At 39.7% G+C, this 1,044,858-nt stretch overlaps 11 protein-coding genes, 1 long non-coding RNA gene, 3 other non-coding genes and 2 pseudogenes across 61 annotated transcripts; 7 read left to right on the plus strand and 10 right to left on the minus strand.

Moving 5' to 3' along the window:
• Nucleotides 1-3,288: 3,288 nt before the first annotated feature.
• PDCD1LG2 (programmed cell death 1 ligand 2) lies at nucleotides 3,289-98,484 on the minus strand. Of its 10 annotated transcripts, none has more exons than XM_073806135.1 (8): nucleotides 98,187-98,482; nucleotides 85,398-85,541; nucleotides 76,298-76,603; nucleotides 60,005-60,271; nucleotides 52,332-52,469; nucleotides 47,681-47,730; nucleotides 6,817-6,953; nucleotides 3,289-6,333 (listed from the first exon to the last, which is right to left on the minus strand). In XM_073806135.1, the coding sequence occupies exons 2-8, from the start codon at nucleotides 85,450-85,452 to the stop codon at nucleotides 6,147-6,149; spliced, it is 1,140 nt and encodes a 379-aa protein (XP_073662236.1). In that variant the 5' UTR covers nucleotides 85,453-85,541; nucleotides 98,187-98,482; the 3' UTR covers nucleotides 3,289-6,146. The 10 variants fall into 10 exon arrangements, with proteins under 10 accessions (XP_073662236.1, XP_019790366.2, XP_073662240.1 ...); XM_019934807.3 differs by having other exon boundaries at nucleotides 85,398-85,466; nucleotides 98,187-98,481; XM_019934809.3 differs by lacking the exons at nucleotides 3,289-6,333; nucleotides 6,817-6,953 and adding exons at nucleotides 36,834-38,145; nucleotides 44,186-44,310 and having other exon boundaries at nucleotides 85,398-85,466; nucleotides 98,187-98,479.
• TRNAG-CCC (transfer RNA glycine (anticodon CCC)) lies at nucleotides 27,882-27,954 on the minus strand. The gene has a single exon. It is a non-coding gene; the product is annotated as a tRNA-Gly (tRNA).
• LOC117312886 (U6 spliceosomal RNA) lies at nucleotides 31,296-31,402 on the minus strand. The gene has a single exon (XR_004527290.1). It is a non-coding gene; the product is annotated as a U6 spliceosomal RNA (small nuclear RNA).
• Nucleotides 38,155-54,959, plus strand: LOC117312630 (uncharacterized). Of its 2 annotated transcripts, none has more exons than XR_012332507.1 (4): nucleotides 38,155-38,638; nucleotides 41,118-47,505; nucleotides 49,157-52,593; nucleotides 54,709-54,959. It is a non-coding gene; the product is annotated as an uncharacterized lncRNA (long non-coding RNA). The 2 variants fall into 2 exon arrangements; XR_012332506.1 differs by having other exon boundaries at nucleotides 49,157-49,311; nucleotides 51,884-54,959.
• A 4,180-nt stretch (nucleotides 98,485-102,664) lies between the features above and the next one.
• Nucleotides 102,665-111,315, plus strand: LOC117312629 (thyroid transcription factor 1-associated protein 26 pseudogene; annotated as a pseudogene).
• On the minus strand, nucleotides 103,040-103,146 carry LOC117312872 (U6 spliceosomal RNA). Its single transcript, XR_004527276.1, has one exon. It is a non-coding gene; the product is annotated as a U6 spliceosomal RNA (small nuclear RNA).
• Nucleotides 111,316-128,698: 17,383 nt separating the features above from the next.
• Nucleotides 128,699-161,193, minus strand: CD274 (CD274 molecule). 4 transcript variants are annotated; one of them, XR_002176322.3, is made up of 6 exons: nucleotides 160,242-161,193; nucleotides 145,253-145,318; nucleotides 144,021-144,362; nucleotides 137,272-137,556; nucleotides 133,644-135,237; nucleotides 128,699-132,546 (listed from the first exon to the last, which is right to left on the minus strand). XR_002176322.3 is itself a non-coding variant. In XM_073806142.1 (6 exons), exons 2-6 carry the CDS (start codon nucleotides 145,302-145,304, stop codon nucleotides 132,524-132,526), a joined length of 585 nt encoding a protein of 194 aa, XP_073662243.1. In that variant the 5' UTR covers nucleotides 145,305-145,318; nucleotides 148,679-148,698; the 3' UTR covers nucleotides 128,699-132,523. The 4 variants fall into 4 exon arrangements, 2 of the variants coding, with proteins under 2 accessions (XP_073662243.1, XP_073662242.1); XR_002176321.3 differs by lacking the exon at nucleotides 160,242-161,193 and adding an exon at nucleotides 150,428-150,556; XM_073806142.1 differs by lacking the exons at nucleotides 137,272-137,556; nucleotides 160,242-161,193 and adding an exon at nucleotides 148,679-148,698 and having other exon boundaries at nucleotides 133,644-133,703; nucleotides 135,130-135,237.
• On the plus strand, nucleotides 151,365-213,112 carry PLGRKT (plasminogen receptor with a C-terminal lysine). 12 transcript variants are annotated; one of them, XR_012332505.1, is made up of 8 exons: nucleotides 161,246-161,361; nucleotides 162,408-162,554; nucleotides 162,642-162,864; nucleotides 163,958-164,085; nucleotides 165,644-165,748; nucleotides 165,951-166,037; nucleotides 197,288-197,393; nucleotides 208,198-208,333. XR_012332505.1 is itself a non-coding variant. In XM_073806144.1 (7 exons), exons 3-6 carry the CDS (start codon nucleotides 162,746-162,748, stop codon nucleotides 165,986-165,988), a joined length of 390 nt encoding a protein of 129 aa, XP_073662245.1. In that variant the 5' UTR covers nucleotides 161,246-161,361; nucleotides 162,408-162,554; nucleotides 162,642-162,745; the 3' UTR covers nucleotides 165,989-166,037; nucleotides 199,318-200,328. The 12 variants fall into 12 exon arrangements, 11 of the variants coding, with proteins under 11 accessions (XP_019790357.1, XP_073662245.1, XP_073662247.1 ...); XM_073806144.1 differs by lacking the exons at nucleotides 197,288-197,393; nucleotides 208,198-208,333 and adding an exon at nucleotides 199,318-200,328; XM_073806146.1 differs by lacking the exons at nucleotides 197,288-197,393; nucleotides 208,198-208,333 and adding an exon at nucleotides 178,437-189,518.
• Nucleotides 213,113-241,259: 28,147 nt separating this feature from the next.
• Nucleotides 241,260-247,068, plus strand: LOC101333923 (prorelaxin). Of its 2 annotated transcripts, none has more exons than XM_004313597.3 (2): nucleotides 241,260-241,502; nucleotides 246,538-247,068. In XM_004313597.3, exons 1-2 carry the CDS (start codon nucleotides 241,292-241,294, stop codon nucleotides 246,876-246,878), a joined length of 552 nt encoding a protein of 183 aa, XP_004313645.1. In that variant the 5' UTR covers nucleotides 241,260-241,291; the 3' UTR covers nucleotides 246,879-247,068. The 2 variants fall into 2 exon arrangements, with proteins under 2 accessions (XP_004313645.1, XP_019789713.1); XM_019934154.3 differs by lacking the exon at nucleotides 241,260-241,502 and adding an exon at nucleotides 241,608-241,799.
• Nucleotides 247,069-277,699: 30,631 nt separating this feature from the next.
• Nucleotides 277,700-291,320, plus strand: INSL6 (insulin like 6). Its single transcript, XM_004313601.4, is given in 3 exon segments — nucleotides 277,700-278,030; nucleotides 290,979-291,252; nucleotides 291,254-291,320. Coding segments are annotated over 3 exon segments (615 nt in total). The 5' UTR covers nucleotides 277,700-277,756.
• Nucleotides 291,321-302,429: 11,109 nt separating this feature from the next.
• LOC101334791 (tyrosine-protein kinase JAK2) lies at nucleotides 302,430-678,869 on the minus strand. 10 transcript variants are annotated; one of them, XM_073806147.1, is made up of 33 exons: nucleotides 678,522-678,869; nucleotides 665,562-665,667; nucleotides 635,364-635,435; nucleotides 632,168-632,343; nucleotides 626,526-626,600; nucleotides 625,457-625,581; nucleotides 613,163-613,288; nucleotides 608,967-609,123; nucleotides 603,431-603,534; nucleotides 463,065-463,143; nucleotides 400,792-401,041; nucleotides 374,612-374,735; nucleotides 366,510-366,627; nucleotides 350,964-351,109; nucleotides 340,602-340,923; nucleotides 339,700-339,819; nucleotides 337,706-337,863; nucleotides 335,530-335,641; nucleotides 333,437-333,623; nucleotides 332,626-332,753; nucleotides 331,004-331,138; nucleotides 329,805-329,892; nucleotides 328,094-328,221; nucleotides 326,806-326,944; nucleotides 325,756-325,907; nucleotides 325,457-325,607; nucleotides 324,579-324,715; nucleotides 322,138-322,327; nucleotides 320,394-320,518; nucleotides 320,050-320,222; nucleotides 306,997-307,114; nucleotides 305,346-305,459; nucleotides 302,430-305,089 (listed from the first exon to the last, which is right to left on the minus strand). In XM_073806147.1, exons 4-33 carry the CDS (start codon nucleotides 632,225-632,227, stop codon nucleotides 304,982-304,984), a joined length of 4,149 nt encoding a protein of 1,382 aa, XP_073662248.1. In that variant the 5' UTR covers nucleotides 632,228-632,343; nucleotides 635,364-635,435; nucleotides 665,562-665,667; nucleotides 678,522-678,869; the 3' UTR covers nucleotides 302,430-304,981. The 10 variants fall into 10 exon arrangements, 9 of the variants coding, with proteins under 9 accessions (XP_073662248.1, XP_073662250.1, XP_073662251.1 ...); XM_073806149.1 differs by lacking the exon at nucleotides 678,522-678,869 and adding an exon at nucleotides 677,279-677,361; XM_073806150.1 differs by lacking the exon at nucleotides 665,562-665,667.
• AK3 (adenylate kinase 3) lies at nucleotides 665,244-706,612 on the plus strand. 5 transcript variants are annotated; one of them, XM_019934792.3, is made up of 5 exons: nucleotides 665,244-665,356; nucleotides 692,033-692,152; nucleotides 693,320-693,492; nucleotides 694,138-694,256; nucleotides 703,654-706,612. In XM_019934792.3, exons 2-5 carry the CDS (start codon nucleotides 692,092-692,094, stop codon nucleotides 703,772-703,774), a joined length of 474 nt encoding a protein of 157 aa, XP_019790351.1. In that variant the 5' UTR covers nucleotides 665,244-665,356; nucleotides 692,033-692,091; the 3' UTR covers nucleotides 703,775-706,612. The 5 variants fall into 5 exon arrangements, with proteins under 5 accessions (XP_019790351.1, XP_033714013.1, XP_019790352.1 ...); XM_033858122.2 differs by lacking the exon at nucleotides 665,244-665,356 and adding an exon at nucleotides 679,174-679,378; XM_019934793.3 differs by lacking the exon at nucleotides 665,244-665,356 and adding an exon at nucleotides 680,368-680,437.
• Nucleotides 706,613-709,545: 2,933 nt separating this feature from the next.
• On the minus strand, nucleotides 709,546-734,099 carry CDC37L1 (cell division cycle 37 like 1, HSP90 cochaperone). Of its 3 annotated transcripts, XM_073806156.1 has the most exons (8): nucleotides 733,856-734,098; nucleotides 728,266-728,547; nucleotides 725,282-725,375; nucleotides 718,297-718,412; nucleotides 717,814-717,936; nucleotides 713,919-714,083; nucleotides 713,662-713,733; nucleotides 709,546-710,146 (listed from the first exon to the last, which is right to left on the minus strand). In XM_073806156.1, exons 1-7 carry the CDS (start codon nucleotides 733,985-733,987, stop codon nucleotides 713,674-713,676), a joined length of 972 nt encoding a protein of 323 aa, XP_073662257.1. In that variant the 5' UTR covers nucleotides 733,988-734,098; the 3' UTR covers nucleotides 709,546-710,146; nucleotides 713,662-713,673. The 3 variants fall into 3 exon arrangements, with proteins under 3 accessions (XP_073662257.1, XP_004323357.1, XP_019790349.1); XM_004323309.4 differs by lacking the exon at nucleotides 713,662-713,733 and having other exon boundaries at nucleotides 733,856-734,096; XM_019934790.2 differs by lacking the exons at nucleotides 713,662-713,733; nucleotides 713,919-714,083 and having other exon boundaries at nucleotides 733,856-734,099.
• A 110-nt stretch (nucleotides 734,100-734,209) lies between these two features.
• On the plus strand, nucleotides 734,210-796,887 carry SPATA6L (spermatogenesis associated 6 like). Of its 7 annotated transcripts, XM_033858120.2 has the most exons (15): nucleotides 734,210-734,757; nucleotides 735,540-735,594; nucleotides 744,364-744,408; nucleotides 748,580-748,717; nucleotides 753,084-753,132; nucleotides 757,457-757,498; nucleotides 766,846-766,970; nucleotides 775,005-775,082; nucleotides 777,550-777,789; nucleotides 779,865-779,967; nucleotides 782,686-782,720; nucleotides 783,465-783,661; nucleotides 789,654-789,747; nucleotides 790,844-790,946; nucleotides 794,968-796,887. In XM_033858120.2, exons 3-14 carry the CDS (start codon nucleotides 744,370-744,372, stop codon nucleotides 790,931-790,933), a joined length of 1,230 nt encoding a protein of 409 aa, XP_033714011.1. In that variant the 5' UTR covers nucleotides 734,210-734,757; nucleotides 735,540-735,594; nucleotides 744,364-744,369; the 3' UTR covers nucleotides 790,934-790,946; nucleotides 794,968-796,887. The 7 variants fall into 7 exon arrangements, with proteins under 7 accessions (XP_033714011.1, XP_019790335.1, XP_019790340.1 ...); XM_019934776.3 differs by lacking the exon at nucleotides 757,457-757,498; XM_019934781.3 differs by lacking the exons at nucleotides 744,364-744,408; nucleotides 757,457-757,498.
• Nucleotides 745,384-748,329, minus strand: PLPP6 (phospholipid phosphatase 6). The gene has a single exon (XM_004323307.4). The coding sequence runs from the start codon at nucleotides 748,256-748,258 to the stop codon at nucleotides 747,386-747,388; it is 873 nt and encodes a 290-aa protein (XP_004323355.1). The 5' UTR covers nucleotides 748,259-748,329; the 3' UTR covers nucleotides 745,384-747,385.
• A 3,874-nt stretch (nucleotides 796,888-800,761) lies between the features above and the next one.
• On the minus strand, nucleotides 800,762-864,454 carry SLC1A1 (solute carrier family 1 member 1). The gene is made up of 12 exons (XM_004323066.4): nucleotides 864,037-864,454; nucleotides 839,433-839,573; nucleotides 823,327-823,419; nucleotides 821,557-821,671; nucleotides 819,842-819,884; nucleotides 818,319-818,417; nucleotides 815,496-815,680; nucleotides 814,268-814,375; nucleotides 812,300-812,422; nucleotides 811,717-811,911; nucleotides 805,910-806,044; nucleotides 800,762-803,798 (listed from the first exon to the last, which is right to left on the minus strand). The coding sequence occupies exons 1-12, from the start codon at nucleotides 864,125-864,127 to the stop codon at nucleotides 803,552-803,554; spliced, it is 1,575 nt and encodes a 524-aa protein (XP_004323114.3). The 5' UTR covers nucleotides 864,128-864,454; the 3' UTR covers nucleotides 800,762-803,551.
• Nucleotides 864,455-874,086: 9,632 nt separating this feature from the next.
• On the minus strand, nucleotides 874,087-874,186 carry LOC117312900 (U6 spliceosomal RNA; annotated as a pseudogene).
• Nucleotides 874,187-1,044,858: the final 170,672 nt, after the last annotated feature.

The following is a 1,044,858-nucleotide window of genomic DNA, read 5'->3' on the forward strand; positions in this document are numbered from 1 at the left end:
CGTATCAGATGTAGTATTGTAGCTGGTATTCATAACAAAATATGTAACTTTCCATAATTTTCCTAAACATTCAGTGCATTCCCCAGAAGGCGATCAAAGAACCCAGGATTCCTCAAATCAAAGTTGAAATTGCCTCACCGCTCACCAGCCTCTTGTGGTCAGACCGTGTCTCCTTCCTGGTGTTTTTTTCTGACAAACAGCAAAGCAGCCTGGAACGTAGTAAGAATAGTAAACTCAAAGTATTTGTCAAAGGAAACTTTGGATGAAACCGTGATCCAGCTGAACTGTACCATTAGACAAATAAAGAGGCCCAGAGTGGTTTCTTGACTTGCCAATATAAAATTGTAGAAGAATAACAGTGGCATCATACTGTCATCTAACATTCTCAGATTCAGTTATGCACTTGGCAGAAAGAGAGAGGAAATTAAAATAAGTTACAGGGCACCAATTCCACTGGCAAAATTTCCTGAGAGTGTATTCGTCTCAGCTCTCCTTCAGAGGTTCTTTGTTCTCACGTGCTTCCTAAATGTTAGCATTTAACTGCACTCAAGCACATTTTAAGGAACTTCTAAGTAATTTTCATTGCTCTCAGTTTTAACTTTACTTGCTGGCTTTAGAATCTAATTTCCCTGCCACATTCCTTTGTAGTATTTAAGGTTTGCAGAATATTTTCAAATGCATGACTTGATTTTGTTCCACAGTAAATCTTCAAGGTAGGTAATACTGGTGTGATGTTATTCTCACTTTCTTAATGAGGAAACAGGACCAGAGTGGTGAACATGCCTAAAGTCACATGGCCTGAAGAAAACTGGCCTGCCTTCTACAGACCTAGTGATCTTTGGATTGAACTGAACTGTCGTAGCTGCTCCAGGCAGTGACACCCTGTAGGCCTTTCGCCCTGTGGGGGGAAAAGTGAAATATCTGACTCTCCACAATCCCTTACTTAAGAGTTCCCCCATTATGATAGAAACCTTATGAACTGGACTTTCCAGCTTTCAAATATCAGTGTAATGTTACTCTAAATACACTAGCAATTCCTGTGCCCTGAATGTTCCTTCTCTTCCTTTCCCTACACCACCACCGTCACTCTCAAGTCAAACTTAATGAACTCTATTCTAAGACTCAGGTGTAAGTGAACATTAATAGGTATGTGTTTTCATGTATCAAATTAACAGGTTTTTTTAATTAGAAAAAATATTCGTACACAGAAACAGAGGTACATTTATAAACGGTTGGTGGAAGTATAATTTGGTGCAGTTTTTCTAAGGAGTAGTTGGCATTACATTTAAGAAAGAGAGATCGTAAAGATATGCACACCTTTGGCCCCAACTATTTCTTTTCCTATGATTATTTTCTAAGAAATGAACACCAATATGTACAGAGTTTAGCTTTAAGAATGTACCCCACAAAGGTGTAGCTAAGAGCAAGTAATCCAAATGTCCCCCAAAAGACATTAATTATAGTCCTTCCTTACAATGGAATATCTTGCAAAAATAAAAAATTATGTTGGGGAAGAATATGTAATCATATAGAAGTATATTCACTATTATGAAGTAATGAAAGCAGGAAAAAGGCAGTATCCCATGTTCATGAAAAAAAAAGTATAAAAAGGCCTAGAGAAAAAAAAGGAAGAAAATGCACTAAAATTCTGGTATTTACCCTGACTATGGTGCTTTTTATGTTCTTTTGGGGGCTTTTCTGTATTTTCCAAATTGTCTATAACGAACACATGTTACTTCTGTAATGAAAAACAATTATGTAAAACAAAGTTAAATTGCTCATGACTGATAATGACCCACTTGCCTGCTTTAAGTGGGGCCTGCAGTGCTGGCAAATCAGGGTGGAATGTAGTAACATGGAGCTTCAGGCACTGTCCCAAGACTGGTGAGAGGAGGATTAGGAGGAAAAGCACCCTGAGTCATCAGACTGAAAGTAGGCTCTCTGCCCTTCGGACATTCACAGACTTCTTATAACAGTACACAGTTGGACTGGAATTTGATCCTTCACACACCGCTCCCAATATGGGGGGAGCTCTATAATAACCTATCACAGTATTCACCGAAAGTGATACTGCTTTAGTTTTTGACTGTTTAATATGCTTTTTTAAAAAATACTTATTTATTTTTGTCTGCGTTGGGTCTTAGTTGATGGCACGTGGGATCTTTCCTACGGCACGCAGGCTTCTCTCTAGTTGTGGCACAAGGGGGTGGGCACCGGGCTCCAAAGTGCGTGGGTTCTCTAGTTATGGCATGCAGGCTCAGTAGTTGCAGCTCTCGGGCTTAGTTGCTCCACGGCATGTGGGATCTTAGTTGCCTAACCAGGGATCGAACCCGCATCTCCTGCATTGGAAGGCGGATTCTTAACCACTGGACCACCAGGGAACTCCCTAATATGCCTTTAACATTCAACTTTATGACACTTCTGTTATGTGCCACTGATGTATTTGCTTCTGGGATAGATTCTTGATTATTATTCATCCCCTCCTGAAGATTGATAATATCTCAGCTGAAATGATACAATGTCTGTGTTTTGCTTCAAGGTAATCCGGGGGTGAGTGGAGAAGGTGGAAATATATATGAAACAAGGTTGGCCGTGAGTTGATAATCTAGGAAGCTAAATGATGGGAACTTGGGAACTCATCTTGTTATTCCATATGGTTGAAATTTCCACTAAAAAAGTATAAACATTTAAATTTTAAACAAATCAGGAACTCCATCATGTGTGATTAACCAATCTACCTTGTCCACAATCCTCATGGTAAATAGTGTTAAATTTTACTTAGAATCATTTAATTAACCATAAAGGCAGAATGGCTTATTATTAATAAGCCTTAATTGATGCAAATGAGACTCCCTAGGCTGGCACTTGAACACAAACTAGAAAATAAAGTGAGGAAGTCTGCTGTTCCTAATAAAGCAAAATGGGAAAAGAGTCACTATTCTTTCCCTTCACTTTGATCTTTTTAGAAATTTTTAAAAAATCGTTGGAAACAGACCTGATTCCATTCAAATAGCAAACAATAACAATCGTTATGTTTGACCATGTCTCATCCAGTTTTCCAGTATAAAAAATGCCAACCTGAATTTTCTGTGTGTATTCTTTATTAAAATAGCAAGAGGAGTTCGAATGAGAAATTGTTTAACCCCATAATGTGAGACAACAGAGTTCACCATAATTCTAATGACACCTCCCTTTCTTCATTCCCCCCTTCTTCCTCCATCTCTTCCTCCTTTTTTTCCCTCTATATTCAGAGAAATTTCCCTTCATTAATTTGGAGAAAAATTCATATTCATTGCATTATCTTTTTTATTGCCTGTATTTACCAGTAAGCTTAGAGTCATGTTTAGTGCCCAGGTGTAACAAACCATTCTGGTATATAATAGTTTTGTCTTCTGCGCTATTCTCATCCATTAGTCTTAGGTTTTCCACTAGGTTTAATCTGACAACTTTGAGAATTACAAATCCCAAGTGAGTACAATTCTAGAAACTTAACAGTTTACATGAAAAATTTTTATCAAACCAAACCTTAATATTAACTGTATAACTTATGTTTTATAACAGTTCAAAATGTTATAAAAGGGCAACACTCTTTTTTTATTACCTTTTTTAATGGTTTAGCTGTTGTGTTGTGGTAAACATATAACATAAAATTTACCATCTTAACTATTTTTAAGTGAACAGTTCAGTAGCCTAAGTATATTCACCCTATTGTGAAACAGATCAACAGAAATTTTTCATTTTGCAAAACTGAAACTCTATATCTATTAAACAATAACTTCTCTCTTCCCCTGCCTCCCAGCCCCTGATAACCACCATTCTACTTCCTGTTTCTGTGAGTTTGACTAGTTTAGTTTCCACCTCATGTAAGTGGAATCATACAATGTTTGTCTTTTTTGTGACTGGCTTATTTCACTTAGCGTAATGTCCTCAAGGTTCATCCATGTTGTAGACTGTGATAGTATTTCCTTCCTTTTTAAGGCTGAATAATATCCCATTGTATATATATAACACACTTTGTTTATGCATTCATCCATTGATGGACACTTGGGTTGCTTCCACATTTTGGCTACTGTGAATAAAGCTGCTGAGAATTTTGGTGTACAAACATCTGTTCAAGTCCCTGCTTTCAATTCCTTTGGAAATGTACCCAGAAGTGGGATGATTAGATCATATGGCAGTTCTATTTTTAATTTTTTGAGGAACATCCAATACTGTTTTTCATAGAGGTTGCATCATTTTGCAATCCCAGCAACAGTGCACAAGGGTTCCAATTTCTCCACATCCTCACCAACACTTGCTATTTTCTGGGTTTTTTTTAATAGTAGCCAACTTCATGGATGTGAGACGATATCTCACTTTGGGTTTTGATTTGAATTTCTCTGATGATTAGTGATGTTGAACAGCTTTTTATATACTTGTTGGACATTTGTATATCATCTTTGAAGAAATGTTATTATTACCTTTGATACAATGTCACATCAGCAGGTCTGCACAGAAAGACAAAGCTCAAGAGCAAATCTTTGAGCTTAAGTTTTGGAGGATGTCTTTTAGGTTCTCCATCAAGTTTGAAAGTGGTTAATCCTTACATTCAGAGAATTGCAGGAGTCTTACAAGTATGACATCTTAGTCAGAATGGGCCTTAAATAATATCCAGTCCAATCTCTAGACCTGATAAGAATATAAATGGATTTCATAGAGTAAGTTTACATATATTTAAAACATAGAAATAATTTATAAAACCACTAAAGAATTAATATAAAACGAACATATCTATGAAACAACACTCAATACACTTGATTGTAAGTACCTGAGAGATACAGAAAAGTGGCTACATATTTTAAAAAAAAAACAAAACTAAAGGGACAGCCATCAAAATATTTGCAGCAGTCATCTCTAGAAAATATAATTACGAATGGTTTTTCTTTTCTTTTTCATTCTCGGCACTTTCTGGGTTTTTTTTCTTTTATAATCAGAAAAATATTAAGTGCTATTTTTTAATATGTTAATTTGTTATTGAGGAGATCAGTTTTCCCAAAGTGTGGTCCACTCATCACTGCATCAGAATTGTCTGGAGATACAATTTAAAATGCAGATATCTACAAACTATCATGTATAAAATAAGCTACAAGGATATATTGTACAACACAGGGAATATAGCTGATATTTTATAATAACTATAAATGGAGTATAACCTTTAAAAATAGTGAATCCCTATATTATACACCTCAACATATAATATTGTATATCAACTATACTTCAGTTAAACAAAGAAAAATTAAAAAGAGAATCTGCCACACACACAAAAATAAAATGTCGATTCCTTGGCCAAGTCCCAGGCTTCCTGAATCAGAATTCCTTGATGGTGTGGCCCAATAATTAGCATTTTAAACAAATACCCTCATGATTCTCATGCATATTAATAAGGTTGATAAAGAGTTGATTAGGAGTTAAAAAGCTAAGGTGCCTCTTGTTTGTACTCTATATGTGGGCTAGAATTTCTGCACTGAATCTCCAATTCTCCTGTCAGCATGCAAACAAGTCAGAATCCAGGTGCACTGGATTCCTAGGAAGTGTGGGCATGAACCCTCTTCCAGCAAATCTGAATTTTCTTGATTTCCTGATGAAAGAGTTATCCAAAGGGTGTAACAACTCTGCTGTAGAGACCAGATGAGACCAAGTTGTTGAAGTGACCTTAGGTCATTCAATAGCAATCATCATGAGTGAGCTGAGCCCATGCTTATGGACTACCTGGCCCGTGCTCATCATATTTGTTTTGCCCTCCTAGCCCTCTGAGCTACACTTAACTGTTCCTCATCTGTAGAGTGGAAATGATAATAACTATCTTATCAGATTCTTTTTTTTTTCATAATGCTGGAAACCGAGAGCTCAGAGTAATCTGTGCCCTTAGCAGTATATTTTGGATTAGACACAAAGAACTTCCTAATGATTAATGCTATTACACGAATAATAATAATAGTAATAATAATAATAACAACAGCAACTAGTATTTATTCAGCCCTCATTTTGTGCAAATACTGCTCTAAACACTTAATTTTTATTGTCCTAACAATCATATGAGGTACTATTATTATCCTTATTTTACAGGTGAAGAACCTGAGGCTTAGAAAGACTCAAGGTTCACAGAGTTAAGAAGTGGTGGGGGCTTCCCTGGTGGTGCAGTGGTTGAGAGTCCGCCTGCCGTTGCAGGGGACGCGGGTTCGTGCCCCGCTCTGGGAAGATCCCATATGCCGCGGAGCAGCTGGGCCCGTGAGCCATGGCCGCTGAACCTGTGCTCTGCAACGGGAGAGGCCACAACAGTGAGAGGCCCACGTACTGCAAAAAAAAAAAAAGAAGTGGTGGAGTCAAAACTTGAACACAGAACCCAAACACTTAACAACTTCAATACTGTCTCTTTCTACAAACTCATTTTCTCACCAACTAAATATACATATTTTATGTCAGGCTGACTTATTAACTTTTTTTAATTCCTAAGAATATTTTTTATTAATCCTTCATGCAGAAAAATTGCTAAGAAAATGAATGAAATTGCCATTTTCACATTCACCTAGCAAATAACATCATTTGTATCTTTAGCAAAAATGAAAACGATAATTTATCCAAAAGGTCATGTGAATTCTTAAAAATTAGCAGTGGACAGAAGAGAGGGAAGAAGAAATCACATCACTCAGGTAGGATGTTGAAGGCTATAAAGTGAATCAAGGAATTAGTCTTTTAAAAATTGGATAATAGTTTAACAACATTAACCCACCCACATCGTTCAATACATGATTCACCAAAGGAAGACTCTCCCCTTACCCAAGTAACTTCCTAAAAATGCCCATTGGAATGCACTGCAGGCTCTTTCCTCTGAAGGTCCTTAGGATGTGATTGTGTTCCTGTCGTGTGCTGCACTGCCTGTGGCTTCCCGATAGAGAGGAATCTTCTGTAGGACCCTGCGAAAGGGAGCATATTGTTCCAATTTCTCCCCTCAGTCTACACTTACCCAACCCCAGGCAAGCACATTGTTCTCAGAGGTTGTCTCAGAATTCCTCTGCAGTAAATACAAAAAATTGACAAAGATGGCAACAGCTCTCTCCAGGTTTTTACCTTGACCAGGTGGAAGGAAACACATGGGTTTATATCAGCCAAGTGTGTGGATTAGAAAAGGAACTTGGCCATTGCCTGCATATACTTTGTTATTAAGCCCACATCCTTCCATGATCACAGAAATAAAAAACAGTTTACCTGTTAATGTCTGTTAAAAAGTAGAAAGGGTTATCCAGCTCTGTAACCCAGATCTCTGGTGAAAAGTCTGTCTAAAATGGGGCAAGCTCCAAGACTCAAGGAATGGGGAAATGGGTGCTGAGATCCTCTAAAGCTTATCCCCAAATATGCTATTATTGCTCATACAGTTCCCTCTTGTGGCTAAAGTAGTCATTAGAAAAAAAAACTACTCAATTTTGTATCATCCTCTCTTACTCTACAGATTTTATAACAACTATGGGCATTTCTAAGTTTGTTCACCTTGAAAGCACTAATAACAATACCCCCAAGCAAAAGGTCCGAAACAAACTTATTCAGACCATATAACTACCATACAATAAATTTTAAAGATGTCAAAACTCAGTTAATGCAGACATGAAGTTGAGTATATGAAATCAAAGACAGTCAAGGAATTAAAATGTGTGAACACGATAGTTAACACTTTACAATGCCATTAACCTTAACAAAGCAAGAGTTTCCCAAAGCCCATGTTAGTCCCTGAAAACATATTAGACACCACTGGAAGTCCAGTTAATCAGCAAAAGGCCATAGAGTCACAAGTTGGTGAAAGAGTTTGTCACATTGAAACACAGTACGTAACATTATTATATTCAGGCCATGGGTAAGCTATAAATCCTCCAAAATTATGTATGTACTTTTTATCTTTCATTTACTTATGACTGCTTCCTCAATGTTCTATTGAGAACATGTTGGCATTTATACCTGTTTCACTATTCCACTTATTAATGCATGCATTTCCTGGGTTCTCTTCTTATTAAAACTTTAGACAAATATAAATTTAAAAGGAATGGAGCAAAAGAGACTTCTGAAAAAAGGTCCACCAACAAAGCAGTAAAAGAACCATCTAGTGGGCTTCCCTGGTGGCACAGTGGTTGAGAGTCCGCCTGCCGCTGCAGGGGACACGGGTTCGTGCCCCGGTCCGGGAAGATCCCACATGCCACGGAGCAGCTGGGCCCGTGAGCCATGGCCGCTGAGCCTGCACGTCTGGAGCCTGTACTCCGCAAAGGGAGAGGCCACAATAGTGAGAGGCCTGCGTACCGCAAAAAAAAAAAAAAAAAAAAAAAAAGAACCATCTAGTGTGTCAATATTCAACAATCCTTCAAAACCTTTCTCTCCTGTCGCCCAAAGACACTGTTACCTTCAAGAACAGGGAACCATCTATGAGGCTGCTTCCTAAAGAAGCAACCCTGTGCTCTCCTTCCAGCACTGCGGCACCTCCTCCACCTGGGTTCTCCTTCTTTTGTAGACCCACCTTTCCTTTACCCTTTGTCTTCGTTTTGTTCCCCCAGAAGCCAACAAGAATACATATGCCAATAGTTTATTTGGGTGTTGGTAACAGGAAATGCCAGCAGGGGAAATAAGCAAGGGAGGGAAGACAGCCAATAAGGGGAGTGTTTTCAAGCACATTAGCAGTATGGGTAACAAGTGCTTAGTCCCTCTGGGGAATTTTGGGAACCAGTGTAGAACCCATGCCTCTGAGTTATTGCACCTGAGAAGCAAGGGAGCTGGAGATTTATGCACCAACTCTTACCAGCCATTAGTTAAGGGCTGCTCCTGGGAGGCATTAAATCTCCGCACACCCAGCCTCCATGCCCACGGTTGGATCTCTAGCCACTAGAGAAAGCCATGGAAAGGTGGGGCAGTTGCTGGCAGGTGGTAAGGCCCCAGGGAGACATGGTGCACCAATAGCCCCTGCTACACTAGTGTCTGAGATTCCAACCTAGTACTACACGGAGACCCATTATCAAAAGTCAGGGCTCACTGAATAGTGAAGAAGGTCAAAAGCTCTGGAGACAGACTGATTGGTTTCAAAATCTGGGTTCTTAACCTCACTAAGCTTCAAAAATCCACGAAGGATTGTTGTGGGGACTAAATAATGTAATTCATGTAAAAGTACCCAGTATTGTGACTGGCACATGGTACATACTCCCCAAAACGCTAGTGATTAATATTATTCTTAACACTGGATCCCCTTAAACCAGACCAGACCTAAAAATGTTCTGCTTGACCAGTTTGCCCAGCAGGAACCCAAAAATTCCAGTCTTGCTATTGGCACAGCATTTATGCTGGTGTCAGTGAACAGAACTGGCAAAACCTTTGTGTTTCAACCCAACTAGTCTTGAAGACCTGGCCAGATGGAGCCCTGAATTCTCATCAGAGTGGGAGAGGGTTATCTGAAGCTGAGTGGGGCTCAATAGATCCCACAAAATAGATCTCCCAAGGAAGGCATAGGTTCCAGGACAGGACATGGTCCAACTCACCCTCTCCACATTATTTTTCTGCCCAGCCACTCAGACAGTCTTTAATTTTTTTTTAATGTTTATGAGAAAAAGTAGAGGAGGAAAGAACTAGTACTTATCCTTCTTCCTAACAAGTTCCAACACAAAAATATAACTGCCCTTTCAATAAGCAAGTATTTTTGGAATTCCTTAGTTCAAATGAAATTACATGGTTCACATGCCCAAGGCATATTTTTCCAACTGTTTTTCCTCCCAGTCAGTGAAGACCAGACTTTTGGAAAAACTCAAACTTTCATTAAAGTTCAGCCATGCAGGATATAAAAGCTGGGTGGGTCCTACTTAGATTTTTCTTTGTGGCTAAATATCTCTACTTGATAGCAAGAACAGATTTTAGGAAGAGATACAGAGGGCATGGAGAGTGAGGTCACATGAAGACGAAAACAAAAGGAAACTTTGAGAAGAAAACATATATTTTCCAAAAAACACCAAAATTTTCAATTCTTTAGTGTCTGAAAAATATAGCAAATTTGTTTCAGTACAATGCTGTGTTTTTCTAAATCGCTCATTGATAATGAAGACTGTAATTGAAATTCCAGTTTTGAAAATGTTTAGCCACTAATATTTACAGACGCTTGATAAAAAATATTGCCCTCTTTAATTAAAGGAAACACATATCCTCCAAAGTCGACACTCGAAAGAGAATCTCCACATGGAAAGGAATAGCTGGATCTTATATCTTCTCCTTGGCCTGGGTGGAGGGCACTTCTCCCTCCTTTAACATTGGCCTAAGCCAGGGCAGTAGACTGGTTTGGTTTCAAAAGCATTTTCTAATAAACTTCCTGTACCCTAATCTCTGTCTGAGTCTGCTTCCCTGGGAACCCAATTCATGGCAGGTACACACAGCCCAGGTGCAAATATCTAGACACCTTAACTCCTCAAGTCTAGACCCAAAGGAGTATAGGAAGAGAAAGTCAAAGCAGCCTGTTATTGCCTGTATGTAGAACTGTCTCATGCTCAGGTGATCGGTGGTTTTAGTGATCGATTACTCCCTTGCAGGAGGAAGTTTGCCTGTCTCTCTCTTTTGAGGTTTCTGAATAATAACCATATCAAAATATAACTTAATAAGTACCATATTTATAAAAATGTGGGTTGTGGGGACATTTTGTTGTAAACTGTCTTAGAAATAGAGTAAAAATAAATTAGCAAAAAAAGAATAGAGAAAGAGACTTAGAAATGAAAGAAGTACTTATATATCTCACTTTGTAAAAAAAAAATACATTCCTGAAAAAATGGACTATGAATCACATTTTGGTGAATTAAATTATGTTTTAAAGTCAGTAGCAGAACTCACCATGTAGAGATTTTTGTGACGAATAGTTTTGCAGAGAAAAAATTGCAAATTTAAATCACCAGCTTCCAATTTGTTATTTTATGAAACTAGATTTTCACTCACTGAAATGATTTAAAGTATTTGTTACTCCAAATCTAAAGCCACAGCAAAACATCGAATGTAAAATTGCATTCAACTCTAATTAACTGCTCTTGGCCCAATGTTTTTAGATAGAGAGGGAGAAAAAGTCACTTCAAGTTATATATTGTGATATTGTTCTTAAGATTAGCCAAATTCTTTCCCAGTACTGCAACTTTATTGTATTATTATTGCTCAAAATAAATGCATTGGCAAAGACTTATCATTCTCTCCCTTAAATAATTTTAATTCTAATGCTACTTTTTTTGTTGTTTTTTTTAAAATTAATTAATTAATTTATTTTTGGCTGCGTTGGGTCTTCACTGCTGCACGCGGGCTTTCTCTAGTTGTGGTGAGCAGGGCACGTGGGATCTTTCCGGACCAGGGATGGAATCCGTGTTTCCTGTGTTGGCAGGCAGATTCTTAACCACTGCACTACCAGGGAAGTCCCTAATGCTATGTTTTGGTAATGGGCTTAAACTTCATTCTGGAAGTCTTTAAGAATAGAGAAATGAAGGTTGGGAACTTATCCTCTTCTGCCAAAGAGTGTTTTTTTTCCCCCCTAGATTAGTAGTTGCAGAGTAACCATGGATAATTTGGTACCAGATTTGGATAGAGGATTGAAAACTTGTCCTTAGCTCAAAGTCAGCAATTCACATTTAAATAAAATGCACATTTGGATGCAGTGCTCAAATTTAGATAAGATTACGTTAAAGAGATTCAGGAGGAAATAAGTCCTAAGATGACGCGTATTTACAGTGGAATGAGGAACTTCCTTTGGAGACTAATAAGTATCAATAGATCTGTTATTGCAAAGCTACCTAAACCTACTTATATGGTATCATGAGAGGCAACAGGCACAAGTACACACGTCAGGAATGTCTTTTGGAGAGGAGGAATAGCATGTACTCAGATCCAAAATATAATGACATGAGCTCTCTTGAGAAGAGTTTCAGATGCATAAGGATATTTCTTAAAAATAGGTTTCTACGTTAGGAGTCACTTCATTTCTCTGGGCCTCTTAGACTTATGTGAAAAGACAAGAGACATTTTGTGCCCAGTACAGAAGTGGCAGTGAAGGAATGACCCTAGTTCCTTGCACTGAGGATGTCCCTGCAGGCCTATAGCTCACCCAACTCCTTTCAAATTGTCTGCTCAGCTTCTCTAACTCTTGGGTAAGGTGTGTGTTTAACCCCACGGTGAATGGCACCAGGGATTTGGGAGTGGGGAGAGACTAGTGCAGATTCCAGTCCATCCTTGTGGGTTCCAGTGTGTCCTTGCTTCCCCCACTTCACATCCTGACTTCCTGTCCTGCGCACTTTAGCTCTAGCATCAGACACAGGAACAGCAGCCTCACATAGATGGTACAACCAGCTTCCGTAATTGCATACAGTCAACTCCCTATAATAAATCCTTTATTGTGTTCATTTCTCACAGAGGTTCTGCTTCTCTGAACAAATCCTGACTGATACATTTGGGTTGAAAAAAAATTTTTTTTTTTTTTACTATTATAAAAATGCCACTATGAACATTCATGTTTGTGTTTTCTGGTATACTTGTGCAAGAATTCCTCTATAATAGATACCTAAGAGTACATATTTCTGGATTGTAGGGTATTCAAATATTCAACCTATAAGCTAGTACTGAATTTTATTCTTGAGTAGTTGTGCCAGTTTATACTCACACCGGCATTAAGAGCTCCTTTTGATCCAAGTCTTTGCAATTACTTAGTAGAGTTATACTTCTTAATTTTAACCCACCTGTAGAGTATAATATGGTTTCTTATTGAAATCTTAATTAACATTAAGATTAATGTTTAATCTTAATATGATTACTAATGAAGGTGGAGAATCTTTGTATATTTCTATTCTCCACATTTTCTCTTCTGTAAAACAACTATTCATGTCTTTTACTCATTTTTCTTTTTTTTTCTTTTAACATCTTTATTGGAGTATAATCGCTTTACAGTGGTGTGTTAGTTTCTGCTTTATAACAAAGTGAATCAGCGATATGTATACATATGTCCCCATATCTCCTCCCCCTTGCATCTCCCTCCCACCCTCCCTATCCCACCCATCTAGGTGGTCACAAAGTACTGAGCTGATCTCCCTGTGCTATGTGGCTGCTTCCCACTAGCTATCTATTTTACATTTGGTAGTGTATAGAAGTCCATGCCACTCTCTCACTAAGTCCTAGCTTACCCTTCACACACACACACCCCACCCCGTGTCCTCAAGTCTGTTCTCTATGTCTGCGTCTTTGGTTCTTCAGAAACTTTTTTTTTTTTTTTAGATTCCATATATATGTGTTAGCATATGGTGTTTATCTTTTTTTTTTTACTCATTTTTGTATGGCACTGTTTGATGTTTAATTATTGATATACAGAAAGAGTTCTTTATACATTCTGGAAACAAATCCTTTAGGGTAATTATGCTGTGGTGTGCTGGAGCTGGCTTATACAGTCTCACAAGAGTGATTTTGTGCTTCTCTTCCAAACTGTGTGTAATGACACCATGTTGATAGCTTGAAATAAGCCATGGTGGGATTATTTCCTCCATGGTAATCATCAAACCCTACAAATCATGGCTTTTTCCCTTGGAAAGCTAGTTTTAAAACATTTACAAGCACAGCACTAGTTATATATGTTGCAAATATCTACTCTTGGTTTGTGGCTTGTCTGCAAATTCTTTTGTGAGGTCTTTTGAAGAACAGAAATCCCTAATTTTAGTAGAGTCAAGTTTGTCAATCTTTTCAGTTTTCAGTTTTGGATAAGATTTTGTGTGTGTTTTGTTTAAGAAATTCTTCTCTACCCCAAAGATATAAATATACTATTCTATATTTTCCTCTTAGATGTTTAAAAATATCAGCTTTCCCATCCTAGTCTTTAATACACCTAGAATTGATTTCCAATATACCTGTGGGGTAGGAATCTGATTTTGCTTCTTTCCCTGTATTTCCCCAGCACCACTTATTGACTAATTCTCCCTTTCCACGGTACGTACAATACCACTTCTCTTACATATTATGTCCACAAATATGTGGATCTGTTTCTGGAATCTCCACTATTCCATTAATCCAATTGTCTGTTGCAGCATCAGTCAGTACCACACTCTTTTCATTCTTATAACTTTATAATTAAAATCTAGAAACCTGGTAGGGCAAGTCCTCCTACCTAATTGTCCTCCTACCTAATTCTCCTCCAAAAGAGTCTTAGTTACATATTGAAATTTGTTTATCTGTCCAAATTTTACAATCAGCTTATCAGTTTTTTTTTTGGTCGGGGGGGAGGAATCCCATTGGGATTTGGAATTAGATTATATTGAATCTATAGATCAAATTGGGGAGAACTGGCAAATTTACAATAGAGTCTTCCTATTGAACATCTTCCACCATGTATTCTGTGATAGGTCCTCCTTGATGTTCATCAAATAGAGTTTTGGAATTTATTCCATATAGACCTTATACAACTTTCATTAGGTAGCTTATATATTTTTTATTGTTATGGTAAACTGCATTGTTTTTCAAAATTGTATTTTCTAACACTTTGTTGCCAGTGCTTAGAAATATATTTGATTTTGTGTATTGGTCTTCTATTCAGCCATGTTGCTGAGCTCTGCTATTATTACTAATCATTTGCCTGTAGATTCATTGGAATGTAGACGACTATATCTTTATGAAAAAAGACCATTCCAATACTTCTACCAGGTACTGCTTCTCCTGTCTTTGTGGTTTGTTATTTCTTTTTCTTGTCTTACTGCATTTGTTAGGAAATCCAGGATAATGCTGAATAGAAGTAAATGGACTTCTTTATCTTGTTCCTGAATTTTTAGGGTCTGCTTCTCAGTTTTTCATCACTAGGAATATTGTTTGCTGCATATTTTGGATGATCATATGTTCTTTCCCCTTTAATCTGTTAATGTAGTGAATTATATTTGTTTATTTTCTAATGTTTAACTACCCTTGCATTTCTGGATAAACCCAAATTGTTTACGATATTTCATCTTTTTAAAATGAACTCTTGGGTTTTTAAAAATTAGCATTTTATTTGGGGTGATATGCTGGACAAAGGGATGATTCATGTTCCAGGTGGGATGGGAGGGTGCTACAAGGTTTCCAGAAGGGTGCATAATTTAAAACTTATCAATTGTTTATTTCTGGATTTTTCCATTTAATATTTTCAGACTGTGGTTGACTACAGGTAATTGAAAGCATGGAAAGCGAAACCATGGATAAGAGGGTACTACTGTATCAGACTTTTTAAAAATTTTTAAATAATTAAAAAAAATTTTTTTTTGGCCACACAGCACAGCATGTGGGATCTTAGTTCCCCCACCAGGGATCAAACCCGCACACCTCCGTCCCCTTCCCACCGCCCCCCCCCAGATTGGAAGCGTGGAGTCTTAATCACTGGACCACCAGGGAAGTCCTGTATTAGACTTTTTGATTATTGTCAATTTGATAAGAGAAAAGAATACTCTATAAATGTGTTAGTTTTCTATTAAGGAAAAAAAGTATCATAGAAGTTATTTAAAAAATCTTCAGGGATTCAAAAGAGGAAGAAACATCTGTTTGGGAATGAGAGGCAGGGGAATTCTTGTAGGAGGTAGCCCTTAAGCAGGGTCAGGAATAATAGGTAAAACTATGGCAGTCGAGATGCAGGCGGCGGGAGCAGAGGGGCAGGAGCAAAATATTCAAGGCCTGAGCAGTGTAGAGGATGTAGCATGAGCAAGGCATGGAGAGTGGAAAATTGTCTTACAAGTGACGTAATTTGTCTAAAGTGAAAGGAGCACATTCTGAGTAGTGAGGGAAATACACCTCACAGGCAGTATTGAATCATTAAATCAGGGACTCCCAGCCCTGGCGGCCCATGACACACACTGGTGATCTTGAAAAAAAAAAGAATTAATGCCTGAGTGCCACCTCAGGCCAATTAAATTGGAATCTCCAGTAGGAGCTTCCTGAAACTCCCCAAAGGATATTTTCTATAGACAGGGTTGAGAATTGCTGCGTTAAGGACATATGAACAGAGGAGTGATAAGCTCAAAAGTGGGCTATGGAAGATTTACTATCTTAGATCACATGCTGTTTACCTCTAAGTGTATTTAATAGTTTGAAATATGGGGGGAAAAATCTTAACTATTTAGTTCAAAATTGAATTTAAGTCAAGGTTCACTATCTCTTTAAAAGAAAAAACAACAAATGTTCTGTGTCTCAAAATAATTATTTTCTACTTTTAGGGGATAAGATCATTCGCCACGTGGGTATAATTCCCAATGAAAACTGCTTACACACACCAGTGATTTGGAGCAGAGAGCATGTCTGCCCCGGAATTCCTCCTGAATGAGTCTGTGCTCTGAACTCAGTGAAGCATTGCTTTGACGCTAGGTGGAGCCATGGATTGTGATTAGATGAAAAAGTCACACGTCAAAGAAATAGGTAGAATTTGGAGAGGGGGAGAGACTTTGCAACCATTTGCTCTAGTCCCTCATATTACGTTTAATTTTTAATTTATTTTTTGTGTGTGCAAAATTTATTACTTTTCAAATAAATTATAGATTCACATAGTTCTAAATGTACAAGATAAAGGCTATGCATGCAGTTTCTGTGGTGGATAGTCTCTGCTCTCCAGATCCACTGCCACCTGCCTTGGGCCCCAAGAGGCTCTTCTCTAAGGGTACACTTACAGTGTCCTCTGCCCTCAGGCTTCTGGTAGGGTTTTCCCTGGGGCAGTACTGGCAAGAGATCAGAGGGCAGGAGAAGAATGGGGTCAGGGTCTTTATTTAAACCCCAGCTCCTTCCCTGCTGGGCTGTGGGTTCATCTGGGGAAGGCTGTGTCTGCTGTCCAGTGGCTCCTTCTACACCTACAGTTCTCTCTCTGGGTTCAGGAAACCACTTATTCCCCTTGTCCCATAGGGCCCAGGCATGGTAATGCGGGCCCAGACTCCGCTCTGTAGCCCAACGGTGGACACATCACAATCCTTTGCTGGGTGCTTACCCCTGTCCACACTGTTGCAAATCATCCTTTCAATAAACTCCCTTTAATTACGCTTTTGAGTGTGCCGTGTACTCCTGCTGGTACCCTAACTGGTACAGGCTTCCTCCTCACATCTCTGTTCCCCATCTGCCCAGTTCTCCTGAAGCAACCAGTTCTATAGGGTTCCTGTATGTATGCACATACAAGCTTAAAAGAATGTATATATATTCCTATCATTCTTATTTACTCAAATTGTAGCATACTCTATACCCAGTTCTATAACAATATATCCTAGAAATCACTCTAAACAGCATATAGAGCTCTACCTCACTCTTTTATGGCTGCATTATATTCCATTTTATAGGCGTACAATCCTTTTTATAGCCAGTCTCCTCTCAATAGACATTTAGGTTGTTTCCAGTTATCTGCTATTACAAATGCTGCTATAAGGAATAACATTTTACATGGGTCATTTCTCCTTATTTTGTCCATGAGGAAAATGAAACTGAAAGAGATTAAGTACATTGTCTAAGGTTAATTCTTGGCAGAGCCCGTGTCATCATGGTCATCAGTTTATAGGGTGAAACTGCAGTGACCTGCACAATGGGCTCTGAATCTTGCTAGGGTCCCCCCCACAAAATTTACTGCACATTTCCACTCTTTGAAATTTCCACCCTTATACAAGAATGGACTCCAGAGCCACAGCACCAGGGTATGTTTCCTGCTTCCTTACTAGTAGGCTGTGCGACCTTGGACAAGTCACTTAGCCTCTCGGTGTCTCAGTTTCTCATCTCTAAAATGATTCCTACCTCATGGTGTTGCTGAGAGCATGAAGTGCTTGGTATAGTGCCTGGCATATACTAAGAGCCACATAAGCACTGGCTCTTACTAGTGGTGTTATTATCATTCTTTTGGTTTGAGGCAATGCTCCCAGTACAAGGTGAGAGGGATAACTCATTGTGTCTCATCAATAGTTTATCTTCTAAACTGAGATTATCTGAGATTATCAGATCACTTCTTAAAAGCAGACATAGATGAAGAAAGATAGGCAAAGAATAGGGAACTTGGGGCCTGAAATGGGTCTTAAAAGAGAAGGGACTTTCTAAAGATAACTTTGCCCACCTCACAAGTTGATTTTGGTTTTCCTGTTCACAGGTACTTAAAGCAGTGAGACCCACACAGGTTTATCTGCCTACTGGACATCCTCCCCAAACACCTTACAGTTTCCAAACTAGACTCACTGTTCACAAGCCCTCCACCAACCTCCAATCTTACCAACAAAACCAACCCAGTCTTCCACAGTCTCACAGCACATTTAGGTGAGTCAATTTAAAAAATCTCAGAATCATCTATGACTGCTGTATTTCACATATTTCATGGCAAATTTGTTATGAAACCCTGTAAATTATTTCTTCTTAATAGTTTTCAACTTCATTCCCACCCCTTCCTCTCTATGTTCTCTGAGACTACCTTAAATCAGGCTCTTGTTATTTCAGTGGGCTGCTGTAATCAGCCTTCTCCCTCTCTCCTTCCCTTCTCTCCCTCCCTTCCCTGGTCCCTGCCTTTCTTCCCTCTGAAAATATGTATTGAATGACCATTATTTACCAGGCCTTGAGCTGGCAGAGGGGATGCATAAGTGAACAAGACAGAAGGATCCTAAATCTCTCTCCAACTTTAACCTAATCCTAATCCTTAATTCATGAAATTTATAGTCTGGAGAGAGAGTCAGACATTAAACATACACAAATAATTTGTTCACGATGACAGGGATCTTGCTTTCCATTCTAGGAGGTCAGGGCTTCCGAGTCTCAGGGATGCATTATAACCCTTGCTTTAGAAAGCCTCTGGGATGGTAAGAACTGGAGTTTTGCAGGAGGAGGGGAAAGGAAGTGGCTTGACCCTTAGGAGAAGGGAGAATGCATGAGACTGGCATGGATAAGGAACTGCGAGGAAGAGATTTGCAGTAGGCTCTGTAAAGAGCTGGGGATCTGATTGCAATTTTGCACATTACTCCACAGAGGATGAGACCTCTGGTGGGGGAAGCTTGGATGGATGCCTGTGGTAGCCTGCCCTGAGCACTTTGGCCCCAAGAGCAGTGGCAAGAATCCCTTACAGCAGACCTGTGATCAAAATAGAGAAACACTGTGGGAGCATCTCTGTATCCTGCCAAGGGCAAAAGACCCAACAGATGCTAAAGGACCAGCCAGCAATGGATAGTGAGAGGCACAGTAGCTAAGAGACCAAAGACCAGACACTTCCCCATCTTCACGCCAATATGTAAGCCCTAGGGCCTAGAATGACCCATTTTGGGGATTGGGGGTAGTAATTGCAATTTCCTCTGTGTAAGGCAATAAAATTCTGACTTCGTGTCATGAGCCTTATGCTATGAGCCATTTCTAGAAGGCCAGAGAGGCTGATTAATTTCTATTCTTTTCTTTTTTTTTAAAAGAAAATAATCCAAAAAGGTAACATATTTTTAAATCACAAATTAGTTGTGTTATCATGAGTACACCAGGAGTCCCCTATGGGTCTCAGTTCCCTTATCTGTAAAATGTGGGGAATGATGTTGAACTTTAGTTCTACCCTCCCAAGGTTTTATGTTGTCTCATCTAAAGAATGGAATTGTTAATACGATAACTTGAGGGTTTCTTTCTTGGCTTTAATCATGTTGGTTGCACTCCCAGCTGAGAAAATGAAAGCTGATGAGGTTTATCTGCGTCACCAACTAGCAACGTTTTTATAATTCCTGCTCATTTCCCTTAAACTCTTCCTGTAGATGAAACCTGCAGTTAGCAGTAAAGCTGAGGTGAGAAGTTGCTGCCTTTTTTTGGGAGCAGATGACCTGTCTTTATTTGAGGCAGGTCATGTGAAACTGATACCCAGGAGACCTTCTCACCTGTAGCTGGCAGCAGCAGATGGAAGGGGAAGGAAATGCCTCAATTTAAGAGACTTTTCATGCTAAATGAACAAGAAAACTCATCTTCCTCTCCTCCAGTAGCACAGACAGAGTTAGTCTCCATTAAGCCTCTTCAGATTGGGAGTGAATAGGCTTCACGGGCAAATAGCCAGCTCCTCCCGTGGACCTTGGGAAAGGGGGTTGTTAGAGAATGCAGCTTTATTGAACTTGGCGTTCCGTTACTCAAGTGGGTGTAATGTTGGAGGAGGGTGGCTAGAAGGAGTCAATGTAATTTTTCAACTGGGGGGAGTAGACTGCTAGTTGAGACAATCAAGTATAGGGATTAGAGGTGTGGACTCTGAGACAGACGGCCAGGTTCCCATCACGGCTTTGCCACCTAACAGCTCTTTGACTCTGGGCAAATCGCTTTCTGTTCCTCATTTGTAAAATGGGAATAATAATAGTATCTAGCTCAAAGGATGAATGTGAGGATTTTATTATGAAGCTTAAATGAGTTAGTAGTAGTTGTAAAACACAAAGAATATTTCCTGACACACGGTAAGATCTTTGTGACTGTTATTGTTGCAGTTATTTTATATGCCAAGCCACACATAATGACCCAAACGCTTTTGGTGCTTAAAACAAAGTTTGAAGCTTACAGCTTCAGGACTCAGCTTGAAAGCAATTCCATATCATTGAGTAAGAAATTTAGCAGCCTACTATGTGGTATCCAAAGGAGTCAGATCACTTCAGATTTCTTCTGAGAACTGGGTAAAGGAGCTAAGAAAAAAGAGCTATATAAGAAGTAAAAATGTACACTACCACATGTGAAATAGCTAGTGGGAACCTGTGGTATAGCACGGGAATCTCAGCTCGGTGCTCTGTGATGGCCTGGATGGGTGGGATCGGGGGGGTGGGAGGGAGGTCCAAGAGGAGGGGATATATGTATACATATAGCTGATTCACTTCGTTGTACAGCAGAAACTAACACAACATTGTAAAGCAATTATACTCTAGTTAAAGAAAAAGAAGTAAAAAATGTTATGGACACAGAAGAAGTGTCTTGTAATATCTTAAGTGACATTCTAAGTAATAAAATTTCCAGAGTTAATCTTTTTCAGAAGGATACATCTGAATTGCTTGATAAATAACATTCTGGGACTTCTCTAACTTTCCTGAATGTTTTTTTTTTTGTGTGCCAGCCAGTATCTGAGAAGGTGCTTTCAGCTTTTCTCCGAGATGCAGAAACAGCAAACAAGGATGTCAAAACCTTTCCTGTTTGGTTAAAAAAAAAAAAGCCATGTGACAGATCAGGAAATCTGCACTCGCATCCATTGAAAGAAGTGATCAATATTCACATATTTTCTTAATTTTTGAATTTGACATTAAGATTTCCAGATTATTTTACTTGCACAATTCCACTGATCCTCAGAGTGTAGGAACATAGCCTGCATTTGCTTCATTTAGTGAACGTATGAACACAGTTTTCACGTGCTGATTTTCTCTATGGCTTGAAAAGCTACAGTAAGCTTTTGGTAAGGTTGTGCTAGTTGGTGGCAATTGGAGGGATGCTTTTTTGGGGGCGGGGGTGACTTCTCTTATGCTTTAAAATTTTTTCTAAAATGAGAATGCATTTTTTAAGAATTAAAAGCCTTTTAAAAATGAGTATTTGCTATTTGGCCTATTTTCTTATGAAAAAAAATAAATTAACTAGCTTGCCTTTCTTCTAGAACTGACCCAGGGAATAAGGGCATGAAGTCAGCACTTTTTATTGCTCTAAAAAGAGGAATCTTTGCAATTACCCAATTCTTGACTCCAGCATAGTCCATGGGTCCTGGGCAGTTATCAGTGGTAAGTCTCATGATGGTGATGTGTCAGAAAGACCTCATCTCTATTCTTTTTGGTAATGACTCCTTATCACCCTGATCACAAATGCTGGTCCCTTAGATGAAAAGATAAGGCCCCCAATGCTCTCAAATGCCTCCCAATTGTTTGCTGGAGATCTGGGATTAAATTTTGTTAAGAGGTAAATGGAAGTCTGGTGATCTTAGCCTACTTTGTGTGTGTGTGTGTGTGTGTGTGTGTGTGTGTGTTTAAATGAGGTTTTGTTTTGAATAACATTTTATCCTGAAGTCATGTGGTAGCATACAGTATTCAAGATTCTCAGTTCCCCTTACTGCAGAACCACAGCTGTAACTTCGGAAATTGGCCTTAATGAGAATAAGATGATGTAAGAAGGCAAAGCCCAGGTTGGGTTTTTGCAGCGTATCAGGACGTTTCTCAGAGGAACCTCCTTCTCAGTGCTGAGGTGAAATTCTGGATATTTCGGCTGAGGATGATTAGCACTTTGTGCTTGCTTAGTTTATCGTCAGTGACAGCTGTAAACTCCCTGCAAATTCAGCACCTACTTCATTTCACGGAGTATCACACACTCTCAGGAAGATAAAAGATGTCTAAGCGTTGGTCCCAACTTCTGGGAGCTTACAGTCTTGTCAGAGAGACTCTCTTGGGAAACACCTGAGGAACTCATGCAAAGAAGATCAAACGAACCCATTTTAAAGATTTGTATCAAGACGCTTATTCATCTGGGCTGTGCCTTTCTCAACAAAGCCCAGGCCCTTAGCAGTTGTGGGATCCTCATTTTCACAATCCAACACATTCTCTGTTTTGTTTCTGACTTCATCCCTTCTATGTGAATACATGGTTTTGTCATCACCTCTTCTTGTTCTCAGGACCTTTTTGCTGATTTTAGTAGCCTCTAAATCTTATGACCAAATAATATCCTCAGAATCTCCCTCGTCCTCCCCTAGATCTGAAAAGACATGACAATTTAGTATTGATTCTGGGCAGCCTATGTCTTTGCTGGTACTGATGAGTCTTCTAAAGGTGCTGACTGTAGCCTTTACATCTTTTCACTAATACCTATTATAATCCTTTTAGTAAAATGGGGTTTTGGAGGGGCTTCCCTGGTGGCGCAGTGGTTGAGAGTCCGCCTGCCGATGCAGGGGACATGGGTTTGTGCCCCGGTCCGGGAGGATCCCACATGCCGCGGAGCGGCTGGGCCCGTGAGCCATGGCCGCTGAGCCTGCGTGTCCGGAGCCTGTGCTCCGCAACGGGAGAGGCCACAAGAGTGAGAGGCCCGCGCACCCCAAAAAAAAAAAAAAAAAAAAAAAAAAAAAGGGGGTTTTGGAGACCTTGCCTTTTTAGCAGCACATTAGCAAATCCCAGACTTCTTGCTTACAATTCAGTTAATTTACCTTTAGAATTGAATGAAATTATTGTCTGTGCATTGCTTTCAGTAGCTCATTTCTTTTTCTCATCATTTATCCATTCAACAAACATTTCATTGAACACTGAATAGTGACAGGCACTATGCTAGCAGATAAAAACATAAAGATGAATGAGACTTGATTCCTTTCTCAAGGACCCCACATCTGGTAGAAAAGACAGAAAATCAGCCCATATGGTGCCACGTGTGAAATAGAAGAGGTCATCCCTCCCTCTTGGTGGAGGCAGCTCTGCACCAGGGCTCCACCAATGGGCAAGTGGAGAACAGGATGGATTTCAAGCCCCTCTTGCCGCCTTGACCAGGGGCCCTTGTCCCTGGACTCAACCTGAGCAACCCTATGCAACAGCCCTGCACGTGGAGACAGAATGTTACAGTACAGTGTGATGAGAACAGAGGAGAGAGGGCATGGCCATCTGGTAGGATGGGGAGGCGGGAGAATTTTCATTGAAGAGCTTACATGTGAGCTGAGACACGGAGAAGCTCATCCAGTGAAGGGGGGTGAAGGGCAGAGGGAAGATGTACAAAGCCACGCAGGTTTGAAGAGCATGGCACGCCTGAGGCTCTGCAAGTCATTGATGAGGGCACAGTGCCGAGTGGGGTGATGAGTGTGGGAGAGATTTGGCAAGAACTGAAGCCGGATGACACTGTAGCAATTGTCTAGGTCCTTGTTACTCAAAGTTCTAGACTCCTCTGCAGGGCAGCTTTGGCATTACCAGGCAACTTTTAGAAGTGCAGAATCTTGGGCCCCACCAAGACCTACTGAATCTGAACCTGCATGATAATAAGCTTAATATTTAATAAGGTGGTTCATGTGCACATTAAAGTCTGAATAACAGTGGTTTAGGTGAGAGCTGATGAGAACTAAGGGTTTGCTTCGAAGGCATATTCTCTAGATATTAACAAACATGGTGTTTTCCTTATGTTTTCACAAATCTACCATCAGTAGATCTACCTTCAGGGTGTCTCAGTGACAGTACCTATAATTCAGAGTTAAGGAAAACAGAGGCCCAAGGAAGTTAACCTCATAACCACCAGCAAATTAAAACAGAAGGAAGAGAAGGCAGATTCCTCTGCTTGCCCTTCCCTTTCCTCTCTTATTCCTTACTATCCAGGTGTGCTTATCTTAAGCCTCTGCTTGGGAGGTGTGGAACTCATGGTCTAGCAGTCACTAAGGTTGGAAAGGTGAAATGATGGAGAAGCCTTCAGCCTGGAGGTGGTGCCTGAGCATCATCCTGGAGCAACTGGGAAAAACAAAAACAACTGTAAAAAAGATCCCAGGAAGAAAGGCAGGTGAAAGTCATCTATGAAGCACTGCTTTACCTCTTCTCTTCTGCTTCTTTCCTTTCGCCTATTTATTCATTCAACCATTCAATTACTTAGTGTATACATTGAGCACCTATTGTTTGTCAGGCATTGATATCTGCATTTTCCTGGTAACTGCAGGGCTTTCTACACACTTTCAGATCTCTTGAAAGATCCCAAGAGACCCCTTCCCCAATCCTCTAAAAGCCACTCTTCCCTGTGCTAGATCTTCTTCCTCTCTGGCCCCAGGTGGTTCATCAGGACAGTAGGAACAGTTGAAGCTGGAAGGCTCTGGGGTTTCTGTTCTCTGCTCAACCCTCTGCCTGTGGCTTTCCTGGTTCTTTTTCTCCAAGAGGAACCCTAAGGGGGGAAAAAATCCAGGTTCAAGTGGGGCTTCAGCATCTGTGGAAGATCATTATTGGACTTGACTGAGTGAGGGACTGGCTCTGGTTTTGGTAAGCCACTGAGGTCAGAGCTGGGGTATATCCCTATGAGCCACTGACTGATTTCCCCTCAAAAGAAGGGTAGGTTGAAGAGTTTGAGGTGCACAGAAGGGACCTTTGGGGTAGGGGAAGCAAAAGAGAAATAACACTTCTTCCCCAAACTCTTTCTGGGAATTCATCATAGAAACCCCATAAGGTAATAGTGTCATCATTCTGTGATAGAAAACCATGTTCCCACAAAACAGGGATGACAAAGGAAAGGTAAAGGGGGTGGTATGGTGGTGTCTGGTTTGGTTTTTACAACAGATTCCACAATAAGACTGTAAGACCAGTTTAGATGCTTTCCGTGAGTAAGTGGCTTTGCTTATGTGTTTTCTCTATGTGTGGGTACAGGATCAGAAGAGGAGAAAAACAGGGGAAGAAACATGCAAACATCGAGATTCTACCCTTGTGCTGCCAGAGGCAACTTTAATCTCTGAGATGATAAAGATAACAGTCTTACTCAGAGTTATACAGCAATCACCGGCAAGAAAATATAATCTAGACCTCCTAATGCCTCTCATTTCCTTCAGAAAGTCTACAGGAACTTAAGACTGCTTTAAGCAGCCCCATGGGTTGCTTGAGTTAAAAAAAAAGGCAAAAAGAGAAAGAAGAAAGAAGTAATTTGCAATTATTTGATACACGGAGACCGTGTTGAGGTTCAAATGGTTAGGTTTTTCTTAGAAGTAACCCATGGTAAGGCTGTTGTAGCTGAAAGTGAAAGTATCAGTGCTGTCAAAGTGTGATCCGTGCATCTGTGCCCACCCACCAACTGTTACTGGTCTGTGAAGGCTTGTGTGGTCAGTGCTTTATAAGAGGGCTATGAATGATCAAACTGTAGACCACAGATGTGCCTTTATATGTCAACATGATTTTGCATGAATGAGGGATATTTTTTTAAGCTTAAATTTTGGAGGCCAGATGTATAAAACAACTTGTGTTTTAAACAACAGATTTGTATTAACGTTCTAGGCAACTGTTTGATTCCCCAGGACAGATAGATATGGCCTCTTTACTCCTATCACCCAAGAAAACTTAGTCGACTTTGTCATGATCTGTCTGAAACTGCCTTTCACCACTTCTTTTTCCTCTGTGACAGTTTTCTAAGTGGAGAGGAAGAGTCTGAACCTGGCCCTTCTGCATCTCAGGTTTCAGTTACAACTGGAGGTCAATGTCCACTGATGGGCAATTACTTACGTTTGCTTGGAAGCAGAAAGCATTTCTCCCAATGCATTTTTCTTTTTAATTATGTTTCGTCCCCAAAATACATTTTCCTTTGTGGTTGGTGTAAAGAACTTTGTAGTTACATAAACCTGTACTTGGACCCCAGAACTCTTACCTACTTGTTGGTTGTGTTACTTTGGACATAGGACTCTCAGCTTCCGTTTCTCATCAGAAAAAGGGGATAATCTTACCTATCTTGCCAAATTGTTGTAAGGGTTAAATGACACAGTTTATGCAGAACAGCACATGCAGTGTTTAGCATAGCAGATTTCCATAAGTGTTAATTGCTTCTTTGCTTTCACTTGGGCAACAGGGCCCAAGAGGGAGCTTGGGAGAAGCACGGATGGTAGGTAAGAAAGAATAAGAGAGGAATAAAAGGAAATAGCTTTGGATGAGCAATCTCTAGTCCACATGCTCAGGACATTTGTACCCCAGCATGTGAAGTAACTTGCATGTTTCATGTTATGTGAGTTAGTGGAGAGTGAGTTGCTCTGGCTTGATGTTCTTGGAAACTGTGCCCAGTGGCTTGCTGTCATGGGAATGTGTCCAGTTGCTTTGTGAGGATCATTCAAGCTGCCCACAAGGACCAATGTATAACAGTGATGTCCTGCCTTCAAAGAATCACACCTCTCATTAATGCCCAAATACCTGAGCTTCACCTCTCACGTGACTGCAAGAAAGCCAGTCCCTGACTTCTCCTCCCCCAACACTTCTGGGAATTCCCAAAGAATGCTTATTTCAGTCAACCACCTGGAGCCCCAAGCATAGCCCATCTCCACAACAGAGAACAGACTGCAACATTTAATATAACTTTACTGAAGGAGAAAGAAAAAGACAATGCATAAAAAGAAATATCAGACTGGGCTCTCCACAACATCTCCTCCCCTCATCTCAAAGGAAGGGTATCTCTCCCTCAGTGCCTTTCCTGCTGCCATGTGGGAGGGATCAAGTTTCCTACAGACAAGAGTCCATTAACCATGACTCCTCTTCCCAGACCCCAAGGAAATGCAGGTTCAGGGCTGCAATTCTACTCACAGTAAAGGCAACCTTTTTGCATAATCAGTGCCTTTTATGTACAGTACCTTTTGTAATATATGTAGCAAGTGCTCAATAAATATTTGTTGAGTGAATAAAGGAATGAATGGTCTCAACCTTCCTGTTCCAGATCAGGAACTGGTTTTACATTTATGTGATTAAAAAAATTATTAATCTTTTTACCCTGAAATAATCAATCTCAAATGCAAATTTAAAATCTTCCTTCTAGAACAACTAAAAAAAAAATCTGCTAGCTTTGAAATAGCATCTTCTCCCCATTTCTGCACCCATCTTTCTTTTTATAGCAATTAACATTTAATGAAATATTTACCCTCAAGTCTAAGCTGCTATACCTCATTACAGAGGGCATTTACTGTTAAGAGTGTATTTCCTGCAAATCCCAGGATTTTCACTTCTTCATGATGGCTGGCTGAGCAGACTCTGTTATCTCCCAATACGGCTTTTAAGACAAATTACTTATACTAGTAGTTAATCATTCATTAAGCTCTGGCTCTATGGCTATATACTAACTGTGATAGGAACTTCAGTGTATTTTTTTTTTAATGTTTATTTATTTATTTATTTGGCTGCACCGGGTCTTAGTTGCGGCATGCGGGATCTTCGTTGCGGCATGCGGGGTCTTTAGTTGTGGCATGAGAACTCTTAGTTGCAGCATGTGGGATCTAGTTCCCTGACCAGGGATCGAACCTGGGCCCCCTGCATTGGGAGTGCAGAGTCTTAGCCACTGGACCACCAGGGAAGTCCCTAGTTTATTATCTTGAATCCCTTCAATAATGCTGCCAGTTAAGATTCATTATTTTATATATGAAGAAACTAAGGCTGAGAGAGAGTGAACTGCCTCTGATGATGTAGCTGGTTAGTGGCAGAGCTGCCTTCAACTCAGGCCTCTACTTCTGAGCCTCAAGGCTGGTTGTAAATATAGACATGTAGACTCAACTAGGTAACTTTATGAAATTACATCCCATTTCCCACTTCCCTACAGTATTCTGCCATGTACCCCTAATGGTTGTGAATGTCTGCACAAGTCAGCTGCTGTTACTAATGGAGAGTGTTGAATTATCCTTCAGTGTTTTGAGATTAAAAGTCTGAGAACCACCACAGCACGCTATTTCTCTCATCTGCCTTCTTCTGTCTCAGGCTCCAAAAGAAAGTTTCTGAGAATTCTAGCTCTTCGCCCTTACCAGTATTGCCCAGGGTGACTCCTACTTAATTCTGTAAATGACTTCCAGAAAACATAAGACCTTGCAGCAAAAATTCATGGCCCCAACACTTGGCTGAGAGGTTGTGTTTGACTTCCTTCCAGTCCTTACAGAATTACTTTTCCCTCCCTTGGTTTGGTGCCCCCCATTGGCCAAACCAGCAGGTTCTGGCCACTGCCCTTAGTGACTAAAGGGGTTGGCATCATCACCAGGGTAAAGGCCCTTCATGGGCTGCTCCACCCACACATATCCACGCTGCTTTCCCCATTTTAATCATCTTGTGACATCTCTTCTTTTTGCATACGTTATCACCTGTGTAAAAGGTTCGAAAGGGGGTTTCTGTGACCTGCAAGCCCCTTGAGGACAGGGATGATGTTCTACTACCTCTGTATCCCTAGTGCCTAGTACAGTGCTTACACTAAATCAGTGGTAAAATAAATGAAAGGCCCATGTGACAACTGCAACTCTGGACAGGCTCCTCAACTTGGTACCTAGCTGAGTGTCCAGCACCCAGGGACACTGAGTTTGGTTTCACAGACAGAGAGACACAGATAGATGGCTAGTTAGACAGATGGGTAGATAGATAGATAGGCTGAGAGATAGGTAGATCAAATGAAATACCATATGCAAAAGCAAGTTGTAAATGTTCTTGTTATACCATTTGCCCTCATTCAAGGCTGATTTTCAGCAGATACTCACAGGTATGGTTGCATGATTGTAGTGGATAGAAGTGAATAGAAAATAGCCACTGCCTCAAGCACCCTGAGTGCCCCAGCACCACCCTGGCCATGTCCCAGGACTCCCTGCTCCTCCAGGACCCCCCTGATATTCCCACAATCTAACAACTACAGAAGTAACTCCTGGCTCAGCAAGGAGCTTCCAGGATGTTTTCCAGCATTTGGACCAGTATCCATTCTGATCAGCCAGGGCCACTGCTGAGCAAGTTGGTGGTTTTTTAATATCATCCCTGCCCCCATGACTTAGCTACTCCCTACCCATCATGGAAAATCCTCCAGGCCCTGTGCATTCCTCATCACCGCCCCCCACCCCGGTCTCTTGTTCTTCTCCCTCCCATGGGAGCTCTGAATTCCTACACCCACTCTGAATTCCTTTGTCTTATGATCTGTTCCACTCATTACAGAGTGAAGTACGTCAGAAAGAGAAAAACAAATATCATATAATATTGCTTATATGTGGAATCTAGAAAAATGGTATAGATGAACTTATCTGCAAAGCAGAAATAGACACAGATGTAGAGAACAAACTTATGGATATCAAGGGGGGAGTGGGGGTGGGATGAATTGGGAGATTGGAATTGACATATATACACTACTATGTATAAAATAGATAACTAATGAGAACTTGCTGTATAGCACAGGGAACTCTACTCAGTGCTCTGTGGTGACCTAAATGGAAAGGAAATCTAAAAAAGAGGGGATATATGTATGCACATAGCTGATTCACTTTGCCGTACAGCAGAAACTAATACAACATTGTAAAGCAAACTATACTCCAATAAAATTTTTTTAAAAATTAAAAAGACAATTTTACGTGGCGTTGTTTTTTACATAACTTTTCCTGTGTGTGATGTATTCCTCCCACTTCCTATAAATTCCCCAGGGTGAAGCATACCTAATATAGACTTTGTATCTCTCACAACATCTCATACAATGCTGACTGGGGTTCAAACTTCCAAGACAGAATCTGATAGATCCTGGGGATTAAACCTTAATGCTCAGCAGCTCAGAAAGGGAGGAGATGCTTTCCAGGTAGTCCGATGAATTCCCCATCTCACCGATGAACACTCAGAAAAGTAGGGCCTCTGTCAGCCTGGGTTTGCACTTTTCATTTTGACTCTGGGGGATATAGCTGGAGACTGTCAGCCTGGCATTTTTCCTAACAGCTTTCAAATGTCACATTTTAACATCTAGTACTCACTGTTCTTCTTCCCTTCATTTTTAGAACACTCAGAAAAGTTTTTGTGTTTTTGGGAAGACCCCTCTTGCTCCCCACCCCTGAATTTTCTGCTTTTAGGAGAGTGGTTCTTGAGGACTACTCCCCAGAGCATTATTTGGAAAGGACGTGAGCAGCCCGTCCTGTCACATGTGTGTCATGTGCTCTGTCACAGCCCAGTCATGCATTGTGTGCAGAGGCCCATGTGACATTCAATGAAGCAGGCAGTATGGTGGCAACCCCAGAACCTGCTCAAACTTTCACTTAGTAAACTTTCCTTTTAGTTTCTCTTTAGAGTCTCTTTAAAACACAGGTGAAAGCATGTACCAGAAAGAGGAAAAACACGAGTAGCGCATATAAGAATTTTTCCCAAAATACCATTATACTTGGTATTTGTGCCACATTTTGATTTTCAATAAACACTGAATTTCTAAAATTTCAAAATATTAAAAAATCTTTTGAATTTAATTTAAATTTAATAATTAAAAAATTAAGTTTAAAGATTATTTTTTAGGTTAAAATTGTTAAATATGTTTTTCAAAACCTTTCAAACACAGGAAGAATATAATGAAAATAAAAATTGCCCATATACTCATCACATCAACAGAGCAGGTTACTGTTATCACCATACTAATTTTACAGTGAAGAAAGCAAAGGTGAGGAAGGAAGAAAAAGAAGGAAGGAACATGAGCTTTTAGATTTTCTTCTCAAACCTTTAAAAATAAAAAAGGATTCTGTGGAAATTAACCCACAGAATTTTTGAAAGGAATGACAGATATACTGTATTCCTAATAACACTTATACTGCCAGGAATACCACTGCTGTTTCTGAACATCACAGTGTTTCAATGATCAATAAGCTTTACAGAGCTCTGGATTCCATATCACAGAGGACATATAGATATATATCGATATATATTGATATTGATCTATATATGAAATGTTTCATGAAATTGTGTGTCATCCATGTGCAGGGGCCATGCTAACCTTCTCTGAATCTTTCCAATTTTAGCATATGTGCTGCTGAAGTGAGCACTTAAAATATTTTACAAAAGTACTATACATTACCAAAAAATCTTGTAAAATAGAGAAAAGGGGGAAATTACACCAAACCCTACCTCTTTAACAAAACCCTATTAATACTTTAGTATACTTCTTTCCAGCCTTTTGTATCATTCTCACTTTTAAAATTTTATTTATTTACTTTTTTGTTTGTTTGTTTGGACTTAACATTGTAATAGAAAGGAACCAGTTATTATAAGACCACCCACACCATTGCTCCACTCTGATTTTTTTCTCTCTCTCTCCATATATATTTTATATTAACGTTTGCTTATTATCTTCAGGTGTCTAGGGCTTTTATAGCATGTTGGATAAGGAGAAATGGCTTTGATATCAGTTAGCTTAGGTTTGAATACCTGCTGTATGAACTCTGTGAACTAGGGAAAATTACTAAGCAACTTTGTCTCAATTTTCTTCTGTCGCTGAGCATAGCACTCTACCTACTCTTCAGGTTCTGTCAGCACGAAAAGAGATAATGTGTATAAAATGAGCAACATAGTGACAGGCTCATGGTAAGTGCTCACTGTATAGAAACTATTTTTCTACTTAAAATTATATCATATGGGTTTCCCTGGTGGTGCAGTGGTTGAGAGTCCGCCTGCCGACGCAGAGGACACGGGTTCGTGCCCTGGTCCGGAAAGATCCCACATGCCGCGGAGCGGCTAGGCCCGTAAGCCATGGCCGCTGAGCCTGCGCATCCAGAGCCTGTGCTCCGCAACGGGAGAGGCCACAACAGTGAGAGGTCCGCGTACTAAAAAAAAATATATATATAATTATTTCATATTTCTATATAATCTTTATAACTGTCATTTTTATGACTAGCTTACTATTTAGTCTGTAATGCAAATACCAATCACTATGACTAATTCACTTCTGTTTTGTTTGACAGATTAGTTCCAGTTTGGGGCCATAGATAACACTGTAATGTACTTTTTCATATAATACCTATTTCACTTTAGTCTATGGATTTCCTTTAAGAAAATCCTTGGAATGGTATTTTTGGGTAAAAGTATGAATCTTGACATGATTCTTGCTATATATCCAAGCACTTTTTTTTTTGAGTTCATTTTTTTAAAACTTAAGAGTAATCTAAGCAAGTATAGAATTTTGTATGTTTCTTTTTTCTTTCAGTGTTATGGCAAAGCTTTTAAAAAAATATATATTTATATTTACAATGAACCTCTCCATGTCTATAACTTTTTCTATATTTTTTGGCTATTTTCTCAGATTAGAGTAGATTTACATACTGTAGAATTCCTCGAACAAATGGTATGACAAACTGTAAGACCTCTGTTCTATAGACAAATAACCTTCCAAAAACAATTGTACTGATTTATATGACCACTAACAACTTATGAGACTATGAATTTAACGTGTTCTGGAGCATTATGCGTTATAAATTTAAAAAGCTTTTGCCAATGTAATGATTTAAAAGGCCCACTTAAGTTTTGCTTTGATTTAAAATTTAAATGACCTGTAAGTTTGAGCCTTTCATTTTTTGAATTTTAAAGCAAGGAGAACTGAGACACTGGCATGTTGCCTGATTTGACCAGCAGCCTGATTATATTCCACTTCAATCTGCACAACACAAAATTTCAGGCATTAGTTGCTTCCTCTGTACTTCTTGCAGCTGTTCTGCTTTAAAATGGAATTCTATTTTTATAGAACAAACAGAAATGAGCAGAAAACATGCTGCTGTCTTTGAGTTTCTTCTCCTAAGTGGAGCCTGCTTTTGAGAATACACAGTTATAGACAAGATGCAGCTGATGACCAGCATAAGCATCCTTACAGAAAAAAATTTCTTATTGGCATCACCAAGGTCTTACCTTAAAGGTCCAGAAAACTGATTTTGTCAGGACACTCAGAATCAGACTAAAAAACTGGATCATGCTAACCAAATTCCTAGGACTTTTCTATAATAAGAAATACTATTAATGTGCAGATCAGAAATTGCTTCAGAACATTCTATTCCCATACAGAATCTATATGAAAAGTCAAATTATAATCAGTTTGCTCAGTAACCAGAGAATCAGGATGGGGTAGGAAGGGGGGACGGTGGCTGGGATGATTTTAATGGCTGATGTCATCAAGCTATGTGAATCGGATGCATCCATCACCACTGGAGGGATAGACCAGACAGGTGGTAGCAATGCATGTGCTGGAGGGACGGGGACCCCTTTCCGCTGGATGTGCTTGGGATTCACCATCACACTTTTCCACATTGGCCTCTCTTTCCTAGACTCCATGCATTTGCCTTCAATTCAATTCCACAGTATTTGTCAAGTATCTTCTATGTGCCAATTATTGTATTGGGTTCTGGGACTACATAAATGAATAAAAATCCAGTTCCTGTTCCTAGGTACAATGCAGGCTTTTGGAGAAAACCAAACACATATGTAATTACAAAATACCACACGATGAGAGCTTGACTGTGTTACAGGTCTAGGACCATGGCTGGCTTGCAGAATCTTTAAGATCTTGCTCTGCTACGTGACATGAGCAATTTGTTTAATTTCACTGGGCTTTAGTTTGCTTGCGGGTAAAATAGAGACATTAATTGTCTCTATTTCATTGAATTGTGAAGTTTAAATGAGGTGATACGTGTAAAGCAAATAGAACAATGTCTGGCACATGGCTTGAAAGTTATCTATAATGATAAACAATTAACCTCATGATGGCCAGATCTGAAGCTCCTGGATGAAGAGGAGAATTGGACCCCTTAAGAAAGGACTGTGCAACAATGTCGCAAATAATTGGCATAGATCCTCCTCCAAGCCATCCCCAAAGGAATGTAAAGTCATTTACTAAGGGGTCTGTGCACTGGGGGAAATGGAAATACCCAAACTTTTCAGGAATTCCAAAACACTGCTCTGAAATGACACTAATTCTTAGGAATCCCAAATACCACTGTGGTCCAGTGGTCAAAATAGGGGTTTAGAGTGATCAGGTGATAAGCGGAGTTTGGGCCCAGTTCCAGTTCATCATGGATCTGTAAGCCATGCAGCCATTAAAAATAATTAGGAAGACTAGTCAGCCACATAGCTGTGAACTTATACACAGCGACAAATTTGAAAAAAAGGACAGAAAATGACATGCTAACAACAATAGCCAAAATTATGTACGTGTCTGGACAAAGAGCAAATGCCAACAACAAAAATGAAAATACTTGTGCTTGGATGATGAGATCATAGGTGATTTTTGTTTGTTTGATCTTTCTCAATTCCTCAAACTCTCCCAAATGCTATTTTTGCTTTCTTTGTAGAAGGTACTTTTTCAAAAAAAGACTTAGAACTCATCTAGCTCTTTTGTTTTGAGGATTGCCATAATATACTTTTCAGCCAATCATAGTAAGGTCATAATAAGTAAGAATGTTAAGTGTAGCCATTTTCTCTAATATTATAATGAGTCTCAGAGCCAATCATGCATGAGGCATCTATCACATAAAAGATGCTGCAGGAATGACAAAATCTCACTCTCTTCTTGTCCTCCAGGAGCTTATAGTCTAAGGGGAAGATATAAAATGTGCTCAAATCCTCATGATTCAAAACTGAAAAAGATAACTGCTTTAGAGAGGGACAAAGAAAACACTGCTCTGCCCAGAGTAAAGAGAGCTCATATTCAACTGGAGAAAAACAGAAAATATTCACTGGCAGAGCTGGCATCTGACGGACAGATAGGGTTTTGCAAGGGAGAATTGAGGTCCCAGAAAGGAGATGTTCCAGGTGAAGGGGACAGCACAAGGCATACTGGAGAACTGGTGAGCCCTCTGACTTAGCTGGAGAATTCGGCACGTACAGAAGAGCCTGGGGACAAAAAACCCCTTGGCTGGAAATCCTTGGAGCATAACTCACTTCTCCCTTAGGGCTAGGATTCAGGAGAAATATCCTGCAGACAGATTAGCTTAATAGTGTCACGACACTGCCTGTTTGGCAAGAAATAGTGGCTGGTACATCAGGGATTACCAATGATACTTGTTATTTAACAGGTATTTACCATGTGCTGTATAAGCTAAGTGCCTGATAAAGGAAGATGTTAACAACCTTTCTTATATTACAGCTGGCCCCTCATATCCACAGGTTCCACATCTAGGAAGTCAACCAACTGAGGACTGAAAATATTAGAAAAAAAAATTGAAGGAAGTTCCAAAAAGCATAACTTGAATTTGCCATGTACCAGCAACTATTACATAGCATTTACTTTGTATTTACAGCTATTCACTTAAGCATTTACATTCATTGGGTATTATAAGTAATCTGGAGATGATTTAAAATATGTGGGAGGATGTGCATAGGTTATACAAAAATACAGCACTATTTTATATAAGGGACTTGAACATCCACAGACTTGGTATCTGAGGGGGTCCTGGAGCCAATCCCCTGCAGATACCAAGGGACGACTGTATTCATCTTTTAGATAAGGAAACGGATGGTTAGAGAGATCAAATGATACATGCAAAGTTGTATGATTCATATATAGTTGAGTCGGAGTTGGACTCTCTCATGTCAGAGCCTCTTCTCCACCCACCCTCCTGTAGTGCCTCTTTGGAATAAGTAAGAGTGAAATTAATCCTAGGCCAGCAAAAAAAGACCACATGGTGTATGTAACCAGTAAAATCCCACCTTAAAGTCCCATTGGGTAGGAAATCAGGACACATGGTGGGGTATAATGAATATGGTTTCACTGCCCTAGCTCTATCCCTTCCAAACTAAACAGGCAGCCTTAACCAAATTTCTTCTCTGTGCCTCAGTTTCCTTATCTTTAAAATAGAGACATAAATAGTGCCTTTTTCAGAGGGTTTTGAGAGAACGCATTCCAATGACATGTATAGAACGCTAAACAATATCGGGCATGTAGTAAGTACTTGGTAAATGTTAGACATTATGACTGTAGGCTGTAGTGTAGAACGTTCCTCCTGCTAGGACACAATGCCTAATGGTCTTCTTCCCCAAAGAACGCTGAATTTTGGGGTATTGGAGGTAGGCAGCCCTGTCCCTATTTGGTATTTTAGAAAATAGCCCCAATCTAGGACTAAAGATGGTGGTATTTTGACAGAAATCATTATGCCACCGGGTTCCTAATAGAGTTAAATATTACCACCCAAGGATGCAGCATGCCAGCCACACATCTGTGGGGAGGTGGGGCCCAGGATGGAGAGACTTGCTTCTTCAGGGAGAAGGCCTTGCCTGCCTGCTCTGATCTCTGCAGCCTTAGGAGGTGCTGCTTCTCCAGCAGGGACCCCAGACCAAACCATGGGACCCTGCCCTTCTGAAGAGGGCATCCGAGTGTGCCTCAAAGGCTTTTAAACCTATGGGAGCCAACTGGCCTGACGGAACATTAAACCTACTGACCTGGATGGGCCCTGAGGAAATCACTTAGCCAAAAGTAGGACATCAGAACACGCTGAAGAATAAACAATTGAGTTTTATTCTTCAACGGCATTCTTTGATGTCTATAGAAGAAACTGAGATGTTATATTATTTGTGTGTTACTCACTTTCACACCACTTCATTCCCATAAACCTAAAATTAGTCTGTACACCAGTTAAAGAGTTTGCTTCAGGCCCACTCATCCATCTGTTATGCTTGATAATGTTTACATTTGGATAGTTTAGGGGTCAATTAATGTCCTGAGCTTTGTGGTCCCAGCACAAAGACCAAATTTAACATGATTAGCCCGATGTCACCATGTCCAGTTACCCTCCTCCTTGACACACCCATAATGGGATCTCACAGGATTTCTAGTGCTGACATCAAAGGCCTCAGCTTGTGAGTATCACCGTATCACAGACCTAGAAACTGAGCCACTGAAAGGTTAAGTTTAAAGTCATATAGAGGGCTAGGAAAGGAGACTTAGTCTGGAGCTTTGATCATCATGGCTACTCATCTGAAATCTTTGCAGAAGTAGCATATTAGCATGCCAAAATTTAAAATGTGTATCATTGGCTTCTGAGGTTAAGGAGACAGAATTTTTTGAAGGAAGGATGTAATTAAAAAAAAAAAAAAGCACCATTCAATATGGTGCCATTACAGGTTAAAACCAATGCTTTGTGATTCAGACCTCACAAATAATACTCAATGGCTTTTTTCCACAATTTGTAGTTGGCCACTCTGTGTACTTAAATGCTTAAATACTTCATTAGAACAACTCAGATGCTTTCAAGATTCCTGTAAGTCATAAAACATGTCAATTATGGCTTGACTTTGTATAAAGCCCTGTCTGTGAGCTCGCAGTCTCAATAGGCTTGTCCAGTAACCAGAGGAAACTACAGATAAAAGTATCTCTACTGGCAATCTGTCCACTTCTGTAACTGGAAATTTCCACTGGTCTCTGCTTCTGGAAATCACTTTGGAAACTTAGGGGGAAATAATTCCTTTTGTTTCCCGTCCAGAAGCAACAAAGAGCCTGAGGACACTCACTGGGGTCCAGCATCCGGTGTGGTCTTTTTCTAAACTGCAGTAGTGTGTGATTGGAGCCACGGGCTGCAGGAGTGAGAGCCCGGATCAGTGGAGGGGTGGCTGCCTGACTTCTGTAAGTACACCTTGGCAGGTGCTGCCTAGTCTTGCTGCAGTCTCCAGATTAAAGTGCTGGCTCACACAAAGGCATTTGAAAAGTGCACACAACAAGCTCTGCAGGCCAAGGGATTCTTGTTCAGAGTCTAGAAGTTTCTTGAGGATGTCCCATCAGGTCACTCCAGCTCATCAGGCCACAGATTCAAATCTGGGGAGAAAAGTCCACAAATAGGAAAATCGTTTTTCTGACTAGAAAATACATAACCTCTCAAAATCAGATTGGAGTGAGAAAACTGGAGTTAGAAAAAAACGCTCAAAAGGCAGCATGGCTTAAATCTTTCTTTCCACCCCCTCGATCATTGCCCTAGTCCAAATCTTCAGCCTTTCTCTCCAGACCTGTGGCAAGAGGCTTCTCTCCTCCGTACTCTGGCCTGTAGTCAGCTCAGCAATACTGGAGCAAAGTTCTTGGGGTTTCCCTATTCAGACCTTTTAGAATTCCGATTGTGCCAGATATTCCTGTTTGTTCATGTAGATGCTCTCTCCACCCTGCTCTGTCCTGTTCATACCCCAGGATTGCATCACTGGCCTTTCTTCCCTCTGGTTTCCATTCCCTCAGTTCAGGGGAGAAAGGAGATTGCATCGGTGATAGGAGGGTGAGGTTGGAGTATCTCTTCCTCAGCCACCTTCTGGACAGTTTGCAGGTCAGTTTTATTCCTCCGTTAAAGCCCACAGCTCCAGGGGGCAGCCCTTTCCTGTTGCTGTTTTCACCAGTGTTCTGGTAACTGCTCCCTCCCCTTTCCCCTTCAGGCTGAGGCTCAGTCACTGGTCCCTGCTCTTTTAGTCTCAGGATGCCTAATATCCCTCACTGGTTTCCCCTCATCCTGCTCATGTCTTTGTAAAGAGTAAAAACTTGTAAACTTGCTTCAGTTGCCCCCCTGTATGTGCCCTCTGTCTCCTGCTGAGACCTGACCAAGGCACCCACGCCTGGTGAGTAAAATATAATCTCCTTTGCCCAGAATTCATGACTCACGATATGGCCCCCAACAATCTTTCCCCTTATCCCATACCTGGCTCTTGCCAAATGAGGATCACATGCCTTCTCCTTCAGATGCCTCACGTCTTCCGGTCTCTCTGCCTTCCCTCCCGTGTCCCCTCTATCTAGAATAGTCTGCTATTTCTGTTTCTGCCTGGCTCAAATGTCACCTCCTTCATGAAACTTTTCCTCCTCCCTGATTATCCCCAGCCCAAAGTGATATTCTTCCCCCCATCTCTGAACTTTTGTGCATTATGTGTACCTCTTGTAAGCCATAGAGAACCATAAAAAACACAGAGACTTCTCACACCAGTAAAAATCTATGAGCACTGGTGAGTGAGGCCATTCCTGATGCCCCCAGCCCCTTCTCCCTCCCTGGGACAGCTGTGCTCTGTGTGGAAAGGAAGCATGATGTGGGGTGGGCATTTCTGGGGATTCTGTGGCCAGATAAATAAGGTGGGCTTCAGAATAAAGTGATCATAGAAGATCACTTCTATTACATGATTTTCCAAATATGTTCCAAGAAGCACGAGGTACCTTGGAAGTCTTTGCAGGGACCTATGGAAGGGTCTTTATATCCCCTATCCCAATTCTGCCACTGTTTTAATCTACTTTTGTAAGATAATAGAAAATATATATATTGGTCTCGGCCCCCAATTCCTGGCACAGAGTTCCTAAAACCTTTGTAATTTCCTAAGTGGTAAGAGCACTAAGAGCATCTTTTCTTCTAATATTTGGTCCTGGTTCCTGATACAGACCTCCTAAATCCCTTGGACTTTCCTGGGTGGTAGCAGTGTCTTTTGGTCTAGTGAGGTGACTCTTGGTGGGCTGCTGGATGGGTGCTGGTCACCAGAAAGACCAAGCCATAATTAGAAGTTTGGAATTTTCAGCGCCACCCCCTATTCTGCAGAGAGGGGAGAGGGGCTAAAAACGGAGTTAATGATTCATCATGCCATTAAAAATCCCCAAAGGAAGGGTTTTGAAGAGTTTCTGGATTGGTGAACATGTGGAGGGGCTGGGAGAGTGGCACATGGAGAGAGCATGGAAGCCGTGTGTGCCCCTTCCCAAGCACTTTGCCCTACAGATTTCTTCCACCTGGATGTTCATCTGTATGCATTATCATATCCTTTTGTAATGAACTGGTAAACCTAAGTATACTATTTTCCTGAGCTCTGTGAATGGCTCTAGCAAATTAGTTGAACCCAAGGAGAAGGGCATGAGAATCTCAGATTTATAGCTGATTGGTCAGAAGTACAGGTGACAACCTGAATTCATGATTGGCATCTGAAGTAGGGTGGGAGCAGTCTTGTGGGACTGAGCCCTTAACCTGTGGGATCTCATGCTATCGCCAGGTAGATAGTGTTAGAATTGAGTTAAATTGTAGGACACTCACCTGGTGAGGCAGAGAATTGCTTGGTGTGGGGAAAACCTCCACACATCTGGTGTCAGATGTGTTTGAGTGTGATAGTAGTGTGAGAGTAAAGGAGGAACATAGGAAGACGACTCAAACTTTTCCTACTCAGTATATATAGGTTTTCTTTCTAATACCTCCTTTTTAAAGGCTTATAAAAAAAGATTGGGAACCACTGGAGTAGGAAGGGGGAAAGGAGACACACCCATGGTGCCATGATGGAATGCCAAGGTTGTGGTCAGTTCTCAGGTGGAAGTTCTTAGGGGGAAGACAAGAGACTCAAGTAAAAAAACAAAATAAAACAAAATGTAGAGATTGGATCAATTACTAGAGGATATATAGAAAGCTGGCCTCTTTTATTTTAATTTTAACCAAACTATGGCAATGAGAACAGGGTTTTGAGTACCTCATCTCCAATACTTCATTGTAAGACTCTTGGATGACTCATGTGCTTAATTCATCCTTATAATTCTCACATGGCCTACCAGACAGAGTCTTTCAAATAGCAGACACAGTACATGTTTTAGAGCGAATGAATGAATAAATAGTGTTATACTGGGGATCATAAGATCTTTTATTTATTTATTTATTGTCATTATTTCATCAAGAAAGTCACTTAACATCCCTTAGCCCCAGTCTCACCATCTCTAAAGTGGAGAAGTCAGGCTACATGGTCTGGAAGCTCTAAGAAAGCATGGTTTGATGACTAGAATAACTCTTTTTTTTTTTTTTAAAGGAAGCATGATACATATCTATGGTATCAGAATCCACTCCTCAAGTTATACTGCTTGACAGCTTGGTTGCCTGCATAATAGCAAGAAGCCATGGGCCTGAACAGCATCACATGAGTAAAGTTAGCTGCAAGAAGAACTTCCACAAATGGAAAGGGCAAGAACAAGTCCCAAGACTTCATCTCCCGAGGTGATGCTGAGTAAGAATGTGAGGGCCCAGGATGGCTCCTGGAAAGCCTGGAACCTAACACTGTCCCCACAGGGGTAGTTTTGGGGGTGAGGCAGAGTTGGGGTGACAGAGAATGCGTGTGGGAGAGTGACAGCCCCGAACTGGCTGGGCCTAAGCACTTCCCGGTGGGCTCTGTCTTCAGACTTCATGAAGCTGAGGTAAGAGTGGGGGTGGCCTTAGGTCTCTTAGTACAGGAAAAGTACATCGAGGTGGGAGGAGGTGCAAAGCCTGGAAGAGCCTCTAGGTCAGGGGTCAGCAAACGTCTTCTGTAAAGGGCCAGATTATAAAAAATTTAAACTTTATGGGCTATACGGTCTCTGTCGCAATTATTCAACTCTGCCATCAGAAGCAGAGGAAGGGGTGTGAAATTTGGGGGAGGGTGACAATATGAAAACAATGAGCATGGTTAAGTTTCAATAAAAATTCAATAAAAATTTTGTTTATAAAAACAAGAGGGTATTTGACCCCTGGCTGTAGTTTACCTACCTTTTTTTTGTTAATACAAAAAAAAGATAGGTAAACTAGGTAAAGAGGTAGGATAGTAGAGTGTTAACTGTGGTTGATTCTCATTAATAGGTGCCTACTAAAAGTACTACAGATGTTCTAGAAATCATGATAAGTTATTCTCTTTTGAGCTGGAAAACTCAACTAAAACAAGATGTTTTATTAGTGAGCCAAATTTGGTCCATATCAGTCACCTTCTTTAAATTTATCACAGAATAAACTAAAAGAAGTACTGACAAATGGACAATAAAACAAACACCAAATACCCAATACTTTCATTAACAGTAATATCTCACTTCATTGCATTGACTAAGTAGACATAAAATATATACACTTGGAAGTGGCCAGAAAATAATGCTGTGACCATGCTGTGCTTAAGAGTAGTACAGACTGTGTGTACAATGCAGAGGGAAAAAAAAGATGGGTGAGTTGGGGGAGAGAGTCTTACAGATTAAGAAAGGGAGTACAGTGTAGTGTATAGGCGTGGGCTCTAGACTGGGATACATGGGTCCATTTACTGGACCTTGTATTTACTAGCCATATGGCCTTGCACAAGTATCTCCTCATCTCTAAGATTGGAGATGGCGGCGGGAAGTATATACCTCATAGGGCTACCGTGAGGATTAAATGTTAGTACCTCTAAAGTGTTTAGAACAGTGGTCTGGCATTATAACAATAATAATGCTAATTATTATTCTATATTAAGATAGATCCTGCAAGAAGTTTGAATTTGGGTCAGCAAGAAGGAATGGGGAGGGCATTCCAGGCAGAAGATACAACATGAGCAAAGGCACAGAGGTAGGAATGAGCTTGGCATGGGAACAGGAGAGGGAGAAGGATGCCCTGAAAAGCCATGCAAAGGAGTTTAGATCTAGTCTAGAGACAGGAGACTGGCATGATGATGAAAACAGTGTAGGGGGAATCGGACCTCACAGAGTGTGCCGGCTCCACTCAAGGGGACTTTCCAAAGCTATCTGTACATTTTAAAATGTCTCACTGGGAGTTGGTAAGGAAACAAGATATTAGATAAGTCAAATCTATTTCATGTAATCTCTTCATTTTACTGAGAAGTAATTTCCAAAAACTGTAGTTTGATTTTATCAAGTAACATTTGACTACAAGTTTGTTTTTCTTTCCCCCTCTAGATCTACTCAGATATTCTTTATTTCAAAATACATAAAGTGGCAGAGTCTGATGCCACAGATGTTCTTTTGTTGCTGAAAGGTTGAGAGGCAGTGAGCTGAGAAAAAAATCCTGCTGAAATATGCAAAAAACCCTAAATAGTTAGTCTGCACGAAAATCTGGGGTGGCAGCTACATGGATGAACAGGTATTAGACAGAGCCCTGGTCATTTGGACAACTCCAATGACCAGAAAATAGATGGCCACATACTTCTATTTTTAAAGGCTCTGAGAGGTCTGATAACTTGACTTATTCCAGGCAAAATGTTCCCCTCAACTCCTGATGCCATGATGGTTAATTTTATATGTCAATTTGCCTAGACTAATGTGCCCAGTTTGGTGAAATGTTAGTCTACATGTTGCTGTGAAGGTGTTTTGTAGATGCGATTAACATTTACCGTCAACTGACTTCTTTTTTTTTAAGATTTTTTTGATGTAGACCAATTTTTTTTTTTTTTTTTTTGCGGTACGCGGGCCTCTCATGGTTGTGGCCTCTCCCGTTGCGGAGCACAGGCTCCGGACATGCAGGCTCAGCGGCCACAGCTCACGGGCCCAGCCGCTCCATGGCATGTGGGATCTTCCCGGACCGGGGCACGAACCCACATCCCCTGCATCGGCAGGCGGACTCTCAACCACTGTGCCACCAGGGAACCCCTGATGTGGACCATTTTTAAGGTCTTTATTGAATTTGTTGCAATATTGCTTCTGTTTTTATGTTTTGGGTTTTTTGGCCCTGAGGCATGTGGGACCTTAGCTCCCTGGGATCAAACCCACACCCCTTGCATTGGAAGACAAAGTCTTTAACCACTTGGACCGCCAGGGAAGTCCCTACCATCCACTGACTTTAAATAAAGCAGATTACCTTCCATAATGTGGATGAGCCTCATTCAAACAGTTGAAGACCTTGAGAGCAACAACTGAGGTTTCTCAGAGAAGAAGGAATTCTGCCTCAATACTGTAATGTAGAAATCCTACCTGAGTCCCCAGCCTGCTGGCCTGACCTATAGATCTGGGACTCAACATTGCACCTTCAGCTCTTACCTGAGTTCCCAGCCTGCCAGCCTGCCCTACAGATTTCATACTTTTTGGTCTCCTAGCGGTTCTGTGTTCTGTTTCTCTGGAGAAGCCTGAAGTACCCCTCACCCCCAACAACACGTACCAAGTTTTCTTGGCTGTCCAAACACTGGGCCCCAGACCTAGCCTCTTCCTATTTCTCAAATCAGTATCTCCATGTCTGGCTCCTTCTTCTTCCCAGGGGATATTATCCAAAGCATTAAATCCATTCTAAATAAAGAGTTAATAACTGATGAACAACTTTTTAGGGAGGAAATTAAAAAGCATCTACTGAAAATCTAACACATTGGTATTTGTCTTGACAAAACCATAAAACATTATGCTAAGTAAAAATGAGTAATTTGTTCCTTTAATACTTCATCATTAGTGATCATCAGTCAAGTTCTACATTTTATGCAGCTCTAAACATGATTACAAAGACTTGGATCAATCTGAAAATAACTCTGGATGCAACTGAAACATGTAGAACACAAAATAATGTCATGTATGTATGTACATGACAAAGATGAATGGAAATACAGATAAACGCATAATTGTTTTTTTTTTAATATATTGTCAAGGACCATGACTTTTCCCACCCCACACCCAAGGCAGACATTATTCATTCATCAATCACCACACTTTCCATCTAGAAATAGTCTCCCAAACCATCCTTATCTCTGCTCTAGGCATTCCCTGCACCTGACATGAGGCCTGTTTGCCCTTCTGGATTTGGTCCAACTTTCTCAATTTACAGTTGACAAAACTCAAGCACAGAGAGGGGGCAGATCTTACCTAAGGTTGTGTAGCTAGCTCACAGAAAAACTTAAATCTAAATGTCTTGAATTTTAATTGTGACCTCTTTTTTTATAAAAATAAATATTTCAGGCATAAAATAAAGTATAGAGAATAATGTAACGAACATCTGTATAACCACTACCCAGTTTGAGGTTAAATTTGATGTTTATCACTTCCATACTATTTTTGTACTTTTATATCACATGACTGTTTCCCATAAACACTACTTAGGGGTTGTTTGCATGTGTTTTTTTTGTTTTGTTTTTTCTTTTTGCGGTACGCAGGCCTCTCACTGCTGTGGCCTCTCCCGTTGCGGAGCACAGGCTCCGGACGCGCAGGCTCAGCGGCCATGGCTCACGGGCCCAGCCGCTCCACAGAATGCAGGATCTTCCTGGACCGGGGCACAAACCCGTGTCCCCTGCATCGGCAGGCGGACTCTCAACCACTGCGCCACCAGGGAAGCCCTATTTGCATGTTTTTAAACTCTCTGTCATTGGTAATATGCTATCTGTATCTGTCTTTCCTCTCCAAATTATATTGTTCAGATTTATTCATCTCAAAAATACATCTAGTTTTGGTGCTTTCATTTTAATTACTGTCTAGTCTTCCTATTCAACTTTTCTCCTATTGATTCATATTTGATTATTTCTAATTTGTTGCTATTATAAGTAATAGTACCGTGTACATTCCTATGTGTGTCTTCTATGATGTATATCTAAGTGGTCCTGACTTATTTACACTGTACCACATATTCTCAGGTAAGTGCCAAGGAGGGGTGAGGGAGAAAGAGGAGAAGCATCACTCTCTCACCTCCCTGACTCTCCCTTCCTCCAGGTTAAAAGGTAGAGACTGTGACTATATATAATTGTGGAGGGGCGGGGGGCCAGGCAGGGGGAGGAGGGAATTAGTCCCATTTCTTTAACTTGATTTTTGATCAAGATAGTTACTCTATTTTGAATTTCAGACACCATTAAAAGAGGGTTTGCAATTTTTCTGTTTATAAGGAGCTGTACTGGTTAAAAATGACTGTGATACACTGTTAATCCAAAGAAGTCACTTTATAACAGTGCAACATGCAGACCATGTGGCAGGCCATAGGATAGACATTTAGGTTGGCAGCAAGCCTTTGAGTGTTCAGTTCTCCAAATAGGTGTTTCTGCCTTCATTACTCAGATCCTAGGCTCTTTCCTGACAATATTTTCTCTCTAGGAAAGAGCTTGAAAACTGGTCATTGACAGGCTCAATTAGCCTACGGGCACATTTTATTTAGTTTGTTTGGTAGTTGAAATACTTTCAGCCAGCATTTAGTAATTAGGTTGTTTTTATATAAAAATATGGATTTCCATCTTCTCAGGCAATGTTAGGCTAGTGCTAAATTGACATGGAATATACTCTCCAATTTGTTGAAATCCCTCCCCCACTCCCTATCAGGTTATACTAGACAGTGTTTACTCATTTCATCTCCTGCCTGGCCCTAGTAGGCACCTGAGTTTATTACCTCTGTGCTCAGGACTTCCACTATGCTTTCTTCCTTATGCTGAGCCATTGAAGGAGTCGCTTATACACTCTGACCTCGTGAAATTCAGACAAATATTGGGCCTCTCCCATGGAAACTCACATGTAGGCCAAGCAGATCAATTTATAGGAATATAGGATTTTTGTTTCTCAAGAAATGAATGTTTCTATCAGGCCTGCCAGTGTTGATGTGAAAGTTTTCTGAGTCAAGAAAATCTTGTTGCTGATTCAGAAAAGCTCAGGGTAACAGTCCGGCCTAAGCTGCAATTCTTTCCTGGTGCTGTGCCCAGGGATGCGTATACAGTCACAGGATGTAGTTTCAAGAATCGCTTTCAGGGAAGTGGTGGAGACAGGGAGGGTGCAGGAGCCTCTTTTCATTTCATTCTTTTAAGTTTCATTTTGTGCTTCTAAGCTGCCATGTCTGATGCATAAGCCAGACACAGACCCTGGTATCTGAAGGTTTTCTAGGGTTATTTTCACAATTGGTCCCTCTGGAATTTTGGGGATATATTCAACAGAATTTGAAAATGAACAGTTCTGAATATTCTGACTAGCCGATACATAGTTATTTAGAAATTTCTATGAATTGCCTATCATTATTTTGGTGACTCATAAACTTGTGTGTCACACCATGTGATCCCTAGATTGCAGGGAAAGGCAGCTTTCCCAAGAAAGCCAGAAATACCCATTTTACAATGAGACCCAGGCCTGTTGGTCCCCAACACACCACTTCCCCAGGGTCTAAGCTTTTCATCCAATGAGCCTGAATGATTTCAGCAATCCTACTTCTCCTAACCTCCAGATCACATCCTCTCTCTTCCACAAAGTCCAGCTCCATGCCTGTCAACCTCATGACATACTTCTACATCCCCAGCAATGCCCCTGACACACAGCCCCCAACAGTGTACTTAACAACTGTTGCAAAAACATCAGCTGTTGATTGTGCCACAGTAGAATATCTTCTCCTTACTGTTAAATTTAACCATGCATCTAATTTTGTGAGCCCAGATGTCCTGTGCCTTATTTTCTAGGGGTGCTTAGGAATACAGACAGACGAAAGGCTACAGAGTTGTTCTGTGGCTATACAAGACACCATCTTGTTCTCCAAGAAAGGTATGGAACAACACAGGGTTGCAAGAAAAACGGGCTAAAAATGCCACTTAACAGGAAGATTCTGCACGAGCCTAAACTATTCAGTTGCCCTTGGTGCATTAATAGAGGTTATTTCTTAATTCACGCTGGAAGAGGAAAGGGGGTGAAAAAGAAAAGAAAAATCATGATTACTTACAGCTCTGTCCACTTCCCTCCTTACCGTGGTGACATATCTTTTTGTTGTGCCTGAAAAAGAAAAAATCCAGGGATGGGTTAAGATTAACGAGGAAATAGTTCTGTTTATAGGCTAAACAATGGCAGAACAAAAAGTAACTTCAAATAAATCCACATATAGAAGTCCAAATGTCCACCGTGGTTTGAGACCTCAGGCTGAATACGACGAAAAACCATACTCTTAGGAGAAAATTGTGAAGAAAGAAGGGCCCCACTTACTTCCCATTCTGTTGTCTGCCTCTGGCCCCCAGGTACTCAGAGGCTGAGGGGCTGCTAATTTGGGTATTCAGCCCAGGAAATGTCTCCGAAATTATCTCTCCCTGTTCTGCTTTAGTCCTGAATACCACTTCCTTCCTGTCTTCCCTAAACAGAGCAGATGGTCTGATCAATTAATTTACTCTAAGGTATAAATGACATACTTGTTCAAAGTAATTCCTGGGGCAGAAGCGCAAGTTCACATGATGGGACGCTGCTGACCACTGTTTCCCTGGTTTCATCTCTTTCTCAACCGCTGATTTCACATGTTCCCTCCCACTCTGATTTTCTTCCAGGGCTTGATGCCCATGTCCTACAGTTGCCTGGGCTCCTGAACTCAATCCATCCCTAATTCTGCTTTTGCTCTGTACATCAGATTCTTTGTAACTCCCTCATAACCATCCTGACCTTGGCCTGGACTTAGAGGGCTTCTATCCCACACGGCAATCTCCTCCAAGAGTGTTTGTATTTGAAAGGAGCCCAATGGTTAGCCTATAGAAATTGCCCTTGAATGTTGGAGATTGAGTGAAGGTCTCTAATGCCTGAGGTCAGTGCTGCCATTCTCTGTGGTTCTCATGCAAGCATTAGCCAGCATATTTGGCCTTTGGTTTAAATCCCTGCAAAGTCCTGGCTCAGTCTTTTAGGGCAGTGCCACTCAAAATGTGGTCCATGGGCTGGTACCAGTGGGTGAACTGATTGTTAACAGTCTATGATGAGATAGATACAAAAATCAAGTATAAACATTTAGAAACTTTTATAGAAATTCTTTTAATATGTTTTGTTTTTTAATGATCATATTTGTTGAAATATATATTTATTGAAATATCATATTATATTTATTGAATCCAGTAGAAATTGGAAATACTGCTCTATCCCACAGAGTAGCTACTAGCCACATGTGGCTATTGAACACCTACAATATGCGAGCACTTAAAATATGACCAGGGACTTGAATTTTTATTTAATTTAAATAACGACATATGGCTACATTGTACAGAGCAGGTTAGCATACATATCTGCACATGGGAGGTTAAATGTCTAAAATTTTGTTTAACGCCTATATATGCCAGGTAATGTTTTAGACACTGGACATATACTGATGAATAAGAGAAACACAGTCCCTGAACTCAGGAAATTTAAAGATTAGCAGATGAAGCAGAACTTGACATTGTTTTTGTAATAGAAGGCCAACTTCTTTTCTGGAACCCAGCAAGTCACCCTGCAGCCGTAAACTATTGAATGGTTCCTCTTAAGTGGAGATGGTAAACAGAACCCTGTATGGACTGCCAACAGCCTCCCTATACACCTTGGTGTGCAGAGCTGGTTGCTGAGACATAGGTGGGTAAATCTATTTAGGAGCCAAAGAGCCTTCTGGGTGGACCTGTTTATTTTACTCTGATAGATTTAGAAGTTTGGGACAGCAATGTCGCCAAGAGGAACTCAAGATAAGGCAGTTAGGACTGATGTCGCAGGCTCAATGCAAAGGCTGAGCACAGAAGAGGCTGGCTGGGCACAGCTGCTGTTAAGGCAGGAAGCCCCTTCTGCCACACCAGCCCATGAGAATCTTGCTTTAGGAGCAATGGCAGAACGTGTGAGGGGAGCCAGAAGAGTTGCCATCCTGCATCACTCTGGTCTGTGTGGGGATCTGGACTGGCAAGGGTACCTTTGTGTGGTGGACAGAGATACCCAGAGGGAACAGAGATGTTGATGGCAGTAGAAACAGCTGCAGCTCAAAACCAGTGCCCTCTGGTGAACTGACCTAGCTCCCCAGTAGCCTTCCTGCCTGTTTTGAAGCAGCACTGACCCTGGGGGCTAAGCAAGCCTTCTGACAGTCTGTGGGAGGTGGGGAAGTACATACTGTAAGAGGGAGACACTGGACTTCTTGCTGAGGTAGGCAGGTGGGTACTTGAGGATTTGGAAAATTAAAAGGGATGCAATTCCATTTATAGCCCAAGCTATTAAAACAGGCCGTAAGTATGTAATGTGTGCTGAGTGCATTGAAATGAGAAGTAGGTGCTATGGAAATATCTAACAAGGGGATTTGAAGTAATGGGTGTCATGAGGGAGTAGAGTCAGGGGTGGGACTAGAATCAGGGAAGGCTTGATGAAGTGACAGCTTAGCTAAGATTCAAAGGATGACTCCAACTCAGGTGGACAAAGAAAAGAAAATATTTTAGAAAGAGTGAATATTATATGAGAAAACTCAGAATTGCAAGAATGAGATACCTCTGTGGACCAGACAATTCTGTATGGCTAGAGCTTGGAAAACGAGGGTACAAAGCCGAGATGTGAGTCATAGGACCAGGGACTTGTTGGGACTTCACCCAGCGAGCAGTGAGAAGCCATGGAAGAGGTGTGAGCAGAGAAGACAAGGTAGATTTGAGAATTTAAATGCCTGTTCTAGCTAGATTGAAAATAGACCACATTGGAGGCAGGAGTGGGTGCAGGGAGACAAGTAGGAGGGTTCTGCCCTAGTCCAGGTTGAACCACAGTCGTGGCAGTGAGGTTGGATCAATAAGCTGGAAAATGTTGTTCTCATATTGCTTCCTGCATCAGATGGAAAAAACACCTCAAAGAAGTTGAGTGATTCGTACAAGATCCTAGAACCAATATGTGGGAGCACCAGGTCCAGACCTAGCTTCTGTCACTGGTTTAAAGCTCTATCCAGAGTACCAGAACTTCTCAAGCTTCTTCTGTGACATGAGTTTGTCTACATGGCAGATGCATTTCCACACGTGTATCTGTTTACTCCCTTGCAAGAAAGCAGATCCCAAAGCACAAGAGTTAGAGAGGGGGGTTATTACATAGGCAACGGTGATTTCACTCTGGTTCATTAAAAACAGAAAAGGAATCATTTGAAAATGTATTCACTTACCTCTTATTAGTAACAAATCTCTCCCACTCCAGTTGGTGCCTGAGACTTGCACCCAGCTTGAAGCTACTGATAGCTTCACTTACTCTTGAGATTGGGATGGGGGATGAGGGGAGGATTTCTTTTTTCTGCTCTATCTTTAAGGAATGTTGCTCCATTTCATTTTCCCAAAGAGAGTAGGGACAGAAGACTCTGCTGCTCATTTCTGAGGTGACTAATGGGCTCTCAGGTCCCAGGTCTGGGACCTTGGTTATAAAGTTGTTTCTGAGAGGTACGTATGAGGGAGGTAATGAAAGAATGCAGAAGGTAAGATTTTGATGAGCTGCATCTGTCATGACTCTCTGAGGTCATAGATTTGCAGAAGTGATTCTGTTTAGTCAAAGTTCTTTGGGGCAAGACCCTGTAATTCCTCCTTTATGGTGAATTGCCCTTCCCCTCCACTTCTATCCCCTCTCTCTCTCTCTCCCCACCCCATTTTTCCTCCTTTCCTCCCTCCCTTCTTCCCTTCTTCCTTCCTCCCCAACCCCCTTCTTTCTTTTAACAATAGTTCTTGGATGCTGGATTCCATAGTAGAGGGTTTTGTGGTTAATACCCAAGCTAATGCACACATAGGTCAAAGGAAAAATTATGACAATATTTCACGGCAGATGAGACTATAGAAGTTAGACTGTAGACGTAGGATAACAATCACCTAAAAGCCCCCCAATTCTCAAATAGTGACCATTCCAAATTCCTACTGAATTACTCCCAGATGCATTTTCCTTTTCTATAGGCCATGTTTAGATCTTGGGAGGAGCTCACTGGGTGCTGACAAAGGAATAGTTTTAGAAAGCACCAGATAGGCCTGCAGGTATTCTGGCATGGGCTCAAAGGCCACAGGCATCCTCTGTCCCAGCTGTCACAATAGAATAGGAATGGGTTGGTGAGCATGTGACAGGGTGAGGAGGGAGCTGCTGAAAGACCTCAGGGTACCACCAATCATGTGCTTTCCCTACCCCCAGATGGCCTCATACTTTTTTCCTTTCCTTACCCAACCAGAAGATTCAGATTCTTGTGGGAAGGAGGAGGGCTCAGCCCAGCTCAGACCCAGAATGGAGAAAGGAGGAATGAGAACTAAAGGAATCCTCATAAAGGATCCTGGCATCCTCCCACGAGTGAACTCTGACCACATACTCATCTGTATTGCGAAAATAACACTGATCTCACGAGGCTAATGACATTTTCTTGGCTCAAAGATCACAGCAAACAATTTCGGCCACAGGAACAAAACATTCCTTTAAAAATATTCAGTGTAAAGATTCCAGCTCACTGAAGACTGGAGCCATTTTTTTTCTGGGGGAAAAATCATCAGGAAAAGCCCAAAGCAATTCATAAGCCCTGCGTGGACTGAATTTGAAGCTGGGCAGCTGTAGGGCAGTGAGGCCAAGCAGAGCCTCACACTGCAGATACCCAGTCCACTCAGTTACCATGAATGAAACTCACTTACCTTTTCCAGAATAAAACTTTTGGCAGAGCCGTTTTCTTAGGACTATCATTGTGGCTATGAACATTAAAGCAATGATGAAGGAGAGGATGAAAATATGAAGTAGTGAAGATGGACGGATCTCGGGGGATTCCAGATCACCTGGAGGAAAGAAAAGCACCAGAATCCCATTACATGTTACCTTAGAGGTAAACCAACAAGTTGGCCAAATGACTGGGTTATAACCAACATGGCCAACTTGCACTGAGCATTTACTCCATGCCAGGTACTGTCCTATGAATGCTGTATGTATATGAATGCTGTATATATATGAATGCTGTATGTATATGAATGTTGTATGTATTAGCTCTTTTACTCCTCACAACCATCCTATGAGACAGGCTCTACTATGACCCTCATTTTACTGATGAAGGAAGTGAGGCACAGAGGTCTTTCCCAAAGTTATACAGTAAGTGACATAGCTGAGATATAATCCAGGCTGCCTGGTTCCAGATCCCATGCTTTTCATCATTCTGATACACCTATCATATTATGTCTTCCTTCCTTCTTTCTTTCTTCTTTTTCTTTCATTTGTTTCTTTCTTTCTTCCTTCCTTCTTTCTTTCTCCCTTCCTCCCTTCTTTCCTTCCTTCCTTCCTTTTTTCTTCTTTCTTTCCCTTCTTTCTCTCTCTCTCTCTCCTTCTCTCCTCCTTCATCATCTCTCTTTTCCCAGTAGGATAGTCCCTCAGTCCGAATATGTCTCCTCACTCCACTGGTAAGCACTCATGGTGCTTAGAATTTTTACCATCAGTTATTCAATCTCCAGGATTAACAGGATCCTTTTGAAAAAACTAGAATATCATACCTTAGCATGAATCACTACAACTAGCCCTTTTCCTTGTCTCAGCTAATCAAGGTCTGACAGTGAGGAAAAGATGAACTAGTAGAGAGGTGGATGAGAAGAGTAATTTTGGAGGTTGGGGGAAAGACTTGTAAAGGAGAGCTCTGGTTAGAATGAGGGCCCCAGACTGACAAAGGGCAGGCCTGGAGGGGCGTCCACTGTAGGGAGATGGAAGGGTATCCAGGGTAAACTGTGCCGTTTCCAAAAGGCTGAATTTTGCCTCATGGAGTAACTCATAAAGAATAAACATAACAGGGACTTCCCTGGAGGCCCAGTGGTTAGGAGTGTGCGCTCTCACTGCTGAGGGCCCCAGGTTCAATCCCTGGTTGGGGAGCTAAAATCCCACAAGCTGTGCGGCGTGGCCAAAAGAGAAAAAAGAACATAACAGCCTGGTCCAGGAAAAACCTGGCAAAACTGCTCATGAGGAAGGGCTCAGTCCTGCCAACTGCCCTCCCCCTCCCCTATCATAGGGCTGTCTGAGAATCACAGACAGTTTTAGCTGAGGAGGGATCAGATATCATTTGATGTGAGGCCTTCGTTTTACAGTTGAGGAAGTAAGGCTCTGAGATGCTAAATTATCTATAAGGTCATCACTGCTAAGTAAGTGACGAAGCCAGGATTGCAAACCTAGATCTGTCTGATCCAAAGCTCAGGCCCCACAGATATTTGTCTCTATCCTAAGTTTGTGGTGAACATTAAGAAAAATAAAAAGCATTACGAAGTCTGGTTCATCTACACATTGGATAATCCATATATAAAAATTTTAATTGAGGTATAATTGTCATATAACATTATATTAGTTTTAGGTATACAACATAATGATTTGATATTTGTATATACTGTGACTGATCACCACAATACGTCTAGTTAACCTCCCTTACCATACATAACCCATAGTAATTAATATCTTCTAGGAAATGCTGATTAAGCACTTGCTACATGTAGCACCATAAGTCAAAGAGTTCTCACTGTCCCCACAACAGGAGAGGCCCCTACTTCAGTGCCTTTATGCAAACCCTTGTCCTGGGCAGGTTCCCTCATAGTTCCTTCCACACACAAACTCTACTTATTCCTGAAGACTTTCTAACATTGAACATCCAACAGGACATCAGTCTGCTTAGATTGTAAGTATCTGAAGTGCAAAGATTTTCTCTAAGTCATCTCTGAATCCCCTATAGAGCCAGGCGCCAGCTACATGAAAGGTGTCAATAAGGATCTGTTGGGCTGAATTGACCATCTGTCTATCTAGTCTACCTTGCCCAATCTTCCTTGTCATTAGTTACCTTGTGGCAGACTGCTGCTTATCCCTTAAATCCATTCTCCATTTCTTCTCTAGTATTAGCTAGGGATTAGGTGGACACATGGCTTCCCTGAGACTACATTTCTAAGCCTCCCCTGCAGTTAGGTGTGGCCAGCCACGTGACCTAAGTTCAGGACTAGAGAATGGGTCTTTTGAGTCTTGGCCTTCAAACACTGAATGTGTCTCTTTTCCTTTCTGAAGGCTGAAACATGAATGTGGCAGTGACCCAGCTTTGACAATTCAGCAGGGGTAACATCCTGGAGAGTGCCAGAGCAACAAGATGGAAAGAACCTGGATTATTGAATAACTTTATGGAATATAGTGACTTACCTGCTCTGAACCACCTTCTATCTCTGACTGTGACATCAGAGAGAAATATACTCCTGCTTTATTTGAGTCACTGTATTTTGAGGTTACTTAGCCTACATCCTAATACATCTTCTTTTAGATTGTTTTATAGTAATTGCATGCTACTTAACAATGATGTCATGATGCAATGGGAAAAACATTGGATTTATCCTATCTACAGCCTCATGCACTCATAAGGAAGTCATGCCTCTCACTAAAGGTACCATACTTTTTTTCCTGTTTCATCCTTTCTGACTGCTAAGGACTTTACAAACATATTTCATTTAATCCTCACAATAACCCTATTAGATATCTACCATTATTTACCCTCATTCTACAAATGAGAGGCTGAGTTCTAGGGTGGCACAGTCATACGTTCATGTTCTCAGAGCTAGTAGGTAGCAGAGAGAGGATTTGAAATTCAAGTCCATCTGACTTCAGAGCCCATGCTCCTGACCACTGCCAGAGAGTCACTTCCAAGTCTCCTGGGAGAACTTCTCTGCCAGCCCTACAAGGGTCTTGTTATAATTATTTCCTGTGTTCCAATCTCATTATATTTCCTAATGAAAATGCAACACTGCCTTAGTGGAAGGAAACCTGTTTCAAAGGGAAAATGGTCTCATTGCTCCTTCATTTCTGATTGAAAATTAGGATGTTCAGTCATCTATTCTAGAGCCACTGGAGCACCTCCCACCCCAGACTCTCACTGCTATATTTGTTTTATTCATTGACTTCTGGAGAAGCATGTTGTGGGTCACAGAAGTCAGCTGTGAGCTGCTCAACTTATGAGAATGAGTAGAAAGGGGACAGTCATAAGACAATTTAAAAATGCCTTTGTGAAACAGAAGCAAGAATGCCTTTGTGGGAGAATGTGTGACTTTGGTTATTTTGTTGCTATTTTGTTGGTGTTTGTATCACAAACTAGGGGATCATTTGACTGCTCTGATCTGGCTGTCCACACAGACTAGCAGCTGGGATGATGGGACTGGGGTCATCCAAGACTAAGTCTCCAACCCATTAATCTGACATTTATTGAGCACTATATGGGCAGAGCACTGAGGTTTTGCTTTAGTTTGGACATAAAGAAGACTCATGTGAACAATTAAAATACATGGAAAATAAAATACCAATGAAAGAGAAAAGACAAGTACAGTCACAGGCAAACAAAGAAATGGTACAGGCAATAGGTTTTAGGATGCAAGATGAAGGAAAGATGCCCTGGAGTTACCTGAGCTGCCATGGAGAACTGGTGAAGAGGGCGAATAATGATATTTTATGTGGAAGAAACTACTGAGCAGAGAAGTCATGGTGATTGGAGAGGTACAAGAGGTTCAGAGAGTACAGGGAAAGGAAGGGGAGCTGCATGGAGCAGAGGATCCATGTCAGGGGATAGGATGAATATAGAGCTGGGAAGGATTCTCAACATATCTCTAGAGACTGGTTGAAAATCTCTGACTACACAAAGATTCCTCCATTCCCCTGCCAGCCGCATTCATGAGTGGTATCCTAGGAGCTCCCAACCTCTGATGCAGACCCCACAGGTCTCTCCCACGATTGTTGACTATTCCATCAGCTCTGTTGGCTCCCTTGGAGAGAAGAGCCAGCTTAATTCATTCCTAACTTCTCACCACCTCAAGGCTTCCAGAAGAATGGTTAGTCTGCTCTTCCACCTCTCTACCATGAAGAAAAAAATACTGATGTACTCAGTGATGTGAAGTCTAGATTCCAGTTATTTCCAAATTCATCTTACCCAGGCCCCTGTTTCCCAGCAAAGCTCCTTATATGTGTCATTCTAGAAAACCACATTTCATCCAAAGTATTGGCCAAAAATTAACCAGGCAGAAAATTCCACATAACAAAGGAGAGTTTACTAAACAATTCTTGGAAAAAAATAATTCCCCTGGGATTGTAATATATAAGACTCTAGACCTCTGGTACGAATTAGTTATAGCTCAATTTTTATAAGGTGACAAGTCTGGTGGTCTTAGCTGTGATTTAAAAAAGAGGTAGAGAATATTGAAAGGTCCAAACTTACCTAATTCACTATTTTCACTCAGAGTTGGCCCTAAAAATGGTAAGTTGCTAAATCCTTAGCATGAATCCTCTCCTTACTTCCTCACTTCATCATAATCACTTAGTTAGAAAGAAGCTGGGCTAACTTTAGCGCTGAAATTGGGTAGCCAAGTGTGGATAGCTGGGGAAGCGGGGAATTGGGGGTTTGAAGATGACAACGGAGCTGGCTGCCTCTGAAAACTATATCAGGGAGGATTCTTTTCTTGTAAAAAAGAGAAATGCTAGGAAATTAATGATGAGATGGGCATTGAGTCACTTCAAAGTTCTCAGTCTGGTCTGTGGATTGATGCCAATCCATGATAAAATTTAATTTGAGACAGGGCAGGTATCTCTGGTGCCCCAACTCATATTCTGCCTGTCTCACCCCTGATTTCAGCTATGGCTGAATGTGGCTGAACGATGGGTGGTTCTGTGCAGGTTCTAACTCACTTCCCCCAGACAGTCTTGCCTCAACCATGTGCTACTTTTATGCCAGGGCTCCCCCAATGCTGAGGGTTGGTCCCTTTCATCATTACTTCCAGTGACCCATTTGTAGAATTTTTGCTTCTCATCTCCACAAATTTAGGCTCCACTTAAAGGTCCAGCTTCCTAGTGGCAAGTGCTTCTCCCAAAGGATGCTGTACCAAGGGATATGTTCTATTGCATCTAGATAATGCCTAGTCAGCTTGAGCTCTACCCACTGTCAGACCAGCAGGCAAAGAAAAGAATCATTGCACTGGTAGAGTAATCAATCTTGATTACCAGGAAGAACTCAAATGCTGCTACATAATGGAGGCAAGGAAGACTATGTCTGGAACTCAGGGATCCACTGATTCTCTGAGTCTTGTTACTTCCATACCCAGTAATAGCAATGAAAAGGCAATTGCAACAACTTCAGTCTGCTAAGGGCAAGGTGACCACGGGCTCATGTCTCTCAGGGTTGAAAGTCTGAGTCACCCCCAACCCCTATTTCTCTTCATCTTCCAGGCAAACAAACTATTCCATCTGAAATGCTGAGCGAGGGAAATCTAGAATGTATGGTGGATGAGAGAAATGACAAACATCACTTACGGCTTGGGATCAGTTGCAGCAGTAGAAGCTGTAACTTGTTCCATGAACTCTCGTATGTGCATCTTGTGCAGAGATTGTAGCTACTTCCCTGCCTGAAGCCTCGGAGACAGTGGACTTAATGTAGGGCATGAATGGAGGGATTTGAGCAGCACAAGGGATAGACTGTTGTAGTCCTGTCTCATTTCCTCTCAGCTTCACCCCTGATTTCAGCCACAGTCTGGGTAGAATTCAGGGTGGGCCTTGACTCACTTCATGGTCAGTGATTCACCTCAAGTGGATACATTGCTTTCTGCCCTGGAATGACTTTGATGCTATAGATGCTGTGGGGAGCTCACTCAGCCCACATGCATGCATAGCTCACAGTAGAAGGCAGTTAACGCTCCTGGGGACAACTGTTAACCACTGGGGGTAAAAGCAGATTGATTAGTTCTTCCACCTGAAGCCCTTTGAGTAAACATCTTAGGAGATGATCTATGCACTTCTCAGGTGGTCCTTGAGTACTTAAGCTTCTATTGTCCACACCAACAACTTTGGTAATGCGCCCTTCTATTTGCTTTTCCTTCTTTCCTGTCTTGATTTCCTAAACCTCTCACTTCTGCTCCCTGGGGTCATCACCTAAATACCTGCATGCCACACAAGTCCTTAACATAGGCTCTGTTTTATCTAACTAAGGTAAAGGGCAAATAGTGAAATATAATGACAACATAGCAAATCTTCTATAAAGTCAAATTTATCATAACTAGGGGCTGTTCTTTACTTGGAGATTATATCCTTTATTGGTATGATAGCAGAATAATGACTCACCTCAAACATGTCCATGTTCTGAAACCTGTGAATGAGTTATCCTACACAGCAGAAAGATTTTGCAGATGTGATTATATTAAGGACCTTGAAATGTGAAAATTATCCTAAATTATCAGGTTGAGGTATGTATTGCGGGGAGGCATCTAATGTAATCACAGGGTCCTTAAAAGTTGGAAAAGGTGGCCCTTAAAAGGCAAGAGAGTTAAAGAAAGAGATGTGATGACAGAGGCAGAGATCTGAGTAATGCAATTGCTGGTGTTGAAGGCTGTAGGAAAGGTCCACGAGCCAAGGAATACAGGTGGCCTCCAGAAGGCAGAAAAATCAGGAAAATGAATTCTCAGAGCCTGTGCAATCCTGTCAACACCTTGATTTGAGACCAGTGAAGCCGTTTTCAGATTTCTGACCTCCAAAAGAGTGAGGTTAAGCCCATGATGTTTGTGGAGCAATAGGAAACTTATGTCTCTGGTGATAAAATGACCTGTCTCTTATGAAATGATTATGACACTAGATGTTAACTCTCTTATTTGGCAAATGAATGTTCTTGGCAGATAAAAGAATTGTCCGACTACCAAAATTGTCAGAAATTTTGCTGGTGCACGAAATTCTAAAGTATGGGATTCAGCATAGCCAGTGAAGCCTCTAAATGATTATTTTAAGAGGTCAGTTTTCCTGGAAAACCCTAAAACCACTTGGCTGGCAGCAAAGTCAGCAAAGTAACATTCATACTGCTGACTCGTAGTACTGTGCCTGAATCACAATGATGAGCCTTTATGCTGGGTGTTTTCAGTTTCCTCTCTGGATCCATTCTCTCCACTCCAACACTCAGTTCTGAGATCTGAGAGGTTGACTTTATGAACATGTCAGTGGAATTCCACCTGGGCTCTGCTAATGGGAAACACCAGCAGGAGACTGGAGGGTGGGAGGAGAACGAGGTTGTGGTATCCATTCATCAGCTTCTGCTCTTTGGAGTTGATGCAGGTGGCAGCATCCCTGTACCGGAGGCCACAGCTCCCTCCTCCAGGTTCCAGTAGCCTCTCCAGGGTGGTAGTTGCTCCCCGACCTTTGAAGCCCCAGGTGTCCTGCACTACCTTTAGTACTTTCTCTAAATTCTAATCCCACCTTCATAAATAGTCCCTTTATTACACTGTCCTCAGATTACTCATTCTGAATGTGTCATCCATTTCTTGCCTGAACCCTGACTGGTAAGCTAGGCAGCTCTTACCTTGGTCAATGATGGCCGAAGTGAGTTCCTTCATATTGGCATTCCAGAACACACAGCTGAAATTCCTGCCAGGGTGTGGCTTTAGGCGCAGAACACTAGTGACCTGGTAGAGGCCTTCAGAGGTCTTGGTGTGGCTGGTGTTGGTAGGAACACTGATATTTGGCCAGGACACTTCTGCCAGGGGATAGCCTACAGCCTGGCAGGTGAGCTCTACCTCATCTGTCCCTGGGACCTTAAGGTTGCGAGTGTTTATTTTCTTGTAGGAAGCTGGATAAGAGAAGAAGAAAAAGAAATAAGTCTCTCTTTTCTGATTCCCGTGGATCTCTGTACTCAATGCCACGTGAAGTAAAATTATCATTATCAATATTAAGTACTAATAGTTTTAACTTGTTAAACATTTCCTGTGTCCCAGATATCATGCTATTTTACATACATTGAATTATTTAATTTTTACAATACATCAAAACAGCATTGTTAATATACCCAACTTTTGTTGAAGGTAATTGAGGCTAGAGAGGTCGAGATTTCACTCAGAGGCACAGGGCTTTTAACTGGTGGAGCCAATTTATGAACACTCGAGGTTTGATTCCAAATCTCAATGGTGCTTTACGCTACCACAATCTGTGGCATCCTGTATTAATGTAAATTATCTTACAATTGGGGATTGGAGAAAAGAGAGGCTGGATAAACTAAATCACTAGATAACCCCCACATCTCACTTTATTTAGTACTTTTTCTAACATCTTCAGGAGAAAATTTTCTTTCCATGTCCTCCTTTCCTCTGTCCTCTTTAAGATTAGGAGGAGAAAAAATAAGGAGCTAGAAATCTGTTGGAGGTCAGATTCATTGCCATCTTGGTCCCAGATGGTTCCATCTGGGTTTGTTTTTTCATTTTTTTAACACCTTTATTGGAATATAATTGCTTTACATTGCTGTGTTAGTTTCTGCTGTATAACAAAGTGAATCAGCTCTACCTATACTTACCTATACTTACATCCCCATATCCCCTCCTTCTTGCATCTCCCTCCCATCCTCCCTATCCCACCCCTCTAGGTGGACAAAAAGCACCTAGCTGGTCTCCCTGTGCTATGTGGCTTCTTCCCACTAGCTATCTATTTTACATTTGGTAGTGGCTATATGTCAATGCCACTCTCTCACTTCGTCCCAGCTTACCCTTTTCCCTCCCCGTGTCCTCAAGTCCATTCTCTGCATCTGTGTCTTTAGTCCTGTCCAGTCCCTAGGTTCTTCAGAACAATTTTTTCTTTAGATTCCATATATATGTGCTAGCGTACAGTATTTGTCTTTCTCTTTTTGACTTACTTCACCCTGTATGACAGATTCTAGGTCCATCCACCTCACTACAAATAATTCAATTTCGTTTCCTTTTATGGCTGAGTAATATTCCATTGTATATATGTGCCACATCTTCTTTATCCATTCATCCGATGATGGATACTTAGGTTGTTTCCATCTCCTGGCTATTGTAAATAAAGCTGCAATGAACATTTTGGTACATGACTCTTTTTGAATTATGGTTTTCTCAGGGTATATGCCCAGTAGTGGGATTGCTGGGTCATATGGTAGTTCTATTTTTAGTTTTTTAAGGAACCTCCATACTGTTCTCCACAGTGGCTGTACCAATTTACATTACCACCAACAGTGCAAGAGGGTTCCCTTTTCTCCACATCCTCTCCAGCATTTATTGTTTCTGGATTTTTTGATGATGGCCATTCTGACTGGTGTGAGGTGATACCTCATTGTAGTTTTGATTTGCATTTCTCTAATGATTAGTGATGTTGAGCATCCTTTCATGGGTTTGTGGCAATCTGTATATCTTCTTTGGAGAAATGTCTATTTAGGTCTTCTGCCCATTTTTGGATTGGGTTGTTTGTTTATTTGATATTGAGCTGCATGAGCTGCTTGTATATTTTGGAAATTGATCCTTTGTCAGTTACTTCGTTTGCAAATATTCTCTCCCATTCTGAGGATTGTCTTTTCATCTGGTTTATGGTTTCCTTTTCTGTGCAAAAGCTTTTAAGTTTCCTTAGGTCCCATTTGTTTATTTTTGTTTTTATTTCCATTTCTCTAGGAGGTGGGTCAAAAAGGATCTTGCTGTGATTTATGTCAAATAGTGTTCTTCCTATGTTTTCCTCTAAGAGTTTTATAGTGTCTGGCCTTACATTTAGGTCTTTAATCCATTTTGAGCTTATTTTTGTGTATGGTGTTAGGGAGTGTTCTAATTTCGTTCTTTTACATATAGCTGTCCAGTTTTCCCAGCACAACTTATTGAAGAGGCTGTCTTTTCTCCATTGTACATCCTTGCCTCCTTTGTCATAGATTAGTTGACCCTAGGTGCGTGGGTTTATCTCTGGGTTTTCTATCCTGTTTTTTGATCTATATTTCTGTTTTTGTGCCAGTACCATACTGTCTTGATTACTGTAGCTTTGTAGTATAGTCTGAAGAACAGGCACCTGATTCCTCCAGCTCCATTTTTCTTTCTCAAGATTGCTTTTGCTTTTTGGGGTCTTTTGTGTTTCCATACAAATTGTGAAATATTTGTTCTAGTTCTGTGAAAAATGCCAGTGGTAGTTTGATAGGGATTGCACTGAATCTGTAGATTGCTTTGAGTAGTATAGTCATTTTCACAATGCTGATTCTTCCAATCCAAGAACATGGTATATCTTTCCATTGTTTGTATCACCTTTAATTTCTTTAATCAGTGTCTTACAGTTTTCTGCTTACAGGTCTTTTGTCTCCTTAGGTAGATTTATTCCTAGGTATTTTATTCATTTTGTTGCAATGGTAAATGGGAGTGTTTCCTTAATTTCTCTTTCAGATTTTCCATCATTAGTGTATAGGAATGCAAGAGATTTCTGTTCATTAATTTTGTATCCTGCTACTTTACCAAATTCATTGATTAGCTCTAGTAGTTTTCTGGTAGCATCTTTAGGATTCTCTATGTATACTATCATGTCATCTGCAAACAGTGACTGTTTTACTTCTTCTTTTCCGATTTGGATTCTTTTTATTTCTTTCTCTTCTCTGATTGCTGTGGTTAAAACTTCCAAAACTATGTTGAATAATAGTGGTGAGAGCAGACAACCTTGTCTTGTTCCTGATCTTAGAGGAAATGGTTTCAGTTTTTCACCATTGAGAACGATGTTGGCTGTGGGTTTGTCATATATGGCCTTTATTATGTTGAGGTAGGTTCCCTCTATGCCTACTTTCTGGAGAGTTTTTTTCTTAAATGGGTGTTGAATTTTGTCAAAAGCTTTTTCTGCATCAATTGAGATGATCATATGATTTTTATCCTTCAATTTGTAAATATGGTGTATCACAATGATTGATTTATGTATATTGAAGAATCCTTGCATTCCTGGGATAAACCCCACTTGATCATGGTGTATGATCCTTTTAATGTGCTGTTGCATTCTGTTTGCTAGTATTTTGTTGAGTATTTTTGCATCTATGTTCATCAGTGACGCTGTCCTGTAGTTTTTTCTGTGTGTGTGACATCTTTGTCTGGTTTTGGTATCAGGGTGATTGTGGCCTTGTAGAATGAGTTTGGGAGTGTTCCTCCCTCTACTATAGTTTGGAAGAGTTTGAGAAGGATAGGTGTTAGCTCTTCTCTAAATGTTTGATAGAATTCGCCTGTGAAGCTGTCTGGTCCTGGGCTTTTGTTTGTTGGAAGATTTTTAATCACAGTTTCAATTGCAGTGCTTGTGATGGGTCTGTTAATATTTTCTATTTCTTCCTGATTCAGTCTCGGAACGTTGTGCTTTTCCAAGAACTTGTTCATTTCTTCCAGGTTGTCCATTTTATTGGCATAGAGTTGCTTGTAGTAATCTCTCATGATCTTTTGTATTTCTGCAGTGTCAGTTGTTACTTCTCCTTTTTCATTTCTAATTCTGTTGATTTGAGTCTTCTCCCTTTTTTTCTTGATGAGTCTGGCTAATGGTTTATCAACTTTGTTTATCTTCTCAAAGAACTACCTTTTAGTTTTATTGATTTTTGCTGTCATTTTCATCATTTCTTTTTCATTTATTTCTGATCTGATCTTTATGGTTTCTTTCCTTCTGCTAACTTTGAGGTTTTTTGTTCTTCTTTCTCTAATTGCTTTAGGTGTAAGGTTAGGTTGTTTATTTGAGATGTTTCTTGTTTCTTGAGGTAGGATTGTATTGCTATAAACTTCCCTCTTAGAACTGTTTTTGCTGCATCCCAGGTTTTGGGTTGTCGTGTGTTCATTGTCATTTGTTTCTAGGTATTTTTTGATTTCCTCTTTGATTTCTTCAGTGATCTCTTGGTTATTTAGTAGTGTATTGTTTAGCCTCCATGTGTTTGTATTTTTTACAGATCTTTTCCTGTAATTGATATCTAGTCTCATAGCATTGTGGTCAGAAAAGATACTTGATACAATTTCAATTTTCTTAAATGTACCAAGGCTTGATTTGTGCCTCAAGATATGATCTATCCTGGAGAATGTTCCAGGAGCACTAGAGAAGATAGTGTATTCTGTTGTTTTTGGATGGAATGTCCTATAAATATCTATTAAGTCCATGTTGTTTAATGTATCATTTAAAGCTTGTGTTTCATTATTTATTTTCATTTTGATTGATCTGTCCATTGGTGAAAGTGGGGTGCCAAAATCCCCTATTATTATTATTGTCATGTCAATTTACCCCTTTATGGTTGTGAGCATTTTCCTTATGTACTGAGGTGCTCCTATGTTGGGTGCATAAATATTTACAATTGTTATATCTTCTTTCTGGATTGATCCCTTGATAATTCTCTAGTGTCCTTCTTTGTCTCTTGTAATAGTCTTTATTTGAAAGTCTATTTTGTCTGATATGAGAATTGCTACTCCAGCTTTCTTTTGATTTCCACTTTCATGGAATATCTTTTTCCATCCCCTCACTTTCAATCTGTATGTGTACCTAGGTCTGAAGTAGGTCTCTTGTAGACAGCATATATACGGGTCTTGTTTTTGTAACCATTCAGCCCATCTATGTCTTTTGGTTGGTGCATTTAATCCATTACATTTAAGGTAGTTATCAATATGTATGTTCCTATTACCATTTTCTTAATTGTTTTGGGTTTGTTATTGTAGGTCTTTTCCTTCTCTTGTGTTTCTTGCCTAGAGAAGTTCCTTTAGCATTTGTTGTAAAGCAGGTTTGGTGGTGCTGAATTTTCTTAAGCTTTTGCTTGTCTGTAAAGGTTTTAATTTCTCCATCGAATTTGAATGAGATCCTTGCTGGGTAGAGTAATCTTGGTTGTAGGTTTTTTCTTTTCATCACTTTAAATATGTCCTGCCACTCCCTTTAAGCTTGCAGAGTTTCTGCTGAAAGATCAGCTGTTAATCTTATGGGGATTCCCTTGGATGTTATTTGTTGCTTTTCCCTTGCTACTTTCAATATTTTTTCTTTGTATTTAATTTTTGATCGTTTGAGTAATATGTGTCTTGGCGTGTTTCTCCTTCGATTTATCCTGTATGGGACTCTCTGAACTTCCTGGACTTGACTGACTATTTCCCCTCCCATGTTAGGGAAGTTTTCAACTGTAATCTCTTCACATATTTTCTCAGACCCTTTTATTCTTTTTCTCCTGGGATCCCTATAATTTGAATGTTGGTGTGTTTACTGTTGTCCCACATGTCTCTGAGACTGTCCTCAATTCTTTTCATTCCTTTTTCTTTATTTTGCTCTGCAGTAGTTATTTCCACTCTTCTATCTTCCAGGTCACTTATCCATTCTTCTGCCTCAGTTATTCTGCTTTTGATTCCTTCTAGAGAGTTGTTTTTTTAAAAAATATATTTATTTATTTATTTGGTTGCACCAGGTCCCAGTTGTGGCAGGCAGCCTCCTTAGTTGTGGCATGAGAACTCTTAGTTGCAGCATGCATGTGGGATCTAGTTCCCTGACCAGGGATCGAACGCAGGCACCCTGCATTGGGAGCATGGAGTCTCATCCACTGCGTCACCAGGGAAGTCCCTCTAGAGAGTTTTTAATTTCATTTATTGTGCTGTTCATCATTGTTTGTTTACTCTTTAGTTCTTCTAGGTCCTTGTTTAACGTTTATTTTATTTTCTCCATTCTATTTCCAAGATTTTGGATCATCTTTACTATCATTATTCTGAATTCTTTTTCAGGTAGACTGCCTATTTCCTCTTCATTTGTTTGGTCAGGTGGGATTTTACCTTGCTCCTTCATCTGCTGCATATTTCTCTGTCTTCTCATTTTGCTTAACTTACTGTGTTTGGGGTCTCCTTTTCACAGGTTGCAAGTTCATAGTTCCTGTTGTTTTTGGTGTCTGCCCCCAGTGGGTAAGGTTGGTTCAGTGGGTTGTGTAGGCTTCCCGATGGAGGGGACTGGTGCCTGTGTTCTGGTGGATGAGGCTGGATCTTGTCTTTCTGGTGGGCAGGACCACATCTGGTGGTGTGTTTTGGGGTGTCTGTGAACTTATTATGATTTTAGGCAGCCTCTCTGCTAATGGGTGGGGTTGTGTCCCTGTCTTGCTAGTTGTTTGGCTTGTGGTGTCAAGCACTGGAGCTTGCTGGTCGTTGAGTGGAGCTGGGTCTTAGCATTGAGATGGAGATCTCTGGGAAAGCTCTCGCTGATTGATATTACACGGGGCTGGGAGGTCTCTGGTGGTCCAATGTCCTGAACTCGGCTCTCCCACCTCAGAGGTTCTAGCCTAACAGCCGGTAGGAGCACCAAGACCCTGTCAGCCACACGGTCAGTTACATGGGGAGTTTCTTGCCTTTTGGCAAGTCTGAGGTCTTCTGCCAGCATTCAGTAGGTGCTCTGTAGGAGTTGTTCCACATGTAGATGTATTTTAGATATATTTTTGGGGGGAAGGTGATCTTCACATGTTACTCCTCCACCATCTCGAAGGTCCTCTGGGTTTGGTTTTTTTGTTTTTGTTTGTAGCTTCCTTTCTTATCTCTGGACACTTTAACTTAAAGATTTATGTCATTCCTGCTAAAGATGGGGGTTGATGGCTTTTGAGCAAAGACCTGGAACACCTCTGGCAACACTTTGAAGATGAATGAGTTAATACATGTAAGTGCTCAGAAAAGGGTAGGAACACAGTAAGCACTTGATAAATGCTATTATTATTTTTAAAGACTTAGATTCTGCCTATAAATAGTCAAGAACTGAGTACATTTATACTTCTCCCTAACACACACACACACACACACACACACACACACACACACACACCCTTCTGTGCAGTGGATGCTGAATGAATTGATCAGATATGTCTCCCTGCCCTCTAGAAAACTGAGATCTAAAATAGACACAAGTGACATTGAGAGCACCAGGAAGACACAAGGACAAATTGTCCAGTTATCTTAGATGATAGCTAAAAATAAATATTAACCACGTACGCAGATACCAGGGAGTGTAAAAAGTAACCTGCTGATTTTTGGTGAAAGGAAGAGGGAGTGAGCACTAGCTCTCATCAGGTAGGAAATACTTCTTTAAGAAAGAATTTCAATACAATCTTTGAAGTAAAGATGTATATATGGCACAGATATGATGAAACATTTTTTTGTTAAATTTTTGGGAGGAGTATAAATGAGCACAAACTGTGAAAGGTGATTTTATATTAAAATAATGCTAACAGCCATGTGGAAAATATCAAATATGTATGATTTACTAAGTGTTTTCTCGGTGCTGAGTTCATGCCCTGTGCTTTTACATTCTGTGGAGGTGAAAGGAAGATTCATTTCCCTCTCCACAATTTTTGCTTTTTGAGAACCTCCCTTGTGTGTCTCTGTGTTATGAGTTGCTAATTTGATTAGTTACAGCCAAAGTCACTCACTGAGTCACGGGTCACTGGAGAGCAAGGTGACTGTGTCTTGAAGTGCTGCTTATAACCTGTGGCCTTCTCTTGAAGTTCTTTCCATGCCATTAAGAGTAGTTGCCCTGGCCTGCTGGCCTGCCTGCCTCAAAAATCTCTCACATCTTCCCGCACCCACAGTATTCCAGCTTCTGCTTGTGACTGGGTGGGTGGGGCAGATTTTCTTATCTATGAGTTTGGATGGATAACTTCAGGGACTGATGTGCAAACCTGGACTCAGTTTAAGACAAGGGAGCAAGAAACAAGAATTCACTATTCTGAGTCATGTTCTCCAGTGCAAATTATCAGAGAATCTCCAAAGTGGGGAGAGGGGAAAGGGAAAGATTATGTGCTCATCCAGTTGTTAATTTAAAAAAATGGAGTTCATTTCCATTTGGCTACTGATTCCTCCGGGTACAGCTCACTTAGTCAAGAACTTAAAGAGGAGCAGGGGTGAGTAGCTCTAACTATTGACTCCATCCTCTTAATATACCTTATCTTGCTTAAACCACCCAAGGACCTTAGGAGGTAGGAAAATTTCATATTCCAGTAATAAATAAGGAAACAGCTGGAATATGGGGTGGTTGGGGAGCTTTGAACTCATGTCCTTCATGGGTACAGTATTCTGAATTCTGCACTGGGATCATCACAAGAGGACGATTCTCTATGTAATCACAAAAGTCTAGGGATGAAGCAACATACATGGGAAGAGAGATATGTTTCCCAGGGGGACTTCAAAGTACCCAGAAGTAGAAGAAGATAAGAAGAATTAGGTTCTGAAGCAGGCTACTGAAGGTCTTGAAGTAGTTAGACTCATTAGTCTCCTTGGAGCCAATTTTGGTCTATCTCTAGCAATCCATCAGTATCTGAAGCATGCATTTTGAGTACTCACTTTATCTAATTTTATGTTATTTTATCTACACTTATTGTCCCTTCATTCGATGTCCTCTTATAATCATTTAATCCTATTCTGTTGTAGATTATTTCTGTAAGCTCTGGGGCTTTGGAGGGGCATAGAGTAGAATAAATGGATTCATAGGAGTAGTGTGTTACAGGTGAGGGCTTGGCCTGCTCCAGCAAGGTAGCTCAGGACAAGATGCTGGTCTTGGTTGCTGAGTTGGTAGGTGATTTCAGAGGTAAGAGGGCCATGAATCAGGATCTGGGCTGAGGCTTTGACTTGGGATATATAAATAAGGGAAGAGATGGGAGAGATGTTCAACTAAAAGAATCGGCGAGAAACGATGCGACTGACAGGGACTGATTTCCAAAATATACAAACAGCTCATAGAGCTCAATATCAAAGAAACAAACAACCCAATCAAAAAGTGGGCAGAAGACCTAAATAGACATTTTTCCAAAGAAGACATACAGATGGCCAACAGGCACATGAAAATACACTCAACATCGCTAATTATTAGAGAAATGCAAATCAAAACTATAATGAGATTATCACCTCACACCAGTCAGAATGGCCATCATCAAAAAGTCTGTAAATAATAAATGCTGAAGAGGGTGTGGAGAAAAGGGAACCCTCCTACACTGCTGGCATGAATGTAAATTGGTACAGCCACTATGGAGAATAGTATGGGGGTTCCTTAAAAAACTAAAAATAGAGTTACCATATGATCCTGCAATCCCACTCCTGGACACATATCCAGAAAAGATGAAAACTCTAATTTGAAAAGATACATGCACCCCAATGTTCAGAGCAGCACTATTTACAATACCCAACACATGGAAGCAACGTAAATGTCCACTGACAGATGAATTGGTAAAGAAGATTCCATTGTATGGTACATACATACAATGGAATATAACTCAGCCATTAAAAAGAATGAAATAATACCATTTGCAGCAACATGGATGGACCTAGAGATTATCATACTAAGTGAAGTAAGTCAGACAGAGAAAGACAAATATGTGGAATCCAAAAAACTGATACAAATGAACTTATTTACAAAACAGAAACAGATTCATAGACATAGAAAACAAACTTATGGTTACCAAAGGGGAATGGGGGAGAGGGATAACTTAGGAGTCTGGGATTAACAGATACACACTACCGTATATAAAACAGATGAACAACAAAGATATACTGTATAGCACAGGGAACTATATTCAATATCTTGTAATAACCTATAATGGAAAAGAATATGAAAAAGAACACATATATATATCTGAAACACTTTGTTGTACACACTAACACAACATTGTAAATCAACTATACTTCAGTTTGAAAACTAAAATTTTTAAAAAAGAATGAGCAAGGTTTGGGGGAGGGACAGGAGCACACACCCTACATTTATGTAATATTAAAGATGTCTCCACAGCCTCTTTCTTATTAGGGAAATGGCTGAAAAGACATCATTATCAGCAATACACAGTGGGGAAGCTGGACTGAGGGTGACATTCTTAGGAAAAGATGAGTAAATTTTGGAATTTCAGAGGTGGAAGTGATCTTAAAATTTGATTAGTCCAACTTCCTGCTCAACGAGAAGTATCTTTTCCAGCAGCTTTGCTAGATAACTATCTTGATGAATGTTTCACATGCACTTGGAAACAATGTGTATTCTGCAGTTGTTGGGTATAAATTTTATATATGTCAATTAGATCAAGATGGCTAATTGTGTTGTTCTACTCTTCTATTTTCTTTTTTGTGTGTTCTACCAGTTATAACAGAGATGAGTTGAAATCTCCAAATATAATTATGGATTTGTTTATTTCTCCTTTTAGGTCTGTCAATTTTTGTTTTATATATTTTGAAGCTATATGGTTAGATGTATACACGTTTAGGATTGTTACATTTTCCTGTTGAACTGATTTTTTCTATCATCATGAAATGCCCCTTTTTATCTTTAATAATACTTTTCTTCTTGATATTAGTAACCTGCTAGATAACTAACTTTTGGTTAAACACATCTGTGAATGGAAACTCTTACTTCCAGAAGCAGTCATTGCCACAATTAGACAATAAGAAAGTTAAACTTTCATTGGGAGGATCATCCTTACGCCAAGTCAAATTTTGCCTCATGGTAGCTTCAACCCATTGGTACTTGTCTCGTTTAGCAAAACAACATATGGTAAGCATAGTAGTTAAGAACATGGGCTTCAGAGTCGGAAAGGTTTGACTAGGCTTAAGCCAAGTGGTGGTTACGTGACCTGTCAAGCCTCAGTTTTCTCATTTGTAAAACAGGTATGATAATACTTATCCTTAACAGGGGTGTGAGGATGATTAAATGAGTTAGGTACCTAGAACTTATTAAATAGTCAGTTAGTACTGTCAATTATTATTATCTCTTTTATGTGACAAAACCCTTCAGATATCTGAAGATCACTGGCAAGACCCCGTATAGTCTTTCCATCTCTTAGGTAAAACATGCCTACTTCCTTCAACCATATCTCACAGGACATAATTTTCAGCCCCAGTTCCAGATAGCACTCTTCGGATACACTTTGTTTTTGCCAGTGTAACATGACCTATATTCCAGATATTATCTAAGCAGCACAAAGTGTAGTGTGACTAATTATTTCCTATGTGCTGAGTACACTTCAGGCCCAACACAGGGTTTTAAAGCAGCCTAAGGTCGTAAGATCGATTTTGTTGAGTGATCTACTGCCCAGCTAGGTTGGCTATAACAGACGCCTTATCACTTGGAGATGGTCTCCAGGTTGACCCAAGACCTTTGTTGCCCCTTAGTCAACAACTACTACTTGTTCAGTCGGTTATAGATCCAGTCAACTACACTATTATTCATCCCATGTTTTACCATTTTATGCACAAGGTGTGTGCTGTGTGGGTCCTGGGCCTGTTTGCCCTTAGATCAATCCCTCAGTTTCTGCTCTATACGGCGGGAAGGCTGACTCCTGCAGGCTGTGTATCCCAGGCTCGTGACAGCCAACAGCAGGCATTCGGGAAGATGTGAGAGTTAGCAGGAGGAAGGAGAATGAGTGTTTCTCCCCCATACTCTATGCTATAAGGCCTCTCTAGCAGCAGCCACAGCTCTTCCCTGGCTCCAGATACCACTGGACAGGCCCACTTGGGTTCCACCCCTGGGCCATTAACCCTGCCTTCCCCCTGTTCCTCCATCCCAGCAGTGTGGTAGCAGCTTCCTGCTTTTGCTAACTGGTGATTTGCCTCCCTAGTCCCCATTTGGCTTCTCAGTCTGTTCCATCAAAAGAATTACTATTTTCTGGTTTCAATTTCCATTGGTTTAAATGGTTTCTATTATCCCAGTTGTCTCTATAATTCAAATGTTACTGGCAACTCTAGCATTTCTGAAATAAAGATAAGCTTTATTATCTTTACTATATGTTTTACTACTATATTATCTTTACTACTGCACATAGTATCATCTACTTTATCATCATAATGACCCTAACTAAGGTGAAAAAATGTAGTTTTACATGCATTAATCTTAGAGAATCCTGACAGGTTTCTTGTAGTCACTGAAAGAAATCTTTTAGGATGGCTCTCAATTGGTCTGTTAAATGGCCTGGGGAGGAACATCAGGTTAAACAGTTTGTAATTCCCAGGAGCTTTCTCCCCTTCAAAATTCAGGATATTGTTTTCTTAACTCAGGGTTTCCTTATTCCCTTCAGTTTCCCCAAGGGAGAAAAGACACTGAGAGCAGATTTAGCCCCATTAGTAAGTTTTTTTAGCAAATGCTTTCTCTGGGCCTAGAGGCTAAATGTACAGACATCATTTCACTACCGAGTTGCTTCTCTCGGGCTGTTCTCCTCCCTATGCCCTCTGCCATCTGACTTCCCCTTTTAGGGTGAAGGCCATTTCTCTTGCGGAAACGGAAACTATGCTGCCACCTTCCTCCACTTGTTGAAGTTGTACTCTATCTATCTTGGGCCTTTTTGTTGATTTAAAGTACGTCTGTAAGCCTCAGCCTGCTCACGCCTTCAGGCTGGTTTGGCCCTTCTTTTCTTAGTACCTGCTCTGTGTCTATCTGGGATCCTTGCTCAGGCCAGTTCTCAACCTGTGGGCTCAATCCCTGGCTTCTCAGGGCCTCTGTACCCTTTTCTTCAGTCGTGCTCCCTGGCCTTCTTCCGACAGATTTCTAATTGCCTTGGGGTTGCAACCTGGCCTTTCACAAACTGCAGCCTTCTGTTATTGTCTCTTCTAGACTCTCTAGCCATGCTACCTAGCAATTTTTTTCCCTGTCCTTATGAAATCAATTCTCTTTTCACTATATTTAATATGAACTGTTGCCCAGACAACAAATAAAATGCTATAAACCTATTTTCAAGGTGTATGCCAAAACTTAGGCATTTTAAGGACAAAGCACATCCTTCCTCTAGTCTTGTTCTATGTAAGCGCACCCTAACTGGAGTCCTAGATCTCCCCTGCTTCCTTCAGACACCCCTCATCTGGGTAGAATATCCTTATGTGCTGGTCTTCAATCTTTTTTTGTTTGTTTGTTTGCATTTCTCCTAAAACAATCGTGATGCAGTGTGCTCCTTCTCACATTTATTAAGTTCATTCTTAGAATATATCATAGGTTTCTATATTGGAAAAATATACGATGTTTAGACCGTTATAAACACATATTTTTAGTAAGGCAATTATTTCACTCTTTACAAATGCATCCAATGTCACCTAGAGATCAAAGAAGGTGTCTTTCATACACACCACCATCCATTGAAAAATACATATAAAAATTCTTCCCTAATGGTCAGAACTTTACATTGTTTCTTTTTATTCCTCGAATATCAGTTCCCATTCCACTTCTGCAGAATTTTATTCTAATGCAACATGTTTGAACACTCTTTTGGTGATTATCCTTTTGTTTCTTTGCAACAACAAAACATGTATAGCTATTGAAATTAAATTATTTTTCTTGTGACCATGAGGCTTTAAGTGTTCAAAGTTTTCTTCTGCATTGAAATCTAATTTCCATTATTATCAGTACATGTAAAATCAAAACATAAAATATTATGAATATTGATAATTATTAAACATAAAAAAGTTTACTGGAAATGTATCTTTTAATGGGATGGATGGGGCTCTCTTTTTCAATCTGTTCATGAATCTGAGGATGCATATGACTTATGGTTGGAATGAGACAAGGTTCAGCATCAATTCTATTTCTATTTTTCATTTTTTGTAGCTATAAGGGCTAAGGAATCTTGCTCATATGAATAAATAGGTGGGAATGGAAGAAGTTCAGTTATAGTAATATCATTTCATTCTTTGAAAGCCTTATGATTTATATGACAAAAAATTACTTTATTTTTTTATTATCAGCTGTTAACTCTATTAGGCCCTCCTTCAATTTTGTTGAAAACAGAATTTGATACCTCCTGGTTTGCAGAAGGATTTGTTAGTCATTACAATTTGGTATGGTATCAATATTTCCAATCATTCTTTTGTTTATCACTATGGAGGATTTTATACCTCAGGGCAATGCACTGTATTCATGATGGGTGAAAGGGAGGCTTTTTATGAAGTGGGTAAAGCAAAAATAAAAGAGGAAGCATTTTAGGAGAACCCCAAGAGCCTTGCCTGGAAGGCATAATCTCAGGCACACTCAATTTGGGGAACAAGTACTTGGGGAAGATGAAGATCTAGAAACTAATTTCCTAAAACCGCCTATGCTATGCATCTCATAGAAAGTCTTTGTGATCCCATATACTCTAGCTGGAAGATCATTAAGGGCTTAAGGAATTAATTAACTAATTAATTAATTAAGGTTTGAGGAATAAATCTGTTCCTCACCTGATTCATCCCTGGTCTAGATGAGGAAGCAGGCAGAGTGCCCTCCCATGGATGAGGGACATCCCTCAGCCCGAGCAAGAAAGAGGGGGACTGGTACCAAATTGCCCAAAGACCCTAGGTGCATTATAACACTCAAATAGAGATCAACAAACATGGGGCAGTGATTTAGGGGTGCAGATACCCAAGTACACTAGGGGATTGTGAGGATGTAGAGCCCTCTCTCTTCCAGTTGACTGAACTCAGACTAACTTCAATGCTCTGGAGTTCCTCCCAGTTGATGCCTGTTTGTAGGAAATGCAATAAAGATAGAAGGCAGTTACATCCAGCTAAGGGCTTTCCTGATGACTCACTATTAGTTGAGATGTAAGAGGGCACCATCCCTGCAGTAATTGAGGGTCTTTGATCCAAACCTCTGGGCACTCACCATATGCCAAGCACCATACTCAGCTCTTTGTGTTCATTATCTCTTTTAATTTTTACAATAATCCTATGTGGTAGATGCTACTATTGCTATTCTTTTACAAATAAGAAAAATGCTAGATTAAGAGAGGTGAAATAACCTGCCCAAGGTCAGGTGAAAACAACATTCAACCTCGTGTCTAATTATTCTAGTTTGTCCTTCTTTATACCAGATCATAAAGTCACCCCACTGCTGTCAAGGTCAATGGTCTTTAGGGACCAAACTCCACAGACCCTCCAGAAGACAGAACATATCCTCTGAGTGTAATGTGTGGAATAGGGAGGGGACAGAGAAAAACTGGCATAGTTTAACTCAGACCAGTCAGCGAAGGCTGAAAAACATAAGCCAATGAACAGAGTCAAATCTATTCTTCTACAGTTGTTATATGTCTTTCCTCAAATGACCTTTCCCAGAACAAACAAGAACTTGAAGATTCTCTTCAGATTTAGGTTCTTGGCTCGTGTTGTGGTGGAGAGAGCCCTCAACCCAGAGGAATGGGGACAGCTATTGATTCACTGGCTCCCTCAAGCTACCCATTTCAGTTCTCTGGACTTCAGCTGTTTCATGTGCAATAGATTAGGCTGGGACTAGAGTAGCATTTTCCAAACTTTTTAGACTATGACCCAGAGTGAGAAAAAAATTATCACACCACGAGCCAAGATGCACACACACGTGCGTGCGCACGCACATGCACGCGCGCGCGCGCACACACACACACACACACACACACACACACACACACACACACACACCCCTCTGAAATAATTTGTGTTTCACAAAACAACACTAATCCCTACTATGTGATGCCCTGATATATTCTATTCTATTCATTCGGTTCATTCATTTTATTGGTAAAAAACACCCACCTGGTTGCTACTCATTAAACTAATATTTTAATCTGTTAATGAGTGGCAAATCATGGTTTAAAAAACTCTGGACTCTGAAAGAGTAGTTTAATATCAAGTCAGTATTGTTCCTGTGAACTAGGCAAAACTTATCTTTGGTACTCTCCCACCTTTCAGGGACTCATTTTCCTGTCTTTCTCTAGACCAGTTTTATTCCCTCTACCCCTATTTACCCTAACCTCCACTGCTTTATATTCAGATATCAAAAAATATTTCTGAGCAGGTGCTTTTGTTTTCTCTGAGGTATCTCTGTCTCTTTATAGCCATCCTCCTAGTTTTGGTTTGAGCTTGTTACTTGCAGCTAATGCAGGTCTTGTGTTGGAGAGATGCCTCCATGTATTCCAGTCCCTGAAACTACTCACCTTTGACTTTCAGAGTCAGGTACTTGTAGTCCCAGGCGATCCCATAGATGATCAGGCAGCGGTACTGCCCTGCATCTCTCACTTGGACTTGGGGGATGTGGAACAAGGCCTTCCCCAGGGGCAGCTGCTCCTCCAGCAAAATGGCTCTTTCACTGAGCAAGGTTGTATCATTTTCCACCTTTTGCAAACTGGCTTTTAAATCTCCGAGTTCCACATGACCTCCGGTGTCAAAATCACACTCCAAGGTCACATTGCCACCGTAGTCTACCGTGTACATTTCCTTTGGGACCGTCACTGTGAATAAAGCTGAACAGAAAATAAGGCATTCTCAGATTGTCTGCCTTCACATTTCAGTTCTGTACAGAGTGGGACCTGAGGAGACCTATCCCACCCCCGTTTCCCAAGAGATACCTGTCATTATCTGGGCATTTGTGAAGGTTCCTTTCTCTCCTTTACCCCCATCCATTCTGGGAAAGAGTAGAATTCTTGATCTGCTCTGAGGTAGTTCTCACCTCTCAACACTCCTCACCTGTGCAGCTGACTGCCTTCCTACCCCCTATTATCCAGGCTCATTTTCTTCATATGGGTCAAATTACATCATTATCTGCCAAATTTTACCTCCTCTCACCAGTGATAGTAATAATAACTACCACCCATTGAGTTCTTACTAGGTGTTAGGCCTCTGCTAACACATGATCTCTTTTAGTCCCCCCAGGAAGCCAGTGACGTAGAGCTATCTTCTTTTTAGAAAATGAAACTGAGACACAGAAAGGTTAAGCAACTTGCCTAACATTGCACAGCCAGGATCAGACCCAGGTATTGTTAAGTTCAAGCGCTCTTAACCATCATATCATACAAGTCTACTGTAGAAGCGTCTTTTCTGTCAATAAGAGGAAAGAATGGAACTAATACTTAGTGTATACCTACTATGTGCCAGCCACTGTTCTAGGCTCTTTATAACTATATCATTGGGACTTCCCTTGTGGTCCAGTGGTTAAGACTCCACGTTCCCAAGGCAGGGGGCCTGGGTTCGACCCTGCATGTCTCAACTAAGATCCCGCATGCAGCAACGAAGATCCCGAGTGCCGCAACTAAGACCCGGAGCAGCTAAATAAATAAATGTTTTTTAAAAAACCTATGTCATTTAATACTGAAAATACAAGCATGAAACATGTATTATCATTACTGTTTTATAGTTGAGGAAACTGGGTCAAAGAGGTTTGATCCAGGATGTACAGTTAGTAAAGTTAAAATTCTGAGCTAGTCAGATGGTTGACTTCAAAATCTGTAGTCTTTGAAACAGTATTTCCCAAAACGTGAGGCACATACTTCTAGAAGTATGCAAAATGATTTTAGATACGGCAGAATCAAGGCCCAAAGGGAGTTGGATTATTCGGAGAGGAATTTATTCCCTCTTCAATTCTATTCCAATCCTTCAAATTACATATAATTTGCAACTAGACTCTCACGTCTCTAACAATGGTTATTTTTCTTTTTATTTTATTTTATTTATTTATTTTTGGCTGCTTTGGGTCTTCGTTGCTGTGCATGGGCTTTCTCTAGTTGTGGCGAGCGGGTGCTACTCTTCAATGCGGTGCATGGGTTGCTCACTGTGGTGGCATCTCTTGTTGCAGAGCATGGGCTCTAGGTGCGTGGGCTTCAGTAGTTGTGGCTCGCAGGCTCTAGAGCGCAGGCTCAGTAGTTGTGGCACACGGGCTTAGTTGCTCCGCAGCATGTGTGATCTTCCCAGGCCAGGGCTCAAACCAGTGTCCCCTGCCTTGTCAGGTGGATTCTTAACCACTGCGCCACCAGGGAAGCCTTATTTTTCCTTTTAATAAAACAAGAAGCTCTCAGGCAGATATTATTATCTGGGTAGAATTTAATAGCATCACTTTACTTTCATTGCATTTATTTTTGCTCATATCCTCTATTTACCTGTACCAGTGATACTGGTTTTCCATTTACCACAAGGGTAGATTGTTTTGTTCAAAAAATAAAAGCTCAGTTGATTTAGATAATTCTATAAAAACAATAGCACAAAGAGTAGTCAAACATGGCAAAACTAATGAAAGTAGTGTATGCATGAATAAATTGTGATAAATTGTACAAAATTATGCTGCTTCCATTATTAATGAGTGGTTAGTCATTAAGACTGAGTGTAAGATCTCGAAGTAGCTTCTGAATTGTGACAGAAGATTAGATCAAATTATGTTCAGTAGAGCTTACTTCATTAATCCATTCATTTAATCAGTCAAAACATCCACTTATATTTGGGGATGGCTTCTAAGAATATGCTATTTGAGTGGTTGTTTCCACATAAAACGTGGTATGGAAAGAGCTTGGGATTTAGTGACAGATGAACCTGGGTTCAAATTTTGACTATATCAGGATTATGAGCCCTTTGATCTTGATCATGCCATTTAAACTCTATGAGTCTCAGCCTCTTTATCTGTAAAGGTCGAAGATAACATCTACCTGTCAGCATTGTGGGGAAAACTAGACAAAATGGCACATGTGAAGTGCCTTATTTTGGCAGGTAGTCAGCAAACTTTCTTTTGTACAATGTTTTAATTCTTGAGAAAGTGGTATTCGGACCACCCTGGATAACAGATTTCACAGTATAAATAGTTCGGGGGTTTTCTGTTGCTTGAGTGATTCACATCATAATTCTCTTCTGACTGGAGTTTTTCCTCCTACCATCCTGCAAATCTTTGAAGGCAGTGACCAGGTTGAATTTGCTTTGGCGTCTCCAGTGCCTAATACATACTAAATTCCAGTTAAGGGTTTAACATAAAATGACAAAAACGGGGAGAGGGAGAAACAAAAGGATGAGCCTCCCCATATTCACTTTTGCTTTCCTCTCATCAAACAGCAACTTGCCCCAAATTGCACAAACTGGCATTCTTTTTTTTTTTTTTGCGGTACGTGGGCCTCTCACTGTTGTGGCCTCTCCCGTTGCAGAGCACAGGCTCCGGACGCGCAGGCTCAGCGGCCATGGCTCAAGGGCCCAGCCGCTCCGCGGCATGTGGGATCTTCCCGGACCGGGGCACGAACCCGTGTGCCCTGCATTGGCAGGCAGACTCTCAACCACTGTGCCACCAGGGAAGCCCCAAACTGGCATTCTTAATCACCACCCAGCACAGGTGAGAGTGTAGTGCACACACTTGAGTTTTTATCAAAAATTAATGACAAGCTTATATATTGCCTCCAACCCCTGTTTTAACCACAACTAGAACATTAGCGTGCCTTTCTGACAGAGATCTATGATACAAAAAGGAGTTCACAGCTGCCTGGTATTCTTTTGCGCAGGATGGGGGTGGGGGCAGGCTACAATGTGAGTGCTTCTGTGTAAAACAATGCCAATTCAGCATTTGCTTGGCCAGGTTGAGAAGACTCTGGGACGATACATGTGAGAAAAGATGCCATGCTTCTGAATTTCCCGCATGATTCCATTTTGTGGAATTCCCTGAACACTTGTAATAACTCTCACTGGTGTCTCCATAATAGGATACTCTTTAAAGTAGATTCCTTTATGATTAGAATCATCTCCAAATACTTGAGTTATTAAGCCCCCTTATAATTAAAACAGAGCTGCCTGATACCAAATCCACTCTACCCTGGAGAATAATATTTAGTTATTCATTCTCTAATATGTATTAACCATATTCTATGCACCAGGTTCAGGAATTTACACTACTTTTACTCTCCTCATGGTACTTCCTTCTCTTATTTTATTACACATGATGTAACAAGAAACAGGGAAGAGACATGGGGCTTGCAGGGAAGGTTAATTGCTGAGCCTGAGATTTAACAAGAATCAGAGGACTTTGGGTGTAGTCTCTATTGAATTTATTTAGTAGATTTATTTACCACACTTACACTTTCTTCTCATGAGAGAAGGAACGCCTCTAACTTCCTCTGGAACTCCCCATAGCATACAGCAGAACTTCCCTCTTCACTGTCTGGGCCTTTGAAAAACAAATCCATTTTCTGCTTGCTTTTCCCCTCTGCCTTGTGCAGCGTGTGTGTGTATATACAGAGGTTGGAAGCATAAAGTATGCTACCTCTCAGGCAGGTGACATTTTCCATCTAATGTTCACAAGAGGAAAGAGCAATTGGCAAAGATGAATCACATATCTGAGTCGCTCAGAATAACTAGAAGATTAATTGTTAGTTGGTCTATTTTGCCCCAACTAAAGCTTCTAAGACATGCAAAGCTTTGAGCTTGATTACTCGATACAAAATGACAAGTTTAGGAAATGCAATACTAAAATATTCTTACTTATTGTAAACTACAGAGGAAATCAAAACACTCTTGCAAGCAATTCTGTGAAGAGGTTTTTCTCAAGCTTGGCTGCACATTAGAATCACTAATGAGAGGGCCTCAACCTTGTATCATAAGAATCACCTGGGAAGCTTTTAAAACACACTAATGCTCAAACCCCACTTTGGATCCTCTAAAATTAAATTCTAATTATTTTGTGAGGCCAGCATCAATTAAAAAAAAAAATTCCCTAGGAGTTTCTAAGGTGCAGGGAGCATTGAGAAACCATTGGCTGGACAAATAAAACACCTGCACTTGCAAACATTTTTTACCATCCTGCCATCCAAAGTGTTGTCCTCAGTTTTCCCTGGGAGCTAGTTAGGAATGCAGAATCTCAGCCCATGCCCTGGACCTAGAGAAGCAGAATCTGCATTTTAACAAGGTTGGGGTGATTCACATGCACATTGACATCTGAGAAACAGAGTTATAACACTGGTTTGCATTTGGACTGTGACTGGGAAGTAGAGTGAAAGATAACATTTATTAAACTCAGTGAAGCAGACACTGGGCTAAACTGTACATCACCATTTCATGTTCCCAAAACTCTGCAAGGTAGGAGTCACTACCCCCATTTTACAGATGGGGAAACTGAGGCTTAAAGAAATGATACAACCTGCCCAAAGTAAAAAAGTGGGAGCTCATGGATTTGGAATTCAAATTCATATCTCTGTGTTGAAAGCTTGTACTTCTAACAGATAGGACTATATATCTACTGGCATGTGTATACTACATACATGAATGAAATAGATATACTTTCCAGCTTTATAGTAAGGAAAAGACATTTGTTTTCTATTTCATATGTCACATGGTTATTAAATTAAACTCCAACCTAGCATTGAACTCCTGATGTCATCAGACAAAGGAGAAAACTGGAAAGTTTCCACAACTGAAAATTAAGCCAGTAAAACATTCATTTGGTCATCTTGACTAAATTAAACGGCAAAGGACTTGGCCAGAGCATGAAAAATTAATAAATGCACTTTCTTTAGACAGATTAAAATAGCTGGCTTGAGTAATGTTGGAGCCTTTCTGAAAGTTCTTGGGGGAAGTTCGCCTTTTATTTGCAGTCAGGGCACCAATGGAGTCAGACCTGTCACATCTCCAGGAAACACAAAACAATTTATTTGCATTACCTACCAAGATAGCTTCCTCTTTAAGCTAATTTTATACCTTTTTTCCCCATTAACAACAGAAGCTTAAGTGTTTACAGACTTCTTAAGGTATTTTGAAAGGTGAGGATGGGTGTAGGCAGTGAGGGGAGGGGGGACTGCTTTACACAGCCAGCCTTCAGAAAGCTCTAGTTCCTGGTTTAGAATAGATGCTGCTCTGATCACTTGACGCATGCACTCCTCTTAGCAGGAATGCTGCATGAGACATCTTGTCTATTAGAAATCCCTTCCCCAACCTGATTCTTCTACTTTCTATACCTCAGGGGTCAGCAGATATAGTTTTGGAGGTCAGCTATAGGCTAAGTGGAGTGACCCAGGGTGTGGTCCCTGCCCTAGAGTGACCTCAAGCATCACCCTGGTCATGGGCTTCCTGGATTTTATTCTTCTCTGGTGGATGAAGAAAGAAGGAGACATCAATGAAAGACATAAGACTGGGGTTACTTTTTCCTTCAAGACATGACAAAGTACAAAAATAAATATTTCCCCTTAAATGTGTCTGGGTAACAAGATGTCCTTAGGTTTTGAAATGAAAATATAAGGAAAAAATTGAACTACAACACTACAGTAATAAAAGAGTGAGTGATATAAGTGAAAGAATATATACATAGATCAATAGAACAGAAGGGCCAGAAAAAGACCCACACAAATATGGACAATTGATTTTTTACAAAGGTGCAAAGGCAATCAATGGAGAAAGGATAGTCTTTTCAGTAAATGAACAAATGGGGCTGGAGCAACCGGATGTCCACATGCAAAAAAAAAAAAAAAAAAAAAAAGCCCCAACCTATACTTCACACTATACAAAAATCAACTCAAGATGGATGGTCAACCTAAATGTAAAATGTACAACTATAAAGTATTTAGAAGAAAACATAGAAGAAAATCTTTCAGGTCTTGGGTTAGGCAAAGAGTTCTTAGATATGACAATCCATCAAAGAAAAAATTTGATAAATTAGGTATCTCCAAAATTAAAATCTTTCCTCTGCAAAAGACACTGTTAAGAGAATGAGAGGGACTTCCCTGGTGATCCAGTGGTAAAGAACCCATCTTCCAATGCAGGGGACGAGGGTTCGATCCCTGGTTGGGAAACTAAGATCCCACATGCCTTGGGGCAACTAAGCCTGCGCACCACAACTACTGAGCTCGCGTGCCTCAATGAAAGAGCCTGCATGCTGCCAACTACAGAGCCCACGCGCCCTAGAGCCCACATACCACAGCTAGAGAGAAGCCCACTCCCCGCAACAAAAGATCCCACATGACTCAACAAAGATCCTGCTGCCACAACTAAGACCCAACACAGCCAAAAAAAAAAGAGAATGAGAAGATGAGCTACAGACTGGGAGAAAATATTTGTATATCACATATCTGATAAAGAATTTGTATCCAGAATATATAAAGAACTCTCAAAACTGAACAATAAGAAAATAACCCAATTAAAAACAGTCAAATGATTTGATATGCCCTTCACCTAAGAAGATATATGAATGGGCAATAGGCACATGAAAATATGTTTATCCTCACTAGGTACTGGGGAAACACAAATTAAACCACAGTGAGAAACTTCTACACACCTACTAGAATGAGTTAAAAAAGAAAAATAACAATGTCAATACCAAGGGCTATCAAGGATGTGGAACAATTGGAACTCTCATACTTTGCTGGAGGGAATGCAAAAACAGTACAGATTCTAAGAACGGTTTGATGGTTTCTTATAAAGTTAAATATGTACTTACCATATGACTCAGTAATCCCACTCATAGGTATTCACCTAAGTGAAATGAAAACCTATGCTTCCACGAAAACCTATATACAAATGTTTATAGCAACTTTATTTATAATTGCCAAAAATAGGAAACAACCCAAAAGTCCCTCAAGTGGGAAATGAATAAACAAAATGTGGTGTGTACCTACAGAGTAATACTACTCAACAACAAAAAGGAATGAACTATTGATTCATATAACAATATGGATAAATTTCAAATGCGTTATGCTAAGCGAAAGAAGCCAGACAAAAAGAATATCTAATAAGTGATCCCATTTATATGACATTCTGGAAAAGTTACAATGACAGGATAGAGAATAGATCGGTGAGTACCTGGGCTTAAAAGTTGGAGGAGGGTTTTTGTTTGGTGATAGAACTGCTCGGGATCTTGATTGTGGTGGTGGCTATATGACTATGCGTTTGTCAAAACTCATAGATGCTTTTATAAAAAAGAGTAAAATTTTACTTTATGTCAATTTAAAAATAAATATTTAAAAAGTGAAATGAAAATATTTTCCAATAGCTTTTCGCTTCAATCTTTAAATTATTTTATAGATAAAATGGTAGAGCATCCACAGAGCACTCAAGTAAGGAAAGAGTTAATTTTGCCTGTCTCTAAAAATCCCAGCAGGGCAGGGTCTCTTAGAAAGGAAATATCAAGTGTTCCTTTAGCTGCCACTGCAAGGGCAGGCCTGGAGTAAGCAGAATATTGGGGTGTTCTCCAAGGATGGCCCCAAGTCAGTGTCTCTAATGCCAGACCAGGCTGAGCAGCCCAAGGGAGGGGGAGAAACGTTGACTGGGATCACCTGGAAGAGAGGGAAAAGCTCTTCAAAAAGTTATCAGTGCCAAAGAAGGCATTCTTTCTCAATGAAAGGCAGAATGTTGGATGACTTCCCATGGGATCGGGGCTGTTATCATAGAGGACCTAACCCGCTTTGTCCACCTCTGTCCTCCTCTCTTACCTAATGGTGTTCACCCACTATAATGCACTCATGGTCCTGACCGCATATGTGAATAGTCTAAACTACCTTCCCCAGGAAAGCAAAACTCTGAAACTGCTTTCCTCCTTGCTACCCACACCCTCCAGTAGAATATCTTTCTCCAAAATCCAAAGGCATAGCTTTAAGGTTCATTATTCATTTAGGTGCAAGGAAGACTCTGAGTTTCCAATTCAAGTAATCCACATTAATGTGTGAATGACCCATGGCTGCTACTGTTGCTTTTTTTTTTTTTTTTTTTTTCCAGTACGCGGGCCTCCCACCGTCGCGGCCCCTCCCGCTGCGGAGCACAGGCTCCGGACGACGCGCAGGCTCAGCGCCCATGGCTCACGTGCCCAGCCGCTCCGCGGCACGTGGGATCCTCCCGAACCGGGGCACGAACCCGTGTCCCCTGCATCGGCAGGCGGACTCCCAACCACTGAGCCACCAGGGAAGCCCTACTGTTGGTTTTTAAAAGAGGAGGTGTCCCCCTGACCTTTGTCTCCTCACTGTCCCTGACAGAAGAAAAAAGGACAGCTTCTTGGCAGCTCACCTTTCAGGACACTCAACCCATGCCCTCTTGTGTCAGTTCAGAGGTGCATGGCCTGAATGGTCCTGTCTTCTTGTTACTACCTTTATTGGAAAGTGGGGATAGATGGATTCTTAGTCCCTGTTTCTGTAAGACAGGGACATGGGTATGCACATGCCACCCTGGGCACCATTCTTTTGGCTGTGCTTATAATAGCTGGTAATCACACTTCCTCTCAAAGAAAGCCTTCAGCTCAAGGACTACATTCTCATCCTTGGCTTCAGCTAGGGGTCATCACCTGTTCCTCTTTCTCAGGCTCCTCCCTTGGACCTTTCTTACCTGCTGTCTGATGAAGCGGCATTCCCAGGCTCATAATTAGCAGGAGAAGGAACATTTTCTGTACCAGATCTGAAACAGACAATTGAAAGTCTCAGGGCCTTCTGCAGTTTTTCTGGGTCTCATGATTTGGTCATTTGCTCACTTCTGAAAACAGAACAGGGAAATGACTGGTAAACAAATCTTTTGGGGAGGCAGTGGACCATGGTGGAGTAGAGCTGGGAAAAGAAGTTAAAGGGTGATTGCCTAAAGGAGAGGAGAGACGGGGTAAGAAGAAGCGAGGCACCCTTTATCGATCCAAGTTAGAAGCTCATATGAACCAGTGCTCATGAGTTACCCACACAGCTGGTTATCTGTACCTTTCTGTTTCTTCCATAGTTTCAGTGTAGGCCCTTGAAAACCAGTCTTGTTCATCAGATGAATAATGTACATCATTTTTTCCAGCTGGACTGGAACTCTGTGAGTTGGACACTCAGTGCTCAATAGAACAGAGCTGGATTCTCAATAAATACTTGCTAGTTGACTGAGCAGGTAAAGTTGTCAAGCTCTTTAGAGTGCTGTGATCCAGTGTGCCCATCACTTGAACTACCTGTTACTAAGAGGTGCAGACAGGGATTGCAGAGAACTGCAAACCCAGTTGAGTGGGTGCCAAACCTTAGTCCTGCTTCACCTTTCGTGCTTCCACTTTTGCTCACAAACTTTCCCACCCAAGGACTTCTCACGGTTGAAGGCAAAAGGGACAGGGTATACCACTGTCAGCTTTTTTTGTCCTCAAAGCGGCTTTCAAAATTTTATTAGCCATGCGCCACCAGGGAAGCCATACATCTAAATCAGGTAAAAGCAGAGCTGCTCTGAGTACAATGGAAAGCCAGTGGAGGATTTGGATCAGGAGAATGACACGATCTCATTTACATTTTTAAAAGAGGATTCAGTTTTGGTGTAGACAATAGACTATTGTTGTGAAGGAGAGTGGGATGGGCAAGATTGGAGGCAGAAAGATCAGTAAGAAATGTTTTCACAGAGATGATAATAGTTTGGACCAGAGTGGTGGGGCTAGTGGAGGTGAGAAGGGGTCTGTTGAAGGTTTTTTATATTTATACATTTTAAAAATGTATTAAAATTTTAAAATTGGTTCCTTAAATTTATTAAAACTTTTAATATCTTTATTGGAGTATAATTGACATACAATAGAGGATTATGTGTGTGTGTGTATACATATATATTTAAGACACAGATGATTTAGTGGTATGATTCAGTGGTTTTTAGTATATTCTACAGAACTGTGCAACCCATACCACTGTCTAATTTTGGATCATTTTCATCACTGCAAAAAGGAACCCAATACCCATTAGCAGAACCCCCCCAATTCTTCTTCCCTCTCCCACCAGTCCCTGGCATTCACTCATCTCCGTTCTGTTTCTATCAATTTGCTTATTCTGGATATTTTATATAAATGGAATCATACAATATGTGGTCTTTTGTGTATAGCTTCTTTCACTGAGCATATTATTTTCAAGACTCATCTGTACTGTAACACATTACCAATACTTCGTTCCTTTCTATGACTGAATAATATTCCATTGTATTAACACATCACATCTTTCTTATCCATTCATCAGTTGATGGACATTTGTTTCCACTTGTTGGCTATTATGAGTAATGCTATTATGACATTCATGTACAAGTTTCTGTGTAGACATGTTTCCAAATCACTTGATTATATATGTAGGAGTGGAATTGATCAGTTAAATGGTAACTCTATATTTAACTTTTTGATAAACTGCCAAACTGTTTATCAAATATATGATTTGTAATTAATTTCTCCTATTCTGTGATTGTCTTTTCAGTTTCTTGGTAGTGTTCTTTGAAGCACAAATGTTTTAATTGTAAAGTACAAATTAATTTAATTTTGATGAAGGCCAGTTTATCTGTTTTCTCTTCTAATTGCTTGTGCTTTAGGTGTCATCTCTAAGAAAATATTGCTTAATCCAAGGTCACAAAGATTTACGTCTATGTTTTCTTTTGAGAATTTTATAGCTTTAGTTCTTATATTTAGGTCTTTGATCCAGTTTGAGTTAATTTTTGTGTATGGTGTGAGGTAAGGCTCCAGATTCATTGATTTGCACATGGACATCCAGTTGACTCTGCATAGTTTGTTTAAAGGAGTATTCTTTCCCCATTGAATTGTCATAGCACCCTCACCAAAAATCAATTGACATTAAATGTATGGGCTTAGTTCTGGAATCTCAATTCTATTCCATTGAACTATATGTCTATCCTATGTCAGTATCACAGACTGTTGATTACACGGAAGCTTTGTGGTAAGTTTTGAAATCAGGAAATGTGAATCTTCTAACTTGTTTTTCTTTTTTTTTAAGACTGTGTGTGTGTGTGTGTGTGTGTGTGTGTGTGTGTGTGTGTGTGGCTATTCTTGCTCCCTTGCATTTCCATGTGAATTTTAGGATCAGCTTGCCTATTTCCACACAAAAGAAGCAGCTGGAATTTTGAAAGGGATTGTACTGAATCTGTAGATCCATTGGGGAATATAGCCATCTTTATAATTTTAAGTCTTTTAATCCATGAATGGGGCATGTCTTTCCATTTATTTAAGTCTTCTATATTCTCAAGAAGATTTGATGGGAATTGCTGACAGGATGGAAATGTAGTTTGACAAAAGTAAAGAAATCCAGGAAAATTTCTAGGTTCGGAGCTTGAGTCACTAGGGCAATGGAGATACTATTTATTAAAAAGGAGAAGACTAAGAATGAAGCAGATTAGGGAGCAGAAATCAAAAATTGTATTTGGAATATGTTTGGTTTGAGATGTCTATTAGACACTCAAGTAAAGATGTTTAGTAGGTGGTTGGACAACTGGTGATCCAAAGTTTGGGGCAGAGATATAAATTTGGGAGTCATCAATGCATAAGTGTTACTTAAAGCCATGGTGCTGCATAGTACCACCTAAAGAGAGATAGAGAAGAGAAGGTGTCAAAGGACTGAGATATGGGGCATTCCAACACTTAGGGGTCTTTGAGAGGGAAGGTACTATCAAAGAAGATTGAGAGAAGGGATATAAAGGTAAATTAACCATCTCTTTTATTTTCTGTATTCTGATGCTTTGACATCTGGAATCTTGCTGACTTTAGAGGGACTGCCCCCTCAGGATTAGCCAATTCCTAGAGACAGTAAACAACTGTCCCCTGAATGTGCCTTTCATATGCAAACCAACCAGTCCAGAGCCCTACCTCCAATCACCTTTTTATTGGGCTCTCACTCTCTGGGTCACTATCTATCTGCCCTAATCACCCTAGGGTCAGTTACCAGATACTCCTATGCCCCCAAAGTCTGCTGAAATTATACAAACTAGCCCCATTCCTTCCTGTGGAACCTACAGTAGAGGCTCCTGCCTACTTTTCCCCCTCACCCTCTGCCTCCTGTGTGACCCTGGTATTTGCCTGTATGGACCACTATGGTGTGGCATGCCCCTTTCTCTTGGGATCTGTGAGTATAACAAACTATTTTTTCAAAGGCAGTCATCTCCTGATCTGTTGGCCTCACCATTCCTAAATAATAGATATAATAATAAATAAAATAATAGTAATAAATAATAATAAAACCTAGAGTTTAAAACATAGTGCTGGAAGGAGGGAGTGATCAGTTGAGCTAAATGTTTCTGAGAACAGGATTTAGCAGAGTATGAAGGTCATGGATGACCCTGATAAACACAGTATCAGTAGATCTGGTACAGATAAAAATAGGAAATAAGGAAGTGGAGACAACAGAATATAGGCAACTTGTTAGAGAACAGTGCTATAAAAGGGCGCAGAGATATGAGGCAGTAGCTACAAGCGAATGCAAGGTCCACAGTGGGCTGTATTCTTGTTTTTAGTTTAGGGAGGGAAATATTACAGCAGATAACAACTAGGAACAGAATCTAGTGCTTTCTACCAGGAAATGCTCAAGACATACCTTAGCTAGACTTGAAAATCCTCTTCCTTACTGAAACTACAAATATATCCAGAAAAGATACCATTTTAAGCTGCACCTGCAGTCTAGCACTTGCCTAGCATTTTTTTTTTCCTAGAGTACAAAAGGATAGCATGTAACATGCAGTTCTGGCAACAGAAAGGACTCCTGGTTCACCCATCACTCGTTTTAACTTCCCCTTCTTCCCTGCCCATCGAAGGGGACTTTCCTTGCACACTGTCTCCTTGAGTCAACTGAGAGACAGACACTGTTGTAAAGGTACTTTCCAACTAGCAGCCTTCTTTCTCCTAGGGATAAAGTGCCCCATGGAATGGTTAAGAGCTCAGGTTCTAACGTCAGACACATCTGAGTTCAGATTCTGAGTCTACAAAGTATTAGCCTCTAAGAACTTAGACAGTTTATGAAAACGTTTTGTGTCCCATTTCCCTAAAGTGCCAATAATAATAACTCCTACTTCAAGCCGGAATCCTGGGGGCGTCATCTTAAATCTACACATCGCTTATCTTGCACATTCAGTCCAGCCCCCAGTCCTATTAATTCTACTTCCTGGATACACCATAGCAGAGCCTCCTCTCTGCCATTTTTACCTCCTAGTCTTGTTTCCTTCTGCTCCATCCTTCTCTTGTCACCACAAACCTTGACGTCATCCTTGGCTCCTGTCTTCTATCACCAGCATCTGATTCATTAACACATCCTATAGGCCCTTCTTTCAAATATATCTAGAATCTGACCATGTCTCACTGCTTCCATATCAACCTAAGCCATTATCGTGTCTTGTGGCTATTCTAACCTTGCCTTCCTACAGTTGATTCTCAACACAGGAGCCAGAGTGATTCTTTAAAAATGTAAGTCAAAGCAGGTCTGCTCAAAACCTTTTGATGGCTCAGTATTTCACTGAGAATAAACTCCTAAGTCTCTCCAATAACCAGGTAATAGGGGCCTCTGTCTTGAGTCACCCTGCCATGCTTTAGATGAGTGCACTGTAGCCATGCCCCTCCCTGCAGTGTGGGTGTTTGCTGGGTTGAGAGGTGTCATCTGGACCTCTGGACCTCCCCCCACTACCCATTATAATCTAGGTCCTTGGGATGCTGGAATTCACTGCCCAAATGGCCCTAAGCCCACTTCCAGGCCTGTGTAGTGTCTTCACCAAATCCATCCCTTCAAGTGTGGATTCTGCTGCCAGTGTGCCTGTCCCTACACCTGGATGCTTTTTTAGCTCTTTCTGGTGAGTCTGCCTTATGCAAAAAACTGCAACAGCACCACTCCTCCAGCATTCCCAATTCTCCTTGTCGTCTTTCTTTTCCACAACTTTCATTACCATCTAACTTACCATATAGTGTACTTGCTTATTATATTATTACCTGTCATCTTCCATTAGAATATAATCACTCAAAGGACAGGGATCGTTGTCTGTTTATTTACTACTATGCCTTCAGCCCCAGAACAGAGTCTGGCAATAAGTAGGTACTTGGTTAATACTTGTTGGATGAACTATCTCTTTACCTAGCAGGCAGAACAATCTCTTGAATACTGAATAATCAAATCTGACCATGTCACTCCTGCTTAAAAGACTTCAACAACTCCCACTATTTACAAGGTGAAGTTCTCCTTTAGTGTGGCCTACAAAACCTTCCCTGATCTGGCACCTCCTGCCTTGGCCACAGAGAAACACATGTGCTTTCCATGACTAGGACCTCACAGGTGCTTTGAGAAGGCTAATCTCACATCTAATCTCATCTTATTTTTTCTAATCTTATTTTTCTTCTATCTCAATTTCTTCATGAGCTTAAAAAATTGTATTGCATCATAAATAACTCCTTAAGTGGCCTTACATTTCATGCATTCAACAGAAGTGGATAAGTCTTTCCTAACTGTCTTAGTCTATTTCTTCTGCCTCAATTGTATCTGCTACTCACCTCTAGTGTAAGTACTTAACTCATTACTGGTATGCTGATTTATTACACTTCTGTTTTCTAGGCTAGAATAGGAGCTCTTTGTACAGTCATCCCTTGGTATCTGCAGGATATTGGTTCCAGGATCCCCTGTGGATACCAAAATCCACAGATGCTCAAGTCCCTCATGTAAAATGGCATAATATAGTTGGCCGTATATGTAGGGCTGCAGAACCCTTTAGATACGGAGAGCAGACTGCACTTGATTAGGTCCTTATAACTGTGTGCTGAATGGACAAGTGAATGAGTGCTTGCATGCATGACAATTTAGCATCATACTCAGGAATCTGAGATCACTGGCTCCCACTTGACTCCACTCTATCGGAGAAACAGAAACCTTAATTTGGTTGTTTATTTTTGCCGCAAATAAGAACTTTCCATCGAATGGAGCCACTCACAACACAATGGGCCACTAATGGGGTGGGGAGGCATCATCCCTGGTATTGTTTAAGCAAAAGGTGCATGTTGAAGCAAGAGTTTCCACAAGAGGTGGAAGGTGATCCCTTTTTAACAGCAAGATTATTTACAAGATTATCTCCCAGAAGAATGTTTCCACAGGTATCTCAAGCCCCTCACCAACCTCTCTCAAAAGACTAGGCTATCTGGATAAGACCTCTACCCTCTGGGTTCTTTAGGAGAACTACGTTTTCTGAAAGAGCAGGTTCTTGAAGGCGTTAATGTTGGGGAAGTATGAACTCTTTCATACTCAGACAGGCAAGGCCTGAAAGAATTTACTTAGAGAACTTACGGAGTGCATTGCCAAAACTAATTAACTCAATGCATCATTTAAAGAGTATCCATGTGTAAGGCACTCCTTTGGCCAAATGAGCATTGTGATGACTCTTCTCCACGATACAATGAACATGTTCAAACAACCACATCTCTCTCTAGCCTCCCCTTTTAAAATTCACCTTTGTTTTGGATATAAATATCTTATTGTCTATGCCTAGTCAGCTGTTCATTTTCATCTTAATTGTATATTCCTTACGTACATGTTTGGTTTTGCTAGCTTTTCCATCAAGCAGAGGGTGCTCATTGTAGCTATCTTTATATCAGTCAGGCTGGGCTCTAATGAATACTTTGGCATGTGAATGGAAAAAAGTAGTTTTTAATCAAATGATCAGTTTAGCTGAATTTCTTAATTTCTGGATAATTCTTAATGAAGTTATGGGTAATTCTTGATAATTCTGCCTATGAACATGTCGTAGTATTGCAGTTGAGGGCAAGTCATTATCTAAAATGGAACAGAATGGCATAGGATAAGCTTCAAGAACTTTTTCTGGTGGCTCCAGGAGTCAAGAAGGGCCCCCTCAGTAAGGAGATAATCAAGCTTGAGAGTGAGAAGAAGCAAAAGCTACTCTTTTTAGATTTGTGCAAAGTCCTGCTCAAATTGCTGCCCCCTTGGCTCTCACCCAGGCCACTAGAAAAGCTGCTTCTCTTGGTGGTGTGGTGGAAGCAGCAGTTCTGAGCTAGGCATCAGGAGACAGGAGTTCCAGTCTTTGCTCTATCCCTGCTGCCTTAGGAACTCACTCTCCACTCTCTACAAAAGAAGGGGTGAACTAGGTGACTTCCAAGGTCCCTTCCATGTACCATCTATGCAACTAACAACCAATCTCTACCATTTTGTTTCGCCATGTTAGGTAATACTCAAGTGTGTAACATATCAAGATTTTTGATGAACCGTGAACATTTTAATATTTTTGATATTAAAGTGTGATTTCATTTCTAACTACCACAAGTATTATTGGCCTATCAGTAACAGTTGATCACTAGTGTTTAAGATAAAGTTAAGATATGTAAGAATGGCCTTATTCCAGCTGAAGTCTTTTACTCCTCCCCTCTAAAAGGCATTTAAGAAAGTGAGTTAAAATGATATCATGGAGATAAGTAAAAAACTTCAACTTATAAATGTGTATATATATGAATGTGTACATAGACATAAAGTTAAACTTTTGATAATTTAGGCACTTTGTTATTAGGAACATAAAGTAATGTGGGGAGTTGCATAACCTTTGTTGCCTAGGTTGTGGCAGAGCTAGTGACCAGTAATGCGAAGTTTGGCTGGTCAGCTATGTCCTCATCTAGGGAGACGTGGACCTGGAGAAATCTTCAAGAGTTTATGGATACCGTCAAGTGGAAGGTTCCTGCTTCAGTGGACATTCTCCTCCCTCCCCCTCCTCTTCTTCTTCCTCCTTCTGCTCCTTCTGCTTCTTCTGCTTCTCCTTTTGCTTCTGCTGCTGCTGCTTCTCTTTTTCCTCTGTTTCTCTATCCTGCTCAAGAAGATTAAGCTCCCCAAGGGCAGAAATTTCTGTCTGTTTTTGTTCCTTACTATATCTCTGGCACCCCAAACAGCTCCTAATACATGGTGGGTCCTCATTAATATTCACTGAATGATTAGATCATGCTCCTGTGGTCCAAGAGCCATAAATGGTCCTTCTAACATGGTGAGATTGCGAGGGGTGGAAATAGGAAATCATCGAGTTCTCTAATATCTGAAGCTCTTGACCACACCACAGTCAATAAACAGAAATGACTGTGGACAAGGTATGTGAAAAATACTTGGCAAATGGCAAAGCGTTCTTTACATTCATTGTCATTATTACTTAGGATGGTGACTGATGATCTTTGGTCTAAAATTCCCATGAATTCCTAATATGGCCACTCCTTTCACTAACCCACGAAGGTTTCGCCTGGTAAAATCTACCTAGTCTTTAAGACTCACTCAGCACCACCTCTTTCACGACTACTCCCCTGTGCCTCCTAAGTAAATGTTCACAGAACTGTTGTACCTTTCAGAGTACTTCTTGTCTATCTTGTATTTAATAGGTTACGTCTAACTTTCTGCTTAGTAGATGTTTAGATCTTATTCTGCTTATTTCTCCATAAAAGATACTAACAGCAATTTATTCAATTGTATTAAGAAGTCGTATCTTTCCAGAAAAATCAAGAAAATTTCTGTAAATTCTGAGGAGAAGGTTGTAAGCAGAAAATGTAAGCAGGAAAACTTTTCCAAGCAAAATTTGCAAGAGAACCAAAAATTACTATAGGTGCTAGAAGGTTCACTTTCTGGTTGCTTCAGGCCCAGTTTCTTGCCATTTCACCTATCTACTGAAAGCTATTTGTGAATTTATAGATGAAATGAAATTTATGGTGCTGAAATTATGTACAGAGGTTTTAATTCTTTCTTTCTTTTATTCAAGACATTTACTCTATATTTTCTGTGTGGCAAGCTCTGGTATGCAGAGGTAAATAAGACAGAAACAAAGCTTTCAGAATTCTCTGGTCTCTAGAACAACCAAGGCACAGGCACTTTATGGAAATATCTCAAGAATCCTAGCAAATAATTTCTTTGTGTAATAATAACCAGCATAAAGGATCATGCTTGTATAACACTTTATTCTCTGCTGAACATTGCCAGTCTCAACTCATTTTGCTTCTCCCTCTTCCCAAGTGTCTAGCACAGCCCTGGATATCTGTGAAGACCTAGATAAACACACAACAAACTGAACTGAAATACCTGACTTAATCACTGTTTTTGAAGCCAAGTGTCTAAAGCAAGAATTGTAAGTAGCAATGTTTTAAAATAATTTGGATCTGAGTGCCTTTGGCAAGTAATGCAGAGTTTGCCCCAGGCCCTGCTACTCCCTATTGTATGATCACACATTTTACTGTCTACCAGTTCCTACAGGCATTTGAGATTTTAGGGAATCTTAACAACAGTGGCTCTGTTTTTAGAGGTGGATCAGAAATCTTTCAGTATTCAATATCTAAACCATCTAGACATAGGTAGACAATCTGTAGCCTTCAATTTAACTTAAATTCAAATTGAATCTCAACTTTTTAGTCAATAAACACTGAGCTGTCATTTTTTGCAAGTCTTTGCATTAGACTGTGGAGAATCAATAGAAGGATTCATCTAAGAAAGGATTCCTGCCCTTAAAGACATTATAACATAGTCAGAAGTTTAAAACTCATACACACGAAAAATACTAAGAAGTGGTGTAAAATGTTTTGCATGACGATGCAAAAACCCTGGAAGCTGACTGGAAGAAGGGAGACTTCTCGGATGGGATTTGAAATGAGTCTTTGAAGCACTGGTAGAAATTGGAGAGTTGGAACAACTCTTGAGGCACTGCAGATGAGTCAGGAGCAAAGTTTTAGAGGTGCAAACACACAGGGCATGTTAAGGAAGACAATGAACAGCATAACCTGGCTGGAAATAAGTTTGGGACAAGAATATTGAGAGCTTAGTGCCAGGTAGAGCTGCCAATAAAAAACAGTGACAGTCACTCAAAAACTGAGTGACAATAACAAAGAAGTTTGAAAAGATTAAATCTGAGTTTGTTTTTTTCAGTATGTAATAGAGGGAGAGTGGAATTGGAGGCCAGCTACTTGATTAGGGGGTCACAGTGTTCATCCAGATGTTTGGTAAAGCATCTGATTTAGGATCAGAAGAGGGAAGAAAGGGAGAGGAAGGAGAAACTTCCTGTCAATAAGATAATTGACAGGACAACTGACAAAACAATTGACAAGTGATTAGTCACATGGGAAAGAAACAGAAGCAACAAGTTGACGGTGGTTTTGAGGTCAGACTATCAAAACAATATTGATGTCATTGGGTGGGGGTGGGGGGGAGGAAATATAAGATCAAGAGCTGACTTTTTTTTTTTTGCGGTACGCGGGCCTCTCACTGTTGTGGCCTCTCCTGTTGCGGAGCACAGGCTCCAGGCACGCAGGCTCCAGGCGCGCAGGCTCAGCAGCCATGGCTCATGGGCCAGCTGCTCCACGGCATGTGGGATATTCCCGGACCGGGGCACGAACCCGTGTCCCCTGCATCGGCAGGCGGACTCTCAATCACTGCGCCACCAGGGAAGCCCAAGAGCTGATTTTTAAAGAGAAGATGATGAGCTAGGTTTGAGTCATGAAGTAATGCAAGGCAGTCAAGAAAAATGTAGGTCTGGAATATGGAACACAATTTGGGACTAGAGATAAAGATAAAGAAGTTATTTGTAATAAAATGTTAGTTGACTTTGGGGAATGAATTAACTCTCTGAGGGGGAGAGTATAAAAAGAGAGGTTAGAAAGAAAAGATCTGAACTCTGAGGAATGCCCCAAAATTTGGAGAGCGGGAGTAAGAGACCAGAGACAAAAGCAGAGAAGAAATGATCCTAAGCGTGAAAAGCTTCCCCATCACAATATCTCAGAGCCGAGGGAGGAAATCCCAAGAAGCAAAAGTGGTTGACAATAGAGAGGTCGGGAGACTAAGAACTGGGAATCAGCCCCAGGGTTATTAGAGAGGGCTGGAGGGTATTGAGGTGATTGGGGCTGGATAACCTTTCAGATTCCTTTATCTATCCTGGAATTCTGTTAGTCGATTTGAAGATTAGGGGAACACAACATGAGAGAGCCCCACAGCAGTAGAGCAGTGTGGGACATGAGGAGGTCAGGCTGCAGTTGCCTCATTACAGGGTAACCCAAGTATGCTACAGTTAAGTCATGTGGTATATTTGAACGTTGCCATGTGGAATAAAAATTACACACGACAACCTATGGATCACTGTCCGATGCATCTTAAAGAAAGTCAGCTCTGAAGCATGATCCCTAATACTGTCCCTGAGAAATCTGCATCACCTCCATCAGCCCCAATGTCCGCTGTATATTATGCAAATATCCCACATCTGGTGATTCACCAGCCACTTCATCAAATCAATTAATTCAACAACTCAACAAGCACCCAATGAGCACCCATGCATATTGTGAGGCACTGTGAGGGGTACTTGGGATTCAGAGAACCTAAAAGGTGTGGTCTTTGCCTATGAGGAGCTACAGTTTAATGGAAAGGCTCACAGAAGAAATCTGAGAAGACACGTTGAAGAGTGGGAAAGGAACATCCTGCTGATGGTGAGAGTTCAGGTAATAAAGGCAAATAGACCAGTTCCAAGTGGCAAGAGATAAGATTTCATCTATTCATAGAATCTTAGGCTTCAAAGGGAGCTTAAAAAACATCCAGATCAATTGGCATTTGACTCCTGCTACAACTGTCTGATTACTGCTCACACTGAATATTCTTACTGTACATTTTTGTCAATGTATGTTAATCACTCCCTTCCACAGAACCACAGAATTTCAGGGTCACAAGACCTTATTTGTAGGTAATTTCATTCAAGTTTCACCTCCTCACTTCAACCCTTTCTCACATAAATCCATCGTCATCACTTTTCTACTATGTGCACCTGGATAGTGACCAATAAATAGCAATAGTTGCAGTTTTCCTTCATTTTGCTAAACACTCTTTCATCATTTTATGTAGAATATTAAGCATTTTAGTAGGCCCAAATCACGCTTTTGTTAAATAATGGTTGCCTATATTATAAGTTAATGTAATTATAGTTTTTTTTTTTTTTTTAACAGCTTACACTTGAATATAGCTTGTAAACACAGGCTAGACTGGAATGTTGACTGCCTGCCAAAGGGATAATCACAAACAGGTGTTAGATGTAAAAATCCAAATTTTTAAGTTCCATTAACCCTTCAAAATTCTAAGCAGAGAGACAATTTTAGGAGTAAGTTTTTTTTGGTGCAGATTTATTTTGTGCAGAAAAAAAAATAACCCACCTCATAAAACTGCTCAAGAAGAATAATAAGCATAGGACCAGCAAGAGAAATCCTACTATTTTGAGGACAGGAGGAAATTAGCTTGTTTGTGTACCTGAGCACAATTTCTGAGGCAGTTTCCCCTGCCTCCAATGGTGTGGAGAGAAAATGTGCCCATGCTTACCCAACTATGGCACGCTCATCATGGTCTACAACACCAACTCAAAGTATGAGAAAATCTCAACCCACTCGATACTCACATCAGGCCTTGGCACGGCTCCTCAGGCAAAGACGCAAAAGAAAATAAAACAACAAACAGTTGCTCTTTGTCAGATTCCCTCATAGAAGCCAACAAAACAAACAGCCAAAACAAAAACAAAACCTAGGTTGCTGCTGAGACCAATGCAACAAGTAGTAGCTCCAACCCAGGGTTCTTTTTAGCTGGCAGAGGGACGCACGAGGATGGATAACAGAAAACTGTGGGGATAAGGTACACTGAGCAAGACAAGAAAAGATATCATCCCCATCCAACTCAGGCTTTCTCTTAATATGAGTACAATTCAAATCAAAACTGATGCTAAGGAACTGACTGAAGCCCAACCTACTGGCAAGTTTTGGTTTTACTTTCAGTGGCACGTCTCTGCATGCAAGTACCCATTGACCTGTGTGTGCATATTTATTTATTTATGTATTTATTTATGTATTTACTTGTTTTAGGTTGTTTCCATGTCTGGCTATAGTAAATAGTGCTGCAATGAACACTGGGGTGAATGTGTCTTTTTTTTTCTTTTATTATTGGTTAAAAAAATTTTTTTTAACATCTTTATTGGAGTATAATTGCTTCACAAAGGTGTGTTAGTTTTTGCTTTATAACAAACTGAATCAGCTGTACATATACATATAGCCTCATATCCCCTCCCTCTTGCGGCTCCCTCCCACCCTCCCTATCCCACCCCTCTAGGTGGTCACAAAGCACTGAGCTGATCTCCCTGTGCTATGTGGCTGCTTCCCACTAGCTATCTATTTTACATTTGGTAGTGTATATATGTCCCTGTCTCTCTCTAGCTTTGTCACAGCTTACCCTTCCCCCTCCCCATATCCTCAAGTCCATTCTCTAGTAGGTCTGTGTCTTTATTCCTGTCTTACCCCTAGGTTCTTCATGACTTTTTTTTTTCTTAGATTCCATATATACATGTTAGCATACGGTATTTGTTTTTCTCTTTGTGACTTACTTCACTCTGTATGACAGACTCTAGGTCCATCCACCTCACTACAAATAACTCAATTTCATTTCTTTTTATGGCTGAGTAATATTCCATTGTATATATGTGCCACGTCTTCTTTATCCATTCATCAGTGGATGGACACTTAGGTTGCTTCCATATCCTGGCTATTGTAAATAGAGCTGCAGTGAACATTGTAGTACATGACTCTCATTGAATTATGGTTTTCTCAGGGTGTATACCCAGCAGTGGGGTTGCCGGGTCATATGGTAGTTCTATTTTTAGTTTTTTAGGGAACCTCCATACTGTTCTCCATAGTGGCTATATCAATTTACATTCCCACCAACAGTGCAAGACGGTTCCCTTTTCTCCACACCCTCTCCAGCATTTATTGTTTGTAGATTTTTTGATGATGGCCATTCTGACTAACGTGAGGTGATACCTCATTGTAATTTTGATTTGCATTTCTCTAATGATTAGTGATGTTGAGCATCCTTTCATGTGTTTGTTGGCAATCTGTATATCTTCTTTGGAGAAATGTCTATTTAGGTCTTCTGCCCATTTTTGGATTGGGTTGTTTGTTTTTTGAGATTGAGCTGCATGAGCTGCTTGTAAATTTTGGAGATCAATCTTTTTCAGTTGCTTCATTGGCAAATATTTTCTCCAATTTGTTTTGTTTATGGTTTCCTTTGCCGTGCAAAAGCTTTTAAGTTTCATTAGGTCCCATTTGTTTATTTTTATTTTTATTTCTATTCCTCTAGGAGGTGGGTCAAAAAGGATTTTGCTGTGATTTATGTCACAGAGTGTTCTGCCTATGTTCTCCACTAAGAGTTTGATAGTTTCTGGCCTTACATGTGGGTCTTCAATCCATTTTGAGTTTATCTTTGTGTATGGTGTTAGGGAGTGTTCTAATTTCATTAGTTTACATGTAGCTGTCCAGTGTTCCCAGAACCACTTATTAAAGAGTCTGTCTTTTCTCCATTGTATATTCTTGCCTCCTTTATCAAAAATAAGGTGACCATATGTGAGTGGATTTATCTCTGGGCTTCTATCCTGTTCCATTGATCTATATTTATGTTTTTGTGCCAGTACCATACTGTCTTGATTACTGTACCTTCTTTGCAGTATAGTCTGAAGTCAGGGAGCATGATTCCTCCAGCTCCATTTCTCTTTCTCAAGATTGCTTTGGCTATTCGGGGTCTTTTGTGTTTCCATACAAATTGTGAAATTTTTTGTTCTAGTTCTGTGAAAAATGCCATTGGTAGTTTGATAGGGATTGCACTGAATCTGTAGATTGCTTTGGGTAGTATAGTCATTTTCACAATGTTGATTCTTCCAATCCAAGAACATGGTATATCTTTCCATCTGTTTGTATCACCTTTAATTTCTTTCATCAGTGTCTTATAGGTTTCTGCATACAGGTCTTTTATCTCCTTGGGTAAGTTTATTCCTAGGTATTTTATTCTTTATGTGGCAATGGTAAATGGGAGTGTTTCCTTAATTTCTCTTTCAGATTTTTCATCATTAGTGTATAGGAATGCAAGAGATTTCTGTGCATTAATTCTGTATCCTGCTACTTTACCAAATTCATTGATTAGTTCTAGTAGTTTTCTGGCAACATTCTTGGGATTCTCTTTGTATAGTATCATGTCATCTGCAAAGAGTGAAAGCTTTACTTCTTCTTTACCGATTTGGATTCCATTTATTTTTTTTCTTCTCTGATTGATGTGGCTAAAACTTCCACAACTATGTTGAATAATAGTGGTGAGAGTGGAGAACCTTGTCTTGTTCCTGATCTCAGAAGAAATGGTTTCAGTTTTTCACCATTGAGAAGGATGTTGGCTGTGGGTATGTCATATATGGCCTTTATTATGTTGAGGAAAGTTCCCTCTATGCCTACTTTCTGCAGGGCTTTTATCATAAAAGGGTGTTGAGTTTTGTCAAAAGCTTTCTCTGCATCTATTGAGATGATCATATGGTTTTTCTCCTTCAATTTGTTAATATGGTTTATCACATTGATTGATTTGCGTATATTGAAGAATCCTTGCATTCTTGGAATAAACCCCACTTGATCATGGTGTATGATCCTTTTAATGTGCTGTTGGATTCTGCTTGCTAGTATTTTGTTGAGAATTTTTGCATCTATGTTCATCAGTGATATTGGCCTGTAGTTTTCTTTCTTTGTGACATCCTTGTCTGGTTTTGGTATCAAGGTGATGGTGGCCTTGTAGAATGAATTTGGGAGTGTTCCTCTCTCTGCTATATTTTGGAAGAGTTTGAGAAGGATAGGTGTTAGTTCGTCTCTAAATGTTTGATAGAATTCACCTGTGAAGCCATCTGGTCCTGGGCTTTTGTTTGTTGGAAGATTTTTAATCACAGTCTCAATTTCAATGCTTTGATTGGTCTGTTTATATTTTCTATTTCTTCCTGATTCAGTCTCAGAAGGTTGTGCATTTCTAAGAATTTGTTCATTTCTTCCATGTTGTCCATTTTATTGGCATAGAGTTGCTTGTAGTAATCTCTCATGATCCTTTGTATTTCTGCAGTGTCAGTTGTTACTTCTCCTTTTTCATTTCTAATTCTTTTGATTTGAGTCTTCTCCCTTTTTTTCTTGATGAGTCTGGCTAATGGTTTATCAATTTTGTTTATCTTCTCAAAGAACCAGCTTTTAGTTTTATTGATCTTTGCTATTGTTTCCTTCATTGCTTTTTCATTTATTTCTGATCTGAAATTTATGATTTCTTTCCTTCTGCCAACTTTGGGGTTTTCTTGTTCTTCTTTCTCTAATTGCTTTAGGTATAAGGTTAGGTTGTTTATTTGAGATGTTTCTTGTTTCTTGAGGTAGGATTGTATTGCTATAAACTTCCCTCTTAGAACTGCTTTTGCTGCATCCCATAGGTTTTGGGTCATCGTGTTTTCATTGTCATTTGTTTCTAGGTATTTTTTGATTTCCTCTTTGATTTCTTCAGTGATCTCTTGGTTATTTAGTAGTGTATTGTTTAGCCTCCATGTGGTTGTAGTTTTTACAGATTTTTTCCTGTAATTGATATCTAGTCTCATACCGTTGTGGTCAGAAAAGATACTTGATATGATTTCAATTTTCTTAAATTTACCAAGGCTTGATTTGTGACTCAAGATATGATCTATCCTGGAGAGCACTTGAGAAGAAAGTGTACTCTGTTGTTTTTGGATGGAATGTCCTATAAGTATCTTAAGTCCATGTTGTTTATTGTATCATGTAAAGCTTATGTTTCATTATTTATTTTCATTTTGGTTGATCTGTCTGTTGGCGAAAGTGGGGTGTTAAAGTCCCTTACTATGATTGTGGTACTGTCAATTTCCCTTTTTATGGCTGTTAGCATTTGCCTTATATATTGAGGTGCTCCTATGTTGGGTCCATAAATATTTCCAATTGTTATATCTTCTTCTTGGACTGATCCCTTGATCATTGTGTAGTGTTCTTCTTTGTCTCTTGTAATAGTCTTTATTTTAAAGTCTATTTTGTCTGATATGAGAATTGCTACTCCATCTTTCTTTTGATTTCCATTTGTATGGAATATCTTTTTCCATCCCCTCACTTTCAGGCTGCATGTGTACCTAGGTCTGAAGTGGGTCTCTTGTAGACAGCATATATATGGGTCTTGTTTTTGTATCCATTCAGGCAGTCTATGTCTTTTGGTGGAAGCATTTAATCCATTTACATTTAAGGTAGTTATCAATATGTATGTTCCTATCACCATTTTCTTAATTGTTTTGGGTTTGTAATTGTACGTCTTTTCCTTCTCTTTTTCTTTGTATTTAATTTTTGATAGCTTGATTTATACGTGTTTTGGCATGTTTCTCCTTATATTTATCCTGTATGGGACTCTGCATTTCCTGGACTTGATTGAAAAAATATGGAATGCTTCACAAATTTGCATGTCATCCTTGTGCAGGGGCCAGGCTGATCTTCTCTGTATCGTTCCAATTTTAGTATACGTGCTGCCAAAGTGAGCACACATGTGCACATTTAGGAGTAGGAGAAGGGAAGGGAAAGAAGAATACCAGCATGTTCTAGCTACGTACCAAGAACTTTACACAGGTATCATTATTTGTTTTGTGGGGCTGCCATAACAATTCAGCACAAACTGGGTGGCTTAAAACAGTAGACACTGTACTTATAGTTCTCTCCCAATTCTGGAGACGAGAAGTCTGAGATCAAGGTGTCACATGGCCATACTCCTGCTGAAGGCTCCAGGAAAGAATGCTTCCTTGTCTATTCCTAGCTTCCGGGGGCTCCTGTCAATCCTTGGCATATCTTGGCTGCAGCAGGTCATTCCAATCTCTGCCTTCATCTTTTCATGATCTTATTCGTTGTGCATATCATTGCATGTCTTTCCTCTTCTTATTAGGACACCAGCCATTGGGTTAGTGCCCACCCTATTCCAGTATGACCTCATCTTAACTAATTACATCTGCAAACACAATACTTCCTAATAAGGTCACATTTGGAGGCTCCAGGTGGACATGGAATTTGGAGGAAACATTATGCAAGCTGCTACAGTACTTCATTTCATTCTTGGAGCAACTTGTGGTCTAGATACTGTTAGACCCATTTTACATACGAGGAAACAGTTGACATCGAGAAGCCTTTCTTCATTTGCATGGTTGTACTTGAACTAAGCCCTCTGCAGCCCCATTACACCACGAGGCTTTTCAATATTTTCAATAGTGAGACTCAAACCTGATGGCAAGAAAAGGCCAACTTGCATGCAGTCCTGATTATCAATCCAATTCCAACCTCCTCGTTTCTCTTGGGCTCATAAGAGTGGGGTCAGAAGAGACAGGGTAGGTTTTCTAAGCCATATTTCTCTAATGTGTTCTAGTCCTCTTAACATGCCTTGCCTCTAAGTCCTCCCCCAACCTAATTGTTTTTATTCTGAAAAAGCAGCATTCTCGTTTCCTCCTTCTCATTCTTTTTACTTTATACCTTAAAGAAGAAGGGATGAAATTTGTAGTAGCTACAAATGGGAGTGGCTGCCTAGGCCCCAAGAATGGGGCTGTGTGGGGAACTGCTTCTCCACCCATAACTTCAGGCATGTGGTTTCAATAAGCGTTGCCTGCTCTTACTTGACCTCCCTTCCTCAGCTACCGTGATTGGCTGAGGAATGGGCATATGTCCTCTGCAAGACTCTAAGAGCTTAGTGTCTACAGGGTCCATACACCACCGACCAGAGCTCCTGCTCCTCTTTAGAAGGGAGATACACTCCCCCATTGTTTCCCTTCCTCCACCTCATCTGGGCTCCCTGCTGTCTCAGTCTACGTCTCTCCACCCTTCCCTCTGGGCAGCTCAGTTTTTCCTCCACACCTAGGCTTGGGAAAACAGACTCATCTCAGCACAAAGGAAAGCCCTGGGGTTTTCACAACAGGGCCCAAATAAAACTCAAACTAATATCTCAGTACATTTTCCTGCCTCATAAATCTATATGCCTCAAAAAAATACTGGAGCAGTAGATACCAAGGTGTTAACAGGGGCGTTTCTGGGTGGAGGACTTGCACAGGCTTTTTTAATTTCTCCTTTTCCCCTTCTATTTTATTTTCTAAATAACTTGCCATGGACACACATTGCTTTTTAAACAGAAATAATTTTTTAAAAATCAGTAATGCAGAGTATAGTTAAATTGCTAAACAACAGCAACAAGAAAACATTTTTAGAACTTGGCATAGTTGCACTGATACTTAGTAATGGGAAATTGGAATTTAGGTCATAAATATTGCATAATAATGATCTCACTAGTGTGCACAATGAGTCTACAAAGCTCTTTTCATTTTCTAGAAGGGAAGGTTGAGGTGAAGAGAGATTACGTGGCTTAACCAAGGACTGATCACCTTGTGAGTGCAGGGCAGGGTTCATTTCTGGTTTTTCCTCCCAAATATTTTCCTCCAAAAGTAATGCGATACAATGCAATGTGATATGATGCGATGCATTATAAATATGTGAGGGAGATTAAGAGGTACAAACTTCCAGTTGCAAAATAAATGAGTCCCAGACATAAAATGTACAGTATGGGGAATATAGTCAATAATTATGAAATATCTTTGTGCAGCGACAGATGGTAACTAGACCTTATCATGGTGATTATTTTGAAATGTATAGAACTATTGAGTGGGTCCTTCGTGGTTTTCTGGTGACATGGTTGGTGTGCCATGGCACTGGTGAGGCTGGCAGCAAGGTGGCAGACAGGGAATTTTGGGACACGTGGTGAAGGAGCTTCACAGGTAGGATTCAAGAATAAGAATGTGAAACAGATGATATTGCAATCTAACCATCTGCAAGCCTTCATGGGGAGTGTTCTTGAGGGACGAGTCTGCATTTTGAAACGAAAGATTCAGCAAAATTACAAGAAATTACTATGGAGGGTAAAAAAGGCTCAAACCACACAGGAGTCTCAATTCACAGATTGGTACCCTGATAATCTGAAACATCTCTATTTAGATGAAGAGGAAAGACTCAAGAATCAACTTAGAAAAGTTGACCAGTCTTTGTTAGAACAAGTTGACTGGCCTTTGTCAGAAGAACAAGTTAATCAGCCTTTGTCAGAAGAGCAATGTAACATTGACCAGGCATTGTCTGAAGAACACTGTAGCAATGAACAACCTCAGCCAGAAATAATGTAGCATAAGAGTAAACTTCATTACTATGCCAAAGAAAAATAAAAGAAAACATCAAATCAAAAAGCACAGGAAGGGGACTTCCCTGGTGGCACGGTGGTTAGGAAACTGCCTGCCAATGCAGGGGACACGGGTTTGATCCCTGGTCAGGGAACTAAGATCCCACATGCTGCAGAGTGGCTAAGCCCATGCACCACAACTACCGAGCCTGCACTCTGGAGCCCGTGAGCCACAGATGCTGAGCCCGCATGTCACAACTACTGAAGCCTGCATGCCTAGAGCCCGTGCTCCACAACGAGAGGGGCCACTGCAATGAGAAGCCCGCACACCACAACGAAGAGTGGCCCTCGCTTGCCGCAACTGGGGAAAGCCCGCATGCTGCAATGAAGACCCAATGCAGCCAAAAATAAATAAATAAAATAAATAAATTTATTTTAAAAATATTTTTAAAAAAGCACAGGAAGAATATGAACAGGTACAAGCTAAGTGTGTTGCTAAGAAGCAAGAATTTGAGAGTAGAAAACAAGAGAGAGAAGAAGCTCTAAGTCTCTACAATAAGAAGAAAAAGTGTTCAAAATATTGAGCAAAAAGACTATAAAAGGCCAACCAAACTTGAATTTACAAATGGAGTAGCTTCTTAAAAAAAATACAAGAACAAAATTAAGTCAGACATGTTATCCTTAATCAAGGGTTAAAATATCTGCTGTTTACTGAGTTCTCCGTATACGTACTAAACCTCCTAACAATTAACTAAATTTATTGGCAGAAACTGGGCTGCTAAGCTATACTAAATTTAAAATGTCCAAATATTTTTGTTTTTGTAAGATAAAATTTTCTATGTATGTTCTACATAATATTCTTGTTTTAAAAATTTATTTGCGGGGCTTCCCTGGTGGCGCAGTGGTTGAGAGTCCGCCTGCCGATGCAGGGGACATGGGTTCGTGCCCCGGTCTGGGAAGATCCCACATGCCGTGGAGCAGCTGGCCCCTGAGCCATGGCCACTGAGCCTGCGTGTCCGGAGCCTGTGCTCCGCAAAGGGAGAAGCCACAACAGTGAGAGGCCCGTGTACCGCAAAAAAAAAAAAAAAAAAAAAAAAATTTATTGGCATCTGAAGGAAGGTTGGCCTGGAGAACTGAAAGAACCTCCTATTTGAGTGACAGGTTCAAGCATATAATACTTTTGCACCATATGAAATTCAGATGAAATAAAATGTTAAAAAAAATGGAGTTACTATGTTGTATACGAGGAACTAACATAGTGTTGTAGATCAATTAACCTTCAAAAGCAAACAAACTCATAGAAAAAAAAGATCAGCTTTATGGTTACCAGAGTTAGGGGTGGGTGGAGGGGGAATTGGATGAAGGCAGTCAAAATGTACAAGCTTTCAGTTATAAGGTAAATAAGTACCAGGGATGTAACGTACAACATGATAAACATAATGAGCAGTGCTGTATGTTACATATGAAAGTTGTTAACAGGGTAAATCCTAAGAAAGGGAAAATTTTTTTTTATTTCTTTAATTTTGTATTTATATGAGAGATAAATAATCACTAACTTACTGTGGTCATCATTTCATGATGTATGTAAGTCAAATCATGATGCTGTACACCTTAAACTTATCCAGTGTGGTATGTTAATTATGTCTCAATAAAACTGGAACTAAAAAAAAATGCTCACATAAAGTACCTAGAACAGTGTTTGCCACATAGCAGGTGCTAAATCAGTGTTAGCTATTTCAGGTCCAAAAAAAAAGTCCAGTGTTTCCCACTCTGCTAGGCCTTACAGGGAAGAAAAAAAAGAACACAGCCTAAGTGTGAGAAAGAAATGAACCCAGGGTTTTTGGGACATGGGCAAAGAGGAAGAGCTCAGGAAGGGGTGAGAACTACAAGAAGCCAGCAATTTACCTAGAACCAGCCTTAGCAACCCTCCTAAAGTCAGGAACAAACTCTTGATACGAGTTTACCTGGAATGTGACAAAAAGGAATGATGGCTAGCCCCCTCTCTTGAAAATGGGGATAGGGGATTCAGAGGTGGGGAGAAAGTCAGGGCAGAGGGGATCAGATAGAGGAGGGAGGAGTCCACATGTGGGCCACCCTGAACACTGGCTTTCCTTGAGTTGTGGTCAACCCAGGGGCTGGAGGTTGGTCTCTTGCCATCATACCAGAAGTCACATACTTGGCTTGGAATCCCACGTGGTCTCCACCTGCCAAAGAAGGCCTTTGCTCAAAGTGAGGGAAGGGAAAGTGTGGATGGATATTCTGGCCAGAGCAACTGAGGTGGCTGTTTTTAGAAGGAAGGAGGTCCAGGTTTGGCTCACTTTCTGAAAGGCACTCATATAAAAGAGAGTTTTATGGTTTGATGTAAACTGATGATTAAGTACTTTTCCTGCCCTAGCAACCCCCATGTTACTGAATGGAGAAGAAATAACTGGGGAGATGGCTCCTTGTTGAGAAAAAAGTTACTAAAGTCACAAAGGTCAAGTTTCATTAAGGTCAAATTCCTCAGGTAAATCTCCCAAGTGCAGGGGTGGGGGCAGGAAATGAGGGTGGAGAAGAGAGGGGTATGGGAGAAGTTGAACTGCTCCACTGGCCTTTAACAATGAAAAATAAAAGAGAGGGATTCAAGACAAGGAGGAGGTTCTGGAAGGCCTGGAAGGAATGTGTCCTGTCCTCTTCTTCTCTCATTCTTGGGGAGAAGAAGGAGATGCGGGACACACATCCTTGACATTTGAGAGTGCCCTTATGTAGAGATTAATACCTGCTTCTTGCCTGAAATTTCTGAAGGGGGAGGTTCACTGGAGTTTAGGGGGGTGAGGGTGTGAAGGGCTGTAGGGCTGTTTTCAGGGATGAAGAAAATTCAGGCACCCCTCATTCCAGGACCCTGAGCCTTTAGTGACCTCTGAACACCCCAAAAGTTATTGTGGTTTCAGGCGACACAGAGGGAGGGAAATCAGGGGCACAGGAGTCCTGGGCCCTTATCAGGACCACTGACATTAGACTGACCAGGGTGAGCCTGGGAATATTTCCCTCCCCCACTCCAAGATAACAGAGCCACAGTTTAGCCTGTTCTGGGAGAAGGGGGGGATATTTGAAAAGCACATATGATTGGAATTTCAAGTGGGACTGGATTCTAGCAGTTCCCCAAAAAATTAAACATAGATTTACTGTATGACCCAGCATTTTACTCCTAGGTATATACCCAAGAGGATGAAAATATATGTCTACACAAGATGTATACATGACGTGTGGACACCAAGGGGTGAAAGTGGCGGGGGGCAGGTGGTGGTGGGATGAATTGGGAGATTGATATATATATACTAATATGTATAAAACATAACTAATAAGAACATGCTATATAAAAAAATAAATAAAACAAAATCCAAAAAAAAAAGATGTATACATGAATGTTCAAAGCAGCATTATTCATAATAGCCAAAAAGTGGAAAGAACTCAACTGTCCAGCAACTGGTATATGTACAAATAAACTGTGTTATATCCATACAATGCAGTATAATTCAGCTTAAAAAAGGAATGAAGTACTGATACATGCCACAATATGGATGGACCTGGGAAACATCATGCTAAATAGAAGAAGCACATATTGTAAAATTCCATTAAATGAAATGTCCATAATAGACAAAGCCATAGGAACAGAAAATAATGAGTGGTTGCCTAGAACTAGGGGTATGGTGGGGAGGTAGATGGATGGCTGATAAAGGGTGTGGGGTTTCATTTCCAGATGATGAAAATGTTTTTAAGTTGGTTGTAGTGATTGTTGCACAACTCCGTACATATACCAAAAAAAACACTGAATGGTACACTTTAAGTAGGTGAATTGTATGGTATGTAAATTATATTTTAAAAAGCTGTTAGAAAACGTGGGGCTGGATTGAGTCGTAATAAATGATCTGCAAATTATGAAACTGGACTGAGATGTGATGGAGGTCACTCTGCCCAATGGGCTAGGAGGTTTGACAGGATACTGCTGGCAATAGTTACTAGAAAACAGTTGCTAGCATCTTCAACCATGTAGCCCAGATAAGCTGTTCAGAGAGAACCTACGAAAGAAGCAGATGAGAAAGAGGGACAGCCCTAACTAGAATCTTGGTCCTTGTTTCAGGCCCTTTCACAGTCTGGGTTGTGGTCCCAGCGTCAGGTTTGGCCAGATACCTGTGTGGAATTATAATTTTTGCTCAAGTGGGTCTCTGCTACATCAGACAGTTCTAATAACACAAAGGATCAAAAATGCCTGAGATTTACCTACTGCTGCATGCCGACTAGGCCTGACCTCGTTTTTAGGGTGGTTGGGAGGAGAAGGACAAGGTAGACCTACAGAACCAAATAATCTACATGTGTTCTAAATTTTCTCCTTTTTCCTAATCCTGACTCATCTCTGGGAGGAGAGAGGGAGGCAAAACTGTTGAACCCAGATCTAGGATTGCTGTAAGATGAACCTGGTGTGATCCCTGCAACTCAGGCTGAAGGGTCCCCAGAGTCCCAAAATTTTAGGAACTCTGCGCCAGAAATGGAGACAAAAGACCAAATATATATTTCTCATTATATATCACAATATCACACAGCCATTTCACCCAGGGACTTCCTAACCAGGGCTGATCAAGACTACAATATGTTCCCAGGACTAAATGGAGGAGGGAATCTATCACCTGAAGCCTGAACCTGGGGAAGCAGATGCAGTGCTTGGACCAAGTGGAGGGGCACCTGAATTCATTGTCACGTAAAGGAAGTCTGAGGTTCACACACTGGTCTTTGGTTTCAATTCTGTTCGGGAAAAAAAAAAAGTGAAATGATGATTCATCTCTTCAAATTCAGTCAGGGGCAGGAGGAGACTGCTGACTCATGTTTTGGGGTCAGATCAGTGATTCCCAAACCTGGCTGCACAGCAGAATCCCCTGGGGAACTTCAAAAGAATACAGATGCCTGGGCACTACTCCAGACCTCCTGATTCAAAATCTCCAGGGCTGGGGTCCAAAAATCTGTATTTTATGAAATTTTGATCAGGTGGTTCTGAATTAACCAGCCTGTCCTAATTGGTTACTCAGCATTAGGGAAGCCCTAGGTTTGATGACGTTGGTCACAACAATATTTGTGAAGAAAAGTAAGTAAAAGGGAGAAAAAGAAGGTGAGAACCCAGAGACAAACAGGGGCTATTTAAATATCTGGCTTACATAAAAAGAAATGAAATTGAGTTATTTGTAGTGAGGTGGATGGATCTAGATACTGTCATACAGAGTGAAGTAAGTCAGAAAGAGAAAAACAAATACCGTATGCTAACACGTATATATGGAATCTAAAAAAAAATGGTTCTGATGAACCTAGGGGCAGGACAGGAATAAAGACACAGACGTAGAGAATGGACTTGAGGACACGGGGAGGGGGAAGGGTAAGCTGGGACGAAGTGAGAGAGTGGCATGGACATATATACACTACCAAACGTAAAACAGATAGCTAGTGGGAAGCAGCCACATAGCACAGGGAGATCAGCTCGGTGCTTTGTGTCCACATAGAGGGGTGGGATAGGGAGGGTGGGAGGGAGGGAGATGCAAGAGGGAGGAGATATGGGAATATATGTTTATTCATAACTGAGCAATTATACTCCAATAAATATGTTAAATAAATAAATAAATAAATTTGGCTTGTCTGTCTGTGCCTCTGATTTTCTTTTGCTAAGAAGAGCTGATATTGTGAGCCTCAGGTTACCAGTGGGGAGAAAAGTGGAAGCACTCAGACATGAGTTTATCTCTCCTAAGGGGCCAGAATTAGTGGCAGGTTGGCTTTTAGAAACCATGGTAACTGGTTAGAGGGGTGGCACTGTGTGGAAAGTGGAGAGCAGTTGACACAGGGGGCTGAAAAGTTGGATCAGGATCCACTCCTCACCAGCTGTGTGAGTTGACTGCTCTGAGCATTGGTGGTAAAATGCCTGAACCAAGAGAAGGAGTTCTGTTAATGATATTTTGTAATGTACATAGAATACCCAGAATTTCTTGCATTAGGTGATTAAAGTGAAATAGGGCCTGCTGGTCCCTTTTGCTTAAGTGGCATGTTAAAAATTAGTGACTTCTTTATTTAATGACCATTCTTACTCTGAACTTGGTGTCAGATGAGGTGGAAAGCAGAAAACAAAAAATAAAGAAATTAATATGCAAGCACTTCTTTCCCTAACTATTACTCTGGAATCTTAAGACCACATGGCTGTAATTTTCACATATTCAGTCCACAAAGAATGCTTATTAATTGAACAATGTTATGTTCCAGGCACCAGGGATGCAGAGGTACCCAAGACATTGTTTCTGCCTCAAGGGGTTCATGTCCAGTGGGGAAGAAGACAAATGAGCAGAATTCTCGTAGAGGGTGATAAATGCAGGCACAGAGAGTGTGCAGCTGTCTTCCAGCCTCTCTGACAACTTGTCCACCGGGGGAAACCCTCTCAGCCTGAGATGGGATGTTGGTGGTGACAGTGGGGGGGCAGTATAAGTGCCACAACAGAAGTAGCTCCTAGGTTGGTACACAGTATAGAGGGGAGACTAATTAATTCTAGGCTGGATGGCTTAAGAAGGCTTCCTTGTTTTACAAAAGAGAAAGATGAAGCTTAGAGGGTTTCAGTAAACAAATAGACAGTGGGAGGCTGAAGAGCCTTCAGAAACAGCAGGGGAAAGAGGACAGAGTCCTGCTCCCATCACCTTCCCACTCCTTCTCAGACCTCAGCACCCTCACTCTTTCCTGCAGAGAAGGAGCGGGTGAGCCATACTCAGAGTAGCACAGGGGTCATGACCAGAGACCTCTGCCCAAATCTCTGTTACATCGTGTACTAGCGTGAGACCTTGAACAAATGACTTTCTCTCTTGGATTCTGTTTCATCTTTTAAGAAATAAGGATAATAAAAGACCTGCCTCATAGGATTGTTATATAGATTAAATGATCTGAGACAGGGAAAGTGCTTAGAACGGGGCCTGCTGGCACGTAGTAAGTGCTCAGTAAACGTTAATTATATTATTCTTATGCTGTTACCTGGTTGGTGTGGCCAATCCAAGCTCAACCTAAAACCTAGCTCATTTTTCCCCCTCACAAAATGTAAAAAGCTTAGTTTTTATATTGCAAAAATGATACATTGTATCATTGTAAAGTATTTTTTAATGAAAAAAAAAAGTAAAGATACCTACCTACCTAACCCCAGAAATAACTGCTTTTATATTTTGGTAAACATAATTCTCTATAGCTCTCTGGACACGTCTATATGAATGCAACTTTAGTAAGTGGCATTGTGTCAGGATGCTATTCAGTGAATGGCTATTATTACTCATCAAAGATATTGTACCTTTCCATGTCAATAATTATAGATCCCATAATTATTTGTAAAAACTGGTAAGTATTTCATTGTATGGTTATACCATAATTTATTTATGCCATCCCCTAGTGTTGGTCAGTTAGGTTATTTCTAATATTGTTGATATTGCACAACAGTGGCACCACTGAATGACCCTACACAGTCAGCTGTGGGCCCTTGTCTGATTATTTCCTGGGACAACTTGCTGTAAGTGGAGTCTCTGGATCAAAGGGTATTAAACTGAAGACATGTGTCTCAGTAAAGTAACTCATATTGCGAGAAAAGAGACTGGCTAGTCAGCTGGCTTGACAGGGTGGCTTTTGCAGCAACTTGTTGTGGGAGGACAATTAGGCTAATAGTCAGTTTGTGGGAGAGCAAATATGTGGAGGCAGTCCCCGCCCTTGGGTTTCAAACATGTTCCTACGCTAGCAGGTAATTTTTCAGGCCTGAGAAGGAACTCTGTGGGAGAATTTACTGACCTCTTTGTTAGAGCACCAGTGCTGTAGAATTTCTCTGAATATCTGGCTTTTCTAGGAAATCAGTTAGGGAAGTTCAACTGGCTGATAATCTCACTTAACTTTTAAGGAACCTTTTAAGGGTATAACGTCCAAGGGTATTTTGTGCCAATCAGGCTTGGGGAAGATTTTTCCTAGCCCCAAACTTTCCTCATCGCTTGGCCAGTGATCCTGAGCATTTTCCTTAGCAAATGAAGCTGAGATGTGAGGCAACAAACAAGAGTGGTGGCCATGAGACTCAGCGCCTTCTACTGACCAGAGAGTAATGAAAGATGAAGAGAGGGTGGAAAGGAGATGGACACAGGCTGGACTGCATCAAGGGTGGGCCAGGTCAGACTCTTACAGGTGGAGGAAAGTGAGGAAAATGTCTGGCCCTCCACCCTAAACCAGGGATGTCCCATTCTACCCATTTTATTCCAGTCTCCCTTCCTGACCACTTCAGACACTGTCCTAGCGTGGACATTCCAACACACAGGCTTGGTGTGGGTGAGGAGTGATCAGGAGGAATTAGTGGAGCGTGCGGTCTGCTATGACTTTTAGTAATTCCTAACTGAAGTGGAACGCAGTAACACAGGCTAACATTCACAGAAGCCTAAGTATTGCCAGGGCAGTTCCAAAAACTTTATGTGTATTAACCCATTTAACTCTCACAGCAACCCCAGGAGGTAGGTACTCTCGTGGATCCCATTTTATAAATAGGGAAACTGAGGGCCAGAGGAGGTAAACAATTTGCTGAAGGTCACACATCAGGTAAATGGGAGAATTGAGGTTTAACTTTCATGTCTAATTCCGGGGTTCCTTTATTTACTATTGCTTCTCTTCATTATTGTACGAATGGGTATCTATGATTCTATCTTCAACCAGACACTCGCAAAATAATCAGAAAAAATATACATATATACACATACATACATATCAGAGGTAACCTTAGAGAAGCTAATGGGAGTTCTTGAGCCTGTTGGTCAAAGTGAAACCTCTTTAGATTAATCAAAGGCTAATAAATAAAAGAAGATTCGACGGAGCCCCTCCAGGCCTGGGATTGGGAAAGAAAACACTATCTTTAGTGGCAGATCCCTGGGGATTCTAGCTGGAGGATGTATGACATTATCTGACAGCCACATGCTTTGCATTAAAAGTAGGAGAAATGTGAGCATCTTTGCTTTTACTCTTTGTCAACTCTAGTTTCTTTACTTTTCCCTCCTTGTTCCTTTTGTCCCTTCCTCATAGGCTGCAGCTGCTTTGTATCCAACACACACACACTATTCATTTCTCACTCGTGCACATGCATATATAGATTATATAGTTATACATCTATATATCCATATCTATGTATATATACATATATATTTCATACATACACAATTTGTCTCCACAAATTGTTAATTTTCTAAAAATGTTATTAAGTCATCAGGTTTAGGAAATGTTTTACTCCATGTACTGTATTTATAAGGTCATGAAATTATGACCTCACTGCTCAAGAAAACAGGACAATAGTTGGGTCAAATGAGGTACCCAAGATAGCCAGATGCCCAGTCAGAGGCCTGAGCCATTATATGATACTGAGAATGAAGAGACAGAGATGCTGGGAGAAGTGATCAAAAAGTGGCCAGAATCAGCAAGCCATCAAGCAGTGGATGGGAAGGAAGGACACTGGGCTGGCTGGGAGGTCTGGCCTCAAGAGGGGGAGCTCTGCATTTCCATTATGGGTACAGCAGCCAGGATTTTTGCTCCCCATCCACACCCACACTGGGCAGTGAACACCTAGTAGGAGATTTTAAGGATAGTCATGCTACCTTAACTTGACACAGGCTCACTTGCATAAGACATTTGTTATGTCTTCTTTTCGATAGATGTGCATGTGTGTCACATGTATGTATATATAACTACTGATTTCCAGTAACTTCCTGAATTTCAAACCAGACCATTCTCATAACTATCCTGACTTTGAGGAAGTAGTCTCCTGTCTTACTTCACTCTTTCTATGTTCACCCCTGTTTCCCCAGTTGTAACTACTCTCTTCATAGCTACCAAACTTGACGTTTCCCTGACTGTCCATAGACTTTCCAAGTGTTGTCCTTTCACATAATCCTAGAAAAATATCAGAAAAACTTTATTCCAAGCATCATGACCAACATTCATAAATTGTTCTTAGTAGCAATTTGGGTTTTTCTGGATCCACTTTCTCTAAAAGTCCCAACTATCTTCACAACTGGAACTTAATTAATCCACCCAGAAACACCAATCTTCTTGAGAAACAATAAGAAGCAGTATTTGTTCTTCCTGAGCACTATAATGAAATTGTTTTTGGAACAAAGAGAGATCTATATCTCTTTGTCCTAGATCTATATCCTAGGATTCTAGGATGATGTGGGATATCCAGAAAGGATTTAAGGCTCTTCACAAGGGTCTATAACATACAAAAAAAGGAGCAAAAATAAAAAGTGGGCTAAGAAAGGGAGGGAAATAAGAATAGACCCCAAACCACAGAGTCTCCTTTTCTCCCTAAGCACACGCCAGGAACACACACTCCCTGCCACATTGCGCAGGCTTTCCATGGCTGAGATACCATCAGCTTATGACACCTGTCACCTAACGGTTCCCCTTGCTTCCATGCCCCTTTAATGCTTCCTCCAACTGCAGCAAAACTGATTTCATAACACAAGCTGGATCAATGATCCCCCTGCTTAAAACTTTCAACAACTTCCCACTACACTTGGAATGGAATCCAACTCTTCACCACGGCCCTTAGGTTTCCATCTCATCTTATGCCCTACTCTCCAGCCATTTATTTCACAACAGGAACTTTTTACCTCTTAATCTCCCTCACCTATTTCTCTCCTCCCCTGCCCCTTTGGCAACCACTTGTTTGTTCTCTGTATCTATGACTCTTTTGTCAGTAAAGCTTTATTGGAACGTAGCCACACTCACTCATTTACCTATTATGTATGGCTGCTTTTGACTAAAATGGGAGAGTTGAGTAGTTGCAACCACATGGCCCACAAAGCCTGAAATATTTATTTTATGGCCCTTTATAGAAAAAAATTTGTCCAGCCTTTTATAAGGGACTAGAGAGAAGGAAGGATAAAGACATAGGGTGTTAGAACACACCCTCACACCATACACAAAAAGAAACCTAAAATGGCTTGAAGACTTAAATATAAGACATGACACCATAAAGAGAACACCTAGAAGAGAACATAGGCAAAACATTCTCTGACATAAATCTTACCAATGTTTTCTTAGGTCAGTCTCCCAAGGCAATGGAAATAAAGGCAAAAATAAACAAATGGGACCTAATCAAGCTTATAAGCTTTTGCACAGCAAAGGAAACCATAAACAAAACAAAAAGACAACCTACAGACTGGGAGAAAACATTTGCCAATGATGCGACCTACAAGGGCTTAAGTTCCAAAATATACAGACAGCACATACAATTCAATAATAATAATAAAAAAAAACAATTGATAAATGGGCAGACCTAAATAGACATTTCTCCAAAGAAGACATACAGATGGTCAAGAGACACATGAAAAGATGCTCCACATTGCTAATTGTCAGAGAAATGCAAATCAAAACTACAGTGAGGTACCAACTCACACAGGTCAGAATGGCCATCATTTAAAAAGTCTATGAATAATAAATGTTGGAGAGAGTGTGGAGAAAAGGGAACCCTCTTACACTGTAGGTGGGAATATAAATTGGTACAGCCACTATGGAAAACAGTATGCAGATTCCTCAAAAAACTAAAAATAGAGTTGCCATATGATCCAGCAATCCCACTCCTGGGCATATACCCAGACAAAACTGTAATTTGAAAAGATACAAGCACACCTATGTTCATAGCAGCACTATTAACAATAGCCAAGACATGGAAACAACCTAAATGTCCATTGACAGATGAATGGATCAAGAAGATGTGGTATATATAATATATACAATGGACTATTACTCAGCTATAAAAAAGAACGAAATAATGCCATTTGCAGCAACATGGATGGACCTAGAGATTATCATACTAAGTGAAGTAAGTCAGAAAGAGAAAGACAAATACCATATGATATTATTTATATGTGGAATCTAAAATATGACAAAAATGAACATATCTACAAAACAGAAACAGACTCACAGACATAGAGAACAGGCTTGTGGTTGCCAAGGGGGAGGCGGGTTGTGGGGGGATGGATTGGGAGTTTGGGATTAGCAGATGCAAACTAGTATATATAGGCTGGATAAACGACAAGGTCCTACTGTATAGCAGAGGGAACTACATTCAGTATCCTGTGATAAACCATAATGGAAAAGAATATATATATGTATATGTATACATATATGTATATGTATATATGTATGTATAACTGAATCACTTTGCTGTATAGCAGAAATTAATACAACATTGTAAATCAACTATACTTCAATAAAATTTGAAAAAAAAAAAGAAAAAAACAGGCATAGGGTAGAGGCTGATTGTGGGGATCTTGAATGAGGAGGCCAAGGTGTTTGGACTTTATCCTTCAGTTAGAGGGGAGACACCTGGGCCCCCTGACCAAGAACGTCTGTCTATGGTGACAGAAGTGTGTTTAAAAAGGATTGTACTGGCTTCATTATAAATGTTGAGAACATGGGGGCTAAAAACAAAAGGCAGGGAGCACAGGAGGTGGCTGCAATTATTCAAAGTAAGGCAGACACTGTTGGTTATCTACCATCATTCAAACCTCATCTTCCATGGTAAAAAGACCCTGATTTTGTTCAGGTATCTTTCCTCATGTGATGCAGAAAAAGGTGATCTCATCCCTGGCTACTGGGTAACTCCTTGCCAGCAACTGGTTTGGGGGGGGTAGGCATGTGACCTGGTCTGGCTGATGAGACATGAGGTGTGATAGGAACCTAGAACTGCCACAGCTGCCTTGATACAAGCTTGGGTATAAAGCCAACCCACCAGCATGGTGGGGCCAAGGAAATTGCAGAGAAACAGAGACAGAGCCTTTCCATCTGCATATTTCTTGTTACATGAGATAATGATCTTTTTTATTTCAGCCAATATGAACATCCTGATATAAAGGCCAAGAGAGGATAGTAACAGCAAATTCACAAGAGAAGTAATTGGAACAAGAGATTCTGTGAAAGGGAATTAGGTCAATACTGAAGCTGAGCCATGAGGAAGAGGGAGGAGTGAACTGATGGTCCTGAGGTTTAGCTCTGGTGAGTGGGAACTTGATAAACCATTAACAGAAATGGGAAACCACTGGACATGGCCCACAGTCTCTGTTTTAGTCAAGTCATCGCCCTGCAAGTGAGCCAGTGAGTCCCACAGACATCTCAACAGGAGATCTGCTTTGCATGTTGCTATGTGACTCTACTCCAAACCTGTGAATATGAGATAAAGTTTATTTGATCCTACAATATTGCAGCTGTGGGCAAACGTTCTCAGAAGCCACAGTAATACACAATATTCATTTTTATTATAGATTTTAAAATTATAGTAGAAAGAACATATTTTGTAGTGGTTATTAGGTTGGAATAAAATCATTTCTTTGTAGAATTCAAATAACCATGTTGTTTTAGGGTGAGTGGAAAATATTTTTCTAAAATCAAAAACCACTGAATTTATAGTAGAAAACATTTTCATTGAAGCCCATAGATAAGTGTAATTTAATTTCTTTTTTATTTAAAAAATATATTTAAATCCCTTATTAGTCTACTTTTGAAATAATGCACAAAGAAGAGAAGATATCCAATAAGTAAAATAAGTGATAAGAGTATACCTTTATACTTCTGGAGAAACAAACACATTCAGAGAGAAAGATAGAGACTGAATACAGACTTAGGGTGAAAGTGGGAAGGGTAAACGGGGGAGAAAGAGATGGGGGTGTCTTTTGCACAGCATGGATACACATAGGATGGAAGTCTCAGTGGGTGCAAATGCATGGCTAGGGCTGCAGATGAAAAAATCACAAGCTCAAGTATTGTCCTAGCCCCAAGAGGCAAAATTCAAACTCATTAATACAGCTTTAACATTAATACAGCTTTAACAAAATTAATACAGCTTTAACAAAATTAATACAGCTTTAACAAAATTTTCTAGATGTAGAAACAAAGGAGCTGATCAACATAATAGAACAGAATCCAGAGGCAGAAAGAGAGAGAGAGAGAGAGAGATAACTAGAGAGACATAGATATAGATACAGTCACTTGGTTTATGATAAAGGTGAGACTGCAGTACAGGGAGAGAAAGCATGGTCTTTTCAATAAATGGTGTAGGGACAATTGGATATTCATATGAAAATAATGTACTTTGACCCCTACCTCACATGATATGCAAAAAAATTAATTCCAAAAGAATTGCAGATCTAAATATGAAAGACAAAACAAAGAAATTTTGGAAGAAAACATGAAGGGAGTCTTCATGACCTGAGCGTAGGCAAAGTTTGCTTAAATGGGACACAAAAGTAGAAAAATAGAGGAAAGAATGTAGAATTTAGTTTACCATTGTAACTACTAAATTACGTATTAGATACCAAAGATTATAAAGAATGCTAACAAATGGCTAATAAATATAAAAAGATTCTCTGATTCAATAACGTTGCCAGGAGCGTGGCGAGATGAGAAAAGAGACATAGCTAAAGACTGCTTAAAACAAAAAGAAAGTCAAAACTACAGTAGAAGTGACTCTTCTAGGGAAGGATACAAAAAATATAATCAACTCTGAGGCTTTAAAACTGAGATGTTGAAATATCAGTCCATTTCTTGTCATGGAATCAAAACTCAAGAGGAATTTGAATCAAAGGATAGTGTTGATATGTTACATCAGAAGAACAGAGCGAAGACAGTAGCCATGCCAGAATAGGCAGAGTCTGTAGCAAAATCCCCTGGGAATTATGTCTGGTAGGAGAATAGAGATTAAAAACCCGTAGTCTGCTCCCAGAGGACAACGCAGGAGTCTTTAGCAGCTGAGGACAAAAAAAGCCCTAGTACCATGCAGTAAAGAGAGTATTTGGTGGTACATGAAGGCATGTGATCTTACGAGGAGTTGCAATGACAATTTTCAAAAGTGGCTGTTTTCCATGCTGTTATAGTTCCCTGAAAAGTCAAATGGACCCCTACTCAAAATTTGGTTCACATTGAGACTGATGCCACACCCATTAAAAGGATATGAAAAAGTTTATTACTTACATAATTGAGGCCCCTGGCGAGAACAAGGCAGACTCTCAAGCACGTCTGAAATGGCTTTAAAAGGCAAAGAAAGGCGATTAGCCTGGGTTTTTATCATCTTTATGGGGTAGGGCTGGAGTGGTGGTTCATGTGCAAGAAGAGGCTTGCATGGTTTGAATCTCTCACCTGTGCCAAAGGAGGGCAACCCAGGTCTCCTTATCAGCTTGATCAGATGTGGGGCACCAGAGGAAGAGGGAGAGGTGAGGCTCAAAGCTGTCAACAGTCAGACATCAAAAAAATGGAGTCAGACTCCTCATTACACATACCAATGCCCCCAGTACGATTATCATCATTAAAATTTCTCATATATAGGGAGGGTGGGAGGGAGGGAGACGCAAGAGGGAAGACATATGCGTACATATGTATATGTATAACTGATTCACTTTGTTATAAAGCAGAAACTAACACACCATTGTAAAGCAATTATACCCCAATAAAGATGTTAAAAAAATTTCTCATATATTAAAATTGAAAACACATATAAAGAATAGACAAACTATATCATAATTCTATCCCATAAGGACATCATAGCTAACAACTTAGCAGGTGGCTCTGTATCCACAATTCTCAAAATTGGCTGCATATTGGAATCATCTTAGAAGCATTAAAATATTATTGATACTTTTATCTCACCTCCAGAAAGTCTGACTGAATTGGTCTGAATTAAGTATTGGTAATTGGATTTTTATAATCTAAAAAAGAAGTACTAGCCATAAAGGAAAACAATTGATAAACTGCACTATGTAAAATTAATAACTCTTGTTCATCCAAAGGACCCACTAAGAGAGGGTATAGACAGACCAGAGTGGAAGGAGGTATATTCAATTCATATATCTGACAAAGGACTTATATCTAGAATGTGTTAAGAATTCCTACAAAATCAGTAAGATAGACAACCTAATAGAAAAGTGGACAAAACCCTTGAAAAGACATTTCATAGGAGTTTATTGCCAAATGACCAATAGACATACAAAAAGGAGCTCAATTCCATTAGTCATCAGGGAAAGGCAAATTAAAACCATAATGTAATACCTCTACGGATCTACCAGCATGCTTAAAATAAAAGAAGCAGAAAGTACCAAATGTTGCTGAGAATGTGGAACAACTGAAATTCACATACACTGATGTTAGCAATGCAAATTGGTACATTTTCCAGCAATTTCTACACTATGCCCCAGAAATTCCACTCTTATGTATATACCAGTGATTCAGCAATTGTACCATTAGGTATATACTGAACAGAAATGAATTTAAAGATTCATTGGAAGACCCATACTAGAATATCTATAGTTGTGCTAGTCAGATTAGCCCCCATTGCCTAGAAAAACAAAAATACACAGGCTAACAAACCTCTGACTGCTTCGGAGTTGTTCAACCCAGGCAGGTATCACTGTACTATACTCCTCCAACAGTATTAAACTTTGAAACCTCAGTTAACATGACTCAGTCAATTATTCAGGTGTAGCCTAGTGTAGAGTTTAGGAGCATGAGCTCTGAAGCCAAACTCTTCGCATCCTGGGGCCTTAACTTTCTAGCAGCGTGACTCTGGCTAAGTTACTTAAACTTTCTCTTCCTCAATTTCTTCATCTGTTACCAGGAGAAGATAATAGTAGTATTTTCCTCATAGGGTTTTTAGGAAGACTAAATAAATACACATGAAGCCCTCACAACATTGCCCAGCATGCAGTAAATACTAAAAAAAAAAAAACCCTTAATACTATATATTAACTCTCTTCCATGTGTTTTCTAGCACTGTGATTACACACTAGAACACGTGGAACTACAAAAATACTGTATTTGGATTAGAGTCATTGGGGCACCAAAATATATGAATTAACTTGCAAAGGTTTGATAAAATATAACTCGAATGGTAGAGAGTGTAAAGGTTGAGTTCAAAGTGCTTTAATTATTTTCTGGTGATTCAATGGTTTGTGTTATTATTTATAACAATGTTATTTGTGTCTTTCAGTTTGTTTTGTTTTTGGAAGAGGAGGGCCTATGCCCATAACTAATGACAGTATGTTTCACTCTTCATGTTTTTAAGGCAGCTTGGATATCTGGATCATCTCTGTATTCTCCATAATGCCTAGTGGATACAGTAGGCACTCAACCAATGTTCAATAAAGAGGATACATTATCATTTACCGTGTGTTCATTTCTGTGTAGTTAGAAACCAAGCTGGGTCATTATTTTGTTATGTTTTCAGTTTGACTGAAGAATAGACAAATATTTAACTTGAGGTGTAAAAAGAGGAATTGCTTTCCACTACAAAGCTGTTTGTTCTGAAACTAGCAAAGAACAAAGCATCTTTCTTTAAAAACAAACAAAACATGGTTTATCCAAATAAACATTTCCTAAATTTCCCCTAAATAAGTTTTAAGTTATCTTATGTAAGTAACTTCTGCTTTATAATAGCTCAAAATTTACCAACACGAGGGGCCCAGATGAATCAAAAAGGAATGCCAGAATTTTAAATGTGCAAATTGAAAAGAAAAAGGAATTCTAGTTAATTTTGACATTATGAAAGATAAAAAATTATAAAGTCTATCAATTTAGACTTTAACTTGGCACAATTTTAATTCAGTTATTTTAACTTTTAAGATAGAAAAATTAAACACTTTAGCTTTCAATTTTTTATTTTTAAAAATAAATAAAATTTTAATAGTAAATACTTTTAATTTAAAAAAAAATTTTTAAGTCATCCATAACAATAACAGTCTGGCTGGATTCATAGCTCTTGGAAAATAGTTTAATAAACCATTTCTTGGCATCAGTAATATCAATACACAAATTGATTGCAGGCTTTTAGAGCACCAGGCATTGTGCTAAGCATTCTAGATACGCTGCCTCATTTAATCTTCACTCCATTTTAGTCGCAAGGAAACAGGCTCGGTGAAGTTAAATAACATAGCCATGGTCATAGTGTTAAGAAGACTGGAACTTGGGTCTGAAGGATTCCAGGTGTTTAAAAGCACTCTCACTCTTCCCAAATGTACATACATTTCTCAAAACAGCTAATTGTTTTTTCTCCTTTCTTTCATAGTCACTTGAAATGAAGCAACTTGAGAAGAGCTGGTGGTAAGTATAAACAGGTGTTTGTTGTTTTTGTCTTTTGTGGGGTTTTGCATTTTTTCTCCTAGATACCTGAATCATTTAAATCAAGTTTTTAAGTCTCCAAACACCTTCAGTGTCCTAGAAAGAGACCATTTTATTCTTGCTAAGTCATCTGTATCCAGAAAGGAAGAGAGATGGTTGACAGATGAAGGCTGCTCTCAGTCATTTGCTGTTACTAATATTAGTTTTTTCATTACTCAGTCCTGACGCAGCATTTTCTTTAATTCTCACAGCAAAAACAGTTCTTCTAATCAGTTTCAGTTATGTAAGTTTTGTTGTCTACTGAGTAACTCCTCTATGATCTCTCTTTTTCATTTTTCACCACTGCAGAGCACTGAGGCGAAAACAGCTTTCTGTGTCTTGTCAAAGGCTGGATGTTTGATCTTAGGGCAGACAGCCAAACTTCCTCATGGTGAAGCCAAGATAATGAAAGGGAAAGCCTATGGTTTGGGGATTTTGATAGTCACCAATAGCCCCCAAAATGCTGACCAAACTTTTCTTTGTGGTTATGCAGAAACTTCACGTGTGCTAAACTCAGTTCTCTGACTGGATAAATTATAAGTTGGGATCATTCTTGCAAGCTTTCCCAAGGTTCAAATATTTTAGTTAGTTCATATCTGTGGAAGCATATTTCATGTCTATGGCACTATAAACAATGGGTTGATTTGGCCTATTCATTCTTTTTTTTGTTAATATTTATTTGGTTGCACTGGGTGGGATCCTTAGTTGTGACTTGTGGGCTCCTTAGTTGAGGCATGTGGGCTCCTTAGTTGCGGCTCGCTGGCTCCTTAGTTGCGGCTTGTAGCCTTCTTAGCTGTGGCATGCAGGCTCCTCAGTTGTGGCATGCGAACTCTTAGTTGCAGCATGCATGTGGGATCTAGTTCCCAGACCAGGGATCAAACCCGGGCCTCCTGCACTGGGAGCATGGAGTCTCAACCACTGTGCCACCAGGGAAGCCCCTGGCCTATTCGTTCTTTCATAACAGTTTCCTTTATTATCATGAGGATCCAAACCCATAGCTGCTTAATCAGAGCTCATAAATAAATTGATCATGCTTTCACATACTAGAGGCTGTTCTGGGAGTGAGACCAGTGAAAAACAGGGAAAAATTAAATGAAAGAAAATAATTCAATACAGCTGGGCTCAAGTCCAGATTGAAATCCAGCGGTGGCTGAATTCAGTTGTTCAAACTCCCTCACCTCTGATGTTTGTATTTGGCCTTATACATTAATGAGAGTTATCATTTCCTTAAAAGTACATGGAAGTTCCTGGAAGGCAAATAATTGAGCTCAGATTTTTTAAAATTATAATTTGTTTATTTGGAATAGGTAATAATATGATTCAAAAGTCAAAACCAATAAAATTCTCCCACTATAAACCCAATATGCCACCCCAAAGGCAACCAGTTTTAACAGTTTCAGATGCATCTTTTCAGATATATATTTTTTGCATATACAAGGAAATATGTATCTAATTTTTTCCTTTCAAAAGTGCAAAATTTGTATCTGAAAGGATGCATAGTGTACATAATATACAAAATAAGTGTACACAGTATACATACTACTTATTGTGAAAGTAAATGCTCATAGTATATGTGTTGTTGTATACCTAATTAATATAATTACAAAGTGTAGCGTATTGTACTCTATCTTGGAGATCTGTTTCATGTCAGTACAGAAAAGAACTTCCTTATTTTTTTTTTTCTTCCTTATTTTTTGATGTGGCTGTCTAATACAGTATTCTGTTGTTTGGATGTGCCACCACATTTATTTAACCAGTTCCCTATTGACGGACATTTGGGTTGTTTCCAGTGTTTTGCTATTATAAATAAAGTTGCAATAAATATCCTTATGCATATGCCATTTTGCACATATGAGAATACAGCTGTAGGGTAAATTTCTGCAAGTAGAATTTCTGGGTCATTTATAACTTGATAGATATTGCCAAATTATCCTTTTCAGGATTGTATCAAGTAAATGTAAGGGATCACAGATTTTCTTCGATTGTTAAATTTAACCTGTATGAAAAGAAAAGAAACTGCTTTCCACACTGCTATTATCTGAATGTTTGTGCCCCACCTCCCAATTCACATGTTGAAATTCTAACCCCCAAAGATGAGGTTATTAGGATGATGGAGCCATTGGGAGGTGCTTAGGTTATGAGGGTGGAGCTCTCATGAATGGGATTAGTGTTTTTATGAAAGAGACCCCACAGAGATCCCTTGCCCCTTCCACTATGTGAAGACACAGCGAGAAAGTTCCAGCTGTGAACCAGGAAGAGGGTCTTGGCTGGAACACAACCACGCTGGCACCTTGATCTTGGACTTCCCAGTCTCCAGAAAGATGAGAAATAAATTCTGTTTATAAGCTACCAATCTGTGGTATTTTGTTATAGCAGCCCAAATGGACAAAGACACAAAACATCAGAGGTAGGCATCTTCTCCACTCTCCAGGGTCCAAGTTGAATCTGGCTTCCTTGGTGAAGGCTTTCTAACCCTTACTATTTCCTCCCTCCTCTATTTCACAGCATTTGCTGTCCTCTCTTCTCACTGTCTTGAGACATTTTTAAAATGTCTCATCTTTTCTAACACTTGATTTATTACTTAATTCTTCCTAAATTTATATATCATTTCCTCAGTTAGACTGTAAGCTCCATGATAGCATGAGCCACACTAAATATCTTTGACTCCCCTACAATGCCCTGTAAATGCCTGGCATGTAGAAGATGTCCAATGAGTTACCTGACCCACTGAGATGTTTGTAATGGAACTGTGGGAAATGGGAGTGGAATTTCAGGGAATAAAGTGGTACTTTCTAGGTTTCAGCTTTGGCATGGGCTTGGGGAGGAAAATCGACCCTCAGGCAACAAAGAGGGAGAGAAGAGGTGGAGGGACATACACAGAGAAAAATCAGATTAATATGTTGAGGTATGACACAATCCTGCCATAAAAATCTTAATCTGGTAAACCACTTATTTCTTGAGAATTTTCCTGCCCCAAAATGTAGGCTCTGGAACACTGTCCTAACACAGTTCTGCCACCATTGCAGACATCCCCAGGGGTCTCAAAGTGTGAATGTGAGAGTGTGTGATCCTTTGGCTGGTCTCCAGCCTAGAGATTATTGCAAGTTTGGAGACAGGGTGGATCTTCACCTCCCTTTACCTCCCCTTCAACCAGGATGCTGCTGCCTATTTCCTCAGGCCTATCCTTGAAGTGGGTAGCTCTTCTTAACATTTTTGACCTCCCATCCCCCTCTGGATCATCCCCTGGTTTGCCACATGGACTGAAAAGCTCTGATGAGGAATTAAATCCTGGGGTCATGGATGAGATTTCACTCCACACTCGAGGCTGCTGCCCATCTCCCCAGCTTGACTCTCTCCTTGGTGAGATTGTATTAGCCACTTTCATTTTCTACAAAAAGAGATCTCCTAGAGAGGTCACATTGACTGGAAGGGGGAGGTTGGGGATCTGTTTACTGATAATATTTCCTTGAATGGAAATGCATATTCAGAACTCCTGCCCCCCAAGTTGCATCTTTATACTATAATATCTGCAGGCAGATCATAAATTGGTAGAAAATGGAGTCAAAATACGATAGCTTCACAACAATAAGAAACTGAGAAGTGTATATCTTAGCCAATGTTCCACAACTTACTCTCCATTCAAAATTAATGTCATAGTCTTATATATATAACATTTAAATGGCCATTTTATATTTTTCTGTTGAGGGAAAATATTTAAGTAAATAATCAGCAAGAATTATAATAAAAACTCTATTTAAAAAAAAAAAACCTTCCTGGGACTTCCCTGGTGGCACAGTGGATAAGACTTCACGCTCCCAGTGCAGGGGGCCCGGGTTCAATCCCTGGTCAGGGAACTAGATCCCACATTCATGCCACAACTGAGGAGCTCTGGAGCCGCAACTAAGGAGATCCATGTGCCACAACTAAGGAGCCCACAAGCTGCAACTAAAGAGCCTGCCTGCCGCAACTAAGACCTGGTGCAAACAAATAAATAAATAAATAAAAGCTTCCCATAATATCACTGTAATTATGCAATTACTTATTTTCGCCTTTTTAATGCTCCGGTTTTCGTTAACTTTCTGGATTTGGTAGCTCTCCAGGTAAATATGATGCACTTTTTTGGTACACTTTATCACCAGCCCATGACATTAAATGAGATAATATGTGTAATCCCAGTGCCTGACATAGAGTACATGCTCAATAAATGGTAATTATTATAATTATTAATGATAAAACCCCACCACTAACAATTGCTTCAGTTTAGTCAAACTTTAACCTCTTTTAAAATATAAATAATTCTGGAAATATTTAAATTATATAGGGGTAATTTGATTTGTAGTATTAATTCCCTTGAAACTTTGTGGGCCTGGAGTAGGAAAAAAGTACAAAAATGGCATGTATCTACCTTCACAAATTTGGTCAGGGATATCTACAGTGAAAAAGCTAATTTTGAATTCTAAGTTTTAAAATAGTAATAATCTATAATTTTCTAAAATATTTAGATAAAAATATATTTGGTCCACTTATGGCAGATAGTCACATGCTTGTAAAAGGGATTGGAGTAAAAGCTTAATGACAGCTTATGGTACATTTTCAAGCTAACTTTCCTACAGTATGGACCCTTCCAGTGTCACAAAAGTCCATCCAGAACCATGACCACCAAAGCCAGCCAGGAAGATTGATCAGAAAGGTGAAATATACTGATGCCAACCATGCATTTTTATTGCTTTCATTGCCCAGCAGTGGCATAAACATTATATCATCATCATTTCTACAAAGATACTGATACTCTTTCTTTAGAACCATCTAGAATCTGACATATTCTTAGAAATAGTCATCATTATCTTTTGAGAGTGTCTGGTTTAGAGAAATGATCAAAAGTCTCTTTAAAGTAAGCCTGATGACTAAGTAATTAAATTAGTTGACATTAAATCTTCTTACTGTCCCACCCTGAACCAGGCCTTAATCCTCAACTTGACTTCAATCTAGGTTTCTCACTTCCTTTTCAGAACCGCATGATTGAAATACATCCAGCTTCGTATGCATGGGCTTGCATATCCATATCTACTGATCTGAGAAGAGTACTCTCGTAAAGGAAAGCCCCTTCATTTCCCTATAGTTCTCTTGAAGACCACTCCTCTCCCATCTCCCTTCCCTCAGATCTTCAACTTGGACAACACAATTTTGACTCTTTTCTTGGTATTGTCCTAAAGGAAGCTATCAAGTGAGAAAGGATGAAAATTTTCAATGCATTCTTTAAAAAATTCTTTTGATATTTTTTCATCACACAGGATGCAAGAGTATGCTGTGTAAACATAGAAGCTATGAAAAAAAGAACTAGGAAGGTAGCTGAAGATGTTACAAGTAACTGTCTCCATCGGGATGTTGAACTGGGAATGGTCTTATAAAACATATAGAAAACAAGAAAATAGATATGTGGGTGCACTGAAGAACAAAATAAATAAGAATATTTTATTAAATTAATGCAGGTGTAAACAGTGACAATCCACTGCAGAACTAGATATCATCTCTGCCTGTATCATTTACAATGAAACACAAGACAAAGGGATAAAGTGCCTTACAAATCCCATACCACAAGAAGGCATTAAGATTTAGGAATGGAGTAAATAGACTTTACGTCTTGCTGAACCAGAATCCTCACTTGTACTTCACACAAACAAAGGATACTGTCACTCAAACAAAGGATACTGTCACTCAAACAAGGGATATTGTGCAAATGAACATGTACAAAAAGATAACAGGAAAAGTTCTATTGGAGATTCTGTTTCTTCAGCCTTGACATGTGGCAAAGCAAAGACGGTCTTCCTTGTCAGTGATCCAGGTAAATGGCCAAGAGGGAAGAAATACTCTGGGACCTCCTGAGAGGGCATCTGAACTTTTGGAAAGCAATGTATTAGGAGGTCTGTGTAGTGGTGAGAACTGGTGGGACTCAAGGGTTCAGGCACAGCTCACAGGCATCACAGGCCTTTTCTGGCACAGATGAAGGTCTAGGGTCAAGGTACTTGACTGGAATTTCCAAAAAGAACATGTAATTTTGCAAGTGCAACATTGAATTCAAGTTTCTTTTTTTTTTTTTTTGCAGTACGCAGGCCTCTCACTGTTGTGGCCTCTCCCGTTGTGGAGCATAGGCTCTGGACGCACAGGCTCAGCGGCCATGGCTCACGGGCCCAGCCGCTCCGCAGCATGTGGGATCTTCCCGGACCGGGGCATGAACCCGCGTCCCCTGCATCGGCAGGCGGACTCTCAACCACTGCGCCACCAGGGAAGCCCCGAATTCAAGTTTATACTCAAGAGAAAACAGAAAAAAAACAAGTTCCAGACATGATTCTGTCATACAGACTTAGCAATAAAGTCATCCTTTAGAGCCAGGTTGACCCCATGTACCCTGGAAAATCCATTTTGAGAAACACATTCTCTCTTTGAGAAACACAAAATAAACCAAATCCAAACACAGTCATAGAGCAAGTACTCGACAAATGCTGGTTGTCTAAATGTAGATGTAGTAACTCTTTAGTATGTACTACATCATATGAAAGATACTAAGAGACTATGGAAAAGATGACCTAGAACAAACAAGACATAGTACCCAGCCACTGGGAACTTCAAATTTGTTCTGTCTACTACATAAGAAATAGTATATTAAATAAAAATAGCAAAGGGCACAGAAGACGCATAATGCATTACTACTTATGTGAAAAAGAGCAAAAACTAAAAATATATACACATTTTACAAACATTTCCACATATGTTCATAGAATATCTTTAGAAGACAAATAAACAAAAGACAAGTGTTGTTGCTTCTGGAAAGGGAAACTAGATGAGTAGGAGGATGGAATAGAGACTTTTTAATGTCTCCTACTGCACTTTTTGAATTTTGAATCATAAAAAAGTATGAATTCAAAATTCAATTGCATTTAAATAAAAAAGAAAACTGCTAGACAATACTAGGCACTATATAAATAAACATCAAATTGCATGGCAAAGGCAAACAAATCAGGGGTAAATATAGTCATAGAAAAGGAATTCAAGAACTGTTTTCCACAGTTTTAAAAAATCTGACATCTCATAAACTAAAATTGCTTTGATTATTAAAATGTTTAAGTATTTTCAACTGTCCAGGAACACACTGGCTGGCTACCCAGAGTGTCCCCTCCTTCGGCAGCATTTCTAGACTTTCCTCCTCATACAAGCATTCTCCTCGAACACCGTATACTATGATAATGCACCATGTTGTAGCAATACATTTTCTTACTGCTGTCCCCATGATACTATGAGCTCCTCGAGGGGAAGTGCTTTATCTTGCTCACATCTGTATACTCTGCCTGGCACAGTGATTAACATGGTAGGGCGCTTCCTAAATGTTCACTGAATGAATGAATTTCTTAAAGTAAAACAGAGCTGTAAATTGTATTCTAAAAGGACAGTGGGTAAAAAAATTTTTTAATTAAAAAAATATTAAAAAGAATGTGTATATGTGTATAACTGAGTTACTTTGCTGTACAGCAAAGATCGGCACAACATTGTAAATCAACTACACCTTAATTAAAAGAAAGAAATAAAAGGACAGTGGGTGACAGTCTCGGATATCTGAGGTCTGCTGTTTATTGTCTTGGGCACGTTATTTTATCTTTGCTCCCTCAGCTGTGAAATGGGTAGAATAGTGCTTGCTACAACACAGCTGCTACAGGAATGAAATGAGATTATGTGTACACATAGTTGTAAAGCTGATACTTAAACGTAACATATTTTGGTAATGTATCTTACTTTGAGGTCTGAGAATAAGATTATCCAAGTCAGTCAAAGTATCAATGGGTTAAATAAGGTAATATCCTATACAAACCAATGGTTTGTTCTCTATGGTTCCTATGTACTGATAGTTATAGAGGATATCAAGCAACTTACAAATACTATATTTTGCTGGACACACACAAGTCATCAAGCAGTAAGTTTGGTCTGGTGACATAATTTTAACTTCTAATACAGCATATCTTCAAAAGAAATCACTCACAACCACACTCACATGACAAGACCCCACAGACTTAAAATAAATAAAAATAACTCATACTTAAGTACTGTTGCAACACTGGGACTCTCAATTACCCAGAAGACAAATCAACACTGAGTGAAGGCAAAGGGCACTTCTGCAGGAACTGATCATTAAATCAGGGAATCTCAACCTGTTTTCCTAGGATGAGTGATGGATAATTTGCATGGAGATTTATCATTCAGAAGTGTCCTTTCTCCTTTTCATATGCATTGATGAGTCTCCCAGTCATTTTGAAGTACCAAGGTTTCCTTCCAGGCTAAGGCTACCTTTTTTACTCCTTCGTCCTTTGTTCTCTTCTTCTTTCCCAGCTTCCATTTTCAGAGCTTGGGCCTTTTAAGTTCTACATCATCTGCAGCCCACTGGCCCATTGCATGCCTCTGGTCATGCCTAGCCCTGACGAACTCAAACCACAGGCTGAGAATCCCTGCTTTAAGATCAGAAGTTTCAACGTCGGATTACGTCTCCTCAAATTGTGTATCTGGAGAGTGAAAATGAGAAACATAAGTTATATTTGCTAGATGATATAATAAACTTGCAATAAGAGAAAGAAGCATATTATATTTATGTCCAATTCCCCTTACATGATAAAGTGTAACCAACCATCCTGGTTTGCCAGGAACTGTCCTGGTTGTGAAACTGAAAGACCCATGTTCTGAGAAAACCCTTAGTCCTGGGCAAACTGGGATGGTTTGTCACCCTAGGATGCTCCAAACAACACTCATTAATTAGCTTTACAACACAAATGAGTGCTATGGACTATATAACGAAACATGCCTGAGCTTGTCCAAGGTAATTAGACTACTTTAAACTTGGGCTCATTGTGAAGTGTGGTTTCTAATTACATTAATAAGAATTAGAAACCTAAATATAACTTTCCTCTTAGTTCAATCATCTGGGTGAGGTCTTTGTGGACTTCTACAAATGTAGACATTTGTTGTGGAATGGATTTAAGTGAACAGGTTAAGAGTAAGGTTCTATAGTCAGGCTAGTGGGCCCCAACGCCTTATTTTTGCCAGATTTGTGTTCTTGGGTAATTTATATTATCTTCTTGACGCTCTGTTTTCTCTACTATAAAATGGGAATAATCCTAGTATTATCCTAGGATAATAAATAAATAAATTCTCTTTGATTTTGTGGAGGGAGGAGATTGAAGTACTGCACATGAAGCAGTACACACAGTGCCTGATACACGTTTTATCTATCTATCTATCTATCTATCTATCTATCTATCTATCCATCCATCCATCCATCTATCTATCACCCATCCACATAAATCACTTCGGTCCCCTGTTGCAGGGAGATGTTAGGATGCAGAGCAATAGAAACCTAACAGAGAGAAGCTGCCTCCTTCCCCCACCTCCGTAAAGAGCCATCCCTCTACTCTCCTTTGCCATCCCTAAATCTCAGACTGTGGGAATAGTTCTTATATCAGAGTTGTGAGGCAAAGAGGAGCTGGCAGTTCCAACAGTCAGCATTCTGTAAAATGAGGGGAGATTATGGCTGATAGCCTTCTCCTTGTTCTTTAACTTTTTGTTTACTTTTCCTTCAACTTCCGATCCCTGCTAATATTCTTACCATTTTGCTGCTTTGAGTTCATATCTCGGGTGCCACATTTTTCCATATCCATCACTTCCACTTGAAAAAAAAATTATTTTTATTTCCATATAACACAACTCTACATCCCACACAGTGACTCAAGTTTAAATCCCAGGTTCCTATGAAACATTTTTAATCCCTTAGGAAATCTGGTAGACTTCCATATTCCAGGAGTCCCAACCCCTGAGGTTAATTCAACAGTTTAATTAATTCAAAATTTTCTAGATTTTATTCAGGAGTATATACTTATATTTTCCATTCTTCCCCCAGAGATGTACCATATTCTGAGATACTTTATTATACGCTGGTTATCTAGTCTATTTCACATGGAAATGCAAGTTGGCCACAGCCACTTCCTTGGACAAATCAAAGCCATCTCAGGTCTTCCTATCACTGAAACTTGATCCTTATACTCTGGCTGTCTCAGTTCTGTTAAGTACTTGTTCATTAGAAGAAGCTGACCTCCACTCCCTCAATTACACCACTTTCCCAGATCCACCCACCTCTTAAGGGGTTGTAGGGAATTTCTCAACGACTATTGGAATTCCCTTCCATTTTCCACTTCCCTATTTGTCATCAGATAACTCTATACACAGATCATCATCAGATCCTTTGGTGTACTTCTCAAAGTACTGGGGAAATGTTCGCTCTGAATCATCTTAAAATGAAAGGAAATTATTTGAATAGCCACGTTTCCCTGAATTTTAATTGCCCCCTTGGGTAAATAGAGAAATGCACACATTAAAATTATTTTAAAATCTATATAACACCCTCAGCCAGAAATCTTGCAAACTACTCTATGGTAAAAGTATCACTGCTCTCCATAAAGAACTATTTTTATTATTTAAAGGTCCCAGAAACCAGCTCAATATAACAGTGCAACTAATGCTTGACAAATTGAACTGAAACCAACAGGCATTTAGCTTTTTCTCTTCTGTAAGTCTGTGGTTATTTGCATGACGGAAAGAAATTGTTTAACACTTGGTCTTCTTCAACCTCCATACACAACCTTTCTCTCACGATCTTCACCCAGCAATCCTGTACAGCTTCACTATAATTGCTATCAAACAGTGGAGTGTCTTTGTGCTACCTTGCAGAGGCAAGTCAGGTTTGCTTGCAGCCATGATCCAATTCTCACCCCCTTGGAAAGGTTACTACAAGTGTTCACTGCCGCCCTTCAATGAAAGTGATACTGCAGAACAGTAACTAAAAACCTACTTTGCATAACTGAAAGTTGGCCCTGGAAGGGAAAGCTAATAGGAAACCATTTGATAAATCACTGTTTCCTGCTGGGGGCACCTCTAGCATTTTGGGTAGAAAAGCTCCCTGTTACATGGGACTGTTCTGCAGATTACAGGAGATTTAGCATCCCTGGCTCTGCCCACTAAGTGCCATTGTGACAACAGTAGCACTCTCATACACTTCTCCTCAACCCCAATGGAGACTATTACAATAAAGGAAATACCATCTCTTTTTAGATAGAAGATGATTGTCAGGGTTACACTAAGGAACAACAGGAGAGCTCCCAGAATCACCAAGTGAGTCCTCTTTTTTGCTGGATCTGGATATGGTTCTGAAAAACAAAACAAAATAAAAAGAAACTAAAGATAAAATCTTCTTTGGAAGGGCAAGAGAATAATCATCTTTGAAGCTTAATTTAGGATAGTATGAGGGTAATTTTCTTAAATACCATAAGTTCCTTTCCAGTGAGTGGCTGGAATGGTGAGATACCTCAGATATGAAAATGGGAGCAGCATGGAAAAGTGGAAGCAGCCCAAGTTTTGGAAAGATGAACCTGGGGTTAAGTTCTGCTGTCACTCACTAGTTTTGAGATCTCCAGTAAGTCCTTTAACCAGCCTAAAAAATGGAAATGCTAATGAAATTTTTGTGAGGCTAATGTTTATAAAGTGCTTTTCACAGGGAGTGGCAACTCAATATTATATGGTAGCCTTGATTATTTCACTTCCTGCATTCCTTAATATAAAAGGTAGCAGCCTACTGCACATGGCAAAGATGGAACATGAAGGCCAACTGGCATTGTCAAAGAGCTCCTGCTTCCCCATATCTGTGGCCATGATTGGGACCATTGTTTGCTATCTTTTCTTTCTCCACAGTTTGAACATCTTGGGACATCTAATCATTGGCACCTCTCACCAACCTGTCTCCAGTCCCATGCAGGAAGAAAAGGGGTCTTATGGCACATGATGCTCAGAGACTGCTAACTCCCACCTCCCACCATTAGCCATGATCCATGACTACCTAGTTCAAGCTTTAAAGCTGTAGTCAGCTTTTCTCTAGTAGCTTGCAGTTTACAGAGCCTGTTAATAACTTTATGAATTAGGTGTGCCATTTTTTATTTTTTAAATCCCCAGGTTACAGATGAGGAAACAGATTCTGAGCAGTTAGGTGAGTTAACCCTAGGTCTTCCCACAAGTAAGTTATCATAAAATAGCTTTTAAATGACAGGAACCTATTATACTAATGCAGCTCCTACCAAAGTGATTCACACCCCAGTAAGAGCATCTCTTTAATTTTCTAAACTTCTTTTGTTCTTTTTGTTCATAGGACCACCCTGGATTCTTTTTTCCTATTGTTTACCTTTTCTATTCAATTTTTTATTTGTTTTCTCTGAAGTACCTAAGCTTTACTTTCAACATCTAGTGGGGGAGAGAGTGGTGAGAAGTGCCTCTGAGAAGCAGACAATATAAACCTCTGGGTTTATATTGGGTTGGCCAAAAAGTTCACTCGCTTTTAAGTAAAAATAAAAGACACATTTTTCATTTTCACGAAGAACTTCATTGAACAACGGATTCACTAACCGAACGAACTTTTTGGCCAAACCAATATTAACATCATGCTCTCAAGCTCGCCTTCTCTAAAGGTCTGAGCCTCTCACTAGACTGTATCCTGCCTTACCCACTTCTATAGGAGAGTGAGATAAAAATAAAATAGTTGATTCTGCGCAAACAAGAGTCTCAAATTATTTTCATACACCGTAGCTCATGTATTCCTATGATGGTATTGCCCAATAGGTTATAACTATATAAGAAAAGTGAAACACACAGAAGTCAAGTTGCTTGCCCAGGGACACACAGCCTTATATCTTACGCACTAAGCAGACTACCTTGGAGGAGGCAGATGGGGAGGAAGGATCTCTCCCGTTTGGAATAAGATAGGAAAGTACATTCCATTTGCTTCCTGCCACAGAAACCCTGGAAAGAAGGAAACAGCTCTGATGTGCTCAGATTTGGATTCCTGAAACTTGGTCTGAGTTGAGTCTTCCTCTCAGGTGCTGCCCTAGATCCCCCAGCCACAAGAGCATGTCCTACATAAAATGAGATTGCCTGTTTTATTATCTACTTCCTGGAGAGTGTTAACTGAGTCCCCAATGCCTGGCACGTACCACATATTCAATAAATATTTGCTGAATGTTTATTAAGTTGCAATATGACTTGGACGAATGGAGGTGAGGAAGTAGGATGCATTTTGTAAATACAGTGTTATTCATTCATTCAACAAACAATGAAAGCTTACAATGAGCAGGCATCAGGCTAGGTACCAAGGGACAGTACTAGGCACATTTTAATTGAGACATTCATAATATTACCTGGGATGACCAATTCAGCTGTACTGTTTTCCTCATGACCTAATCTCCGAAAAATGCAGTAGAAAATCTCGTTAGCTGTTGTGTTGATTCTTAGTGTGCTGGTCACATTGAAAAGCTTCTCCTCCCTCTTGGAACTGGTAATGGTGGTTTTGCCACTCAGGACTCGGTGGTCACTGCTTGTCCAGATGACTTCAGCCTCAGGGTAACCCTCAGCCTGACACATTAGTTCATGTTCAGAGGTGACTGGATCCACAGAAATTGTTTGGTTGATTTTGCGGTATGAAGCTAGGTCATGAGCAAAAAGAAGGCATGGCTTTCACTTAGCACAGAACTAGACATGTGGCTTGGTCTTGTCTACCTTAGAAAGAATACCAGTCCAGGCTGTTCTCAGAGAAATAAGCTTAATTTTCAGATGTTTCAGCAGTGGGGAATGCCTGGTAGTTCTGCCTCAACTCTTCCACTCATACTTGGGCCAAGTTTGGGCTTAAAGGAACAACTACCTTGCTATAAAAAACATATTGCTATTTTTATTGAGCTCAAAGTATTAATAGATGTATAGATTAATTAAAAGGGAATTGTCATCTTTAAACCAGTAGTCTTTCTATCTAAATATAAAATATGTTTGTCCATTTACTCAAGTCTTTATATGTTTCGCAGTAAAGTTTTACAGTTTTTACAAAGGGTCAAATTCTTAAATTTATTATCTCTTTGTTGATGTAAAGCTGTCTTTATAAACATGAACATCTCCAGCTGGTCAGTACTGTTTTCTTAGACTTTATTTAATAAACAGAAAATCTCATTTTGATGGGCCATTCACTTTTCCAATTTTAGGTAAATGATAAGAAATTAGGTATGAAAATAGTATAACGTCATTGTAAAAGTGGATACGTGTTCCCTGCATGATAATTTTTAAAGTTTAAATGCATTTTAAAAAATTTTACAATAGTTTTAGATATACAGAAAAGTTGCAAAGATAGTACAGAGTGCCCACATACCTCTCCCGTTTCCTCTATTGTTACCATCTTACATTACCATGGTACTTTCATCCTAACTAAGGAACCAACATTAGTACAGTACTATTAACTAAACTTTATACTTTGTTCCATTTCACTAGTTTTCCCTAATGTCCTTTTTCTGTTCTAGGATCTCATCTAGAATACCATATTATGATACTTATTTTTTAAACTTTTTATGCTGGTTATTTTAATAAATCATTTAATTATACTCAAGGAAGAAACTTTGATTAAATTTTAGATCGTAAGTTTGGGACCCTTTTAGGATTAAATGTACTAAATATTCTAGTAGATGTACTAAATATTCTAGTAGATTATTTAGTGCATTTACAATGCCTAAGAACTTTTTCATGTTTATTCATGATAAGTATGTTAACATGTTATTATTCTGTTGGCACAATTTTTATTTTACTCCTAATATTTTAGTGTAACCACTAATGGTCCACCTAGAGCCTTAATTCTCCATTCCTTTACTAAAGACACAACAATGGCTTTGTGATATGATATATTCACAGAGATTTAATACAATACAGCCAGGATCAAACAAAACTGAAATAATGATATTATGTTCAATGAAAACATTGGAAATCAACATAATTACAATTTCAAAACATATAAATAATGGTTCTCATGAGTACTTGAATCCTCAACCTTTATCTATTATATTTAAGCATTCTTTTAAAAAGGAATCCACTGATTATACCTCATGAAATAATATTACCATAACAGGTTCTAATTCATACAGCACATAGCTTGATTTTTGGACAATTAAAATTCCAAGCCTAAAATCAGAGTGAATAGTAAACTTTAAGGGTAAAATGTTTGCTTTTTTACCCTTTGATTATTATTTTTAATGGAATAAGAATAAAGAAGAATGTTGTTTCATGCCTGGGCATATGTATAAATGTACTGTACCGTTAACGGCCCAACAAATTAGCGGATTCATTCTACTCACTGATTAAATACCCATTTTATTAGTCTCTCAAGTGGAGCACATGTATTTGGGCTTAATAAGAAAATATTAGAACCTCCACTTATATGTATTTTTATCAAAACAATTAAGAAATAATCTAAGCTTAATGAGATTTACTGATTGACACTGGGCCTCACTTTGTCTTAAAGGAATAGGGGAGTTTTATAACACCTAAGGGAGGACAGTGACTTGTTTGGGATTATTACAGATATTCAGGTTCTCTCATATAATTTCTTTTTAAATATTTATTTATTTAGCTGTGTCGGGTCTTAGTTGTGGCATGCGGGATCTAGTTCCCTGACCAGGGATCAAACCTGGGCCCCCTGCGTTGAGAGTGCAGAGTCTTAGCCAGTGGACCACTAGGGAAGTCTCTCTCATCTAATTTTAACTAAACTAACCTGCTTACAAAATGAACAACTAATTAAAAGGTTTCCCACAAAGAAACTGAGGACTGGATATATTACCAATAAATCAAGCAAAAACCAAAAGGAAATGGCAAGAGTGATACTTCTTACCATGACTTTATGAAGTAAAACAACAAGTACCTAATTGGATCTGACAAGGCATTGGTTAAAAAAACCTTAAGATTGTCAAGACCATCCATTTTTGTTAATGCGAAATTTCACCTAAGATATATTATGCCTTGAAATATTAGCTAACTATAGTGAAGCATCATAATTAGTAAGACTGAAAATATTGTTTATTAAATTTTCATTTCATATTTTTAAAATTTCTATTTTTGTACATTTATAGAATGTGCAATGTATTATGTTGAACCATATGAAATTGGTGATATTCAATTACTTTTGCCTTTAAAAAATGTCAATTTCTGATGATGTAACATATATTAGCACAAGTACATTCTTTATAAACACACACATACATATATTAGTTTAACATGCTTTACTAATGGGGTAGGTAATCGAAAACATTTGCAGACTCCTGGTTTACTAGATCTAGCGTACACATGTTCTAATGCAACTATTACATCCGGACAACGAAAAGCTAACAGTAGTTTTGAAGTCAATATACAACTCAGGGCTTCCCTGGTGGCACAGTGGTTGAGAGTCCGCCTGCCAATGCAGGGGACACGGGTTCGTGCCCCAGTCCGGGAAGATCCCACACGCCATGGAGCGGCTGGGCCCGTGAGCCATGGCCGCTGAGCCTATGCGTCCGGAGACTGTGCTCCGCAATGGGAGAGGCCACAACAGTGAGAGGCCCGCGTACCGCAAAAAAAAAAAAAATACAACTCAATACACACTTTGGAGGTACAAATACAGGAAATAAACCTGGTTGTTAAGGGCACAGACTTCAGAGACAGATTGCTTGAGTTTAGAACCTGGCTTCATCACTTAATAGTTTAATGAACTTGGCAAATTACTTAATTTCTTTGGACCTCAGTTTGCTCAGCCATGAAATGAGAAGAATACCACCACATATCACTGACTCTTAAGATGTCACCTACTGAAAGACACACTCAGATTTCAGAGATAGTAAAATGTGAAAAACATGCATCTTAGACATGATAAAGCTCCTACTCCATAGAGTCGCTTGAGGATTAAATGAGATAATATAGGCAAAGTGCTTAGGATAGGCCCTGGCACATAAGTACTATATAAGTGTTAATTACTACTGCTTTTACTGCTAGAGCTGCTCTTCCTCTTCTTACTACTAGCAAAGTGCACTCATGTGGTATTCTTTAGAAAGTACTGACAGTTCCTGATGAACAGTCTTGGAAATAAATTTTCATGTATCCAAACCTGTTCGTGTTTCAAATTTTTTAGGCTTATCCTATTTGAGGAAATATGCCATTCATTCATTCATTCAACATATATATTTTTGTGGGTTCTTATCATCCTACTACTCTTATATGCCAAGTCCTAGGGATACAGTAATAAATAAAATAGATGAAATCTCTGCCTTTGTGGACTATATATTCTAGAAGAAGGAGAGAGATAATAAACAAAATATGTAGGTACATTTATATGATATGTTACATGATATATTAGATGGGGATTTAATGCTACAGGGAAAACTTAAACAGGGCTGATTGGTGAATTTGGAGGAGAGATGGGGTTGGTGAAGAATGATAGCAGTTAATCCTTGGTCCATATGAACAAATTGGCTTTATCAGGGTAACTATACATACTCTGTTCTTTCAATGCCTCATCCCATTTAAGTTCTTGAAAGTAGAAATGGGCACTTCATTTTCCCTGCTATTAGATTCAGTGTTTAAGGAAAAATAACATTTTCAACTGAAAGTCAGATGCCTGAGAGTCTGGTATTTAAACAAACATGAAAGGTGCAATAACACCAAAGGGATAATAATTGAGTTAATCTAAAGCTAAACTCTTTCAAATTTCAGTTTTGAAATGCTTCACCTTTAAAATCCCATGGTGAGTAAACTCCCTATGGGGAAGCTGTGTTACCACATGTTTGCAGTGATGGGAAGCGAAGCCCGACAGCGTTACTGTGAAATCGTTTGCATATGGAGGTGACTCAGGAGTTCTACTTCCCTGAGTTGTAAAGCTCATGCAAGCTGGCCACACTTCTTTGGTGACACTGCCTCAGTGCAATTGAAGCTTGGTAGCTGACTTGCTTTCAGTGCAGCTCAACTTGACCTCCAAGACCACTATGTGCAAATGACAACTAGATGGAGTGGGACTAGGATGCCAAATTAGTAATTTATAGTACAAAATGAAATGGTCAGACAAATCACATCCTCAAATCTGGTTGGTCATCTGCTTTGCTCCATCAAGGACCCCTCCTTGGAAAAACCATCAGTGCCAAGAGATTTCCCATTGTGTCAAACCACAGCAAAGGAAATCACAAATCCACAAGGGACATTACAGAGCCCAGATAACCTGGAAGAACACCCTTCTTCACTACAGGGACAGCTTTTCCACTCTCTGCATACTCTCTAAGACTGATGAGAGACTCTTCTTCTGGAAGCAGAGACATATACTCTATACTTCCTTCTAACCGACTGCCAGGCTTATGCTCTTCCTCCCTACCCTAGATCCAGCAATGCTGGCTGTTCATGGAGCTAAGTCTTGATAATTTCTTTAATGCCTTGAAACATAGTATGCCTGATATTTGCTGATGGACTGAAGAAAAGTTAAAAATCCCAACTTGGGATCCCATCAGCTTGCTTTCATGAATATCTGTTATGGAGAAGCATATGGTAAGATACAATTAAATTAAATCTACCTCACAAGACAAGTGACATTTTGACAACAGTAGCATTAATTGAGCCAGAATTAGAGACCCAGCAATGTACCATAAAACAGATGCATTTCTCCTAATTCCTATATAATTTTGATTTTGACTTTATAATGATTAGTTACCCCTTTATGATAAGTGTAAACTTTTTCTATTTATATTCCTGACATTCAGATTGATGGTACTTAGGTCAGGAATAGAAACACCAAGGGATGATGATTTAATTCTAGTCACATATTAAAAGGTCACCATGTAAACAAAAGAAGCAAGCAGATAATCTCAAAACTATGACTAGAGATGGCAGATTTCAGCTCAATATCAGAAAGTAATTACAATAGGCTATAGAAGGAAGGTCCAAATGACAGGGGTATCATTGTAGGAAGTATGTGAGTAGAAGATCCTTTCAGGGGATTGCTGTTCTTTGGGTGTTTGGATTAGCTGCTCTTGCCTGGGATCCTTTCAGCTCTCAATTTTATGAATCTTAACAGTGAAAGCAGAGGTGGTCAGCTAAGGTGTTTTCCTTTACTGAGCTAGAAGCAATCCAAAACTTTGAATCCAGGTGACCTGATGTCATATTTATAGGTCAGTACCCAGGAATATGACACAGTTCCTCTTCAATACTCCAAGATAAAAATGGTACAGATTTTTAAGATGAATGTATGCCTAGTGAGCATAGTTTATACTGTCTCTGAGGAAGAATAGTTTATTCAATACTTGACATGATTATTTTTTGCCTTCATAGATTGACTTCAAGTCTTTTTGAATGTGAACCTTACAATGGGGTTTGTCATTAATATATTTATTTGGATTTGACATAGAGAGGTTCAAAGAAAAAATGCTGGCAGACCTCATAAAATTAAGAAATAAGTATTGAATTTAAAAATTCTTGGAGGGACACACAAATAGTGACTATTATCCTTGCATGCCATGGAAGATAGTGGTGAAGGGAGGAGAGACACTTTTGTGGTTCATTTATTCTCTTCCACAGTTTCCGAATTATTTGCAAGAAAAAAAAAATATATATTTATATATATTACTTTTATAATAATAAAAAAGTGAAGATTAGGAATTTATTTACTTTTTTATTTATTTTTTTTAATTTTTTTTTTTGCGGTACGTGGGCCTTTCATGCCGTGGCCTCTCCTGTTGTGGAGCACAGGCTCCGGACGCGCAGGCTCAGCGGCCATGGCTCATGGGCCCAGCCGCTCCGCGGCACGCGGGATCCTCCCAGACCGGGGCACGAACTCGTGCCCCCTGAATCGGCAGGCGGACTCCCAACCACTGCACCACCAGGGAAGCCCTAGGAATTTATTTTTAGGAAAACTGAACATGTTGTGAAACATGACTGCCACATTTGGCTCTGGATCTCCAGGGACTATCAAACAGGATGTGCTCAAGCAACGCTCATTGGATGAGTATGTGAATGAATGAATGAACAGACTGCTGCTGTGGAAAGTGAGGCTGGACTTCCAAGATTGAAAAGTTCTCAACACTGAGATATGGTTTTAATAAAGGCTGTGTCTATCTGTAATAGGTCTTACCATTGACTTTCAAAGTAATCCGCTTGTAGTCGGCACCGCCATAGCTGATCAAGCAGCAGTAAATTCCTGCATCCTGCAATTTCACATCTGTTATCTGAAGTGCGGCCTTCCCCAAGGGGAGCTGGTTCTTCAACAGCAGGGCCCTCTGGTTGTAGCTACTGTGTTGAACATTCAGGTCTTCCTCCCCATTCACAAACTGAATAATTTTCTTATCCTCCATTTCCCAGTAAACAACTAATGCCAACAGGTTTAATTGTTTGTCTACTGGAAATCTGCATTCCAATGTCACATTGCTGCCATATTCTACCACATACAGGTCCTTGGGAACTGTGATAGTAAATGCTGAAAAGAAAGATGACCAATCTTTAGAAGACGGAAAATTCCTCAAAAAATTTATAGAATGAATGCAGGGTTTATAAAAGGTTTATCTGATCACTTATGTGATAATTACATTTAAGGACTTACTTCCCTGAAATACATATTTTATCCAGTGAGCTTGAGACATGTTTTACGATGTATATCTCACTCCTGAGTTAAAATAATAAAATTAGCTAAACAAGTTGTAGTCCCAAAATTCATAAACATACACTACTGTAGAAATATTACATGGTAATGGGGTGCTTATAACAAGGGATACTTTGTTTCATGTGGACATCCCCAGAATGTCCTTTGACTGGACACTCATTGCTTTTTACATAGTCTAAATCATAGATTCCAATAGTCCTCTCTACATACTGCCTGAAACTCTTAATCAGTTGTCTGGCCAGAGGTAGATGAGTACAGAGATTTAGGGAGGGTCTCAGGCTGATGCCAGTACTGTGTTACCCTGACACTGCATGTACACTATAATTCTTCCTTAGAATATACTCACTGGGAAAAGCAGGTCATAGAGCAAGGTGGACAGAATGATCCTGCTTGTTTAAAACAAGCATATAAAAGTATACACATAGGCCATGTCCTCAGATATTTTAAGTAATTACCCTTGGGAAATGGATAATGGATAATGAGTAATGGATAAATGGATATGGGTTAATTTTGTTTCTTTAGATGTGTCCATACTCCCTATATCTTTGTCCATTGAAATAGGTCTATGAAATATGTTTATGAATTATAATGAAGGAAAAATAGAATGTCTTCTCTACAAAAATTATATCTATTTTATTATTTCAGTTTTTATCTTATAGTTAAAATATTTAAATTATAGAACCTAATGAAAGGATTTGGTATCTTACCTTTCAGCAAACAAGAGTAAGCCATGAATGTAAAGATACTGTATATCCTCATCTTTCTGGAATGACCTAATTATGGAAAACACAAAAAGAAAACTGCTTTACTCAATAATTGAATATCCAGACATTATGGGACTTGGCAGTTTTAATTGAAATTGTCTTTTGATAACCAGACAATGATTGATTTGTAAGTGCTGAAATACAGCAGGGAATTTAGAAGTTCAATACCTTCACTTAATATCCCACAGCCACATAAAGCTAAATGAAAAAAAAAAAGGTACTATGATGAGAATTCTAATTACAAGGCCTGTAAAAAAACTTGTACACTCAAAAGAAACCAAGAAGAAAATATTGCACCAAAATCCTCTCAATTACTTTTTGTTTTTTTCCTGCAGTGTAACATATCTAGAAATCCAAGCCTGCCCTATACAAAATTTCAAAGCAAGGAGAATCTAACTTCCATTATCTCCCACCTTTCAATGCCTCTTCCCCCCACTAGCAGCTTTCATCCTACCCTTTAACTATTCAAGCCTTCCACATTATTATCCCAACCATGCCAGTTCTCCCTCAGGTTCCATCCTTCTAAAATCTCCTCTTTCGTCCTTTGCTTATCCCAAATTATAAATTCCATTCCCTCAATAAACTGATTCCACTAGTAGCAGGGGGAGTGAAAAGGAGAAACAGTTGGATTCAACCACTTCACATTAAGATGTGACTCACTCACAGCCCTCTTTCAGGGGTATCTGCCTAGATTCTACACTTCATTGTGTCATCCTGCTTGAAATTCTACCAATTCTTTGATTCAGCAAACATTGATTGAGTAGTTTTTCTGTGCCAGGCACTAATTTAGGCATTAGGGATACAGCAGTGAACAGGAAAGAAAAGTCACTCTCCTCTAGGAGCATATATTCCAGTAGAGGAGTAAATAGAGATTTGTTCTATAGTTCAGCAAATCTGTTTATTTATTAATGTATTTTCTCTCTCATGTAATACATACATTTACATTTTGAGAAGAAAGCCAGCTTTCTGCCTTAGGGTCTCTTCGACCTTTGTATACATACAAAAACTCACAATTGATCAATTAATCAATGTTACACATATGTAAGGCAGAAGATTTATGTCATGCATATATAAATAGCTCCTAAAAATCAATAAGAAAAGTACACACAACCCAACAGGAAAATGAGCCAAAGGTTCTAATATACAGTTCAGAGAATAAGAAATACAAATGACATCTAAACATAGGAAACGATGCTCAATTTTACCAATAAAGAAAAAAATAATAGTTTAAGATATGAGACACCATTTTTCACTTATTAGCTTGATCAAAATTATAAAGTTTCCTAATATTTAGCATTTCTGAGGATACGAACAAATGGGTTTCCTTACCCACTAATGGTAGGAATGTGAAGTTGTATAACCTTTTTTGGAAGGGCAATTTGGTAATCTCCATTAAAATCTTAAATGTATATGTCATATTAGCTTTCACTTCCTCTCTGAGAAATATATCTTACAAAAACAAAAACACATGCATGTAACAATAGACGCCAAAGGATTAGCATTGCTAATACCAGCCCCAAACTGGGAAAACCCTAGATAGCCTAAATGGTTAAATAAATTTTGGTATGTCCATATAATGTAATACCATTAAGGAAAGAATACATGTAGATGTATTGACTTTGTAAAGATGTAGAAAGTAAGTTGCAGAACAGTATATGTAGCAGAAATCCACTTTTGTTTAAAAAAGAAATAATCTGTGTGTGTATATTTAGACATGGAAATTTACAGAAAAATCCATACCAAGATGCTGACAGTAATTATATCTAGGAACAAAATTAAAGGAAGAATAGTCAGGTATTTATCTCTTTATAGTTTTCGAAAGGAAGAAAGGATGGGAGAAAAAGAAGAAAAGGGAGATGAGATTGTGAATGACTTCTTTGGTGTTTTCCTGTGTCCAGATTTTCAAACCAATGAATATGTTTTATTTTTATTAGAAAAAAATAAAAACAAAATTTAATGAACCATTTCATCTTGCCAAGCGGCAGAGAGTTTGGCAGATGGAGTAGTAAAATGGAAAGAACCCCAGAACCCCAAACATCAGAGTTGAGGTAGAATAATGGCATGTGTTTATTTTTCTGTTTTTTCTTCATTATTAAAATAATATTACCACATTATGGCAAATAAGAAAACAAGGGGAAAGTCACCCACTATTCCATCACTTAACCCAGGGAGCATCTGGTAATGCCTGGAAACATCTTTAGTTGTCAAAATAGGGTGGAGAGAGGGTTGCTACTATCTAGTGAGTAGAGGCCAGGGATGCTGCTAAACCTCCTACAATGCACAGGACAGCCCCCACAGCAAAGAACTATCTGTCCCAAAATGTCAACAGTGCCAAGGCTGAGAAACCTTGCAACCACTGTGAGCATTTCGGTATATATTTTTGTTCCAGTCTTTTCCCCATGAAGCTTTTAAGAACAATTATACACATAACACCCATTTTTTCACTGAATATTTTGACAAATAATTTCCATTTTACTGCATGATATTTATAAGTATCTTGTTTAGTGGTCCCGTAATGTTTAGTTTCCCTGTTGTTAGGTAAGGATTGTTTCCAGTTTTAAAAATATAAGTATTTGTGTATTCAGCAAATATTTGTTAAGTGTCTACTGTGTACCAGGTCCCAGGCTAGGCCCTGAGGACAGATTTTCCTCAAGCGGAACTGTTGATCAAGGACAAAGAACATTTTCCTGGTTCTTGATACATGTGGATAATTGGTGCCAGTTACATTGGGTCTTCACTTAGCCTTGGTTTTGTTTAAAATATATATTTTTTCTAATTTAATTACAAAGTACAACTTGAAGTTTGTTGATTGTTTTAGTTCTTTTATGAATTATATGATCATTTTTTGGCCTGTTTATCTTACTGGTTTCTTATCAACCTGTATGAATCCTTCATGTTCATATAGATATACACATACAAAAACGGTAAAATAAAAAATATCATCATCATCCTCTTGCTAGTGTTAGGTACATAATTCTTATTTCACTCCTTTCTGTCTGCCCTGTACATTGGAAACAGGGATGGCAGCCAGGACTGTGAGAACACAAAGGTTGCTGAAATGAGGCTGCAGCAGCTATCTGCCTATCCTTTACTTGGGCCAGAGTTGATTATACCACAATTATAAAATACTAATGTGATATAATAAACACAAATACATTTATTGGGCAGAAGAAAACTTAAGATGCCCCTAACTCCAAGTAAAGAACTGAATAAAACAGAGGGGCATTAAATCCACTCATGGATTTCAACTAACTTTTCCAATGTTTATGGCATACCCTGGTGGAGTTCCTACCCCTTAACGAATTTAGTTGAAAATTTTAGAGGTAATAAAAGTTTACTGGAAGGTGATGGATTAGATCTGATATTTACCTAATTCCTCATTACAGCTCCTCTTCCAAGGCTCCATTCCCTTGGAGTGCAGTTGTTGTTAGTGGAGGGAAGATAGGTAGATAGATAGATAGATAGATAGATAGGGACCATGTAAACAGACATGGTCTTTGACCTCTAAACTCCACATTAGGGCAGTTGGTCTGAGAACACTGACATCTTCTTCAGGGAAGAAACTCTGACAGTATATCTGAATTCCCAGACAAGAACTGAGATATTTAAAGAGCAAGGAAAACGTGAACTAGGGAAGAAGCGATGGTTTATTCAGGATGGGGAAGCAGGTTTGTCCCTAGGGGAACCCAGTGTAACACTATGGAGCTGATACTACTTCTCTAGCTTGCTAAGGTAGGATGGGTAGGACGAAAAGACAGGGAAAAGAACTCAAGCTTTCTTTCTCAAAAGTATAAGCAAGGAGTGTCTTGATATCTGTTAGTTCAGGGTTTCCTTTGATTGTTACCTGATGTATATGTACTATGATTTGATTTTTAAAAATTCCTAGAGTTTGAAAATGTGTCTCCAAGTAAGCTGAAAACCTACCCAATTAACAGATCGAGTTGATCTATTTAAACCTCTATGAAATACAAAACTCTATTAAACTCGACTAAACCCTGTGTCCTTTCTCCTTCCCCTCAGTCACACTGAGATATTCTTGTACATTTCCCAGGTGTCGCTTCAATTCCCGATAGTATTTCTGTGGCTTCCTTTAAGACCACACTCTAACTATTGTCCTGTAACCTCTGCCTACTGTACTTAACTGAAAAAAAGGCTATTTTTTTCTTTAGAGTATCACAGTTCTTAAAAACTGCTGGGCAACTGTCAATGTGAACTGACACAACCTTTCTGGAAGGAAATTTTCAATTTGTATCAAAAGGCTGTTAAAACATTCAGACTTTGATTAAGTAGTTATACTTGTAATAGTTAATCCGAAAGAAATAATCAACAATGTCCCAGGTATTTATATGCAATGATGTTCAGTGAATGGCTAAAATAGTGAACCACTGTAAATAATCTTTATGTCCAGCATGGGGGATTAATTTTGTTTGGTTATCCAGCACCATGGAATGTAGCCATTAAAAAAAATCACATTTTTAGACAGCAATTTAATCCATAGAAAATCAGCCACATTAGGTGCACAAAACAAGGTGGAACAATGATACGTGAAGACTCCCTGTGTTTTAAGACAAATCCAAACTGAACTTTGACATAGGCTAAGCTCAATGTGGCTAAGAAATGTTTAACATTTTTTTCCTTAGGCTCCTCTCTTCCACCTTCAGGACTCCTTTAGTCCTCAAAGCAGATAGAGCAAAGAACTCGGGCTCGGGTATCCTGGCTCTTACAGCAGGAAGGGACCTTAAGAGATGCTGCAGGTGTGATGACTTACACAGATCAGACTGCTAGTGAGCAGCTAAAGGTGGACTGGGACCCGGGTGTCCCGACCTCTAACCCAGGAATTTCCCTCTAGACCCGGTTACCCACCTCAGGACCACATTCGTGAACGCGCAGGAACATATATGGACTTACAGGATAAGCAAAACTGAATCCCCCTAGCTAAAGGCTAAACTTGTTACTTGTTCCAATTAACCTTAATCGTCTCTACTGCACCCAAACCATCACGCTTTCCCTTTCACTTCTCCTCTCTCCATCCCAAAGAAAGGGTCTGTTGACTTTCCGTTTTAAAGTGCCCAGCGAGATGGCCAAAGATGCTGGCCAGTGAGCGAGAACGCTCCCTACCTGCGGGCGGGAGACTCTCGGCTGGCGGGGAGGCTTCGGCACTGCGCCCGGGACTGCGAGGACCACCCGCGGCGGCCCGCAGCTAAAGAGCTAGCGTGGATGAGTTCTCCGCCCACCCCTGCGAGACAGTCCCGCCCCCGGGTCAGCACCCCACGCCCCCGACTGGATTTTCTTACGCTGCCGCTAAACTTGTAATCTGGAAAACAAGCGGATTTTTCATTTTTGGAATAAAAGGTTAGATAAGTGAAACCAAAAGTGAAACTTAAGTCCGGCTTCCCGTAAATCAGCTTTTCAAAAGGAAAGCTTCAAAGATTAAAACAAATCAATATCTGATGTTTTAAACAATGTTTAAAAACAAACCAACGTCCGAAATCATCGCAAAGATTTCAGACGTTGGTTTTACCTTCAGAATTCACACTCTAAATTCTGCCATGCGGTTTCCCCTCTTTCTGATAAAAGCTTTTACAAGATAACGGATCATCCTGATAACTTGCTATAAATCTACAACATAAAGAAAGTAAAACGACAGGCCCATATGGCTTTGGTTTTTATTCTAGAAAGTAGGTGTGTGTGATAGGAAACATATTTTTAAAACGTGGACTTTGTCACTTCCTCAAAGTTCCTCGACCTAGTGAAACTATCATTGCTTTGTCATTAAAATAACTTCCCATCAGGACTTAAACCTTTTAAGAATGCTCTGGATCCCTGCTATCCTGCCGTCCTTGAGATCCACGTTGGGGTAGCACAGGTGAGGGTTAAGAAAATCCTCTGGTAACTCCGGATCAATGGTTGAGCCCAAGCTGAAACCACGTCACTCATACTGAGGCGGCGGCAGAATTGTGTCAAGCATTCCCCACTACTGAACTTCTAGATGCGGCTCTCTTGCTCTTTCGTTCTCTCGCTCTCTAGCGCAGTCTCGCTCTCCCTCTCTTCTTTCTTTTTAATTTTAAATTGATATATTGGACTCTTCATTGTTTGCTTTTCCTGTTTATTCATCTCAACTGCAATTCAAATTACTGCATAAGGAATGAATATTGAGCTGTCTGTTGTCTTGGATACGGCATTTGCTTCCCAAGTAAGAATTTTCACATTCTTAGAATATCACATATTTTTATTTATTTTTATTTTTTATTTTTGATGTTGGGGGTAGGAGTTTATTAATTTATTTATTTTTGCTGTGTTGGGTCTTCGTTTCTGTGCGAGGGCTTTCTCTAGTTGTGGCAAGTGGGGGCCACTCTTCATAGAGGTGCGCGGGCCTCGCACTATCGCGGCTTCTCTTGTTGCGGAGCATAGGCTCCAGACGCGCAGGCTCAGAGTTGTGGCTCACGGGCCTAGTTGCTCCGCGGCATGCGGGATCCTCCCAGACCAGGGCTCGAACCCGTGTCCCCTGCATTAGCAGGCAGACTCCCAACCACTGCGCCACCAGGGAAGCCCACATATTTTTATTTTTTAACTTGGAAAAATACAGAAGATACTGCCTTTACAATCTGGTGGGGAGTGTGAAATTCTCTTTAGCCTCAATAAAATTGTAATAGACTTGGAGATTAGCTCAAATCTCTTTTTGAGGCCACATGGTGAAATAGAGCCGCGTTTTCTCAACTTTATTCCCTGTGATATTTTCTATTTAACCAGTTTCATGTTTCTAAAAATGACACTCAAGACCCAGGACATAGATTTCAAGACCTGCTAGTGGGGTCATGACCATCACGTGGGGAAAAGCTGGCTCTAGAGCCACCTACCACTAACTAGCTGAGTTTTCCTGAGCAAGTAATTTACTGAGTAGGCAGGAATAAGTGATATCCTCTTAGATGGTCTCTATGATGCATGAATAATTTTTAAAACTGGGGGCGGTGGGGGGGGGATGTTTAATTGCTTGTTTATTTGTTTTACCAAAGCAATGTTCAAGGTCTACACAATGATCAGCAGGCAAGGCAGGAGGTGAACGGAATTTGCCTTTCTCTGAAGTTGTTGATGGGAATGGAAGGTATTTACTCAGCTTTCTCCTCAGTGATTTACATATTACTAATCTGAGGATTTGTGATTTTGTTCATCTCACCCACCTGTTTCCATTCATTTTCCTATACTGTTTATCAAGTTTCTTAATGAAGCCATTCATTTTCCTATACTGTTTATCAAGTTTCTTAATGTTTTTATATCGTCTGGAGACAGAAAAACAGGATGTGTTTAGAAAAAAAGAGATTTTATCACTTCAAAAAAGTATATGAAAATCTAACAGCCAGGGGGGCATCAGTCCCAAAACCTTGTTCGTGTTTTGTGATTTGGGTGAAGTGGATGGAGGAGTGCTGAGATATGGGACGAGCAGTGGGAAGCCAGAGCTATAGAACTAGACACCTGATCATCTCCAGTATCGCCATGTCCCATTCACACCCCTCTTAATCTGTTCATTTTTAGAGGTTAAAAACTCATCATTGCTGATGTGCTATTTCTCAGAGTGTTTCTGAGGGTCACTTGCATCACAGTTGACTTGGGATAGGTGTTTAAATACAGATTCCCCGTCTCTGCCACAGACCTGTTAAGTCCAATTCTCCTGGGGGTGGTCCTGGGAGTCTACATTTCGAAACCATCCCCACATGAGTCATGTGCACACTGAAGTTTTTTAAATTGATGATATAATGTTTAAGGGAAAAAACTGAACGAAGAGTTCTTTGCAAGTACAGTTATAACTCTCCTTCCTCCAACTAATTTGGTTTAATTGGTATCAACACCATTCTTCACTCTACCTCTGCCTGTTCTACTTTCACTTTTGCCCCTAAAACAAGAGAGATGATCCTTGTTTGTCCTGACCTTAGAGAGAGAGATTCCAGGCTCTTACAAGTGGGTCTGAAGTGATACTAGCAATTTCCTGGTGAAGGAGCAATTTCCAGTATACTTTCTTGATCATCAAGAACAGGACATAATAAAGATACTTAAACAAACAAAAAGATATTAACAAACTGCTTTGTTTTCATTGAATATGTAGAAATGCATTTTATTATTATATATAAAGACAACATCCAGATTTTCCCCCATGTTCTAGTTTTGATTGTGTAGGGTTGTAAACCACTGCCGTATGTTATGCCCATTTCTCTCTCTCTGTCCCCATCCACCAACTCTCACCTTCTGTTGCCTCCACCTTTGCCATCCACCCCCATAGACTGGTGCCAAACAGATTTCATGGAGCAGAACACTTTGCTCTGGTTATACAATACAACTGTTTAAAATACAGGAGCAATTAACATGTGTGGATGGCCAAGTGGTAGCAGCTTTCATCACTTGACACCCATGCTCAGATGCTTCTCTTAACAAGGGCTGTATTTGTCTCTTATTTCCTGTCCTGAGCTGGAGGAGAGCTGGTCAGGTGAAGAGCTCTTGGCTACAAAGGGCAGCTCCCACACTGTGGGTTCTTTAAAACAAAGATGAGGCCTCCAGCAATGTCCCTTGTCCTCAAGGAATTCATAAACCCAGACATAGATAATTATGACCCAGGTAAATGCTGTGGGAAGTTGGGAACACTCTATGGTAAATAATTTAATTCCAAGGAATCTCAATAAATGAACTGAAGACTGCTAAAAATAGAATTTACAATTGGGAGATACCCTTTCAGAGAATACTGGGAAATATTTTATAGATTTAATATCTTAGAATTAAGTAACCTAAGTGAATGTTGTACAAATGAAACAGTTCCCTTGTGAGTCATTTTACTTGGTTCGAGAACATGATTTAGTTCAAACGTGTCTGTAGAATTGCCTCCAGGAGTATTATTTTATACTCATTCTTGGTTTTAAACTAAGAACAATATGACTTCTAAGAGTCTAAAAGTCTTCAGAATCTCTACTTGAAAGGGAAAAACTGATTTTTGTTTTCTGGTATAAGTAGTTATTCAAAGGCCAATTATAGTCACATCCAGGTTACTGGATCTAGAACCTAATTAATCTGCCATTCATGATAATAGATTCATCATAAAAGAATGAGATATAGTTTTTTCTTTTCCCCACCCTATCCTGAAAGGACAGCAAGGCCTTTCTGTTTCTGGAGAGAGAGAGAGAGAGAGAGAGAGAGATTCCAAACATAAACTAATAAATTTCAGATACTGGAGAGTCCTATTAGAAACAAAAAAAGAAAGAAAAAGAGGTGGGACAATATGATAGAATACGTAGATGTGAGGCTCCTTTAGTGTGGTGGCGAGGGAAGTTGTCTCTAAGAGGCGATATTTGAGAAACAGATTATGAAGACAAACATGAAATGATTTGCAGGAAGAACATTCCTGGTAGAGGGGTCAACAGATGCAAAAACCAAGGCTTTTGCAACAGATGCAAAAACTTGGCAAGTTTTAGGGATTGAACAAATGTCACTGTGGCTGGAGTACAGAGTGAAAGAAGGGGTGGTGATCAGATCAGATCATGGTTTTGAGGACCAAGGGAAGAGGGCTGGATTCTAATTGCAATGGAAAGCTGCTGGATAATTTAAAGCAGTAGGGTTACCTGATTGGTGCTCCAAAAACATCACTCTAGCTGTGGTCTGAAGCATGGAGTATAGAGGGGCTAGCATGGAAGCTGGGAGTCCTTTAGGAGCTATTGCTGTAGAGTACATTCAAAATATAATTTGGAAGCAGAACTAACAGAACTTGTTGAAGGATATTAGTACTAATAGAGAAAAGGGAATCAAGGATGATAGATATGATGTAATACGCTATTTCAGGGTAGGATACTACAGCCAGAATTACAGGCTTTCACAATATTTTAGACTTAGAGCTCACAATGTGAGCTCTTTAAGGATATCTAAAAATGAAACACAAACTCTCCCATTAAATTATCACTGGAAACTGGTTGTAACCCATCAAGAGACTCATAACTTATTAAGAAGAAATTATTGATACAATCCTTTGTAGAAATGGAAAGTTGGTGGCAGTATGCTGGAAGTGGTCCAAGGCCTTGGTCCTGCTTATGGGATTTAATCAGGGTACAACATGACTGGTCTAGGTCATTCGCTATCACAAGCTGAAGAAATTCACTGGGAACACTGTGCCAGAGATGAGAGGAAAAGGCTCTGAGTTATGGTTAGAGCATTCCTTTGACAAGTATGCAGAGGGAAAGCCTCAGAGGCTGAGAAATGCCATCAGCTAAGGCAATAGCATTAAGGTGTGTGTTTGTGTGTACTCTAGGCATGAATTGGTTTACTTCTTACAGAATATGGCAAAGTGGAGAGTAAGGGGAAAGCATAGGTTTCATCCGCGCTTGTGCATGAACAAGCCAAGTAGAAACATGAATTATAGACTAGAGTAATAGACATTTTACAACCCCAAGCAAAGGCCCCCGACCCAGAATCTCTTGCTAATTTTGTGTTAATCAGAGCTGACATAGCAAAAGAGAAGACCATAGCAGCATTTTAAGAGTAAGATAGGATAGTGACACACTGACCTCAAACACTGAGGTAGACTTGGAAAGTCAGAAGCAACATAGGCATACTTCTACCTCTTGAAGTCCAACTCTCTCAAGGCAAGGCCCCAGGGGGTGAAGATAAGCAGTTTCCCCAAACCCAGTGAGGCCTGGCCTAGGTGTGAATTGGACAAGGTGGTTCTAGTTTGCAGCTGATATATTGTAGGGTTGATATCAAGCAAAATCATGGGGTATCCATTATTCTGTATGTCACAGACTCCAACAGTTATGAAGATAACCCTCATTTGCTTGGTTTTGATAAAGGGGATAATTAATGCCTCCTGTAACCACAAAAAAATTAACCCAGTGAACTCATCATTTTTCGTGTGTTCTTGGAGATCCTAAGAGGAAGATGGGGAGTTGGCATGGGGAAGAATAAAGTCTAACATTGACATGCTTGTTCCCACGTTTGCTTAGAAGAAGTTTAATGGACACTGTCAGGCCAAGCTTTGCAGCACTTCCAGGGATTCTTGCCACAGAAGGAAGAGAAAAAGAATGAAGAATGAACTCTGGGTATGGTTTTTTGATGTCCCTGGATGGCCCAAACAGATGTTGTGTCCCTCTTGTGAAGAGCTGCAAAAGAGAGAATATATAATAAGGTAGATAATTTTATTCATCAGAGTTCAGGGACTGTTTTCAACTTAAATTGAAATGCTACCTGGGATTCCAGGTAGGAGACCAGGCTGAATTTCTCAGAGGTGCAGGAGGCTGAGAGTCACTGGCTAGGAACAGGGTTATGTGAATGGCATGGGCTGTAGGTGAAGGAACTTATCAGGGGTTTAGTCTAGTGATATGGAAACCTCATGGTTGAGAAGAAGGAAAAATATAAGCAGCTACTGTAAGTGGAAAAAATATTTGGAAAGAGAGAAATATCTAGGGAAGATTTTAGGCGTTTCCTGTTAAATATGCTGTGCAGATCATTTGCAGGGACTGCTTAAGAAAGCTTATGTATTATTCTTAAGTGCTTCAGCTGTCAGTTGATGTTTTCTTAGATTGCTGTTACATGCTTGTACTGAACCATGTGAAGCTTCAGTTTTATTTAGGTTACACTCTGAAATACAATCGCCCATTGCTCAAAAAAGCTTTCCTTGACTTGGCTGCCTCCTTAAATTACTATCATTTCTGATTACTCCATTTCAATGGCAAACCTCAACAAACTATATCATCACTTTTTCAACTATCAAGTTAACAAAACAAAATGCAATAATTATAATAAAGATTATAAATATAGCATTTTTATAAAATATATAGCATTTTTTGTCAGACACCATGTCTTGATGATTTACCTACATTAGCTAGTTTACATTTTACAACAATTCTATGAAGAAGATACTATTATCGCCCCTATTTTATTTTTTAATTAATTAATTAATTTATTTACGGCTGCGTTGGGTCTTCATTGCTGCATGTGGGTTTTCTCTAGTTGCGGCGAGCGGGGGCTACTCTTTGTTGTGGTGTGTGGGCTTCTCATTGCGGTGGCTTCTCTTGTTGAGGAGCACGGGCTCTAGGCACATGGGCTTCAGTAATTCTGGCGTGTGAGCCCAGTAGTTGTGGCTCGCGGGCTCTAGAGTGCAGGCTCAGTAGTTGTGGTGCTTGGGCTTCGTTGCCCCAAGGCATGTGGGATCTTCCCAGACCACGGATCAAACCCGTGTCCCCGCATTGGCAGGAGGATTCTTAACCACTGCACCACCAGGGAAGTCCCTATCACCCCTATTTTAGACATGGGGATACCAAGGCACAAAACTGAAGTAACGTGTCTGAGCTTATATAACTAGGAAGTGGTACAGCTGAGATTCAAACCCAGGTACTGTGGCTTTAGTGTCTATGCCCTTAACCACCATATAAGTGTATCCTTGTTCACTGCTGGTGGCATCATGTATTTGTTCAACCTCAAAAAATTAAACATAGAGTTACCATTTAACCCAGCTAATTCTACTCCTATGTATATAACCAAGATAATTGAAAACATAGGTACAAAAAGTTTTACATGAATGTACATAGCAGCACTATTCATAATAGCAAAAAAGTAGGAACAATCCAAATGTTCATCAGTTTTGAATGGATAAACAAAATGTGGTATATCTATACAATGAAATATTACTCAGTCATTAAAAGGAATGAAGTACTGACACATGTTACAACTTGGATGAACCCTGAAAACCTTATGCTACGTGAAAGAAGCCATATACAAAAGGCCATATGTTGTATGATTCTATTTATATAAAATGTCTAGAATACGCAAATCTATCGAGACAGAAAGCAGACTAACAGTTGCCAGGGGCTGGTGGGGGAAGGGGGACAATGGGGAGTGGCTGCTAAAGGGTATGGGGTTTCTTTTTGGGGTGATGAAAATGTTATGGAATTAGGTAGGGGTGATAGTTGAACAACATTTTGAATATACTAAAAGCCACTAAACTGTACTCTTTTAAACGGAAAATTTTATGATATGTGAATTATATCTCAATATAAAATTTTCTAGGTAGGGAGAAAACAAGATTTGAGTCCACTGCTGCCATTATATTACAGTGCCATATGGTGTCACTTGAGGAATGGACAAAGTCCAGAGAAGGCTGTCCAAAGCTCAGTGATGCTCTGCTGGTTCAGATTGCGCCCAGGCTACAGTATGCCCCATGAATGAAGTCTAAAGTTAAAATTCAGACTGTGTTCCAGAGTATGCGCAACACAATTCCAGAATAGCTTAATACTGAAGACTTCTATCATTATCCCCACACATGCTCTTCTTCATAGACTGAAGTTCTTGGCTAAACCTGTTTCCCATTTTAATGAAGAAATTCACACTCCTTTCAAAAGCATCCCTTTAAAAGGGAATACCTCTAAGCACATCTTGAACTTTCAAAAACTTTTAAAAAATTTATTACTCTATAAACTTTTATTTATTATTCTAAATATTCTTTCTTAAATTCTGGGGCTTCCCTGGTGGTCCAGTGGCTAAGAATCCATGCTCGCAATGCAGGGGGCCCAAGTTCCATCCCTGATCAGGGAACTAGATCCCACATGCCACAACGAAGATCATGCATGCCGTCACTAAGACCTGATGCAGCCAAATAAATAAACAAATAAATATTTTTAAAAAATAAAAAATAAATTAAAAAAATAAATTCTCATTGGAGTATAGTTGATCTACAGTTTTGTGCCAGCTTCAGGTACACAGCAAAGTGAGTCAGCTACACACATACACATATCCACTCTTCCTTAGATTCCCCTCCCATATAGGCCACCAAAGAGCACTGAATAGAGTTCCTTGTGCCACCCAGTAGGTCCTCATCAGTTATCCATTCCATAGTAATGTGTACACGTCAATCCCAATTCCCCAATTAAAAACTTTGTTTTCTTAAAAAACTACTTTATGGATATACAGGGAAATATTGAGTAATTTTACTGTCGTGAGGTAGGGGACTTTAAATGAGTTGAGAACTTTATGGATTTTACATCAATTCTTTCTATAATATGTATACTATTTAATCCAGTATTTCCAATCAAAATATTAAAAAGCTATACATATATGAGGCGATCATCATGATGTTATTTTTTTTAGGGTCTGGGAAGCCATCTAATTCTTTTTTAAAAATTTTTTATTTTATATTGGAGCATAGTTGATTAACAATGATGCTACTGACAGTAGCAAAAAAAAATCAGAAATATCCAATGATGGAAATTGTATACATACTTGCTGAAAATCTTACATATGTTAAATGGTATATATGAATTCCATTTAACAACATGAAAATCCTTATGCTATAATGCAAAATGATTTTTAAAAGTACCTATTTGTATGTGTGTATAAAGCATATATACATACATTCACAAATTCATACAATTAGAAATAATGCACACACCAGTTAGTTATATGTCATTTGATATTGAAATAATTTTCCTTTAATCTTCTCACCCCACAGTCTATAAAATGTGTTCAATATCTATACCAAGATTTCTCTCAATTCCCAGAGTAGATATTCTCATAGTCACTTTTTTCACTTATATTTTAAAATACATACAAGAGTATTTATAATGTATATGTATAAAGTGTATCCATTGGGTTTCCATCAGGAATCAGAATTCTACTCAGTTGGTCTGACTAAAGAGATCTTAGATGCTAATTAAAGGAGTGGGGGTAGGGTTAAGAGAACCATCTAGCTCCCAACCACCAAGTTGGGGTGAAGAACCATCAGGTTGAGAGTATAACAGCAGCGGGAAACCCATAGCATCTCTAGGCTGAAGAGTAAGGGAGGAGAGCATTTCCAGAGCTCTGTGAGCTGGAGCCACAGAGGAGGGGCCACGGGTCAAGAGCTGAAGTTGTGGAGAGACACAACCACTGCCAGATCCTCAAACAGAGAAAGAATGGATAAAATATACCCTACCTCTCTTTTCTCCTGCCTCCTGTCTCCTGTGGATGCCTCCAAAGTCCCAACCCAAATGGAAGCCAGCTGAGAAGAGCCCAGGTGCTGTTTTCCAAAGAGGTCAGCTGCTGGGGTATAGAATAGGGCAAGGAAGGGGGGAGAATGGATATGAGGGGAGGCAAATAGAAGACCGGGATAGTCTACCTGTTTTGCCACCCAGTATTTATTCTTTCCCTTTGCTCAGATGGAGAGAAACGCATCCCCTAAACATGAGAATCACAGAGTCCTACCAAGTACTATATTGCTTTGAGGTGATGGCAATACTCTGACCTAGAAACTAAATTATAATGTTTGTCTCCATCAGTATTCTTCATCCAAGGAAACAGGGAAAGGAAGGGCAGGGAAGAAATAATCAATTAACGTTTTATATACAGAGCTACAGTAGTCCCTGCCTCTATAGCTTGTTGCTAGGCTAAAATTGATAATCATAATTTCCTACTTCATTCACTTTTGTTTCCCTTGCTCTATACAGTATCTTAGTAGATTAGGATTTTTTACCTGGTATGGTGATACAACACTTTAATTCCTGTATGGTCTGAAATTTAAGTGCTCCTGACTTTATCAGGTTACTGTAGTTATCTAATGATCATTATTATTGCACATGGGAGTATTAACATATGCTCAGTGAATCTTTGGGAGTCATGCACATTTCCCCTTGCCCTCATTGTATAGCTGCAACCCAATTTCCTCTTGGTAATTAGGATCAGTTATTCCAATTCCATCATGATGAGGAACCAAACTGATCGGGGGCAGTTTCAGCTTCCAATTCAATGGAGCTATGGCTGGGTCCTCTAGTGGAAACATTTCTTCCTTTTGAACTAGTACTTCAAAGTATGATAAACCCAAGGTTGTAGAAATGGTGTGCTGGATATTTTCATTTGTCCGGAACCTCTACAGACTGTATGGACCTGGCTCCCCTATCTTCTGGCTTTCTTGTGGATCCAGCCAATGGAAGATTTCAGCAGGATTTCCGAGCATGGAAGGACAGAAGGATGTATCTTTCTTTTCCACCCTATCCCCACTTGGAGCTGAGGTGCTAGCAGTGGCTACAACTATAGGATCTTACCCTCCTGGGCCAAAGGTCAGCATCGACTGCTTTCCTCTCCTGAAAAACATAGCTCCTGTTGGTAGCCCTCTTATACAGCCACAGCTATGGCTCTCGCCTGGTTTTAGTAACTGCTCCCTTACCTTTGTCCCTTCAGACCTAGAGTTAGTAACAGGATCCCACTGTTGCTGGTTACTACTGTTTATTTAATGCTAACTGTGTGCCAGACATGGTGCTAAGTGCCTGAATATATTATCTCATTTAGTCTTCACAATCCAGTAAATTAGATGGCTTTAGTCCTATTGTAGAGATGATAAAAGTAAGTTTTGGAGAGGATGAAGAGTGACAGTGATGGAGCTGGAAATCAAATCAAATATAGGTGTGCTTATGCTAGAGTCCAAGCACTCAAATGCTATCATACCAATTGTTATCCCCTCTTAAAGAGTCAAAGTTCCATGTGGCTTTGCTTCTATGGTGCCCCAGTCACTGTGGCAACAGGTCGGTGTGGTGTTCGCTCACATACAGAGCCTGGGGAAGGTTAGATCCCTTCTCCACAGGTGTGATGGTCAGCCAGGGCTAAGGGCAGTGACCTTCCTCATTGACCTTCCTCAAGGCCAGAGCCTGGTGAAGTCCATGGTATTCTTCCAAGCCATTTAATAACAAAGAACAGAATGCCAACAGTTCCTCAAGTATTCTCTCAATGAAGCTGGGTGAGAGGCTTGACTTACTCAAGATAGAAATTACTAGTGGGGTGAGAAGAAATGAATCTCTCAGAACAGAAGGGGAGAAAGATAGCTCTGTCAAAAAAAAAAAAAGAAATTTGATTTGGTAACTCTGGTCAAGTCTGCTCTTTTTCGTTTCCTGTCTTAATCTTTTTGCCACTTTAATGGTGGCAGCTCAACAGATGGAGTAGGCTGAGGCTCTAACAAATTAAATAAACTATGTCTGTGCTGAGATTCAAATGGGGAAAAAAGTCCACGCTCAACATAAACCTATTCTATAAGAAGAAAAGCCCTTACATATGTTTATAACTGTGGATTATGCTTAAGTGACAACCGCTCACGAGACACATTCTCTTCTAGAAACAGAGCCTACAAGTGGTGGTTGACATCGTATGTGAACAACTGTGAGACGGCTCATTAAGCTCTATGGAGGTTTTAGCTCTGCGAGGGAGCATGGATTGCTCAGGCTCCTCGTGGGTAACTGACAAACCTCACTGAGGACTTTAAGTGAGATTTCCATTATGCTTCTTCTGCCTCCCCTCAAAATTTGAGTCGCTGGATTTTGAATTTGCCTTTTTAACCTGCCCCTTCCAGGCGCCAGGCGGGAAAAGAAAACACCAGGCCTCCTCGGTCAGGCAAGCGGGCCCTTTAAGGAAGACGAGACCTGCGCTGATAGGCTGAGGCTCGGAATCCCTGCCATGGCTAGCCAATCCCAAAGCTCTGCGGGGCGAGACCCGGTCCGTGCGGCGGTCTCGGACGCCGGCCTGGAGGCCTCTGCTTTGATCAGTGTCCCCGCACTTCCACTGCGCACTGCCCAGTGAGTGAGCGCCGGCCGTGCGTGCCAGGCCGGCCTCAGGCTGCTGGGGAGGGCGGGTCCGCGGGGCTGCGTCTGCGTCTGCCGGCGCCGAGCTCAGGGCCTTGGGCTTGCCGGGCCGCGCTGGGTGCCCTCTCCTTGTGAGTGCCCTTGGCTTTCCCGCTCCTAGTATCGCCAACCTCGTTTCGGAGGAACCGCTTCTAGTGCTAAAGACTCCAGACCTCTCCCATACCATTGTAATTAAGTTGGGGGAAGTAGGCAGAGCCTTATCAACGGAAATCAGCATACCACTGCAGGAATTCCCAAGTTACTGTGATTGGGTCCAGGATGAGCGGGTGGAGTTATAAATTACAGAAAACCTACCTGAAGCTGTGAGTTCTCGGCTGGAATTTGCAGGGGAAATGGGCTAGTTGGAATGGAACCCAAAGACTTATTGAAAATGATTGTAATTATGCAACCAGTCAGAAATGTAGGTAGTTAATGTGTCATTCGATCAGGAAATGAGTCAGCGCAGAAACTTGGATGACAGAGGTTATGGGTCATGGAATTATCCTTTTCTTTTCTTTTTAAAGTAAAATCAAATCCTGGCTCCTAGATGCAACCTGAGAAGGGCTGCCTGGAACTTGCGGTCCCAACACTTCTTCCTCAGAAATACCCATGCCTGTTGTAATCTGTAGCACAGTTGAGGCAGGGTTGGAGCATTAAAGAGTCCTTTCTAAGGTCTCAGGAGTAACTGAAGGAAAAACGAAGGCAGAAAGGACCCAAATCAGCATTCTTAGCCCTCTGACACACGCTGGTATCAAAGTTTTAAGTAGCAAGGCGTTTGTCATCAATGACAAAGTGTTAGCATTTTTGAAAGACTCACCTTATACAATTTGGTGAATTCAAAGTTACTCCTATTGCAAGGTCACTTCTGTTTATTTTCTGATATATATTTTGTGAGTGGGAGAGTGAAAGCTGAGAGTATTGTGGATACCCTAAGGAACCTCCCAGACTTTGGAAAATGGCTTTCTTAGGGTGGGAAAAGAAGGAGAAGAAGGTTGAAAATACCGAATTCCAGGGCACAGTTCACAAGGTGTGGTGCACTCACTTTCAGGTGTGATCTCCTTTGGGAACCAAGGGAAAGCTCTTCTTCCTGCTTGGCTTCTACCTTTAACCCGTGGGAGTATCCCCTGATACATCGAAACTACAATCCAGACCCAAGAGAGCAAGGACAAGAAAAAGGTAAGCCTAAGTCCTAACTTTCCACATGGTTTCTCTTCCCTGGATCACTGACACGAGGATTGTCACTCCGCTTCAGGGGAGAGTCCACCCCCTTATAAATAGGAGCACTCTAAGGGACATAACTCTGACATACAGGATGTGTGTGTGTGTGTGTGTGTGTGTGTGTGTGTGTCTGTGTGTAAATGGGATTAGAGGACAGCTGTTTTCTTTATAAATGTTTGCTGCATATGTAAAAATTCAATGATCTACTCCTACACGCAAAAGAAAAATAAGGAATGGCAACTGCCTGAGCTACACTTTCTCTGGTGTCACTCATGCTTTCTGCACATTTGTGGGAAAGAGACACCTTGGTGACTGCCAAAATGGATAATATATTGCTTCTGCCTTCAGGCAAGTTCTGCTCTGCTGTTGGAGACAATGGACTTGGGGCTGTCAAATCTGGAGACAGCAGAGAACTTCTGCTAGATCTGCCCACCCTTACTGGGTGACTCTGCCTCTGGTCACTCACAGGATGGAGGAGGGCAGCGGCTGAGGGGTGGGGTGGGTAGGGAAATCTCATGACCTCCCAGGCCTGTTCAGGACTCTGCCTCTCCTCCTCTGGCTCAGCCTCCTGTGCCTAGCATTGAAGCTGACTCTGGCTCAGAGACCCCTATAAATCCAGGGTGCATCTCTGGCCAAAATACAGGGAAGCCAGTGAAGTCTGGCTTGTAGTATACACTCACTTGGAGCCCCATTAGCAGGGATAACCCATTGCGTCTGGCATGAAATATCCTCCCTCTCCCATCATCTTCTCACCAGTTAGCTAGATCCCAAGATTTTCTGCTGAGGCTATGGAAAATAGGAACTCTGTCTGAGCTTCCCACAGAATATTGTGAATTCTGGGCAGAAAGCATTAGGAATGGCCACTCTGACCTGATGTTCACAAAGTGCTCAACAGCCTACCAAAGAGAATCAGCAACATCGCTGAAGCAGGTATAGTAGTCATAACTTCCCTGAGTTCTGCAGTCTTCTGAAGGTAGAATCAACAGCTAACTGAGGTCTTCTGTACCTACCCAATTGACTTAAGAACAAAAATTGGAGTTCTGGACCATCTAGAATTGCCAGCCCACTTAAGAACTTCTTAAGTAAGATAAATAAGATAGATGATAACCATGTATTCATTTAAAATTTGTGTTTCCCAGAACATTTAAGTATCCTTAGGTTTTCCCCCTTTTGAGAACTTCAGTAGTAGCTTAAGAAGAAAAAAGTGAGGCTAGAGGAGGATGGCCAAGGGATGTTAGCAGTGGGTGGATGGAAAGAGCAAGTGGGTAGGAGAGGGGTAGGGATTATAGGAAGAGTATTGATATAGTAACCTTGAGATACCTAAAACGTCCTAAAATACAAATGCAAGGAGCACAGAGAAATCGGTGTTCAAGTTGTACAGTGCATCTTCTGAATCACTCCTCCTCAAAAGCAAAGGTTCTGTCATCCAGCTGTACAGAAGGTAAGAGGGTGGATGGTATTCACCCTGCCCCTCCTAAAAATGAGAGCGTTTTTTTTTTGTTTGTTTGTTTTTAAGTGCTCAGTTCTTCAAGATATACAGTGGGAAGAAAAATCAGGAAACATGAAGCTATAGAGCAGGAAAAGATTTTGGAAATCATCCAGTTCAATCAGCTGTTCTTATGTAAGTAAATGATGGCCAGACTGGTTAAGTTTGTCCAAGATCAGACAGCTAGTTAGGAGCAAAGACTAGTGTCCATACTGTGTTCCCAGGTCAGAAAATTTTCTTTTTTTACTTTGTCTTAAGCTCATGGTAGCCTGAAAACAGAGCATATGAGGATGCATGTAGAATATATTGTTTTAAACTTTGCTTTTTTACATTTTAGGTCAAGATGGGGTTTATATTTTCAAAATCTATGAATGAGAACATGAAAAGCCAGCAGGAGTTCATGCTTATGAATGCCCGACTTCAGGTACATTTTTATTTTTTTAATTTAAAAAAAAATTTTATTTATTTTTGGCAGCATTGGGCCTTCGTTGCTGCACGTGGGCTTTCTCTAGTTGCAGAGAGCGGAGGCTAGTCTTCACTGCAGAGCATGGGCTCTAGGAACATGGGCTTCAGTAGCTGTGGCATGTGGGCTCAGTAGTTGTGGTTCACAGGCTCTAGAGTGCAGGCTCAGTAGCTGTGGCACATGGGTGTAGTTGCTCCGTGGCATGTGGGATATTCCCAGACCAGGGCTTGTACCTGAGTTCCCTGCATTGGCAGGGGGTTTCTTAACCACTGAGGGAAGTCCTTCAGATACATTTTTAGATAATTAAGCTTTTATGTTGTTACGGTGGTTAAAGTTTCTGTCACATGTGCTCCAGCACTATGTTCTTCTTAACCTCCCAAAAGGTAAAATGCCCTCGGTGCTCTACCCTCAAAGCCAAGATGAAGTAGACTACTAATTATCTGGTGAATGGGCTTGTTTAAATCTCTAATCTAGATATCTAATGTAAAAATTTCCATACTGCAGGAAGAGATAACTGCTTAGAGTGTATGGTAGAATAATGCCCCTCCCTACCCTGCCAAAAAGACATCTGCATCCTAATCCCTGTGAATATGTTACCTTACATGGCAAAAGGGATTTTACAATGTGATTAAGCTGAGGAGTTTGAATTGGGGGAGACCCTGGATTATCCTGGTTTATCTGGATGGGCCCAGTGTAATCATAAGGGTCCTTATAAGGGAAAGAGGGAGGCAAGAGGGTCAGAGTCAGAGAGAGAGAGAGATTTGAAGATGCTATGCTGATTGATGACTTTGAAGATGGAATAAAAGGGCCATGAGCCAAAAGATTCAGGCAACCTCTAGAAACTGGAAAAGGGAAGGATACAGATTCTCCCCTAGAGCCTCCAGAGGGAATGCAGTCCCTCCAGTCCATTCTGGACTTCTGTCCTTCAGAACTGTAAGGTAATCAATTTGTGTTGTTTTAAGCCACTAAGTTTGATAACTTGCTATAGCAGCAATAGGAAATTTTAATACAGTGTGAACATTCGACATTGGATTTATACAATGGCTGGATAAAAAGATCAAAGCAAAGTAGAAGATTGTCTAAATGCCTAATATAGGTTATCAAAAGGTATTTTAAAATGTTGTACATCAATCAAGTATTAAAAGTTTGACTGAAATTATTTTCCTAAGACGTCTAACGAAGATCTCTAGGCCTCTGTGGTTCATTATGGCCCTGGGAATAGACGGTCCTATTGTGAGACATATAGTGAGTGGTTAAAAGTGAGGACAGGCAGCCTGGGTTTGAATCCTAGTTCCACCTCCTGACTAACTGTGTGGCTTCTGCTTCAGTCTCCTAACCTATAAACTGGAGGTTATAGTATCCCCCTCAGAGGGTTGCTATGAGGAGTAAAGATGACGGTATATAGAGAATGTGTAGAACAACGCGTCAGGTCTTTCGAACAATGTCTCTCACTCTATAAGCATTAGTTGTTGCTGTTATTATTGCTTCTAAAGAGTGATAAGACTGTCTTGTGCAGGATAAAGATCTCTTTGGGGGGAATGGAACTGTTGAAAGAATAGGCAATTGAATTGTTTAACAGAAGAAAGTGACCTAGAGGAGACCAAACATTAGGTTTATGAACCAGCAAAGTATGTCACATACTCAGAGAGTCCTTGTCCAAGACCCCTGGAAACTACAGGGCTTTTACTTTTATGTCAGAAGTCAGGGTCTGTGAAGGGTTTGGAATTTTACCCTACTTGCAAGCTAAGAGATTAGCTTATTACTATCCCATGGATGCTGGCAGAACACAGGAGACACCTACAGCAGACGGAGGAGTTTATTACTCACAGCACAGCAAGAGCATAAGCATGAGGTTCGTGTCAATTCCCCATGCCTCTCAAGTCTCACAGAGGTGACAAAGATGGGTTCACATGGGTGCTGTACACTCAGTGGGTTGTGGCACCCTTGAACTTTGGGAATCTGCTGCTTTTCTAGTTAATGAGGAGCTGGTGGAGTTGAGGTGGGGAGAACTTTAACCCCTTCCTGAAGGTTGTTCCCTGCAAACATAACCTCAAGAAATGGCCTGAATAAGCAGCAGTGTGGGCCTTGCATTCTTGGCTTACCCAGAATGTGGGGGTACCTTCAGGGACCGTGGCAGACTGCCCCCTCAGTGCAGTTGACCAGAGCTTTGAGAACAGCCTTGACTTCTGCCCACTGATCCAAGCGACCATTATAGCTGGTGCTGAGGGTCAAACTGGCCGGAACACTATCAGCACCATTAGTTTTCAGCTTAGCTGAACCAAAGGTGAACCAGGCCCAGGCATTTAGGACAGTCTCTGTGAACCCAAGGGCCTTTTGAGCCAGTAGCTTTGCTTCAGGTGGCAGAGTCAGGGATAAAGTTTTCACCAAAGGGTAGCTACTACTCCTTTATGCAAAACTGAGATGACATCAGGGCCAGGCTAGGCACATCCTCAAATACATTATTTTCATTTGACCAGCAAATGGGTGCTTTCCTTGTAGTTGTCATCTCCTAGTTGACCCACCCTTCAAAAATGGGGATGTCAGCCTGAGTCATAAATTCTCCAGGGATAAGGTGTTCATTTTTAACAGGAGCTCAGTAATAGGCCAATAACTGCCTCCCCATTTTGAAAGGGGTCTGTTATGGGTTTGTGTCCCATCCCCCCGCTCCAAATTCATATTGTTAAAGTCCAAACCCCCACTACCTCAGAATGTGACCTTATTTGGAGATAGAGTCTCTACAGAGGTAATCAAGTTAAAATGAGGTCATTAGGATGGGCTCTAATCCAATACGACTTGTGTCCTTATAAAATTTGGACACAGAGACGTGCATACAGGGAGAAGGCCGTGTGAATATGAAGACACCATCTACAAACCAGGAAGAGAGTCCTGAAACAGAGCCTTCCTTCACAGCCCTCACAAACAACCAACCCTGCTGACACCCTAACTTCGGACTTCCAGCCTCCAAAACTGAGACAATATATTTCTGTTGCTTAAGCCACCCAGTTTGTGGTACTTTGTTATGGCAGCCCCAGAAAACTAATACAGGATGTATCTGGTGCCTGTGTCCAGCGTGTGGCGCTGCTGTACTGGGCAATGGCCTCTGGAGATGGCTGTGATTTTCTCTTTTTCGCCTGGGATTCTATATTGTTTCTATTGGACCACTTGGAAGGGGTCAGAGAACCCCTGAATGGGAGAATGTCCTCTCATCACTATGAATGTTTACAATAAAAGCAAGCAACACAGAATACATTATATATTTATATTCAGGGGACACAACTGCAGTACGTTGAATCAGCTGAATGTTCTTTAACTTCCCTTTCTCACTGCAAACTGCTCAAACCCTATCAGTTGAATTTTGCTCTGTGGGAACACAGATCAAAGATATTAACATAGGTACTTCAGGGGTTATCATGATAGTTTCAGGAGATTAGGCTGTTTCCCAGCTGGGGGAGATAGAGAATACAAATGTGTGTTTGCCCTTTGGTTTCTCATCCCAGAATTGGTATTACTTCCTCCACTGGGCTCCCCTGGCTTCTGGAGAGCACTGGGGCTCAGGGGCATCATTGTTTTAGCCAACACTGGTGCCACTGCTCTGCCCTGTATCCTCAGCACTTTGGGCCACCCTGGCACTTAGCACATCCTCCCTGCACTGGACCAAGTAGACATGGGTGCCCACATCCAACAAAGCTATAAACATTGAGTTCCTCCTCTCCCCTCCCTGAAATTCCCTGGCACACTCAGCCTTCTTCCCTAAAGCAGCTCAAGTTGGAGGAGTGGAGGAGGGAAAGAGCAGCTCGGTGCCAGTCAGCAAGGGTTTGAATTTACTCTGTTTCAAAGGGCCTCCCGTCGCTGGACTCAACAAACAAATTTCTAACGTATTTAGCCTATGCAAAGTTCTATATCTTCATTGCTAACACCATTATTTCAGCTTTGGGTAACCCTTGACCCATCAGCCATAGCCACATTGCATGACTTTTGGCTGGGGTGTGGGGCTTGCTGTCCCATTGATGTCATGAAAACATCCTTTCCTTCTCCCACTCCAGAGGAGAATGTGCCACAACCAAAGCACCATCTGGGAGTCTTGTTTGGACCCTATTGTTTCTCAGCCTCATTTAACACATAAGATAGTGAGAGATCTTCACTCTACCCTCTTACTTTCACCACCACCTATGCAAGAGCATTTACTTCCAGATCTCAGGGAGCCTTCTGATATCCTCTAACCTGACCAACAAGGGCCCTCTTCCAGAACGCCATCTCTATCAGCATCTTATCCTTGTCACCCAAACTGGCAGGCCGCATGAAGGGTCTGGGATTTTACCCTACTTGCAAATTAACAAGTTAGCCTGTTACTGTTTCACAGATGCTGGCAGAAGATTTTGTTACTCACAGCACAACAGGGAGCATAAGCATGGTGTTGCTGCCAGTTTTCTATGCACTCCAAGTCCCGTGGAGGTGATGGAGGTGGGCCTAGTTGTATGCTTAGGTGGATGCCTGGGTTTGTGACATGGGTGAGGAACAGTGAGCTTATAGAATCTATCACCTTTGTCATGAATGGTGAGCAAGGCTGCTCTTTGACTGGGAAGAGATGTTACTTCATCCCTCAAAGTTGCTTACTGCAAACACAACCCTGACAAATGGCCTGGGCAAAGAGTAGTCAGGGCCTGCATCCTTGGCCTACTCAGCAAGAATGCTTAGGCCCCATGGCAGATTGATTCTTCCAACACATGTGTTGGTTAAGATGATTAGTTTTTCCTTGTTGAGCAGGATATATTTTATTAATTATCTTTTAATTTCAAGGAAGGATGACAAAAAGAATATAGATCAATACAGTTGAAGCAGCCTTCCAACCCTAAAGCTGCTTGAGTTCTCATCCTAACTGGGGCAGCCAAGGGAGAAACATACTCATCTGTAGCAGTTTTGGAAGATTGGGTTGGTCCTTGAATGTTCCTCATTTAAAGAAACTAAACATCTAGCATCATTTTAAGGCTTAGGGCTATTCTCCTTTATATATATAAGAAATATCATGAAATATCTTATATATACAAGAGAATATATTTATAAATTATGAAGCATAATAAAATGAACACCAATGAACCCATCACTAAATTGAAGAATTATATTATCACAATACCCCTGAAGCTACATATGGGTTCCTCCCTATCTGCTGAATGAACCCAAACAGCTAAAGTTGGGCTGGAATGTCCCAGAGTTCCTAGAACTAAGCAGGACTCTGAAAATGGAAGGAATGGGCCACTGGGGTGGGAGATGACATGTCAGTTCTTCAAAGGGGAGGTTTAAAAAACCCCCGTTGAAACACCAGGCCTACTAATATCTCTAGCCTGTGATGTCTTTTGGCTTTTTTCCTATTTGATGGCACTTCAATTAAAAAGGATAAATAGAAGAAATAAAGCAAAACATTTATTAAAAAGAAGCCTAATAACTATAATCCTTTTCCCAGTGTTTTTTTTTAAGCTCTACTTCTTTTTTTTGGTAAAAAAAGATAAATCATAACTTGATAATTCCATATTATTGGTGCTTATCTTGCAGAATAAAGGACCAGAATTAGAGATTCAGCTACATCTTATACCAGGTTCCCGCCTCTGGCTGTATATTCGATTCAGAGGGGCTTTTGAATGTACAGGTCCCACCCCAGACCAATCAGATCTCTTCATGGCCAGACACGTAGTTGCTTTAAGCTCTCCAGGGGACTATAATGCACAGCCTGGGTTGAGAACCTTTGCCCTTTCCTTTTGCTACATAATTGTAATTGGTGATTGGCAGTGATTTAATATAGCACACATTGGAGATAAACCCAAATAAGTTTTCAATTTAGGTAAGTTAATCATGAAATTAAATCAATCACTGGAGTCTGGTTAATAAAAATTTATAAAAGGCTTCAAATCAAAATGGTTTCTTTTTTATTAACAAGTTGGTTCCAGATGAGCTAGAGGGGATTCATACTACTCAGTATAATAATGTTTTCAGATCATCAGCAAAAGTCAGTTTCTCACTGCTCTGTCTAGCCTCTGTTACTGAGGATGGTGGATGGATGGCTGTATTCATTAAGCCAAGTATCAATCAGGTAAAAATGAATACTTCCTTAAAAATGCCACTAGATGGCACACCTAAACCAATTTTATATGACCTAAGTGGCCAGAAAAGCATTTTGATGTTATAAAATAGGATAGAAACTGGAAGTATAAAGCAGAAAAAATGAGGGAAGATTCCATGGGTTTTTGCTGTGCTGTAGTGCTTTGTAGGAAAAGCAGTCATGGTCCATGTATAAGATTAGTAGGGCAGTTTATTCATTGTTCACTATGAGCAGGCAACAAACTAAAGACTTAAAAAAATACATGAGGGACTTCCCTAGTGGTGCAGTGGTTGAGAATCAGCCTGCCAATGCAGGGGACACGGGTTCAAGCCCTGGTCTGGGAAGATCCCACATGCCACGGAGCAACTAAGCCCATGCGCCACAACTACTGAGCCTGTGTTCTGGAGCCCACAAGCCACAACTACTGAGCCTACATGCCACAACTGCTGAAGCCCGCACGCCTGGAGCCGGTGCTGTGCAACAAGAGAAGCCACCACAATGAGAGGCCCACACACCACAACGAAGAGCGCCCCCCGCTCGCCGCAATTAGAGAAACAGCAAGCCTTTGACCTGTAAGTCTATGTAGTGTTTGGTGTTAAGAAAATAGGGTATAGTTATAAACCAAAAATACAGTTATTTAATATATATGAAATAATGTGCTACATGCTAAGCAGGATTCAGACGTGTATAAGGTGCGGGCTCTATATTCAAGGAACTTCTCATCTTATTTGGTGGGAAGAAGGTGAGGTATGCTGCAAATAACCAGATGTTTGTGGTATGAATGTGACAGGTAGAATAATGACCCCCTAAAGATGTCCACACCCTAATCCCTGAAACCTGTGAATATATTACCTTATATGGCAAACAGACTTTGCAGATGTGACTGAGGGAACAGGCCTTGAGATGAGAAAATTATCCTTGATTATCAATGTGGACCCAATCTAAACGCACGAATTCTTAAAGTAGAGAGTTAAAGACAAAAGAGTCAGAGAGATGTGATGTTGCTGGCTTTGAAGATGGAGGAAGGCACCCCCAACCAAGGAATGCAGGTGGCCTCTAGAAGCTGGAAAATGCTAGGAAACAGATTTTCCCCTAGACTCTCCAGAAAGGAACACAGCCCTGCAGACATCTTGATTTTAGCCCATTCAGACCTATGTTGGACATCCAATGTCCAGAAGTACAAGATAATAATCTGTGTTGTTTTAAGCCACTAAGATGGTAGTAATTTTTCTGTACAGCTATATATGTTAGGGTTATTTTTACAACATAAAATATAGTGTAGACTCAATAAATGCTTTTCAAATATTTAAAAAGTAAAACAGCAAATAATAGCAAATAACTTATGAGAACTTGAAATTGCTTAAACCCCTATAACTCCCAACATCTATAATTCTTGTGCCCTCCCATCTGTTTTTTTGAGGTGAAAGCTGTACCAACATCTTAGAATAAAAAGGGCTTGATGTTCTGAGGAAAGCAAGAAAGTACAGTGTTTGCTTTGTATAGAGTCTTGTGGCGACAAGGAACCCAAAATGTAGAGTAGGTAGTGAAGAGGAGAGGAAAGCAGCCAACTCCATCTATAGCAAAAAGATGACCGAGTGGGAGTTGGCTCAAGAACTAGAAGTGTCAGCAGACTTAACTAGGAAGTGCCTTGGAAAAAAAGGCAGCATGATCAACACAAGTTCACCTACAGTGGGAGCTACAAGGAAGGCTACAACAGCTTAATTCTTGTGCCTGGATTCATAACTGTCTTCAACTTACCCCTCTGAAACTCATTTCTGCCCATGTCCCCATCCTGGTTACCTGCTCTTAGCCTCCCTCTTCTGAGATTCTTTTTTTTTTAATTGTGGTAAAATACACATAATATAAAATTCACGTTTTTAAAGTGTGCAATTCAGTGATATTTAGTACATTTACAGTGTTGTGCAACCATCACCACTATTTAATTCCATAGCACTTCCGTCACCCCAAAAGGAAACCCCATACCCATACCCATTAAGCAATCACTCCTCATCCCCCCTCCTCTCAGACCCTGGCAACCACTAATCTGCTTTCTGTCTGTATGGATTTGCCTGTTCTGGACATTTCATACAAATGGAATTATACAATATGTGGTCTTCTGTGTCTGGCTTATTTCAATTAGCATAATCTTTCCAAAGTCCATCTGTGTTGTAGAATGAATCAGTATTTCATTCCCATTCATAGGTAAATAACATTCCATTGTATTAATATACAACATTTTCTTTATCCATTCATCGGTTTAAGGACATTAAGATTGTTTCCACTTTGGGCTATTTCCCACTTTGGGAATAGTGCTGCTATGGGAATTCTTGTACAGGTTTTTGTTTGAACTCTTGCTTTTCAATTCTTTTTGAGTATATATACCTAGGAGTAGAATTGCTGGATCATATGATAATTTTATGTTTAATCTATTCAGGAACCACTAAATGTTTCCCACAGTGGCTTTACCATTTTACATTCCTACAACAATGTATGAGGGTTACCATTTCTCCAACATTCTCACCAATACATGTTATTTTCAGTTTTTGTTTGTTTGTTTTTAAATTCTAGCCATTCTAAGTGGGTTTACAGTGGTATCTTATTGTAGTTTTGATTTGAATTTCCATAATGACTAATAATAACATTAAACATTTTTCATGTGCTTTTTGGCCATTTGCATATCTTCTTTGGAGAAACATCTCTTCTAGTCCTTTGCTCATTTATAAATTGGGTTGTTTGTCTTTTCCTTGTTGAGTTGTAAGAGTTCCTTATATATTTTGGATACTAGATCCTTATCAGATATAAGATTTGCAAATATTTTCTCCCATTCTGTGAGTTGTCTTTTTACTCTCTTGACAGTGTCCTTTGATGCATGCGACTTTTTAATTTCTATGAAGTCAAATTTATTTTTTCTTTTGTTGCTTGTACTTTTGGTATCATATCTGAGAAGGTGTTGCCAAATCCAAGATCATTAAGATTGTACCTACGTTTTATTCTAAGAGTTTTATGGTTTCAGCTTTTATATTTAAGTTTTTGATCCACTTTGAGTTCATTTTTGTATATGAAGTGAAGTAAGGGTCCATTTTCATTTTTTTGAATGTGAATACCCAGTTATCTCAGTACGATGTTCATTCTTTATGAACATGAAGTTAGACATTGCACAGTAAAGATTAGGAATCACATAGTAAGTCTGTTACTGACGCAGATGAAGAAGCTGTTCACCTGGGTCCAGGCCCTCTGAAATGAGCATCTTGACTTGTTAGTGGCCTTCAAGTGCCTGAACTTCAAGATGGTAGTAACCTGCTAGTGTCTTTCTTTACCAAAGTTGGAACGAATGGAAATAAGTTAATTTAACGATATTATGAAGGATTGGGTCTAAATGCAAAGAATATACTTAATGAATTTCCTGACTTTTAAAGAGACTTCTAAAAATGTTAAGTCTGTTTAAGTGTGGGACAAGATATTAATATGTCTGGAATCACTTAGAAGAGTTAATAAAAACACTAAGATTTCCTGTATATTGTCTATGTTGAGAAATGGTAGGAAATGAAAGTAAAATAATTAATAAAAGTCATTGGTAATAGGTCAAACCCCCAAGTTGATCCTTTGCTGCCTAGTCCTTCCATGCTGACAAGTTGGTCCAGGACCCTTCCCACACTTAATTCTCCAAGGGGGACATTGGTTTTAAGTTTGTTCACAAACTTAAATGAGATCAATAAATCCAGTTATAGATGATCAGAAAGCTTTTCCTTTTAGTTTCCTCCCTCAGCTACAATTCTATTTTCATAAATATAATCAGAGTCAATTTTAATTTATTTCTAGTTCTTCATTGCTTGAGCAAGCAGGGGATGGAGGGTTACTTTACTTATTCATTAACTTGAGCGTTTACTGAATGCCTAGTATATAAGATTTTGGGCCCAAAACTATTAATTAAAAAATGATCCTATGGTTTTAATAATTATCTTCACTTTCCTCTATAAATCTTCATAATATGTACATAATGTGTACACATATACACACTCACTTCATCTTAATTTGAAAAGAATGTAAAGTAGGCTTGCTGTTAAAATCTTTAGACTTCTCATATGTGTCTTGTTTCTACTTCATTTTCTTCCTTAAGATAACTGACGATATAGGGCAGCAGGGGGAAAAGGATTTTAGAGAGAAAAAGAGCCCCATAAACATCCTTAATATACAATTAATAAAAGGGAACAAGCTTAAGTGTCATTATTCTTGAATAAATTTACTAAAATGCAGAATAATAGTGAATCCAGATTTTAAGAAATGTTTTAGTTTGAAATAATTTTATATTTGCAGAAAAGTTGCTGAACTAGTAGAGAGTTCACATATACCCTTTGTTTAGCTCTCTTTAATATTAACAATTTACAAAATTATAGTAATGATCAAAACCAGGAAATTAACATCAGTACAATACTGTTAACTAAATTACTGATCTTTCTGAAGTTTTACCAGTTTTTCTCCTAATATTCCTTTTTTGTTCCAGGGATCCAAGATCTCACATTGCATTAAACTGTTGTTTCTTCTTAGTCTCCTTTGGTCTGTGACAGTTCCTCATTCTTTCCTTGGCTTTCATAAGTACTTTTAATAAGTACTGGTTATTTAGTATAATTTCTCTCACTTTGGGTTTTTCCAGTATTTTCTCATGACTAGATTGAGGTTGTGCATTTTTTACATATTATTCTTAAACCACAGGATGCTGTTATGTCTCTCTCATTACATCATACCAGAGGATACTGTTGGTATAACTTATTACTAGTGATGTTAACCTTGGTCACTTGGTTAAGGTGGTGTACACCAGGTTTCCCTACTGTAAAGTTACTATTTCTTATTGATAAATATCTTTGAGGAGTTACATTGAGACTCTGTTAATATCTTGCTTCTCGTTAAACTTTTAACCACTGATTTTAGCATCCATTGGTGGGATCTTATATGGAACAATTATTACCGTGGTAATTTTTGCCTAATGGTAATTTTTGTATTTCCTTCATTCCATTTATATTTGTCCATTGGAATAGCTGTCCCTTCTCCATGTATTTATTTATTCATTTATTTATATCAATATGGACACATGGACCTACTATTCTGTGGGTTATAATTTAGTACCATCATTATTTATTTTATGGCCTAAGTTGTTTTGGCTATTGGGAATTCCTTCCAGTTGGTTCCCTATGTCCCTTTGACGTATCCCATCCTTTTTTGCTCATTTTCTGTATCATAAGTTAGTTCATATATATTGCCCAGGCCTGGAATTAATCACTCATTCAAGGAGTCCTAGTTTTTTAATTAGAGAATGATATTTAGAAATCAAGATCTGGGCTCTAAGGGTGCTTATTGCTGTGGCCACTGTTCCTAGATCCTTTCAGCAAAGACATGTACTTATATACTAACCCATGTATATACACAGACTTATACATAGAAGTATTTCATACTATAAACCATGAGTTCATACTGATACCTCTAATTCCAATGCATTATAATGTTTCATTCTGGCCTTTCCTTTTTCTTTATTTTTAAGTTCTTTCTCAGACAATGAAAAGCCTGGCTCTCATTTTCTACAATATATTCACTTCAATCCTAGTAGAAACAAGAAACAGTTACAGGATTGCCAATATATACTAACCAGCATACATTATTTGTATGTTCTTTTCCCTTTTACACTATCAATTCAAAATACTGTTTTCCTATAAATTAGGGTAGTTCTTCCTGGGCTACTTCAGGGTGGTAATTTCATTTAAAATACAGTTATACTTTGTATTCTCTCCACATCCTGTTTGAGTTTAGTTACAGGGTAGGGGAGTATATGAAACAAAACTATGTTCTAATCATTAAAGCTATACAAAAAGATACACTCCAAGAAGCATCCCTCCCTCCTCATCCTTGCTAACCTATTCCTATTCTTCTCTTTATATACCCTTTCCCATGCTGTCTCTGTGTCTGATCTCTCTAGTCTTCGGTTTATCATTCCTGCATATCTTTTGTACCATAAACAGATACACGTTTATTTTCTTATGTCCCCTTCTTCCTTACATGAAGGGTAGTGTACCACTGTACCCTTTTGTACCTTGCTTTTTTCATTTAACTGTATATCTTGGAAATCATTCCAATCAGTTCATAGAGCTCTTCCTCATTTTTTAACAGTTACATAATGCTCCATTGTGTGAATATATCATTTATTCAAATGGTGTATGGGCATTGTATTAGTTTCCTATTGCTATGACAAATTATCACAACACAAAATAATTATCTTACAGTTCTGGAAGCCAGAAGTTTGAAATGGGTCTCACTGGAAGAAAGTCAAGCTGTCAGCAGGGCTGCATTCCTTCTGGAGGATCTAGGGGAGAATCCCTCTCCTTGCCTTTTCCAGTTACTCGAGGCTGTCTGAATTTCTTGGCTCATGTCTCCTTCCTCACTCTTTAAGCCAGAAGTGTAGCATCTTCATCTCTCTCTGACTCTCTTGCCTCTATCTTTCACTTATGAGGACCCTTGCGATTACATTGGGCCCACCTGGATAATCCAGGCTAATCTCTGCATCTCAAATTCCTGAACTAATCATATCTGCATAGTCCCTTTTGCCATGTAATGTAATATATTCATGGGTTCTGGGGATTAGGACATGGACTTCTCTTGGGGGGAGGCATTATTCTGCCTACCACAGGAACTTAGGTTATTTCCAATATTTTGCTGTTACAAATAGTCCTTCAGTGAATAACCTTGTGCTTTTACATTTTTGTGCTGTTTGAGGTATACCTTCAGGGTAGAATTCTAGAAGTGGGATTGTTAGGTCAACGGCACGTGCCTTGTAGTTTTGTTAGGTATTGCCACATTTCCCTTCAGAAAGGTTGTACCAATTTGAGAGTGCCTGTTTTCCCAAAGTCTCCCCAGCAGAATATGTACTTGCTTTTTAATTTTTGCCAATCTGATAGGCAAGAAATGGAATCTCAGTCTTGCTTTAATTTGCATTTCTTTAATTATGAGTAAACTTGAACATTTTCTCACATGTTTGAGGGCCATTTATATACCTTGTTTTTGTGAATTGTCTGTTTATTGGGTTTTTGTCCCTTGTCTCAACTTTTAAGAGTTCTTTATACATTGGAGGTATTGATCTCTTGCCTGTGGAATATATTGCAAATATTTTCTTGCAGGTTATCATTTGTCTTTGACTTCGTTTATGATAGTTTTCTTTTTTTGCCATGAAAAAATTTAAAAATTTTTATGTATTCAAATGAACAATCCTTTATTGCCTCTGCATTTTAAGTCTTTATTTTGAAAGCCTTTTCCTGTACTAAAGTTAAAGAGGCAGTCACCCATGTTTCCCTACAGTACTTGTATAGCTTCATTCTTTTTCCTTTGCATTTAGATCCCTCATCCATGTGGAGTTTGTTCCATACATGGTGGGAGATACGATTTTAATTTCATCTTTTCCCAAATGGCTACCTAGTGGTACCTGAGACATTTATTAAAATCTCCATCTTTACTCTCAGTGATTTGAGATGTCACCTTTAATAACCTTCTATATGTACTTAGATCTGTCTCTGGACATGCTGTTCCACTGGCCTACTTGTCTATTCGTGTACCAGTACCACAGTATTGTAATTAAAGGTGCTTTATAATATGTTTTGATGCCTGGTTAAGCTAGTATGCCCTTGTAGTTTATCTTTTCAATGTTATTACATGCTTGCTTTTTCATAGAAACTTTAGTGTCAACTTGTCCAACTCTTTAAAACAGTTTGTCAATGTTTAAAATTGGGATTGCATGCTTTTATAAATTTATTTAGGAAGAACTGTTAAGTAATCCTATCCAAGAACAAGGAATGTTTTTCCATTTGTTTGAGTCTATTTTTATGTCTTCCAGGAGTTTATAAATGAATTACAGACTAAACAAAGTGTTTTTGGTTAAAAAAGGAAAAAATTTAAGTTAAAATTTCCTGTAAATGATCATACAGATATTCTTACAGTTGGATTCCTTACCTGTTTGGTAAGGGACTATGTTACCAGTGCACGTGAGGGAGGGACATTCTTATTCTGAAATGTGTGAGACTGAAGACTAGAAAGAGAGAGAATGGCAGAACCTCCAGGCAGGTTGGGATGGCACAATGGGAAATCTAGAAAGAAAAACTGGGCCCCGGACTGTTGCCTGCTGGATGTAAGGCCAGGCTATGGCTGCTAAGGACTGTGGAATTAATCTTCTTGCAATGAGATGTTCACAGGCATTGGAGACAGAAATATCTAGGGCCAACCCTGGCTCCATCACTTACTAGTTGTCTAACCTTGGATAAATGACATAGGCTCTCTGAGCCTCAGCTTCATCACTAAAATGGGGAGAAGGATACCCAAGTACTACTAACTTGTATGGCAAAGGAGATGCTCAATAAATGTTCCCATATGTCCAATTTTTCTACTTTCCTTTCTCTTATTTACTCAGTCTCTACTTCATTCTTTCTGGCATCTCTAATTTCATTCTCCATTTTTCATTCTTTATCATTTTTTAATCTTTCCCCATCTCTTCAATTCTGTGGTGAGGCATATGCTTTTCTAGTTCTCTTTCTCCTCTGTCTTGCAGGATGTTTAGCACTTTAAAAAATCAATTCTGGTAATGAGAAAAGGGAACTAATTAGCCTTTTAGCCCCACATACTCTCATAGGCATTCCTGATCCCACTAAGTATGCTCAGCCTTGAGACACTAAGAGACCTTAGCAAGTGTCCCCTCCAGCGCCATGGCAGAACCTAAGTCATTCCAAAAGATCCCTGTGACCTGGTCCAGAGGACATGGATGTACTCCTGTGTGCCCACCTTGGTACAAAAAGGAATCACTTCTTGTTCATTTCTTTTGCACATATGATATTTCAGGGTTTTTATGCTTTTTTCCCCCAGGAAATTTCTGAACAAAAAAGAATCCCAGTTTAAAGTGAGTTCACTAAATACCAATTTAGTTGTGATGTATGTGAAATATTGCAAAGGAAACAGCACAGATTTAGATAGGTACTGAGTAGACATTGTCCTGAAGAACCAGAGTAATTGGGGAGAAACTAGCTTCTCTCTCTTAAGAGCCATTTATTTAAATTTGACTGACTATAATAGCAATTTAAAGTATAATTGCTTCTATTATAATCATTGAATAAAAGTATTTCTTGGGCTTCCCTGGTGGCGCAGTGGTTGAGAGTCCGCCTGCCGATGCAGGGGACACGGGTTCATGCCCCGGTCTGGGAAGATCCTACATACTGCGGAGCGGCTAGGCCCGTGAGCCATGGCCGCTGAGCCTGCGCATCCGGAGCCTGTGCTTCGCAACGGGAGAGGCCACAACAGTGAGAGGCCCGCGTACCGCAAAAAAAAAAAAAAAAAAAGTATTTCTTATATCTAATTTTTCTTGTCAAGAGATCTGATACCTATTCTAATACTTAGCATTTACTTTACAACTAATATTGATTTGTATATGACCATATTATCTATAAAAAAATTAAAAAGTGATTTACAATTTGTTGCCCATCTTTATTAATACTTTCTAAGACTTTTGGATCTGATCTAAACCAGAACTCTGAAAACATTCTTTCACACAGAATCACATCATTATTTCATATAAATCAGGTCACCACTTTGTTGGTTATTCTCTGTTCGACACCCCTTACCCTGCCCCCACCTAGATCCATTCTCTGCCCTTGTCTACCCTGCACTGGGGGTCTGACCCTTGGCCTTGCATCTCCCAGACTCCCTTCCCCTCTGGCTTCTGGTTGGACCATTCATTGGGAGGCACCAGCAGGAGCCTGGAGGGTGGGAAGGCAGTGAGTTCTGGAGGTGGTTCTGAAACAATTTTTACAGCCCTTCCTACACTTAAACTTCTTATTGCATAAGTTATTCTTCATGTCTTTGATGGACATCTGTTAATTTTCATGTTTGAACTTATAGTAATGTCTATTGTACAGACTGGAAAATAGAACACTAAACTTCTGTACTTGAAAATGACAGCCTTTAAAGCTCATATCAATCACACACACACACACACACACACACACACACACACACACACACGGAGGTACAGTCAACTCCAGCAGCAGCAAATTTTCCTTCCTTTCGAAAATAAAGTTTTTAAATCAAAACATTACTTTAAAACTCTAATCCAATTTTATGATCTCTCTAACTTGGTTTCTGGGGTTTTTAAAGATAAACTCTCCCAATACCCAACTTCTACATTTGTCCAGAAACTTAGGCATTTGCAAAGCAATGCCTCAGAATGTTTCTAGAAAAATTTGCTAGAATTACATTAACTATGCTGCCTAGCATTGTAATTGACACGTTGTCATTTCTGTTTGGTTCTCATTAATGTTTATGTAAAGAATAGAACTCCAAAGAGACTATTCTGATACTGCTTTATTAATTCAATGCTTATTGAACACTGACCACATGCCAGGCCGTGTGCTAGTCAATGAGGATATAAAGATGCAAAGACAAAGTTGAGTAATTGTATTATGTTCTGAAATGGTTCATATTATTTCAGAGTGCTTTTCTTGGAAGAAGAAATGGTTGGGTCATTTTCAGGAAAGAAAAATTTTGTGTTCTCTTTGAATCTATTCGGTAAATTAACGATAGTTTTAGGTTTGGGGTTAGGTTCAGCTTGGGTATATTTACTGATGAAAAATTAGAAATGTGTAGGCTATTATATTTTAGATTTATTACATTAATGGTAATATATAATTTAGACTTTGAAATTTTGTTATGTATGAGCACATTCACTTGATTTTTAAACCATTGTACATGGCTCAGACACTGAATTATATAGCATGAAATATTTATTTTCAGTTATGCACCCAAAAAGAAAAATATTATTTTGAAGCCATGTTTGTTTTGAGGAAAAATTGAACATGAAGACTTCAAACCTTAAAAAAAATTATATTAGAATAGGTGATTATCAGTGTTTTTCCTCTCTTGAAAAATCTTTCTGTGATTATATGTATCTTTATAATATACACAAACAAGTAAACAGGGAGAGCTGCAGTTGTTGACCTTGTACCTTAGCATTAGCAACTGGCAGTCTACCCACAAGGCTTCTGGTAAAAGGTTTTTTGCACATATCATAATAAAAATCAATTCCACCATAAAAGCTGATTCGGAATGTATATTTTAATAGAATATTTTGCTCATGTTTTTAGTATTTAAATATTTGCATATTTAAAACCTTTAGGAACTTGAAAGCAAAGGAAACTCAATTAGGTTAGATTTTTTTTTTAAATGTGTTAAAATTGATATAAGTAACACTCTGTTGGTGTGCCTCTTTAATAAGTATGTCAATTAGAACTTTCATTTGCAATATAACTCATTTTCAAGAACCGGAAACCCAAAATGCACACCTCTGAAAAAAAGGGAAAAAAAAATCTGCCCATGTGACAGATAAAAGGGAAGAGACAGGCTTCCAAATTATAATGCAATCACACAGGAGGACAAAAATTTCTTGAAGTTGTGAATAGAGATTATTATACAAAGGAATGTGCCCTGTTCTAAAGATGTTCTTAAATTTGAACTTTTCTTTTCACCTTCTCTTATGTTATTTTCTGCTGTATGAGTTCATACTTTTTTTTCCCCTAATGATCACTGCCCTTATTTTCTAAAATTGCTCCATGTTTCTGTGAAGTTATCTACAGAGAGATGGTTAGAACCACTAACCAGGCTTTCAGTGACTTCTGGTTTAGGTAATTGACTGGGTAGCTTTCTTGCCAATTATTACAGAAACTAATATCATGCCGCAGAGTAATGATCACACAGTCAGGGAAAATTCTTTTTTCAGTTACATGCTTCTGTAGCTTACATAAGTACGGAAAAAACCTGAAAGAACTTTTTGGCCAACCCACTAATTTAACCTGAATCTTAATACAAGTCTGTCAACTTAATGTGTGTGTGCAGGCACTTAAGTACTGTTATTTCTTGAGTACTTCTCATGCAAATTGATAAGAAAGAAGCCCCCCTCCTAACTTTTGTATACAGCAACTATTTGAAGATAATCTTTCACAAAGTTTTCTTTTAGCAAAATCTTTTCACAGCTAGGAAAATCTAAGTGTGATGTTTTGAGTATAATGTTTTGTTGTAATAATAGTTTGCTAATAAAATAATTAGTGAATTAAAACATGTCTGAATCTGTCATTGCTGCAGCCTTGCAGAATGGGCAGAATGGGAGGGCCTCTGCCCCGATCTCTCTACCCACTAAGCAATCACCACCTTCACATAGGTGTCTGTTGCAGCCAGCAACACCTCAGGTTGCTGTTTGGAAATAGTTCAACTTTAGGCTCTATCTCAGGCAAAAAGAGAGTTGATGAAAAACAGATGTGTTTAAATTGGTGCTAGAGGGAACTGATGGTGTATTTTGTCTACAGCATCCAATATTTGGCTTTTTCTAAATGAAAAGTTACTTTTAAAAAACCTTTCATGAAAGAGAAGTTACATTGAGAAGTTTCATACAGTTATATTACTTCCAATTCTTTCCCCCTTGTTCTTTATTTCCTTACATCTTGACCATTTGTTTTGCTTTTTTTCTCAGTGACTATGTTGCCTCCTCTACTTTCTGTCTCCTCATCCCACATTGATCAGTAAGTGATAAAGGCTGCATGTTCTTACTTCCCAAGAATTTCAAAAACCTCAGTCATTATATCAAAAAGTCTAGACCATTAAGCCTTTGAAAAGTTCACTTAACCAAGTAAATTATAACTAATGTGTTCACAGTTCCTTAGGAATGTGTTCATATATATGAAACTTGGTGTTAATAATAAAACTAGCAACACTAGTTGGAATACTGAGCTAGGGAGATGGTCATTCTACAGATTTACTAATTGAAGGAGAATGAATTTCTAAAAAATATAAGATTCTTTCCTTCCCAAATCATCAGATGTCTAAGTACAGTTATCACAATTCAGTTTTTTTTAATGGTCATTTCCATGAAGGCACAGGTTTGTATTTGATTAGCCTTTTTGTTATTACCAATCATATAAATCTTTAAAACAGAAATATATTATCTTTGGAAACTACCCAGGAAGAACTAGTTTTACTTTAAATCAACAAATGGTTAAATATTATTAGAAGGAAATTACTTGATTCCTTGAGTTTGCTGGTCTTTATTATCAGCTTATTAAAGCAATAAAAACCTGAATATAAACTACAAACTAGTAACAGAATATCTGGAACCAAAAGAAAATAATAGATAAGAAAAAAAAGAAAATTGTTAGTTCTGTTAATCGACAGTTCCCTTTGAGAAAGCACATATTATCTGTTGCTAAGTAGAAAAGATTAATGTTGAAAGACCATATTAAATTATAGAAGAAACTGCTTTGAGGGGTATGGTTATGAAAAAACAGTTATACCTATTTACACATGCCTTAGTGAGATTTTTACAGCAACATTATTTAACTGCTAGAGCCAATTTTTAAAAAATCTATACCTTTCACAGTAACTATGCTAACAATCAACAGGAGGTATAAGGTATACACAGAAGCCTTAAAATTTGTTTCATATTATTATGAGATGTTCCTTGTTCAAACCAGCTATTTCTTATTACTGAGTAGATGATAGGAGAAAAATAAAGAATACTATTCATCACCCCCTGCCCCAACTTCCACCAATCAAGAGAGAAGTGAAAATGGCAGGATGAAGTCTCTTTACTATAACATTGCAAATTATTTTACTTTTTAAAATTAATTATTTTATTTTATTTATTTTTGGCTGCATTGGGTCTTCATTGCTGCACGCGGGCTTTTCTCTAGTTACGGTGAGCAGGGGCTACTCTTCATTGTGGTGCACAGGCTTATCGCTGTGGCTTCTCTTGTTGTGGAGCATGGGCTCTAGGCACATGAGCTTCAGTAGTTGTGGCACGTGGGCTCAGTAGTTGTGGCTCGTGGGCCCTAGAGCACAGGCTCAGTAGTTGTGGTGCTTGGGCTTAGTTGCTCTGCGGCATGTGGGATCTTCCCAGACCAGGGCTTGAACCCGTGTCTCCTGCATTGGCAGGCAGATTCTTAACCACTGAACCATGGGGGAAGCCCGCAAATTATTTTTTAAATCCATGAATTATTTTAATAAAGAAACATGTCGATAAAACTAATAGCTAATTTTTACTGAGTGCTTACTAAATGCCAGCCACTATTCTGAGCATTTTATGTATTCTCTTATTTTATTTCATGATAACCTAATAAGGAGATCAATTATTATTCCCATTTTATAGATGAGGAAACTGAAGCCCAGAGAGGTTAAGTAGCTTGCCTGAAGTCACACAGTCAGTATATAGTGTATATAGTAAGATTCAAACCAGGGAGTCTGACTACAGCATTTGCACTTTTACATAACAATACTTGTCTCTTTCTGCTTCAAGTAGTTTTTCACAAAACATATACAAAAGCCCAGGGTAATTACCTAATATGAGAAGGTGAGTTAACCTTAAACAGTTTGGCTTATGAATATCTATGTAGTAATTGCACAGTAATGATACAGGAAGTGTGAGCAGGAATTTTAAGATAAAATTTAGCATAAGCCATGGAAATAAGAAATACACTCTCCTGGGGCTTACTGTCAATGAAAATTAATTTATTTGAGCATATCAACCCTAAGCAATTAATCTGAATTATGATATCATCTTTATTGTAAGCATCTATAACAACTTGGCAAGTGTCACTTAATTTATTCTAAGAGTTCCTCTCTGGAGCAGTCCTGAGGAAAGCAGATTATATAACAGTTATTGCCATGTCTAAAACAGAAATGGGAAAAAAACCAAAGGCAAGGAAAAATCAGGAGATTTATTCCACAGTGTTCAGCCTGCTTAAGTCTCATTTTGATTAAACCCCAGTTCCCCAGCATTGTTGTTCTAAGACATTTGCTGCCTTTCCCCCTCTGGATATCATAGTACCAATGTCATAAATCTAAGACATGCGTTCAGTGAGGTCCAGGCCAGGCCAACTTCTCACCTCTGAGCATCCTTGCAGCTAAGGAGGTTGGCCTAGGACTGCCCACTTGAGGAGAACATGCCCACACCCTTCAGCATGTTAGCAGTGGGTAAGGGGGAGGTGTATCCAAATTACCTGTGAGGCTTTCCAACCAACCCTTCTTTCCCCAAATTTTATACTGAACCTAGTAAGTCACCAGCTTCAGGGTGTCTTGGCTAGCTAAAAGATTGAGGACAGCTGAGAAGGACAAAGCACAAAAATCAATGCACATACCAGAACACCTATGCGGCTGCCTGCTTTGTTGCATGGTTCGACAGCTTAGGGCCAACCTTACCCTTGCTTCAAGGCCACAGACCCTGCCTTTGACTCTGGAGGACAATCTCAGAAATGTGTGCCACTGATCACAGGATGATGCACAGAAGGCAGAGCTCAATCAACACCAGTTTCTCACTGCTTCTGACCAAAGCTCTAAGAACTGGTCAATGCGAATCACCTTTGTGCCCAACAGCACATCCTTTGTTTCCTACATGTGACAAACTACTTCTGTGGAATTTTCTAATAGAAAACTAAAGTATACTACCCTCATGAGAAATACTATGATAATCTAGATAAAATTAGTATTGCAGTAGGTTATGACTTCCTTCTTTTATCTTAACCTTTCCCCCCAGACAATGTTTTAAGACATCTTGGCTATTTTCTTTTCTACGATGAGTAAACAAATGTCATCAATTGCGATTGCTTCAAAGAAAGTAATCTTATTTTGATTTAGCACAAATCAAAATCATATTGCTTCATCCAGAGTTTACGCAAATCAATGATTTTAGATAAAGTTAATGATGCTTTACGCACACACAAACATTTAACCATCTGAGACAAATTTAAGGTCTTTTGTGGCCAACATCAGCTCAGCAAATTATTTTTCTGGCTATTAGGATATGCTATATATCCTTCAATTGCTGTTCCTAGAAAATCTTGCTACTTTGGTATTTAGGGTAGAGAGACTTAGTAGTGTAAAAGAACAAATGTCCCTTTGTTACAATTTTTCTGACAGTTGAGCATTACGTTAGTCAATAGATTTTTTAAGTCATTTTATATTTGGAAGACATTTAAAAATTCCTCCCTGAAAATATTCCCACTTAACATGAGATGTGGAAGGCAGCAGAGATGTAGATCTGACTGGCTATCATCATCCTTTGTTTCCTACACGCTGGGCTGCCTTTTTACAAATATTATCTCTAAGTCTCACAATAACCTTGCAAGGGAGGTATTACTGGTTGCATTTTACAGGTTGAGGAAACTGCGGTGTAGAGTTCCATGCTTGAGATCAGATAACTAGTAACCGAAGGAGGCTGATAATCTGGTCTCTCTGGCTCCAGAGCCACAGACCCCAACTTGATTTGGTGAATCATGTAATGCCACAGAGAATAAACATTGTAGAGTAAAGGTGAGAATGATGTAATAGTATTCACATTGTGCCCTTGGACCCTGTGGGGATACAGCCCAGGCAAGAAGGGTCTCCAGGCTCCACAGCCTGCTTCTTTGACCCTCTCTGCCTGACACCACTCTGTTTGGCCTCTCCTGTGATTTTTCAGATTCTGAAATTGGTCCAACATCAGGCTGCCTTAATTCTGTCAACATGTTCAGGTCTACCCCTGGCAATCCACGGTTTTACAGGATAATTTTACTTGGAGAAAGGCAAGCAAAATATAAACAAGGACTTAACTAGGTACGAGTGGGCAACTGCTGGGATTCTAAACAAAAACACCCCCCTAGCCTGAGTCAAATGAAGGATTTTGAAACCTTTTAGACAGCTTGCATTGGGTCCCCTGATTCCACTGGGTTTTGACAATGAATATCTGACCCAAAAGATTCCTTCTTAGTGCTACTGGCCACACTACAACAGCTTTCCTGGTTGTTTACATTTCAGACCCCTGAAAACTTCACCCTTGCTCCTTTCTCCTCCTTGATATTTCTCCTTGGCATTTCAGTTTTCCAGATGTACATTCTGGCTGGGAGTTCCCATGGGCTCTGTCCCTCAGGGAAGGTCAGTCCTACTTACTGTGAAGCTAGTTTCTCCACTTCATCTTCATAATGGCTTTGGATCACCTAGGAGAACACCATCTTATCCTGGAGTATGTGCCAGGATATCTTCGCTCCAAGAGCCAGAAGCAAACTCCCATCACCTTCTATTTTCTCCCTGGGCTCACCTCGAGTCACCCACTAATTTTCTATCTTTTTCAGAGAGCTTCCAGAGAGAAGCTCAAAGCAGAGATGATGGGCACATCTAGGACTAAGCAATCAGAGTTCTCCTTGATCAGTTTACCCTCTCTGCCCACCTCTCCGGGTTCTCTTTGATGACTCATGACTCAGGTGTTGTCAGAGGAAATTGAAAGTCTTCCTGAAGTCTTTTTTTTTTTTTTTTTTTGCGGTACGCGGGCCTCTCACTGCTGTGGCCTCTCCCGTTGTGAAGCACAGGCTCCAGACGCGCAGGCTCAGCGGCCATGGCTCACGGGCCCAGCCACTCCGCGGCATGTGGGATCTTCCCGGACTGGGGCACGAACCCATGTCCCTTGCATCGGCAGGCAGACTCTCAACCACTGAGCCACCAGGGAAGCCCTTCCTGAAGTCTTTTGATCACCCCTTCAAAGCACATGTCATTTTACACAGAATGAGAAAGAAAACTATCCCACTGACAGCTAGGAGCTGACCTGGCACTATCAGCTAGTCCATGGTGTTCTCCTGTGGAACATAAGTAGTTTCACAGATCACCACCATCAGGCAAGACCACTCTGTAATTATGTCAGGAAACAGACAAAGATATGAACATTATCCAAACTGCAGAATGGCCAAGTATGCCCCCACCCTGACTAATATGAGTGCTACTGCATCTTTACTATTTACCACTTAGATCTGCTTGGTTCCTCTCACCTTCTCGATAAGAAGACTTAAGATCTCCAATCATGGAATTACTCCCAGTTCCTGGCAGCACCCCATCCAAATGATCTTTGAACCTCCGCCAAATCACTTGACATAAGTCCAGATGGTATAAATCTTTTTCTAATACCTTCTCACTGAGACTCCCCACAGTTCCCCATAGTATGTGTCTTCTTTACTGCAACAAGTCCATGAATCCTACTTTTTTTGACTATAGGTATGTTCCTGGTATTCTTTAGCTGGAGGACATTGATATCACTATGATAATGTGATAAATGTCTACTGTTTATTTAGCACTTACTTTGTGCCAAGGTCTGTTCTAAGCTTTTTGTATATATTAATACCTGTAATCCTTGTTACACATCATGGAATGGGCATGATAATTAGTCCCATCTTGTTGATGAGGAAACTGAAGCACGGGGAGTTTGAATACGTGGTAGTCCTGTTTCCCTGAAGCAGGATATTCCCTCATGAGTTTGGGCAGTCTTTAAACTACAGAACAGGCCAAGAAAACACTTCATTTCTCTATGATCTGTAGGACCGAGGTGACTGAAGGCTAGGCTAGTTCCCTAGGGCTGTTCCAAATGGGGAGAAGATCCTTTCCACTTGCCCATCTTAAGCCAAAACCTCAAGGGCCAAGGGGAAAGAGTAGAAGCGTGAGCTCATTTCTGAAGAACTTTTATTTTCTTCACTGCAAAACATGATCTCCTGCCAAGAACAATGATTTGATATATATAGATTTTAATGTATATTCTCCATGATATTCTCCATATAGCCTATGATATTTGAACACTTAACTATGTGACAGGCATAGTTTCAGATGTTTACTAGTCAACATAATTAATATCTCAGTCCTCATCACACTCAATTTCTCAGCAACTCTTGACACAATTGACCATTGATGACTCCCTCCTTGAAACACATTCTTCAGTTCCTTTCTGGGAAAACACACCTCTTAGTTCTCTTCCTACTTCCCTGACCACACCACCTCAGTCCCCTTTGCCTCCTCTTCTCCCTGACTCCTGCATATTTCTGGAGTGGCCCTGGCTCAGATCACACTTGTCTTCTCTTCTCCATCTATACTCACTTCCTAGGGGAGCTCATCTAGTCTCATAATTTCAAATACCACGTATATAACTGATGACTTCAAATTTCTATTGCTAGCCGAGACTTTGGCTGTAACTACAGACTGCTGACTTGACATATCCATCTGGATATCCACAAACATCTCAAACTAACATATGCAAACCACAATTCCTCATTCTCACCCATTCTGACCCCATTCTTATCCATCAAATCTGCTCATCATCCTGCAGGCTTCTCCATCTCCATAAGTGGCACCAACATGCTGTGGTCAGGCTACAAACCTGGGATCGCCTCTTACTCTTCCCTTTTTCTCACATCCCTTTATCAAGTCCATCAGAAAATGATTTTCAGCTCTAAATTCTAAACATATCCAGAATCCAACCACTTACCACCTTCACTGCTGTCACTCTACTCCATACCCCGCTTTTGCTTGGATCAGTGCTACAGCCTCCCAGCTGCTTTTGCAGTTTTTACACTTGCTCCCCTACAACTTCTTATTTTCTTGAAGTATATCATAGACACAGGGAAGTGCACAAATCTTGTGTGCAGAGCTCAGTGAATTTCTACATATGTTTATACCCATATAATTACCATCCAGATCAATATATAGAATATTTCCAGCCCAGGAAGCTTCCTCCTGCCTCTCCCACTGCTAAAAGCAACCACTATCCAGACCTCTGCCGCCATTAATTAGTTTTGCCTTTTTAATGCTTCATATATATGGGATCATACAGTATGTACTCTTTTTCATTTTTTTTTAAATTCATGTCTGTAAGATTTATCCACATTGTTAGTTGTAGCAGTAATTCATTCTTTTTCCATGCTTTGTAGTATTCCATTATATGAATATACCATAATTTATGTATTCATCCTACTGTTGATGGATATTTAGATTGATTCCAGTTTGGGTCTATTATGAATATTGCTGCTTTGAGTGGTAAACATATGTGCTCATGTCTCTTGGGTACATCATATTCTTCAAAGTCAGACTGATCCGTTAAAATGTCATATCACACAGCTTCTTGCTCAAAGCCCTCCAGCAGCTTCCCATCTTCCTCACAGTTTTTACTGAAGTTCCAGCAAAGGCCTACAAGACTTGTTGTCAAATATGGTCCACTTTTGACTTGTTGTCAAATATGGTCCACAGAACCATGTGTCCCTCCTTGTCCTACTGAATCAGAATCTGCTTTTAATATATCCCCCAGGTGATTCACATGCATGTCTGAGAAGCACTGCCCTTGGTGATCTAGCCCTTTGCCATCACCTCTCTGACCTCATCATCTACCACTTTCCCCCTTGCTCATTCCTCTGTGGCTACACCGGTTACTTTGCTGTTCCTTAGATACCCCAGACATGCTTATCATTGAGAGGTTGTGTGAGCAGGACCTGGTCAGCAGTTTCTTCTCCTGACCCAGTTGTCGGCTTACTATGTGACCTTAATTTCACAGTATGGTAGCTAACTTCTTTTTACCCATAAAGAATGAACCCAGAGTATAATTATAGGTGAAGGACATGGGAAGACTAAGATTAAGCAGTGGTGATGGGGGAAAGAGAAGAAACAGATGTCAGGAAAAAAAAAACATATATATGGGGATATATGTATAGCTGATTCACTTTGTTATAAAGCAGAAAGTAACACACTATTGTAAAGCAATTATACTCCAATAAAGATGTTTAAAAAAAGGCAAAAAAAATACATATATAGCCATTCATGTATATATACATACATACACACACACACACACACACACACACACACACATATATATATATATATATATATATATATATTAGGCTGAAAGATTTTTCCACATCAGAATATATAGCTGCATAGGAATAATGATGATGATGATAAGAAGAACAGAAAAAACAACTAGTTTTTATTAAGTATTGACTCAGCCTGAAAGTGGAATTGCTAGATCAAGGGGTAGGTGCATTTAAAATAGATGTTTCCAAATTCAACCATAGGGTTGTATTATTTCTACATGCTATTCTCCTTAATAATGTAGTCCTCAAGACAACCCCATGAGGTAGTTACTATTATTTTCTATATTTTACAGATGAAGAAACTGAGGTACAGAGAGATTAAGTGACATGCCCAAGGACACAGTGTTAATAAGTGGTGGCATCAGACTCAAATGCAGGCAGTCTGATTGCAAGGCCCACACTCTTAACCCCTTCACTGTGCCTCTCTCATGTAACCATCACTACCATCCAACTCTAAGAACATTTTCATCTTTCCCAACTGAAACTCTGTATGCATCAAACACTAACTCTCCACTCCCCTCTCTCCCCAACCCCTGGCATGCATCATTCTACTTTCTGTCTGTATGAATTTGACTCCTATAGGTACCTCATATTAGTAGAATTATATAATATTTGTTATTTCACGATCTGCTTATTTCAACTGGCACAATGTCCTTGAGTTTCTTCCATGTTGGAGCATGTGTTAGAATTTTCTTCCTTTTTAAAGCTGAATAATATTCCATGTATATGTCACATTTTGTTTATTCATTCACCTGTTGGTGGCCATTTGAGTTGCTTCTACTTTTTGGGTATTGGGAATAATACTGCAATGAATATGGGTGTATAAGTGTCTACTCGAGTCCCTGCTTCCATTGCTTTTGGGTATACACCCAGAAGTGGAATTACTGGATCATATGGTAATTCTGTAATTTTTTTTAAGGAATTGCCATGTCATTTTCCGTAGCAGCTGCACCACTGTACATTCCCACCAGCAACGTACAAGGGTTCCAGTTTTTCCATATCTTTGCCCCGGGCCAATACTTGTTATTTTCTGTTGTTGTTGTTCATAATAGCCATCCTAATAGGTGTGAATTTTTTTATTTTTCGTGTATAAAATCTGTTAATCTTTTCCTTCATGTTTCCTGTTTTTCTTGGAAAGGTCTTTGACTTCCTAAGGTTATACAAGCAGTCTCCAAATTTTCCTTATAATATATTTATCACTTCATTTGGTACATTCAGGGCTTTGATTCACCTGGAATTAATTTTCTATTTGATTTAAGATAGGGAGTACTAACTGTCTTCTTCCAGACTGAAGAGTCAATGATGCAAGTGTCATTCCTGATAGTTCGTGCCTTTCCCTTTCTACCACTCTGACTTTCCTGTGGCTCCCCTGCCCCCCAACCCAGGGCCAATACTGAGCCACTATTGTTTTTAATACTTTCTATCTTCGCTTGCTTATCAATGCTATCAAATTAGGCTTACTTTTATTGCAAGAAAGTGAGTGTGAATAAACAGCCCATAATAAAAAATGTACCTCTTTCTTATGAAAATAAAACATTCAGGAGGATTATAAAAGAAAATCTTATGGCTGTTATCATTTGCCTTATATACTGAGGTGCCCCTATGTTGGGTACATATATATTTACAACTGTTATATCTTCTTGGATTGATCCCTTGATCATTATGTAGTGTCTTTCTTTGTCTCTTGTAACAGCCTTTATTTTAAAGTCTGTTTTGTCTGATATGAGTATTGCGTCTCCAGCTTTCTTTTGATTTCCATTTGCATGGAATACCTTTATCCATCCTCTCACTTTCAGTCTGTATGTGTCCCTAGATCTGAAGTGGGTCTCTTGTAGATAGCATATGTACCAGTCTTGTTTTTGTATCCATCCAGCCAGTCTGTGTCTTTTGATTGGAGCATTTAATCCATTTACATTTAAAGTAATTATTGATATGTATGTTCTTATTGTCATCTTTTTAATTGTTTTGGATTTGTTTTTGTAGGTCTTTTTTCTTCCCTTCCTCTTTGTTCCCTTCTCTTGTGATTTGATGACTATCTTTAGTGTTGTGTTTCAGTTGCTTTTTCTTTTTTGTTGTGTATCTATTGTAGATTTTTGATTTGTGGTTACCATGAGGTTTTGATATAGCAGTCTATATATATACAAGATTGTTTTAAGTTGCTGTTCTTTTAATATCAAATGCATTTCCAATATCCTGCATTTGTGCTCTCCTCTTCTCACGATTGCTCCTATTGATATCATATTTGTGTGTGGATGATTTCCTACCTTTACTGTATGTTTGTCTTTACTGGTGAGCTTTCCCATTCATAAGTTTCTTGTTTTCTATTTGTGGCCTTTTCTTTTTTGCCTTGAGAAATTCCTTTAGCATTTGTTGTAAATCTGGTTTGGTGGTGCTGAATTCTCTTAGCTTTTGCTTGTCTATAAAGGTTTTGATTTCTCATTCGAATCTGAATGAGACCCTTGCTGGGTAGAGTATACTTGGTTGTACATTTTTCCCTTTCATCACCTTAAATATATTGTTCCACTCCCTTCTGGCCTATAGAGTTTCTGCTGAAAAATCAGCTGATAACCTTATGGGGATTTCCTTGTATGTTATTTGTTGCTTTTCCCTTGTGGCTTTTAATATTTTCGCTTTGTCTTTAATTTTTTTCAATTTGATTAATATGTGTCTCAGAAATGTAGATCATGGAACAGTATAGAAAGCTCAGAAATAAACCCATGCACCTATGGTCAATTAATCTACAACAAAGGAGTCAAGAATATACAATGGAGAAAAAACAGTCTCTTCAATAAGTAGTGCTGAGAAAACTAGACAGCTACATGTAAAAGGAATGAAATTAGAACATTCTCTAACACCATACACAAAAATAAACTCAAAATGGATTGAAGACCTAAACGTAAGACTGGATACTATAAAACTCTTACAGGAAAATATAGGCAGAACATTCTTTGACATAAATTACAGAAATATCTTTTTTGATCCACTTCCTAGAGTAATGAAAATAAAAATAAACAAATGGGACCTAATTAAACTTAAAAGCTTTTGCACAGCAATGGAAACTGTAAATAAAATGAAAAGACAACCCACAGAATGGGAGAAAATACTTGCAAACGATGTGACTGACAAGGGATTAATCTCCAAAATATACAAACAGCTCATGCAGCTCAATATCAAAATAACAACTCAGTCAAAAAATGGGCAGGTCTAAAGAGGCATTTCTCCAAAGAAGACATACAGATGGCCAAAAAGCACATGAAAAGATTCACTACATCGCTAATTATTAGAGAAATGCAAATCAAAACTACAGAATGGCCATCATTAAAAAGTCTACAAACAATAAATGCTAGAGAGGGTGTGGAGAAAAGGGAACCCTCTTGCACTGTTGGTGGGAATGTAAATTGGTACAGCCACTATGGAGAACAGTATGGAGGTTCCTTAAAAAACTACAAATAGAACTATCATATGACCCAGCAATCCCACTACTGGGCATATACCCTGAGAAAACCAAAATTCAAAAAGAGTCATGTACCAAAATGTTCATTGCAGCTCTATTTACAATAGCCTGGAGATGGAAACAACCTAAGTGCCCATCATCGGATGAATGGATAAAGAAGATGTGGCACATATATACAATGGAATATTACTCAGCCATAAAAAGAAACGAAATTGAGCTATTTGTAATGAGGTGGACAGACCTAGAGTCTGTCGTACAGAGTGAAGTAAGTCAGAAAGAAAAAGACAAATACCATATGCTAACACATATATATGGAATTTAAGAAAAAAAAAATGTCATCAAGAACCTAGGGGTAAGACAGGAATAAAGACACAGACCTACTGGAGAACGGACTTGAGGATATGGGGAGGGGGAAGGGTGAGCTGTGACAGGGCGAGAGAGAGTCATGGGCATATACACACTAACAAACGTAAGGTAGATAGCTAGTGGGAAGCAGCCGCATGGCACAGGGATATCGGCTCGGTGCTTTGTCACCGCCTGGAGGGGTGGGATAGGGAGGGTGGGAGGGAGGGAGACGCAAGAGGGAAGAGATATGGGAACATATGTATATGTATAACTGATTCACTTTGTTATAAAGCAGAAACTAACACACCATTGTAAAGCAATTATACCCCAGTAAAGATGTTAAAAAAAAAAAAAGTCTACAAACAATAAATGCTAGAGAGGGTGTGGAGAAAAGGGAACCCTCTTGCACTGTTGGTCAGAATGTAAATTGGTACAGCCACTATGGAGAACAGTATGGAGGTTCCTTAAAAAACTAAAAATAGAGGTACCATATTATCCAGCAATCCCACTCCTGGGCATATATTCAAAAAAGATACATGCACTCCAATATTCATTGTAGCACTATTTACAATAGTCAAGACATTGAAGCGACCTAAATGTCCCTCAACAGAGGAATGGATAAAGAAGATGTGGTACATATATACAATGGAATATTATTCAGCCACAAAGAAGAATGAAATAATGCCATTAACAGCAACATGGATGGACCTAGAGAAGTAAGTCAGACAGAAAAAGACAAATATCATATGATATTTGTCCATTTGTATGTGAAATCTAAAAAAATGATACAAACGAACTCATTTACAAAACAGAAACAGACCCACAAACTTAGAAAACAAACTTATAGTTACCAAAGGGGAAAGGTGGTGAGGAGGGATAAATTAGAAGTTTGGGATTAACATATATACACTACTATATATAAAATAGATAATCAACAAGGACCTGTTGTATAGCACAGGGAAGTCAACTCAATATTCTGTAATAACCTAAATGGGAAAAGAATCTGAAAAAATATATATATATGACACTGAATCATTTTGCTGTACATCTGAAACTAACACAACATTGTAAATCAATTATACTCCAAAATAAAATAAAAATTTTAAAAAGCCACTAAAAAAATTTATGTTTACAAAAAGCCTGCGTGAAAACGTTTATAGCACAAAAAAACTTACGACATAAAACTCTAATTACATTTATGTTTATTTCTCAGTTTGACTTCTCTCTCCCTATCTGTGGCTATTTAGTTTAGGTTTTTATTTAGCATTGTATTCAAAAAGAAATGAGTGTCACTACAGGGATTAAACAGCAGCAAATCTAAGACTTATTGGTCTTGACTGGGTCAGGCTCACCTTTCTGCAGAACTCTGAGATCCATACAAATCAGAACAGGACAACACGTAAAAATAACATGTTTTTCCATTTCAGGAATTAATGATTATTTTCTTATAATAGTGAGATGATATTTTATTTTTAAATTCATGTGAACATGAATTATCAGAAGTATCTTTTCCTAGAAATGGATAACTAAATAATGAATTCTTTCCACAATCTACTTTTGTTTTCATATTGAAATCAGGTTTAAATAAATTTCTAATTTAAAGGCTTGCCTAAAATTAATTAGAATTGGAAATGACTTGCCCCACAAATTCTTCCCATTAACAATTATTATATCACTAGGTTAATCTTCTGGTGTTAACTGGATTCTGATTTTAGCTGCTGTATAAATGTATTTTCCTCTAAATAAAAGAATCTCTAGATTAACAGCCATCTAAGCTGAGCTCCCAAAACAGCTTGAAAACTGGTGGTGAGCTGACATTTGAGCAATTTTTTAAAGTAAGATGGATCAGCTCAACCCACCCTTTTAACCAAAAATTTGCTGTGGTATATATTGCACCTCTTTAGGGCAAATAAGGTCTAATACCCAGGAAGGGTGATATGAGTATTAGGGATAGGAATGCTTGAAGAGAAAATAGAAACATTTACAGAGAAAAAAACAATATCCTCCCCGCCTCCTGACATTGCAAGGAAAATTTTGGTGGTGTGTTTTAGTATGAAAATAGAAAATGTATGGAATATAAAGCTTAAAACTAATTTTTTATGAAAAGGACTATATATATAATGCTAAAACGTTTTTTCTTCTCTCTTTGATAAATATAAAGATGGAATATATTATTATAAAATGATTTATAAAGTCTGCATCTGAATAGAGTTATTCCTTACCAAGTGGCTCAGATGTTTCTGAACAGTTCTTGAGAGCGGAACATGAAAAACCTCACTAAGACACAGGAATAATTGTGTGGTCAGGCAGCTATATCACCACAAAGCATCATCATTTTTGTTAATGATTTAAAATAAACGCATGCTGTTACTTACTGATGCTGAAAGGCTACTCTGTCCCACTTCTATTTTTTAAACATCTTTATTGAGTAATTCACATACTCTAAAACTGTAGGGGTACACGTTGTGTGGGTACAATTCAATGATTTTTAGTATTTTTATAGAGTTGTACAACCATCACCATAATCCAGTTTTAGAACATTTCCATCATCCCCAAAAGTTCACTTGTGCTCAAGTATAGTAAATCTTTGATCCCAACTCCAGACCCAGGAAATCATTAATCTACTTTTTGTCTCCATAGATTTGCCTTTTCTGGACATTTCACAGAAGTGGAATCATACAATTTGTGGTCTTTTGTGTCTGGCTCCTTTCCTTAGCATAATATTTTTGGGGTTCATCCATGTTGTGGGATGTTTCTCCTCCAAGGGACTTTTCAAATCAGTTTGTCAAGCAAATTTTTAAAAAATTCCTGTCAACCAGGTGGAAAGTCCTTTGTTCAACAATGCTTTTAATCCCTCTTATTTCTTGCTTTGGCTTCCTCATCTTCTGAAGCATTTTAGAAGAATTATTTTATATTACTTATGAATGTAAGAAAAGCACATCAAAGTACAGAAATACTTTTTTATTGGATTAAAAAGAACTTCTAGGGGCTTCCCTGGTGGCGCAGTGGTTGAGAGTCCGCCTGCCGATGCAGGGGACACAGGTTCGTGCTCCGGTCCGGGAAGATCCCACATGCTGCGGAGCGGCTGGGCCCGTGAGCCATGGCCGCTGAGCCTGCGCATCCGGAGCCTGTGCTCCGCAACGGGAGAGGCCACAACAGTGAGAGGCCCGCGTACCGAAAAAAAAAAAGAACCTCTAGTTTTGGGGATTCCATGGATACTGAAATGTAGGGTCAGAAGCACACACAACTCATTGAGAAGATAGAAGTGAAACTAATTAAAGAATGTTCTACATGGTCACAGTTGTATTCATTGGGGTTTAGTTTTGTCTTTTTGTTTTACTTCTCTTTTGCCTTGGCTTGTATTCTGAAAATAAGTACTTTATTAATTTCCTGGCTATTATTATAAAAGGTGTTAAGTAGTATTACTAAGAAGTAAAAGAAACACCCAGGATGTACGAGAGCTACAGGCACTGGCAAGTTACTTAATCATTCTTACCACCAGTTTTCTCATCTGGAAAAATGGGATATTAGTGACACCTGCCAAACATACTGTTATAAAGAGTAAATGACTCAATAACCATTAGCCTTTAAGGATACTATGTTCATTTCTGTGGAAACTTTGTCTTTTTCTCCTGAAACGTATTTTTACCTCCCTAGGCTTCAAGATTTACAGAAGTGTATTTCTGATTGACACTATGTAGACTGCTGCTGCTTTTCCCATACAAGCCTGCTCTCCCTCAACAACTACAGGCATGTTAAAAAAAGATGCTCTAATTCCTTTTTAGTCTGATAAAAAAACAAAAAATCCCACCAGGAAGGTACTGTTATTATCCCCACTTTACAGATGAGAAAACAGGCTGTTTAGACATGCCGTGACTCACCTAAGGTCACAAGGCCAGGAAGAGTCAGATAGAGCCACATTTGGAAAACTGCAGGAAGTCCACCTGACCAAAGCTGAGAAGGGCTACAGTAGAAAATGAGGTGAGGCACAGATCTGGTCCAGAGGGCTCAGAAAGCTGAGTAGAGCATTTATACATGATGTAGCAGAAAACAGAAGTTTCAGAAGTTTTTGAGCAGGGGAATGACAGGAGCAGAACCTTTTATTTAGTTTAAAATATTTTAAAATAATCTTGCAACCTTACGTCTATTTTCGAGGCAAATAATAGCAGCTAACTTTTATTGAATCTTTATTAAAGCTCTGCTCTAAGACCTTAACATGTATTTGCTCATTTAATCCTTACAACAACCTTTTAAGGTAGGCATTGTCATTTGCCCCGTTTTACAGATAAGAAAACTGAGGCACAGAGAGATGTAAGAACTTGCCAGAAGCTACACAGCTTGCAAGTGGTGGAGCCAGGCTTCAGTTTCAGGCAGTCTGGCTCCAGTGTCCATAGTATTAACTTCTGGGCCACAGTGCTTTTTTGTTAATAGATCTATACCACAGGCTAGACATATAAGGATAACATGGGGCCATTGCAGTACCCAAAGTCTAAGGTGATAGGGATTTGGATTTCAGGGGAGGCAGCAAGAATGGAGAAAAGGGGAGATTTCAGAGAAAAAGCTGGTGGTAGAATTTCTGGACTAACTAGATACATGGGGAGTTAAGAAGAGTGAGTTGAAGATGGAAACCAAAGTTTTTATTCCTCTGGGAGAATCATGGAGCTTCTGAGGAGTACAAGGAGCTGGCAGGGGGGCTGGTCTGGAGGAACTAACAGTCACAGTGCAGGGAGTGCTGAATTCAGTGTAGTACCAGGAACACAAGTCAGCCAGCTGCAGCTGGCAGCATTGCTCAGTGAGTTGATGGGGCTCCGGATAGAGATGTGGGCATCTTCAGCAAAGAGAAACTTTGAAGTCAGAAAACAGGTGAACTGTCCTAGAAAGAGAGAGGGAAGATAGTGAAGGAAAAAGGCTAGGTAACCATTGGGACAGGAGACAAGAGGAGAAAGCAAGACAGAGGGGCTAACACATTCCAATGCCTGCGGTGCAAAACTCCCTTTCAAATATGCCATCTTCTTTAGGAGAGCATCCCTGTAAGGTAACTATGTTGCTCCTAGAGATAGAGAAATTGGAGTCAAGACATTTAGGGGGCTTGTGCACAATCACATAGCAAGTTTGTGACAGAACTAGAATTTGAACCCAGTCCAAGTGACTCCAATGTCTGTCTCTTTCTATGAGCAAAAAGCTGTGGAAAGATGAACGTGCCTAGTCTGGGTAAGGATTGCTGGCTGTGGTCTAGGGGAAGACTGTCAGGACATGAAGCCCAAGAGGTAAATTGGAATAGGATTTTTAAAGGCCGTGTTATGTCTAGGAATTAAAGAACCAGTAAAATTTTTTAAGCAGGAAAGTAACATGAGATTGCTTTTGAGATAGGAATAGAAATGTAAATAAATATAGAGAGAGCCATATAAAAGATGGATTGGAGGGAGAAGAAACTAGGATAGAGACAGATTGGTGGTAATATAGTGCTTTTGTTGATGGGTAATGATGCTCTGAGCTGGAGCAGGTACAGCAGGAAGAAGGCTGGATTTAGAGGTGTGCAGAGACATCTAGGTAAGACTTGGCTGTCTATCTCCCCGTGGAGATGCTCAGAAGACAGTTGGAAACACAATATACCACTGAAAAGAGCTCCAGAGTAGAGATTTAGAATTCAGATGTCATCAGCAAGAAGTGGTAGCTGGATCCTGGAAAGTGATAATATCACCAGGAGCTGAGAAGACCAAGAGGAGATGGATGAGAAAAAAATTCTAGGGGAAAGTAAACAAATAAAGGATTTGAAGGACCTTCTCTGGAAAAGGTTCTAGTACCTCTGTGTTTTTAGGAGTTGCCTTTCCCCTTTGTATTTCATTTATGGAAGGGGAGCAGGTCTTGACTTTTCAGAACCTCCTTAGCTTCCTGTTCTGCCCTCACCTTGAGCACAGACACTAGTTTCCTTATAGAGCCACGGGCTGGCCTTGTTCTCTCCCAGGGCCCTTGGCCTGAGCCCCAAACACACGCTTGCACAACAGCGTAGGAGAGGCCACATCTCAAGAAATGTTTAGAAATCAAGTCTCCAGGCCATGGTCATTATTTGGATGTGGTGGTTGCCCCCAGTTCTCTGAGAAATTAGATATGACGAGGAGGAGGTCACAGGGGCCTTAGGAGGCTCACATTCAGAGAGTGCTGGTCACTGAAATCACTACAGGGATGGGGGCATAAAATCAGAGACAGTGTGTAGAGAGGCTCTTTTAAGGGGAATTAAACAGAGTAATTCAGGTCAGCCTGTACCCCCATAAATTTAGAGCTCATTATGCAGTGTCTTTTTAAAATTCTTGTATTAATTATAATAGAAGGCCAAAGGCTTTTCAGATGGTAACGACATACCCTGCCTGCTTTACTCCCATTTTCCACATTGACTTGATTACTGCCAGTGTACTGAGAGTAGACTGCAAGGTTGGGCCTTGGAACAGGCAGGCCTGGGTTTGAATCCTAGATCTGCCATTTGATAACTGAGGCCACAGGGAAAATCAGTCGAACTCTGATCCTCAGTTTCCTCAACTGTAAACTGAGTCAATACATCCTCTGCTCAGCTTCCATTCCATCCAACTCCCTTATGGCAACAGAGGCTGGAAAGCCAGAGGCAGATTTCTCAGACTCTTGCAGCTGGGTTTCACATCTGACATGGTTCTGCCATCTAGGCACACCTGAAGGAAACCTGGGAGGTGGACATGGGCAGTATAAAGCTTCTAGAAGATGTTGGATCTTCTTGTAATCACTGTAGTGGAGCTGACATTTGGGAATGTGGAGGTGGAATTTCAGTATTTGGTTCTGAGCATCTATGACAGAAGGCAGTAGTTGTGGGGTTCCCATAGGAGAGTCCCCTGTTCTGGCTGAGCATTTCTCCCTGCTATGTTATTCCTGATAGTATAGGACACAAACTAACTTCCATGGCTCCCCTAGAAATTCTTAACCTGCCAAATACCTTGCAATAAGTCCCATTCTGTTTAAATTACTAATTGGAGTGGATTCCATTATCTTTAACTCATAGACCAGCCTCATAGGGTTTTGCAGGAAAGTCAATATATGTAAATTAAGTACAGTGCTTAGCACCTGGTGAACCACATTATTATTTCTATCAGTGTATCAGCTGCCACAATAAAGTAGAAGTAAGCATCTTACACTACCTTAATGATTTTCTAATTTTATTTTTGAAGCATATTTTGTTTCTAAGATTTTTTGTTCTCAGTATTATAGAATAGAGGTCTTAGCTTTGTGCACAGCTAGGATTGACATAGAGGAACGTTAATTATCAAAGTAAGAAATATGTACTCTTTAAAATGAGGAAATCCAGGATAAAAGAAAATATGCTTATTATCATTTTTTACTTAAGTTCTGGAATTGTCTTCAACTTGTTAATAGCATTTATAATGTACCAGACACTGTTAGCAGCTATGTCTTTACAGAATTTTAGATAACGGACGAGAACGTCATTGATCTTTCGTTCTTTCCCAGGCTCTACTCATCTTGTCAGCATCTTCTGATCTTGCTGGAGAAAGTCCATATATTTTAGAATCCATAAGTAATATAAAGGGCTTTTGCTAAACTGGAATTCTTAGTTTTTAAATAGGGTGACCTTATTGTTTACAAACATCTGAGAATAAGAGTGGATTTAATTGTGTTGTAATCTTTATTGGAAGGTATGTAACAAGATGCTGTAACCAAAGCTTTTAAGCTTCTGAATAATACTTCAATTTTTTTATTTTCATAAGTCATTGATTAAACAATGGACTTATTTTTAAATCTATTTATTTATTTATTTATTTTTGGCTGTGTTGGGTCCTCGTCTCTGTGCGAGGGCTTTCTCTAGTTGCGGCGACCTGGGGCCACTCTTCATCGCAGTGCGCAGGCCTCTCTTGTTGCAGAGCACAGGCTCCAGACACGCAGGCTCAGTAGTTGTGGCTCACGGGCCTACTTGCTCCGCAGCATGTGGGACCTTCCCAGACCAGGGTTCGAATCCGTGTCCCCTGCATTGGCAGGCAGACTCTCAACCACTGCGCCACCAGGGAAACCCTGGATTTATTTTTAAAAAGCTTCAATTTGTTATTCATTTCCCGTTCCAGATTCTTCCCAAACTACTTACTGGATGTTGAACATTTAAAACATCTGTAGAGCAAGTTAAACTTAAATGCCACTTGTCACAGCTTTCATTATGGTTGCTTTATTTTAATGATCTTTATGGTTTGTTTACCTGAAATTCTGATTTTGCTTTTAGTTTAGAAGGTATCAATAATGTCTCTGTTAATTTAAAAAAGGCATAGACAAATATAAAATATTCATTTCCGATAAAATAAAATCTCTTTTGTGACAAAACATGCAGAATAGCTTTTTGGCATTGTCCAGTTAAGCAAATAAAAAGACATCTTTTCTATTACATGTGAATATATTATGCATAAGTTAAAAGACTGTTGGAAACTAAAAACACAGAAGTATACGGATTTTTTTCAAGGTTGGCCTAATTATTTCCCAAAAATAGGAAAGGCTCTAATTAATAAAAAATTAAAACTACAATGAAGATAATTTATAGGACAATGTCATTGCCTTTTTTGTGCTGTGAAAATGTTTTATGTGTCCACATGAAATTTAATCATTTTAAGATTGTATTAAAGGGAAACGTATTAAATGGTCTGTGGATTTTTACATAGTTGCCCCTTCTGAGACTCAAAAGATTGACAAATTACTGAGGTCAGTAATTTTGTGGCTGCCCTTAATATTTTTTAAACAAAAAAATCTGAAGAGTTAAAATACACAAGAAAGAGTGGATGTAACAGTTTTATGAAGGTGGTCAGAATGTGGTTTCTCCTACTATGAACAATGATTTTTTTTTTAAAGAAACGCTATGATGATTTTTTAAATTAATTCATTTATTATTTACTTTTAGCTGCGTTGGGTTTTTGCTGCTGCGCTCAGGCTTTCTCTAGTTGCAGCGAGTGGGGGCTACTCTTGGTTGCAGTGCGCGGGCTTCGCATTGCGGTGGCTTCTCTTGTGGCAGAGCACGGGCTCTAGGTGTGTGAGCTTCAGGCTCTAGGCACGCAGGCTTCAGCAGTTGTGGCACGCGGGCTCAGTAGTTGTGGCTTGCGGGCTCTAGAGCACAGGCTCAGTAATTGTGGTGCACGGGCTTAGTTGCTCTTGTGGCATGTGGGATCTTCCTGGACCTGGGATCGAACCCATGTCCCCTGCATTGGAAGGCGGATTCTTAACCACTGCGCCCTGAACAATAATTTTTAATAAGCTAGCTCCCTTTTATTATATTCTCTTTAAAATTAATTGTGGCTCTGTAATTGTTAAACTAGTACCAGCTAAGCCTGTAAAATCATCTTAGTCTGAAGTCATAATGAGGAACATTTTAATTTCAAATTGTCCTATAAAGCAGTATCAAAAGTAACAGAGATAGGAAAATAATTATTATAAAAAGGTGTAAAATTCTTTTAAAATAGGATAAAGAATTTTATATTTATGATTTGGGTTAAAGACTGTTACAGAAACTTACTGTACATGTTCTCTTTTGCTCTTGTTATTAGCGTCAATATTTGGGGAAGAAGGGTGAAAATGAATGTACATTTAGTTAAATAATGCCTATTACTGGTAAATTAATAATTACATTAATGTAATTATCCCTTTATGGCTATTGAAAAAGTTTGGTGATAAAATTTATTAATTAATTTGAATTTTAAAATGTATTTGGACTTAGACCTGTGACTTTAAATACAATTTTATAAAGTATGTGGTAATTAATAAAGTTTTAATTGATAATTAGCATTATAACTCAATGATGTCCTTCATCAGGATTTTTTGCCCATGAAAGAGAGGGTCTGCATGGATTTTTTTCAACTCTAGACTTAGTTTATTGCAGATATAGTCTAGCTGATTTTCACAGTTTCTCTGATATATGGAGATGATTGCTTCTATTCTTATTGGTAGAGAGTAGAGACCTAGAATATAAGATTTGTTTATAACCATTTAAAAAAATAAACTTAAATTTTAGAATAGTTTCAGATTTATAGATAAGTAAAGTTAGGGTATTCAGAGTTTCTGAATAGCCTTAGTTTTTACCCAAGTGTCTATTATTGGGTTCGTGGGCCCTAGGCTTTGGTGACTCTCTGGTAAGCCACATGCTTTCAATTATCAGCTACCTTCTATGACCCTATCCAGGTTGACCTGGGAACCTTGCAGACTTTATCCACAACCCTTGGCAACTGAGGGAGACTGGGGTGGCCTCTCTCAGGCCTTCTTCTATAAGCCTAGATCTGCTCTGCAACCATTTCTGCTTTACTTTACTTTTATTCTTTTTTTTTTTTTTTTTTCTTTTTTTTTTTTGCGGTACGTGAGCCTCTCACTGTTGTGGCCTCTCCCGTTGCGGAGCACAGGCTCCGGGCGCGCAGGCTCAGCGGCCATGGCTCACGGGCCCAGCCGCTCCGCGGCGTGTGGGATCTTCCCGGACCGGGGCACAAACCCGTGTCCCCTGCATCGGCAGGCGGACAGATGCCCCTTCCCAGAATTCTTGACAGGAGGCAGAACTACAAGTGCTCTCTGTCTGAGGATTCTCAAATTCAAAATCCATCACATCCCCTGGGGCTTCAACCCCCACGAGGGGTCACGGAACCAAGCCCCATCTTTTTTCATAAAATCTCATTCTCCTCTTCCAGTCCCTTCCCACAGGAGAAAGAAGGCATGGAAGGAAAATTGAGTCACATTATTACTCATTCCTCTCACACTATGGTTTATATGCTTGCTATCCTCTAGGCTTTGCTAATGATACACAGTGCCAAGATTTGAGAATTTAAAAAGAGCTCTTTTCTCTCTCAAGAATCTAACTCTTTCAAAATAATGGGCTTGGGCTTTCAGACTGTTGCTTCTCCTATGTATTTTCTAAAAAATCCATTCAGAAATACAGTCTCCTGTGTTCTGTGCTGTATCTGCTTTCTGTTCTAAGGCAGTGAAAGGCACTGACTAAAGTGGTGAAGGACTTGAGGCAACAAGAAAAATGTGGCAAAGAAAAATCTCTATTGATATCTCAAAATAATACCCCTCTACCATCATATTATGATGCAATATGGACCCAATACTTCAAATGAATTTCAGTGTGGAGTTGGATGGTTTTGGAAGACAAAATGATTTCAGTGCAAACGGTAATTAAGGCCAATAAAGTGTTTCTGTATTTAAAGGCACATAGATATTTTTCTCACATTTCATATAGTAAGCTGAACATATATTTTGGGCTTGGATAAACGTTCCAGACTACATGCATACAAGAGCTGAAGAAGAATATCATACTTATTCCATATATATTCCAGATTTCACTGCCAAGATTACAGTTGGGGATAGCAGTCCAGAAGGACTTTAGTCAAAGTCTCTTGAGATTAAAAAAAGAAAAAACATGAATTAAAGCTACTGAAGAAAGAAAATCCACTAGAAAAGCAGATTATTAACTCTGTGCTCGGATTCAAAAGATGAATAACCACACTTTGTCTTTTGTTTTGTCCTCAGCTGGAAAGGCAGCTAATGATGCAGAATGAAACGAGAGAAAGACAAATGGCTATGCAGATTGCTTGGTCTCGGGAATTCCTCAAATATTTTGGAACTTTTTTTGGCATTGCAGCCATCTCTTTAACAGCTGGGTATATTTGCTACTTACTTTAAAATTTTCTTCTACTTCTTTTTGTCTCTGCCATGATCATATTATTAAGTTGGCCAAGATAGGACTTTGATCCAAATAGTACACGTATAGGCGAACAAAGTAACCCTGATAGCTTAGTCCTTGGCGGTAACTCTGTAGAACCAGGATAGTAATAGTTAATTCTTCCTTTAGTTTCTTAGATTTCTTCTGTACTTTTCTCCATTTTATAAGTAAGAGAGAGGACTGACTTTGCACCAAGACAGAAGGAAGTCTCTACAAATTCATCTCCACAGTCCCTAAGGGATAGATATCAATACTTAAATATTTTTAAAATGAGTAATCTGAGCCTCAACATCAAATAAAGATGAACAAATCATAGACCCTACCCAAGAACTGCAGAATCTGCTGAGGGATTATGGGTAAGCAAATCCTATTTCCATAGAAGAATTAAGTAACTTCTGAAATGGAGGATATTCTTCCCAAAAGCAGATAAATTATTTCCTTTCATCAAGTACAAAGATATTTATTTACAGGTTATTCCTTGATATTCATTCTTTTTTGTTCTTGAATCAGAGCAATTAAAAAGAAGAAGCCTGCCTTCGTCTTCCCTATCGTTCCATTAGGCTTTGTCCTTGCCTACCAGTATGACATGGGCTACGGGACCCTTATACAAAGAATGAAAGGTAAGTCTTTGATAAGTCTTAGACCAGAGTCTCAATTTCTGATTCATTTTCTGGTTCCAGGATCCACTCCTCACACCCCCTTGACTTATGAAAATTCTGACAAGACTCTCCCTGAGCTACCAATGACCGATATTTCTGCCCCCTCTCACATAGTGGTATGCTGGAGTCACCTCATACCAGCTCACAAGAACCAACCGTCAAATGTTCAGGAATTTTGTAAGCTGGTTGTTAAACACAGTCATTATTAAAAATTAAATTATATAAACTAACACAACATTGTAAATCAGCTATATGCCAATAAAATTTTTTTTAAAATTATATAAACTTACAATTAAATAAATTACAGAAAATACATAATATTAAATTATATTAAAAACAATAATAATCAGAACTTAGTTTCTAATTATTTTACAAATATCTGTACTCTTAAGTTATGTATATCTATTCTTTTAAGTTATGTATATCTACTGTATCTGTATGGTGGCAATGCAGATACAATATATAGACACAATAAAATACAGATACAACTCTGACTTCAGTGACATCCCATTGGTATGTCAGCTTGAAGGTGGTCATGGTGGGAGTATTTACACCATGGAAATCTACAAATACCAAATCAAGGCTTGACTTACTATTTTGTTGATTGTCTAGATCAGGGGCTGACAAACTATGGTCTGCAGGATGGCCACCTATTTTTGAAAATAAAGTTTTATTGGAACACAGACATACCCATTCATTTCTGCTTTTCCATTTCCATGACAGAGCCAAGTCACTGCAACAGATATGCAAGTCCCCACAAGCCTAAAATATTTACTATCTGGCCCTTTAAGAAAGTCTGCCAACCCGTGGTCTAGACTTAAGAAAATGATGAAGAAAATGTTAATGATGTATATTAGTCTTAAAAGTGTGTTGTGTCCATATCCATTATGTTGTGAATAGCATAAAAAATTCAGGGAATGTCCTAATATTTAAAAACTGTTATCTGATTCAACAAAGTCCACAATATCACTGTTTCACTTTTGTCCTACTCATTAACGTAAATGAAAACACCGACCATCATTCATGTTGAAATTATACTTTCTCATCAACTGCTTAGGTGAGCTATGGATAAAAGAGTTCAGCAAAAATCAATAAAAACATTCTTTGAGGATCAATTTGCTATATAGAATTTATGATAAAGGGTACTGTACATGTTATTATCATTTATAAATTGTATGCTACATATATTTCATAGAAGTAAAATTTATAATAAACTTATGTACATAATAAACTTACATACATTTGTTTTTGTTCTGGAAAGCTGGTTGTTAAATTTTCACCAGTACCGTACTGCTCCCACTGAACTCTGGCTTTTATTGCCCTAGAAAATAGCACTGCTGCCACAGATGCCATTCCTGTCCCAAGAAGACAGAGTTTCCCATTAGTCTCGGATATCCATGTCTTCCAAATTCCCACCACTACACACCTCTCATGAGGATCCCTATTTCCCTAATCCTCAAGCCTTCAACCCAGAGCATGCTGGAAACAGTGCTTTCCCAAGCCTTCATTTTTGCCATCCTGTTCTCTCCTGGGCTATAGGCGCATCACTATCCCTGAGGCTCTGTGGGGACTGGTTTAGTATGGGAAAGGAGAAGGTGCAGGTATTGGGAGTAGGCAGTAGAACATTTCATGCACAGACTTAGGGAAATGGAGGAATTATATGTTCTTAAAAATTCCCATTTGAAAATAGAAGTACATTTTCCACATAGAAACTATGTTAAAATGTCCTTTGGGGTCAGACATTATTGGTATCATAGTTCAGCTATATTGTGGGCTAAACAGTGTTTTGCTGATGGCCTAGAAATTTATTTATAGCATATATTACTGTGGGAAAATGTATTCTGAGTTCTAAAACACTGATCTACAAATTAACTTTTGGAGTACAATTCCATTTTAAGCTGGAAACTAACTGTACAAAACTGATTTACTTATGTTAAAACTCATTTCAATAACCTGCTCAGGTTCATGTTACTCATTTGCTTAAGAATTCATTAGTCTGAGCTCAACTATGTCTCACTGTTTATAAGAACATTAGAGTTCTCAGTCCCTCATAAAAGTTAGTATGTAGTATTAAGAAATCTCAACTCTATTATACAGCATTCACTTGAATGTATTACTAATGGAGGGCAAATTTATTTTCTAGGAATATTTTGATTGTATAATTGGGAAGTAATTTTATTACAGTTCCATCAGAGTCTATATAGAATATAAAAATTTAACTTCCAAGGAATGTTGTGGAAATTTCCTGTTTAAAAAAAATAAAATAAAACTTTAGAATCCACCGGGAAATTTACCGTATTAAAAAGTTTAGTTTATAATATATAGCCCTGTTAACTAGAGATGACCCCAAGATATATACTTCCTGTTTAATTGACTTTATTATCAGCCATTCTGTAAACATATACTAAGAATCTGCCATATGGAAGGCACTCTCTCATGGAAACATCTAGTCTGTCCATCAATAGCCTGCCCAATTACATACAATTTTATAATGATTTTTACTTACTATTTAAGATTGAGAAAAAAAAATGTTTGCAGATTGTTGGAATGCTGTGATAATTTGCAAATTGTAGCCTGCCCTGTTGGGTTTGGAGTATAAATTAATTGTGCATTAAAAGAGGAATACTTCAAGAAAACAACTGCCTTTATTCCCAAGGAAAGTTTATGGAATGTCAACAACATATATTATAGTTTTTCAGAATTTCGCTAGTCTTCAACAATAAAAGTTGGCAAATGTCACTGTGCCCAAGAAATTACTAGCTATTATTTAAGAGGAATTGTTTATAAAAATGTGTATATGTGTGTGTATGTATGTATATATGGACTAAAGAACATTTAATATTATTTGGGGTATTTATAAGTAGTTTCAAGTCAAAGATTAGCTTTCCTGAAAAATTAGAGTTTTTTAGTAAACTTTATTTTCTTCTCACATCACTTATGATATAATAAGGGGCAACAAGAAGAACGATATGGGGTTTCACCACCTTAAACCCCTCCTAACACAACTAATAGTTATCCTAACACAACTAATAGTATTCTTTATAACTAAAGAATACCAAGTACTATTTTTTTTTCCCTGAAGGAAAGTCAGGATGTTTTCATCCTGACTTTCCTTCAAGGAAAAAAAATAGTACTTGGTATTCTTTCTCTTCTACATTTTAAAATGCTGTCTTCTGTCAAAGTCTCTGGCATCTGATTTATCTCTTTATGAATCTTCAGAATTCATTACTGTGTTTCCTTTGGGAGGTCACTTCACTGGGGACAGTGGGTGAAATATGTAACTGTGAGATCTGGGGGCATGCCTCCACACAGTGTTACAGCATGTCAGTGGAACACAACAAGTAGGTCTTCTCACAAAATGCTGATGACCCCTTTGTCACCTTGCACATTTCTGTACTTTATTTAAGGTGAAGCCGAGAACATACTGGAAACAGAAAAGAGTAAGTTGCAGCTGCCAAAAGGAATGATCACTTTTGAAAACCTTGAAAAGGCAAGAAGGGAACAGAGTAAATTCTTCATAGACAAATGAAATCATGTTTACCCACCAAATCTCAAAATACACAATTGTTGACTTGAATCATGGCCTTTACAATTTTTTAAATGCTTGAGATTTTGATATAATGGTTTTTATTTTAAAATAATAAAATTTAAGATGAACTTTGTTAAATTATTTTAAAATAAAATGTATAACATTCAACACAAAATCATGGAGGTACTCTACTTTCAGATTTCCTCTATATGTGTGTGTATCACAAACATCTAAATGTAAAATTAATAAACTATATTTTTTTGAGTTTCTGGAAGCAAAAGTTCTGTTGTTCTCATTTCTCTGTTGCACACACTTGCCCCATCACAGTAATCTCCCACAGATACTGCTTTTATTTGGATTTCTCAATTGTGTCCTGTCTCCACATGATAGAAAACAACTAATATTAATGATTAACATGTATATTGCACTTGCTATGGCCATTGTCTGATTGTTTTGCACATATTCTTGTAATTATCCCAACAATCCAATGAGGCAGGCATCATTTTTTTTTTAATAAATTTATTTATTTTTGGCTGCGTTGGGTCTTCATTGCTGTGCACGGACTTTCTCTAGTTGTGGTGAGCAGGGGCTACTTACTCTTCGTTGTGGTGCATGGGCTTCTCATCGCAGTGGCTTCTCTTGTTGCGGAGCACAGGCTCTAGGCGCGCGGGCTTCAGTAGTTGTGGCATGAGGGCTCAGTAGTTTTGGCTTGTGGGCTCTAGAATGCAGGCTCAGTAGTTGTGGTGCATGGGCTTAGTTGCTCTGCAGCAATGTGGGATCTTCCCGGACCCGTGACCCCTGCATTGGCAGATTCTTAACCACTGTACCACCAGGGAAGCCCCCATCATTTTTTTTTTCTTTTTTTTTTTTTTTTGTGGTACGCGGGCCTCTCACTGTTGTGGCCTCTCCCGTTGCGGAGCACAGGCTCCGGACGCGCAGGCTCAGCGGCCATGGCTCACGGGCCCAGCCGCTCCGCGGCACGCGGGATCCTCCCGGACCGGGGCACAAACCCCTGTCCCCTGCATCGGCAGGCGGACTCTCAACCACTGCGCCACCAGGGAAGCCCCCCATCATTTTTATAGATGTGGAAACTGTGGCATAAAGAGATTGAATTGCTTGCCTAAGGTCATACACAGACATAACTGGGACATAACCCTAAATGGTTTGGCTCCAGAGTCTATACTCTAAAAGGTCTTGAAAAAGTTATGCCTTAATGCATTCTTGACATGCAAAGACAATTGTGAAAGACAAAAGGTAAAAACATTCAAATAATGACTCAGGGCACAGTTTCTAGAGAAGTGGGAAGGAGGGGAAGGTTGATTAGGATGTCCACCTTTTTATTTCCACTCACCAGGAAACCTATACTCATAAAATAATCCTATTTATATCCATTCCTACAGTTGCAAACCCTACATACACTAATTCCAAAGATATTTATTAATACCTGCTATGTGTCAGCCACTGTTGTAGGCACTGGGGCTACATGAGTGAATGCATAGACAAGGTTGCTATATCTTAGGCAGATAAATATGTTCTAGTGAGGAGTGGGAGAGCTGGGGAGAGAACAAATAAACATGAAGATAAACAAGTTCATTTCTGATGGAGACAAATGCAAACAGGATAATAAAAGAATGATTAGAAGAATATTGGGGGAGGCTACTTTAGATGTGGGACAGTAGGGACTGCCTCTCTGCAGAGGTGACATTTGAGCTAAGACTTGAATGAGGCAGTCCTGTGAAGAGCACATATGGGGACAGGGAAGAGATCTCTAGGCAAAGGGAAGAGCCAGAGGAAAAGCTCTGAGACTTGGCATGGCCAGAGAATAGAAAGAAGGCCAGAGAGAATAGTGGAAGATGAAATCTGAAGGGGGGAAACAATTATGAATATAATGGCCACTACCCTCAAGCATAGCAAGATGCGGTTTTGAAACAATTAAAGGTGGATGGACCTAGAGTCTGTCATACAGAGTGAAGTAAGTCAGAAAGACAAATACCGTATGCTAACACATATATATGAAATTTAAGAAAAAAAAAGTCATAAAGAACCTAGGGGTAAGACAGGGATAAAGACACAGACCTACTAGAGAATGGACTTGAGGATATGGGGAGGGGGAAGGGTAAGCTGTGACAAAGTGAGAGAGTGGCATGGACATATATACACTACCAAATGTAAAATAGATAGCTAGTGGGAAGCAGCCGCATAGCACAGGGAGATCAGCTCGGTGCTTTGTGACCACCTAGAGGGGTGGGAGGGAGGGAGACGCAAGAGGGAAGAGATATGGGAACATATGTATATGTATAACTGATTCACTTTGTTATAAAGTAGAAACTAACCATTGGAAAGCAATTATACTCCAATAAAGATGTAAAAAAAAAAAAAAAAAAAAGCTGTAGAGAACTTGGGCCAGATCTTGAAGGATCCACTGAATTTCTCCAGGAAGATAAGAAAGTGAAGAGGAAGGTCAGAAGACTGATTAAAGGCACGTCCATGTGTGTCAAGTCCGGGGATCAGCTGCTGGTTGTTCAGTTTGCCGCGAGCAAGAGGTTCCTTACATGGGGTACTTTTTAAGAAGTGAGCCTGGAGGCACAGCTCAACTCCTGAAGGACCTTGGGTGTAACACTCTATAGTTTGCACTCTATCTTCAGGGTGATGGGTGTGAAAGAATCTGAATTGGGATCGGGATTAGTCCATTGCAGGGGGAAGATCCCAGCGCCCAATCAGTTGCTGCAATGGTCCACCTGAGCATTCACCAGGGCCCAAATATGGCTAAGGCGTGGCTTTGGGGATGGATTCAGGAAAATGAAAAGGAATAATAACAGGACTAGGAAACCAGTTTGAGGTTGTAGAGGGAGAAGGTGATTTCCTTTCATTTAATCCACATGGATTATCTGGGGCCTCTGGAGAACATGGGAAAGAAGTGATTGGGAGGCATACTGGTAGTCTACTGGATATCTAATATCTAGCATTGGTTTGTAGACCATGTCAGAATCTGGAATTGTAAGTCTTTCTTTCCCCTTAAGTTCAATCATGCTGTCCAAATATTCCTGACATAGTCTAGCCAGGGCTTACCAAGAGTGGGTTTGAGTCCCCTGCAAGGGTTGACTGGCTAAATAACTTACATGGGATTTGTGTTGCTGTGAAACATATCCAGGCCCTGAGACCCCTCTGAACCACCAGGCCATTCATTTGTCTTGGCTTCTTGGCATTGACCGTGAGTTAATAATTGTTACTGAATACAGCCTCTGCTAAACACATGCACATACTCACACTTCTGTTTGCTCCCAATTGTGTGGTGAGGCAAAAATCAAAGCAGAGCTATTAACTAATGGCTTTGCAACTCGACTATATTAAAATATATCCCAATTGTCTTTGGTATTACTGATTATCCAAAGCTTTCCCCCTAATTTATTATTTACAGTATCATTTAATTGAAAAGACAAACATTTATGCCCTGATTCTTAAGCTGTTCCTTAGTCATTTATGTTAATTAAAACTTGCATTAATAATAAGCCCTGATTAACAACTAGACATCTGACATTTCCAAATACTGAGCCTGATAGGGTCTTTGTTCAGCTAGCTTATAACCACAAAGTTTTGTGATATTACAAGAAGAATAAGGAAATTATTCTCAGAAAGTGTATAAGGAGAAGGATGAGAAACTATTGTCTGATTATGAGCAAAGATTTAGAGATTAAAATAATGGTAGCCTCATCCAGTGTCTTTGTCAGTGATTAGGAACAAAGTTGGGGGGAAAAAAATCTCATCTTCAGTCCATGTGGCTACCCATTTCTCCCCAAACATTGTTGGTTCAACTAAAGCAACACAGAGACTCTCTTAGTGTATGTGGAGGTTGTCATAGTTTAAAGGAAATAAATACGGGTCCAGAAATTCTCTACAGTAGAATGACCCTTTTTGGAAATCACTTTACAATAGTAAATAATATTGTAATATTAAAAATGCAATTTATGACATCACAGTACCTAAGTGTTTTGAATGTTTTAAATTCATATTTAAATGAGACAACTGGGGACTAAAATTACAAATAAATAAAGTTTATATGGTGTTCCACCCAATTCAGTTTGTGTTTGGGGGTAATGTTGAATGGTCCTTAGTGGTGCAGTACTTAACTGCACTTTGTAAAGATTATAGCAGTGTCCCAAATCTACTCAAAACAGTTTTAATGACAAATACTGAAATTATTGTCAAGATGTTAAAGAGGGAGGGAAGCCCCTTAGAAGTGGTCTAGTCTAAGTCCCCATTTTTACTGTTGAGAAAATGGAGGCCCTTAGTGATTTACCTAAAGTTTCACATCTGGTAATGGTAGTTTGTACTAGAACTTTGGTGTTTGGTATCACTGGCAGGAGTTTTTCCAATGCAACATGCTGCCTGACTCTAAGAGGACAATGACAAAGTCAAAATCAGAAATAATTTTTAAAAACTGTCACATATGCTCAGTCTCAGAGCCTTAGAAAGTGTCCTAAAGTGAGGTTAAAAGGGCATGAGTTAGAAGAGGATGGGGAGGAATCAGACTCAGATTGCAAAAATAATCTACAACAATGTAATAGGAATATGAGCAATAAGAAATTGAAAACATTTTTATAGACTTCAACAATTTTAATATTCACATGTTCAAATGGGATATTCTAGAGACCCTTGCCAGAACCTATTGTGCTCCATTATTCTGGGAAAGGAACAAACTCTTACTGAGAAAATATTTTTTTTAATATTAATTTTTTTTGAGAAAATATTTTTAAATAAAGCCTGTAACTCAGGCGGTGTGGTTTCTCTTGGCCTTCGAGTGTGTCTGTTTTGCATGAGGGTTGGAAATGTTTCCTTAGGTTTGGTCTTGTGGATGCCTACAGGAGATTTCAGGAATACCCTGCATACTACCCACTGTCAATTTGTAGAGAGTTGTTTCTAACATTCAGGGCTAACTATTTAGCATCTCTGATGATTTTTCTACAGTAACTTTGTGTCAGTCTTGGAGTTTATGAAGGTTGGAGCAGTACTTGGGCTACAGGTGCATCAGGAAGCCCAGAATGGCCAGGGGCAGAGAAGGGGAAGTGAGAAAGGCCTAGAAAATAAGAATAGGACCAAGGAAGTGTAGTATCATGAAGGAATAGAGCTGACTCAAATGCCTTTCACAGTAAACAGCTCAAGAATGGCTGCCAGGGTTCAGTTACTAGCTTGTTTGGGGGAGCTGAGCCCCCCAGGGACCAAAGTCACCCATGGGATCACCTCACAGGCCAGTTTATTTTGCTGTGCTAACTTGTTCCTCTGGCTACTTGGAAGACAGTAAGAAGTGTGCCTGGGGCAGCACAAATTCATCATGACCACAGATAAAAGCAAATGGAAATCTGTACCCCACTGATAACGACTCAGTAGTATTGCTGAGTCTGAGGTTTGGATGACATTTTTGGTATACAATTTCTTAATCCACAAGTGTCACAGGGTTGAATGATGCAATGCTAACCTCAGTTTACCAGGTTTTTTTTTGGAGGACTTCATCTATGGTCAGCGGCACTTTGTGGGTGTTTTCTGCCCTGCCTGGACATGAGGGACAGACAGACCCTGAACCCAAGTTCGTTTTGGCATTTCATTTGGTGTTAGGAGAACAGAGTTAAGAATGTGCCCAAATGAAGTTAAGTCCCATGGAAGACTGACAATCAGAGATCTATCATAGCTTGAAGGTTTCAAAAAACTGTAAGGACTCAGCTATTGAATGTATGTGAAAGTCAACAGGCTAGAGATATTAGTAGACACTGAAATGTGATAAGGGAAGTCTGTGAAAAGCTGTCAGGATGTCAGGATAATATGGTTGGGCTTTGAGGAATATAGGTGACTATTTTTCCTTCTCTTCCCACCATCCCCACACCATTAAAGTACTGCTGATGAAGATCTGACTTGAGTAGAAGGTAGCACCAACTCTATCCACCAAGGTGATTTTGTAAAAGAAAGAGAGACAGAGGCAGAGAGCGCGCTAGGAACCCAATATGGATTCTGAGATACTTGACAATTTTACATCTTCCTAAAATAACAGAGAGAAAAACTGGCCTCTGGAATGCTTTTCTTTTCATCTTCAAAGAACTAAAATTTTTGAAAAGAGTCCAACTAATGCTACCTATTTCAAACTAGCAATAATAAAAAGATACCTGGGGTTTGAATACAGTTTGTGCCTATGGATAGTTACTTCTCTGAATTCAATAGCCATGGAAAACACAGGGTGCTGGACTGACCTTCCAGCCAGTTTCCTTTTCTGAACTGCAGACTTAGGACAAGCCCACTACCTCTGAAAGAGCCTGAAAGTCTAACTAGGCAGGCAAAGGAGGTTCTGTTCAGGTTCTGACTTTCGTAAGTTCTTTTCAGCAATTCAAGCAGAGACATCAATTTCCTACTAGAACAGGAGTATTTTAGGAAAAGGAAAAATTCAAACAGGCTCATGGGTCATAGTTAAAAGGCATTCTGTTCTCCTTCCCATTTTCTTTTCCTCAGATATGTTCACTTTTATCTCTTTTAGCTGTCTCAGTGTAGGTTCTCCTTGAAGCGAATTTTGCAATAATGACTTGATCAAGGCATTTATTTGGGAGATGCTCATAAAAACACTTGTGGGGAATTGGGGAAGAAAAGGAAGCCAGTAAATGAAGTCTGACCCAGGAAATTACCTCTGTGGGCAACTGGAGCTTAATCCTGCTGGGGAACTCTGAGAAATGATTTAGAACACACCCTCCCCTCAGGCCAGAGTTATCCCACCCAAGGAGTGAAAGAGCTGGGGTATTTATAAACCACTCTTGAGTTAATTGGTGGAGGGCAGTTCCTGGTATGTTATTTCTCCAGCACAAATGGTGTTCAGGCAAAGTGGGATCTAGAGGTCAAAGAAAATCATCAGACAAGAGTGCAGATGGGGGCACTTTCAAGATGGCAGAGGAGTAAGATGTGGAGATCACCTTCCTCCACACAAATACATCAAAAATACACCTACATGTGGAACAACTCCTACAGAACACCTACTGTACACTGGCAGAAGACCTCAGGCTTCCCAAAAGGCAAGAAAATCCCCACGTACCTGGGTAGGGCAAAAGAAAAAAGGAAAAACAGAGACAAAAGAATAGGGACGGGACCTGCTTTGGTTGTGCTGTGCGAAAAGAAGAAGCTGTGCAAAAAGAAGAAGAGAAAGGGAAATCTCTCCCAGCAGCCTCAGGAGCAGCGGATTAAATCTCTACAATCAACTTGATGTACCCTGCATCTGTGGAATACCTGAATAGACAATGAATCATCCCAAAATTGAGTCAAGGGACTTTGGGAGCAACTGTGGACTTGGGGCTTGCTGTATGTGACTAATTCTTTTTTGATTTTTATGTTTATCTTAGTATAGTTTTTAGCACTTGTTATCATTGGTGGACTTGTTTATTGGTTTTGTTGCTCCCTTCTTTTTTAAAAAAAATTATTATTACTTTTTTATTTTAATAATTAAAATTTTTTTACTTATTTATTATTTTTTTTCTTTCTTTTTTTCTCCCTTGTCTTCTGAGCCATGTGGCTGACAGGGTCTTGGTGCTCAGGTGTCAGGCCTGAGCTACTGAGGTGGGAGAGCCGAGTTCAGGACATTGGACCACAAGAGACCTCCCGGCGCCACATAATATCATTCGATGAGAGATCTCCCAGAGATCCCCATCTCAACGCTAAGACCCAGATCCACTCAACAGCCAGCAAGCTCCAGTGCTGAACGCCCCATGCCAAACTACTAGGAAGAGAGGAACACACCCCACCCATGAGCAGAGAGACTGCCTAAAATCATACTAAGTTCACAGACACCCCAAAACACACCACCAGACTTGGCCCTGCCCAGCAGAAAGACAAGATTCAGACCCACCCACCAGAACACAGGCCAGTCCCCTCCACCAGGAAGCCTACACAACCCAATGAACCAACCTTACCTACTGGGGGCAGAAAACAAAAACAATGGGAACTATGAACCAGCAGCCTGCGATAAGGAGACCCCAAACACAGTAAGTTAAAAACGAAGAGGAAATAGGCAGTCTACCTGAAAAAGAATTCAGAGTAATGATAGTAAAGATGATCCAAAATCTTGGAAATAGAACAGAGAAAACACAAGAAATGTTTAACAAGGACCTAGAAGAACTAAAGAGCAAACAATGATCAACAACACAATAAATGAAATTAAAATTCTCTAAAAGGACTCAATAGCAGAATAATGAAGGCAGAAGAATGGATAAGAGACCTGGAAGATAAAATAGTGGAAATAATTACCACAGAGCAGAATAAAGAAAAAAGAATGAAAGGAATTGAGGACAGTCTCAGAGACCTCTGGGACAACATTAAACGCACCAACATTTGACTTATAGGGGTCCCAGAAGAAGAAGAGAAAAAGAAAGGGTCTGAGAAAATATTTGAAGAGATTATAGTTGAAAACTTCCCTAACATGGGAAAGGAAATAGTCAAGTCCAGGAAGCACAGGGAGTCCCATATAGGATAAATCCAAGGAGAAACATGCCAAGACACATATTAATCAAACTATCAAAAATTAAATACAAAGAAAAAACATTAAAAGCAGCAAGGGAAAAGTAATAAATATCATACAAGGGAATCCCCATAAGGTTAACAACTGATCTTTCAGCAGAAACTCTGCAAGCCTGAAGGGAGGGCAGGACATATTTAAAGTGATGAAAGGGAAAACTCTACAACCAAGATTACTCTACCCAGCAAGGATCTCATTCAGATTCGACAGAGAAATTAAAACCTTTACAGACAAGCAAAAGTTAAGACAATTCAGCACCACCAAACCAGCTTTACAACAAATGCTAAAGGAACCTCTCTAGGCAGAAAACAAAAGAGAAGGAAAAGACCTACAAAAACAAACCCAAAACAATTAAGAAAATGGTAATAGGGACATACATATCCATAATTACCTTAAATGTAAATGGATTAAATGCTCCAACCAAAAGACATAGACTGGCTGAATGGATACAAAAACAAGACCCATATATATGCTGTCTACAAGAGACCCACTTCAGACCTAGGGACACATACAGACGGAAAGTGAGAGGATGGAAAAAGATATTCCATGCAAATGGAAATCAAAAGAAAGCTGGAGTAGCAATTCTCATATCAGACAAAACAGACTTTAAAATAACGACTATTACAAGAGACAAAGAAGGACACTACAGAGTGATCAGGGGATCAATCAAAGAAGAAGATATAACAATTGTAAATATTTATGCATCCAATATAGGAGTACCTCAATACATAAGGCAAATGCTAACAGCCATAAAAGGGGAAATGGACAGTAACACAATCATACTGGGGACTTTAACACCCTACTGTCACCAATGGACAGATCATCCAAAATTAAAATAAAAAAGGAAACACAAGCTTTAAATGACACATTAAACAAGATGGACTTAATTGATATTTACAGGACATTCCATCCAAAAACAACAGAATACACTTTCTTCTCAAGTGCTCCCGGAACATTCTCCAAGACAGATCATATCTTGGGTCACAAATCAAGCCTTGCTAAACTTAAGAAAATTGAAATTGTATCAAGTATCTTTTCTGACCACAACTCTATGAGACTAGATATCAATTACAGGAAAAAAACCTGTAAAAAATGCAAACACATGGAGGCTAAACAATACGCTACTAAATAACCAAGAGATCACTGAAGAAATCAAAGAGGAAATCAAAAAATACCTAGAAACAAATGACAATGAAAACACAATGACACAAAACCTATGGGATGCAGCAAAAGCAGTTTTAAGAGGGAAGTTTATAGCAATACAATCCTACCTTAAGAAACAAGAAACATCTCAAATAAACAACCTAACCTTACACCTAAAGCAACTAGAGAAAGAAGAACAAAAAAAAACCCCAGTTAGCAAAAGGAAACAAATTATAAAGATCAGATGAGAAATAAATGAAAAGGAAATGAAGGAAACAATAGGAAAGATCAATAAAACTAAAAGCTGCTTCTCTGAGAAGATAAACAAAATTGATAAACCATTAGCCAGGCTCATCAAGAAAAAAAGGGAGGGCTTCCCTGGTGGCACCGTGCTTGAGAATCTGCCTGCTAATGCAGGGGACACGGGTTTGAGCCCTGGTCTGGGAGGATCCCACGTGCTGCGGAGCAACTAGGCCTGTGAGCCACAACTACTGAGCCTGTGTGTCTGGAGCCTGTGCTCCACAACAAGAGAGGCCGCGATAGTGCGAGGCCCGCGCACCGTGATGAAGAGTGGCCCCCGCTTGCCACAACTAGAGAAAGCCCTCTCACAGAAACGAAGACCCAACACAGCAAAAATAATTAATTAATAAAAAGAAAAAAGAAAAAAAGGGAGAAGACTCAAAGCAACAGAATTAGAAATGAAAAAGGAGAAGTAACAAGTGACACTGCAGAAATACAAAAGATCATGAGAGATTACTACAAGCAACTATATGCCAATAAAATGGACAACCTGGAAGAAATGGACAAATGCTTAGAAAAGCACAACCTTCCAAGACTGAACCAGGAAGAAACAGAAAATATAAACTGACCAATCACAACCAGTGAAATTGAAACTATTTGGTTTGGTTTTTGATTTTTTGGCCACGCCGCACAGCACATGGGGTTTTGGTTCTCTGACCAGGGATCGAGCCCGTGCCCTCTGCATTGGAAGTGTGGATTCTTGGCCACTGTACTGCCAGGGAAGTCCCAAGACTTCTTCATGAATGTTTATAGCAGATTTATTTGTGACAGACAAAATCTGAAAACAAACCAAATGTCCCTCAGCAGGTGAGTGGATAAACAAATTATGGGATACACACACAATGAAATACCACTCAACAATAAAAATTAGTGAACTATTGGTGCACACAACTTCAAAGTAATTAGGCCAGACAGTGAAATAAGCCAGACAAAATAGTACCTACCATATGAATCCATATTTTTAAATTCTAGAAAATTCATAAAATCTATAATGACAGAAAGTAGATTAGTGGTTACATAGGAACAGGGAAGGGGCAAGGCAGGGAAGGGCAGGTGTAAGAATTACCAAGGGGACAAGGAAACTTTGGGAGATGATGAATATTATCCTGATTGTGGCTGTCATTTCATGGGTATATACATATGTCAAAACTTATCAAATTATACACTTTAAATATTTACATTGATTGCATGATAATTATACCTCAATAAAGCTGCCAGAACCATAAAAAAAAAATCTTCCAATAAACAAAGCCCAGGACCAGATGGCTTCACAGGCAAATTCTATCAAACATTTAGAGAAAAGCTAACACCTATCCTTCTCAAACTCTTCCAAAATATAGCAGAGGGAGGAACACTCCCAAACTCATTCTACGAGGCCACCATCACCCTGATATGAAAACCAGACAAAGATGTCACAAAGAAAGAAAATTACAGGCCAATATCACTGATGAACATATGCAAAAATCCTCAACAAAATACTAGCAAACAGAATCCAACAGCACATTAAAAGGATCATACACCATGATCAAGTGGGGTTTTCCCAGGAATGCAAGGATTCTTCAATATACGGAAATCAATGTGATAAACCATATTAACAAATTGAAGGAGAAAAACCATATGACCATTTCAACAGATGCAGAAAAAGCTTTTGACAAAATTCAACATCCATTTATGATAAAAACTCTCCAGAAAGTAGGCCTAAAGAGAACTTATCTCAACATAATAAAGGCCATATATGACAAACCCACAGCCAACATCGTCCTCAATGGTGAAAAACTGAAACCATTTCTTCAAAGATCAGGAACAAGACAAGGTTGTCCACTCTCACCCCTATTATTCAACACAGTTGTGGAAGTTTTAACCACAGCAATCAGAGAAGAAAAAGAAATAAAAGGAATCCAAATCGGAAAAGGAGAAGTAATGCTGTCACTGTTTGCAGATGACATGACAGTATACATACAGAATTCTAAAGATACTACCAGAAAACTACTAGAGCTAATCAATGAATTAGGTAAAGTAGCAGGATACAAAATTAATGCACAGAAATCTCTTGCATTCCTATACACTAATGATGAAAAATCTGAAAGAGAAATTAAGGAAACACTCCCATTTACCATTGCAACATAAAGAATAAAATACCTAGAAATAAACCTATCTAAGGACACAAAAGACCTGTATGCAGAAAACTACAGGAAACTGATGAAAGTAATTAAAGATGATACAAACAGATGGAGAGATATACCATGTTCTTGGATTGGAAGAATCAACATTGTGAAAATGACTATACTACCCAAAGCAATCTACAGATTCAATGCAATCTCTATCAAACTACCAATGGCATTTTTCACAGAACTAGAACAAAAAATTGCACAATTTGTATGGAAACACAAAGGACCCCAAATAGCCAAAGCAATCCTGAGAAAGAAAAAGGGAGCTGGAGGAATCAGGCTCCCTGACTTCAGACTCTACTACAAAGTTACAGTAATCAAGACAGTATGGTACTGGCACAAAAACAGAAATATAGATCAATGGAACAAGATAGAAAGCCCAGAGATAAACCCATGCACATATGGTCAACTTATCTTTGATAAAGGAGGCAAGAATGTACAATGGAGAAAAGACAGCCTCTTCAATAAGTGGTGCTGGGAAAACTGGACAGCTACCTGTAACAGAATGAAATTAGAACATTCCCTAACACCATACACAAAAATAAACTCAAAATGGATTAAAGACCTAAATGTAAGGCAAGACACTATAAAATTCTTAGAGGAGAACATAGGCAGAACACTCTGACATAAATCACAGCAAGATCCTTTTAGACCCACCTCCTAGAGAAATGAAAATAAAAACAAAAATAAATAAATGGGACCTAATGAAACTTAAAAGCTTTTGCACAGCAAAGGAAACCATAAACAAGAAGAAAAGACAACTCTCAGAATGGGAGAAAATGTTTGCAAACAAAAGAACTGACAAAGGTTTAATCTCCAAAATATACAAGCAGGTCATGTAGCTCAATATGAAAAACCAAGCAACCGGGCTTCCCTGGTGGCGCAGTGGTTGAGAATCTGCCTGCCAATGCAGGGGACACGGGTTTGAGCCCTGGTCTGGGAAGATCACACATACCGCAGAGCAACTAGGCTCATGTGCCACAACTACTGAGCCTGCGCGTCTGGAGCCTGTGCTCCACAACAAGAGAGGCCGTGACAGTGAGAGGCCTGCACACCGCGATGAAGAGTGGCCCCCCCGCTCGCTGCAACTAGAGAAAGCCCATGCACAGAAACGAAGACCCAACATAGCCAAAAATAGAGAAATAAATAAATAAATAAAATTTAAAAAAAAGAAAAAAACCAAGCAACCTAATCAAAAAATGGGCAGAAGACCTAAATAGACATTTCTCCAAAGATATACAGATTCCCAAGAAACCCATGAAAGGATGCTCAACATCACTAATCATTAGAGAAATGCAAATCAAAACTACAGTGAGGTATCACCTCACACCAATCAGAATGGCCATCATCAAAAAATCTACAAACAATAAATGCTGGGGAAGGTGGGAGAAAAGGGAACCCTCTTGCACTATTGATGGGAATGTAAATTGATACAGCCACTATGGAGAACAGTATGGAGTTTCCTTAAAAAACTAAAAATAGAACTACCATATGACCCAGCAGTCCCACTACTGGGCATATACCCTGTGAAAACCATAATTCAAATAGAGTCATGTACCACAATGTTCACTGCAGCTCTATTTACAACAGCCAGGACACGGAAGCAACCTAAGTGTCCATCGACAGATGAATGGATAAAGATGTGGCACACATATACAATGGAATATTACTCAGCCATAAAAAGAAACAAAATTGAGTTACTTGTAGTGAGGTGGATGGACCTAGAGTCTGTCATAGAGTGGAGTAAGTCTGAAAGAGTAAAACAAATACCATACGCTAACACATATATATGGAATCTAAAAAAAAATGTGGTTCTGAAGAACCTAGGGGCAGGACAGGAATAAAGATGCAGACATAGAGAATGGACTTGAGGACACGGCAGGGGGAAGGGTAAGCTGGGACAAGGTGAGAGTGTAGCATGGACATGTATACATTCCCAGATGTAAAACAGATAGCTAGTGGGAAGCAGCTGCATAGCACAGGGAGATCAGCTTGGTGCTTTGTGACCACCTAGAAGGGTTGGATAGGGAGGGTGGGAGGGAGATGCAAGAGGGAGGGGATATGGGGATATATGTATACATATAGCTGATTCACTTTGTTTTAAAGCAGAAACTAACACAACGTTGTAAAGCAATTATACTCCAATAGAGACGTTAAAAAAAAAAAGATTGCAGGTGCTAGAAGTTGAAAGTCAGATCCAGTCAAACTGAAATGGTAAGGGCCAATGGGAAGTAGTTGAAAGCATTCATATTTATTTATTTATCTATCTATTTATTTATAAAAATTTTTTTCACACACACATACACACACACACACACACACACACACTGTATTTTATTTTTACAAGAGATAATAAACTGACACCAAGCACTGTAAATGGATGACCACAACAAAAGCAACAATGATTGCAATTACCAAACACGAAACAGACTCATACTATGTCATAATATTTATAAAAATTTTATTGGAGTATAGTTGCTTTACACTATTGTGTTAGTTTATACTATACAGCAAAGTGAATCAGCTATGTGTACACATATATCCCCTCTTTTTTGGTTTTCCTTCTCATTTAGGTTACCACAGAGCATTGAGTAGAGTTCCCTGTGTTGTATAATAGGTTCTCATTAGTTATCTATTTTATACATTGTATCAGTAGTGTATATATGTCAATCCCAATCTCTCAATTCATCCCACCCCCCTTCTCCCTTGGTATCCATATGTTTGTTCTCTACATCTGTATCTCTATTTCTGCTTTGTAAATAAGATCATCTATACCAATTTTTTCAGATTCCATGTATATGCGTTAATGTACGATATTTGTTTTTCTCTTTCTGACTTACTTCACTCTGTATGACACACTCTAGGTCCATCGATGTCTCTACAAATGACCCAATTTTATTCCTTTTTATGGCTGTGTAATATTCCATTGTATATATGTACCACAACTTCTTTATCCATTCCTTTGTTGATGGACATTTAGGTTGCTTCCATGTCTTGGCTATTGTAAATAGAGCTGGAATGAACACTGTGGTACATGATTCTTTTTGAATTATGTTTTTCTCAGGGTATATGCCCAGTAGTGGGATTGCTGGGTCGTATGGTAGTTTAATTTTTAGTATTTTTAAGGAACCTCCATACTGTTGTCCATAGTGGTTGTATCAATTTACATTCCCACCAACAGTGCACAAGGGTTCCCTTTTCTCCCACCTTCCCCAGCATTTATCGTTTGTAGATGTTTTGATGATGGCCATTTTGACAGGTGTGAGGTCATACCTCATTGTAGTTCTGATTTGCATTTCTCTAGTAATTAGTGATGTTAAGCATCTTTTCATGTGTTTGTTCGCCATCTGTATGTCTTCTTTGGAGAAATGTCTATTTAGGTCTTCTACCCATTTTTTGATTGGGTTTTTTGTTTTTTTGATATTGAGCTGCATGAGCTATTTGTATATTTTGGAGATTAATCCTCTGTTGGTTGTTTTGTTTGCAAATATTTTCTCCCATTCTGAGGGTTGTCTTTTTGTCTTGTTTATGGTTTCCTTTGGTGGAAAGCACTCATATTTTAGTTAATGACTGTGTTACTTCGTGTAACTTTACCTCTTTAAGTAACATTCCAGTGTAGTTACTTCTTTTTTTTAAATGCTTTTATTTATTTTTTAATATTTATTTATTTATTTTGGCTGTGATGCGTCTTAGTTGCGGCATGCGGACTTCTTAGTTGCAGCATGCGGACTCTTTAGTTGTGGCATGCGAATTCTTAGTTGCAGCATGTATGCGGGATCTAGTTCCCTGACCAGGGATCGAACCCAGGCCCCCTGCATTGGGAGCACAGAGTCTTACCCACTGGACCACCAGGGAGGTCCCTGTAGTTACTTCTTAATGTTTCAAAATATTTTTTTGATACTATTTCTTACTATTTTGATCATGAAGAAGTTGCTCTCTTAGCTTTCCTACCACACCAACTCCACCATAACTGCCACACACTTGCATCCTTCCCATTCCCCCATCCTTCAAGTGCTGGTAGATAATCATTTTAGTTAGATAAATATTCAATGTTCACATTATAATGATGATGAAAACACTTTTCACAGCTGTGCCATGAAATAAAGTATAATTACTTTTCCTTTCTTGCTCAGCTTCCTGCTTTCTCTGGAATTAGTCTTGTTCCTGTTTTGTGTGCGTAATGTTCTATGCATTTATCACTTCCTTAACCTCTAACTCTTCATTTGTTTCTAAATCTCCTCCCAAGACATTCATTCAAATCAGTTATTTAATCAATATCTTCTTGAAGAAATTTGGAGACTTCTGACATGCTCTCACCTGGACTGTTTTCCCTCTACATCTGGTACTTAGCTCTCATCCTGAGTTCTCCCTTCACCACCATGGTGGAGGTTATCCCTGTGTCGGGCCTTTTGCTTCCTACATTCTATGTTGCGCTCCCTCATTTGCTGGAACTTATCTTCCTATAGCTTCGTAAGAAAAAGTGAATGGAAGAAAAATGTTGAGACCTTACATACCTAAAAGTAACTTTATTCTCTTCTGACACTTGATAGTTTGGTTGGGTACAAAATTTCTGGTTATTAATAATTTTCCATCAGGATTTCTAAGATATTATCTCATTTTCTTTTCGCATTTCTCAGCCTGCTTGTCAGCACCCTTGCCAAGAAGCCCTCCTACACAGATCCCCCTCCTTACCCTGCTTGAGCTCTAGCCACTCACTCTGGCTACCCATCACACAGACAGATGTTTTCCTCATCCCACTCACATGCTGACACACTAGCCCCACTGTGCAGAAGCCCTCCTTAACCAGCTCAGACCCGGAGGTGGTCTCACCGGACCACCTTCCCTTTCTCTCTGACCCCAGTGTGAATGCCCTCCTCACTTTTCTCAGGTTCCAACACCCACCTCTGAGCCACCACAGCCTTTCCCAACCCCTACCAGCATGGACACATCCTTTGTTCTGCCCTTCCTAAAGTCTTTAGCATGGAATTATTCAGAAAGAAAAGGGAAGAGGAAGAGTAAAATAACTGAATTTTAACATTTGTCACCTAATATATACATATTTTAGAATTTTTGAAACAAAAAACTTACTTTAAAATTATATGTTAATGGTATTGATTTTACAGGCCAGATCCTTTTATTTAGAAGTCAGATATAGAGGTTTTCACTAAAGAGTACTCAAGCTAACTGGAGAAAAGTACTCCAGTTCTAGCAATGCCAGAGAGCAGAGAGCTGGATTTCAAGGGCAAAGCAACCAAGGAACCCCCTCCTCAACAAAAGAGGACTGAGTCTTGAGCCATTGACCAGATTCTGTATGGGATGCAAATACTCTCAGGAAGCATGCTGCCCCTGAAATATTTGAATATCCAGTACTCTGGCAATTAATTGAGAACTGAAGTCTAAACACTAGCCTTAAAGCAACATATTTTAGAACTCATTAGCCTCATAAATTTACTTATTAAATGCATCACCATTTCAGCATTTGTAATTACTTGAATAATTCTAATAGTGTATATCAGTGTAAAATTTTAATAGTGTAAATGAAACTATTCTGTTCCTTTAATCCAGGATTTTTCAACCTCAGCACATTTGGGGCCAGATAATTCTTTGGCGGGGGTGGGGGGGGTGCTGTCTTGTGCATTGTAGGATGTTTAGCACCATTCCTGGGCTCTATCCACAAGATGTCAATAGCAACCCCCCTCTATCCCAGTTGGATAATCAAAGATGTCTCCAAATCAGCCCTAGGTGAGAACCATTGCTTTGAATTTATACTTTAATCATTTAGACTGCCTTCTATTTTTGTTCAAAATGTATCTTTTTCCCCAAAAGTGATGAACAACCATTGCTTTTTAGCTTCCCAGCTACACAAAATTAACAGATGATTATTGAAAGATTGCTATTGATGGTAGCAATATAAAATGCTAATTTAAAAGGTACTCAGCTTATGTTAATTTCCACTATTATCTCCTCTTCAAGTTCTAAGACTTCCTATTTCACAGGTTTTTAAGTAACCATATTAAAAGGTGGCTGAAAGCAAAAACTGAGCAACAAAAAGGAATTGGATTTTAAAAATATATTCCAGGGAGAAAGTTTATCTGTCAAACTCAAGTTGTCAACACTTTCTGAAACAAATTATTTAATTTAAAAACGATTTCACTGGTGCTTCAGATCCTCATTTATTTACTTAGCTTGGAGTCATATGAAAGGTTCTAACCTCAAAATCATTTTGGAAGAAAACATTGTACTTTAAATTGTTTTGGCAATGTTCATGTCTCATATGTGCAATGTACCAACATTTGACTGGTACTTTGCTATATACTAAATTAAAATATTCTTGCTATGATTTTAATATTATAGGCATTTTTCTTTATGATCTATTCTCTTTATTAATTCATTTCTCAAGCTCCAAATTTTCAGAGGGTAAACAGGAAGAGCCCATGTCCCTCCACTGGGATCTTAAGTAGGGCAGAGTTTTATAACTGGTATTTTAAACTTGTTGATTTGCTTTAAGTGGGTGAAGGAATTAAAGGGTTAGAAAACATCCTTCAGCTTCAAAGGATGAAGATGTGTGTTATATAGGTGTGTATGTTAATTATAAAAATCCAAACTATAGTTAATTTTCAAAATCGAATCAACATGTCATTGCTGTGTTGACTGCCAAGTAGGCACTAAGGGGAGATGACACTTTGGTGTGTCAGAAAAGGCATTGAACTTGATGTCTGAAGTCTTTGCTTGAGTCCTACCATACACTCTTACTAATTGTGTGATCTCTGGCAAAGCAACTCTGAATTTTACCTGTAAAATGGACCAAATACCCATGTAACATGATTGTTGTGTGGGCAAAATTAAATCATGTTTGTAAAATTTCTCAGGAAACTGCAACTGACAGCCAAGTGTTAAGAGCCCAAGCTCTGCAGGCAGACAGTCTGTTTGAACTCTCACCCCTCTCTCAGCTCACAAGACCTGAACATGTGACTGAATCTGTGTTCCTCTATCACCTCATTTGTAGTTTGATGATACAAATATTACTCAGGTCAGAGGGCTGCTGAGAGGGATAAAAATGAAATAATGCATAGTGTTTGGCAGATGATAAGAACTCAATATTTCCTAGTATTGTGCTATGTTTATTGACATTCTCCAAAATAGACATATTCCATGTCTATTGCTATTTTCACTCCACCCTACAACTTGATGAGTTCTACTTTACACAGGAGAACCTGATAGCTGACTGCAAACCCTTCTCTGTTAAGCAGTTGACTGTATACCTTATTTCTCAGAAAATGACTATGCTATGGAAACAGTGAACATATTTGATCATTAAAACTACAGTGAGTGATGTGACAGGGGACCGTATTTGACTGACACATCTAGATGAAACCACAAAAAAGGTATAAATTCAACTAACATTTAGATGTGCACTAAACAAATGATATTTACAGAAAAGAATAAAACTGAAATCACAGCTGTCTTGGAAAATCCAGAATGTGAGGTATCTGGCCCTGTGGACGAAAAAAACCCTGAAAACAGGAAGATGGGGTGTTCAGAGAAAATAGTGTCTTTTAGGGAAGCAGTCCTAGGCATTTAAAACAGCTGGTTTTTCAGACCAATAGACTCAAACCCTAGAAGTAAGAAGAAGGTATCTCCATTCATTGTGATGAAATGAGCAGATGTTATGCACACACAGCAAACAGTAGGAAGATCACCCTCATCAAAAATTAATAAATCACTTGTTAGAAACCACTGAATCATAGATGAAGAGAGTTCATAATCATATGAATGCATACAACTTTCCCTAGATTCTTAATCAATTTTCTTCTCCACTGGTCAGCTTAGTTCAGAATGATTTTCTTTTGTCAAATGTTTTTGGGTAGCCCCCTTACTTAAAAAATTACATATATAGCCAATCACACCTATCACTCAATGTCAATATAAAAAGTAGAATTAAACTTCATTTATAAGAAGGGCAATTCACAACTTACAATTCTGTTCAAATGCAGCTATGAAAACAATACTTTTTGAATAGCAACAGAATTCTATGTATTTCTAAAGCCTTAAAATGTCATCTCTCGCATGCTAATAAGTGCTTGAGAATTGTTTGAGAACAATTAATAAAGATTATTCTGAGATCTTTCAAGGTTGGTATGTTGAGCCAGGTACAAGTAAATATAACTTGTTAATTTCTTCAAATATATGCAAATTATAAATGACATTTGATGCCCCTGCATAATAAAATGTTAATGTTGAAAGTCAAGGAGGAAGGAATGAAGTATGATTGTTCAGGTTCTATATTCATGAGTAAACATTTTCATACTAAATTTTCATGTATTCCACTGCTGTAAGATTGAAGTAGAGTAATTAATGTGTTTCTATAAAACACTGGCTAGAACCTTAGAAGTTCTAGTTACAAAATATATTTCCCTTTCCATACATACACATTTGTTTTTGTTTTTCACCATATTAATTACCATATCCTTGTATTACTGACATTAGCTCTTTATAACACATTTAAAGTACTGCATAACCCATTTATGCTGAAGACTGCTGTATTTAGGAATTTTAACTCTATTAATTTCTTTAGGATTTCATTAAGTAACAAATTCAATGAAATTATTCCCAAAGTCATTCACCAGAGTCTTTGGCCAGTGGCTACGTGGTAGTTTACCAATTATTTGGTGCACTGTAGACAACTAGGGATCTTTTTTTTTTTTTTTAACTAGGGATCTTTAAAAGTGCTGATGCCTGGTTCCCACACCAGGCTATTCTGTTTAATTGTTTTGGCATGCAACATAAGCACTAGTGGGGGTGGGGGGGATTCTTAAAGCTCCCCAGGTGATTCTAATGTGCTACAATGTTGGTGAAACTTTGGGGTGAGGTAAGGGCCCAGGTTGGGAGTGGGAGCCACGGACCATTGGCTAATCTGAAGGATCTGTCATCCTATTCAAGAAAAAATTCTAGATTATGGGGAATGGGGATAAGTAGGGGGATGGGGATAAGTAGTGTCCTGGGGCAACTCTTACACAATTGCTGAATAGTCTGTAAAAATGTGCAGATGGAGCCATTTATTGGCCAAGGCATCCAGTGCTAAGATGACTACCTGAAGTTTGGCCAACTGTGCTGATTGTTGGATTCCCTTTATGAGGGAAATCCAAGTTAAGGGATTCCACTGAATGTTGCTTCAGCACATATACGGAGATCATATCATCCATAAAGTATACTAACTCCATTGTTGTTCACTCAGTTGATCCCAAAGGACTCCCCAGGTACCCAAGGGGTCTGGGAGAGGGGTGCCCTCCTCCAGCATCATGCCATCTTGCAAGGGTTTGAGGACACGGAAGGCCATCTCTTTCTTCAGGTCCAGATATGGCGACATTCTACAGCTTGTGGGGGTGCTGCTTCCATGACCCAAGACATAATGGGCAGTTGGGTATGGAGGGTCACAGGACCAGGGGCTCTAAGAACCTCTGTTTCCAGGAGAGGAAAGTATGTGGCCAGCAACTGTTGTTCTAATGGTGTATAGTATTGCATCAGAAGCCCATGGGCAATTTACCAACATAGGTGGTCCAGAGACTCCAGAAGGCATAAAAGGAGGTTATTAAAGCCTGTACAGTGAAGGCATCTTGTAAGGCACTAACTGGAGTACCCTTTGATTTCAAATTGGACCGATTCTGGAGACATTTTATGGAGGGTGGCCCATTCCAGGTGGGATGATTTGTAAGTTACAGTATCAGTGTGATTAAGTAAAAGTTGTAAATAAGGAATATGTTTACTCCATAACCCAACAAGGACTAAAACATGATGGATTTGTATCAACACTGTGGGTGCTAAGAATGTCAACAGCTGTTTCTTGACAGTGTCAGGGGTGGAGAAGCCCTCCGTTTACTAAATAATTTTCAGGGATTTAAAAGAGGTGGAAGGGCCTTGCATTATGTGTGCAGCAACAGCCCATCCCTTTCATGAGCTCCTTTGTATTTGTTATGTTCTTAATGAGTATGTCAAATAAGTCTCCTCAGAGGAGAATGTCATCAAGGTGATGTCATACCTGTGCTCTTGGAGGAAGGAGATGTTAAGATTTTGCCTGCAAAGATTGTGTATGATAGCAAGGCTGCTGAGGTACCTCATAGGTAAATATGCATTGTATCCCTTCAGAGGTGAAGGCAAACTACAGCTGAAAGGCTGTTGAAATAAACACTGAATAAGACATATTAGCTAAATCTATAATAGTGAAATACTTACCTGTTGCTGATTAGATGGAATTAGTAATTTCAAAAATATTGGGTACTGGCTATTGGGGCCTTAATGGATGGTACTACATTAAGGTTGCAATAATTTACCATGAGGTGCGTTCATTCATTCATTCTGGGTTTAAGAACAGGCCAAATTGGGCTATTAAATGGAGAAGCAGGGGGGATAATCACCCCTTCCCTCATTAGATCTTATAAGCTTCAATTCTTGAAGGCCCTGTTTTAATTTACATTGGGCCATATTAGCTATTTTAATTGGGGAGGGAGGTGGTCAGTGGGGTCCCATTTTGTGAAGGCAATTTGTAAGTGCCAAAGACTTAATTTTAATTTATCACTCATTAGGTCAGAGCATCTATGCTTACTATGGTCTATTTTAGGCCAATGGGTACAATGGGGAATTTAGGCAAAACAATAGTTCCAATGGTCAAGTCATACCTATTGGTTCTCTATTTCATATGTAGTAACTCCCTTATGATCATAGGCGGTGCCATGTTAATATTTAGTAGGATCCCCAGGTATAACTGTAATTTGAGATCCAGTATTGATTAAGTCCATGAAAGTTTGCCAACAGTTGCATTTCAGCAGATGTTGTAAGAGGTTCAAGAGCCAACCAGCACACCTGTATATATTTGCTATACACATTATTTGAGTAAATTTGGATTTCTAATTAGGTCAAATTATGGATCTTTGCTTCTGTTTTATTTTTCTTTTCTTTTTTTCCTTCCCCTATACCTAGGTTCCTGCCCTCCCTCCTTCCTTCCTCCCTTCCTTCCTTTCTTCCTTCCTCCCCTGTCCCTGTCTCCATTTTTTTCTTTCTCCCTCTCCCTTTTTTTGGTTGGTCACTAGATACAGTTTTTTTTCGGGGAGGGGGTGCTCTCTACCCTGCACTTATTTATAAATTTCTTCCTCCAGAGTCTCAAATCATCAGGCTTAGGGGCCACTTCCATGGCAGTGGTTGCTTTTTAGGGTTTAAGGACCCCAGGCTTAAGTCAGGTTTGAATTAACTCCTTTGCTGTGCCACAGGGATGCTATGGATATTTTTCCCTATAACCCTGAGGCGCAGGATGTTTGTTGTGACAGAAGCATAGGCGGCAGCAGCAACAGAAGAGGTATTTAAAGGTCCTGCTGTGCTGTCTGCTATTAGGTATGTGAACTACAGCACCAAACCTGTTGGCTTCTCTCTCTCTCTCTCTGTTCAATTTCCCTAAGAACATTTTGTATTTCTAGCTACAAAAAGTCATGGCTTTCAGTTTCTGTCTCCATCCAATCACCTAGATTGCAGATCTTCTGGGTGATTGTGGGAAAAGTTCAGGAGCTGAGCAGTAAGCCTTGTGGGTGGCCACCTCTTCCTCCAGGGAATACCAGTCAATCTCCCAGGAGTCAGGGTCCACATCCAAGAAGGTAATTTTGTCTATGGCCTGTTTGAGGGCCATCAAGCTCTGGGATTGTCAGATTAGCCCTTTGGCATCCTGGTAATCAGCAACACTGAGCAAAGCTGAGGTACACTGGACAGGGATTTTGCAATAGGAGAGCAGTTGAGTTACATCCTCTGGTGTTTTGGGAGGGGCTGGTACCAAATGCTCCCCAGCTTTTCTTTTCTCCTCAGCCCCTGGTCACAGGCCTCTATGGCTTTACACCTTGATACACTTGGGGGTCAAAAGAGTACATATGACAGAAGCAAGGGAAGCAGCAGCACAGGAGACAGGCACTACCTTTGCCTGAGCAACAATTCTTCTTAAGCAACTGGGGTGCCATGCTTAATTCTCCCGGGGATGGTGGTGTCCTTCCTTTTCACAAACCTCACAGAGGTCCATCCCTGAGCCTGTCTCAGAAGAGCAAAATCACAAATAATATCCATATGGCTGCCCCCAAGCTGCCAGTTACGATCACCAGGCTAGATGCAGTGACCAGATCATTCTAGCTGGATCCTTGAAAATTGGAACTCAAGAGCCAATCAGTTAAGGTTAGCTGTCCCCACCTTAACAGGTAGGAGCCTCGGAGACCACCTGCTAAAAACGGGCCAAACCCAACAACATATCAAGCTGTGGTACAGTAAATTAATGACAATTCTTGTCTTGGGAATGAGAGTATTTTAGGGTAGAAAGAGTTGGCAATACCGACAAAGACAAAAAGTATACCCAAAGCATAGGACTACAGCAACTGGTAGTTCTGTCTCAGGTGGCCTTTGCCATAACATGGAACCAATTAGTTAGCCAAGAGAAGTTCATTAAAGCTGAACAAGTGTCCTTGGTGATGACTGGCCATCTTGTTCATGATGCCATTGTTTTAATTGCCTCCTTTTTATCCAGTTGGTAAGGAGGGAATTCCACCCCAGAGTTATAGGATGGCCACATACAACATTCAACACCTGACACTGGAGAGATGAGATGGGCAGCAGTTTATTAGTCATATACTCACAGCCCAGGGTAGGAAGACACTGCATGCCACACAAGGTGACATGGGAGCTGTATTCAGAACAGAATGAACAACCAGGGGCTGTGGGAGGCAGGCCTTGTAGTATCGAGAGAGAGGTAACCCTGGTTACTGTGAGAAAATGTAATTGGCTTTGAATAATTCCATTGGCTAGCAGGGAAATGAAACCCATTACTCAGAGATAAGCAGGAATTGTGCCTGGTCCTCTTGCTGAGGAGGGACTAGTGGACTCCATCTGTGGGAGCAGAATAGGGAGGGGAACTTGTGGTTAAGCCATTTAAGTCCCTCCTAGTTTCACCAGATATTAAGGCAACATATAATATTAGGCCTTAATTTTAGACTCAGTATATTAACATTTATGTTGATTTAAAAAACTAGCATATTTGCAGACCTATTATTGAGTGCCTACCACATGACAAGCATGTATCATCAGTGAACAGAACTAAGATCCCTATTCACATGGAGTTTCCATCAGGTGGCATGATTCTTTCTGAACATTCCCTTAGCACATGTATTATTATTTGTGTAGAAATAAGAAGAAAGAAAAAAATGAAGTTATTTATCTTTTCTAATCTCTTAACCAAGAGATTTCCAAAGGTTTGATGACCAGAGGACTTTTTGAAGACCTCAATTTCCCTTTACTTTTTGTTTCAGTCTTCTTGATAAAGCAGCATGATAACCTGAAGTGAAAGCACAAAACATCTTATCTCTATGAGATATAGAGTCAGCAATGACTTCTGACCAGGATGCTCGAAAAATTACAAAGGTTTACCTCTCCTCCTTCCGCAAATCCCAGTTAAATGACAGAAGAAATATACAAGCAAAAATAGATCCAATGCAGTCCTGATTATCATGGGGATTGAGTGGGGTTATCTGCTATTTACAGATCAGAGAAAACAATGAAAATTTATTATAAGACATAAAGCTTGTAGAAAGATATTAGTGGTGAAATATAAAAGAGCAGAGTCTCATATCTTTTAAAAAGTGAGTTTCTCTGAGAACCACTGGCCAACACCAACTGGATATAGTGGAGGCTGGAAGGTAATGCAGATAGAAGGCCACGAGCAAGGGAATTCAATAAAGGACTATAGAACCTCAGAGAGTGTCTGCCACCCAGGACAAAGTTTATTGGAAATGGAGATTCTAACCCAGAAGAACAGTGGCAGTGCCCAGGAAACTTATACCCTGGGCAGGACAAAGATGCAGCCCCAGAGACAAAAACCAGCTCCCCAAACCCTGCCCCGACCTATGTCTCTCATCCCCTCCTCCACAAAATCCCTGGAGGCAGTGTTCCTGGTTCCAGAATCTGCATTCACTGCTTCTTATTATATGACGGGTTTTTAAGTGGTACAAAAATAATCTGTGGTAAAGCATCTAGCATAAGCACTTAAATAATTACTGCAATCTTTAAAATATCTAATTCAATCACTACTAAAGCATACCTAAAACGCTCATGAGAAACTGATGAATGTAAACTTAATTTATTTCTTGTATAAAATATTTCCTCCACTTATATATATGTATCAATTAGAAATGTAAATAACAGAAAATGCTAAAAGAGTAGCTTCAAAGAAGTCTGTGGGGTAAACATCCAACCCTGTTTAGCATCTGAATGATGCCAGTAGGCTCCTCACACTTTTCCTGTTGCTACCTCCTATTTTCCCCACCTCTTGGTTCCAAGACAGCTGCTCAGTGTACGTGTTTCAGATAGGAAAAGAAGGGGACAGAAGAAGACTTAGTGCCTGGATCAGAAAAGCAAAGGCTTTGCCAGAAACGTCCACCCGTGTGCTTACGTCCTACTGGCCAGAACTGTGTCACATGGACACTGTTACCTGCAGGAGACATTAGAAAATCATTTCTACCACTTACAGCTTGAGCTTGGTAGAAAGACTTGAGGTAGTTAAGGGTGAAGGGTCTAAAAAGGAGATTGAGGCAATTTCACTTACTGTTACTATAGGTTTGCTTACTGCTTTGTACCTCCAACAGCTGTTTTAAAGACATTACTGTTTATCCATTAACTTTCACCATGCAGATTAATGCTAACTGGAGCTAGATCCAAGGGATACAGTGGAATCAAAGAAAGGGGGCTTTGGAATCCAGTAGACATGGGTAGGAATCCCAGCTCCAGCACTTTCCAGGTGTGTGCATGGCACACATTTGGTTTTTCTCTTTAAAGAGGTTTCTTTGGGTTTTGTTGTTGCGTTTGTTTTAAGAATATGAAATACCATTTAGTTGTGTCTATAAAAGCTATGAATCCTGAATTTGCCTGTTACCCTTAACAGTAGGGCAAGCCCACATCTGGCACATGTGCTAGACAAGGTTGCACAAGTTAACTTGACTACTCTCAGCTTGCTTCCTCTCTCTGTAAAATGAGAAAATGGTCACTTCACTGGACAGTTGTGAGGACTCTATAAGATTACCTAAGTAAGGTAAAACATTACACTCCCCTGGAAATTTATATTTTAAATGAGCAGTTACTTTGGAGGACAGCCCTGTAAATGGATTATTTTTTGCAGTAACTGTGAACCCACAAAAATACCGTCAAACCTCAGTTTTGAGAAGCCTGTCCCAAATTGCTTGTCTTAGCAGAAACCCATCTAAAAGCACTATCGTGATCATTCCACAGCTTTGGTCAGATTTTTTTGAGCAATTATGCAATGCATAGCATATGACCAGTGCTGAGTGCACCCTGTTAAAATTAGCAGCAATCTACAAATTAGAACTATTCTATTCCATAGCTATATTTGTAACTAAGTGATTGTTGACTTTTTACTCAAATTCAGAGCTACCCTAACTTCTTCCAGGTCTCTGATTTACCTGGTGGAGCTGAGGTAATCTGAGTACATTATGAAAACAAGCAAATAAATTATTGAAAAATGAACCTATTTGAACTTACAAGTTTACTGTCCATCTAGAAAACCTTAATGAACATATCAGCTCAAATTATATTGAATTCTTTAAAAGTTAAATTAGAAGGTGTTAAAAATTACCTCACCAAATACAGCAAACATAGAGTACAGCAAAAATAAAATAATCATATAATTTTTGTGCTGTAATCTGCATTATATTCCAAAATATTCTTTCTGGAACTGTGGGATTCCATTGCTTTTTTTCTTTTCTTTTTTGGTCTCTCTCGAGACACAGAATACAATCTCAAATTAAAATACTCAAGTAACTGGTTATAATCAAGCTATGTTCCAGAGGAGTCCAAGGAAAGTCAGTGGAGAAAGTACATTGTAAACTTAGGACACTGTACAAGCCTAAAGCGATGCATTGAGGATTTTAATGTTTTCACCAGGATTTAGATAAAAAGTCATCAGTTCTCCCTCTCTTGTCAATGATATATCCATTCATTCATCATATTTTTATTTACTGATATACCAGACACAATATTAATTAATCTAACTATAATCTTATTTAGATTTGAAGGCTCACGCTGGGTTGTGAGAATATGGGTGATTTCAATTTTATTCTTGATATAATTTAGCACAGTGGCCATGCCTAGCTTTATAATAAAGACTTCAAATATTGACTAACCCTACCCAAGTATACAAAATGGTTTGAGGGAAAGAAAAAAGAGAGGAAAAAAACCCCAAACAACTGTAAAAGGGCCACGAACAAAAGGATGGACAAATGGAGAAAAGTTGGTAAGGGTAAACCAGAGCTGGTGGGGGAAGGGGGTATTTCAAACAGGTGGGTGGGGAAAGGGGTGGAGCTTGGACCCTTGACTCAAGGTCTAAGCGGTAGCCAGAGGGCTATAAAAGCTTGGTGGAGTCAGGCAGGGAAAGCAACCTAAAGGCCAGGATTGGCACGCTGACGGAGGCCGGTAGGCTACAGCAGGTGCAGTATCTCGAGAAAGGCTAAAACGCTCAGAGCAGACGAGATCAGGTCCAGGATGCCGCGCCAGTTCTTGTCCCACCTGCTAGGGGTCTGGCTGCTACTGAGTCAACTTCCCAGAGAGATTTCAGGCCAGAGGACGAACGACCTTATTAAGGCATGCGGCCGAGAATTAGTCCGCCTCTGGGTCGAGATCTGTGGCTCGGTCTCCTGGGGGAGAACGGCTCTGAGCCTGGAGGAGCCTTGGCTGGGATCCGGACCGCCCGCAGGTGAGAGCACCCAACCCCCGCCCCCGACCAGCCGCTCTGCACTTCCCATTGGTTGCTGTCCGGCTGCCGAGCAATGGGAAGGGCTGCCCACATGACTCTGAAGCTGCCGGTGCCTAAAAGTTTGGGATTTTGCCTCGTAACTTGCTTTCTAGTCAGGATTTCACCCGGGATTTCACCACAGGGAGAGAAAGCAGCGGGAACAGCAAGTGGCCTTACCTGAGAGGCACTTGGTGCCTTCACCTCCTGTCAGTCCGGGTGGCGGGGCAGGGAGGGAGAAGGAGGAAGCTACAGAGGGAGGTAAGTGCTCAAAAACCCACAGTAGGCGGGGCGTACTCAGCCCGGAGGATCCGTACTCAGGCCAGAGGATCAGTCCGAGGGCAGGATTGAAGGCTTGCTGATGGATGGGGCAACTGGACAGGGCATCTTGAGATGACAGGGGGCAAACAGTGAGGTGTGAGCTGGTTATCACGCGTATTTGCGCACCAAAGGGCATAGGGCAGAGACCTATGATAGGGTCCTGAAATGTAAACATAAAAGGGGGCCTTAAATTTAACGACCCTCCTTTGTTTTTTTTTTTTAAAAAAAAGCAATCTCGGCTGTGGCCCATGCCATCGAAAACTTACTCTTTTATTTTTATTTGTTAACTTCACCAAAGGGGAGGACCTAGCCTCCCACTTCTTTGAACTGAGTCTTGAAGTTCATGTGTGAGAGAAGGGATTAAAGAGAAAGAAAAGGGCCTGATGGTCTACAAGAGAAACTGAAGGGGAACAAGAGTCAAGGGAAGTTTGCCCTTCAGCCAAACAAAGCAGAAAACGTGATTGATGCTTCAAGCATTTAGAAGCTGCAATGGATTTTCTTTAAAAAAGCAAGATCTCAGAATCAAATCTGGAATTTTTTTTTAAAAATCACTGTTAAGTTATAAAGCATTTATAAAGATAAATTGGAAGCTAAGTTTAAGTAACAATGGAAACTTTCACTGAGGTATAGCCTAGTCTAATCACTGTAATGGGTCATGTTAAAATCAGAGAGTGCAAGCTCAATTATGAATAATTGTTTTATATTTCACAACACATGCAATTTATGATAAATCACAACTATATTTATAGGCTATATGCATATCCTCTATATAAGTGACCCTCATGTAAAATCATTGTGCACACTAAGTACATTTACTGTCCTTTTATGGGACTTAAAATATGATTATAAAGTTTTTTACCTAACTTTTCTACATTGTTGGTCAGAGACTGATTTATTTAATGCAAGTTTTTACATACTTCTTGTATAATATTAATAGAAGAGTACCACAGAGTTTAGGAATTCACTGATTCAAAGTAGGCAAGACCAGATTGCATTTGCTTGTTTCACTTTTTCTGAATAAATAATATGCTCATATTAAAGACTGAAAAATATATGTAAATACAATAATGAAAAGCACCATTAGATATTAAAGACTGAAAAAAATCTGTGAATTTAATGATAAAATGAAAATATCTATATTAAATGAGGAAATGGAAAGCAATATTAATATTTGGCAATAGGTATGTGTATCTCCTGCATTTTCATTTAACATTATATTGTGAGCATCTTCTCACATTGTTAGACTCCAAAAAGATAATTTAAAATTTCTTTCTGGTATTCCACGTCATAAATCTACCATATATATTTAACCATTCTTAGCAGACATTTAGGTTGTCTCCAGATTGTTACTTAAAAATGGTTTTCTGACTACATTTATACCTATCTAGATATTTGGCCAAATTTCTATTTCTGTAGAAAAGGATAGTGATTTTAAAATATTTTTAAAGAACTGTCTTTGTCACTGCTCAGTACATAATTTAACTGGAAATAATCTAACAAACTATTGCCTGCAAGTGAGGATCAAGGGAAGTGTTTAAATTACTAATTAAGAATCACTTTGGAAGTACATGTCAATAATCTGTGATTCATGAGGTTTAAAACCTCTATTGTTCGATAGTTTCTATCTGTTTGTACATTATTAAATTATTTTCCCACAATGCGTGCAGAAATAATACTCACTGTACCGTTTTAAAAACAAGATAGATATTTTTAATTAGAAGAAGTCTATGTTAGTAAGAGTTTAGTCCAAAATATACTGATTAGGAGGCATTTGTATGAATTCAGGTTGATTAGGATATTATCTTTTAGACTCCAGAACCTAAAGTTGTTGTGAATTGCAAAATGTTTCAAAATAAATTTAAAAATAATTTTAATAAAGAGTACAATGCAGGCAACAAAAGCAAAATTAGACAAGTGAGGCTACATCAATAGACAAAACTTCTGCACAGCAAAGGACATGCTCAATAACGAAGGGGCAACTTATGAAATAGGAGAAAATATTTGCAAGCCATGTACCTGATAAGGAGTTAATTTCCAAAATATATAAAGAACTCCTACAACTCAATAGCAAAAAAACTAATAACCTGGTTTTAAAATGGGCTAAAGACTTGAATAGACATTTCTCCAAAGAAGACATACAAATGGCCAACAGGTATAAGAAGCAATGCTGTATATCACTAATCATCAGGGAAATTGAAATCAAAACCAAAATGAGCTATCACTTCACACCTGTCAGGATGGCTATTATCAAAAAACAAAGGAAAAGTGTGGTTAAGAATGTGGAGAAATTGAAACCCATGTATATAGTATACTGTTGGTGGGAAAGCAAATTTGTGCATTCACTATGGAAAAGAGTGTGGAGGTTCCTCAAAAAAAAAAAAAAGAACTACCATATGATCAGCAATTCCACTTCTGGTATTTATTCAAAAGAACTGAAATCAGTATCTTGAAGAGACATTACCACTCCCATAATCACTGCAGCAATATTCACAATAGCCAAGATGTGGAAACAACTTAAATGTCCATCCACAGATGAATGAATAAAGAAAAGGTGGTATATACATACAATGGAGTATTATTTGGCCTTAAAAAAGGAAATCCTAAAATATGCAACAACATGGATGAACCTGGAGGACATTATGCTAAGTGAAAAATGCCTGTCTCAGAAGGACAAATACTACTTGATTCCACTATTATAAGTATCTAAAATAGTCAGACTCATAGAAGCAAAGAATAAATGGTGGTTACCAGGATTGGGAGGAGGGAAAAATGGGGAGCTGCTAATTATCATGTATAAAATTTCAATTATGCAAGATGAATTGGTTCTAGAAATCTGATTTATAACACTGTACCTATAGATAATCATGGTGTATTGGGCACTTAAAATTCTGTTAAAAGGGTAGATCTCACGTTAAATGTTCTTACCAAAAAAAAAAAAAAAAGAACTCTGGGAACTCTGTCACATTTTTGTGAATTTTCTGTAACTTTAAAAGTATTTCAAAATAACAAGTTTTTAAATTGAAAATAAAAAGTGCCAAAACCAACAACCTATGAATAAATGTAATAGAAACTACAAATGTTTTGCCTCATTCATTAACTGGCTTCAAGTATATGGAAAGTTAAAATCAGCTTTTCTTTGTATTCAATAATTAGAAAATGTTTAAGTTAGAGCAAGGAGAGTTTTTATGAAGAGATTGAATTGAACTTAGGATGTCTTACTGAGGGAAAATGTGAACATTTCTGACTACCAAAAAATGGTATAAATTCTCATCTGTCATTGCCAGTTTGGAACTTGAATGAGAGAAAACATTGGGAGGAAAAATAAAATGTTAGAATATTGTTTTCTTTCCACTGAAAACTCCAATCGTTGAAGTTTGTTGTTGGCTGAGATCCTTGCTACAGAACTCATAGGAAGTGAACAAGCTGAGACCATTCCTGCCTGGGTGAGGGGGCATGGTTTTCTCTGATCTGTAAGCATCAGTGGTTGCCCAGGAATCTACTTTCCATGTTTAGATTTATATCTCTTGACCTCATTGTTTCCACTATTTCAGGAGGAATGTCTTATTATAAGCTGAAATGGACAGTTTTGCTGTCCATGAAAAACAACAAGTAGTGATCCAGGTTTACACTATAATTTAAACTTCATCTGTGTTTCAACTTTTTTTTGGTGCTGTAACTCTCAAAATTGTGTAATGGGGATAGGTAAGGTTAGGATAGAATTTACCTGGAAGTTTTTTGAAGGCAGCAAAGATGTTTTCTTTTTATTTATATCTCTAATCTGGCAGAGCCAAAGACATGGAAACTATCAAAGGATGTTCAACTGAACTGAATGGGTGTAAAGAAGGAAGATGTCAGCTGGTCCCTGAAAGTTGCCAGCCCAAGTCTCAACCTTCATGTATACCCAATCCTGGGATGCTACTTAAGACCAGGCTCCCTTCCTAGGGAACACACAGAACTTGCATAGTTTATGATCTACAACATTGGAACAAAAACCATACACAGTAGTCAGTAGACACACACCACAACAGATTAAAAATCTCTTATAGTCAGTGATTTGTTGGTTAGTGTTCTTTTAACCCATTTCTCCATAAAGTAAAACATTACTGATTTGCAGTAAATACTCTAGGGAAGAGAAATTATTAATACATGTATGAGGAGCATCAGAGACTGGTATCTCCTGCCTGCTAGATCAGAGCAGTTGGAAATTCTGCTTTTTAACTTTATCCTGAAGCAGTAACTTGCCACCATGGAACAGTTGATAGTTTAAAATAATTAATATACTTTTCAAGGATTACTATCATAACTCAGAAGTTGCTTAGTCATGGAAATAAATTACTCAGGTAATAAAAATTCATCTGTGGTCAAACTGAGTGTTTCTGAGGATCAAGATGACTTCAGAAGTGTCAGAGATAAAAAAGTGCTATGGTAAAAGCATTAAAGGGACATGAGGAGAGATGACAAGGGTGCGAGTGGAGTAAAGCAGAACTTTGGTAATGTTGTTTAACCTGCCCAACTATAATAAACTAAGCTTTTTAGATATCAGGACACTTGCTGATTCTGTTTTATTGTTGAATTCTATTGAGGCAATGCTTTCCTTTGTGTCTATGCAAAATTTTATAGTTTTCCTGATGTACTTTAACATGAATATTTTTTCTCTTCCTCCTCTTTTTTAAATTAGAAATCATGCCACCCTCCATCACCAAAGATGCAGAAACCTTAAAGATGCTGTTGGAATTCGTTCCTAATTTGCCACAGGAGCTGAAGGCAACACTGTCTGAGAGGCAGCCATCACTGAGAGAGCTACAACAATCTGCATTAAAGGATTCAAATTTTAACTTTGAAGAATTTAAGAAAATTATTCTTAATAGACAAAATGAAGCAGAAGACAAAAGTCTTTCAGAATTAAAAAACTTAGGCTTAGATAAACATTCCCGAAAAAAGAGACTGTTCCGTATGACGCTGAGTGAGAAATGTTGTCAAGTAGGTTGTATCAGAAAAGATATTGCTAGATTATGCTGAGAGGAAGCTGTGTATTTCATCTAATGTTCACATGTATTCTCACTGACACATTCACCGATGCCTCTGTCGCCCCACTGATTACTAGAATATGAGAAATTATTTTTAGTGTTTAGGTTTTTCAGTTGATGTGTAAGAAAATGTCCCTTGCATTATTGTAGTTTCTGATAATAATACTTTTTATGTGAGAAGATATTTTTGGTTTTTATTAATGATATAATTATGTTATTGCTTTTTTAATGCTATTAACTTAAAATGACAATAAAATCTTTATCACTTTAGCCACACACAATAACTCAAAGAAAATTTTAGAACTAGATAGCTTAGTAAAATGCTATGTCTTGCATAAGTGAGAATGGACAAGTCTATTTTTGAAATCTGTATCTGATAAATTATAATCTGTCACCATTTTCCCTCCAAACAGAATGCCCAAATGTTCTTTCACAACTTAATATCAAATGAATTATTTTAATAGCAAAAAAATAAATAAAAATTTAAAAATAACTTACACAATACCTAACACCAGGTACATAAAATGGACCAAAACTTTTTTATTGAAATTAACTTAGTTCGAATACGCAGTCACAAGATTTGAACTTTTCTAGTAGATTTTAAAATATTTTTTGTGTCTTACTGAACTATTAATTGCAAAAAAATCAGATTGGACCCTAAATCAATTTAATTTAGTCGAGGCCATATAAACTCAAGTATTTTTCAAACTAGGGTTCTTACCTTAATTCTACTGTCTAAAACACTAAAAAGTAAATTATAACTTTTTAAGGAGAAAAATGAATATATAATACATATAAAAGAGAATAAACAATTTAGTGTCATATATTATAGAAAAACTGTATTAGCAAGGAAACATACTTTGTTTGCTATTTTAGAATTTACAAACCATTTCTATAACAAAATAACTGTGAAATGATATGAAAACTTATTAGTATAGTAAATTAACAGTTATCATCTTAGTGTTTAGCCAGTTCCTTTGATTTACATACACTTAAATTTTTAGGCAGCATTTATAGAAAAAAGTACACTTAAATAGCAATTTAGTCTCCATCATATGTCTGTAAATAGAATTTAAAAGGATTAAAACAGCAACTCCCATATTTCAAATTCCCATACATGATTAATCATAATCAGGCCTCCAACTAAGGCCACCTTGTAAAACTTCATAAAAGGCTGTGGAACCTCAGAGGCCATAAGCCACCTTGGACAAAGCCTGGAAGAGTGCTGTCTGAAATGGAAAACCCAACACAGGAGAACAAGGGCAGTGACCAGGAAGCTTACAGCCCAGAAAGGACAAAGAGGCATCCCCAGACACAAGAGGCATCTCCCCAGACCCTGCCCTGGCCCATGTCCCTCATCTGCTTCTCCACAAAAGCCCTGAAAACAGGGCTCCTAGCCCAAGAATCTGTATTCACTAACTCTGATGATATCACTTTTTAAGTGCTACAAAGACCGTCTGTGGTTAACCATCTACTATAAATACTACGATAATCAGTTAACATCTTTAAGATATCTAATTCTTGGGCTGCTAAAGTCCTCCTAAAACTCTCATGAGAAGCTGATGACTGTATGCTTAATTTATTTCTCATATAAAAAATTTACTCAGGGGGCTTCCCCAGTGGCACAGTGGTTAAGAATCCACCTGCCAACGCAGGGGGCACGGGTTCGAGCCCTGGTCTGGGAAGATCCCACATGCTGTGGAGCAACTAAGCCCATGCGCCACAATTACTGAGCCTGCGTCCAGAACCCTCAAGCCACAACTACTGAGCCCACGTACTGCAATTACTGAAGCCTACGTGCCTAGAGCCCGTGCTCCGCAACAAGAGAAGCCACCACAATGAGAAGCCCGTGCGTAGCAGCGAAGACCCAATGCAGCCAAAAAAACCCACTGTTTATATATATGTATCAGTGAGGATTGTGTTCCCTGTAAATAACAGAAAGCCCTACAACAGTGGCTTCAAAGAAGACTGTGGAGTGAACATCCAACACTGAATGATGCCAGCAGGCTCCTACCACCTTTCCAGTCAGTTCTGCTTAACACATAGGCCTTCCTCCTTATACACTTCTTTCTCCTCATGAGCCCAAGATGGCTGCTGCACATCTAGATCTGTGTACATTTTAGGACATAAGAAGGCTTAGTGCCTGGATCAGAAAAGCAAATGCTTTGCCAGAAACCTCCACATGTGTGCTTATTTCACATTAGCCAGAACTGTGTCACATGGATACTACTACCAGCAAGAGACATTGGGAAATCATTTCTACCACTTAGAGACTAGAGAGTTGAGGTAGGCAAGGGAGAAGGGTTTAGCAAGGAGATTGGATCAGTCAACCTACAGCTTTGCTCATACTTGCTGTTCTTGTACCTACAATGTCTGTTTCAAATACATTAATCTTTATTTATTAACTTTCACCATTAAGATGGACTCCAACTGGAGTTGGATCCAAATGGTATGAGAAAAAGAAAGAAGTCTTTGGAATCCAGTAGACATGGGTAGGAATGCTCTAGCACTTATCAGCTACATGCATGGGCACATTTAATGTATCTCTTTAAAAAGCTGTCTTTCTTTTGTTTGGACTGAAAACATTTTAATTTCTGAGTTAACAGACATTATTTTTTATTTGAACTATAGTTGCTGTACATTATGTTACAGGTGTACAATACAGTGATTCATAATTTTTAAAGGTTATGCTCCACTTATAGTTATTATAAAATATTGATTATATTCCCTGTGTTGTACAATATTTCTATATAGCTTATCTTATGCATAATAGTTTGTACCTCTTACTCCCCTACCCCTACAGTGCACCTCCCCACTTCCCTCTCCCCTCTGGTAACTACTGGTTTCTTCTCTATATCTGTGAGTCTGCTTCTTTTTTGTTACATTCACTGGTTTGCTGTATTTTTTAGATTCTACACAGGAGTGATATCATACAGTATTTGTCTTTCTCTGACTTTTCACAGCATAATACCCTCCAAGTCCATCCATGTTGCTGCAAATGGCAAAATTTCATTCTTTTTTATGGCTGAGCAGTATTCCTGTAGTATGTGTGTTAGTGTCTGTGTGTGTGTGTGTATGTATTATACAACATCTTCTTTATCTATTCATCTGTTAATGGACACTTAGGTTGCTTCCAATTTTAAATAACGCTGCTATGAACATTGGAGTGCATGTATCTTTTTGAATTAGTGTTTTTGTTTTCTTCAGATATATACCCAGGAGTGGAATTGCTGGGTAATATGGTAGTTCTATTTCTAATTTTTTGAGAAACTTCCACACTGTTTTCCACAGTGGCTGTACCAATTTACATTCCCACCAACAGTGTTTGAGGGTTCTCTTTAATAGACGTTATTTTTTAAAGCAGTTTTAGTTTACAGAAAAATATAGTGAAAAGTATAGAGTTCCAATTTGCCCTCTCATCCACAAATACAGTTTCCCCAATATTAACATCTTGTATTAGTGTGGTAAAATTGCATCAACTGATGAACCAATATTGATATATTATTACTAACTAAGATCTGTGGTTTATATTAGGGTTCATTCTTTGTTGTACATTCTGTGTTTTTTAAAATAATTATTTGTTTTTAGATCAGTTTTTAAGTTCACAGAAAATTTGAGTGATAAGTACAGAAGGTTCATCTTCCCAGCTTCCCCCCAACATTTGTATATTTGTTTCATGTGGTATATCTGTTAGGATTGATGAACCACACTGACATATCATTATCAGCCAAAGCCCATAGTTTACATTGTGGTTCAAACTTGGTGTTGTACATTCTACAGATTTTGACAAGTGTTTAATGACATGTATCTATCCTTATAGTATCATACAGAACAGTTTCATTGCCCTAAAAATCCCCTGTACTCCCTCCTTCCCCCCAGACCCTGGCAACCACCAATCCTTTTAGTCTCCACAGTTTTGCCTTTCCAGAAACTCATATAGTTCATTTCTTGATAGCACTGAATAACACTCCATTATATGGATATACCACAGCTTGTTTATCCATTCACCTATTAAAGAACGTCTTGGTTGCATCCAAGTTTTGGCAGTTATAAATAAATCTGCTATAAACTTCGTGTGCAGGTTTTTTTGTGCAGGACGTAAGTTTTCAACTCATTTGTGTAAATACCAAGGAACATAATTGCTAGGTCATATGGTAAGAATATGTTTAGTTTTTTTTTTTTTTTTTTGGTACGCGGGCCTCTCACTGTTGTGGCCTCTCCCGTTGCGGAGCACAGGCTCCAGACGCGCAGGCTCAGTGGCCATGGCTCAAGGGCCCAGCCGCTCCGCGCCATGTGGGATCCTCCCGGACCGGACCGGGGCACGAACCCGCGTCCCCTGCATCAGCAGGCAGACTCACAACCACTGAGCCACCAGGGAAGTCCGAATATGTTTAATTTTGAAAAAACTGCTAAACTGTTTTCCAAAGTGGCTGAACCATTTCGCATTTCCACCAGCAATGAATGAGAGTTCCTTTTACTCCACAACTCACCAGCATTTGGTGCTGTCAGTGTTCTGGATTTAGGCCAAACAAATAGGTAGTGGTATCTCATTGTTGTTTAATTTGCAATTGCCTAATGATGTATGATGTTGAGCATCTTTTCAAATCCATCTTATTAGCTATCTGTATATCTTATTTGGTGAGGTGTCTGTTTAGATCTTTTGTCCATTTTTATATTGGGATGTTTGTTCTCTTATTGTTGAGTTTTAAGAGTTCTCTGTATATTTTGGATACCAGTCATTTATTAGATATGTGTTTTACAAATATTTTGTCCAGTCTATGGATTATTGTTTCATTCTCTCAAGAGTGTGTTTCATAGAGAAGGTTCTAATTTTAATTAAGTCCAACTTACCAATTTATATTTTCATAAATCATGCTTCTGGTATTATATCTAAAAAGTCATTGACAAACCCAACATCATTCAGATTTTCTCCAATGGTATCTTCTAGGAGGTTTATAGCTTTGCATTTCTTTTTATTGTGATAAAATACACATACCATAAAATTTACCACTTGAACGATTTTTTAAAAATAGCATCCACCTCTGTGGAAGGTGTTTTTTTTTTGGCTGTGCTGGGTCTTAGTTGTGGCATGTGGGATCTTTTAGTTGCGGCATGCGGGATCTAGTTCCCTGACCAGAGATTGAACCTGGGCCCCCTGCATTGGGAGCGTGGAATCTTAATCACTGGACCACCAGGGAAGTCCCCCATTTCAAAACCATTTTTAAGTGTACAGTTCACTGGTATTAAGTACATTCACACTGTTGTGCAATTATCACTATTCATGTCTGGAGCTTTTTTATTATCTCACACAGAACCTCAGTACCCACAAAATAGAAACTCCACATTCCACCCCTGCAAGCCTCTGGTAACCACTATTCTACTTTCTGTCTCTATGAAACTGCTTCTCTAGATCCTCATATAAGTAGGATCATACAATATTTGTCCTTTTGTGTGTGGCTTATTTCACTTAGCATAATGTTTTAAGGTTCATCCATCTTATAGCACATATCAGAAATTCATTCCTTTTTATGGTGGAATAATGTTTCACTGTATGTATGTACCACATTTTCTTTATCCATTCATCCATTGATGGACATTTGGGTTGTTTCCACCTTTTGGCTTTCGAGAATAATGCTATGAATACGGGTGTATAAATATTTAAGTTCCTGCTTTGAGTTCTTTTCAGTACATACCTCGGAATAAAATTGCTGGAGCCTATGATCACTCTATTCTTAACTTTTTGAGGAACCATCATACTGTCTTCCACAGCTGTACCATCTTACATTCCCACTAGCAGTGCCCACGAGTTCCAATTTCTCCACATGCTTGCCAACACTTATTTTTGTTTTGTTAATAGCCATCCTAATGGATGTGAAGTGAAATCTCATTGTGCTGATTTGCATTTCCCTAACAACTAGTGATATTGAGCATCGTTTCATGTGCTTATTGGCCATCTTCTTTGGAGAAATGTCTATTCAAGTCCTTCACCTATTTTAATTGGTTTATTTGTTTTTATGTTGTTGAGTTGTAGGAGTTCTTTATATATTCTAGATGTTAATACCTTTTCAATATGTAATTTGAAAATATTTTCTTCCATTCCATGAGTTGCCTTTCACTCTATTGACAGTCTTTTTTTTTTTGGCTTAAACAACAAAATTTATTTTCTTATAATTCTGGAGGCTAGAAGTCCAAGATCAAGTTGCTATCAGGGTTGGCTTCTGGTGAGCCCTCTCTTCCTGGCTTGTAGATGCCACCTTCACACATGTTTTCACATGGCCTCTTCTCTGCAAGTGCATGGAGAGAGGGAGATCTTTGGTGTCTCTTCGTCTTCTTACAAGGATCACATCTCCACCCTTACAATTTCCTTGAACCTTAACTATCTCCATTAAGTGCCTTATCTCCAAATACAGTCACATTACAGGTTAGAACTTCAACATATGAAAGGGGGGTGTGGGGACACACAGTTCAACCCATAATAATGACCATTTTTATTTGCAGACCTTTTGTTAATATTTATTTATTTTTTATTGGAGTAAAATTGCTTTACAATGTTGTGTTAGTTTCTGCTGTATCATATGTTTGCAGACTTTTTAATGATGGCCATTCTGACTGGTGTGAGGTGGTACCTCATTGTAGTTTTGATTTATATTTCTCTAATAATTAGGGATGTTGAGCATCTTTTCATGTACTTGTTGGCCATCTATATGTCCTCTTTGGAGAAATGTCTATTTAGATCCTCTGCCCATTTTTCTATTGGGCTGTTTGTTTTTTTCTTGTTGAGTTGTATGAGTTGTTTGTATATTTTGGAAATTAAGCCCTTGTAGGTCTTATCACTTGCAAAGATTTTCTCCCAGTCTGTAGGTTGCTTTTCATTTTGTTTATGGTTTCCTTTACTGTACAGAAGCTTGTAAGTTTGACAAGGTCCGATTTAAACTTTTTGCTTTTATTTCTATTGCCTTGGGAGACTGACCTAAGAAAACATTGGTACGATTTATGTCAGAGAATATTTTGCCTATGTTCTCTTTATGACAACCACCATTTTTTTTTTTTTTTTTTTTTTTTGTGGTACGCAGGCCTCTCACTGGTGTGGCCTCTCCCGTTGCGGAGCACAGGCTCCAGACACGCAGGCCCAGCGGCGGCATGTGGGATCTTCCCGGACCGGGGCACAAACCTGTGTCCCCTGCATCGGCAGGCTGACTCTCAACCACTGCGCCACCAGGGAAGCCCGACAACCACCATTTTTAATGAAGTCAAACCTCCTCCCCAGGAAAGCAGCTCTAACTTACCAGTTGCCTAACTTTCAATGTTGTGCATTATTTGTATGAAAAGTGTTCTTTCCAATTTGGATTTGGCAGAAACTTCAAAACACACAGATAATCTAGTAGCATCTGCACCAGGTTTCAGAGGGTTGACAGTTCTCCCTGTTGATAGTCTTTTGATGCATAAAAGATTTTAAGTTTTAGTTAAATTTATCTATTTTTTCTTTGTTTCCTATGCTTTTGGTGTCACATCCAAGAAAGCATTCCCAAATCATTTGTCATGAAGTTTTTCCCCTGTGTTGTCTTCTGAGAGATTTATAGTTTTAGCTATTACATTTAGGTCTTTGATCCATTTGAGTTAATTTTTTATATGATATAAGGTAAGGGTTAAACTTCATCCATGTTCATGTGGATATCCAGATTTCCTGCATTATTTATTGAAAAAAAGTCATTTCCCCATTGAATGGTCTTGGCACCTTGTCAGAAATAATTTGAACATATGTGTAAGGGTTTATTTCTAGGCTCTGTATTCTATTCCTTTGATCTATATGTCCCTTCTAATGCCACTACAATAATGCTTTGATTACTGTATCTTTGTAGTAAGTTTTGAAATCAGGAAGTATCAGACCTCCAACTCTATTCTTTTTTTCAAGATTGTTTTGGCTATTCAGGGTCCCTTGTGATCTCATATGAATTTCAGGATGTGTTTTTCTATTTCTGCAAAAAAATCATTGGGATTTTGATAGGGATTGCACTGAATCTGCATATTGCTTTGGGCAGTACTGACATCTTAACAATATTAAGTCTTTCAACCTATGAACATCAGATGTCTTTCCATATAGTTATGCCTTCTTTAGTTTCTTTCAGCAATATTTTGTAGTTTTTAGTGTACAAATCGTTGACATCCTTTATTAAGTTTATTCCTAAATATTATTCTTTTTGATGCTATTTTAAATTGACTAGTTTTTAAAATATCCCTTTCAGATTGTTCACTGTTGGTGTATAGAAATTTAACTGATTTTTTCGCGTTGATTTTTTATACTGCAATTTCACTGAATTCATTTATTAGTCCAGCAGTTTGTGTGTTTGTGTGTGTGTGTGTGTGTGTGTGTGTGTGTGTGTGTGTGTGTGAGATCTTTAGGGTTTTCTACATCATATCATCTAGAAATAGAGAAAAATTTACTTCTCCTTTCCAATTTGGATGCCTTTTATTTCTTTTTCTTGCTGAATTGTTCTGGGTAAAACTACCAATACTATGTTGAAAAGAAGTTGCAAAAATGGGCATTGTTGTCTTGCTCCTCATCTTAGAGGAAAAGCTTTCAGTATTTCACCATTGAGCATGATATTAGCTGTGGGTTTTTCATTTATTATGTTGAAGTATTCCTTTTATTTCTTGTTTGTTGAGTATTTTCTCATGAAAAGGTGTTGAATATTGCCAAAGCTTTTTTGCATCAATTGAGATGATCATGTAGATTTTCTTCTGTCATTTCTGTTTATGTGGTATACTACACTGATTTTCAGATGTTGAACCATTCTAGCATTCCATGAATAAATCCCACTTGGTCCTGGTATATGGTCCTTAGAATATGCTGCTCAATTTTGTTTGTTAATATTTTGTTGAGCATATTTTTTTTTTTTTTTTTTGCGGTACGCGGGCCTCTCACTATTGTGGCCTCTCGTGTTGCGGAGCACAGGCTCTGGACGCGCAGGCTCAGCGGCTCCACGGCATGTGGGATCCTCCCGGACCGGGGCACGATCCCGCGTCCCCTGCATCGGCAGGCAGACTCTCAACCACTGCGCCACCAGGGAAGCCCTTGTTGAGCATTTTTGACTCCATATTCATAAGTGGCTTTGGTCTGTAGTTTTTCTTGTAGTGTCTTTGTGTGGTTTTGGTATCAGGGTAATGTTGACCTCATAGAATGAGTTAGGAAGAGTGCCTTCTTCCTCAATTTTTTGGAAGAGTTTGAGAAAGGTTATTGATAATTCTTCCCTAAATGTCAGGTAGAATTCACCAATGAAATTAACTGGTCTAGGGCTTCTCTTTGTTAGGAGGTTTTTGATTACTGATGCAATCTCTTTACTAGTTTATAAGTCTATTCAGATCTTCTATGTCTTCATGATACATTAAGGGAGGTTTTGTTTTTCTAGAAATTTGTCCATTTCCTGTAAGTTATGCAATTTGATAACATACAATTGTTCATGGTACACTATTATAATTCATTTCTGTAAAATCAGTAGTAATGTCTCCAATGTCATTTTTGATTTTAGTAATCTGTCTTCTCTTTATCATTGTCAATATAGCTAGTAGCATTTTGTCAGTTTTGTTGATCTTTACAAAGATCTACCTTAAAATTTTTTCTTATTGTTTTTCTATTCCTTATTTTATTTATCTCTGCTAATATTATTTTCCTCCTTTTGCTAGCTTTGAGTTGTTCGTTCTTTTTCTAGTTTATTAAGGTATAAAGTTAGATTGTTGGTACCATGGTACATATTATGGAATAATAGTCAGCATGTAAAAGCAAGCAAGTATTGATGAATATAATAACCTAGGTGAAAATCCACAGAACTAGGGTGAGTGAAAAACACCAGTCCTAAAGTTTACATACTGTATGACTTCTTTATAAACATTCTTGAAATGACAAAGTTATGCAAAGGGAGAACCATTTCACCAAAGGTTAAGGCCAGGAGGAGTTGTTTGGGAAGGAAGTTGGTATGACTATAAGGAACTTTGTGGTATTAGAATGGTTCTATATCTTGACTATAACAATGTCAGCATCCTAGTTGTGATATTGTACTATAATTTTACAAGATGTTACCACTGGAGAAAAGGGATCTCTCTGCATGATTTCTTACATTCATTCACATGTGTGAATTTGTATTATCTCAAAATTTAAAAATTAATTTAAAAAATTCCTCAAAGCCCTAAGACCCTTAGGGATTCATTGTGAATTGTTTGCTGTGGACACTCAGGCAAAAGGGTAGGAATCCATGGAAGATATAAAGTAGTTGGAAAGATATTGGTTGTGAAATATAAAAGAACAAGAGATTCACTCTTTAGATATCTATTTCAAGTTCTACTAAAGTTTGCCTAAAACTCTCATGAGAAACTGATGAATGTATGCTTAATTTATTTCACATAAAAAATTGACACCACTTATATATTTGTATTGGTTAGGATTGTGTTCTCTGTAAATAATAGAATACCATACCACAGTGACTTAAATAAGCCTAAGTAGTAAACATCCAACCCTGGTCCAGCAATTCAGTGATGCCAGCAGGTTCCTCTCACTTTTCCTATCAGCTATGCTTACCATATAGGCATTCCTCCATATGCTCCCACCTCATGGTTCCAAGATGACCGCTGCATTTTCAAGTATCAGTGTGCATTATAAGCAGGGAAAGACGAAGACACAAGAAGGCTTAGTGCCTGGATCAGGAAAGCAAAGGCTTTGCCAGAAACTTCCATATATGTACTTATGTTGTATTGGGCAGAACTGTGTCACACAAACACTGCTACCTGCATATATCAGTTTGCTACGGCTGCCATAACACAATACCATAGACTGGATCGTTTAAAGAATAGAACTGTATTTTCCCATAGTTTTAGATGCTGGAAGCACAAGATTAAGGTGCTTGCAGAATTAGTTTCTCCTGAGGCCTTTCTCCTTGGCTTGCAGACAGCTGCTTTCTTCCCGCGTCCTCACATGTTGTTTGCTCTGTGTGCTAACATTCTATGTGTCTCTTCTTCTTCTTATAAGGCAACCAGTCTTTTAAATTAGGGTCTCACTATATGACATTTAACCCTAATTACTTCTTGAAAAGCTCTATCTCCAAATACAGTCATATTCTAAAGTTCTAGGGTTTAGGTCTTAGGTCTTCCACATATGAATTTTGAGGGAACACAATTCAGTCTGTAAAATTCCACTCCCTAGACCCCCAAAATTCATGTCATCCTCACATGCAAAATACATTCACTCCCATCACAACAGCCCCCAATTCTTAACGCATTCTAGCCTCAATTCTATCTAGTTCCAAAATTTCATCTAAATATCTTCTAAATCATGTATGGGTGAGACTTGAGGTATGATTCAGCCTGAGGCAAAATTCCTCTCCAGCTGACAACCTGTGAAACCGCATAATTCGTATGCCTCCAAAATATAATGGTGGAAAACAATGGGACAGGCATAGAATAGACATGCTCATTCCAAAAGGAACGGAGGAAGGAGGGAGGGAGGGAGGGAAGGAAGGAAGGAAGGAAGGAAGGGAGGGAGGGAGGGAGGGAGGTTGGTTGGGAGGTTGGGAGGTTGGGAGGTTGGGAGGGAGGGAGGGGAGAAAAGAAAAAAGAAAGAAAAAGAAAGGTGATAGGTCCCAAGCAAGTCTATAACATGTCAAGGTAAATTCCATTAGATTTTAATGCTAGAGTGTAATCCTCTTTGGCTCAATGCTGTTTCAGGCCCACTGGGGCTCTACTTTGGGCAGTGGACTGCCCCACAACTGTGAACATCAGCCTTGCCCTCAAGGCAATGGGAAGTAGCAGCCTGGTCTTTTGAAACCAGAGAAAAGACAGTCTTGTCCCTGGACCTGTGGTGCAGGGGGTCGGCCCTGCCAATCCCTGAATCACCCATGGGATCATTCTTCCATTTTCCTGAAGAATAATGTATATTCACAGCTGAGTAGCTCTATTGTTCCATTTTGTAGACTCCTAGAAGTCTGAGAGTCTTCCTTCATTTTGTTTTGTGTTTGTCGTTTTTGTCCAAGCTGCATGTATTTCTGCTACTATAGACCCATCTTTATTCCTGGTTTCTGCTGAGATGGGTGCCTAGATCCACAGGTAATCTCTTTATGGAGACATTCTTAGTGTCCTCTCCAGAATACACTTTCCATTTTTTTCAATATGGATAGGCTGAGAATTTTCCAAATCTTCAAATTCTGGGTCCCTTTTACTTAACAATTCCTTCACTTTATCTCTCTCCCCTAGCATTTTACTTTAAGCAGTAAGGAGAAAACAGGTTGTACCTTGAATAATTTACTTAGAAATCTCCTCAGCTAATTATCTACATTAATCACTTTTAACTTCTACTTTCTACACAACACTAAAACACAATCAGACAAGTTCTTTGCCACTTTATAACAAGGGATCACCTTCCCTATAGTTTCAATAACACATTCCTCATTTCTGTCTGAGATCTCACACAGAAACACCATTACCATTCATATTCCTACCAACAATCTCTTCAAGGCAATCTAGGCTTGTTTTAGCGTACTTTCAAAACTCATCCAGCCTCTAACCATGACCCAGTTTTAAAGCCACTTGCACATTTTTAGGTTTTTGTTACAGCAGCAACTCACTTCTCAGTACCAAAATCTGTTAGTTTGCTAGGGCTGCCATATTAAAGCAGCACAGTCTGAGTGGCTTGAACAACAGTAATTTATTTTCTCACAGTTCTGAAGCTGGAGGTGCTGGCAGGCTTAATTTCTCCTGGGACCTCTCTCTTTGACTTCCTGAAAGCTGCCTCCTTGCTATATCCATGGCTTTTTCTCTGTTTGCACACATCTCTGTGACCCTTTCTCTTCTTGTAAGGACATCAGTCATACTGGATTAAGAACCCACCTTTATGACCTCATTTAAACTTAATTACCTCCTGATAAGCCCCATCTCCCAAAACAATCACATCGTAAGGTATTGGGGGTTGGGGCTACAACAAATGAATCTGGGGACGGGGTGAACACAATTAAGTCCATTAACACTGCAAGAGACATTGGGAAATCACTTCTATCACCAACAGCCTCAAGAGTTGAAATAATCAGGGGAGAAGAGGCTAAAAAGGAGATTGGGTCAGCCAACCTAACTAAAATTTTGCTCATGCTTGCTGCTCTAATACCACCAATTACCCATTCAAAGACATTAATCTGCATCTACTTACCTTCACTGTTATGGTTAACTCCAACTGGAGCTGGATTCAAGGGATACAATGGCAACAAAAAAGGGGTTTTGGAATCCAATAGACATGCAGTAATCCCAGGTCCAGAACTCACCAGCTATATTCATTGGCACATTTATACTTTCTCTTTAAATAGTTTTTTGGTTTCTTTTTTTTACTACAAATCTTTTATTTATTTATTTATTTATTTTAATTGGGGTATAGTTGTTTTACAATGTTGTGTTAGTTTCTACTGTACAACGAAGTGGAGTTCCCTGTGCTATACAGCAGGTTCTCATTATCTGTTTTATACATATTAGTATTTAAGTACATGCAAAGCACTTTAGCTGTACCCCAAAGGGCCATGAATCCTGAATTTCTCAGTGACCCTTAACTAGAAGGTAAGCACATATATTGCACATGTACAAGTCAAAGTTACACTGGAAAGTTCCTTCATCCCTCTTAACTTGATTCCTGTCTTTGTAAAGTAGGAAAAATGAACATATCAGTGGTCAGTGGTGAGGACTCCATAATACCACCCTTGTAGGGTAACCGCAAACCACTTAAGCACTCATTATATGTGTTCTTTTCCTCTTCTCAATTCCAATCTATGGTCTGCTTAGGATGCTTTATGATCCATTTAACTCTCATTCATCAAGGCAGTCAGGCCTCAGGAAATATGTCTAAACAGTTTATGAGCCCCTTGAGTTGAAAATCTTATATTCATATTCTTTGAATCTCCTATGACAGTGCCTATTATGTACTAGGTACACCACAAATGATAGTCTGAACAAATAATTCTTTGCTGCTTTGCTCAATTATTTCTTACACAGATGAGTTGATACTAGTTTCTCTTGCCAGAGTTGAAAGAATTTCAAAGAAAAAGTAAAAGTACCTGAAAAAATTTATGCTACATTGAAAAGAAAATAATGAGCATTATCTTTCCGCATTGCAGAAGAAACAAGATGTGTCTTCAGATAAAGATGTGAAAAAATACATGAAATATACATGAAAAGACATAAAATGTGTAAAAACATGAAATAAGTTATAGCTATCATGTTGTTTTCAATTTAAGGACTTCAGTATATTTGTAAAGTATTTTTCTATTTTTGCACTGCATTATTTCAGCTAAGGAAGATTAAGGATATTTTACAAAATGTCCTTGAATAATAGAAAACAGAGCAAAATGGCAGAGTTGGAAGCTACAAGATCTTGTTCCCCTGTGTGGAAATTGGTAGAACTTCAGAATAATTCTGGAAAACCGTGAAAAAAATTGGATTAGAGTAACTTAACAAAAGCCCCAAAAGATAAAGCCACCTTCAGAACAGTAGGGAAGATTTGTGATGTTTTAATTGCCCTTACCCCACCCTTACATGGAGTGCTAGTGTTGGTCTGGAAAAGGAGGCAGTCCAGTAACCCTTTCCCTCTCTTGAACCAGAGTGAAGAGCAGACATTATTTATAAATTATCATGTATGTCTGACAGCTATCTGAAGGTCTGACATTTGTTTAACCAAACTCAGATCTCAGGTGGGAAAATAGAAGGCACTGCTCAAGAAAGGTGCAATGACACTACAGACCCACAGACAAGTGGGGCAAAAGATTATGAGCACAGACACACAACAGACAAACTCAGGCCCTGACAAGAGTGGGACAAGACTGTTTAGGAAATTAGTAAATTTCAAAGCAGCTGTGTATACAAAGAAATTAAGAAAAGTACAGGAAGACCAAAGCAAGACATAGGCTTAGAAGAGACCTGAAAAGAACAACCTTTCATCTTTGGCTGATCTCTAGGCTCAGAGCAAGTCTAACTCATTGGTGAAGGACTGCACCAGTATGGAGACAACCTGCAAAAAGTGGTAGAGGTGACTGTAATTCCAACTGTCTCATTTCCAACCAGAAATCACAATGCATATAAAGAAAGAGGAAAACAGACCATTCAAGGGAACAATATAGACAAAAAACAACCCCAAGGAAGCACAAACATTGGATGTACTAGGCAAACACTTTAATAAAACTCTTAAGTATGCTGAAAGAACTAAAGGAATATATGTGCAAAGATCTAAAGGAAATTAATAAATTGATATGTGAACAAAATGAGAATATCAACAAAGAAATAGAAATTATTAAAAGGAGCCAAACAAATATATTAATGAAGATGAATTTATTATTCTGGAGCTGAAAAATAAATTACTAAATTGAAAAGTTACTAGAGGGGATCAACAGCAGATTTGAACAGTCAGAAGAGATAATTAGGAAACTTGAAGAAAGGACAATTGAAATAACTAAGTCTGAGAAACAGAACTATTAAAAATGAAGAAAAATAAATAGACCCCAAGGGACTTTTGGGGCACCATTAACTGGCCATTATACACATTATGGGAATCTCACAAGGAGGAGAAAGAGGGAGATGGGGAAGATAAATTACTTGAAAAAATAATGGCCAAAACTTCCTAAATTTGATGAAAGACAAAAATGTATAACCCAAGAAGCTCAACAAACTCCAAGTTGGATAAATACAAAGTAAACCAAACAGACACATTATAAGCAAAGCAAATAACAAAAGACAAAGGTGAGGAAAGAACCTTTAAATAAGCAAGAGAGAAGCTATTTATCATATACAAGGGCTCCTCAATTACTTTATCATCTGATTTCTCAGTGACAACCATGGAGTCCAGAAGGCAGTGGGATGACATATTTAAAGTGCTGAAAGATAAAAGTCACCAACTAAGAATTCTATATCTAGCAAACTGTCCTTCAAAAATAAAAGACATCTCAGATAAGCAAAAGTTGAGAGAGTTTACCACCACCATGTCTGCCCTAAAAGAAATAGTAAAGGGAGTCCTTAAGGTTGAAATAAAAGCGTTATGCTATGGTCTGAATGTTTGCGTGCCCTCAAAATTGATATGTTGAAAGCTTGATGCCCTATGTAATGGTATTAGGAGGTAAGGCCTTCAGTAGGTGCTTAGGTCATGATGGGGGAGCCTTCATGAATGGGAATTAACGTTTTTATAAAAGAGACCCCAGAGAGCTCTCCACTACCTTCCACTATATGAGGACACAGCGAGGAGTTGACAGTCTGAAACCCAGAAGACAGCCTTCACCAGAATTCAGCGATGCTAGCACCCTGATCTCAGACTTCTAGCCTCTGAAACTGCGAGAAAGAAATGTTTGTTGTTTATAAGCCACCCAGCCTATAGTATTTTGTTATGGCAGACTGAACAGACTGAGACTCTATACTAATATCAGATTAAATAGACCCCCTAGTCAAAAGCTGTTACAAGTGACAATGAGAATGTTATATATTAATAAACAGGCATATTCGTTCAGAATATATGACAGTTACAAACATATATATAACATTCTCCAGAGCTCCAAAATATATGAAGCAAACATGGATAGAATTCAATGGAGAAGTATATAGCTCTACCACACAAGTTGGAGATTTCCATTTTTTTTGAAAAGATCAACAAAATTGACAAACATTTAGCTGGTTAATTAATGAAGACAGAGAAGACTCTATTGACTAAAATCAGAAATGAAACCAGGGACAATACTGCTGACTGTAAAGAAGTAAAAGGTATTATAACAGAATACTATTAACTATTGTATGTATACAAAAGGAGTAAGGAGATGAAATGGATATATTCTTAGAAAGAAACTATACCAAGAATGAATCGTGAAGAAATAGAAAATCTAAATAACTGTACTTAGTAAGGAGATTGAATCAATAATCAAACACCTGCCAACAAAGAAAAGCCCAGGACAAGATGGTTTCACTGGTGAATTCTACCAAATATTTAAAGAAGAATTAAAAACAATCCTTCTCAAACTTATAGAAAAAACTGAAGAGGCAGAACACTTCCTAACTTATTCTCAGGGCCAAAATTACCGTAATACCAAAGCCAGACAAAGACACTACATAGAAAAGAAAACTACAGGCCAATATCCTTTATGAATACTGATGCCAAAATCCTTGACAAAAAACAGCAAACTGAATTCAACAGAATATTAAAAGGATGATACACCGTGACTAAGTGAGATTTATTCTTGGAATGCAAGGATAGGTTAACATACAAATATCAATTAATGTATTACACCACATTAATAGAATGATGGAAGAAAAAACATGTAATAAAAGAACGACAAAATTCAACACCATTTCATGATTAAAAAACAACCAACAAACTAGGAATAGAAATACTCTTCTTCAACATGATAGTCTGTGTATGGAAAACCCACACTTAACATCATCCTCAGTGATGAAGGACTGAAAGCTTATTCCTTAAGATCAGTAACAAGACAAAGATGCTCGCTTTCACACCTTCAATTCAATGTAGTAGCCAGAGAAATTAGACAAGAAAAAATTTAAAAGGCATGCAAACTGTAAAAGAAGTAAAATATTCTCTGCCTGAAGATGATATACTCTTACATGTAGAAACACCTAGAGATTCCACAAAACAACTTTTAGAACTAATAAACAATTTCAGTAAAGTAGGATACCAAATTAACATGTAAAAATTGGGTGTATTTATATATACTAACAATGAACATCCATAAATGAAATGGAGCATCTACAAGAGCATCAAAAACAATAAAATACTTAGGAGTAGAGTTAAATTAGGAGAAACCTACAACACATTGGTAAAAAGCAATTAAAGAAGGCATAAATAAATGGAAACACATACTACATGCATGATTGGAAAATTTAATATTGTTACAAGGTAAATACTACTCAAAGCAATCTACATTTTCAATGTCATTCCTATTTAAATGCCAATGACTTTTTTTTTTGTTTTGCAGAAATAGAACAAGGATCAATCAGAAAAAAATTTTTTTTTCCTTAAAAAAGAAGAAAGTGGGCAGACTCGACTTCCTGATTTTGAACCTTCTACAAAGCTCTAGCTACAGTAATAAAAACAGTGAGGTACTGGCATAAGGACAGTCATGTAAATCAGTGGAACAGAACAAAGTGCCCAGAAAAAAACTTGCATTTTTGGTCAAATGGTTTTTGACAACAGTGTCAAGACATGTAATGGGGAAAGGACAATCTTTTCAACAAGTGGTGCTGAGAAAACTGATTATCCACCTGCAAAAGAAGGACTTGGATGCTGACATCACAGGATATGCAAAAGTTAACTAAATGTATCAAAATTTAACTGTAAATGTAAGAGCTAAAAATAATCTTCTAATTAGTTCTTCTAATCTTTCTTCTAATTCTTAGAAGAAAACATAGGGAAAATCTTCTTGACATCAGATGAGGCAATGATTTAATAAATATGACACCAAAAGCACAGGCAACAAAAGAAAGATATAATGGGCTTCGTCAAAATTTAAAACATTTGTATATCAAAAGACATTATCATAAGGGACTTCCCTGGTGGTGCAGTGGTTAAGAATTCACCTGCCAATGCAGGGTACACAGGTTCAAGCCCTGGTCCAGAAAGATCGCACATGCCGTAGAGCAACTAAGCCCATGTGCCACAACTACTGAGCCTGTGCTCTAGAGCCTGCGAGCCACAACTACGGAGCCCACGTGCCACAACTGCTGAAGCCTGCGCACCTAGAGCCCATGCTCCGCAACAAGAGAAGCCACCACAATGAGAAGCCCGTGCACTGCAATGAAGAGTAGCCCCCACTCTCTGCAACTAGAGAAAGCCCATGTGCAGCAACAAAGACCCAATGCAGCCAAAAGTAAGTAAATAAATAAAATAAAATATTAAGGAAAAAAAGACACTATCATAAGAGTGAGAGGAAACTCACAACATGGGAGAAAACAATTTCAAATCAAATACAAGATAAAAGTTTAATATCCAGAACATATAAAATAGAAAACAATGTTTAGAAAGAATTTTTAGCATGACATGAACAGACACCTGGAAATTCATTTTTAAAATAATCAATTACTTTGTAGAACAGTATTGCACGTGGAATGTTCTCCAAAATCAGTTAACCCATAAAATACCTTCAAAACCTCAGTTTTGAAAAGACCCTCCCAAACTGCTTGTCTTAATGAAAAATGCACCTAGAATGACTACTCCGACCACCCCATTCTGTAGCTCTAGACAGGTATTATGTGGACTTACACAATGCCCAGTATTTGATGAATGATGACTACGTCTTCCTCCAATTATGAGGGACCTAGATCATATCTTTTTTATTGGAATCTAAGAGTATTTACTAGTTTATTTCAAAAGTACCATAACTTCTGGACTTCCCTCATGGCAGAGTGGTTAAAAATGCACCTGCCAATGCAGGGGACACGGGTTTGAGCTCCGGTCTGGGAAGATCTCACATGCTGCGGAGCAACTAAGCCCATGCGCCACAATTACTGAGCCTGCGTCTAGAGCCTGCAAGCCACAACTACTGAGCCCACGTGCTGCAACTACTGAAGCCCACACGCCTAGAGCCCGTGCTCCACAACAAGAGAAGCCACCACAGTGAGAAGCCTATACACTGCAATGAAGAGCAGCTCCCGCTCGCCGCAACTAGAGAAAGCCCGCACACAGCAACAAAGACCCAGTGCAGCCAAAAATAAATAAGTTTATTTTTTAAAAAGTTACAAAACATTTAAAAAAAACCCAAAATATCATAACTTCCATCAAGCCCTCAGGCTTACCTCAGTGGATTTTGACTAGATTTTGAACACAAATTAATCAGGTTTATAGATATGTGGGCCTATTTGCATTTAAAAGTTTATGTATACTTTGAGAGTCATTTAGTGAGCTCATTGCACCCCAAACCCTATTGACTTGCTTAAAAATTTAAACAGTGATACAAACTTCGGATCACAAAATACAACAAACATAGAATACCATAAATCCATCATAAAGATATAAGTTTTTGCACACGAACATGTGTCACCAACCTATTCTTCCTGGGATTGTGAAATTCTATTGCTTTTCCTTGCCTTTTGGTTTTGAGTGTTTGTGTGTGTCTGTGTGTGTGTGTGTGTGTGTGTGTGTGTGTATATGTCCTCCAGTCTCTAGAGATAACAATTTCAAATTAAAAACTTCAGATAGCTGGTAACAATTTACCAATCACCTAGGGAAGTTAGAAGAAAATAAAAAATTGGTATAAAGTGAGAGTCTGATTACCTACTATACACTATGTAAATGGCTAACAAGTCAATTGCAAACCAACTGAACATACAAATCTTAGTGCTGGTGCTGAAATCTCTTCAGGATAGTCATTATGATCTCAAAGTTTGTTTCAAAATTTGCAAGCGTCAAGTGTCAATCAAAACTGAAGATGAAACACTATTGAATGTTAAATTCTCATGCTTTAGGTGTACTTCCTTTTTAGAGTTTTTGGTTCTCTGCTTTTTTTACTGTACTGTTTCATTTAAATTTCCTACACACGAACTTTGTTTGTGCAATTGAAATAAAACTGCAGTATATACATGTTAAAAAAAAAAAGGCAACCCTAGAGGTCCATGTGTTTTCTTAATCCTTGTCAGAATCGCTAGAGAGCTGAAGTTCCCTCCAGCCTTAAGATTCTGGTCCTCTGCAATAATGAATAAGAAACTCTGGGTAACCTTTAAACACTGTACAAACTAAAAGTGATATTTAGGAAATTTTAATACTTTTCACATAACTTGGTTCAAACATAATCAGTTTTCTTTCTTTTGTGAACAATTTTCCATCCACCCATCATACTACTATAGATGGATACACAAGGCACTACAGAAATCAATCTAATTATAGTCTTTTAATGCTTTGCAGAAGAAATACAAATAAATTCAGGGATACTTTGGAAAAATAATAAGTTATACAGCAAGTGCCAACTGAGATAATCTCAAGCTGATGAGTTTACAGGTCAGCTTTATTTTTATTTTAACTATATTTTCTATAATGACCATGCCATACCTTTACATGAGAAAATGACATTAAAAATTACAAATATTTAAGTAAGTACAAAAATAGTTGTGGAGGAGGAAAGGAAGAAGAAGAGGTAAATTAAAATTTTAAAACAAGCCGGAAGTAGAAAAACACTGAGAGCATGGAAGGAAATGGGATGTGGGGAGGAGAGGGGTAGAGGGTGAACAAGATCTGAGAGAGAAAATTCTTTGGAAGCTGTTTCGGAAAGGGTTGGGACCACTGACTCAAGAGCTGAGTGATAGCCCAAGGGTTTTAAAAGCTACCTGGAGTCAGGGAGGAAAAATATTCGGAAGCTCAGGACAGGCATACAGGGTGAAGGCCATAGCAATGGCAGCTGCAGTCACCAGAAAAAACTGAACTGGCAGAGCAGAAGAGACCAGATCCAGGATGTGGAGCCTATTTTTTTTCACCTGCTAGGAATCTGGCTGATGCTGAGCCAACTCTCTAGAGAAAGCACGACCCAGTGGGTGAGTGATGAAAGGTAAAGTTATGTGACATCAAATTCCTAGAATCTGTGATGGTTATGTGTGAGAAATGCCACAAGGGAATTTCCAACATCCAGGAAGAGCTGCTACTGGGAACTGAAACCCCTGCAGGTGAACGCTGTTGCCCCTGCTGGTCCATAACTCCCATTGGTTGCCATCAGGCTGCCAACCAACTGGAATGGCAATATGCACCACCAGCTCAAAAGCTCATTAGCTGCCTGCGCTCAGCTCCACCCTGCTGACGCAGATGGGAGTAATCTATCAAATAATCTGAGGGAGAGTCAAAAGTACCACGAGACCAGCATTAATGCAGTCTTGGGATGAGTCCAGAGAGGGACTGGGTGGAGGAGGCAGAAGTTGGTAATGTAATGCTTCAACTCTAAGTAAGCTAAGTTTAGCTATTGGGACACTTGCTGATTCTGTTTCATATTTAATTACTTTTGGTCTATGCAAAATTTTATAGTTTTCCTGATTCTGCTTGACATGAATATTTTTCCACACCTCCCACCTCTCTTTTTTAATTTAACAGAAATTTTGTTATCCTCCATCAATAAACATGCAGAAACCTTAAATACAATGTCAGAAAGTATTCCTAATTTGCCACAGGAGCTGAAGACAACACTGTCTGAAAGGCAGCCGTCTTTGATGGAGGTACTACTTTCTGAACAAAAGGAAAAGGAAGCAATCAATATAATTAACTTATGTTGTGAAAAATGTTGTAACAACAACGACAACAAAAACCTTTTCTTAAAATATGCACAATATAGAGTAATCATTGATTTTTCATTTACCTTCATGTATATTCTCAATGATGCGTTTACCAATGTCCAAATCAGTCACCACTGATTATTAGAATATGAGAAATCATTACTAGTGTTTACATTTTTCAAGTGTCCTGGAACAGTATTGTCTTCCCACATCATAATTTCTCTCAAAAATTAATCCTTTTCCTGCTAAAGAAGTCTTTGTCTTTTTTATTAATGGTATCATTGCATCAATTACTTTTGTATCCTATTAACTTTATAATGATTTTAAAAGCTTTATTATTTAACTGACATAATAACTCATTTTATACACACCTAACACCAGGTACAAACAAAAGTAATAAAAAAATTTGATTGATCTTGTCAATATACACTATGTGAACATTAAACCACAAACCTAGCAATTTTCTACTTGAGCCATGGCAGGTGTTTTCTTTTGTGTTTTGTCTTGTTGAAATAATGTTTGAAAACAGTCAGATTAAACACCAGATACATTTGGATTTTTGTGCCCAAATGAACTCAATTGTTTTTCAAGTTACAGTACTTTCATGCTTCTAAGAGATTCAAGTAAATATTTTTAAGTGACATAAATGAACAGTCATATAGAGAACTGAAAAAATAAGTCAATGGTTTTTTTTTAGAAAAGAACTAGATTGGTAAAAAAAAAAATGCATTCAGGTTCACCATTTTAGAATTTACGGAACATTTACGTAAGCAAAATAAACTGTGAAATGATATGAACATTTGTTAGAATGGTAAACCAGCGCAGTATCATCTTAGTATTTAGTCAGTTTCTTTAACCTACATATCAATACATTGTTAGCTAGCATTTGTAGAGAAAATGTACTTATAACAAGTTAATCTCCTCCATCAAATGTCTGGCGATGAAGAATTACAGAAGATGAAGACAGCATTTCCTATACTACAAATCCCCAGACATGGCTAATCATAACCAAACCTCTGAAGTTCATCATGTCCTCCCCAAGGCCACCTCCCAAAGAGCTCCTTCTCATTAGGGAAGCAGAGACCAACAGAATGTAACTCTTCAGAGAGAAAGTCAACATTTTCCAAGAGTTACACTTTCATCATGAAATCTTTGTTGCTGATTTTAACACTCCCATTCATATCTTACTTACTCCCCAGCACACTGCTCATTGTCAATTCCAGAACTCCATTTGCTCTGAGGTCTGCTCCCCATCCGACTAGTTCTCACATCATACTTGAATAACACTGAAGTCTTTCACCATTATCTGGTGACCCAGTTAAGTTTCATCTTCCAGTATATACCACTACTCCTAGCCTATCTCTTCCTCCATTTTAGATGGAAAAGTACCCCCCAAATGTAACCTCTTCACCTGCCTGTATAAGTTATGACCCATGCCTTTCTTATTCCTAAAAGACTGTGTCTATGTGTAACAGGTATGAATTTGCAAGCACAGTCTCTAGTGTGAAACAAATACCCAACTACTTTATTCTTAACAAATTGATATGTTTAAATTCTGTCACTGAATTTGGAATTTAGCATCAGACATTATTCTAATGGAACTTTCCCCTTAAGCTGTACTTGAAACTCACGGTCTTAGCACCAAAGCATTAAGTCTCCAGGACCCATAGTTTCAATGGCTACCATCATGACACCTACTATCCTAGCCTGCATTGTCCCCTCAATTCAGGTCTTGCCTCCCTCGCTGGGGGTCAGCAGAACTTTGCCAAGTGTAGTTGTTCTTCTACTCAGTGTCCTGTTTCCCTAGGTATACCATACGGCCATCCCTTCTGATGCTTCTCCTCTCCTGGTCACTGCCACTGAGCACTGAACAGAAATAATCCTTTATTTCAGGACTCCAGACCTTCAACCTCTTTCCAGTATAAGGAAAATCTCCCCTCCCACCCCCCACCATCTCTCCCTCTCCCTCCCCATTTCCACTTCTCTCTTACTTGTCCACTGGGGACACCTGCATAATTTTGGCCTCTTCCAGTATTTAGGGGTCATGGTAAGAGCAACTTTAAGCAACTTCTGCTTTCTGCCCTGAAAAAGTCCATCAGGTAGGGAAACACTTAGGCTCTGGATACTGGTTTAAATTTGTGGCGTGACGGTGTGAGAGGCCAAACGGAAAAATATACTGAGAAAATGTAATGTCTCAATTAATTATTTTGCCACACTCTTTGATCTTGCATATTATCAACCTTTCCTTCTGCATGGGAATCTTCCTCTGTTTCTAATATTTTTCAGTAAACAAATAAAACTGTCTTTGCATCAACTCTTCCTCTGCCAAATCAATAGAACTGCTCCTAGTTCTTCACCCCTCATTCCCTCTGGGACCCGCTATGAACTGTTCCCTAATTGACTCTTATCCTGTTAGATTCCACACTGGCCTCCAATCACAAAATTTAATCTTAATTCTTTTCTCTTTTACTTCTCTTTCATATTTTGCTCCATTGATGACCCCATCTTCTAAAAATTCTCTTCCCTTTTTGCTTTTCTGAAATGACATTATTCTGATTACATCCTCTTTAATGCTTATCTTTTCTCCTTCTTTATCTCTTTTCTTGCTTCTTACCACATGAAATTCCCTCTTCTTTGCTGCCTTGAAACTGTATGCCTGTCCATCAGTCAGAGAGTTGATTTAATTTTATTTCTTTAACTCACAACTCTTTTGCTGTTGACTTCCAAATCTGGACCTCCAGGTTAGACATCTTAGCATATTTCCAGCCCCACATTTCCATTTGCTTTATTAAGGGAATTCCTTGAATATTTAACTGTTATCTAAAATTCATCATGTCTAAAACTTTACTGTGGGATTAAATTCCCCTCATGATTTTTCTCAGTGTCATCAGCTTTTCATTCTCTACAACTCAAAGCCCTGGTCTCCCTGACATACAGATGGCCAATAGGCACATGAAAAGATTTTCAACATTGCTAATTATTAGAGAAATGCCAATCAAAACTACAAGGAGGTACCACCTCACACCAATCAGAATGGCCATCATTAAAAAGTCTACAAATAACAAATGCCGGAGAGGGTGTGGAGAAAAGGGAACCCTCCAACACTGTTGGTGGGAAAGTAAGTTGGTGCAGCCACTATGGAAAATAGTATGGAGGTTCCTCAGAAAACTAAAAATAGAATTACCATACGATCCAGAAATCCCACTCCTGGGCAGATATCTAGACAAATCTATAATTCAAAAAGATACATGTACCCCTATGTTCATAGCAGCAGTATTTACAATAGCCAAGACCTGGAAACAACCTAAATGTCCATCCATGAATGGATAAAGAAGATGTCGTACATATATACAATGGAATACTACTCAGCCATAAAAAAGAACGAAATAATGCCATTTGCAGCAACATGGATGCAACTAGAGATTATTGTACTAAGTGAAGTAAGTCAGAAAGAGAAAGACAAATGCCATATAATATCACTCATATGTGGAATCTAAAATACGACACAAATGAACCTATCTATGAAACAGAGACAGACTCACAGACATAGAGAACAGACTCGTGGTTGCCAAAGGGGAAGAGAGGTGGGAAGGGGATGGACTGGGAGTTTGGGGTTAGGAGATGCAAACTATTATGTATAGAATGGATAAACAACAAGGTCCTACTGTATATCACAGGGAATTATATTTGATATCCTGAGATAAACCATAATGGAAAAGAATATAAGAAAGAATGTATATATATTTTTATATATATGTATAACTGAGTCACTTTGCTGTACAGCAGAAATTAACACAACATTGTAAGTCAACTGTATTTCAATTTTAAAAAAGCCGTGGTCTTCTTAAATTTTTTTCTCTCTCCCACATACAGCTTACACATAATGAGTCACCAAATCCAATGACAGTTCATTTAAAAATCACTTCTTTGGGTCCTTTTTGTTTATTCCCACTCTTTCCATACTACTGCTGGCTCCTGACAATTCATGGATCAAAAATGTGGACTTCTAGTTGGTTTCTCCATTTTCAATTCTTCTCCTTCCACTTCTGTATACACTAGAGTCAAGTTACTAACTTGACTTAAGCTTCAATTTCCATCTTGTCCATACATTATCCACAAACTATTTTATAACCTTCTACTCTCCATAGGATAAAAACAATAAAATCCATACTCCTTAGTCTGAATTTTAAAGTCCCCTTTGTCTGCTAGCAATATTCCATCTTCTACTAATCCCTAACATCACTATTATAGGTTCTTTTCCCTAGAATATGCCTTGCTCACTTGTTTCCATGCGTTTGCACCTGCCATCCTCTCTTCTTCCTGAAATTTCAGCCCCACTTTTGTACTACGTACCTTGCCATCAAAGCCTGGTTAAGTTCTGTCTCCTAGATGAAGTCTTCCAAGACCACTGCAGCTCATACCAGTCTCCCCCTTCTATAAATTATTTTACTTAAATTTTCCACAATTCATTTCAACATTTAACCAATGATGTTTTTACTCCAATATGTTTTCAACATAATTAGAATAAGAAGTCTAAGCTTCTGGTGCTAAAGATATTTCACTTATTTCATTTATAACTCCTAAACACAAAAGACTTTTTTCCCCAACTGACTTAATGGAAAACCTCTTCTTGTAGGACTGGACCATGCCTATATTGACTGCATACTATCCTTTATGTACTAGAAATAAAAAGATGAAAAATGATTTTAAATGCATTTCTCAAGCTCTTGCCAAATTAACAGTCTGGTACCTGATATACAAAAGAATACAACATTTATTTTAAAGAACATTGAACCTATTATCTCACTTGATTCTCACATTCCAACAAAATAGAGATGGCAATAATTATAACAGCTAATACTTATTATTATGTGTCAGGCATTGTATTTTCTCATTTATTATCTCATGTGTTATTTAATATATTATCTCATATAATCCTTTAACAGCACTGTCAGAAGGTACTATTATGATCTACCTTCAACATATACCACATGTTCTTATATTCATGACACACATAAGTAAACTGGGGTATAAGATTTCTGTAAAAGTTTGTACAGCTACCTACTCTTGTGCCTGGGACCAGCCTCTAAGTGTCTTTATTACCAATGGAGTGAACTTTTAAACTCATTCTGAGGCAATTACTTTAGTGTGTGTGTGTATGCTTTTTTTTTTTTGTCCAAATTATTATTTCCTCTAATTTAAGGTTTTGGTCTAAAAAGATTTGCTCTGATATTATGATGCCATGTACTGCCATCACCAAACCAGATTCTTTGTTTTTGTAATTTTTTTGACAAATTATGGTTATATAAAGTAGGTTAAGAGTTTGGTCTCCAGAGACAGACTGACTATCTGTGCTCCGCACGTGCAGGCTCAGCGGCCATGGCTCACGGGCCCAGCCGCGGATGGGATCTTCCCGGACCAGGGCACGAACCCGTGTCCCCTGCATCGGCAGGCAGACTCTCAACCACTGCGCCACCAGGGAAGCCCCAGACTGACTATTTTTAATCAGCCTTCTGCCCCTTACTTGCCCTCTAATTTCAGGCAAGCTTCTTAATCTATCTAAGATGAGCTCCCTCATCTATAAACTAGAAATAATTTCAATACTATTTGATATGATTACTACAGGATTAAATAGGGTAAACTGTGTACAAGCACTTAGAGTAATGCTTGACATACAGTAATCACACAACAAATGATGTGTTATTATTATCGCTCTTTCAAAAGCAATAGTACTATTATTACTATTTCTGTACTATCTGTATGTACAGACTTGGTGTAAACACCAAGAATAAAGTGTTAACAAGACCAACATTATAGTGGGGAAGACAGACAACAAATTGAACAGAAAGCAGAAAAGTAAATAAAAAAGATATTACCTATTAGCTGTTTTATAATCAAGCATTAATTATAGTTACTATAATTAATTGTACCCACAATTAATATCATTAAGCTAAAAATTTTAAGGACTCAATCACGGGAATCCTAGTTCCCCTATCAATATAAAATGCTAAAATAACTTGAAAAACAAATATTCCAGTATAATTACTAACAATTCCATATTTTTCTTGCATAAATGGAATTTTCATTTATAAATACTCAAATATGGTTTATTGGGCAGCTCCAATTTTATGACAATGTTCTGGAATAAGGTAGCTAGGATAGGATACTAACAAATAAGTCAGGAATTCATTGAGTAATAATAGTAACTTATTCATTCAAAATAAGCCATTTTACTAATAATTTGTTCATTTCAATAAATTAATTGACTCGATAACAAGTAGTAGCAGTAGTTAAGAATGTGTTCATTCATTCAATAAATGTTTATTAAGGGTCTACTTAGCAGGTATTGTCCCAGGCACTGGATATTATCAATAAATATGAAACAAAAATAGTTCCAGCCCTTAATGAGCTTACAACTAGTAGAGAAGAGATAATTACGTGATTTTTTAAAAAATTCACCATAGTGCAATAAAGAATAATTATGACATAAGTATGAAATAGGGTATAAAGGAACAAGTAGTCAATTCTCAGGGAGTTTATTCATTTACCAAATATTATATGATTATTGATATTAACATTTTACTTATTATTTGTTCATATTAATCACTATAATTATTTACATTAAATTATTACTGAGAACTTACTATGACACTGTTAACAATGTCTTTGTCTTTAAAGGCAAAGATGATACCAAAGTAAACAAAATAAACAAAAATCCCTGTCTGCATGGAGCTTACAATCGGTAGGAGGAGACAGAAAATATGGAGAAGTAAAATATATAGTATGTCAGTCTTTAATGAATGGTATGAAGAAGTACAAAGGAGGGTGAGAATATAGAGAGTACAAAGAGAATGGGAGTATAAATTTGCTTGGTTCTGACATACATTGCTTGAGAGGTGTTTTTTTGTTTGGTTTTGGGTTTTTTTTTGCTTTAAAAAAAAATCTTCCTCTCAGTATAATGATAATTTTCCTTTCTCACAGGGTTTCCCAGATAAAGTTCTGCCTAGGACTCATGGCCACTATAGTTTGGACATGAACTGTTTCTCAAAGTAGGTGATGAAATTGTGCTAATCAAATTACATCAATCTTTAAAAAAATCCGACTGCCAGTTAATGTAACAGCACTCACGGATGCCCCTGGGAAGCAGGGCAAAGCTGGGCGAACAGAAAATGGAGAAAAAGGCATAGAGGCAGAAGGCAGAAAGGAGAAGGGGAAAAAAATAACATTTTAGAGCAAAGAGGTGAGGATAGCGTTGACAATTGCTGGAGCCTCTGAAGCTTTGGCATCCTGAAGTTGACTACTCCTGAGACGGCCCCTGACTGCCCCCTTGTGGCTACTAGCACACCCTTCAGCGCCGACACACTCTAATAAAATAAAATTTCATTGAAAATGACAAGGCAACCTATACCGATTATGCTGCACTTCCCTGCCCCTTCCCTCTTAGTTTAGCGAAATGTTGATATTCTTACAAGACAAATCCTCTACAAGGCCCTGTCACACCATCAACTAATATTGTAGCCAAGATAGACCTGAAGGGGGCACTCTCAGGCCCTGCCATGCATCATCAGTTGCTCCACACAGGAAGAGACAGTTGCCTACATAACCAAGAGGACGGCACCTCTACTTATAATACAGCAGGAAGAAAAAAAGCTTCTCTCCGGCCCACATATCCCTGCCAATCGGAAACTAAGCAGTCCAGCCAAGGAGAAAACCCCATACTTTGGACTCCCAGCTTCCTCAGTGGACTCTTTGGTTATCACACTCCCTCCAACCTTCCACCCCTTTTCTCTATAAAAGCAAGTTCTCTTCCTCGTTCTCTGGATTTGCTTACGGCCAGTCAAGGTTCATATGTCCTGAATTGCATTCCTCTGGCTATTCCTGAATAAACTCACTTTTGCTGATAAAATAACCGGCTAGTACTAAACTTGGCACTAATAATTTCGCAATGGGCAATCCTCTATAATCTATAAACAAAAATACTAGATTATCCCAAATCCTCTCTTTGTTCTGGAGATTGAGGCTAAGGCCCATTTCTCCCTGCAGAACTGGTAGGAATTTCCTCAGAAAGCTTTGCATCTGACTTTAAAACGTGCACACATGTTTCCACATATTTGATTGCCAACTATGCGTCAGGCCCTGAGGTACAATGGGAAGCAAGAACAGACGCCGGCATTGCCTTCGTGAAACCCGGGATTTAGGGGAAGAAATTATCAAACAGGCGCAAAAATAAATGTGAGGAAACCTACCGAGATAAACGCCATGAAGAAAATGAGAGGTTTCTCGAAGGAAGCGACGTCCCAACAGGCAAAAGAGGCGGGAAACGCATTCCACTAGAGGGATGCGTTAACTACGGCCCCATATTTCATTTGATGAGTCTCCCTAGTGAGGATGGCAAGAAAAACTAATCAATCATTTTAAAAATTAACAGGCAGCCACCTGGGACGGCCTGAGAGCCCCGCGTAACACGGGAAGTTTAGGCGCCGGCGCCGCTCACCTAGTCTTGAAGTTCTCGCGAGGTCTGCACGCGAAAATCAGAAGGTCGCCAGGTGCGCACGCGCAGTCGTGGGACAGACGGCAGTTAGGGCCCTCGGCGGATCTGTCTGTGTTGGGGGTCCAGGGATGCCGTGGCTCTTCTGCTTGTGTGTCGGGCTCCTGCTAGTTCGGGTCTCCCGTGAGCTGAACAACATTAGTCGAGCCAGGAGATTGTGCGGCAGGCATCTGCTGCAAGAAATAGTAAAACTCTGTGGCACTGTTAACTGGAGCCACAGTGAGGAGGAAAAGCCTTTCACACAGCTGCTTTCCCAGGCCTCGGAGAAGGTCGAAACCTTTATCCCTGACCGGTTAGAAAGCTCGCAAACCACTTTCCCGGTCTGGAGGAGAGCGACAAACCCAGGTAAAAATCTAAACCAGAGGCATGTTTTTTCATCTTTGTACATTTCTTATTCCCGAATTTGCCCTGCCAGGCATGGAACTTCTGCAGGAAATGGAATTTGTGCCTAATACATATACAAAAGCCATGAAGTCTTTGTTTTTGTTTGTTGTAACTTGGAGGAAAGAAGCGTACACATGTTAAGTCTACACATTTGTATAAGAATAATGCTGTTTCCCTCGCTTTCCCTTTCTGCAGTGCCCTTGTCACCTGGCAAACTATTTTGCCCTTCAAAGCCTGATTTAGGTATCATTTTCCCTGTGAACTCATCACTGACCATTTCATAGCTACTCACTCCATTCTCCATTCTACCGCAATATCTAACACATAATTCTATTTAACTATTTATATTTAACTGTAATATTTAACTGTAATGAGGACCTGCTACATAATTGGCCCGGCCTAGTGCAAATAAAAATGCAGGGCCCCTTGTTCAAAAAGCAGGAAAAACTGTTAAAGGTACTAAAATATAAAGCTTTTTACCTTTCTTGTGCGTATCTCCTCTGCTCAAACACATGGTCCTCTGTCCCATCAGACTTCACATACAAGTCAAAAGATAAAATTATTGAGAATTTCAAGACTGGGACAACAGAGCATTAAACAAAATGCAGGGTCTTTCTAAGCACTAGGCTTGTGCTACTGGCAAGTCTCAATCTCTTAATGCCAGCCCTGTATGCCATACCATGTTATAGGGGTTGCTCATGTATGTTTTTATCTGAAATGTCTAGCAGAGGGCTGAGCACAGGGTATGTGCTTAATATGTATTGAATTTATACTTAATGCTTTTAAGCAGTCTTTAGGAAGAATATTTTTGTTTCAGATCCATTCTTCTGTTTTTACATTTTGTGACTAACACATTTTAGTCCCAATATGTTTGCCATTTTAAAAGAAAATGCACTTTATTTGTAGACTGTGGTCTATAGAGTGTAGTGTCATTGAAGTTATTGCCTTTTATAGTAATCCAGTTGATTCTATTTGGACAAATTTTGCAAAAGTCAAGATTTCTGAAATTAAGGAAAGGAGTTAGACTATCGTGCCAAAAGAGAGACCCTAATGTAGATGACTGAAACAAGCTAAAACATTGCCTAGCACATTATAAACACTTATTCTTTTTTTTTGTTTTGAGGTATAGTTGGTTTACAATATTAGTCTCAGGTGTATAACATGGTGATTCAAAATTTCTATAGATTATATTCCATTTAAAGTTATAAAGTATTGGCTATATTCTGATAAGCACTTATTCTTCTTTAATGAATGAATGAATAAATCTTATAAGATTATTGTTGCTAAGAGAATAAAATTGTTTTTATTGATGTGTATTTGATTTACAATGTTGTGTTAGTTTCGGGTGTACAGCAAATTGACTCAGTTGTATTTATATATAATATTAGTTTAGTTATTAGATTAGTTATATATGTATATTTGTATATATTCTTTTTCAGATTTTTTCCATTATAGGTTATTACAAGATATTGAATATAGTTCCCTGTGCTACACAGAAAGTCCTTTTTTAATTTATTGTATATATAGTAGTGTGTATCTGTTAGTCCCATACTTCTAATTTGTCCCTCCCCCCTTTCCCCTTTAGTAACCATAAGTTTGTTTCCTATGTCTATTTCTGTTTTGTAAATAAGTTCATTTGTATCATTTTTTTAGATTCCACATATAAGTGATAATCATGATATTTGTCTTTCTCTGTCTGACTTACTTCATTTAATATGATAATCTCTAGGTTGCACCATGTTGCTACAAATGGCATTATTTCATTCTTTTTTATGGATGAGTAATATTCCATTGTGTGTGTTCCTTTGGTTTTTAAGTAAAAATAAAAGACACATTTTTCATTTTCACCCATAACTGTTGAACAATGTATTCACCATTTTGTTCCACTACCCTCTGCCATTTTCCAGGCAACTTCATAATTCCATCTTCCCAAAACTTTATATCTTTTTGAGCAAAGAACTGTTCCAGGTGCCTTTTACAATCTTCCAGGGAATTGAAATTTTTTCCATTAAGAGAATTTTGTAAAGATCAAAATAAGTGGAAATCTGAAGGTGCAGTGTCTGGTTAATACGGCAGATGAATCAGAACGTCCCAGCCAAGCTGTAACAGTTTTTGCCTGGCCATCAAAGGAACATGTGGTCTTGTGTTATCCTGATGGAAGATTATGCGTATTCTGTTGACTAATTCCAGACGCTTTTCACTGAGTGCTGCTTTCAGTTGGTCTAACTGGGAGCAGTGCTTGTTGGAATTAATCGTTTGGTTTTCAGGAAGGAGCTCATAGTAGAGGATTCCCTTCCAGTCCCACCATATACACAACATCCCCTTCTTTGGCTGAAGACCGGCCTTTGGTGTGGTTGGTGGTGGTTCATTTCGCTTGCCCAATGATCTCTTCCATTCCACTTTATTGTACAGTGTCCACTTTTCATCGCCTGTCACAATTTGTTTTAAAAACGGAATGTTTTCATTACATTTCAGTAGAGAATCACATGTGGAAATATGGTCAAGAAGGTTTTTTGCTTAACTTATGTGGAACCCAAACATCAAAGTGATTAATATAACCAAGCAAATGATTTTCATTGCTTGATTTGGATATTTTGAGTATGTTGGCTGTCTCCTGCATGGTATAACGTTGATTGTTCTCAATTAATGTCTCGATTTGATCGCTATCAACTTCAACTGGTCTGCCCAACTATGGAGCATCGTCCAGTGAGCAACCTCCAGCACAAAACTTTGCAAATCACTTTTGACACATTCGATCAGTCACAGCACCTTCTCCATACACTGCACAATTTTTTTGCGTTTCAGTTGCATTTTTACCTTTCTTGGAATATTAACGAAGCATAATATACCGAAAATGTTGCTATTTTTCTTCCATCTTCAGTATTAAAATGGCTACACAAAAATTCACCAATTTTGATAAGGTTTTTTTCTTTTTAGATTTTTTTTGGTGGGGACCATTTTTAAAGTCTTTATTGAATTTGTTACAATATTGCTTCTGTTTTACATTTTCGTTTTTTGGCCGAGAGGCATGTGGGATCTTAACTCCCTGACCAGGGATTGAACCCAAACCCCTGCATTGGAAGGTGAAGTCTTAACCACCGGACCGCCAGGGAAGTCCCTAATAAGTGTTTTTTTTTTTTAATATGCTGATATGACAGCTGTCACAATACAAACTAACAAAATTGTTTCGAATGAAGTTAAAGACACCTAAACGCTACCAAAGCCATCTTACGGAAAACAAAAACAAAAACAAATGAACATTTTGGCCAACCCAATAATTTTTAAAGGAACCTCCATACTGTTCTTCATAGTGGCTGTACCAGTTTACATTCCCACCAACAGTGTAGGAGGGTTCCCTTTTCTCCACACCCTCTCCAGCATTTATTATTTGTAGACTTTTTGATGATGGCCATTCTGACCAGTGTGAAGTAATACCTCATTGTAGTTTTGATTTGCATTTCTCTAATAACTAGCGATGTTGAGCACCTTCATGTGCCCATTGACCATCTGTAGTCTTCTTTGGAGAAGTGTCTATTTAGTTCTTCTGCCCAGTTTTGACTGGGTTGTTTGTTTTGTTTTGTTTTGTTTTATATTAAGCTATATGAGCTGTTTGTATATTTTGGAAATTAAGCCCTTGTTGGTCACATCATTTGCAAATATTTTCTCCCATTCTGTAGGTTGTCTTTTCATTCCGTTTATGGTTTCTTTTGCTGTGCAAAAGCTTATAAGTTTGATTAGGTCCCCTTTGCTCATTTTTGCTTTTATTTCTATTGCCTTGGGAGACTGACCTAAGAAAACATTGGTATGATTTATGTCAGAGAATGTTTTGCCTATGTTCTCTACTAGGAATTATATGGTGTCATGTCTTATATTTAAGACTTTAAGCCATTTTGAGTTTATTTTTGTGTATGGTGTGAGGGAGTGTTCTACCCTCATTGATTTACATGGGGCTGTCCAGCTTTCCCAGCACCACTTGCTGAAGAGACTGTCTTTTCTCCATTGTATATTCTTGTCTCCTTTGTTGAAGACTAATTGACCATAGGTGTGTGGGTTTATTTCTGGGCTCTCTATTCTGTTCAGTTGATCCTTATGTCTGTTTTTGTGCCAATATCACACTGTTTTGATGACTGTAGCTTTGTAGTATTGTCTAAAGTCTGAGAGGGTTGTGTCTCCAGCTTTGTTCTTTTTCCTTAGGATTGCTTTGGCAATTCTGGGTCTTTTGTGGGTCCATATTAATTTTAGGATTATTTGTTCTAGTTCTGTGAAAAATGTTGTGGGTCATTTGACAGGGATCGCATTAAATCTGTAGATTTCTTCCAATCCAAGAGCATGGGATATCTTTCCGTTTCTTTGAATCATCTTCAGTTTCATTTATCAATGTTTTATAGTTCTCAGGGTATAAGTCTTTCACTCCTTGGTCAGGTTTATTCCTAGGTTTTTTTTGTTTTGTTTTGTTTTTGATGTGATTTTAAAAGGCATTTTTTTTTTTTTTTTTTTACTATCTGTTTCTCATTGTTAGTGGAGAGAAATGCAACAGATTTCTGTATGTTAATCTTGTATCCTACTACCTTGCTAAATTTGTTTAGCAGTTCTAGTAGTTTTTGTGTGGAGTCTTTAGGGTTTTCTATATAGAGTATCATGCCATCTGCATATAAGGGGAATGAAAACTTTTAAAGACAGAAACAACAGAAAGCATCAGACTGAATCTTAATCATTTTCCACCATCAAAACCGCCTACATATAAACTCACTTTATCCTGCTCTTATAAAGAAGGAATTGTTTCTCACCAGTCTCTAAATTGTACCTTAGTTCAGTTGATATTCACACTTTAATGTGTATATGAATCACCTGGGGAATACTGTTAATATACAGATTCTGATTCAGTAGGTCTGGGGTGGGGCCTGAGAGTCTACAGTTTTATAAGCTCCCAGGTGATGCTTATTCTGTTAGTTGGACACTGCTCTTTGAGTAACAAGGGAATAGTTCACTTCTCTATTTCTTCATTACTCTTTTCTCCCAGAAATGCAAGGTGGACCTACCCTTTCTACTTCATGTTCAGTGGGCATTTCTCTCACATCAAATACTGTGCTCTCATTACCTATAACCTAGTCAAAATTTTACCTTCAGTCATCCAAGCTTGAGTTTATTATTGAAAAAGAGTTTAGAATCCTTTTTCTCGACAAAGCCTACTCTGGAGGAAACACTTTTCTCATTAATAAAAAGTCAACTTTAAAACTCAGAGCTGATTAATCACTCCTTTGTGTCAGGTATTATTCACAATCCCCTGAAGGAGGACATGTCACTAATTCAATGAGGAGGGATCTGCAATGAAACAGGATTCGTAGGAAATGAAAATACATCTGATAATATTTCAGAGTTCTCATACCCATTAAACATGTTACTATGGGAGCTATATAAAGGGCCGTTTGCTGAAGTGGAAATATCATGTGGCAATAAAACCATGGTTGTTTTAAAATATATGAAAGAACGAAAAATGGATTTAGGTTATCAATATGAATGTGTATTAAAATTTAAAGAATTCTTAATCTATAAGGAAAGACGACATGTAGTCCTATTAATTTCTAGTGACTAATTTAGAAGTTGTAGAGAGGTATGTGTTTCCAATATAGAATTCCAACGTAGAATATATAAGTATGCAATTTCTTTTACATGTGAATGTTGCTGTAAAGTTGATTGATTTTTATTTAGCTTATATCAGCAGAATATATTTCTATATTAGATCAAGTCAGTTATCAACAATTTTAATCTTCTGATGATCTATTTGAGTCTGACACAGGAAAAGATAGTTTGATACACTCATATTCAAAAATGCTTTTTTTCAGGACTACTCATGCATAACTTGAATTTGAGATGTGTACTTCTTGTTAGTGGATCCTGAATGTATGGGCCATGTCTCATGCCTACCTCATAGTGTGGCACCATGAAGCTAACGTCATATTTCTAAATTCTGGCTGAGTATGGTGCTGCCTAACTCTTAGTACCAGGTGAAATCATCAAAGTTTCATCACCAGTTTTTCATAATCCATAACCACTATTCCAGTTAGATAGGCTGTATTCCCCCATTCTTGGTCTTCATTCACTTCTTCTTGTTTTTTTGTTTATTTTCTTGTTTCTTTAGATATCATTATCACAACTGGCTATGCAGAACCTCTCTATTTATATATTAATTCAACAAAATTTGTGTGCCTGTTGTATATTAGTTAGTATTCATGCTGCTTGGGATATAAGAGTGAACAGTTTCACTCAGGAGGCAGTGAAGGTTCTTGCCTTCATGAAGCTTACAGAATAGTGAAGATAGACAATAAACATAAATAAATTATATGGTATGTTAGAAGATAATTAGTCTCCACATATCTCCTTTCTTCATGCCCATTCTCCTCCTCCCATAGGCATCCATTCCAATGTTTTATTATGTATTTTTGTTTTTATACGTTTTATTGCAAATTGTACATTATTTCCTGTGCATGTATTTTAAAAATATATCTAAATGGTATTTGAGATCTATATCTTATTATTGCTATGTGAACTTTTAGTCATTGCTTCAAACTGCTGCATAATATTCATACGCATTCCTCACATTTTACTTATTCTTTCTCCTAGTGATGAACATCTAACCTATATAGCCTTCAACTCCCTGCCACTATAAATAACACTGCAGTGAGCATCATTGTATATGCCCCCTTATGGATCTGTGTGGACATTTCTCTGGGATATATACCTAGGGGTAGAATTGATGTATCATAAAATATATTATGCTTAATTTACTTGAGGTGCATTCAGATTGCTTTGCAGAATGGCTACACCAATTTATAGTTGCACCACTAGTACATGAGGATTCCTGTGTTCTTGTATCCCTGTCAAGAATTAACATTATACAATTTTTAACTTTTGCCAGTGCCACAGGCATGAAATAGTGTCTCATTTTTGTCTTAATTTGCTCTGAATTTGAGCACCTCTTCATATACATATTAGCCTCTTGGGTTCCTTTTTTCTGAAAATTTCCTGTTTATACATTTTGCTCACTTTTTGTTGGAATTGTCATCTTCCAGTTGATTTGTAAGAGTTATTCAAAATCTAGATACAATAGTAATCAGCTGTAGGTTTTAGATATTACAAATATGTTCTCCTATTCTGTCATCTGTCTACTGGTGTTTGACAGAAAGTCTTAATTTTTATACAATTAGACGATAAGTGTTTTGCCTTATTGTTCATACTTTCAAAAGTATGAACAAAACTTTCAAAAGTTTTAGAGGTTCCTTTTCTGTTCTTCTGTTAATTTTATAGTTTTACTGTTCTCATTAGGTCCTTAATTCTGGGGCCCATTTTTGGTTCTGTTCTGCTAGGGATACTATCTTAGTTTTCTCAGTGTCTTACTTTTCTCTACATGAAGAAATAATTTTCTGAATACCATCTACTGAACAATCGGTTTTTTCCCATTGATTGTAGAGCCACTTTTATTGTTTATTAAGTTTGTCTGAGATTCTTATTTAATTGGTCTTTTTGTTTGACTTTGTATTATTACTACACTGTTTTAGTACTATGACTCTGTAGGGTGTCATTTATCTTGGAGAGCAAGTCTCCAATTATTTTTTTCCCTTAAGGTTGACTGAACTAATCCTCTGCCTTTATCCTTATATATACATTTAAGAGTAAGCTTATTGAATTTATTTTATAAAAACCCATCTGGAATTTAAATGGGATGCATGGAATTACAGAGAATAATTTGAAGAGAATTGACATCTTTTTAACAAAAAGTCATCTCAGCCAAAAACATGGAATATCTTTGTATTCTGTCATTAGAATTTTAAAGTTTTCTCTATAGAGACTTTCTGTATTGTTGGTTAAGTTAATGCTTAATACTTTAATTTTGTTGCTATTGTAAATACTTGTTAATTATATTTCTAGTTAGTGATGATTGGTTAGAGAAATGCAGTTGAGTTTTACAGGTTGATTTTAATCCAGTAATTATGTGGAACTATCTTAATAGTTTTTTGTCACTTACTTTCTAAACTTTATACCACTCTTCTTTTTTTATTCTTATAGCATTTGCAAGGAGTCATTACAGGTTTTTGAGCAGAGGAGTGACATAATTGACATTTTAAAGGGATCACTTTGACCACTGTGTTGAGGATAGACTGTAGGGAAGCAAGAGTAGAAACAGAGAGACCTGTTAGGAAGGTATTAGAGAGGATAGCATCTGGATAAGGATGGTAGCAGTGAGTGGAAGCAGTGATAACTGTTATAATCTAGATATATTTGGGCAGATATGATGTGAGATATGAGAAAAAAGAAAAATCAGGAATTACTCCAATATGTTAAAAAAATATGTGATTTCAGAGTTTTTGCTTTGAACACCTGGAAGTATAGGGTTACTATCAAGTGAAATAGGAAAGGCCTCAAGTGGAACAGGTTTGGAAAACAGTATTAGTAGTTCATCTTTGGACATTTTGAGTTTGAAAAGTTCAGGTGGAGTTTTAAACATGTTGAGTTTGAGACATCAGAGTGGAGATGTTGAGTAGCAAGTAGGATATATGAATCTGGAGTTTGGAAGAAAAAATTTGCTTGAAGAAAGAAATTAAGGAGCCACAGGTATATAGATAATTTTTTAAGCCATAAGACTGGATGAGATCATGAAGAGAGTAAGTATAGATTGAAAAGAGTACCAAGGACTGAGCTCTGGGAGACATCAACATTAAAAAAACTGAAGAGGAAGTACTTGTAAAGGAGGTAGAAAGGGGCAAATAGTTAGGTGGGAAGGAGAGAGAATGTGGTATCCTGGAAACCAAGTGAAGAAAGCATATCAAGAAGGAGTGGTTTTTATTAGTTAAATAAGATGAGAGTTGGCTGTTGAATTTAGCAATATAGAGGTTGTTTGTGAGCTTGATAAGAGAAGTTTTGGTGGAGTGATGGAGTAAAAGCCTGTATAGAATGCGTTTCAGACCGAGTAAGAGAAGAGAAGTGAATTAATAAATACAGAAGGAGTTTTGCTACAGAGGAGAGAAAAGAAATTGGATGGTAAGCAGGGCCAAGAGAAGTGTTTCTTGTTTTTTTTTGTTTTTTTAAGTGGGAGAAATAGCACATTTGCTGATAGGAGTGGTTCGCTAGAAGTGAAAAAATAATGATGAAAGAAAGATAAAGAGAAGCACTGCTGGAGTGATATCCCAGAGTGGGCAGGAGGAAATAGATCTAGTCCATAAGTGGAGGAATTGGTTTTAGAGTGGATAATTCATCTATGGAAATACTTAGGAAGGCAGAATTATGGGTACAGATGTTAAGAGATGAGTAAAAAGACAGTGAAGGGAGCAAATACAAGTTCTCTTCTGATTCCTTCAATTTTCTTATAAAGTAGAAAGCAAAACCAGCTGAGAGTGAGCATGGGAGTCTATTAATATAGTAAATTGCATTGATAGATTTTGTGATCTTGCATTTCTGGGATAAACACTTTCTTAATATATTTGTAAAATACGTTCATGGATTCAGTTAACTAGTACCTTATTTGGGACTTTCAAACAAACATTTGTAAGTGAAATGGGCTTATGGTTTAAAAAAATGTTTTTAATTGAAGTATAGTTGGTGTACAATATTATATGTTACAGGTGTACAATTTTTATACTCCATTTATAGTTATTATAAAATATTGGCTATTATAAAATATTGGCTATATTACTGGTATTGTACAATATATCCTTGTAGCTTATTTTATACATAATTGTTTTACCTCATTATCCCCCACCCCTGTCTTACCTCTCCTCCCTTCCCTCTCCTCCCTTCCCTCTCCTCCCTGGTAACCACTCATTTCTTCTCTGTATCTGTGAGACTGCTTCTTTTTTGTTATATTCACTATTTGTTGTATTTTTTAGATTCCACATATAGTGATATCATACGGTATTTGTCTTTCTCTGTCTGACTTACTTCACTTAGCATAATACCCTCCAAGTCTATCCATGTTGCTGCAGAAGGCAAAATCTCATTCTTTTTTATGGCTGAGTAATATTCCATTATATATACATACATACATATATATATATATCTCACAACTTTTTCTATCCATTCATATGTTGATGGACACTTAGGTTGCTTCCATATCTTGGCAATTGTAAATATGCTGCTATGAACATTGGGGTGCCTGTATCTTTTCGAATTAGTGTATTGTTTCTTTTGGATATATACGTAGAAGTGAAATTGCTGGGTCATATGGTAGTTCTAGTTTTAGTTTTTTGAGAAACCTCCAGACTGTTTTCTAGAGTGGCTGCACCAGTTTACATTCTCACCAACAGTACGAGGGTTCCCTTTTCCCCTCATCCTTGCCAACATTGGTTGTGTTAGTTTTGATGATAGCCATTCTGGTAGGTATGAGGTGATATTTCACTGTGGTTTTGATTTGACTCATTTCCTTGATGATTAGCGATGTTGAGCATCTTTTCATGTGCCTGTTGGCCATCTGCATTTCCTCTCTGGAAAAATGTCTGTTCAGTTCTTCTGTACATTTTTTGATTGGGTTGTTTTGTTTTTTTGATGTTGATTTGTATGAACCACTGTTGTATCTGTATTGTAGTCCTTTTTTTCCTAGTGTATTTTGTTCATATTCATCTTTTTTTCTTGATTAGTCTGGCTAAAGTTATATTTTATTAATCCTTTAAAAGAGCCAACTTTTGGTTTTCTAAATCTTTATATTGTTTTGTTTCTATAATTCATTGATTTCTTTCCTTATTACTTATTTGGGTTATCTCTGTTGCTCTTTTTCAAATTCATTGATTTGAATACTCATTTTTAACCTTTCTTGTTTCCTTATGAGTACAGCTTGTTTCCCTTTTAAGTTCCCTCTCCAATTTGACATGTACTTTTCATTAACTAGTCCCTAGTTGCCTTCATTCATGAACAAGTTTCCTTCTTATTGTCTGCCTTTTTTTTCCCTTTAAGTGGCAGAACATGGCACATCTCATCCAGGAAGGTCTTTCTTCAACCTGCGTAGACAACCTAATTCACTTTTCCCTTCAGTGTACTCTGTTCATTGTGACACACTTTAATTGATCACATATTTATCTGTCTTAGATGACATTATTTGCTACTTTAGAATAGATTAATATCTGTCCTAAAGTTTTACTATTCCACATTTTGTCTTAGGCATTTATTAAATACAAAGTTATTACAGAGTATTCTAATAGGACTGTCACTGCAAGAGACAGAGTTTCTCCTAAATACCCTCAAGAAAAAAGCGGAGGATAGTTATTATAAAAACAAGATCTGTAAATGGATCTGGAAAGGCCCTGGAAAGCCTAAGGAATCAAGTCAGTGCTAAAAATCACCTTCTCTCTTTCTCTCTCTGAATCTTTTCTCCTCTAATATCTATGTTCCTTTATAACTTTAGCTTGTCATGATAAGCTTCATAGTATCCTCTCAGTTTTGGTTCTAACTCATCTTGTTCTCATTACTTCTTAGTTCTAATTTTAAAGAGAGGAAATCTGATTGAGCCAACTTATTTTTCACATGGCATGGATTGCTGGCCACTGTAGTAGATTGGTTTGTTTGGGGTCAGGTGCCAACCTCCTGACTATTCATCTGTGGATATAAGGTGGAATCACCCTATGACTGCCTAAGGGTGACTCTACAGCAATGGCTAGAGGCAAATATATCTCCCAAAAGGGACTGTAGATGGGCAAGGGCAATGATGGAAATCCAACAAGCCGCCAATTAATTACCTTCTGGTGTTATTTTAATTTATTATCAGTAATATTGAGTAAGAGCAGTATAATAGAAATAATCAGTTCATTGAGCGTATCACTACTTTTCCATTTCTTTATATTTCAACAAAAACCAAAATGGCTTCTACTAACCACTTAGTTAAAAATGTGCGTAAAAGACAAATAATTAGAAATTGGCAAAGGATTTGAATAGACATTTCTACAAGGAAGATATATAGTAAGCACATGAAAAATGCTCAACATCATTAGTTGCAAGGTCATTGCAAATTAAAACCACAATGGGATACCACTTCACATCCATTAGGATGGCTCTCATCAAAATATGAAAAATATCAAATGTTGGTGAAGATGTGTAGCAGTTGGAAGCCTAGTGGTGGGATTGTAAAATGGTACAACCACTGTGGAAAATAGTTTGGCGGTTCCTAAAAAAGTTAAACAAATTTACCATATGATCCAGCAGTTCTACTCCTAGGTATATATCCAAGAAAACTGAAAATGTGTCCACACAAAAACTTGTATGTGGGTGTTCAGAGCAGTGCTATTCATAATAGTCAAAAAGTAGAAACAACCCAAATGTTCATCAACTGATAAACAGATAAACAAAATGTGATATATCCATACAGTGGAAAATTATTCAGCCATAAAAAGAATAAAGTATTGCTAGAGATGCTACAACATGGTTGAACCTTGAAAATATGCTCAGTGAAAGAAACCAGACACAGGTGGCCACATATGGTATGATTTAGGCAGATCCATAGAATAGAAAGTAGATTAGTAGGTGCCAGGGGCTGGAGGAAGAGGAAAATGGCAGTGACTGCTAATGGGTGGGGGTTTCTTTTGTGGGTGATAGAAATGTTCTGGAATTAGGTAGTGGTGATGTTTGCACAACCTTGTGAATATATTAATTGTATACTTTAAAATGCTCAATTTTATGGCATATGAGTTATATCTCAATATTTTTTGCATAAAAATGTGCAAATGTTTCTAGGCCTTTTTTATAGGAAAGCAATACCTACAACTATTTTAGTTAAAAATATACATTGCTTTCAAATAACCATTTTACTAGTTAAAATGTGATTACTTGTGTTTTCAAAATTAGCTGACTCTAGTATTACAGCATTATGATTAAATTTTCAGCTAAACGAAGATTTTAATAAAGTAGGATTTTTTTCTTGTCTCTCAACAGTCTCTACTTTTGCCTCTCAGGAAGAAGCATTAAACAATTTGAAGATGCAGTCACTGTCTGAGCATCAGTACAAAAAGGCCAACTTGCCTTTTAAGACAAGACAAGAGATATTTTCCTCATCACAAGATATCAGTCCATATATTCATGAGATTGTAGAATTTCAGAAGAAAAATACAAACAAAATTAAAACCTTAAGCAATTTGTTTTGGGGGAATCATCCCCAAAGAAAGTGCAGAGGATACTCAGAAAAATGTTGTCTGAAGGGATGTACAAAAAGAACTTATTATTGCATGCCTTCCATATATTGATTATAAAAACTTAAAGAAGCATCAGCAATTGTGACTGAGATGTACTAACCATCATAGGAATTATACTAACTTAATAAATAGCTTAATATATTTTACTTTTATTTTTTTGGTGATTGTCCTTGTAAGTTCTCTACTGTGAACAACATCTGAATGTACTTGCAAGCACTTGACAATATTTTATGGTGGTAATAGGAATCTTAGTATTTTCTTTGGTGCCCTATTTTTCATATATTTTTATATTTGAAGAAGATGTTACCGGACATGGCATGATCATTGTAGACATCTAAGAATTAACCTGTTTATTTTTGTCAGTATGATTGAAACTCTCTTAAGCTACATTTAAATGGATTATGGAATGTTCTGCATTCCATGTGTATGATATACAGACTGGTGCCCATGACTATTATGCTCACTCCAGTATGCTAATACATCTGTCCTACCAATTTAAAACTAACTAATCAACTACTACTCCTAGTAGGAGCTCTTATACTGCAATAGTAGGTACATTTAAAATTCTTTGTGTTTTATAATAGTAACTGGTCAGTCAGAAGTTTTTTCAGTTTCTATTGAGGACTTAGAGTTCAGTGACTTTCTTTAGGTTGTAATCTCTCTCCAGGATCCTCTGTCTTTGCTTTGAAGGTACTGATATAATGTGAAATTTTATTCTGCCTTGGTCAGAATAGAGGGCTGACCAGGTTAGCAGTGTCAGCATCACCTGGGAACTTGTTAGAAATATAGTTCTAATGTCCTCCCCCAGACCTACTGAATCAGAAACTCTGGGTATAGGGCTCAGTGGTCTGCGTTTTTATAGGCCTTCTGGGTCATTCTGAAGTAGGTTAAAGGTTGAGAACCACTGGTAATAGAGTCACTATATGAATATTGTAGAAATTCTGCTATTTATGTGCTTTCGTATCTCAACTCAATATAGATGTTATAACACTTAAGTTTTTGGTGTGTTTTTCCACTTTATGTCCACATGTGAAAATTTTTTAATGCTACATATTAATGCTACATATAAAGTTTATACATAGAATCAAAAGTGGAATTCCTACTTTTCTGCCATTAATTAGGGGGTAAGTATCATTTGAAATCTTTTTCTAGTTTCTTTCCCAAATATGTACTGTAATGTTCTTTTTAGTTAAATTTTTAAATTCCTATTTGGCTCTGTTATTTCTTAGGACAAAGGTTCTTTTCCACATATCTATATAATATACACTTACAATGCATTAATATGTTTGAATTTTTTTGCGTATATTGAATCCTTGCATTCCTGGGATAAACCCCACTTGATCATGGTGTATGATCCTTTTTATGTGCTGTTGGATTCTGTTTGCCAGATTTTGTTGAGGATTTTTGCATCTATGTTCATCAGTGATATTGGCCTGTAGTTTTCTTCCTTTGTGACATCTTTGTCTGGTCTTGGTATACGGGTGATGGTGGCCTCATCGAATGAGTTTGGGAGTGTTCCTGCCTCTGCTATATTTTGGAAGAGTTTGAGAAGGATAGGTGTTAGCTCTTCTCTAAATGTTTGATAGAATTCGCCTGTGAAGCCATCTGGTCCTGGGCTTTTGTTTGTTGGAAGATTTTAAATCACAGTCTCAATTTCAGTGCTTGTGATTGCTCTGTTTATATTTTCTATTTCTTCCCGGTTCAGTCTTGGAAGGTTGTGCTTTTCTAGGAATTTGTCCATTTCTTCCAGGTTGTCCATTTTATTGGCATATAGTTGCTTGTAGTAGCCTCTTATGATCCCTTGTGTTTCTGTGATGTCTACTCTAACTTCTCCTTTTTCATTTCTAGTTTTATTGTTTTGAGCCCTCTCCCTCTTTTAGTTTATGAGTCTGGCTAAAGGTTTATCAATTTTGTTTATCTTTTCAAAGAATCAGCTTTTAGTTTCATTGATCTTTTCTATTGTTTTCTTAGTCTCTATTTCATTCATTGCTGCTCTGATCCTTATGATTTCTTTCATTATACGAAACTTGGGTTTTTTTGTTCTTCTTTCTGTAGTTGCTTTAGGTATAAGTTTAGGTCATTTATTTCAGATTTTTCTTGTTTCCTAAGGTGAGACTGTATTCCTATAAACTTCATCTTAGAACTGCTTTTGCTGCATCCCATAGGTTTTGGATCATCGTGCTTTTGTTTTAATTTGTCTCTAGGTACTTCTCAATTTCCTCTTTCTTTAGTGATTCATTGACTGTTTAGTAGCATATTTTTTAGCCTTCATGTGTTTGTGTTTTCTTACAATTTTTTTCTTGTAGTTGACTTCTAATCTCATGGTGTTGTGGCCGGAAAAGATGCTTGATGTGATTCAACTTTCTTAAATTTATCAAGGCTCACTTTGTTGGCCAGCATGTGATCAATCCTGCAGACTGTTCCATGTACACTTGAGATGTGTATTCTGCTGCTTTTGGATGGGATGCTCTATAAATATCAGTTAAGTCCATCTGGTCTAATGTGTCATCTAAGGCCTGTTTTTCCTTATTGATTTGTCTGTATGATCTGTCCATTGATATAAGCGGAGTGTTAAAGTCCCCCACTATTATTGTGTTACTATTGATTTCTCCCTTTATGGCTGTTAGTATTTACCTTGTATGTTGAGATGTTCCTATGTTGGGTGCATATATATTTACAATTGTTATATCTTCTTTTTGGATTGATTTGTTGATCATTATGTAGTGTCCTTCTTTGTCTCTTGTAACAGTCTTATTTCTTTAACAGTCTTATAGTCTTTATTTTAAAGTCTATTTTGTCTGATATGAGTATTGCTACTCCAGCTTTCTTTTGATTTCCATTTGCATGGAATACATTTTTCCATCCCTTCACTTTCAGTCTGTATGTGTCCCTGGATCTGAAGTGGGTCTTCAGATCCAGATCTTGTAGACAGCAGACATATGGGTGTTGTTTTTGTATCCATTCAGCCAGTGTCTTTTGGTTGGAGCATTTAATCCATTTACATTTAAGGTAATTATCAATATGTATGTTCTTATTGCCATTTTGTTGTTTTGGATTTGTTTTTGTAGGCTTTTTTTTCCCTTCCTCTTTTGTTCTCTTGTGATTTTTTTTTCCCCTTGTGATTTGATGACTATCTTTAGTGTGGGTTTGGATTCCATTTTCTTTTTTGTGTATATCTTGTAGATTTTCAGTTTTCAGTTAACCTGAGGTTTTGATATAGCAGTCTATACATAAGCAAGATTAAGTTGCTGGTCTTTTAATTTCAAATGCATTTCCAATATCTTGCATTTGTGCTCTCCTCTTCTCACGATTGCTCATTTTGTTATATTTGTGTGCAGATGATTTCCTACCTTTACTGTATGTTTGCCTTTACTGGTGAGGTTTCCCATTCGTAAGTTTCTTGTTTCTAGTTGTGGCCTTTTCTTTTCCCCCTAGAGAAGTTCCTTTAGCATTTGTTGCAAAGCTGGTCTGGTGGTGATAAATTCTCTTAGCTTTTGTCTGTAAACCTTTTGATTTCCTTAGAATCTGAATGAAACCCTTGCTGGGTAGAGTATGCTTGGTTATAGGTTCTTCCCTTTCATCACTTTAAATATATTGTGCCACTCCCTTCTGGCCTGCAGAGTTTCTGCTGAGAAATCAGCTGATAACCTATGGGAGTTCCCTTGTCTGTTATTTGTTGCTTTTCCCTTGTTGCTTTTATTTATTTATTTATTGTCTATAATTTTTGTCAATTTGATTACTCGCGGTGTGTTCCTCCTTGCATTAATCCTGTATGGGACTCTCTGTGCTTCCTGAATTTGGGTGACTGTTTCCTTTCCCATGTTAGGGAAGTTTTCAGCTATTATCTCTTCAAATATTTTCTCAGGTCGTCTCTCTCTTTTCTCCTTCTGGGACCCCTATAATACGAATGTTGGTGCATTTAATGTTATCCCAGAGGTCTCTTAGACCATCCTCATTTCTTTTCATTCTTTTTACTGTATTCTGTTCCATGCAGTGATTTCCACCATTATGTCTTCCATCTCACTTATGCATTCTTCTGCCTCAGTTAGTCTGCTGATTCCTTCTAGTATATTTTTCATTTTATTGTTCATCTCTTTTTGTCCTTTATATTTTCTCTTTGTTAAAAACTTCTTGTAACTTCTTGCTCTGTGCATCCATTCTTTTTCGTGTTCTTGGATCATCTTTACGATCATTATTCTAAGTTCTTTTGAGTGTACTGCCTATCTCCATGTTACTTAGTTGTTGCTTTGGGGTTTTATCTTGTTCCTTCATCTGGAACATATTCCTCTGCTGTCTCATTGTCTAAATTTATATTTGTATTCTTATGTATATGGAAAGTTAGTTAGTTATGTTTCCCAACCTTGAATAAGTGGCCCTCTGTAGGGGATGTCCCATGTGTCCTAGCAGTTGACTCTACTCTTGTTGCCCAAGGGCCAGGGACCACCTGGTCCCAGGGTAGGTTCTGACCTGTGTTTGCAGACTCAGTTCCACAGGCTGCAGGATTTCAGTTTTCTTGCTTCTGCTGTCTGCCACCTGGCAGATGTCTGGTTTAGAAGCTTGTGCAGGCTTCCTTGTGGGACGGGCCGATGCCTGCCCACTGGTGGATAGAGCTGGGTCTTGGCCCTCTGCTGGGCTGGGCCGTATCAGGGGCCATGTCTTGAGGTGGCCATGTCTGAGGTGGGCTCAGAAAGTTTTTAGGCAGACTGTCTGCTAATGGGTGGGGCTGTGCTCCTGCCCTGTTGGTTGGTTGGCCTGATGCATCCCAGCACTAGAGCCTACAGGCTGTTGAGTGATGCCAGGTCTTGGTGCTATAGACCCAAGCAAAATATCTGCCTCCAGCAAGAGTTCCAGTAGATGAACTCTCCCCAAATATTTCCACCACCAGCTTTTATGACCCCAGAGAGAGCCACAGACACCCCCTGCCTCCCCAGGAGACCATCCAATACCAGCAAGTATGTCTGGCCCAGGCTCCTATGAAGTCACTGCTTTTGCCCTGGGTGCAGGTACCCTGGGTCCCGGTACCCTGGGTCCCAGAGACCTTCTGTGCGCTGTCCTGGCATCTGCTACACCTACTCCTTCCTGTTTAGCTCAGTCATGTTGTACCTCCCAAACCTTTTTTTTTTTTAAAGTTTATTTACTTTCAACTTTCTCTTGTCATCTAGCAAAAGGTATTATTATCCCTTACATTGCTCCTTCTACAAAGATTTACTTTTCTACATTTTATCAAATTGTTGTGCACTTAAATCTTTTTTGGAGGATAGGATGTGAGAGTACATGTAAAAATATATTCAAATAATTTTCACTGGGAACTGAAATGACTGATTCTGTCATCTTGCCACCTGGGAAATACAATCACGGATCACTGCAGAAAGCTTATCTAGTTTATTGCTGCTTTATATGCATGCTGCCAAAGCTGTGAAAGGCAGCATAGTGAAGTGGTTATGAACTCTGGCATTGGACTCAGACTGCCTAAATTCAAATTCCAACATCCCTTCTTTCTAAACGTGGGACTTGGAAATTTGTATCTTGCTAAATTTCAATGTCTACATGCTTAAAATGAGAAAAATAATAGTACCTACCTCAGAGTTGTGAGGATAAAATGAGGTAATCTATGTAGGAGGATACTACCCCGACCCTAAGTACAATCTACAGATTTAATGCAATCCCTATCAAAATCTCAATGATTTTTTTTGCAGAAATAGAAAAGCCCATCCTAAAATTCATATGCAATCTCAAGGGACACCAAATAGCCAAAACAATTTTTAAAAAGAACAACAAAATTGGAGGTCTCACACTTCCTGATTTCAAAACTTAATACAAAAGCTACAGTAATCAAAACAGTGTGGTACTGGCATAAAGACAAACATAAAGACTAATGGCATAAAACAGGAAGCTCAGAAATAATCACTAATGTATATAGTCAAACAGTTTTCAACAAGGGTACCCCCAAGATCATTCAATGGGAGAAAGACACTCTTTTCAAGAAGCGGCGTTGGGAAAACTATAAATCTACATGCAAAAAAATGGACCCTTACCTTTCAACATACAGAAAAATTAACCCAAAATGGGTCAAAGACCTAAACGTCAAGAGTTAAAGACATAAAACACTTTTGAAGCTTTTTCCTAATGTTTTCTTCTAACAATGGATTTGGCAATGATTTCTTGAATATGACAGCAAAAGTAAAAGTAGATAAGTTGGAATTATCAAAATTAAAAACTTTGGTGCATAAGAGGATACAATCAACAGAATAAAATGGCAACCCACAGAATGGGAAAAATATTTGCAAATTATATATATGATAAGGGGTTAATATCCAGAATATAGAAAGAACTTCTATAGCTTAACAAAAAAAGAACCCAATTTTAAAATGGGCAAATGATTTAAACATTTCTCCAAAGATTAAAAAAATGGCCAATAAAATTGCATATTAAAAGATGCTTGGGCTTCCCAAGCGCAGAAGTTGAGGGTCCGCCTGCCGATGCAGGGGACACAGGTTCATGCCCCGGTCCGGGAAGATCCCACGTGCCGCAGAGCAGCTGGGCCCGTGAGCCATGGCCGCTGAGCCTGCGCATCTGGAGCCTGTGCTCCGCAACGGGAGAGGCCACGACAGTGAGAGGCCTGTGTACCGCAAAAAAAAAAAGAAAAAAAAAAAGATGCTTAACACCATTAATCATTAGTGAAATGTAAATGAAAACCACAATGCTAAACAACGTCACATCCATTAAGATGGATACAATAAAAGAGAAGAAATAAAAGCTGCAGCATTTTTCAAAGATGAATGCCTTGACTGGGTAATTTCATAGCACAGATATGATCTTCATTTGGTATTGTTAGTTTCTTTACTATTTCTGCGGAAATTTTCCTTTGACTTTAATATACAGTAATATGCCATGGTTTTAGTATCTTTCTTATCACCTCTTATGATCAAGAAGAAAAACTGCTAATACACTGCATATCAGTAAAATACCCTAAGTTTTTTGAGAAGATTATTGTATCTTATTTATTGTGAAATGTAAAAACAAGACAACAGAATGGTACTCAGGGGTGTATCTCCACTGAAGAAGACTTAATTTTTGTATCTGTTAAGGAAAGTCCTTAAATTCTAGAGATATTAAAATTGGATGACTTTAAAAAGATTACATATTAACTGATTTTTTTCTTTTTTAGTTTAGATACACTATTTAGAATATTTGCTTAAAGATCTAATACTCTCAGGGCTTCCCTAGTGGCACAGTGTTTAAGAATCCACCTGTCGGGCTTCCCTGGTGGCGCAGTGGTTGGGAGTCCACCTGCCGATGCAGGGGATATGGGTTCGTGCCCCGGTCTGGGAGGATCCCGCATGCCGCAGAGCGGCTGGGCCCGTGAGCTGTGGCCGCTGGGCCTGCGCGTCCAGGGCCTGTGCTCCGCGGCGGGAGAGGCTGCAGCAGTGAGAGGCCCACGTACAGCAAAAAAAAAAAAAAAAAAAAAAAAAGAATCCACCTGTCAAAGCAGGGGACACAGTTTCGAGCCCTGGTCCAGGAAGATCCCACATGTCCTGGAGCAACTAAGCCTGTATGCCACAACTACTGAGCCTGTGCTCTAGAGCCCATGAGCCACAACTACTGAGCCTGCGTGCTACAACTACTGAAGCCCGCACACCTAGAGCCCGTGCTCCAAAACGCAATGAGAAGCCTGCGCACTGCCAAGAGTAGCCCCTACTCGCTGCAACTAGAGAAAGCCCGTGTGCAGCAATGAAAACCCAACACAGCCAAAAAATAAAATAAAATAAATAAAAAACAAAAAGATATAATACTCTCAGTGTCCTCACACTGACATATCTTCCCTCTCTTACTGAAGTCACTTCTGAGGTAGTGCTGGTTTGGCCCATGTCCACATGAGTACACTTCAGAGCAGTGTTTCTCTACTTTTTTGGCATTATCCCCCATCCTTGGAAGGAGGTTTTTAGACATTTTCTCCTAATCTCTTTCACCATGAAATTTTCATATCATTGCATACCTGTTTATGTACTGTATGTATGTCTGTGCTTTATACATAAAAAGAACAAGGTTTTTCATCAGTACTCACCCCGAGAGTTGATATCACCTCTGCTGAAAAAGCATGCTCTAAAGAGAAGTAATACATGAAACTCCAACTCTCATATTAGGCCCAGGCCCAAGATATCCTTTCTATGGATCCTTTATATTTGAGATCATTTGGGGCCACACCAAACTAGATTCCCTGAAAACACCAGGATTAGGGCTCATATCCTCAAAGCTGCAGCAGAACTGAAAGTTTAAATCTCTTGGTTTTCTCTGAATATTTACTTAACAGGAAATTCTAAGGTGAAATACCTTCAGGATTAACCCTCCCATAAGATTACCCAGGATTCCTTTGTCTATATCCACAACTGCACTATCTACTCTTCTTTATTCTGAATATGTGAATGGGATTTAGGATTTTATCAAGAGGTGATGGCTTCATTACTACAACCATTAACATGAATTATCTGATGCAACTTGAAAGTCGTAGGGAGCTTGCATTTGTCAGCATTGGTAAGTGAGTGCATATATAGGAAGGTCTGAAGTGGTATACAATGTGGATATGGTCATTTTTTTTTTTTTTTAAGTTTAGAAAAGAAAAATGACTCTACTAAGAATCTGACCCTTAAGTGGCCAAGTTGGAGCAACTATAAGAAAATGACCTAGAGAATTACTAGACCCATAGTAGTTGGCATTTGACTGAGCTATCCATACTCTAACCTTCTACATTTATCATAGTAATCCTAAAATAAGAGAAATTCAAGATGTTAGAACAAAATTCCCATTAAGTGTGAGTTTAATCTGAGATCTGACAGAAATTTAGAAATTCCCTTTTCCCATCACCACACTCATTATTCCTTAGGTCTCAGATTTCCAAATCATTTTTAGGAAAAAGATTATCCTCTATTTCTCTAAAATTTCTCTAAATTTTTGGAAATTTCTTCCTCTGTAATAGTAGCTTTGGAAGTAAACTGGGCCACCTTAAAGAATTATAATGGTATACTCGAGTTTTAGAATTCAACTTCAACATTTCTCAAAGTCCTTCAATAAAAAGGTAAGACTTTGTTTCAATTTTTTTTTCTTTGTCACCAATACCTTTACTCTATTATCAAGAATTCCTATTCAGTAAGCTGCATGATAATGTTACAAAACTAGTAACAGGAAGGAAAAGAAGTGGTACCATGGGATTCACGCTATCCTCAAATTACTGATAGAAAAAAGGATTTAAAACACTTTTTAAAAGAAAGAAAGAAGAAAAACAATATTCTGGCAGAATTTGTGGGAAACAGTGACTTGTTTTTAAAATGCTTTGTAAACAGTAGACAATAAGTGCTATCATTTGACACAAACTACTTCAAATTTGTCATTTAGATCTGCGCTACCTGCAGCTTGCACTCAAGGGCTTAGGCTACCTTGGTTATGCAGATTAAAAGTATTTTAATCAGTACTGTTGGAGAATTCAGTTATTTGCTCTTAAGAATCAAGGTGAAATCTTTGATTCTACAAACAACTTTCTTTTCATTCCTCTCCAACCAAAATTAATCCAACATCCTAAATGTTACTAAGGACATAAAATAAATTTTGTTCTTATATACTTAAAATTTGGGATAGTTATAAAGGTTCATTACAGCAACCTTCAACAAAACTATTATTGCAGAAGAAGAAAGTATCATATGTGTATTTCAAGTTGTTGAAGTTGAAAGAAATTTCAAGTAGATATTTTCATAATTGAGTGTAGGTTTATCTTTCTCATTTTATTTCCATTTTCTTTAGTATCTATGACTTTCTTAATCTCTAACGTTTTTAGTTTCAGTAAATAAATTGCAACTCACAAGCTTATACTCCATGCTCCTAGAAAATTCACGCTCTGAGATTCACATATATTCCAAGCATTTGAAACACCCTAAACTTTTTCATTAAAAATACTTAATTATCTTTTTTGCGTGTGAAAAGCACCTAAACATTTTTAACTATGATCTTGAAAGGATAATTGATGAACAAACCTTTCTATTGCATACTTTCATTTGTGTTTTTAGTGTACTTGTTCTGCTTATCATCTGCAACTGGTAAGTTGCCTTTCCAGCTGCCTGCTGTCTCTATAAAATCCTGCTATATGCCTTTTCCTTACCACCTTGTTTTGTTTATTAATGCTATTTACCTGTTGTCAGACTTAAAAGCTATGCTACTGTCTGTTCACACTGCTCAAAGTTGACTTGCTTGACGCCAATAAATAGCATCTATAGGAGTGCTTCCTAGTACAGGTATTAAAAACATAACACATATTCACAAAAACTAAGAATATGGATAACTGGAACAGAGACTCCTAGAAGCTCTTTTAATGATCTCATGTTGTAAATCTGTTCCAGTTCAAAATAAGATGTTAAGCAATTTGCTATGCAAAGAAAGGCCTTATAATAGAAAATGATAATTAAAAACTTTTAAAGATATATTAATAACAATTGGTGTTTCAGTTGGAGATAAGGATTTTCCTTATAAATTTTATAAGACTGGAAAAGAACAATATTTAGGGCCTGCACTAAGCAATGCCATCTAGCATAAGCACAGTAGAAGTTAATTTCTTAACCTATGAAGAACATACTGTAATAAAGTAAAACAAAATTGGTAATTTTAATATTTAGGTATATAATGTGATGTGCATATCATATGCATGTGACTAATGTGAAAGTTTAAAAATTCTCTCACTGTCATTCTGAAATCTCTCTAATGTTACTGTCAGTATCATAAAACAGTTAGCAGCTAGTTATCTTGAAATTAAGTACAACCAACCCAAATCAGGGTGTCAATATAAAGTATTTTCTGATATTTATACTTTTTTTTTTCTTAAATAAAATGAAGATTATCTCATATAACCTAGTCTTTTGTTTGGATAGTTCTGCTGACTTACTGTTATTATTTATTCTAATATAGGAGATTAAAGATCTTTAGTAAGTTGTACTAGAAAATTAGAGAAACTTTCATTAGAAATAATTTACATACCAGACCTAGGGTGGATATAGCAGTGTTCATAAACAGCACAAAGTAGTTGATAGCACTCTTAGGAAGCATTTCTTTTAAACTGAAAGGTAAGTTTACTTTATAAAAGTCTTTCTCTGCATATCCCTAAATCAATGTGTGTACCTGCAGTTCCTTGGTTAGGTGACAATACAAAAGAAAATAACTTCTGAATATTTATTACATGAGTATTTCAGTTTTGTGGGAACATGCTAAAGGCACAATGAAGAAAATAATACAGTCTCAATCTGACCACATCATGCCACCCCAAAAAGAATGGCTCCCCAGGTATAGAACTATAGGTATTTTCTAAAGTCTACTCTATAGCAAAACTCTTTAAATAAAATTTAAATATCAGGAGTTATGGTTTTGATAAAAATTTCACTTGACTTTAAAGCAGAAGTCTTGGGTTGTAAGAAAGCACTCTTCCATAGCAAATTATAGTGCTACTGGCAGCATACATAAATAACATGAAAAAGTGACTATTTCCCAAAGCAGGTAGTCATGGATATAGGGAATTATTTATATAAAGACTGTGTAACTTAAAATACTGGAATATTTATAGAATTGCAGAATTTTAAGAAAATCTTTACGCTCATTTCTGAAGAGTATTACTTTGAAGAAACATTTTGGCATTAACTGGTACAATACTGACTTACCTGTGTCTTGTGCAGAACCAACTAAACAGCTGCATGGTTAATTTCCTTTTATGTATGGTCAGAATCAAAATTTAAAACATCACAAACCCTCAATAAATAATAATTCTCTTGAAAACTTAGAATTTTACAATAAGGCTGTCATCCCATTCTAAAAACTTAAGATGTTTATGTGGGATTTTTCTCCTAAAACTAAAAATGGAAACATTAAAAGAAAAACTTTTAAAAAAGAAACCTAGTTACCATCCTTGTTTTTATAAACAAAATGTTATCAACCTTTAAGAATCTACTTTTAGGTACTTAAGTTTTAGTACAAAAATCTGCAATCAAACATATTATATGATATGCTACTTTGGACATGAAAAGTAGCAGAACAGAAGATCTCTTAAATGCATTACATACAGAGATCCTGGAGGAGTCTTTACAAATTAAACAAAAATTATATTCAACTTTCATCAAAATATAATGTTTACTAGAAATCTTTTAAAATCTAATATATTATTTTAGATGATTTGTGCATTTGGTGTAACTACTATTTGGTAAAATGCTTTAAAGATAGCATAAAAAGCATTTCTTCCCTTTCCTTCCAACAAAAAACTCAAACTTTATATGTGAGGCATTTTTTTCTTATATAATATTCGTTTTAAAACCAGCTCCAAAAAATAGAAAGATAATCAAAAGTCTTAAGTTCAAGTTAAAAGAAAAAAAGCATATAGCATTGAAAATAAAGAAACTATTTTCTTTTTAACCAAAATGCCAAGTATTTTAAACTTTGTATAAATAACACACAGACAAAAAACCCCACCAAATTTTAGGTATGGTGTCTAAAATGGAGTAGCACTAAAACAAACGACAACAGTAACAAACGACCCTGTATACTCAGTTGAAAAATGCTGATTTTTCTTCAAGACATTATGAATTTTCTACTGGCATTCTTGAATAAAATTAACAAGCATACTTTCTTTCTTTTTTACCAATTTACTCTCATTTCCCCCTTGTAAGAATCTAACAAACGAAAATCTCTTTTATAGCGGCAATAGATTTCTGAAATCCCTAAAATATAAATTCTTTAGAAAAAATTCCTAACCCACTGTGCATCTTAATAGGCATATATATATGAAAAACAATCTATTTTATGGCTTACACTTAAATTTAATCCATGACTATAGGTCCCAGGGATTGAAGAGTCTTATTGGCAGCCAGTAGCTCAAGGGATGACAATATTCCTGGCATTCGTCATCTCAAAATTTTAAAAGAAAACTGTTCACTGTAGTCTTAGAAAAGCCTGGACACAGTTCTATTTAAAAAACATACTTGCCACAAACAGATACAAGGGAGAGAAATAAGAAAATAGATTGTGTTATATCTTTGTAAACTTGTTCCATCTCAAAATGTATTCTTTAGAGTCAGGGAAATTCCCTATACAAATAAAACTAAACATTTGTTCCCTTTGCTTTGAAAAATATTTACAGTACATAGAACAACAAGCTAAAAGTATACACCTGCTTATATTGCTGGCCAGTGATACAGATGAACAAGGACACAAAGGTGCTTATTCAATTATCTGAGCATCTTAATTTGTACAGTGAAGTTATTACAGATCAACTATGGAAAAATTAGAAAACATTATTTATGAATACCAGCTCTTGTGTAAAACATCACACAAGATGCCAAGGTATTATACATTCACTGTGGTAAAAACTGTACATACGTATTCTGTGCATATTAAACATTTACAATTTTTTCATCTCTCATAATTCTGAGTTGAAAAAAGTCTGTTTCTTCTTTTGCCAAAGGTGATATTAACTGACTGATTAGGTTCACGAAACTTTTTACAAAACTCTTTGCTAAGGACTTTTCATCAGTGTCTTTGGCTGGTGTCCTCATGAAGAAAAACTCACTAAACTTTTGAAAGCTCTGAGCAGATACTTCCACACCTTTGCTGGCTAAAGTCATGATATACATAATAATGATACATGTAGTAACAGTCCACAGTAATGTGAAATACAACACTTTGTTCTGTAAGTCTATTTTGGTCTCAGAGTGAAGTTCATTTCTTTCATCCAGCCATGCTGTCTCTTATTTGATCAACTTGAAGAGCTAGGTCTCTGAAAGAAGGGCGTTGGTTTACATTATTGTTCCAGCATTCTGTCATGATTACATAAATCTGTAAAAGGGAAAATAAACCAAACTTACAATGAGCACAAAGTGCCATCTTTTAATTGGTGAAGACATAAATTCAGAACTCCCACTTAATTTACCTGTACAGGCATGTGTCATGGATATACCTATATCCACAGTCATGATTATGCTATTTTTCTACACCCTCAGCAAATTAAATTACATAAACTGACCTGAAATCCTTGGGTAAAGAGAGAAAGAAAATGCATGATTACTGTGGATAAAAAAAATTTTTTTGTTACCTCATCTGGGCATCCATCTGGTCTTGGTAATCTTCCATTATTCTTCAGGAGTTCTATCAAATGAAACACAATCATCTGTCCTTGTTTGTCATTGCCAATCATACGCATAAATTCCTGAAACACAAACCCACTTTTCAATGACACATTTTTGGTACATTTAATTTGAATCAGAATTCTTTCTCAACTTCTTCCAGTAAATGGGAAAAATCCTGTATGTTTCCTTACCTTGAAACATTTTAAAAACAGACTATTTTAACTTCAAAAACTTTGTTTTCAGTCACAGTTCAGAAAAGATTGTTAAATGTGGAACGTCTATAATGCCATTTCCATAACTGTAACATACTCAGCACAAATTCCCTGAAAAGGTTCAAAACCAGTGAACTAAAAACACTTAACTTTGTTTTAACACATCATATTACATTTCAGGTGAAATAAAAAGTTGAATGTAAAAGAAGACATAATAAAAAGAAAATACAGAATGAATATTTAAGCATAAATGGAACGGAGAGAAAAAGTTCTATGTTTAAAATTCATAAAATTGAAGTCTGAACCATAAGCTAGAGAAGTATTTACAATGAACACATCGTTTATTTAAACACAGAGAGCTCTTATATACTTGTAAGAAAAATTACCAATATAAAAATGGGCAAAGTACATGAAGATACAATGCACACACGCACAGACTCACCCCAAATACCCAATAAATATGTATTCAATCACACTAATAGCAGAAATGCAAATTAAAATCCAACAGGTACAACTTCTCTCCCATCAATTTGGCAAAACTGTGTAGAAATATAATAGTCAACACTGGCAAATGATAAAACGTATACCCCTATGCACAGCTACTGAGAGTCTAATCTGGTACAGCTTTCAAAGCATTTTGAAATAATGAAAATCCTATGAAAGAGTTCATAACGTTTTACCTATAATTATACTTTTACTCTCTAAGATGACAACCAGAGATGAACATAAATATATATAAGGATGTGCACTATGTTCAATGAAGTGTTACTTAAAAGACTGAAAAATAATTGTCCAGAAATTATATCCTTATGATGAAATGCTACCAAGGAATTAGAAGTCATATTTGCAGTAAATATTTACTAATATAGGAAAATATCCATGCTATAATATGTAATGAAAAAGCAGGATAGCAAACTGTACAGTATGACCTGTTATAAAAGAAATCTTTTTAATAAAATTTCGCTTTTATATATAAAATTAAAAGAAGCCTGTAAGAAAACATTAAAGTGGTTATTAAAGTGGTATTAAAGTGGTTATTTCTGAGTAGTTGAATTAGAGATTATTTTTATTTTCTTTTTTATACTTTCCTATATTAAAATTATACAATGAACAGAAAAAATATTACTTTAAAAGGTTTAACTTTTGCAATAATTCCTGGAATGAATGAGTTTATCGGATTTACTGAAGATAATATTAAGAGAATATACTAAATAGTACTCCAATCCCCACTTTTTAAAACATCAAGTTAATTTAATGAGTAAGTTTGGGATTATTTTGTTGGATGCTGTCTTACAAATAAGCAATAGGAGCTCTAAAATAACCTTAAGCTTACTATATTATTCTTTGGAAAAAGCTTTTCTCATGTTAAAAAAAAACCTTGAGAGTAAATAAAAAGCAAACTGACCGCTGGTGGGCTTTTACTCTTCTCAATATATGTGAAAAGTTCATACAGAACCACTCCAAAGCTCCAAACATCTGAGGCCACAGAAAACTTGCTCTCTGTCAGTGATTCTGGCGCATACCTGTAGTATATTTAAAAGACAGTTACTTGATGTGTCAATTCTTGATTTTATCTGCAAATCACTGGATTAAAAAAAAAAAAAGCTGTAGAGAAAAGGGTTAACACAGCAGGCCTGAGGCTGCCATCTTCAAAAAGGTCTGTTTGCAATGTTGACACTTGACCGGTACCTGGGATCTTAGATTTCCGGAGGGTTTCCACAATTCCCTAAATGATAATAAAAGTGGCTCACTGTACCTAAACCATTTCTGCAAACAAATGAGTCTAGAATCTTGTTAATGTGCCAGGCAGAGAATGTCTACATGGCCAGTCCCAATAAAAACTGTGGGCACTGAGTCTCTAATGAGCTTCCTTAGTAGATGACATTTCACACATGTTGTCACAGTTTATTGCTGGGGGAATTAAGTGTGTCCCATATGACTTTACTCGGAGAGGACACTTAGAAACTTGTGCTTGGTTTCTTCCAGGTGTTCCCCCAGACGCCTTTTCTCTTTGCTGATTTTGTTTTGCATCCTTTTCCTATAATGAGTCATAGCCATGCTTATGGCTGTATGCTGAGTCCTATGAGTCCTCCTAGTGAATCATCAAACCTGAGGGTGGGCTTGGGAACCTCCAAAACACAAAGATAACTAAAATCCAAAACAAAATAATGTTTGGCTCAGTAACATCAGGGTTAACTGCAAAGTACCTTCCAAGAACTGAAAAATAGCTGATCTTTGCAAGTTAAGCTTAAAATGAATCCAGATAAGAATCCTAGAGAAAAAGTGCCTTTTAAGCTGGAGAAGACTTGAAGCTACTAACATATAAAAGAAATAACCTGTTAATCTGAAAGGGGGTGATTTTGAGAGAGAGCACAGAAAATAGAAAGTCATAGGGGAAAATGGTCATCCTCTACTCAAGTATCAACACTACCCAACTGAGAATTTTGGCCAATGGATTATGAATATCATGGTACCATTGCTAAATTTATCCTATTATAGAGAATTGCAATGGAGATCTGTTTTAGACTGAGGTTTAAAATATGAATTACATAAAATGAACCTCTCCTTCAAAATCCAACTTCCAGAAATCCTCCTCTGACTACTTAAGGTCATAATGACCTCATGCTACTGAAATTCTAAAGTACTTATAGTCTATACTTATACAATTAACCATGTAATGTTATATTCTTTTTATATTTAGTTTTTTTAAAAAGTTACATATTTATGTTATTTTAAAATAACATAACCTCCTTGAAGGCAGTACTACTCCCTCAACCCTTGAAAAATATTCTCTTGCTGTGGCTTTCATGAAAGCACTCTTTGTAATTTCCCCCTTCATCTCCAAGGCTGTTTTTCTCTTTCCCATTACTTATGTAAGGATAAATACAAAGTTAAAAAAAAAAAGTCCATGTGGAAAAGGAGAGAAAAGACTCTCCTCTTTTCTTAGAGCATTTACTTTAGAAAATTTAAAATTGTGACTTCTCTGTCTCTTTGAAATTTATGTAAAAATCTTTTTAAAAGCTTTTGCTTAAAAGCCTCTTGCCAGGTTTACATACAGGAATGTCTTTCTCAAGAACTTGGGAACTACCTCTTTGGAATGTAATCATTAAGGATTATCATGCCCTTACCTCACAGTTTCAATGGCAGGGCAGGAGCCTAACTTGGGCAGGTGTATCCTTCAAGTTGCAAAACTATCTCCTATCATAAAGATATGAGAAGTTTATTTTTCTTTTGGATAAAGCCAATTAGCTAACACAGATGGGCACTCCTATTACTAAGTGAATTTAGGATGAACAATGTGTGACAGATGGTGCTGTCAAGTCCTCTTACTTGAGGACTAGTTACTGTTTATCCTGAGAACATGTATGTAAACGGGTTGAATCTGTTTGGCCATTTTATAAAAGGGTGAGATTTCTTTCTGTTTTTGTAATCTCTTAGCAGATTGCTTATGATGCACATTACTTTCTGGATTACTGCTTATTCAGTAATGAAACTGTTTTCTTTCTATTCTGCTTTTGTGGAGAGGTTCATTTCCTGTGTTAACCTTTCCCCGAAGGTTCCATCACCAGATCTCTTCCTCTCTGTAAAAAAATTTCCCTTAGGTAGTATCATTCACTTATATACTACAGTCTCCCAAATTTACAACCACCCTGTCTTTGACCTTTCTTTTGTGTTTCAGACTTATTGAACATTTCCATATTAAAGTTCTGCACAGGCAAAAAGAACTCCATCCCCACCTCTCTGACACTTGCTGATTATTTTATTTTCTCTATGCAATGAATGGTATCACAATCTATCTAACTCCCCAAAATGGAAATCTTAAGAATTATTTTTGACTCATCTTTCACTCCCAAGTCTACTGAGCCACTAAAGTATGTCTTAAAAATGTCTCAAATCAGTCTCCTAACCAATACTGCTATTACAGTCTTAGGTTAGAGCCTTATCTCATGACTAGTACAGAGATCTTCAAACCAGGTGAAGAGTAATAAGCCCAAGGATAGACAAAGATTTTCCAAGGGGCTCTACAGCAAGAACCGTATAAGGATTCTCCATGAGTCCAAAACCCTGACTGAACAATTAAAAAAAATACGTTAGCAGAAGCATTTTCCCTGCAGTTCTTCTTAATACCACCCCACAGGACATGCTGTTAGCTAAACAAAGAATACTTTTGAACAATAAACGCAATGTAGATGACAGTGATTCTTTTAAGTGAAACTGTATTTTTTTAAAGATATGATGGCTAAATCCTATGGATAAAAATTATGTGATTTCTTTCAGACTATAGATTTAGTGTTTGTTACTCAACAAGTTAGGTAGAATCTATCAACTCATTCTGAAATATTTATATAAAAATTAGTTAACCTCATTTCATTATATAAAACATATTTTTTTACTTGCTAATATAAAAATAAAACTGTATGTCAACTCTCCATCTGATAAGTTTTTAGCAGTATATAGCTTTCTTTTTTCATTAAATACATAAGAAAATTTTGACCAAGATGAAAATGTTCTTTCTGATTTTTATACAAGCTTATTAGTGATTCCCCAAAGTCAAACATCAGAGTTCAATCTCCCCAAAACATTTACTGAAGGAATAACAGGCCTTTTACCATATTCCTTACTTCATAAATTATAATCTTAACTATATTTTATTCTGTATTATTTAGTAGAAATTAAGTAATGAGAAGTGGTTTATCTTATTTTCATAACTTAATTATGAAATTATTTATATTAGATATATATCATCTTAAGCTTATCCTGACTGCCCTTGTGGTTAATCTTTACAGATATGCAGGGAGAAATACTGGGCCCAAAGTTTTAGGGGCTTTCTTTATGACAAAAAATATAAAATGAGGTGTGAAAGCGAATATTTAAAATTAGAAAAGAAGGCATCTTGAAAGGAAGGCACTCTAGTGGATATGCTTTGTTAGCTTCATTGTAAACATGCCTCTGGCACATGTGTTCTGCAGTTTAAATCTGTTTTTTAAAATAATATTTCATAACATTAATATACTTACTTGAATTGAAAATGAAGTAAGACCTTTTCTGTTGGAAATTAAGTATATTTGTTTATGAGGCCCGGCATTGCCAAATAGATTGTAATGAAGGACACTCTTCATTAAGTGACTCTATCTTTGAGGCAGTGCAAGGGTTTGCCATATTTAAATCACATATTTAAAATGTGATAAAAGATGTTATTAAAAACTACCGTATTTAAACTAACAATATTCTATTTTATGAATGTATCAGTTTAAACAAGATGCCTCTAAATGAGAGTAATATCATAATTTGAACTAATTTTAAAAGATATTTGGTATACTTCCCAGAAACAGAAAATGAATGACTCTAATGATTTGGTAGTAAATCCACTTTTGAAAATCAAGTGGGTTTAATTCTTCGTTTTCAATGAAACTGAAAAAAGAATGGATCTAATGAAATTGCCAGCTAACAAATTTTACTGGTAGATCACTATATACTGTTTTGCTATGTACGTATCAGGAGTCACAGAAATGAGTGACATTGTTATGACAAAACTCCTTTCTTTCTTTCCCATCTCCTTATTTATACAAAAAAGTTTTCTCCATGTTTACAAATACAGAAATAAAATTAGAATTTATGTGGAATCTGGTCCCATTATAGAAGTAAATAATATTTATCTAAGGATATATGGACTAGTTGGAGGGGAAAGAAAAGCTCCATTTATTAAGAAATGTCTCCAATGCAAGAGGGAGAGGATATGGGGATATATGTATACGTATAGCTGATTCACTTTGTTATAAAGCAGAAACTAACACACCATTGTAAAGCAATTATACTCCAATAAAGATGTTAAAAAAATTTTTTTAAAAAGAAATGTCTCCAATAAAAAATTTTAAAGAATTATTCAAATTAGTAATTCATTTATATTGCTTTGGAAATTTCATCCTGGCAGTAACTTCGATGATAACTTAATCTGGAATAAAAAGGTGAATACTTTTTTTGTGGTCATAGGAAATTTTAAAATTAATTTAAATTTATATATTTATTTTGGTTACAACGGAGATAGGTAATCAAAAGATTTTCCAAGTACAAAATATAATACATTATACAAAATTTTGAGATGGGAAGTGGAAATATAATTTTAAGAAGAAAAAGGAATAATGCAAAGTTTCTATCAAGAAGAACATCTGTTCCTATACATTTTTAAGTGGGTGACAATGGGTATCAAATTGCTGTGGTGTCTGGATTTCCTTGTATACATTTAAAAGATTGATGTACCATACTTCAATGTCATTATTTATAATACTTTATAAAATATATTATTTACAACCATCTAAATTTACAAAGGAAAAAATTAGCTATCAATTTAAAAATGTGCCAGAAAGAATATAGCTTTTGATAATTCTTTCAATGGGTATATATGCACAAAGGGTTTGAAAATCAATGACCTAGATTCCTGCAAAAGTTGCCTAACTAGTCTTCTCTCTGCTGTTAGCCTCTTCTCAATACAATGTACCCTCTATACCTCTAGTTCTCAAAACTTCTGGTCTGAAGTCCCCTATACTCTTAAAAGTTATTGAAGTGCCCCAAAAGCTTTCATTTATGTGGGTTGTATTTACCAATATTTACCATATTAGATTTCAAAATTAAGGAAATGTAAAAGTATAAACCCAGTAATGTAGCATAAATAACATTTTTATAAAAAAATAACTATTTTCCAAAACAAAAAATTTTGTATTTAGAGTAGTATGTTTTACGTTTTTGTAAGTTTAATGTTGGTTTAATAGAAGACATTTTCTGTGAGTGGTTTTTTTTAAAAAGTTTTTATACAATTTTTAAAGGTTATACTTCATTTACAGTTATTACAAAATACTGGCTATATTCCCCATGTTGAACAATACATCCTTGTAGCCTATCTCAAAGGGCCCTAACTCTCGGGCTGTGGACCACTACCGGTCTGCAGGCTGTTAGGAACCGGGCCACACAGCAGGAGGTGAGCGGCAGGTGAGTGAGTGAAGCTTCATCTGCCGCTCCCCACCATCCCCCATCACTAGCGTTACTGCCTGAACCATCCCCACCATTGCTCCCATTACTGCCTGAACCATCCACTGCCCTCCCCCCACCGTGGAAGAACTGTCTTCCACGAAATCGGTCCCTGGTGCCAAAAAGGTTGGGGACTGCTGGCCTATCTTATACCCAATGGTTTGTACCTCCCATTCCTCCATCCCTATATTGCCCCTCCCTACTGGTAACCACTAGTTTGTTCTCTATATCTGTAAGTATGCTTCTTTTTTTGTTATGTTCACTAGTTTGTTGTATTTTTTAGATTCTACATATAAGTGGTGTCATACAGTATTTGTCTTTCTCTGACTTAGTTCACTCAGCACAATACCCTCTAAGTCCATCCATGTTGCTGCAAATGGCAAAATTTCATTATTTTTTAAGGCTGAGTAGTATTCCATTGTATGTGTAAAATGAGAGTGAAAAAGGGGAATAACATCTTAGTATTATTATAAAAATACTTCTGACCTCACAGACTCCCTAAAGGGTGTACCAGAGGTCCCCAAACTTTGAGAACTGCTGTTCCCCACCAAAAGTAGAGCTATCTTCCTAAAATATGAATCTCACCATTATCCCTGGATAAAGCCTCTAATATCCCACCTGCACACTGTCTAATGAATAATGTCTGAACGCACTAACATGGCACACAGAACGCAGTATTATTCCGTTTGTTCTGTGGTAACACCATTCACTTACAACCCTGCTTATCCTGTTGTTCTTGTCATCCTCCTCATGGAATACCCTTCCTCTTGTCCATCTGGTGAACTATTAATCAATAGTTGAAATGTCATCTTTTAGTTGTGGTTTTCTCTGATTAATTTAAACCCTCAGCAGAATTACTGCACTCTAATGTTTTTGCATCATCTTCTTCATTATTGCACTTACATACTGCATTGCAATGACTGGATTACACATTTGATTTTTCCTAAACTAAGAGACCTTAAAAGGCAAAGGATTATGGATAGTGGACCTGTCAGTTGAATTTCCACGCCATATCAAACTTTTCCACTTAGTTCAGCCTTCCTTGTAAGGGACAGTTCTTTTTTTTCTGATGCTGATCCTATCTTCTTATTCCAATTTCCTTGTATGATGTTTGGAACACAGTAGGTGCTTTATAAGTAGGTGCTTAATAAGTATTTATTAAATTGTATTCACTAAGTATGCCAAAATCACTGGAAATCCATATAACTAATCATTATGGAGTGCTAGTTAATTCCATTTAACTTCTCTAATTTCTCATTCTGGAAAAACAGAATGAAATTCATGTATCACTGGGGACATGACCAAAATAAGACAGTCAAGTTTAGATAAGTCTTATTTTCTAGTTTCACTTAAACCCTAAAAATAATTAGATAATGCTAATGCTCATAATTATCATCAGGATATTCCTTTAAAATGTTTTTAGTATTATAAAAAACTTCAAACATATACAAATTAGAGAACAATGAACAACCATGTACCTGTCACTTAGCTAAATTCATTGCCCACCTTGTTTTATCTACTACTCCCCACCTGCACACAACAGTATTTATATGAAATGAGTTCTGGATATGACAGTATTTCAACCATATTTCATACCATAACTATCCCAGTATGCATCTCTAAAACATAAGAAGTCTTCTTTAAAACACATTCACAATGACATTATAAATCATTCTCCTGTGTAAGGGGTTCAAGATGGCAGCCTAAGAAGACTCTGAGCTCACCTCCTCCCATAGACACATCAAATTTACAGCTACACATGAAGTAATTTTCCTCTGAAAAGTGTATGATAACTAGATGAACAGCACCTCCACAACAAAAGATAAAAGAGACTCATTGAAACAGGCAGGAGAGGCAGAGAGACAGTCCCACCCAGGACCCCATCCCAGGAGCAAATCAGAAGGATAACAAAAATATGTAACTTTTTGGAGTAAAAAAAAGAAGGAGTAAAGGGATTGAGCTCCAAATAATGTACCTCAACCCTTGAGTGCAGCACTGGGAACACGAGCCCCTAAAACATCTGTTTTTGAAAATCAATGGGGATTAAGTCCAGGAGAACCACATAACTGTAGGGAACAAAGAACCCACTCTTAAAGAGCTCACACAGACCCATCTACCATGAGAAACAGCACAAAAGCAACAGTGTGAAAACACCTACACCATAAGAGAGGGAGACCTACTTACTGATCTTAGAGCAGCTGCTAGAGAGGCAGGAACCTAACGGGACTTTCTCTGGAGACAAAAGCACTGGTAGATGACATCTTTGAAATCTCATTCTAACTTGCTGGTGATACAGCTAGTGGGCACTATTTTTGGTGCCCTTCCTCTAGCCTCCTAGCACCAGTAGGTGTGCTCCTCCCACCCTGAACCACAACTGAGCCAAAGCAAGTACCTTGAGTGCCCTGCCTACCCAGTGCAGATGTCACACCACAACTGGGCTGGACAAACACACGATACCCCACCCTCCCCACACACTAGCTGCACCATAACTGGGATGAGCAAGTGCCTCAAACCCAGTCCACACTATGCAACAGCTCACTACAACCAGCAGGTGAGCACCCCAAATCCCATACATCCCACATCATAGCAGCAGCCCCACCACAGCTTGTAGGTGTGCACAGTCCACGTGAAGAACACCCGTGAGTGCCTGGGTCTGGTGGCCAGGGAGATTGTGCTTCTGGGCCCTATGGATTATCTCCTACACAAGAACAAGACTGGAAGAGGTAGCTGTTTCACCTAATGAATTTAGACAAATAGAGAAAGTTATGCACCATGAGAAGGCAGAGGAATATGTTCCAAACCAAAGAAAAAGACAAAAGACATTAATGAAATGGAGCTAAGCAACTCACTCAACAAAGAATTCAAAGCAATGGTCATAAAAATGCTCATTGAACTCAGAAGAAGATTGGATAAACACAGCAAGAACTTAAACAAAGAGGTAGAAAATATAAGAAAGTACTAAATAGAAATTATAACTGAACTGAAAAATACACTTGAGGGTTTCAACAGAAGACTTGATGAAGCAGAAGAACGAATCAGCAAGCTGGAAAATGAAACAAATAGAAATCACCCAGACACAGTTGCAAAATGAAAAAAGAATTTAAAAAAGTGAATATACCTTAAGGGACTTCTGGAACAACATCAAGCAGAACAGCATTCACATTATAGAGGTCCCAGAGGAAAAGAGAAAGAGAGAAAAGGTCAGAAAATTTTGAAGAAATAATGAATGAAAACTTCCCTAATCTGGAGAAGAAAGCAGACATTCTGGGTCTAAGAATTTCAGGAAGTTCCAAGTAAGATGAACCCAGAGAGAACCATACCAAGACACATTACAATTAAGATGGTAAAAGTTAAGGATAAAGAATCTTAAAAGCAGCAAAAACAAACAAACAAAAAGCCCCCCAAACCCCCAAAACACTACCTATTAAGTACAAGGGAAATCCCTAAATCAGCAGATTTTTCAGCAGAAACTTTATCAGCCAGAAAGAAGTGGATGACCTATTCAAAATGCTGAAAGGAAAAACTTTCCAACCAAGAATTCTCTACCAATTCTACCAGTCAAGATCATCGATCAGAAGTGAAGAAGAGATGAAGAATTTTACAAATAAGCAAAGGCTAAAGGATTTCATCACCACTAAACTGGCCTTATAAGAAATGTTAAAGGGACTTCTCTAGGCTAAAAAAGAAATGGCACTAATTAATAATAAGAAAATATATGAAAATAAAAATCTCAGTGGAAAACATATAGTAAAGGTAGTGGCTCAGTCACTTATAAAGCAAGTATGAAGACAAAAGTAGTAAAGTTAACTCAAATTACAGTAATACTTAAGGGAAGCATAAAATAAGAATATGCAAAAGGCATCATCAGGGCTTCCCTGGTGGCGCAGTGGTTGAGAGTCCGCCTGCCAATGCAGGGAACACGGGTTCGCACCCGGTCTGGGAAGATCCCACATGCCGTGGAGCGGCTGGGCCCATGCGCCATGGCCGCTGAGCCTGCACGTCTGTAGCCTGTGCTCCTCAACGGGAGAGGCCACAACAGTGAGGGGCCCGCGTACTGCAAAATAAATAAATAAATAAATAAAATAAAATAAAAAGGCATCATCAAAAATATAAAATGTGGCAGGGGGGAGAGTAAAAATGTAAAGCTTTGCTTTACATTTTAAGTTGTTATCAACTTAGAAGACACTGCTATATACATATAATGTTATATGTGAACACCACAGTAACCACAAAGAAAAACCTTACAGTACACACAGAAAAGAAAATGAGAATGGAATCTAAACATAATATTAAAAAAATCCAGCAAACCACATGGGATTTTTGCATATATGTTCATCCAGGTACTGGCCTGTAAAAAATCCAGCAAACCAAAGGGAAGACAGAAAGAAGAAAGGAACAGAGAGGAACTATAAAAACAGCCAGAAAACAATAAACAAAATGGCAATAAGTACATGCCTATCAATTACTTTAAATGTAAATGGACTAAATTAGCCAATATAAAGACATATAGTGGCTGAATAGATTAAAAAAAAAAAGACCCATCTATATGCTGCCTAGAGATTTATTTCAGAAGTAAAGACATACACAGACTGGATGTGAGGAAAAAGTAATGAAAAGAAAGCTGGTGTAGCTATACTCACAGCAGATAAAACAGACTTTAAAACAAAGCCTGTAATAAAAGATAAAGAAAGGCACTATACAATGATAAAGGGGTCAATCCAGCAAGAAGATAAAACATTTATAAATATATATGCACACTACGTAGGAACACCAAAATATATAAAGCAAATATTACTGGCCCTAAAGGGAGAAATTAAAAGCAGTATAATAATAGTAGGGGATTTTAACACCCCGCTTACAGCAATGGATAGATAATTCACAAAAAAATCAATCAAAAAGGAAACATTTGGCCTTAAATGACACATTAGATAAGATGGAGTTCACAGATATGTTCAGAATACTCTATCCAGAAGCAGCAGAATACACATTCTTCTAAGGTACACATGGAACATTCTCCAGGATAGATCATGTGTTAGCCCACAACATGTCCCAGTAATTCAAGAAGACTGAAATCATATCAAGCATGTTTTCCAACTATAATGGTATGAAACTAGGAATCACAATAAGAAAACTGGAAAACCACAAAAACATGAAGATTAAACAACATGCGACTAAACAACTAATGGGTCAATGAAGAAATCAAAGGAGAAAAAAAGCCTAGGGACAAATAAAAACAAAAATAAAGCACACCAAAATCTATGGAATGCAGCAAAAGTGGTTCTAGGAAGGAAGTTCATAGCAATACAGGCCTACCTCAAGAAACAAGTAAAGTCTCAAATAAACAACCTGAATTTGCACCTAAAGGAACTAGAAAAAGACCAAAGCCCAAAGGTAGTAGAAGGAAGGAAATAATAAGATGAGGGCAGAAATAGAGACTAAAAAGACAATAGAATAGAACAGATCAATAAAACCAAGAGCTGGTTCTCTGAGAAGATAAACAAATCAAGAAGTCTTTAGCTAGACTAACCAAGAAAAAAAAGGAGAGGGCTCAAATAAATAAAATTAGAAACGAAAGAGGACAAGTCACAACTGATACCACAGAAATACGAAGGATAATAAGAGAATACCACAAACAATTATATGCCAACAAAGTGAACAACCCAGAAAGAACAAATTCCTTGAAACACATAATCTACCAGGACTGAATCGTGAAGAAACAGAAATAGAAAGCCTGAATAGTCCTGAATAGTAAGGAGACTGAGTCAGTAATCAAAAAACTTCCAACAAACGTCAAGTCCAGGAAACAGACAGCTTCACTGATGAATTCTTCCAAACATTCAAATAAGATTCAATACTTTTCCTTCTCAATTCTTCCAAAAAAACTGAAGAGGAGGGAACACATCTAAACATGTTATGAGGCCAACATTACCCTAATACCAAAACCAGACAAGGACACTGCAAAAAAATAAATTACAGGCCAATACCTGGATGAATATAGATGCAAAAATCCTCAACAAAATATTAGCAAACTGAATTCAACAATACATCAAAAGGATCATATCCCATGATCAAGTGGGATTTATTCCAAGGCTGTAAGGATGGTTCAATATCTGCATGAACAAAATGAAGGATAAATACCATATGATTGTCTCAACAGATGCAGAAAAAGCAACTGATAAGATTCTAACATACACTTATGATAAAAACTCTCAACAAAGTGGGTATAGAGGGAACCTACCTCAACATAATAAAGGCCATATATGACAAACCCACAGTTAACATCATACTCAACAATGAAAACCTGAAAGCCTTTCCTCTAAGATCAGAAACAAGACAAGGATGCCCACTCTCACCACTTTTATTCAACACAGTATTGGAAATTCTAGTCACAGCAATTAAGCAAGAAAAAGAAAGAAAAGGCATCCAAATTGGAAAGGAGGAAGTAAAACTGTCACTCTTTGCAGATGGCATTATACTATATAGAGAAAACCCTAAAGACTCCACGAAATTAAAAAAAACAAAACTTTTAGAACTAATAAATTCAGTAAAGTCACAGGATACCAAAAACAAAAAAATCAATATACACAAGCCAGTGACATTTCTATACACTAATAGCAAACTAACAGAAAGAGAAATTAAAGCAATCCCATTTACCACTGTATCAAAAAGAATAAAATATCTAGGAATAAATTCAACCAAGGAGGTGAATGACCTGTACAGTGAAAACTGTTTAAGACACTGATAAAAGAAATCAAAGAAGGCACAATTAAATGGGAAGACAGTCCATGCTCATGGATTGGAAGACTTAATATTGTTAAAATGTCCATACTACCCAAAGCAATCTACAGATTTAATGCAATTCTTATCAAAATTCCAACGACATATTTCACAGAACTAGAACAAATTCTAAAATTTGTACGAAACCACAAAAGATCCCTTGAGAAAGGGAACAACCTTGAGAAAGAAGAACAAAGCTGGAGGTAGCATGCTCCCTGATTTCAAGATATGCTACAAAGCCACAGTGATCAAAACAGGTTGGTACTGGCATAAAAACAGACACCCAGATCAACCAAACAGAATTGAGAGCCCAGAAATAAACCCATATATATATGGACAATTAAATTACAATAAAGGAGCAAAGAACATACAATGGAGAAAGGACAGTCTCTTCAATAAAGGGTGTTGGGAAAACTGGACAGACATGTGCAAAAGAATGAAATTAGACCACTATTTTATACCACATACAAAAATTAACCCAAAATAGATTAAAGACTTGAATGTATGACCTAAAACCATAAAATTCCCAGAGGAAAACATAGGAAATAACTTCATTGATTATTACTATAAATATATAAATGACAAACTATTAATAGTAAAAATAAAGTTTGAAGTTTGTGCTCCAAAACTTCATTTTACTGTACTAAAATATACTCACCAGAATATGGGACTTTCACCAGGTTCTTTCACTTTGTAGTATTCTTTGCCTTGTGGCAACACTTTGGTTAAGCCGAAATCTCCTATTTTAACTCTGTTTTCATTCTCCACCAATATATTCCTCGTTGCCAGATCCCTGTGGATATACCTTTTTGTACCAAGATACTCCATACCCTATGAATAAAATAACATTTTTCTTTCAGCTAGCTTTATAAACATAAACAATTTAAATAGTCTTGTATCTTTCTACTCCCTTAATTATCTAAGAAAAACCTTAGAGGATTTCTTAATAATTACTTCAACATATTCTCTTCATCTACAACAAACAGCCAGGATATTAGGTACCTTGCATATCTGAGATGTGTACTGAAGAAGTTTTTTATGATCTATCCGTTCTTTATGTTTTTGGAGATAGTCTCGTAAACTTCCATATGGTAAATATTCCATAATTAATCTTAGATTACGCCGGCCTATTAACACACAAATGAGAACATAACGTTTTACTCTGCTATACTTTACTGATGAACTATTAGAAAACAACCGTATAAAAATGACATAAAGGGCTTCCCTGGTAGCGCAGTGGTTGAGAGTCCGCCTGCCAATGCAGGGGACACGGGTTCGTGCCCCGGTCCGGGAAGATCCCACATGCCGCGGAGTGGCTGTGCCCGTGAGCCATGGCCGCTGAGCCTGTGCGTCCGGAGCCTGTGCTCCGCAACAGGAGAGGCCACAACAGTGAGAGGCCCGCGTACCGCAAAAAAAAAAAAAAAGACTTAAAAGATATACAAAATCTGAGTCTAAGAGACTTCCCTTGTGGTGCACTGGATAAGATTCCACACTCCCAATGCAGGGGGCCCGGGTTTGATCCCTGGTCAGGGAACTAGATCCCATATGCATGCTGCAACTAAGAGTTAGCATGCCACAACTAAGGAGCCTGTGTGCCACAACTAAGGAGCCCTGGAGCCGCAACTAACACCCAGTGCAACCTAAAAAAAAAATAATAATAAAGCATGACTGGAGGTTTTTTTTTTTTTTGGCTGCATTGGGTCTTCATTGCTGCGTAGGGGCTTTCTCTAGTTGCAGTGAGCGGGGGCTACTCTTCGTTGCAGTGCATGGGCTTCTCACTGTGGTGGCTTCTCTTGTTGTGGAGCACGGGCTTTAGGTGTGCAGGCTTCAGTAGTTGTGGTGTGTGGGCTCAGTAGTTGTGGCTCACGGACTCTAAAGCACAGGCTCAGTAGTTGTGGTAAACGGGTTTAGGTGCTCCGCAGCATGTGGGATCATCCTGGACCAGGTATCGAACCCACGTCCCCTGCACTGGCAGGTGGATTCTCAACCACTGTGCCATCAGGGAAGTCCTGGAGTCATTAATAAAAAAAAAAATCTGAGTCTAAGATGACAAAACCTGATTATAAAATTAAAGGTGATGTAGTAGTTAAGAACAATGACTTTTTTTTTTTTTTTTTTTTTTGCAGTACGTGGGCCTCTCGCTGTTGTGGCCTCTCCCATTGCGGAGCACATGCTCCGGACGTGCAGGCTCAGCGGCCATGGCTCACAGGCCCAGCCGCTCCGCGGCATGTGGGATCTTCCCGGACCGGGGCACGAACCCGTGTCCCTTGCATCGGCAGGCGGACTCTCAACCACTGCGCCACCAGGGAAGCCCAAGAACAATGACTTTTTGAATCAAAAAGATTTGAATAGAAGTTTTAAAAATAGTTATGTTTTAATCTTCTGTAACCCATTATGCAAACCAAAATAAGCTGATGAGAAAACTTCCTTTCTCTTCATCTATACTGAATAAAAAGCATCTAATTTAAAAAAATAATATTTTCACAGAAAATTTCTTTCTTTAAAAATGACATTCCCTTGGTAAGTTTAAGCAAGAATGGTAACCACCATCCTCAGTGAAGAGAATGATCAAGTAGTCAAGGACTTCCTAACACCAAGTACAATCTCCAGTCATACAGAATGCTTCTTTCTCTGGGTACTGGAATATTTTAAGTCCAGATCTGGAGGCATTATAAGTTTCTACAATATTACCCAGGATGTCAAAGACATACCCTGAGTTCAAAAAAGGTATCAATGGGCAACATACCAGCACTGTAGCACACTCCCTTGTACTTTACAATGTTGTCATGTTGCAAGGATTTAAGGATTTCAATTTCCCTTTCAAAGTCTCTGAGGTGCTCTTCAGTACTGTGCTGGAGCTTCTTCACAGCCACCACCTCTCCAGTGTTGTCTTGTAGAGGGTCATACCGGCACATCTCCACACTGCCAAAATTACCCTAAATAATACATCACATTAAGATAGAAATCGCAAGTTTTCTAGAAAAAGTACTAATAAATTCTGATTATACAGGCAATTTTCAGCAGCTAGAAGATGTATCTCGAAACTCACATTAAACAACTTTCAGAACAAGAAAAGGAGATAATATTTCAATAGGTGAGTAGTAAACTTAAATATTTAATTTCTTCAAAAGGAATTACAGGCTGAAATATAAAAACTTCAAATAAGCATTTAAACAAATCATTAACATTAATTTTTAAGATAAGCCAAGGGACATGCCAGGGAATTCCTAAATTTCTATCACTAACTTCCAGGAAGAACTTTTCTTCTTCACAATATAGCCTTTGATGTCACTGTCAGTGAGCTATATGGAATAAGGGTATGTTACAGACTGAATGTCCATGCCCATCCCCCCAAATTCATATGATAAAGTCCTAACCCTGAATGTGAGTGTATTTGGAGATAAGGCCTGTGAAGAGGTGATAAAGATTAAATAAGGTCATAAGGGTGAGTCCTTCATCCAGTAGGGCTGGTGCCTTTATAAGAAGAGGAAGAGACACCAGTTCTCTCTGCCATATAAGGACACAGTGAGAAGGTGGTCATGTGCAAGCCAAGAAAAGAGCCCTCATCAGAAACTGAACCCTACCAGAACCTTGATCTTAGACTTTTCAGCCTCTAGAATTACGAGAAATAAATGTCTGCTGTTTAAGCCAAGGTCAGCCTGTGTGGTTGGCAGCTTCTGTGATTATCTCCCAATGTTCTCTACATTCTGACATTCAAGCTCTTTTAAAATCCCCTCCCCTTGAGTGTAGGCTGGATTTATTAACTCATTTTTAATGAACAGAATATGACAGGAGTGATAAGATGCCACTCCTGAGATTAGGATATGAAAACACAATGGCTTCGATCTTGGGTATTTGCTCTCAGCTCCCGTGTTGTGAGGCAGTCTGTGGAGAGGCCCGTGTAAGTGAGCTTGGAAGCAGATATTCTGAGGCCTTGTCAATAGCCATGTGGTAAGCTTGGAAGTAAGCCTTCCCCTAGTCAAGCCTTCAGAGAAGACTGCAAGACCTGGCTGACACCTTGATTACAGTCTAGTGAGAGACCTTGAGCTATAACCACCCAGCTAAGTTACTCCCAGATTCCTGACTCGCCTAACCTGTGTGATAATAAATGCTTTTTTGTTTTCAGCTGTTACGTTTTAGGGTGATCTGTCGCACAGCAATAGATAACTAATACACCCAAATACATACTTTTTTTTTTGTCATTGCTACATACTTTGAAACATTCCTGAGACTATTTTACAAACCAGGAATGACAGCAAGGTATTAATATAACTAAGCCAATACATAATATAACACCCAATGTTTAGCTCTGGTAAAGCTGGATCAGAACATTTAGTTTAGATTCAATACCTAAGTGAGGCCTTCATAATACATCCAAGCCAAAATCCAGTTCATAAAGCTACATGGTACAGAGCCCTATACTAGCAAGCTTAGAGGAAGAAAGAGGGCTTTACCACTATGATTGGACCTGCTAAGAACTAAGGTTTTCTTGGTCTTACTTAAAATATGTCAGGCTATGCATGACTGTGTGACCTTTCAGCAGGGAGAGACTGTCTGCTAGTAAACATGGTCCAGTCAACATCTAGACTCTGAACAAGCAGATTAATTATCTCTCTCTGAGATGACTGAAAAAGGACATCGGTGGAGAGGCTTAATTAACTGTTCCTTTCTGTATCTCATAACCAAAGCGCCCTCTACCAAGAGTCTCATGGTCAAATTAATTGGGCAAAATACTGCCTAATTTATCCATCTCTTGAAAATGTTCAATGCACAGTACATGTTAAAGGTTCTGAGAAGTTCTTCAGTAAAGACAGCTGTTTATTTAACACAGCATTTCTTCAACATCTGACAACTAAATCTTTTTTCTACAAACACTTTGTTTTAACTTTTTATTTTATATTGGAGTATAGTTGATTAACAATGTTTGTTAGTTTCAGGTGTAGAGTAAAGTGATTCAGTTATACATATACATGTATCTGTTCTTTTTCAAATTATTTTCCCATTTAGCTTGTTACATAATATTGAGCAGAGTTCCCTGTGGTATAGAGTAGATCCTTGTTGGTTATACAAACAGTCTTTAAAATTTTGTGGAAAGTGAACTTTAGAGAATCTCTTAAGCCTTTTTTTCCCTAAATAAAATGTTTTACGATTATATTTCAACTATTTAAAAATCTTCTGACATCTTACCTTGCCAAGTTGCTGTAGAAATTTCAAGTGTCTCTCTTCAAATTGTGTAGGGTCTCGGTCTTCAAAAGCACCAGAAAACCCTAGGGCACCTATTCTCATATTAGGTAACATGTCATTTTCTGTTAATAGTTCGTAATCTGGAGAAATAAAGAATATTTCTACCATAACCTGGCAAATCCATTCTCTAGGTTAAAATAATACATATTCAAGCTGACCAAAATAATCAGAATGAGTTAGAAATACTAAATACAAATCAATACAGGGCAACTCTAATAGTTTTGATTATGTTAATGGAAGCCTTGAATTATAACCATAATCTAACATGTTTTCAGTAAAGATTTTTGCAAAGGATAAATGAATACTTTCCAAAATAGGTAGTTTTAATAGTTATAAAGTAAGATTATATGCCGATTTTTGTGGTGAGAAGAGTAAATAATATTGGAACAGGAAATACTTATAGGTCAGACACATGTATATTTAGCTATGTATTTTAAAGGAGGAGAGGACAAACAAAAACAAATCTACCTCATGTTTACAAAATTAATCAATTACAGAATATATGAGAACTAGTTAAAAAACAAAGAATTGTTTTTAAAAAGTCAAATAAACTTCTATAGTTTACTACTCATTAACTGGCAAACTAAAATGAGGTTATTAAAAGGGAAAAAGCCTTTTTTAAAAATGGAAATACTTCACAATCAGTGAGACCAGAAAATGTATAAAGTAGGAAAAGTCAAATGAACGTAAGAAATTAAGAGGGTCAAAAAGATATCAGGGAACTTTCCAGAGGGGATTACAAAATTAGTAAGGATTTATTAAATATAACAAAGATAGAAAGATAGCTGGAGACTCATTAAGATTGCTCCATCAATACGTACCTGGAGTAAACAAACTATTAAGATCTCGTATGATGGCTCTGAAAGAAGGTCTAAAATCTGGTTCGTAATCCATACAATTATTAATAAGATTTGCTAATTCTGTCCACTTTGGTGCAGGAAGCTGGTGCCTATTTTCATAAAACTGTAGTTTCTATAATTAAAGAACCACATGTTGATAATAAATTATAAATGCCGTATCAACCTTTTTTATATAAAATGGGCTAAAGAATATCAAATCATGTGCAAAAAATATCAGGGATCACAAGGTAATTCCAACTTCACCGTTTACATGAACTTACTCTTTGAGAATCCAAAGCACTCAGGGGCTTATCTCCTCCACTGCAGATTTCCCACAAAGTGGTACCAAAACTCCATTTGTCTGTTGCCAAATTTAGATTTTTAGGATTTTCAATGCATTCAGGTGGTACCCATGGTATTCTCTCCTGCAGAACTTTCAAATGATAGGAACAAAGTATGGTTAAAGAGTTCCCACAATTAAAAAATTCTTATATATGTTAATAGTTTTTGCTGTATAATTAAGAGAGTACAGAGTCCTTTCTCCTTCACCATATGAATATATATTCTCTTTCTTCACATCCCATTCCAAAGGGTAAAGTCCCCCTGAGTATCAGATCTAACTAAGATCCTATAACATTTTCTGCCCTACAGTCTCTGTCTTCACTTCATATAAAGGCACCAAGTTTAAGTACTACTGGCTGAAATAGGAAACCATGCATCAGTGTACAAAAGTTGATAACTTTGGATTCTAAGTTTAGACATTCAATTAGAGAAATTAGCTAATGTAATGAAGTACAATTACAACACTATTTGGATCAAAAAAATGCCTCTCAATTATCTGACTGAATTTTTTACTTTAATTAATTGTGTTAAGGAGAAGGTTATCAACACAAAAGTTCTAAGAAGTCATAAATTAGCTGAATAATTAAACTAAATAAAAAATTCAAACTTGATAATGTATCTTCTCAAATTTTTATTTAACGACTAAAGAGAAGAAAAATTTAGAAGAATTTACTTGTGGCTCAAAGAATGATACTTAAAAATTTCACAATAAAACTGGATAAAATCCAATATTCCATATATAATTAGGGATTAACACTGTTTTAAAAAAATCATCTTACAGTACATAGAAACATGCTTATAAGAAAGGAGAAACAGAGACTAGGATGTAACTATAACTTAATTTAGATTGCTAAAAATGGTAACTAAATTTTATTATTAATCAAGAACATGTCAATAAAATAGAATTTGAGAAAAATTAACAGTCTGATCTTTATGCCTCTTTCTAAGCAAAGCTTAATAAAGTTAAATTCGATCCTTGTAGAACTTACTGTCCTTTGGCAAAACTGTAATACTAATGCCAGGATCACTAAGTTTGATGAAAGGAGGATTTCCTGTCTTCCTGTCTTCTTCTCTGATAAGAAGAATATTTTTGGTGCACACATTCCCATGAATAAGGGTTTTTTCTTCCTATTAAAGTTAAATGCATATACATTCAAATATTAATCCACAAATAATTTGAGCACTTAATATGTCCAAGACCCCAAAATGGATTTAAAAAGTAAAAATAAGAAAACAGTATTAATAAACATTAATTGGAGGCGCACTTTGAGAAAATAAAACGAAATTTTATGGCATCACCGTGCTTTGTGTTTTACATTTTAAGTGAAACAATGCTCTATACCCACGAAGAAACAAATACTTAAAAAAAAATAATTTATTTATTTATTATTCATTTTTGGCTGCATTGGGTCTTCGTTGCTGCGCGCAGGCTTTTCTCTAGTTGCAGCGAGCGGGGGCTACTCTTCATTGCAGTAAGTGGGCTTCTCATTGCGGTGGCTTCTCTTGTTGCAGAGCACAGGCTCTAGGCGCACAGGTTTCAGTAGTTGTGGCACATGGGCTCAGTAGTTGTGGCTCACGGGCTCTAGAGCGCAGGCTCAGTAGTTGTGTGGCATGGGCTTAGCTGCTCCGCGGGGCATGTGGGATCTTCCTGGACCAGGGATCGAACCCATGTTCCCTGCATTGGCAGGCGGGTTCTCAACCACTGAGCCACCAGGGAAGTCCCACGAATACTTTTTAAAACTACTTAATGCCAGTTCACTTTACTAAGCTGAGATTTTAAATAGTATATATTTGTAGGTGGTAGTTAACAGCAAGAAATACTGTTTCTGTTCAGTAGGTGCATTCTTAAGGATCTGATCACTAGCTGGCCCTCTGGTATTCTGCTTCTCTGGCAAAACTGCTTTCTCAATGGACATAATGTCCAATTACCCACAAATACCATAACAAGGTATTTTCTGCAGGGATTTTTTGCTATTCATAGTTAGCACAACATTTTTTTGATAATTTTTCGTTAAATTCTCTGAAGCCAAGATACACAAACTACAGACTGTCTATCAGCAGTTCTAAGAGATTGATGGGATGACAAAACTATTTCTTTCAAAATTGATTTCACATAAATATACGCCTAAAATAATCCCTTTCATCAACTAACACAGATTATTTTAAATGACTCGGCATCCATTTACAGATTTATTTCTTGGTCCCACGTCAAGATCCTTTCACATTGCTTCATAATCTAAAACAGTAAGTTGACAAAAGAATATAATAATTACTTACTAGAAAATGCATGGCCCATGCCAGCTGTTTAGCCACTTCAAGTTTCCATAATATATTTATAGAATTTTTATTCTTTTTCAGATATATATCTAGTGATCCAAATTTTACAAACTCCTGAACCAGAATATCTGCATTAAAATATAATGATAATAATAAGGCTCACGTACAGTACAGTAAAATATATATAATTTTAAACTTTTATAATTATATTTATAGTTATATGTGATGATATAGGTAAAGAGATTAAACTACGTAAAATTCACTAATTTAAAGAAAGGTTAACAGCTATATAAAATGTATATTGGGGTTTTAGTTTATTCACAACAGAAAGAGGTAAAGTCTAAACAATTACATATAAACACAATATTATATATAATTGTACATTATGTATAATAATATGTAGATGTATGTAGATTGAATCCCAAATTGTGATTCCGCTTCATCTAATATTAAAATTAGTTTTCATATGATATACAACAACTTTTGGTGACAAGACTACCTTAGGACCTTGCTGGGTAACTAAAACAAATGTTATGAAAGTTTTTATGCCTATAGTTAATTTGGAGAACAGTCAACATGGCAATAATAAAGAACTGACTGCAGGGAAATTTACATCAGGGCAAGTGTCAAAAAAAAGATCTAAGAGTTACAATGAGCAAGAGCTTAGTAAAACTTTTTTATGTGGCATGTAAGACCTGCTATAGTTCACAGATACCACTGACTGTCATATGTCCCATTATTATGTGTCATAAAATTTTAAAAATTGCCAATTAAATTATGAAATGCCATCAATTATATCACACTTCCTAATTTCAGATATTTTTAATGTGAAAAAAAGGTATCACAGAATCAATGAAATAAGTATAAAAGCAAATGTAAGATCTGGGATTATTTGCTCTAAAACATTGTTTTCAAACTTTGTAAAGAAGTATATTCTTTTTTTCCCCTAGATGAAAATTTATGGGAAACATCAATAAATAAAAAAGAGAAATACAGAACCACTTTAGTTGGCGGTGAGAGGCAGAACTCTCCACTCTGCATTTAGATTTACTCCCATTTCATCAGTCCCCTGAGATACCTCTACAGAACAGATTTGAAAACCACTGCCTCTGAAAAGACTATCAACTTTCAAAAACATGAAAAAATGTTATATAAGTATGGATGCATATTTAATCACATTACTAATGGAAAATGGGAAATTAATTACGTAAGTAATTTCTGAATGTAAACTTTTGAGGGTTTTTATGAACAGTTTAAATTTAGCCATAAATTATATCTATATCAACATCCAATCATTTCAGTCAGTTCCATTACAATTCAATCTAACATTTATATGCTTTGTCTTAATAATTTCAAAGAGATCTGTACTGAAATGGCCAGTTATTACAATGTTATGTTGAACCAGCCATAATCTGTATTGCTATGGTTAACAGAAAAGGTTGCTTTTGTTTACTATAATACTGTACTGTTCTGGCATTTTAACATAAGCCATATTAAACTGTTTACTGCATTTTAATTTCATTCATTGGTTTCCTTTATAAGAAGATATAACTGAACAGTTCCACAGTGTTTTTGGTTTCAACAATATTTAATTCCTGTTATAGTTTATACTGATATCTATTAACCTGAAATTGAATTTTCTATATAAATAAAAATGGATGTTCTGAGAAAGGCATAACATTAACATAAGGAAGCCAGTTGTTTTACTTACTCTCCTCTCCACAGACACATACTCCATAATTTAAAACCAGATGTTTGTGAGAAAGCTGGCTCATCATGCTTGCTGCTTCAAAGAAAGACTAAGGAAAAGAAAAAGATGCAAAAGAATTATTTTTTGTGTCTAAAAGCATTCATAGTTCAGAAAGATTCTCTCTGCCATAAGAGAAATGCACTTTCTCCTATTAGCAGGACTATAGATAAGGTTACAATGTGCTTTGGTCCCTTCAGATGGAGTTACAACTGCCATCAACCTTGATGTTACAATTCATTCTCAGGAAAACCTTGAGTAAGCTTGGTTCAAGCGGACAGCAATGTGAAAGAACAATAGTGGTTGGTACAGAGCAACATGAATGATGCAAGATTAACAGGCTTAGACCCATAGCACCTAGAATAGAGAACAGAGGTACGAACAGAGACAGACACCAAAGACAGTGATGTGGGACTGCAGTAAATGGATGGGAGCTTCAAGTAACACTTCCTAAAAAATTAAGAATGATCGCTGTGCAGATAAAATAGTGTAACAACTATGTCAGGAAACTGGCATGGTATTAACATCACTCCAACTCAACTAAACTTTGCCTTGAACTTCTGGGTATGGCTGTTGAAGATCACAATCACCAACACTGTGGTGTTCTGGATTAGAACAACTCTTCGGCTTCTATGTTTCACATTATCTTCTACTAACATCCTTTAAGACATTTTAAGTATCATAAATGTTTGTTACATCATGTTTGGTGATATCTTACTATACTAAGGACTTTGGCAACTGGCAGCTGGGTTTCTGTTGGCTAGCATCTTTGGATGATGCCCAGAGGTAACAACATTTCACCTAGAGTGCTCCTCACGTACACTGCCTTTCAAACTTTTTTTTAAGTAGGCGAAATTATAGAGGAAACCTGTGGAACCCATGAAGCTCTGGGGAGCCAAATTTAAAAGCCACTGCTTTAGTATATACAAAGATGTAATAATACACATAACACAATGCTTAATATTTAGTTTGGAAATTAGTTATTATGAAAAAATTCCATATTTTTTTAGACCCACCAGCATACATCCTCAGAAAGGTTCTTGACATATATACTTATAAAAATTACAATTTTGAAAAGCTGCATACATGAATGTGTTGTGTACATATGAGAGCATATCTTTAAATATCATAAACTACATGAACTACAAAAGGAATATACAAACCTCTGAATAGTTTCTATGTGCTTTATCCAGAACTTTTAAAAGAACTTCTGTTTCATGCAGTTGACCATAGTCTCCTACTTCTCTTCTTACACCTTTAAAAATTTTGGTAAAAGTTCCTTGGCCAAGGCTTTCATGCTTTAACAGAAAAAATGGAAAGAAAGAATGAATAAAGATGGAGAAAGAAGTGGGAATAAGGAAATATGTTCAATGACAAACAGTCTTAAAAAATCCACTAGTACTTCTTGCATATCTTTACAGAATAATTGTTAAAAGACTGCACTCTGAAGCAGGGCTGCCTGCAATCTATTATTATTAGTTTTGTAACGTTAGTCAGGTTACCTGGCAACTCTCTGCTTCTTGTTACTCACGTAAGGATTCATATCTTTATAATTCTGGATAATTCTATCTATTGTCTCCTTAAGGAACTCAGACATTAGTTGGTTTTGCTCATTCTACTCTCCATGTCCCTTAAGTTCTGTTTCATAACTTCCATTTCTTTCTCCCTCTCTGCTGCCTTTGAATAATTTTCAGATCTAACTTTCAATTCACTAGTTTTCTCTTCAACTATGAGTAACTGCTTTTTAATTTGTTCATTTTTTTAATGTCAATGAGTGTATTTTTCATTTCTATACTTCCCCCCGACCAAATCTTTTTGGGCTGTTTTGATGTCTTGGTTTTTCCCATGTTTTCAACTCCTTTTTTATTTTTAAACATATATATATATATATACACACACACACACACATATATATATATATATATATATTTTATAATCTCTATCTGAAAAGTCTGTTATATGAAGCTCTTGAAGTATAATTTGATATTTGTCGGTCTTCTGACTCTTGCTTAATCCGGAATTATTTCTCTGTATGTTTTAAAATTTTCAATTAAAAGCTCATGTTTGGAGTCATTTTAACTGGGAATCTTCGGTGGCCTAGATTAAGAGTATATTCTTCCAAAAAGATTTTATATTTGCTCTGCCAACCACCACAGGGTGTTACTCGGGGAATACCACTTGTTAATTTAATTTATTGGCTGAGGGTTTCTCAAACCATGCAGGTGATATAAAGAAACCCAAACTCAAAAGTTTATAATTACAAATTCTCAGGACAGACTTTTTCATAACTAAGAGCTCAACTAAAACATACAACACTCTTCTCTTTTTGCTAGCAGGTGAATTTTTCACAATCCAAATATTTTTCACTGAGGATGTATTTACGTGAGGGTCCTGGTAATCCTGATCCCCCAAAATGTTCTGTGGCCAAACATCAGCTCTTATGTACTACTTTGTTTTCAGCACCTTCTTTGAACTTCCCTTACTTTCTTGAGAACTTGAGAATTAAGATACTTTTTTAGAGGAAGACTTTTAATTTTTAATTTATTAAACATTTTTTTAATTCCTGAAAAGAGAATACAATTCCATTCTTAAAATAATTAACTTAAGTTCGGTATCACATTTTCACAAGAAATAAAAATATGTGAACTGCTATAAAATTTTTATAACATAGGTTATAATAAAAGAGTTCCAAATGTCATATGAATGTAATGTGGGTTAGAAAATGAAGAAAACAGTTGTTGTTTTAAAAAGACAAAAAGACAATAATCAGCATCTAATGACTTACAAATATCAGATCTTCATTTCTGATTTTGTGGAACACCATTTGGTTCACATTATTATGCCTCTGTAATGTTGGTGAGGTTGGTACATCAGAAATACCATTGGTTCTGAAGACTAGAAGGTTTGATTTATCTGTTTAAAAAAAAGGACAGAATGAATGAAAAAAAATATATATATAAAATCAAAACACACTGAGGATATAAATTGCTCCAAAGGGATAAAATAAAATGTGTTCTATATACAAGAAATGCTTAACAGCCTCTTATTGTTCATTTTTTTTCATAGAAAATTATTTTAGGAGTTTATTCATTGAACTTTGATGTACTCTAACCAGTTATTTTATATATTCAAAATTATAATCCCTTCCTTAACTAGTATAATTTTTCAGGAACTTTAATAATAATTTTAATATGCCTGTTACTTTAAAGCATTTCCAACCTTACTATTTTTATTTTAAAAGATAATTTAAAAGAAATTAAAATTCTAAAAGAATTTGAAAGTTTTTACTTAGAATAACATATGAGAATTTGGTACTGAGGTCTTTCAGTTCAATAAATAAGTGACTTATTGATACCATGAAATTATTTTTTTTAAGTACATTTTAGAATTACAAAACTTTAAGTCACTTCTAGAAAACACAAACCAAACTGAACAATTCTATTAGAGGATGCCTGTACAACATATCAGGAAAAAATTAATTTGTTTTTGGAGCTTCCTCTTTCCTATTTCTTTTGAAATCAACATGCTGAAAATAGCTCCCACCATATACACCATCCATGGCCAATATTTTAAAAATAACTAGAAATCTATTTTACCTTTTGGCTTTGGGGGACAGCATTTAGTAAACTGGAAAATTATACTGTCTGAGCGAACAGTTTCCATCTGATAGCAATTCAAAAGATCTTTAAGATTACTGAAGTTCTTCTTAGTACCAGTGAGGTTGTATTCTCCATTCTCATTTTTTGTAATCAAACAGTGCTTATATTCAATGACGTTTTCTCTCTATGTAAGTTTAATTATAAAGAGAGGGAAGGAAAAATCGCAACGGTCATAATAGTGATTACTGTGACAAAAATGGTATCACAAAACAACCAAAAGAACATTTAGACATTTGAACCATGAATACCAGCATAAGGTGAGAGAGGTGTTTGGTTCCTCAAAAAGGCATCTAATTACAACTGCCTAGCCTACAGAAATGGCTTAAAAGTTATTTTATTGAAAGGCAAGGAAGAAAGCAATAATAATAAACAATAATAATACCATCCTTAACAGCATTCCACCATTTACAGAATAAAGTCTAAAACTATTTTAGCATATAAGGCCTTCCATAAGCTGGCTTCTGCCTCCATCCCCAACCTCAACTCCTGCCACTCTCAACATACAACCCATGCTCTAGCTACATTAGGTGACCTAAAATTTTTCAAGCAAATGCCATGACGTTTCATGCCTTGATAACTGTACGTGCTGTCTCTCTACAGAATGTACATCCTTTCCTTTTGAGCAATGTACTTTTTATTCAATCCTTAAAACTCAGTTCAATTTCCACTTTTTCTGTGAAGTCCTCCCTAACTCTGACCCCATTCCATAAGCAAAGGTGACTACCTATTGTGCCTCTACTGTATTTGTTAATGATGTCTAATATGGCAATTTTAATATTTTTCAGTTTTTCAATGTTTGTCTTATGTGCTCTATTATGAACTTGCTCAACCATCTATTTTTTGAACTGCTTCTTATAAACATATTCAACTGACTTAGAACCATTTTTATAAAATTGACTCATTATCTCCAGTCAGTCTCAAGTGCTTCCTACTCCAAAGGACCTTTCTTAATAATTGTAATCCCTTCTCTTATTGTCAATATTTGCTTACACTGGATATACTGGGTAATAAACAATACTCGATTTAGTATTTTCCGGTATACTTTATTTTTGTTTTTCCAAAAGATAAATTTCTTGAAGCAGAGTTATAGCATAGACTCCCTGATATTTAGCCCTCATATTATGCTGGGCAAATACAGTAAATATAAAAAATATATGCATTTTGATATGATAATTGAATATAATAGACTGTCATATATGACAGTAAAGATACTGTGAAATTAGGATAGATTATCAGTATTTTACAATGTTAAAGTCATGGAGCAACCTACTTTATGTATTGTATTTATGGACAATTACTCCACTTTACATATGCTAAATATAAGATGACTGCTTTTTATAAAAATTAAAAACACAATCCTTACATTCTCTAATTTTAAAAAGATAAATTTTGTAAGCAGCTACAAAGTTTCTCAAGATTTATACCATGAAACTGCCTTATAAGTGATAGTATCTTTTTAGATAATTTTGGATAGTAAACAATCTTAGCTGAGATCCAAAATGATCTGTATTAACAGTGAGATTTCCTTGCAGTTTTACATTTAAAACATACATTGTAGATCATTATTCTTAATATTGGAAAACCACTAGTTAAAAGTGCAATAATGTCTCTCTCTTTGTTATTACCCTATTTCACTCTAATCCTATAACCATTATCTGTAAAAGGAAAGTTTACTTCTGATTTATTTAGTTCTACATGTTTTGGTAAAGATATGCATTTTTGTGAAAAAAGAAACTTCAAGAGACTTGATGAAAGTTAACACACTGGTAACACCCAAACATCAAAAAAACAAATTCCAGAAGATAGTAAGATATTACAAATAATTTTTAACATAAGTCCTAGAAATTATATCTTGTTTATGAAGAATAGCTGAGGTAAATTAAGTTTACTTAATTGCTAGTTATCATATCCAAAGCCATCATATCCAAAGCCATCATTCTGAGTATTAAAAAGGAAATATGGTAGATATTACAAGGGAAATTATATGCACTAAATAAAGATGTTACCATTAATTAGTGTGACATACTAACCTCAACAGCAAAAGTCAGAAAATATTTATTAAAGTCCTTAGGACTGCATCGAAGTACATAGAGTCCAGTCTGATTACCAGTTTTCTTCAGTTTACTGATGGCAAAATCCATTCTAAAGGTAAAGAAGTAATTTGCATGATAATGTAGCAAGAACCATGACATTATGACCAAAATGTCATCTAAAAGTCGAAAGTCAAATCTAAAACTCTCAGAATTTTTAGAAGTCTCCTCTACTTTATATTTTTATCAATAATCTTACAAGGAAAAATATTAAAGTACCAAGCTATTTTGCAATAAATTCAAACCGATTCAAGGGGCAATTATATTGCTTTAAAAACAAAAGGTATTATAAGACATACAAAATCACAAAGAACAATTCATTCATATGAATCTTCTGCCTTCTGATTTCAAATTTAGTATTTTAAAAACCATAATCTCGGGCTTCCCTGGTGTTGCAGTGGTTGAGAGTCCGCCTGCCGATGCAGGGGACACGGGTTCGTGCCCCAGTCCGGGAAGATCCCACGTGCCGCGGAGCGGCTGGGACCGTGAGCCATGGCCGCTGAGCCTGCGCGTCCGGAGCCTGTGCTCCACAGCGGGAGAGGCCACAACAGTGAGAGGCCCGCGTACCACAAAAAAAAAAACATAAACTATACAAACAATATGTCATAAAACACTCATGTCTCTTCTACCACAGCAATTGCTAATATAAAAATTTGTGCATCTTTAATATAATACCAAAGTCTAATAGAAGACCCATGACAAGCAACAAAGACTACAAATTTTTAAAATTTGCTACATGTTTAACTGAAGCTGCACATCTTGAAAGAAATGCAATCTACATGAAAGCAAGAGTTATCTGTTTCACTTATTACTGTATTTCTCATACCTAAACCAGTGCCTGGTGCATATCAGGTACTCAGTAAATGTTCTACAAATAAATGAAAGAATGGATGGATGGATAATGAATGAATGGATAATGAATGAATGGATGTAGGATTTTAAAAAATACTGAATATGTAAATTATAGAATGTTCAAGTAGTGCAACTTTTTCATATCAACCGTACTTCTTAAACAGACATTAGGTATAGGCCAAATCAGTCTTAAATACCAGTCAGGACATGATTTCTCAAATAGTTAAGGATAGGTTAAGGTAAAAAACGTATGCTCAAAATCCCAGATTGTTTCTTCTGCTCAAGTCCTTCAGACCTGGTGCCAATCATAAAGCACATCCTGGCTGAAAGATAACTAGGACTTGGGGTAAATAGATGTTGTGCATGATAGCAGGCTTTATCAGTGTTAAAGTAAAGGTTTACAACTGTGTGTATCAACACGGTAGCTAGTAGCCACATGAAGCTATTTACAGTTGACCCTTGAACAACGTGGGTTTGAACTGCAAGGGTCCACTTATTCGCAGATATTTTTCAATAGTAAATATTACAGTACTGCACAGTCTGTGGTTGTTTGAATCCAAGGATGCAGAGGAACCACTGATACAGAGGATGGACTATAAATTATATGTGGATTAACACCTTGTGTTGTTTAAGGGTCAACTGTAAATGTAAAGTTATTAAAATTAAATTAAATTAAAAATTCAGTTCCTTAGTTGCACTAGCAAAATTTTAAATACTAAATAGCCACATGTGGCTAGCAGCAATTATTAAACAGCACAGATATAGAACATTTTCATTTTCATCACTGTGGAACATACTGCACAGAACTAGTCTAGAAATATGGACATCATATACATTTTGTGTTCAAAGCTTTCAGTAGAAGGAGATGGATTATCCAAAAATAATGATGATTATCAAATTTTGCACTGTGGCTCCTCTGCAGTATTTCCAAATTAATGAAACATAAATTGGAAGGTTTAAAAAAAAATTAACACCGAAGAATTAATTAAACACACCTAGGGAACTAAATATCAAACTTATACAGCAAGTTAGTATTATATATTGGGATACAGATGGTAAGTTATATTCTAAATAATTCTAATTATTATGTAGTCTGATTGGAAATAGGCTTTCATTAAAAGAAAAACAATTTCTGTCAGATTAAGATAATATTTCTTTCCTAAACTTCCTAAACCTAGGTATATCATTCTGTTGTGTAAACTCTTCTATGTAAATACCTCATTTAATTTAAAAAAATTTTACTTTTAAAGTCGGTATTACTCACGAAATTGGGCCATGACAGTTGCTTTGTATATTTTCAAGCACCATTGGAGGTGCTACTTCTTTACAAAGATAATGATGTGCATCTGCAGTTAACCTGTAATATCCATCAATTAATGACACAAAAGACAAAGCTTCTCTTAATGACATAAGTTCAATTTCCTAAGAGGAGAAAAGAAAAAGAAGAAAATTATTTTCACTCCATGTTGTTAGATAATTCTTCTAAATTGGTTTCTTCTAAATTGCTCAAATGTCTTTTAAGGCTCCCAATTACCCAAAGTGAATTACAGATTCTTGTGTCTGATATTTAAGGCCCTCTCAAATATGAGTTTATCATGCCTTTCTAGTTATAGTTCACTCTACACCCATAATTTTATTGTATTTTCCAATACACCTATTAGACAAATGTGCTAGTCATCTTAATTATAAATCTATCTAATCTGATATAAAAGTTTGTATTAATTAGAAATACTGAAAAAAGTTGAAGGTATGATCAACTCCCAGAAAAACAAAAAGTTGTATGTACAAGAATGGACATGTGATCACGATATAATGCTTGGCTCAGCAATATTTAGTCACAATGAGAACACAGAGTATGGACTTATATCAAAAATTATAATAAGGAGAGAACTGTGTGAGGTATCTGAACTATAAAAGGTATATAGCTAACACAAATAGGCCATAAAAATAGGTACTATAAAAGATACCATAAACAATGTTAAAAGACTTGGCAAACTGCAAACCTGTACAACAAAGGATTAATACCTAAGAAAAGGAAGGCATGCTGACGAAAGTGAGTTGCAAGTTTTATAATTTTGGTCATAAAACCCTGAAATGGCCTGGTAGGTAAGTCATATAGATACTTAAGTTAAATAAACAAATAACATTAATATGACGTTTAAGCCCCAAGTACAAGAAATATCTGAGTTAGAAAGAAAACAGAGCCAGAAAAATAAGCAATTTAAGAGCAGAGTATAAAGGAATTCATTTCTTCCCTTTCAATTAAAGTAAGTGGGGTGTCTGAAGCTATTCTGTTTTATTTTATTATTATTTTTTGGCTACGCCATGCAGCATGGGGCATCTTAGTTCCCCAACCAGGTATTGAACCCATGCCCCCTGCAGTGGAAGCACAGAGTCCTAACCATGGACTGCCAGGGAATTCCCTCTGAAGCTATTTTAAAAAAGAGAAGGGGTTAATCTTTTAGAGTCAAACATGTCTCACAGTTTGGGTAGTGATCACTTGGGATTGGTTTACATTTTGTTATATAAAGAGGTGGTATGACCAGAATTACGTACATCTCTATTGGTAAAAAAGATTATACAGTTGTTCCTCCATCCCTCTGTATCTATCTCTCCCTCCACAGATACCAAAATCCGTGGATCCTTAAGTCTCTTATATAAAATGACATATTATCTGCATAAAACCTACTTACATCCTCCCATATACTTTAAATCATCTCTAGATTACTTATAATACCTAATATAATGTAAATGCTATATGAATAGTTGTAAGTTCAATGTAAATGCTATGCAAATAGTTGCCTGTACATAGTAAATTCAAGTTTTGCTTTTTGGAACTTTCTGGAATTTTTTTTCCTGAATATTTTCAATCTGCGGTTGGTTGAATCTGTGGATATGGAACCCACAGATACAGAGGGTTGACTGTAGTGAGGAATGAGCATTACAACAGGGAACTAGCACAATTGAGGCTGGGGGTGGGGGAGGAGAGGGCAGGAGGTAACTGGTGCTTTTTCTAATTATGAAAATGACTGAAAAATACATTAATGTACAAGATACTCTACGGGAAGATAGTGTTGGTAGTGATACAAAAAGATAGATGTAATCAAAAAGCTTACTAAATTGTTGTTTATGTTTACAGCTCTATTTAAAACTATAATCAACATCCCTACAAGAAAGTAACTTTGGTATTAAGATTCTGAAATACTTATTTCTGACAACTGTAAGACATAACCATTATTAATGATAAAGCAAACTTACTAGACTTTTACCATCTTGCTTATGAATAGTTACAATTCTGCTTTCATTTGAGCCTTCTTGGTTTGCTTGTTTAATACTGACATCAATAATATCAGGAAAATCACAATATAACTGTAAATCCTGTAATTAAGAGCAGTTGATATTAAAAACAGGTAGAATTTATGGAGCCATTTTAAAACAAGACTCTTATGAAGGAGATTTCATTCCAAATTCTTTTTAAAAAATATTGATACCAATAGATTAAGCATTAAATGGGATTCTCTCCCCCAATAATGTAACCCTAAAACTACACTGTATCTTGCTTTCACTTAAAAATGAGAGCATTAAAGGGTGCCAGGAATCTAAAGAGTGCTATAGTACCCTTCAATCCAATCAACATTAATAGAAACCATTGCCAGAAAATTGAGTTTACCAAAGAATGAAGATAAAAAATATATATATATCAGATAACATCCTAAGAACCACATAGATATGAACAAACTTAAAATTTGTAATGCAAACAAAAACTAAATTATTTAACAAGTATACATCATAAAATCAATGAAAATTAATCTTTTCGAACTAATTAAATTTCATGATTGTGCTTCATACTATCAATAATAGTAAAAGGAAAAAAGGAAGCAAAACTACCTTAAACATCACTCTTAGAATTCAAGAGTGAAACTACAAGAACACCATTACTAATTATTTAGTCATAAAAAATTAAATAAAATGCCATTTAAGAACAATGGGAAAAGAACAATAGGGTATGACCTTGTTGGCATCACGTTATTAAAAACTTCCATTTGTATCAATGGGAGAAGAGAAGTGCAAGACCATGTTTCAAATGACTAAAAGTACTTTGCTTCTACTGCCATTCTACTTAAATTAACAAAGAATGAGAACATATCATTGAGGATTACCTGTTCTGTCAGTGTCTCACTTTCTTTATGTTTCCCTCTTGACCACTGAATTCCACCGTTTCCAGTTATTATAATGGTTGCAAAAATCTCCTCACCTGAAGGACCTCTTCCAGGTTCTTTTACTTCAAATTGCTCTGTGTAGAAGGCAGACTGAAGAGTTTCCAGATTTATAAGATACTTAAGTTTCAAGTTTCTGGCAGTGGCTTTGCAATGGCTGAATTGCTCAATAAATCTGCGAAATCTGTACCTTATTCGCTTCCTTGTCAAAATATGATAGTCTTGGATCTTTGCTCGAACACATTTTGGTAAAAATGTCTTGTAGCTAGGGGTAAAGAGCACACACAAGAGCAGAACAAATTGGAAAACAAAATTAAAAGAGAAGTCACCAACTTTCTCCATAATAAGTAAACAGCACAGTAGTCAAATGGAAAAAAGTGACACAGCCACCATCCATATAGTATAAAACCTTAAGGTTTTGTTTGATGATGTGAATGCCTTTACAAATTCTGAGTCACCATAAATTTTTAGAGCAAGAGATGTTAATTTTCTTCCATAATGTAATGAAGACATAGTCTAGTTAACATTGGAGTCTAAAAATTTATTTTCTCTGATTATCTTATATACCAGTTTTTGGCTGTACTCTAAAATGTATCTGAATTCTGGAAATTGTTACATTTTGTTAGATGCTACCGATATACATTAGGTAAACACACTTCTTTTGTATGCATTATTTTTCTCAGGCAAGCTTCAATAACTCCTAATAATTCCTTTGCAATCAAAACATTCCATTTGGAAATGTTCTGAATCTTTTGTACTTCCATCTCTATGTAAAATATCCTAAGGAAGGTAGATAACTTATTTCTCTCCTGCTCCAATGTCTCACAAATGAAAAACATTTTATTTCTGAAGGTACAACTATATTAAATTTCCATGCCTTCACATATGCTAATCCTCCTTCCCATCACCCATCTCTTATCTGGTTAGCTCTTACTCATTCTACAAGTCTCAGCTCAAGCATCATCAAATCCAGGAAACCTTTCTGGACCTCTATAACCTCGTGAGATGCTACTCCCTTTGTATGACAGCATTCTGTGCACCATTCCATAATATCACTTACCACATTCTACTGTACCTGAGTGATGGAGCTGGCTAATGTTTAGAGATTATTGTTACATTTTAAGGATTATTTGTTAAATAGCACTGATTATTAAACAGTGATCATTAAAATTTAACTTAAATAAACTTACAAATTAAGTATATTTAAAATATAGGTAACGATTACTCAAAAGGCATCACTTCCTAATTATTTTACATTTTTAATTTTATTTTACATTTTACTACTATCTATGCTTTTGAGGTATAAATGTCTATCATATCCGAGTGGTGGAAAAGGTTTGCTATTCCTCATCTCTTTTCAATTCCGCATTCAGTAATGTCAGGTTGATACTCTGAAACTGGCCACAGAGAGGGTTTTTAAACCATGGATATCAGCAAAAATTACAAACAAATCAGACTTTTTTTTTTTTTTTAAGAACTGGTTGTTAAACATTTACCAGCATACCACTGCTTACTTACTCCCTTTCCCTCTCTACCCTAATCCACTTAAGGAACTCTCAGTTTTGTACTCAAGTAGCCAAAGCTGCTGGAGAAAGTCATTTGACAAGGTAGATAGGTTGCATCATAAATTCGTAATCACCAATTTCAAATAGGCTTTTATCACTGCCATCACTTTTATGACATTTCTCTGTTTAATTAATTTTCCCAAGTCCCACAACTATGTCAAACCCTCTCCAAAATCCTCAAACCTCCTAGCTTTCTTTTGCCTTAAACCTCAGCTACATTTCTCTTCACTTTCGGCAAATGACTTCACCTCTTTCTTAGGGAGAAAAAGTAAAAAAAGCTTCTCTAAGCAGAGATCCCTCAGTATCTTGCTAGCAAACTTTCATACATCTGCACTCATTCTCTCCTCCTTCCCACTTGTTACAATAAATAAGGTATAAATCTGTTAAAGCCATTCCTTTGACATGTACTTACCTATACCCCCTCTTTTCCTCTAATATATATCCACCCTCTGGGGAATTTTACCCTATATATTATTTCTCTTCTATCCACAAGTTTTAAAAACACTAATGTTCTTCCTATCTTAAATGTAAAATTTCCTTATCCCTCATCTTCCTCCAGCTACAGCCTATCTGGCTTCTTTTTGAAGTTTATATAGCCATTTCTATTTTCCTTCCTTCCATTTACTCCTTAACTCACCCCAATCTGGCTTCTGTTCCATCATTCCGTAGAAACTTCTCTTGCTAAAATCAAGAAAAACTTCCATGTTGCTAAAACCAAATTCCTTGTTCATTTTACTTGTCATTTTTCAGCAGCATCCAACACTGTTGATCATGCTCTCCTTGAAACTGTCTCCCCTTAGCTTTCCTGATTTTCTTCCCATCTCTTTGGCTACTCGTCAATCTTCTTTACAGGTTCAATCCCCTTTAGCTGGTGATAATTGTTGGAGTTCCTCAAGACTTAATTATGGGCCCTCTTCTCTTCTTATCTACACTTTCTTTCGCACTAGATACTCTATATGCAAATGACTGTGATATCTCTAGCTGTAGCCCAGATCTCTAAGCTCCAGACCCATATCTTCCACAGTCAAGTCAATTTACCCTTATAACATGGATGTCTCAAAAGTGCCTCAAACAATGTGTCAAACCAAACTCATGAGTCCCCCTAACGTCCTCCCCGAAAGATCCTCTTACAGCATTCCCTATCCGAGTACACAGCACTACAGTTCCCCTATTTCCACAAGCCCTAGAAACTCAGGAATCACCCTCATACCACCTCTCTATCAACCCCCACTATTCAATCCATCACCATTTTCCTTTGATTTTACCTTCTAAATATTTCTCTAATTTGCCCATTTTCCTCATTATTAACCCAATCAACTGCATCTCCTGGAGGAACTACTGCAATGGCCTTACTCTCTGGTTGACCCACATTTCCATTTTCTCTTCCAACCCTCTGATTTGTTTTCTACACTGGTGTGGAGTCATGGGGATCTTTTAAAAACACAAATCTAATCTTTTTACCCTTGCTTAATACTCTTAAATAGTTTCTTAGTGTTCTTACCCTTATCAACACGTTGCTAAGGTTCTACATAGTCTAGTCCCTGCCTCATCACCTACTAACTCTTTGAGCTCTAGCCATACTGACTCTCTTCATTCTTCCTATGGTCCCTTCTGCTACAAGGCCTCTTCCATGAGCATCTACTCTCCACCTCCAACACTTACCTCTCTCCACCCACTAAATTCTACTCATTTTTTAGATATCAAAAGTCACACTCCTTTCCTTTTCATGGCAATTATATATTTGTAGATAAACAGATATATAAAATTTAATGAAAGTCTTGATAGGATATAGGAGAGCCTCAGTAAGTATAGGGGAAAAAAACTGAAAAGGTTTAAAAATACAATCAGAATACAAATGATTCCTACTTTATCTACTTCTGTCAAAAACTTTAGTTATACCAAGAGCCTTAATAAATTTGGATTACAATTTACATAAACACCAATGGCTACTTGATTTAACAAGGCTTTGAAAGCTTATCTGGACATAAAAAGAAGAGTTTAAGATAACAAACTACAAGTCTTTCCACTTTGATCCCTGGAATAAAGGACCAGACATACATCCTTTGCTAACACCACAGTAATGTATGATTTCTTAAATATAGTGAATCCACTTTGATGTCATGCTATCCGAACCAGACTTGTTAGAAACACTAAAATTTTTCAAGAGACATAGTTGTTAACTTTTGAAGCATAAAAACATTTTTCCTGATGTTTTTCTTATATTGAATTTTTAAAGTAGCCTAAAATTCAGGCTCTAAAAGTTCTGAAATTAAGCCTTGCCTTATTATACTATTTTTGTACCATAAAATGAAACCTGCATCTTATTATTACAATTGGAGGAGGCCACTGGAAACTCTAATATTTGCTTAGTTGTCTAGAAAGGGAGTCTAGTGATATGAGGTATATAATATACCTCAGTTGCTATGTAAGTGGCCTTGGCCCTGGCCTAGTGTTTGCAAATTCAGCAGGGTCTCCTTTAAACTCTTTCCATTTTCCAGCTCTCTTCTTCCCACCCTTTAGCAAACCTAGGATTTTAAAGAGCAGATGGAGAATGAAAACAGAAAAATCTTATTTGTTTCCTTTATTTTCTGCACTCCAATACCTAAGCCACAATGTCCAATTAGGAACTGGCATACAAAAGAGTAAGTATCTTGTACATACACATGCACAAAGAGATGTACAAAGACATATTGATATATACAGGTACATATGTACACACAGAGGCATGTGCTCACAGACACAGATGCACCTAACACACAGGCACAGACACACAGAGATGTTATCTTACACGTATTTTTTTTTAAGTCTGGGAAAGAATATGTTTTTAGTTATACTAGTCAGAGATCCATACTCTACTGGATATTTCTAGGAACAAAGAAGCTTATTTCATTCTGCCAAGAACTAATCATTCATCTGTTCTTCCATTATTCCTGAAAATTTTAAAAATGAGTAGAGTTCCTTGATTATTTCTCAGAAATAAGCTGGAAGTGAAAATTCGGAAAACATCAGTGAGTTAAATTACGTTAAGAAGTCAAGCAAATCAGGCATGTTTTTCCTTCAGTAGAGGCATAAATTATTTATCTAATATTAAAATATCATGGTACCAAAGACAAAGGAAAATACAGATAAATTAGATTACTTCAAAATTTAAACTCTTGTGCTGCAAATAATACTTTCAAGAAAGTGAAAAGAATCCACAGGATGGGAAAAATACTTGCAAATCATAAATAGGAGAACCTATATCTGGAGACCTGTATTCATAATATATAAAGAACCTTTACAACTCAATAAAAAAATTGAACTGTACAATTAAAATGAGTGAACTTTATGATATGTAAATTATACCTGAATAAAACTGTTTTAAAATATCATGAAATCTTATCAATATAATGAATATCTTCACAGTTTTAAAAGTAAAATAAAGGAAAAATGATGCAGAATTTTGCAGATGCATTTATATCCTGGTAAAGATAATCAGAGAAATACAATTTTTAAACATTCACTTGTTTTAGGACACTAGATTTTGGACAATATTATGGTCTCCAAAGCATAAGTGTTCTATCATAGCTTAAGCCTAGAGATGGCTTCATATTTAAAAACTCATTTTCAGTGGCTCAAAGTTTCTGTTCTTCAACTGTATTCCTTTCAATTCCTTCAGTTTCTATTTATTTATTTATTTTTTTGCGGTACGCGGGCCTCTCACTGTTGTGGCCTCTCCCATTTGCGGAGCACAGGCTCCAGACGCGCAGGCCCGGCGGCCATGGCTCACGGGCCCAGCCGCTCTGCGGCATGTGGGATCTTCCCGGACCGGGGCACGAACCCGTGTCCCCTGCATTGGCAGGCGGACTCTCAACAACTGCACCACCAGCAAAGCCCCTTCAGTTTCTATTAACGACATCTAAGATACTCCTTCCCTCACTCCATTCTACTATGGTCTTGCTGTAGCAGATATTCAATAAAAAGTTGTTAAATGAATGAATGAATGAACGAATGAATAAGTTACTATCCTAAGAGGTGTTTGTCTGTATTTTAATAAAGATCAAGGCATTAGTGGAAAACAGAAATGTTTTCGTTTTTCCTTTAGATGTTGGAATCTTCAAGACACCTCATTGAGTTCCTGAAATCATACCCTACGGCCTGCACCCTTAGGTTAAGGACTACCAGATATCTGAAAATAAAACAAGAATACCTAAAACCAAAGAGGGAAACACAGAAACTGATAACCTGTAAATTGGGTATTTAACTGGTTTGAGGGCACTCAGCAAAGGAGGGACTGAAGCCAGTTATTGAGAAAAGGATTTCTAGGAATAAAAGGAACTTTAACCAGATCATGACGTCCTCAAACTTCTAATCAGGTAAGCATATAATATGTAAAACAAATGTTTAGTCTTCAAACTTCAAAAAAACAATCAAAGCATTCTTATAATAGTCATATATACCTTTAAAAAGAGTGGAAGTTTTATAGCCATTAAAGCTGGGCTGTAGGAGTAGTGTTTCAAAAAATCATATAGGCTTGACTGTCAGAATTCAATTTGCAGAAGAATAATTTGGAGAATGTGTATCACTTGTATAAGAATCTGCTGGATCTGTTATAAGATGAGTAAGGTCTGAGGAGCTAATGTAAAACATGGTGACTATAACTGATAATACTGTAGTCTATTACTGAAATTTGCTAAGAGAGTAGAACTTAAATGTTCTCACCAAAAAGAAAAAAAAAAGAAAAATATGTGAGGTGATGGATGTGTTAATAAACTAGAGAGAGGGAATCATTTTACAATGCATATGTATATATACCATGATGTACACTTTAAATATCTTACAATTTTATATGTCAAATACACCTCAATAAAGCTGAAATTTTAAAAAATCTCCTACAACACTTGTAAAAATTCATATTTGTAGGCATCACCTCAGATTTACTAATTCCAACTTCTTGGGTTAGAGCCCAAGAATCTTCTGTTTTAACAGGCACCTCAGGTGATACTAATTCAAGTAAAATATGGAGAAATACTGACTCAATTATTTATACAATTTGTGCTTACCAGAAATTATGTCTCCAGGTGTTTTTTTCATTCCTTTGAATTTACCTAGTCGTTTCAGAACGAATGAACTAAATAATAAATAGGTGTTGAACACCTATTAAAACCAAGCAGAACCTTGTGGGCTCCCACCCAAGTACAAAGGCTCCTCTTGTATATAAAAAAGCTTAAGTCTCCCAGGACTCCCTCAGTCACAAAGAGCAGGCCCAAGAAATTAATAATTAGGACAATAGAGTCACAGAACCTTTCAGTGTCTGATGTACATTCCTGAGTTGTACAGATACTATAACTGCCACCAGAGGGGAAGAGCTAGCTAACTGCATGATGACCAGACTGTGACCATGACATAAGCTGCTTCATCTTGAGAAGTACTGAATCTATGGCTAGCACAATTCCAAGAACCAGCCTCAAGAGAATGGGAATAACACTATTGCTCTTAATAATCTGTATCTTTGTGGGCTTCAAAATAATTGTAGCTTATTCTACCCGTATATGTAAGTGGGCAACTAAAATTGCCAGCAAAGAGATGCTACAGACCCATGTTGACATCTTCTACTCTAAGAATACAGCACACCCTATGTCAGCATGAAGAAGTTACAGAAGACAGACCTTCACCCATAATCCCATAGAAATGGAATGATGTCTGACAGTGGGGATTTGTAGGCAGCTCTTTGCAGGAAGCAACCCTTTGCAGGAAGCAGCTCTCTGCAGGGGACCCCTTTTGTCTTGTCACTTTAGCAAAGCTATATTTTAACTAGCCTCCAGCCCAAGCACATCTTTCAAATCTTTTGATCACCCAATGCCTCGCCTAACCTGTTGATACTTTTCTTAGATTTAAGAAGAAATGAAGAATAAGTAATTAAGAGATGATAAGCTCTTTTCCCCAGCTTCCCCTTCAGTAATCTCATGAGCAAACTGTGTGAAAAAGAAAGCATCTAAAGAAAGATCACTAGGAGTCGACAAACTCACATGCAGTGGGAGATGGTGAAGAATGTGACTCCTGCCTCAATGACAGACTGAGATTACTTCCCCTTTCTCCCTTTAAAAACTTTCATGGCCGAGCAGAATATTTGGAGGTGGCTGTGGGACACGAATCTGCATTCTTCCCAGGTTGCTGGCCTCCAGAATAAAGCAATCTTTCCATTCCTACAAGCACTCGTCTCTCAAGTATTGGCTTTCAAGCAGTGAGCAGCCAAACCCGAGTTCAGTTAACACTATGATATTTTCTGTAGTACTCCAACTCTTTCAGTAATTTCTTTTAATTATACAATAAATAAGTACTCAGAATGTAATGTACTACAGTTAGCATTGCTGTATGGTATTACTTGAAAGCTGTTAAGAAGGTAGATCCTAAGAGTTCTCATCAGAAGGAAAAGATATTTTTTCTTTCTCTTTTTTTTCCATCTACATGAGATGATGGATGTTAACCAAATCTAATGTGATAATAATTTCATTATTATGTAAGTCAAGTCATTTTGCCGTACACCTTACATTGTTACAGTGCTATATGTCAATTATTTTTCAATAAAACAGGAAAAAGAAAAAGGAAAAAATAATGATTTCTTTTATCTCACAAAGTCCGTGTTACATAAGGAAGAAAAGTTACTCATACAATACTTAATTATTATAAAATCAAAAAATAAAATACCTAGGAGTAAAGTTACCTAAGGAGGTAAAAGACTTGTATTCAGAAAACAATAAAACACTGATGAGACAAAATGAAGATGACAAACAGATGAAAAGATATACCAGGTTCTTGGACTGGAAGAATTAATACTGTTAAAATGACTATACTACCCAAGGCAATCTACAGATTCAATGCAATCCCTATCAAAATACCAATGGCATTTTTCACAGAACTAGAATAAATAATTTTAAAATTTGTATGGAGACACAAAAGACCCCAAATACCCAAAACATTTTATTTATTTATTTTTTTGCGGTAGTGGGCCTCTCACTGTTGTGGCCTCTCCTGTTGAGAAGCACAGGCTCCGGACGCACAGGCTCAGCGGCCATGGCTCACGGGCCCAGCCACTCCACGGCATGTGGGATCTTCCCGACCGAGGCACAAACCCGTGTCCCCTGCATTGGCAGGCGGACTCTCAACCACTGCGCCACCAGGGAAGCCCCCAAAACATTCTTTAGAAAGAAAAACGGAGCTGGAGGAATCACTCTACCTGACTTCAGACTATCCTACAAAGCTACAGTCATCAAAACAGTATAGCACTGGTACAAAAACAGACACACAGAGATCAATGGAACAGAATAGAGAGCCCAGAAATAAACCCACAGACTTATGGTCAATTAATCTATGACAAAGGAGGCAAAACTATACAATGGAGAAAAGACAGTTCTCAGCAGTGCTGGGGAAACTGGACAGCTAGATCTAAAAGAATGAAATTAGAACATTCTCTAACACCACACACAAAAATAAACTTAAAATGGATTAAAGATCTAAATGTAAGACCATATACTATAAAATTCCTAGAGGAAAACGTAGGCAGAACAGTCTCTGACATAAATTGCAGCAATATTTTTTTGGATCCATCTCCTAAAGCAAAGGAAATAAAAGCAAAAATAAACAAATGGGACCTAATTAAGCTTAAAAGCTTTTGCACAGCACAGGAAACCATCAACAAAATGAAAAGACAACCTACTGAATGGGACAAGATATTTGCAAATGATATGACTGATGAAAGATTAACATCCAACATATATAAACAGCTCACACAACTCAACATCAAAAAATAAATAACCCAATTAAAAAATGGGCAAAAGAACTGAATAAACATATTTCCAAAGAGGAAATGCAGATGGCCATCAGGCACATGAAAAGATGCTCAGTATTGCAAATCATCAGGGAAATGCAAATTGAAGCCACAATGAGATATCACTTCACACCCATCAGAATGGCTATCATCCAAAAAAAAAAAAAAAAACGCATAACAAATGTTGGAGAGGGAGAATGTAAATTGGTGCTGCCACTGTGGAAAACAGTATGGAGGCTTCTCAAAAAATTACAATTAAAACTACCATAGGACCTAGCAATTCTACTCCTGGGTATACAGCCAAAAGAAACAAAAACACTAATTCAAAAAGATACATGCACCCCAATGTTCACAGCAGCATTATTTACAATTGCCAAGGTATGGAAGCAATGTAAGTGTCCACTAACAGGTCAATGAATAAAGAAGATGTGGTATATACATACGTACATACATACATACACACAATGGAAGACTACTCAGCCATGAAAAAGAATGAAATTTTGCCATTTGCAGCAACACGGATGGACTTGGAGGGCATTATGCTAAGTGAAATAAGTCAGATAGAGAAAGACAAATACTGTATGGTTTCACTTATATGTGGAATCTAAAAAATACAACAAACTAGTGAATGAAACAAAAAAGAAGCAGCCTTACAGATATGGAGAACAAACTAGTGGTTACCAGTTGGGAGAGGGAAAGGAGGAGGGGATACTATAGGGGTAGAGGGAAAAAAATGATTATGGGATTATATGAAATCATGTGTTTGGAACTTCTGAAAATTGTAAAGCACTATAGAATTTAAAGAATTATTCAATAAAAACAAAAACAACCCACACCAAAAAAAAGTATGGGCAAACACAGAAAACACAAATAACTTATACAAAAACTGTAACTGTTCATATTTATGAATATGGATTTACATAAGGAAATTACCTGACAGAGCTATAGATGTCCAGGGGGGTCTGATCCTTTTCTTTGGCTATTCTCATCATATCTAACACCGCCATCCCAAGACATTCTTCCTGTGTTTCATGAGTAACAGGTACTTTTATCCATCCATGCAAAAAATCATGCCTCCACTAAAGTAAAAAGAAAAGAAATTTAGAAGAAAATATCTCATTAGTTTCACTATCACAGTTTAATCTACTGTTGTATTTTAACGTATAACGTAATTTCCAGAATATATGCATTTAAAAAGAACAAAAACTCCTCCCTTGATTTTGAAACATTTTGCCATAAAATTTTAGTATAAGTTCTTTTGCAAATTGAAACTGATTTAAATTGGGTTCCCAATTATAGAATATATTTATGACATCAATCTATTCACTGTTTATATTTTCAATTATAACTTCTACATCAAAATTACCTAAATTAAAATAGATATTAATTAAATATGTACTGAGTTCCAAATATGCTCAAAGCATTCTACTAAGGACTGTTTTGGCCTTAGTAACATGTGGCCACAGCCTCCAAGGAGACTAAAATGTAGGAGGGACGTGAAACAAGTAAACAAAAAATTATAATGACAGACACTGTATAGTAAGTACCACACAACAGATACCTTAGGAACATAAAAGAAATTGAGATTATATCCAGTAGGGGTAATTAGGGAAGGTTTCACAGAAAATTTTAAATTTTATGTATTCTTTGAACATGAAGACATTTTTGATGAGCACAAAAGAGGATGAGGAAATAGAAGAAATGACACAAAAAGAAAGCACAAGGCATGTTCAGAGATGTGAAGTAGTTTGGTTGGGGCACACAACTGTAAGGGAACAGAGTGAATTAAAACCTGGAAAAGTAAGTTGGGGTCAGACTGCAGGTACCCTTCAATGACTTGATCCTAGAAGCAACACAGAACCATTTTCTTAAAAGCATCTGTTTCTTTTTTTTTTTTAATAAATTTATTTATTTATTTTTGGCTGTGTTGGGTCTTCGTTGCTGCATGCGGGCTTTCTCTAGTTGCGGTAAGCGGGGGCTACTCTTTGTTGCAGTGCACAGGCTTCTCATTGCGGTGGCTTCTCTTGTTGTGGAGCATGGGCTCTAGGCGTGCGGGCTTCAGTAGTTGTGGCTCGCGGGCTTAGTAGTTGTGGCTCGCAGGCTCTAGAGCGCAGGCTCAGTAGTTGTGGCGCATGGGCTTAGCTGCTCCACAGCATGTGGGATCTTCCCGGACCAGGGCTCGAACCCGTGTCCCCTGCATTGGCAGGCAGATTCTTAACCACTGTGCCACCAGGGAATTCCCAAAGCAGCAGTTTCTAAAGAATCTTTTCTTAAAGCATCAAGCCTGTTTCATTGGTAGAAATAGCAATGACAGAAGTGCTTTAAGAAACTAAAGTATTCAAGGAGACTCTTTAAGAGGCTGCAGTAACGGTTCAGATATGAGATAGTAAGGATCTGATGTAGAGAACAGAAGACAGTAAAAGAGTCTGAAAAAACTGCTAACTTCCTAATTATATATAAAGAATGAAGAAAAGAGAAGTTCCAAGATTTTGATCTGGATGATTTAGGGACATGGATAAAATCAGACTGGACATGTAATGGGGAGAAAGAAAGGGGTAGAAGGTTAAAAGCACCAATATTCTAAAAATAATAGCAATTTTCTTTATAAGAAAGGTAAAAGCCATAATATTGGCTGAAATACCAACCAAGGTTTAAACTAAATAAGAGAAATAAAGGATCTTCTATATTTTATATGGGTATCTCCCTTCTTTGCTATGAAAACATCTCATGAAATTAAAGTTTTACATGAATTAAAAAAATTTTACTAAAAGAAATAAATACGCATTTAAAAGTATATTTGTTTAATATAATATGATATCACTTATAGGCAGCATCTAAAAAACAGGGTACAAATGAACTTATCTACAAAAACAGAAATAGAGTTACACATGTAGAAAACAAACTTACAGTTACCAGGGGCTAAGTGGGGGAGGGATAATACGGGAGACTGGGAATGACATATACACACTACTACATATAAAATAGATAACTAATAAGGACCTACTGTGTAGCACAGGGAACTCTACTCAATACTCTGTAATGGCCTATATGGGAGAATAATCCAAAAAGAGTGGCTATATGTATATGTATAACTGATTCACTTTGCTGTACCTGAAACTAACACAACATTGTAAATCAACTATACTCCAATAAAACAATTTTTTTAATATATTTAACTTTCTATTAACAAATTAGAAACGTTTTTGTATAAGAAAATATATTACTTAAAAGACACAAACCATGAAATAACCAGTATTAACCAAACAAAGGCCTAAATGTTTATAATACAAAATTAATTCATAGAAGGAGTTAGATTTCTTTTTGCTCAATTTCAAATACTTATTTCACCACATATTTGAAAATATGTAAGTAAGTCATTCTGATTAAGAAAGAGCTACAGATTAGTAATGACTAGGTAGATTATTTTTAATAGCTTGCTTTTGTTTCATATACTATGTAGGACCAGAGGATAATAAATTCTGTTTATGAGGATATTCTGTGGAACTCATGACCCAAAGATAAAATTAGTGAGAGCAGTGCTAACAAGATAATCAACCAAATATCCATTAGAGAAAAGTTACAAATGAAATACAGTCCCAAATGCCAAAGCATATTATCTTAAACCAGCCTTCCTACTTCCTACAGTATGTATCAATAAAAATTTTGTTTAATTAAAACTGTAGAAAAGTAGTTTTTCATATGGGTAGCTGAAAACAACATTTGAACCAAGAAATTTTATCTGCATTCAGCCAGAAAAATAAGAAAACAGTTACAGTCACAGAATCAAAGATGAACCAAGAAAGAACACAAAGTAAATATCCACTTTTTGGCTGAACATACATGAATTAATTAAAGGTCACTCACATGGCAACAGTATATTTATTGGCTGAGTAGACAAAGTTGATGATATAAAGACAATCTTCAGTAGAAAAATGAATTTAAAAGGGCCATCTCGGGACTTCCCTGGTGGCTCAATGGTTAAGAATATGCCTGCCAATGCAGCGGACACGGGTTCGAGCCCTGGTCTGGGAATATCCCACATGCCACGGAGCAACTAAGCCCGTGAGCCACAACTACTGTGCCTGCGCTCTAGAACCTGTGAACCACAACTACTGAAGCCTGCACGCCTAGAGCCCGTGCTCCGCAACAAAAGAAGCCACTGCAATAAGAAGCTCGTGCACTGCAATGAGGAGTAGCCCCCGCTCACAACTAGAGAAAGCCCATGTGCAGCAACGAAGACCCAACACAGCCAAAAAGGACCATCTCACTTTTAGCTTTTATTTGCTTACTGCTTCCAAATCTATCTTTCTACAATACTGTCTTTTATACTGTGCTTTAAAAACTTCAGTGGCTGAACTATTTTTTCAGTTATTTTATAATGTCAACGTTTTCTTACAATCTGGTGATATCACTGATCAAATCTGCTATATTTAGTCTATAATATGCATAAAGTCTAACCTGATATCAATACAATCTGAGAATAAGTTAATTATTACCTTATTTATTTTCTAGGCATGGATTTAGAGAAATAGAAACATTAAGTAATAGAAAATTGCATGTGGTAGTGAGTAGACACAATTTAGGATTCTACCGTGAAATTATTTTGCCATCCTAAATAAGAAAATCCCTCCTAGGAAGACAAAACTGTAAATAACCCATAATTTTTCTAGATCAGAAGTATGAGGGGGGGACCTTGAAGATGGCGGAAGAGTAAGACGCGGAGATCACCTTCCTCCCCACAGATACACCAGAAATACATCTACACGTGGAACAACTCCTACAGAACACCTACTGAAGGCTGGCAGACCTCAGACCTCCCAAAAGGCAAGAAACTCCCCACGTACCCGGGTAGGGCAAAAGAAAAAAAGAAAAAACAGAGACAAAAGAATAGGGACGGCACCTGCACCAGTGGGAGGGAGCTGTGAAAGAGGAAAAGTTTCCACACACTAGGAAGCCCCTTCGTGGGCGGAGACTGCGGGAGGCGGAGGGAGGAGCTTTAAAGCCGTGGAGGAGTGCACAGCAACGGGTGCGGAGGGCAAAGCGGGGAGATTCCCGCACAGAGGATCGGTGCCGACCGGCACTCACCAGCCCGAGACGCTTGTCTACTCATCCACCGGGGCGGGCGGGGCTGCGAGGTGAGGCTCGGGTTTTGGTTTCGGACTGAGCGCAGGGAGAGGACTGGGGTTGGCGGCTTGAACATAGCCTGAAGGGGTTTGTGCACCACGGCTAGCCGGGAGGGAGTCCGGGGAAAAGTCTGCACCTGCAGAAGAGGCAAGAGACTTTTTCTTCCCTCTTTGTTTCCTGGTGCGCGAGGAGAGGGGTTTAAGAGCGCTGCTTAAAGGAACTCCAGAGACGGGCGTGAGCCGCGACTAAAAGCGCGAACCCCCAGAGACGGGCGCGAGCTGCGGGTAAAAGCGTGGACCCCAGAGACGGGCGCGAGCCGCGGCTGAAAGCACGGACCCCAGGGACAGGCGGGAGACGCTAAGGCTGCTGCTGCCGCCACCAAGGGGCCTGTGTGCGAGCACAGGTCACTATCCACACCCCTCTTCCGCGGAGCCTGTGCAGCCCGCCACTGCCAGGTTCCCGGGATCCAGGGACAACTTCCCCGGGAGAACGCACGGCGGGCCTCAGGCTGGTGCAACGTCACGCCGGCCTCTGCCGCCGCAGGCCCACCCTGCACGCAGTGCCCCTCCCTCCCCCCCGGGCCTGAGTGCGCCAGAGCCCCCGAATCAGCGGCTCCTTTAACCCCGTCCTGTCTGAGCAAAAAAAAGACGCCCTCCAGCGACCTACATGCAGAGGCAGGGCCAAATCCAAAGCTGAGCCCCCCAGCTGTGTGAACAAAGAAGAGAAAGGGAAATCTCTCCCAGCAGCCTCAGGAACAGAGGATTAAAGGTCCACAATCAACTTGATGTACCCTGCATCTGTGGAATACATGAATAGACAACGAGTCATCCCAAATTGAGGAGGTGGGCTTCCAGAGCAAGATCTATGATTTTTTCCCCTTTTCCTCTTTTTGTGAATGTGTATGTGTATGCTTCTGTGTGAGTTATTGTCTGTATAGTTTTGCTTCCACCATTTGTCCTAGGGTTCTATCCGTCCATGGTTTTTTAAATTTTTTTTCTTAAATAATTTTAATTTTAATAACTTTATTATACTTTACCTTCGTTCTTTCTTTCTTTCCTTCCTTCCTTCCCTCCTTTAGACAACGAATCATCCCAAATTGAGGAGGTGGTCTCTGAGAGCAAGATTTATGATTTTTTCCCTTTTACCTCTTTTTGTGAGGGTGTATGTGTATGCTTCTGTGTAAGATTTTGTCTGTATAGCTTTGCTTCCAACATTTGTCCTAAGGTTCTATCCGTCCCTTTTTTTTTCTTTTTCTAAATAAGAATTATTTAATTCAATAACTTTATTATACTTTATTTTATTTTACTGTATCTTCTTTCTGTTTTTCCTTCTTTCCCTCCTTCCTTCCTTCCTCCCTCCCTCCTTTCTTTCCTTCTTGTCTTCTTTTCTTCTTTACTTATTTCTTTCTTTCTTTCTTCCCTCCTTCCTTCCTTCCTTCCTTCCTTCCTTCCTTCCTTCCTTCCTTCCCTCCTTTCCTTCTTTCTTTCTTCATACTTCTACTAATTCTCTCTACTTTTTCTCCCTTTTATTCTGAGCCGTGTAGATGAAAGGCTCTTGGTGCTCCAGCCAGGAGTCAGGGCTCTGCCTCTGAGGTAGGAGGGCCAACTTCAGGACACTGGTCAACAAGAGACCTCCCAGCTCCACATAATATCAAATGGCGAAAATCTCCCAGAGACCTCCATCTTAACACCAGCACCCAGCTTCACTCAACGACCAGCAAGCTACAGTGCTGGACAACCTATGCCAAACAACTAGCAAAACAGGAACACAACCCCACCCATTAGCAGAGAGGCTGCCTAAAATCATAATAAGGCCACAGACACCCCAAAACACACCAACACACGTGAACCTGCCCACTAGAGAGACAAGATCCAGCCTCATCCACCACAACACAGGCACTAGTTCCCTCCACCAGGAAGCCTACACAACCCACTGAACCAACCTTAGCCACTGGAGACAGACATCAAAAACAGCAGGAACTACGAACCTGCAGCCTGCAAAAAGGAGACCCCAAACACAGTAAAATAAGCAAAATGAGAAGATAGAAAAACAAACACCACATGAAGGAGCAAGATAAAAATGCACCAGACCTAACAAATGAAGAGGAAATAGGCAGTCTACCTGAAAAAGAATTCAGAATAATGATAGTAAGGATGATCCAAAATCTTGGAAATAGAATGGACAAAATGCAAGAAACAGTTAACAAGGACCTAGAAGAAATAAAGATGAAACAAGCAACGATGAACACCACAATAAATGAAATTAAAAGTACTCTAGATGGGATCAATAGCAGAATAATTGAGGCAGAAGAACGGATAAGTGACCTGGAAGATAAAATAGTGGAAATAACTACTGCAGAGCAGAATAAAGAAAAAAGAATGAAAAGAACTGAGGACAGTCTCAGAGACCACTGGGACAACATTAAACGCACCAACATTCGAATTATAGGGGTTCCAGAAGTAGAAGAGAAAAAGAAAGGGACTTAGAAAATATTTGAAGAGATTATAGTTGAAAACTTCCCTAATATGGGAAAGGAAATAGTTAATCAAGTCCAGGAAGCACAGAGAGTCCCATACAGGATAAATCCAAGGAGAAATACTCCAAGACACATATTAATCAAACTGTCAAAAATTAAATACAAAGAAAGCACAAAAAAGCAGCAAGGGAAAAACAACAAATAACACACAAGGGAATCCCCATAAGGTTAACAGCTGATCTCTCAGCAGAAACCCTACAAGCCAGAAGGGACTGGCAGGACATACTGAAGAGATGAAGGAGAAAAACGTGCAACCAAGACTACTCTACCCAGCAAGGATCTCATTCAGATTTGATGGAGAAATTAAAACCTTTACAGACAAGCAAAAACTGAGAGAGTTCAGCACCACCAAACCAGCTTTACAACAAATGCTAAAGGAACTTCTCTAGACAAGAAACACAAGAGAAGAAAAAGACCTATAATAACGAACCCAAAACAATTTAGAAAATGGGAATAGGAACATACATATCGATAACTACCTTAAATGTAAATGGACTAAATGCTCCCACCAAAAGATACAGATTGGCTGAATGGATACAAAAACAAGACCCTTACATATGCTGTTTACAAGAGACCCACTTCAGACCTAGAGACACATACAGACTGAAAGTAAGGGGATGGAAAAAGATATTCCATGCAAATGGAAACCAAAAGAAAGCTGGAATAGCAATTCTCATTATCAGACAAAATAGACTTTAAAATAAGGACTATTAGAAGAGACAAAGAAGGACACTACATAATGATCAAGGGATCAATCCAAGAAGAAGATATAACAATTGTAAGTATTTATGCACCCAACATAGGAGCACCTCAATACATAAGGCAAATACTAACAGCCATAAAAGGGGAAATCGACAGTAACACATTCATAGTAGGAGACTTAACACCCCAGTTTCACCAATGAACAGATCATCCAAAATGAAAATAAATAAGGAAACACAAGCTTTAAATGATACATTAAACAAGACGGACTTAATTGATATTTATAGGACACTCCATCCAAAAACAACAGAATATACATTTTTCTCAAGTGCTCATGGAACATTCTCCAGGATAGATCATATCTTGGGTCACAAATCAAGCCTTGGTAAATTTAAGAAAATTGAAATTGTATCAAGTATCTTTTCTGACCACAACGCCATGAGACTAGATATCAATTACAGGAAAAGATCTGCAAAAAATACAAACACATGGAGGCTAAACAATACACTACTTAATAATGAAGTGATCACTGAGGAAATCAAAGAGGAAATAAAAAAATACCTAGAAACAAATGACAATGGAGACACGATGACCCAAAACCTATGGGATGCAGCAAAAGCAGTTCTAAGGGGGAAGTTTATAGCAATAAAAGCCCACCTTAAGAAGCAGGAAACATCTTGAATAAGCAACCTAACCTTGCACCTCAAGCAATTAGAGAAAGAAGAAGAAAAAAACCCCAAAGCTAGCAGAAGGAAAGAAATCATAAAAATCAGATCAGAAATAAATGAAAAAGAAATGAAGGAAACAATAGCAAAGATCAATAAAACTAAAAGCTGGTTCTTTGAGAAGATAAACAAAATAGATAAACCACTAGCCAGACTCATCAAGAAAAAAAGGGAGAAGACTCAAATCAATAGAATTAGAAATGAAAAAGGAGAAGTAACAACTGACACTGCAGAAATACAAAAGATCATGAGAGATTACTACAAGCAACTCTATGCCAATAAAATGGACAATCTGGAAGAAATGGACAAATTCTTAGAAATGCACAATCTGCCAAGACTGAATCAGGAAGAAATAGAAAATATGAACAGATCAATCACAAGCACTGAAATTAAAACTGTGATTAAAAATCTTCCAACAAACAAAAGCCCAGGACCAGATGGCTTCACAGGCGAATTCTATCAAACATTTAGAGAAGAGCTAACACCTATCCTTCTCAAACTCTTCCAAAATATAGCAAAGGGAGGAACACTCCCAAATTCCTTCTACGAGGCCACCATCACCTTGATACCAAAACCAGACAAGGATGACACAAAGAAAGAAAACTATAGGCCAATATCACTGATGAACATAGATGCAAAAATCCTCAACAAAATACTAGCAAACAGAATCCAACAGCACATTAAAATGATCATATACCATGATCAAGTGGGGTTTATTCCAGGAATGCAAGGATTCTTCAATATACGCAAATCTCTCAATGGGATAAACCACAGTAACAAATTGAAGGAGAAAAACCATATGATCATCTCAATAGATGCAGAGAAAGCTTTTGACAAAATTCAACACCCATTTATGATAAAAACCCTGCAGAAAGTAGGCATAGAGGGAACTTTCCTCAACATAATAAGGGCCATATATGACAAGCCCACAGCCAACATCATCCTCAGTGGTGAAAAACTGAAAGCGTTTCCACTAAGATCAGGAACAAGACAAGGCTGCCCACTCTCACCAGTCTTATTCAACATAGTTTTGGAAGTTTTGGCCACAGCAATCAGAGAAGAAAAGGAAATAAAAGGAATCCAAATCAGAAAAGAAGAAGTAAAGCTGTCACTGTTTGCAGATGCCATGATACTATACATAGAGAATCCTAAAGATGCTACCAGAAAACTACTAGAGCTAATCAATGAATTTGGTAAAGTAGCAGGATACAAAATTAATGCACAGAAATCTCTGGCATTCCTATATACTAATGATGAAAAATCTGAAAGAGAAATCAAGAAAACACTCCCATTTACCACTGCAACAAAAAGAATAAAATATCTAGGAATAAACCTACCTAAGGAGACAAAAGACCTGTATGCAGAAAATTAGACACTGATGAAAGAAATTAAAGGTGATACAAATAGATGGAGAGATATACCATGTCCTTGGATTGGAAGAATCAACATTGTGACAATGACTCTACTACCCAAAGCAATCTATAGATTCAATGCAATCCCTATCAAACTACCACTGGCATTTTTCACAGAACTAGAACAAAAAATTTTGCAATTTGTATGGAAACACTAAAGACCCCGAATATCCAAAGCAATCTTGAGGACGAAAAAAGAAGCTGGAGGAATCAGGCTCCCTGACTTCGGACTATACTACAAAGCTACAGTAATCAAGACAGTATGCTACTGGCACAAAAACAGAAAGATAGATCAATGGAACAGGATAGAAAGCCCAGAGATAAACCCACGCACATATGGACACCTTATCTTTGATAAAGGTGGCAGGAATATACAGTGGAGAAAGGACAGCCTCTTCAATAAGTGGTGCTGGGAAAACTGGACAGATACATGTAAAAGTATGAGATTAGATCACTCCCTCACACCATACACAAAAATAAGCTCAAAATGGATTAAAGACCTAAATGTAAGGCAAGAAACTATCAAACTCTTAGAGGAAAACATAGGCAGAACACTCTGTGACATAAATCACAGCAAGATCCTTTCTGACCCACCTCCTAGAGAAATGGAAATAAAAACAAAAATAAACAAATGGGACCTAATGAAACTTCAAAGCTTTTACACAGCAAAGGAAACCATAAACAAGACCAAAAGACAACCCTCAGAATGGGAGAAAATATTTGCAAATGAAGCAACTGACAAAGGATTAATCTCCAAAATTTACAAGCAGCTCATGCAGTTCAATAACAAAAAAACAAACAACCCAATCCAAAAATGGGCAGAAGACCTAAACAGACATTTCTCCAAAGAAGATATACAGACTGCCAACAAACACATGAAAGAATGCTCAACATCATTAATCATTACAGAAATGCAAATCAAAACTACAATGAGATATCATCTCACACCAGTCAGAATGGCCATCATCAAAAAATCTAGAAACAATAAATGCTGGAGAGGGTGTGGAGAAAAGGAAACACTCTTGCACTGCTGGTGGGAATGTGAATTGGTTCAGCCACTATGGAGAACAGTATGGAGGTTCCTTAAAAAACTACAAATAGAACTACCATATGACCCAGCAATCCCACTACTTGGCATATACCCTGAGAAAACCAAAATTCAAAAAGAGTCATATACCAAAATGTTCACTGCAGCTCTATTTACAATAGCCCGGAGATGGAAACAACCTAAGTGCCCATCATCGGATGAGTGGATAAAGAAGATGTGGCACATATATACAATGGAATATTACTCAGCCATAAAAAGAAATGAAATTGAGCTATTTGTAATGAGGTGGATAGACCTAGAGTCTGTCATACAGAGTGAAGTTAAGTCAGAAAGAAAAAGACAAATACCGTATGCTAACACATATATATGGAATTTAAGAAGACAAAAAAATGTCATGAAGAACCTAGGGTAAGACAGGAATAAAGACACAGACCTACTGGAGAACGGACTTGAGGATACGGGGAGGGGGAAGGGTGAGCTGTGACAGGGAGAGAGAGAGTCATGGACATATACACACTAACAAACGTAAGGTAGATAGCTAGTGGGAAGCAGCCGCATGGTACAGGGAGATCAGCTAGGTGCTTTGTTACCGCCTGGAGGGGTGGGATAGGGAGGGTGGGAGGGAGGGAGACGCAAGAGGGAAGAGATATGGGAACATGTGTATATGTATAACTGATTCACTTTGTTATAAAGCAGAAACTAACACACCATTGTAAAGCAATTATACCCCAATAAAGATGTTAAAAAAAAAAGAAAAAAAAGAAAAGAAGTATGAGATGTCATAGTAGTAATATTAGGGTAAAGTAGATCAATGAATAGTTTAGGAAAACTTGCCTTATTAATGGAACTTAACTAGCATTCCATCAAGATAAACCAGATCTGCAGAATAGATGAAATAATATAATTCTAAAAGCAGTATAAAGTCATAACTTCATAGTACACTCTTCTCAGAGGCCTGTCTCTTTTCTTTCTTTCTTTTTTTTTTTAATGCGGTACACGGGCCTCTCACTGCCGTGGCCTCTCCTGTTGCAGAGCACAGGCTCCGGACACACAGGCTCAGCGGCCATGGCTCACGGGCCCAGCCGCTCTGCGGCATGCGGGATCCTCCCGGACCGGGGCATGAACCCATGTCCCCTGCATCGGCAGGCAGACTCCCAACCACTGAGGCACCAGGGAAGCCCTCTCTCTTTTCTTAATGACTACTGAAACAAAGGAAGCTGTAAAAAGTTGGTTGGTTTTCAAATGGTTTTTGACAAGAGCAACAAGACCATTCAGCAGAGAAAGGATAGTCTTTTCAACAAATGGTGCTGAAAAAACTGGATATCCACATGCAAAACAATGAAGATGGACCCTTACCTTACACCATACAAAAATTACCTCAAACATAAAACTGTCATTATATGCAGGTGACATGACACTAGATGCAGAAAACCCTGAAGACTCCACACAAAAACTACTAGAACTGATAAACGAATTCAGCAAGGTAGCAGAATAAAAGATTAACATACAGAACGGTTGCATTTCTTTACACTAAAAATGAAATATCAGAAAAGGAACGTTAAAAAACCATCCCTTTAAAAACCACATCCAAGAAAATAAAATAATTAGGAATAAAGCTGATCAAGGAGGTGAAAGACTTATATGCTGAAAACTATAAAACATTAATAAAGGAAACTGAAGATGATTCAAAGAAATACAAAGATATCCCATGCTCTTGGATTGGAAGAATTAATATTGTTAAAATGGCCATACTACCCAGAGAAATCTACAGATTTAATGCAATCCCTTCAAATTACCCATGACATTTTTCACAGAACTAATAATCCTAATTTTTATTTTTTAGTTTTGGCTGTGCCGTGCAGCCTGCAGGGTTCTTAGTTCCTGACCAGGGACTGAACCTGGGCCCCAGCATTGAAAGTGCCAAGTCCTAACCACTAGACCACCAGGGAATTCCCAAATAATCCTAAAATTTGTATGAAACCATAAAAGACCCAGAATTGCCAGAGCAATCCTGAGGAAAAAGAGCAAAGCAGGAGGCATAACCCTCCCAGACTTCAGACAATATTAAAAGCTACAGTAATCAAAATAGTGTGGTACTGGTACAAAAACAGACATATGGATCAGTGGAACAGAATATAGAGCCCAGAAATAAACCCACACACCTACAGTCAATTAATCTTCAACAAAGGAGACAAGAATATACGATGGAAAAAAGTCTCTTCAGCAAGTGGTGTTGGGAAAGTTGGACTGCTGCATGTAAATCAATGAAATTAGAAGACACCCTCACGCTGTATACACAAATAAACTCAAAATGGCTTAAAGACTTAAATATAAGACATGATACCAGAAAACTCCTAGAAGAGAACATAGGCAAAACATTCTCTGACATAAATCATACCAATGGTCTGTTTACCAAGGCAATAGAAATAAAAGCAAAACCGAACAACTGGGACCTAGTCCAAACTTACAAGCTTTTACATAGCAAAGGAAACCATAACACAATGAAAAGACAATCTACAGAATGGGAGAAAATACCTGCAAATGATGTGACAAACAAGGGCTTAATTTCCAAAATATACAAATAGCTCATACAATTCAATAACAACAAAACAAATAACCTAATTGAAAAATGGGCAGAAGATATAAATAGACATTTCTCCAAAGAAGACATACATGTAGCCAACAGGCACATGAACAGATGTTCCACATCATTAATTGTGAGCGAAATGCAAATTGAAACTACGAGATACCACCTCACACTTGTCAGAATAGCTATCATTAAAAAGTCTACGAGTAACAAATGCTGGAGAGGATGTGGAGAAAAGGGAACCCTCCTACACTATTGGAGGGAATGTAAGTTGGTGCAGCCACTATGGAGAACAGTATGGAGGTAGCTCAAAACTAAAAATAGAGTTGCCATATGATCCAGCAATCCCACTCCTGGCATATATCTGGAAAAAACTATAATTCAAAAAGATACATGCAGGGCTTCCCTGGTGGCACAGTGGTTGAGAGTCCGCCTGCCGATGCAGGGCACACAGGTTCGTGCCCCGGTCCGGGAAGATCCCACATGCCGTGGAGCGGCTGGGCCCATGAGCCATGGCCACTGAGCCTGCACGTCCGGAGCCTGTGCTCTGCAACAGGAGAGGCCACAACAGTGAGAGGCCTGCGTACCGCAAAAAAAAAAAAAAAAAAAAAACACAACGAGATACCACTTCACACCTATCAGAATGGCCATCATCAGAAAAGCAGAAAGTAAGTGTTGGTGAGGATGTGGAATGCTGGGTGCTGCTGGTAATAATGTAAAACGGTGCTGCTGCTATGGAAAACAATATGGCAGTTCCTCAAAAAAATTAAATATACAACTACCATATCATCTAGTAATCCCACTTCTGGATAGATATCCAAAAGAATTGAAAGTAAGATCTCAGAGAGATATCTGTACACCCATGTTCGTTGCAGTGTTATTCATAAGAACCAAAAGGTAGAAGCAACCCAACTATCCAACAAGAGATGAATGGGTAAACAAAATGTGGTACATACAATACAGTATTATTCAGCCTTAAAAAGGAATGAGATTCTGACACATGCTACAACATGGTTGAATCCTGAAGACATTATGGTAAGAGAAATAAGCCAGTCTCAAAAGAGTAAATACTGTATAATTCCACTTATATGAGCTACCTGGAATAAGCAAATTCATAGAGACAGAAAGTAGAAAGGTGGCTGCCAGGGGTCAGGAGGAGAGGGGAATGAGAAGTTATTTTTTAATGGGTATAAAGTTTCAATTTAGGAAGATGAAAAATGTTCTGGAGATGGATGGTGGTAACGGGTGCAGAACAATATGAAGGTACTGGGCTTCCCTGGTGGCGCAGTGGCTGAGAGTCCACCTGCTGATGCAGGGGACACGGGTTCGTGCCCCAGTCCAGGAAGATCCCACATGCCACGGAGCGGCTGGGCCCATGAGCCATGGCCTCTGAGCCTGCGCGTCCGGAGCCTGTGCTCCACAACGGGAGAGGCCACAACAGTGAGAGGCACGCGTACCGAAAAAAAAAAGAAAAAAAAAAAAAATGAAGGTACTGAATTAATGCCACTGATTTGACCACTTAAAAATGGTTAAAATAGTAAATTTTATTAAGTACATTTTACCCCCTCACACACAAAAAAGTTGGTTGCTCTCATATTGCAAAAGAGAAATATTTTTCAATTTGTTGCTCACAAACTGAACTAGCCCTACTACACATGTTAGAAATGTGAGCTATGAGGATCTGTGAGGTTATTTCCCATGATATTAGCAGATCTGATTTAGAACTCCTTGATCTGATACCTTGGGGATATCAAGAGTGTATCTTTACACAAAAGCACTAATCAAGGCAATAGATAAAAGCATTTAAAAATGTTCAAAAACACCACAAAAATTTAACAATATTAATAAACAACTGGAACACAGTTCTCAGACTAAGTATCAACAACCAGCCACCCTCCTATGAGGGGCTACACAAACTACTGTAGTTCATTTTTTATGCAATTACTTACATTCTTCACATTTTACAACCCACTAATTAAGTCTGAAATTGTTTAGGAATTTAAAAAAATTTTTCTCTAAAGAAATTTCACTGTCCTATATTCCAGCCACTTAGGTCTACATGAATCATGTTGTAAAACTCAGTCTAAACTTGTGAAATCCTTAAAATGATCTAAAGCACTAAAATAAAAAGAAAATTCAAAAGGGGCAATTCTAGGAATCTTTATAAGATAGATTCTATTATCCATAAACCATGGGATTAAAAATTAGTGATAAAAGACTCAATTTTGTTACCTTTCTGCACCTGCTATGCAGACAGAACATCAATTTTCCCATATGCGAATATTTTTCTGATTAAGAGATACATTTACATGGCCAGATATGTATCATTTAACACATGTACATACCTGAGCAAAAAGGTAAGACATGACAAAGTCATCAAGAAGAGGAGCTTCAGCACCTCGAGATATTCCATGCCTATAGGTTCTGTTGCTGCCATTACAATACCAGTAAGGAAAGTAAAATCTACAAGACAATTAAAACAATCAGTCAGCCTCTAACAGTTCTAATATAAACATACTATATATATATAACCACTTCCGATCTACCAAAAGGTATTATCCCATAATCAGAAAACACAACTAACAGTGTTAAATACAAAGTGAGGACAAAAGGAAATAGGGGTAAAGCCATGGTAATAATACAGCCAGAAAATACAAGAAACATAAGTTTAAAATCCATATTCTGCCTTCTTCCATGAACAGAACATAGAAGCAAATAATAGAAAATAGAGAAATGTAGAAATAAAACATTAACAAAAAAAATTTTAGTATGGACACCAGGGGGAAAAGCGGGGTGGGGTGGTAGTGGTGGGATGAATTGGGAGATTGGGAATGACATATATACACTAATATGTATAAAATAGATAATTAATAAGAAACTGCTATATTAAAAAAATAAAATAAAATTCAAAAAAAAATTTTTAATGTAATTCTAGGAACATCAGTAGAGGAATGTGAAAATGCTAATTTGGTGTGAAAACAAATAATTGCTTCTTCTTTAAAGAACCAGAGATTACATAAAAAAGAATGAAATAATGCCGTTTGCAGCTACACAGACAGACCTAGAGATTATCATATTAAGCGAAGCCAGTCAGAAAGAGAAAGAGAAATACCATATGATATCACTTATCTGTGGAATCTAAAATATGACACAAATGAACTTATCTATGAAACAGAAACAGACTCACAGACATAGAGAAGACTTGTGGTCGCCAAAGGGGAAGGGGAGTGAGGGAGGGTTGGATTGTGAGTTTGGGGTTAGCAGATGCAAACTATTATACATAGAATGGATAAACAAGGTCCTACTATATAGCACAGGGATAGTCAATATCCTGTAATAAGCTATAATGGAAAAGAATATGAAAAAGAATATATATAAATATGTATAACTGAATCACTTTACTGTACACAAGAAACTAACACAACATTGTAAATCGACTATACTTCAGTTAAAAAAAATGGAGGTTACAAACTTGTCCTTCAGAGAAACAAAAAAATTCTATATTGCTTTTTTTATTTACAGCTCTACTGAGATAAAATTCACATAAAGTTCACTCATTTAAAGTATACAATTCAATGTTTTTAGTATATTCAAAGCACTGTACAGACATCACCACAACCTAACTTTAGAACATCTTTATCTTCCATAAAAGAAATTCCCTACCCAAGCCACCTTTATCTACTCCTCAGCCCTAAGTTACCACTAGTCTACCTCTATAAATTTGTCTATTCTGCATATTTTATATAAATGGAATCATATAATATGTGGCTTTTTCTACCTTCTTTCACTTAGCATAATGTTTTCAAGGATCATCCACATTTATAGCAGTATCAGTACTTCATTTCTTTTTATTGCCCAATTAAATTCCCATTGTATGGATATACCACATTTTGCTTAACCATTCATGACTTCATGGACATTTGGTTTGTTTCCATCTTTTTGCTATTGTGAATAATGTTGCTATGAATAATCATATACAAGTTTTCTTTCCTGTGGAAGTATGTTTTCATTTCTCTTGCATATATACCTAGGGTGGCACTGCTGAATCATATGATAATTCTATGTTTATCTTTTAAAGGAGTAGCCAAACTGTCTTTCAAAGCAGCGCTATTTTATACTTCTAACAATGTATGAGTGTCCCAATAGGTCACATCCTTGCCAACACTTGGGTGGAGAGTTTAGCTAAGTTACTCTATGGTGCTGCTGACTCAGCATTCATTTTGTTTCGTCAAGAGTCCTGTAGTGACCTTAAACTGACATTAGCTCCCACACAAACGCATGCCCTAGAGAACAACTTGCAGAGTCACAAGCAAATGTAAGTTCCTTATACGACTTCCCCAACAGCCTCTGTGATCAACACTCATCCCTGCCTCCCAGTGCCTAGTCCTATGCACCTCTTCAATAAGATCCCTACGTGGCTTACCAAAACCCAACTCTTTTGAATTGACCAGTCTGGCCTTAGTCCAGGAACCTCAAGGCACTCTACACTTAAACCCTAATAAAGGCACATGCTCCAGGTCCTGACTCTCTCTATCTGCACTGTGCCTTGACCTCTCCATGTGACCCCTTAAGGCATGTGGGTACTTCCTCAAGAACCTGTGAGTAATGAACTTTTTTCTACTTCAATTCCTCTTGTAGTCTGTTGTTGAAATGTGGCTCACCATCTGGCACCCTATGTTCCACTTAATAAGAGGTAATTTGACAATTTCTTTTTTTTAATCTTTTGGCCACATCGCGCAGCACGTGGGATCTTAGTTCCACAACCAGGGATTGAACCCGTGCCCCCTGCATTGGCAACATGGAGTCTTAACCACTGGACCACCAGGGAAATCCCTAATTTGACAAATTTATAACAATGTGTTATCGTCCATCTTTTTAATGCTTGCCATCCTAGTGGGTGAAATGGTATCCCATTGTGGTTTTGATTTACATTTCTCTAATGAATAAAGATTTTGAGTATCTTTTCACATGCTTATTTATCAGTTGTATGTTTTGTTTAGAGAAAGGGCTATTCAAAACTTTGCCCCTATTTTAATTGTGTTAGTTGTCACTGTACTGAACTGTAAGAGTTCTTTATATATTCTGGATATAAGACATCTGTCAGATATATAATTTACAAACATTTTCTTCCATTCTATAGGTTGTCTTTTCACATTCTTGTCAGTATCCTTTGATGCACAAACATATACTTTGATGAATCCCAATTAACCTATTTTTCTTTTGTTGCTTAGGTTTTTGGTGCCATATTGAAATCACTGCCTAATTTAAGTACACAAACACATGATCCTGTTTTCTCCTAAGAATTTACAGTTTTAGCTCTTAGATTTAGGTCTATGATCCATTTTAAGTTACCTTTTTGTAAACAGTGTGAGTTGTCTAAATTCATTACTTTACATGTGGATATTCAGTTGTCCCAGCACCATTTGTTGAAAAGACTATTCTTTCCCCATGAATTGTCTTGGCACCCTTGTCTAAAGTCTATTACCATAGTATGAGAGATTATTTTTGGACTTTCAATTTTACTCCATTAATCTATTATCTAACCTTAAGTCAGCACCACACTGTCTTGATTACTGTGGTTGTGGATGAAGTTTTGAAATGAGTGTGAATCTTCTAACTCTTCTTTTTCAAGACTGTTTGGGCTATTCCAAGTCCCTTTGATTTTTTATGAATTTTATGACAAATTTTTCAATTTCTGCAATAAAGATAGCTAGAATTTCAGTGGAGATTGCATTGAATATACAGATTAATTATGGGAACATTGCCATCTTAACAATATTAAGTCTTCCTATATTATCTTTCCATTTATTTAGGTGTTTCTCTAATTTCTTTCAATAATATTTTATATTTCTCAGTACACAAACTGTGCACTTCTTTTGTCAGGTTTATACCTAAGTATTCTTTTATGCCATGGTAAATGGTATTTTCTTAATTTCACATTTCTTCTCTAATTGTTAGCATATAGAAATACAACTGATTTTGTATTTCTATCCTGTAACTGGGCTGAGCTCATTTATTAGTTCTAACAGTTTCTTAATTCCTTAGGATTTTTCATATACTAGATCATATCATCTGTGAACAGAGAGTTTTACCACTTCTTTTCCAATATAGATGCCCTGTATTTCTTTCTCTTGCCTATTTTCCCTGGCTAGAATCTATGGTACAGTGTTAAACAGAAGTGGTGAGAGCAGATATTTGTGTCTTGTTCCTGATCTTTGGAAGAAAGCATTCAGCCTTTCACTATCAAGCATAAGGTTAGCTTTGGGTTTTTCACAGATGCCCTTTATCAGACTAAGTTCCCTTCCATCCTTATTATGTTTAATATTTTGATCACAATAGAATGTTGGATTTTGTCAAATGTTTATCTCTGTCTCTATTAAGATGATAATAAGATTTGATTCTTTATTCTACTAATATGGTACATTATATAGATGGATTGATTTTCATATGTTAAAGCAACCTTGTATTTCCTGGAGTAAAGTCCACCTGGTCAATATTTAATCCTTTTTATATATTGCTGAATTTTGTTTGCTAGTATTTTCTTGATGATTTTTACAACTATGTTTATAAGGGATATTTGTCTGTAGCTTTCTTTTCTTTTAGATGTCTGTCTGGATTTGGTATCAGGGTAATGGTGAACTCACAGAATGAATTAGGAAGTGTTCCCTCCTTTTCACTTTTTGTGAATAACTAGTATCAACTCTTCCTTAAAAGTTTAATAGAATTACCAGTAAAGCCACTTGGGCCTGGGCTTTCCTTTGTGGAAAAGTTTTTTGTTTTTTTTTTTTTTTGAGGTACGCAGGCCCCTCTCTGTTGTGGCCTCTCCCGTTGCGGAGCACAGGCTTCGGACGTGCAGGCTCAGCAGGCATGGCTCACGGGCCCAGCCGCTCCGCGGCATGTGGGATCCTCCTGGACCAGGGCACGAACCCATGTCCCCTGCATCGGCAGGCGGACTCTCAACCACTGCGCCACCAGGGAAGCCTGGGAAAGTTTTTTTAAATTACTAATTGAATTCCATTTCTTTACTTGTTAAGGTCTATTCAGACATTCTACTTCTTGCTTTGTCAGTTCTACAGTTTGTGTCTTTCTAAACATTTGTCCATTTCATTTGGTTATGTAGTTTGTTGGCATACAGTTGTTCCTTATAATTCTTTTTATTTCTGTAAGGTCACAGTAATGTTACCTCTTTTATTCCTGATTTTAATAATTTAAGCTTCTCTCTTTTTATCTTGGTCAGTCTAGCTAAAGGTTTACTGATATTGTTGATCTTTTCAAAGAACCAGCTTTTGGTTTCTTGATTTTCTCTGTTGTCCTCCTATTCTCTATTTCATTTATTTCTACTCTGATCTTTATTATTTCCTTCAGCTTGATTTGAATTTAATATATTCTTCTTTTTCTACTTTGTTAAAGTGGAATGTTAATAGCTTTGAGAACTTCTTTCTTTTTTAATATAGGCACTTATAGCTATGAATTTCCTTTAAGCATTGTTTTAGCTGCATACCATAAGTTTTGATATGATCCGTTTTCATTTTCAGTCATATCAAAGTATTTTCCATTTTCCTTTGTGATTTCTTCTCTGACCCCTCAGTTATTTAGAAATGTGTTGTTAATTACCATGTATTTGTGAATTTTCCAGATCTCCTTCTGTTAATGATCCCTAATTTAATTCCACTGTGGTCAGAGAACATACTTTGTATGACTTCAATCTTTGTAAATTTATTGAGATTCATTTTATGGACTAATATATGATCTATCCTGGAGAATATTCCATATGCACTTGAAAAGAATGTGTATTGTGCTGTGGTTGGGTGCAGTGTTCTATTTATGTATGTCTAGCTGGTTTACAGTGTTGGTCAAGTCTTCTATTTCCTTGCTGATCTTCTGTCTAGTTGTTCTGTCCATTACTGAAAGTGACGTATTGAAGTCTCCAACTATTATTGTTGAATTGTCTAGTTTTCCCTTTAATTCTTTCATTGCTGCTTCATTTATTTTGGAGCTCTGTAGTTGGATCCAACTTATAACAATTTTAAACAAATGTTATTATGTTTCCTAACAGATTAACTCCTTGATAATTATAAAATGTCCCTCCTCTGTCTCTAGCAACAATATATATCTTAAAGACAATTTTGTCTGATATTAATACAGCTACTCCAGCTCTCTTTCAGTTACTGAATGCCTGTTTTATCTTTTTCAACCCTTTGCTTTCAAGTTATTTGTGTTTTTGAATGCAAAGTGTGCCTCTTATAGACAGCATGTAATTTATGTTTTTTTCTAATTCAGTCCTCCAATCTCTGCCTTTTGACCTGAGTGTTTAATTCGTTTACATTTAAGGTAATTACTGTTAATAAAGTATTTATTATGTCTGTCATTTTGCTTCTATTAGGCTTTTTTTCAATTTTTTGTTCATATATTCCTCCATTATTGCTATAGATATTTTCTAGTGTATTACATACATTAAGTCTCTTGTTTTATCTTTTACTATATATTTTTGAGTTATTTTCATCGGAGTCTCCCAGAGGATTACAACAGACATTTTAACTTAAACAATCTAGTTCTTATTCATATCAACTTAATTTCAATAAAATACAGAAACTCTGTTCCATTCCCTTTATTCTATATTTGTCATAAAAGTTACATCTTTATACATTATAAGCCCTCCAACACAGTTTTATAATTGTTGCTCTTTTATGTTGATTTTGAAATAACCCATAAATATGTAATAGAGGAAATGAAGAATAGCCTCTGAATAAAAGACAGGTGGAATTTTTTTTTTAATTATATAAAATCTCCTTTTGGGTAGTTTCTGGTTAGACTATCCTTGGAACTTTTGATTATAGGTAGCAATGGATATGTGCCCCCTTAGTTTAAAAATACGAGAAAGTCATGAATTTGATACGGGACATATTTTTTAATTCTTAAGAAGAGGTCAGCAAACTATGGCTCACAGGCCCAATCTGGTCCACTACCAATTTTTATAAAGTTTTACTGGAACACAGTCATGGTCATTCATTTACTTACTGTCTATGGTTGCTTTCACACTATAATAATAGACTTGAATAACTACAACAGAGACAGTATGGCCTGCAATGCCTAAAATATTTACTATCTGTCTTCTTACAGAAAAAGACTGCAGACCACTGCTCTACAAACATTTTAAAACAAAAAGATATACTACTTGCTGATTGCAGAAAGTACAGTAATTATAGAAAGTGATAAAGAAAATATTCTTAATCAGATACTGATATCTTGTGAAACATATGCATATTACCTGCTTCTTTAAATAACACAAATTGAAAAGTCTTAAAATCTGCATAACTCTTATATAACTTGAATAGATTTAATCCTAGGTCTCTTATGTTTTTTGTTGTTATTAGTCATTATTTTAAGTGACCTCTTTCTGTTTGTTTGTGGTGTATGGAAATAGTTAATTTTTTAACATACTGATCACATAAATCTAGCCTTCTGCTGAATGATTATTATTGACGCCTGTAGATTTGTTCATATTTTCTATGTTAACAATCATATCATCCCCAAATAATGACTTTTTGCTTCTTTGTTCTCAATTATGAAATATTTTATTTATTTTTCCTGTCTTACTTTACTGGTGAGGAACTCCACCAAAATCCTATATACAAGCAGTGATCACGGCTATCTTTGTTTTCTATACATCTTGTTCCTGATTTTAAAGAGAATGCTTCTAACATTTTACCATTTAAGAATATTATTTGCCACATGTTTTTTGCACATATCCTTTGTCGTGGTAAGGATGCCTCTCTTAAGTCTTAGTTTATTACGGTCTCCTTTTCTTTTCTTTTTAAAAACATGAATGAGTCCATTTTCTTTTTTACTATGCAACACTGACTCTGTATGGAATGGATCTATTCCATAAGTAAGAACCAGAGATCAAACTTATTTCTTTGTTTCATCCTTTTGAATGGAAAAGTACCTCTGGATTTCTCTAAATTGGTACTACATATTACCAAAGATTATCCAATAAAGTAACTTATAATTTGAGGTTGTAAATAATCATTGGCAAAATCTTATCTTTCCTTCACTTCAACTTAAAAAAAAAGTTATTAAAAAGAAAAAATGTGAGATTACATATTATTGAACAAAACATCAAATTTCCTGGGAAACTATCAATATTCCAAACATTTAGGATTTTGCTAGTAAAGGCCATTCTTGCCCTGTTCAAAATTTAACTATAATCTTAAGTGGTAAAGTAGCATCTCACCAGGACAGCTTTATTCTCAGAGCATTCTAGTTAAAGAACATGTATGAACACTTTCTCTAGTGGGGAAAGAGAGTCTTAATTGAAGAAGATTAGATGCTAATTGGTTCTGGTCTCTGATATTAAAGACCTTGCAATTAAAAAATATGGTTGATAACTTCTCCCACTTTGCCCTTTTACTATTAAGTTAATTATTCACTTTACTGGAGAAAGTACCTGACTCTGTAGAGTACATTGTGCCTGGTTGATTCATCTATATGGAAGACGTGGTTGGGTGGATACCAGATCCTTTCTGTTTCATTCATTAAAGCAAACATACTATGATACACAGGTGTGACTCCTAGGAAAGAAGCAGAAAAAAAATTATTAGATAGTGAAGTACATTTACATAACATCTATAATCTGCAATGGGGCTGAAGTAACAACACTTAAAATCAGCACAAAATGCAGTAGCAGTCAAAATCTTCTCGTTCAACACGACTTACAACTGAATTCTTAATTAAATATATTTTTCCCCTATATTTTAAAATTTGATTGCTACGATTCTTTCAAGCACATTATAAAATATATTTTATCTAGTTTTTTAGTTGTCCTGTACAGTAAGGTTGATACAAAGTTACGTGTGTTTTAAATAATCATGAGGGTACCAAATAACTAAAATATTTAGGAGTCATCAGATGCTTTAAAGAGAACAGTGAAACAGTTTTATTTTTAAATGTCAAGTTTTACACAATATACCAGTCATTATATCCTCTGCACTATTTAAACTTACAATGAAATACTTTAAACACCAACTTAAAATGCAAGAATTGTTTTCAAAGATATTTTAGGAGGTACATTAACAAAAGGCTGAAGGACAGTGGACTTTTAAAAAAACATACAGAACACCTAAGTCACACAATTAAATAACGTATATTATTTCCAAGCACATACAGAACATTCACACGTACATTCACCCAAACAAATAAATACCAATCATATGGAAACTAAAAACAAGTCTCCAAAAATGCCAGAGAATGATCATACATACCATGTTTTCTAATCACACTTCAATTAAATCAGAAATGAATACTAAGGAAAAAAATTTTAATCCTATATATTTGTAAACATAAGCCTCACAGAAAGTATGTTTACTCTACTGATGTTTTCATTCTTTTCCACTGTAGGCAAAATGACATCAACCTGACACACTGACAACGAAGATTTAAATTTTTTATTTAAGTTATTAACGTAACTGTCTACTCATAAATATGTAACAATTTCAATTAGTTATATATAAAAACATTATTCAGTAACAACTTTGAAACTGTATCCTTGCATCATTTTTGAATTTACAAATACTTCTAAATATCTCACAGGTCATAGGAGAAATTATAACAGAAATTAAAAAGCACTTATAATGAATGATGACCAATACCATGTATTAAATGATGGAATATAACTAAAGTGATATTCAAGAGGGAAAACTGTAGCTTTAACCTGCTTATATTAGAAAATCACAGATAATGACCTAAATTATCTAACTCAATACATTAGAAAACAACAGACTAATCCCAAAGACAGATGAAAGAAGGACATGATAGAGTAGAAGTTAACAGAGAATAAAGATTCAATAAAGAGAATCAACAAAATAAAATCTGATTATTTGTAATTACTAACAAAATAAATAAGCCTTTGTCCAGCCTGATCAAGAAAAAGAAAAAAAGGAGGCATAGATAAACATTAAGAATTTTTTAAAGTATAATTACAAGTGTATGTTATAAAGACAAAAAGTGTTAGAATAAATTTTGGCAGTAAATTTGAAAATGCAGACAACTGGACAATTTTTGAAAATCTACATTACTTTAAAAAATGGATTAAAGAATTTTAAAACTTCAAAAGAAAAATAACTATTAAAGAAACAATCTAAGCACTTAAAAAGTTGAGGAGAGGGCTTCCCTGGTGGCTCAGTGGTTGGGAGTCCGCCTGCCGATGCAGGGGACACAGGTTCGTGCCCCAGTCCGGGAAGATCCCACATGCCGTGGAGCAGCTGGGCCCATGAGCCATGGCCGCTGAGCCCGTGCGTCCGGAGCCTGTGCTCCATGACGGGAAAGGCCACAACAGTGAGAGGCCCACGTACCGCAAAAAAAAAAAAAAAAAAAAAAAGCAGAAGACAGTGCTTATAGTCATGTTCAGTCACACTACCTTATTCCAAAATGGCAATTATATATTAATACTTATTTCATGTTTTTCTTACTAGTTCATGTTAATTGGACTGTCTTAGGAAGGAAGAAAAGGCAGTGATACTGTGTTTGAGATATACATTATATTGAATAGGTTGGACCTCAAAGAAACCTCAAAGTCATTTTTAACTCCATTTCTTTCCCTACACACCAAGTCCAAATTATTCTTATTTTTATTTATTAATAAAATAATATTAATTAGTTCAAATGTTTCTTCTTTTTCAAGCCATTACCAGAATTGTGATTCAATTCTGTATCATTCTAGACCAAGAATAGTCATCATTAAACTAATATTAACAGAGTCCCTATTCTATAATATGCATAAGATAGGTATGGAAAATACAAAAATGAAAATAGTGACTAACTCTAAGGATCTCACAATGTAGTAGATGACACAGAGAAGCCATTAGAGAATTACAATTCAAGGAATTAAGTGCAATGACAGTAAAGACAACAAGAAAACACAAAAGTACAGAGAGGTGACAAAGATTCTTCGCTTGACCAAATTTTAGTCAGGCTCCTCTGAACCCTCTCCTTAACAAGCCCCAACCATGTATTTCCTTGTAGGAATCCTGCTTAAGTCCTTTTAGCAAGAATTCGCCACCTTTGATATCTGATCAAATTCTTCACCCCTACCATCCCCCAGGTGGTAGATGATCACCTTGGCCTGCTCAGCAAGAATCCTCTGTTAGGTTGGTTCAGCCAAAAATATTCCCAGACTTTGATGTCTCCTCTAGTAATGTTCCATTCACCAATGCCCCCACCCTACTTGCTCCTTGGCTATAAATTCCCACTTGTTCAGACTGTGTCTAGAATTAAGCCCACTCCTCTACTGGAGTAGCTTCCCCTACTACAATAGTTGTTTAAATAAAGTCCATCTTTACCACTTTAACTTTTGTTTGGCTCTGGTTTCCTTTAACAGAGGTAAAAAATTTATCAAGAGGTTCAAGAGGAGTAAAGATAAACAAGAGCTGAAGGAATTTGTCACCAGCAGATCTGCAATACAAGAAATATTAAAAGGAGTTCTTTAAACTGAAGGAAAATGATGACAGATGAAAGCATGGAACTGTAGGAAAAATGAAGAACTTGGGAAAGGGTAAAGATAAAAGAACAATGACTATTTAAAGCAATAATAATATAAGTGCCCTGTGTGTTTATGATGTATACAAAAGTAAAATATACTATATCAATAGCACCAAATGTGAAAAGAAGTAAACAGAGTTAAACTGTTATAAAGTTCTTGAACTGTTTGAAAAATAACATACTAGTTTAAGACTGTAATAAGCCAAAAATGTACATTATAATATCTAGGGTAGCCACCAACAGAAAAATACCAAAACTAGTACAAAAAATCCAATAGAAGAGATGAAGTAAAGAAAAGAAATATACTTGATCAACCTAAAAAACGTAGAAAATGAAGACAAACAGAAAACAAACAAGATAATAAATTTAAACACAAATACATCAGTAATTACTGATTATATTACATAAATGTAAATGAGCAAATTAAAATGCATACTCTATCAGTCTGGATTATAAAAAAAAAACTTTGTGTTATTTACAAGAGATACTTTAAATGAGAGACACAGATAGGCTGAAACTAAAAAGTAAGAAAATGATATACGACGCAAACACAAACCAAAACAAACGTGATGAGTCAACATTAGCATCAGATGAAATAAACTTTAGGAAGAAGCATTAGTTGTGATAAAAAGGAACACTTCACAGTGATAAGAGGGTCAGTTCAACAGGAAGACATAATAATATTAAATGTGTGTACAACTAATAACATGGCTACAAAATACATGAAGCAAAAAAACATAGAACCAGAAGGAGAAACACATTCAAAATCTCTCAGAAACTGAGAAAAGACAAAAAAATAAAAATAAAAGACATAAAGTTTAAAAACTAACCAATTCAAATTTAGAGAACACTACACCTAGAAAGTGCAGAATACACACCATTTTTAAATGCATGTGAAATATTAAACAAGACAGTTGATAACCTAAGTAACAATGAAAGTCTCAAAAAATTTCAAAGGATTGAAATTATACAGAGTATACACTATGACCATAGAAAATTAAACAAACAAAAAAATCAGTAACAGATGGATAATTTTAAAATCCCCAAAAGGAATCAGAATCCAGATCTCCTATATTACCTAAAATGTCCAGTTTTTAACAAAAAAGATTATGAGATATGCAAAGAAACAGGAAAGTTTAATCCTTGGGCAAGAAAAAAGGAAGGCAACAAACACTGCCTGTGAGAAGACCCAGATGTGAGATTTAACAAAATCTTCAAAGCAGTCATTATAAATATGTTCAAAGAACTAGAATAAACCATGATTACAGAAGTAAAGGAAGAGTGACATCAGTGAAAATGGAATATCCCTATACAGCAACAAGAAAAACTGAGTAAAAACTGTCAGAATCAACTTCATGAGAACTCTGGAAAACAGTCAAAGATATGCAACAACCAAGCAATTGTTGAGTCAGGAAAAAGACAATTTTAAAATGGTAGGAAAAATTGGCAGCATTTCTACTTTCCTCTCTGCTCATGAAGGGCTTAGAGATGGCAGCTGGTATTCCCAATGTGAAACTCTGGTTCATGGCTCTGGAGTGAAGAGAGCCAACCTTAATCTCAAGCAACTGATTTTTGTCTCTTTTGACCTGACTGGAAACTGACAGAAGAACTGTTGCAAGAACATACCTATGTTTCAACAAATTTGGAACTTTCTCAGAGCAGAAAAGCAGCTTCATAGAGGTAATTCCTCCAAAATGTTTTAAGGCAAATGACCAATGTGCTGCCACCTGGGGCAAAAGTTCTAAAGTTGAGGCCCAAAACAGACATGCTGAAAGCTAAAGAGAAAATGATGGGGAGAAAGTTTCTTTGGGGAATTAAAGCATTGAAAAGCACCTTTATATATATACTGGAGAAGAGGAAAGCCATATTCATGCCCAAGGAAGGACAGTTAAGAGAAGACCCTTAAAGCTTTCACCTCAGGCTGATCTTCAGTCTCAGCACAAGCAGAAAGAAAAGGCTAAGGCAAAGTTGTACACAGACTGAATAAACACTGAAGGAATGATCAAACAGAGAGCCAATCTGCAAAGACTGGGAGAGTTTTTGGTCCTCATTTCTTTTCTTTTGGTTCTTGGAATTCAAAGAAATCTCTGATAATAAAACCTAACCACAAGCTAAAGGAACAGAGACTTCAGAACTACACATGACAAAGAATACAGACTTTATAAATAGAGTTTCGAAAAGTCAGTAAACAAACAACTGCCACCTAAAGCAAGCAACAAAAAACACAGAAGAGAGAAGACTCAAATTTCCAGTTACTACATTATAGATTTGAAAGATCCAACTTGTTGAATATTCAATCAAAAATTATGAAGCAAGCAAAGAAAGAGGAAAGAATTCCCATACACAGAAGAAATTAAGAGAAACTACCTTGAGGAACAGAGACGTAGGTTTTACTAGAAAATGACTTTAATTTGCTGCCTTCAACGTGCTCAAAAATGCTAAAGGAAACCATGGACAAAGAACTGAAGGAAACCAGGAGAAGGATGTAATCAACTAAGACATGAACAGTATAAAAAGAGAAAATCTGGAGCAAAGAACTACAATAACTGAAACTGAAAATTCACTAGAGGGGTTCAAAAGCATGTTTAAACAGAAGAATCAGCTAACTGATTCTGATTCAAGTCAATTGAAACTACCTACTCTGAAGAGCAGGGGGGAAAAAGAAAATAGGAAAAAAAATGGAGAAAACTAACACACCTGTAGGATACATTATGGGAGTTCCAGAGGGAGAGAAAGTAGAGGAAAGGACAGAAAGAATATCTGAAGAAATAATGGCTCCAAACTCCCCAAGTTTGATGAGAACCACAAATCCCACAAATCTAAGAAGCTCAGTGAGTTCCAAGATGATAAATGCAACGTGATGCACACTGAGACACATTAAAATCAAACTACCGAAAGCCAAAGATAAAGAGAATCTGGAAAACAGCAAGAGACAAATGATTCATTACATACAAGGAATCCTCAATTAGGCAGTCTCAGTAAGACTCACAGCCAATTTCTCATCAAAAACCACTGAGGTCATGAGGAAACTGGATGATATAATTAAAGGGCTCAAAGGGAAAAATGTCAAGCAAGACTTTTACATCTGGCAAAATAATCCTTTAAAGATGAAGTAGAAATGAAGACATTCTCAGATAAACAAAAGCTGAGGGAGTTCACTGCTAATAGACCTGCCCCACAAGAAATGCTAAAAAGTATTCTTCAGGTGGAAATGATAACATATCAGACAGTAACTCAAAGTCATGAGAAAAAATTTTAAAACTGTTATGAAGATATCTATATATAAATACAAAAGCCAATATTACTGTATTTTTAAGTGGTAATTCCTCTTTTAACCCTTAATGCTCTAATATAAAAATGCATAAACCAATAATTACAAATCTATCTTAACGGGCATGTAATATATAAGGATGTAATTTGTAAAACAACAACAAAAAGGAGGTGGGACAGAGGTGTATGTAAGCAGTTTTTGCATACTATTGAAGCTAAGGTGGTATTAATTAAAAATAGATTATCATACTTCAAGAGATTAATTAAAATCCTTAGGGTGACCCCTAAGAAAATAACTAAAAAATACACAGAAAGGAAAATGAGAAAGGAATCAAAATGTTATAATAAAAAAATTAAACACAAAGGAAAGAAATAATGGAGGAACCAAGGAGTAAAAAACATCTGAGACATATAAAAGACAGAGCAAAATAGCAGAAAGTAGCCTTCATTACCAGGAATTACTACAAACATAAATGAATACAACTATCCAATTAAAGGCAGAGATTGGTAGAATGGGTTAAAAAATAGAAAATGACCCAACTATATGCTGTCCACCAGATACTCATTTTAAATCTAAAGACATTTTAAGTTGAAAGGGAAAGCACAGAAAAAGATAACCCATGCAAAGAGCAGGCAAAAGAATGCTGGGATGGCTATACTAATATCAGGCAAAATAGATTTTAAGTCAAGAACTGTTAAAAAAGAAAAAGAAGAGCATTATGTATTGATGAAATTCTCAATCCTTCAAGAAGATACAGCAATTATAAACATATACATATCTAACAAATGAGCCTCAAAATATATGGACTAAAAATTGAAAACTGAAAGGAGAAACAGACAGTTCAACAATAACAGTTGGAGAGTTCAATACCCCATTCCCAATAAAGGACAGAAAAACTATACAGAAATAGAGGATTTATATTACTATAAATCAACTACATGTAACAGACATATTCAGAACACGACCACAAAATAGCAAAACATACATTTTTTTCTCAAGTGTACATGGAATATTTCCCAGGGTAGGCCATATGTTAAGTCACAAAAAAAATCTCAACACATTTAAAAAGAATTAAATCATCCAAAATATCTTCTCTGATAACAATGGAATGAAAGTAGAAATCATAACAGAAGGAAAACTGGACAATTCACAAATATGTGGAAATTAAGTAACACACCCTGAAGAAACCATGGATCAAAGAAATTGAAAAAAGCACTGAGACGACTGAAAACAAAAACACAATATATCAAAACTTCTGGGATGCAGCAAAACCAGAGGATAGAGGGAAAATTATAGCTGTAAACACCTATATTAAAAAAGAATCAGGGGGACCTTCAAGATGGTGGAGGAGTAAGACATGAGATCACCTTCCTCCCCACAAGTACATCAAACATACACCTACATGTGGAACAACTCCTACAGAACACCTAGTGAAGGCTGGCAGAAGACCTCAGAGTTCCCAAAATGGTCTTGGTGCCCCAGCCTGGTGTCAGGCCTGAGCCTCTGAGGTGGAAGAGCTGAGTTCAGGACATAGGCCCACCAGAGACATCCCAGCCTCAAGTAATATCAATTGGCAAGAGCGCTCCCAGAGATCTCTGTCTCAATGCTAAGACCCAGCTCCACCCAACAACCAGCAAGCTCCAGTGCTCGATGCCCCATGCCAAACAACTAGCAAGACAGGAACACAACCCCACCCATTAGCAGAGAGGCGGCCTAAAATCATAATAAGTTCACAGGCACGCCAAAACACACCACCAGACACACCTCTGCCCACCAGAAAGACTAGATCCAGCCACACCCACCAGAACACAGGTACCAGTCCCGTCACCAGGAAGCCTACACAAGCCACTGAACAAACCTTACCCACTGGGGGCAGACACCAAAAACAATGGGAACTATGAACATGCAGCCTGCGAAAAGGAGACCCCAAACACAGTAAGTTAAGCAAAATGAGAAGACAGAAGTACGCAGCAGATGAAGCAGAAAGGTTAAAACCCACCAGACCAAAAAAATGAGGTAATAAGCACTCTACCTCAAAAAGAATTCATAGTAATGATAGTAAAGATGATCCAAAATCTTGGAAATACAATGGAGAAAATACAATAAACATTTAACAAGGACCTAGAAAAACTAAACAGAAAACAGAGAATGATGAACAGCACAATAAATGAAATTAAAAATTCTCTAGAAGGAATCAATAGCAGAATAACTGAGGCAGAAGAATGGATAAGTAACCTGGAAGATAAAATAGTGGAAATAACCAATGCAGAGCAGAATAAAGAAAAAAGAATGAAAATAATTGAGCACAGTCTCAGAGACTTCTGGGATGACATTAAACACACCAACATTTGACTTATAGGGGTCCCAGAAGAAGAAGAGAAAAAGAAAGGGACTGAGAAAATATTTGAAGAGATTATAGCTGAAAACTTCCCTAATATGGGAAAGGAAATAGTTAACCAAGTCCAGGAAGCACAGAGAGACCCATACAGGATAAATCTAAGGAGAAACACGCCAAGACACATATTAATCAAACTATGAAAAATAAAATACAAAGAAAAATATTAAAAGCAGTAAGGGAAAAACAACAAATAACATACAAGGGAATCCCACTAAGGTTAACAGCTGATCTTTCAGCAGAAACCCTGCAAGCCAGAAGGTAATGGCAGAACATATATAAAGTGATGAAAGGGAAAAACCTACAACCAAGATTACTCTAACCAGCAAGAATCTCATTCAGATTTGACGGAGAAATAAAAACCTTTACAGACAGGCAAAAGCTAAGAGAATCCAGCACCACCAAACCAGCTTTACAACAAATGCTAAAGGAACTTCTCTAGGCAGGAAACACAAGAGAAGGAAAAGACCTACAATAACAGAACCAAAACAATTAAGAAAATGGTAATAGGAACATACATATCAATAATTACCTTAAATATAAATGGATTAAATGCTCCATCTAAAAGATAGACTGGCTGAATGGATACAAAACCAAGACCTGTATAGATGCTGTCTACAGGAGACCCACTTCAGACGTAGGGACATATACAGATAGAAAGTGAGGGGATGGAAAAAGACATTCCATGCAAATGGAAATCAAAAGAAAGCTGGAGTAGCAGTTCTCATACCAGACAAAATAGACTTTAAAATAAAAACTATTACAAGAGACAAAGAAGGACACTACAGAATGATCAAGGGGGCAATCTAAGAAGAAGATATAACAATTGTAAATATTTATGCACCCAACATAGGAGCACCTCAATACATAAGGCAAATGCTAACAGCCATAAAAGGGGAAATGCACAGTAACACATTCATAGCAGGGGACTTAACACCCCACATTCACCAATGGACAGATCATCCAAAATGTAAACAAGGAAACACAAGCTTTAAATGATACATTAAACAAGATGGACTTCATATTTAGAGGACAACATTCCATCCAGAAACAACAGAATACACTTTTTTCTCAAGTGCTCATGCAACATTCTCCAGGATAGATCATATCTTGGGTCACAAGTCAAGCCTTGGTAAATTTAAGAAAACTGAAATGGTATCAAGTATCTTTTCTGAGCACAACACTATGAAACTAGATATTAACTACAGGAAAAAAACTGTACAAAATACAAACACATGGAGGCCAAACAATACGCTACTAAAAAACCAAGAGATCACTGAAGAAATCAAAGAGGAAATTAAAAAATACCTAGAAACAAATGACAATGAAAACACGACGACCCAAAATCTATGCAATGCAGCAAAAGCAGTTCTAAGAGGGAAGTTTATAGCAATACAATCCTCCCTCAAGAAAAAAGAAAAATCTCAAATAAACAACCTAACCTTACACCTAAAGCAATTAGAGAAAAAGAACTAAAAAACCCCAAAGTTATCAGAAGGAATGAAATCATAAAGATCAGATCAGAAATAAATGGAAAATAAATGAACGAAACAATAGCAAAGATCAATAAAACTAAAAGCTGGTTCTCTGAGAAGATAAACAAAATTTCTAAACCATTACCCAGACTCATCAAGAAAAAAAGGGAGAAGACTCAAATCACTAGAATTAAAAATAAAAAAGGAGAAGTAACAACTGACACTGCAGAAATAAAAAAGATCATGAGAGATTACTACAAGCAACTCTATGCCAATAAAACGAACAATCTGGAAGGAATGGACAAATTCTTAGAAATGCACAACCTGCCAAGACTGAATCAGGAAGAAATAAAAAATATGAACAGACCAATCACAAGCACTGAAATTGAAACTGTGATTAAAAATCTTCCAACAAACAAAAGCTCAGGACCAGATGGCTTCACATGCGGGTGAATTCTATCAAACATTTAGAGAAGAGCTTACACCTATCCTTCTCAAACTCTTCCAAAATATAGCAGAAGGAACACTCTCAAACTCATTCTATGAGGCCATCATCATCCTGATACCAAAACCAGACAAAGATGTCACAAAAAAGCAAACTACAGGCCAATATCACTGATGAACATAGATGCAAAAATCCTCAACAAAATACTAGCAAACAGAATCCAAGAACACATTAAAAGGATCATACACCATGATCAAGTGGGGTTTATTCCAAATTCTTCAATATACACAAATCAACCAATGTGATACACCATATTAAAAAACTGAAGGATAAAAACCACATGATAATCTCAATAGATGCAGAAAAAGCTTTCAGTAAAATTCAACACCCATTTATGATAAAAACTCTCCAGACAGTAGGCATAGAGGGAACTTCCCTCAACATAATAAAGGCCATATATGACAAATCCACAGCCAACATTGTTCTCAATGGTGAAAAACTGAATCCATTTCCTCTAAAATCAGGAAGAAGATAAGGATGTCCACTCTCACCACTATTATTCAACATAGTTTTGGAAGTCTTAGCCACAGCCATCAGAGAAGAAAAAGATATAAAAGGAATCCAAATCAGAAAAGAAGTAAAGCTGTCACTGTTTGCAGATGACATGATACTATAGAGGATCCTAAAGATGATACCAGAAAACTACTAGAGCTAATGAATGAATTCGGTAAAGTTGCAGGATACAAAATTAACACACAGGGCCTCCCTGGTGGCGCAGTGGTTGAAAGTCCGCCTGCTGATGCAGGGGGCACGGGTTTGTGCCCTGGTCCGGGAAGATCCCACATGCCGCACAGCGGCTGGGCCCGTGAACCATGGCTGCTGACCGTGCACATCCGGAGCCTGTGCTCTGCAATGGGAGAGGCCACAGCAGTGAGAGGCCCGCGTACCACACACACAAAAAAACAAACAACAACACACAGCAATCGGTTGCATTTCTATACACTAAAAACAAAAGGTCAGAAAGAGAAATTCAAGAAACAATTCCATCTACCACTGCATCAAAAACATTAAACACACCTAAAGAGATGAAAGACCTGTACTCTGAAATAAACACACCTAAAGAGATGAAAGACCTGTACTCTGAATAAACACACCTAAAGAGATGAAAGACCTGTACTCTGAAAAGTATTAAGATGGTGATGAAAGAAATTAAAGATGATACAAACAGAGAGATACACCGTGTTCTTGGATTTGAAGAATCAACATTGTGAAAATAGCTAAACTATCCAAAGCAATCTACAGATTCAATGCAATCCTTATCAAATTACCAATGGCATTTGTCACAGAACTAGAACAAAAAATTTCACAATTTGTATGGAAACAAAAAAGACCCCCAATAGCCAAAACAATCTTGAGAAAAAAAAACGGAACTCGAGGAATCAGGCGCCTGGACTTCAGACTACACTACAAAGCTACAGTAATCAAGACAGTATGGTACTGGCACAAAAACAGACATATAGATCAATGGAACAGTATAGAAAGCCCAGAGATAAACCCACGCACATACGGTTACCTTATTTTTGATAAAGGAGCTAAGAATATACAATGGAAAAAAGAAAGCCTCTTCAATAAGTGGTGCTGGGAAAACTGGACAGCTACATGTAAAAGAATGAAATTAGAACACTTCCTAACACCATACACAAAAATAAACTCAAAATGAATTAGAGACCTAAATGTAAGGCCAGACACTTTAAAACTCTTAGAGGAAGACACAGGCAGAACACTCTATGACATAAATCACAGCAAGATCCTTTCTGACCCACCTCCTAGAGAAATGGAAATAAAAATAAACAAATGGGACATAATGAAACTTAAAAGCTTTTGCACAGCAAAGGAAACCATAAACAAGACAAAAAGACAGCCCTCAGAATGGGACAAAATATTTGCAAATGAAGCAACTGACAAAGGATTAATTTCCAAAATATACAAGCAGCTCATGCAGCTCAAGATCAAAAAAAACAAACTACCCAATCCAAAAATGGGCAAAAAAAAAAAAACTTACTACAAAGCTATAATGATCCAAACAGTGTGGTACTGGCAGTAGGAGAGAAATACAGCCCAATGGAATAGAACTGAAAATCCAGAGATAAGCCAATTTGTCTATGGACCAACGAGATTTTGCCAAGTGATCTGAGACTACTGAGTGAGGAAATCAAAGTCTCTTCATCAAAGAGTGCTGTGATCTACATGTAAACATTTATTTGTTACTCGCATCTTACACCTCACACAATTTTTGTAAGGTTCATCCATGTTGTACCATGTATTTGATATTATTCAGCCATAGAAGAATGATATACTAATATATGGTACAACATGGATGAACTTTAAAAACACTACACAAAATGGAATAAGTCAGTAATAAATGGATATTCCCATGCAAAAGAATAACACTGAATCCCTACCTCAGACCATCTGCAAAAATCAACTCAAAATGAATCAAAGCAAAAATTGTAAAACTCCTAGAAAAGAAAATGCAAGGGGAATTTGTCATGACCTTAGATTTGGTAAATGGATTCTTAGATATGACATAAAAACACAAGCAACAATAACTAAAGTTGATAAACTGGGCCTCATTAAAATTAAAAATATTTGATTCAAAGGACACCATCCAGATCCAGATAATGAAAAGACAAAGCACAAAAGTGGGAGAAAATATATCCAAATAATATACTTGATAGGGGATCTATCAAGCCACGGAGTAGCCATGGACGCTGAGCCTGCACATCCGGAGCCTGTGCTCTGCAATGGGAGAGGCCACGGCAGTGAGAGGCCCATGTACCACAAAAAAAAAAAAAAAAAAAAAAAGATTACCATTTGACCCAGCAATCCTAGATTTATACACAACAGAAATGAAGTCATACGTCCACAGAAAAACTTGTACACAAATGTTCACAGAAACATTATTCATGATAGCCAAAAGTTGGAAACAGCCCAAATATACATCAACTGATCAGTGGTTAAACAAGAAGTATATCAACACAACACAATGTAGTATATCAACACAATATTATTCAGCCATGAAAGAATTAAGTACTGATAAATGATACAACATGAATGAAACTTATAAACATTATATGAGTTTAAGAAGCCAGTAAAAAAAGGCCAAATATTATATAATCCAAATTTATTGAGACAGAAAGGCAAATTTACTAAGACAGAAAGTAGTTTAGTGGTTGCCTAAGACTGGGGAGGGATGGAGAGTTGGGAAGTGATACCCAATAAGCACAGGGTTTTCTTGGGGGAGAAGAAAAAGTTCTAAAATTGATTATGGTGATGGTTGGACAACTCTGTGAGGATAGTACACACTACTGAATTGTACATATTTAAAACGTGAAATATATGACTTGGAATGTATGATATTGAATTATATATCAATAAAGCTTTTGCAAAAATATATGAAATGTATTACTTGAAATATATGATATTGAGTTACATATCAATACAGCTTTTACAAAAAATAAACATGAGATACTACTTCACACCCACTGGTATGATTCAGGGTTAGATGGCTCCATGGGTGTTGGCTTGGCTGAATGAATGCCTGAACCACCTCTTGACTGGTCACATTTTTCAGTATTTAAGATTAGGGCCAGGGGCTTCCCTGGTGGCGCAGTGGTTGAGAGTCCACCTGCCGATGCAGGGGACACGGGTTCGTGCCCCAGTCCGGGAAGATCCCACATGCCGCAAAGCGGCTAGGCCCGTGAGCCATGGCCGCTGGGCCCGTGCAGCCGGAGCCTCTGCTCCGCAACGGGAGAGGCCACAGCAGTGAGAAGCCCGCGTACCGCAAAAAAAAAAAAGATTAGGGCCCTGAAAACTCTACTTCCAAAAGGAATTCTAAGATCAAATTAAAGAATAAAAGTCATTTGGTCAATTTCCTCACTTTAAAAGAGAGATAAACATAGTACCTTGTTCTGTGTCAGTCTCAGCCTAGCAATAACGTTGCTACTGGCCAGAAGTACCTAAAGACCCGCCCAGAACTAAGGCAACCCCCACAGACATTTCCCCTTCCAGAATCAATACTGATGCTGGACTAGCCTTTATGGATCTTACTATGATTACAAGACGTACTTCAGCAACAACCACCGGGGAACTGTGAAAAATAAACAACGTTTATTATTCACAAGTCCTGGCCACACAGCAAGGTCACAGGTAGAGAGCTAGTGAATGCAAACCCGGGGTTCTGTCTTTCCTGGGGTTGAGAGTGAGGTGACTAGGGTTTCACAGGTTTCTTTTTATTGATGAATTTAAAACATAAAGCAGGAATGAAAGCACAAGAAGCGAAAAGCAAGAGGTCAAATGGTCAGTATCTAAGTTATCTAAGTCAGACCTCTTTAAAAAAAGGAACTTCATGGGTGGGGTGGCCTGGCTCGTTATCTAGTCCTATAGCTGGCAATTTGTTTATTTGAAATGGATGTCCTTCAAGTGGCTACCTAGACAATCAAAAGCTTAATACCAGACACACTGCAATCAACAAAGCTAGTTGTCGGATAACTCCAGGAGCAAACAATCCTTCAGGACCCTGACTTTCGGCCTCACTGTGATTTCCAAGAAATAGCTACAGCTGGAATTCCTGGCTACAGTACTAACTAGGAGTGTGGTGAGCAGAAAGCTCTTCTGTGCTGGTAGCCATTCATGCAAGAAGTTTCCTAAAGATGAACCCTCTTCCAAATTAATCTTCCTGGGAAAGTCTCAAAATGGTGGAGGAGAAAGACGTGAACTCACCCCTTCTTACGAAAACACTAAAATCACAACTAGCTGCTGAACAATCATTGACAAAAAAACGCTGGATCCTACCAAAAAAGATACCCTCCATCTAAAGACAAAGAAGAAGCCACAACAAGACGACAGGAGAGGCACAATCGCAATAAAAGCAAATCCCATACCCACCAGGTGCACGAACCAGAAACTGGAAAATAATTATACCACAGAAGTTCTCCCACAGGAGTGAAACTCCTGGGCCCCATGTCAGGCTCCCCAATCTGGGGGTCAGGCAATGGGAGGAGGAGCCCCCAGAGAATCTGGCTTTGAAGGCCAGTGGGGTTTGACTAGGGGAAACAGAAATTCCACTCTTAAAGGGTGCACACAAGGTCTCGTGCATACCAGGGGCCAGGGAAAAAAGCAGTAACCTCATTAAGAGACCAGGCCAGACTTACCTGCTAGTACTGGAGGGTCTCCTGCAGAGCAAGGGGTGGCTGTGGCTCACTGCGGGGACAGAGACGCTGGCAGCAGTAGTTCTGGAGAGTACTCATCCATGTGAGCCCTCCTGCAGGCTGCCATTTTCTCCCCAAGACCTAGCCCCACCCAACAGCCTGAAGGCTCCAATGCTGGGATGCCTCAGACCAAACAATCAACAGGTCAGGAACACAGCCCCACCCATCACCAGACAGGGTTTAAAGTCTTTCTGAGCAGGGCCCTGACCACCAGAGGGACAAGACCCAGTTCCACCCACCAATGGGCAGGAACCAGTCCCTCCCACAAATGGACAGGAACCAGTCCCTCCCACAAGCCTCTTACACACCCTCATCCACCGGAGGGAAGACAGCAGAAGCAATAACTACAATTCTGCAGTCTGTGAAAAAGAAACTGCAATCACAGAAAGTTAGACAAAATGAGATGGCAGGGGAATATGTCCCAGATGAAGGAATAAGATAAGACCCAAGAAGAACAGCTAAATGAAGTGGACATAGGCAATCCACCAGAAAAAGAATTCAGAGTAATGATAGTGAAGACGAACCAAGATCTTGGAAAAAGAATGGAAGCACAGATCAAGAAGATACAAGAAATGTTTAACAAAGACCTAGAACTAAAGAACAAACAGATCAACAACACAATAACTGAAATGAAAAATACACCTGAAGGAATCAATAGCAGAATAACTAAGGCAGAAAAATGCATAAGTGAGCTGGAAGACAGAATGGTGGAAATCACTGCCTCACAACAGGATAAAGTAAAAAGGATGAAAGAAATGAGGACAGCCTCAGAGACCTCCGGAATAACACTGAAAGCACCAACATTCACATTATAGGGGTCCCATAATGAGAAGAGAGAGAGAAAAGACCTGAGAAAATATCTGAAGAGTAATAGCTGAAAACTTCCTAACGTGGGAAAGTAGACAGCCACCCAACTCAAGGAAGCACAGAGAGTCCCATACGTGATTAATTCAAGGAGGAACACACCGAGAAACACAGTAATCAAACTGACAAATATTAAAGACAAAGAAAAAATATTAAAAGCAACAAGGGAAAAGTAACCAATAACATACAAAGAAACTCCCATAAGGTTATCAGCTGATTTCTCAGCAGAAACTCTGCAGGTCAGAAGGGAGTGGCACAATATATTTCAAGTGATGAAAGGGAAGAACCTACAACCAAGAATACTCTACCCAGCAAGGATCTCCTTCAGATTCGACAGAGAAATCAAAAGCTTTACAGACAAGCAAAAGCTAAGACAATTCAGCACCACCAGAACAGCTCTGCAACAAATGCTAAAGCAACGTTTCAAAGCTGAAAAGAAAAGTCCACAACTAGAAACAAGAAAATTACAAATGGAAAAGCTCACCAGTAAAGGCAAACATACAGTAAAGGTAGGAAGTCATCAACACAGAAATATGATATCAAAACCAGCAGTTGTGAGAAGAGGAGAGCACAACTGCAGGATACTGGAAATGCATTTGAAATTAAAAGATCAGCAACTTATAACAATTTTGTTTATATACAGACTGCTACATCAAAACCTCATGGCCACTGTAAACTGAAAATCTACAATAGATACACGTAAAAAAAAAAAGAGAAAGGAATCCAAACACAACACTAAAGTTAGTTATCAAATCTCAAGAGAACAAAAGAGTAAGGGAAGAAAAAAGACCTACAAAAATAAATCCAAAACAATTAACAAAATGGCAATAAGAATATACATATTGATAATTATCTTAAATGTAAACAAATTAAATGCTCCAAACAGAAGACACAGACTGGCTGAATGGATACAAAAACTAGACTCGTATATATGCTGACTACAAGAGGTCCACTTCAGATCTAGGAACACATACAGACTGAAACTGAGGGAATGGAAAAAGGTATTCCATGCACATGGAAATCAAAAGAAAGCTGGAGTAGCAATACTCATATCAGACAAAATAGACATTAAAATAAAGACTGTTACAAGAGACAAAGAAGGACACTACATAATGATCAAGGGGTCAATCCAAAAAGAGGATATAACAATTGTAAATATATACGTATCCAACACAGGAGCACCTCTATAAAGGAGGTAAGTACTAACAGCCATAAAGGGAGAAATCAACAGTAACAAAATAATAGTGGGGGACTTGAACACTCCACTTTCATCAATGAACAGATCATCCAGACAGAAAATCAATTAGGAAACACATGACTTAAATAACACATTAGACCAGATGTATTTAATTTTTATAGAGCGTTCCATCCAAAAGCTGCAGAATACACATTCTTCTCAAGTGCACATGGAACATTCTCCAGGAGTGAACACATGCTGTGCCACAAAGCCAGCCTCAGTAAATTTAAGAACCCTGAAATCATATCAAGCATCTTTTCCGACCACAATGCTATGAGATTAGAAATTAACTAGGAGATCAAAAAAACTGTAAAAAACGGAAACACGTGGAAGCTAAACAATATGCTACTAAACAACCAACAGATCACTGAAGAAATCAAAGAGGAAATCAAAAAATACCTACAGACAAATGGAAACAAAAGCACGACAATCCAAAACCTACGGGACACAGCAAAAGCAGTTCTAAGAGGGAAGTTTATAGCAATACAATCTTACCTCAGGAAACAAGAAAAAATCTCAAATGAAAAACCTAACCTTACACCTAAAGCAAAAAGAACAAACAAAACCCAAAATTAGTAGAATGAAAGAAATCATAAAGATCAGAGCAGAAAGAAATGAAATAGAAACTAAGAAAAAAGAAAAGATCAATGAAATTAAAGGTTGGTTCTTTGAAAAGTTAAATAAAATTGATAAACCTTTAGCCAGACTCATCAAGAAAAAGGGGGAGAGGGCTCAAACCAATAAAATTAAAAATGAAAAAGAAGTTACAATGGACATCACAGAAATACAAAGGATCATAAGAGACTGCTACATGCAACTATACGCCAATAAAATGGACAACCTGGAAGAAATGGACAAATTCTTAAAAAGGTACAATTTCCCAAAACTAAACCAGGAAGAAATAGAAAATATGAACAGATGGATCAGAAGTACTGAAATTGAAAATGTGATTTAAAAACTCCCAACTAATAAAGTCCAGGACCAGGTGGCTTCACAAGCATATTCTATCAAACATCTACAGAAGAGTTAATACCTAAACTTTTGCAACTATTCCAAAAAACTGCAGAGGAAGGAACACTCTCAAACTCATTCTATGAGGCCACCATTACCATGATACCAAAACCAGACAAAGATACCACAAAAAAAGAAAATTACACGCCAATATCACTGATAAACATAGACGCAAAAAGCCTCAACAAAATACTACCAATTCGAATCCGACAATACATTAAAAAGATCATACACCATGACCAAAGTGGGATTTACCCAAGGAATGCAGAGATTTTTCAATGTCCGCAAATCAATCAGTGTGAATCACCACATCAAAGAATTGAAGAATAAAAACTATATGATAATCCCAATAGATACAGAAAAGCTTTTGACTCAATACCCATTTATGATAAAAAAAACTCTCTGGAAAGCGGGCATGTAAGGAACCTACCTCAACATAATAAAGGCCATATATGAGAAACCTACAGCTAATATCATACTCAATGGTGAAAACCTGAAAGCATTTCCTCTAAGATCAGGAACAAAACAAGGATGTCCACTCTCACCACCTTTATTCAACATAGTTTTGGAAGTCCTAGCCACAGCAATGAGATAAGAAAAAGAAATAAAAGGAATCCAAGTTGGAAAAGAAGTAAAACTGTCACTGTTTGCAGATGACATGATACTATACATGGAAAATCCTAAAGATGCTACCAGAAAACTACTAGAGCTCATCAATGAATTCAGTAAAGTTGCAGGATACAAAATTAACACATAGCAATCTGTTGCATTCTATACACTAACAACGAAAGATCAGGAAGAGAAATTCAAGAAACAATCCCATCTACCATCACACCAAAAAGAATAAAATACCTAAGAATAAACCTACCTAAGGAGACAAAGGACCTGTACTCTAAAAACTATTAAGATGCTGATGAAAGAAATTGATGATGATACAAGCAGATGGAAAGATATAACACGTTCTTGGACTGGAACCATCAATATTATCAAAATGACTATACTACCCAAGGCAAGCTACAGATTCAATGCAATCCCTATCAAATTACCAATGGCGTTTGTCACAGAACTAGAACAAAAAATTTCACAATTTGTATGGAAACACAAAAGACCCCTAATAGCCAAAGCAATCTTGAGAAAGAAAAATGGAGCTCAAGGAATCAGGCTCCTGGACTTCAGACTCTACTACAAAGCTACAGTAATCAAGATAGTATGGTACTGGTACAAAAACAGAAATATAGATCAAGGAAGCAGGACAGAAAGCCCAGAGATAAATCCACGCACATATCACCTTATCTTTGATAAAGGAGGCAAGAATATACAATGGAGAAAAGACAGCCTCTTCAATAAGTGGTGCTGGGAAAACTGGACAGCTACACGTAAAGGAATGAAATTAGAACATTTCCTAACAGCATACACAAAAATAAACTCAAAATGGATTAAAGACCTAAATGTAAGGCCAGACACTATCAAACTCTTAGAGGAAAACATAGGCAGAACACTCTATGACATAAATCACAGCAAGATCCTTTTTGACCCACCTCCTCCAGAAATGGAAATAAAAACAAAAATAAACAAATGGGACCTAATGAAACTTCAAAGCTTTTGCACAGCAAAACAAACCATAATCAAAACGAAAAGACAACCCACAGAATGGGAGAAAATATTTACAAACCATGTGACTGACAAAGGATTAGTCTCCAATATTTACAAACACCTCATGCATATCAAAAAAGCAAACAACCCAATCAAAATATGGACAGAAAACCTGAATAGACATTTCTCCAAAGAAGACATATAGATGGCCAAGAGGCACATGAAAAGGTGCTCAACATTGCTCATTATTAGAGAAATACAAATCAAATCTACAAGATATCACCTCACACCAGTCAGAATGTCCATCATCAAAAAATCTATAAACCATAAATGCTGGAGAGGGTGTGGAGAAAAGGGAACTCTTTTGCACTGTTGTGCAAACAACAGTGGGACTGTAAATTGGTACAGCCACTATGGAGAACATTTTGGAGGCTCCCTAAAAATCTAAAAATAGAGCTACCATATGAGCCAGCAATCCCACTCTTGGGCGTATATCCAGAGAAAAACATGGTTTGAAAGGATACATGCACTTCAATGTTCACTGCAGCACTATTTACAATAGCTAATACATGGAAGCAACCTAAATATCCATTGACAGAGGAATGTATAAAGAAGGTGTGGTACATATATACAGTGGAATATTACTCAGCCATAAAAAAGAATGAAATAATACCATTTGTGGCAACATAGAGGACCTGGAGATTATCATACTAAGTGAAGTAAGTCAGACAGAGAAAGCCAAGTATCATATGATATCACTTATATGCAGAATCTAAAAAAAAATGATACAAATGAACTTATTTACAAAACAGAAACAGACTCACAGACTTAGAGAACTTATGGCTACCGGTGGGGAAGGATGGGGGAGATGGATAGATTGGGAGTTTGGGATTGACATGTACACACTGCTATATTTAAAATATATAACCGAGCTTCCCTGGTGGTGCAGTAGTTAAGAATCCGCCTGCCAACACAGGGGACATGGGTTTGAGCCCTGGTCTGGGAAGATCCCACATGCCACAGAGCAACTAAGCCTGTGCGCCACAATTACTGAGCCTGTGCTCTAGAGCCCACAAGCCACAACTACGGAAACCCACGTGCCACAATTACGGAAGCCCACACACCTAGAGCCCATGCTCTGCAACGAGAAGCCACTGCAATGAGAAGCCCACACACCTCGATGAAGAGTAGCCCCCGCTCGCCGCAACTAGAGAAAGCCCGCGCACAGCAATGAAGACCCAACACAGCCAAAAATAAAAATAAATAAATTTTTAAAATAAAATAAAATAAAATAGATAACCAACAAGGACCTACTGTATAGCACAGGGAACTCTGCTCAATATTCTGTAATAACCTAAATGGGAAAAGAATTTGTAAAAGAATAGATACATGTATATGTATAACTAAATCACTTTGCTGTACACCTGAAACTAACACAACATTGTTAATCAACTATGTTCCAATATAAAGTAAAAACTTTTTTTAAAAGCTAATTGTCAGGTGCTTACACTACAACATCTACACACCCTAGTGCTGCTGTAAGAATTGAGTAACACACATAAAGCACTTAACACAGTGTCAATAAATTTTAGCTAGCTGAAAGAGGTGAATGAGGTACAGCTATAACATTAACTCAATATTCTACTCTTTGGGGATTGAGAAAAGAATAAAGGTCATTTTAAAGGAATACATTTCCCCTAAACATTTTTTTACAATTAGAGGTTACTACAGATCAAGATTCTTCAATAAATACAAATATCTCAATATTAAAACTATTTGTCATTTATAACTTACTGCAAATTATTTTATCATCAAAACCATACTTAACAAAGGGTCATCAACGTAAGTTCTGATTGCAGCTAGATACAATAAAGGGCATTTGGGGATGGGAATGGAAAGGAATATGAGGATACTAGATACGTGAGTACCTCAGTCAAGAAAGAGTAACTGGCATAGGGCTCAGAGAGAGGTGGGAGGATTCCAAAAGATAACTCTACATAGCTATTTTGTCTAAACCTTGCTGTCTCTATGCTAGGGAAAACTATCTCATATCATATCTTTGAAATATAACTTGTCAAGGCTGTAGATATGATATCAGAATAATTGTCTTTTCAGTTCACAGATTCTCTGAATCAAGCAGAATAACATCTGGACATGACTGAGAGAATACAGGGAGAGCCTGGATTTTAAGCCTGATTCAATGACACCTTTGGGTGTCACTGGGGAAGGAGAAAATTTATTCTCAACACTGAAGAAAGAAATTATTTGTGGTCAAGAGGGAAAAGTGTAGCAGACTACATCACTGCTCACAAATACTCACTTTTCTCTTCCCAGTCCCTGAGAGGACCACCCCATCTGACTAACACTGGCTTGGCCATATGACCTGGTTTGGCCAATGGAATCTGAGAAGAACTGAGAGTGTGTTAGTTCCAAGCAGAGGCAGTAGGGAGGTATTTCGTTTCCAGCAGTCCTCATGTTCTTTTGCCTTTTACCAGGAGAACATCATGTCTCACATAGGGGGTACTCCTTCAGCCTGGCGTCCAAACTGAGAACATACATGGAACATACAGTTTACCATGTATGTTATGAGCCACAGCCATCTATATGTGGTGTTACAACTTCTCATGTGATCTCAGATACTTTCCTTCTACAGCCTCACACTAACTCACAAGATGCAACCTTTCCAGTGCCCACTTCCACAAGCAAGCTTCAAGACTTTAAGGTAAAGTGCCAAATATATTTCAGATTTTATATATTTTGTTACCATTTAACATGTGCTGTTTTTATTGTTTTTTTTAATGTCACGAAGTTTATGTTATGCCACTAATCTCATTTTTCCTCTAAGCCCTATGGTTTTTATTGCACAATTCTGCAGAGCATAGCGCATTTTAGGAACACCTATTTCACACTATACCACAACTGACTATATCTTGAAAAAAGAGACACGAATATCCATAATCCAAAGAGACAAGTTCTATAACTGAGCCACAAATGGGTAGAAAAGCAACTGAGAGAAGGTGATACTTAACCTTATATCCTGATCACCCCACCGCCAAATACAATCACACTGGGAGATTAGGTTTCAACATATGAATTTGAGGGAGAAGAGATACATTCAATCTACAGCATTCTGTTCCTGGACCCCCCAAAATAATATCCTTCTCACATTCAAAATATGTTCATTCTATTCCCAATGGCCCCAAAAGTGTTAACTCATTCCAACATCAACTCCAAGTCTGAGTTCAAAGTCTCATCTAAATATCATCTAAAGCAGATTTGGATGAGACTCAAGGTACAATTCATCCTGAGGTTCTCCAGCTGTAAACCTGTGAAATTAAACAAGTTATGTGCTTCCAAAATACAATGGCAGAACAGGCACAGAACAGATATTTAGAAGAAAGGTGTGACAAGTCTCAAGCAAGTCTAAAACCCAACAGGGCAAATTCCATTAGACCTTAAGGTCCATGAATAATCCTCTAACTTGATACTCTGCCCTCCAGGCCCACTGAAGCAGAGGTCCTACCTACAGGACCCACTTGGGCAGCATTCCTGCCCCTTCAGCTCTGCTGGGCAGAGGGTGGGCACCTAAGGCTCCTGGCGGCCCTGCCCTAGTGGATTTGGATGGCTCCTGTTCTTTGAAATCTAGGTGGAGTCAGACATGCCCCCTGGGCCTGTGCATTCTCCACTAGTGGAGATGGCTTATTCCACCAGTTTGTTGCCTGCACCCTGCTGAGAGGCAGCTGCTGCACCAGGGGCTGCCAGAATCACACCTGGGGCAGCCAAGGAGCTCAGCACCGGCAGTGCACCAGCAGAGCCCTCAAGGTGAGGTAGCACCAAGCAGCAAGCTCAAGGTCTCCAAACACTGGCATCTCCTCCTTTGAAATCATTCTGCCTCCAGGCCCTGTGCTAAGACAGCAGTCCTGGTGATTTCTGAACTGTCTTCAGGGTCATTCTTCCATTGTTTTAGGTAGCAGCATCTGGTTCCTGTTGAGATGGCTTATCCACACTAATCTTAACAAATGGTTGCTTGGCCACACCCTTAGTGTTCTCTACTGAACAGGCTTTCTCATCTTTTGGATAGGTGGGGAATTTTCCAAATTTTTAAGTCCTGCTTCCTTTTTGCTTAACATTTATAATTATGCCTGTAAGTTATTTCTCTCTTATTATACTATGTTGACCTAAAACAAACAGGCTGCCAGGTATTTTTCCAGAAAAGATGGATTTATTTGGGATCAGCAGAGAACTGCAATCTGGGGTCTGCAATCATGGTGAGCCACATGGAAGCTCCCCCAAGGCAAGGGAAGGAGAACACTGTCCTAGAGGGGAGGGCTACAGTAAACAAGAAGCCCAAGGTTTTTCATTGTTTGAGTCCTTGCCAGCAAAGAAGAGGAGTCTTCTTCCTCTTGGGCTCTGGTATCCTTGCAGAGCATGAGAACTCCCCCTTCTGGTCTCCTGATTCTATTTTATTGAGGTTTCTGTTTATTAACTTTTTACAACTATAAGCAGTTAGGAGGGCTCAAAGCCACACCTTCAAACCTTTGTTTAGAAATTACTTCAAGTAAATATCCAATTTCACTGCTCACAAGCTCTACATTTTACAAAGCACTAAAAGATGAACATAACTCAGCCAAGTTCTTTGACACTTTACAACAAGGATCACTTTTCTTTCAGTTTCCAATAACACAGTCCTCATTTCCACCCGAGATCTTATCAGAATGGTCTTTACAGTACACAATTCTACCAATATTCTGCGCAGGATTACACAGGTGTTCTCTAAGAAGATTGAGGTTTTTCTGTACACCTCTCCTCCTTTAGAGTCCACACCAGAATCTCCTGTTCACAACAATGTAGGCTTTTTCTAGCATGCACCTCAAAACTCTTCCATTACCCATTACCCAGGTTCCAAAGCCACTTCAACATTTTTAGGAATTTATTACAGCACCCCTCCACTTCTCAGTACCAATTTTTGTTTCAGTTCATTCAGGATACTGTAACAAAAATACCACAGACAAGGTGGTTTATAAAAAAAATAGAAATGTATTTCTCACATTTCTGGAGGTTTGGAAGTACAAAATCAAGGTGCTGGCAGATGTGGTGTCTAATGAGGACCCATTTCCTGGTTCATAGATAGTTCATCTTCTTATTCATCTTCATGCTATGTCCACACATGGTAGAAGGAGCAAAGGAACTCTAAGTGGTCTCTTTAACAAAGATACCAGTCCCACTGATGAGGAATCCACCCTCATAACTGATTCATCTCTCGAAAGCCCCACTTCCAAACTCATCACATTAGAGGAGTAGGTTTCAACACGAATTTTGGGGAACACAAACATTCAGTCTATACCACTAGCTCAACACAGAATTTACCTTAAATTCTACTTTAGTGATATTCTCATTTTATATGCATATGAAAACACTTGTCAGTCACAGAAGCATAAAAATACATTATACATGTACATTGTGTTAAGAGTAGCATAATTAAAGTACAGATATATTAATAAGAAGAAAAACACTGCTTTTTAACACTTACCACAAGCTTTAGAAGCAGCAACACAAATCTCTTCTGCAACATACTCTCCAGTTGGAAACTTCAGATAATCCCCCTCAGCTTTTCCAAGGGAATGATAAAGATAGACCTGTAGGATTGGATCTATTTGCTTCACAGAATTAGCATTTCCAGGAATATCACCATTCTGATGTACAGGAGATGAGGATGTTCCTTCCATTTCCGTCATTGTAAGGCATGCCATTCCCATGCAGTCTTTTTTCAGAACATTTGCCTGTAAGAGAAACCAAAGTTACAAATGGAAGTGATATTCATAAGTTATCCTTCATATATAAAGAAGTCTTCACTGACAGCAATGACTCTGTCAAATCCATTAACTGAATAAGTATCATGTACAGTCATTTCTCAGACAGATACTGAGGGTTCTGTTCCAGACCAGTGCAATAAAGTCACACAAATTTATTGGTCTCCCAGTACCTATAAAAGTTATATTTACACTATACTGTAGTATACTGAGTATGCAATAGCATTATGTCTAAAAAAAAATTGTACGTACCTTAATTTTAAAATACTTTATTGCTAACCATCATCTGAGCCTTCAACGATTTGTAATCTTTTCACAATAGTATTATCAAAGGTCACTGATCATAGATCACCATAACAAATATAATAATAATGAACAAGTTTGAAATATTGCAAGAAGTATCAAATGTGACAAAGAGACGTGAAGTGAGCAAATGTTTCTGGGAAATTGGCATTGATAGACTTGCTTAATACGGGGCTGCCACAAACCTTCAATTGTAAAAAACCAGTATCGGGGAAGCACAATAAAATGAGGTATGCCTATACTACTATATACAAAGCACAGTGAGAGATATCAAAATTATAAACTTCCTGTGGACAATGACAATAAAACTGAAGCTTATACACTGAGGAACCACAATATAAATATATAACACTAACAGAACAAACAAAATCAGTTACAGACAACAAAAGAAGAGATTCCACAAAGCAACATGATTTCTCAACAGATTACTCTGACAATTGCTTATTGGAATCTGGAAGGGAAAAATAACATTTCAAGCTGGGATTAACTGATGAGCTTTATTAGATGAGGTCATATTTAAAACTGTTCTTGAAGCATGGATTGGATTTTGATGGATGGAAGAGGAAGAACGTTCTGGAAGAGTGGAACTGTTCTGAAGAGTAGAAAGATACAAGATATGTTCAATAATTTATTGGTCTGAGTGAAGTATTTGAGAAATTATACCATTTAGGAAAAGATTAAAAATACAGATGGATAGGGACTTCCCTGGTGCTCCAGTGGTAAAGAATCTGCCTTGCAATACAGGGGACGCTGGTTCAATCCCTGGTCAGGGAACTAAGATCCCACATGCCGTGGGGCAACTAAGCCCACGTGCCACAACTACCGAGCTCCCACGCCTCAACACGAGAGCCCGTGTGCTGCAAACTACAGAGCCCACGCACCCTGGAGCCTGTGCGCCACAACTAGAGAGAGAAAACCCACACGCCACAACTAGAGAGGAGCCTGCATGCTGCAACAAAGAGCCTGCACGCCACAACTAAGACCTGGATACTTGTAACAAAACTGCAGCTACATACCCAGTATGCATTTTCCCCTTCTTCCTTGATACAAAAGCCCAAATGGGGGGGTATACCAATGTACCCCCCCAAAAAACCTCTACTTCCCCATGGATAGCCATGTGAACCAGTTTAAGCAAATGAGATTTACGTGAAAGTTGCTGGGTGGTACTTTCAGGACCACTCCTTAAAAAAAGGCTGACGTAGCTGGCATGTCTCCTTTTACTTTTTCCCCTTCACCTTCTGTCTGAATCTAAGCATGAATATAGGTAGGGCAGTCACCTTAACACCATGTAACCATGAAGGAAAGGCCAAGAGAATAAACGACCTGGTAACCTTAAGTAGCTGAATCAATGTCAGGAATCCCCTACCAACCACCAGACACCTTATTATGTATAAGTAAGTGCAATCCTAACTGATACAGTACGAAATAAAAGAAGGTCCAAATGTCAGACCAAAGAATTTAAACTTTATCCCACAGTCAATAATGATCAGAAAGGTGAAGTGATATAGTCAGAAAGCTATTACAATAACCTAGGCAGTACTAAGATCCTGAACTGAAACAGCAACAGTTGGATGGTTAGAGGTAATAAAAGAGGAAGACTTGATGCACCATGAGGACTAACTGAGTATAGAAGCCAGAAGTAAAAGATAGTATGAGGATTTCAAACTTGGGAGATCTGTAATACCATTATTAGAAGGACTTTGTCCCTTGACTTTGGAAGGTGAGGAGAATAAAGACTACTGTTTTACAGACTTCTATTAGGAACGAAAGCAGGGCAATTAGACCAAAATCTAGCTGGCAGCTAGATTTTGAGACTGATATTTGGAAGACCTGAAAATTTGACAACCTTCCTCACAGACGTAATCATTTAAATCATGAGCTACGTGAAGGAAGAGGACGGGAATAATAGCAAACACACTTGCACAGCATCTACTAAATGCCAGGCACGGTTCTAAATACAGATATTAAATAAATAAAGTGATTATTAAGTGAACTGCAATATGAAACACAGTTCTACATTCAACTACAAGAACCTTATTCTATTAGAGATAATACTAGAGTTAATACTTATTCAAATAATATAAAACTACCAGTGTGTAAAAATAAAACAAAAAACTGGCAATTGTGAGCAAAACTGCCAGATTTTTGAAGTTCCTCTGCATTTGGATACGCAAATTTAAACAATTTTCATTTGTTCAAAAATAGAAATTTTTAAAAATATTTCTCGTACTCTATTACACCATCTCTATTACTCAGCTATAGAAAGCCATCAGATGAATTCTTAGCCATTAAAGAGCAAATATGCTAGAATGCCATCAGTTTGTGCTTACCATTATTTTGGATCCTATGCCTTCCTTTTGGACTCACTTTTTCTTATTGAAATATGTATTTTAGTAGATCTCTCAATGCGGCATTAAGGGTTTTTCTGTTGTAGTCTTTGAAATAAATTTTTTTCAGCTATACTAAGGTATAATTAACAAATAAAATATTTAAAGTATAAAACATGATGATTTAATATATATGTATACATTGTGAAAGGCTCCCCCCATTAAGTCAACATCTCCATCAACCTCATAAATTTACCATTTTGGTGGGTGAGGGAACATTTAAATTCTACTCTTTAGAAAATTTCAATTCTACAACACAGTGCTATCAACCACAGTCACGTTATACACAGATCCTCAGAACTTATTTATCTTATAAGTGAAAATCTACCCTTTTACCCATTTCTATTTCCACTAACCCTGGCAACCACTTTTCTACTGTCTGTTTCCTAAACTTTTTAAGATTCCACATATAAGTAACAACATGCAGAATTTGTGGTTCTCGCTGGCTTATTTCACTTAGCATGATGTACTCCAGGCTCATCTACGTTGTCACAAATGACAAGTATTCCTTTTTAAAAGCTGAATAATATTCCTCTGTGTATGTGTGCGAGCATGTGCACACACACATATACATTCCCCACGTTTTCTTCATCTGTTCGTCTGCTGACAGATACTTAGGTTGTTTCCATACCTCGGCTGTTGCAAATGATGCTGCAATGAATGTGGAAGTACAGATATCTCTTCAGAATAATGTTTAACTTTCAATTGGACATATACCCAGAAGTGGGATTGCTGGATCATGTAGTAGCTTTATTTTTAATTTCTTGAGGAATGCCATACTGTCTCCATAGTGGCTGTTCCAGTTTACATTCCCACCAAAAACTTACAAGGGATCCTTTTCTCCACATCCTCTCCAGTATTTTTTATCTTTTGTCCTTTGAATGATAGACATACTCATAGGTGTGAGGTGATATCTCACTATGGTCTTGATTTGAATTTCCCTGATGATTAATGACGCTGATTACCGTTTCATGTACCTGTTGGCCATTTTTGTATGTCTTCGGAAAAAATTCAGATCCTTTGACCATTGCTTGTGTTTTTTTACATCTTTATTAGGGTATAATTGCTTTATAATGGTGTGTTAGTTTCTGCTTTAAAACAAAGTGAATCAGTTATACATATACATATGTTCCCATATCTCTTCCCTCTTACGTCTCCCTCCCTCCCACCCTCCCTATCTCACCCTTATAGGTGGTCACAAAGCACCGACTTGACCTCCCTCTGCTATGCAGCTGCTTCCGACTAGCTATCTATTTTACGTTTGGTAGTGTATATATGTCTATGCCACTCCCTCACTTTGGCACAGCTTACCCTTCCACCTCCCCATAACCTCAAGTCCATTCTCCAGTAGATCTGTGTCTTTATACCTGTCTTACCCCTAGGTTCTTCATGACATTTTTTTCTTAAATTCCGTATATATGTGTTAGCATACGGTATTTGTCTTTCTCTTTCTGACTTACTTCACTCTGTATGACAGACTCTAGGTCCATCCACCTCACCACAACTCAATTTCGTTTCTTTTTATGGCTGAGTAATATTCCATTGTATATATGTGCCACATCTTCTTTATCCATTCATCCGATGATGGATACTTAGGTTGTTTCCAACTCCTGGCTATTGTAAATAGAGCTGCAATGAACATTATGGTACATGACTCTTTGTGAATTATGGTTTTCTCAGCGTATATGCCCAGTAGTGGGATTTCTGGGTCATATGGTAGTTCTATTTGTAGTTTTTTAAGGAACCTCCATACTGTTCTCCATAGTGGCTGTACCAATTCACATTCCCACCAGCAGTGCAAGAGTGTCCCCTTTTCTCCACACCCTCTCCAGCATTTATTGTTTCTAGATTTTTTGATGATGGCCATTCTGACTGGTGTGAGATGATATCTCATTGTAGTTTTGATTTGCATTTCTCTAATGATTAATAATGTTGAGCATTCTTTCATGTGTTTGTTGGCAGTCTGTATAAAATGTCTATTTAGGTCTTCTGCCCATTTTTGGATTGGGTTGTTTGTTTTTTTGTTATTGAGCTGCATAAGCTGCTTGTAAATTTTGGAGATTAACCCTTTGTCAGTTGCTTCATTTGCAAATATTTTCCCCCATTCTGAGGGTTGCCTTTTGGTCTTATTTATGGTTTCCTTTGCTGTGCAAAAGTTTTTAAGTTTCGTTAGGTCCCATTTGTTTATTTTTGTTTTTATTTCCATTTCTGGAGGAGGTGAGTCAAAAAGGATCTTGCTGTGATTTATGTCATACAGTGTTCTGCCTATGTTTTCCTCTAAGAGTTTGATAGTTTCTGGCCTTACATTTAGGTCTTTAATCCATTTTGAGCTTATTTTTGTGTATGGTGTTAGGGAGTGCTCTAATATCATACTTTTATATGTACCTGCCCAGTTTTCCCAGCACCACTTATTGAAGAGGCTGTCCTTTCTCCACTGTACATTCCTGCCTCCTTTATCAAAAATAAGGTGACCATATGTGCGTGGGTTTATCTCTGGGCTTTCTATCCTGTTCCATTGATCTATCTTTCTGTTTTTGTGCCAGTACCATACTGTCTTGATTACTGTAGCTTTGTAGTATAGTCTGAAGTCAGGGAGCCTGATTCCTCCAGCTCCGTTTTTCGTTCTCATGATTGCTTTGGCTATTAGGGGTCTTTTGTATTTCCATACAAATTGTGAAATTTTTTGTTCTAGTTCTGTGAAAAATGCCAGTGGTAGTTTGATACGGATTGCATTGAATCTGTATATTGCTTTGGGTAATAGAGTCATTTTCACAATGTTGATTCTTCCAATCAAAGAACATGGTATATCTCTCCATCTATTTGTATCATATTTAATTTCTTTCATCAGTGTCATAATTTTCTGCATACAGGTCTTTTCTCTCCTTAGGTAGGTTTATTCCTAGATATTTTATTCTTTTTGTTACAATGGTAAATGGGAGTGTTTTCTTGATTTCACTTTCAGATTTTTCATCAATAGTGTATAGGAATGCCAGAGATTTCTGTGCATTAATTTCGTATCCTGCTACTTTACCTAATTCATTGATTAGCTCTAGTAGTTTTCTGGTAGCATCTTTAGGATTCTCTATGTATAGTATCATGTCATCTGCAAACAGTGACAGCTTTACTACTTCTTTTCCAATTTGGATTCCTTTTATTTCTTTTACTTCTCTGACTGCTGTGGCTAAAACTTCCAAAACTATGTTGAATAAGACTGGTGAGAGTGGGCAACCTTGTCTTGTTCCTGATCTTAGAGGAAATGCTTTCAGGTTTTCACCATTGAGGATGACGTTGGCTGTGGGTTTGTCATATATGGCCTTTATTATGCTGAGGAAAGTTCCCTCTATGCCTACTTTCTGGAGGGTTTTGTGTGTGTGTGTGGTCGTACGCGGGCCTCTCACTGTTGTGGCCTCTCCCGTTGTAGAGCACAGGCTCCGGACACGCAGGCTCAGAGGCCATGGCTCATGGGACCAGCTGCCCCGCGGCATGTGGGATCTTCCCTGACCGGCGCACGAAACCGTTTCCCCTGCATCTGCAGGCGGACTCTTAACCGCTGCGCCACCAGGGAAGCTCCTGGAGGGTTTTTATCATAAACGGCTGTTGAACTTTGTCGAAAGCCTTCTCTGCATCTATTGAGATGATCATATGGGTCTTCTCCTTCAATTTGTTAATATGGTGTATCACATTGATTGATTTGCGTATATTAAAGAATCCTTGCATTCCTGGAATAAACCCCACTTGATCATGGTGTATGATCCTCTTAATGTGCTGTTGGATTCTGTTTGCTAGTATTTTGTTGAGGATTTTTGCATCTATGTTCATCAGTGATATCGGCCTGTAGTTTACTTTCTTTATGACATCCTTGTCTGGTTTTGGTACAGGGTGATGGTGGCCTCGTAAAATGAGTTTGGGAGTGTTCCTCCCTCTGCTATATTTTGGAAGAGTTTGAGAAGGATAGGTGTTAGCTCTTCTCTAAATGTTTGATAGAATTCGCCTGTGAAGCCATCTGGTCCTGGGCTTTTGTTTGTTGGAAAATTTTTAATCACAGTTTCAATTTCAGCACTTGTGTTTGGTCTGTTCATATTTTCTATTTCTTCCTGATTCAGCCTTGGCATGATGTGCCAATTCTTCTAACAATTTGTCCAATTCTTCCCGGTTGTCCATTTTATCGACGTAGGGTTGCTTGTAGTAATCTCTCATGATCTTTTGTATTTCTGCAGTGTCAATTGTTACTTCTCCTTTTTCATTTCTAATTCTACTGATTTGAGTCTTCTCCCTTTCTTTCCTGATGAGACTGGCTAATGATTTACCAATTTTCTTTATCTTTTCAAAGGACCAGCTTTTAGTTTTATTGATCTTTGCTATCGCTTCCTTCATTTCTTTTTTATTTATTTCTGATCTGAATTTTATGATTTCTTTCCTTCTGCTAACTTTGGGGTTTTTCTGTTCTTCTTTCTCTAATTGCTTAAGGTTCAAGGTTAGGTTGTTTATTTGAATTGTTTCCTGTTTCTTAAGGTAGGATGGTATTGCTATAAACTTCCTTCTTAGAACTGCTTTTGCTGCATCCCATAGGTTTTGGGTCGTTGTGTCTCCATTGACATTTGTTTCTAGGTATTTCTTGATTTCCTCTTTGATTTCTTCAGTGCCCACTTCGTTATTAAGTAGTGTATTGTTTAGCCTCCATGTGTTTGTATTTTTTACAGATCTTTTCCTGTAATTGATATTTAGTCTTATAGCGTTGTGGTCGGAAAAGATACTTGATACAATATTAATTTTCTTAAATTTACCAAGGCTTGATTTGTGACCCAAATCAAGAGAGATGTTCCATGGAGAACAATGGAGAATGCTCCATGAGCACTTGAGAAAAATGTGTATTCTGTTGTTTTTGGATGGAATGTTGTATAAATATTAAGTTCATCTTGTTTAATGTATCATTTAAAGCTTGTGTTCCCTTATTTTTTTTCATTTTCGATGATCTGTCCATTGGTGAAAGTGGGGTGTTAAAGTCCCCTACTATGAATGTGTTACTGTCAATTTCCCCTTTTATGGCTGTTAGTATTTTCCTTATGTATTGAAGTGCTCCTATGTTGGGTGCATAAATTCTTACAATTCTTATACGTTCTTCTTGGATTGATCCCTTGATCATTATGTAGTGTCCTCCTTTGTCTCTTGTAATAGTCTTTATTTTAAAGTCTATTTTGTCTGATATGAGAATTGCTACTCCAACTTTCTTTTGGTTCCCATTTGCATGGAATATCTTTTTCCATCCCCTCACTTTCCGTCTGTATGTGTCTCTAGGTCTCAGGTGGGTCTCTTGTAGACAGCATATATATGGATCTTGTTTTTGTATCCATTCAGCGAGTCTGTGTCTTTTTGTGGGAGCATTTAATCCACTTACATTTAAGGTAATTATCGATATGTATGCCCCTATTCCCATTTTCTTAATTGTTTTGGGTTTGTTATTATAGGTCTTTTCCTTCTCTCGTGTTTCTTGCCTAGAGAAGATCCTTTAGCATGTGCTGTAAAGCTGGTTTGGTGGTGCTAAACTCTCTCAGCTTCTGCTTGTCTGTAAGGTTTTTAATTTCTCCATCAACTCTGAATGAGATCCTTGCTGGGTAGAGTAATCTTGGTTGTAGGTTTTTCTCCTTCATCACTTTAAATATATCCTGCCAGTCCCTTCTGGCTTGCAGAGTTTCTGCCGAACGATCAGCTGTTAACCTTATGGGGATTCCCTTGTGTGTTATTTATTGGTTTTCCCTTGCTGCTTTTAATATGTTTTCTTTGTATTTAATTTTTGACAGTGATTAATATATGTCTTGGCATGTTTCTCCTTGAATTTATCCTGTATGGGATTCTCTGCACTTCCTGGACTTGATTAACTATTTCCTTTCCCATATTAGAGAAGTTTTCAACTATAATCTCTTCAAATATTTTCTCAGTCCCTTTCTTTTTCTCTTCTTCTTCCGGAACCCCTGTAATTTGAATGTTCGTGCGTTTAATGTTGTCCCAGAGGTCTCTGAGACTGTCCTCAGTTTTTTTTCATTCTTTTTTCTTTATTCTGCTCTGCAGTAGTTATTTTCACTATTTTATCTTCCAGGTCACTTATCCGTTCTTCTGCCTCAGTTATTCTGCTATTGATCCCTTCTAGAGTATTTTTAATTTCATTTATTGTGCTGTTCATCGTTGCTTGTTTCATCTTTAGTTCTTCTAGGTCCTTGTTAAATGTTTCTTGCATTTTGTCTATTCTATTTCCAAGATTTTAGATCATCTTTACTATCATTATTCTGAATTCTTTTTCAGGTAGACTGCCTATTTCCTCTTCATTTGTTAGGTCTGGTGGGTTTTTATCTTGCTCTTTCATCTGCTGTGTGTTTTCCTGTCTTCTCATTTTGCTTATTTTACTGTGTTTGGGGTCTCCTTTTTGCAGGCTGCAGGTTCGTAGTTCCTGTTGTTTTTGGTGTCTGTCCCCAGTGGCTAAAGTTGGTTCAGTAGGTTGTGTAGGCTTCCTGGTGGAGGGGACTAGTGCCTGTGTTCTGGTGGATGAGGCTGGATCTCGTCTTTCTGGTGGGCAGGTCCACGTCTGGTCATGTGTTTTGGGGTGTCTGTGGACTTATTAAGATTTCAGGCAGCCTCTCTGCTAATGGGTGGGGTTGTGTTCCTGTCTTGCTAGTTGTTTGGCATAGGGTGTGCAGCACTGTAGCTTGCTGGTCGTTGAGTGAAGCTGGGTGCTGGTGTTGAGATGGAGATCTCTGGGTGATTATTGCCGTTTGATGTTAAGTGGAGCTGGGAGGTCTCTTGTGGACCAGTGCCCTGAAGTTGGCTCTCCCACGTCAGAGGCACAGCACTGACTCCTGGCTGCAGCACCAAGAGCCTTTCATCCACACAGCTCAGAATAAAAGGGAGAAAAAGTAGATGGAAAGAAAGAGGATAAAAGAAAATAAAATAAAGATAAAATAAAATAAAGTTATTAAAATAAAGGATAATTATTAAGAAAATAATTTTTATAAGTAAAAAAAAAAAAAAACGGACGGATAGAACCCTAGGATAAATGGTGAAAGCAAAGCTATACAGACAATATCTCTCACAGAAGCATACACATACACACTCACAGAAAGAGGAAAAGGGGAAAAAAATCATAAATCTTGTTCTCAGAGTCCACCTCCTCAATTTGGGATGATTCGTTGTGTAGTCAGGTATTCCACAGATGCAGGGTACATCAAGTTGATTGTGGAGATTTAATCTGCTGCTCCCAAAGCTGCTGGGAGAGATTTCCCTTTCTCTTCTTTGTTCACAAAGCTCCCCGGGCTCAGCTTTGGATTTGACCTTGCCTCTGCGTGTATGTTGCCTGAGGGCGTCTGTTCTTCGCTCACACAGGATGGTGTTAAAGGAGCAGCTGATTCGGGGGCTCTGGCTCACTCAGGCCGGGGGGGAGGGAGGGGCGTGATGCGGGGTGAGCCTGTGGCGGCAGAGGCTAGCGTGACGTTGCACCAGCCTGATGCGCACCATGCGTTCTCCCAGGGAAGTTGTCTCTGGATCCCGGGACCCTGGCAGTGGCGGGCTGCACATGCTCCTCGGAAGGGAGGTGTGGAGAGTGACCTGTGCTCGCACACAGGCTTCTTGGTGGTGGCAGCAGCAGCCTTAGCGTCTCATGCCCGTCTCTGGGGTCCGCGCTGTTAGCCGCCACCATTTTTTAATTGGGTTATTTGGGGGTTCATTGTTATTGAGTTGTTTGAATTCCTATGTATTTCAGATATTATCCTCTTAACAGATGGGTAACAAATATTTTCTCCAGGTTGGCTTTTCATTCTGTTGATGGTTTCGTTTGCTAAGCAGAAGCTTTTTAGTTTGATGTAGTCCCGCTTGCTTATTTTTACTTTTGTTTGCTTTGCTTTTGTGTCAAATCAAAAAAAAAAAACATTGCCAAGACGAATGCAACAGAGCATAACCCTTATGTTTTAGGTCTTAAGTACAACTCTTTAATCCATTTTGAGTTGATTTTTCTGTATGGTGTAAGATAAGTGTTCGTTTTACCCTTTCGCATGTAACTACCAAGTTTTTCCAAAACCATATATTGAAGAGACCATCTTTTCCGCACGTATAGACTTTGCTTCTTTGTCAAAAATTAATTGACCATATATGCATGGGTTTAGTTCAGGGCTCTCCTATTCCATTCCACTGATCTATGCATCTGTTTCTAATGTCAATACCATACTGTTTGTTTGCTTGTTTAATACCATGCTGTTTTGATTACTACAGCTTTGTACATAGTTTAATATTAGGAATTATGATGACTCCAACTTTGTTCTTTCTTAAGACAGTTTTGGCTATTTGGAATCTTCTGTGGTTCCATACACAGTTTAGGTTTGTTCTTCATCTGTGAAAAATGCAATTGGAATTTTGATAGGGACTGCATTGAATCTGCAGATCACTTTGGGTAGCATGGACATTTGAACAGTATTAATTCCTCCAATCTATGAGCACAGCATATCTTTCTGTTTATATGTGTCTTCTTTGACATCTTGCATCAATGTCATATAGTTTTCAGTGTACAGTTTTTTAACTCCTTGCTTAAATTTATTCCCAAATATTTTATTATTTTTGATGCTATTGTAATAGGGATTGTTTTTCTTAATTTCTCTGGTAGTTCATTTTTAGTGTATACAAACAAAAGTCATTTTTGTATACTGCCTTTATATCCTGCAACTTATAACAAATTTCTTTATTAGTTCTAACAGTTTCTTGGTGGAGTCTTTTGGGTTTTCTACATATAATAACACGTCACCTACAAATAGAGACATTTTTACTTCTTCCTTTCTCATACTGGTGTCTTTTATTTCTCTTATCTTGCATAATTGTTCTGGCTAGAACTTCCAGTTCTATTTTGAATAAAAGTGGTGAAAATAGGTAATCTTGTCTTGTTCCAGATCTTGAGGGAAAGTTTTCAGCTTTTCATCACTGAGTATGATGTTAGATGTGAGCTTGTGATACATGACATTATAATTAAGGAACATTTCTTCTATATCCAATTTGTTGAGAGTTTTTATCGTAAATGGATGTTGAATTCTGTCAAATGATTTTTCTGCCTCTATTGAGATGACCATATGATCTAACTTAACCTAACTGTAATTTAATTCCTGTATTTCCTTATTGATTTTCTGTCTGACCTATCCATTGTTCAAAGTAGGGTATCAAAGTCCCCTACTAGTTTTGTATTTGCTATGTATTTTTCCCTTCAGATCAGTTAATGTTTGCTTCATATGTTTAAGTGTTCCTCTTTTGGGTACATAAGTAGTTACTAGTTCCTCTTGATGAACTGACCCCTTCATCATTACACAATGACTTTCTTTATCTCTTGGTACAGTCTTTGGTTTAGAGTCTACTTTGTCTGATATAAGTATACTTATCCATGCTTTCTTTTGGCTACCATTTGACGTAATATTTTCCCCATCCCTTAATTTTCAGTCTAGGTGTGTCTTTAAAGCTGAAATGAGTTTCCTTTTTTAAATAAATAAATAAATTTATTTATTTTAATGAAACAAAACAAAACTGACCAGGAATAAAGGGCAGAGAGGAGAGGAATTCTCGGCCAACCTTCTCTGCACAGTAGAATCACCTGGGCCTCCTTTCTAGTGATTCTAATTGAATTAATCAGATCTGGGGGTGGAACTTGCATGCATTTTTAAGCTTCTTGGAATGTTCTCATAAGCTCCAGGGGCGAGAACAACTGAGTTAAAGGAATGTCAGTGCAAAGGGGGAAACAGAAAACACTGGGCACACCCATGCATACTGTAGGCTCTTGCACCCTAGAGTCAATCAGCTCTTCTACCAGCTCCTACTTCATGACCTTGAGCAGCTTACTTCCTCTCTCTGATCTTTGGCTTCTTCATCTCTCTAAGATGTATGTTTTCCTTGTCTTTCTGGTCTAAAATCACTTCCAAGTGGCTGATTTGAGACTCAGCCTCTGCCATCCTACGTGTCCATTCACTGTCATCCTCGACTTTTGGACAGCAAACCTTTACTTTGCAACATCTCAAGAAGCTTTTTAATAGACTCATCTCAGGCACTGAGGGTCTGTTTCTGTGTTTCGATTCTCAGCTCCATTTCCTCCAAGGTCTTCCTCAATAGGAACAGTTCCTTAGCCTGTCTGTCATGCTCAGCTTGGAACTGCTGGAAGTTCTCTGTCAGTTCAATGGTGAAGTGATCTGCTCCTTGGTTGCCACTCTCTTGCTGCAGTCACTCTATATCTTTTTTTTTTTTTCCGGTACGCGGGCCTCTCACTGTTGTGGCCTCTCTCGTTGTGGAGTACAGGCTCCGGACACGCAAGCTCAGTGCCCATGGCTCACGGGCCTAGCCGCCCCACGGCATGTGGGACCTTCCCGGACTGGGGCATGAACCCGTGTCCCCTGCATCGGCAGGCGGATTCTCAACCACTGCGCCACCAGGGAAGCCCCACTCTGTATCTTTTGACTATAGAATTTAGTCCATTTACATTTAAAGTATTTATTGAAAAGTATGAATATACTATTGCCCTTTTGTTAATTGTTTTCTGGTCATTTTCTAATTCCTTTGTTCCTTTCATGCTCTTTTACTTTGACATTTAACGATTTTCTGTAGTGAAATGCTTTGATCCCTTTCTCTTTCTCTTTTGTTTATATTCTATAGGTTTTTTTGTGTGGTTACCATGAGGCTTAAATTAAATATCTTATTTTTGTAACAATCTCTTTTAAGCTGATAACAGCTTAATTTCTAATGCACACAAAGGCTCTACATTTTTACTTTCCCCCTCTCACATTTTATGTTTCTAATATCACAATTTACATCTTTTTACATTGTGTATCCATTAACATATTAGTTATTTTAATACTTTTCTTTCAATCTTCATACTAGAGTTATAAGTGATTTACCCACCAAGTTTGCAACACTACAGTATTCTGAACTTGACTAGGTATTTATCTTAACCAGTGAGTTTTATACTTTCATATGTTTTACTGTGACTAACTAGCATCCTTACGTTTCAGCTCAAATAACTCCTTTTAATATTTCTTGTAAGGCTGGTCTAGTCGTAATGAATTCCTTTCGTTTTTGTTTGTATGAAAAACTCTTTATCTCTCCTTCAGTTCTGAAGGACAGCTTTCCTGGGTAGAGTATCCTTGGTTGGCTTTATTTTTTCTTTCAGCACTTGGTATGTATCAGACCACTCTCTTCTGGCCTGCAAAGTTTCTGCTAAAAAATCTGCTGATAACCTTATACAGATTCCCTTTTAGGTAACTGCTTTCTCTTGCTGCTTTTAAGATTCTCTGCCTGTGTTTAACTTTTAACAATTTAATTATAATGTGCCTCAGTATGAGCTTCTTTAAATTCATCATATTTGATATTCTCAGGCTTCCTAGATCTGGATGTCTGTTTCTTTCCTCAAGTTAGAAGTTTACAGCCATTTTTTCTTCAAATAAGCTTTCTGCCCCTTTCTCTCTCTCTCTTCTTCTTCTGGGAACCCTATAATGCATATAGTAGTCTTCTTGATAAGGCCCGCAAGCTATATTCACTTTTTTTTTTAATTGATCCTCTGATTGGATGAATTCCACTGCCCTGTCTTCTAGTTCACTAATCTTTTCTTCTGCGTGATCTAGTCTGCTGTTGAATCCCTCTATTGATTTTTTCAGTTCAGTCATTGCATTCTTCAGCTCAGTGAAGCTTTGAGCTGAAGATCTCTTTGTTGAAATTTTCACTTCATTCATGCACTGCTCTCCCAACCTCAGTGAGCATCTTTATAACTTATTTTGAACTCTCTATCAGGTAAATCACTTACCTCTGTTTCATTAAGATCTGTTTCTGGAGATTTATCTTGTTCTTTTGTTTGGAACATATTCCTCTGTTTTTTTCATTTTCCTTGACTCTCTGTGTTGGTTTCTGTGCACCGGATAAAACAGCCACCTCGCCCAATCTTGACAGATCGATCTAGTGTAGGGGATGAACTTCATCAATCAGCCCAGCCCAAGCTCCTCAATGTCTCTCAAACCTTTGTGGCTGTCCAAGTCACCTTCTTTGTTCCTAGTGGTTCCCAGTACTTGAGGGTGTGCTAAGACTCATCATGTCTCAAAGAGGAATACTGCATTCAGGCCCTAGATGCAGGCTGATTAGAAGCCAGACCCTCAGGCAACATCTGGAAAAGTATGTATTAAGCCCCTTCCAAGGAGAAAAGAGCACAGGCATTTTTGCCTGTGCTGCACTAGACCTGTGTCTAAAGCTACAGGCAGGGGTTGAGAGAGGGTCCTGTAAATGCACTCATGGCTTTCCATTACACTTAGAATAAAACTCTACGAGTCCTACATTACCTGTCTGCTGCCTACGTCTTCAATTCACCATGTATCTCTTCTTACGTGCTCCTTTCACCACTGAATTATAGGCTTCGATACCTTGTAATATTTAAAAAGGTCTCATCTGCCTTGTTCAACAATCGGTTCTCAGCAGCTAGAAAAGTCTTGAAACGTAGATCTTACTAAATATTTAATGAATGAATACCATGCTCATAATCATGAATTAATTTCATACAGTACAATTACAGGAGTTTGGTGTGTGGAAAACTCAAGGATAAGGTCTCAAGACCAAGACTGTATTGATTCCCTTAAAGAGAAATTTGAAACAATCATGAGCGTTCCCCTTCAGCTCCAAACACCAGTGAAATAGTAAATAATAATAATGATAATTTTAAATCATTTAAAAAATACAGACTTCCTGTAATGACAGAGTAATTTATCCTGGGCTAATGCTCCTGCTGAGAAGAATTACAAGCTCTGGAAAACTATCTTTAAAAACACTGTTTGAAGGCATTGGCAAGCAAACAAAAGCAGAGAGAAACTTGATTGGAACTGATCCTTGAAAGAATGAAATCACACTGAATGAGGTCCACATTTATCCATCTTTATCCTGAGGGGACTATACAGTCTGTGTAATGTATATGTAGGCAATGGAGAAGAGGATAGGGCTCTTGTAAAAAGCTGTAGTCTTATTGGGTAGAAGTATTAGGGAATGAACTCTGGAGCTGCTAAAAGAGGTAGAAGTTGAAAGCAGACATCCCAGGGGGGAAAAAAGGGAGACATGGGGGGCTGATTCCTGAACTCCCCTCTGTGTATGAGATGAAAATCCAAGAAGCCCAGGGAGAGGCAGTAACTGGAAACCTGAAAGAGTCGTGAAGAGATTTCAACAGCTGCTTAGTCCTTGGAGAGGCAGAATTTGGAGTTGAAAGGTAAATACCTCAGGCTTTCCGTTTAAACTTCCAGAAAAGCCATACTTGAGGAATAAAAACCACATCAGAATTAAAAGCAAAACTGAAAGAGACCTGTCCTAACAGACCCTACAACCAAGTTTCCATAGGCTCAAGCAATCTGCCAGTAGATTTAACTGAACTGCCTACTAGAACAAAACTCAATACTTTAGAGAAAAATTAAAATATACACTATCCAGAGCTTATACAATATATTACCCACAGTAGACAACCATCAGTTGAAACTTACTTAACATCAAAAGAAAAATGTGATGTAGAGAAAATATATACAGACAGAAGAAATATTTGAAAAATATTAGCCAGTTTTTTTCTAACTTCTTTAAAAAACAACAGTCCACTAATCCAAAAAGTTACCTAACCCCAATCAGTATAAATCCATACCTAGTTACATCATAATCAAACTTCTAAAAATAAAAGGCAAAGAGTACATCTTAAAGCAGCCACAAACATACAGTAACACCAGATAAGAAATACAACTGGCATCTCTTCAGAAAGACTGGAGGTCAGAAGGCAAAGTGCTGGTAGGGAGGAAAGAAAGCTGTTAGCCTAAAATTCTATGACCCACAAAAAATAACCTTCAAAATTTACGGCAAAACATTATTTTTGGATAAATGAATGCTGCATGAACACACCACCAACAAACCCAAACTACAAGAAATGCTCAAGGAAATTCTCTGGATTAAAGGGAGATGATACCAGATACAAATTCATATTTGCAAAAATGAATGAAGAACCCCAAAATAATACATATGTGGATAATCAGACTATTTCCTTTCATTTCTTAAAATTTTTAAAGGACAACTGACAACTGTTTAAAGCATTAATGATAATAAGGTATGATGTAGCTTATAATACATGTCAAAGTAAAACAGATGACATCAATAGCTAAACAGGATGAAAAGGAATTAAACAAAATCTTTATACAAATAAATTCATGATAGCTTGGAAAAAGAAGAAAAGGTGCCAGCAGCAAATCAGAAATGTAGAAGAATTCCTGAAAGATTAAAAATAGATAGGAACAGGTGACAGAGAGCGGAGGAAACACACTCTATTTAAAGTACAAAGAAGAAAGCATCAACAAGCATAAAAAAAGTTTTTTGCACACATACAAAAAGCACAAATATCCAAAGATAATCAAAGATCATCGTCTACTGGGAGCTGGGGTAGAGGAAGGAAGCATAAAAAAGTCAAATCAAAATGAAGAGCAGGGCTTCCCTGGAGGCACAGTGGTTAAGAATCCGCCTGCCTATGCAGGGGACATGGGTTCGATCCTGGTCTAGGAAGATCCCACATGCCGCTGAGCAACTAAGCCCGTGCGCCAGAACTACTGAGCCTGTGCTCTAGAGCCCGCAAGTCACAACTACTGAGTTCATGTACCACAACTACTGAAGCCCGTGTGCCTAGAGCCTGTACCTTGCAACAAGAGAAGCCACCGCAATAAGAAGCCCGTGTACCACAACAAAGAGTAGACCCCACTCGCCGCAACTAGAGAAAGCCCGCACACAGCAATGAAGACCCAACACGGCCAAAAATAAAAATAATATAAATAAATTTTTAAATGAAGAGCAGAACTGACCCCAAAAGAAACAGAGATAATAAAGGAAGATAACTTTTTAAAAAATAATCTACTTGTTACCCTCAGAGAGATTGCAGAAGATTTTGAAAATACGAAGTATCATTAGATGATCATCAAAAAGGAGCAGAAAATAAAAACAGTTTACATTTTTTTAAACAATTACATTTCAATGAAAGGGTTGAATACAACTAAAGAGAACAAGTAATAATCTGGAAGACAAAGTCAAAACAAACTCCCAGTTTCCTGTATCAGAGATAGAAAGAGAGGCAAAAAACTAAGAAATGTAGAGGATCAACAGAGAAAGTACAACTCTAAGACCTCTAGATAGAGAAAGAAAAAGAACACAGTGAAGAAAAAAATTTTTTAATAAAAGAAGAAACTTAATTGGCGTTAAAGATACCTCGGCTCATATTAAAAGAATCTTCTGAGATAAAGATTAATTTTAAAAAGACTTACACTTGCACAGATCAAAGCAAAGGGTTAGAACACCAAAGACAATGGGGAAACTCTAAAAGAGTTCAATTTAATTCTGACTATTCAGATTTTCCACCTACACATATAATTATGGCTGATGGAAACATACATGAATTCAGATTGATCGCTCTTTAAATTCATAAATGATAACCTCAAATGGGTCTTTAGTGCTGCTCACCTATCATTTTATATTTCCTTAGTTCATTTACTCTCATTCTAGACAACTCATACCTTTTCCTGTCTCCTCAATCACCAAAACTGCAACCCTCATTCTTAACTTCCACTTCCTACATTTCACTGAGAAATACAAGCAATCAAAAGGAAACACCTAACAACTGATGAACATACATCCTTTTCAAATGTGGCTGAAATATTTATGAAAGTACACCACATGTTAGGCCACAAAGCAATTATCAACAAATACTAAAGGAATCATACTCTATATGATTTCCATTCAAAATATAAACAATAGAGCAAGCAACTATTTTATCTATTTAAGACCCATAATGTTGATTAAATGTTAGAGACCATGATTAACTTATGTAATTCTTTAAAATACTGAAGACATAAGAACACTGAAGAGGACCACGGAAAAATGTGAAAGTCAGCTTTATCCCTACCTATTCTTTTCATTCTCTGAATCAACACTTTTTTAAAAATTTCTTTTCATTCTCTGAATCAACACTCTTTTTTAAAAATTTTATTGAAGTATAGTTGATTCAAAATGTTGTGTTAATTTCTGCTGTGCAGCAAAGTGTGTATCAACACTCCTAACAGTTTGATGAAAATTTTTCCAGTTACAAACTATATTAAATTATTTTTCAAAAGTCAATAATACTCAGTATTCTGTAATTCGTGCTATTTTAAATACTTCAACAAGAACAAACAACACCGAAAAATATAAAGATCTGCATTTGAACTGATGTAAACTTACTAATAATGGCACTTAAATTAAAAATTTCTTATGAAAAATATGGCCACTGATAAAAGTATCACAACATGTACTTATTTTCCATAATGTTCTCTGATCACAATGGGATTAAACTAAAAATCAAAAGCAGAAAAATAATTAGAAAATCCCCATATATTCAGAAATTAAGCAACATAATTTTAAATAATCCATGGGACAAAGAAAAAGTTAGAAAATACTTTAAATTCAATGAAAACCAAAAATTGAGTGAAATGCAATTAAAAAGAAAGGCTGAACAAAATTATTTAATGAGCTTTTGTTTCAACAAGCTAGGAAAAGAACAAATCAGCTAAGGACCACAGAAGGAAAAATATATAAGCAGAAATCAGTGAAAAGGAAAACAGACCAAAGAAAACTTTAAAAGCTGGCTTTTTAGAAGCATTAATAAACTGCTTTTAAATACTAGAAAGACTGATAAAGAAAAAAGAGAGAGAAAACATAAATGACCCAAATCAGGAATTGAAAAGTTGACATCATTACCAAAACTTAAATATTAAAAATGTTTAAGAGTATAAAAACATTCTGCAATAAGTTTGAAAAATTCTAAGAAGTTGGGCAAGTTTCTTTAGAAACACAACTTATTAAAACTGACACAGGAAAAAATATAAATAAATTCTAAATTTTTAATATTTGTTAAAGAGTTGAATGTATAATTTAAAATTTTTCTACAAAGAATATTCAATGAATGCCCAGTGACATTCTCGGTGAATTTTTCCAAACATCTGATGAACAAATAAACAATGAGCTTACACAAACGCAGTAAACAAAAATTAAAAAACATTTCTCTACACATTTTAAGAGAGCACAAACATGATACCAAAATGTAATAAGGACATGACAAGAAAAGAAAATTGTGGCTAAATAACTCTCATAAAGCATATAAGAAAAAATGCTAAAAAAAACAAAAACAAAAACAAAAACCAACAACAAAGAAACACTGGCAAACTGAATCCAGTAATTTTTAAAAGAATAATAAATCTTGACTGAGTTTGGGAATTCCCTGGCGGTCCAGGGGTTAGGGCTTGGCACTCACTCTCACTTCCAGGACCCAGGTTCAATCCCTGGTCAGGGAACTAAGATCCTGCAAGCCATGTGGTGCAGGAAAAAAAACAAAAAACAGAAAAAACCTCGACTGAGTTATTTACAACAGAAATGCAAGGTTAACTGGACAATCAAAATTTGATCAATATAATTTACCACATTATTAGAATAAATGAGAAAAGTAACATATGATTATCTCAATAAATGCCAAAATTGCCTCTATTAAAATTATAAAACAGTTCATGATAAAAAACTCAGCAAACTAGAAATAAAAGCAAACTTCTTCATTCTGATTAACAGTAACTACAAAAGACCTAAAATTAATTACTTAATGGCAAAATATATATCTTGTTCTTCTTGAGTTCAAAAACTTAATATGCATGTCCAAAATCCAGACTTCTATTCAACATTGTAGTGGAGGTCGTGGCCAGTGCAATATCGCAAGAAAAAGAAATTAAAAGTATAATGATTAGAAAGGAAGAAGTAAAACTATCATTATTCACACACGATATGACTGTGTACATAGAAAACTTAAAAGAATCTAAAAATTACTAAGTGGGCTTCCTTGGTGGCGCAGTGGTTAAGAATCCACCTGACAAGGCAGGGGACACAGGTTTGAGCCCTGGTCTGGGAAGATCCCACATGCCGCAGAGCAACTAAGCCTGTGGGCCACAACTACTGAGCCTGCACTCTAGGGCCCGTGAGCCACAACTACTGAGCCCACACACCTACAGCCTGTGCTCTGCAGCAAGAGAAGTCACCACAATGAGAAGCCCGCACACTGCAACTGAAGAGTAGCCCCCACTCGCTGCAACTAAAGAAAGCCCAGGCAGCAACAAAGACCCAATGCACCCAATAAATAAATAAATAAAAATAAAGTTCCCTTAAAAAAAAATACAAATTACTAAGTGAATTTAGTAAGGTCGCAAGATACAAAATCAATATATAAAAATCTATTGTAATACCATATACCAGAAACAATTAAAAAATGAACATTCTAAACCAATATAATTTATAACAGTAAACAACACTAAACAAAAAGTCAAATATCTAGGAACAAATCTATTGAAATATCTACAAGAACTCTGCAATAAAAACTACTAAATCATTGTTAGAAAAGAAAAAAGGCCAGAAAACCTGAATAAACATTTTCCTAAAGAAGACATAGAGATGGCTAACAGGCACATGAAAAGATACTCAACACTGCTAATTATTAGAGAAATGCAAATCAAAACAATGAGATATCACCTCACACCTGTCATAATGGCTATCATCAAAAAGTCTACCAATAATAAATGTTGGAGAGGATGTGGAGAAAAGAAAACCCTCCTACAATGTTGGTGGGAATGTAAATTGGTGCAGCCTCTATGGAAAATAATGTGGAGTTTCCTCAAAAAACTAAAAATAGAATGACCACATGATCCAGCAATTCCACTCCTGGGTATATATTCAGAAAAAACAAAGACTAATTCGAAAAGCTACATGCACCCCTACATTCACAGCAGCACTATTTACAATAGTCAAGATATGGAAGCAACCCAAATGCCCAGCAACAGATGAATGGATAAAAAAGATGTGGTATATAACACAATGGAATGTTACTCAGCGAGAAAAAAAAAATGAAATTCTGCCATTTAAAGTAATGTGGATGGACCTAGAGAAAGTTGTGCTTCGTGAAATAAGTCAGAGAAAGACAAATACTGTATGGTATCACTTACATGTAGAATCTAAAAAGTAATACAAATGAATATATGTACAAGGAATAAACAAGGAATAGACATTTTTCTGGAATAAAGATTCCAGAGAAAAATGGAGAATATCTACATGACAACAGAAACTCCTCTAATTCAGTAATAAAGAAAGAGGTGGGGGGCTTCCCTGGTGGCGCAGTGGTTGAGAGTCCGCCTGCCTGCTGATGCAGGGGACACGGGTTCGTGCCCCGGTCTGGGAAGATCCCACATGCTGCAGAGTGGCTGGGCCCGTGAGCCATGGCCGCTGAGTCTGCGCGTCCAGAGCCTGTGCTCTGCAACGGAGAGGCCACAACAGTGAGAGGCCCGCGTACCGCCAAAAAAAAAAAAAAAAAGAGGTGGGGAACATTTGAACAAACTTAAAAAGGAGATATAAAATTGCCCAAAAGTACTTATGAATAACAGCTGAATATCACTAATCATTAGGGAAATACAAATTAAAACCAAAGATACTTTCACACACCCATTAAAATGGAAAATTTTTTAAAAACTGACAATACCAAATGTTTAAAAAGTTGTAGAACAACTGGAACTCTCATTGCTGGTAGGAATGTTAAACTGAACAGCCACTTTGCAAAAATGTTCAGCACTTTTTTACAAAGTTATACATACATTCACACTATGATCCAACAATTCTACTCCTTGGTGATTTAGCTATAAAGTGCATACTTTTTCCTTGCCCCTTCCTCCTTCAGGCTACCTAGAATGAAGACAGAGTAGCTGAAGCTATACAATGACCATCTTGCAACCATAGGTGACCCTGAGAATGGAAGTCAGTGCAAAGGTTGGAAGAAGAGAAAGAGCACAAGTAAGTAGCTTCCTGACAACCAGGGAGCCACCAAGTCCAGCATAATCTATACAGTTTCAAACTTATTTTACTTCAGAGAAACATAAATCCACTATTATTTGTATATTCAGTAATATGCAGCCAAACCAAATCCTAACTGATATGCTTCTCCAGATATACTCTCAACTCTTCATGCAACCTAAGACATTTCAATAAATAAGTAAATCTTTTCTTTGAATTGCTGCCCTTCCAGGATTCTATCTTGCATTTATGCTGAATATTACTTGTATTCAAACCTAGTCAAGAAGATATGGTATCTTCAAGATAGTACAGGATTAAATCAAAAGGATTTACAATGTACACAAAAGTACATTTATTCTTTAAAAGAAATGTATTCAAAAAGGCATTCTCTCACCAGTTTCCATCCTGAGGTCTGATTTTAGCAGTTTCTGATAACAGAAGCAAAAGAAATTGCTGAAGCACAGCACAGAAATATTTACTGCAAAATCACAGAAACTAGTGAGGAAAAAGTTATGACTGGAAAATCTGTAACACGGAAAATCCTTTCCTTCTGTTCCTTTGTCCCTAACACCATTCTAGAAGACAAATGGTTGTCTTTTCCATAATCCCTTACCCTCAACTACTAAACCTAAAAAGTTCCTTGAGAATGGTTTGAGAAAAATATAAACTCTATTATTAAAGGTGTTGGGAATAATATCTGAATACAATTTCTCACTATTCATGCTCATACAGATTCTAGTTTTGCTTCTTCAATTTAAAATTAAAATGTATGGCTGGGGGGAACCATATGGTATGTGAATTATGTCTCAATAGAACTTTTTTTTTGAGTATGTGTATTTTTAGGAAAAACAGAAATGTTAAACAATTACCCCAGACACCTGTTTAGCATCAAAATAACTAAACATTTGTTGTCTTTATCTCTTCTCATTTCTACTTTAAGTTTGTCCATTTCTACCACATATTTGGCTAGCCAAACATACTTTTCAGTTCACATTTGATCAATCATATCTAATGCAATACCTCCCTAAACTATAACCAAACAACCAAGTATGGGGACAGCCAAGAAAATTACATAACATAAATTGCACAAGGGCAGAGACAGTCCAGTTTGAGCTTCTTGTCAATGGTAATGGGAACATCATGTTTTCAACAGAAATCATCAGTGAATAAGAATTTGGATCTACTTTTCAGTAACTATTGTTTTAAAAAGGTCTCAGATATGAAACAATACATAAAGTATTTCAGAAACTATAATAGAATATATATGGTGAAAATGACTGGGCTGTGCACTGCATACCTTGATCCCTGAGGAATCCATCCTGAATCTGAGATTTCTTACTGTGTAGGTATATAGGAAGCACCAAGACACAGAAGAAGAATAAGCTTGAAAGGAAAGATGAATTTTAGATATTTGGAGTCAGAAGCACCTACAAGACAATTAAAAGGAAGATTTGTAGCAATCAGCTTGATATATGAGTAGTTAGGAAGGATTTCTTGATTTGGGATTTGAGAGGCTGGGTATCCAGTATTACAATTCACAGAATAGGACATACAGAACAAGGATAGTTTTGGAGGAATGATGAATTCAATTTGGCACATTCTGAAATGAGTTACCTATAATATATCCAGACTGAGATATCCTATAGGCACTAGATTTATGAAGGCTAACGGGAACATAATGTGCTTTTGCTACAGATTTCATAGTCATTATGCATAAAGAAGGTAGCTATAATCATAGACATATATGATGCCCAGATATAAGGTATAAGGTAGGATGAGAAGAAGGTCATAGATCAAATCCTTGAGGTCACACATTTAAGGACTACTCAGAAATGTCAGGCATGGAGGGCATAAAAAAGAATGTAGCAAAGAACTTGAAAAGAAACGGACAGAAGTAAGAGGAAAACTAGAATTAACTGTGTAAAAATTCATTGATTACTGCATTTTCTTTGTATTTTAATAAAAATAAGGTTCCCTTAGAAAAGAAAAGAAGAGCAGAGAGCTTTATGAGAAGAGTTATCAAGTACTATGAAGAGGTTAAATAAGACAGAAACAGAAGGGAAAAAATTCACTGTACTTGGTAATTAAGAAGTTAGTAAAGACTACCTATAGGGAAAGGATCTGAAGGGTAAGAATGGCTTTTTATTTTCATTTGGTTTCATTATTTTGAGTTTTATCATCTCAAGCAAGGCTTTCAACTTAGAATTCTTACCCAGAAGAATACAGGCATTCCCAAACATTTGAAGATTCAAAGTTTACCTCCAAAGCAGCATTTAAGAAGTTACTTTCTTAAGATATAATATCCCAAAAAATCCTCAATATAAGCATTGTTGTTGTTTTTCAAATTTAAAATTACCTACAAAGCACTAAAGTGTTAAGTATGGTTACTGAACAGAACATAGATGTTAGTCTTAACATAAAAGTACAAATTTTAGAGGCTGAGAGGTGAAAGCAAGGAGGGAAGCTAAACAGAAGCTTGGGAGAGAAGCGTTAACCTTAGAAATTGAGAAATCAACAAATATTGCCAATGGTTGCTGGAACAAGAAATAAAGTTACAAATATATTACCCTAAGTTACAATGATAGCTAATATAAGAAATAAAATAGTGAAATGTGTAATCTGAGGAAAAGAGGAGGAACACAGTGGTATAGGTAACAAAGAGATTGAAATACCAGAAGTTAACAGAGTCAAAATGGTCTCCCTCTGGAGAAAAGGATTAAAGTTGGAAGAACAGAGCTTTTCATTGCAACTGGACTGTTGTGGATTATTAGCTCTTCTGTGTGATCTGACTTTTTAAACCAATGTAAATGAAACATCTAGGGGAAAAAAATAAGAGAGTAATTAGGAAATAAGAAAATCAAGGTGGCAAGGCTATTCTTAAGGGTGAAGAGCAGAAAAGAAAAAGGGTATATAACTGCTGATAGTTAAAGATCAAAGGAGAATATAAAAATAAGCTAAAACATATTCTTGAGCTACTAAAGGGGGAAAATAATGATAATACCAAAGAAAGTGGTGAAAAACAAACAAAGGAATGAGGTGTTAGCCCTAGAAAAGATAGAAAGGAACAACAAGATCAAGAGCACAGTGTGCAAAAAGAAAGCTAAAAACAGGAGGATATAACCAGAGTGGTATAATTAACAGTTTACAACTTCAGAGATGGACTACTGTTGTAAAGTATGGACAACACTGCAGAGTCAAAGATAGAAACTGTAAGGTGTCCTTGGGTGAGTTCTTCAGCAGATAATGAAATGAACTATGATAATGTTAGGAGAAGTGGTTTAAAGAAAAACTAAGTTAGATGCCAAAAATTCTCAATTAATGACATGGGAGTAGACAAGTGAAGAGTAGCAGACAACATCAGGGTAGACTGAGGATGATATAAGCTGCATCATAATCATTTCAAAGGACAAGATTTTTTGTTTTTGTATTAGCATAGTAGATGTTATAGAAATAGCAGTGTAAATACTTCCTCTAGATCCTAGGGTAGATGTAATGCAATATCTTCAGGCAAGGCAACATTCAATGAAGGTAAGAAAGCAGAAGAAAAATGATGCTACAGAAAACCCAATTTATAAGGGAATAAGGAATTTGGAAGGACCTTATAGAAAGGACTAAGTATTAAGAAGACATAATACGTAAAATATTTTCTGGCAGTATATGAGAATTTTGAATTCAATCAAGCCTGTAAAATAGCAATTTACAGGAAATGCAGAGAACAGAGGAAAACATTAAATTACACCATGAGGATATGATCAGCAAAACCTGTATTGTGGGAAACCAGAAACAACATAGTTAAAAAAGCAAAGGGCTTCCCTGGTGGCAAAGTGGTTGAGAGTCCGCCTGCCGATGCAGGGGACACAGGTTCGTGCCCCGGTCCGGGAAGATCTCACATTCCGTGGAGCAGCTGGGCCCGTGAGCCATGGCCACTGAGCCTGCGCATCCGGAGCCTCTGCTCTGCAACGGGAGAGGCTACAACAGTGAGAGGCCCGCGTACAGAAAAAAAATTTAAAAAAGCAAAAAAGAGAAGAGATGAAGGAAACATATATCAATAGATTAAAAGAAACTGTAAAGTCACAGCTGTAGACCTATTTGGATCTTAGTATTTTTAAAAAAACTATAAAAAAGAAAAAACATTTATGATATATCAATTAGAAATTTAATTACTTGCTAACTACCTATAGATATTAAGGAATTGTGATTCCTTTATTTTTAAAAAAGTTCCTATATTTTAGAGGTACGTAAAGAAATATTAAGGAAAAAAATATGATGTCTACAATGTGCTTCAAAATAACGCAGTAGTGGGGAAAATAGATAGAACCGAATTGACCACAGGTTATAAGGACTACTGAGGCTGAGTGATAAAAGTATGAGAGTTCATTATACATTATCTCTACTTCTTTATGTTTAAAATTCTCCCTAACAAAAAAGATTTTTTTAAAGGATGTCTGTTATATTTTATCTAGCATTTCTTAAGAAGAATGTTTTCAGGTTATTCAATAAGAAAATTTCAGAATATAAAGTCCCAGATTTTATTTTGTATTTTATAATTCACCTCTCATGCAGGTGTTAAAGAACTCTGTAAAATTTGCTAAAGCTATCTTTTAAAGATACTGATCTCTAAATGCAGTAAAAGTTTAATTTATTTCTATTCAGACAAAAAAACAGTGTCTCTAATTATCCTTAAAAATATCCCAAACAGGATTTTTTTTTTTTTTTAGCGGTATGTGGGCCTCTTCACTGTTGTGGCCTCTCCCGTTGCAGAGCACAGGCTCTGGACGTGCAGGCTCAGCAGCCATGGCTCACGGACCCAGTCGCTCCGCGGGATCTGGGATCTTCCCGGACCGGGGCATGAACTCGTGTCCCCTGCATCGGCAAGCGGACTCTCAGCCACTGCGCCACTAGGGAAGCCCCAAACAGGATATTTTTAAGATGTTCACTACTATCACCATTGTATTTCTAAAATATCTGATCAAACTTAACACTCTCCTTTACAAAACCAGTTTGTATTAAATAATCTGCAAGAAAAAAAGCATTGTAAGAACTTATAAAAGATACCTTTTTAAACTTTTCCCTGACTATACTTAAATATTTAATTTATAATCTAGTTTAAGAATTACTAATCCCAATTCTTGTCCCTTGTCTAATCTCATCACGTTGTTCACCACATTTCTTCTTTGACTTCCTTCATCTTTAAAATAATGATACAATCACTGTACATCGTACTGAAATAATTTAAAACAATGGTTCTCACCCTGGCTACAAGTTAGAATAACACTGGGAACTCTATAAATACCAGTGCCTGAGATCAAAGGAACGATATGATGGTCTCATAGAAATTTTACAATAATTATTAGTCATGATCAAAGATACAAGGGAAAGATTAACATTCATGAAAAGAAGAACTATAAAAGAAAATAATTTCAGCAGAATATGTGGGATAATGATAACCTAGAAAAAGATGAGGAGAGGAATAGTAAATTGGAAGGTAGTACTAAGAAATTCAACCAGAAAGCAACAATGATAAAGACAATAAAAATGAAAATATAGTTAAGAGACATGGAAAACCATCAAGGAAACTATTTTTCAAGAGTGAAAAAAAGGTATTTTCAGACATTTCAATGCCATATAAAGACAAAATGTTAAACTACACACATATTCTGACTAAAGGAACTATTAAAAGATACATTTTAATAAGAAGAGAATTCAGACAGAAAGCACTTAAGGTTCAGCAGTAAGCACCAAAATTGATAAATTATTGGTAAATGGTATTAGGTAATGACAGGTGTTTTTAAGTGAAGGGGGAAAAACACCTCAAGAAATATGTGAAACTGAAACTTTATATAAGAGTAAGAAGAGAGGGTGTTTGATTGCTTCTTACCTATAATAGGGTTCAGGGCAGGCCACCCCAAAATATGCCATTTTGGCATACTGATTATTTTGAATTAAAGTTACTTAAGAAACAGCTGGTATAAGAAGAACATTCTGACCCACCTTTGTTTCTTGAAAGCGGGAAATAAATCTCCCATGTGAAGGTATCCTCCATACACTAGGAGGATAGAAGGCATCCTTATCACCAGAGACAGGGAATTCAAGGTTGAGAAAGCTATATAAACTCAGTTACTTCATTAATTTGCTACCCCAAGCCCAAATCCCTTTGTTGTCCCAAAACTTCACAAATAATTGTTTCTTTGTCTAAAAGGGTATATCAACAGCCTTCTTTGGTCACTTCTTAGGTCCCGTATCTATGGGACCTCCATATGTATCAAATAAAATTTGTTTTTCTCCTGTTAATCCCTCTTGAGCCAATTTAATTATTAGACCAGCCAAAAGAACCAAGAGAAGTAGAGGGGAAATTTTACTTCCTCAACAGTTTTGGTATAGTCAGTAGGATCTTCATTTGCTGGAAAACTGCCTGTTCCCAGGACTGCAACAGCTGAGAAATCCTGAAACCTTTGATAAGAGCTCGCAGCCGGTAAGAATTCTTACCATGTCCACCTTCTGAATCTCTGTCTGTAGGGTTCCAACGAAAGCAAAAGTGGTGACAGCCCTTTTCTTTCTAAATTTAGATTAACAGAAGAAAATATTTGTGTAACAAGTTTCTTTGGCATAGAAACTCTGGTAAATTTAATATGAGTACTTTTGGTTTTTATTGATCCTTTTCCTCCCAGAGATGGTCACCATTTTTATTTGTCTCTGTTGTGTCATTTGTACTAAGGAGGAAAATCCACAGGCTAGAACATAGGCATAAGCCCTATAAGCCTGTTGTTTGAACCAGATTTCACAGACTAGTGAGTTCAGTTCTCATCAGACCAGTATTTGTTTAGACAAACTCTGCTGTGGGTTCCCTATGTAAAAACCAGATGAGGTTTTTCATTTCACCTTGTTCTACATCCTGAGAGCTTGGCTTTGTGTCCAGTGAAAATATTCTCTCTTATCTCTACCATACAAACTGAAAGGTACACTTCCCAGGGTGTACCAAGGTGACCAATCAAACATACTGGGGTACTGAGACATGAAGTCACAAGCAGCACTCTGTCCAGGGGTGTGAGATCTCAGAAAATCTGTCATAAGGGGTCACAGTCCATAAGGGGCCTTTGTCATCTAACCTTTGTTGTTTTGTTAGTGCTGGAAAAGTCCCATTCCAGTAACACCCGCCTAGTGTTACAGTTTAGCAGGTCTGTAATCAGAGGTGTCTCACATTCTTGGGGAAACCAGAGATACAGTTTTCACTACACAATTCTTACACCTATGCAACAAAGGACTTTGCTTTCTTAGACTATCTTGGGGGTATGAACTTTCTGGATAATGTGAGAGCTGCATCTCTTGCCCTCTCTTTGGGGACACCTCTTGCATCCATAGTTAAGCCATAAAAATGCTTATTTATGGTTTAAGTTGCTATTAAAAAGATGCTACTTGTCAATGCCCAGACAGTAGATCCTTTGAACTGGAAAAACTTCTAAGTTTTCTCATCTTAACTGTCTTATTGGTACCTATGGGAAGACCAAAGTTAAAAGTGCATACAAAGAAGTATAACGACTAGCCTTAGGTACTCCTTTAACGAGATAAAAGAACAGAAATGAAACTCAGAACAAAATTAAAAATCAAATCTGACATAAATCTCCCTTCTCCTCCCTCTTACACACCTCTTGTCCCCAGCTCTATCCCTGACCCTCCAGAAGACCATTTGGGCCTATGGGACAATAGTCTAAATACCACCCCTCATGGAGGAAAGAGATAGCCAGAACCTCTCCCAGGACTGCCTGCAAATGACCAGGAAATGACTCAGCTAGAGGTTAATATTCAAGGCATGATAGGAATGATATTAGAGGATTTCTCCCCTACAGTGAATTGGACTAAGGTCATATTATGCACTAAGAAGTAAAAATTTAAATAGTAATTACCTTACAGTTCTGGTAAGAGGCAAATACACTCCAAAACTCCCAAGAGAAAACCTGCATTCTTTCTCTGTCCCTTAAAGATGTAAACCTTACTGTATCTTTGGAATGAAATATCCCAGGTGTATAAAACAATGCCCAAACTCACCTGAGACTACAGAGAGAAAGAGACCTTTTTAAAATACAAACTGCTAAAAGAGTTCTCTTGCCCAAACTCTAGAACGCAGCCTCCTTAAGATCACTTGTCAAGAACAAATACAAATCTTAAAAGTATTCTTCATAAACATTAACAAAAAGCTTTAAAGCAGGTAACTTGAACTTGTTCCACAAGAGACACAATTATGTATAAATTAGTTTTGTTTTAGTCACTTGATTCATGGCTAAAGTTTTGGAATAAAGCTCTGAGATCTCTGTGTCAGTCTGTATATTTGATCTATGTACGTACATTATGGTATATTTTTCTACCTCCAGATGGTGCTGCCAAAATTAATTGGTAAAGAGCTCTACGTAATTGATTTAGAGAAAAGTAAGCATTTATGTAAACCAAATATACTCTCAGATATACAGAAACTAACCCAAATGTTTTTCATGTTCATATGATCTGGGATAATCTTTGATAATAAAAGCTAGCTTAAATTTATTGGTTTAAGGGCTTCCCTCGTGGCGCAGTGGTTGAGAATCCGCCTGCCAATTTGGAAGACATGGGTTCCAGCCCTGGTCCAGGAATATCCCACATGCTGCAGAGCAACTAAGCCCATGCGCCACAACTACTGGGCCTGCACTCTAGAGCCCACGAGCCACAACTACTGAGCCCGCATGCCACAACTAGTGGAGCCCATGCTCCTCAACAGGAGAAGCCACCACAGTGAGAAGCCCACGCACCGCAATGAGGAGTAGCCCCCTCTCACCACAACTAGAGAAAGCCCACGTGCAGCAACGAAGACCCAACACAGCCAAAAAATAAATAAATAAATAAATAAATAATTTTTAAAAAAAGTTTATTGGTTTAAGAAAAGCAAGCATGTCTTCAAAATTTGTCAAGAAAAATAACTTAAGTTGATGGTTAACTATTTAATGTCTAATCCAAGCATAATTGTTACAAACAAGTGTTTTAAATAAATTTAAATAAGACAAGAGTTTATACCTAGTTAACTAAATAATGGATATTCCAGATAGGATGGTATACTGAGAGATATCGATTGCTAAACATAGTTTGTCTAGTTTTAACTTTCTAATTTTTGCAGAGGCAAAGGATACTTGGGTCCATTAATAAATACGTTTTAGGCCACAATGAAAAAAATTTATTATAAGAATACACTTCTAAAAATTTTTTAATTTATAATTTTGCTAATCTAAACTACTACAGGATGTTAATATAGGATACTTCACAATTGCCTGCTTCCTAGTTTTCAGTGGAAAGCAAAGATTACAAATAGTTTAAAAGGTTGGAAGAAGAGCTAAGACTACAAAGTGAACTAAAGAGAAAATGTCAGAACACAGAGTAATAAGCATAAATTAACTCTACACAGACTGTGTGCATTGGTGCTGAAAGAGTGCATGCAACAGAGTAGGTGCCATCTTTGGAAGGTGAGAAGCAGTGGAGCACCCGTGAGTGCCTTCTCCTACTGTGAAAGGATTTACTATAACTTCTAGAATTTTAATGTAACTTTTTCAAACTGTGGTCATGGAATATGGGTGAGTTATGATTAACATTTGAAAAAAATGCACAGGTTATCTATATTTTATATAGATAAATGGATAATATATATCTTCAATTTTATCTATAATTTGTAGATAGGTTAAATAAACCCTTATTATCTATATACAAATAGAATAGTTTCACAAAGTGTAAAATAGAGTGCATGCATGACATACTTAAAATAGGAAATACATGTCAGTTTATTAAACTTTTACTTCAGTTACTTACATGGTTTTGCATGTGTAGGTGTGTGACGAGCCATAATATACAGTGTATTTCTTACTGTGGAATGACCCAACGTGTTTGAAAGCCACTGCTCTTATACCACAGTAAACTGAACAACAAAAGGGTCTATGCAGCCAGCTGAAAGGCCAGGACAAGATCACCCTTCCTGTTAGGTACAGACACAGTGATAACTCCTTAAGGCCAGGCTGTTATCATTCTCTGATAGGCGCATACTTTGTCACCTTGTCTTTTCAGATTTGCAATCAGGCAGCAATCTTTGCTTAAAAGACCTTCCTCCATTTCTTACAACTATTTGCAAGACTGGGAATTCTGATGGTGGCTTCCCAGATATTCATAGCTCTGCCATCAGTTTAGAAGTTGTTGTCCCATCTTTCAAATGTTTATTCTGCCTATTCAACTTAGAGTTTGTCTTCAGCAATAATATGGGGATCCTGTTGCCCCTGCCTGTTCTATAATATCACAGTGTAGTAGAGCAATGTCAGGATGAACCTGTAGACAGGAGTGAATCTCATATTGTAATTTCCAAAAAGCATACGGCTCGTTTTAATTATATTATATAGAAGCAGTTTATACTCATTTAATGTAGCACATAGTCAATTATGCTATCCTCTAAATCTGTAATTATTCGGTATCAACTGCCTTGCATAATTTCTTTTGCACATAAGCTTCGTAAGCTTCTGAAATTGAGAAAATAATATTTGAACTAATAAGGTTTAAATTTTCAGGGAAAAAAATAGGCTTTTAAAAAAAATACAGACTGCTATAGAACTTCCCCTGTCAAAACTGATCTGTAAAAGACCTGGGATTTTTTTTTTTTTTTTTTTTTACAAAACTACTAGAAATACTAAGGGTAAGAGAAAATGACTGTATAAGAAACGCAGAATGTGTGTTTACAATAATATAAAGTATAAAGAATGGAGATGGATTTTTGGTAAGGGAGAAGAAAACAGAAAGCAATTTTGAACTAAAGTAAAATGACTGTTCCAGAATAAGAAAGAAAAAAGACAGGACCTTTCGATACAGAAAGGTGCAGAAGGTGTGTGGAAAAGGAATATTGAAAAAGGAACTTTATGTGTGCTCAAGCTGGCTAAGATTGGGATGGATTTAACTGAGTTTAAAAAATGAATGAATTTTAATAACAAAAGTATACTGGTGAAAAACTAGGTTTTGGTTTTCTAAAAGAACGAAGTTTTCCTAGACTATTGGTCTGCAGGCAGAAGACATAAATAGACATTTCTCCATGGAAGACACACAGATGGCCAATAAGCACATGAAAAGATGTTCAACATCACTAATTATGAGAGAAATGCAAATCAAAACCACAATAAGGTATCACCTCACACCTGTCAGAATGGCTATCATCAAAAAGGCTATAAATAACAAACACTGGAGAGGATGTAGAGAAAAGGCAACTCTCATATGCTTGTTGGTGGGAATGTAAATTGGTGCAGCCACTATGAAAAAGAGTATGGAGGTTCCTTAAAAAGCCAAAAATAGTACTACCATATGATCCAGCAATTCCACTCCGGGTATATATCCCAGAAAAAAATGAAAACACTAATTCAAAAAAATACATGTACTACAATGTTCATAGCAGCACTATTTACAATAGCCAATACATTAACACAACTCAAGTGCCCATCAGCAACTGGTTTAAGATGTGAGATTACACACACACACACACACACACACACACACACACAGGAATATTACTCAGCCTTAAAAAAAAATGAAATATTGCCATTTGCACCAATATGGATGGACCTAGAGAACATCATAAGTTAAGTCAGAAAGAAAAAGACAAATATCATAGATGTCATTTATATGTGGAATCTAAATGATAATTACAAAAGAACCTATATACAAAACAGAAACATACAAACATAGAAAACAAATTTATGGCTACAAAAAGGAAAAGGGAGGTGAGGGATAAATTAGGAGTTTGCGATTAACACATACAAACTACTATACATAAACTAGATAAGCAACAAGGATTCACTGTATAGCACAGGAAACTATGTTCAATATCTTGTAATAACCTATACTAGATAATAATCTGAAAATATATATATAAAACTGAATCACTTTGCTGTACGCCTGAAACTAACACAATATTGTAAATCAACTATACTTGAATTAAAGAGAAAAAAACGGTAAAGAAAGGTTTTTCTTTACCTTTAAGTAATCTGCATAGGAAACAAAGATTCTGAGTTTTATCAAAATAATTTCCTGTGCTTCTTGTTGTTTTATCAGGTCTTGGATTACTTTTAAAAAAATAACTGAGTCTTCTCTATTAAAAGAGCTAAGCTTTTCTACAACTATGTAACTTTCTGTATTTGCCTTTGAAATCTTTTAATTGTCACTGCAGTTAGATGGATAACTAAGTATTATTTCACAGTGACCTATGATCCTATTTAATCTAGTGTTTTAAAACCTTTTAGTATTTTTGGAAAAATTCCCCAAATTCAAATTCTAAATAGTCTATTTGACCTTGAACAAACTTGGGATTTTTCAGAGTCCCCTGGAACATCTCAAAAGATCTGTTCTCTCTCCTTATAAAAGGAAATATTAAACTAATTAAGCTTATTTGGTTATTAAATTACATGGGAGACATTATCAAGTAAGTGATGATAAACCTTCTTAGCTTATATTGTATGTGTAAATGTTATTACTACAAGTGTTCAATGACTATATGAAATTCAAAAAAGAATCTGATATGTACTCGTATAGTTATTACTTGTAATTCTATTTACTATCTTAAAACATATGTCACAAAATTGACTAAATTTCCTTGTCAATTGCATAATACACTCTCATCAAATCTTTAACCATGGGCATTTTTAAGTCTTTTTTAAAATGAACAGACAGTTATCATTTTACTCTTTTACGTTTTTAGTGTTCCTGTAAAAGTGTTTCACCTTCACAGAGATTCATATAAAGGACTCTGACAAGTACTCTAGAATACAAGTTTCTGGTAACTTTAAAATCATACCATTGGGACTTCCCTGGTGGTCCAACAGTTGAGACTCCGCACTCCCAATGCAGGGGGCCCGAGTTCAATCCCTGGTCAGGGAACTAGATCCTACATGCATGCTGAAACTAAGAGTTCGCATGCCACAACTAAAGAGTCCACATGCCGCAACTAAAGATCCTACATGCCACAACTAAAGAATCCCGTGTGCAGCAACAAGGATCCCAAGCGCTGCAACAAAGATCCTGTGTGCCGCAACTAAGACCCGGTGCAGCCAAATAAATAAATAAATAAATAAATATTTAAAAAAAATCATACCATTAATAAACAAATAAAATTAAAAATCATACCATTGAACTGGGTAAGAATTTCCATAAGTCTAATAGAGACAATGGTGGCTTCATGAAACTGCTGACAAAAGATCAAGATCAACAAAAATTAAATAGGACTGAATAAACTAAGGAGGATGATTATAACATTTATGACTTTTTGTTTAAAATATTGCTCTTTCTTTAATGTTTTGTTTTCTCAGGTTTAAGAAAACCTTCTTCTTTTCTCTTAAACTATTTTGGCCTACAACAATTTGATAAAATACACCTTTGTAAGCAAAGATGGCACACTTACCTTTTTCTTCCTACCTCATCCCTCCAGAATTTAGAAACTCTCAGTGAGTATACTTATTTTCATGGCAATATAGTTCTCTGCATGAGTTCAATAAGGATCTGGTCTACAAGGATCTTGTAGCAGGATACAATCAGAAACACTGGTCATGTTACCAAGGCTTTAACTGGTAATATTTGGTCATACTTGAGAAAGATACGCATTGACTAAGTTTTGACTAGACAGCTTTAAGGAACTATGGTTGACTTTATGGAGTCAATAAAGCCCTCTGGAAAAAAAAAATCAACCTTCTACCTTGCTTACACAATCCCCAGCAGCCTTACAAGGTGAGTAAAAAAGTCACTTCCTGGCAGGTACAAAAACTTCAGAACATTTGGGGGACCTTGAGAAGAGAGAAAGTCACCCAAATCTATAGGTATTGCAAGCCAAGTTTCATGGCAAGTTCTTGGCTCAACTTCTTAGCCTTAAGAGACGTTTAAAAGTTCAATCTCAGATTCTTTATGAAAAGTTCCAGCAAAGCAGACTTAAAAGAGCCTATATAGTCAACTGCTATTCTTGCTGCTCTTATGTAAATAAGCAAAGTTTATTGAAACTAGACTTAATTTGCAAAAAAATTAGTCTTACTACGGTTATCTTTAATAGAATTGGGAGGGGTGACTGTAGAGAAAAAATTATGTTTCAGTAGAAACTATACTACACACTTGTGGATATTAGATTCTAGTTCTGTTAATTGTCTTTTAGGTTTTGTTCTCTACCTGTAAACTGGACTAAATCCTGAATTCTCAGTTCCTCCAGTATTTGGCTACAGCGCTTCAAATTAACATTTCTGATTTTTTTCTCCCACCCTTCTGACTTAGAAGCATCCAAAGCCATACAGAGTAAATTTGAACAACTTGATATAAATTTCAGAGAAATCAACACAACAGCTTAATCTTCATAGACAATCTTCATGCCTGTTGCTATATGACCACTCAGAAAGATCACCAGAGACGTTCAAACTGCACACTAGGAAAATCTATCACATTGCCACTGTCTACCTTTACTCCATCTGAAGATACTTCAGCCAGACATCAAGAAATCTTCTCAAATGACTGCCTTCAGAACCAGGATTTATAGTCTGCTCTAATCATTAACCATTGTTTTTCTTTTGTTTCAACAGAAATGTCTTATTAAATATCTGATTTATTGCACAATATAAGACTAACTTTGGGAGCCCAGCTGCATCACCACCTCCTAAAATGAGACACAACTGTTTGGCTGAACTGACCTATTTTCAAGACTAAGGGATTAATGAAATGAAATAATGAAGCAACCTACCAGCTCACCTTGTAATATGTGAAACTTCCAGGGAAGTTTCAGAGTAACACCATCAGCTACCAGTGCCATAGTGTACAATCAGGCTGTTATTTAAAGAGAACAAAAGCAGGCAATATGGTCTCAGCTCTACTGGCTAATTAGTCTAGAACTTGTTCTTCCTCAATTTTTCACTTAAACACTGAGTTACATTCATTTTAATTACATTAAACTGAATAAAGATATGTTTTCTTTTTATTCCAAGTATTTCGTGTGATCATTAAAGAGATTTTGAGAATTTCTCTTTTGTCAAAAATGGAATGTCCTCCTCACACAACCTAAGAAAAACGGACTCTAGATATACGAGGAAAATTTAGAAGGAAATTTTTTTAAGAGATAGGTTTTTTAATGTTTTTATCTTACACTCACATCATCTAATCCATTATGCTGCACACATTGTTTGAATAAAAACATCAAAAATCTTTTTGCTAGAAATGGCATAGACTATTATATTAAGTGTGCAATTAACTAAAGAAATCTCAGCTATAATTAGAGTAGGGACAACAGGCCTGTAGAGGCCCTGCCATGCATCATCAATTGCTCCGAACAGGAAGCCATATGCCTGTATTTCTGACAGAAAGGTGCCCCTACTTTACTATCCAGCAGGAAGAAGAAAACTTCTCTGTGCTCCACAAAAGCTCAACGAATCAGACTTGTAGCAGCCCAACCAATGAGAATCATACTTTGCATTCCCAGCTTCTATCAATGGACTCTTTGGTTAACACAGTCCCTCCCAGCTTCCCCCTTTTCCTTATAAAATTAAGTTCCCCTTCTTTGTTCTCTGGATTTGCCCATGGGCCACCACAGCTTGCATTTCCCAAACTGCAATTCCTCTTCCCAAATAAACCAACTTTTGCTGGTAAAATAAATGGATGTTGTATGACTAAACCTGACATTTTTGCTGTCAGAAGTAGGACCCAAACAAGGTGAACCCCAAGAGACGATGACTCCCAGAATCAAGCGAGGTACCAACACCAAGCCCCTTGTGCTCATCGCTGTCGTGAGCTGCTACAAGTTTTCAGTTTGCTAAGTCTCCTCTCAAATTCCAAGCTCTGCTCTTTTTGCATTTTGAGCTTTCTGACTTTACTCAGGATCTGGAAAGGCTTGGTCCTTTCTGGTTCAAGGCTCTGACTTTGGTGAGTACTCAGTTGCTTTCTGCAGTGTGTAGTAGTGAGGGGTTTTTTGGGGGAGGAGGGCGGGATCAAGGTAACTGGGATCCAAGAATTTATTTTATTCCTTTTGGAGTCTTGGCTAGGACTCTTATCAAACTTCTTGGGTTCTCAGGTCATATTAGGGAAATGGGATTCTGGTTATCTAAATGCTCTGAGCAGAGCCCTCTGAGGACTCTAGTCAGTTTCATGTTTAAAAACTATGGACCCCCAACATGCACATTTTTAACTAAGTAACCTGAACAAACTACAAGTAATTGGAATTACAATGGCCAGTATAGGGAACATTCAATCTCCCCAAACTTGTTTTTCTTCAGATTAAATTGGAACACTGCCTTTCTAAAATTAAACAAAATATATCCAAATGTGCACAAAACTCTAAAATTTCCACTTTGCAAGACAGCATTTCTAAATTGGATGAAACAAAAAAAAATTAAAAAGAACAAAATGGCTTCTGAAGCCTCATGCTCCTTGTGTTCCCCTCCCCCAACTTCTTTGTGTCAGGAGCCACCTTGTGTGTCTTCCCTGACCACCCATTTGTCTCAGACTCCACCCCAGCAGCCATCTTGTGCTCAGCCCCACCCCCATGCCATCTTTCTCTTTCTTCCTCTTCAAAAACCTACCCCTTTAAAATTGGACCCTCTGAAGATCCAAATGCTAGACTCCTAATTACTGTTTCTAAGTTAACTTGAGCAAATAAACAACTGGAAGAAAAATTTCAAACAGTAATTGCCCCAGATTTTTGGTAATAGGCAAATATATTCCAAAACTCCTAGAAGAAAACTTGCTTTCTGTTTCTCTTTGTTAAAGTCTTTTGGTAAGTCACCCAACCTGCTCAAAAGGGGAAACACTTGTTTTAAATAAGTCCACCTTTAGAGGCACCCTTAAAAGAGAGGATTCCAAACCTCTTGGGAGACAATGTAATGCATTTTTTGATTGGTAAGCAGAAGCTTGTAAAAGACAAATTGACTCCAAAAACAGCTCTAAAAAGATCCTTACAGCACACAAATACAAATTGTATCAGCACACATAAAATTTTTAATGAAATTACATGGTCCCTGTTTGCATCTGCCTGCATGTTCATGTGGGTGCATACATATTGTAAATATGTATCGTTACAACGTGTATATACATACATGCTGTAAAACGTGTTGTATTTTTTCTTTTCTACCTTCAGAAGGTATTGCTAAAATTTACTTGTAAAAGAGTTCTATTTAATTGGCTTACGCAAAAGGGAGGAAATATGGGGATATATGTATATGTATAGCTGGTTCACTTGGTTATAAAGCAGAAACTAACACACCATTGTAAAGCAATTATACTCCAATAAAGATGCTAAAAAAAAAAGACCCAAAAAACAAGCACTTATATGAATTAAAGAAATATTAGAGAAACCAACCCAAAACCTTTTCAAATTCACGTGATCAGGCTTCCCTGGTGGCGCAGTGGTTAAGAATCCACCTGCCAATGCAGGGGACACGGGTTTAAGCCCTGGTCTGGGAAGATCCCACATGTCACGGAGCAACTAAACCCATGCGCCACAACAACTGAGCCTCCACTCTAGAGCCTGCGAGCCACAACTACTAAACCCATGTACCACAACTACTGAAGCCCATGCACCTAGAACCTGTGCTCTGCAACAAGAGAAGTCACTGCAATGAGAAGCCTGCGCACCTCAACAAAGAGTAGCCCTCGCTCACTGCAACAAGAGAAAGCCTGCATGGAGCAACGAAGAGCTAACACAGCCAAAAATAAATAAATAAAACAATTTTTTTTTAAAAGTTCATATGATCTAGGATTAAATTTTAGTTAATGAAAGCTAGCTTAAGGTTGTTGGTTTCATTAAAATAGGCATGTCTTTGGGCTTCCCTGGTGGCGCAGTGGTTGAGAGTCCGCCTGCCTATACAGAAGACACGGGTTCGTGCCCCAATCCGGGAAGATCCCACATGACGCAGAGCGGCTGGGCCCGTGAGCCATGGCCGCTGAGCCTGCGCGTCCGGAGCCTGTGCTTTGCAACGGGAGAGGCCACAACAGGGAGAGGCCCAAGTACCGCAAAAAAAAAAAAAAAAAAAAAAATAGGCATGTCTTTGGAGTTATCAATGGTGTAAATAACGGGGCATACAATTTTCCCTTTACCTGGGTAGATGCAAGGCAGGGCCTGAGAGCTCCCCCTAAAGGCCTGTCCCAATTTTAGCTCAAGTTTCTTTAATTTATTCCACATTTTCCCCTTTTGATGAAAATTTTTCCTTGAAAGCATCACTGATCAAGAGTCAGGATCTCCACATGTAGGGGCACATTTAGTCTAAAGCCATAGGCTAAAATTTGTAAACAGAGGGGTTTTTAATGCTTTAAAACAAAAGTAATTTGGTTGTGGGAGGGGACATGCTATATCCCTTCATTATCCAAAACTTGTGTTTGCTAAAGAAAACGTTTCTCTGTGAAGTTGATACCTTAAACCAAAAGATGCTACACAGAAAGCAGTAGGCTATTTGCTGATCTTTCTTTACTTGTGCATTTACAGACTCTTTCTTCATCTGAAATTCACCTACAAAATGCTGTAATAGTGCAAAAGAACTTCTTCTTTGGATTAATCAAGAGGAACAGTGTCTAGGATGAAATAAGAATGCCACTACATAAAAATATGTATGTGCTACAGAGCACCAGTAGGCACATGAAAAGATGCCCAGCATCACTAATTATTAGAGAAATGCAAATCAAAACTACAGTGAAGGGGGGCTTCCCTGGTGGCGCAGTGGTTGAGAGTCCGCCTGACGGTGCAGGGGACACGGGTTCGTGCCCCGGTCCGGGAAGATCCCACATGCCGCGGAGTGGCTGGACCCGTGAGCCCTGGCCGCTGAGCCTGCGCGTCCAGAGCCTGTGCTCCGCAACGGGAGAGGCCACAACAGTGAGAGGCCCTTGTACCGCAAAAAAAAAAAAAAAAAAAAAAAAAAATCATTGCTGTTTACTCTTCCTCATGTTCTTCTTCATACCGTTACACATTTTAAGTTGGACATTTCCACTAATTTCTTTGGTGTATTTTAAATCCATCCACTTTTTTTTAACATCTTTATTGGAGTATAATTGCTTTACAATGGTGTGTTAGTTTCTGCTTTACAACAAAATGAATCAGTTATATATATACATATGTTCCAATATCTCTTCCCTCTTGCATCTCCCTCCCTCCCACCCTCCCTATCCCACCCCTCCACGTGGTCACAAAGCACCGAGCTGATCTCCCTGTGCTATGCGGCTGCTTCCCACTAGCTATCTACCTTACCACTTTAATTATTTCTTACCCAAAAATCTTTCACATATGTACATCCTTTCCAAACCCAACATCTAAGCAAAAAAAAATGAAATAAAGGAAATAAAGACTGATACAGAATTGGACTACATAAAATTATAAATATCATAATCAAAAGTTTTTGTAAAATTAAGAAAAACGTGTTACAAAGGTTTAATGTATTTATACAACCAACTGTTACAAATCAGTAAGAAAATGGACAAAGAACATGAACAGGCATTTCACAAAAGAAACACAAATATTCCCTAAACTGAAAACATGGTCAACATGATTAATAATCAGAGAAAAGTAAATAATTATGAGATACTGTTTCTTCCCTGTCACAATGGCACAGATTAAAAAGATCTGCAATACCCAGTGTTGGCAAGGATATTAAAAAAACAATAATATTTAAATTTTTTCCATTTAAAAAGGACAAGAGCAGTAATATACATACTAAGAATTCTATGAAACACTGGTTATAATAATGAAAAGAAGTTTTAATGACCTTAAAGGGATCTGATCAATTAATTATGGTATACTTAGCGAAGAGAATACTGTAAGGACATTAAAAATGATGTCCATTAACTTATCCTTAGCATTATATGCAGTGCATAGCTTAAAATGGACACTAAGTATCTACTGAATGATTGACTGTATTATTTATTTAATGGATGACTGATTAAATGCTGATTGATATGGTTGAGTGCATAGGTGGGTGAGGGACTGATTGACACTGAGTGACCAACTGACCCATTGAGTGACTTGAATGACTGACTGACCAGCTGAATAAGTGACTGATAGGATGAATGTGTGAGTGAGTGCATGATGAGCCAAGAGAGTAATCAACTAACCAAATGAGTGACAGACTGAGTTGAGTGACCCTCTGACTGAATAAGGAAAGGACTAAATGAATAAATGAATTAATGAATGAATCTCTAATCACTGAAATGGAAAAGTCTCTACAATACACACTCTTGAGTTAAAATGGCACAAATCAGAATTAATGGGATGACCCTATTAATTTAAAACTGTACTTGACACATTAAAAACCAAATACCTAGGAATAAACCCACCTAAGGAGGCAAAAGACCTATACTCAGAAAACTGTAAGATACTGATGAAAAAAATAAAAGATGACGCAAACAGATGGACAAATATACAATGTTCTTGGATTGGAAGAATCAATATTGTCAAAATGACTATACTACCCAAAGCAATCTACAGATTCAATGCAATCCGTATCAAATTACCAATGGTATTTTTCACAGAATTAGAACAAAAAATTGTACAATTTATACGGAAACATGAAAGACCCTGAACAGCCAAAGCAATCTTGAGAAAGAAAAACGAGCTGGAGGAATCAGGCTCCCAGACTTCAGACTATACTACAAAGCTACAGTAATCAAGACAGTATGGTACTGGCACAAAAACAGAAATACAGATCAATGGAACAGGATAGAAAATCCACAAATAAACCCACACACTTACGGTTACTTAATCTAAGACAAACGAGGCAAGAATATACAGTGGAGAAAAGACACTCTCTTCAATAAGTGGTGCTGGGAAAACTGGACAGCTACATGTGAAAGAACAAAATTGGAACACACCCTAACACTACACACAAAAATAAACTCAAAATGGATTAAAGACCTAAATGTAAGACCAGATACTACAAAACTGTTAGAGGAAAACATAGGTAGAATACTCTCTGACATAAACTGCAGCAAGGTCTTTTTCAATCCACCTCCTAGAGTAAAGAAAATGAAAACAAGAATAAACAAATGGAACCTAATTAAAAGCTTTTGCACAGCAAGCAAAAGAAACCATAAACAAAGTGAAAAGACAACCCTCAGAATGGGAGAAAATATTTGCAAATGAAACAACCGACAAAGGATTAATCTCCAAAATATACAAACAGCTCAGGCAGCTCAAAAAAACAAATAACCCAATCAAAAAATGGGCAGAAGATCTAAATAGATGTTTCTCCAAAGAAGACATATGCGTGGTTAAAAAGTACACGATAAGATGCTCAACATCACTAATTATTAGAGAAATGCAAATCAAAACTACAATGAGGTATCACTTCACACCAGTCAAAATGGCCATGATCAAAATATCTACAAACAATAAATGCTGGAGCGGGTGTGGAGAAAAGGGAATCCTCTTGCACTGTTGATGGGAATGCAAACTGGTACAGCCACTATGAAGAACAGTATGGAGGTTCCTTAAAAAACTAAAAATAGAGCTACCATATGATACAGCAATCCCACTCCTGGGCATACACCCAGAGAAAACCATAATTCAAAAAGATACACACACTCCAATGTTAATTGCAGCACTATTTACAATAGCCACCAAGACATGGAAGCAACCTAAATGTCCATCAACAGAGGAATGGATAAAGAAGATGTGGTACATATATACAATGGAATATTACTCAGCCATAAAAAAGAACAAAATAATGCCATTTGCAGCAACATGGATGGACCTAGAGATTGTCATACTGAGTGAAGTAAGTCAGAGAAAGACAAATATCATATGATAGTACTTATATGTGGAATCTAAAAAAGGCTACAAATGAACTTATCTACAAAACAGAAATAGAGTTACAGATGTAGAAAATTAACCTATGGTTACCAGGGGATAAGGCAGGGGGGAGGGATAAACTGAAAGATTGGGATTGACACATACACACTACTATATATAAAACAGATAACTAGTAAGGACCGACTGTATAGAACAGGAACTCTACTCAATACTCTGTAATGGCCTATATGGGAAAAGTATCTAAAAAAGAGTGGATATTTGTATAACAGATTCACTTGCTGTACACCTGAAACTAACACAACACTGTAAATCAACTATATCCCCAATAAAATTTTTTTTAAAAACCATTAAGTGCAAAAAAATTAAATTAAATTAAACATCCAGAAAAATACTAAAATTAAGCAATTTATTAAACCAATCACTAAAGGACCTGTAATCTTTTTTTCCCCTTTGATTGACGAATGTAATTTTTAGATGACCACGTTTATGCCCCTGACTTTTTCTGTTTGAAGAGATATTGTTCAACACATGTACATTACTCTAATATTGACTCTTAAAACCGTACATAAAACATATGCAAATGTATGTATTTTAAAACAACATCATGATTCTTTCACATAAGAAGCAAGGGATTTGAGATGAATACTTACTCAACTTTGAGGTTTTAGAGAAGAAAAGGATGAGAACAGGTACACATTTAAAGCACAATGAAGTCAAACTTCATCATTTTACCCTGGGCCAGTCACAGAAATATATGCATGACAAACAATAATTTAAAAGATCTCCTAAGAAACTTGATGCCATGGATTATATACGAATAGAAAGCAGAGAAAATGTAAATTCTTCAGCAAATTTATCTCCTTCCCCTATTTTTCGTCCTAGGAACACATTTTGAGCCACTCCTCAGAATCACGCTTCATGATGACTACATAGGAAAAGGTGAAAATAAAGATGGGGGAAAGTCTTTGAATAGATCTCTGAAAGTGCTGTGCATCGTGGGGGAGGGGAGGAGTGACCCTTAAGATTTCATTTCAAAACCATCATACTCCAAGCTTATACTACCAAGAAATTTTTTTATATTAACAAGCAATGAGTTTGCCTATAGAAAATAAAATTGCACAGGATACTTAACTAATTCTACTACTGAAGTACTTAACACTATTTTTTGCTATTGACATTCAAAAAATCTAAAGTTATTTAGATCAGTATGAATTTAAGTTCATACTGATTTTTAAAATACTACCATTTTAGAAGAATACTATTTTAGACATTCTAATGAAATAATTCTGTAAAGATTATAATGCGTCAGATAAAAAATAAACCACTTATGCATAAACAAGAATCAGGAATACATAAACCTGGAAATGAAATTTAATTTGCTAGACACTTACGTATTTTCTATTTTGGATGGATTTCCACTTCCACATTAACCATCATAAATCAAACGAACTTGTACCATAATTTACTATTTTCTTCTCTGGTCATTCCCCAAGTACTGAAATCCTCTCCAAACAAATCTTTCCAAGTTAAACCTTTGTTAAACCAATATATCTAATGGTTGCCTATAAACAAAGGGTGAGAGGTAGAGGAAGGAAAGTAGTATCAAAGGAGAGAAATAACTCCTACCATGAAGACTATTCCTAATACAATGGTATTTTTACTGACCACCATAATCAGCCGCACTGTGAAACTTATTACAATGAAAGGCGTACTTATTTTATTATTAATAATTTAAAATGTTCCAGGTAATAAATATATTCCAATTATCACTGAATATTTGCCTTAAAAAAGTCTGTGGGAAGGAGAGTTGGGGGTAAAAGCAGGAATAATATTTTTTAACAGGACAGGCTACTACTCTGATTCTCTTGTTTATATATATTTTATATACAAAGTAGTATCCATCCATTACAAAAGCTTAAAAAACATTATTCTAAGTTCAGTTTTTTAAAATATTAAGTTATAAAATCCAGACTCACCTTTAATTCTATCTTTTCTGTTCTGGTCAATTATCACAGATGTAATAATCAGCCCTTAAATTAATTTTTCCTTGGGTATTCCAGTTCTCAAATGATTCACCCTAGGCTATGGACTGCCATTATGAAGTGACAAACTTCTCTTGGTATGCAAATTTGATACAGATAAAACCACAATTTAACCATTGTTAAATTATTAATAATTAAAGGCCAAAAATAGATTAGGAAAAGAAGAAAAGATCTTAAGTTAGCAAAAATCCATTCATCAAATACAAAAAATAAGACCTCACAATAAAGCCAAAAAAAAAAAGGTAAAAGAGAAACGGAAAAACCAAACTCAGATCCAAGTTTAAAAATACGAAAAACGGGACTTCCCTGGTGGCCCAGTGGCTAAGACTCCACGCTCCCAAAGCAGGGGGCCCAGGTTTGATCTCTGGTCAGGGAACTAGATCCCACATGCTGCAACTAAAGACCCCACATGCCACAACAAACACCTGGTGTGCCACAACTAAGACGTGGCTCAGCCAAATAAATAAATAAATATTTTTAAAAAAAAAAACAATAAACAGGGAAATTAAATAGAATAATTAAATTGCATAATTGACACAAAGATCTGCTTATGTCTCTAAATTGTTGACTTCTTCATTTTATTTTCAAACATTTGAATACCTCCTGCATGCCAAATACTATATAGGACCTGAAAATGAAGAAACTAATAGAAATATTCCCTGAGCTAGAACTCACAGTACAGTTTCACAGAAGCCTTTGTTGAAACAAACAAAGTCAGGAAATAGACCCAACTATATACACAGTTTAAAACACTACCATTTCACAACAGCAGAGAAAAGATGGATTATTCAACAGATAGTGTTGGAACAATCAGACAATGATCTGAAGGAAAAGGTTGGATTCCACCTTATACCATTCACCAATATAAATACCAGCTGAATCAAGAAAACATGGGAAAGTTTCAAAAACATGATTTCAGGGATGAGAGGAACCTAATGAAGTATGATTAAAAACAAAATAAAAGACTGATAACTGAAAGAAAGGACTGAAAAAAATGAAAAAAAACATATGCATGGCAAAAGAAATCACACTATAAAGAGAGGCAAAAAAGATAAAAATACAACGTGGAGAAAATATTTACAATGCATTTCCCAAACACAGAGCCTTTTTCCCTAGTATAAAAAAAACTCTCACAAATCAAAGTAAAAGGTCAACAACCCAACAGAAAATGAGCCAGGATGAGAGTGAACAGCTCCCAGAAAAAGAAAATTTAAAGTTAAAATTATAATGAGATTCCATTTTTCACATCTCAAATTGGCAAAGATCAAACCATCTGAAAAGTGTAGAAAAGTATAAATTGGCATTTCTATGGAGATAAATTTGGCAATATTTATTGAAATTAATAACACATACCACTTTTAAATAAGCAATTCCTCTTCTATTTATTTAACCTATATTTATGGTCACATACACACAAACTGACTTATGTACAAAAATACTACTTTTTGAATTTTAAAACATTTAAATGTGCTACCTGTTCAAAAAGCACATAACTTTTTTTTTAAGATCAGAAAAATTATTTTTTTCTTATTAGTCATCCATTTTATACACATCAGTGAATACATGTCAATCTCCCAATTCATCACACCACAACCCCCACCCCCCACCACTTCCCCCCTTGCTGTCCATATGTTTTTTCTCTACTTCTGTGTCTCAATTTCTGCTCAGCAAACCGGTTCATCTGTACGATTTTCTAGGTTCCACATCTATGCATTAATATGCGATATTTGTTCTTCTCTTTCTGACTTACTTCACTCTGTATGACAATCCCTAGATCCACCCATGTCTCTACAAATGACCCAATTTAGTTCCTTTTTATGACTTGGTAATATTCCATTGTATATATGTAACACAACTTCTTTATCCATTCGTCTGTTGAAGGGCATTTAACGTTACTTCCATGACATGGCTATTGTAAATAGTGATGCAATGAACATTGGGGTGCATGTGTCTTTTTGAATTGTGGTTTTCTCTGGGTATATGCCCAGTAGTGGGATTGCTGGGTAATATGGTAATTCTATTTTTAGTTCTTTAAGGAACCTCCATATGGTTCTCCATAGTGGCTGTATCAATTTACATTCCCACCAACAGTACAAGAGGGTTCCCTTTTCTCCATACCCTCTCCAGCATTTGTTGTTTGTAGATATTCTGATGATGCCCATTCTAACTGGTGTGAGGTGATACCTCATTGTAGTTTTGATTTGCATTTCTCTAATAATTAGTGATGTTGAGCAGCTTTTCATGTGCTTCTTGACAATCTACATGTCTTCTTTGGAGAAATGTCTATTTAGGTCTTCTGCCCATTTTTGGATTGGGTTGGTTTTTTAATATTGAGCTGCATGAGTTGTTTATATATTTTGGAGATTAATCCTTTGAAGACTCATTTGCAAATATTTTCTCCCATTCTGAGGGTTGTCTTTTCGTCTTGTTCATCGCTTCCTTTGCTGTGCAAAAGCTTTTAAGTTTCATTAGGTCCCATCTGTTTCTTTTTCTTTTTCTTTCCATTACTCTAGGAGGTGGATCAAAAAATATCTTGCTGTGATTTATGTCAAAGAATGTTCTGACTATGTTTTCCTCTAAGAGTTTTATACTGCTCGGGCTTACATTTAGGTCTCTAATCCATTTTGAGTTTATTTTTGTGGATGGTGTTAGGGAGTGTTCTAATTTCATTCTTTTACATGTAGCTGTCCAGTTTTCCCAGCACCACTTATTGAAGAGACTGTCTTTTCTCCATTGTATATCCTTGTCTCCTTTGTCATAGATTAGTTGACCATAGGTGCGTGGGTTTATCTCTGGGCTTTCTGTCCTGTTCCACTGATCTTTATTTCTCTTTTTGTGCCAGTACCATATTGTCTTGATTACTGTATGTTTGTAGTATAGTCTGATGTCAGGGAGTCTGATTCCTCCAGCTCCGTTTTTTTCCCTCAAGACTGCTTTGGCTATTCGGGGTCTTTTGTGTCTCCATACAAATTTTAAGATTTTTTGTTCTAGTTCTGTAAAAAAATGCCACTGGTAATTTGATAGGGATTGCATTGAATCTGTAGATTGCTTCGGGTAGTATAGTCATTTTCACAATATTGATTCTTCCAATCCAAGAAAATGATGTATCTCTCCATCTGTTTATGTCATCTTTAATTTCTTTCATCAGTGGCTTATAGTTTTCTGCATACAGGTCTTTTGTCTCCCTAGGTAGGTTTATTCCTAGGTATTTTATTCTTTTTGTTGCAATGGTAAATGGGAAAGTTTCCTTAATTTCTCTTCCACATTTTTCATCATTAGTGTATAGAAATGCAAGAGATTTATGTGCATTAATTTTGTATCCTGCAACATTACCAAATTCATTGATTAGCTCTAATAGTTTTCTGGTGGCATCTTTAGGATTCTCTAAGTATATTATCATGTTATCTGCAAACAGTTTTACTTCTTCTTTTCCAATTTGTATTTCTTTTATTTCTTTTTCTTCTATGATTGCCATGGCTAGGACTTCCAAAACTATGTGGAATAACAGCGATGAGAGTGGACATCCTTGTCTTGTTCCTGATCTTAAGAGGAAATGCTTTCAGTTTTTCACCATTGAGAATGATGTTTGCTGTGGGTTTGCGGTATATGGCCTTTATTATGTTGACATCGATTCCCTCTATGCCCACTTTCTGCAGAGTTTTTATCATAAATGGGTGTTGAATTTTGTCAAAAGCTTTTTCTGCATCTATTGAGATGATCATATGGTCTTTATTCTTCAATTTGTTAATATGGTGTATCACATTGATTGATTTGCGTATATTGAAGAATCCTTGCATCTCTGGGATAAATCCCACTTGCTCATGGTGTATGATCCTTTTGATGTGTTGCTGGATTCTGTTTGCTAGTATTTTGTTGAGGATTTTTGCATCTATATTCATCAGTGATATTGGTCTGTAATTTTCTTTTGTTGTAGTATCTTTGTTTGGTTTTGGCATCAGGGTGATGGTGGCCTCATAGAATGAGTTTGGGAGTGTTCCTTCCTCTGTAATTTTCTGGAAGAGCTCAAGAAGAATGGGTGTTAGCTCTTCTCTACATGTTTGATAGAATTCACCTGTGAAGCCATCTGGTCCTGGACTTTTGTTTGTTGGAAGATTTTTAATCACAGTTTGAATTTCATTACTTGTGATTGGTCTGTTCATATTTTCTATTTCTTCCTGGTTCAGTCTTGGAAGGTTATACCTTTCCAAGAATTTGTCCATTTCTTCCAGGTTGTCCATTTTGTTGGCACAGAGTTGCTTGTAGTAGTCTCTTAGGATGCTTTGTATTTCTGCGGTGTCTGTTGTAACTTCTCCTTTTTCATTTCTAATTTTATTGATTTGAGTCCTCTCCCTCTTTTTCTTGATGGGTCTGGCTAACAGTTTATCAATTTTGTTTATCTTCTCAAAGAACCAGCTTTTAGTTTTATTGATCTTTGCTATTGTCTTCTTTGTTTCTATTTCATTTATTTCTGCTCTGATCTTTATGATTTCTTTCCTTCTGCTAACTTTGGGTTTTGTTTGTTCTTCTTTCTCTAGTTCCTTTAGGTGTAAGGTTAGATTGTTTATTTGAGATTTTTCTTGTTTCTTGAAGTAGGCTTGTATAGCTATAAACTTCCCTCTTAGAACTGCTCTTGCTGTATCCCATAGGTTTTGGATCATCGTGGTTTCATTGTCATTTGTCTCTAGGTATTTTTTGATTTCCTCTTTGAGTTCTTCAGTGATCTCTTGGTTATTTAGTAACGTACTTTTAGCCTCCATGTGTTTGTGTATTTTACATTTTTTTCCATGTAATTGATTTCTAATCTCATAGCGTTGTGGTCAGAAAAGATGCTTGATATGGTATCAGTTTTCTTAAATTTACTGAGGCTTGGTTTGTGACCCAAGATGTGATCTATCCTGGAGAATGTTCCATGCGCACTTGAGAAGAAAGTGTAATCTGCTGTTTTGGAATGAAATGTCCTATAAATATCAATTAAATCTATCTGGTCTATTGTTTCATTGAAAGCTTGTTTCCTTCTTAATTTTCTGTTTGAATGATCTGTTCATTGGTGTAAGTGAGGTGTTAAAGTCCCCCACTATTATTGTGTTAAACATCGATTTCCTCTTTTAGAGCAGTTAGCAGTTGCCTTATGTACTGAGGTGCTCCTATGTTGGGTGCATGTATATTTATAATTGTTATATCTTCTTCTTGGACTGATCCCTTGATCATTATGTAGTGTCCTTCCTTGTCTCCTGTAACATTCTTTATTTTAAAGTTTATTTTATCTGATATGAGTATTGCTACTCCAGCTTTCTTTTGATTTCCATTTGCATGGAATATATTCTTCCATCCCCTCACTTTCAGTCTGTATGTGTCCCTAGGTCTGAAGTGGGTCTCTTGTAGACAGCATACATATGGGTCTTGTTTTTGTATCCATTCAGCAAGCCTGTGTCTTTTGGCTGGAGCATTTAATCCATTCACGTTTAAGGTAATTATCGATATGTATGTTCCTATTACCATTTTCTTAATTGTTTTCAGTTTGTTTTTGTACGTCCTTTTCTTCTCTTGTGTTTCCCACTTAGAGAAGTTCCTTTAGCATTTGCTGTAGAGCTGGTTTGATGGTGGTGAATTCTCTTAGCTTTTGCTTATCTGTAAAGCTTTTGATTTCTCCATCGAATCTGAATGAGATCATTGCCAGGTAGAGTAATCTTGGTTGTAGGTTCTTCCCTTTCATCACTTTAAATATGTCATGACAGTCCCTTCTGGCTTCTAGAGTTTCTGCTGAGAAATCAGCTGTTAACCTTATGGGAGTCCCCTTGTATGTTATTTGTTGTTTTTCCCTTGCTGTTTTCAATAATTTTTGTCTTTAATTTTTGCCAATTTGATTACTATGTGTCTCAGCGTGTTCCTCCTTATGTTTATCCTGTATGGGACTCTCTGCACTTCCTGGACATGGATGGCTATGTCCTTTCCCATGTTAGGGAAGTTTTCCACTATAATCTCTTCAAATATTTTCTCGGGTCCTTTCTCTCTCTCTTCTTCTGGGACCCCTATAATGCGAATGTTGCTGTTTAATGTTGTCCCAGAGGTCTCTTAGGCTGTCTTCATTTCTTTTCATTCTTGTTTCTTTATTCTGCTCCCATCAGTAAATTCCACCATTCTGTCTTCCAGGTGACTTATCCGTTCTTCTGCCTCAGTTACTCTGCTATTGATTCCTTCTAGTGTAGTTTTCATTTCATTTATTGTATTGTTTGCTCTTTAATTCTTCTAGGTCTTTGTTAAACATTTTTTGCATCTTCTCAATCTTTGCCTCCATTCTTTTTCCAAGGTCCTGGATCATCTTCACTATCATTATTCTGAATTCTTTTTCTGGAAGGTTGCCTATCTCTACTTCATTAAGTTGTTTTTCTGGGGTTTTATCTTGTTCCTTCAACTGATACATAGCCCTCTGCCTTTTCATCTTGTCTATTTTTCTGTGAATATGGTTTTTGTTCCACAGGCTGCAGGACTGTAGTTCTTCTTGCTTCTGCTGTCTGCCCTCTGGTGGATGAGGGTATCCCAGAAAAATTACTGAAGGAACTCTGGGAACCTAGTACTTAAAAAATTAGCTATAATAAATTTCCAGTCATCATAAATATTCTGATTTTACCTTCAGTTAAATATTAGACCAAGATGAGTCTTCACTTTGTCATAATGCTATAATAATAGCTTGATTATTCAACATGAAGAATCCTTTTACTGGAAACATTTTTCAGCTCATTTCTATATTTAAGTTGAGATTGAGTGCCATATTAGTTCTGTTTGGAATCCTCCTTGAAGACTTGTCCATCATAGTCAAGACCAGGGCTCAGAGTTTCTAAAAAAGATTTTAGAAGATGAATTAAATTTAATCAGATGTAGGCTTGGCAGCTACCAGGAGCAAGACTTCTAGGATGGTGGGTGACCTTGCTGAGTCAACTGTCTGGGACTGAATCCTTCTTTGCCAGTTTAACTAACGTGGTGTCCTCATCTGGCAGTCCAGTAGTAAAGATTCCGCACTTCCACTGCAGAGAGCGCAGGTTCAATCCCTGGTGGGGGAACTAAGATCCTGCAAGTCTTGTGGTGCAGCCTGCTAGTGCTGGAGGGTCTCCTGCAGAGGTGGCAGGTGGCTGTGGCTCACCGTGAGGTCAAGGACACTGGCAGCAGAAGTTCTGGGAAGTACTCCTTGGCGTGAGCCCTCCCAGAGTCCGCCATTAGTCCCACCAAAGAGCCAGGTAGCAGGACATAAACATTTTAAGAGAGAATAAAAAGAAGAGACAAATAGAGACAACTTTTCCAAAGAGCTTTGCTCCAAAAGGCAGTAGAAATGGGGCAGTAGCTTGAAGACAATATGGAGTCAAGTAATGGTATAAATTAGGAATTGGCAAACTACAGCTCACAGGTCAAATTCAGACAGTTACCTGTTTTTGTAAAGAAAGCTTTACAAAACTGCCTGTTTTGTATATAAAGCTTTACATGTCTCTTCATTTATGGCTGCTTTTGCACCGCAATGGTAGAGTTGAGTAGTTGCATCAGAGACAATCTTGCCTGAAAAGCCCAAAATATTTACTCTCTGTTCTTTAAGAGAAATACTGCCAAATCCTGGTTTAAATCAGTAACTCTCACAGTTTGGTACCCAAACCAACATCATCAGCATCACTTGGGAACCTATCAGAAATGCAAATTCTCAGGTCCCACTACAGACCTACTGAATCAGAAACTCTGGGCACAGGGCCCAGCAATCTGTGTGTAAACAAGACCTCTAGGTAATTCTGATTAAGAACTACTGGGGGGGCTTCCCTGGTGGCGCAGTGGTTGAGAGTCTGCCTGCCGATGCAGGGGACACGTGTTCGTGCCCCGGTCTGGGAAGATCCCACATGCCGCGGAGTGGCTGAGCCCGTGAGCCATGGCCGCTGAGCCTGCTCGTCCGGAGCCTATGTTCCGCAACGGGAGAGGCCACAACAGTGAGAGGCCCACATACATCAAAAAAAAAAAAAGAAAAAGAACTACTGGGTAAGGGAACGGTTCTAGTAAGGCCAGGAACAGATAGGGACCCATCTGGAGTTTGTGTTCACAAATTTAAAGGGCCTTGAAGAGATTTAATGGAAACTTAACTGGCCTCAAGGAGGCTGTCAGTGAGGGCTTAAAGGAAAAAGAGGAAAATACTATTGAAAGCTAAATAAAAGGAGATCCTTGTTATATAGTAAAGTTTAGCAAAACTATCACCTATGGTAACATGGAAAATAAAACATACACTTAATAAATTAAGAAGATTCTAGGTAGAATGTTGAAGAAACAGCTAGCTTCTTCTATCTGCCTTTATAAGTGAAAGAGCAGCAAGAGGAAATAAAAAATGAGCTATTCGCTTTCTGAGTGGAATTTCAATGAAATGTAAAGGGCTAAAAACAGTCTTTTCAGCCAGCAAAATGTTCTTAAAGAAAGGGCCTCAAGGCAAAAACCAAATCTAGAGTGGGACCACTGTTCAGACCTCAGAAAGATCTGAATCAGTACCTCACAGATCCTTTCAAACAAGAGATTACCTTAGGATCTTAAGGATATTGTTCTACAGCAGCTTCACAGAAGCCTAAGGTAGCAAAAAGTTCCTCTCAAAACAGATTTGTGGGTATGACTTTTGTCTGATGGAGTAGACTATGAACTGACACACAGGAAGTCCACAAAGTTTTTACTGGAGTTACATTAGCTTAGAATGAAAGGGACAGTAATAATATAAAATAAAAGGAGGCATTTGGACCCCAAACTACTACAGGCAGGAAGCAAGCTCAGAAACTTACTCAGCGGCAAACAAGGTCAGTTCTTCTGGGGAAAAACAAAATGATTCAGAAGGTGAAGCCAAAGACCAAAAGAAGATGCCACGGCCCACTAAGAACAACTTCCAGGGAACAGGACTGAACTCTAATCAAGGAACTGCCATCATGCACATAGCCAGGTTTTGGAGTTGCTATAGAATGCCATGTGACTCCTTTTTTCCCTCTTTTTTGAACAGGAATGTCTAATGCAGTTAATGCATGCCTTTCCAATCTTGTAGTTTAATTATGTGGGGGCATATTACTTGTCTTTTCACAGGTCTTCAGTTATAGAGGAATCATTCTCAAGAAACCATACCCAAGGAACCTCATCTTCACCTGGACCTGATTTCAATGATGAGATACTGGATTTTGAGCGATGTCATTATGGGATGTGAATTAGAGGTCTCTGAGGAAGGGGTTAGTGTATTTTGGACATAGGAGGGATGTGAAGTGTGGCAAAATGGCAATTATGGCAATAATATTGTCCAGAGATAGCCATAACAAAATCTCCTATCCCATGTTTTCTTCCACAATGTGACCTTGCCACTCCCCAATTTATACCGAGGGCTAACCTGATTAGGTCCACCAAACCTAACCTGACTCACTTGCTTTTAATCGCCTGCCTTTAGTTGATTTTAAAATCCATATAGCTAACAGTCATTAGCCAAGCAATATATCTAAACTCCCCATAGCTTTCTCATAAATAACACCTTAGACTACAAGTCACTATAATAATGCTTGCCTAAGTTGTTTTTCAGGAGCTAGTTCTTGACCAGCTCAACCCAGCTGAGACCACCACCCATTCAACTGGGACTGCCTGATTGTCCATTGGATCACCTTTTCATGTCAGAAGACCCAAAGCTCCACCCTCAGATCATACTAATGCCACCATTTTCTGAACATGCACCCCATGTAGAAGCCTGTAGCTCAGTTGTGCCTGTGCAGAACTTCAATTACTGCACTTTTTTCCTGCTTCCAATCACCTTTCCCCATGCCTCAGACCACCATTCTCCTTTATTCCATAAATATCCCAAGCGCTTCACTTTCGGGAAGGCAGATTTGAGATTTGTTCTCCAGTCTCCTCACTTGGCTGCCCCGTGAGTAAACATTTTCTCTGCTGCAAACCTCAGCATCTCAGCATGTGGCTTCCTGCACATCAGGCAAAGGAACCTGGTTGGGTAACACAAGAAGCAGTCTATTCCCCACCCCCACTTCGCCATGTTCACTGAAATACTCACTTTTAAACCCTGACTCACCAGGTAAGAAAGCCAACTACCCTGAGGCCCCGATATTTTAAGGAAGCCCAAGCCACATGTACATGTTCCAGTTAAGAGCCCCAGCTGAGATCTGAGTCAGCAGCCAGTGTCAATTACCAGTCATGTGAGTGAAGACACCTCCAGATGATTCTAGCCCTCTACCTCCAAATTACCCCCAGCCAGCAACTCTTCCCAACTGAGGTCCTAGACACTGTAGAGGGGAAACAAGTCATCTCTGGTGTGCTCTATCTGAAATACTGACTCGTAATATGAGTCTAATAAAGTAGTTATTTTTCATCACTAAGTTGTGGGGTGGTTTTGTCACAAAGTAATAGCAACTAAAATACATACTAATGGAAATGATCCAGTAGAGGGAAAAATTGAGAATGCAAGAAAAGGAGAGAGAAATACAGTGCTAAAGTCCTTGAAGGCAAAAGGGGATGGTTTCCTCTACCCAAATAGATGAAGAAGTCTTACATGGGACACTGAATAGTACATACATTGTAAAGGAGGGAAGGGCAGAGTACAGGTACAGATACAGAATTGGAGGAAAGGGGCCTATTGATGGTGGATTGTGTTATTTACACATATGGAGCTAAGTACCAGAAGACACTGTTTTAAGATTTGAAAGTGGTTTCCTGGAGAACAAGAATCAGAGATGCGGGGAGGGGGGCAGAGGCAAGGGGCTGCTGTTTTTTGTTATAAACATTTAAACCATTTACTTCTTAAACTTTATACACACTTTACCATGTGATTTCACCTTTTTAAAGTACACAGTTTTTTAAAAAATTTAGTCCACTCCTTCATTTTGCAAATGAGGAAAAAACAAGACTCACTGATTATGTGACTTGCTCAAAATCACACACCATATTGACAGCAGTCAGTCCTTGATCCCCTGACTTCCAAAACAGTGTACTTCCTCACATCACACTACCTTTTATATTATAAAAATATTACCTACTGGCATATTTCATAATCAGAATTTATTAAAATAACCTAGTAAGCAATAATGAATGCCCTATTCCCAAGGACTGATACCATAAAAGGCAGAAGAGTGTCCTTGTGAAGATCAAAATACTCATTCAAGCAAAATAAATAGCCCATGGACTATCTCTACCTCATTCACCTTTAGAATAGCTATACTGTACAGGCTTCAAAAACAGATAACACTTCCTTTGTCCTTTCCTAATCTGAATACTCTTAATTATACTACCTTCAGTTTTATAAGTTATCAACCAAGAATTTCTCTTTCCTTTTAGCAATTAATACCTTATCATTTTATTCAGATCTTACCAGTACAATTGCACCTAGAGGTTAGTTGTCTAAACTGACAGACCAATGAATGTCTAATGCTAACCACTGAATGTCTACTCATTCAAATAATATAAATGCAGGGCTAATGCCCATAAGGAATATGGGTCCCTGTGTAGTGTGATATGAGAGGACACAGATGAATGACAAACATTCTGTCAAAAAATACCTCCTAGTCTTTATTGTGTCTAAAATTCTCATCATTAGTCCCAGGGATGGAGAGTTTTGAATAGAAGTCTCCACTGATCAACCAAAAGTCAAATTCAACGGTTTTTTGTTATACTAGAGAGAACAAAATATTTGCAATGGTTATTTCTGCATGGGGAAACCATAAGCAATTTTCTTCTTTCTTCTGCTTTTCTAGGTTTTATATTAGGAAAGACAGCAGTACACATTTTTAAGAACTTTTTCTTTCTTTTTTTAAAAATTAATTAATTTATTTATTTTTGGCTGCATTGGGTGTTCGTTGCTGTGCACAGGCTTTTTCTAGTTGTGGCGAAAGGGGGCTACTCTTCGTTGTGGTGTGCAGGCTTCTCACTGTGGTGGCTTCTCTTGTTGCAGAGCACGGGCTCTAGGCGCACGGTCTTCAGTAGTTGTGGCACGTGGGCTCAGTAGTTGTGGCTCGAGGGTTCTAGATACATGCTCAGTAGTTGTAGCGCACGGGCTTAGTTGCTCTGTGGCACGTGGGATCTTCCCGGACCAGGGCTCGAACCCGTGTCACCTACATTGGCAGGCGGATTCTTAACCACTGCGCCACCAGAGATGTCCCAAGACCTTTTAAAATTCTGATTCTTCTCACTTCTTGGCAGTGATCAACAATGGTAAACTTGTTAATCAATCCCACCTTCTTAACCTACCCACCCACCTGCTTCACACACTGACTGCTCCATCTTTGTCGCCTTTGCCAATTCCTCTTCTTTCACCCATTCTCTAATTATGTGTAGTTCCCAAGGCTCAATCTCAGATGCACTGCTCTTCTCTCTAAGCACAATTCCAGCCTTAAATTTCTCTATTACGTTCTAGTCATATTGTCCCACTGTCTGGCTATCTATTTTCACTTACTTACCCCACTGTCACCTCAAACTCAACATATCCAAAATATAAGCCCAGTTGTCCGTATCCCGTCAACCAGCTACTAATACCTCATACCTATTTCTGTCAGTACTGTCATTAATAAAACCCTAGTTCTCTTTTTGTCACCAATTAGGTGAGTAACTTTGGCCACATTTTTAAACCTCTCTGGGTTTCCTAATGCACATGTTCTCAGATATCTTAAGAGTTTCAACACTCTTTGATTTCCTCTGTCACTGAGGATCAAAACTTCAGTCATTTTTGATTACTCCTCTCCCTCCCCGCACTACATCCTCCTTTCTGATTCAGTCCAGAATTAAGCCTTGTGTGACATCTCTCCAGTCTTATTTTCACTAAAGCCAAATCCTCATTACCTCAGGCCCAGATTATTTTCCTAGCTTTATCACTTCTCTTTCCAACTCATACTCTACCCAGTGCTGGTGCCACTGTGATTTTCTTAAAATACTTTTTTAAGCAAGTTCCTTCTCAATCTGAAACTTTTAAAGCTTGTCTATTACCTATGAAGCAAAGTGCTGATACATTCTTCTCATCCTAGCACTTAAAACCATCCATAATCTAATTCCAATCCACATTTTCAACCTGATTTCTTACTACTCTGGATTCTAAGAGGTTGATATGACTTTCAATATTCTAGGCTGAGGATAAGAGTCCCGGGATTCAGGTGGTAAAAGTGGGGGAAGCAGAAATATGAATGACAAAATAAATATGAATAGGACATGTTGAATTGATTAATATATGAGGTAAATGAAAGAGGTAGTTTAAAGATGACATCTAATTTAAAGCCTATATGGCTAGGAGAGAAGGAAATTACAAAGGGGTATAAAAAGATGATTTTCATTTAAGGTATGTTATGTTTAAGGAGATGGTCAAAAATACTAGTAGAAAAACAGTACTGGAAAAACCAGAAAGTAACTAGAATGACAATCAATAGGATTAGCCTAAAACGAAAGAGCTAGACAGAAGCTATAAAGATATTAAATAGGAGAGTAAATATACTAAGCTATGATCAGCTAGTACTGGCTTTATCAATAAATTGATAACCGGCTGTATCAATAATTGTATGAATAATTTTGGTGGGGAGGGGAATCAATTAGTGACCAACATTAAAAAATGCAGTTTTCCCATTTAAAAAAATTTATCAGAAAAGCCAACCAAAACCTAAGGCAAAGGTTCCCAAACTTTCTCCATTTAGGAAATTCTTAGTCTTAGTAATTTTTTCATAGCACCCTTAGGCCAAAAGAAATACTTAAGTAGGTGGGTTCAAACCCCTTAAGTGTTAATGTCCTTATAACTTAGTGCTTGTTGGACACTGTACAAACTCTCAAACCTGGAATCAAATTGGACAACATGACACTGTAGTATGCTGTTTCATACAGTAGTTGCTTTTTATCAGAGCAACCTCTAAAAATACAGCTTTGCAAAAACATGACATTGTAGAAAGGAATGTGTCAATCTAATGTTGAAACTGTGAACTACCTCAAACTATCAGTTCATGCTTGGGTTCAATGGCACTCTAGGCCACCTCAGCACATAGTTTGGGAAACTGGGAGCAAAGGGAAGGGGCCTAAAAAAGAGAAGAATAAAAAATAATGGGAGAGGAGCAAAAGAAAGTTCTTATTAGCATGGTTAACCACAAGAGGGCAGCACAACAGTTGGTAGGGGCGGCACAAATGTGGGGGGGAGGGGGGTGCGGAGAGATGATAAGGGTCAAACCTTTCCATAAAAACGCTCTAAGACCCCTTAACCACTTCAAGACATAAAAGTCCTTTTTCTCCTTATACTAAAGAGGAAGAAACACTGGTCACTGGCAGATCACCTTATGCAGTCATTGTGCCCTTCTCTAAATATCCTTTGCCTGCCCAGCCATGACTTTCACAGTAGCCAAGCAATGTACTACTTTGCATGCATAATCTTATTCAATCCTCACAACAATCTTATAAGAAAGTGAGACTCAAAGAGATTTTAAATAATACCACTATTAAGTGGCAGGAACACCAGAATTCAAACCCAGATCTGACCCCAAAGCCAATGTCCTTCCCTATTCTGCCTCAAAAGTATCTCACCTTTCAGCAATAACCAGGTGAAGTAGAGAAAAGATCATGTTCCCATCCTATACCTGAGACACCTGTCTCAAATCACTAGGAAAAACCAGTAAATGAAACAAACTATTCCTTAACAGGTCCCTAAAACATGCTAAATAACTCCAAACACAGGACACTCAGAGCCAAAACAAGCATTATATGCTTAACTAGTCAGCAAGTACTGTAGCTTTCCTGTACAGGTAAATACTTGTTAAGGCAAATGTTGGACACATCTGCTTTGCAGATATGTTACACACTAAAAGATATGTGCACATACAAGCAAGTGATTCTCATACCTAAAGTGGTAAAAGGTGAAGGGGGTAGGCAAAGGTAGGCCAAAGGTTGATTATTCATCTTCATATCTATTGGGTGTTATATCAGAATATCTGCAATAGCCCAACAACTCACTTGTACAAACCTATTATGAAACCAAAAGCAATCGTCATCGCTCTTATTCCCACTTGTAGTTTCCTTCTCCACATTCTTCCTCCCCTCTGTGACATACTCAGCTGCCTCTATCCTTTCATTCAGAGAAAAGGAGTTTCTTCTGACAGATTAATAACCACCGGAAAGCAAAATGGGTAAATTCAACCGACACAGCAAACTTAAGCAGATAAAACCATTCACGAAGCATTCAGTGTGGTAGCAGAAACCCCAGCAAGAGCAGCTAACCTGTCCTCTCAATAGGTATCTCTTATTACTTGAAAATGTTCCTCGTTCAAAGATTAACAATATTTGGCTGCTTGAGGAGAAAGGGTAACGGACAACGTTTTCTGTGCAAAGAAAGACAATGTACAATCAGCAGAGAAACAAACAACTAACGTTTCTTAAAGGATCCAAGAGCAACAATAACCCCCAAAATTACCCTCCCAGAGCAATATTCAAAGTTCAGTACTGCCATTTTCAAAGGAGTAAGCGACAATGAGCCCTGCCCGTCGACACACGCTTCCACTGGACTTCCTACGCACAACAGCTCGAGACACCCTCGTCTTTACTGCAGCGAAAAAAGACAGCAGCCAGGATCGCATACCCACCTTCGCGGGAAGGGGAGGAAGGGCCTCTTCTGCAGAAGAGAAACAGGTCACATCTTGTTGCCTTGCCTGCTTCCGAAACCTAAAAAAAAAAAAAAAAAGCAGCAGTTAGTACCGCAGAAATCCAGGGGAAATTGATGCTCTTTTCTAGGCTGTTCAGATGTCTAAAAAATTTTAAAGAGGAATAAGTAAAGGGGGAGGAGGAATATCAGACACATAAGGATGCAAATATCAACGCAAGACACTCCGTTGTAGGTTCCCTTTTAAAGAGGAGGATTTTCTTGACGAGAAGTTTACTGCCACTAGCGAGGGGAAAGCGGGGATCAGGAGGTGGGAGGGAGGGTGAAGAGAGAACTGCTGCCGGAGCCCAGGCAGCAATAACACCCACCCGCTGCACGGATCAGGCGACGAGGACGCGCCCCGAGGCCGCAGGGACTGCTCCTACCCGGCGCCTCCGCCCGGCCACGATCTTCGAAGCCCCTGGAGCGGGTAAGGGTCCGAGCGTCCGCCAGGCTGGGCCCTCGGGGGCCCTCCCGTGCGGGTTCTGCTCCCACTCACATCCCTCGGCGGCGAGGACCGGGCCTCTCCCTGCGCGGCGATAGCAGCCCTCCGCCCCGACGCGCGCCGCAAGTCCGGGCCCCGGGGCCGAGTGGCCGAGGCGGCGGCACGAACTGACGAGCGAGCCGGGAGCCGGCCCAGCCTCTCAGCGCCCCGGGAGGCCGTCAGCGGAGGCCGCTAGCGGAGGCCGCTGCTTGCCCCCTTCTGCTCCTCTTCCTCTCTCCTTCCGGCAGCCCACACCACTCCCACTTCGGGCAGCCGGGAAGCCCGTCACAGTCGTCGTCTCCACCCTCTCCCAAGCCACACCTTCTTCTCAGCGCCGCAGGCGACACTGTCTGGGACGTCCTATTTACGTCCAACTCAGCCTCCCAGTTGGCCTCGGGTGCCGCGGCCGGTTCACGGCTGGCTGAGGCCTCCTCGGAGCGGGGCGGGGGCGGGCGCGGGCGCCTGGCGTGCGCCCCCGGTCTGCGCGTGCGCGCGTGTGCCTCTCCACCCAGGCCGCGCTTTCCCCGGCGCGCGCGGAGGGGCCGACGGGGACTAGCTACGCAGGACCGTGGCTTCTCGGGAAGCCGGCGAGCTTGCGCGGAGATTCCCGCGGTGGCCCCTGGGCGTGAGCAGGCGGGGAGACTTGAGCTGGGCTGGGCCCCCCGCAGATGGCCGTGTGCGTGGCCGGAGGCGGCTGGGAATGAGTAAGCCACGCCGGGAAGGCGCCCTCGGCGCACAACCTGGCACCGCACAGAGACTTTCCCCTCCCGCGCACTGTTGTCTTTTTTTGCTTTTGCTCCTACTTCGGGGTGCAGCAAACCTGCCCCTCCACAGTCCAGGCCGCTAGGCCGAGAGAAGTAGCGCCGAGGGTTGGGGCAACCCAACGCACCGTTTCGCGCCAGTGCAATTCCGTGCGCCTGATTCCAACCAGTCACCTCTGCTGGAAAGGGGTGAAGGTGGAATGAGGTGCCCAGATGCCTGTGGAATGGCGGCAAGGCCTGGCAAAGGAGGAGAAACAACTTCTACCATCCCAAAGAGCCTCATTCATTCATTCAACAAATATTTACAGAGCATCTACTGTGTGCCAGGCTGTAGGACCCCAAGGATGATATGTGAACACAACCCACATACTCTTTGCCCCACGGGAGCTTGTATTCTGATAACGCGACAAAAATGCTTTTAATTTATCAGTATAATGTGCCAGAGTATAACTGCCGCTAGGAAAAGTAAAGGAGCAGGAAGTGAGGAGGCAGTGTGCTATTTTAGTTATAGTGGCCAGGAAAGACCTCCCAGAGAAACTAACGTTTGAGCAGAGATCCGAAGGATGAGAATGAGCTATCTGGGAAAAGAGTTTCATGCAGAAACACTAGCAAAGGCAAAGACCCTGAGAAGGGAAGGTGCTTGTTCAAAGGACCGGGAAAGAGGTCACTGGCTGGAGGACAGTGAAGGAAGGGGCAGTGGTAAGAGGTGAGGCCGAAGAAGTAGCCTGTGACCCAACTGTGTAGGGCCTTTTTCACTCATCATCAGCCTTCTTTCTGTTAATCTGAAAAAAAAAAAAAAAAAAAAACATGCATTTATAGCCCCTGTTTCCCCATACAAATGATGCTGCGATTCAGGTCAAGCTTGTATTTAATGGTTTCTTTAAATAAACCTCACCAAAGCAACTCCTGCATTTCTTCTTACATAAGACCCATTGCAAAAGGTCTTTGAGCAAATGATAGCAGGATCGGAAATGACTTGAATTCACACTGACTTCTTTAAAGTAAGTAGTGAACTAGAGCCCTGTTTTCTCCTAAGAAGGGATTTACAGGAGAACTGCATTCCTATGGCTACTGTCTGACAAGCAAAATATGCTGGAGAGTTCTTGGTTGTTGTTGTTGTCGTTGTTTAATTTCTAAAAAGAAATTAGAAATAGGAGTTGTGACTCAACAGCAAATCTAAAATCTGTTTAGAATGTTAAGGTTGAAATTACAAGCAGCAACCACCACAAGAGTTCCCTTTTCCTGCAAACAAAAACTGTTAACTGGAGTAGAAACCAGAACACAGACCCACGTAAAGAACATAAAGTGCTGAAGGTGGCTTTAATGTTAGGGTTAAAATGAAAGTCGTCTGAACTGTGGAAATGGAAGCATTCTCTTTGGGAGGGGTGGGGGGCAAAAGCCTGTTTAAGAACTCTAAACAGTACAGATACATTCATTGTAGTAAATGATGTTTCTATATTTTGTAATGATGTGTTTATTCAACCAGGCATGGTATCTGTTACTCCACTGCCTTTTTGCAGGGAAAGGCCATTTGGAAATAGTAAATATTGAGGGTTTCTTGTGGGGGAAGGGATTCTTTTTTATAATAGTGATTTGGATAGAGAAGACAGGGTGGGCAAGGGAAATATATTAATCACAGGCTTGTAGACGAGAAATCAATCTACCCATACAGAGAGATAAGGTGACTTGCTTAGTGTCATTCTACTAGTGAAAGCCTCTCTCCTTACCAAAAATACTATGATTTTAAGCCAATATTACCCTGGAATGTTTAGCTCTTTTCACTCTTTGGAGAACTTTTTAACTCTTTATGTGATCCCTGGTAGTGACATAGCTAGAAATTTGCTCCCAGGGCGAATATTTCAGAAAGTTTCCTCTATTCTTTGATAATGGTAAAAGAGGATTCCAAGACATTTGACCAAGTCTTTCAAGACATTCTTTCACACAACATGGAGAAACAAGAAATGTGAGTTGGGTTGGATGATGAAACATTCAGATTCAAAACTGATTGTATGGCCATATCTCGAAGTAAAAATTAGCAGCCAGTTGTCAAGTATGGGGTGTTGTGCCACAAGTTCTGTCATTCTACTGCAGTAGAATATGGTGGCAGTGGCTCCTGACTGCCATTCCTAATCCACACCTGCAACAAGACTGACAGAATGTGTTAGATAGGGCTTTGGCATTCACTTCTTTTTAAAGTCCTTAAGTGGTTTCAGTGCAAAGGTTGGAAATCCATGGCTCAGCGTTTAGGAACTTAAGGTTGAGAGTCTGGCTGACTCAGGTTTGAATCACTGTTTTCACCAAGGAAGTCATTTATATTTTCTAAGCTTCCATTTCGTCATCAGTATAATGAGGATAAGAATATCTTCTTTGAAGAGCTGTTTTGAAGATTAGATGAAAAAGTATTTTTAAACCCTTAGCACAGTTATTAAATGCCTATTATGGTTGTGGTGGGGACAATTTATAGATATCCCCAAGCTGGGGGGTATAAGAAATACGCTGGATTTTCTCAGTAATCCTGAAGCATTTGTCACAGTTTATTGTGTGACACGAAACTGTGTGGGCAGGAATGATAAGGGCTGGGTTGTAACAGAGATAAACGCAAAGACCTGCAATTGTATTTTTTAAAAAACAAAACTATGCCATTAACTGATGAAATAATGAAAACATTCTCAAGAGGAGCATAAATGTGAGAGCAGAAAAAGATATAGGAAAGTCCTTCCCCTTGGAAGGGGAAACAGGCTCAAGCAAAAGACTGGGGATAGATCCACAAGTTAGATTGTTTCCTTCCAGGGTAGAGAAGATGTACTTTTCTGAAGGCATCAGCTATGGAGAGAGGCTAATTTATCCCAGGTCTAGTAATATAGACCGAAAGACAAAGTCAGGAGTGTGAATCAGGTAGACAGACAAGCAAGCAATGTTTTTTACTTTGAATCATCCAGATATTTTAGGACTATTCATTTCAAAGTTAGGTTGGATATGGCAAAAAATTTTTTCAAAATTTCCTCTGCCCTTTATCATATGTATATCTCTACATCAATTCTTTCATTCTTCATTATAGTCCCAAAGAAAAAGGTGTTCCTGGCAAGCAGGTCCCTCCTTCCCTTGAGATAACTGAATAAGTTTAATGTTAGTGCATAAAAACTAAAATAATTTCCCCATCTGTAAGCCAGGAATTAATAACCTCCTTCAGGTAAGGATGATTATTTGGCAAAATATGCAAAATGTCTATTATAATTATGCTGTACTTTACAAAAAAATTTAACTTAAAACATTTGAGGTATAGTACCAATTCACTAAAAATATTTTTCTTTATAAAAGGATCCATACCAAGATTCACTCTTCAAAATAGAAATTCCCCTCGCATAATTATCAGTGTACAGAGCGTTAATTCCTGAGTCCTTATTTAGATTAAGGATTCTGCCTTCTTTCTTTGAGAACTGTCTTCTTCACCCAGAGTAGTCAGCCTCTAGCCCCTGTGTTACAGTTTGTGACCCTGCTACCCACACCCCTTGATTGTACCATGAGTTGTCACCTGACTCAAGCTGAGCCATTCATGATCTCCCTCCTGAGGAAGTTGGAACTGGGATTCAAAGACAGTTGCTCAGACTTTTTTGTTCTCTTAAAGTGAAGTTACCCATGCTCTAAAATTATGGCTGCCATCTGTATTCATGTACATGGACTTGCACAGAAAGCTGACTTGCTTTGGGAGAAAAGAATTGACACAGACAGAAGAGAGAAAAAAAAGAGTTCACCAGGAATGAGAATCCTCTTAGCTTTTCAGCTTCCTCTTCCTTATAAGGCCCAAAGAAACTTCCTGTATTTGGTATCTTGAAAATACTTCCTTATGACAAATTTCTCCTTTTTACTTGAACCAGATCTAGTAGTGTCAGATCTAGTAGTGTCAGAGTACTTGCAATGAAATAACCTGGAGTGAAACAGATATTATAGTACACTGATGAGAAGAAAAGAAAAAGAAAAGAAAAAAATATTCTTCAAATTACAACAGGGAAAATGTATATATTTTTTTGTAATATGAGCTCCTCTCATTTATTTTTTTGTGATTCAAAATTTTTGTAGATTATACTCCATTTAAAGTTATTATAAAACGTTGGCTATATTCCATGTGCTGTACTGTATGTCTTTTAAAAATCCAATTTACCCACCAATTTTGGAATTTGATCTTCAAACATAAGGTCAAGCATAACTATCCAAGTATTAGTCACAATCTAAGACATTACACAGAACCCATGGGTTAGCAGAAAATAAAGATACCTACTCCTATAAAACATCACTCCTGTCACCACTGTTCAATTTTCTTTTCTAAGTTGCTTCACTCTACCTTCTCTGTAACAATAATTTTATGAGTCTTCTGGGCCATAGTTATAATAATTGCTGTGGTCACTCCACGCTATCTACACTACTGACCAAAGGAAAATCTGATTGGATATTAAGGCATCATAATGATGTGGTTAAATACTCTGAATTTCAGTGTTACCTATGAAATACATAAATGGACCAGAAAATGCTGCATGACATAGTTCTCAATTTTAACTTCCACTCCATATACTAATATACTACCCTACATTCCTCAAACTGAAACTGAGAAAAACCAGGAGAATAACTTTCTTCTTTCATCCACACCTAATACTGTCTCCCACTGAACACTGATATAACCATTCATTTGGAGAAAAAAAACAAATACTATTTCTTTGGTTTCTCCTTTTGTGTAATAGTGGTTTTGTTTTTTTGACTATTGTTTTGGTTTGGTTTGGTTTTTTTTTCCTCTGTCGCCTTCATCTGTTATAAATCAAGCATGAAATGATGTAATAGTCCTCAGGCAAACTCTCTGGCTAGGTATTCTAATGCTACAAGAATTTTAGCATTGAGTGCGTTCCACTTAGATACCAATTCAGCTCTTTTACTACCCACAGGAAATGCTCTGGGGATCAACAGCACTACAAGTGATAAAGTTTTTAGTAGGAACGATAACTTTGGAAAATTTTTTAAATAACTGCTAATTACTGGAATAGACATGTTTTAAGGCTTTTGAAAGGTTGTCTTGTACATTTTAGCATCTATTATCCTCATTAAAGGGCTTATATTTGTTGAGCAAGCTACTTTTTTCCTTTTTGATTCCAAAGTAAACATTAATACATACTACTTGTGGTAAATCCAACTAATATGGAAGATAAAGTATACAAAGTGGAAGTTCCTCTTGATCCTCTTTTCCTAGCCCTCTTTACTTCCCAGAGGTAACCACTGATAACTATTTCGTGTGTAACTTTTCAGAATTTTTTCTAAGCATTTTCCTACTTATTTCCTATAGATTTAGTTTTGAACTCTATAAACCAAATGGATAATTCTATACTTTTTGTGTTACCATTTTTTCACCTAACACCTTCTGGAGACCATTCAGTTCAACATTTATTGCTTTCCCTCATTCTTTTAAATGTTTTACACAGTGTTCAACAAAATGGGTCATCATAACTTACCACATAATTCCCCCATTTATGAACACTTAGGTTTGTAATTTTCACAATTAAAAACAGTGCTAGGACTTCCCTGGTGGCGCAGTGGTTAAGAATCCGCCTGCCAATGAAGGGGACACGGGTTCGAGCCCTGGTCCAGGAAGATCCCACATGCCGCGGAGCAACTAAGCCCACGTGCCACAACTACTGAGCCCACCTGCCACAGTTACTGAAGCCCGCATCCCTAGAGCCCATGCTCCACAACAAGAGAAGCCACCGCAATGAGAAGCCCGCACACCACAACAAAGAGTAGCCCCCGCTCGCCCCAACTAGAGAAAGCCCACGTGCAAAAACAAAGACCCAATGCAGCTAAAAATAAAAAATAATTAATTTTTTTTAAAAAAAGTGCTAAATTTGAACATCATTGTACATACATTCCATGGGCACAAAAGTATTCCCTAGGATAGACAAGTAGACTCTCTGAGCCAAAATAAATATATATTTAAAATTTGGTGGCTATTGGGGCTTCCCTGGTGACGCAGTGGTTGAGAGTCCGCCTGCCGATGCAGGGGACACCGGTTCGTGCCCAGGTCCGGGAAGATCCCACATGCCGCAGAGCGGCTGGGCCCGTGAGCCATGGCCGCTGAGCCTGCGCGTCTGGAGCGTGTGCTCCGCAACGGGAGAGGCCACAACAGTGAGAGGCCCGTGTACCACCAAAAAAAAAAAAAAAAAAAAAATTTGGTGGCTATTGCCAAATTGACTTTCAAAAATCTCATACTAGTATATCAATGCCCATTTCTCTATAATCTCACTAACTCTGGATATCATGAATCTTTAATTTTAGGTATTTTAAATTCCAAATAACATTCATTTCAGTCGATCAACATATATTTTTTAAAACACCTATTATATGACAGGTAGTCTGCAAATGTTAGACACAGACTAGTTTGTTACAGAGCCACTATTCTACCTATCCTTGCCTCTTTAATACATTTTAAAGTAGACATAACATTAAATTATAAAATTCACCAACTATCTTGATCAAGCAATTATTCAATCATATTCAAATATAGTTTTGAAATTAGCTTCCTTGTACCATTTTTCTTATGGGAGAAAATGATTCCTTTGGGAAAATGCTGGTGAAATAACAAAGGCCAGAGATTTTTACTAGCTGGGGATTCTTTTTTTTTTTTTTTTTAATATTTATTTACTTATTTATTTGGCTGCGCCGGGTCTTAGTTGTGGCACATAGGATCTTAGTCGCAGCATGCAGGATCTAGTTCCCTGACCAAGGATCGAGCCTGGGCCCCCTGCATTGGGAGCATGGAGTCTTAACCACTGGACCACCAGGAAGTCCCCTAGCTAGGGATTCTTTATTCAACCTTTCTGAACTTTTGTTTCCTAGTCTCCACAATGAGAATAATATGGGTGCCTACCTTTTAGAACTAATTTCAGGTTTTAATGAGATAACATAGAGAAAACAACAAATTCCTGATGGTAATAGGTAACGTCAGAGTGCGTGCAACACGCCAGTCATTCTTCAAGAGCTTTATAGGTATTAACTCATTTGAGCCTCACAACAACTCTAGGAGATGGCTACCTCTGTTATCTTCATTTCAAAAATAAGAAATTGAGACCAGAGAAGAACTTTCCCAGGGCCTTCCAGAAACTCTGCAGAGGCAAGACTGAATCCCAGAAGACCTGGCTTCAGAGATAACTCTCATACCAACTCCACTATACTGTCTCCTGTAGAGGTAATCAAGCAGTAAGTATTATTTCCTTTATTCTTCGAGTATTATACCAGAGTCTATGAGATACACATCCCTACCTACAGGATGTTAAATATGCTGATAGAAGATGATTCATTAAATTCTTTTTTTTTAACATCTTAATTGGAGTATAATTGCTTTACAATGGTATGTTAGTTTCTGCTGTATAACAAAGTGAATCAGCTATATGAATACATATAGACCCATATCCCCTCCCTCTTGCATCTCCCTCTCACCCTCCCTATCCCACCCCTCTAGGTGGTCACAAAGCACCGAGATGATCTCCCTGTGCTATGCGGCTGCTTCCCACTAGCTATCTACTTTATATTTGGTAGTGTATATACATCCATACCACTCTCTCACTTCATCCCAGCTTACCCTTCCCCCTCCCCACGTCCTCAAGTCCATTCTCTACATCTGCATCTTTATTCCTGTCCTGCCCCTAGATACTTCAGAACCTTTTTTTTTTTTTAGATTCCATATATATGTGTTAGCATACAGTATTTGTTTTTCTCTTTCTGACTTACTTCACTCTGTATGACAGACTCTAGGTCCATCCACCTCATACAAATAACTCAATTTCGTTTCTTTTTATGGCTAAGAAATATTCCATTGTATATATGTGCCACACCTACTTTTTTTTTTTTTACATTCTGGTCAATTTTTTTTTTTTACTTTTATTTATTTATTTTTTTAAACATCTTTATTGGAGTATAATTGCTTTACAATGGTGTGTTAGTTTCTGCTATATTACAAAGTGAATCAGCTATACTTACATATATATCCCCATATATCCTCCCCCTTGCATCTCTCTCCCACCCTCCCTATCCCAACCCTCTAGGTGGTCACAAAGCACTGAGCTGATCTCCCTGTGCTATGCGGCTGCTTCCCACTAGCTATCTATTTTACATTTGGTAGTATATGTAAGTCCATGCCACTTTCTAACTTCGTCCCAGCTTACCCTTCCCCTTCCCCATGTCCTCAAGTCCATTCTCTACGTCTGTGTCTTTATTCCTGTCCTGCCCCGAGGTTCTTCAGAACGTTTTTTTTTTTTTTAGAGTCCATATATATGTGTTAGCATACAGTATTTGTTTTTTTCTTTCTGAGTTACTTCACTCTGTATGACAGTTATTAGGTCCATCCACCTCACTACAAATACCTCAATTTCATTTCGTTTTATGGCTGAGTAATATTCCATTGTATATATGTGCCACATCTTCTTTACCCATTCATCTGTCAATGGACACTTAGGTTGCTTCCATCTCCTGGCTATAGTAAATAGAGCTGCAATGAACAATGTGGTACATGACTCTTTTTGAATTATGTTTTTCTCAGGGTATACGCCCACTAGTGGGATTGCTGGGTCGTATGGTAGCTTAATTTTTAGTGTTTTAAGGAACCTCCATACTGTTCTCCATAGTGGCTGTATCAATTTACATTCCCACCAACAGTGCAAGAGGGTTCCCTTTTCTCCACACCCTCTCCAGCATTTATTGTTTCTGGATTTTTGATGATGGACATTCTGACTGGTGTGAGATGATACCTCACTGTAGTTTTGGTTTGCATTTCTCTAATGATTAGTGATATTGAGCATCCTTTCATGCATTTGTTGGCAATCTGTATATCTTCTTTGGAGAAATGTCTATTTAGATCTTCTGCCCATTTTTGGATTGGGTTGTTTGGTTTTTTGACATTGAGCTGCATGAGCAGCTTGTAAATTTTGGAAATTAATCCTTTGTCAGTCTCTTCATTTGCAAATATTTTCTCCCATTCTAAGGGTTGTCTTTTGGCCTTGTTTATGGTTTCCTTTGCTGTGCAAAAGCTTTGAAGTTTCATTAGGTCCCATTTGTTTATTTTTGTTTTTATTTCCATTTCTCTAGGAGGTGGGTCAAAAAGGATCTTGCTGTGATTTATGTCACAGAGTGTTCTGCCTATGTTTTCCTCTAAGAGTTTTACAGCGTCTGGCCTGACATTTAGGTCTTTAATCCATTTTGAATTTATTTTTGTGTATGGTGTTAGGGAGTGTTCTAAATTCATTCTTTTACATGTAGCTGTCCAGTTTTCCCAGCACCACTTATTGAAGAGGCTGTCTTTTCTCCATTGTATATCCTTGCCTCCTTTGTCAAAAATAAGGTGACCATATGTACGTAGGTATATTTCTGGGCTTTCTATCCTGTTCCATGGATCTATATGTCTCTTTTTGTGCCAGTACCATACTGTCTTAATTACTGTAGCTTTGTAGTATAGTCTGAAGTCCATGAGCCTAATTCCTCCAGCTCCATTTTTCTTTCTCAGGATTGCTTTGGCTATTTGGGGTCTTTTGTGTTTCCATACAAATTGTGAAATTTTTTGTTCTAGTTCTGTGAAAAATGCCATTGGTAGTTTAACAGTGATTGCACTGAATCTGTAGATTGCTTTGGTTAGTATAGTCATTTTCACAGTGTTAATTCTTCCAATCCAACACATGATATATCTCTCCATCTGTTTGTATCATCTTCAAATTCTTTCATCAGTGTCTTATAGTTTTCTGCATACAGGTTTTTGTCTCCTTAGGTAGGTTTATTCCTAGGTATTTTATTCTTTTTGTTGCACTGGTAAATGGGAGTGTTTCCTTAATTTCTCTTTCAGATTTTTCATCATTAGTGTATAGGAATTCCAGAGATTTCTGTGCATTAATTTTGTATCCTGCTACTTTACCAAATTCATTGATTAGCTCTAGTAGTTTTCTGGTAGCATCTTTAGGATTCTCTATGTATAATATCATGTCACCTGCAAACAGTGACAGCTTTACTTCTTCTTTTCCAATTTGGATTCCTTTTATTTCTTTTTCTTCTCTGATTGCTGTGGTTAAAACTTCCAAAACTACGTTGAATAATAGTGGTGAGAGTGGACAACCTTGTCTTGTTCCTGATCTTAGAGGAAATGCTTTCAGTTTTTCACCATTGAGAATGATGTTGGCTGTGGGTTTGTCATATGGCCTTTAATATGGCCTTTATTATGGCCTGCTCCTACTTTCTGGAGGGTTTTTATCATAAATGGGGGTTGAATTTTGTTGAAAGCTTTCTCTGCATCTATTGAGATGATCATATGGTTTTTCTCCTTCAATTTGTTAATATGGTGTATCACATTGACTGATTTGTAAACATTGAAGAATCCTTGCATTCCTGGGATAAACCCCACTTGATCATGGTGTATGATCCTTTTAATGTGCTGCTGGATTCTGTTTGCTAGTATTTTGTTGAGGATTTTTGCATCTATGTTCATCAGTGATATTGGCCTGTAGTTTTCTTTCTTTGTGATGTCTTTGTCTGGTTTTGGTTTCAGGGTGACGGTGGCCTCATAGAATGAGTTTGGGAGTGTTCCTCCCTCTGCTATATTTTGGAAGAGTTTGAGAATCATTAAATTCTTAAGCTTTGTATTAACATATAAGGAATCAGGTAACATTATTTATATATAATGTATAACAAAGTCTTCTTTACCCAGGGATAAATTCTTGTTTGCTGGAACAGCTGCTGGCTCCTATGCTGTAGAGTACTAGTTCTCAGAATGTGATCCCTGGACCAGCAGTAACAGTGCTACCTGGGAACTTGTTAGAAATGTAAATTCTTGAGCCCCAACTCAGACCTCCTGTATCAAACTCTGGAGGTGAAGTCCAGTCACTTGTGTTCTAAACAAGACTTTCAAATGATTCTGAGGCATGCTAAAGTTAAGAACCACTGAGTCCAGGTCTTTTGAGCATGAGCTGTTCTGTTCTCCTTGCTTAGCATTGGAAGCAATGCTTTCTCCACTCAAAACACAAAACAAAACAAAAAAACAAACAAACCACTACTGTAGAGAATCCATGTAATGGGTGAAATGGAAAGAAAAAAAGTAAGCCAGAGAGCTTAGGATGACATTCATAATAAGTCATGCACAGAAGAGAGGGAGCGGGGAAAGATGAAAGATGCATGAGGCCCAGGTACAGTATCTGACTTGAGGGATGAACAAAAAGAAGAGATCTTTATTTCAAGTTTCTATAGTATGTGGAAAGAAATAAGAGATGGATGGCAAAGAGAATTTCAAAACATTTTGCTTTATGTTATAAATTGGGTACACTTTCATACCCTTAAAAAAACCCTCAAATTTTCTCTTCAATTACTCTTAGCTATTAACTTGTACTTATTTGAATATAGTTACTATATAGTGCCTAGACCATATAGGAGCCCCTAGTTTTATTAAGATTACATTGTTATAATGCAATGAATTTAAATCAATAGCATTGAGTAAACAATACAAATCAAATTCTAAAATCAGAAAGGGTTGATGCTGAATAACCTTACAGATCATATAGATCACTGAGAAGATACAATCATCAAGTCTAAATATCATATTCTACAAGTTACAGAGGCTGCAAAGATGATGCAGCCCAAGCAACGTACCTATTTTTTGACAGTAGGGTAGGAAGAGTCTATTGCATAAGCACTCAAAGGTACACCTGTAGACTGTGAAGGCAGGAAATATATCTGTTTCTTTCCCCACCACATATCCAGTATCAATCAAAGTTTGACATGTCATAGGTGCTAAATAAATCTTGTCATATAAGTGAATTAATGAAAAAGAACAATGGCAGGACAAATATGAGCGTTCAGTGACCAAATCCTCTGTACCAATAATACCCTAAGCTATCAGGAAAAAAGTTACCACTTTACTCCCTGGGCAGAGGTCTGGATATGGAAGTAACTCACCTTAAGGAAAGAATTTGAGGTTCAGAAGTTTAGTCTGGAGAAAATGACTGAGTATCAGGAAGTGTGATGAGTGATAACTGAGTTAAGCACAGGATGCTGTTGTTCTAGATTGCCCTCCAGCCCAGCCATCCAGCACCTGTGTCACAGTCAGGAAGGGAATGGAGAGAGAGGACTGTAATCAAGAACATGGCAAATAAAATACTTATATATCCAGGGCCTTTATAAGAAACTGAAAGCTCAAGGTAGAGCTTTTTGTGGCTCAGTTACAGATCACAACCAGGGAGATATCCCACTGGAAGACCTTGGTCTGAAGTTGTGGAAGTCAGAGTTGCTGCTTCAGGGAAGCCAAAATGGGTCATTACAAAAGCTACAACAGTAACCATAGCTGCAGCCAGGAATCGGGGTAGTGACCTTCCCTGAGCCCCTCCCTACCTTCCTATATCCACATGTCTTGCTCCATCATGTCCTTCAGGTGAGATGTAATTGAAACTGCAATATCTCCCAGCCCCCAGCACTCCCTACACCAGTACCCTGATTTGCTTTTCTCCATGACACTCATTACCAGTTCACATATAATATATTTCATTTATTTGTTTGTCTGTCTTCCCTCAAGTAGAAAGTGAGTTCCATGTATGTTATATTCATACTATATGCCTTAGCACCTAGGACAGTGCATGGTACATAGTAGGTGCCAATAATATCTATTGAATGAGTGGACTTTTCATTCATGTATATTTTTGCTATACATTCTATTAGGTAAGTAATATCTCTATTTTACAGACAAGAAATGAAACTCAGCAAAGTTAAGTGGCCCAAAGTAACATAACCACTAAGTATTGGGTTGGCCAAAAAGTTCATTCGGGTTTTCCCATAACCTCTTACGGAAAAACCCAAATGAACTTTTTGGCCAACCCAATAGTAAAGTTGCTATTTGAAGCTAGCTCTGTCTCCTCACAAAGATGTCCTCTTAAACTGGATGTCATTTGAGCTTAAAAAGTGGGTAGTACTGGACTATTTTCATAACTTATATTGTTTCTTTTAAAAATTTACATTATGTTCTATAGCTATAACCTTCATGTTTACTCTATTCTTAGTTCTACAGTAAAAGAGATTCAACATTCATCAGTCATTCTGCCATAGTTTCTTCATCTCTCAGTTCATCCTTTAGTTTCTTCTAGAAGGGCTCAGGAGGGAATTCCCTGGCAGTCCAGTGGTTAGGACTTGGTGCTTTCACTGCCAGGGCCCAGGTTTGATGCCTGGTTCGATCCCTGGTCAGGGAACTAAGATCCTGCAAGCTGTGCAGTGTGGTCAAAAAAAAAAACACCCTAGAAGGGCTCAGGGGAATGAGGATATATAAGTTAGGGTCCTATGAGAAGCAGATGCCAGGGTAAAATTAGATGTGCAAGAGATTTATTAGGAGAAACATTTGTGAGGGGTAAAGGGAAAAGAGAGCAGGAGTAGATGGGAAGAGCCTTCAGACAATGATGAAAGCCTGAGACCTGGTGAAAAATAGAAGGAATATGGGGCTTCCCTGGTGGCGCAGTTTTTGAGAGTCTGCCTGCCAATGCAGGGGACATGGGTTCGAGCCCTGGTCTGAGAGGACCCCACATGCCGCGGAGCAACTAGGCCCGTGAGCCACAACTACTGAGCCTGCGCGTCTGGAGCCTGTGCTCCACAACAAGAGAGGCCGCCATAGTGAGAGGCCAGCGCACCACGATGAATAGTGGCCTCCGCTTGCCGCAGCTGGAGAAAGCCCTCGCACAGAAACAAAGACCCAACACAGCCATAAATAAATAAATAAATAAATAAATAAATAAAATTAAAAACCATTCTGTAAAAAAAATAATAAAAAAATTAAAAAATAAAATAAAGAGGGGAATTCACTACTGATGACTTTCTTAAAAAAACAAAAAATAGAAGGAATAAAGGAGGATTGGGTAGTTCCTCAAAGGGTTAAACACAGAGTTATATGGACCAACAATTCCACTCCTAGGTATAGACACAAAAGAAATGAAAACAAATATCCTTTCAAAAACTTGTACACAAATGTTCACAAAAATATTATTCATGATAGGCAAAAAGTGTAAACAACCCAAATGTCTATCAACTGATGGGTGAATAAATAAACTGTGGTGCATCCCTACAATTAAATATTTTCAGCAATAAAAAGGAAGTACGGCTACATGCTACAACATGGATGAGCCTTTAAAACATGCTGAGGGAAAGAAGCCGGTCACAAATGACCACGTAGTATATGACTGCTCTTATATGAATTATCCAGAAGGGGCAAATCTATAGAGACAAAAAGTAAATTAATGGTTGTCTAAGGCTGTGGGGGATGGGGAATTTGGAGAGTGACAGCTAAAGGGTATGGGTTTCTTTGCGGGGGGGTAACGAAAATTTTCTAAAATTGATTGTGGTGATTGTTGTACAACTCTGTGAATAGAATGAAAATGATCGAATTGTACGCTGTAAATAGGTGAAATGTATGGTATGTGAATTATATCTCCAAAAAGATTTTTTTTTTTTTTTTGCGGTACGCGGGCCTCTCACTGTTGTGGCCTCTCCCGTTGCGGAGCACAGGCTCCAGACGCACAGGCTCAGCGGCCATGGCTCACGGGCCCAGCCGCTCCGCGGCACGTGGGACCTTCCCGGACCGGGGCACGAACCCGTGTCCCCTGCATCAGCAGGCGGACTCTCAACCACTGCGCCACCAGGGAAGCCCCATAAAGATTTTTTAAATGAGAAAGAAAAATAGAGGATTGGGTAGCAAGACTCAAAACTGCAGTACCACTCAGAAAGTCTTGACCGGGTCAATAGCGAGTCTTCAAGCAGAGACTGCCTATTAGAGGAATTGCACGTGGAGCAAAAATGACCCATCTCTGGTACTCCTACCATGCTGAGTCACTGGCTAGGAGAAACCTGAGAGAGCTGCGGGGGAGGGCTCTCAGTGTCAACTCTGCAGTAAAACTAAAAGTGGACCAACTGGAGGCCATAAGCCAACTCCACACCTCCCAGCAGTTTCCCTTCAGCAGAGCACCTCCATGGCTGCCCAAAGTAAAAGAAAGCAGGTTACATGGGTACAATACGGACAGCTGAGGCTTCTGTTCACCAACTGATTCTCTTTTTTTTTCCTATGCATTGGAAGCAAGATCATCAACCGACAGTGAATTTGGGTGGGAGGGGGTAGAGATGTTGAGGTTTGAAAATAAAAGAGAAGGCACGAAGAAGTCATCTACAAGAATAGAAGGATGAAAAGACCAAGGAGATGTATTTTGAAAACCAGGCAGTGTTAAGAGCCCACTAGACGGCAAGAATTCAAAGTTAGACTCATCAGCATGGTTATGGGTTTTTCTCCATCCACATTCAGCTGCATGAGACAAAGCTCAGAATAGAGAAAGCTTAATTAAAACAGTGTTGAAGTTTTCCTGGATGAGTAAGAGGAAGTGAAAAAGAGGCAAGGAAGTTGGGGGTGTATGCAAATAACTAATTATAATAGTTGATCATGGAATTTTAATTCGGTAAGCAAGGAAGTGAAGATATGAGGTAGGTGAGAGCAACAGAAAAGAATTAGTGGTTTGTCCAGTAGGGGATTGTTTGAAGAATTCTTGGAGTTAGGGTACCTGAGAGAGTGACCTAGAAACAGAGGAGGTGGAACTACAGAATGGAGTAGGGTTTCAGGGAAGCTTCTGCTGTCAGCTTTCCAGCTCTATTCCTATTATAGTCATCCCTCAGTAACCAAGGGGGATTGGTTCCAGGACACCCTCGGATACCAAAAATTTGTGGATGCTCAAGTCCCTTATATAAAATGGCACAGAATTTGGATATAACCTATGTACACCCTTCTGTATACTTTAAATCATCTGTATTACTTATAATACTTAATACAATCTAAATGTTATGTAAATAGTTGTAAATACAATGTAAATGCTATGTAAATAGTTGTAAATACAATGTAAATGCTATGTAAATAGTTGCCTGCATGTGACAAATTCAAGTTTTGCTTTTTGGAACTTTCTGGTATTTTTTTTCTAATATTCTTAATCCGCGGTTGGTTGAATCCACGGATGCAGAACCGATGGATACAGAGGGCCGACTATACTCCAAACAGGTTTTGCCTGTGCCTCATGCTTTGGAGAGCTATAGTCTGCTGACCTAGTCTGAGTTCAGCAGCCACGAGGAGTCTTCTCTCACACAGTCCCTCCTCATATTTTTGCTTCACGATTACAGTCATACCTCTAAGACATTGAGGTTTTGGCTGTGGTGGCACGTCACATAAATTTTTTGGCTTCCCAGCGCATGTAAAAGTTATGCTTATACTATACTGTAGTCTACTAATTATGCAATAGCATTATGTCTAAAAAAACAATGTATATACCTTATTTTAAAAATACTTTATTGCTAAAAAATGCTAACCATCATCTTAACCTTTAGCAAGTCGTAATATTTTTGCTTGTTGAGGATCTTTCCTCGATGTTGACGGCTGCTGACTGATCAGGGTAGTGGTTGCTGAAGGTTGGCACAGCTGTGGCCATTTATTAAAATAAGACAACAATGAAGTTTACCGCATTGATTGACTCTTCCTTTCACGAACTATTTCTCTATAGCCCTCAATGATGTTTGATAGCATTTTATCCACAGTAAAACTTCCTTCAAAATTGGAGTCAGTCCTCTCAAACCCTGCTGCTGCTTTATCAACTAAGTTTGTATGGTATTCTAAATCCTTTGTTGTCATTTCAACAATCTCCACAGCACCTTCACCAGGAGTAGCTTCCATCTCAAGAAACCACTTTCTTTGCTCATCCATAAGAAGCTAGTGCTCATTCATTAAAGTTTTGTCATGGGACTGCAACAGGTCCCTCACATCCTCAAGCTCCACTTCTGATTCTAATTCCCTTGCTACTTCCACCACATCTGCAGTTCCTTCCTCCACTGAAGTCTTGAACCCCTCAAAGTCATCCATCAGGGTTGGAATCAACATCTCCCAAACTCCTGTAAATGTTGATATTTTGACCTCTTCCCATGAATTATGAATGTTCTTAATGGCATCTAGAATGGTCAATCCTTCCCAGAAGGTTTTCAGTTGGCTTGGCCCAGATCCATCAGAGGAGTAGCTATAGCCTTACAAAATGTATTTCTTATAAGGCTTGAGGTCAAAGTGACTGCTTGATCCATGGGCTTCAGAATGTATGTTGTGTTAGCAGGCATGAAAACAACATTAATCTCATTGTACCTCAGAGCTCCTGGGGTGACCAGCTGCATTGTCAATAAGCAGTAATATTTTGAAAGGTATCTTTTTTCTGCGCAGTATGTCTCCACAGAGGGCTTAAAGTACTCAGTAAATGACGTGCTATTGTTCAGGCTTTGTGGTTCCATTTATGGAGCACAGACAGGGTAGATTTAGCATAATTCTTTTTTTTTTTTAAGTGTATAGGTTTGAGAGATAAATATTTATTTATTTGTTTTTTAGCTGTGTTGGGTCTTCACTGCTGCGTGCGGGCCCTCTTCAGTTGTGGTGAGCGGGGCTTACTCTTCATTGTGGTGCATGGGCTTCTCATTGCGGTGGCTTCTCTCGTTACGGAGCATGGGCTCTAGGCATGTGGGTCTCAGTATTTGTGGCACGCGGGCTCAGCAGTTGTGGCTTCTGTGCTCTACAATGCAGGCTGAGTAGTTGTGGCACACAGGCTCAGTAGCTGTGGCTCGCGGGCTCTAGAGCACAGGCTCACTAGTTGTGGCACACGGGCTTAGTTGCTCTGCAGCATGTGGGATCTTACCAGACCAGGGTTTGAACCCGTGTCCCCTGCATTGGCAGGTGGATTCCCAACCACTGTGCCACCAGGGAAGTCCCCAGCATAATTCTTAACGGTCCTAGGATTTTCAGAATGGTAAACTAAGACTGGCTTCAAATTAGTCACCAGCTGCATTAGCCCCTAACAAGAGAGTCAGCCTGTCCTTGAAGCTTTGAAGCCAGGCATTGACTTCTCCTCTCTAGCTATGAAAGTTCTAGATGCCATCTTCTTCCAAAGTAAGGCTGTTTCATCTACACTGAATATCTGTTTTTTAGTGTAGCCACCTTCATCTTAGCTAGATCTGGATAAGCTGCAGCTTCTACATCAGTGCTTTCTGCTTCACCTTGTACTTTAATGCAAGTTCTTCTGAATTTTTGCATAATCACATATATTTCAATTTGGGAATAAAAATTATTTTCTCTGTTAATTTTGAATAGATCTTCTCACTGGTATTTCCATTTCCTAGAATTATGGCTGACTCATAAAAAGTCAACAATGAAAGTTTTTGTAATAAATCACGAACAACTAAATTTACCTAATGGCTACAAGCTATTATATAAATGAAGATTTCCAAATGTATGCTCCACTTAAGTCTAATTGAATTCCTTAGAATAGATTTCTTGTATTCTCTGTACACTGAATCAAAGGATTCCAGTCTGTGCTCAGAGGGATTACAGGTTGTATGGAAACGGTTCAGGCTTTCCAGAAACAGTGGCATATCTTCCCATCAAAGAAAAAAAATTTAAACAGCACTGTAAAATTTGTATAATTATTATGTCTGCTTTATACAATGGGTTTTGCAGATAAATTTTTAAAGAACTTTGCCACTGCTCTAGTACAGTGAACCACCCAATGCTTGAATCTTTTTTAAAACCTGTCTGACAAGTGGTTCTATCTGAAACATTTCAATGTTATCTGGAACAACACATTTTTCCCTAATTGTTTAATTAAGTTTCCCAAATAAAATATCATTTACCAGAATTTTAAGTGTAGGCTAATTAATTATAATTAAATAACTTAAAGTACGAACCTCTATATAAAATCCTATATTCTATCTTTTTATTTTTTTAATTGAAGTTTCATCCAGATGGCCATACAATGGCAAGACTCATTGCTACTCAAAGTGTGGTCCACATAACCAGCAGCACTGGGATCACCTGGGATCTTGTTGGAAACGCAGAATCACAGGGCCACCCCTGCTGATTCAGAATATGCATTTTAACAAGATCCCAAGGTATACATACATGAACATGTGAACATATATGAACATATGAACAAACATGTAAGAACATATATGTTTGAGAAGCACTGATATAATTAATTCAGAGCAAAGAGCATATCCGTATTAGGCGTGAACTAATTTACATGGAGAAGAGGAGGATGTTTTCAAAAGTTCACCAAACTTGGCCACACATTTTAATTATCTGGGGAGTGTAAAAAAAAAAAATACTGATGCCTGGGTCTCACTCCCACAGATTCTGACTCAATTGGCCCAGGGTGAAGCCTGAGTATCTGGATATTTTTAAATTCCCCTGGTGATTCTAACGTGCAGCTGAGTTTGAGAATCATTTCTCTAAATTAAAGGTTCCTAATGTGTGGTTGCATGTGAGAGTCACTTAAGGAGCTTTTTAAAAATACCACTGCAGGAGGGGAAGATGGCGGAAGAGTAAGACGCAGAGATCACCTTCCTCCCCACAGATACACCAGAAATACATCTACACGTGGAACAACTCCTACAGAACACCTACTGAACGCTGGCAGAAGACCTCAGACCTCCCAAAAGGCAAGAAAGTCCCCACGTACCTGGGTAGGGCAAAAGAAAAAATAATAAACAGAGACAAAACGATAGGGACGTGACCTGCACCAGTGGGAGGGAGCTGTGAAGGAGGAAAGGTTTCCACACACTAGGAAGCCCCATCGCGGGCGGACACTGCGGGTGGCGGAGGGGGAAGCTTCGGGGCCGGGGAGGAGAGCACAGCAACAGGGGTGCGGAGGGCAAAGTGGAGAGATTCCCACACAGATGATCGGTGCAGACCGGCACTCACCAGCCCAAGAGGCTTGTCTGCTCATCCACCGGGGCGGGCGGGGCTGGGAGCTGAGGCGCGGGCTTCGGTCGGAGCGCAGGGAGAGGAATGGGGTTGGCGGCTGGCGGCGTGAACACAGCCTGAAGGGGGTTAGTGCACCACGGCTAGCCGGGAGGGAGTCCGGGGAAAAGTCTGGACCTGCCGAAGAGGCAAGAGATTTTTCTTCCCTCTTTGTTTCCTGGTGTGCGAGGAGAGGGGATTAAGAGCACTGCTTAAAGGAGCTCCAGAGACGGGTGCGAGCCAAGGCTAAAAGCGCAGACCCCAGAGACGGGCATGAGACGCTAAGGCTGCTGCTGCTGCCACCAAGAAGCCTGTGTGCCAGCACAGGTCACTATCCACACCTCCGTTCCAGGGAGACTGTGCAGCCCACCACTGCCAGGGTCCCGGGATCCAAGGACAACTTTCCCAGGAGAACGCACGGCACGCCCAGGCTGGTGCAACGTCACACCGGCCTCTGCTGCCACAGGTTCGCCCTGCACTCCGTACCCCTCCCTCCCCTGGCCTGAGTGAGCCAGAGTCCCCGAAGCAGCTGCTCCTTTAACCCCGTCCTGTCTGAGCGAAGAACAGATGCCCTCAGGCGACCTACACGCAGAGGCGGGGCCAAATCCAAAGTTGAGCCCGGGGAGCTGTGAGAATAAAGAAGAGAAAGGGAAATCTCTCCCAGCAGCCTCAGAAGCAGCGGATTAAAACTCCACAATCAACTTGATGTACCCTGCATCTCTGGAATACATGAATACACAATGAATCATCCTAAATTGAGGAGGTGGACTCTGAGAGCAAGATTTATGATTTTTTTCCCCTTTTCCTCGTTTTGTGAGTGTGTATGTGTATGCTTCTGTGTGAGATTTTGTCTGTATAGCTTTGCTTCTACCATTTGTCCTAGGGTTCTATCAGTCCGTTTTTTTTCTTTCAAAAATTTTTTTTTTCTTAATAATTATTTTTTATTTTAATAACTTTATTTTATTTCATCTTATTTTATTTTACCTTCTTTCTTTCTTTCCTTTCTTCCCTCCTTCCTTCCTTCCTCCCTCCCTCCCTCTCTCTCTCTCCCTTTCTTTCTTCCTTCCTTCCTTCTTTCCTTTCTTTCTTTGTTTCTTTCTTTCCTTCTACTTTTTCTCCCTTTTATTCTGAGCCATGTGGATGAAAGGCTCTTGGTGCTATAGCCAGAAGTCAGTGCTGTGCCTCTGAGGTGGGAGAGCCAACTTCAGGACACTGGTCCACAAGAGACCTCCCAGTTCCACATAATATCAAACGGCAAAAATCTCCCAGAGATCTCCATCTCAACACCAGCACCCAGCTTCACTCAACGATCAGCAAGCTACCATGCTGGACACCCTATAACAAACAACTAGCAAGACAGGAACACAACCCCACCCATTAGCAGAGAGGCTGCCTAAAATCATAATAAGGCCACAGACACCCCAAAACACACCACCAGACGTGGACCTGCCCACCAGAAAGACGAGATCCAGCCTCATCCACCAGAACACAGGCACTAGTCCCCTCCACCAGGAAGCCTACACAACCTACTGAACCAACTTTAGCCACTGGGGACAGACACCAAAAACAACAGGAACTACGAACCTGCAGCCTGCAAAAAGGAGACCCCAAACACAGTAAGATAAGCAAAATGAGAAGACAGAAAAACACACAGCAGATGAAGGAGCAAGATAAAACCCCACCAGACCTAACAAATGAAGAGGAAGTAGGCAGTCTACCTGAAAAAGAATTCAGAATAATGATAGTAAAGATGATCTAAAATCTTGGAAATAGAATAGACAAAATGCAAGAAACGTTTAACAAGGACCTAGAAGAACTAAAGATGAAACAAGCAACGATGAACAGCACAATAAATGAAATTAAAAATACTCTAGAAGGGATCAATAGCAGAATAACTGAAGCAGAAGAACGGATAAGTGACCTGGAAGATAAAATAGTGGAAATAACTACTGGAGAGCAGAATAAAGAAAAAAGAATGAAAAAAACTGAGGACAGTCTCAGAGACCTCTGGGACAACATTAAACGTGCCAGCATTCAAATTATAGGGGATCCAGGAGAAGAAGAGAAAAAGAAAGGGACCGAGAAAATATTTGAAGAGATTATAGTTGAAAACTTCCCTAATATGGGAAAGGAAATAGTTAATCAAGTCCAGGAAGCACAGAGAGTCCCATACAGGATAAATCCAAGGAGAAATATGCCAAGACACATATTAAGCAAACTGTCAAAAATTAAATACAAAGAAAGCATATTAAAAGCAGCAAGGGAAAAACAACAAATAACACACAAGGGAATCACCATAAGGTTAACAGCTGATCTTTCAGCAGAAACTCTGCAAGCCAGAAGGAACTGGCAGGATATATTTAAAGTGATGAAGGAGAAAAACCTGCAACCAAGACTACTCTACCCAGCAAGGATCTCATTCAGATTTGATGGAGAAATTAAAACCTTTTACTCTCAGCAAAAGCTGAGAGTTCAGCACCACCAAACCAGCTTTACAACAAATGCTAAAGGATCTTCTCTAGGCAAGAAACACAAGAGAAGGAAAAGACCTACAATAACAAACCCAAAACAATTAAGAAAATGGGAATAGGGACATACATATTGGTAATTACCTTAAATGTAAATGGATTAAATGCTCCCACCAAAAGACACAGATTGGCTGAATGGATACAAAAACAAGACCCATATATATGCTGTCTACAAGAGACCCACTTCAGACCTAGAGACACATACAGACAAAGTAAGGGGATGGAAAAAGATATTCCATGCAAATGGAAACCAAAAGAAAGCTGGAATAGCAATTCTCATATCAGACAAAATAGACTTTAAAATAAAGACTATTACAAGAGACAAAGAAGGACACTACATAATGATCAAGGGATCAATCCAAGAAGAAGATATAACAATTGTAAACATTTAGGTACCCAACATAGGAGCACCTCAATACATAAGGCAAATACTAATAGCCATAAAAGGGGAAATCGACAATAACACATTCATAGCAGGGGACTTTACCACCCCACTTTCACCCATGGGCAGATCATCCAAAATGAAAATAAATAAGGAAACACAAGCTTTAAATGATACATTAAACAAGATGGACTTAACTGATATTTATAGAACATTCCATCTAAAAACAACAGAATACACATTTTTCTCAAGTGCTCATGGAACATTCTCCAGGATAGATCATATCTTGGGTCACAAATCAAGCCTTGGTAAATTTAATAAAATTGAAATTATATCAAGTATCTTCTCCAACCACAATGCTATGAGACTAGATATCAATTACAGGAAAAGATTTGTAAAAAATGGAGATCAAACACATGGAGGCTAAACAATACACTACTTAATAATAAAGTGATCACTGAAGAAATCAAAGAGGAAATCAAGAAATACCTAGAAACAAATGACAATGGAGACACGATGACCCAAAACCTATGGGATGCAGCAAAAGCAGTTCTAAGGGGGAAGTTTATAGCAATACAATCCTACCTTAAGAAACAGGAAACATCTCGAATAAACAACCTAAACTTGCACCTAAAGCAATTAGAGAAAGAAGAACAAAAAAAAACCCAAAGTTAGCAGAAGGAAAGAAATCATAAAAATCAGATCAGAAATAAATGAAAAAGAAGTGAAGTAAACGATAGCAAAGATAAATAAAACTAAAAGCTGATTCTTTGAGAAGATAAACAAAATTGATAATCCATTAGCCAGACTCATCAAGAAAAAAAGGGAGAAGACTCAAATCAATAGAATTAGAAATGAAAAAGGAGAAGTAACAACTGACACTGCAGAAATACAAAAGATCATGAGAGATTACTACAAGCAACTCTATGCCAATAAAATGGACAACCTAGAAGAAATGGACAAATTCTTAGAAATGCACAACCTGCCAAGACTGAATCAGGAAGAAATAGAAAATATGAACAGACCAATCACAAGCACTGAAATTGAAACTGTGATTAAAAATCTTCCAACAAACAAAAGCCCAGGACCAGATGGCTTCACAGGCGAATTCTATCAAACATTTAGAGAAGAGCTAACACCAATCCTTCTCAAACTCTTCCAAAATATAGCAGAGGGAGGAACACTCCCAAACTCATTCTACAAAGCCACCATCACCCTGATACCAAAAACAGACAAAGATGTCAGAAAGAAAACTACAGGCCAATATCACTGATGAACATAGATGCAAAAATCCTCAACAAAATACTAGCAAACAGAATCCAACAGCACATAAAAAGGATCATACACCATGATCAAGTGGGGTTTATCCCAGGAATGCAAGGATTCTTCAATATATGCAAATCAATCAACGTGATACACCATATTAAGAAATTGAAGGAGAAAAACCATATAATCATCTCAATAGATGCAGAGAAAGCTTTCAACAAAATTCAACACCCATTTATGATAAAAACCCTGCAGAAAGTAGGCATAGAGGGAATTTCCCTCAACATAATAAAGGCCATATATGACAAGCCCACAGCCAACATCGTCCTCAATGGTGAAAAACTAAATGCATTTCCACTAAGATCAGGAAAAAGACAAGGTTGCCCACTCTCACCACTCTTATTCAACATAGTTTTGGAAGTTTTAGCCACAGCAATCAGAGAAGAAAAGGAAATAAAAGGAATCCAAATTGGAAAAGAAGAAGTAAAGCTGTCACTCTTTGCAGATGACATGATACTATACATAGAGAATCCTAAAGATGCTACCAGATAACTACTAGAGCTAATCAATGAATTTGGTAAAGTAGCAGGATACAAAATTAATGCACAGAAATCTCTGGCATTCCTATACACTAATGATGAAAAATATGAAAGTGAAATCAAGAAAACACTCCCATTTACCATTGCAACAAAAAGAATAAAATATCTAGGAATAAACCTACCTAAGGAGACAAAAGACCTGTATGCAGAAAATTAGACACTGATGAAAGAAATTAAAGATGATACAAATAGATGGAGAGATATACCATGTTCTTAGATTGGAAGAATAAACATTGTGTAAATGACTCTACTACCCAAAGCAATCTACAGATTCATTGCAATCCCTATCAAAGTACCAGTGGCATTTTTCACAGAACTAGAACAAAAAATTTCACAATATGTATGGAAACACAAAAGACCCCGAATAGCCAAAGCAATCTTGAGAACTAAAAACGGAGCTGGAGGAATCAGGTTCCCTGACTTCAGACTATACTACAAAGCTATAGTAATCAAGACAGTACAGTACTTGCACAAAAACAGAAAGATAGATCAATGGAACAGGATAGAAAGCCCAGAGATAAGCCCATACATATATGGTCACCTTATTTTTGATAAAGGAGGCAGGAATGTACAGTGGAGAAAGGACAGCCCCTTCAATAAGTGGTGCTGGGAAAACTGGACAGGTAATGTAAAAGTATGAGATTAGATCACTCCCTAACACCATACACAAAAATAAGCTCAAAATGGATTAAAGACCTAAATGTAAGGTCAGAAACTATCAAACTCTTAGAGGAAAACATAGACAGGACACTCTATGACATAAGTCACAGCAAGATCCTTTTTGACCCACCTCCTCCAGAAATGGAAATGAAAACAAAAATAAACAAATGGGATCTAATGAAACTTCAAAGCTTTTGCACAGCAAAGGAAACCATAAACAAGACTAAAAGACAACCCTCAGAATGGGAGAAAATATTTGCAAATGAAACAACTGAAAAGGGATTAATCTCCAAAATTTATAAGCAGCTCATGCAGCTCATAACAAAAATCAAACAACCCAATCCAAAAATGGGCAGAAGACCTAAATAGACATTTCTCCAAAGAAGATATACAGACTGCCAACAAACACATGAGAGAATGCTCAACATCATTAATCATTAGAGAAATGCAAATCAAAACTACAATGAGATATCATCTCACACCAGTCAGAATGGCCATCATCAAAAAATCTAGAAACAATAAATGCTGGAGAGCGTATGGAGAAAAGGGAACACTCTTGCACTGCTGGTGGGAATGTGAATTGGTACAGCCACTATGGAGAACAGTATGGAAGTTCCTTAAAAAACTATAAATAGAACTACCACACAACCCAGCAATCCCACTACTGGGCATATACCCTGAGAAAACCATAATTCAAAAAGAGTCATGTACCAAAATGTTCATTGCAGCTCTATTTACAATAGACAGGAGATGGAAACAACCTAAGTGTCCATCATAGGATGAATGGATAAAGAAGATGTGGCACATATATACAATGGAATATTACTCAGCCATAAAAAGAAACGAAATTGAGCTATTTGTAATAAGGTGGATCGACCTAGAGTCTGTCACACAGAGTGAAGTAAGTCATAAAGCGAAAGACAAATACCGTATGCTAACACATATATATGGAATGTAAGAAAAAAATATGTCATGAAGAACCTAGGGGTAAGACAGGAATAAAGACAGACGTACTAGAGAATGTACTTGAGGATATGGAGAGGGGGAAGGGTAATCTATGACAAAGCGAGAGCGTGGCATGGACATATATACACTACCAAACGTAAAATAGATAGCTAGTGGGAAGCAGCCGCATAGCACAGGGAGATCAGCTCGGTGCTTTGTGACCACCTAGAGGGGTGGGATACGGAGGGTGGGAGGGAGAGAGACGCAAGAGGGAAGAGATATGGGAACATATGTATATGTATAACTGATTCACTTTGTTATAAAGCAGAAACTGACACACCATTGTAAAGCAAGTATACTCCAATAAAGATGTAAAAATAAATAAATTAAATTAAATTAAAAATAAAAATACCAGTGCTGAGGACCCTACCCCTAGAGGCTCTGATTCAATTTGTCTAGGGAGAAGCCCAAGCACTGGTGTTTTTGAAAGTTTCCCAGTTAGTCCCAATGGACAGCTAGAGTTGAAACACAACTTTACATAGTGCTGATAAACCCATTCTGAACTTAAGGTGAAATTCATAATATTAGACTAGAATTGATAAAACACCCTCACCACCTCCTGCCCCATAAGATATAGGAATCCAGCAGGCATAAAAAAGATACTCGTGAATACTCATACTTAATTTCTGGGGCCTTGCATAGCCAGTGATATCCCTAAATATTTCTGCTCTATTGGAGATCTATAGCTGTGGCATAGAGTGAAGCCCAATTCATTTAGCAGCCCTCAAAAGGCTTGAAGGCTCAGACGGAGAACACACAGTTTGTGTAAAGATAGCCACTCAACTTGGAAAATACTTCCCCAGAACCTACTCTAACAAAGCCCTTCTGCCATTTCCTTCACCTTTCAGCACCTTGCCTGCCTCGGCACGAGAATCCCCAGCATCCCTGCCTATGTAGGTCCAGGTCTATAAGGTAAAAATTAGGAGTACCTGGAAAAGGAACCACGAAATAATTAAAAGCACAAGAAAGAAGCAGAACCTTCCATAGAATCATCGACCAAATTTTAAAACAGAGCAAAAGCATTCTCACCTTCATTTATCATCCAAACATGGGGGATGAATTGTACTACATGGAACTCTAAGGTATCAATGCCAATACCAGCAAATTAACACTACTTTAAGGGTATGACTCAATATTGACATGGCCCTTGAAATTAGGTCTAGATACAGTTACTTAGATTTTTTTACATGTTTGAAATAGTTGATCATAATACGTAATCCTCAAGGAGCCAGGCCTCTTGGCTACTGAAGAAATAACAATTGTTATCATATCATGCTTGGTCCAGCACTTTCTAGACTGACCCTTGTCAATGACGGAAAGGAGGTTAGTATCAGAACCTCACTGGATATATGTATATGTGTGTGTGTGTGAATGTTATGTTTATTAAAAGAGGCATAGATTACAGGCTGAGAAATATTACTCTACAGGGGAATCTGTCCTCACCACTGCAGCACAGTATTAAGCCTACTTATGCTGAGCATCTAAACACAGCTGTTTCTTGAATGAACATTTGACATTTGTTTTTGTGATCAGAAATACGGCTAGTAAAGAGTGGCATTCAATTTTTTTTCACCTTGAAATCTCTAGTGCTTCATATAAATCCCAACCTAAAACAACTTGTAGAATACTGAAAGGTGGACTGTCACAGTGATTTGTTTGCCAAGTTTCTCTCTGAACAAGAATACATGGTAATTATTTCACAAAGTAATTTGGAAGCAACTGAAAAATAGGACTTTATCTTATAGTTGTTGTAGTTCTCACAAAGCTAGAACAATAAACACTCTCGCAATACATACTTAGTGAATTGACTTGAGATACAGAAAAGCCAAATGGCATGTCCAGAACTCTTTTGGACTTTTCCAGCACTCCCATCAGGGAGGACAAAAAAGGAAGTTCCTCTATCATGTTAATGATGATAATGAATAAATAAATTATGAGGCTCAATTATATAACTTAAAATAATTTTCTACATAATTTTATCCTTTATTTTCCAGGACATTAAGTAAATGATTAAATTATCCAATGTCTTGAGTGAGGGTGGGTTTTATACCTTGAGTAAATATCTAAATACCTATTAAGAAATTTGAGTTTATTTAGACTAGCAGTAATCTTTAAAATTGAACTAATGAAAAATAAAGGTGTTGATGAACACGTTTAATATGGAAAAGATATTCTTAGACACATTTGTATACTATGTGAAATTTCTGCAGAGAAATCCATGATACCAAAGAGGTCTATGCACATGGATGACAAAACTGAAAATATTGCTTATCTGGATAAAAGACTATCTTTAACATTAATTTTAATATCAGACTTTAAGCCTCAACATACTCCTTAAAGAGAGGAGCTCTCAAGCTGGGTTTTTTAGTCATAACCACAGGCAGTATGTCTAATTTTACTTCTTTTTTCTTTTGCCTCTACTAATATCAATAACAAACTTTCATCCTGTTCCTAATCTTCAAACTAATTTAGATAATTTGGGGAGATTACTTTCTTTGGAACATTTTCTTAAGTGAGATTTTTCAAACTTGCTTTATTTTTTAAAACTCAGGAAAGGCTCTCCTACTTCCTTTTCTGTCACAGCTTAAGCCTCAAGCCTTAGTACTCACAGTGGGATCAGACCAGCAGCATCAGAACAACTTGGGAACTTGTTAGAAAAACATGGTCTTAGTCTCCACACAGGTGTACTGCATCAGGTTTCACATTTTAAAAAGATCTGGGGGTAATTTTTAGGCACATTTTTGCAGTTTGAGAAGCACTTCTCTAAAACATTAAGAGAAAGTAAAAGTATATATTACTTCTCGAAAAGTCTTTTGTCAGTTACAGAACCACTGCAGAAAAATTCAAAGTTTAAAATTACTTACGAGGTTGGAGTACAAATTGGTATAATCCTTTTGACAATTTAGTAATAGTATCAGGAATGTTAAAATGGCTATACTTGCAGACCTAGTAACTACACTTCTGAAATGTATCCTAAAGAAAGAATCCAGTGAAATGATAAAAGCTTTATGTACAAAAGATGTTCCTTGTAGATATATCTAAAACAGCAAAAAATTAGAAACAAATTAAAAGTCCAATCCAATAATAGAAAAATGATAAATAAATTATGGCAATCTACCAGATAGAATATTATTCAACAACCAAAATTCTGTTCATTAAAATATATATCATGGAGTGAAAATGGTAGAGTAGAGAACTCCAGGATTCTGTCCTTCTGCAAAAGCAACTTATGAGCTCGCTAAAACAGTCAGAATCACAAGATTCAACACACATTTTTGACAAAAACTCTCAATAACAAAATGAGTACAGGGACTTCCCTGGTGGCCCAGTGGTTAAGAATCTGCCTGCCAGTGCAGGGGACATGGGTTCGAGCCCTGGTCCAGGAAGATCCCACATGCCACGGAGCAACTAAGCCCATGCACCACAACTACTGAGCCTGTGCTCTAGAGCCCATGAGCTACAGCTGCTGAGCCTGCATGCCACAACTACTGAAGCCCGTGTGCCTAGAGCCCATGCTCCGCAACAAGAGAAGCCACTGCAATGAGAAGCCCATGCACCGCAACGAAGAGTAGCCCCCACTTGCCACAACTAGAGAAAGCCTGTGGGCAGCAACGAAGACACAACACAGCCAAAAATAAATTAATTAATTAAAAAAACAAAGTTTGACATATACCTCAACATAATGAAGGCCATATATGACAAGCCCAGAGCTAACATCAAATTCAATGGTGAAAGCTGAAAGTTATCCCTCGAAAACCAGGAACATGACAAGGATGTCCACTCTCGCCACTCTTATTCAACCTAGTATTGAAAGTCCTAGCCAGAGCAGTTAGGCAGGAAAAAGAAATAAAAGGCATTCAAATTGGAAAGGAAGAAGTAAAATTATCACTATTTGTAAATAGCATGATTTTATATAGAAAGAACCATAAAGATACCACCAAAAAACTGTTAGAAATTAATAAATGCATATAATAAAGGCACAAAATCAACATGCAAAAATCTGTTGCATTTCTATACATTAACAATGAGCTAGCAGAAAGAGAAATTAGAAAAACAATCCTACTGACAATCACAACAAAAAGAATAAAGTACTTAGAAATACACTTAACCAAGGAGGTAAAGATGTGTATATTGAAAACTGTAAGGCACTGTTGAAAGAAACTGAAGAAGACACAAATAAAAGGAAAGATATTCTGTTCTCATGGATTGTAAGAATTAACATTGTTAAAATGCCTATATTACCTAAAGCAATCTATAGATATGATGCAATCTCTATCAAAATCCAAGGACATTTTTCACAGAAATAGAACAAAAAATTCTAAAATTTATATGGAACCACAAAAGACCCTGAATAGCTAAAGCAATCCTGAGAAAAAAGAAGAAAGCTGGAGGGATCCCTGAATCAAACTATATTACAAAGCTATAGCAATCAAAATAGCATGGTATTGGCAGAAAAACAGATACACAGATCAATGAAACAGAATTGAGAGGCCAGAAATAAACCCACTCATACATGGACAATTAATTTACAACAAAAGAGCAAAGCAAATGCAATGGAGAAAGGATAGCCTCTTCAGTAAATGGTGTTGAAAATCTTGACAGCCACATAAAAAAAAAAAAAAAAAAAAGAAAGAGAGAGAGAGAGAAAGGAAGGAAGGAAGGGAAGAAAAAAAGCAAGTAAGGAAGGAAAGAAGGAAGGAGGGAAGGAAGGAAGGAAGGAAGGAAGGATGGAAGGAACTAGACCACTATCTTCTGGGTATTTATCCAAAGAACACAAAGACACTAATTTGAAAAGATATATGCACTCCTATATGTTCATCAGTGTTATTTACAATAGCCAACATATGGAAACAATTTAAGTTCCCATCAATAAATGAATGGATAAAGAAGATATGGTATACATATACAATGGAATACTACTCAGCCATAAAAAAGATAAAATTTTGCCATTAGCAACAACATGAATGGACCTTGATGGCATTAAGCTAACTGAAATGTCAGATGAAGTAAGATAAATATCACATGATTTCACTCATATGTGGAATATAAAAACAAAAAAACAAAATAAATTAATCAAACCAAACAAAAATAAACACATAGATACAGAGAAAAAAAGGGGAAGGGGCAGGGGAGGAGATACGTTGAAAGGGGTACAGGGGACTAACTGTTTGTTAATGCATGGAAACTAAATTTTTGGTGGTTAGCATGCTATAGTGTATATAGAAGTAGAAATATAATGTACACATGAAATTTATATAATGTTATTAACCAATGTTACCTCAGTAAAAAATAAAACTTAAAAAAATAACAGTCATAATCAACTTCTGCAGAACTCTGTAACCTAGTCAAAAACTTACAAGAACCAGAAAACTTAGTGAAGAAAAAAGTTGCTCCTTTATGTTGAGAGTGCTGCAATGTTTTAAATTGCCCATCAACCACACCCCATGCCCCAGATTAACAGTGATAAATGATTGAGGATCAGTAGGAAATTGAGAGAGTCTTCCTTGGTGGGATAGATGTGTACATGGTGATCAGCATCCCCTGTGAACAGATGAAATCGTGCCTACATACCCACACCAGTCTCTCATATAAAGAAAAATCAATAAGCTTTGAACTATTAAAACTAAAAATCAGTAACAGAAAACTATCTGGAAAACCACTGAAGAACTGGAAATCAACCAACACAATTTTAAGTACATCTATGGAACAATGAAAAGTATCACAAGGGAAATCAGAAAATAACCTAATGACTGAAAATTAAAATTACATATCAAAATTTGTGGGGTACAGCGAATGCAGTTATTAGATGGAAATTTATACCATCAGTTGATTATATTAGGGGGAAAAAAGGTCTCAAATAAATAACAGAAGTTTTGGGACTTCCCTGGTGGTGCAGTGGTTAAGAATCCGCCTGCCAATGTAGGGGATACGGGTTCGAGCCCTGGTCAGGGAAGATTCCACATGCCCGGAGCAACTAAGCCCATGTACCACAACTACTGAGCCTGTGCTCTATAGCCCACGAGTCACAACTACTGAGCCCATGTGCTGCAACTACTGAAGCCCATGCACCTAGAGCCCATGCTCCACAACAAGAGAAGCCATTGCAATGAGAAGCCCATGCACCACAACAAAGAGTAGCCCCCACTCGCTGCAACTAGAGAAAGCCTATGTGCAGCAACAAGGACCTAACACAGCCAAAAATAAATAAATTTTTTTAAAAAGATCTGATGTGAATAGAAAAATTATAGTTTAAAAAAAATAATAAAAAATAATAGAAGTTTCCACTTTATTAAAATAGGAAAAAAAGAGCAAATTAAAATCAAAGCAAACAGAAGGTAGAAAGTTATAAAGATAAGACTCTCAAGCAATGAAATTAAAAATAGGAAGACAACAGAGAAAACCAATAAACACAAAAGCTGGTTATTTTTAAAAATAAATAAAATTGATAAGCCTGTAGATAGACTGAATAAAAAAGAAGAAACAGAAGACAAAAACTACCCATATTTTGATAAGAAAGGGGACATCACTGCATACCACATAGTTAAAGGAGTATTAAGAGAATATTATGAACAGCATACTGCCAGTAATTTTGATAACTTAGATGAAACAGAAAAAACTACCAAAAGTCACTCAAGAAGGAGTAAACTGAATAGTCCAATGTCCATACAAAATTTAATCTGGAGTTCAAAAGTCTTTCCACAAAGAAAACAAACAAACAAATGAAAAATGGTGGTGAGGATGGCAGCCTGCAGTCCTGGTGCAGGTTGCTAGTGCCAGAGGGAGCAGTATAAACCTTATTCTCAAACTTCTATGGTTATGGGTCTTGACCTCTCTGATGGCTCCATCAAGGACCTACACAAAGGCTTCCCTTTGTTTCATCCTACTTAGAGCATTCCCTGGGCTGGGGCCACTTCGTGGGCAGTTTTTGCTGAAAGCGTTTAAAGTCAAAGGTATTAGACACGGCAACCTTGAGAAAGGGACAACACTTGGGATAAGAAATAGAATGAAGAGCCATGGAAAGAAAGGGATTGGGAAAGGAGATACATAGGAGAATAGGGATTGTAAAGGCTCCCATGTATACTGGGGAATCAGGAAGACCATGAACATACACAGGGCAAGACACATGCTCAGGAAAGGCCCAAGAAGATCCAAAGCTTTCACATTCAGCTGGCCTGCAAATTCTATGCAAGCAAAAATTAAAGGCTAAGGCAGGGTTATAAATCATGTGGCAAGGCATTGACAGAATGCCCCAACACACAGCCAATCTATAAAGACTAGAAGAGGACTTTTTCCCTCTTTTTTTCTTTCATTGGTTCCAGGCACTTAAGGTAATTCTGTAAAAACACAACCAATGACTAGGTAACAGAACACAGATTTCAGTGGCCATACATGACAAAGAATACACACTTTAGAAAAATAGTTTAGAAGAGTCAGTTAATAAGCAAATAACAACAACCCATAACAAAGAACAACAACAAACCCTGGAGAGGGGGTAGAATCATATTTCTATAGTTGCCATATTATAATATTCAAAAGGTCCAGTTTTCAACAAAAAAAAATTATGCGGCATGCGTGAGTTCTGGAAAAATCAGAAGCTGAGGCCCTGAGCCCTGGGAGAAGAGGCTGGAAAAGAGCCTGGTCTTCCTCCACAGCAAACTGGGAGGGATTATTTAGGATCCTCTCCTTTCCCCTCCCATCCTAATTCCAAGGGAAAGAGGACAAAAGTGCCTTCCAAAGACACACCTGCCTCTCTCCCACCTCCACCTCACAGATGCAGTAAGAAGCCTCAGGGGACATGGGTTCGAGCCCTGGTCCAGGAGGATCCCATATCCCTCAGAGCAACTAAGCCTGTGCGCTACAACTACTGAGCCTGCGCTCTAAAGCCCGCAAGCCACAACTATTGAGCCTATGTGCCACAACTACTGAAGCCTGTGCACCTAGAGCCTGTGCTCCGCAACAAGAGAAGCCACCGCAATGAGAAGCCTGTGCACCCTAATGAAGAGTAGCCCCTGCTCGCCACAACTAGAGAAAGCCTGCATGCAGCAAAGAAGACCCAACGCAGCCAAAAATAAATAAATTAATTAATTTTTAAAAAATTATGAGGCATGAAAGAAACAAGTCAGTATGGCTCATTCAAGGAAACAAAGAAATTAATAGAAACTGTGTGAAGAAGCCCAGGCATTGGACTTACTAGACAAAGACTTTAAATCAACATCTTAATATGCTCAAATTGCTAAAAAAAAACTAGGAGAATGATTTCTCACCAAACAGAGACTCTCAATAAAGAGGTAGAAACTATAAAAAGAAACTGTGTTAGTCAGTTTGGGCTGCTATACAAAGTATCATAGACTGGACGGCTTAAAAACAACAGAAATTTATTTCTCACACAGTTCTGAGGGTTAGAAGTCTGAGATCAGGGTGCCAGCATGATCAGGTTCTGGTGAGAAACCTCTACCAGGTTGCAGACTGCCAACTTCTCATTGTATCCTCAACATGGCAGAAAGAGAGTGAGCAAGCTATCTGGCCTCTTCTAATAAGGGCATTAATCCCATTCACAGGGCCGAACTCCCATGACATAATTACCTAACAGAGGCCCCTCCTGTAAATACCATCACATTGGGGATTCCATTACAACATATGAATTTTGGAAGAATACAAACATTCAATTCATAGCAGAAATATAAGTTAAAATTCTGGAACTAAAAACTAAAATAGCCATAATGAAAAATTCACTAGAAGGGTTCAACAGCAGAGTTGAACTGGAAGAAGAATGAATTAGTGAATTTGAATAGGTCATTTGAAATTATCCAGTCTTAGGAGCAGAAAGAGAAAAGGATGATGAAAAATGTACAGAACCTAAGGGACCTGTGGGGCATCAAGTGTACACATAATAGGAGTCCTGGAGTGAGAGGAGAGAAAAGTGCAGAAAGAATATTTGAAGAAGTAATGGCTAAAACCCTCCTAAACTTGATGAAAGATATGAATCCACACATCCAAGAAGTTCAGTGACTCCAGGTGGGATAAACTTAAAGAGTTCCATACAGAAACATATTAGGGCTTCCCTGGTGGCGCAGTGGTTGAGAGTCCGCCTGTCGATGCAGGGAACGCGGGTTCGTGCTCCAGTCTGGGAAGATCCCACATGCCACGGAGCAGCTGGGCCCGTGAGCCATGGCCGCTGAGCCTGCGCGTCCACAGCCTGTGCCCCGCAACGGGAGAGGCCACAACAGTGAGAGGCCCGTGTACCGCAAAAAAAAAAAAAAGAAAAAAAAAGAAACATATTAGAGTCAAATTGTCAAAAGCCAAAGATAAAGGGAGAATCTTGAAAGCAGCAAGAGAGAAGAAACTCATTATGTACAAGGAATCCATAATAATCTGATTAATCTGATTTCCACTGAAAACCATGAAGCCATGAGGCAGTGGATGACATATTTAAAGTGCTGAAAGGAAAAAAAAGCAAAACTATGCTCCAAAAATGAAAGAGAAACTTCCAGGAGCTTGGAAGTCCTCATTCCATCTTAACAACAAGTAAAAAGCTGAACAAACAAAAGACCAACAACTCTTCTTTCACCCATCAGAGAAGTGAACTCACAGAGCAAACTGCCACCCAAAACACTGGAGTGACAGAGAGGCAGATACAGACAATCAAAGCTTACTAGAGCAGAAACTCTCAAGTAGAAACCTTCAAGGGAACCAGTGCCAGGTTAGGAAAACCTAAACTGTAATCGACAAATTGCTGGAGGTTCGGTGTGAACAAGCCTGAGGGACAAAACTCAGTCAGGGGGCCACCACATTTTCACAAGTTTTACCTCCAAGAGCTTAACTTTGTTCTCACGCGAATATTGGAGAAAAGTCCCCCCTAGCTTCTGGCAGGTAGAAAGTAACCATTTTCAAATATGGCACAGCATTCTACCGTTCTTAACAAGGCCTACCCTCAAGAGGAACTATTTTACCAGAGCCTAAACTACTGGGGTTTTATCAGAGCCTAACTGACCTGAGGAAGGGAAATACCCAATTCCAATCCATTGTAGCCTTCCACGTGGGAGAAAGGAAATACCCAATTCTAGCTCACTCTAGCCATCCTGTCCCACCTAACATGGCAGGAGTAGGGAGAGAGACTGGGATGTATTTGTGAGGTTCACAGTCCAGGGGCACAGGCTCACTAAAAGACTAAGACCTAATCATAGGACTATAGAATGCTTCCCCTCCTCCCATACCTTACCACCACACCACTAAAGCCCTATTTACCAGAGATTATTTTATCGAATACATTGTGTCTGGCTGTCAACAACAAGAACAAAAATTTATAAGCCATATTATAAGACAGAAAACACAGTTTGAAGAGACAGAGCAAGCATCAGAACCAAACTCAGATATGGTGGGGATGCTGGAATTACCAGACTGGGAATTGAAAATAATTATGATTAATACACTAAGGATAAAGTAGACAGCATTTTTCCAATGGATAAAGTAGACAGCATGCATGAACATATGGGCAATGTAACAAAGAATCAAAAAGAAATTTTAGAGATCAAAAACACTGTAACAGGGCTTCCCTGGTGGCGCAGTGGTTGAGAGTCCGCCTGCCGATGCAGGGGACGCGGGTTCGTGCCCCGGTCCGGGAGGATCCCACATGCCGCGGAGCGGCTGGGCCCATGAGCCATGGCCGCTGAGGCTGTGCGTCCGGAGTCTGTGCTCCGCAACAGGAGAGGCCACAACAGTGAGAGGCCCACATACCGCAAAAAAAAAAAAAAAAAAAAAAAACAAAACACTGTAACAGAATTGAAGAATGCCTTTGCTGGGATCATTAGTCAGGTGCACACAGCTGAAGAAAAATCTCTGAGTTTGAGGATATGTCAGTATAACTCCCCAAATGGAAAAGCAAAGACAAAAAGAAGATTTGGAAAAAATAAAACAGCACAGAATATACCAAAACTGTGGAACAACTATAAAAGGTATAACACGTGAAAGAAACAGAAGAATTATTTGAAGCAATAATTGTTGAGAATTCCCCTCAGTTAATGTCAGATATCAAATCACATATCCAGGAAGCTCAGAGAATACCAAGCAGGGTAAATGCCAAAACAAACAAGTAAATAAACAAGAAAACCCTCCTCCCAGGCATATCATATTCAAACTGAAGAAAATCAAAGATAAAGACAAAATCTTACAAGAAGCCAGAAAAAAAAACTGCCTTATATAGAGAGGAGCAAATATTAAAATTATATACAACTTTGCCAAAGAAACCATTGAAGCAGAAGAGGGTAGAGTGAAATATTTAAAGTGTTAATAGAAAACAACCACCAGCTAAAAATTTGGTACACTGTGAAATTTTCCTTCAAAAGTGAAAGAGGAATAAAAACTTTCTCAGACAAACCAGAATTGAGGGAATTTTTCACCAACAGGTCTGCCTTGCAAGAAATGTCAAAAGAAGTTCCCCAGAGGGAAGGAAAATGATATATGTCAGACACTTATATCTACATATGGAAAGAAAGAGCACTGGCGAAAGACTAAGTGAAAATAAAATAAAAACTTAATTTTTTTATTCTTAATTGATCTAATAGATATTTGTTCAAAATAAAAATAGCAACAGTGTATTTGAATATATAAGTCCATATATGTAATATATAACATATATATGTATATCCTTATGCATGTTTATGTATAAGTGAAATGAATGCTAGCAATGATACAAGAGATGAGAGGGAGGAATTAGGATTATTTTGTTATTACAAAGTACTTGTACTACACATGAAGAGGTATGTTATACGAAAGTGGACTTGGATTAGTTGTAAATGTATACTGCAAACTCTAGGGGGAAACACTAAAAATAGTTTTAAAAAAAAGTACCACCTACATGCTAAGAAAGAGGAGAAAATGGAATCATATAAAATGCTCAGTTAAAACCACAAATGACAGAAAAAGAATGGAAGACAAAAATAGGAACAAAGAACAAGGGCAACAAATAGAAAATAGTAACAAATATTGTAGATATTAATCTAACTATATCAAAAATAACTTTAAACATCAATGGTATAAATATACCAATTAAAAAGATAGACAGTGTCAAAGTGGACCAAAAGACAAGATCCAATGCATGCTGTCCACAAGAAACCCATCTTAAATCCAAAGACACATAGATTTACTAGGGTATTGCAAATTAAAACAACAATCAGATACCACTCCACACCTTTTAGAATGACCAAAATCCAAAACACTAACAACACCCAATACTGGGTGTGAAGCAACAGAAATTCTCATTTATTGCTTGTGGGAATGCAAAATGGAACAGCCACTTTGGAAGACAGTTTGGCATTTTCTTACAAAACTAAACATACCCTTACCAAATAGTTAGCAATCATGACCCTTAGTATTACCCAAATGAGTTGAAAATTTACACCAAAACCTGCACACAAATGTTTACAGAACCCTTATTCATAATGGCCCAAACTTGGAAGCAACCAAAATGTCCTTTAGTAGGTGAATAAATAAATAAACTGGTACATTGGAACAATGGGATATTATTCAGTGATAAAAAGAAATGAGCTATCAAGCCCTGAAAGGACATGGAGGATACTTAAATTCATATTACTAATGAATTTTACTAATGAAATTACTATTACTTTGAATATTACTAATAAAAAAGCCAGTCTGAAAAGGCTACATACTGTATGATTCCAACAATACGACATTTTGGAAAAGACAAAACAATAAAAGGATCAGTGGTTGCCAGGGGATTGTAGGAGGAGGGATGAATAGATATAGAGCACAGAGGATTTTTTTAGAGCAGTGAAACTATGTTTGATACTCAAATGGTGGATACATGTCACTGTATATTTGTCCAAACCCACTGAATGTATAACACCAAGAGTTATCCCTAAGGTAAACTATAGGTTTTCGGTGATGATGTGTCAATGTATTCTCACTGATTATAATAAATGCATCACTCTGGTGTGGGATGTTGATAATGGGGTGGTTTTGTGTGCCTATATGGGGACAGGGGTGTATGGGAAATTTCTGTACTTTCCACTCAATTTTTCTGTCAATCTAAAATAGTTGTATCCCTCTCCTACCAAGGCCATCAGAACCTTGGCTGGTAGCTAGGGATTCCCTGGGATTTGGGGGAGCAGCCACAGAGCGGGTGCCCGACCTAGGGTAGGATTTATAGCTGTAAATGCTTACATCAAAAAAGAAATCAGGGCTTCCCTGGTGGCGCAGTGGTTAAGAATCCACCTGCCAATGCAGGGGACATGGGTTCCAGCCCTGGTCCAGGAAGATCCCACATGCTGCGGAGCAACTGAACCCGTATGCCACAACTACTGAGCCTGTGCTCTAGAGCCCGCATGTCACAACTACTGAGCCCGTGCGGGACAACTACTGAAGCCCACGCACCTAGAGCCCATGCTCGGCAACAAGAGAAGCCACTGCAAGGAGAAGCCCGTGCACCACAGCGAAGAGGGGCCCCTGCTCGCCATAGCTAGAGAAAACCTGCACGCAGCAACAAAGACCCAACGCAGCCAAAAACATAATAATAAAATAAAATTGTATAGAAAAAAATGAATGACTAATAAACTATGGTTATTTGGAATTGGGTAATGGCAGACATGTTCTTGAATTTTGGAACCCTAGTATCTGCCAACATTATTAGCTTGACAGCTTTTCAATACTTAAAAACTTTTCTGATAAGACTGACAGCGCTATGAATAAATGTCATCTTTTAAATTTTGTATAATCAGATGTGTCAGCATTTGAAAGATCTACATAAATCAGTAAAACAATATTCTGCATCAAAAGGCACTGCTAAGCAAATGAATAGGCAAGATACAGACTGGGAGACAAGATTTGCAAATTATATATCTGACAAAAGATTTATCCAAAATATATAAAATCCTACAATTCAATATTAAAAAAGCAAACAACCCAATTAAAAATGACCAAAGATTTAAACTGAGATTTCACAAAGGAAGATATAGGAATGCCATAAATACACGAATAAGTGCTCAAAATCATTAGTCAGTGATATACTGCTCTAAATGCATAAGAGTGGCTGAAATAAAAAGACTGACAATACCAAATATCAGTGAAGATGTATAACAACTGAAATGCTTATATACTGCTACTAAACTAAGCTGTGTTGAAAAATATCGTAGTAGCGGTTGCCTTTTGAGGGATAGGTATGTGGGGATTGTCTGAGAAGAAGCATGAGTGAACTGTCTGGTAAGGTGGCAATATTTTAATTTTGATAGGGGTTTAGGTTACCCAAGCATATGCATTTGTCAAAATTCATTGAGTGGTACACTTAAGATGGTGAATTCCCAATATGTAAATCTTAGCTAAAAAAAAAACCCATAAATAAATATTGAACTCATTAATAATATGTATGCTGAAGTACTAGCTGAAGTACACTGATGTTTAAACTTATTTTGAAATGCATCAAAAAATAAGATGGATTGATGGATGGAGGGATCAATAAATAGATGGTCGGATAAATATGTGATAAAGCAAATTAACTGCTAATTGTACAATCTAGTTGACGAGTATATATAATTCACCGGGTAGATGTTTCAGTTTTTCAGCATATTTGACAATTTTCCTAATAAAATGTTGGAAAAAAACTATGTATAAAAAAGCCTGATAGGAAACACACAATTGAATTCAGATGTTGCAACTTTGGAAGACTCTTCAAGTTATTTATAACGTTGCATATTAATCTTAAACAAAAAAATGTACTTCGTATTTTTAAAACTTCCTACATTTCCTTGAGGAAGAAACAAATAAGTGTTTTTTCATCCTATACTAATCAGTGTAATACAACTTTCTAGTTAAACAATCCATTTTAAATGTTAAAGACATGAGAAAATGAACTTTAGTGTCACAGTTAAATCATTTTAATAAGGATAAATTACTTGAAGCACATTTTCTTTGAGCAGTCATAGGGCATTATATGAATTTCAGGGGTCAGAGTTTAGATGTCCTCAAGAGCTTCACATTCCGACTATGGCGCTAATACTAAGCAGTTGTCACTTTATTTAGAAAATGTAACCTACTAGAGATATCTTTTAAATGGCTATTAAAATGCCTGACTCACTTTCCAAAATACTATGAAATAAAATAGAATGATGGATATAAAGACACTTTAAAAAATTAAAGTCATAAAACTCTGCTGAGACGTTATTAAAACACATTCCTCTCTTAGTCCATGCTGAATACTGGCCTTTGGAAAAGCATAAATATTACTTTTATGCATTAGTCAAAGATTTAATTAAATCCTGCAATCCTTTTGATTGTAAAAAATGATTGCTATTACTCGTTAAATTACCCTAGTTTTGTCTGTTCAAGAAAAAAAAGCCCTTAAGGCTATAGGGATCTTGCCTCACTTGATTGCTTCCAGAGTGCCAAGTAGCGGGAGTGTTGAAAATTGTGCTTTCTTCATTAATGAGGGATAATTGCTGGTTAATTAGAATATGTAATTTCCTTTTTCTTTAGAAAAAAGGCAAAGAGATGTGCTTTAAAGTGCCAGTTCCATTTCAGGAGGAAGTCCACTAAGCTGGGACAAGAAATGTCAGACTCATGCTTTAGTGGCCCCATTTCTCCATCTAGGCAAAGCTAGATGAACTTTCTGAAACTGAAATTACTCCATCTTTCTCTGTCATTGACCAATTCTCTAATCCTTCATATCTATACAACTTCTAATCTGAACCTAAAAAAACAGGAAAACTATGGAGAAAGGCTGCTGTTAATTAAAAAAATCAGACAAAAAAAATTCCCTAACCAGTTTTCTTTGAATCTATTACTTGCTTTTACTCTGAGCTATCAGCTCTTTTTCCCTAGAGTTTAAAGTTGTGGGACTTCCCTGGTGGTCCAGTGGTAAAGAATTCGCATTCCAATGCAGGGAATACAGGTTTGATCCCTGGTCAGGAACTAAGATCCCACATGCCGCGGGGCAACTAAGCCCGTGTGCCACAACTACTGAGCTTCAACTAGAGAGCCCAAGAGCCGCAAACTACAGAGCCCATGTGCACTGGAGCCCATGCGCCACAACTAGAGAGAAGCCCAAGTGCCTCAAGGAAGAGCTCGCACGCCACAACAAACAGATCCCGCATGCCTCAACGAAGACCCCATGTGCCTGCAACTAAGACCCGACGCAACCTAAATAAATAAATAAAATATCTTAAAAGAATTTAGATTTCAAAAAAAATAATAAATACAGTTGTTTTTGAAACCTATCTAGCTTGAACTCAGATTTTATTTATCCCTCGCCTTTGCTTTTTACATTAAAACAAATGCAAAAATTTCTTAAGAAGTGTTCTCATTTTGAAAAATTAAAACAGAAACCTCCAGTTTAAAACTTTTGCCTTAAATCAGCTTCTTTTTTAAAAGAAGGCTTATTTTTGTAGAGATCCACAACATAGTAAAGTTTACAACCACAAGGAACTTCTTTTCTTGAGTCACCTTTACTTACCATATAGCAGTTCTTACCAAGTGATTTCCTTTCAGGGCACATTTTACTCACTGATTACAAACTCCTAAAAACAAGTGGGGTGTGTGTGTGTGTGTGTTTGTGGGTGGGTTGGTGTGTGTAAAATCGAAAATCAGAAACTCACCTACAAGTCAACCAACTCCTACTTGGCCAGACACCCAACATAGTCATAAGCAGGAATTGTCATTAAAATGTAGTGAGCCTGTACATTCTTTAAAAGAAATATGAGGTAACTGAGATATTTTATTGTTTTCATTAGTCTAATTAGAAAAATGGAATATTTTTCACACATGGCAATAATGCTATTTATTCTGCAAGTCAGTGGGTTTTCCTTTTGAAGTATTTGAATTAATCTGTTTACACATTGTTCCTTATAGTAAATTAGATAATTGTTCTCAATTCTTCACCCCCTCCCTCTGCCATATGAACATCTAATGAGAGTTATTTCCCCATCCCAGTGACGTTGGGTATAGTCATGTATGTGACTTGCTTTGGCCACTGAATAACAGCAAATGTGAGTACAGGCCCTAAATGAGTGGTTTGACTTGGCCTGCCTCTTGTGCTTGGTGACCCATCAGGAAAAGCATGTACCTCCTGTAGCTAATGGGATTTTGAGGACACATGGAGCACAGTTGATCCCAACCTGAAGCTTTGATACAAGCCTAGCTGACCTGCAGAAACAGGGCAGTGCTAGCTCATCTATGAGCCATGAACAAGGAAAATAAATTCTTTTTTTTTATGAGCCACTAAGTTGTGAGGCTGTTACTCAGATTTAGTGTAACAACAGCTGACTAATATATCCCACATTTTGGTGTGCCCAGTGGCACACACGTATCCGAAAACTGACTGACAGTCATATCCTTGTGTTAACTCTTGGTCCCACAATCTGCAATGACCAGGAGCTTTGGAGACTCAAATAATCAAGCACATCCCAATAACTAGTGTTTCTTGCTACTACCAATGGGGACCTCAGACAAACAGGAAACACTAGACAACCTTCCATAATAAAGTTGGAGAAGAAAAACAGAATAAAGAAGTCAGCCAAAATGTGCGAACATCCTAGCTTCTGTAAAAGTCCAATAGAAACAGCAAGAGCAGGAAAGAAAGTTTGTATTTAACCAAGCAATCTGCCTTCCGCTCCACTGGCCAAAGAATCAGCAATGTAGTCCAGCTCTGAATTTTCCTCTGGGTGTCAGAGGACCCGGAGTGTTTTACTCTCCCAGCAACTCCTCCCTTTTCCTCTCCTTCATTTGTAACTAGCCACATTAGTACTTTTTCCTCCCAGAGCTCAGGGCAGTAAGCAGGGTATCCTAGAGAAGAGGAGGAGGGGTTTATCTGTTAGCATCTTATTGATACTTTAAAATTCTGCTTCTGGAAAAGCTCCTTTTCCACTCTGTGGTCTCCTCCAGTTTTGTTAGAGGAGTAGCACGGGAAGAAATAAGGGGTTGGGTATATACCTAAGATGCTTATTTTCAGAGAGAGGCTTTTACATTTATATTCTTGACACATCCTCCAAAAGATTATAGTAATAGTTGTATATTTCTGCTGCTCAAGGTTAGTGACGCAGTTCTTGGCAACAGTCCAGATGAAAATTAATTTATACAGCACTTTTTGGTTTAAAAATGAGGCACTGGGTCATTATCTTGATTAATTATAAAACTCTTCTCTCATCTTTCTATCATAAAAATAATTTCAGTGTATTTCTTTGTATACATGATTTTTTATATACTGCGAGAATTTTTTATGTGGCTACAAACTAGTGAGTCTCAGCATTTTTCTGCTTCCACCCCAATGACTTACTCAAGATTTTTCCTCTAGGACCATCTGGATTACACCAAGTGTTGTTTTTGTAACCATTAGTTGTAATGGCTGCCTAATCTCCCACTGAGCGGATGTGCCATAATCGAATTAACTATTTCCTATTGTTGGATTTTTACGTTGTGAACCATTTTTTGCCATTACAAATAATTGTTCTGTAACAGATTGCAAATTTTCATCACATATTTTTAAATCTTTTGATTATTTCCTTAGTACAAGTTCCCAGAAGATTCTACTGGGCCAAAGGATCTGATATTTTTAAATCACAGATACTACTAAATTGATTTCTAGAAGATTTTTACAATACTAATGGTAATGGATGAGAGTACTAATTTTACTTCTTCCCAACAAATACTAAATATTACTATGGGTGTTGCTTTGTTTTGTAGCTAAATGAATGGAAGAAAAAAGGTACCTCATTATCATTTTAATTGTTACTTTTTAAAATCAAAAGTGAAGTGGAACATTTTCCCAAGCTGGTTAACTAGATGATCTCTTCTCAATATCTAGTTATTTTACCTTGCCACACAAGAACAGAGGTAGCTTTCAGGCAGTGCCTATCAACAGGAAAAATATACTGATTTTTTCTTTTTTATGTGGATGCTTTATGTGGGTTAGTCTATGGATTTGTATATAAGCCTGTTCTCACAAAATGAATCTGTAAATTGGGAGCATTCTCATTTTAAGAAAGCAGTGGCAGTCTTTCTGAAAAAATAATTGCTAGAACATTTTACCACATTTACCTTGATCCGAAACATTGAGTTTATAGAGGAATCTAATCAGCTTAGCAAATCAGCCAAAAACAACAGTACATGACAGATCAAATTCCATTTGAACAAATACCACATAGACTGGGCAATTCCAGAGGGCAGAAGTAAGACCAATGAGGGGAAGTTGAAGGGAGACAAGATTTTTGCTAATGATAGGAAGGATTTTCTAACAATAAACTCAAACTCAAAGTGGATATGAGCTGTCCTCTGAGGGAGCAAGTTTCTTATCACTCTGGTCCAGCAAGGATGTCAGGGATAGTTTGGGGTACTGTATGGGTGTGGGGGAAGCCTGATGGGGAGTGGCATGCAGAGCCTCTAAAGTCCATTCCGACTCTATTTTCCCTAGAGCAGCCCTTGGACCTGGACCTCTTGTCCCAGGAATAGGGACTGATTTGTATAGGAGAGAGAAGAGGAAGAACCTATCTTGCTCTTCTTGTGGGTGGGGCTGACCCTAGCCAGAATTTTGAAATAGTCAGACTCTATCGTTGGCATCTTCCCACTTCCCTTTCTGTACTTTCGCTTACAGTCTCATCCAGACCTCAGCCTCCAAGCAGGACCACTCCTACTTCATTACTCCTCCCTCTCCAACCATTTCAAATGTCCCATTCTTTTAATACAGCTAAGCTAACCTCAGCTAAGTGTTGAGACGAAAGCAATTTGTTTAAACCACTTCACTCTAAAATGTGAATGACTGATAGCCCCATGACCTTCCCAGACAGATATGAGTTTTCAAAACAAGGTGTTTCTAAAACTAATGGCATCTTTAACTGACAACACTTGGTAAATTAAACTCCAATTAATAACCTTTCTAGAATTCAAGTTCAAGCACCATTACTTACTGTCTGGTCAAGCTGAAGAAATTACTAAGCCACTCTGAGCTTCAATATCTCATCTGTAAATGAGTAAGATATATTATTAAACCAAAAAATGTATATAACCTGCATACCATAATGTTTGACATATATCTTAGTAAATGTTAGTTATTCTTCTCCCCTCTGCAGTCTCCCAGAAAAAGGTAATCATGGATATCCTGCTCTCTTTCTTCTGTTTCTGTTTCAATGTCCATAATCCATATTCCTTGGCCCGGGAGGTGAGTATCCAAATCAGAGAACAGGCAGCTGAGATTCTAATGTAAAAGGAGAACTTTCTCAAGTTCAGCTGCCTCTACTATCACTTTCTATTGCATTATTTTCTGCCATTACATTTTTTACATTTTTCCATTCTCTTTTGTGTTCATTTTGGGGTTTTTGTTTGTTTGTTTGACTGCTGACTTGGGAGGTTAACTTTTGATTTGAAAGTTTGCTTAATTTATTTTCTTTTTTAAATAAATTTATTTATTTTATTTATTTATTTTTTACTTTTGTTGCTGTGCACGGGCTTTCTCTAGTTGCGGCAAGTGAGGGCTACTCGTCATTGCAATGCGCGGGCTTCTCATTGAGGTGGCTTCTCTTGTTGCGGAGTACAGGCTCTAGGCGCACGGGCTTCAGTAGCTGTGGTGCACAGGCTCAGTAGTTGTGGCTCGTGGGCTCCAGAGCGCAGGCTCAGTAGTCGTGGTGCATGGGCTTTGTTGCTCTGCGGCATGTGGGATCTTCCTGGACGAGGGATAGAACCCATGTCCCCTGCATTGGCAGGCGGATTCTTAACCACTGCGCCACCAGGGAAGTCCCCTTAATTTATTTTCAATATCCCTTATTTTCTATATACATAACACTATAGGTTTCCTTCTGGGTAGCATGTTGACTATAAACCACAGATTTTGTAAAGATTTTACACAGATTTTGTAATGCTTCTGTGTCCATTCATCTTTACATGATTTTTAATTTCCATTTGATTTTCTCCTTAACCCAAGAGTTATTTAGTAATGTGTTTTGATTTTTTTTTTTTTTGCGGTACGCGGGCCTCTCACTGTGTGGCCTCTCCCGTTGCGGAGCACAGGCTCCAGACGCGCAGGCTCAGGGGCCGTGGCTCACGGGCCCAGCCGCTCTGTGGCATGTGGGATCTTCCTGGACCGGGGCACGAACCCGTGTCCTCTGCATCGGCAGGCAGACTCTCAACCACTGCGCCACCAAGGAAGCCCAATTTGTTTTTAATGCATGGCTTTGGTGGATATTATTGATTTGTGATTCATGAATAGTCTTACTGTCTCTATATTCACATAATAAATAAATGTAGCACTTTAGGTGTTAGAAGGCAGCAGGCATCTGGTGGCTCTCTCTCCCCTCTCTATTTCTTCTCTATATATTTAGAGCTCTGTAAATGACACTAACTCTTAAAAGTTTATATTAAGTACAGGTGATCTATAAATGAAAGGATGCCTCATTAAATATATTTTAAAAATAAATAACACAGTATAGTGCTTTCAGTAAACAAAAGCAATAGGTGTCCATTGAAATTATATCCTGCAACAATAAATCAACTGTGTTCTGTTAATGTGGTGAAAAATGATGGAAGCCGTAATTAAAACAAAAGTATGCTAAGCCAGAAAAATAAAACTCTTCTTGTGCATGTAATGCAACATCTTTGCAGATGAAGATATTTCATCTGCAGATATTTATCTTTGCAGATAAAAATATTTATCTTCACACACTAAGCTAAAATTTGGCAATGTTTTATTAGTGGTTTAAACCAGGTAAGTATAATTATGTAACTGTTGTTATTTTTATAGCCACATTTGGGAGTTCTCTGCTGATTATGAGATTGCCTTATCAAAATGAGATAGGAGAGCTGACATCCTCCCAAACTGTGTGACTTGTTTACTTATTTAAAAACGTTATCTTCTTCCCACAGGTACTGGAGACCAAGTTAGAAGCTGTATTAATGTTAAAATTAAGAGACCATAATGCACCTTCACATTTGAGTCCTTTGGAGTGACCAAATGCTGTGGTTTGACCTGTACTGGGGGCTTCCCAAGATATGGAGAACTTTCAGTGCTAAAATGGAGACAGTCCCAGACAAACCAAGACAATTCTACTTATTTCCCACCAATAAGTCACGGCATTATCCAGGGCCGATCTTACAAGCAGGCAGATTAAGCTAACTGCCATTGACTTTGTACAATTTAAGAGCTATCAGAAAGGCCTTTCTGTCTCCCAAATTACCCCAGAGTCTAATAGCACTATCCTCTTTACTGACATGCAATTTCCACCATTAGAGTCATTCCTTACATTATTTTTCTTTTCAACTAGAATTAGACATCAAAGGCCCAGGCATTATCTTTAGAAGGACTTTGCTACAAAGCCCAAACCTGGAAAGGAAGATGCTTTTAGGACTTTCTTCTTATCGCATAACCCAAAGAACCTTTTGAAAAACATAAAAAACCAGTCTGGTGAGGATGACACAAAATTATTTAGAGGTTTCCCGCTGTATCCCCAGACTCCCCTTCTCTGCACCCTCTTCAGGCTGTTGGTATCTTCATTCTATCTCTCCTGTCTCCTAAAACAAACCCTCTTCCAAGAACTGGAGGTCACAAGTGGACTTACACTAAATTGTAAGGTTTAGAATGAGGTTTACATCTTCATAAAGTTTAAAGAGTTACCTCTTCAAAGGACATATGCATTTTAAGTGGGACTAAAGCTTCTATTTGTCTTAAGTCAAAGAAAATAGAAACAAAGGGAGAAATTTCAGGCACAGGTACTGGCAGCAGAAAATCTGCAGTGGCCCAGGTTCACTCAGGCAACTACCTCCCCCACCCCCACCCCACCCCCCCACAATCATGCAGAGGGTACTGTGGAGCTCCTGCAGGTAGGAAGGCTTCATTAGAGAGTGAAAGAATCCATTCATTCTTTCAACAAGCATTTGTTAAGCATTTACTACATGCAGTTACTAAGATCAATGAGATGCCCTTTCTACACACACGATCCTCTACAAGTACTGTACAAGTACAAGGACCTATACAAGTATCATAAAGACGCATGCCTAAGGTGTCACAGGAGCAGAAAGGGGGAACCCCAGTTGATAGTAGCTGAGGGAAGTCAGGGGTGGCAGGATAGTCACGGCAAACACAGAATTTAGGCCCACGACACCTGTGCTCCTATAATAGACTGAGAGAGAAAGCCATATCCAAACAGCAGAATTCTCCCCACTTAACCTAACCTTCCTCTGAAACCGAGTTTTAAACTCAAACTACCTTTTTTGACTATTAGAAAAACCCTAAACATACAAGTTGGAAGAAAAAATATATATATGAATTATATAAAATTAAAGTAAATTTAATAGTGTAAATAACTTATGCAATCCTATGGGAACTACAAACTCAAAAACTATTTCTCTAGGGGTGTAATGATTCAAAAATCCAAATACGGGGCTTCCCTGGTGGTGCAGTGGTTGAGAGTCCGCCTGCCGATGCAGGGGACACGGGTTCATGCCCCGGTCCAGGAGGATCCCACATGCCGCGGAGCGGCTGGGCCTGTGAGCCATGGCTGCTGAGCCTGCGCGTCCGGAGCCTGTGCTCCGCAATGGGAGAGGCCACAACAGCAAGAGGCCCGCGTACCGCAAAAAAAAACAAAAAACAAACAAACAAAAAATCCAAATAAATGGGAAGATTTCAGCTTTTGAGTAATGGGCTTGGCTTTTTATAGAAAAAAAGTCATTTGGCTTTTATCTCTTTCTGTTTCACTTTCCAGAAGTAAACACTTGTCTCTAGCCCATTATTTCCACTTTTTGAATTACATTATACACTAACTGAATCATCTTTCATGTTTTGTCTCATAATTAAAACTCAAACCCACATTTCCTTCTCCTGACTTTTATATATCAGGAATTTAGCTAAATTAACTTAGGTAGTCTAAGTTTGCTCCTACTTATTTCAACAGCACAACTTGGCACTTTCTTCAGGAAGCACTGCAAATTTTCAAGGAGACTAAGGAGATTATTATATTTTATATTACCCACCACTGTCTTATCAGTGGGCAAACCAAGGTTTAAAGTTCAGCAGTGAAATGGAACTCTTAGGTAGTAAAAAAAGAATCACTCAAGGGAATTATGGACCCTTCCCAAAATCTCTTGGTCAGACACTCTCTTGATGTGTTTACTTAGAGGACAACCCTAGGGACGAAGAGATGGACTGAATCTTGAATAGGAGTCACACATTAGGTCGAGGTTGTAGGTGACCTCTAAGGGCCCTTCCAAACCTAAGATTCTGTAAAATTACTCTTTGGGATGTCTGAGAGTCTTGACTTGTCAGGACTTCACTTGTGCCAGAGGAACCATGGATTCTGAGTCAGATGTCTTCTTTTATCAGCTTTCCTGCAAGGAAACAACTGACTGACCCAACTCTTAAACCTGGGCTCCCTGATTCTGCTGCCACCCCAAACCAGAAGTCAAACAGAAAATGAACAAACATTGAGTGACCACGTTTTGTATACAAGCTGCTAAACTAGATCTGGGGGGATTTTTCAATAGTTGGCAACATGACATGTGAACAATGAAAATTTTAAACACCATGAAAGTTAAAAAAAAAAAAGAATAACAATGAAAAGATGTCACCAGGAAGTCTTGTACAGTGAAATGGAGGTGAATAGATAGTTTTAGAGTCTCACTGTTTACCAGCTATGTGACCCTGAGCAAGTTATTCAATATTACTAATCCTTTAACCACATCAGTAAAACAGGGGCACTAATAGTACTTTCATCATAAAACTGCTGTGAGATCAAGTGAGGTGACTACATAAAATGATTACCAGGGTCTGTGCAGAGGAAGGATTTGAGCTTGAGTCTTCCATTTGCCCTTCCGTACACTCTGTGCTCCTCTCCACCCACCCTGTGCACTGGGGAGGCTGGCCTGTGTGCCTTCTGCCTGGATTTAGTCACCTGAGAGCCCTGGCAGGGGAATGGAGGGAGGAAGGAAGGAAGGAGAGTGAAGGTGAGATGTATATTCTCCAGGTCCCTACCTGCAGGGTAGCCATGGGGCTGTCGAGGTCCCTTGACAGGTGGCCACAAAGCCTATGAAGTGGGCCTGTTCACACAGCCATGAGGCCTAGATGAGGTTACCGTGCCTGCCTGGGGTTACTGCAGTCTCCCTCGTGGTTTCCTACACACTTCCCACAGGACTGTAAATAGCCCCTTTGTTAAACTCTTATTAGATTACCCAGCTGGCGTGCATCATGTGATAAAATAGCCAGGGAACCACAGTAGCAACCCCAGCAGCAGCAGCAGCCATAGTTAAGATTATTTGGAGCATAAAGTTAAGCACCCAATGAATTTTACAGACACTGCAAACTACACAATGTAATGCAATACATTCCCCTACCTGCAGAACATAGCTGGAATATCTCAGACACAGACCATTTCCTAATTCTCAGACTTTTTCATAACATACCTGAGGAATAGCTTTTCCTTTGAAAAATCTGTCATTAGGGTTGCCTGATTTAGAAAACAACAACAACAAAAACAATGAATAATCTTTTAGTGTGAGTATGTCACAAACATTGATGTTGCTCAACTGAAATTTATTCATTGTTTACCTGAAGGTCAAATTTAACGAAGCGTCCTGTGTCTTATTTTCACTGTTTCTTAAATATGTTTTCAAGAATACACTTCCCTTTACAACTGGGTAGGAAAGTCAGGCTTCATGATTAACCAGTACTTTCCCATGTAAAAATATGTTCACTAACAACCTGAGCACACAAGTGATAAGTACAGAGAGGCCAACTCCGAGTCACATGCTATTCTAGACACACCAATAGTGTCTGCCTTTCCACTCCAGCAACTTCCAAGTACAACTGCCCTATACAGCCCACCCCACCCCCGCCCAAGGAGACTATGAAACAACCACTGGACCAGAAGGACCACTGCTTGACAGTAATGGACATTATCTGGTACAGAAAGTTGAGCTGGACCAATCAGATTTCTGGTATCTCTAGAGAATTTTGCTGGAGAGAACGAGGTGGTTAGCAATGGCAGCTGTAGGAGCTCAAAGAAGCCTTGGTAAGCCTTATGCAAAATGAATTTGTAAGAAGCAGAAGTTGCGGTAGAGGAAATATAGTCATCAAAAAGTGAAAGAATACAAGTGCATAACAGAAAGAAGCAGGCATACAAAGAGTAGCTAGGATCCACTGATGATGGCATGCCAGAGGAGAGCTCCATTCACTCAAGAGAGAGGTCTCCAGAGCCTCTCGGGATGCAGAACCAACCCAAAGCTCTTGTCTCCCCAAGGATCAAGGTGTCTTGTTTTCCCTTGAATGGTGAAGGATGCAACCTCTCTTGTACCCTTAAAATGCCCTCCTTCTTACTTGTGATAATTCAAGTGAGTCTCCTTGTGAACAACAGCCCAATCACGCTGTATCTGCATCACAGGCTGCTGGGCCCCAGCCAGGTAAGGCAGTCTCCAACCTTAAAGAAATTCCCATGCAACCTCAGCCTTGTGGAGGTTCAGAACACTGCTATCAGAAAGCGGGGAGAGTGGCCTTCAGCCATAAAAAGAAACAAAATTCTGGTATGTGCTACATCATGGATTAACCTTGAAAACACTATGCTAAGTGAAATAAGTCAAACACAAAGGCCGCATATTGTGTGATTCCATTTATATGAAACATTCCAGAATAATAAATACAGAAAGTCAGAAGACTAATAAGGTTGGTGAGAATGAGGAATAACTGCTGAATTGGTAGAGAATTTCTATTTGGGATGATGAAAAAGTTCTGGAAATGGATAGTGGTGATAGTTACACAACACTGTGAAAGTACTTAACGCCACTGAATTTTACACTTAAAATGGTAAACTGTATGTTATGTATTTTTTTACCACAATTAAAAAAAAATTAGTATGTCTTGAGTCCAGGGTTTCAGTGAATTTCCATATGCCACTAAAATAGTTCTAAGGCAGTGGAAACTGCTGCACATTAGAATTATCTGGGGAACACTTAAAATTCCCACTGTCAGGACCACATCTCAGACCTAGTCAATCAGAATCTCTGGAGGTTGGCATAAGTTGTTTTTTTTTAAATAAATTTATTTATTTTTGGTTGCGTTGGGTCTTTGTTGCTGTGCGCGGGCTTTCTCTAGTTGTGGCAAGCATGGGCTACTCTTCGTTGTGGTGCACAGGCTTCTCATTGCAGTGGCTTCTCTTGTTGCGGAGCATGGGCTCTAGGCGCATGGGCTTCAGTAGTTGCGGCACACAGGCTCAGTTGCTCCGTGACATGAGAGATCTTCCCGGACCAGGGATAGAACCCGTGTCCCCTGCATGGGAAGGCAGATCCTTAACCACTGCGCCACCAGGGAAGTCCCGGCATAAGTATTTTTTAAACCTCCCCAGTTTATTCCTATATGCAGCAAAGTTTGGGAAGAGTGCTCCAAGGCAATTTGCTTCTCAGATGTTAATGTGCATACAAATAATCTGGACATCTTGTTAAAATGCAGATTCTGATTGGTAGACCTGTGGTGGATCCACAGTTCTAACAAGTTCACAGGTGGTACTAGCATTGCTGGTCTGTGGACCACACTTTGAGTAGCAACTCCCTAAGACTCATCCTGGCCAGTTATGTATCTATCCTTTTAACAAAGAAAATTACATCAGCACTTAAAAAGTGATTTTAAGACTTAACAACCTTCATTATTAGGAAGGTCTTTATATCCATTCACATTTTCATTACCTATATTTCTTCAGCCTAATAAAACATTCCTCCATGGCCTTCCTCCAAAGGCCCAGATGTTATCATCAGCTACCTTGAATTACTGAATATTTCCTATTATCACTTCCGTTTTTGTCTGATTTCACATGTTCCTGTAGATCTGAGTATGGATCCAGAAATATCCGTTTAATGAGCTAAAGTTAATTCCACATCTTGGTTGCAGTATATAAAATATAACTATCAACATTTCAGTGAGACTTGTGCCTGATAATACAAGAATAAATTATACAAGATCTTGATAGCTTTGCTACTGATGTCAAAATCATTCCCTTTCCCAATATCGAGCAGTAATAAAGTTGAAAAAGTATATTTAAGACTCGCAAGGAAATGAATTGTAAAATGATACCAGTTATTTATAAATAAAGTGATTTCATCACACACTTTTGTTGACAGAGAAGATGCAGAGACTTCTGGTTCCAAAGGATCTTAAACAAAATGCATGAGGTCTCCAGTAATGATTACAATTAGGAATTTAAATATTAGCAGCCAGAGGTTTGAAAAACTCATTGGTGAGGCATTTGTAGAAGGGGTGGCAAATAGGAGTTATTACAAAACACAGTTCACTTTTAGCATCAACTTTTCAGATCACATATAAACCAAGGAGAATAGAAGAGGAATTTCAGAGCTTCACTCTAAATTAACTTTTGCCTGAAGCTGGTACATACAATCCTAGTTTAACTGGCAGAGTCCATCTAGAAAATACATAGTTCAAGAGCCACCAAAAGTTCATAGACCTGAAATGTGCAGCAGGAATGAATGATAGCAATGTGCATGTAAAGACGGTATAAAATCTAAAAACATCGATGGGAGGAACAGAAGAGAATCAAACCAACTGAGCAAATATTTGTGATAATAATTACGCAAAATATGGCTAACTTAAGCAAACTCATAATGACAATTTAAGGGTTTAATTATCATATTTGATAATGTCAATTTTATAGCAAAAAGCATTGAGAGTCAGCACTTAGAGCAATAAATAAGGACCTAATATTAATAGAAGCCACAATAAATAATGCAAAAAAAAATCCTGAATGTATGTTGCAAATATAGTAATAAATACCTAAAGTAAAAACATAAAAATAAAGTAGAAATGTAACCATGATCAAGATTCAACCAAGATTTTAATCATCTGCTTTCAGAACACTATCAAAAAGATTGAGCATTAATAAGGATACTGCATATATTATATACAAATAATTTATTATATTGTTCAGTGCCTCTTAAAGATTTGCACGGCAAATTCCTCTCAGAGCTCACACCCAAGACGGAATTTCCTCTCCTGATGAACAGATACTCTTTTTTAGCTATACAAAACTTTAGTGCTATTTCAGAACAATTTAAAAATACAAAATCCATGTAGTTCCTGTTTTGTTGCAGCTACTAGAAAGCTCAGGGCCAGGGACTTCCCTGGTGGCGCAGTGGTTAAGAATCCTCCTGCCAATGCAACGGACACGGGTTTGATCCCTGGTCCAGGAAGATCCACATACCGTGGAGCAACTAAACCCGTGCACCACAACTACTGAGCCTGTGCTCTAGAGCCCGCGAGACACAACTATTGAACAAGAGAAGCCACCACAATGAGAAGTCCACGCACAGCAACGAAGAGTAGCCCCCACTCGTTGCACAACTAGAAAAAGCCCACGTGTGGCAACGAAGACCCAACGCAGCCAAAATAAATAAATAAATAAACGAAAAAAGCAATAGCTTATTTATTTATTTATATTTATTTTTTGGGTGTGTTGGGTCTTTGTTGCTGTGCGCGGGCCTTCTCTAGTTGCAGCGAGCGGGGGCTACTCTTCGTTGTGGTGTACGGGCTTCTCATTACAGTGGCTTCTCTTGTTGCAGAGCTCAGGCTCTAGGCGTGCGGGCTTCAGTAGTTGTGGCTCACGGGCTCTAGAGCACAGGCTCAGTAGTTGTGACGCATGGGTTTAGTTGCTCTGCAGCACGAGGGATCTTCCCGGACCAGGGATCAAACTCGTGTTCCCTGCACTGGCAGGCGGATTCTTAACCACTGCGCCACCAGCGAAGTCCAAAAATGCAATAGCTTTAAAAAAAAAAAAAAGAAGGAAAAAAAAAAAAAAGAAAGCTCAGGGCCAAACTTTGATCTTAATGATGTCATTGATGTCATTTTTCTTCAGCCACAACTTTTTAATATAGTATTAATTTTCCCCCTTACCTGTATTTCGGCCTTTTAAGTTGTATTATTGGTTGTTTGTCTTAGTGTATTTGTGCTTTTATTCTAAGCCACCTCAAAACCTTTTTTGAAAGTATATCATAAAAAATAAATCAGTATAAATGCAGATCTGAATATGGCATCTAATAAAATAGAACAAATTGTACAGACCTGTTGGAAATCCCTGGCCATCCTCAGAATGGGCTCTTTTAAGACTGGACAGGGCCAGGCAGGCTTCCCTGGGCCACGCTTTTAAAAGACTCCTTAGCATTTGCATAAACCAGCATCAAAGTGTACAGCCTAATCCTGGTTCAGATGTGAGATCCTTTCACTGACCCTGTCATATAATCCCTGCTGCTATTGTTTGAATCCGAATCTCTGACAGGCCTTGTATGCATGAGGTGGTCCATCTCCTTCCCAGTTCCTGGCTTGCTGTCTCCACTTTGGCTCCACAGCACTGATCTTTTTCCAAAATTTACTGGCATCCTTACTAAGAACCATTCTCACCTAGTGAATCCAGAAAGCTGGCTAATTCCTCCAAGAGCCAACTCTCCTCCACTGCCCAGATCTGATCAAGCCAGCCTTGGTCCTGGCACTGCAGAAGACAGCATGAAAGTCACATGGGAATCAAGGAAATTCAAAACACATGCTTTCTTTCCAAGTGTCTCTTTCAATAAAATGTGGATTACAGAATGAAAAACAACCAACAAAGCACTCCATAATTATAAAAAAGTATCAGTTTCATATAATGGTGTAAAACTTGGAAAAAAAATAGACAGGTAGAAATGCTAATAATGTCTCAAAATCTGTGCAAAGAAAAACATTACAAACTATCTTAGCCTCAATATCTCTCTGCAGTTAAAAGCACAACTTTCCAAATTTCTTTTATATATCTCATTCATTCACTTATCAAAGAGTTATTGAGCATCTACTGTGTGTCAGATCTGGGCTGGGCACTAGGGATACAAGGGTGAAGGAGAAAAAAAAGGGCTTGCTGTTCAGTGGGGGAAGAAACTCTACTTATAAAATGAATAAGTACAGGATGTTGTAGAAGCACAGACAAGAGTCCCCTAAGTGTCCTGCAGGAATGGGATGAATTTCCTGAGTAATGGAGACCTGAAGGATGAGTAAGGGCAGGGCAGGACAGAAGCTGTTGTGGGCGGGAGAGAAAATGAACTAGAAATGGGAGCTGGTAGAAATGAGAGAGGTATAGTGTGTAAGAGTTAAAGATGAGGTAAAATTGATGAGATTTGATGACTAAAGAGTAAGACGTGGGCAGGGAAGAGGAATGGATAATATGCAGGGCCTGGTTTGGGCAGAAGGGTGGTACCATTCACTGTGACAGGCAATACAGGAGGAGCACGACTGGGAGGGATTATGATACATTGGGTGAGCCATGTTTCTAAGTGATGAAGGAAAGAGAGAGAGGGAGAAGAAAACGGGAGAGGGAGAGAAAAGAAGAGGGAAAAGGGGAAAGATGGTAGAAGGGTTGAAGATTGATGATCCCAGATTACTGACATCTCTACTGACCACAGATGCTGGAGGAAAAAATGAAGATGACTCTAAACATACACTTGCCTTTTCTTACTAGCTGGTTATTGATTCTACACCCTTATACCTAAAGACCTAAAGGAGTCCATTTGTCTAGGCTAGAAGCAAGTTGGGTGGCTTGGAGAGAAATTTGGCAAAATCATCTTCTTGGCCCGATTCCCCTGGACCCACCACTCATGGAAAGGAGGTATGATAACCCAAAAGGAAAAATAGAAAAAGAGAGATTCTCTGGAAGTCTTGGAGTTGCAGCCCACAGACCTCCATTTCTCTAGTTCTGATCTGGTTTTCTAAGGGTGGTATAGGGTACATTTCTTCCCCAAATAGAGGGTTCAGGCCCCTCTCAGTGCAACAGCATGTAGGGGCCCAGATGACCAAGAGACAAGCCAAAGTAGATTAGTGAGCCACAAACAGGCTGGATGAAGCAAATGTTGGCTGGATAATGCCAACAGCTCAAGAAAAACTGTTGGACTCAAAGGATAATGAACATAGATCCTAACTCCAAATATGGGGAAAGGCCTTTATAACCGTTGATTTAAACTGTCCCAATACGTTCGATTCATGGAGTAAAACTAACTGGAATAGAAGTAAAAATGCTCAGTCCCTAGAGGCATTTGACAAGTCCCAGAAGTGGGAAAACCAATCATAATTTTCCTTTGACCCACTGACAGCTGATCTAGGTAGCCAGAAGTACAGAAGGCCTGATACCTAATTCAGAGCAACCAACCAGAGTCCCACTGTGAAAGATCTCAGGACAGACAATGGGGTGCTTTTGAGAGGAAGAAGAAAACAAAGAGGTAGCCTTTCACCCAGACGTGGAGACAGTGTTAATTCAAAGTAGATGAGGACAGAGAAGGATTTTTTTTCAAATCTACACACACACACACACACACACACACACACACACACACACACACACACACCCTACTACCTTCTGAACTCTGGAGATATTAGTCCAAATACTATTTAAAATTATTCCTTAACCACTAAAAGGTTTAGATTAGTGAAATGCTTGAGGAGTCAATGAATACCATTTCCTAGGAAATTTACAGAGTACCTCTGTGTAAACTATCAGATCTTGCACAAGCTTAGTCATGTGTTCATGGGATAGTAACGGTAGGACCTGTATGACCTAGGGCCTCTCAGAGTCTAGGGCAAATAACAGGTGCCCTCTGTCTTAGGTTTGACATAAGGAAAGTAGAGTAATGGCCTGCCAGGTTCTGACAAGTGTTTCTTCTTCTAGCTTTTTCCTAGCACTTCTCTGTGCAGTTAACCCAACATGGAAAGTGAGTCCTTTCAAGGTGAGCTTCAAGAGAGACCTTTACCATCTTCCTCTAAGAAAGTGTCCTTTGCCATCTTTTTCTAAGAGAATATAATAATCTATTTTAGGGAAGCATAAAAGACAGCTGGGTAAGCGGTAGAGGGAAGAAGGCCTTCAAAGTAGGTCCAGACTCAGATTAGAAAGAAGGCCTTCACTTTTCCAGAGATCAGTTTTCTCACCTAAATGTCTGCACTAGCCTCCTAATTTAGGGGCCCTGGATGAATATTGTTGCTGTGATTGAGAATAAAATCTGACTCTAAGATCCCCAGAAGCCAGTGTAAAGAGGAGAGCTTGGTAAGAATTGTGTGTAGTTAGCTGAGAGAAAAAACCGTGAAAATGCCTGAAAGGAAACAGGTTTTCCTAGTAATGAATTCTGAGACAAATTCCTTGCAGGATACCGTATACAGGAAAACTGAGTGATTTGTTGGAGTTGTTTTGCAAGTGCAAAAGCTGAAATAAAACTGTTTTATCTTGTAGTAACAACTGATTAAATTAGAAAGCATAATATTCAAATTTAATTCAGTGAAGGAGATTCTGTTCAGAGTTGAGCTGAATTGGTCCAAGTTAATAGTCTTTCAGGAGTTGAACCTGACTCAAAAACAGAATTTAAAGTTAATAGAAGAATGTATAGATAGTATGTCTTTGAGTTCTGTTTCCTAAATTCATTCCTCTCAAAGGGGATTTTAATAGGAGCTGTGAAGATCCAGATTATTCTCTCTAGCAAAATCCTGGAGTGCTGGAGGTATACCAAGATCAGAAAACTATATCCTGTGGGCCTAATATGGCCCACCACCTGTTTTTGTATGGCCCATGAGGAAAGAATTTTTTTTTGCATATTTTTATTTGTTGGAAAAAAATCAAGAGAAGAATAATACTTTGTGACGTGAGAATAATATGAAATTCAAATTTCGGTTTCTATCAATAAAGTTTTATTGGAACACAGCCACTCATTCACTTACATCTTGTCTTGTTTCATACTACAACATGAAGTAGTTGCTACAGAGACTGTGTGGCCTGCAAAGTCTAAAATATTTACTACATGGCCCTTTACAGAAAAAGTTTGCCAACATCTGGAATATACTGCTGATTTATGACAGACCTCTAAGCTCTTGAGATCAAATAAATAAACGACAGAATTCCTTAGTGGGAGCCACTGTTGGGTGACTAGGCCCAAAATAATTTAGAGAGAGAGCTAGAATTTTCTTAAGTCTCATTCAACGTTTTACCAGTTAGTGATGGCTCTCCTCCTATTTGTATAGATGAGAAAATGGACCTCAGATATTAAGTGGTGGAAAAAACAGATTTCAGGAAAAGATGGTACAACAAAGCAGGACTGTAGAATCTTCACTGGCAACATTATTGACATGAATAAAAAGAGAAGAAAATCTAAAAATGTACCAAACATGAGAGAGCACTGTGGATACTTCCAGTCTTACAGAACATTGATCTTATGCCATAGACTTCAAAACTTGGTTGGTAACCAAGAGAAAAACAGAAGCATAGCACTGAGGAAAAGTTAAGTCAATGACATCGTAAGAACTCACTAATTATCCTCAATTTGTAAATAAAGTGAGAGATGAATAAGCAGTCCTGGGAAAAGTCAAAGTCAGGGTTTGCAGAGATAGGAAGTTCTGCTGGGGCTTGTCATTTTTCCAGGGTGCTGTGCTGAGTCAAAGGAATGAGTAAGAGCCCTTGGAAGTAGGATATTCCACTGGCCGAATGGAGTGAGCTCTTTGATCTCACTCTTCTGAGGTTCCGCAAAATCTCAGCAGACGTATAAGAACCCAGCTAAAGACTGTACTTGGTCCAGACTAGCTCTTTCCTCCTTTACACCCATACCCACACTCTTGGTTTTCAGAAAGTGGATAGAAAGCAACATGTTGCTCCTAAAAGGGGTGGAATGGGAAAGATAATCGTTTCCCAGTGAAGGTGGAAACAATGACAATTTGAATTGATGGCATGAAGGAAAAGATAATCAGAGTTAATGCTGAAGAAAAACACAGAGAAGTTAAGGAAGTTAAGACAAAAGATGATAGACCAAGAGAAAAATGATTGTCAACTTTGGGGGACACAATTGAGTTAGTCTCAAAAAACTCTTCAGCAACATTAAGAGAATAATACTTACAAAGTTCTATGGAAAGGGTAACCCAGAAATATCACAGACTGCAAAGTTCTTGTTTAAACAGGCAGATATTATTTCTCAAAATTTTAGAGAACTCAGATCACACAGAATCCATAAAACTCTTCTTGGAAAAACTACTTAACTATGTAGTCCAGCCAACCAAAGTTGACTCAAACTAAATTCAGAAATGTAAAAGTCATGGTAAAAGGGTTAATGGTGATTACAGAAGTCTTGTATATATTAAATTAAGACTGAACAGTGGTGATCATTTTGTAATGTACAAAAATATCAAGTTACTATGTTGTATACCTGTATACCTGTATTGTAAGTTAATTATACTTCAGTAAAAAATTTTAAATTAATTAAATTTTAAAAATTCTTAGGAAAACAAAAAATAAAAAAGGAAGGCTAAACAACTGGGGGAATTATAATCGTAATCCAGAATGCAAATGTTATCATTCTTAACAATGTTGAAATACATGAGCAACAAAAATCAGAAGGTAAATGCAAAGGGACGTGGGAGCAAATACAAGCGTCCATAGGACCTCCTTTCCCCCAACAAAGAGTCCATCTGTACTGTCTAAAGTTAAGCATATTTTATTTTACAAGTTACCAACTTAATGATTTTCATAATTTCTTTTCTTAACCTTACAGGGATATTCTAGAAAATATTCCTTATAGTGAAAAAAATCATTATCTGAAATTTACCAACCCTTTCAGTTTCTATTGCTTTTGTTAAATTCAAATAAAATTAAAGTACTATTTATAGTGTGATTTTATGTATAATTCGAGTAACATTAAACAGCAATACTATTTATAACACAATTATAGAGCTGAACTCCAGAGTATAAGGTGTATTTATTTCTACCGATCCTTTTCTGTTTCTCATCTGTATGCAGAGAGAGAGAGAGATTTGAAAATAAGTTAACCAAATGCCCCCCTCATTTTGGGATGGGGTGAATCGCTGCTTTTGTCTCTTCTTATATTTCTATATTTCCCAACCTTTTATGCATTATTTTAGTCACTTTTAAAATTTACATAGAGTAAAATTCACCCATTTTGGTATACGGTTCTTTTGAGTTCAGACAAATGCATAGTCATGTAACTGCCACCAAAATCAAGACGTGCAAGAGTTTCATCACCCCACAAACTTCCCTCTTGAGCCTCCTTTGCATTCAACCCCTCCTCCCACTCTCTGGTCCTCAAACCACTAACCCATTTTCTCTTCCTATAATTTTGGCTTTTCCATAATTTCTTAGAAATGGTATAATTCAGTATGTGTCTTTGAGTCTGGCTTCTTTCAAGTAGCATAATCTATTTGAGATTCAACTACACTGTTGTATTATTAGTGGTTTGTTCACTTTTAGTACTGATTTTCATTGTAAGGACGTTCCATGGTTTGTTAATCCATTCACCCGTTCAAGAACATTTGGGTTGCTCCTATTTTTGTGATCATGAATTAAAACACTGTAAACATTAATGTATTCATGGTTTTTGTGTGAATGTAAGTTTTCGCTTCTCTTGAATAAATACCTAAGAGCAGGAAGGCTAGTTCACATGGTAGGTACGTGTTTAACTTTACAAGAAATTGCCAAACTGTTTTCTAAAGTGGCTGTACCATTTTGCATTCCCATTTGCAATGTGAGAGTTCCATTCGCTCTGCTTTCTCATCATCACTTAGTATTGTTAGTTATCTGGGTGTGTTTGTGTGTGTGTGTGTGTGTGTGTGTTTAATTTCTAACTATAAGTGTGCAGTGGCATCTCATGGTTTTAATTTGCATTTCCCTGAGCATGAATTTTTTAAAAAGAAATATGTCATTTTTAGAAAAATTTTTGGAAACTATTAAAGAAAGAATAGATCATAAAAAAGATTTAGAGTTTTCAAAAAAGTGATAAGATATTTTCACAGTTTTTGCTTTTGAAGTGTGATGTGTAGTCAAGCTAGTGCCACCTTATCTTCTTTTCCTCAAGAGATTGTGTATCAGTCCCAGTTCTGCCACTATGGAACACTGAGACCTGATCCCCCAGGGTCTGATGCCTCATCCAAAAAAATGAGGGTGTGGACAACACTGATTGTTCTCAACTGTGGCTGAATATTAAAATCACCTGGAAAGATTTACAAATTCTGATGCCCAGGCCACACTCAAACCAGAAATTAAATTAAATCAGAATCTCCAGGAATGGGACCCAAGTGTCAGTATTTTAAAGCTTCCTAGGTGATCCTATGGGCTATCAAGGTTGAGAATGGCTCAACTAATCTTTAAATCGCTTCAAATCCCAAAATTCTATTAAGTCTAATTTCAGCTTTCTCAGTCATATCTAACGTAGGTCCACTCTACTGGATAATTATCTGTTGGGGGGTGGGGGGAGGCCTCTCTTCTGCATCCCTTTCTTCTACCCACCTCCACGCCAGTAGAAGACACCCCCACCACATGTTGTGACAACCAAAAATGTCTCCAGACACTGCCACATGTCCCCTTGGGGGCAAAATTACTCCCATTTGAGAACCACTGCTCTACTGCACGCCGCAGTAAATCAAACACAATTCAGTGGCATTTAGAAACTTTTATAATTCATAACCGCCTTTTCTTCTGTGTTTTATCCTACCTACTAGTGTCTCCAACCCAAATTTTTATTAAATAAATGAAACAACTCTATTTCCAAACATTAATTTTAATGTTGCATTGCCAACAACCAGCAGAGGGCACCTCTAAGGTTGACAGAAACTTCTCATTTCTTCTGAGCTCCTGTGGGGGAGTGATAAGCTAAAGGCACAAGCTGGCAGCTAGGTCCCACAAGCCCTGTGTGTGGGACGAGGGGAGAGTAGGGAGGAAGAAAAGACTGAGGGCTGAAGAAGGATCTGAGGAGAGAAAAGATAACACAGGAGAGCCAGGGAGTTGGCAGGCCAAGCGGTCAGAGATGTGGGCCACTGAACTGGAAATTCATTACAGAAACTAAAAGCATTTCCAGCTACATGGAGAGCCGAGGTCACTTTCAGCTTCCTGGAAAGGACCAGAGGGGGTATGGAAAACACCTAGACTTCTTCCTCTTTTTGCCTAGCCTAACGCAGCTGCCCCTGAAGAGGAGCACGTGGCAAAGGCAAGAAAAACTTCTTCCTACCTGTGACCTTGGGAGAGAGCCCGAGATATCATGTTGCACCTGCCACCACGTATCACAATTTAAAATTGCTATAACGTATTCCACTCAGAGAATATCATCTGGTTTTCTAGAAGGTCTAAAAGTTCCATAGGTCTTCTCTCCAGGCTCCTGTCATGCTGGCTTTGCTATTATTCTCAGTAAAGCACTGCCATTCACTCAGTCTTCTTCAGAGCCATGAACTCTTCTAAAAATAGGTCTTCTAAAGTCAGCTTTGATTACATACCCCATCTCATTTACCAGCAGGCTTGATTTTCCCTCTAGCTTGCTTTTTTCTGACAGCAACTTTACAAACTCCTTTCAGAGGGGGCTTCGCCTGATGGTTCAAATAGCTCTAGCCTGACATCTCTCTGGTCTTTTGGCAAAATCAGAGTGGTACCCATCTTACAGACAGAACAGCCACCTAAGGAAGGGTCCTTTTTTTTTTCAAAAAAAAAAAGAATATCATATATTTTCCCATTTTAAAATAATGCATATGCAGAGGAAACTTAAATGTATATTACTATGTGAAAGAAGCCAATCTGAAAAGCCTACATACTGTGTGATTCCAACTATACAACATTCTAGAAAAGGCAAAACTATGAAGACAGTAAAAAGATCAGTGGTTGCCCGGGGTTAGGTGGGGAGAGACGAATGAACAGGTGGAGCACAGAGGATTTTTAGGGCAGTGAAACTACTCTGTATGACACTATAATAGTGGAAACATGTCATACATTGTCCAAACCTATAGAATGCACAACATCAAGAATGAACTTTGATGTAAACTATGGACTTTGAGTGATGATAATGAGTCAGTGTAGGCTCATCAATTGTAACAAGTGTACCAGTCTGGTGGGGGGTGCTGATGATAGAGAGGGTTAGGCCAAGTGGTTACAGGGGGTGGTATATGAGAAATCTCTGTACCACCTGCACAGTTTAGCTGTGAGCCTAAAATCTCTCTAACAAATGAATTATATTTTTTAATTTTTTTTTTCCTGGCACACATAATGTTTATTGAATACATGGATGAACATGATTGGGCTTCTCAGGCAGACCAGAGGGACACTGGTTTCCTCTTTGGATTAGATGGAGCACTGGGTGTAAGGAGAGAGTTGGGCTGGGGAGCTGTATTGGAATGAGGGAAGAAACTGGGGGCCCAGGTGTGAAGGCAGAAGGTTGGGTAGGGATGAGGAGGGCCAAGCTGGGGAGCTTTGCAGAGATGATCTGTTCCATGGAGTACAGGAACTGAGACTTCACCACATATTCTGGCATATCCTGTTCTCCAAAATGTTTCTCTGATGTCATTTCCTCAGCAAAATTGCAAACTCCTTGAGGGCAGATGTGGTGTCACCTCCTTCTTCCTCAGAGGAGGTGGTGCAGCATTCACTTCCCTCCCAAACATGTAGCTAGTGGCAGGTCTCTGATCCAGCCCCTCCCAGTGGGCTCAGGCAGGGGTGCTTCCTGCTGAGTGGAGGGGAGAAGATGTCTGCAGCAGGCACTGGACTTTGTACAGATTTGGGATTTGGGAGGCCTTGGGCACTGGCTACAAGCTGCTGTGCATTGCACTGGGTCTGGCCGATGCCTACATGCTCTCGGATGGCACCACCCTTGCTTGGGACACCTGAGGCCCCCATGCCCTGCTGCTGGCCCTGGTTGGAGAGCTAGAGGGCAGCCTGGCTCTGCTGTGTGGGGAGGGGGCAAGCCCACCCCAGCTCATCTACCACCAGCCAGTGCCAGGCACCTACGGGACAGAAGCCTGAGCTAATCAGGTGGCTTGGTGGCATGAATTATATTTTTTTAATGTTAATAATATATACACAATACCAAAAATTTGCAAAGTAGAGTAAAAAAAAAGATGGAGAAAATAATCAGAGTTGGTATAAATTGAGGAACAAGAAATATCTCTGCCAGTCTGATATTCCACCATTCTAACAAAATCCTTTGCATCTTCAAGAGTCTGTCTCTATTTGAATACAATTATCTTTGGAGGCAAAAGATTTTAAACTTTAATCTAAATTATTCTTTGGAATAAAGTTACTATACAGATTAAGAACTTGGGATCTGGAATCTAGCGGGCTTGGGATGGTTACTGGTTCTAGCACCTACTAGCTGTGTGATCTTGGGTAAATTGTTTTATCTCTTCAGGTGTCAGGTTCCATCACTAAAAAATGGGGATCACAATAATATCATTTAACTCCATTATGTTGTGAGGGTTAAATGAGATAATGCATGTAAAGTCCTTAGGAGACACTCTGGGGCACATAGCATGCATCTTTGATTCCTGTATCTAAGAACTTTGCAATGTCTTTTGAACATACATTGGGTTTTAAAAGTCCTAAATTCTTGGGCTTCCCTGGTGGTTAAGAATCCGCCTGCCAATGCAGGGGACACGGGTTCGAGCCCTGGTCCAGGAAGATCCCACATGCCACGGAGTAAGTAAGCCCGTGTGCCACAACTACTGAGCCTGCACTCTTGAGCCCATGAGCCACAACTACTGAAGCCTGTGTGCCTAGAGCCTGTGCTCCACAACAAGAGAAGCCATTGCAGTGAAAAGCCCTCGCACCACAACGAAGAGTAGCCCCCGCTCGCTGCAACTAGAGAAAGCCAGCGCACACAACGGAAGACCCAACGCAGCCAATAAAATAAATAAATAAATAAATAAAATCTTAAAAAAAAGAAAATACTAAAAAAAAAAGTCCTAAATTCTTAATGAGGATTATGGTCTTTGGAGTATCTTTATTTGCCAGTTTCAACATATATTCAGTTCAGTATAAAGGTCCCTAAAAGGAGTAATAAAATATTAAAGTAGTCCAATACCCTACTTTATAGATAAATAAAGTTAATTCCAGAGAGATTAAGTGCCTGACCCAAGAAGGTACAGTTGATCTCAGAGCTGGGAGAACTTTTATTCTTTAAAGAAAATATTGGAAACATGGTTCTGAATCCATTTTTAAGCCAATTTCTTATTCCAAATGTAGTTCATCCCAATTTAATAACATCACTTGTTTCACAGATGACAAATCTTGGTAAATTATAAACCAGAAGCTTTGGGGTCACTTGGGCCCAGGTTTGAATGTTGATTCCACCTCTTAAAGTAAAAAGATAACTGTGACCTTGGGCCTAGCCCAGTACCTGGCATACAGTCAGTGATTAATATTGGTTGATAAAACACAAATTAATATTGTGAAGAGTGTTGGGCTTTCCTTATTTATATTTTTTAGTGAGAGTAGATCAGAATATAAATATGCCCAATAGTGGATTATTTATGCCTAAAAGCTAATAGACACTGGAGAGAAAATATTAGCACTTAGAGACAAAAGCTGGGGGTAGACATTAAAGGACAGTCCAAATGAATGATTATATAATTTGGAAGGGATGTAGATTATCATTTATTAAGAGGTTGTAAGACACTCTGTCTTATACTCTACAAATGAATAGATAAATCAAAGGGGAAGCTTTGTTGGTGCAAACATTGGAATATCGGAATGATTTGTCTTTGGTCTCAATTTCAGTATATTTGCCGTGCAGATACCTGAGCCGGTCAAAGATGATATTTATTCTTCCTTTGGGAAGAATGACAAATACTTCAACACACCATTTTTAGCTGCTTCGTGGTACTTCAACTCAAGACTTTCAGCTGGCCTGGTTGGTCAGAATGTGATAGAGGAGTATAACTTTAACAGCAAAGAAAGAGAAAACATGCTCAATGTCCATACTTGGGTAATTATGGTTAATTTAATTATGGTACATCCAGGGAATGCCATGCAGCCTTTACAAGAATGAAATAGGGCTTCCCTGGTGGCGCAGTGGTTGAGAGTCTGCCTGCCGATGCAGGGGACACGGGTTCGTGCCCCAGTCCGGGAGGATCCCACATGCCACAGAGTGGCTGGGCCTGTGTGCCATGGCCGCTGAGCCTGCGCGTCCGGAGCCTGTGCTCCGCGACGGGAGAGGCCACAACAGTGAGAGGCCCGCATACGGCAAAAAAAAAAAAAAAAAAAAGAATGACATAGATCTATCTGTGCTACTATGGAAAGACATCAGTTATAGATATCAATGGGCCCTAGATCACTCCCCTCAGTCCTAACCTCAGCTGCAGCTGTGGGGACAGTTTCCGTGCATGCTGAAGGCTTCCCAACTCAAGTACCAACTGCAGTCTCAAGCGCTCTTCCAGAGCTTCCATCAAAGCTGAGAAGCTTTCTCAGCCCTCCTAGAGTGGACTGGAAGTACACGGTGATTAACCTCTTGAGGCAACCCTCAGCAAATGAGATTGCCTTCTGTTTTCTGGAGAGACAATTCTGAAGTACATTCTACATGGTTTCTTAGAGTCTCCATAACATTGGTGCCTAGGCCCACTGTGCTAGTCAGCCCAAAGATCCTGCTTTTAGTGGTTTGCCCTCCTCTATAATATTCTTCCTAATATTTAATTCCAGCTCATTGGAAAAGAGAGAGAGAGAGAGAGAGAAAGAGAGAGAGAGAGAGAAAGAAAGAAAGAAAGAAAGAAAGAGACAGAAAGAAAGAAAGAAAGAAAGAAAGAGAAAGAAAGAAAGAAAGGAAAGAAGGAAGGAAGGAAGGAAGAAAGAAAGGGAGAGAGAGAGAGAGGGAGGGAGGGAGGGAGGAAGGAAGGAAGGAAGGAAGGAAGGAAGGAAGGACGGGGGAAAAAAGAGAGAGGTTTATTTTATTTATTTATTTATTTATTTATTTTTATTTTTTTGGCCTTGCTGCGCAGCTTGCGGAATCTCAGTTCCCCAACCAGGGATTGAACCCGTGCCCTCGACAGTGAAAGTGTGGAGTCGTAACCACTGGACTGCCAGGGAATTCTGGTTAATGGTATCTTTGGATGATCAGAAATTTTTTATTTTAATAAAATCCAATTTATAAATTGTTTATTTTATGATTTGAAAATGTTCTCCCATGTTCTTTCAGAAGATTTATAGTTCTGTTTTCATGTTCAGGCCTATGAGTTATTCATCTATTTATATCCATATAGGTTATCCATCTTAGTTTATGTACAGGAAGCTTTCTCTGGCTCATGTACCTTGATGACTCCCATAAGAACATTCCCAGGTTGCTGGAGAATAAAAGGCACATGGAGCACACCTAAATTACACCAGTCACCCCAGTCAAGAACCTTCTAGATGAGTTGGTGACCTCCCAAACATGTGAGCAAGCCCAACCAAGATCACCTAAACTCAACCTGAATTAGGTAACTAACTACACAGACACCTGCAACTAAATAAATGTTTATTTTGAATGCTTCTGAGATTTTGTCATTCTTTGTTTTGAAACACATTTGTGTCAATAGATAATTGATATACAGAAGTGTAGTACTGCTGTAGCAAAACCTAAAATTTGTGGCACTTAGCTTGAGAAATGTGACCCGTGTTTTGTGGTGGAAAAATATTTGGTAAAAGCACAGCCTGTGATAACTTAGAAGACAAAGATGTATCCAATGAACACTGGAACTTGAGCATAGAGATTTTCAGGTAGGATGTTGAAAGTAGTATCAACTGGCTCTTACTAGCTGCTGAAGATAAATAAATAAGCCACCTCAAGAAAGAGAAGAACTCAGAAAAGAACTAGCCAGTTTTCAGGCAGAATTTATATAGAATATAGAGGGGCCAGAATTTGCTAAGTTGGGAAGTAGAATCGTTTTTCATGTCCAGTTTTTCAAGGCAGTAAATGGGTTTCAAATTAAGAAATAGCCTCAGGATATAGGCCAAATCAAGGGTGGGGCTATGAGACTTTTGTTGGGACCTCTGAAAGATGCAAGGTAGTACACAGTAGACCCACTCAGTGGGACAAAAAGGCACCTGGGCCTCCCAGCAGTCTGATGTTCCCAAATTAGCACTGATTCAATCCAAAAGAGTGGTATGTCCCCAGAAGAATTTGGGGTATGTTTTTCAAAACATGGAGTTAAGTCAAGTTATATAAAACACACAAATCATTGAGAGAGCTGTAATGGAAAAAGTAGCCACAAGATAAAACTAAATGGGATGGAGACTGTTCAAAATGTAAAAAGGCCTCTCGGCCTCCTTCTCTGGACAGGAAGCAGACAGAAGAAATTGCTCTGAGGGCAAATTCGCTAATATCCTCTTCAGAAGAGGTCAAGGCGAGCAATGGAAAATGTGGAGGCCTATCAGAGAGCAGAGCCAGCAATTGTGGAGAATAGACAGGCAAACCATTCCCAGATAGCAGAACCAGGGTCTAAATAAAAAACATTTCCCACCCCCAGACTAGGGGAATCTGCCAATATTTTCCCAGCAGGATTTCAGAACTACTATGGACCAGTAACCACTATGTGCAACCTATTCTTTTACTTTGGGGATGGGAGTGTTTATTGCATTTATCTTGTCCCTGCCTTACCACTTTAGGTGAGGTAGGTGGAAGCAGATAACTTGGTTTTTTTAGTGCACAAGTCTCTGCATCAAGAAGAATCACATCCAGAGTTGATATAAATCATGAGAACCTGGACTTCAAGCACACTTCCATGATTGGATGAGACTTTTGGAGGTCTTAGTAAGGGTTTGAACATATTCTGTATGTGAGAAATATTTGAATAATTTTGGCCAAAGGGAAAACCATGATGTTATAAAAATGGCCCTAATTCTTTACCCCTCCCTATCCACACCCTTTGCTATGTATTATAAATTTGTAATGCTCTCTCACTCTAACTCCAAATTCAGTAAAGTGACTTGATTTGGCAATAAGATATTAGCAAATGTGACACAAGCAAAGCCTTGAAAAGTTTGCATGTTCAGGTTCGCTCTTTCTCTTGTACCTTGACTCACCTAAGTCACCTTAATAATCTCTGTAATCCCAACTGAGATGAACCAAATAGGCCAATAGCCAGCCAAGCCCTAGAAATGTGAGCATGCACAGCCAAGATCAGCAGAGCCACCTAGCCAACTTGCAGTTGACTACAGATACACAAGCAAGCCCAGGCAAGATCATGTGAATCCAGTCCAGGTCACCTGAACTCACAGACTAAGCTAAGGAAAGATTTATTGTATTAATCCACTAAAGTTTTGTGATCGTTTATTATGCAGCATTATTGTGGCAATAGATAAATGATACAGATTCTTTACAGAAAAATTCAGGAGTAACTAGTAACTTTCTAAAATCAAATATACAGAGTCATTTACTTTGAGGGAACTTTTCACTTTGCTTCTTATCAGTTCTCAGGAAAAGGTTTATTTAGCTCATGTAACAAAGTTATGTGTGTTGAAGGCTATAAAGGTTTGAGTAATTCTAGAACAAGTTAGCATTTTCCATCAGTTTTTCTGGTATTTTGGGCTGGACTTAATTCTATCTTGGGGTATGTATTAGAATAGGATGCAGGGTTTGGCTTTTAACTATACCATTATCATCATCACAACAATTTCTCTAAGTGTTTAGTATGCAACAGGATTCTGCTAAATGCTTTACATATGTATCTTAATTAGTCCTTGCAAAAAAGTCTTGGGAGGCAGGCAGTATAACCCTCGTTTTATAGATAAGAAAACTGAGGCTCAGTTTCCGTCTTCCAATGTCACCAATTCCAATTCTTCCCTTAAGCTTCGCCTCAGTCAGCACTTCCTCTAGGAAACCATCCTTGATCTCCAATTTGAGTTTGGTGGTATCTCTAAATTCCTATGGTAACTTTTATATCTTGATTATTACACTCATCACATTGTAAAACCAGAGTGAGGTCTTTCTATGTCTATATGGCTCTTCCCAGACTCTAACCTCCTAGAGGACATGGACTACATCATATTCATCTTTGTAATCCTAGTACTGTCACAGAACCTGGTATAAAGTAGGTGCGCTATAGATGTTGAACTGGTTTGCAGAAAAGGAAAGAGATGACATGGAGAACTATTAGGTCCAGAGCATACACATACCCCAAACCACAAAATCCATGAAGGAACAACTAAAACCTCTCGATCTGATTAAACACTTCAGAAACAACTGACTAATATCCTTTGTCTCTAGTAGCACAGCAGTGATCTCCACAGGCAGACCACCACAGATCAGAAGCCAGGGTCCCTGTGCTAGAGCTGGCTGGAAAATACTTACACTCTATCAAAGAGTCACTCTTGGTACCCTGGTCATCATCCGTTTCCCCAGAGAAAAGAGGGACACTATACTATCTGGAGAGACTCCCTTCACTGCACTTCATAAGTTTAATAGCTTTTAATAAGATTAAAGTGGTGGGCTTCCCTGGTGCCACAGTGGTTAAGAATCCACCTGCAGGGGACACAGGTTTGAGCCCTGGTCCGGGAAGATCCTACATGCCGTGGAACAGCTAAGGCCAGGCACCACAACTACTGAGCCTGCGCTCTAGAGCTCACAAGCCACAACTACTGAAGCCCACACACCTAGAGCCCGTGCTCCACAACAAGAGAAACCACCGCAATGAGAAGCCTGTGCATCGCAATGAAAGAGTAGGCCCCACTCGCCACAACTAGAGAAAGCCAGTGCGCAGCAACGAAGACCCAACACAGCCATAAATAAATAAATAAATAAATAAATAAATAAATAAATAAATAAATAAATATATTAAAAAAAAAAAAAGATTAAAAGTGGCCCGATTGTCCATTTGCCCCTGAAAAGGGGAAGGAATTTGTGTACTGATTCTGTGCCAGGCACTGTCCTACAAATTTTTATTTCACTTAAAGACAAGTATTGCTACAAACTCAGAGAAAGAACTGACTGCATTAATTGTAGAGAATAGGACTGTTTTCAAATTTCCTGTCTTCCCCTGGCCTGGAATTTTGTGGACCAGCATGCTGAGAGCAATTTATAACAATGATGCTTCACTGGACTGTAACTCTTTCTCTGACTTCACCTCTATAGCAACTCAGTTTGGTTTTAAGTATCCAAGAGTTTGACATTTTCCTTTTTACTCTCCTTCTTACACGTCTCTTAAATTGAGATATTCTGTGCCAATTTTCTCTGAATCTAAATTAGAGGTACCTCTCCTTTCTGTTTATCTTTGAGAAGAGAGTTTTAGGTTAAAAAAATTCGAAATAGTTATGATTTTTAGGATGACATATCTGCAGATCATTTTATTTTTCCTAGTTTAATTCCTCAAGTCCAAGTTAATTTGGAACTAATTGCTCTTCCCAGACTGAAGTATTTCCCAATACCTCACTGGTCCTTCAAGGTTTGTTTTTCCTTATAATCTTAGATAATTTTCTCTTTGAGTTACCAAATTGGTGCAAGAAAGGAGTTGAGGGGGCTTCCCTGGTGGTGCAGTGGTTAAGAATCCACCTGCCAATGCAGGGGACATGGGTTCGAGTCCCAGTCCGGGAAGATCCCATATGCCACGGAGCAACTAAGCCCGTGTGCCACAACTACTGAGCCTGCACTCTAGAGCCTGCGAGCCACAACTACTGAGCCCACGTGCCACAAACACTGAAGCCTGAGTGCCTAGAGCCTGTGCTCCACAACAAGAGAAGCCACCGCAATGAGAAGCCTGTGCACCGCAACGAAGAGTAGCCCCCACTCGCCGCAACTAGACAAAGCCCACGCACAGCAACAAAGACCCAATGCAGCCAAAAATAAATAAATAAAATAAATAAATTTTAAAAAAAAGGCATTCGGAAATCTGGGTCATATGTATATTAGGATCTAGCTAATTCCTTTGGCTAACTGGATCAAAATTACCTTGACTCTTCCCCTTGCAACAGGAAAACTACATGGTGTTAGATGAAGCTGAGGAACAAATACAGTCCGATTATAGTAATCTAGTGGAAAACTAACCAAGAAGAGCTTTTGTTCTTTTCCTTGATATTTTTTTCTTCCTTGGATTTCTACCTTTTCACTATTTAATAGATATGTAAAGAATTGTGTGTCATGTTGGAGGAGGGTAGTAATACCCAAAGAGATATCCCAATTCAATATCCTCTTTCCCCAGATGAACAAACTTAAAAAAGTTAAAGCCTCTAGCAATTCACAGATATAAAGATGAAACGGGAACAGATACCTGATGTCATCAATTTTCTTCCAAAACAACACAAGAGAAGTCATCTTAGCAAAAAGAATGCAAATTAAAGAGAACAAATAAACATTTATTTACATTTTTAGAAACTCTTAATAAGATTCTCTATCAAAAGATATTTTTTAAAAACAGCACTTGGGATTCTCAAGCAGTTAGAGCAAGGATAAAAAAAATATTAAACATGAAATTAGTAAGCTAAATGGTTCTTTTATTATAGAAAGTGGGGAAGTTTTAACACTAGTTGTATCCTAGGGATCAGTACCAAGATTGATTACTTAACATTTTATATATATTAATTATGTATAACTCTTCTACATGATGAAATGCTAATTAGATGGGAATAAACTAAAGAAAGTGGTCTCAAGGCTTTGAATCAAAATATATTTATAAGATGGTGTCCTCAAAGGTATTAATTATAAGCTCATTAAAAAAAAATCTGCCTCTTTAATTCTTAAGAAAAAATCAGCTGCAAATTTGCAATCATTTTGCTTCTGAGGCCAAAGAGAAAAATAAAACAAAAATAATAATAATAAAATACTATTAGATGTTTTCATAAAGGTATTGAAAATCAAACAGAGAGTATAACCTTGTTTTTCCACAAAAACATGATGCATTTGCCAAACCTGAATGGAAAGGACTCCTCAGCTGGACTCTGAGGCTATCTGGGTTTGAGTTCATCTATCTAGGTTCAATCCCTGGCTCTGCCACTTACAAGATGTATGACCCTAGTGCACAGGCTTCTCATTGCGGTGGCTTCTCTTGTTGCGGAGCACAGGCTCTAGGTGTGTGGGCTTCAGTAGTTGTGGCGCGTGGGCTCAGTAGTTGTGGCTTGTGGGGCCTAGAGCACAGGTTCAGTAGTTGTGGCTCACAGGCTTAGTTGCTCCACGGCATGTGGGATCTTCCCAGACCAGGGATCGAACCCATGTCCCCTGCATTGGCAGGAGGACTCTTAACCACTGCGCCACCAGGGAAGTCCCCTCTGAAGAGTTTTAAGCCAAATAATTGGGTCAGGGGCTTCCCTGGTGGCGCAGTGGTTGAGAGTTCGCCTGCCGATGCAGGGGACACGGGTTCGTGCCCCGGTCCGGGAAGATCCCACATGCCACGGAGCGGCTAGGCCCGTGAGCTGTGGCCGCTGAGCCTGCGCGTCCGGAGCCTGTGCTCCACAACGGGAGAGGCCACAACAGTGAGAGGCCTGCGTACCGCAAAAAATAATAATAATAATAATAATTGGGTCAGGAATAAGAGATAGGAAAATCCTGAATTCAGAGGTATGTTGACCTCCAGTTCAATATGGCTAGCCAAATGCTTGTGTTTCCTCTCATTCCCAATATCTCACTAGAATGATAGAGGAAATACAAACATAAAAATGACTTCAAGGCAAACATGGAAAGGAAATGGGGGTGTTGTTAGACCCCTGAAGAGCGAGAAATTATTGGAAGATATAAAGCAGGTCGATAGTGAAACCTACTAAGCCTAACAGACAACAGAAAAGACACTTGCCCCAAAATTAGCCTCCCATAAAGAACCCTGGAATGCCTCAAGATTAGAGATAATAGGATAGGGGAGAAATAGTGAGCTTTGAGCTTGGTAATTTATTAATAGTGGTGTAGTGAATATTACTGATTGCCTACAGCACTCATTTGTTCCTTCTTCCTAATGGAACCCCCATTTTGTTTCACTCCTCCCCCAAACAGGGCATATACCTCTGGGAAGACCAACCCTCTCAGCTTCAAGGGTGGGAGACTTTGGTCTAAGTGCAGTCTCATGTCTCATGTTCGGGAATAAGCATGTGACTCAGAAATGGCCAAGGAGACAAGTGGATATTTGCTGGATAGAAAAGTATGCAGACCTGATTGTCAAAGACAGACAACCTATAACAGAGGGTTAGGATGAAATTAACATTGTATATAGAAAAATCTGAGAAACCAACAGAATCTGGGCTTTTGATGACACTGTTGAACTTCTCAATCAGTTCTGAGGCACATCCTCTGTTTGGGTTTGCTCTTAGAGAGACAATATACTTCCTTATTGTTTAAGCCAGTTTCATTTGGGTGTTCTGTATTTGCAACTGAAAGCATTCTAATATGATATAAGTGGTAATAGCTATCTAATTCTTTTTTCTCAGAGTAAGTGATTATGGGCTTTGCTCCAGAGTAGAGTTTCTGAAGATGAAGACTCCCAGAAAAGATGCTCCCTGAGAAGTGGGACAGTAACCCAGCAAAGCAGTGGCTTCCACCTCTGTACCCAGAAGACAAGATATTGCAAACTCTAATAGGAAGCTTGCCCCATCAGATGTTCCTACCTCCATACCCCCCCAAAACCAGTAGATCTGGGAAAAATATTTGCAAGTCATATATCTCATAAGGGATTAATATCCAGAGTATATAAAGAACTTCTACAACTCAACAACAACAAAAACACAAACAACCCAATTCAAAACTGGGCAAAGGACTTGAACAGACATTTCTCCAAAGAAGATATACAAGTGGTCAAAAAGCACATGAAAAATGCTCAGTGTTACTAGTCATTAGAGTGATGCAAATCAAAATCACGATAAAATAGCACTTCACACACATGAGGATGACTATAATAAAGAAAATAATAAAATGGAAAATAACAAGTGTTAGTGAGGATGTGAAGACATTGGAACCCTGATGCACTGTTAGTAGGAATGTAAAATGGTGCAGCCACTGTAGAAAACTAGAGTGGTTCCTCAAAAATTTAACATAGAGTTACCATATGATCTAGTAATCCCAGTTCTGGGGATATACTCAAAAGAAGTGAAAGCAAATAGATAACTAATAAGAACCTGCTGTATAGCACAGGGAACTCTACTCAATACTTTGTAATGGCCTATATGGGAAAATAATATATTAAGAAAAAAAGAGTCGATATATGTATAACTGATTCACTTTGCTATACATCTGAAACTAACACAACATTATGAATGAACTATACTCTAATAAAAGTTTTTTAAAAAAGAACTGAAAGCAGACATTTGAACAGATACTTGCACATCAATGTTCATAGCAGCATTATTCACAATAGCCAAGATGGAAACAACCTAAACATTCCATCAACAGATGAATGTATAAACAAAATGTATTATATATATACAATGGAATATTATTCAGCCTTAAATTAAAAAGGAAGGAAATTCTGATATATGCTACAACATAGATGAATATTGAAAACTTTATGCTAACTGAAATAAGCCAGACACAAAAGGACAAATATTGTATGATTCAACTTATATAAGATACCTAGAAGAGGCAAATTCATAGAGACAGAAAGTATCATAGAGATTACCAAGGTCTTGGGAAGAAGAGACTAGGGAGTTATTTAATGGGTACAGAGTTTCTGTTTGGGATATTTTAAAAATTCTGGAAATGGATAGTGGTGACGGCTGCACAATATAGTGACTACACTTAATGCCACTGAATTGTACACTTCTAAATGGTTAAAATGGTCAATTTTACCTTATGCTTATTTTACCACAATTACAAACAACAAGCAAATGAACAATGGACCCAGGGTTCTTGTAAAAGAATCTGCAGTCACTGTCAGCTAAAAAGGGAGCTCATTCAGGATAAGGAAAAACACCCTAGTTACCAATATAGATTAAACAGGGAGAATTTTAATTGTAATTCAAATCCCCAGAAATTGGGTGATATAAAAGAACATAATGCTATAAAAAGTAAAACTAGTACATGGAAATCAAATATATCATTGCCAAAATTAAAAACTCTACCCTGGGCTCAACAGCTGAATGGAGACAGCTAAGGAGTGAATAGGTATACTGGCAGAGAAAGCACAGGGACTTTCCCAGAATGCAATGCAAAGAGGCAAAGAGAAAAAAGTACGAGAGAAAAGTGTAAAGACATGGGAGATATATCCACAAGTCCCAGAAAATGAGGAGAGATTGAAGAAAGGAGAGAAATAATCAAGGAAATTACAGAAGAAAATTTCCCTTAGTGGATACTTGAGTCTTCAGGTTGAAAGAAGGGCACATCAAGTACCAGTCAGGAGGAGAAAAACACGTTTAGACCTATCTTGGAAAGACGTATGACTTCTAAGTAAAAGAGAAATCTAAAAGCTTCCTGTAAGAGACAGGAAAGGAAAAGAATACCTATGAAGGACTGAGAACAAAATGTGCGTCAGAATTTTCATCTGCCATAGTGAATGCCAGAAGACAATGGCACACTTTCTTATAAATTCTGAGAGAAGAAAATTTTGAGCCGCAAATTGTATACTTAGCCAAACAATCACTCATATATATGGGCAAAATAAAGGTGTTTTTAGATATGAAGGAACTCATAAAGTTTACAGTCCATGAACTTTGACCAAAATAATTACCTGAAGACAAATGAAAAAATGAACACAAGAAAAGGCTATGAAGAAAAAAACGATTATTAATAGAACCATTTTTTTTTAGATTTCATATATATGTGTTAGCATACAGTATTTGTTTTTCTCTTTCTGACTTATTTCACTCTGTATGACAGACTGTAGGTTCATCCACCTCACTACAAATAACTCAATTTCGTTTCTTTTTATGGCTGAGTAATATTCTATTGTATATATGTGCCACATCTTCTTTATCCATTCATCTGTTGATGGACACTTAGGTTGCTTCCATGTCCTGGCTATTGTAAATAGTGCTGCAATGAACATTGTGGTACATGACTCTTTTTGAATTATGGTTTTCTCAGGGTGTATGTCCAGTAGTGGGACTGCTGGGTCATATGGTAGGGAATCCTCTTGCACTGTTGGTGGGAATGTAAATTGATACAGCTACTATGGAGAACAATATTGAGGTTCCTTAAAAAACACTCATTGTGATCTTTTTAATGCACAAATAGTGTTTTTAAATTGTTTTCTTGTAGAAAATAAAATCCTATAAAAGTGAAGAAAGTAGAATAATGAGTCCCTTTGTAAGGGAGTCATTACCCAGTTTAAATAGCCATTATTATTTCACCTAATCCTCATTTTTTTTTGAGTATTTTAAAGCAAAACATCATATTGTTTCACCTATAAATATTTCGGTATGCACATTATCTGGTAACATTTTTCATAACCAACATAACATGACCATACCTAACAAAACTGACAACTATTTCTTAAAATCTGTCTGAGTCCATTCAGGCTGGGTAGATTATAAACAATAGGAATTTATTTCTCACATTTCTGAAGGCTCAGAAGTCCAAGATCATGGGACTGGCGGGTTTGGTGTCTCATAAGAGCCCCATTCTTCCTCGATGGCCTGCCTTCTCACTATAATCTTCACAGGGCAAAGAGCAATGGACCTTTCTAAGATTTCTTTTATAAGGGCACTAATCACATTCATAAGGGCTGCACCATTGTGTCCTAATCACCTCCCAAAGGCCCCACCTCCTAATACCATCACCTTGATGTTTAGAACTTCAACATATAAATTGGAGGGGATACAAACATTAAGACCATAGCAATATTTAATACTCAGCCCATAATTAAACTTCCCAGAGGGTCTCAAAGGTATATTTTTACAGTCAGTTTGTTTGACTCAAGATCTAAATAAGGTTCTCACATTACATTTGATTGTTTTGTCCCTTAAACCTTTTTGGTTATGTAACAGTCCCCCTGCCACTATTTTTTCATGTCTTAGATTTTTCAACAACTTTACTGACGTATAATTACACCATACAATTTACCTGCTTAGAGTGTACAATTCAATGGTTTTTAGTATATTTGCAAAGTTGTGCAACTATCACCATAATCAATTCTAAAATATTTTATCACCCTTAAAAAAATAAATTTTGTACCCCTTAACCATCATCCCCCAATCCTACCATCTGCCTACCAGTTGTAGGCAACCACAAATTATTTTTAGTCCTTATAGATTTGCCTATTCTGGACATTTCATATAAATGGAATCGTACAATATTTAATCCATTGTGACTGGCTTCTTTCTCTTAGCATAATGTTTTCAAGGCTCACTGATGTTTTACCAGTACTTTCTTTTTATTGACAAATAATATTCCATTGTATGGATATATTGTAGTTCATGTCATGAATTTTTTTAAAAACTGAGTCATTTATCTTCTAGATTTGTCCTGTAGATTTGCTGACATTTTGGGGGTTTTTTGTTTGTTTGTTTGTTTTGGCTGCCTTAGGTCTTTGTTGCTGCGCATGGGCTTTCTCTAGTTTTCTCTAGCAGTGAGCGGGGGGCTTTGGCTGATTGCTTTCTCTTGGTCTCAGTTAATGTGTGTTGCGGGGAGGGAGGGTGGTAAACTGATAAAGGGGTTTGACTAGATTAAGAATTAACATCATAGATAAGAATACTTCAGGTAATGCTGAATTTTTCCTGTCACATCATATCATGAGATGTAATGTCTGGTTGTTCCTTTTACGAATGTCAAAGCAATCAGAGGGTTAACATGGCGACAGCTTGATTCCTCTACTATAAAATCCCTCATTAAATTTTCACTTTATGGCTTTAATATTCACTGACAAAAATGTTGCTTAGGTCCATAGGGTTGCAAACTGGTGATTTTCTACTTCTATCATTCCTTCTGCATTTATTATTTGGACTTCTTCCATAAAGAACTTTCATCAATGGTTTGGTTATTCTGAAATAAAGTTTGAAAGGCAGAATAAATGCTGATTCTTTCTTTTTATTTATCCGTTTGCAGACGAGCTGGTGCCCTAATAACCTTCTGTGGCAACCAGTGAGGTTTGTTATGTTTTACGTTATTAGGAAATTTTACATATCTGATGTAATTGCAATGAATTGCAATTATTGTTCTTTTTCTAAAGTCTAGATTTTTTCCATTAGTTTTTGATAGCTTGCTTATTCTCTGGTACAATAAAATAATCCTGGTTTATCTAGATACATTTCTTACCACAAACCTTCAATCAGCCATTTTTCCAAGAAGCCCAGGTTCCTTTTAGTTGAAAATCCACAATTTGGAAACTAGGGGTGCTCATTGTTACTGCATTGTTATTGCTTTTAGGTCTTTTCAGAATTAGGAAGGTTAGGACAGAGTTAGGAAGTACACACTGGTTTTTGAAAGAAAAAATTCATAAATCATAAATTAAACTGATACATCCATTTCAAAGTTCAGATTACAGAGTGTTTACTTCTCTAGATTTATATGTCTTTTTTCTCCTAAAGTGAAAATCTTGGTTTCTAACATTAACATGATTATTTACTTTCTTTATCCTATGACAGACCTATAATAGTTAAAAAATAGCATTACCAGTATTATTTAAAACAATAAGACTACTGAGTGCAATTTAACATTTTTGTGGGTTTTGTGCTTAGGATATATCCTACTAGGGATGTAAACTCAAGATACTACACTTTAAAGTCATTTCTAGTAATGATTTTCTTTATATGGCTTTAGCATCAACGTGATCTACAGTTATGGCCGTTTTCAATTTTTAGGGATTTCCTTTTATTCTTTAGTAATTCAATTTTTATATCTAAAACATTTACATGGTTCCAAAGTTAAAACTATATAACAAAGTAATTTGACAAAAGTCTTGCATTATGCTTGCCTGCCCCCCTAAATGTTGTTTCTCTACATAGGCAACACATTTTATTAGTTTTTTATTTATAACTAACTGCTTTAAAAATATGATATACATGTTTATGCCCCCCTTACACAAAGTATTTAGGCTACTGTAAACAGTGTTCTACATCTTACTTTCTCCATTTAAAATATATCCTAGAGATAACCTATATAATGTACAGAAATCCTCGTCGTTCATTTGTACAATTGCATGGTTAAGAGAGATCTTTTTAAAATATAAATCAGACCATGGGATTTATCTGCTTAAACCTTTTTAAAGGTTCCCCAATGCACTTAGAATTAAATCTAAACTCTTGACCATAGTTCTCAAAGCCTTGTCTTATCTGGACTGCTAATAACTTCAAACTCATTTCATTCTCTGCCCCCTGTAGCCCACTGTTTCTCTTGGATATATTCTTAAAGTGAAATTGCCAGATCATGTGATATTTCTGTGTTTAATGTCTTGAAGAACTGCTAGACTCTTTTCCACAGTGGCTGCAACATTTTACATTACTACTGGCAGTATATATAGGTTCCAATTTCTGCACATCTTTACCAACACTTATCATCTGCTTTTTGATTATAGCCATCCCACTGTGTGTGTGAAGTGGTCTTATTTATTTTTGACTGCATGAGTTGTTAATTTGTGAGAGTTGTTAATTTGTGAGAGAGAGAGAGTTGTTAAATTCTCCCACTGTGATTCAATAAATTACAGTTCTTTATCAAAGAGCTATACTCTAGGCATTATACTAGGTGTTGAGTGATAAACATGTTTCCCTTCTACACAGTACTGACATTGAATGTCATCAAAAATTTGTGATTTAATAGTAAAAAGGGCACAATGGTGTTAAAGTGATAGAAGATAATAAATTGAGTATGTTCTCAAAGGATACCCTTGGGACTACTAGGATTAGCATTATTTGGGAAATCTTAGAAATGCAAATCTTCAGGCCCTAGCTCAGATGTGCTGTAAGAAAAACACTCTCAGTGTAAACTTTTATATCTAGTGAAATAGGCTTTGAAACTGAGGGTGAAATTAAACTATTTTCAGATAAAGAAAAGCTTACAAAAACCATTGCCAGAGGACTGACACAACAAGAGATGCTAAAAGAAGTTCTTCAGGCTGGAAGAAAATGGTATCAGATGGAAATATGAATCAATAGGAGGAATGAAGAGTGCCTGAAATGGTAAATATGTAGGAACATATAAAAGGTGATTTTTTTATCTCCTTTTAATTTCTGTGAAAGAAAACTGACAGTTTAGAGGAAAAACAATGATATTATTGTGGAAATTATTACATAAGTAGATATAAAATGAATAGCAACAATAGTTCAAAGGATGGAAAAATTACTGCTGTAAGATTCTTACTTTTTATGTGAAGTGGCACCATATTATCTTTAAGTAGACTGTGATAAACTAAGAATACATATTTCAATGACTAGAGCAAACATTTAAAGAATTATATAAAGAGATATAGCTGTAAAGCCAATACTGGAATTAAAATGGAAAAATTAAAAAAAAAATTTCTTATAAAACTAAATATGTATCTATCCAGTTCCACTCCTAGCTATATACTCAAGAGGAATGAAAACATGTCCACAAAGACTTGCAGAAAATGTTAATAGCAGCTTTAAAGAAAATAACTGAAGACTAGGAATAATCAAAATGATCATCAACAATTATAGTATATTTATACAATGGGATATTATTCAGTAATAAAAAAGAACAAACTACTGATACATACAACAACATAATTGAATCCAAAAAACACTACGTTGAACAATAAAACCTGGACATCAAACACTGTATTATTCCTATAAAGTTCAAGTGATAGAAATCAGAACAGAAGCTGCTTATGAGGGATGAAGATTAACTGGAACACAAGAGAATGATTCTGGGATGAAGAAACTGTTCTATATCTTGACTGGAGTGCTAGTTACATAACTGTATCTAATTATAAAACTCATATAATTGCAAACTTAACACCTGTGTGTTTCACTGTTGGTAAATTTTACCTGAGTGAAAAAACATTTTTAAAAATTCACAAAATTCAATTAATGTAATCCATTACACCAACAAGCTAAAGAACAAAAAGCACATGATCATATCAATTGATGCAGAAAAAACATTTCCTGAAATCCAACACTCATTTGTAATTAAAAATAAACAACAGGGCTTCCCTGGTGGCGCAGTGGTTAAGAGTCCGCCTGCAGATGCAGGGGATGCGGGTTCGTGCCCCGGTCTGGGAAGATCCCACATGCCGCGGAGCGGCTGGGCCCCTGAGCCATGGCCATTGAGCCTGCGCGTCCGGAGCCTGTGCTCCGCAACGGGAGAGGCCGCAACAGTGAGAGGCCTGCATACCGTAAAAAAATAAATAAATAAATAAAATAAACAACAAAACAAAAACCTCTCAACAGGGGCTTCCCTGGTGGCACAGTGGTTGAGAGTCCGCCTGCCGATGCAGGGGACACAGGTTCGTGCCCCGGTCCAGGAAGATCCCACATGCCGTGGAGCGGCTGGGCCCGTGAGCCATGGCCGCTGAGCCTGCGCGTCCGGAGCCTGTGCTCTGCAACGGGAGAGGCCACAACAGTGACAGGCCCACATACAGCTAAAAAAAAACCTCTCAACAAAGTAGAGCTAAGGAAACTTCCTCAACTTGGTAAACAACACCTTTTAAAAATCTATATCTAACATCATACTTAATGGTGAGAAACTAGATGATTCTCCCCAAAGATTAGGAAAAAGGCAAGGATGTCCTCTACAATCAATCCATTTCAAGGTAGTTCTGGAAGTCCTAGCTATTAGAATAAGACAAGAAAAGGAAATAAAAGGTATACACACTGGCAAGGAAGGAAAAAAAAAGTGTCTTTGTTGGCAGATGACATAATTGTCTACGTAGAAAATCAGAAAGAATCAACAAGAACAACAAAACTTCTGGAACTAATAATTATTATATTGCTATAATCAATTTTTCAGGATACAAAGGTAATATACAAAATTCAATTGATTTCTATATTCAGCAGTGAAAGGTAAATTTGAAATTAAAAACATAACACCATTTACAGTAGCAACCCCCAAAATGAAATGATTAAATATAAATCTAACAAAATAAGTACAAGGTCTATGTAAGGAAATCCACAAAACTCTGATAAATGAAATCAAAGAAGCACTAAATAAATGGAGAGATAGTCCATGTTCATGGAGAGTTACTGTCAAGATGTCAGTTCTTCCCAACTCGATCCACAGATTCAAAGCAATCCCAATCAAAATCCCTGCGGGTTATTTTGTAGATATTGACAAACTGATTCTAAAGTTTATATGGAAAGACAAAAGATCCAGAATAGCCGAACAACACTGAAGGAAAAGAAGAAAGCCAGAAGACTGACACGACCCAATAGTAATACTTACTATAGAAAGACAAATACCATATGATTTCACTTATATATGAAATCTAAAAAACAAAACAAATGAACAAACAAAACAAAACAAAGCCCATAGATACAGAGAAAAGACTGGTGGTTGCCAGAGGGGAAGGGGGTGGGAAATGGGTGAAATGGTGAAATGAGTGAAGGGGATCAGGAGGTACAAACTTCCAGTCATAAAATAAATAAGTCATGGGGATGTAATATACAGCATGGGGGCTATAATTGAAACTGAGCAGGATACTGCAGGGCCTTCCCAGGGGAAGATCCCCTGTATCCATCTGCCTCTTGTATGTAGAAAAGCTTTAGCATCCTAAGCCTTCACCAAGTTCCAAAGAGCAAATTTAACCAGAGAAGTAAGAAAATGCAGAAAGAAAGGAAAACAGTCAAGCAAGACAAAATAAAGTAGTTTAGCCATAAAACAAAGTCAAAGACCTTTAGTTCCTCCTCAAGGGCTATAGGTAATATCTTGAGCCATATCCTTGAGTTGTTTTGCAGATACTAAAATCCCCACCAGGTGAAAGGAGTTAACTGCTGATCACTGCTACATAGACCCCAGACCAGTTGAAGCCAGAAAATTGATAATTGAGATTCCTGAAACACCACCCTGTTACCTCACCACCAGCCAATCAGAAGGATATACCTGAGCTGTTCACACACCCTGTGATCCTCTCCCTCACCTTGCCTTTAAAAGCCCTTCCCTGAAAGCCATCAAGGAGTCTTTTAAGCATGAGCAGCCCATTCACCTTGCTTGGCTTTGAAATAAACGCTATACTTCCTTTCACCACAATCTGGTGTCAGTAGATTGGCTTTACTGAGCATTGGTTCAATAACATAGTCAATAATATTTATTGCAAATTTGAAAGTTGCTAAGAAAGTAAATCTTAAAAGTTCTCATCACAAGAAGGTAAAAAAAATCTTGAATCAGATGCTGTCCAGCCCCTGGATCTGAGGTCTGATTGTCTTTCTAAATCTCCATTTTCTCATGTGTAAAATGTAAATAATAATACTGATATTTAAGGATCGTTGGGAGAATAATATGAAGTGCTATATACGAAGATATTTAGTAAGCAGTCTCTTATTCCACAATTATTTACTGAGCAACTTTCTAGCCTCAAGGAACATAGCAAGATGAATAAGGCCCTGCCCTTCTGGAGAAAGACAGTAATCACATAAACAAGTGAATATCCAATATTATCTCAAGTAGTACTAAGTACAATGAAGAAAACCAAGTCAGGTGTGGTGGAGGTGAGATCCACCTTCAGGAGGGAAGGGTTTGCTACCCAACTGAGGGAGTGTGGTCAGCTGATGGCCTCCAGCTGTGCGCCCCTTCAGGACCTGCCTCAGCTGCAGAGAGATGCCTCCCCCAAATCTCACTGTTCCTGGGGCAGCCTCCACCCGGAACTAAGCAAGATAAGCTGGAAAAGCCTAGTCATTTTGGCCCCTAGGCCATCTCTGATGGGCAAAACCGGTTCCCAAGCTCCCCAAATCACAGTTCCATTTCTTCCTCTGCCCAGTCCTACTTCCACCTTCTCCTCTACACTGGCGTTGATTCCTCTTAAATATCTTGCATCCCAAACTCCATGTCTGTGTCTACTTCCTTTTGGAGAACTCAACCTGACAACAGGGTGGGAGGAAATAGAGCACTTGTGAGTTTGGGTAGGGGGTCAGGGAAAGACTTTTAGTGCAGGTGACATTTGAGCAGAGCCCAGAATGAAGTAAGGGCAGGAACAATGAGAGCATCTGGGGAAGACTGGTGCAAAGCGCAGCCACACGTGCAAAGGCCCTAAGGAAGGAAGGGCCAGGAGCAGTGCGGTCAGAGTGGAGTGGGTAAGGGGAGAGTAGTAGTAGATGAGGTCAGAAAGAGGACAGAAGCCAAGATCACATGGGTTGTTGAATCATAAAAACTACTGGCTTTTATTCTGAGTGAAATGGGAAGCTATGTGGGTTTAGAATTGGCAAGTCACGTGATATGTCCTATGTTTTAAATGGAGCACTCTGGCTGCTGTGTGGACAATGGGTTGGGGGAGGGGGGACCAGAGGAGTAGAGGAAGCAGGGAGACAATTTAGGAGAGTATTACATGACCACAGTTACCTGTTAGGAAGTAGTAGTCATCATTGTAATACAGTAGTAATACAGTAATTATAATAGTAGTTGCGGTCACGGTGGTTGGTAGGGAGTTTCCTTAATCCCACAGCACTGGGTTGCCATGTGGTATTTGCATGCTGCTCATTTGCACATGGGTCATCTGCATAAGGGCTCCCATGATGCAGTGGGTGTGTTAGACTGGACCTTTAGTGATCTTAGCCCCACACGCAGCTACTTCCATCTCTAGCTATGAGAGGACACTCTGTATCCAAATACTCAGTGTACAGATTCTGGTCTCAAGCTTTGTGAGTACTGATTTCATTTTCCAGAAATTTTTATCACCCATTTCAGCTGCCATACCATCTTCTTTAGTAGAGGGCTGAGCAGAGTATGTTTTCTTAAACAGAGCAGCTGTAAACCTCAGCTCTAGGGAGGCTGGGTCTGTCTTTCTCTGCTCTGCCTTCTCAGACTCTGTATCCTTTTTCTCAGATTTCTCTTTGGCCACAGGAGCTACTACGGGTTGGAGAGGGCTGGAGTCCTGCTTGGAGAGGGTTCTTGAGGCCCTAGCTCTGGAGGAAATTCAATAATCGACTAGACTGAGTGATGTGTTTAGGACGCCGAGGCTGAAACAAACTATAATTCACATTCCCTAGGTGCCCTACTCTGTAATAAAGCCTGAGTGTCAGACAGCCCAGCCAAGAGCTAACATATCTGTTTGCACTAGTCTTGTGCTAACTGAAACATGTCAGAAAAGGAAAACATTTAGCCAACTGTCTAATGCAAAGGGGTTCTCTTCAGCCAAATGAAGAATGATCACCTATACGTGGCTATATGAGTGTGTTAAATGTTAATATCTAAAAAAGTGTTGATCCACTTAAAAACAAAAAAGACTCACTATAAAACTACAGTAATCAAGACAGTGTGGTATTAGTGAAAGAACAGACAAATATATCAATGGAATAGAATAGAGAGCCCAGAAATAGCCCCACATAAATAAAGTCAACTAATTTTTTGACAAAGCAGCAAGGGAATACAATAGAGAAAAGACAGTCATTTCAACAAATGGTGCTTGGAACAATTTAACATCCACATGAAAAAGATGAATCTAGACACAGACTTTATACCCTTCACAAAAATTCACTCAAAATGTATCACAGGCCTAAAACGATATAACTCCTAGAAGATAACCTAGGAGAAAATCAAGATGAACTTAGTTTAGGTACAACACAAATGCACAATTCATGAAAGAAATAATTGATAAGCTGGACTTCGTTAAATTAAAAACTTCTGCCATGTGAAAGACACTCAAGGGAAAGGGAAGTCAATCCACACTGGGAAAAAATATTTGTGAAAGGCATACTTGATAAAGGCCAGTTATCCAAAATATACAAGGAACTCTTCAGTGCAACAGTATGAACACAGCCTAATTAAAAACGGGCAAAAGATCTGCACAGGTACCTCTCCAAAGAATATATAAGGATGGCAAAAATGCATGTGCTCAACATTACCTGTCATTAGAGAACTGCAAATTAAAACAATAATGAGGCAGACTACACCTATTAGAATAGCCAAAATCCAAAAACAAAACAAAACAAACAAACAAACAAAACCTGGTAATAGCAAATGCTAATGAGGATGCAAAAAGTAACAGGTACACTTATTCAAAATGGTACTTTGGAAGATAGTTTTGCAGTCTTACAAAGGTAAGCAAAGCCTTATCATAAAATCCAGCAATCATGCTCCTAGTTATTTACACAACTGATTTGAAAACTTATGTTCACACAAAACCTGCATGTAAATATGTATAGCAGCTCTATTCATAACAGCCAAAAGTTGGAAGCAGTCAAGATGCCCTTCAAGAGACAAATCAACAAACAAACTATGGCATACCTAAACAATGGAATATTATTCAGCAATAAAAAGAAATAAGCCATCAAACATGAAAAGACAGAGATGAATCTTAAATGCACATTGCCAAGTGAAAAAAGCCAGTAGCAAATGCTACATTCTGTAATAATGCCTTATATGACATTCTGGAAAAGGCAAAACTATAGAGAAGGTAAAAATTATCAGCGGTTCACAGGAGCTTGAGGGGGAGAGGAGGGATATCTGAATAGATGAAGCATAGGGGACTTTTGGGGGCAGTGGGGGTTTTAGTTGTTAAAATTATAGTCCATGACGGTATGGGTTAATAATCCTGATACTGCTATACTTACACATTGTAACTGAGCAATTAAGGAAATGGATGGCAGATGGTAGAAGTCCAGACAGATAAGCAAGGGAAGAAAGCTAGAACGATCCATGTGGTAATAGTTATGAGTCAGAGACATCAATATGAACTCATGTGTAGCTTAATATAGATATAAATAATTACATATAGAAATATTTATTATATGTGTATATACACAGATTATCTACACACATATATTTCCTTGTTCAGTCAGCTGAGAGGGTCTAGAAACAATGATACCCCAGTAGCAACAAGCATATCTAGTGCTCAAATGTTGGTTTTTAACACCATTCTCCAATCAAAGGAAGCAGAGCTCTTTAGAGAAATGACTCATTCTAGGACCAGAACAGGAAATATGCAAATGAGCCTGCAGCATCTTATAGTGTCAGAAAGTAAGGAAGTGCTACAAAAAATCCACAATACCACAATAATGGGTGTTTGGAAAAGGGACACCAGGGCCAAGTAAAATATCTCCGAACAGCCAAAACTGAATCAATTTAAGCAACAAAATAAGTAAGGTACTATTGGATTATAACCCAAAGTATAAAATAAATATCCATGAGCCCATACCGATATAAATAAGTGATTGAATTAATTAATAAGAAGAGACAAATCTCCCTTTCAGAACAATTCAAAATAAATTGTGTAGGTATTCCAACCTCAAAGAGGTGAGCATAACTCCCCATTCTTTATGTGTGAGCAGTATATAGTAACTTTCTTCCAAAGAGCACAACGTGGAAAGGGGGAAAAGAGTAACTTTACAATTGAGAAACCTGATACCCCTCAAAACCGTCAGTCATCAAAAATAAGGAAAGTCTGAGAAACTGACATAGCCAGGATGAGCTTATGGAGACAAGACAACTAGATGTAATGTGGTGTCCTAGATGGGATTCTGAAATAGTAAAAGGGCATTAGATAAAAACTAAGGAAATCTAAATAAAGTATGGACTTTAGTTAATAATGATGTATTTAATGATTCATTAATTATAACAAATGTACCATATTAATGTAAGATGTTAATAATAGAGCAAACAAGGTGGTGACTATATGGGATTTCTGTACTATCTTTGCAATTTTTTGTAAATCTGGAAATTTCTAAAAAATAAAAATTTTTGAAAATTTTTGAAGGTTTTATATCTACACAGTTAGAAAATTTTAAATATTCTTCTAAATAACTTTTGGGTAAAAGAGAAAATGGAAAGAAAACTTACAAATACTTTAGAAATATACAACATAAGTACATTATACCTGAGAAGCTCTGCAATATGGATTAAGCAATATGCAGAGGAAAATTAATATTTGTAGCCTTAAATGTATCCTTTAGAAAATAATAAAGTTTGAAATAAACTGAGCACAGAATTGAAGAAAAATAGTAATGTAAAGTAATAAATGAATAAATAACATAAAATTAAAAAGTAATATAAAGAATATAAATGGAAGGAAAAATTAAATTTTTATTAAATTTGTAAGATCATTGGGGTCTTGATCAATAAAACTATGTTCCTGGGCTTCCCTGGTGGCGCAGTGGTTGAGAGTCCGCCTGCCAATGCAGGGGACACAGGTTCATGCCCCGGTCCGGGAAGATCCCACATGCCGCAGAGCGGCTGCGCCTGTGAGCCATGGCCGCTGAGCCTGTGCGTCCGGAGCCTGTGCTCCACAATGGGAGCGGCCACAACAATGAGAGGCTTGCATACCGCAAAAAAATAAATAAATAAAAAATAATAATAAAATAAAAAATAAAACTATGTTCCTAAAAACCAATAACTATAGGCAACTATAATTTTTTTAAAAGGAACTACAAAAAAATACCATTTAGGGATGAGAAATACCTAACGACAGGTATAGGAGAGATTTTTGAAATTATAAGAGAATTATCTATATTATTTCTATTCATAAGTTTGAAAATTTAGAAAGTTTATTAGTCAAAACTGATTTGGATACAAATGACAGACACTCATTTCAAAATAGCTACAGCAAAAAACATACTATATTGATTCATATACCTGAGAAGTCCATAGGATAGTGCTGGTTCCCAACATGGCTGGATCCAAGGGCTCGGTGTCATAAGACTATCTCTCTCCCCACTGTATCCCTCAGCTCAGCTTATCTCTCAGTTCATGTATCTCTCTCCATGTATCAGAGAAAACGGACATCTACAGCCACAAAATTTCATCTTCCTAGTTGAAAAACCAAAGTAGAAAAAGAAAAATTCCCCTCTCTGATGTCTTATATCAATCCAGGAGAAGATTCTGATTGGCCCTGTTTGGATCTTGTGTCTATCCCTGTGATTGAGTGTTCCAAGAATGACATTTCCTTAATTTGGTAAAGAGAATCAGAAAACTCAACACCATATTTAGTGATGAATCATTAGAAGCATTTCTATTAGAGAAACAAGAGAATGAACTCTGTCACCACTATTTTTGAACACTGTACTATAGTTCATAGTCAATGTAATAAGACAAGAAAAGGTAAATATCTTGGAAGAAAAAAACTGTTATTAGTTCCAGATATCTAACTTTGAAAAATCTAAGAAAATTAACTTAAAAAAAAATTTAATGACATAGCAAGATTCAAGACAGACAATACAAAACTCATTAGTTGTCCTACAATAGCAATAACCAATAAGAATATAAAGTAAAGTCAATTCTTGGGACTCAGGATTGGCCACCAGAACAAAATACAGACAAATATATGTTTTATGAAAACTAATATTTGAAATGGAAACATAAGAGCCTCTATTTACCTCACCACCACCACCAGTATCTCTTTCCCCATCTGCCACACTTTTAACTTGTCACCAGAACCTCATTGGGAATTATCTTGTTAAATCTCTATCCTCTTTGACATGGAGGGATCCCTACAATATTCACAGTACATTCTATTTCTATTCAACTGTACCATTATTTTTTGTATCAGAATTATTTGTGTGTGTATCTTATTTCCTCTATAGATGATCAGCAACTTCCTCTCTGTGTGCCATCCCCACAATATTTTGGGTGCAGTAGATACAGCATGATTATCAACTTGAATTGATAATTCAAGATGGTATGAGTAAGAAAAAAGGAAATGGAAAACAAACTAATGAGGAGTGGAATGATAAGGGTCAGAAAAGGTTGGTGGAGACAAGTCATTTGAGCCTCTCTTATGCATTCCTTTCTCTGGGTAAATCATCATTATCTGAATTCCTTAAATTTCAAAATGATAAAAATTCTAGAGCAGAGAATTCAGTATTTAGGGAATTGCTGGTGAAAATATTAGGAAATATTCCCCATACAAAATAGCCAAAGTATGGAGGGCTTCCTGATTTTTTGAAGACTTGAATTTAATTCTTCCTTTCCCATTCTCCACAAATTCTCCCAAATATCCCTTTCTCTCTCCTTGGCCTCACCTCTATTTTGCTTTTATTCTCTTCTGTTTTCCCACCCTCTTTCCTTTCTTCTCTTCTAAATCTAGAAGGTTCTCCTTTCTCTTCCATTAAGCCTGGTGTCAAAGGGGGCTGAGGAAGCCCTGGTTTTGTGTCTAACTCAGTCATGTCCTCTGTGGTATAGGAATGAAGGAGTCAGAAGCGGTCAAATATTTACTGAGTGCATTCCATGTTTGGAAAGAGTGAGCATTGGGGAATTAAATAGAACTGGGTTGCAATCAGGCTCCACACTTATAATCTGTGCACCTCAGTGTTCTCATCAGGAAAACAAAGATGATACTAGCAGCTCCCATAGAGAGTTGTTCTATGGATTAAATAAGATATGGTTTGTACAATGTCTAGTTCAAAGTAGGCACTCAGCAAATAATAACTATTAGGGAACTAAGGTTGAAAACCAAGGAAGGGAACAGAAAGCTCATACTCCAGTTTTTTCTCCCACTTTCCTCCCCTCTAGCCTAAATTCATAGGAGTTTGGAGAGGAAAGAAGGCTGGGATGTGAGGGTGCAGGCAAAACAATACTAAACCTTAAATCTCAATCCCTAATTTAGCTACTGAATCAAAATTAAAGACATCGAGATGACAGTTTATATTTCATATACTGGATTTATCATTTATTCCAGAGAAATTACCTAAGCAATAACATTGTATTTGGAATACAAATCTCAAAGAGGAAAATGCTCTTAGACAAAAATTACAGCAAAACTGACACACCCCAATTACTCACAGCTTCTCAAGAGAAAAAGAAATCTGGTGATGTTATTCCTGCCCTTACCCACTCAAATATCAATACAGTTTCAAATTCTCAGAGGGTAATAAAAGCTCTTGTCTTTCACACAATAACTAACAAAGCAAACTCCCCAAAACCCATGGGGGTACTGTGGTTGAGGGGGAGGGGGCAATTTTATCTAAATAATGAATTTTCCAAACATTTAATATTTGTTCTGCATAAAAAGTATGAATGCCTGTTGTAGATCATTTATTCCTAGTGGTAAGTAATTGCAATTCATTTGGAAAGCATCTTCAAAGCAGGTAGACACATTTTTCAAAACACCATTTGACTATATAATTACTGCTACACTTATAAGCATTCCTCTGAAGAAAAACAAAAGTGGGGGAGGGGAGCAAGTTTCACTACAGTCCCCTAAGAAAATGTTTCACTTCTCTCTGTTATCACTCAGCCTTGGCCATATCTGATTTCAGTGTCAGTGACTCTACTGCACTTTTAAGTAATAAAGAAAAGAACACATTCTGGTTACTGCTAAAAAGAAATTTCATCAGTTTTCCTGTTAGTATGAGTCAGAGTAGAGAAGAATTTGATGATTTGCAAGAAGAAACCACAGTTCACTAATAAGCACTCCAAGCCTTTAGGCCACAAGAGAATGGAATCAGCAACAAATTTTACTCTAAGTTTTTTCTTTGAGCGCCTACTGTGTACTAGCACTCTTCTAAGATTTGTGAATACTCCTTTTAAAAATACAGGATATAGTGTCTGACCTTAAGGAATGCTTAACTTGAAATTTTCTTTACAAGAAATCAGCACTCAAAGAAAGAAAGAAATCAGCATTCTTTGAATCCTCTGATGTTGAGACTTAAAAAAGCAATCCAAAGAGCTCAGCCTTCATTCACCATTAGAACAAGGATAATAATAACATTAATACCCAAATTTCACCAGCTTCAAGCCTCCCATTGGCTTGACCATGGGAAGTCCAATTTCTTAGAATCTCCCCTTTAAAGCCATTTCCTAGAGTCTGCAAAGCTACCTACAAACATACACAAACATCCACAAACACTGAGCTGGGGAACTCAGAAGGGAAAGACACCATAGCAAAGTTGTTTGAGCCTCAAAGTGTTAAGTGGTTAGTCCAGCAAACTCTTTCATTTGTCACCTCATTAGCAGTTTCGGCACTGACAGTTCACCAAGGGTGTCACACCATCCTGCCAATGCTGGACATCTAGTCACCTAAAACTGACCTTGAAAAATGAGAGGGAGTTGGGGATGTTCCACAGTAAAGTTGTTCAGTCCCCAAATTGTTCTGGACAACTCACTCACAAGTTAGAAACAGCCATTTTCCTTGGAGCCCTTACTCACCAGGCTGGTAAGGTCAGGATTTTGGTAGCAATCCCTATGGTGCACCAGGAGCAACCACTCCATAAAACACTATGGCCTTGCTGCTGGGTTTGGCTTTGCTATGGCAGCTTCCTTCTTCCCTTATGGTGACTTAGTGCTCCAGTGCTCCAGTCATTTCTCCCTGTTGTCGGGCTTCTGTGGGAGCTATTCTAGTCCATCAGGCATGCTGCCTGAAGCCAGGGGCGTCCGGATCCAAGTCTTGTGTTCCAGGACGTTCCTTGGCCCCTGTGCAAATCAGTGTCTGGCTTTCCTATCAGAATCACCTGAGCCCCACCTCTGGCCCAGCCCAGAAGCTCTGTAAGGCCAACACTGGGAATATCACTACCAGATGAGTGATCATAAATGACAGACCAATGTTAATGGTAAGCACACTGAAAATGTAAAAAGCCTTCTTGGTACAAAATGATATTTTTACCTATCAGTTACCCAGTTCAAGGAGGGCAGAGGTGGTTGTGTGTGATTAGATGGCTATTTAAAGTAAGTAGCGCAAGAAGTCCATTGCACTACTTATTATGAAGTCCACAAGAATTAATATTTTGCTTACAACTTTTCTTTTCTCAAAAAATTAAAATATTTTGGGCTTCCCTGGTGGTGCAGTGGTAGAGAGTCCGCCTGCTTATGCAGGGGACACGGGTTCGTGCCCCGGTCCGGGAAGATCCCACATGCCGCGGAGCGGCTGGGCCCGTGAGCCATGGCCGCTGAGCCTGCGCATCTGGAGCCTGTGCTCCGCAACGGGAGAGGCCACAACAGTGAGAGGCCCGCGTACCGCAAAAAAAAATGTTAAAATATTTTATTTCAGAATATTATGTACTCAGAACCAGAAAGCAAGCAGCAATATACCGGAAATAATCTGCTTAAGGGATTTGAGAGATTGAATATAGCAATTTGGACATATTTTAGTTTCCAAGGCCCAGAAAGATAGAGGAGATGATAGGTAATGTTTATTGAGCAGTTTCTATGTGTCAAACATGGTGCTAAGTAATTTACATGCATTGTCTCACATGATCAAACAATGCCTTGAGGTAGCTACTATTATGATCTTCACTCTACAGATAGGAAAACCGAGATTAAGAAAATGTTCCAACATTCTAAGCTAGTAAGAGGTGGAACTGGGATATGAACACTGGGCCTCTGATTCTGACACCTCTGTGCTCACCACCTCCCCCGTGGCTTCATCATGGGTTTGGCTGCCAAATTTGACTTCTAACCCCATTTCTGCTCCTAAAGGGTCACTTAACCCCACTACCTGTCTGTAAAATGGAAGCGTGAGAATTCTCTGAGCTAACATTTGCAAAGACTCAATGCAACATTATCATTACATGAGAGGGCAGAGTTCATCCCTCATGAGAAGGATGAGGGAGTCAGAAGACCCTCCGGCTGCAGAATCCAGCTCTGGGGCACCATCAACAATGCCCAGGCACATCTGAAGAGGGGCAGCACTGTTACCAGGTGTAGTGATAATGTGATTTAAGGCTTGAAAATAATGTGGGCACTCTCGTCACACTGCTGACCTCAGACCACCACTGACTTCCGACAAGGAGGTTCAGACACACTGGATTTACTTTCATTCTTACCCAGACTATTTTTACCTTTGTCCAAAACAGCTCAAGTCAGGAACACCAGGATTATCTGCTTCTTTCATTGTCATAAAAGTTGTCTAATTACCAAAGCTGATTATTTTCCACAGATGCTTTCATGCTTCTTATCACAGTGTGTCAGAACACAAAAGCTCAGAGGCCCCTGACTATTTGGTAATCTCTTTTCTAAGGCTTGGATTCCCCTTTAAATGATACAGATACAGCTAGTCTATGAAGTATCTATTCTATCTTCAGTTTGAAATTGTTACCGTCACAGGTTTTGTTATTAGGCTCTCCATCTATACAGGCAGCTGGACACAGACGCACTGCAGGTAGCTACCTGTGGAGCTTTGTGCTTATGATGAAGTGTAATAAGGTAAGAGGAAGAGGGGAATGGGTTGAGCCCTTAGCCAAAGGACTGAGCATTCCAGTCAGCTGATGTCCTGGTATCATTTGCCCTGAAAGGTGACTGCAACAGAAGAGAGCCGTCTGCTACAGTCTGCCTGTTCAAGAAAGCCCAGTCTCTCTCCATATCCAGTCCATTCTGGGTTGAGCACTGATACTGAATATTTATCACTGAGTCCCTATATGCCAGTTCACATTTAAATCCATCATTTGTTAATTGATTGCTATTGTCATTTCTATTGTAAATCAACATAAGTAATTTCCATGTGTGGGTTTGTTAGTATCTTATTCATTGCCCATGGACCTGGAAATCAACGGAAACCAAGTAGAGTTCCCTCTTTTCAGCTTTAATTGTAAGTAGTTTCCATTGGTCTCTCCTGGATTTTCAGGGTTCTGTTCACCGGATTGCCTCATTTTCCCTTAGACTGGACTTCCCTGATGGCATCATCAACATAATGTCAACATATGTTGAGTACTTACTATGCTTGTGACATTGTGTAACTAATACACGTATACTTCACATGAATGACCTCACTCAATTCTATAAGGTTATTATCATTATTATTACCTCTATTTTATAGTTGAGGAAGTTGAGTCATAGAGAAGCCTCCTGCCCACAGATCACAAAACTAGAGAGGGCTGGAGCTGGAATTTATGCCCATGTGTGTGTGACTCCAAATTCTGAGCCCTAAAGAGCTCCACCATTTACACTCCTCCCTGACTAGGACCGAAAAAAAACTTCATTTCTACCAGTTTCACTAAACAGTGGCCCAATGAATGGCTCTCTCTGGGGGCAGGTTACAGGCTATTTACTAAATTATAAAAACATGAATTTAGTCTAAAGTGAAGGACAGCTACCCAAATGTGGTAAGTCTAAGTGACTGTCTGAATTAATCAGTTTCAGAAAAAACTGAGCTGCTTTGTAAGGGAAAACAGTTGGTGGGAGGAAATATGGGTCTCTTCTTTTTATTCTTTTCTGTGTGCCATTGGGTAAGTCACTTAGCTTCTCTGTGTTTCAATTCCTAGAATTGGACTGGATACAGCTTAAAGCAGTGTTTTTCAAACTGCATCTCACAAGCCATTAGTGGGTTATGAAATCAACATAGTGAGCCACAACCATTATATTTTAAGACATTAAACACGATAGAAGAGTAGAGCATAAATATATATTTTTTATTTTCTACTATTCTAATACTATAAATAGTATAGCACTAATACTATAAATATATTTATATATATATTGTTCAACATGACTCCATGAATGATAAGAAACCAAGGTAATACAACTAACCTCATGATATCAGCTCTGCATGTCATAACTTCTCAATATATAGGCAAAATCCTCATGAGATACTGGGTATATTCTTCTGATCTCATTTGCTTTGAAGCTACACTTCTCTTGTTTGCTCAGATAGGGCTTAGAAATCTGTATATTATTAATGATGGACAGCATACATACAAAAAATGTAAAATTCATAAGTGTATGGCTTGAAGAGTTTTAACATAGTAAACATATGATAACTAGGTAACTAATCATATCAAGAAATAGAACATACTAACATACCAGAATCCCTCTCATGTTCTTTTCCCAGACTCTACCTCTTTCCAACAAGGTGAGCCAATATCTTGACTTTGAACAGTATAAATTGGTTTTGCTTTTTTTTTTGAACTTTATATAAATGAAACTATACAATATATACTTTCCTGTGTCTGGCTTTCTTTGCTCAACATCATGATTGTGAAATTTATGTTGTCACTATATTTGTGGTTTGTTCATTCTTTCCAATTAAGGAGTGTTACAAATAGTGCTGAAATGATCTTATACGTCTTTTGGTGCACATATATATGTATTTCTGTTGGGTAAATATATAGGAATGAAATTGTTGGGTCTGAAGGAAGAGCTCTCAGATGCTGACCATGCTGGCACCCTGCCTGATCTTGGACTTCCAGCCTCTAGAATCGTGATAAATTCCTGTTGTTTAAGCCACCCATTTGGTGGTATTTTGTTATGGCAGCTGGAGCCTACAGGGTTTGAATGCCATTTTAATAATTTAACTAGGTTCCAAAAGAAAATTGGAAGTTAACTTTCAGAGGGATAACTTTGCCAACTATTTCAAAGCATTAGTTCACTTATTTCCAGGGAAAAAGCATTCTCATTTCTGTCTTCATCCCAGAGACAAACCCTTCAGAGGTATGTGTAGGTTGGTCTAAATCCATAGTTCCAATACCCAACATCAGCAATAATGGTCGTTGATGTAGACAAGAGCTTCCCCCCCAAAATTATTCTATACATAAAAACTGAAAATGAGTCCTAAACATGCTTATGACTCAAAATAATACTGACAGTACAATTTTTGTAAGTCTATCCATGTATATCCATACACTCATACCTATAAACAGGAAAAGAAAAGAAAAAGCCTAAATGGGGAAACAGAGAGTCTCATATATGTCAATAGGACTGGAAATTGGTTAGGCCTTTGTAGAAGGCAATTTGACAAACAGCTGTCAAATTTTAAATGCATGTGCTCTGGGCTTCCCTGATGGTGCAGTGGTTAAGAATCCGCCTGCCAATGCAGGGGACACGGATTGGAGCCCTGGTCCAGGAATATCCCACATGCCGCGGAGCAACTAAGCCCGTGTGCCACAACTACTGAGCCTGTGCTCTAGAGCCTGTGAGCCACAACTACTGAGCGTGCTGCAACTACTGAAGCCTGCGCTCCTGGAGCCTGTGCTCCGCAAAAGAGAAGCCACCGCAATGAGAAGCCCGCACATCACAACAAAGAGTAGCCCCCGCTCGCCACAACTAGAGAAAGCCTACACGCAGCAACGAAGACCCAACGCAGCCAAAAATAAATAATAAAATAAAATAAATTAACTTATTTTTAAAAAAAGAATGTGGTAGGTAGTTCTCTACGTGTACTGATGTAGAAAGCTGTCTATGATGTACTGTTAAATGAAAAAAGCAAGTCAACAGAGCATTATTTAAAGTACAAGCCCAACAAAGAAACTTCGTATATATGACTCTGTGTGTGAAAAAGCATAGGAAATAGGTCTGGAAGAACAGTGTTGGTCATGGTTACCCCTGAGGAGAACAGTAGGATAGAGGGTAAAGGGTGTGTATCCATGTGCTAGGGTTGCTGTAAAAAATACCACAGCCTGGGTGGCTTAACCAACAGAAACTTATTTTCTCGCAGTTTTGGAGGCTAGAAGTGAAGGTGCTCATAGGTTTCTTCTGAGACCTCTCTCCTTGGCTTGTGTATAGCCACCTTCTTTCTGCATCCTCACATGGCTTTTTCAGACGGGATACCAGTCTGATTGGATTAGGGGCCACCTTAACAGCCTCATTTAACTTAATCACATTTTAAAGGCCCTTTCTCCAAATAGTCACATTCTGAGGTACTCGGGGTTAAGACATCAACATATGAATTTGGCAGGACACAATTCAGCCTATAATAGGGTGACTTCTGCATTTTGTCTATATTGTCTCAAAATTTTATGATAAGCATGGATTTTTTAAAATAAATTTATTCATTTATTTTTTCGGCTACATTGGGTCTTCGTTGCTGCATGCGGGCTTTCTCTAGTTACGGCGAGCGGGGGATACTCCTTGCTGCGGTGAGCGGGCCTCTCGTTGCAGTGGCTTCTCTTGTTGCAGGGCACGGGCTCTAGGCACGCAGGCTTCAGTAGTTGTGGCACGTGGGCTCAGTAGTTGTGGCGCACGGGCTTATTTGCTCCGCAACATGCGGGATCTTCCTGAACCAGGGCTTGAACTTGTGTCCCCTGCATTGGCAGGCGGATTCTTAACCACTGCACCACCAGGGAAGTCCCAGCATATATTTCTTTTGTAAGTTTAAAAACAATTAGAAAGATAGGAAAATATTGACTGGAAGACAAGTGATAATAGCAAAATATCAATAGGAGTTATCTCTAAGGGTTATAGGTGATCCTTATTTTATTTCCTCCATGTTTTTTAATGTTTCTCTCATGCTCTTCAATGAACATGTATTGCTTTTTAATTAGAAAACAGAATATTATTTTTTAATGAAATGAATAAATCCAACAGCTTCCCCTTCAGTAGCCTGGAAATTAGACATACTCCAGGAAAGCATCTACCCTTTGGAACTGGCTAGTGTTCTCTAACAATTTACAATGACACTTCACTTATAATAAGCTATTTAAAATATGTGATCATTCAGAGATGGTATGTGATTCTTAGGTTATGAAAACTTCTCTCAATTTTCTAGGTTACAATAGTAAAGTGAATCTAATCTTAAAGTAGTAGTCTTTTCAAGCAATTATTCAAATTAAAGATTTTTCAGATGAGTATTATATTATGCCTATGGTATGAACTGCACACTTTTTCTTAATCTACTAATAGTTATTAAGTAATGAGACTTAATCCCAACACCAATAATAATAATGTCCTATACATACAGACTATTTTTTCCAAAAGATGTACATCATAGTTATTAATTGATAACCCCATTATATTATGAAATCACCTGTGGAGAAATGTGTTAAGAATAAGAAAACAGGGCTTCCCTGGTGGCGCAGTGGTTGGGAGTCTGCCTGCCGATGCAGGGGACGCGGGTTCGTGCCCCGGTCCGGGAAGATCCCACGTGCCGTGGAGCGGCTGGGCCTATGAGCCATGGCCGCTGACCCTGCGCGTCCGGAGCCTGTGCTCCGCAACAGGAGAGGCCACAGCAGTGAGAGGCCCGTGTACCGCAAAAAAAAAAAAGAATAAGAAAACAAAGAGCTTGTGAGTCAAACACTTACCTGCTTTGCCTCAGGGTTTGGAGCTCACTCAGAAACACCCATGAGATTTGCTGACTTCTGAGTTAGGCAACTTTTCCTCGTAGCCCACATGAGCGAAGTTCCATCAGGTGATAGGTTTGTCAGTCTAGGTCTCAGGAGAGTTCCAGTCTCCATGTAGAGAAGCACAGGACAGAATTTCCTAACAAGGAAATTGCTGCACATTCCCCCATGTGGCTATTTGAAGGGTGAAGCAATGACATCTTCCAAAGTGGCATCTCCTTTTTTTTTCCTTTTTTCCTTAGAAATTGCCTTTAGTGCTGGTAAGAGTGGATTTTCCAAAGACAGAAAGCAATCTAAAGTGACAAATAACTGGAAATTTTGAAATTTTCCTTTTTGTGGTCAGTAATCCCAACAGCTTTCTTCCCATTGGGGAGCCACTCATAACTCCTGACCATTCATCCACTGGAAAGTAGTAGATTTGGAAATTCCCATCCACCATTCTTGTCAGGGATCCATTTCTTCACCATGCCAAGTCTTGTCAGCCACAGAAATTTGCATTTAGAAGTGGGCAGGTTTTCTATTTCTTTCACGCTTTAGGAGCAATAAGTCAAAACAAATACTTTGAGGACTTCCCTGGCGGCGCAGTGGTTAAGAATCCGCCTGCCAATGCAGGGGACACGGGTTCGAGCCCTGGTCCGAGAAGATCCCACATGCTGCAGAGCAACTAAGCCTGTGCGCCGCAACTACTGAGCCTGAGCTCTAGAGCCTGCGAGCCACAACTACTGAGACCACGTGCCTAGAGCCCGTGCTCTGCAACAAGAGAAGCCACCACTATGAGAAGCCCGCGCACTGCAAGGAAGAGTAGCCCCCCACCCCCAGAGAACAGGATGGAGGCTTTTTGCTGAATTTTTTGGCAGGACTGGGGAGGCACCTTGTACTGCTGGATTAGCTGAGGGGATTCCACGTGGGCAACTGAGCAGCATACTTTATCTATCTATCTATCTATCTATCTATCTATCTATCTAGTGTTCCCATCACATTTTTTTTCACACTTTAAATGACAGGGACCGAAAGAAGCCAGAGGAAGAAAGGTGAGAGGAGGCTGCTGGGCAATCATGGGCTGGATGTTGGCTGCTCTTCCTTGTTATACCCTGGCAAGCAGTGAGGTGAATCCCTGCTCACCAACACTACATAGTCCTTTACAGTTTACAAAGCACTTGTACATACAATAACTCAGCTGGCTTTCTCGACACCCCTATGTTCAAGAAATAAACAGTATACACAGTAAATACTATTCTGTATCATATTTCATTAAGTTTTCAGGCTTTTGAGTCAGACTACTGGGATTCAAATATTAATTCAGTCACTTTCTGGCTGTGTGAGTTTAACTAAGTTATGGTAAGTGAAATATGCCAGCCACAGAAGGACAAATACTGCATGATTCCATTTGAATTCCATTTGAATCATATCTAAAATAGTCAAATTCATAGAATCATAGAGTGCAATGGTAGTTGCCAGGGGCTGGGGGAGGAGGAAATGGGGAGATGCTAATCAGTGGGTATAAAGTTTCAGTTAAACAAAATGAATAAACCCTAGAGATCTGCTGCACAACACTGTACCTAAGTTAACGATACTGTATCATACAATGAAAAATTTAAGAGGGTGGATCTCATGTTAAATGTCCTTACCATAATAAAATTTGAAAAAGATTTAAATGTAAAACATAAAACCATCAAAGGAAATATGAGTGAATATATCATATTAGGGAGGGAAAGACCTTTCTGGGCATGATACCAAAGACAGAAACCACACAAACACACACTGATTATGAATATAGCTAACATCTATTAAGGTCTTACTATGTGCTGGGCCATGTACTGAGGACTTGCATTTTTAATCCTCACGTCAATCCTCTGAAGCAGGTATGATCGGTATCACTCTTTCATGAACAAGAAAAATAAGGCACAGGGAAGTGGATGTTGTCTTGCCAGAATCCATCGTTGTTCTCCCCTTCATCATTTCTAACTGAACCTCAGTTTTGTTCAGGTATCTACTCCTTCCTCATGCATAATTTGTGACCCCAGAGGTGAACTAATTATTAGTATAAGCCAACAAGTGATTGGTTCAGGAATGAGTATATGAGTATATGATTGACTTTCAGCCAATAAAACACAAGTAGACGGTTGCTGAAGAACTTCTGGGAAAATTCTTTCTTGGCTTTAAGAGAGACCAGTGTCACTTACCTGCTGAATGTGAAAAGAAGCTGTAGTTATTATTGGCGTCCATCTTGTAACCATGAGGGAAACCAGCCTCAGGACAGACAAACATATGAGAAGAAAGAGCCAAGACAGTTGAAGAGAAATGGATTGAAAGTCCTGATCATACTGCACCTGAAGTCTATAATACTGGACTTCTACCCAGATGAGCCTCATTGTTTACCAGTTTTACCCTGGTGTCTGATATTTGCTGTATCTTCAAGTTAACTGACTTCTGCTATCTCTATTCTGCTATTAATATTTCCAGTAAATTTTTATTTAAGATATTGCATTTATTAGTTCTAGAAGTTCCATTTTGTTTTATTTATAATTTCTATTTTTTCTAGTGAGATTTTGAGCATATATATCATTATATATGATATAACGAGCATATTTTCATCTATCTCTATTTGTTGTTATAATAGTTATAATAGCTGCTTTTAAACATTTATTTTCCAGATCCAACATCTGAGCCATTTTAAGTTAGTCTTCATTGATTCTCTTTGTTTCTTGAGTATGGAATAACATTTCCTATGTGTCTAAAAATTTTGGATTTTATGTGGACACTATGAACATTGTAGAGGCTCTTGATTCTGCTATATTCCTCTGAACTGTGCTGATTTGTTTATTTTATCAATTAACTTAGCTGAATTCCATGTCAAATCTGCCTCTCCCTCAGTGAACTGTAGCTAAAAGTCTCTCTTCTAGCTTCAGCTGATCTGTTTGGAATCTATCTTAAGTGAAGATATCAAGTAGGTGGTTAGTTGGATACATTTATTTAGATCTCAGGAGTGAGATATGGACTAGAGATGAAAGGTTGAGAGGAATAAGCATATAGATGATAGATGAAGCCACTGGAGTAGATGAAATCACTCAAGCACTAAGTCAGAAGAAAGGAGGGTGTATTGGTTTGTTTCCATACCAACAACCAATTCTCCAACTCTTCGGACACCAACTGGTTATCCAATGATTCACTTCAATTCTGACACTAAACACCCAGAGTTAGCATCAGACCCCACAGCTTATGGCTCAGTCTGCCCCCACTTCAGACACTAATCAGAGTCCCAGGCCTCTCCTACTTCTGACCAACTTGCTATAAATTGGTCGTTCCCCTTGAAGCCCTCCTTAGGTTTGATAATTTACTACAATAGCTCACAGAACTGAGGAAAGCACTTTACTTACTATTACCAGTTTATTGTAAAGAATGTTATAAAGGATACAAATGGACAGCCAGATGAAGAGGTAAATAGGTAGAGGTCCAGAAGGGACCCTAGTACAGGAATTTCTGTCCCCAGGGAGTTGGGGTGTGCCACCCTCCTGGCACATGGATGTGTTCACCAACCTGGAAGCTCTCCAAACTCCTTAGTTGAGGGGCTTTTATGCCATTAAATAGGCATAATTGATTAAATCATTGGCCATTGGTAATTAACTCAATCTCCAGTTCCTCTCCCCTCCTGGGAGGTCAGACAGAGGTCGGGGGAGGCTGAAAGTTCCAACCCTCTAATCATGTGTTGGTCTTTCTGGCAACAAATCCCCATTTTGAAGCTACCTAGGCCCCCCACCACCACCACCAGTCATCACATTAGCATGCAAAAAGACACTCATCCCTCTGTAGAAGTTCTTGTGCCAGGAACCAGGGACAAAAACCAAGTAAATATTTATTATACCACAATATGACAACCATGTTCATGGATTGGAAAACACAGTATCCTTAAGGCATCAGCCCTCCCCAAATTGACCAACAGATTCAATGTAATCACAATCAAAATCCTACCAGGCTTATATTCTGCAGAAATTGACAATCTAATATCAAAATGTATATGCAAATGAAAAAAATTCTAGAATAGCGAAGATAATTTTGAAGAAAAAAAAGCAAAACAAGTTGGAGGACTTCAACTACTGAATTTCAAAACTTACCATAAAGCAACAGAAACACATCTCACCTGATGATCTGCCTTACCTACACCCGTTCACCACCCACCAAGGAGTCTTTTAGGCAGTGAAAGGACAGCATATAGATATCCTAAGTTAAGTCAAAGCCTTCTCAAGGATACAAATTGACTATACACCTCAGTGTTATCATTTGGTCATGCTGTTCACAGTACAGACACAGCCGAAGCAATAAGAAAGTTCTTGATCTCAGAAGAAAATTATTGGCCTGCCGTAGATTGATTTTTGATTCTGTTTACCTCAATCCAATATTTCCCAAAGTGTATTACTTGATAATCCTGTTTTATGGGAAAGAAGGAAGGAAGGGAGGAAGGATGGAAGGAAGGTAATTCTTAACCAAATAAATTTGGGGGTTGCTGATTTCAACAAACTTTGATTTTATTTGTCGCAGGACTTCTCAGAACCTTTAGTATGCTAATGTGTATTATAAGTCTGTAAGATGGCAGACAGTAGAATTTTGTATTTGAAACCCTTTTTAAAATTAACTAGTGTTCAGTGGAACAACATACTTTGAGAAATGCTATCTCAGGCCAATGGGAAAAAGCTGCAAATATAAATTTATTATTTTTCTCTGACTCAAGAGTGAAGAGCTAAACTTCAAGCTTATTAAGTGGACCCTTATATTTTAAGTGATATGAAGCATCTACTTTTGAACAAAATAACATAGGATTAGGAGGTAGAAAAAGTGCTCTCTTCTAAATAGCTGTGTGACCTTGGGTAAATATTACTTTGATCCTTTCTAATCCAATTTCTTCCCTATAGCTGTAAAAGCAGAAATCCCCTGGTCACAGAGTTCTTTGCCGCGGCCAAATATAAATGTATTTGAATAACACAGAATTAAAGAGGATACAAATGTTAGGATGGAAAACCCCGGACTGTCCAGTTAGAAGTTCCCTCCCATTGTCCCTGTTTCTGCTCTTTGAGTACTGACCACAGTTTGATGTTAGGCTTGGTTCTAGTGTCCCCACAGGAAGAGTGATGTCAAAGGTGCACACTGCTGGGCAAAGCCATCGGGATGCCAATGAATAAGGCTCCACTTTATAGACCGTCCCACTTGTGGCTGTGTTCACTCAAATGTCCCCTCCCCGACCCAGCCTGTGGGAACAGGCATGGGGGTTAAGAGGCAGGGAGGGATCTTTAAAGCACACAAAGTTATGACAATCCAGAATAATACAGATAGTTAGCCCTAAGGGGAGAATCTGAAAAAAGGCTTAAGAGTTGGTGAGAATATACATGCTCCAAAATATTTTTCACCATATACTTTTTTTCATTTTATCTTGTTACAGTGAATTCCGCTAGAGATTGATTTAATGTAAGCTGATTTTAGAAAATTGGAAATATTTCTAGGAAGGTTAGAGAACTATTAAACATTCATCTGGAACGTGAATTTGCTCAATCAGGCCACTTTCCTCTTAATACCTGAAATGACTTGCACTCAGGGGATAGGACTGTGATTGGCAGTGTGAGGAGTAAGAGGACCCTGGGTGAGGGAGGGTTGCTGTAGCTGGGGGAGTGCCTGGTGGGGAACAGAGGCAGAGAGCATTCATACAGTGACAGACAAGTGCAAAAGTGGAAGTGTGAAAAAGGAAATGTTAATGATAACTTATCCAATTCCAAATGACTCCTAAGGCCTATCCTTCTTTAATTTCTTCTTTCCTCCTTCATTGTATGCTCTCCTGCTCAAAGGAACCAGGAAAGCTGGGACTAGGGTTAAGCTACATCATGGGTGAACTTGGTTTTTATAAGCTAGTCTGACAAGCTAAAAACCACCTGTCTTTGTGAGGCCAAACGTGTTCCAAATTCCAAAGGACCTCCTTACAAGAGAAATTGTTTGGGATATAATCTATTCATGAGTTGGAAGTTTCCAATAATATCTAGTCAATAAATATTTACTGGGTACCCACTATGGGCAGGCATTGCTAGGTCCTGAAGTTACAGTAGAGAATGACAGACATCATCTCTGTTCTCACAAAGCTTAATGATCATGTTTATATTTCAAAGGTCACTCATGTGCAGAAAGTGGGTTGGAGGAAAACAAGATTGGAGCCAGAAGACTAGCTTGGAAGCAGTTTCAGCAATTCAAGGAAAGAGGTGGTTCTTAATCTTCACTGAACTTTTCTGAGTGGAAGAACATTAGTATTTTGTATTTTCAGCAGAACTTGTATTTTGATTAGTGGAATAATAGGCACTCTTTGCCTCTCTGTAGATTTATAATTAATAATTAGTTTCATTTTAATATTCTACGCCAACATCTGTTAGTCTTTGGCTGAGGAATGGCCACAGAGAGCCCTCAGACAGAACGTTCAGCTGCTGGCAGGTGAAAGTTCTGTCCTGCACTGAAGTGACAAGAGTAAGATGGTATGATTAGGGCACACACATATCTGCTGTCCCCTGTTGGGGTGGACAGTGACTTCCACATCCCCCTACAAGTTCTGGAAAGATCACGGAACAAAGAACATTATCTTAGCCCCATCCACTTCGATACCTCTCTCAGCCATTTCTAACCAACTATATGGGTATATACCACATGCTCTGGTGACCCACATTTTGAGAAACACAGCTCCAGTCCTTTGCATAGCATCTAGGAATAATAAACATTGGTTGAAATGGTGGACATACAGTTTGTTTATGGAACAAGTTTGTGTGCATGTTCTCTATCATGTCTGTCTTCATTTCACAGTTTTAATTTTTTCTCCTGTTAGCACTTGTCCTTCTGTGCTTAAGAAGTCTGGCTTCTCAGACTCACAGATATAGTGAACAAATTAGTGGTTACCAGTGCAAAGAGGGAAGGGGGGAGGCGTAATATAGGGATAGGGGAGTAAGAGGTAAAAACTATTAGGTAAAATAAGCTACAAGGATATACTATACAACACGGGGAATACAGAATATTTTATAATAACTATAAATGGAGTGTAACCTTTAAAATTCTGAATCACTATATTGTACACCGGTAACTTATACAGTATTGTACAGCAACTATACTTCAATTCAGAAAAGAAGTCTGGCTTCTTTTGGTGCATTGTCATTTAGCCATCCTTCCTCTAGGTTCTAACACCCCAGTGTATCAAAGATACTTTGATTCAATTTAGAAAATATTCCTGAGCGCCTACCATGTGTCAATCTCTGCCTTGAGTGCTGTGGGGGCCACAGAGATGCCTAGGAAGAACACTGGCCCTTCCTTCATGGAGTACTTCTTTTGACCTTTTCTGACTCCACTGAAATTTTCTCTAATCCTCTATTAACTCCCTAGTTCTACCCTCTCTAGCTCCCCACTGCCTCTGAAACATAAATTTCCGGGCTATGATAGACTGTTACATTAATGATCCCCAAAGAATCACACCATTCCCCAGGATAGCTCCCTCCCACATTGAAACTGAGCTTGGCCATATGACTTGGTTTTGGCCAGTGGACATTATCAAACACGATGCAAACGCAGGCTTGATAAGCATTGCAGCTTTGTTTCTTGGAATACTGCCACTACCATGTGGGGAAGCCTGGTCCAAACTCCTTGAGGACGAAAGCTCCTGGAGAGAGAAGCCCAGCTGAGCCCAGCATCAAGTTGTCCTCCCAGCTAAATGCAGCCACAGGAGAGCCGAGGTAAGACCAACAGAGGAACCTCCCAGCCTTGCCACAGAATCATAAAAAGCAATTATTGTTTAAGCCAAAGTTTTGGTTGTTTTGTTATGCAGCAGTTGATAACTGAAACATATGCCTTATTTTCAAGGCCTTTCTCTGACTCTGTCATGGAAGAATTCCATTTCAGTCCTGAAGGTCTCCCTGCTATGCTAAGGTCTATTCTGCAAGAAGGAAGAACCTGGGCTCTGGCATCAAGGGCTTCTTGGCTACAGGGCCTTGGATAATTTACTTAACCTTTCTAACCATCAGTTTTCTGCATTAGAGCAGTCATTCTCAAAATGTGGTCCACCTGCATCAGAAATACCAGGCACATTTATTTTAAAAAAATAGTCTTAAGCACCTATTTTTATAATAGTCCAAACTGGAAACAATGTCAACATACATCAAATGGTGAACGCCTATGATATATTCATACAATGGAATACTTCCAAGCACTAAAATGGACAGAACTACTGTTACATTAACATGGTTGAATCTCTCAGATATTATTTTGAGCAAAAGAAGCCAGACACAGAAGAATACATATTGCATGGTTTTATCTATTTTAAGTCTCAGAACGGGCAATATTGATTTGTGATTATCAGACAAAAAAAATTGATGAAATTAGAGTAGTGATCACCTCTGAGTGGGAGGTGGGAAGGACTGACTGAAAAGAGGCATAAGGGAACAGGCTGGCACGATGGAAATGTTCTGTATCTTGATTTGGGTGTAGGATACATGAATGCATGCATCTGTCAAAACATCAAACTGTACACCCAAAACCTGTGCATTTTTATTTGAAAATTATACCTCAATTTAAAAAAGAGATGGCAGAAATCATGCAGATTTGGCCTGCCTTCCAGGCTGGATACTTAAATTGGCTTTCTCAAATTCTATCTCCTATATGGAGAAGTTGGAAAGCAGAGAACATATTTCCCTGGTATCCTCAGAGCTAGGCTTCTGGGTGTGAATTGGTTCTGCCACTTAGGTGTATTCATGAGAGATTTGGAAAGTGGAAAGAAGGCAATTCCACTTTGCCATCTTTCCATGGAGCTTCAGGTCAATAAATGGGCCCTGACAAGTGGGAGTGCTGGCAGGGGCCAGACTCCACACTCCACTGTGGGTGGGTGGCAGTGACAACAGTGACAGCCTAACAGACAACAGGGGCAGACTGACAGGTCAGTAGACATCTGCATCTCAGCTGCGGTGGAATGACCTTGAGACCAAAAGCCAAGTGGCTTCCTCTCCTTCAGCCCTTTCAATGTTTTTGTAAGCACCTCATTCCTTGTTCTAAATCTCCTTCTGCTGGATATATCACTGGACAAGATGTAAGAATCCATGAAAGCCTAGGTGTGTGGTGCAAATACACACTCTTCTTGAAAATATCAACCAAACTCATTCTTTCCTGCCTAACTTGCCATGGCTTGTGCTATTGCCATCAGATGAAGCCAAACATGCTGCCTTAGCCACAGCTCTCTGGTAAAGGAGCCAAAGGGCACCAGACTTGGCCTGGGCAGAAGGGAGGCCAAATGCCCTAAAGCAGTTTGGTTGGATCTCAGCCAACCCTGCCCAATAGCCTTCGCAAGCGGTCTCTCACATCAGCTCTTAGCCTGCTACAGTCCCTTCTCCATGGGGACTTTGAAATCTTTCAAGTTTGCAAATCAGATCATATCACTTCCCTCCAATGGCTTCTCCTTGTATTTGGGATTAAATTGTAGGCCCTTGAAAAGCTTAGCCAACAAGGCCCCTGTGATCTAGTGTGCACCTGGTTTTCTGGCCTAATCTCACACTACTCTTTCCCTCACACCCATGCCTCAGATTAAGGTGGGTTCCCTACTATATTTCCCCTTGTACATTTTCCTTGGAACCACTTTCACAACTGTAATTGAATAATTTATAATTACTTAATACTCTGCTCCCACACTAGATGTAAGCTCAATGAGAGCAATATTTGTGTATCTCGTTCATTATTGTATCTCTGGTACCTAGCTCAGTGCCTGGCACAGAGCAGATGCTCAGTGATTTTTTATAAATGAAGAAATGAACTAATACATGCTCATACCCTCATTGGAAAAGCATCAGCCAGGGCAACCTTAGGTCTTTGTGGAGGTGCGTTCAGCTCAGAACCAATTTGCCTATTTAAATCTGCAGGTTGACAATGCTCAAGATAAAAAAATAAGATCCTGGCAGTTGTGATGGGCAGATGGCAGAGTCCAGAGGTCCTGGGGCCACTGGGCTGAGAGATTAGATTCAGGTGCAGTTTTTGTCTTAGCCTCAGAGTAAGACCAGAAACTAGTCCTATTGGTTCTCAGCTTCCTTGTCCACCCTTGCAGGTACCCTGTCTGGTAGTTATCACCCACACCTCAGGAGGCTGCTGCTAAGAGGACTACATGAGACATTAGGCACCAAAGGGTTTGAAAAAAATTAACCAGTTTCTGGTGGCACGCTTTATGGCCATAAGTACCCATTTAAGAAGAACAGATTCAGAAAAATCAAATAAACTGTACTCTTTGTGTGATTGTACCTTTTAAAGGATTTTAATTTACAAGGAAATAGAAGCACCCACTGTTTCCACCCAAAGCAAAGTTAGCGCTTATCACAGCTTAGAGGGTCCCAGAAAATTCCCTTAGCTATTCTGAAGCTCCTCAGAAGCAAACTTTCCTCCTAGAGAAAAGGTAGAGGTAGAGGCTCCCTTTTTCTTGTTTTTCTCTTCTCATTCTTTATGGTTTTCCTGAAGAATATTCATCACACACCTACCATTGAAGCGTTGTGCTGAACACAGGATATTACATAGTCTTGGTTCCTGTAGCACCTGTAACTCAAGGGCAGGCACCTACTGAAAAAATTATACAAACCTTCCTAACAATTCAATGACAAAAGAAGGACTGAACAGAAGTACTACGAAAACATAAAATAGGGTAGGAACTGACCAGGTTTGAGAGGTCAAGAGAATATCCATCTGCAAGTCATGGTTGAGCAGAGTTTTGAAAGATGGGTAGGAATCAAGTAAGCCAAGGGTCGGATGTGAGAGGTGCAGGCAGTGGGAACAGCAAGAGCAAGGACTCTGAAGAAGCAAGGCAAGGTTCCTGTTTGCCAGTGTTTTGTGTGCCTCTTCGGTTTTATTTGTTGTTCTCACTTTTCTCTATGGACTAGAATGATGGGACTTATTAAGCCTAAACATGATGTTGTAGAAAAACTTGGAATGGAAATTCTGGGACCTGCGCACTAGTCACGATCTAGCCAAGTCATTATCTGGCTTCCGTGTGTATGTATGACATCTTGAGTCTTTAACCTTTTGGGGCTTCCATTTCTTCATCTGCAAAATGAGTCTTAGAATAAATGATCTTTAGGATGATTCTAGGGACCTCGTATACTCTTCAAAGATTAACTGACATATGTTGGGAATTTACTGGACCTTTTTCCTCTGTGTATACCATGTTTCTAGGGTATGACCTCCCCCCAACCCCCAACCCCCAGAGCATCATTGATTGGTTTGAGGGTGGAAATTGACTCAAGCTGGGCCAAACAGATTTTATTCCTTGGGAATTTTAAACTAGGCTAGCTCCTGGAATGAAGGAGATAAAAACTGGGAGGTTGTAGGGAAACCACTTTCTTCCCACTGGGTAGACTAAGCAAAGAAAGGAGTACTTCAGAGAGAGAAAAATGAAATATATTGGCAGAATGAAGCTGCCTGGGTCCTGGCCCTAAGGCCAGCTATATGCCTTCCCTTGCATTCCACAAGACACCTCTATATCCTTTTAATAAATTCCCTTTTTCCTTTAAGCTAGCTTGAATTATATAGTGGATTGTAGCAGGTATTGTGTTTGTCTAACAATGTGTTTCCCCACCCCTCTCTTTGGACTTCCCTGGGGAATTCCTCCCCCAATTTTCATGAGGTTCCAGTAGGATAAACCATCATGGATACTCCCCTCAAGGGTGAGCACATGATGTAGGGTGGCCAATCAAGTCACCCTATCTGCCTGACCACAATGATTGGTTGGTGTATGGGCACATGACCCAAGGAAGGCCAATCAATGTCTTCCCCAGGATTGATACAGGGAGTTGGAAAGAGAAATTCTTTCTGCTGAGGTGGCTAAACCGAGATGATGTGCATTTGGGTCTCAGCCACCATTTTACCTTCTTTGTGAAGAGGCCCTGCCTGCAGAATGACACCCAGCAGAAACAAGCCAAACCCAAGAGATGAAGGGGCGGGGGGGGAGAGAGACAGAGAGAGAGAGAGAGAGCGAGAGAGAGAGAGAGAGAGAGAGAGAGAGAGAGAGAGGGACCTCTGAAACACTGAACCTTAGATTCTATCCTGACTAAAGCCAGATCCATTCCTCGATTTTCTGGTTATGTAAGTCAATACATTTATTTCTTTGTGTAAGCCAACTAGAATCGGGTTTCCATCACTTGCAATCCAAACAGCCCTAACCCATGTAAGTTCATTTCTATTAACTTGCCTCCAAAATCCTAACTAAAGGAGCAATATAAGCAAATACAAGGTTTTATGAAGTCTTGGAGTTTAGAAAACTGTGCCTATAGAATTAAAAAGACCATTATTTTGGCAGGAGCTCCCAACCCCATAACTCCTTCCAGTCCACTTGCTGCAGATCCATCAGTCTTTGGTTTCTGTTATGGGTTGAACTGTGTTCTCCCCAACAACCCCCCCAAAAAAAGATATGTTGAAGTCCTACTCCAGCACCTCAGAATGTGACCTTATCTGGTATTACAGTCACTGAAGATGTAATCGGTTAAGATGTGGTCACACTGCAGTAGGGTGGGCCCTGAATCCATTATGACTGGTGTCCTTATAAGATGGCCATGTGAAGACAGAAACCCAGAGAGCACATCATGTGAAGATGGAGGATTGGAGTGATGCATCTACAAGCTGAGGAATGCCTAGGGCCACCAGAGCTAGGAGAGAGGCATGGAACGGATTCTCCCCTCAGAGCTCTCAGAAGGAACCAAATCTGCCAATAAGATTGGTTATTGGTTGGCAATAAGTTTCTGTTATTTTAAGCCACCTAATTTGTGCTACTTTGTTGCAGCAGCCCTAGGAAACTAAGCCAGTCCCCAAACCATGACGCACTGTTTGGTTGATGGTTGCAGGTACAGAAGGTGCTGCACTCGCTGCCTCCCATCAAGGTTGTAATTTTATTTAGGTCAGAACAACTGTCCTTAGACCACCTTCCAATTCCACTACTCCCCTCTCAGTTTCCTTTTGCTCTAGGGAAACTGAAAGGCTAGATGAAAATTCTGATAGGGTGGCCTAGGTTCATCTCCAGTGGAATTGGGTTCAGAGCCCAGTTTCGAGGGACACAAGCATCTGAGGAAGAGGGCGTTCATTGACTGGCTGCAGGGTGGGAATACAGAGACGATGAGAACCACGTGCCTTGGCAGAGCCAGCAGCGAGCCAGGCACCCACAACAGCTGGTACCCAAGGCCCCATTCCCAGACTTTGCCTGGGCAGTGTGTCTGGTAACCATCCTGGAGAACATGGGGCTTGTCCTTCTCTATTCCCAACAGCCAGCCCCATAATCCAACACTACCTCCCAGGGCACAAGAAAGGGAGAGGAGTGGAAGGCCAGACAAGAATTGAAGCAAGTACGAAACCTGGCATCTCTGTCTCTAGGAGAGACAAACAGAGAGAAGACCCAGCTTGACTGCCTGTTCTCCACAGCAAACTAACGGAAGATGGAGATGAAAGGCACCACGCTGAGAGCCACATGGCTCCACTGGAGGTGGAGTCTCAGAGAGCTGGAGAGAGATTCAGAAGATGAACTGGTATCAAAATACTTCTCCTCTAGAGGTTTGCTTCTGAAAAGACAATAATCTCCTCCCTCATTTGCTAAGTCCTCACTCTACAAGTTGAGAGGACCCCCTGACCTGGACACTATGGGCCCTTCCAGCTAACTGTGGGAGCAGCTGTTGAGTGCATCTTCAAGCCTCATCAAAGGGTGGGAGCATGGAGGGGAGAGGGTGGGAAGCCACCTTCCTACTGAAAGAGAATAACCTAAAGAACAACAAGGAGCAAGTTGTGGCTTTAGGAAAAAAAAAACTCCTCCTAGGAGATGTCAGATACTTGATTCCCAGCAACAGCTCCATTCAATTGTCATCTATTGATTTAGTATTCAAGTGAGGTCAGCTCTAAGGAGCAGATAAAGCTGTTCTTGCCCTTTAGTTCAAATGGGTTTTGGTGACTTGAGATCCCACAGGCAGTAACTGAGTACAGGTCAGGTTCTCTGCACAATGCAGAGAATGTCTCTCCCAGGCACTGTCAGTGACCAGCAGCCTCTTCTCTCTTTCCCTTACTCCACCCCAGACCTGTCCATGCCTCAGCGGCCCTGTCCAGCTCGCACTCTTCTCTTCACTCACCTGTGAGCCCAACCTGAGCCCCCAGCTTTTAGAAATCTCTGGGCGTAGGGATGAGGGCGCTATGGGAGAGGATCACACCACACCAAGTTCTTCACCAGCTTGAGAAAGGCTGGTGTCTCCAAGGCCACCAGAGATGGTTCTTCAATGGAGATTGTCTTGGGGAGCAGAAGTAAAATCCTGGATCTGGGATTTTTTTTTTTTTTTTTTTTTGCATTGCTTTCAGTTTTGGATATACCACTTAAAAGTGTGCCAAATCTTGAAGGTGGAATTATCCTTAAAGACAACCCACTCCCACATCATGCCATGCACCAACGTAGGCCCAGTGAAAATTTAATCAAAAGACCCCAAGGGGCACAGTAGCGGTTTGACCAGCTGCTCTGTCCCCAGCTTGCTTTCAAACCCCTGTGCCCCACCCCCACCCATCCGGGCATCTCCTTCTAGTGCCCACCCCATGAAAGTTTAGAGTTTCACTTTACTCCAGGTACATCTCTTCTGTGTTTTGCTAAAGGGTTTGCTTACAGTTGATAAGACGAAACAGGAAAGAAAAAAATGACTCAGTTTTATCCCCCTTTGCCATCTCTTTCTTTCCTGTAGACTCTATAAGAAAAAACTCAGTGGTCCAGAATTACCAGCATCCTTAGATGTACAAGTGATTCAAAAGGATACATCCATGGCCACTGCCAGTCTGGCCTCTGCAGGTTTCACTTGGTACAACAGAAGGATGAGGTAAAGATGGGGATAGAACCAGGCCCTTTTTGAGAAGCAATCATCAGAGGGAGAGAAGAGCAAGAAGTCCCAAATATAGCTGGAGCCACCAGACACTCTCAGGCAATGGTGTGAAGGGCTCCCCTGCTTATGTAAATGAACAGGATCTTCCCAAAGTAATCATCTGTGAAGGTGAGATCCTTATTTCAACAGAGAAGCCCTGTGTTATAAATATTTAGGAAACCTTCTGTTGCCTATAGGATTTATACTTTATTATGCTAGATATCTGATGTCCTCAGCAATGGCAAATCTTTATCATTTCAGGACACATATGAGGACAGGAACAAGTCTAAAGTCATTGGGAGTAAAGTCTTACCAAGAAGCTAGGCAATTCCCTTTTAGGTCAAAATCTGGGTGTGGCTGGCTTAGCAATTATCTTTCTCTTATACCTTGTAAATTGCCCAGAAGGAGGGAGGCCAGGCTGGTGGGGCAATGATCATCATGCCCACCGGCCAAGAGGGTCTTGACAGTGTTAGGTCCAGTGGACCAAGTACATTTCCTAGCAGGGTCAGTGCCACGGAAAGTCCTTATCCTTTGAAGACCTTCACTTTTCTGGGTCTGTGACAGACTCATGTTTGGGTCCCGAGTCTTCTCTCCAACCCCCAGGTCCCACCCAGTTCCCATCAGTGGTACTTTGCCAGTTTTCCTCAAACCTTGTGTTCAGGGCCAAAAGGGATTCCCCCAGATGTCCTACTATGGCTTGGTGCCTCCTCCTAAACCACTTTGACAACAGAGAAGAGATAGAGCAAAAAGTGGAAGTCCCCTCCCCAATCTTACAAGCCTAGGCTACTCCTAGTAACACCTAGCATGTTTCCTCCCACGTGGTTTCTGTTGGGGGACTCTTAAACATGCTCTTTTAACTAAATCAATGCACATATTTTGAATGATAGAAAGAGTCCAGTGCAGTGAGCACACTGACCCACCCACTGCAGAGCCTTAAGTAGGCTGTGATTACCTCAGGCCAGGATGGCTTAATTTCTAAGTCTGTATATCTCTTCAAACAGCTACAACCCACACCAACCTCAGGTCCTAGCAGAACCCAGGTGGGTTGTGGGACAAAGGAAGCTATTCTGCTGGGCTGCCCAAGTGGCAGAGCCAGCGGTGCTTGCTAGTTCCAGCAGGCAATGGTCTAGGGCCAGGATCTGATCAAAACTCTGCCCTGTCCTGGCCAAGTCCCTCTGCTCTCCAACTTCCTCACCTGGTAAAGACAGAGGTGGAATAAGAGGAATCCAGTTGGTAAGATGCCCAGGGTACTAATCTAATTATGCCCAGGGTACTAATCAGAAAATTGTATTGATCAGCACTCTGCTTAGGGAGCATCCTGAATGTTGTTTAAAGGAATATACCGAAAAGCTGCCGGGTCTTAAAGGGGCCGGGAGAATGTTTCTATAGTACATATTTGCCTTGGTCTGCCCAGTATCCATCTTCTTGTCTTTTGGCACCAGAAGCAATATTTTCCTTGGGGAATCACCTCCCCCACTCTCAGTGCAAATGGTTTGGGAGCTTGACTCCCACATGGCTTGATGCCATCTGGCTGTAGGAACTGGCATGCGACCCAAGCATGGCCAATAAGAGCAGCAAATCCCCCTGGTTATATATAGTAAGTGATTTCTGGTTGGGCAAGTGACCCAAGTCAATTCCATGATGATCACCTCTTTGGGGACACTGCTGGGAACTGTTAGGGAGATTCTTTCTGTTGGGGCTGCTGAAAGGATAGGATGTAAGCCAAGAAATGACAGCCTCTTGCCACCGTCAGTGAGAAGACCCTAGTGGAGAATGAAATAAGGGGAAAAAGAACAGAGATATGGAGCAAAAGTGATGACATCATTCAAGCCCATGGATCCAGCTATGCCCAAAGTGAGATACTTCCCTGGACTTTATCTTTAAATGATCAATACATTCCCATTTTTTCCTTAAACCTATTTGTTTTCAGTCCCTTATGCTAAAAAAAAAAAAAAAAAAAAAAATCCTGACTAATATAACTTCCAAGGGGAATGCTTGAGCTGCAAAGATGATAAAGCAGGGCTTTAGTTTTGCTGAGATGTAAAAAACTGGGATGCTACCTCTAGCATTCTGCTTTTCTACCCTTTCTTCACAGGAGTTATTTCTGTTATCCCTTCAACTCTAAATCTGGACAAATATTTAAGAATACCCATTTCAAAGGGCATAGAGGTATGACCTGCTAGAGACACATGTATGTCATGGTTTGGAGCTAACGGAACCAAAAGCTTTGTGTTCGTGTTCCAGTTTCTCCACTAACCATGTGAACTTGATTAGTAAGTCTCATAGCGTCTTTAAGCCTAAATATATGTGCCTGTGAGGATGAAATGAGATAACGTTCGTGGAAGTGTTTTGAAATCCATAAAGGAGCGACAATTGTGAGTCAAGGAAATCTGAACACTTGCCACCTTGGAAGGCTGCTACTTTGTGGAAGAAAACATTCTGAGGGAAGAAAGCAGCACTTTCTTTATCTCGAAGCAAGGAGGCTGAGCTTGGAAACATTTTAGTTATCAGCAGATTGTGATGCCAAATGGAACTTCATCTCTTTGAATGATTATTGAGAATAGCTCAACAACTGAACTGGCCTCCAGTCTTCCCTCTGCCTCTCTCTCCTAACCTACCCCTCCCCCAGACACAAGCAGACAGCCAAGGTTTGTGCCAAGAAGTTCAAACATTCCAGAACATTCCAGAACAATCACATGACCAAGTAGGTAACCAACAGGAGACCACTACTGGGCAGAAAATAATTACACACAATATAACAGTCATTCCACACTTTTCAAGAAAGTATGAGGACCTCTTTTAAACATCTAAAATTTTCACAGGCAGACCTGTTTCTACAAGATAGAATTTGTTGATTGAGAAAGCACTTCATGGAGTAAGTATGAATTCAGTGTTGCTTTAACATGAATTTGTAAATTATTCATAATAGCAGTAGTTCTTAACATCCGGTAAAGGAGTCGCACAAGAATATACAAGTGGTATTAGTAATTTGGTGTTCAGTCCCCTCAGTTCAGGAGCAAACAGATGAGACAAGTAGGACAGCCCCTGAGGGACTGACCCCTGCTGTTCTCCCAGCAGCCCTCCCTGTTGTACCAAGGCTGTTTTCTTGCTAGTGTTAACTAAGGTACTCCCCACTCACGCCCTCCATCAGAGGTTTGGTTGTTTTCCAACTCCCGTTTACACTCTTCTTCTTCTCAGGTGGGTGAACAGGAGTTCAAGTTTTGTTCTTTCCTAACCTGGGTCACGTTCAGGGCTCTGACCGAACCTTTGCTGCTATTTCACCTTCCGAACTCCCAAAAGACAAACCTCAGAACTGCAAATAGTACCCACTCAGGTTGTTAAGAGCTGCAAAAGCTTTTCCTTGACATACAGCATCAACAGCTTTAAAAAGCACCCACTTAAGTTCTAAATTTTATAGACATTCAGAGTATCCACTCAGGCTCTTTCCTGGAAAGCCCATCAGCAGAGGAGCAGGGCCGGTAGGGGTTTGTTTTAAGTGCAATGTATCTTTTAAAATGCCCATTTAAAAAGCCCAATTCCTCTCCCCATTCCCAGGTTCACTGCCTTGAGGGCCCTGTCTTCACATCTTGGTGACAGCTGCTGACAAGAGGTGCCCAGGTCAGAGTTCTGAAAATCCAGGTGTTTGGGGCTCAGGCTTGGCCTAACAGTACGGCCAACCTTTTCTCCATGGTGCTCACTTCCTAAGGGTTTCTCCCTATTACCAAGACTTGGGCTAGGCCTCCACAAGGCTCTGGCCCTCTCCCTGAACCCCCAAGTCAGTAGAACTTCTATACACATTTTCTGACCCCTTCTTGCTGAGAGCTCAAGTGGGTTCTACTAACATGTTAAGGTTCTGAGCCAAGAAGGAAAGAACAGTCAGTGTGACTCTCAAGAAACTGGAGACACTGTAATTTATCACATGACACACAAAAAAATCCCAGCCTAACCACATACCTGACCACTGTAATTCCCAGAAGCCCAGACAAGAAGGGAAGATGGTATGGGACTGGGTGGAGCCAGCGATTTGGAGCTTCTGTGTGTGCGTGTTGGTGCTGTAAGGCGGGGGAAGGGTTAGCCACCAGGTTCCCTACAACTGCTCGGCTTCTTACAAATACTCCCATCAACAACGGAAGAGTTTATACTTTCCTAAAAAATCCTACTAGAGCAAGTACCCCCAAAGTATGATCTGCAGAATAAGGGCACTACATGTAATACTTGTGTGGGGGGTGGGTAGGGTATGGAAAGGTCTATGCTCAACTCAGTTTGAAAAGCAGTAGGCTAAAGAGAAGAATTTCAGCTACAGGACTTCTCAGAGCTTCTGCTATGTTAGTGCACGTTGTGACCTCCAAACCTGGGCTGGAGACTGCAGCACTGTCTACACCTCTACTAAGTGCTTTTCAGGGAAAGCATCCCATGATGATAGTGTACCACAGAACATGCTCTGGGAAGCACTACAGCAGACCTAATGTGATCTAATTTGGAGGTGAAGCATAGTGCTCTGACCCAGAATCCTGAAGCGAGGCAAGGTACAAGTAAGCCACTTAGGTAGCATCACGAGCAGGCCTTGGACTTGAGATTCCTCTCCATCTGCGGCACTTCCTTTCACAGGCCCCAGTCACATCACAGGTAAGTTGTGTGTGTGTGTGTGTGTGCGTGTGTGTGTTTCTTTAAGGGAAGGTGCAGAGGTATGGGACAAAGGGGATGCTTGATCTTTATTTGCCTTGGAGCTGATGGAAGATCACAGGAGTTGTACCTGAGATTCTTAATATAAGTAAACATATACACACATAGAAACAGGTATATAACTATGAAAACAAAATAGTGCAAATTATTTGAAAATAATAGAAATACCTATCATGTCCCCATCCTAATCCCTGTCATCCCTTATATATGTCTTCAGTGCTCTTCCAGGGGTAGCTTTTTACGTCATTGTCGTTGTCATCATTTTAATTCTTGTATTCCTGGCAATGGAAAAAAAGTCCTGATCTTCCTCCCCACTCCTGAATCTGTCTTTCCAGAGGCTGAGAAAGACAGAACCACAATCAATGGACATTGCACGGGGACCCCTCTTTCCTTTAGGCTGGCCCTTACCTTTCCTCCTGGTCCACAACCCACTTGGTGCTCCCACACCCAACTGGTCACTGCCACTTCTCCTCCCTCTGTGTTATCATCCTGGGTATGCTCCCCCTTCTAGCCCACTGGCTAAAATGATAAACTTTTGCCCAGTGTCCATATTAACTTTGGCCTTCTGGGTACAACAGTCTTGCCTTTGTCAGGCAACATGTGTTGAACTGAATTCATCCTTGTCCACCCGAGTCTATACCATAATCCCGGAAGATTTTGTAGGATATCCTTTCAAGAGTATTCAGCGAATTAGGTTATGTAGTCTACAGCGGACAACTTCATCTCTGCCTTCCCAGTGTCCATTCTCTTCTTTGTAAAAGCATTCAGATTTTCCTTTGGGAATCACTTTTCCTGCTCCCCTCAATCCACACAATTTGCGTGAGGCCGACATCCCTACCACTCCAGGGATGGGAACAGGACCCAGATCTGGTCAATCAAAGCATTCTGGAGTCAACAGAGGGAGACACAATTCTGGGGGATTTTTTAAAAAAAAATATTGGGTGGAGAGAATCTGTCCACGAGGGTTGCTGAGAAAATTGAATATTAAAGAGAATGCCTGCTGGAGAAGGGAGACACTGAAAGCAGAACTGGGAGATGGGAGACAGTTGAATTCTGATGACGTGCAGTTGCTTACATGGTAGTCATAGGCTACACTGTGGCCTGATGACACTGGAGCTCCTCAGTTTGGTTTGGCGGACACAGAAGCTCTAGGCTCTGACAGCCCTGAGGCCACCTGACTGCTCACTTCACCCTGACTAGATGGGTCCTGTTGGAACACGGAGAACTTCACAGAGATGCCTGTAGGCCTCTTTTTAACTCTGCAACATCTGTCATGGGGCAGTCTGACCCCAACCCATGTACAGGTGCCATATCTTGCCTCTGGTCTTCTGACTGAGTCCATCCAAGTACCAGATGTAAAGGTAAACCCTATGACTCATGGAGACATTAACCTGTTAGGTAAAAGACTGCTTTGAATCCTCATCAGGGGGTTAACAGCTAGAAGGAATCCATTTAATACATACATGGCCTGATGCCATGTGTCTACCAACTCAGCTAAGATGCAAACATAGGTCTCACTGCTAAGCCTGTGTTACTTCTGCAGTGCTCGCATGAAACTCAAGAAACCAAAATCTTTCCTCACAAATGACTGAATTCATCTTTTTTTTAAATAAAGGTTTTCAAAAATAACTTTAAAATCATAGCCACACCAAACTTTAAAAGATCAATCCGCTCCACACCGTAACAGGTTAACACAGAGGAGAATTAAGCAACAACTGAGTATGTGAAGTGTGAAGACAGGGGAGGCACCCAGGGGTGCATGAGAACGTACAGTGGGGGGGGGGGGTGCCCGTCGGGGCGGGTCCCTCAGGAACTGCTGAGGCACTAAGATTGTAGAGGTGGCTCACGGGGCGGGGAGGGCTTACGTGGTTTTACTTTCTAGGCCTCTTATGACAGCGTCATCAAACCACACGTACTAAAATGTAGCCACGTGCCAAATTTCTGAAAGGTTCTTTATAATTTTGCCTTTTAAATTGCTCGGTTGACCAGCAACCCATTTAATATACGATTAGCAATGATTCCTTGCAGTCATTGCATGTGCTTGGGAATACTTGTGAAGAAACTCCCAACTATATTGTTCTCAACGTTTTAAGTTTGGAAATGTTTCATTTTGTGGATATTTAATTATTTTTGCTCTTTTTTTGCATCATTTGGAGCCAGTATTTTTTTTTTTTTTTTTTGCAAGCCTTTCCATTGGTTCTTCAAAACTTACAGATCTTAGGCACAATGCCTTTAATTGCCTAACGGGTAAAATAGCAGAGAGGTGGAAACAGAGCACGGAGAGAGAATGCAGGAAGTATGGGAGCCAAGTACACTCAGCATTTAAAACCACCTGAGGTCAGTTGTCATGATCTGAAATTGGATCCCTGCAAGCAGCAAGCCAGGCACCATTTCCAAATACGCAATCCCCACCAATATCTTCCCTTGAAGACTATAAAGAGATGTCTTCAGGAGTGTCCTGCCATCCACAGATGCAGCAGGAACAGGAAGCTGCCTCTGCCATTCCCCTTCCTTTGGGGCAGCATCTACTCCCAAGACAAGACCAGTTACCCAAACAGCCACCAATGAGTCCGGCAGCAGGCCCAGCACCCTCACGGCCGTGGTGACAGGGTATTCACAGAGTAGACACGTGAAGTTGCCACACGTGTCACTGCTGGGCTTGTTCATTTAAGTTGGTCTCTAATTTCTAGAAACTCACCTGCCTTCATCAGTTTGAATATATGATTTCCCAAATCACAGCAGAAATTATTAACAAATTAATCAATCTGAAATTTTTGAAGTAAAGCTCTTTAAGAGGGTTGGGAACAGGGAAGAAACACACAAATAAAGAGTGTCCTGAGACCTCAGAAACATCTTGATGTTTAAAATAAAAATACTCATGCCAACTAACCTATCTGCCACCCCAAGTAAACACATATAATGATAGGGGAGGAGGAGGCAATGGTGCACATCTTTCTGTTTTGTGGGGCACCATCTCACACATCCACCCTGATTTCCCAGAGGAAACCAAGTGTGGGGAGGTGAATTACTTATCCCATCACAGCTGGTTAGTAGCTGAACTGGGCCAGAAAGCAAGCTGGGCTACTTAGCTCGTGAGGTCACCATCACCTCCCCTGCAGACTCAACAGAAGGGTGTCAGCAGAGCAGGATCCACATCCAGAGCCACCAGTATCAGAAGAACCAGGAAGAGAGGAAGTGGCGCATGTGTGAAAAAAACTCTGCCCTGGTCCATCCAAGATGCCAAACACTGATAAATTGTCCCACTCAAATGGCTTCTTCTTTTTTTTTAGTGTTTATTTATTTACTTATTTATTTATTTGGCTGCACTGGGTCTTAGTTGCGGCACGCGGGATCTTCACTTGCGGCATGCGGGATCTTCACTTACGGCATGTGGGATCTTGTTCCCTGACCAGGGATCGAACCCGGGCCCCCTGCATGGCGAGTGTGGAGTCTTAGCCACTGGACCACCAGGGAAGTCCCTCACATGGCTTCTTAGACCTAGCCAGCTAGAGTACAGAAAGACCTGGCTTGCCTATTGACATTCCTATTAACTGTTAGTCACTTCTAAAGAACCGGCCAGGTGGTCTAAACATGGAAACTCTGACTAAATGCAAGTTACTTCTCCCCTATTCTGGAGTCAGGTGAGGAATAACAGAGGTCCAGGCTGGGCACACAGGCTGCGGTGCTGCTTTCCCATTCACCACAGACTGGCTAAAATTGCCCACCGGCACATCCACACGTCTCCAGCAAAACACCAACAGGTAAAGTCAGTGGAACGCCACATTCTAATCCTCCCACTGTGACCAATACCCTGGAAAAATCCACTTCAGCACCCTGCCTTGGTCCCCTCACCTCACCCAGGTGAATCCCACCCCGACCTTGGGCATGGTTAAAACTGAAGCAATCCCTTAGTTTCCTGGTGTTTCCTTTTCTCTATCTACCTTCAATTTTGTCCACTTCCACAGGCCTCCTCTACTCCAATCTGCTACTTCCTTCCCTGCCTTTTAACACCCTCAACACTTCCGCTCGGTCACCACGAAGCTAACTGCCAGCACTGGCCTCACCTAGGAGCCTCCAGACACAACAGACCTAGCGGAATGGCCACCTCACGATCTTTCATCCTAGCATGACAGTGAGGACAGGCACCACGGTGTAACCTAAGTTTTGGGGCTTTTTGGTTGGGTCTGTAATCAGTGATGTCCTTCACCACTTTTTATCAGAAAAGATTAAGACAAACAAACAAACCACGAGGTTCAGCTGCCCTCTGAGGGCAACGTGGATATCAGCAGTGCCTCCTACTGCTCTTTCCCCATCAGCACGTCATGTTGCAATACCCCAGCTTCCCCCTACCCTTATCAACTGTCTTGATGAAGATGGTAAATAATCATGATGGAGGGAGGCTGGCTGGTGTTCACACAGAAGGACGGTGAAAGACAGAAGCAGGGCCTGGTACATGACAGGAAGGCAAAGGCTGTGATTCGGCCACGAGCCCCAAAACATCACAGATGTATATGCCTTAAAAAAAAAAAAAAATCACTAGTCTCGCTGAACTCAGAGTGGTCTGTCTCTGTCAGCAGAGAGGAGTAGACAGGTCAAGATAGAAAGCCAAGTCCAAAATGCTGGAATCTCCCATCAAACTGCACCAGGGGTAGCTGAACCAATCAGGAGCTAAGCTAAGAATAAGGCAGAGAATGAAGGAGCGGAATGTCACTAAGATGCACCAGCAACTTCTGCCCAAGGAGTGCAATTGCTTCTCTTGGGCACCGGAGAAGGGGCTGGCAGTAGGCTGTTTAAATAAATATTAAATTTGTCCTCCTATTGGCAATAGCGTCACCACTACCACTCCAGAAGTAGCTGTGCCAGATGAGGGCTGGGACACTTCCGTGTTTAGAGCAGAGAGGGGCACACGTCCCTTCTACTGCTTGCAATGATCTGCCTGGAGTCTACATGCCACCCTAAACTGACCAACAGTACCATTTCCAGAGCTTGTCCCGAGGGACAGGAAGCCCCTGCAGGACACAGCCAAAGCCACGTGGTCCCTTAGTTCTGTATCTGAGCATGGGCAGATCTGGATTCAAATGACAGCAGCAGTAAATAAAACTGCAGTATGTGTGGCAGGCAGAATTCTCAGATGTCCAAGAATCTGGGCCCTGGCTATTCAAACACTAATCTAGGTACTGCTGTAATCAGATGACCTTAAGATAAGGAGATTACCCTGGTATCACAAGAAGTCAGATTCAAGCATGAGAAGGATTCAATGCCACAGAAGGATTCAGTGCATTGTTGTTGGCTTAAAGATGGAGGGAACCAAGTTGCAAGGAATGCAGGCAGGCTCTATAAGCTGAGAATTGTCCCCAGCTGACAGCCAGAAGCAGGGACCCCAGTCCCACCACCTGAATTCTGCCAACAACCCGAATGCGGTTGGAAGCATATTCTTGCCCAGAGCCCAGTCTGGCTAACACCCTGACATCAGCCTTCTGAGGCCCTAGCCAGAGAACCCAAGCAAGCCTACCAAGACCTCTGACCTACAGAACTGTGAGATGATAAATGGTATTCTTTTAAGTTGCTAAGTCTGTGGTAATTTGTTACACAGCAACAGAAATCTAACACACTACGTAGAGCTCTCAGTAAGTAGAGAGCCACAGTTCAAAATGGCCTGACCTCCCTCAGTGTTAGCCCTTCACCTCCGCATCCTCCCACACCCCCAGACACGAGAGCACAGACTCCTTCTGGACCCCTTTTACTGAAAAAGAAAAGGGGAGCAAGAGAACTGGGGAGGTAAAGACCTTTCCTTACTTCAAAAGCCCACCCTGGGCTTCCCTGATGACGCAGTGGTTGAGAGTCCGCCTGCCGATGCAGGGGACACGGGTTCTGTGCCCCGGTCCGGGAGGATCCCACATGCCGCGGAGCGGCTAGGCCCGTGAGCCATGGCCACTGAGCCTGCATGTCCGGAGCCTGTGCTCTGCAACGGGAGAGGCCACAGCAGTGAGAGGCCCGCGTACCGCAAAAAAAAAAAAAAAAAAAAAAGCCCACCCTAGGTGGAAAACACCATTTGGAATCCTAATAGAAAGAATCAGATATTTCTCCTTCTACCAATTCTGACCCCTTACACACACCACATGTAGCCTCTATTAGTTGCAGACGAAACTACCACAGGTCCTGCACATTCTTGCTGGGGAGGCCTTTACCACAACACTTTCTCGTCATGTGTTCATAGCAAGCAATCTTGAGAGGTGAAGTAATGTCCCCATCTGGAACAAAGAGCAGGCTTGCTGTAAGAGATGGACTGCCCAAGTGTGCATGTTCCTTGGCTCTGATGCAAACCCCCGGCATGCATGGCATCTACCTGCGGCCCCTACACATCACCAGTGTGGGACTTGGGGAGAAAGAAACCAATACAAACATGAAGCTCATGCTGCTTGCTGTGCTCTGAGTAATAAAGTTCTTTGTCTCTGACCTGAGATATCCATTTCTTCTGCTAGCATCCATGAAACAGTAATCATCTAACTTATTAGCTTGCAAGTAGGGTGAAATTCTAGACTCTGACACTATTACACTTAGATCTTTTAAATCAGGAGATCTACTATCTTTACATTATCAATTTCAAAAGAACAAAATACCCTTTTTAAATTTTTCTTGTGGAGATAATAAAATCTACATCACTGGGCTATTGTGGGAATAAAATGAGAAAACACATAGCACACTTGAGATGTAGAAAACATCCAATAACTTCCGTTAGATCCCTGCTCTCCCTAGTCACTCATCCTCCCCAAAATCCATATACAATGAACCAGATAGGGAGCAGTATGTCTCCAAGATAGCAGTCCACTCAGAAGACAAGGGATAAAATAGTCTACTACACCAATTTCTGACACTTGCATCACACTGCACCACTCATAAAGGGCTTCCACCCATATTATCTCATTTAATCCCTACACAGAAACCAAGGTTCAGAGAGGTCAGTCCTTGCAGAACCAACAGTAACTCCACAGGTCTGGAAAAATAGCCATATGGCAGAAGCCTGAGGATGTGGGCTGAGGAAGCATTGCTGAAATGCAGCTGTGATGTTGTTCTAGCAGCACAACTGTATCCTGAAGGCACACTCTTCATCCAGGTAAGCCAAGGGAGTTCCCATCAAGAATAGGCCTCCTGAGGAATGTCTGCCCTGGAGAAATGGCTGGAAACCACAAGATAGAGAAACATCTTTTATTCGGATATGCTGATGATTTTTAAATGGAAAATTTTTTAAGTCCTTAATACAAGAGGCCATCCTGTCCTGGATGAACTTGGTCCCTTTGGTTCCTTGGCAGCTTCTGCTGTGTCCAGAGGCCTTGGGGCCTTTCATCTTGTGACAGTGTCACTTGAGGGTCTTGCTGAGGTTGGAGAAGCCAATGCCAACACAAGTCATCAGCACTTTATCCCCTCCCTTGAGTTCTTCACCACATGGCTTGGTTTCAATTTTAAACATAATCTGGAAAAAGCTCTTCAAATGCCGCAAAAATTCTATCCTAAAAAATAAAAATAAAAATTTAAAAAAGGGAGGGAGAAATGAAAGAGGAATTCGGCTTTTAAAAAATTCTTCTCCAGCCTAGAGCTGAAGCTTTTAATTTCCCAGATCAGGAGGAATCACTGAAATTAAGAACTTCTATCAATGCTGATTAAACAGCATTTATTTACAGCCTGCCAGATTCCAAAGATGATTTTAAACAGCTTGCAGAGATGCACACAACGTAAGACAAATTAAATTTAAAAAAAGAAAGGAAAAGGTTAGAGGTTAGTCCTACACATGCATTAGAGTGGACATGAATATGGCATTAATCTTCATGAGGCTCATGCAGAGAGAGAAACACGTGCTTTAATGAGTCACAGTATCATGAGATTAAAACCAAGCAGGGTGACTGCTGCTGATGCTGAAAGAGAGAAGTCTCTCTCTCCATTGTTCAATCTCGACAGCCCTTTCATTCATTCAACAAATATTTATTGAGTGCCTACTACGTGCCAGGCACTGTTCTTCATGCTGGAGATATTGCAGTCAACCAAAAATCCCTTCTCTCATGAAGCTTTCAATCTATATCCTTGAAATATATATATACTTCCTCCATAGTCAGAAATTTAAATAAAGTAAACAAGGCAGATGAGAAGGAAACGTAGGTATAAAATATTTGTGTGTATATGGCTGAAGGCAATACTAAATAAGGTGGCCAGGGAAGTGCTCACAGTAAACATGCAGAGGAGGTTCAAGGGGCTCTTTCTTGTCATCCTCCTTAAGACAGAGCGATGGCTTCACCCCAAGAGTACCTTGGGAACAGCAATTCCGTGGAAGGACCATGGTACTGGTCTGGCCTAGCAGATTCGGCATCAACCCAGCGAGACTGACCATACGACTCACCTGGAGAGTTCATTTAACAAGCACATTCCTGAAGGTTTCAATCAATTGGCAACTGGTGGAGAGGAAGTGTCCATGTGGAAGAGCCCAGAATCACAGGCCACATGTCCCCTCCTCACCCCTTACCAAGCCGTGTCTCCGCAGGGCACAGGGGCCAGAATCCTCCCTGGTGATTCGTACCAGCCCAGTTTGCGAAAGACCGGTTTAGTTAAGAACAGATGATCTGCATATCTTTTTTTTTTTTTAACATCTTTATTGGGGTATAATTGCTTTACAATGGTGTGTTAGTTTCTGCTTTATAACAAAGTGAATCAGTTATACATATACATATGTTCCCATGTCTCTTCCCTCCTGCGTCTCCCTCCCTCCCACCCTCCCTATCCCACCCCTCCAGGCGGTCACAAAGCACCGAGCTGATCTCCCTGTGCTATGCGGCTGCTTCCCACTAGCCATCTATCTTACGTTTGGTAGTGTATATATGTCCATGCCTCTCTCTCGCTTTGTCACAGCAATCAGAGAAGAAAAGGAAATAAAAGGAATCCAAATCGGAAAAGAAGAAGTAAAACTCACTGTCTGCAGATGACATGATACTATACATAGAGAATCCTAAAGATGCTACCAGAAAACTACTAGAGCTAATCAATGAATTTGGTAAAGTAGCAGGATACAAAATTAATGCACAGTAATCTCTGGCATTCCTATACACTAATGATGAAAAATCTGAAAGTGAACTCAAGAAAACACTCCCATTTACCATTGCAACAAAAAGAATAAAATATCTAGGAATAAACCTACCTAAGGAGATCTGCACGTCTTTAATGAAGTAGTTCAGCAACCTGTGCTGTGCTGCCTCCCAATGAAACCATACAAACAGTTCTCACACAGAATGTACATGGAATCACCCGAGGAACTTTCAAAATACTGATCCTGACATGCAGATCAATGGAACAGAATTGAGAGTAAAGAAATAAGCCCACACACTTGTGGTCAACTCATTTTCAAAAAGGTGCCAAGATAATTCAAAGAGGAAAGAATAATCTCAACAAATGGTGCTTCACACGCAAAAGAATGAAGCTGGACCCTTTACTCACATCACACACAAAAATTAACTCAAAACGGATCAAAGACCTACATGGAAGAGCTAAAGCTATGAAACTCAAAGAAGAAAACACAGGACTAAATCTTCATGATCTTGGGTTAAGCAATGATTTCTTAGATACAGCATCAAAAGCAGAGTGATAAAAGAAAAAATGGATTAACTGAACTTCATCAAAATTAACATCTTTTCTGGACACTATCAAGAAAGTGGAAAGACAACCCCCAGAATGGTAGAAAATATTTGCAAATCATTTATCTGATAAGGGTCTGGTATCTGGAACATATAAAGAACGCATACAACTCGATAATAAAAAACCAAATAACCTAATTTTAAAATGAGCAAAGGATCTGAATAGACATTTCTCTAAAGAAGATATGCACATAGCAATAACCACATGAAAAGATACTCAACATCATTAGTTACTAGGGAAACACAAATCAAAACCAACAGAAAGGCTATGATCAAAAAAAAAAGATAATAACAAAAGTGTGGGTGAGGAGAAATTGGAACCCTCAAACACTGCTGGTAGAAATGTAAAATGGTACCACCACTGTGGAAAACAGTCTGGCAATTCCTCAAAATGTTACACAAGGAGTTAGTTACCACATGATCCAGCAATTCCACCCTAAGGTATATACACAAGAAAAATGAAAACATACATCCACACAAAAACTTGTACATAAATGTTCATAAGAGCATTATTCATAACAGTCAAAAAGTACAAACAACTCAAATGGCCATCAATTGATGAATGGATAAACAAAAGATGGTTTATCTGTACAGTGGAATATTATTCAGCCATAAAAAGGAATGAAGTACTAATACACGCTACAATATGGATGGACCCTGAAAACATTCTGCTAAGTGAAACGAGCCAGTCACAAAGAACCACATATTGTTTGAGTCTATATGAATTGGACAGAACAGGCAAATCTATTACAGCGACAGAAAGCAGATTAGGGGTTGCCTAGGGCTGGGGGCAGTGGGAGGAATCAGGAACACCTGTGAATGGGCAAAAGGGTTTCCTTCCGGGGTGGTGGAAATGTTCTAAAATTAGACTGTAGTTACATTTACACAACTTTGTGAATATACTAAAAACCCACTGAATTGTACACTTTAAATAGGTAAACTGTGTGGTATGTGAATTATATCTCAATAAAGTTGTTTAAAATAACTATTTTATTTGTGAAGTTAAAAAAAAAAAGAACTGATACATGGCTCCCGTCCTCACACAGTATATACCAAACTAAGTATAAAGCCTACTGCAACGCATCTTCCACCTCTCCTGTCCCTTTATCCTAGTTAATCTAGTCAAAGGAGGAAAAAGCAAAAAGGGGAAAAGAAAGTCTGAACAATTCCGCATCCTGTCTGCCCGAGATGGGCTAAGAGATGGAACAGTAACTAGCCTGGACAGTAGGAGTCCCGGTGATGACTGCATGCTCACAGAAAAATTCCTCACTTCTTTGCTCTCTCTTCCACCTTGGATTGTGCTACTTCATCTCCATCTTTAAAATAACGTCCCATTTGCCACCTATTCTACGAAGCCTTCTCTAGCCAGTAACCCCTCTGGGTTTCCATAGCATTCTTGGCTCTGCTTATGGAGTCTAATGAAATGCTCATGTGTAAGTGTCTCACAATTGCCCTGGCCCTGCTCTTGGTAAATTATATAAGCACCTCCAGGGCAATGACCTTAACCCATTACACCTGCTAGGCACTATATATAAGGCACTCAGGAATGGGGCACCCAACAGAATGTGGAGGTTAGGGTTTAGGGATACTTTTTTTTTTTTTTTTTTTTTTTGCGGTACGCGGGCCTCTCACTGCTGTGGACTCTCCCGTTGCGGAGCACAGGCTCCAGACGCGCAGCCTCAGCAGCCATGGCTCACGGGCCTAGCCGCTCCACAGCATGTGGGATCTTCCCAGACCGGGGCACGAACCCGTGTCCCCTGCATCGGCAGGCGGACTCTCAACCACTGCGCCACCAGGGAAGCCCCAGGGATACTTCTGAGAAATGACTTCAACATTCTTAGCAATTAAGGGAAGTCAATTCTTCCCCTGCTGGCTTTCTCATTTTACTAACCAATTGAAATTCTCAGGTTTTTGCTCTGTCCCAGCCTCACAACCTCCCTAACCCTGCCCTAGGAAAGAAAGAAAACAAACACATCAAAAAAAACCATAGATAAACAGTCCACATCTGTGGGCATAGCTTCCGGCTGGCAGCAACGCAGAAAAAGCCAGCCATCTCACCCACTTGTCTGCATTCTAAGGAGGAAACAGCCTGTTCTCTCTCGCTGCTACTTCGGTTCTAATACAGGCCCGAGGCACGCTCTGCTTCCAGAGCCTCCCCAGCCTACTTCATACTTCACCCTGAATCGTTCAACTGTGCTGGAAAAAGCAGACACCTTCCCCAGCTGGCAGAATTCCTAAGAGGCCGCAGGCTGCCTCTGATCTCTTGGAGAAGGAGGGGAGAAACACAGGCTTGAGTGTGCAGGTCTGCATAGTTGCAGCTTTGGGGTATTTGTAGCCTTTGGAATCGTTAGAAAAAGCAAAGTCAGTTCCACTTTTTACATAATGTTCTGCCAACTCTTCAGCCTGTCTGAGGAAGACTGTGTAAGGACTGAGTTAAGGTACATTTCATGATGCCCGCCACCGCCAGCCCCATTCTCCCTAAGTCTCCTGTGGCTGGGATAGCGTAAAGCAACCATGCTCAGAAGCTGAGAAATAACCTCAGGCGATATGAAATACTAACAGTATCCTTAAGAAAATGAAAACCAAACAGAATAAACTCACCCACATCTATATGCAGTTGAACAAAGTCAGGTCCAGGGCCGGTCCGTGTCCTTTTCCACAGCCCCACGCGGCACCGCTGCCCTTTCTTTCTCTTCCGAACACCATACAGTAGACCCACACTTTCTAGACACAGCTCCCCAGCCACAGAGCCAGGCAGAAGAGGCACCCCCGGGACACCGAGGGCAGCTCTGCTCCTCTACAGATAAGCCCCGCAACAGTGTGACTGGAAGATTCTCAGACTAACCCTTTTAGGCAACTGGGACTCCTGACTTAAGAGAAGTATCCTTAGTGAGCTTTCTTCCCCCAGAACAAAGTGATTTATATCTTTTAAAAAATGAAAAAACAAAAAACCACCAACAACCTACTTTTCCTGAACACCTCCAGTCCATCTGACAAGCAGGTTTCAGAGAATCCTGGAGCACAGAGGTAATTCTTCCTGTGTATTTTCCAAGAGTGGGTTGTTCCCACCACCATTGTTGGTCAACAGGTGAAGGCCACTGGGCTCACAGTCATCTGCCCGTTGGATCCCAACTGCCTGGAACTTGCCAGGTTGCCCGGCCCTGCCCCTTAAAATACAGCCCCTCATACCAGGTCCCCCTCTGAAGCCTGCTAGAGCGTGGTGGTGACGGGGATCACGACGCGCTCTCTCTGGTGGCTCTACAACAACAAACCATGAGAGCGGGCCCCGCCTCCTGCTCCACCAAGCCACCTGGACACTGGGGTCACCTACTTCTCAGATCTAAGGAGTTGCTCTGCAAATTGAGGGGATGGAAGATCTGGGGGTGGGAAGAGAATGCGCTCAACAGGGCTCCCTGTAGTCACGACACGGCATCTTTTAAATATATCGGTGGTACTTTTTCTGCCGAAGAGCTGTTTTCCCAAAGACCAGCTGATCTCTGCTCCAGGAATGAAGTTATTAAACTCTGTTATAAAGGCAGCAGGAAACAGAGAGCCAGGCTGGCTGCACTCTCAGGAGACATGGATACCAGGCCAAGTTCAGCCAAGAACTCACTATGAGCAGGTGACTGACTTCTCTGTCATCTGAAAAGTAAGGATATCACTTGTTTTACCATATGCCAAATATGTCCTGCGGCTCAAAGAGCATAATAAAGGAGACTGGGCTTTGCAGCATTTAAACCATTTCCCAGATGTAAGGTGGCGTGTGCTGTGCTTGCTCCCAGAGAGGAGTTGGGCAACTGAACCCAAAGAGCAGCATCTCATTGATCTTCACATCACTGTGCTACACACTGGGTGAGCCAACTACCCCGATCAGTCCGCGTTTGACAAGGACCCTGGGCTCTCGCTCCCCAGCACGTCACAAAAGTGAAAAGAGGTCATTTATTAAAACTAGAATAAAACAAAGTGACGTAGTTTATTTTAGACTTCCAATGAAAGACAGAAGGAGATCATTTTATGACAATTTGAAACGAGGATTCTGAAAAGATACAGCAGGGCACCCTGGGCTCAGGCAGGGAGGTGCCTGGAGTCCAATAACATGTGTGAAATCCCAGCTTTTACTAAACAGCACAGTGGGTCAGGGAAGCGTGCACTCTGGATGAGACGTCAGAGTCCGAACCCCAGGTGCTGACTGTGTGACCCTGGGCACACGACTTGACCACTCTGTGTCTCAATCCGCTGACCAGTAAAATGGAGTGTACCTGCCTTCACAACTTTACCACCCTTGTGGGGTTATCATGAAACCTGAAAGAGTTCGCGTTTGTAAAGTACGTAAAACAACATCTGGCCCACAGCGAACACTGTTAAGTGTTGTTAAATAAACATCCACTTACAGAATTCTCAGGAACAGTAAATAAGATGTGTGTAGTTTGTTTAGTAATGTAACTGCAGGAAGTTAGTCATAAATTTAAAAATTAGTGGATACAGGGACTTCCCCGGTGGCGCAGTGATTAAGAATCTGCCTGCCAATGCAGGGGACACGGGTTCAAGCCCTGGTCCGGGAAGATCCCACATGCCGTGGGGCAACTAAGCCCGTGCGCCACAACTACTGAGCCTGCACTCTAGAGCCCGCGAGCCACAACTACTGAAGTCTGTGGGCCTAGAGCCTGTGCTCCACAACAAGAGAAGCCACCGCAATGAGAAGCCCACGCGCTGCGACAAAGACTAGCCCCCGCTAGCTGCAGCTAGAGAAAGCCCACGTGCAGCTACGAAGACCCAACACAGCCAAAAATTTTAAAAAACAATAAATAAACAAATAAATAAAAATTTAAAAAATCTTTAAGAAAAATAAAAATTAGTGGATACAGATTTAGATAGATGAGCAGACGGTTTACAGCCGACTTCAGGCCTGAGGTTACCCAAAGCAAGTTTACCAGGCCTCCTGGTGTTCAAAGTGAACTTCACAGGAGACTGGATGTCCGTGTGCGCCCAGCACTGATGGAGCTCTGCCAGGCACACCGCGCTGCTGGGAGAGCTAAGTGCCCGACTGCATTTAAGCCTCGCTCCACCTTCACAAGCCCATGACTTCAGGACCATTCACTTTCTCTGTGGATGAAACTGAGGCTCGGAGATGCCAAAGACCTTGTCCATGGTCTCCCAGTGCTGCAAGGTAGAGCCAGAACTGAAATCCAGATAGGCTGGACTCCAATACCTGTGCACTGGCAGAACGCAGAAAGTTCCGGTCACCGCAGTCTCTGATCATAAACAATTTCTGAAAGTGCTAATTAAGACACTCGTTGATATATACTCCTACTTTCAAATAAAGTATACATCATCCTTAAACTGTAAAATTAAGCTTTTTCAGGGGCAAGGAGAACCACCATCACTACCTGTAAACCACCTAAAACTCCGCAAATTGAAAAGAAACAGATTCTCCACATACCAGCATGTTATCCAATACTATTTTATTCTACTGAAAAAAAACCTCTCTGGCCTTCCCAAAGAATTTCACACATATAGACTTACTTTCTCAAGTAACACAGAAAACCATTACCAGCCACGTCCTGCAGTAAAACAGAGAGGAGGAAAGGGGAAAAACAGAAAGACCCTTATTTTCCAGAAAGGGTTTGAAAGCAACACTGCTAGAAAACACTATCCTGCTTAATCCCAGTGCTCTGTAAATAGACATTTAAAAAGCTATTTATACAAATCAAAACATGCAAACTGCCAGAAAAAATACATTTCTTTAAACCAAGGAGGGTCTTGCTTCTGGTTTTCTTTAGAAATCTGAGGTTACAGAAAGCAGATTTTTATGATTTTAATTGCACATAAAAATACGTGTGATATTATGGTCTCCAAAGCTCTTGAATCCAACTAGGATAAGCTGTTCCCTCACCATGATCATCCTGACGGTGGATTCTGTCCTTTTTACCCTTAACTGTATGCAAACGCAGGATGATAATTTTGCCTGTCCTGGAGCACGCCTATTTCTTCCCGCCTTTGCCCTTCATCTCTTTGGGCTTCTAGAGCTTTCCACAATGATTAAAGGCAAGAAGGGTCCCAAATAGATACAGCTTTCAAAAAGAAACTCCCTCCTCCTCCCTTGCGCTAGCTCACTGAAAGAAGGGAGGCTGCCCTTTCCAAGCCCCTGGCCGCCCCTCTTGCAGGAAGCCCTGGGGGGGCAGGTAATCCAGAGGAAGACTGTCCTGCAAGTCCCAGCCCCAGGGCTCAAAACACAAAATTTTGTAATTTGTCCCACTCCTGTAAAGCTCCATTCAGAGCAGACCACTTTGTTTTCCCAGGAGATGTGTAATTTTAGGCAAGGTTTCTGGAAGACAAGACACTGCAATTAATGTTTGGTGAGGGGGTGTGTCAAGGACACAGGAACTTTTAAAAATGTCCAGTCACATCTTGATGGTCTCCACAGAGTTTGCTGACTTAAAAAGATTATACAAGGCCCTGTAGCCAAACTGAAAAAAAATCTCTAAAAGCAAAAAAAAAAAAAAAAAAAAAAAAGTGTCAAGGAAAAATATACATTCCATTTTTCACATAATGTTCTGCCAAACCCCATGCCCCACGACCACACACATTTCTAGACACCGCCTCATGCTGCCCGAGCAGCCAGGCCTTCTGCTGCCCTGAAGCCAAGGCTGGGAAAGCAGCAGCCATGAGACCAGCTAAGAGGGTGAAGGGCACTGTGGCAGCCACACGGCTGTCAGCCACTTGCAGCAAACTCGCTGGGAAGCCAATCTCTACACTTAAGGTGCCGTGCACCCAGCCCTCACCTCCTCTCCAAGTGTCTTAACTACAAAGTCTCTCTGGGCAATGTTGATTCCTGATGTCAGCATGCCACTTAGGATTACTCAATTTCAGGTTTCCTGTCCTGTGAAATACTTTACACAAGTTATAGGGAGATAGTGTGGTCCTCACCAGTTTCCTGCTTTCAGTCTTCCCGCAATGCTAACAACGTATTCTCTTCCATTTCCTTGTTCCAAAAAGCCTTCCACCACCAACTTACAGAAAAAAAAAAAAAAAAAAGCCTCCAAAAGGATCTCCTGGTCTCTACACTCCCAGCTCCCGGGTCCAATGGTACACTGCCCCCTCTACAGTGCCCGCCCCTTTCTCAATGTGATGGCACCACCATTCTTCAGTTATCACAGTACTGTACCTTTCAGATATACAGCATCGGTACCATGATAACCGAAAAAGGACAGTTCAGTCTCATATCTACCTGAATATGTCCTCGAACCCAAGGCCCATTCCCTCCGCCAGCTTCCCACCCACAGGTGGCCACAGAATGATCTTCAAGTATATAGACACATGTACAGAGATGTCAGTGCTCAAACAGGCTGTTTCACAGCAACCTCACTGACTATCAACAGGAGTGCTTCTTTCACTGTGCTGTTTAGAAGTCAAGTCTTCTGAGGACCTGCTCTTTTTTGGAGAATGCCTGCTTTAATACTCCAACAGTCAACCTCTGATAACATCTCATGGCCTCAAACTCACCTCTGCATTTCCCTCCTAGTCCAGTGGTGTTACTATGGACTTTGCCTCTTGGACAAAAAGGCAGTCCTTTTTGCTAAAGCTACGAAAAAGAGGGATTTTTAAAAACTAACAATAAAACCCAAGCTATAACAGAAGCAGGAGTTTACCTCCAAAATGGAAACAATATCTAAAGCACAGACAGAACTGTCTAGTATAGATCACGCAGTTTTAATGACACAGAAATGACAATTGGGAAGGAAGAAACTGCAGGAAAGAAAGGAAAGCAAAATCCTTGTTAAATGCCAGATGAAAGCGACAACCTCCAGCGCATTTAAGGATCAGCATAATCAGGTGGGAACAGGATAGTGCTCATCATTTTGTTCGACTGGAGGATTAAACTGGAGAGCATAAGGGGGCTGAAAGAAAACAACTCACGTGTAGGGAGAGAGTGGTCCGAGAAGGACTTTGGAAACATCCTGCTGTCCAAGGGTCATGAGTAACAGAGCCAGGCTTTGGTTGGTCGAGTCCACACATCCACCCTGTAAACACAAACACTTTAAGGATTAATCATTGTACCAAACCAGATAATGGGAAACCAACAAAACAGAGGGAAAAAAAAAAACAGACACAGATGCCCAGAGTATCAGAACCACAGAAGAGCAGACGGCAAAATTCAAGCAATAATAAAACGGAATAAGTGTCTTTTAAAGAGTTATCCTCATATCAAGTAACTGTAGGGGGTTAAACTAACAGTTAATCAAAACAATTGTAAGAGCTGAGACTATCAGAATGAATAGACATTTAAGTTTACCGAGGTATATCTAGTGAAAAATGAAACTTTGCCTTTGTAATTAAAGCCATAGCAGGACATAAAAGCAAAAAAGCATAATCATTTACAGGCAATGCATAATTACCAAGGGTTAAGTGAGTGACATTTCTACTTATTTAATCTGTCATAGAACACCACAGCTAATCTGACATGAGAGGACCTTTCCCTTTCAAGGGTCTTACCTACAACACATTCGATGACATTCAGAAACTGCCTGCCATGTCACTTTAGATTCCCCTCTTTAACCCTTCCTGTGTGCCTTAGAACTGGAGAACTGTTCAGACCAGATCCCTCCATTCTTATTATTTATGCATTATGTTCCCCCATTTTCCCTGTTCTTCCAAATCAATAAGCAGGACAAAATTCTCTTCAAAAACTTTCTCGTGAAGTACAACTGCTTTGGTTGCCTTTCTTCTTCCATTCTCGAATTTTTCAACCACTTCAGCCATTTTGCTTCTGCTTGATGCAGGCATTACTGCTGCTTCCATTTGTGCCTTGAAGAATGTCTTTATTTCAGATCATCCTCTCTGGGATAACTTTATTTACAACAACTTAAATTTACACTGTACGTACTGAAAGCAGGATGACCTTGAATGTCTACATACTTTGCATATTTCACAACAAGAAATCCAGTTTCTAACCATGGCACATCACTGTTCAAGGCTACACTCTCCCAGACTTGGAATGGGATAAGTGGTCACCCGCTGCTGCTTACGTGGGTACACCTCTCTCCTTTTTTAATGCACGTAGGGTAGGGAATAAATTGATTCTCAGGTACAGACACTCATTCTCTGCTGTCAGACTTCATTGAGGACAATGGAGTAGGAAAATCAGAAGTGGATTCTACTGCCAGCCTTTATGAAACCTACTGCTCTTCCTCATCTACCTGAGTTAATAAAGGACAACAGTTATCTCATTTAGCAAATTTTAGGACGAGCGGAGTTCCAGCACATATATTTCCATCTAAACGGAAAACCTGACCCATGGAGAATAAAAGAATATATAACAAAATATATTAATATAAGATTTAACAAAACTATTTGTTTTACAGAACTTGCTCCTTTTCATAAGACTGCCTAAAATTAAACTGTTCTCTTCAGTCTCAGCTTCCTAGCACTATGTTGCTATTCTGCTATTCTCGATTTTTTTTTTTTTTTTTTTTTTTTTGCAGTACGCGGGCCTCTCACTGTTGTGGCCTCTCCTGTTGCGGAGCACAGGCTCCGGACGCGCAGGCTCAGCGGCCATGGCTCACGGGCCCAGCCGCTCCGCGGCATGTGGGATCCTCCCGGACCGGGGCACGAACCCGTGTCCCCTGCATCGGCAGGCAGACTCTCAATCACTGTGCCACCAGGGAAGCCCTCAATTGATTTTTATTATGTACTGAACCAAGATTTTACTGCAGTAAATATATTAGGGTCTGTGTACAGGATACAACAGAGGAAGTGGTGGGGCCGCCCGGACAGCAGGACACAAGCCTTGTGCAAAGTAGCTTCAATCTCATTACAAAGACAAAATATGAGCAGGAACCAGTAACAAGTGAAGGTGAAGACGAAGTTACGCGGCAGCTGGGGGCTGTGGGCACCGGGACTGCCAAGGTGGTGCGAGAGGGGTTGTCACTCCCCTGGCACCACAGGGAGGCTTTGGGGAGGTGGGGACTTGAGCTGGCCCTGGAGCGATGAGCAGGGTTTGGAGAGGGAGGAAGAGCAGGAGGAAGGGGGAGATACAACCCAGGGCTGGCAAGGACCAGGAGGCCAGCCTGAGAGTGGCTGTCTGCTCTCTGCGGAGAAGTATGCGGAACTGCAGGGATAAGGTGGAGTAGGCAGACTGAGGTGGGGCTTTTCTAACTGGGCCACGGGTTTTGACTCTATCCTGGGGAAGTGAGAAGCTGGTGAAGGTCTCCGAGCACAGGAGTACCAAGATCAGATCGCAGCTTTAGGGGGAGATTTAGGCTGAAGAGGATGCTGGAGAGGGTATGGAAAGGATTTCCCCTCTGCAAGTAGGGAGAGCCAGTACCTATATCGGGGGAGGGGGGAACGGAAGGGAGGAGGGTGGGAGATGGGGGCAGAGAGAAGGATAGGAAAGGGCAGTTCCAGAAAGCCTGGGACAGAATCAAGAGGGCTTGGTAACTGATGAGACAAAAATGGAACAAGAGGAATTAGATCAGAGGATTAAAACTCTGGCATAAATAAACGGTACCAAAGGGGATGGATTTTTATTACTTATTTAAACCATGTCACATCACAGACTTACAAAGAATTATAAAAACTGCATGCATTTTCATCCTTTTAGAAATTAAAGATCACAGACACACACAAAAGAAGTTTTCTTAATGACTTAAAACAAAAAACTCAGTCCAGCCACTACTGAACGGTTTAAAGCAGAACTTAACTAGAGTAAAGAAAAAGTAAACTAAAATAACCTAATCCAGATTGCATGTTTTCGCTCTTGGGGACTGGTGGACTGTGCTTTCACCCTGAGGCTTTTACTCTGCCATTTACGGAGATACAAAACCCATATTCCAGCTGTGTCCCGGGGCTCCCACTGGGCTATCCTGTAATAGGATATACATCCAAATCCCCCAGGTCCACTGGAAGGAGAGGGATGTGTCCCCACAGTCAGAGAGAAGGCCTGCCGGCCACCCCAGGACCAAGGCAGGGAAACCTGCATGAGTCAATAGCAGCTGAGGGACCCACATGTGTCTCCAGCAGTCTTTCTTCACAAATATCTAGATGACAAACTTCCTGAACTGAGTAACTGGCACGGCAACCTCTTGGTCATTTACTCCATTTACTCCCAAATTTTAGTTACTATCCATCTTTCAAAAATCACTAAATTTAGCATCAAACATTGGAAAGACTTTGCATTGGAAAAGCTGAGGCCAGATCTTGACTGCTCAAGAATTATTAGAACATATTTCCTCGCTCAGAGGGATTCCTTGTGATAGACTATTTCCTCCCTCCACTATTTCCTAGCTGAATGGTGAGTAGAGGGAATGAGGTCTCTCTACTGAGGACACAGTTATAGGTCCTTTGTCTTCCATTTAATTAGATAGACACTAAATAAGCTGGAAATTTTAATGAACTTTGAAACAGTTCATTCCTACTTGCTCCACCTTGTGACCAATGAGATATTTTCAAAAATGCTGACTTTGATCAGGGGAGTAGACTGTGGCAATAAGCTGTTTTCCTTAGTGAGGCCTGTGCAGGGATCAATACCCATGACCCAGGCATCACCTTGCCACACTGATTAATAAATTACAGTGGCAAAAGGAAGAATTAAAGAACAAAATCACCACTGTACCAGCCTTACTGATTTTATTTCACTGGGCTCACGTGTGATTTTTGCGACTTTAAACAGAGCAAAACTTCCTAGAAGACTTCAGGAAAGAACCACAGAGATGTTTAATAACTGAGAATAAATACACAGATAGTACAGAGATGAAAGGCTCTTCAGCTCTTCAGCTGGAGAAAAAAGACAATTTACAAACACTCTACACCATCCAATAGCGAATCACCCAGAGTACAGTCGGCCCTCCACATCCACAGTTTCAACCAACCACAGATTGATTTTCAATTTCAGATGACTGACTCAGCGGATACAGAACCTGTGGATACTGGGGGTGGGAGGGGGGGGACGGGGGGCGGTGGGGGAGTAATGAAACACAGACTTGAGCATCCAGGGATTTTGGTACCCACTGGGGGGAGGAGGGGTCCTGGAACCAATCACCTGTGGACACAAAGAGATGAGTGTATAGTTCTTGCTAGTGCTCAGTTTAAGAATGTGGGCCCCAGTGTGCATCCACAGCAGAGGACTGAACATCCCTGGAGCCTGTCCTGGATTCTGCATGTCAAGGAAAAGGTTTCACCTTCCTGAGGTGCAGACTAACAGAAATCTTGGAGACAGGTTTGTGACGCTCCTCTAACCAAGTATACGGGATCTTAAAGAATGAATTTTCAGGCAGCTTATTTCTCCTGCCATCATCTTTCCTTCTCTTCCAATTTCCTCCTTGCTTATTTTGGGTCGCCTCAGCTGTCCCTGGGAAACAGAGTAAAGTGTGTGTGTACATATGTGCATGTTGCTCTTATGGATCAACAGAGAAAAAGGATTGTAGCAACTGAGGGGACAGGCTTGGCCAGACTGGTCTACGCCGTGTCCCACCAGTAGGACAGCAGAAGCAAAATGGTAATCAGTGCAGTTTTGTCCTCAGCATCATGTCATCTTTTCTTTGTCCCCTCTTCCCAAGCCCCTACTGTGCTCTGACACAGGCTGGCCTTCCCTAGACACTCTTCTATGTGCTCCCAAGCACCCTACAAAATCGAGCCTGTTGACACTGTTTTCTATCTGAATTAAACGTCACACACAAATCCAGGTTTCCAGCTTCTCTTGAAAAATCTGAAAAGAATGAGCCCCCATCCCCCTATGGCAACGACACGGGGCTGAGAGAAGGTCCCTACTTTGCTCCAGGGGATGTGTGCTCCTCAATTGGCCAATCACTGCCTAACCTGCTTCATTTTTCACCTTCTCTCTCCTGTATGACTCTGTTCCAGTTCTCTGCCCTCCCGATCATTAAAACTTACCTGCCAGGACTTCCCTGGTGGTGCAATGGTTAAGAATCCGCCTGCCAATGCAGGGGACACGGGTTCGATCCCTGGTCCGGGAAGATCCCACATGCCGCGGAGCAACTAAGCCTGTGCCCCACAACTACTGAGCCTGCGCTCTGGCGTCCACGAGCCACAACTACTGAAGCCCATGCACCTAGAGCCTGTGCTCCGCAACAAGAGAAGCCACGGCAATGAGAAGGCTGGGCACGGCAACGAAGAGCAGCCCCCACTCGCTGCAACTAGAGAAAGCCCGCGTGCAGCAACGAAGACCCAACGCGGCCAAACATTTAAAATAAATAAATTTATATATTAAAAAAAACTTACCTGCCATATGTAACAAACCAGTGGGGCTGGGCCTCTGCTCACTGACTAGCCAATCCATTAAGCTAGTTAATGCTAAACTGTCTAAAGGGTAGGAAGAGGCTAACTCCTTGACTGAAGCCCTTAAAAGAGGAAGAAAGTTGCTAACGAATAAAAGTGACAGACAAAGAACTGCTTCCTGATGGCTCCTCTCCCGGACCTGCAGAAGCAGAGGACATACCCTATGGATTTCTTCGAGGAGCAGCTTGGCACAGTTCCTGCCGAGGTCCTCGGGAAGCACCGCTGCCCCCTGGCCCTGGTGGTTGGAGACAAGTTCAGCGCTGAGGAAGGTGCCATTGGTGGTCTCAGCGACCAGCCACAGTCCAAAGCCCGGAGACCTGGGGATTCAAAGGCACAGACACTGAGTAGCACACGAAGTGGGGTTCACATTCACCAGTAAAAAGAGAAGACAAACATCTTTTTGATGGCATTCTGTCTGGTCACATCAGGTCTTATTAGAGTCCCTCCCAGCTCACACTGGACATATACATGACACAGTGAGGGCACACACGTGACAGAACCAAAGGTGATGCAAATTTTGCATTGCTTTTCTTTTCAGCCCTCCCTTCCCCTAGCTCTCCCTTACCTTTCCCCACTCACTACATTGTAAAACATCCTGCTGTGAGAGTTTGTAACAGTCAACATATAGAGGCCCTAGTTTCTGAGGTAGGGGCTCGACACTATTCTGCAGAGTAAATAATACCATCCCCACCTTACAACTGAGGAAATGGACAAATCAAGCGACCTGCACCAAGTCCATACAGCTAGAAAGAGACTGAGATGCGCTTCAAACACAGATCTTCCAGACTCCAAAGCCCTCGCAAGTTCTCCACCATGGCACTCGCTCAGCCCTCAGTCACAACCAGCCCAGAAGTACAAGCAGCCTGGAGACCATCTGATTATAGCTCTCCTTGAGAGACAGCAGGCTGTTCCCCCGTGATGAGAAATACCACACGAGGAGAAAGGGCCTAGAGAAGGCACACTTTTATGTTTTTGTCCCCAAGGGACATCTCTAACTCAGAATTCACTTAATATGATCAACAAGCCAGCACCATGCTCTCGCCTGTGTGTTTCAACCACCAACAGCCAGACCTTAACACCTCTCCAGGACCACAAATGACTCACGTACGTGTACATCCAACAAACATTTGGGGGAAAGCTTCCACAGACCCGGGAACTGGGGCGCCATGGTAAGCACAGGAGTCCCTGCTCTCAGGAGGCTTAGTGACAACCAGTTGGGTGCAAAACAAAATCAGTCCACAAACAATAAAAACAAGCATCTCTCCACAAAATTTCCAGATTTGACACCTCACGTCTACCCTGCGCGGTACCTCTTAAACACACACAGCTGACCCTTGAACAACACGGGTCTGAACGGCACAGGTCCACTTATAGACTTTTTTCACTAAATACGTTCTACAGCACTGCGTGATCCTAAGTTGGTTGAATCCGAGGATGTGGAGGGTCAACGGCATTAAGTCCCACGCAGGCCTCTGACTGCGGGGAAGGTCAGCACGCCTAACCCTAGCGTTGTTCCAGGGTCGACCGTACCTACTTTCCAGCAGTACACTCCACATGCAAGCACAATACAGCTTTAATAAAGCCTCCTTTAACACAATCCAACATACATATTCATGAAGCACTTTCTATGCATCTAGCACAAAACCAGCCAAAGTATTTGTTTCAGAAAAATGACGCATAAAATTTATGTTTCAAATGTACTATATATGAGCTCACAATAGGGAGGAACTATACTGGTCAGTCCTTAATTTCTTTTAAAAAAAAGTGATTGTCTATGTAGCCAAGGATTAATAACACCTGCCAAGGCAAGAGGGTGCAGTGAGAATGCCAGTTCCAGGGCACTCTGAGTCACACTTACAATCTAACACCGTACCACCAAGCATCATCATGGGACATTTAAAGCACAATCTCAAGTTGCTGATGAGTCACTTGACCAGGAGGAGGGATTGGGCACCCAGCTCATCAGTAGAGGCTGTGGCATGCCAAAATAAAGAGGAGAAAATGCAGGGAGATAAGCCACCATCACTGCTCTAACCCACTTACACGCATTTCCTAAGAACTTCTAAACTTTTCCATGCATGTGAAATTTTTGAGGCGTGTGTACTTATTGCAATGAACTTCATATTTAATCAAGACCGTTCCATTTGATATTGTATTTGTTTTACAGAAAACAACACAATAACATATTAAGCTCTATGTACTCTACACCAATCCCCACCCCGCCCCCCAATTTGGGGTATGTGTTTTATCAGGCCTATTTCAAGTTATGCTGACAATGTAGTTGATCACCAGTGACCTCACTGAAGATGCACATTGGTACAGTTTGCAAATGACAGCCTCCAAAACTTTCCAACTGGTGAGGGACTAGATTTTTCATGACTGAGAGATGACTGTGAGAATCAAAATGGGACCACACTGGACAAATGTGCACTGGACAAAGAGCTGGCACAGCCCACCGAAAATTGCTGGCCACCAAGGTTCCAAGCCATGGCCACACGTAACTCTCACTCCCAGACTCAGTAAGCCTAGCTTACGTGGATACTTCACTGAATTAGAAGAGAATACCTACCCATGACTTTATAATTTCATAATGGAGAAGGAAGATCACCGTTAGTCAACTGTAGCTTGAGATTTAGAAAACGGAACACAAACTTAACACCATGCATTGGTTTTAGAGGTAAATTTTAAAGTGGAGCTTGGAGTTGATAACACAAGGCTACATTATGCCCACATCTCCATCCACGTGTGAGCTTCCTACTCATTATTAGCAAGTATGCGCCTTGACCAGCACTAGGGTCCGCTGAGTCGATGGCATTATAAAAAGCCACACTCTAGCTGGAGGCAGCATGGCCTTCAGGTCTGCTCTGCTTCTGTGTAGAGTGAGAGGCTGGACGACAAGGCACTATCGAGTCAGGCCATTCAGACAGCTGCTACCGCTACCTATCCTCCCCCATCCCTCGTAATCCCCTCTCCCCAGAAAACAGCTGACACATAGTTCCAGGCCTGTGGCCAAGAAGAGAAGAGAAAGGAAATAACGGCATTAGTAGCTACCATTTCTGCTGCACCTACTATGTGCCAGGCATTGCACCGGTGGCTTACATATGTGACCTTTTCATCTTTACAGTAACCTAGGGATGCAGTTGTTATCACTCCCACATTATGAATGAGGAAAACACTGATGGTATTTGAGCAATACACCAAAGGTTTGGGACCATCACTGACGTTTCCAACTCCCAGAAAAAGGGCCAGCTCTGCACACAAACCCTTTCCCAACTCTAACCTCTGACATCACCACCTCTGTTGCTCTGGACTATGAGCCACCGCTGCATTTCTGAAGAGTCACCTGCATCTTTCCCTTGGGCTTCATGAAGGTCTGAGATCCCATAACACACTCACCCCTCCTTTACCCTCTTTTTCCTTCTTTTCCTGAAGTTAAAGAAAGTTCAGACAGAAGAGCTATGAAAAAGGATGAGCTGTGGTACAACTTAGGAAAAAACTGATTTTTTATCCCACAACAGTCAGTCTCTGATGTTCTTATTTTTAGAAGACACAACCTGAAAACTTCAGATTCAAAGTGTAAAGATATTGTCATTCACGTCGAAATGGTTAGGCAAAAACAAAGAAAACCCACGCACAAGGAAAGCAAATTTGGCAAAATATTCATTGTTAACTACAAGTAGTAGGAATATACAAGTGTTCGCTGTATTATCCTTTCAACTTTTCTGTATACTTAACATTTTCATAATAAAAAATTAGGTTTTAATTGCTTCCCTAACTCGCTGGTTTCTAAATATACAACCAAAGCCTAAAACAGATATTTTCATTACACAGATCATCATTAACTTTTTATTTTCTAAAGTAAGGTCTTCTGCAAAGGCTCTAACTAAACCAAACTCAAATCTGCAATAACAACTTTCTTTGGCTCTAGGGGTGTTTTTCCCCTTGATGGAGAGAGAAGCCGACTGGCACTTAAACCAACAAAGGATTTTTTCCCCTAAACTGTTATTCACACAGGATGGAAGAACTTGTTTACTTTAATTTTTTGTGGGAACAGAGGACAGATGGGATTTAAAGCTTGCGGCACTGTTTATTAATAGCTGGGCTTTAATTCCCCTAGGCTGGCGTCTCAACCCCTCATCACCCAGCACTGGGCACCGTGACGCTTTCCATGTGATAGGTGCTCAAAAGATGCCTGTTGCTGACAATGGTGGTAAGTTGGAAGGAAAAAAACTGTGAATCATTCTTCCTCTGGCTGCCCAACCTCAGAGCTGGCAACTTTAGCTTCAATCAGACCAGGAGTATGACAAAGGCTAGGGTGGCTAGGGGATTAGGCTCCAAAAATGCACAGACACTTACCTCCCAGAGTTGACTCCTTTCATGTGGTCTGTGTAAATATAGATATCGGGTATAAACTTGTTGAGGATGCTCCTTGCAGAATCCACAATCCTGTTTGCCATCTGAGGTGATACGCGTACCGAATACCTGCAGCCTGGAGTTAAGGGTGTCATTCTGCTTGGACTCCACAACAGAGAAAAGTCAGTCATAAAGCTAGCGAATATTTGTAGAACTGTCATAACAAACTGGGACTTCTAATCCATTCTATTCTCCACCTGTATTTAATTACTTAACTTTGTAGTACCATAACTTAATTTTTACATTATTCTTTTTATTTATTATTATTGTATTGTTATATAATTTTTTGTATTGTTATAAAAAGCCCTCGGTGAAAAACATCTAAACAATATAGACACTTGGAAAGTATAAAATAAAAGCTGTCAACCCTGCTCTAGACTGCCTACCCATCCCTCCTCCCCTAGAAATGGTTCACCTCAATTTTGGAACAAGTAAAGGCAATTGCCCCCCTGTAGGGCATGAGCCAGGCTCCCTCTGAAGTATTCTCTGACCATCCCCACTGTTGTAACCATTGAGTCTTTCTCTTAGGAACCTAAGGCCAGAACAGACACCACACTGGGACTGACCTGGGCCCCTGTGTGTCCCAATCCACCCCCTGGTAGGCTGACAGGAAAGGCAGAAAAACATTAGTGAAAGAGCATAGTGGGGCTGTTTATAAAGGTATAAACAGGTTTTTGTGTTTAACTTAAGAGCCTACTTTCAGTTACTTAAGTGTTGATGATTCTATTTATGGATGATACAGGCTCCTCACAACTGCTACCCTGTGGTCAGAATATTAGTAATTAGCACTTTTACAACAGGGCACCCTCAGAAAGGAAAGGAGAAAGATATTAGCAACTCAAATGAAAAGGCTGGTGCTTGAGAAAGTGGAAACTATTACCTAAAATTAGACTTTGTTACAGAGACTGGCTCTCCCCAATTCCACCTACCAAATAAAAAGTAAGTATGTACTAAGCACTTCCGATGTTCACTGTACGGTCAAGGGGCAGCTGCGTATGTGGGACGAGGGGCTACCAAAAACAGAGAAGTAACAACATGTGATCTTCCCACTACTCTGACCCAAACCCCATGCAGCAAGTCCAACAGGGAAAACAAGGTGTGTAGTCTGCCCAGCCTCGCCCAACTGTTCGAAAATTCCTGTCAATAACACATTTAATTTTCATTTGAGCTGCAGAAGCAATATGCTCAGAGACTGAGCAAAGAATTTGACTGGCATCTGGCTCCCCTTTCTGACCCATCCTGAACATCCACAAAAGATCCAGCTTCCTCATGCTAGGGAGAATCTCCCAGTAACTCCGGGCCCTCCCAGATCTTGAGATTGGACCCCCTAGTCTGCTCGGTGTTCATCCCCAAACCGACACCACCACCCCCAGCTCCACCAACCAAAGTGTTCAAAGCCTTCGGCCTGATCTGCCTGCCTTCATTCTTCAACCCAGAGTTCCCCCCTCTCCTGAAATCCTCCGGGCAGCACCGACTGTGGCCTGCACTTGAACTTACCACACGTCTCCCTTCGTATACACTCATGCTGTCCTTGCTCTTCGATGAGACCGCACACTCCATAAGGAAAGGGGCTCTACTTCTGTATCCCTCACAAGTCTCTAATACACTACTTTTGTACTCAGAAATGCTCGATAAATATTTGACTTGACTCAAAGGACAAACCCGAAATGAGGAAAGAGCAAAGAGGGATTTTTCAATACACACACAGAGCCCAGTTACATCACCACCTCTTCTGTCCAGAATGTACTTTTGACCACAGGCAGCTTAGACAAACAGTCCCAGGTCTCATACCCTTTGGACCAGGAGGGTGCTATCCTTCTGAGGTCTGAAGCTGCCCACCCTGTGTGGGAAAATACAGATGTCGTTATCCTGACACATAAGCCCACAGCATTCATGTCTTCCAAAGTTCTTTCAGGTACATGATCATCTTATTTTATGCTCATGGTAACCCTGAGGCAAGGGCCACATATTCCTGGTTCCAGGGCTCACACTTAGGACAGCTGGGTCACGGAACTAAGATTCAAAATTAAACAGATCCGAATTCCCAGAGACAACCTTCTTCCCCCACCCTTCCAGGGATGTGGAAACCAGGTGGCTAACAACAGTGCTAATGAGGGCCAGTGGAAGCATATACTAGAATTCAGGCAGTGGAGTAAAGAAGGAAAGGGACTTTAAAGCCGGCTGCCTCCCAGAGTCATTATGGAGCTATCTGGCTTGGTGTGGAGGCCCTACCATGATTGGCTAAGGGTTCTAGAATCAGATTATCTGTGTTAAGTGTCAGCTCCAGCAAACTGCATCATTCTGGGACTAATGTGCTATTCTTGGTGCCTCTACCTCTTCATCAGTAAGAAAAGGATAATCATAATACTCTCCTCACAGGGTCTGGAGGCTCAAATGAAGTAATGCGCGTAAAGTGCTCAGCGGTGCCTGGTGTGTGGTCGGAGCCCAGTGGATGTCAACTATTGCTTTTCCTACTGGTAGTCCAAGATTCAAATCCCAAAGCAGAGGTTCTTTCCTCTCAGGAGTAAGAGACCTCTCTGAGAATCTAATGAAAGCTATGAACCCTCTCTCAAGAAACACGTGAACACATAATTTTGAAGACAATTTTGGGGCATGGTGAATGTCCTGAAGGCCATTTATGAGTACCACACTGAGAACTCATATCCAAGAAACACAAGTTCATGGCTACAGCCCACATGGAACTCCTGCCCTTCACCCTCCCTGGTGTTACAAGTCGGAGAAAGCTAAGGGGTGTGTGTGTGTGTGAGTGTGTGTGTGTGTGTGTGTGTGTGTGTGTGTGTGTGTGTGTACATGTACAAAGAAAGAGACTGATTCTCTAAGTATCTTCCCTATAGTTAGAGAAAAGAAACCAGATTGTCCAACAAATTCTACCTCACGCCCCTCTTCTGCCTCTACTCTAGCTTCTTCACTTAACTCTTATGTACCCAGTCATGAGCTACTGGGACAGCATCACAAAACTAAAACACAGTGTTCCTTTCTCTCTCAGGCAGGGGGAGAATGAGAGTGGGTGGCAGTAAATAAAAGGCAACCGCACTGTCCAGTCACAGCTGCTGGCAGGAACACCAGCTCCCTCCCAATCCCTGGCCAATCAGTCAGAGAGATGCACTCTGCTGCGGTGGGTGGGCTGGGGGGTTGGGGTGGGGGTTGGAAGGGGGCAGCGGGGAGCCCAGTTAAAACCACAAACACACACCGGAGAGCGGCGCTAGTTCTCCCAGCTCCCAGGGCTCCCAGCTTGAGCCCTCCTATGGGGAATACAACCTCCAAGCTCAGCCCAACCATTAACCGGCCTTGCAAGTAACAAACCACAAAACCAGCTAAAGCTTTTTCCAAAGGCAGCTTTTTTTTCCCAGGCTCCAAAGCTGGCCAAGAAGGTGATCTCAATTCAAACCCACATTCCTTTGAGGTGTTCGAGAAATAGGCAGCTATGCAGACCAGTGGCTGGAACGTTTGGTTTGTAGACAGGGATCTGGGCAAGGGCGCTGTGTCAACTCTCCTGGGGAGTTCAGAGGAAGGCTCTAGAGTCGGGGCTGTATCGGGCAGCGTTCAGGTGTCCTACCCCCAGCCTCAAGAAAGGTGAGGGGCTTGGGACCTCACTGGCATCCTTCTGGCTCAGAGTCTACACAGGGAAGGCTCGAAGAACACGAGAGAGAAGCCGGGGAGGAACAATGTTGCCACCCTAGGTGCCCGGGGCACAACAGCTCTTTCAGCTTTTATGGAAAACACTGTACAACCCCGTTTCCCGCCGTCTTCATCAAAGGCTTCAAAACTCTCACAAGGCTTTTGCACCCAGTATAGCGAGTACAGGTGGGATCCCACTGTAACTGCCTCTGTGAAACCCATGTTGTTACCACAGGACTGTGGTAAACAAACAGAACACATGCTGGAAATCACATTTCCAAACTAGAGAGAATGGATTCCAAGCAGAGTTCACTGCCACAACATAGCATTGAGGAAACAAATCTCAAAAGAGAAAAAACAAACTGAAATAGTCCTGAGAGTGTGTAGGAACTCCGTGTACAAGGCTATTAACCCATTAACCACAGCATTTTTGGCAACAGTGAAAAACAGAAGACACCCCAATGGCCATCAACAGGGTTTAATTTGGAATTCTTTACATAGTGAAATACAATGTTAATGAGAATGAGGTTGAGCTATAAGTAACTGACATGGGTCAAGCAGAATAGGCATATTAAAAAAAAAAAAAAAAAAACACCTACTCACATCACATTTCCATTTCTCTATAACCTGTTTCTACCTCCTCTGAATCGGAAAACTTGAGAGTTGAACATCACCTTGGGTCATCAATGGAAGTATCCATCAACCTGGGGGCTCCCCAGGACAGGAGCCATTTCTCCCCCATTCTCTCCTCATATACACAGGTCTTCATCCATAATCCATGGAAGAAGCTTTGTTATAAATTCCTCTGTTCTTGATGATGCCTACAAAGAACTTCAGGTAGCACCCCAAGTTTGATCTTTTATCTCATCAATGGCTCTCTCTGCCCTGTGGCTATGCCATGCCCCCATACCGTGCCCTCACCACTCACTGTTCAATCTACTCAAGGCCTCTGAAAAGTTAGTCCACTCCATACTTCTTTTCCTCCAAGAAGGACCACCCCAAAACCTCCTGAGAAATACAAAACTTGACTTTAAGCCCCTATCACCCCAAGAAGCATACATCCTGGTTCACCCCACTGTGTCAAATTCCCACCAGGAAAGCCACACCCAACCCCATCCAGCCCCCACCCCACCCCGCCTCTAACACTTGCCCTCACCCAGATCTTGTTGGCACCTAGAATTCTACCACTCTTAATATCTGAAACCCCAAAACACAGTTCCCTAAACATAATTTCTTGTTCTTCTACACAGCACACATATCTACTTCCATTAAACCTGCTAAGGATTCCAAACCCATGACCAAGTGCTTTCTCCAGGCTGGCGAGCCCCTGCTGCATTACTCAGTAAGGAGCGCACCTGTCACTCCAATGCCACGCTCACCAATACGCCCTCTAACCCGTCCTTCTGCATAACCCACTCACCCTGTCAATCCACACCCAGCCCTGGATGAAAATGGCCCTCTTGCCTCCTCTACTTCTCCTTCTAGGCTGCCAACTGCTGCTGGACCCACGGCCATGCAGCTGGCACCATGATAACATTTCACTTCAGCTGAGCCCTTATTGAAGTCCCACAGCCTTTTTCTTATCTTTAGTTACTATGTCCCTATGGGCACCCCACCCCCAATAGTGGCCCCTATGCCACTGTGACGGCACATCTTTACCACCCCTGTTACATTCCCTTATCATACCCGTGCTGATCCCCTTATCCTAGAACCCACCCTAACTCAGTAAAATTGAAAACTCCTCCCACTGGCTTCCAATCATCGTCAGACTGCTCCATCCTTACCATATATCTGCCGTTTTCAATCCATCCCCTCTCAAAGAATAATAAAAATAACAGCAGCCACAACTTACCAAACACTTACTTATATACCACCCCAGTGTCTTGTATCATACATCTATTACCTCATTTAACCTTCTTTACAGCCCCATACAGTAGTCATAAGCGGGCCCAATGATAAATGTGTCAACCAAGGCTTGGGGCCAAACATCTCCACCAGTGAGTGGCAAAGCCAGTTAGAATCCACATCTGTGTGACTCTAGTACCTGTGCTTTCATCACCTTGTTACCTTGCTTTATCAGTCTCCCTCTCTCATATATAAATCTACTTTACCCAAGCTACAAAAATACTCAAATCATCACCAATCTTTTTGTTAAAAAGGAAGGGAATCTTCTCAATTCTCTTCCTCAAGTCACCACCTTATCTTTCCTTCTATTCTCTTTCTTGTCAAGGTTCTTGAAAGAGTGGCCTCTGCTCTTCACCATTTCCCTCCATCACTCTGCAACCGAGAACTGGTTATCTGGCCTCTGCCTCTACCACCCTCTGGGAAGAGCTCGCAGGGGTATCAGTGGCAGCCTGCTGTGAGTCCCTCAGCTTGCCCCCCATCCTAATGCTGACTCCTCTGAGCCCTTCTAAGGCGCTGACCTGGGTGGGCTTCCAAGAAGCTACATTTTCTTTTTTACCTCTTTTTAGAAAAAAACGATTTGCAATTTATTCATAAACAAAGAGTTAACATCCCTGCTAAACACAGACTTTCCCTCACCAACTTCCCTTCATCAGTCTGTACAGGAAAAGCAGAATAAATGCTTGTCTCTACCAATTTTCAAAAGAATGAGTTGATTTCCAAGCGGGATGAATAAAGGTTTATTTTTTTTAAGTATCATAATAAATTTGTGGATGTAAACTTATTTAATGTGTTTCGATCAACTGTAATTGTTCCTACTGGTGGTTGGATTGTCCCACCTTTGGCTAGTAGGAGCCTCTTCAAGTTGGCTTCTGTGTCTAGTTGACATGACTCTAGTAGCCTTTGACAGCTTCCTTGATTTCTGGGAATTTTGCTAGATATTGTCAAATTCTTAACCATAGGGGTTATACTGTCTCACCTTCCCACCAGCCTTTCAACAGAATAGGATGTCAAACTTCAGTTTTTTACCAGTCTGATTAGTGAGAGATGGTACCTCAGTGTAGTTTAAAAAAAAATTTTTTATTTTTATGTATTTTTTTAAAATGAAATATAGTTATTTGATTTCCTTATTCTCCTCTCAACTCTCTGATTTTCCCTAGTCTTCCTTCCTGGGAGCACTTACTTTGCTTTTGCTTTCAAGTCTTAGTGACCTCTCACGGTTCCACCCTCCTCCCTGCCTTCTACATGGTACCTGACTCCAAATCTTTCATTTCTAGCTCTCCTGGCCCCTCAGTTACAGTTCTACATTCCTAACTTCTAATAAGTCCTTTCTAGACTTATCCACTTACTACCTGGGACCACCAAACCCAACATGAATAAAACTAAACTTATCTTCACCGCCACCCACACGGCCACACCCCACTCCAAACATTTGTAGCTTCTATCTGAACAAAATATGTCTATTCAGGTGCATAAGTGAGAAACATCAAAGTCACACTCAAGGATTCCCTGTTCCTCTAGCACAGACCCAGGTGATCGCTGCATCCTATCCATCCTGCCTCTAGGACCTCCATAAACTAGCAGCCCTCACCTGTCCCCCAGCCCCTACCCTCACCGGCGCTCTTTAGGGCATGATAATTCCCCACTATCTTTGCCTCTAAGTGATCGCCATCAGGTGATTAGATGGTTTTTTGTTTTTTTTTTTTTTTAACTTGCACCTACCAAAATTTCTACAACAAGCCAAAAATAGCCAAAAGTTCTTTCGGTACCACCAGTTATCTGCTTGATGTGCAAATTCTCTCTCCAAAAGAAAATTACTGACTCTGAATGAAGGTCGACTCCTCGGCACAGCCTCCCACCTTTACAGGCTCCTGCCCCAACTTTTTGTCCCATCTTCTACTACCAAACACCCTTGACCGACCTGCATTCAGGCCACACCACGTTGCCTGCCACTCCCCAGAACCAATGTGCACTGCTCCCTCCACACAGGCCCACATTTCTGCCTGAAGAACTCCGCCTTCTTTGCCCCATTTTACAAGCCTTTATTCTTCAAGGCTCAGTCCAAATGCCCTGTCCTCTCTATAGGAAAAAGCAGAGGTTAAAAGCCTGGGCTTTTAACAGGGACAGGGTTCAAATCCCAGCTCTACCATTACTAGCAATGTGACGTGGGAGCAAATTCCTTTTGAAGCCTCAGTTTCCCCATCTACAAAACAGGATGTAAGAGAATTCAAACTCACTTTGAGGCTTAAGAATAAAGTATATAAAATATAAATGTATTAAACTCCACAATCAAAAGACATAGAGTGGCTGAATGGATAAAATAAGACTCAACTACATGCTGTCCACAAGAGACTCACTTTTGATATAAGGACATAAATAGGCTGAAAGTGAAGGCACAGAAAAAGATATTCCATGCAAATGGTAACCAAAGAAGAGCAAGGGTGACTATAGTTATATCAAACAAAATAGACTTTAAGCCAAAAAAGACTTCAAAGTCACTAGAGACAAAGGTTATTATATAACAGTAAAAGGGTCAATTGAACCAGAAGATATAACAGTTATATAAATACATGCACTCAACATCAGACCACCTAAATATATAAAGCAAACATCCACAAATCTGAATGGAGAAATAGACAGCAATGCAATAATAATAAGAGACTTCAGTACCCCACTTTCAATAATGGATAGAACAACCAGAAAGAAAATCAGTAAGGAAACAGCAGACTTGAACACTATAAACCAAAGAGAACCAACAGACATATACAGAACATCCAGCCACCAGTAGCAGAATACACATTCTTCTCAAGCACACGTGGAACATTCTCCAGGATCACATGGTAGGTCATAGAACAAAGTCTCAATAAACTTAAGAAGGGTGAAATCACCACAAGTATCTTTTCTAACCACAATGGAATGAAACTAGATATCAATAACAGCAAGAAAATGGGAAAATTCAAATACATGAAAATTAGAAACATGCTTCTGAACAAATATTGGGTCAAAGAAATCAAAAAGGGAAATTAGAACATATCTTGAGACAAATGAAAACAGAACAAACCAAAATTTATGAAATGCAACAAAAGGAATACTAAGAAGGAATTTTATAGTGATAAGTGCTTACATTCTTTCTACAAAAGAAGAAAGATCTCAAATAAACAGCCTAACTTTACACTAGAAAAAGAAGAAACCACATTCAAAGTTAGCAGAAGATCAGAGTAGATATAAATAAAACAGAAAAACGATAGGAAAAAAATCAACAAAACAGCTGATTTTTTGAAAAGATAAACAAAACTGACAAATCTTTAGCTAGACTAAGAGAAGACTCAAATAAGTAAAATCAGAAATGAAAGGAAACATTACAACTGATGCCACAGAAATTGAAAAAGATCACAAGGGACTATTATGAATGATTACATGCCAACAAATTGGACAACCTAGAAGAAATGAATAAACCTAATACCTATCAAGTCTGAATCAAGAACACAGAGCCTGAATAGACCAATTACATGTAAGGAGACTAAATCAGTAATCAAAAACTTCCCAACAAAGAAAAGCCCAGAACCAGATGGCTTCAGCAGATGAATCCACTGGTGAATTCTGCCAAACATTTAAAGAAGAATTAACATCAATCCTTCAACTTCTAAAAAACCAAACAGGAAAAACTTCCAAACTCATTTTGCAAAACCAGCATCACCAAAGCCAGACAAAGACAATACAAGAAAAGAAAACTATAGGCCAACATCTCTGATGAACATGGATGCAAAAAACCTCAACAAATATTATCAAACTGAATTCAACAGCACATTAAAAGGATCATACAACATGATAGACTGGCACTTATCCCTGGGATGCAAGAATGGTTCAACAAATGCAAATCAATCAATGTGATACACCACATTAACAGAATGAAGGATAAGAATTACATCATTGTCTCAATAGTTGCAGAAAAAGCATTTGACAAAATTTAACATTCTTTCATGATAAAAACTCTCAACAGGGGCTTCCCTGGTGGCGCAGTGGTTGAGGGTCCACCTGCCGATGCAGGGGACGCGGGTTCGTGCCCTGGTCCGGGAGGATCCCACATGCCGCGGAGCAGCTGGGCGCGTGAGCCATGGTGCTGGGCCTGCGCGTCTGGAGCCTGTGCTCCGCAACGGGAGAGGCCACAGCAGTGAGAGGCCTGCATACCGCAAAAAAAAAAAAAAAAAAAAAAAAACTCTCAACAAATTAAGCATGGAAGAAACTTACCTCAACACAATAAAGACCATATATGAAAAGCTCAAAGCTAACATCATCTTTAATGGTGAAAAACTGAAAGTTTTTCCTATAAGATTTAGAACAAAGCAAGGATTCCCACTCTTGCCACTCCTACTCAACATAGTACTAGAAGTCCTAGCCAGAGTAATTTGGCAAGAAAAAGAAAGAAAAGGCATCCGAACTGGAAAGGAAAAAGTAAAATTATCTGTTTGCAGATGACATTATCTTATATGTAGAAACCCTAAAGAATGGATCAAAAAAAAAAAGAAAAATTATTAGAACTAATAAATGAATTCAATAAAGTTGCAGGATACAAAATCAACATACAAAAATCAGTTGCATTTCTACACACTAACAACAAACTACCTGCAAAGACAATCAAGGAAACAATCCTATTTACAATAGCATTAAAAAGAACCTAGGGCTTCCCTGGTGGCGCAGTGGTTGAGAGTCCACCTGCCAACGCAGGGGACGCGGGTTCGTGCCCCGGTCCGGGAAGATCCCATATGCCACGGAGCGGCTGGGCCTGTGAGCCATGGCCGCTGAGCCTGAGCGTCCGGAGCCTGTGCTCCGCAACAGGAGAGGCCACAACAGTGAGAAGCCCGCGTATCGCAACAAAAATAAATAAATAAAAAAATAAATAAATGTGCTGTGTCCCTTAAAAAAAAAAAAAAAAGAACCTAAACACTTAGGAATAAACTTCACCAAGGAAGCTAAAGACTTATACACTGAAAACTATAAAACACTGATGAAAGACATTTTAAGACTTTTTAAATGGAAAGACAGTCCATGTTCATGGGTTGGAAGAATTATTGTTAAAATGTCCATATTTTCCAAAGCAATCTGCAGATTCAATGCAATCCCTATCAAAATCCCAATGTTCTTTTTAATAAAAATAGAAAAAACAATCCTAAAATTTACAAGAAACCAAAAAGGACTCCAAATAGCCAAAGCAATTTTGAGCAAGAAGAATAAAGCTGGAGGCATCACAGGTCCTGATTTCAAAATATATTACAAAGCTACAAAAATCAAAACAGCATGTCATTGGCATAAAAACAGACATATAGACAAATAGAACAGAACAGAGAGCCCAGAAATAAACCTACGCATATCTGGTCACCTGATCTTCAACTAGGATGACAAGAATACACAATGGGGAAAGGATATTCTCTTCAATAAACAGTGTAGGGAAAACTGGATACCTACATGCAAAAGAATGAAACTGGACTCATCTTACACCACATACAAAGATGGACTCAAAACGGACTAAAGACAAACATAAGACTTGAAACTGTAAAACTAGAAGAAAACATAGTGGGGAAGATTTTTAGCTTTGGCAATGATTTCTTGAATACCAAAACACAGGCAAAAGAAACAACAAAGTGAAAAGGCAACCTATGTAATGAGAGAAAATGTCTGAAATTCATATATATGATTAATACCCAAATATAAGACACTCATACAACTTAGTAGCAAAATAAACAAACAACCCAATTTAAAAATGGACAAAAGATCTGAATAGACATTTCTCCCAAAAAGACATACAAATGGCCAACAGGAACATGGAAAGGTACTCAACAATCACTAATCACCAGGGAACTACGAATCAAAACCATACTGAGATATCACCTCACCCCATTAGGACGGCTATTATCAAAAAATAAATAAATAAATAACAGGTGTTGGTGAGAAAAGGGAATCCTTGTATACTGTTAGTGGGAATATAGGTTAGTGTAGCCACTATGGAAAACAGTATGGCGATTCCTTGAGAAATTAAAAATAGAACTAACCATTTGATCCAGCAATCCCACTTCTGGATGTATATCTAAAGGAATTGAAATCAGGATCTCAAAGAAATATACACACATTTCTATACCCTTTTCAGCATTATTCACAATAGCCAAGGCATGAAGGCAACCTACATGTCCATTGTTAAGTGCTTAAGAGTAAGCACTTAATAAATGGCAGATGTTATTCATTATTATTCATTCCTCCCACATCTTCCAGACAAATTTGCTACTCTTTACTCTTAGCTTCCCCAACCCACTGCACATCATCTATATCACTTTACACATTATAGCAGAATTATGTGTTTGTATATTTGTTTCCTTCACCCGACGATGAGCTCTTCTGAGGGAGGAACTGCGACGCACTGGTGGCCCCCAAATCGAAGCCCTCAGGATAGTGTCACATACACTGGAGCTGTTTGCTTAAGTGTTAACTGAAAAAATAAATGAATCAATCAGTCAATCTAGTTATGGTGAGGCAGGTAATAAAATATCCTATCTCAGCCAATAATTATAAGTTAATTATTAAGACTTTTCCAAGATTGTTGTCTAAAATGTAAATAACCCTGAGAAGAAGTAAATTGTTATGAGTTACTCTTATCTTAGGGAGGCAAGAAAAAAATAAGAAATCTGAAGCAAATGCAAAGGATACGCCATTCCTCTGATACGTTTGATCTTTCCTGGATCTGTGAGCTGAATGGGCTTCAGGACCTTCCTTACAGGACATGAGAAAAACACTTCGCCTCCTCCTCCAGGGAGCATTCCCCGTCGCACAATCTGCACCAAGTGAGAAAGAAGAGGTGAGGGTTCAGTAGAGTGGATGACACCCAACCTGGCTGGTTTACACCAAGAATGAAAACCACCATTAGAAAGCAGCAAGCTCTTTCATACACAACTTGTCAATCCCTTCAAGATGAATAGCACCTGATGTTAGCTCCATGGGGGCATGTGCTAAGCAAGGACACCGTGTGGTATGTCGGAAAGAGCAGTGGACACAGAGCCTGCATGGCCCAGTCAAAGCCAGACAGGTCACTTCACCACCAGAACCTGTTTGTTCAACCTTAAAATGAGGGACTGGCCTAGTTCATCAGCTTATCCCACTTCTTAACCATCAGGAACCCTTTTCTCCTTCTCTGGAATTAACTGATCTATCAAAACTCTACATTATTAAATAAAAATGAAGTCATTTTCCTTGTTTAAAAACATCATTTTAAAAAATAGAGATGCTAAACAGCTTAAGATATCCAGTGTTATCACATTGGATTGATGTAATTCCCTTAAATAGCAAACAAACAGATGCTTAAATTACTTCGACTAAGTTTTGAAAGTAACGTACTAAAAATTCTCAGGGACATTCACGTTGGGAGGCTCCGGACACAAATTAAGATAAATAATCTAGATCAGAGAGGCAGCATGGTCAGAATCCTGGCTCTACTACTTATTAGCTGAGTTGTTATGAGCCAAGGAGTTAATACATGTAGAATGTTTACAACATCGCCTACCACGAAGTAAGTGCAGTATAACTGCTGGCTACTCCTGTCATTACTAAAGGGTCCCTTTCAGCTCAAAGTCTGCAATGTTTGGTTCACGAATCCTGTGGGACTTCTAATAAATGGCGACTGCAAATGTGCCACACACACGTGAGGCATATAGCTCTTCCAATGAGTTGGTAAGAAAATCTTTCACATTGATATATACCACTGACAATTGTACATTCTTACCTTTAACTCAAACGATTCACCATCAATCCCAAACTGTTTCAATAGAGGGAGCGCTGTTGCCTTAAGAACATCAACCTGTAGAATTATTTCAGAAAAAAAAAAAGCTTAGTTAAACCTTGAGAGATGGAAAGAAGAAAGAGCCCGCGAAGCAGGGGAAGGCTTAGCCTCCAGGTAGATGAAGCAGTCTAGTAAAGAGAAAAGAGGCTGGCTTACAACTGAGGGTGTGGGCCGGCTATGCTCCTGAGTATAGACTGTGAATTTATGAGCCACTGGCTCCTGTGGGCCCCTTTTCCACATTTACAATATCATACACCTACCTTATGAGTCATCATGAGCATCACGTGCATCAGGCAAAAAGCACCAAGAAACTGCTGGGCTCATACAGAAAACAGAGACCTGTGCTCAGTCTTAATAGGTATAAACACTATGCAAGAAAATCACCTGTTTTAGTATTCTTTTTCCAACATGACTGTTTAATGTTTAGAGCTGGTGGCACTCGAGACTAAAGCAAATCAAATGAACTATTCAACCTAAGAGTCCGACCTAAGAATCCTGCTGACACCCACCACAAAGGCATTTAAAGGTGGTGATTCTACAAGGCAGTGAGGGCCTCAGGGGAAGGACAGCCTCAAACTGCAAGAAGCAACACAAACCCCAAAGTGCAATGACAGCATCCACAGCTGATGACAAGACAGTGCCAAGTGTAACTGTTATCTCCTCCTCAATCAAAACCCCTTCTTGTTCATTTGTGGATTGCTCATAGAGGAGAAGGTGACGTTCAAATCAATGGCAACTTGCGAAAGAACAGCAATCCCTTGCTTGTTCCCAATGGAACAAGAGATGTTTCTCGGCCCTGCGGGGGCTGACTCTATAGCAGGAGGCGCTGAGGGCACAAGCGGCCCAAGCAGAGGCTGAAGGGAAAAGCCCTGATCCTGGCCCAGGCTCTGTCTCCAGTTAGCTGCGTGGCCTCAAACAAGAAAATCTCAACTGTCTAAATGTCCTTGTCTCTAAGGTAAGGAGCTCAGCCTGCTTGTCTCCGAGTTGCTACCAACTCTAACATGCTAAGGGTCAATAGAACGATACTCCAGCAAGGCTTTACAGCAGAGAATGCGCCCCAGCTAAATATTCTCATATCAGAAAATTAACCAGAGGTAGCAATGACCTATGAAGCCTAGGAACATGTTCAGCATGGATGAGGTGGGGCAGAAGCAGTTACTGGGAAAATTCATTAAAGATGAGCTGAGCTCATTTCAATTAAATATTAAAGCTACACACACCCACAAACTTAAAATATGCATTTGGGATTGCCAGAACCAAGATGAATCAGTCTAGGCTAGTGTTAAGGGCAGCTGGGGAGAAGGCCAAGCCAGATTCTGGAAAACGTGAGGGCTGCAAGAATGCAGGGCACTCTTGCCCACATGACTCCTGGAACTAGGCAGCCTCCAGCTCTCTTGGGGAAGAGAAGCGCAAGAGGACAGAATATCCCTTCAGGTCATCCTACTTACACCTGGAGCCATAAAGGATGAGGTCAAATTGACTCTGAGGGTCAGCCAGGAGCCCAAGTGTAACTCCAGATGTGGTCCTGTCTCCTAAGTCACTCTCCATCTGACGTGGAAGGCAGGCAACTCGGTTCAGTGTGACAATGGCTGGAAAAGCAGTTGTGGGCTGAAGCCCCACTCTGCCTCTTACCAGCTCTGAGACCTGGACATTACCTCCCCAAGGCCTTGGCTTCCTGCTGTATAAAGAGGGGCTGGACTGGACAAGTTCCACAGCCTCCCCTGGCTCCACACACTGGTTCTAGCAGGGCGAGGGTGGTCTGTAGGTTTTGCTTAACGGAAACTGGGCTGTGCTCAGAGAGGAAAGGCAGAAGTCTGACCCAAGTAGAAGCTCAGGGCAAAGATGTCACCCTTACAGTCCAGTCAGTCAATCAACAGGTAGAAATATGATCAGGCCGCACCAAATAGAAAAAGGGAAGCAACTTGCTCTTCAGTTCCCTGTCTGAAACAGTGATAAGAACACCCACCTCCCCTCACAAATCAAATAAATATGGATACAGACGTAAGTACACCTAGAACAGTGCCCAGCACACAGTAGACTTCTTGACCCTTTCAGGACAGTACTAAAAAAGAATGGACTCTTCACACACCAATTGGCCAGCTGTTGGCACCAGTAAATATCTACTGAGGGCTCTAATATCAAATCACTGAGATTCAAAGGAGACCTCCTAGAAGTTTTCTTCTCAAAATTTCTCCCCATTTCCTATCTTTTTGCCTCCAAGGAAAAATGTCCCTACCCCTTTATACGGCACATCCCATCGCTGCCGCTTTCAACTCTCATCCTTGTTGGATGTCTGCAGAGCTACCCTTATTAAATCCCCCTACCCTTTTTTTTTTTTTTTTTTGCGGTACGCGGGCCTCTCACTGTTGTGGCCTCTCCCGTTGCGGAGCACAGGCTCCGGATGCGCAGGCTCAGCGGCCATGGCTCACGGGCCCAGCCGCTCCGCGGCACGTGGGATCTTCCCAGACCGGGGCACGAACCCGTGTCCCCTGCATCGGCAGGCGGACTCTCAACCACTGCGCCACCAGGGAAGCCCCCCCTACCCTTTTTATTTCAACTCTTTCCTTCTCCATTACACCTTCGCCTCAGCCTACAAACAAGTTCAAGTTTTGTTCGTTTAAAAATTCCCAACCTCAGCTCTTAAGGAATCATCCTATCTAACTTCTGGAAGAATCTCCTAACCTTCCATGGTTCTATTTCCTACTCATTCTGAACCTGTGCCTGCCCTTGCATTCCAATGGCACTGCTCTCTCAAAGGTCAATAAAACTTCTCACTGCTGAATCTCCCTGCCCAATTCCAACTCAAATCCTGCAAAGATTGACTCTTGGATCATCCCTGGCTTCTCAGAATTCAACTCCTGCTTGGCTTCTCCAAATACTTCTATCTCCACAGTCACTGTCTGCAGCTCCTCTTCCCCCAACTGACACCTTACACACTCATTCATCTTCTTTATTATTCTCAGTCCCTGGAACCATGGGGCCAAAATTCTACTGCCCACAGAGGCCAAAAAGGGAAGTTAAATGAATGATGAGGTCAGCTAAGACCTGTATCCAGCTGAAGATCTCATGCCTCATCCAAAGAGGGCAGGTGCTCCTCAGCTCCAACAGATGGCTGTCGTGGAGAAATAGCCATCCAGCGCTGCCACATCAACCTACTACCATGTAAACTCTGGGGTTTCAAACATAAACAACCAATTCAGATACACACACCACCACCACTACCAGCACACTGTACAGCACACTGTACAGGCCAAAGGAAAAACACCTGTCAGATTAACTGAGCCGAAAAGCCGCCAGTGTTCAGCCTCGGCACTGGTCAATCTCGGTCTCCTAGGGAGTGAAATGTCAGGAGGTAAGATTCTGATGACCTATCTCTGAGGCTCCAGACAATAATTTCCAACTTTCAACTGGACATCCCCTACGGATGTCCCACCAATATCTCAGGAAACAGGACTAAAATCAAACACATCATCCATCACCCCACCACAATTTTCCTCTTTCTTATCACTATCCTTCAAGTCAACCAGGACAGAAATCATGGAGTTATTTATGATCCCTTCCTCCTATCCCATCTCCAATTAGTTATATAGTTATGAAGTCCCTCCCTCCACACTGCCCTTCATATCTGTCCCTACCCTTCCACTTTCTTCTGCATAATGTTCAAATTAGTTGACACCTCTGCAATTCATCCTTCTCTCAACCTCCATAGTTATCTTCCTAAAACCATGACTGACTCTGGGGCTTCCCTTCCTCCAGAAAGCCCTCCCTAGCCCTCAGCACTTTGCTTGTGCTTCTACCAGAGCCCAGAGGTATTCAGCCTTGTAGCCTCCCTAGCTGTGTTCACAGCTGTCCACCCCATGAGACCACGTTCCCTACGGGCAGAACTCATCATATTCATACTTGTGTGCAGACAGTAGATGTGGACATAAACTGATGGGGGAACCACACATTAAAGAGAAAGTTCAAAATGAAGAAGCCACAGGTTGAAGAAGTTACTCTTTATCCCGGGATTAGATGTATTTATTTTATCCTGGGCTGGAGCCAGGTACTAACCAAGGTCATTTTAGTCATGCAGCTAGCAAAAGCAGAAAGTCCTGTGGCATGTGAAAACAAACAAACAAAAAAACATTTTTAATACTCTGCAAAAAAAAAGAATTAAGTACCCTTTCTAGGGAATTCATCAATTAATCTTTGTCACTGTTAATATGTAAATTTTAATACTGCCAGTGATAAAAGCTTTTAAGATCACTGGCAATTACAGAAAGAGAACAAAACTGGGACACACAGTGCCAGCGTCTCCTGTCTGCTTCAGGGCCTTTTCCCAACATTCAAGGCACCTTCCCCTTCCCATCCCAATTGGAAATGGTAGAGATCTCCTCTCATACTTTTAACTGAAGGACCCATTTCCTAGAATCTTCTGGAAAAAAGCAATCATTTGAAATTACTTTAAAATTCTAAACAGTTTATGCAACATTGCTATACAGCTAAGAATTTCAGATCTTGCACTGTACTCAGGATCCTGAGAAGAGTTTATGCACCTGAATTCAAGAATTGGGGAATAATTCTCTTAATGCCTAAGAACATATTAACTGTGTTTATACCCTAGTTAGTGCCCTGGTAAATACCAGCAGTCCCCACTTTGGGGCTAACTGCACCACCTAATTGGACTTCCCTGGTTAGGGAAGCCACACACTTTACATTCTGCCTCAGAAGCCACCCCTTCAGTGGTTTTGGTCCAATGTCTGCAGAGGTGAAGATAAGCATCCTCAGTGGGAACTTCACATCACGGCCCTCAGCTTGAAGACACCTTCTCTGAACAGCAGAGCAGCCGAAGGGAGGGATCGTTGCCCCACTACGAGAGGCCTAAGGCAGGCCTGCTCTAATCAGTCAATCTCCCTCACCTTCTGCTTCACCCTCCCACACACATACAAAACAAACCCATCCCAGACTGGCATTAAGACAGCTGTGGTAGCCACAATGACTACTCTATCTGTATATTAAGCTATCCTCCCTACACAGGCAGGAAAATTAGCACGCTTAATAAGAAGTGTGCTGGTGCCCCAAAACTAGCAACGCTCATATATACCTTCCCTGCCCTCGTGCCCTTTTTCTACACCTGCGGACTCTTCTCAGGAGAAGGAAGTCCTAAAGTGTATGGCTGAAGCCTGAGTCCAGATCATGCTGCAGCAATGCCAAGGAGATGTTATTCTCGGCCTAAAATGTTGGTCTGCTGCCTTCCAACCTCAACCATCATACGACCTTTTGAAAATTCCACTCATGCACTTCAGCCAACAGAGTCATATTTCATGTCAACCACGATGAGACGGCAAGCATCTGTTCTGAAGGTTCTTAGACGTGACAACGAAAGGCACCTTGACGAACATTAACCATCGTGACTGAATGTGGTGATTATGAGTCTGGGCTCATCTCCCTCCTGGAGTGATCAACCTCTAAATTTCTAGGTAAATAACAAAACAAACACTCTCTACAATACGCCTGTGTGTTATCAGGAACTGGTTTCTCAAATGTTGGGTTGTGACAAGAGACAAATAAAACTCACATCTTGGTATGGCCTCATTACTCACCGAAGGGTCCACCTGGTCATTGGTCACTCCTCGCAGAACTATTCTCAGCGGGTGCTTCATAAATGGAGCCAGGCAGAGAAGACTTTCCAGATAATACCCAATGCTGCGAAGGATGCTGCAGTCATGTTCCACAGACCCACCATACAAGAGGCCAGGCTGATAATATAAGGTGGTTCCTTACACCGGAGAAAAGAAAGTCAGCAGGAAAAAAAAACTTAGTGTCACAAAGGCAACGAAGGCAGTAAGTCCCAAGGGGAAAGTCTGGCAAGGGCATCCAAGAGAGTTCAAAATGCCATTCCTAAGAGTCCACATACTTCACTCCAAAAGCTGACTCATTACTGTCAAGCCCCTGTAACAATAATAAACTGTGAGTGTAATTTAATAAACAGTAATAAATTAAACCCCTCCCTGAGCCATCTGAACTGCCAAAGCTGTGGCAGGGCACAGAGGAGATATCCTAACAGGCACCCTAGTCTCCCAACAGCACACTCTCAGACTGTGCTGATGTGGGGTTTACACGTGATGTTCTGAAATCATCATGCCGGCAATCAGCTGCTTCTAGGCCCGGGAAATGAAATTCCCCATATACCACACTCACCAAACAAGGTACCTAGAGAAGGCAAGTACTTTATGGCACTTACTTCCATTAATAGTAGCTATTTTAATTTAATAGTAACAAATGGAAATGGCTAAAATTATTGAACAGCTTTAGTGGAAACTCTTTGTTATCTTTATTTATTCTTTCAAATATTCACATCATCTAAAAAGTTTCTTACTAGGTTTACATATTAGAGGAAGAACCAAATAAAATAGATGATTCAGGGAGTATGAATAAGTGAACACAGTATTTTTGATGCTAATAATCTTTGGCCAATGTCTTCTGGCACAATTTACCAATAAAGAAATTTAACATTAGAGGAAGAACTATGTTTAGTCACCAAAAGAAAAGCAGCTCTGGGCTTCCCTGGTGGCGCAGTGGTTAAGAATCTGCCTACCAATGCAGGGGACACGGGTTCAAGCCCTGGTCCTGGTCCTGGTCCCACATGCCGCGAAGCAACTAAGCCCGTGTGCCACATCTACTGAGCCTGCACTCTAGAGCCCACGAGCCACAACTACTGAGCCCGTGTGCCACAACTACTGAAGCCCGTGCATCTAGAGCCCATGCTCCGCAGCAAGAGAAGCCGCTGCAATGAGAAGCCCACACACCACAACGAAGAGCAGCCCCTGCTCACTGCAACTAGAGAAAGCCCACGTGCAGCAGCAAAGACTCAACACAGTCAAAAATAAATAAAATAAATAAATTAAAAATAAATAAAAAGAACTAAAAACACATTTAAAAAAATCCCTACATTCTTTAAAAAAAAAGAAAAGAAAAGCAGCTCTTAGGAGTTTCATAAAATAAATATAGGTTTTACTATATTAAAAACCAAAATCCCAACCATCACGATCAGAATCATATTCTGATCAAAGTGGGAAAAACTCTACATCGGTTATTCTAAATACTATTAAAGTCACAAAACAATCTTTCTTTTAGGTCAAAAATCTCTCCTCCCTCCCCCCAGAAAAGACTCTATAACCACTGAACTCTGCAAATCTGTTACGCCTGCAAATTAACCAAATGATAAACTGACCAGATCATCAGAATGAAGGCTTCCCGGGGTGGGGGGAGCGGGGACTGACACATGAGGTGGAAAGAAGCAGGATCATGTAAATGTCTTACTTCTCAACCTAAGTTGCAGAAATGACCAGAAAAGAATAGAACTACCTTCTCTCTGAATCACCAATAAAAATAGCTGAAAAAAATCCCCAGCAGTTTCAAAGTAAACAAGCCAAGGAAGACTAAGGGAATCATAGCTTGCAAAGGGCATCTGATGTTTTATGCCTGAAACCTGCTACAGATCAACAAGTCCCATGGCCACTTATGAAGCCAAGCTTGTCTTCTTTCTTAAGAGAGCCAACACACAGAAAAGTTCAGTTTCCTTTGTTGAATATATGAGCAAAGGCACATAGTAAATGGAGCCAAAGGATGCTTGCCATGATCGTCTAACAATGTAGATAAAAGAGTTTCTAGGGGGCTTCCCTGGTGGCGCAGTGGTTAAGAATCCGCCTGCCAATGCAGGGGACACGGGATTGAACCCTGGTCCAGGAAGATCCCACACGCTGTGGAACAACTAAGCCCATGAGCCACAACTACTGAGTCCGTGTGCCACAACTACTGAAGCCCACGCACCTAGAGCCCCTACTCCCCAACAAGAGAAGCCACCACAATGAGAAGCCCGCACACCACAACGAAGAGTAGCCCCTGCTCGCCACAACTAAGGAAAGCCCACGTGCAGCAACGAAGACCCAATGCAGCCATAAATTAATTAATTAATTAATTAATTTTATTTTTTAAAAAAAGAGTTTCCAACAGCACAAAAACAAACAAACAAAAAAACCACTCAGACAAAAAACTAGAAACAACCTAAATGTTTATCAGTAGGGAATAGTTAAATAAGTTATCATGCTTCCATACAGTAGAATACAATATAAGGCCCACTGAAATACTGAGATGGACCTGCATGTGCCTGGCAAGAAAATTCCCTGAGACACCTGTGCTAATGAAAAAAACTGGCTGCAGAACAACATGAAGAGCATGACCCTGTTGATGGGTTTGACATACAAAAGTGCCCACGTAAGCAAATGCACATAAAGGAGACCAGGACACAGTCCCCACACTGTGACCACCGCTGCCCCTGGGAGAGAGAATGGAAGAGGAAACAGGGTGAAGGGATTTTTCACATTTTTTGCATATACTTGTATAAACTTGCTTTAAAAGACAAAATAAAATAAAAAAAATTCAGCACATACAACTACCTCAGACAGTTTGTTAGAAGATTTTATTGTGACAACATAAGTTAAATGGACATTGAAAAGTTGTATATAAATGTTAGGTATAAAGTGTTTTTATTGTTTAAAAAGAAGAGGTGCTCGTCTGTTGATCTGAAATTTTCACTCTTCTAACTTACTTAAATCAAGTGTATTCTCCTTAAATTGGCAGATTTCACATACCATCTCCAGACAATTGTATCACAGATAGGAAACTGGGTCTTTCCATCCAAATACAATATTTATACCATCAAAAAGAGTGAAAAACAGAGGAATATTTAAGTATTACATGTAGGTGCTTTCAGGAATGGGAAGAAAAGGAGCTTACCTGTTTGGTTTATTTCAATTCGAGAACCATTAGTTATTTTGTCCAACAGCCTTATGAAGCTGGCTTCAAAATCTGTGGGGAGAAAAGAAAACAGATTGGCCTCATGCTAGGTCACCATTTCCAGAGCACATCCCATTCAAGTACTGCAGTGCAGGGTAGGTTACTTCCTGCATCATACCTGGGTTCTTCTCAGGACCTGGGTGGCTCACTGGCTAAGGAATCTGAAGCAGTTGAAAAGCACTGACTAGCATATATATGTTTAGTAGAACTATTAGAAACAACTCAGTTTTCGTATTTCACCAAAAAATAGCAATTCTACCAGCAATCTAATGGGATATTAATTTTAGCAGAATAACACCCACCTGTCCTCCTGACCTCAGGAGTGTGTGCCAAATAAGGGAGAAAGAACAGAAAGTAGGAAAGAGTTTTAAACTCAAATTCTTACTTGCTGCAGAACACCTGACAAGGAAAATTAAATCGAGGACCACCCTTCAGTCTCAGAGGCAGTAAGAGGTTACCGTCTCTCCCATTCAACAAAGCATCCCTGGCTCCTTTCCTCTATCGTTTACTGATCTAGAAGCTATCTAATCAGTTCAGTTTTTAATTTTATTACAAAGGTGCCTGAATATACAGTATTACTGCCACCTTTTTTTAATGCATGAAAAAAGACTGGAAGAAAAAATACAAAGTGTTAGTTTCTCTTCATAGTAGGATTTTATAAGAATTTAGTCTTATTATTTAAATTTTAATGTGTAAATTTGCTTCAATTACTTTTATGAATAAATTGTTATCTAGAATATAAAAGCTGGTTATTCTTTACAAGGTGGGGGAGGGTAGATTTTAAATGTGAAATATGGGAAGAGGTAGAGTGAAGACTCAGGATTAAACATCCTCTGTCCTCCTCGGTAGATTTTACACACACACACACACACACACACACACACACACACACACACACACACACACACACGCACACACACACACGGGCTTTAGCTTCAACCTCCCTCCCATGAACGGGGACAAGGAAGACCAAGTCTTCTGCACTGAAGGCATGGTGACTGCCTGACGCTTTCAGGCAGTTCCTAGTCCTACAATAGACTAGTAGAGTTTGAGAGCACAGACCTTAGAAGTCACCTAAACTGATCCCAAAGGGTGAAGCAGATCGACTAAGCAATTCCCATCTACCTGCTCTGTTACTTAACACTGTCCCATAACTCCTGTCATAGCAGATTCTGCAATCTGTACAAAGAGCACTGGGCCAGAAGTCAGAGAAACTCCCTTAAGTCCTGAAACAAGGCATAATGGCTAATAACAGCAGCTGTGTATTAATGCTTACCTATGTAATCCTTATAACCAGTAAGCAGGAACTGTTTCCCATTTTACAGAAGGCTGAGGCCCAAGAATGCCCTCTAGCTTGCCCTGGTTAAACAACTGGCAAGTGGCAGAGCCAGGATTTGAACCCAAGCCTGCCCTTCTCCAAAGTCCATGCTCTGAACCACACCATAACTCAGTTTAATCCCTCAGAGTCAACCTCTTCCTCTAGAAAATTATGGTACCTTTCAACTGTAGGCAATGATTTAACTGAAGGACCCTGCAGATGATTTAATAAGTTCCCAGTCTACATTTATTTTTAATGAAATTAGAACAGAATAAACAATATCAGAGTTACATAGTAAGGGTGCTGTTTATGAAATTTTAGTCTCAGTTTTACATATACTTGTATGTGTATTAGGTTGTGGTATAGGTAGCAACACAAAAGTTCAAAAGTAACTCAACTACAAAATCGAACTAGAAATGCTTTCTATGGTCTTTTTATATAGAATATTCTACGTTTTTAAAAAGTAGGCATCATCTATATAACACAATGCCACTTTCTACTTATGTTTACAGAAAATGCAAGGTATTCTGCACAAAAAAGGAAAACTCTTGATTTGCTCAAGCTTTCACAGTGCCTAAATGGGAGACAGGAGCAAGCATTTATGAATAAAGCCGAAGATTATCAACTCCATAGCTTTTACAGATTAGGAAAGAAAAGAAAACAAAACCACTTTAGAAGTAGTTTTTTTGGGCTGTTTTTTTTTTTTCTTTTTGTAATCCACAGGGGCTCTTGAGCATGAACACAATTAAAAATGCCCAGCAGAGGAACATGAGTAGGAAGAGAATGGGCACCTAAACAGACCTCCAGGCAGGACCATCCCCTGGTCACAGTAAACAGGTTCTTCAGAAGCAGTACTTCAAAGAACCAACACAGAGCTAGTTCCAGAATCCTGGTAACAGTGAAGATATAGCTGCATCACCTGGTATGAAAAAGATCTCAAGTTCACCTAATAATAGTCAGACTGAAGTGTCTAACTTCATTAAGACAAGATGTATAGGATTCCTTGCCCCTTCACTTCTTCAAGACTGCTCCTAAGAGTACAGAACGTCAGATATCTAACAACATTAGGGGGAAAAATCCCCAAAATAAGCACAGGCACAATTTTACTGGATGGTTTAGGAATACATAATTAGGTTACACAGCTAGAAAGAGAATCAACATGAAGACCATAATGGTCAGGAGACTGGCTACCATTAGGGGCATGGAAGGGAGTGGTGAATGAAAGAGGCACACAGGTGTGCACAATGTTCTATTTCTTGACCTGGATGGGATCACACAGATGTTCATTTTATAATCCTATAAGACTAGTTTTATGTCTTATGAATTTTTTATGTTATTGTATTTCATATTTTAAACAAATCTGTACTATCAGGACCATCAGTTTCGGGATTTTTTAAAATACTAACTCCCATACCTACTGCCCTCCCCGCTTCCCTAGCCCCCAAAGAAGTGAACGCATCATTTCTTTAAAGGGGCTGGTAACTTCTAGAAGACTTAGTGGTGGTCATCAACCCGACCCATTCCTCACTAAGAAAGGCAAAACCATGTCTCCAAGAAGGGGAACAAGAGAAGGAATACAATCTAAAGATCTATACTTTATAACAAGATCTATACTTTAAAAACAAGGATTTTTTTTTTAAAAAAAATCTCAATAAGCAGTTTCACTTAAAAGTATTGTAATGCAACTCAAATTCTAGAAATATTAGTCTGCTTAAATAAATTATGACACATCTACATACCAGAACACTCTGCTGCTATAAAATTAATAAGGATTTTTTAATATACTGATATGAAACATCTCCATAGTATACTGAGTGGAAAAAAAGTAAGATGCAGATGGTCTTTGCAAAAGGAAAAAGTGTGTACTTGCTTATTTATGGGAAAAACAGCCCTGAAAAGAAACACAACAAACCAACGACACTGTTTGCTTCACAGGGAAAGAAGATTGGGCAAGAGACAGACAGACAAACAGAGACAGACTTTGTAAACCATTTTGTTCCCTTTGAATTTCATGTCATGTGTACGCATTTTAAAAAAATACATAAAAATTAAATTGAAAAATACAAATAAAGGTATTATAACAATTTAAAGAGCCAATAAACAATGCTCTCATTAAATAGCCTATGAAAGATATTTATAATACAATATAGCCATTATTTTTTTAAACTGCTTAATTACATAGGGAAATGTTCACACTATATTAAGGAAAAAAATTTTAAGGGATATATACAGTGTGACTTCAATTTCGTTAGAGATAACTAAAAGGTAAGACAGCAAACTATTACCACGTGAAATTAGGAGTCATTATTTTCATCATTAAATCCAAAAAGGTAGAAATTACATATACCCAAGTCTCAGAATAAATTAAAAGATGTCTGCTCACTTGAAAATAAGGTACATATAAAAAATTTACGTATTTTATGTAATTATGCATAATGTGATAGATAATAAATTATATTTTAACTTAAAGAAATATTTACATAACATCTTTCCTAAATTATGAATAGGTCAAGAAAAATATATTAAAGAGACATATCAATTTTATCAAAATATATGGGGGTCTACAAAAGAAAAACTTACCACTGTAAACACTTTAGTAATTAAGAAAAAGAAAAGCAAGAGAACAATGAACTGAGATTTTAGAAATGGAACAAAATTTCAAGCTAAGAAATAAATGACAATAATAATCTCAAAAGAAGAGATAAACAAAATGGAAAACATAGCAGAAAAAAAGCTAATTCATTGAAAAAAATACAACACAAATCAATATCCTCATTCATTTGTAAAAGGAAAGAAAATGTGAATTAATAAAATAAAAAATATAATTAATACAAAAGATTGAAAGCTTTTATGGTAGACTATTCTCTATTATTTACTGACACATTTGGAATTAAAATGGATGGTTATGTAAAAAGATAACAAATCAAAACCGATAAAACAAATTTTAAAACAGGCACAAAAAGATAAACCCAAAACAAAGGGAATGCAAATATTTATCAAGTAATAAACAGAAAAGAGCACTGATGAAGTTATTTAAACATAGGTAGAGGAAGCTTCCCTGGTGGTGCAGTGGTTGGGAGTCTGCCTGCCGATGCGGGGGACAAGGGTTCGTGCCCTGGTCCGGGAGGGTCCCACATGCCGCGGAGCCGCTGGGCCCGTCGGCCATGGCTGCTGAGCCTGCGTGTCTGGAGCCTGTGCTCCGCAGCGGGAGAGGCCGCAACAGTGAGAGGCCCACATACCGCAAAAAAACAAAGGAAAAAAAAAAACATAGAGTACATAAATTGTGACGTATTAATAAAATGTAGTATCATGACACAGCAATGTAAATCCACAAACTATCGCTGCGACAACAAAGATGCATCTCACAGAAACAATACAGAATTAAAGCCAGACACACACAAAATACGTACTCTATGACTCCACCTATATAAACCATGGTTAATATTTTAGGAACCTAATCTATGGTGTAAAAAGTCAATTTAATGTTTATGCTGGGGATGGGAGGAAATGGTGTGACTGGAAGCAAGCATGAGAGGGGTTTTGTGGGTTGCTGGTCTTGTTTTATTTCTTGACATGCATAATGGCTACCTGCGTATATCCACTTAGTCATAATTCATCAATTCATTAAGCTTGTGCACTTTTCTTAATGTGTAGTATAATTTGATAAGTTTATTTTAAAAAATCAAGTTCAAAGTAATAACATCTTTTAAAATATGAGAAAAGCAAAGAAACCCAATCATCTCTCAAATTTACCATGATATTAGAAATGTGATTAAATATACCTCAAAAAAACACAGTGTCACTACAAGGAAGAAATAACAATTGAGGGAGAGGCTATCTTACCAATTAAGCAAAAGGATTTCACACACTTTGATTTGACCCCACATTCCCATTTTTTATTTTAAAGCATAATTTTTGACCTGCCAATTCCACATCTAGAACTCTATCCCACAGAAATAGAAATATGCTAGACTACTGCACAAAAATTTTTTTTACTGCTGCTTTACGTATAATAACCATCACTGAAGGTTACTTTTTTGCCCCATACCTTCAAATTTTCCTAGATATTTTATTTTGCTTATGTAAAAACCTGTAAAAGAAGTGAACTCAACAAAGGGCAACTTATTTCTCTGATTTATGCTGTTTTTACCACCTTCAAGTTTCCTATTTGTATCCAATATCTTCAGTTCTAGTCCTTTCCTTTCTCTAACCTAACCTTTCTCTAACCCTAAAGCACTAGAGTATTTCCTCCACCTCAGGAAATTACTAAAGATGCAGCAGGACATTACACAATAATAAAAGGGCCAATCCACCAAGAAGACAGAGCAAGCCTAAATGCACCAAACAACGAAGGTGCAAAATATATAAAACTAAAACTGTTCAAACTGAAAGGAGAACTCAACAATGCCATCAACCAACAGAATCCAATCAACATTTATAGAACACCCAACTCACAACAGCAGAATATACATTCTTTCCAAGAGCCCATGGAACATACATGAAGATAGACCAAATCTTGGGCCATTAAAAAATATCAACAAATTTAAAGTAATTGAAATGAATACAGAGCATGTTCTCCAAACATAATGAAATCAAACTGAAATCAATAACAAAATGGTAACTGGAAAATATACCCACACTTGGAAGTTAAACAACACACTTATAAATAATCCATGGATCAAAGAGGAAGTCTTTTTTTTTTTTTTTGTGTGTGGTACGCGGGCCTCTCACTGTTGTGGCCTCTCCCATTGTGGAGCACAGGCTCCAGACGCGCAGGCTCAGCGGCCATGGCTCACGGGCCCAGCCGCTCCACGGCATGTGGGATCTTCCCGGACCGGGGCACGAACCCATGTCCCCTGCATCGGCAGGTGGACTCTCAACCACTGCGCCACCAGGGAAGCCCTCAAAGAGGAAGTCTTAAAGGCAAGAAAAAACACACTGAACTGAATGAAAATTAAAACATGACATATTAAAATTTGTGGGAGACAGCTAAACCAGTCTTGAGAGGGAAGTTTATTGCACTAAATGCCTACGTTAGAAAAGAGAAAAGGTTTCCAATAATCTGTCTCACTCAACTTAGAAAAAGTACAAAATAAATCCAAAGGAAGTGAAGGAAATAATAAAAATAGCAGAAACAGATGAAATTGAAAACAGAAAAATAGAGAAAAATCAGTGAAACAGATGGCTCTTTAAAAAGATAAATAACATGACAAACCTCTAGCAAGACTGAAAAAAAAAAAGATACAAATCAACATGAGGAAACAGGGAATATCACTACAGATCCTGCAGACATCAAAAGAATAATAAGGGAATACTATGAACTCTACATATATAAAACAATTTAGATGAAATGAACCACTTCTCCAAAAAACACAAACTACCACAACTCATCAAATGAAATGGATAATTTAAATAGCCCTATCACCATTCAGGAAATTGAAAGCATATTTTTTAAAACTCCCCAAAAAGATATCTCTAGGCCTTTATAGTTTCATTGGAGAATTCTACCAAACGTTTAAAGCACTAAAATCAATTCTACACAATCTCTTTTAGAAGACCAAAAGGAAACTGTTTCCAATTCATTTGAAGCTAGTATTATTATAGTTTAAAATACCAAAACCAGACAAAGACAGTACAAAACAGAAAACTACAAATCAGTATAACTTATGAATATATACCCAAAAATCTTTAACAAAATGTTAGCAAATAAAATCCAGCAATATAGAAAAAGAATTACACACCATGAACAAGTGGGGTTTATTCCAGGAATGCAAGGCTGCTTCAATATTTGAAAATCAATCCATGCAATATACCATATTAACAGACTAAAGAAGAACAATCACATGATCACATCAATTGGCGCAGAAAAAGCATTTGACAAAATACAACACTCATTCACATACACACACACACACACACACACACACACACAAATCTTAGAAAAATAGGAATAGAAGAGAATTTCAACTTGATAAAAAAACATCGAAAAAAATATACAGCTAACATTATACTTTGTGGCAAAACAGTGGACACTTTCTCCTTAGGATAGGGAACAAGGTAAGGAAGCTTGCCCTCATTACATTTATTTAACATAGTCCTAGAAGTCCTACCCACTGCAATAAGGGGGAAATAAAAGGCATAAAGTTCAGAAAAGAAGAAATAAAACTGTTCCTATTTGCAGATGACATGACTGTTTACATAAAAAAATCCCAAAGAATCTAACAACAACAACAGCAAAAACACACACTTAGAACTTTTAAGTAGGGGACTTCCCTGGTGGCACAGTGGTTGAGAATCTGCTTGCCAATGCAGGGGACACAGGTTTGATCCCTGGTCCAGGAAGATCCCACATGCCATGGAGCAACTAAGCCCGTGTGCCACAACTACTGAGCCCATGCGCTACAACTACTGAAGCCTGCACTCCTAGAGCCCACGCTCCACAACAAGAGAAGCCACCACAATGAGAAGCCCGCACACTGCAACAAAGAGTATCCCCTGCTCGCCACAACTACAGAAAGCCTGCACGCAGCAACAAAGACCCAATGCAGCCCCCCAAAAAATGAACTTGTAAGTAAATTCAGCAAGGTTGCAGGACACAAGACAAACATCCAAAAAAAATGAATTGTATTTCTATATACTACCAATAAACACATGGAGACCAAAATTTAAAATTAGATACCCTTTACAATTGCTCAAAGAAGTTGAGCAATTGTAAAGTAAATTACAAAAGTAAATTAACTCAAAAAAGTTAATTTACATTTAGGTGTAAATTAACAAAACATGTACAGGACTTATATGCTAAAAACTACACAATGCTGATGAAAGAAAACAAAGATCTAAATAAATGGAGAGATATACTATGTTTATGAATTGGAAGACTCAAATACAGTAAAGATGGTAACTCTCCCTAAGTTATCATATAGGTTTAACACAGCTCCTGTCAAATCCTAACAAGATTTTTTTGTATAGATGAAGACAAGATTATTCTAAACTTTATATGAAAAGGCAAAGGAACTAGAATAGCTAAAACAATCATGAAAAATAAGAATAAAGTTGGAGGGATCAGCCTACCCAAATTCAAAATTTATTATATACATATAGTAATCAAGACAGTTGTGGTACTGACAAAGGGATAGACATATAGATCAGTGGAACAGAACAGAGAATCCAGAAAGAGACCCACACAGTATGCCCAACTGGTTTTTTACAAAGGTGCAAAAGTGATTAAATGGAAGAAAGATAGCCATTTCCACAAAGGGTGCTAGAGCAGTTGGACATCCATAGGCAAAAAAAAATGAACATCAACCTAAGTTTTAAACCTCATACAAAAAAAATTAACTTAAATATAAAATGTAAAACTATAAAACTTTTAGGAAAAAAAAGAAAACCTTCAGGATCTAGGGCTAGGCAAACAGTTCTTAACACCAAAAGCACAAGCAATAAAAGAAAACTTTGATAAATTCTATTTCATTAAAACTTTCCCTCTGCAAAAGACCATGTTAAGAGAATAAAAAGACAAGCCATAGAGTGGGATAAAATACTAGGAAACCACATATTTGACAAAGGACTAGAATACGTAAAGAACTCTCAAAACCTAACAGAAAAAGAAAACAATCTTACTAGAAAATGGCAAAAGACATGAAAAGTTGTTTAATATCATTAGCCATCAGGAATATGCAAATTAAACGAGAAGACGGCGTACACACTAATCAGAATGGCTAAAATTAAAAATAGTGACAACACCAAATGCTGGCAAGAATGCAGAGAAACTGAATCATGCCTACATTGCTGGTAGGAATATAAAATCTCCACTTATCATTAGTATAGTCGTCAGGCCTCCCCCAATTCTAGTTATCAACAACTTTGAGTCCCAAACAATACTGAAATAAAGTATAGGTGCATCCTTGTGGTATAACAAGAAATGTATTTGGTCTTTGTTCCTGGCACAGAGCTCCTAAAACCCCTGAAAGCTCCAGAGCCACAGGAGTCTCTTTTAAGTTATTCATATACAGAGGCCCTTTTGAGCACACCTGACTTTATGCTATGAGTTGACTTAGGGTGGAGCCCCTAGACAGCCTCAGGATGGGGCCAATCACCAGAAAAACCAAATGATTAGAGGATTAGAACTTTCAGTCCTACTCACTGACTTCTGCGGGGGTGGGGGGGTGTCAAGGTGTGCCTAGAGATTAAGCCCTATAAAAACTCTTGAACAAGGAGAGAACTTCCAGGTTGGTTAAAAAAAAAAAAAAAAAATCCACATTCTGGGAGAGTAACAAAACCCCATTCCACAATAACAGAAGCTCCTATTTCAGGACTCTTCTGGACCTGGCCCTATGTACCTCTTCATCTGGCTGTTCATCTGTATCTTTTATAATATCCTTTATTGTAAACTGGTAAATGTAAGTAAATGTTTCCCTGAGCTTCGTGAAACATAATTTTAGCAAAATATCAGATCCCAGGAGGCGGTCTGGGAAACCAGAGGTATGAGTGACCTGGACTTACGACTGCGACTTGTGACTGGCACCTGAGGGGGTGGAGGGCAGTCTTGTGGGATTGAGCCCTTAACCTGTGGGATTTGATGCTATCACCACCGAGACAGTGTCAGAATTGAGTTAAATTTGTAGGACACCAGTGAACATCCACTGAGAATTGGAGAATTACTTGGTGTGGTGAGAAAAACCCACACATCTGGTGTCAGAAGTATTGAAAGCAGAGGATAAAAATAGTTTTCCCTTACAATCCTCCTTTTAGAAGATCCAATTTATGAACAGCCAGATTTATCCCCAAAACAATGTATCAGTTTGCCAAAAGATATTTTACCTTTAAGGATCTCTGTGTGGCACATTTTAAAGGATTCTTTTCATTAAAATTCCACTTACCCCTCCTTTTTCAGTATCTCATCTGCTTAAGACCAAATAACTCCTCTCTCCAGTTTCACAGCGAGGCTTAGTCATGTGACCTACTCAGGGACTTGGGTAGCAGCAGTCCCGCGTCCTAACTGATAAACCAGGGCTCTTGCCCAAGTCCATCATTTCTGTATTCCCACTTCAAAAAATTATCATTCTTGTGGAATTCTTTCTTATCCAGAAAATGTTAACTCAACTGAACCCTGCAAGATACAGCCCTCATGAAACCCAGAAACAGAAGCACTTTGGACAGCTGCTTTATAATCTGAGGAACACTCAAGTCCACCAAGCAGTCAGATGGGAGAACAGGCCTTCCAGGCTGGAGCTGGCTGCCGTCTGTTTCCAGCTCTGTCACTGACTGGATATTCAACTTCACCAGCTATCTTACTTAACTATGTCTTGCCTTTTTTACCTTCAGTAAAACAGCAACAAAAAAAAATTTATTTCGTCCTCACTGATGGAAAGAGTCTAATGAGACAATATAATCCTTCATGTTCCTCAAGAGTGAAGTAAAAATTACACATGTGGCTGCATAATTAATAAAAACCATTCCAGGATCATCTTTCTTTGGGATTCAAATTCTTCTCATTCTTTACAATTCCTCTTTCAAAGGAAGCAGTTTTATTTAAGAGATTAACAAATCTGTCAGAAGTCACAGAGTCTGACCTGTGTCTCATCCCCTTCTGAATCTTCATGCAGTTTTCTTAGTACCTCATGCTGCTATTCCCAACCATTAGGGATACAAGGAAAAGAAAAAGGTTAATAATTAAGTCTAGTAGACCAGGGTTTTTCAACATCAGCACTGATATTTTGGACAGAATACTTCTTTGTGTGGGGAGCTGTCCAGTGCACTGTAGGATGTTTAGTGGCATCCCTGGGCTCCACCCACTAGGTGCCAGGAGCAGCCTCCCAGTTGTGACAACCAAAAATGTCTCCAAACACTGCCAAATATCCCCTGGGGAACAAAACTGCCCCTGGTTAAAAACCACTACATTATACATATAAAACACAAATATTTGGAAGCCATCACCTAAAAGGAAACCTTTAGACTGAAAAGAAAACAGAAAAGACGTAATTCTCTTTAAATATTTGAAAAGTTTCCATATAGAAGCAGGAAAAGATTTCAAATATCAGAGAATAGAACTATACCAGTGGACAGAAGCTACATAATAATAAAATCAGCTCACATCTATTCTTCCTACACGCCAGGCACTGTTGAGTACACTTTCAAATATTATTTAATCGTCACAATAACCCTCTGAAGTCAGTAGTATTGGCCCCACTTTACAGATGAAAAACTGAGGCTCAGGAGGTCCAACAGCTAATAGCAAAAGCAGAACCCCATCTCAAACTGAGATCTAACTGAGCTCAAGCTCTTAACTCCCAAGCTACTATGACCATAACAAATGAAGATTTTACCTCCACATAATAAAGAAAATGAAGAACTTTTTGACTTAAAAGCTGTTTCTTTCACCAACAATGATTCCTGCAGCCACCATCTCAATCCTATCCGTTCAGATCAGAAAATCCATAGAGCTTTCCTTCATAACCTCAGGGGAAGCCTCTGCTCTAACTCTGCTGAGCCCCTTTACAACTTCCTACTTCAAAGTACTCAGGCTACTCTCTCAGCTCTTCCTTAGAAAGCTCCTCAAGAGTGCGGCAACTAGCTTCTCTCATTTACAACTCCACAAAGCCTTGCACATGCTGGGGCTCAATAAACCTTTTCTGAATGACTGTTCCAGAGGTACCACCCCCACCCTCCAAAGCTCACACCAGAGGCGATATTTAAGCAAGCACCTTCAGGAGATATAATTCTTGCACTTGAGCTGAAGATTTTTTTGCAAATGCTGAGTTTTTTCCAACTCTCAGAATCTGAGTCAGGAAGAGTCAGAAAGGAATATGACAGATAAGACAGTCCGTTGGCTACATGTCCAATCAAGCTACCACAGACTCGTTTGACTATGATCACATATCATGTGTCAGGGGCTACATGTATTTATGTATATGTGTGCATGTATATACACTTATACTTACACTTGGGTATGTATACAAAGACACATATATATGTCTATGAACGCCTGTATATACGTATACCTCAGTTCCCTCTTTAGAAATTAAGCAAATGTCTATAGTGTTCCTGAGGCCTTGAATCCAGCCAAGGAAGTCTAAATTAGGAGTCTCTTTTTTCCCCCTAGTATATTAATAAGGTAAGGCAAATAAGGCTATACACAGTATTCCTCATAAAATACCAGCACATGTGCCAACCAGTACTACCTTCCCCAGGTACCAGAGTCTGGTATCTTTTCAGGAAAATGCCAAGTGGCCAAGCCCCGTTCATGTGTGTGGCAGTGAAGAGATGCTCATGAACAGTGCACGGGGGAGAAAGGGAAACATCACTAAATTGTATCTTATGGGCACTATATTTCCATTAGAAATTGCAGGTCTCCAGGCTAAAGTACTTCTATTTCTCTTTTTTAAAAAAAGCTATTCCCAGTGTTCCACAGAAGTAGAAGCCTGTCTTCTTACCACAACCAGCTAGTGGTGAGTTCTCTAGGCTAATTTAGGGGTGAAGGGGAGAGTTGGCTGGGAAGGCCAGAGAGTAGAGCAGTCAAGCAATTGCTTTGCCCAAGGGCCAGACTCAAAATAAAGGCAAGGAATGTTGAGAGGAAGAGCACCTGGCATAAACCATGCTAGGGGTCCCTCAACTTCTTCAGTGTTTTTGAGCAGTACAGTGAGGGCAGTAACAATCATGCACCAACACAAGCCTTTGTTACTGTCACCTGGTTCCTCTCCATGGTACAGAGGTTCATCTGATTCTTTCCTTCCTAATCTTCTATCTCCATCAATGACATGGCATTTTCCGCTTATGTGCAACCAATCACCATTCAAGAGAAGCAGAAATGTAACCATCCAGAAGGTGCATTCAGACTGATGATGAAATAGGCTGGCCACCTTGTACAGGAGCCAGTGCAAAACTAAACACATCAACAGGGCCCAGAAAGCTTTGAGGACCAACCACAAACCCTCTCCTCCTTCAATTTGCAGATAGGTTTTTCCTTTTTTTTGTTGAACTGATTTTCCCAATTTGGGATAACCAGACAGAAGCTTTTAAATATATGAGTCATTTCAGGGGGCCAGTTGAAACTCGGAGACAAATCAACTTCATATAGGTTTAAATGGGGCCTTATTTTTCATCTATCCACCTTCGCAGGGCAAAAAGAGAACTTGGAAGCCTATAGTTTAGCACTTGTCACCAATCCTTTACTAAAGTCCAGGCAATTAGGCCCATGATTGTTAAAATTTTATCTCAAAGCTCCTGTCCTGCACAAATCAATCACAGACACTGCTGAAAAAAAACACATAATTTTAAAAGATTCTTTAATCCACACCCAAGGAGATGTGTGGGGGCTGCCGAGAAATCATGACGACAGGGACAGCCGGTGGTGTCCAAGGGGGCAGCTGCTTCTGAGACCTGTTTTGGGACGGGACAAAACCAACCAGTGGTACTTTTCTCTCCAAATTTCTCTCCATCTTTACATCTGCCGATTCACCACATTTCGGTCCAACAAACTGTTTTTCTCCATTGCGAGGTTTACAGCGAGAGCAAGAGGGACTCAAGACAAGCGAGGGGGCGATGTCTGGGATATGTTGCAACACGTAAGGCTGAAAAACGTGTAGCTGTTTACTACCAGCTCCCGGGAGACGGCGAGCGCCGAGCGCAGAAGAGCTCAGCCCCTGGTGCGCGGCCCCGCCTCCCACACAGCCTCCTGCGCGTTCGTTCGGGTGTGGGGGCGACACGCAATGAGCCCTCCCCAACGCGCCCCGGAGGCTCCTTGTGCGCCGGCCCCCAGGGCATCAGCTAGGTCTCCCTTCGCGCCCCACGCCCACGCTGCGCGCTGCCCGCCCCGGAGTTACCTCGGAGGCCGGGGTTGTCGTCTCTGGCCCGAATCTTTCGGATTTTGACAGGGCGCCCGCTCAGAGTAGACAGGACCAGACGCTGGCGCAAGAAGTTGCAGCCCGCGTAGCTGAGGGAGTGCGCCTGGGTCGCCATGTGCACGCCCTCTGCAACGGCGCGGGCGGCCGGGGCGAGGCGACTTTGGACGGGCGCGGGTATCGCGGCGACGGCGGCGACGGCGACAGCGGCAGTGGCGGCCCGGGCTCCCTCCCGCAGCCCCGCAGCCCCAGGCGCGTCCACGTGGTTTGGAACAGGAAGGGAGAGAGACGATACACCGGGTCAGAGGGGAGTGGGGCGGAGCCGGTGACCGCCTCTCCGCCTCCCGGCCCGGCTGGGGGCGGACCCCGCACCGGGCCACTCCGCTATTGGCTGGTGCAGGATCAGGGCGGTGCCCGGGGCGCACCGCTATAGGCCTGCACTGGGGCTAGGCGGTGCCTGGGCCACGCTACCATTGGCCTGCGCTGGAGCTGGGCGGTGCCCGGGCCCCGGCAACAGCGCTTGGCTGGAGGAGCGCGGGACGGGGGAGCGGCCTGGGAGCGGAGGCGATGGAGCACGCCTTCCCCACCAGTTTCCGCGGGGTCTTTCCCCGCGTGGGGGCAAGGGGAGGCGGTGGAATGGGTTTGAGTTTCTCCTACATGCCCGGTACTTAGCCACACTACTTACGGCAACCTCTGGGATGTGTATGCTATTAGCTCCCCCGCCTTTTTCTTAATAGAAGAGAAAACAGGATTGGCGCGCTTTACCCTGTTTCAGACACCGTGCTGAGCGCGCAGCCGGCCCTATGCCCTCGCGCCCGCTGTAATCCTGAGAGGTAGTGCCATTCCCGCCCTACACTTGGGGAAAGACTCGAGGAACATTGCAAGGCTGGCAGTGGCAGCATGCACAGGAACCAAAGTCTTCCGACACCAGGCCATTACTTATGAGACACCAAGCTTTGCCCTTTTCACATCAGTGGCTTCCCTTTACAGCCACTGCGCTTTTTGCCAAGTCAGGTCCTCCCATTTTGCATGCCTCAAAATGGATAGTTGTAATAAATTACACACACACACACACAGGTCTTCCCTCTTTCCCATCCTCTTCTAATCTTGCACACCAAAAGCTTCCCAAAGATTGGATTATGTCACTCCTCTGCTCAACAACCTTCAAAGATAACGCAGTTATCTATAAAATGATTACAAACTTGGGAGTCCAATACCATAATACGGTTGGTTTGTAGCGATTCTTGGACAATGTCACCAGATTATGAGTTCCAGAACACATGGGGGAAGAGGGGGTTCTGGAAGGGGTCAGAGCTTGAGTAAGATTAAAGAAGGTGGCTAGCGTTATGTGGGTAAGACTCAGTTATGAGGAACCACTGGAAGGTCTGAACTCCTATAGGGTGACAGGTTATTAGAGGTGTATGTTGAGTTTAACAGAATCAGCCCTGAAGTTCATTGAGGGAGGTGGGTAATCCATGCACATTATTGCCATTTCTTGAGACTTCTTTTAGGAAGTTGACAGTATTGAAAACTCCAGGACCTCTGAGGGCCTCCCTTGAATCCTGCTGTGGAGGATGCCAAAGCAAGGAAAAGAACCATCACACCAGGAGTGTATGTTTTGTATATCATCTCATCTTAATTACTCAACAACCTTAAAAAACAACTAATATCTTCTGTAGCAACCCCTGTCTGTGCCCTGTTCATATCCCTTCAGCTCTTACTATTTTCAGTGCAAACGTGCTTAATTATCCTCCAACAGCACCTAGATCTCTTTGTCTGAGGGTTTTTCCCACCTGTATGGAACTCAGCAGGGCTAAGGTGCTGGGGAATTAATGCCCCGCCCCCCCTCCCCCAGAGTCCTCAACCAATGGCTGATGGGAGTTGATGTATAAATATCCCAGCGCCCTTAAACTTTGAGTGAGATAGCTCTGAGACATAGATTCTACAGCGTTTCCCGAGGGACCTTCAGAGATTTTAATCTTCAGTTGCCTACAGCAGGGGTCCCCAACGCCGGTAGCGGTCCGAGACCCATTACTAACAGGGCCGCACAGCAGGAGGTGAGCGGCAGGCGAGCAAGCAAAGCTTCATCTGCCGCTACGCGCCGCTCGCATTACTGCCTGCACCATCCCGCTCCCACCATCCCCCGTGGAAAAATTGTCTTCCACAAAACCGGTCCCTGGTGCCAAAAATGTTGGTGAGCGCTGGTCTACAGGGGTTACTTGCTTAAGTACCTTTTACTGGCTTCCTTCCCTTCCCCGTATCCTTCCTAGCTCCCTTCTGATATTTCGTGGGATTAATTCTCAAATAAACTACTTTCACTCAAATTATTGCCTCAGGGTCTTCTTCTGGGCACCTCCAATATAAGTTCTGATTTTTTAATATTTGAGAACTGAGGTTCAGAGAGAATAAATGACTTGTTTAAAGTGACATCACTAATAAATGGCAGAACCAGAATAAAAACTTTGTCTGCCTCTCTGTCACTGTCTGTCTGTCTCTGTCATCTCATATCTTTGGAACCCTGAACCTCTAATAAGAAGTCTGGCTACCATGAAGCTGCCATGCCAGAGAGACCACAAAGATTTAGTGCCAGCTGTTCCAGCTGACAGCATCAGCTGCCAGACATGGGAGTGAGGAAGCCTTCAGATGATTCCAGTCCCCAGCCAGCCTCTGACAAGTCTTTGGAGTCACCCTAGCTGACACCATATGGAGCACAGATAAGCTATCCTCACTGAGGCCTGCCCAAATTGAGCTAAATAAATGATTGTTACTATTTTAAGCTATGGGTTCAGGGGTAGTTTGTTACACAGTAATAGATAATGAAACTACATATCCCCGAATCCCCTTCCCTGCATAATTCTGGGTTAGCAAACCACAAGAAACATCTTGCATGAGATTTCAAAGGCAAACTTGAAGTCACAGCCACATTTTTTATGTTTGAAAGGTCACTGCAGGGTACCAGGCTGTCTTGCAGCTCACGTAGCTACCTTGTTGGCAAGGAGCAGCAGCCAGGCCCAAAGCTCCTCCAGCTTCCACCTGATCCTACTTAGCAACTCCGATTCCTGGGCCAGCTGCGTATCTACCTCCATGACAAAGGACACCATCTTCTGCTGGTCACTCCCATCACTGGAGTCAGAGGCTTGGAGTCAGTGAGAGACTGATGCAAGTTCCAGCTCATCCTGCTGACTTTGGGCTCTATCACCAGGCGCAAAGACGACAGCCTCATACAGACTGTGAAACCAGCCCTCACAATAGCATAAGGTCAGATCCCTACAATAAACCTCTAGTGAGTGGTTCTGCTTTTTTTTTTTTTTTTTTTTTTTTTGCGGTACGCGGGCCTCTCACTGTTGTAGCCTCTCCCGTTGTAAAGGACAGGGTCCGGACACGAAGGCTCAGCGGCCATGGCTCACGGGCCCAGCCGCTCCGCGGCATGTGGGATCTTCCCAGATCGGGGAATGAATCCATGTCTCCTGCATCGGCAGGTGGACTCTCAACCACTGCGCCACCAGGGAAGCCCGGTTCTGCTTTTCTGTTTGAACCCTGACTAGTGCACAAGCCATTACTGAAAACCTACTGAAATTAAGGCTCTATGCTAAAGGCTTCACACACATGATCTCATTTGGTCCTCACACCAACTACTTCAAAAGTTGGGTTGTAAGTACATAGGGGTTTATAATACAGTTCTCTCTACTTTTGTTTATTTTCAAAATCATCCATTACAATTTTTTAAATCTGCTTATAGATTTTTCTTTCACACTAAATGATAAATGACATATACCTTGCTTTGTAATCACTTCCACAAATACTTGCACTTTAATAATGATAAAAGTGTGCTTGGCTCAGTAGTGGATTTGGGGGCCAGAGTAGAAACAGATTCTTCCCAGTCCATAAAGAAAGTTACTCAACATCACACTTCTACCCACTCTGCTATCTCATCATCTCCTTTATTCAAATCATAATGGTTCAATGGGCTTTTTCTCACCTCAGCCTGGAACTAATGCTTACACCACTCCAATTTTAGGATGAATGTTTGTGTCCTGTGCTCCTCCTTTGAGCTCCCACAATAACTATTCACAAGTACATTTCTGCATATATATCGTCCTTTTTTAAATTATTTATTTATTTATTTATTTTTGGCTGCGTTGGGTCTTTGTTGCTGCACATGGACTTTCTCTAGTTGCGGCGAGCCAGGGCTACTCTGTTGCATTGTGCAGGCTTCTCATTGTGCTGGCTTCTGTTGTTGCAGAGCACGGGCTCGATGCACAGGCTTCAGTAGTTGTGGCACGCGGGCTTCAATAGCTGTGCCTTGCAGGCTCTAGAGCGCAGGCTCAGTAGTTGTGGCACACGGGCCTAGCTGCTCCGCGGCATGTGGGATCTTCCCAGACCAGGGCTCGAACCCGTGTCACCTGCATTGGCAGGCAGATTCTTAACCACTGTGCCACCAGGGAAGCCCCCATATATATCCCCTTATAACCTCTTGAAACCTGTTTATGTGGCAGCCTACCTAACAATACTTTGTGATCCAGTGAGTGTGAGGACTGTGTCCTATCACTTAAAGCAGAAATCGTCTTATCATTGTATGCCCAGTGCTTAGCACCTAGTAGGTGTTTAATAAGTGTGACTATAATTAATTCTAGTTTAGTAAGTGTGACTATAATTAAAACACACATGGCTAGCCTAAATCAATAAACTCAAACTGTCTAAAACAATGGTTCTCAAACTTTATCATGCAACGAAACTGCCTGGAGGGCTTGTTAAAACACATATTGCTAGGTCTCATCCCCAGAGTTTCTTCAGTACATCTGGGGTAGGGCCTGAGATTTTACATTTCTAACAACTTCCCAGGTGATGTTGATGCTCCTGGCCTAAGGATCACACTTTGAGAAAATTTAAAAAAAAGGGGGGGGGGGTGGAATTCCCTGGTGGTCCAGTGGTTAGGACTCCACACTTACACTGCAGGGGGTACAGGTTCGATTCCCTGGTTGGGAACTAAGATTCCACAAGCCATGCAGCACGGCCAAAAAAAAAAAAAAGACGTACGCTTACATACACAGAATGGGAGTCCCAGAAGGAGAGCAGAGAGAGACAGCGACAGAAAGAATATGTGGGCAAAACTTCCGAAGTTTGATGAAATGCATAAATCTACACATCCAAATAGTTAAAGTCACTACTTTAGAAGTTGAAGTTTTATTAGAAGTGGAGCCTCCAGACGAGAACCCAGTCCTGGCTGACACCTTGATGAGAACTTTGTGAGGCTGTGAAGCACAGAACCCAACTAAATCATGCCTGAACTCCTGACCCACAGGAACTGTGAGATAATTAGTATGCATTCAAGCCACTGAGTTTGTGGTAATTTGTTACACAGCTATGTAAAATTACTACACTGGGGCTTCCCTGGTGGTGCAGTGGTTGAGAATCTGCCTGCTAATGCAGGGGACACGGGTTCAAGCCCTGGTCTGGGAAGATCCCACATGCCGTGGAACAACTAGGCCCGTGAGCCACAACTACTGAGCCTGCGCGTCTGGAGCCTGTGCTCCGCAACAAGAGAGGCCGTGATAGTGAGAGGCCCCTGCACTGCGATGAAGAGTGGCCCCAGCTTGCCACAACTAGAGAAAGCCCTTGCACAGAAATGAAGACCCAACACAGCAAAAATAAATAAATTAATAAACTCCTACCCCCAACATCTTAAAAAAATAAATAAATAAAAGGTGAGCAGGTGGACCTAGAGACCCCCAGGCCCCTGTCCATCTCCAGAGTCCTACAACTTTAAAAAAAAAAAAAATTACTACACTGGTTTTCAAACCCAGGTCTGTCTGGCTTCCAAAGTCTGTGTTCTCTCTCCTACACCTGATTAAACGTCTTGTGAAAGGTGTTAACCGAGGAGTTGATGGAGGTGATAGACTTTCCAAGTTTCAAGAAACACAAGTCATATGGTCCAGCCTCTCTATGACAAACAGATGCCCCTCTCCCAAGGGAACATCAAAGAACAGTGGTCCCAAACCTTTTCAGCACCAGGGACTGGTTTCGTGGAAGACAATTTTTCCACGGACCGGGGGTGGAGGGTGGTTTTGGAATGATTCGAGTGTATTACATTTATTGTACACTTTATTTCTATTATTATTACATTGTAATATATAATGAAATAATTATACAACTCACCATAATGCAAAATCAGTGGGAGCCCTGAGCTTGTTTTCACTTCCCACTTACTGATAGGGTTTTTATATGAGTCTGCAAGCAACTGATTTATTATACTCTCTGTGCAGTCAAACCTCTCTGCTAATGATAATCTATATTTGCAGCCACTCCCCAGCCCTAGCATCACAGCCTCAGCTCCACCTCAGATCATCAGGCATTAGATTCTCCTAAGGAGCACGCAACCTAGATCCCTCGCATGCGCAGTTCACAGGAGGGTTCGCCCTCCTAGGAGAATCTAATGCGGCCGCTGATCTGACAGGAGGCGGAGCTCAGGTGATAATGCGAGTGATGGGGAGTGGCTGTAAATACAGGTGAAGCTGCGCTCGCTCACCCGCCGCTCACCTCCTGCCGTGCGGCCCGGGCTCCTAACAGGCCACAGACCAGACCAGACCAATCCGTGGCCCAGGGGTCGTGGACCCCTGTCTAAGAAGGTTGGGACATAAGACAACAGGTTGGGAACTATAAGACAACACCCTGAGTCCCATTTATATTTAGATGATGACTAGGGACAACCATAACTAACACTTTTAAAGATGCTTATAATTCTCAGAGACACCCTGATTGTGATATTTAACCTCTGTTTTTCTATAATTGTTAAGAGTTAAAACACTGATAAAAGCTGAAAAAGTTTCTGTGCTTGTTTCAGAGCCTTTGGGAGAGGAGCAGGGCGGGGGACCTCAGTCTTGTTTCACAATCATAAACTCTCTTCATTGACTGTGAGAGTGAAAGAGAAGTGGATGATCGGCAGGTGATAAACAATCACAGCAGAATTTTTAAGGCACCAGCTGCCAATCCTTTTTTTGTGTGTTTTTGTTTTTGTTTTCTGGCCACATCACATGGCATGTGGGATCTTAGTTCCCCAACTAGGGATCAAACCCATGCCCCCTGCAGCAGAAGCACGGAGTCTTAACCACTGGACTGCCAGAGAAGTCCCACAAGTTGCCAATCTTGAAGCCATCATATCATAATTATTAAATATTAGGATTTATAACTATGAAACTTCAAATGTTAATTGACGCCTAATACACAAATGTGGCATTGTTACATAAATGATACATTCCTGATTTTCTAGGACTGTCTTAAGTTCCTATATTTTATTCACTATCTCCATCAAATAACACTCATCACTCAACAAATCACATGTTCCAATATTTGATTCAGAACCATCTATAAGACATCTTTCACTGTCTTAAAAATGCTTAACGGGCTTCCCTGGTGGCGCAGTGGTTGAGAGTCCCTCTGCCGATGCAGGGGACATGGGTTCGTGCCCCGGTCTGGGAAAATCCCACATGCCGCGGAGCGGCTGGGCCCGTGAGCCATGGCCGCTGAGCCTGCACGTCCGGAGCCTGTGCTCCGCAACGGGAGAGGCCACAACAGTGAGAGGCCCGTGTACCACAAAAAAAAAAAAGTGCTTAACCATAAAAAGGAGTGTATTGATTCATTAAAAGTTAAAGGGTATCCAAATGTCCATTAACTGATGAATGAATAAACAAAATAGAGTATATCCATAGTGGAATATTATTCAGCCATAAAAAGGAATGAAACACTAATACATGCTACATCATGGATGAACCTTGAAAACATTATGCCAAGTGAAAGAAGCTATACACATACACACACACACATTTTGTATAATTCCATTTAAATTAAGTGTCCAAAACAGGCAAATCTACAGAGACAGAAAGTGCATTAGATGGAGACAAACATGGTCATTAGAAAATCCAGACTCATGTTCTACCAGTTTGGCAAACCCACTATGAATAAGCCACCTCTTTCCCAGCAGCATCAGCAAATGTGGAGTAGAGCATTCACTGGCCCTGCTTGGATCACATACTCATTTCTGAACTGACCACGGTTGTCTGGAGGAGTATGGTGCTCTGATTGGCCAAATCTGAGTCACATTCTCATCTCCTTTGTACAAAAAGTAGTATCAGTGTCTCTCAAACTACAAGAATGGAGCAAGAGAGAGGAGTGGCTCCCCTAAGGAAAATTAAAGTTCTGTTATCACAAGAGGTAACAGATGATAGATAGGCAAAAACAATACATGACAACTTCACCAAACCCACGCAAAGCCCAAGAGTCTCATTACCTAGAATCTCTTCATGACTTTGTGGAGTTAAAACTTCACAATATGTGGATATTTTCCCAATTCAATTCCATAAAAATTTATCTAACACCTACTAGAGTGCCAAGGTTGGCCATGCCAAGAAATGTAAAAGGATACAGGATAAAGGTCTAAGAATGTAGAGATGAGAAAGACTCAGACCCTGTTTCCAGGATATTCACAGCCTAATCTATTGATTCTTGACTTTATTGTACAAAAAATTCACCTGGGGCTCTTATTAAAAATTCATACTCCTGGGCCACAATCTAAGATTTTCTGATTTGTTAGGTGTGGGATTGGCTCTAGAAATACGTCTTTAAAAATTCCCAGGTGCTCATGCTGCACGGGGTCCAGGAACTACTCTTTGAGATTCTCTGATATGATGAAGAAAGACATGCAAAAAGGAAAATACAAGGCATCTGAGAGTAGCTATACGACCAATACGAATGTCTGAGCGGTACAGAGGAAGTAGTGCCCTTGTTTAGCTTATATCACACATTTTGAACAAGACAGGGTTTTCAATAAAGGAAACTATAGGATTATATCCAGCCTACTGTGAACGTTTCTGATAATGACGAGCCTGGGGATATCTGAGAGATGAGAAGCTAAGAGCTGGCTTCATTCATTACTTGTAACAATCCTGTATATTTCCTTTCCTGTAATTCCACTGAGCATTTTTAGTGATATTGCAAATGAGTTTACCCTTCAGAATTTATCCTACCCTTCAGTACTTTCTTAACTGAAAATCTTCATCCTTATATGTTCCTTTCAAATTGTTTCAACATATAATTTCACCTTTGAAACTAATTTACTATTATCTACTACTAGGGTTCCATTTAGATTGGCTCTTCTGATCATAAGTAAGAAGGCACCTTAACCTCGTGAGTAAAAGGTAGGTACCGTCCTTCAATATATTGAAAACCAACTCTGTAGTCTTTTTTATATTAGGAGAGTTTCTGAGACTATAGTTTTATCACTTTAGGATGTTACAGACCTGTAAAATTAAAAGGAAAAAGGAGACCAATTGTGGTGGTTTTAAAATGTCCACAAATTCTCTGATACTCCCTTCAAGAGGTAGATCCTAATTAACCTTCCTTTTAGTGTGATTGGACTCAGTGACTCACTGACTCACTTCTAATGAGTAAAATATGGTAGAAGTGACAGTTTGACTTCTAAGACTAGGTCATAAAAGGCACTGCAGCCTTCTGCCTGTTCTTTCTCTTGGATTGCCCGCTGTGAGTGAAGCTAGTTGCCATGCCATTAGGTCACTCCAGCAACCCTGTAGACAGACCATGTGACAAGGAACTGAGGCCTCCAGTCAACAACCATGTGAGTGAACCATCCTGAAAGAGGAACATCCAGGCTCAGTCAACCCTTCAGATGACTGCAGCCCCAGCCAATATCTTGACTACTGCCTTGTAACAGATACTGACCCAGAATCACCCAGCTACACGGCTCTCAGATTCCTAACACTCAGAAACCATAAGAGATAATAAAGTTTGAACCTGCAAAGTTTTGGAATAATTTGTTATGCAGTAATAGGTAGCTAATACACTGACAAAAAAAGATGCCACCCTTTTATTTTAAAGTAAAGGACATTAAAAAAAAAACTACCATCTATTATAACCATCATTTTATAAAATACATGATTAAAATCTTTTAACGTTTTAATGTGTACAATTTTAACATACCAGAGAAAGAACCCTCATGTACTTATCTACCTAATTCAACAATTATTAATTCACAACCAATCTTATTTCATCTAGACCCACATCTATCCATCCATATCCATCTTAAATTATTTCTAAGGAAATTCCAGACAACATAACGTTTCATCTGTAAATATTTCTAAAAGATCCGTATCTCTGAAAGATAAATACCCCCTTTTAAACATAACCAGAGCTTCCCTGGTGGCACAGTGGTTAAGAATCTGCCTGCCAAAGCAGGGGACATGGGTTTGGGCCCTGGTCCGGGAAGATCCCACATGCCATGGAGCAACTAAGCCCGTGTGCCACAACTACTGAACCTGTGCTCTAGAGCCCGTGAACCACAACTATGGAAGCCCGCGTGCGTAGAGCCCATGCTCCGCAACAAGAGAAGCCATTGCAATGAGAAGCCCACACATTGCAACAAAGAGTAGCCCCCGTTCGCCACAACTAGAGAAAGCCTGCACACAGCAACAAAGACCCAACACAGGCAAAAATAAAATAAATAAATAAATCTACTTAAAAAAACCATAAACAAATACCTTTACAACACCTAAAAGGATAATTTCTTAATATTGTCAAATATCCAGTCACTATTCAAAGGTTTTAAAATTTGTTTAGTTTGTTTGAATCAGTATTAATTGCTTGGTTTCATAGGTCTCTTAATTTAATGGCTCCTCATTTCTCTCTCTCTCTCTCTCTCTCTCTCTCTCTCTCTCTCTCTCTCTCCCCTCTTCCTTGCAATTTCTTTGCTGAAGGAACTATTTTGATTGTCTTTCATGTAGAGTTTCCCAGAGTCTGGATTTTGTCGATTGCATCCCTAAGATGTCAGTTGACATGTTCCTCTGTTCACAGTATATATAATTATATATAAATTGATTTTTTGATCTCAAGTGGGTTTCCTCAGGCTCAGTTTTCTCACTATTGACATTTTGGGCCAAATATTTCTTCATTGTGGGTGGCTGTCTTATGTGGTGTAGAATGTTTAGCAGCAATCCTGGCCTCTAACCACTGGACACCAATAGCACTCCCTCTCCCAATTGTGACAACCAAAAACAACCTCCAGATGTTGCTAAATATCTCCTAGGAGTAACTGATATTGGACGACTCAGAAGATTCAAGTTCAAATTTGGAGGGGGCTACGAAACAGGAGGCATACTTTACAGGTAGGATGTGCACTTCTGTCATAAGGCGTGTAACGTCTAGATGTCTCTTCTTTTTGCCTGCTGGCAGCCATTGATGAGCACTGCCTACTTCCATTAATTCATTAGAGGTTGCAAAATGCTAATATTCAAATTCAATTATTTATTTTTCATTTATTATCTCAAATATTTCCATAAAGAGAAACTTGCTCTCATCCACTATTTGGTTACCTGAGGTGCAGTTCATAGAGGAAAGGTAAGATGTGTGTTTGTTCCTTTTCATTTATCTACCAATTTTCAAAATAATGAGCTCTTCAGAGGAGTCCACTGGGGATTTGGGGGTGTGTGAGCTCATTAAGTTAAACATATTTGATGTGTTTCAATCCATTGCAGTTAATATTCTTAATAATGTTCAAATTATCCCCTCTCTCCAAGATGTGACTCTTGAACTTGGTTGCTGAGGATTTTTGCATTATTCAAGTGTATCCTGATAACTTCCTTGCTTTCTTGGATGAGATGATGTTCCAGCCTCAACTTGTATATTTTCTGTCTCTAATCTGGAATCAACCATTTCCCCAAGAAACTCTGACTTCTTTTAGTGGGAATCAGAGGCCATAATCTGGGCACTCTTTGCTACTTTGTCCTTGTTTCTAGGCTTTTTCAGTAGGCAAAGCAGAGAAACACCTTTTCTTTTTTAAGATAAAATATACTGTGAATTCATAGTGGCACTTACCATTCAAATTCAGGATTCAAGGTATTTAAGTTAACTTCATTGTTCTTACATTTGTATCTCTTTGCTCCCACTGCAAAAAAAACTTGGTTCCCAAGGACCCCAACATAATTACTCATTTGCTTTATCCCACAAAACACTAAACTAGTCTCAGAACAACAATACTAACACCAACAATACAGTTACAGAAAAGAGTTTACAATATTTTTTTGTCCCCAGAGTATACTCCAGGAGGGATGTATAGTTAAAAAAATGTTTCCTACTTTTTTCCTGATTTATAAAATACTATACATTATCAAAAAAACGGGAAAACATGAAAAAATATACATAAGTAGAGATTAAATCGTATGTGACAGGTACTCATACAATAAAATCTTTCCACATTCAAGAGACAACAGCATACCTATTAATGGTCATGTTTTATGTAACAAAATTATGGCACAAAATTATTTGTGTCCTTAAACACAGGATTCATAATTTTCAAGTTTTAACTCTCTCCTTTCTGCTAGAATTAAATAATTTATTGTAATTCCTTAATTAATAAACCCGATGACTACTTCATGGCTGACTAAACTGTCAAAGAAGTTTCCCAGTTTGGCTGTTTTCAATGGCCCATAAGAAATACTTATAGTCATTTCAAACTCAACATATCTAAAAACTGAACTCTTCCAGTCAAATCTGAGGTTTTTTTCCAGTCATGGAAAAAAACTTCTTTTTTTTTCCTTTTTTTTAAAAAAATTAATTAATTTTTGGCTGCGTTGGGTCTTCATTGCTGCACGTGGGCTTTCTCTAGTTGCGGTGAACAGGGGCTACTCTTCGTTGCTGTGCACGGGCTTCTCATTGCGATAGCTTCTCTTGTTGCGGAGCATGGGCTCTAGGTGCACAGGCTTCAGTAGTTGTGGCACGTGGGCTCAGTAGTTGTGGCTCGCGGGCTCTAGAGTGCAGGCTCAGTAGTTGTGGTGCACGGGCTTAGTTGCTCCTCAGCGTGTGGGATCTTCCCAGACTAGAGTTTGAACCCCTGTCCCCTGCATTGGCAGGCAGATTCTTAACCACTGTGCCACCAGGGAAGTCCCATCCTTTTTCTTTTTAAGAGATGAAGTAATGTTATTTTTCTGGTTCACCAGACTTACAGCATCAATGCCTTTCTCTTTTCTTCCCTACATATTCACAAAGATAGAAATTCTCCCTTTATCTCATCGCAAGAAGAAAAAGATTTCCTTTATTCTTTTCTTCTTTTTTAAATTGTATCTTTATTAGAAGATGGGTGTTAGCCAAACCTATTTTAGTTATAATTTCACAACATATGTAAATAAAACTATCATGCTGTACACCTTAAACTTGTACAGTGATGTGTGTCAATTATTTCTCAATAAAACTGGGGGAAAAAAGAACTCTCCTTTAAATTGTCTAGAACTCTATCTTGACACCACACTAGGCCTCATCAACGGGAAAATGTTAGTAAGAGGATTCAAGTTAATGTCCATCCAGCTGCCTCCATTATTCCCCCAACACGTCCTTATGTTTTATCGGTCCTTTTTCTGAACTGTGTGATAGTTCCTCATTGTTTATTGACTAAAATCTAAACTATTTGACCTAATGTCATTCATTTTAAAACTATTCACTCTGTGCCAGGCATTGTGCTAGGCAGAAAGGATACAAGGATGCATTTAACAGACAAGATTCCCTGCCCCCTGGTGCTGCATCTAGTGGGGGAGACAGACAATAAACTGCATGACAAGATAAGCATGCAACTTGTGACGGATGCTCTGAAGGAAATGACCAGGGTGCCCAAGAATCACAGGGAGGGTCTACTGATTGGGGGCAGGGGGTTGCTGAAAGAGGAAGTGGGGAGACCAACAAAGAGGCTCCTCCCATGGTCTGGGCAGCAGATGACAATGGTTTGGATTATTGTGGTGGCAGTGGAGAGAGAGGGAAGTGGTCATAGTAGAGATTAAGAAGTAGAAATGATAGGATTGCTAACAGATTTGATATGAAAGGGAAGGTCTGAATCAAAGATCATGTCTAGCTCTCTGGTTTAAACAATTTGGCAGATGGAAGTACCAGTTCTGAGATGAGGAATATGAAAGAAGAGTGGATTGGGGGATTAAAATAAGGAGTTCCATGTTGCAGCGACTCAACCATCTAAGAAGATGGAGGAACCAGCCCTAGGATCACAATAGTAACAGCCACCGGGCAACAAGCTCCTGTGACCCCATCCCTTAAACCCAGCTCTCCCAGACAGAACCCAATCCTCTGGGCAGCCAGTGGCTGATCCTTATTCCAGCTGGGGACCCAGCCCAGGGCAGCTTTGACAGAGTGGTGAGCTTCTCTTCTACAGCCTCCAGGGCAGGAAGGTGCTTCCCCTGCAGCACCTGCTCCTAACCCTCCCCTGGCTTAAGGGAAGATTTCTCCAAAAGCTCCCACATGCAGCAGGGCCACCCTCTCTAGACTGCTGCGCAACAGAAGGGGAGCTCCTCCCTCCCAACCTTCCAAGGGTAGGATCCCTTCCAGGAGGAAGCATTGCTCTCCACAATTCCCTGTTGATCAGGAGGAAGGTTAGCTTCCTCTCTCTGATCTGGAGGATGTGCTCTCCCTGCTATGAGCAGAGAGCGCCAACGTCAGCCCCTCACGGGTCCACGGCCGTCCTGAGGCTGAGTCCTGGCATCGCTGGCCAGTGTGGATGGGGCCTCCGGCTGGCTGGCCTCCTGCCCTCCTCCAGGCAGCCCTCCCTGGACAACATGAGCCAGATCTGCCTCCCTTGATGCATCACTTGTTGTGTTGTGTGGCCCCTGGAACCTGCCCCCAGCTGCTTACTCTCAACTCAGCCACCAGGGCAAGGCCCTGGACTTCCTGGAGAGAAAGGTTACTGGTAGTGCTGTTGCGTTTACCACTCAGGCTGCCCAGAATCTGTAAAACATGTTCCCTGACACCCAGGGCTCACTCTGGCCAGAGACCATCGGTGCTGTCCACAGCTGGGGCAGACGTGGCTCTCCTGCTTCCAGGGGACAGCTCCCTTGGGCCCAGACATGCCCTTCCTCCCGGTTTGGAGGAGGGGACACTGGACAAAGACAAGAACATCTGCCACCTGACACTCTCCTTCTTGGTGGTCTCCAACCTCCCGGCCACTGGCCCCATCCAAAGGTGGCTGTGGGCCTACCCCTCATCATGAGGACAACCAAACCCACGTGGGGGACCTGGGAGGATGCTCCCGCCTGCTGCTGTGACCAGGAGCCGGCCAGGAAGTCCCAACTTGCTTAGCTCCCCACCTAATGAGTTTTGAGTTTGACAGTTCAAGGAGTAAAAAAAAAGAGAAAGGGAAACTGTATCTTCTCTCATTCCTTTTAAGCACTTCCATCTAGTTTATGCTGGGTCACTCAGAACTTGAAAGTTCTTCCCACCGTGTCGAAACTACTGTGATGCCTTTAAATTGTGCCTTCCCAATAAGACTGAGACTGCGCTGAGGGCAGGAGTTTTGCTTCTCTGTCTTTGCGTCTATCACTGTGTCTACTGCTCCCCCCAGCTTTGCAGAGCGCTGGGAAGCCCCTCCCCAGCCATCCTCCCCGCGGAGGGCCTCGTGCAGAAGCCCCTACCCCGCCCCCCTCCCTGCCGAGGGCTTCCGGTGGAAAGCTCCGTGCTGGGAGGAAAACAGCTCAGCCTCTAGCTCTGGCCCTGCCTGATAGTCTTCCCAGGGCCCCACACCAGCCCTATCACTTCTGTGCACGTGGATGCCCCTGGGGGTCGAGAGGGGAGGCTGGAAAGGAGAGCAAGAGTGGGCTATGGGGCCCCTGGCTTCTAGACTGTGAGGCTCACTTCCAACACCTCGGGAGAATCAAGTATTCAGCCCAGGAGGAAGACTCAGGCTTTCAGACGTTGCATTGCAAGGGAAACGACTTTGAAAGGTTAGTCACATAGGCATTTGACAGTCTGTAAAGGAAACGTGGATGACTAACAGAATTACAGGATGGCTCCACCCTCTTACTGAAATGGCTTATTCTTTTGAATGCTTTGGGTAATTTCACAACACTTAGCGCTCGCTGGGAGCAGCTTTCCATCAGGAGGATGGAATAGGGGTAATTAGAATATCCTTCCCTTCTCTTTCATTACCTGCTCAGCTTTCTGTGACCAGCCTCTTTCCACTTGTTTTTCTTGTCTAAGTCTTCATGCCTTCAGAAAGCAATTTATTCATGCAAGTGGGACAATGGTAGACAAACTGGGTAGGAAAAAATAAATTAAATTACTCAGCAGTTTAGTCTTGAATTCCTGTAAAACAAAATTTCCCCGGCGTAAAAGCATGTATGTCGTCACAGCGCCATCTGCTGGTATCTGGAATCGCAGTAGCCGAATATTCGCTTTTTATTTGTGTTGCCTTGACCAGTGCTGCCCATTTCACTCATTCATTCGCAGCACATTCATTGTGTGCCTACTTTGTGCCAGGCACTATGCTAGATGCTAGAAGTACAAGAAAGCATGGCCGCTGTTTCGTCTAGTGTGGTCAGGATCCTGGCACAAGTCAGAATCTTCTCAGGAAATTTCTAAATGCAGACTTCTGGGCTCTACCCTGTGAAGATTTTGAGTTGGTGGGACCAAGATAGGTCCCAGGAACCTGAATTTTCAACAAACTTCCCAGGTGATTCTGAAGCAGGGGGTCCACGAATTATATATATAATGATGGAGAAGCAGACAGTGGAATCTAATATTGAACTGTAGCCTGGTAAATGCCACATACTATGGCAGGGTCTACTGGAGGCAGAGAGAAAAGATGTCTAATCAGCACAGGGATGAGACTGGAGAAGCCTTCCCAAAAGGTAAGACTCTAGATACACAGGAGTTGATGAGGTGAAGAAGGGGAGCAGAGGATCCAGGCAGAGGGTGCAGCATATGCAAAGGCAAAAGGTCATGAAACTTCGTGGGACTGCAGGTAGTGTGGGAAGCTGGTTTGAAGTGTGGCAGAGTGTCAGAAAATGAAAGGCCTGGAATACTAGGCTAACTTTATCCTAAAAGCTCCAGGGAATACAGAAACTTTTTTTTTTTTTTTTTTTTTGAGGTACGCGGGCCTCTCACTGTCATGGCCTCTCCCGTTGCGGAGCATAGGCTCCGGACACGCAGGCTCAGCGGCCGTGGCTCACGGGCCCAGCCGCTCCACGGCATGTTGGACCTTCCCGGACGGGGCACGAACCCATGTCCCCTGCATCGGCAGGCAGACTCTCAACCACTGCGCCACCAGGGAAACCCTACAGAAACTTTTTAAGCAGGAGAATGACCTAGCCAGATCTGCATTTTGCAAAAATCCCTCTGGCAGCAAACTCAGGGTGCAGGACTAAAAGCAGGGCGTCCCTTGGGAAAGAAATGGCAGGACTGTGAGCGGAAGCAATGGCAGAGGATGAAGAGGAGGGAGCAGATGGGGAGGAGTTAAGAAGGTACAGACAGTAGAACCTAAAGGCTGACACACGGGGCAGGCAGCAGGTGAGAGGGGTCCAAGGGTTCTGGTCTGGGTGACCAGATGTCATTTCCCAAGACAAGACACACAAAAGGAGGGACAGGGTTGGGGAGGGGCAGGGAAGAGTAGGAGAGACACAAAAGGGAGAGAGGAAATGGACAGTGTCCCTTTCTAATATAATTGTCATTGCCCTCCTCCGCCGTTTACTGTGTGATCTTAATTCTTCCTTAACCCCATTATGCCTTGGTTGTTTCGTCTGTAAAATACAGATCGTATTAGTATCTACCTCATAGGGTTGTTGTGAGGATTAAATGAGTTAATACATGCAAGGTACTTAACAAAAGTGCCCAACACTTAATAAGACTCAGTAGATGTTAGCTATCGTTTTATTACTTTTTATATATTATTCATAATAATGTTTATTGCCAGATTACTAATTGTGGTAACATTGGGTCATTGCTCCCAATGCTTCATTCCCTCCATGTTTTAGAATTTTACATCCACGTCCTTTGCTAAAGGACTTTGCACTAGGCTAGAGTACATCCCCCTGTTTGGCATCCATGACTTGCTCTGGCCAGTGCAGTATTAGTGACACTGTGACACAAGCAGAGGCTTTAAAGGTGCTTGTGAGGTTTGGCTTGCTCTTTTGTGCTTATGTCATTCACCAACCATGACCTTGTTAGCCACTGGGCCTGGAATGATGAAGACCAGGGAGCAGCCTCAACCCAGAGGGGGCCAAGCCAACCTGTAGACTTGTGAGCAAGAAAACAAATGTTTCTGGTTGTGTGTCACTAAGATATGAGTGTTGTTGTTACAGAGCATTATGGTAACAATTGCAAACTAATACACTGATGTGGGAAAACATTCTCTGGCCAAACTTTTACACTGTTTCAGAGACTTTTGTGTCTCTACACTAGGTTCCTCGCAAGCAGAGGCTGCCTAGGCATCCTAGATCTCTGACAATATACCAGGCCTTTTCAGCCTTTGTCAAGAGTAATCATTTTAGAGGCTTCCCAAGTGGTAGCCACCGAGGGGTTACTTTGGGTGTTTTCATGTCCACAGAAGAGAGGCACTGAGCCGGAAAAGTGGCAGGTGCCCAACCCACTTCTGCTTATACCCTTCCTTCCCCTTGACCAAGCTCAACTCATGGCCCTGACCACAGAATAACCCAACAAAGCTAAATTTAACTGTATGTTTGAAACCTGGGGGTGAGCTCAACTTGACCTCCAACTCTCCTAAGAACAGCACTATTCCCAAAGCCATTCTCTGCATAGGTTGGCTACTAGAGTGGGTCTTCTTTCCCTTTGTCAGGAGCTCTTGTATTTGACAATCCATTTGCCCACATGCCATGCAGCAACTAAGCCCATGCGCCACAACTACTGAGCCTGCGCTCTAGAGCCCGCGAGCCACAACTACTGAAGCCTGTGTGCCTAGAGCCTGTGCTCCACAACAAGAGAAGCCACCACAATGAGAAGCCCTCACACCACAACGAAGAGTAGCCCCTGCTCGCCACGACTATAGAAAGCCCGCACAGAGCAACGAAGACCCGACACAGCCAAAAATAAAAAAATAAATGAAATAAATTAATTTTTAAAAAAAGAATGAAAAAAATAAAACTCCATTTCTCAGCTATATTTGTCAATCCTCCTTTACTCTAGACAGCAGAGTGGGAAGGGCACTGGGTCAGGAGTTGAAAGACTAGCTCTGCCTGTCTGACATTGAATATTCACTTAAAATGGCTGACTCTCAGTTTTCCATCTGTAAAATGGGGATAATAGAACCAGCCTCTAATTATCACCTAGTTATAAGGACCAAATGAGAAAGTGCTCACAAAACTGTAAAATGAAATATAAGTGATAAGTCCTATCACTAGGAACTTGATTACTGGGGGGTTGGAGCAGGAGGAATAATTCAGGAATGGCGCCTCCTTCTGTGTGTCTCAGGAACTGCAACACATGACTGAGGGGCAGCCTTCATGCAGAGTGGGGATTTGGAGCCTCAGGCATTACAGGTTTCCCCTATCTCAGGTTCCCATCATCAGTTGCTTTACAACTTTCCTCCTGGTTTCTTTGTCACCATTCTCCCATCCCTCAATTTGGCTTAGTCTGGGCACAGGATCTTCAGAGCAGCTTAGAATTCTCCGCCACCATATCCAAACCCCAATCTCACTGTGCCCTGAGGCATCACAGTTCTGCTGCTTAGACTAACTTGAATAACTGACTTTTAAAAAGTTATTTTTTAATAAACCTGTTTTATAATAAATATATTTTAGGTGATAGTATCTTAATGTGCTATCTTAAAAGACGTTTGTTTTTAATAGCAATCTTTAAAACCTTGAGTCGAAAATGGGGGTGGTAGGGAATAAAGAGAAAGAGACTTACAATTTCAAATCACAAGCTTTGCCTAAAGAGATAATTTGGAGACAGAGCCTTTGTTTACATAATGATAAAACGTGCCCACATCACTAAGATCCTAAGTAAGAGCCTCACCACCACTCTGGGACAGGCGTGATCTCCATTTTACTGTTGAGAGTGAGGCGCAGAAAGGTCAAGTACTTGCCGAAGTTTACAGAGCTAATGAGTGACTGAGGCAGGACTAGGACCCAGCTCTTCTACTTTGCACTTCATTCTTTGTCACTTCATTCTGTTGTAGAGAGTATTTGATGAGGCAGATATTGCAAATGCTCACTGAAGAGATAGTGATATTTAAAAGAATTGCCTGCAGATTTAAATTTTCCTTTGCTTTATTATTATTCTTCTTCTTTATTTTTTTCACAGTACTCATTACTATCCTCTTTCCCTTCCATATACGGGAAAGAAAACTTGAGTATAGACGTTTTGCTGCGTTCACTGCTGCTACATTCCTAGAACATCAGTAAATGCTAATTGGATTAAAATTAATTCATGAATAACAAAAGCGTGATGTCATCAATTATACTTCAGTAAAGTTTTAAAAAGCTGAAGAAAATCCACTGTCTTTTTTTTTAAATAAATTTATTTATTTATTTTTGGCTGCGTTGGGTCTTTGTTGCTGTGTGCAGGCTTTCTCTGTTTCTCTAGCTGCGGCAAGTGGGGGCTACTCTTGGTTGCAGTGTGTAGGCTTCTCATTGCAGTGGCTTCTCTTGTTGCTGAGCATGGGCTGTAGCCGCGCGGGCTTCAGTAGTTGTGGTTCACAGGCTGTAGAGCACAGGCTCAGTGGTTGTGGCTCATGGGCTTAGTTGCTTCATGGCATGTGGGATCTTCCTGGATCAGGGCTCGAACCCGTGTCCCCTGCATTGGCAGGAGGATTCTTAACCACTGTGCCACCAGGGAAGCCCTGTCTCTTTTTTTTTTTTTTTTTTTTTTAAGGTGATATATTAGATGGGATTTGTTGGGGTTTTTTTTTAAGGTGATTTTTTGGGGGTAAAAATTATATATGCTCATTAAAATTTTTTTCAAATGAAACAGAAAAGTAAAAAAAATCAACATGTCACATCTGTCATGATGGCATGCACACACAGAAAAGAGGCCATGTGATGATGCAGTGAGAAAGTGGCCATCTGCAGCCCAGGAAGAGAGCTCTCACCAGACACCAATCCTAATGACACCTAGATCTTGGAATTCCAGCCTTCAGAGCTGTAAGAAAATAAATATTTAAGCCACTCAGTCTATGGTATTTTGTTACGGCACCCCGGCAGATTAATGCTGGAAGTATGTTTACATTTCTCTTGAGTAAATGCCTAGGAGAGAGACTGCTTGGTTTTTTTGGTAGGTGTGCATTTAACTTTACAAGAAACTGCCAAACTTTTCCAGAGTGGTTGTACCATTTTGTATTCACATCAGCAATGTATGAGAGTTGTAGTTATCCCAAATCCTCTTCAGTATTTGGTGTGACCTGGTTTTTAAAATTTTAGCTGTTCTGGTGGTATACACTGGTATCTCATTATGGTTTTATTTTACATTTTCCTGATGACTAGTGATATTAAGCATCTTTTCATATGCCTGTTTTTCAATCATATAGCTTCTTTGATGAAGTATTTGTTCAAATTTTTTGCCCATTTTGTTATCAGGTTGTGTGTTTTGTTATTATTGAGTTGTAAGAGGTCTTTACATATCTTAGATACAAGCCTTTTATTAGATATATATTTTGCAAAGATTTTCTCCTAGTGTATGTTTTTCCTTTACATTCTCTAAACATTGTTTTTCAAAGAGCATAAGTTTTTAATTTTGGTTAAACTCCAGTTTATAATGTTTTTCTTTTATGGTTCATTCTTTTTGTGTCCTATCTAAGAAATCTTTGCCTAAACAAAAGTCACAAAGATTTTCTCTTAGGTTTCTTGTAGAAGTTTTATCATTTTAAACTTTTACATGGAGGTCTGTGATCCATTCTGAGTTAATTATGGCATATGGCATGAGGTAAGAATTGAGTTTATGTTTTTCCACGTGGATATCCTATTATTCCAGCAACACTGTTAAAAAGACTATCTTGGGTCTTCCCTGGTGGCGCAGCGGTTGAGAGTCCACCTGCCGATGCAGGGAACACGGGTTTGTGCCCTGGTCTGGGAGGATCCCACGTGCCGCGGAGCGGCTGGGCCCGAGGGCCATGGCCGCTGAGCCTGCGCGTCCGGAGCCTGTGCTCGCAACGGGAGAGGCCACAGCAGTACCGCGTACCGCAAAAAAAAAAAAAAAAAAAAAAAAAGACTATCTTTTTCTCCTTTGTCAAAAATGAATTGACCCTATGTATGAGTCTATTTCTGGACTCTATTCTGTTCCATTGATCCATATACCTATCTTTACATCAACACCACACTGTCTTAAATACTGCAGCCTTATAGTAAGTCTTTTTTTTTTTTTTTTATAGTAAGTCTTGAAATCAGGTAAAGTTCTCCATTTTTGTTCTTTCTCAAAATTGTATTGGCGAATCTAGGTTCCTTTTATTTCTACAAATTTTAAAATCAGCTTGTTAATTTTCATTTAAAAAACAAAACTTTTGAGATTGTGATTGAGACTATGTTGTATCTATAGATGATTTGGAGAGAACTGAGATTGTAACCAAACTGAGTGTTTTTTTTTTGTTTTTATTGGGTTTTTTTTTGCGGTACGCGGGCCTCTCACTGTTGTGGCCTCTCCCGTAGCGGAGCACAGGCTCCGGACGCGCAGGCTCAGCGGCCATGGCTCACGGGCCTAGCCACTCCACGGCATGTGGGATCTTCCCGGACCAGGGAACGAACCCGTGTCCCCTGCATCGGCAGGCAGACTCTCAACCACTGTGCCACCAGGGAAGCCCCAAACTGAGTGTTTTGATGCATATACATAGTATGTCTTTCCATTTATTTAGATCTTCTATAATTTTTCTCCGAAATGAGTAGTTTTCAATATTCAGTTCTTGTATTCAATTTCTTAGATTTACCCCCAAATATTTTTTGATGTTATTACAAATGGCATCTTAAAAACTTTTTATTTGCAATTGTCTGTTTCTAGTGTGTAGAGATACCAATGTTGCTTTGTATTTGACTTTGAATGCAGAACACATTAGTTCTAGTAGCTTTTTTTGTAGATTCCTTATGACTTTTTATATACATGCTTATTTGTGAATAAGACAGTTTTGTTTCTTCTTCTTCAATCTTCCTTGCTTTAGTGCACTGTCTAGGAGCTCCAGAACACTGTTAAAGAGACACGATGACAGCAGATATCTTGGACTTGTTCCCCACATTTGGGAGAATACATTCACCATTAACTGTGATGTTAGCTTATGTTTTTTATAAATGCCCTTTATCAGATTGAGATGGTTCCCATCTATTCCTAGTTTTCTGAGTTTTTAATCATAAATGGGTGTTGAACTTTATAAAATGATTTTTTGCCTCTATTGAGATAATCATATGGTTTTTCTTTTTAATTTGATAATATGGTGAATTATATTGATTGATTTTTTTAATGGCTATTGAGGTATATTTCACACATCATACAATTCACTCATTTAAAGTGTACACTTCAGTGGTTTTTAATATATTCACAAAGGTGTGCAATCATCACTACACTCCATTTTAGAACATTTTCATACCTCAAAAAGAAACTCTGTACCTTTTAGTTATTACCACCCTATCTTCCTTGTTCCCCATATTCCCCAGCCCCAAACACTACTAATCTACTTTCTGTCTCTATAGATTTCCCTACTCTGGACTTACATATAAATGGAACTATATAATATATGGCTTCTTTCACTTAGCATAGTGTTTTCAAGATTCATCCATGTTATAGCATGTATCAGTACTTTATTCCTTTTTATGGCCAAATAAAAAGTTTCATTGTATGAATATGTTACATTTCATTTATCCATTCATCCATTGATGAACATGTGAAATGTTTCCACCTTTTGGCTATTATGAACAATGCTGCTATGAACATTCATGTACAAGTTTTTGTGTGGTGGACATATGTTTTCCATTTTCTTGAATGTGTACCTAGGAGTGAAATTGGGTTATATGATAACTCTATGTTTAATTGTTTGAGAATTATCAGGCTGTTTTCCAAAGTGACTGAATCATTTTACATTTCCAACAGCAGTGCATGAAAACTCAGATTTCTCCATATTTTCACCCACACTTGTTGTTATCTGACTTTTAAATGTTAACCTCCTCCTTTCTTTCCAATTTTTCTCTTTCCTTCTGTCCTTCCCTTATTTCCCTACTTCCTCTCTTCCCTTGGACAAATCTGCACAATTATAATATTATTGGGACTAAAGTATTTCCACCAAGAAACCCATTCCTCTGTGCTTTTAACCCCTAAAAGCCTCTTCACTTAAAATCACCATTGACCTCTACACCCACATTTCTACTACATTTATCTTTGAATTTCTAATTCTAGTGGCCAAGCCTCCATCTGAATGCACTGCACTTCATCCATACTTCTAAGGACCTCAGAGTTTGAGAAGAACCTTAAAAGTTTCCTAGTCTAATTTATTTTGTTTAATGAAGAAAAAGGTGGAGGGAAGATTGAATGAAAAGAAGGTGGGAAAGAAGAAGAGGGAAGCAGAGCAAGGAGAAGAGAAGCAGCACCTAGCATATGCCTGGCATTTTACGTACACGACCCTATTTAAATTTCACAACGACCCCATAGGATTAATATCACCCTCCCCCTATTTCATAAATGAGGCAACTGAAGCTAAGAGAGGTTAATTATTTTGCTCAAGGTCCCTCAGCTTGTGAGAGTCAAATTTAGCTGTGTGCAGCTCCAAATCCTGTGACCCAGAAAACTCTTGAATTTCAAGGAGGAGGACTACCCTCAGGGGCATATGATTACCCTATCCCTGGGTCCTGGGACAGAAATGCCCTGGATGGACCACAACTTCAGAACCGACGAGGCATGATTAGGGGAATAACACAGTGTCTCCTCTCTGGAGGGAAGTCAGTGCTCTGATAGGAGTAGTTTTGTCCTAAAGGACAAGCAATGCCTCAGGCTAGGACAAAACAGTGAGGAAGTATGTTCTATGGCCAAGTTACAGTATTTGTCATCTGGCAGGAACGACAAAGTGAGCTATGTGAGATGGTATGGAAAATTCCAAGATAAAACTTCAGAACATGCGTTACCTCAGTAACAAAGGAAGCAACTTAGATTTCTGCAAGGTATTCAAAGAGTAGTAGCAATTTATAAAAATAGACAGAACCAAGTCATTACACAGCCATGTTCATTTGTTTCATTTTGCCTTTAACTTTTAAGGCTTGCTTTTGGAAACATTAAAAAAAATTAAGTCTTGCTACATACTTAACAAAGTCACGCGTATAAACCAAAGTACAATCAGAGAAGTCTGATCTCCATCTGCCCCATTCCTTCTGCCCCACTTCTTCCTTCCCCTAGAGGTAATCAGTTTTTGTTTGTTTAAATAAAATAAAAATTTTAATGTTTTATTTTATTTTTAAATTTTTTTTCTATTTTTCTAAAACATAAAGATATATTCATATCTTCCTCCCCCTCTGGTTAAGTGGTAGTATATAACCTTCAGCTTTGCCTCCTTGCCTTTTCTTCACTGGCAATCATGCCATAGCACTCTACAGAGATATTTCTCATTTGCTTTTACAGCTGCGTAGTATTCCAATATATGAGTGGATCCTCATTTATTTGACCATTCTGATGGACTTTGGGATTGTTTCCACTCTTTTGCTATTACAAATAGTGTTCATTGAACAACCCTATGTATATATCTTTTTGTATTTTTGCTAGTGTATCTTTAGGTTAGATTCTTAGAAATGGAATTTCTGGATTGACAAGTGCACGTATATGAAATTTTGCTAGATATTGCCAAATTTCTCTCTCCATGGATTGTACCATTTTTGTATTCCCACTAGCAAAATGTGAATGCCTGTTTCCTCACTACCTTGTCAACACATTACATTGTCAAACTTAGATTTTTGCCAATCTAATAGTTGAGAAATAGTATCTCTCTATAGTTTTAATTTGCATTTCCTTTGTCGTAAGTATGATTTAACATCTTTTCATATGGCTCTTTCAAGGGCTGTTAAATAGAGCCCTTTATTTTCATTTCTTTGTGCCTCTTCTTTTCTCTTCCCCTACTTTTGTCTAGATCTTCTCTTTCTTTTTTCTCTAATATCCTTGTTCTGGACAGTTTGAATTCTACTCCCAGAATTCCCTCTCAGAGAAAGCATTTTCTATATTTCACCTAACATTTTTTGAAATTACTAATTCAGTTGTTGAATAGCTATCGGATTCTTGGCAAAACTATTCTCTGATATTTTCATCTACGCATTGTAAATGAAAAATAATCTTTTTTTTTTTACGCTTAGAAATAATTTCAGTCAGTTCTCAGTCCTATCAGCAGAATCTGACTCATTTAATCACTCCCTCCTTCTTGAAATACAGTCCATCGACTTCCAAGATACTGCACTCACCTGTTTTCTTCCTAATTAACTTGCCTCTCCTCTCAGACTCCTTCAGTGTTTCCTCCTCATCCCAAAATTTTGGCGAACCCCAGAACTCAGATTTCAGACCTCTTCTCCTCTCGTCTAAACTCACTCCCTAAGTGACTTTGTACTAGCTCATGAATTTAAATATATCAACAACTCCCAGATTTTACATCTCCAGCCTGGACCTCTACTATGTAGTCAAAATTTGTACATCTAACTGTTTCCTTATCAATTCCTGTGGATGTCCCAAAGGCATCTCCAACTTAACTTACCCCAAACAACACTGATATTCTCCCCAAACCTGTTTCTCCTACAGTTTTTCCAATCTCAGGTAATGACAGTTCTATTTTTCTAGTAGCTCAAGGAGAAATTCTTTCTCTACTCTCTAATCCACCTACCCCTGGTGGTGGATTAGAGAGTCCTGTGGCTACAACTGGCAGCTCAGCTGGAATGGCTGGACCGACTCAGATCGCTGGCCCTCTCTCCACATGGTCTTCTCTCAGACTTCTTTGGATCTGGCCTCTTCAGGAGTTCTAGAGGGCAAGCTCCAACATACAAGCATTTTTAAAGCTCTTTTTGACTCACACTTTCTGTTGTATTAATGTATTATTTGAGCTCAGTGTCTTTACCACTGGGGCAAGTTCAAGGGTGAAGAACCAGCCCATACAAATGTGTGTGCATGGCCAAATGACTGTGCCAAGCCCAGCTGCCAGGAGATTTCTCAGTTTGGCAGTTACTTATTCATTCCTCATTCATAATCCACAAACTTTAGCAAAGTTGCAGTTAGTTGGCATTTTGTGGGGCCTGGTGATGTGACCACAACACTCAGCTTTTCCTCCCCAGTGATGGGATGATTCCTCAGCTATTTTGTTGGTTTTCTTTCTAAGCCAAATATCCCCAGGATTTTCTTTCAGGTTTCTTTTGCAGCTAAACCCTCAAATGTTCCCAGCTTTGGAGATTAGAAGGACTCTCTATGTACCTAGTTCTTTAGTGTTTTGTAACTTGTACTTGTCCAGACCTTTTCATTCTTTTGTTAGTTCTGTTTCTTAAGTTCTCTGATCCTTTCATTTATGTTCTTTTTCTTTACTTAATCCCTTCCTCTGCTTTCCTTGGGTTATTCTGATGTCTTTTTTCTAACTATATGAGTTGAATGCTTAATTCATTTATTTTCATTCTTTCTTTCTTAGTAATAAATACGTATGAGCTACTTAATTTCTTTCCAAGTACAGCACTGTCTACCTATTAAATCCCCCCATCCACTCACCCAGCTCAGATTCACTGGGGAGCAAGATTTCCCTTACCACCTCACTCTGAAATAATTTCTATCTTTTAAATTGAAAGCAGTTTTGGGCCACTTATTCGACAACTTCTGAGGAGGATGGAACTGTGTTTATTTTCACAGAGCCTTCTCTCTGCCTTAGCATAGTGTCCTTCCACAAAGAAACGACAATAATAGTGGATGACTTTAATGTAATATTGAACACTTACCCTGTAGCTGGCATTACACACATTATTTTAACGACTCCATACTAATCTTCCATGCCCATTTTACAGAGGAAATAGGTAGGAAATTTTTGTTTTGTGTCTCTATTCCTGGAACATGACAAACATTCCACGTTAGGGCCTTTTCCCCTTGACTTTGTCCCTCTCCCTCCACCTTCCCATTCAGTGCTAAGAGCAAATGCCATTTCTTCAAAGCTTTACTGACCACCCAATCTAAGACACCCTCCCTCTACACATTGTATTTTTTTTAAAAAATATCTTTAGGGTTTCCCTGGTGGCGCAGTGGTTGAGAGTCCGCCTGCCGATGCAGGGGACACGAATTCGTGCCCCTGTCCGGGAAGATCCCACGTGCCGCGGAGCGGCTGCGCCTGTGAGCCATGGCCGCTGGGCCTGCGCGTCCTGAGCCTGTGCTCCGCAACGGGAGAGGCCACAACAGTGAGAGGCCCGCGTACCGCAAAAAAAAAAAAAAAAAAAAAAACTTTATTGGGGTATAATTGCTTTACAATGGTGTGTTAGTTTCTGCTTTATAACAAAGTGAATCAGTTATACATATACATATGTTCCCATATCTCTTCCCTCTTGCGTCTCCCTCCCTCCCACCCTCCCTATCCCACCCCTCCAGGCGGTCACAAAGCACCGAGCCAATATCCCTGTGCGATGCGGCTGCTTCCCACTAGCTATCTACCTTACATTTGGTAGTGTATATATGTCCATGCCTCTCTCTCGCCCTGTCACAGCTCACCCATCCCCCTCCCCATATCCTCAAGTCCGTTCTCCAGTAGGTCTGTGTCTTTATTCCTGTCTTACCCCTAGGTTCTTCATGACATTTTTTTTTCTTAAATTCCATATATATACACATTGTATTTTATTTTGTTCATAGTACTATCTCAAATTACCTTGCTCATTTATCTGTTTCCTTGTTATGACCTGCTTCCACCACTAGACTTTCAAATCCAAGGAGCAGGAATTTTACTGAATAAATATTTATGGCATCAATGCAAACAGTGGAGCCTGAGGAGGAGCCAGTACTTTTAGGCTCGGCTGCGTAAAAGCAACAGTTCCTTTTGAATCCGAAAGTGTGATCCTGGGAAGTAAGAGACACCCCTCAACAGACCTGTGACTTACAGCACCTCACTCATTTTCAACTGGGATTCCTCTTCTGTGAAATGAGGAGGAAGACCCTTTTGGTTCATTGCCACCCACTGGGACTCTACCTAGACAAACGTACCTTAACGGCCTGCGTGAGAATGCGAGGGAGCAGGAAAAGTCGCTCAGCAGCAGAGGAGGAGAGGGGAAGGGAGGGGAGGGAACTGCGGGCTTGGGAAGAGGAGAGGGGGACCTCTGACGACCCAGGGAGCCGAGGGGCACGGGTGGTGGCGAGGGGGCAGCAAGTGGGAGCCAAGCGGAGTACGGCGCTGGGGTTGGGAGAGGCCCCGGGCGGGCGCTGTCGATCCCCTGGGACTGGGCAGGACGGGGCGGGGCACTGACAGGTGCGAGGTGTGGATCTGAGGGAAGTGGGGGGCATTCAGAGGTCACGGAGGAGGGCCCCCAGAGGCGGAGGAAAGCAAAGGGGATGCGGGGGGAGCTGGCGGGTGGGGGGGAGGCGCGGAGGGCCGCGGGCTGCGTGGGGCGGCCGAGTCGCTCGCAAGGGTCGCTGCTGGAGTGCCGAGGGGGCGCGGCTTGCGCGGGCCGGGCGGGATCAGGCGCGGGGGATGGGGGGTGGGGGTTCCTGGGTCGCCAGGGCCGGGCGCGGCAGCCCGACGGGGCTTGGGTGGGGCTGGCCTGGAGGCTGTCGCCTCACTTCCGGGAGCGCCTGGGCGTGGAGGCCGTAGCTTTCTTGCAGCGCTGCCAGCCGGCCCCGGCCTGCGGAGCGGGTGAGCGCACAGCCAGGCCGAAGCCCCACTTCCGCGCGGCCCCGGCCTCTCTCGGCGGCCATGGGGGCGTCTGCGCGGCTAGTGCGCGCAGCTATCATGGGAGCGCCGGGCTCCGGCAAGGGCACCGTGTCCTCGCGCATCACCAAACACTTCGAGCTGAAGCACCTCTCCAGCGGGGACCTGCTCCGAGACAATATGCTTCGGGGCACAGGTGGGAGCCCGGGCGGGAGGGGTGGCTGTGCGCTGTCGTCCCGGTGGGGATTTGTGGGCGGAGGGACCGGGGCTCGGGAAGTGGGTCCCAGGAATGCGGGTCCAGGGGTGCGGGCGCAGCATCTCCCAATTGCCGCCCGGGGGGTGGGGGTGGGGAAGTCCTCGAGCTGCTGAGATACTGTTCCCCGAAACCTCTGGCCTCTGTGGATAGCTTCAGGTGGTTTATTGAGGGAAGGCACTAGGAAGTTAGGACACATTCGAAGCTCAAAGATTAAAGAAAACCACATGGCTTTGAGAGGTATGTCCAGCCCCAGTCGCAGCTGCTCCTAAGGGTCCATGATCTGTGTGTGGCTTATTCTCTGCCAGCCCTTGCGCTTGGAGAACTGTTAGCGCTCTCTTTCTTTTCTTTTTTGTTTTATAAATTTATTTATTTATTTTTGGCTCTGTTGGGTCTTCGTTGCTGCGCACTGGTTTTCTCTAGTTGTGGCGAGCTGGACTACTCTTTGTTGCGGTGCTCGGGCTCCTCATTGCAGTGGCTTCTCTTGTGGAGCACCGGCTCTAGGTGAGCGAGCTTCAGTAGTTGCAGCGTGTGGGCTCAGTAGTTGTGGCGAGTGGGCTCTAGAGCGCAGGCTCAGTAGTTGTGGCGCACAGGCTTAGTTGCTCTGCGGGATGTGGGGTCTTCCCGGACCAGGGCTTGAACCCTTGTCCCCTGCATTGGCAGGTGGATTCTTAACCACAGCGCCACCAGGGAAGCCCAGCGCTTTCTTTTTTAACTTTTTGTTTGTTTGTTAAACGCTATGGAATTTTCTGGTTTTGACCTTTCCCCCATAATCTGAAGGCCAATATTATTTACCCTCCTTGCTGTCGCAAAATTGGCTTAGATCTTTAGACAGGAAAGCTGTTCTTGTGCATGGTTATCTGAAAGATTGTTTTGTTTCTCATGCCAAAAAAATTCTTGCAACTCAGCACGAAATCGAGTCAACAAACTGTACACTTTACAATGGATGGATTTTATGTAAATTATATCTTAAGAAAGCTGTTTTCCAAAAGTAACAGCAAGGTGAGTTTTTTTTTTCTCTCTCTCAAAAGTGTTAACCTTTACTTTCCAAAACAAAGTCATTTTGAAGCTCCTTTTAAAAATTAGGACTAACCCCTTGCACAAGGTAAAAAAGGATTGAAAACAGTATGGAAGTACATAATATTAAAAGTAAAACTCTCTCTCATTCCCTGCCTCAGTCTCATTCTTCAGAGGGGAGCAGTGTCTCGTGCTTGCTTTTAGAAATCTGTATTTGTGTATAAGCACATACAGGGTATATGTATATCCCATGTTTTATGCAATATGTAATCCTACTAAATATGTGTTCTGCACCAGTGTGTTTTCACTATATCTAGGATATTTTTCCACACGAAAACACAGAAATCCATTTCATTATTTAACATTTGTATAGGTATCTATTTGCTGGATCTGCCATGGTTTATTTAACCGATCCCCTATTTATGGGTTATATAGGTTATTTCTAGGTGGGTTTTTTTTGTTTGTTTCAGAATACTGACATTCAAATGAAAAAACTGTTTTTAGCTTGTCTTGTGGAGTTTTTTGGTTTATCACCTAATCTGGTGAATTACTACTTTTATTTTTCTCCTAACATTGATCTTTAAAAAAAATCATAAAGTATTAAACTTCAGAAGGTTAAACTGTTTGGCTCACTTCGTAGTATTCTTGATGCAACAGATTGCATTAGGTAACAATAAACAACCCCCGGTACTGCACCAGCTTGGGGCAAGGTTATTCAAAGTGGGAAGGAGTAAAGAATACTTAAGCGATTCTCTGAAAAATAACTCAGCAGTGAGGCATAATTACATGTTAGAGAACACCTTCAGTGAAGAGTTAAAGATATGTTAACTTGGGAAAACACAAAACATTGAAAAAAATTAAATTTAAAGCAAATTAAGTAAACTTTTATTTTAAATTAAGAAACAACCCTCTTTGTTTATCCTTAACATCCCATGACAAGCCCGCCATCCTCTTCCTGACTCCACAACATGAAAAGAGAGGCTAGAGGGAGGGAGGAGAGATTCACTGGGAAAGATGTGCAGCCTGTTTTAGATGCCTGCTCTTTCTGGAGTCTCTACAGGCAATTCTTTAACAAAGAAAACAGAAAATGGAGTTGAGGGAGGTGTCATGAGATTGTTATTACAGATGTTCTGTATCTCAGGACTAAGAATATATTCTCAAAAAATATATGTGAATGGATTGGATATTTCCCCCAGGATCATAGCCAAAGGAGACGTGTAACCTTTTATTTAAAAAATACTGCTTAATGTTTTTTGATACCAAGAGTAAAGTATATTTACTATAAAGGAAGGAAAACAATTCATGGGAGTATAAAAAAGAAAATTGAAGTCCTGTATAGTTCTACCACCCAGAGACAATTATAATTAACCCTTTGGTGCTTTTTCTTTTTTTTCTTTCTCCTTATTGTTTCTTTTTTTTTGTTTTTTTAAATGTATATTTATTTATGTTATTTATTATTTTTGTCTGTGTTGGGTCTTAGTTGCGGCACACCGGATCTTCGTTGAGGCATGCAGGATCTTTCGTTGCAGCACAGGCTCTTCCTTGTGGTGTGCGGACTTCTGTCTAGTTGTGGCGTGCGGGTTTTCTCTTCTCTAGATGCGGTGCGCAGGCTCTAGGGCACGCGAGCTCAGTAGTTGTGGTGTGCAGGCTTAGTTGCCCAGTGGCATGTGGTATCTTATTTCCCTGACCGGGATTGAACCGGTATCCCCTGCATTGGAAGGCAGATTTACCATTGGACCACCAGGGAAGTCCCTCTCTTTTTTTCTCTGTTGCATTTGTATGTCTTTGCAGACTTGTTGTAGTCTAAATAATTGCTTAGATACCTTTTTTCACACTTATGTGAGCATGTTCACACATCACTAAGCAGTCTTTTAGTTTCATCAAGATTGCACAATTGTTAATCGAAACATTTTCCTATTATTATACACTTATGTGGTTAACCATTCTTTGTTATAATTAATACTGTTATGACTATCCTTGTACACGAACATTTGGCAGCATCTCTACTTATTTGCTTCAAATAAATTCCCTAGTGATGAATCTCTATAAATACAGTACCATCAGATATGCTAAGGAAGGATGGTGCCAGTTTACTTTCCAACCACCATTTCATGATGATGCTGTATTATATAACCCATGGCTGTATTTTATAGCTAAAGTTTAAAATCATCCCAGCAGATGCGATAAAGACACTGGAAATATGTGGGAACCTGTTGACTGTAGCAAACCTGGAGTAACTGTAGACCACCACTGAACCCTGCAGTCAGGAAACTTGAGCCTGCCCCTTTGTCATTAGTCCAGCCCTCTCATTTAGAGATGAGGAAACCGAGTTCAGGAGAGGTTAAAGAACTTGCTCAATAATAAAATCCAGTCACTGGGAGACAAAAGTGGACACCCAGGTCTCCTTGTATGCCAATTAAATTACTCTCTCCATTATGCAACATTTCCAAAATTGAGGTTCATGAGATAATTTTAGGTAGACAAAAACATTTCTCAAAAATTTTTCTCAAAAATTAAATGCAAATAAAAAATAAAATTTTTTATTTCAAAGTGTATTTGAAAAATGATAACTAGCACACCAACCCTTTAATTTTGTGAACATTATAGCTTATTAAATTAAAAAGCTGGACTTCCCTGGTGGCCCAGTGGTTAAGAATCTGCCTGCCAATGCAGGGAACACAGGTTCGATATCGCTGGTCTGGGAAGATCCCACATGCTGTGGAGCACCTAAGCCTGTGTACCACAGTACTGAGCTTGCACTCAAGAGCCCGCGAGCCACAACTACTGAGCCCATGTGATTCAACTACTGAAGCCCACGTGCCTAGAGCCTGCGCTCCGCAACAAGAGAAGCCACCGCAATGAGAAGCCCATACACCGCAACAAAGAGTGGCCCCCACTTGCAGCAACTAGAGAAAGCCTGCACACAGCAATGAAAACCCAATGCAGCCAATAAATAAATAAATAATTTTTTTAAAAAATTAAAAAGCTGAGTCACTTTAAAGAAAATTATACAGTAAATAATAGTTCAGCTATGGCAGAAAATGTAAGGTTGCCATGTGATTGCCCAAAGTTTGAGAAACTGCACTGCAGCTTAGTGCTTCTCAAAGACAATCCTGGACTAGATGGCTACCCCTTTTGGATCTCATTTGTTCTCATTTGTAAGTTGGGGAAGTTGAACTCAGTAGGTAATCCTCAAAGCCTCTGTCAGCTCCCAAGTTTCTGTATGTCTAACAAAACTTCTATTATGTACACACAGGCAGCATAGATGTGCCTAATTAGAATGATATTGACAGAGCAAATTTTTTTTGTAATGGCAAAAATTTTGATTTGTATTGAAAATAGGCAATACATTTGCATGGTTTTGAATTCCAAAAAATTTAAAAGGACATTTAGTGAAAAGATCCTTTCAGAGGTATTTCATGCACATACAACCCAGAGTTTACCTATTCTTCCCTCTGTTCTTTTTTTCTTTTTTACACAAGTGATAGTAAACTGTAAGTACAGTTTTCTACTTTTAACAATATTGCTTTCTGTGAGGATTGCTCCATTTCTTTTTTTCTAACAAGGTAAGTTAGGCCTTTCTAAAATTCCATGGCTAGAATCCAGGATAGGGACTTCCCTGGTTAAGTGGTTAAGAATCAGCCTGCCAATGCAGGGGACATGGGTTCAAGCCCTGGTCCAGGAAGATCCCACATGCCGCGGAGCAACTAAGCCTGTGTGCCGCAACTACTGAGCTTGCGCTCTAGAGCCCACGAGCCACAACTACTGAAGCCCACGAGCCTAGAGCCCATGCTCTGCAACAGGAGAAGCCACCGCAATGAGAAGCTCACACACTGCAACAAAGAGTAGCCCCTGCTCGCCACAACTAGAGAAAGTCCACGCACAGCAGCAGAGACCCAATGCAGCCAAAAATAAATAAATATTTATTTATTTATTTATTGGGGGAAAAAAAAAGAATCCAGGATAATCCAGGCAGCTCATCTCTCTAGCTATCCATTCATTCATCCATCCATGGATTTGTCAAGCACCCAATGTGTGCTGGGTACTGGAGATACAGAGACAAATATATTTCACTGCAGGTGCTCACAGTTGGAACATGGGCAGGCCGATGGCCATAAGTCTACTCAGGCTGCCATAACAGAATAGCACAGACTGGGTGACTTAAAACAATAGAAATTTATTTTCTCATAGTTCTGGAGGCTAGAAGTCCAAGATCAAAGTGACAGCAGGATTGGTTTCTGGTGTAGCCTTTCTTCCTGGCTTGCAAATGGCCACCTTCTCACTGGGTCCTCATGTGGTCTTTCCTCTTCCTCTTCTTGTAAGGACACCAGTCATATTAAATTAAAGTTCCCCTTTATGACCTCATTTAACCTTAATTACCTCCTTAAAGGCCCCATTTCTAAATACAGCCACATTGGGGGGTCAGGGCTTCAACATATGGATTTTAAGGGACACAATGCAGTCCATACCAACATGTAAACAGGTGGTTTCAGCAGTGTGATAAGTGCTGAAACAGAGATAAGCCTGTGACATTATGGAAGTCCAGAGGAGGAACTTTTGGTTGCCTCGGAGGTTGAGGGACACCTCATCACGAAGGACCCTTTAAGATGTATCTTGAAAGGTGAGTGAGAGCTTATCAGGCAACAGAGAGGAGAAAGAGGCGTGTGCAAAGACTAGGAGGACCCAGAGTATGTGGAGCTCCTTGCTGGGGCCATAGTTTGATGGTTGGGTAGAAATGGTGGGGAGGTAGGTGGGGGAGAGATAAGATGAGGCCAGACCCACTTGGACTTTTATACAGTTCTTGAGTTGACATTCTATCCTGAAGCACAGTGGGAAGGGGAGGAACATAGACCTGGAATGGGAATTCTTTCTAGGTGCTTCACTGAGGAGGAGTCAGATTGAGTGATGGTTGGAGGGAGGACCAGGGTCAAGGGATGTTTTGATTTTCAGTATAATTCTTGTGAAATATCCTATGCATGAAAGTATTATAATTTCTTTGATGGTTAGAAGAAGAATAAAATGAACACCCATTTACCCACCATCAGACAGAAAACCAGTACTTTTGGGGTCCCCATATGTGCCTACCCATCACATTTCCTTCCTGCCCCCCCAGAGGTAACCACTATGTTGACTCAGTCTTTATTATTTGAGAAAGTTTTTTTTTTTTAAGCCCGTGATTGGGTGTAAAGCTATCATTTGACTCATTCCTGTTGTTTTCCTAGTTTTATTTCAACATGTTTTTAAAGTAAAGTTTTATGTACATTATAATATAACAATGCTAAAAAGCACTTTTTTTTTTTTTTTTTTTTTTTTGCGGTACGCGGGCCTCACCGCCGCGGCCCCTCCCGCTGCGGAGCGCAGGCCCAGCGGCCATGGCTCACGGGCCCAGCTGCTCCGCGGCACGTGGGATCCTCCGGGACCAGGGCACGAACCCACACCCCCTGCATCGGCAGGCGGACTCCCAACCACCGCGCCACCAGGGAAGCGCTGAAAGCACTTTTGGCAGGAACTAGATTAATTCTCTGTAGCCCTTCCTCTTGGCATATATAAAAGAGAACTGTATTTACAGGTTGGTCAGGCCCTCTTTTGTACTTCATAGCTGCTCAAACAATAAGTTGTTTCCAGTTAGTTCGGACATGAGGTGTGGTTGGTTTGAGTAGTCTTATAAGAATGACCAGATGTTAAAAGGAGATATAGAATTAAAAATGGTTTTTTTGTATTAATGTATCTGTGTTTTAGAATTTCTGATTATTATCCTTAAAATCAAAAGCTGGTTTTAACCCTTCCTATTCCCTTTTAAGCTTCCTTTTCTGTTTTTATTTGTGAATAACTTTATAGAAAATCAGTTTATTTTGAATGATTTACTTTTAAACTAGCTTTTTGTGTTTTGTAGGTGTGGAAGCTCCCGAATTTGTTAACTTTTTGAATAAAAAAGGAAATGTTTTTTTTTTAATGTGGAGTCTATTTAGATACAACATTAAATTATAGGCAATCAAGGGAATAAAAATTTACTAAATGTCCAAAGAATATGCTAGACAAAAGTCCTTGCGTAATTTTAAGAGGGAGTAAAAACTTGAAATGTAATAAACAAACTGCTTAGACTATGACGTAGAGAGTTGAATCATTTTTATTTTTCTTTTAAATGGAAGCATGACAGGCTTCAGATTTTGATAACTATTGTGTTTAGTGATATAGAAAGTTGTTAGTGATATGAAAATGATTATTAGACTATGCATGGGACTATCTACTAATAAAACAAAATATTTGGAGGTTTTTATATTATCAGTTTTGTTTTTTTTTTTGTGGTACGCGGGCTTCTCACTGTTGTGGCCTCTCCCGTTGCAGAGCACAGCCTCCGGATGCGCAGGCCCAGCGGCCATGGCTCATGGGCCCAGCCGCTCCGCGGCATGCGGGATCCTTCTGGACCGGGGCATGAACTCGCATCCCCTGCATTGGCAGGCGGACTCTCAACCACTGTGCCACCAGTGAAGCCCTATATTATCAGCTTTGATGATAATTATTCCTGAGTAGTGTTGGTTTTATGAGTGGCTTTTTTTGTTTTGTTTTGTTTTGCTTACCAGGTAATTTTCATCTTTAATTTTTTTTTTTGGCTGTGTTGGGTCTTCATTGCTGTGTGCGGGCTTTCTCTAGTTGTGGCAAATGGGGGCTACTCTTTGTTGCGGTGCATGGGCTTCTCATTGCAGTGGCTTGTCCAGTTGCAGAGCATGGGCTCTAGGTGTGCGGGCTTCAGTAGTTGCAGCATGCAAGCTCAGTAGTTGTGGCATGCGGGCCCTAGAGCATGCAGGCTTCAGTAGTTGTGGTGTGTGGGCTTAGTTGCTCCACGGCATGTGGGATCTTTCCGGACCAGGGTTTGAACTTGTGTCCCTTGCATTGGCAGGCGGATTCTTAACCACTGTGCCACCAGGGAAGTCCTACTTTTTCTAAAAAAACATCTTTATTGAGATATAATTCACATTACATAAAATTAACCCTCTTAAACTATGAATCAGTGTTTTTTTTCAATTACATTCAGAGTTGTGCAACCATCACCACAATCAATTTTAAAACATTTTTATCACCCCAGAAAGACACCCTATTCCCATTAGTAGTCACTCTCCATTTTCCCCCAATGCTCCCAGCCCTGGACAACCACTGGTCTTCCTTCTGTCTCTCTAGATTTGCCTACTCTGAGCATTTCATATAAATAGTGTGATGTAATACGTGGTTTTTTGTGTCTGGCTTTTTCCACTTATCATGTTTTCAAAGTTCATACACTTTGGGACTTCCCAGGTGGTGCAGAATCCACCTGCCAATGCACACGGGTTCGAGCCCTGGTCCAGGAAGATCCCACATGCTGCGGAGCAACAAAGCCCATGTGCCACAACTACTGAGCCTGTGTGCCACAACTACTGAGCCCGCGTGCCACAACTATTTGAGCCCGCGTGCCTAGAGCCTGTGCTCCACAACAAAGAGAAGCCACAGCAATGAGAAGCCCACGCACCGCAATGAAGATTAGTCCCCGCTCGCCACTACTGGAGAAAGCCCGCGCACAGCAACAAAGACTCAACGCAGCAAAAAAAAAAAAAAGTTCATACACTTTGCAACATGTATCAGTACTTCACTTCTTTTTATGGCTAAACAATATAATTTTGTATGGATATTCCACATTTTATTTACCCAGTTGTCATTTGATGAAGATTTGAGTTGTTTTCGCTTTTTGGCTATTGTGAATAACGTTGCTGTGAACATTAACATACAAGTTTTCGTGTGAAGTTACATTTTTATTTCTCTTGGAAAAATATACCTGAGTTGAATTGCTGCGTCATGTAGTAACTCTGTTTAAACCTTTGAAAAACTGCCACACTGTTTTCCAAATTGTCTATACCATTTATAATCCCACAAGCAATATATGAGGGTTTCAATTTCTCAACATTCTTGCCAACATTTGTCTTTTTTGTTGTTGTTGTTATGTCTTTTTGATTATAGCCATCCTGGTGAGTGTGAAGTGATATCTCATTGTGGTTTCCATTTGTTATTTCCCTAATGACTAATGATGTTGAGCATCTTTCCATGTGCTTATTGGCCATTCATATATCTGTTTTTTTGTATTCAGATCCTTTGCCCGTTTAAAAAAATGGATTTCCTTTTTAAATGCTGAGTCATAAGAATTCTTTAGATAGTCTAGATAAAAGTTCCTTATTAGGTATATGATTTACAGGAATGTTCTCACATTCAGTGGATTGGATTTTCACTTTGGTGATGGTGTTCTTTGAAGCATGAAAGTTTTAAATTTTAATGAAGTCCATTTAAGAGTTTTGTAATTTTAGCTCTTACATTTAGGTCTGTGATATACATATTGAGTTAATTTTTTAATATGGTGTTAGGTAGAGGCCCACCTAACCTAACCTGTTCTTTTGTGTATGGATATTCTGTTTTCCCAGCACCACTTGTTGAGAAGACCATTTCTTCCCCCATTGAATTGGCTTGGTATCCTTGTTGAAAATCAATTGACTGTAAATGTGAGGGGTTATTTCTTGGCTCTCATTTCTGTTCCATGTGTTCACACAAAAACTTATATATGAATATTCATAGCAACATTATGTCTATCCTTATGCCAGTACAAACAGTCTTTTGAAATCCGAAGTGTATGTCCTCCAACTTGGTTCTTCTTTTTCAAGATTGTTTTCAGCTATTCTGGATACCTTGCATTTCCATATGAATTTTACAGTCATTTTGTCAGTTTCTACAAAGACACCAGCTGGAATTTTGATAGGATTGCATTGAATCTGTAGATCATTTTCAAAGAGTCTTGCCATCTTAATATTAACTTTTCTAATCCACGAATATAAGCTATCTTTCCATTTAGTTAGGTCTTCTTTAATCTCTTTCAACAATGTTGTGGTTTTCAGATTACCAGTTTTGTGCTTTTTTAAAAGAGTATATTGCTAAGTTTTTTATTCTTTTTGATACAATTGTAAATGGAATTTTCTTAATTTCATTTTCATATTGTTCATTTTTGTATACTTTTGATCTTGTACCTTGAAACTTTGCTGAACTCATTTATTAGTTCTAATAGTTTTTTAGTAGATTCCTTAGGATTTTCTAAATACAAGATCATGTCACCTGGAAATAGAGATAATTTTACTTCTTCCTTTCTGGATGCCTTTTGTTCTTTTTCTGGACTCATTGCCCTGGCTACAGTCTCTGGTACAGCGTTGAAATGGCAAGAACAGATCATCTTTTCTTAAGGCTATTCTTATACTTAATATAAAATTAGGTACTTTATTAGTTAATCCCATCATCTCAATCCATTTGTTGCCATTAGTTGAGGGCTTGTCCTGAAGAGTGAGAGGGGAGGGGAGGGACCAATACTCGTTTTAGGGACTCAGCCCTGGAGAATTACGATTTTCCTCAATACTGAGTTTGAGCTCTATGTTCCCCAGAGCAGTGGTCAAAACCCTGACAACAGAGAGGTGCACACATTAAGTATGTGGACCTTTCCAAGAGGGTATTTTAGAGAGTCCTGGGCGCTCTCAGAACCCAGGGCCTCTTCCAGATGCCGTTTATAAACCCAAGCAGTACACCTGTCAAATGGCAGCCAATTTCCATGTAGTTAATGTGCTTAGTTAGAAATCTAAAGTTTCATGAATTTGACAATTTAGGATATGTTCTGAAGTCAGTATGTCAGTCCATACCAAAAATTATGAAAACAGTCATAAACTTTAAAAAAAAAATTTTATTGGATTATGGTTGCTTCACAACGTTGTGTTAGTTTCTGCTATACAGCAAAGTGAATCAGTTATATGTATACATATATCTCCTCTTTTTTAGATTTCCTTCCCATTTAGGTCACCACAGAGCTCTGAGTAGAGTTCCCTGTGCTATACAGTAGGTTCTCATTAGTTATCTATTTTATACATAGTAGTGTATATATGTCAATCCCAATCTCCCAATTCATCCCACCCCCTCTCCCCCCTTGGTATCCATGAAAACAGTCATAAACTTTGACTGTTTAATCTCTGAATCCTGAGAATTTATCCATCAGAAATAACTCAGAAGCCCCCCCACCAAAAAAAGAAAAAAAAAGTGTTAAGATCTTTAAAGGCAGAAGTGGTAGGGAAAAATCAAGACTAATTTAAAAATTTAAATGCCTAACAGTATATATTGCCATGATAGAGTATATATTTAAAATTTTTTTTTTTAGAGTTTTTTTTTTTTTTGATGTAGACTTTTTTTTTCGCTGCGTTGGGTCTTCATTGCTGCACGTGGGCTTTCTCTAGTTGTGGTGAACAGGGGCTACTCTTCGTTGCTGTGCTCATGCTTCTCATTGTGGTGGCTTCTGTTGTTGCGGAGCATGGGCTCTAGGTTGTGCAGGTTTCAGTAGTTGCGGCACGCTTCAGTAGTTGTGGCTCGCGGGCTCTAGTGTGCAGGCTCAGTAGTTGTGGCGCACGAGCTTAGTTGCTCCGCGGCATGTGGGATCTTCCCGGACCAGGGCTCGAACCCGTGTCCCTTGCATTGGCAGGCGGATTCTTAACCACTGTGCCATCAGGGAAGTCCAAAAGAGTATATTTTTATCAAACATAGATATATACTGATGGAGTATTAGTTACCAAAAATAACTAAATGACTATATAAAATCACTGAAAAATATTTACAAAATGATGCTAAGTGAAAAAAGAGCACAAAACTATAAGTACACAGGTTTGTTTGTTTGTTTTTTCTTTGTTGGTAAGCGGGCCTCTCACTGTTGTGGCCTCTCCCGTTGCGGAGCACAGGCTCCAGACGCGCAGGCTCAGCGGCCATGGCTAACGGGCCCAACCGCTCTGTGGCATGTGGGATCTTCCCGGACCGGAGCACGAACCCGTGTCCCCTGCATCGGCAGGCGGACTCTCAACCACTGCGCCACCAGGGAAGCCCAGTACACAGGTTGTTACAGTGGCATGAAAAATTCTGAATGTGTGTAAATAGTTTGGTAAGAGATGATGAGGAAATGAAAATACTGTTGTGTAAGAATGACATACAATTATAGGTAATATATAAAAGTTGTTCATAAATTCTTTTCATGTATTTCATTAATAAAAATATAACATGATCACAGTGCTGATCTGGTCAAAAACTGAATTGTGACAGCAGCATCTCTTAGAGGATTAGAAAAATCTCTATAGTAACATGATTGCCGGCACTTAAACTGAGCCACTTAAAAATAATGACTATTTCAGTTTCTTATTTAAAAAGAAAATAATTTCAGTTAGTATATATATTTTTTACCCATAGAAAATTTAGAAAAACACAGAAAAGTGAAAATATGTTAAAAAAAAGAAAAGATAACAATTCTGTCATAGAGATGACTACTGCTAACATATTGGTTTATAGCTTTCCATTATTTTTATGTAATAGAGATTTTGAAATAGGCGTAGATTATTTTGTAATCTCTGTTTTTATCACAAAAGTTGATGATGCTCATTTTCAAATGAGTGTGTTATCCAGGGGGCGTCTTTAGGTAACCAATTTCCTAGAGGACTAGAATGGGGTAGAATAGATGCACTTGCTGACTTTTCTTTTTTCCCGCCTCTGCTATAGAAATTGGTGTGTTAGCCAAGACTTTCATTGACCAAGGGAAGCTCATCCCAGACGATGTCATGACTCGGTTGGTCCTTCATGAGCTGAAAAATCTCACCCAATGTAGCTGGCTATTGGATGGTAAGTGGAATATTGAGAATATTTCAACTGCCCAAAAGGATGCGTGCAGACAGGAGAGTGAGGATTTCATGCGCTACAGACATGGATGGTGGGCAGGGGGCCTGAGTGCTGCCACTCCCCACCCTGGGGCCTTGGGGGCCAGTCATCTTCTCTGGCCTGCTTTTTTTAAATGCAAAGAGGGAAGTGGACTGCATGATTTCTAAGCTCCTTCAGATATGACTTTTTGTTCCTTCCCCGCTTTTTGAGAATATTTAGGATAAGGGAGGATCACAAAAGGAAGAAGGAAGACTGGAGAGTAACTTACAATCAGCTGTAAACATTCCCCAGCCAGAGGTGTGGCGGGATCCTTGAGGATATGTTGATTTTTAGTTTCTAGAGAGAGGTGTTTATTATAAGGAATTCGCTTACACAGTTATGGAGATGGACAAGTCCTAAGATCTTCAAAGCAAGTCAGGAACCTGGAGACCCAGGAGAGCCGGTGGTGTGATGGTGTAGTTCCAGTCTGAAGGCAGATGAGACCCAGGAAGAGGTGATGTTTGAGTTTGAGTTCAAAGGCAGGAAAAAGCCATGTCCCAATTGCAAGGCAGTCAGGCAGGAGGAATTCCCCTTAATCTTCTGGTGAGGCCAGCAACTTTATTCTATCCAGGCGTATCTACATTAGGGATAACAATCTGCTTTACTCAGTCAACTGATTTAAGTGTTAATCTCACCCCAAAAGACACCCTCACAGACACACCCAAAATACTGTTTGACCAAGTATCTGAGCAACCTGTGGTCTGGACAAGTTGACACATAAAATTAACTATCACGGCTGCCCTACAACTACAACAAGGTTGTCATCAGCCTTTCTGGTGTTATTGCTTTTGTTCAGATTGCTCAATATTAACTAATTTTCTTCCTTCTCCCCTTTCTCCCCATGGCTCTTTCTTCCTTTGTTCTTTTTTTTTTTTTTTTTTTTTGCGGTACGCGGGCCTCTCACTGTTGTGGCCTCTCCCGTTGTGGAGCGCAGGCTCAGCGGCCATGGCTCACGGGCCTAGCCACTCCACGGCATGTGGGATCTTCCTAGACCGGGGCACGTACCCGTGTCCCCTGCATCGGCAGGCGGACTCTCAACCACTGCACTACCAGGGAAGCCCCCTTTGTTCATTTTTAATTTACTTTGTAAAGGTTTTCCAAGGACACTTCCACAGGCAGAAGCCCTGGATAGAGCTTATCAGATAGACACAGTGATTAATCTGAACGTGCCCTTTGAGGTCATCAAGCAACGCCTCACTGCTCGCTGGATCCATCCAGGCAGTGGCCGTGTCTACAACATGGAATTCAACCCTCCCAAAACCATGGTGAGTATTTAGGGGGGAACTGACTTGGCCTTACGTGTAGCCAGCTGTCTCCAGTCCTCTTGCACTCACAGGTGACCTTGGATACCTTCGGATGACCAGAACTCCTGAGGGCATGTTCTCAGGTTACTTGGTGTAGTCAACTGGTCTAGTCCAGTCAGCTTGGTAGTAAAGGCATCCCCAGGAGCAACGGGGGTTTGTTATTCCTTCAAAAGCATATATTGATTTCCTACTCTGTGTCAGGGAGTGTGTTAGAAATTGGGGCAGTAGGGATTAATGACACCTTGGGTTATTTAGGGCTTGCAATTGAGATTCCCAGTCTGTAGCTGAATCTTTTTGTATATATATGTTTTTAATGTAATATATATAATAATAATATATAACATTAATATATAATATAAAATTATCTAGAGGCTGCTTAGAAAACCTTTTGCTCTAAAGAGAAGGTGATTGACACTGTGGAAATGATCGTGGGGTCTCATGGCTCTGTGTCGCAATGACCTGGATTTGGATTTGATTCCATTTATTTAAAAACACATATTTGTTTGCTGCTTGAATAGATGTCTGTTTAAAAATCAGTTAACTACCTATAAAAATATCCTTCAAAAATATGATATTTGATGCCAGCATCTTCTAACTCCCATTTAGGGCATTGATGATCTGACTGGGGAGCCTCTCATTCAGCGTGAGGATGATAGACCAGAGACGGTTGTCAAGAGACTGAAGGCTTACGAAGCCCAAACAGAGCCCGTCCTGGAATACTACCGGTGAGTTGGTCACTTTTCACATCTTCTCTTGTATGATGAATCACTAAATCATTTTCTGATTATCCATACTTTATAGCCAAAATGCTAAAATACCAGAAGATCCAACTCAAATTGGCTTAAATAATAAAGGAAGTGTTAAAATGTTGTATACTTTGATAAATTGTCTATCAAAACAAAAGCTTAAGCTTAAAAGAAAGTTTTTTGCTTTCATTTGCTTTCATTGTAATAGCTGTGGAAATCAATAAAATAGACTCTTAGCAAAAAAATAAAGGAAATGTATTTGCTTGTGTAACAGAGAAGTCCAGAAGGTAGTTTGGGCTTCATTTGCCCCTAGGTTTGATCAGAATTTTGCTCTTCTCTCTGTTTTGTATTGGCTCTGTCTTTAGGCTTCCTGCATAGTTATACATGGTTGCCAGGAACAGCCACAGCATTCTCTTTATGAAAGGCTGAGGGGTCGCCTTCCCCCCAGTGAACAAAAGCCTTAGATTGAACCAACTTGAACAGCCACTGTGGTCAGGGAATGCTTTGTATTCTAGGCCTAGGTTACTGCCCATTCCTGAACCAGTCACTGGGATGGGAGAGATTACACTCATTGGTCCACACCCAGAGCAGGGAGTGGGTCAGTCTCACCTAAACTCTGTTATCTAGTGGAGGGCAGGGCTGGAATGAATGCTGGGGAGGCAAACCTAATGGTGCCCACTCCCTGTGACAATAGAGGACACTACAGCACAGAAGACTCTCAAAGGACATAAACCTCAGATCATTTATTTGCCAAACAGTCTTTAGAAGTTTATATTCAAACATAGTTTTGTTAACTCTTAAGGGAAGTCATATCCCACCACAAATATGGGAACTCTACTGAATTAATAATTGACTCAGGCTAAGAAATAATTCCGTTTCTTTACTCAGCCTTCCCCTCTCCTAACAGAGGGTTGATTACATTCACTTTCCTTTCATTCATTCACTTACTGAAAAATGACTCAGCATTAGGACATGACAGTGCTGTGGTTAGAGCACAGACTCTGGAGCCAGAGTGCCTAAGTTCAAATCCCAGCTCACCATTTATTAACTTGACCTTAACCTCTTGTTTAACCTCTGTTTTCTCCACTGTAAAAGGGGGATGAGACTAAAGGGTTGAAAGATGGAGTTAATATGTGTAACTCTTAGAATTGTGTCTGACACACATTAAGCACTATATGATTATTAGCTATTATTATTGTTGTTGTAATGGGGTAACTATGCAGTGAATTCTGAAGCAGTAGTCTCCAAATTATTTTAATAGTTATTTCTGGAGAGTGAAATTACAAGGGAGTAGCTGTTACTGTAATTTTGTGATTGATTATATAAAGAGCCTGGCTCTGCAGATTACCAGCTGTGTGGCCCTGGGCAAGGTGTTTCAACTTCTGTGCCACAAATTCTTCATTTGTAAAATCAGAGCAGTATTAAATAGTACCCACTTCATAGGGTTGTTAAGGGAGTGAAGTGAGAGAGCCCCTGTGAAGACTTACAGCAGTCCTGGCACTGTTAAATCACTCAGTGGTAATGATTATAATTTACTCGGTTGACACTGTGCTAGCTAGGCCCCTGGTCCACACAGATAATTAGACCCAGTCCCTGCCAGCCCCAAAGAAACTCACCTTCTTTATCAGGCAAAGTGCTGGGTAAACAATATTCATCATACAATGTGATACGTGCTTATGTGAATCAGAGACCTAATTCACCCTAGCTTAAGCAAAAGGGAAATTTATTGGTCATGTAACTAAAGGGTCCAAAGGTAGATAGTTTGGGTCCAGGTGTTCAAACAGTGTCATCAGGCCTTAGTCACTCCACTTCCTTATGTTGGCTTCAATCTCAGGTGGGCTCTCCCTGTGTGAGCCCCTCAACGTTCCAGCTTACCTCCTACCAGTTTACCCCAGCAGAAAAGAGAGCCTCTTTGCCTGCAAAAGTCCTGGAGTTAGCACTAACTAGCTCTGATCATGTCCATACTTGAGTCTGGGAAGTAGGGACAGTACCATCTGAATCTCACAGACTGAGTTTGGTGAAAAGGCTGTTTCCCTAAAAGGCATTTGTTATTCGTTCAAAAGTAACCAGAAGAAGGGAGAACACATTGTTGCTGAGCAGATAACAACACTGTGAGGCTATTAACAGAGGTAATAACAGAATGCAGTGGAAATACAGTGGCTGTAGGGATTAGTTCTGTAAAATGTGGGGAGGGAATTTGGGGAAGACTGTAGAGATGAAGCGTATGGCCCGGGTCCCTATCTCAGGAGGTAACCTAGTCTTTCTCGGCTTCTGGCTTTTGCTACCTCTTGCCATCAATCAAAGCATTTCCGTCTAAGCTCCTGCACATAAAACTAGGACTAGACTTAACCAACAATTAAAAGTGGTATTTGCAGCAGCCTTAGAGTCTGCATTGTTATTTTAAAATACCGACAGTTGTATTGTTGCTCTTAAAACTTCTCAGCTGTGGGACATCTGATAGTGTAATTAAGTCTGCGTTTACAAGCGATATGATGCTTTTACTTTTTAGAGGAACAATAGCTGAAGCTGGCTCCATTTTATTACGTAGAAATTAAGGTGACACATATACGTCCAAGGTACACAGCTTTAGGACTGAATAGGTGCCTATAGTTGTTCCTTCAGTAATTAACCCACTTCTGACATTGGCTTGACTTTAAGGTGGCTCTTCAAGAGGCTTACAACAGTTAAGAAGCTTGTTCTCTTGAAAGTTTTACAAGATGTCTGTGAATTTAGAAGCAGGAGGGCTTTAGCAGATGTTTCTTACCAAGAAAATAGTGGGAATTATTTAACTTAGTCTTAACTGGCAAATCTTATGAGGTATCCAGAAAGGAATGCTTTTGTTCCCAGTGAAACATCTTAAAATCTAGTGAAGGGCTTCCCTGGTGGCACGGTGGTTGGGAGTCCGCCTGCCAATGCGGGGGGCGCGGGTTCGTGCCCTGGTCCGGGAGGATCCCACGTGCCGCGGAGTGGCTGGGCCTGTGAGCCATGGCCGCTGGGCCTGCGCGTCCAGGGCCTGTGCTCCACAGCGGGAGAGGCCGCAGCGGTGAGAGGCCTGCGTACCGCCAAAAAAAAGAAAAAAAAAAAAAAATCTAGTGAAAAGGTTGCAGAAGTATGACAGATCCTGTTTTTAGAAAGTAATAAACCAGAGTTCTTCATTTGCTCTTCTGCAGCCTTTAAGCCAGTGTGTATATGAGTATCTGGAGGAGGACAGTAAATAAGAGGAATGCCAGAATCTCTGGCAGGAATCTGTTTTGAAAAGCAGCCCCTGGATTCTGATACTTCTCACCACTGAACCCTCAGGAAACTGGAGTGAATAGACTTTGGATGCTGGCATGGTAACAAGCCAGAGAAATCTGCCTGGGGAGAAATGGAGAAACCCAGGAAACAATAAAAACAACGTTTTAAAATTCCCTTTTCCCTAAAATGCAGAAGGAGAGCATAGAGAAAAAATAAACCAAGTGAAAGAAGGAAGGATAATCAAGTATTAGAAAGCTGTCATGCAAAGGGGTAAGAAGACAGAGAAAGCCAAGTACGTTCTGGTGTTTGGCAGGACCTGTGTTTGGAAACCTACTACCATTTTGGTGATTTGGGTTATTGCTTTACATCCCTAACACATAGTTTTATCAGTAAAATAAGGAAACTTGAGCTTTAAAGAGGATTAAGTGAATTATTAGCACTTAGCACATGCTCAAAAAATGATAGGTGCATCTTAAAAGTGACCGTTTGTGTTAGCCAGAGCGCACAACTGAAACCAAAATCTAGGTTTTCCAACACCCAGCCAAGTGCCTTTCTCTTTTGATCACACAGGCCTATACTTATTGACACCCTTAAATCTACACTATCATCTTTTAAGAATCATTTTGAAAAGCTCATTAGGAAAACTCAGACCTGTGGGGGTTTTTTCTTTCATTTTTTAAAAAGTGAAGTATAATTGACTTACAATATTATATTAGTTTCAGATGTACAACATAGTGCTTCAATATTTTTTTATTAGAAAATGATCACAATAAGTCTAGTTACTGTCACCATACAGTTATTACAATATTATTGACTATATTCCCTATGATGTATATCACATCCCCATGACATTTATTTTATAACCAGAAGTTTCTACCTCTTAATATCCCACACCTATTTCCCTTATTCCCCTGTATCCCTCCCCTCTGGCAACCAGCAATTTATTTTCTGTATGTGGGTCTGTTTTTCTTTTGTTACGTTTGTTCATTTGTTTTGTTTTTTAGATTCTACAAGTGAAATCATACAGTATTTATATTTCTCTGACTTACTTCACTTAGCTTAATACCCTCTAGGTGCATCTATGTTTTTGCAAATGGCAAGATTTCATTCTTTTTTATGGCTGAATAATATTCCATTTTATATACATACTACATCTTCTTTATGCATTCTCCCGACACTTAGGTTGTTTCCATATCTTAGGTATTATAAATAATGCTACAATGAACATGGAGGTGCATATAGCTTTTTGAGTTAGTGTTTTTGTTTTCTTTGGATAAATGCCCAAAAGTAGAATTGCTGGATCATATTGTAGTTCTATTTTTAATTTTCTGAGGAAGCTCCATACTGTTTTTCACAGTGGCTGAGCCAATTTCCATTTCCATCAACAGTGCATGATGGTTCCCTTTTATCCACATCCTCACCAACACTTGTTATTTGTTGTTTTTTTGATAAAAGCCATTTTGATAGGTGCGAGATGATATCTCATTTTGCTTTTGATTTGCATTTCCCTGATGATTAGTGATGATGAACATCTTTTCATGTGTCTGTTGGCCATCTGTATGTCTTCTTTGGAAAAATGTCTGTTCAGGTCCTCTGCCCATTTTTTTAATCAGATTGTTTATTTTTTTTGATGTTGAGTTGTGTAAGTTCTTTGTATATTTTGGAATTAACCCCTTATCAGATAAATTATTTCCAAATATCTTCTCCCATTCAGTAGGCTGCCTTTTCGTTTTGTCGATAGTTTCCTCGGCTGTGCAAACCCTTTTTAGTTTGATGTAGCCCCATTTGTTTATTTTTGCTTTTGCTTCCCTTGCCTGAGGAGACAGATCCAAAAAAATATATTGCTAAAACTGATTTCAAAGAGCATACTCCCTCTGTTTTCTTCTAGGAGTTTTATGGCTTCAGGTCTTACATTTAAGTCTTTAATCCTTCTTGATTTTGTGTAAATGGTGTGAGAGAGTAATCCAGTTTGATTCTTTTCCATGTAGCTGTCCAGCTTTTCCAACACCATTTACTGAAGAGGCTGCCTTCTCCCCATTGTATATTCTTGCCTGCTTTGTCATAGATTAATTGACCATACAAGTGCAGGTTTATTTCTGGGCTGTTTATTCAGTTCAATTGATTTATATATATGGTTTTGTGCTAGTATCATACTGTTTTGATTACTGTAGTTTTGTATTATAGTCTGAAGTCAGGGAGCATGATGCCTCCAGCTCTGTTCTTCCTCAAGATTGTTTCAGCTATTCAGGGTCTTTTGTGTAACCATGCAAATTTTAGAACTATTTGTTCTAGTGCTATGAAAAATGACGTTGGTATTTTGATAGGGATTACACTGAATCTGTATATTGCCTTGTGTAGTATGGTCATTTTAACAATATTGTTCCAATCCATGAACATGGTATATTTTTCTATTTTTTGGGGTCTTCTTCAGTGCCTTATAGTTTTCTGAGTACAGATCTTTTACCTCCTTGGTTAGATTTATTCCCAGGGTTTTTTGTTTTTGTTTTAATGCAATTGTTAGTGGGATTTTCTTAATTTCTCTGATAGTTTATCAGTGTATAAAAATGCAGCAGAATTCTATAAAAAGAGGGAGAGGACTCAAATCAATAAAATTAGAAATGAAAAAGAAGTTACAACAGACACCGCAGAAATACAGAGCATCATAAGAGACTATTACAAGCAACTCGATGCCAATAAAATGGACAACCTGGAAGAAATGGACAAATTCTTAGAAAGGTATAACTTTTCAAGACTGAACCAGGAAGAAATAGAAAATATGAACAGACCAATCACAAGTAATGAAATTGAAACTGTGATTAAAAATCTTCCAACAAACAAAAGTCCAGGACCAGATGGCTTCACAGGTGAATTCTATCAAACATTTAGAGAAGAGCTAACACCCATCCTTCTCAAACTCTTCCAAAAAATTGCAGAGGAAGGAACACTCCCAAACTCATTCTATGAGGCCACCATCACCCTGATACCAATATCAGACAAAGATACTATAAAAATAGCAAGTTACAGACCAATATCACTGATGAATATAGATGCAAAAATCCTCAACAAAATACTAGCAAACAGAATCCAACAACACATGAAAAGGATCATACACCATGATCAAGTGGGATTTATCCCAGGGATGCAAGGATTCTTCAATATACACAAATCAATCAGTGTGATACACCATATTAACAAATTGAAGAATAAAAACCATATGATCATCTCAATAGATGCAGAAAGAGCTTTTGACAAAATTCAACACTCATTTATGATAAAAACTCTCCAGAAAGTGGGGATAGAGGAAACCTACCTCAACATAATAAAGGCCATATATGACAAACCTGCAGCAAACATCATTCTCAATGGTGAAAAACTGGAAGCATTTCCACTAAGATCAGGAACAAGCCAAGGATGTCCACTCTCACCACTATTATTCAACATAGTTTTGGAAGTCCTAGCCATGGCAATCAGAGAAGAAAAAGAAATAAAAGGAATACAAATTGGAAAAGAAGAAGTAGAACTATCACTGTTTGCAGATGACATGATACTATACATAGAGAATCCTAAAGATGCCACCAGAAAACTACCAGAGCTAATCAATGAATCTGGTAAAGTTGCAGGATACAAAATTATTGCACAGAAATATCTTGCATTCCTATACACTAACAACGAAAGATCAGAAAGAGAAATTAAGGAAACAGTCCCATTCACCACTGCAACAAAAAGAATAAAATACCTAGGAATAAACCTACCTAAGGAGGTAAAAGACCTGTACTCAGAAAACTATAAGACACTGATGAAAGAAATCAAAGATGACACAAACAGATGGAGAGATATACCATGTTCTTGGATTGGAAGAATCAATATTGTGAAAATGACCATACTACCCAAAGCAATCTACAGATTCAATGCAATCCCTATCAAATTACCAGTGGCATTTTTTACAGAACTAGAACAAAAAAATCTTAAAATTTGTATGGAGACACAAAAGATCCTGAATAGCCAAAGCAGTCTTGAGGGAAAAAAACAGAGCTGGAGGAATCAGAGTCCCTGACTTCAGACTATCTACAAAGCTACAGTAATCAAGACAATATGGTACTGGCACAAAAACAGAAATATAGATCAATGGAAGAGGATAGAAAGCCCAGAGAAAAACCCACGCACCTATGGTCAACTAATGTATGACAGAGGAGGCAAAGATATACAATGGAGAAAAGACAGTCTCTTCAGTAATTGGTGCTGGGAAAACTGGACAGCTACATATAAAAGAATGAAATTAGAACACTCCCTAACACCATACACAAAAATAAACTCAAAATGGATTAGGGACCTAAATGTAAGACCGGACACTATAAAACTCTTAGAGGAAAACATAGGAAGAACACTCTTTGACATAAATCACAGCAAGATCTTTTTTTAATTCACCTCCGAAAGTAATGGAAATAAAAACAAAAATAAACAAATGGGACCTAATGAAACTTAAAAGCTTTTGCAAAGCAAAGGAAACTACAAACAAGACAAAAAGACAACCCTCAGAATGGGAGAAAATATTTGCAAACAAATCAATGGACAAAGGATTAATCTCCAAAATATATAAACAGCTCATGCAGCTCAATATTAAAAAAAACAAACAACCCAATCAAAAAATGGGCAGAGACCTAAATAGACATTTCTCCAAAGAAGAGATACAGATAGCCAAGAAGCACATGAAAAGCTGCTCAACATCACTAATTATTAGAGACATGCAAATCTAAACTACAGTGAGGTATCACCTCACACCAGTTAGAATGGGCATCATCAGAAAATCTACAAACAACTAATGCTGGAGAGGGTGTGGAGAAAAGGGAACCCTCTTGCACTGTTGGTAGGAATGTAAATTGATACAGCCACTATGGAGAACAGTATGGAGGTTCTTTAAAAAACTAAAAACAGAATTATCATATGACCCAGCAATCCCACTACTGGGCATATACCCAGAGAAAACCATAATTCAAAAGACACATGCACCCCAATATTCATTGCAGCACTGTTTACAATAGCCAGGTCATAGAAGCAACCTCAATGCTCATCGACAGACGAATGGATAAAGAAGATGTGATACATATATACAATGGAATATTACTCAGCCATAAAAAGGAATGAAATTGGGTCATTTGTAGAGACATGGATGGATCTAGAGACTGTCATACAGAGTGAAGTAAGTCAGAAAGAGAAAAACAAATATCGTATATTAATGCATATATATGGAACCTAGAAAAATGGTACAGATGAACCAGTTTGCAGGGCAGAAATAGAGACACAGATGTAGAGAACAAACGTATGGACACCAAGGGGGGAAAGTGGTGGGGGTGGGGGTGGGATGAATTGGGAGATTGGGATTGACATGTATACACTAATACATATAAAATAGATAACTAATAACCTGCTGTATAAAAGAATAAAGTAAAATTTAAATATTAAAAAAATGCAACAATTCTATATATTAATTTTGTATCCTACAACTTTACTGAATTCATTTATTAGCTCTAACAGTTTTTTGGTGGTATCTTTAGGATTTTCTATATATAGAATCACGTCATCTGCAAAATGAGTTTTAGTTCTTTCCAATTTGGATTCCTTCCCCCCCCCCCCCCCCGCCCTTGTCTGATTGCTGTGGCTAGGACTTCCAATACTACGTTAAATAAAAACGGTGAGAGTGGGCATCCTTGTTTTGTTTCTGATCTTAGAGGAAATGCTTTCAGCTTTTCACCATTGAGTATGATGTTGGCTGTAGGTTTGCATATATGGCCTTAATTACATGGAGGTATGTTCCCTCCATACCCATTTTGTTGAGAGTTTTTATCATAAATGGGTGTTTAATTTTGTCCAAAGCTATTCTGTATCTATTGAGACAATCGTATGATTTTTATTCTTCAATTTGTTAATGTGGTGTATCACGTTGATTTGTAGGTATTGAACCAGACTTGCATCCCTGGGATAAATCCCACTTCATCATGGCATATGATCCTTACTGTTGCATTTGGTTTGTTAATACTTTGTTGAGGATTTTTGCATCTGTGTTCATCAGTGATATTGGCCCGTGATTTTGTTTTTTTATGCTGTCAGACCTGTCTTTTTTTTGTTTGTTTTTCATCCTTAGGAAAAAAGGGGTGTTGGAAACATTCTCCGGAACAGAAACCAACAAGATCTGGCCATGTGTATATGCTTTCCTACAAACAAAAGTTCCACAAATAAACCAGAATGCATCAGTTACTCCTTGAGGAAAAGTGCATATAACTAGTAAGATGAGCAGAAGCTCCTTGTCTGTGCATTTAGAAGTTCATTGTCCTAAGACTCTGGCATGTATAAATTCTTTGAAAATTGTGTTTTATTTCTTTTGATTTTATTCTGGAAATTAAGGATGTGCCAAATGAGTCAGATGTGAAGATTCATCTTTTGAAATGTCTATTGTGTTTTATCCAGTTATCTTCTATGGATGCACAATTAAAAAACATCAGAGATGTCTCAACTTTTGAAAATTACTGAGCATAATTAAAAGAGCAGTTGGTAATAATCTAAGTTTTGTTCAGAAGAGGAGTGGTTGATAAAGTTTCCTTATTTTTCTTGAAAAGTAAAAAAAAAAAATTCCATGTCACTTGTGCAAAGTGTCTTATCAGAGGCTTTTGTGTAGACTGATGCTAAAAAAGAGATCTCTAGCACTGTGGTACAGTTTTGTGGGACACTGTGTCTACAGAATTCCAGAAAAAAAGCAATGGGATTTACAGATTAGTTGCAGAATGCAAATTCACTGCTGCCTTTTATTGACCTAAAACAAACAGACTGCCAGATATTTCTCCAGCAACATCGAGGTCAGCAGATAATTGCATTTTGGGGTCTGCAACCATGGTGAGCTATGTGCAAGTCCTCCTCACAGCAAGGGAAGGAGAATGCTTTTATAGAGGGAAAAGGAAGCTGGGAGGGCTATAGTAAACAGAGTCCGTGGCTTTTCATTGGCTGAGTCCTTGCCAGGAAAGGAGAGTCTGTCTTCTTCTGTTGGGCTCTACTATCTTCACAAGTCATGAGAGCTCCCCCTTCTGGTCTCCTGACTCTAATTGAGGTGTCTATTATTTTTTTATACTTTACACTAGCAAACTTATAGTAGCCATATATGCTATATTTTGTTGTTAAACATACTTTCAGTTTACTCCAGATTTTCGATTTGCTATAAAAGTATCAATTAGCATATAGGAAAATATATTTTTCTATGACTTATTTTCTTTTGAAAATAGTTGTGTACTGAGGGATATGATTTGTTAGAAATTGACAGCATAAGTTCTTGCAAAAGCACCAAAGTTGAATTTTCAATAGAATATGTAATTAAACTCTTATGTTTTCAGGTGTTACTCAGGTTAAGAAATGTGTATTTAGGATCTACTTGCCAGTTTCTCTTTTTGATCCAAATGTATGATCTGCCTTGATGAGTAACAAAGAGAAAGAAAGAAAAGAGACAGACAGAAAGAAAGAAGCATAAGAGAAAACCCATGGCACTACGTAAAATAAGCATACTTTTTCATTAGGAAATCAATCATGTTTGCCTGGGGAAAATTCCCTTGACATAAATAACAATCATGATTAGTAAATGTGTAGCAATTAAAAGGATTTACAGGACATGTTAAAAAAAAAAACAGGAAACTGATCGATTTTGCTTGGAAGAGTTCTTTATTCCTAATCAAAGAAGTTGACAGCTACTAGTGTTAACTGCTATCCTACCTTAATGGGGAAGAATTCTGCCGGTGAATGTAATATGAGCAGCCATTTTAAAACAAAAATGATTTGATTCCTTAGTGGGGCAACGGGATGCGTGCTTACACGGTGGCCTCTTAGGAAGAGCAGGGCAATGAGAGGTGAAGGAGAAATCCGACAATATCTTCAATCTCTTACTCGGTGCTAGATGAAATGAAACAAGTCATCGTATAAACAATTATTAACTGCCTTTGAAAATTTGGCCCGTTTTATGCTAGGCACTGAAAATACAAATGCCAGCAAGCGATTCTTACATATCTTGTGGGGGAAAAAAACTTACTTTTCTTAGATTTTTAAAAATTCAATATTGATCTTTCAAAAGTGTACCAAGGCTTTAAAGTATTATGGTAAACATTTCATCCCTCACGAAACTTCCTTTAATGCCTTATTTGAATGTTAATATTATGTGCATTCTAAAAATGTTGGGAACTACTAAACTTATGAATTATCAAACATACATTAATATCAGTGTATTAGAATTAAATGAAAGTTTAGAACTGTGGATATTACATTGTCTTTGGTAATTCACAGGGCCCACTCTATCTCACCTTCCCTTCTGCTGCCCTGATGTCTCATTTGCTTCTGAATTAGTGTCTGCTTTCTAAATAATAATTGTCTTAAAACAGTACTATTTTAGATACATAGGCTGGTTTCATTTTACACTTTATCTCCTGCCATAATACTGCAGCCATACTGGCCTTCTTGACACCTTCAGGAGATTTAGAAATCAAAAAGAGGGATAGAAGAACATAGCTATGAAAATTAAGACCCTTCTTCCTGTGATCATTCCCTCCCCACTCCCAAAACAACCCAAAGTTTTGCACATACATCCATTACTTTGGGAGACGCCCACACTATTAAAAAAAGAATTTGTTTTCTGCTATAATAACTATCATTATGATTTATGTGTCACATGAAAATATGTCTGGAGTTGAATGCCATTGCCAGAAGCTATTATGCCTTAGTTAAAACTAATAAGACTTCAACCCATTACCTTATTTTCTAGAGTACCACAAGTTATTTTGGTACACATTTCATAAGCAGAATGTGCTGTGGGAAATGCAAAGTGGCGGTTAGTACCATCCAGAAATCTTATTTAATTCCATTTGAAATAGTTCAGATTTCTAAACCCTACCCCACAGCTGCTTCCCCTCCAGCTATTTACAATGGTATTTGAGCAAAATATTTTGGACATTCATACTTTGTGACAAAACTTACCTATGTTAACAATAAATCATGGTAATTACAGACCTCAGATTATATTAAATTTCTGTAATACTGTAACCAACAACAATAAATTTGTATTTTAAAACATGTTTATAAGTTGTCTTTTCATTAACAGAAGAAAATATTCCAAGACACCGGTAAACTGCAGAAACAGCCTTCCTATCTTTGCAATTCAAGATTCTGATTTTAGAAGTTATAAAAATTTTAAACACAGAATAGTCTAGCTGTGTTTAAAGCTTCTGGTGAAAGCCCATATGTTTTGCAGAGTCCACACCCAGCTCTAGCTTTTTTTTGTTTCTTTAGCTCACTAATGATCACGTTTTTCCATATAGCATTGAGTAAAAAGTTAAACTGTCGTGCAGGTCAAATTGCACGACAAAGTGTAAATCAGTCTGGTGGTGTCATATTTTACCAAAGGACTCTTAAGTGTTTGAGGAGTAAATAGCATGACAAATCATGCCATTTAAAGAAACAAGTGAAATATGTGAGAATCTTTAAAAATCATTTTCATACTTAGAAAACATCAAACCTTAAATCTAATTCTTCAAGCCTTATGAGAATGGTTTCAACTTCATTATTAGATGGTAAGCAATTCATAATCAACTTTTATTCATCTTTGTATCCTCCCCCCCAGTTAGCTTACATAGTAAGCAAGCAAATAAATACTTACTGGATGAGTCAGCTTCTTAGAAGACCTGTGAAATAGTACGTACATGTCCATTACAGATGGGAAATGAATGCATAGACTTTTAAAATGCATATGATATAGCAGCAATGAAATGAAAAGCCTGGCCGTCAGCTGAGACAAGTACGTTTCTGTCCCAATCAATTTAAGAACTGAAATACATGACTGACTTTGAGAACAGTAAACTGACATCTTTTTATTTTTCTCTGAAACTATGCCAAGATTAACTTCAGGATCACTTTGCCTAAACCCACAATGTCTTCATCCTGTAAGAGAATCTACTTAACTAAACTATATCCATGTTCTTTGGGCATCATCTAATTAGTTCACTTTTAAAAGGGTAATAGGAATGCCAGGCGGACAGAAGTCCCGATTTTCCTAGAGAGAAGTTACAGGAGATTGTGAGCTTTTAGGCAATATTTGAAAGAGCCCACTAATGGTACAATTGGATGAGAATGTTACTCGTCTTTCTCTCCTAGAGAATAATCTTAAATCAGTATTATTTCCACCACCATTAATAAAATGACACTGAGTTAACAGGGAATAGTGAAAACTATTTTTTAAAACTCTTAAAAAAATCTTTTATTGGAAGATTAATTTTATCAAATGAAATAATCTCTGATGGACACTTTGATGTCAAAGGTGTTTCACTTATTTGTTTGGACTTTCCATGGTTTGTATAGTTTGGAGAAAATTGTCTAACGTGAAATATAAATTATTCCTTTGCTTAGTATACTCTTATTATTTAAGAAACAGAAGACATTTCTCCTAATAGGAGTTAGTTCTTAGTAGTAAAGCAAAATAAAGAAAAATAAAAAGGATATCAATTTATTGTTCTGAGTACTATAGTACTGCTAAATTGTAAGTTATTGCAAATTATGGCATCAGTCAGTAGTTCCCAAAATAAATCCAATCACTTTCACACTGATACAACACTTCCCTTTGAAAGTAAAAGAATACACATAGCCAAATTTTAAATAGTTCTTCTGTTTTAGAAAACAAAAGCCAAAAAATCCTTCCGGAATAGTTTACTCAGTTGGTTGATAATTTCTCTCCTTCCAGTCTTCAGTTTTTAATACCTCTAACCTAAGGCAAAATGAAATTCAAAACAATTTTAAAGCTTACAGGCAAATCCTGGGGAAAAGTGAGAAGAATGAAAAGTAATGGTTCAAGTTACATTTCTGTGAAACTAGGGATTTTATTCCTATGTTCATTCTCCATTTGATAGGAAAAAGCAAGAGCTTGCTCCAAAACAGAAAACAACAACAAAAAAACTTCTATAACTAGGTCATTGGTTAAAAAAAAATTCAGGCTGATGAATACTACCATATAAATTAGTCAAACATTTTATTATAGAGTATGTATTTATATCAAAAGCACAAAAACAGCTTTATTCTTAAAACCAGGAAGATTGTGATGTTACATACGTAGATTCAATAATTCCAGTCCATTTCTATGGGTACTAAGTGCCTTATCACCTCAGATTAGTTAAAACAAGGTGCAAATGAGGCCAAGATAACAGGTCTGATCACCATGTGGGTCCCTTGGCGTTACCTGGCTTCTCAAATTGAGACGCGTAGTCCAAATCCCATTTAGTCATCTTCTAAATGTTTGCTACTAGTCTCAATGGGACTGAGCCAAAGACTACATTGGTTTCAAATCAAAGCTCATGTTCCTATAAGTCAGAAGGTTAATCCTCAAATAATAAGGACAGAATAATTAACATTGTCATCTCATTCCAAATAAAATGAATAATCAAATATCCTGGCATATTTAAAGTGAATTATATAGGAAGTAGTAAAGCTCAGAAGCATTCCATGGTAACTGAGCTAAAGAGAGGAATGACAAATGTAGTAAAAGCCATCATTACCAGTAAGGATCACCAAATTCTTAGAAATATGTAGTTAGCTCCAAAAGATTTCTCTTGCCTTTTTAAAAAAGTCTTTGGGCCATATCAGAGTAAAACAAACAATAACCAAAATTTTAAAAATCAGATTATTTTTCCCTATTTGTTCTTACAGGCCATTAGTATTCTTTTAAAACTTGCTCCCTGAGAGATCCCAGACTATGTCAAATAAAGAAATTAAGAGTATTAGCTTTATCACTTTTTATATCACTATATAACCCTAATATTAAAATGTCAACAGGGTAAAATCAACTACTAAGGAATATAGTTCTGAGAATACTTGGGGATAAACTTAGTATCTATATAAAATTGATATTATAGTCAAGGATTTAACTGATGGTGCCGAAAAAACAAATGTAATATTATTTTAAGGAGAAATATTTTGTTTTAATTTGTACCACCCCGCTTACTTAGTAAAGTAGATTATCAACTACTGATTTATTGCTTTTAATATGATGAAACACCAGATTTGACAGCTAAATTAGCAATAGGATACAAGTACATTTTTATCTTTAATCATTTTTGTAGAGTAGGACGTGTACATATCCATATAAAAAGACTGTAGCAGATGCCTCCTAGAATCAACCAGTTCTTGTAAACATTGCATTTGTGCAGATTTTCATACTTTGATTCCAAAATTGAGAACAATAAGATTAAAGGCAAATTTAGTAGCTAAAAAAACCAAAATAATGTCCAGTTTGACTTCTTGCAACATGTGGTACCACTCCTCTCTTCAGAAAAAACAAAAAAACAAAAAAACCTAGCAGCACATGAAAAAAATTTTACAAAACGTTTCAGTACTCTTTGTTTTCCCTCCCATCAAAAACCGAACAAAAATAAAGTGCAGCACCCATAAAAGTGTCAAGAAAATAGCCAAGTTCTTCCTTTCTTGTAACAAAATAGCACTTGGCTTCAGCAGTCTTAACCAAATTATACAGTGTCCATCATTTTGGGTTCATCATCATCTTTATGTACCACTGAGTTTAAACTGCAGAGAGCTGTATTGATAGAATACTGAAGATAATCTGGATTCTGAAAAGAAAAAAGAATGAATGAATGATAATCAGTTTTATGCCAGTATATGCAGTTGCATATTCAGTTTTGCATTCTCTATTTCTCTGCAGTATAGCAGAACAGGAAAAAAGAGGGACTTTGAAGTCAGACTTGGGTTGAAACCCAAGAAGATAAAGAAAAAAATTAAATAGATTATTACCACTTAATCCAAAGAGATGTGATAAAGAGAGAATGATGTATGTGAAAAATAGAAATGTAATAAACACTACCTTTTTCCTCTGTTTAACAAAACTCTATAATTTTAATTATTTAATCATATAAGACTATATCTTCCATATGATTATATGTACATAGCTACTGATAATTTAAAAGATAAACATGGCTTTAAGCCAGCAATGTATTATATGTATTACGAAGATTACTAATTATAACAGTAAATACTAAAATTACAAAAACACTTGAATAAGGAAAAAATATATTTACTAAGTAAATATTATAGCTATCTTCAGAGTCTATTTTGGTTTCTCAAAGGTTAAAACAAACCCAAGTGAGAAATTGTTAATCTTTTGAAAGGTACTTAGACTCGTATTTAAAAAGTTGAAAACAAAAGAACAGTTTAATTTAGGTTTTGTTTATTTTTTAAACAGCAGAACTCAAAAACATTCTAATTTGTTCATTTCTAAAACTAGGAACAGAAAACTTTATTCAATAAATGCAAAAATAAACCCATTATTATTACAGCATCATGAATAGAGACCTAAGCCCTTAAGACCTAGGACTTTAGGAAATTCTTCCCCAAGAATTCAGTTTTATCAGTTGTTCTGAATATCTGCTCATACTTAGAGTTTTATTATGTATCACCTACTTTCATCTGTTTATCTTATTTAATAAACATCAATGAGGAAAACAGTCCACACAGGGCATAGATATCTTAAACCTCCCCATACCAAAGGGAGGCAGGGTTTTCAAAAGGTCTCCTTAATAAAGTACAATACTTTGTGATTCTTCTATTGTAAAAATCAAAAAGTAAGCCAGAAGTTAGCTGGATTATTCTCAATCAGGTTTTTATGAAGGAAGTGGCACAAATAACTGACTGAGGTCTGGAACACTAAAATAACTTTGGACCTCAGTTCTAACCCTGCCTCTTCCACTTAGTATAATGCCATCCTCAAAGAGAAAATAATTCATCAAAATTTAATAACATTAAAAGCTAGTATACAGGATAAGCCTAAGGTAACTGTTACTTATATCTCTGTCCAAGAGGCCTTGGTTTAGTTCTCTCAAAGCTAATGATAATGGTATTTGGCTTATTTCACGAGACTGCTGTCAATTAAAAAAAGATTAAAAGCTAAAGTGTTATCCAAATTTAAGTTTTATAAAAAATTATTAATAATCTTGTTACATTATCCCATTCTCCAAAGAAACAGAGTGCTAAGATCTTTTCTGACCATCCAGGCCCAATTCCAAAGGCCTTCAGAACAGAGCTTACAATTACTCTCTATTAAGACTAGGCTCCAGATTTTCATGGAGAATTTTGAGTATTAGAACTGGCTAAAGAGATTCTCTAGAATTCATCTACCCACCTCCTTAAGAACTGAAGACATCATCATGAGGAGACTTAAAAAAACAAAAAGCAATCAATATACCTAACCTAATGTACACTTAAATTCCACTGATTACCCTATATTCTCATCTAATAACATACTCAAAACATTTCTTGTCCCAGAGACCAGTTCCTCCCAAGAGCACACAACTGAGTGTCTTGTCCTATTTCTAGCATATGATTCAACAATATTCTATGATGTAGGTCAGTGGTCCCCAACCTTTTTGGCACCAGGGACCGGTTTTGTGAAAGACAATTTTTCCACTGGCCCGGGGTAGGGGTGGGGGGATGGTTCAGGCGGTAATACAAGCAACGGGGAGCAGCAGATGAAGCTTCGCTTGCCCGCCGCTCACCTCCTGCTGTGCGGCCCGGTTCCTAACAGGCCACGGACCGGTACCAGTCAACGGCCCGGGAGTTGAGGACCCCTGATGTAGGAGAATGAATGAGCAATGGAGTAGAACAGAAATCCAGGATTAGCATATTAGCTCCATCACTTACTGTATTGACTTCAGGTAGATTACTTAACCTCCAGGAGGTTCAGTTTATTCATCCATAAAATGAATGAAAATGTGTCACAGCATTTTTGAGAAGATTAAATGAGACACCATGTAAAAGTGTTTTGCAATTTATAAACTGATATAATAAAAATGGGATGTTATTGTTATGGTTAAGCTCTTCTTCCAAATCTCTCAGTTGACAACTTAGTCCCTCAGGTTGTCTCTCATCTTATCCTATCTATCATCTTATCCTTCTCTCAAATAACAGTGTTTCTGTGGATCTAGCTGAAATCTTATCTTTTCCCTCTTACGTTTAGAATCAACAACATCCTTCAAAAGTCTTTTCCTCTGCATTCATTATGTAACACCTTAGTTTTAGGAGGTTTATATGTTGAACTTACAGAGACTTAGTCATAAAATTCCTTTGGAAAGACTGCGTCCCTATGGGCTATTTCTCACAGAACTGAAGAGAAAATTTTCATTTTATTTAAACAGCATTAAGAGGTAATGTGTAGGACAAATTGAGAGAGAATATTGCTTACATGTCTAACTAAGGGTTAACATTACTAATTATTTAAAAATCGGACCTTAATTATTTCTATCCTTGAAAATAATATTTTTGGCTGAGTTGAATGTGATCAATTGCTTTCCTTAAATTGTCCCTTTGGCCTACAATACATATAACCAGAATAGTGAAATTATAGATACATAAGGTCAAGATATTGAAAATCTCAATTTCTACCACTCTGAGCACAGGCTCCGGACACGTAGGCTCAGCGGCCATGGCTCACGGGCCCAGCCGCTCCACGGCATGTGGGATCTTCCCGAACCGGGGCACAAACCGGCGGACTCTCAGCCACTGCACCACCAGGGAAGCCCCACACTGCCTTTTGAGTGAGACTTCCCTTTCACTGTGTAGGCAACAGGCTAAACTGGCTAAAGCTGTTCCTAAAATCTTAGGGCCTGAAAATGAGAAATGAGAGATGACTGGTTCAATTTAAATGCTACTAGAACCAAAATGGGCAGTAACTTTTAATAACTTAAAACAGTAATCCTAAGTAGAATCAGGCAGACCTGTGGTCCAACCTCCTCTTTGACATAAATTCTTCACACTAGTGACATGGTTTTAGCTTATTCTAATAGCAGATTTCCAAGGGGCTCAAAGAGTTGGCCAATATTACCATAAAGAACAGCTTAGCATAAGTTACATTAATTTGTAGTAAAATGTTACATCTGGTAGGCAACACCAACATTCAAAAAGATAATACTACTAAACTCATGCAACAGATCATCTTGGTTGCTACTTGGACATATGCTTTGAAGCTAATTCATCTCAATAAATCTTAACAGTATAGTTCTACTTAGAATGGAGATGTTCCTCAGGAGCCATCTTGAGAAGTTTATGATTGAGATGATCAATAGGTAACACTTGCCCTTAAGAATGCTTAGGTGGTCCTCATCCCTTCTGTATTTAAAGGAGTGGAATTTGGTATCTCTCTAAATACCTAAGAGATGAACAAGATTTAATGCTAAAACATGGCATGAGATGAAACTCAGAGTTATCTTTTGAGGCAAGAATATTTAAAATGACCACACATATATAATGTATAAGAAGAAAGAGAAGTTCAAAAGAACAAAAATTATGTAAACTAATACATTTATAAAATAAATATTTACTTTTCCAACTTACCTGTGGTAAGGATTCTAATAAACCTATAGATCCAACACCAGAATGGGGAACATTATTCTGAACTGTCATAGGTTGGAAACTTGGTGATTGAGAATAAAGTCTTACTCTTGACTTGAAAGCTTCAAGTTCATTTTTGAATGCTTCAAAATAACCTTCTTCCTCTGCCTAGAAAACACAAAAAATAAAGACTGTGTTTTTCAAGACTTCCAGACCAGAGTAAACTCTAGCAAGCATATATTAGGCCTGAAGTGGAAGAAGTAAAGATGAGGTGAATAGTTTCAACGTAGAAACCACCAAGATCTCTGTCAGATTTCTGAAAACTGCCTGTTTCATATGAATATTAAAGATTGGTTTGTTCCATTTCCCTCTGCTTCAGCAAAATAAAACAAACTAATAAGAAACAACCCGTCTTTACACATACACACTAATAAAATGAAAGAAGGTAGGCTTCCTCTGTATTTCTCTTGATTTATCTATATTCTTGACAGGATCCAAAATAGTCCTCATTTAACCTCTCATTTTCTCCTCTCCTCTTCCCACTGCCAAGCAACAGCCAAGGGATATTCTTTAAACCTTCTAATTCTCTACCAATTAATGAGGGAACACTATTATTGTTATTAGTAATTCTCTGACCCTAAAATCCCTATTTGTAAAAGCCATGAAAGCCAATTAAACTCAACATTCAACTTCGTTATGAAAATACCTTAGTGTTTTAGTTAAGGAAGTACCTTCTTTTCAAGATTATGGAAAGAAAAAAGTACGATGAGTTATGTTGAGGGAAGGGAATTCTCTCCCAAGGTGTATATAATATAAAGCAAAATTCTTAACGCAAAACATCCTTTTGGCAGTAGCCTCCAATTATAAACGTTTCCTTTGCAGATTAAAAAATGACACAGAGCACATCCTACACAATAGATCACAGAATTTAAGTTCAAGTGGTGGAAGAGATTTTGTCGAAGTCTCATTCCTGAATATCAATGGGCCCATTCGTCTGCAGTGCGATTTTTTTCTTTAATGTAGTTTACGTTGTGTAACTGGATTAAAACCTATGGATTAGTTACTAGCATCAATATCTATACAAATAATGCAGACAATGTTCTGTGCTGCCATTCTGTCTTTTTAAGAATTTAGGAATCATTTCTTTAATTATATTATAGCATTTCACTTTAGTCAATATATGGTACTCGTGTGGACACATGCAATGTTAGCCTTCATATCCAAAAGTAGTCCTTCTGAAATGGTTATGTAGCAAACCATTAAAGGAATCAAGTGACACAACTGCTGACCTTACTTCATGCCTAAGGCCTAGGGATTTAGATCTAGAGAGACTTGATTGATTTTTGTTTTATTAAGCAACCTATGGGTCACTTGCTCAGTTTCTCTATGTTAATTTTCTCGTTTGTAAAAAAGAAATAAAAATCCTTATAAAATGTTATGAGGATTTAATGAGTTAATCCATGTAAAGTGCCTAGAATAATACCTGGCACAAAGCAAGCACCTCATGAAAGTTATTCCTTAATTTAAAAGAAATTATTAAGAGCACAATGTTAAGATCTAAGACTGCATAGCTGTTCAGTTCTATTTTGTCAAAGTAAATTTCAAGGATACATATAGTTTGACTATGTTCCATTATCTTACTAAGCACTAGTTCAAACATATCCATTAATGTAAGATGAAAAAAGAAAGTATGATTTTTTTTTTTTTAATGCCTATGTGTCAAGTGAAAATTTAGAATAGTCATCAGAAGCCTAACTAAAATACCAACTCAATCGTTTACTCATTAAGGGCTTCCCTGGTAGTGTAGTGGTTAAGAATCTGCCAGCCAATGCAAGGGACACGGGTTCGAGCCCTGGTCTGGGAAGATCCCACATGCCGTGGAGCAACTAAGCCTGGGTGCCACAACTACTGAGCCTGCGTGCTGCAGTTACTGAAGCCTGTGCACCTAGAGCCTGTACTCTGCAACAAGAGAAGCCACCGCAATGAGAAGCCCGCGCACCACAACGAAGAGTAGCCCCTGCTCACTGCGACTAGAGAAAGCCCGCGCACAGCGACAAAGACCCAACACAGCCAAAAATAAATAAATAAATAAGTTTATTTTTTTAAAAAATTGTTTACTCATTAAAACTACTGTCTTGGGAAAATTTTGTATTTTAACAGTAGAAGTAGAAGGTAGGACTGCTGCCACACTACTTTTTTTTATTTTAAAAACACAATGTTTTTCTCTATAAAAGGAAATATGTTGACTGTAGTATATGAAAAAGAAAATGGAAATCACTTATACTTCTACGACGCAGGTATAATCAAAATTAAACTTTCGGTATATTTCCTTCTAACTTCTAATTGTGTATGCTAAAATGTATCATATATGCAAAAAAGAGCATGTAAAATATTTACGTACAATTTATTGGGCAAAAATCCCACTATGTACCCACAAAAATTAGGAAATAAATCATTACTAGTATCTTAGAGATGAGTTTCAAAGAGCATTCCATCTCTCTCTGAGGTTACCATTATTGTAACTTGTCCTAATCACTCCTTTGCCTCTTCAGTTTTACTGCTTAAAATTTATGTATCATCAACAATATATTTAGTTCTGCTTGTTTTTGAACTTTATAAAAAATATAAAATTAAAAAAATGATACCAGATATATCATTCTAAGACTTGGTTTTTTTTTGCTTTCTTGTCTTTTTATCCATGCCAATGCTGATTAGTATATTACCAAATGAATATACCACAATTTATTCATTCTACTGTTAACAGACATTTGGGTTGTTCCCAGACTTTTTGCTATTATGAACAATTCTATTAAGCACATACATGAGTGTCTCTAGGGCAGCAGTTCTCAAACTTTATAGTCAAAGGACTCCCTCATACTCTTGAAAATTATTGAGGAACCTAAAGAGTTCCTGTTTATGCGGGCTATATCTATCAATACTTATGTGTTAGAAATTAAAACTGAGGAATTAAATATATATTAACTGAAATATAATAACAAACTCATTACATGTTAACATTTATAACATACTTTTTTTAAAAAAAACTATTTTCAAAACAAACAATTTAGTGAGAAGTCTGGCTTAACAGAAGATAGCTGTATTCACACATCTGCTTCTGTATCAATCTATGCTGTACACTGATGAAAGAATGAGAGTGAAAATGGCAAATAACATCTTAGTATTATTATGAAAATAGTTTTGACTCAGGACTAATGGAAAGGGTCTTGAAAACCCTCAAGTGTCCCTGGACCACATTTTTCTCTAGGGTATATACCTTGGAGAATTTCTCGCTGTAAGCACTTGTCTTGTTCAACTTTACAAGGAAATTTTCCAAAGAGGTTATACCAATTTATACTCCTAGAGTCAGTGCATGTGAATTCTTATTGCTCTACTTCTTGTACAACTTTTAAATTATAGTAATAATTTAAATTAGTAAATTTAGTGAGTGTGAAATGTTATTTAATCTTTCTAGACATACCTATTTTTCTTTAATATAGCTGACTTCATCCTGTATATATAAACATGTATCACTTCTTTTGACTTTATAGCAAAGCATTTTCTCAGGTTAAAAACTTTTCATAAATATAATTTTGATGGCTGCATAATATTCTGTGTACTACAGATTTTTTTTTAACCATTCCTCTAATTTTCCTGAATACATACATTCATGTGAATGGCTCTCAATTTCACATACATGCTGTATAGTATAGCTTCTTATATAGCTCCTTTAAATCTATATTAGCATGAAAACAACAATATAATTTTTCTTTTCCTTATAAAATCTACAGAATTTAGCCTGTGGCATCCTGGTTGGATGGCTTCCATTGATGTGTATGGACAAAAGAGGTCTCAGCTAAAACCTAGCCTTCCCATTTAACAATACCAAATAGCTACTTACTTTGGCTTTCTGGAAAAATAAGCGAAAACATCCTCTTGGATCCACATTACAGTTTTTGGCCATTTCCATAATAAACTGCATTACAACTGCTTGATGTGCTATTTGTTCCATCAGAGCCCCTTTCTGAAAGTAACATTAAAATTATAAGAAATATATTTAATATTGTGATTACTATTTGGATTTTTAAAATATGATTTTTAAATAGGTTAAAAAAGAAAAAGGTTTATAGTATCAATACATGGGAACAAGAGAGGTGAGGGGGCAGGCAGGCAGGGAAAGCACATTGGAAACAAGTTTCCCTATGCTAACTGAAATAACTAAAAAAAATTCCAACAGTAAGCTCAAGTAGATGTGAAAACAAAACAAAATTATAATTTCATTTAATGACCTTCCTACTTTCATTTAAAGTAACGGAAAAAACAAAAGAAAAAAGTAAATCAGAATTCCACTAATGTTCCCAGAAATTCAAGTTTCACATGATACCTGTTCAGCTTCTAGATGAAAACACCATAAAATAAGATATTTAGCCGTTTCTTCACATACAAGGTATGGATGGTCAGACAAAAATCTCTGACTATCATCCCATCGACTTAACATACCTGTAAAAAAAAGAATTAAACCATGAATGTCAAATACTTTCCTCTTGTAAGCAAAGAAATGGTATTTTAAAATGATTCTCTTTAAAGACAACTCACATTACCATAGCAGTATGTTATGGTAAAAGAGCAAATGAAGAGCAATAAGAAAGCAATACCCAGCATATTGGAAATAGCTTTCAAATTCATAGCAAACTTTATTTCAAATAATGTCAGGCTAAAGTAGGGTGATTGGTTTAAAGCCGTAAGTTCTACATCTGGGGAATGCCCGAAGTCCCAGGCAAATAGAGACTCCTGGTCATTCTAGGCTAAAGTAAGTACAGATAATTTCAGGAGATTCAATATTATTTATTCAGAGAATACAAATTTTTCTGTTAGAAAGATGCATAAGAAAGCAAAACCTCAAGAAACTACACTGAGCAAACAAAGACTTAATAGAAGATTCAGAAAAACTACATTTCTTCTAATTTATTAAAATATGTCTAAGATAATATGGTAAAATGTCAACAGCATGGGAAACCAATCCAGTAAGTGTTGTAATAGTAAATATACTCTAACCATTTTAGTGATGTTAACCATTTAGTCATGATGACTGTTTATACATAGAAAACAAAATCTTTTTAAAATTAGTTAAGCATATTTGAAAATAGCTGCCATTTTGCTTCAGAATACCAAACCTGTCCAAATACTACTAAACGTGTACTGTCATCTTTACCCAAATTAGTTAAGAAATTTGGTCAAAAAGTTGATACCACCCAAGTAATTAACGGAACCAGCAAAGTGTTGAGCTTTATTTAGACTCGTCCAACCAAGAAAGTTACTGAGTCATCATGGAAATTTTATAAGGCTATCTCAATAGTCTGGCAATAAATCTTTCCTCTAGACACAAAATGAACTTCTGAAGTTCCACATCAGAACACAAGTAAAAACAAAACTGAGGACAAATGTCTTTCTGAGAAATACACAGCAACACATGGAAATTAAATAAAAATAATGATTTTTTTTCCTCATTTAAAAAATTGGAAAAAAGCATTTTAGCATTTTCTCATAAAGAGTTTTACAAGCTTTAGAGAGTTACTTCCCCAACACTTTGGATACAGTGACTAGGTCATTTTAAATTTTGAGAAACAATGATTATTTAAGTTACTTTAAACTACTTCTCAAATTATATAAAGAATCTAATTAATAATTTCTGTGGTCAGAGCTGAAGAAAGCATAATTCTATTTCTTATACCTGAAGCCATAAAATAAATCCTATAAAGCAATTTTGCCTTAGCTTTGTTAAACTTCTGAAGAGGGAATATTTTTAACTCTATCAACCATTCAGAGAGATCACTGCTTCTCCGTTTACTTCTCCATGGGCAGCATTGTGACTTACTCAGGCACCAAATTCCTACCCATTCTGGTTTCTTTTGCAGGAAAGATATATACGAAAGGGTTAGTGACACTTGTAGGGGCCGTGAAGAAGGGTGTCACTAAACGTTAAAGGTTTTAAACTACTTAATAACTGAGACAAAATTAACACTTGAGGATGACCATAGCTTTTCTTTATCTGAAAAATAATTGTCAATACTTGATTTCAAAAATGCATACTAAATTATTATGAAATTGAGAAGTTACATTACAGGTAGTCCATTAAGACCTCTGTGGGAAGAGTGTGGAATTTTATGAACAAAATATATCAAGAGAATCAATGGCTTAGTGGAACAGAACATACCAGAAAGTACACATATTACTTTGGAATTTATAAAGAAACTTAAAATCAAATGGAGAGTAACACAATCTAACATGATGACTCTAGGACTAAACTGCCTAGGTTCAAGTATTGGCCTTACCACACCTTGGGCAAGTTCTATTATACCTCTATGCCTACGTTTCCCCATGTGTAAAAGAGGGCTAAAAACAGCAAATAACTCATAGGATTTTTGTGAGGACTAAAGGAGTTAATACATATAAAGCACTTAAAACAGTACCTGACAGAAAGTAAACACCTGATAAATACTAGGTATTATTAACACAATATGAACAATTCATTCATTCATTCATCCATCAAATATTAAGGTAATCCTTTTTTTTTTTTTTTTTTTTTGCGGTACGCGGGCCTCTCACTGTTGTGGCCTCTCCTGTTGCGGAGCACAGGCTCCAGACGCGCAGGCTCAGTGGCCATGGCTCACGTGCCTAGCTGCTCCACAGCATGTGGGATCTTCCCGGACCGGGGCACAAACCCGTGTCCCCTGCATCGGCAGGCAGACTCTCAACCACCGCGCCACCAGAGAAGCCCTAAGCTAATCTTTTGGTTAAGGATAATCTAGTCATTTAAACTAGCCAACCAACTTCTCTGAATGCTTGAAAAACCTTACTTTGACAAATTAAAATATTTTAATTATGTATCTTCACCCATATATTTTTTTCTGGTGAATGTCTAAATCCCAATCCACCCTTTAGCTCTCAATATTCCATCTGATTCCTAAAATGGTCCCCAAATACACTTCATTATTTATTTCCCTTTCCTTTTTTCATTATACTGATAGAATGATAAGATTTCAATCCTTTGAATTATACTAAGTATCTTAATTTGTCAATATACCAAAAACCTCCCAACTAGGTTGTGAACTTCTTAATGAATGATATATGACCTATTTTTCAATATATCCTGAGCTCCAGATCTCCTGTATTCCCAATCACCTACCACCAGACAGCTACTTCTACCTACATGCCTGCACATAAACTCATCTTATTTGAAAATGAACCCATTCTTCTCTCCCTGCCCATCTACATTGCTTCCTAGGTTCCATGTCACCCAATCAGGTATTTCAGAGATTCTTCTGACATTTCCATTCCTCCCACATCAAACTTATCACTAAGTCCTGTGGTTATGCTATTGCAATCTGTTAATATGGTGAATCACATTAATGAGTCTTCTAATGTTAAGCCATCCTTGAATTCTTAGGATAAACTCTTTAAAAATATTTCTTTCTCAGATTATAAAAATAAAGTATATTCATTGTGAAGAATTCGAAAAATCCAGAAAATAAAAACCACCTGCAATGCTTACAAGAGGTAATCAATGTTAACATTCTGATGTATTTTTCCCTCTGGCTTATTTTTTAATGACTTTTAGAGAAACAAAATTAGAATCATATCATACATATTAATTTCCTACTCATTTCACTTCACATTCTAAGAGTACTTTTATTAAATGTTTTTCAAAAATAGGATACTGATGTGTTTTTGAAAAGCAATATGTAAGTGATTACATTGAAGAGACTGAATATCCACCTACAGCACAACTGATTCTAACATAGTATCTATGCAAATATTTACAGCTTTTAACAAAATCTCCAGTGGCAACATCCCACACAGATTCAAAAAAATGCTGAATCACAGCTAACTTCGGTTGGAAGTGAACAGATGATGTGCCATGAAAAACTGTGTTAGATCACCAAAAATCAGCTCTGATCATCATAAAGACAGTGATGTCAAAGATGCATATGACTTTGAAGAAAACTGTTCTGTGAAGTTTAAAAGAAAACAGACTTTATTTCTAAATTGGTATTTTATATTTATAAAACATGAATTAACTAAATTAATAAGTAAACATAAATATGGGGGAAAAAATCAGTACTTCACAATATTCCATGACATGGTTGTACCATTAATCATTAGATGGTAAATTCCATCTAATTACAAGGGGTAATAAAAGCAATATAAGAAAGACAGTCAAAAAATATCAAAAGATACCATAAGGGAAACTTAGGAGGAAGTCTGAAGAATATACATACGCATGAGACCACAAAGTAGTACAGTGTCAAGCCTTTGCAGCCCTTCACAACCTCCCATGTTCTAGGCCCATGTCTTCCAAGAGTCTGGAATGCAAACCAAGTTTGGAAAGCCTCCAGCTAGAAGCTCTAATCACAGCTGCTATTCCAAATGCGTTTACTTCAAAGGATTATATGAATGTAGTCATTATTCTGACAAATGCCTTTTTTTCCTCTATTACAACAAGCACACAACTCCAGAAACATCTGCTTCCACCCAGGTGGGACAATTATTAAACTTTCACTGTCTTGCCTCAGGTCTCTCCATCAACTCTGCGCCATAATTTAGTCCCCAGAGACTTTGACTATCTCATCATCCCACATGACTGCAAACTGGTCTACTGCACTCTGATGGAACTTGGTGAGCAAGAAGGAGCAGGTATCCCATTTGTCTCGGTATGATACAAACAAACATGCCAGAAAGTGGGAAATAAAAACACAGGAAAATTTTGGGAGCCTACTTACTACCTTAGTAACATTTCTGGGGATCCAATGGGCTGTGGCAAGTAGGATATCTTGCCCAAAGCGAAAAGTCAAGTGTATTTCCACTAAGAAACAGGCACAATGTGAATCTGGGAATGGCTGTCAGGTCTGGTTGGCTTTGAAGACAGTAAGGCTCTGGTTAGTATTAAAGGATGAGACATGGAAGCCCACTCATGCAATGGCAAAACAACTGTTTATTAGTCACATATTTCCACAGCCATCTGATTGTTTGTACAATATTTTATAAACTAAGGAGTCATGGTGGTATATTTGAGATTATGCAGAGATTCAACAGCATGGGATCTCTTCATCAAGGGTATTCCAGGTTAGCCACTGAATACCTAATTTACCAGTAGCAGAAACCAGTGCTGAAACCTCAATATTGAAGAGGCCAGCCAACCATCAAGCTGGAAGGACCAGCCAACCATCAAGTAATAGGTTGATAATCTTGGTCCCGTTTCATTTTGGAGGGACCAGTGGTTCCTCACTTGAACAAGACCATTTGAGATCTGGTATTGCCCTCCCTCTTTGCCATGCTTCTACCAGTAATGCATCTGTGGTCTTACTAAATGAGTTGTTCCCCATACCATATTTCTTGACCCCAAAACTCAATTTACAGCAAAAGAAATGAAGACAACAGGCTCACGAAATTCACTGGTCTTATGAACATTACTACACAGAAGCAGTAGGTTTTATAGGATAGTGAAATGTTTTATTGAAGACCCACATAATTATAGTGCCAGGTGGGTTACTACACCTAGTGAGGTAGGGATATTTTCCCAAATAAAATTCTTTCTGACCACAGCACTCAGTTTATAGCAAAAGTGAGGGAACTATTTTACATGCACTAGGTTTCCCATGGCTCCAAAGCAACTGGCCTACAGAATGCGAGCTGTGTGAAAGCACCTTGAGGGATGCTATTCTACCAGATGCATCATGCTCTGAAAGAGTAATCAGTACATGGTACTCCTTTTCCTACAGAACGCGCAGGCCTGGGAAATAAGGGCTGTAGGTGGGAGCTGCAACTCACATTATCACAACTAAGATGCATTTACAAAATTTTTGCTTTTTATTCTTATAATTCAGGGGTCCGCTTATTTAAAGATTTTAACATCTACCCAAGGGATGACTGTATATCCATTTTTTCTATTATAAATAATACTGGAATGATAATATTTGCAAAAATAAACTTCGCTTACTTCTTCAGACACTATTCTTGAATTAAACAGAATACGTAACTTATTTCACTTTTTAAAAATAAAAAGTATGAGGGCTTCCCTGGTGGTGCAGTGGTTAAGAATCTGCCTGCCAATGCAGGGGACACAGGTTCATGCCCTAGTCCGGGAAGATCCCACATGCCACGGAGCAACTAAGCCCATGTACCACAACTACTGAACCTGTGCTCTAGAGCCCGCGAGCCACAACTACTGAAGACCGTGCGCCTAGAGCCCATGCTCCTCAACAAGAGAAGCCACTGCAACGAGAAGCCTGCACACCACAACGAAGAGTAGCCCCCGCTCGCCACAACTAGAGAAAGCCCGCACGCAGCAACGAAGACCCAACATAGCCAAAAATAAATAAATTTATTTAAAAATAAAAAGTATGAGAAAAATGAATAAATTTTATGAATAAACTTTATGAAATAATTCTATGAATAAACTGCAAAAAAAGGAAAAAAATCTAAAGTAGTATCCGTTATACTGACATAAGGATGAATGAAATTCTAAATACTTTGGGAGAGAAACACCAATAGGAAAAAGGTCTCAAAATGTCATTTAAATAGCTTATTAACATACTCCAAATAAAAACTATGTTTACTAAATTGACACATATATACTTCCCAGTAGCATTTTCACTCCAGCAGTATTGTCACTGCTTATAATTCTTAGAACATAGCATACTGTTTCCCGACTCTGCCTTTGGACATGCTGTTGCCTTGCCTCCCTTATCTACATGGAGAACTCTTACACGTTCCTTATAATCTAACTCAGACGTTTCTCCTCTGGGAAGCTTTCACTAAAATCAACCCCCATCCCACTGCTTTTCCCCAACAGAGAAAACTATTTTTCAGTTCTTTGTATATGTATTTCTATTACTTACTATTTATTATAAATTATATTCTATTACTTATTATTTATCTGAATAACAGTTGAAGGATCTACATAAATTGTATAGCATCATATCCAAAACCTGAAAAAAATGAATGCTAATCTTACAACCATAAAATAATCAGATACAAAGGAAGCAAAGATGAAAAAAGACAAAAGCAAAGACTAGTTGGGAAATGGAAAGAATCTAGGTAGTAAAAAAGACCATGTTTTAGAGGGTAGGATTATATAATAATAGATTGAATTTTGCTTTTCTTCACAATTCAGTTTACTCTGTCACTCTATTTTTTTACGACCAAAAAAAAGTCTAAAACAAGAGCTATACAACTGTGCCAGAAGCAGCTATGCAACTGGAGTTTGTCACTCGTCTTCTTTTTGGTCCCCATTTTATAAATCCACCTTTTGTACACATATTTATGATACCAAACATTACAAAAGAAGGAAACTCAAGTAGTAGACTTACCAAAATGTCTGATTTTCTGCTCATGTTTCTGCATAAATGATTTTGATTTATCTTCATCTTCTGTTTCTTTTCTTTTATCCTGATTAATAAAACTCTAAGGAAAAAATTTTGAAGTTAAAATCAGATTTTATATTTTAATTGGATTTTCTTTCTCACTTATTGAATGCCTAGCAATCCTTCGCATACACACTATAAAAAGGTGATGTAGTAAACTCATATTACATCATTAAATTCATCTGTAAAACTCTGTTAAAAATTAAAATTTTCTTGGGCTTCCCTGGTGGCGCAGTGGTTGAGAGTCCGCCTGCCAATGCAGGGGACACGGGTTCGTGCCCCGGTCTGGGAAGATCCCACATGCCGCGAAGCGGCTGGGCCCGTGAGCCATGGCCGCTGAGCCTGCGCATCTGGAGCCTGTGCTCCGCAGCGGGAGAAGCCACAACAGTGAGAGGCCCACGTACCGCAAAAAAAAAAAAAATTAAAATTTTCTTGGAATGAAGTTTCATTAGTCTTATTTAAAGTGATATATATGTAGAAAATTATACAATTATTTTAGAAATCAACAGAGAAAAACAAATGAATTAACTCTTCTGTAAAACTGAATTTCCCTATCAAAGGCAGGTATAGAAAGATCCTTTACATGCATAATTTATGTTTTGCATTATTCATTTCCATCAAATATTTGCAGCTCTACTGTCATCTTTGGAGTTCTTGCTGGAAACAAACTCAGAAATTCAAAGCATATAGAGTATAGTTACAACAAAATTTTTGATAAGACATAAACCTAAAACAGACCTTTGCTGTAAACTTTTTTTAGGAGAGGCTAAACAGTTCGATTCTGAAATCAAGTACAAATTTCTATTAAGGAAGTGCTTCTTTTCAGTTAAATAAGTCATAAAACAGACGAAGATGAAGTTTTTATCTGGCCAGAAAAACTGGCAGAACAATTTCTTAGAACATTATGTGACCACGTTTAAACCTTGAGATCATCACTGCCAAAAATGAAAATTGAAAACTAGCTCTCTGACAGTTTACAATCAGGAAACACACAAGTTTACATATTTCAAAATAAAAGCATTTTTTTCTTTATATATTCTCCATCTAGACCAGCACTGTCCAATAGAAATATAATCCAAGCCAGAAATGTAATTTAAAGTTTCCTATCAGCCACATTAAAAAGCAAAAGAAACAGATGAAATTAATAACATATCTATTTAACCCAACATATCCAACATATTATCATTTCAACATGTAAGCAACACAAAAAAATTATTAATGGAATATTTTACTTTTTTTGATACTAAGCCATCGGAATCTGGCGTGTATTTTACACTTACAGCACATCTCAATTCGGACTAGCCACATTTCAAGTGCTCAATGGCACATGTGGCTAGTGGCTATCAAGTTGGACAGCGCAGACCTAGACCAGTCCTCTCAAGTCTCAAGCTCCCAGACAAAATCAATGTACGATTTTGAGGAAATGACTGGAACATAAAGAGAGTCCTAATTAATTTGTGGTATAAATGTAAGCTATGTTAGAATCCAACTTTAAAAAAAAACAATTAAAAGAAGAGACAAAAATATTTTCTTTGTGACCACTGTGTTAACAGAAGAGACATTAATTTTATAAACAAAGAAACATTGTTTTGACAATTCCCTCTGGAATAAAAAAACTATTTTAAATAGTTTTGGGGTATAAATGCAAACCAGAAATAAAGTAATACTTAAGATGACACATCCCTTAGAACAACATATACAGAGACAGCGAGTCATTCAGTGAAAGAATTATTCTGTTGAGGGGAAAGAAAAATATATAAATTAGTACAATCACAGAAAAAGTCTAGAAAGATATGACTCATTGTTAACAGTGGTCATCTCTGGGAAATGGAAATGAAGGAAGCCTTTCAATTCTACTTTACAGGTTTACGTTTTTGTTTTTTACAAGAAGCATGTTGTACTCTTACAATTTATCTCCATTAAAGAAAGAAGTACTGATAGGGCTAGTGGTACTAGACATTTACCTGTGTGTATTACTTATTGCTGTAGCAGGACCAGAGCTAGTCCAGGGGAAGGAAATTAAAGGTGCTTCGGGGGGAGTGCTGAGAGTGGAATGCCAGAGCAGAAACAAGTAGTGTTACACACTACGTGTAGAGAATAATGACAGTTAAAGATAAACTGAATGCGGACTTAGACAAGAATGAGCAGTCCATACCTAAGTCTTGAGAGTTAAGTTTAGTACAAATAGAAAGAGTACTACTTTAGACATTAGATGAAAATGACTTTATTTCATTGCCCACTTCTTTTTCAGATACAAAAGTCAAAGAATAAGGCCTATATACGTAATCCAGTGAGAAACAGAAGACCGCTCTTAATAAACTAACTTGGCAAAAGTATTTTACTACTCCTTTCAGCAATAATGCTTGTAACACTAAGACCAGATTACTGTCTGAGGTTTACTAAATACATACTGGTAAATAACAGTGAGAGACTTTGTTTTATTTGATAAAACCAGTAACTATACATTAGTGTTACAAAATTGAAAGCAAGCTGATAAGCATAGCAACATCAGAAAGCACTGGTAACATCTGAACTTTACCACATACCAGACCCCATGCTATCTACTTTTAAGATGTTACCTTATTTAGTTTTCATACCCACTCTTTATAGTTGATGAAACTGAGCCTTAGAGAAGTGACTTGCCCAAGGTCAAAAGCCAGCCTGTGAAAAGTTGAGATTTGAGGCAGTCTGACTCCAGAACCCATGCTTATATTCAGTGTGCTATGCTGTAGCCATATAATTGGATTAAGGACTACCCACATTAGACACTACTGGGGATAACACATTTCTGTAACAATCACTTTTCCTAAACTGTCAACACTGAATACTGTTTATAAGATTCTGTTGCTTTGTTAACAGATATGCACAACTGGTTTGTACAAACACTTCAGTCTTTCCTTCTTTCATTATGGTCCAATAAAAGAGAGTACCTTATTAAAAACATCCTTGCTAATGGCATCCATGTTCCACAGACACATTCTCTCTCTTTGTACTAGAGCCTCTTCTTTCTGCCGCCATTCTTCTTCCCGTTGCCTCAGTTCTGATACTGCTGTTTGTGCTTTGGCATGTTCCTGATCCAAGGACTCAGAGTTATGCAGTGCTAAGCTACCAAGTTTCTGCTGAGCTTCAGCGAGATTCCATTTGCACGCCACAGAGCTCTTCACAAACTCTTTCTGCTTTTGGCAAGCCATTTCAATTCCATGGCTATATATCTGTATTAAAAAACAAAACAAAACAGTATTTTTAAGAAATGAAGAAGGCAACAGAACAGGTATGTTTATGTAGCACAGTTCAAATTTCTATTAGTCACGGATTTCTGTACAATGTTTTTGGTACACAGGTATTCAGCCTTCTGTGTTTGCAGTTAAGAGTTTTATATTATAGACCTTGTTTCATCAACTAGACTCTAAGCTTCGTTGTTAATTTGTGCCTCTCCCCTGACAACTAACAGCAACAAAAAGCCTGGCAACTAGCACAGTGTCCTGCATACAGCGGGACCTCAACAAACATTTGATTTATAGTCTTCATAATCCTGAAACAGAATAATGAGAACAAAAGCTTAAATCTAGTTCATCATCTTATCACTCAACATGGTGAAAAGCAGACCTCTATAGAGCTTTGCTTTGCAAGTTCTTCACTCAAAGAACCTTTTATTTAGAAGTAATCACTTCTTGGTTTCTATTTTCTCTCTGTGTTATCCCAATCCTTGGTAATCTGAGTTGTTATTATTGGAAATTTCTATTTAAAACTGACTACATCAGATAGATAACCTTTAACTTAATCCTAATCAAAACAGACAAAGTTGTTTAAAAAAAAAAGTCACTGGTACACCCTGGTGACTCTGTTTTTTTTTTTAACATCTTTACTGAAGTATAATTGCTTTACAATGGTGTGTTAGTTTCTGCTTTATAACAAAGTGAATCAGTTATACATATACATATGTCCCCACATCTCTTCCCTCTTGCGTCTCCCTCCCTCCCACCCCTCCAGGTGGTCACAAAGCACTGAGCTGATCTCCCTGTGCTATGCAGCTGCTTCCCACTAGCTATCTATTTTACGTTTGGTAGTGTATATATGTCCATGCCACTCTCTCACTTTGTCCCAGCTTACCCTTCCCCCTTCCCGTAACCTCAAGTCCATTCTCTAGTAGGTCTGTGTCTTTATTCCCATCTTGCCCCTAGGTTCTTCATGACCATTTTTTTTTTTTAGGATTCCATATATATGTGTTAGCATATGGTATTTGTTTTTCTCTTTCTGACTTACTTCACTCTGTATGACAGATTCTAGGTCCATCTACCTCACTACAAATAACTCAATTTCATTTCTTTTTATGGCTGAGTAATATTCCATTGTATATATGTGCCACATCTTCTTTATCCATTCATCTGCTGATGGACACTTAGGTTGCTTCCATGTCCTGGCTATTGTAAATAAAGCTGCAATGAACATTTTGGTATATGACTCTTTTTGAATTATGGTTTTCTCAGGGTATACGCCCAGTAGTGGGATTGCTGGGTCGTATGGTAGTTCTATTTTTAGTTTTTTAAGGAACCTCCATACTGTTCTCCATAGTGGCTGTATCAATTTACATTCCCACCAACAGTGCAAGAGGGTTCCCTTTTCTCCACACCCTCTCCAGCATTTACTGTTTGTAGATTTTTTGATGATGGCCATTCTGACCGGTGTGAGATGATATCTCACTGTAGTTTTGATTTGCATTTCTCTAATGATTAATGATGTTGAGCATTCTTTCATGTGTTTGTTGGCAATCTGTATATCTTCTTTGGAGAAATGTCTATTTAGGTCTTCTGTCCATTTTTGGATTGGGTTGTTTTTTTTTTGATATTGAGCTACATGAGCGGCTTGTAAATTTTGGAGATTAATCCTTTGTCAGTTGCTTCATTTGCAAATATTTTCTCCCATTCTGAGGGTTGTCTTTTCGTCTTGTTTATGGTTTCCTTTGCTGTGCAAAAGCTTCTAAGTTTTGTTAGGTGGTGACTCTGTTCTACTAAGAATCAACAGTAATTAGTTTTAACATTTATTTTAAAAATTTTTTTAAATAAACTTATTTTATTTATTTATTTTTGGCTGCACTGGGTCTTCGTTGCTGCGTGCAGTCTTTCTCTAGTTGCGGCAAGCGGGGGCTACTCTTCGTTGTGGTGCGCGGGCTTCTCATCACGGTGGCTCCTCTTATTGTAGAGCACGGGTTCTGGGTACACGGGATTCAGTAGTTGTGGCACACGGGCTTAGGTGCTCCGCGGCATGTGGGATCTTCCCAGACCAGGGATCGAACCTGTGTCCCCTGCACTGGCAGGTGGATTCTTAACCACTGTGCCACCAGGGAAGCCCACTTTTAACGTTTGTTGAACCACCACGTGTAAAGCATCGTGACGGATGTTTAATTCCTTATATTCCTCAGTTCTATCAAACACATTCTTTATGATTTCTTAGCCAAAATGTAGATCAATTTCAAACTAGGTATTCAGAATAATTTTACTCCAATCTATTCCCTTATCTGCATCACTATTCAAGCCCTGTAATTTCACACTTTAATTATATAAATATACTCTTTCTCATTTCAAGCCATTCTCTACTCTTCTAGACTTGGAGTGATTTCTCCAAGAAACAAATATGATAATTTTACTGATTCTTAGAGTCTTGGGATAAAGCGCAAACTCTGTGGCATGGCATGGTCCCTCATGATCTCACTTCCTATTATCTCTCTAGACTCAGTCCTAGTCACTCTTCTACTTGTTTGCTTATTGTTTGCTTACATCCCCTTCCCACCCCTCCACCCCATTCAATGTGACAACTCCCCCATCCCTAAACCTCCTATCTCCATCCCAGATTCCAGCATTATGTCCCTTCCCTCTTACCCTGTCCCTCTCCACCCAAGTTATGCATATTTCTACAGTGGTGTTTTCACACAATACTGTGCTTATTTGTTTAACTATCAGCTTCTTGAGGGGCTAGAATGCAATAAATCTTAGATGAATAAACGACTCGACCTCTTGGAATAGACTACTGGTGGTTAGGAATTCTAAGACAAGTAGCATGCAAGGCTTCTTTTTTAGCTAAGTCTTCAGGCAAACTTAGATTTCTATTGGAGGGAATGTGGACACTTGCTATTCAGATGTTTTACTTGTTTAGCAGGTTTGGAGCCCAGATACCACTTGGTCCTAACCAACCAAGTAAGGTATTTATTTTTACTTTTTGCTACCTTAGAATAGGGTTAAGAATAACTGCAGACTAGCTATGCTTAAAAAGGGACTAGGAAGAGGAGAAAAATGAAGCTATATAATTTATTTTGTAAGAAAAGACAAAGAAGTACTAAGAAAGGTAAGGACAAATGGAAATATCTTGCATTGTCAAATTATGCGGGAGCAAATTCTCAAATCACCTCTCAAATCAAACACAGAAATCTTATTTCTAAATTCTAAAAATGATTTATGTTTATATCCTTCTGCACAGACTACACAGACTATGTTTGGGCATTTGAGTAAACTATCCAACATGTATTGAGATGATTGATTATATTTTAATAAACAAAGATTTGAAAAAAGAACTGTTAGCATTAAGGTCTACTAATGTAACTTTACATAAAAAAAATTCCCAAACAGGATCTCTAAGTTCCAAACTGCATTTAACTGGATCTCAGAACTATATATCACACATGACATTAATATAGCTAGTTTCCCTATATTTGGTAAAATTACACCAAGGCTGTTTTTATAAAGATTATAAAATGTTTATAAACTGAATTAAATATTTTATTCTTTCCAAATATTCCAAAAGAAAAACTTAAGTTCTAAAACTTAAATCCAGCAAGACAAGTAAGTAGGTTTGTTATAAACACATGAACTAATTTAGGATTAGAAATCATTTTGCAAATCTTAGTACCATTCAAAGTTAGTTTCAGACAAATAAAATTTTACATTACATCACAGGATGGGCAGTACAGTAGGTGGGAAAAAACACTGTACTAGGTGTCAGAAGTGGATTCTAGTTTTAATTCTGCCACTGCTTAGCTACATGGCCTCAGGGAAATCACTTTTAATGTAGGATTTAAGCCTAATCATTTCTAAAATTCCTTTCAGCTAAATAAGCTTATAAATTAATATACAGCTATTTTTAAAATTCAGTTTCTCTTAGGTTACTCTTTAGATTCAACCACAATGCAGTGAAATTCTTGAGACCTTTCTATCCTCTCTATACTCCTTCAAAACTGACAATGGCAGCTGCTGTTCATTCTTTTTCTATCTCTGTAGCACATTCATTATGTGCTTATATAACACATTTTGTATATAAAGATGACACCAGTGATCCATAATTAGTGGGTGACTACCAACCTATCAACTCTCATTCTGTCCTCCTAAAAAAATGTCTTGTACTTTCCCAGTGACTGGCTGGCCGAAGTACAGTCTGTGGTTATGAAACAGCATTTTTCTCTGTGCAGCCAACCAACCCTGTCAGCTGGGCATAGGATCGATGACCCTACACTTATTGGCAAACAATTTAAATCACTCATTTTCATTAACAGCTAGCAAGATGAGTCTAGAGAAAAACAGTTTTAATTCAGTTAAGCCCTGGGGGATCCCATTTTGCAAGAAGCCTAGAAGGCAAATACCTATAATCCATTTCATTGAACCTATTAGTGTTTAGTCCGTGATCCTGAAATATACTTCGAAAACACTCAGGTTAGGAGAAAAACCGGGACAAGGTGATATGAGTACCTAAGCACTCCCTAAGATAGGACCAAGAAAATCCTAAGTGGCAGTATATCACACTTGGATAAGTTTCAGAGGAAAGAAGGCTGGGCTGAAAACCACAAGTAGCGGCAGGAATCTGAGGAAGAAGTCTGAAGGAAAAGGCAAACGTGTGCCTATATATTTTTACTGAAGAATCGTGTGAAGCAAAACTAAAATCAGAAACGTAAGGGGAAAATGGCCACGCGAATGGGCGAGATTTACGCCAGCATCAATAGCAAGGTTTACAGAATTTGCTCAGATGTCAAAAGTCAGTGAAATAAACTGGATCTCAAATCTTTATGTCAGGAGCTCAGTGAATTATTGAAACACAACCATTCACTGTTCCCATCAACTGTGCACAAATATTAGTGCCTTCAAAAGAATAAAGTGCTCGGATTAGAGCAGGCACAAGAGGACAAAGGGTCAATGTTATAGAGTGAGCTGTCCCAAATCTGGGTACCGTCAGAAGACGGGTGGAGGGGAGAAACTTCTTCCAAGGGTGAGGAATTAGCCAAGGTGAAAAGGTGTGCGTGGAGGTGAAGGTTGGGGCTATATGGCCAGACCCTCTTCGAAGACCTCAGTAGATGCTACAAAGTGATGGGATGGCTTCAGGCTCCCGACGCCCGAGGTTGGGGGTCGGGAGTCGGGGGCGGGAGAAGGGGGAGGTGGGGGCTCAGAACAGGGCACAGAAAAGGGTCGCAGAGACAGAGGGCTCAGGGGGCCTGGTGACGGCTCCTCTCCATCCCCCCGCAGAACACGGGCCCCTTCTCACCTGGGTGCCGCCTCCGGGCAGCTGCGGGTAGCGAGGAGAACCGGGGGACACGTCCAAGTCACTCTCTTCCTCAGCCTCACCTTCTGCCCGAGGGAGGCTCCAAGGTCCTGGCGGCGGCCACGGCTGCTCCATGTCCGGCTACCCCCGGCCCTACAATCCTCACTGCCAACAGACTTCCCGTGAGCGGAACCTACTGCGCGGAGCCAGCCGCCCCAGCCGGGGGGGCCGTTACCCAGAATCCCTCTGCCGGCGGCGACGCCGACGCACGCCCGGCGCCAGCCTGTGCCGCGCCACCGGCGGACGGCAGAAAAAGACGTACTCCACTTGTTACGTCACTTCCGAATAGGAAGGCGTAGGTCGAGGGAGGTGCGTCCCGGAGTTTGGGAGGCGGGTGTGGGTCTGGAATGGTTTCTTGTTTAAAACTACTTTTTCTGAAGCCTTTCAGTGCTGCCAGTTTACCCTCCAGGCGCTGAGGGTCATGTAGTATTAAATACTTGTCTGGAGTTTCCTACGCAGTAAACGGTGGGTCCTAGGGGCCGGGAGGTGTTCGGACCAAGTGTCGTCGTCCACTGCGTATTGTGTAAAAACTGCAATTCATTCCTGTACTCGTTACTGATACGTAAACCAGTTTCTGAAGCGGGGGTGAGGGTGGCGGCAGTTGAAGTGGAGAGAAATTTTAAAAACAGAGACAACTTTTATCTCGTTCTGAGTTACGAGCAACGAGGATTCTGCGAAACTTGGCTGGGAAGAAGAGTATGCCAAAGAGAGAGTACTGGAAGGAGCAGGACTTTAAAAAACACAGTACCATATAAACAATGGAATATTACCCAACCATAAAAAGAAACGAAATTGGGTCATTTGTTGAGACGTGGATGGATCTAGAGACTGTCATACAGAGTGAAGTAAGTCAGAAAGAGAAAAACAAATATCGTATATTAACGCGTATATGTGGAACCTAGAAAAATGGTACAGATGAACTGGTTTGCAGGGCAGAAATTGAGACACAGATGTAGAGAACAAACATATGGACACCAGGGGGGGGAAGTGGTGGTGGGGGGCTGTGGTGGTGTGATGAATTGGGCGTTTGGGATTGACATGTATACACTGATGTGTATAAAATGGATGACTAATAAGAACCTGCTGTGTAAAATAAATAAAGTTCAAAAATTATTTAAAAAATACAGTATCACTAATAGCGGATGTGTAGGAAGGGCTTCAGTGTATTTCTACGTATCTCGTTTAAATCGTAAAGATTTGTGCTCTCATTATCCCGTTTTTTGAGAAGAAGAAATAGACCCCATTATGCCTAAGGTCACACATTTTAAGGGGAAGAGGTAGGATCAGCCCAGGGCGTATGACTTCAAAACGTGCACGTTTAACAATCAGGCATTGCTGCCCTACTCATAATTAGAGACCCAAATAAAAATAACGAGACGCCGTTTTTTCAATCTTTTGAAGTCTGTCGATACCGAGTGTAGGCAAGATGTGAGGAGATGCTGTTAGAATGTCATTTGGGTAATCTTTCGGGTGGGGTAACCTGACAGTATCAGAGGTTTAAGTGCTTTGATTCGGCAATTTAACTACCAGGAAATTATCCAACAGTTATTTTTGCACCAATAACTACTGATTTATCCGCAAAGGTGTTTATTGCAGCTTTTTTCTTTTTTCTTTTTTTTGTGGCAAGGAACAAAAAGCAGAAAGTATATATAACTGTGCTGATATAGAAATATCTCCAAAATGTGAGTAAAAAAAGGCAACTTACTTTCTTATATGTATATTTATATAGCTATACGTATCTGTCGAGAGACAGTAATCCAGTTTGTGTAAAAACAGTTCTGTGTGTGTGTGTGTACATGTGATAGAAAATTCCTGGAAAGTAAACAAGAATTATTAATGATTACTCCTAGTGGGTAAGGCTGGGGAGGAAAGTTTCTGAGCATCTTTACTTTCTTTTTTTTTTTTTTAATTGCCGTACCCCGCAGCATGTGGGATCTTAGTTCCCAGACCAGGGATCGAACACATGCCCCTTGTATTGGAAGTGGGGAGTCATAACCACCGGACTGCCAAGGAAATCACTGAGCATCTTTACTTTCTACTCTTAGTTTTCCTGTATTATGCTGTTCCAGTATTTTCCAGTGACTATACATTATACCTTAGTAACTAATTACAAATAAAAGTTGAGGAGCACTGTGCCTGAACCTTTTGAGTTTAAGAGTGAAAGCCATAGGAGAAAACATGACAGCAGCTAAAGCAGGAAGGGAGAGGAGCCAAAAACAGCTTTATTCACTTGTGGCTTTTTACTACTTGAGGAACATTTCTCAGAAACTTCCAGTGACTTCCCCTTATATATTATTGGCCAGAACTGGCTTAAATAAATTGATTCATTCCCTGGACCTAAATGCATTGCCACCCGCACAAAACCGGGATTCCATTGGCAAGGAAGAGGAGCTTATGGCTCTTAGGGAGGCAATCACATTGTCTTCCATAACTGTTTAAGTTCTTCCATAACTGTGCCATCTAGTGCCAGCCTAACTCCTGAGTGTCATTTCTTAACGTCCTCTACCCCCTGCCCAGTTTTCTCTTAGTATGCTCGTTGGCCTCCTTTCAGTTCCTCAAACATATCGATTTCTTTCCTGACTCATGGCCCTTTACATTTGTTGCTCCTTTTGCCTGGGTGTCTTTTCTCTTTGTTCTTTAAAAGTCTTGTTAGTGGTCATGCTTTTCTTTTTAGGTCTTAGATCAACTGTCATACCCTTAAAGAGGCTGACCTGACCACTGGGTCTAAATTAGGTTCTTCTTCCCTCTAACGTGTAACTTTCTATCTCACCCCCCTGGATATTTCCTCCCTAGCATTTATCATACTGTTATTATCTATGTTCACCTATTTATTTTATATCTTACTTCACTAGAATGTAAGGTCCACAAGGGCATAGATTGTTTCTTGTTCACTCTTATGCCTTCATGGTCCAGAACGGTACCTAGCACATAGTAGGTACTCAATAATATGTGTTGAATTGATGAATAGGGAACAAATGAATGGAAACAAGGATAAAAGGAAAGGTGTAGGATTACACAGACAGAAGAGGGTAAAACGGGAATGGGAAGAGTTATATTTTGGTAGGAGAAGAAAGGGTGGATATAATGACATCAGAAGTAGCCTCATCTTAGCCATGGCCGACTTTGGGGCCTGAATCCTGTGCCCAAGTACAGTGGACACTTTTTACAAGTCTTGGAACTAAGTCATACTCTTTTCTGCTTTCTTATATCGGATAATATAATTCCTTGGAAATTGCTTTGGGTCATAGTTATCCGACTACTCCCATGGACATAGAACTAGCCAGCTGAAATGCAAAGGAGCAAATTAATTTTTCCTGAAGAGAAATTACTTTAAAATGGAAGGATATCCACTGTGTACGTAGTCCAGAATGCCCAAGGGCAGTCCTTGTGGAAGGTTTTGTGTGGTATCATTAAGTAAGTATTGAGCCTACAAAAGCCAGTCAGTCAAAGCAGAAGCCAAAGAGTAACATGAGTTTGACTCATGACCTCTAATATAGTTTGTGAAATAGATTTCATGTGTGGGTCCAGATCCCAAATGACTTCAAGATTGTTAAAAGCTGTTCAACTGCAAGTTAATTCCTTCCCTGGAAGCATTCCTGATACTTGGGGAAAATTCTCAAGAAGTATGTATGCTTAAAGAAATAAGCAAATTGCCAGCTCCTGTTTTGGATATTCATGCAGAGACCACAGTTATTATAATACACTGCTGCTTTTTTGAATTACTTGTAAAGTATTACACACCACAATAATTTTCTTCTGTTATCTGAATTTGAGTTGAATAGATCCACCATATTTTTTCTTTAAATGTACGTAAGACTTTTTTTTTTTTTTTTGGCTGCATTGGGTCTTTGTTGCTGTGTGCGGGCTTTCTCTAGTTGCAGCGAGCAGGGTCTACTCTTCGTTGCAGTGGGCGGGCTTCTCATTGCGGTGGCTTCTCTTGTTGTGGAGCACGCCACACTGGCTTCAGTAGTTGTGGCTTGCGGGCTCTAGAGCTCAGGCTCAGTAGTTGTGGCACATGGGCTTAGTTGCCCGTAGCATGTGGGATCTTCCCGGACCAGGGATTGAACCCATGTCCCCTGCATTGGCAGGTGGATTCTTAACCACTGCGCCACCAGGGAAGTCCCAAACGTATGTAGGACTTCTGTCAAAGAAATTCATAGTGATGCCACCAAGAATCCTCTTGATGGGCTATCTTAAGACAGAATGAGGTTTACATAGGATATGATTACTTTTCTTATTTAAGTATGTGTTAAAGATTTTAAAATTGTTATTATAAATATTTTTAAATACACAAAAGTATATTATTATAGTAAACTCCATATGTCCATCACCCAGATCAACAATTATCAAGATTTTGCTACATTTCCTTTATCTATTTCTTTTATTAATTTGCTGGAGTATTTGGAAACAAAATCTTAGGCGTTAGATCATTTCTGCTACATACTTCAATATGCATCTCTAAACAATGTTGATATTTGTCTTCCATAAACACAGGGACATTATCATACCTATCAAAATTAATTAATTTTGATTAATTAATTAATTGCTTGGTGTTATCTAATACCCAAACCATAATCAAATTTCCCTAAGAGTGTTAAATATTCTGTTTAAGTTGGTTTGTCTGAATCAGGGTTCAAACAAAGTCCACATATTATATTTGGTTGTCAGGGCTTGTATCTTTTAATCTAGAACATTTCTCCTCCCCCCCTTCCTTTTTTTTTTTTTTTTTAATTTGCAGGGTTTGACTTGTTGCAGGCTAACTGGGTTAGTTGTCCTATAGAATGTTTCACATTCTAGATATGTCTGTTTGCTGTCTTGTGGTGTCATCAACATGTTTCTCTATCCTCTAGGAAGTGAAATTAGCTCTAGAACAACACTGTTCAATAGATGTTTCTGTGATGATGGAAATATTCTACTTGCACTATCCAGTACAGTAGCCACTAGCCATTGTGGCTATTGAGCACTTTACAGGTGACTCGTGTGAGTGAGGAAATGAATTTTAAATTTTATTTAGTTTTAGTTAATTTAAATTTAAATAGCCATATGTGGCTACCTTACTAGATCATGCAGCTCTAGTGGCTCAGGTTAAACTTCAACTTTCTTGGCAAAAGTGCTTCATAGGTGCTTCCTATGAATCACATATGAAGAAGACATGTGATGTCACCTATAGTGATGTTAAGATTGATCAGTGGGTTCATATGGTGACACCCTGATCCCTCTAATATGGAGTTCCCCCAAAGGATATGATTTTAACATTAAGATTTAAAAAAAATATAAACTTCATCTTTATGCAGTTTTTGAGAACCAAGGAAAGAGCCCAAAATAGCTCATTGAGCTCTTTTATACATTTATAGTAAAAGTCAGAAAGGTAAACTTTTCTCATCAGACTCTAAGGAAACTATACTGTTAAAGAACATTTCAGAGAAAGACTTTGAAGAAGGCCAAACATAAAACACAATTAGTTCCTGAGTCTTGAGGCTGGGTCTACACTTAAAAAAAAAAAATCAGTAATCTGCCATTGCTTTAGGGCTGAAATAATCCAGATTGTTTCAGGTACTTGAGGTTACCCTGTACCGAGGCATTTCTCCCAAATCCTAATGAACAACTCGCTTTGGAAACTCAGTTTGCTGGTGTTATTCACATTTGCTAATGAATAATTCACTGGCACAAAAGATTGTAGGGCCTAACAAATGAGTCTGAGTCCAGACATAAAATAATGGCCTAGAACAGGACTTTGAAGATCTTTCTCACTTATTATTGAATCCAGCTGCCATTGGAGAGACAGCTGGCTCTAATAAGTGGGCATGAATGTGATGGAGAGAAGAGCCCCTCTTTCCTTATCTGCTCATTGTCAGGTAACATGGGTGGCCCTTCTTTTTGCTATAGCAGGGAACTGAGGGCAGGACAGTGGTTCCAAAACCTGATTTGACTAACTCTACCCCTTCCAGACTCCAATGAAAACTACAGGCTCTCTTCCCAGAAAAATGCACATATGCACATGCATGAAAGGTTTCCTATCATCTCAGGGCCTTTAGGATCCCTGACACATCCAGGGGTCACAGCATAAGACACCCTGCACTGGAAGCAAAAGTATCAGACACACTTGCGTGGATATTCTCACAGTATGCGGTATACAGGATGGAGCCCCAATGCTGAAGAAGCCAGTTCCTGGTCCTTCCTATCCTCCCAGATTTATCCTTTCTGTTATTTTATATTTTCTACTTGTTTTAATTCATTTTCCTTTTTAGACCAAATAATGCAAATACTTTGCAAAACTATTTTAAAAGTATCTAAGGCTATTCAATGAAAAGTAAGTTTTCTCTCTGTGTCTCTACTCCAGGTCCTTTCCCCAGAGGCATCCACCATTAGCAGTTTCTAGTTTCTTCTTTCAGAAATATTCTAAGCATATATGTCTATATCATATTCTCTGTCTCTTCCAAATGGCAGCACAGTTTACACATTTTTGTTCCATGCTTTTTTTTTCTTAGCTCTATATTTTAGAGAGTTTTTACTGCTGGGACTTAGAGCTCTGCTTTATTCTTTTCCCATGCTGCATACTATTCCATCTTGAGGCTTAACCATAATTGATTTAATCTGACCATACTTAATGAACATTTAGATGGTTTCCAGTATTTTTTTAAACTACAAATATTGCTGCAGCATATGTTTTTTGTACTTGTGAAAGTATACCCATATATACCTATTCCTAGCAGTGGAATTCCTGAGTAAAATGAAAAATTTTGATAGATATTAACAAATTGCTCTCCAGAGAAGTTACATGTGATAAACAGAATAATGACCCCCAAAGATATCCATGCCCTAGTACCTGGAACCTGGGGACATGTTACCTTTCATGGCAAAGAGAAATTAACTTGAAGATGGAATTAAGGTTTCTAATCAGCTGACCTTAAAATAGGGAAATTATCCTGGATTATCTGGTGGACTCTATATGGTTACAAAGGTCCTTAAAAGAACCAGAGAGATGGTAGCATGAAAAGGAGTTGGTTCAATGTTGCTGGCTTTGAAGATGAAGGAAGGGAGCTATGAGTCAAGGAATGAAGGCAGACCCCTAGAAACTGGAAAAGCAAGGAAATGGAAAAGATAAGGAATGCAGCCCTCACATTTTGCTTTTAAAGATCTCTGTTGGATTTCTGATCCACAAAATCAAAAATTATACATTTGTCTTGTTTTAAGCCATTAAGTTTGTGGTAATTTGTTATAGTAGCCATAGAAAATTAATACACTTTATGTATTTACACTCCTACCAACAATGTATGAATGTATTTTCCCACATCCCTGCCATTAGTGATGCCTTTTTTTTAATATATTGTCCTCCCCTCATATGAATACTCCTTCCAATGTTATTTGAAAATAAATGTTTACAATTTAGTGTCCTGTATTTTTTTTAGATAAAAGGAAAATCTCAGCTATAATTATCTGTAATATTTTGTTCTTTTCTCATTATAATTAACTCTTTTGGAAAATCCCCATCTGGGACATGTGCCATTTTCTTGGCAGTGGCCAGGATGTGAGCAGTATGCGTGACTGATGTGTCATTTCTGCAATGCTGTTGTCACTGCTGATCAGCCTACACTGCAGAAATACTCTGGGACTAAGAGTTGTTTAATGAGATTTGTTTTCTGCCACCTACACAGGTACCTACACAGGTAATAAAGCCAGTGTCTGTAAGTGGTGATAGTCCAATGGCTTTGCTTGACCTCCAGTGGAGGTGGCAGCCTCAATCTTTGCAAGATGGGCCAGAGGCATTGTATATGTAGCAACTTCCGCATCTCCCTGGCAGCTGAGTGCCTCAGGTGACTGGGGTGGGGGAAATTAACAGAGTGTAAATATTTCCTATCAACTCAGTTAATACACCCATGCCCGACTAGCAGAAGTAGCTTCTGCCTGGTCCTTTCTCATTTTGCATATTTAGTTTGCACTGTAGTGGTGGGACCTCCCCTTACCCATGTACATACATTAAACCCTATAGCCTGGCTTGACCATCTCTGAAATTAACATCTATTCAGGATAATTATTGAGCATCTACTCTGCTAGGTATTTAGGACACAAACTCTTAGCCATGCAGAGCTTACAGTTTATAGAGACAAATAGTAATCAACAATCGCAGGAGCAAATGTAAAACTGCTATTGTCACAGTTGCTAAAAAGAGGATATATATGTGTGTGTGTGTGTGTGTGTAAATAAATAGTAGTGAGATTCTACCTTGTCTGGGAAAGTATAAGAGAGGCTTGGGTGGGATATGTAAATCTGTATACATTTGCTAATCCATACCTACATTGGATGACACCCTAGGTAAAGGATATAGAGGGAGGAAAAGAAAGAACTAGAAACACTGCTTAGCCAGGGAGAGGAGGAAGAATGGCCAGAGAGTTGAAGGGAAACCAGAAAAGGACTGTGCCCTAGGAGCCAAGCAAGGAGATTCCAGTTATATCAAGGAGAGTTAAGCAAGGAGAGTCCAGTTAAGGCTAGGAAGAGCATAGAATGGGACACTGTGTCTCGGAATCAGTAGGTTGTCTATGTTGCAATGGCAGAGACATGGTAGGGCACACCTGGATTCAAGTGTGGCTCCTTCCCTTTAGATGTGTGGCATTGGACAAAAGACTGTCTGGCTTCAGATTCTGCACCTGTAAATAAGAATAATAATATCTCCCTGAAAGAGTTACTGTGGGGATTAAGTTAATTAGCATATGCAATATCCCTACCATTTTGTAGGTTCTCAATAAAGATTGATTCCTCCCTTCCATTATGTCTGACCACTTATTTATGTTTTGGTTGTCACTATCCTTGATGTCTTAGCATTGGTGTTGATGACGTACTTGTAAGGGTCAAGGCAGGTCCTGTCCCTGTATATAAATGCATTAGTAAGGGTGCCAGCAAGTTGTTGTGAGCTGACAAGTCAGTGCTCTGGTTAGGGAGCCAAGCACCCACTGGTGTGCCTCTTGCTATGCTGACAGACAGATCATCGAGGATTGGATAAGGACATAGTAGTACATCTTCCTTCATCACACTGAGTTTTTCCCTTTCAGGGAAAGGCACTCCAGTTACCAAAATTAATACCTAATTCTTGTCTCAGGACATCTTTCTGCACTCACATTTCTGCAATTGCATAAATCTCCAATGCAAAATATTAGTAATAAATGACTAATTCCAATAAAATTTGTTTTGTTTAGAGACAGCATTGGCCCTCCCAGATTTTTCTGATTGGCTAGAAGCGGCCACTCCCTCCTTTATTCCTTCATTTTTGTCTGTTAAATACAGTGAATGGGAAAAAACGCAATTTCTTCTATTGGTTAAGAACTCTTGCCCTGCCTGCTACCTCTGACGGTTTTTACTGTGTAACCCTGGCTTTGGCAACTATGGTAACTACACATTGGGAGATAATGTAATTCATTGCTTCCCTTAAGTTAACTAAACCCCAGTAAAGAGACTGAAAAATATTTCTATTGGGACTAAAACAGGATACGTAACTTTTAAACCTCTTTAGGAATTGTCCTTGTTTTGTTTTGTTTTGTTTTGTGGTACGTGGGCCTCTCACTGTTGTGGCCTCTCCCGCTGCCGCGCAGGCTCAGGGGCCATGGCTCATGGGCCCAGCCGCTCCGCAGCATGTGGGATCCTCCTGGACTGGGGCACGAACCCGCATCCCCTGCATCGGCAGGCGGGCTCTCAACCACTGCGCCACCAGGGAAGCCCTGTCCTTGTATTTTTAATTAGCACACGTTTCATTTCTTATTGACAGTGGGCATGTTTTCTGAACCAAACATGAGGACGTAACATTTCATAAGCATGATTTTTATAAGCATGAGAATACCTTTAGGGACATACTACTATTTTAATTGTAATTGTTACAGAATTTCCAGGGCTTGGGGGTCGTATAGATACTAAAAATGGGCAGGGCTTAAATCGTAACGGAGCTATGATCACATTCGACTTTTAGAATTGACACTGTAAAATAAACATTTTAACATAGTGATTGGGGCCCTAAAGAAAGTGGATAGAAAGCCTGGTGGAAAGGAAGCTAGGGCTCTTAGCATCTCGTGATCCGGCCACCAGGGCATATACACTAGGACATTCTCTCCCGTTAGTGCACAGTCTGGAAGCCAGTGTCGTTCCAAGTGGAGCACAGGAGGCTCACACTCTGGCGGCGCCGGGGGCCTCGCAAGCGTTCCTTGGTGGAAGGTTGCGTGTTTTGAGTGTCCATAGCAACGCGACGCTTCAGCCTTCTGGAAGCCTTGGCTCCAGCTCGCGCAGTATGAGACCCGTACCGGTGGGAGGGACCTGGGTTGGTGGGAGAGTTGATGGGAGTTCAGTGGGGTGGGGAGCTGGGGAAACTACTGGGAACATTTACTCCAAGGATTGAGTTAAACTAAGAAAAATCGGTCCAAGGCTCAGCGCAAAAGGATCTTTTCATTCCAGTCCTTTCGCCCACGTAGGGAACTATGCCTTTGGAGGTGGTGGTGGAACTGCATATCCGGGCGGTAAGAGAGATCGACGAACCTCTCCTCTTTGGCCCAAATCAGACTCTTTCCCCAGGGTTCTAAAATGGTTCTGGGTCGTTTTCACCACCCCTCGCCCCACACACATCATTAATCCTACCTGTGTCCCTAAGATTCTCCACATCGGTCTTTTCTTACTTTCTAACCTGTAGTTCAATTCAACCTCTTCCCACCCCTCCCGCCCCGCCCCCCCCCCGCCGTCCCGCCCCCAAGCCTGTTTCTTGGCTTTATCTGGAATTTTTCTGTTCTTTTAAAATAACCTTGCATTAAGTCCAAGAAGGATTTTATTTTCTTTTCCGGGATACAGATTTGTGAAGATTAAAAAGCCCCTTTAAATAACCAGGGAAGATTTTAATTTCAGAAAGCCAGGTCACTTCCCTGATAATTTGCCACCTCTATAAACCAATCAAGTATTTTCTAAGATACTTCCCCTACAGATGGCTCTGGCTTGCTAATTCCAAAAGGGATCAATCAACAGCTGTTTAATAATTATCCACTGAATCCTGCTTATGTGAGGTGCTGTGGCAGAGTGACTCCATTGTTCCTGTTTGGGGTCAGTTATTCCTTATTTCAGCTTCCATTTTCCAACCCTTCCATGTGTAGTTGGTGACAGACTGTCAGGCAGCTTTGCCTGAAAGCTATAAGGAGCTTCTCTACTGGCCAGGTTTATAAGCAGAACACCAACAGTTTACGGCTGTGGAAAATCTGGTTAGCCTCCATACAAGTGACAGATGCTGTGATTTCATCCTAAGTGCAGCTCTGAAACAAAGATGGAAATCTCCTGGATTTGACTGATTTTGCTGACAGCAAATAGTACCAGACTATATCATTTGTGCTATATCAACTGTGACCTCTCACAATTGTGCAGTAAGATGAAGGAATTCTTGAGACGTTGAGTGATAAATCTGTCTTCCTACTCATTAAGGCAAAAATTAAACAAGTTTTCATCTCACTTCATTCAACATTACTGGTTAATTTTATTTTGATTTTTAAATGGTATTCTTCAGTGTACAGTTAATTAACAGTGGAATCAGTTTTTTTTACTCTACAGTACTTACGATGCTTCAAAAAAATCAGGTGAATTGATCTGTGCTTTAAAAGCCAGCAAACTCAGGCCCCAGCAACCAAGATAGGGAATTCCAGAAAAATAACCAGAAAGGAGGTGAGCCTAATTTTGATCTCCCAGTATTCAGACTTGTAGATGCTGCAAGAGGAAAAACTGCTTCCAAATATCTGGCCTGAATATTGCTGCAATTAAAATAAAGGATCTCTTTAAGTCTAAACAATAAAGGAAACCACTTAGAGTGTCATAGTTTGGCTGATTCAGGAAGTGAAGATGTAGTCTGTGTTCAGGATGTTGTGGAAATGCAAATAATTTTGCTTCATTTTGAAAAGTAGCTATTCCTTTTTCAGTGTTCCTCTCACGCTCAGAAAGTTCACACTTCCACCCAATCAGAGCCTACCTGTCACAGCCATTCTCTGGATTCCTATGTACATCTCTATATGACAGATCAAATGCCATAATCCTTTCTATTTATAAATGTCAAAATAATTGGTTGTTAAGATTATCTAAAGACACCAGTTCCATAGGTAATTTAAAGGTTCATATTTTCAGGCAGAGCAGCATTTAAAGCACACACCCTCTTCCATCTTTCCTGATCAAAGAATAATGAGCAGAGTCCACCCTGCATTTGGAGGTTTTTGGTCTTGTGATTCGGGGAGGCACCATCAATAAACTGCTTTAATTGTGAGGGTCAATATAAATGGAAATTTAGGAGTTATACTTTGTGCCTGGTATAGCAGTAGGCTCCACTTGATGAATTTCAAGTTAAATACTGTTACCTAAAGTGTGCTGTATACAGGGAAATGGAATTCCATATGAAAAATATAATATACAGGGTCATCCTTGTGGTATATATTTGAAAGCTTATGCTGTTGCATTGCAAAGAATCAAGTTATTTTTCCATTTTATTACCTCATTAAAGAAGCATTATTCTTTATTCAGTAGAGATGGTAGGCAGCAGGGCCCATCTTCTTCCATGTTGGTTCACTGACAAAGTATGTAGTGAGCCTACCCCCAGACTCTCAGTTCCTTTGATCTCCTCAGCAGCTTCGCTTTTCTGTCCTCTGTCATGCCGTGCTATTTGCTGTCAACAGAATTAAGCATGAGGCCATAGTCCCATCTTTCCTTTTCTATGGGCACTGTCCATATGCCCGCCTTTAAGTGTTTCTTCTTCAGGTAAGTTCTTGGTTTGTTCTCTGAATGCAGAAAAACAATTAGTGGGAAATAAATATCTTTTTAAAGATCTTTTGAGGAGGTAGAGGAAAAGGAGAGAAAGATATGTACTATAATCTCTCTTCTCACTACCTGATGCGCAAAGATATAAGAGACAAAACTAAGAAAGCATACCAAGAAAATTAGGATTAAGAATAAATCTTCCCAACTGTGGTAACAGATCTTCAGAGGATAAATTAGAATAACCTATGTCTTAGACTCTTAAAGTACTGTTTAAAATCTACCTCAGGAAAAGAACTAGGATTAGTATGTGGCTCATCTGCCTGTATATTTACAGAATGAAGGTGATTTGTTTTTTCAAAGTTCAGTTTACAGGTGATATGTTGACTTACAGGATTACACAAAACAAAATTTTCTGATGTCAACTTTTAAAAAGCAGCATTATAATCACCTCAACTTGGTTTCTTTGCAGTTGTTCTGGAGATATAAAAAGTTGTTGAATAGGTATATACTGGGGGGGGGGTTGCTTTCTATAATATGGCTGTCATCAGTAATGGTCAGCACTGTGCTCTAGCCTAGCAACCCGTCAAGATTGTAGGACACCTGAAATCCCAAAAGGAAGCCTGAAATCCTTAGGGGGGCAAGCAGGATGGCTGCTGGTTTATGTCAGCATCGTCACGTGTAGAAACTTTCAGATCTGGTGCCATAACAAATGAGATGGTGTCATGGTTGGTTCCACAGTACAAAGAGGACTGGAGCATTGTGCGGTGAAAGCCAGCAATAGTCCACGATGCTGTACTGCATGTAGCCCAGAAAAAAGCCAAAAGCCACGTCGGTGACATTGTGCCGCCCCAGCATGACCCTGGAGAGGCCCAAGATGAAGGCCCACAGTACCACGAGCACCCTCAGTGGAATGGCCAGCACTAGGTGGTTCAGGATGAACCGTGAGACCAGGGCGGCCCTGGTGGCATGGCCCGAAGGGAAAGAGTACTTGTCCACCGAAAGGGTGAAAAACATGTCCATCTGGTTGTGGGCCGGGCGGCGCCTGCGGACCAGCCCCTTGATCAGGGCCACCAGCAGCAGGTCCAACAGCAGGGAGAAGAGCAGGTTCATCAGCACCTCTCGCCCGGCCCAGCTGTCGCTCCTGGACAGGCAGTAGAGGGTGCCCAGCAGCCAGGGGATGCCGTGTCCCGAGATCTCCAGCAATTTCATAAGGGGCCGCACGCTGCCCCAGGATGAGCTCTCCCCCGCACACACCCCCAGCTTCTTAGACAGCCACAGGTCGATGGCCAGCAGGGAGCGCAGGGCGATGCCCAGGAAGGACGGGTTCAGGTCCATGCGGTCCTCCTCGGGCAGCGGGGACGGGAGCGCCGGCGAGGAGCCCGCCCCGGCCAGGGGGAACGAGCCGCGGCGGTGCACTGGGCTCTCGGACGCGCGGAGTCGGGCGCAGGTGGGGTCGGTGCCCGGCGCGCGGCTGCTGAGCAGGGACTGGAACTCGAACCTGCCGCCGCCGCCGCCATGGGCCGGGCTGCCGCTGCTGCTCGGGGCGCAGGCGGCCAGCGGGCGTCCCTCGGCGTTCCTCCGGGGGCTCGGCATCGCGGCGGGCGGCCCGGACCGCAGGACCCGGCCAGCCTAAGAAGAAGCTTCCCGGCCCTGCAACCTCTTCCGCTTCCGCACTGCCATCCTGGAGGGGCGGGGAGAGGAGCCAGCGAGAGGACGATTGTGACACCTGGCGGAGACTTGGGAGGAAATTGAATTTCCAGTTTGAGCGAGGAGAGGAGAGGGGAGGGTAGTGCTATGGGAGAGAGGTGAGGGTTACGGTGGTGGGGGAAATTTGATATTGTTTGTGGGAGGTTAGGGGAAATAGACCCTTTACAAAGCAAAACGCAAACCCTGTTCTCTATTTTTTTCTTTAAGATTTCTTGCCCAGGGGTGTGCCTTCCTGGCAAGCAAGATGTGTTCCTTGGGGTTTACCTCCTGAATCAGTACCTGGAGACACACTGCTTTCCTTCCGTGTTCCCTATTATGATTCAGCGGAGCATGAGGTTTGAAAAGGTGATCTTGACTTTCTCATTGCTAAATAGAGAAATTCAAATTCTGTTGTCTGAGGATCATTTAGTGGTTCTTATAAAGAACACAGCTTTTATAAAGTTATTTTGTAAATTTTCTTTAAAAAAGAAAATACATGAAGGCACTTCAGCATAGTGCAGAATCATAGTTGGAGGACTTGCTTTTGCATCCCAGATCTGAGCCAAGTTCTGTCAAATTAGTGCTAAGTACCCTGGTAGATGTTTTCTATTTTTGGAACTCCCATGGCATTTTCTAACTGGAACAGAGAGCATTTTCTGAATGTTCTTGGAAGTGTTAGAGGCAGCTGTGTACATTCTGACAGAGATTATCAATAAACTAGCAGACCTTAGAAACAAACTTTTTTAGACTCAGAAAAATACCCCAGACTAACCAAATTAGTTAAATCCTGTATCTGAAATCCTGTAACAAAACAAGAAGGCTTTTTAGATTTACTGAGTTTCCTTAGGTCATATCTGGTTTATTTAGCTGCAGTGATAAAAGCTAGATTCCATTCCAATGAATGTGATCATAATATAAGTAGCCAAAACATTACCAACCCTCTTCCCACTTTCATATTTAATGGAACATTAATTTCATTACTATCCAATCACTGACAATCTCTTGAAGTTTTTGTTTTGGAATTTAGAGATTGAATCAGTTTTAACCTTGATAAGCCTATGATTTTTGTCCCAAAAAATATCACTGAGGTGGTTCTATTGGGGAGAGGATGAGAATTGGAAGGCTTCAGGGTAGGGCCTGTCACTTTTAAAGGTCTGGATGGTGGTGCCCTGAAAATGACCTGTCTATTTCAAACAGAGTAGCAGAGGAGATGAGGATTGATTTCTGAAAGGGCTAGGGCTGTGTGTAATATATTTATAAATCACAGCCCATTAATTAATTTTTTACATCTTTATTGGAGTATAATTGCTTTATAGCGTTGTGTTAGTTTCTACTGTATAACAAAGTGAATCAGCTATATGTATACATATATCCCCAGACGCCCTCCCTCCTGAGCCTCCCTCCCACCCTCCCTATCCCACCCCTCTAGGTGGTCACAAAGCACTTGATCTCCCTGTGCTTTGCAGGTGCTTCCCACTAGCTATCTATTTTACATTTGGTAGTGTATATATGTCCATGCCACTCTCACTTCGTCCCAGCTTCCCCTTCCCCAGCCCCCACCGTGTCCTTAAGTCCATTCTCTATGTCTGTGTCTTTATTCCTGTCCTGCCACTAGGTTCATCAGTACCTTTTTTTTTTATGTTTCCCTTGTTTTATTTTTACCTCAATTAATGCACTTTATAGATGTGATAACATATAAGTATTATGTAAGGAGTGGGGAGAGAACAAACTATAGCCACACAATTCTTAAAGCATAGAAACACACATACAATAGGGCAACAACACCAAAAAATTCTCATCTGTTAATTCAGTTATAATGTGTCTTATTACTTAATATTGATCATTACTTCCTTTGTGTATCATTAAATACACATTTATGGCATCATTTCCAAAGGCTTTGATCCCTTTCCAACATACATTTTAATCCAACCTCCATTGCTGCCTTTGGTTTCTTTTCTTTTTTTTTTTTTAACATCTTTATTGGAATATAATTGTTTTACAATGTTGTGTTAGTTTCTGCTGTATAACAAAGTGAATCAGCTATATGTATACATATATCCCCATGCCCCTTCCCTCCTGAGCTTCCCACCCACCGTCCCTATCCCACCCCTCTAGGTGGTCACAAAGCACTTGATCTCCCTGTGCTTTGCAGGTGCTTCCCACTAGCTATCTATTTTACATTTGGTAGTGTATATATGTCCATGCCACTCTCTCACTTCGTCCCAGCTTCCCTTTCCCCAGCCCCCACCATGTCCTTAAGTCCATTCTCTATGTCTGTGTCTTTATTCCTGTCCTGCCACTAGGTTCATCAGTACCCTTTTTTTTTTATGTTTCCCTTGTTTTATTTTTACCTCAATTAATGCACTTTATAGATGTGATAAAATATAAGTATTATGTAAGGAGTGGGGTGAGAACAAACTATAGCCACACAATTCTTAAAGCATAGAAACACACATACAATAGGGCAACAACACCAAAAAATTCTCATCTGTTAAGTCAGTTATAATGTGCCTTATTACTTAATATTGATCATTACTTCCTTTGTGTATCATTAAATACACATTTATGGCATCATTTCCAAAGGCTTTGATCCCTTTCCAAATACATTTTAATCCAACCTCCATTGCTATTTGGTTTCTTTTCTTTTTTTTTTTTTAACATCTTTATTGGAATATAATTGTTTTACAATGTTGTGTTAGTTTCTGCTATATAACAAAGTGAATCAGCTATATGTATACATATATCCCCATATCCCCTCCCTCTTGCGTCTCCTCCCACCCTCCCTATCCCACCCCTCTAGGTGGTCACAAAGTACCGAGCTGATCTCCCTGTACTATGTGGCTGCTTCCCACTAACTATCTATTTTACATTTGGTAGTGTACATATGTCCATGCTACTCTCTCATTTCGTCCCAGCTTACCCTTCCCCCTCCCCGTGTCCTCAAGTCCATTCTCTACATTTGCATCTTTATTCCTCTCCTGCCCCTAGATTCATCAGAACCATTTTTATTTTTTTTTTTAGATCCCATATATATGCATTAGCATACGGTATTTGTTTTTCTCTTTCTGAGCCAGCCTGTTAATTTAAATAGTCTTCCAAACTGGTTGGATAAGAGAGGAATAAATGGATATTACCTTGGAACATACAGTCCGAATCCAAAGGAACCTAGTTCTAACCATTTCAATGTTGGTCATGGTTAAAAAGTGGGTGGTGAAAATCCAGTCTATTTTTTTCCCCCAAGAATTTCCTTATTAGTTTTATCAATTGTAAATTTGCTTTTCTAGAAGACTTTAAAAATCTTTTTATAAGAAGCCCAAGGATGTAAAATTGTAGAAGCTGTAAATCAATCTGTAAATGACCTTGGAGGTCACCTAGTCCAAGCTCCCTGACTTGCAGAAGAGGAAAATGAGTGTCAGAGTCACACTCTAGATGTCACAAAGCTGTGTATTTGAGATTACTAGATATCACAGACCATTTTTCATTTTATAAAGTGCAATTAAATAAATGCTTTATTTTAAATTTTGAAAAGTTGCCTTCTTGTGTGAGCTGTTTGAGTTCATATTCAAGCTTTCTACCAGTTGGCTCTAGCTTTCTTGTATCTTTTCCATTCTCTAGCTGCAAATACTTGCAGGGAGTAGCGAAAACACTTTCTCCTCCTTGGACCTTCTGTATAATTCAGAATTCAATGTTCTAAAGCATTCAGATAAACAAGAAATTACTCATAAAGAGTGTATGAGCCATTGTGTTCGAGCAGTTCATGTTGATCATTTATTCCCCACGATCATCCTTGAGAAAATTCTTAGACATGGATGAAGAGAACGGATGAGCTAATATTACTGGAATAATTTTGGGAAAATCCCCAGCTCACTCACATTTGCTCGTTAAATCCAAGTCAGTAAGACAGAAATGGATTACAGGGGACAGCCTCCACTTTTGTGGTTAAAGCAGACCTGGTTTTGGATCAAGAGCAGATTTTAATCATGCTAAGGTTAAACACCGTTTAAATCAGAAATTTAATGCCTGAAAACAAACTCTGCTGAAAACTTGTGTTTCTTACAGGGTTCTAGAGTTCAGGGAGAGGGTCATGTTATGCCTTTACCTCAGTCCCCTAGGTCCTTTTATCTCAAGGACAAAATAAACATATTTGGCTGTGGGTAGACAGGTATCACAGTGTTTTTCTTGTGCTTCATGATACACCTAAAACTTATGAGGCTCTCTCTCTTGTTATTTTTGGATTCTGTGGGAGTCTAGCTATGAGTACTTAGCTTTTCTTTTGTGTTGCACATAGAATTTTTATTTATGTTCCTTTTTAGCACGACCAATGGCTTGGGAAGAGAAGTCATTTATTCAGTTAACATGTAATAAGTATCTGTTGTATTCAGGATGTTTTTCTAGGTACTCAAACAAGACTCTTTCAGGTAGATGCCAGATGTGCTTTTAGCAACAAACTGTGCGGCTAGGTCAAGTAGATGACGTTTTGAACATGTGGTAGATTCAGCTAACTTAAATTTTCCTTGTACTTGGTGTTGTGTTACTTCTCATTCATTTATTCTATAGTCATTTGTTGAACTTTTAACCACATACCTGTTAAAGGTACTCCTGTTGAATCCTAAAATATTATATGGCTAGATTTGACATGTGTTAATTATTTGGAAGAATATGATCTAGATTTTCTATAAGTATATATTAATAAAACTTTGAAGATTTATTTTCCCCATTTTTTTTCCTGCAGGTATTTGAAAATGCAATAGATCCTGGAGCTGTAGCAGACATTTTAGAAAGTAGGTACTCCCCCCTTCACCCCCAACAAAAGAGAGAGAGACTATTGTGTATATGTAATTCACAGATATAAAATTCTATTTTCTAAAATTCTATTTTCTAAGTTGTGATACTTCCACATTTACCCCATATTTATGTTCAAGATAGCCTGTGTAAAATTTCAATCATGTCATTGATTCAATTACAAACCCTTTTCTAGATATGTATGGCATTTACTGGATGGTATGATTCTGTTTGTTTTATTACAATTAAATGGTTTTTGTATCTTAACAGAGTTGTTTAACCATCACCATAATCAATTTTAGAACATTTTCATCACCATGGAAAGAAACCCTATACCCATTCTTCCTCATCCCTTCCAGCCCTAGGAAACTACTGACTAATCTTTCTGCCTCTATAGATTTGCGTATTCTGGATATTTCATATATATGGAATTATATAATATGTGGTCATTTATAACTGGATTCTTTCATTTAGCATAATGTTTTCAAAATTCTTCCTTGCTATAGAATGTGTCAAGATTTCACTTCTTTTTATGTCCAAATAATGTCCCATTTTATGGATAAACCACATTTTGTTTATCCATTCATCAGATGATGGACATCTGGATTATTTTTGCTTTGGTGCTATGATGAATAATGCTGCTATAAATATTTGTGTACAAGTTTTTTTTGTAAACATGTTTTTATTTCTGTTGGGTGTATACCTAGGAGTGGACTTGCTGGGTCATATGGTAACTCAGTTTAATTTTTTGAGGAATTTCCAGATTATACCAAAGGAGTTGTATCATTTTACATTCCTCCAGCAATATATGAGATTTGATTTCTCCACATCCTGGCCAACACTTGTTATTATTTATCCTTTTGATTGGTAGCCATCCTTGTGGATATGAAGTGGTACCTCGTGGGTTTGATTTGCATTTCCCTGATAGCTAATGATGTTGAGCATTTTTTCATGTGCTTATTGGCCATTTGTATATCTTATTTGGAGAAGTGTCTGTTCGGATCCTCTCCCTATATTTTAATTGGGTTTTTATTATTGAGTTGTAAGTTCTTTATATATTATAGATATAACTTTCATATCAGATGTATGATTGACAAATACTTTCTCACATTCTTTGGACTATCTTTTTGCTTTCTTAATGGTGTTCTCTGAAACACAAACGTTTTTAATTTTGATGAATTATATTTTATCTATTTTTCTTTTGTTACTTCTGCCTTTGATGTCATAACTAAGAAACCATTGTGTAATTCAAGTCAAAGATTTATGTCTATATTTTCTTCTAAGAGTTTTATCATTTTAGCTCTTACATTTAAGTCTATAATACATATTGAGTTGATTTTTGTAAATGGCATGAGCTAAGGGTCCAATTTCATTCTTTTGCATCTGGATATCCAGTTGTCTCAGCACCATTGTTACTAAGAGTAGTTTTCCCCCATTGAATGGTCATGGCACTCTTGTTGAAAATCAATTGACTGTAAATGTGAGGTGTTTTTTTGGGGGTGGGTGGGGGGGGTCTCAATTCTATTCCATTGATTCATAAATCTATCATTATTACAGTGCCACACTATTTTGATTATTGTAGCTTTATAGAAAGTTTTAAAATCAGGAAGTGTGAGTCCTCCAACTTAGTTCTTCTTTTTCAAGCCTGTTTTTGTATTTGGGTTCCCTTAGTTTGCCATACGAATTTTAGGATCAGCTTGTCTGTTTCTGCAAAGAAGCCAGCTAGGATGTTGATAGGCAATGATAGATTGCATTGAACCTGTAGATCAGTTTGGAGAATATTGCCATCTAAACAATATTAAGTCTTCCAATTCATGACATGACACGTGGTGAGAATTAATTGAGTGTAAGGAATTTAGAGACTGAGATAGCTTAAGCGCTTTACATTACCATTGGGGTGATGGTTGGAAAAGATATAGTCCTTCTTCCTGTTTGGAAAACCCAAAATTATGGGGTGTCTTGGCTTTTAAGTTTCTTGGCATTTAAAATTCTGTCCTCATGTATTAATGTTTTTCATAAATCTACAAAGGGAGACTTTTTTTATTTTTTTATATATATTTTTTATTGTATATATTTTTTTCAGCTTTATTTGAGGATATAATTGACATACAACATTGTGTAAGTTTAAGGTAACAGCATGTTGATTTGATACTCAGATATTTTGCAAAATGATTATTACAGTAGTGTTAGCTTACACCTCTAGCACGTTACATAATTACCGTTTCTTTTTTGTGGTGAGAACATTTAAAATCTACTCTCTTAGTAACTTTCAACTACAGTATTAACTATAATCACCATTATTGTCAATATTAAAATGTTTTTCTAATATGTTGTGGAAATTATCTTTACTGATTTTTTGTTATACCATTTGTATTTTAAATTACTTTTAATATTTAAATTTTATTCTTGGCCTTATAGACATTGAACATGGGCTCGCTATTATTTTTCTTTTTTTTTGCGGTACGCGGGCCTCTCACTGTTGTGACCTCTCCCATTGTGGAGCACAGGCTCCGAACACGCAAGCTCATTGTCCATGGCTCACGGGCCCAGCCGCTCTGCAGCACGTGGGATCCTCCCGGACCAGGGCACGAAGCCGTGTCCCCTGCATCTGCAGGCGGACTCTCAACCACTGCGCCACCAGGGAAGCCCTCACTATTTTTTTTTAACATCTTTATTGGAGTATAATTGCTTTACAATGGTGTGTTAGTTTCTGCTTTATAACAAAATGAATCAGCTATACCTATAAATATATCCCCATATCCCCTCCCTCTTGTGTCTCCCTCCCACCCTCCCTATCCCACCCCTCTAGGTGGTCACAAAGCACCGAGCTGCTCTCCCTGTGCTATGTGGCTGCTTCCCACTAGCTAGCTATTTTACATTTGGTAGTATATATAAGTCCATGCCACTCTCTCACTTTGTCTCAGCTTACCCTTCCCCCTCCCCATGTCCTCAAGTCCATTCTCTACGTCTGCATCTTTATTCCTGTCCTACCTCTAGGTTCTTCAGAACATTTTTATTTTTATTTTTTTTAGATTCCATATATATGTGTTAGCATGAGGTATTTGTTTTTCTGACTTACTTCACTCTGTATGGCAGACTCTAGGTCCATTCACCTCACTACAAATACCTCAATTTCATTTCTTTTTATGGCTGAGTAATATTCCATTGTATATATGTGCCACATCTTCTTTATCCATTCATCTGTCGATGGACACTTAGGTTGCTTCCATGTCCTGGCTATTGTAAATAGAGCTGCAGTGAACATTGTGGTACATGACTCTTGTTGAATTATGGTTTTCCCAGAGTATATGCCCAGTAGTGGGATTGCTGGGTCATATGGTAGTTCTATTTTTAGTTTTTTAAGGAACCTCCATACTGTTCTCCATAGTGGCTGTATCAATTTACATTCCCACCAACAGTGCAAGAGGGTTCCCTTTTCTCTACACCCTATCCAGCATTTACTGTTTGTAGATTTTTTTTTTTTTTTTTTTTTTTTTTTTTACCGGTACGCAGGCCTCTCACTGTTGTGGCCTCTCCCGTTGCGGAGCACAGGCTCCGGACGCGCAGGCTCAGCGGCCATAGCTCACGGGCCCAGCCGCTCTGCGGCATGTGGGATCCTCCCAGACCGGGGCACGAACCCGTGTCCCCTGCATCGGCGGGCGGACTCTCAACCACTGCGCCACCAGGGAAGCCCTATAGATTTTTTTGTTTGTTTGTTTGTTTGTAGATTTTTTGATGATGGCCATTCTGACTGGTGTGAGGTGATACCTCATTGTAGTTTTGATTTGCATTTCTCTAATGATTAGTGATGTTGAGCATTCTTTCATGTGTTTGTTGGCAATCTGTATATCTTCTTTGGGCTCACTATTTCTAAATATATTTTGAACTCAGGAAATATAAAAAAATGTTTTATGTCTAATTTATATAGTCATATAGCATACTGTTTTAAGCAAGATAAGCTTTTATAGGTTGATGGATAACAGTTGTATTTTGAATTTTTTAAATGAACAGTAGTATATTGTTATTTCCGTGATTTGTGAATACATCTTTAAGAGAGAAAGTATCATATTTTGTCAATACTTTTCAGGAGACAAAATGCTGTGTTTTTTGTTTGTTTGTTTTAAATGCTATGTTTATAACTCAGTTATTCTCACCCCATGCCCCCAATTTACTGGGTCTAGAAATACCTGAATCATTGTTGGTATGCCACTTACTATCAGTAGTAGTAATGTAAATGGGGTGTTATGTCAGTTTTAAACTTAGTAATTAATGAAAAACTCTGACAGTATTCTAAAGTATTAATATCTCATTTTTCCTTTTTAGCCTTTCTAACCAGGTTTGAGTTAATACAGCTAGTGCCTCCAGGTAATGTGCCAATAAATGAATTTCTAAATTAGTTTAATTTAATTTTAAAAGGATTTTGGCATGACAAAATGGGGACTGGCATTTAAAAGCTGTGCTTTATATAACACATGCTTTTTACCCCCACCAGTCTTGAATTTTGCCCACTTTCAGAAGAGTAACTTTATGGGTTTGAAAAAGCAGTAAGCATAGCTTAAACAGGTTCTTTGACTTTCCATTTTTTCATAATTTTATCTAATAATCATCAAATAATTTTTTCAGTCCTGGGTCAGCTTCTTTCAAGTGTTTGCTTTTGGCTGTGTTGTAATTTGTAGAGTGAGTAAGTGCGAGTGTGTGTTTGTGTGTGTGTGAAACCCAAAGCCATCTTCTCTGTTGATGCTAGAACAGGGTTGGCAAACGACAGCCCCCAGGCCAAATCCAACCTGCAGTCTGTTTTTGTATGGCCTGTGAGTTAAGAATGGCTTCTACATTTTTAAGAATTAAGATTTACTTCATATACTATAAAATTCACCATCTTCAAGTGTACAATTCAATTGTTTTTAGTATGTTCACAAGATTGTGTGACCATCACCCTATCAGATTTTAGAATTTTTATTACCCTCAAAAGAAACCCTGTACTCATTAGCAGTCACTCCTCATTCCCTCCTCCTTCCAACCCCTGGCCACCACTAATCTACTTACTATCTCTAATTGATTTGCTCATTCTGGACATTTCATGTAAATGGAATCACAATTTGTGCCCTTTTATGTCTGGCTTCTTTCACTTAGCAAAATGTTTTCAAAGTTCATCCTTGTTGAAGCATATATCAGTATTTCCTTCCTTTTTATGACTAAATAATGTTCTTTTATATGAATATGCTGAATTTTGTTTATCCATTCATCAGTTGATAGACATTAGAGTTGTTTCCCCTTCTGGATATTATGAGTAACACTTCTGTGAACATTCATGTACAAGTTGTGTGAATATGTGTTTTCTGTTCTCTTGGGTATGTATTTGGGTATATACCTAGGAGTGGAATCGCTGGGTCACATAGTAACTCCATGTTTAACTTTTTTTTTTTTTTGGCGGTACGCGGGCCTCTCACTGTTGTGGCCTCTCCCGTTGCGGAGCGCAGGCTCCGGACGCGCAGGCCCAGCGGCCATGGCTCACGGGCCCAGCCGCTCCACAGCATGTGGGATCTTCCCGGACCGGGGCACGAACCTGTGTCCCCTGCATCAGCAGATGGACTCTCAACCACTGTGCCACCAGGGAAGCCCTCCATGTTTAACTTTTTTTTTTTTTTTCATGTTTAACTTTTTAAGGAACTGCCAAACTGTCTTTGGCTTTTACATTTTTAAATGGTTGGAAAGAAATTTTTTTAAAGGAGAATATTTATTGATACATGAAAATTATATGAAATTCAAATTTCATCGTCTGTGATGTTTTATCCATGCTCATTCATAGAAGTATTGTTTATGGCTGCTTTTGTGCTGGAATGAGAGTTCAGTAGTTGTGACTATATGGCTTGAAAAGCCTAAAATATTTATTCTCTGGCCCTTGCAGGAAAAGTTTTAGACCTCTGTGCTGGAATCATGGGACTTTAGGAGGAAACTGTTCTGTGATGACTTTGTTTTGTGTTATGCAAGAGACCTGAGCTAGTGAGAGCAAGTAGGAACTGCCACCTGGTGACACCACTTCTCAGAGTTTCTCAATGTGGCTGATTATCTGGTGATTTTAGAGTCTGCGTGTATGTGTGTGTGTGCATGTGTGTGTGTGTGTGTGTGTGTGTGAGAGAGAGAGAGAGAGAGAGAGAGAGAGAGAGAGAGAGAGAGAGAGAGGATACCTAAAACTCAGAAACATTTCTAATACTCTTCTCATCTTTGCTAACATAAGCTTTGCCCTTTCCCTTCCCAGCTTCACAGTTTTAACTTGTAAAAACCATCCCCAAATGCTGAGGAAACCTTTATTTATATTTTGGTGAACATGTTTCTTGCTATTTCTCTGTGGTTAGAAGAACACATGGATATGGAATTTTTACATAAATAATGTCACATACATTTTCTTCTCTTACTAACTTACCCAATTATATGTTACTGTTATACTGTAATTTTTAAAAACATATCGAAAAGCATTATTTTTGGTATCATGAAGAATTTCATGAATTTACTTATGTGTTTTTATAGGTCTGTAAAAAGTCTGTAAATAATATTTGGGGTTTTACTTTTTCACTCTACATTGTTACCTGTAGGTAACTTATTTGCCATTTTCAATAGGTATGTATTTTCCATAGTGTTATTACCAATCTTAAATTGATATTGTTGCTTATTAGGATTTCTTTGTCTTTCATATATTTATAACAATTATTTTTTTCTCTTGATATAGTTGTAAAGAATAGAATTGCTAAATTGAACCATATCTTATAACCTGAGAGTAAACTGATCCCCAGCAAGTTTCCATTATTTCTACTGCATTCAGCACTGTATAGAGTGCCTGTTCCCCATATCCTAGCTAATGCTGGATGCTATCATTTGGATTTTTTGTGTTTATAAAGTGTGTAATAATTCTTTAAAATATATTTCACCATATTTTCCAGTCCCTTCTTTTTAGATATGATTTGTGACAACCTTAACATTTTAAATTTACTTCAGAAATTTTCCATTTTCCCATATTATAATTTGTTTTCTTTCTTTCCTTCTGTATAGTATGACTGTCAGTGTCCTTTGATTACTTGTAGAGTGATGTCTGCATATTAACATTGCATTTTGGTATAAATTCCTGGTATTTTCACCAAAGTTTTAAATCAATTATGCTTAACACATATGTATTTCCCCTGTTTTGTTGCATTATTTTGATATTTTATTGTGTGAAACTTTCTTTTTCTTAAGAAAGCATAAGAGAAGGAAGGTGAGTCTGGCAGATGCCTCAGCTAAAGCAGAGGTGGCTGTGGAGGCTTTTATGAGGATCATGGCCCTGCATACTGTGGCTGCTCTGCAGCAGGTCAAGAACCCCAATGGAGTGGAGTGGACCCAGGAGTCTGTAGTTCTTTCTTCTGCTGCTTGGTTTGTTGGCAGAGGCATGTCCTGAAAACAGATAAGAACCCCACTCTCGGTGGGTCTAGGGATGGACACACTTGTTGTCAGTGCTTTCTTAGGTAGGCAGAACAGAGGGAAGATCAGAGATGCCTCCTACCTGCTTTTCAGAAATTCTCTCTCACTGAATGTTTTTTAGCCTAAAAGTAACAGGCTAAAATCAGGGCATTGAGTTTTCTTCCATAAGTTTTTTTTTTTTTTTTTTTTTTTTGCGGTACGTGGGCCTCTCACTGTTGTGGCCTCTCCCGTTGCGGAGCAAGGCTCCGGACACGCAGGCTCAGTGGCCATGGCTCACGGGCCCAGCCGCTACACTGCATGTGGGATCCTCCCGGACTGGGGCACGAACCCGTGTCCCCTGCATCGGCAGGCGGACTCTTAACCACTGCGCCACCAGGGAAGCCCCATTCCATAAGTTTTTAATTTGACCCAATTTTACGTTCAAATGTATGTCACTGTTAACTGGCAAGTTATATTTTAGTATGCTAACAAAATAGAAGCAGGACCATTTTGATCTTATTTAATTTTTCGTGAGTTAAAAAGATTATCCAATATCTATAATAAATATTCTCATTGTAAAAATTGTAAATAACAAAATAATACAAAACAAAAAGTAAAAATTCACATTCATCAACAACCTCTGACAATAATTACAATTAACAATTTGTTGTATATCTTTCTTAGGCCTTTTATAATGCATTTATTATGTATAATGCATTTAGTATATTCAACCAATTCTAAAATATATAGACATATACACAAACACACACTCACATATATATACATAAATATTAAATATGTCTAATATTTAGTATATGTATATTTAATGTATATATGTATATATATAGGTTGAATGTATATTTCCTGCAACTTTTTAAAGTTTGGTATATTTTTGACTGCCAGTTTTTTTTTTTACTTGACTGGAAATCCATCTGTGAGAAGGTTGCAAGAATGGTTCAAAATTGTGATGACTGGAGAATATTGAAGCTGGGTGCATGCTTACAGGTTATAACTCAGAAGTTAATCAGATACAAAGTGGGGGCTTTATTGTACTTGTCTTCCTTTTGTCTACAATCCTTCAGTTTCAGATTGTAATTTTAGTGGAATTAAACTTGAATTGCTTGATATAGTTAATTTTGTTTAGCTTCAGATGCATTACAGATTGATCCATTAATTTGTCCAACATATGTTTATTGAAGGTGTACTTAGAAAATGCCCTACACTATGCCATTTCCTGGTGGTATGCCAGTGGCACCAGGTACAGAGTGGTGATGGTGAGCTGCTTTGATCTGCTGGTTCTTGATACTAGCTAATTAAGTAAAAATGATTTGCTTAAAGTCTCAAGTGGACTGTGCTGTGGGGTCCCATGGGCCACATTTAGGTTCTCAGGGAACAATTCTTCTTTGGCCGAATTGTTACCTTTTCATTTTGTTGTAGATATTACTGTATTTGATATTGTTTCATAGCACTTTCAAACACACTTACTATAATCAAAAGACATATTATGACCATTAAGTTTGTGATACAGGTACCTCAGATTTGCATACAACTTTACTTCTAAAGAATGAAGAGATCCAATGATTTGGCTTAGAAGTAATAAAGACTCCTCTGGGTCTTCAGTTTACAAAGATGGGAAAAAGCAAATAGACACAGGAGGGCAGCATAATTCTGTTTGACAGTGAGCTTCGTGCTTTTTTTTTTATTGACCTCTTACACAGAAACTTCTACTTTGGGATAAGTCATGTATATTCAGTCCAGCTGTAAAATGCTCAGTCCAGCTGTAAAATGCTCTGTTTTAGTGGGCACCCATTCCGTGAATCAGAGCTTGATTTTTTTTTTTAATTTATTTTTGGCTGCGTTGGGTCTTCGTTGCTGCTTGCAGGCGTTCTTTAGTTGCGGTGAGTGGGGGCTACTCTTTGTTGTGGTGCGCGGGCTTCTCATTGCGGTAGCTTCTCTTCTTGCAGAGCACGGGCTCTAGGCACGCGGGCTCAGTAATTGTGGCTCACGGGCTTAGTTGCTCCGCAGCATATGGAATCTTCCCGGACCAGGGCTCGAACCTGTGTCCCCTGCATTGGCAGGTGGATTTTTAATGACTGCACTACCAGGGAAGCCCCAGAGCTTGACTTTATACTTCATAGTGATGTTTACTAGGCATCAAGCAAGGAAAGAACTCCTGCCTCAGATGATCTGGTTTTGAATTCCTGCTTTGCCATTTGGCATCATGACAAGTGTCTTCAACTCTCAGAGCCTCATTTATCTGTAAAGAAGGAATCAAGTGAGACTACATATGGGGAAGCAAGCTGTCAATTCTGATATGCTCTCTAAATATTAGATATTTCTAGAAGCAGTATCGTTATTAAAATTATTATTTCTCTTAAAGTCTCATTTGTTTCCTTTTTCAGGGAGAAGTTTTTCACTAATGGCATTGACGATGTCCCTGTCTGTGCCGTTAGCCTATTAAGAACACCAAGCTCTTTCAGGCATTTTACTTGGCTTATGAGACTTGCTCAGCCTGTGCACATGTTTATTTATTATTTATAACCTAGGCTTTTGCTGTAACATCCCCTTGGTGTGCTGACATTTTCACACTGGGTGGTAGTTTGGATCTTTAGAAAATGACCAAACCAGAGAGATAGAATTGAGAAGCTTCACAACCTTCTGTTTCTCTAAGCCTATTTCAGTTTCTTTTTTATTCCAGTGATTCCAGATCTTTTTTATTACAGTGATACAGCAGATAACTCACTTCCAATTCTCGGACCTCTCATTTTTATCTTAATTCTTGCTAAATGTAGGAATAGTAAGTAATAGCTATCATTTTGGATGCAGTGACAAGAACTAGCCAAAAACATATGAAAGGAAAAAGGAAAAGCCCACTGTGTAGAGCATCATACCAGGTGTTTGTTCCCAATAGGAACATACGATCGAAAACACACGATGTTTGTGCAGACCAGCGTAGTGTGGGGAGCACTGCTGAGCTGGTATCACAGATCATTGAATGTATGACGCTAATTAAGTTAAGAATCTCAAGGTGAGATTATCCTGGATTTAGAGTGAGCCCTAAATCCAGTACCTTTTTTTAAATATATGTATACATTTATTTATTTAATTTTTTGCTGTGTTGGTTCTTTGTTGCTGCATGCGGGCTTTCTTTAGTTGCGGCAAGCTAGGGCTACTGTTCGTTACGGTGCGCGGGTTTCTCATTGAGGTGTTTTCTCTTGTTGTGGAGCACAGGCTCTAGGCGGGCTTCAGTAGTTGCAGCATGTGGGCTCAGTAGTTGTGGCTTGCAGGCTGTAGAGCACAGGCTCAGTAGTTGTGGCACACAGGCTTAGTTGCTCTGTGGCATGTGGGATCTTCCCGGACCAGGGATTGAACCTACGTTCCCTGCATTGACAGGCAGATTCTTAACCACTGCGCCACCAGGGAGGTCCAAAGATGGACAAATCTTTAAGGTAGAGATGACCTCGGTGTGTTTGAGGGACAGCAAGAAGGGCAGGAGGGATGCTATGGAATGACCAAGGAGGAGAGTGATAATAAAGGAAGTAGGAGAGGTGATTAGAGGCCTGACTATACAGAGTCTTAAAGGCTAGGATAAGATGCTTAGATTTTATTCTAATATGATGGCAAGCCTATTGGAAGGTTTAACCACGTGAAAGTCACAATCTGATGTAACCTCACAGTGTGTAGGGAATAGATTTGAGTTCAGGAAGAATGGAAGCAGGGAGACCAGCTAGGAGGTCATGGCAGCAGTCCAGGAGAGAGGAGGGTGGGGGCTTGGACCATGGTGGTAACTGTAATAATAGAGAGAAGGGAACAAAATTTAGATTTATTTCGGAGATATAGTCAACAGAACTTGCTAATGGATTGATGTAAGGAGTGAGAGTGGAATCAAGGATAAATCCTAGATTTTTGGCTTGAGTAACTAGTACTGGTTCCTCTGATGGGAAGGTAGAGGAGAGCTGATTTGTGGAAAAAAGTCAAGAGTTCTATTTTGGACCTGTTATTTTGGAGATACTATAAGACACTTAAGGTGAAACTTGAATAGAATTTCAGCAGGATGGGGAGGAAGAAAGGATGTTTTGTAAGAAATAGCATAAGCTGAGGAAGTGCAGAGCAGACGAGGGAAAGACACATCATCAGTCCTTTGTGGCTGGAGCATGTCTGAGAAGGGAAGAAGAGAAAGAAATATGATGAAAAATGTAGAACACATTCTTTTTGCACTTTGATCCTTGTTAGAATCCAAACATTCATATTAAATGGAATAAGTAGGAAGAAATTAATCCATCATATTATTTGATGTAAGGTCAGTTATTTTCTACAGTTGATGCACCAAAATATACCCTCATCAGAATTCTTCAGACAAATAAAATAGGAGTCACAAAACAGTAAAGTTGAGACAGGCTGGGACCTGGGACCCTTTGCTACAATGCCTGCACCTGGACACATCTATCCTCCAGCAACGAAATACAAAGAAACTATATGGGACTAAAAATAACTGCGTGCATGGGCAGTTGGGGCAAATTCTGGACAAAAGATACAAAGAGACCAAAAAACCCACCTGCCACTTCTGAAGAGACTGGAGCAAAAACAGGGTGTCGGGGAGCAAATGCAGGGTCCTGAGCATGCCGCCTGCACTCAATACACCCCACTGGAGGGGTGGGCAAAACACCTAAGCCACCCTCTGGCCTGATCCCTGGACACACCCCTACCCTCACCCCCTTATAAGGAACCAGCTCGTCTGGCGTCTGGGACCGAGCAAGCAAGGGAAACATTTGTTTTTGCTCCCACCTGAGGTCGCAGGGACCCCAATAAAGCCTTGCCTGAGTTTCTTATCTGGCCTCTAGTCAATTGCTATTGATTAGGGAAGGCCAGGAACCCTGGTCAGTATCAAAGCTACCTCACTGACTACAGTTAATTTTTTGGTGGTGCTCTGTACAGGGGCCACTCTTGGTCCAAACCACTTGTATAGCACCTGTTTTGTAGAAGGCACCTTCTCCATCATTTAGCTCAGTGATTCTTTTTTTTTTTTTACGGTACACGGGCCTCTCACTGTTGTGGCCTCTCCCGCTGTGGAGCACAGGCTCCGGACGCGCAGGCTCAGCGGCCATGGCTCACGGGCCCAGCCGCTCCGTGGCATGTGGGATCTTCCCGGACCGGGGCACGAACCCGTGTCCCCTGCATCGGCGGGTGGACTCTCAACCACTGCGCCACCAGGGAAGCCCTAGCTCAGTGATTCTTAATCATATTACACCCAAGATGATCTTTTGGTAATGAGTATTTCATACTATCTCTTTTACCATACTGAAATAATATTCACAGTTAATATAACCAATTATATAGGTCACTGCAAAAAATATATAGTATTCCAGCCATAATATAAAGGAGAAATACAAAGGAAAATGATTTAAAATAAAATGACATGTATACTAATATGTAGATGTTGAGCAAAATGTAATATTTGGATGTGATATGATTTTCAAAATGCCAAAAGGGTCTTGGTAAATATCCAAACAAAGCAAAGTACAGTTGTTCCTTAATTTACCTGGTACCTGTATTCCTGAAAATTCAGTGTATTTTTAAGTTGTACAAAAAAATGCTTTGTGTTTATATGTAACAGTTAGATTCCAGGCTCAGATAACTATAAAAAGTTTTCTTGCCTGAAAGAATGTCTGGTAGGGTGTTAAAAAGTCGTGCAGGAGTGTCTTGAGCATTGCAGGATACCTTGAACTTTGGTTCCTGCCTGTGAAATTTCTCCACAAATTTCCAAAATGTCCCTGGGTTTGTTACCAGTACTGCTGAGAACCACAGCTCTGGCTGTTCTCTGAGCCATTGGGATGCTGACATTCCTACATCACAGAACACATGGAACCCTAGTCTACACTGTAACCTTTGAGTGAACAGGGCATTGTCTGCCTGTTCTATCCCTAGGACCTGGCCCACGGTATGTCCTTACAAAACATTTGTCTCCTTAGAAAACATTTGTCGATGTTGGATGGAAAGAGATGGAAGGAAAGATTTTCCCTTTTGTTCTGTTTTGTGGAGCAACCCTTTAGGTAGTCTTTTTCTCTGCAGTGACTTGGGAAGGCTTTAAAAAATTATGCATGAGACAAAAAGTAGTAGAAGTCGTTGCCTCTTGAATAACAGGTGCTGTGATCAAAATGTCTATTTTTATCTGAGTGCCATCTCTGCCATCACTTGTCTAAGCTGTTATTTTGTTGAACTCAGGGTTGTAGATACATCATTTTCAGAACATAAATCTGCTTATGCCTTTTTTCCTTTGTTTCTAGCGTGGGAAGAGTTGGCCTATTATGAAGAAAACACGAGGGACTTTCTCTTCCCTGTACCCAGGCTGACACCTTCGTACCCTGGGCTGTGTAGGGAGGTGCTCATGAAGACAGTTGAAGGTTTTCCGGTAAGTGATCTGTGCCCAGCTGGGCTTCTGTTGGGAGAGGAATTCTCGGGACCTGAACATTTTATTCCTGACAGAACCAGTTTGTGGGCAGATCACTTCATCTTGGTTAGTGCCCCTGATGTTCTCTTCAGCAGCCCTGATTAGATGCCCCACTCAAAATAATAAATGATACTGATTCCCACTATTGATTTGAGATGTGGGAGTCTTTTTTTTTTTCATTAAATACATTCATTTTGGCTTTCTTCCCACATCGAAATACTCAAAGTAACTGACATTACTGTGGATTGCCCTGGTTCCTGTAGGAGTACCATATTTTAGCACCATTTATAAGAATACAGATCAAGGCATTTTTCATTATATAAAAGGTCTTAAGTACAAAAAAATTATTTTAAAGTTCAAAATTAAGCTCAACCACCCCTGGTTACTGGGGAAAAGATTGCCGAGACTGTGGTTATCTCCAACCCCGTATCCTTTCCTTGGATTACCCATGTTTTGGCGAGTTCACCCCTGTGCCACAACTACACCCAAGAAATCAACAAGAATGAGATAAAGCTGTGGTCAGTGTTCTCCCTCACTATTAATGAGCATTCAAAATATGGAAATATACAGATGGCCATAAAGGCCTGGGAACAGAGATATACGTAATAAATGGCTTGTTGATATGACTTTTCACTACAATTGTCTATTATCTCCAGGCTTAACGACCACTCTGTATAGTTCAATTATACTTACTAACCCATTCCACCATTCCCAGTAATAAATTTCAATTTACCATGAAAAAAAAAGCAAATGGCACAGCTCACCTTCACCCTCCCAAATGTGGCCAGGTCTCAGGCTGTGGGACCTCACACACTTAAAGACGTCACTTTGTGACTGCAGGCCAGTGAGCAGGCACATTCATACACACGCATACATCCCTTCTGGTCATGGCCGAGCCTACCTTGCTCCTACTGCTACTGCTACCAAGGGTGGGAGCAGCCAAACCAGTTTAGTTTTGTGCTTCTCATGGCTCCAAGTTATTAACTGGATCACACAGGTATTAATCATCAGCTGCCCATGTCTTTTTGTTTTTGGCCTCTCACTGTTGTGGCCTCTCCCATTGCGGAGCACAGGCTCCGGACGCGCAGGCTCAGTGGCCATGGCTCACGGGCCCAGCCGCTCTGCGGCATGTGGGATCTTTCCGGACCGGGGCACAAACCCATGTCCCCTGCATCGGCAGGCGGACTCTCAACCACTGTGCCACCAGGGAAGCCCCTGCCCATGTCTTAATTCACTGCCTAACTCAGCACTGGCTCCCTGATCTCTCCAGCCACTCAGAAGAGATCACCAAGGTTTTCCGAAAGAGTTAAGCATTACATAGTCTTCTTCTGTTAAATAGGGAACTTAAACTTTAGAAAAAGGAATTTGCAGAATCCACGCACCGAAGTCTTCCACTGGTTCAGATTTTTATCCTTGTATAACGTAAGCCATGGAGGTCTGTCAGGCATGAGATGTGGGAGTCTTATCTAACCATTCTAAGTCACTGCCATATTCACACCATCACATAGTTATAAAAACATTGCTTCTTTCACCTCTTTTTTTTAATTTAAAATTTTTTTATTGAAATATAGTTGATTTACAATGTTGTGTTAGTTTCTGGTGTATAGCAAAGTGATTCAGTTATATATATAATATATATATAATTATTCAGTTTTATATATATTATATATAATATGTTATTATTTATACATATTATATATAATAATGTGTTATTATTTATATATATATTTTTTCAGATTCTTTTCCATTATGGTTTATTACAGGATTTTTTTTGAATTAATTAATTTTATTTATTATCTGCTCGGTTGGGTCTTTGCTGCCACGCATAGGCTTTCTCTACTTGTGGTGAGCGGGGCCACTGTTCATGGCGGTGTGTGTGCTTCTCATTGCGGTGGCTTCTCTTGTTGCAGAGCATGGGCTCTAGGCACACAGGCTTCGGTAGTTGTGGCACGTGGGCTCAGTAGTTGTGGCTCGCGGGCTCTAGAACACAGGCTCAGTAGTTGTGGCACATGGGCTTAGTTGCTCTGTGGCATGTGGGATCTTCCCGGACCAGGGCTCGAACCCGTGTCCCCTGCATTGGCAGGTGGTCTTAACCACTGTGCCACCAGGGAAGTCCCTATTACAGGATATTGAATATAGTTCCCTGTTCTATATATAGTAGGACCTTGTTGTTTATCTATTCTATATGTAGCAGTTTGTATCTGCTAATCTCAAACTCCTAATTTATCCCTCCCCCACCCCCTTTCCCCTCTGGTAACCATAAATTTGTTTTCTGTGTCTGTTTTTTCATCTCCTCTTAATGCAGACTAACTGAAAGATTTAATATCAGTTTATTTAATCATAGCTATTGTTTTAGTAATAATAATAGTAAAATAGAGTAGTGATATTAATAATGCTACCTCTCATTTATTTTGTGCTTGGGTTTTTTCATGTGATATCTTATTTTCCTCATAACAGTTTTTAAGTCAGCCAAGGCAGATATTATGGTCTCTACTTAATGGAGGGGAAACTGTCAGAGGTTCACAGACTGATATTATTGAAGGATCTTAAAAGATACAGCAGTTATTTAGTTGATTATCTAACTGTTTGGGGGGCATTATCTGAACCCAAATTCAAAATATTCATTTTTGTTGTTGTTGGGTTTTTTTTTTTGTTTTTTTGTTTTTTGCGGTACACGGGCCTCTCACTGTTGTGGCCTCTCCCATTGCGGAGCACAGGCTCCGGACGCGCAGGCTCAGCGGCCATAGCTCATGGGCCCAGCCGCTCCGCGGCATGTGGGATCTTCCCGGACCGGGGCATGAACCCGTGTCCCATGCATCGGCAGGCGGACTCTCAACCATTGCGCCACCAGGGAAGCCCCAAAATATTCATTTTGATGTTATCTGGGATGATTTTTAACACTGCAGAAACTCTGACAATTTTCTTTACTTTTATGTCACTTGGATGACCTCTGTTTTAAGGGCCACATCCTTGTGAATTATAAAAAGCATACTTAATACTCAACTTTTCTGTTACTGCCCCATGAATCACCATTATTAAAATTTAATAAAGTGTTATTGTCTCCATTTTGTTGAGAGTACTGTGTAGAATACATAACATGCAGGACCCCTGTTTCTAGGATGTTTATGATGACAGGACTTCTAGTTCTAATACTTCAAACAGCAAGCATTCATCAAAAGTTCTCCTAATCTGAATTCCTAATGAGCATAACTTTAAGTCCTCCAATAATCTTTGAAGGTTTGGTGAATATAACTGACATCATTTTTTTTTCTCAGAGATGTTCTTTGTGTATCACTTATACCCATGGTACTTGTGAGATGCTCATCTTTATTATGTTGAGTTATTGGGATTTTGCTCTTCAGAAGCAAAAAGGGATAAAAACTAGTGAGAATTAGGTGGGAGATACTCTTTATATTAACTTTGGTTTGCCCAAGTTTTCTATTAAATAAAATCTATCTACAAACACTGGGCTGGTATCCAGCTAAGTATCAAGACAAGAAGAAACACCCTTTCTCATATTTTCCCAAATGTTATCTTTGTTTAACTTTATGGGCATAAGTAGGGAGAAGAACCTACGGAAGTTGTGTTTGTAGTTATTCATAAATGCAGGTAATCATAAGTGAAAGAGCTTTAAAACTGCAGGGAAACATCTTCATGCATTAGAGGTAAAGTATCAATTCTTACAATGAAGTTAATGAAAGTATATTTTAAACAATTTGTAAAAAGATAGAGGAGCTCAATTTCTCTATGTTCTATAAAGCAAAATAAAACCAATTGCTGAAGCTTTACTAATAGCTGACATTCATTGCATGCTCGCTAGATGCCAGGCACTGTGCTGAGCTCCTTACATGGATGATCTTGTTCAATCCTCCTTAACCCTGCAAGGTGGCTACTGTTATTTTCCTCATCTTAGGCATGGGGAAGCTGGCATGGAGAATTTATCAAAGGTACTCAGAGTCACAGACCTGGTGAGCAATGGAGCAGGGATTCTCATGCTGGCCTGTCGGGCTTCGAAGTTTGCACTCGGTCACTGCATGATGCTAATTCTCTCATGTTTATTTCAGCCCAGGGTCCAATTTCTTTTCATTAATGTTGTAGGATATGAGAATAAATGACATATGCGTGTCAGGCAAATCATTCACTTCATTTATTTTCTCTTCTTAGTTCATTAAGAATTAGATTTATTTCCTCCAATAAAATGTGACTTTTTCTTTGTACTTCCATATTTTATTTCATTTCACTTGTTATGCTAACAGCCTTTTTTGCCTCTTTTTCCTGCTGAGGTCAAGAATTCTGAGGAGGGGAATATAATCTGTTTTTTTGTTAGGTAAAGGCTGAATTTGTAAATTAAGTGGAAACAATATTTTTTTAATTATTAATTTTTAGTTAATAATTTCCATTTTTCTTTAGTGCAGTGATTCTAGGAAAATCCTACTGTTAAATACATTTATTGACCTAACCATCATCACCACCATCCCGTTGCTGAGGGGATTGCACAAGATAGAGCCTGTAAATTTCAGCTCTAAACTGTTATGCTAAAATCAGTACTTCTATGAAAAATACCTTCCTCCGTATTGTCTGGAAGTCACTGCCAGGAGTGGAGGTCAAATAGGTGAACAAGATGGTGTTACAGGCTGTGGATTCCTTACTGGTAGGGGACCCTCCTCCTCTTCTCTAGGCAAAGTGGAGCTGCATGTATAGCGGTTACATGTGGACTCAGGTGGTCTGGGTTCAAGCCCAGTTTTGTCACTGAATGACTGTGTGATTTTGGGTAAATTACTTAATCTCCATGTAGCTTAGTTTCTTCATCTGTAAAATGGGACTGGTAATAGTTCTTCCCTTATAGGGTTATTAGGAGAGTTAAATGAGGTAATGTATGTATAGTCTTTAGCATAATATCTGGTATATAGTTAAGTGCACAATAATGTGAGCTGTTATATTTTATTAAACTGTCATTCAAGGGTTAATACTACTTCTCCATGAGGCATTAAGAAGACTACACCAGTCTGTGGCTTAAGAGATAACTTGTTCAGGCTCAGGCAGCTGGGCCGCTGGGGACCTGGGGCTTCGCGCACCCATGAGGTTTTGGATTTCCACCAGTGGTGCTGTGGACCCCGAAATTCCCCTTCCCCCACCCTCTTCTTCATGTGGGCAGTCTTGATAACTGGAGGTGAGGCTGTGCCGGCCATGTTATTGTGCATTCTTTATGGAACACGACCTCCCTGCCGCCCCCTACCCCGCCCCAATTATTCAACTCTGTGCAGCAACTGGGCTCTTGTGTTTATAAGCCCAGAAATCTTGAGTCACCAGTCCGGGCCTAACACTGTTATGGGCGTACTGTGCATTCTAGAGGCAAAAAAAAAAAAAAAAAAAAAAAAGAGGAGGGGGAGCTGAGGAGGTAGGTTGTGCCTGTGAGGACCTGTTCTGTAGACAAGATGAATGTACAGGACTGAATGTGCATCGGAATGAATGAATGCACAGGAATCGCGCTGACTAGTTCACCCATGAAGCCCCCTGAGAGGTAGCATGAGGTAATGGAAAGAGGATGGTTTTTGCTGTCCAACAGTTTCAACTCTTGGCTCTACTAATCCCCAGCTGTGTGACATTGGACAGACTAACCTCTTCAAGCCTGTTCCCTCACATTTAAAGTGGGATATAATTGTCTACTACACAGGTTGTATGAGGATTAAATGAGATCGCACATGTGAAAGCCTCTAGGAGCACGGTACCTGTCTAAACATGCAGTGCATGTTGGTTCCTTTTCCCTCTGGGGCTTCGGCCGATGCAAATTCTTCTTGCAGGTACTTGGAGTATGTTATATAAGTGAAATGAGCTGTTAGCAACTGGAGGGAGAAGTCACTATGGGTGTGCCTGGAGGGGAGAGGGTTAGGCCAGGCTTCAAGAGACAGGTAGGATTTGGATGGGCAACAAGAAGGAAGGTAAAGTGCCCCCAGAACAAAGGGGTACCTGGCCAGGCGGTGTTCTCTGGGGGAGAGGAGAGCAAAGGGTCATGTTCAGAGGGGCTGCAGGTGACTGGATGGGGTCAATTGGAGACGGTGTAATTCAGCTCCAAGTCCTATCCCTGTTTTGACATTTACAAGACATGTGACCTTGGGAAAATTGCTTAATATCTCTTTCTGCCTCAGTTTTTTTTAAAGAAAAATAATTGTATTTTTTAAATATACAGTAAAATTGACTTTTTTTGATACACAGTTCTATGAATTTAACACATGTATAGATTTGTGAAACCACCATCATAATCAGGATACAGAACAGTTCCATCACTCCCCAAATCTGCCTCATGCTGTCTCTTTATAGACACATCCTCCGCCATAATCCACTAATCTGTTCTCCGTCATTAAAACTTTGTTTCCTCTTGAGAATGTCACATAAATGGAATCACATAGTCTGTAACGACTCAAGACTGGCTTCTTTCACGTAGAACAATGTTTTTAAGATTCATCCATGTAGTTGTGTGTATCAGTAACTTGTTCCTTGTTATTACTGAGTAGATTCCATTATATAGATATACCATAGTTTATTGACCTATGAAGAACATTAGAGTTGTTTCAGGTTTTTGTCCAGTTCTCAGTTTTATCATTTATAAAGTGGGTTGACGTTAATAACTGTGCTTTCCTTATAGCACTATGAGAATTAAGTAGGATAGGGTATATGTATCTGTATGTATATATATATGTGTATGTATGTATATATATATATGTATGTATCACCATGTTTTAGATAGGATGGTACCGAGCAGAAAAAGAAGTATTGATCAATGAAACAAAATGAAGAGTTTGGAAATGAGTATAAATATTTTGTATGAGATATAAAGCATGTTTTCAAAGCAGGTAGGTAGGGAAGGAGAACTTCTATCCATCCCTCCCCCTAGGTAATCTCATTCAGTTCCATGGTCCAGTGTTTTAAATAGAGTAGCTAACTGCGGGGACACAAGTTGCAATGCCTGGATTCAATTACCAGCTCTGCCAGTACTAGCTGGACAAGTTGCTTAAATTCTTTGTACCTTAGCTCACACATCTACAAAGTGGAGATACTACTGGGACCAACCTCACAGGGTTGTTGTGAGGGTTAGATGAGTTAATATATGCAAAGCCCTTTGGTTGGGCTCTGGCACATAATATGTAGTATTATATGTGTTTAGCTATTCTTATTATGTATGTATTTTATTTTCAGCTTTGTTGGTGTATAATTGACAAAACCTGTATATATTTAAGGTATACACCTTTATTTTTGTATATACATTGTAAAATAATTGCCACAATCAAGCTAATTTTTTTTTTTTTTTTTTTTCGGCCGTGCTGTGTGGCTTGTGGGATCTTAGTTCCCTGACCAGGGATGGAACCTGGGCCCCGACAGTGAAAGTGCCAAGTCCTAACCACTGGACTGCCAGGGAATTCCCACAATCAAGCTAATTAACATATCCATCATTTAACATTGTAAACTGTTGTTTCTTTTCTTTTTTGTGGTGAAAATACTTAACATCCACCCATTTAGAAGATTTCAAATATAAAATATAGTATTGTTAACTGTTGTCACATTGCTGTACATTCCACTTCTAGAATATGTTCATCTTGCCTAACTGAAACTTTGTATCCTCTAACATCTCCCCATTTCCCCCATCCTCCAGCTCCTGGCAACCAGCTTTCTATTAGCTGTTTCTATGAGTTTGTTTCAGATTGCACATATAAGTGAGACATGCAGTATTTGCCTTTCTGTGTCTGGTTTATTTCACTTAATATAGGGTCCTCTGTTTTCTTCTATGTTGTCACAAATGGCAGGATCTTCTTCTTTTGAAAGGCTGAATAATATTTCACTGTATATATATTCATTATGTATGTATTTTAGATAATGTGTGTAGATTATGCCAACTACAGAAAAGAGCATTCAGGTTCTCGGATGATTTCACGTTAGTATAGGATGAGCAAAGACCCTCTTTCCATTTTATTTGTTTATTTTATGCTGTTTTATTTTCAGGGCATTGCTCCCAAAATAGAGTTTTCTACGAGGACAGCCATCAGAGAACGTGTGTTTCTGCATAGACACAGATTTCTTGTAAGTATAATCGAGAATCCAGTGATAGAAATGATAGAAATTTTCTCCACAAATTTAAAGAATTTCAGCCTAAACTCGGTTTACCAAGTTTAGATGCAACTGGACAAACAGAAACCTGGAAACTTATTACTAGGTTTGAATTTCCATAGTTAAACTGTTTGTTCAGCCTGTCACATTAGAGTGAGTATGTTTGGCATGTATTCATCATGGCATAATTGGTGGAACAGAATGATCCAGAAGCTACAATCACAAGCTTGATGTGTCGTTTAGTTAGGTTTTGTTGTTGTTGTTCCATGACTTTTACTCTTGATTTTATCAACAGTAGTGTTTCCTTCTTTCCTGTGCTGAGGCTGAAGCTCAGAGTTGTATTTGTGGGCCACCTTTGGTAACAGTGAGGGTCTTGGGGCATCCATGAGCACTACCTTCATTTTACTCTCTTGTTCAGCCCTAATTTCCCCTTCACCCTGATTTCTTTCTGTTTTTGTTTTACATTATTGTCCATAATTTTGCAACCGTGTAAAATCGTTTCTAAAATGATATAGAGAGTTAATGAATATAGTTTGTAGACCTCACCTGGAGTCCTAGAAAATGCCTTGAAAATGTGGGCTTTGGGTTAAGAGGTACTGAATGAGAAGGGTCACTAATCTGTGCAAGTCCATCGGTCCCCTGGGCACCATAACTCATAAATGGGAAGCCAGTGGTTAATTTTCAGGAAGGCAATAGCTGCTTTTTAGTCTCTCCTTATTTACCCACTGTTTTCTCCAATCTGTTTAAGTGTGCACAGCGATCTTTCAGTTTATTATTCTTTTTCTTCTACTCCACCATTTTAATCTTGTTTTAATCTCCTAATATAGGTCTTCCTATATTAACTTTTTTAAGTGTTAACTTTTAAAAATAATAGCTTTCATTGTTTTCCTATAACAAAAGTATCCCATTTATTTTATACAATTAGAAAATACAGATAAGAAAAAGGACAAAATAAAAATAACCTGTTATTCTTACTATCTAGAGATGAGCATGACTACTTTTTTGAATATATTCTTCTGTACACACACACACATACACATATTGTTTTAATTTTAGAAGATTAGGACCATACTACAATAATATGATATTATTTCATATCATATTTTCACTTTGAATGTCATGAACGTGTTCTCATGTCCTTAAGTATGCTTAAGCCAGGCAATTTTTCATGGCTTCATACCATGCCATTGTACAGAAGTACCATAATTTTTGGCAATTCATTTTTCTGTTGTTGGGTACTAAGCTGATATATTAGTCAGGGTCCAGTCTGGAAAACAAACCATACCTGTTACTTTAACAGAAAGATTTAATGTAAAAAAACAAAAGAGGGCTAAACAAGGGTTGGAGGACTGAAAGGAAAAGGGGAACAGTGAAGTGATGGAGATAGTAACTACAGGAAGCAGCTTCCACCTCTAGCGTTGGGGGACCAAAGGGAAGAGGTTGGATCATCAAGAACATAGAAATTGGAGGAAGAAACCCCATAGAAAGGGCACCCAGACATGCGGGGAGGGGCTGCTCTCCCGGGTGTTTCCTCATGATTTCAGAGGGGAGACTCTGATGAGCTGGGACTCAGATCTCTAAGGAGGGACACTGCTCATTGCTGCTGTCCCAGGAGCTTGGAGGAAGGATCCTGTGGGGCTAGACTCAAATCTCTGAGCAAGGGGCTCTCTGGCCACCTGGTGCTGTGAGGCTAGTTTTGGATTATGATAGGAAAAAACTATAAACTGGAGCCATTTGCTGCTGTCAAGGTGAAGAATGGTTGCTGGGGTGATGCTGACAAGAACAGAATGCAAAACTGGAAGTCCCCAGTCCTTTCCTCCTCCTCTAGTCTTACGGTCTCCCTCTAGCGCCCTCTAGTGGTGGAGCCTAACAAAACAGCTGGAAAAACCGAAGGGGGTTTGCAGAGTGCCAGGTCCAGTATCATAAAGCTGAGTGTAGAAAGGTGGGTTTGGAGCTGAAAGGAAAGTGCTTACTCACCAATATAGTTGGTTTCTAATTTTTGAAGTGTTCTAAGAATTTCTGTAGCTATACATATAACCATAATTATTTCCTTATAATAAATTCCTTGAAGTGAAATTGCTGGACCCAAGTTTATGCCAAATTCTCTCTCTCTCTCTCTCTCTCTCTCTCTCTCTCTCTCTCTCTCTCACTCACTATATTTCTACATCTGTCAATCATCTGTCTATGATGGGGTGGGGGTGGGGGTATCTGATACTTTCCAACTTTCTCATAATGCAAATAAATCTCACTGCTAATAGTTGAAATATACTAGTGATACTAACCTGACCTGAAGAAAAATTTTAAAATGCCCTTCCTTAAGTTCATGTTTTATAAATCTGAGATGTTCAGTCTTCTACCTTAGTTAAAGTTCAATTAAACACAGTTATATTCTGATTGAGTTTTCTTCTTTAAAAATATTGTTTCTTTTTTGGGTTTTCAGGAAGAAAGATGTGAGTCACGAAGGCCTTTATCCACATCAAATGGACCAAAATTCCCCTTAAGTAGTATAAAGATGAAACCAAGGGAGAGTAATCTCGACAGACTGCCCCAAGGCATGCAGTCCCGGCCGCCCTCTCCATATTTCACCAGGCGTTTCTTTCAGGACCAGCCAGCTCAACTGAATCTTGGAGATAGTTTCAAAATACCTGGAGAAAGCAAACCTCCATTTGTAGTAAGACATGTGAGCCTCAAATTATTTTTCACAGTCCTTTGGAATGGTGAGGGTGTGAATGAGGGTGGAATAAAGGAAGGTTGGACCATGAAAACAAATGGGTAAGTAAGTAAATAGAGGAAACTCCAATTGAATGACAGCTATGATTAAATTATGTTCACTTCCTAGAGTCATTGTCAGGAAAGATGTCTTATGCAGAAGACTTGCTTAGTAAATGTCTGCCATCCCTATTTTTAATTTCTGAAAATTATTAATAGAGAGTGTTATCTACATATGATAACCTGCCACTGTCCAGAAAAATCAATGAACTGTCAGTGGTAGAAGATGCATATCAAAGGCTGGCATATACTCTGTACCAATCTGAAACCAAAGCCTCATCTGTTTTAAGAAAACTGGTTTGAGTTTTCTTAGTGAGGTCGTTGCTTAATGGCCACACTTTTAAGAGCAGGAAACATATGTCTGCAGGAAGATGCAATGATGTGCCACAGTCAAAGCCCTTAATTAAAGTTATTTTAGATTTAGCCCTCAGGAAATAGTAGGCAAATTCAATCACACTTGTTCTCATAGTCTCAAGATTTTTTGACTACTATAAAAGTAAAGGAAAATGTAGAAGAGTTCAAGACAAAAATTGCCCACAGGTTCACCAGAATAATAAAATCATTGTTTAATTTGATACATTTTCTTTTGCCTTTTTTTGGTATTCATAATGCCTTATTTTTTCCCACAAAGTTGTAATTATACTGTATATACCGATTTGTTTCTTGATATTTACAGTTAATATTACATTAAAAATACTTCCAGTATTAGTTCATATTTTTCATGAATACCATTCCACATTCTAGTTCATGACTTATTCTTCAGAATGTTAACTATTGATATTATTGTCAAGTTGATAATTTGACTTAATGATGATGTTTGTGCATTAGACACAAGAAATGAAGCATGGTAAATCTCAAAGGCAAGGTGCTTTTGAGATAACTGGATATAGAGTTGGTTTGTAGGTAGAACAGAGACGTTGTTTGGCTAGAAAGTACAGGATAGCTGTTTTCTTCATGGTGACCTGGGTAAAAATGTCTGGCAAAATCCAGCAATCACTCTTTAAACGTGGCTTCATACAAATATTGCTGAATTGAGTTTACTGAGTCTGATTTATAACATTTGACATAAATTTTTATAAAATACAACTTTAGTGTATGCCATTATGGGCTAAATAAGCTTAAAATCTTGGAAGGTTTCTTAGGGAATTAAAACTTGCTTGATACTTTTATTTAACAAATTCTTATACAGTCTTTACTAATGTGCCAAGCTCTTTCCTAAGTGCTCTTTTATTTAGCCAGATTTCCTGATATCTGAAGTTTAAGTAGCAGCATTAAAATGTAGAGGACCTGATGTTGTCAAGATTGTAAATTCTAATCAAAGTATTTCTTGAAGTAGATTGAAGAGTAATATTATAACATGCTTTCTTGAAATTTAAAAAAAAAAAAACAGAAATAAACAATGTTACAAAGAAACTCCAGCAACTCTATGTCGTACATATTCTGGAAGAGTCTCTATTTCAAGTATTTTGGCATGTTGTCCAGTGTAGGAAAATACGGTTACTTTAAGTAAAATAATACAGTCACCACTATTCTTTTTTTTCAAGAATATAGACACTCAGACTGGAAGGGGATGTGGAAGGCTGAAATGTCGCCTTGTGAAAATCCCTTGTCTTCAGGGAGGACCACACCTAGGCCAGTACTGCTCAGACTGTTTAGGAACATGAAACTCTGTCTGGTTCTAAAAGAATGTGAAGTAAATGTCACTTGCTGTTTTCTGGGCTGGAGCCTTACCAGTGGTTAGAATATGAGTTGTGCCTAGTGCTAGGCCATGTCTTCGTGTTCTAACCTCAGTGAAGGTAGGGACAGACAGGTTTCCCTATTGGGTATAACATTTTATATACTTGGAGACTGTGATTTAATCTGTTCCCAACCTCTTTTCTCACCTGCATGACTGTGACTGAGGGGGAGAAAGGCATTACAGGTAATGAGGAGAGGGTAATACAAGCTACAGTGGGTTCAAGTCTCATTCCTTTCCTTTCCTTTCAGGTGGACAGTGCAAAGCCCTTTGGTGAGAACAGTTCAGAGCATCATTCCCAGAAGTCTAGAAGAAAATCTGACTTTTCAAACTTTCCATTTCCAGTGAGAAGAGGTACTTGAGTTTCTTGTTATTCCTATACAGTTTCCCCATGGGAACGAATGCATTCTACCTACCTCTAAGTCTTCTTCATTCTGAGGAATCACATGTTTCTTTGGAAATTCAGGGCCTAATTCTCAGGTGCCCTCCCGCTGTGGAGTTTCCAGGGAGGGAGTTCCCATGAGCAGAGTCAGCTGAGAAGCTGTTTCAGAGTTCCCCTAGCTGTTGAAGGAGACTGCTCTGAGTAGTGTGACCACTGAGCGTGCTCTAGCTGTGGTTGTTCCCTGGCTGGGCTGGAAAAGCAGGGAGCACCTTGTCCTGGTGGAATCTTCTTGCTAAGGCACCACTGATAGCTAACATACAGGACTCTCCATTTCTCTGGATAGGAAGCAGCAGGGGATTGTCGGAGATCAGGAGATGCAACACTTACTTTACAAGATTCCATGTCAGCAAAGGAGGAGAGGCAATTTGTCTGAAGCAGTGAGGTTAAGGCAGGGGATCTCAAATGTTTAGATTTCAGTACCCTTTTGCATTAAGTATTATTGAAGACCCCAATGAACTTTGTGTATGCAGATGATATCTATCAATATTTAGTGTTAGAAATTAAAACTGAGAAATTTGTAAAATACAAGAATATACAAGCACACATTCCATTAACCATCAGAGTGGTGACATCATGACATATCATGTAGCTTTTGGAAAACTCCATTATACAGTTGTGAGAGAAAGAGAGTGAAAAAGAGATTAATATTAATAGGAGAACAGTTCTGATCTTGCAGAGCTCCTGAAAGGTCTTAGAGACCCATGGGGAGGCCCCTGGATCACACACTGAGAGGCACTGGGTTAAGGCCTCCCTGGGAGGCCTTTACTTTATGATTGAAATACATGAACCATGTCAATACTGAAGGTCAGGGCAGTGAATTTCAACTATTCCTGAATTAATAAAAATTCTTAGGCTAGAAAGGGATGGTGGTGGCCCATTCTCTTGACTCTTGGTGAGACTGGACCTGTACCATCCCTGACAACAGGGTTTCCTATGTTAGGCTGAAAGGTTTATACTTTTAAGGGGCTGCACATTCTCTTGTGGTAACTCAAGCCGGTGTTCTTGAATCACTGTGACTGTTCTACAGCAGCAAACCAAGGACAGAAGACAGGGTTTGAAGCAGAAAGTGCTTCATCACCTCTGACATTTAAGTCCTTTGGATTGAAAATCACCCATGTAGCCCATAAAAGCAGCACTGTCTTCCCCATTACTGTGAAATCAAGCAACAGGAAATGTCCTTTCCCAGGGAGGACATTTGGGCTTAATGCTAGCTCAATTACAACGGGACTCCTATATCACATTGGTCTCAGCCTTTGTCTTTCTTAATCCTGGCAGGTGGACAACTAAGGTTCCAGAGAGGTTACAGAGTGTGTACAGGTCACACACCAAGTTTTTGGTGTACTTACATTTAGAGAAGAAGTTCAGACCTCGGGGCTCAGATCCTTGGAATCCCTGTAGCTTCCAAGCCAGACTTTTCCTTAGGTCACCTGTCAGCTCATTCATTCAGGCCTAAGGTAGAATAAAGCAGTGCTTCTCAAACTTCAGTGTGCATTCGAATCACCTGGGGATCTTGTTAAAGTGCAGATTCTGATTCCCTAAGGCTGGGGTGGGGCCTGGAATCCCTCTTTTCTAACAAGCTTCCGGGTGATACCGATGCAGCTGGTCCATGGACTACACTTTGAGAAGCTAGGAAACAAGGGCAAACTCCCCGTGAAAGGGAGTGTTCAAAAATCAGTAGCAAGGGGGTTCCTAGGCAACAAGGCAGATTTATGGTTATAGCTGAAAAGGGGCTAAGCATTACCAATTCCCTGCTCAGCTGGGAGTTGGGTGGAAGAGAGCTTCTAGGACAAGATGCCCACACACCTATGTGCATACCCAGAGGATATGACAATTAGCATGCTTTTAAAAATCCCTTTTTATATCTTCCTTCTTATTGCCAGTGGCATTGGGGAATCAGCAGACCCCTGTCACTGCCTAAGCCCCAGTCATGCTGGGGGAAGCCACAGTGGCCTTAGCATAGTCTTGCAAATACTCATTTCAAAAGCATTTTGAACCTGGAAAAATCCCATTTATTCTTGGTTTTATCTGTATGTATTACTTCTAGTAATTCTTACCATTCTCTGGCATTAGGTCTATTTACTTATTATGATTACTTGGGTAATCATAATGATTTACACTTTTGCTGTGTTGTTTTTCCAAGCTCTTATGTATTCATTTTTGTATCTACCTTGGACAAGTACACTCAAGAGTTTCTGCATAAGTAGGATTTTATGTAAACCAAATATAAAGGGAATGCCAGAAGAGGCAGAGGGTATGAATTTTACATTGAGCCAAATGGCTTTCTTTTAGGCCCTGGGCACCTGGGCAAATAAGAGTTTTCCAGGCTGCCCAAGGGCTACTGAAGTTATTGCTTCACTTTAGACTCCCGTTTACTCTTCCTGTATCCATAAATGCTGTCATTAATATAACCTCATTGTTGACCTCAAGAGGACAGTAAAACTAATAGATAAATTGCTGTGACTTCAGGAAGACTTAAAGGTGATGGTATAATTTACAAGGGAGCATTTAAGTTCTCTGATAATTCATTCATTGTGTAATATTTTTGTACTGCTGTGGAATAAGTGTAACAGCAGCTTTAGGGGTAACTGGTAATAATGAGTCATTGAAACACCTGTTCCTCTTTCTTCTAGCTTCTTCTCTTGACAGCCTTGCAGCTAACGTAAAGGTAATTTTAGAAGTAGCATTTGTAAACTGATTTATTTCCAGCTGTCTAATGTCAATTATTGTGCTTTCTCCCATGAGTGGTGGAAAGTATATTTCTAGCTAATGCTGCTTATGGAATTCCTGTAGTTTAACTTGAGTTGCTTTGCTTTAGTTGGTTTATTCCCCTCACATAAACTCTTTTCATTTGTAGGATGAATCACCAGTGAGGGTGTATGTAGGCCCAATATCTACTCTATCAGTAGGGATTTTCATTACTTTTTCTCTAGTCGAGTACCTTTTTATATGCGATGGTAAATCACTTGTTCTTAAAGTTTGATTGGTTTATTCACGTGAAGGTGCAGACTTCCATGTTACAACATGAGAATGGATATATGCAAAGAAAATGGAGTACACTGAGCTTCCTTTGCCATAGCAGTTAAATATTTCGTCTAAAAAATTATGTCTTTCCCAAACCCAATAATCTCCAATCCTCACAAACCAAAGCTCAGAGCATGAGTTGATTTTGGCTTGTGAATATATGCCAAATGTACAGAATTTTGGTTATCTTTCCTTGCCCTTGACTGCTGAGCATTTTGTCTCTAGTCTTCTCTATTCCCACCCCTCTTTTATTTGCAGGAGATCCCTGCGGCAGGTATTCTATCATCTTGCCCCCAGTTCTCTTCCCTGTCCCACCCGGCCCCCAGCTCTAAATTAAGCAAACCAAAGCAAAAACTACAACTAACGATTAATGCACATTGTCACTCAGGTTATCAAAGAGCCAGATGAACGGATTGTTTTAAGGAATGAATCACCATTATCGTTAGATTCAAGTAAGTTTGGAAAGCCCTCGGCCAGTTACAGTCATCAAGGGGATGCCGATTTCCACTGGGAAACTTCATTTGCCACCTCCCAACACTCCAGAACTCCCAGCCCTCTTCTGGATCAGCCCCTTCTCCGAGAAAGGTCAGCAGCAAGCACCCATCTCTTTGCTAGAAGAGTGCCTTGTGGTCTGGCAGGAGTAAAGTCAGGTCACTTCATCAGTTTGCTTCCTTAGGAATATTCAGCTGGGGACACCTTGATATGAAAAATTATTATTCCTTGAAAAATAATCCCAAAAGTAAGAATTGAGACTTTTCTCTTACCCTGGAAAGCATATCTCAGAATGCTTGTTGAAAATGGGACAGACAGCTAACTTGGCATAGGTACTATTTATCTATCCATTATTATCGGTCATAAATTTTAGAACTCAAGCCTTTGGTTTCACCAGTATAAAAGAACTCACTATCGAAAGTTTAGAAATTATAGACAAATGAAAAGGAGTGAAAAAAAAATCACCTATAGTCCTGCCACCCAAAGACAAGCATGATTAATATGTGGGTGTATTTTCTTTCTCTTTTTCTAGACATGGTTTGTTGGCTTGTTTATATTATTGTCACACACACACACACACAAACCCACAATTGCCTATGTCTGGAGGGCAGGCCAGAGATTGAGAGCAGGAAACTTTATTTTCCAAACTGCGCTCCCAGCTGATGTGACTAACCATCCGGTTTGCTCCAGACTGTCCTAATTTTAACCCTGACAATCCTGCATTCTGGGAAACTTCTTGGTCCCAGGCAAACCAGGACAGTTGGTCACAACTCCAGTGAAGTAGCACAAAAGATAATAAAGATAGTTGTTTTGAATGAAAGATAGGCCAGTCTTGGGCTTCCCTGGTGGTGCAGTGGTTGAGAGTCCGCCTGCCGATGCAGGGGACACAGGTTCGTGCCCCGGTCCGGGAAGATCCCACATGCCGCGGAGTGGCTGGGCCCGTGAGCCATGGCCGCTGAGCCTGCGCGACTGGAGCCTGTGCTCCGCAACGGGAGAGGCCACAACAGTGAGAGGCCCGCGTACCACAAAAAAAAAAAAAAAAAAGATAGGCCGGCCTGCTTTTCCCTGCATTGTTAGTGATGAGAATAAGAAATCTCCACATAAAAATAATACAGTTGCTAACAAAGAGACTTGTAGTAAATATCCCAGAACAAAAGTGGCACTGAAATTTTAGTAGGAATTATAAGAAAGTGACAATGCATTCTTAGACATTTTTCAGAAATGATAGAATACCTTTATATTAAAATGGACTTGAGGAAACCAAGTAAAATATTTTGATAAAATCTACTAAGTAATGGTGAGTCCTTGATTAGTTACTGTATTGGAAGAAAATAACACAACATAGATTTTTAAAAATTGGCCTTGGCTCCCAGAGACAGGTGGTGAGAGACACATTTACACCCGTCTCTGGGCCTGGTCTCCCTTCTCTTCTGGCTTCTTCTCTTTCTACCAGCCTGCAGCTTAACAGGTGGACAGAGCAGGTAGGGGGTTACCCCAGATGTAAAGACTTAGAATTTATTTTAAACAGAGAAGGGGAGGAACCTTCAACTGGTGGTAGTCAGGACACTTGAGCTCTGCTCAACCTGTCTCCAAGTGTTATGTGATCTCACACAAGTACTCAGCCTTTTAGACCTTAGTTTCCTCATCTGTAAAAGGGGTTTAGTGATCAAAGATCCATCCTCTTGCAGCCCAAAGTGCTTCTTTGCTGCCAGAACTGGAAGAAGCTCATGGATTTTGCCCATGTGCCTTGTTTTCGTACATCACCCAAACTCCTTATAATCAGCATAGCAAGCTTTTCTGAGGGACTGAATTGAGCATCCATTTATTGAGAACCTATTATGTGCAGTGTATGTGATCGTGACACGTCCTGGCTTCCCAGTGGCTCACACACTAGACGGGGTGGCAGGCATACCCCCATGTCACTAAATTTGAGATGGATTATGATGTGCACTTAACAGAAGTATAATTGAAATGTAGGGGAAAGGCAGAGCAAGAGGAGGTTAATTCCATTAGGAAGGAGATCTAGGAAGGCCTCGTTTCTTTTTAAATAAATTTGTTAGATGGTTTATGCATTCATTCAACCAGTCTTTCCTGAGTATCTTTATGCAGCAGGACAGTAATTCTCAACTCTGGCTCACTGAAGAATTGCCTCATATTGAGTCAGAATCCTTGAGATTAGTACTGGGTGTGTGGAGGGGAATGTAGTATCTCTGTGATTAAAAGTGTGCCTCACCAATTATACCTCAATTACAAAAAAAGACACATGAAGAATCAGTTACCAATTCATGGCACTTAGTAGACATTCAATAAATACTTGCTGACACAAGGGAAAAAAACAGTGCCTCAGAAGGAAAACAGGATTGATAGTCACCCTGCTAGTCCTGGAATAGAAATGCTAACATTTAAGACATTTCTTCTGATCTCTGAGAACTTGCAGAGGATGTTAAAAAAAAAATGTACACAGAGAGTTTTCTACAAGGCAGAACTTTGAGAACAGTACAGACCAAATGTTATCAGAGTATAAAGGAGAAGAAAGTACTCTGGAATGTTTTATGGAGGAGGTGGCATTTTCATGGGGGCCCAGAGGGGAGGGGATTGGATTGTGATAGTTAATGGAGGGGAGGGATGGGAGGTGAGAAGGCAGGGGGTGCTGTCAGGTACTAAAAGTTAGAGCAGCCTTGGGGAAAAGTGGGTGCCAAGGCTGAGGGTCTGAGGGGGACTGTGGAAACCAAGCTAAGGAATTTGGGCTCAGTTGGAAGGCAGTGGGGCGCTTTTGCAAGTCATTCACAGGAATTAGCACAGTTGACTGTAGAATGATGACTCTGGCTGCAGACCAGAGTTTTAATCATTTATCTCTGGTGAGTCAGCAAATTCTCTGTCCAAAGTCACTCTAAACTGATAAGTTTGGAACTAATCAAACTATGAATTTGTAAATAAGGTGACAAAGTATAACATGGTCACACAAAGGCTATCTGGTTTGCCCAAGACTGTCCTGGTTATAGCGCTGAAAGTCCTGCACTGTGGGAAACCTCTTAGTTCCAGGCATCCAGGAGAGCTTGTCACCTTAACCTCCAGGGAAGTGGCACTGAAGATAATAATTTTAAGGCAGCTGTTTTGAGTAAAGGATATCCCTTTGTATCCTTGGGGAAGAATCCATTCCCCATTGACCTCAGTGTAGACCCTGTGGAAGAATCCATTCCCCGTTGACCTCACAGAGGTAGCCCTTGGAACACTAGGTGTTACTGTTATCGAACCAGGTTCGTTTGCCCTATGCACAGCAAGCCAAATGCTGAGGTGAAGAGAAAGTTTATTCACAACGCAGCCAAGTAAGGAGATGGGAGAACAAGTCTCAGCTCCACCTCCCCAAAGGCAAGGGGCTTGAGATATTTATGGAATAAAGAAGCAGGGTGGTCTTAGGCATGAGGAAATGTGATTGGGGGTAGAGAAAAGGTGAAGTAATCGGTACTTCGCCCAGGCATATCTGGGTTACATGCTTCTTCATGGGATGCATGTTCAAAAATGGAGGTACTTAGCATGATCTGAGGGTGGAGTTTTTGGCCCTCTGAAGTCAAAAAATTGTTCATCAGATAACTGTGCAGACACAGTTTTAGGGTTAGTTATCCCAACCAGTCTTAGCCAGCTTGAACTAGACAGGATCCAACTCCACGTTCTTGTAAAACAACTTAAGCCCACCATTACTATAGTGACCTGTGATGTCAGAGGCTTTATCTATAGGGACGGTTAAGAAGTCTTGTGATATATTACCCTAGGCTATGTGAAGCTTGGAGGGTATGCAAATAAAGAAAGGAAAAAAGAATAAAAACAACTAAAGCAAGCTTAATCAGTAAAGGCAGTTTGTAAGAAGAGGGGTTTTTAACAAGCTGCTTCCTTATCTTCTGTAAGTCAAGCTCAAGAATTTCTGGTAGTCAACCATAAGGGGCGTAGTTTCACTACCAGTGCTTATTAGGCTCTGCCTCACTCACCGTTCTTTTCACATGAGCCACTGGGACCAGTCTCCCTCTGCTCAGATCACAGAAGTGCATGAGAAATACCTTTTGAGTTTCTGCTGACTTAATACTGAAATCAGCAAGGGCCAAGTTTGCAAGGATGAGATGCGAGGCAAGTTTTGGAGTGAGAATCAGCCCAAGGTTTTAATGGAGGAAGTGGAAAACCCTTTTAACTAGCAGCATGGGAAATGGTAGTCCCAAACGTGGGAGAAACACTCTCAAGCCGGTTCCCTAGCTCCAGTGTCCGGATAGAGTCACATCCCTTCAGCATCCATCCTCAGTTCAGCATCCATCCGCAGTCGTCCCACTGCACAAGGAGAAGGCCATAATCAAGGCAGAGCACTGCTCTTGCCTGTTGACTCATCATTCTCAGAGGTCTTCAAATATAGTGTTGATTGTATATAGTAATAAGGGTAACAAGTGTACGGATAATTCTGGCACTGGTTACTCAAGACCAATGAAAAAGCATTTGCAGTGTCCATTTGGTGGCTATTTTTAAATGCCAATTTTATTTATAGCTTCAAAATATTTCTATTCCTTCATCTTAAAAATTCTTAGAGGAGTGTAGAAATGATGTACCTGGCCTTTTCTTAAACATGGGCAGTGCTTTAGGTGGTTCGTTCATTTGCTGTGAGTCATTTTCCTGGGTTGGTAATGGATTTGTGTAGATCCAGTCATTCTCTTGGTCTTGTCTCCCTGGAAACCAGAGGGTACATGCTTGTTACAGGGAGCCAGGATGGGTGGCCTGGATGTGGGTCCCAAACCAAGCAGAGGGGCAACTGCACAGGGACTCATTAGTGTGGTGGCCATAACAACAACTGGATTGATTCTCACATGTTTCTGTCATTTCCAGTGTTTACTGTATATTAGTTAAAGAGAACGATTTTATCCAAATTGCTAAAAGTTTTAGGCATTTTAAGAAAACAATATCTGTGCTTTTCATAATCAAACTGCAAATTCTGCCTCAACTTAAGAATTGGTACTCACTTCCCTCCCCAAAATGAATGAATGAATGGATGAATTCAGTCACTCAAGAAATACATATTAAATTCCTACTGTGGTGTTCAAAGCCCTGAGATGAGCTATTAGCCCAAGAGGCTCAGTCCCAATTTCAGTCTAGGAGGAGAGACAGACATTAACCAAATAATGACAAAATGTCCACTGGGGGAAGTGCTATGAATGAGAGGTGAATGGATTCCAAGTGCATGAAATAGGGAAGCCGGCTCCCTCTACAGCAGGGGTCCCCAACCCCCCCGGGCCACGGACCGGTACCAGTCCATGGTGGCAGTCCATGGCCTGTTAGGAACCGGGCCGCACAGCAGGAGGTGAGTGGCGGGCTAGCAAGCGAAGCTTCATCTGCCGCTCCCCGTCGCTCGCATTACCGCTTGAACTCCCCCCCACCCAACCCCAGTGCCAAAAAGTGTCTTCCACAAATCTGGTCCCTGGTGCCAAAAAGGTTGGGGACCACTGCTCTACAGGAAGGGGCTCAGGAAGGATCTTCCTGAGAAATCAGTAACTGAATTGAGCTCTGAAGGTGGGTAGGACTCAACATGAGCGGGGATGGGGCTTGGGGGTGGCAGCATTCTACCCGAGGGAGCAGTGCTGGCAAGTGCCTATGGAAGGGAGAAAATGCAGCCTGTTTGAGGAACTGAAAGACACTGAAAGATCTGTGGTTAAGTTTGGGTCTGGGTGGCCTAAAGTAAATGACACATAAAAAACCCCTGGTAGAAAAGTTGGGATTAAATTTTGTATTAAAAATTTTGGGGTTACATGTTTTAAAAGTAAAAGCAGGATTTGTTCTTTAGAGAAATATCTAAAATACACAGTAAATTACAAAGAAGAAAAGAGTCACACACCCTGACACACACCACTTTTAACATCTTGGTTGTTTTTATTCCCAGTGCTTTTCCTATACCTAGGCTTAATAAAGACATTGAAACCATGCTATGCACACTGTTTTGCATGTTGCTGCTTTTTTTCTCACCTTTAAGTTATAAATATCGACCCTTATTGTTATGCACTCTAAGTGTCCTTTTATCAGCTGCATAATACTCCACCCTGTTTACTCTGTTGAGCAGGTTCCACCCTGGGTCCCAGTCCATGTGGAAGAAGATCCATGAAAGGGTCTGCAGTCGTCTGACGTCCCACAGATCTCAGCAACACCTAAACAAGGTCAGGGCTTCTGATGGAATTAGATCTTTGCTGACAAAATAATATGGGGACTGGGTCTCACAGTCTAGCAGGGGAGACAGACATTAATCAAGTAACCACAGAAATAAATGTAAAATTGTGATGCTCATCAAGGAGGTTACATGGTATCCTGAGAGTGTATGAAAAGGAGTATTGGACTTGGTTGGCAGTCAGGGCAGGCTTCCCTGAGGAAGAGACAGTGGAGCTTCAATCTGAGTGATGAGTAGTAGCTACGAGTGATGAATAGCAGCTACTTTGGAGAACAGCACACATCAAGCAGAGGTCCTACAGCAAGAGGGAGCGTTGTCCTGTCAAAGAACTTAGAGAAGACAGTGTAACTGGCCCGAAGCACATTTCCTTCTGCTCTGGACAGGAATCCCTGTCCAGGGAAGAATCTAGGGACGTGTGTGGTCTGCATGAGCTCACAACATGGAAAAAAGTTTTCCTCAAAGTGAATAAGGTGTTTTTCACTGTTTGACTTTTATGGGGGTGAGGGGAGTGTTTCTGATCCATAGATAGATAAACCCAGCACTTTGTCTACTGCAGATGTACAGCCATTAGCTGTGACCTGTCACCAGTTCAAAAAAATTCAAATGGAAGGTTGACAGTGCCCCCTCTGGTTGGATTTAACTATACCATGTAGTTGAATTGGTCATCTTGACTTATTTAAATGCTGGCATTTAAATGAATTATTTAAATGAATATTGATTCCCCTAATCACCAGGGTCGTGGATTACTTTACGGCCTGTCTGCAAAGTCATTTGCTTTGCTTTGTTAATTCGTAGTTTTTTCAAGTAAGGGAGTCCCTTTAAAATGTAAAAAGAAGAAAAGGAAGAAAGGGAAGAGGGAGGGGGCTTGGGAGAGAAGAAGGAAGAGGAAAGAAAGAAAGAGCAATAAAGGGAAGGAGGGAGGGGGAAAAAAGAAATAGTATCTATATACACACATGTATCATGAACACAATATATACGGCATATATGGGATTCATAGACCTCTTAAATGCAAAACTACACATCCAGATATCCTTGATCTGTATTACATTATGAGTAATGCAATTGCTGGATTTGTTTTTGTTATATAGGAAGACTCCATCTCTGAAGTAAAGAATATCCTTGAAAGACCAAACTACCCTCTGAAGAAATATCCGGTGCATAAACAGAGATATTTTTAAACTGCTGTCCTGTGTAAGTAAGCAGCTTAAGTGCTTCTTGTTGATTTGCTCAAATAATTTCAGCTTCCTGCTACCATATAAAGTACCTAGAAAATGTGGCGGACAGGAGTCAAGGAGGAGATAAGAGCCACATTCTTCCTTCAGACAGCACATATGCGGGTCTGCCAGCAGTCTTGCCTCTTGTATGCTCCCCCTACCCCCTTACCTAATGGTCCCTCTTTCAGCTCCTCAAACACAGGCTCCTTCCGGCTGTGGGGCCTTTGCATGTGCTCTCTGACTGGAATACTTCTTCCTGACCCTGTATGGGTCACTTCTCTTTACCTTTCGGGTCTCATGACTTTCCATGACACCCCCTCCTGCTCTGAGGTACACCTTTTTAGCCCTCTGCAGTTTTCTTTCATACAGTATGACACAGTTTGTTGTTATATTTTTATGTGGGTTGATTGCTTAAAAGTCTGCTCCTTCTATTTGAATGACACCTTCCCGAGGTCAGGGACTCTGCCGTCCTGCTCACTATTTTACAGCCGGAATTACAGTGGGATCCCATTTAACTTAGGTGAACTGAACCACACATGCCAGATGTGTGCCCTGAACAAGAGCCTTCCTTCCCTCCACCACCCTGTCGCCACCCTTGCATCAGATGACCTTCCACTGCGGTTGGTGCTCAGTAAATATTTTTTTGTGGGAGGCTGTTGAACGAGGTGATGAGGCAACTCTTGAATTCAGGTGTGTGGTAAGAAGTTCGACATTTTGAGGGCTGTCGTCATTTCTCAGGTTTTCTCTTCTTTCCCTTCCTACCCAGGCCCAGCATAAGAATAGCTCTTCCTTTTTAAGTGCTTCCTGAGTGCCAGGAACTGGCCCGAATACTTCACTTGTATTAAATGAACTAATATTTAATTATCACAACAACTCTGTGAAGTAGGTACTATCACCAGTTCCATTTCACAGATAGGGAAACTGAGGCAAGGGGAGGTTAAGTGCCTTGCTCAAGGTAACATGGCTAGTGAATGGCTCAGCTGCCGTCTGAAGCCAGGTGATCTGGCTTTTAACCATTACATTCCATTGTTCTCCAAAACTGGAGTGTGTGATAGGAGAACCCTGGGGAGAAAGAGCAGAGCCCTTTGGAACCTAAGCAGAATCGGTGGACATTGCCCTTGAACATCCCCCAGAGAGTCCTATGGTGTTGTATCATGTAGTCCCTCATTCTAGCAACATCAAGATAATTAACGAATCTTTTTAAACAATAAAGGAGTGTGGGATGATGTGCTAGGTTTTCACTGTCCTCAGGTTCCTGAAATTCTGGTTTGAGGGTCATTCATGCTTTAGGGCACACATCGCCTTGCCCAGGGCTGGCCAGGATTTCCCGCCTTCAGCACAGAGGAATGTGGAGGACAGCTCAGTAATTTCCCACTTTGCAGGCTTCTACCTTAGAACGTTCTGCTTGGTAGATGAAGGGATGGCTTCTGGGCCACATAATCTCCGGTTGCCAAAATAGTCATCTAGGCATTTATTAGGTGTTTATACGGAACACAGCCCACTTAATTACCACTTAGGGAATGTGGCCCACGTAATTACCAAATGCCAAATTGTGTTGAATTTCAACATGGCTAACATCAAGTTACATAAAGCCCTGAACCGGCAGATATGTGGACCCTGATGTGAGGAGATAGAAGGTAAGAAAAAAAAATCCGTCTTAGTAAATAGGTTTCCTTTGTAACATGAGTTCCTACTCAGTGGTTTGGAATATGCTCATAGGCCTTCTATGAAAGCTCTCCATACCATTCTCTTCCTGTCCCAATTTGGGTCATGGATTCCTGGTCAGGCAGGGGTCCTGGAGGACTGTCAGTGAAAGTTTTCATGGTTGTAAAGAACCCAGGTGACTTTGACTCATCTTAAGCAAACAGGGCATTTAGTAGAATGAAGCTGTCTCAGTGAATCCAGGGAAGATCCAAACAAGCAAGGTCAAGCAGCTAAAATGGGACTGTCATGCCTATGGGCTGGGTAGACAGCAACAGAGAGGAGCATTCGGCAGAAGACCCAGTGAGTTTCCACTCCATGTCCCCTGCTCTGCTTTTCTCAAGGACTCTCCTGCTTACAGCACCAGTGCTTGTCCTTCCCTTCTGCACTTCTGCTCTTTCACTGTTCATCATCTTTCCCTTTCCTGGTTTTCTGGTGACCTCAAGATCCAGGGGAAATGAAAAAGTAGATTCTTAGCACTTAGGGATTAAGTTAGGGATGCTTGGACCAGAAACAATGAGTCCAATTGTCTGACCAGGGAATGTGTGGAAGAGATGGGTCGAAGGGGTTGGAATACACCTGTTTCTCCTTACTCAGGATGGTTTGGCCTTGATACTTTTGGTGTGAAACAGATGATCCTTTGTATACTTTAAGATGGTGAATTTTAGGTTATATGAATTTTACCATTAAAAAAGTCCCATAAGCGTGCACACACACACACACACACACACACACACGCACACACCCGTTATCCCTAGCTCTCCTGTGAGGTGTGATTGCCTCGATGTCACCGTCCTTATCAAGAGCTGATTGCCCACGTCTGGTGTGTGCTCACTGAGATTCCACTTTCAAGGTTGGGCTTACAAGGCCTCCTCTGTGAAACCTGCTGGTCCCTCAGGCAGACTCAGGCCCTCTGCCTTCTGCCCCTCCACATGCCTCCACTAAGGACTTCATTCCTTCAGCCTTGTATTGTAGTTGGTTTTCCTTATGAAAACTCTCCCAAAAAGAGGGCAGAGGACTGGAGGGAGGTCTCTGCAAAGGGATGTGAGACTGAGCAGATGGCACCAGCTCTGGCCCACCGACCCTCCCATCCCTGTGAGCAGCTCCCGTGATCCCAGCTGCCGCCGCCATGGCCAGCCTGCAGCGGGAGCTGGTCCACTTGTAATGCTCCCAACTTGAGGAAGGGCAAAGAACCCAGGCCCAGACGTCCTCAGACACAGACAAGAACTGTAGCACAAAACCTTTTCTAAAATTAAAGAATAGCAAAAAGGAAATAAACCAAGAAAAGGAAAGAAAAAGGACAACAGTGAATTAAAATGCTGGTTTCTGATTCTGTCACAGCTCCCTAGGCCTCCAGCTCCAAAGGGAGGGGCTGCTGTGGCTTCCAACCTTACCGTCTCTGCTGGGCAGGCAGGAGCCATTTTACTTCCTCCCACGGGGCCCTTCACCTCCCTTACAACCAAAGCAAAAAGCAAACCAGCCTACAGATGCCAAGCTCCAACCTCGAGGCCCTCCCTCTCTGATTTGCTCACCAGCTTCGGAGGGATTTGTCATTTGATGGTTTGTGGTGATTGACACATGGATAATGACACACCTCCCTTCATCCCAGGGGCTCCTGGTCCTGTCAGAGTCTAACAGACAGACCACACAGGCAGTGGCCATACACCCAAATCACATGGCAGATTCCTGGGTCAGCAATCCTCAATGAGCATTAGAATCACCTGGGGGTGCTGAAAAATACTGATGCCCAGGTCACACTCTGGACCAACTTAATTGGAATCTCTGTGGGTGGTGCCTGGCATCGGTATTTCTATAAAGGTTCTTCAGGAGATTCTAATGCACATTTAGCACCGAGAATCTCTGCAGTAGGCTGCAAATGTCTTGAGAATGGGGGACTCAGAACACCCCCAAATCCTATACTGACACCCTCCACTCTGAAAAATAATTGTTCCATGGAATAGAATTGATTTGGTCATGTTTAACAGTTCAGCTCAATAACACCTAGCAGTTTCTGCACATTTACTATGTGCCAAGTACTGTACTAGCTCCTCAGAGTAACACTAAGAGGTAGATACTCTGCTTGTCATCATCCTGATAGTATACAAAGAGGCCAGGTAACTTGCCCAAGGTCACACAAGTGTTTGTCTTGCTAACCTAACATTGCCTCATTCCTACACGTAGAGCTACATGCCAAGATTTGGATAGAGGGAAACCATCTTCTTCTCCTTGGTTGTGTTTATTGATGGCCTTTTTCTCGGTACCACATGTAGTGTATGAAGTGTCTTCACATTTCACAGGGGAGACTGAATGAAAGCTGGAGGAGCATCATGAAGAGCTCACTCATCAAGCAAACTGAACAACAATTTTTGTCCCGTGTATCAAAGCACCAGTGTCTAACCCCCGTTAACTCAAACCTGTACCCACCCAGTCTTTTGTACCCAGGTAAGAGCCATTGATTAAAGTGTCTGCTCTTTGGGGCTCAAGTTTTCTTGTCAAGCTGGAAAATTTGTGTTTTAGTTTGTTTGTATGCTTGTTTTGAGCTTGAAAACGAAAATAATAGTTGGGTGGCAGGTGCTTTTTCATTTGGAAAGCGCTTCTTAAAATTCTGATGAAGATGTCAAGATGCCTTTTCAGGTGTTCCTCATTTTGGGCAGTGGATGTGTTCTTGAAAAGTTCTTTTCTTTCCCTCCTTCCTCATTTTTTCCTCCTTCCCGCTTGTCCTCACCCCTCCCCCACCTCTACCTATTTCCCTTCCCTTCCCTTCCTTTTCCTTCCCGTTCCTTCCTGTCCCTTCCTGTTCCTTCCCTTTCCTCTTACATTTTCCATAAGCTCGAGGAAGCTGCTATCTAGAGGAATAAACTGATATATCCTCTAGAAAAAGACTGTCACCTGATTTTCCATTTTTGGTAAATCTGTTTTTTTGTGGTTGTTTGCTTTTTAGTGTTAGGCTTGATTTACATGATATCAACTGAAAACCTAGGAAGAGAGAGCATTACTTCTGGAGAATTCAGGTCTTGCTTTAAGGGTTTAATTTCCATGCTACATTTGTAAGAGGAGGCTAATTTCTTTTGTTTGTTGTTTAAACCACTCCTTCTATCACCTACCCCTCCTTTTTTCCAACAATTCTTAAATAAATTTATATGAGGAACAAAACCTTCAAATATTTTTCTGAAATAACTACACTAAGTTTGGCAGAAATGACTGTCAAAACCAGATTTAAAATTAGTAGAAGGGTGCCTTTATGAAATGGTTACCCAGTTTGAGGATCAAGAAGAGGATGGGGGTGGATTGAAGTGGACATTTGTCTTCATGGGTCTACAGACCCAGAGAAGAGAGGGCTTGAAAATGGAAACCTTTGTCTTTCCTTCATGCTATATCCTGAGCATTTTCCTCTACCATGCCCTAAAACCCTTTCAGTTTTTACAAGATTCAGTGAGAATCAAGTTTCCTTTTCTCATTATTACCACAGGAATTGGTTCATTAGGTAAATTAAGAAAACGAAATTTAAAATTAAAGGAGAAAAAAAGTCCAAAAGTCAAAATAAAACAAAATTCATTTATCCCTTCTCAGTATTTCAGCCTAATAAAGGTATATATCACAACAAGTATTCCACCTTTGAAAGACAGACAATATGCTTAAATTACACCTGCTTGTATGTTCTCAGTGTGTCTGAAACTATAGTTGTCAGTTTGTTATTTTGAGGTCTAAGTAGTCATCAATAATAAAAAATACTGTATTACATTAAGACTATGGTAGAGTTCTCAGAAAAGGGCCACTTAGGAAGGATATAAGCAGCTGAAGGAAATCAGTTCTAATGAATTGGTATCCGGTGGCAGTTATTGTTCAGATACCCACTGTGACACTCATTGTCCTTTTTTTCTTTTTTTATGGTTTGAGCATAACTCCTTAATTCAACTTAGGGATAAGATCTTAAATGCCCATTCTTATTTAAAGTCTTTTTTTTTTCTTTCGCAAATCAATCTGCCTTTTGCTCACTTTCTGATCTGCTAACTCTATTGTTTAAGTTATTCCTATTTTATCTTTTTATTTCTCAAGGAGTTATTTCAGTTTTGAGGACTTACATTGGGGCCAGGATTGCAGCAGGATTTTGCTTTTGGAATATATAAAAATGTGAATAATTTTGTGACTTATTGGGGATTACTTTGGGAAGATCTGTGTCATTAAACATAATAAATATCCCCACCTGTCTTGCTTCAGTTTATTACTGTTTTCTTGACTTTCACAGCGGCAGATCTATCAAAGCCTGGACCGTATTTTACAAATGTATTTTACAGGGTCTGGGTTTACAGAGGCTCCTGGGAAAATCTCCTTGGTGGAGCCTGGGCCCTCCAAGCAAAAGCCACCATACAGTAAGACCATTTCCCTATTGTCACCGGACTGACCCAAAGTTAGCTGAAGCCTATAGACCCTGAATTATAAATAAGATTTTAAAAATGAGAGTGTACATGATATGTTTAACATAAGAGAAGTTGGTCGGTTTTAAATGCATAATTGGGGAGGACTGACGGATTATGTATGCAAGTTCACCTAGCCCCTGAATGCCTGGCCGCTCTTACTAATAGTCATGGCTGTTCTTGATTAGTTCCATTAAAGGAGCCCTCTGACCTCTCTGAGGGCAGCCCGAGGAAAGGACGTGCTCTCTAGTCCATGTGTGACCAGTGAACCTGCTAGTACTGCTTGACGGGACTGCTGTCCTTCCCTGAATGGGGGGCCCATCCCAGCACTCCTGGGGGATGTGCAGGTCTTGGAGAGAACTCCGTCGCCTCTTCCCATGGAGTGGGAACCCTGCTGACAGTGAGCGGAGCTGCAATCTTACTGCTCCTTGGTCTGCTCCCCCGGCCCCTCCACATGGGGCCTAGGGGAAGCAGTAGTTACTTCGATCATCAGAGGAAAGAGCCTGTGCTTGGTTTCACCTTCAGAACTAGGAAATTTGGCAAAAGCAGGGTCATACCTAGGACAGGCGCTTTACCCTGGTGCAAATGGATGGCTGGCTTGTCGGAGCTTCTTCAGCAGTCCGAAATTTCCCCCTTGGGCTTCTGTGTTTTTAGAGTGATCCTGCAGCACCCCCGTAAGTATATTTTTATATTCATAAATGTATATTTATGTACTTTTCTTTCTCTTATCTTTATTTTAAAAGTACCCTGTAGCCCATAGTATAATATCAACCCTCCTCATCATTCACCATGAGAGTCACCTGCCAGGGCTCATTTATTTGCTCTCTGTGGTGACCACAGCTTTGCCTCTCCAAGACGCTGTGGGCAGAAGGAATACAGTATATTCTGTGGCAGGGTTTGTTTTGTGTGTCTCAATTCCAGGAGCTCTGAGATGGCAGCACTGAGGGCCACCATGCCTGCCCAGAGACGGTGTGGGGAACTGGGGGCTGCTAGGCGGCTCAGGTACCAGGATTAGGATTTTCAAATGAAGAGGAAGAAGGGAGACCTCTGGCAGGGCGGAGTTCGCTCTAAGGTAGGAGAGCTGAAACATACGTGATGGGTCTTTGGTTTTTGACTGGCTGGAGCTGCTTTTGGCTCAGCCAAGGTATGTCACTGCACGTCTTGCTCAGCCTGGGTGGGGGTGTGGAGTGGTTTATTCTAGGTCCTTCCACAGAGGAGGCCAGGACAAGGGCAACGTCCAGGGACTTGGGAGAGCTACAGTCTGTTTTGTTTTGGGTTTTTTTTGTGGTATGCGGGCCTCTCACCGTCGTGGCCTCTCCCGCTGTGGAGCCCAGGCTCCAGACGCAAAGGCTCAGCGGCCATGGCTCACGGGCCCAGCCGCTCTGCGGCATGTGGGATCTTCCCGGACCGGGGCACAAACCCGCATCCCCTGAATCGGCAGGCGGACTCTCAACCACTGTGCCACCAGGGAAGCCCCGAGCTACAGTCTTTTAAAGACCTTACCAACTAACTCTGGGAGACCTGGAATCCCAGGAGAGAAATGGAGTAAAGGTCTTTTTCCTTCTTCCTGCCCCCTCTTTTTCTCTCTTTTATTCCTGTATTTACTGCCTCAGTTTGCCAGGTGCTGTATCAGGTGCTTCCCAAGGGCATTAGTAGGCGGTGTTAAGGTTGAGGGCCCTGGAGTGAGAGCACCTGGATTTGAATCCTGGTTTTACCATTTACTGGCTGAGTGACTTGAGCAAATAACGTAACCTTTTTTTGTGCCTCAGTGTCCGTCTATGTGAGATGGAGTCAATGGTACCACCTATTTCATAATGTTGTTGTCATAAGCAAATGAGTTAATGCATTTAAAGCCCTTCAAATCAGTGCCTGGCACAAAACAGGCACTCAGTAAGTGTTAGCTGTTATTATGCTCATCTCATTTAATTATTGAGGAAAGCATTCCCCTCCCCCCATCCCCCCCTTTTTTTTTTTGCTGAGGACACTTAGGCTCAGAAAAGCTGAGTGTCCGAGCCAGTTTCCAAACCCTGGTCTGTCCTGTCTCCAAACCTCATGACCTTTCTGCTACTTTCTGCCACCCCTTGGTTGTCACTTGATTGTCCCTGAGGCTGGTGCATGCTGGATAATTCAACCTCAAGGGTTTGAAAAAGATGAATTCAGAGTCCTTCAGTAAAGTGACAGGGCAACTAAGGTCTCTTGACAGGAGTTGGGACGAGGTTAACCACTTCTTGCTTAGGCCAACAAGAGATGCTTTCTGCTCTCATTTCCTGTCATTGGAGTATTATGTTTGTAAACAGCATTTTTAGGAAACCACCCCCCCTTCCCCCACCCCAAAATCAACATCCCTGTTCCTTTTCCTCCAGGAACTGGCACTTATTTAGACTGATATCTTGAACTGAGGTAAATATCACACCTATTTTAGTGGGACGACTTCTAGGAAAGACTGTAATAGGTGTCATTGCTGGAAGTGCTGGATTCATGGTGAGAACTCCTTGTTGTGAAAGCTCGTTTGTCCTTGCATGAGGGGAGTTCAACATGGCGAATGATGACATCCTTTGTTCATTGAGTCATATGGTCCCAGCCCTGACGATTAACTGAACTGGTTCTGTAGCCTTGCTTGCAATCACTGTTTTTTTTTTTAACATCTTTATTGGAGTATAACTGCTTTACAATGGTGTGTTAGTTTCTGCTTTATAACAAAGTGAGTCAGTTATACATATGTCTCCATATCTCTTCCCTCTTGCAGCTTCCTCCCTCCCACCCTCCCTATCCCACCCCTCTAGATGGTCACAAAGCACCGAGCTGATCTCCCGGTGCTATGTGGCTGCTTCCCATTAGCTAGCTATTTTACATTTGGTAGTATATATATGTCCATGCCACTCTCTCACTTTGTCCCAGCTTACCCTTCCCCCTCCCCGTATCCTCCTCAAGTCCATTCTCCAGTAGGTCTGCATCTTTATTCCTGTCTTGCCCCTAGGTTCTTCATGACTTTTTTTTTTTTTTTAGATTCCGTATATATGTGTTAGCATATGGTATTTGTTTTTCTCTTTCTGACTTACATCACTCTGTATGACAGATTCCAGGTCCATCCACCTCACTACAAATAACTCAATTTCGTTTCTTTTTATGGCTGGGTAATATTCCATTGTATATATGTGCCACATCTTCTTTATCCATTCATCTGTCGATGGACACTTAGGTTGCTTCCATGTCCTGGCTATTGTAAACAGAGCTGCACTGAACATTTTGGTACATGACTCTTGTTGAATTATGGTTTTCTCAGGGTATATGCCCAGTAGTGGGATTGCTGGGTCATATGGTAGTTCTATTTTTAGTTTTTTAAGGAACCTCCATGTTCTCCATAGTGGCTGTATCAATTTACATTCCCACCAACAGTGCAAGAGGGTTCCCTTTTCTCCACACCCTCTCCAGCCTTTATTGTTTGTATACTTTTTGATGATGGTCATTCTGACTGGTGTGAGAAAAAAAAAACAGAGCTGGAGTAATCAGGCTCCTGGACTTCAGACTATACTACAAAGCTATAATAATCAAGACAGTATGGTACTGGCACAAAAACAGAAATATAGATCATGGAACAGGACAGAAAGCCCAGAGATAAACCCACACACATATGGTCACCTTATCTTTGATAAAGAAGGCAGAAATATACAGTGGAGAAAAGGCAGCCTCTTTAATAAGTGATACTGGGAAAACTGGACAGCTACATGTAAAAGAATGAAATTAGAACACTCCCTAACACCATACACAAAAATAAACTCAAAATGGATTAAAGACCTAAATGTAAGGCCAGACACCATCAAACTTTTAGAGGAAAACATAGGCAGAACACTCTATGACATAAATCACAACAAGATCCTTTTTGACCCACCTCCTAGAGAAATGGAAATAAAAACAAAAATAAACAAATGGGACCTAATGAAACTTAAAAGCTTTTGCACAGCAAAGGAAAACATAAACAAGACAAAAAGACAACCCTCAGAATGGGAGAAAATATTTGCAAACGAAGCAACTGACAAAGGATTAATCTCTAAAATTTACAAGCAGCTCATGCAGCTCAATATGAAAAAAACAAACGACCCAATCCAAAAATGGGCAGAAGACCTAAAAAGACATTTCTCCAAAGAAGATATACAGATTGCCAACAAACACATGAGAGAATGCTCAACATCATTAATCATTAGAGAAATGCAAATCAAAACTACAATGAGATATCAGTTTGTTTTTAGTAATACTACGTGCTCAGTATTGTAATGTGCCCTGGGGGGTATGGGACGAGATATGCTAAGGAGTATAAGATACAACCCCTGCCTCCTGCAGTCTCTGGAATTACTAGGGCAATGAGATGTTTCACGTGTGACTATCAGCTGACCAGGTCTCTCCCTTCCCACACCCATCGGAGTGCATGAGATAAAAGAACAGATTAGGGAAGGAAAAGGCAGAGAAGAAAGAATGATGGAAATGTTTATTGAGACTGAAATGGAACATTGTTCTCTTTTATGAGTTAACAGCACAGTGTGTTAAGAGGCTGGTTACAAACTCACTCCAAAATAAGGATGACCTGCAGTTCACGAATGGCTCTGTCAACTCCAGTGCCTCAAATCAGAGCAGGCTGCCAAGGGGGTAGAACCATTCAGCCCAAGATAAATTACTGATTCAACTGTATTTATATTTACTTCCTAAACAACAACACAATATTTGCATGTTAAAATTCACATTGAATCATGGGTCCATAATTTATGTGTACATGACCATTTGGTATCATCCTCTTGTAGATTTCAGGTGCAGGTGGTCAATACTGAGCATTTTGTTTTACTATTCCATGATCTTTGGCACAGTTTCTGGTTTCTTAAATATAAAAGCACAGGCTTAAATTGGCTACGCAATACTGCAGAAACAGGACTATTTTGGATCTCGGTGTAAACACAAGTATATGGTAAGCATTATTTACAGGATGAGAGCCGAGCACAGACTTCAATACGCTGTCTTCACAAATGAGCAGAAGAATGACAGGCAACGGATTTCAATGAGCAGGGGCCAAGATTACTAGACTACTAGTTAGTTAGAACAAACTTCCCTGGAGGAGGACACAAGTTTCATACAACGGGAGAATTTCCCTGAACCACTGATACCAATGTCTCATGTTGTGGGATTTACTCTGCAAGAATCTAGGGTAGGGACAGTGCTTTTCTGGCCAATGTGGCTTGTTCAGTCCATCAAACCCATATTAAAATACAACTTAGCTGGTAGCTTGCCATTGTTGTTTGGGCCTGGTGGGTAGGAAAGGGCAAAGTACTGTCTTTTTAAGCAGGTATAATTGACTTTGGAAGAATTATAGTTGGATAATATAATTATTATATTAAACACATCCAGTTGGATAAAAACACATCCAACCTTATATGAGTGACAACTTTGTATATAGTCTTATATAGAGCTGATATGGATTCCCTCCCAGAAGTAGAATCTGGAAGTTGTAAATGAGTGGGCCATGCCACCTCAGAGTATCACCAGAATAACATCTCTGCTTTGGGGCTGATACACAAACGTGAAACGATCAAACAACATGATTTCTCATTCTTATGCTTATGAGAGAGGGGTTCTGATTAAGCCCCAAAGCAGATCTGGATTGAAATTGTAGTTATTATTCAAGTACAAGGAGAGCTCTGTATTTCACGTTGACAGTTCAATTGTGATCTCTGTCTGGCAAACTATATGAAAATAATAAATATATACATATTTATATATATATATATATATATATATATATATCTAGCTCTATACTGAACACTGGGTTAATAGTTACCAGCGTCCCAATACAGTACATTGAAAAAAAGAACCCTTCTCTCTTCTCCCCAGACCTCACATACATCTTAAAACTGTTACTGCAGAACCGTGCTGGTCTGTTTTCTTTCAGAGTAGTTTCTTTGAAATTGGCCTGAGATGAGTTCAAAGTGGACAATTTGGCACATTAACTTGCGGGGGGGCGGGGTGTTTAGATGCATTATAATCTATAAAAATGTGAGAGGTCAAAGGAAATCCATGGCAATAAAGCCTGAGTAATGACAGAATATTTTTTTAAAAAAACCGAAACACTGGTCTGTGCATGAGAAAGCAGTTTCTCTTTCACATCTATTGATATTACCTAATTAAAACAGTTACTACTTTAAATACTTCCTAACTCTGTCTCCCACAGGATTTAAAAATTCCAGATAATACAGCTTTCCTTTCAATCAATTTTCTCTCATCTTACCCCACCCCCAAATCCCAGAACTTGGAGAGCAAAAGCTGTGAATCCAAATATAGAAAATAATCCAGAGGTCTGTATATCAAATCAAATGTACAGTTGGCTGTTAGTGTTTTTCTTTTCCTCACTTAATGTTTGAATTTGCTAAGAGATGACTCTCCTGGAGAGGTCCTTCACCACTCCCAGTTTTCCAAAGCCACGGCCCTAGAACTGTGAGGTCTGGGTGAATGAGATGGTGTCGGACTTGTCGACGGCAAAGCCTCCGTTGACATAGGACTTCTTGGTGTCCAAGTCTTCACTGTCGAGTGTCGTGGATTCCAAGGCAAAGGGGTTCACGATGTTGACCTCAGATGAAACATCCATCTGCTCCAGCTCCTTCTTAGAGAGCTTCTCCACGATGCCAGTCCCGAATGCATCGCCGAGGACATTCACCATGGTCCTGAACCGATCCCTGGGGAGGACAGAGGAAGTCAGACAGAAGGCCCGGATTTCATTTTCCTTCAAGTTGGAGATGGGAAAGGACCCAAGGAATTCAATTACAAATTAAGCAAAGCACAAAGTGCTGTCCCCAGGGCTGGCTGACCAGAGGCTCTCCACTTCACAGGCCTGGGCCAGAGGTGGTTTGTAAAGGCACAGAATGAGCACACAGGCTGCCCTGGGTCCCCGTCAGTCACACTGAATCTCCTGAATTCAGCACTGAGCTCCCTAAATTCCCTCCTCTCCTCCCAAAGAAATGTGAACACCGTCTTCACAGATATTTGGGGGGAGCTGAGGGAGGGTCAGGATTCATTAGTCTTTCACCCAACCTCTTTCTTATGGGCATTTCTGAGCCTTCTTTTGGCTAAGATGAGAGAACTTGGATGTTTTGTGGGTGGTGTGTGTGTCCCCGGTGTGCTCCTTTCTTTCCCACACAAGGTCACTCCATGAGCAAGCCAACAGGGACACCACTGAGCACAGGGTCAAAACCCCAGCCAGCCTGGGAAAAGCTTACTCCTTGTGGCACTCTCAGCCAGTGGTACCCCCCAGACAGCCCAGAGGAGAGGCTGGTGGCAGGAAGCCGAGTAGGTGAAGGAGGCATCCTGGATGCTGGAGCACTGTTGCTAGGAAATGTGTACATGAATACTGTGAAAGCTACACCTGCAGGACAGAAAACGCTTACGCATGTGCTTACACACGTCCATTCTGGGTGCCCTCCTGCTATTTAGAACATGGATTGAACTAGACCCTGGTGTGGACCAGCTAGTGTCTTCTTGTCCGTGGATCAGGTCAGGCCTTTGACTTCTCTGGATGTCTTGGAAGTGAAGGTCACTTGTGTTTCAGGAAGAACCAGGGAAAGGAGAGAAGTGCAAATCCACCATCACCACTAGAAAGAAAAATTGAAGCACCTGCCTCAATGGTAGGGTATCTTGGCAAGAAAGGTGCCACCTCATTTGGGCCTTGAAGAACCAGCTAGCTGCTGAGGGGGCCCCATAGCAGCTTCCCAAGTGCAGAAGCTTCTGCCTTCTGGGATGTGATGGTATCTTCAAAGCCACATGGAATGTTTCTGCTTCCCTTTCTACTATTTCAGCTGCTACTTGCAAACTACATAGCACTGTACTCCCCAGTAAAGCTGGCTGGTTCTGAGTGAAGGCTCAATATGGAGCAAACTATCCCCTGATGGCCAGGGGACAGAGCCACACCCAGATGCTGGAAGACCACTGCACAGAGTGGGTATCAAGGTTAAAGCCAGGAACCAGGCTCATTCTAACTTTAACCTTGGGGGTCACAAAAGGCATGTTCTTACCCAGATGTTCTGCTGTGTTCCTTAGGTAGGTGTGTGCATGTGTGTGTCTGTTGTTAGAGAGAGAGAATGAATTGTTGGTTCAGGCCTGAATGGTCCAACTCATTCTAATCATAACAATTAAACTTGCTGTTAATTGAACACATACTGCCAGCCAGACACTGTTCTGGACACTCCTCTCATTTTAGCTCACTCAGTCCTTATACCAACCCCATGAACTAGACAGAATCTTTCCCATCTCATAGGTAATGCAGCTGGCCCCCAGAGAGGTTAAGGAACTTGCTCAAGGTCAAAGAGCCAGTAAGACACTGAACCAGGATTCAAATCCAAATTAGTCTTACCCCAAAGCCTTTGCTTGTGCTACTGCCCTCATGGTGCTGACGATCTTGGGAAGGTAGGCTGACGTTGAACCAGGTGGTTCTGAACCTATGATGCTGGGATAGGCTAGGGTGGCCTATTGGGTTTGGAATGTCTGGGGCCTTGCCCAGCTTCTTCACCTTATTATTTTATGTTTATCTCATCCCACACCCAGCTCCTAACCTTGAGCATTACCAGGTATAATGAGTTAACGGAGATCACAAGCTTTATAAAATCACTGCTTGCAGTTATGAGGAGTTAGTTTTTAAGCATGTTATCAGATGGCCTGGTCAGAGGGAAATTAAAGCAGCAACAGATGGCTCATTAAGCAATCTAAGGGAAGAATGATGACAGACTGCAGATTATGCATGGCTAGGAAGCCTGCCTTCCCATTCGCCAGAGGCAGTGCGTTTATCCCAACTCACAGGAGCCAGTCGACAGCGATGATGAGGGTGACATCCTCAGCGGGCAGGCCCACGGCACTCAGCACGATCACCATGGTCACCAGGCCGGCCTGGGGCACACCGGCAGCTCCGATGCTGGCAGCTGTGGCCGTGACACTGTAGACAAAACACACCAACACAAAAGGAGTCAGACACCCATTTCTCCCTTCAAGGGCCCTGGTCCAAAACGGTTAGTCCTGTTGGCTGTTACTGCTCTATCCCTAGACTGGCCAGTCAGAATCTGTTCTCTGCTGGGCACAAGCTCTGCCTCATTAGACAGCTGTGGAAGACTGAGAAGAGCATGATCTTTTTCCAGGGGGGAGAGATGGCAAGTCATTCTAACATGAGGAAGTGGAGAGGAACTGCGTGAGTGGCACACAAAAAATGAGCTAGAGAGACACTTAACAGGAAGGCAAGAGTTTACCAACCGAGGTGTTAATGGAGGGCTTTATCCACCCATCCATGTAGCAATCCATCCTAAACAAGTGCCAAGTACCTCTCCACCTGCTTTCTTCCTCCCTTCCTCCATCTATTCACCCAGGCAATCATTTATTGAGCATCTAATATGTGCCAGGAATTTACACTGCCTTGAAGGATGGTGAAGGGGTAGGGATGGGGGTGGATGGGCAAGGGTATTCCAGGTGAAGGCAAAGGAATGAGGCACTGGCCAAACAGGTTTCAATGTACTTTCTTTTACATCACAAGTCTCTTGACCTCTCTGGGAGCTGCCCTTTAGGGCACTGAGTTGAGAAATAGCTGTGACTCCTGTCCAAGGTACAAGTGTTTATTCCCGACTGCTCCTTTTTGCCAGTGGATGCACTTTGTGCAAAAGGAAGAAAGATCTGGAATCCAGGAGAGGCAGCCAAATGAACCTCGTTACCTTGTATTTAAAAAGATCCCTCTTGCGCAGATCAAATGTGGCACTAGGGATTTTTCTCTTTGGAATGTGCAGTTTTTCATCTGCAACATCTTCCTGATTTAAATCTGGTCATTTTGGAGAAAACAAGGGTTTGCCCTGCCCTGAAATGTCCCTGGATTTGAATGAGCTTGAGGGGACCCCTATATTTTCTGGATACACCTTCTCATCCTTGGGCCAAGGATGCCATTGGATTTAAAGCTGAAGATGGAGACACTGTCAATTTAAACTAGAAGAATCCCTGATTCTATCTACAAATCCATACTCTGTGGGCTAAAAAAGCCTCAGAGTTGTCACCAAGCTGATTCTACTGTTCATTCATCTGCCTAGTGATGTGTCACAGGTGGTCTCTGAGGGCACGGTCAAACACAGGCCAGAGTTCTTTGACAAGTGTGGTTTCCTTCAGTGGCTGTGACCACCAACTTAGAGTAAATTAGAGATTTCTGGGGCTGTCCCAATTCCTCTAAAAGTTTCAGGCTTGCATAATCCTTTAGATCTGTTCTGACTTAAGTAGTCTTTGGAAAACCTAAGTTTATGTCAGTGGTGGTCGAAAACATTTAAAGTGAATGCATCAGTGGGTTTTCTTTGTCAGAAGTGATTTGTGTCCATACCCACTGATCCCTCTTGGAAGACCCAACACATCACGGTTAACCATGTCCCTATGGATTGAGGCTGGGCTTGAAACTCAAAATCCATTTAGTCAAAGAAAACTCTGCCCTTGAGCCTTGACCTTGCTGATTAAACTTCAGCCATTTGCCTGGCTTAGGTCTGAAACTTGGAACTATAAATCTTCAGATGGGGGTAAAAATATAAAAAACCTACTTCTTCTTCTTGAACATACCCCACTTTGACTTAAGAGGGTTTCACAGAAGAAAACACAATAATCATTGGTAGAAAGTTCTTTCCTAGCACTGAGATCTAGTTTTAGGTCAGGCCATTTAAAACTCAGCTCTCCATACAGGTTGGGGACTGAGTCGTGAGCTAGAGTGAGCACAGGTTTTAGAGGCAGACAGATCCAGCTCTGCCGTTTTACTAACGGTGTGTCCTTAGGCAAGTTACTTCTCTGAGTCTCAATTTCTTGCCTGTAAGATGAGGAGAATATGTCTGCTTTGCAGGGCTGCTGTTAAGATTAGATGAGGTATTATATGTAAGGCATCAAGTATAGCACCTGGATGTAGTAGATGCTTAAAACTGATGCCATTTTGCTACGTCAGCAGCTGTTACAACTACTACTGCTGCTAGTATTACTATTAAAATTATCATAAAAACATCTACTACTACTACTGCTGCTACTTTTTCCCTCTAAGCTCTTTCTAGGCCCCAAATCCCATAATTATCTTTTGTTATAAGAAACTTTATCCCATTTTCAATCAGTTGTAACCTTTGATAAGTGAATATTTTGATAAAACCACGAAAGGGAATGTTTTAGGTGGATGGTTTCTTTGATGTCCAGTCCAAAAGGACCATAGAAAGAGATAAACTATGGATCCAAAAATCTCTGTAACCATCAACCACATGAGCCACAACTGTAACTTGTAAAATTGAAGAAAAAAAAAAAAAAACACTTATTATTTGATTCTCTCCCAGGTAGAGCCAGAGGATTTTTTAAGTCAGTGATTACTCTGGGCCTCACAGTTGTTACTTGCTCTGGGCCAGTAGTTATCAGCAAGTATGATTTAAGAATACACCAGAGGGGCTTCCTTGGTGGCACAGTGGTTAAGAATCCACCTGCCAATGCAGGGGACACGGGTTTGAGCCCTGGTCCAGGAAGATCCCACATGCCACGGAGCAACTAAGCCTCTGTGCCACAACTACTGAGCCTGCATTCTGGAGCCCATGCTCTGAAACAAGAGAAGCCACCGCAATGAGAAGCCTGTGCAGCACAACGAAGAGTAGCCCCCGCTCGCCGCAACTAGAGAAAGCCCGCGTGTGGCAACGAAGACCCAATGCAGCCAAAATAAATAAATAAATAAAATAAATAAATTAAAAAAAAAAAAAAAAGAATACACCAGAGCAGGGAGAGAGGTTTTTCATGTGAATTGATTATTTAGTCTCTAGGCCCAAAGTTTATTTCTCTAGCAGCGAGGTTAAAAAAAAAAAAAAGAAAAAGGGTTAGAAACATCTAGGAAACTTATGACTGAGGCAGAGGAAGGGAATTCATCCCCCAAATGGCAAATACCCCAAAGAACTGGTACCTCATACAACCACTCCTTGGAAATAAGTTAAGCACAGACTGGGTTCCACAGGCTGTGGTGAGGGAGGTGGGAAAAGGCACTTGTTACTTGTAAAAGTAACAACTGCTGGAACCACAGTGGTTGTGGAACTTTCTCAGGCATGATTCAGGGTTTCAATTTTAACATACTCGCTGCTACTCAAATTACAGAATTTTACCCATGCTCCTTGGGGTCTAGCTTCCATAGCCACTAATACATTTTACAGATCAGGAGGCACTGGTATAGCTTCCTGGCTGGTGTGCCAAATGGTCTAGTTTGTACTTGTCTTCAGTTAATTTCAAGCAAACTGCAGTACATACTTTATGACTTAGGGTTGGGGAGATTTAAAAATTTACTGCATTAGAATGCTGCAAGAACTTACTTTATGCCTGGGATTTATGCCTATGTCAAGTGCTGAGGATGCAAGAGTGAATTAGCTCTGAAAGGTTCGGATTCAACTGTGTGTAGGCCTGGGGACCCGGTTTAGTCTTAAACTTCTACTCTAAACTGAAGTCTCAGGATTAACTCTAATCCCAACCCACTACTTCAAAGCAGCACTGTCCAGTAGAGTTTTCCACTATGATGGCATCTACTTCTACAATGACAGAACCTTCGCTGTCGGCTTTGTCCAATTTGTGTGTGTGGCTAATGGCTACGATATTGAACAGTGCTATTCCAGAGAAACATCTCTGGCAAAACTCACTAATGAGGACTTCCCTGGTGGTGCAATGGTTAAGAATCCGCCTGCCAATGCAGGGCACATGGGTTCGAGCCCTGGTCCAGGAAGATCCCACATGCCGTGGAGCAACTAAGCCTGTGCACCACAACTACTGAGACCGCACGCCACAACTACTGAAGCCCACACACCTAGAGCCTATGCTCCGCAACAAGAGAAGCCACTGCAATGAGAAGCCCGTGCACCACAACGAAGAGTAGCCTCCACTCGCCGCAACTAGAGAAAGCCTGCGAGCAGCAACGAAGACCCAACGCAGCCAAAAATAAATAAATAAATTTTTTAAAAATTCGCTAATGACGTTTTCACCATCTACTTGGGCAGACAATTTCAGTCTTCATTTGACTACAATCCTCTGCAAGATTTTACTCTGTTGACCATTTCATCCTTGAAAATCTCTCTTCTCTGGGTTTCCATGACACCATGGTTTCATGGCTCTCTTACTACCTTTCTATTCCTCCTCATTCTCCTGTTGGGTTTTCCCCTTTCTGCCTGCCTCTAATATCAGGCTTTTCTAGGGCTCAGTCCTTCGTCTTTTTCTCTTCTCTACAAACTCTCCCTACGTAATGTCATCCATTCCCAACATTTACTGAGTGCTCAGGATGTAGGCACTGTTCTAAGCATTTTATATGCATCATCTGACTTAATTATCACTAGCATAAAATGTAGGTACTATTATTATCCTCATTTATACAGGTGAGAAACAGAAGCTTAGAGAATTCGAGTAACTTGGTCAAGGTCACAGCCAATCATGGTCAAATACATAACTGACTCACGACCCACATGCTTGATGAGCACCATCAAGCTGATGACTCTGACTTCTGTATCTGCAGTTGTGACCACATTTCTCACCGCATATTTCCACCTGCATGTCTTAAAGGCATTTCAAATTCAATGTGTCAAAAAGTGTAATCTCTTTACCTTCCCACCTCTACTTGCTTCTCTTATACTAGTCCCTGTTCTGGTAAGCACCATCCATCAATCCAGAACCATCCACCAATCCTGGGGGTCATCTTAGCCTTCCTCTGTCCCTCACTCTGAATCCAGTAAATGCCTCTTGAATTCATTAGCTCTTCTCCATCCCCCATGTCAGTACCTTAATGTAGGCCTTTTCATACCTTACTTGCAATAGTCTTCTAAATGGTCTTCTAGCTTATGGTTCCTGCCCCCACTGGGGCCATCCACCATATTACCAGTTACCTCTCTAAAATGCAAATCTGTCCATAATATGAAAGACTGTCTAAGACCCTTCCATGAGCTCCTCACACAAAGCCCTTCAGGATATGATCCCTGCCTTCACATTGTACTCTTTATGTCAACCATACCAAATAATCTGTACTCTGTAACTAGGCCATAGTTACATCAAGACCCCTGTTAATGCTATTCCTTTTTCCAAAATGCTTTTAGCTTCCTTCCTTCTACTACTAAATTCTTATTCCTCTTCTAAGACTTAGCTAAACGTTCCCTTCTTCCAGGAAGCCTTTCCTCGCCTTCCCAGGTAGAGCCAACCCTTTCTTCTTCAGTTCCCTTTGTGCCCCCTCAACTCAGACCTCTATTATAGCCTTTACCATACCACTCAGCACTTATTTCGATATCTTCATACCTTACCTTTCTACCAGGAACCCCTTGAAAGCAGGGACTGGTCCTTATTCCACCTTGAGTCCTTGGTACCTACTCTGTGCCTAGCACCTAGTGGGTGCACTGGACTGAGAACACAGGGATGCCTTTGGCTATCCAGACCTGAAGCAGTTTTATGTACCACGATCCCACTACTTGTAACACAGTTGTGCTTAATCTTGGGAAGGGACTTTGTAGACCAAGAAAATCATCCTATCACTGGACCATCCTTGATCTCCCTTCACAGATGATTTTCACTTGAGGCAATTCCAGTAACAGAAATGAAAAGGAGTGTGAGTTCATGCCCCACCTGATAGTGACAATCTGCCCAATGCTCAAGTCCAAGTCATTCAACTGTGCAATAAACACAGCTGCCACTGCTTCATAGAGTGCAGTCCCATCCATGTTGATTGTAGCACCAACGGGTAACACAAATCTAGTGATCCTCTTGTCCACCCGGTTCTTCTCTTCAGCACAGCGGAAAGTGACTGGCAGTGTTGCTGAACTGTGTGATAAAAGAGAAAGGAACTGATGGTCTAGGAATGCTGGTCCTCGATCCCTGCCTGAAGAGATACCTCTGTTCCAAAAACTAAACCGAGATCTCAAAGCATGATGGCACTTTCGGCAGGTCCAGGAATCAGAAGGCGCTGTGCTTGCCACTGCCCCCAGCTACACTATAACCCCTTCCGGGCTGCAGGCTCTGCCAAGAGGGCAGGAAATATCCAGTAGGTGAGGGAATATGTGTAAGGACATGGGCAGAGACTATGGACGTCGTTTCTCAAATTAAAGGCAGCTACAAAACCCACCAGCTGCAGCCAGTGCTTCATCAGGTGAGGTGAGAGTTGCTAAGGCTTGGTTCACAGACTTCTTCCAGACACCCCTCTTCTATTTACCTGGAGGAGATCATGACAGCTGTCAGAAGAGCCTGGGCCATTCCCATGGCGAATCGGAAAGGGTTCTTTCGTACAATTAGAAAATACAGCAGTGGGAGAATTACAATGGAGTGGATTGCAAGCCTGTAAACAGGAGAGAAACAGGTTCATAGATGATGTCATTCTTTCATACTACTTCTTTTTTTCAAACAGCAGTTTTACTCGTGATATATCATTCAACTTTCATAATGACCCAATGAGAATATGAAAAAGAGGACAGGAATATATGTCTCCAGTGCACATATGAGGAAGAAGAGACTCAGCAAATCAAATATCTTGTCAAAGTTAATGGCTAAGCCAGTAGCTGAGCCCATGTTTAGGAGCTCACAGAACAAGTTGTGTCATGCTGCTGAGCCCTGTACCTGCGCTTCCTGCTATACGTGTTAACGTGCTTTCACTTCCTTCTGCTGTTGAATTCTTATTCCTCCTCTAAGACTCAGCAAAACTTGCCCCTCCTCTGGGAAGCCTTCCTTCACCTTCCCAGGTCAAGCTGACCTTTCCCTCCTTGGTGACTCTGTGGCCAATAGTATTATAGCCCTTATCACAGCACTCAGCCTGGGCCACGCCACTGTCTGGCTGGATGGCACCCACCACCTAAGAGGAGAATCAGGGTGCAATAAGGAGGAAGTAATCCCTGCTTTTCCACGGTCATACTTCAGGACTGACCCTCTTTTCTTTGTCATTCCTACCTTCCAAACTATTCCTTGCCAGGGGGCTTAAGAAATGAGACTGATTTAGCAGATGCCATGTAAGTGGGAGCTTAGAGTTTACAGATCAGTTATGTGAAGCTGAAATAATAAGAAATGGTCATGGAAAATACAGATCCTGGAGGTCAGGAAAGAGGATCTTATAGACAGAAAGCCTGTGGCTTAGAACTATGAGAAACTGACTTCGTTTTCTGTTAGAAACCTAGATAGGTCAATAGAGCAGAAACCAGCAGAACCCCATTCTGAAGTAGCTCAGCATCATAAACCTCAGCCACACCGTGACCTGGACACAGCCCCTGGCCTCCAGTAAGGTGCATGGTCCCACCTCCATTACTACTGGGGCCCTGGGATTTGATTCTGGCTTTCTTCTCCATTGACCAGCAGGGCTATGCTTTTGGTACACACAGATTAAGAACCAAATGCTGTGCCGTGGAAAGTCCCCAGTGCATCTGAGTTCCAATAGGTGAGCTGATTGCTCCAGTTGGGTGTTTGGGGGCAAGGACCTATGGGAGTCAAGTTGATGATGTTTAGTCATTCCCTTGGTCCACATTTCTTAGCACATGTGATGTATCCTGCCCCCAGCTAGATATCTGGGCACACCACTCATAACCTATCCCACCACATCTCCCCTCAAGAACCAATAAGTGGGCTACAATAAATATGCACACAACCTGTCTCCTACTGCCCTCCTGCTTCGCACAGTTCCTACCAATCTAAAGATTCTCCTAGCACCCTCTCCAATGATGCAGGCTGTGACTGTGCCTACCAGCCCCACTAACAGGAGTGGAACCAACCAGCCATCCCACTCCTCCTTGCTCCAGTCTGACTTAATTTAGGCCCTGCTTAATTTCTTTCAGACTAGGGGTATGTGGGGCCTGTTCTTATTGGTTTGGTTGGTTTACATCCTTGAAGAAGTTAAGGCCAGGAGCAGACCAAGAGAGGCCACCAGTGGGGTTTTCTCTTGTTTTAAGACAACTAATAAAGGCAGTGACAAAGCATGGTCCAGGCTGTTCTGCCAAGATCTGGAAATTAGCACAGTGTGATCCACCTCCAGTTCAGCCGTTAAAGGGCAGCCCTCCTCCCTGCTGCTCTCTTATCTCTGAACCCCATCTTTCCCTGCACGTGGGAGAGAAGCCAATTTTAACCAACTGAAACCCAGGCTCCCAGCAGAAATCCACTGGCTCAAATGATGTTTCTGTTTCTTCCCTCGAGTCTGACATACCCACTCAGGACGGTGGCCATGTAAAGGCCCAGCTTGCGGAATATTTCCCAGTCTTCGACTTCTATGATCTTCCCAGCAATCAGGAACAAAATACCAACTGGCATGTAGCTAGAAAGTAAACATAAGAAAGACTCACTTCTGTCATCAAGTATTTTCTCAGGGTGGGAATGCTGGGGAAGAAACAAGCCAGGGCATGCACCTGGGCTTGGCATGTGCCCTCAGCTGGGAGTCCACAGTGAAGCTAAGGTCTCACTTTCAGCCCTGCTGGACCACATTGGCACCAGGTTTCAGCACCCCTGTGCACCTTAACTTCTACCCACCTAAGCTACTGTAAGGGGTACACTTGGTTAGAAGGTGTGGTTAAATTGGTACATACCCCATGCCTTGCTTCTGGTACACAAACACCCTGCCTACTGTCACATCTGCAGATCTCTCCTTAGCTTGACCGTCCAAATATGGCCACTAGGCTCTTTCTGGACATGGTTGTCTTGTTTCCCAGGTAGTGGTATCAGCAACAGAGCAGTAGAACTAGTCGTGCAAGTCGTCATAATAGCTCTGTTTGTGGAGCTGTCATTGCGTGATTTGTGTTGGGTTAAGAATTTTACATGCACCATTTCACTTAATGTACTTCTCCCAGCTCTAGCGGCAGACGTTATTATCCTTTTTTACATATGATGAAGCTGAGGTTCAGCAGGATTAAGTGACTGAAATGTCACTGTCAATGTCTATACTTTGAACCAACTTGCTATGAGATAAGCGGGGCAGAGGTCTCCTAGGAAAGGTGGACTTTTTGGCATCTCTAGGGACAGGGCAGATACTCAGGTGGTGCCACTGCTATGCTCACCAATGGCAGCTTTTATTTGGATGTGTTAGGGCCCATGTCGTACCAACTGTAAATATTCTGAATATCCCTTCTGCCTGGGGCCTGGGAAGGAAAGCACCTGTGTTCTGATGTGCAGGAAACTCTTTCAAATCACTCCTTTAAGAGTTATTGCTTACATAAATGTTGCTTGGTTGCAAGATGATCAAGGACTTTGGTAGAAAAGACAATGGCTGATATCTAGACTTCTGTTAGTGACCTAAGTCCTAAGTAATACATGGAATTATTTAATACTCCAGTGTCTGGATACCCTCTTCTAAGGTGAGGTCAACTGAGAAACATAAATCTCTTCATGCTAATTTTGAAGGGTCAGGGGAAGCAAGATGGCATTAACCGGTGTGTGCTCACCACATAATGATTTGAACGATTTTCATGGTTGCATCACTCAGAGCATTGAAGAAATCCACCAGAATCTGTCCCCTTTCTCCCATTTTTCCAATGACAATTCCAAAGACGAGGCAAAAGACAATCAAGCCCAGGACATTTATGCCGTCTGAATACATGCCTATGACTTTGTATTCCTTTGTTCTGTTCTGTGGATCAAAACCAAGAAAATACATTGATGCATGAGTACAATCTTGTTAGAATGCATAGACCCTGAAACAGAAAGATATGATAGCCAAACAAACCAGTGGCTCTAGCAAGAACTCTGGATCAACAACTTTGGGAAACATAATTAAAAACACAAACACCTACGCGTGGGTCAAATTTTACTGCCCCCCACCCTCTGCCACTGAAGTTTAAAGTGTGTCTTTTTTCCTTTCTTTCAACAAATCGTATTTGAATATTTCTTTTGAAGATTTCTTATTCTGGGGTGTTTTAAATTTTTAATAAGAACTTTAGAATCAAGGCACTTTTCAGGGTTATTTTAACTACTAGTTACATTTGGAGTCCGCATAAAAAAGATACAGATTAATAATGCAGGAAGCTCAAAATATTTACCAGTGTGGACATTTTTAGGACACTTTACTATCTGTTTTATCCTGATAATGAACACAAGAATATTCTTTTCTGCCTCTAATCCTGGATGACCAATAGGATTTTAGAGACATAAAAATTAACCAGACATATACTACTGTGAACCATGTCTTTGTTTTATGCTGGGTAAGAAGAGCATGAGATATACCGAGAGATAACTCAATCTGCGTTGTGCAGCTGAGATTTACTGAGAGATTTCACAGGGAGATAACGTATTCTGAGTGGTGCAAACCAGGTTTACAAAGAATTACGTGGACGAGCCACTGGGGTACCGATTATTTCTTACTTATGATCTGACATGATCAAACATATTTATTGAGCAGTTAGTGTGCTAACTGCATTGGCTACAGCATAAAGTCTTAAAATGCAGCTGGATAGACAAGACTAACTGTGAGAAACAGGAGCCAATGATAGCAAGGTGGTGTGTAATTAGCTGCACAGCCAAGCTATGAGTTACAGACATCATATGGAGACTGGGGACATGAATGAGGGCTGTGAGGTTAGGGAAAGCTAGGCCTGAGTAGTAGGCAGCCAGGAGATGAAAGCACAGTCCAGAAAAATGTAAGGAAGGCAAAAGTCATCACGCACCAGGTCCCTGTACCCTGCTTGAATAATTCCTACTCATCCTTGATGGACCCCACACTAATTTAAACCTCCCTGCTGAATGCCCCAGAGTACCCTATTCTTCCCTGTTTTAATATTCATCACTCTTCACATGAGGGCATATGTCACATCTGTCTTTTCTCTACTGTAATCCCAATGCCCAGCAGGGCTTGGCTCATGGAGGGTGCTCAGAAAATCTTTATGGAACCATATCAAAAAGCAGGAATAGAAACTAATTGAGGAGGTGGATCTGGATAGAATAGATTGGGCTCACCAAGAAATAAGCTGGGAAACCAGGGAGGAGCTAGGTCATGGAGGGCTTTCTGTAGGAAGAAAGAGGGAGCTAACTGTGGCCTACTTAACCTGAACTCTTAAGTCTACTGAGTATTTCTTTTTTCCTTAAATCTTTCCTTTCTGTGTGAAGGCACAGTACCTTCAGGAGCGATCTACAGGGCTACAGATATACTACTTTAGGCCCACACGATCTAATCTCCAATGCTGAAATCCCCGAAGTTCTCAAAGCCTGTTGATTTCATTGATAAATTTATGGCAAACTCTTGGTGGCAAAACCTATCCCGAACTGAGATGAGGCTACATATAGCCTATTTTTCTTACTTGGTAGAACATTCACAAGTTAGTTGCAGAAATACTGATGTGCTTGATTCTAGAATGTTATTGTCAATTCCACTTAAGGATGTTGTATAACATATAGTACATACACCACCTGGACCTTCTAAAGTGAAAAGCTCTGAACTCAGTATCAAATATGGGCAAAGAGTTTCAGATAAGGAACTGTAGGCCTACAGTTTAAGTAGTCTTGCAAATCTAACATAGTTCCCAGAGGTGCCCAACTCAACTCTGGGTGGCAGAGATACAGAAGTGAGAGGGCTCATTCTTTTCTCTGCGTGATTCAGTTGCTTCTCATTATTCTCAGAAGTGACACTCTATAAAGTGGCTGTGAACACTGAATTAGTGAATATTGAATCAATGTTCCTAGGGGAAATATAGGATTAGGTTTCTGGGAATCCACAGTCACAACATTTTTGCCAAATAATCAACATAAAACCTTGTTTTCTCTGTGTTTCAGTTCAAAGACACCTTATTTAATATATATTATTTAGTTGTTAACATTGAACTCACAGCCAACACACTTTAACTCATGTCTGAATGAAACTTATCTAACACATGTATTTTCCCATATGGCACATCAGCCTGCCTGCCTTTGGGAAAACTAACTAGACAGCACTGCAGCATGATGCTTGGGGGACATTTCAAACAGCGAAATCACCAAGACAGAGTACAAAAATGTGAAAAATGTGGCATAAACACACCGCACAAAGGACACTCATTTACCGTGTAAGAGCTGAACCAAGAAGGCTGAGCGTAGCCTTGTTCAGCCTCAGCGGGGAACATGTGCATTGGGCAACTTAAAACTTTCACCACTCTTTGTGTGTCTGTGAGTGTGAGTAGGTGAATTCACAAACGTGGCATCTGCGAACAATGAGGATCTACTTATTTCCATCTCCTGCTCACTCATGGCTCGGCACCGCCTACCAGGGAAGGGAGCAAACAACAGGATGGAAATGGTACCTTGGAAGTAGCAGTTGTCATGATGGCTGTGACAGACACCTCCGTCCTGTTAGTCCCTGGCTCATCGGGACGTCTCACTTCTTCACGTGTGGTTTTGTACTGCACGTTGGAGGGGAAAAAAGGTCAAAGAAACAAACAAAAAGAGATTTTTTTTTTAAGCTTCTGAGGCTAAAGGAGTATTACTTTGGCCAGACAAGTGTCACTGAAAGGTTCCACCTCCGAGGCCTCTGTTGGCTTCAGGTTTGGATGGTACCTCCCATGAGGCTTTGGAAGCAAAAATGGAATTGAGAAATCTAACCTCCTGACCTCCACAGCCACCATTCAATGGTGTCAAAATGCTCTCTAACTTCTGTAATAAGCGACCAATTAATGGAGCAATAATGTGAAAGAAAGCATGGGTTTTATTTGTAGTTGCTTTACCAGACAGACTCTATAGGAATCCTATGAATCATTTTTGTTTCTGTTTATTTATTCATTCATTTATTATTTTTAATCTGGAAAAACAAAACCTCATCATTTGGATAAATGTAGTCACCATGACTTTAACAAACATCCACAACTATACGGTTGTTCCAAAGTCAATAGTCCCTTTAGGGCTATTACGTGAGTGAGATTTCTGTTGAATTTCTTCAGCCCTGTTTGATTCTGCTGGACTTCAGCAGAGATGTTTAAGAAAGAGCTAGTATGTCATCACGCCAGGCATAAATGTCACTCTTACGAGGCTCTGCCAACACCAGGAACCTTACAAATGACCACTGTGGCTGAATTGCAAAGGCACTCCCTAAATAGAGGTGGTTCTGTACCTCTTGGAGGTCGGCAGGGAGCAATTTAATTGCCATTTTTATTGGTCTACACAGAGGTCTGTGTTCCTGTAATTATGTAAATGAATTCAGCAGCTTGTGATAGACTCAGCTGTCTTAAAGTGCATAGATAAACAAGGGAAAAAGCCTTAAAGGAAATGGAGTGAAGAGATTGTTAAACTTCCTAAAGGAAAAAAATCTTGGCTTTGTTATATTGCTCTGTAGAGTGCCAGCAATGGGCATGTAAAGATGAAAGAAAAGACCAAATGCCAGGAACACTAACCACCCATGTGGGTCAGATACTGATTTCCCACCATGGGAGGGAAAGGAAAGAAGAGGTGGAGGGCTACTTTTCTAACTGCATTATATCTGTAGATAGTCTAAGTTTCTTCACAAATATAATGTGGTTCTCCAAAAATAGGTACTAGAAGCCACATTTTAAAACACTCATTATTTGACAGGTTCCTGACTTGCTCCAGTTGAGCCCTTTTGGAGGAAAGAAAAAAAAGCCTAAGGGAAAACGGAGGAGCTACAACAGGCATGTCACTGTGCCTGGAAATACTAGGGTTACGAAATAGGTCACCTGATATTCCTCCATTCACAGGTGCATTTCCTGTCATTTTTGACGGGCTAATTCCATTTCTTGGGTCATAGCAGGAAAAAAATCTTAATTGGCAAGGGGGAAGAGGGGAGCAACTTGAGGGCAAAAGTCATTATTCTTACCTGCTGAAAACAGGCTTGGACGAGGTTCTCAGGGAACATATTCCTGTTGGAGACAGGACAAGCAGTATTACATTAAGGCAAAAGTGTTTTGTTTCGTTTTTGCGGTACGCTGGCCTCTCACTGTTGTGGCCTCTCCCGTTGCGGAGCACAGGCTCCGGACGCTCAGGCTCAGCGGCCATGGCTCACGGGCCCAGCCGCTCCGCGGCATGTGGGATCTTCCCGGACCGGGGCACGAACCCGTGTCCCCTGCATCAGCAGGCGGACTCTCAACCACTGCGCCACCAGGGAAGCCCAAGGCAAAAGTGTTTTGTTTTGTTTTTTGGGGTTTTTTTGGTCATACCCAATACTTTGATGGAAATGATTATGCGATAAAATTAGTACTCTGGTTTCTCTTCTGGCCTCTCCTTTACATAATACTTCCTTGTATTAAGACTTATTTTTCCCTGCTGAGCTTCAACCAGGGATAGATAGAAAGCTCTCCTAACCACCTGTCATGCTTAACTGATTCACCGAGTAGCTGACATGCCTGCTGTCCTTGGTGAAATTCACACTGGCAGGTAGACATGCACAGTTAAGAGACTTCTTTAATATTTTCCACATTTCTGTTTTCATTGATAATGAGAGTCCACTACACTTGTTCCCAAATTCTTTATGCCAGTTGCAAATAATCATTATTGAATTAAAAATTATGTAAATCAATGCATTATAAGTGTGAAAAGGAAGGAGCAGTTTCCGTAAAAACTAAGCTGGGGGCTTCCCTGGTGGCGCAGTGGTTGAGAGTCTGCCTGCTGATGAAGGGGACACGGGGTCGTGCCCCGGTCCGGGAAGATCCCACATGCCGCGGAGCGGCTAGGCCCGTGAGCCATAGCCGCTGGGCCTGTGCATCCGGAGTCTGTGCTCCGCCAATGGGAGAGGCCACAGCAGTGAGAGGCCCGCGTACTGCAAAAAAAAAAAAAAAAAAAAAAAAAACTAAGCTGGAATGCCTGGAAACTCAATCGAGGCAAGTGAGTAAAACTTCTGTGGTTGCATTAGGTAAGGAAAGACAATTGAAATAAAAAACAACCGGAAGAACTCGGCACTCAGCTTTCTTTGCTATTTCTAAGGGTTTTGTTTCTCCACTTCATGGAAACTGAATCTGGAAATTGCAGATGATGCGTTTATAAAGGCAGCCTAGGCAACAGAAATATGAAAAATCAACTGACACACTCTAAGAGAAGACCTTGGCCCGACATAAAAAAATTGGCAAATAAATGCATTTAAGTTTTAAGTGTAAACAAAATATGTAATGCATATTTACGATTCTCTGCTTTAAATGCTGTTTTTTTTTAATTAACTGACCAATCTCCAGCCCCGATTGCTTCAGATAAGAGGGTTTCTCCTGTACAATTAATAAATGTATTTCTTCAAGTATGCTTCAGAACTGACCACCTAACACAGCCCGGCATCTTAACGCAACAAATATACTTTAGGCATCTCTGTCCATCCTAAACCCTGACAGAGAACGCTGTTCCTTCCATTCCCTCTCGGAACCATGACGTGGTAAGCATGACTGGCTGTGTAATTTGCAGGGTCCAGGGCAAAATGAACATGTATAATAATTCAAAAATTATTAAAAATTTCAAGACAGCAACAGCAGAGCATTAAACCAAGTATGGGGCCCTGTGCGACCACATAGGTCGCATGCCTATGAAGCCACCTGCTGGCCAGACACTCACCTGATCAGGTCTAACATGGCATCCACTGAACTGACTTCAGGGCTGCTGCCTGTCCTGTCAATTTCATTCACTTTCTGGGTGACACCAGGCTTGATGCTCACCACCAGCACGATACCTATGACCAAAGATAGCACCCACAGAGCATTAAGAACCTCCCAGGGCACCTGACACCCCTCGTGGATCCATTTTAGAAGCAATAGGCCTGGTGGTACCAGGCAATACTGGGATGGGGACCCTGAGGTCCAGCCAAAACAACAAGCCTCAGTGGGGACCTCAGCAGTTGCCTTTATTACTTTTCCAACTAAATGAAGCAGAAAGAACTCTTCATGTGTGTTTTTAAAAAATGAAGGGGCTGCATTCCAGAACTCCTTCTGGAAACACCTGCTGATGAGAATCCGCTTTTTTTCTTTTCTTTAGCTTATGAGATCAGCCTAGGCAGGGGTTAGGGTGAGGATAATTCATTTTCCAACTCAGGGCACTCACTCAACATCTTTCTGTAACTTTTACCCACAGTTGCTGCTTATTTTTCTGAGGCTCATACAGAATAAGCCTTATCTTCCTTTCATATCACAAGCCTTCATATATCTGGAAAGCTGTTGTGTAACCCACAAAAGGATTTGGGTTAGGAAGTGTTGTTCCGTGTGACTCTTAGGGGGTGGAATGAGGACAGGAGTTCCAAGGAGAGATAGTTCTTCTCATTGTAAAGAAGAAATGTCTAAACAGAGAGCATCTGAAAGCCCCATTTTGGCCTCTGGAAGTAATGGGTTCCTCTTGAGGTGTTCAAGCAGAGGTGGGAGGTTTTAGGAAAGACCAGGTTGTTTGACTGGAGGGGAGTGAAGAAGAAAAGGCCCCATGCCCTTTATCACTCTTCCCAAGGAGAAATGCTAGTCCAAGGGGGTGGGGCTTAAGGATGCTGAATGGGTCAGTTTTGCTAATGGGAGGAGTCACTGGGCAATAGAGGGGCAATGAATGGGTGTGGTCCACTCTTCCGTCTCAGGGTTGCAGAAAACAGATAAGCCCAGCTTTGTTCTTTGCGTTGGCCCCCCTCAGGAATCTCATGAGGAGATGTAGCTTTGCGTTAAGGCGGGGTTCAGGCCCTCCTAAGTCCCCTGGCCTAATACCCCTAAAATGTCACCACATCTTCATCACCTTTTATCAGTTCATTAAAGCAGAGCTGCAAGGGTCAAACTGGCTGCAACATCTGAGTACACTCCTCTCTTCCCACTCCGGGCATCCTTCTTAAGATGTTACACTAGGTCCCAAAAGAGTGGGTCACAAAAGAGTGCCAAAGGTATAAGAGCAACCATATTCCCTCATTAGAACATTCTCCCTCTTTCAAGTGGAATTTATACTTGGCAAGACTCTGTTAGCTCTGGCTACTGCATGAAATTTGAAATGTAATGAAATGCTGTCTTTCTGGAAATACTTTATAATTATACTCAAAGCCACTATTATAGACTAATTATCAAGTTTAAAGATATTAGCCCTTGGCTTCATTTCTTTCTACCTGATAAGGTAGATATGGCACAGAACTGTCACCCTCTTTCTGTTTCTTACTAGAGACACTAATAAGCAGTACCACGGCTGAAATTCAGTCAGTATTATATTGTTCATATAAAATGTGCTGTGCTGACTTCAAGCCAAAAAGCTTCATAGTAGTTTGACAATTGTACTTTGATTTTAAAAAAGTGTGCATTTTTAAAAGCCAACTACTGTTAACTGGAAAGTCACAATTATACAGAAAAATAAGGATCCAGAAATAAATTTTACCTAAAATTACAGCAATGACAGTGGTACAGAAATAATACACGACAGCACGCAGACCGATTTTTCCAGATATGTTGGAATCCAGTGCAGCAACACCTGAAAAGGGGGGAGAAATCAAATTATATTACTCAAAAAAATTTCCAGGACTGGTGGTGATTCAATCCTCAAGGTGTGAAAAAAAGAGGTGAGAGCTGTGTCTGCATCTGCTAGGCCTATCTCACACATTTTGTTTGAATAACTGCAATGGGCAAAAGAACCACTTCAACATTCCAAATGCAGAATTAAGAGACAGAAGCCTAGTGGGAGGCAAGTTCCCCTCTGGCTAATCCCCACTACTTTAGCCCATAGTGAGTGCTGTGTCTTTGGCTGCTCTTGGGGGGGGGTCATGAGACAGTAAAAGGAGTCCCCCCTTCTGCATCTGCTCTAAGACCTTTATCAAGATTTGTACATTCTATCACTCAACATTCTTTTGGGATTCAGTATCAAGGAAAAGTTTACCTTGAAGAACTGAGAAAGTTCTTTCATCACATAATAAAAACCATGTAACTCATGATTGTTTCCCTTTCTGCTTTTTTTTGTCAGGAATCTCAGAGTCAACTAAAAAAATAACTTTTACATGTGATTATAATATATATGTTCATTGTAATTATCTGAAGAAAAGAAAAAACATAAAGATGAAAACAAAAATCATTTCATGTCATCAGCTGTAGTCAATATTCTGGTGAATTTTATCCCCATATTTTTTTCTCAATTTTTTGTAAACATGGCTGAGATAATTTGATAGTTTTTAATCCTTTCTCTTCTAAATACTGTATTATAAGCATCTTTTCTTATTGTTACAAATTCACCCCGCAGATAATTTTAAAGGCTACATAATCTTCTGTCATGTGGCTGTACCACAGGTATTTAATCATCTACTTAATGATGGATCTTTAGACAATCTCAGGGCCAAATTCAATAATAAATCACAGTAATTTCATTATCCATCCTGGCTAGCAAATTTCCTTCTTTTCATGGTTTTTAAATTGCTTTTATGTTTACAACCTTATTCTGTATGGCTTTGATTGTGAGACTCCTTACAATCCCAGTTGGAGTTGGGATATAAATAAAAATTTCCGAGGGCACAGGTAATCAAAGAGACTTAGGACCACATTGTTAGATCTAGTTTCAGATGGTCTTTGGCTGCCAGTAAAATGACTGAATGTTACCTGACTTGAAATGGTTGTGTAGAGTGCCAAGGATAGCTGTAGAGGTGGAAGGCACACATCCCTCCTTGCTAGAAACCTCTGCGTTCCATCAAAGATGCTCATGTAAATGGAATCAAATGATGCATCTCTCTAACTGGACTGCTTCTACGTGGGACACGAGGCAGGTTCAGAAGCGACCACGTCATCTTTCAGCAAACCGTCATTTGAAGGTTTCAGACTACCCTGTCCGACTTCCAAAATGAGAATCACATTTTGAATCAAACCATCACCATAGAAAGTGATTTTTGAGTCTTCAACACACGAGTTGTTCCATAACTGTTTGCAAAACCTGAAGTACAGGGTAGCAGGAAAAACGAAGAGGTTGTCATGAGACAACCCGGAGGAAAAGGTCGTAAACCTGCAGGCTATCAGCAAGCACAAGCAGCTTTTATATTCACTCCTCATGCTATAAAAGGCCTATCCATTTTTTTTAAGTGACTAGGGGATTATGCTCCTCAAATATAATCGTACATAGTTGACGTACAGGAAAAATCTGTAAGGAAGCTATCATGATGATGATGACAGAAAAAGTCATCTCTCACTCTAAACACGCCATTCCTCTGGCTGTTGATTGCTCCTTATGAAGTTAATATTTTGAGACAAGGGGCTCTGGCCTCTAGCAGTCACCCCAGGATGTTGTTAAGGGCTCATTAACCAACCTCCGGAGCAAGATTGTGCAGTTACCATATGATGGGTATACTGCAGCAGTCACATACTAGAATAACCTGGATGATAGATCCTGTTCTCTTTCTTTGGGAAAAAGAATGTGGTAGGCTGAGCAGACTTTCTTTTCCTAATGTTAAGACAATTAAAAACAATAATTCTACAAGAAACAATAACAAAAAAAAATTAAGAGACACTGAAGGCTACAACTCAGAAACCAATGAACTATCTCATATTTAGCTTCGGTCTCTTAAAAAAGAGCAAACAATAATGCAAATATATAAGCTTGCTAAGTGTATTATTTGATTATAAAATGTTCCTATTCCATTTTTGAGCTCCATACATTATTTTGATAAACAATTATAATAATTATTCATAACAATAATGGTGGGTTAAAAAAAGAAAATCACCAACTTAACAGCACTCCAAGTAACCGGTACAAACACCTGTATCCCTGATCTAACAGAAGATGTATTTTCAGATATATTGTCCTTTGTCAGACATCCAATTTAAGCATCTCCCAGTCCCTAAGGCACTGACAAGTGACAGGCTCACAGGGTGGCTGCAGAACTGCTCTCAGGTATGTGTTTCATGCCCCGCCCCCGCCCCGCTCAGGATTTTCTTCCAGCAGTGAAACGAATTAAAGCTATGTGGGTAATTGTTTCCAGCATATATGGATATGTCTTAATTTGTCTTAATGATTTGGTCATGGGCTGGTGCCTCTGCTTTTATTCCAGATCCCAGCTGGCAATAAAAGGCTTCATAATAATGAGATTCTTGGTGGAAATATTTTAAACAAATACAGCCTCCAAAGCAGTCAGCCAGCTCCTCTCTGCTGGAGTACAGCAACTCTCTTGTAGTTACTTTTAGGAAGAGCTTTGTTCCCCATTTCTCAAATCTACCTAGGTCCTACAGTTCTCTTGGATATATCAGAAGTGTATTCAAATCAACAGTCATACTTCCCCACCTCTCTAGAGTTACCACTCTTTCTAGCCACCACTGATTGGGGGCAGCATTTGCACTCAAATCCAGGTTCTCAACAATTTTTAACAGTGTTGAGGATGAGGGGTGGGTGACTGCCATAAAGGGAGGGAACGTATGCAGGGAAACAGCCTAATATTTGAAAACCTTTATAACAGGAACATTACTGAACTTAACATGAATATAAAATGTCTGGATGGGTGGTCTAAACACCCCACCTGCCAGTAATAATGATAATAAAAATGAAAATGTTAATAGACACTGTGTATTGAGCAATGACAGCATGTTAAGTGCATCATCTCCTTTTATGCTTACTGTATAACCCCGTGAGCTAGGCCTTATTACTCCCATTTTACAGAGAAGGCTGTGGCTCAGAAAGGCTAAGTGACATGCCAAGGTCCTACAGCTGGTGAGGGGTGGAGCTGGATCCCAACCCAGGTTTGACCCCAAGGGCCAGATCTTAACCACTATGTCATACTGGGTCTATCCACGTGCTACAAAATTCTAGACCAGCACTGCCCGTAGAACTTCCTGTGATGATAGAAATGTTCTTGGTTTGTGCTGTCCATTGCAGTAGCCCCAGCTACACATGGCTAGTGAGCACTTGCAATGTGGCTAGTGTGACCGAGGAACTGATTTTAAATTCTGCTTAATTTTAATCGCAATATAAATAGCCAGATGTGGCTAATGGCTACCATACTGGACATCAGCATAATCTCTAGACCTTACCAGAATGTCCAGCATTTAGTGGGTGCTCAGCAATGTTGAATGAATAAACTCAAGCTTAAATATGTTACAAAATTCAGTGCAGGGCTTCCCTGGTGGCACAGTGGTTAAGAATCCGCCTGCCAATGCAGGGGACACAGGCTCAAGCCCTGGTCCAGAAAGACCCCCATATGCTGCGGAGCAACTAAGCCTGTGCGCCACAACTACTGAGCCTGCAAGCCACAACTACTGAGCCCGTGTGCCACAACTACTGAAGCCCATGCGCCTAGAGCCCGTGCTCCACAAGAGAAGCCATTGCAATGAGAAACCCGCGCACCGCAACAAAGAGTAGCCCCCGCTCGCCGCAACTAGAGAAAGCCTGCGTGCAGAAACGAAGACCCAATGCAGCCAAAAATAAATAAATAAATGTATTAAAAAAAGAAATTCAGTGCAACCTGTACCTTGATAGCACAGGGGCGGTGGAGAGGATAATGGTAAACCTGATCAGCCATCATCTCTTGGTGTGCTTTTCCATCACCATGCTGACCATAGTGCTCTAAGGCCAGAGGCTTATTCTTTTCTGGATCCTCTGTGTATTAAATAAGATGCTTTACGAATTTTGTACTCGATGCTTTCCATGTGACAGAAAAAACTGCACTTCTTATTGGTATTCCTCTCCTTACAAAGGGAGCCCATTTCAAAGATCCACTCCTGTGTAAGAGATTAGGAACTTGGCAGGTAATCTTAAAAACCACTCATACAGGGCAGTTTGGTATGGTTCCCAGAGCGGCCAACAAAAATACTTTTCACCCATAACAGACCTCCATGTGAGAACATATTTAGCATCTTAGTGTTTTTCTTTTTTTTTCATTATTGTGTGCTCCACCCCACTCGCCCCTCCTCCAGTCTTAGATATTTTTTCCTCATAGCCATCCCATGAAATTTTAATAGCACAAACTGTTCATCTGTTCACGTACTAAATGTATATAAGTGCTCTTTACATGAGAAGAGTAAGTCCCCCCTCCACCCTAGGAACCAGCTTTTGCTGCCTTGAGGCCATATTGCTCCTGTTGAGAACGTGTGGTCTAGCTCAATGGATGTTGTCCTGCAAATGGTAACTTAATCCAGACCTTGGACTCCGAAGACAGGGCTTTTCAAGTGCTCTCTTACATGTAGCTGGTGGCTACTGCAATGGACAGCAAAAATAGAGAACAATTCCATCATCACAGGAAGGTCTACTGGGCAGCGCTGGACTAGATTTTGTAGCATATGCATGGGGCTAGTATGAGACAGTGGTTGAGAATATGGCCCCCTTGATAAAGGAGAATGGGGAGCTATTTATGAGTACAGAGTTTCAGTTTGCAAGATGAAGAGTTCTGGAGATGAGTGGTGGTGATGGTTATGCAACAATGTGAATGTACTTAATGCCACTGAATTATACACTAAAAAACGGTTAAGATGGTAAATTTTAGGACTTCGCTAGCGGTCCAGTGGTTAAGACTCTGCGCTTCCAAAGCAGGGGGTGCAGGTTCGATCCCTGGTCGAGGAACTAAGATGCCATATGCCACAGGACATGGCCCAAAAAAAAAAAAAAAAAAAAAAAAAAAAGGTAAATTTTATGTTATGTGTACTTTAACCACAATTAAAAATAATTTTAAAAATTTAAAACTCTTACAGGTGAAACATCACCATAGCATGGTGGGTTTTACTCTAAAGAGCCTCCTGGATTCCTGGCTTTCAGGCCACGCCTCATGCCTGGTGAAGTCTAGAGGACTGCCTCTCCTTACGGTCCACTCCCAAAACTCAATTCTTCTGGAAGCTAACACCTGCCCTTTAGCAACTGACAAATGAGAGGGAACTGTGCACTAATACACTGCAAAGCAGGTGCGACAGGATCTGCACAGAAATCAAAGGTAAGTGTTTGAAAGTTTATAGCAATTGAACAGAATTTTATGTCTGTTGAATGTAATAATAAAAAGTCGGGCAAGTGTTTTGTGTGTCTTTGTTTTTTATATCTTCTTCCTAGTAATTCATTTCTATTATAGTTTACAAAGATTACTGATCCATGCAGATTGGAAATTTAAAAAACTGTATCTTTCCCACCCACTTTAAAAACTGGATGCTCTGTAAAGCACTGGTGCAGAGACCTGGTACCATGGGCTTTCAGAGGAGCCAGAGGTGTCACCAGGCTGAGGTGACCAGAAGCAACTCGCAGCAGGCAGCATCAAGATGTGCCGGATTCTGACAGAGATTCTTTGCTTGGCCACACTTTAGTCAGGCTTCTGAACCTTCTCTTAGGCCCATCTGTGTACTTCCTTGCAAAATACAGTTTTAGCAAGAACCCTGCTAAGTCAGTTTAGCCAGAACCCCCTACCCTTGATATCTGATCATCCTAGACATCTGATCAGGTCTCTTAATCCTCTACCATCTCCCAGATGATGTCTGATTACTCTGGCCTGTCTTCAACATCAATCTTATTGGGTCAGTTTAGCCAGAATCCCCCTTACCCCTGATGTCTTCTCTTAATAATTATCCATCCCGTGCCCCCCACCCCCGTTGCTCCTTGGCTATAAATTCCCATTTCCATGCTCTATTCAGAGTTGAGCCCAGTCTCTCTTCTCCACTGCAAAATCTCATTGTAGTGGTCCCTACACTTGTCTTTATGGTTCTAGGTCAAGTCTGCCTTACCATCTTTAACAAGTATCACCGAATTTCTTTTCTTTAACAAGTCCAGTTACCAGTGAGTCCAGGATTGTCCTTTAAAAACAGGGATAGTTTTAAGGCTGAGCTGTGGCCTAGAAACAGAGGTAGTCCTTGGAATTTAGGGGCACCTGCTAGATCTTTAAGAAACCACACTTGTTTTTTCACCTCCGGAGGAGGCTTGGATGAGCTGAGGTGCTGGCTCCTGACCAAAGCAGTAACAATCTACTAGAATTTTTTTATGAAAACACTGCAAAGGAAGCATGGGCTAAACAATAGTACGTTTTAAAGATAAACACCTGAGGGCAAAAGACTCCTCTGAGAGCTCTCTGATTAAGCTACCACCCACCTGAGAACAAAATTTCATGATGATCTCTCCCCACCTTGCCATTAAGGTATCAGAATTAACTGTTACTGGAAGATTTTTGGGTCTGGCATCTGATGGTGCTTCACAATTGTGAATGGACACATCATTCAAGAAACTCATTGCACTGGGGCATCCTCTTATCCAGAGGACTCCTGTCTCTCCATCACCAGCAGAGAGGCCACCGGCACATGGAGAAACAAGTATGGGCTTCGGTGGGACCCCCTGGGATCACATCTATAAAATGGAGGGTGTTTTTTTTTTTAATAAATTTATTTATTTTTGGTTGCGTTGGGTCTTTGTTGCTGTGCGTGGGCTTTCTCTAGTTGCGGCGAGTGGGGGTTACTCTTCGTTGCGTTGCGCAGGCTCCTTGTGGTGGCTTCTCTTGTTGTGGAGCACGGGCTCTAGGCACGTGGGCTTCAGTAGTTGCGGCACGCAGGCTCAGTAGTTGTGGCTCGTGGGCTCTAGAGTGCAGGCTCAGTAGTTGTGGCACCCGGGCTTAGTTCCTCCGCAGCATGTGGGGTCTTCCCGGACCAGGGCTCGAACCCGTGTCCCCTGCATTGGCAGGCGGATTTTTAACCACTGCACCACGAGGGAAGTCCCTAAAATGGAGGTTTTAAATGCCTCTACCTCGTAAAGTGTAATTGTGAGGAGCAAAGTGAACAACCCCATCTTGTACAGCTGTTGTAAGGGTCAGAAACAGTACCTATAGCACGCCTAGAACTTAAATTTTACTCAGTCAATAGCCTCCGTTATTATTGAATGAAATGATCAATATGAAATGTGTCACTGGGCACATGGAAGGCACTACACAAGTGTTAACTCGTTCGTTCCCTCACTCCTACCATAATCCTTCTGTATTCCTTCATCACATGGCCACTAAAGAGATCTTTTTAAAACATAAATCAGGCCACTTCACATGCAGGTATAAGCCTCTCGTTGCACTTAAGGTAAAATAGAAAACCTATGTATGGCTGCCTGCCCCCAGGCACCTCTTCCCAGGCTCTGGTGCCCAGGCAGCAGAAGGTTCCAGAATGGAGCCCGAGACTCTGCGTCAGTCCTAGGTGCTGCCCTTATGATCTGTGTAATCTTGGAAAATTGGCTGAATCTCTCTTCAATCTCCTGTTTCCTCATCTCTGAAGATAGAGAGGTAAGGTCCTACTTACTTTCATTGGGTTGCCATGAGGATAAAGAAGTAAGTTCATTCCCCAGAGAAAACAAGGCTGGCTATGCTCTCACTCTGTTGATTCAGGGGGGCCTGAATTAATACTCCTGGGATGTTAAAAGGGGGAAAGAGAAAAGGCAGAGGGGAGCATGCAAAATATATTTCTGTGCACGCTTCACTTATGACATCTATTTTCCTTAGAGACATTAATACAAAGAACTGCCTTGAAATAGGTTCTATCACCTCCCAGACTATTCTTTGAAGTTAAAAAAAAAAAAAATGGTCCCCAGCAAATGAACTAAAGGCTCTCACTTGCAGCCTTTCTCAGCAGGTCCACATTTGATGTTCAAAACATCTGTCAAGAAGCAATGGGCTGGTCTCCTGGTTCTTCAGCAATCCAGGTGCTGTTTTAACTTTTTTTTTTTTTAAATATCATAGAGGACAGTGGTATTTGTAGTTGGGCCAATTTTTCAGAAGATTCAATGAGCTTTTATAGGAGGCTTCTTGTTCAATAAGCATTAAACACACCTCAGAGGATCTAAGGAGCTCAGCCGCTCTCTTCAAAGTCCGTGCTTTGACATCAGGATAACTAACAGCTCAGTGAGACTTTTTTGGCTTTCTACCGCAAGCTAATTATTACCGAGCTCTCTCTTTGCTTCTCCTTACCTTACAAAGCTGGTAGCTCAGGCAGCTGGGTAGAGGCTGTTTGTATGCTGAGGAACTTAACACTGCTGGCAGAGCAAGCCTTTTCCTATTATTTTCATTTCCAGAATGAACGCACTGTGTGAACTCACCTGTGTGGGCTTGATTCTAATATTGACCCTGTAGCTTCTGATGCCAACGTTGGGACTGTCTAGAAACCTCTGATAGTATCAGACAAAAAAGAGTAAGTTAAGAAATTATATAGCTCTTCCAGGGCACTATGACATAGTATTATCATTATCCCTATTTTACAGTTGAGGACGCGTTAAGTAAATTGTTCAAGGTTTCACAGCTAGTAATGGCAGAGCCAGGATGCAAACCCAGGCAGTCTGGCTCTTAACCAGTAGACTCTCCTGTTCCTCTGTGATTGATACTGACAAAGATTCTTTGCTTGACCACACTTTAGTCAGGCTCCTGAACCTTCTCCTAGGCCTAACTGTGGACTTCACTGTAAAATCTAGTTTTAGCAAGAACCCTGCTAAATCAGTTTAACCAGAGCCCCCATACCTCAATATCTGATCACTCTCTATATCTAATCAGGTTCCTCATTCTCCACCACCCCTCAGGGGATATCTGATTAACCTGGCCTGTCTCCAGCAAGAATCCTGTTAGAGGTCAGTTTAGGCAGAATACCGCTTACCTCCGACGTTTCCTCACAGTAACCTTCCATCCACTGTTCTCACTACTCAGTTTCTTGGCTATCAACTCCCAGTGGCTCATGTTGTATTCATTTGGAGTTGAACCCACTCTCTTTCCTCCACTGCAAAATCCCATTGCAGTGGTACCTCTACCTACCATGATGGAATAAAGTCTGCCTTACCATTTTGGACTGTCACTGAATTTTCTTTTAAACAATACTTCCTCGCTTGTTCAGGGTGTTCCTTTGGAGATAATGACACAGGTGGGAGTCACTGCTCTAAATTGCTTCGCATGCCTATAGGCTCACGTCGACCTCCCAGGAAGGCGCACAAATCACATGAAGCCATGCCCTCAGCCTTCCATTCTCATGCCTCCTCCCCAGGTTTGCAGCATTCCAGTCCAAGTCTCACTGTCCTCCCAAGATGCCATGCCTTCTGCTATTTTCTTCTGCCTGGAATGCCTGCCTCACTTCATCTGATTCCTATCTCTTCTTCAAAACTCCACCCAATGTCCCTTCCCCGTCCTCAGTCCCACAAAGCACTATCACACAGCATTGCAATGTAGTTTCCCTTTCTTGAGGGACAGGACTTCTCTTTATATCTTGTATGCCCAGCACAGAGCCTGGGACATTGAAGATGAAATGAATGAATGAATGAATGTCGTTTCCCAGATCCATGTACTCCACAAAGGAGGTTCCTTAGAATCCTCGCATGATTTCTCACTCATTTTTTCTATTTTTTTAACAGGAGAAAAGTATACACATTTATTTAACACAAGTTTTACAGGACATGGAAGCCCTCATAAAGAATGAAGTCCCAAAGAAATGGCAAAACCTACTTGCTTTCACATTAGGTTGACAAAGAGAGGCAATTGAGGCAATTGTGGAAAAATGACTCAAGTATATGAGGCTCACTCCTTTTTTTTTTTTTTTTTTTTTTTTTAAGAAACAAAACCAGGTTAACTCAGTTGAACAGAGCTGTGAACCAGTCTAGCAGCACTGGTTTAGGCAAAAGGAAAGCTCATTCAGGGTGGACTCTCTGGGTTTCACTATGTCAGAGACTGAAGCAGGGAATACTCTTCCTGCTTTTCTCTTTATTACTGTGGCCAGTGGCACATTCATTATGGGAACTCCATTCCTTATGTATACAAGGTACCCCTTCCTTCTTTGGAGAAAACACATTGTAGAAACCCAGTTAATATAATAAGTCCTCTGGCTTCAATAACTGTGTTCTAATACGACAAAAGTTTCTTGTTGGTCTTAGGGGAGTGTTTAATTCACATGTGCAAAGCTCTTTAGGCCATCTTATTTTCTTGGTTCCCAAACAAATCTGGGAAAAGAGAAAGGAGGCACTTCTTGAAATGCAGGCAGAGTCCAGTGGTTCCAGATGGTGCAAATGAGGTAAGATGTTCATTCTCAGCCTGTGTGATTTTAAGCTCCAGCAGTAAGTTTTAAATTTATAATCCATCTTGAAGTGGCAATTTTCGTAGAGACTAAACTCTATAAAAAAGCCACCAATGTTTCAAGAAAAGCATGCATACTTTCCCGCATAGATGAAGCTGATATTGGATGCTCTTAGTTACCTAATAGCAAGCTGTACAGCCAAGTGATATGTGAGTCTTCAACTCTTATACTTTCTGGCCAACACGGGGACTCATGGACTTGCGTGGCTAGCAGAAGACCTGGGATCCATGACCAGGTGGATGGTAGGAACTTCAGCCTCTCACAGGGTTAGTTTGTTTCCACACAGTTAACCAGTGTTTTCTGAATTAAACTGAACCTGTTTCAGGGAGGCACATGCCATGATTCTTTCCACTGGAGGGTGTGGGACAGCTTCCCGGTACACAGCCGATTATGAGTAAATGAATTTGTATCCTTAAAAAAAATGCCCTCCCCAGCCTAGACGATCCCAGTATATCACCACCTGCAAAGTCTGAATTTAAAAATAGGGATCTTGGGCTTCCCTGGTGGCACAGTGGTTAAGAATCCGCCTGCCAGTGCAGGAGACACTGGTTCAAGCCCTAGTCTGGGAAGATCCCACATGCTGCAGAGCAGCTAAGCCTGTGCGCCACAATTACTGAGCCTGCGCTCTAGAGCCTGCGAGCCACAACTACTGAGCCCACGCGCCTAGAGCCCGTGCTCCGCAACAAGAGAAGCCACCGCAGTAAGCCTGTGCACTGCAACGAAGAGTAGCCCCCACTCACCGCAACTAGAGAAAGCCCTTGCGTGGCAACAAGGACCCAACGCAGACAAAAATAAAATAAATTTTAAAAAATATTAAACAAAAATAAAAATAGGAGTCTCCAAATACCTTGATACTTCACTTTATCTGCTCCATCCTTCATTCTTGTGTGTCTTCACTTCTTATGAGTAGTATTTGCTTGGTGTGTTGGTTTGTCACTCAGATTCCATCCCAATTAGACTGTATCTTGAGAGTTAGAATCTAGTCTTAAATTTATCTCGCCAGAGGTCAGCTGCCAGCTGGGCTATGATTTTTGTAAATAAACATTTTATTGGCAACGCAGCCAGGCCCAATCACTTACATATTACTGACTGCTGCCCTTCTGTGATAACCAGTTGGATAGTTGGGTAGGGACAGTATGGCTCAAAAGCCTAAAATATTCACTATCTGGCCCTTTACAATAAAAGCTTCCAGATCCCTGCTTGAAAGAAAACCTACTCACACATATATTCTAATAAATACTGTTTATATCTAAGCCTTAATAAATACTGGCTGTTGCTTCATAAATACTGTTTAAATCAAAGCCTTCGTTAAACCAGTAATGGAAAACCTTTGCCCCTGGAGGTGTGATCAGATGGTTGTCATTGCAGCTTCTGCATCAGGGGAGTAAGACAGCATTCTGGAAAGATGCTCAGGGAATTTCTTGGAGCAGGCGCCAAGGAGCTGCTCCATTCCTGTGCTGGAGGCTCCAGGCATTATAATTTGTATATCAAAGAAAATGTGACCTGAATTTAAACTCACTGGCTGATAAGAATGGGCCAGGATTTTCCAGAGCCACAATTCTCAGGCATGGCCAAAAGCCATTTCCCCTGCTATTTCCCTGGTGGTGTGATATAAATACAGCTTACAGACCCTAATGTTAACAGAGCCTAAGCACTGATATTCTGCACATGGCACGAGTGTGTCCCTCAGGATGTAAATTAAGGGTAGGATTCTGTTGGTGCCCACACTATCCGCCTCTGAAAATGCCTTGAGATTATGTCTATTGTGCCTCCTCTCTCTCTTTTCTTTTTAATTAATTTATTTTATTTTATTTTTTAGTTTTGGCTGCATTGCATCTTCGTTGCTGTGTGCCGGCTTTCTCTAGTTGCAGCAAGCGGGGGGCTACTCTTCTTTGCTGTGTGCAGGCTTCTCATTGCGGTGGTTTCTCTTGTTGGGGAGCACAGGCTCTAGGTGCATGGGCTCAGTAGTTGTGGTTTGCGGGCTCTAGAGCACAGGCTCAGTAGTTGTGGCGCACTGGCTTAGTTGCTCCGTGGCATGTGGGATCTTCCTGGACCAGGGCTCGAACCCATGTCCCCTGCATTGGCAGGTGGATTCTTAATCACTGTGCCACCAGAGAAGTCCTTCTTTTTTCTGTTTTAAAGCAAATTCCAGACATTATGTCATTTCATCCCTACATAATTCCACACACTTTTGATAAAAGAGCATTTTCTTACGTAACTAAATGCCATTATCACCGCTAACAAAATTATCAACAATTTCTTGATACCATCTCATAACCATTGTATATTCAAATTTCCCTGATTAATGTGACATCTGATCCTCATCATCACATAAAGAGATATTCTTCCTGTTAAAACAGCTATAAAGTAAGTAGTTTTACATCAGCAGAGGCTTTGATGGCAGAGGATTTTTTCCTACGTGTTATGCAAGATTATGCATAAGCACAGATCATTAGTCTTAGGTCTCAGTTTTGCTTGTCTCTACCACTAATTTATGTATCCTTAGGGCACTCACTCAACTCTCTCCCACTTCCAACATGTATTCTCCTTTGTCCTAATAAATGTATAAAATAAGCTCTTGACCTGCTGGATTTATAAAGGCTTTCAAAACTTGAAAACTGTTCTTCCTGTGTATTTTCCATAGCCATCTTCTGCTTTACTCTCCTGGTTCTGTGCTGGGTGGGGAGGCTGAGGACCACTGCAGGGTTTGGGGGAAGGACCACACACCAGGTGAAGGTGGTACTGAGCTGCAGGAACAGGGAGCAGAGCTGGGGAGGAGAGTGGGAGGGAAACTACCAGAGGGAAGGCTGGAGGAGCACAGAGCAGAATCCATCCTACTTTCTTCCTCTGGAAGGAAGGAAGGAAGGGAGGGAGGGAGGGAGAGAGGGAGGGAAGGAGGGAAGGAGGGAGGGAAGGGAGAGAGAGAGAGGAAGGAAGGGAAGGAAGAAAGAAAATACAAAACAAAACTAACGTGTGTTTGCCTTGAAAATGCAAAGAAAGCTCAGTGAATCACTTTTTCTTAGTATCAGGATCTAATCATTGTTAGCCATTTGGTTTTGATCCCAACTCTTAAAATGTATATACATTTTAATAAAATTTGGATTGTACACAATATCTTGTTGTTTAATTTGTTTTATCCTTCTACTTTATATTGTATCAGGAACATCTCCACCTTCATTAACTATGTTTCCAAAACAAAGTGTTTAATAGTTGCATAGAATCCTAACTTACAGGTATAACATACATTTAGACAGCTTATAATTTATCACCATTATTAAAAAAATGTTACCATGAACATCCTTGTACCTAAATCTTTGAACATATCTCTGGTTATTTCTTTGCGGTAAATTCATCAAAGTAGAAATACTACGTGGAAAGGTCAGAACGTGCTCCAAACTGCCCCCAGAAAGTTTGTTCCAATTATACAGTAACTGAAAGTGAATGAATGAGCCCATTTCCCCATAACCTTGCCTTCATATTGTTATTATTTTTTCCTTTTAATCTGACAATTTAAAACACAAATATAGCATCATCGTTTCCATTCTGCTTTGTTCATGTCCCTTGAATCTTTGATCATTTTATCACTTTATGTCAAAAGAATGGGTAGTTGTCCTGCTTTCTAACTCCTGTTTAACTGCTGGGGATTTGGTGAAGGAATTGTAGAAATTTCCAGACCTGTGCTACACCTTCAAAAAGCAGCTAGGCTATGTGAATGGAATGCTGAGGGTTGCAAGGCTGAGCTAGCACCCAAAACAGCCAGACTGCAAAAATCTCACTAGTTATTGAATACCAAGAGCAGTATATATTTTCAAACATCCTACAACTAGTCTATAGACGTAAGTATCAATCACTAAGTAGTTTATGAACTTCGTGCAATCGCATGTAAAATACAGTATATATGTACAATTGTGAACACTTTTCTTGGGAGAGAGTCCAAAGCTTTCATCATGTTCTCAAAGGAGCCTAAGAAGAGATTAAGACTCTTCAATATGGAGAAAATTCTAAGGGGTTGTAATGGCAGTGTCTACAGGGAAAGGCAGGTAATGTAAATGAGTGAAGTAGATGAGGTATTAGGCAATAGGGAGTGGTGGGGACTGTGGCATCATCAAATGCATTTGCTCCAAGTAAACAGAGTAGCTGTTTCTCAGCTCCAAACCACTGTTGGTGTGTGGGAACATGGCTCCAATGTTTCCTGATCTTATTTTTTTTTCAGAGGAAGCCAGAAATCTAGATGCTTACATGAAGTCTTCCAAATTTTAAATGCTTACAATCACTTCTACAAATAAACAAACATTATATGGTACAAATGACTGGTCTGCTGATTTGGCCCTCTGGCTGCAGGGCCTAAAAGAAGCCAGTCATTTCAAAACATAATTATACTCTCTTTAGGTTTGTAATAGGCCAAGAACACCAACACCCAAGGGACTCTAGTCTGATTGGAGTTTGGCACTTCAAAAGGTCAATGGCCAAATCCACAGCTCAAGCAATGCATTGCTGAACGCAGAAGATCCTGACACCCACCCTCCCTTAACCCAGCCAATGTCCAGTACTCTACATAGATCAGTCCTAGGTCTCTTTAGTGGCAGCAGAGAAAAATGTTCTAGAAGAGGCCGTGTCGAGAACTCTAATTGCCTGGTTGTATAAAACCATGATTTTCAAGCTGGCAACACTAGTGATTGCCACATTTTACCTACTGCCAGAATGAAGATAAGGACAAGAAACTATGGAATGCACAGAGAAGCTTACCATACCCAGACAAATGACATTTTTGTAAGCCAAATTAATCTCTATCTACATCAAGGCGCTTGTTCTTTAAAGAGACCCTGCAATATAATGATCTATAAGGAAAAAATCATTTCCAAATTCAACTGCATCACAAGTTCAGATTTAAGAAAACCAGGTTTTTAAAATATGGTGCCAAGCCATCATTAAACCTTTTCCACAGCATGTGACTGCTGGTCCCCTGGGCAAATTTCCAAGGCAAGTATGTAGCAAGTTCTGAGTTCTGTGGAGAAGTGGATGTGAGTGAGAAGAGGGGACAGAGGACTCTGCAGGCTGCCGCTGACAGGGTAGGGGGCAGGATACAGCTGAGAAACAAACGAGTAAACTACTGAAAACATGATCAAGACTGACAACCACATTTTCCCTGAGGACACTGGCTGACATCTCATTGACCAAATATGCCTTTTTTTTTCCTTCCTCATAAGACATTATACGGCTGGTCAAATGAAGATCTGAGCTGCGGTGGACAGTGCTACAGGCAGAGCAATGCCACAAAGCAATGCCACTTTGTGAATAATGAAATATTTCACTCAAGCAAATATATACTTTCCAAGTGAGGGGTGTTTTGTGTGTCTGTGTTTGTGTGTGTGTGTGATGCATCAAGTGCATTTTGACTTTTTCCATAATAAGAAAAGAACAACTCAGGTGATGGGATGGCTCCTTAAATAATCATGGAGAATGTCAGTTTTCTCAAGGTACCTGTAATCATGCTGGATAGAATTAATGGTAAAACGATGAGTTTCAGCATTCTCATTAGAATTTCTCCAGGAAAGGAAAAGTAGAATTTCTCCAGGTTGGAGAGCTTGCTGTATTCTCGAACCAAAACGCCTATGGCAATCCCTAAGAAAAACAAGAATTGGAAAGAAGAAAGGAACAACATTGAGTTCTTCTGTATAAATTTCTACGGAAAAATACCACCCCCAGTGCAAATTTTAGTGGCAAGAAAAACAATTTTGATGATCTCCCATGAGTCTGTAAATGTTAAGACTTAAAAAACAAATCACATTTTAAAAGGTAAAGAGTACAAGTACACGTTATTCAGCAAATCTGGAAAAAGTATAGTTCGTGTGAAAGCTTTTGTTTTCATTTCTTTTCTTCCCCTTCAATTATATTTATTATCATGACAAAACATCTAAGAATACTGTGAGAAGGAAAAAAAAGTTCATCTTCGTCAACCCAATATAACTATTGTTTTTACACACCACTTTTATTCTGTCTACCTATAGATATTTTACATATTTTACAGTTTACATATCAGTTTGTATTTTTCTCATATTCTTTTAATAATAATTTTAGAAATACTCTTCTCTTTTTTAATTGAATTATAGTTGATTTACAATGTTGTGTTAGTTTCAGGTGTACAGCACAGTGATTCAGTTATATATATATATATATATATATATATATATATATATATATATTTTTTTTTTTTTTTTCAGATTCTTTTTTTCCCTTATAGATTATTAGAAGACATTGAGTATAGTTCCCTGTGCTATACCGTAGGTCATTGTTGGTTATCTATTTTATATATAGCAAGGAAATGTTCCATATCAAGAAACATACATTCTCTGAAAGCTTGCCTTAATGTTAATATGAACTTCTTCACTTGTGATGACTCTGACAACTAAAAATCACAAATTCTATCAATAAATATTTCTTCTTTATCCTCTTCCAAATGGTTCTAATAACATCTAATTGGCTTACTCCCCCCCATCCCCAGGAATCCTCACTCCCTACTACCTTTTATTAACCGAGAAAGAAATTGGGTTGGGATGACTCACACATCTTTTTTTTCTTCATCAATCTCTGATGGATGACATGCTAATTGGGAGTAAAATGACTAGAGGACAGGAAGATTCAAGGAGGATATCACTGGATATGTTAATTCACAAATTCAAATAACTAGTATGTGAAAACTTAGAGTTATTTGGGTACAGTTAAGAATGCTAGGGCAAATGAAAAGAGATGTGAATTATAATCAATACTAGAGTTTTCATTTCAATTCTGGTATACTTCTCATGCCCACTAGTAGACCAAATAGATGAACCACATAAGATACATTTGTGTAGTAACCTTATCTTTAGCTTCCTTTTATTTTCCTGCATTAGCAGGTGGATTCTTAACCACTGCACCACCAGGGAAGCCTTGGATATGGGTTTTTATGGGAGACATAAAAGTCACCAAGAGGAATCATTTAAAAGCAATCAAAGGTGACAAGCACAATGAATAGGTTACTATATTTAGTAATGAAAGCTTGACAGAAAGCTTTTTTGTGGCTCAAGGGCTTAGTTGCTCTGTGGCATGTGGGATCTTCCCCGACCAGGGCTTGAACCCATGTCGCCTGCATTGGCAGGCGGATTCTTAACCACTGCACACCACCAGGGAAGTCCACCATTCTTAATTATAGAGTTGAAATATATTTTAATGATTTTTCACAGTTTACAGCAAAGGTTGTAAATGTCCAAGGCCAGAAGTCCGGGCAGAAGTGCGAGAAACAGGCCTGAGGGGCCTGTGGTGGTCCTGACAGCTCCAGCCAAGCAGTGTCACATGGAAGTGAGGGTCCAGGGTGGCCTCATCTTCTGAATTTTTTACAGAGAAACTAAGAATCTGGGTCACTGTGTGAAACCACTCAATTTTTAAATGTTAATGAAAGCTTAAAAACAATTGTTAAGCTCTGTGAGGTCACACTAAATACTTCTGCAAGCCAACTTCCTGTTGAGCTGTCATCTTTTATTCTGGTTTTCCCACTGAAGACAGTATAGGAACATGATAAAACACAAGAGGGAAAGCTGCTGTGTTCAAAAGAAAGCAAACACCACAGGGACCAGGAAATGATCATGATGACCTCATACAGCCTCCCATGTTCTTGAGTGAATCCTGCAAGTGTTATCTAACTTCTTGCACGTAACACAGGAAGAGAGGCCAAAGAGAGGATGCTGCCCCTGCCATCAAGAGCCTACATTCTAGAAGGCAGGACAGGACATGCACAATAATGATAGTCAGAAGCGCTTGCGAGTCTACAGAGGACGCCACCCCAGAGTTTGTAGGAATTCAAGACTTTCTTGAAATTCCCATTAGGCTAGATTAAGAAAGGGAGAGGTTCCGATGCACCTTCCATAATAGAATAGGAATTCAAAAGGCAGGTATTATTGAAGAAGGAAAGTGGGAGAAACAGCCAAAGACAGAGGAGTCAGGGGAAGAAGAAACACTCATCAAGTGCCTCTGTCCTAAGCACCTTTACAGTCATCTAACCTAACAAGCCTTTATTCTACAATGTACAGTTGTCCCTGCATTACTTAACCACAGGGGAGTGATTCCAGGAGCCCCTGCATATACCAAAATCCAAGGATGCTCAAGTACCTTATATAAAATCATGTAGCACAATGAATACGTACAAGAAAGGTTAGAAAACTTGCCCATGGTCACATGGCCAGCCTTGAGACCAGGTCTGTCAGACCCCAAAGTGCAGCTCCTTCCATGAAGAGGTTACAAGGATGTGTTTGGCCAGTGGTTTGGCTGGTGCTCGAGGCGTGGTTTAGAGAACTGAGACAGAAACCTAAGTTGGGGCACACAATGAAAGGCCTAGAATGCCAGCGAGGAGAATTTATACTTCCCTAAGCGTAGGTCCCTTCCGATAACCGGGTCATTGTGCAGATTAAACAAGAGAAACCATGTGTTACACTATAACGTAATATACCAAGATTAGCTATTAGTAGAGATAACGAGAAGCCATTGAACATGTTTGCATAGGGGTGGGCCTGGATTGGAGATAAAGCTGGCTGAGGTATGTAGGGGCTGAGATACGTAGGAAACTGTCCAAATGTTCAGGCCATTCAGGGTAGGTGTACAGTGGTGTCTTTAGAAGGCTGCCTGGGGTGAAGGGCTCAGCTCTGAAGTCAGACACATCTGATTTGGAACCTGGCTCTTTTGTGGAATCGCAAGTCACTTCCTTTTTCCTTGTGGCAACTCCAAAGAGGAACCAGGCTAGCCCTAGTACCAGAGCGGTTCTCTAAAAGGATCTGGAACTGAAGGCCAGTCACAGGGACGTGGCTTGAATTCAGAAAAAACATTTTTAGGTGGCTGAAGAGAAGTGACTTTCCTAACAACTTGCTCAAGTAATCTTTCAGTTCAGGGAAAACACCTGACTGGAAGGAGGGAGGAGGATCTAATTCCTTGCCCCATACTGAAAATGTACAGGAAAGAAGCAATCAGAATGCTGTGCTTCCTGCACGCACCGCCTGGCCTTCCAGGAAGCGCAGGAGATTCTGACAGTAGCAGCCTGGTGGGAGAGGGGGAGAGGATGCTCAACGTGGGTCCAAGAGTCCATTCTGGCTGAAAAGATAACTCTTTGCCAAGAGGATGCTAGGACCCAGAGAAAGAATTCTCAGACGGCAACATCCTACGAGTGAAACCGGATGGATGTCTGGAGGAACCTAGCCAGGCTGAGTAAGCTCTCCATCTCCCCACCTCTGGACATTCCCCTCCACACTGATACTGGTGTTTGCCAAGGAGTTTGTATTCTGACCTCTTCATGGGCTGTCCACTCTCCTAGGGTAATCTTATCTGCTCTTATAGATTCAGTTTCCACTTCTATCTCCTGCCTCATTCTGTCTCCCAAGTTCCAGGTCTTCAGGCAATCTCTACCTAGATATATATAACTCAACATGGGACCCAACATACTAAAAATAAACCTATCTTTCCTTCTCCCAGAAGACTTCTGACTTTTCCTCCTGGGTTAGCTGGTGGTTTTAAAATAGGTCCACACATTATTTGACACTCTTCCCATCAGGAGATGGAGTCTCTGTCCCCTTCCCTTAAACCTGGGTAGGTCTTTGTAATGACCTTAATAAAGAAAATACAGCAGAAATGAGCCTGCATGGAGTCTGAGGCTAGCTTAGAAAAGGGGTGGCTTTTGATGGTTTCTCTTCTTGGGACACTCACTTTGAAGCCCTGAGGTACCATGTAAAAAGTCCAGCTACCCTGAAGCTGCCCTGCTGGAGAGACCACATGGGAGAGCGAGTGAGTGAGTGAGTGAGTGAGTGACAGAGAGAGAGAACAGCTGTCTGAGTCTTCCAGGCAGTAAACATGTGAGTGATGGCCCTTCAGTTGACTCCAGCCCAGCCACCATATCCCTGCAATCACAAAAGTGACCTCAAGTAAGAATTGTTTAGCTGAGCCCAAATAATTCTCAGAACGACGAGGGATAATAATATGATTGCTATTTTAATCCACTAACTTTGGAAGTAATTAGTTACACAGAAATAGATACCTGGGAGTTCCCTGGTGGTGCAGTGGCTAAGACTCCGAGCTCCCAATGCAGGGGACCCGGGTTCGATCCCTGGTCAGGGAACTAGGTCCCACATGCATGCTGCAACTAAGAGTTCGCATTCCACAACCAAGGAGGTTCCCTGCCGCAACTAAGATCCAGCGCAACCAAATTAATTAATTGGCTTATTAATTTAAAAAAAGAAATAGATACCTGGAAGAGTTCCCTATCTTCCTAAATTGTGTTGTAACTGCAGACATTTTTTGAGGGCTGTGTAGACTATGGTCAGGTACTGTTCTAAGCAAAATTAACTCTGACTGATCTTCACAACTCTGTGAGGTGACTTCATTTTCAGGTGAGAGACTGAGGCACAAGGAAGTAAAGTAGCTTGCCCAAGGTCCGCAGGAAATAAGTGACACAGCTGAGATACCGAAGCAGTCTGGATCTAAAGTGGTACACTTTGGGGACATTCTAGACGACTCTGCATCCCATCCCAGGCCCACATTGAACAGCCACCAAGTTCTGCTGATTCTACTGTCTAAACAACTCTCCAATCTGTCTCTCTCCCTTCCATCCTCACTGCCACCACCTTGGTTCAGGTCGGCCTCATTTGTCACCAAGACTATTTCATCAACTTCCTAATACTCTCTCTGCTTCTGGTCTTGCCTCTTCCAATGCATCCTCCAAATCAAAGCCAGAACGATCTTTCCGAGATGCAAATCTGGCTGAGTTACTTTCCTGCTTAAAGCCCTTTCAATGGTTTCCCATCACGGGGTGGCATGCAAGCTCCTTGGTCCGCCCTACCCCCAGCCCCACCCCAGTGCCCAGGTCTCTGAGCCTGTGCACATAGGCCCTCTGCTTTCTGACTTTACTTGTTTACCATTTCAGCTACTTCAAAACTCAGCTCAAGGGACTTCCCTGGTGGCGCAGTGGTTAAAAATCCACCTGCCAATGCAGGGGACACAGGTTCGAGCCCTGGTCTGTGAAGATCCCACATGCTGCAGAGCAACTAAGCCCGTGCACCACAACTACTGAGCCTGCGCTCTAGAGCCTGCGAGCCACAACTACTGAGCCCATGTGCCACAACTACTGAGCCAGTGTGCCAAAACTACTGAAGCTAGCGTGGCTAGAGTCCGTGCTCCGCAACAAGAGAAGCCACCACAGAGAAGCCGGCGCACTGCAACGAAGAGTGGCCCCCATTCGCAGTAACTAGAGAAAGCCCTCACGCAACAAAGACCTAACGCAGCCAAAAATAAATAAATAAATAAATTTATTTTAAAAGACGAAAACAAAAACACCTCAGCTCAAGGGTGTTTGGAAAGCCTTCCCAACCTCCTCTATGTGACGTGTGTCCAGGTAACAAGGCAGGCCCTGGCTGGCCCTGCAGGTGTGGAGTTAAGAAGATCCCTTATCTTCCACGCCCCCAAATACCAAAAACAATCAGATCAGATATCCTCCGTAGGAGGGCAGCATCAGTCCACTGGAGGCTTTGCTCTTCACAGGAATGAAAAGACACCAGAAAGAAGGAATTCCTCACACCATTTAAACATAGAACACCTCCTGAAACACTGGGCCTGTCTGTACCAGCCAGACTCTTAAGGTGTGTGTGTATGTTTAAGTGTATTTATCATACAACAAGACTGAACTTTAATGCACAGTCTTATGATTTTTAACATGTGTTAAAATTCTTACAACCACCGTCAAAATTAGGATATGAACAGAGAATAGTTCTATCGCCCCTAAGAACTCCCTTATGCTATACCTTTACAGTGATACACACACACACACACCCTGTCCCTAACCTCTGGCAACCTCTGATTTGTTCTCCTCCACTATGTTTTTTTCTTTTTGAGAATGTCTTGTACATAGAATCATACTCTACGTAGCCTTTTAATACTGGTTACTTTCACTAAGTATGATGCACTTGAGATTCATCCATGTTTTCTGCATATCAATAATATGTTCCTTCTTCTTGATGAATGGATCACCTCTTATAGGTGGACAGTATTTATCTTTTCATTCACTGAAGGACATCTGGGTTGCTTCCTGTTTTGGGTGATTATGACTAGAGCTGCTATAAACATCTGTGTATAAGTTTTTGTGTGAACATAAGTTTTTCTCTTTCTAGGGTCTACACCCAGGAGTAGGATTGCTGGGTCATATGGTAAGTGTATATTTAACTTCTAAGAAACGGCCAAACTGTTTTTTAGAGTGGTTGTACCATTTTACATCCCCACCAGCAAGGTTTAAGAGGACCAGTTGCTCCACATCTTCACCAGCACTCAGTACTGGATTTTTTTATTTTAGTCATTCTAATAAGCATGTAGTGGCATCTTGTGTTTTTTCGTAATTTATCCTTGTTTTATTGAGATTTAATTGACATACAGCACTATATAAGTTTCAGGTGCACAGCACAGCGATTTGACTTACATACATTGAGATGATGACCACAAGACGTTTACTGAACATCCAGCATCTCACACAGATACAAAATTAAATAAACAGAAAAAAAATTTTTCCTTGTCTCCTTGTGGTTTTAATTTACATTTCCCTAATGGCTAATAATGCTGAACATCTTTTTGTGTGTTTACTTGACAACCTCTTTGATGAAGTGACTTATTAAAGTTGGATTATTTGTTTTCTCACTACTGAGTTTTTAAAGTTCTTATTATGTTCTGGATACAAGTGCAGACATGTTGGCTATGTGATCTGCAATTATTTTTTCCTAGTATGTAAGATTCTTCAGTCTCTTTCCCCCCACCCAGCTTTATTGAAATATAACTGACAATTAAAAATTGCATACATTTAAGGTGTACAACTTTATGATTTGTTGTGTTCATTCTCTTAACAGTGTCTTTCATAGAACAAAGGTTCTTTTTTTTATAAAGTCTAATTTATCAATTTTTTCTTTTATGAATTCTATTTGGTCATAATATGTAAGAACTCTTTGCCTAACTCTAGGTCACAAAGACTGAAAATTTTTTTTACTTTTCTTCTAGATCTATGATCCGTTTTGAGTTAATTTTGTATAAAATATGATGTTTAGGTAGAGATTCTTCTTCTTTTTTTTTTTTTGCATGTGAATGTCTAGCTGTTCCAATACCATTTGCTGAAAAGACTTACTTTCTTCTTTGAATGGCTTTTGCATCTTTGTCAAAAATCTGGAATCTCTATTCCATTTTATTGACTTATGTGCCTATCCCTTCACCAGTATTACAAAGTCTTGATTACTGTCATCTGTGATTCTTCCAACTTTCTTCTTCTTTTTCCAAATTGCTTGTTATTCCTTTGCCTTTCCATATAAAGTTTAGAATCAGTTTGTCTGATACATCTACAAAAAATACTTCCAGGATTTTGACTAGAATTGCATTAAAACTATAAGCCAATTTGAGAAGAACTGACATCATCATTATGATGTATCTTCCAATCTACGAACAGGTATGACTGTTTATTTAGGTCTGGAATTTCTTTCATCAGTGTTCTGTAATTTTCAACTATAGATCCTATTCATACATCTTGTTAGATATATACCTGATCTTTTACTTTTTGGAGCTATTTTAAATAATATTTTAAAATTTCCAATCTTACATTGTTAGTATATAGAAATAACAAATGCTTTTTTGGGAATTAATCTTGTATCTCGCAACCTTGCTAAATCACTTACCAGTTTTAGGAGTTATTCTGTAGATTCCTTGGGATTTTCTATGTAGAAAACCGTGCCATCTGTGAACAGGGTAAGTTTTATTTCTCTCCAATCTATGTTCATTATTTCTTTTTCTTGCTGTATTGCACTGGATCAGGCTTCCAGTGAGATACTGAATAGAAGTGGTAAGAGTGGACATCCTTGCATTATTCCTGATTTTAAGGGGAGAGCATTCAGACTTTCATCACTAAATATGACACTAGCAATAGGCTGGGTTTTTGGGGTTCGGGGGGTTGTTTTTTTAAAATTCTTAAGAGTTTAAAGCAAAAATTCAATTGTGGGCCTTGCTTAATTTTCCTTCTCCTCCCTCAGGCTTTAAAGTAGTTTCTGTCTTAAATATTTTCAAAGTATGTGTTTATTATCTAAACAACTTCAAATGTTTCTGTAATGCTATGAATTCAATAAAGCTTAGCAATGAGTATACACCAAGTGCATTCAGGAAACAGTTCAGGAGCACAACAGATAAAAGGCAAAACATTTGCTGTAACTGCCACCCAATGTCCATTGTCTCTGCTGTTAATAGCATATCTCTCAACTCTCAATCTGTTTCAGGTCCAGCTCAAGTTATAACTAATTCAGAAGTTAGGGGAAGAGGGTGGGATGAAGGAGTGACTTTGGCCTGGTCCATCAGATAATCTCGTTTCCTTAGTACCAAGACTGATTATGGAATGGTCATTGACCCAATTAGGACTGAGTGAAACTCAGGCCAAGGCCCCAGAGTCTTGTTCGAACAGAGAGACATTTTCTCTTTTCTGCTGGGTATGAAGCAGGGATATGGAAACCTTGAACTGTGCTGGCAGCTATCTCACCACCAGTGGGAGTGTCTTACCTGAGAGTGAAAATAACACAAAGAGTGCAGAGATTACACGTAAAGAGAGAATAGGACAGAATGATATTTTTGAACCCCTGAATTCAGCTGTACTTGAAACCACTCACCATTTCTGAGCTCTTAAATTCTCTGAGCCATAAATTCTATGCCGACCCCCCACATTTCTGACTTAAGCCTGTTCAACTGGGATTTTCTGTCACTTCCAATTAGAAGAGTGGGGAGAGCGAAAGTGTCACTGATATTCTGGGTGCCCTCTCGATCAACCACGCTGGCCCTCTTTGCATGAAAGAAAAGCTGGTTGATGTGAGGGCAAGGCCTTCTAGCTGTGGAAGCCATGGGGATGGGCCTGTGGGATAGGGCAAGGTAGGAGAATGGTCATGCTGGTACATGGTTACAGACGATACAGGAGTCATTATACACTTACTTCTCAAAATGCCCATAGCAGAGGCCTCCAGTATTACCAGACACCATCAGACTAACTTCTCTACCATCATTCGTAGAACTTGATAATGGTGTCCCAAGAAAACCTCTTAGCATGGCATTCAATGCCATGTGGCTCTGTGCCCGTTATTCTCCCTTTGCCCTTTAGATTTTCCTTCTGTCCTTTTCTGCCCCACTTTGTGTCCCGGGAGAGTGATCTCTACCAATTATGTAACCTGGGGTTCCTTGCCCTCTGGCTTTAGCCAAGGAGAAGCACTAACTGTGGATCTTAGGACAGAGAGAGAAAAGTTGGGATATATGTTGTCTTCATTCCTTCCCTGTCCTGCCATGGTTCTGGTAGTGGCTATGTTCCTCTGTGGCCATACAGGTCCTATCAAGCAGCTACTCTGTTGCAGCCCAGCCCCCAATGGACTGTGATAACACTGTCCCCGCTTCCCTTGACCATTCTGGCATAGGAGAGTTAACAGCTTCCCACAGTTACTAGCCCTGGGTGCCTCACCATCCCTTAACCCCACCTAACTCTGTAAGTAGTCCCTTGATTACAGTCTGTTCAGTTATATACTTTTGAGAGAGTGGATCATCTGTTTTCTGCCAGGTCTGCCCTAGCTGATATAGGTCCTCACATCTTCATCATCATTGATCTTACCATGTCCGGTCACAATAAACTCCTTGCTGTTTCTTAAAGATGCTCCTTGCTTTTGTGCGCTTGTTCGCAGATCCCCCTCCAAGGGAAACCCTTTGTCACTATCTTTGCCTAGTGAAGTGCTAATCACCCCTCAAAACAGAGTCACCTCCTCCAGAAAGCCTTTCCCAGGGTCTCTCCCCAGGTGAGATGAGTCTCTTCTCTGGGTCCTTCAGAGCTTCATCTTCATCTATTGTCCCCTCTAAAAGACCTCTATCTCAGCCCCTCCCTTCATCGCAAGTTCCCAAGGCATAAGCATTGTATGCTCACTTTTGTACCCCCGTAATGTCCCAGGCACCAGTGCCTGACACTCCATGGATGTTTGGCCAATACCTGCTGCATTGAAGTGAACCATTTTGCTATTTAATGCATATGCCCAGGAAACCACTGCATTTTCTATTCGTTACTCATCAAATCTGATTACAAAAGGCAGGAGAAAATAGCTGAGATAGGGTACCATTAGCAGAGCGTGAAAACTGGGCTATAGGAATGTGGGTACAATTCTGCCATGTTGTCCCAGGGCCATCAAACCCAGAGAGGCATCATAAATATGGCCTCTCCAGTGATGGACAATGGGTATAGTAATGTACCCATGAGAAGTTAGGTGCCTGGTTCCTACACCTTGGGACTTCTCCCAGGCTTCTGGAGCCCCTGGAGTCCAAAGAGTCCCTTGGGTTCAAGTGAGGATAAGGTTGGTTATAGGACCAACCCACAGGAATCCAGTCTCTACAGCAAGCATTCAACTGGCTTAGAGGCCCAGCTTGTTCTAAGCTAGGAACAACCAGACTGTCCCTCCCCCCTAAAGATGGGTCAGTCCCACATATGTGTGTTTGGGTTATTTCCTGAGATACCTATCTATGACTTGACTTGTGGATTCTAAAATCTCCCGTTTCCTACCTGTGGTTGACTTTCTTTATTCTACTTTTTTTTTTCCCTCTTAAAATGGTTCACATCTGCTAAACTCATGGGTCATTCTACCAATCAGGTTATTTTATACATTCCTGTGAAAGATCTTCATCTACCTTGTGGCCATACTCCACTCTTTCCCCTCCTTGGTACCCAGGTCTCCAAGTCCCTGAAGGAATGACAAGTCTCCTCACTCAGACGTACACAGTTTGGAGAGGCCCTGGAATCCTCTGCTTGAAGGACACACCTTTTCTTCGGGTTTAACACCAGATTATCCGGGAACCCTACCTCTTTACAGTAACCAGTTTTACAACTCCCATAAACACCTTCTTGGTTCATTACACAATCTTAGGAAGGCTTCTTTCCATGTGTAAAAGAAATCTGACCATCTACCCCACAGTGGGGTTTAGTCAGGGGCAATTTGAGAGCAGGAAAGAGATGGACCTCTGCGAGAGAGAAGGGAGCCAGTCATCCTGGATTTTCTAGACCTGTCACAAGCCTGGAATTCCCATCTTGATGAACCCTGCATCCAGAGTGCTAAGTCTAAGTAACTGGGACTCCCCAACTTTCTCAGCCCATTCCTCACCTCTGCCTCAAAATTGCGTCACCTGCTTATTCTTACCACGTTCCTGCCTGCCAACTGTTTATCCTTCTCTTCTCCTAACTTCTATGGAGCCTTAACTCTGACCTCTCCTTCCCCACTCCCAGAAGGACTGCAGAAATATTTACTTTCATCTTCAAATGAGTTAAGGTGTATTTGAAGAACTGTATAATATTTCCTAAATTAAAATGAAAGTGGTACCCAGTGTTGAAAGTTTGGGTCAGGGATTTCTGTCTCTAAATACCTCAGATGCTTCTCTTAACCCTAACTGAAAGAAAAAAGGCAAAGACAGACCAGCTTGTTTATTACTTCTGAAAGGAAAGAACACTCATGTATAGAATATTAAACATGTCATATAGCTACATGTCATATAGCTACATATAGCTACATGTCATATAGGCCAGATGTCTTTTCACAGGGATGAGAGTTGGGCCCTAGAAAACACACGAAGATAACATTGTATATTAGTGTCTTCAAGGAATAACATTGTAACCAAGACTCAAGTTTTACAATTTGCATGGCTCCCTTTTTTCTTTGTTTATGGGAAACAATAACAAACATTTATAAGACACTTTATAGTTTTATAAAGTACCTCCACATGTTTAGCTCATTTGATAAAAACAATGGATTAGATTTAAGGTCTAGAGATAAGTATAAATGCATTTAAGATGACTGGCAGAGACCAAAAAAAGAAAAAAAAAAGAAAAACATGGTGAGTATAATCTTTTCACAGTAACACTAGAGGATTTTGTTTATTCTTGGAATCTTGGAATGTTTTACGTTTGTGAGGATTTTCAGCCTCCTTTCTCAGTATTGCCCTCATGAACAGATGTTCCAGGGCATGGGGAGAGGCTGTAAAAGGGGAGAAAGAGAGAGAATCTAAGCAAAAAGTCACAGCTGCAAACCTCACTGCAAAATTCACTGTGATCTACCAACACTTTCCCCTAGAACACAGAGCCCTGAACAGGATTCAAAAAGCCTTTAAAAACTCAGCGATGAGCACTGCAGGATCTTGATCTTGGATTCAATAAATCCAGTCTTCTATGGTTACTTACTTGCAATTTAAAAAGCAGCCAAGGGGGCTTCCCTGGTGGCACAGTGGTTGAGAATCCACCTGCCAATGCAAGGGACATGGGTTCAAGCCCTGGTCCAGGAAGATCCCGCATGCCGCAGAGCAATTAAGCCCGTGCACCACAACTACTGAGCCTGCGCACCTAGAGCCCGTGCTCCGCAACAAGAGAAGCCACCGCAAAGAGAAGCTCATGCACCACAACAAAGAGTAGCCCCGCTTGCCGCAACTAGAAAAATCCCACGCACAGCAACGAAGACCCAACGCAGCCAAACCTTACCCAATCATTTCCACTTAAACAACAGTAGATGTAAACTTCTAATTTTTTTTTCAAAATAAACAAGCTAGTTAGAGATTACTGGCAAATACTTATATTCAATGCAAATGGCAAACCAGTTACAGAGAAGACCTGGGCATGTTTCTCGGGGACTGTGTGTTCTGCACTGGCAACAAACAAGAGCTCAACCTCTGTTACTCTGTGGAACTCAGAATTTCTCCCATGTGATGAAACCTCAGGAAATTCTCTAGGTGTGAGAAAGCAATCAATGAAGCGGAAGCAGAAATGGAGCAAACCTGTTATGTCTCCTGGTTGACAATTAACTTTTGCTAATAAAAAAAGTAAAAACTCATCTTCAGAATCTTTAACAACCAAGTCTAGTGTTTGTCCAAGCTGTTTAAGCTCAAGGTCTACTGGAACAAGCAGCACAGACAGGCTAATTAATCTCTTATCATAGAAATAATCTCCAGACAGGGACAGAAATGGGCAGAATTTGGACAGGGATGTGAAACGATGTGTGGAGGGGGAAAACCTAGAAAAAAATTCACTGAAAGACATAGGAGTTGCCAAATACCACATTCAAAAAGACTCTACCATCCAAGGGTGATTCAGCTCCACGCCATGGCCCAACTTTGGGAAGCCAGATGGATCTTCCAATCTCTCTAATTCTGTCCAGTTTCAGTATTGTATGGAACTATTAGTTAGTCCAATTAGTCCAAAGAACTCTCTGGAGATCAGGCTCATTCCTGTGCTGGTTTCCTGAGAAGGTCAGATCTTCCTCAGGGTAGAAAGATGCTCTCCATTCTGAAAGCTCCAGGGTCATGCTGAGCTCACACTAAAATGGTTTCAGAACTGTTAGTGATTAGGCTTGCCCTTCTTCTGGGGCCCCCAAACTAGGAGTAAAGTATATTTCAGATGACTCCAGCTTGGATAAGAGTTCCTCAGGGTCTTCACTCAAAAACCCATGCAACTTACTGGGTAACTAGGGGGTCGATGGGATAGGCTCATCAAGGATTGACCTCTTCTTCAATGAAGAAGGTTCTATAATCAGTCAAAAATATTTGGGAGCATCTCTTATGAAGCAGGTACCAGGTTAGATGCTATGAGTGTGACAGACCCATATAAGACAGCATTTTTTTTTTTTAACCCTCAGGACACTGAGATAAGAAAGAGAAGCTGTAAAAACATAACAATACATATATTAAATAGTTTCATACAATACTGAAATCAGACACAAGATAAAGACCCCTGTACTCATATCATTATCTCTACCTGGGTTTGTCATCTTTCCAATCTTCAAGCCCAGAAATCCTACCACACCTGCTCAAGGCCATTCCTGGCCTCCTCCAATTCCCAGTTCCACCTGTTTCTCAATTCCCCCTCTTCTTTGAAGGTCCAAGGCGTGTTGTAGCTTTCCTGCAGCATTTACAACACTTACACTCATATTTAGTGATTTCTGTGCACATATTGCCTGACAGACTAAGACAAAACACAGACTTCAACTCTGCATCTCTTGCCCGTTAACATCAACACTTGTTCAATTTAAATTAATTGCAAAATGAATAGATTTTCCCAGCAATGGACAATATTTTTCGTCTTACATGCCAGTTCCCTTTGATTAACAGTAGTTGCCTAGAGAAGAGTTTTGAGGATTCTGAGGTCATAGCAAAGCTCCAAGGTAAAGAGTGCCTATAATCAATTAGTGATGTCTGCCACAGGGCAGGATTAGGAGTAGTGGTTCAAATGCAGTACAATTTGGGAAAATAAATTAAGGGTTATATGAGCACAGAGAAGGGAAATCATCTCTGACTGGCAGTCAGAGAAGTCTATATGATAAAAGTGAAAATTAGATCCACCATCAAGGATGGGTAGGATAACAGTAGGTGAAACACATGAGCAAAAGCAGTAGGGCAGGAGAGTATGACACATCGTGGGAAAGCAACTCTTAGACAAGCTCAACTAGAATAAGTTCAAATAGAAGGTTTATATGGGAGATGAATAGGAGAAGGACTAAATACTGCAGAATGTCTCAGGTTGAAGGACATGATAAAGAAAAGCCAAGAGACAGACAAGGGATGGAGTAAGAAGGAGGCTACTAGGCTTTATTTAGCTACTGTACAGGAGTGAAGTCTGCAAGAATGCTCTGAACTATCAATTAGGTGTATCAAGGTTCATTAGGAAGTAGCCTTGCTTAATAGTTAAGAACTGCAGTTTTGGAGTCACTCCTGGGTGCAAATCCCAGCTCTGACTGTGACCTCACGTGACTTAAGCCTTGTAAGTTTCAGTCTCCTTTTCTGTAAAAAAAGTACACTTCTTACCTCATTGTGCTAAGGCTCAAATGGGAAATAATGTGCATAAAAGTCATAATAAGCCCTCAATAAATATTACCTATTAGGCTTGGTTACCCACAGAAAAAGAAATTTTCAAAGCAGAAAATGTGTCTCCCTCATTGTCTCATAATTTGGGAAATCTTATATGAAACTTGTAAAGTGGTTACGTGGCTCAGAAAACAATTAAGTATATGAAATAGCCACAGAAATAGAACAGAATCAGTTTATTTTCCAGGAATGCTCGGAGATTAGGCTTTTTGTGGTTTGGCATTTCTGGTGATGGTGCATTTTTTTGTTGACTTAATTCTTTACTGAATTATAAGTAACCAGATAACTCTCAAGTGGTAGAAAAATAATTTAATTTTATAATCTCATTTAAGCATTGTCCTCTAAGGATTTCCTCCTTAGCCAAGTAAGTAAGTACAGTTTTAACCCCCTGAGAGCACAGTTGTCTCAATGCAGCTGTAAAAATTAACACACGGTGCAGACCCCCGCTGAGGTCACTTCTGAATAGAAGTTCCAGTCCCAAAGGCCACCATTTTGCTTCAATATGCAGACCTAGCAGAGTCACATGATGCTGGTATCAGGACCCTTCCTGGACACAGGAAAATCTGCTGTGACAACTGTCCTGCTTGTGGACCCTGTTATGGACTCTTACCAACAAGGGCTCTGGGAACAAAGACCTTAGCCTGAGTGTGGAGGGACTGGTGGGAGGGTCTTGTTTCCTCAGTGCTGGTTCTGGATCTCGTGGTAGAGAACAAGGCACAGAGTCCCCACTCTCCTGGCAGAGCGGGGACCACTGCCCAGAGCTCACACAACTGGGGCTGGGCCTGGGAGAGGAACCACCCAGGATACACAGCATGAAGTGTCTGTGAGCTGGGACAAGGTCTGCCCATCCCAGAAAGTGCAGGAGTATTTGCTGGAAAGGAAATATTCTACCTCTGGTAATGGAACAGGCAGTGGGCAGATATTTTTCAAAGGTAGGGTAGTAACATTTCTGGCAATGAGTGAGTCACTGAAACACTTCCTTTCCATTAACAGAGGTGTTACTGTGGAGCGTTCTAATTACAACAGAGCACTCTTTGTCGCAGTTTGGGGCTGTTTTCCTCAGCAACTATAATGAATCAGCTCCTTCTAAATCTATCTGCTGTGCTAAACTACAGCTCCGAAGTGAATTATTGGCTTAATAGTAACTGTCTTCAATGTTGTCTTCTATTAGATGTATGTTTAACATTCGAAAAAGGAAAGGCCATTGAAAAGACGTGCTACTTTAACAGACATTGCTGCGGGGGAGTTTAAGTGGGCCACTCAGTTCCGTCTAAGATGAGCTCATTTTCTTCGAGAGTGCTGGAGTCCCCACGGTACTCGTGACCCCAGATCTCCAGCGACATCAACATGGGGGAGATCTGCAGTTCCTCAGGTGAACAGAGCTGCCTGGCACCAGGCCAGCGTGTCACTGACTCTCTATATAGGACAGCTATTTTCAGTCTCAGCTCTGCTAAAGGTAATCACAATTTCTCCCAAGTAATTAACATGGAAAGCTTTCTCTCTTAATAAGCAAGTGTTCATATGAGCACACATATGCTCTCCAACAGCTAATTCCTAATCCCATTTATTTACACCGTGTCTGAGCAACCCAAGGTTTTTACTCATCTGAGCTACTATATGAGCTCCACCAAATCCAAATTTGGCATGTGATAATTTTCTACATCTTATGTCGTCGTTTGAAGCTTCCTTTATTTCTTATGCCCACTGCTCAAATTTTTGACAGATGGGTTAAGTTTGATCAGCCAAAAATCAGAATCTTCTCAGTGATTCCCCAACTCTGGTGGGTTCTGATTTGGTTTAAAAACTGAAAGCACCAGGCATAGGCATTCAAAGCCCAAAATTGTTTCCCTAATCCTTCAATATGTGGAACTAGGGACAAGTCAGCTAAAGGATGGCTTCTCAAAGGTACTTAATTAAGCAGATACATGCAAGATATATATACATGTATAGAAACAACGTAAGTTTATTAGACCTCACATTACTGTTGTGATGAATAATTTAAGGCTGACATAGAACATTACCCTGGTAACAGTCCCACACACAATTTACATTTTTACACCCCAAGTCACAGATGTAGAACAAATGACTCAACATCAAGGTCATTTTACCCTCCAGTAATGACTTTTAACCCTTCCTTAGTTCCCTAAGGAAGACTTCCTCTAACTCCCAGCAATGAACTGAGGAATGACTCTACAAGCATAGAGCTAAGGGATTTTAAAGCTAGAAGGAACTTCAGGGACTTTCTGACCCAGGGTCAACAAGTATGCAGCGCACAGGCCACTATTTCCTGACCTTAAGCCCTTGGCAGACATCAGTAATCAATTTCAGAACTTTTCTTTCTCAACAAACATATCACGCCAGACAGTCCACTACCTATAAATTGGAGTTGGCACATGAGTGAAATCTCTTTGATCTTCCAGCTAATCTGAACCTCTCTTCCTCTGACAAGAAACAAAGATTCACTTTTTTATATAGTGTTTTAGAGTCAGTCTCATTACTTTAAGGTCTCCTTTCATTTTCTAGTGCCTGCTGAGGGTAATCAGAATGCTTTTGCCCTCTAGGGGTCTATAATCTAATTTTGAAGAAGCAAAGTTTAACATGCTTGATAAGTATATGTAAACTAAGTGTTAATCTGTCTTACTGATGCAGATCAGAGGAGGCTGAAGTAGGCAGAGAAGAATGTACGGTGGAATTCAAGCTTAGCTTTGGGCTCATTTACTCATTCAATAAACAAGGATAACGTCTAACTATCTCTCTGAGTCATAAATGACACAACAATTTAACAAATGTATTGAGCCCACCAGGTATTGTGACAGGTGCTGTGGGTATAGAGAGGGGCAACACAGAATTCCTTCTCTCAAGGGCTCATGGGTCAGTGGGGAAGGCAGGAAATTAGAATACACTCTAACTATACAGTAACAAAAAGCAAGTAGACATTGGTTCTGTACAGTGGGAGAGCGTGATGGTTCTTTTCCAAGCTGCTGCCCCCTCCGGGACTTCCTCTCCTGCCAGACATCACCACCTCCTTCTCCCGAGGACTAAACCTAGCCAAGCCGCATCAGATTAACCTGCTGAACACCTCACAGAGCTGTCCTTTCCTTTCCACTCTCAATGCTGCTGCTCTGCTAAGGCCCCCATCTCTCTCTCTCTCTGCCTGGACCTTAACAGTAATCCCCTAGGGTGATCTGCCCACTTGCAAGATCACCCTTCTCGGATCCATTTTCCACATCCATCTGCCTCAAGGATCTTTTCTAAGCACAGTCCTGCCTATGTCATTGTCCAGTTTTGTCCTCAGGAGCATGTCTGGACTTATCAGCATGGCATTCCAGTCTCTCTAGGATCTGGCCGCCAACCTCCGTGGCAGCCTTGCTTTTTCTCCCCCCATGTCCCTCAATCACACCCTTTGTGCCAGTCACACCAAGCCACTTAGTTACAAGGTAGAAAGGGCAGGCTTTGAAGGTGGAAAGAATAGCAGGGCAGCCTCATGGACAGAGGTGTAAGGGTGGCTCTGAGCCTAGAGTGGAGACCAGTCTGGCTGATCAGTCTGGCAAATCCCACAGGAGCAGTGTTCCTCCAGGGCACACTGCAATTCCGAGAGTCCTGTGGAGGCATGTTGCAGCCCCTTCTCAGTCTCAGGGGAGAAAGGCGCCAACTACAGCCCAAAGTGCACACTACAGAATCCTCATACCCTATCCTGATGTGGCATACAGCCAGACCACCATGGTCTCCAGGAGGGTCTGCAAGGACCAAATATGACAGGGAGATGGGGAACAAGACAGAGGACAGCAGTCCAAAGGGGGAGGAAGGAAAAGTATAGGAAGACTGGGCATTGCCAGTTGTTATCTGAGTGATCCTGAGCGAGTTCTGCACTGTTCCAAGTCTGTTTCCTCGTCCATATAACGGTGAACAGTAAGGCTTACTTTATAGCTGCAATATTTTTTTCATTGCTTTTTCTTAAGTATTTCCTAAGATTTCACTAGCCATGATGGAAATGAGATTAGAAAAGTGTAAAATACATAGCAGAACAAGATCCTAACTTTCTTATACAGAACAATTATAAAATAAATCATTTTTTTTAATTAAAAAAAATACATAGCAGGTTAATTGTACTAGCTTCCTAAACTGGTCTCTCTGCTTCCACACTTGTCTCCGCTGTCTGTGGTCAAAAGAGCAGCCAGCCAGGGAAAGCTGATTAAAAGATAATCAGACCATGTCACTGCTCTGCTCAACACCTTTTAATCGTTTCCCAACTCCCAGTAAAAGTCAAAGTCCTTATAAGAACTCACACCATCCTACTGCCTCTACCACCTCCTCACTCCACCCCCATGCTCTTCCTTAAACACATCAGGATCTCCCCAGATATCTGTGCTCCTTCACCTCTTTCCAGTCTCACTTCAATTCTCGCCTTCCCAGCAGGGCCTTCCCATTCTCCCTATTTCAACCTGCAATCCCCCAGCGCCCTCTCTGCTTTGTTACTCTGGAGCACTCTCACCATCTAACATACTCTACATTGTAGTTTACCTATTTTTCCGGTTTACTGTCTGCTTGTCTCCACTTGAACATAAGTCCCATGAGGACAGGGGTTTTTATTTTGTTCACTGTTATGTGCCCTGGTTCTAGAACAGTCCCTGGCACACAGTAGGTGCCCAATATATATTTGTTGAATGAGCGAATGATTTAAGCATCGGTTACTCTACAGGTATATTCCAAGGCTGAGCTGATTAGACGCCCAGCAGCACCAGGCCTGAGACCTGCCAGAGCACGAGTTTCATGATAACAAAATACATTCTGAACGCTGAGCTGCAGTCGTCTCCCCGCCCGATCCCCGATCTTCAGGAGCTTCACAGACACGTAGAAACTGAGCAAGAGAGCTTACACCATGACTCAAATTAGCACTGCCAGATACAAGAGCTCCGGCGTAGGAGACGTAAGGCTGGGTAGGGCAAGGGTTATTACTAAGAACATGAAGGAATTGTTCTCGATTTTGGACAATGGAATCTGAATCTGTAAATGACCCCTTTCTTTAGTGCTCCAAAGCAAATTATTCCGGATGAATAAGCTTGCCAGCTCTGTCCTGTAAATAACAACAGCTATTTCCTTTCCTGAAAATCCACAACCTGGAAATCAGATTTTTCAAACGACTGAAATAAAGCACTGAGATAAAGCACAACCTGGACAGAAAGATCAGGCTTTATGTTGTGAACGGGGTGAGGGTTCCATGAGTGCTTTACCAACATTATACACGCTATGATCAGTACTGGCTGACTTGAATCACAACGCTTGGACACAGAATTATCACACACAGATTCTGCTTGCACAGAATTCCCACTGAAAGCACTAAAATTCTTCCCTCATAATTTCTGCCCTGTTAAGTGAAATGAGAATCAGGCTATGGGGCACAAAACAAAATGATTAATCCTTTCCATATCCTTTTTTTTTTTTTTTTTTTTTTTTTTTTTGTGGTACGCGGGCCTCTCACTGCTGCAGCCTCTCCCGTTGCGGAGCACAGGCTCCGGACGCGCAGGCCCAGCAGCCATGGCTCACGGGCCCAGCCGCTCCGCGGCATGTGGGATCCTCCCGGACCGGGGCACGAACCCGTGTCCCCTGCATCGGCAGGCGGACTCTCAACCACTGCGCCACCAGGGAAGCCCTCCATATCCTTTTAAAACAGTAAATAATTCTCTGGAGGCTGGTGTTCACCTAGACAGAACACATCATCAAAACACTTGAATCACCTTGGACTCAGAATTCTAGGCTGGACACCAAGCAGAACAGAGAAAGACCACGAGAGACCTTATTTTATAAGAAAATATTAATTTCCTCACAATGAAATTATTCAAATCATCTTAAAATGACATTTATTGAGTACTTGTTATATGCCAGTCACACAACTAGATATTTTCACATTATCTTAAACAACTCTAATAGCAAATGAGGTAATGACCTATATCCCTATTTTCCAGATGAGGAAATTGAGGATTCCAGAGAATCAGAGATTTTGTCTAAATGGTAGAACATGACAGTATCAGAATTCAAATCTAGAACTCTTGACTCCAGGCTCTGTGCTCATACTACTACACTACGGAAGCAGGGAAAAAGCTTGAAAGAATTGTAATAGATGCAATGAAAATTGTTCCTAATCAGATTTTAGTAAAGGCCTCTCACCTGAAAATCCAAGATATTATTTCCAGGACCTTGTAGGGTTTCACAGAAATTAACAAAGATGGTCACTTAACTATTCAATCCCTTTATCTCATGAATAAGAATATGAGGAAGTATTTAGCTTTTAGCATCTCCTTGTCCATGAAAGAAATTAACTTTCAGACCTAATAAAGATGACTTTTAATTTCATTTCCCCTCAAATGCTGTCTTCAAAAATCAGAGGCTTTAAGATGGCTGGGAAAAACCTTTGCCCCTCACTTCAAAAATCAAAATATTTTAAAGTGTCAGTGCTGCTGAATTATAGCAGGGACAAAACATTTCAATTTTAATCAGAAGATGATATTCTGTCAGGGTAATAAATAAGTTTAACTGTTTTTTCTTCTTTAAGATCCACATACTGAAAGGTTCAGAAAGGAGGCTACATGAGAGTGCTTGTGATTTCTGTATCAATCAAGACTGTTATAAAAATAAACTTACTATCATGGCCTAAAGGGCTTATGGATGGACTTAGCATCCCTGTTATAAGTAAGCTGCAATTTCACTTCTGGGTTTAAACCAGAATGAGTTAGCACAGACTACACAGACAGAGGTATGATTTTTGCACTCAAGCCCAGTGTTCCAAAGAATGAGGAAAAGAGGAGGACTCTGGGAAGTGCCTTGTGATGGACACATTGAGGGTGGTGTAGGCTTGACTTCTCAGACCAGGAGCTGAAATGCTCAGGGACTGCCCGATGTTGCTCCTTTTGCAAATGTGCTGAAAGACTTCAGTTGAGCGCTTACAATTTTTATATGGTGTTTTTCCTTTCTGGAGCAAAGTATCTGAATCAAGCTCCTGGGGCTTACCCACATTAAAACTGGAGGAAATTGCCCATCTGACACCAAAGGCCACGTCTGCAAAACAGACATGTTATCTCCCGTGACTCTGAAGACGTATTTATGCAACAAGTTCCAAAGGCCAGGGGACAATTTTCAAAATCTTTGCCAAACCAGCCTCCAGTGAATCGGTAAACTCAACACTAGTGTGCCACACTTGGTTAATAGGTGAGTATCTCTGGAAAACCCCACAGCTGAAAAGGCAGGATCATTTCACGCCCATGGGGGATTGGGAGGGAAATGCCAGGCTACCCAAAACCATCCTTAAAATGGGATTTAACAATTAATTCTGGAATCTTGTCACTAGGAAAACAAACAAGGCCATCTCAGCTATTTGGCTGTGGGGAAAAGAAATCACTCTCTCTGAGGCATCTGTTATTTAAAACGTGATGGGGTGGGATAACTATTCCCTTAAAAACACCCTAACCAGGGACTTCCCTGGTGGCACAGTGGTTAAGACTCCGCCTGCCAATGCAGGTGACACGGGTTCGAGCCCTGGTCCGGGAAGAACCCACATGCCACGGAGCAACTAAGCCTGTGCGCCACAACTACTGAGCCCGCGCACCACAACTACTGAAGCTCACATGCCTAGAGCTCGTGCTCTGCAACAAGAGAAGCCACCGCAATGAGAAGCCCACGCACCACAATGAAGAGTAGCCCCCGCACGCCGTAACTAGAGAAAGCCCGCGTGCAGCAATGAAGACCCAACGCAACCAACCAGCCAACCAACCAACCAAAACAAAACAAAACAAATGCCCTAAACCATGTGGTTCTTCTTGGGGAAAAGAGTTAAGCAGTCAAGACTTGCTCCTCTACTTCTCTCTTTTCCTCCCACACGTGGCCTCTACTAAGGTAATTCCAGAATGTTATTTATTTACTAGAAACCTGACTTGACTTTGCATAAGGATCTGGAGGAACAAATCCGACCCTGAGGAATCCATTAACCTCCACAGACTTTTTTTGGGGGGGTGGGGGGTTGGGCACCAAGAGGGGGAGCAGGCAACACCAAATATTCTGAGATTCAGAAGCAGCAGCTGGAGAGAAAAGTGCATGAGGCTGGGAGAGGTACAGGCTAACCCTCTCCCCAGCTCCAGTTTCCAAATGGAAGGTGGGGTTTTCAAAGGAGCCTCACCTGCTGGGTGTCCCCACCTGTGCCAACTCTTAGAGGAAAGGAGGCAGTCAGGCGCCAACGCCAAAGAGGAGCATCCCAGGGCCCGAGGTGTAAAACAGACAACCTGGCAGAAATTCAGAGTCTAAATAGGAACAACTCATACCTCTGAGCAATGGATCTGACATTCACCTAGTCCAGTGATTTCTCAGGAATGAATCACTTAATTACACCTTGTTTAAAAACAAGCGCATATGACTTAAAAATTACTTTCAATAGAAAACCAATGTGGAGAGCAAGGAAGCTCAGGGAGGCTACCTCGGTAGATTTGCACGGGGGAAAGGGAGAAATCTGATAGCTCTCTTCCCCTTGACATCCTGCGGGCCACAACTACATACTCCTGAATTCAAGCACGAATCTGGCACGTTTTCCGTGCCTCAGTGCGGGCATTGGCTAGCCGCGTGGGAAGGCACTTTCCAGGCACTGCCCAGGGTGACCGACCGAAGGTAACATCCACCTCCTCCCTCCCCGCGGGAACCGGACCATCCCTGAGGTTCAGGTGCCTCTTCCAGTCCAATCGGGAACCATCATCCACACTCAATCCCTGTCCGGACAACGCATGGTTCAGGAAAAAAAGGGGGGAGCAGATAGGATTTAAAAAATTAAACCACATTTGCTTCCACACGGGAAGAACCGAGAGCTCTTGCTTCCCTTTCTCCCTTGCAAGCCCCTTTGACCATTTTGGGTAAAGCAGGAACCCGCAGCTCGCGGAACACCCAAACGGGAGTCCCGGAGGAGCTTTGTTCTTTGCACGGAGAAATCAACACCCTCGAGGGTAAGCCCCCGCGTGGTGTCCGAGGCCGAGGGGGAGCCGAGGGACCCGAGCATCGGGTGCGCCAGCGCCATGCCCACCCTCGCGCCCACCCTCGCACCCGCCCGCCCCGCACGCGGCCTGGGCGCTGAGAGGGCGTGAGGGTGCGCGCGTCGTCCACCCGCCACGCAGCTCACCTAGAACCACCGCAGCCACGGTGGAGAGTAGCAGCCAATTATTCCTCAGGAAGCGCTTCCAGTCGCATCCCTTCTTCGCCGGCTTCCCCATAGCTGGCGCCCGGGCTCCGAACCACAGGAGAGACGGCCGCTCTTGTGCGTGGGGCTCGGCCGTGCGCGCGGAGGCCGGTGGAGCCCGGGAACCGCCGGCGGCTCCGCGGCTAAGTGCAGGAGGGATGCGGGCGCGCTGGGGAGAGGGTGTGCGTTGGCCGCTGCCGCAGCCGCTGTCGCCGCCTCCGCCGCCACCTGAGCTCGCGCGCCACGCCTGCAGCCCCTGCTAGCTCGGTGGCCGTGCGTGGCGGGCGCGCCCGGCTCCTCCTGCCGCCGCCGCGCTCTGCGGCGCCGCGGCCAACCAGCGAGGAAAGAGGGAGGAGCGGCCGGCCCAGGGAGGAGGGCGGGTGGGTGCGTGCGTGGTGCGCCCGGGGGTCCCGGTGGAGCAGGCGTGGGAGGGCTCCCACGCTGTGGCTGCAGCGGGGACGGCTACTCAGGGACCGCTGTGCTCCTCCCCAGCCTTAGGCTGGAGCCTCTCGCTTTTTTTTTTTTTTTAATTGGTCAGGCTAGGTTTTCGGATTTATGGTTTCCTCCTCTCCCTAATCCAGAGGGGCGGAGTCGCTGGCCCCTTTGGTTTGGACTTCATTCGGCACACCAGCACGCCTCCTCTTTCTCCATACCAGCCACTGCTAGTGCAGCATCGCAGTGGGGAGAGTCGTGGGGAACTGAGTACTGTCTTGGGTCCCATTTGCTTCTCCACTGCAGCCTCGGATTGGCCAGCAGCCTGGAAAGCCTCCTAGAAACCTCTAGGAGGAGGGGGGAAAAAAGAGTGCTGGGGGGGCGGTGAGCAGGACAGGACTTTGTGAACTTTCACACGAGGCCTCAAACTCCCCTGCCCCCACAGGTATTGTTAACTCTCCTCCTTAAGCCGAGGGAGGTGACGCTCCCACAGGATGGTCTGTGGACCCAGGGCTTGGAATGGGCCCTCTTAGAACTTCACTGCCGCTCCTTGCGACCGGCTCCGTGGCCGCGCAAGGCCCCAAAGCTGTGAGACTTGGCAGAATGATTGGGACTGAGAAACCGACCGAGCAGTTCTGAGGAGAAGGTGGGCGGGCCCATCCCTAAGGCCAGATGCTTTGGAAAGGCAGACACAGGAGAGGTGGAGAAACTAGGTAAGTGCAGCTAAGTGAATTTTCTAATTCTCTTCCATTCTTCTACCCAGTTTTTTCACCCTCGCTTATACAAAACTTTTTCCTTCCCTTTTACCACGCCACCACCTCTGCAGCTCCAGTCTGCCTTCTCATTAGCTTTCCTAACGTTAAGTCAGCCCTGCACCTTTTTGCTATTGTAGAGTCTCCTCTGATTGGGGAGGGTGGGGGAATCTCCCAGCTAGATTTTCTGGTGACTAACCCCTCACAATTAGAGCTCCATTCCTTTGGCTTAAATTGACAGAAGTGTCCTTGAAGAGAAAATAAGTTTTGTGAACCATGTACACTTTAGTATGAATGAGTTTATCAGCTCCTTTCCAAAAAATAAATTTTGAGAGAAGGAAAGCTAGAGGGACACCAATGTCACTGCGTGCCTGGGAAAGATCTGAAGAAATGTCAGAAGAAGGGAAACTATTGAGAAAGAGGGGACAAAGACATCCATCCCACAGTAAAAAAGCTGGAAATACGCAGATGTTCAAGGTGAAGAGTGGTAAATATATTATGGAACTGCCACGTAACTGTACATTATGCAGCGTCTATAAAAGAAGTTTATGAAATTTCTAATAGCATAGGATAGCACATGTCATAATATGAGGGAAGACCGGAAGATGAAAATTGTATATATCACGTGATCACAACTATGTAAAACAAACCTAGAGCAAAACCATGTACTTAGAAAAAAGTCTAGAAGGAAACACAAAATTTTAACAGTGGTCATTTTGGGGTGATATTATTACTTGAATCTTTTTGCTTTCTATTTTTCTGTATTTTCTAAAGTGTTTACCATAAGCATACCTGTGCCCATTACAGTGTGGATAGGGCTGTATTTAAGAAATAAAGAGGTCCTAAAGAGAAAAGCGTGGAAGAATCTAAGCAGACTTTGTACATCACAATTTTTTGAGGTGTATGTAGTGAGATAATTACATCTGGGTTTTGGGAGTAGGATATTTAGGTTTAAATCCCAGCACTACCACTTACCAGCTGGGTTACCTTGGGCAAGTTGCTTAAATTTTTTTGTGTCTCAGTTTCTACATCTGTAAATGGGGGCATCAGTAGTATTTATCTCGTGAGGGTATTGTAAGAACTGAATACTAGAATGTATGTAAAAGACTTAGAACAGTGTCTGGCATACAAGCGTCATCATGAGTTTTACTTGGGGGTCAACCTGGACAGGCATCTTTTTACTTCCTCTCGTTGCCTGCCTGTCATGAACACACCCTGAGCCACTTCACACCCACAAGAACCCTGGTATACATATATTTTATTATTAATATTTATTGGAGTATAGTTGCTTTACAATGTTGTGTTCGTTTCCGCTGTACAGCAAAGTGAATCAGCTATACGTGTATATATATGCCCTCTTTTTTGTATTTCCTTCCCATTTAGGTCACCACAGAGCACTGAGTAGAGTTCCCTCTGCTATACAGTAGGTTCTCCTTAGTAATCTATTTTATACATAGTAGTGTATATATGTAAATGCCAACCTCCCAATTCATCCCACCCCCCTTTTCCCCCCCGGTATCCATATGTTTGTTCCCTATGTCTGTGTCTATTTCTGCTTTACAAATAAGTTCATCAGTTCATTTTTCTAGATTCCACATATAAGCAATATTATACGATACTTGTTTTTCTGACTTAACTCTGTATGACAGTCTCTAGGTCCATCCACGTCTCTGCAAATTGCCCAATTACTAGAACCCTTGTATATTGGTCAATAGTAATTGCCTTTAGAATTACAATCAGTGGACCCTGAATCTATTGTACTTTCACACCTAAAGCCCATATAGTACATATTCATTTTATGCTTATTTAAATTATGCAATTTTAGGATAGTGCAATATAAAAAGAAAAATAGAATCTAAACATATACACTCATTTCGAAATAACTAAAATCTCCTAAATTAAAAATAAAAGTCAAGAATCGAAGAAGTTCAAAGCACGTGGGCCAAGTGAATTATAAACTATGTTTATGCTATTGCTACATGGCAGGTCCACTTTAGCTGGTAATAAAAAGTAATTAATAAGCAAACACTTATAATACACTTAACATTTGCCAGACAACCTTCTAACCACTTTATACGTAGTAACCACTTTGGTCCTCACAACAACTTAATGAAGTAGGGACTCTTGTTACCTCATGGGGCTGCTGGAAGAATCAAGTGAGATATTGTGTATTATTATTATCTTCATTTTACAGCTGAGGAATCTAAGGCAAAAAGAGGTTAAGTAACTTGCTTAAGTTCCCTCCATTAGTAAGAGAAGGATCAAGGATTGAACTAGGTGGTCTTGCTCAAGCTAAATGCACAAACTGCATTAAACCAAAGGTCCTCAACCCTCGGGCCACAGACTGGTACCAGTTTATGATACCGGTTCATGGCCTGTTAGGAACTGGGCCGCACAGCAGGAGGTGAGCAGCAGGCAAGTGAGGGAAGCTTCATTTGCATTTACAGCCTCTCCCCATCGCTAGCATTACCGCCTGAGCTCCGCCTCCTGTCAGATCAGCGGTGGCAAACCCTACTGTGAACTGTACATTCGAGGGATCTAGGGATCTAGGTTGCCCGCTCCTTATGAGAATCTAATGCCAGATCACCTGAGGGGGGGCTGAGGCGGTGCTGGGGAGCGGCTGCAAATGCAAATTATCATTAGCAGAGAGGTTTGACTGCACAGCGACCATAATAAATCAATTGCTTGCAGACTCATATCAAAACCCTATCAGTGAGGGGCAAGTGACAAGCTGCATCTGGTGGCAGGCTTTATAGTGGCAAGTTAATTGATGCACTTCAGTTGTACAGCTGCATCTGGTGGCAGGCTTTAAGTCAGAATCCGACACTTATTTTAGTCTACACTTGGCCCACCCATTATTTTATGTACCACTTCTGTCTGTGCCTCTTTCCCACACTGCACACTTGTCTCAGTCACAGTTTTGGTAAGCCCACAAGCTAACCCTAGCCAAAATGAGTAAGAAACAAACATCACTGGAGAGCCTCTTTGAAGAGGGGTAAAGACCCAATGATGAGACAGCAGAAGACTCTAAGACTGCCAACAAAAAGAAAGCTGCATTTTAAAGAAAATACCAAGAGTCCTACTTAAATTACAGGTTCATTGCAACAGGTGATTCACATTCTCCAAGCCCGCTTTGTATAATATGTGGTGACCGGCTCTCCAACGAAGCCAAGAAATCTTCAAAACTGCTTCGTCACATGGAGACCAAGCACCCTGCATTAAAAGTCAAGCCTTTGGAGTTTTTCAAAAGAAAGAAACGTGAACACGAAGAACAGAAGCAATTATTGAAGGCCACCACTTCATCAAATGTGTCTGCACCGACAGCATGGTCCTTAGTGGCTAACTGCATTGCTAAAGCTATGAAGCCCTTTACTATTGGTGAAGAGTTGATCCTGCCTGCAGCTAAGGATATTTGTCATGAACTTTTAGGAGAGGCTGCAGTTCAAAAGGTGACACGTGTTCCTCTTTCGGCTAGCACCATAACTAGATGAACTGATGAAATAGCAGAGGATGCTGTGGCACAGTTGTTAGGATTAGTGAGTCACCGTGGTACACAGTCCAGGTTCACGAGTCTACCGATGTTGACAACAAGACAACAATGCTTGTTTTTGTGCGATATATTTTTCAGGAGGATGTGCAGGAGGACATCTTATGTGCACTTTTGTTGCCAACCAACACCACAGCTGCAGAACTATTCAGTTCTTTGAATGATTACATATCAGGAAAACTGAATTGGTCATTTTGTGTTGGTATATGCACAGACGGAGTGGCTGCTATGACTGGATGGCTTTTTGATTTCACTACTTGGGTCAAAGAGGTCACTTCTGAATGTGAGTCTACGCACTGTGTCATCCATAGAGAAATGCTGGCTAGCCAAAAAATGTCACCTGAACTTAACAGTGTTTTGCAGGATGTGATTAAAATTATCAACGACATTAAAGTACATGCCCTTAACTCACGTCTGTTCGCGCAGCTCTGTGAGGAGATGGACGCAGAGCACACACGTCTTCTCTTATACACAGAAGTGAAATGGCTTTCTAAAGGTAGATCACTGGCCAGAGTTTTTGAGTTACGAGAGCTGCTCCAGAAATTTCTTTTAGATAAACAGTCACCCCTGGCAGCACATTCACATTTCAGTGACACAGAATGTGTCGCAAAACTTGCTTACTTGTGTGACATATTCAACCTGCTCAATGAACTCAATCTGTCACTTCAGGGGAGAATGACAGCTGTGTTCAAGACGGCAGATAAAGTGGCTGCATTCAAAGCCAAACTGGAATTACGGGGCCGACGAGTGAACATTAGGGTTTTTGACATGTTTCAAACATTAGCAGAGATTTTGAAAGAGACTGAGCCAGGGCCTTCTTTCTCCCAGCTGGTGCATGATCACCTATCTCAGCTTTCAGAAGAGTTTGAGCATTACTTCCCAACCACAAAAGACCCCCGAACTGGGAAGGAATGGATCCGCGACCGGTTTGTGAATAAGCCAGGTGAATCGACTTTGTGCTAGAAGAGGATCAACTGCTTGAGATCTCAGATGATGGTGGCCTTAAAAGTATGTTTGAGACAACTTCAAATCTCCATACATTCTGGATTAAAGTCAAGGCGGAGTATCCTGAGATTGCCACAAAAGTCCTGAAACGCCTGCTTCCATTTCCAACATCCTGTCTTTGTGAAGCAGGGTTTTCTGCAGTGACAGCAACCAAAACGAGATTACGGAGTAGACTGGACTTAAGCAACACAGTTCATGTGTCACTGTCTCCCATCACCTCCAGATGGGACCGTCTAGTTGCAGGAAAACAAGCTCAGGGCTCCCACTGATTCTGCATTATGGTGAGTTGTATAATTATTTCATTACATATTACAATGTAATAATAATAGAAATAAAGTGCACAATAAATGTAATGAGCTTGAATCATCCCGAAACCATCCCCCCCCCACTCCACCCCCACCCCAGTCTGTGAAAAAATTGTCTTCCACGAAACTGGTCCCTGGTGCCAAAAAGGTTGGGGACTGCTGCATTAAACCACCACCTCTTATATGAGGATCAAATACAGAATTGTTATGGGAAAACTACTCTTGAGTTACATGAATTTTACTTTATGCAAGATCTTCAAGAATCCCTCCGTTCACATCCAAGAGACACTATGGTGTCCTACAGTGCTGTACTGAAGTGGAAACCGCATACATTTTATGGGGCAGTGGTTGAACTCTAGAATCCTCTCCCCATTGCTGCTACTGGAACTTAATAATTCTATGTTATTTCTCTGCCTAAGACAAGAAATGGTGTAGGAAGCATCACTTTGGGAAGGGGGGAAATTGGAGACCCCTAGTGCTCAAGTTCCATTCTTTCTTACTTTCTTAGCCTGAGATAGTCATGGACACAAATGATCACAAATTCGATGAGAGTGAAGAGGCATCTCCCTTGTAAACTCTACCTGAGGGGATCTTGACCACTCAGCTCCTGGAACAAAAACTTCACTCCCCTGGGATAAGATCTTAAAGCCAAGTAGAAAGAAGTGTTAGAATTTTACCCCCTCCAGTAGATGTTAACACCTCCCTTTTTCCAGGTCCCTCACCTTCCTTATCCTGCTGAAATACACCTTTGGCCAGTTCTTACTAGATTACATTTTGCCAGTGCGCTTGCTTGCTCTTATCCTCCCTCCCTCCCTTCCTTCCTCCTTCCCTCCCTCCCTCCCTTCCTTCCTTTCTTTCTGCCATTTAAGTAACTATGCCATTTCCTTTATTGTTATTGTTCCCCACCCCCCCTTTTAAATTGTTAACTCATGGACTCTCTTGTTAGTAATTAAAGAAAGGAGACTTCGACTTTGCCACACAAGGTTAAATGAGCAGGTGACAACCTGGCCTTATATATTAATTGGGATAGAAATGGAAAGGGGCATTCAGAAACAAAAAGTAAGGCATCAGCTTCTGAGCATCTCTCAAAATAATATGCTGGTTGCATTCTACCACCATAAAACATATGCAGTTGGATGCTTTGTCCTCAGGCTGTGGTAATGGGGAGAAGGAGGTCATGGGTACCAGAGTCTCCTTCAGCATCTACAGCTGTGCAGCCATTCATGACTGATAGATGGTAAGAAGGATGCTGTCAGCATATTCAGATGCCCTTTTTAGCAATCTCTTTTTTATCTTCCAATCTTGATTTGGATTTCTCTTGGAATTAAAAATTACGGAGTAAAAGAACTGTAATTCATTAAATCTTCAAAATAGTTCTCCAAGCAATATTTTATAAAGATGATTTGGCCTGAAGAGACTTACATGTTAGTTAGATATCCTTGAACGCTTGGATTCAACAGAACTTTGCCCCGTAGGCTTTATTGCTTACTCTGACAAACTGAAGAGCAATTCCGTTTCATTTTAAAACATGAAAAAAATAAGTTATCTGCTTCGTAGAAGCTGTGTGTCCTTGAACAAGTCATTTAATCTCTCTGAACCTCAATTTTCTCATCTGAAGATATCATTTAAAGTAATACAAATGGTCAATATGTATTTGAAACATATGAAAAAATTTTCAATCTCACTAGTACTCAAAGAAATGAACATTTAAACCAATATTTGTTTACCAGCTGAACAAAGATATTTTAACATAAAATATTTTATTTTATTTTTTCACATCTTTATTGGAGTATAAATGCTTTACAATGTTGTGTTAGTTTCTGCTGTACAACAGAGTGAATCAGCTACATGTATACATATATCCCCATATCCCCTCCCTCTTGAGCCTCCCTCCCACCCTCCCTATCCCACCCCTCTAGGTCATCACAAAGCACCAAGCTGATCTCCCTGTGCTATGCAGCTGCTTCCCACTAGCCATCCATTTTACATTTGGTAGTGTATATACGTCAGTGCTACTCTCTCACTTCATCTCAGCTTCCCCTTCCTCCCCATGCCCTCAAGTCTGTTCTCTACGTCTGTGTCTTTATTCCTGCCCTGCCGCTAAGTTCATCAGTACCACTTTTTAAAATTCCATATATATGCATTAGCATACGGTATTTGTTTTTCACTTTCTGCCTTACTTCACTCTGTATGACAGATTCTAGATCCATCCACCTCACTACAAATAACTCAATTTCGTTCCTTTTTACGGCTGAGTAATATTCCATTGTATATAATAGCATAAAATATTTTAAAATTCACAATTATAAAATTTACAGTTTTAACATTTTAATTATAAACTTAGAGAAGGTAAGGAAAAATGGGCAGTGTCACACACTGCTGGTAGACCTGGAAAATGCTATGATTTTTCTAAGGATAATTAGGCATTTTGTAATCTTTCCATCAAAAGTGTTTGTATTCTTTAATTCAACCAGACTACTTCTAGAAATTTATACCAAAAAAAATACTACAGGGCTGTTCATCCCAACTCAGTTGGAAACAACTTAACTGTCTAGTATAGTAGATTGGCTAAAGATTGATTAAGTGTGTAAAAATACACTGGACAATGGAACACCACTCAAGGATTAAAAAGCATATTTTAGCAGAATATTAAATTACATGGGAAAATGGTAAACACACACATACAACTATGTTTTGAGATAGCAAAATTAATAAACAGTGGGTGGGTTGCTTTTTACAATGAAGATGTAGTCATTTATTATTTTTAAACCTAAAAAGATAAAACTTAAACTATGCATATTATAATTCCAAGTAAGTCTCTGTGTGTGTGTGCGCATGTGTATAAGAGTTGTGATATGAAAGTTATTAATGTGCTTTTTTCGTTTTCCTTTCTGAGCATATGTTCTTTGCCCTGCTAGGCGAAGGTGTTCATATGCTTAGGAGATTAGGATTTGTTATAGAAGGAATTTAAAGGAAATTAAAATGTACTAACATTACACTTCTGCATTATATATTATAATAATAATAAATAATAATAATATTAATAATAATAATTGTAAGAAAGAATGTTCCATATTCCTTCATCTCCCCACTAGAATATCAAAAGATCCAGTTCACAGAATTTTCCTGTAGTGTAGGAACGATACCCTTCTATCTATAGCAGCTGTCACTCTACTGGAGCAGGAGGTTAAGACATAGGGGAATTAGAAGAAAAACTTACCACTTTCTAGTCAAGGGAATGGTGGGAGGAAGAAACGGAGAGAAGGAGAGATGTTGGTCCTGTTTTCTCTCTCCAGGCAGACTTCATCCAGGAAGGGGGTGTATGTTAGAGAAAAGGGGGTAGCAGCTGTCCCCTACTCCCTATTATGAGGCTGCTTCCCAGGCTGTCCTTTACCAACCTGGGGTGCAACTACATCAGTGCAAATGTGGCAGGACAGTGTGATCAGGCAGCAAGAGACTCTGAGATTTCACTTCTCAACCACTCTCTGTTCCTGGTGGCAGGGATGCTGAGCTGAGAGTCACAGAATGGTCATGGCAGGATGAGGGGACTCTTCTTAGAGTCTGGGGGGAAACCATGTGAACTGGCCTCATGCAGAGAGACTCACTTATTTGTTACTTAGCGATAGCTGAGGTGAGGCGGAGGCTGTGGGTAGATGCCCATTGACTCTGGCTCTAACAAAGGAAAGGAAAGGACAGAAATACATCTTCACAGCAGCAGATTTCAACCAAGAAGGCCCACAGGGCAAGTTCCAACCAGAAACACAGAGGACAGTGCTCTGGAAACCAAGATCCAAATGAGTCTACACATTACACTGGGTTGTTAATTTTGCATAGTCTCTTTTATTCTACAACAGATGCTCCTCATCTCATTTGCTCAGGGGTCATTTGTCCTACAAAATTCCCCATATTCTGGATTTGGTTGGTTGTTTCTTTCTTTTTTTCCTTTCTTTTTTAAAATATGGAACGCTTCACGAATTTGTGTGTTATCCTTGCAAAGCGGCCATGCTAATCTTCTCTGTATCATTCCAATTTTAGTATATGTGTGTCTTCATGTTGGCAATTAATTTGTTTCTCTACCTCCACTCTTTCCTCTAAGCTGGTGATTAGATCTGGAGGTTTGATGTTTAGCAATGCTAAGATTGAACAGTGGCTTCTGATGTTGCCAGCCTGATTCATCCGTGATAAATTCACCCATCAAACCTTTTGAATATTGTTTTGGCATCTGTTGGTGATGGTTGCTTAATACCATTTTGTTTAATTCATTCTAATTCTATTATTCCTTCTGAACACATTTGCTGAGTTTCTTCCGTAAAAAGAATTTCTACCTCATCAACTGTTTGGTTACCCTGAAATAGAGTTTGTATGGAAAAGGCAGGATTCATGCTTAATTTCCTCCCTTTATTGGTTTTCTCAGTAATGAATTGGTACACTAGAAACATCCAATGGTGATTGATGAGGTTTTGTGTTTTTATTTTTTGTTAGTATTATTATGAACACATGAATTTATGCGTTGTGGATGGTTTTATGTGTTTCAGTCAGTTATAATCATGATTCTTTTCCTTGCTCAAATTGTCCCATCTTTGGTCAATGGGAGCCCCTTCATTTTGACTCCTGTGTCCTTTTGACAGAACTATTTGTCTTCAGTAGTGTCCTTATTTTCTGGGTCAGCAAGATGTCCCAAGGCCATCTCTTACATTTCTTGCCCTGGAGCTAGAATCAGCCATTTCTCAAAAGAGTCCGGGTTCCTCTTGGTAGAGAATAGTATTGAGAAGCTATGATCTTGGTGATGGGGGGGCTCATTGCTACTAGGTTGTCAATGCTTCTAGACCTTTTTAGTGGACAGCCCTCAGAAATACATATTTCATGGTAAGAGACAAATATATAATGAGTTCATACTGATGTTTCCCGTACAGTTATTTTATTATTGTAAAATATTCATAATTAATTTTACCATGTAAACAATTTTTAAATGTATGAGTTTGTGACATTAAGTACATTCACATTGTTCGGCAAGCATCACCACCATCTGTCTCCAGGGCTTTCTCATCTTCCTAAACTGAAACTTTGTACCCATTAGACACTAACTCCCCATTCCCTTTTCCTCCAGCTCCTGGAAACCACCATTCTACTTACTATATTTATGAATATTTTCCCTTATGCGGCTGGTTTATTTCACTTAGCATAATGTCCTCAAGGGTCATCCATGTCGTGTCATGTAATTTCTTACTTTTTAAGGGTGAATTATGTATACATTGATGTATATACCACATATTGTTTATCCATTCATTCGTTGATGAACACTTGGGTTGTTTCCAAATTTTGGTCATTGTGAATAATGCTGCTGCGATAATGGGTGTATAAATACCTGTTCGAGTCCCTGTTTTCAATTCTGTGTATATATCTGGAAGTGGAATTGCTGGATCATATGGTAATTCTATGTTTAATATTTTGAGGAACTGCCATACCATTTTTTACATTGGCTGCACCATTCCAGCCAGCAAAGCACAAGGGTTCCAGTTTCTCCACATCCTCATACTTGTTATCTTAATAGTAGGTATCCTAATGGGTATGAATCAATTCAAGTTTAACATTACAGAGTTTTGATTAAACTTCTTTGATTTTACTCATATCAATTTTCTCTTTACTTCGAAAATCGTGGTTCCCAAAGACATTAATTGAAGTATTTATTTCCTAATCCTATAATGTATATATAATAGTTTTTAAAAAGTATCAATATTACTTCTAATAATAAGACCACTGAATGCAGCTTAAGAATTCTTTGTGGTTCTTTTGTCACCCAGATATATACCACAAGGGATATATAGTCAAATTTCTGTGTTTGAAAGTCACTCAACAAACATAACTAAAGAGAAACAGAGTCATAGATACGGAGAATAAACAGGTGTTTCCTCGGGTTGGGGGGATGGGATGAGAGAAATAGATGAGGGAGATTAAGAGGTACAAACTTTAAGTAACAAAGTAAACGTCACGGGTATGAAATGTATAGTGTGAGGAATATAGTCAATAATTATGTAATATCTTTAGTGACAGATGATAACTATTCTTATCAGGGTGATCATTTTGAAATGTATAGAAATATCGATTTATTATGTTGGGTACCAGGAACTAATGTAGTGTCATAGGCCCACATACTTCAAAAACAAACAGACAGACTCCTACAAAAAGAGATCAGATTTGTGATCATTGGGGGTGGGGGAAAAGGAATTGGATGAAGGTGGTCAAAAGGTACAAACTTCCAGTTATAAGATAAATAAGTACAATATGATAAATATAATGAACACATCTATGCGTTATATGTGAAACTTAAGAGAGTAAACCCTAAGAGTTCTCATGATAAGGAAAGAATCTTTTTCTATTTCTTTAATGTTGCATCTCTATGAGATGATGGATGTTCACTAAACTTATTGTGGTCATCATTTCATGATGTATGTAAGTCAAATCGTGATGCTCTACACCTTAAACTTACACAGTGCTGTATGTCAATTATACCTCAACAAAACTAGAAGGAAAAAAAACCCCATGGGTAGAATTCCAAGGAAAACGACCTAAGAGTCAAAAATAATAAAACAGCACAACACTGTGAATGCACCAAATGCCACTGAACTGTACACTTTAAAATGGTTAATTGTATGTTATGTGAATTTTACCTGAATAAAACAATTGAATTAAAAAAAGTCACTTGAAATAATTATTTGCCCTGTGTATTTATGCCATCAATTTGATATACAGTTAGAATCATAGGTTTCCATTTGGTGTCAATTTTTTTTATATATTTTTTTTTTGGCCACACTGCATGGCATGCGGGATCTTAGTTCTCCCACCAGGGATTGAACCCGTGCCCCCTGCAGTGGAAGCTCAGGGTCTTAACCACTGGACTGCCAGGGAAGTGGTTTTCAAATTTTAGAAATTGGTTTTTAAAAATTCAGTAATTTTTAAAATATGTAAAACTTTTACATAGTTCAATCAAAACTGTAAAACAGCACAGAGAATTCTCCATCTCCTTTCTTCCTTTACTCCCCTACCTCCCACCATATGTAACAATTAGCACATATCTCTTACTGTTTGGTTTATCCTTTAGTTGCTTCTTTTTAGGAAATAGAAAGAAATATTTATATTTACAGTCTCCTTCCCTTTATTACACAAAAGTGACATTTTACAAGCCCTGTTCTAGGCCTCACTTTTTTTCATTTATCCTGGTGCTCACTCAGTGTTACGTACAGAGATCTTCCTCATTCCTTTTTCTGTTCAATACTCCTTTGTGCAGGTCTTACTGTAAAGAAATCTTCCTCATTCCTTTGAACTGCTACGGAATATTATACTGCGTGAATAAACCCACAGTTAATTTAACAAACTCCCTACAGCTTCTATGGAGGACGGTATGGAGGTTCCTCAAAAAACTAAAAATAGAGCTATGATACGATCCTGCAGTCCCACTCCTGGGCATATATCTGGAGAAAACCATAATTTGAAAAGATAATGCACCCCAATGTTCATTGCAGCACTATTTACAATAGCCAAGACATGGAAGCAACCTAAATGTCCATTGACAGATGAGTGGATAAAGAAGAGGTGGTATACACACACAATGGAATATTACTCAGCCATAAAAAAGGAATGAAATAATGCCATTTGCAGCAACTAGATGGACCTAGAGATTATCATACTAAGTGAAGTAAGCCAGACAGAGAAAGACAAATATGATATCGCTTATATGTGGAATTTTAAAAAATGATACAAATGACAGGAATTCCCTGGTGGTCCGGTGGTTAGGACTCCATGCTTTCACTGCTGAGGACCTGGGTTCCAACCCTGGTCAGGGAACTGAGATCCCACAAGGTACGCGGCACAGCCAAAAAAAAAGATACAAATGAACGTGTATACAAAACAGAAATAGACCCACAGACATAGAAAACAAACTTATGGTTACCAAAGGGGAAAGGGCAGGGAGAGGGATAAATTAGGAGTTTGGAATTAACATATACACACCACTATATATAAAATAGATAACCAACAAGGATTTACTGTATAGCACAGTGAACTATATTCAGCATCTTCTAATAAACTATAATGGAAAAGAATCTGAAAAAGAATAGATATATATATATATGTATAATCAAGTATTTTTTATCATTCCAATCAACTTGTTGGTATACAGTCTTTATTCCTTTAGTGGTTATACTGGAGATTACTACATCCATTCTTGAGTTATTAGTGTGTAATATAAATGAGCACTTCCCACATAATAAGACCTTAGAACATATTAACTCTGTTTACATTTGCTGTTTATGTTGTCATGCATTTTTACTTTTACATAAAAACCCCACAAGACAGAATTAATAGTAGTAATACTAGTATTTTTTTCATATAGTCAGTATTCATCTAGGTTTAGTCACGTATTTGCCTTTTCTGGTGCTCTTAATGCCTTTCTGCATTCTGTATTTTGGCTTGGGATCATTTTTCATTTTCCTGAAGAATTCCCTTTAATAGTTCTTGTGGTGTTGGTCTCATGGCAATGAACTGTCTTTGTCTGGAAGTATCTTTATTTTATGTTCTCTTTCAAAGAACGTGTTTGTTTTTGTCTTAGCTCCTACTCTGGCCCAGGGCAGACACTTCATGGTCCAGGCCTCGTGCTGCCCTTTTAGTGACTGGGCTCCTAACGCCGAACTCCCTCCTCATGTCCGCATACCAGCTTTGGCCCATCTGAACCTTGGGAGGGTGTTTCTTGCTTGCCTGGTAACTGTGGACCGGTTCTTGCCTGGGCAACCCAGAGAACTTTTTCACTGTCGAGTAGGCTATAACTATATCTTCTCCAGCTTGGGTCTGCGTCCCAGCCTTGGGGAAAGGACCTTCTAAATTTGTCCATCCTTGGGTACTTTTGTCAGGGCTGGTTTATTCTTTAGCATTCTCTTTATATATTTATAGTTGCTCCCCTGTTGAATTAGTGATTTTTTTTAAAATCAAACTTTCCCCATTTAAATTACTGTGTGATTTCTCTCTACTGGTTAGACCCTGAATGATACACCAACACATATCCTCAGGATAACCCCTTCTGTCATGACGTATTATCCCTATTGGATATATATTATCCAATATAATAAATATATATTGTTAGATTAAATTCGATAATATTTTGTTAAGAAGTTATACATCTATGTTATGAGGGATAATCTGTAATTCTATTTTCTTTTAATGCCTTTGTCAGTTTTTGGAATCAGGGTAATACTGGCCTCAAAATGATTTAGTGTTTCTATCTTTTCTATTTTCTCAAAAATATGTGTTTGGATTGGTATTACTTTTTCCTTAAATGTTGGATGGAATTCACCAGTGAAGTCTTCTAGGCCTGGAGTTTCTTCGTGGAAGCTGTTAACTATGAATTCAATTTCTTTAATTGAAATTGGGCTGTTCAAGTTTTCTATTTCTTCTTGGGTCAATTTTTTTTTTTTTTTTCTGGTACATGGGCCTCTCACTGTTGTGTCCTCTCCCGTTGCGGAGCACAGGCTCCGGACGCGCAGGCTCAGCAGCCATGGCTCACGGGCCCAGCCGCTCCACGGCATGTGGGATCTTCCCGGACCAGGGCACGAACCTGTGTCCCCTGCATCGGCAGGCAGACCCTCAACCACTGCGCCACCAGGGAAGCCCCTTGGGTCAATTTTTGATAATATGTGTCTTTCAATGAATGTGTCCATTTCATCTATGTTATCACAATAATAGTTGTTCATAATATATCCTTATATCCTTAATATCTTTTAGGTCTGTCGTGACGTCCTCTCTTTCACTCCTCATGTTGGTAATTTGTGTCTTCTCTTCATATTTTTCTTGATCAGTCTGGGTAGGAACTTGTGAATTTATCAGTCCCCCCCAAGTAGAACTAGATTTTGGGTTCATTGTTTTTCTACACTGTTTTTCTGGCTGGTAGACCACATTTTTGGGGTCCCCTCATCTCTCTGATCTTGTACTCTAAAATTGTGGCTGCTAAGGCAATTTTCTAATGATGTCAAATAGACTTACTGCCTTTAAATAGATTTCATTTTTGTATTTTTTTCTGGCTTTTCAAGTTGTTCTCAACAGGAGCACATGTTGCTTCATTACAGCCAGAAGCAGAAACGTGAGAGAAATAATATCAGGTGGCTGGTATTGCTGGAAAAGCACTGATTTGGAAGCAGGATTCTTGGGTTCAGACTTTTCTCTGTTGCTTACTGATAGTGCTGTTAACAACCTTGGGCAAGTCAACTTGACTAAGTTTTAGTTTCCTTGTTTGTAAAGTGGGGATAACAGTAATATCTTTTACATCCCAGTGCTTCTGTAAGTATTAAGTAATCCAAAGTGAAACTGTTTTATGAACTATGAAAAATGTCATGAGTATAGCATGGCTCATATTTAATTTGTACAGCTGTGGATGCCTTGGAGGCAGGGACTGAGTCTTTTTGATCATGATTCCTCAACACCTAGCACAATTCCTGGAACATATTTTGGCTTTTAATAAACCTTTGTTGAGCTCAACCAAAGCTATTTTACATGAATGGTTAAAACTCTTACACACTGACTCAGTATGAATTCATACTGTATGCCCATAGTTATTGGCAACACCTGAATTAAGCCAGATCCTGCTGAATTGTTGTTTATTATTGTTATTTAGACTAAAAATATATACAATATCATGTGTAAACTTCCTGTATTATTCTTATAGGATTATCCTTTTTCTGGCCACAAATAGAAACGTGTGCTGAAAATCTGTAAATAGTGGGAAATCCCTAAGGGTTGTCTCATAGGAGGAAGAGGTAAAAAGATGCCTTGATTCTGGTAATGCTGTAGGATGAGTGTGCAAATATAACAGAGGTTCCTAAGTGATGTGTCACTGCAGCTTATAAGCTCTAACATTCCTTTATAGTTTCTGCACATGGGGCTGTTTGGAGGAATTTAACTACACCACCTACAGAAGACAGGTTTGTGTGTTATCTTAATACCATTTCTGGGTCACCCCTGCCCCTTTCCCCCCCATATGCATGCATATCTCTCTCCTCAGTTTTAAATTCAAGTGTGAAGTTCATTCAGGCTAGATCACTGTTTCCCCAGCTTCAAGATTCTGCATACCACCTTCATAATTCTTTTCCACATCTATGTACCACTTATACTATTTACCTAAGATTTTCCTTGAACTAATTTTACTTTTCCTAAATTAATGTATTTTAAAAGAAAATTATCACTATCACAAATTGAAAAGCAACACCACCTTCCAAGATCGTGGTAAAAATAAAAAAGAGTGAAAACAAAACAATTTGTTTTAATTTAAATGCTACAAAGAGATCATTGCCTATTGAAGACTCTGAGCCCAGGGCCTGCTGTCTTTCAGGGATATACTGGGTCAGATAATCTCTAAGGTCTCTGATTTCAGCTTTCAACATCTATGGTGTTCCAGATATTTTCTCTTCCAACTATTTGTGTATTTCCTCCCTCAGTTCTCACTCATGCAAACTGTCCTTGCCTTATACCTCATGTACAAATGATTCCTTCTTACCAATGACTGCCTCCATTTTTAGTGTTGAGAGTCAGTATGAAAAGAACTTGGGGATTCTATGTAAGAAATAGAAAAAGGGGGGAAATTGTGAAAAGCAGGAAGTGATTGGCAGGAGGTAACTCGGACAAGAGTCATCCTGCCTCCTTGACCTAGAATAGTTTCCTCTGTTTTCCCAAACATATTCTTTTCATTTCCTTTTACTTCTCCTTTGAGGTTTGAGTTAAAATAAGCATATTCTCTAAAAAAGATAGATACCTCTAGAAGGATTAAGAGGCCATTAGTCATCTACACCTAAGTGTAAAATAATCCAATCTACTTATTTCCTTAATACTTGAAATTGCCTACACTGAAGGAAAGGGAATGAAATAATTTTGATGAGTGGTATGTTTTGGAAGACTAGGGGAACATAAGAGGAGAGAGGGTTGGCTGAGAAGGCATGGAGAGATAGAAGATAATAAAAGAAGGTGAGAGAATCTAAAAGAAAAGTTTACCATAGTTTAACAATTTCTCTTTCCCCTCCTTCTTACCCTATCACCTTAATTTCTGTTCTAGAGACCCACAAGTTAAATTAGTATAAAAAATTATAGAGTTCAGCTACTTCTTAGATCAAGTCAACTTTTTTTTTTTTAACATCTTTATTGGAGGGTAATTGCTTTACAACGTGTGTTAGTTTCTGCTTTATAGCAAAGTGAATCAGCTGGCTAGGATTTTCCCCACCATTAGTAAAACTGCTTCTGAGAGAAAATGTATTCTGCATTCTGTGACACAGTATTTCATAACCTGAGAATTGTACAGTGTTCCACACACAGTGGGTAATTAAGAAATGTTATTACTACTGTCTGCCTTTATAAATATCCAGTGGGACAGATAATGTCAGGAAGATTGTTAGTATAGCCATGGATTTTCCCAAGAGGACAGTTCAACTTTATAGTGTTTCTGCGTGGTTTAGGTCCTGTATTAGGTTTCTTATCACGCTAAGTGCAATGATTGTTCTGATGACTTCCAGGCAGCTTCTGGGTCAATGCTTTTCAAATTGTCTGTGGTGAAGAGCCGGGATTTGTGTGTGTGTGTGTGTGTGTGTGTGTGTGTGTGTGTCTGATCTGTGGAAGACCAATCTTAGTATGCACCTTGTGCCACATGTGACTCACCACATCATTCTGACAATGCACACACTGTTCTATTACCTCACTCAAGAAGACAATTTGAATAACCTTTAGTTTGGATGTTCTGGTAATGTCAAATTGCTATAACAGCTTCTAAACACACACTCCTAATTTCTGGGCTTATCTCATTGAAGAATGATGAAGAAAAGATCACAGACTACACTTGAGTAGTCTGGTCTAGTAGGTGTGTTCTGAGAGTTCCTCTTATAAAATGACAAGACCCCTATAGCCCTGGGGAGTCCTTTTATTGACCTAAAATAAATGTAATATTAACAGTGTGGTTCATGGAGAAAAATCTAAGAATTATTGGTTTGTAACACAAATTTTCCAACTCACTTGGCATACTCTTATTGCTATTCTCATTTTTAAAAACTCTACCAGAAAATTAGGAGCCCAGAAAGTTTGGAGATCTTATAATTTTTGCCTATTATTGTAATACTTATATTACATAAACATAATGTGTAAAATAATTTATAAAGCACTTTCTGTCAGGTTAAGTTATGCTGCAGTAACAAATGGTCCCTGAAATCTCAGGGCTTTATAGCAATAAACATTTATTTCTTGTTCATGCTGTGTATCCAAAAGGGGTCCATTTAAGCTCAGCTCCAATTTGTCTTCATTTTAGGACTCACAGTAAGAGAGCAGTCTAGGTGGAACATTGCTGGTCTTGTGGTCAGGGAAAAGAGAAGATGGCAGCCATGTGATCACTCTTAAAGCTCTACCCAAATTGTACACATTACTTTCTCTCATATTTCAATGGCCAAAGCAAGTCACATGACCAACCCTGAAGTCAAGGGGTCAGGGATGGGTCAAGGGATCCCATGGGTCAAGGGATAACCTTCCAGAGGGAGGGGCCTGGAAGGAGGGGCAGCAAAGAATTCAAACTAATAACACCTATGACACATACTGTTAAAATCTGAGTGAGAGTTGGGAAAAAGGGTAGAGAGGCATTTCAAAGTGTAGGGAATCTAGTCTGTAACTAAGAGAGATAAAATTACTTTTACTAATTTTAATACCAGTTTGAGAACATTTAAGTCTTTTTTTCCAGCTTTATTGAGGTATAATTGACATACAACATTGTGTATGTTTAAGGTGTCCAGTGTTATGATTTGATACATGTATATATTGTGAAATGATTACCACAATAAGGTTAGATTACATATCCATTACCTCACATAGTTACAATTCTTTCTGTGTGGGCTGAGAACTTTTAAGATCTACTCTCTGAGCAACTTTTAAATATACAATAGAGTATTGTTAGCTGTAGTTGCCATGCTGTACATTACATCCGCAGAATTTATTAATCCTAAAACTGGAAGTTTGTACGTACCTTCACCCATTTCCCTCACCCCACCACCCCGGCAACCACCAATCTGCTGTTTCTATTTCAGTTTGTTTTTTGTTTTTTTAGATTCCATATGTAAGTGAGATCATACATTATTTGTATTTCTCTGACTTATTTTGCTTAACATAATGCCCTCAAGGTTCATTCGTGTTTTTGCAAGTGGCAGGATTTTCTTCTTTCTCATTGCTGAATAATATTCCATTGTATATGTACATATAGGCACCACATTTTCTTTATCTATTCATCCATTGGTGGACACTTAGTTTGTTTTCATGTTTTGGCTATTGTAAATAATGCTGCAGTAAATCTGGGGTACACATATCCCTTTTAGAGAGAGATTTCATTTCTGTTGGATCCATACCCAAAAGTGGTATTGCTGGATCACATGGTAGTTATATTTTTAATTTCTTGAGGAACCTCCATATTGTCTTCCATAGTGGCTGCACCAGTTTACATCCCCTTTTCTTTGTATCTTCCTCAGCATTTGTTATCTCTTGTCTTTTTGATAATAGTTATCCTAACAGGTAGGAGGTGATATTTCATTGTGGTTTTTATTTGTATTTCCCTGATGATTAGTGATGTTGATTGAGCACCTTTTCATGTACCTGTTGGTCATTTGAATATCTTCTTTGGAAAAATGTCTATTCAGGGTCTCTGCCCATTTAAAATTGGATTATTTGGGTTTTTTTGCCATTAAGTTCCTTATATATTTTGGATATTAACCCCTTATCAGATATATTGTCTGCAGATATTTTCTCCCATACTGTAGGTTGCTTTTTCATTTGTTGATTGTTTCTTTTGCTGTGCAGAAGCTTTTTTAGTTTGATGTAGTCCCACTTGTTTATTTTTGTTTTCATTACTTGTGCTTTGGTGTCATATCCATAAAATCATTGCCAAGACTGGTGTCAAGGAGCTTTTTCCCTATGTTTTCTTCTAGGAGTTTTATGGTTTCAGGTCTTACAAGTCTTTAATCCATTTAGAGTTAATTTTTGTGAGTGGTGTAAGATAGGAGTCCACGGGCTTCCCTGGTGGCGCAGTGGTTGGGAGTCCGCCTGCCGATGTGGGGGACGCAGGTTCGTGCCCCGGTCCAGGAGGATCCCGCATGCCGCGGAGCGGCTGCGCCCGTGGGCCATGGCCGCTGGGCCTATGCGTCCGGAGCCTGTGCTCCGCAGCGGGAGGGGCCACAGCAGTGAGAGGCCCACGTACCGCAAAAAACAAACAAACAAAAAAAGAAACAAACAAAAAAAGATAGAGGTCCACTTTCATTCTTTTACATGTGAATATTCAGCTTTCCCAACACTGTCTATTAAAGAGACTATCTTTTCTCCATTGAGTATTCTTGGCTCCCATGTCAAATATGAGATGCCTATACATGCACGGGTTTAATTTTGGGCTTTAAATTCTGTTTCATGTGTCTCTTTTATGCCAATACCATAATGTTTTGAGTACTATAGTTTTGTAATATAGTTTGAAATCAGGATGTGTGATGCCTGCAGCTTTGTTCTTTTTTCTGAGAATTGTTTTGACTGTTCAGGGTTTTTTGTGGTTCCATATGAATTTTAAGATTTTTTTTCTATTTTTATAAAAATTGCCATTAGAATCTTTGTCTTCTTTTTTTAATTTAATTTAATTTTTTATTTTTGGCTTCTCTGGGTCTTCATTGCTGCACATGGGCTTTCTCTAGTCGCTGCGAGCAGGGGCTACTCTTCGTTGCGGTGCGCAGGCTTCTCGTTGCAGTGGCTTCTCTTGTTGGGAGCACAGGCTCTAGGTGCGCGGGCTTCAGTAGTTGTGGCATGCAGGCTCAGTAGTTGTGGCTCGCAGGCTCTAGAGCGCAGGCTCAATAGTTGTGGTGCACGGGCTTAGTTGCTCCGTGGCATGTGGGATCTTCCTGGACCAGGGATCAAATTGGTGTCCCCTGCTTTAGCAGGTGGATTCTTAACAACTGCACCACCAGGGAAGTCCTGCCATTGGAATCTTGATAGGGGTTGCATCAAATCTATAAATGTTTTTGGCTAGTATGGACATTTTAACAGTTTAATTCTTTATTTTACTCTGTCTTAAAGGCTCTTATGAGATTAGTTCTTTAGGTGTCATAAGTGGAAAATGTATCCCCTATGGAAGAAGTATAGATAATTTATATTAAAAAAGAGAAACATCATGGGAATTTATCTCTCTTGGGTATATAGGGATGACATAGTAATAAGCATGATTATAAAGGAAACACAGAAGATAATAAAGTCTAATATGATACTAACTCACTTTATGTCTGAGGTTTCAAAACTTCAATGTCTTTTATCTTGATTTGTGTGGTTCTTTTTTTTTTTTTTTTGGCTGTGTTTGGTCTTCGTTGCTGCACGCGAGCTTTCTCTAGTTACGGTGAGTGGGGGCTGCTCTTTGTTGCGGTGCGCAGGCTTCTCATTGCGGTGGCTTCTCTTTGTTGTGGAACACGTTGTCTAGGCGCGCAGGCTTCAGTAGTTGGGGCACGTGGGCTCAGTAGTTGTGGCTCGCAGGCTCTAGAATGCAGACTCAGTAGTTGTGGCGCACAGGCTTAGTTGCCCTGTGGCATGTGGGATCTTCCTGGACCAGGGCTTGAACCTGTGTCCCCTGCATTGGCAGGCAGATTCTTAACCCCTGCGCCACCAGGGAAGTCCCCGTGTGGTTCATTTTAGAAGATGAGAATATCACAGAAAAAGAGTAACATAATCACGTTCTGAACTTGTCAGAGAATTCCTGATTTGGTAAAATACAATTCCCAGAGAAGAAGTCAGACAGGTCTTAGCAGTTCTTAAAAATTATTAATTCTCTGAGGATAGGAAAGAAGTTTCCTCAAACCTTTCTTAAAACAGGGCTCATTCATATCAAAGAATTAATAAGCCCCCTTAAGCTCATAACATACAGTCATGGAGTAATTGGGCTCATTTGGAGCTAGTGCTCCTCAAGATCTCTTTTATCTTTAAACGACTTCAGATTTGAAATGCCTTGTCAGAAATAGAAAGAAAGAATAAGGACAAATCTCCAGTGCATATAGGGGATTCTTCTTCTTCTTCTTTTTTAGTTTTAATTTTTTTTACTTTTCATTGTCTTTCATTCTTATTGATTTATATTATTAGTAAACACAGTATTTTGCAGTATAACAAGCAGTTTACTGTTCAGTTATATGATTTAGGAGGAGGACATAAAATTTAATCTTTTTTCTTCATAGTCCAGTGTGGGACAGATTACATACCCCTCTACCTATGCACACATTTATGAATATATACATATATCTATTCATATACACATGTACATATATAAATGTATATATACACAAGTATTTATATATAAGAATAATTATAAATAAAATAATATATATGAATGAAATCAACTTTTTTTCCCTCTTTTATCTGCCTCTTCCCTTTCCCTCCTTGCCAATGATTTCTCTTTTTTTTTTTTCTTTTCCCATTTCTTTTCTTTTTCTTCAGTCTTCTTTCCTCTCTTCCTTCCTTTCTTTCTGTCTTTCTGTCTTTTTTGACTTATGCTACTCTTGGGATGGCTTTTTCAATTTTCTGCTTTGAGAGCTAGTAGGAGTACATTTTCCTAAGAGCTCCAGTGTTTAAACTTGGGGAAAAGAATTGTGTTCTTCTAGCCAGAACATCCAGCTATAGTTGTTTAAAATATATATGCTTCTTTATGGGGCACAATGTGGCCAGGGAGTGATGCCTGCAGATGTGCCACATGGGTCTGCACTTCCATTTTGTCATCATGATGGTAACCAATTATGCTTGTTGTGGTAACCTATCATGCTTGTATAGAAGTTACAGTATGTGCAGAGCTCATTCATCACATTCTCTTTTTTGATCTGATTTTGACACCAGTTCTGTAAAACTGGGACTTTTAGCCCCATTTTATAATTAAAGTTTAAGTTACAGACCCAGTATTGGGGAGAGCCTTGGTGACCTCCCCTTCCTCCTTCCTTTCTCCTTTCTCCATCTGCACATATATCTTAGGTGCCCATGTTCCTACATTACAGCCTGAGAACCCCCACTGTTGATTAGTCTACCAGTAACCCATCAAATTACCTTTCCCCTTGGCCATAGTTTATTGGTCTAAAGGTGAGTGCTTGATCTGAGCCACATTAATCAGGGTCCATCTTTAGGATTTTAAAAACTAGAACTGAGAATTCAGCACCTCTTCAGTGGTACAGCTTTTAGAGCATTTGTCTCCATTATTTCACTGGAAACAGCTCTTATCAAGGTCACCTATGACCCCCTGTGGTCCTATCCAGTAGTCAGTTCTCAGGCCTCATTTCTCCCCACCATTCAGCAGCATTTAGCATGGTTCATCAATTCCTCCTCCTGCATTTTCTCCAGATGACTTGTGGGATATCACTGTCTCTTGCGTCTCCTCCTACCTTGCTGACTATTCCTTCTGAGCCTTCTTTGCAGATTTGTTCCCAGATCCCAATCTCCAACAGTTGAAGACATCTGGGGCTCAGTCCAGGCTTCTTCTACTGTCTATCTTGGGCTACCTTTGGTTCTCGCCTCTTTTACTTCCACATCCAATGCTTCAGCCTATCATGTTGACTACCTTCAGAATATATTCAGCCTCTGACCATGTCTCACCCACTCTACCACGTTATCTCTTATCTAGATTATTGAAATAGCCTCCTAAATAGGCCCCAGGCCTCCACTTGGCCCCCCTACAGTTTCATCTCCATGCAGCAGCCAGAGTGGTTCTACTAAAACATGAATCCGATCCTTTCACTTCTCAGCTCAGTATTTTCCAGTGACTTTCCATCCCAGAGTAAACACCCAGATCCGTACAACGATCTTGGATTTATATAGTCTGGGCATTGTTACCTTTCTGATCGTGTCTCTTAGCACTCTTCTTTTCTCCCACTTCTACTCTCGCACACTGGCCCCTTGCTTGTCCTTGAACATGTCAAGAGTATGTTCCCACTTAGGAGTCTTTGTGTTTGCTGTTCCACCAAATATTCTTACTACTTTCTCCCTAACTTCATGGTTTGTTCATATATAACCAAATATTAGAACACTTTCCCTGACCACTTTTATAAAATAACACACACCACCACTACCACCACAACCACTCAGCACTCCCTAACGCCTTATACGGGTTATTTTTCTCCATAGCAGTTAACACTACCATATATATTATTTGTACATTCGTTTGTTCTGTGACTTTCTCCACTCCACGAGAACACGAGCTCCCTGAGGGCAGACATTTTCCTTGTCACTACTATTTCCCTAGTGCCTAGAGCAGTGCCTGCCATGCAGTCAGGCTGAAAGGCAACAACTATTGAGTGAATAAGTAAATGTAACAATATAGAGCTGAGAAAGGCAGAGAAAACCAGTCTGAAAAAAGGAGAACAAAGCCAGCATTCTGGGAGGAGCAGAGACCAGGTGAAAGGTGCGTCCTGACTGAGCCTGAGTCCCTGATTGTTCCAGGTGCTCAGGTGCATTTCTGATCTCCTGCAGCTTGGTGGTTCAGTTCTCCCATAGAATCTATGGACCTTGGTGTTTAAGTGGCCTTGAGTTGGGTTTCTGTATCCACCAGAGTCCTAACAAGTACTGTACACCATAGTCATATATACAGAAGGAGCTACAGGTCCAGAATCCAGGTCTTGGATTTTTAATCCAGCATCATACCAGGCATTTCTGCAGTTCAAGTTCCTTATATGATTACAGGGCCAAAGATGTAAGTGCCAAAATCCACTTGAAACAAGGACACAGAGGGTGTCAAATGTGAATGATTTCCTACCAAACTTGGTAAACATCTGCAGAGGGTGCAATTGCTTTCCTTATAAATACACATTTTCAAGATCTGAAAAGGTACAAGCAACACACAGTCTTTGCACACCCCATTATTGATCAATTTATGATGATAAAGAGTAGACTTTAGGGCTTCCCTGGTGGCGCAGTGGTTAAGAATCTGCCTGCCAATGCAAGGGACACAGGTTTGAGCCCTGGTCCGGGAAGATCCCACATGCCATGGAGCAACTAAGCCCACGTGCCACAACAAGAGAAACCCCTGCAATGAGAAGGCCGCACACCGCAATGAAGAGTAGCCCCTGCTTGCCGCAACTAGAGGAAGCCCGCGCACAGCAATGAAGACCCAACACAGCCAAAAATAAATAAGTAAAATAAATAAATTTTTAAAAAAAGAATTTATGGTGCAAACTTGGGTGCTGTCCATGGTCCTGCCAATTTAAAGTGAATTATTTCCAACTGTACATCAAAGGCTTTATTATGATAAACAACCCAAATCAGAGTTTATTCTGACGAAACATCAAGAATCTGAAGGTAGACAATCAAGTAGCCGCTCAGATTGGGATAATAGGGAGCTGTGGAAGAAATCTTGGACTGGGCATTAAGAGGATCTAGTGCAGTGATTATCTGTGTATTTGTCTGTCTGGCATTCATTTACCTATCTTCAGTTAACAGCACCACGATTTTCCTTTGATCAATCTATCATCCCCCATAGCTCCATACAATTCAGGTAGAGTTGACCTCACCCTCCACTTCCCCCCTCCATTGACCTGTCATTGTTGCAGTGAAGGATCATAGTTCTGTGTGAGATCCCAAACTGCAGTGAATCAGATGAGAGCTCCAAGAGTTAGCTTTAGTGACCAGTACCAGTTAGGGAAAGCTTCACTACTTTGGAGGACAAATAGGACAGGAACAAAAGTGAAAACAACATAAAAGGGCAGGACTTGAACATGGAATACGCTGGCCTCAGGTGCTGAACGGAGGACTGTGCTCAGGAGGTGGACTGCTTTACACAACCTCCCATCAAAAGAAGAGATAAAGTTACCTGGGTCCTTGGGGAGGGTGTCCCTCATGAAGTCATCCACGGAGAGAAGATTTCAGCATCTCTTTCAGCAGATCAGCAGTACTTTGAGTCAAAGGCCAGTCAAGAAGCAGAGTGAGGTTCAGGAAGGGTGATCAATGGTCACATTGGAATAAGAATGAAGAGCTTAATTTCTCAACATTAGTTGAGATTTTGATTGGAACAACAGACATAAAATAAGTACTTGCCATGCTATGAGGTAAATGCAAGAATACATGCAGGACATTGTAAGAATATAATGGATGAACATATTGTGTGGTGTTGTGGTGGGGAGACTGTTCAGAGATTAGTTCCCGGTGGAAAGATAAGATATAATATGTGAGAAAGGTTCATTGCAGGCATAAAGTACAACATGAGCAAGTGACAGTCAGTGGGCATGTTTGTTAGAATCAGTAGGTGTGTTTGTAGAATTATAAGCTGTTCAGTGCTGCTGGTGCCTAAGCACAGGCAAGGACAGTTGGAAAGTGAGCTGAGAAGGAAGCAGGGGCTGGATCATGAAAGGCCTTTGATACCATGAGAAAGAATTAGGACATTTCCACAGGTTGCAAATTGGTAAATCATGGGCTAATTTTGACCCTTGGATATTGTTTGACCTACACAACATTATTTAGAAAATTGAAATATCATTTAAAGGGCTTCCCTGGTGGCGCAGTGGTTGAGAGTCCGCCTGCCAATGCAGGGGACGCGGGTTCGAGCCCTGGTCTGGGAGGATCCCACATGCCACGGAGCGGCTGGGCCCGTGAGCCATGGCTGCTGAGCCTGCGCATCCGGAGCCTGTGCTCCGCAACGGGAGAGGCCACAGCAGTGAGAGGCCCGCGTACCGCAAAAAAAAAAAGAAAAAAAGAGAAATATCATTTAAAAATTAGGAGGTTTTACATATCAAAAAAATCTAGATTTCTGATCTTTCTAGAAATAATTAAAAGATCTGGCAATCTTGGACCTACATGGTGATATGGTAAAAATTACCCAGAAACAAATGTTATCTGTCTTCTCTGAATGGGGCATATGCATTTCCAGTTCCCAACAGTCCAGTTCCAGTACACTCCACTGATTCCTCAACTGGCAGCCAGTCTCTCTCTCTTTTTATCTGCATGGCCCTTGTAGTAGTGAGAGTATCTGAGAAGGATTCAAAGTCTGAGTTGCCCCCAACATGCTGTATGTCTACAAGTAGGTCATTTAATCCCTCTGGTCCCCAGTTTCCCCATCACTTAAATCCTAACTAGTTTATTCCCAAGGTCCCTTCCTGTACCATTATTGTATAATTTTATTATAATTAAAACAGTGATGAAAAATGCTCTAGCACTTTAGTTTTCAAAGATTTTGTATACATTTGTCACAGCTCCTGTGAGAAAAGTACTACATTCCTGATTGAATGGATAGTAAACTGAGATCCATAGAGGCTAAGAAACAAATCCTGCGCCCTTTCTCTCACATTGCACTATACTGTAAGGCTGTGCTTGAATTTCCTTCCTTCCAATATTCCCCAGGGTTGATGCATACTGATTAAAATAATGAAATGCAACCCACTAGCATGAGCTAAAACGTATGAGATGTAACTCCAAGGCAATGGGATAGATTCCATATGACAAACAATATACTTAACTCTCATGTTTCTTGTAAGATGTTTTGGCATCTTGGGGAAGAAGGAGCTAAAACTGTGCCCATTAAGAAGGTTTTCAGTCATTTCTTTTCAGACAATTTATTCAAGCATAACATCTTTGAAACAATTTTGTAATCAAGTCTGAAAACAAGTTTTCAATCCTCAGATGCAATAAAGCCAGGGCTAGTGAGGTAAGAGGGTGTGCCTGCAGGGAATGCAAATGTCACTGGTTTCATATACACTAGAGGCTTTGGCTCTTCTTATGTGTTCATCTAAAAGGAGAGGTAGGGGAGGGGAAGAAAAATAAATAAATGAGAGGAAGCCAGACTTCTAATGATGGGATGGCTTGCTGATATGATAACTGACAATGTAACCAGAATACCAGACTTGTGAAGTCATGTCCAGCAACCAGATGTTTTGCTTCATACAGGTGAATTTGAAGTTGCTGGAAAGAAGAGACATCAGATACACAATAGAATTACAGGAGTCTGGCTTAATGATTCACATATGAAAGAGAGACCAGAGCCAGAAGCTCATCACTCCAGTTCATTCAAGAAAAGTATGTGAACTGGAAGATACTTGAGAAAATGTTGCTAACTCAGACAGAAAGGTGAGAGGACAGCTTAGCATGTGATTATGTATCACTTCTGTTGGGAAAACAGAAAGGCATTACGTAGCTGTCTTTAAATTGTGTATGTGAGGCAGAGTAGTCATTATGATGCTCTTGTGAATTAACATAAGTGGTATACATTATTTTGCAGGAGAGGTTTTGCATGTTTGAGATGCTGATTGTTGGACGGGCATCCCAAGCTGAATGGTTTGACCAGCAACCGAACCAAACTGCCTGCTGACTCAGTGACTTTATTGGAAATATCCCAATTATCACCCAAGGGCATTTCTTTTTCTTTCTTCTTCTTTTTTTTTTTTTTGCGGTACGCGGGCCTCTCACTGTTGTGGCCTCTCCCGTTGCGGAGCACAGGCTCCAGACGCACAGGCTCAGCGGCCATGGCTCACGGGCCCAGCCGCTCCGCGGCATGTGGGATCTTCCCGGACTGGGGCACGAGCCTGTGTCCCCTGCATCGGCAGGCGGACTCTCAACCACTGTGCCACCAGGGGAGCTCTCTCTTTTTTTTTTTTTTATAAATTTATTTACTTTGGTTTTGGCTGCATTAGGTCTTCATTGCTGCACGCGGGCTTTCTCTAGTTGCGGTGAGTGGGGGCTACTCTTCGTTGCGGTGCATAGGCTTCTTATTGCGGTGGCTTCTCTTGTTGTGGAGCACGGGCTCTAGGCGCACGGGCTTCAGTAGTTGTGGCTCGCGGGCTCAGTAGTTGTGGCTCGTGGGCTCTAGAGCACAGGCTCAGTAGTTGTGGCACACGGGCTTAGTTGCTCCATGGCATGTGGGATCTTCCCGGACCAGGACACGAACCCGTGTCCCCTGCATTGGCAGGCAGATTCTTAACCACTGTGCTACCAGGGAAGCCCCCCAGGGCATTTCTAAACTATTCTTATGAGGTTGCGTTCTGGATTGGGGTCTGGAGCACTATGTGGACACAGCTTCAAAACTTAGAATGAGGGACAGCAAAGTGGGAGAAAGAGAAAATGAAAACAAAATCCATTTGATTTAAACTAAACCTGCAAATTAATAACTGTAAACATATAAAGTAATCTAATGGTAAGAAAGACATGAATTCATTATAGATGAGATTTATTAAATTTATTAATTTTATTTTATTAATTTATCTGACAAAGACTTTGAACTAACTTGAATAGTTAGTTGAGTACCTTGAATACCTTAATACTAATGTTTAAGGTATTCAAGGAGAAAAATGAAGAAATAAAATTCACTGAAAATAAGACATTGTAGAACAAATGTAACAGAAATGAAATCTGAAATGAAAAAGGATGAATTAGAAATCCTGGAAAATAGAAAAAAACTGTAGTCTTTGAAATACAAAATTTCTTTATATAAATACTTATAGGGAGAATTAATGAATTGGAAAGTAGTACTGAAGAATTCACTCAGAATGCAGCACGGAGAGAAAAAGGGACAAAAAAATTAAAGCATGTTGAAGAGGCAATAGACTGAGATTGAGAGGGAGGGACCAACACTGACCATTGTGTACATTTTGATGGCACATTATGACCCTATGTATATAATTCCTAAAGGCAGGCCAGACAATGCTATATTTAATGAAAATCTACATGTGTGGTAGGATTATACAAAATATGCAAGGAAATGATAACCACCAGATTCAAGATAAGCTGTTGCTTCCTTTGAAGTGGGGCCGAAGTTAGGGTAAAAAATACTTCCATTGCCACCATCTCACATTCTCTTTGGCTCATTCCACCTCCCTTAGGAAAATGAGAGTCAGTCACCATATCCTCAGAGCTTCCTGTTGTTGATTACGAGGTGGGCAGACTTCAGTGGGATATGGATAAATAGTCTACTAGTTATCTGGCCTTTCATTGCTTTTAATTAATATGGTCTTCACTACTAAAACAAACATTTTAGTTGTATCTGTAATTTTTTTTTTCTTTAAACATGTGTATCTAAAGAAAATATGGCAAAACATTAGGATTTATTAGGGTGCCACGATGGGTATCTGAATGTTGGTTATTTCAGTCTCATTATTATACTTTGTTGTAGAATGGAAATATTTCATTTGAAAATAAATTTATAAAATAAAAAAGAATAAGAAGCTATGTAGTTGGTGTCAGTGTTTGGGGCACTGGTTCTGGAGTCAGATTGGTTGGGGTCATTTCCTAACTCTTCAACTACGGGACTGTGTGACTTTGGGCAAGTTGCCAAACCTCTCTCTCCATGCCTTAGTTTCCTAATCTGTGAAATAGTTGTCATAATGGTGTCTACTTCAAAGAGGTACTTGAAGAGTAAATGAAAAAAATTCTGTATATATGCACACAAAGCTAGAGAATTTAGAAAATATAGATATGTAAAAAGAATAAAACCATGTCATTTGCATCATATTAATATCTTAGTGGATAAACCAGCATCTCTTTTTCCTTGTGGATGTGCATATAAATATAATCCTAATAAATGTAAGCCCCTCATGCAGTTTTGGGTCCAGCAAGCAAAATTAATATTTAAGAAATCTAATTCTTTATTGCCACTTCTACAAAACCATGAAGGGGTTCAAATACATTTCCATACTAAGTTTTCACAACTTTCATCTTCTGTCCCATTTCCTCACACCCTGATGCTGTTCTACATCCCCTAGGAAACGCTTCCTCTTCCCCAGCTCAAGATACCTTTTCTCTACATTAGCACTTTATTATGTAGATTCAGTTGCCTTTTAGATGTAAGTCCTCCTTTTTCTTCTTCTTTAGTTCTGTCTCTGTCTCCATTACCCAGATTACACCAAAGAATTTGAGAAAAACAGAACTCTTTTCTTAAGGTAAGATGTCATTGATGGGGATGGTATAGGTAGCCTGGGGGTCATGGATGCAGCAGTACTGGTAACCTGGGCCGGCAAAGACTGGATTCATTTTGGAGATAGAGGGAGGAAGAAGGTGAATATTACAATGTTACAATTTTTATCATATTTCCTATTAACATGAGATCATAGTTTATATTAATTTGAAACCAACTTTTTAATGTAATGTATTACAAATATTTCTTTGATATTTTTCTATAACACCGTTTTCTTTGCATAGTATCCCATAGTATAGATTAAACATTTCTCTATAGTTGTTTCCAAGTTTTTATTACTATAAACAAAGCTTTGTTGAGCCCCCTCATAGCTATATCTATGTTTATATCTAATTTTTTTTTTTTTTTTTGTGGCACGTGGGCCTCTCACTGTTGTGGCCTCTCCCGTTGTGGAGTACAGGCTCCGGACGCACAGGCTCATTGGCCATGGCTCACGGGCCCAGCCGCTCCGCGGCATGTGGGATCCTCCCGGACCGGGGCACGAACCCGTGTCCCCTGCATCGGCAGGCGGACTCTCAACCACTGCGCCACCAGAGAAGCCCCTATATCTAAATTTTTAGAAGAGGCATTATCGGGTTCAAGGATATACCAAATATCTAAGGCTTTTTTTTTATAGTAAAAAAAAAATCAGCACCAGTGTTGTGTGTCACAAATGAGTTTTCTTCAAGTATTCATGTTTATACCAAATATCCTTAGGATAGCTATAATCCACAGAAAATTTGGGGGGAGATTTTTGTTATAGGCTATTGTCTTAACCTTTTTGGCAGAGATTTAAACTAAAGAGCCTTTTCAGTGATACAGCAAATCTGTCATTAAATACTAGGCAGACCCAGGATCAGATAAAATTAATATGAAAGGACCTTTGTAAGAGGATGCCTTTTGAGGGTCCTGTGACAATGGTCAGGAGACCCAGAGAAGGAAAGAAACACTTGTCTGAGGCATACTCCCCACTCTCCAATGAAGAAATGAGAGAATCTGCTCAGCTCCTGGAAACTCTACCTTTTGATTTGTCTTTCTGGGATTTTATCCAGCCTTCCTTGCGCCTGCCTCCTGCCATTGAGTTTCATAATCTCATTCAGTTTGCACTATCAGTAGTAATTCTGAGTATGAAACAGATAGTGGGGAGAGGGGAAAATGAAGGGGGTGGAGAAAGGAGAAGAAGGAAAGAAGCAAGAAAAGAAAGTGTTTGCCAGGCTAGGCATACTGTCATGGAAGGGAGAAAACTCGAGAAATTCTTTAGGTTGGCCATATTCAAACCCTCTCAACAGGCTCAAAGATGTTTATCTCCACAAATTGTTTCAGATAATTGTGAGAGACATAAATCTCAACTTCAGCTGTATTAATGATTGTGAACTTCCCAAATTCTTGTATAACTTTGAGTACAAATCATACAATTTGGTACTTGCTGGCTTTGTTCTGATTTATTTCTTGAATGCAAATCTTGATTCTCTAGTGACATTATAATTTATTGGTGGCCTGGATCGAATCTCCTTTGGCACCTCTCCCCAGCACACTGGGCTCACAGTGAGTATGGGGTTGTATTCAGTATCCCATTTGCTTACATGTGCATTAGGATGAAAATCTCTCATTCTCAAGATTTAAAATTTTTAATTTAACAGAAAGAGAAAAACTAGAATGTCTTCTCTAGAGCTGGAGGTGGAATTGGAATTAAACCTCAATGCACACTGGAGGTCTGTATGGAAGAAAGACTAACTTACTCTGTGTAGAGGACAGTACAGGGTTTCCAAAGGTTTCTTCACATCCATCCTTCCATCCATCCATCCATCCATCCATTCCCTTAGCAAATATTCATTGAATATACACAATGCTCTGTAATCAAATACTTTCTCTACTTGAGATGCTGTCTTCCCATTCTCTCTAAAGCTTATATTTAACATCTCAGCTCAGATATTATCTTTTCAGAAAAGCTTTTTCTGATCCTATAGACAATTTTAGATGCCTCTTTTCCTATGTACCATTTTGACCTGGACATACCCCCACAAAATAAAGTATAATACTGTAGTATAAACACTTGTTTGCAGTGTGACTCTCACGGGCTATCTCTACTACCTCTGGCACCAGTGCAGTATCTGGCACACAGCAGATACTCATAAATATTTGTGGAATAAATGAGTGAATAAATGACTATTAACATTAAATGTCAGAATGAGGCACTGGCACTGGGTGCTCCCAATTCTGAGGCTTCCATTCAGTTGCAGTCTAGGTAGACCTTACATGAATGTCAGAACAGATTTCTCCAGCAGCAGGTGGAAGCAGGGAGTCCTGCACAGAAGGCAGTTGAAATCAATGCTTTCAACACAGATGGGTTCTGAAAAACAAGCCCACAGGTTTGTGTCAATTAGGGGTAAGTAGTTCTTTTTAGGGATCTAGAAATGAAGGCCCAGCTAAGTAAGCTTCTGACTTCGTGGTTCCACCTCTATGCAAATTACTTCTCAGTATCCAAATGAGTTGGCAAAAAACTTGAGTCTATATTTTATCATGGCATACCCTTCCAGGAATTTCAATAGTTGGCTATAAATCTCTGTACATGTTAACTGAGGAACTTTTCCTAGGAAAGCTTATTTTAGATTAAGACAATGAGAATCAGAGCAACATTTATATACCTCTATAGCTGAATAACTTTCTGTATATGTTGGTTGAGTAAAACAATTCTTCGTTGCAGACACTTAAAAATTATAAACACCTGAGAAACAAACTTCTGTAGACCAATCTGGGCCTCTAACTCCCATCGCTTATAGTGTGTCAGAAAACAGTCTGTGTTTCAAACAACAAATTTACAAACAGATTTTTGGCACCCAAGATTTGTGTGTATACTTCTCAACAACTTACAGTGGCTCTCTATTGCCACTATATGTCTAAACTTTAAACCTGGTGTTCAAAACCTTTTTATCTTTCCAGACTTATGTCCCTTGATTCCTCCAAATAACCCTGTGTTACAACCAAACTCAACTACATGTGCTTACTAAACCTACAATGCTTCCAGCTGCTACACATTTGCTCAAGCTGTTCCCCACTTCTCTTTGTTAAAATCCTATCCTACCTTTGAGAATCAACTGTGACCTTTCCTAATCTCCCTCAATTAAGTATGACCACTTCCTCCTATAAATACCAAAGGTACTTTATTCCTGTATTAAAAACAAAAGATGATGGTGCCATTTATTGAGCAAATCCTACATACTGACCTTTGCACTAAGCACTTTACAAACATTGTTTAATATAATCCTCAGGACAGTTATATGGGGATAGGCATTAATTTTACATGTGCCTCTTCCATGGTGCTCACTCTTTATCTACTGTCTGAATGCAGAGAGGGACAAGGTCCTAGAGCAGGGGTCAACAAACTGCAGCCCACTGCCTGTTTTTGTAAATAAAGTTTTATTGGAACACAGCCATACTTATCTATTTACATTTATTTTATATAAATGTATTTATTTATTTTTGGCTGCATTGGGTCTTCGTTGCTGCACGTGGGCTTTCTCTAGTTGCAGAGAGTGGGGGCTACTCTTCATTGCGGTACACGGGCTTCTCATTGCAGTGGCTTCTCGTTGCAGAGCACGGGCTCTAGGCATGTGGGCTTCAGTAGTTGTGGGACACGGGCTTCAGTAGTTGTGGTTCACGGGCTCAGTAGTTGTGGCTCATGGGCCCTAGAGCACAGGCTCAGTAGTTGTGGCGCATAGGCTTAGTTGCTCCGCGGCATGTGGGATCTTCCCGGACCAGGGCTCGAACCCATGTTCCCTGCATTGGCAGGCGGATTCTTAACTACTGCGCCACCAGGGAAGTCCTCAATTTACATATTGTCTCTGGCTCCTTTTGTGCTGCAGTGGCAGAGCTGAATAGTTGTGACAGAGACCATATGACACACAAAGCCTAAAATGTTTTCTAAATGGCTCTTTACAGAAAAAGTTTGCCAACCCCTGGACTAAGAGATGGTGAAAGCACATGATGGAAGGGTCCTGAGTCCCCGATTAACCATGTGGAGCGGAACTCTTCATTCCCCTGCCTCGCCAACCCGCATTGAACTGCGATGGAAGTAAGAAACAAATTTTTATTCTGTTAGTATGTTAAAAGTTCTGGGTTACTTGATCTAGTAGTTAGCCTAGCCTCACTAAAGTGATGTAAATATGCTGTCTCTCCAGGACAGCAATCAAATGATTCCTCTTTCCAGGATCCAGGAATATGTGAAGTGTGTTGCTGATTTCTTCTATTGACTTCTGATGCCTTTTAAAAATTACAAATGAATATAAAAATTCTAGGACTTCAAATTAGGATATGCTTCACAAAATAACTTCCACAAACGCCATGGCAACTGAGTTGCTAGTGATTTAACTAAGTAAATAAACACCATAGGAAAAAAGATCCCAACAATTTCTGAGGCATGTACTTAGCTGGTGTTTGAGTGGGGAAGGTCAAATTGAGAAAATCTGTGAAGCTCTTCTACATGCCAGGTCCCTCCAGAGTTAGAGGAACTGAAACTAAAAAGCAGATATTTATTTGATCATAGCTTCTCTCTTGGAAGAGCGGTTTGTTACATCTTTTTATTCCTTCAATGAAAAATGCTAGGAAAGGAACCCGGAATGAGATAAAGATGAACTTTCCCATGATCTCTGGCATACTGAAAGTGACTGCAATTCCTATTGGGAATTTGAATTAAGTTAAGGGCCATTATCAGCTTATCTTTGGACTATATTTTTTTTGGAAGGAGAGTAGCCTAGTCAGTAATCTATACATTCTCCAGCAGTGGCCATTTGAGTTCCTTGCCCATTGCCTTCCTTAGGATCATGGGAGGAAGATGTTTATCCTCCTGTGGTGGTTGTTTCTTTGCTTTAACAGAACATAGTGATCTTGGAACAATAAAGCTAGTTATAGATTAACTGATCCTAACTTTTCAGTTTTGCAGAACCATCAAAGTTCAAGTTGGATAACTATTGCTAAGATTATTTATGAGGGCCCTACCCAAATATTTTCCATGCACGGTACAAGCATAAGTGTGTACTGACAATAGTGCGTCTTTCCTGCTACTCTCCCATGCATCTAGACTGGGTATTGCAAATTGATATCCACAGTACACATTCCTCCTGCAGACATGCTCTCTTTGGTCTGCATAGTGTTTTAAAATCAGAATGACTGCACACAAAATTCAAGGTTTGAACTTCTCTTAAAAATTAGGACAGCCTAAAAATACTGGGCCTGCATTTCTGTGTACCAATAATAGTTTAGAGCTAGAATTATATGCACGTTCCAGCTGGATGTGGTTCCCAACACTCTGTCTTATCTTGGTTCTGACCTGCCTCAGCCTTTACATTACCTGCCCAGCTCCTGTTGGCACTGGAGTTCCTGGTTCTCACTCCAGGGTTCCTTGCTGTCTCCTCTGCTTATCTCAATTGTTTTAAATAGAAAGACGGCTGGATTTGGAGTCAGATAACCTTGATAGGCATCTTAGATCTACCATTTTGTGACTCTGGGCAAGTCATTTGATATCTCTAGTCTCCTTGTTTATAAAATGCCTGAAGCAAAAGATAGAATGTTTTTCAGATTAGCCAAGGTAATGCGTGAAAAAAATGGCCTTGGTTTCAGTCGCTCACCTTCTCCTACAAGACCATTGCCTCAGTCTCCACCTTGGTAACCCTGCATTCAGTCTCTTCACTCCTCTGTTCCATGGTTTTTAATGTTTCATTTACTCAAAAGCATGTTGAGCACCTACATGTTGAGCACCTACTCTGGCACTGGGCTGGGGATTCAACGGTCAGTGAGAACAGACTCAGTCACTCTCTTTATGAAACTTACAGCTTTAATGGGGGAGGCAGACATAAATCAAATAATCATACAGATAAACGTAAAATTGTAATTGGGGCAACTCTATGAAGGAGATGAACTTGTCATTAAGAGAACATATGATGGGGCCCTTGATGAGGCCAGGGAAGTCAGAAAAGGCTCCGAGATCTAAATGATAAGGAGTTGTACAATTGAAGAGGGTTTAGAAGAATATTCTAGGCAGTGGGAACAGCATGTATAAAAGCTCTGTCGGGGAGGAACATGGAAGGGATGAGGCACTAGAAGAGATCCAGTGGGTCAGGTTTAGAGGGAAAGAGGAAGAGTGGGAAACAGACAACTTGGGGGAGGTAGGGATCAAATGGCATTGTAGGCCATGCTTAGGAGCTTAATCTTTATCTTAAGAGCAGTAGGAAAGCCGTGGACAGTTTAAGCAGGGGGCAGGTACAACATGATCAAATTTGCTTTATGAAAAGGTAACTCTATTTGTAGGGTGGAAATCAGATGGAAGGAATATCAGGTTGAATCCTATGAAGTTGCCACATGTAGACTATTTGTCCTATAAGATGGCAATTTCATAGGATTCCACCTGATAAAGGGGATGCGGGGTAAACCAGATGGGAGGCTAGCAAGAGATGATTAGTGGCTTGGACTAGGATGGGGCATTGGAAATGGAGAAAAATGGACAGATCGGATAGATATTTAGAAGGTAAAAATCAGTGAGCCTTAGTGATGGTTGGTGCAGGGTATCAAGGACAACTCCCAGACTTGTGTGCCTTAATGGGAAGTGGTGTCATTCATGGGTAGGGTGCTTTGGCAGATGACCAGGTTTGGTAAGCAGGGACGATTCCACATTCAGTTCAAAGTGCCTTTGCAACAACAACCCCAAGGAGATGAACTTTGAAAGTGTCTCTACAGAAATATCTTGCCTTGGCTTTAGCTGGATTCCTGGGGGGATGAATGACCCTAGGCTATGTTAAATCATCAGCTAGAGGTTCCACATTATGAATGTTTTATAAATTAAGGCCCCAAACCTGTGTGATGTGGGCTCAGAGTTTTGATTTTCACAGGTAATTATTTTTACCCCTCTCAAAACCCCAGGCAGATAATGTGTTTATGCAGGGAGTTCAGTTCTATTCTTTCCCTCCTTTGGGCCTGAACTCACTTTTTTTTTTTTTTTTCTGTAGGTGTTAGAAGTCTAGCTCCCTTGCCCCAGGGTGTCCGTAACTCCACCTGAAACTCCTGTGGCCTCCTCCTGATATCCGCTCATATTTGTTCCTCTGACTTGATTTCATGCTATTCTTGGCACTTGAAAATTCCTTTTTTTAAAAATCAAACTTGGTTACATGGAAGGTATTTTTTGTCACATTGTATCTAGTATTTCTATGTGGTTATGTGGCAAGGGGCCTATTTGGTTCAGCTCAGTGGGCTGGGTGGTCACAAGTGGTCCAGGTAATTTTATATTTTTAGAATTATTTTATAAGAAGTATGACACGGTATTCTGCCTTTTTTTTTTTTTTTTTTTTTTTTTGCGGTATGCGGGCCTCTCAGTGCTGTGGCCTCTCCCGTTGCGGAGCACAGGCTCTGGATGCGCAGGCTCAGCGGCCATGGCTCACGGGCCGAGCCGCTCCGTGGCATGTAGGATCTTCCCGGACCGGGGCACGAACCCGTGTCCCCTGCATCGGCAGGCAGACTCTCAACCACTGCGCCACCAGGGAAGCCCGGTATTCTGCCATTTGACATAAGTATACATCTCTTGTCACAAAAGAGGAAAATCTTGCAGAGTGGTTGCCATCTGGCATTGGGCTTCAAGCTTCTAGAATATGAAAATTTGTATATGACCTGGGTCCTAAGCTTGAATTCCAATGCTAAAGAGCAGCTAGTTTGCAGGAGCCCAAGAAGGACATTTCTGATCCCTTACCACAGTGTATGGCACCCAGGAGTTGCTGAAGAGATGTCTGTATAATTGAAAAGGAATTGAAAAAATTTTAATTGGAGAAGATGGGAATTCTTGGCATATCCTTCATGGTGTAATAAAAATCCTGGGATTAGGAGAGAGAGATGTAATCAGGATGTTTTTTCAAGACCCAGAATGATTTGTAGTCTCAATATAGCATCCATCTTACTGTTCCCTGGCATCTAATCTATTCATAAAATGTAGATGACAACCGTGCTATCTCTGGTTCTTAGATTACATGTTTATGGATGATTCATTTAAATTCAAATATCATATAGTAGTTATTTGCTATGTGCAAAGGTTTGTTTGTTTGTTTTTCTTTCTAGGTTCTATGAGGTATAAAGTGGTGACTAAGACCCAGGGTCTACCCTCAACTACTTTATAGCCTAATGGTAGGGGGTGAGGACAAAAGCATACAATTAAAATAAAAATAACTAGCCCTTATCAAATGCTTTCAGTGTGCCAGGCACTGCGCTAAGAATTTTACATGGATTAGCTCACTTAACACTACGAAGTAGGCTGTTATTGTCTTTGTCAGTGAGGGAACTGAAGCACAGATAGGTTAAGAAATGTATACAAGGTTACATAGCAAGAAAGACACTGAGTCGGGATTGAAACCCAATCATTCTGATTTCAGATGTCAAGAGTTCAAATATTCTGCTGTATGGCAGCCCAAATAATCCATGTTAGAAGATGTTCATACCTTAACAGATGTTCAAGCTCAGGCTGAGAGCACAAAGGAAGTGTTTGGGAAAAGCTTTATAAAGAAGTTTATTCTTCCATGGTCTTGAAGAATGAGTGGCATTTTGACAGATAGTGATGAACAAAGAGGGTCTAGGGGTAGGAAGTTGTTGAGCAAAGGCAGAGGGCACAAGAAGGCACCTTGGCATGTTTGGGAAACAGCAAATAAACAGTCCAACATGGCCAAGTATGGGCTGTTTGTGTGAGATAATGCAGGAAAGGAGAGGTAGATGGGACTTGAACTTCAGATAAAGGACTTCAGAGCAGGAAGTGGGGAGGGGTGTGCAGCATTCTTTTCATTGTTGGTCATAAATAACGTAAAGCCCATGAACAATTGAAGCGTCCAGAATTGACTTGGTCTACTTTCATTTGAGAGCAGAAGTGGAGAAAAAAAAAATTGGATGGCTTCAGAGGTTTTAAAATCTGCTCTGAGGTTCAAAGGCATGACATATACACACTACTATATATAAAATAGATAACTAATAAGGACCTACTGTAGAGCACAGGGAACTCTACTCAATACTCTGTAATGGCCTATATGGGAAAAGAATCTTAAAAAGAGTGGATATATGTATAACTGATTTACTTTGCTGTACAGCAGAAACTAACACAACATTGTAAATCAACTATACCCCAATTAAAAAAAAAAAAAAGACTTCTTAGCCTGGGGGCTCTGGACTCATGAATAGGCTTCAGAGGGCCTGGCACCTCAGGAAATCGTGGGCAAAGTTTTGTGTTGCATGAACATATATGCTTTATGTCTAGGGAGGTGGTCCATAAGATGCATCACTTTCTCTAAGCATTCATAAGGTCCTTAGACCTTATGATGGTCTAAGGAGAGAAAGTCAGCAACGATCTCATTGGGGCCTTCCTCGGAGTCAGGAACTGGAACCAATGTCCTATTGTGTATCCTGAAACTTTGAGATTCTGCAGAAGTCAAAACTGAGAGTTTGAATTCCCCACTGATAAGCAGAACTTTCCACAGAAATATCATCACCATTAATCAGTAGAGGCCTGCCTTGTGTCAGCCTCTGCCTCAGGATTGCAGGTTATCTTGGTTAGCAGTCCTAACCAGGAAGGTATTAGGTAAAGCAAACCGCATTGTGAAAGTGTCAATAGGAACTGGGTCACTTTTGAGCTTCTGCCCCTGGATGTTTACAAGTGTAATAGGAAGCTATAATTTCCAGGCAGATGACAGCTGTCTGGAAAGATTTCTACCATTGCACTTTTAATCCAACCCACCGGAGTCACTCAACAGTAAAACAGCCTTGACAATTGTCAACTTGTGGGCCAGGCCTATGAGAAAACCCTTCATTTCCTCCTGTTTGCAAAGCTTGCCCAGCAGGCCCTGCCATCAGTGACACCAGCTGAGGCGACTGAGGGTGGGAAGCCAGAAATGCCAGTGATGAAAACAAGGTTTCCAGGTAAATCCTTTGGTTTGCAGAAATAGCTGTGGTGGAGGCCGCTTTGGTCATTAGTGTTGTGTTTTTATATAATGATACTCTTTGATAAAGAGAAACAGAGTCCGGTGTGTATTAGTCACGATTAGGACAGTCTGCAGGTGACAGAAAACTGAAGACAACAGTGGCTTAAACATGATAGATATTGATATCTCTCTCATGTAAACCAAATCTAGAGTTGGGCAATCTGGGACTGGTTTGGCAACTCCATGGTCAGCAGGAAACCAGGCTCCCTCTAGTTTATTCCTTCCTCAAACCTAGGGAGCTACTGGCTCCTCAACCTCCAGCCTGGAGGAAGGAGAAAGAGGGGAAGAAAGGAGCCCCCTCTTTTAAGGACACTTCCTCAGAAGTTTCAATTCCATATACATCCCATTGTCCAGAACACAATGGCTGAAACTAGTGGTGAAGATGGTTGGAATGTAGTCTTCAATATGGGCGTCCAAGTGTCCAGTGAAATATTGGGGGCCCTATTCCATACATACATATATGGACAATTAGATGTCTCTTACAGTGTCCTCAGAAAAGATGAAATGTTTTGATGCTGTTTTGATAACTCTAGAGACCTTAGCAAGCCTGGATACTCCTCTATGTATTTAGGTTATTTAGTTAGTTCTCCTCCTGCCATGAAAGGCACCTTTAAATAGATAGCATCCTTTATTTTTGTTAGCAGGAGTGTGAGAAGCAAGATTTCTCCATTCACTCACTCATTCATTCACTCACTCATTCATTCAGGTATCAGTACTGTCATGGCAGAGATGGTCAGCTATTCACCACATTTATGCCTCCTATTCAAAGCATAGAGTTGCTCCTGGGAAGTGGTTGTCCAGCTAGGGGCTAGACTTAGCCTGTACCATAGAGGTGGGCCCATATGACCAGATTTTGCCAATGGAATGTGAGCAGAGGAGATGCATCCCTTCTGGGAAGAGGTGGTTAAAAAACAAGCATGCTTTCTTCATCTCCTATTTTCCTACCTGCCTCTGGAAGCAAGGGATCCTGAGGCCTATCAGATGGCAGAGCCACAGGTGGAAGGAGCCTGGGCTCCAGAATCACCCCAGGAAAGCTGCCCACCAAATATGCACACTGGACTGTTACATGAACAAGAAATAAACTTCTGTCATCTTAAGCTTCTAGTATGAGGGTGTTCAGTAAGTAGCCTGCTCTGATACAACACTAGGTTGAGGGCTCAGCTCTCACATCAGATAGAACTAGATTCCAATGCCACATGCAGTACTTACTAGCTGTGAGATTTCAGGTAATTTCTACTAATCTCTCTGACATTTATAAAATGTGGCTTAATAATAGCACATACCACATACAATATTTTTTTTGTGAGAGGCTAGTACCTATTAAATGCATCATCCATGTTGGTTTTTATTCTTATAATCACATCTTGTTGAGTTCTTCCTTTTCTATTCTATTAGGGTAGCTTTTGCTAATTTAGGGAGCAATCAAAAAGTTTGGGGGCTTCCCTGGTGGCGCAGTGGTTGAGAGTCCGCCTGCCGATGCAGGGGACACGGGTTCGTGACCCAGTCCAGGAGGATCCCACATGCCGCGGAGCGGCTGGGCCCATGAGCCATGGCCGCTGAGCCTGTGCGTCTGGAGCCTGTGCTCCGCAACGGGAGAGGCCACAACAGTGAGAGGCCCGCGTACCACAAAAAAAAAAAAAAAAAGTTTGGGCTCTCTCACTTAGTTCTTCTCTTGTGCCCTCCAGGTTGTGGGTCTCTCTGCTGGTGGTCATCAGGGATTCTGCATAGCAGATGTCTCATTCCCCAGCTACTCTGTAGTTGGCAGAATAATGGCCCAAAGATGTCCATGTCCTAATCCCTGGAACCTGTGTATGTGTTGTTTTACGTGGCAAAAGGAATTTTGCTGATGTGATTAAGTTAAGGACTGATAGATGGGGAGATAATCATGGATTACCAAAGTGGGCCCAATGTAATCACAAAGGTCCTTAAAATATGGGAGAGGGAGACAGAGAGTCAAAGAAGGAGATATGATGATGGAACAGATGTTGGAGTGATGAGGTTGCTATAGCTTGCAAGATAGAAGAAGACCATGAGCCAAGGAATGCAGGCAGCCTCTAGAAGTTGGAAAAGGCAGGGAATGGACTCTCCCCTAGAGCCTTAGAAGGAACACAGCCCTGCCAAACCCTTCATTTTAGCCCAGCAAGACCCATATCAGACCTCTATCCTACAGAACTGTAAATAATAAACGTATATTGTTTGTCCTTAAGTTTGTAGTAGTTTGTTACAGCAGCAATAGGAAGCTAATGCATACCCTACTCCTAACATGCTTTGTTGCAACGTTCATGTGAATTTCTTTTTTGTCATCTTGGAATATAATTGCTTTACAATATTGTGTTAGTTTCTGCTGTACAACAAAGTGAATTAGCTATATGTATACATATATCCCCATATCCCCTCCCTCTTGAGCCTCCCTCCCACCCTCCCTATCCCCTCTAGGTCATCATAAAGCACAGAGCTGATCTCCTTGTGCTATGCGGCTGCTTCCCACTGGCTATCTATTTTACATTTGGTAGTATATATATGTCAATGCTACTCTCTCACTTCATCCCAGCTTCGCCTTCCCCAACTGTGTCCTCAAGTCCATTCTCTACATCTGCATCTTTATTCCTGCCCTGCCACTAGGTTCCTCAGTACCATTTTTTTAGATTCCATATATGTGCGTTAGCATACGGTATTTGTTTTTCTCTTTCTGACTTACTTTACTCTGTATGACAGACTCTAGGTCCATCCACCTCATTACAAATAACTCGATTTCGTTCCTTTTTATGCTTTATTGAAACAGGAGGGAAAATCTCAGAAAGGACTCACAGTGCAAAAAGGACAAAGGCCAGGGTGGGGTGGCTAACATGAACTTTCCTTTGTATCATACAAGGAAAGGTACTTCAAGACTTGGGCTTGCCCAAGGGGGCTGTCCCCAACCCTCCAAGGATGCTCCTCAATTTCTGGCCAGGCTCTCCATTTTTGTTTTGTGTCATGGACACTTCATGGCACCCCTGCCCCAGCCCTCCCACTGCAAGCTGTGAGCCTGCCAAATCCCATACTAAGTGCCCTTTAAGTAAGAACATGTCTCCTATTTCCCTATTGGCAGGGCTCTGGCTTTGAACTTGAGCAATAGTGGATCCCATACTTGTAGTGACAGCTTTGGGATGTTTCTGCCCCTCCCATCCCTAGACCAGGGAGCAACATAAAAGGAACACACTGACTGTGTGTGTGTGTGTGTGTGTGTGTGTGTGTGTGTTGAAATTCACAGAAGCCATTTTAAATTGTACAATTTAATGGCATATAGTACATTCATAATGTTGTGCAACCATCACCTCTATCCAGTTCCAAAACATTTTCTTTGCCCCAATTAAGTAGTTCTGATTAAGTCGTCACTCCCCAAGTGCCCCTTCCTCCCAGGCCCTGGCAGCCACCATCTGCTTTATGTCTCTATGGATTTATTTTGGAAATTTCAAATAAATTGAATAAAACAATAATACAATATATGGCCTTTTGTGTTTGGCTTTTTCCACTTAGCTTAATGTTTTTGAGGTTCATCCACATTGTAAAATGTTATAGGTACTTCAATTCCTTTTCATGACCAAATAATATTCCATTGTGTGGCTATACCACTTTTTGTTTATCCATTCATCCATTGATGGATACTTGGGTTGTTTTCCCCTTTTGGCTATTGTGAATAATGCTGCTATGAGAATCTGTGCATGAGTTTTTTCTTTGAATACCTCTTTTCAATCCTGCATGGACCTGTGTTTTCATATCTCTTGGGTATATTCGAAGGAATGGAATTACTGGGTCACCCTGGCCTTTGATACCTGCTTATTTTGTTGTCAAAGATAAATGTCTCCAGCACCACTAAATTACGTATTTTCAGGATCTTCTCTAGGTGGAAAGTGTGTACAGGGGCAGAGGGGGATGCTAATTTCTCTACCACATTGCTATTATCAAGCATGTTATCCCATGCATCTTTGTAGCCAAAGTGCTACCATGTGCCAAATTAACGGTGACCTGGAAGTGAGGGCTACAGGCTGCATCAGAACCCAAGACACCTTCCGTCACACTCTGACACATTAAGCGGGTTACTTATACATTCACTGTCTAACTCCTTTACTGACTATATGAGTTCCACAAGGGCAGGGATTTGGTATGTTTTGTTCATTTCTGTATCCCGAGTGCCTATGACAGTGCCTGGAACAATGAACACATGAACATTTGGGAGGTCTGACCAGCAATGTTCTCTGATTCAATGTCCTGTCTCTCCTTGAGGTCCCAATCCTAGTAGCTGGGTCTGATACCCAGATGGAGGGTAAGACTCATATCCAGGAACTCTTTAAATGGCACCTTTGTGTCCATTTTTCCTTTCAAGACTCAAAAATACCCTGGAGGTGTACAGAGTAGGTGTTCTTTCGTCACTTTGAAGATGAAGAAAACGATGATCAAAGGCATTAATTTGTGTCAAATAACTCAACTAGTGGGTGGTGTCAAAGAAAGGTAAGGGTGGTGTAGTAGTTTTCTAGGACTGCGGTAACAAATTACCACAAACTGGGTAAGTTGAAACAACAGAAATTTATTCTCTAACCATCCTGGAGGCCAGAATTCTCAAATTAAGCTGTCAACAGGACCATGCCCACGCTCAAGACTCTAGAGGAGGACCTTGCATCCAGCTTCTGGTGGCTCCAGGCTTCCTTGGCTCTGGCAGCCCAGCTCCAATCTCTGCCTCTGTCTTCACATGGCCTTCTCCCCTGTGTCTCTGTGTGTCCTTTCTGTCTCTTATAAGGACATTCATCGTTGGATTTAGGGCTCACACTAAACCAGGATGATTAATCTCAGGATCCTAAACTTAATTCACCTGCAAAAGCCCTTATGCCAAAGAAGGTCACATTTTGAGGTTCAGGTAGACACGTCCTTTGGAGGCCACCACTGAACTCACTGCAGGTGGGTATCCCAATGAGAATGTCTCCTGATTGAGCTCTTTCTCAGTGGGAGCCTGATCTGCACTCCAGCCTTCCCAAACTGTGTCCATGTAACACTGGTTCCTTGAGACAGTAGGTGTTGTGAAAAAGAGGGCTGCAGGCAAATGAGTTTGGGAAACTCTGAGTTAAAGCTAGGCAGGAATTTTTACTGCAGGATATCTCAGACTCTTTAACGTGCTAGTATTCACTGTAAATCTTCACGAGAGGAAAACATATGGAGCACTCCTCAAATTCCTTTGATCTGGAAATCCTTTGAAAAAAGTGTAATGGAGAACAATGGAGCTCTCACGGGCTGAGGCTGCCTGGAATATATGTGGGAAGCGATGCTCCTCTCTTTGTCTTCCTTTTCTCTTGGGGGGACTCCATTCCTAGGAGAGGTCCCATCAGAAATGATATAAATCACCCCAGAGAGGCTAAAGTCAAGTGGCATGGAAACGATCAAAAATATAATGCCAGATGTATTCTTTCAATCAGTAAATGTCTAATTAAAAAAAGAAAAATCCACCAGCTGCCTAAAAATCCCATATGATTGTCATAGTGATCATGCATCCCTTAGTGGACCATGTTGGAAGTTTGAAGATATTTGCTAGGATTATGTTCCTGTTAGGAATCTATTGCCTAGTGCCACGTGTGCCTATTCTAATTAGAAAGGCAGAGTTTCAGAGCTGCAAGAGGTCTTAGAAATAATCTCTTCTAACCCAGTAATTTTACACATTAGGAAACAGAGGCCCAGAGAGACAAAACAGTACAGTGGGGCTTCCCTGGTGGCGCAGTGGTTGAGAGTCCACCTGCCGATGCAGGGGACACGGGTTCGTGTCCCGGTCCGGGAAGATCCCACATGCCGCGGAGCGGCTGGGCCCATGAGCTATGGCCGCTGAGCCTGTGCGTCCGGAGCCTGTGCTCCGCAACAGGAAAGGCCACAACGGTGAGAGGCCCGCGTACCGCAAAACAAAACAAAACAAAACAAAACAGTACAGTGTAGAACCTGCTCAAGTTCACCCAGAGAACCAGGTGCAGAGCTAGTTCTGGAACTTACGTCAACTGATTTCAAGTCCAAGGCTCTTTCTGCTACCCTGGGCTTCTTTTCTTTTAAAATATTGCTGTAGAAGGAAAAAAATTTACACTGATGTTTCACTGGAAATGTAAGGATTTGGGGATATTCTTATAACTGAACTTGCTGCCAAAAGTCCTTTTACCTCAACTCTTGATTTGAGGAAATACTTATAACATTTATTGTCTTTATTCAAGATGCAATTTATTTTTTCTTTAAGTATGCATGATTTTACAGTGGGTTAGGTCTACTGTCTGACCACAGACTTAAGTGGAGATATAGACTGTGTAGGAAAGAGATTAGCAACACTTTAAAAGAGATGTCAAACTTTCACTGATTTTCTTGTGACATTTTAAGTATGTGTGTGGGGGACGCTATGAAAAGGAATAAAGCAACTGAAGGTTTAGAAGTATCTGGAAAGGTAGTCTGATAGGAGCAATTGGTCCACTTTTCAATAAAAATGGTTCCATGTGCCCTTTATAGCATTTGTTCAGTAATTTAGCCCACATTTATTATAGGGCATAGGGCTGAATGTTCAATGACCTTGTGATATCCCCTGAAATTACTGGTTTTTTAAAAATAAATCCTTTATATGAGCTTGTTTCATAGCAACTGGGTAGGATTTTTGTAGATTTTAATAAGCTATAAGTGATGTCGTAGAGGCTGCTCACAGACAGGAGCTTTGATGTCATTTTTTCATTAGGAAAGAGTGATTCTCCTAAAGGTCAACGCAATAGGGGCAAACGAGTAGCTTTCCCTGGATCCAGCTGGGAAAAGATGTGAAGATGTGTGGAATAGAACTCTTGTACCCACTGGCAGGCCTTGGAAGGTAAAAGTGAGATGCATTTTAGAGGCAAATAGTTGCTGTTCCCCAATCCCTGTAATAGAGAGGTTATTTCACTGCTGCAGGCCTCTCAAAATCAGGGGTGTGGGCTCCATGATATCAGGGGTGTGGGCTCCATGATATCAGGTGAAACATAGTTGTGGATCCTCTCCAGGAATGAGGCGGGACCTCTGATTATAGCAACTTTTTGTCTGAAAGGCAGACTTATGAATTGGTCTAGGAAGGTTCAGGGTTGTTCAGAGGTAAAAAGGTGATGCCCCCTGCCTTCGGTACTCCACATGTGGAGAATCTGGACATGGCATATATGAGGGCCCTCGATATACATCCCCACTGCTGTTTCTGACCACTTGTGTCCATCTCATACCCTTGGCCACCCCAAATTTCCTCTTCTGATTCCTGTGATTTGTTTCTTTCTCCAAAAAACAGGGCATGGCAGGGAAACAATTACTCCTAACTCAAGGGAACTGAGAGTTTACTTGTTTCTGTCTCAGGTCCTTTGTCCTATCTTTCAGTAAAATTCCTTCCCCAGATATCCTCCTCCAGATCTCAGCATGACTTGTGTCCTCCGAGAGACCTTCCCTGTCCCCTTAGATGTCCCATAGCACCTCTTGGAATTTGCTCTTTATCTCATTACCCTGGTTCATTTTCTTCAGGGCTCTGCTCTCTAACAGAAATCATCTCGGTTATGTATTTCCTTATGTGTGGTTGGCTCTGACTTCCTCCACTAGACTGGCAGGCACAGATGCTGTATCCCCAGGGCCCACACAGGGCCTGGCACAGGAGAGATGGAAGCAGAATCTAGGTGGGTCCCACTGGACTAGAAAACTGGGGGGTTGGGGGGCATGTCTGCTACTATAAGGATCTCTCACACCTAGACTTTTTAAAAGAGCTCTTAGCACTGTTTTCAATTATATATTGGTGTGATTATTTCTCTAAGGCCTATATCTCTTACTAGGGCAAGGATTCATAACCATTTTGTGCCAAGATACATTTTGGTATCTGGTGAAGCTTATGGACCCCTTCTCAGAATACTGTTTTAAAATGCATAAAGTAAATATATAGGATTATAAAGGAAACCAAATATTGAAGTAAAATCATCAAAATATTAAAATATAAATTTGCAATATAGTTACATATGCTTCTTCATTAAGTGACACATTAAATAACAAAACTGACCATAATTTTTAAGTGGTGATGAGCATAATCAATTTTTTGAGATGTCTGCAAAAACTGTAATGTGAGATAAAAATGTCTGTGATTTCTACTGGTGACAAAAGCATAGGTACTTTTATTACTGCTGTGTTTTGTTGCCTACATGCATGATTAAATCAAATGCTAAATTTCAGTTAGAGATTAGTGAAAATAAAGATGTAATTCTTGGGCTTCTCTGGTGGCGCAGTGGTTGAGAGTCCGCCTGCCAATGCAGGGGACACGGGTTCGTGCCCCGGTCTGGAAAGATCCCACATGCCGCGGAGCGGCTGGGCCCATAAGCCATGGCCGCTAAGCCTGTGCGTCCGGAGCCTGTGCTCCACAACGGGAGAGGCCACAACAGTGAGAGGCCCGTGTACCGCAAAAAAAAAAAAAAAAAAAAGATGTAATTCTTCCCATTCAAGCTCACCGATTCCCTGAAGTCTTTCCACAGATTTGGGGGGGTAAGCGTGGGTGGGGAAGGGTCCATGGAGTCCAAGTTAAGAATTTCTGCACTAAAAAATATCAGATAAATTTGTTTCGCCATTTTAACCCTAGTCCCTAAGGCACAGTGGTAGATACTCCTTACATATTTGTGGAAGGAAAGAAAGAAGGAGAAAAGGAAAGGAGGGAAGGGCATTCTTCTTTGCGTCCGACACTTTTTGGTGCTTGCTTGCTGAATTAATGGATCCTGCAGGCAGGGCACTACCCTTAATAAGCTAGTCCTTAATAAATGAGAGTACCCCTTTCCCCACCTGTTCCAAATAGCAATTGTATTTTGGGTAAGGTCCTTTGTATACTACTGAAACCCACTGAGTGCCTCACCCATAGCTGACACAAAATACATACTTGAATGATAAAATGCCTCTTTGACTGAGGTAACCCCTACACTGTGAATTATCAGGTATGATGCATCAGTGCTTTCAGACTTCTATCAGAACAATCAGCTTTCCCCTTGGGCTGCCTTGGGCTTCATTTCCTGTCAGCAAGTTCAGAGCTTCTGAGGCCATGGCCCTTTTATCATGACAGCACCCGTGAGTTGACACTAGCCACCACCACCCGCCCCCCACCCTTGGTGAGTCATTTGGAGGGACATTTTTCCTGCTTCATGAGAAGAGAAGGCCCATGGAGACAGCAGGCTCACTAGGAATCAGGCTCTATCATCTGACAGAGATTACTTCAGGCTCTCATGAATATCAGCTGGAAAGATCAGCGCTGTGGATTACTGCTCTCACTGACAGGACTTAATGAAAACTCAGGGCTAGTGGAGATGAAATCTAATTCTTTATTCAATGCTTCAAAAACAAATCCTAATATATCAGCATCACAGATGCCAACATGCATCTCTTGGTAGCAGACACTTTTGGAAAAGTTTGGAATGCTTTCTAAGACAGTTAAGGACAAATTAATATTTATGAAAGTGCTACAAAAATGAAGGGTCTATTTTTTTAACATCTTTATTGGAGTATAATTGCTTTACAATGGTGTGTTTGTTAGTTTCTGCTGTATAACAAAGTGAATCAGCTATACATATACATATATCCCCATATCTTCTCCCTCTTGTGTCTCCCTCTCACCCTCCCTATCCCACCCCTCTAGGTGGTCACAAAGCACCAAGCTGATCTCCCTGTGCTATGTGGCTGCTTCCCCCTAGCTATCTATTTTACATTTGGTAGTGTATATATGTCCATGCCACGTGAAGGGTCTATTTCTTAATAGGGGAAAGATAAACAGCTTGGGAAATAGACAGCAATAAAAGTGGCTATAAAAACTAGACCTTATGCATGGACCTGTTTTATTGTAACTGCCCAGTGGAATCTTTCTATGTTATCACACAGATCAAATAGTAAATGTGCTCCGTGTTCCCTCACCCATCCTACCTTCAAATCGATTGACTTGCTCAACATAATACTAGGCAGTGACTAACTATAACTTCCTTGAATCACAAAGCCCTATGAGGGACTTCCCTGGTGGTCCAGTGGTAAAGAATCTGCCTTCCAATGCAGGGAATGCAGGTTCAATCCCTGGTCGGGGAACTAAGATCCCACATGCCACGGGGGAACTAAGATCCCACATGCCACGGGGCAACTAAGCCCGCATGCCACAACTACTGAGCTTGTGCGCCTCTACTAGACCCTGCGTGCTGCAAAACTACAGAGCCCCCGAGCTCTGGAGCCCATGCACCACAAGAGAGAGAAAACCTGCATGCCACAGCTAGAGGGAAGCCCACGCTCCACAATTAAAGATCCCGTGTATTGCAACTAAGACCCGATGCAGCCAAAAAAATAAAAAGATTAATAAAAAACCCCAACACCCTACGAGTAATGGTTTGGGGCTAGAGATGCTTGTCCAGCTATATAATCATCAAATTATCTTTCTTTAAGTTTGTGGGGTATGTGCTTTCTCAGATAACATGGTCAAGATAATGGAATATGGATTAAGCAATGGAAGAAAGTGAACTTCTTGAACTCCACAAAGTACCTGGTCTATCTGCAAATGTGGCAGTGGACTTGTGGATTCATGATCCCAAAACTGCTTCTTCCTCTCCATGTGGGGTCAGTGGTCTCCTGTTTGATGATTCCTCAAATCTGTGGTTTTCCATCCTGGAAAACCACTGCCCATTAGAATCACCTGGGAGTGATTTTTCAAACTAAACACACGTGCCTGGGCCCTACTCCAGGTGTTTTAAAAGCTCCCCGGGTGACTGCACTGAGAACAGTGCACTTTAGAACCACTGCTCTAAAATCTCCACCAACTACTCTTGATGACTTCTGTTCAGATCTCTGTACATGGCCCTCAGCCCACTCTCCTGTTTGAAAGAGATTAGCATCTGTTCAAACCAGATGAGCATCAAAATAGAGTCTTTTTCTCTGATATAATCAGGAAATTGAACTTTTGGGGGAGAAAGTGACAAAGAGACTCCCATATTTGAGGTCAGAAAGCAATACTCCTGGACTTCATCAGTTGGGTCTCCATCTCCCTTTCTAGCTTTGCCTTGAGTTGACTGTGCACCATACTCTACCTTTCATTCCACCACACAGGGCGGCAACCTGTTCCCTGAAGAAGTCTGCAATGTTTCCACCTCTTGCCCTGGCTCATACTTCTCCTCCTACATACAATGCCTTCCTCCTAATCTCCACCATTTGAAATCCTACTCATTCATCCTTAAAGATCCAACTCAAATACTACCCATGAAGGCCATTCTCTCTTCAAGGCCTGAATTAGCATCTTTTGCCAATATGTTGTTTTTTTTTTTTTTTCAGTATGCGGGTCTCTCACTGTTGTGGTCTCTCCCGTTGCGGAGCACAGGCTCCGGATGCGCAGGCTCAGCGGCCATGGCTCACGGGCCTAGCCGCTCCGCGGCCTGTGGGATCTTCCCGGACCGGGGCATGAACTCGTGTCCCCTGCATCGGCAGGCAGACTCTCAACCACTGCGCCACCAGGGAAGCCCCAGCCAATATGTTTTTATAATACCATTTGTATTTGTATTTTAGCCTTTTCAAAATTCTTATATAGTCCTTTCTAATTATTAGTTCAGAAAGTTTTACTAGAGCAAATCCTGTAACATCCTCTTTTTAACCTTCTCATTTGGGCAGCATTGTGATTTGCGTAAGGTTATAGTCTACATGTTTGTCTCTCCCACCTGAGTACAGTGACCTCAATAGTTAAAGCTAAGTTTCTTTCCTACAGTAAACATTTGTGGGACTTAAAAAACTGCTTCAGTATTCTCTAGCATAGTTTAAGGTTCAGGGTGGCTTATTCAAAGGACATCTGACTATACCCAGTCCATTTGTTCAGGATGGCTCATGAGTGACTGTTAAGTCTTGGTAAGAAGACTGAAACGTCCACCCAGTGGTTCTCAGCCAGGTGGTCCAATCCTAAGAGGGCTTTGGAAATATGTGGCTTTCATAAAGCCTGGAGGTGTTATAGGCATTTAGTGGGCATAAGCCAAGAATGCTAAATGCTTTGCAATGTGTACAAAATGAGTTGTTTCATTAAAAATACCAATGGTTTCCCAAACCTACACCCATCCTAGCAGATTCTAACCAATCCACATTATAAAATACTTAAAAAACAGAAACAAAACCCAATCGTGGTTTGGAGAAATGAAAGAGGCTCATAAAACTCACTCTGAAATCACATGAAAAGTGTCCTGGGCATATTATCAGACAGGCAAAGAAAGCTTGATGATATCTGGTTGGTGAAATAGGAATTCTCACATTCTGTAGGTGAGAGTGTAACATGATGTAACCTTTCTGAAGACAATACTTATCAATATTTAAAACACATATTCTTTTAGATCTAGCAATTTCACTGCTAGGAATTTATCCTGTAGCTCTATAAAGGCTCAAAGGTGCATGAACAGGGATGTTCATTACAATGCTGGTTGCCATCACAAAAAAGTGAGAACAATCTATATGTCCATCAATAGGAGGATGGTTAAATAAGCATTGGCACATCCATATGATGGTATGTGAGCACATGGAATGAGTGCCAAGTTATATTAAGTAGAAAAAAGTGAAGCCAAGGGATGCATGATATGATCTCTATTTTTCTTCAAAGTATATACATGTACTTACATACATATATACACACAGAGAATATATATATATTCACTTGGCATGGTTCCGATATAAACAAATTTTGTTACCATGGGTGAGTTAAATAACACCAGTCCCACAACAACATGATTTCAGTTTTAGTTACCAAGGTATATTAACTGTGAGTCATTGGCTAAAGTACAAACTTTGTTACTACCTCTTCAATCCACAAATCATTACATAAATAATACATGCACACCATGATCTGTAACTACTCACTAAGACTTCCTTCAATGTCTGCTGGCAATAAGTCACTGAACATTTGTTATCAGTTCACAAACAGATGGCAAAACAAGTAGTTTGTCCCTTTGTCTCCCAGTAATAAACCCACGTGACATTTTAGAAAAATTAGGTGCAGCAAAGAAAAGAATAGTGATAACACTAGAAGGTAAATTTTGAATTGCACGAAATGGAGGTGTAGAAGCAATAGATGACCGTGGAAACATTGACGCTGCTGCCACTTGAGAGACTCAAGATACGCATCAGGAGAAACTCAGTGAAGACCCACTTACCAGGAGCAATTAAAATTGTTGTGAGAAAAGAGATGAAGGTGCCTCAGAGGAAGTGACACCAGCAAAAAATTTCACATGAAAGGAACTCTTGGAATTATTTCCTGACATTGAAAGCATAACGGATAAAATGTTGGAAATTGATCCAGATTCAAAAAGGAGTATGACAATTTGCCAAGGCATAGAAAAGACACTCTCTCTATATCACCAAGTTATATGACAAAAAGACGGCAAGGATTCCTGCTACATTTTTTACAAAGAAATACAGCACTCTAATTCTCAGTGTTTCTAATGTTTCTAAATAAATAGTAGGTTTACTATTTTTTTCCTCTACATTTGTAACCAACAGTAAGAGAGTTTTAATGTTTTGATGAAAAATTGTAAAGATAATGAAACAGTTATAATTTTCCCCATTGATCATTAAGATCACTTTGCATGGTTTCAGTTTGCACTTATTTTCATGGTCCAGCACTACTGTGCAAAGCCAGGCCTGCTTGTATATATAAAATGCACATATATCTACATGTACATATATGTGTAATTTAAAATGGAAGTATATACAAGGAATCATTAATAGCAGTTACTTCTGAGGAGTGGGGCTGAGGCAGAGATGGTAGCAAAGGGAAATTTTATTTTCATTTTATACCCTTCTGAAATGTTTGACTTTTTTCCCTTTAGTATCTATTAATTTTTGATATAAAACCGAACCTATAAAAATAAATATAACAAGAGAGATAAGTTAATAAAACATTAAAAAATGTTCTGTGAATGTGATTTGTGCTGTTGTCAGTCCCTCCACCCCCACCCCAGGGAGATAATCCAAAGTTTTCATTAATTAAGAATTTCAATAGAATTCATGACACCAAAATGGTTTAAAATCCATTGCTGTAAGGTCATATTTACCCTGTTCCCAGGCAGAAAGATTACAAAATGTGCAGGTTCTTCAGATGAATACGATCTTAGTTATTGATTTAATTTGTCTGTAGGGAGAACTAGCCTGAAAACAAGTCCAACTGATGGTGATGTTCAGGTGCAATTTGCAAACAGATGCCCTAAACAAAATGCTTCCACTGTGTCTGTGGATTAAACATGCATCTGTTTAGAAGGCAGCAGGATTGAGGCCAAGTATGACCTTGTGCACAACCTTGAAAGTTTACTTGCTGGCAAACACATAGCAAGGACCATTTAGAGAGATAATGTTGAGATTACCGGTGTATTTACCCTGCCAAGACTTGGTATACTCAGAAAATGAAGGTCCCATCAGGATTAGGCTGAAAACTTAACCACTGATGCAGAATGAGCAACCAGGATTAAGTCTGAGAGAGTTCATAGGGTGGGAAGATCCTGAGATGCCTAAATTGACCTAAACAATATGTTTTGACCTTCTATCACATTCCCTGAGGCCTTCTGGATAGATGAGGAAAATGCAAACTTATTATAACCAGGAAAGACTCTTGAAGGTCTAGGGAGTGAGCAGGAATGACTAGGTAATCCTGAAGCATGCAGGATACAAGGCATCAATCAGTGTTTTATATGCATTATCTTATGTGACTATTAAAACCATCCTATGATTATTTTTACCACCCTAATATCACTGATGAGACAACCAAGTTTCAACCAAGTTCAAGGAGATTAAATAATTTTCCCATTACCACATAGAGGGTAACTGGTAGAGCTACAACTCCAAAGTGCTTGGAAACGCCTCTGGGCTATACAGGTTTTGCTGCATCTTCCATTTACCAGAAATCTTGCTACTGCTAGGTTATCTAAACTAAAATCTGCCCAGCCCTGCTATACTGTGGTGCTTGCCATTATGGGCACTCAAGCCTTTTGATCTTGGATTCTGCCCTTTTGTGTTTCTCTTAGATGGTGTCTGTGGCTGGGAATCTCCTTGCTTTTGCCAACTTCACATTCCAATCAGTTCAGAGGAAATGTACATAAGCCTTAGTGTTTCCCCTTAAAGGACAGTATGGTTCTGACTTTCACTGACTTGGCAAAGGCTTCTATGTCTACAAATAAGAAACATCTGACTAGGGGTCTATAAATGAAAATGATGACAAACTGGGCAGGGTAGAATTCTATAATCTGGCAAAGTTGAGCCATATTTGGATAGTCAAAACTTCATTTAGCAAAATCCAAGTTTTCATTTGGATTAAATCTTATTGGGTCTCAGTTAATAATTTGAAAAATGAAACTGTGTTCTTTTGGGGGCATTATAAGTAATGGTTAAAATGGGCAGTGGAAAATATTCCCTACTTGGTATAAGACTCAGGGACATGGAGTCCCCTCCCCCATTTAAAGTCATGCTAGGTCTGGGTGGCACTGTTCAGGATGCTATTGGGGTTCCTTCCTAAATAACAGAGTCAAATCTGAGCTCTTTACAGAACTTTGTTAGCACACTGAAGAGTCTGACAATGTAACAGTTGTCCACAAGCAGGACATATTGAAAAGTATGTTTCTTGAGAGGTGGAAACTGGAACTTGCATACTCTTTGAGATAATACATAGCTGAAAAATTATCAGAGTTCAAAATGTGCAGTGTCAGAAGGCAAGCCCAGGTCTGATGGAAACTCCTTTTTTTTTTATTAGAAAAGGGATTAAGCGTGAGACCATGAAACTGGAAGAGACCAAGAAGTCAATCAGAGAGGACTGCACTTCCCACAGTCATGTAGTCACACTAATGGTGTAATTCAATGTACTAGGCATTATGCTAGGGTGGCTGTGGCTGATGTGTTTTAAGCCAATTGCCTACAGGTTATTTCTTTGGGAGCATTATTCTGCTTCAAAAGAGGAGTTTAGGTAGTTGAGCGTAGAGCATCCAGCATGAGGGATCTCAATCTTCTCAACACCCCTGATTTGGGATCAGGGTGCTAAACGTATACCCAACGTCTCTGAGTTGGTGGGTGTCAAATGCAGAACTCAAGCCCAGGACTGACTCTAAATAGCACCCTTAGCATTATGATACCTTTCCTTCAGTAATGTCAATAAAGCATCATCGGGCTTCCCTGGTGGCGCAGTGGTTGAGAGTCCACCTGCCGATGCAGGGGACGTGGGTTCGTACCCCGGTCCGGGAAGATCCCACATGCCGCGGAGAGGCTAGGCCCGTGAGCCGTGGCCGCTAAGCCTGCGCATCCGGAGGCTGTGCTCCGCAATGCGAGAGGCCACAACAGTGACAGGCCCGCGTACCGCAAAAAAAAAAAAAAAAAAAAAGCATCATCTATTTAATGGACTGTATTAGTTAGGATAGTACCAGGGACTGAAACAAACAGACCCTAAATATCAGTGGCTTAACAAAAGAGAACTTTATTTCTTACTCATGTTAAGTCTAATTGGCAGCAAGGGGGTGGCAAAAGAGGCTCATTCAGGGATCCAAGCTGACACAGGCTCTGCCATCTTTGACACTGGCTCAAGGTCACTCGGGGTACTAACATCCAGAGGCAAATGGGAGAAGAAAGATAGCGGGGGATCATATGTTAAGTTTTTATGGGCTGCGCCTGCAAGTGACATATCCATTTTTGCCCTATTTACTGGTCAAATTCAGTCGTATGGTTAGACTTACCTCCCAGGGAGCCTTGGAAATGTAAACTAGTTGTGGGCCCAGGAGGAAAGGGAAAAGGGTTTGGTGAATAGCCAGCCAGTTCCTACCACATTTGTGTTTTTCTGTAGTTACCAGAATGTAAGTATTATAAATAAATGTTGCCACCTACTAAATACCAAATTCCGTGCCAGGTTCTGAGGATTTAAAAGTGAATAAAACCTGAATTCAAGTCCCCAAGTCTAGTGGGGGACTAGACAGATACAAACATACAGACTGATATGGATTGCATCCTTTACGTAGATAACTAGGCCATTTGGCTCTTAGGTTGCATTTATGGATGCGAGGATCCTCTCTTGTTCAGAATTACTGATTTGGCTCCTTTTGAGGCTCTAGAATTGTCTGCTGCAGGGTCTGAACTTAGGTGCCAGTCTAGGGTAGGTTTTTTCCCCCTTAAAAAAACTTTGATTATAAAAGAACCCATCTGTAGGCTCCCAACACAACCCAAAAGCCACACTGTCTACAGCTCACAACTCATTTTCACATTATCAAGCTGTCATAGCAGTATAAGCATTCCATCTTGCTAGGCCTAAATAGGCCTAAATAGGCTTCTTAGAAAAGCACCACCTAACCTTTAGGCTAGCTAGCTACTGGGCTGTATAGATGGCAGGAAAAGCAAGATATTCTCAGAAAGTCACAGGGGTGCTATTATAGACTTAGACAATTTTGTCAGAGTGACAAATCCATTATATTTTGGCCTACAACTGTAACTAAAAAAATAAGATTACCTTTCCTTCCTGTCTCTATGCTAAGGAGAAAAAGGAACTGTTTCTCTCTTGTTCTAGCTTCCTTTTAATAAATATTTAACTTATATGCAACCTAGTCCTTCAGATTTAAAATACATGGGGTTTTCAAGAAATTACTCCTGTTTTTGCATGTACGTAAAAAAGATACTGAGAATCATTTATAGGCACTTGGGGATTGAGGAAATTCCAGTAGTCATGCCTGAAATCAGAACTAGCCAATAACAATGCTCTTATGTAGGCTTCCAGATTTGCTTTCCCTGTGGCCAATATTATTTTTCTTTGACCATCTTTATATTATATAACCAGTTCCCTTTTTCACATCTATAGTTTGTGGCTTATTATTTCTTCCTCTCTTGTTTTAACTCATGTTTAATAACTCATCAAGAAAATGACTGTTTGCAGTCAGAAGCATAATTTTATTGAAATTACTAGAATCTTCAGTGTTTCTCCTAATGGCTTTCATTTATGACATCATGCTGTGACAATAATTCTATGTATACTCTATAATGATCCATTTATACAAGTAAGCATGTTCACCTGTAGTAAATGACTGAGGAGACTTCCTGTAACCATAACAAGGGCAAATTCGGCCATAAGTACCAGCAAATAAAGTGGTATTCACAATTAGGAGATAATTTGCAGGAATATTTTTGATAACATACTCAAATATGTGGTACTAATATCTACACCACTGCTCAAGTCAAAAATGGAGGACAAGGGCTTCCCTGGTGGCACAGTGGTTGAGAGTCCGCCTGCCGATGCAGGGGACACGGGTTTGTGCCCCGGTCTGGGAAGATCCCACATGCCGCGGAGCGGCTGGGCCCATGAGCCGTGGCCGCTGAGCCTGTGCGTCCGGAGCCTGTGCTCCGTGACAGGAGAGGCCACAACAGTGAGAGGCCCGCCTACCGCAAAAAAAAAAAAAAAAAAAAAAAATGGAGGACAACACCCTGATGTCCTCACCTCTGTCACACTCACATTTCATCAATCAAGCCCTACTGAGGTTTACCTCCTAAATAGCTCTACCCTTTGCGTCTCTATCCTTCCTGCTATTGTCCTAATTCAGGCCACCATCATCTCTCGTCCATATTATTTTAACTGCCTTCTAACTCAACTCCATCATTTTCCTCATGCCCTCTCTTGGATCTATAGCCACACAGAAGAGCCATCTTTTCTATAACGCAAACGTGATCATGTCCCTCCCATGCTTAAAATCTACTCCTTTTCTTCAAACCCCTTATGTGGCTTCTAAGGTTCTTCATAACTGGAATCCTGCTTCCATCTGGGTCTTTTCTCATCCCATTGCCCATTCTCCCTCCTCCCCACCCCACTCCAGCCTCCCCTATCCTGCTCCAGCCATACTATATTTCTTTCTTATTGTTCCTTGAACCGACCACATGATCTCTCGTTTCTGAACTTCACACTGTTTCTCTGCTCAAATATTCTTCTCCCCATGTTTTCCTTCAGTTTTCAGCTAGAATACCATGCTTCAAAGTAAACTTAACCTCATAGCCAATGCTGAATTAGATGTCCCTCCTGTGGGTGCTCACAGCATCCTACACTTAGCACCATGGTATCACGTATCACAGTGTACTGGTGCTTGAGCAAAGGGACAAGGTCTTGGGAAAAGAATTGCATTCATACATACGCGCACACACACACACACACACACACACACACACACTGACACACACACACTGAATGTCTAGTAACTAACTAATTACACCTGGCATTGTGGTTATAAAAGAATGTCACCATGATACAGAGGAAAGGACATACCAGGGCTTGATCTTGCCTTTGCCTGCTGACCATCTATGAGAACTTGGACAAGTTATTTGATCTTCATGAGCCTTTGTTTCCTCATCCATAAATTGGGGTTATTGTAAAATGTTCTGATTCTGTACCCTCCCCCCTCCTCAAAGCACGAGGGAAGGAACAGAAGATAATCAAGGGAATCTAAGAACTTGACCATCTCAGAGTCCAGAGGATGGTACTGGGTGTAGGGTGAGGTGGGAGATGGGTAGCTGAGAAGCCACTTTTAGCTAAATGAAATCTACTGACCTGTCCCTTAGATGGAACCACTCTTCAGTCTGGGCTCAGGGTGGAGGATGAAGGAGGCAATTCACTCCAGCACCCCAGGGGAACTCCAGCTTAGGTGGTAAAGCTGTGAAGATGGTGGTGGTGTGAAGATGGTGGTGGAGGGCATTTCAATGTGCACACAGCTCACTTGTCACTATTGTTAAAATGCAGATAATGGTTCAGTAAAACAGGGTGGAGGCTGAGATTTTGAATTTCTAACAAATTCCCAGGTAATACTAATGCTGCTGATCCAGGGAGCATACTGTAAGTAGCAAGGATGTAGAAAATAACCATTTATGCCATCTCTTACTGGTGTAATGATATGGAAAAAGTATTAGCCTCTTAGTAGGTAACATAAGAATTCCTTTGGGGAAGAATACCCTATGTGTTAAAAAAACATACTCTGATAAATTAACTGGGTTTGGGCTGAGGGAAACTGACTCACCAAAGCACATATCAAAATAATTATTGACGATCTTAAACTGCCTTCTCAGGAGGCGGGGCGTCCCATTAACTTCAAGGCCTTTTTGTCTGTGCACCAGGATGAGTGGGGGCATCTGGGTTTGAAGGCAAAGAGTAATTACTCTGCAGAGGAGGAGAAGGGAGCCAGAAGGGATACAGATTGAGTGGGGGAACTAGAGAAGGAGAAACCCACATTAGAGAAGTGTCTATATCATTATTTAGAAGTTCTTTGGTTGACAATATACTCATTTTTGTTCTTCCCTTCCAAGGAATCCTTTGGACTTCTCACCAATGCTTTTGTGCGTGTGGTTTCTTTCTTTCTTTGCAGGGGGTGTGGGCTTGAAGAGGTGGATGAGGGGGACAGCTCACAGCAGGGTTACACTAGCCGCAAAGGGCCCTGATACGTTCTCTTCAGCAGCTGGAGTGGGGTAGGCAGGAGCGAGGGTGGGACACATCCATCTTCTATTGTCGAGTAATATGGCTCTACTGCTATCAAAATCAGTAATTAAAGCCAAGAGCATTAATGGGTTAGCAAAAACACAGAGGCCACAATGACAAAGGAGATGAAAATAGGATGCTTGGGAAAAGGTTAACAGTGCCTGGAGTATTTACCTAGAAAAGAGCAAAGCCATCGTGATGATCAAATTTTATCAGCCATATTCAGGCCTTCTTTATTTCATAACCTCACAAAACCATAACTCAAGGAACTGGCACTAGTTTTAAAACATAGAACCTTAACCTGGAATCCAGGAAAGGGCTTGGAGAAGTGGTGGCTTTGAATTTCCTAAAATTATGTGCAAAAATTATATGCATATGCATATCTTTCTAGGGAGAGGCTGTGTAGCTTTCAGCAAATTGCATACTGAATGGACATATGAAAATAGTTAAGAATCGCTGATTTCAAAATGAAAACCAGCTAGTACTCTTGCCTAGGAAAATAATGAAAAAATGGGGAAAAAAGGAAACTAGGAATCTTGTCAATAAGAATTAAAAGAATCAGGCCAATGTTACACTGTCATTCTCTTAAAAATAGTGAGATCCAATAAGAGGAAGATGAAACTTTTGCATCTGCTTAGAAAAGTAAAACTGGCTTCCCTTGATATTATTCAACAGAAAATAATGGCAAATTAATCTCTTTCTCTAGAGTAAATAAAAACAACAGCAGAAACATGACATCAGATTGTAAAAGTACAAATTCAAGTTGGATCAGTAGTTCTCTCCCCCAGGGAATATTTGGCAATGTCTGGAGACACTTTGGGTTGTCTCAACTAGGGGTGTGCTACTGGCATCCAGGGAGGAGAGGCCAGGGATGCTGCTAAACCTCCTACAATGCACAGGACAGCCCCACAGCAAAGAACTCTCCAGTCCAAAATGTCAACAGTGTAGAGGCTGAGAAACCCTGAGTTAGAATACATGAAAACTTCCTGGCTATGAGGAGTATGAATAATTGAAATAGGTATCTTAGGAACTGTAAAATCTCCTTCTATGAGGTTTTTAATGATCACGAACCTCAGCCCTAACTCACAAAGCACCTTCATTTTCTGCAGAGGTGAAAGTACAATCTATGGAGATGAAGCTCACATGAGAAAGACTTGATATTTTTCAATTTCATGTCCTCACAGTTCCTGTGTTTGCAGAAGGAATAAATATCTCTGTTTACTACAAGTGACCTGCCACTAATTCGACTGCCTCTAGGGTCAAATGCCTTTCTCAATAGGAAGGATAATCATATTTCACCAACTTGAAATTGTAAAGAAATTTAAATAGGAAGGCCATCACCTGATCTGGAATATAGACAGACTGGTGGCAAGAGCCTGCTGGGAAGTAGTAGCAATCCCTGGTAAAGTATCCATATAAGCTTCTCAAAGGACCAGTTTGGCATGGGCTCAGCCCCTTTCAGAGGAGAGGTGTCACCAGTACCAAAGTGACCCATGAGTTGTGTGGGGATCCTTTCCCTTTGGATAGAGCATCAAAGCTGGCTGAGTAGCAGACACCACCACATACCTCAGGCTACCTTTTGAGCCTGAGGCATAAGATGAAAAGCAGATTGAAATCTCTGTAACAGGTATATGTTCATACCAAAATATTATAGTGAGTGAGTTGGGGGAAACAGAAAATCATGTCAGCACCTCAACAAAATTATCAGACTACATGTGCAAATCACCTTATTTTGCAAGTCATGTACGTAATCACTGGTCAATGAATACATTTATATTCTGCTTGTAAAATACTGCCTTTTGAGGGAGAAGATGTGATTGGAGTTTAATAAGCTGGATTATTAGGATTTAAATTCATGGGCAAAATTTGTAAATTTATGAACATGGTCTGCATAAAACCCTCAACATTAACATTTCGTAGGTTGGAGACATGCAATAGAAGCCCATTTTATTCTTAATGAATAATTGGAAAGCATTTTACACTGTTATAGACTTTCTACAGAGTCATGGTTCTGAATTTTTAAGTTAGCAATTAGTCATCTACTGGATATTCAATGCAATAATAGTACTCAGTGTGTTTTCCCAAGCCAGTCTGATTAAACAGCTAATTATAGTGCTAGCTATTGCAGCTTTGGCCTCCAAGCTTAAAGATATTCATAATAGCTAGACATGGCTATATTTGGCAGTGTTTTGCTATTGCTGTAATACAGAGAGAGCTATATGAGTTATAATCTTTTCTCATTGTTAGTGAACGGAATGAAGAGTGCGCTTGGATTAGTCTGTACTCTGTAAAAACGAATGTAGAGTCAGATGTGAAAAATCAGGAAAATCAAATGAATGTAGTGGGCTACCTTTTCTGAAAAACTTTGGCATGAGATACAAAGCTGACCTTTTGAATGGATATGAATTATTTCTCACATATATTTCATCTGAATTAAAGGTGAGTCTTCTTTCTTCCACCCACTCGATGGTACACAGCACCACTAAATTAAAGCTTGAAGGTTATGGTTTTTCTTTGCTTGTTGTTCAAGAATTATGACCTTAAAGAATTCTTCAATATTTGAAGCACAGATCCCAGAGCCTAACTCCATGTCCCTTGAGAGACTGAAGGTTCAAAACAGCCCCAGATCACTCCTTTAGTCCTTGAGTTGGGGCTCTGGAATAACAACAACGACTGAATTGAGCGCTCCTAAGAGAAAGATATGAAAGTCCCAAACCTCATCTCAAACCATTCTGTGCTTTACGCATTCCCTGAGAAGAATCCTGAATTGTCAGGGGGAGCAGACCAAGGCAATCACAGTAAATTCAGAAATAAATTCAGTCAAAAATAAACGTAGAATATGAAAGGGATTTTTAAAAAAATGTAGACCAGTTATCCTGGAATTGGGCCTTTAATGGAACCAGGTTCAGCAAGTCCCAGTTCTATGTCCTGCTGGTTCACCCAGAAGTACCACTTTCTGTTCCAGTTTTGGTTACTCTGTGAGTAGGGTAAAAAGTCCAAATTCAGGTGTACTGATCCATGAAGGTCACAGGAAAGATAATGCTTTAATTGGCAGTAAAAAGAGAATCTATTAAAACATAGCCCCTCTTATATTTTTAACAACAACAATGATAAGATAAAAATACTGTCTCCCATTAATTAAGTGATCAAAATTAATCACTAAAACAGACAAACTAACATCATGTGCCTCCTGATATAATGTACCAAGAAGGACACAACATTACTTCTTTGGTTTTCCTGACAAAAATGAATAAGCTGAATCTGATCATGAGGGAACATCAGGCAAATTCAACCTATGGGACATTCTACACAATAACTGGCTTGTGCTTTTCATAAAAATCAAGGCCAAATAGCACAAAGAAAGGCTAAGAAACTGTTCCAGATTAAAGAGGAATAAAGAAACATGAAAACTAATGCAATGTGTGATACAGGATTAGACCTTGGTCTGGGAAAAAACAAATAGTTATAAAAGATATTATTAGACAATTGATGAAAACTTAATATGGACGGTACTCCCCATTATATATCATCAGGGAAATGCAAATTAAGATGACAGTGAGATGTTAGTACATACCTATTGGAATGGCCAAAATCCAGAACACTGACAACACCAATGCTGGCGACGGATGTGGAACAACAGGAACTGTCCTACATTGTTGGGAATACAAAATGGTACAGCCACTGTGGAAGGCAGATTAGTGGTTTCTTATAAACCATACAATCCAGGAGTCATGCTCCTTTGTCCTTACCCAAAAAAGCTGAAAGCTTATGTCTACACAAAAACCTGCAAAATGATGTTTATAGCAGCTTTATTCATAATTGCCAAAACTTGGAAGCAACCAAGATGTCCTTCAGTAGCTGGATGGATAAAATGTGGTACCTCCAGAAGATGGAATATTATTCAATGCTAAAAATTAATGAGCTATCAAGTCAGGAAAGACATGGAAGAACCTTAAATGGATATTACCAAAGTGAAAGAAGATAATCCAGAAAGGCTACATACTGTATGATTCCAACTACATTCTGGAAAAGGTAAAACCATGGAGCCAATAAAAAAATCAGTGGTTTCCAGGAGTGGAGGTGAGGAAAGATGGATAGGCAGAACACAGAGGATTTTTAAGGCAGTAAAAATATTCTGTATGATATTATAATGATAGATATATATCATTGTACATTTGCCAAACCCACAGAATGTACAATATTACCCCTAAGGTAAGCTATGGACTTTGGGTGATTATGATGTGTCAATGTGGATTAATTCTTAGTAAAAATAATGTACCATTCTGGCAAGTGATGTTGATAATGGGGGAGGTTATGCATGTGTGGGAACTAGGGGTATATAAGAAATCTCTGTACCTTCCTCTCAATTTTGCTGTAAACCTAAAACTGCTCTAAAGAAATAAAGTCTTAAAAAAAGAATATAGATTGTTGATAATTAGAATTGTATCAGGTTAAATTTCCTTTTTTTAAAAATTTTTGGCTGCATTGGGTCTTCGTTGCTGCGTGCAGGCTTTCTCTAGTTGCCGTGACTGGGGGCTACTCTTTCTTGCAGTGTTGGCTTCTCATTGCGGTGGCTTCTCTTGCTGCGGAGCATTGGCTCTAGGTGTGCGGGCTTCAGTAGTTGTGGCACGCAGGCTCAGCAGTTGTGGCTCGTGGGCTCTAGAGCACAGGCTCAGTAGTTGTGGCACATGGGCTTAGTTGCTCCATGGCATATGGGATCTTCCTGGACCAGGGATCGAACCCATGTCCCCCGCACTGGCAGGCGGATTCTTAACCACTGTGCCACCATGGAAGTCCCCAATTTCCTGGTTTTGATAATCACAGTGTGGTTATAAGAGGACACCCTTGTGTTTGTGAAATACACAATGAATTATTGACTACAGGGGCACGGTGTCTCCAAAATTCTCTCAAAAGATTTAGGAAAGGAAAATTACAGATAGAGATATAAGTAGAAATAGAAATAGAGATATAAATAGAAATGTGTGTATAAGGAGAGACATGCATGTATAACAAATGGAGAAAAAAAAGGAAAATGTAAGTAGTTGGTGAATTTATATAAAAGGTATATACAAGAATTCCTTGTACAATTATTGCAAAAATAAAAAGTTATCTTATAATATAAAAAATGGCTGCTATTTATTTGAGCATTTACTATGTGTGAAGCCATGCTCTAGATGTTATATACACATTAGCTCAGGTAATTCCCACAACTGATTTAGGAGATAGGATGGCCCCATCTTACAGAGGTGGAAACTGAGGCCCAGAGAAGTTAAGTGATTGTTAAGTGACAGAGAGGCCTGGTCTCATCCTGGGTTGTCCAATGCCAAACCTGGGGTTTTGGCCACTATGCTCTCCTCTTCATGAGAGGCGTATTTTTATACTTATGCATGCCAGTTACCACCCAGACCTTTCTAAATCAAGATCCTCTGGCAACTCTAAGCTGGCTCTAATACACTCTTCCTCCTTCAATGCAAAAGCCTCCACACAGCCATGTGCACATATGAGGACTGGAGTTACTTCTGGGGCCAGAGGACAGCCAATCCCTAAGCAGATCTCTGGCCTCCTAAGCCATTACCCCATCAGTAGAGCCCCCTGACCAGGCATCTCCTTTGATGTTCTTATTGTCTTCCTTCTTGGTGCTCTCCTGGGCCCCACATTTCTCCCTGATGCTCACTGAAACCCCCGCTGATTTCCCTCTGTCATATATATATTTTTAATTTTATTATTTGGCTGTATCAGGTCTTATTTGTGGCATGCAGGATCTTCATTGTGGCACACAGGCTTATCTAGTTGTGGTGCATGGGCTCAGTAATTGTGGCATGTGGGCTTAGTTGCCCCTCGGCATGTGGGATCTTAGTTCCCTGACCAGAGATCGAACCCACATCCCCTCCGTTGCAAGGCGGATTCTTAACCACTGGACCACCAGGGAAGTCCCCACTCTTGCTCATTTTTTTAAGTGAAAGTTGGCTCCAACCTCAGGATGCTGCTGCCTGCTACGTCCCCCTCCAACAAAGATGTGTATTGTTCTGTTTCTCCTGTGATTCATGTTCTTGTGATAGGAATGGCTTTTCCAATTGTGCAAGTGTTGAATTGTGTCCCCCTAAAAGATATGTTGAAGTCCCAACCCCCAGTACCTCAGAATGCCACCTCATTTGGAAATCAGGTTATTGCATTAGTTAAGATTAGATAAGGTCATACTGGAGTAGGATGGGCCCTGAATCCAATCGGTCTGATGTCCTTATAGAATGTGAAGACACAAGAGTAGAGAACACCATGGATGATGGAGGCATCTATCAGCCAAGAAATGCCAAGGATTACCAGTGGCAACCAGAAGCTAGAAGAGCAGTATGAAAGACATTCATTTCAGAGCCTCCAGGAGGAACCAACCCCACTGACACCCGGATTTTGGACTTCTGGCCTCTAGAACTGTGTGAGAAATTTCTGTTGTTTTAAACTACCCAGTTCGTGGAACTTTGTTATGGCAGCTCTAGAAAAACGAATACACCAAGGCTGCTTCAAACTCCTTCTCCTACATCAACTGGTAAAAATCTCAGCTCTTTTAAGGGTCCTGCCACTAGGTTGTACCTCTTCTACTCCTGATCACTAAAAACTACCAGCCTCCTGGCCACTCTTTTTTCTTTTTTTTAATAAATTTATTTTAGGCTGCATTGGGTCTTCATTGCAGCACGTGGGCTTTCTCTAGTTGCGGCGAGCGGGGGCTACTCTTTGTTGTGGTACGCAGGCTTCTCATTGCGGTGGCTTCTCTTGTTGTGGAGCACAGGCTCTAGGTGCGTGGGCTTCAGCAGTTGTGGCACATGGGCTCAGTAGTTGTGGCTCGTAGGCCCTAGAGTGCAGGCTCAGTAGTTGTGGTGCACGGGCTTAGTTGCTCTGCAGCATGTGGGATCTTCCCGGACCAGGGCTCAAACCCGTGTCCCCTGCATTGGCAGGCAGATTCTTAACCACTGCACCACCAGGGAAGTCCCTCTTGGACACTCTTAACAGGTTCATTGACCCTTTGGCTCCTTTCTTCTCCACCCCCTCCCATTACCTGCTGATATTCCTTGTGTTCAAATGACCCTGTAGATGAGCCATCCAACACCTGAGCCTCAGTTTCTTAGCCCCAACTCCAGTAAACCCCACTTTACTGGAGCTACCTCCATCTTTGGCTTGGAACCATTCCATATTAGAAATCCTAGGTAACCACTCTCTGACAAAACCGCAAGTCCTCCACAATATCACGTACCTCCTTTCTTTTTTTTTTTTTTTTTTTGCAGTACGCGGGCCTCTTACTGTTGTGGCCTCTCCCGTTGCGGAGCACAGGCTCCTGATGCACAGGCTCAGCGGCCATGGCTCACGGGCCCAGCCACTCCGCGGCATGTGGGATCTTCCCAGAACGGGGCACGAACCCACACCCCCTGCATCGGCAGGCAGACTCTCAACCACTGTGCCACCAGGGAAGCCCTACCTCCTTTCTTAAAACTCTTGTTCTCTAGCTTCCTAGTGTCCTCTGTACCCTAAATCTCAGCCTATTATTCCAGTCATCCCCCTTCTAGCCTCACTTGTTTCCTTCCTTGACTTGGCCCACATGGTTGATGACCTAAGCTACAATTCCACTCAATCTCTTAATTCTTCTGCAGCCTGGCTTTTATGCCACAGCCACCAGGCAAAACTCAATCTTGAAATTTGCAATGTGGCTTTCCTTCTGTATCCAGATTGTTAAGTGATAGGTTGGAGAAAATCCCATCTCCAGGTGGGTTGGCTCCACTACAAAGCCAGGGTTAGCATAGCGGCTCAACTCTTTTTCTTGTCCCCTGTCATCTTCTTTCCCTTTCCCCTCAGCAACTACTGTGACCCTCACTCTCCTCAGGTCCCTCATTCTCAGCAGAGAAGCTGTCTCCTTCATACACTACAATAGTGAGGTCTTTGGTGATGAACTATTCAAAATTCTAGGTCCCCCTCTATAAACACAGCCACATCCATATGCACCTTTACCTCCTCCTGCCAATCTAAAAGGATAGAGTGCGTTCCTCCAAACCAAAGCCATTCCTTCTGCTTGTTCTTGTGATCCCAGCCTTCTCATTTCCCTCTGGGACCCTAATTCTTCTTTCTTATCATTTCAACCCACTGTTAAAGTTTCTCTGATCCTAAAATCAATCAGTTCTTTGATTCATTCCACTCTAACCACTGTGCTATCTTCCCCTTAACAGTTTCTTACCTCTCATTCACTCCTCAACTCACAAAAATCTGGCTTCTAATTCTATTGTACAATGAACTGCTTGTCAAGATCACCAATGACCTCCATCCTTGTAATCAATGGGTCTTTTTAGCCCTATGTTACTTGTCTTCTGTGCTAAATTTAACACTGTTGGAATATTCTCTCTTGAAATTTTCTCCTTCCTTGTCTTCCATGACAATAATTCTATTTTTCCACCTATATTTCTGCCTTTTTCCTCCTTTTCAGTTCTCCTTTCCCAGTCTGTACATTTGGTGTTACCTGGGGTTCCATCCTTGGTCTACTACTCTTCCATGGGTCATGATTTTACCTCCATACGTTATTTCCTTAGAGAGAACTTCCACGACCCCAACTGCAAATCAGGTCCTTCTCTTAACTATCTTGTAGTAGCTTCACCTTTCCATTATTGCACTAAGCAAAAGCACAATTTTCAATGATATGTTTATGTGACTTTTTTTTTTTTTTTTTTTTTTTTTTTTGTGGTACGCGGGCCTCTCACTGCTGTGGCCTCTCCCGTTGCGGAGAACAGGCTCCGGATGCTCAGGCTCAGCGGCCACGGCTCATGGGTCCAGCCGCTCTGCGGCATGTGGGATCTTCCCGGATCAGGGCACGAACCCGTGTCCCCTGCATCGGCAGGCAGACTCTCAACCACTGCGCCACCAGGGAAGCCCTATGTGACTTTTTTGATTAATGTCTGTCTCCCCCACTAAATGGTTAACTCTTTGAGGACAAGAACCAATAATTATTTTCTGCATCTGTTGTATACCCAGAGTTAAGTGCAGTGCCTGTCCCATAAGGTATGTGACTCCTAGATCCAACCAGGCAAGTATATTCTATGATTTCCAAGTTCACAGCTCCAGCCCTGACTTCTCTCCTGAGTCTCAGATTTACATGGCCAACTGCTTACAAGACACCTCTATTTGTATACTTCATAGTCATTCCAGACTTTTCTAAAACTAAACTTATCTTCCTCCTCCTGATGCACTTGTCTTCTATTATCTTCAACCACCCAGACATCCAAACCAAAACCCTAGGAGTTATCTTACATTCTCATTCACACGACATCTAATCAATTACTTAATCTTACCTAGTTTAGTCTAAATCTCTCTCAAAGTCATCCTTCCTCTCCATCTCTGTATCACTGCCCACATGCCGGCCCCACCATCTCTCATTGAGACTATTCCTCTGTCACCTGCCTGGACTCTCTGCCTTTGCACATATGCGTGTGTGAGACTGGAGTGATCCAACTGAAATGCAAATCTCACCATATCACTCTCCTTTGGAAAGCCTTTTCATGTCTCCTCATTGCCTGCAGGAAAAAAAAAACAAAAACCCTCCAGATACCTCCAAATTCCACAAAACCATGTAAGGTCTTCTGCTATCTGGGCACAACTAGTTTTCCCAGTTGCATCGACTGTCTCTCATTATCTGGCACTTCCTACACTGATAATACCAAATGTTCACAGGCTCATCCATACATCCCCACGCCTTTATTTCCGCAGGTCCAGTGACCAATGATGCTCTTCTCTCCATAAAAGTACATCGCACCGAAAGTCATCATCACCAGCATTATCCTCCTCATTTATGTGTCTGCCACCCTCCCTATCTCCACCGAATTAGACTGAGTACCTTGACAGTTTAGCCGTGTGTAGTTCATTTTCATTGCCCCATATCTTACTAGCACCTTCCTGACACATAATAGTTGCTCAATAAATCTTTGACAGCCTGACCTGAATATACTTGGAACATAAACGTGCTGGGAGCTGGTAGTATGACAGTTTGGTTTTGAAACTGTTTTCCTGAGGTTCTGAATTATTGACCAAAGAAACTTCTTCCTTGTCCAAAGGAAAACAAAGACTTGCATGGTATCAGATATTTCCTAATGCTGCCTGTTCTGGTACATACTAGCCTGTTATAAATGGCCAAGTTAGACAATAAACAATAACTAGTCCACTGGGTCATAATGTCATCTTGAAGTGCTTTTTTACCCCCCTGATCACCCCTGCTCTCCTCACAATTAAAACAAATCAAGTTCTCTTCTACATTCTTTCCTTTCCAAATCTAAAAGGATAAATATACGCCCATACTAACCAGCAAAATAATGGGAAAGAAAGAAAAATTTACTTTTAAAATTTGACCCTATAAATACTGTAACATTAAACAATTTTTACACACACCATTATTTTATTTTTGTCAAATCCCCCAAAGTGGGATTGCTGGATTAAAGGAAACTCCTTCACTTCAAAAAACAAATTAAGCTCCACTGTTTAGGGAATAAAACAAGCAGTGATTCAGGAAGAACAGTGACCTAAAGAAGCAGTTCTGGATTTTTTCCAGTTATTTCACTCTGGCAAGTGACATCTCTGTGTAGTCTTGTGTTTCCACTTGTTACTATAAGCACCAGTAGTCCTGACTCAGAGAATGGGGCTGCTTTGAGGTGCTCCCACCAATGACAGCAGAAATAAATGATTAATTCATCTAGAAACAAAAGGATATAAACTGTGTGTCCTTCCTGCCTTAGCTTCAATACTTTGAAAAGAATGTTGCATCTGGTGGGGACCGGTGATCTAGGTCATAAAAGTAAACATTAAAATCCTGGATTGGATAAAAAAAGAAAAAGCTGCAACTGTGTCCCCCGTTAGAATCTAACAATAATAAGGTTCAGGGCTGCACTGAGAGGTAATTGGCTTCAATCCCCTTTCCCAGGAGGAACCACAAACCCCAGCTAAGCCAGGCAGAGGCAGGTTCTACCTAGAGATCCTAAGGTGATGCACCTTTTGTAAGAATAATGATAGCCTCCAGGTATTGCATGTGTGTGTTTCCTGGTGCTAAGTGCTTTACTGAATCTCTTTTGACAATGCAGGCCTCTTTCTGGTTTTTCTGTCCTCAATGGAGATAGAGAAATGTGATTATTTTTCAAATTTCAAATAAACATTTACATATCAGCTGGAAAAAAAGTGAACACCCCATCCTACCCTACTCAGCAAACAGACACACACACACACACACACACACACACACACACACACACACACACACACACACACACACACACACACACACACACACACACCCCCCCCCCCCCCCCCCTTCCTAGACTTTTATCAGTAAGAAACCTGACAATGAGGAAGAAACTATTTGAGTACAGTTCCATTGTCTCAGGTGACCCTAGAGTGATTTTTCAGTTAATGTAGACAGCCTTAATGAAAACCAGGCCTGGAGAGAGGTCTAGTGTTACTAATTCAAAAGGAGCAGGGTTAAAGCTATAAGAACAAGAGAACATGCTCCCTATATAGACTAGACAAGGTAATCTTTGGAAGTAACTACTTCTTTCACAGAAGGAGTTTGTTTGCCTTTAAGAAATGTCAGAAGGCAATCTGGAGGCAGGCCCTTTGGAGGTGAAGCACCCTCAGCGTAAGTCCTTTCACAGGAGAATGTACCCTATAGAACAATTTTACAGAAGGGGGATCAGAGAAAGCCTCCACTAGCATCCAGCTGAAACCAGAGCTTGCAGAATAGTCCAGACTCAACAACTGGCAGGCACCAGGACTCTACATCCTGGCAGGAATCACAGGGAGTGACAGAAAGGGTAGGGGAGATAGGGAAGAGTGGGGTCCAAATAGAAGAGGGGAAGACTCAAAGATAAGCAAACAGAGGAAGGTTAGGAAGGTAAGACGCCTTCGTGGAGATTCTTTCTAGAAGCCCCCAAACATGGATGACTTATTCCCCTTCTGAGAAATAAACAGAATGTTAGCTTTTTTTTTTTTTAAAGCTAAAATTTCTGTTTCTGCCCTTAACCCTCTGCTTCTTTGGGTCATACATGACTCTTTCAGCAAAAAAAGTGATTTAAATTTTCTCCCAGTGGAATCTAGGGAAGGTGAGAAAGTATCAGGAGAGGTAGGCATGCTACATCTGATGACACCTGTTCTGTCCCATGATGGACTGCTGGGTGGGGAAGAACCACAACCAGCTGAGGGTTCTACAGCCTGAGGGAGAGTAAGGTGATTCCCTGTGTCCTCTGGCTGCCGCCCCACCTTCTCAAGAGGGTCACAGGCTACTAGCAGTTTCAGACTTTACCTAATATACACAAACACTGTCTGGGGTTTGTACCTCCACAAAATTTACTTATGCTGTTTACTTACGCATATTATGAAGTGTTGCACTCAATGCATAGTATGAGTTATTGCACACTTCATCCTCATCTGCTGCTTTTTTCCTGCAATTTTATTCTCCCCAATTTGGAATGCTGCACAGCTCTTCAAACCCACCATGATCTCTTAGGCATCTATACATGCATATGATCTCCTCTTCCTGAAATGTCTCTTTTTCTCTTTGCTGGAAAATGTACTTATCCAGGTTTTTGCTCAATGAAGCACACAGTATGTATTCAGGAAATGTTTATGGAATGAAGGAATGAATGACTCCTTTATCCCCAAAGAGTTAATCACTCCCTTCTCTGTGCTGTCTTAGAACCTTCTGTACATGTTAGTAGTTTCACTTATCATGCCATGTTGCCTATTTACTTATTTCTCAACCATAGACAGATTTTTTTTTTGGCAACACCATATCGAATTTTATTCCAACGACACTAATACAGCTGAAGATGCTCATGGTGACATGGCATAAGATTTCCTGCCTTCTAGTTTCTTTCCAAAGAGAATGTCTACCCACTTGTTCCTTCCTCCCTTTCTGGGAGAAAATCCACAATAGGCCACTTACCCAAATAAACCTCTTCATGTGTCTATTTTAAATTTTTGGGGGGGACATTTGAGTTCCCCTCCGAAGAAATGAACAAAAAATAAGTGTTGGGCGTCCCCCTCCCCTCCCCCACCTCCACCGGGCAAATAAGTACCTGTTGCGAAGGCATTCCTGTTGCTCCGAAACCTTTAAATAGATACGAAAAGAAACGTCATCAAACGTCCATGATGAGCAACGGCACCAAGTGGGCCCCGGAAGGCTGGTAGGCGGAGCATCTCGGGTCTGGACAGTCTCGCGAGGCGTCGTGAGAAGAACGAGAGGCTAGAGATTGTGTGGGTCGCCGGCTGGACGCCGGTGCTGCGCAAGGAGACGTTCCCCGGCAGAGGCGCAGTGCAATATGCCGCTTCCAATCTGTCGTGGAAGTTGTCTGGCGCTGGGATTCCTTCCTTCAGGCCTTTGTGCTTCCACGTGTCCCCCACAGCCTGGCTGGGGCGGCTGGTGTGGTCGAAGGGGTCTGCGAGCAGGGTCTGGAGGTGCCAGGAACGGGAAGGCCTGGCCGCTCGTGTGAGCCCTCAAGTCGGCCGTGAAGCCAAAGGGCCTTCACGACAAGCATGGGGGTGCCAGCCACCTGGGACTGCTCTAAGACGTGGCCCCGCTTCCTGTTCAGGATCCCCTTGATGCCACCAAGCCCTGTTGCGGACATCGGATCTCCACAGGTGGAGGCGCTCCACGGGCCGGGGCAGGAGGTCAGCACGGCATAGAGGCAGCGCCGGGCGTGGGGAAGCTCTGAATGGATCCACGTGCAGCGTCAAGTAGCGAATGTCGAAGCGTCCCCTGTAGGCCAGCCGCCACGCTGTCCCCATCTCGTTGAGGTACTGCGCGCCCTTGGTGATGTTGGGGAGGTGACGGGGCGGGTGCTTGAGGGCCCAAAGCACCGCAGGCTTTGGACCTCGGCCACGTCTCACTCATACTTCTTGGCCAGTTTGAGCCCTGTTACTTGAGCTCCTGGCGGGCGGACACCTCTGGTCGGTGTCCTTGGCCAAGGAGTCTAGGAAGGGCCGTGCTTTCGTGTACAGCCTATTGTGCTCATTGGGGGCCTCGGACAGGCACCGCAAGTTAGAGTCCTCGCTGACGGTCTCGCTATATTGCACGACTGGCTAGGATTTCTTGGTGGGAATGCAGGTGTGGTTCTTCCGGTTCTTCAGGCAGACCCACAGGTGCCGCTCACCACCCTGCTGATAATGTGCTCCCCCTATTCCTCAGTGGTGCGTTGTACCACGTGGACCGACTTGGCCAGTCTCTTCAGCCCCTCCACCGGCTTGGGCAGGTCAGCCAGTTGTTGGCCTCCGTGGTGACCCTAACAGTCAGGCTCATGCTGAACGTCATCACCCGCATGTTGTGAGCATGCTCAAAGTTGGTGATGGTGCCTGTCTTCACCAGGAACTGGCCCATGCCCAACAGGCCAGCAGTGTTCCCCCAAGGCACGTCGTCGATGGACTTTACATAATGCTAGACAGATTCTTGGTGGCCGACACTTGATGGCACTTCTGGCGTCTCAGCTGGTACCCAGCCTTGTTCAAAAAATACACAGCCTGGATCATAGTCAGCAGAAGTTTTCCCAGTGGTGAGGACACGCTCAATGGTCTAAGGAAGAAAAGTTAAAAGAAATCCTGGGCTTGAAAAAGACCTGAGTAGGACATGGGGATTGAATGACACTTGCAAAGGGCTGTCACATCACAGGGAGGAGGGATAATGTCTTTGTGGCCTTGTGGTCTAGACCTAGACTGGTGGTTGGTGGCTAAAAGGAAATAATTTTCAGTTCAGAATAAAAATGAATTTTCTAATTGTTAGAGTAGTCCAAAGGTGAAATATTTAGAAAGAGTTTACTGTCTTTAAACGTAGATAAATAAAGTGATCCTTGTAGACAGTGTTGAGGGGGTCACTCACATATCAGATGAGGATTGAATTTAAGGACTTTCTGGCTTTTCCCAATATGGCATCCTTTGGTTCACTGAACTTGAGTTGTTTTAGTAAAAACACTAGTCATTTACTCATTGTAGCACAGCGAGGGAATCCTCCTTTATTTTGTGTAATGGAAAGAGCACGGTTTGTAGAAATAGACCTGGGTTTGAATCCCTCATCTGTCATTTTTCTGGTACACCTTTTGAGAGAACTCAAGTAAGTTTCCAAGCCTCAATTTCATCGTTTTAAAAGTGAGGGTGAAAAAAATAAATAAAAATAAAATAAAAGTGAGGGTGCTACAATATTTACCATCTAAGATTGTTGTGAATGTGAAGCATGTGACAGAGTACCTGCCAGACAGTATGCTCTAGGAATATTTGTCATTAATATTAATGATATTGTTGTGATTACTCTTATTAGACATCTTGAAATTTTGATTGATTAATTCTATTTCTAAGACTATCTCAAAAAATATTCATGGCCACACACAAAGATTTAGTCAGAAAAATGCTATTACAGCCCAATAATACGTATTTATATAAGTAATTTATTATTATAATGGAATAACACTCTAATACTGTTTGGTGACCAAATTTTTTTCTGAGTGTGGTGATTATGGGGAGAGTTTATTTTTAGTATCTCTCTCTTTTTCCCCCCTTAATTTTCTACTGTGTATATATGTTTTTATAATAAAGAGATTAATCATAATAAAGCATTAAGGAAGGAGTCAATTCCTCATGCCTAGGGGTCATTGGTCCCTGAGTGGGGAACCAGGAAAGATACCAGCATCAGATGGGAATAGAGGTGGATAATCTTAAGGTTTCTCTGTATCCTGAAGTATTTTATGCAGTCAATGAGTGGTACAGATGCTAAGTGCTATAGGAGATTAAAAGCTTGTGGGGCTCTCTGGACAGGCTTGGACTTTTGGAAATCCCTGAAGTTTGTATTTGCAGAGGGAAGCTGAGGAGAAACAGTGGGGGAAATGCAAGAGGTTGCAGAAACAGTCCTGCTATCAAACTGCAACAGATGGTACTCTAGCTGCTATTAGTTCACCGGGACAATAAACTGTCCCTGATGTGTGTCAGGAGATTTTTCCTTTATTTAGAAATTTGAAACACACTTTAAAATCTCTCATTCTCTGGTCATTTTACAAGCATTTTCTAAGAGGCTGAGCCATCTGCCCTTGGTTACTGGCCCTCTGCAGGGCAACATCATGAAATTGGAGCAGCTGAATTTTGACAGGTGACTTGAAATTGTGACAGTGACGGTTATAACCCAGCACTGTGCAACAACATCTCAACTGAGGCTCATGTTCCCAATTTGGATATCAAGGAATAGAAAGTCTTTTATCTGATATGCTTTAGATACCAAGGTTGTGTCGGGGGGTGGGGGCAGGACACAGAAGTCTGTAGATATTAACCAGCTGATGTTAGAAATTTCTCAAAAAGAAAGGCAGTTCATTACCTAGCTTTTGTACATACAAAAGGAAGCTGGTAGATGGAGAGTTAGGTCCTGAAGTAAAGCAATGAGTGGCATCTTGCTGTCCAGGGAAGAAAGAAGAGAGTGGCTGTTTTTTTGTTTTGTTTTGTTCTGTGTTTTTTTTTTAAGACCAGGAAAACAAGAAAGAACAAAAGAGACAGAGAGAGGGGAATGAATTTCAGTGCCATTGGCCATGGGTAATAGTCCTTATTAAAGAACAAAAAGCTTAGATTGACAACTTAGAAAATTAACTTTTACCTTCATGTGGAGTCTCTAGAAAGTTCCTTTCCAGTGAGGGTAAGTCCTGACTAAATGAAGAGTATTGCCTAAAAAGCTGCTCCTGTCTTTTTTTTTTTTGGCAGCGTTGCTGTTATTTCAAAAGAGGCCCCCATAACTGAAACCCAAAGGTCATCTAGGTCCAGCAACCTGGGTTCATTGCAAGTGTGGGTCCCACAAAGTACGTGGGAGGAAAACTTGTAAACACCATTGACACAGTCTCTGAACAGAGTGCTGGGAAGTTAACCCCCAAAGGCCACAGCTTCTTCAGTACTAAGTGGGGAACAGATGGGACTAGCTTGATGCCCTATAAGTGAAGTGACTGATGGACAGCCAAGGACGCTGAAATTCCTCCAGAAGATCATTGTAAAATGTAAGTAGAGTCTGGCTGTTCACTGGGAAAATGGGGGTAGTTCAGTGGGTATTTAGGGGAGTAAGTCTTGAAGGAAAGGACTCTAGGGGTATTTAGGGATTCAGGGTCTCTCTAGGACCATCCAGCTAACACAGAATAAGGAGGGGGCCCGTTTCTACAACTGGAGAGCCATTTACCATTCAGTACCTCCCTCTTCATTGAAATTTAAGCCTCTGAATACAACAATTTTGTGGTCAGTCAGTATGAAGAAAGGACAGATTATCCAGGATATTTACTTTTGGAGAGGTAGATGCTCAAATGGAGAAGATCAAGGCATGATGTTACCTAAGAAGGGTTATCAGGGACCTTGGAAGGCCCCTTTTGGATCTATAAATCTAGAATTCAGTTCCTTTCAACCATCTTAATGGATTTTTAATGCAGTCGGAGAGCTAGAATTCAGAAATGTTAAAATATAGCCAGGTCTCAGCTTGTGTGGAAACTGCTTTTGGAAAACATGCAGTACTCAACCTGTTAGTAATTAAAATTAATTACTGAATAGCTTCTGTCATAGGTGAGGGTTCTATATCACCTTAAAAATAACATAATAAATAGCTCATGGTAAACCTAGATTCGTTTGCTTATGCTTATCCAGGAGTCAGGAATAATTTAAGTCAATAATGTAGGAATAGTAGACCTAAAAGGAAAATTAAATTTTCAAATAACAACTCCAAATGTTATTAAACAAAAGGTGAATAAAAATGCAGTCTGGGGCTTCCCTGGTGGTGCAGTGGTTGAGAGTCCGCCTGCAGATGCAGGGGACACAGGTTCGTGCCCCAGTCCAGGAAGATCCCACATGCCACAGAGCGGCTGGGCCCGTGAGCCATGGCCGCTGAGCCTGCGTGTCTGGAGCCTGTGCTCCGCAACGGGAGAGGCCACAGCAGTGAGAGGCCCGTGTACCGCAAAAAAAAAAAAAAAAAATGCAGTTTGTTTGGAGTTTAGTTTTTCTTGCAAGCTCATTAAGCTTATTTCTTAAACTTGTTCTTCAGAATGCTAATGCCAAGAACCTAATGCAGTGAAATCTCAGGCCTCAGGCCAAGGAGAGGCTTACTTCCGCTCTTTTTAGTTCTTGCTTCCTCACTTGAAGCCTGGCAGCCTCAGGACATGCCATCATTTACTTTCAGAGAACTCAGGTTATTTGCACTGTTTAGGTTTTGCAGTCTATTTTCTTGGCTAGGTTTCTGCATTTCTCTCTTAGGAAAGAAAACTGATAGAAAGATGGATGAAAAGTATGGAATCAGTGAGTCCAGGGAAAGTCAAAGTTTACTACTTGAGATGGTTTTCATTGGGCCAGAAATATTAATTGGGCAGTTAGTGACACCACCTGGTCTCCTTGGGAATCTTCACTTAGTTCATTGAAAAATGGACAAATTTTATTGCCTCTGCGTAAACTGTATTAGGCACAGTAAAAGCTACATAAGAAATGGGAGGGCCCTGACCTTGAGGGCTTTATTATCTGAGGAATATATATATATATATTTTTTTGCGGTACGCGGGCCTCTCACTGTTGTGGCCTCTCCCTTTGCGGAGCACAGGCTCTGGATGCGCAGGCTCAGCGGCTATGGCTCATGGGCCTAGCCGCTTCGCGGCATGTGGGATCTCCCTGGACCGGGGCATGAACCCGTGTCCCCTGCATCGGCAGGCGGACTCTCAACCACTGCGCCACCAGGGAAGCCCTATCTGAGGAATATTTTATATGCCTTTTCTACCCCATCTCTCCCACCCCTTACTCCAGAAATTCTGATTCAGGAGGTTAGGAGTGGGAGTGGGGTCCTGGCATCTGGATATATTTTTCTGAGGATTCTGATGATCACCCTGGCTTAGGAAGTGATTTAGGGGAAGACTCTGACTGATTATTTACCTGGAGAAATACTCTAGAAATGAGAGAACCGAAGAACTAAAAGAATTCAGAGTAAGTAGATCAAGGCTAGCTGGGGTAATCAGAGAGGCTTCAATGAAGAGGAAATTCTTGTAGATCTGTGTGAAAAAGCAGAACGGATAAAAAAAACCAAAGCAATATAATAAGGTAGTATGTGCTAGGAGATATTCTGGGATGAGAGGAAGGTATTGTATCCCCTACATATGCTATTAAATAATAACCTAATTCTCCAATTTAATTTCAGTTTCTATTCTGGATTCTTATGGAACACATGAAATTTTCTCTAATCTCTGCTTTTAATATCTAATGTAATCACGTTTCCCCTGATTTTACCAAGTGTGTCAGTCAGAGTATTGTCAAAAAAAAACAGAAACCATTTCTGTTTCAAATAGAAGTTTCAAACAGAGGGAATTTAATACAAATCTTGGTCTTATGGGTGTTGGAAGGGATTTAAGAAAAAAAGAAAAAGCAAGGGAGCTTGAGAAGCAAAAAAGATAAAGAGTGATACCCAGAGATTAGTATTTGTAGGAAGCAGCTATAAACTCTAGGACTGGATCCCAAAATCAGGCTTCTAGGGGTTCCACGTAGCCAATGCTAGGGCTGTGGAGGATGGTCTTCCTGGCCACAGCTGGGACCACCAAAGAATAGCAGTTACAGCAGAAGCTTGGATCACTGACGGGATGCAACTACTTCCAGAAACACCAGCAGAAGCAAAAGAATATGAGAAAGAAATAATGGTTCTTTCTTTTGCCAGCTAATGAATGAGTCTGGGAAATGTAGTTTGTAGATACCAAACCCCCGCAATACAGAATAGTTGGAAAAAGGTGGATGTGAACCTGAGGGGAAACAGGTGCATCAGGTAAAATGAATCAAGATGTACTTCCTTCAGGAAGACAAATAAACATGTCCCAGTCAGAGGTTCATGCATGACTGCCAGCAGGTATTAGTACTAAAATATGCCAAATCTCGTAACAACCACTTAGCAGCTCAGTCCAAGAAAAGTAGAAAATGAAGCTTATGAAGTTTGGTGAATACTATGTGAATGTGCAACTCTTCCCTTGGCTTTTCTCATTTTAACCTGATTCACCGACCCATCCATCTACCTACCCATTCATCCATCCAGTTAGTGCCTACCATATGCCAGACATTGTGGTGCACACTGGGGATACAAAGATAATGTCATACAGGCCTCCTTAACTAGCTTCCAAGCCAGGCAGGCAGTGGACAGATTTGATAGTCACAGAAAATGCTTCAAGAAATAACCATATTATTTACTCCTTATGCTTTTCAAAGTAGTTTCTCATCTCCTATTCTAAAATTTTTGTAGGATATTTTTAAAAGATAATTTCACATTGAACATAATTTATTTCTTGACCAAAACTTTCCATGAACATTGTATATCATTTTCTTATAAATATAAGGACACTCACATTTTTACTATTTTTCACTCACCTGCCTCTTACTCTCCTTTTTGATGAATAGGCTTTTTCCTCTGACCCGTGACCTTCCTGAATCTCTTCCTTCTTTGTAGGCCTGAACAGTGGTACCATGCAAAAGATTGCCACTGTTTATCCTGTGGCCATTTCTGTCCCTCTTCCCATGTTTTTCTTCCAATTTTATATGGCCTCTTAGACTCTTGGATTTGGCCTTTTCCTCCATTATCTTCGCCAGCTGGCTCTTGTAGATCAACTTTAAAGACTTTGAGAGATCAGACATTGCTATGAATCCTTCTCTCCTTGCCCTGCTCTCAGGAGGGTCTTGTCGCTCCTGTCCCAGAATTTATATTGAAACAAGAGTACTTTCTGCTTTCTACCATTTTCTTTTTAACTCATTGCCTTTAAAAATCTTAACTATATATTTGTAGTGACCAATGTTTCCCAAAGTGTTCAAAATGGACCAGCTGCCTCTGAATCACCCAGGGAGCTTATTAAATATCCAAATTCCCTGGCCAACTCCAGTCCTACTGACTTATAATCAGTGGTGTGTGGTCCAGAAATTTACATATTTAACAAGTTCCCCAGATGATTCTAATCACATGAAAGTGTGAGATGCACTGACAGAGATCTTTGTTTTCAAGCTCTGAAGCTCTGAAATTCTCACCTCCTTTGGTGCTTTTGAAAACACTGGTGTCTTTAACAGAATACTTTCTTATCATCAGACTTCCCCGATGGGCAATAATAATTCGAAGTTGGCCCCCTTATTTCTGAAATCATTTCACTTTGAATCAGTTATAATTTCTTCTCATAGTAGCGTACAGCCAAGATGACTTCTGGGTTTGAAACCTTGTACTAAAATACTTCTGTGGAGTAGAGCAATATTGAGGTCAGACTACAGTTGGTGAATATGAGGCTCAGAAGGAGTACAGGGCTAGCGGAAGGTCACATAGCCAGATCATTGCAGAGCTGAGATTGAAGCCTAGGCTGCCTGGGACACTTTCCCTGTCTTCCCCCAGTTAAGACCTCCTCTTTTTGGATTGGTATCTGTATTAAAAGATAAAACCCACACACACACACACATTTCCATCCTTTGCAGCGTACCACGAAATGTATTGAATACTGGCATTTTTTGGTACCTACCTTTCACAAAAGTAAAGTGGCATCTTTTCCCCAACAGCAAAAAGATGCTTGAAAATGCCTTTGTCATCACTAGTGTCACTGTGAATTAACACAGTGATGTTGATTGTAAACGGGGAGGGATGGTGCACACTGAAGTGAAGCAAACAGTCGTGATCATTTCAAGCTCCACTGAAATAGCAGAAGACAAGTCAGCTGCCACTATCCAATGGAGATGAAGCAACTCGAGGTTTAGCTCCCAGATCTTGACATCTCATCAACTCAAAACAACTTATAAGCATTTACATGTATTTACATGTTTACTCTCCCATCTCTAGATAATTTGCACTAAAAGAAGGGACTGATATTGTCAGTCTTCCAAAATGGCTGATAATTCCAAAGTCATTTAGATTTGACTTTGCAACTTTTTTTAATGTTTAGTATTTGAATTTGGGCTTAATGTATTCTGAAAAATTATAACATTTTAAATAACAATAACACAGTAGTGAGAGCCAGGTAGTAATATCTGCCTTTCTTATTCTGCCTCTTGATTTAACACTTCTCCTCTTTATGGTCCATAGTAGGAATGCTGGTGATCTCATACTGCACCAACCAAAACTGAATCTCTGTTTCCAACTCTCTCTGTCTCTGCCTCTGTTTTTTTTCTCTCTGTCTCTCTCTTTCTCACATATATAATTATTATATTTATTTCAAAGGACTGATTTAGGGTTTCTAGATGAAATACAAGGTGCCAAGTTAAATTTTAACTTCAGGTAAACAACATAAATTTTTCGTATAAGTACATTCCAATATCTCAGATAAACAATGAATAATTTTTAGTATGAGTATGTGCAAATATTTCAGATAAGCAATGGAATAATTGCATTTTGGACATACTAAAAATTGTTTATCTGAAATTAAAATTTAACTGGCATCGTGTATTTTTTATTTCCTAAACTTTGCAGCTTGAAGTGAAAATCAGATGAGATAATGTGTGTACGGTATCTGGCTCATAGTAAATATTCATTAAAATTATTTTCATAATTGATCTTCTGTAGACCCTAACAAATAATAATAATTAGCATTTGTATATTACTTTACTATTTACAAAGCCACCTTTGTGGCTTAATATTCATGACTCTTCTGATCCTCTTAGTGACTCTGTGGTATCCCCATCTACCTCATGAAGAAATTAAGCCTCATAAACATGTTTTACTGACTGTACAGCAATCCACAGTATGCTGTACAATCTTTTATTTCATAGACATGTATTTTTGAATATTGGCCTCATTTCTAATCATTGCTACTATAAATATTATTGAAATGAACATCTAAGAGCATAATTTTTTTATAAGTACTTTATGAGCTCCTTAGGTCAGAGACCATGACTATTTTGTTTTCCATTGCCCAACCAAAGATACTTTTCAATACATATTTCCTAAATGAATGCAATTTCCAGATTTACTGCTAGACTCTTCTAATGAAAATAACAACAATAATATTAATACTATTTTATGATGTACCAGGCATATTCTAGATTGCTTTCATTTACTGATAATAATCTTCACAGTACTTTGCGAAATAGGTAGCATTATTACCAGACTTTATGGATGTGGAATCTGAGGCACGAAGAGATTAGGCGATTTCCTGCCCAATTGTTTGGCTAGTAAGCAGTGGAGCTGGGAGACAATTTCAGGTGACCTGGCTCAGAGCCTGCATTCTTATCCATTTCACTCTTCAGCCTCCAGCAATGGAATTAATGGCTCAAAGAACATGCATATTTGTAAGCATCTTAACGCACATTGCCAAATTGCTTTTCAGAAACATTGCACCTATATATTCTTCTACCAGGAATTCATGAGTGTCTCAGCACAGCTTTTCTAGCATTGAGTATTCTCATGAAAACTTCTTTTCACATCAGTTAGGTGAAAAATAGTATCTAATAGTTACTACATTGTATTTATTTGATTACAAACGGTTGAACTTTCTTTTTCATATAGTTAAAAAATATATTTCTTCTCTTATAAGGTATATATTTATATCCATACCCGTTGGCATATTAGGACTAAGCAAGCCAATCACATGAGTCTTATTGTCATATGTTGCAAAGGACTTATGAAAATCAAGTTTGCTTGTCTTTCAGTTTTGCCTTTGGACCTTTGGCTTATGAAGTTTAATTATAAAGAGAGAGAAATATGTCAGTCTTTTGTGATTTCTTCTGTTGCTCTTGTGCTTCGAGAGCATATAGGTCCAACATTTTAAACTGGATGTTGTAATCCATTGCTTTTTCAAAGTCTTTACCTAGAAAAACTTCAGCCTTTGAATGCTCTCCTTGTTATCCTCCTAATTTTTTAGATACTTGATACCTAAAAAGGTGGATTAATTTGTCTTTCTTAACCTTTCCCTACTCACCTCTTTTCCTCCTAACAACTTCTGAGATAAAAGCTTTGCCCCTCCTTCAGGGAATTCTTTCCTCCACTAGGATCATGTCTGAAAATATTTAAGGAGCAAGGCTAAACTATTTTTTTTTTAAAAATCCACATTGCTAATCCAGCTGTTTTGAACAATAATAAGGCTTTATATTCTGTCTGGTGTTTTAGCATATTTCAGCACCTTTCTGTATGTTAGGTGACCTCAGCATCCCTGTGAAGCCCATAGCACGGGTACTTTTTCCCTTTTACAGGTGAAGAATCAGAGACAGAAGTTAAGTGACCCAAGGTCACTGAAACTCATGTAGCTAGGACTGGAGTCTGGTTATTTTAACTCCTGCTCTTGTGATCTTTTCACTGCTCCAAATTTTCTTATAAATGACTTACTGTCACAACAAGAAACCTAAATACTCACATAGTCATTTTTCCTCTCTCAAGTGTTTTAAGGTTCTGATACTTTCCCACTCATGCCAGAATGTTATCAGTTGGGGACAGTGAATTCTCTGAGCATTTGCTTTATGTGCACACATTTTTAAAAAGTCAACAGACACTGATGTGTATATTCTATTACTGTAGAAGCAAATATTCCCTTAAAGAGGGGCTTGCAGTCGTACTTAGCTGGTATTTCTCATAACTTCACACACTAGAAAGCCATGTGTCTTCTGATTATCTTCTGTGTCAGCCACAAGATGGTACCCTTGCACATGGGAAAATGTTCAAGATGTATTATAAAGTGAAAAAAATGGATTTCAAAACAGTATATTCAATTGTGTGCACATGTGTGCATGTGTGTATGTGTGTGTGGAATTGGATGCACAATAAATGGCTAACAGTGGTTCTCTCTGAAAAATGTAGCTATTTATTTTTTGACCTTTGAGTATAATCTACATTTTCTATAGTAAGCCTGCTTTGTGTATGTGATCACTCATCCAGGAGATGGGAAGGCTCTGCTGTCAACAGAGATTGCATTCCTATCCTTATGGTGGGGGAGATGTGATGCTTGAGTTGACAGCCTGATCAGAATCACACAGAGTTGGGAGTGGGCATAGTTTCCCAAGAAAGGGATGCCAGGGAGACAGATGCCACGTGTGAGCCTAGCTGTCTTGAGGGCCTCGGGCTGGGCCTGTACGAAATGTTCTTTTAGGGATTGGTCAATAATTGGCTGAAAGTCCTGTCTGGGTTAACCCCAATATTGGTTCTTCTAAAATATGCTACGAGGTGGAAATTTCAGGATAGCTAAAGTTGACCAACAGCACCTTCTATCTTTTTGTTTTAGAGGGGTGAGTAGAGTAGGAAGTAGGGCATAGAGGTTTTTGCCTACAACAGCCATTGATTCAGAGGAGGCAGTTGTTCTGACTCATTTTGTAACTGTTCTTGGAGCAGAAATACTTGGCAGTGATGGCAAATAATCAGAAAGCAATATCACTGAGGCAGTTTCAATAGGGAATTCTTTCTCTGTACTTCAGTAGGAAAATTAAATAGCAGAGGTATGCGTTTGGACAAAGATTTCTTGTATTACCTGAGAGCCTCATACTACCTGTTCCATTCATTGTAAGATATGAAATGTAACTGTCAAAAAGGTGCACACATATGGTATAAATTGTTCAATAGTCACAGTCTGAAAATTTCATGTTTTTCCCCCAGATAAGGAAAAATAATTAATTTCACCCTGAGTGTTGAGAAGTCTTTTTAGACCCGGGAAGGAGTTTGGCCAGGGGTTTTGCATGACATTTATGTAATTCAAATTGATTCTTGGTATAAATTGAGTTGGGTCTCAGAAACATATGCAGCTTCAACAGTTTGTCATCCTAGGGCAATGGTTCCCAAATGCTGGTTTGTGTATCAGTTATATGAGAATCACGTGGAAGAGGTTTAAAAATACCCCACACCACTCGCAAATTCTGATTCACTAGGTCTTCAGTGGATCCTGAGAACCCCCAACCTTCCCCAGGTAACTCTGATGCAGTTGGGGTGGGAAACCATTGATCCAGACCACAGGACATGGAAGCTAACAGCTCATCTTCCGCATTTAATGCAGTGGGTGATCGGTGATGTCTGAGAAGGGTGTTCTGCATTCCCCAGGTCCCATCATGGCGCCAGAAAAAGTCCAGTTTTATGTAAGAAAGCAAGGTTTCAGAACTCATAAATCACAGAACCCAATGTTTCCATGTGCTTGGGACCTAGAGAACACAGAAATCACTTTCCTGGAGGCAATGCCTGGTTTTGAAATGTGGCATTTAATAATCCAACTTGTGTTTTTCTTTCTAGTGTATTTTTGCCTTCTGCAAACAGTTATGCAGTGCTACTAGTACTAGTTAGTGCATGAGGCATTGAGGTGGATAGAAATATCAGCCATCATCCCTGGCTCAGAGAACTCATTGTCCATCAGAGGCTGGGGAAGGACTGTGGAGTCCTGACATCACTACATGGAGTGACATCTGCCACGGTGGTGGCAGGTGGGAAGAATATGGGTGAAATAAGGACAATATAGCACAAGATTCCTTCAAGGGTTAGATGCACTATTATAACTTTAGCATCTTTCCCAATTCTTTTTTTTTAAGATTTACTTATTATTTATTTAATTTATTTTTGGCTGTGTCAGGTCTTAGTTGCGGCACACAGGATCTTCGTTGAGGCATGCGGGATCTTTTATTGTGGCACGCGGGCTTCTCTCTAGTTGTGGCATGCAGGTTTTCTCTTCTCTAGTTAGGGCGCATGGGCTCTGTAGTTAGCTGCACGCAGGCTCTCTAGTTGAGGTGCGTGAGCTCAATAGTTGTTGTGCGCAGGCTTAGTTGCCCCGAGGCACGTGGGATCTCAATTCCCTGACCAGGGATAGAACCATATCCCCTGCATTGTAAGGCGGAGTCTTTACCACTGGACCACCAGGGAAGTCCCCTTTCCCAATTCTTGACTCTATTTTTAGGGTTCTTAGGAAAATCACCTATTTTAGCAGGTCTGGGCCCCTTCAAGCAAATACCGCTTACAATAGGATTTTCATCTTTCAATCATCAGACAGTCTCCTAAATTAGATGAAACTAGGAGGCTTTCTTGAAGCAACTTCCTAAAGTCTAGTAGTATGTGCAGTTGCTGTGTAATTTTTTATTGGAGGGAAACTGTCCTTGGGTGGCCCAGCCCATGAATGCCTGGCTACTTACCATTAACATCCTGACTACACCCTCTGGCGCTCTCTCAGGCAGCCTGCAACAACAGGATATGTCCAGTGGTTCTTGCAGTTGGTGATACACCTGCTAGAAGCCACTGTGGATTTCCGACTTCTTTCCTAACTAGAGATGGCGGACTCATCCCCAAAAAAGTGCTCATCCTCCGCCCCTCCATCAGCATGCACTGCCAGTAGTGATGAGGTCTGTAGTCCTTATTTCTCCTGGGCTGGGACATATCCCTTTTTCCCCACAAGGTCTGGGTGCTGTTGGTTCATTTCTGTCAATGCTGTGTTCCTTGTTTTAGAGACTTTGGATTAGAGGGAAAATATTCTGTTCTTAATTTCCATTGGAACAGACAATTTAGTCTTAGACCAAAGCACAACACATAGTAGGCACTCAATAAGCCTTTCCCTCCATCTTTATAAGTGTAATTTGGGGTTTGCTGGTAGTCAGGATAGAAAGTGGTTCCTTTTTGCCTGTGAAGGGCCAGCTACCTAATTTGCAGGGTCCAGTGCAAAATGAAAGTGCAGGGTCCCTTGTTTAAAAAGCATGAAAAAAGTGCCATGAAAGGTACTAAAAAATACTTTCTCCTTTCTTCTGTAGACTCTCTCATGATTTGTCATGGTGTTTAAATTTTGCTATTTAATGTCATTCTAAGTAATTAAAATTTTAAATTATTACCATGAATTTTACCATTCATAATTACATTGTGCAAATGTCAGTCTAAAAGCAAATATAAGAGCATTTAACTTGTATGCAGAATCAATGTAGTTGCACATTTGTATTTCATAGATCATACATGCATATGTATTTCATTCTTATCAGAACAGTAGAAATGCTACACAAAACTAACTCAGCTTTTAAATTTCACTTCTTGATATATGTACATTCTATCAACATTCTCTACCTGATAAGTAATGAATAACTTAAAGGAAAAGGAACCAAGTGTTACCCTACCTTCCCTTTCTTTCTATGTCATCTTTTCCACCATAAGTGATTGGGCAATTCAGGGAAGTAATGTGAATAAGGAAGGATATGATAGGGTCCTTGGGCGTTCATATTTCTGTCTTCTTTCTGCACTCAAAGCAAATTCTGGTTCAAATGGAAAGAGTGGTCTCCCTAAGGTGTCAGTTTACTCCATTGCAAATGTAACATGCTCACCTTGTACTGACTTTTGAGTCTTTCTGAACTCCCATGTATGTAGATTTACCAGAATTTTGTACTCATGGGGTATCACAAATGCTATATGTGATCGTGGTGGCAAGAAACAGAAGCAGACACTCATGTTGCATGTATCTCTTACACTCAAACTTTTGCTCCACTGTTCCATCGTATTTCACTTACATAGCAGAAGTTCAAAGATAAAATTATTAAAAATTTCAAGAGGGCAACAGTCGAGTATTAAACCCAAGCACAGAGCTCTTCTGAGCAAAGGCCCTGTGCAGCTGCACCAGTGGTATGCCCAAGAAGTTCGTGCTACATGAATTCTTTCTAGACTAATTCCTCTTGCCTCAGGACACTTCAGCCACCCTTCATGGCATAAACAGAGCAGGCTGAGTAGAAGTTATGCTGCCACATCTTCAAAATATCAGGGATCCTGGAGGAGGGGAGGGGGCAGCATGCAGTACCTGAAACTACCCATGGAGGCTGGACTAGAAGGGGACTGAAACAGACCCAGGTGCAGTTATGGCTAGAAAAGGTGCAAACAGACAGGCAGAGCTGAGGATCCAAGGAAACACTGTTCTGTCCACATTTATTGTGAAACAGAAGGACTAAGAGGTGGCCTATACCCTTGAAGGAAAGAGTCAGGTCCTTGGGGGAGACTTGAGCCAGGCAACAGATTTGAATTTCACTTTGTAGGAAATGCGGAACCACTGAAAAGATGAGGAGAGTTATGGGATGATTTCTATGTTTTATAAAGATGACTTTGGCCACAGTGCAGTAGTGGGTGGTGGGAGAGACAAGGCAAGGGGCAGGGGCCAGTTGGAAAGCTGTAGCAATAGTCCAATATCTTGTAGATCACAACGAGAGGTCAGCAAGGAGGGCCACACACTGGGGGTGTTGGGTGTCCCAATGGCAAGTCCAGGCAGGGAAAAGCACTGGAACTGCCTTCACTGGGCTGGGATTTGTGGGCAGGGTTCCAGCCATCAGGTGGGTGAGTGGTCAGAACAACACAGACCACATACAGAAGCTTGAAGGAGAGAATTAACTCATCTACGGAGGAGTCTGGGGCTTAGGACTGAGGTGGTATCTAGTAGAAGAAGTGGAGTGAAGCTGAGGGGACAGCTTATGAGAGGCAATGTACTAGGGCTACTTACATGCCTTCTGTCCCCGTCAGTCAGGATTTGTCATGGGCATGCACTGAATCAGCAGGGAGAAATACTGTTCTTCTTTTTGTGAGGAACAGAGGAGATGTCAAGCCTGGGAGCCAGACCTGACCACACAGTTTATATATGAATCTTTTTAAGAACCAAAAAATTATATCTTTTTCTATCACAAAAATCAGGACATTAGACAATACAGATGAGTAAAATGAAAAAATCAAAGCAAAGTATAATTCCAACCATCCTGGGTCACTATTAACTTTTGGGGGCATACACATTCAATATTTTATCTTTGCAAGTTCCCCCCTTCATTTACAAAAACGTTAGTCTTTTAAGCTGAATCTAGGTTGGAGGAGGGATATCTTTTGCCTTTTGAAGTTTCACTCATTTGTGGTTCCTATATAATTCATACATGTTTATCTCAAGTCCCTCTCTCTAGAAGTGGGACCAGTTCTGCTGTTTTGTTTTGAATTCCCCAGAGGATTCTAATTCTTTCTCCAGAGTCTTCATGAAATAATGTCTTGTTGACTAGAGGACTAGTTACCTCATGAAATGTACATTGAGTATGGTGTGGATCTCTTATTCCTTAGTTGAAAGAAAGAGAAAATATATAATTAATTAAATATAAAATATTTTATTTATATATAGTTATATAAAATACTTAAATATATTTGTTATATATAAAATACATACATGTTAAATATAGTATATTTAGTATCTAGAAAACCTGACATTGTGCAGCTCCCATTCCTTCAGTCCTTCCACATGACCCATAGTTTGAGATCCCATTGCCATCCAGAGGAAAAAAGACTGTGAGCAGATCAAAATCCCTGAAGATTTTGAAGATCTGGAATAATGAACCAAATGAACCAAGTTTAAAGAGCTTTATTTAAAAGAGATAAAGACCTATATTTGCAACCAAAAATCTAACAAGACCCGTAGAAGAAACACACAACTCTGAGATGGTGATGAGGCAGCAAACTATGGCTCAGGGGGAAGGATTGGAAGAACAGGACTGTTCATCATGGAGAAGTCTGAGAAAGTGATGCTGCTTACTTGTCTGAAGACGGTCATGCAGAAGAGGAAGCTCCTTACTGATACAGAAGCCCATGCAAATATTACTTTGGATAGCCACAAAGTGCTATTGATTTGCATTTCGCTTCCAGTCTCCAATTCTTTTCACTGTCTCTTCATTTATGTACTCCTGCAATTTCATGTTTCCTTTTTAGTTGCTTGCTTTTTGGCCATGAACATAGAACTTTATTAGATAAACTCTCTTTAGATCTGGTACATGGTTCCAACTTGTCAAAATCCTTTGGGGGCTTCCCTGGTGGCGCAGTGGTTGGGAGTCCGCCTGCCGATGCAGTGGACGCGTGTTCGTGCCCCAGTTCGGGATGCTCCCGCGTGCGTGGAGCAGCTGGGCCCATGAGCCATGGCCGCTGGGCCTGCGCGTCTGGAACCTGTGCTCCGCGGCGGGATAACTACTTGCCCAAGGCCTTACAGCTAGGGTATGTCAGAGCCCAGACTACACCTGGGTCTTCTATTCTCAGGCCAGTGTTCCTTCCATGGAACAGTACTCTCTCAACACAATTTTGAATTTTTGGTAGAACTTGAAGATAGATGCCCCAGGCACAATGTAACAGAGACGTGCCCTTTGAGTAGTGCTTTCACAAACATTTCACAATAAATTGTTTTAATAACTTTAGAGTTGGTATTGTTGCTCTCATTTTATGAATAAGAGGCCCAGGAAGGTTAAGTATTTTTATTCAAGGTCAGAAAGCAAACTACATATCAGTTGCTGCAGAGAACAGTTAGGTTGGGAAGATGTCTTACCTTCCTGGGATTCTTAAAACATCTTAGGGAATACTTCTTTAGAAGACCTAGAATAGTAGCTGAACAGTTCATCAGGAATTATTGGAGGACCTCAAGGTCTGATCAGTCAAGATACTAGAGAATCTTTTTATGGTGTACAGAAATTCTAAGATGAAGCAAATTTCTAAAAAGATGCATAACAAGAAAGCATGTAAGGACCATTTGGGGTCTGATTAGAATTCTGAGGCTAGTTCCTTACTTTTAAAAGTATAGTAGTTGGAGAGAATTTTCAGGGAAAAAGAAAACATTCTTTTGGGCATTATTTGCTCTGTTTAATTAAGACTTAGTTAACATAAACAAGATTTTTGTTTTTCTGACTGAAGAGTTTGAAGAGGTCTTTTAACACCAAGCAAAATCACCACCTTATTTCAAGTATAAATCAGCAAGTTTGTAGAGACAAGCTCCACTTTGAATTAGAACAATGGATTCCATCCTCTTCTTTTCAAAAATGAGGAACCAAGTTTCAGAGACATGAAATAGCTTAGTCAAAGTCATCCTTTAGGCTTGGGCTAATGCTTACCTCCTAATTTTGTCCTCTTCCTGTTTTCTGCTTCATGATGCTTTGTTGCCTTCTGGTTGGGAAAGCTCACCAGGGTGACTTAGTTATTTTCTTTGTAGATATTCAGAAATTGAATATCTCATTTTAAAATATCTCTTTTTAAATGGAAGAACAAAAACACCACCTAAAGTAAACAACACCTAGTAGAGATGATTTAAGCATTATTCACTATTTGAGAATAGTCAAGCCATGTGATGCTTTCATTGACAGGAATAAGCAAGAATTGACTGTGGTCAACTTGGGCTACGTAAGAGGAGGCATCATGCAGTAGAAAGTCCATGGGCTTTGGAATTATACTTGGGTATGAATTCTGGATTTGACATATTCTCCCTTAGAGCTTTGGCCAAGCTACATAAAACCTCTCTGAGCTCCACTCAGTTTCCTCACTATAAATTGAAGATGATAATACTTTCCTTAATTGTATTAAATGAAGATTAAATGAAATAATAGATGTCCAAATATCTAACCTAATGCATTGTCCATATTTGACACACAATAATATGTCGGTCCTCCTTTTCCATCCTAGAATTTGCTTCTTCAAACACATTATTTCAATAAATATCTGAAGTCCCTGTGTTTGGTGTAAAGGATAAAGTGATGACAAGCACAAGCACAGTATCTGTCCTCATAGAGGACAGACTGGGGAAGGTACACATTAAATAAGCAATTACAATTGAGTGTTATGAGTGATTAGGTAAGGAAATGCAGGGTGCTAAATTTGGACTGAACAGGGAGATCTAGTTTAGGGAATCAAGAAGGGCTTCTCTGAGGAGGTGATATTTTAAGTTAAATTCTAGCACATGCATAAGATTTAGCCAGATGAGATGGGGTGAGGTTGGGGAAGGGAAGTCACAACTATTCCTAACAGAGGCAGCAATCAAGTGTGAAAATATTGAAGAGAGAAAGTTCAAGAAATGTAAAGTGATGGGGAGAGTGATGATTGATGTAGCTGGGGAGGTGAATAGGGGATATATCCTCAGGGTTTTACAAACCATGGTAATGATTTTAGAGATTAATGTTAAGGGCAATGGGGAATCATTGGACAGTTTATGAATTCAAGTGAAAAGATTTTTGTCATTGAAATTAAAAGACTGTAGATATTATCTCTCTGGAAGTGTGTAGATAAAGGCCATTACTCAAATGGGCTGATAGGATTGCTTCAGGAATTGCCTTCATCCTTCGTTCGTAGAATTCAGGGATGTCTTTCTAATGGGAATGTGCTAGGATTTAGCCATTGTGCTCTGCCACAAGAGGGAGCTAGCGGTCTTCCGTGGTCAAGTAATTTTCTGTTGGTCCACTGTCTAATGACAGCATGGTAGCACTGGCAGTTGGCTCAACAGCCGGCAGTTTTCCAGGGACAAGGCCGTTATGGCAGTTGGTGGTTGGTAAATTCAGTCCCTACTCTCTGTGCCCAACCATATGTCCAGACCTTCCTAGTCCTGAAGCCTCCAGCCAGCTCAGAACAAAAAGTTAGTCTGAAAAGGCTTCTCCCTGTCACCATCGCAATAACTTGATCATTTATACTCAAAACAGCTCTCTGACAGGAAAACGTTTGTGTTCCTCCGGAATGTGAAGGAAGGTTCATGGTTTTTAAAATTCATGAATTGCGTGGAATGGAACGTTCCTTTTCTGAGTACAGGAAAGAAACAGAGAGGCTGTGTCTTCATGACATCCAAGCTATGGGTCATCTCAGGCAGGAAAAATCTAGTCAAGCCAATTATTTGGCATGGTAAAGATCCCTTTCCCTTCCATTCCAAGAAAAGGTTGTAAAATTTTTTCACTTTCCAGCTCGTTGCATTAGGTTCACTTGAGAATATTCAGGCTTAGGCAACCAGCCGAAGAAATTCAGTATTTCTTTCTTCTATTTAAAATTATACAAAGGCAGTGATTCAGGCTGGGTATATGATCAAGTAAAATCCAATTAAAAGATTCAAGTGGACTGATTTTCTTTGGTTGGTTAAATACAGCTATGAGGATACGATAGAGCCTTGGGAAATTGTGGAGTTTATCTTTAACCATTCTTATCACTCTTTCTACGTTCTCTCCTGCCTTCTTGGGTCTATTTCTTCCTTCTGGATGCCAGATCCCCTCATACCCAAATCAGACTTCAGTTCCCCACCAAAGCATATCCAAGGACCTCTCCTACCCTGTTTGTTCTCTCATCTACACTTTTGAATGAAATCTTAGAACCTGTGAGTTTGAAACAAAGACATTTGATTAAATTGATTTACTGTAAGTTTTTAATAAACTCTAATGTGTGAATGTAGGAACACCCAGCACACTCTCTAGCTTCTTGACCCTTGGGAAAAGATTTTGATAGCCCAAATGAATACTTGGTGGTGGCATTTTAGGAACACAGTATTTTGGCAGCTGATGGAATGGGGTGAGTTGGAGCAGGCCTTCTCAGCACTGTGAGTGGGTAGTAATCTACGTTGCTGCTTTTGGAGTCTTAACTTTTGTCCTTCCATGTGAGCAAGTCAGGGTGATAAGATGCAGCTCAGGTTTTCATTATGTTTGATTTGCTCTTTCTCATTTTCATGTAATCTTTTTCATATAGTTAAGCCATCTCTTTTTCAACTGCCTTCCTTTCCCCATACGTAATACTTAATAGCATGTTTGTGGAAACTAGAATTACTGTTTGATGATAGTGTCTGAGAAAGACCTACGACAGACAGAATTTTCTGTAGAGGGAAATACCTCTTTTATAAAGAAATCATATTGAAAGGACGTGGAATTTTTTTATCAGTTAAGAATATCCCATGTCTTCACTTTATAGTTTTATTTTAAAAGCAATACATGGGCTTCCCTAGTGGCACAGTGGTTAAGAAGCCGCCTGCCAATTCAGGGGACACGGGTTCGAGCCCTGGTCCGGGAAGATCCCACATGCCATGGAGCAGCTAAGCCCGTGTGCCACAACTACTGAGCCTGTGCTCTAGCCACAACTACTGAGCCCGTGTGCCACAACTACTGAAGCCCACGTGCCTAGAGCCCGTGCTCCACAGCAAGAGACGCCACCTTAATGAGAGGCCTGCACACCACAGCGAAGAGTAGCCCTCTTGCTGCAACTCAAAAGAAAGCCCGCGCACAGCAATGAAGACCCAACGCAGCCAAAAATAAATAAATTAATTTAAAAAATAAATAAATAAAAGCAATACATGATGACAGCATAAAGATATAGAATATATATAAAGTATAATAGAAAATATAAAGAAGAAAGTAAAAAAGTAAGTGTGATCACAGTTTTAGAGAATAATCACTGTTAAACTATTAACATTTTGAAACATTTGGAACTTTTCAGATATTTTTCTATGCATACATAGTCATTTTTCAAACATAAATAAGCAATATTATATTATGGTTATTATTTTGTAAACTGATTTTATTCACTTCATTACACATTGTGAGCATTGTTCATATCATTTTAAATGGGATCACACAATTCCTTTGCTTGAAGGTAGTATCATTTACTTAAGCAGTGTAACTGATCTCCTGTTAATGGAACTGTTTACAATTAAAAATGGCCAAATATCGCATCCTGAGATTTACCCTTGCCGGGGATATAGCACACACTATTTCTTTTTTTTTTTTTTTTTTGGCTGCGCCGGGTATTAGTTGTGCCACGCAGAATCTTCGTTGTGGCATGTTTTTAGTTGCAGTATGCAGGATCTGTAGTCACAGCATGCAGGCTCTTAGTTGCGGCATGTGGGATCTTTAGTTGAGGCATACAGACTCTTAGTTGTGGCATGAGAACTCTTAGTTGCGGCATGTTAATTCTTAGTTGTGGCATGCATGCAGGGTCTAGTTCCCTGACCAGGGATCGAACCCGGGCCCGCTGCATTGGGAGCACAGAGTCTTACCCACTGGACCACCAGGGAAGTCCCACCACACACTATTTTTGAAGAGGGAGTTTTCTAATGTTCACTAAAAATACTGTGGTCCTAGGTTCTATCTAGTATTTCAGAATGAGCTTCAGAGAGAGACCAAAGGCCTACAGAGATTTAGAGAGGGATTAGCTGTCCTTTTTGGTAATAGTTCTTCAGTAGACTCAAGGATATCTTAAGATCAAATGAGAATAATCAAGTGTTTCCACTCTTACAAAGAGACCCTTGAGTATACCATTCAGTTTTCAGCTGAGGTTTAACCCAGAAGGGCAGATTTTTAACTTGACTATGCATTTTGTGTCAACTGTATGTGTTTCAGCATTTAGTATACAAGTCTCTATAGGAATTCTATCCAGACTACTGTTGAACCAGAGTTACTAAAGGGGAATTTAAGCAAAGGATCGAGGACTATAGAAACCTCTTTTGTAATATTGGACTGGGGGTCCTGCTCTGTGTCCTCATTCCTGGGAACGCTGTTGGAGCCTGGCATGAAGAATTGCCACAAGAGGTTGTAACCAGTTTATTAACCTCAACAGCCATCTAGCCCTTATGAGATTATCTTAGCTGGTACTAAGTGTTGATCAATGACAGTTGTATGTGTATATGTGTGTATTTTCAGAGCAGAAGAATTAAATGAATTTACTATGGGTAGAGCAAAGATACAAATGAAAAACCAGTATACTTAGAAATGTTGCTGAGTACCTATTTGTTGAGGATGTGATAGAGGTGGAAAGAATCCAGTCTGGATTAAATAGTGCTGGAGAAGCTGACCATTAAGGGGCCTTTTAATATTAATAGCTCAGACACTAGGAAACATCTCTTGGACAGGACCGTTGCTACTGCAGTATATAGGATTTCTGCTCCAAAATTTGTGTTTGACTTCTAAATGCCTTAAATATTCTTTTTTAATTAATTGATTGATTTATTTACTTTTGGCTGCGTTGGGTCTTCATTGCTGCATGTGGGCTTTTCTCTTTAGTTGCAGGGAGCCGGGTCTACTCTTCATTATGGTGCGTGGGCTTCTCATTGCGGTGGCTTCTCTTGTAGCAGAGCACGGGCTCTAGTCGCACGGGCTTCAGTAGCTGTGGCATGCAGGCTCAGTAGTTGTGGCACACGGGCTTAGTTGCTCTGCGGCATGTGGCATCTTCCTGGACCAGGGATCAAACCTGTGTCCCCTGCATTGGCAGGCAGATTCTTTCTTTTCTTTTTTTTTTTTTTTTTTCTTTGCGGTATGCGGGCCTCTCACTGTTGCTGCCTCTCCTGTTGCGGAGCACAGACTCCGGACACGCAGGCTCAGCGGCCGTGGCTCACGGGCCCAGCCGCTCTGCAGCATGTGGGACCTTCCCGGACTGGGGCATGAACCTGTGTCCCCTGCATCGGCAGGCGGACTGTCAACCACTGCGCCACCAGGGAAGCCCCCAACAAATGTTTTTGATCATAAGAATAATGTTCAGACTTTTCCCCTATGAGGTAAGATCCTTTCCCATTGGAGTCACTGAAGGTGGCAAACATATGACCATGAGCAACTTTAAGGGAAATTCATCATAAGGTGCCTTTTTTAGTGTTGTTTGAAAAATAAGCTGTTGCTATAGGATTTTAGTAAAACTGGCCCCATGCCGAGATGGAAAGCATGTGGTCATCAACTACAAAGGGAGCTTCAGCTGAGAGGGCTCATTTGGGGATGAAAATTGTCTTCCTGTTTTCTTACTGCATCAGTGATACAGCAGTTTCTTTTATAATTTCCAGTTGTGCACAAGCCAGTCAGAAGAAAAATGAATTTCCTTTCCTCCCTAGCTGAGAGAATATTCTTTTAAACCAGGGAAAGAAAGATAAACAGAAGAAGGAAAGAAAGAAGTAAGGAAAAAATCCATGGTACAAAGTATATTTAAAAAATCCTCCCCCTCCACTGGTTTCAGGGAAGAGAGATTAGTTTGATATACAGCTTGTTTTAGATCTTATCTTAACCAGATAAGTTGCTTCACCAGGCACATGAGGTTACTGGGGGGAACTGATGAGCACTTTTTAGTGATTCAGTATCGTGTAAGTAAATATATCCTCGTTCACTGACCATTTATCTCGTTTATTTCTGCTTACAAGCTAGAAAAAGAATATCAGCTGATCATTGGAATTTCTCTTGGATTTTCTCATAAAACTGTTCACACATTTTATTTCTTTTGGATGGGGAGAAGAGAGATAACATTCTAAACTTGCAAAAACAAAATAAAAACTTCTTAGATTACAAGGTCCTTCTCTTCATCGTCAGGGAAGGAGCTTCAAATTAGGCCGTAGATTTTCTACTGATGTGCAACCGAATTCAGGGTTTTAAGGTGTAATAGAGTCATCGTGTTACAAGGTCAGGAAATGTGGTTAGGAGCTTTCACTGACTTTTGATGCCAAGCCTTCCCAGATATATTTGCAAGGTTGGAGCAAGGTGAAGTGAGGACTGCTTATAGAGTGACTAGGGTAGGAATGTGGGGATCTGGAAGCTTGAGCTTCCACTCAGGGTTTATCTGAGGATTGATCTTGGCCCTTTGGGTGAATTACCCAGGAAGGAACAGTTCATACACCACAGCTTTGTAAATCTAAATCTCTGTGCATGTAGAACCTTGTTGACACTCGGTATAGAAGGGAAAAAGACCAACCATCAAATAATTTTTTTACAAGAACTTTTGTCTCAGATTGAGTTCCCTAGGAAAATGGGACATTACCTTCAAGGGAGTGAGGGAAACAGGATTGGGCAGAAATAGAAATTGAACTGCCCTGCAACTGCAAGAGAGATTTCAGCCAATCCTTGGGATCATCAGAGGGATCCTTTCTTGACGCTAGAGGGCCAGACTCTTGGTACTCCCCTCCATCCACCAGCCATTACATACAGACTGCCCACAGGGAGGGGTATAACCTTGAGTGAAGCCGCTCCCTTCTGCAGAGAGCAATTCCCCAAGAGGGGCAACTGGGAGCTGTCAACGGCCACCATTGCCAGCAGCAACACTCTCAGGAATGAGGGTTTTTGTTTGTTTGTTTTTTCCATTTATAAAATACGGCCAGTACTATCAACTTTATGGGGTTAATATAAAGAGTAAATGAGGTAATCCTTGTAAAGGGCCAAAGCTGGCATGGTAAATGCCAAGAGCTTAATGCATATTAGCAGTTATTATTTAAATGATAGCAATTTAATATTAATAATATTTGTAAAAGTGTTATTAGCCATCAGCCACATCCGTCTGAGAGTGTGTATTTTCCGGGTGCAAGATGCAGGCGGACTTCGGGAGAGTGACAGTGTCTCTGAGATGGATCATGTTTTTCTTATAACAACCAAATGTAGTCAGTCATGTGTTCCTCTGTTGTTGTATCCCTTCACTCTTGGAAGACATGTTGAGACACAGAGCCCTTTGCTGTCAAACAATCTAAAAGCCAGGGGTGGGTCAGACGCTTAGATGATGCCTCCAGTGTTTCTAAGCCTGCTGCCTCCTTGGGAACAAACAGTGCTGTCTGTACAAGGCAAGTGCCCTTGTTGAATAAGGATGGCAGAGGGAAATGATGACTTCGTTAGGAGATGGAGAATAGCATAGGTAGGCTTTAATTTCTGTAATTTAAATTTTTGCAAATTCTGGTATTCTATTAAAATTCTCTCTATCTGACATTTGTGTCAGCATGAAAAAAAGTAAGAATACATATATTGGTACTTGCTTTTTTTAACATGAAGCTTAATTATTTTTCAATGTAATTATTGACTGAGGTGGAGACCAGGGTAGCCTACAGTTCTCAGTTCAATAACTCTTTTTTTAAATTATAAATACTTTTATTTATTTGAAATTGATTGTTTTTAATTTTTTTCTCTAGTTGTGGTGAGCGGGGGCTACTCTACGTTGCAGTGCGTGAGCTTCTCATTGTGGTGGCTTTTCTTGTTGTGGAGCATGGGCTCTAGGCACGTGGGCTTCAGTAGTTGTGGCTCACGGGCTTCAGCAGTTGTGGCTCACGGGCTCAGTAGTTGTGGCTCACGGGCTCAGTAGTTGTGACACACGGGCTTAGTTGCTCTGTGGCATGTAGGATCTTCCCGGACCAGGGCTCAAACCTCTGTCCCCTGCATTGGCAGGCAGATTCTTAACCACTGCGCCACCAGGGAATTCCCTCAGTTCAATAGTTCTTGATGTTAACTTCAGCAGAAATCTATGTCTGCTTATTGTACTCCCAGGAGCCATTGCAGGCAACTCTACCTTTTAAAATAAATGTTAGTTCTAAAATTAAATTAAAAGCTGGGTCTTGGCATCTCATGAGTACTGTGTACTCCCAAGTTATTTCTACAAAATGTTAAATAAAACATTTATTGGCTATGTTGCCCCTGTCACCAGGCAGAAGCTGTTATTCCTCTGCATATGGGAGGGAATCATTGTAAGGTGATGAAAGGTGAGCAGTAGCTCCTCAGAGGAGTCAGCCAGAAAGACTGTAGGCCTTAGTCTCATTATAGTAGAAATAACAATCAGAAATCTGTCCTGATCTTTGCCCTGAAGGAATGTAAGCAGCTGTTCCTGACTTCCTGAGGCTACTGGTTCCAAAAGCAGTTCAGGTGAATCTACAAGGTCAAAGTGGAAGAGGAAACAGAAAAGGTCTGATGAGCCATATGCCAGTTCCAGGCACTCCAGCGGTGGAACCAGTAAGAGGTTGGGAAAAAGTAGGTACAGGGCTTCCCTGGTGATGCAGTGGTTAAGAATCCACCTGGCAATGCAGGGGACACGGGTTCAATCCCTAGCCCAGGAAGATCCCACATGCCATGGAGCAACTAAGCCCGTGCGCCACAACTGCTGAGCCCATGTGCTACAGCTACTGAAGCCCGTGCACTTAGAGCCCGTGCTCCACAACAAGAGAAGCCACCACAATGAGAAGCCCGTGCACCACAACGAAGAGTAGCTCCCGCTCGCCACAACCAGAGAAAAGCCCGTGTGCAGTGAAGACCCGACGCAACCAAAAATAAAATAAATTTTAAAAAAAGAAGTAAGTGCATGAGGAGATTCACATGTATGTATCTATGGGTGTGCACAGCTGTGGGCATTCCTGACATTTGGGGTTTAGTACATGCTGGAACAACTGTTAAACTTGACTTGGTTGGAGGGAGCTCCTTTCAATCCCCAGAGATTGGTAGCTAGGATGACAACCCAGATGAGGTATTTGAAGTCTCCGTTTGGTGAATGCAAACCTCTGTCTCTATAAGCTGGCATAGTCTTACCAGATGGAAATGCCAAGGATGGGACTAGTGACAAGTTTTAAGGATTTAGGGACCCAGCCATCTCCTAAACTACAGCCAGCCTGGGATTTAGGGACTTGGCTGTCTCCTGAACTGCAGCCAGAGTGGAAGGTTTTGGAGTGGAGGAGTTCAGGCAGCAGCAGCAGAGGGAGCTGCCTGTGAATTCTGTAAGATAACTCTGGTTGTTAGTAAGATTTTACATGTTATGGGGACATTTTTCACACCCATGTAATCTGCTCTGAATAGAGACTTCACTGTATAGGGTTGTCTATGTGAATGCCAGACAGACTGTAACCCAGACACATATGTTAAAACACACATATGCACACACATGTAATGTGCAGAGATACCTGTGTGCTCATCCTTCTGGGAGCATTTGTAGAGATTCTCACTGTATGAGGTATATCAGGACCACATGAATGTGATGCACAGACTGCAAAATTTCTGATGTAAATAGGTAGACTTTAAGAATGATGAAGGCAAAGGTTTTTGTCTCTTTTGGTCAATGATATATCCCCAGTACATAGAAGAGTGCCAGCACATATTAGGTGCACAATAAATATTTGTTGAATGAGATAGGTAATATTTCACCACCAATAATAGCAGCACCGGGCTTCCCTGGTGGCACAGTGGTTGAGAGTCCGCCTGCCAATGCAGGGGACACGGGTTTGTACCCCGGTCCAGGAAGATCCCACATGCCGCGGGGTGGCTGGGCCCGTGAGCCATGGCCGCATACCGCAAAAACAAAACAAAACAAAACAAAACAAAACAAAAAAAACAATAATAGCAGCACCACCTATACTACCAAGAACAATTACACCAGCGAACTAGAGAATTTCACAGGACGAGGAGCACTTCAACTTGGGAAGGTACTTAGCATGTTGCTTGGTATATGATCCTTAATTACTGAATGAATGGGGGAACTTTTGTATTACTCTAGGTTTTTTTAAATACAAAAGTAATACCTGGCCATGGTTAAAAAAAAAAAAAAAAAAAACCAAACATTAAAGAAGAGTGTATAACAAAAAGTAGAATTCCTCATCACTCTGGCCACTAGTCTCACTTTCCAGAAGCAACTAGTATTTACAGTTCATGTGTGTGTAGGGGAACATACTCTACACTGTTCTGTCCTTGCCTTTCTTGTGTTTGATGTCTTTCCTTATCAGATTATATAGATCTACCTCATTTTTTTTCAACAAAGGCATAAAATACCCATAGAATTGTATCATGTAGATGTAACATAACTTATTTAATTGGCCTCCAGTAGTTGAAAGTTGCACCCTTCTGAAATGTCACTTGACATTTCAAACAATGTAACAGTGAACATCTTTGTCATGCTTCAAGGGCACCATTGCCAAAGCCTCAGTGGGAATGGTGCCACCTGGCCCAACACTGTGTAATGCAGTGGTCCTGAGCCTTATACTTAGTCTTTGCACACAGGTCCAAGTGTTTCTGTAGGATAAATTTCTAGAAGGACAACTGCTTGCTCAAAGCCTATGCTCAGTGTGAAGTTTGATAGCTAATCTCCATAATGTTGAATGATGTTAACATGACATAAACTGATTAGTCATTTGTGGGAGTCTGTATTAGCCAGAGAAATAGAATGTCTACCTATCTATATATCGATATCTATTTATCTGTCTCCTATTGGTTCTCTCTCTCTATATGTGTGTGTGTGTATGTATATAAAGAGATTTATTATAAGGATTTGGCTCATATGATTATGGATGGTGAAAAGTCCTAAGATTTGCAGTTGGCAAAGAGGAGACCCAGGTGAACTGATGCTATAAGTTCCAGTCCAAGTCTGACTCTGAAGGCAGGAGCTGGATGTCCTAGCTAGAAGAGAGTCAGGCAGAGGGAGCAAATTCTTCTCTTACTTACCTTTTGTTCTGTTGAGGCCTTCAGATTGGATAAGGCCCACCCACATTGGGGAGAGCAATCTGCTTTACTCAATCTACCAATTCAAATGTTAATTTCATCCAGAAACACCCTCACAGACACACCCAGAATAATGTTTAATCAAACATCTGAGCACCCTGGGACCCAGTCAAGTTGACAGATAAAATTAACCATTGCAGTGTACTCACTTTTATTATTTTTTAAATAAATTTATTTACTTATTTATTTATTTTTATTTTTGGCTGTGTTGGGTCTTCGTTGCCACGCGTGGGCTTTCTCTAGTTGCGGCGAGTGGGGGCTACTCTTTGTTGCAGTGCACAGGCCTCCCATTGCAGTGGCTTCTCTTGTTATGGAGCATGGGCTCTTGGCATGCAGGCTTCAGTAGTTGTGGCACTCGGGTTCAGTAGTTGTGGAGCACAGGCTTTGTTGCTCTGTGGCATGTGGGCTCTTCCCGGACCAGGGCTTGAACCCGTGTCCTCTGAATTGGCAGGCGGATTCTTAACCACTGCGCCACCAGGGCAGACTGCTACTCACTTTTTTTTTTTTTTTTTTTTTGCGGTAAACAGGCCTTTCACTGTTGTGGCCTCTCCCGTTGCGGAGCACAGGCTGTGGACGCGCAGGCTTAGCGGCCATGGCTCACGGGCCCAGCCGCTCCGCAGCATGTGGGATCTTCCCGGACTGGGGCACGAACCCGCGTCCCCTGCATTGGCAGGCGGACTCTCAACCACTGCGCCACCAGGGAAGCCCTGCTACTCACTTTTAAAATGCAACTTGAGACTAAAGTATGACTTTTATTTTTATCCTATTTGCATAAGTAAATGCACTAATACTCAGTGATTTGTATGTGTTAAATTTTGTTTTCAGATTCTTGGTCTTTGAACACTATAAGATTTAGTGCTAGTGAGTATATTCTACCTTTTAAAACACTTGTTAATGTATTACGATAAAGCTAACCCTAGCTCCTGGCATAATGCTCTCCCATGAAAGTCTAATTTAACCTTCCTTTTACATACGTAATATTGCAAACATCAGTGGGCATTTTACATCCAAAGGGCTTTGGGTTCAAACCTTTAGAGATTTCCTTACTGATGTTTCTCAGCTGTTACTTCAGCAAATTCCAAATTCACTCGTGGTGATTTTTATAGCTATAATAGCCATTCAATTTCATTTATAAATGAAATAAGTGGCCTTTGATCATATACTCTTTGCAAAGCCTGATGCACTCTGTTGAATGTGTTTTGTTCCCTCTGTATTTTTAAAAGCAGTAGCTGCACTAGAGACAGCTTGACCTTACCGTGAGAAATAGCATTTTATCATGAAACTTGGCAGAGCCTTCAGTTTCCTCCCGTTTAATATCTGTCATTCATTCCCATTGTCCAGGAAATATTCTCTCTGCTCTCCATGTGAAAGTTGTTATCTCTGGTGGCAGATACAACTTCTCTGAGGCCAGATCATCCTCATCCCACAGCTCAATCATGTAGCATTGCCGGATCCCTGTGGAAAACCAATCATGTTCTTTAAAGTGCGGCTGGAAAGTTAATGATGCAAAAGAAAGACACTGGATCCCCTCAACATAGCATTAAGTTCCTGCCCACTTCCCCTAAATTGTGTGCCAATCTCTTTGACCCTGCTTATGAATCCAGCAGGCATAAAATAGAGGCTGAAATGAAAGGAAGCGGTCTTATTTACCATATCAAAGTATTGAGCTAGAAGGGACCTTAGACTTTGTCTAATCATAAAGCTTCATTATAAAGACAAGAAAGCTGAGGCCCAGAGAGGGGAACTGACTTGACCAAGACCACTCAGCTAATTGGTGTTGGAGCTGGGGCTGGAAAACATATATTTTTATTGACTAATTTAACTGATATGTAATTTGCATACCATAAAATGCAGAGAACTGAGATGTCCAGTTGATGCATTTTGACAAATGGATATATCTATGTAATCATAGCTAACACACCCACGTCCAATCAAGTTATAGAATATTTCTGAGGAATTTTCCATATATTCCTTTCTAGTTAAAAGTAGGTTTTTCACTCCTGATCTAGTGTTTTTGCTACCACTGACCTTTTCACCATCATATAGGTATGCTTACCATTTGACGAAAAGAGCCCAGGGCCAGAAACAGGGTATATGGGTTCTCCTTCCAGTTCTTGTTCAATTAACTGTATGATATTAGGCAAGCAGTTTCACTGAGTCAGTGTCTCTAGCTATTATAGGATGGCGTCCGGTGGGGAGCCAGATTGTAAAGGTGATAAAGCTTGCCTTTGGTTCTTCCTACCCTTCTTTTCTGAAATCTTTCTTATCTGGGCTGTGAAGTGTTGCTAGTTCTATCTAATTCCAACTACATTCTGTACGTTGTTTTGATCTAGCTAAGTACCATTACAAAGTAAGCTGAGTAGTCTGTTTTATGTCAAGGTATTAATAACTTTGTTCCTGGAAATGCTTGTGTTTAATAATCATAGGGACATCTACAGTTTATTGGAACCTACACTGTATATCAGGCATGTGTTTAGTACTCTATATATGTTGCCTAAATGGATGTTGCCTTATAGGAGCTCTATAAAGTTGTTGGGTCTATAAAGTTGTTGTTTAGGAGCTCTATAAAGTTGTTGGTTGTAAGACCAGTCTGAGGCTCAAGTAGGTTAAGTCATTGGCCCATAATTGCACAGCTAGTAAGTAGCAGAGTTTGCACTGGGAACCAGATCTGCCCAACTCCACAGTCAGGACACTTTCCATTCCCCTTCCTGCCTCAGGGAACTCTTGAAGATGACAGTGACTTCACCCAAAGGAATAACTCTTTGAAGTTAGAATTTGAGGTAGTATATCTTTCTGGAGGGAGAATGACATCTGACCGGGGAGCTCATGGACAACATATGCATCACCCCAGGGCTGTCAGTGTGGTTGTTCTCCTGGTCCCAGGACCAGAGTGAGAAAGGCCTGAGAAAGCCCAGTGAACAGTGCACATGTGCACATGAGTTCTATGTTTAACTGTGTCTGGACAATTCTGTGCACTGGGGTTTTGGACTCAGTAAGGTGGAGCAAATGGATTTTGGAGGGCAAGTAGTTATTACAGCCAATATCACCTATAAAAATTGAGATTGCAGGCCAGAGTATATAACTATGTTAATTACAGGAAAAGAGAAAGGAATCATCATGCACTCAAGGAAGTAACTCTGGCTAAGGACCTCATGCCTACTAAAGGGGTGCTCTGTCCTCTTCCTCACAACATAAAGAGAGGTTTCCTGGTGTAAGGGTATGAACTGAATCTTATTCACAAAGAAAATGATTAGGAAGTTTTGCCTGAGGGAATACTCAAGAGTTTCTATTGGGGTATCTAATTTCATTCATATACCTTTGCTTCTAGTTGTCTGACTTGCAAGTTTAGCATAGTATTCTCTTTTAAAAGCCCTATTTTAAAAGCCCTATTGGGGGCTTCCCCAGTGGCCAGTAGTTAAGAATCCGCCTGCCAATGCATGTGATGCAGGTTTGAGCCCTGGTCCGGGAAGATCCCACATGCCGCGGAGCAACTAAGCTCGTGAACCACAACTACTGAGCCTGCTCTCTAGAGCCCACGTGCCGCAACAGCTAAAGGCCACACGCCTGGAGCCCGTGCTCCACAACAAGAGAGGCCGCTGCAGTGAGAAGACCACGTGCCGCAGTGAAGAGTAGCCCCCGCTCGCCGCAACTAGAGAAAAGCCCACGTGTAGCAACAAAGACCCAAGGCAGCCAAAAATAAAATAAATAAATTTATTTTAAAAAGTATACTAAAAAAAAAAAAAGCCCTCTTGGGTATTAAGAGTTTTCCTGAAGTGGTACAGAGGAGACATGAGAAATAAAGCAACTCAACAGATAGAGGTGCCAAATTAAGTACAGCATATGTAATTCAGTGCATACTATCCGCTTGCAGGGGATATGCAGGCCCCAGGAGAAACAGCTGAGAACAATTCTGTTGTGTGGTTTATGGGAGGAATCTAGATCTAGCTCAAGAGCATCGCAGACTCTAGCCTACTACTGATTAAGACCCCCTTTTGGGTAACTTCTTGACCTTGGACCTGTTGAGAGACACTCAGGCAAGGAATCAGAGTGCAATCCTTAGTTTTGTTAGTAATGCACAGATACACATCCCACCCTTTGGCCAATACCCAGAAGCAGTTCTGGAAATGCCTTAGTCATTTTTGAGCTGGGCTGAATCCAGAGACAAACCCTGGCCCCTGAACTTTGGAAATGCTGAGGCTCACTAGACTTGATTAGTTTTGGTGCTGGTGAACTTCAACACCTCCTTCTCATCTTTTAAAAAAAGCTGCCTGAGGTCAGAGGCCTGAGACTTCAGAAAAGCAGATCATATAGCATGCAGCTGCATTCACAACAAGACAGTGGAGGCTTTGAGGGTTGCTTGCCGATAGAAGTTTGCCCCCAACTGTGCTTTTGCCTGGTCAGTGGGGCACAGAAGTCTGATCGCCTTTGCATCAACAGTTTTAGCCTGTAGTGGCACAGAGGTATCAAGACAGGACAGTTCTCAGAGTCTGAGAGAAAAAGAGGTTGGGTCAAGTTGTGTTTGTTTGCTCAGGGATAAAAGATGAAACCGAGTCTTGGGAGGTGGCTGCCATACTCCAGGCTGGCATAACTTTCCAGAGAGCTAACTGACCTCCTGACCAAACCAATAAACCAACAAACCACTAAGGACTAGAGCTCTGAAGGAGGACCCCATATCTTAGCCTGAAGAGTCTCCACTTACACCTGCTAAATGTATAGACAGTAGGACTTGTTTTGCGCAAAGGGATGTTTTTCTTTCACAGTTCACAAAATCTTTCAGTGGTTCACCAAGCAAAAAATATTTATTTTTGGCAATGTCTGAGAATATTCATTTATGACCAATTCATTCTTTTGACCACTCCATCAAAGTGTTGTTTCCTGGAGTCTGTGGCACAAAGGTACAAGGGCAAGCTGAACTGCCCAATAACACACCTAGCCCTTCAGGCCTGCCTTGGTCCTGATTATCTCTGTGCCCATGAAAGCCTATGGGTGGCCAATGGAAGAAATCTCTCTACATAGAGACAGCCTAATCCAAGACAGAGTTCATTTAATGACCATCTGTAAGAGGCATGGCTATTTGGTTACCATTCTGTGCTCTCTGATACTGGAGATCAGGAAAGTCTCTTGGTTTTACCCCCAAGATGCCCCACTGTGCCTCAGCCAACTGTGTTCTCGTGCCCTCACAGGCCAAACGATCCAAGCTGAACTGTGAGCTACTTTAAAATTGGAGATCAATGATGGAGACCTTACATAAAAAGCCTAATGTAATTTTAGTAGCCACGGGCCAGCCTCAGGTTTTCCCCTTGTTCCTGAGCCATATGCCTTCATGACCTTGAGAAAATCAGTTAGCCACCCAAAAGAGGGTGTTACTGGGTGTTGCCTGAGCTTTACTGATGTTAGCAAGGCTGAAGACAATGGCTGCATTTTTTATTTAAAGGAGGAATACTGTGAACCAAGACAAGCTTCTTCTATAATGACAAAAATACACCTTTCCACATCAGTTGTGAATCTAACTTCATAAACATGATAGTTCAAGTTTACACTGAACACCTCATGAATCGGAGGATATTTTAAAAAATGATCTAGCTTACTTATTTCTTAACCAAGAACAGCTATTAACCCTCTAGAGATTAAATTAAATCTCTTAGATCCAAACACAACTCAAATAGAAGCACTATTAGTTTAATTTTTTCTCCAGATTCAGAATCCAGAAATTTTTTAAAAAAGAAAACTGTGCATTCATTTTCTCTGAACATGACTTCTTTGTGGTCCAGATTTCTAGCTCAGATAAAAAATTGGATTCTTTGAAGAGGTTCAGAAACTAATTTTAAAAACCTAAGGCTTATCAATAAGTGACAGACAGTACTTTGGGTACCATTTTATGCTCCCTAGTTCTAGGCACCACAATATTTTGTTCAAAACAAAATCTTTCATTGTCATTTAATGTCCATCATTAGGCAATACAGATTATAAACTTTTTGCTCTTTTTGCCCATGAAAACTACTAATTCTTGTCAGTTAAATGGAAAGTTTATTTTCAGTGTAAAATCTGAATAATAAAGAATTCTTAGAGAAAGGTATTTTTGTGTTTTAAAATATATATTTGATTACTTTGTAATAAGCTCAAGCACTAAACAGTATTTTCTGAACTGTGTAAAAGATTTTTCCTCGCCCCTCCCTTCTTGATTTATATTTTGTTTGTTTTTAATTTTGGAAATTTAAAAAATACAGAACAGTGTGAAAAATAATAGACCATTACCCAATACCCACTAACATTTTATTATATTTACTTTTAGTATTTTTTTAATTAAAAAATAAGACATTTTAGATCAAATTGAAGTCCCCTTTGTTCTACATTCTCTATCTTATCCCATTCCCAGGGACAGTTGCTGTTATGAATTTAAGATATATTCTTAAAATATTTTTAATACTTTTTATGTGCATACTTATATATCAAAGGAAAATATGTACTAGTGTATGTGTTTTTTAAAATTAATTTTTATTAGCGTCTAGTTGCTTTACAGTGTTGTGTTAGTTTCTGCTGTGTGTGTTTTAAATGTGCAAGAGGGACAGTTTACCCTACATATATTTTTTTGTATATATCATCTTACAAGTTGCTTTTGTCATTCAATATTGATTTAACCATGAATATCTTGATTAGTGGATGAGTCTTCTTTGCTTATATTATTTATAGTATATGACATATTTGGAATTACACCATTTTAGTTTTTTTTGTTTGCTTTTGTTTTTCCATTTTGCTTGCTTTTCCCCTCTTCTCATCTTCTATTAGATGGTCACATTTCTTTATTTTCCCTTTTTTACTAGTTTGAAAGTTACACATTCTATTTCTAGTCCTTTAGTAGGTACCTTTAAAATTTTGTTATACATAACTCACATTATTTTAAAATAAATACTGAAGTTAATTTATACTATCCTTCTAAACAAGGAATTTAGCACATTTTTATTATAGACAATCCTCTTCAGTCTCCCATATTAACTGTTGTTTAGAGTTCTACCTTGTTTTTAAATACAAAAGAGTGTTTGTTATTGTTAGCTAACATTTTTACAGCTGTTTTGTTTGTTTTCTTTTCTCACCATTGCTGTTGAATTCCATCCTTCATTCTGCCTTCTTGTTCTTTCTTGCTAAAGTCTCTCTTTCAGTAGTTCTTTTGGTGAGGATCAGTTAACTCTCTTGGGCTTTGGATGTATAAAATGTGTATTTATATTACTTTCATTCTTGAGTGATCATTTATCTGTGGATAGAATTCTATTGTGTCAGTTTTTCCCCTTGAATACTTTGAAGATGTAATTCATTCTCTTCTGGTATCTGTTGCTTCCAAAGAGAAGTTTGCTGTTAGCCTGCAGCCAGTCTAAATGTGTGATTTTTAATTTTTAGATAATCTGCCTTCTCTTTCTGTTCGATTTTCTCTTAATATTCTATAGTTAGTTTCACTACAATGTGTCAATGTTTTGGAATTGTTTTTATTTATCCTGCTCATGACTCAGTGTGGTTCTTTTTTATTTTTTAAACTTAAGTATTTCTTTGGTTCTAAAATTCTCATCCATTATCTCTTTAAATGTTGCCTCTTTCCTATTTCTCTATTCCATTCTTTTGGAATTTCTACTAGAATTATACTTTTCCCCTTTCTTTCCTCCATGTCTCTTAGTGTCTTGTTCAAATTCTTAATTTTTAAAGTTTATCTGTGCTATGTTTGCTGTTTTTTCAGCTCTCAGTTCACTAATTCTCAGTTGTTTCTTTTTTTATTTAAATGAACATATTTTTATTTCTTGTATTTCTACTCAGTTCTTTTTTTTATATATAAATTTATTTATTTATTGGCTGCGTTGGGTCTTCGTTGCTGTGCACGAGCTTTCTCTAGTTGCAACAAGTGGGGGCTACTCTTTGTTGTGGTGTGCGGGCTTCTCATTGCGGTGGCTTCTCTTTGTTCTGGAGCACAGGCTCCAGGCATGTGGGCTGCACGCAGGCTCAATAGCTGTGGCTCGTGGGCTCTAGAGCGCAGGCTCAGTAGTTGTGTGGCACACAGGCTTAGTTGCTCCGCGGCATATGGGATCTTCCCGGACCAGGGCTTGAACCCGTGTCCCCTGCATTGGCAGGCGGATTCTTAACCACTGTGCCACCAGGGAAGTCCCTCTACTCAGTTCTTTTCCAAATCTAATAGTTCTGGTTTCATAATCTATTTTTAGATTAGAGGTTTCTATTTTTCCCCTTTGTGATAAGGATACTGCTTTAAAAATATTTTCAGGTGTTTTATTTTCCTGTCCTGAAAATCTTATCACCCACATTGCAGTGTGACTGGCAGAAAAAAGGTTGGGAAATGCTCACTATATTTTAAAAAGACATTAATCGGTTTTTATCACCAAGTTAGGTTTTCTCTGAATCCACAACAAGAAAATAAGCTTGAAGTCCAGACTCCTTTAAATGTAAAGAAGTTATTCTAACCAGCCTTGAGGTCTAAGCAAGAAGCCAGAATCAGTAGGGAAAGTGAAAGTCCAAAACCCACCACTTTAATACCTGTGTACAGGCAGGACCAGCTACATGGATGTGCAACCTGGCCAGTCACACAGGGACTCATGCTTAGAAGGGACCCGTACTTGGTTTAATGCTCTGCTGTTACCATCTTGAAATTCCTAATAATTTTTATGCAAGGGGTCCTTATTCATTTTGCACTGGGCTCTGAAAATTATGTAGCTGGTTCTGATACTAGGGGAAGTCCTGAGAGACAGGAAGAGGAAGTAAAAGAAAAATTAACTTTTGTTGGCCCCAGGGCATCATGGGTAGAAGAGGCAAGAGAAACAGTGAGTGAGACATATATAGATTCACTTCCTCCTTGGCACAGGAAAGAGGATATTATAAGATGGAGAGGAATGCCAGGAGGGGTCCTTTTGTCCCATTTCACACTTTGGACTCTGGAAGGGAAATTCAATCCCCCACCTCTAAAATGGAGATAATAAAGCATTCTGAAAAAGGCTTTAAAATAAAAATGTTTTTCAAAATTTCAAAGAGATACAAAGCAGTAGGATTGTAAATTTACTCATGCGGTACTCAGGTGAACAGAGAAAATGTAGTTTAAAGAAATTTTCTATTAATTATCCAAATTTCATTAGTAGGTCTCATCATTATAGAAGTGGGAAGAAAAATCTGAATTTTAAGTCAAATCCAGTAAGCCTGGTCCAGTGCAGTAATTGAAACAATCCTTCTAAGCTTTTGTTCATGATTTAAACATGCCCAATTGCTCAGAAATCCACCTAGTCTCCCTTTGCTCTCCCAGGTGCTGAGTGATGTCTAGAGGATGTAGCAAACATGGTCGTGCCATGGACCTTGAAGGATGGAAACGATTTCCTGAAGATGGTGAACTGGCAAGATAGGAACCTTGGTTTCTGATGACACTGAAGATTCCATATCAGCCCTGGATTGCCTACCTGCTCTGAACTTCTTTTAGGTGAGAGAGAAATATATTTCTATTTTGTTTAAATGATAATTATTTCAAATGTTCTCCTATATGCAGGCAAACTTAATTCCGATACAGATACTTAGGCTGATTCTAATTTTTTGCTGCTATAAACTATGCTGCAGTTAGCATACTCGTCCAAACATTTCTGCACATTTGTCTGAGAAATTTTAAAATATATTCCTAGAAGTTGAATTATCAATTAAAAGATTTATGAACATTTTTTATTGTTTTGTGAAATATCTTGCCTAACTTGGGAAGGCATTCTGAATGGGGATCCTCTTGGGCAATGAACAAATGAGGTGGGAATATGTGGGACACTGATACTGGGAAGTGGTTGACGTAACATGGGAAACGTAGATGAGAGCCAGATGTCCCCATGTCAAGCTAAAACTCCATTCTACTATTCCCTTTACTAGAATGGCTTAATCAAAGTCAAAATTATAAAAAATAACCCAATAAAATAGTTGCATTTCAAGCCTGTCAGGTGTTCTTAAGATATTCATTTGATATAATTGTAAAGTAATAGACACACACACACACACACACAAGCTACTATGCTGGGTCCACTTCCATCTGTGATTTTTAGGTCACTCTGGATTATTGGGAGATTATTAGATTATTATTGGATTATGTAAATAATTAGTTCTCAAACTTCAGCACAGTTAAAAATCTATCTAAAAGCCTATTGGAAAAGTACATTTCTGAGCTTCACATATTCTGATTCAGTTGGTCAGGGGTGGGGCCCAGGAATATGCGTTTTAACTGGTATACCACTTTGAGAAGCACTTATCTAGATACTTTGAAGATTAAACTATTGGTTCAAATCCCATCCATCAGTAAATCTTACTGCCTCACTGTTAATTAATTCTTTGGTCAGAGAAGCTGACCAAAGATGGGCATAGAGGTGCAACTGAAATTGGCAGTTCTGGTCCTTTCTCTCAGTTGATTGACACTTTATGATTGTGGATTTAAAGTAATAGCCACACTTATGAATAATGAATATGATATTTTAGGAATTATTTAATGTATTTTTTATTCCTCTTAAATCAAGATGCCATATGGCTTCCCATCCTTTTAATCAATGAGTTTCAATGCTTCAGAGGCAGGGTAGTTACTGGCTAGAACACCAAAGTCATCCCTCAGCTTTGATTGTCAAATGAAGCTTTTTAAAGTATTGTGTCCCCAGGGAGAAAGTGCTGTTGAAAGCTGGGCTGTATCAAGAGAGGAAAGGAATTTCTAATTTTCTAAGCTCCCTTTATATATCATTTATTTCTAATGGTATTGGATTCTTATTAGAAAATGAAGTCTGTAAAATTTCTACTTTCATACTTTCTTGAGGTTTTTTGCAGCCATGTTCATGATCAATTTTTATAATATGTCTTTCCTTTAAAGGATGTCAGGTTCTTTAGCAATTAAAACAAGTGAGTTGATTGTAATATTCAGTTCCTCTGTATCTGTATTTATTTTTTGTCTCATAGATCTCACTGATTTGAAAGAAGTATATTAAAATCTCCTATATAACTGTATTTTATCTGTTTCTTTTTAACTTTTGCAGTCAAATTATACTCTCACGCTTAAAGAACAAAAATTAACAACAAACAAACTGAGCAACATAATCCCTGCCTTACTCCTTCCTATTCCCATATCCTCACTCCTCAGAGGCAACCACTTTCAACTCTGCTTATCTTCTGGTGGTTACTACCATATTTCAAAATTACATGTAACTTTGATTTTAAATTTAAAAAATTATCTATTGACTTTATACTTTGGACAGTGAGTTTGGGGATAAATAGAGATAAACACCTGCATTCAATCTGCCACGCTTAAAGTCTTTAAGGAGGGGGAAAATGAGGAACAAAGGCAAGTGGTGAGATATGTGGGTCCTGATTGCTCTTTTGCAGGTCAAAACGTCAGCTTGGGGATAATGAATATTAGAAATAATAAGACATATTAAAAATATTTATTGAGCACTTACTGTTCTAGTAAAATGCCCTCATGAGCTTGTATTCTATTGAGAGAGCCAGACAATAAATAAATATGTAAAACACATATGTCAATCGGTAAAAAGAAAAAAAAAGCTATGGAGAAAACAAAGCAAGGAGGTAGATAGCATAAAGAGGTGGGGTTGGGGGTAGGCTTGTGATTTTTAACTAGGATCATTATAGAAGGCCTGACTGAGATGGCAGCATCTGTGCAAATGCCTGAAGTAGGTGAGGGTACTGGCTAAGGGTATTTCAGGAAGAGCAGAATGAAAGAAAGGCAGAAGTAGGAAATGAGATCAGTGAGGTAATGGTGGGGCCCAGTGGCAGGAAAGGGTGAGAATAGATTGTGTCTGACCTTGTAAACACTTTGACGTTTACTCTGAGATGGAAACTTCTGGAGACTTTTGAAAAGAGGAGTGACCTAATTTGATTGTTTTGAGGACAGACTGAAGGGAGACAAGGTGGAAGCAGGAGATCAGTCAGGTGAGTAATGCCATAGTCCAAGTGAGAGATAAGTACAAGTTGGACCACAGTTACAGTAGTGAAGACACTGAGAAGTGTGAATTCTGGATATATTTTGAAGGTAGAGCCAACAGGATAGCTAATGGATGAGCTTTGGCAATCTGAGAGGAAGGAAATTTTGCCTGAGAAACTGGCAGGAGAAAATTGCTACTTCCTGCATTGAGGAAGATTGTAGACAGAGCTAGTTTTAGGGAGAAAGATCAGAATCTGGTTGTGGACAGGTCAGGTCTGAGATGCCTGTTGGTCATCCAAGTGAAACTGTGGACTAGACAGTTGGATATTGGAATCTAGAATTCATGGAAGACGTTTAGACTGAAAATGAAATTTGGGAATCATTAGCGTAGATGATTTTTAAAGCCAGGAGACTAGATGAGAACACCAAAGAGTGAGTGAGTATAAAAGAGGAGATAGGAGAGAAGAGGCGTAAGGACTGAGCCCTGGGTCACTCTACATTTGGAGGTCAGAATAGGAGTAGAAGATGAGTTGATAATGAAGTCAGAAGAAAACCAGAATTTCTAGGAAGCCAAGTAAAGACAGTATTTCAAGGAGAAATCTCAATCAACCTTGTCAAATGCTGCTGGCACGTTAAGTAGGATGAGGACTGGGAGTTGACCACTAGACTGAGCAATAGGAAGTCACTAGTGGCCTTACAAAGAGTAGCTTCAGTGGAATGGTGGCAGGGGGGAAAAAGGGGAACCATGGAGGAAATCAAAATAAATATAGCCAACTCCTAAGAGGAGCTTTGCTGTAAAGGGGAGCAGAGAAGTGGGGTGATAGAAGGGGATGGATGAGGATGTAGGTTCAAGGTAGAAAAGAAATTTCAGTATGTTTAAGTGGGATTAAATTAACAGAGAGAAAAAAGGTGATGATGCAGGAGACAGGGGAGAATTGCTGGCAATGGGATCTAATGTTCAAGTGGAGTTGTCTTTAATTAGGAGAATGGATTGCTTGTCCTCAGTAACAGGGAAGGCAGAATATATGGGCACAGCTGCAAGAGCTGGGTAGAAGTGATGGTGTAAGCCTGTGGATGCTTTTCTATCAGTTTTCATATTCTCAGTGAATTGAATGCCCCTTCATCAGCTGAAAATGAGTATTGATGAGGAAGTGCTAGGAGTTTGGGGAGATGAGAGAAAGCATGAAATAAGTCATGGAGGAGAATGGGAGAGAAAATGATCTAGGGCAGCATTAAGGCCTACGTGAGATGAGTGACTTCAGATTTAAAATGAGACCAGTCTTCATAATCATGAGTTTTTCTCCAGCCACACTGGAGCTGTGCACATGTTAGCCTGGGACAGAAAGAGAGTTAGACTGAACCAGGGTGAAATGTCGCCAGACAATTATGAGTTTGGAATCCAGAGTAATGGAGCTTATCCCTTACTTCCTTGGGTGCATGCTGGGAGAACTCTAAGCTCCAGTGTTGCCAGAGTGCTAGTTTAGAAATGGCTGAAGAAGGCTGGACGTGGTTGGGTAGAGAGCACTCTTGATTCACAGAATGTAGCACATGCCTGTGGGGTCAGAGAACGCAACTAGGAAAATCTGTCCCCCAAAAGAGAACACAGGAATGCTAAGAGCAGCTATGGACCAGAAGAGATAAGAGATCATTTGGATTAGAGGTAGGCAAGATTTGCAGCCAAGAGGGTACCTCAAGGATAATGGACTCTAGGCATGGGTGTTTGCAGAGTTTCCAAAAGAATCAGGTGGGATCAGGCCCCCACAATGGTCAGCAGGTTCAGGTATCCAGGGAAAAGATGCCCAGTCTCCATGTCCCCATGGTGGGCAACAGCAAGGACATGTGAGCCATCCCTCCTACTCCCACCCTCCTGCCACCATAAATACCCCCAGGTCCAGGAGCCACCTTGGTAAGGAAAATGAGGAAGAAGCATACACCCTGAAAGATGGAGCATTTCTTCCAAAGACACTGGGGTGAGATAGAATTTTAAAATGTTTCATACTGGAATTAAATGAGTTATATTTAGTTAGTTCGTTGAGTCTTCCCCCACCCTTCTCACTTCTACCCCTTGGCACACCAGGAGCTCAAAAGTCAGATGATAGCAGTTGTGGGAAATAGAGGAAAGTGACATAATTTTTTCTCATTTGATTTGTAGTTCATAAACTTCTACTTGGGTGTAGACATTTTGGATTATTTAGGGATTTAAATCATACATATTATTCCATGTAACAAAATATTAAAAGTATGAAGAAGTCTGGAGAAAAAAGGAGTAGATCCAGACATTCTAGGGGAATACTAACCTCACACTAGACCATGAAGCCATGAAGATCTTGTGAATTTTCCAATGAGCAAGAAGCAAAGCCACTTGTAACCAGGTGGTATTAGATCTTGACTTCTCACCAATCTATGTATATTGGTTAATATCAACATGAGAATGTCTGCTCTGAGAAGTCCACTCTACCACCAAAAACATCCTGTTTTTCTCTTTTTTCTTTTTTTTTTTGAACAAAAATTGCTATGGAGCTTTCACACCCGTTAGGGAGATTTCCAGTTTTGCACTTTGACCCTGAGGTACGTTAATGATCCCTCCGCCCCATTAGCTCTTGGACTGTATCTTAGATGTCATCAGCACCCTAATGGGCAGTGTCCTGTGATTTGACAGTGCTACAGCTGTTTGAGGATTTTGTCTTTTTAAAATCCAAGCCAAAGGCCACTGCAGCTCAGGAGAATCATGTGTGCTCTAAGAGTAGAGGTAAAATGAGGGCAAAGTAGGTTTTCCAATGGCCTTGTGCAGTGCTCAAAGTTGTTATGTTCATCAGTGACCCAGTGGGCAGACAAGGGCAATGAGGAAGCTTCCCTGTGGAATCAAAGGCACTAGCACCTGAGAGAATGGGCCATTCAGAACCATCTTGGGCCACATCTCTATCTTTACCAAGAGCTCAGCATGACAGAATGTCCTGCCTTAGAATGGAAGCTGTTAGATGGCATCTGGATTTGGACAAAGCTACTATTATCCCTACTTTCCTTTCAGAATTCAGTCCTGCCAAGTTGCTATAAGGATTAGTGATAACGTATTTAAAGCAGAAGACATATACTAGGTGCTCAAGAAATGCTTGCTGTTATTGCAGAAACAATGTGAATAGTATTAGTATGAAGCAGTAGTTTTCAAAGATCTTCTCAAAAGTCCATGGTTAAAAAAGGGAAATTTAATTTAGACCAATGTTTTTCAAATCTGGCTGTGGTCAGAATATTTTCTGAGGCTTGTTAAAAACACATACCCTGGTGTCAGTCCTAGACATTCTGATTCACTTTGGGGTAGGGAGTGGGCATCTACATACTGATAGTTTAACAAGTTCTACAGGTGATACTGATGCACAAACCAGTGGTTCTCAGCCCTGGCTGTATATTAAAATATTAAAATAACTGGGGAGCTATGAAAATTACAGATGCCAGGGCTGTACCCTGGGCCAACTGAATCAGAATCTCTGGGCAAGCAGACACTGGTGTTTAAAAAGCTCCTCATGAGATTCTGATGTGCCACTAAAGGGTCTCTGGTTTACATCATCATCACCTGAGGTGCTTGTCAAAAATCCCAATGCACAGGCCCCACCAATGCTATTCTGTACTAGATTTATTTGAGTGGAGGCCCAGGGATCTGCATTCTAGCAAACTCCACAGGTTTTTATGCATAACCAGTATTAAGAACCACAGTTATAGACAATAATTCTCAAACTTAGCACATTGGAATCTCCTGGAATAATTTTAAAAGTACTGATAGTTTGGTCTCACCCCCACATATTCTGAATGAATTGGAATGGGCTGTGGCCTGGTCATAAAGATTTTTTAAAGCTCTTTGGGTGATTCTAATATCCAGCAAAGCTTGAGAAGCAGTAGTCCCTGGGTCAGTAGCATCAGCATTATCTTCTGGGAACCTGTTAGAAATGCAAATTCCCAGGCTTCACCCCAGACCTACTGAATCAGAAATTCTGGGGGTGGAGCCCAGTTATCTGTTTGGTTTTTTTTTCTTAATTTTTATTGGAGTGTAGTTGATTTACAATGTTGTGTTAGTTTCAGGTGTACAGCAAAGTGAATTAGTTATACATATACATATATCCACACCTGTTTAAGATTCGTTTCCCATATAGGCCATTACAAGAGCATTGGGTAGCGTTCCCTGTGCTATACAGTAGGTTCTCATTAGTTATCTATTTTATATATAGTGTGCATATGTCAATCCCAGTCTCCCAGTTTATCCCTTCCACCCTTATCCCCTCGTAACCATAAGTTTGTTTTCTACATCTGTGACTCTACTTCTGTTTTGTAAATAAGTTCATTTGTACCCTTTTTTTTAGATTCCACATGTAAGTGTTATCACATAATATTTGCCTTTCTGTGTCTGACTTACTTCACTCATATGACAATCTCTAGGTCCATCCATGTTGCTGCAAATGGCATTATTTTGTTCTTTTTTATGGCTGAGTAATACTCCACTGTATATATGTACCACATCATCTTTACCCATTCCTCTGTTGATGAACATTTAGGTTGCTTCCATGTCCTAGCTATTGTAAATAGTGCTGCAATGAACATTGGGGTGCATGTATTTTTTTGAATTATGGTTTTCTCTGCGTATATGCCTAGGAGTGGGATTGCTGGGTCATCTGGTAGCTCTATTTTTAGTTTTTTAGGAACTTCCATACTGCTCTTCATAATGGCTGTACCAGTTGTGCTTCTGGTGATTCTATTGCACACTAAGGTTTGAGAACCAGGGACTAGATCTTGCTAATTAGCAAGAATCAATTAGCAAGAATTCATGGATCAGATTAGCTGGTTGACACTTTGATTCAAGGGGCTTGACCCAGTCCGTTTCTACTGAAACAATGGGAAAGGCTGGCGGTGTGCAGCCCAGTTGAGGGGTGCCTAACTCAAGGCTGCCCAGAAAGGTTAGCCTCTGGGTGTGTGTGTGAAATGAAGAGCTCTGATCAGCCCTGAACACATGGGTTCTTTCTCATTTGAAAAGCCATGTTTGGGGCTTCCCTGGTGGTGCAGTGGTTAAGAATCTGCCTGCCAATGCAAGGGACACACGTTCCAGCCCTGGTCCAGGAAGATCCCACATGCCGTGGAGCAACTAAGCCCGTGCGCCACGGCTACTGAGCCTGCTCTCAAGAGCCCGCAAGCCACAGATACTGAGCCCATGTGCCGCAACTAGTGAAGCCTGCGTGCCAAGAGCCCATGCTTCACAACAAAGAGAAGCCACTGCAATGAGAAGCCCACACACGGCAACGAAGAGTAGCCCCCGCTCACTGCAACTAGAGAAAGCCCATGCACAGCAACGAAGACCCAACACAGCCAAAAAATAAAAACAAACAAATAAATACATTTATAAAAAAGGAAAGAAAAGCCATGTTCTACCAAAGGAGAGCCCAACCCTCTCAAGGGCTTTCAACAGCTGTTCCAAGCTTTGGTGAGAACTAAACCCTAGACACCATGTTAAAATTCAGCTTCCTGAGCCCCATGCCAACAGATTTTGGTTCTCTGGGTTTGGGGTAGGCACCAGGAAATAGCATTTTAAACAGGCACCCACGGTGATGCTGATGTAAGTGGTGTGTAAACCAAGCTCTGAAAAACATTGGTTTTATGGGCTGCTATCTCAACACTTTGTGAGACCAACTTCTGAGACTTTCAGATTTTAGCCCTGGTTCAGCTTCAGAAGGTGTGGGCTCCTCCATCGGCGTATGGGTAGCAAACCCAGGTCACTATGTGCAAAGTCACTGGCCGAGCTCTTCTTCCAGCACCTGGTTCCAAAGTGAGGCTTTTGATGTCAGCGAGAAGCTTCTTTTGTTCCAGGCCTTCCCAGCCCCATTGTTGCACTGCAGTCTGGCTTTGAAATGTCACTCTAGTGTCCCCACCCTTGCTTAGAAAACTTTGCTATATGCAGAATCCAATGTGCTTCACCTGACCCTAATTCCTTGTGACTGAGGCCAGAAGCAACAGGTCGAAGAGGCTCCTTCTGAATAGAAATCCAAAATGCTACACATATTTGGCCTCCAGGCGGCGCCAGCCTTTTGGAAAAGGAGGTTGTTTATGTAACAGATTGGCAGTTTCAGCGGCTGTGTAAATGTCATTCTTTAAAAATAAAGATGAAACTCTCAGTTAACTCAAACAGGAGCAAATTAAAAAGTAGAGTGAAACATCTATTTCATGAACACAGTTCATCTGCTGTCTCTGGTACTTCAAAATGATACCTTTTCTCCAAATGATAACTGGCACCCTCCCACTGGCTTTAGCTAGGCAGTGACAAAACAACAGATCAATTCACTCACTTCAGTGAAGAAGAAAAAATCCAGTCAGTTAGGATGGGCTTCATGTAACTCACACACATGGAGACTGAATCCTTTCTATGCAACCAAACATATGAGCAGAGCCACTGAAACATGACTGAGGTGTTAAGTTTGTCCCCCAAAATGCAATAAGGAAGTTTGTAATGAATCTCAATTGTTTTTAAACCCAAAGGATGATTATTCTTTGTGAACTCACCAGGAGGGTCCTTGAAATATCAGTTTTCAGCCATTGTAAGGGTATGTCTTTAACATGTAAAGCCATCTCATTTAGAGGGCTTTCTGTTCTGTGTGCGAATGCAAAATCTCAACCTTAGCTTCAAAATGGAATCGCTTGGGAAGCTTTTAAAAATTCCAAGGTTCAGGTACATATCCCAAGCCAATTAAGTAAGGATCTGGAGGTGGGACCCAGGCAACAGTCCTTTTTTAAGCTCCTTAGGCGACATAATGTGAAACCACCCCTTTCTGTTTGCAGCTATTTTCTCTGGAGTTCAGACCCTAGTCCTTGGGGCTGGGTGCAGGGACCAATCTCTAATACTCACACTGCTTTCTCCCAGTTTCTCTTCTCCTAGGGTCTGCTCCAAACCTCGTGCAGACCAGTCCCTAGAGGGCCCATCTCCAGTATCTTATGCCTATTATCCCAGGTGTGTCTGAAATCCAGTTGTGGCTACACCTTGACCTCAAGCTTGGGGCCCCACCACATAGTAATTGACTGGTCGATATGAAAGATAGCTCATTGTCTAGTATGATGGTTCCCAAATACCAGTCCAGAGTTAATTCTTATCCTGAATAAGAATAGCTCAAGGAGTTTGTTAAAATATGTATTTCTGGGCTCAACCTCAGAAAACCCTGTTCAGTTGGTCTGGAGAAAGACCTGGAAAGTTGTGTTTTAACAAGCTAAGCTTCTGGGGGAAACTGATTTAGTCCAGTGCCTCCAATACATAGAGGTAACAGAATCTCAGAGGAGATGTGACTTGTTCAGGGTCATTTGTCTAGTTAGGAGAAGAGGCAAGATTAGAAGCAGGTGTCCTGACGACCATGAAAAGAAGACATGCTATGGAGAAATACAATTTTTGCATTTCAAAAATATTTCAAAAATCAATGAATTTTCTTTCCAACCTTACCAATTAGATATTCCAGAAAGAGCAGAGCCTTCTGAAGTCAGATCTGTGTTCTAGTCCCTGCTTAGCAATACATTAGCCGTGTGGTTTGAGGCAAGTGTTTTCATCTCTCTGAGTCCCAATTTCTCTATCTTCAAATGGGATGCTACTTGCCTCATAGGGTTTTGTGAGGATTAAATGACATAATGTTGGGCTTCCCTGGTGGCGCAGTTGTTGAGAGTCCGCCTGCCGATGCAGGGGACACGGGTTCGTGCCCTGGTCTGGGAAGATCCCACATGCTGCGGAGCGGCTGGGCCCGTGAGCCATGGCCGCTGAGCCTGCGCGTCCAGAGCCTGTGCTCCCCAACGGGAGAGGCCACAACAGTGAGAGGCTCGCGTACAGCAAAAAAAAAAAAAAGGACATAATGTTGCAATGGAGAGGACTTACTTTGAACCCACATGAGATACTGTTTGGAGACTCCCAAAATTAGGGCAGGGAGAGGATTTTGCAATGGGTGGGAGCCAGAGAAATATGGTTTCTGCTGCTTTTGTGATCCCACTTTAACATCGTGCTATGTGATGATAAACAGATTGGGAAACGGAGGCCTACCAAGGTGCAGTGACTTGCTCAGGATCACATAGCACATTGCTTTCAGACACAGGTCTTCTGACTTATCAATCATTGCCCTTCCTTCTACATCTCCTACATGTCACCGAGGAAATTGCTTCAAGTCAGTAAGTTTTTACATTAGATGATCATAGTACTATATTATCTACTTGAATTTCTTGGAACTAGATACAGACACCAAGGATAGGTTGAGGGAAGGATCACTCAGCCCCCTAACCTCACATTCCTAAATCTGATTCAGTGGGGGAAGGGAACTTAGGACACTTCAGCAAAGAACAAGGACCCAGGGGAGGGCCTCTTGGATCCTTCTAGGATACGTATAAACGGATCCTAATGTTTCAGGTTTAAATCTTACCCTAAGCAATGTTGAAAATGCTCCCTGTTTAGCCCTGGGCTATCTGGGACCCTGCAGAAGAGATGCTAGACAGAAGCTGGGTCAGTGCCTTCCTCAGGCTAGTGGGGTGGGGATGGACCCTGGAATCATCACAGTCTCCCCGTTTTCCACACCTGAAAGCTTTGTCAACACAGGAAGAACATGGAGTTGAGATGACACTTCAGTTTGAGCAAAAACCCTTTGCTGAGTAGTGTTGCTGGATATTTCCATCTGGTAAATCTGGAAACCTTATGAGCGATAGAGGATTTTTTTTTTTTTGAATTTTCAATTTTACTTTATTTTTTTATACAGCAGGTTCTTATTAGTTACCATTTTATACATATTAGTGTCTATATGTCAACCCCAGTCTCCTAATTTATCACCCCTCCCCCCCCGCCACTTTCCTCCCTTGGTGTCCATACATTTGTTCTCTACATCTGTGTCTCAATGTCTGCCCTGCAAACGGGTTCATCTGTACCATTTTTCTAGGTTCCACATATATGCGTTAATATACGATATTTGTTTTTCTCTTTCTGACTTACTTCACTCTGTATGACAGTCTGTAGATTCATCCAGGTCTCTACAAATGACCCAATTTCGTTCCTTTTTATGGCTGAGTAGTATTCCATTGTATATATGTACCACAACTTCTTTATCCATTCATCTGTTAATGGACACTTAGGTTGGTTCCATGTCCTGGCTATTATAAATAGTGCTACTGTGAACATTGGGGTGCATGTGTCTTTTTGAATTATGGTTTTCTCTGGGTATATACCCAGTAATGGGATTGCTGGGTCATATGGTACTTCTATTTTTAGTTTTTTAAGGAACCTCCATACTGTTCTCCACAGTGGCTGTATCAATTTACATTTCCACCAACAGTGCAAGAGGGTTCCCTTTTCTCCACATCCTCTCCAGCATTTGTTGTTTGTAGATTTTCTGATGATGCCCATTCTAACTGGTGTGAGGTGATACCTCATTGTAGTTTTGATTTACATTTCTCTAATAATTAGTAATGTTGAGCAGCTTTTCATGTGCTTCTTGGCCAATTATATCACTTCTTTGCAGAAATGTCTATTTAGGTCTTCTGGCCATTTTTGGATTGGGTTGTTTGTTTCCTTAATATTGAGCTGCCTGAGCTGTTTATATATTTTGGAGATTAATCCTTTGTCCATTGATTCGATTGCAAATATTTTCTCCCATTCTGAGGGTTGTCTTTTCGTCTTGTTTGTAATTTGCTTTGCAAAAGCTTTGAAGTTTCATTAGGTCCCATTTGTTTATTTTTGTTTTTATTTCCATTACTCTAGGAGGTGGATCAAAAAAGATCTTGCTGTGATTTATCTCAAAGAGTGCTCTTCCTATGTTTTCCTCTAAGAGTTTTAGAGTGTCCGGTCTTACATTTAGGTCTCTAATCCATGTTGAGTTTATTTTTGTGTATGGTGTTAGAGAGTGTTCTAATTTCATTCTTTTACATGTAGCTGTCCAGTTTTCCCAGCACCACTTATTGAAGAGACTGCCTTTTCTCCATTGTATATCCTTGCCTCCTCTGTCATAGATTAGTTGACCACAGGTGTGTGGGTTTATTTCTGGGCTTTCTATGCTGTTCCATTGATCTATATTTCTGTTTTTGTGCCAGTACCGTATTGGCTTGATTACTATAGCTTTGTAGTATAGTCTGAAGTCAGGGAACCTGATTCCTCCAGCTCCGTTTTTTTCCCTCAAGACTGCTTTGGCTATTCGTGGTCTTTTGTGTCTCCATACAAATTTTAAGATTTTTTTTGTTCTAGTTCTGTAAAAAATGCCACTGGTAATTTGATAGGGATTGCATTGAATCTGTAGATTGCTTTGAGTAGTAGAGTCATTTTCACAATATTGATTCTTCCAATCCAAGAACATGGTATATCTCTCCATCTGTTGGTATCATCTTTAATTTCTTTCATCAGTGTCTTATAGTTTTCTGCATACAGGTCTTTTGTCTCCCTAGGTAGGTTTGTTCCTAGATATTTTATTCTTTTTATCACAGTGGTAAATGGGGGGGGGGTTTCTTGATTTCTCTTTCAGATTTTTCATCATTAGTGTATAGGAATGCAAGAGATTTCTGTGCATTAATTTTGTATCCTGCAACTTTACCAAATTCATTGATTAGCTCTAGTAGATTTCTGGTGGCATCTTTAGGATTCTCTATGTAGAGTATCGTGTCATCTGCAAACAGTGACAGTTTTACTTCTTCTTTTCTGATTTGTATTCCTTTTATTTCTTTTTCTTCTCTGATTGCCGTGGCTAGGACTTCCCAAACTATGTTGAATAATAGTGGTGAGAGTGCACAGTCTTGTCTTGTTCCTGATCTTAGAAGAAATGCTTTCAGTTTTTCACCATTGAGAATGATGTTTGCTGTGGGTTTGCGGTATATGACCTTTATTATGTTGAGGTAAGTTCCCTCTATACCCACTGTCTGGAGAGTTTTTATCATAAATGGGTGTTGAATTTTGTCAAAAGCTTCTTCTGCATCTATTGAGATGATCATATGGTTTTTCTTCTTCAATTTGTTAATATGGTGTATCACATTGATTGCTTTGTGTATATTGAAGAATAGTTGCATCCCTGGGATAAATCCCACTTGATCATGGTGTATGGTCCTCTTCATGTGTTGTTGGATTCTGCTTGCTAGTATTTTGTTGAGGATTTTTGCATCTATATTCATCAGTGATTTTGGTCTGTAATTTTCTTTTTTTGTTGTATCTTTGTCTGGTTTTGGTATCAGGGTGATGGTGGCCTCATAGAATAAGTTTGGGAGTGTTCCTTCCTCTGCAATTTTTTGGAAGAGTTTGAGAAGGATGGGTGTTAGCTCTTCTCTAAGTGTTTGATAGAATTCACCTGTGAAGCCATCTGGTCCTGGACTTTTGTTTGTTGGAAGATATTGAATCACAGTTTCAATTTCATTGCTTGTGATTGGTCTGTTCATATTTTCTATTTCTTCCTGGTTCAGTCTTGGAAGGTTATACCTTTCTAAGAATTTGTCCATTTCTTCCAGGTTGTCCATTTTGTTGGCATAGATTTGATTGTAGTAGTCTCTTTGGATGCTTTGTATTTCTGTGGTGTCTGTTGTAACTTCTCCTTTTTCATTTCTGGTTTTATTGATTTGAGTCCTCTCCCTCTATTTCTTGATCATTCTGGAAAATGGTTTATCAATTTTGTTTATCTTCTCGAAGAACCAACTTTTAGTTATATTGGTCTTTGCTATTGTTTTCTTCGTTTCTATTTCATTCATTTCTGCTCTGATCTTTATGATTTCTTTCCTTCTGCTAACTTTGGGTTTTGTTTGTTCTTCTTTCTCTAGTTCCTTTAGGTGTAAGGTTAGATTGTTTATTTGAGATTTTTCTTGTTTTTGAGGTAGGCTTGTATTGCTATAAACTTCCCTGTTAGAACTGCTTTTGCTGCATCCCATAGGTTTTGGATCATCGTGTTTTCATTGTCATTTGTCTGTAGGTGTTTTTTGATTTCCTCTTTGATTTCTTCAGTGATCTCTTGGTTATTTAGTAACATATTGTTTAGCCTCCATGTGTTTGTGTTTTTTACGTTTATTTCCTTGTAATTGATTTCTAATCTCACAGTGTTGTGGTCAGAAAAGATGCTTGATATGATTTCAGTTTTCTTAAATTTACTGAGGCTTGATTTGTGACCCAGGATGTGATCTATCCTGGAGAATGTTCCATGCGCACTTGAGAAGCAAGTTTAATCTGCTGGTTTTGGATTGAATGTCCTATAAATATCAATTAAATCTGTCTGGTCTATTGTGTCATTTAAAGCTTGTGTTTCCTTCTTAATTTTCTGTTTGGATGATCTGTCCATTGGTGTGAGGTGTTAAAGTCCCCCACTATGATTGTGTTACTGTCGATTTCCTCTTTTATAGCTGTTAGCAGTTGCCTTATGTATTGAGGTGCTCCTATGTTGTGTGCATATATATTTATAATTGTTATATCTTCTTGGATTGATCCCTTGATCATTATGTAGTGTCCTTCCTTGTCTCTTGTAACGTTCTTTATTTTAAAGTCTATTTTATCTGATATGAGTATTGCTACTCCAGCTTTCTTTTGCTTTCCATTTGCATGGAATATCTTTTTCCATCCCCTCACTTTCAGTCTGTATGCATCCATAGGTCTGAAGTGGGTCTCTTGTAGACAGCATATATATGGGTCTTGTTTTTGTATCCATTCAGCAAGCCTGTGTCTTTTGGTTGGAGCATTTAATCCATTCACATTTAAGATCATTATCGATATGTATGTTCCTATTACCATTTTCTTAATTGTTTTGGGTTTGCTTTTGTAGGTCCTTTTCTTCCCTTGTGTTTCCCACGTGGAGAAGTTCCTTTAGCATTTGTTGTAGAGCTGGTTTGGTGGTGCTGAATTCTCTTAGCTTTTGCTTGTCTGTAAAGCTTTTGATTTCTCCATCAAATCTGAATGAGATACTTGCTAGGTAGAGTAATCTTGGTTGTAGGTTCTTCCCTTTCATCACTTTAAATATGTCATGCCACTCCCTTCTGGCTTGTAGAGATTCTGCTGAGAAATCAGCTGTTAACCTTGTGGGAGTTCCCTTGTATGTTATTTGTCATTTTTCCCTTGCTGCTTTCAATAATTTTTCTTTGTCTTTAATTTTTGCCAGCTTGATTAGTATGTGTCTCGGCATGTTTCTCCTTGGGTTTATCCTGCCTGGGACTCTCTGTGCTTCCTAGACTTGGGTGGCTATTTCCTTTCACACGTTAGGGAAGTTTTCGACTCTAATCTCTTCAAATATTTTCTCAGGTCCTTTCTCTCTCTCTTCTCCTTCTGGGACCCCTATAATGTGAATGTTGGTGCATTTAATGCTGTCCCAGAGGTCTCTTAGGCTGTCTTCGTTTCTTTTCATTCTTTTCTCTTTATTCTGTTCTGTGGCAGTGAATTCTACGATTCTGTCTTCCAGGTCATTTATCTGTTCTTCTGCCTCAGTTATTCTGCTATTGATTCCTTTTGGTGTAGTTTTTGTTTCAGTTATTGTATTGTTCATCTCTGTTTGTTTGTTCTTTAATTCTTCTAGGTGTTTGTTAAAGATTTCTTGCATCTTCTTGATCTTTGCCTCCATTCTTTTTCCGAGGTCCTGGATCATCTTTACTATCATTATTCTGAATTCTGTTTCTGGAAGGTTGCCTATCTCCACTTCATTTAGTTGTTTTTCTGGGGTTTTATCTTGTTCCTTCATCTGGTACATAGTCCTCTGCCTTTTCATCTTGTGTATCTTTCTGTGAATGTGGTTCTTGTTCCACAGGCTGCAGAATTGTAGTTCTTCTTCCTTCTGCTGTCTGCCCTCTGGTGGATGAAGCTAAGAGGCTTGTGCAAGTTTCCTGATGGGAGGGACTGGTGGTGGGTAGAGCTGGCTGTTGCTCTGGTGGGCAGAGCTCAGTAAAAGTTTAATCCGCTTGTCTGCTGATGCGTGGGGCTGAGTTCCCTCCCTGTTGGTTGTTTGGCCTGAGGCGACCCAACACTGGAGCCTACCTGGGCTCTTTGGTGGGGCTAGTGGCGGACTGTTGGAAGGCTCATGCCAAGGAATACTTCCGTGAACCTCTGCTGCCAGTGTCATTGTCCTTACGGTGAAACACAGCCACCCCCCGCCTCTGCAGGAGAGCCTCCAACACTAGCAGGTAGGTCTGGTTCAGTCTCCTATGGGATCACTGCTCCTTCCCCTGGGTCCTGATGCGCACACTACTTTGTATGTGCCCTCCAAGAGTGAAGTCTCTTTTTTCCGCAGTCCTGTCGAAGTCCTACAATCAAATCCTGCTAGCCTTCAAAGTCTGATTCTCTAGGAATTCCTCCTCCCATTGCCGGACCCTCAGGTTGAGAAGCCTGACATGGGGCTCAGAATTTTCACTCTAGTGGTGAACTTCTCTGGTATAAGTGTTCTCCAGTTTGTGAGTCACCCACCCAGCAGTTATGGGATTTGATTTTATTGTGAATGCCCCCCTCTTACCATCTCATTGTGGCTTCTCCTTTGTCTTTGGATGTGGGGTATCTTTTTTGCTGAGTTCCAGTGTCTTCCTGTCGATGATTGTTCAGCAGTTAGTTGCGATACCGGTGCTCTTGCAAGGGGAGTGAGAGCACGTCCTTCTGCTCCGCCATCTTGAACCAGTCTTGCAGTTGAGGATTGGCTTTAACTGAATCGTTTCACTTAGCTATCTACAATTAATTGATCAAATTCACAAGTTAATTGGCTTAGGGCTTCATTTCACTGTGTGGTATAGACGTTGATGATCTCTGGAGGTATTTTTTATGCTTGTAATTTGTGTGTTTTTTTTTTTAAGGTCAGCAGATTTTTTAAAATAAATTTATTTTATTTATTTATTTATTTTTGGCTGCGTTGGGTCTTCGTTTGTGCACGCGGGCTTTCTCTAGTTGTGGTGAGCGGGGGCTACTCTGCATTGCGGTGCGCTGGCTTCTCATTGTGGTGGCTTCTCTTGTTGCAGAGCAGGGTCTCTATGCAGGCTCAGTAGTTGTGGCACACGGGCTCAGTAGTTGTGGCACACGGGCTCTAGAGCGCAGGCTCAGTAGTTGTAGCGCATGGGCTTAGTTGCTCCGCGGCATGTGGGATCTTCCTGGACCAGGGCTTGAACCTGTGTCCCCTGCATTGGCAGGCAGATTCTTAACCACTGTGCCACCAGGGAAGCCCCTGTAATTTGTTTTAATTATGGCACTGGGGCCTTCAGTAAAAATTGGTGGAAAGGCGTGTTTCTTCTGAGAGCTGTTCTGATTTTAGTTGTAGGTTTATGGGAGTTGGCATGACTGTCCATGGCTGGCCACACTTTGAAACTTTGAAGGTCAGAAGTAGAAAAGAACCATGGGACACCTCCCAACCCGCCCACCCCCCCAACTACAGAAAGCCTTCTATAGTGTCTTTGTGTGCAAGAATGAAAGCTGCTTCTCTTAAAGGCAGTGGTATGGCTGAGGGAGTGAGGAAGTGAAAGGAGAGGGCAGGCTAGGCAGCCTGGGGACAGCGTATAGCACTAGGCTGACTGCTTACTGGGCCTGGTCAGGCTGTTTGGTCTTCACCTAGGTAACCTGTTGCCAGGAGGATGACAATAACTTCCCCATGACAACACTGGAGCAAGGTCCCTGGCATTGCAAACAAGGCCAGAAAAGTCTGCCCTTCATTAGGCCTGCTGGCTAATGAGCATGCATTTGTGCTGCAGTCATTTCCAGAGGGGTGGAGGGGGCAGAGGGCACTCACCAGCTTCCCAGTCTCTCCAGCCATAAGCTCCTTGACAACCCCACTTTTTCTGCCCATCTGCATATCCTGGAGCTGCCTGTTTTTACAGTTGCTTGTTTTGATCTGGTTCTGTGCTTTCTTTTTAAAATTTGTATAAGGACTGAATACTATATCCAGAAAACACCTTTAGAAACAGACGATTTACAGCCTGCTTGGGAGTTTCCCTAATACAGATGACCTTTCATTGTCCCCTTGACTCAATTTCTTCGCTTGTAAAATAGTCAATTCCTATTTCCGATATTTGACTGAACTTATGTGATATCACACTGCTGAGTGACACTTGCTGTAACTGTTGGTCTTGAGATTCAAATTCAAACCCCCTGTATTACAAGACTAGCATATTGCCTGCCTCATGAAGAAGTCACTTTTGTTTCTAAGTGCTTAAGCCCCTAGCACTAAATCTTGTCCTTCCCTCTCCTTAAAAGGTCAGCAGAGCAGATGTTGTGGCAGCGTTCCAGGTAGGATTTGAGGAATCAAAGAATTTCTCAAAGAAAAATGGTTTTCTCTGGTGTGGCCCGAATTCCACCTTTTTGTAAAGCATTTTTTGAAGCTTTATATGAATATAATTTCTTGTAGGAGGATATTGCCAATCAGGTGTAACACCTGGAATTGATGGGGACTCAATTGATGGGGACTCCTATCTCATTGCATTGTCTAGAGCAGCCCTTCCCCAAAGTTCTGAGGAAAAGTTAATAGCATGACTTGAAAAAAAAGTGTCTCATAGCCAAGTGCACTTGGGAAACATTGTGTTAAATCAAGTTGAACAGGTCTCTTTTCTACAGGTGTTTGTCAGTGACTTTAATATTTAAATGCACAGTATGAATCTCTTTCTTATGCAGTATTTCTCAAACTTATTTGACTAAGAAACCATATTTCTTTCCCACAGAGCAGGAGACCTGTTGTTCAATGGATTGAATTTGAGAAGCTAGCTCAGAGCAATGTCGAAAGGCCTTTGATAAAGATCTTGTTCTGTCACTCTTTACTGCTTAGAAAATGCTAGAAATCTCTCCCTGTCTCTTAAGATTATATCATTTGCTGATTCTTTAGGAAATTAAAGTCCATTTTTAAGAAAAGGCTTGGTTTTTTAATTTGTAAAATGAGAATAACAGTAACCTTTCTCACAAGTTGTTATGAGAATTGAGGGGGATACCCCAGATAAGGCAGCTGTCACAGAGTAGGCAATGTTATAAAGACTAACAAGGAGATGAAAAGACTAACATTGAACCAAGAGTCCCTTGGTGTCACAACAATAAAGATTGTAAACAGGGACTTCCCTGGTGGCACAGTGGTTTAGAATCTGCCTGCCAATGCAGGGGACACAGGTTTGATCCCTGGTCCAGGAAGATCCCACATGCCATGGAGCAACCAAGCCCGTGTGCCACAACTACTGAGCCTGTGCTCTAGAGCCTGCAAGCCACAATTACTGAGCCCGCGTGCCACAACTACTGAAGTCCGCGTGCTTAGAACCCCGTGCTCCACAACAAGAGAAGCCACCGCAATGAGAACCCCATGCACCGCGATGAAGAGTAGCCCCCACTTGCTGCAACTAGAGAAAGCCCATGCACAGCAACAAAGACCCAACACAGCCAAAAATAATAAATAAACAAATTTTTAAAAATTGTAAACAAAGAGCAATATACTGCCCATCCCAGAAATATTGATACCACCACGTATAACATTCAGAATACATAGCATCTAGCACCTGGTAGACGGTCAATGTATTTACTGAACAGATGGATGGGTGGATGAATGCCTAAATATACATGTATACTGAATGCAATCTATATCAATAGGGACCACATGAGGATGGCTCTTGCATTAGTTACAGTGGCTCAAAAGATTATAGAAGTTTCTTTCCACCTCATCTAACACCCAAGAGGTGGGTGGGCCATCTAGCCGGGTAAACTGCTGTCTGCCTCAGGAAGTCATCCAGAGACCCAGGTGATCTGGTCTGCTCTGCTATCTTCAACATGGGGCTTCCATCTCTGGGCACAAGGCTGCTATATTTGTCCCTGTTTTCAGCCAGCAGGGCAGGGGAAGAAGGAAGACAAGAGTAAGTGGCTTGTTGAAAAGGTTGTGGACTAGAACATAGTCATATGACTGTACTCAGATACAACGAAGGCAGAGATGTTAGTCTCTAGCTGGGCAGCCATGTGCTCAGCTAAAACTGGAGTGGGGGGTGTTATATCACTAAGGAGAAGAGAGTAATAGTGGATATTGAGGCCCAGTTAACAGTCTCTGCCTCAAAATTCGGCTCCAGTTTTATGCCTAGATCTAGGAAAGAAAGGTGCTGTCAGTAAATGTTGATCATTAAGGTCAAAGTGTTGATCCTGTGGTATTGGGTTGGAATATTTTCTTCCATTTCAAGGTTTTACTTCAAGAGATTTAGGCAAGCTCTAGTGGGTTTGGAGGACTTCAACCAGGATAGTTAGTGGTGAGATGAGACTCCAAAGGATATGAGAGATCCTTGGAGGAATTAAGTATATTTAACCTGGAAAAGAGAAAATTTAGGGATAACAATATACCTGTCTCTAAATGCATAAGGACTCCCAAGCTGGAGAATGGTTAGGATTATTCTGTGTGGCTTTAAGAGATAAAAGACAGGGGCTCAGACTTCAGTCCCAGATGCTCTCCCCCCTAGTCCCTTGTACCACTCTACAACTCAGCCATTTTGAATATCTTCGTACTCCTGTAATGAATCATATTCCTCTCACTTCTGAGCCATTGTCCATGTGTTCCCTCTGTCTGGAACACTCTTCCCCAGTGTCTCTCTTCCCACCAGATCTTCATCTGACTGTTTCCTTCCTGTCCTTCAGGTCTCACCTTAGACGTTCCAAACTTCAGGAAACCTTGCTTAATACCCAAGTCTGTGTTTGGTGCCTTTTATGTTCCTGTGGCACCCCACATTTCCTCACCATAACCTATTATGTTCTATCATAATTGTGTAATAGGTGGGATTTACCACCAACCACTCCCACCCAAGTGCAGGCTCAGGATTTTCCTGCCACTCAGTCACTTCTCTGGATGTCAAGAATTCCACCTTCTATTTCAAGGGACCAATGAGTGTCCTGAGCTGTTTGAAAAGGGAGGGTGAGGGAAGTTCAATAAAGGTAGTTTGCATGGTATAGTGGATTGAATAGTGTCCCCCCAAAATGTGCACCTAGAACCTTAGAATGAGACGTTATTTGGAAATAGAGTCTTTACTGGTGTAATTAGTTAAGATGAGGTCATACTGGATTAGATGGGCCCTAAATCCAATGACTGGTGATGTCCTTATAAGAAGAGGAGAGGACACAGAGAGACACACACAGAGAAGAAGGCCATGTGAATATGGAGGCAGAGGTTAAGGTTATGTTCCCACAAGCCAAGGAATGCCTGGGGCCTCCAGAGGCTGGAAGAGGTAAGGAAGGATCTTTCCCAAGAGTCTTCAGAGGGAGCAAGGCCTGCTGATACCTTGAGTACAGAAGTGTTAAGAATAAATTTTTGTTGTTTTAAGCCACCTCATTTGTGGTAATTTGTTATGGTAGCCCTAAGAAACTAATACAAGTGGCCCAAGGCATGGCCCTTTCTACTAGACCATCTTAGGGTGGTCTAGTAGATGTGCAAGTAGCAGTCAGTAGTGGGTACTAACCATGCAGCAGGGGGCAGAACAGCTAACATTATCCTTTGCATGAGTGACATGCAGTGCTTGCTTAAATGGCAATTGGTGACTTGTATGCACTGGCTTAGCTCCCTTCTGGCTCCCCTGGTGCTTGTGGTGGGTGATTATGAAAAGTTTCTCAGTGTTTACTCCACTTTTTCCAAGTTACCCTGAGTCCAATCCCTCTTCTTAGAGAGCTCCACCCTTTCCCAGGTATGGCCTTCTACTTCATCTCTAGCTTGCTTCCCAGGCCAGGTGGAGGTCATTTAGTTTCCCTTACACCTTAGACTGGATCTTTCTCTTTTCAATCCACTGTCAAAGGTCTAAATCCTACACTAATGGTTTTCTAAGTGTGGTCCCTGGATCAGTAGTAACAGCATTACCTGGGAAGGTTTTAATAGTGTAGGTGCTCTGGTTCATACCAGACCTACTGAATTAAAAATTATGGGTAGGTACCAGCAACTTGTGTTTTCCTAGGCCCTCCAGGTAGTTCTGATGTGCACCAAAGTTTGAGAACCATTGGTCTCCACCTTGCTGTCTTAGGGACTGCCTCTTGATTTTTAAGAGCCTTTTCTTCTCTTGGCAGTGTCCAGACTATATGAATCAGAATGATTTGGCTTTCAAAACTGTTGTTTCTTCTATGAGCCTACATTGGATATCCCAAAAGTAAGTTTTGACCAGTTTTGTCTGTTAGCATTTCTGCTGGAATACTCCTCATTTTCATGAGGATATGTAAAAACCTTTGACTGACTTGGGGAATGGTGTTATTCTAGGAAACATGGAAAAGAAAAGCACAAAGATTAATTAAGCTCAATATGATATATCACTGCATTCATTTATTCATCTGTGTTTCCATCTAAACTATAAGCTCTTTGAGGACAGGGATTGTTTCAGTTTGGTTCACCATTGTATTACCAGCACCTAGCTGTGGACCTGGTCACTTGTTGAACAGATGAAAAAACTAATAAATTGTAAAGATTATGAGTTTCCTATCATTGGAGGTGTTTAAACACAGAGTAGATGCTACTGGTAGAGATATTGTATCAGATAGGTGGTCGGACTAGATGGATTTTAAAGTTCTCTTCCACCCTGGAATGTTGTAATTCTTTGTTATAGGACCCCACAGGGATCCCGCAGTCCTTGGTACAGTGTCTAGATTTTTTTTTTTTTTTGCGGTACGCGGGCCTCTCACTGTTGTGGCCTCTCCCGTTGCGGAGCACAGGCTCCGGACGTGCAGGCTCAGCGGCCATGGCTCACGGGCCTAGCCGCTCTGCGGCATGTGGGCTCTTCCCGGACCAGGGCACGAACCCGTGTCCCCTGCATCAGCAGGCGGACTCTCAACCACTGCGCCACCAGGGAAGACCTAGCATATTTTTATTGATAAATGCTTTATAGCCTTTTGACTTCTCAGTGAGGTTGGTGGGGTTACAGTGACGCTGTTACCAGCTGCTGGACACCACCTAATTCTAGGATAAATTCTGAGATGTTAGAAATACCCATTGGGAAGTATTTTACTATTCAGAGGTATCTTTTTTTCTGCTGTCACATTTGTAAATTGGAGGATTATTCTGACTTCAGTATCAAAACGTTGATTATCAGAAATGAGCTGCAAAAGAAAATAGTAAGAGCCTCAGTGGGAAAGAAAAGAAACTTCACACACAAGCACAAAGGTGCTCCCCTGGTTTTATGCAGGCCTGGGGTCACAGACTCAGAATGTTATTGCTGGAAGGGACCTCAGAGAATTGTTTACATTCAAGTAAGCTGAGGCCCACAGAGGTGGAGAACTTCTTGAGCCCACACAGCTGTCCAAGTAGACAATATATTGGGAGGATGAAAAAGGTTCAGTGTTAAAACTATAGCCTGGCAATAAGGCAGGATTTGAGAGTCTTATTCCTCACCATAAATAAGCCTTTTGTGACAAATGCTGTTGGTATCTTGCCCGTGTTCCTTTGGAACTCACCTGACAAACTGTGGTCACTGGAGCTTAAAGGAAGCAGTCAGGGAACTGCAACCTATCAGCTTGTCGTTGATGGCCTGAGAGCAGTAAGTGTCAGACTCCTGTTCTAACAGAGTAATAATACTGAACATTTATTAGATGCTTACCATGCCAGGCACTGACCTAAGTTCAGTGCTCCATGTGTCTAATGCTTTACATCCTCACATTGCTCTCTATGATAAAAACAAGTAATATCATCCTCATCTTACAGATGAGAACACTGAGGCACAGAAAGCTTAAGAATCTCATCCAAGGTCACATAGCTAAAGACAGGCATAGCAGGATTCCAACCCAGGCTGTTCCAGCCAGACTTCAGGATGACTCCCCTATAAACTGCTCCTTAACATACATGATCATGCTGGGTTCAGGAGTCAGAAGACTTCATCTTTATCAACACAGGTTTTGGCTCCTCTAGGTTCCCCTGCTTCTCGGAGGCTGATCTGCCAGTGGATCATGCTTTGGGCTGGAGCTACAGTTTATCTGTCCACAGAATGGCAAGTGAGGGTCCCTAGATTCCACCCAGTGCAGCCTGTTTTACTGTGACTTTCTGAGGTGTGAACACCTCTACCTGCTTCCATTTAGTGGGTGGAATGGGTCCCTGTCTGGCTTTAGTCAACTGGAACCTCAGGAGGAGCTGTGTCCAGATCATTCTTTAGGGGCCACAGCATCATGTGGGCTACCTAGGAGTCCCCAGAGGAGGCCTGGAGGGGTCTTTGTTCTCTTGCTCCAGCCTTCTTAAGCTGCAAAGGGTGCGTCAGTCTCGGGCCTCTGGTCAGACTCTGTGGAACATGACTTAGTGGCACTGAAGCCCTGGAGTAGCAGCGTGCAAGGCTCTTCCCATCAGCAGACCATGTGACCAGAAGACGTATGTGCTGGGCTACACGAGCATTGCATTGATAACAGTGATAAGTGGGGAGAGAGTGAACAACCCTCCAACATGCCTCCAGTCATGTGTACATGGAGGCTTTCTTCGTCCTACTTTCTATTTGCCCAGAATTTTTCTAAAGGCCGAGGTTCATGATGTGATTTCAGTGGAATTTGACTTGAACAGCTAAACACAAAACATTTGATTGCATTGGGCTTCAGGCACGTTGGTCACTGATCACAACCTACAGGTATACCAAGGGAAAATGGTAGATAGGAAGAAGTTAGACCCAGGTTAGGTAGCCGAATTGTCTCCCTAAAGGTCACATGTCATATGGGGCTGTTGCTTGTGCACAAGGTCAGGAGCATCATTGCCACTGACTGAAAAGTGGATGGTAGCCACTGGAGTTGTCCAGTGTGATGACAGTGATCGAGCCTTTATTCAGTGAGTTTGAAGGCAGTATCCATCCAGCTTCACAAAGCAGAAAGTTCAGATTTATTTGTGACTTCTCCTTGTCTTTCATCCTTCATACTGCCTGATTCTGCATCCAGTTCCAATGTGGGTTTTTTCCCCCACCAACACGCAATTCTCAGGTACCAGCTGTGTGTCCTACAATTCAACTTAATTCTGACACTATCTACCTGGAGATAGAGCCAGATTCCACAGGTTGTCCTCCCACACACATTTCAGATGCCAGTTACAAGTCCAGGTTGTTGACTTGTGTGTTTGACCGACCAGCTATACATCAGAGGTTCCGATGACCCATTCCTTGGGTTCTGTTAATTTGCTAAAGCAGCTCACAGAACTCAGAGAAACTTTTTGCTTTCTAGATTCTTATTTTACTATAAAAGGATATAACTCAGGAACAGCCACATGGAAGAGATGCATAGGGCAAGGTATGGAGAAGGAGCAAGAAGCTTCTATGGGCTCTTTGAGCGTGCCACTTTCCCCAAATCTCCACATGTTCACCAACCCACAAGCTCTCTGAATCCTGTCCTTTTGGGTTTTTGTGGAAGCTTCATTACATAGGCATGATTGCTTATATCATTGGCCATTGGCGATTGATTCAACCTTCAGCCCTTCTTTCCTCCTCAGAGGCCTGGGGTGGGGCTGAAAGTTCCAACCCTCCAATCATATGGTTGGTTCTCTAGGCAACTAGCCCCCATCCTTAGGTGTAGTCCAAAAGTCACTTCATTAACATAACAAAAATCACTGTTATTACTCTCATCACTTAGGAAGTTCCAAGGGTTTTAGGAACTATGTACCAGGAAAGGGGTTGAAGGCCAAGTATATATTTTATTAAAAGATAAACTGAGCATATTTAAATTTTTAAGAGTTTATTTGAGCAAAAATTGATTTGGGTAGTGCCAAACCAAAAGTGTTTAGGAATGCTCCACTAGCAGGAGCTTGGGGAGAGGCTCTTATAGTCAACATGGCATTAGGGCCACATCAGTTTAATGGACTCTCTGTGTAATTAATTTCCCCCTTTTTGTCATCCTCTCATACATGAGAGATTGATCAAAAATTGGTATTAGCACCACTCTCAGTCACTGTCAGAGTTAAGTTGCTCTTGTCTCTTTCTGAAACTCAGGTTGTGATGTCACATCTGTGGAAGAATGGTTTTTGCTGTTCATCTCATTACCCATCCTGTTTCTCTTCTCCCAAGTGCAATGAGACCATCTGATAGTAGTAGTGCTGATGGCTACAAACATGCATTTAAGACCTTTGAGAAAACATAGTGTACCAGGGAGACTACAGTGATAACTATTGGGAGAATACTAAGAGACTGAAGTATACTCCTTAGCCAGGGCCCCATGAACCAAATCAGTTGTTATCAAATAAATCGAAGAATGTACCTGAAGGGTCATCAACCTGTTTTAACTAAGTGGCTTGTGTGTTAATTTCTTGTACTTTCTACAGTACCAGAGGTGTTGACCCAGGTACAGCAGGAGACATTTGCTATGGCATAGACTTCTCCTTGTTCAGCCAAAAAGTAATCTAAAGCATTTCTATTATCTAAAACCATCTTAGCAAGAAAGGCTAGGTACCTTAGCGGTAGATTCAGCAGTAGTTGCCAGAGTTAAGGAGCACTGTCTTCCTGTGCATTAACAGAGAGAAAAAGCAAGTAGGGAAAAGGCAAAAGGAAAAAGACTTCATATTGGAGATGAAGCTCTTGATCTGTGATCCTGGGAGAGGTTGTCTGCCTCAAGATGCTGTCTGCTTCAGTGGAGGAACCTCCCTAGTCAATTTTAATTTAATGTCTCCAGCTAGTGTGCAGTTCCAAGAGTCAGGAGGAGCCGTTTTTAATTGGGGGATGTGGACCCAAGATTCAAGTCCCTGAAGTTTGACTGCCTTCTGGGTAGTGAGGAGAACCTTCTCACTATGGTTCCTTCTAAGGAGGTTCAGGGGCTGTCTTTGTTTTTAGTGATTCCAAACCGGAAGAGTGGAATAAAGTTGGAAACATTAGTTTGGAGAGTTGTAGCCAGATATTTGAGAAAACTAGAAGAATTCAGGATCCAGTTCGGTTTATAGATATATAACAAAACCTCAAAGGCAATAAACAGGACTAGAATATGATATCCACAAGGTTGTTTTAATTTTTTACTGAAATACAGTTTTTTCCTCTGTAATCACCTTCATTTCTATCAAAGATAATCATAGTAAGATTAATTTGTTTTCAGAATAAGTCTAGTCTCATTAAACTTGGCCTGATTATTTTCATAAGAGCAGTAGGAATAGTCACTGACCATATACACTCTGCTGGAACTTTTCACAGGGACTCTTAGATTAGACTTTTAAAAGCCTCTCCAGGCTAAGAAGCCAAGCCAAGAATTTACCATCAGACTTTGCTTGCACTACCTATAGATTTCAGTGAATTCCTTTCTTCTTGAGGTACCCAAAATATCTTGAGGTTCCTGGGTGTGCCAGGAAGTGACCTTCTGTACTCATCTGGTAAGGCTGCTGGGAATCCTGTAAGCAAAGTACCAGGCCAGTTTTCCCAAGAGGCTTTTATTGGCTCCATAAAGCCAACTTTAGGTCCTTAAAACTGTCTGGGCATATCTGATTTTATGCGTATTCTTTTTTTTTTAAAGACTGGTTTTGTTTGTTTATTTATTTATTTTTGGCTGCATTGGGTCTTTGTTGCTACACGCAGGCTTCTCATTGTGGTGGCTTCTATTGTTGCAGAGCACAGGCTCTAGGAACATGGGCTTCAGTAGTTGTAGCACACAGGCTCAATAGTTGTGGCTCACGGGCTCTAGAGCACAGGCTCAGTAGTTGTGGTGCACAGGCTTAGTTGTTCCGTGGCATGTGGGATTTTCCCGGCCAGGGATCGAACCCGTGTCCCCTGCATTGGCAGGCGGATTTTTAACCAATACGCCACCAGGGAAGTCCCTATGCATATTCTTAAATATGACATTCTAGTCAAAGGCTTTGTAATATAACCAGTGTTTCCAATTGTGTCCAGTTACAAGGAGAACAGATTCTTTTTGAATGTATGCATATAACTGTATTGCCATGAAAATAAGAATAGAGTTTCTGAATTATAGAGGGATCAGATAGGGAGAAGAAAATAAATGTTTCATCTTTGTTCACAGAAAATGTATTTTACCAAATTGCTGAATAGCTTAAGAGGACAGAGAAAAAGTTTCCTAAAATTTGGGAAAACAAAACACTGAAGGACCACAGTGTTTCAAACAAAGGTCTTAAAGAGTATAATCATCCTCATCAGTTCATCCAGTCCCATGTAATTAATTCTTATTGATCTTGATCTTTTGTTAGCAGTTGTATGAAGCCATCAGTTTCTCCATTAGCATTCTGCAAATTCTTACTCAGTTCAGTGGTATGATCTGAAAGTTAACAGAAACCTGTATCTGTGAGTCCCTTTCATGAGTCTCCTTAAAGATGAAGTACTTTTGCAGGAACATTTTTGCAAAAGCATCAGAGTAAAACAATAACTGTCTGTAAGTGATAAGAGACATAAAAGTGGCCGTGGTTGAATATCTAATGAGAGCTCCTTATAATGCTGTTGACAAGAAAACTTGGTTATTTCTGTGACATACAACATTTTAAGATAATAACTAGAACTACAAGTGATAACATTATACTAGGACATACCAAATTTCTAGGACACTTATTATTGATATCATATATCCATATAAATCTAATGTAAACATTACTTCTTATTTGACAATGCTTCCCATGTAATATAACATACAAAATAAGCCTAATTAGTTCAGTATCTCCTTTTATAAGGAGAGAGAACAACTCTTGAGATTTTCCAGGGACCCTCTGTAAAATCCCAAAGTTACTTCCAGGTCAAAAAGACTTCATTTAGAATTTGAAGTTTGCAAAAATATCAGAAGGATTTAGACACATGGCCAAATAGGATCACAGATCATTATGAAACAATATACTTAATTATCTATTTAACCAAAGTGACAAAAGATTTTAAAGGCAAATACAGAAGGTTACATAGTTGTGAACAAAAATTAGCTCTTTTAATATTGAGAAGACTCAGTTTTCTTAAGTATTTTAAAGACCTGATAAAGACAATACAATACACAGGAAATTATTTTAGTAAAACACAAAATCTTTGCTTTCTAGGAGGATTACTTAAAAGGTAAAGAAAAAATCATTCAGAATCTCATATTATCAAGAGCAGAACAACATCGTCCAGGAAAACGTCTTTTTAACAGATGAAAAAAGAATTAAGTTTTAGTTTTACATAAGCATACCACTGTATTAGAGCTTAGTTTAAAAATCCTTATAATAACAATTCAATTTTAGCCAGCTTCACTACACAAGGTAAACTTTTCTCTCTTTCTCTCTCTTCCCAGCTTTCTATATCCATTTAGTTTGTCTTCATTCTCTTCTTTCCCATTCTGAAGAAACCAGCTTTACTTTAGAACAAAATTACTTTCACTTCTCATAAACAAAAGTGCATCTCCATACCTCATAAACTTTTCTTAGCCAAAAACACATCTTACTTTCCTTGCATAGAGTTGTTTTCCTTATTATTTTTAGTAGTTTTAATTACACATTAATTAGAATTCTTAATCCTTAGGAATCTTAATTTATAGTGAAAAGTAAGAAGTAAGCAATTGTGAACTGTTACCCCAGCATTCTTTAGATTGGCAAATTTATGAATACATTTCATAATTTCTAGAAGCATATGCTTCCTCATAGCATCATTTTTCAGTGAAACACAGGCATGTTTACTAATAGACCCAAGTATGTTTAGTTCCTCTGTAATAACCCAAAAGTAGATAAACCTGTGTTCAGTAATTAATGTTTCAGTATTTTACCTTATTTGGAAGTGGTCTAGATATTCAGTGAATATCCATCATTTAACTTATTTCAGTATAATTTTAAGGTTTCAAGTTACCAAAAAGATTTTGGGAACTTTTATTTATTTATTTTTTTTTTTGCTGTACACGGGCCTCTCACTGTTGTGGCCTCGCCCGTTGTGGAGCACAGGCTCCGGATGCGCAGGCTCAGTGGCCATGGCTCACAGGCCCAGCCGCTCTGCGGCATGTGGGATCTTTCTGGACCGGGGCACGAACCCGCGTCCCCTGCATCGGCAGGCGGACTCTCAACCAATGCGCCACCAGGGAAGCCCTTGGGAACTATTTTTAAGTAAATATACCATAAAGCATAATTATTCTTTAAAAGTTCATTTATAAACTTTTATCTTACCTACATCTATTTAATTTACTTGTTCTTAACAATTATGTTTAGATTATTCATGAAAATTTTATAAAATATTAAACGGCTCACCATTATCTTAAGATATATTTCTTGTTGACAAATTCTGTGAGAGAACATGAGTTTTTTTATTTTAGTAACATAAAATAGAAGTATTATATTTAATGCTGATAACTCTAAAGATATGCCTATTTTAATTAAACTAACAAACTTAAATGAGCTTTTATTTACCGAAGATTATCCTAGATCATGTGAAGTTGAAAAACATTTGGGTTAGTGTTTACATTTCTGAGAGTATACTTAATTTCTTAATTTACATAGTGCTTGTTTGTCTTTCTTTTTTTTTTAGGCTGTGCTGCACAGCTTTTGGGATCTTAGTTCCCTGACCAGGGCCCTCAGCAGTGAAAGCGCCAAATTCTAACCATTGGACTGCCAGGGAATTCCCCATGCTTGTTTTTCTTTAAGCCAGTTAAATAGAGCTCTTTATAAACTAATTTTGGCAGTACTATCCAGAGGTAGAAAAATGTTATACATCTATAACATACATGCACAGATGTACATAAACATACAGACAGATACAAATCTTACAACTTTCACTTAAAAATTTTAGCCAGGGACAGGTATGATAATGCAGAAGTCATAGGTTTATAAAGGAATAGTTGGCTCCAAATTGTGTTTCTGGCAGGTGATATAAGTTTACTTTCTCAATTGGCTTAAACTTTTTACTAATGTTGTGGAGAAGATTTTTAAGAATTTTTGTTTGCCTAGTTTCTAAATAGCCTTTCCCCCACTTTTCTTTTTTAATTTTTATCTTCTGATTTAGAATTACCTCTCTGAAGTTTGCTATTCAGAGATAGCCCTCAGTTTCCAGAGAAGACTGGGTAGAACATTTACATCTCAAAGGCACAGGCAAAGAATGCAGGTTCCTTCAAGAAGGACTTTTGATCCTAAATGTAGAATTTTACAACACCTACAAGCCTTTTGAGATGAATAGGGGAGGCTTGGGGTTGGTAAAAAGGATAGATGGTCTTTGAATTGTTTCTAGAGCAGCATTTAAGTTCTTATAAAGATTTGTAAGACAAGTACAGTTTCTAATTCCTTAAAGAATTGGGTTGCTGCTTGAATGATAGCAAGGCTGACCCATCCAACTACTTTATCTTCAGTTTGCTTCTTATGTCAGGGAGAAGATCATTTCAACTAATATGGAAGTCAAAGATTCCTATGTTCTAGATTTAGAGCTGTTTGCCTTTGAATGTTTTTCTTCCCCTCTGGGTACAGAGCTTCTTTTAGCTTAGGGGAGCCTAAAACAAAAGAACAAAAGCAAAACAAAAAAACCCCTTCTTATCAGGCTCCGAAAATCAGCTTCCAATTTACCCAACTTTTGACCTTAGAACTACTTTTAAAAAATCCTTTCAAATATCTTATAGATTTTCCTGGCAGTATTGAACAACTCCATGGACTTAAGAGGCATCCCCAAAGAGGTACAAAAGATACTGTCCTCCTAAAATCCAAAGCCACTCCTCAAGATTGCTAAAGGAAAGAAAGACAGACAATTTCCCTGAGAGCTGGCAGCAGTAAGACCCTAGCCACAAATAGAGTGCAGCCCACATTTCTGCCCCCAACCTGGTGATTGCCAAAATAAGTTCTCATGACACAAAATGAGGCAAACAAGAAGGCAACAGCTGTCCCTGGGAGAGAAAGAGTTGACAACCAGTGACTACCAGAAAGCAAATTTACGAGTCACAATTCAAAGACCTTATTCTCACAAATGTGTTTTTTTTTTTTTTTTTTTTTTGCCTGCCAATCTGAATTTGGAAAGGAGGGGACAGTGTGAAATTTTACCTTACTGTCTTGTCCAGGCACCATAGATAGAGATCTAGGAGGGCTGACTTTGGTAAGAATTCTCACCCTTTGCCAGCTTCTGCCAGGTTTTCCAGGATCCCGTCTGCAGGCTGTGAAGCAAGTAAAGGTGTTCCAGTGGGTCTCATCATGGTCACCAGAAACAGTAGAGGAGGAAAACAAATTTCCCTCTACATTCTATGGTGAATGCTTGGCTGAGACCCCGTTTTCTCTAGGTACCTCCTAAATGGAAAAGCTTATCTAGGTTAAAAGTTCCCTACTGTGGTCACTGTAATTCAAGATTATCTCTGGTAAAGTTAACCTGCTTCTTCAGCCTTAAAACAAAATTTTATTCACCTGAGGCTTCACACTGGTCTGCGTCCAGTTTAAGTAGACCCAGCCCAACCTCAGACCCAGTCTGTTTTCCACCTCGGACCCAGTCTGTCTCTGGCTAGTTTCTGGACCCAGTCTGGAAAAATAAATGCTAAAATGAAGACTAAAAGTTCATAATGCAAAAACTGGTGAACTAGGATCTGAGAGGTACTTACCCACCACCTCCAAAGGTGCAGCAAATTCAAGGGGCTCAGGTCGCTTCCCCTTGTTGTTCATTGCTCCTGGGGGCCGTGGTGGTGGGGGGGAATCTCCTTCAGTTCCCTCTTCTGACATCAAAACTGTCAAAAGATAGACTGAGACACAGTAACATTTTAAAGAGTTTATTTGAGCAAAAACAGATTTGAATCAGGCAGCACCAAACCAGAAGTGGTTTGTGGAGCACTAAACTACTGGAAGCTTGGGGAGAGCATTTTATAGAGAAAAGGCAGAAGAAAAGTTGATTGGCTATAGCTTAAAGCCTAGTTGGTTGTTCATGGTTGAATGTCCTTAGTGGTTTTGATTTTTGTAACCTTGGGACATTTATAGGCTTAGATTTTGATTTGCATATGTAGGCCACCATGGCCTTAGTAGAGCCACATCAGTCTAATGGCCTCCTTGTTTAAGTAATTTAACAATTTCTTATTATAAATCACAATATCATAATAACTGATTCATCTCAAAATCTAAATGCCACTTGAATATGCCTTGTCTCCTCATCTCCAGCACTTCCCTGTCCTCTCACATCTACTGTCCCTCATATGGATTACTGAAGTAGCCTCCTAACTGGTCTCCCCATATCTCTCTTGACCCTTCTTTCCAAAATGCAAACCTGATTATGACATCTCAACCTCCTTTTCTCCCCTACTCCCACCCCCAAAACAACTCCAGTGATTCCTCTTTGCTCTTAGGACAAAGAACACAGGTTTGAACATGGTCCCAGGCTCTGATATCTGTCCTCTGCCACCTCCCCAGAAACATCCTGGTCCCTTTGCTCTCTTAACTTCACTGCTGTGTTCGGGTCCTAGAAACCTGTGGTTCTTTCTGCCTAGGACACACTCCTTTCTCACCTCCACCCCCCTGCATCATTAAATCTCTTGGCTCACATGCCTCACTTCCTCATCAGACCTTCTTGACATGGATTAGATGTGTAACCTCCATATGTGATTATTTGTTTTATGTCTTTCTCCCCCATGTGACTCTAAGCTATATATCTTGTTTAGTGCCGTACCCCCAGTGACAGCACAGTGTATTCAATACATATTTGTTGTTGTTGAAGGAATCACTTTGCCCTTAAGTGGGAGGAGAGAAAACTGTGTCACTGTGAGAGGACAGACAAGCCCACAGCCATGGATCCGTCACACCAGTGCCAGGCCCTCTGTCCTCCCAACGAAGCCCTACACCTCCCCCTTCTGCGGGTGCTTCCAGCCTGAGTACATTTACAAATTGCTCTTGTTCTTTGTTCCCACTGTAGTTACAGACTCCATTATAAAAAAAGTGTGGTAAAATACATATAACATAAAATTTACCATTTTTACCATTTTAAGTGTACAGTTCAGTGGTATTAAGTACATTCACATTGTTATGGAACCATCACCACCGCCTACCTCTAGAACTTTTTCATCATTCCAAATTGAAATTCTGTACCCGTTAAACAATAACTCCCCCTCCCCCTTCTCCCTGTTAACCGCTATTCTACTTTCTGTCTCTATGATTTTGACTACTCCAGGTAGCTCATATAAGTAGAATCATCAGTGTTTGTCTTTTTATGACTGGCTTATTTCACTTAGCATAATGTATTCAAGGTTAATCCATGTTGTAGCCTATATCAAAATTACCTTCCTTTTTAAGGCTGAATAATATTCCATTGTAAAAAAATCTCTCTGTATCTATATCTGTATCACATTCTGTTTATTCATTCATCCATTGATGGACATTTGGGTTGTTTCCACCTTTTGACTATTGTGAATGATGCTGCTACGAATGTAGGTGTACAAAAAATCTGTTCAACAGACTCTTTTTTTTAAAAATATTTTTTTATTGAAGTATAGTTGATTTATAGTGTTTCTGGCATGCAGCAAAGTGATTGTTATACATAAATATATCCATTATTTTTCAGATTCTTTTCCCTTATAGGTTATTACAAGATATTGAATATAGTTCCCTGTGCTATACAATAGGTCCTTGTTGTTTATCTATTTTATATACAGTAGTTTATATCTGTTAATCCCAAATTCCAAATTTATCCCTCCCCTCTTTCCCCTTTGGTAACCATAAGTTTGTTTTCTATGTCTATTTGTCTAATTCTATTTTGTGAATAAGTTCATTTTTACCATTTTTTAATATTCCACATATAAGTGATATTATGGGATCTTTGTCTGACTTACTTCACTTACTATGATAATCTCTAGGTCCATCCATGTTGCTGTAAATGGCATTATTTCATTACTTTTTATGACTAATATTCTATTGTATATATATTAAACACACCTTCTTTATCCATTCATTTGAACACACTCCATTTTTAATGACATGTTATAATTGTAAGATCAAAGGATGATATCTCCCTCACATTGATATAATGGAGTCTTTTTTTTTTTTTTTTTGCCCGGAGGGGTTTTATTGAAGAATGAGCTATTATTTTGACTTCGTTTTTTTTTTTTTACATCTTTATTGGAGTATAATTGCTTTACAATGGTGCGCTGGTTTCTGCTTTATAACAAAGTGAATCAGTTATACATATACATATGTTCCCATATCTCTTCCCTATTGCATCTCCCTCTCTCCCACCCTCCCTATCCCACCCCTCCAGGCGGTCACAAAGCACCCAGCTGATCTCCCTGTGCTATGCGGCTGCTTCCCACTAGCTATCTGTTTTACATTTGGTAGTGTATATATGTCCATGCCACTCTCTCACTTTGTCGCAACTTACTCTTCCCCCTCCCCATATCCTCAAGTCCATTCTCTAGTAGGTCTTTATTCCTGTCTTACCCCTAGGTTCTTCATGACATTTTTTTTTTCTTAGATTCCATATATATGTGTTAGCATATGGTATTTGTCTTTCTCTTTCTGACTTACTTCACTCTGTATGACAGACTCTAGGTCCATCCACCTCACTACAAATAACTCAATTTTGTTTCTTTTTATGGCTGAGTAATATTCCATTGTATATATGTGCAACATCTTCTTTTTTTGTTGTTTTTTTGTTTTTTTGTTTTTGCGGTACGCGGGCCTCTCACTGTTGTGGCCTCTCCCGTTGCGGAGCACAGGCTCTGGACACACAGGCTCAGCGGCCATGGCTCCTGGGCCCAGCTGCTTCGCGGCATGTGGGATCTTCCCGGACCGGGGCACGAACCCGTGTCCCCTGCATCGGCAGGCAGACTCTCAACCACTGTACCACCAGGGAAGCCCGTGCCACATCTTCTTTATCCATTCATCTGATGATGGACAGTTAGGTTGCTTCCATCTCCTGGCTACTGTAAATAGAGCTGCAATGAACATTTTGGTACATGACTCCTTTTGAATTATGGTTTTCTCAGGGTATATGCCCAGTAGTGGGATTGCTGGGTTGTATGGTAGTTTTATTTGTAGTTTTTTAAGGAACCTCCATACTGTTCTCCATAGTGGCTGTACCAATTCACATTCCCACCAGCAGTGCAAGAGTGTTCCCTTTTCTCCACACCCTCTCCAGCATTAATTGTTTCTAAATTTTTGATGATGGCCGTTCTGATCGGTGTGAGATGATATCTCATTGTAGTTTTGATTTGCATTTCTCTAATGATTAATGATGTTGAGCATTCTCTCATGTGTTTGTTGGCAATCTGTATATCTTCTTTGGAGAAATGTCTATTTAGGTCTTCTGCCCATTTTTGGACTAGGTTGTTTGTTTTTTTGTTATTGAGGTGCATGAGCTGCTTGTATATTTTGGAGATTAATCCTTTGTCAGTTGCTTCATTTGCAAATATTTTCTCCCATTCTGCGGGTTGTCTTTTGGTCTTGTTTATGGTTTCCTTTGCTATGCAAAAGCTTTTAAGTTTCATTAGGTCCCATTTGTTTCTTTTCGTTTTTATTACCATTTCTCTAGGAGGTGGGTCAAAAAGGATCTTGCTGTGATTTATGTCATAGAGTGTTCTACCTTTGTTTTCCTCTAAGGGTTTGATAGTTTATGACCTTACATTTAGGTCTTTAATCCATTTTGAGTTTATTTTTGTGTATGGTGTTAGGGAGTGTTCTAATCTCATACTTTTACATGTACCTGTCCAGTTTTTCCAGCACCACTTATTGAAGAGGGTGTCCTTTCTCCACTGTACATTCCTGCCTCCTTTATCAAAGATAAGGTGACCATATGTGCGTGGGTTTATCTCTGGGCTTTCTATCCTGTTCCATTGCTCTATATTTCTGTTTTTTGTGCCAGTACCATACTGTCTTGATTACTGTAGCTTTGTAGTATAGTCTGAAGTCAGGGAACCTGATTCCTCCAGCTCCGTTTTTCGTTCTCAAGATTGCTTTGGCTATTCAGGGTCTTTTGTGTTTCCATACAAATTGTGAATTTTTTTGTTCTAGTTCTGTGAAAAATGCCAGTGGTAGTTTGATAGGGATTGCATTGAATCTGTACATTGCTTTGGGTAGTAGAGTCATTTTCACAATATTGATTCTTCCATTCCAAGAACATGGTATATCTCTCCATCTATTTGTATCACCTTTAATTTCTTTCATCAGTGTCTTATAATTTTCTGCATACAGGTCTTTTGTCTCCTTAGGTAGCTTTATTCCTAGATATTTTATTCTTTTTGTTGCAGTGGTAAATGGGAGTGTTTTCTTGATTTCACTTTCAGATTTTTCATCATTAGTGTCTAGGGACGCCAGAGATTTCTGTGCATTAATTTTGTATCCTGCTACTTTACCAAATTCATTGATTAGCTCTAGTAGTTTTCTGGTGGCATCTTTAGGATTCTCTATGTATACTATCATGTCATCTGCAAACAGTGACAGCTTTACTTCTTCTTTTCCGTTTTGGATTCATTTTATTTCCTTTTCTTCTCTGATCGCTGTGCTAAAACTTCCAAAACTATGTTGAATAAGAGTGGTGAGAGTGGGCAACCTTCTCTTGTTCCGGATCTTAGTGGAAATGGTTTCAGTTTTTCACAATTGAGGACGATGTTAGCTGTGGGTTTGTCATATATGGCCTTTATTATGTTGAGGAAAGTTCCCTCTATGCCTACTTTCTGCAGGGTTTTTATCATAAATGGGTGTTGAATTTTGTCAAAAGCTTTCTGTGCATCTATTGAGATGATCATATGGTTTTTCTCCTTCAATTTGTTAATATGGTGTATCACGTTGATTGATTTGCGTATATTGACGAATCCTTGCATTCCTGGAATAAACGCCACTTGATTATGGTGTATGATCCTTTTAATGTGCTGTTGGATTCTGTTTGCTAGTATTTTGTTGAGGATTTTTGCATGTATGTTCATCAGTGATATTGGCCTGTAGTTTTCTTTCTTTGTGACATCCTTGTCTGGTTTTGGTATCAGGGTGATGGTGGCCTCGTAGAATGAGTTTGGGAGTGTTCCTCCCTCTGATATATTTTGGAAGGGTTTGAGAAGGATAGGTGTTAGCTTTTCTCTAAATGTTTGATAGAATTCACCTGTGAAGCTGTCTGGTCCTGGGCTTTTGTTTGTTGGAAGATTTTTAATCACAGTTTCAATTTCAGTGCTTATGATTGGTCTGTTCATATTTTCTATTTCTTCCTGATTCAGTCTTGGCAGGTTGTGCATTTCTAAGAATTTGTCCATTTCTTCCAGGTTGTCCATTTTATTGGCATAGAGTTGTTTGTACTAATCTCTCATGATCTTTTGTATTTCTGCAGTGTCAGTTGTTACTTCTCCTTTTTATTTCTAATTCTATTGATTTGAGTCTTCTCCCTTTTTTCCTTGATGAGTCAGGTTAATGGTTTATCAATTTTGTTTATCTTCTCAAAGAACCAGCTTTTAGTTTTATTGATCTTTGCTATCGTTTCCTTCATTTCTTTTTCATTTATTTGTGATCTGATTTTTATGATTTCTTTCCTTCTGCTAACTTTGGGGTTTTTTTGTTCTTTCTCTAATTGCTTTAGGTGCAAGGTTAAGTTGTTTATTCAAGATGTTTCCTATTTCTTAAGGTAGGGTTGTATTGCTCTAAACTTCCCTCTTAGAACTGCTTTTGCTGCATCCCATAGGTTTTGGGTCATCGTGTCTCCATTGTCATTTGTTTCTCGGTATTTTTTAATTTCCTCTTTGATTTCTTCAGTGATCACTTCGTTATTAAGTAGTGTATTGTTTAGCCTCCATGTGTTTGTATTTTTTACAGATCTTTTCCTGTAATTGATATCTAGTCTCATGGTGTTGTGGCCAGAAAAGATACTTGATACAATTTCAATTTTCTTAAATTTACCAAGGCTTGATTTGTGACCCAAGATATGATCTATCCTGGAGAATGTTCCATGAGCACTTGAGAAAAATATGTATTCTGTTGTTTTTGGATGGAATGTCCTATAAATATCAATTAAGTCCGTCTTGTTTAATGTATCATTTAAAGCTTGTGTTTCCTTATTTATTTTCATTTTGGATGATCTGTCCATTGGTGAAAGTGGGGTGTTAAAGTTCCCTACTATGAATGTGTTACTGTCGATTTCCCCTTTTATGGCTGTTAGTGTTTGCCTTATGTATTGAGGTGCTCCTATGTTGGGTACATAAATATTTACAATTGTTATATCTTCTTCTTGGATCGATCCCTTGATCATTATGTAGTGTCCTTCTTTGTCTCTTCTAATAGTCTTTATTTTAAAGTCTATTTTGTCTGATATGAGAATTGCTACTCCAGCTTTCTTTTGGTTTCCATTTGCATGGAATATCTTTTTCCATCCCCTTACTTTCAGTCTGTATGTGTCCCTAGGTCTGAAGTGGGTCTCTTGTAGACAGCATATATATGGGTCTTGGTTTTGTATCCATTCAGCCCGTCTGTGTCTTTTGGTGGGAGCATTTAGTCCATTTACATTTAAGGTAATTATCGATATGTGTGTTCCTATTCCCATTTTCTTAATTGTTTTGGGTTTGTTATTGTAGGTCTTTTCCTTCTCTTGTGTTTCTTGTCTAGAGAAGTTCCTTTAGCATTTGTTGTAAAGCTGGTTTGGTGGTGCTGAACTCTCTCAGCTTTTGCTTGTCTGTAAAGGTTTTAATTTCTCCATCAAATCTGAATGAGATCCTTGCTGGGTGGAGTAATCTTGGTTGTAGGTTTTTCTCCTTCATCACTTTATATATGTCCTGCCAGTCCCTTCTGGCTTGCAGAGTTTCTGCTGAAAGATCAGCTGTTAACCTTATGGGGATTCCCTTGTGTGTTATTTGTTGTTTTTCCCTTGCTGCTTTAAATACGTTTTCTTTGTAGTTGATTTTTGACAGTTTGATTAATATGTGTCTTGGTGTGTTTCTCCTTGGAGTTATTCTGTATGGGATTCTCTGTGCTTCCTGGACTTGATTAACTATTTCCTTTCCCATATTAGTGAAGTTTTCAACTATAATCTCTTCAAATATTTTCTCAGTCCCTTTCTTTTTCTCCTCTTCTTCTGGGACCCCTATAAGTCGAATGTTGGTGCATTTAATGTTGTCCCAGAGGTCTCTAGACGGTCCTCAGTTCTTTTCATTCTTTTTTCTTTATTCTGCTCTGCAGTAGCTATTTCCACGATTTTATCTTCCAGGTCACTTATCCGTTCTTCTGCCTCAGTTATTCTGCTATTGATCCCTTCTAGAGTATTTTTAATTTCATTTATTGTGTTGTCCATCGTTGTGTCTTTCCTCTTTAGTTCTTCTAAGCCCTTGTTAAATGTGTCTTGCGTTTTCTCTATTCTATTTCCAAGATTTTGGATCATCTTTACTCTCATTATTCTGAATTCTTTTTCAGGTAGACTGCCTATTTTCTCTTCCTTTGTTAGGTCTGGTCGGTTTTTATCTTGCTCCTTCATCTGCTGTGTGTTTTTCTGTCTTCTCATTTTGCTTATCTTACTGTGTTTGGGGTCTCCTTTTTGCAGGCTGCAGGTTCGTAGTTCCCATTGTTTTTGGTGTCTGTCCCCAGTGGCTAAATTTGGTTCAGTGGGTTGTGTAGGCTTCCTGGTGGAGGGGACTAGTGCCTGTGTTCTGGTGGATGAGACTGGATCTTGTCTTTCTGGTGGGCAGGTCCACGTCTGGTGGTGTGTTTTGGGGTGTCTGTGGCCTTATTATGATTTTAGGCAGCCTCTCTGCTAATGGGTGGGGTTGTGTTTCTGTCTTGCTCGTTGTTGGGCGTAGGGTGTCCAGCACTGTAGCGTGCTGGTCGTTGAGTGAAGCTGGGTGTTGGTGTTGAGATGGAGATCTCTGGGAGATTTTCGCCGTTTGATATTACGTGGAGCTGGGAGGTCTCTTGTGGCCCAGTGTCCTGAAGTTGGCTCTCCCACGTCAGAGGCACAGCACTGACTCCTGGCTGCAGAACCAAGAGCCTTTCATCCACACGGCTCAGAATAAAAGGGAGAAAAAGTAGAAAGAAAGAAGGAAAGAAAGAAAGAGAGAGAGGGAGGGAGGGAGGGAGGAAGGAATGAAGGAAAGAAGTAAGAAAGAAAGGATAAAATAAAATAAAGTTATTCAAATAAAAAATAATTATTAAGAAAAAAAATTTTTTTTTAAGTAAAAAAAGACGGACAGAACCCTGGGACAAATGGTGAAAGCAAAGCTATACAGACAAAACCTCACACAGAAGCATACACATACACACTCACAAAAAGAGGAAAAGGGGAAAAAATAATAAATCTTGCTCTCAAAGTCCACCTCCTCAATTTGGGATGATTCGTTGTCTCTTCAGGTATTCCACAGATGCAGGGTCCATGAAGTTGATTGTGAAGATTTAGTCTGCTGCTCCTGAGGCTGCTGGGAAAGATTTCCCTTTCTCTTCTTTTCGCACAGCTTCCGGGGCTGAACTTTGGATTTGGCCCCGCCTTTGCGTGTAGGTCGACTGAGGGTGTCTGTTCTTCGCTTAAAGGAGCAGCTGATTCGGGGGCTCTGGCTCACTCAGGCCGGGGGGAGGGCGGGGTACGGATGCCGGCCGAGCCTGCGGCGGCAGAGGCCAGCATGATGTTGCACCAGCCTGAGGCATGCTGTGCGTGCGTTCCCCCGGGGAAGTTGTCCCTGGATCGTGGGACCCTGGCAGTGGCGGGCCGCACAGGATCCCCGGAAGGGGGTCGTGGATAGTGACCTGTGCTCGCACACAGGCTTCTTGGTGGCGGCAGCAGCAGCCTTAGCGTCTCATGCCCCTCTCTGGGGTCCGGGTTCTTAGCTGCGGCTCGCGCCCATCTCTGGAGCTCCTTTAAGCAGCGCTCTTAATCCCTCTTCTCCCGCACCAGGAAAACAAAGAGGGAAGAAAAAGTCTCTTGCCTCTTCGGCAGGTCCAGACTTTTCTGCGGACTCCCTCCCGTCTAGCCGTGACGCACTAACCCCCTGCAGGCTGTGTTCACGCCGCGAACCCCAGTCCTCTCCCTGTGCTCAGACCGAAGCCCGAGCCTCAGCTCCCAGCCCCCGCCCACCCCGGCGGGTGAGCAGACGAGCCTGTCGGGCTTGTGCGTGCTGGTCGGCTCCGATCCTCTGCGCGGGAATCTCTCCGCTTTGCCCTCGGCACCCCTGTTGCTGCGCTCTCCTCCGTGGCACTGAAGCTTACCCCACCCCCCCACCCCTGCCCACCCCCCGTCTCCACTCGCGAAGGGGCTTCCTAATGTGTGGAAACCTTTCCTCCTTCACAGCTCCCTCCCACTGGTGTGGGTCCCGTCCCTATTCTTTTGTCTCTGTTTATTCTTTTTTCTTTTGCCCTACCCAGGTACTTGGGGAGTTTCTTGCCTTTTGGGATGTCTGCGGTCTTCTGCCAGTGTTCAGTGGGTGTTCTGTAGGAGTTGTTCCACGTGTAGATGTATTTCTGATGTATCTGTGTGTGGGAGGGGGGAAGGTGATCTCCGTGTCTTACTCTTCCGCCATCTTCCCCCTCTCCCCTATTATTTTGACTTTGGTTTGAGGAAAACTACAGCTGTTGTACAGCTACAATGTATAACAACACAAATCTAATATCAGAAATAGAGAAGACCGAATGTGGATTATACAATTAAAATAATGTGACAAAATTATTTGACATGATTCCATGGCTTCTTTTGTTCAATAAACATTTATTATTACAGGAATGAAATTAACTATCACTTTTTTAAAATTGGGGTATAGTTGTTTTACGATGTTGTGTTAGTTTCTGCTGTACAGCAAAGTGGAGTTCCCTGTGCTATACAGCAGGTTCTCATTAGTTATCTATTTTATACGTTTTACTGTATATATGTCAATCCCAATCTCCCAATTCATGCCACCCCCCCTTTCCCCTCTTGGTGTTCATACGTTTATTTTCTACGTCTGTGTCTCTATTTCTGCCTTGCAAACAGGTTCATCTGTACCATATAATGGAGTCTTGAACTGAGTATTTACTTCTTCCCAAAAAAGTACCTGCTAAGTCTTTCACCAAGCCGGCACCAAGTTAGACATTGCCCCCTCTGAGAAATTAACAAGTATAGGGCAAGTCTGTGCCCCAAATGGCAGTTATACCTGGATGAGGAAACAAGTTCTGTGGAGTTTTGAATGCTATGTTATGTATTCAGACAATCGGAATTCAGAGAAGGGAGAGATCAAAGTGGACCTGAGTGTTAGAGAGGTATATTAGTTTCCTATTGCTGCTGGAACATACTACCAAAAACTTAGTGACTTAACACAAATTTGTTCTCTTATTGTTTTGGAGGCCAGAGGTCTAAAATTATTTTCACAGGGCTAAAGTCAAGGTGTGAGTAGGGCTGGTTCCTTCTACAAGCTCTGAGGGGGAATCATTTCCTTGCCTTTTTCAGCTTCTAGTGACCTTCTGTATTCCTTGGCTTGTGGCCCTTTCCTCCATCTTCAGAGCACATCACTCCAGTCTTTGCTTCCACCACTGCATTGCCTTCTCCTCTGAATCTGACTCCTCTTGCCTTCCTCTTATAAGAACTGTTTTGATTACATCAGGCACACATGGATAGTCTCCCCACCTCAAGAACCTTACCTTAATCATATCTGCAAATTCCCTTTTGCCATATAAGGTAACACATTCACGGGTTCCGGGTATTAGGATGTGGGCATATTGTGTGTGGGTGGGTATTATTCAGCCCACCACAGAAGACTTCCTATAGAAGCATGTGGGCTGGCCTTAACAATTGGCAGGCCCTGTAGGAGAAGCAGGTGGAGACAACATTCCAGTGAGGAGGTAGATGTGTGCTGTGCAGTCTGTCCCCCACTAGGCAGTAGGCCTTCCTTTTCCTGTGTATGATTCAACATACATGTACCCAGCGCCAACTGTGAGCCTGGACCCTCCTCATTGTACCTGTTTGAGTATTCTGTATTTTGCAAGTACCCACTATGTGTTTCTGACCAGTGAGCAATGCCCTGATCCCTGGACGTGTAGTAGCAGTGGAGACCATTGGCATTGAATGCTCATGGATCTTTAAAAGATTCACTCATCATCTACATTTTTGGGGCACCTCCAAGTGCCAGGACTATGTTAGACTTTTGGATGCAGATAACTGACATATAGTCCTCTCACCCAGGGCATCTTTTTCTTTTTTATTTCTCAAGTTTCATACCATGAACAGGACTACTTTTATAATTGACAAAAAACCAAAACATAGTATTTATCTAAAAATATAAAGGAGTTGCTTTCAATGCCAACTTTAGGTGAAAGTGAATCTAAAGTACGCTTTTTCTTGTTTTAGTGCAGATGAGAGTTTGAGAAGGTAAAAAAGACATCCTTCGTTTTGGAGCTGATTGCAGAAACATAGATGTTTTCCAGGAAAGGTATGGATATCAGAGAATGGAGAGTAACCAGAATGCTAAGTGGGGACAGGCTTTGGGACCTGGGCTTAGTAAAAATTCCTAGTAGGCTCTGAAAGTCCATCGCAAACGGTGAGTTAAAAACGAACTGGTCTATGGCCATACAACCCTGAACGTGCCTGATCTCATCTAAAGATGAACTGTGTATTCTTCCTTAAACCTTTCTTTCTTTGATGCTTGCCCAAATGTTATGCCCTAGCACATTTCTCAGAGTTCTAGTCATCACATTAGGGGGTCCTCTACTCTTTAAAGTGGTTTCAAGGGGGCCTTGTCACTCATCAAGAACGCATAAACAGCCCCAGAATAGGTCCTATGCTAGCCTCAAAAGTAAAACATAAAGGAGGAAAAAAATGTGATAGGGTTTGCAATTTGGAAAACCCAGATTTATGTATTTAAAGGTCAAGAGTGTGCTGAAGAATATGGGCTTTGCAGTCACACCATATGTGTTCACATCCCAGCTTAAGGATTTACCCACTGGATGGCATGGGCAATTTATTTAATTTCTCAGTGATTCTGTGGCCTCGTCTATAAAATGGGGACAAAAATGGTACCTACAGTATCAGGCTGTTGTTAAGGATTAAAGTATTTAACATATTACTCAGCATGTAGTAAGTTTTCAGTAAATGTTAATTGCCATTCAGCGGGTCAAGATGCTATTTAAACTTATAGGGGAACACCTTTTAGTCTTTAAAGCAAGGTAAGAGAAAATGACCAAAGTTAATGACTTTTTTAGAAACTTGAAAGAAATCACCCAAAGCCAAAACAAATCAAGTGACTTACAGAAAATGGGGCAAAACAAATCAAATGATTTACAGAAAGTGGCGCTTACTGAGTCATTGGCAGGTTTCCTGCTTCCTTGCATTTTCCTTAGCAATTTATTTGAATCCTGGAATATGTGTTCAGATTGACCTCAGTCTCTTTATGAGGAGATATTTCAGAATCCAGACCTGCTGCCAAACTTATGTCAAAGGAGGGAAAAAGTTTGAAATGATCAAGGAAAAATAGTTATCATAATATTAGCTACCATAACAACTAACATTTATATTGCGCCTATGGTTGACAAAGAGCTTTTTCACCTGTTTTAGCTCATATGGTTCTCAAAATAATCCTGTGAGGTATCTGTGGTGGGTGTTATTAATTTGGTTTTACTGATGAAAATACTAAAGTTGAAAGAAGTTAAATAACTTGTCTAAGGTGACACAGAAAATAAGTGGCAAGGTTCATGGCTCTCCATTTTGTGCCTTTAGAAAAAGTCAGCATCCTATGCTATCAGCATCACTATGAAGAGATTTAAATAATAATAAACACACCCTGTTCTACGCAGTAGCCTGCGAGTGTTGTTTTTCACAGTGGGCACTGTTGGGTGCTGTGAGCTATTTTGACAATGTGGCTGTTGTGCAAGCATTTTTAGGATGCTTTTCCAATTATGACACACACATACACACGCATGTTTCATTATTTTTTAATTCCTTCCCATTGTTGATCCAAAATGCTCAGTGATTCATTAGCGTTGGTTTCAAGTGACTTTTTGCTTTCAAAACTCAAATCCGCCCTTTTCAGATGTGACTTGAGATCAGTAAAGATACTCAAATAAAATCCACAGGCCCTATTGATACATCCAAAAGATTTTAAACCAGAGTAGCCTTATTGGAATGTACTGGAATAATGTGTCCCTTCCTCAGGGGACTATTTTGAAGGGCATCTGTCATATGGGTATGAAAGTTCTGGTATGTTTGTTTAAACACAAGGGTCGTATTACTTTATCATTGTGGTTTTAGGAAGTCAATAAATAACTTCATTTCTTCCCCACCCAAATTAACTACCAGTTGAGAAATGAGACAGGGAAAGCAGACAGATGGAGATCAAAGTGTGAACTCTATTACTGATAAGCTGATGGGAGAACTGACTTGATAACTGTGGCCAAAAGGGTTGCCAACAACCTAGCCCAAAGTTAGAGAGGTTTTCTCACCAATCACCCGCACCCCCATGGTGGAGCCTGTTTCATTAAGGTACCACACTGTAGAGGGGCAGAGCCGTATGTCTGAATTCTACAGCTGGACTGATGAGAGCTGTTGAAGGGTTGAGAGGGCAGAGGAGAGTTGGGTGCAGGGGAGCAGGGATTAGAGAAGTGGGGAGAGAGAGAGAGAGAGAGAAAGATGGAGTAGGAGATGGAGGAGGAGGTGACTGCAGCTAAGCCTGGATGTTCACTTCTAAGTTCACTGATGTTACTCCTCCCCCTTCCTAAAAGAAAAGTGAGTAAGGGGTGGGGGGTGAGGCCAAAAGTGTTACAACAGGAAAACATGGGGTAAGTGGAAAGTGGATTCCTATCTAGCATTTTCCAGGTATTTATCTACTTTAATGTGACCAACATTTCCAAGAGTTAGAGTGGTTGGTTGAATCTGCAGATGAAGAACCTGTGGAAACAGAGAACCAACTTACTATGCCATTTTATATAAGGGACTTGAGCATCCCCTGATTTGTTATCTGAGCCAGGGGTCTTGAAACCAATCCCTCTGCGGATAGTGAGGGGAGACCATATAGATAATTTCCAAAGGTCACACAGTAGGTAATAGTAGAAAGGATTTGAACTCAAGTGTGAATACAAAGCCCATGTTTGTTCCAGTACATCAAAGAGAACTTTGGATCGTGCACAAATAAGCGCTGTGTGTAAGGTAGTGTGTGATCATAGCCTAGAGACTGAAGATCGTTCCATCTGGGAAATAGGGAGGTATTTGGGGGGATGTGGCATTTGAAGCAGGCATTGTGTAGGATTTAAATACTCAAAAACAAAGAAAGGACTCTCTGGAAGAGGGAACAGCATAACCAGAGATGAGGTGATGAGAAATTGTCAGGAATTGAAAGGTAAAGGAATTGAAAATAGTACATGTGGAAGTCATACCGGGTTGGGATGGTATATTGGGGTAAGCACCATTTTCAAAGTAGAAAGAACAGAAGTGAGCAAACAATTAAATGTGAGGGGTCAGGGAAAGACCAGAATCAATCAGACCTAATGTCAAAAATTTTAAGCCTGGTTAACAGTTAAAGAATGATGATGGCATTAAAAATATATGAAAGTCAGGAATAGAGACTGGTTTTACAGTTATTTGTCTTTGACCATGTTTAGTTCGATGTACTGTTTAGTACAGATACTTATTTTCATGATTTATTTATTCATTTAAGTAACAGCTTTTTTTTTTTTTTTGCTGTACGCGGGCCTCTCACTGTTGTGGCCTCTCCCGTTGCGGAGCATAGGCTCCGGACGCACAGACTCAGCGGCCATGGCTCACGGGCCTAGCCGCTCTGCGGCATGTGGGATCTTCCCGGACTGGGGCACGAACCCATGTCCCCTGCATCGGCAGGCAGACTCTCAACCACTGCGCCATCAGGGAAGCCCTAAGTAACAGCTTTTGTTGAGTCTTTATGATGTGCTAGGAGCTAGGGATTTAATAGCAATCAAACATAGGCATGGTGCCTGCTCTTGGGAAGCCCATAGCCAAGTGGATGGGGGAACAGATCACAATCAAACAATCACATGATGTGAAATTGCTACTGTGGTAATGGCTACAATGGAGATATTCAACGTGCTTTGAGGGTCTGTAATAAATAGGGGGTCTTACCTGGTTCTGAATGTCAGAAAACATCTAATGAGGTAACACCTGAGCTGAGATCTGAGCGATAAGTAAGAGTTAACTGGGCCAAGAAGAAAAATTGCTTTGCAGGCATGGGGTCATTCACATAATGGAATATTACACAGCAATAAAGATGAATGAATCTCTGCTACTCACAGCTACCTGCAACTCATGACTTTGGATGACACAGGGCTCGAACCTGTGTCCCCTGCATTAGCAGGCAGATTCTCAACCACTGCGCCACCAGGGAAGCCCTGGTTATCTGTTTTAAATACAGCAGTGTGTGCATGTCAATCCCAAACTCCCAATCTATCCCTCTCCCCACCTTCCCCCCTGGTAACCATAAGTTCATTCTCTATATACTCAATTTTAGAACATTTTTTAATATTTAAATTTTTCATTTTGAAAAATATTAAATCCTCAGAAGAGTTGCAAGAACAGAATAATGATTCCTTCACCCAGATCCACCATTTGTAAGCATTTCTTCACGTTTGCGTTCTCTCCTCCACCGTCTCAGCCCCTGCCCCCTCACATCTGGACCATGCCAGAGTTAGTTGCAGACATCATGACCTCTAATACTTTAGCATGTATTCCCTGTACAATGACATTCTCTTACATCACCACAACGCAATGATTAAATTCAGGATTGATACAATACTGTTATCTAATATACAGTTAATATTCAATTTTGCAATTTTTTTCTGATCTAGAATCCAGGGTAAATCATCCATTGTATTTGGTTGTCATGTATACTTAGTCTCCTTTAACTTGGAACAGTTCCTCGTGTCTTTTATGACAGTGACTTTTTTGAAGAGTACAGGCAAGCTGTTTTATAGAATGACCCTCAGTTTGAGTTTGCTTGATTGTTTCCTCATGATTAGGTTCAGGTTATGCATTTTTGGCAGGAATACTATGTAAGTATTGCTGTGTCCTCAGCGCATCACATCAGGAGGCACATGATGTCACTTTGATGATTTAGGGTGGCTTGTGTCTGCCAGATTTCTCCACTTACAGGAACTTATCTTCTTTGTAATCAGCAAGTAATCTGTGGGGAGGTAGTTTGGGACTCTGCAAATATCCTGTTCACCAACAGACTTTCACCCAATAGTTTTAGCATCCATTGAAAATTCCCATCTGAATCTGTTCCTACTATGGAGGTTGCAAATTTGTGATTTAAAAAACCCCTAACATTTCTTCTACGTGTATTAGCATTCTACTGTAAAGAGGCGCTTTGTGTTGCCCATTGATTTATTTACTTTGTCTGTCTTTTTTTGTATCTGTATAGACACCTAGATTCTTTTGTATCCAACGTTTTCTAACCTATTGTTGTTTTTATGCTAAAATTGCCCACAGTTTTATGCTAAATTTCCAGCACCTTCAAGCTGGCTCCTGTGTTCTTTGACATCTTCCCATCAGTTTTTGAGGATTTACTTTCTGCCACAAGATGCTATGGCTCGCTTTGTACTTTCCCTGTCCTAGCCCTGGAATCTGCCATTTACCCAAGGAGCCCTGCTTCCTTTTATTGGGGAATGTGTTTAGAAACAAAAATCGGAGACTACTTGTGCTAATCGCTATTGAAATGTCATTGATTCTAGGTGCTTTCAGTGGACAGAACTTGTAGGCATGCATTTTTTTTTTTTTTTTTTTTGTAGGCATGCATTTTTAAAAAAATCCATGGGTTCATTCCGATACTCCTAATTCCAGTCAAACACTAGAGGGCTCTTACTTGCTTTCCCCTCAGTCCATAGGTGTATTTCTCTTCTCTCATAATGACTGCCTGGCTCCTAACAACATCAATGTATTTGCTCATTTAAAGAATGTGTTTTATACCAAATGTAAAATAGCTAGCTAGTGGGAAGCAGCCGCATAGCACAGGGAGATCAGCTCTGTTCTTTGTGTCAACCTAGAGGGGGTGGGATAGGGAGGGTGGGAGGGAGACACAAGAGGGAGGGGATATGGGGATATATGTATACATATAGCTGATTCACTTTGTTACACAGCAGAAACTAACACACCATTGTAAAACAATTATACTCCAATAAAGATGTGAATAAATAAATAAATAAATAAATAATGTGTTTTAAAGCAAGGGAGATTTCCTCCTTTCCCAGCTGCTGAGATAATTTATTTTGACATTTCTCAGTTCCCATAGTTTTTCCTAGTTAATTTTTTCATATTTTAGGCATGTTCAGATTTCTCTAAGCATATCTTTGCAAAGATTTCACCATGTAGAAGTACTATATTAATATTATTTATCATAAATCATATGGAGAGAGAACAATTCCCTTCTTTTGAGTGAGGCTAAAATGAGGGTTGTTGATAATAACTTCCATCTGCTTGGCAGTTTACAGTTTGCAAAGTACTTCTTTACATGTACTACTTCATTTACTCTTAATGGTTTGAATTCTTTAGGTCCATACAAAATGAAGAATACATACATAAACCCAGAGCTTCGTGAATGTTTCACATGGTAGGACTCAAATAATACCTGCTGATTTTTAAAAAGATGCATTTAGAATCTATGGCAGATGAAAACAGGTATTGTATAAAAGTGTTACCGAGTTCAAGCTCACTCTGCTTGCCACACGACAGACGAATAAATCGAGAGACGAGGTGTCGAGGCAAGGAATAGCGACTTTATTCGGAAAGCCAGCAGACTGAGAAGATGGCAGACTAGGGTCCCCCCAAAAAATCTTATCGGAGTCTGGATGCCAGTTTCTTTTATAGAACAGAGAGGGGGAGGAGGTTAGGAAGTAAAAAGGCCATTTATCTTGTAAAATAGGAGGGGATGTGTTAATTTCTTATTTTCTGCAGCCATTCACAGGTGGGCAGGGTCAGAAAGTCTCTCTGTGAGCTGAACAAAGGCCCTTTAGTTTAACAGTCAGGCAGAGGGGCAGGGTTCCCTGTGGCAGGCCATTATGTATGCTTACAGCTGTAGATAGTGATTATAATAACAAAAGAGACAAAAAGCAAAGGTTAAAGTAAACGAAACAGATCCAACATGGAGTCAGGATTGGCTCTTCCCTGTTACAAAAGCATGAATAATCCTCAGCAATAGATGATCTAAAACAATTTTTTTTAAACATCCAAACTTTATTTTTTTGGCCGTGCCGTGTGGCTTGTGGGATCTTAGCTCCCCAACCAGGGATTGAACCCGGGCCCTCGACAGTGAGAGGGCAGAGTCCTAACCAATGGAACGCCAGATTCCCTAGATGATCTAAAAATTTTTATACTCACATTGGCACTTTCTGCCATTGCTATTTTGTAGGAATTTTGTGTCTTTCTTAGAGTGATATTTTGAAAATGTCTGCTTCCTAAACATACACCAAATTACAAATGCCTTTAAAGCAGTGGTTCTAGGGACTTCCCTGGTGGTGCAGTGGTTAAGGATCCACCTACCAATGCAGGGGACACAGGTTCGATCCCTGGTCCGGGAAGATCCCACATGCCGCGGAGCAACCAAGCCCGTGCGCCACAACAAAGAGTAGCCCTGGCTCACCACAACTACAGAAAGCCCGCACACAGCAGCGAAGACCCATTGCAGCCAATGATAAAAAAAAAAAGAAAAAAAAAAAAAAACAATGGTTCTTAAATATGGCTGTATGTAGAATTGCTTGGGGAGATGTGGGTGAGGGCCGCATCTCTTGCCAATCAAATCAGAATCTGTAAGGTAGGCATCAATGCGTTTTAAAGCTGTCCAGATAATTCCAATGAGCAGCCACTGCACTGGTGAGAGAAGGCTCTGCTGAGTTTTGGTGAGAGTGGCTTGGGTCACATATAAACACAAGGTAGCTTGATCTGAGCCTGATTTCTGATTTAAAGACTGATGCTTAGAGTATGCAGGAATATATTTTGAGCTTGACTTAGCAGTTGAAAGGCACCGAACATATTCTTTTATTTTTTCATTAGCTAGCCATATTCTCTTTATTCTAAGGTTTACATGATTTTCACATTTCAGTGTTTCTGAAATCATGTCACGACCTAAAATTAAGTGTATGTGTACACACATGCATTATAACATTATAAAGACATATATAGAACAGGGCTCTTAAACCTCAGTGTGAATCAGAAATATTTGATTCGTTATTATAAATGCTGAATCTTAGGCTGGTTTGGGGCCTTTTGAAAGGGCCAAGGTTAACCAGCACCCTGGGTGATTCTGATTCATCAGGTCCTTGGATCTTGCGTTACCGAGTCCAAGCTCACTCTGCTCGACGAACAACTGGACAGTAAATCGGGAGACGAGGTGTTGAGGCAAGGAATATGACTTCATTTGGAAAGCTGGCAGACTGAGAAGATGGCAGACTAGTGTCTCCAAAAAACCATCTATCTTATGGGGGTCTGGATGCCAGTTTCTTTTATAAAATCAGAGAGGGAGAGGCGGTGAGGAAGTAAAGTAAAAAGGCAGAATAGAGAGGAAGAAGCAGCGAGGAATTAAAGTAAAAAGGCCGTAAGTCTTACAAATATCTCCTGGAATGGCCAGCCAGCCTCAGAAGGGGATGTTTTAATTTCTTCTTTTCTGCAACCATTCACAGGTGGGCAGGGTCAGATTGTCTCCCTGTGAGCTGAACAAAGGCCCTTTAGTTTAATATTTGGCAGAGGGGCAGAGTTCCCTGAGGCAGGCCATTATGTATGATTATAATAACAAAAGCAAGAAAAGGTTAAAATTCAAAGAAACAGATCCAACATGGAGTCAAAATTGGCTCTTCCCTGACGTTTGCTTGCTTTAAACAGTGGTTTTCAGAGTGGTTTTACCTCCTTCCCCCCAAGCAGTATCCATGTCACCTAGGAACTTGTTAGAAATGCGCATTCTCAGGCCCTACCCCAACCTACTGAATCAGAAACTCTGAAAATAAGGACCCACAATCTGTATTTTCACGGGCCCCTAGGAATTCTGGTGTAGGATAAAGTTTGAGAACCACTATTTTGAGGAACACTGCCAGTGTTTCCCATACTTCTTTGATGATAAGAATCACCTAGCATACTTTAAAAAACCCCAAATCTCGGCTCCATCCTGGATCTATTGAATTAAAAATCCAAGAGGGGAAAAAATGTTCCAAGGGAACAGGTGGGTAATCTGTATATTAACAAGCTTCCCAGGCGATTCTTATCCTCAGACAAATTTGGGAAATACTGAGATGGAAAAGCCAAGGATTTGTCAATTCACAGCCTTACATTCCCTATTTAGGTTTATCTTGGGTTTTGTGTTTATCATCACATTTAAATTTTATAACAGCCTTATGAAATAGATACTATTATCAAACCTGTTTTATAGATGACAAAAACTGAGGTTTGAAGATCTCCAAAAAACACACTGGGGGGCTTCCCTGGTGGCGCAGTGGTTGAGAGTCCGCCTGCCGATGCAGGGGACACGGGTTCGTGCCCCGGTCCGGGAAGATCCCACATGCCGCGGAGCGGCTGGGCCTGTGAGCCACGGCTGCTGGACCTGCGCGTCCGGAGCCTGTGCTCCGCAACGGAAGAGGCCACAACAGTGAGAGGCCCGCGTACCGCAAAAAAAAAACACACCGAGTCATTTAGATAGTAAACCAGAGAGCTGGGACTCAAACCAAGAACTTTCTGACTCTAAAGCCTTGGTTCTTAAACTGTTCTAGGGTAACTGTTTGCAAATCGTTGATGTTGTTGTTGCTGTTATAATGTAGGGTAGCTTTGCGGACAGATACTTGCCCAGAGACATTCCTTGGGTCAGTATTTAAGAACTGCCATCTGTAATCCCAACCCAGATTTGCAGACTTTGTTCCCTACTGTTTCTCAACATGAATTGTTCCCTCCAACAAGGCCATATTACTCCTCATCTTTGACCTCCCTTTGCTCACTCCTTCCTTTACTGTTGTATTCACTGTACCTTTACTGATGAGAAGTATCCATCCTCTTGTCTTCTAGGCCTCTTAATTACTTGTCCCTTATTTCTTCCCACAAAAGGATTTTCCTTCCTCTTCTCAGTCCAAAATCTGGCCATGCCTCAAGACTCTATTTCAGTTTCATTTACCCTGTGAAGAACCCCTGACCACACTGGGCATCAGTGACCTCTCCCTTCTAGGACTTACAGTGACACTCTTGGCCTGCACCCTTTATTTGGTCCCCATCATGGAGTGCCCTGCTTATGCATCTTAATCTTTAATCTAGATTTGAAGGTGCTACTCTGTTCCTGGCCAAGTAGTAAGAGTGCTAAAATATCTGTTGACCTGCAATAAAGTCAGTCCAGTTAAAGAATCACAGAAAATGAAGATGGATTTTAAAAGCAAAAAAGACAAGTTGTGGGACCTTCTGGGAGAATCTGTGATGGGGTTACACTGACTGTCATGTGAGCCGTTAGTGGATTTGCAAGGGTAGTTAGGTGAATTTAATGATTATTCCTTCGAATTTAGTTTGCAGGAATCTTACCCTCTCTTCCAAACTCAGAAAAAGGTGGGGGCATCTCTTTTGGTGAGGATGGAATGACAGTGGAATTGGGAGAGGGGGTGGAGGTGTGATGTAGGTTTTGTAAACAGGAATGGCTTTAATTAAAAAAAAAAAATTCCATTGTGATCTCATTCCAGACTAGAATGTATTTTCTTTTAAAAATACAATGGGTAATGCCTATTTTGGTTCCCTTCCAGATGTTAAGGTAGCATCATGTTTTGGAACAATAGCATCCTGCGAGGTAACATGAGACTTCATATCCGAAAGTCCTACATTCTGGAAACCCCAACCTGGAAGAACATGTCCAGGTACCTCTGAGCTAGGGTCAGGGCCAATGCTGGGGAAAGGGTGCCACCTACTGACCAGCCATAGTCACACCGTTTCCTGCCAGAAACCTTTCATTTGGTTTGGCTCAGAGCTCTTACCTCAAAGAGGCTGGCCCCAGAGGCCCAGGGAGGTTCTCTGCCAACACCCATTGTGTTTCACAGGGAAGTTCATGAGGACATAGCTACACAAAGTGAGGTGTTCCAAGGGTATGTCTCCTATGAGAATATCTTTCAGGAAAAGAGTTTTCCTTTGAGGAAAAATATCAACAGCCTCTGTGTAGAAAATGACAGAAAAAGGGCTTCCCTGGTGGCACAGTGGTTGAGAGTACACCTGCCGATACAGGGGACACGGGTTCGTGCCCCAGTCCGGGAAGATCCCACATGCCGCGGAGCGGCTGGGCCCGTGAGCCATGGCCACTGAGCCTGCGCATCTGGAGCCTGTGCTCCGCAACAGGAGAGGCCACAACAGTGAGAAGCCCGCGTACCGCAAAAAAAAAAAAAAAAAAAAAAAAAAGATAGAACAAATATTTGGTTGAATGCTGTTACATAAAGTTATGGTTCCATCACATGGATTTCAAAGACAGTTGCATTATTAAGGGGTGGACAGAACAGAGGGTGATGTTTAGGACTTAACTCTGTTTTAGAAGAGTTTGAATCCATTAATGGTTTAAATAATTAGAGGTCCATTTCATTTAAAAATAAAATTATATTTTCTACCATATTATTAAATGGGGAATATGTATATAGAAAAGTTTTATTCTTTTATTTAGTGTAGGTTGATGGAAGACACTGACAGAAAGAGAACCAGTGCCTCCTGATATACCATTCAGTGTCAAGCTCCTTGACTAGGAGATAGTCATGATTGTTTGTCTTCTCAAGACCCTGTTGGGTCAATTTGAAAAGTGCATTAGAGGTTGACAAGATGGATGGATGGGATTTGTTTCCTCCACCAGGAAAATGCGTCCGGGACACATGATTGCAGGTGTGAGAAAGGCTATTTCCTAAATCAACTGAGATCCAAAATTAGACTCTTGCTTCTTTGGTGGGAGTGGTATCTTAAAGAAAAGATGCTTTCATTGAGTCAATACACAGGGGAATGAGAGAGAGTGGGAGGACCATGAGAGAGGAGAAGGAGATGTTTCTATGGCAGCTGGAGAAGGACTTCACAAGCTGCATCTTGGCAAATTGGCTTTTGGGGGAATCCCACTGTCACCCTCTGCAGCACTTAATCCCCGGGGAATTCCAGCCCTCTGGATCCTGATAAACAAAGTCACATTAAATTAAACCCTCCATTGAGATGTGCTATCAAGAGGGTTTTCCTAAACTAGAATGAGAGGAAGGGAGTGCTGCTTAGCCCAAAGGAGTAGTACTGACAGGCAACGGTTACTGGTACCAGGCACTGTGCTAAATGCTTTCCACAGATCAGTTCATGGGTGCTCCCTACAGTTTAGTGAAGCAGGAATAGCATACGCTTAGGGATAGGGATTAAGGAACTTGCCTAATGTCCCAAAGTTCATGAGTGAGAGGGCTAAGATCTGAACCCAGTTCTGCCTGGCTCCAGAATCAGTACTCTTACCCATGTGACATTCTGAACCTCTAATGGTGGCATTTCAGAAACTGCTAGTGGAATTATCTTGGAGTTAGGGAAGCTATGAAAGACACCATGGCTCACCTCTCTTTTTGATATAAGGGGTTACCCTGTGCCATGGTTGACAGAGACCCCCCTTATTTCTTTTCTTTTGACTGAAGACGTCGTAGCTTCCTCAGGCTGTGTGTGTGTTGTGTGTGTGTGCATGCGTGTGTGTTTGTGTATGCATATGTGCACACACATATACATGTGTATGCATCTTTTTTTCATGGAGTGGGTTTGTTGAACCAAGAGTAGTGACACTGAAGGAATGGAGAGCAGTCAGCTACACAGTGCCGGGAGAGAATTGAAGTACAGTGAGCAGTGAGCAGTCAGCTACACAGGGCCAATGAGAAAACTGAGTCACACAGAGGTTGTTACTCGCCCCAGGTCACACCAGCTAATAAATGGTAGAAAGTTGGCTTAAACTCAGGCAGCCTGACTTACTACACTAACTATTATGTAATACTGTTTCTCAGCTAACTGATTTGCGTCAGTTAACCTTTCCGTGCTTTAGTTTTTCCTATTTATAAATTCATATTTTTAGCAAATGTTGAGTTCCTAGCTTGTGTCAGAACTTATAGATCAGGTAGAGATGGAAAAGACCATGCACACAGAGTGCAAAATGCCAGAGAGAAAGAGGTTAAGCAGTCACATTCAGGACCATTACAATCTTATAGTAGCATGTAAGTCAAATTAATGTGGGGGGTAAAGTAGATAGCTAGTGGGAAGCAGCCGCATAGCACAGGGAGATCAGCTCGGTGCTTTGTGACCGCCTGGAGGGGTGGGATAGGGAGGGTGGGAGGGAGGGAGACGCAAGAGGGAAGAGATATGGGAACATATGTATATGGATAACTGATTCACTTTGTTATAAAGCAGAAACTAACACACCATTGTAAAGCAATTATACTCCAATAAAGATGTAAAAAAAATTATAAATAAATAAATAAAACAATCTCAAAAAAAAAAATTAATGTGGGGAGAGACTGGAGGCAGGGAGACCAATGAGGAGGCCAGAGAACTGAAGAACTCAAGCTGGGTGGAGGAGGCAGGGGTTTAACAATGGGAACAGTTGCCAGAAATATCAGGAAAGCAGGATGGTGAGGGCGAGACAGGGTGGGGGGGGGGGTAGTACAGCGAGCAGAATGGCTAAGTGAGAGGTTGACAGTGGCTTGCAAAGGAGGTCACTTCAACTGCTGACTTCTTCAAACTAAGATTCCTGTGGACTCTGTACGCTAGATCAGAGCTATTGGATTTATATGGCTGAAGCTCAGAGTAATGATCTTTGGAGGAATATGATAATGACAGGTATGTGCCAGGCATTCCCCCCACTCACAGTATCTCTAGTCAGCAGAAGAATATTGCTCTACGGGTGCATGGCTTTCATTTTGGAGGGATTTTCCTTCCCCAAAGAGGCAGCATAGCATAGTGCTAGCAGGGCAGGCTCTGAAGCCAGAAGACTAGAATAAGTAGAGGACCTACTGACCAGTTGTGTATCCTGGGCAAGAACTTTAGTCTTTCTGTGCCTCGGTGTATGCATGTGTAAAATGGGGATAACACCACCCGCTTCATAGGGTTGTTGTGAGGATTAAACAAGTTAATATATGCAAAGTGCCTGGCCTGAGTTAGCACATAGGAAATATTAATTATTCCTGTTGATGAGTAAACTGAGGAGCAGATGAAATGATTGGTTGAGGACTCACAGCTCAGGATTCAAACCCAGGCCTGCCTAGCTCCAAGCTCTCCCTTAATGTCCACTGTGCCATGCTGGACTGGGATGCAAAAGAAGTGAAGAGGATTGTGGAAATAGCACATCAGGTGGCAGAGGATGAAGAGCAATATGAGAAGTAACAAGGTAAAATTGTGAGGAAGAACAGGAATAAAGAACTTTAAAAAACCTTTCCTGTTTTTCTGATTGTTAAATTGAAACAGCCTCACTGTAAAAATTAAAACATCGTAGAACTAAATTCCTGTCATCTAACTACCTCTCCTGCTCCCCTATCAGACTTTGAAAAAACAAAAACAGACCAGGACTTCATAGTATCATAGAAAGCAGCGGAGACTCAAAAGAGCAGAAGTAGTTGACAAAGCTGGATGCAGGACGGTCAGGGCCACAGGCTTGGTGTTGGGAAGAGCAGAGAGGGGACGTCATGGTAGACATTTGAGTGGCAGATGATGCAATCTAGTAGTTAGATTTGGAATGAATCTGGTGTGGGAGGGAGGGAGCAGTGGGCATAGACAGCTCCGAAATAAAGGGGCTGGAGCAGAGAGTTGTGGGGCAGGAGACTTTTGTGCTATAAATCCATTTGGGAGCCTCATGAAGCTTAGGGACCTCTTCTCAAAAAATGTTTTAACACCTAAAATAAAAGACGTGAGGTTACAAAAGGTTAACACTTCTCTCCACAGACCTCTTGGAATTCAGAATCCCTGTAAAGACACTACCAGTTTTAAGATTTGGTACTTCAATAAAGTCTCCATCCTTAGAAGCTACTTGCTGTCCTTAGAATCCTCTATATCCTGTCTGTATAGAAACCCAAAGATACCTCCAGAATGCAGAATGAGTCCAGATATCTGGCTCCAGACTGATTTTAGATGAAGACCTATCTTCAGGTGATTTGGATACCCTAAAATGTAGAGAAGTTGTATAAAACATCAATATCACCACCCCCATTTGCTTATTTCAGAAGGATGTTGCCAGAGTGGAAAATGTTTTGGAGACTATGTGCTGATCAAATCCTCATAATGTTCCAAAAAAAAATTTCACTGAAAACCAGAGAAGGGTAATCCTGGGTTATTGACTCATTGTAGGAGGTTCTCGGTATGCTTCACATGCTTGAAAGATGGCTGATGTGCTTTTCTCTGGGGTTGGATCCATTCCCTCACCCCCATATGGGCATATTTGGGATTTAAGTTCACAAATGAAACTCAGAAAATCACCAATGACTCTTCTTGGACTAGGTGGAGGGCAAGGGGAAGCCTGGCGGAAGGCATGACCCAGGGTGGACTCGTTGGGGCATATACACTAGAAAAATGAGTTTCTGAGATTCTCCTCTTCACCCATTCAATCAGAAACTGGCTGAGCCTGCCTATGAAGTCATTATTAATACAGTAGAGGAGCGGTTTACATAAAATAATCCCATTTACTGTTCAATTATGTTTTTATATTTTTTACCAGGTCACAGGAATGTGTCTACAGGAAAAGGGTTTTTCCTACTCCTTGCCTGTAACTTGAAATTAAAATCATCATCCCAACAACATCCACTGTTGGAAGTACTATTTTGGGTTGGCCCTATGTAATGTGAAATGAGGAGAAAAAGTGTGTAGCTGAATCCCGATATGGAAATCCAGACTTAAAAACATTCTCTGATGGTTTGGCATCCGTGGGATAAATTGGTCATAGTTTTCAACAACTCAGATCAAAGCCAAATGCTGTTTGCATTCAGACAGTGATTCAGGGACCATGTCTTATTTGGTTTCTTTGAAAATAGAGCACAGACATTTTTTTCATACCTTTGAGAGAAATCTTTCGGCCGCCAAATTTGTGCCTTGTAAATGTTATTGTACCCTAATACAGAATTTTACATCTTGTCTCAAATGTCTTTTTCGCAGTTATTCCACCATCCCCAAGTGCGTGGCTTGTTGCAATGAGGGTCTCCTGATGTAATATAAAGAGAAAAAATAGGCCAACTGGTAAAGATAAAAAAGAAATGAGAGTAAATAAAACACATATGGAATGTCTGCTTTCAGAGTTATAATGTATATGAGCGTGTATGCAAATCAGCCATCCAAATAGAAATCTAGACTGGGCCAACCAGTTATGAAGGGGAAAAGGCCTTTCACTTCCCTTACCTAGATATTCCTCCATCACCTCTACCTCTCTCCTTTCTCAGGCTACTTTTTTTTTTTTTTTTTGTGGTACGTGGGCCTCTCACTGTTGTGGCCTCTCCCATTGCAGAGCAACAGGCTCCGGACGCGCAGGCTCAGCGGCCATGGCTCACGGGCCTAGCTGCTCCGCGGCATGTGGGATCTTCCCAGACCAGGGCATGAACCCATGTCCCTTGCATCGGCAGGCGGACTCTCAACCACTGCGCCACCAGGGAAGCCCCTCAGGCTACTTTTGATCCTTCCCAGTGAGGGAATCAGAATTGCTTGGTTTCAGTGAGGGAATCAGAATTGCTTGGTTTCAGTATTCGCTTTGGGACTCCTACCTCTGCCATGCATGCACTTCCTTTCACTTCTACTGCCCTTCAAATGCATGTGTCCTTTGCCTCCTTTCTGTGGACCTTGCTTGTTAGGGAGGAGCTGCAGTGGTAAGTGAGAATTATTTAAATGACAGTTCTTAAAAAAATTAACTCATAACCAGTTATTGATTTTAATTAACAGATTATATGTTTTAAAAAAATAATTAATTAATTAATTTTTGCCTGCATTGGGTCTTCGTTGCTGCATGCAGGCTTTCTCTAGTTGCGGTACACGGGCTTCTCACTGTGGTGGCTTCTCTTGTTGTGGAGCACGGGCTCTAGGCGCTTAGGCTGCAACAGTTGTGACACGCAGGCTTCAGCAGTTGTGGCACCCAGGCTCTAGAGCACAGGCTAAGTAGTTGTGGCGCACGGGCTTAGTTGCTCCGTGGCATGTGGGATCTTCCCAGACCAGGGCTCGAACCCATGTCCCCTGCATTGGCAGACAGGTTCCTAACCACTGTGCCACCAGGGAAGACCTATATGTTTTTTGAATTGTTTTCTGATTTTGTTTTGTTCACTTAACAGACTTTATTGAGTGTATATTATACAGAACACAATGGCTCTGGTGTAGTGGGAATTATAGGAGAGCCCAGTTGTTAACTGGGGGCGGGAGTCATATATACAAAATGTTAAAACAGCATGGCAAGATAGAGTAACAACTTGGAGATGACACAGCTGATTTTATCTAGTGAATTCTTATATTGTACATTCAGTGTGGCAGACACTTTTCTAAGTGCTTCTCAAATATTAACTCATTTGGTCTTCAAAACAAATATTTAACCCATTTAGTCTTCAAAACGGTGCTCTGATATTATTACTATATTCATTCCCATTCTGCAGATGGAGAGATAGGCAGAGAGAGGTTAAGTGACTTCTACAGGGTCACTCAGCTATTAAGTTTGGAACCAGAACTAAATCCCATCTGTTTGGCTCCAGGGTCTGGGTCCTTAAATCATCTTGATGCGGCCTCTCCAGCTTTAGGCGATTAGTGCCAAGTGCGAGACATAGACAAGGGCTCTGAGTTTGACAGCAGGACCCACTCTAGGTGAGCTGAAGAGGTTGGAGAGGGCTTTGTGACAGTGGTTCTTACCCTGGCTGCCCATTACAGTGATCTGGGAAGTTTAAAAAAAAAGTCTCCATGCTTTCATTACAGCCAGGCTGATTAAATCAGAATCTCTAGAGGTGAGGTCTGGTCAGTTATATGAAGAGCTTCTCCACATATTCTAAAGGTCAGACAGCATGGAAACCACTGCAGGGAGAAGGTACTAAAACTGGATCCTGCAAAGTGGGTTGGAGCTCATGAAGTTGGGAGGAGAGAGGGTGGTCAGGTGGGAGATGGGGAGGCAGAGAAAAAGGTCCCTCCTCTGTTTTCTTTCCCTCTTCTTTCCTACCACCATGCTTTTGGAGCTTCTTCCAGCCACCCTTCCTTTTTTCTCTTTTCTGACTTCATCGTACCCTTCTTTCCTTTGCTTCTCTCCCCCTCTCTCTCGTCAACCCTTTATCCCTTTCCTTCTTAAGTCCTTCTGCTGCCTAATCCCTTCCTTCTAGTTCATGACCTTTTGATCATCTCACTTGCCATTGCCCCTCCTCCCAGCAAAAAGTGAGCAGAGGTTGAGGCTTTTAGGTCAGTCGCAAGGCCCATTCATAGTGCTCCTGAAAGGAATTAAAGGAAAGCCTGGGAGTACAGACCCAACTCCCAAGTAGTATAATTAGTGTTAAATACTGATAAGGACTGTACTGTATTCTTTGGGGAGCTAGAGCATGTGGTATGCCTGGCTCTGGGGTGAGAGGAGAGAAGAGAGCTTGGAAGATATATTAGTTTTCTACTTCTGTTAGAACAAATTACCCTCAGTATAGTGGCTAAAATAACTCAAATTCATATCTTACAGTTCTATAAGATAGAAGTCTGACTTGAGTCTCACTGGCAGGGCTGCATTTCTTTCTGATTGCTCTAGGAAAGACTCCTTTTTATTGCCTTTTCCAGCTTCTAGAGGCTGCCCACATTCCTTGGTTCATGGCTCCTTCCCCTGTCTTCAGAGCCAGCAGCATAGTACCTCTCTGGCCCTGCTTCCATGGTCGTCACATTACTTTCTCTACCTCTCTTCTTCTGCTTCCCTTTTCTACTTGTAAGGACTCATAATTACATTGGACCCACCTGGATAATCCAGGATAATCTCCCTATATTAAGGTTATTTTATTAGCAACCTTAATTCCATTTGCACATTAATTCCCTTTGCCATGTAGCCTAACATATTCACAGGTTCCAGAGATTAGGATATGGACATTTTGGATGGGATATTAGTCTTTCTACAACAGAAAGCCTCACAGAATAGGAGGAGAAATGGACAGTAAAGGTCATTTCATGTAGACAACAGCAGATACAAAGGATTGGGGGCTTTGGAGAGTGTTCAGGGTAGGTTTTGAGGAACTATAGTTTAGTATCACTTCGTAGTATCATACAACAGGCCATTACATGTGCCATTTATCCAATATGTTTTGTTCTTAAAGTTTACATATAATTATGTTTACTACATATCTCAGCAAAATATCTTACAATAAGCAGTACTCTTTGGGGGCAGTACAGTGTTACAGCTAAGAGCATGTGCCATGGAGCCATAGGCAGTGGGTTCTAGTCCCACCTCTACCATTTATTAGACTGATACTGGTAAGGATTCAATGAGATCAAGAATCTCAAGTACTTTGCTCTGCCCCTGGCATATAATAAGCCCTTAATAAATGTGAGCTGTTATTATTGTCATACTTAAACTATGCCTTAACCTAATGGTTTATAACTTGCCACTCTCACTTTCTCTTTTTTTTTTTTTTTTGGCCTTGCCGTGAGGCTTTTGGGATCTTAGTTCCCCAACCAAGGATTGAACCCCGGGCCCTAGGCAGTGAAAGCACGGAGCCCTAACCACTGGACTGCCGGGGAATTCCCTTACTTTCCCCTGAATGTCCGCTTCTTCCTGGAAAAAAAAGAAAGCAATGATAGGAAGAATATTTCTGACCTATGCAACCTGCTGAGATAACATTGTTATTATCAAGCTCAAACTGTCTAACCTCTGGGCCCTTAATTCAATCTAGAATCTAAGGACTCTCTGCCCCTGCTGCTTATGCCAGCAACCCCAAATGGTATCTATAACTGAGTTTTAATTTGGTTACGAAGCAGAAGACAGAAGAACATGGGGGGTGGGGAAGGGGGTGTTCCAGGCTGAACTGAAACTTTCGAAGGCAGGATTAATAACAGCAGCAACAACAGCAAAAGTGAGTGGGACTCAGAGATGCCTGGATACAAATCTTTTTTTATTTCTGAATGTAATTCCAGGAAAATATTGGCTTTATTTTATCTGGGACTGAGATAAAGTCAAATTTCGATAGGAATTTGGGAATACATATATTTCCTATTAGGTGCTGACTTCTGGGACTACATTTGTTAACCAGTGACTGAGAACATGTACAAATGACCTGGCTTTTCAGGTCAGTTGTCTGACAACCAAATGGATACACTACTTTATCTGACCCCCAAAAGTTTACCAGCTGTTCTGAAAGGGGGCACTGGGCAATTATGGGGGAAGTGGAATGTTTCTTGCTTAATATTATACTGACAAAATGGTAGGAGGATCTTGAAAAGAGGATGAGTTATAACGTTTTAAAAATAATCAGGCTAAAATGATATCACAAAAACTATTTAAGTAATTATTAGGTAGTGAGCACCTTTAAGTTTGTCTCGCTTATCTTTGTACCCTCCATGGTGCCTTATAGAACACTGTAGGTACTTCTGTGACTTGTTGTCAGCTATTTGATTAAAAAATAAAAGGGATCTACTGGCTCCCACAAATGAAAAAGTCCAGCGGTCAGATGGAGATCAGGTGTGGCTCCATCAGGGCTCTGGCCCCTGCGTTTTGCAACATTCTCCACAGAGACACTCCACAGAGTGTCAGCTCTCTCTGTAGGCTGAGAGGAAGACAGCTTCACTCCTGTCTCTTCACAACACATAGAAGAGGAAGGGTCACCTTTCCAGTTGCTTCCTAAAGCCACTTTCCTTAGAAGCTACCAAAGAAACTTCTCATGAGAACATCTCAATAGCCTAAATTGGGTCACATGCCTATCACTGAGTCAATCCCTATGATCAGGGCTTTCCTCTTCACATCTTATTGGCCCAGATTGGGTCACATGCTCATCAATGAACCAATCCATATGGCCAGATGAATGTCATGCATTGGTTGGCTTAGGTATGGACTTATGAGCAATTCACTTTGACCAGGGGAGGGAGATTTCTCTCAGAGTCATCAAGCCCATTCCTGGAGCTGGGGCTGGGGTTCATTTCCCCTGAAGGTGTTAGACTGTGTCCCTTTTCAACAGAGAAAGCCCCTGGTTGCACATGTGTGCTGGTCAGTGTTGCAGTTCCCATTCAGTCTTTGCAATAACTCACGTAGCTGAACTGAGGTCCTCCCCAGTGGCTCAGGAACCAGCTCAAGGTCTCCCAGTAAGTGGTGGAGTTAGAATTTCTAGGTTTTCTGATTCCCAAGTCCATCCTCCTTCTAACACACCACCCTTCCCGAGTGAATGAACAAATAATAACACACCACGCTTCCCAGGTGAATGAACAAGTAAATGTATGGTGGAAACAGGGCTCCCTGCTCTGAAAGGGTAAGAGAGTAATGGTTAATGTGGAAGAATGTTTTTCTCTGAAGCGTGGCCATTCCCCCAGGAGTTAGGTGACACTGAGAAGACCTCACTCCTCTCTCTGCTTGTTTCCTCATTTATAAAATAGTAGTTGTGCTAGATCTTACCTCATTGGGAGGTTGTGAGAATTAAGTGAGGTAATGCAGATAATGAACTTGGAACAGTGTTCCCGGCCTGAAGGTGGTCAACACCCTTACCCAGGGCAGGTCTACTTTGGGGGTAATTGGATATTTATCCAATGGACAATAAAATTACACTTCTCCCTTCTCTACAGGATTAAAAGGGGATAGAAGTATTTATACATGTGAAAACCTCCTGAGTGTTTAGCATCATAGGGATTTAGAATTTGTAGAAAATTTCCAAGTGTATTCAAACTCCCTTGCAAGGGTATTTGGAACTTGAGGTGAGTTGGGGAGAAGTCTGAAAATCCATGGAATCACTTTTTTTTAGAGCTTAATCATACCCAAAACTTATTCATTGTTCTCAGTTATCCCGATGATGTCCTGA

Source organism: Tursiops truncatus, chromosome 6 (genome assembly GCF_011762595.2).
Source record: "Tursiops truncatus isolate mTurTru1 chromosome 6, mTurTru1.mat.Y, whole genome shotgun sequence".
NCBI classification, from domain to species: domain Eukaryota; kingdom Metazoa; phylum Chordata; class Mammalia; order Artiodactyla; family Delphinidae; genus Tursiops; species Tursiops truncatus.

Bases quoted from the DNA above. Each gene is read 5' to 3' on its own strand.
- PDCD1LG2 (XM_073806135.1), bottom strand. From the start codon at position 85,452: ATGTTCCTTCTCCTGCTAATTATGAGCCTGGGAATGCCGCTTCATCAG. The intron at 60,272-76,297 runs GTGAGTAGTTTC...TCTCTTATCCAG, and splicing joins CCTGACTCTGAAAGTCAAAG to CTTCCTACAAGAAAATAAAC. The intron at 47,731-52,331 runs GTAAGTGAGTTT...TTTCTTTTTCAG, and splicing joins AAAGTTTTATTCTGGAAAAG to GCACAACAAAAAGATATGTC.
- CD274 (XM_073806141.1), bottom strand. From the start codon at position 145,304: ATGAGGATATACAGTATCTTTACATTCATGGCTTACTCTTGTTTGCTG. The intron at 144,363-145,252 runs GTAAGATACCAA...CTTTCTTTTCAG, and splicing joins TTACTCTTGTTTGCTGAAAG to CATTTACTATCACAGTTCCC. The intron at 133,704-135,129 runs GTATTTCCTTTA...TTTTTTTTCAAG, and splicing joins CTTCTATCTAAAAAGAGATG to TGGAAGTGATGGATATGGAA.
- PLGRKT (XM_019934798.3), top strand. From the start codon at position 165,957: ATGGGGTTTATATTTTCAAAATCTATGAATGAGAACATGAAAAGCCAG. The intron at 208,329-208,900 runs GTATATTTGCTA...TTCTTGAATCAG, and splicing joins GCCATCTCTTTAACAGCTGG to AGCAATTAAAAAGAAGAAGC. The intron at 209,011-212,456 runs GTAAGTCTTTGA...ACTTTATTTAAG, and splicing joins CCTTATACAAAGAATGAAAG to GTGAAGCCGAGAACATACTG.
- LOC101333923 (XM_004313597.3), top strand. From the start codon at position 241,292: ATGCCGCGCCAGTTCTTGTCCCACCTGCTAGGGGTCTGGCTGCTACTG. The intron at 241,503-246,537 runs GTGAGAGCACCC...TTTTTAAATTAG, and splicing joins GGGATCCGGACCGCCCGCAG to AAATCATGCCACCCTCCATC.
- LOC101334791 (XM_073806151.1), bottom strand. From the start codon at position 649,698: ATGGCGACCCAGGCGCACTCCCTCAGCTACGCGGGCTGCAACTTCTTG. The intron at 331,139-332,625 runs GTAAGTCATTAG...TTTCTGTTAAAG, and splicing joins GAAATGAAGATCTGATATTT to CATGAAAGCCTTGGCCAAGG. The intron at 325,608-325,755 runs GTAAGTTCATGT...CTTTAATTATAG, and splicing joins GTGCTTTGGATTCTCAAAGA to AAACTACAGTTTTATGAAAA.
- AK3 (XM_033858122.2), top strand. From the start codon at position 679,228: ATGGGGGCGTCTGCGCGGCTAGTGCGCGCAGCTATCATGGGAGCGCCG. The intron at 692,153-693,319 runs GTAAGTGGAATA...TACTTTGTAAAG, and splicing joins ATGTAGCTGGCTATTGGATG to GTTTTCCAAGGACACTTCCA. The intron at 694,257-703,653 runs GTGAGTTGGTCA...TTTCATCCTTAG, and splicing joins CCCGTCCTGGAATACTACCG to GAAAAAAGGGGTGTTGGAAA.
- CDC37L1 (XM_004323309.4), bottom strand. From the start codon at position 733,987: ATGGAGCAGCCGTGGCCGCCGCCAGGACCTTGGAGCCTCCCTCGGGCA. The intron at 728,548-733,855 runs GTGAGAAGGGGC...TTTTTAATACAG, and splicing joins TGCCCGGAGGCGGCACCCAG to ATATATAGCCATGGAATTGA. The intron at 714,084-717,813 runs GTAAGTAGCTAT...TGTGTTTTCTAG, and splicing joins TATTTTTCCAGAAAGCCAAA to GCAGAGGAAGAAGGTTATTT.
- SPATA6L (XM_073806154.1), top strand. From the start codon at position 734,671: ATGGAATATTACCCAACCATAAAAAGAAACGAAATTGGGTCATTTGTT. The intron at 748,718-753,083 runs GTGATCTTGACT...TTTTTCCTGCAG, and splicing joins GGAGCATGAGGTTTGAAAAG to GTATTTGAAAATGCAATAGA. The intron at 789,748-790,843 runs GTCAGGGCTTCT...TTTGTTATATAG, and splicing joins CTCAGCAACACCTAAACAAG to GAAGACTCCATCTCTGAAGT.
- PLPP6 (XM_004323307.4), bottom strand. From the start codon at position 748,258: ATGCCGAGCCCCCGGAGGAACGCCGAGGGACGCCCGCTGGCCGCCTGC.
- SLC1A1 (XM_004323066.4), bottom strand. From the start codon at position 864,127: ATGGGGAAGCCGGCGAAGAAGGGATGCGACTGGAAGCGCTTCCTGAGG. The intron at 823,420-839,432 runs GTACCTTGAGAA...CCCCCTTTTCAG, and splicing joins TCTATCCAGCATGATTACAG to GTGTTGCTGCACTGGATTCC. The intron at 815,681-818,318 runs GTACCATTTCCA...TTTGATCCACAG, and splicing joins TGACAACTGCTACTTCCAAG to AACAGAACAAAGGAATACAA.